We start from the raw sequence: 1,141,820 nt of genomic DNA, 5'->3' as shown, positions 1-1,141,820 counted from the left end.
AGTTGGTGGTACTCTTGCTTTAGGGAAAGTCCTTGTACCTGCTGGTTGTTAAGCATTTCTGAAACCCCTTCCTCATCCCAGTTCTCTTCCTGCCCTGGAATTGGACCCAGAAGAGCTCTTCTGTTGGCCAGAGGAAGAGAAGGCCGCCAGGCTCTTAAGCCCCTGCTGTTTTAACTTACAACAACAGGATATTTGAGTCTCTGCTTGAGCCCTCTCAGCACTGAGGACTTAGCAATGAGTCCCAAAGTCACAACTCCTGCCCTGTGGACCTCACAGAAGAAAAGGCAGATGCCCCAAACCATAAATAATTATAAATGCAAGGGCTGCAAGGAAAGTGCCGGCTGATAGGAACATGTAAGATTTTGCCCAAGCAGGTCGAGGATCGGGAAACGCAATATTTAGGCTGAAGCCAGAAAGAGCCTGTGTTAGGCGAAGGCCAAAAGTTAATATCTTTTGCGTCAATGGTGACGAGCGCCCAGAATGCTCCAGGAGCTGAATCAGGGTGACTGGAGAGCAAGAGTCAAGGGACAGCGTGGCGACAGAAGGACCTGCATGAAGATTCTGCAGTGCGATTCTTCGTAAAAACTTTCCAAGATTTCCCTACTACGTCTGGAGTCCTTGACCATCTGGTCCAAGGGTCGGACCCATATCAGTAGTGTCCTTCTGGGCTGCAGCTCCAGGGGCGACGCCCACTGCTTCAGCTCAAAATTCTAGGGGCAGTACGAGCGAGGGGTCGCCCGACTGACCCCTATTGAGACCTTAAGAGACGTACACGCGCCCTCTTCTCGGACTGCCGACGCCTGCAAAATTAGCGGCGGGAACCCAGACCCAGTCTGAGTCATTGGAACTCTCCGCAGTCTAGGGTTGTCAAGCTCCGAGACAAGAAAAACTACACTCCCCACAACCCTTTGCGCCTTCGGCTTGCTGCGGTAGCTTATGGCCAATAGGGACAGGCAGCTGTGGCGGGGGCCGAGGAGGGACATTTTAAAAGGGCCGGAGATTGCAGGCGTCAGTGGCCATGGCGGATACAGCGACTACAGCATCGGCGGCGGCGGCTAGTGCCGCTAATGCCTCGACCGATGCACCGCCTTTCCAGCTGGGCAAACCCCGCTTCCAGCAGGTGAGGACCGGGCTGTGGCTTGAGGGTCGGTGGGTGGCACAGGCAGGGCGAGCAAACTCCTCTCCAAAAGCTTCTTTAGCCCTAGGGTCTCCGACCCGCGGCCACCAGGGAGCCTGCAGCTACTGCCTGGTGGACCTTGGCCACAGTCACCTTTTTCCCATTGGTCAGTGGGGTGGGCGAGGGCTGATATCTTGGCTCCCTATTGGCCATCGGCGCCGTCATTCCCTAGCCGCCCGCGCCCTCCAGCGCTTCCTGCCAGAGTCGCTCTGTGATTGGACACTGCCCGCCGCGGCCGGGGATCCTAGCCCCGGGATCCAAGCTGCTTCTTCAGGGTCGCTTGGGCAGTGCAGCCGCCCACTGCAGGCGGAAAGTTCGAATCCGACCCTGGGTGAAAAGTTGGAGTGGTCGAGATGCCTTCTAACTTTCCCCCCAGTTGGTGACCCACATTCTTTCCGAGCTGCCCAGCTCCCAGCTCTCCACCCCAAGCTAGGTCCGAGGTGGGGATGGGTTAGGACCGCCTGCCGAGGGGTGCCAGCCGCCTGGCGACCCCTGTCCTCTCCGCTGATGCAGCGAGTCGGCCGGCAGGTGCCCTGTCGGGGATGGAGTGAGGATGTGCGGGGAGAGCCGGGGTGCAGAGGAAACGCTGTGTCATCCCCGGAGCTCGGAGGGTCCGCGTCCCCGGGAGCTTACCCCAGCCCCCTAACCCGCTGCGACCTCCACGAAGCGCTCGTCTCTGTCCGACCCTATATGGCTCTTCGGAGCACGGTGACAGTCGTCTTTTTCCTTCGGACCCTCCTGTCCGCCCGATAGGGTCTCTCTTCCTGTCCCTCGGCCCAGGAGAGAGAGTCCGCAGTTCAGACTTATTGCCCGGGCAAGAGCCTGGGAGGGACCGTTCCTACACCGCATACCCGGGTCTCTGCTGCCTCCAGCGCTGAGGAAATGGACTTTGTTAAGAAAAGGGGCAAAGAGACTTGGCTAGAGTGAATCAGGCTTGCCTGGGGTTGTGGGGCGGGGGGAGCGCCACGGAGGTGGATAGAAAGAAGTTTGCAGGAAGAAAGAAAGTTGTACCAATGTCGGTGCGATGGTTGATTGGTTGGTTATTATCATGTTGGTGGGAGAGGGACTGGTTCCAGCAAAGCGATGCACTGAGCTTTGCTAATTAAGGAGCTGCGCTTTTGAGCCTTCTGAGAAAATATCCTCACTGTTTTTAAACAAGACTTTAATTCCTTTAAAAAACAAACCATCTCAGCATGTAAGTATCTAAGGCGAGACTGATGTCATCCTGCCAGTGCAAGGTGCTGCCTGGAATGGCCTGTCGGGGTGCTTGTGCTTGGACTTGAGTGACCCTTCACTAGCTGACCCCTTCCCCACTCCCAACCCCACATTCTACTAGTTCTTCAAGACTCAGGCCCACCTCCTTTTAAACACTTCCTCCCTTCTTTCCCTTATCTCCTGATGGGACCCCTCCTGCCCAGCTCTTTGGCTACCCCAAGTGGGATCCTCATAAGTCAGCCTTTACTGCAGTCTGCCCTGTGGTCCTCTAATCTCCCCACTCTGTGTGATTACTGGGCCCCCTCAACACTGGTGAACACACTCTGGGAGGAGGGGCCGCTCTTGCAGTTCCGCTTGTCTCCATCCTACCCTGAGCTGGGGCTCAGCACATAGTAATGTGCTGAATTAATTTATGGGTTCATTTTTGCCCAGCAACTGTCCTGGGACAGTCGCACACAGATATTTGAGAACCTCCTAGTGGCTCCAAATGACGGAGCCCATCGCTGTTACCATTGCTGGAGACGTAAACGCATACTTGAGGCTACTCTGTCGAGGCAGCCATTGCTGGTACCTCTTTTTGGCACCACTCCCGAGGGCAGCAAGTGTTGGCTGTATTTGCTTTTGAAGCAGCTCTCCTCCAGCCTAGTGACCTATGTAAAGCACAGTGCATGTGATATTAATTCATGTTAAGGAACCTGTCTTTCCTCCAGTTCTGCCCCCCCCCCCCCCCCCCCCCAGGACTCCCTGGTTGTGCAAGCAGCCCAAACTGCCACCAAGTTGACTGCAAGAAACCCGGAGTCCCCTGTGTACTTGCCTTCCTCTCCTTCACCCTCTAAATACAAACAGGATTTTCATCTCATATAGCTCTTAGATCCACTTGTCTCCACTGCTGGAATCCTAGACTGAGCTCCCATTCACTGATCTCTTGAGCCACTGCAGAAGCTTCCTGCCAAGTCTCCCTGCTTGCACTCTGGCCCCCTTCCAATCCCTTCCTCTTCGCATGGCAGAGCCCCAGCAGTGCAGGTCTGCTCAGGCGATGCTGCACCCTCCCCCAACACACATGTTCTTAAACACCTTCCAGTGGCTTCCCCTGCTTCTGAGGTAAAGACCTGTATTTTGAAGACCCCAAAGGCCTGCATGGCCCACCCCTGCTGCCCTCCAGTCAAACCCCCATCCATTCCCTGGACTTCTGCTTCCAACCACACTGGCTGCGTTCAGCCCCTTGAACCCTGAGTGGTTCATAATCTAGGGTTCAGTCCCAGAGCCCACACCAGGGACACTGCTCTCAATCCACTAACCAATAACACCACTTTCTGCAAGACTGAACAGTCTTTCCTTACTCCCTAGAGTCCCCCAGAACCCTCCTTCCTTTCATTTCTCAAGGATCTCTCTGTGCAGGGGGCAGGGGAAGGAGGAGCTCTGAGCAGTGTCAGAGGGTGGAGAAAGCTTGCTTTGGTGGGCTTTGGTCTGTGAATATCTTTCTCCGCATAAGATGATGATGCTAGCCAAGCATTGTTCTAACCTTTTCATGTATTGACCAATTTAATTTTCATGACAACCATGTGAGACAAGTTGAGACAATTATCCTATATATTCTAGGTGATAAAACTGGCACACAAAGAAACAGATTCAGTAGGCAGTCTGGCTCCAGAGTCTATGTTTTTCTGTCAACTTTTTTCTTATGGAGATTTTTAAACATACAAAATTGAGGACAATTGTCAGTGAACTCCTGCGTACCCATCACTCAGCTTCAGCAATTACCAGGGTTAGGCCAGCATCATTTCTATGCCTCCCACCCCCAATCAGTGAATTATTTTAATGCATAGCCCATTAGTTCACTCTACCTGCTATGCTGCTGCTGCTGCTGCTAAGTCGCTTCAGCTGTGTCCGACTCTGTGTGACCCCATAGACGGCAGCCCACCAGGCTCCCCCATCCCTGGGATTCTCCAGGCAAGAACACTGGAGTGGGTTGCCATTTCCTTCTCCAATGCATGAAAGTGAAAAGTGAAAGTGAAGTCGCTCAGTCGTGTCCGACTCTTCATGACCCCATGGACTGCAGCCTACCAGGCTCCTCTGTCCAAGGAGTTTTCCAGGCAAGAGTACTGGAGTGGGGTGCCATTGCCTTCTCCGATACCTGCTATAGGTAACTCTAAAAAAGAAAGGCTTTTTAAGTTAGCTTTTCTAAATACACTTGTTAAAATTGGAAATCATTTTATGTGTGCAGAATTCAAGTAGCAGGATTCCTGTATAACCCTCACCTGGTTTCCCCTAAAGTCATCATCTCTGATTACCATGGTACATTTGTTGGAATACAAAACCAGCATTACTATTAACTATACTCCAGACAGTTCGATTTTACTATTTTTTACACTAATGTTATTCTTCTGTGCTAGGATCCCACAGTGCATTTAGTTGTCATGTCTGCCCTCTGTTTTATGACAGTTTTTCAGTCTTACCTTCTATTCGATGACCTTGACAGTTTTGAGAATACCGGTCCAGTATTTTCTAGAAGGTCCCTCAGTTTGGGTTTGTCTAGTGGTTTTCTCATGGTTAGACAGTTATGGGTTTTAGGGAGAGAATATCACAGAGGTGAAATGCCTTCTTTTTCATATGATATCAGAGGATTTTTAAATTAGTTTTAACATAACCACTATACCATTAACACACCTAAAATAATTGCTTCTTAATATCATCAAACCAGTCATTATTTGTCTTAGTCTGTTGGGACTGCAGTAACAAAATACTGTATATTAGGTAGCTTATAAACAACAGAAATTTATTTTTCACAGTTCTCAAAGCTGGAAGTCCAAGGTCAAGACACCAGCAGATTCATTGTCTGATGAGAGCCAACTTTCTTGTTCATAGATAGCATCTTCTAGCTGAAACCTCCCATGGCAGAAGGGAGGAGGAATCTTTCTGGGGTTACTTTTATAAGGACATTAATACTTCCCCAAAGACACCACTTCCTAAAACAATCACCTTGAGGTGGTGGTAGGGACGTTAGGATTTCAACATAACTTTGGGGGTGTGGGGACAGGCATTCAGTCCATTGCACTATTCACATTTCCCTTACTGTGTTTTAAAAATAATTGGTTTGTTTCAATCAGACTCCCACAAAGCCCACACATTATATTTGACTGATATGTTAATCTACTGGTTCATCCCTCTTTCTTTCTATTGGGTTGACCAAAATGTTCGTTCAAGTTTTTCAGGCAAATCTTTTGGCCAACCCAATATTTGTTGGAGAAACTGGGTTGTTTGTCCTGTACAATTTTCTTATTCTGCATGTGGCTGAAGGCTTAGTTAAGATGCTCCTCTGTCCCCTGCTGTTTGTGTAAACTTCAAGTCCATGCTTTTAACTGTGGCCCCATGTTACCTGGTGAGATGGCCAGAGTGCATGGGGAGCTCTGTGCTCTGACCAATCTCTTTACTTTTTTTCTACTCATTTCCTTTCCTGAACCCACTCTTTTCTTCCTTTAGGGCTGACACCATTTTTGGCAAGTTGGGGCCCCAGGACAGGAAGAGCACATACATGATTCTTTCCATTTGTGATTTAATCTATCCAGAAATGTTTGCTTTCTTCTTCTTATTATTAAACTTCCTTGTTCCTTCAGAAATCTCACTTATCTGCTAAGATGACTGGGGGTATGAGTCTTCTATGTGTGTGCTGGGCCCCAAATCCACCAAGGAACAGAGTAGGTAGCTTGTTGAGGGTTCCCTCCGGGGTCTGGGCAGCTTGTGGGCCCAGAAATGCACTCTTCACTTCAGGGAGGAGAGGTTTGTGCGGGATGAGAGTCAGGAGGCAATGGGGAAGTCTCTCCTTTAGTTTGCTGAAATAAGTTCTGAAGTGACAGTGCCTTGTAGGTAGTTATGTTTTTAGATCATTGACATCCTAGAGGCTAGAGAGTGACTGTTCTGCAGGGCTGGTCCCAGGGCTGGTTTGTGCCTTGGAGGCAGTCAGCACCTTCCAGTTCAGTGGTTCTCATCCCCGCTGCACAGTAATCACCTGGGCAGGCTTTTAAGCAGACTCTCACGCCTGGCGCCCACCCCAGGCCAATAGAGTTCGAATCCCTGGGTGTGCAGCCTGGATTTCAGAAAACCCAGGGGGTTCAGTGTGCGACCAGCTGAGGACTACGGAGCTGGTCCCGCCTTTCTGCTGGTGGGCTACAGCGAGTGAGTGAGTATTTATAAATACAGTGAGTGTTTATTCCTCATCCAGATGAGCAGTCTTGTAGAGGTCTGGGTACAGGCCCGCTGTCAGTTTCTCTCAGGCCTTTGCCCTGGGCTGCTGCTCCCGAGGCAGCTCTCTGACTCTGCTCTCCTGGGCCAGGCCTGGGAGTTAGGAAGCAGCAGGCCGCGAGCCCCTGCTGAGAAGTAGCTGACTCACCTTTCTTGTGAGGGGACAGGGAATAAATTACTTGACTGACTCACTCTTCTGGTGAAGAAAAAGGGAAGGAAAAAAAAAATCCACTGATTATCTGATGGGGTAAAAAGTGGATTTTGGAGGGCAAAAAAAAAAAGACCCTGTATACTAAACTGTTGAGAAAATAAAAACTGATCAGGTTGCCATGTTATGCATCAGGCTGGGAGGACAGACACATAATGGCAGCTACAAAGAAGAGTGTTTCTCTGTAGGCCTACTCAGCTCTGAGGTGCCCCCGCCGCCGCCCTCACTGAGTAGCCGTTCTTTTGTACTCAGTGAGAAATCACATTCTCCAAGGCTGTGGATTGCCAGGAACTTTGCTGCTTAAATGGAGAAGAAAATGGCACCCCACTCCAGGACTGTTGCTTAGAGAATTCCGTGGGCAGAGGAGCCTCTCAGGCTGCAGCCCCTGGGATTGCAAAGACTTGGACACAACTGAGGGACTGTCACTCACTCACGTGGTGTTTATATCAGCAGGGTCAACATTGAGGAAAACAAACAAACACAAAAATGCAGACTGTAAGAACTGTGAGTTGAGTTTATTTAGCATCTATTGAGGACTATAGTCTGGGAGGCAGCCTCTCAGAGAGCTCTGAAGAGATAAGGGGGGAGGTCGGCATGTGTGTGATTTTGGCAGAGGGGTTACGTGTAATCAAGCACACATCTCAGAAGGTTGCCGCTATATGTGAGGAACAGATATCTTAATTAATGGGTTTAGTGCTTTTCTAAGTATGGGAAGATGTAAGAATCCAGGTTCATAAAAAGTTTCTCCTGAAAAAAATACTTAACTCTCTGCAGGCCTGTTCTACCAGTGTTCCCAGAACACAGAGGGCTCTGCCCTGAACTCCTTTCAGGGTGTGTTGAAAGTCAGCAACTGCAGTGGCTAATGGCTCAATCCTTCTATTAATAGAACCAGGTGTTGAATGACCTCCTCTACTTGGCAGTAGGAATGAAACATCCTGCTTTTGATTGGTGGGTCTTTGGTACTTTGACTCAGAGAATCAATACAAGGGCAGGGCTTCAAATAAGGAGTTTCTGGATCCCATGCCTTGGTTAACTGAATTTTATAGTTTTCAAGAAACAGAACCCTCTGCTTACTTCTCAGTCCAGACCTGTGTAGCCCTCTTCCCCACAGCCCTGCTTTGCCTTGAGCCTGTTAATGTACTGTTTCGTTTAAATTTTGCTCTACCTTTCCCCAGGATTCTGCACTAACTCAGTTTTTCTCCCCTGTTTGACAAAATGCCTTATGGTTCCTCTTGTGTGGCCTCCATCATTGCAGTGAGTCAGGAAGCCTAACTTTGTCTATCCCTGGTGGGTTGGGGGGAGGTTCTTTGGCTGATTGGGTTAGGACATTGTCATGTGTGCACATAAAGGGAATCTCAGAACTTTATGTGTAAGTGTTTATTGAAAAGTTACATCTGGAAGGCTCTTAAGCGTCCCAAGTGTACATGACCAATCCAGAACTGTTATCCTCCTCTCCACTGAATCAATGCGTGTCTTGCTTTCCTCATCCTGGTTAGTAAGCATTAGTGTCTGGCTAGAAATCTGGGCCTCATTCCCCCAGCCAGTCAACTTTGCTCTATTCTCAGGACCTAGCACAGCCTTGGGCACACAGTAGGTCTTCAGTAGCTTTCTGGTGAATGACTGAATAAACTGCAGGAGCCAGGTGCAGTTTCTGACCAGAACCTGCATGCCTTTGAGCTCTTGCTGATACCCTTCTCTCCTCGGTAAATTCATCCATCCACCCATCCCAGCTCTTCTGGGAAGCTTCCTGACTCACTAGGGAGAAATAAGCTGTGTGCCCAGGGCCCATTATGATGCCTCACTTAGTTTTATAGTTATCTCTTTACTTGTTTGTCTCTCTTGATGGTCTCAGCTCCTTGTGGGCTTGTTCGCTGTGGTGTTCCCTCAGCTAGTCCAGTAGGGGTTGGTAGGCATCTACGCAGTGGCAGTGGTGGAGAGATACTGCAGGGTCAGCAGGCCGGGACAGAATGAAAACAGTGAGGGACCACAGGGCAAGTCAGAGGCTGGATGTTTGCCTGGATCATCTGCAAGAAGCCGCTTCCCTTAGGCCGTTCTCCTCTGGGCCCTCCCCTCTGCTGATCCTCTTCCCTCCTTGGGCTGCTAACTGCTAATACTCTTGTCACTTTCACATCCTACCCTCCCTTCAAGGTCCAGCCCAGGCTGCATCACTCCAGGAAGCCTCCAGGGCATTGACTGCTCACCAGCCCACTCATTCATGTTGTGGCTGAGGTATTTATGGAACTTCTTCTAGGTGTGTGACATGCGGCTAGGAGCCAAGGCACATACAGAAAGAACATCCAATAGCCCACATCCTTCAGCAGTTTATAATCGAGTAATATATCAGTCTGTATTTTAATTTAAATACATATTTTAAAAATAGAATTACTTCTTTATGTTATATATAACATAAATTATATATAATAATTGTATATAAATATATAGAATATATAAATAAATATATAAATATATATAAATAAATGTATAAATATATATAATATAAATAATTACTTCTTTATATTATACATAATATAATACTGATTTTTTAAAATTTAACAAGCAATGTAAAAGATATGGAAATAAAAATCTACCATATTCTTATTACCCAGAGGCTCTCTCTCTTAACATTTTAATATATTTTCATGTAGCTTTTTAAATAGTGTAATTTTGAACTTTTAATTTTGAAACAGTTTCAGTCTTACAGAAAAGTTGCAAGAAGAATTCAATTCCATATACCCTTTGCTTAGATCCACCAGCTTTTAACATTTTGTCACATTTCCTTTATTATGCTCTTTGTCTACAGGTGGTCATAAAGCCAGGAAAGATAGCAAATGCACATGATACTAAGAACATCTTCAATCTGTAAATAGAATAATAGTACCTGCATTTCCAGGTTTTATTGCTGCCCTGTATATCCACACATCATTTTTTTCTCAACCTTTTGAGAGTAGGTTATATTCAGCTATCCCTTAATACTACATTGTAACCTTAACAACAAGGACATTCTGTTATATCTCTGTCTTAGTCTGTTTGGGCTGTTATAATAAAAATAGCAGAGATGGGGTGCTTTATAAACAACAGAAATTAATTTCTCCCAGTTCTGAAGTCTGGGAAGTCCAGGACTAGGGCACTGGTAGATACAGTGTCTGGGGAGGGGCTGATTCCCAGTCATAGACAGCTCACTGTGTTCTTACGTGGTGGAACAGGGCGAGGGGTTTCTCTGGCGTCTCTACAAGATTGTTAATGCCGTTCATGAGGGCTCTGCCCTCATATAATCAGCTCTCAAAGGCCTCACCTCCAAATATCATCACCTAGGGGTTTAGGATTTAACACATGAATTTTGAGGGGACACTAATATTCAGTCTGTAAGCAATAACCAGAGTGTGGTTATTCAGGAAATTTAGCATGGATATAATCCTTTTATTAATCTGTGATCCTGTTCCAATTTTATGCTTTGTCCCAGCAAGGTCCTTGAACGCGTTTCCCCCTCTATCCAGGATTCAGTCAAGAATCACGCGTTATGTTCAGCTGCCTTATCTCTTCAGGGTCCTTTAATGTGGGGCAGTTTTTCAGTCTTTCTTTGTCTTTACAGCATTGGCATATTTGGTGAACAAGGCCATTTATTTTACAGAATGCTCCTCAGTTTGGGTTTGTCTGATGTTTCCGCATGGTTAGACTCAGTCCCTTCAGAACACCCTGTGAACCCTATTGGGAACTTCTCAGAGGCACACAGAGTCCATTTGCACCTTACTGGTCCTTCTGACATGCCCCCATCATTTTGGGGAGGGGCGCTTCGTTTCTTTCTAGCACAACAAAATGTGCCAGTCGCATCGTATTCTTTCCCTTGGAATCAGCCACTTCTCTAAGTCAGGGGTCCCCAACCTCTGGGATCTAATGCCTGATGATCTGATGTCATAATATTAGAAATAAAGTGCCCAATAAAGGTAACGTGCTTGAATCATCCCGAACCCTCCCCGGCCCCCGCCACCCCCAGTCTGTGAAAAAATTTCTTCCACAAGAAACCAGGTCCCTGGCACCAAAAAGGTTGGGGTCCGCTGCTCTAAGGAATCCTGGTTTGTTTTAGTGGGTGTCATCCTGTCTCTTTGCTACCCGTTTAGTATCCATCTCGCTCTGTTTATCTCCTATTAAGTTGGAATCATGCATTTTACATGCATTTCACAAATCACAGGCTTTTTGCATGTCATAAACATTGTCCGAAACATGATGTGCCATGTTCTATCATGTGAATGGATTGTCATTTTAACAATTCACCTTTATAAATAATGAAGCAGTGAGTGTTCTCAGCACACGCCTCTGCCCACACTTCTGAACATCTCTGATTGAGCATTGTGTGTAAGTTGGGGGATGGTTTAGGCCTTTGATGTATAAGAAGTCACCCTCACACAGGGTGATGTATAAGAAGTTTTAGTTAGCAATGCTGTGGAAGCTTGATAGATCTGTGAAAGGCTGGGGCTAGAAGTGGGGTGGAGAAGGTGCTCCAGGCAGAGAGGGTGCCATGGTGTGTCAGGAGACCTTGTGGTGACCCAGGTCTGTTTTCGGTCTTTTCTGAGGAGGGGAAGGAGCAGAAATTGGCTGCAGGGTCTGATGTCCTAGTGAGAAGGGAAAAGAGTGGGAGTGTTCTGTCTCCTCCCCTGAGTGGAGGCTGGGCTCGGAGAGCTGTGGGGCTCCAGGGAGGATTTGGGAGGAGCCTGAGAATAGGGAGGCATGAACCCCCAGCGTTTGCAGACTTCCCCTTTGTCCCCTCGCTGGGTGGAGCTTGGCTTTGCCAAACTGGCTCTGTCCTGAGGGCAGACGCCCAGCAGCAGCGTTGCTTGGTTTCCTTTCACTGCTCTAATGCCTGTGGCCTGTTTAGCACAATGCCCTCCTTTTCCAAGGCCCCTGCTCAGGGGTAAGGCCGGGAGCTGGCCCTCTGCCCTGGGGCTGTGGGTGAAGGAAGGCCTGAGGGCTGCAAGCTGGGCAGCCATACCTGAGCTCTGCTGTGGGGAGCTTTCTCTGGAGGCAAGCCTGTGCTGGACTTTGGGAAGAGACCCTCTCTCCGAGAGTCCTAAGTAAAGCAGAAAGGCCGCTGTGGGCAGGGCAGACTGGGAGAGGGCTGGGCACCAGACCTCCCCTCTAGCCTTCATGCTTTGTGGTTCTTGGAGCTGCTGAAAGGCTTGGAGTTGATCTCAGGGCACTGGGAGAAGAGGGAGGAAAATGGGAGGCACATGGAAGAGACACTGGGTCAGACATGTCTTAATGGTCGTTCTGAGTTGACCTTAGAAAGCGCTAGACCTGGGAGAACTGCCGTCGGGTCACCGAGAAGCGAGAGGCCTCGTTGGCGTTCGTCACCCGTGTGAGCAGTCCTGGTGACTGTGGGACCCTCACACAGGGTGAGCCGTGGGTGGGTTCCCCGTTGTCCAGAGAAAGGGGCACAGCGACTGACCCACTCTCCTCTCCCACCCCTTCTCCAGACATCCTTCTTTGGTCGCTTCAGGCACTTCTTGGACATCATCGACCCTCGCACACTCTTTGTCACTGAGGTGAGTCGTGGCCGTCACTCTCAACGGCGGCCCCTTGGCCTTTATACCTTGTGACTTTGGAAGAGCCGCAGGTCATCATTATCTCATTTCATCTGGATCTCACAACATCCCTTCAAGGTAGATATGTCATTATTATTCTTTCAAACTTCAATAAAATGACTACCAAGTACATGGATTATGTGCTCATTACAAAAATTCAAACGGTACAGAATAAAAAGGATCCTCATGTTCTCTCCCTCTCAGTCCCCTGCTCTGATAGGTAAGATTGCGATTAAGGTGTACTTTATATTTTATATGTGAACAACCCTATGAGTTTTGGCAGACCTATGAAGTGTCCACAATGAAGTATTCATAATGAAGATGGAGAACATTTCTGTCATCCTACAGTACTCCTCATGACCATTTATAATCCATCTCCCCAAGCCCCTGCTGAGCCCCTGGCAACCATTCATCTGTTTTCTGTTCTTGTTGTTTTGCTCTTTCTATAATGTCATATAAGTGAAGTCCTACAGTACGTAGCCTTGTGTGTCTGCTTTCTTTCCCTTAACATGGTGCTTTTGAGGTCCATCTATGTTGTTGCATGTATCAGTACTTCATCCCTTCTTACTGCTGAGCAGCAGTCCATTGAAAGGATGTTCCAGAACTTGTTTCTATCCACTTGCTGATGAACACATGGGCTGTTTCCATTTTCTGATTATTATGAATAAAATTGCTCTGAGCATTCTTTGTGTGGATGTATGCTTTCATTTCTCTTGAGTGAACAACTAGGACTGGGGTTGCTGGCTCATATGGTAAGTATATGTTTAACTTCATAGGAAACTGCCGAACTGTTGTTTAAGGCTTACTATCCATTTTACATTCTCATCCATAATGTTCCAGTTGCTGCACATGCTAACTAGTCCTTGATATTGTCTAATTTAAATGTACTGTCAGATTTCTTCGAGCCATTCCAAGAAGTGTGTCTTTATATCCTTTGTGTTGTATTTACAAACGTTTATAGGAATGCATGCACATATAATGTAGTGAATATTTATTAAGCACTTTCTGTGAGCAAAGCAGTGTCATAAACATTTTACATGTATAATCTTGTCGGATTAACTCAAAACAATCCTTTGAGGTAGATTCTATTTTAAGTTCCATTTTCCAGATGAGGAAACAGACAGACAGAAGTTAAGTCTCAGGCACATGGTGCTGGCCAGTGATGGAGCCAGGGTATGAACCCAGGTAAGCTTGTCTCCAGAACACTTATTTTTGGCCACTTTGCATTCTTGTTCAGGTAACTCAAGTTTAGGGAGCTCTCCCAAGATGGAAGAAGGCCTGAACTCCCCACCCCCGGGTCCCCACATACCCTGACAGAAGTCACTGGGCCTCTGAGTCAGCCCCCTGAGTAGGCAGCCCTTCTCTGCTCACTTTTGTGCTGAGCATTGGCTTGCTTCAGCTCTGGGAAGAAAAAGAAGCACAAGGCCTGCTAGGCACCTGGCCCTAGAACCATCTCCATCTCTCCATCCCCATTGTGCCTGGGGGAGCAGCCCAGTTACAGGAAATGTGGGGATTACCCTGATATGTGATTTCCTGTTGCAGCTCAGGAAGGATGAAGGACTCTAGTATTTAACTGGCTGACCTTATTTCTGGGTGTAGTGCCTCTGAAGGGCAAGGCTATTGTATTTCCGGGCCCTGTCAGGACTCTCCTAAGGGGTAATCAATGGGATTACATAAAAATTCGGAGGGGCACCAAACTAGAGAAACCTAGCCTAGGTTATGTGTCTTTCTTGAAAGCTCTGGAATGGTGCCCAACTAGATAGAATTGTGAAAAAAATCCCAACATAAATTCCTCCTGCTTGATGGAGGAGGCAGCAGAGACGAATGTTTATTTCAAAAGACGGAGGTGCTAATGGTGGCCTTGAAGGCAGCACATTGAGAGATGGTGGAGGGAGTCTTGGGCCGTCTGGACATATATCACTGCTCCCTGCCCCCAGTTACCATGAGCAGGCAGGGGCTTTGGGGGCAGCTGGGCAGCATGCCGCTTGTGCTGGGGGCTCACAGCTCCTCCTCTCCAGTCCACACTCCTCTCATCCCCAGACCATTTCATGTTACTGCTGTCTCCCTGTACCACATTTTTTCTTCTACTCTTGCATTTTGAAAGACCCCAGCATCTTTGTACATTACTAAGCCATCTTTTGCCTATTTCCCCATGAGTAATTTAAAAGCCTCATACTTTTTTTTTTTTTTTACTATTAATTGAAATGTCAAAGACTCTTAACTATTTAATGACCAGAAAATAACCAATGCAGCAATCAGTTAAAAATATTTTTCAAATTTCTGTTTCTTCTCCTTGTCAAGGGTGCCAATAGGCTTCCTGGAAAGATCTACACCTTTTCCTACTGCATCCCAGTTGGGGACTGTTTCCAGTACTACTTGCCTTTTGGAAATTTTCTGCCCATAGAAGATCTTCTAGGCCCTAAAAAATCTGAAAGGGCCATGAGTGGGCCCTTTCATCCCTCCCCAGTTCCAATCCAGGCAGGTAGCTTGGCAAGGCCATCTGCCTGGAAGCGATGGAAATTAGGAGCAGCAAGAGGAAAGAATCTCTTACCTGAGCCCCTCCCCGACAACTGTGGTACTATCAGGAGGGCCAGGTTTCCCCCGCTGCTGGGCTCAGCCCAAGACCGTGGCTTATGCCCACAAAGCACTGTCTCTCTCCCAGAGTGTCCTGGGAGGGAGCATGAGGTGATGGCTGCCCAGGTGGAGGCGATCTGGACAGGCCGGTTCACCTGTGTGAGAGGAGAGTGGAGGACATGAGAGGTGGCTCTGGAAGCCAGAGTTTCCTGAGGTGGAAAGATGCTGTGCCGCTGGAGCCTCCTGGTGACCCAGTTCTGAGGGGCAGTAGCTGAGTCAACGGATAGACTCATCCTGAGAGAGTTTTGCAGCTATTGTTTGTAATTTCTAACTGGCGAAGCTTTAAAAAGATTCCAGCCCTTGTGTGTGTAATGAGGTGGAGCAAATTTTATTCACCATAATTTCTCTTAGGAAGAAGGCTGTCTTTGTTCTAAGAATGTCTTGAGCAAGGCTTCAGAGAGGAAGGAGGTTGCCTGCTTGACAGAAGAGGAATAACTGTGCTTTTCTGATCCTCCTAAGAGGGAGGAGAGAGAAGGAACATGAGGGGAAAACAGTGGGAAGGAGAGCAAGTAACCATGATGAACGGAAAGGCCTGTGTCTGGGGGCTCTTTAGAGGTTGGTCATGCATGCTGTGAAAGTTGCTGTCCCTTCCCCCATCATTCCTGTTATACTGTCGTAAAATCTGCCTGGTTCCTGGAGTCTCTGCAAGAGTTCATTCTTTAGGGATCTTGCGGGGCCGGGAGTCTGCTCTTGGTGCTATATGTGCACAGTTGGGCCTGAGGAAGGAAGTCACCGGACCTGGCAGAAGCCCTAGCCTCATCCTTTCATGTAGGTCGTGGAATTAGATCTAGATCTCTAAGGAAAAGGCTGCACCAGCTGACATCTAAGTTACTTTAAATCATGAACTGAATATGAAAGGGGTTTGCTATTCTGAATTCAATAATTATTTAAGAGGATGAATGTTTGGCAGATCGTCATTCTGAAGGATGTGGAAAACCCACTGAAGCAGTGCAGATAGCACAAACTCATTACTAGTATTTGTGAAGTAATCTGAAACTGTTTTGGGTGTATTGTAGGACAGAATAAATCATTACACTGATATTGGGAACCAGGGTTCTCACCGCAGGACTAGGGAGATGCAAATATGAAGTAGGGAAAAAGACAAAAACTACATTATGTTGTATATGAATTGGTGGAATCAATGTGAACTCATGATTTATGCACATATACATTCATATACTTACATTTATATTTCTCAGTTTTCTGACTCTGCTCACTGAAAGGGCCTAGAAGCAATGACACCCCAGTAACAATGGACACACTTAGCACTCAGATCTTCGTTTCTGAATGCCATTACTTACTAAAAGCACCCAGGGCTTCTTGGAGAGTTTGCCAAACCCACACCTGAGGCAATGAGCATTGCTACAGAAAATAAGAAAATGTTTCTAGAGTGATGATGGAGACACAGGAACAGGAAGTGGCTGAGTCCCACTAGCCACATTTGGGACAATTTGAACATTAAGAAGAAAAATAATGGATTTTAATACATTGAATAATAAAAAGAATCCATGAGTCCATAGTAAAACTAAAAATATGAGAGAGGGAAACTCTTATTCTCAGAAGAGTATCAGCTAATAAACATTGAAGGAAAGAAACATTACGTAGTCCTCAGTGAAATAACTGACTTCAACCAGGATCATTAATAGATGCTATTTTCATAGAATAAAATGTTGTTGTAAAACAGGATATTCTTTGTCTTTCAGGTAAGTATCGCCTCCAAAAGTTGCTTCGCAATTACTGAGGGAAAAAGGTACTTTTACAGTGGTGAGCTTGGAGAACACTCCTTTAACCAAGTGACCAGTGAAAACAATTGACATTATGTGCCTCTTGATGTGATGTGATTCTGGTAGTAATCTCTAGATACTGGAACATATGAAAGTCTAAAAAAGAAAATAAAAACTGCTCATTATCTCTGCTGCAAGAAATAATCACAATTATCATTCTAGTGTATATATCTGTACAAAATTAGGATGGTTTATATAATGTGTACATATATATATGTATCTATATCTCACTTTCTGTCTATATCGACGGTCCCTGACTTCAGTCTACAATTTGTGGTCTTTATGATGGTGTGAAAGCAGTATGCATTCAGTAGAAATCATGGTTCCAATTGTGACTTTTGACTATATCCTGGGCTAGTGATATACAGTACAATACTCTCTTGTGATGCTGGGCCATGACGGCCACAGGTCTCAGTCAGCCACGTGATCACTCGTGGGAATCACTGATACACTTAGAACCATTCTACACCCACACAACTATTCAGTTTTTCACTTTCAGTATAGCATTCAGCGAATTACATGAGATAGTCAACATTTTATTATAAAATAGCCTCTGCATTAGATGATTTTGCCCAACTGTAGGCTAATGTTAGTGTTCTGAGCAAGTGTAAGGAAGGCCAGTCTAAGCCATGATATTTGGTAGGTTAGGTGTGTTAAATGTATTTTCAACTTAAGATGTGATATTTTCACTTACAGGGAAATTTTGTGATGGGATGAACCCCATCATAAGTCAAGGAAGATCTCTCTCTGTATGTAATGTCTCTCTCACAATACATACAGATATATATATATATATATATATCTAGATATATATGTAAATATATATTTAAAATCTAGATATATATGTAAATATATATTTAAAAATATATCTAGATATATATGTAAATATATATTTAAAATCATATGTAACATGTGTATACATGATATATATTGTTTTTTCCATATAGCATATCTTGAGCATTTTTTCTTGTCATTAAATGTTATTTCAAAGTGTGTTTAATAACTACATAGTAATCCATCAGGTGATTATTCTAAAACTTAATCATCTTCTCTATTGACCATTTGGGTGGTTTCAAGTCTTTTACCATTATAGATAATTTGGCAATAAATATCCTTGTACATATATCTCCCCATATTTCTCTTTATTTCCTTGGGGTAAACTCCTAGAAGTGGAATTTCTGAATGAAAGGCATTTGAGGGCTTTTGATATATATGGCCAAATTGCCCTGCAAATTGTACCAACCTGTACCAGGACTATCAGTTTATGCTCCCAATAGTAGTAAGAATATCCATTTAAATACATTCTAGACAGCATCAGGTAGTCTAATTTTAAATTTAAAAATTTCCGAATTTCAGTACCCTTATACACTTCAGGTTTTTGCCCATCTGTATACATTTTTGGCATACTTATTACATTGAACATAGACTTTTTATTTGCTTTTTTCATATATTTCCTTCTTTATAATTTTAGGAAGTCAAGTCTCTTAGTATAAATATGCATCTCTGTTAGGCTTTTAGGCCTAACAGATAGGTTGTTTCCTACCTTTTTGTTTCCTGCCAAAAATAGTCAGGCAAATTATTTTTCATTTCTGACAAATTTATTTTTTAGGAAAGAATTCCCAAAAGTAGGGTGTCCAGGATATAGACCATGATTGTTTTTATAGTTCTTAGACGTAGCTGGACAGATGTACTTTCTAAAGGGCTATACCACCTGAGATGCTGCCAGAATTAACTCATATTCCGTGTCCTGAAGGTGACCAGCGGTTGGCCACAGGGAAACGTGTGTGTCTGGTTTCCCCTTCTCTTGGGCCTCCCAGAGGTAGCTTGTGGTTGAGCTAGGAAACAATTTCAGCGCAGATGACCCTGTGTCCCAGGATTGCTGGGAAGGAACAAGAAGGGCTTAGGAAGGCCAAGGGAGGATGAGAGAAGGGCTTGAGACTCTGCCTGCACAAAGCTTTGGCCCCCAAAATCCCACCGTCTGGGAGCCAGAAAGGAATGGTTGAAGATGTTGCAGACAAGGTAAGAATGCACAGCGCTGCCCTTGGCCGATTCAGGACTGGCCCAGGTGAGAGCAATCAGATACTGAGTGATCAAGGCAGGCCCTGCTCCCTGCCCCTATCACCGGCTCCGTTCCCTCATGACTCCAACCCCACTCCCCACACTCATTCTCCCCCATCACTGACACTTCTTTTTCCTTTCTCTTTCTTTTCCTTCCTTCCTTTCTCCCTCTTCCTCTCTCTCTCCTCTCCTTCCCTCCCTCCCTTCTCCCCGCCCCCCCATTTTAAGTGGGACTCCCAAATTTTGATTGCCTGAAATGCCCATGTTTCAGTTGTACCCACTTTTGCTAAACATGCTTTGCAATTTTCTCTGTGTCAACCAGGCTTGCCTTTGAATGAGAATAAAGAAGGCCCCTCCCTTTCTTATGTGGGGTACCTGGCCCCTGTTGACATCGGCTTTTCAGGATGCAAGCATTGCTATGGTTTCTCTGGGAGACCACTCCTCTTTCAATGACTGACCATCCTGAGGACAGGAGGCTCTTCCATGCTCGTGTCTCATGGAAATGTCCCAAAGCTGGGAATGAGGGGACTTGGGATTCCTAGATGACACCCACCTGCTCTGTGACCCTGGGTACCGAAACGCCCTTCCTGCTTGGACTCCGGCTGTCTCAGAGAAAGGATTGCCCATATGGTTCAGCAGACGTTCACAGAGGGGTACTGCCATCCACATCCTGTGTGAACAGGGCACGGTCTCTTGGTATCCCAGGATTCCATAAAACCAGCATCACTGTCAAGGGCCTCTGGCCTGCTGCTTTGGAACCTGGTTCCTAACCCTGATTATACCCTTCACCTCTCCTCCCAGCAGCCTCAGCCCCTCATTTTTATCAAATGCTCATTATGTGTGGCCCTGTGTTGGTGACGGACTGGGGTAGGTGTGCCCTGCATTTCAGCCAACAACCTACAACCAGTCTTCCTGCTCCCTGCACAGTGCAGTCTCTGACAGGTACCATGGGCTTGTGGTGGTAAGTGATCACGGACCTCAAAGAGGTGCAAACCAAATGCTCTCTGACTGTTCAGAGGGCAGAGGGAACATTTCTGGAAGATTCCTGAAGATGGCCCTGAGCCTTGAAGGATGGACAGGGGTGGGGACAGACAGCTGGGGAGGTAGGATGTCCTCCTCTTCCCCCAAGGTGGTGGGGTGGTATAGGAAAGATCAGGGGTGAGGACCTGCTGGTAAAGTGGGTGGCCTTTATTACAAGTGGGGGTGAAATGTTTCTGGGTAATCCTCACCTCCTGGCCTGGTGCTGTCACTCCCAACATATATTTTAACACATTAAACATTATAATAAATAAAATATTCAAATCATTTAGACATACTCCCTAGCCAAGCATGGATTATACTGTCTGCATTTAGTTTGGGGGTGGGCTAAGGTATACCCCTTCCCTCTAAAATGATTAGCTTTGCTTTTGATGACTTTTCTCATCTTCCTATTTTGTGCCTTTCCAACCTGTGTTCCAACATCCCCATTCCTGTCTGTCAGGGTCTCCTGCCCTCTCTGCCACCATGCTAACACTGCAGGACTGCCCTTTGGCTTCCTTCTTCCCCTCAGGGCCTTGGGGCGGGATGTCTGTTCAAATTCTCTGCCCTGGAGCATACCTCCCAGGTACCTGTCTCCAGAGAGACTTTATGGAGACCATGCCCCATCAGATACAAGAAGAAAGTTGCTGTGACAGTTTCTGGCAGGCAGGTGATGGAGTCCGGGAAACAGCAACCTGGGCTATCCCTCCCCAAGCCCAGGGCTCCAGAAAAGGGCCTGCAGCCTTGTCTCCAGGCCATCTGGGCCGCTCACCATCTTAGCATTCAGGGCCTATGTGCCTGTTTGTTCCTGACTGAAAAGACTTCCTGCAAAGTTCACCCTGCCACTGACCTCCTGCTTTCCCCATCCATTGAGCGCCCAGGGCTTTTCTGTCAAGCGTGTCAATGCATCAGGGTGAAAGGAGAACTTCAAGCAAAGAGACCCTCCTCCTATCCCTCAAGTCTCCCTGAAAATGGCTCCCTTCTCTGCTGGGAGAAGTCCAGTTCCCAGAACAGCCAGCCCTCAGGGACCTCTCAAGACAAGGCCTGAGGCCTTGCCTGTCTCACAGAGGCACTGGGAGCCCTATCCCTCAGTCTCTGAGCTAGGGGGCCAAGCTGAGGCTAAGCAAGGCCCATAAGCAGACAAGCACATGCTAGCTTATCCCAGTCCTGCATTAGCAGGCCTATCTCGGGAAGCTTTGGATTTGGTTCTTTCTCAATGAGTGCCAAGATCAGGGCTCTTTGGAACTTAATCCTGTGGCAAGAGGCCTCCCTTTGATGACTGTGTGGAATGAGATGGAATCTGGCCAGGTTGTTAGAGGAACTGAATCCCTGGAGTGGGAACATAATGAGAACGCGGGGCCATTCACCATTCAGGGTGGAAAGTAGAGCACTTATTGTGGGGCCAAGGCTGAGGCTGGCAGGAAGCAGCCTTGGAGCTGTATCACCAGGAGGATTTGGGGGGCGGTTGCAGAGACAGCAAGGGTCTAACTAAACTCTGGCCTCAAATACTAAACTGCTCACTTTCTGTTGAACTTAGGCAAGTTAAAACAATCAACCAACATGAAAAGCAAATGTATTAAGTCTAGAAGGAAAATAATAACTTTTGCAGTGGTTATCTCTGTGGTATGTTTACAGGTGATTACAACTTTTTTGTGTGTCCTTTCAATTTTTCTGACATTTTTTCTAAACAGAGTGGATTACACCTGGAAAAAACACAAACTCAAAGTTATCTCTACTTTGAAAGCAAACAGATTCTGGGGAAGGACTCTGGAATTCAGAAATTGATAGACATATATTTGAGAGGGAAGAGGCAGTACTTTATAGCAAATTGAGAAGTTCTCCTGGCCTCCTGACAGCCCGATTGACTTGTCTGGGCTGGCAGTTAGTCCTGCTGTTTTAGTGTGGAAGGTGGCTGTTCCTTTCCCATCCTATGTGACCACTGTCAGCCTGCTCAGAAGATGCCCCATGGGGCAGCCTGCCCTGGAGCTGCATCCTGCCTTTGGACCAGGGGCTTCTGTTGCGGTCTCTCTGCACCCCCATCCTTAGCCAACTTTGTCCCTTGGTCAAAGCAGATCAGGGTGGCTTCCCTGGGTTTCTTCCCTCATCATGAGCATCCCTGATGACCGTTCCTCATCTGACCTGGACATAGGTTGCCTTCTCTCACTGTTGTCTGTTTATTATTGATTTTTTTTTAAATGATATACAATACATACAGCAAAATACATAAATCTGAAGTGTATGGCCTAATGGATTTTGACACACGTTTATACTGTGTAACTACCAGTCAGATCAAGACATTGAGCATTTCCATTATTCCAGAGAGTTCCCTCATGCCATCTCCAAGTCAACACCCCGACCCACCTCCACAAATGTAATACCATAATGACATCTACCACCATAGGTGCGTTTGACCTGTTTTTTAATTTTACATATACTTTTTGCATCTGCCTTCTTTTGCTCATCATTATGTGAATTGGCCTTCTATTATCATGTAACAAATCACCCCAAAATTTAGTGACTTGAAATAACAACAAGCAATTCTTTCGCTCACTGATTGACAGGACTTAGAGAGGATGGTTTGTCTTTTAGCCTCAGCTAGGGCAGCTTGACCGGGGGAAGGTCCGTTTCAAGATGGTTCACTTCCATGGTGGGCCAATTGTTGCTGACCATTAGCTGGTGACTTAGCTGGAGCTGTGGGCCAGGCCCTCAGTTCTTATCCACATGGGTCTCTTCATAGGCTACTTGGGCTTCCTTACAATGTGATGGCTAAGTTTCAAGAAAGCAACCATCCCAAGAAAGCCAGGTGGAAATGTAAGGCATTTTCATGACCTAGCCTCAGAGGTCACATAGCCTCACCTTGGCAACACTCTATTGTTAAGGCAGTCACAAAGGCCTGCCCAGGATCAAGTGCAGGGACGTAGACTCTACCTCTGGATGGGGGATGTGGGAAAGTTCTAGAAGAGCATGGGGTGAGAGATATTAGGGTGCCATTCTTGAGAAGATTCATCCGATTGTAACATATTTGTAGTCTGTGTTTTAAATGCTGTGTAATATTTCATTGTGTGCATGTACTTACCCAGTCTGTTAACTGACATTTGAGTTGTTTGCAGTCTGGGCCTATTTGAAGAGTGCCATTATGAATATCCTTATACAAGTCTTTCAGGGGACAAAGACTGCCTTCTCTCAGTGTTGCTGTCTTTAGTTTTTAAGATTTTAAAAATCATACAATTTTATTCTCTTTTATTTTTTCCCCATCAGTTACTGTAGCCATATGTATTTTAGTATGTAAATCTCTGCTAGTGTTTTTTAAATGTTGAGAAGAAATTATATAAGTATTACATAAATATGTTCTCTTTATAAAAACTTTCAATATTACAATTAAGACTAAAACTTCTTCCAATACCACTTGCCAAATCTGAACTCTTTCCTCCTACCTCATGGTAACCTCTGTCACTAGTTTGGTGGGTCTGCTTCTTAGAGCTTTTTGATACATTTACTCACATAAATATTCTCATAGGAAATACTGTTTTCTTTGTGTGCGTGTGTGTTGTTTGGTACAACGACTGGCATCATATGGCTCTGTACTTTGCTTTCACACTTAAAAAAATACCTTGGAGATATGGCCATGGACATCTACTTAACTTTGCAAACCACCAAATAACGTGCATAGTATCATTACACTGGATAAACGGCAAACATTTATCCATTTATCCACTTCCCTGTGAAAGGATGTTTAGGTGATAGCCTTCTTTATTGTTTTGTGTGTGTCCCATAAACTGAAGGGCAGGTCTTGCCCACTATGAAGTTTGTCAGTGCTTGGCCAATACTGACGCACCCCTGCAAGGGAGTGTTGTTGGAACCCTGGATCTCTGCCCCTCAGTGTCCCTTTTCTTTGCCTGCAGAGACGTCTCAGAGAGGCTGTGCAACTGCTGGAAGATTATAAGCGTGGGACCCTGCGCCCGGGGGTTACCAATGAGCAGGTAACTCTGCTGGAGGTGGGGTGGGGAATGGTGGGGGGGAAGGAAGGTGGCAAACTCACTATCCCTCCCCCGCAGCCAGAACCACTTCTCTTCCCCTGCGAATCCACTTCTACTGCTGCTCCATCTCCTTGGACTTCTGGATTTTGGAGGGGATACTCAGGGCTCTCCTGTAAGCTGGTCTGGTGGGAAGTATGGAGGCTGCTAAGACTAGAGAAACCTAAGGCAATAGTTTAGTGGAGTTGACATGTGCATCTTTCCCCAGTTCCACATTCAGTGACATCACAGTGATGACTTGAAATCAGCCACAATGTGAGAATTTACACCATGGAAATTGGCAGATACTATAAATCAGGACTTTTTTTCTCAAAAATATTCACAAACATACCACTATCCAGAAGTTTAGACAGAGGATGAGAAAGATGGAGGAGACAGTGTGGAATTAGGCTAAGACACTGTAATTTCTGTTTTGTTAATATCATGTAGAAACTTGAACTAGAGCTAATTGAAAAGTTTGGTTTTGTTTGGTTTGGGGGAAAGGTAGGGAGATGTAGTATAGGGCAGCTCTGGTGATTGTAGAGACAGATGGCTAATGTGCTGAAGTTTTTCTTTTTGTTCATAAAGCTTTATTTTAAAAGCTATTAAAAATTAATCTCACACTTTTTTTTCAAAGCAATTTATGTACAAAGTTCAAAAAGTCAAATAGTATGAAAACCCTTGGAAGGAAAAATCGTGTATTGCCCCATCCCTCCCTAATTCCCATTTCTCTTCCCCAGAAGCAAATGCTGTTAGCTGTTTCTTCAGATAGAAGCCTGTGTTTCAAACTAAGCTTATCTATACTGCTATTCCTCAACTAGTTCTTTTGTGTGGTAGTTGAGGATCAATCTCTCTTATTATTTACCTCCATAAACACATTTCTCTCTCCTATCCTCATCAGTTCAGTTCAGTCGCTCAGTCGTGTCTGACTCTTTGCGATCCCATGAACCGCAGCACACCAGGCCTCCCTGTCCATCACCAACTCCCAGAGTTTACCCAAACCCATGTCCATTGTGTCGGTGATGCCATCCAACCATCTCATCCTCTGTCGTCCCCTTCTCCTCCTGCCCTCAATCTTTCCCAGCATCAGGGTTTTTTCCAATAAGTCAGCTCTTCACATCAGGTGGCCAAAGTATTGGAGTTTCAGTTTCAACACCAGTCCCTCCAATGACCACCCAGGACTGATCTCCTTTAGGATGGACTGGTTGGATCACCTCATCACCTTCATCACCCTCCCAAAATAGTTATCATAGATTTGGGGTCTATGGATATTTGATATTCACTTTATGACAATTATATGAATAATACTACAACTTTGTTGTATATTATTATGTTTCCTGTCCTTTTTGACTTTATGTTTTATCTGGATTTAATAATTGTCTCATTTTCCTCACTGACAGAGTTTTCTTTGTACCATCTCTAATTCTTACTGTATCTTCTAGCAGCTTTTTGATATTTTTTAATGGTGGTGGTGGTTTAGTTGCTCAGTCGTATCCAGCTCTGTGACCCCATGGACTGTAGCCAGCCAGGCTCCTCTGTCCATGGGGCTTCCCAGGCAAGAATATTGGAGTGGGTTGCCATTTCCTTCTCCAGGGAATCTCCCAACCCAGGAATTGAACCCAGGTCTCCTGCATGGCAGGCAGATTCTTTACCAGCTGAACTACAAGGGAATCCATTTTCACTTCCATATTTTTCCCTGAAATTTTCTGGGGCCCAGTTCCCTCCAGCTCCTCGTGGTATACACCTTCATTTTAGTGGAAGTCCTCTTCTGGTAGCTCCCTGAAAAAGGGTAAATGGAAAGAAAATTTGGAGTCCTTTTATATCTGAAAAAAATGTAATTTGTAATTGTAATTCTGTACTCAGCTTTAACTGACAGTTTGGCTGAGGAGAAAATTCCAATTTTTAGGTTGACAACATTTTTCCTTTAGAATTTTGAAGACATTGCTCTTCTGGCTTCTAGTCTAGCTTTTGAAAAATCCAATGTTGTTTTATTCCTGATTTTTTGCAAGTGACCTGTTTTCTCTCTTTGGGAATGTTTAGGATCTCCTCTTTATGTATACGGTTTATTTCTGAAATTCCACAATGCCATGCCTTTTAAAACTTATTATTTTGGGTTTCTGGTGACCTCTTTCAATCTGAAGACTCCTGTCTCTCAGTTCTGGCAATTTTTCTTATACTGTTTCTTTGATAATTTCTTCTCGTTCTGGAATTCCTATTAGTCAAATATTCAACATCTTAGATTGATACTCATATTTTCATATCCTTTTTTTCTCTTCTATCCTTTCACTTTTTCCTTCTGTCTGGCTTTACAGGAAATTTCCTTGAGTTTATTTTCAACATGTCTATCGGATTTTTAACTTCAGCTAGTACAAATTTTAATTTCTAAGAGCTATTTGGTTGTTACTTTTCTTTATTCCTTTTAACAGGATCGTCTTCCTGTTTTGTAAATACAGTATCTTCTCACCTCTGCATTCTGGAAGCCAAGCAGAGGAGCAAGGCTGAAGCCCCAATATTCACTTTGCAGAGTTTCATTGATTTCTCTGCTTTTAGCCTCACCTGCTCCCTCTTTCCACTGGGCTAGTGTTCCCAAGTCTGGACTCACTTGGATTCAGTTTCTCCAGAAGGTTGATAAACCTCTGGTGTTTGGGGGATACAGGTGAGGGTGGTGAGAGCCATCTTGCTGTGTGGGGAAGGCCGAGGGGTTCTACTGCTTTGAATTCAGGTTTTCAGCCAAGTCCCTGTGTTTAGCCCTTTGTTCCTGGGGTGCCTGGGCCCTCCAAGTCCTGAGCTTCGCTGGCTTCCTGGGGGTGATGGCCTGGCTTCTCAAGTGTGCCTTCTGCAGGCATTGAGGGACGGCTTCCTCCTCTCTGCTGGATCAGTTCCTAAAACTGCTCATTTTCCACCCAGAAACGCGCTGTCCTTCCTGTGCGTTGTCTCTTCTGTTCTGTTGGTGACTCTGAGGCGCCGCCTGCCTCTCGCGCCTTTAGGCTCGAAGTCCACAGACACACTGGGCCCGGCTGGGTGTTCCCTGGGCGGGTGCTAAGCCAGCAGCCCTCCCCAGTCCGGTTTGTTTCGCTTTGCATTTATGGAGCACCTCCAGGCCAGTGTTGGTGCTAGGACCTGGGGGACAGCAGGGGAGAGGCTGGAAGAGGGTCCTGCCCCCAGGATTCCCCAGAATCCAGGCCAGGACAGTGAAAATACGTGATGCTGTGGGAGAGCAGAGGGAGGAGTCACCTGACCAGAAGCGGGGAGTCTGGAAGAGGTTTCTCACCTGAGACTGAGGGGGGAGCAAGGATTGGTGAGGAGGGGGCGCTGGGAAGGGGCAGAGGAAGAACATCCTGAGCACAGAGGATGGCCCCTAGAGGAAGGGACAGGCCGATGTGCTGGACAGCAGCCCGCCACATGGAGAGGGGGCAGAGGTGCCCAGAGAGGCAGCCCCTTGGCCAGATGTCCTTGTGTGGGGGCCCTGAAGTGACGCAAGATGTTGCAGTGCTGGCTAGGCTAGGTCTGTCTTCAGGAGTCTGTGTTGCCTGCGGAGTTCGCTGGGAGCAGCCATCAGCAGACAGGGCAGGGCCACATCTCCTTATTCCTGAGCGAAGTGCTGCCCTCTGGCTGTGGCACCAGGGAGCCCGCTGCTGTGACCTGACATGCTCCTCTCTACGGTCGGGGGTGGGGGATGGGGGGCGGTCCTCGGACCCTGGCAGCTCCTCATGGACCAGTCAGAGGAGTCCAGCCTCCAGGCCCTTCCTGACCCCGCGTCTGCTCCCAGCCCATGCTCCTCTCCAGCCTGGCTTTTCCTCTTGGGACTCTTTCCAGTTTTCAAGAGTTGGGAAATGAGGCCATGTTTCCTTTCTTTGTTCCCTTCGGAAGCTTAAAGCTGCCTGTCCTGTTTTCTAGGCCCCCTTTGTTTTCTATCCCAAAAGCTCCCATGTGCCTCCAGGCAGCTGGGAGGCCAGGAGGGTGGGGGACCCTGCACTAGCTGGGGGAGGGTGGGGGACCCTGCACTAGCTGGGGGAGGGTGGGGGACCCTGCACTAGCAGGGGAAGGTGGGGGTCCCTGCACTAGCTGGGGGAGGGTGGGGGTCCCTGCACTAGCTGGGGGAGGGTGGGGGTCCTGTACTAGCTGGGGGAGGGTGGGGGTCCTGCAGTAGCTGGGGGAGGGTGGGGGTCCTGTACTAGCTGGGGGAGGGTGGGGGTCCTGCAGTAGCTGGGGGAGGGTGGGGGTCCTGCACTAGCTGGGGGAGGGTGGGGGTCCTGCACTAGCTGGGGGAGGGTGGGGGCCCTGTACTAGCTGGGGGAGGGTGGGGGTCCCTGCACTAGGTGGAGGAGGGTGGGGGACCCTGCACTAGCTGGGAGAGGGTGGGGGTCCTGCACCAGCTGCTCCTTCCTGTTCTGGCTCCAGTTGGTGGTGCCTGCAGCGGCCCTCTGGAGGCTGGTAGCACGGTGCTCTAGGTGTGAGTCTGAGGCCCAGCCCCCCTCCCGTCACCCTCCCGGCTCCCCAGCCAGCAGAACTGGGCTCTGCTGCAGCTCTCACAGGACCTCCTGGACCTTGTCTACAGAGCCCTGGCCCCCACCAGCCTCCACGGCCACAGCAAGAGGCGGTGGGTGGTGACGTACCAGCTCGGGATCTGGGGAGCTTCAGGGATCAGAAATTCACAAAGTCCCCATCCCTGGTTCAGGCTGGCCCTGCTCAAGGGTCATGCCGGTGCTGCCTGAAGAGGCTGAGGATGGTTCCTGACCTCGGTCTAGACGGCGGCCTGTGTGCCTTGGGCTCTGTGCCTGCCCTGACGTCCTTGTGCAGGCGTGTGAGTCAGAAGCCTGTGGCTGTGTGCTGACGCCTGTGGGCCTGACGCAATGTCCAGGCCCGCTGGGTATCTTAGGCACTGATTTGTTGTTACCTAATCTGCCCTCTAGTCACAATACCCCACCAGGGGGCTACAGCGGATTGAGAGTTTGTTCACACCTGATGGCCTTGGTTAGTGGGTGGCTGATATCTCCTCCAGAGACTGTTAACTTGTTGAAAGGTTGCTGTACCAGTGGAAAGTTAGTCCTAAGGATAAAATAAAAATAAGTACAATTTACTCTTTGGGCTTGACAGGTATATATTTGATGTGCTAGGAACCCTAATAAAGACTGCAACTATCAGTTAAACAACAAAGCCATAGATGAGAGCAAAAACGTAAGCCCTGGCAGCTAAGTTTCTGAGTGTTTGCTGTGCTGCGTCTTTTTATATGCCGGGGCTTTGCTGGGATGGTTTGGTATGGGTGAAGATGGGTGGGGCTCAATATGGAAGACTCCCCCATGGCAATGAGTCGCCACTCACTGTGAGCTCACCAAGGGCCAGGAGCCATGCTAAATATTTGCACTTTATATGTATTCTCTCAATTAATCTTCACAGAAGCCTTGTTTGGTTGATGCCTATATTGATCCCATTTTACAGGCAAGAAAACTGAGGCTCAGAGAGATTACAAAATTTATCTCAGGTTACATAACTAAGGTGTGGTGGGACAGGGACACTGGACCTGGAAGATCCAATGCCCATTTTTCACTCACTGTCTGAAGATAGATTTGGGAGGGAAGCTGATGCTCTGGAGTGGAATGTGTGTGCTCACAGGCAGGCAGAGTGAGCGGGTGGGGTAGAAGTCCATCAGAGGGGCTTGGCGTGTATGCAGATCCCATAGCCCCAGTCACACTGGGCGGTTAACCCTGCCAGGCCAGGCCGGGGGCATCCGTGGGGCACCAGTACATGAAAGGTGCAGTGGCAGGTGGGCACCGGGAGGTTCCTGCCCTCACGTAGCCAGCTCCCACGCAGGCCCACATGTAAGGGGGTGGCTGGAGGCAGGTTAGGCTACGGTAGTAGGAATTCATGGAGAAGGCAATGGCACTCCACTCCAGTACTCTTGCCTGGAAAATCCCATGGATGGAGGAGCCTGGTGGGCTGCAGTCTATGGGGTCGCACAGAGTCGGACACGACTGAAGTGACTTAGCAGCAGCAGCAGTAGGAATTCAGCGGTGAAAGACTCCTGAGAACACAGGTGCTGAGGAAAGGCTTCGTGGAGGACACAAGTGGTTGGATGTAGAATGTAGAGAGACCCAAGGATGAGAAGGACGTCCCTGTAAGTCGCAGACGAAGGCTGAGAAGTAGAGTGGAGAGAGAGGGAGAGAAAGTGCATGATGAGAGAGGGACAGAAGATGAGAGAGGAAGCTAGAGAGGAAGTTGGGAAGTTTCAGGCCAGACTGTGAAGGTTTCTGGAACCCAGAAGAGATGCTGGTTCTGTGGTACTGGAGCAAGGGGGCAGCAGGACAGTGGAACTGTGGTTGGATCCTTCTGTACCAGGTATATGGGCAGGGATAAACGCTGAAGGGAAACCAGCTTGGGAGCGACTGGGGTGGTTGGAAGTGAGGGGGCAGGGAGCCACTGTCGGCTTCTGAGTGGTGGTTCTGGTCCGTCATTCCACATCCCCAGAGGCTGGGAACCAGGCCGCTTTCCTGGGTGCCTGCTCAGCACCTAGCATAGTGTATTGGTTGCCCAGGGGTCCCGTGAAGGATGGGTTCTGCCTGCAACCTGCCAAGGAGAAAGGGCAGCTGAGATGTGAGAGATCCTGCCAGTCTCCTCCTCTGGCAGAGCAGAAATGGGGTCAGCTGTGTTTGGCTTTTGCTGAAAATAGCAGAGAAGATACCAGAGAGTTAAAAACACTTGCACTCTGAATCTTCTCTGGGCATCAGCAGGGTCGTCTATCAGAAGCTTGACTGACATTCCCCTCCACCACTTGCCCTGACCCCTGGCCTCTGGGATCCTGATCAGCACCCAGCACCTCTGGGGCAGCTACAAGCTGACCCTTATTATTAGCACAAAACAGGCAAGTGATCAGTATTAGCTGAAGTATTTGTATGATGTGCTGGAAGTGATACTGGGTGCGGTATAGCATCTCCGGGCTGGGTCTTGCAGTGGCCTCCTGGGTGGTCTTCCTGTTCTACCTGGGCTCCCTCTGCCCATTCCCAGTATAGCACTCAGAGTGACCTGTGAAACTGCTCCAGGGTTTGTTCCTCTGCCCCAGGGTTTCTCAGACTCAGCACGATTGGCATTTGGGGCTGGGCAATTCTTTCTTGTGGGGGCTGTCCTGTGCACTGTAGGATGTTTAGCAACACCCCTGGTCTACCCACTGGGTGCTAATGGCACCCCTTCCCAGTTCATGATGACCAGACATTTCCAAATGGCCCCTGGGTGGAAAACTGCCCTCCTGTTAAGGACCACTCTATAGTAAAAGCTCAGAGTAAAAGCCACAGTCCTCAGCACAAACTGCAAAGCCCCAGTTTCTCTCTGATCTTATTTCCTACTGCTCTTTCCCTCATTCAGCCCACTTCAGTCACACAGTCCCTCAGATAGGCTGGGGAGGCCCCCACTCTGCCTCAGGGCCTTTGCACTGGCTGTTCTGCCGGACAGAAAAATCTCCTACCAGGTATCTGCATGGCTCACTCCCTCCTTCAGGTATTTTCTCCAAAGCCATCTCAATGAGAGCTACCCTGACCACCTTACTAAACATCATCCTACTTGAGAATCTGTCCAGGGAAAGGAAAGTTGGGGGAGCAAAAGAAGGAGCCACTAGAACCAGAGGCAGGACAAGAGATGGAATTTTAGGGAGCCACGGCCAGCAAAGGGATCTGAGGACTAGAGGTGCTTCTGGGGGTGGAGGGTACAGCCCCAGTGTCTCTCCCTGCCCTCTTCCAGCCCAACTCCAGCCTAGCCTTTTCTTTTCTGTCTCCCCTGTGACAGAAGCTGTGACCCTGGTCATGTTATCAGGTTCCTGAATGTTCCCCATCCTTCACCCCTTCCTTTTGTGAGGACCCCAGTACAATAAATTCTAAAATATCCGTCCTTGCTGCCAGCACACTCTCCTTATCTTTACTCTGTTCTACTTTCTCGTGTTTCTTGAAGCACTCATCCTTCTCACATGTGAGCAAATTTACTTTTTATTACTTTTTGTTTATTGTTTGTCTCCACAATCATGTGAGCTCCACAAAACCAGAGATTTCGTGTTTGTTTGTTTGTTTTAACTGATATATTCTTAGTGCCTAGAGCGGTGCCCAGCACATAATATGTGCTCAATAAATATTTGTTGGCTAAATGAATTGCTTTTAATTATCACAATTAGCTTGAAAGTAAATATTCCTATATTACAAATGAGGAAATGGAGGCTCAAAAAATTAAGTTGTTGTTGTTTAGTCGCTAAGTTGTGTCCAACTCTTTTGCGACTCCATGGACTGTAGCGCACCAGGCTCCTCTGTTTATGGGATTTCCCAGGCAAGAATATTGGAGTGGATTGCCATTTCCTTTTCCAGGGGATCTTCCTGACTCAGGGCTTGAACCCACGTCTCCAAGTAAATTGCCTCCAGTCACATGGCTAGCAAGTGGGAGATCTGTAATTCCAATTCACAATAGAGGGTTTGACTAGAGGCTCCAGCCTCTTAATAGAGAGAAGCCGTGTGTACATGGAAGTCGCGACTGCGCATGTGGGTTGTGCAGCAGAGTGAGGGGGGATATTTGTCTCCTTTCATCTGTAGAATTGGCCCATCTTTTGCCCCACGTAGATTTGCATTTGTACATATTACCTGGGAGTAACCATGGCAACAAAATTAATGGTGAGAAATAATAGGATTGACCCAAATGATGAATTAAGATTTCTTATTGTTTCATGAAGGCATCCTCTGCCTTAGAGAAGGATCCCCTTCAGCTCTGTTTAATTACCTTCTAGAGGTTGTTTTAAATAGTCTCTGTTGTTGCTGCTTCAGAGGTTTGGAGAAACAGCTTGGAAAGAGGAGAGGGGAATGGGAAGGAGTCAGACTGGGGTCAAGGCCTGGGAGTAACTTCTCCATCTGAGGTCTGAGCTCAGGAGGTCTCTGCCCTGAGAAGGAGGGGCTTCTCCCCCTGAAGTTTGTTTGGGGCCCACCCTCTGCCCCTCCCCTGGCCTCTGCATTGGGTTCCTAATAGGTTCAAATGGCAACTCAGCTGAGACTTAGGCCATTTCTGAAATCAGCCAACGTTTGCATTTTTCCAGCAACCTTTCTCCCAGGCTGTTTCCCCACATCCTCTGTGTCCTCATTTTCCAAGCTGAGAAATCAGGAAAGGTCAAAAGTCTCACATCCACACTGGATGTTGCTGCACCAGTAAGTTCCAAGGAATCGGGGCTGTGCATTTTAATGTTCAGCCAGAAGCACAGAGGGGGATGACTGAGCCAGAGGAGACCAGGTCACACTGAGTAATTGTAGTTTAAGTGGAGCTGCTGTGGTGGGCCGACAAGAAGACACAGGGGGCTCCCTGTCAGTGTGGGTGGACTGTCCGCTATGTCTCCTCGGCCTCCATCAAATGCTTTACATTCCAGGGTGATCCTTGCTTGTGACCTGTTTGCAGAGTTGGCTCATTAAACTTCAAATTAGCATCCAGCTCTTGGCTTGTGTGTGATATCTGCTGCCATTTCTGCATTCAGCATTCAACTCATGGGTCCAGTGTGTCCCAGGGAAAACCCAGACTCAAGAAATCAGGCCCGAGTCCTTGTCCTGGACTCTCTGAAAGCCAAAATTGGCATCATCAGATGGGAAGGGACCTTGGAGAGACTAGCTTCCATCTCCTGACTCATTAATTAAAAAAACAAAGCAATGTAATTCTAAGGAGTGAGGTGACTTGCACAGGAAGACCTGGCAAGTTGGTGGCTGAGCCAGGCCCCAAATCTGTGACCCTGACTGTTGTTGGTGCAGCCTGGAGATGAGATGAACCCAAATGAGGTCAGGTCATGACTAGGAAGTTTAGTTTAAGATGGAGCTGTCCCTCCCTTCTCACCCCCAAACCTCCTGAGGTGGGAGCACTTCCAGATGCCATGAGAAGACCCTCAACATTGACTTAGTGCTCATTCCTTCCTCTCTCCTGTGGAGAGGCTTCCCTGACATCGTGGGAAGCACTTTCCCCAAACCCCACATGGGTTACTTTGGTTAAGGTTATACTAACTGCTGTAATGAAATGACCTCAAAACACACCAGCTCAAATAAGATAGATGTTTATCTCTTGCCCATGTCATAGTTCAAGCTCCAGGTGGGCAGGTGGCTCTGCTCCACAGGGTCAGTCAGGAACCCAGGCTCCTTCCATCGTGTTTCTCCACCATCTCCTTGGGTTCTTCCCTCTGCCTGGCTCAGGCTGGGCTGAAGCCACATTGCTGTTCTGGCTCACAGGCAGGTGATAGAAAGTATAGGTTGGGAGGCGCTAGCTAGGGAAAGGCACATCTCACCTCTCCTCAGATGCCACTGAGGGACTCAGTCACATGGATAAGCCTAATTGCAAAGGAGGCTGGGAAATGTAGTACAGCAGGCCAACCACCTGCCCTGCAAAGGAGGCTGGGAAATGTGGTACAGCAGGGAAACCACCTGCTCTGCAAAGGAGGCTGGGAAATGTAGTACAGCAGGTCAGTCACCTGCCCTGCAAAGGAGGCTGGGAAATGTAGTACAGCAGGTCAGTCACCTGCCCGCTACCTTTCTATTACTATGGCAGAAAAGGACATAGGATTTGTTGGACCATTAACAGTCTATGCCATAGAGGACTATAAAGAGCTGAAAAGTGCAGGCTATTTCTATTTTTCTAATGGTTACTCTTAAGTTTTTAAGAATTATTTCTGGGTAGGTAACACATTCACTTTCACTTTTCACTTTCATGCATTGGAGAAGGAAATGGCAACCCACTCCAGTGTTCTTGCCTGGAGAATCCCAGGAACGGCGGAGCCTGGTGGGCTGCTGTCTATGGGGTCGCACAGAGTTGGACACGACTGAAGCAGCTTAGCATCAGCAACACATGAACAAGGGCTTCCCTGGTAGCTCAATCAATAAAGAATCTGCCTGCAATGCAGGAGACCTAGATTTGATCCCTGGGTTGGGAAGATCTCCTGGAGGAGGAAATGGCAACCCACCCCAGTATTCTTGCCCAGAGAATCCCATGGACAGAGAGAGGAGCCTGGCAGGCTGCAGTTCAGGGGGTCACAAGAGTTCATGGGGTCGCAAAAGTTGACTACAACTTAGTGACTAAACCACCAACACCTGAACAATCTACTGAATACTAAAGGTATCAAAAGAAAATAGAATATACAATGTTTCCCTTTCCCTGTCTGCCAATTTCCCACTTCTCCCTAGAGTAAGGATCAGTTTCTTCTGTATCCTGCCAGAGATATCTGCATACATTCATCCTTTTCCTTTAAATGTTATTGATATAATAGTGGTAACTCCAGGGACATTTACTGGAGTAGGGTCATAATAGCAAAAGATGAGACAGTCACAAAAAGACAAGTGTTATATGATTCTACTTGAATGAAATATCTAGAGTGGTTAAATTCAAAGAGACAAGCTGGACCTGAGGGGAGGAGGATTTGGGAGTTAGTACTTACTGAGTACAGAGTTTCAGTTGAGTAAGGTGAAAAAATTCTGGAGATGGATGGTGGTGATGGCTGTAAAACAATGTGAATGAACTTAATGCCACTGAACTTCCACTTAAAAATGGTTAAATGGTACATTTTATTATTTATATTTTACCACAATAAAAGATTGGAAATAGTTTAAAAGTCCAGTATGCAGGTCAAGAAGCAACAGCTAGAACCAGACATGGAACAATGGACTAGTTCAAAATTGGGAAAGGAGTACATCAAGGCTGTATATTGTCACCCTGCTTATTTAACTTATGTGCAGAATACATCATGAGAAATGCTGAGCTGGATGAAGCACAAGCTGGAATCAAGATTGCTGGGAGAAATATCAATAACCTCAGATATACAGATGACACCAACCTTACGGCAGAAAGCCAAGAGGAACTGAAGAACCTTTGATGAAAGTGAAAGAGGAGATTGAAAAAGCTGGCTTAAAATTCAGCTTTCAAAAAACTAAGATCATGGTATCCAGTCCCGTCACTTCGTGGCAAATAGATGGGCAACAATGGAAACAGTGACAGACTTTATTTTCTTGGGCTCCAAAATCACTGCAGATGGTGACTGCAGCCATGAAATTAAAAGATGCTTGCTCCTTGGAAGAAAAGCTATGACCAACCTAGACAGCATATTAAAAAGCAGAGACATTACTTTGCTGACAAAAGTCCATATCGTCAAACTATGGTTTTTCCAGTAGTCATGTATGAATGTGAGAGTTGGACCATAAAGAAAGCTGAGCACAGAGAATTGATGTTTTTGAACTGTGGTGTTGGAGAAGACTCTGGAAAGTCCTTTGGATGCAAGGAAATCAAACCAGTCAGTCCTAAAGGAAATCAGCCCTGAATATTCATTGGAAGGACTGATGCTGAAGCTGAAGCTCCAATACTTTGGCCACCTGATGCAAAGAGCTGACTCATTGGAAAAGACCCTGCTGCTGGAAAAGATTGAAGGCACGAGGAGAAGGGGACAACAGAGGATGATATGGTTGGATGGCATCATTGACTCAATGGACATGAGTTTCAGCAAGGTCTGGGAGTTGGTGATGGACAGGGAGGCCTGACGTGCTGCAGTCCATTGGGTTGCAAAGAGTCAAACATGACTGAGTGACTGAACTGAACTGAACTGAATAGGGTGAAGTTTATATGTTCATTCAATGTTTCTGCTAGGAAGAGTAAGACTGCTCTCCATGCTCTGATGTGGAAAGATCTCCAGATAATACTAGATGCCTTAAGGGACAGAACAGTGTGAACTGGTGTGCCAGCATCTAGAGATGCATGCATAGGGATTTGGGTGGGGATCATGCAACCAGACGGCTTGGGTTCAAATCCCAGTGCTACTGTGGGACTTTGGGCAAATCACTGAACCTCTCAGTGCCTCAGTTTCCACATCTATAAAATGGGAGATACACTATTCCCTGCCGCATAGGGTTGTTGAGAAGATTAATAAGTTAATATGTACAAAGCCCTCAGAAATATGTTTGACACATAGCACCTGTTCACTATATGTGAATGGATGAATGAAGATGAATGAATGAATCTAAGTCACAGATCATAACCTGAAGTTCTGGCTCCACCTGTGAGAACTTGGGTGTGGCTGAGCTTTGCTCTTCTCATCTGTCTTATGGAAACAGTTTTCTGAGTGTGAGACTCAAATAGTTAACGGGGCCATTGCCTCTTATCTGTGGCACCAACCTGCCCACACCGTGTGTGTGGGTATCATTGTGGGGAGGGAATATGTCTGTGAGCTCTGGGCTCCTGGCCTTACCTGCTGACATCCCTGCTGAACTTCTGCCTTTGCTGCCGAGCCAGCACCTGCCTGAGTCTCCCATTGCTGCGTGGGGGTGGAGAAGGCAGCCTTGAACTTGAGGGGCACAGATGCAGCCATGGGTTGCCAGTGTTCCTTGGCTAGTCTTCCCGGGGAGGGGGAGAAGGAGCAGGTGCCAGGGAAGCGCATCTGCTGCCCAGTGGCGAAGGGAGGTTCTGGGACCTCAGGTGTGTGAAAGTAGTCTACTCACCACACAGGCATGTTGTAGGAATGAAACAACAGAGATGAATTTATTTTGAGAAATAATTAAGTTCTTTGAAAAATACTGCTCATTTGACTGACTCCCCCTTTATGTTAGGCATTTATGGAGCATGATCTATGGGCCAAGTATTCAGGTATACATACGTGTCTCAGCGAACTTCCGTGTTGGTCAGTGTAAGCCAAGTGCTGTAACAAACCCCCCTGGATTTGGGGGCCTTAGACAGTAAGGTCTGTTTCTCACTCATGTCAGAGTCCAGTGCCACCCAGGGCCTCAGCACGTGCCATTGTCCAGGAGCCAGGCTCCTTTCCCCTTGTAGCTTTCCTGTCTTCTAGGGCCTCACTGTCCCCCGGTGGCTCCTCTGTGGGAGGCTTTGGGGCCAAGCCTGGAAATGGTGAACTCCATTTCTACCCATAGCCCATCAGTTGGCACCTGGTCATGTGAGCCCACCTGACCGTCTAGGCTGGAAAGCATAGACTTAGCTGTGTACCCAAAGGGAAACGCCAGCTGCTGGGAGCATCAAGCATAGCCCTTACAACAACTTATTGTATTGATGGAGAAACTGAAGCATGGAGGCAAAGTAATTAGCCCAGGGTCACACATCCAGTATGTGATAGGAATGTAGACTGCTGGTTCTAATGCCTGCTCTTTACACTGTCCTTTAATGTCTTAGATCAGTGTTTTCAGCCCAGGCTGTTCATCAGGTGGGGGATGTTTTTCTTTATTTATAAGAATTGTATGAAGACACCTTAGTTTTTTTTTTTTTTTTAAAACAAATAGTCTTAGGTTTGCTGTGTGCACGGCTCTGGGAGATGCTGTGGCCGGCACTCAAAGGCGAGACCCTGCTCCAAGAATCTGCGCTATGACCCCACAGGGTGAGGGGACACGGACGTAGGAGATTCAGACTTGGGGTGGAGAGCCTGGGGTGTCAGGAGTTTGTGCCCAGGGCCTGGGGTCACACCTGGGATGGTGCTGGGACTTGGTGGGTTGCACTTCAGCAAGGCACTCTTTGAGCAACGAAAGATCAACCTTTTATCATTTTTTTACTTCTCTACTGTTATGCTCTCACATACTGTCTTTGGCTAACAGTGATTCTACATTTGGTTTTTCTTTCTTTAGTCCCCTCTGTTCCTCAATTATAATTTAAAAAAAAAATCTACTGCCTCTAATCTTTCTGGATATGGAATAGCAGACAATCAATTATGTTTGAAATGTATCTAAAATCAGAGTGATTAGACTGTGAATTAGACTTAAGGACTCGACTGTTAGTAAAAGCATAAACTTTAATACAGATGGTCCTTGACTTGCGATGGCTCAACACACAGTTTATGGACTTGATGGTATGAAAATGATATGCATCCAGTAGAAACTGTACTTTGAATTGTGAATATTGATCTTTTCCTAGCTAGCAATGCGTGGTCTGATACCCTCTTGTGATGCTGGACAGACAGTGAGCCACAGTTCCCAGTCAGCCATGAGATCAAGGGGGGAACCACTTAGAACCGTTCTGTACCCACACTTTCAGTACAGTATGCAATGAATTACATGAGATATTCAGTACTATTTTATAAAATAGCCTCTGTGTTAGATGATTTTGCTCAACTGTAGGCTAATGTAAGTGTTCTGTGCCCTTTTAAGATGGGCCAAGCTAAGCTATGATGTTCTGTAGGTTTGATGTATTAATATTAAATGCATTTTTGACAATGATAATTTCAATTTACAATGGGTTTATTGGCACATAATCTCATTGTGAGTAAAAGACAATCTGTATGTCAATTTTATAACTCTATTATTGCTACCTAGTAGCATTCTGCAGCTTAATTTATATCCCCGATGACATTGCCATATAAATGAAGCTTAACTATTCCATTATATAACTTTAAACATCAATGCTTATGCGGTTGCCCCTCTTACGTCTTACCCTTCTTGATCCACTAAAGATGCACTGGCCTTTCATTTGCCCACAGTGTACATTTTTACTTGTCAAATTTTCTCGATTCCAAAAGGTTATTTTATCACATATTATCATCTCTTAAATGGGGTGAAATTTTTACTGATGGACATCACGGTATTATGCCATAGTTTTCTTTCTTAGTGGCACAATTAGTATATCTTAGGATAAATGATGTCTTAGAGTCAATGAAATACAGTAGTTTTTATCATTTGAAGAAATAGACAAATTGTTCTGTTCCTGTAGCCTGCCCCCACACTGTGCTGGAAGAGACAACCTCCTCATTCATGTGGAAGTGCACAACCTTCTTATAACAATAACAAAAATAAGAATAATATCTATAACATCGAGCACTTGTAAAGCACCTACTGTGTGTCCAGCACTGCTCTGGGCACTTTTCATATGCCTCTTCAACAATGTTAGAGCCCAGCTATTATCCCCATTTTACAGACGAGGAAATTGAGGCTCAGAGGTAGAAGTGTCAAATCCAGGGATCCAGGCAGTCTGTCTAGCTCTGAAAAATTATGCTGTGTGGTCTCTTGTGATTCTAGGAGACAGTTGAAGTATCTACCTAATGAAACGAAATGAAGGTACTTAAATGAAAAGTATCTTCATTTAAATCAGGGCTTCTTACCTTTTTATCTATACCTTAAAATGAACTAGGGAGTTTTAGGAACATGTTGGAAGAATTCTTCAAGTAATTCTACAGCGCAGTCAGAGTTGAGATCCCTTGGTTTAAATAGTCTGGGTGAGTCCCCCCAGCTCTGCTCTTCTGGGATCCCTGGCCTTCCTTCCTGGTGATGCCACCCGCCCCCAGTCCAGGGAAACTGGGGCATCCGGGGCAGCTAGTTGCCTCTAAACAGCCTGAGCCTCTAAAGCCCTTTGAGATGGAGCCCCTGGTTAGAAAATGGGGCTTTGGGACCTTAAACTAATATGTGCTTTTAATCTTTGTTCTTTCTTTTCTTTCCCTTTCTTCTTCTCCCTTCCTCCTTTCCAGCTGTGGAGTGCACAGAAAATCAAGCAGGTAAGTCCATTTTGGATTCCTTTCCTTTGCTCCCTTCTGCTGACCTCTGAAACCCTGCCCTGCCCCCACCCCACCCCACTCCTCTCCACCCGCTTCCTTCTTCCTCTGCACCCAGGCCTGAATCTCTGAAGACTAGAGCTCAGGTCAGCCTGCCTTTCCCGGGCCCCTGAGCTCCTTCCCGGTGGGTTCTTTTCATGAATCCTTGTTGTGTTTCTTGTGTGCATGGCATGGGGGACAGAGGGCCTGCAAGGCAGACATGGTCTGCTGTGCCTGCATTCAGTTGGAGCATCTGTCAGGAGGGGAAGCTCCGCCTGTGGCCCATGTTGGCTTTCTTCTTGCCCCAAATGGTAGGGAGGACTGACCAGCCACCAGGCAAGGTGGGATATAGCTACAGGCCACTGGAGTCTCCCCTGGGGGGGCTCCCTCACCTCCTTCCCCTCCCTCCTCCCATGTCCCTTCTCTCTCCTCAGCTCTCACCCTATGCTCTGCTCCCTGCTCTTGCCAGGCTATTCTACACCCGGACACCAATGAGAAGATCTTCATGCCTTTTAGAATGTCAGGTAAGCCCTTGGGACCCTCTGGTTCTTCTCAATTTGGGCCACTTATGAGGGTCACAGCTCCAAGGACATCCAGATGAGGGGCGTACAAAACCTGTTACACACATGGCCACACCTGCACCTGCATGGTCATGTTGGCTCAACTGTTCAAGACTGGTCAGTCTATGGAGCTTTTGAAATGTGTCTGTCTGTCTTTTCTGCCTGAGCAATTGGGATGAGTCGAGGCATCCACAGGTAAGTCTGGTGCCCCCACCCCAGGGTGATACCCGGCTCGCTTAGTGGCAGCTTCGGGGTGACGTTTGTTAGGGCGGGCCCTGCCTTCCCTGAGTCACTCTTGTCTCACCTGTGCACACAGTGTGCCTTCCTTCCAAGCCCTGCTCCCTGCTCAGCCCTTTCATGCAGTTAATCCCCAGTCTAACTCCCTCATCTCTGATCCTACTTTTAAGCTGCCCTCTGCATGTACACACTTGAGTTTGCACCACTGCACACACAGGGAGGCAGATTCCCATGCCACGGAGAGCAGAGGGCAGAGGGGGCAATGGGAGAATGTGTCCCCAGGAAGTCCCCACCCTGTGGCCACTCGAGGGACTGCTCTATGTACAGCTTGAAAGTGAAAGTGAAAGTTGCTGGGTCGTGTCCAACTCTTTGCGACCCCATGGACTATACAGTCCATGGAATTCTCCAGGCCAGAAAACTGCAGTGGGGAGCCTTTCCCTTCTCTGGGGATCTTCCCAACCCAGGGATCAAACCTAGGTACCAGCTGAGTCACAAGGGAAGCCCAAGAATACTGGAGTGGGTAGCCATTCCCTTCTCCAGGGGATCTTCCTGACCCAGGAATTGAAGCAGGGTCTCTTGCATTGCAGGCAGATTCTTTACCAACTGAGCAACGCGCAGCTTATGTACAGCGTAGTGGCTCAGAAAGCCCTTGCCTGTACACTGGCTGGGGCCAGTGTGGTTACCCTGCCTCCAGTTTCTGAGAGGCTAAGGGCCTTGTCCAGACTCACAAAGCAGAGGCCAGTCTCACACCAGTGTGCTGATGCCTCCTCCACGCCATTTCCCGGTGTGATTGAGTGTGCCCCCCACCCCTGACTTGCAGGGTGGGTGGCGGGGGGCTGACTGCTGCCTTGGGAAGCCCCACCAGTGGATGTTCTCAGTCCAGGGGGTGAGTCAGTGTCCCCACCCTCAGAGGGCCTGGCCTCGTGAGGGTGGGAGAATATAGCCAGCCATGTGATGTCATTGTGTAAACCAGGGCAATTAGTGCCCGGTGACCCTGGCTTGGCCGTGAGGAATTAAAAGGCACAAAGATTCTTGTAGCCGTGGCTATAGGTGCTCCCCAGGACCTACATGGGGCCATGGCAGGCTCTCCCCTTGAGACAAACTTATCCTGCAATTCTCTCATCAGTCTTTGGGTCTCTCCCCAGAGGGTGTGGGTAGGAGAGTGGTGGCTCATGTGTATGCATATGTAGGAGACCAACGTTTGCTCTAGAAGTAACCCATACAAGTGTGCTTCCCTGCTGCTCGGCCAGCAGCTGACTGGCTGCTGGCAGCTGGCAGCTAGAGGCTGGGACAGGAGGATGCCCACCTACAGCAGCGAGGGTGAAGGAGGGGGCCTTGTCATAGTCGGGGGGCTGTGAGCAGCGATGAGATGGTGTCCAGGGCCCAGCTGCACTGAACACAAGCCCCTTCCTGATCTATCAAGGATGTCCAGCCAGGGCCCGAGAGATTCAAAGAGCTCTGGCAAAAAGTCTCGCTGGCATCTCCCTACCCACACATCTCAGGTGGGTAGGGGATGCCCTTTCCAGTAATGGTCATAATGCCAAGAAAGTAAGGGTATGTTTTAGAAAGACAAGATGAGGGAAGATGGAGGACATCCCAGGGCCTTCAGAGACACTGTGGTGAGTGTGGGCAGGGGCGTGGTGCCTCATGGAGGAAGTCATGGGAGGCCCGCCAAGTGCGGAGTGCCAGTGGCCCAGCCGTGGATGGCCCCCTTCAGGAGGCGGGGCCCTGTTTTGGAGCAGAATGAGAACTGAGGGGATCAGAGACAAAGAGGTTGGGGGACACAGGGGAGCCCTCGTCCTGGGGAGGGCTGAGCTGGGAGAAGGTCTGGGGGCTGGAGATGCCTCCTGCTTAACTGACCCGAGCCCTTTCCTTGGGGCCACTGCTAAGATCAAGGTCAGAAGTCTCCTGGCATCTCGGTTGAAAGGCAGGTGGGGCAGAGGATTATACAGCTTGACTCTTCTCTGTCCTCTCACAGGTTACATTCCTTTTGGGACGCCAATTGTGAGTATTACCTTCAAAGGGTTTTCTTTTCTAAAATATTTTTTAATGTATAGCTTTATATCACCATTCATAAATATTTGAGTGAGTTGCTGATTTAGGATAAATTCCTGGAGGGGAATTATTATAGAAAGCATCATGTATTTCTTTTTAATTCTCTTGATGTGTGTTATCAAACCTCTTCCCATAGAAGGTGTGCCAGTATACACCCTACAGAGCCTCAAAGAGCCTTCATCTCTGCATATTTCCCATTCCGAGTATTGTCAGTAATTAGGACTTGCTGGTTTGATTACAGGGAAGTTTTTCCAGGGATCTTGGGAAGTCAGAAAGTAAGGATGCCTTCTGAAAGCTGAAGAACTCAGCATTAATTTTGTTCAGTTTTGAAATTGAGATTAAGTTTATTCAATTTTTTTTTATATTGGAGTAAAACGAATGTACAGAAAGGTTGCATTTGTCACAAATGTACAGCTTGATAAATTTTCACAAAGTGAGATCAACAAAGTAAACATCACTTAGATAAACATATAGAACGTTATGAGCATCTCAGAAAGCTCTCATGAACCCCTCAGTCACTATCCTCACAGGGAACCACTTTTCTGATTTCCTTCATTGTATTCTCATTTTGCCTGTTATCAAACTTTATATAAATGGAATTACTTATATAAAGTTACTTTTTGGGGGGCTTGGCTTCTTTCATTCAGCTGTTTACGAGCCTTATTGTTATATGTAGTATTAACTTGTTCTAGTTCATTGCTGCATAATATTCCACTACATATCCTCATTTCTCTTACATTTTACCTAGGAGGCCAAAGAGATAACAACTAAGTGCAATATGTGATCCTAGAATCGGGACTGGGTTCAGGGCAGGTGTGTGTGTAAAATGATATTGCAGTTTCTTATAAAATTAAACATATGCTTACAATGTGAGTCAGCAATCCTATATTTAGGTATTTACTTAAGAGAAGTGAATACACATGTCCGTACAAAATCTATACATAAATGTTTATAGTAACTTTTTTTCATATTAGCTTAAACTGATGGCCAAGATGGCCAACAGATGTTAAAACCACTAAGTGAAAAATGATTGGGAACAGGATATTTACCTAGTCTAAAATTTCCTATTTATTTCATAAATATCATTCTATATTTATTAGTTTATAGCCTCCTGTAAATAAGGGTCTTCCCTTCTGCCTCCCACTTTCATGTTTTTAAAAATTATCAGTATGGTCTTGTATATTTTCTGCATTCCATGGATAATAATTTACTTTTGTCATTATTCATTTTTATATAAAAATTGTGCCAAATTTGACCAGTAGAGACCCTTAAAGCAATTTTTCTGTCCATTTGACATGACATGTTTTTTTGTTCTCAGAATGTGTACTTCAATACTTGCTGGCACAATGTATGGATATTCCAAACTCATCTTGTAGTTTCTCTGCTCTAGACCTGGCTCATCCATTTCTCCAAAGAGCCTGATTCCCTTCAGAGGGGACTGGTATTTAGAAACCAAAATCTAGCTATCCAGGTATGCTCACTGTGCTCATTGTCACTGGGGTGTCATTGTTTCCAGGCCCTCTTAGCAGACAGATCTAGGACATACAACTTTTTAAAAATCATGACTTCAGACTAATACGTCTAATTCCAATCCAATATCTCAGAGTCATTCCCCTCCTTCCATTCCATATCTACAATCTTTCTTCTCCCTGAATGAGAATACAACAATGTATTTATTCAGTTACAAAATCTTGTATATACAAATAAAAGAACTTCAGAATTTCTACATTAATGCCACTCCAACATATATTAATCCACCAAAATGTATTAAATAAACCTTAAGATTTCTTTGAAGCTCTTTTTGTCCATTGAATAGATCCTACCTATAGAGCATATAGTTAGAGGACCGTGTTCAAAATTTATTTGAATTATTGTCTTCTGTGTGTATATGTTATTTATTTGAGATACAGTTAGGTTTATTTGTTTCTGTTGCCAGTGAATTTCAGCTGTTTCCCCATTCTTATTGATTTATTTTTGAAACTATATAAAATATCAACATAATTCAAAAGTCAAAGCTATATTGACTATATTGACTCTGTGCTAAGTCGTTTCAGTCGTGTCCAACTTTTTGTGACCCACCAGCTCCTCGGTCCATAGGATTCTCTAGGCAAGAATACTGGAGTGGGTTGTCATTTCCTTCCCTAGGGGATCTTCCCTATCCAGGGATTGAACCTGTGTCTCTTATGCCTCCTGCATTGGGAGGCAGGCTCTTTACCACCTAGCTATGTTAAAAAGGCATAATACAATTCCATTTCCCTCTCTAACCCTTCATGGGCAGTCCTTCCCACTCATCCTCTCTAAGTAAATAATCTTATGCTTCCATTTCTTTTTGTAAAAATTAGCAAATGTAAATATATTTTCCTTTCTTTTTTATAAAAGGTAGCATACTATATAACCCTTTGGTCTAAATTTTTTTCACTTACTGACATACCTTGGAAATCACAGTATATCAGTTTATAGATATCTTCCTTATTCTTTTTTTAAAAAAATAGCTGCATAACAATATACTACGTGGAAGTACCATAATTTATTCAACTATTTTCTTACATGGCTTCCATGGTAGCTCAGACAATAAAGAATCTGCCTGCAGTGTGGGAGACCCCGGATTCGATCCCTGGGTTGGGAAATCCCCTGCAGAAGGGAATGGCTACCCACTCCAGTATTTTCCTACATATGGACATTTAGATTGTTTCCATTATTTTGCTAATATGAATAATGCAAGAATAGATACTCTTGTACATATGTGTTTTGATATTGTTGGAAATATATATTAAGGGTAAATTCGTAGCTTTTCTGTAAGGAGTAATTAAATAGTCATTTCTGGCAATGCTGAGCAAGAAAAAAGAAAGAAGATACAAATGAACAATACTAGGACTAAAAGATAGAATAATTAAAGCTATAATAGAAGTTTAAAAGGTCAGAATGCATTGAGCAACCTGAGGCAGTAAATTTGAAGACTTAGAAAAAATGGATACATTTCTAAAAAAGTATAGATTACCAAAAACGGTGTAACAAGATGAAATACAGGATTTGAAAAGACCTGTAAAGAGAAAGAAATTAGATCAGTAGAAAAAATGGATACATTTCTAAAAAAGTATAGATTACCAAAAACTGTGTAACAAGATGAAATACAGGATTTGAAAAGACCTGTAAAGAGAAAGAAATTAGATCAGTTGCTTAAAATATATGAGCCAAAGAAGTAACAAACAAACCAGAACTTATCACTAGGCTTGTATGATCTTTCAGGTGAATACACTCGAAGGAATAGCCAAATTCCATCTTTACAAAACTCTTTAAAGAGAATAAAAAGAAGGAAATGTTCCCCAATTCATTTATGAGGCACTTTGAGACCGATACCAAATAAGTAGATATAAGAAAGAAAAAATTTAGGCCAATATCACTTATGAAATTATACATAAATAGTCTAAATGAAATAATAACAAGTTGAATCCAGCAATGTATTAAAATATATCATACAATATTTACCAAAAATGGTAACATTAGAGAATGTATTAATGTAGTTCATCACATTAACAAATTGAAGGAGAAATGATAACTTAGTAGATACAGAAAAATCATTTGATACAATATAACTCCATTTATAATTTTAAACAAAAGATTATTTAGATCTGGAAGGGAGGTTCATTAACTTAATAGAATATCTGTCAAAAAAGAGAAAAACAACCAAACCCCATAGCAAGTACTATTCTTTAAAACATTTTTTTATTTGGAGCATAATTGCTTTGCTATGCTGTGCTGGTTTCTGATGTACAACACCATGAGTCAGCTTTAAGCATACATATATCCCCTCCCTCTCGAGCTTCCCGCCCGCCCTACCCCCGTCCCACCCTCTAGGTCGTCACAGCCCTGAGCCGGGTTCCCTGAGCGCTACAGCTGCTTCCTGCAAGCGATCTGTTTTACACGTGGTAGTGTATATGTCAGTGCTGCTGTCTCAGTTCATCTCCTTCCCCACTGTGTCCACAGGTTCATGCCTTATGTCTGTGTCTCTACTCCTGCCCTGGAAATAGGTTCATCAATACCATTTTTCTGGATTCCGTATATATTCACTAATGTACAATATTTGTTTTTCTCTTTCAAACTTACTTCACTCTGTATAACAGGCTGTAGGTTCATCCACCTCACTTTAACTGACTCAAATTCATTCTGTTTTATGACTGAGTAATATTCCATTGTGGGACTTCCCCTGCTGGCTCAATGGTAGAGAATCTACCTGCCAATGAAGGAAATGTGGGTTCAGTCCCTGGGTTGGGAAGAGCCCCTGGAGAAGGAAATGGCAACCCACTCCAGTATTCTTGCCTGGGGAATCCCATGGAGAGAGGAGCCTGGTGGGCCACGGTCCATGGGGTCACAAAAGAGTTGGACATGACTTAGCGACTAAACAACAACAACATTCTATTGTATGTATGTACCACAACTTCTTTATCCATTCATCTATTGATGGACATCCAGGCTGTTCCCATGTCCTAGCTGTCATAAATAGTGCTGCTACGAAAATTAGGGCACAGGTGTCTTTTTGAATTATTGTTTTCTCAGGGTATATGCCCAGTAGTGAGATGGTTGGGTCATGTGGCAGTTTTATTCCTAGTTTTTTAAGGCTCCATACAGTTTTCCATAGTGGCTGTATCAATTTATATTTCCCACCAATAGAGCAAGAAGTTTCCCTTTTTTCCACATCCTCTCCAGCATTTATTATTTGTAGATTTTTTTGATGATGGCCATTCTGACTGGTGTGAGGTAATACCTCACTGTAGTTTTGATTTGCATTTCTTAATAATGAGCAGTGTTGAGCAACTTTTCATGTGTTTGTTGGCCATCTGTTTGTCTTCTTTGGAGAAATATCTGTTTAAGTCTTCCACCCATTAATTTTTTTTTAATTGGAGGATATTGTTTTACAATGTTATGTTGATTTCTACTGTACAACGTGACTCAGTCATAAGTATACATATATTCCCTCCCTCTTGAGTCCCACCAATTATTTGATTGTTGCAAGTACCATTCTTAAAGATGAATCAAATAAAGGTAAAATCTTAATGTCTGGGACAGAGTAAGAATGTTTGACGATAGTGCTTCTATCCGTCATTTTCCTAAGAGACTAACAAGTAGAATAAGACATGAAAAATATTAGGATCGGAAAAGAATAAACACAAGTATTCATGAGAACAGGCAAACTATTGGAACTACTATTTTATAAGATTTCTGGATGTAGGACAAATATATAAAATCATTGCTGTATGCCTATAAGCCTATAGCAAACATTTAGATTTTGATTTAAAAAAAAACAAACATTTAAAATAGCACTTAGAATGATAAGTTACCCAAAATAAATTCAAGAAAGGATGTGCAAGACCTCTATGGAAAAACTTATAGCACTTTATTGAAGGCCATTGTAGGCCTTCAACTAAATAAATGGATAAATATATCGCCTTGGGTAGAAGTATTTGTAATCATGAAGATACTCATTTTCTTCAAATTATAGTCAATGTAATTCCAATCAAAATAACAGGATTTTTCATGGAACTTAACAAATTGATACTAAAATTTAGCGAACAGGCTAAGGACCAAGAACAGCCAAGACAATTTTCAAGAATATGGTAACAGGAGAGTCATCCTAGGAAGTAGTGTAAAAGTGAAAGTGAAAGTCACTCAGTCGTGTCTGGCCCTTTGCAACCCCATGGACTATACAATACAGTCCATGGAATTCTCCAGGCCAGAATATTGCAGTGGGGAGCCTATCCCTTCTCCAGTGGATCTTCCCAACCCAGGAATTGAACCAGGATCTCCTGCATTGCAGGAGGATTGTTTACCAACTGAGTTTTGGTTTGGGTTTGGGGATAAGCAAATAGATCATTGGAGAGGAATAGAAAGTTTGGAAACATGCCCATACCCATATGGAAGCTTGATATTTGACAGTTCAGTGGAGAAGAAAGATGGACCTTCTAACAAATGATGCTAACTATATGGAGAAGAAATAAAGTTAGATTTCACCTCATATACAAAACACTTTATATATGAAAAGAAAATACTTGCAACACTGTTTGTAACAGCAAAATAAAGGAAGCCACTTGTCCATCAACAAGAGAATTGAAAAATAAGTCATGATTTAGTCATACTTCAGAAAACTTAAACAGGAAAGAAAAAAATGAACAGGGCTACATTTGTCCATACTGATAAATCTCAAAAACAGTGATGAATGAAAAAAACAATAGCAGAGTAGTAATACTGTCTGATGTAATTTATATAATGTTTTGATATGTAAAGCAATATTATATATAATATACATTAATATATAACATAATATATAACATATAAGAATATATATTTATGGGTATATTTTTCATGGAGTCATAAAAGCATTCATGGGAACAGTCAGCAACAGATTCATGATACTACTTACCTCTGGAGAGAGAGAGGCAATGGGATCTAGCAGAACAGGAGGAGCTTCATTTATATCTTTGATGTTCCATCTTTTAAAAAGAAAATTTTCACAAAAATTTAACAAAATAATTAGATTCGGCAATATGTGGATGTTCATTATACTATCCTCTAGACTTCTCTGTACACTTGAAATGTTTCATTTTACACAAGTGTTTTAAATATGTATCAACATGTATAGGAATATCATTCTCACCTCTATCCTTTTGTAATTTCCCTGAAACTTCTACATTGTTCTGAAATATTCTGAGAAAGTATTATAAATTTCTCCCACCATAATTGTGTGTGTTTAATTTCCTTACATTTCTCATAGTGCTGTGTATATTTCAGTGCAGTGGAGTTTGGTACGTTCATGACATTTTTATCTTCTAGAGGTTATAATCTCCACCTTCCCACCTCTCTCTTTCTCTCACAGATGCACACATACACACACACACACGAAACATCTGTTTCTTTGAATATCGTTGCTTGAATTCTACTTCATCTCATGTTAATATTTCTATTCCCTTTTTGTTTGTTCCACTTGTAAATTATTGCCTACACATTTTCATTAGAGTGATATTTCTGTGTATATGTCTCTCATGGACAAAACTGAACTGAATTCTACTTTTTTTTTAACCCACTTTGAGAAACTGTCTTTAACTTCAGTAATTAATGGAACTTACTCATATTCATTCTGCCACTGGTTGTTGTGAGCACTTCTCCCAGTCATCCAGCAGTAAGTTTGTTATTGTTTCCATCTATTTTCCTGATTTATACTAGACTGACAATTTTCATTGGTCATTTTTGTTTCTTAAGTAGTTTTGAGGGGAGCCTCTTAATCCTCTCTGGTTACCATTCACCTGTAATGTGTTAGAGAGCGATTTAATTGTATTTACCTTATCAATATCAATAACTGAATAGGAAACAGGACCTCCCCAATCCTACTCATAAAGGAAGAGATTTTTAGCACACCATTTTAGCCTGTTTTCCACCACTTCATTCATATACACTTGCCCAGATTTTGTACATAGTCTGGAATCTCACCAGTTTTTTGAACCCTTGCTTAACACCTATATTAAACTTCACAAGTATATAGGTTGTGTGTGTGTGTGTGTGTCTGTGTGTGTGTTCTCTATGCTTGGCTAGAATACTTTTTTGAATAATATTAAGAGTGTGTGGGCAATACTTTCTGAGTCCTTGCATATCTGAAATGATTTTTTTCCCCTCTTATACATGAACAATAGTTGGCCTGATTCTCTTTTTCTTTATAGGTAAACCTCCCCCATTCCCTTTGGGATCTTTTGGTATTTTCTCTCTTTATCTTTGGAGTGCAGAAATATACTTAGGATTAAAAAAAATCTCCATATATTTTATAAAATTATACAAGTAATACATGAATATGTTCTTTGGAATTCAAAAATATCACTAAGAATTTTTTAAAGAATATTTTTAAAGTTATACAAGTAATACATGAATATATTCTCTCAACTCAGCATTCAAACAATGCAAAAAAATATTAAAGTTCCTCTGACAACCCTGAACTCCAAATCTGCTCCCAGAAGTAACCTCTGTGAGAAGTCTGGTGTGAACTTTCAGGCTTTTTTCCTAGGTATTTGCATAAAAATGAATCATCACTAAAATTTTTGTTTTGTATTTTTTCCATTAAAAATACAAAAGTATACTTATTTATCTACAAATAGCTTAATTACACTTAGCACTTTGCCTACATAAAGATCTCTTTCCTTCCTTCCCGCTTCCTTTCATTTTTCCTGCTGAGTAACAATCTCTCCCGTAGTGATGGATTTAGATTATTTCTGATAACTTTCTATTAGAAATAGCAGTGCTGTGGGAAAATCCTTATAAAGCTTTTTTGGTACAAGTATGAGGATTTCTTAAGGGCCCATTCCAGAAACTGAGCTTGCTGTGTAAAAGGCAATGCACATTTTCCTGAACACCAAAAGATCTCACTTTTTTTTTCATATATTTATTGACTATTTACATTTCCTCTTCTGTGAATTAGCTCTTAATATCCTTTGTCCATTCTTACATTGACTATATTTTTCTAATTAATTTTTAAGTGTTCCTTTTATGTTTGGATGTTAATCCTTTGAATTGTATATATTGCAAATCTCTTCTCCTAGCCATCCTCTCTTTACTCTCTGGTGTCTTTGGTAGAAAAGTTTTAAATATTGATTCTTAAAATATAATGGTCTTTCCTTGGATTGAGCTTTGAGTCTTGTCCCCACTTCTCACCTTCATCTCTTTCATTAAAATAACTGGATTTTTGAGGGTTGTGTCTAGGAATCAGCTCTTAGATGCATCTATCAGTTCTTCTGTTTTCATTTCTAATTTGTTCATTTCTTCTTTTCATAATATCCACTTTTCCTCTTTGTTGTGGCTGACTTTTTTTTAAACTTATTGCTTTGAATTTATTCTTATTTATTCTCATTCTTTCCTTCTAATGAAACTCTTTAGGGCTCTGAATTTGCTTCTGAGTATATCAGATACTTGGCTATGTATATGTTTTCATACAATGATCTATATTTTTATTTTTGAAATAAGTCTGAAATTATAGCTTTGAATCCTCTTTAATCAATTAGTCAGAAGAATACATTTTAAATTCCAAGTGATTGTGTTTTAAAATTATATATTCTTTTATTATTATTTGTAGTTTATCTTATTTTTAGAGAGGGTGACCTCTACAATTTTGCCATTTGAAATCTATTATGGTTTTCTTTGTAGCATAGTATATGATTATATGAAGAGTAGGACCGTTTGTATATAACAAAAAGTTCAAAACAATAGTAGTTTAAACAAAATAATTTATTTCCCTCTCAGATCAAAGAATTTTGGAGATAGGCAGATCCCACAGTCATTGTGAATCCAGACTTCCATTCTTCTACATCATTCTCAGTGCTGGCTTCTAATGTCAGTAACTTCATAGCCCAGGATGGCTGCTGAAGATCCAGTCATCACATCTACATCCCAGGGAGGAGAAAGAAGGGGGAAGTAAAAGGATGTACCTCTTATATGAGTCATTTCCCTTTAAGTAGTCTTCTTCAGAATGTCACACAACAGTTTTGTTTATATTACATTAGAAATTAGCTGGATATATATAATCAATCCCCAATTATAGGGATTCATTAGTGTGAAAGAAGAGAAGAATAGCTATAGGTAGTCAAACAAGGATCTTCCATAATAAATTTTTATAAATATTCCATCAATGCTTAAAAATAAAAAGATATATCATTTGGCAGTATCATCTCTCTCAAACCACAGAAGTTGAGTTTGGGGCTTATTCCTCATAAGAGGTCAACGGGACCCTTTCAAAATTAATGGCTGCCATCAACTGGCATAATCTAGCCAACCCAAGGGATGCCAGCACTCTCTCTAGTTCACAAGTGTTATTGAGAACACCCTGTAGTTTTCCTCTCTCTCCTCTTCCTAAGACAAATCAATCACTCCAGGGCCACTACGGCCTTGTAGGCATTGTAGGAATGTGGGTGCCGATTCCCGTGTTGCTCAGGGCTTTACTGCTGAAGTAGACACTGTGAATGTCCTACCAGGACCAGTCCCTCCCAGCCCAGAGCAAACATCCCTCTGCGAAGAAATGTGTAGGATGTGAGAATAGGAATTCCAGCCTCTGACATCCTGTATGAACACATGATTGGGATTAATGGGCAACATGACCTGGGATGGTCTCAGTAGCAGCCGGAGCAAAATGACAATACTCACCTAGTCTCCCTAGGTGAGACTCACTTCTTAGCCCCAAGTAGCTGTATTCCAGGATTCAGAACAGCTGGGCCAGAGGCCAGGTCCCAGGAGGAGCCACTGGTTGGGGAGAACATGTGGCATTCTATCTGGGCACTTCGATGTGGATAAGAAATGTGAGGACTCATTGGTCCCACTCCCTTCTTGGGGCCACCACCTTGCCCAGTAAGGAGGGAGCACTGTGACTCTCTGGGCACTTCAACCCCGGGCTTGGCTTCCACCAGCACATCACCTCTCCTAAGACCCTGCTGTCTCCTGCTAGCACTGAACATCTCAGTAAAGGCGTGGTCTGAAGGGGAGTGAAGGTTCCAGTCCATGCCTTAGGGAAGCCCCTGATGTGATAGAATGGGTAAGGAATATACACATGCAGAAACCACTAAAATGCTTACCAAAATAGAAATGGGGTGCCAGCGAATGTGCTAGGAACTGGGTCCCTGAGTGATAAAGGGAAGGGGTGAGTCAGGCTGGCAGGTGTCTTGACTAAGATGCTTCTGGAAGTAATATCCAAATTACCTCCTGCCTGGGTGAGCATCCCTGACTTGACCCCACCCCGCCATGCTGCTCCCACCTTGCCTGAGAGTAACTTAACCCTGCCCCCATCCTGCTCACTCCCAGAGCTCAGGAGAAACGAGCTGGTTTTCTCCCAGAAGCTGGTGCCAGTTTAGTCAGCAGATTTCACAGATCTACTGGCACCCATGTAGTGTCTTATTTTAAGCTTAACATTTGAAGATGGAAACTTTTCCCCCCTTGATGTGTGGCAAAGAGATCCCAATTTATACATAAGCATGGCGGCTAAGCCAGTGCACCAAGGCTGTTCCCAGGCGGGTGCAGTTCATGGCTCCCCTTTTTCAGGTACCTTCCCAGAAAGACCCCCACCAACTGTGATCGCTTCTGACAGTTGGCATCTGTGTTCTCAGGTTTCCTTCAAGAGATATGCAGCCCTGTCCTTCCTGGGCACGTGTGGCTAGGGAGAGGCAGGGCCAGGGTGTGGGCCCCCATCCTGTCCTCTCTGCGTTTCTCTAGCTGCCAGCCTGCACCCTTGGCTCCCATAACGTCTCAGGGCAGCGAGCCTGAGGTTCTCCCAGGCGGCCTCTGTGTCTCCCTTCTTGGCCCTGAGCTCCCTGGCATTGCCGTCCTCTCTCCTCTCTCCTGTCATTCTGGGAGTCTCAGAACTCAAGGCTGAACCCCCTCATATCCAGCTGGGAGACTGAGGAGGGCAGACTGGGAGCATCCTGTCAGTGAATTCAGAGGTCTCAGGTCACGTCCAAACCTGATATTTTCTTGGGACATAAGGAGTCCTATCTACACTGAACCCTCTCATTTTAATACTGCAGATGGTCGTGTAGACTTAGAAACCCCATTTCTGCAAAGGTGCTGGTTTAAGTCACATCCTCTCTGTGGGGAGGAGGGGTGGGCCCCGGAGGGTTCGCTTACGTGAGGATTTGGCTGAGTCTCAGGGCCTTTCTCACATCTCCCAACCCTCTTCATCCCAGACTCGACTTTTTCACACATTTCAACCCCAACCCCAATTTTCTTCCTGGCCGTTGTAATCAGACACCAAAATGGCTGGTGTCTGATTTGCTCCTCACTGCAGCTCTGGCTTAGTTTATACAGTCTAAGAGGTGGGGTTCAGTTAAACTGGAATGGACCAGTCAGGGACAAACATTCATTTGACAAAAGATATTTTCTTGAAACGGTTGGGCTGCTTTAAATAGCAGCACCCCTAATGCGCCCAAGTATTACTTTTCAGACCATTAGCTATAGAAATCAGAAGATGGAGACAAAGTCGAAGGAAAAAGCAGGCAAATTGTTGAGTACTGGAACCCATGCAAGGTCTTTTGAAAATGAAGAGGAACATTTTAGGACTGAGTGCATCAGTGTGGAGGAAAAGCGTGTGATGCTAAAGGACTGTTGCTTTGCCGGCGAGGACTCCCAGGTATTTGAGAAGTGAACGTTATGTGGTCTCATCCCTCTGAAGCATCTGGAAGCTCTCGAGGAAGACAGATTTTAAACATTTATTTACTACCAAGATAAATACTGCAAAGAAGGCAGGCAGGGTGCTGAGAGAGCATGTGACGGGAGACCTACGTCATCTTAAGGGCTGGAGGGGGCTTTCTGGAGGAAGTTACAACTAACCTGAAACCCAGAGGATGAGGAGGGATTAGCCAAATGAAGATGGGGTGGAGGGTGGCAGGACTAATATTTCTGCCATTTTCCTGCCAAGCAAGACAGTTTTGTACCCTGTAGTCTTCCCTGGACTTAAATTTCACCACTCAGTTGTTTAGACACTCACCCTGTTTCCCCTTTGAATTTTTTTTATACTTTTAAAGTTTTCTTTTTCTTATCACTTGAATCACTTTCATATGAGTGCCAGCCCAAGGGGTAGGAGGTTGCTCAGTTCTGAGTCCCAATATCATAGTACACAGAATTGCGGCCAGCAGACTTGCTGCCTTGTCCCTGTCTTCAGTTGTTCATGTCTCACTTCTGGCCAAGCAGATGAGATGTTTGGTGCCTCTCTCCCACACTGAGACCTCATCTCTCTGCAGAGGTTAGAACACTCTGAAGGTGGAGGGCTGAAGTGCAGTTGTGGTTTTTCTTGTGAGCCAGTTGCCATAAGGGTATAGTCGGCCCCGTTCCTCATTCTGTCCTGAGATGAGGCTCAGTTACAAACTTCCCTTCTTTCTGGACCAGCCAGGGGTGGCTCCAGAACTGGACCAATGGTCACCAGTTGGAGTAGGTTGGCAAGCTGGGCTGCTGAGGAACCAGCATCACTAGGAAAGACATTAGTAGTGGCATAGGTGCATTAGTAGCGGTACAGAATTTTGCCCAGGAAGGACAGCATATTCACTCTTTATGTGAAGTAACCCCTGTATCAGTCAGCTATTGCTACTCTAGTGCTGTGTAACAAACATCCACAAAATTGCAGCAGCAGCCGTAGCATTCTTTCTTAGGGATCTGCAGTTACCCGGGAGTTTGGCTGGTCTCGGCTGGGCTTGATTGAGGTAGTTTTGCTTCTCACTGCAGGTCTGGGGTCAAATGGGAGTCAACTCAACCAGACTGGACTCTGCTCCTCACATCTCATCCTCCTTGGATGAGAACACCGGTCAGGGCATGTCACCTCGCTGCAATGTTAGGAGCGCAGAGGGCCGGCGTAAATAAATAAGGTCTCTGAGGCCTGGGCTTCGAACTGGCACACTCCCACTTCCTCCCACTTGCCGTTGGCTAAAGCAATACCAAGAGCCTGGAAACAAATTCCTCCCCTGGCACGGGTATGATTCAAGGGCCAAACTCAATCTTCTCCCCTCTCCAACGGCCGACAGCCTCATGCAATCAGACTTTAATCAAAGGAGTAAGAAGGAGAAGGATGATGGTGGTCATTGTCACAATCCATCATGGATCCTTTCCCTGGCCAAGAATCAATTAATGTCTTTAATAATGAGTTAGCAATGTTCTTCCGGTGTGTGCTGTGGGCCCAACTTTGTGCTGAGTGCTTTGGGGGACATCAGAGAGAAAAGCCCTGATTCTACCGTCAGGAGCTCACTACCTTTTTTGGACTAAACGTTGCTCAGTTGTGCAATGTAGACTGTGAAGGTCAGAGACATGAGAGAACAGCAAAGACTAGAAAAGAATGAGATAGAAGGAGAGGAATGATACCAACACCTAACACCTAACACCTGGGCGGGGGGCATGTTCTCCGTTCCAGACACCCTGCCCAATTCTTGCCACGCCTCACTACTTCTCCTGGTCATCCAGAGAGGTACCAGGACCGTCCCCATTTAACAGATGAAAAAACAGAGGCACAAAGGCCTCAAGATACTTGTGCATGGTCACATATAAGCCAGTGCATATAAGCACCAGAATTGGAGTCCAGCTTCTCCCACCACCAGAGCCTGAGGACTGGTCACGAGGGCCTGTGGCCGGCAACCCAAGAGAAGAGGAAGCAAAGGCAGACAGATGTGCAGAGAGGGCAGCTGCCAGGGGGCGGGAGCCGTGGAGGGGACCCCAGTCGTGTTATGAACTATAAATGGGAGCAAAGATAGGATGTGCGATTTGGCCGAGGTCCTGCGACAAGATAGGGTGCAGGCTGGGAATTCTGGCTGTCGGCTCTCCTCTATGTTCCCTGGTCCCAGCCGCTTTCTGGGCTCTCTACCCGCTGAGCGGCCACGCTGAAGCATCTCCGTCTTGGAAGAGGTGCCATCCACTGGCATGGAAGCCGGCGGACTGGCTCCCTCTCTCTATTCATCTCTTTCCTCGTTTCCCCTGCCGTGTTCTGGAAAGGGCAGCGTGAGGGAATGTGGGCAGGTTGCACCAGAGATATACATCTGAGAACTGAAGGAACATTTATTTTTAATTTAGACTTAAAAAGAAAAAAGGAAGTTATAAAATATCTGCTCTTGCTCCTGGGATTGTGCAGATGGTGCTGCGTGTTGCCTAATAGGGAGCGGGGCTGGCACTGCATGCTTGCAGCCCCACCAGCCACTGTAGGAACCTGGAAGGCGGGTCCCGGTTCCTCTTGCCTCAGCCTCAGATGGCTCCCTTGCGTCCCCTTTGGCCAGTGTGGCATTGGTGTTTCGCTGCCTACTCACCTCTCCCTCCCCGGACTCCCATCTGCTGATTGCCTGAACCTCCTCCAATGAAGTTCATCTCTCAGCCATTCCTGCTCCCAGGAGCACACACGTGCACACCTCAGCTCCAGCCTACCACCTCCTTTGGCAGATAACCAGACCTCTCTTTTCCTCAATTCCTGCTTGGATGTGAGAACTTACCAAGTTTACATACACCCAAATACCTGTTTAAACCATCTAGTCATTTCCATGCCCAGAAGTTATGGAAGACATCCCCATACATTTTCCTGTTTGGCCCTTGTGTTCACCGTGGTTCGATATTCAACTCTTCTGGTAGTCTCCTCCAGAAGCTGGTGGAGCTCAGTGCATAGAAGATGCTTGAAAATGGGCATATAATGTGACTTTTCCTTTGTACTCAGGCAGTTGAGCTGGAGAAGGAAGCCCTAGAGAGGTGGGCCTCCCAAGCCAGAAATCAAGAGACCTGACTCTTTCTCTAGCTTGCTTTGAAGCCTTTGGCAGGTCACTGAATTTGTCTAAGCCTCAGTTGCCCCATTTGTAGAATATAGAAAGTAATCTCTCTTTTATTTGGACCCCAAAGTTATAATAAAGATCTTGAAAGTGACATAAGTAAAAATACTTAGTGAAATCAATTGATTAATTCATCTCATTAAGAAAGCGTGCCGAGGCACAGGTGCCCAGCCTGTGCAGGAGTTTGGGACAGGAGTCTGGTCAGATTGGCCAACCAGGTGAAAAACTCACTGGTTACACTGTGTGTGTGTGTGTGTCTGTGTGTGTGTGTGTGTGTGTGTGTATGTGTGTGTGTGTGTGTGTGTATTGCATAGACTGGGTACTAGTTTGCTTTAATTTAGGGCTATAGTTTGTTCTGAAAAATAACTCAATATCACATAAAAAAGGCATGCCATAAGAAAAAGCAAGTAAGTTGAAAATGAGACAAAAGGAAAGTTAGAGAAGAAAAGATAAAATAAAGGTGTAAGTCCAGTTGCACACAAGACACATGCAGTGTGGTCTGTCTCCTTGGCAGATGTAGGTTGTGGAGACCCAGCCTGGACATCTTGACAGTCAATGCAAAGAGGGACACAGTTGGAGGCCCTGTGTCTATAAGATAGATGCAAACCGGATGCTCAGAAGTATAAATTTCTGGTCCTGAAACCAGAAATTTCCTCCAAGAGGATTCATGAAGGGGACCAATGTAATGAACAGTGAGTCCTGGACAACAGCTGTCTGGCAAATACAGTGAGTCCCATGGGCCACATCTTCTGATGGTCCTGGTGACCCAAGTGCAGTTCAGGGGGTGCAAAGGAAACTGAGGGGGAGAATGCAATGTAGTTCATAACACACCTGTATTATATAAACCAGTGGGTTAAGGGAATGTGTTTCACAACAGTGGAAAATAGCTTTTATTTCCTTGGGCTTCAGGAGGCAGGCAGACATACACATATGTGTATGTACATCCCAGTGCAGGAGAACGCACGCCCCCCACCCCCCCTCCACACATACGCATACCACACACTCATGGGCTCACCTGTCTGTGCCCAGCTTTGGCCTCGCTAGGCTGTTTCCTCGCTGTGGTCTGGTCCTGACTAGGGCACTAGGAGGAGATCCTGGGTCCCCTGGAGTTCCTTCTTGGCAGGACTGGTGGGAAAATTCCCTTTTACAGACAATGGAACCATTTGTATTGGCTTCATACCTACTACTTGGACTCGGGGAATAGAATTTAAGCTGAGATAGGAACTCCAAGGTCAACCTCTTCATCCTACAGGGGAGAAAGCTAGAACCCCAAAGGGGCAAGTCTTCTGCTGGAGACCATACAGGAATAGAGCCAAAGCTGAGACCCCAGATCCCTGATTCTCACTCCAACACCGTAAGCTGTCATTGTGAAGAAAAATCGAGTAGGGACCTTATTTGGGGGAAAAAAATATCATAAGATAATCCTTCATCAGTGCTATGGAATGGCTTTACATTATATAATTTTATTCAAACTGATATGGGCCAATAAATATAAATGTGTATGCATGTTCACTGTTTTAAAACATTTTAATGTTTAAAACATGATTTACTAATGCTGCTAAGGATGTCTAGAATTTGATTTACTGCATAGAATTGAATGTTTATACTTGTTCCTTACAGAAATTCTTGCCAAAGAGCCATTTTATCTACAGGAATAATAAATAAGTCAATATGTGGATGGCTGTGCACATTTTTTCCATATGCAGCGGCACTTGGTAGATGTTATTTTGCACACAAGCACTCAAAAGGTAAATCTGACAGACACATATGAATCCTTGAAGTCTAAGATTTGGTCAGTGTCAAGATCAGGCAATTAATCTGGACATAAACCAAAAGAATAAAGTCATTGGGTCTAGGCCTTAGATATTTGGGCTTTGGAAATAATGAGTCCACACCTATGTAACCAGACTTGGTCATATGTGTGTATTTATTCATTCATTCACACATTCAACAAATACTTATTAGACGTCTATGTTTCATTCAATAGCCTAAACATAGTGTAGGTTTTGCTTCATGGGGGCCCAGAGATAATATATAAATTTCCCTACTTGTGTTGGTAAAAAGGCCTTTAAATATGGAGCTTCCCAGGCAGATGAGTGGTAAAGAATCTGCCTGCCAATGCAGGAGATGTGGGTTTGATCCCTTGGTTGGGAAGATCCCTTGTAGGAGGAAATGGCAACCCACTCAAGTATTCTTGCCTAGAAAATTCCATGGACAGAGGAGTTTGGTGGGATACAGTCAATGGGGTTGCAAAGAGTCAGACACGACTGAGCACACACCCTTTAAAGCCTTTGAAATGAGTATTTCTGAGTCCTCACAAAGATCCTGTTGGACGGCTAGGGTGCGAAGAAGCCAGGTTAGCTGGGTGGAAGTAAAGGGGCTCCTTTTGTGTGCTCCTTTGTTTTTATTGTTCCCCTGGACACCAGTTATGAAAATACACATGTCTGCTGCAAAAAAGTACACAGAAATACTCCAGAAGAATGTGAGGAAGTACTGACCTGCAGGGACATCTACGTGCTGTGCTATAGATTTTTTTGATGCCTGGAGATATGTATATGTATGTGTATTTGTGTATATGATATATATGGTGAAGTTTTTTCCCTTTATAAAAATGGACTATGCTGTCATATAATTCTGCAACCATGGTTTCTTCATTGTATGTCATCTCACTTTGGGCAGTGGTTTGTACAGATCATACACATTGGTTTGTACGGATCCAGCTCACTTTTGTTTGTGACTGTGTCATTTTTCTTTGCAAAAGTGTAGGGGTTTTTTTCTGCCTTCTTCAGCCTTTTCTTTCTCTCTCATAGGTTGTTGGTCTTCTCTTGCCCAATCAGACATTGGCGTCCACTGTCTTCTGGCAGGTAACAGTTTCCCTGCGAAGAGAAGGCTCCTGAGAGGGCACCCAACAAGTGCTGGTTAGAGCACCCTGCCCCAGTGTCACCTCTCTATCTAGTCCCCTTGCGGAAAGTCGCCCCCCTTCCGACTCCTCCCCAACCCAGAAGCCACTGGGAGAAACCTTAGGACCTCGGTCCTGCTGAGCAGTCCCAGCCGCCAGCCCTTGGGCCATTATATGTGCCCTAACCTTTGCACAGAGGGGATGAGGGCTGGCTTTACCTGGATGCTTGTTCCATTGCATTGCAGTGACCCTGAGGCCCTCTGCCTCATTTTGACATCAGCCTCATCCAAATCTATGGGGGAGGTAATCCACCCTCAACCCTAGGGTAGTGAGGTGGGTGAAAGAGCATTACGGACCCCAGTCTCTGCCCTTGGAGGCAGTCTGGGTTGTTGGTGTCTCAAAACAGTAGCTCTGTATGTGTCTGTGTAGGGAAAGCAGGACAGGAAGAAAAACCTGTTGGTCTTCAGGAGAAAATGGCAGAGTCTTCCTGAAGGGAAAAAAAAACAATAATGTCCATGTCTAGGCACTGCAGATGGTGCAGGACACTGGGCTGGGGTATTATGAAAGAGGCTCAAGGCTGCCAGCCGTTCCAGGGCCCTTCTGGAATGGCATCCATCTTCCATCCAGTCATTAATATAAAAAGGATGATTTGACAAAGCCTGTGGGCCCATTTGGGGCAGTGGACCCTAGAATTCTGGGAGAGGGGGCCAATGTCTTGGTTTACCAGGAACTGAGGGGTTTCCCAGGATTGGGGTCTTTGGGCGCTGAAACCTGCGTCGTCCTGGCAAATCAGGATGGCTGGTCGCACTAACTTGGGGGGTGGATGGAGCCACCATGGATAGAGACCCATGTCTTTCTGGAGGACTGTGGCCTCCCAGGTTCAGACCTAGCTTCCGGGGAGGTGACCACCTCTCCTGACTTCTCCTCCCTTGCCCCCTCCCCTTGCCTTTCAGTGGCTGAACCAGAGCCACAACGCCTGTGTCAACTATGCAAACCGCAATGCTACCAAGGTGAGCATGGCAGACCCTCGCCTGGTGGTGGGCTGCAGGCAGGGTGACCCTCTCCTCTCTGCCATGTGGCATGCCTCCGTCAGGGCTGCTCCTCCGGGTTTGACTGCCAGCCCTTCAGGAGGGGCCCCACCAGGGAGGGGCTCTTCACATGACATGACAAAGGCCCATCACGTGAGAGTGTGGTAGGGAAGGTGGAAGGGATAAGCCCCGCTGGTTTCTGAACACTTCTGGGGCAGCCCTTGCATCAGGACAGCATCAGGCACGTAAGGATGGAATTCCTCTAAATCTGCCTCCAAGTTTGCCTGGAAGCGGCCCCGGTGCCCCAAGATTGCTGGCTGCAAAGCTAAAGGGCTGCCTGTGAGGGTGAGGGGTCTGAGAGGACCCTTGTCCGCCCAAAGTGCCCTGCACTCCTGGGATGAGCTCACAGCAGAGGCCCAGTCACCCTTCTCCTGTCGAGGAAGGGCTGGCCCCCTGGACTTCGCTGACAAGGCTTTCTCTCCCCGTGTCAGTCCCCCCACACTTCCGTCCAAAGGCAGCAGAGGGGAAGGGAGGTCTAGGTCCCCTTGGGGGCTGCCAGTCTGGGGAGGAGAGGGTCTGGGCACTTGCAACCTTGGTGGGGAGTGACGGGAGTCATGAGCTGGGATGAACTGTACAACTTCTGGGCCTGATACTCCGGGACATCCCCACCTTCTCCCGTCTAAACCTTTGGCCCACGTCTCTCTCAGATGCTTCACACCTGGGCAACTCTGCTTGTCTGGCTCCCATTCACCTTAAACCAAACATCTCCAGAATTGCTGTCGTAGTTCCTCAGCTCTTGCTTAATTTTGTGTGTCACAACTTGGGATCCACTTTCCCATCGACATATTGAGCAACACCCTCCTACTGGCCTGGAAGACCTGCTTGGTTGATGAGGCCTGTGAGAGCCAGTCAGGCTGTGGCCACCTCAACATTGCCATTTCCACTGAGAAGGTACTCTGGGTGCCAAACAGCCCCTTCGCAACATTTAGCTTTCCTAACTGGATCTGCTTGCCCCAGCCATAAGTGACCTCTTTTGGCTCTTGCTATTTTCTACTTCCAGCCAAATGTCTGCCAAGGACTTTTCTAGAATAGGGCAGAAGAGCAGTGGGCCCTTTGGCATCTCCCTGGACATAGCTGCCCCACATTTTCCATGTGCGGAGCGGTGCTGAGGGAGGCATGGATCCCTTTGGCTTCCAGAGGCCTTCCTTTTCTCCTGCCCTTCAGGCTACCGGGCGGGAATGGCTCTTGTGGCTGGGGCCGTTTGCAAGGGTAGGAGCTTTGGGCACCCTGGGGTCCTGAAGTTCTGTATCTTTCAGCCTTCACCTGCATCCAAGTTCATCCAGGGCTACCTGGGAGCTGTCATCAGCGCCGTCTCCATCGCTGTGAGTAACCCCTACCCCCCACCATCCACTCCACCCTGTTGCTCTGTGGCTGTCCCCCCAGCATCTCGGGCCAGACCTTATCTGCGGGTCAGGGCTGGGCAAGCAGTGTGGGAGGCAGAGGTTTCTGTGTGGGGGCTGTCAGGCAGGGAAAAGTAGACCATAGGTAGAGAAGGTGACGCTTTCATAGCGAGAGAGCACAGGCTGGTGCTCCAAGTTTGGGAGAACAGGAAGGGAGGGGAGGCAGGGCCCACAGGCCGTGTGAAGGGCTGACAGTCCAGCCAGGGGCAGGAAGCCTGCTCTAGAGGGATGCGTGTTTACCTGCTACCTTCCTCAGAGGAAGCTCAGTGATGTGGCTGATGCAGCAGTGAAGGGCCTCACAATCCAGCCCCAAGATTGGTCCAGATGCCAGCTCCCCTTTAGTCTTTGCCTGTGTTCCCTGGGTCCCCTCTTGATAGCCTTGGTTATGAGGTCACATGTCCAAACCCTCCTGGAGTTCTGTGAATTTCGCAAGACAGGGGCAATAGACTCATTTTGAATCCCACAGGGCTTTGAGAATACAGCAGCTACTAAGCAGGGGAGGTTTGTAGACTGACTATGTGAGACCACCTATCTGCCCAGTTGAAGGCAGAGGGCAGGTGCCCCAGCGAAGGGCCTGAGCCAGCGCCAGAGTGAAGACCAGGCTCCCAAGACCTTGGCATGTTCATCCCACCCCTGAACCTGTCTTTGGTCCTCTCTCCATCCTGGCTGGGTGGTCTCCCATAGCCCACTCCAGAGGGTAAGAGTCACTTTACAACTTCATTATTTTATTCATTACCCAAGAAGTACAGGTAGTTGGCAAGAAAAATAATCAGGAAATGCAAAATTAAAAATATTTGCACATAATAAAAATTCACATATACTCATCTTTTTGTAAAACCCACCTTCTCATCTTTCCCATTGGTGAAGGCAATGGCAACCCACTTCAGTACTCTTGCCTGGAGAATCCCAGGGACGGGGGAGCCTGGTGGGCTGCTGTCTATGGGATCGCACAGAGTTGGACATGACTGAAGTGACTTAGCAGCAGCAGCAACATCTTTCCCATGTCCTTAAATAAATGTAGTGGTTCACGCCTGTGTACTGACCCACTGGTATGGGTGATACCCATATGGTATGGTGGTGATACCACACACCACCATTCTCCAAAATGGATTTGTGGCTGTACTGAGATGGCCTCATTTACTCTGTTCCCACGTGGACCAGGTTCACTTCCAAATACCTGTTAGGAAGGGGGTGGTCCCCATTTCATGCCCAAGATCCCTCTCCTTTCCTTACGTCTTACCCAGGCACGAGGCCAGAATTGCCAGATCCATTTAGATCACTCATCAAGAGGCTGCTAACCCACCCTGGTGGTCCTGCAACCCAACATGAGACTTCATACCTTTGAGGGTCTTACTAATTGGGATCTCTGATTCTGGGGGTTGCTGGTCAGGGTCAGGGGACCTTGTGAGAGAGGAGAAGGGGCTCTGTCACCGTCCTCCTGCTCCTTATGACACGAGGGGCCCATAGCTGTGCCTGTTTTAGTGGCTTGAAAATCCCAAGTTCCTTCTTTGAGATGTAAGGAGAGGTGGGGAGGAGCCAGGAGGAGGAAGCCACACGGGGAGTGGCCTTGGCTGGGATGGGCTGTAGTGCAAAGGGCTCACTGTTCTGGGGGACATCTCTCTCCAGCAGGCCTGGGGCTGCAGGTGTGGGGACATGGCTTCTTCCCAGGGCTCCAGGCTCTCTGCACTCCAGTCCTCACTGCCCCACCCTTGCAGCCCTCATTCCATCCCAACTTTGTAGGGCCGGATCCAGCCCAGATTGTGGGGTGAAGGTTCTGATGCCCAAGCTGCAGAATTACTGGGGACTTAGGGCTCTCCAGGCTTGCAGAGCCAAGGTCTTACTCACAGGGGATGGGGCCTCATGCTGGGCTGTCACAGCCCCCAGGGGGTGTACCTGTGCTGGGGACACCCTCCTTCCCCTCCCCTCCTAGCTGCAGAGCACCTGGAGGAGGTGTTCCCTGACTCTGCCAGCCCCAAGTCCTAGAAACTTCTGTCTTTCTCATACACTCGCTCAGTTCCGCCCCATGTCCTGTCCTCTCATTGTTCTGCCGGATTTCACATTTACCAGGGACAGGGACAGGCCCCGTGTCTTCTCCCCCACGGAGCGGGGTGCAGAGCAGTGCTCCGTGAACACTTGTTATTAGGTTGCTGATCGATGGTTGGCTTTAGAGGCCCCTCTGCGCTCCACCCGCCAGCGGCTTGTCCCCCCGCCTGACGTCTGCGCACAGTGAGGGTCTAACTCCGGCAGATGGAGTGGAGTTTCTGACTTGGAAAATATGCAGCTTGCTTGCTTTTCTTTTGTGTGTGTAAAGCATGAAACCTCCAAAGAAAGAGGCTTTATTTTATTTTCCTTTTCCCTTGTTCTTTGGAAGCCCAGGCCTCGCGGCCTCATTAACTGATCTCTGCTTCAATTAGTGACAAATCCACCCCTCTCCCTCCTGCCCCAGGGTGAGCCTGTTAGGAGGAGATGACCTGCAAACAAGTGTCACGGCCCCAGTGGTTGGCCCAATTCTGGCATTAATTAAAGTGAGTCCTACAAGCAGGCGGCATGGATGAGGGCTGACAAGCCAAGGGCAGATCCCAGAGACTGAGGACCTGCTGAGTCAAGGCCAGGCCCTGTGAGTCCAGCCCTTTCTCCGGACCTGGGAGAGCCCGTTTCCCCTCTCAGAAGAGCCCCTGACCTTGGGCAGCAGCCCCAAGAATCAGTCCCCACTGTGTACCCCCTAACTGCAGTCTCCTACGGGTGGCAGGACCACCAGTGGGGGGGTTAGCAGCCTTTTGGTGAACCCTCTAAATAGATCTGGCAATGTCTGTCTTCTTACTCGGGAATAAAAAAGAAATTTCGTCTTAAGTTATTTTTGAAATCTAGCAGTTTGCTGTCTTTTAACAAAGGAAGTTCTGTCAGCGTGCGCTGTGCTTCAGTTCGGGCGTTCGTGTTGAGCATTTCTGTGATCACCCCTGCCGAGTCCTGGCTACCGGAGCGAGACCCAGTCATTCCCTTCAGGAGTGCAAGAGTGCCAGGCACTTCGCCAGTGCTGGGGGATGGCACAGACCGGTGTGACCTTCAAGGTTCTGATAGGGGAAGAAGCGGGGAATATGCTGTGGTGTCACCGTGATTATGATAAAAGTGACTTGGTGGGAAAGGACACGGGGGAGCACCCGCTAATTCACAGTCTGTCTTCTAAGACGGACCGGGGAGGTGAGGGCAGGGCTGTGTGTTCCAGAAAGAGGGCACAGCACCCAAAGGGGCGCCAGGAGAAGGAGAGCAGGACAGATTCCAGAAGCTGTCAGAAAACGAGCATGGCTGCCCTGGAAGGGGTGATGGTGATGGGCTGATGATGAAGTGGGCAGGGATGGGTCAGCAGGGGCCGGCAGTGAATCGCCATGAGTGCCTTGTCAGTCATGAGGAGAGCCCTGCCAGGAGCCCCTGCCTGGGCTCAGGGGCCTGGGGCATTGCAGAGGGTGTGGACAGAAGAGGGTCGGAGGGGAAGTTATGGGCGGTTGGCAGGGCCAGTAGATGGACCACCTGACTGGACACGGGGTCCCGGTTAAGAGTGGACTTGGGGCCAGTGAGGAAGGCGCAGGGCTAAAGACTCACATGAACAGTCAGGAGCTGGATGGAAGAGAATGAGCATTGCTTCATGCCTGATCCTCGAAACACTTCACCTTCAGCCAGATCTTCGCTGGCCAAAGGCTTGCCCTGTTGGAGAAATGCTGACCTCTATTCCTAAAGGGCCTGGGTCCTGGAGGGTCCCTTTTGTATAGGATGCAGTGGTTGTCTGTTAACCTAGACAGTGGGCACGAGGAGGTATCTCAGGGGGTGCCTGGGCTGAGCCCCACCCCTCCCAGTTCCCATTGCTTACTGGAGCTCCGTGCCCCCATGATAGTCAGATTGTCAAGTAATCATAGTGGGTAACACTTATGGAGTGCTTTCAACTTGCCAAGCATCTCCTAAGGCACACCCTAAGCTACACCCTGTACCACTGAGGACACTCTGAGCTACAGCTTAAGCACAGAGTGAGCCAGGTGTAGTCTTGCAAAACACCCAGGAACCAAGTATGCAGGTGGGTAGAGTGCAACCCCTTGTTACACTTAAGGAGCCCCTCAAAATTTTTGTTGCAGTCCTCTCTGGTCTCAGAGCACCTGGGAGGGACTTGTTTACTAGGTGGCAGGGTAAGAGTTCCTCCATTGGGGAGCCAACAGCACAACTTGACTTTTCCAACCTCCTTACACCACAGAGAAGCAGGAAGAAAAAAGGGGGTTTTTGTCAGTAAAGTTGTGTCTGTCCTTGACTTTGCTTCTGTACCTCAATCTTCATCAGCATCCTCACCAGGTGCCGTCTGTAGTCCAGGGTATAGATCAGGGTGTCTTCATGGTCCAGGGTGTAGCTCTGGGTGTCCCCATGGTCCAGGGTGTAGCTCCGGGTGTGCTCTGTGGTCCAGGGTATAGCTCCGGGTGTCCTCTGTGGTCTAGGATGTAGCTCCGGGTGTCCTTATGTCCAGGGTGTAGCTCTGGGTGTCCTCTGTGGTCCAGGGTGTAGCTCAGGGTGTGCTCTGTAGTCCAGGGTGTAGCTCTGGGTGTCCTCTGTGGTCCAGGGTGTAGCTCAGGGTGTCCTCATGTCAGGATGTAGCTCTGGGTGTGCTCTGTGGTCTAGGATGTAGCTCCGGGTGTCCTTATGTCCAGGGTGTAGCTCTGGGTGTCCTCTGTGGTCCAGGGTGTAGCTCAGGGTGTCCTCATGTCAGGATGTAGCTCTGGGTGTGCTCTGTGGTCTAGGATGTAGCTCCGGGTGTCCTTATGTCCAGGGTGTAGCTCTGGGTGTCCTCTGTGGTCCAGGGTGTAGCTCAGGGTGTCCTCATGTCAGGATGTAGCTCTGGGTGTGCTCTGTGGTCTAGGATGTAGCTCCGGGTGTCCTTATGTCCAGGGTGTAGCTCTGGGTGTCCTCTGTGGTCCAGGGTGTAGCTCAGGGTGTCCTCATGTCAGGATGTAGCTCTGGGTGTGCTCTGTGGTCTAGGATGTAGCTCTGTGTGTCCTCATGTCAGGGTGTAGCTCTGGGTGTAGCTCAGGGTGTAGCTCTGGGTGTGCTGTGTGGTTCAGGGTGTAGCTCTGGGTGTGCTGTGTGGTCCAGGGTGTAGCTCTGGGTGTCCTCTGTAGTCCAGGGTGTAGCTCCAGTGTCTTCATGTCCAGGGTGTAGCTCTGGTGTCCCCATGGTCCAGGGTGCAGCTCAGGGTGTCCTCTGTGGTCTAGGATGTAGCTCAGGGTGTCCTCATGCCCAGGGGGTAGCTCAGGGTGTCCTCATGTCCAGGGGTAGCTCAGGGTGTCCTCATGTCAGGGTGTAGCTCTGGGTGTCCTCTGTGGTCTAGTGTGTAGTGCAGGGTGTCCCCATGGTTCAGAGTGTAGTCCAGAGTGTCCTCATGGTCCAGGGTGTAGCTCAGGGTGTCCTCATGGTCCAAGGTATAGCTCTGGGTGTCTTCTGTGGTCTAGTGTGTAGCTCAGGGTGTCCTCATGTCCAGGGTGTAGCTCTGGTGTCCTCTGTGGTCCAGTGTGTAGCTCTGGGTGTCCTCTGTGGTCTCAGATGTAGCTCAGGGTGTCCTCATGGTCCAGGGTGTAGCTCAGGGTGTCCTCATGGTCCAGGATGTAGCTCTGGGTGTCCTCTGTGGTCTGGGGTGTAGCTCAGGCCCAGATACTCCTCTCTGAGCCTGATGGAGTTAGGAGACCAACAGCCTGAGAATCCAGAACGTTACCTCTCTACTGTGATTCTCTGTGGCTTCCAGGTTGGAGCCCCATTGTATGGACCCTGTATCAGAATCCGAAGTGTCCCGGAAGCTTGCAGATGGTGATGCTGGCAGTGACAAGTCTGACACAGATATTGGCTCCACATCTATTCTGGGGAGGACAAGTTGTTGCCCCTTCCTAGATAGAAGGGGTCTGATATAACTGGTTTTCCAGCAAGTGGCCAGCAGGTTCCCGTGGGGCATTGTTCAGGTGTCAGTGTTGGTCACTATTGCTGGCAAAGAAGCTACCCAGCTGCAGCTGGAGCTGACTGGTGTTTGAACCTGAGCACAACTTTGTCCTGCCACCTTGGCCCTTTGCTCGTGAACCTGTTGCCAAGCAACAGCCTGATTGGGTTTGCAGGACAATTGACCTCCATAGAGGCTCAGGGCCCACTGGTTGCTATCAAGATTTTATTCTATTGCATCAATGCACGCCCTCTGGTGGGCAATTTTGGTACCTCAGAAACGCCTTGACCTGTTCCAGCCCTTGCTCCACCAGGGCCCACAAAAACCCCTGACCACTTTGTTGTGGTTGTTCAGTTGCTCATTCGTGACCCCATGGACTGCAGCAACCCAGGCTTCCCTGTCCTTCACCGTCTTCCAGAGCTTGCTCAAACTCATATCCATTGAGTCGGTGATCCATCCAACTATCTCATCCTCTGTCGTCCCCTTCTCCTCCTCCCCTCAATCTTTCCCAGCGTCAGGGTCTTTTCCAATGAGTCAGCTCTTCACATCAGGTAGCCAAAATGTTGGAGCTTCAGCTTCAGCATCAGTCCTTCTAATGAATGTTCAGGGTTGATTTGCTTTTGAATTGACTGATTTGATCTTGCAGTCCAAGGGACTCTCAAGAGTCTTCTCCAACACCACAGTTCAAAAGCAACAATTCTTCGGTGCTCAGCCTTCTTTATGGTCCAACTGTCATACTTGGTTATATGACCACTTGATTATATTATTATCCACCACCCAAAAGTACATCCTAAATTCTGACCTGATGTCATCCCTCCTTTCAGACATGCCCTGTCTATTGTCCTCCAGGGTGCCTTGGACCCCTTATGGCGGGTGCCGTTAGTCTGCAGAACTGGTTGCAGACAACCCGGTATTTCATGTTTCTGTAGCCTGCAGAGTCCCCCTCCCTTCTTACCTGGCTGCCTCCCACCCTCCCTCAGGGCTCAGTTGGGCATCCCCTTTCTCAAAAGCCTTCATAGCCCTGGGGGAGGAGGAGTGCCCCCTCAAAGCCTCTCCTCCTGGCAGAGTGGATGTACCATCCACTCAGGTGGTCTTAGACCTGCATGTGCATCTTCCAGCCCCATAGAGCTGTGTTTGTCGAGGTGGACAGCAGTGGCTGCACAAGGCAAGTCTCATTTGCGGCTCTCTCTCTTTTTTTTTTTCTGCTTCAGAAATCAGTCACTTGATTTATCTAGAAACATTTATTAAGCACCTACTCATTTCATCAGGCACCAGAAATTCCATGAAGAATAAGAGTGTACACAGGCCCTGTGCCCAGCACTTATGTGGAGAGACGGATGTTTAGTAAAGTGTCCACAGATAAAAATATTTCCATATAATTCTGTTTTAAATAATACACATGTGTCACTTTGATTTCCAACATTTTAAGAAGTAAATGAATATACTTAGGGACTGTGATAGGTATGTGGAAAGAAGAGCTCCAGGTTTCATGAGAGGCTGTAAAAGGGGAGCCCTGAGTGAAGAGGAGGCCTCTCTGAGGGCCTGACGTTCAAGCTGAAAAGTGAGGAAGCCAAGGGAGGGCAGGGCTTGCGAGAAAAGGTGGGAGAGAAGGAGGGAGGGAACTGGCTCATTGGAGGAGCAGGGCAGTGGTGAGGTGACCGGAGCCTTGCAAGCATGGCCAGGTGGTCAGGTAGGGCCGTGTGGGTCTTAAATGCAGTGAAACCACTGAGAGACTCACACATGTTGGTTCCACTCTGGCTGCTGTGGGTTAGACAGTGGATTAGAAGGGTCAAGGGTGCAAGTAGGGAGCCCAGTTAGGAGGTGGGCAGTTGTCTAGGGAGAAGTGATGGGTGCTTAAGCTAAATAGTGGGAGCAGAGAGAGAGGGAAATAGCTGTACTTAAGACACCCAGCAGACAGAGCTGGGTGTGGGGTGACAGGGGCTCCTGTCCAGGTAGACCCCTAGGGTTCTGGCTTAAAGAGTTGAGCTGGGAATGGGAGAGGCAGACAGGATGTGGGTGAGGAAGATCAAGATGACCCTCATTTGCCGTGTGTGCGGGTGGAGTGCCTGAAGCCCATTGAGACAGAGGCATCCTGCAGGGGACCAGATGTGTGGGCTGGAGTGGAGAACACAGGCATTGTTCCAATCCCATCCTACGTCTCATCTCCGGCCTTGCAGAAGCTAGGCTGGTGTTGGCCTGGAAGGACCCTCCTGCTCAAGGAGACAGTTATCAGCACTGTTCCCCGATGACACTGAAGGTCTTGGGACGCGGGGCTCCCAGCCCTCCCCAGTTCCTGGTGCCAGTCAGCATTTATCTCCACTGTGGGGGTTTGCCAGGGAGCCAGACTTCCCTCCTTCCCCTCTTGTGCTCTGAGCTGCCCGTGGCAAATCCACCCTCCTGGGAGCCAGTGCTTGGAGAGAGGTAGGTCCACTGCTCTCTCAGGCCCAATCTGCTGTCCCAGGATCCTGGGCTCTGGCTTCTCCCAGGACCCCTGCGGCTGGCCCCATGGGGAATTCTTATACAAAATCCCCATCCTGTTTGTACTCCCCTCCACCAAAATGGAGCCCCTGTTTGGTTAATTTCTATTTTGTGGTTTATCTGGAGGCTGTTAAAACAAACCCTGGGGGACCCTCAGCAGTGACTGTTCCATATCTCATTATCTTTCCCGAACCTGATTATTAGCTCAGATTTTTCTGATCGCTAGCTGCTGTTCGTGATGAGTTGTGTGCCATTAATGCCAGCTGGTTCCCTTAAACAGGACCCACCATGCCAGGGAAAGCGAGCTGGCATTCAGAGCCATCAGCCACTTGGCTTTTTAATTTTAATGGGCTCTACCAAATGTTCCAGGCCAAAGGGTCCCTGAGGAACCAGAACAGACGGGCTCCCAACCCCCAGTCTTCAGCCCACCCTGGTTCCTTCCCAGACTGTGGCTATCCTAATTGCTGGGACAATAAGGTCTGGGTCGAGGCCTCACCTGTATTCATGCCTTCTTGCCACCAGGCCCATCCTCGATGAGTGGATAGAGTGACTTCATGGGTTCCTAGCGAGCTTGCAACTACATATACCAAACCTCTCTGGTCCCAGTCCCCTCTCTGGGGGTGACAGTCTGGGTCATCATTCTGGGCGGTGCTAATCCTAGCCACTGTGAAGCACGGTCAGCCAAGTGTGGGGAAGGGTTGAGGGAAGCAGGCAAGTCTGAGTGTTTGCTCCAACCAGTGGCCCCTATTCCTTCCTGCCCTCCCCCACCGCCAGCCCGGCCTGTCCCCAGAAGGCTGCCTGGGGAAGGGCTCCAGCTCCCTGCTGGCTGCTCCCCATTCCTCCAGCACTCCCTGCTTCTTTCCAAACAAATGCAGGGGGTTTTGAACCCAGACCTTCAGTTTCCTAGCTGCCGGGTTTAAAAGGTGCCTCTCCACCTGCAGCTGCCTTCCGCTCACCTGGGCCTCAGCCCCAGGCTGGTCTTTTCAGGGAGGCTTTTGCTCTATAAACAGCTAGTCTGAAACGGCCTGTCGTCATTTTAAAAAATGGCCTGTCGGACATTCCTGACTGAGATAGAAGACAATTGGAAAGGAAATAGCACAGTGGCTAAGAGCAAAGCTTTGGAATTAGCAGACTGTGGGTTTGAATCCTGCCTCATAATAGTGTCTGTCTTTGAGCAAAGTTACTTCACCTCTCCGAATCTGCCTGAACTTCCCTGAATCTGTTAGAAGGGCCAACCCGCCCTGTCTCTAAGGCTGGCAGTGGGGGCTGGATTAAGGTGTTTCATGTGATGCGCTCAGCACTTGGCCTGGTATCTCCGCATGCCCCTTTCCTCCTCCTTCCTCATCGCTTACGCCTGCCTGCGTCCTCCTTCTAGACTGGCATTCTGTAAGGACGTATTCCCCGGTATTTGGTGGGGCTTGGGGGTGACCATTTCTGAGCCACCAAAATAGTCACTTGCTGTTTGAGAGTGGGGAGACCTGGCCTTGGTGAGTTCCATCTGTGTAGCAGGGGCAGCCTTGAAGCAGGGTTGCGGAGCCCAGGGTGGGCTGGCATCCCCTCAGCCTACCCAGCTGCACTGCCCTGCCCCCGAAGTGTGTCCAAGCTGCTGTGCGTCCTCTGCCTCTCCTTGAGCAGGCAGAGAGGACAAGAATTGGACTCTGACCACCAGCTTGAGGCTTCAAATGGAAGCCAGGCCCCCGGAGAGCCCAGGCTGGGTTTGCCTGGCAGCACTCTGGCTCCTGGTGTGGGATCCCGGACTGTGCACGGCTGGTGGGCTGGCACTTGCTCTCTTCCTGGGTCTTACAGTTGCAGCCTGGTCTGGGCCATTTGTGCCAGGCCATGGCCTGATTTGATTGCTGCAGCATCTACCCTGATGCCCTGGAGGCCTTCCCAAGGCTCTGCCTCTTCCCTGACAACCCAGAAGGCTGAGGCCAGAGCCAGGGCTGCGGGTGCAGGGTGGCCTGCTGAGCCGCTGGGTGTCCCAGACTGAGAGCAGGCTCTCCGTGGTCCTGTCAGGCCAGGAGGCCTCCAGGGGAGGGCTGGCTCTGGCCTCAGTTTGGGGGAGCAGAGTCTTCTACACAACCTTCATCTCGGCCACAGGCTCCTCTTTTGTCTCCCTGTGTCTCTGCTCATGCTTGTCTTCCCACCGGAGTCCTCCCCGGCCTAATCCCCCCTTCTCCAAGATGCTCCTCCTCCAGCCTTTGCTGATCTCTCCATCCATCCACTTATTTGTTGTTTTCTTACATTTATTCCTCAGCCACTGCTTTACGGAGCCTGTATTATGTGCCATCCCCTGCCCTAAGGGCCAGACATCCAAAGATGAAGGAGGCACGGTCCCTCCCTCTCCGTCTGGCCGGGGCATCAGCTCACAGACTCACAGGGTAGTGAGTGCTGGGGAGCACGGTGATGTGCGAGGGAGCGATTTTCTGCTGGGAGAGGTGAATCTCCTCTCAGAATCTCCTACATAGATTCATTCACCGAGGCCTCTCATGTGCCAAGCTCATGCCAGGCACTGTGTGTACATTCTCACATCAGCCCTGGGTGCTGTCAGGTCTCATCATCCCTTTTTACAGACAAGGAAACCAAGGCAGAGAAAGGTTAAATGACTACCAGCATTAGTGACGCTGGAGGCAGAGTGCAGAGGTGGGCCTTACAAGACAGACATGGGCTGAGCGGAGGAAGGAAGGAGTTTGGGGCACAGGGACCAGTTCGGGCAAAGGCCCTGAGGTGGGAAACGCACACAGTGTTGGTGAGCAGCTGATTGGATCATGGAGAGAGAGAATGGGGTGCTGGAGGAGTGGGGAAGGGAGGTTCTGAAGGCCACGACTGCTCCATGGAGATGGCAGTTCTTTCGCAGGCCATGGGGAGCTGGATATGATTGAACCTGTGTTCTAGAAAGATGAGGGTCAGTGTAGGGGGTGGACTGGAGTTGGGGGTGCCCATGGAAAAGGCAAGGCAGGCCCAGATGCCCTGGGCTGAGTGACGAGCTACAGTGTGAAGGTGGTCACTGAACCGAGGATGTCCCCCGAGCCCGTCCTGCTCTGGGCGGCTCTGCCCAGCTCTCCAGTCACCTATGGGTCTCCCTCTGTTGAGCCCTGTCAGTCTGGCTGAGCCTATGCCTGGCTCACAGTGGGACCCCAGAAACGTGGTGCTTAAGATGCTGGAAGACAGAAGAGATTCACAGACTTAGAGAATGAACAGACAGTTACCGGGCAGGGAGGGCAAAGGTTGAGGGGCTGGGAGATTGACATGTACCCACTGCTATATTTAAAATGGGTAACCAGTGAGGACGTACCGTATAGCACAGGGAACTCTTCTCAATATTAGGTAACAATCTGAATGGGAAAAGAGTTTGAAAAAGAATAGGTACGTGTATACGTGTGACTGGATCACTTTACTATACACCTGCAGCTGACACAACGTTGTTAATTAACTAGGCCTCCTGGGGGGCTCCAGTGTAAAGAGCCCACCTGCCGATGCAGGAGACAAGAAATGAGAGTTCGATTCCTGGGTCAGGAAGATCCCCTGGAGAAGGAAATGGCAATCCACTCCAGTATGCTTGCCTGGAGAATGCTATAGGCAGAAGAGCCTGGCAGGCTATTCCATTGGGTTGCAAAGAGTCGGGTATGACTGAAGCGATTTAACACACACACCCACACTCCAATATAAAATAAAAAGTTAAAAAAAAGAAGCTGAGTAGGAATGAGGGGCCTCCTATACTTCACCTACTTCCAGATTATATATTCTTCTAACAGCAACCATCCTACGATCCCTTGTCCTGTCCCCAAGGAGGCTGTGTGCCTGCGTGCGTGTGTGTAGCTGTCTCACAGGCCAGTTCACTGGGACGCCTAGGCAGTGATGCTTTAAGGAGCCGCACTGGGGCTTGGCAGCATCAAGTGATGCTGAGGATTTGGGTCTGGGGTGCAGTTGTAGGGCAAGATGGTGGCCCTCGCTCTCCGCTCTTCCCCCTGCCTGCCCCTTCCTCCCCAAGCCACTGCAGCAGCACACACTCTTTCTGTTTTCTCTTTCGAAGGTGGGCCTTAATGTCCTGGTTCAGAAAGCCAACAAGTTCACCCCGGCCACCCGCCTTCTCGTCCAGAGATTTGTGCCATTCCCTGCCGTAGGTAAGCCTTGCACAGGAATGTCTGGGCACATGGGGCTGCTGGGCTCTGGGGAGCTGGGTGGCCCCTCCAAGCCTCTCTTGACACTGCAGTGGGGGAGTTCTGCCTGGGGCAACTGGAGGAACATATGTGCAGGTAGAAGAAAGGGTGATCAGGGTAAAGAACCCACCTGCCAATGCAGGAGATGTGGGTTCTATCCGTGGGTTGGAAAGATCCCCTGGAGAAGGAAATGGCAACCCACTCCAGTGTTCTTGCCTGGGAAATCCCACAGAGGAACCTGGTGGGCTACAGTCCATGGGGTCACAAAAGGGTCGGACATGATTGAGCAACTAAACAACAACAAACTGAAATGTAACATTTCCTTCCATTATGAATATAGGCAGCAAATTGCAGTAGAAAGCAGGACCATGACTCTCACCAGTAGAAATCACAGGTATTTTCATGTCATATTACAGTTGTTACAGAGATCTTAAAAATACCATTTGTGCTTAACGCTAACCCCAAATTATGAGTTAATAGATCCACTTAAAGATTTTTTTTTTAAATTCAGTAGTTTAAAATCACATCTATTTACTATATCAAAATTGACAAAAATATTTTGATAGTTTATTTCAATATAATCTCCTTGTAATCCCACTTGTTTGGCTTGTAAAGTATAAACTTTAGAGACATTATTTGGAGAGGGGTGTATGGGGCTCAGGTTCCTGACACAAAAGAAGGTTCAGGCTCCCACTAAATCTGGTGCTCCAAGCCCTTTATGTTTCAGGGGCCTCTAGTCATAGGGGCGGGTAGGGGTGTGTGTGTGTGTGTGTGTGTGTGTGTGTGTGTGTGTCTGGTGCTCCAAGCCCTTTATGTTTCAGGGGTCTCTAGTCATAGGGGCGGGTAGGGGTGTGTGTGTGTGTGTGTGTGTGTGTGTGTGTGTGTGTGTGTCTGGTGCTCCAAGCCCTTTATGTTTCAGGGGCCTCTAGTCATAGGGGCGGGTAGGGGTGTGTGTGTGTGTGTGTGTGTGTGTGTGTGTGTGTGTAGGTGCTTTCACTTGCTTTCAGCAGAGCCTTTGCTGGCCTTGGAGCCATGAATTCACAATAGATGCGCCAGGTCTGGGCCTAAAGTCCAGCCAGGCTCTTAAGAAGCCTACACCTTATTTGGGGAGGAGGTACAAAAGAGGAGAAACACGTGCTTGAACCACAACATCGAGTCCCCCATCTGATGCCAGAACCAAAGCTGGGGCAGGCCCAGAAAGGGCAAGAGGTTCCGTGAGCTCCCTGGTGCCAAGACTCAGTCTGAAGAGCTGGGCGTGAGACCCAAGCTCATGCTCCCAATCCTGTTCTTCACCTCCAGGGTTCAGCTTCCCCATCTGTAAGACATGGGCACCAGTATCTACCTTTCCAAAGCCTTGAGCTGAGTGAGGAGCAGATGAGACCGCAGGCTAGTTCTGTTCATCAGAAAGGGCTTTGAAGCACCTGAAAAGCCCCCGTGAGTAGGTGAGAGATCTCTGTTGAGCAGCCCCACCTCCTCATGGGCCCGGAGGCTAACGAACTCCCAGGACCAGCCACCCGGCTGATCCTCAGCCGACCCAGATAATTGCTATAGCAACTCCACACTTTTAATGAACTCTCAGCTATTTCTGGTGTGGGCCATTAATGGAATAACTCTTTAGATCTGACTTTGTTAAGGGGCCTAATTGAGTGAGCACAGCTGCCGATCTGGTGTTCCTCGCCGTCCTGAGCTGGGGGGTCAGATGCAGCCTGAGGAGGGGGCAGCTCTCAGCTGCACTGGACTGGATCTTGGTCTCAGCCGAGATGTAATCTGTCCTTGAGCCAGACTTCAGATAAGGACTCTACTGGGACCTATTGCAGCCTTGCTCGGCCAGTCATCTTGCTGTGTGACCTTGGAAGTGGTCTTAACCTCTCCGGGGACTCCCTCAGGACGAGGGCCCCTGCTTTCGGGTTTGACCCTTTCCGAGGCTTTCTGACCTGTCCCTCTTTGGGCTCCAGCCGACTCCTCTCCTGTCTTATTGGCGGGGAGGAGCCTGGTCCAGCTGTCACAGAGGGTCTTGCAGTCCTGCGTGTCCCTAGCACAGGGTGCTCATGGTGAGCTCTGCAGCCCTGATGGTCCTGGCTCGCCAGGATCCTAACAGCAATGGGCCCTTTCTGCCTGCTTCCTCAGACTGCTGTCCAAGTCCTGGCCGTGTGCCTGCCTTCCACACGCTGCCCCTTCTCTCCTCCCCGACCTGGGGACTTCTGTCTCTCTGGTCTCCAGTGCTCATCCTAAGCCCACCTACAAGGGCATTTGCTGACTCCCCCAGCCGAGACGGACACTGTGGTGTTCAGGGTAAACAGGCGTGCACCTCACCCTCAGGGGCTTAAAAGCCCCCTGGTCCCTTCAGGCCACTGAATAGTTCCTGCACTTGGCCTCCTGCACCTTATCCCCTGGGGCCCCCAGCCAGCCAGAGTACCTGTCTGCCCCACTGCACACTGGCGGGGCCTAGGGCCCTCCAGGCGTCCGCCTCTCGGCTGGCCACCATCAAGGCCCCTGAGAAGTCTGCTCAGGACTTGTTGGCCCTCTGGACCCCTGGACTAATGGAGACAGAACTCATGGAGCCCTAAGTGCACATGGGGAGCAGGTTGAGGCAAGTGAAAGTGATCAAATGAAGCTCTGATTGTCAGGGTGGGGGCAGGAGGGTGGAGCAGAAGAGGGTCTTCCATTCAGGGTGAGAGAGGGTCCTGAAAGGCCCACGTGCGCTGTGTGCAGTGGCCACACCCCTCCTCCCTCTCCCCTGGGTGGGGCTGGGGACTCAGGCTCTGGGGAGCAAGGAAGCTCTTGGAGTCAGCTGCTTCTTCCCGCTGCTCTTCCCTGTCATGATCCAGCTTGACGTCTGGGAGGTGCCCCACTGCTGCCCAGGAGAGAGGTTCGAGACTCTGGGCAGGGGACGCCTGATTCCTGCTGCTCCCACCCATATCTGGCATCAGCCCAGACCCTGCTTCAGCCCCTTCCCATGGGGGCCTCTGTGACAGTCACTGGAGGCCTTCCCTGGGTGTGCCAAGCCCCAGACTCCACCACACCAGGAGCACTCCGCCACCTGGAGCAATCCACCAGTTCTCCTTGATTTTCAGCTAGGGTTGTGCACACGGGTGTGCAACTGATGTGTGTGCGACTGATGTGTGTGCGTGAGTGTGTGCTGAGTACGTGGGAAGCCCCAAGGATGCTCACTACAGCCAATTCCTCCCTCAAGGTGGTTTCAGAGCCTAGCAGTGCCCTGGTCTAGAACAGCAATCATGTGGGAGATCTGTTTCTATTTATATGTGGAGATGTTAGGAAAGCCGGTGAGCCCAGGAGCATGTGTGCTGGCATTGGAATTGATTGGGGACTGGTAATTAATTTGTTTAGACCTTAATTAATTCCTCAGTTCTTTCTTATTTGTGGACTGTCACGCTTAATTGTGTTGAGGAGCTTGAGCTCAGAGCAGGCCTTCCATTAATTGATGTGCGATTGCTGTGAGGTGGAAGTTAATGGTTTGGGGAGCTGGGCAAACAGTGTAATTAAAGGTCAATCGAGGAGGCGTCGGAAAAATACCCCCGCCCCCAGGTCCAGCCACCAGTCTCCATGAGCAGAGTCCATTCCAGGGGAGGCAGGCTCCACAAACAGCCTTCTTGTGAGTCCTTGGGGTGGGAGCCTGGAGGAGAGGCAGGCGGGGTCAGAGGCAGGTGCCAGTTCCATGATGGGGCACCAGGGAAGAGGCATAGACCCCCCTGGTGAGAAATGGGCACGGCAGGGACTCTGACCTGGGGCTGGGAGGTGGAGACCCAGGTGTCAGCTGGCAGCCCACCTGTGTAACCAGCTCTGTGTATGTGGTGGGGGGCAGGGTAGGAAGCTCTGAAGGTCACCCTCAGGCTGCCCGGCTGCATCTGCGTGGAGCAGGGGACAGGTCGTGCCGTGTGCTAAGAGCCCCATCTGGGCCTGAGCCTCAGTCCTAGCCGGTCAGCTCCTTGCACAGGGAGTAACCCTCCTGCATGGAGCCTCAATTATCCCTTTGTGGAAAGTGACTTCGTCTTGTGCTGTTGGCAGCAGTCCCTTACATTAAATGTCACAGCTTATTTCACTGCCATGAAGAAGTCTCTGTGTTCAGCAGGGAGTCTGTTCCTTGGGGTGTCTGGGCAGCCTTTGGAGGAGGTCTTCTGTTGGTTCATATTCATACCCAGAGTGCCCCACCTCCGCCCCCGTCCCTATGCTTCCCTTCGCCCCAGACCATGAGTCTTCCTGTCATTGATTCCCCCTTCATTTTACTGCTCTTCTCCCGGTGCTCAATCCGCCCTCTTCCTTCACCTGGGAGGTGGCCCTGGCAGTGTGCCCGAGCCCCTACGGCCCGTCCCTAGGTGTCACCTCCTCCATCCCTGTGGTTGGAAGACAGCAGGGTGCACCTGTGTCTGCAGTGTCCTGGGCCTTGTGACTTATCCTCCCTCTGTCTGGATCAGTGATACTTAATGTGGCATCCACAGACCTTAGGCTATCCTCAAGGCCCTTGAGTCACCTTTTGGACATGGCCCTTGGCCTGGCTCGAACCCTATCACACTGTGGTGGATCTTGTGACTTCCCTTCTGTCTGGGCCCCAGGCCTTTGCACAAGGCCCTGTTTGACTGGAGTGCTTGCTCTTCCCACTCTCTGCCTTCTCTTGGCTGCCAGGCCTTCATTTCTCACTTCAGACACCACCTTTTCCAGGAAGTCCTCCCTGGTAGCCCCAGTCAGGATTATACCACAGCACCCTGTGTGTGCCTGTTTGTGTCCTGGAACTATTCATTTTGTTTTTGAGTCTGCCTCCCTCATCAGACTGTGAGCTCTCCAAGACAGGGACTGGACCTCATTCATCACCAACCCCCAGATACCCTCTTTGCTTGGCACCCAGTGTTCCATGTGGGTTTGTACAGTGATCAGATGAATGTTTTAGTAAAAATGGTTTGAAATTGGGCACCCAGAAGTGAAACCCCACCCTGATGACATTGGTGACCACATTGTGTGGCTGCTTAGAATTTATTGTGATATTTGTGTGTGTGTGTGTGTGGTATGTTTTTTTAAACTGTGTTTTGAATGTTTTGTTTTCTCATCTAAGTTTTTGTGGTCACTGTCATTCACTCAGTTTGCAGGCCTAGTATGGATGACTCGGTCACCCTGGGCACATTCTTCAGCCTTTCTTGGTTGGATCTGGGTAGGTAGGCGGGCCAGGCTGGGTGCCAGAATCAGGGCCCTAGAACTGGCATGGGACCCTGGTGTGTGTCAGGCCCCAAGAGGACAGGGCCAGTGGGCCCGAGTCAAGCAGAGGGAAGTCTCCCAGTGGTGTGTTCTAGGGCTCTGCCTTCAGTCTTGTCCCCTCACTTATTTTATAACTGCCTTGGTCAGGGGAGGCCAATGGGTCACACACAAGGAGTAGAGATAGCAACTTGGCAATGATTATGAATTTACGGGCAAGGGTGTGTGTGTGCGCTCAGTCACTCAGGCATATTAAACTCTTTTGAGACCCCATGAACTGTAGCCCACCAGGCTCCTCTATCCATGGGATTCTCCAGGCAAGAATACTAGAGTGGGTTGCCATTTCCTCCTCCAGGGGATCTTCTCAACCCAGGGATCAAACCCAGGTCTCCTGCATCTCCTGCATTGGCAGGCAGATTCTTTACCACTGAGCCACCTACCAGGATCCAAAAAGATCTCACAAGGTTTGATGTAGGGCTCGCTATTCAAAAAATGCAGCTGCACATGTGTGGAGGTGCTGAACCTGATTTGATTGGAGTACTTAGGATAATGACTGGGGATTTTGTGGACTGTATGCCTGAAATAGGTCCACCCAGGTGATGTGTTGGGCTTCCCTAATAACTCAGACGGTAAAGCATCTCCCTGCAATGAGGGAGACCTGGGTTCGATCCCTGGGTCGGGAAAGTCCCCTGGAGGAGGAAATGGCAACCCACTCCAGTATGCTTGCTGGGAGAATTCCATGGACAGAGGAGCCTGATGGGCTACAGTCCGTGGGGTCTTAATGGGCCGGACATTACTGAGTGACTAACAGACATGTGGCATGTGGCTCTGATGGGGCTGCCTGGCTTCAGCTACATGTTAGAGGCAGAGTGGCCAGAACAAGGGTGTCTCTTTAGTTCTGGATCCCACATGTGCAGAATAGCACTGGGAGTGGAGACAAAAAGAGTAGCAGGATCTTCTGAAAAACTGACAGTCTACTAGTGAAATGAGCTGCCTGACTCTTGAGATAGTGAGGCACCTGAGTATCAGCCTGGTCCAAACATCTGAGAGAGGCACTTTTGTGTGACCAAGTCACCTGTTGTGGGCAGATTGCCTAGGACCTGGCACATAGTAGGCGCTTAGAGAGTGCTTGTTGGACGAGTGACCTTCCAATTCAGGAATCTTCTAATTCCTGAAATCCAGAAGGCAGAGAAGACCAGATGCAGAAGAGGTGGGGAAGCCCAAGACAGTGAAGGAGGGGTTATGAATGTGAAAGGAGTGGGCCTGGTTGGTGTGGGCCAGGCGGGGAAAGGGCATTTTGGGGCCCTGAAAACTAGCTGAGATTTATGATTTAATAAATCATAAATTTATTAACTTTAGCTTATGATTAATGGGGGATCATTGAAGAATCTTCAGCTAGGGAGGAGCTGTGATAAAAGGGTGCGTTTCAGAAAATGAATGTGTCAGCAGGAATCTTTTATTAGGAGATCCCAAACTTCAGAGTCAGCCTATACCTAAATTTACAGGCTGATTTTTCAACCCAGAAATTCCCAGTCCTGAGTTAGTGACACTTCAATATGGGTTGTGAAATTCTCCCCAAATTCTCAGGCTATTTAAAAGAAAATATGTGCCCTGTAGGGCTTCCCTGGTGGCTCAGTGGTAAAGAATCTACCTGCAATGCAGGAGACAGAAGAAACCCGGGTTTGCTCCCTGGGTCGGGAAGATCCGCTGGAGGAGTTCATGGCAACCCACTCCAGTATTCTTGCCTGGAGAAGCCCATGGACAGAGGAGGCTGGCGGGCTACAGTCCAGGGGGTCACTAAAAGTCAGACATGACTGAAGCAATTGAAGCATGCATGCATGTACACACATGTGCCACACAGCCCAGCCTCCCAGGCAGAATGGTGAGGGGGTATCACGAAATCAAGCAAGTATTAGCGTACACATTCCCATCTGATAACCTCTCCTCCAAAGACAAAGGCTGTGTAGGCTGGTGTGATTCAAGTGTGTGTGTATACATAAGGTAATGATGTAGCAATACATACATGTCTGCTTGTAAATACATAGACCTTGTCTGGCAGGGACATGAGAATCTGGCTACAGTGGCTGCCTAGGGGGAGGGGAGTAAACTAAAGGTCAGGGATTGGACGGAGACTTACTTTTTATTATTTACCCTTTTTCGTGATTTGGATTGCTTACTGTATGTACTTGTTACCTACAAAATAAGACAGAGAGGAAGTGGAGTCTGGGGAACTTTGGGCTCAAGTCTTCTGGTTTCCACTACAGTGTTCTGAGTTTTGTTTTAATAAAAACTGTTCTGTTTTTTTCTGACAATACTTGATTGTTACATAAGTTAAACAATTTCACTTCTCTCCTCAGAGATAAGTTTGGTATATATTCCTCCAAATTCAAATAAATATCTCAAAGTACAGGAATCTCTGCCTGTTTATGGTATTTATATACTATAAACATACCAATATAAATATATATTTAATATAAGTAAGAGCATACCGTGTATACTGTTCATAAATTTCTTTTTAACCTCACAATCAATTTTGGATGTCTTTCCATGACAGTCATAAAATTCCAACTTATCCTTTTAATAGTCATAATAATTCATCTGTGGCTTTTTAAAAGAATTTTTTTTCATCTGTGGCTTTTTTAAAGGTTGTGATATATTATTTCAAATACACGGAATATTATAGGAAATAGAGAATAAAATATTAGATACACCCAAAGCTTTCTCTGCCCTCTGCCTTTTTAATTCTGTTTTCCTTCTTCTCTCTTGAGGAAGGCTACTGACTTACATCTTCCCCATTTGTGTTTTTATACTGTATCTGATGTGTCTATATCATAAACCAGAAATTGTATTGTTTATATGTTAAGTTTACATTATGTTGTGCTGAACATATCCCTTTTAAACTTGCTCTCCATTGTGGTTTTGAGACTTACCCGTGTTAATACATATGCATTCATCTCAGCTTCTAAAGACTAATTGGGAACATCTAGGCTGTTTCCAGTTTCTCACTATTATATGCAGCAATGCATCAGACAGCCTTATACACGTGTCCGTGTGCACACGAGCAGGAGCTTCTGCAGGCCAGAGCTTTTCAAACAACCACCTAGGGAGCTTTAAAAAGAGATGCAGACATCTGGGTCCTACCTCCAATTTGGTTTCAGTTGTGCAGCCATTACTGAGAATCTGCCGTCAAGGGTCAGTACACAGAAGTGGAATGATCATGTCAGAGGTAATGCCCATCTCTCAGTTCAGTTCAATTCAGTCACTCAGTTGTGTCCAACTCTTTGCAACCCTAAGGACTGCAGCTCACCAGTTTTCCCTGTCCATCACCAACTCACGGAGCTTGCTCAAACTCATGTCCATTGAGTCGGTGATGCCATCCAACCATCTCATCCTCTGTCGTCCCCTTCTCCTCCTGCCTTCAATCTTTCCCAGCATCAGGGTCTTTCCCAATGAGTCAGTTCTTCACATCAGATGGCCAAAGTATTGGAGTTTCATCTTTAGCATCAGTCGTCCCAAAGAATATTCAGGACTGATCTTTAGGATTGACTGGTTTGATCTCCTTGCAGTCCAAGGGACTCTCAAGAGTCTTCTCCAGCACCACAGTTCAAAAGCATCAATTCTTTGGCTCTCAGTTTTTTTTATAGTCCAACTCTCAGATCCATACGTGACTACTGGAAAAACCATAGCTTTGACTAGATGGACCTTTGTTGGCAAAGTAATGTCTCTGCTTTTTAATATACTTCTAGGTTGGTCACAGAAAACTAGCCAAGCTGATCACATGGACCACAGCCTTGTCTAACTCAATGAAACTAAGCCATGCTGTATAGGGACACTCATGACGGTCAGGTCATGGTGGAGAGTTCTGACAAAACGTGGTCCACTGGAGAAGGGAATGACAAACCACGTCAGTGTTCTTGTCTTGAGAACCCCATGAACAGTATGAAAAGGCAAAAAGATAGGACAATGAAAGATGAACTCCTCAGGTAGGTAGGTGCCCAATATGCTACTGGAGACCAGCGGAGAAATAACTCCAGAAAGAATAAAGCGATGGAGCTAAAACAAAAACAATGCCCGGTTGTGGATGTGACTGGTGATAGAAGCAAGGTTCGATGCTATAAAGAGCAATATTGCATAGGAACACGGAATGTTAGGTCCATGAATCAAGGCAAATTGGAAGTGGTCAAACAGGAGATGGCAAGAGTGAACATCGACATTCTAGGAATCAGCGAACTAAAATGGACTGGAATGGGTGAATTTAACTCAGATTACCATTATATCTACTATTGTTGGCAGGAATCCCTTAAAAGAAATGGAGTAGCCATCATAGTCAATAAGAGAGTCCAAAATGCAGTACGTGGATGCAATCTCAAAAATGACAGAATGATCTCTGTTCGTTTCCAAGGCAAACCATCCAGTATCACGGTAATCCAAATCAATGCCCTGACCAGTAATGCTGAAGAAGTTGAAGTTGAATGGTTCTGTGAAGACCTACAAGACCTCCTAGAACTAACACCCAATGTCCTTTTCATTATAGGGGACTGGGATGCAAAAGTAGGAAGTCAAGAAATATCTGGAGTAACAGGCAAATTTGGCCTCAGAGTACAGAATGAAGCAGGGCAAAGGCTAATAGAGTTTTGCGAAGAGAACGCACTGGTCATAGCAAACATCCTTTTCCAACAACACTGTGTAGAGAAGACATGTATAGATACATGTGTATCTACATGTGTATGTTGTGTACATACAACAACATGTGTAGAGAAGACTCTACACATGGACATCACCAGATGGTCAACACCAAAATCAGATTGATTATATTCTTTGCAGCCAAAGATAGAGAAGCTCTATATAGTCAGCAGAAATAAGACCGGGAGCTGATTGTGGCTCAGATCATGAACTCCTTACTGCCAAATTCAGACTTAAATTGAAGAAAACAGGGAAAACCACTAGACCATTCAGGTATGACCTAAATAAAATCCCTTATGATTATACAGTGGAAGTGACAAATAGATTTAAGGGACTAGATCTGATAGACAGAGTGCCTGATGAACTATGGACGGAGGTTCGTGACATTGTACAGGAGACAGGGATCAAGACCATCCCCAATAAAAAGAAATGCAAAAAAGCAAATGGCTGTGTGAGGAGGTCCTACAAATAGCTGTGAAAAGAAGAGAAGTGAAAAAGGAGAGAAGGAAAGATATACCCATTTGAATGCAGGGTTCCGAAGAATAGCAAGGAGAGATAAGAAAGCCTTCCTCAGTGATCAGTGCAAAGAAATAGAGGAAAATAATAGAATGGGAAAGACTAGAGATCTCTTCAAGAAAATTAGAGATACCAAGGGAACATTCCATGCAAAGATGGGCACAATAAAGGACAGAAATGGTATGGACCTAAGAGATGCAGAAGATATTAAGAAGAGGTGGCAAGAATACACAGAAGAACTGTACAAAAAAGATTCTTCATGACCCAGATAATCACAATGGTGTGATCACTCACCTAGAGCCAGACATCCTGGAATGTGAAATCAAGTGGGCCTTAGGAAGCACCACTATGAACAAAGCTAGTGGAGGTGATGGAATTCCAGTTGAGCTATTTCAAATCCTAAAAGTTGATGCTGTGAAAGTGCTGCAATCAATATGACAGCAAATTTAGAAAGCTCAGCAGTGGCCACAGGACTGGAAAAGGTCAGTTTTCATTCCAATCCCAAAAAAAGGCAATGCCAAAGAATGCTCAAACTACCGCACAATTGCACTCATCTCACATGCTAGCAAAGTAATGCTCAAGATTCTCCAAGCCAAGCTTAAGCAATACATGAACCGTGAACTTCCAGATGTTCAAGCTGGTTTTAGAAAAGGCAGAGGAAAGAGAGATCAAATTGCCAACATCCGTTGGATCATTGAAAAGCAAGAGAGTTTCAGAAAAATACCTATTTCTGCTTTATTGACTATGCCAAAGCCTTTGACTGTGTGGATCACAATAAACTGTGGAAAATTCTGAAAAATATGGGAATACCAGACCACCTGACCTGCCTCTTGAGAAATCTGTGTGCAAGTCAGGAAGCAACAGTTAGAACTGGACACGGAACAACAGATTGGTTCCAAATCAAGAAAGGAGTGCGTCAAGGCTGTATATTGTCACCCTGATTATTTAACTTAGATACATCATGAGAAACGCTGGGCTGGATGAAGCACAAGCTGGAATCAAGATTGCTGGGAGATATATCAATAACCTCAGATATGCAGATGACACCACTCTTATGGCAGAAAGTGAAGAAGAACTAAAAAGCCTCTTGATGAAAGTGAAAGAGGAGAGTGAAAAAGTTGGCTTAAAGCTCAACATTCAGAAAACTAAGACCATGGCATCTGGTCCCATCACTTCATGGCAAATAGATGGGGAAACAGTAGAAACAGTGGCTGACTATTTTTTTGGGCTCCAAAATCACTGCAGATGGTGGCTGCAGCCATGAAATTAAAAGATGCATACTCCTTGGAAGGAAAGTTATGACCAACCTAGACAGCATATTAAAAAGCAGAGACATTACTTTGCCACCAAAGGTCCATCTAGTCAAGGCTATGGTTTTTCCAGTAGTCTTGTATGGATGTGGGAGTTGGACTATAAAGAAAGCTGAGCAACAGAAGAATTGATGCTTTTGAACTGTGGTGTTGGAGAAGACTCTTGAGAGTCCCTTGGACTGCAAGGAGATCCAACCAGTCCATCCTAAAGGAAATCATTCCTGGGTGTTTATTGGAAGGACTGATGTTGAAGCTGAAACTCCATACATTGGCCACCTGATGTGAAGAGCTGACTCATTTGAAAAGACCCTGATGCTGGGAAAGGTTGAAGGCAGGAGGAGAAGGGGATGACAGAGGATGAGATGGCTGGATGGCATCACCGACTCGATGGACATGAGTTTGGGTAAACTCCGGGAGTTGGTGATGGACAGGGAGGCCTGGCGTGCTGTGGTCCATGGGGTTGCAAAGAGTTGGACTCCATTGAGTGACTGAACTGTACTGAAGTAGGTTGGTCATACCTTTTCTTCCAAGGAGCAAGCCTATCTCCATCTGCACCAAATGAGCAGACTGGCTTTTACTCTGCCTGCAAGGGTGATTTTTGTTTCCCTACATCTTCTTCAACATTTGCTATTATCAATTTTTAAAACAAAATTATATCCATCTGAAATGGATCTTTCTCATTTTAATTTGCACTTTCCAATTCCCAGTATGGTTGAGAATCTTTTCTTAACTTCACTGGGCATTTGGGTTTCCAAATAAAAGAGAGAGAAGGAGATTTCTTTTCATTTATTGTTCAGTTGCTAAGTCTTGTCTGTTCTTTGTGATCCCATGGATTGCAGCATGCCAGACTCCCCTGTCCTTCACTGTCTCCCAGAGTTTGCTCAAATTCATGTCCGTTGAGTTGGTGATGCTACCTAACCATCTCATCCTCTGCCACCCTTTCCTCCTTTTGCCTCAATCTTTCCCAACATCAGGGTCTTTTCCAATGAGTCAGCTTATCATATGAGGTGTCCAAAGTACTGGAGCTTCAGCTTGAGCATCAGTCCTTCCAATGAATATTAAGGGTAGATTTCCTTTAGGATTGACTGGTTTGATCTCCTTGCAGTCCAACAAATTCCAGACAGATTGAAGACCTAAATGTGTACAGTAAAATGTTAAAGCTTCTAGAAGGAAATGTAGATGCACATTTTTGGAGTAGGGATAGAGTTTCTTGATGATCCAAAATGTATATACCAGAGAGGAAAGGACTGCTTATTTGACAACATATATGACAATATATTGTATGTTAAAGGGCTTCCCAGGTGCTGTAGTGGTAAAGAGTCTGCCTGCTAGTGCAGGAGACACAAGAAACATAGATTTGACCCCTGGATCAGGAAGATCCCCTGGAATAGGAAATGACAGACCACTGCAGTATTCTTGCCTGGGAAATTCCATGGACAGAGGAACCAGGTGGGCTATAGTCCATGGGGTCAAAAAGAGTCAGACACGACTGAGCGACCGAGCATACACAAACACATATGTGTGTTAAACTGTATACAGAAGACACCATCAACAAAGAGAAAACAAGCCCAAGCTATTTGTAAACTATTAAACCAATGAGTCAAGCTCCCTTATTTTTTGCTTACACCCAAAGATGAAGAACTCTTGCAGGTTAATTTTTTTCTTAGATTCAAAAATCAGTCTTTGATGATTAGTAAGTTCACATTCATTGAATTTTAAAATATTTCTTTTATGAATTTTTACTTAAATATTTTTCAGTGATTTTGATCATTGTATTTTTCTCTGTAATTTTTATCTTATATTGGAATATGGTTGATGGACAATGTTATGTTAGTTTCAGATATACACCATAGCAGTTCAGTTATATATATACATGTATCTGTTCTTTTTCTAGTTCTTTTCCCATTTAGGTTATTACAGAATATTGGGCGGAATTCCCTGTGCCGTACAGTAGGTCCTTGTTGGTCATCTATTTTAATTATTACTAGCACATATATGTAAATCCCAAACTCCAAATCTGTTCTCCCCCCCACCGTTCCCCCACCCTTCTCCCACCCTGGTAACCTAAAGTTCATTCTTTGAGTCTGTTAATCACTGTATCTTTTTCTTAATAATTGTTAAAGCTCTTTATGGATTTTATGATCATTTTTGGCTGTAAGTAACAGAAATCCTGAACTCAAACTGGCTTAAATAGTAATGATTACATTACAGAGGTCAAGTCTCCCTTCAGGCATCAAGGCCATTCTATCTTTGCTCTGCCAGGGGCTTCATCTTCAGGCTTACTCCCTTCATGGTTGTGAGATGGCAACCACAATTCCAAACTTCATATCCAAACCCACCACTGTCCAGAGGACAGGAGGTTCTGCTGACCACCACCTCTTTTTTAGTGGGAGGAGGACTTTCCCAAAAGTCCTGCAGACACCCCTCATTGTCTAAGTCAGTCACACATCCTATCTTGGATCAAGGGAAGGATATTACACTTAGTTATGGGGAGTCAGTCACCATGACCCTCCATCGACCCTTCATATCAGTAGCCCTTTGTCGTATATATAATAAATATATTTTAAAGCTTCCCATTTCTTGTAATATGGTTCATAAATAGGTATCAAATGCCATGTTTCTTAATCCTAAGATACCTTAGTTGTGAGGCATTAATGTAACAATCTTCCCGAAGAGGAGAGGACTATATTTCATTTGAGGGAATAAATAAGCATATACTGCACATTCAATCCAAATCACTTTTTCAATATCACAGAGTCTGAATCTCAGCCTTTTTCACATTTTACAATTCTGTTTGGGGCATTGATTGTTAAATACAGCATCGTGACCACCACTGCTTTTTGTAATCTCTGCCTCTCTACTCTTGACCCTTCTTAGTCCCTTTTAAATTGACAGGTTTATTTCAAAACACATAAAAGATTATTGAGTTCTTTTTTCATCTCCTACTTTATTATACTTGTGGTTTCATTTTATTCTTTACTTGAGGGAAAAAAATATTTTTAAAGTTAATCAGCTTCTTTAGGAAGTTTTTGAAACAGATGCCTAAGTACAGGACCCATGCATAGGTCACATCAACCCCTGCTGGGGTTTGAAATTTTTCTGATCTACTTCAAGAAGTTTGGCATTTCCTTTTCAACTTTTAGATAAGAAAAGCCTGGTTACATTCTCTTTGCAAAACTGCAAACGGTCTAGGTAAATTTAGGGTAAAAAAGTGGAAGTCCTTCAATAATCCCTAATTTTCAAATTTGTTTCTCTTCCCCAAGAGGATCACTTGGTGCGGTGTGACCCTTCCAGAACGTTATCCAGGGATTTGTGTGGACACATGTGTGTACCAGTTGTGTGGTTTATGTGCAGCAAACCATCCTGTACATACTCAGTAAGTTTGTTCACATAAGTTTGCTCTGGCGATCTTCCCATGTGAGTTCCCTAATGGTGGACATTTAGGTTGTTTCTAATTATTTGCTGTTACAAACAGTGCTATAATTAACTTCCTTGTAAATGTCTCTTTGTGCATATGGGCAAGCATTTCTTTAGGGTAGCTATCTATGGTTTGGCAATTTCTGCTGCCTTTAATTGCATTGCCTGGTATCTGGCAGACGATCTTCTGCATGTACAATAACTTTTCATGTCCATGCTCTATTATAGTGTAAGTTTTAAAAAGATGTTTTAGGCAACAATTAGGAATCTAAGTTTAAGTTCAAATTCTGTGTGGTTTGCTGTGGGCAGCTGAGGTGACACTTGTATGAACAGATGCCTCTACTCGTGGCTCAGGTCGCCCATGCACAGGCAGTTGTGATGAAGAGCAAGTAAGGTCTCCCCTGCCACACGGCACATTGTGACCTTTGTACTGTTAAAATATGAGTAAACGCTTCTTAGAACAGAGGAGTTATGGTGCTTGATTTTCCCAGATAAATAGCCCATTGCTCCACCCCATATTTTGAATGGCCCTTGACCTGTGAGTTGATACAACCACATTTACAGAAATTCCTTTCCTCTACAGCTGGGAGTGTTTCGGGACTATTAACTCCATTGATCGATGCCTCTGTTCCCGTGCTAGTTCAAGGGGCAAGCCCCCCTGTAGTCTTCTTTTTGAGAACCTTCTTGCACATTTGTCTTTCTGTCTGCTGCTCTTTCTTTCTCCCCACGCTGTCCTTTTCACACGGGCACTTCATTAGCTGTTCACAATCTGCATGATTTTGCATCATGGTGTGTCTGATGTGAGAACATCTGCGTTAGTCAAGAGCATATTTTCCTCAGGCCTTGACACTGAGCTCGCCATCAGCATGGAGCAGTCTCTCTCGCTTTCTCTCCCTCTCTTTCTCTCTCATCCACTGACATCTCCCAGCATCGCTGCTCCAACATCAGTTATGCCTGAGTCTTGAATGGTGTCAATCTGAGTTGAAAATGTGCCAGCTTTCTTAACATTATCACTAACAGAATGCTTAATTAACCTGCTGATACTATCAATAATGGATCTTGCTGGTATGCTAGGAAGAAGACCCGTAGCCCACGGTTGGTCTCTCTTTCTCTTTTCATTTCTTTAGTCTCTCAGTGACAGTACTGCTGGAGCCGAACTTTTCAGGAGTGTGGTAAGAGCGATCTGGGAGGGTTTGAAAGGAATCCAGTAGAACTTAAAGCTCTGGAAGAGATAGATCATGGAATCACTGAAACAGGCTGGCATTCTCATTGCTCAGAGGTAGGGATGGCTAGTAACCGGTGCATACAGCAAGTGCTCAGTAAATGGCTAACCACTGTACAGAGTCAACAGAAGAGACTACAGGGCATGTGCTGAGTTGACAGTAAGAAAGTGGGTGATCGCCGAGAGGAGCCTGGGGTTGCCATCATTCTGAGGTGGCTTTCAGGGATTTCTCTGTCTCTTTCCCATCTCACAGCTTAGATGAGAGGGGGACATTGTCATTCTCAAAAGGGTCCAGGCAGGGAGGGAGGATGGGTTTTCACTTCCTTTCATGCTTTGTCTTTCATCTCAAGTGGTTTTGTGTTTGGACCAATGGCCTGCTCTATCCTTCTGAGGCCACATCACATATTCAGAAATTTCAGAAAGCAGATGAGATGCCACCACAGCCTGGGGCAACTCCATCAGCTCCCAAGCCATGCTCTCACACACACGCGCACACACAAACAGTTGGACATGACATGTTTCAGCTGTCCCTGGCTTCCCCCTACCTGGACAAGCCTGTAAAGTCAGCCAGCACCCAGAAATTCATGGACACACTAAATGCAGCCCCATTTTTACACTTGGGAGGCCGGCAGGGAGCGGAGTTCACAGAGTGAGTTTAAGCAGCTGCTCCTCCCCTGAACCACATTCCTGTGGCCTTGCCTTTCCTGGAATGGTGGTGGTGATGGTGGTAGAATGTATTCTGAGAGGGCAGAGATTAATGCCTTTCAGGGCAGAAAACTCCAATATTATCTCCAACGGTTTTCTTGGGTCTCCTGGTACTTAAGGGCCTGGCTGTCCCAGGGGTGTGATAGGTGCAGTACATCCCTGCCACCACTAGAGGGCGAGTCACTAACACAGGCCAGGTGCCCCTACCCAAGGCCTCTCTGGGGGCCCTTCTGGACCCTAAGCCCTAGGGGGCCCTGGGGCTATCAGGAGCTCACCTCCAAGGGTGAGGAGCAGGAGATGAAGAGCCAGGCTTGTAACCCAAGGCCAACTGGCCTGAAACCCAGGCTCCCATCCTCTCCTCCTTTACCTCAGATTCACCTGACTGACTCTCAGTCTCTGGGTGTGTATAAGACAAGGGCTTTTCAGCGTCAACTCTGCTGACATGTTGGGCCGGATCATTCTTTGCTGCGGGGGCTGTCCTGTGCCTTGTAAGATGTTTAGTCTCTGGTCTCTACCCAGAGATGCCAGTAACAACCCCCGCCGCCCAGGTCGTGATCATCAAAAATGTCTCCAACGTTGCCAAATGCCTCACAAAACCAGCCCCGGTTGAGAGCCCCTGTTTAAGACAGGAGAGTGTGGCTGCTGTGGAGACAGCAGGGACTGATGCCGACAAGGTCTGCCCATGGCTTCCACTGTGACTGTGTGTCGTGTGGAAACACGAGAGCTGCTCGGAGACGGCATATGTGCTGTAAACGCGTTTCAAAACTGTATTGGGTCTCCAGCTTTTCTTCTCCAAAGGCTGCAGCGTACCTCGGTCTTCCCCTCTGTTTATCCCACCTCCCCGCTTAACTGAAACAGGAGACTGAGGCTCCGAGACCCTCAGGGCCTCGAGCGGCCCCTCACCTGCAGGGCCCTGTCCCCCAACTGCAAGCGCCCTGGCCGGCTCCACTCCCTAGCATTGGCTTGGGCACCAGGAGCATCTGTGGTCCTCCTCCGACTCCACCTGCCCACTAGGCCCTGCCGCCCTCCAGTTCCCCAAACCCTGGCGCCCCCCCCTCACTGGAGGGAGTGAGGAAGCAGCAGGTGTTGATGCTAATCAGCGTTCACAGCCCAGAACTGCAGTCGCTCCCAGGCTCACACACTCCCCAAAATTAAACACTCATTATACAAAATTAATTGACATTAATTAGCAAAAATTAAAACTTTAAACACAGCAAGGCGCTTTTGGGGGAGGAGTGAAGCAGGCGGGCTCCACATTTGTCACCCCCACACTGCCCACCCTCCCACCACCCCCAGATCCCCCCGCTTCCACCCTGGAGCAGGACCAGAGTTCAGGCGAGGTCAGCACCCACACCCGGCCCTGGGCCCAGGCCCAGCCATGTGAATCCCAAGGGAGAGAAGCCAGCTGATGGGCGGCCCCCCCAAAGTTGGACACACTCTGCCGAAGTAAGGAGCCAGGAGCCCTCCCCTCAGCCCGGGTCCCCATTATCTCAGCTGAGATGGGGAGGCATGGCCAAAGGAGGAAACCCAAGCATCTGAATCAAGAATGTAGAAGGCATGCCTTTAGCCCCCACCCCAAACTCTTCCATCTCCTGGGTACCCAGAGGATGGGGCACTGTAGCCTTTCGGCTCTGTCCCACTTTGCTGTGTGACCTCAGACAAGTCACCCCCCTCTCTGAGCCTCAATCTTCCATCCATATGATGAGGGGGAGGCGCTGGGTGAGCACTGAGGTTCCTGCCTGCTCTGGCACCTGCTGTCAGGGAAGCAAGTCTCTGGGAGCTTGATTCACTCCGAGGAGCGAGGGGCTAAGTGTGGGGGGCAGGCAGCTGGCATTTTAAGAGGACGCCCAGAAAGGCAGCCAAGGGGCTGAGGAGCTGACGGCGGAGCATCCGGCACCCGTGGGGGTTGCCCTCCTGGATGGGCATCCACTTCGCCTGCCGGTGGGGCCTAGCCCTGAGGAGAGGGAAGCAGTGTCCTGGATAACTGGAGGCTCTCTGAGCCCTGAACAGTTTCCCCTTCCCCCCTCACACGGGTTATTTATTCTCCACCTTTGCTTTCCAGGTTCCCAAGGGCCCCACATCCTTCACCAGGCCGATAGGCAGCAGGTCACACCTTCACCCACTGTTGGAGCGCTGCTGTGCTTAGTCACTCCGTCGTGCCTGACTCTTTGTGACCCCGTGGACTGTAGCCCACCAGGCTCCTTTGTCCATGGGAATTCTCCCAGGCAAGAATACTGGAGTGGGTTGCCATGCCCTCCTCCAGGGGATCTTCCCAACCCAGATATCGAACCCAGATCTCCCTCCTTGCAGGCGGATTCTTTACCATCTGAGCCATCAGGGAAGCCCATGAATACTGGAGTGGGTACCCAGAGGATCTTCTCCAGGGGATCTTCCCAACCCAGGAATTGAACCGGGGTCTCCTGCATTGCAGGAGCTGGATTGCATTGCAGGATTCTTTACCAGCTGAGCTATCAGGGAAGACTCGGCGTTTATTCAGAAGCTTCATTGCCTGGTGTGGGTGGAGCCCAGTGGTCTTCTCCGCAAGGTAGAATGCCATCTTCCCCCTTACTCCTGCTCCCTTCTCTCTCTCCAGCCAGCGCCAATATCTGCAACGTGGTCCTGATGCGGTACGGGGAGCTGGAGGAGGGAATTGATGTCTTGGACGGTGACGGCAACCTCGTGGGCTCCTCCAAGATCGCCGCCAGACATGTGGGTCATCTGGGGGCTCAGGGGGCTGGTGGGGAGGCTCTGGTTAGTTTTCCCTCGACATGTTCATTCCCCAGGGGTTTTTGTCCACCGTGCCCTTGCCTTTCCTCTTGAGCTCGCCTCCCTGCCCTACCCCAACTCCCATCCGTATGAACCACAGGCCTCAAGTCTGGCCCCAGTCAGCCCTGCCCTTTGGACACCCTTGCTTCTCTGCAGCAACCTCTTCACCTCTGGGAAACATCCCCATCTCTTATCCCAGCCCCTTAGGACCTGCTTTCTCTGACCTGTTAATTGATGAGGGCAGAGGAGACCTCCCCCCCCACCCTCGGGAGCTTTCTTTCCCTTCCCCAGGACCTACAGCCCTACTCCCAGGGCCTTCATATCCTCCTGGGTGAGAAGAGGACAGGTGGAAGTGGATGATTTGTGGTTCTGTGCTAACAGGCACTTCTGCAGGTGATACGTCACCAGGGAGGGAGTGTGGCCAAGGTGAAGGGATTTCAGGCTTGCAGGAAGCCACGGGGATGGTTTGGGGAAGAGTATTTTGTTTCAAGAGGCCCTCTTTCACTTCTTTCACTTTTCACCAGCCTCACCCACTCTAGCAATTAGAATTTTTTAAAAAATTCCAGTCTGTGTATATATCTCCCTGTGCTTTCCGGCCTTCATCCTAACAGCGACTAGCGTCACGTCCTGCCCTAGCCTCCAAGTGCTGGGTCCCCTCTGCTCCAGCCCCTCTCCCTCATCAGCTCACGTGGGGCCCCCACCACACTCTGTCAGCGAGGCCGTCTCCATAAGCCTCTGACCCCACTGGGAAAGTAAGTGTCCGTGGAAGGCTTATGAGGGGCAAGGAGCTCAAGGGTGCTGGTGTCCACACCACATCCTCTGCTTCCTGCACAGGCTCTGGGCACCTCCCGCATCCTTACACCTGTTCAGGAGACTGGAGGGACCCTCTCCCAGGCCTTCCTGAAGCTGATGATGAAGAACCCAGGTTCCTGGGAGAAATATTCAGCCCCCGGCCCCTCATCAGAGGGGATTTAGCCTCAACTTCCTACTGACCCTAACCTCCTATCCAGCCCTATACCTTTCCTGACTTCCTGAGAGGGTGGCCAACCATGACAGCTCTTCCACGTGGTCCAAACAGCAGGGAACCCCAACTCTTCTGCAGCCCTGGGCTTCCCTTGTCCTGACTCTGCTGGCCCCTTGCTATTCTGGAGAAAGACTCCAGGGACCCAGGTGTTACAAGCATTCCTTGAGCCTTCTCTGAGAACCAGGAGCCTGCATCCCAGTGACCATCAGGATGCAGAGATGCCACTGAGCTATGCCTCAACAGCTGCCACTGCCTGGGGATCCTGAGGGAACCCCCGAGCCAGGCCCCAGGCAGACCCCTCATGGGGACTGCAGACACTCAGCAGAAGCCTTTCCCACTACAAAGTTGACCTCTTGTCACTAAGACAGACTCTCCTCCAGAGCCAGGAGATGCAGCGCCAGCACACCTTTGTCTTTAAGGGCCAAAAAGAGAAAGTCAGTCCCAGAATCTCCGTTCTCACTGGGCACAAGGAACCGAAGGCAGCTCAGCGGGTCCCAGCTGTTTGCTCTGGTCCTTCCAGCGCCTGCGTTGTTTCTGAGCACCTTGCATTCTCCCGGTGCTTCCTCTCAGCCTCAGCGCCCCCGCCCCCCCAACTCGGGCACCTCCCTGGGCCTGGGCGCAGGCCCCTTACTGGGGCTGCCTCTGTGTTGCCACCCCTCCCCCACACGTGGCAGGTGATGGGAATCTGTGATGGGGAGAGCTTTTTTCTGTTATCGAGAATACAGCTTCGCGAGCAATTCCATGAATTATTCCGTTCAGCCAGATGTGCTTAGCAGTAGTACACACACCTAGGGGCTCAGGGCGGGCTTTGCTGCAAGGCAGCTGTCCCGCCCCCAGAGGCCCCTGCTCACCAAGCCTCTGCTTGCCCCTCAGGCCCTGCTGGAGACAGCGCTGACACGAGTGGTCCTCCCCATGCCCATCCTGGTGCTACCCCCGATCGTCATGTCCATGCTGGAGAAGTGAGTGGGGCCAGGATGGCGGCCATTGTGGGGGGGGGGGGCGGGGAGGGGGCCCTGCTGGCCCAGGGCAAGGGCCCTGGATTGTTCTGACTCTCCTTGAAAGGACTGCTGGAATCATCTTGTAAGAATTAAAGGACTCTCCCTGCTCAGGACCCTGTGCTAGGAGCTGGGAGGGAGGTCCTGATGCCCAAGGCGGGGCTGGGGTTCTTAGGGTGTGTGTGTGTGTGTGTGTGTGTGTGTGTGTGTGTGTGTGTGTGTACGCACTCTACTAGTGCACAGCACAGGACCAGGGGTAGACAGAGCGTCTGAGGACTGCGGCGGGAAGACTCGACTTGGGCCCAGCACACCCCTTTCAAGCATCTGCAGTGAGGCAAGTCTCCACCTCACTATGCCTCAGTTTCTCCATTTATAAAAATAATAGTATTAACCTTCGTGCCACCCTCAGAGGGATGTTCTGGGAATATATTCGTCTTGTTTCTAAAGAGAAAGTCAGGAGTCATGATTGTGTCTCTAAAAGAGATATCTGCTTTTGCTTAATATACTTATAAAATATTCATGTTGTGTTATGGTAGTTGGTTCCTTTTAACTGACAAGTGGTATCCCATTGTAAGGGCTTCCCTGGTAAAGAATCCACCTGCAATGCAGGAGACCCAGTTTGATTCCTGGGTCAGAAAGATTCCTGGAGAAGGGATAGGCTACCCACTCCAGTATTCTTGGGCTTCCCTGGCGGCTCAGACAGTAAAGAATCCACCTGCAAGGAGGGAGACCTGGGTTCGATCCCTGGGTTGGGAAGATCCCCCGGAGAAGGGAAAGGCAACCCACTCCAGTATTCTGGCCTGGAGAATCCCCATGTACCAGAGAAATCTGGCAGGCCACAGCCCATGGGGTCACAGAGTCAGACTCTACTGAGTGACTAAGCACAACGCAGCACAAAGGAGATACAAGAATAAGAACAGTGATGGAGTGATTCTATTCATTAATGAGGGTAAAGCTGAATGATGAAAACGGGGATGCTGCTGGGAGGAGAGGCCGAGGGGAGGAGGGAAGAAACAGGCAGATCCCTGAAGTTGAGGGCAAGTCTAGGAGGATGGCAAGGAGCAGGGGATGGTTCTAGGTGCAGGAAGATAAGCAAAGGCCTGGGTCTGGTGCAGGTAAAAGTGAAGAGGTGATCGCCCCCTCCCTCTGGGGGCCCAGCCTGGAAGGGGGCACCTCAAGGGTGTGGGTGGGCTTGGGGCTGTGTAGGACGAGGACAGGGTTGGTGGCACTCCGTCTAAGTCTGTGGGTCAGGGGCTTCTCCCCAGTTTGGGGACGTTCTTATTTCCACAAAACAAATGACAATTAGCATCAAACACTTATTAAACACTTGTTACATCCCAGTCCTCTCTCAGCTAGGTCCTTACCTGAATGCCCTCTCCTCAGAGATGCCCTCCCTGACCACCCCATTGAGATGCCAGCCACCAGCACTCCTTCCCCTGCTACACTGACTTATATTTACTCATAGCACTTACCAGTGTCTGAGATTCTTTTTCTAGCTGTATATTATCTGTTTGCTTCACTAGAATGTCATCTACACTTTTGTTTTTAAAGTTACTCAGTCATGTCCAGCTCTCTGTGACCCCATGGACTATACTGTCCATGGATTTCTCCGGGCCAGAATACTGGAGTGGGTAGCCATTCCCTTCTCCAGGGGATCTTCCCAACACAGGGATCAAACTCAGGACTCCTACATTGCAGGAGGATCCTTTACCATCTGAGTCACCAGGGAAGCCCATGGAGGCGGGTAAACTCCTTTTGTTTCCTCCCTGGCACAGCATCTAGCATAGTTCCTGGCACATTGTGATGTTCAGTGTTTGTCGAATGAATGAATGATCTCATTTAACCCCCACAACAGTGCCATGAGGTGAGTATGGTATCCCTATTTTACATATGAGGAAAGGAAGGCAAAAAGAGGTTGTGTATCATCTGCTTACAGTCACTCACTAGGAAATGGCAGAGCCAAGTGTGACCCAGGAAGATGGCTGCAAAACTGGGCTCTTCCTACCACACTGGCTGCCTTTTGGGTTTTTGGATCCAGCACATAATCACGTCTTTGGAATACACCCCACATAGAGACAAGGGAGGAGCAGATTTGGTCTCAGAAAGCCTGTGTTTTGATAAGTGGGGAGAACTCACACACGGGTCAGCTGCAGGTGGGACCCAGCAGTGTGTGAACAGGGTCAAGGTGATCTTGAAGGGAGGTCTGGTCCAGAGGAAAGGAGCTGCAGCCAACTCTGAGATCAAGATAGGATTTGGTGGGAAGGAAGGCTTTGGGGGCAAGATTGGGCCTATTGTGTGGACCTTGAAGAGCCCAGCCTAGGAGAAGAAAAGGAGCCCTGTGTCCAGCTATGGGGCTGATCCCTTTCTCCCCTGAAGAGTGGGGAGGTGCAGGGTGGGAGTGAGTACCTGAGTGGGGATAGCATATTGAAAACTGAGATTTAAGAAAACTAATCTCCTCTAGAAGTTACAAAAATAAAACCTGGAAGTGATTGCTTTGGTGCCCCTGACCCTATAGACATAGCTCTCTGGTGACCTGAGGTTGTCCCCAAATACCAGTGACTACCAGTGCACACAAGGACCCCACCTGACAAATGAAGAAGTAGGGGGACTTCTGTCTTCAAGGCGACTGAATCTTGAACCTGAAATGTGCAGAGAGAGAATGTATGTGATGCCTCTGGGTGACATCTGAACTGGGTTTGCAGTAAGTGGAGTGGTGGTTAGTGTCCCATGTGCTGGAGGCTTCACGGGAGATGGGGTGAGATTGTCCCAGTTCTGAACATCCTGGCCCGGAATTGCCTGGACTACGGGCACCCCGTGTCTGGCTCAGCTCAGAGTCCTGAGAAAGCCCCAAAGGCAGGTAGGTGTGGGTTAGTGGGTCTCCTGGCAACCTTGTATTTGGTTGGTCCTTTCTTAAAGCTCGTGAGAGGGTCTCTGAGGGAGGAGAAAGAGTCCAGTCTGGGTTGCCCAGGAATGTAAGGTGGGCAAGACTCAGTTTGCACCCTCAGAGACATAACTAGCCTCACATATAGGGGGAACTGTCAGACTGAGAGTTGGGGGCGGAGCAGGGCAGGCACCAGCTGAGACTCCTGGAGGCGGGGCTTCCACTTCCGGGTCTGGCTGGTCAGTTTCCCACCTGGAGAACCCCCTGACTACCTGGTCTGCTAGAGCTCGGCATTTTGCACCACCCAGCAGGTCCCCACTGTTGAGCACCCCACAGCCTTCCCATGCAGGGTGCTAATGGCGGGGCCTCTGCTGAGTAGGCTGTTGGGGGAGGCAGCCCGGCTGTCGACCCTGGGAGCCCTGGTTGGGTGAGGGAGTCAGGACCGCCAGGGAAAAAAGACAAAAGCACACTTACAAAGCAGCCTACTTGCAAATTAATGGAGTGCAAAGTAAGACTGCTCCAAGTGCTGAGGGAATGCACAACAATGGGGAGACAAGCTGTTGTGTGGCAGGCCTCAGTTTCTCCTCTCCGGGGGAGCTCTCGGAGATGAGGCCCCTGGGTTTCCAGCTAGGATAGCACAGGTGGGGCTCATGTTCAGATGTCCCATCTCTGAGACTGAAAGGAAAGGAGTCTCAAGTCAGAAGCCAAGAAGCCTTCAGCACCAGAGCAGGGCACCCCTCTGAGGAGGTGCACACCCTCCCCTCCCCCTCCACTACCCCCCCTCTCAGGTCGGGGCTCACACTCCAGCTCCACCTTCCTGTGGAGGAAGTTGCTTTTGGACTCTGGGCTGGGAGAGCAGCCCCATACCCCCACCTGACCCCCCAACTCAGAGGCAGGTGTGGGACTCTCTCCCCCAGCCCTGCGTCCCTGCCCTGGATTGGGCCCTTGGGTTCACTGCCCTCCCAGGGTGGGTCTCAGCTGGTTGGGGTTCAGGCCACACCCTCCACGGTGGTTCCTGAGGCCGCTCCCCAGCCTCCCTCATTCCCTGGGATCCGGGTCTTTCCTCTCTCCCAGGCATTCGCACATCTCTCCATCTGCATATTTTAACTCCCCCAGCTGCCTTTCCAATTCCTCCCTGCCATTTCCCTCTCCTCCACCCCTCCCCCTGTCCTGCTGTGTTCACTCTCCCGCCTGGGCTGGGGCTTCAGAGCCTACTGTTGGCTGCTGTCTGAGCCTGCCTCCTTCCCAAGTGGGGAGCCAGGCCTGGGGCTTTCTGGACCCCTTGTACAGTGAAGACCTCAGCCAGCCACCTTGAGAGAGGAGCCGAGGTCACAGCTCCACATGGAGAGGACTGGTCTGTCCAGTGTCCCCACTGGAATGAGACCATGGCCTGCCCCTCACCTGCCTGGGAGGAAACCTCGCTCCATGACCCTGGGGGACGGACAGTGCCTCCAGGGAAAACACACCCTCCTGTCTGTTCCCCCTGCTCTGGCCACCCTCAGGGCCCGAGGTCCCAGCCACTGCCCCTCCTGGTCCTGCTGGAGAAGTTGTGCATGTTAAGTCTCTTCAGTCATGTCCGATATTTTGCAACTCTATGGACTGTAGCCCACCAGGTTCCTCTGTCCATGGGATTCTCCAGGCAAGAATAGTGAAGTGGGTTGCCATGCCCTCCTCCAGGGGATCTTCCCAACCCAGGGATTGAACCCAAGTCTTTTTACGTCTCCTGAAATGGCAGTCAGGCTCTTTATCACTGGCGCTGTTGTAGCCATGCGTTCTGGGAAACAAACTCACTCAGAAGGACAATGCAGATAGTGGAGTGCAGTTTATTATACCAGCAGGCCCAAGGCAGAGTCTCCTCTTAGCCAAGGACCCCGACCGACTTTCGTGAAAACCTTGTATGCCTTAAGTGTACTGCTCAAGCCCACATCCCCAAAATCCTTAAACCTAGCCTGGAAAGTGTTAAAGGGAGATACAATCAGGTTACGGCCATGATTCATAATCAGAAGGGTCAGCTGGTTATATATTGTAGCCTACACCAATGGTGCCATAAAGATTACAAAGGTGATTGACTCCATAGGGGATTATTACATTCTTTTTGGCAATGGGAAATCTTGGTATGGAATCTGGTGTTCATCAGTTCAGGAGGCCAGTTCGGCCGTAGGTATGTTATCCCCATGGCTACTGTTGTAGGAAGAGGGGGCCCCCCTCCAGGGCCCCAAGAGCAGGCTCTTGTCTAACACACGGAAAAGAATTGTCCGAGGAGACACATGCTGACAAAGCAAGAGAGTTTATTGGAAAGGGCACCCAGGTGGAGAGCTCTGCCATGTGGCTTACAGTCTCAGATTTTATGGTGATGGAATTAGTTTCCAGGTTGTCTTCGGCCAATCATTCTGATTCTGAGTCCTTCCTGGTGGCGCACGCATCGCTCAGCCAAGATGGATGCTAGCAAGAAGGATTCTGGGAAGTGGACGGACACACGGTGTCTCCTTCTGACCTTTCCCGAACTCTTCTGGTTGGTGGTGGCCTATTAGTTCCATGTTCCTTACCAGGACCTCCTGTCATAAAACAGTTCAAGCGAATGGCTACTAGAGAGCCCGGCCAGGGTGGGTGGTTTCAATCAATGTGCTTCCCCTAACACTGCCAGGCACATAGTCCAAAGCTCACTGAAAGTGCAAGATGGAGTTTCCTTCTTTTTCAAGATGGAGTCGGCTCGGCCTGTTCCTTTTCTCCCTCTACGCCACCTAGGAAGCCCCCTGGACTGAGGCAGAGGGAAGGCCAGAAGGGTTTGAGTTTGATTTGGGCAATCCTGTCCTGCTGCTCTTAATCCTATGGAAATTCCCCTCCCCAGTAGATCAATTCAGGCTTAATTCAACAACTGGTCAGATGGTGGGGTCTGGGCCAGTGGGGAGGGCTGGGGGACAGCCCAGCCACTAGGATCTCCCTCCTTCCAGCCGGAAATAAGGGCAGTAACGATAGCAACACTAACACACCTCACTGAGCACTTAGGCTGTCCCCGTCTTTTACTGAATAGAACTTACCAGTAATTGGGTTGTTGTTGGTACCTTAGCAGGCACATTCTGGGCTAGAGTGTCCCGAAATGTGGTCTGGGGATCACCTATTTCAGACTCAGGGAGGATTCCCAGTGTGGCACCCACAGAATCAGGATCTCATGAGGGTGAGGGAGTCTGCATTTTTAACCCCAGCCTGGGTACGAAAGTTTGGGAACCACTGCTCCCAATTCCGCTGTTCCCTTAGAGCCAGAGTCGCTCTTGGGATTTATGTCTGGAGATAAAGGTGGTGTGGAATTTGCCTGCCCACACACTGAGGCACGGCCCCCAGGAGCGCCTCTCCCCTGCCTGCTCCAGGAGGGGAGGGCAAGAGTCCCAGTTACATCTTCTTCCCACAGAACAGTCTTCCTCCAGTGAAGGCTGACACTTCCCAAGGGCAGCGTTAGTACCCACCCAACATCCCTTGGCAAATAATCCATCCTGCTGGCCCACCTCACCCCAGGCCTCCCCCAAGTAGATGGCCTGTGGTCTTCACTCAGACCTGGTGGACTGTACAGAACGAGATGCTCTGATGGACAACACAGTGAAGGTGGACCCGCCAACTACTATGGCCCCCACTCTGTCTGGAGAGGCTGTTCTGTCATGGGGCTGGGGGACCTGGGCCCCAGAGGGAGGCTTTCATATCTCTTTTCTGTCCAAGAATCCCTCCTCTGACACTCACTGTAGGGAGGGATGTTAGCTGTGAGCTGGCGATGATGTGGTCAGAGGATCCAAAGGCAGGAGCCGGAGCAGCTCAGTGACAGCACTTGCGGGGAGTCAGGAGTCCAGATAGCAGCCCTGCCTGCCTCCTGCAGACTTGGCCTTGGCCTTGGGCAAGTCACTGTCTTCCTCTGTGGCTCTTGGGTCAAAGTTGACCAGGTGGCATGTAATCTTCCCACACCCAGAAGAGGATTATCCCCTCCTGGCTATGCACATGTGTGTATGCGTGTTCGTGCATGCGTGAATGTGTGTGTAGTTTGTTCACTGTTTCAATGCGTGCCTCCTTCAAGGACCATCTTCCTCTGCTGTAACCCCGTGGGGTCCCCCCAGCCCCTGCACAGGAGCAGGGGTCGGCAGCCTCCTCTGTTGTCTCCCCCACACGGGGCCTTCTTTCCACAGTGGACTCACAGTGGGGTGGGGCCCCCACAAAGTGCTCGTTTATGAGCTGTGGTTGAGAGTTCAACCAGCAGTGTTCTTCAGGTCAGGGCCTGGGGAAAGTGGTGCCAATGGGTGACGGTCTTCAGGACAGAATTTCTCTACTACTATTTGACTACTGGCTGGCACTGCCCTTGGGCCCAGTGGGACCCAGCGTGGTGGCTTGGCCAGCTCACTCTGTCTCTGGGTCTCATGGCTCCCCCTTCTCTCTCTTCCGCAGGACAGCTCTCCTGCAGGCGCGTCCCCGGCTGCTCCTCCCCGTGCAAAGCCTTGTGTGCCTGGCAGCCTTCGGCCTGGCCCTGCCGCTGGCCATCAGCCTCTTCCCTCAGATGTCAGAGGTCAGTGGAGGGAGGGGCTCAAGGGCAGGACAGGGAAGGTTTGCGGTTTGGTCATTTATGAACCAATACTTAGTGCTGACTCCTTAGCAAGGGGCTAACTAGGCACTGGGGTTAGAACGTGAATGAGACACGCCCAGGTTCTCACCTCAAAGAGTCAAGGTCAAGCAGTGAACACAATGATGACACAAGGAATAACAAGTGAACGGTGAGTGGTGTGAGGATGGGAGGTGTTCGGCTGTGGGAGGGGACGGTAGGGGCCCAAACGGTGCCAAGAGAGACATGGCATTTCATGGGGCCTGAAGGATGGGTTAGAGCTGCCCAGGTGTGTAAGAAGAGAGGGGACACATAGGCTGAAGTCACCTGGTGTGAAGGTCGGTAGCTGAGGAAAGCCTGCGTTTCCGGCAGAGAGTGGAGAAGATGAGGGGCTAGGTAAGGGGGGCCTAGGGCCAGGTGGTGCTGGGAAGCTGGAAGCCACCACAGAGGCTAAGTGTTACCAGAAGAGCCGTGCAGAGCAGGACCACAGAGTCCCGATTTTGAATGGTCCCTGTGGTTGCATGCTGAGGCTGGGTTGCAGCTCCAAAGGAGAAGGAGCCTTCAGGAGGCAGTGGCGCACGTCCAGTTAGAGAGGATGGTGGCTTGGACCAGGCTGTTGGCAGCGAGCATGGAGAAGAGTGGGTCCTTTAAGAGAGAGTTAGGAAGCAGCTTTATCCGGATTTGAGGAAGAACTGCATGTGGTGGGAAGACAAGGAACCGGCAGGATATGCGCCTGGCTACCAGGCAGATGTAGGTACTGCTTAACAAGATGGAGACAAGGAGGAGCTGACATGCGGGAGGACAGCGAGTGGAGCTGGATGGGTGCGTGGGGCTTGAGGAGCCTGCGGAACACGTGAACGGAGGTGCCCTGTGGGATTTGGCTTTGGGTCTAGAATCCAGGAGAGAGGCCTGGGCTGGAAGGACAGAAGTAGGGGCCCCCAGTCTAAACAGTGTTGGAAGCCAGGGTAGTGGGTGGGATCAGTCAAGGAGTGTGTGGTGAAAAGAGGCCCCCGGAAGGGGGCTGCCCAAGGATGAGTGGCCAGGGAGGTAAGGATGGAGCCAGGTGGGATTAGACCTGGGGGCATCCTTAGACAGCAGACTTCCTGTGAGGTCAACCTCTGTGAGGCTGAAGAGTGTCATTGGTATCTCTGGACATGAAGGCAAACCCCATCCCAAGGGATCGGTGGGGCTCAGCAAGGGGGGTGGGGGTGAGGAAACAGGGCGGCAGGCTGACCGCTTGGTCTAGAGGCTTGGGATGGAAAAGAGAGAAGGGAAAGGAAGCCAAGGGGAAAGAGAGAAGCAGACCCACCACTGGAATGAGATGTGGGATCAAGAGAGGCTTTGTTTTCACTCTTTACAAGTGGGAGAGGCTGGAGCTTGTGCAAATGCAGAGGGAAGACCTCAGGAGAGAAGGAGGACATTGGAGGGGGAGGATGGAGAGCAAGCCCGTGAAGTGGGGGAGGCAGTTCAGAGGATTCGCTGGGCGTGGCGACCCCTCTGCCCTTCAGTACGGGGAGGCAGATGCGGTTGGGGTGGAGTTTGGGGGTGGGAGGTTAAGGAAGTTGTTCTGATGGCTCCCGGGGTCTCAAGACTGAGCAGAGGAAGTAGGAGAGTGGGAAGGGGAGGTCAGAGGTCAGAGGGCCATGGGGGAGGCTGGAGACCTTCAGAGGGGAGAGCGAGAGAGACGGGGGAGCAAGGAAGTCAGCGAGCCTGGGGGGCAGGGCCAGGGGTCAGCGGAGGGGCTGGCTGGGGGAAGGTACAGGGCTGCGGGGGTGGCCAGGGATCATCTACCCCGAGGTACAGGGCCGGCTCCAGTTTTGTCTGGCTGAGGGAGGATTCGGGAGGAGCAGAGGACCCCAGAACCTTAGCTGGGTTGGGGTGAAGGAGCACTAGCAGGCTGGGTGAGAAGAGCAAGGTGTGGTGCAGAGGCAGACCTGGGGAGGCAGAGAACGCCTGGAGCCACTGAACTCATGGAAGACAGCGGCTGTGGCTGCAGCACTGAGCCTGCTCAGTCCTCGCCAGAGGGGGTGGGCGGGGTGCAGCTTCCCCCAGGCAAGTTGAGGAAGGTGAAAATAAGGTCCTGGGTGTTACACCTAGACTGTGAGGACTGGAGACATAGGGTCTTAGAGTCGGAGGAAGTGACCCAGCCTCCAGGCCCCAAGGAGGGTATGGACTGGCATCACTTCCCTCCACTGAGTCCCAGAGTTTCAGGCAGAAGCTATAACGGGAAAGGGCTCCTGTCTTGGGGGCCAGCCTAAGGCACACGGATGGAAAGCAGTATCCTCATGCCTCCGGGGCCCAGCCTTGTTACAAAGCCTTCCAAACCTTATAGCTCACTCCCAAAGCTGAACAGCTATATCCTGAAGCTTTGGGACCCCAAATGGAGCTGGGGGTTCCAGGTTGCCCGGAGCTCAGAAGATGGGAGGGAGGGCACTTCTTAGTGGTCCCAGTACCCCCATGTGGAAGGCCTGAGCCCACACTCCCCAAAGTCATGAACTGCGTGTCTGTACAGTTGGGCCGCGTCTGCGGTTCTAGGCGAGAGTTGAGTGCCCCGGGTGCTTGCAGGCACCCCTGTGTTCAGAAGCCTCGAGTAGCTCCCATGTCTCTACCTGACTGCACAGGGGAGGGACCCAGGGCAGAGAAAGCCTACGAGAGAATTGGAGCCTGTCCCATTGGAAGAATTTTCAAGGTCATCCTGTTTTTCACCCCCCTGGCTATCTGTGGGGGGAAATGGAGGCCCAGAGAAGCTGAGGGTCCAGAGTCACAGATAAGCCGGGAACTGATGTGGGAGAACACACAGAGGCCCGCTCCCAGTTCAGAGCTCCCAAGAGGTGTTGCATCTGCTTGTTTCACGGGATTTTCTCTCTTACTCTTTTCGCCTACCCTGGGGCAGTGAGAGAGGAGGGAGCTGGGGCCTCCCTGTGGTGGTGGAGTCTAGAACTGTAGGTCTTTGGAGGGTGCTCCTCTGGGACAAATAACAGAGAAATGGCCACAGTCCAGCCACTCCAGCCTCCAGCTATGGCTGCCGAGAGGTGGTCTAAGTGAGCAACGTCCAGGCTCCTTCCTTTCTCCAGGCCTGCCACAATTAGGCATGAAAGTTAGTTCTGGGTGTCTAACCAAAGTGCCTCTCATTGCAACCCAAGCCTCTTTCTCTAGATTGAAAAGAATGTAGTCATTTTGTAATAAATCTCTAGAACTTTCTCTGGGAAAGGAGAGTAGGGACGTGATTTTCAGAGCCTCCTCCTCACCTGCATCAACCCCACAGAATGCAGGCTGGCCTGTGCATTATGGGGTGTCTTGAGGCCTGTCTCTGACCTATGGCACTAAGGCCATCAGGCTGAGAGGACCTCGTTCCCTCTTTCTTCCTCCCAATTAATTCTAACGAGGTGCTGCTTCTGCTGTGTGGGGATCATGTCTCACATTCCAGAAGCCAGTGGGATTTGCCACAGTGAGTCTGGACTTGCTTGGGCTGACCCAACCTTGCCAAGAGCCACCAGGGCTGTCAATAGGAGTAATCACTGGCACACTAATTAATTAATTAGGTGACCTGGAGATGGAATTTAGGAACTGGTTCCTAGAGTGGCTGTCCTGCAGTGATTGGTGTGGGGTTTCCAACCTACTAACCCCAAAAGTTGAGGAAAAAACTTCAATCCCCTCTTCAATTGCTGGAAGAGTTTTGTCTACTCTTTTCAAACTAGTATTTCTGCCTATTAAAATGGTGCTAATTTTAAAATTAAAATTGCAAATGATAATAATTATAGCCACCATTTACTAAATATCTACTAGGGGTCTCTGAGTGCCTTGTATTAAATCTTCCTAATATTCCTTAAGTCAAGGGAGTACTCCTGTTTATCAAGGGGTGTTGCCTAGACAGTTAAATATATGTGTCTCAGGCTCTGGGGAGAGATTTTGGCTGGGGAACATGAAACCTTTGATGCATGGGGGAGACTAAAGCCCTGGAAGTGTCGAGGTTGCCATGGGAGGGAAAGAAAAGCTGTCTTAACAAGGGCAGGAGCAGCCAGGGGAGAAACCTGATGAGCATTTTCATGGACACTGAGGACAAGGCCATTCTGAGGAGGAGGGGGCTCCCTGCAAGTAAGCTGCTGCAAAGGGGACTAGCAGGAGTTGACAAGACTTGGCAGCCCAGGGGTGTAGCTGGACAAAGCAGTTGTGGAGGCAAAGTGGTAGTCAGGATTCTCTCTCTGTTCTGAGAACTGAGCTCAGGGATGGGAAGCCACTGGAGAACAGCAAAGAAAATGTCATTCACCACTGTACTGTGAGATGGTCAAGGGATGGGACACATTGGGTGGCCGCTGTCCTGTGGGATGGGGGCTTGGGAGCCCAGGGAGAGGGCCGTGATGGGGAAGGAGTCATACAGCCCAGGGCAAAAAGGCATGGCCTCCGGGGGGCCCTGGGGTCCAGTAAGCAGAGGGCCTGGTTGATATGGTGGTGAAGTATGGATCCAGAGCATGACAGTCCTGCAAGGCAGGGACCAGTATTATTCCATGTTTACAACTGAGAAAACTGGGGCATATAAGCAATGTGCCCAAGGCCCAGAGTTGGTAATAATGGAGAGGGCTCTGTATTCACAGAAGGATTCCAGAACCCTCCCAGCCCACCCCCACCTTACTGTCAAATGAGAAGGCACAGGTCTGAACCCCAGAGGGCTCCTTGCTAATTTACCAGTACGAACTTTCCAGTGCCCTCCCCCAGCCCTCCTCCTTCATGGGGAATCCATGTCCACATTCACAGGGACCTTCTGAAGTCTGCCTTTGTTCTCTAACCCAGAGCTGAGGTCAGTTGGGGATGGGGGCCTATAGGCCAGCAGTTTGGGTGAGCTTGAGTGTGAGAATGGGGAAGCAAGGTCTGGTCTCCCTCCTGAGCCCCGGTCCCGTTGCAGGGAATGTGGGGTGTGTCCTGGTGGACCCTGGGACCTGCAGGTTAAGGCTATGGGGCATTGGCCAAGGCCAGCTCAGCCAGGCTGTGCCCAGGCAGCGATGGGCCCATCTGCATCCACACCACAGATATTGGGGTGCTTTCCCCTTTTCCTTGTAGTTGGGAGGGTCGTGTCATAGCCCCCGCTCTCAGGGAGCTCTGTTCTGGGGAGGCAGATAGAAACCCAGTAACCAAGGAATGGGCTGCCGCTCAGGTGATGGTGCAGCTATGATGAAAATAAAGCGGGGGGCTGTGCTGGAGCTTGCCCAGGGCTGCGCAGGTTGCAGAGGCCTTCCTGTGGCGTGTGGGGTCTGGTTTGTTTTGACCTTTCTGGCCCTGCCCTCTCTGGAGATTGGGGCTCTGGGCTCCAGGCCAATGCAGCCAGCTCTGTCCTCCCCCAGACACACATATATACACACGCACGTGCTGGTGCCTCAGGTCCCTCAAGGGAGATGTCCAAGGTCCAGTCTCCGAGCCCATGGGCTTGGCTGCCACGAGAGGCTGGACCTGGGGATGGTCAATGTCCCTCGCACTCTGACAGCCAGCGTTCCCCACCTGGGAGCACTTCCAGTCCCGCCTAGTGAACCTCTCGTCTCCCCACAGCAAGAAGCAGCACCTCTGCCAAGTCCCCTGCCCGTGGCCCTGCCCGCTGCTGTCTCTGTCTCTGTCTCTCTTTGTGCTTCTCTCCCTCCATTCCTCTGGGCTCTCCCCCACCCCGTTCCCCTCTCTTCCCCCCGCGACTCCCCCGGGAGCTTGGGGGGCTGGGGAGCCGGGCAGCACATACAAGCCGGAGCCATTGTTCGACAATCTGTTTTTGTCTTCATCTTGTTGGCAGGCGGCAGGAGAGGAGCAAAAGGTTAATGAGACTCTGTGCCGCGGGATTACCGCGCCGGCGAGCGGCGGGCGGGCGAGCCAGCCGTGGTGACAGGGAACTAATTAGGAGCAGTTTAACAGGAGGAAAAAGTGAGATCTCCTCTTCACCAACTGTCAATAATTAGCTGGTTTGGTGAGGTTGAAATGTGTCCACAGCAAAAGGTGGGGCTTTTCTGTGGACGAGTGAGGCTCGGGGGTTCAGGGGCCCCTGGGGGCTCTGTCCTGTCCCTAGGTGGGGTTCAGGCCGGGGGCTGCCCCATGTGCCCCGGGCATGCCCTCCTCCCCTCTGCCTGGCATCCCCCCACCTCAACTCTCTGTGTGTTTGGGCTTCACCTCAAAGACCTCCGTTTCCTTTGCCACAAGATGAGGGGTTGGAAGTAAGCTTTCTCCTGGTTCTGTCCATTAGGACTCTGGAAGTGAAACCATGAAACTGGGCCTTGGTACTAGAGTTGGGAGAGCCGACGGCGGGCTGTAGGACCTTAAGTCAGATGCTGACCCTAGGGTGCTTCTCTGGTAGTGTGGGAGCACCACCCTCTGGGGCCAGGCATGGCTTATGGATGGTGCTGAGTAGTGAATGGGCAGAACCTTCCTAGGAACATGCCTTGGGGCCCCTGGACCCTCACTCAGCTCCTTAGCCCTCCCAGCAGCAATAGAGGTGGGAGCACAGGAAAGAGTGGCTGGACTGCTTCTGTAGGGCTGGGGGCTCCCCGAGTGTGTCTATGTCTCTCTGTCTCTCCCCTGCACCAGCTTTGCAGGGTCTATGTGGGGTCAAGGTGTCTGGTTCCACTAGCAGCGAGGGTTGTTGCCCTGTGATTGTTGATTGTCGATTGTTGGTTTGTTGGTCCCTGACACCTTAGCAGAGAACCCCCGCTCTGCCCCTCCAGGCTCTGCCAAACACCTTGACAGGAAGAAAAGACATCATCTGAGCCCCCCCAGGGCTTCCTGCTCAGAGCTCCCCGTCAGCCCTGCTAACCCCCCAACCTCTCCCTCTCAGCCGAGCCCTTCCTTAACTCAGCCCTGCAGGGTCTAGGGCATCAGAAACTTAGGCCCTCCTATGTCCTCACTCTAGTCATCCCGGTCTCAGAGACTGGCTTTTAGAGGTCACCTGCATGCTATAGATGAGGTGTTTGAATGTCAAGCTTAGCCATGCCCCTACTCACTCCCCTACTCCTCTCAGGTCCCCCTCCCAGCTTCCATAGTTAAGAAACAAAGAGGCACACCATCCCTGTTTGGGGAAAAAATGTAGGTACCCCCAGTGGGTACCAGAACCTCCACCATCTCTCTCCTCATCACTAGCCCTGAAGAAAATGATAGCAACCAGCTTGGCTGGAAGCTGTGACCTGCCAGAAGCAAATGTCTCTCCCAGCTTGCCTCTTTTTCTCTGAGAAAGCCTTTGAATTCCCAACCAAGAATGGAAAAGAGTTGGGAATGAGCTCAGGTTCATATTCAGTTCTTCCCAGGTGGCACTAGTGGTAAAGAACCTGCCTGCCAATGCAGGAGATGTAAGAGACATGGGTTCGATCCCTGGGTCAGGAAGGTCCCTTGGAGGAGGGCATGGCAACCCACTGCAGTATTCTTGCCTGGAGAATCCCATGGACAGAGGGTCCTGGTGGGCTGCAGTCCACAGGGTCGCAGAGTCAGACATGACTGAACTTAGCACACAAGCTGTTCTGGAAGAGGTTCTTCCTCCAGGAAGTCCTCCCTGATGAGCCCCACTAGGATCTGTCTCACCCCACACGTGTAGACTCTGGTCACATGTTTCCTGCATCCCAACTCCCTCCCCAGGATGGTAGTACTGTCTCCAGGCATCGCTAAGGCTAAGAACTGGCACTGTTTATCAACACCTAATGCAGAGCATGGCTCATCTGGGCTCACCTTGACTTGATTGCTTCCTGCTTCTCCCACTTTTCCGGGGCTGACACGAGACCAGAGGTGATGTCTAGGGGATATCGTGTCCCTCTTGGGTCCACAAAGACTGACCATCTCCCAGAGCAGGTGTCTCCTCCCCTCCAATCTCAAATCCATTTCCTACTTTGCTTGGAGATGTTTGTTTGGGGCTTTTCTCCTTTACTGCTTTAATCAGTCCCTATTGAACTCTGAAGCGGGCTATTTTTGCCATCAGAAATCTGCCGCCTCCCCGCCCGCTGCTTTCTTGGAGTTTGCCCACAGGACCCCCCAGGAGGGATGGATGGGAATGGCAAAGCCGCTCGGAGCCCAGGAACGCCAACGCCACCTGTCATGTTGCCTGTTCTGCACGCCCCCACCCCAAACCTGCGCGTGCACGCAAGCCCACACACGAGCACGTGCACGAACATGCACACACGTGCCCTGGTGACAGGCATACACCTCTCAGTCCATCCCTCCCCAGCTCTTTCCAGGACCTTCTAGAACACCTATCTAAATAGAGGGCAGGAAGGAAGGAGGCTTGGTTATGCAAAGCTTTTGCAGAGAAAATTAAACAGGTCAGTATATGTGAAGTGTTTAGGGTGTACCTGACCCACAGCAAGGGCTCAGTCCTGTGAGCCGTGAGGAGACACAGGTGAGCAAGACCTAGGCTGGTGGTGGGATAACCATGAAGTCCTGCTTTCCTTTAAGCAGGTTTTCTAAGCCTCCAAAGGGTTCTCTCATCCATTTCTTGGTATTATCCACATCCCAGCCCCAGGAGTAGAAAATCTCCCCACCACACATACGGGGAAACTGAGGCCTGAAGAAGGAGGAGGTGGGAGAATGGTTCTGAGATTGGCCAACCAAGGGGCCCCTCAGGAGCTCCAGTGGGGAGGGGTCTCTGCACATTCCCTGGATGCACATCACCGGGCAGTTGGCAGGGGGCGGGATGGAAAATATAACGTAGGATCCCTGGACTTGAGGAATTCAGTTTGGTTCAACTTTTATCGAGGACTGACTATGCACATAGCTGGTGAGAGTACAAATCAGTGTGTGGCTGGGGGTGTGACGGAGATGAAACAAGTGCCAGGGACACGAGAGGCAACAGCAATGGATTTGGTCTGAGAAGATCAGGGGAGGCTTCCTGGAGGTGGCAGGCAGCCTTAGCGGATTAGGCCTCAAAGCCTGAACACATGATGGAGAGGAGTTGGTGGATGAGGAGGCAAGAGAAGGTGGCACAAGGCTTTGAGTGTTCAGTCAATGAGTCTGACGTTCATTGGGAAGGCAGTGGGGCCCAGCGCCACCACTGGAGGCCTGACCCAGGGATCTAGGCTTAGGCCCCAGCTGCTCCCCAGCCCTGGCCTAACACCCCTGCCCTCTGAGAATGCTCAGGGTGATGCTCAGGCCTGGGTGTGCATATCTAAGCAGGACCTGAGGTCTGCCCAGCCCTGATGAGAGAGGGTGGTTTGCGGCTGCCCAGTGGGCAAGTTGGTTCCGTGCTTGGCAGAGTTGAACAAGTTGGTGCCGGCCTGGGCTTTGGATCTGTGTCAATGTCGCCACCACCTGCAGACCCTCAGAGGCCCAGACCCCTGACCAGGAGCAGGAGGCAGCTTTGAGCCATGTCACAGGGTCATGCGTATCACCCCACCCCCTGCCCAGCGCCTTTGAAAAGGAGGCAGAAAAGCCACCAGAAGAAAGGCAAGGAGGAGGAACTTCTTTGTAGTAGGTAAAAGCCCCAGAGAATGGGGCACAGGCCGGGGATCCAGTTTCCTGTTTATGTCTCAGCACCTTAGCTCCAGGTTCAAATATGTAAACTATCCGCTGGCTGCTGGCTGCAGGTGTGTGTGTGCTCCCAGGCTGCAGAGGCAGAGGTGGCCCCACATGCATTCCTGACTCTGCCCCCCATCCAAGATGAGCCAGGAGACAGAGGCGAATAGCTCAGGGTTAACCCTTCCAGCTCCACCAAGGAAGCCCATCCGGCCACTCTAGGGTGCTCTGGGGCCAGTGGGTCTGGGGGTACTCCAGGGAGGCTGGTGCTTCCTTCTTGCTGCCTCTGACCTTAGATGCAACTGGAAGTTCTGGGTCTATCTGCTCCAACGGGAGCAGAGTCTGAGCTGGGTCTGGAGACTAAGGTGGGGCCTCGGCTGGGGAGGGCATCTGGGTGAGGCTGTGGGACCAGGGTGCAGTTCTGCCTGGCAGTCCGTGAGGGTGAGCAGGGCAGCACTGCTCATCTCAAGGCAAAGCAGGCCTGTTCCCAACAACCCATGTCTTCTTGACACCCCCAGTTCTGAGGTGGGGTACCATCAGCCCATGCTGCTGGTCAACAGGCACCTGGGGAGGGGTTTATCAGATGAAGGGAGGGACCCATAGGTTCCTGCAGGCCCCCTGGGCTGCCTGCCCTGGGTCACCCTTCTCCCTGTGGCCACTCCTTGTCCGGCCTCCTTTCTCCTGGTCACCTTCTCCCCAGAGGAGGCCCTTCAGAGCTTCTCTGTGGTCAAGCCCCTGCGCTTGGCCCCCTCCCCAGGGGTTCTAGCCTTCTGGACTGATGCCAGTGGCCTCTTCTTGCTACACACTCCTCTCACTGGGCCTTGGCCTCTCCCTCCATCCGCAACCCACCTGTGAACCACCGTGGCCATCACACCGTTTGTTCTGCTGCTGACGTAGCACATGAAGCTGGATTCTGCTTCTCCCCTTACCCCAAATACCAGGGGGAGCCCCGGAGAACACATTCCCGGTCTCTACTTCAGGGCCCTGGAGCTGGTTAGCTGCCCTCACGTAGTACCTGAACCACATTCATTTACCAGCACAGCCCTGGATATGATTTCTGTGGAGGAGACTCAGGTTCCCCCCCCCCCCATCCACCCCCCACCAACTGCAGAGAGGTGATCGTCAAAGGGTAGGTAGCACAGAGGTCCCTGCCCCGCCCTCCCCTGCATCAGCATCTGTGAGCCCAGGAGAAGCTGGGGCATTGGCTCAAGCCACAGCTATGGTCACAGAACTGGAGAGGCCTTAACCAATGACCGGCTGAACTGGCCCATGAGAGAAGTGAGAGAGGCTAGTGAGGGTTAGGAGGAGGTCATCAAATCCCACCCAAATCCCGCTGCCAAGACCAAAAACTAAAGCCTCTCAGTCCTCGCCGGGGCCATTCTGAAACTGTTTGCCTGATGTCCACGCTGCCTGTTGTCTGTGGCGCCCTCCATCACTGTCTCCGCTCCTTGGGCTGGCCCCCCAAGGCCACCATCATGGGCTTGTTCCCTACACCCGCCCCTCAAATGTGCCTGTTCCCTAGGCCTGGCGCCCTCCCCTGCCATCTGCTCTTCTGGGCAAGCTCCTCTACTCCGGGGCTCCGACTGTGCTCTCACATCCAGGGCTCACTCTTCTGCCCAGGCCCCTGCCCAGAGCTCCACCGCCAAGACCTGCCTGCCTCCTCCGCTTCTCAACCTGGGAGACCCAAGCCTACCACACTCCCACTCCGACCCACCCCCCCATATTCCCCTGCCTCTGAGAATGGCGTCACCAGCCACCCCGGCTCCCGAGCTAGAATTAGGAATCATCCAACGCACAGTCATCCTCCACACCTCCCTCTCACCCCCACATGGAATTGGTCATCAACTCCTAAGGGTTTTGTCTTCAGAAAGGATTCCCAGCACAGCCTCCCATCAGCCCCCACTGGGAGCATCATAGGGAGGACCTGGCACCTTTCTCTGATGCCTGCAGCAGCCCCCTCACTTACTCCTCCATCCCACCACCACCAGCAAGATGGGGATCTTGGACCACCCCTGCTCAGAAGCCTTCAGTGGCTCCCTATTGCCCTCAGATAAAATGCTGACATCTTCATGTGGCCTATGAGGGCCTGCCTGTCCCAGCTCCACCTCCATTTCTTCCATGTTCCAACCTGTCCACCGTTGCCCACACCAAACATGCCATGCTGGCCAGCTAATGCTCTTCCCTTCCCCAGCAAGCTTTGCCTGCCCTCTCATCAAAACGCCCATTTCTTCCTGGCTTCCCTCCCCTGAGAAGTCTTCCTTTCCTGTTCTTTCATCAATGCATGGTAACCCCCAGTGCATGGTAACTCCTCCCCAGTTGCCATGGCACTTTGTCTCTCTGGAATCCATCTGTTTTTCTGTCTGACTCCTCCCCTAGACTTGAAGCTTCTCAAGGGCATGGGCTGGTCTTGTCCATCTCTGTGCCCAGCCCAGTGTATGGCGTTGGCAGCCATAAGCATCTGCTACTTAAGGGCCGACTGAATTGAAATGAGAGGAAAAGTCTTAGATGCCATCTGTCCCCAAGTGCCTGCTCCTGAGCTGAGGGGCTCGACCACCGCCCTCCCCCGCAGCCTTCCCATTGCCTGCGTCTCCCCCCTGCTTCCCTCCTACCTGCTGTCCTCAGCTCAGTGGGGAGCTGGAGGGGGGAGCCTGGGTCTGCGACAGCTCCACTGGGAGGATAAGGTCTCGGTCTCCACCACGGCCAGTGCTCTCCAGGGAACGGGCTAAGGAGGCTGTGGCCCTGGCCCGTGGTCCTCCACCATGGTGGTGAGCAGCCTCTCCGATTTTAATGCGGGACTCAGTGCTTCAGTGAAAGCCGGCATGGGAAGTTGCTAATAATGGCACTAAAATAAAATATGCTACATCTGTTATGGGTAGCAGAACAAAATTAGCTGCTCACACCTCTGACATCCAAGATGTCTTAACTTAAAATACTCCTTGGCTTACTTTACATCATTTACTGATTATATTTAAAAGAAATACAATTTTGCAATTACTGTTCTTTCCAGCGTGATATCTATGCATCATTTTCCTTTTATGTTTATATATTTCTCCTTCATTAGTGCAGTCTGAAGGGTGATTAGGATTCTTCAAACATTTTACAGAGGTTAAACGTTGATTAAGATTTAATTATTACTGTAAATAGCTTGGAATGACATATGGTGCAAAAGCCTGACATATGTGCATTTGAATAAATGAAGTGCTATTTCCCAGGATGCCTCAGTAGCTGTTTAACAGCTTTCCCGAAGGGTTATGTTACACCTCATGGTAAGATTGCTGGGATGTTATATTTTGTTGGTTTTTGCAGCTGAAAGCTAAGAACAGTTTTCCAGTTTTTTAAAAACATTGAATATTTTAAATACCTAAATTGTTTTGCACAAATTTTTGCTAATTTGTCTAACTAGGTTAAACATTTTCAAAAGCATTTAGATTTTTAAGCGTGGGCACTGTGCATTGTGTCAGTGGCAGCGTGGGGACAGGGGAGCTGGGGGTGGAGAGGACTCGGAGGCCAGCGGGGTGGGGAGGGAGGACGCGGTGTGAGGAGAGCGGGTGGGGAAGAGGCCTGGGCCCTGAGCCTGGTTCTTGTCTCTTTGGCCTTCTCAAGTGGCCTGTGGATTGGGGTACCAGAGACCACAGGGAGAGGGTCCCTGCCAGCTGCAGTCCACAGTGAATCCCCTCTTGTCTGGCCGCAAACATAACTGAGTTCTCCGAAAGCTGGGCCAGGCCGTGGCACCTCCTGCCTGCTCCCCAGGGTTGCGGTGTCTTGATATATAGCAGGTACCTGGGACCAGGCCCAGCTGAGCTGACTTACAACTGGTGCTTCCTGATTCAACCCAGGGCAGGTGTCAGGCCGGGGCCCCTCATGGAGGAGGTAGTGCCTCCCTCTCAGCTCCCTCAGGTTTAGGGGCTCAGGCATCCCCACTGGCTCAGTCCCCAGAGCTGTGGATCAACATCTGGGCTGCTGTGGGGACTCCAAGGGGACCCTACCCTCCCAGTACTTTCTGCCTTTCTTCTTTCCACTCATTGACTCAACACTTAAGAACACCTACCGTCTCCTGGCACGGGGGGCCTTGAGGATGCAGGATGCACAACAGCACGCACTCGCTGCCTCATGGAGCTTGCGATCTACCGTGGGAAGGGGAACAGGAGCAAGCAGTCAGCCTCAAATCATGTGCTACAACAAGTGTACAAAGGGAGGCAAGTGTGGGGCTGGAGAGGTGGCCACACCCAGCCTGGGCGAGGGAAGATGTCTGAAGCAGAGGCCTGGAAGCTGAGCTGAGGTCCAGGGAATCAGAGTTGGCCAGGCGAGGAAGTGGCAGAGGGGCAGCTCAGCAAAGACGCGGGGTGTGAATAAGCCCGCGAATCTGAGGCACTGTGATAGGCAGGTGTGCCGTGTCCCCAGTCCCATGGACAGGGTGGCGAGTGGGAGGCAGGGTCTGGGTCCCCGAGGGCAGTGGTGCCGATGAGCCATTTCATAACAAAGAGAGGCATGACCGGACTTGCTGCTGAGAAGGCTCACCCTGGCTGTGGTGAAAGAGGGACTGGAGAAGGTGAGACAGTGAGGGGAGGAGAGTGGAGGTCTGGAAGCCCCCAGGGTCCCTGGCCAGAGCACTGTTGGACGTTGGTGTGAAGCTGGGGTCGGGAAGGAAGAGACAGGAATTCAGTTCTGTTCTAGATGGGTCGAATAGAAGTACCTATGGAGCTGTGTGCAGGGAAGAGGGACCCCGAGACTGTGAGAAGCGTCCAGTAGGTGTCACAGAAAGGGAGCTGGGAGTAACCTTGGAGAGAAAGACTTTTGTGGAGGGGAGTGGAAACAGAAACCAGGTTTGCAGTGGTTTGGGGAAATCAGTGGGAGCTGAGGAGATGGAGCTGCTCTTAAAGGAGTGGACAATGCCTTAAAGAAGCGTGCTTGTTATGGGGGGAGAGAGACCCAGTGGTAGCAGGAACATGACCTGGGGTAAGAGGGGGTATCAGAGGGGAGGTTCTCTGCTAATGAGCAGGAGCCCCTGAAAAGGTGGGGAACAGGGTCGGCCATCTGGGAGTGGTCTCTGGTGTGGGGTCCTCCGGGGGGAGGGATAACCGCAGTGGGGCAGCAGAAGGGCAGATCCGGAGCAGAGTGTGGACACAGGTAGGTGGTGGGTTTGACGAGAAGCTGAGGGGTGCCTTGTGAGGCCTTCTGTTTTCACTCCAAAGTAGGAAGGTGAGTGGGAAGCTGAGGGCGGGGTGGCTGAGGAGAGCAGAGGAGGCTTTCGGCGGCCTCTGTGGAGAATGGGAGACAGAGCTGACCAGCCATATGGCCCAGGGGTGGGGATTTGCTGGCCACCGTCAGGGTCCAGCCAAAGTCACGACAGTGAAGGTTGAGCAGTCTCTGCTAGTGGTCAGCTTCAAGTAGGGAGAAGGTAGATGCATGATTGAGCTGCTCCTTCTGCCAGTCAGGTCAGAAGGGCCTTGCAGCTTGGAGAGGCTGGAGCGGTGGCCTCTCACATCCAGGCTGGAGGGGGAGGGTGTGAAGACAGCTCTAGAGAGTCTGGGGCTGGGGTCGGTGGTCTGAAAGCAGATAGGAGAGTGAGGAGGGTGCCTGGAGGGACAGGGGACGGTGGGGTGCAAGAGGGTAGGGTTTGGATTTGAGTTTGGGTGGAACAGCCCCGGGGGTGACCAGGCCCAGGGTGTGGCCTGGGCGTGTTTTGTGCACTGTCGGGGGCGAGGTCCTTGGAGATGAGGGAGACGGAGAACTCAGAGGGTAGGACTTTCCCCTACATGGACGTGCTGGCAGCGGATGAGGTACAGCCTTGGCTGGAAGAGGTGTCGTGAGCCCCTCAGCAGAAGGACAGTAGAAACGGGAGATGTGTCACTAGGCGGCATGCGTGGGCCCTGGCTGGGGTGCCGGGGGCAGGAGAAGCGTCAGCACCAGGCAGTCCTGACCGCTGCTCCCAGCTCCCCACTTGTCCCCTCCCTCCCATCCCCCCTCACCTTTCCCCTCTCTCTCACTCTCTCCTCAGATCGAAACAAGCCAGTTAGAGCCTGAGATTGCCCAGGCCACGAGCAGCCGGACAGTGGTGTACAACAAGGGTCTGTGAGCAGTGGCCGGCCGGCCTGGGGACAGAGCGTTGTCCAGGCCCGGAGTTGGGGGCAAGGAAGGAGTCCTGTGGGCTGCACCTGCAGGGAGAGACAAGCTGACCCCCCGCCCAGTCCCAGGCCACCTGGGGGAGTACTCCCCCCACAGTGGTAGGGAGACTAATCTATTCACGAATTAACATAAGGGAGAAGAATTCTGACACATTTACTATAAAAAATAATCAAGTGCATTTCTGGGCCTTACGTGGGGTTGTCAAAACTCTACTTAGCACAATTATGTGTGAAGCTGAAAAATTGTAGAGTGCCCATGGGGTAGGGTTAGGATCCTTTTATACTTGATTTCTTTTTTATTTTTAATCAGAATCAAGCCTCGGTTACAGCTGCCCAGAGGCAGCAGGTGGTGGGAGGAGGAGCAGGCCTGGGAGTTGGTGGTCTTGGTGGCTGGGCTGCTGGTTTTAAGATGCTACTGAGGCCAGGCCCGATAGCTGCCTGGGCTGGGGAGGGGAGGCAGGCAGATGAACCAGCTGTGAGGAAGTTCCTCAGCAAGTGGCCCAGGAAGTCAAGGGGCACGGGAAGATTCCTTGGGCAGCTGGCTCTGAGTGTGGCCAGCCTTCATTCACGCCACTCCTGCAAAACCAATTCCTCTGCATGAAGCCCAGTGCCACACTGAGGCTGTCGTCACCCTTCATGCAGCCCTGATCCATTTGACACCCAAGATGATTCCGGCTCCAGGCAGGAGGCCCTAAGAAGGAGTAGTGTTTGGCGGAAACTGTGCCTGCGGTCTGGCCTCTGTGGGAAGGTCTTCCTTCCAGGCACAGGCTGGAAGCCGGGTGTTGGGGCCGAGGGTGGGGCTAGAGCCAGGCTGCCTGCTGTCATTTCCAGCCACTGGGTCGCCTACCAGCTCATCATTTCCCAAGCAGGCGGGTGTTGTGCCCAAAGCCCAGATCTCTAGGCATCGACCTAAGAGCATCAAACCTAGGAACAGCAGGCCCTAGCTCTGGCACTGATGGGCTGTGTGACCTTGGACAAGTCTCCTCCCTTCACTGAGTCTCCACTCTCTGCCTGGAACCAGAGGACTGTATGGAGGCGTTCCCACCTGCTCTTTCAGCTAGACTTCATCTTTGCCCGTCCTGCTCAGTTGCTGGGCAGTCCAGCACATCCCCAATGTGGACAGCGGACTGGGAACGGGGCAGGCTCCTTTGGGAATGGCCAGCGGTTGGCCTCGGCACCGGAACCTTGCCCTTCTGTGTGTGAACATCCTGGGAGCACTTGACCTTTGCCAAACACTATACAGTTCTGAAGCAGGGGGCAGAGTGCCTGCCTGGGCCTGCGTGTGCCCACGTGCCCATGCTGTCGCCTCTCACTGAGCACAGGTCTCCGAGGCCCCTTGCTGCTGGCTCCCGTTGGCAGGCCAGGAAAGAGGAGAGTTCTGCAGGAGCTTTGCAGAGGGAAGCAGGGCCTGCGGTGAGGGTGAACGGGATAACCCCCCCTGCCACACACCCCTCTGAAAGGCCCAAACAAAGAGGAAGCCTGGCCTCCAGGCGTCCCTCACCTGGCCCTAGCAGGAATGGAGCCTTTGATATGCAGCCTCGGCTCCCCTGGTGACTTCACCCTGAGAGAGAGAGACCTGGCCAGGGATGAACACACACCGAGGCAGGAAAGACCAGTGCAGGGCAGAAAGTGCGTGGCCATGGGCGGCTCTCCCTGTCTTTAGGGCAGGGTAGTTGTGAGGTGGGCCTTCACAGGCATTGACACACATATCCTCAGAAGGCCCTGCTGCCCTCTCCTCCCAGCCAGACCCTGGTGCCCCCCAGCTAGCTCTGCAGGGTACTGCTCTGAGGGCTCCCCACTTTCCGAGGGAGCAGCCCATCAGTAAAGAGAGAAGGTGGAGACAGCATGGAGGATGTGAGCAGTGTCGGACGGGCAGGTTGTTTTTAGCTAATCCCCCTGTAATGGGAATGTGCCAACGACTCGGGGCTGGGTATGTCTGGGTCCTCTCGTGAAAAGCTCACTTCAAGCTCACCTTGCCCCATCTCTCACAGGGTCTTGTTCTTTTGCACTTTGCCTTGGGACCAAAACTGCCCACCGCAGCCCCTCTCCCATCCCCTCCAGGGCCCTGGCAGAGACGGGGGTCTTTCCAACTCAGCCTGTGTGCTCGCTGCCCCAGCCCTGGGAGTCCTGTGGCCTTGGCATCTCATAACCTACTTACTTTGTCTCCTGGGTGATTTCCGGTCATGCTCCCAGTGCAGTTTCATGTGAGCTAAGGGGGTTTCTCCTGGGGAGAGGGGAGTGAGGGGTGGGTGCCAAAGGATCCTGATCTCAGTTTAATGGTGACTCAGCTGGCCATGTTGCTGAGTCCTGGTCTGGCTGCATTAAATACCGTGAGGATAAACTTCTGGTCAACATCCATCCTCCACTCTGCAGAGGCCAGAGGACAAGAGGCCTCGTGGGCAGATTGGTTCATATCTAGGGTGGAAGCTGAGGCAGGACCCCCTGAGGGCAGGGCCTGGCCCAGCTGTGCCATGGTACAAGGGAGGCCTGCTGCTGATCTTGAGCCCTGATGTACCTACCCACCCTCCTCTGGTCACTTCAAACATTCCCTCAGGCTTGGGGCTAACCTGCTGCCGTCCCAGAGAGCAATCTGAGAGCACAGGGACTAAAAGCCCAAGACGTCGAGATGACCAGCCGACCCCTTTCCAATTCCTGACTGTGAGCCAGCTGATCTCCTGTCCTGATGGCCTGAGGGGAGAAGGGCCGGTGGACGGAAGCAAGGTAGATTTCCAGCCCTGGGTCAGAGCGGGTGAGGCGCCAGCACTCATGCCTTGTTCACTCCCAGGGTACTCTGCGGTGTCTTTTTAACCTTCTCAGAAAATTTCTCAAACTCTGTGATTTATGTAATACTATTGAGGTGTGGGCAATAAATGATGGATTTAAGGCATCAGGGCTTGGCTTTGTGAATTGTGGGTGGGAGAGGTGGGGGTGGGGAAACACAGTGGGAACAAGCCAACAGCTGACTGAGGATTTTGTGGGAAGCCCCTGAGGAAGGTGCAAACCAATCCTCTAGGAGGGTCAGGCCTGCTGGGAGGCCCATAGGGAAAGAGAGACAGAAGGATGGAGGAGCAGGAGAGGGCAGAAAGCTGGACAAAGGGGTGGGTTGAAACTCTGCCAAGGGACCCTTTACAAAGTTGGTGCTGAATGCAGTACCCACTAAGGGCCCACTGCAAGGAAATAAGTAGAAAAGGGATTCTGGTAGATTCTCAGCTGCTGATAGCCAGAGGACAGGAGCGGGGCATTGCGGGGGGGCGGGGGGGCGGGGAATGCATTCTGGACTGCCTGGGGGCCAGGAGGGACCTCAGAGGGAGAGGTGTGAGCCAAGTAGAAAGGTACCTGGCATTGGCAGTTGTGCAAGGTACCATCCCTGGCAACTCTGCCCCTTTCGGACTCTTCCACAGTCCCTCGGGGCCAGGCCTTGGCCACCTCCTGACAGCTCTGGCTCCTCCAATTCCAGGCAGCTCCCAGAGTTCCTGCAGGGGTGAGGCCTGGCTTCTTGTCTGGGACCTCCAAGCATCGTGCACCCTCTGCAGGGAGAAGCTGATGGAGCTGATGGCCTCCCTGCCAGGGGGACCAAGTAGTGGAGGTGTGGTTCATGGTCAGACAGCCCCGGGTTCCCGCTCCAGTTTGGCCTCGGCATGACTGTGACTTCTAGCTGATCACTTCCTCCATTCACCCATTCATTCGGTCAGGTGTTTATGGAACATTTCCAGCAGCACTTTGGTGTGGCTAAGGCTATAAAATCAAGAACAGCATCGTTCGCTGGACTGGGGTAAGTACTGGAGAGACCAGGTGAGGAACGCACCCAGACTCTTCTCCACACGCCTCCCGGTGTCAGAGGGGCTGCTGCCCCGCCACCCCCCCCTCCACCTAGGCACAGGGCCTCCCTAGGAGGGTGGGAGGGGGAAAAAGGATGGGGGAGGGGTCTGTTCTCAAAGTGGTACTTTTAGGTCAGGGGCCGCCTGGTCTCTGGGGAATTTGCTAAGAGCCTCACTGGCCACGGCCGCCATCCGGACGGAAATCCTTGACTCTCAGGACAGACGCAAATCCCTCCTGGGAGCTGTTTGTTGTTTTTAGCTAGTTCGGGGTCTCAACTTCTGCCCAGCCCAGAGATCACTGACACTCCAGGAATGTGGCTTCCCCTGGCCCCATCCCCACCCACTGGCCCCTAGGGCCTCCCTCCTCCCACTCAGGCCATGGTTAGGAGGAGAGTCAGAGGGCCAGCAGAGGAAAGCAGTGATGAGTGACACTTTCCCAAGGCCCTGGGAGCCCAACCTCCTTTTCAGGATGGAGCCTCCCTCGGTCCCCCAGAGCTGCTGCTGCTCCTGCCATCTCACCCATCCCACTGCCCTTGATTAGCTCCCCAAACAGGAAAGACTCAGCATTCCCTGAAAGGCCTCACCCCCCAGGACCATGCTTCCCTCAGTACCAGATGTGTCTCTCAGGCAGTAGCCCAGAACTGTCTGTGTCTCACTCCGAGGAAGCTGGCGGCAGCCTGTCCAAGGTCAGAGCCTGGCTCCTTCTCGACAAGGACAGCTCCTCAACCGGAGCTAGGATCTGGAGACCCCACCTCGCTCCAGTTCCCTGGGCCTTGCAGAGGGGTGAAGAGAAGGAAGGAGAGAACAACATGGAGAAAGAGAAGGTGTACAAATGAGGAGATAGACATAGGCACCAGACACCCCTTGAAGACCCCCACCCAAATCCAGCGGGGAAATGAGGGCAGGGGGCTGCCATCAGTCCCCGGCTGGCTCTCAGCCTCTGCACACGTGTGCACGCAGAGGGACGGGCAGTAGAGCAGGGCCCTCACTCTTTTCCAGAGGTTAGCTGCGGAAGACACTGGAGATGTCAGTGAGCCAGCAGCTGCAAGGCCGAAGGCAGCTGGAGCCACCAGAGGCTTTAAGTAGGGAAATGGATATTCAGCCGTCACCGGAGCAGAGGGTAGTGTGAACAGGCAAGACTGCTGGGGGGGCCGGGGAAGAGACCTATGTGGCAGTCAAGGTGAGGGACAAGGGGCCTGGACCAAGAGGTGGGATGGGATGGAGAAAAGTGAGGAGGTTCAGGACTGCTCAGCTCCTGCTGATTCATGTGGAAAGGATGGCAGAGGACAGTCCAAGATGGCCCTGGATTCCTGGCTTTGTTAGTTGAGGACATAGAGAGTGGTGCCATTTCTCAGAGCTAAGGAACAGAGAAGGAAGAACAAATTTGCAGAGAAGATGATGCATTCTGTTCTGCAAGTTATTAGAGGTTCCTATGAGACAACCAAGTTGAGATGTCAGAAGTCAATTGGGAGTGCCTGTCTGGAGTTCAGGAGGCAGGGCAGGGTATCCAATCCCCCATCTATGTAGATTGGCATGTTGTCCATTTATTGATTCCCCAGTGGCTCAGACGGTAAAGAATTAGCCTGCCAATGTAGGAGACTGGGGTTCAGTCCCTGGATTGGGAAGATCCCCTGGAGAAGGGAATGGCAACCCACTCCAGTATTCTGGCCTGGAGAATTCCATGGACAGAGGGGCCTGGCAGGCTACAATCCATGGGGTCACAAAGAATCAGACACTACAGAGGGACTAACAATTTGACTTTTCACCTGGAGCTAAAGGAACAGAGGCAACCACCTGGGGGGAGCATGTAGAGGGAAAAGAGGAAGACCTGGGCAGGAACCTCCAGGGGTCCCCATCTGTGAGGACTGCAAAGAAGCTCAGCCCCAAGCAAGGGGTTGTGGGCTGAACTGTCTCCCCAGTATGTTGAAGTCCCAACCTGCAATATCTCAGAATGTGACTCCATTTGGAGGTACAATCCTTAAAGAGGTAATTAAGTTAAAATGAGATCAATTAGGATGGGCCCAAATCTCACCTGTATGACTACTGTCCTTATAAGAAGAGGAAATTCAGACAGAGTCACGCATAGAGGGAGAACACCAGGTGAACACGAAGACACCATCTGCAAACCAAAGAGAGAACCCTCCGAAGAAAACAGCCCTGCTGGCACTGTGAGCTTGGATTTCTAGCCTCTAGAACTATGAGAAAAAAAAAAAAGAAATTCCTGTTGTTTAAGCCACCCAGTCTGTGGTGCTTGTTGTGGCACCCCTAACAGACTAATACAAGAAGAAAGAGGAGGATGAGTGGTATCCCAGATGACAAGAAATGAGAATGCAAGTAGGAGAGGTTGTCCGGGTGTTTAATAGATTCTGACAGTTGAAGGAAAATGAAGACCGAGGTGTGCCTCTTGGAAAGACCTGGAGAGAATGGTCTCAGTGGAGTGTGATCATGGCCACAGATCTCCATGAGTTGAGAACTTAGCAGGACTCCCACTGACTGCCAGGATCACATGGGGTCAAGGGAGGGCTTTAGGAGGGAGACTCTTGGGCGGGTCAGCGCTCTAAAGGACGAGAGTGAAAGAGAGTGTGAAGGCAGGAAAGGGGAAGAACCACCCAGAAGTGAGGTCCCCAGGGTGGCAGGGAATGGTAACAAGGGGAAGAGGAGAGAACAGGTTGGGTGCAGGAGGTGTGGGTCTAAGGGCAGGAAGCTGGTGGGGCATGGAGGCTAGCTTCCCTGGCCCCTCCAGATCCACCCTGCAACCTTCTCCACCCACAGGCCATCCCAGGAGGCTGACTCATACAGACTTGCCCTCTGGCTCCCGCCACTGGGAGTCACCGGAAGGAGACTGGAGGATCAGAGGAGAGTGAGACTGGGGCTTTCCCCTCCGAACCCCCCTGCAGTCTGTGGGCCTTGTGCTCCTGAAGTCCATAGCTCCTGTTTGGGGCCCCTCCATCCAACTGTCCTCTTAGGCTCTGGCACTTGCTCCTGCGCTTGCTTGGCCTCTTCAGGCCTGAAGGCCACATGGGTTCCCAACTGTTGCTAGTCCTGGGGTCCTGCAACATCTCTTGTTGGTTTCCCAAAAGGTGTTAGTTCTCCTTTATTTAACTCTCCTCAAAGCGCTCCATTTCAAGAGACCATCTCTTTCCACTGGGCCCCTGGCTGATACGAAGGTGCTCCCTTCTAGTGCTTCTAGATGGAAGTAAGTTCCTCTGCTGAGGGTAAGGGGGGAAAGGGATTTGGGGGAGAACCTTGGGGAGAGGTTTGAGACACCCCATGGAGAACAGGAATGGACCTATAAATGGGGTGAAATCTCAGCGGAGGGGCGCCATGTAGCTCACTGGTCCGATGGTCTCACGGATTCAACTGCCAGGGCAGGTGGGAAAACGGGTTCAAGCAAGTGTGTGGTTTCTCCAGGCACAACTAAGGAACAGCAGGACCAGGGGATGTCAGAGAGAGGATGGAGGGGCCGTGAGGTGAGAGCATGGATGGAGAGGAAAATCATGTGAGTGACAGGAAAGAGCATGGGGTCTGAGAGGAACAGACATCTGAACGTGGGATTGGAAAGCAGGTGGGATTCTGGGCTCTGATTTGCCCAAAGAGTGGGTGGTGGTGAGGGACAAAGAGGGTGAGAGGTTGGGGTGCTGGATGGGTTGTCCGTGTAGACCCTCAGGTTTTGAGAGGAGGTTCAGGATGTCTGGGAGGACCAGGAGACAGGAGCCACAGTCTTTGACAAATGAGGGGGCTGACTGGGACCTGCAGCCAGTCACCCACACACGCCCCCATGGTCATAGTCACATGCAGCACGCCCACAGCCCCACCAGACACTCCCAGACACCCTCACACGCACTCACCCTCACACGCGCCCCAGACAGCAGATGGGGCGCTCGGTAATTGGTTAAACCTGTTCCCGATGTCTGGCTCCGCTCTGGCAGCGCCTGTCTGACGGGAAAGCTGGCTGGGCCCCGTACCGCTCAGCCTGCTGGCCTCCCTGCCCCTCCCCCAGGGGCTGCCCTGCACAGCGCCCCCAGAGAGGCCGGTGGGCCCCGGCCCGGCTCCCTTCCAGTTTATGAGTGAGGGTTCCACGAAGCCCCACAGGAAGAGATCCCAGCACCAGTAGGGAGGAGCCCAACCATGGCTGCAGAGACCAGAGGGACCAGGCCCGGAAAGTCCCAAGGATAAGGGGGCATGCCAAGATCATGTCCTGGACGGGAGGCAGCCGCATAGGCCACCAGACCTGAGGACAGCTCCCTGCGTCCCCTCCGCCTCAGCCACATGCCCCTGGGGTTCTCAAGGTGCTGTCACTAGAGGCCTGTGGACCTCCGTCGGCCCTGGAGGCCAGCCCAACCAAGGGCTGCGACTGAGTCAACTTGCCCAGGGAAGGCCTGTTGAACGGCCCTGTCCGGCCGGCCAGCCTTATCCTGATCCTCACCTCCGCAGGGCCCTGATCTCCAGGGGGAGGCATGGTTGGGGAAGGGAAGGGAGCATCATTCCTCCCTGCTTCTCCCCTTCCCGCTGCATCTGTGTCTCTTCGAGAGAGACTTTGGTTTGTTCCCTGGAGAGGGCCCAAAAACTCCCAAATTAGCAAACCTGGCAAGCCCACAGCTCAGAAAATAGTTCATCCTGATTCCATGTTTTTCAGGCTCACAGAAGCCTTTATTAATGAAGTCACAACACCAATATTTACCGTCTGCGGGGAGAGGCACAACATGGGGCATGGATGGGAGTGCGCGGGGACTCCCGCCCCGCCCCCCTGCAGGCCTGGCCCGGGAAGATTGGCAGGTTTCCTTGAGTCCTTTCCAGCCCTTTATGGGGATGACAGGGGTGCTCTGCTGTGATCTTCCTGCATCCCCTCCCCCACCAAGTGAGAGAGGAAGAGTTTACCCATTCCTCCACCCCTAGTGGGGCAAAAAAACAAAAAAACAATGCCTCCTCTTCTTACCTTCACCCCACCTGCACATACATGCTCCCCAGAGGTTATCCTACCTGTCCGGGAGTGAGAGTTCACTGTGAGATTCAACTTAGACTTAACCCAGGTTAGGACTTTCAGGCTGTGAGGGAAGCATTTTCCTGGTTGATGTTTGGGATGGAGGCATTGGGATGGAATGCGGCCCTTAGGTTTCTGGCATTGAGTGGACCCACAAGAGACACTGACAGGCCCCAGCAATAGGACCTTCTGTGCTTGGATCCCTTCGTGTGCCTCAAGCAACAAAGCTTGGCCTTTGACATCTTTTCAATGACTTCAACACTGATCAACCCCCCAGGACATTCTAGGTGCCAAGAATAGGATAAGGAAAGGCACAGCACAGGCAAAACCCCTAGCTTACTGGGCGACACGGATGACGTGGGTGAGACGGAGGCAGACGACACCAGGAGCGAAGGAGGAGAGGACGAGGGTGGGAAAGAAGGGAGCAGAGTGGGGGGCTTAGGACGGGGGCAATGTGCTCCTATTTGGGCTTGAGGAAGAGAGCCCTAGGCACAGCACAGCTCCTTTGAAGTGGGCCTCATCCTGGACATCCACACAAAGCTCATTATGCATCCCACTCCTCCCCTCCCCCCCCAAACCCCTGGGATCCATCTACACTGTGTCTCAAGGTAGAAGAAACCTTGGTTGTTGGCAAAGGTGGGTAGTCCTGGAGGAGAACAGGTTGGGTATGAGGTGCTGGGGGGTATGGGGTGCAGCAGACAGCTTGCTCATGGGTCTGCAGCTCAGCAGAAGTCAGCTGGTGGCATGACCTGGAACCAAAGAGAAGGCCCGGGCAGAGGGCGCAGTGAGGCAGGCAGGCGGGGGACGGACTGCCCCTGGTGTGGACAGAGGGAGGCAGGCGGGGCACGGACCGACCCTGGGTGGACAGCGGTGACAGGACAGGGATAGGAGTGGGGAGGACTCAGAAAGGCAGGAAGAGGCATCAGAGGTACCGGAGTAAAGGCGGGGGGTGGGGGTGGGGGAGCCTAGGAGGGAATGGCCACAAGATGGAGAGCCAGATGGGAGGCGTTGAGTTTGGCCACAAGGGGGTGGCAGTAACCATGGTTGGTGACAGTCTTCAATATCCGCCCAGTGGTGAGGCAGAGGTGGGGAGGAGGGGGTGGGGAGCACGTGGGAGATGGAGAGGTAGAGGGCCGTCTGGCCATGGTCAGGGCCAGAGGTACTGGATACAGGTTACAGATAGAGGTTTTCTCAGGCTGAAGGAAACCTTGCTGTGTGACAAGCAGGAAAGACAAGTGAACAAACTGGAGGCAGATGAACCAGAGCTCGGTGGGCCCTGCCTCGAGCACTTTCCCAGGCTGGAAGGCCCTAAGGCCCCAGGAACCAGGTGCAAGCTCGGCCTACAGCCCTGTCTCTGGAGCTTTCATCGACCCAGGGGGGCTTTGCAGGGACAGGAGAGCATCCTGGTGGGGCAGGACTTGGGGCAGAGGTGGTCAGCCTCTGGGAAGGGTGCCCCCTCTACCCAGCCCCATTTTCCCCTCGACTGGAGAAGTCACCACAGCTCCATGCATGGAGAAGTATGGATGCTCTCTCCTCCATGACCCACCTGGGCCTGATTCCCACCATTTATTAAGTTTGGGAAGACTTGAGCACAGCCTCCCTCAGAATACAGGGTGTTCCTTCTCTACGTCTAGCCTCAGTTTCTCTTGCTGTGGAGTTGGAGCTAGAGACCAGGGTCAAGCATCATCAAAAGAGAAGAGTCAGTGGATTGAGTCTCCAAGGCCCCGTCCGGATTCCCAGGCCCATTCCCCCTGTGGCTCTCGGAGCCAGAACCCACCACCCCAGGCTCACAGGCTCTGGGGTTGGAGCTGGATGCCCATGTCATTAAGAGAGAGACTTTTATTGTTCCCATAGGGAAGGGAGACACAAGGGGATCACTAAGAACTACAGCGGGTGCCTGCAAAATAAATTAAAACAGAAATTCGTCAAAACAAAAAGGAGATAAGAGAAATGGAGAGTGGCTGGGAGGCTGCGCTGCCCAGGTGGGCAGGCTCTCCAAGGAGAAGGTCGAGCAGTCCCGGGCCTCAGCCAGCCCACGTCTTGTCCCTCTGTCGGTGGCGGCCCCAGGCTCCGAGCCCTCCGGGGCCGTGACCTGAGGCCTCCACGCAGCCCGGCCAAGGAGTGGCCAGAGTCCTGCTGGGCCCACCGGTGGGGGGGCCTGGCCAGCAGCGCGTGGCACTTTGCCCTGGTGGGGTTGCGGCTGCCCACCCTAGTCATTGGAGGTGACGTCGATGTCCTCCCCGTTGGCCTGCTTCGTGGCAATGCGCCACCGGTTGATATGGTGGGAACCCTTCTTCTTCTGCTCCGACTCAGGCCCTTCCTCCTCCAGCTTCTGCCGCTTGTACTTTGTCCTCCGGTTCTGGAACCACACCTTCACCTGGGCCAGGGAGGGAGGGGCACAGGTGAGAAACGCCCAGGAAGCCCCCAGCAGCCACTCAGCCTTCCAGCTGGGCTGGGAGCCGGATGGGGAACCGAGACCAGGGTCGTCTCCTCTGGCTGGCGCCACCTGATGGGCCTGGAGGCCTTCCCTTCCAGATGCAAATGAGGGGGCCAGGGGCACTGTGGGCCTGAGACGGGCTGTTTTGCTGTCCCCTCAATAGAGGTGCGGAGAAGGCAATGGCACCCCACTCCAGTACTCTTGCCTGGAAAATCCCATGGACAGAGGAGCCTGGTGGGCTACAGTCCCTGAGGTCGGGAAGAGTCAGACACGACTGAGCGACTTCGCTTTCACTTTTCACTTTCATGCATTGGAGAAGGACATGGCAACCCAGTCCAGTGTTCTTGCCTGGAGAATCCCAGGGGCGGGGGAGCCTGGTGGGCTGCCATCTATGGGGTCGCACAGAGTCGGACACGACTGAAGCAGCCATCACATGGGTCTGGATGGCTGGTGTGAGCCCCACCCCCAGGGCAACCCCGTGCTCAGAGCAGCACCATGAAGAGGCAGAGCGGACACAGCTACTTAACCGGGAAGCACTGGCCCTGCCAAGGGCAGTGTCCAGGACAGCCGGAGCACTCTGAGGCCCACCGACCCCACTGCTCGAGGCTCCAACATCTCACACCATCTAGGTCAACCTGTCTCACAGGAGGAGCCTGTCTTAGTAATCTCAGGTAGAATCCTCCATCCCGCCCCAGAGGTGGAGCTAGATGGGTGGGGAGTCCTGGATCCTTGGGTGCCAGCTCCTCAGGGTAGTCTGGTCTGAAATCCACCAGTGGAGGCCTCATCCTCCTTACACATCAGGGTGTCTGCATCCACACCCAGTGCTCTGGACTTGCTGCCCCCACATCACCAGCCCTTGCAGCCCATCCAGATGTGGGAACAGGTCATACAAGGAATAGCTGGGAGAAATACCAGGGGACAGAAGTGAGCTCCTTCTTAAACACAGAGAGCCCCGCAGCTCGTGTCAGGCAGTAAGAGCCCTGACAAGGGGAGGGGTCAGAGGCCAACACTCTCCTGTGTGATGTGGAGGAAGGGTGGGCCCATGATGCTAAGCCCATCTCCTCCCGGAAGCCTCCCCAGACTCAGTCCCATATCTCATCATTCATCCCTTCTCCCTCCTCCTTCAGCATTTGCTCAGTGCCCAGCACATGACAGCCCTTAACATCCTCTCCTGCATGATCTGGGAGGATCGTCCTGGTCCTTAACTAGTTTTATAGTTTTAGTTCTTGAGGACTGTGGAGAAAACGTCACTTTGTCAGCTCCTCCTGACTACACAGTCCTTTTCTTGGCCTCGCAGCATCAGGCCAGACCAGATCACCCTCAGAGTTGGCGGGAGGGGCTGAGTGCTGATCATCTGCTGTGTTCGCTCCCCTCTCTGGACTTACGTCCCTCATGCGTAAGAGAGATGCTTTCTGGGGCCCTTTACAGCTTTAGGGCACCTTCTGGGCTTCTGTTCCACAGGGTACCTGGGGAAGGTGGTGCCAAGGGGGCAGGGTTATAAGGCATGGAGGGTTTCCAGAAATAATAGCACATTTAAAAAGCAAGTAGATGGGCTTCCCAGGTGGTGCAAGTGGTAAAGAATCCGCCTGCCAACGCAGGAGACATAAGAGATCAGGTTCGATCTCTGGGTTGGGAAAATCCCCTGGAGAAGGGCATGGCAACCCACTCCAGAATTCTTGCCGGGAGAATCCCATGGACAGAGGAGCCTGGAGCACTACAGTTCATGGGGTCACAGTACAGTTCATGGGGTCACACAGAGTCAGATACGACTGAAGCAACTAAGCACAGATGCAGACAATTGCAGTTGGAGTGACCCGCGGTACCCATACAAGTGGTGAGCGGTTAGTCATGGGTGTGGAATAATGGTGAGCACCTCGCTGTGGCTACAGCAGTGACTACGAAGGAGAGAACCTTGAATCCTGGGGTGGGGGCAGCTAAAGGCAATCCGCAGAAACACTACACAGATCTGTCCTGCCCCCTGAGAATCGGTGAAAAGCACGGGCCTTAGCCACAACGCCAGGCAGGGGCAGACAAAGCTGGGCTGGCACGAAGGCCCAGGGAGCAGCTTCGTGCTCAGGATGCCCCGCCTTCCCATTTTGCAGACATTCCCCTCTGTCCCCTCCATGGAGCCCAACCCAACCTGGGCTTCCCCAACAGCCCACATGCCCAGGGCTTCCATGGCGCCCTTGGTCCTGTCTGTAGGTTTCTGAGCCCTAGGGTAGGTGTGAGGACAGCCAGTGCTCGGTGCTACACAGAACAGACACACAGACAGGAAGACACATGGACACAGAACACACGGACATGAAGAGACCACTGGCCTTGGTGGCTGGAGTACGGGGAGGCCTCCTTCCTTCAATTCCAGGGCTGGATTCTTGCCTGCATGTCCCAGCTCAGATAGATGGGGAAGATGGCAGATGCTCCAGGGGCAGGGCTTCTGGATTCTGTGCCCACCTTTCCTCAGGCACAGGGCTGGCTGGGCCCTGGGTGGTTCTCGGCACAACCGTTTGGCAGCCAGCCTGGCCCCTGCCCCCCACCCTGGAGCCCACTGTGACTCTGCCAGTCCGTAGGCGGGTGAGCTCGCCCAGCCTCCTGTGCAAGGCGTGTGTGTGACTCAGGCCTGGATGCAGGGCTGGGGCGGTATTCCTGAGAGCCCCAGGGGCTGGCTGAGGGCTAAGCATGGCCAGCCTGGTGATGCACGATCCAGGGCAGCACCAGGGACACGGGGCCCCTTTCTGCACCTTCTGCCTCCCCCAGGCATTCCCAAGTCTCCTTCCAGAAAGGAGACTCATCTTTAGTGGGATAGGCCTAGCCTGCTACCCTTGCCCAGCATCACTGGCCCAAAGAGTGAAAGCTTCAGTGGTGGAACTTGGGGCATAGAGTATGTTTTCACACCAGGGACAGCTTCCTGGCAAACCCAAATGAAAAGCAATTCTGAATATTTTCTCCATGAAAACTACTAGGGTCAAGGAGGCAGCTCTCTAGAAACAGGGATGAAAACTCTCTTCCCAGGCAGCCTGGCTATCTTCCGGAGAACAGCCTTGGGCTGAGTGTCCAGATGCTGTTTACAAAGACTGTAATAACAAGGGGATGCTCATGACTTAGTAATATCAGCGAAAACGGCAGGATGCACAGTTTGGGCACAGTGTGATCACAACCATGGAAAAACAAAGCCTATGCATGGGGAAAAAAGACTAGAAGGAAATGTACCCAAAGTATGGGTGACTTGTCTTCTTTCCACTTTTCCGATTTTTCTTTAATGCTTACTTATAACAATTAATAGTAATTTTTTTATTTGGTAAAAGAAAAGGAACTGGGCCCAAGTGTGGTAAGAGTTAAGAATGATACCCCATGAACTTTCCAGTCCAGCCAGGCAAATCTGGGGTTATCCCAGAACTCCTTCTCTAGAGGACAGAAAACCTAGAAAGGAGTCAGGTTACATAACGTGGCTACCAGCTCATCGGGAGAGGCCTTAGGAGGCTGTACTTAGTCTGCACTGCCTCCCCCCAACACTGGCATGTTACCCACCTTTCTTTAAGCCCAAAGGCACACTTGGCTTTCTGACCGAGGAAGCCCTCACACACCTCTGAACCCTCTGGGTTTGGAGAGAGTTTCCTTGTGGCCTTCTAAGTCCCTGCCACACTCAATGTCTCTCAGTTTTTCTGATAAACAAGATCCTTCCAAGAGTCTCCACTTTTGTCCAAGTTATACCACCGGGAACTCTTACTTAGCCTTTGAAACTCTGTTCCCTTGGCCCTAGATGTGGCCCATTGCCTGTCTGCACTTCCTTAGTGCTTTCTCTGTCTCAGTGACAGTGGCTCCAGCAACGTATTAATTTGCTGAAACCTCTGTCTCCTCATCAGACAGTATGGGAACCTGGAGAACAAAAGTGGTGTGTTAGCTGGCTTTGGAGGCCCACTGGGCATGTTCCAGGTATGTTCAGCTGGCAGGGCAGAGGTGAAGTGACTAAGCCCTATGCTCTAGGAAAGAGGCACCTTGTGCCAACCTGGAAAACAGGAGAAAATCAATGGTAGAGGGATTGGACTCTTAACTGGAAAGGGTGTTTGGAAATTGCTGACTGCTAGAGAGATGGGATCCTTTCTTGGCTTACTTCAATGGTCACTTCTCTAAGAGGGTCAATTCCTAATTCTTTCAGCTGTGGATTGGATTAACCACTTCTAGGGGGAAGGTGGAGAGGAAGATCCATTGTTGAGGGGACAAGGGTCAGCTTGAATTAGGCTGACTGGTTGATTCAGGTGAAACTGGTATGGATAAATGAATAAATGAAAGAATGAAGGTATTAAAGCATTAGTGGACTGATCACTGTATACACTGATGAATGAAGATGTGCGTGAGTGAATGGACAAATGAGCTTACAAACAAGCAAACTATATAGCTCCAGCCAATGTTTCAGACTACCTTTGAATGAACCAGATCCCTTCTTTTCCACCACTCCCTAGTCTTAGCCCATCCTATCTGGGCCCCTGCACACTTTCAGGTGAATACTTGTCCTCTCCTCAAAGAGTTCACAAACTTCTATCCAAGGGCATTTGAGTCTTGTAACTCTGATACAAGACGTTTCTCCTTATGTCCTACTATTATCTCTTCTGTTTTAATTTAAGCCTGTGTCCTTCTATTCTATTTCACCCTCAGACACAGAGACACACCACTCTTTCTAGTCTGTCATCCTCAGACTAGACAGACGCTTGGAGACATTAATCATGCCACTCCTCAGCTTGCCTCCCTGCCCTCTCCACTGGGGATCCACTTCCTAACATTTGACCACGTGAACTGCTCCCACTCTCAAGGTCAAGCCCAATGCCATGCTAAGCGCACCCCTCACTCCCCCAAACTGAGGTTGCCTCTGGCTCCTCATCAGCCAGAGTCCTAACTCTTCCTAAGCTTTCTGGTTTCCTCCTCTCTCAGTCCACCCTGGATGCCGTCACTCTCAGGGAGACATCACAAGATTCGCCTGTCTTCTCAGGACCACACCCTGAGAGAACCACTCCAGCCTCCCTCTCTCTCCTGTCCTCCTGCCTCCCACTGGACTCCCGGACCTTCAGAGATGCAGAAGTTCTTGGAGAAGAGCCAAGACTTAGGGTAGGGATGAATCCATCTCAGAACACACAGTGAGCCAGTAATCTTTCCCAAAAATTCAAGTTCCTTGGATATCTCCCTTTTATCCATCCCCCAGAGGGAGATATTCCAGGCGGGAAGTCTTCTTACATGCCCCTCTGGGGAAAACCCATAGGCAGGTGACCACACACTTCTGCCTCCTAAGATCCCCCCACCCATGCTCTTGGGCCCTAAGAAGGTAGCCACACTCGATAGCTCCTGCACCATCTTAATCCTAAAACCTCCCCCTTTCTTCCCACCAGTCTAGACATCCCTCCAAGTCTCCATGGCTGTGGTCTTCCAGGAGCTTTCCGCCCACGTAACTCTCCCCTGACCTCCTCAGTCCACAGCTGTGGCTTCAATGGGACTCCAGTCACTCACCCCTGGCATGCCCCACCACTGTCTGAGGAATCTCCAAGGCCAAGAGACCACATTTCTGCATCCCTTTCCCTCACAATTCAGCTAAATTCAGCCAGGGTAGGTCAAGAAACACCTCCTGAACTGTCTGGAGTTGGAGGAACAGCTAGAAATACTGACCAATCCATCAGCTGGAGCAACCAAATGCTTTCTCTCCCTCCCCCTAAAACTAATGTGCCCCTCCCCGCACATGCACAGAAGTTCACAGAGGCGCTCCATGCCCTATGTACATATGATAGCACCTGACCTTTGGGCACTGATCACGCTAAGCCCACACGTCCTCCACATTATGGGCATACATATGTTCGCGCATGTGTGCGAAGTTGCTTCAGTCATGTCCAACTCTTTGCAATCCTACGGACCGTAGTGCTTCAGGCTCCTCTGTCCATGGGATTCTCTAGGCAAGAATACTGGAGTAGAGAAATGAACTAGGCAGAGCTCCCCAAGCAGGCAAATGGGATTTCAGTATTTGCCTCCCTGCTAACTGACTGTGTGACCTTGGGCCAGTTACTTCATGCCATGCCCTCCTCCAGGGGATCTTCCCGACTCAGGGATTGAACCCATGTTTCCTGCATTGAAGGTGGATTCTTTACTGCTGAGCCACCAGAGAAGCCTCATACATATATTACATACACTCATTACACACACACACACACAAGCTCACTCAAACTCCAGGGTCTAATCTGACCCAGGCCTGAGTCTGCCCCACCAGCCACCAGGATTGAGTCTTAAATGGGCTTCACCCTGGTCAGACCGCTGGGCTGCACTACAGCAGAGAGGAGCACAGAGCTACAAGGAAGAACTAGCCCTTACCCACGGCCCCTCCCTCCTCCTCCTGGATTAACCCACGCCATTAACTCCACTCTCAACCAGTTTAAGGCCCTATCCCAACTACTAAAAAGCTTGGGTTGCCTACCCACAGCATCCCATGCTAGAGCTTTGGGCATACAGATACCCCTGAACTCTGAACTAAGACCCACACACCACTCTGCTTAACCCTCCCTGAAGTTTTATCCATGAATTGGTAAATAAAACTCCATCACCTATGACTGATCAACAATCAGTTATGAAAGTGCAAGGGAATCACAGGAGCAGAGGGACAGAAAGGGAACAGTGATGGCAGAGAGTGAGGGGAATGACTGATAAAATTAGCATATGGATAAGTATAAGGTCAAAAGAAAACTGCCCACTCATTCAGTACATGTGTATGGAACATCGACTCCTTGCTGGTCACTGAACTGGGCCCTGGGGCACAGCAAGAAGAAGAAAGGCTCGCCCTCTGTCTCCCAGAGCTGAGATGCTCAGGCCTACTCTTCATCTGGATCACCCAGAGAGCTACTTTATAAACATTCCTGGGTCTCAGCCTGGAACTCCTGAGAACCTCCTGAGCAGGCTCTAGGAATTCGTATTTTAAGATTTCTTTGAGAGATGGATGCAACCAGTGTATAGTCTGACATTTGGCATGGCAGGTTATTAAACAATAGCAAAATCCTACATATATTATGATATGCAGGAGATATGCTGTGAGTTCTGAGAACCTGGAGGAGGGATTATATAGAAATACAGAGAAATAGAATATAGATAAGCCAGATGCTCAGGGCTAGAAAGAACCCTGGAGTTCATTTTATTCAACCTTACAGATCAGGAACTGAGGCCCAGAAAAAAAGACAAAGCAAGAGTTGATGAGATGATAACCATTATAGACATATGCATATACTGTCAGCTGCTAAAGATCTATAGAGATGGAAGTTTGACATGGATGGTAGATATATAGAAGGTAAAACAGAGTAGATGATAAAGAGATAATCAACAGTTGGGTAAACAGGAATTATTGTTCAGAGAAAAGATAGAATTAATAATAAATAGGAAATATAAATTAACCAGCTTTGTGGAGGCAATTTAATGAGAGTAGACAGAAGTACATGGCTAGATATAAAATAGCTATCTGTTAGGAACAGAATAGAGAGCTCTGAGAGACAAATATAGATATTGACAGTAGAAATAGATGTCAGGGGGCTGATGGGAATGATTGAAGCTTGACAAATAGCTGATAGTTAGATTTGACAGGTAAGCTTGCCTGGCAAATAAAGCAAGATGGATAGATAATTAGTTAATTATATAGCCTAGATCTCAATGATAGTTACAAAAGGGACAGAAAGCAGCTCTGCTGATGAAAAAGACTGAACTAAGAATCAGTAATTCCAGGTGTAGATCTTATTATAACAATAACTTGACATATTACTTTCAACAAAGGGAAGAGAAGTACTGGGGGTGATAATTAATATTATTTGAGTTCAAATTAGATATCTTTTGATCCTTAAACCTATTTTCTGGATGATGAAACCAGAACTCAGAGAAGTTGAGTAACTGGCCCAAGGTTACACAGTTAGCAGGGAGGCAAATACTGAAATCCCATTTGCCTGCCTGGGAGCTCTGCCTACTTCATTTCTACATCTTAAAGGCCTAACCTGGAAAGAAAGGATTCTACAAGGAGATTTCTCAGGCTCAAATATTGCACAGTTCTATTATTTTGTTTGTTTCATATGCTTAAACCATGCGACAAGAATAGCCATGAGTTTTGATAGTTAACAAAGCTGGATCCATTTTATTTTCTATCTGGTTTTCTTTTAAATATATGTTTAAGCACATTCTAATAAAAATGAGAGGAAACAATCATTAGGTTTACTAACTGGCATTGTTAGGTCCAAATATTGACAGGTAGATAAGTTCAGTTGAAAGAAGGTCAATTAAAAATGCTCTCACTGAACTAAAAAGATGGAAGTTTAAAAACAATGACATTATTTCAACAAGTGTTAATCTGTGGGTCGTGGACATAAATGGTTTTGTTTTCTTACATTTCTGCAATTACTTTTAATAACTAATACTTTTTAAATGAAAGTAACTATAAATACCATTCCTGAACTGACACCTTGTTTTAAACAAAAATTTTAAAACATTTGCAAAGAGGGAAAAGTGGGTGTTATTTTATTAACTTGTTTTTCAAAAATACCTTCTTTTTAAACGTTTTAAAAATTTAAGTCCGTTTTTTTGTGAGCTTGATCTCCGCAGTTAGAACAGACCGGCTAGCAAATCTGAAAAAGCCCGGGCCCTGCAGCAGAGACAGGAGCAATGCATTAATGAAATAAGGCATCAGATAGGTAGGACAAAGATACCAACATGCGTTGTGAGCAGGAAAGAGTGAGGTCGGGGCTGGGGACGAAGTTGGGCTTGGACTCCCACATGAAGTCTTCTATCTAGCCTCACTGCTACCCAGGAGACCCCAGGCTGCACACACACCTCACCCCCGCCCTCAGCCCGGCACCATCTCTCTATCAGGACTCGGGTGGAGGATGGTGGTGTGAGAGGCGAGCAGAAAAAGGAGCGGAAGATGAAATGCCGGCGGCGGGCGAGAGCTGCTGGGCCGCCAGCCGACCTCTCTCTTTGCGAATCTGGAAGCTGTCGGGGACGCGAGGGAGTTAAGGTCTCGCAAAGCCTACCCAGTTACAGAAATCCGCCTCCAGGGCAGCAACCAGCCACCCCAGCGCGCTGGACTCCGGGCGGACGGAGAGCTTAGCGGTGCTTCCAGACAACATTTATTTATGGCAAAATCTTTACTTACAATAAGGACAAGTCTGCCTCCCTATAGTTCCCTTCTAGTTCTTTAATTTTTTTTTTATCAATTACAAAAACACTACGTGGTGATTGTAATTTCATCTAGTTCAAATCCCTTCAATGCCGTCGGAGTTTATTCCCTCCCCAACTCAACAGCCCTTCAAGTGATGAAAACAGGCCCTGAATACCAGAACCTACTTTCCCACCGTTTCCAGGTCCCGCCGACGCCCGCGCACACACTCCACCGTTTCAGCGCGGTGCCAGCCTGCCTGCGCTGAGACCGGGGCCGGCCTCGGACCCCGGGCAAGGGCGCGCACTCCCGGCTAACCTTCTGCTCTTTGCAGCCCGGGGACCCGTGGTCTTTCTCGCCACCGCGAGGCCTTCGCCCCCGTCGCCCCTGCACGGCAGCGGAGCCAGTACGGGACAGGCCTGAGCACCTCACACACCTCCGAGCGCCCCCAGAACTGTGGCGGGAGAAGGGCGGCCGCCACCGCAGGGCTGAGACGACACCAGAGGGCCCGGGCGGGCGCGGAGTGACCGCGGCCTCAGTGTTCCGCGCTCGGCCGGCTCCCGAGGGCGCCCGCCGCCTCCTGAAAGCTGGCCCCTCCCGTGGGCTGTGTGAGCCGGGTCGGAATAAGGTTTGATTCCAGCCTCCGGGTAGGTCCTTAGTACTTAATAAAAGTCCTGTGGCCCCTTCGAGGCTGTACGCAGTCGGAGGGAAGACAGTCATGGCGGGAGCGCCGCAGGGGTGGCGGGAGGAGACGGGGCAGGCTGAGGGGCGAGGCCGGCCTCTCGGGCACCCGCCCGGCCCACCTCCACCTGGCCCCCGGGCGCAGCTTGGACCATTCATTACCTGCGTCTCGGAGAGGCTGAGGCTGCCGGCCAGCTGCTTCCGCTCGGCGCCCACCACGTAGTGGTTCTTCTCGAAGGCACGCTCCAGCCGCAGCAGCTGCGAGGGCGAGAAGGCCGTGCGGATCCGCTTGGGCTTGCGCGCGAAGGGGCCGTGCAGAAGCAGCCCGTCCTGGGGCACGTCGCTCGCTGTGGCCGCGTCGCCGACGGCAGATACAGACAGAGAGAAGGGCACCGTGAGCTGCGGCCCGGCCGCCCGCGAAGCCAGCCAAGCTCGGCCCTCGCGCCTCGCTCGCACACGCCCCGGAGCGCGCCGCTGCACTCTCCCACCCTTGACACACGCACACCCACGTCTCCTCTTTCTCTTAAGTCCACTCCTTTCCCCGATACCTCCTCTTGGCTGAGAGTTATCGGGTCAGGGGACGCCCGGAATCGCAGCGCTGCGGGTCACTGTTGGGCCAAGAGGCGGGCCGGGTCTGGAGAGGCGCCCAGTGCCTGAGCAGCCTAAGAGGCCAAGGGAAGCTCTCTTTGTCTGGTATGCCCCGTCGCGTCTCCCTCAAAGTGGACCAGGGGTAGAGACGGGGCTGGGTGTCAGGAAAGTGGCAAGGGGCCCAACCTGGCTGTCAGGCATTCCCGTACCAAACGCAGATTCAAGAACTGAGAGTATCTTAGGAACTCTCCCTCACACCTGCTTAAACCAGCCTTGCAACTAAATGCTCAGGCTACTAGCCCATAGAAAATTCCTGCCAACAGGCGGAGGCTCTGCCTTGCAAGTGGTAAAAATAGGCCAGGGGCCAGGTCAAAATCCAGACAGCATCTGGAGGTCTCAAGTTAGGTTACTTCTAACCAATATCCCACCTCTCTCCCCCCAGGTCTTCAGATAAAATCCTCTTCCTGCAGACTTACTGCTCTCTGGTGGAAAAAGACCTTGCTTCATCCCTGAATAATCTCCTGCTGAAGAGACAAGTGTATAAATAACTAGATGTCATCTTTCTCCCTAATAGATATAGATATATTGGTTTCTGCATGGGCGTATGTAAATATATGCTCCAGCCTCCCTACTGTCTTTTTCTCCTGTCTACCATACAGGATTTTCAAAGAGTGTAACAGTCCCTTGGCAAATGTTGGCCATCATGGGGACTCAGCTGCTACATGCAGGAGAAGGGGCTGACATTGGGCTGAAGAGGGCTGAGGTAGTAGGGTCAGGAACTACAAAAGCTGGAACAAGCTTCCATCCACAGCCCCAGTCTCAAGGAATCCCCCCACTAGGCCCTCATACAACCTCTGGCTTGGTTGCACACGCTAACAAGACTGGAAGCAGGCCCTGACACCATCCGTGGATTCTCAGGCAGTGGCGCATACCAGTACCCCAACCCACCAAGAATGCAGAGCACTACATGAAATGTTTTGACAGTTAGCAGTTGAGATTGACTGATCCAATTAATTTCTTCAGAAATGGCCACTGGTTTGACTCAATTTGATTTGTTGTTTTGTTCTTAAGACAATTGTTTGGATAATTCAGTTGAGCTCTCCCATCTCTGGAAATATCTCTGTAAGTGAGGCAAGGACGCATAATTGAGATGCTGTTGCTACAACTCTCCAGGTAACTGTTCATGTCCCTCTTCTGGTGGAAACTGCCTGACCTGATTTCTTCCAAGTCTGTGGGCTTTGGACATCTACATAGGAAAACTTGATTGCTGGGGTTTTCTGGGTAACAGCGTTGCCTAGGAATGAGTGGCCAGTGCCTGGGCGGGGAAACAGAGTCCCCTGAGAGGGAACAGCTACTAACTTCCAGTCGCCTTATCCATTCCAAGTGACTGAATCTGTGCTGCTACAAAAGTGAGTGGGATCACATCACAGGAAGATGGAGGGGTCGGCGGGTGGGGGACACCCTGCCCACTGGGTCCTTCAAGGTGGGGGAAGATTCTCAGGCCTGACAGAAGGAAAAGTTTAGCTTGTGGTGATGGAGGGGATAGATGATTAGGGGAGGTAGTCTGGCAGAGACGGGTAGGAGGGAGAGAAAGGAGGAGAAGGATCCAGGTGGGGGAAAGGATTACAGCCTCAAGTGCGAGCCAGTGTGATGAGGCCAGAGAAAGGTGGGAGAGGTGGGTGGGAAGCAAACACTCCTTGCTGATGTTAAAATAAATTGCTTCAAAAACAATAGCATTCTGAGCTCAAGTCAAATACCAACAGTGGTTTTCTCTGGACAAATGAGCTGGAGAGGGAGAGAAAGCCTAGCACACCCCTGTGGTCACAGGGTTTGGCCTCAGCAACTTGACAGGGCCCAGGCTGGTCAGAAATGAAGTGGCAGTGTGGAGACACCCTCGATTTGTGAGTGAATGGGATGCAGAAGTGTGAAGGGTAGTGTGGGGCTGAGAAAGCAGGACTGCAGCCTGCCTCAGTGTGTGATTTGACGGGTGTTTTATAATTCCATGCTGTGTGTTGGTCACTTGTGCGGTAGAGTTCTCTGTGTTTATCTTTATAAACCCAAAGTGGAGGATGGAAACAACAAGCTTCTCTGTCCTGACACATAGGACCATTCGGCTCAAGTCTGGCTATTTTAGGGGGAAGATAGGATGCTTGGGGTCCTCTTCAGCTGGGGAGAGAATAGCAGCAGTTCATTGTAACCCCCCAAAGGGGCAGATAGCATGTATCCTGTAATCTGTGTGTGCATGTGCAGAAACATAGAAGTCCTGACCCAACCAAGAAGAAGCAGAGACCAGGAAAAACTACTCAAGATGCTGATTACTGATGTAAAAGATATGATTTCAAAAGAAGCAGGGTTTTTTCCTGTAAGGAAGAATATGTTTAGTACAAAATCAACCATCCTGAGAAATTGAGTAATAGTTTCATGTTTCTGTAAGAACCAGGGTGGTGCCTATGAGCCTGGGCCGCTCTCACTCTGATCTGTGGAGAAGGGACCTCAACCGTCCCTACCTTGGCTTCAGTCTGCCTTAATTGGACCACAAGGGCAGAACAAGCTCTGGGACTGGGGTTGCGGTGTGGCCTGTTTAGAGACAGTAGTTCTGGGCTGTGAGAGTAGGCTGTCAGTTTCAGGCAAGGACAAGGTGGAAAAGTGGAAAGGGGCTGGCTGAGTCTTCCCTGTAGCTAGTAACTGAACCCCACTCTGCCCCGTTTTCCTCCAGCCTCTCTCTGCAGGTTCCTTTAAGGCAATGGCTGGGAACTAGCAATCGACGTTCCCAGGACTGACTGAGGTGGCAGGAACTGGGAACTAGGGATTCGAAGGCCCGAGGCCCAAGCTGCAGTGCCTCCTGGAGATGCTGTGGCAAGCTGGGGGCTCTGGGCCGGATGGCGAGGCGGAGGGGCCTGGGGCTACGAGAAGGAGAAGCCCGCCGGGGAACGGAGATAACCTATTCCCCCCTCCCCCTGCCGGAACAAAGGCTCCCTTTGAAGCACCGGCCCATTACCACCACCAGTCCCGAGGGCCTAATCTCCACCGCCCCCTCCCGACGCAGCTTCCCGGCCGGGAAAGTTCCTGCTGTCCGAGGGAAATAGCACCGAAGTGCGGCTAACTCGCTGTCTCCTCCAGCCCCTCCTCTTCAGGCCTCGAAAGCCGCCTCCGGCTTCGGAGTCCCGCCGCCTGATCCCGGCCATTCCGCACTGACTTTTCTGCCAGCGCCTTGCTCAGCGGAGAAGCCGCTACCCTGCGCGCCGGGACCTCCCTGGTGGAGAGCGCTGCGCACAGAACGCAGACGTTTTCCTTTTCGTTCCTGTAGGGTTTCGCTTCTTGCATTGAAACGGGGATGAAATGAGCATCGCGGAGACCCGGTTCTCTAGAAAACGCGGCGCCGGAGGGCCTGAAATGACTCGGCTCATATCCCCGAGGGCCCCCGAGGACGCAAGGACGCCCGGGCCGCAAGGCGTCTGCCCCGACGCTGACCAGCCCTGAAGCCAAAACCTCTCAAAATTAAAAAAGTCATTCCGTGCCCAACGGATTCTCGTGTTCAAAAATGCGACCACGTTTGGCTCCGTCTCCGCGTCCAGACACAGTTCTTGGGAGAAAAATGCAACCGTTTTTGCAACTAGACAACGTGCCCGCCGGGGCTGAAGGCTCAGGGAGCGGCGTCGATTTCCGAGAGGATTTTTGCCGAGGATTTATTCACCCTCGTCTGACTGGGGATGCTCAGAGCCGGAGCTGGATCTCTTACAAGGCGTTCCCGACCCTTGGTGCCCCGGCCCTCGAACCCTAAAAGCCGGTGTCGGCGAGGTCAATGGCGGGAAAGGAGGCGCGGAGGGCATGGGGCGGCCGGTCTAAAGCCGAGGGCGTCGCCGGGGAGGCCATCTCGGAGTGAGCAGAAACCACAGGGGTCAGGACCGGTTCTGTCCTCTTCTTCGAGCTCCTGTCCCTCCTCCGGTCTGCTAACCGCCGGTCCCTCCGCCGCCCCAGCCGGAGGGTTCACAAACAGCCGCGACTTTCAAATTGGCCTGCAGTCGCCAAGTTTAGAGACCGGGGACCCAGCCCACGGAGGACTGAGGTGGTTTGCTCAATTTAAAATAATACTTAATTTTATCAGTAAACATTTATTTTAATTGACAGACTTCTTTCCCATAGCGGCTGACACTATAGGCATTTTTTGTTGTTGTTCCGGATGATTTGGGCAAATCTTTGAAATCCCCAGAGCAGACAAGACTTTCCACAAAAATTCTTGCTCAAACAATTACATTACCTTATTTTGTGGGATCTGCTGGGCCAGTATCTATTAGCCAGATGGGACTCAGAAAATTGTCTGACAAATTGGGGTGGGGAAAGCAGCTTTCCATGATACAGTTAAACAGCTATAGCCAAAGCTTCAAGAGGTCATTTTCTTCTGTTATCTAGATAATTGTACCAAATACCCAATTTATTTTGACTGTGTAGATCCAGTTTACCACCAGATCAGCTCCAGGAGCAAAGCTCTAATCACGTCCTTTTCGTTTGTTTTGCTAAGAGCCAGTTTACCTACTTCTGAGTCAGGTCTGAGTAAGGCTGAGGTCTGGTCTACACTAACAAAATAAAACTGAAAACTAAACCAATTACGGCACAAATTAAGGCCATTCCAAAAAAAAAAAAAAAAGTGAGGGGGGGCGCAAGAAGAAAGAAAAGAAAAGAAAAAACCAATAAATTCAAAGAAGAAAGCGAACTCCAACTAATGGAACTCTTTGCTTGGAGAAAGTCAGACCACTGAAACCTCTGTGTGTGTGTGTGTGTGTGTGAGAGAGAGAGAGAGAGAAGTGGGGGATCTTCCTTACCAATCCTATTGCCCAGTGCGGACTAGGGGGCTCAGACTGCCTACGACCTTAACAGCCCTCTGCCCCCGCCCCCTGCCTGGGAGGACTGCAGTCGGTACCCCAGCAGCCTGTAGGTTCCCGAAGTCCGCGAGAGTCGCGGGAAGCCGGTTTGCTTTGGCAAACCTTCCCACCCTGGGTCCGAGAGGCAGGTGTGACTTGGAGAAGTCGGGCCGAGGTTGCCGAGAAACATCCCCAAACAGAGGAGCACTCAACACTGAACATTAACTCTCCAGTTTCCCCTCCCTCTGCCCTTTCTTCCCACAGAATCGGGACAAGCAGGTGGACTTTCCCCTGTCTCCTTGGCCAGCGAAGGCGGGTCCCTGGGAGTTGGTTGTGGAAGTGCGAACCTAGTATGGTCCCAGGTCCAGCTGGGTCAGAGGGAGGGCGGCCGACGCTGAGTTCTCTGGGATGGGACTGGCTCAGCCTGGAGACAGTAAGGCAGGCCGCAGGGAGGACCAGGAGAAGCTCCAAGGATGCGTCCGGGCTTGGCGTCCGGACTGGCATCAATCCTGGAAAAGCCTGGAGGTCCCAACCTGGTTCTCTGGGAGGGAACCCAACGCGGCAGAAGAGCGAATGGATCTGGCGCGGCACTTCCCTGCTTAGGAATCGGCCTCTGTGGACCCGCAACCTTTTCTGACACAACTTCTGAATGGCCCCGGACGCCCCCGAGCCTCCCCCGCGCCTCCGCAGCGCGGGCGCCGGCCGGCCGCCGAGGCGGGCACAACGTGGGCACTCACCCTGAAAGCGGTGGCCGAAGAAGCGGTTCCGCAGCACCCAGGGATAGAAGTGCAGAGGGTCCCGGTGCTGGGCGCCGAAGAAGGAGTGCGGGGGCTGCAGCGGGGAGGCGCCCAGCTGGTGCGCCGGGTGCACGGTCAGCGCGTGATGGTTCATGGCCTCGGGGAATACGAGCTCGGGACCGCCGTAGAGCGAGCGGCCGGCGCCCGCGGCGGCGGGGAAGCCGCTCACGAAGGCCGCTTCGGCTGCGCTGGGGTGAGGATAATTGAGCGCCGTGGGCCGGAGCGGCTCCTCCGAGGCGGCCGCCGCCAGGGGATGGGAGCCTGCGCCCGTACCCCCTCCAGTACCGCCGTCCTTGGCCACCAAAGACTCGATGGTAAAGCCGCGTTTGGCTGTGGGCTGGAACATGGTCGCGGCCGCCAGAGCCGAGCGAGGCACCCGGGCTCTGGGGAGCGCTCCGCGTCCTGGCGCCGCCGCCGTGCGGGGTGTGCACCCAGCCAGGCACATGCACACACACCAGCACCCTTCACCTCCCCCGCCCGCCCGCCCGCGCTCAGCCCCTGCCCACAAGCCAGGCGCGGTGCGGCGAGGGGCGTGAGAGCCAGCGAACGCGGAGTCGGGCCACGGCGCGAGGCTAAGCGCGCCGGCCTCTGCGGCCAAGCGGGCAGCTCCCGGCGCCGGCACCGGCGCGGGCTCCGAAGGAGGCTGTGAGCTGCCTCTACCGCCTGGGGACTGAGCCCGGCCCCTTCCCTTCCGAGTCCTGCCAGGACCGACCCCCGCCCCCGGTCCTCCCAGCACTGTCCTGCCTGGCCTCGGCCACCGCGCTGCTAGGCGAGAGTTAGCGGGCACCTGCCCCGCGCTCGCCCATTGGCCGCCGCTCACCTGCCCCAAGGTGGGGGGCGGGGCGGGGCGGGGCGAGGGACCGCGGGAAGGGAAAGGAGCCAGCAGTCGGAGGCAAAAACCGGACTGGAGCTTGCGCGGGGCGAGCTAGGCCTCTTCCTCCTCTCGCGTCTTCTCGCATCTCTGCCCTTTAGCTGAGTCTGGCGGCAGCCGTAAGCGTCTCCACCCAGGCCGGAGCCGAAGGAGGTGTGTGAGGGGTGAGGGGTCTGGGGCTTGGGAGGATCTCCAACCCCACTCCCCAGTGTGCAAATCAGTTGAACCCTCTCCAGTTCGTCCCGGGATGTCGTTTCAGTTCTCAAATAACTTGAATTCGAGTGCAATGTGGGTGTTTGGGGTCCAACGAATAAATTCTCCTGAGAACTTGTTCCCCTGGCCTCAAGGATCCTCAGGATCCATCGTCCGTCTCCTGGGACGCAGTCTGAAGCCGCGGCCTTGCTCCTGAGGCTTCGCGTTTTCTGGGTGGTAAGGGGGACAGCTTCCGAAAGCGGACACTTAGTTATTTTCAGAAGAGGCCAGGCCAGGGAAAGCGCTAGAGGAGCTGGCGGAGTGGTCACCCAGACGTCTCAAGCTGCAATTCTCCGGGCTTGGAAGCAGGTCCTTGGCCCAGCCACGAGCATTGCGACCGGCTCGCAGGGCCATCTGCTTTCCTCGTCTTCTCTGATTGCGGAGCTTAGGTGCAGGCGGTCCAGGACAGGCCGGGGTCTTGAAGACACTGTCTTACGTTGGAGGTGGCCGAACAGTCCACAGCCATCGCCTAAGACCCTCCAAGAAGACACACAGGCCATCCCGGGACCGTAGCGGCCGCCTGGCTTCCTCCGACCCTCACCTTCCACTCGCGAACGCGGAGCAGCGGACTACTCTGCTCCAGCCAGTTTCCATTTCGTCCACTGATTCGTCGGGGATGAGAGGGCAGTTGGGAAGGAGAACCAGTACTCAGCAAACTTTTCCACCAGGGCCTTCCAGGCCGCAGGAAAACACAGCATCCAGGCCTAAGAGGACACAAGGCAGTGATGGGGAGGCTGGGACCCGCACCCTGCCCGTGCACTGCGGAAGCGGATCTGCTTCCTCGCTGCTGCCCGGCTTACTCAGAGCGGCCTGGCCGGGGTGCGCGGATCCGGGCAGTGCGTCCCGGCGCCCTGAGGCCAGAAGGTCCTCGTCCCGCGAGGCTCTGCAAGGACTCCAGGCCAGGTCTTGAGAGTGGCCTGCCTGAGTGCCCGGAGTCTCGGCCGGGGAGAGCGCTCCGGGCGCCCTTGTTGCCACAAAGCGGGTTAAAGTCTATTTTCCACTCGACTGGTCCGAAAAGCCCCCGCGCGCCGAAGCCGTTCCGGCCCCCTTGGGAGAGGTGGGGAGGAGACAGCGAGGGGGTGGGGGTGAGACTGCCGCGCCCTGCCGCCGGTCGTGTCCAGAGCAGACCCGGGCGGAGCACCTCGGAGGCGCCCCAGAAACACCTGAGGAAGGAGTCGTTACTGAATTCGTGGCGAGGGCTTGTGTCTCTCTTGCTGGCCCCTCCGGTTCTTCCTGGCTTACTGTGCTGGTCTCTCCGTTTCTGTCTCAGGCTGGCTGTCTGTTTCTCCCTTTCCTGTCTCTTTACCGCCCTCTCCCACAGCACCACTTTCCCTCTGTTTCTCCCCCGTCTCCTTTTGCCTCCTCCTCCGTTCTGGGTAAGGAGAAGCTCCCCTGAGTGGGGACAAGGACCTAACCAGGCCATATCGCTGGAGTGGTGAGGGTGCGAAGCTGGGCAAAGACATGGAAGCGAGATTTTCGTTCTATGTGGAAGGAGACAACGTGAATTTTGCTGGAACAAGGTCCCCGCAGGGAGGCAGGTTTAGTTGGATAAGCATCAGCCGGGCCTGTTCTCTGAATGCCGCGAGGAGGGACTAAGTGCTTGGGTCTGTGGCCGAGAAGACTGGAGCCGGATCGGGCTGAACTCGCCCGGGCTTTGTTTCCCTAGCCGGTGGTGAACCTCACCTGTCTAGCTGCAGGCCCCCGCCTCCTACCTCACTGCAAGGCCGGACACTGACCCCTGAACTCACTAAATAGGGCAGGTAGAGGAGCTTGGGATCTACTGGGCCATTCCTGGACACATCTACACTGGCCACGTGGACTTCCCTCATCTAGCTCTGGGCATACATCTCCCCATGTAAATCCACAGACCTTTACAGTGACCACTCCTTCCCTTGTTGGGCTTTCCAGACACTTGGACACCAGTTGTCTGTCATTAACCCTCTTTACAGGTGAAGAAACTGCACCGGACCCATGTCTGGAGTCTGGTGGTGGTCTGGGTTGAGGTGGGACAGTTCAGTGGGCCTGGCCTGGATCAGGTTCTGTCCCCATTCTACCCCAACCCCCGCCCCTGCAGCTGGACTCTCCCAGGATCAGTGATGAGTGAAGGGGGTTCTGCCTTCATTCTCCCTCTCCTTAACCTCTCGCATTGTGCCTTTCTCTCACCTTCCTTTCCTGTAATTTCATAATTTCCCTCCTTCCCTTCCCTCCCTCGGCAGATACTTATCTCTTACCTGATTTCCTCTATTTCCGTTGCTCTTAGGGCCTCTTTCCCCCTTGTTGCCTCCGCTGCAGTAGGTTAAGAGAAGAATTTGTTCTCTTCAGGAGGTCTCTAAGTCTCCCACTGTGTTCTGGATCCAGCATCAATGCCTTCCACCACGCCCCAAGTTTTTCTTGTGCCAGATTCCCTGCTTGGTCCCTGCAAAGCTCCCACAGGTCTCCCATTGCTTCCTCTCCTCACCAGTGGACAGCAGCCCACCTTAACTCAAACTTGTGGCCCCCCCCTCCACCTCTGCTCCCCAGCCCTTCCCCTCCACTTCCCCACCCTCCCTTTCAGGCTGCTGAGTTCTGCAGGAGCCCCCACGTTAATCATGCCTCCCTCATGCTGGAGCACCTTATAGTCTCACGCATCTGCAGGCTGCTTGCCTTTCACTCTACACCTGCCAGAAGCCCAGCACCTTCTCTGGGTTCTCATTTCCCCAAACCCAGTACTTCACTTTATTCAGAGGAGCCTGATTGCTTACTCAGAGGATAAGACCTGAACCATCTGTCCTAGTTCTAGCCCCACATCAACTTTTCTCCCCTCTCCATCTCTGGAATAGACTGGACTCAAGTCCTGACTCATCCATTTACCACTGGTGAGCCCTGGGGCCAACAATCTTGCCTCGGCTTGCACATCTGTGAAATGGCAAGCCTTTAGTGGGGCCTCTGTAGGGATTAAATGATATAAGTTTGTGATGTCCAGGACCAATGCCTGACTCCAGAGAGGCACTCAGTGAATGTTACGCTGTCTGCCTTTGCCTATGCAGGAAACCTGGGGATCATCCTCAAATCCTCATTCTTTCCCATCCTCCTTATCCTACCAGTCACCAGGTCTTGAGGTCAAGTACTTCTCAAATCTATATCTTCTCCCTTTTTGCTTCTTTGCTGGCTGATTTCATTCTTCATAACTCAGTTCAACTTCTCCCAGAACCACACCCCCCCCCGCCCCCCACCTCTCGCCACTCAGTCACAGCATTCCCCTGGAGGGTGGAGTTGTCTGTGGAGACATTGGTCCAAAGCATCCCCAGTCATCTGCCTTTGGCCTTCCATCTTCCTCTTTCCTCTTCAGCCTACTTCATCTTCATGTCTCCCTGCCCTCGTGTTTCTCTCACCCTGTTAACTTTTCTTCTTCACCACCAGCTAAGTCTTAAATAACTTTTTGTCCCTCTTCAGCTCCCTCATTTCCTTCTTGACTCTGCAAGCCTTTACAACCTGGCTTCCATCCCCATCATATTAGGAATAAGCCTTGTAAAAGCTCCAAAACTTTTATCATGGTGCTATTACAACAGTAATGTGTGCTTACAGAGACAATAATAAGCAAAACAACCTCATCATGTTATTGTCAGATTGAATTCGTTATAATCCCCACCCAATGGGCTTGAAGCAGTACATGTATTAAGCACTTGATATGTTAGCAATCATTTTGGAGAAGGCAATGGTACCCCACTCCAGTACTCTTGCCTGGAAAATCCCATGGATGGAGGAGCCTGGTAGGCTGCAGTCCATGGTGTTGCTAAGAGTCTGAGCCATTGAGCGACTTCACTTTCACTTTTCACTGTCATGCATTGGAGAAGGAAATGGCAACCCACTCCAGTGTTCTTGCCTGGAGAATCCCAGGGACGGGGGAGCCTGGTGGGCTGCCATCTATGGGGTCGCACAGAGTCAGACACGACTTAGCAGCAGCAGCAGCAATTATTTTATAGAGCTGTGTTTTCCAATATGGAAACCATGTGGCTGTTGGGTGCTTGAAATGTGGATGGCTTGAATTGAGATATTCTGTAAATATAAAATACACACTAGATTTGGAAGGCTGAGTGTTAAAAATGTAAACTATATTAATATTTTCTATGTTGATTACATGTTACAATAATAATATTTTGGATATTTGGGGGTTAAACAAAATATATTATTTTTATCAATTTCTTTTTACTTTTTAAATGTAGCTACTAGAACATTTTAAAGTACTTATGTGTCTCACATTTCTATTGGACAGAATAGCTGTAGAAAATACAAGTAATCCAAAAAAGAGAGGAAGAGTAAATGGGTTTGGGGGAAGGGAAAACAGAGGTCTTATAATTGTCAAGTCTTCCCACGCAGAAACAGCATTATGGAATTCTTGCAGTATATCCTTCCAGTTCTTTCTGTCTCTATGTGTCTCCCTTCAAAAGGGGGGAATCATATTGTACACACTTTTGTAAACTGCTTCTTTATAACCATCACAAGCATCTTTGTATCCATTAAATATTCTCTGTTGTGGGACATTTATGATGTTTACAAAGTTTCACTATTTTAAACAAAATTTTGAGCCAGTGTTACTATCAATACATGTACATGGGTATTACTTTTCTATACATATTTCTAGAAGTGTAATTTCCAGATGTATCTTGATGATTTGGGGGAAGAAAATGGACAGAATAAATAAGATAAATTTGCTAACATTTAATAAGTTCTATATGAAGTGCCACATGCTGTGCTATGTCCATTGTACATTAATTCCAGATATGCAGGATTTTGATTCTTTTGAGCCACATTGCTAATTTGGCCCTGGAAATGTTGTACCCATTTATTCTCCCATGAGAGAGTTTAAGGGTTTCTCTTCATCTTCTGAAATGCTAATCAGGACTCCTTATTTCCAAACCCAAGTCTTTCTAGTTATAATTGTCAGTGGGCTCTTCAGTATTTGACTACCTTCAACTTCCATTCTTTTGGAAATTCTCTCTTCCCTTCATTTTCCTAACAAGTAATTGCCTAGATCTGCAGCCTCTGGGAATAGCTCCTTCATGGACTTTCCTTTGTTTTCCTGTGTGTGTCCTTGAGACTCCCCTGTCTATTCCAACCTTCCGATCTATCTGTATACCATTATTTACTCCTGCAGCTTCAACCAATAACTGATACAGACCCTTTTATGGGTTTGTAATACCAGCTCTTTATTTTTCCCCAGATCAAGTCATTAGTTTTTCAGATATTTGTGAGATGCCTTCCCACAGCTCCTGAGACACTCACAATACCCTCAAGCTGAGCTCAACATCTTGCCCACCAAATCTGCGCCCCTCCCTGGCTCAGCTTCCTCTGAAACGGCCCCATCTTTCTCCAAGACACTGAGCAGCTAGGAAGCATCTGTGATGTCTTCCTCTTGGCCAGCACCCTGCACAGCCAGGCTTTGCATCCATTCCTTTCTTTCGGTGCCCTCTGCCACTGGCATACTTCCTCCTTGTTACCTGTCCCCAGTGATCCTCCTACAGTAATAGTTTGTGGTCTCTCCTCTCTACGATTCATATTATATGTGGCTGCCAGATTCCTACAACGCAACTCTATCTTGGTAAGATGTTTTCACACAACCGTGAGACCCAGGGCAGCTTCTTTACCTCTCTGTTTTTTCACCTGCAATCCTCAGGTAATAATAGTACCTGGAGAAATGTTGAAAGAATTAAAATGAGGTGATTCATGTATAGCTTTACAAACTCAATAAGCATCAACTCTTAGTGTCACTGTCTCCAAGAGAGTTCAAACCCCTTAGCGGGGCATTCAAGGACCTTCATGAACAAGTGCCTACTAGATCATGTCCTCTGCTCACCTAGGGATAAACTGCGCTGCACAATATTCCTTCCGTCCAAGGCATTTATCCAGACACCCCTTACTCTCTGTGGCTTGCTCTACCCATTTCTCCTCCCAAAAAATGTTACTGTAGAGCGTATGTCAGTCCCTTTTCTGAGAGGAGGAAAATTGTCAAAAGTGCATGAAGTCAACTGTATAGAATGACAACTTCATGAAAACTGTCATTTATTTTGTTCCTTGCTGTGTTCCCAATACAGAGAATAATTGCCTGGCATATAATAGATGCTTCTTCAAGATTGTTGACTGAATATACCAATTTGAAAAACATAATTTAAGGTTATGTTTGTTCTGAGACAGTGTAAAAGTGTAAATTTTCATCACCATAGAACATAAAAAGATGATCCCATGCTCTGTGAGGTCTGTGATGAGAGTTGGACCTATGCCTCATTTTGGGAGATTTCTTCTGCAGAGCCTCCAACAGATGGGAAAGGAAACCCAGACACTTTGAACTTGAACCCTGCCCAGTAATTACCTAAAGTCTTGAGTGGGGAGGACTAAATTTTCCAGTGTCTCTCTATATTGTAAAATGTATGAACTTGGAGCAAATATCTCTTTCTTCTGGGAAGACCACTTCAATGGCTGCCTCACTTTTGCAAAGACAAACAAAAGACTCAGTTCTTAAATGGAGCAATTAGAGATCCCATGACTCAGTGTCCTGCATAACGATATAAACATCTTCTCTCTAATAGGATGGTATCTTTGTAGGTTACTATTACTTCAGGGAAATATTTCTTTTCAACATATGGATCTAGGCTCTCTCCCTGAAAATTAGAACTCTTTCTTAAGAGTGTAGACGTGCTCCTATTCAAATACTTCTATGAAATTGAAGGGTAGGGGAGGCCAAGCCCTTCACCTCCCATTGATACTGTGGTCTTGACCAGAAGTGCCAAAGCCCACCCCAAGTTATTGATTCCGCTGAATACCCACTCAGAATGTCAGTCCAGAAGGAATATTTTGACTTTTTATTTTAAAAAGTTGCAAACATACCCCAAAGTAGACAAAAGCGTGTAATGCCTATCCATGTTCCCTGTTGCTTAGATTTTACTCACATTTTTCCATTTTGCTTCATCCTTTTTTCTCTGGAGTATTTTACAGTAGATTACAACCATCATGATATTTCACCTCTAGATATCTCACTGTGAATCTCCTTGGGGAATTCTTTTTGAAAAACCAAGACTTTTTAGCGTGTGAAATTTCAAACATCCTTTGTAGAGAGAATGATATGATGAATCTCCACACATTTATCATTCACCTTCAGTTATCAGTCTTTTGCCAGTCTTAAAAACATCTTTTTGAATGATTGCTGAGTTGGCACAAAAGTAAAGAAAAATAATTGCCCTTAAATTATAGAAATTTGAATTGAGACAAGGAAGTACATTCTGAAGTTAGAGTTTGTGTTGGAACAAATCCTAGTTCACTGGTGGTCCAGAGTTTGGGCTTTAAAGGGCCACAGGTTCGAAGGACAGGGGACAAAGAATGGGATAGGAAGTCAGATCAAAGACCTTTGAAAGATGACATCTTGGCTGAGTGAATGAGAAAATAATTCACCTGCCACAAAAGGAGGTGGTGGACATATGTATCTGGCTTAGCTTTGGCTCTGTGTGGAAGGGAAAAAAGAAAACATGTTTTCTTGAGAGTTCCTAATCATAGCACCGCTCTACTTGGATTAGGGGTCAGAAATTTTAGAAAGCCTAAAAGATTCCAAGCTGAAATTTAGTATCCACTGGAAGAAGCAAGTAAGCTTCTTTAGAGGAATACACTTGAAAGCCAAACTTAAAATTTTTATTTTATATTAGAGTATAGCTGATAAACAGTGTTGTGTTAGTTTCAGGTGTATAGCAAAGTGATTTGGTTTTATATACATGTATATATATATAAGTCCTATTTAGGTTATTACAGAGCATTGAGCAGTTTCTTGTGCTATACAGTAAGTCCTTGTTGGTTATCTGTTTTAACTACAGCGGTGTGTACATGTCAATCCCAAAGGCCTAATCTACCCCTCCCCCCCAATCATAAATTTGTTCTCTATGTCTGTGAGTCTGTTTCTATTTAAAAGTCAAACTTCAAATAACTTCCCCAGACAAAGTTCCAAGGAAGATAAACTCACAATCAAAAGTCACAAAATACACAGGGAAATAAACTACCATGAAAGTCAGCAGATACTATAAACTATGAATCAGACCTGCAGAGGCAGCATATATTAGAACTATCAGGTACAGAATATAAAATAATTATGTCTATTATGTTTTTAAAATAAAAGAGAGTATTAAAAAGAAACTAAAAATACCTAACACGAGTGTGGAAAATGGGATAACTTCGGAAACTATTTGGCAGGGTTTTGTTTGGTTTTTATTCTGGCTGTGACATGTGGCTTGCAGGATTTTAGGTCCCTGATCAGGGATCGAAGCTGGGCCCTGGCAGTGAGATCACTGAGTCCTAACCACTGGATGCCAGGAAATTCCCTTGGCAGTTTTAAATAAAATTATAATCCACCCATTCAGCCATTCTACTCCTCGGTATATATCCAAAAGAAATGAGTGCATATCTCCAAAACTTTATTCATAATCATCAAAACCTGGAAACAATCTACATGCCCATCAACAGTAGGGTGAACAGATAAATTATTAGACTCATACAATGAAGTGCAGTAAAAATGAACAATGAATCAGGCAACAACATGAAGAGATCTCAGATGCACTATTGGGTTGATAGTAGTCAGAATAATGGTGATCCCTGAGGAATTCTCCAGTAGACTGGAAAGTGGAAGAGTGGAACATGCTGAGGTCCTAGGAATGCTCTATATTTTAACTTTGGTGGTGTTTATATGAATACACACAAACATAAAAGTTCATCATGAGTATACGTATGATTTATGCATTTTACTATGTAGATTATACCTCATATAAACAAAAGGGACTGGCCAATTTGGAAAAGTACCAGGGAGAAATATAAAGTAAAATTACTGAAACTAGAAACTCAATTTACAGGAAGTTAGCAGAGCAGACAGCACAAGAGAGAAATGACAACCTGAAAGATCTAAAGAATTGAAGAAATACAGCACAAAGAGAGGCAAAGATGTAAAAACTTTTGAGAGTTTAAGGGATGTGGAGGGTTGTCCATGAAAGATTATATCTAATCAAGATTCTAAAAGTAGAGAATAGAGGTCATAGGCCGGAAGCATCATTTGAAGAGCTAATGGCTAAGAATTTCCCAAAATCGATGAATGACACCAATCTTTGGATTAGGGAAGTCCACCAAATTTCTACAAGATAAATAAAAGAAATCCACACGTAGGCAGTGTAATTGCAGAACACATAGGGAAAAGAGATCTTAAAAGCAGCCAGAGAAAAAGGACAGATTATTACAAAGCAATGATGATAGGACTGACAAGTGACTCTCAACAGTGGATACCAGGAGAGAGTGGAATGTATCTTCAAAGTAACGTACAATACAGAATTGTGTTGTTAACAAAACTGGTTTTTCAAGATAAGAGTGAAATAAAGAGGTATTTGGGCAAATCAAAAATGAAAATTTCTACCAACCTATCCTCACTAAAGGAATTTCAGGCAGAAGAAAAGTCTGAGATGAAAAGATAAATGGTGAGTAAAGTTAATATAACAAATATTGACTGATTCAAAAATAGGCAAGACTTGTACAGACATTTCTTTAAAGAAGATATATGGATGGCCAAGAAGCACATGAAAAAATGTTTAACTTCACTAATCATTAGGGAAATGCAAGCCCAAACTATAATGAGACAGTACCTCATACCCACTAAGATGGCTACTATCAATAAAACAGAAAATAAGAAGTATTGGCAAAGATGTGAAGAAATTGAAAGGCTTGTGCCTGTTGGTAAGAATGTAGAATGGGGTAGCCATTGTGGAAAACAACAGTTCCTCAAAATCTTAAAAACAGAAGTACTGTATGATCCAGCAATTCTACTTATGGGTATAATACCCACCCATAATTGTGAAGAGATATTTGTACATCCATATTCATTGCAGCATTATTCACAATATCTAAAATATGGAAGCAATTCAAATATCCATCAACAGATGAATGAATAAGCAAAATGTTGTATGTACATATGTGATGGAATATTATTTAGCCTCAAAAACGAAGGAAATTTTGCAATATGCTATGATATCAATGAACTTTGAGGACATTATGCTAAATGAAATAAACCAATCACAAAAATTAAATATTGCGTGACTTCACTTTTTGGGGGTACTTGAAACAGTCAAAATGATAGTGATAGAAAATAGAATGGTGATTACCAGGGACTGGGAAGAAGGGGGAATAAAGAGTTATTTTTTAATAGGTAGAGAGCTTTAGTTTTGCAAGATGGAAAGAGTTTTGGAGATGGATGGTGGTAATGGTTGAACAACAGTTTGAATATACTTAATACCACTGGAGAAGGGAATGGCAATCCATTCCAGTATTCTTGCCTGGAGAATCCCATGGCATAGAAGTCTGGTGGGCTACAGTCCATGGGGTTGCAAAGAGTTGGACATGACTGAGTGACTAACACATAATACCACGGAACTGTACACTTAAAATGGTTAAGATGGTAAATTTTATGTTATGTGTATTCCACCATGATAAAAATAATTTAAAAATGAGTAATAAATGTAAACAAATGATGGCAATAACAAGAAATATGTATATATCCTAAAATATATCTTTCTGGCAAAGTAAAAACTTTGCAACACATCCATCTAAAATATACATATTGATTGTAAAACCTCAATGTTCTTGTATAATTTGTAGGACCAAAAAACCACTAAATATTGAACAATAGCACATTAGTTGGGGTGGAGCTGTGACCAATTAAAGCAGTAGTCCCCAACTTTTTTGGCACCAGAGACAGGTTCATGGAAGAGTTTTTCCATGGACCGGGGTGGGGGGATTTGGGATGATTCAAGTGCATTATATTTATTGTGCACTTTGTTTCTATTATTATTACATCAACACCACCTCAGATCAAGGCATTAAATTCTGGAGGCTGGAGACAACTGAATCAAAGCATATCTGAATTGCGTATTTTTCTGAAGGAAAGTAAAGACAGTGATTAACTTTAGGTTTTTGGAAGTTACATGTGCCTGATAAGATGTCTAGAGTAATGACCAAAAGAACAAAAACAGGATATTATTTCCACGTTAGTAAAAGAGGAAAAAAATCGATTTTTAAAAATCTAGAATGAAAGATAGTTAAACAACAATAAAATATCTTCTTAATAAAAACTGTAGTCCAGTGGAAAAATCTGAAATTCATAGTTTCTATACTATACAGTAGAATGCCACTAGGCTGAAAGAGCCCTGCTTTGGGACATTAATCTGGTTAGAAAATAACTGAGAAAACATGGAAAGTGTCATAACAAGAAGTGTTAGAGAATCTGTCATTGGCATTCTCTTCTTGGAGATGGAACACAATCACTGAGCAATTCTAAATAAATACTTAAATCACAGGAATTTAAAACATGATGTCAAAACAAAAGTTTGAGTTTCTATTTTTCACAAAAATTTCTAAGAGTTTACCATCAAATTATGATGCCAAATAGAATTGTGAGGAATAATCACATATTTCACCATCAAGAGTTAATCAGGGTTGATGTGAAGATTGGTATAGAGAGTAACACATTTCAAGCCAAGATTCTGTATGTGGTTTGAAATTTATGAAAGAAAGTAATAGGCCTTATCAATCTGAAACTACCTTCAGACTATTGCACAAAAACTTCAAGGAGAATTAAAATATTCTTTTAAAACTGTTATATTCAGATTACTGATGGATGAGACAGAGCATTCTAAAAGATGTGCTGTTTTTTTTAATCCATTCTATGGAATGGGTATTTTGTTATTCTGCTAACAAGATTTCAGGAATTAAAGTACTTGAAAAAAATTACTGGAAATTTCAGACAACCAGAAACAACATGAAATACATTTATACTGGTATAATTTTATAGAAAACATCTACTTTTTGGTGACATTGTCTTTTGTAAACTATCATTTGATTAACTGAAACCTATTGAGGAAAGCAGACTGTATCTACAGCTGAAAATGAAAACTGTGTCTATCAAGGGGATAGGGAATCTAATTTGTGAACAAAAGGAAGTATTTTGCATTGGAAATCAAAGAGAAATATCAACTAATTTAAGTTGGTTTCTACAAATTGTTCACACAATATGAAACTTAGGCAAGTTGCTTAAGCTTTCAGTGCCAGTTTCCTTTTTTGAAATGGTAATATATCATAGAACTTGCTTTGAGTATATAAATGCAAAGCACATAAAATTGTGACCAGCACATAGCAAGTATTTAGAATTATTAATAATATAATATAGACATTGTTTCCTTAAATTATGCATGAGATACAAAAAGACAACTGATGGTGTAATAACACTAAAATCTGTGCAAGTTTTTTTGCAGAAAATGTCCCAGACCATCCTAATTAAGCAAATATTCCTGGGTGCCATGGCTATGGATGAGTTCACAGGGAGGCTCTTATGTGAAATTATTATGGAAGCTGATTTTAATAAAATGCATGGCTATATCTACATGGGAGCTGCTGACACAAGTGAAAGATTTAATGTTGTTGCTACAACGTTTACGGAGGATGAGCCAAGAGCTTTATACACACATTGTCATGCACATCTTGGGGATTTAATGGTGTTGAGGTTTGTTGGGATATGAAAGAACTCCACAGTGATCTCAGTACTGTCAATTCTTTGTATGACACTATTCATGCATCTCTGAAAAGCTGGCAAATTTTCAAAACATTTGTAAGCTGAGTGAAGGCATAACATACAGGAAGCTCCAAGGTTGTTGAAAACATCTTGGATTGTTGGTTGTGTCTGGGGGAATTTTGCAGATTATTCAAACATGGGAAGTTCTATCAAGCTATTCTTGAAATGCACAGGTGGCTGGTGCGGTGAGGCAGACTCTGGTTTCCAAATTTGAATTCACCTTTGTTTACAAATTTTAACAAATTTTAAACAAAAGGATAAGCACTGCAGGCATTTTTTTTTTTCCTAAAGAGCTTCCAAGGAAGCTATAGACATTTTTCTCTTTGCCATCAGTTAGAAGCAAAATTTTATGGTTTATCATCTGAAAGAAGTGATAACTATTTCAAAATCATTTGGGGCAGAATAGAGAAATTATGCCAAAAAGTAATCCCTAACGATTGCAAAGTGGGAAAAAATTGTTTTAAGAAAAAAAGTTTTCATGTTGATTCAGATAAAACATTTCCCCTACTACATAAAAAAGGTATAATAAACCTTTATTTTGAATAAATAGTAGTCATATTGCTAAACTTGTATTTTCAAAAACCAGTAATAGCTGGTTAATAAAATGAAAGAAATTTCGGAAACACTATCTTGTGGAACAGTATATTAAATGAAGCGAAACATGTACAAGAATTTTCAGTGCTCCTGCCTGCCATGCCCAGACCTCCACACACCCCAACTGTCCTGGGTGAACCACAGAGCCCTCCTCCTGGCCACAGCTGGTTGGACTGAGATGGGTACTGGAAGCTTGCCCATCACCTTGATTTCAGGCTGGGCTCAAACAGTGAGATTCACTCTCAGGCATTTGAATTAAGTGACTTACAGTGAAATGACCCTCTACCACTAGAGGGGTAGAGGGGCAGAGAGCACTGCAAACCAGGGAGGTGGGGATGGAGGAGGCCGTGAGGGCTGGGCCTCCGAGCAAGCCCAGGGAAGCCCAGCCCATGCGGAAAGCCCATCCTGGCTTCAGGCCAAAAGCCTGCTCTACTGAAGGTCAGGAGCACAGCCTGGAGCATGGAAGTGCTCTCCACCCCCGTCTGTCTCCCCTAGTCTTTGAGAGCAGTCCTTGTATTGTCTCCTGGCCTACAGTAATGTTTGCCAGACTTCCTGATAAATGGGTTAATTAGGATCAGAGGACGGTTAGGAGATATCTGCTGGGTGCCAGATGTGATGAGCACGGTAGATACTGCAAGAGAGGACTCTTGGCCTCCTACTGGATCTCCCGGAAGATGGCCAGAGTGTCGGTGGGGAGAGGCCTGAAGAAAACTGAGACAGCCTTGAGAAGTCTCAGAAGCCAGGGGCTGAGGACAGGGGCCTGTTAGTGTAGACAGTCATCCCTAGGAGAGCATCCCCATGAGAGCCCAGTGCCTCGGCCCCAGTGCTTCAAAGACTCCTGCCATCTGGCCTCATCCACTGCTGACAGGCCTCGGGACACCCAGCTGGCTGGGGTCCACGTCCTCACACACCACGCCCCTCGCTGCTGTGCCATCCACCTCTCACAGAGCCAGCCCTGCTCAAGCTTCAAGGCGTCTTCTAACCTCACTTCTCCCAGGCAGCCTTCCCCACCTTTGGAGGCTTTGGGCCTCCATTCACTCTTGCATTTGTTAACTCAGGAAAGGCATGTGGCCTGAACCCAGGACTCCCCGCGGCCATAGCACAAAAAGAACAGGACCGCCACTGCCCTTGATTCCCACACCAGGCATGTAGGCCCTCCTCACCCCATCTTTTGCCTCATTCCATGACCCATCCCTCAATGAGAAAGGAGAGCCACAAGAAGTCTTTTCTCCCTCATCCATGCCTGAGTTTCTGGTCCTCCTCCTCCTGTGTCCAGGAAGCCTGTGGTTTCAGCTGTTCTCTTTCATTCTGCCTCCGCAAAGGTACAATGCTTCTCACCTCCACCCACCCCCAGGGACACTCTTGTGTCTCCCGCAGGTAGCCAACCACCCTTTAACGACACGCTTAGCGCTCAGGTGTGTCGAGCCCGTGATTCTTAGTAAGCTTGGTAAGCTGGCAGCTCTTCTGGAGACCCCTGTCTTTCTCAAGGGATCACAGACTTGGTACCCTCGGTGACCGCTGAGTCTGTGCTGCCCTCCCCACCCTGCTGCCCCCTGCCGCTCAGGCCTCAGCCTTGCCGCTCCCTTTCCCTGTAGTCTGAGAGGCTGGTTCCAGGCCTTGAGTCTGATGTTCTCAGTGATGGGTAGAATTTTTGATTGCTTAGACGTGAACCACGAGAAAGGCCAGGACATGCTAAGCCAAGCTGTCCCTTGCTGCGGTGGAATCCCCATCTTATCGCCTTCAGTGTAATTTGCTCTTCCTCCAGGAAGCCTCCCCAGCTGCACTAAATCTAACTCCCCTGGATCTGCCAGTTCTCTTCCAGAGAAGTTTGAAGCTCACAAGTGATTTTGTACTGTGTTCAACTTTTGCTTCTCTATAAAGCCTTTGTATATGTATAGAACGGTGTGGTTACGTGCTTTCCCAATATTCAGCAGATATTTCCTGATCACCTACTACAATGATCACCTACAATGCTGTGCCAAGCATTGTACTTGGTGCTGAGGACAAAGCAGTAAGCAAAGCAAAGCACGGCTGCCCTGCCATGGAGCTTACCTGGTAGCAAGTTGGGCGAGACGGAGCAAGCAGCCAGGCTTGGTACAGTGTGAATGGTGTTGAGTGGGTGGCAGGAGGTTTTAGGAGCAACATGGCAAAAGCACAATATCAGAGATGCCAACCATTTCTTGTTCCAAACCCTAATCTGAGGAATCTTTGGTCCAAACAGCCATATTCTGTGTGAGCCACACAACCCCAGAATAAAGGAGACCCGTCAAAACAGGTCCTTAGGGCAAGCTTAAGCACGGATTGGGATTGGCCAGGGGAAGCCACTGGGGATGTGAAGGATCAAGCAGACTCAACCACCATGACAGGAGCAGGAGGGAGTCTCCTGGAGGTAAGGGTGTTGGTCCCCGTATGAGTGAGGCTTCCAGGGGCTAGGCCCCACAGCTGCACTCACTGTCGCATGAGCAAAGCGGTAGACATTTGATTAAAAAAAAATCAGAAGAGCTACGTTTGGTTTGAACAGTGGACACTTTCCCATCCCTCCTTCCTTCTTTTTATTTCTCAGTTTATTCTCTCTTATTAAATTTTCTTCTAATTGCCAAGGAAAGGAATTTTCACGATGGAAAATTTTTCAGTACACTATAAAGCAAAAAGAGCTACATAAAAATTCTTCAAACTCAACCTGGCAGATAGAGGAGGACACTGAGGCATGGTCTAAGTAGAAGACAGACTGCAACATGAATCAGGGCAGGTGATAAGCAAGCTGAATGATAGGCAGTGTTCGGTTTTTGTTGTACATATTTATGGTCTTAAAAAAAAGATCATAAACAAATATGGGCTCCTGTTTCTTTTTACAAATACACTTAGAAGAAATTTTAAGTAAAACATAGTCATACTTAATACACTTTATACAGGTCCAGTCATATATTTGTGCTGGAGAAAGTAAAAAATACAAGTGACTGTAACAAAGAAAACAAAAATCATCTGTGATCCTCCCACCCAAAAGACCACCGTTTACATTTAGAATCTATCCTCCATTCCTGGAATGAATTTAGAATTAGGGACATAGCTGCAGCTCCTAAACAGGCAACATCACCCAGGGAGCCTTTTAATGAGCTGGGAAGCCGTATGAGCACACACTGGAGGACGTGAGTTATGTTCAAAACCCTGAAGAACACTTCTGTCTGATGGCAGATGAGTTTGTTACAGACTGTAAGGTTAAACGCTGCACAAAGTCTTTACAGACACCCCAGTGGCAGCGCAAGAGGAGCTGGGCTCTCTCCCCAGAGATGCATGAGCTGGAGAAGTCATTTCCTGTCTGAGCCTCAGTTTCCTCATCTGTACAATGAGCTGCTACCTTTCGAAGAATGAGTGAATGCCAGCAGGATTTCATTTCTGGGTTATCGGCTGTATTTTAGATGATTCCTGACACAGTTCCCACCCAGCTCTGGCATGAAAAACAAGAGGGCCAGTATTAATGAAAGAAACTGGGGTCAGGGAACACCAAAGGCTTAAGGATGCCCAAAGGAGGATGTGAGCGCTATTTCCCTGGAGGGCTGGGCCAGCCAAGCCGATTAGGGCCCCAGAGCAGCTGTGGGCAGAGGGAGGCCGCTGGGAGTGAGGGGATTCAAACGGCTCTTTCCCACCCTCTCCCCCACCAGCCTGCTCTGTGTAAAAATTCCAAACTCCCAATCAAACCCCCATCTCTTTCTTCTTTCATTCACCTGCCCATCTTCCTCTCCTCTTCTCTCCTTTTCTATCCAAACTCATAATTAATCGCTCAAGGCAAAAGTAATGAATGTTAATTGGCCATCTGTAGGAAGACTAATTAAAATCTACCACGCTGGGGTTTCAAACATACCTATAGCAACGGAGTGAATCGGGAATGAGGCGAGGAGGGACCGAGGTAACAGCTGAAAGACTGCAAAACACCATTGGGCTTAGGTGTGAGGGAACAACGCCAGAGAGGGGCTGAGACGCTGGAGAGAGGGAGAGGGAGACAGAAACTTACTGGATTTATTCTTACCACTGCAGGGCCTGGCGTTTGGTGGCTTTCTCTTCTGTATTTAACAAACACATTTACACATTTCCTTCTCACTGGACATAGTTTAAGGGGTGGCTGGAGTTTGTCGACACACAATTGTCATTCCTCGGCCCCAGGCCTGAGCACACCCCTTTTTCCAAGTACACTTGCACCATGTCAAAATCACACACACACACACACACACACACACACACACACACACAACACATACACTCCCACATATGCTGGCTGGTTAAATCTCTTGCACAACTTTGCACAGGTTCAGGCTTGTCACATTATGCACATGCACATTCAGTTATAACCTGAGAGCAACCCAGGGACATGTGGTGATACACAATCACAGGTAATCATGTCTGCACACTGTTCTATGCATGTATGCTTCAACTGTTATGCAGATATGAATATGGCTGTGCACTAACAGGAGTTTATACCTACACTCAAATTCACACAATTGTCTTCTAGATATGCACAGATAGATACCCAGGCCCACATTTGCATGCATATACTGTTACCTGGCAAGTTTTACATCAAAAGTTTTATACACAGGTATACTATGGTGACTTACATGGTGAAGAATCTGTCTGCAATGCAGGAGACCCAGGTTCAATCCCTGGGTTGGGAAGATGCCCTGGAGAAGGGAATGGATACTCCAGTTTCCTTGCCTGGAGAATCCCATGGACACAGGAGCCTGGCGGGCTATAGTTCACGGGGTCACAAAGAATCAGACATGACTGAGTGGCTAACATTTTTCATGCATAAGCAGAGCCAACTATTAATACTAAGGTGGCAAACAGTGACCCATACATACTAGGCTGGGGGCCAGGGCAGGCCTATGTATGATTCATATGTGTCCACATATGTGCACACAGAGACTCCGGCCCCAGGAAAGAACACACCCTGAATGATGACCACTCACCTTCTTGGGAACACAGAGCTGGAGCCACAGATGCAAGCGCTTAGGCCTCATGTCCTCTTTCACTGCTTTGAGCAATGTAGGCACCTACAACCTGCCTAGAATGGCCCATCCAACCTTCGGGCAGAAAGGATGGTGGATCTTGGGAAGGAGGGAGAGATGACTTGGGGGTCAGGCCTGGCTTTGAGGAGGCAGGGAGGAGGTGAGGCTGCTGGTGAATGGGATGGGTGGCAGGGCCTCTGGACTCTCCCTATCTTGATGGGGTCAATTATGTGGGTGTGGGGAGGCTTCCACCACTGGGCCTGGCACTGTGGGAAGAGCTCTGACCTGGGGCGGGGTGCCTTCCACCAGGGCTTCTGTTCACCTAGACTAGACTGAGAAGGCTGCCCTCCTTTCTGAACAGATTCGGAGGACTCTTCCTCTCTGTAACATCCCTTTGTGATAAGTGTAGATGAAAGCAGAAAGGAGTGCAAACACACGGAAAAGAACTTCCTGACACAGGGGGCCAGGGGTAAGAACCTGGAAAGGCTCAGTGAAGAGAAGGGAGCCAGCCTCCCCTGCTTCTCACCAGAAAAAGGTAAGCACCCTGGGCCTTATGCCCACACTCCCTGCTCGGGATCTGAGACTCTCAGACCTCTATGGCCCAGAGTCAGTGTCCCAGCACATCCCTAGGCCCAGTGGGGAATCCAGCTGGGAGAAGAGCCAGCCAGAGGAAGGCCATGGCTTTGGCGCTCCCAGAAGGAGCTGCAAGCTGGGTGCGTCCCGGGAGGTCAGGAGTCAGCCACCAAAGGGATCCCAGCTCTAGTCAAAGGCTGTGAAGAACCCCTGAGGTCTGGGAAGGACAGCCATACAGGAGGCCAACACTCACTACCACCCCTGTGAGATCCAGGGAGTTTGGCCACCCTTTCTCCCTACCGACAGATGAGGACACCCAGTGGCTCCAGTTGCCCGGGGCTGCATGGCTCTGAGAGGCCAAACCAGGCCACAGAAGCCAAGTCCGGTACTAGGCCCCTCCGTGTGCAGGCCGGGAGGGAGTGGGCCTGCTTCCCTGGGTGTGGACTTCCGGGAGAGCCTCCGGGTCCTCGGGGATCGCCCTCTGCCGGGCTGAAGGCCTCAGCATTCTCTGGAAGGAACAGGCACACACATGCACACACTCCCACACTCACACACACAACCCTAGGACAGCTTCTACATTTGGAGCTGACAGATGTGCAAGGTAACAGCTCCATGCCGCCTGTGCAGCTGAGGCCCCACGTCAGAGTGGGATTATTTCCAGCGAGGCTCAGGGCGGCTGTGTGAGCGCGGGCCCGGGTGTGTGTGAGTGTGTGAGTGCGTGTGAGGGAGAGAGAGAGAGGAGGGAGAGTGTGTGTGTGTGTGTGTGTGTGTGTGTGGTTTCTCTTACTCGCTCTCCTTCCATCTGAATCTGTCTCACTATGCTGCAAATCTGTTTTCTTCCGTGTTTCTCTGTCTTCCTCTTCTGTCCTGTTCATGCTGTCTCAGCCATTCACCCTCGCCGCCTGAGTTTTGTCGTCTAGACTTGGATGCTTCAGAGAAGAGAGAAGACGCGCCTCCCGTCGACTCCCTTACTTAGCCCATCCCTTTCCTGCCACACCCAGCAGGCCTCGAGGACGGACTCTTAGAGAAAGCCCATTTTGTCTCAGAGGACGTTGCGGGTGGTGGAAGCTGGAATGGTCACGAGGCTGAGAGCAGCTCCCTGCCCGACTCCTCGCCTTGGTCACTGTCTTCAGGCTTGGCCTTCTCCTACTGAGCCAGCTCACCCACTGCTCATCACTTATGTGCAGGCCTCCTTTGCTTCCCAGATATTCTATCTCCCTCTTGTTATTCCCAACTCCCAGCACAAGCTCAGCCTGCCTATGGCCCTGGGCTCACCCCAAATCTAGACTCACAATGACCCTGACCTTGCCCGCACATTAATCCTTAATTCTGACCTAGACTAACCCCAACTCTTAAGCCTGACTCTTGTCTCTTGAACCTCCCCTTCTTTGAGGGGTTAGCTCCTTTGATCTCAGCCAGTATCACCTGAGTTTACAAGATTCACAGCTCACTTTTTAAATTAATTAATTAATTTTCACAGCTCATTTTTTTTAGTGCGGTAGCATTGAAGTGGGGACATACTTGGACCCATTGAATGGGACTCTGTAGTAAAGGAGGAACAATGGAAGAGTGATTGTTTTTTTTAATTTAACTTTCTTGGTGATTCTGACACAGGCCAGTCCTACCCATGTCCAAAATACACACACAAGGGCTTGCCTTTAAGGATTCCAAGGGGGAATCCAAGGGGGTGGGGTTTAACCCCCCACATAGGGAAGGTTGGGGTGGGTGGAGGCTTGTAAGCCAGGTACCAGTCATCACACCCAAGCCCTTTTAAATGCTTCACTATATACCTGGCAGTGGGCCACTATGGCATTCACTTGCTCACTCATTCATTCATCCATTCACTCTTGTATCCCTTATCCATTCACTCATTTATCATCAAAGACTCAACAAAGCCTCAAAGAATTAGGTCTGCGTAAGGTCTGTGGGATGGACACAGCCCCTTGAGCCTTGGATCCCTGGGGTCAAACTGGGCCTTTGAAGGGCAGGACCTGACAGGAAAGGACTCAGCAGCAGCCGGACCAAGACCTGAACCAGAGTATGGACCAGACAGATTCCCGCGACTCCAAGAGGAGGCACCAGGTCTCGAAAGTGGGACCTAGGCCCCTTTCCTTGCCCTGGGGTTGGGGATGAGGGACATGTACCTGTGGGCTAAGAGACCACTAGACAGCTTCCAGGTCGGTCAGCTGAGGAATCACCTGAGCCCCTGGAGTCAGTTGGGGGTAGGCCTGAGAGGTGGATTCCTCAAAGGAAAAAGGAGACTTCTTTTTCCCTTCCTTCCTTTTTCCAACTGCTTCCTGAAAGTCAAAGGTCAGGACCCTCTCAGCTCACACTAAGGGCAGTTAGGGCTGTGGGGTTGGGGGAAATGGGAGACAGAGGGGATGGCAGGGGAGTCTTACTGGAGAGGGATAATTTGGGGTGGGAGTGGGGAGGTGGGCTTTACTTCAAGTCTGAGGGAATGTCCAGCATTCAGCCCTGCCTCCCAGCACTGCAGGCAGAAGACTGTGGGGCTGGGGCAGAGAAGCAACGACAGCTCACTCTCTCCTCTGTCCAGCTACCCTCTAACCCCCGCTTCAGTGGCCCGAGGCTCACCATGAATCCTCAGCTAACCTCCCTGCAAGCTGCCTGGTGTCTTCAGGCCCACTCCCCTCCCCGCTACCCCATCACTGGGTGATGCTGTGGGGGGCCCACCCCGGTGACCGGCAGTGCTTTCACCCGCATCCCTGTCACCGCACAGGACCCCCATGAGGTCCTGTGGTGAGGGTGCAACGCTGGGCACTGGGAGCAGGAATTACCGCACACACGTCTGTACAGGAGGCCGTGTTCTGCGGGGAGAGGCTGGGCGAGAGGAGGCTGGAAGGCAGCAGCCCCGAGCCCAGCTCTGAGGTGAGACCCCGGGGAAGGCTGGGGGCACCCTGCCCCAGGAGTGGTCCTAAGAGGCCAGGTAGGAACAGCTGCTCATACCCAGCCTTGGCCAAACAGTGGACTTAGGCACCAGCCTGTATTTTATTCAGGGGATGAAGGAGAGGAATTGGGGGTGGGGAGGGAGCTTCTGAGCAACTCAGTCCCCGCTGGTCATGCTCACCGACAGAGGTGGGTGCTGGGGATCCCTGGGGTGCGCCTGGGCTATCCCCCTCCCCCGCTCCCTCAGGCCAGCTGCTGGCCTCCAGCTCAGGGGTATTAAACACAAAACTGAAAAACTACCAGCTCATTCACGCCACAGACAAAGAAACCTTGTTTGTCTTTAGGCTAATCTGAGGCCCGCACGGCCAGCAGCTGAGCTCTGGGCACGTGCAGGCGTGTACTGTGTGTGTTCGAGTGCGCCCATGTGTGCGGCAGCCGAGGGCAGGCTGTGCACTCTGACACACAGGGCTGCCCCGGGGGTGGCAGGAAAGCCTCCCTGCCCCAGGGGTGCAGGGCCCGGGAGGCCGAGTCCAGGCCAAGCAGCAAGGCCTGGGAAATCCCTGCGGGCAGAGCACAGGGGTCACTACAGAGGCCAGGAGGACCCGCCGGGGAGAGTGATCCCGGCTCTTTCTGCCTCCCCAGCTCCCTGGGGGCCCCTGAGAGTCCAGAAAAGTACAAGCAGAGAGAAAGGTCTCGGGTCATTTCCAAGGCTCTTAAATCCCCCCACTCTGAGCTGAGAGAGGACATGTCAGGCATGGGAGTGCGTTGCCACCTTGTGGGGACATGTGGTACTTCTCCCTAAGTCCTGGCCAACCAGCTTCCTGGGGACGGAGACAGCCCCTCTGGACCGGTGCCGACTGCCCTTACATTCCCTTGGGAGTAAGAGGCCTGGCGAGGAGCTCTGACCCACACTCACCAGGACAAAAGTAGGCTGGCCCACTACCAGGGTGGCCCAGCCCCACCCACAGAGGCCAATCTGATGACTGCAGATGCAGCCTGACCACATTTGAAGCACCTTAGAGAAAAGTTTGCAGCAAAGAATCTTAGAGCTCGTCTATTCTAAGGAAACTGAAGCCCAGAGACAAGCCCCTGCCCAAGGCCCACAGCATCTCTATCATAGCGGGAAGTGAGACTGAGGGTTCAACTCCAAGACTCAGCAGTTTCCTGAAGGTCTGGTGAATCCAGGACAAGCTGTCCAGACAGAATCCCAGCCCGAGAGGCCAGGATTACAGGGGATGCAGTGAGGGCTCTTGCCACACGTCAGCGAGGGGACGGGCATCTGAGCCACATGGAGATGAGGCTGCGGGATGGTCTGAATCTTGATACTATTAGTGCTAGTTGCTCAAGTCGTGTCTGACTCTTTGTGACCCCATGGACTGTAGCTTACCAGGCTCCTCTGTCCATAGAATTCTCCAAGCAAGAATACTGGAATGGGTTGCCATTTCCTTCTCCAGGGTATCTTCCTGACCCAGGGATCAAACCCAGGTGGCTCCTTTACTGGGGACCCATCAGAGACACCCCATCTTGATATCAAAAGGCAATAAATAATATCAGCTTCTGTGGGCACTTAGCACTGTGCTGAACATTCACAAACATTAGGTCATTTAATACTCATGATGCCCCTTTGAGGGAGGCACCATTATAATCTGCTTTTTTCAGATAGGGAAACTGAAACAAAAGTAACTTGCCCTGGGTGGCAGAGCAGGGATCTGAGCACAGTGCCTTTGACTCCACTGAGGGCAAAGGCTCTGCTGGGTGAAGAAGGAGCATGAGTTGCCCCCTCCCTCCTAGGGGACCCAGCAGGGCACCGCCAGCTCTTGCTCAGTCAGGGCCTGCCTCCACAGTGACCGGAGCGCCTCTGGTTCCCCAGGAGGCATGGCCTCAGCGCGCCCTCTGCTGTGCACAATGAGGAACAGAGCGATCTGTCCGGCAATCAGAGGCAAGGCTGAGTCCCGAGATGACTGGCAAGGCCCACGGGCTCTCTGACCGAATAAGGAACAGGGGCAAAGGGCTGGCTGGCTGCAGACCACCACCACTGCAGAGCCCTCAGCCTGGCCCACACCTACTGATCTGCAGAAGGATCACACCCTTGGCTTCTCAGGGTTTTTCCCTCTGAGAATCTTGTCTACCTCCCACAAAGTCATGTTGGTCCTATGCCCAACCCTCTGAGGGTCAGGTCCGTGGGGCAGATGAATGTTACCAGGAGGGCCCACGACAGGTCCTCTTAAGATCTAGGATCCATCCAGAGCATTGCCATGTGGGTAAAGGGCAGAGTTTGGAATCTAAGAGAGCCAGGGAAACTACCTTTCCCCAAGGGCGGGGGAGCTGTAAGTCAGGCCCGAAAGGCAGGATACTCTTTGAATAGGTAAGGGTGAGGAAAGGGTATAAGACTGGGGTAAGAATAAGCAAAGGCATAAAGGAGGCACAGATGTCTGGGCAAGTCACCCAGGACAACTCTGTTTGAACCTGGGTTTGCTACTGAGTGGGGCTCTGTGAGAAGAAGCAGACAGCCCCAAGATGCCCCAGGACATGAGGGCAACACCCCAAGTTTGGATTAACTGCCTCAGGCACACCCCTGGGGTCGAGGACACCAGGGAGTTAGTCATAGGACCTGTAACAGAAGAGAAAACAGGTATTAATAAAGGACAAACCACAATTTATTTGTATCTGCCTTTAACATGTACAGAAACTCTCAGGCTCCTTCCCCCATCTGGTGGGTAGATGGCAGATTCTGGAGGGAGGAAGAAGCAGAATGAGGACACACAGTTCAAGTGAAGGTCTTGCTACCCTGGGCAAAGAGCATCCCTGTCCTTCTATCCCTCCAGGCCATCTGTCAATCTGTGTGGGTCCTCCTGTTTGACACTAGCTCATCCCCGCTTCCCCATGGACTGGTCACGGGCCGGAGACCCATCCTCCTTTTCTCAGTGTTTTTAGCTTCCTGTCCTAGTTTTCCCATCCCTAAAATTCTATTTCTAGGGACAAAGAACACCAACAGCCATAACTTGTCTCTCCCAAGTCCACTCCTAACTCAGGGTGGTCAATACAGATATCTGAAAACTGGGAACTCCAGCCACCCAGGGCCCTCACAGCTGGCTGGATCTGAGGGCAGGGCAGTAAGCATGAGTGTTTATCTGTGTAAGGTAGGGTTGGCAGCGCCACTGTGGCAGCGGGTAGGGAGGCACAGGGCTCCTGGGTGGGCCTGTAAGAGGGGGAAGAAAGCCCCTAAAACCAAGGGCATGGTCTTATTCATCGTAGAAATCAACATGGGCTCCAGACTTGAACTTGTCATTTTGCAGCAAGCTCAGAAGTTTCTGGGCTGATATCTTGCAATCCACAAGTTCCCCCTTTCTCTTCAGCTCCTGCAGACGTTTTCGCAAGTCTGGGTCCACAGAGGTCTCCCGGGCTAACTGCTGCATGTCAGTGTCCAGGGGACCTAGGGGATGAAGTGCAGAAGATGAGGGGACACGGCTGAGGCAGGGGCCCCTGATCTATGTATGGAGTTGGGTGGAGTCAGGTCTGGCCAGAGGCAACACCTCACCTTGGCTGACACATGGTCAGCATCACCAAAGGCTCCACACTGTCACTATCAAGCTCCAGACTCATCCAATGTCCACTGAACACAGTCCCCTTAGACTACCAAATCTACAGACTCACACTACCCCATCACTCCTCCTCAAAGTCCCAGAGGGGAGAGAGACACCGTCCCTGTGGGAGGAGAATGAAGCGAGCAACCAACTTCTCAAGTGCTCCCAAGCCAGCCCACCCTAGCACCACGTCAACTCCCATGGCCCTAGGTGGTTCCCTGTGTGTTCCCCAAAAGTCTACAAACAATAAACGCTGGAGAGGCTGTGAAGAAAAGGGAACACTCTGCACTGTTGGTGGGAATGTAAATTGATACAGCCACTATGGAAGACGGTGTGGAGACTCCTTAAAAAACTAAGAATAAAACCACCATATGACCCAGCAATCCCACTCCGAGGTTGGTTTCCTACCCTGAGGAAACCAAAATTGAAAAAGACACATGCATCCCATTGTTCATTGCAGCACTATTTACAATAGCTAGAACATCGAAGCAACCTAGATGCCCACTGACAGACGAATGGATAAAGAAGTTGTGGCACATATACACAATGGAATATTACTCAGCCATAAAAAGGAACGCATTTGAGTCAATTCTAATGAGGCGGATGAACCTAGAGCCTCTCATACAGAGTGAAGTCAGAAAGAGAAAGATAAATATCGTATACTAACGCATATGTACAGAATCTAGAAAAATGGTACTGAAGAATTTATTTGCAGGGCAGCAATGGAGAAACAGACATACAGAATAGACTTATGGACATGGGGAGAGAGGAGGAGAGGGTGAGGTGTATGGAAAGAGTAACATGGAAACTTACATTGCCATATGTAAAACAGACAGCCAATAGGAATTTGCTGTATGGCTCAAGAAACTCAAACAGGAGCTCTGTATCAACCTAGAGGGGTAGGAGATGGGAGGGAGGTTCAAAAGGGAGGGGGTGTATGTATACCTGTGGCTGATTCATGTTGACGTTTGACAGAAAACAACAAAATTCTGTGCAGCAATTATCCTTCAATTGCTGCTGCTGCTGCTGCTAAGTCGCTTCAGTCATGTCCAACTCTGTGCGACCCCATAGACGGCAGCCCACCAGGCTCCACCATCCCTGGGATTCTCCAGGCAAGAACACTGGAGTGGGTTGCCATTTCCTTCTCCAGTGCATGAAAGTGAAGAGTCAAAGTGAAGTTGCTCAGTTGTGTCCGACTCTTAGCGACCCCATGGACTGCAGCCTACCAGCCTCCTCCGTCCATGGGATTTTCCAGGCAAGAGTACTGCAGTGGGTTGCCATTGCCTTCTCCGATCCTTCAATTAAAAAATAAATAAATTTATAAAAAGTCTACAAACAATAAATGTTGGAGAGGGTGTGGAAAAAAGGGTTAGAATCCTCTTGCACTGTTGGTGGGAATGTAAATTGATACAGTCACTATGGAAGACGGTACGGAGAGTCCTTAAAAAACTAAGAATAAAACCACTATATGACCCAGTAATCCCACTATTAGGCATATACCCCGAGGAAACCAAAATTGAAAAAGACACATGTACCCCTATGTTCGCTGCAGCACTATTTACAGTAGCTAGAACATCAAAGCAACCTAGATGTTCATCAACAGATGAATGGATAAAGAAGCTATGGTACATATATACAATAGAATAATAATCAGCTATAAAAAGGAACGCATTTGGGTCAGTTCTAATGAGGTGGATAAACCTAGAGCCTGTTATACAGGGTGAAGTAAGTCAGAAAGAGAAAGATAAATATCATATATTAATGCATATATATGGAGTCTAGAAAGATGGTACCAACGAATTATCTGCAGGGCAGCAACAGAGAAACAGACAGAGAGAACAGACTTATGGACATGGCGGGGGGAAGGAAGGAGAGGGTGAGATGTATGGAGAGTAACATGGAAACTTACACTACCATGTGTAAAATAAGAGAGCCGATGGGAATGTGCTGTGTGGCTAAGGGGACTCAAACAGGGGTTCTGTGTCAACCTAGAGGAGTGGGATGAGGGAGGAGATGGGAGATGGGAGGAGGGTTCAAGAGGGAGGGGATATGTATACCTATGGCTGATTCATGTTGATATCTGGCAGAAAACAAGAAAATTCTATAAAGTAATTATCCTTCAATTAAAATTAACTAATAAAGAGAAAGAAAGAAACGATAGCTGACAACTTCCCAAATCTCTGAGATCTGTACATCTAAGTTTACGAAGCTATTATTTCAACCCTAAGTTATCTTCTCCAAGACATCAGGACTAGATGGTTTTACTGGTAAATTGTGTCTATTTTTTATGCCAATACCATACTAGTTTGATTACTGTGGCTTTGTAATATAGTTTGAAATCAAGACGCATGATGCTGGGGATCTTTGTTCTTCTTTCTCAAGACTGCTTTGGCTATTGAGTTTTCTGTGGTTCCATATATCTTTTAGAATTGCTTGTTCTACTTCTGTGAAAAATGCCACTGGAAATTTGATAGAGATTGCATGAAATCTATAGATTGGGTTGGACAGTATTGACATTTTAACAATATTAATTCATCCAATCCATGAACGTGGCATCTTTCCATTTTATATCTTCTTGAGATTCTTTCATCAGTGTCTTATAGTTTTTGGTGTACAAGTCTTTTACCTCCTTCATTAAATTTGTTCCTCAGTATTTTATTCTTTTGGATGCAATTGTAAATGGGACTGTTAATTTCTTTTCCTGATACTTCATTATTAGTGTATAGAAATGTAACTGATTTTTCACATTGTTTTCTCTATTAAGATGATCATACAAATTTTATGTTTTGTTATTGTGGTATATTACACTGATTTATTTGCAGATGTTGAACCATCCTTGCATCCCTAGGGTTAATCCCACTTGATCATGGTATACAATCTTCTTATTTTTGAATTTGGCTCACTAATAATTTTGTTGAAGATTTCTGCATCTATGCTCATCAAGGATTTTGGCCTATAATTTTCCTTCCTTGTAGTGTCCCTGTCTGATTTTAGTATGAGGATAATGTTAGCCTCAGAAAGTGAGTTTGGAGAGTGTTCCCACCTTTACATCCACTTGTCTAGCGTGCCTTCCACCTGCTGATACGGAAGCAGCCCTCAAGATCAATGTCCAGGTTAGCTGCCTCCAATAAAGCCATCCCTGGTCAAACCACCAGAAAGTGTTTCCTTCTTGAACTCTTACAAGTTCACTGTTCTTATTTTTTAAAAATATTTATTTATTTATTTGGCTGTGTCGGGTCTTAGTTGTGGCATGTGGATTTTCAATCTCCACTGCAGCATGCTAGATCTTTTAGTGGTGACATTAGGATCTTTTAGTTGTGACAGGTGTGATCTTTAGTTGTGGCATGTGAACTCTCAGTTGTGGTATATGGGATCTAATTCCTTAACCAAGGATCAAACCCAGGCCCCCTGCATTGGGAGCACGGAGTCTTAGCCACTGAACTACCAGAGAAATCCCTAGAAGTACTTTCTTACCTGCGGAACCACAGTGCCCCAGAATTTGGAGTCAATGGACCTCATGGGCAGAAAATCAAGGGATCTTGGACTTTGAAGAATCACCCTCCTGATCCTCAAATATCTTTCAATCAAATATCAGTGCATCCCCAGTAAGAAGGGATTTACTATCCTTCCAAAAAGTCCATTCCATCTTTGGACACCTGTTAGGACATTCTTTCAGAGACTTAAACAAAAACCCAACTGGTCTCAGACTTCATTCAGGCCCTAAGAGCCCCACAGAAAAGTTCAACTTTCTCACAATGTCCACAGCAGCTCCCTGAGACGTAAACCAGTCACATGGTATTCTGGAGTTTGTTCTGCTTCTGACTGGTTTCCTTTTGCTCTCTGTTGATTGAGTCTGAGGCTGAGCTCAGAGTGGGTGCTATGTTGAATGTCAGCTGCAAGAATAACTGTATATATTTGGGAGGAAAAGAGGGAGAACTGGGTACTAGAGAGCATGAGGAAGTAGAAATTGCACTGATCAGGACCTTGGAGCCAAGGTTTGATCCGGGCTATGTTGCATCTGGGTTTTGATCAGGTTAATCTACCTCTTTGCCCCTAGGGTTCCTAGGGGGAAAGACTACTGGATCTCCATCTAAATTGCTCAGACATCATAAACCATCTTCTAATTCCAGCAACCTCAAGCCTAGAATAGAAGCCTCACTCTTAAGAAAGGGGTATAGTAGCATCATGGTAGAGAGATGAGAAACCAGGCCAACTGTCACAAGACACCCCCCTCCTTGAAATTTCATGAGAATGGGGCCCTATCTTGTTTATCACAGCATTCCCCAGTGTTCCAGCACAGTTCAGCATGGGATGATCAGTAGTCAACAATGTCTGTGTGCTCTTCATTCAGCTAAGATTCACTGCAGACTGGCTTAGTGGAGAAGCTGGGGACAGAAAGATCAATAGTGCATAATCCCTGCCTTCAAGGCTTTCCTATGCAGAGAGAGGCGTATACACATTAAGATAATACAGTATGATAAGTTCTATTTAACAATTAACAAACGCTAACAATTAGATAGTCCTTCACAGTTGGGATCACTTCCACAAGTTTTACCTCATTCAGTCATACAAATGGCCCTGTGAAACAGGTAACATCTTCCCCATTTCACATGAAGAAATGAGGCACAGGCCTGGAATTCAAATCCAAAAATCCTAATCGTCTCTCAGACTCTAATATATCAGACTTCCTGTCCCCACCCTCAATTCCAGGCAGCTCCCCACTCTCAGTCCATATCCACTAACTACAGCTTCCTGCCCCCACCAGCCCTAACTTCCTTGGAGCCTGTATTTCCCTTAAGGAGTGATGGGTCGTGATTCAAGGACAATATATTCTATATACAAGAGACAGAGAAGGCTCCTAGCCCAGTCCCCAAAGGGTAACCAGCCAGTTCTGAGAACATGGATGGCAGTAAAGCCTCACCTACCTGGGGCATAGCTCAGCACCCTCACACTAGGTTCTTCTGCCGCCAGGACCTGGAACATCATGTTACGGGCAGCCTTGCCAGCACAGTACAGTGCCCAGCCCTTGAAGGGCTGCAGGGCACAGATGGACGAGATGTTAACCACAGTCCTGCTGAGGCCAGGACTGTCCGGGAAGGCCTTCAGGATACTGGAAGTCAGGCAGAGCATGGAAGTCAAGTTCAGAGTCCAGTAGTTGTTCACTTCGGTTGAGTCGGCCAGGTCCACCCAACGTTTGGATACATCTCCAAGAGTGGCTGAAAAACCAGACCTTATCAATCAACCAGTGCAAGGCGGGGTTTTCTCGTCTTCCAGCCCTTTTCAAATTCATTCAGACACCCGCTTCCCAACCACACCTAAAGGAGGCTCTCTAGGGCTTCTGAAGACGCCTCCCTCTTCCCAGTCCTGCAGACTGACATACGTGGGGAACCCCCTTACCCGACGCTTCAAACTGAGAAGGCGCATGCTCTGCTCTGGGGCTGGGTTCAGGGGAACTCTGGGGGCCATTTGGATAAGTGGGGGAAATTTACAACTACGGGGAGACTCCATGCCCTAACTCAGGTCTCCACCAGAGGGCGCTGAACAAGAGGCTCAGAAAAGTTCTACAGGCATTCTGGAACAAATGGCGTTGAAACAGGAAGAGGGACGGGGAGGAGCGGGGAGAATGCGTCGCCCGGACAGCACTAGATCTTCCTCCACACCTCGCTGAAACCAGGACTTCCAGGCGTCTTTTCTGAGTCCTAGGAGTCATGTTTAAAGTTCCAAGAAGCGAGGGGGATGAAAGAGAGGGAAAACAGAACGGGACGCCAAGCAGTATTCCAGGCGCTCCCGGGCCCGCGGGCGTCTTACCCGCATTGTTGATGAGCAGCACTCGCTGCAGGCCTTCGGGCCTGGGGAGGTCGCACAGAGCACCGAGCAGTTGCTGCAAGCCGGTCTCGGCGCCCAGGTCGGCGGGCACCCGCACGATGCGCAGACCCAGCCGCTCGGCGCCCAGCTCGGCCTCCAGCTGCTGCAGGGCCTCGTCATTGCGGGCGCTTAGGACCAGCACGGAGCCGGGCGACAGCAGCGGGGCCAGGAGTTGGGCCAGCGTCCGTCCGAAGCCCCGGGAAGCCCCAGTCAGCACGCATATGGTGCGGCCCAGGCCGCCCGCCTTGCCGATGCCGCCCTCCATGCCTCCTAGCTGCGAGCTGGAGCAGCTACCGAGACCCGGCAGGGGCGGGGCGGCCGCGGAGGGAGGAGGAGGAGGCCGCGCCCGGGGAGGGCGGGAACTTAAGGAGAGCGCCGGGGCATGCCTTTCCTTGGCCGCAGGTGATGAGAGTCGAGGTGACGGCAAAACTAGAGCGCCGAGAGACTAAATCCGCGGCAGGATCCCCACAGGACATCTTAGCCCAGTGCGGTCCGCGGGCCTCATCCTTTGTCCTGCAAACCCATCAGTGCCCCTATGGAACTCAATCTCCCGAGTTCAGACCTAACTTCCTTGTGTAAGTGATTAAGTAATTGTTAGTCGCTCGGTTGTGCCCGACTCTTTGCGAGTCCACGGACTGCAGCCCACCAGGCTCCTCTGTCCATGAGATTTTCCAGGCAAGAATACTGGAGTGGTTGCCATTTCCTTCTCCGGGGGATCTTCCCAACCTAGGGATCGAACCCCGGTCTCCTGCACTGCAGGCAGACTCTTTTACCGACTGAGCTACAAGGAAAGCCCAGTGTAAGTGATTCAGTCAGTTCAGTCGCTCAGTTGTGTCCGACTCTTTGTGACCCCATGAATCGCAGCAGCCAGGCCTCCCTGTCCATCACCAACTCCCGGAGTTTACCCAAACTCATGTCCATCGAGTTGGTGATGCCATCCAGCCATCTCATCCTCTGTCGTCCCCTTCTCCTCCTGCCCCCAATCCCTCCCAGCATCAGGGTCTTTTCCAGTGAGTCAACTCTTTGCATGAGGTGGCCAAAGTATTGGAGTTTCAGTTTCAGTATCAGTCCTTCCAATGAACACCCAGGACTGATATCTTTTAGGATGGACTGGTTGGATCTCCTTGCAGTCCAAGGGACTCTCAAGAGTCTTCTCCAACACCACAGTTCAAAAGCATCAGTTCTTCAGCACTCAGCTTTCTTCACAGTCCAACTCTCACATCCATACATGACCACTGGAAAAACCATAACCTTGATTAGACGGACGTTTGTTGGCAAAGTAATGTCTGGTTTTTAATATGCTGTCTAGGTTGGTCATCACTTTCCTTCCAAGGAGTAAGCGTCTTTTAATTTCATGGCTGCAATCACTATCTGCAGTGTGTAAGTGGTTACCTCCAGGTTAAGCCAGCATGCTTCTTGCTAGACATCTCCGCACGTGCCACAGTTTAGGGACTGGGGTCCCTACTATAGGGGAAACTCGCCACCCCAGGAACAACCTCTGGGGGAACAGAGTCTTCTCTGTACTGTGTTCACATAGATTCCCCTTGCCTCTCTGAGATTTCTCATTCCTTCTGTCCCTAAAGCTCTGTGTTTGCTGGGATCCTGCACCCACTCATGCCACACTCTTCCTTGTAGGCAATTCCATCCACTCCCACATTCAGGTTTTCAGAAATGACCAGGCCTGTGCTTCAGAAAAAAAATCACCTCTCTTTTTTTTCAAAGAGAGGTCTCAACTTAAAAAAAATATTCACAACTTATAAATTTTATTTTATCTGGTGGGAATTTTTAGGACTTCAAGCCAAGGAGATAGCATTTCAAGAAACCCTGAGAGAACTCCAAGGAGGCAAGGAGTGGTACCAGGTTATATAGAAATTTTGCAACAAACTTGACAGGTCATCTGAACATCAAAAGATTATTGTTAATTAAAGAAAACCAGATGACCCAAGTCAAGGAATTTAGCACTTTTCTATGTTTGAGAAGCTTCAAGAGTCTGGGTTCACAGAAATGATTGCTTTGATACATGCCTTAGCTTTCAGGGGCCAGTATCCTGTTTTCACATCCCTAAGTTTCTCAGGGCTCACCCCAGGGAGTGGTTGCAGTCTGATGGCCACTGGACGGCAGGTAGTCTTTCCTTCCTAAACCCTAACCCTAACCCTGAGTTCCCTCAGGGCTCACCAGCTCACTATCTGTGGTGGCTGCTGGTGACTGTGACATCCTTGTTTACTGATATGGCAGGAAGTATTCCATCTCTTAGAGGCAAAATGGGAAAGTTGGCAGATGGCCCCAGATCTCCTTAAAAAGCAGTCTCTAGAGAGTTTAGCAAGCATGGTAGGCAACCCTCATAGCTCAGCCCAGGTCCACACAGGGCTCTTCTCTACCCCAGGGACAGACAGCAAAATTGCCTTTCAAGGCTCCTAGAAAAATGCACTTTGCTCCCTTGTTCTTTGAGCTGTCATTGTGAACACCAGAACAAATTGGGAGAAGCTTTTCACTTTCCACTTAGGTGCCTTTACCACAGACTCTTTGTAAAATGTACACCCTGACTGTAGTACATCACTGTGGAAATTATTCTAAGAACAAATGAAACTGCAAAATTTAGTAGGTTTATTTGTTTATATAGCATAGCATTATTTTGAAATATTTTTATATAAAGTAGGATAAAGAAAGTAAGTATTTATGCTAACTGATGTTGGGAGTCAAGATTACCAGGTTAGTTAAGGGAATAATCTCTAAATTGAGTTTGAATTGGAAGCCAGAAAATTGTAGAATTTACTGCAGTTACTTTTGCATTTATACAGTAACACCAAAAACCTTTTTTTCCTTTTGATGTGCTCATTTTCCAACACCTATTGCAACGGAGAAGAACAAACCTGACTGCATACTGAGCCTATTCTTTCAGCTCTAACCTTTGTGCTCTGGTGCCTGTGCTTTTGTCACGCTGGCTCTGTACCTTTTGTAAAAAGTGTTGCCTATAGCCTGAAATATGTGGGACTGCGCATTCTCTAGACTCTGACCTTTAAAAGTATAACACTTTTACTCATATAGAAATGAAAAGTTGCAGAACAGAGGATAACATTTGTCTTGTCGGAGGTTTATAGGAACATTTAGACCTTATCTACTGGAGACCTACAAGGACAAAAGATTCTAGCACCAAGAAGTTTGCAACTAGCCATACCCACCTTGCCCGTTTTAGTATAAAAGAAACCTGAATTCTAACTTGGGTAAGATGATTCTTTGGAATACTCCTCCACCATCTTCTCAGTCTGCTGGATTTCTGAATAGTTACCATTTCTTGCCCCAAAACCTTGTCTCTCAATTTACTGGCCTCTTGTACTGTAGGCAGCACAAGCTTGCACTCAGAAATGCTGTAATACTCCTTTTTAAGAGTTCTCCCTGCAACAATGGCAGAGATTAAAGCAGTGCCCAGATAAAGTCTGCACGTGGGTTTTATTTGGCCAATATGGCTTTTTTTTTTTTCCTTTTAAAATGTGAGGTGACATTTCTAAAATGGAAGATTTTACATAGTATCAGAATTTCCAGCTTCTTTGGAGTAATGGGAACGCCTGGCAAGCTGGGATCTGACTGAGGTGAGCAGTAGCACCTCTTGGAAAGAAGACTGTGCTCCAGTTTGCCAAGATTTTCATCACTCACAGGTATAGGGAAACATTTGTTTCCCACTAATGACACATAGCTGAATTCTTACTCAGTGGTGATGTCAAAACATTAAAAGCCAGGGCATTGTCCTGGATTGTGGAGAAGTGGACCTCAGGAGAGATGAGGAGGCTTTTGAGACTTTAACAAGGACAGGACTCTGTATACCTGTATATCATTTGAAGCTCCCCTGTTTTTCACTTATCTATTAAGGATGGAAGATACAGAGGTTAGATTGACTGCTTCAAAGCTAAACTCTCTCTTACTGACACAAAGGTCTACTCTTTAAGTAAATTTTAATAGCTTCCCCCTGCTCTCCTGGCCTCAGAAAACAGGTTTGTGAAAGCACAGTCCCATCCATTCACTCATTCAGCATTTATTGAATTTCTACCATGTGCCAGGCTTTGAAGAAAGGAGGGAACAATAAAGGGATGGCCTAACCTGTTCTAAACTTAGCAGCTTCTAAGAGAAACTATTTGGAAACAGCACCCAAGGAGAGTACGGTTTGCTTGACTGGAAGAGAGCCTGGAAATTTTTTCCTTTCAGAGAGAAATTGTTATCTGCTATAACTGTCCTCCCACCTATTTTATTTCAAGTAATATTTCAGTAATTTATGAATAATATTTCATGGGCAACACAGCTCATAGAATTCATTTAATAGTAGTACAGTGGTTTCCAAATTTGTGTATACATTGGAGTCACCGAGGAACTTCAGTACACTTATGCCTCTGTCCCATAGGCCTTGGTTTGGTAATTTTTTATTTTATTTTCACTAAAGCAAACAAATCCAGTTCACCCATTTCTCCCACCTCCACCCCCACCTCTTACTACCACCGATCTGTTCTCTGTATCTCTCTGCTTGGTTTTTTGGTTTTGTTTTTAGATTCCACATATAAGAGAGATCGTATGGTGTTTATCTGACTAATGTTACTTAGTGTTAATATAAAGTCCCCAAGGTCCATCCTTGTGGTAGAAAATGCAAGATTTCATTTTTCTTTTTTCATGGCTGAATAATATTCCACTATATGTATATGTGTGTATATATATATATATACACCACAATTTTGTATCCATTCATTCATCCTTAGACAATTAGATTGTTTCTGTATCTTGACTATTGTAAATAATGCTGCAATGAACACAGTCAGTTCAGTTTAGTCACTCAGTCGTGTCCAGTGTTTTGCGACCCCATGGACTGTAGCCTGCCAGGCTTCCCTGTCCATCACCAACTCCTGGGGCTTGCTCAAACTCATGTCCATCGAGTCAGTGATGCCATCCAACCATCTCATTCAATGAACAAAGGGGTGCATATATCTTTTTAAATTAGTGTTCTTGTTTTCTGTGGATAAATACCCAGAAGTATAATTGCTGGATCACATAGGAGTTCTATTTTTAATTTTTTGAGATGCCTCTATACTGTTTTCTATAGTAGTTGCACCAATTTGCATTCCTACCAACAGTACACAAGGGTTCCCTTTTCTCCACATCATCACCAACACTCGTTTCTTATTTTTTTGATAGCATCAGTTCTAACAGGTATGAAGTGATATCTCATTGTGGTTTTGAGTTGCACTTCCCTGATGATTAGTAATGTCAAGCATCTTTTCATGTGTCTGTTGCCCATCTGTGTGTCTTCTTTGGTAAATGTCTATTCAGATACTCTCTCCATTTTTAATTGGATTGTTTGGCTTTCTGCTTCTGAGTTGTATGATACTGTTTGTTTTAGTCCCTTATCAGATATATGGGTTTCCAGTGGGTTTCCCTTTTTGTTGTGTTGATGGTTTCCTTTACTGTGCAGAAGTTTTTCAGTTTGATACCGTCTCATTTGTTTATTTTCACTTTTACTGTTTTTGGTGTCAAACAATCATCGCCAAGACCGATATATCAAGGAGCTTACAGCTTATGCTTTCTTCCAGGAATTTTATGGTTTCAGGTCTTATGTTCAAGTCTTTAATCCATGTTTAGTTCAGTTTTTGTGTATCATGTAAGATAGTGGCTCAATTTCATTCTTTTGCAAAAGGCTGTCCAACTCTCCCAGGACCAATTATTGAAAAATTTCATATTTTTGGCCCCTTTGTCATTTTTATTTTTATTTTGTCATAATTATTTAACCAAATTTCTGGGTTTATTTCTGGACTCTATTCTGTTTCACTGATCTATGGGTCTGTTTTTATTCCAATACCGTACTATTTCAGTTGCAAAACTTTGTAATATATTTTTTAATTGGGGAGAATGATGACTTCAGCTTTATTTTTTCTCAAGAATTTTCTCTAGGAATTTTTAAGAGCTCTCCACATGATTCTAATGTGCAGACAAGCTTGAAAACCACTGCAGTAGCAATTGGCAGTAACATTTTTTTAAGGGTATAAATGCCTGAAAGGAAAGTCATATGTTAAAATAGGTTTAAAAGCCGAAACCTGATAAAGGCATTTAAAGGAAAAATTAGTGGAATTTTAATAAGCTCTGTAGGTTAGTCACTGATATTGTATCATTTCCTGATTTTGACTCATTTCTCAGTCAACTAGAGTACCTTGAATTTGTTTTTTTCAGAGAAGATATATAAGTTGTTTACTTTGTGAGCCCTTAAATATATAAAAGTATCTTCTGTTACATTCTCTTATGAACAAGACCAAAATATGACATAGAATTACTGACTCATATTTTTTATTTGATATTCTGAAATGATACTCTATCACCTTTCTAATATTCAGTGTTACCCGCCCCTCTCCCCAAATAAGCCTGGTGTTAATGTTTTTTATTTTGTAAGTAACTCATTCTATTCCTGACGGTTCATACAGGATTATTTACTTACAAATCTTGAGTCTACTTGGTATGTTTAGGTGTAGGTCTCATTTTTAATCATTTATTAATTTATTGCACAAAAATTTATTGGGCATCTACCATGTTTTCATGGTAGTTTAGTGGGCACTTTTGTTAGGAAGACAACTCTTTTGTCAGTTTAGGGACATCTTTCTCTAACTTATCTCATTACAGTCTTTTCAAGTAGAATTCTCAATGTTTGGTTCATTTAATCTGTCTTGTACTCCTTTCCCAAGTTGAACCAGTCCATTGTTCCATGTCTGGTTCTTCTTGAACCTGCATACAAGTTTCCCAGGAAGCAGGTAAGGTGGTCTGGTATTCCCATCTCTCGAAGACTTTTCTCAGTTTGATGTGATCCACATAGTCAAAGGCTTTAGCATAGTTCATGAAGCACAAGTAGATGTTTAACTGGAGTTCTCTTGCTTTTTCTATGATCCAGTGGATGTTGGCAGTTTGATCTCTGGTTCCTCTGCCTTTTATAAATTCAGCTTGTATATCTGGAAGTTCTCAGTTCACATACTGTTGAAGCCTAGCTTGAAGGATTTTGAGCATTACCTTGGTATCATGTGAGAAGAATGAAATTGTGTCATAGTTTGAACATTCTTTGGCATTGCCCTTCTTTGGGATTGGAATGAAAACTGACATTTTCCAGTCCTGTGTCCACTGCTGAGTTTTCCACATTTGCTGGCATATTGAGTGCAGCACTTTCACAGCATCATCTTTTAGGATTTCAAATAGCTCAACTGGAATTCCATAACCTCCACTAGCTTTGTTTGTAGTAATGCTTCCTAAGGCCCATTTGACTTCACACTGCAGGATGTCTGGCTCTAGGCAAGTGACCATACCATTGTGGATATCTGGGTCATTAAGACCTTTTCTGTACAATTCTTCCGTGTATTCTTGCTACCTATTCTTAATCTCTTTTGCTTCTGTTAGATCCTTACCATTTCTGTCCTCAAGATTGCCAGGAGAAATGTCAACAGCCTCAGATATGCGGATGATACCACCCTAATGGCAGAAATTGAAGACAAACTAAAGAGCCTCTTGAAGAAGGTGAAACAGGAGAGTGAAAAAACTGGCTCAAAACTCAACATTGGAAAAACTAAGATCATGGCATCTGTTTCCATCACTTCATGACAGATAGATGGGGAAAAAATGCAAACAGTGACAGACCTTATTTCTTGGGCTCCAAAATCACTGCAGACAGTGACTGCAGCCATGATATTAAAAGACGCTTGCTCCTTGGAAGAAACATAGGTTTCAAACCTAGACAGCATATTAAAGAAGAAACCTAGGTGACAAACCTAGACATTGTATTGAAAAGCAGAGACATCACTTTGCTGACAGAAGTCCATATAGTCAAAGCATGGTTTTTCTAGCAGTCATGTCGGGATGTGAGAGCTGGACCATAAAGAAGGCTGAGCACTGAAAAATTGATGCCTTCGAACTGTGGTGCTGGAGAAGATTCTTGAGAGTCCCTTGGACTGCAAGCAGATCAAACCAGTCAATCCTAAAGGAAATCAATCCTGAATATTCATTGGAAGGAATGATGCTAAAGCTGATGCTGGAAAAGATCGAAGGCAGGAGTAGAAGGCAACGACAGAAGATAAGATGGTTGGATGGCCTCCCTGACTCAATGGACCTGAGTTTGAGCAAAACTCCAGGAGATAGTGAAGGACAGGGAAGTGTGATGCAGTCCATGGGATCACAAAGAATCGAACATGACTTAGTGACTGAACAACAACCATCATATTGATGTCTTTTATCACTTTTATATGAACTCAATAAATATTTCTTAAATCAGCCTTTTAAAGCGCTGGAGCATTAATCTGTAAGTCATTGCCTCCTTATGTTTCCCTTGTTGAATACAGGGCTTCAGACTGCTTTAAGGTGTAAGGACAGGGCTCTGTGTAGCAGTCAAGCTTAGCGCTTTGCAGAATGGATTATTGTCACCTGCTCCATGTGCAGGAGGGTTATAAGTTATCTGTGTGTGTGCGCACCTGTGTGCATGAATGTGTGTATGTCTAGAAGGTGGTCTCTAAGTCTGTTTTTGTTGGCCATGGAGAGAAGATGCTGATTGTTTCCAAAGGCATAATCCTTTGACTTAATAGCAAAACACACAGATATAATACATGTACGAGGAAGCATTCCGAACCCCTGAACAAAGAGTGGGTTAAGCATACGCATTTAACCTTGCTTCCTCCTGAAACAACAACAACAATAAAGTTGTTATTGTTGCTTTTAATGATACAAACATACTTGGTTTGGGAGATGGGAAAGAGGTAATTACAAAATTTTGGATGCTAGAAATAACATAGATGACTTAGGAGACTCAAAGAAGCCAAATTATTGGTAGCATGGGGAGAGCTGAGATCCAGCTAAACCTACTGGGAAAATTCTAAAAAGGATCAGAAATTGGCAACACCAACTATCTCTAGATGAATGATAATGAGGAAGGCTATGATAGCAAGTGAGTAAAAGCCAGTGAGAATCTAAACCCCCTCCTTCAGTCTGCACTTGTGGTTGATTAATCCTCTCTCACCTCAGATTATCTGTAGGCTGTTACAGACTAAATATTTACCCCTAAAATTCATATGTTGAAATCCTAGCCCCCAATTCGAGGTGGGAAGGTAATTAGGTCACGAGAGTGGAGCCCTTATGAATGAGATTAGTGCCTTTATAAGAACTCTAGAGCTTGTCTTTGTTCTCTGCCATGTGAGATACAATGAAAAGGTGGTTGTTTGTAAAACCCTCACTAGACACTGGATCTGCTGTCACCTTGATCTTGGATTTCCCAGCCTTCTGAACTGTTTGTGGTTTAAGCCACCCAGCCTATGGTAATTTGATATAACAGCCTGAACTGTCAAAGACAAAGAGTAAAGGTTTATTTTCTGGAAAGGGAGAAACATGAGATCTCTGGGCTAGAGAATACCAAGTACATGTGAGACCATGAACACCCTAATAAATGGAGAGGAGGGAATGAGAAGGCAGGATTAAGTGGACAAACAAGACTGAAGGCTGGGACGCCACCCCACCCCCAGGCTTCCTCCCCCACTGAGCCCTAAGAATGATGGCAGCAAGACCTTGATCCTTCACACTGCACATTAGAAGAATCTGACCACCCCAAGAGGAAAGACCTAACATCAGTTTACCATCAAATGGCTTAATGAGATCACCTTATAATGAAGTCCGAAGTCAACAAGCTCCATTCACTTACTCAGGGCTTTCAAATAAATTTTTAATTCCTTCACCCCAAATACAAACTACTTTATGAATGAAACAAGAAGATACTATACAAGAACAAAAAAGTTGCTAGAAATTAAAAATAGGATAGAAGAATAGTTATAAAAATTAATAGACTGGTAGGAAGATAAATTTGAGAACATTTTTCTAGATAGTAGAGCAAAAAATATAAGGCAAGAAGAAAGCAAGAATGCTAGTGGACCAACTCAGGAGATCCAAAATCTGGATGAGAACAATTTTATAAAGAGAGATAGAAAGTAAGGAAAAGGGGAAAAAAATAAAAGGAAATCGATAGTGAAACAATTCAAGAAAAATGTCCAGAATTAAACAGCATGAATTTCTAAAACAAAAAGGACACAAATTTCTACTGTGTACTCAGCACAAGGGATGAAGATCAACTATACAAAGGCTTATTATTATAAATTTTGAACAATGGAGGTTAAAACAAAGATCCTACTAGTTTCTAGAGAGAGAGAGGTAAAAACAAAAAATAATAGATTATATAGAAACAAAAGATGGTAATTAGAATGTTGTTGGACTTCTGGACAGTCACACCAGAAATTCTGAAGGAAAATTATTTCTAACCTTGAATTCTATATTCACAAAAACCATTAATTATGCACGAGGGTAGAATCATATGCCTTTCCAGGTACACATGCATGCTGTCTCTTCAGTTGTGTCCAGCTCTTTGCAACCCTATGGACCATAGCTCACCAGGCTCTTTGTCCATGGGATTCTCCAGGCAAGAATACTGAAGTGAGTTGCCATGCCCACCTTTTTCCAGGTATACAAATCTCAAAATATGTCTCTTACATACTCTTGAATATATCAAGAAATCTCCTAGGGATTATGACACTAAAATAAGACAAACCAAAGAAAAAAAGGCTTAGGATATAGAAAAGAAGAATTAAAACACAGGAGAAGGGCAATAGGATCCCATGATAATGGCTGAATTACTGGATGGTAGATGGAAGTTGTATTTTTCTCTGTCAAAAGTAGGTGTGCCCTCCTGGGAAGGTCGATCGCTCTGTCTTCCATAAAACTGTTCAGGGGCCCAAATCCTTCTATTCTATTGGTTTGTCATCAACTAGGATGTTGTCCTTATTTACATGGTCCAGTCTGGCTCACCAACTCTCCATTTACATTCCAACTTTCAGGAAGGAGAGGGCAAGCAGCTTCCACTCATATACTATTAGCCAGAATTGATTACATGATATATGTGCTGGGAAGGATGGAAATCACGTGTTCCTGAGGTGGGTTATGGAGTGGATTTTCCTTCCCTACAGCAACCCTCCGATAGCTCCTGCCTTTCTTTAGTGGCTTGAGAAAAAAGGGAAAGAAATCAGAGCCAGTCCTCCTGCCCTCGTACTTGTCATTACTCCTTAAAACTTTTCTAGACCAATATCATATGATATAACTAATATATGGAATCTAAAAAAATGATATAAATGAGCTTATTTACAAAACAGAAACAGGCTCACAGACATAGGAAACAAACTTATGGTTACCAAATGGGAAGGGGGGCGGGAAATGGATCAATTAGGAGTTGGGGTTAACATATACACTACTATATAAAAAACATAATTGACAAGTACCTGCTATATAGCACAGTGAACTCTATTCAATATTCTGTAATAACATAAATGAAAAAAGAATCTGAAAAAGAACAGGTATATGTATGCATATGACTAAATTGTTTTGCTATATACCTGAACTAACACAACATTGTAACTCAAATATATTCCAATAGAAAATAAAATAAAAATTTTAACTTACTTTTCTCTATTGCCTCTTTTGACCTAAGATTCCTCAATAGTTTGTCACCTGGTGACAGCTGCCTTATGTGTATTCTCTGGTTTCTTTCATTCATTTGTACATTCATTCAACAGCTATTTATTGAGTACCTATGAAGTACCAGGCTTCCAGGATACCACATCTACCCTACATTTAGGCACTGGGGATACCTCAGTGTAAAAAATAGGTTGAAACTAATATAACATTGTAAACCAACTGTGTATCAACTATACTTCAATTTTTAAAAAAAGGCAAAAATCCTTGTCTCCCCAAAACTTCCTGCAAGCTGGTAGGGAGAAACGCACACATTACATGCACACACACACACTCACTCACACAAAGTAAAACCTGTAGTATATTGGGGATGGCGATAAACTTCAAAGGAAAATATAACAAAAATGGTGAATATGGAGTGCTAGGCTGGAGGGTGCTTACAATTTAATATAGGGTGGCCAGAGAATGCCACACTGAGGCACAATACTTGAGAACTGTAGGGGGAGAGCGAGTGATCCATGAAGATAGCCAGAGGAGGAATATTCCAAGCATAAGTATTTCCGAACATAAGTGTTAAGGCTCTAAAGTGGAAGTGTTATGGACTTGTAGGAAGAACAGGAAAAAGTCAGGGTGGTTTTATTAGTGTTAGAAAGGCAGAGGGAATTTGAAGCAGACATCAGAGAAATCACGGAAGGCCAGATTTGTATAGGATCGTGTAGGCTTTTCCTCTTATTAAGAGAACTTTGGAAAAGCATTGGAGGGATCTGAGCAGAGGAGACCTGCTTAGATTTAGGATCATTCTTGCTTCAGATTTTAGAATAAACTCTATCTTCTAGGGAGAAGCAGGAAGACCATTTAGGATATTATTTCTGTAATTCAGATGAATGATTGTGGAGTTTTGGGCCAGGGTGATAGCAGGAAGGTCATGAGAGGTGATCCATATGGGGATATATCTTGAAGAAAAATCCAAAAGCATTTGCTGAGGAAGTAGATTTGGACATATGAAAAAGATAATAATCAATAGTGACCCTAAGGTTTGGGGCCTGAGCAACTGGGAGGATAAAACTTGCCATTTCCTGGGATGGGGAAGACTGCAGAAGGAACAGGATTCTTCCAGGGGAAATCAAGAGCTTGGTTTTGCATATACTAAGTCTAGATGTCTACTAGACATCCAAGAGGTAGAGATCAAGTAGTGGATAATGTTTGGAGTAAAGTAGAGAGGTCTGCACTGATGATATGAATTTAAGAGTCTTCAGCAGATAGTTTGAAAGCCTCAAGGCAGGTTGAGCTCACTTAGAGAGTAAGTATGGATGAAGATGGATAGGCTTCCTAGGTGGCACTAGTGGTAAAGAACCTGCCTGCCAATGCAGGAGATTTAAGAGACAAGGGTTTGATCCCTGGGTCAGGAAGATACTCTGGAGGAGGGCATGGCAACCCACTCCAGTATTCTTGTGTGGAGAATCCCATGGACAGAGGAGCCTGGCGGGCTACAGTCCATGGGGTCACAAAGAGTCAAACACAACTGAAGGGAATTGGCACATGCATACACTCCAGACCTACTGAGGGTAGAATTCGGCCGGCTAGTTCAACAGACGACTCTCTAAGGCATTTTGAAGCATGGTATCTGTAATCAGGAACCCCTGCAATAGAGGTGGCATCAACCATACCCACTCAGGCAAAAAAGTAATAATAAAATTTTTTCATATAATAAAAAACAAAAGCTTGGAAACTGTAGACAGTCATTTTTCATGTCTTTCTTGGTCAAATAAAATTGGTGCCCTAAGTATATATATATCCCATGTATATTATATAATATGTTGGGACAACTAGATATCTTTCTGGAAAAGATAAATTTGGATCCATACCGTACACTATATACATCAATACAAACCTCAAATAGAGCAAAAATTTACATGGAAAAATAAAACTATTAAAGTAGTAGAAGAAAGATGAGCAATTTCTTTGTAACACTGGAGTGAAAGAGGCCTTTCTATGATTCAAAGTCCAAAAGCCAAATAAGGGGGATTGATGTATTTACCACCAAAAAATCTGATGGCAAGAAACATAGTCATGCTCAGCTGTCTCCAACTCTTTTGTGACCCCGTGGATTCTAGTCATTCAGACTCCTCCGTCCATGGGATTTTCTATGCAAGAATCTTGGAGTGGATTGCCATTTCCTCCTCCATGGGATCTTCCTGACCCAGAGATCCAATCCTTGTCTCCTGTGGTTCCTGTATTGGCAGGAGGATTCTTTACCATGGGTCACCTAGAGTCAGTTACAAGGCAGAGAAATAGGAAATATTTGCAACTCAGAAAACTGACAAAGGGATAATCTCCTCAATATATAAAAAATTTCTTGCTATCAAGACACGCAAGAACATAATATGAAAATAGGCAAAGCACATTAACAGATGGTTACCAGAAAAAAGAAATGTAAGTAATTTTAAGCACATGAAAGATGCTCAATTTCACTTATAATGTAAGAACTGAAAATTAAAACAAAATTGACCAAAAAATTTGAAATTTAATAACATATTTTTGGCAAGGAACTTTTTAAAAAAAAATTTTTTTTTTTTAATGGCAAGGAACTCTTATGCATTGTTGATTGCAACCCTATGGAAGGCAACCTGAAAATATCTTTCAAAATTACAAATGTTTTTATTCTTTGACCAGTAATCTCACTTACAGAATTTTACCTCAGACTTCCTATGTATTAAATAACTTATGTTAAAGGTTTTGCATTGCTTATAACAACAAAACGTTGGAAAAGATCTAAATGTTATAAACAGTGACCTGGTTGGGTACATTATGGTACCTCTACAAAGTGGAATAATACACATGTGTAAAAATGAATGAGACTTTATGTACTGATGTGAGAGGATCTCCAGAATATACTGACTGGAAAAGGCAAAGTGAGGAACAGAAAAAAATGTATATTATGCTACCTTTTGTGCATTATAAGGGGAGAATAAAAATATACACTTAGATTTTCTTGCACTCACATATTAAATATTAGAAAGATCCCCAATAAATTATAAAATTAGTTAACTATAGAAAAAGAAGAGGAGACTGTGAATATACTCAGAGTGTACCTTTTTGTATTATTTTGATTTTTTTTTAAGGCTTGTAAATGTATTCTCTATTCAGAATTAAATTAAATAGACTTTAAATGAAAACAAAATGTAGTAAAAGAAGAATAAAGAAAGATTATATCACAATTTTAATCTTTGTAGACTTCCTTGGCTTTTTAGCATTCATAACATGAAACAAAATAATCTTTAAGAATTTAATTTTTAGTTATTAAATTTTATTTAGCTTTGAGTCTTTCAAAAAAGGCCTATTTGGGAATTCTTCACAGCTTGTAAGAATGACTTACAAGGAGAACATCAACTTGGCCATCATAAAAGTTTGTAAGAAGGAAAACTCTAAAATCCTGTAAAACAAATACCTATGCTGAAATAACTCTGACCCAGATAGAACAAAGAATATAGGCTGTGAATAAAAGGAGAAAGTTTCAGAGAAAAATGTGATATCCCATGACCATTCTTTCCTTAACTAATCAAATTTCAAAACAACAGACTTTATAAAAATATTTCAAGAAAATAGGTCCTTCTACATTTGAGTCTATGCAAAAATTTAAACAGAAAGCTTGACAAAATATTGCTATTGACCACAAACTATTTTTAGTGCTCGAAGATGAAGGATTTTTGACATTTGATGAAAAAATAAAATCCTTCTATAAAATGTCACTAAAAACATTTCTTAGAATTAAAGACTGTGGTGTGTAAAAAGGTTAATGATATTATTAAATGCGCTACTTGTGTATCCTGTACATCTTGAAAATGAAGAAACTTGAAAACATTTGAAAATGCAGAAATAACTAAAATTCTTTAAAAAATAAGAACTATGGATCTCTGGAAATAAACAGAGTGGACCTTTTCCATACTCTTCTCCAGACAAAGCAAAGAATGTGATACAGAGATATTTGGAATTGCTGTTGGACCAAAAGAAAGCCTTGACATTTTCTTTGCAGATAACAACAGCAGCACAGCAACAACTCATGGTAGCTTCAACATAAAGCAGTTAATATGCTGGAATCGCTGAAGTAATCAACTCAGTTGTCTTGAGAAGGCAATGTTCCTTTCTCTGTCTGAATTTAACAATAAACATGAGCAGGAGGGAAGGCTAGAATGACCCATGTGATAATGGATTGGCACTGGAGATATTAATATGAACTCATATTTAGATTAATAGAGACACAGAAGAATAGACAAATAATAATAGATATGTGCATACACACACACACACACACACACACATATACATTTATAAGCTGTCTTTTGAGAGGGTCAGAAGCAAAGATTACCCCAGTGGCAGTGAGTATAGTAAGTGTCCAGACCTTGGCTTGTAAAACCATTCTCTGGTAAAAAGAACCAGGGCTCCTTGGAGGAATGGCTGATTCTAGAACTGGTACAAAACATGGCTTGGAGCATGTTGCAGTGCCAGAAAGTAAAAAAGTGCTTGAAAAATAAAAGCATCCACAATGACAAGGGTACATGAAAGAGATACAGGAGGCAACTGAAAGTGCTCACAGTGGCCAAAATGGAACAAATTAAGCAATAAAACCAAGTAGACTGGATTGTGACCCGAGGCATAAAATAATTTCCCATGAATCTGCATGCTATGAATAAACGATTAAGTAAATAAACAAAAGGAGTCGAATAGACAAACCTCTCATACAGAACAAGTCCGAAGAATTCATGTAGATACTATCACCATAAGGAGTGCAGCATAACTCCCCATTTCTTAACTGTGGCTGTGCAGAGTGAATTCCTTCAAATTGTATAGTATATAAGGGCCATGGGGTGAGGACGTTACAGTGGAGAAATTATGATGTGATGAGAATGTCACTTTACCACTAAGATCTTCCTCCCCTAAACCCATACTCCCAGAATAATCATGAGAAATATATCGGTCTAACCCATATTGAAGGACATTCTACAAAATATTTGACCAATACTCCTCAAAAATATCATGATTATCAAGAACAAAGAAAGTCTGAGTAACTATCATTGTCAAAAGGACGCTAAGGAGACATAGCAACTAAATGTAATATTTTATACTGGAAGGGATCTTGGAACAGGAAAAGGATATTAGGTAAAAACTAGAGAAATCTGAATAAAGTGTTGACTTTAGTTAATAATAATGCATCAATATTGGTTCATTAATTGTGAACAAATGTACCACACTAATCTAGAATATTAGTAGGGGTAAGCTACATGTAGATATATCATCACAATATTTTTTGTCAATCTAAAATTACTCTTACAAAAGAGCCACTCAATAAATTTCTCTTCTTTTAAAAAAGTATCAAACTTAGGTAGATATATTTTAAAATTATTTTATTATTCTTATTGTTATTTTATTTATTTTTATTTTTTGGCTGAACCATGCAGCATGTAAAGTCTTAGTTTCTTGATCAGGGATTTAACCTGTGCCCTCTGTGTTGGAGGCACAGAGTCTCAACCATTAGACCACCAGGGGAGTCCTGATAGATAAGTTTTAAGTCTACAATTTATTACTTAAAACGCATGCAAAATATTGGATGGATTAATGGAAGGATAGAGGGCTAACTAGATAGACAGGTATGTGATTTAAAAAAAAAGACTATAGTGAATTGTTAATAGTAAAATCTAGGTTGTTGACCAGTAATTCCATTCCTAGGTATTTACTCAAGAGAAATGAAAACACATGTCTCCACAATAACTTGCATACAAATATTCACAGTAATATAATGCACAGTCGCCCCAAACTGGAAACATTTTAAATGTCCACCAACTTGTGAATGGGTAAATAAAATGTGGTATACATATAAACTGGAATACCACTAAGCAATAATAAGGAACAGTTCTGATATATGCTACAACACAGGTAAACTTTATGAAAGAAGCCAGGCGAAAATAACTACTTATTATATGAAACTTCTAGAAAGAGCAAAACAGACAGAAAGCAAACCAATGGTTACCTAAGACTGAGGGTAGAAGCAAGAATTAGCTCCAAATAGGCACAAGGGAACTTTTAGGAGTGATTGATATGTTCTAACACTGGATTGTGATGATAATTGCACAACTATAAGAGTTCTCTAGTTTTAGTTCTTAAATTTACGTTTTTGATTCATTTGGAATTGACTTTTGTGTATGGCGTGAGGTGATGGTCCAACTATGGTTTTTTTTTTTGGCCTGTAGATATCCTGTTTTCAGGCTTCCCAGGTGGTGCTGGTGGTAAGGAACCAGCCTGCCAGTGCAGGACACACAAGAGACACAGGTTCGATCCCTGGGTTGGGAAGATCCTCTCGAATGGGGCATGGAAACCCACTCCAGGATTCTTGCCTGGAGAATCCCATGGACAGAGGAGCCTGGCAGGCTATGGTCCATAGCATTGCAAAGAGTAGGGCATGACTGAAGTGATTTAGCACACATATCCTGTTTTCACAAAAATACACTGTTGAGAAGACCTAGACCTGTCTCCCACTGAATGGACTTGGTACTCTTGTCAAAAATCAATTGACCATAGATATGAGAATTTATTTCTGGGCTCTCAACTTTATTCCATTGTTCTATATGTCTATCGTTATGCCAGTGTCACACTGTATTGACAAGTATAGCTTTGTACATTAGGAAATTAGGAAACTGAGTTCTTCAAGATTGTTTTGGCTCTTGAGGGTCTTTTGAAATTCCATATGAATTTTAGGATGGGTTTTTCCATTCCTGAAAAAAAGAGCAAGAAAAGCCATTGGAATTTTGAAAGGAATTGCATTGAATCTGTATATCAGCTTCCCAATCTGTGAACATGGGCTATTTTTCCATTTATCTAGGTTTTCTTTAATTTCTTTCAGCAACTATTTTGTAATTCTAACCTGGGTAAGATAGTTCTTTGAGACACTAGTCCATCATCTTCTCAGTCTGCTGGTTTTCTAAATAAAGTTGCAATTCCTCGCCCCAATACTTCTTCTCTTGATTTATTGGCCTGTGGTATGGTAGTACAGCCTTGAACCTGGAAACATTTTCTTGCCTAATTGCTCTAGCTAGAACTTCTAGTACAATGTTGAAAAGAAGTGGCAAAAATCAAGATCTTTTGATATCTTCCTGATGTTCAGTCACTAAGTCATGTCCAACTATTTGTGACCCCCATGAACTGCAGTACTCCAGGATTCCCTATCCTTCACTGTCTCCTGGAGTTTGCTCAAACTCATGTCCATTGAATCAGTGATGCCATTCAACCACCTCATCCTCTGTCGTCCCCTTCTCCTCCTGCCTTCAATCTTTTCCAACACCAGGGTCTTTCCCAGTGAGTTGGTTCTTCGAGTCAGGTGGCCAAAGTATTGGATCTTCAGCTTCAGCATCAGGCCTTTCAATGAATACTCAGGGTTGATTTCCTTTAGGATTGACTGGTTTGATCTCCTTGTGGTCCAAGGGACTCTTAAGAGTCTTCTCCAGCACCACAGTTTGAAAGCATCAGTTCTTCAAGGAAAATCTTTCAGTCTTTCACATTAGGTTTTTTACATGGCCATTATCATGTTGAAGAATTTCCCTCTATTTCTATTTGTTGAGTGTTTTTATCTTGAAAGAATATTGGATTTTGTCAAATAAATTTTCTGCATCAGTTGAGATGTTGATGGTCATTTCCCCCCTCATTCTATTAATGAGATATATAGAATTGATTAATTTTATATGTGAAACCAACCTTCCATTCTTGGGATAAATCCCAATTGGTAATGATTAAATTAATCCTTTTATATTCATAAGGGAATGTTGGTCTGTAGTTTTCTTATAGTGTCATTTGCTTTGTTCTTAGGGTAATAGTAAAAGAGATCTGAGCAACACTGTTACAAGTTTGACTTAAAAGATATATACTGTGAACCTGCATGTGTATATATGTGTGTTTGTGTGTATTTGTTTGTGAAGAGAGAGAGAATATTTTGTATCCACAACTAAACAACACTAATCTTTTAATTACTCAAAGAACACAGAGATTTCTATAAATCCCCCAAAGTCTCTTACCACAATGTATAAATAGCTGCTGCTGCAGCTAAGTTGCTTCAGTCATGTCTGACTCTGTGCGACCCCATAGACGGCAGCCCACCAGGCTCCTCTGTCCCTGGAATTCTCCAGGCAAGAATACCGGAGTGGGTTGCCATTTCCTTCTCCAGTATTAATAGCAAATGGTTTTTTAAAAAATCACTTGAATTTCTAAAACCATCTTTCCAGATAATTCAGTTCAAAGTAGAAATAAAAATCTGTTCATTAAATAATAACAATGACAGCTCTACTTTGTATACTAGCAAAACCCTTCTCTGAGGAAAATTTACATTACTAAGTAGCTTTTATTAGAAAGCAAAAAAGAAAAGAAATGAATGAAATGAGTTCATTGAGTTAAGGATCTTTGTTTGCAAACAACAGAAATCACTTTGGACAAAATAGAAAAAAATTTGGTTCAATTCAGAACTGAAAGAAACAGCTAGAAAAACACCGGTCTATAAAGGGCAGAAATCACAGGTGGCTCTGGGGTTGCTTTCTGAACCAGGAAACAGAAAGCAGTGAATCAGTACAGGATGAATCAATTACTAGATGAATCAGCTACAGCTGTTTCAAGTCTTTTGATTTTGCTTAAGATTTAGTTGCCATGGAGAGTGCATAAAATTAGCCTAGGTCAGGTTTCGTGTCTATTTCTTAATCTAGAAAAGTTCAGAGTGTCTTCACTGATGGTTTCACCAAGTAGTACCTAATGGGGACATGACTTCCTCAAGAAAAATTGGAATGGTGCTATCAGAGGAAGGGGCAATGAATACGGTATAGCAAAACAACAAATTGTCCATTATGCACCATTTGATGCTAGATTTTTGCCAGGATGTTCACTACAGCGTTTATTTATAGTATCATAAGGTTACTTATCTTTATGGTAAAAAGCATTTATCTCACCATAAAGTTATGAGATCTCAACATTAAATGAACTGATAAATACAAAGTATTTAAGATCATCTATGATACAGCCATTATAACTATGTTTTGAACAAATATGTAAAGAATAGAAAAAACTTACTAAGGATAAGAAGAATAAAATCTGTTTAGAGTCTATGGATTAAATTTAGTTAAAGCATTTTATTTATGCATGTAACCAACTCCTGAGAAAAATATGAAATATGTGTGCGCGTATCCATAAACTAACATCTGAACCTGTAAAGGTCACCTTATTTGGGAAAAGGGTCTTTGTAGATGTAAACATAATTAAATGAATGATCTTGAGATCATCTTAGATTGTCCTCATGACTTAGATCTAATGACCAAGGTCCTTAAAAGAGACAGAAGACAAGACAGACATAAAGAAGACATGGCCATGTGAAGACAGAGTTTAGAGTAATGCGACCACAAGCATAAGAATGACTGGAGTCGGGGATTTGCGAAGATGGCGGCTCCGGGGGTGTTGGAGTCAGACCTGCCAAATGCTGTGGCATTTCTGTAAAACCTCCAGGAGCAGGTGATGGCTGTCACGGCACAAGTGCAAACTCTGACCAAAAAAGTTAAAGCTAAAGCTTATCCTACAGAGAAGGGTCTCAGCCTTTTGGAAGTAAAAGATCAGCTGTTGCTCATGTACCTTATGGATTTGAGCCATCTCATCCTGGACAAAGCCTCAGGAGGTTCTCTTCAGGGACATCCTGCAGTTTTGAGACCGGTGGAGATTGGCACGGTTTTGGAAAAGCTTCGTCCTTTGGACCAAAAACTGAAGTATCAGATTGACAAAATGGTGAAGACTGCAGTGACAGGCAGCCTTAGTGAGAATGACCCACTCCGTTTTAAGCTTAATCCCAGCAATATGATGCGCAAGTTGAGCTCTGAGGATGAGGAGGAAGATGAAACAGAGGAAGGCCAGTCTGCGGCTTCAGGGAAGAAATCTGGAAAAGGAACAGCTAAGAAATATGTCCCACCATGCTTGGTTCCAGTGCATTATGATGAAACAGAAGCTGAGCGGGAGAAGAAGCGCCTAGAACGAGCCAAGAGACGGGCGTTGAGCAGCTCTGTCATTCGTGAGCTAAGGGAGCAGTATTCAGATGCTCCAGAGGAAATCCGAGATGCTCCAGAGGAAATCCGAGATGCTCCAGAGGAAATCCGAGACGATCGGCATCCTCACGTTACTCGCCAGAGTCAGGAGGATCAACACAGGATTAACTATGAGGCGAGCATGATGGTGCGTTTAAGTGTCAGCAAGCGGGAGAGAGGACGGCGAAAATGAGCAAATGTCATGAGCTCGCAGCTTCATTCCCTCACGCACTTCAGTGACATCGGTGCTCTGACAGGAGGAACCCCTCATCTTGACGAGGATCAAAATCCTAAGAAGCGGAAGAAGATACCTAAGAAAGGTCGGAAGAAGAAAGGTTTTCGGAGGCGGCGGTGATTATGGTTGTATATACTTAATTTATTTTTGTCATCCGGGATACTTCTAATTTCATTGTATGTAGGTTTTTTCTTTGGAATTAATTAATCATTTACTCCGGACATGTGGAAAGATCTTTATTAATAAAATTGATTTTACTTAAAAAAAAAAAAAAAAAAAAAAAGAACGACTGGAGTCTCCAGAAGCTGGAAGAAGCACGAAACTGTTCTCTTCACTCTTGAAAGGAGTGCAGCCCTGCTATAGACAGAAAGAAAAAAATATACAACCTAAATATTGGAAGTTATGTTTTACTCTGGGATCTTACTCAGGACTATAGCCCAGGAATGTAGCCTTTCAAATAGTTCTGAGGAATTGTTCCTAAGAGAGAAGGGAGGAACAGGATATTTAGGAGTTTTTACTTAAAAAGAATGTATTTGGATGTCAAAATATTACTGCTAATCACACACAAAAAAATCTTAACGATTTTGGTGCTTTTTATACAAGAGAAGATGCAAAAGTCTGAACATATTGAAATTATGCTTTTGATATGCATCTTAAGATGCATATCTTGTTAGTTAATTATCAAGGGCCAGTATCCTGGTTTTTTCTCCATCCTGGATTTCCCTCAGGGTGTCTGCAGTGGCTGATGACTGGATGACTGACAGCTTGATACTGTACAACATTCTCTGTTTACTAAAATGTCAGGCAATGTTTTTTGTCCACAACACCTCGTCTTGGTCATAAATTCAAGCAAGGATTGGGGAGAGTTTAATGACCAATTTGTCCCACAGTGCTAGAAAGACTCACTCCTAGATCAGGAGAGGATTCTGTTCCTAATCCACTTAAGGTGTTAATTTTTGGATTAGACCCTGTTAATAATCTAAAACTCTCTGGATTACTTGTTTCTTCTAGTCTACTGTGATCCAGGAAATGTTTTCCTTTATTGCTTCTTCCCATGGCTAAAGTTGCATAATAATATTATAATTATTCTATGTAGAGTTATGTATCTGATCAATTGTCTAAAGATATTTGGACATCATCAATCTTGTTGGAGGCTTAGTTACATACTGGGTAATGCAAGAGACAGCAATCTTAGAAAATAGACAAGATATAAGTAATAAAACTAGCAATATTAATAAAGTCATCTATAACACAGAGAGACACAAGGCATAAATAATTGGAAAACAATGAGGGAACAAATTAAAACAAGGGTTAGTTTAAATAGTTGTAATCCGGTTGCAATAAGCCATCAATTCCACAGGGGAACCAACTGGAGAAACCAAATTCTGGAGGGATCAGGTATTGAAAAAAAGAGAAATGTTTCATCTTTGTTAACAAATGTATGTTTTATCAACTGGTTGTAAGTCATGGTTAGCATAGGAGGAAATGTTTTTTGGAAAACAAACATTTGTTGTTGTTGTTCAGTCACTTGGTCATGTCCAACTCTTTGCAGCTCCATGGACTGCAGCACGCCAGGCTTCCCTGTCCTTCACCATCTCCCAGAGTTTGCTCAAACTCATGTCCGTTGAGTTAGTGATGCCATCCAACCAGCTCATCCTCTGTCATCCCCTTCTCCTCCTGCCTCTAATATCAGGGTCTTTTAAACAAACCTTAAATATCAGTATATTTCAGAAACAAGTCATAAAATTATAAATCATCTTTATCAGTTCATTTAATCCCATTTAGTTAATTTCTGTTGATCAGGGAAGTCATCAGACTTTCCGTTAGAGTTTTGTAATTTCTTACCCAGCTCAGTGCTATGCCTAGTCACTCAGTCATGTCTGACTCTTTGCAACCCCATGGACCGTAGCCCACCAGGCACCTCTGTCCATGGGGATTCTCCAGGTAAGAATACTGGAGTGGGTTGTCATTTCCTTCCCCAGGGGAATCTTCCTGACCCAGGGATTGAACCGGGGTCTCCTGCATTGCAGGCAGATTCTTTACTAGCTAAGCTACGAGGGAAGCCCACCCAGTTCAGTGGTATGATCTAAAAGTCAGAAACTTGTATTTGTCAAAAAGTCCTTTTTATGAATCTTCTTGAAGGTCTTCATTTTATGAAAGCATCAGAGTAAAACAATGACTGGTTATAAATGACAAAAGACCTAAAATGGCCCAGATAAAGATGTGATTACAAAGCAACTGACAAGAAACTTGGTTATTTCTGTGCCATAACTTTTTAAGATAATAACTAGAATCATGAATATGTGTAATTATTATTACACTAGGACATAACAGATTTTTTAGGAACTCCATGTAAATTTTGGAATATTTACCCACACAGTATAACCTAAGATGGTTTTATCACCACTTCTTTGACAAAGTTTCCCATGTAATTTAACATACCAAATAAACCTAATTAGTTTAAAATCTCTCTTCAGGGTGTTTCAGAGTCCTTTGGAGCATCCCAAAGTTAGCTAGAGAACTTTATTAATAAAGAACTATATTTAAAATTTGGCTTGAAATTTTTTAGCAATATCAAAGATTTTAAAACACTCGGTCAAGGGAATTCCCTCGTGGTCCAGTGGCTGGGACTCGGTGCTTTCACTGTCCAGGGTTTGGGTTCAGCCCCTGGCCAGGGAACTGAGATCCACAAGCCACGTGGTGCAGCCAAAGCAAGCAAACAGAAAAACCTTTGTCAAAAAAGATCATAGGTCTCTGTGAAACAATACCTGTTCACTTAACCAAAGTGGCAATAAAATACAGGCAAATACAGGTGATTTAGAAGGCAAAGAAGCTCATAATCTATTATCAAAAGTAGCACAACTTTCCAAGAAAACATTGTTTTCTTAATAGAGAAAACCAAACTTCTGTCCTGCACCAGCTCACCCTCAATAACAAAATTTATCTACTTAATTAAATTAAATTCAGTTCCAGCCTGACCATGCACAAAACTCTTTTCTCAGGGCTCCCTTTCTGCAAACTTTCCACAACTTTCTGTATCTGTATTAGTTTTATCTTTTGTATTTTCCAGCTTTAGGACAAAATCACTTTTCCCCCATGACAAAATGCATTTATGTTGCTCATATCTTATGTTGAAACTACACATCCTGCTTTTTGTTTCATACTGAAATGTTTCCTTTATTATTACAGTAGCTTTCATGGCATATACTACAAGTCTAACTCTTAAAAAACCTCCCTATCTAATGAAAACTGAGAAGCAAGTAATTGTGGACTGCTTGCCAAACTAGCATTTCTTGATAGGAAAACTTAGAAACATTCCATAACCTTTAGAAATATTCACCTTCTCAGAGCATAACTTCTTTCCTCAATGTGGTACAAGTCATATGTCTAGCAAACCCAAACATCTCTAGTTTTCCTCTCATGAGAAGACAGTAGGTAAATTTAGAGCTGTTTAGTAATTAATGGTCCAATATTTTATCCTAATTGAAATTATCTGGATATTCAGTGAATTCTCATTTAACTTAGTATGGCAAATATATTTCATATATTTATATTAATATATTTAACTTAATATGGCAAAATTTTGTAATTTTAACTTACAAAAAATTCTGGAGAAAGCATTTTTGATAGACATTCTTACCCCCAAACATAATTATTTCTAAAGAGTTCACCTGAAAACTGTCTTATTTATCTCTATTTTGTAACTTATGAAAATATCACTGTAACCAGTTATTTATTTATTTATTTTTGTTAACAAACTGCAACAGAAATCACATGAACTTACTGACCTTCCATAAACCTAGGTAAAATAAAAGCCATGTCTCTATTGATTAAGCCAACAAGCTTAAGCTAGATTTAATACTGGTATTTAATACTCAATATTTCCTAGATCATGAGAGAGCCTGAAATTCATCCTGGCCAGTTTTCTTTATATTTAGAAGCATTTAATTTCTAAGTGCTTACTTTTAAATCAGTTAAATAGAGCCCTTTCATCATTTAGTTTTGATAATACTATTCATATCATATGCATTATGTATACACAGACATATAAACAGACATAACTGGGGATCTCATAGCTTCACTTTAAAACTTAGTTTTGAATCTAGTATTACAATATAAACCTACTAGTTTATAAATAACAAAATAAGTGAAATTTATTTGTTCAGATGACTAAAGTTTTACTATCTGTGGAAAAGACTTTTAAAATTTGTGTTGATCTTGATAAATCCTTAAAGAGGCAATGAATTAGCTTTTGGAACAGGGAGTCTTTCTAGTGGCTTGAGTTTTAAATGGCATTTTTTTCCCCTTGGTTCCAGGTTTACCTGGTTGAACCAAAGAGGCTCAGTCTCAGGTCAGTCTGTGGGCTGTATTTACATTTCTGATTTGCAGAGATTTGCAAGACAAAGATGTCTCCTTTTAATTTCATAAAGAACTGGTCTGCTGCCTAAATAATTTTAAAAGATTGATTTGCCTAACTATATTTTCTTTAATTTGCTTTTTTTTTATAAAGTAAGATTTCCAACTAAACTAAAAATCAAGAGTTCCATGTTCTACCTCATACAATGTTGGTGGGAATGTAAATTGGTGCATCCAGTATGGAAAACAGTATGGAGGTTCCTCAAAAAAACTAAAAATAGAACTACCATATTATCTAGCAATCTCTCTCCTGGTTATATATCCCAACAAAACTAAAATTCAAAAAGATGTATGTACCCTTATGTTTATAGCAGCACTATTCACAATAGCCAAGGCATGGAAACAACTTAAATGCTCATCAACAGATGAATGGATAATGAAGATGTGGTACATATATATAAGGGAATACTACTCAGCCATAAAAAGGAATGCCATTTGTAGCAACATGGTTGGACCTAGAGATCATCATACTAAGTGACTTAAGTCAGAAAGAGAAAGACAAATGCCATATGATATCACTTGTATGTGGAATCTAACATATGACACAAATGAACTTATTTATGAAACAGAAACAAACTCACAAATATAGAGAACAGACTTGTGCTTGCTGAGGGGTGAGGTGGGAAGGGAAGAAGTGGAAGTTTGGGATTAGCAGCTGCAAACTATTATACACAGGATGCATAAACAACAGAGTGCAATAGTACAGCACAGGAAAATATATTCAATATTCTGCAATAAACCACAATGGAAAAGAAACGAAAAAGTATGTCAGCATAGGTATAACTAAATCACTTTGCTGTACTGCAGAAATTAACACTTGAGTGTAAATCAAGTATGCATGCATACTAAGTCACTTCAGTTGTGTCCGACTCTGTGACCCTATGGACCATAGTCTGCCAGGTTCCTCTGTCCATGGGATTCTCCAGGCAAGAATCTTGGAGTGGATTGCCATGTCCCCCTCAAAGGGATTTTCCCAACCCAGGGATCAAATCCCTGTCTCTTGCGTCTCCTACCAGCACCACCTGGGAAGCCCCAAATTAACTATACTTCAATATGATAATTTTTTAAAAGAAGAGTTCTATGTCCTAAGAACTTTAGGGTTCAATATTTCATGCATTGAAAAATTTGCTCCCTTCGTTAATCACAGCCTTGTCATGGCGAAGGGGCTTGGCTTGCATAATTCAATGAGCCACACCATGTAGGGCCACCCAAGACAGACAGGTCACAGTGAAGAGTTCTGACAAAACATTGCCCACTGGAGAAGGAAATGAAAACCCACTCCAGTATTCTTGCCTGGAGAGCCTCATGGACAGTATGAAAAGGCAAAAAGATATGACACAGGTCGGAAAGTGTCCAATATGCTACCGGGGAAGAGCTGAAGATGATTACTAATAGCTCCAGTAAGAATGAAGTGGCTGGACCAAAGCAGAAACAGTGCTAGGCTGTGGATGTGTCTGGCAGTGAAAGTAAAGTCTGATGCTGCAAAGAACAATATTGCATAGGAGCCTGGAATGTCAGATCCATGAATCAAAGTATATTGAATGTGGACAAGCAGGAGATAGCAAAATTAAACATCAATATCCATGGGATCAGTGAACTAAAATGGATAGGAACGGGTGAATTTATTTTAGATGACAATTGTATCTGGGCAAGAATGCCTTTTAAGAAATGGAGTAGCCCTTGTCATCAACAAGAGTCTGAAATGCAGTACTTGGATGTAATCTCAAAAACAACAGAATGATATCAGTTCATTTCCAAGGCAAACCATTCTGCATCACAGGAATCCAAGTCTATGCCCCAATTACTTTGCCAAAAAAGCTAAAGTTGAATGATTCTATGAAGACCTACGAGACCTTCTAGAATTAACTCCAAAAAAATATGTACTTTTCATCATAGGGGATTGGGATGCAAAAGTAGGAAGTCAAGAGATGCATGAGGTAACAGGCAAGTTTGGCTTTGGAGTACAAAATGAAGTAAGGCAAAGGCTAACAGAGTTTTGTCATGAGACCACGCTGGTCATAGTAAACACCTTTTTACAACTGAAGAGATGACTCTACACATGGACATCGCCAAATGGTCAGTATTGAAATCAGGTTGATTATGTTCTTTGCAGCCAAAGATGGAGAAGCTCTATACAGTCAGCAAAAACAAGACCAGGAGCTGACTGTGGTTCAGATCATGAACTCCTTATTGCAAAGTTCTGGCTTAAATTGAAGAAAGTAGGGGAAACAATTAGGCTATTCAGATATGATCTATCAAATCCCTTATAATTTATACAGTGGAGATGACAGATTCAAGAGATTAGATCTGAGAGAGAGAGAGTGTCTGAAGAACTATGGACAGAGGTTCATAACATTGTATGAACCATACAATGGTGACCAATACCATCCCAAGGAAAAGAAATGCAAGAAGGCAATGTGGTTGCCAGAGGAGGCTTTACAAATAGCTGAGGAAAGAAGAAAAGCAAAAGGCAAAGGAGAAAGGGAAAGATACAGCAAGCTGAATGCAGAGTTCCAGAGAATAGCAAGGAGATAAAGGAAGGCTTTCTTAAATGAACAATGCAAAGAAATAGAGGAAAACAATAGAATGGGAAAGACTACGGATCTCTTCAAGAAAATTGGAGATATGAAGGGAATATTTGCATGCAAGAATGGACACCATAAAGGACAGAAATGGTAAGACCTAACAGAAGCAGAAGAAATAAAGAAGAGGTAGCAAAAATGCACAGAAGAACTATACAAGAAAAGTCTTAATAACCAGGATAATCACAATGGTGTGGTCACTCCTCTAGAGCCAGACATCCTGGAGTGTGAAGTCAAGTGGACCTTAGGAAGCATTACTACAAACAAAGCTAGTGGAGGTGATAGAATTCCAGCTGCACTATTTCAAATCCTAAAATATGATACTGTTAAACTGCTGCATTCAATGTATCAGCAATTTTGGAAAACCCATCAGTGGCCATAGGACTGGAAAAGGTCAGATATCATTCCAATTGCAAAGAAAGGCAATGCCAAAAAATGTTCAGACAACCATACAATTGGGCTCATTTCACATGCTAGCAAGGTAATGCTTGAAATACTTCAGCTAGGCTTCACCAGTATGTGAACCAAGAACCTCCAGATATGAAGCTGGGTTTTGAAGAGACAGAGAAACCAGAGATCAAACTGCAAACATTGGTTGGATCACACAGAAAGCAAGGTAATTCCAGAAAAAGATCTACTTCTGTTTCATTGAGTATGCTAAAACCTTTGTGTTGATCACAGCAAACTGTGGAAAATTCTTAAAGAGATTGGAATACAAGATGACCTTACTTGCCTCCTGAGAAACCTGTATGCAGGCCAAGAAGCAACAGTTAGAACTGGACATGCAACAACTAACTGGTTCCAAATCAGAAAAGGAGTACAACAAGGCTCTTGTCACCATGCTTATTTAAATTATATGTAGGGTACATCACGCGAAATTCTGGGCTGGATGAATTACAAGCTGGAATCAAGATTGCTGGGAAAAAAATCAACAACATCATATATGTAGATGGTACCACTTTAATGCCAGAAAGTGAAGAGGAACAAAACAGCCTCTTGATGAGGTTAAAAGAGGGAGTGAAAAAGCAGCTTAAAACTCAATATTAAAAAAAACTAACATCATGGCATCTGGTGCCATCACTTCATGGCAAATGGGGAAAAAGTGGAAGATTTTATTGTCTTTGGCTCCAAAATCACTGCAGATGGTGACTGCAGCTATGAAATTAGAAGATGCTTGCTATGACAAAACTAGACAATGTATTAAAAAGAAGAGACATCACTTGGCTGACAAAGGTCTGTATAGTCAAAGCTATGTTTTTCCCCCCAGTAGTAACGTATGAACTTGAGAGTTGGACTGTAAAGAAGGCTGAGCGCCCAAGAACTGATGCTTTCAAATTATGGCGCTAGAGAAGACTCTTGAGAATCCCTTGGACAACAAGGAGATCAAACCGGTCAATCCCACAGGAAATCAACCCTGAATATTCATTGGAAGGACTGATGCTGAAGCTGAAACTCCAATACTTTGGCCACCTGATGTGAAGAACCAACTCATTGAAAGACCTGATGCCAGGAAAGATTGATGGCAGGTGAAGAAGGGGTCGACAGAGAATGAGGTGTTTGGATGGCATCACCGAATCAATGGACATGAGTTTCAGCACACTCTGGAAATTAGTGGAGGATAGAGGAGCCTGGCATGTTACGTATGGTCCATGGAGTCGCAACGAGTGGGACCTGACTTAGCAACTGAATAACAACAATAAAACTTTGCACAAGGCATTCAACAAAGTTCCTCTTTCTAAGGGTACATACAAGTTAGATCCACAGGGGGAAAAAAATCTCTCTTATTGTTTGTATTAGTCCTTGAATATTAGCTTCCAGTTTTAACATCATTATGTGTGGACTGAGGTAACCCTACTGATTTTCTTTAGTACATTTAATTAGTATTGTCTAAGAGACAGTTCTATATGCCCTGTCTTATAATACAAGGCAGGGGAAGCATTCCCCAGTGAGACATAATGTTTATCCCATAATATATTTAGGCAAAAGAGATGTAATCATCTTATATAAAGCCCATTTTAATAAACCAATTTTTATAAAATTTTGTCTCAACTGTATTAGCTTTTGTACCTATAACTTTAGTTTCCATTAGGATCCCATCAGTAATCCTTAGCCTTACAAAATCCTCCAAAAGCCTTTTATTTTTTTTTTTTAAATCCCCTGGCCATTTTATCTATTTTTATCAAGGCTTTTGGGTCCCCAGTGAGAGGTAGAGCTGAGGGACTCAGGCCTTTTTGTTAATCTCTTGACTTGATTAACTGGTCAGGTATTTCACTGTAATTTCACAAGCAATTTCACAAGCAATATTTGGCCAGATATTTCACTGTAATTTTCTTTCAGCCTTTTAAACATATATAAGTATATTTTCAATATACATATATTAAACAGGGATAAATAGAGTGGGAATTGTTTGGGGCCCTTTAATGTTGGGATCAATGAAAGTCCCTTAGGCCCATCCAATCTCTGGTAGTATTGTATCAAAACCTTTTGTTTTAATTCCATTAGCATCCACTTTATTTTTCCCATTTTTTGATAAACATCTGAAAATCTCTATCCTATTGGGATGAGTTCCTTTAAAATTTCCATCTTCTTGGGAAGAAGTCTCTATTTTCCCTCAGCTTCTTCTTATATCCTTATTAATCAATCTAATTAACACTTTAAAAAATATATTTTTTTATTGAAGTATAGTTGACTTAACAAAGTTTCAGGTACACAGCAAGGTGATTCAATTGTACATATATACATATATTATTTTCAGATTATTTTCCATTATAAATTGTTAGATGATATTGAGTATAGTTCTCTGTGCTATACAGGTAAACCTTTGTTGCTTGATGATTATTTTTTTAATTAGAAATCTAGCATTCTAGTCACACTAAGCTAAACAAGTGGAATCCAAATGTCATAAATTCTTAAGGTAGGCCAAATTTCATAAGTTTTTTAAAGTATATATATTATACATACTATATACATATGTATATGTACACATATATACATATACATATGTATAAACTTTTACATATGTAAAAGTTTTTCTACAACACTTGATAAAGGCTTGAGAAAGAACATCAAAGGAAAAGAAAAGGAAGAGCTGGAGAAATTGGAAAACATAAGTGAAATGAAATGGGAGCACTGAATATGAAATAGAAAAGGTGAAACAAACTAAATGAAAGTAAAAGATCAGTATATAGTCCAGTTGTTTTTAAACGTTGATGCTCATTAGAAACACATCAGGAGCTTTGGAGAAAAGAAGCATTACCTGGGCACTTGTATTTTTAAAAAAGTTTCAAGATAATTTTGATATGCATATGGATTTTAAGAAGTGATTATAAGTTTTTAATTAAATGGCAGTTAATTAATTTTATTAAAATTCTATTATTTTCTATTGACCAATCATGATAAAATGATTTTGAATGAGTAATAGTTCAGTTCAGTTCAGTCCAGTTCAGTTGCTCAGTCGTGTCCGACTCTTTGCGACCCCATGAATCGCAGCATGCCAGGCCTCCCTGTCCATCACCAACTCCCGGAGTTTACTCAAACTCATGTCCATCGAGTCAGTGATGCCATCCAGCCATCTCATCCTATGTCATCCCCTTCTCCTCCTGCCCCCAGTCCCTCCCAGCATCAGGGTCTTTTCCAATGAGTCAACTCTTCGCATGAGGTGGCCAAAGTACTGGAGTTTCAGCTTCAGCATCAGTCCTTCCAATGAACAACCAGGACTGATCTCCTTTAGGATGGACTGGTTGGATCTCCTTGCAGTCCAAAGGACTCTCAAGAGTCTTCTCCAACACCACAGTTCAAAAGCATCAATTCTTCAGCACTCAGCTTTCTTCACAGTCCAACTCTCACATCCATACATGACTGCTGGAAAAACCATAGCCTTGACCAGACAGACCTTTGTTGGCAAAGTAATGTCTCTGCTTTTTAATATGCTGTCTAGGTTGGTCATCACTTTCCTTCCAAGGAGTAAGCGTCTTGTAATTTCATGGCTGCAGTCACCATCTGCAGTGATTTTGGAGCCCCCAAAAAATAAAGTCTGACACTATTTCCACTGTCTCCCCATCTAATTCCCATGCGGTGATGGGACCAGATGCCATGATCTTAGTTTTCTGAATGTTGAGCTTTAAGCCAACTTTTTCACTCTCCTCTTTCACTTTCATCAAGAGGCTTTTTAGTTCCTCTTCACTTTCTGCCATAAGTGTGGTGTCATCTGCATATATATGTGAGTAATAGTTACATAACCACAATAATAAAAGATGTTTATCAATTTTCACAATCAATTGCCAGACAAAAGTTAAAAGATAATTATATTTGCAAGCCATAATGGAAGCATAATTAACCTAACAATATAAAATAATTACAAAAAATTTGGGGGGTTAAGTAGAGTGATGTGGTAAGTGAAGTGAATACATACACATGCTTTCATCTGCCCAGCCAGTCTATGTCTTTTGGTCGGTGCATTTAATCCATTTACATTTAAGGTAATTATTGATATGTGTGATCCTATTGCCATTTTCTTATTTGTTTTGGGTTTATTTTCTATAGGTAAGTCTTTTCCTTCTCTTGTTTCCTGCCTAGAGAAGTTCCTTCAGGATTTGTAAAGCTGGTTTGGTGGCACTGAATTCTTTTAACTTTTGCTTTGTCTGGAAATCTTTTGATCTCTCTATCAAATCTGAATGAGTCTTGTTGGGTAGAGTATTCTTGGTTGTAGGTTCTTCCCTTTCTTCACTTTAAATATATAATGCCATTCCCTTCTGGCTTGTAGAGTTTCTGTTGAGAAATCAGTTGATAACCTTATGGGAGTTCCCTTGTATGTTATTTGTCTGATCGAAGGGCCTCAGCCTGAGGTGAGGATTGAAGGCTGATCACCTCTGCTTGGCAAGGAACTTGAATTCTGGTTCTGTTCTGGTCTGGTTTGTGGTGTGAATTCTGGTTCTGTTCTGGTCTAGTCTGATTTCTGGTAGGGCCAAGTTCCAGTTCTCCCTTCCCTGGAGGCCCAGGGTAAAGTCCTGTAATGCCTGGGTGTCTGCAGGTGGCAGGAGACATCTGTAAGGCCACCCCTTCTGTCCCCTTCTCCTGCTTCCTTCACCCTCTTCTTTCAACCTGGCCTCCTTTCCTCCCTTTGAAATCTTTTAAGACCTGAGATATTTCCAGTTACTCTGCTAGTACTTGGATCTGAAGTTCTGTGTCTCTATAGGAGGTTTTCTGGGAGACTGCAATCTCGTATTTCAGGGAGTGTCTGATTAGGATGGCTGGGCATGTGTATGTGTTCTATGTTGTGATTTGTGATGGCCCTTTTGCTTTAGCAGTATTCTTGCCTGGAGAATCCCATGGTTGGAGGAGCCTGGTAGGCTACAGTCCACGGGGTCGCAAAGAGTCGGACACGACTGAGAGACTTCACTTTTGCTTTGTGTGGCTGCCATTTTGTTTAGACCTGCAGCCATTTTGGTAGAACTTGATTTTCCCTCCCTGTGCCTTGAGACCAGGGCTCTTGGGATCACTTATCTATGACCATTCCTAATTCCTGAGACTAAGGGAAAAACAGGACTTGGATCTGAAGTTCTGTGACTCTGCAGGAGGTTTTCTGAGAGATTATAATCTTGTATTTAAGGGAGTGTCTGATTAGGACAACCGGGTCTGTGTGTGTTTCATATTTTGTCTTATGGGTTGTGGTTTGTGATGGTTAATTTGCTTTGTGTGCCTGCCAGTTTCTTTAGATCTCAGTGAAAGTTGGTTTAGGCACAAAACTTAAAAATTCATTCCCAAACTGGTTATTTTTGCATATACAGTTAGTAAAAGCAAGCTTGATCAAATGGCTTTTTAGAATTCTGACCCTGACTTCAGAAAATCAAGTAAAACTTGATTTTCTCTCCCTATGCCTTGAGACCAGGGCTCTCAGGAGCACTAATCTAGACCATCTTTAATTCCTGAGACTGAGGGAAAAATAAGAAGAAGCCTTTAAATTTTTATTTATCCCAACTATTGTTTATAAACTAGTGAATTTTATATTGTGATATCCGATTCATGACTAAGTTGTGATCTTGCATTTATCTGTCTGGGTATGTGTATGTCTTAGTATGTGTCTTTGTTTTTGGATAATATTGTTGAGATTAATTTATAAATAAGCTCTGATCTCATTGGGTTAAAGAAAATTAAGCACTTACAAATCAAACAATTCTAAATACAAGAGAAATTATCCTAAATGAATTTCAGGTTCACATGAACTGGCAAATATTCAGTATCAAATGAATACCTGGTAGTACAGACATGTCTCTGGAACTATCAATAAATGTAATACTTCAGTTGTACCTAGGTTTGCTAGCGGTCAAATAAGACCATAGTCTATCTGTTACAAATTTGCCAACAAGAAAAGGAACTTGACGTGGAAACAAAAATTAAGGAAGTGTTTTCAGTAAAAGAAGTTGTGAGAAATGAAAAAGTAATGAAGGGAGTGAGTTATGCATGATCAGGATTTTTGAAGACTGGATTTCATTTAGTTGGGTAAATGGATTTTGTTAGGAATGATACAACCATAGGAAAACTGGTTAGAACCAACTAGGTCCAAGTTGGCCAACTTTCACTAGACTTTGAGCCTCTGTATACACACCCATTGTAACATATCAGCAAGCTAAGTGACATGCCCACCAGCATTGGCTAAATCTGACTGTCCTAAACCGTTTTAATTTTTTGGACAAAATTTCCTAAATCAAATTCTGTTGAAGTTCTTTTGGCCTCTAGCTAACTTTGGGATGCTTAACAGGGCCCCTGAAACATTCCAAAAAGAGTTATTAAGCTAACTGTGTTTATTTGGTTGGCTAAATGACATGGCAAGTATTATCAGATGAGTGATACATCTTCTCACGTCATATTGTATGCTAAATATTACTAACATAGTTATTCTAGAGGTTATGTGGAGTTCTTAAAAATCTGATATATCCTGGTAAAATGTTATGAGTCATAATTCTTTGAAGGACCGTCTCCAACCTGGATGGAGAGACCCTTGTCAGGGCCCCTGCACTGGACTGGCTTACAGAGAGGGTGGCTGACCTCAAAATTACCTTAAAATGACTCTCAAACAGAAAAGAAACTACACAAAGATGACATCAGAGACAGCTTGCCCAAAATCCTTGACGTGACCCTTATGATCATTTATAATGTTTCCTTGACTTTTGGACCTTTGCATATAAATCAAGTATATTTCTATCATAGACATGATCCTATGCTAGTTTTAGAAATCAATCCAGTGGTTGGGTGTGTGTCGAGTTACCTGTGTCTAGTTCTGGGTTACCTTGGGGAATTTCTCCACTTCAGGGTTCTAATTAGGGCTTCCCAGGTGGTGCTAGTGGTAAAGAATCTACTGCAATGCAGGAGACATAAGAGATATGGGTTCAATCCCTGGGTCAGGAAGATCCCCTGGAGGAGGGCATGGCAACCCACTCCAGTATTCTTGCCGGGAGAATCCCGTGGACAGAGGCTGGCAGGCTACTGTCCTTGGAGTTGCAGTGTTGGACATGACTGAGCCACTGAACACAGCAAGGCTCTAATGAGCTGGTCCTGAGGAAATTTACTTTAAAAGGAAAATTATAGTCATGTTCAGGTGGCTATTGGTATTACTAGATGGGAATCACCTCACTTGGCCAATTAATAATATCGGCTCTGATACTGACCATAGAGTTTTCCTTCTGTTACTCAACCTCAGTCTGAGCAACAAGCGAACTTTCAGCCCAGGAATAAAATCTCCCACAATTATGGGGTGGATTTATGTGGATAACACCAGGTTATGGTAATTTAAGTTTAAAGTGTCTTCTACGTTGGGAACAATTAAATCATGCTAAGGATAATCAGTCTAGTGATACCACCAAACTGGGCTATGTGCCTTATGGACAGTGCCAATATATAATTTCTCTGAAAGATAATGATTGGTACAGAATAGACATCCTGGGATATTACTGGGCTGTACCTAGTAGAAGTTCTTGGCTTAATTCTTCCCTATGACTTTAATAATACTGTTAGCTATGTTCTTTGTATTTCACCTGTTTTACAAAATTGTGTTTCTTATGTTACCAAATGTGTGATTGAGCCTCTGATAAAATAATATATAGGTCCATACGAGATCAGTGTTGATAATGGTGTAACTCTAGCTATAGGAAAAAGCAACAAGAGGGAATATTTTCCTGGACCAAGAGGCTAATACAGATAGTTGGTCCAGAGAATTTTGGATACTGTTTTATGGCCTTGTCTATAAAATGGACATTGAGTGGCCTATCAGCAAAATCTCTGCCAGACCTGAGAATGAGCATTCTTAGCACGGTGGGATGAAATGATCATGAAATGCCCCCTCAAAATCATGGTCAAGTTTGTAACTATGAAGGGGTCCTGCCAACTGGAAACTGGCACTTGCCTTTTACCTCTACAGAGATTAAACCATGGCCACTGCAACTGCTGACCTTCAACACTCCTGAGAGGAGTTCAGGGCAGAGATCAGGAATGAAGCACAAAGTAAAAAAGCCATTTAATTCTTGCAAATATCTCCTAGAAAGGCAAGACTCAGGCAACGGAATGTGTTAATTTCTTCCTTCCTTCCATTTACATGTGGACAGGGTTTCCAACAAAGGCACTTTATTTAGCTTAATAGTCAGGCAAGAGGGGCAGGATTATCTGAGGCAGGCCATTATACATGAATATAATAACAAAAGTGGCAAAAAAACAAGGGTTAAAGTCAAAGAAATGGATCTAGCACGGAAGAGTGAAAATGGACTCTTCTCTGTTACACTGGTTCCTGCCATCCCCATTTGTCTGGGAAGCCAGAATCATATTTACAAGGAGGGGTTTTCTACACCTTTCCAGTACCCACAGCACATGTGGAGGGAAGATGAGGAAAACCCCACAGTAATACACTAGCACTACTATATAATTTACAACATAGAGCAATGTGCTGAATGTTTTTTATCTAAGTGCCAAGGTGGGGATTAAAGTTTCTTTTTTCGGTGGGGTATGTGTGGAAGCCAAACCCAGGGATCAAATCCGGGTCTCCCGCATTGCAGGCAGATTATTTATCCTCTGAGTCACCAGGGAAGCCCCAGTAAGAACACAGGCCACCTTATTTTTGGAAACTGGAAAATGGAAAGCCATGTCCTCAGTATTCTAGGTGCCCAGTGTCCCAGATCACCCAACAAAAGAAAGTGAAGAAAGTGAAAGTCGCTCAGTTGTATTCTACACTTTGTGACCCAATGGACTGTATAGTCCATGGAATTCTCCAGGCCAGAATACTGAGTGGTTAGCCTTTCCCTTCTCCAGGAGATCTTCCCAACCCAGGGGTCGATCCCAGGTCTCCCGCATTGCAGGCAGATTCTTTACCAGCTGAACCATGAGGGAAGCCCAAGAATACTGGAGTGGGTAGCCTATTCCTTCTCCAGTGGATCTTCCTGGCCCAGAAATCGAGCTGGAGTCTCCTTCATTGCAGGCGGATTCCTTACCAACTGAGCTATCAGGGAAGCTCAAAGAAGGTGCCATCTAACCTGGTGGATTCTAGAAAGAGTGTAACTCTCAGCGGTGTGACAGTCAGGTGGAGGATCACTTGCAGAATCAGCATCTACCAGGCAGGGGTTTAAGCCCAGCCTGTCACACCACCACCAGGTGGCACCAAAGTGCAATCACACCTCAGGCATTCGGATTTAGCTGCCTCAGACCGGACAGTCAGGAAAGCAGAATCAGATATGGATGCAGGTCTCTTGAGAAAGGGTCTTTTCTGTCCTCTGACCCCAATCCTCAGGGGTGAAACTTCCCTTAAGGGGATATGAACCTCTCCCACAAGCCCCCTGTTAGGGATGTGGGATCCAAAAGTGGATATTCTCTGGGAAGAAGAAGGAGGCAGCAAGTCCTGCATAAGTGAGTCCAGGGAGTCTGGCAAGGTACCAAGATCATCAAAGGACTAGAGGGCCTGAGAATGCAAAGGTTTCACAAAAGTGGGTGGGAGAGGACTAGCAGAATAGAAATGACCTTGAGCCCCGGGCCAGAAGTGCATGTAACTAAAACTGCGAAGTGTGGGAAATAGTCCCACGTAGTCATGCATAGTCTGTGGCAGGTGACAGACCGGGAAGGGGAAGTTGACTTACATCTCAAGGGATGCCAAAGTTGGCAGCTGATGACCACATAACATTCAGATGACTCTCCCTTAATGCTGCAAAAACTCCCCCTGACTTAGATGCAGCCTCCTGTAAGAAGATGGGAAGTGGGAAATTATAATTCACTGGGAAAATCCTGAAAAGGCAGAAATGGCTTAATTTATCTGGAAGTGACTAATATTCATGTCTGGTTGTGGGTTTTGTTTTTCTTGGCCATTAGGAGTAAAAAAAAAAAAACTCAAAATAGAAGGAAAATTTTGTAACAAAAATAAAGTTACATTTTGTTTTGCAAAACCTGAATCTTCAGCCTGTGAAATGCATATCAGTTACAAATATTCATAAAAATCAAATGCATAGAAAAAACCTTAATACATTCCAAAAGCAGAAATTGTACAGATTACATTCTGTGGTCACAATGTAACCAATAAACATGCCAAAGCAAAACAAGAAAATCCAGTCACTTGGAAATCATAAAAAGGGGGAAATTATCCTAAACAGCACTAGAGTCATAGAGAAATTAAGTTTACAATATAAGATTCTTTAGAGAAAGAATAAGTAAGAAAGCACAACATATTAAGCCTAAGATATATGGGCAAATGTTTTTGTTACATGCTAGATCTGTTTCTTTGACTTGAATTATTCTAAGTTGTTGAATCAGATACTCTCATCATCCAAACCCAACACAGAAATACATTTTTCATGTGTCCCATCACCACTGATGAACCCATATTTTGGACCAAGGATTTTGATTAATTCTAATTGTGCATCTGAAATTAAAGGAACTACTCTGATTTCCTGGCCACCTATATCAATCATTTGAAACAAGTGGCACCATATACAAGGACTCAGTGTCAAACAATCATTGTCTCTGTTAACCTCTTAACATACAAGCCTAAATAACCTTTATAAGACTCTAAAGATACTGGTTCCAAATTGGGAAAGGAGTATGTCAAGGCTGTATATTGTCACCCTGCTTATTTCACTTATATGCAGAGTACATCATGAGAAATGCTGGGCTGGAAGAAGCACAAGCTGGAATCAAGATTGCCGGGAGAAATATCAATAACCTCAGATAGCAGATGACACCACCCTTATGGCAGAAAGTGAAGGTGAACTAGACAGCCTCTTGATGAAAGTGAAAGAGGAGAGTGAAAAAGTTGACTTAAAGCTCACCATTCAGAAAGCTAAGATCATGGCATGTGGTCCCATCACCTCATGGGAAATAGATGGGGAGACAGTGGAAACAGTGTCAGACTTTATTTTTTTGGGCTCCAAAATCACTGCAGATGGTGACTGCAGCCATGAAATTAAAAGATGCTTACTCCTTGTAAGGAAAGTGATGACCAACCTAGACAGCATATTAAAAAGCAGAGACATTACTTTGCCAACAAAGGTCTGTCTGGTCAAGGCTATGGTTTTTCCAGCAGTCATGTATGGATGTAAGAGTTGGACTGTGAAGAAAGCTGAGTGCCGAAAAATTGATGCTTTTGAACTGTGGTGTTGGAGAAGACTCTTGAGAGTCCTTTGGACTGCAAGGAGATCCAACCAGTCCATCCTAAAGGAGATCATTCCGGGGTGTTCATTGAAAGGACTGATGATGAAGCTGAAACTTCAGTACTTTGGCCACCTCATGCGAAGAGTTGACTCATTGGAAAAGACCCTGATGCTGGGAGGGACTGGGGGTAGGAGGAGAAGGGGACGACAGAGGATGAGATGGTTGGATGGCATCACTGACTCGATGGACGTGTGTTTGAGCAAACTCTGGGGGTTGGTGATGGACAGGGAGACCTGGCGTGCTGCGATTCATGGGGTCGCAAAGAGTCGGACGTAACTGAGTGACTGAACTGAACTGAACTGAAAGATACTGGAGTTATCACTGTGCTACAAAAAGTATTATAAATATTTTTAAAATATTTTAAATATTTTTAATATTTTAAATTTTTTAATATTTTAAATATTTTTAAAAGTATTTTAAAGTGATTTTCTCCTATACTTTTAAAAGTGTTTTTTCTCCATTCTTATTGTAAGCATATACAAAATAATATGCATATCTACCTTGATCTTTTCAAACTTAAAATCAGGAGCCCCAGCACTAGAGCTTATGACATCATGTTGTGGTCTGACAGCCATAAGATGGCAGCAAAATCTGAAGCTTTTTCACTGACATGCAGTCCAGGCTTTCTTGCCTTGTCCAGGTACAGGAGCCCTCCTTGTCCTTATAATCCTTTAGTCTCTAGTCTGGTTTTAGAGCTTGCTTTTCATTACTTGCTGTGCTGCTTCTCACAAGTGAGCAAACACAGTACTTGTTGTATAGTCACTAAGTCATGTCTGACTCTTTGGGACTCCATAGACTGCAGCATGCCACATTTCCCTGTCCTTCATTATCTCCCAGAGTTTGCTCAAACTCATGTCCATTGAGTCAGTGATGCCATCCAACCATCTCATCCTCTGTTGTCTCCTTCTCCTGCCTTCTTTCTTTCCCAGCATCAGTGTCTTTTCCAATGAGTCAGCTCCTCCCATCAGGTGGCCAAAGTACTGAAGCTTCAGCATCAGTCCTTCCAATGAATATTTAGGGTTGATTTCCCTTAGGGTTGACTGGTTTGATCTTCTTGCTGTCCAAGAGACTCTCAAGAGTCTTCTCCAACACCACAATTTGAAGCATTGGTTCTTCAGCTCTCAGCCTTCTTTATGGTCCAACTCTCACAACTGCACATGACTACTGGAAAAACCATAGTTTGGCTATATGGATCTTTGCCAGCAAAGTGATATCTCTGCTTTTTAATATGTTATCCAGGTTTGTTGTAGCTTTTCTTCCAAGGAGCAAGTGTCTTTTAATTTCAGGGCTGCAGTCACTGTCTGCAGTGATTTTGGAGTCCAAGAAAATAAAGTCTGTCACTGTTTCCATTGTTTTCCTATCTATTTGCCATGTAGTGATGGGACTGGATGCCATGATCTTTGTTTTTTGAATGTTGATTTTCAAGTAACTTTTTTTTTCAGTTTTATTTATTTATTTATTTTTTACTTTACAATATTGTATTGGTTTTGCCATACATTGACATGAATCCACCATGGGTATACATGTGTTCCCCATCCTGAACTCCCCTCCCACCTCCCTCCCCATCCCATCCCTCTGGGTCATCCCAGTGCACCAGCCCCGAGCACCCTGTATCACGCATCAAACCTGGACTGGTGATTCGTTTCACATATGATAATTTACATGCTTCAGTGCCATTCTCCCATATCATCCCACCCTCAACCTCCCCCACAGAGTCCAAAAGACTGTTCTATACATCTGTGTCTCTTTTGCTGTCTCGTATACAGGGTTATCATTACCATCTTTCTAAATTCCATATATATGCATTAGTATATTGTATTGGTGTTTTTCTTTCTGGCTTACTTCACTCTCTATAATAGGCTCCAGTTTCATCCACCTCATTAGAACTGATTCAAATGTATTCTTTTTAATGGCTGAGTAATATTCCATTGTGTATATGTAGCACAGCTTTCTTACCCATTCATCTGCTGTTGGACATCTAGGTTGCTTCCATGTCCTGGCTATTATAAACAGTGCTGCAATGAATATTGGGGTACACCTGTCTCTTTCAGTTCTGGTTTCCTTGGTGTGTATGCCCAGAAGTGGTATTGCTGGGTCATATGGCAGTTCTATTTCCAGTTTTTTAAGGAATCTCCACACTGTTCTCCATAGTGGCTCTACTAATTTGCATTCCCACTAACAGTGTAAGAGGGTTCCCTTTTCTCCACACCCTCTCCAGCATTTATTGCTTGTAGAATTTTGGATAGCAGCCATTCTGACTGGTGTGAAATGGTACCTCATTGTGGTTTTGATTTGTATTTCTCTGATAATGAGTGATGTTGAGCATCTTTTCATGTGTTTGTTAGCCATCTGTATATCTTCTTTGGAGAAATGCCTGTTTAGTTCTTTGGCCCACTTTTTGATTGGGTCATTTATTTTTCTGGAATTGAGTTGCAAGAGTTGCTTGTTTATTTTTGAGATTAATTCTTTGTTGCTTCATTTGCTATTATTTTCTCCCATTCCTAAGGCTGTCTTTTCACCTTGCTTATAGTTTCCTTTGTTGTGCAGAAGTTTTTAATTTTAATTAGGTCCCATTTTTTAATTTTTGCTTTTATTTCCAATATTCTGGGAGATGGGTCATAGAGGATCCTGCTGTGGTTTATGTCAGAGAGTGTTTTGCCTATGTTTTCCTTTAGGAGTTTTATAGTTTCTGGTTTTACATTTAGATCTTTAATCCATTTGAGTTTATTTTTGTGTATGGTATTAAAAAGTGTTCTAGTTTCATTCTTTTACAAGTGGTTGACCAGTTTTCCCAGCACCACTTGTTAAAGAGACTGTCTTGTCTCCATTATATGTTCTTGCCTCCTTTGTTAAAGATAAGGTGTCCATAGGTTCATGAATTTATCTCTGGGCTTTCTATTCTGTTCCATTGATCTATATTTCTGTCTTTGTGCCAGTACCATACTGTCTTGATGACTGTGGCTTTGTAGTAGAGACTAAAGTCAGGCAGGTTGATTCCTCCAATTCCATTGTTCTTGCTCAAGATTGCTTTGGCTATTTGAGGTTTTTTGTATTTCCATACAAATTGTGAAATTATTTGTTCTAGTTCTCTGAAAAATACCGTTGGTAGCTTGATAGGGATTGCATTGAATCTATAGATTGCTTTGGGTCGTATACTCATTTTCACTATATTGATTCTTCCGATCCATGAAGTATTTTGTTTCTTTAGGTAGATATATTCCTAAGTATGTCTTCATAGAACCGTTCAACTTTGGCTTCTTCAGCATTACTGGTTGGGGCATAGGCTTGGATTACCATGATATTGAATGGTTTGCCTTGAAAACGAACAGAGATCATCCTGTCATTTTTGAGATTGCATCCAAGTACTGCATTTTGGACTCTTTTGTTGACTATGATGGCTACTCCACTTCTTCTAAGGGATTCCTGCCCATAGTAGTAGATATAATGGTCATCTGAGTTAATTCACCCATTCTGGTCCATTTTAGTTCGCTGATTCCTAGAATGTCAACGTTCACTCTTGCCATCTCCTGTTTGACCACTTCCAATTTGCCTTGATTCATGGACCTAACATTCCAGGTTCCTATGCAGTATTGCTCTTTACAGCATCGGACCTTGCTTCTATCACCAGTCCCGTCCACAACTGGGTATTGTTTTTGCTTTGGCTTCATCCTTTCATTCTTTCTGGAGTAATTTCTCCACTGATCTCCAGTAGCATATTGGGCACCTACTGACTTGGGGAGTTTCTCTTTCAGTATCCTCTCATTTTGCCTTCTCATATGGTTCACGGGGTTCTCAAGGCAAGAATACTGAAGTGGTTTGCCGTTCCCTTCTCCAGTGGACCACACTCTGTCAGACCTCTCCACCATGACCCGACCATCTTGGGTGGCCCCACAAGGCATGGCTTAGTTTCATTGAGTTAGACAAGACTATGGTCTTGTGATCAAGTTGGCTAGTTTTCTGTGATTGTGGTTTTAGTGTGTCTGCCCTCTGACACCCTCTCGCAACACCTACCATCTTACTTGGGTTTCTCTTACCTTGGACATGGGGTATCTCTTCACGGGTGCTCCAGCAAAGTGCAGCCGCTGCTCCTTACCTTGGATGAGGGGTACCTTCTCATGGCAGCCCCTCCTGACCTTGAACGTGGAGTAGCTCCTCTCGGCCCTCCTGTGCCCGCTCAGTAGCTGCTCCTTGGAGGTGGGGTAGCTCCTCTAGGGCTGGGCCCCTGACCTCCTAACACCCAAAAAAATATGTCCTTTTCATTATAGGGGACTGGAATGCAAAAGTAGGAAGTCAAGAAACACCTGGAGTAACAGGCAAATTTGGGCTTGGAGTACGGAATGAAGTAGGGCAGAGGCTAATAGAGTTTTGTCAAGAGAACGCACTGGTCATAGCAAACACCCTCTTCCCATAACACAAGAGAAGACTCTACACATGGACATCACCAGATGGCCAACACCGAAATCAGATTGATTATATTCTTTGCAGCCAAAGATGGAGAAGCTATATACAGTCAGCAAAAACAAGACCTGGAGCTGACTGTGGCTCAGATCATGAACTCCTTATTGCCAAAGTCAGACTTAAACTGAAGAGAGTAGGGATAACCACTAGACCATTCAGGTATGACCTAAATCAAATCCCTTATGACTATACAGTGGAAGTGAGAAATAGATTTAAGGGACTAGATCTGATAGACAGAGAGCCTGATGAACTATGGACAGAGGTTCATGACATTGTACAGGAGACAGGGACCAAGACCATCCCCATGGAAAAGAAATGCAAAAAGGCAAAATGGTTGTCTGAGGAGGCCTTACAAATAGCTGTGAAATGAAGAGAAGCAAAAAGCAAAGGAGAAAAGGAAAGATATTCCCATTTGAATGCAGAGTTCCAAAGAATAGCCAGGAGAGATAAGAAAGCCTTCATCAGCAATCAATGCAAAGAAATAGAGGAAAACAACAGAATGGGAAAGACTAGAGATCTCTTCAAGAAAATTAGAGATACCAAAGGAACATTTCATGCAAAAATGGGCTCAATAAAGGATAGAAGTGGTATGGACCTAACAGAAGCAGAAGATATTAAGAAGAGGTGGCAAGAATACACAGAACTGTACAAAAAAGATCTTCATCACCCAGATAATCATGATGGTATGATCACTCACACTCACCTAGAGCCAGACATCCTGGAATGTGAAGTCAAGTGGGCCTTAGAAAGCATCACTACAAACAAAGCTAGTGGATGTGATGGGATTCCAGTTGAGCTATTTCAAATCCTGAAAGATGATGCTGTGAAAGTGCTGCACTCAATATGCCAGCAAATTTGGAAAATTCAGCAGTGGCCACAGGACTGGAAAAGGTCCGTTTTCTTTCCAATCCCTAAGAGAGGCAATGCCAAAGAATGCTCAAACTGCCACACAATTGCACTCATCTCACACACTAGTAAGGTAATGCTCAAAATTCTCCAAGCCAGGCTTCAGCAATACGTGAACCGAGAACTTCCAGATGTTCAAGCTGGTTTTAGAAAAGGCAGAGGAACCAGAGATCAAATTGCCAATATCCGCTGGATCATCGAAAAAGCAAGAGAGTTTCAGAAAAACATCTATTTCTGCTTTATTGACCACGCCAAAGCCTTTGACTGTGTGGATCACAATAAACTGTGGAAAATTCTGAAAGAGATGGGAATACCAGACCATCTGACCTGCCTCTTGAGAAACCTGTATGCAGGTCAGGAAGCAACAGTTAGAACTGGACATGGAACAACAGACTGGTTCCTGAAGTTTCCAAATAGAAAAAGGAGTACATCAAGGCTGTATATTGTCACCCTGCTTATTTAATTTATATGCAGAGTACATCATGAGAAACTCTGGGCTGGAAGAAGCACAAGCTGGAATTAAGATTGCCAGGAGGAATATCAATAACCTCAGATATGCAGATGACACCACCCTTATGGCAGAAAGTGAAGGTGAACTAGACAGCCTCTTGATGAAAGTGAAAGAGGAGAGTGAAAAAGTTGGCTTAAAGCTCAACACTCAGAAAACTAAGATCATGGCATCCTGTCCCATCACCTCATGGGAAATAGATGGGGAGACAGTGGAAACAGTGTCAGACTTTATTTTTTTGGGCTCCAAAATCACTGCAGATGGTGACTGCGGCCATGAAATTAAAAGACGCTTACTCCTTGGAAAGAAAGTTATGCCCAACCTAGACAGCATATTAAAAAGCAGAGACATTACTTTGCCAACAAAGGTCTGTCTAGTCAAAGCTATGGTTTTTCCAGTAGTCATGTATGGATGTGAGAGTTAGACTATAAAGAAAGTTGAGCGCTGAAGAATTGATGCTGTTAAACTGTGGTGTTGGAGAAGACTCTTGAAACTCCCTTGGGCTGCAAGGAGATGCAACCTGTCAATCCTAAAGGAAATCAGTCCTGAATATTCATTGGAAGGACTGATGCTGAAGCTGAAACTCAAATACTTTGACCATCTGTTGCGAAGAACCGACTCTTTGGAAAAGACCCTGATTTTGGGAAAGATTGAAGGCAGGAGGAGAAGGAGACAACAGAGGATGAGATAGTTGGATGGCATCACCCATGCAATGGACATGAGTTTGAGTAGGCTCCGGGAGTTGGTGATGGACAGGAAAGCCTGGCGTGCTGCAGTCCATGGGGTTTGAACTGAACTTTCTGCCATTAGGGTGGTATCATCTCTCTATCTGAGATTACTGATATTTTCCCAGCAATCTTGATTCCAGCTTGTGATTCATTAGATTTGGCATCATGCATAATTTACTCTGCATATAAGTTAAATAAAAAGGTGACAATATACAGGCTTGCGGTACTCCTTTCCCAATTTGAAACCAGTCCATGGTTTCATGTTTGGTTCTAACTGTGGCTTCTTGACCTGTATATAGGTTTCGCAACCACTGTTTGGTGGTCTGGTATTCCCATCTCTTTAAGAATTTTCCGCAGTTTTTGTGATCCACACAGTCAAAGATTTTAGCATGATCAATGACACAGAAGTAGATGTTTTCCTGGAATTCCCTTCCTTTCTCCATTATCCAAAGAATGTTGGCAATTTGATCTCTGGTTCCTCTGCCTTTTCTAAATGCAGCTTGTACATCTGGAAGTTCTTGGTTCACATACTGTTGAAGCCTATCTTGAAGGATTTGGAGCATTATCCTCCTAGCATGTGAAATGACTACAATTGTGTGCCAAAGAATGTTGAAATTACCACACAATTGTAGTCATTTCACATGCTAGCAGAAGAGGTGGCAAGAATACACAGAACTGTACAAAAAAGATCTTCATCACCCAGATCACAATCCTTTGTGATTGAAATAAAACTGACCTTTTCCAGTCTTGTGGCCCCTCCTAAGTTTTCCACATTTGCTGGCATATTGAATGCAGCACTTTAACATCTTTTAGGATTTTAAATAACTCAGTTGGAATTCTATCACCTCCACTAGCTTTGTTTGTAGTAATGCTTTCTAAGACCCACTTGACTTCACATTCCAGGATGTCTGGCTTTTGATGAATGAACACACCTTCGTGGTTATCTGGGCCATTAAGATCTTTTTTTTTTTTTGTACAATTATTCTATGTATTCTCGCCATCTCTTCTTAATCTCTTCAGCTTATGTTAGGTCCTTGCCATTTTTGCCCTTTATTTTGACCATCTTTGCATGAAATGTTCCTTTGGTATCTCTAATTTTCTTGAAGAGATCTCTAGTCTTTCCCATTCTATTTTTTCCGCTATTAATTTGCATTGTTCACTTAAGAGGGCTTTCTTGTCTCTCCTTGCTATTCTTTGGAACTCTGCATTTAGTGGAATATATCTTTCCCTATCTCCTTTGCCTTTTGCTTATCTTCACAGCTATTTGTAAGGCCTCCTCAGACAACCATTTTGCCTTCTTGCATTTCTTTTTCTTTGGCATGGTTTTGGTTACTGCCTCCTGTACAATGTTATAAACCCCCATCCACAGTTCTTTAGGCATTCTGTCTATCAGATTTAATCCCTTGAATCTATTTATCACTTCTGCTGTATAATCATAATGTATTTGATTTAGGTCATACCTGAATGGCCTAGTAGTTTTCCCTACTTTCTTCAATTTAAGCCTCAATTTGGCAATAAGGAGCTCATGATCTGAGACACAGTCAGCTCATGGTCTTGTTTTTGCTCACTATATAGAGCTTCTCCATCTTTGGCTACAAAGACTTAATCAATCTGATTTTGGTATTGACCATCTGGTGATGCTCATCTAGAGTCATCTCTTGGGTTGTTGGGAGAGGTTCTTTGCTATGACTACTGTGTTCTCTTTGTAAACTCTGTTAGCCTTTGCCCTGTTTCATTGTGTACTCCAAGGCCAAACTTGCCCTTATTCTGGGCATCTCTTGACTTTCTACTTTTGCATTCCAATCCCCTCTGATGAAAAGAACATCTTTCTTTGATGTTAGTTCTAGAAGGTGTTGTAGGTCCTCATAGAACCACTCAACTTCATCTTCTTTGACATCCGTAGTTGAGGCATAGACTTGGATTACTGTGGTGTTGAATGATTTGCCTTGGAAACAAGCCGAGATCATTCTGTGATGTTTGAGATTACACCCAAGTACTGCATTTCAGACTCTTTTGTTGATGATGAGTGCTACTTCATTTCTTCTAAGGGATTCTTGCCCACAGTAGTAGATATAATGTTCATCTGAATTAAATTTTTTCATTCCTGTCCTCGTTGGAGAGTTCTGACAGAATATGGTCCTCTGGAGAAGGGAATGGCAAACCACTTAAGTATTCTTGCTTTGAGAACCCATTGAACAGTATGAAAAAACACAGTCCTGGCTTGCATTAAAATACCACTGTTGTTAACACATAGTGATTTTGTAACTTATATAAAACCACTATAATGAGTGTTGTTGAAGCTTAATTCTTTCATAATGTGTTAATTTTTATTTGTTAATTCTATAATATTCCTAATTTGCCACCTCATCCCTTTCTTCAAATTTTGGCAACTAGTCTTAACTGAAGTCCATGGACTCCCTAGTATTAGCTAAATCTAGGATTGGGAGAGCATCCCAAGGGTGAGAAGACTATAATTCCTGGAAGCTGTCTTGGTGTTGCTGAGGTCTATTTCCTCTGAGATTTGGCATGAGTTTCCAGTGGTTCGTGCCTTTTCTTTTTGTTGTATGTTTCATAGGCACGTTGTTGTTGTCATTTAGTCATCGAGTTGTGTCTGACACTGTAGTGAGCGACCATTTCCTTCTCCAGGGGATCTTCCCAACCCAGTGATTGAACCCAAATCTCCTGCTTGGCAGGTGGATTCTTTGCCTCTGAGCCACTAGGGAAACCCTTGTTATGGGGAAGTTAAAAGAAGCTGTATTGAAGACCGCTAGCCAGAACATCCTTAAAACACACAATGGGGCTGAACTGTTGACAGTCCTGTGGAACACCAGATACTGAATTTGAAGGTTCCTGGAGCTGGCACCAGGGGCAGTGGAATCCCCCCCTCTTCCAGCCCTCCCGACTGTGCTCACTTCTCACCATCTTCAGGAAGAAAATGAGGTCTGGGCTAGATCAAGTGTCTGTGGCTCTGGAAGAGACTCTCAGGAGTGTAGCGCTGGGAGGAAAAATAGCCAGAAGGGTTATCGAGACTTGTTTAAAAAAAAAAAAAAAATCTGTTTAATTCCCTAGCTGTCCAGCAGTTAGGAATCTGTGCTCTCACATATGAGGGCCCAGATTCAATCCCTGGTCAGGAAGCTAAAGTCCCACAAGCCACGAGGCATGGCCAATAAAAAAATAATTTGCTGCTTCCCTTATGTTCAGTTAGGGCAGAGGGTAAGTCTCCTTGTGGCCCCTTCTCACTCATGGTGCTCTTACTGACCAGGGCCCCTTTAGGTCTCTGCTCCTGACCATGATGCTCTTTCACAGCTGGGTGAAGCCAGCACCCTACAAAGGTTCTCACTGTTACTGCAACCATCCTCTCGTGACATCTCAGACAAGTATTTGGGAACTTATGCTCTGCAGTGTGGGCTCAACAGAAGGGCTGACCCCACGTCGAAAAAGGAGGGTCCCTACTATGGCAGCCCCTTCTACCACCATAATCTCCCCATAGCCAATTGTCCGAGCCCCTGACAAGCCTCTAGGTTTTCTCCTCTCTGAATTTGTTTATATATATACATACATATAGATGTATGTATATATATAATTATTTTTAAAAAACTTATTATTTCTAGCTGCACTGGGTTTTCATTGCTGCATGCAGGCTTTCTTTAGTTGTGGCAAGCCGGGCCTTCTCTCTAGTTGTGCTATGTGGGCTTCTCATTGCAGTGGCTTCTCTTGCTGCAGAGCGTGGGCTCCAGAGCATGTGTGGGCTTCAGTAGTTGTGGCGCTCAGGCTTAGTTGCTGCGTAGCATGTGGCGCCTTCTGGGACCAGGGATCGAGCCCTTGCATTGGCAGGTGCATTCTTAACCACTGGACCACCAGGGAAGTTCTTCCCTCTGAATTTGATGGTCAAGGCAAATGATCCCAAAATGTTATGTTCATTTAAAAGACCCCTTAGTTGGTCTAAAGGATGTGAAGAGATTGGTGTTGCAGTGAAGGGAGAAACATCCCAGAGTAAGGGGCCAATGTGAGGGACAGCTGAGGTGGCTGGCCCTTGAAGAGTGAGGAGCGACCAGTGCAAGATAAGGCCAGGGATTGCTGGGGTTAAACATTTTGATCTTTATCATGATAGTGATGGAGAGCCATTCAATATTTTGAAACAGATTAAGTGATACAACCTGATTTGTGCTTTAAAAATAATCTGTCTGCAAAATAATTTGGAGCATGTCAAGAGGATATAGCTATGGCCCAAGTGAGAGATGATGGTGATGGAGAGAAGACTTATTTAGAATCTGGGGGGAGAGGAATAAAAGATATGTTCACAGCACAAAGATAGGGTTATTTTCCTGTGACCATGTCTACCTTTCTTTATACATTCACACCTACATTTATACTTTCACTTCACTTTGGAGGGAAGGTTTTCTCTGTCAATCATCTCAGAGGGAGAACTCAGGGAACTGGGAGCTTTGGGTAAGGAGATAAATATACAATAGGTGAGATGGGAAGAGTGGGATCCCAAGGTGTGCATCACTCTAGGTCAACAAATTTGTTCAATTTCATCTAGCCAGGCCCTCACTGAGAACCCTGGAGAAAAGTTATTCAGCTGCTTCCCTGTAGACCCAGAAGCTCCCTGAGTCCCAGTCTCTAGAGAAGTTGCACTAGAATGCCATGGCTACAGTAGTCATGTGACAGACATAGGCCCTTACCTCCATGTCCCTAAGGACCTAGTGCACCAGAGTTGGAAGGAGGTTTGGGAGCAGGACCCCTGGGTTTTCATGCAGGGCCTCTTAATTGTCTTGGTGACAGACACAGTTGAGGTGTGGTGTTTTCTGACTTTAGCCCTCAACAGGGGCTAGTCTAGCCCAGCCAGAGGGAAGAGTTTATGGGGCCGACAGGCCAAAGGTCAGAAAAAACCTGGAGACCTTGGAGGAAGAAGCCAGGCACCAAGAGAGGGAGATTGACCACTGGCCGCAAGGTAATAGAATCAAAAGTAAGAAAGTGCTCAAAAAAAACAAGAGAATAAGAGTATATCAAGAGAACACAGCAGTTGATCTGAAGGAGCTTCCAATGGTCAAAGCTGGAACAATCTGAGCAATAAAGTGAATAATATAGTATTGGCTTATTATTGAAAAACATAACATATATGTATATGTGTTCATAGTCAGAAAATCATGTTTGAATAAATAATTAAATGGGAATGGGACAGAAATCTTGCCCCCCAAAGTTCTTTTAACTTATGTCAATAGTCCTTCATCTAGAAATCGGAGCTTTGTTCCCTTTCCACACCTAAGGGTGGACTTGATGCTGTCTGTATTCCAAAGAACAGAGTTTGGACAGGGAAAAACAGTAACATTACTATTAGTGGAAGAGTCTGGCAAACACTGCCTTAACCATGTGATCAAAGTAAACATCACAGGTGATGTTGTGTGGGTTTGTTGTTGTTGAGTCACTCAGTCGTGTCTGACTCTTCGTGACCACATGGACTAAAGCTCACACCAGTCTTCCCTATCCTTCACCATTTCCCAGAGCTTGCTCAAACCCATGTCCACTGAGTCGGTGATGCCATCCAACCATCTTGTTCTCTGTTGTCCCCTTCTCCTCCTGCCTTCAATCTTTCCCAGCATCTGTGATATCTTACAGTGAACGTTGTCGGATTCATGATCTCCAAAGGAGAGAATTTTGCTTCAGGAGCAGAGACTTGTCTTCAGTCACTCAGAGCTTCCGTGTGGCCAGTCTTATTACAGTGAAAAAGGGATAAAGAAAGCTTCTGACAGACATCAGACATGGGTGGAAAGTGCCCCACTCATTAGGTTGGGTGGGGCTTTATAAACTTTTTCAATTGGTTACTAACAATAGAAAGGACTTACCAGACCCACTCCCACAACATACTTAAGACAACAAGATTAGTCAGAAGATTCCTGTTAAGAAGGAGAAATAAGTCCTTGAGCAGATACATTGTTGTTATATAATTATTAGTATAATCACAGGGCTTCCCTTGTGGCTCAACTGGTAAAGAATCTGCCTACAATGTGGTAGCTTTGGGTTTGATTCCTGGGTTGGGAAGATCCCCTGGAGAAGGAAAAGGCTACCTATGCCAGTATTCTGGCCTGGAAAATTCCATGGACTCTATAGTCCTCAGGGTCACAAAGAGTGGGACACAACTGAGTGACTTTCACTTTCACTTTTTTTTTGTTAGTACAGAGCTTAAGGAAAGAACATAGCCTTGAGCAAGATGTGTTGTTTTGTTGTGTAATCGTTTAGCTCTGGACTTAAACAAAGTTATTCTTAGAATAAATAGATTGTTCCTATAACAACTCAGAGCTTAAGAAAAAATGTCTTGTGTGACTAAGATGAAGGAACGTACAAAAAAGTTTATCCCTTTCTCCTCCACAAGGGCCCCAGACTCCTTATGAACCTACCTAAGAATTAACTCTTTCATTTGGGTCTTTTCTAATGAGTCTACTCTTCACATCATGTGGCCAAAGTATTGGGGCTTCAGCTTCAGCATCAGTCTTTTCAATGAATATTCAGGACTGATTTCCTTTAGGATTGACTGGTTTGATCTCCTTGCAGTCCAAGGGACTCTCAAGAGTCTTCTCCAACACCACAGTTCAAAGCATCAGTTCTTTGGTGCTCAGCCTTCTTTGCGGTCCAACTCTCACATCCATACATGACTACTGGAAAAAACATAGCTCTGACTACATGGATCTTTGTTGGCAAAGCAATGTCTCTGCTTTTTAATTTGTTATCTAGGTTTGTCATAGCTTTTCTTCCAACGAGCAAGCGTCTTTTGATTTCATGGCTGCAGTAACCATCTGCAGTGATTTTGGAGCCCAAGAAAATAAAGTCTGTCACTGTTTCTGTCGATTCACCATCTATTTTCCATGAAATGATGGGACTGGATGCCATGATCTTCATTTTTTCAATGTTGAGCTTTAAGTCAGATTTTTCACTCTCCTCTTTCACCTTCATCAAGAGACTCTTTAGTTCTTCTTCACTTTCTGCCATAAGGGTGGTGTCATCTGCATATCTGAGGTTATTAATATTTCTCCCAGCAATCTTGATTCCAGCTTGTGCTTCATCTAGCCCAGTGTTTCTCATGATGTACTCTGCATATAAGTTAAATAAACAGGGTGACAATATACAGCCTTGAAGTACTCCTTTCCCAATTTTGAACCAGTCATTGTTCCATGTTGGGTTTATGTGCCCCCTACTGTGATGCAAAGAGAAATGACTTCATCTCTGTGGTGTTCCTTCCTGAAACTCACAACTCCAGTCTAGTTATGAGAGGAACATCAGCCAAACCTAAATTGAGTGGTATCCTATGAGATACCTGACCAGTGTTGGGCTTCCCCAATAATGTACTATTTTCACAATTTTTTCTGTAAATCTAAAATTATTCCAAGTTATCATTTTTGACTAATGCAGTGAAATTGCCTTCCTAGTTGTTGTTGTTGTCCAGTCACCCAGTTGGGTCCAACTCTTTGTGAACCCATGGACTGCAGCACGCCAGGCCTCCCTGTCCCCCACTATCTACTGGAGTTAGCCCAAGTTCATGTTCATTGCATCAGTGATGCAGTCCAGCCATCTCATCTACTGACACCCTCTTCTCCTTCTGCACTCAATCTTTCCCAGTATCAGGGACTTTTCCAATGAGTTATCTGTTCACATCAGAAGACCAAAATACTGGAGCTTCAGCTTCAGCATCAGTCCTTTCAGGGTTGACGAATATTCAGGGTTGATCTCCCTTCAGATTGACTGGTTTGATCTTGCTGTCCAAGGAACTTTCAGGAGTCTTCTCCAGTGCCCACATCCTAATCCCTAGAATCTGTGAGTGTTATTTTATATGACAAAAGGTACTTCACAGATACTATTAACGGTCTTAGATAGGAGGCTGTCCAGCATATCGTAGGTGGGTCCAGTGTGAAGTTGAGACTGAGCAGGATTCTGTGTGGCCTTCCTGGGTACAAAAGACCCTCTGTGTCTCCCATTTCTTGTCTGTAGGAAATAGGCTTTAGTCTCCTGGGTCTTTTCTGAGTTCCAAAGGCTATTCCACGTCTTCTAATTGATTCTTACCCACAGTAGTAGGTATAATGATCATCTGAATTGAATTCACCCATTCTCATCCATTTTAGTCACTGATTCCTAAGATATCTGTGTTTAATCTTGCCATCTCTTGCTTGTCAATGTTCAATTTACCTTGATTCATGGACCTAACATTCCAGGTTTCTATGCAATATTGTTCTTTACAGCATCAGACTTTACTTTCACCAACAGACACAACCACAGTTGAGCAATGTTTTCACTTTGACCCACCTGCTTCATTCTTACTGGGGCTATTAATAATTGCCTGCCTGTCTCCCCCAGACATTTTATGACCTAGGGATTCATCTTTTGGTGTCATATCTTTTTGCCTTTTCATAGTGTCCATGGGGTTCTCTACGCAAGAATACTGGAGTGTGTTGCCATTTCCTTCTCCTGTGGATCACATTTTTTCAGAACTCTTCACTATGACTCGTCTGTCTTGGGTGACCCCTCTAGTTTGTCTTTCATTTTTCTGATTTTTTTTCTCCTATTCCAAGGGGGTAGCCTGACTTTGATTATCTCTGCCTTAGAGCCATTTCATGTCAAGACAGAGATGAAAGTAGTCAGAGGGAAGTCTAAGGTCCTTGATGGGTTGATACTGGGCTACAGAAAGAGGAGGAGGAGGAGGAGGAGTAGCAGTAGTAGCTCAGCTGTGTCCAACTCTGCGATCTTATGAACTGTAGCCCACCAGGCTCCTCTGTCCAGGCAAGAATACTGGAGTGGATTGCCATGCCCTCCTCCAGGGGATCTTCCCTATCCAGAGATCGAACCTGAATCTCCTGCATTGCAGGCAGATTCTTAACTGTGTGAGCCAGCAGGGAAGCCCTGAGAAAGAGAGAGCACACTAACATCTGTAGAGTGGAGAGGGCAGAGGGGAGGGGGAAGAGTTCTGTAAGGTTAAGAGGGTAACTTAGGGGTTCCCAAACATGTGAGAACCCTGGCCCATTGAGACATCCGGCAGAAGTGGTGAAACAGTAGAAAGGAAGGGCCACACAGTACACCCCAGGCCCCCTGGTTGCCATCCCCACTTCCTAGGGGATGCTTCCTAGGGGGAAGGGTGGCTTGGAGGCTGCGGAGCTACTTCACACATCCCCCAGGGCTGGACCAATGAGCATCTTAGAGCTGCTCCTGAAAGGCCTCCTGGGCCTTGCTCAAGCCTTGACTGAACTGAATTTTTATTAACTGGATGGTTGAGGATTTGGAAGTAGATTTAATTTGACTGAAGGGAATTAAAGTAATGCACCATTTCTTGCATATCCAGTTTGTGAAGCAAAATTTATAGCTGCTTTGAGTGTACTAGTCAACTTTCCTAAATAGATGAGACACTCTCTAAATGCAGAGCTTACCTTTTATCATTCATTTGGTCAACAAAGATTTATTGGGAACCTCTATGTGGTAGGCACTGATCTAGGTACCAGGTATACATTAAATAATTCAGACACGGTCCTTGATCCCTTGGACTTACAGACTCATCAGGGAGAAAGAAAATAAACAACAACAACAACAAAAAACCCAAGCAAATATATAAGTGTAAATTGGGATGAATGCTATGAAGGAAAAGAAGCAGCTGTTCATCTTACAGCTGAGGACCTAACACAGAAGCTGGCCCTAAAGCCAGTGCTGTTGGGGCGGGGAACTTGAGGCACTAATGTAACCCACACCTCAGCTCCTCTGCTGGAACAATACCTCACCAAACTCCAAGTCCTTGGGCCTGATGCTGCTCTTTGTAATGGCTGCACCTACCTGATGTGAAGAGCCGACTCATTGGAAAAGACCCCGATGCTGGGAAAGATTGAGGGCAGGATGAGAAACGGGTAACAGAGGATGAGATGGTTCAACGGCATCATCAAATCAATGGACATGAGTTTGAGCAAACTCCGGGAGATAGTGAAGGACAGGGAAGCCTGGTGTGCTGCAGTCCAGGGGGGCGGTCCACAAAGAGTCAGACATGACTGAGCAACTGAACAACTACATGACCTGCCAGATCTTCTCAATTTGAGTTTTTAATATTCAAATGCCATAATCAAATCATCAGTCACATCCTGTTTGCTACTGTGAGGAGTAACTACTAAATCTGACTCATCATGCGGGTCTCAGACATAAATTGCAAACCCTGAAGTTGTCAAGGTTTCGGTGTCTTTTGAGGGACTGAGAAATGGCTGGTGGCACTGGAGGGAAGAGCAGGGCATAATAAAACAGGGTGCTAACTGTGGGGGAAGGTGCACCGGGCCGTGGTTTAAGCTCAGATGTTGTGCTAACTGCAGTGGGAGCCATGTGCAGATTCTAAGTTGAGAAGTGTCTGTCTGGTTTTTCTTTTAAACCCTATCACATAGTGCTAGGTTTTAGGAGAAATGATGGTCTATTTGTTTTTTGATGATTCCTTGACGAATTAAACTAAGAGTTGGTAGATGCAGGGGGGAGAATTGCTTTATGGAGATGACTTCCTTATGGTTCACAAAAACTGGTAAGTGAAAAAGTTCAGTGTTGAAGCCTTTTTAAGTTTCCAAGTCTGTGAGAGTCAGAACCTGGAAAAGCTGATAAGTTGTCCTAGTTTCCTCTTGCTCAGCGTCTCCCTTTTCCAGTCTGAAAAAAACCACTGAGGAGTGCTTTTTGGTTTTGTTTTTTTTTGGATAATTCCCTATGTTTCCTAATTTATATTGGTGTGTCAGAGATTCCAGGCAGTGCATGTGTGTGTGTGTGTGTGTGTGTGCCTGTATAGCAAAGTAATGAGTGAGGCTTATGATTTTTAGGGGAAAGGCAAGTTATGGCGAAAAACAAAAAGAAAAGAAAGAGACTTCTGGGCAAAGAATAGGACCTCCAAAATCACGGTTAGAAGTTGTTTTAGGCAGGGGTATGTAGATCTGAGTTTCTGTGAAGCTCCATGGAACCAAGGGTGATGTCAGTGTGATTGTGGCCTCTGGGGCCTGGCAGAGCAGGAGGCTGACATCACCGCCCAGGGGATCCAATGAGCTCAGACTCCAGGGAGGCCTCTTCACAGCCCCCAAAGATGCTGGAGCAGCAAACATGACGCAAAGGGACCCTGGGGACTGAGCTGCTTCCATCTGCTGTTCAATTATCGTCCTTTGCTTCAAAGCTCCACTAGCATAGAAGCTTACCTCAGCACTGGTGAGGGAGAAGGAAGGAGTACTGATGCTCTGCTCCCAGTAAACTTTAGACCTGTGGGGAGACATATTTTTTCCCTTAAAAGAGAGCCATCTGCTGAGACAGGCTCCTGTCTGCAGGGAGCTCATGGTACAGATGATGAGATAGAATGAAAACTAATTAAAGCAATAACGGAAAGCGTATGAGCTTTGAGGTGGGGCCTGGCTTCTAACCTCAGTCTGTCACTTAGCGGCTAGTCCTCTGACTCTGGGCAAATTATTTAAGTATACTGAGCTTCAGTTTCTTCCTCAATAGAGTGGAGACAACAACTTTTGTCCTACAGCAGGGTATAACTCTGAAAATGAAATGAGAGAAATCAAATTATGTTCCTGGAACCTAGTAGGTATTAATAAGCAGAAGCTGTTGTTATTGCTACTACTCCAGGTCACATATGTGACAGGGAGAATGTAGAGTCATGTATTAATGCAAGATAGAGGTGTTGACAAAGGATCTACTGTCCATCTGCCTGTGTTAGGAACGAAAGGGTTATCTTCACGGAAGAAGGTCACACAAAGCTGGATCTTGAAGTATAATTTCAGCAAGTGAGGCAGGAGGAGGAAAGGGAAGAGTATTTCATTCAGAAGGAACAGAATAGCATAAGCAAAACCCGAAAAAAGCAAGCAGCAGTTCATTTCAGTTCAGTTCAGCTCCACTCAAGCTACATGAACGAAGTGCTGTCTATTCTAAGCCATAAAAAAAAGTTTTTTTTTGAGTATAGTTGATTTACAGTGGTGTGTGAGTTTCAGGTATACATCAAAGTGAATCAGTTATACATACAGTCACTCTTTTTTAGATTTTTCTCCCTTTACAGAGTATTGAGTCAGGTTCCCCGTGCTATACAATTGGTCTTTATAAGTTAACTATTGTATATATAGTAGTATGTGTATGTCAGCCCCAACTTTCCCATTTCTCCCTCCCCCACTGCCTTATCCCCAGTAACCATGCTTTTTTTTTTTTTTCTACATCTGTAACTCTATTTCTGTTTTGTAGATAAGTTCATTTGTACTCTTTTTTAAGATTCCACAATATCGTTTGATATTTATCTTTCTCTGTCTGAATTACTTCACTCAGTATGGCAATCCCTAGGTCAATCCATGTTGCTGCAAATGGCATTATTTCATTCTTTTTTTGTGGTTGACTAATATTCCATTGTATAAATGTACCACATCTTCTTTATCTATTTCTCTGTTGATGGACATTTAGGTTGCTTCCAAGTCCTGGCTATTGTAAATAGTGCTGCAATAGCATTGGGGTTCATGTATCTTTTTGAATTACAATTTTCTTTGGATATATGCACAAGATTGGGATTGTTAGATCATATGGTAGCTCTGTTTTTGGTTTTTTAAGGAACCACCATACTGTTCTCCAGGCTTCCCTGGTTGTTCAGACAGTGAAGAACCTGCCTGCAATGTGGGAGACTAGGGTTCGATCCCTGGATTGGGAAGATCCCCTGGAGTAGGAAATCACAACTCACTCCAGTATCCTTGCCTGGAAAATTCCTTGGACAGAGGAGCCTGGTGGGCTGCAGTCCATGGAGTTGCAAAAGTTGGACATAACTGAGTGATTAAACCACCACCACCATCCTGTGCTCCATAGTGATTGTATCCGTTTACATTCCTACCAACATCGTAGGAGAGTTTCTTCTCTCCACAACCTCTCCTATATTTATTTTTTGTGGATTTTTTTATAGCAGCCATTTTGATTGCTATCAGTGATATCTCGTAGTTTTGATTTGCATTTCTCTAATAATTAATGATGTTGAACATCTTTTCATATGCCTCTTGGCCATCTGTATGTCTTCTTTGGAGAAATGTCTATTTAGATCTTCCCATTATTTTTTGATTGGGTTATTTGTTTTTGTTTTGTTTTTTATCTTGAGCTGCATGAGTTCTTGTATATTTTGGAGATTTTCCCCTGTCAGCTGCTTCATTTTCAAATATTTTTTCCCATTCTGAGTGTTGTCTTTTCATTTGTTAATGGTTTCCTTCGCTGTGCAAAAGCTTTTAAGTTTAATTAGGGCCTATATGTTTACTTTTGTTTTTATTTTCATTACTTTAGGAGGTGGATTAAAAAAGATATTTGTTGCTGTGACTTATATCAAAAAGTGTTCTGCCTATATTTTCCTCTAAGAGTTTTATAGTAGCCAGCTTTTCATTTAGGTCTGTAATCCATTTTGTTTATTTTTGCATTTGGTGTTACAGAGTGGTCTAATCTACAGATTCAATGCAATCTTTGCCAAATTACCAATGGCATTTTTCACAGAATTAGAACAATAATTGTATTATATATATTATATATAATATTATGTATATAATATACATATACTATGTATGCATATTATAAAATATGTAAAATATGTAATATAATACAATGTACATAAAATACATTATAATGTTATATATTATAATATATAATATACATTATATTATAGATAATTTTATTATAACAAAAATGATAATTTTATAATTTTAATGGAAACACAAAAGAGCACAAATAGCCAAAGCAGTCTTGAGAAAAGAAACAGAACTGTAGAAATCCGGCTCCCTGACTTTAGACTATACTGCAAAGCTACAGTAGTCAAAACAGTGTGGTAGTAGCACAAAAAAGAAATATACATCAATGAATCAGGATAGAAAGTTCAGAGATAAATCCACACACTTATGGTCACCTAATTTATGATAAAGGAGGCAAGAATATACACTGGAGAAAAGATGGTCTCTTCAATAAGTGGTGTTGGAAAAACTGGGCAGAATTAACAAAAAGACAAGAAATAACATGTGCTGGCAATGATGTAGAAAAAAGAGAACTGTTGTACACTGTCATGGGAATGCAAATTGTACGGCCACTGTGGAAAATAGTATGGAGATTACTCAAAAAATTAAACATAGCAATTTCACTCCTGGATATTTATCTGAAGAAAACAAAAACACTAATTAGGAAAGTTACATACATACCTATGTTCATTGCAGCATTATTTACAATAGCCAAGATTTGGAAGAAACCCATATTCCCATCAATAGATAAATGGACAAAGAATAAACAATATGCAGCATATATAAAAAAGACACACATACACATATTTATATAATATGATAGAATGAAATCTTGCTATTTGTGACAATATGGATGGACCTAGGGTGTAGTATGCTAAGTGATATGTTAGAGACAAGTACTGTATGATTTTATTTATATGGGGAATATGAAAACAAAGCAAATGAACAAACATAAGAAAACAGAAATAGACTCAGAGATACAGAAAAGAAACAGGTCATTGCCAGAGGAGAGAGGTGTGGGAGGAAAGAAATGGGTGAGTGAAATTAAGAGGTACAAATTTTCAGTTGCAAAATAAATGAGTCACAGTATAAAATGAACAGTGTGGGGTATATAGCCAAAACCTTTGTGGTATCTTTTTATAATGACATAATGCAACTAAACTGTGGTGATCATTTTGAAGTGTATAAAAAATCACTATACTGTCAAACAGGAGCTAATATAGTGTTGTAAATCAATTACACTTCAAAACCAACCAACTAAACTCATGTTAAAGAGAATCGGATATGTTTTTACCAGAGGTAGGGGATCGGGGAAGGGGAACTGGATGAAGGCAGTCAAAAAGTACAAACTTCCAGTCACAAGATAAACAACAGGAATGTAATGTACAACATAATAAATATAATTAACACTTCTGTTCATTATATATAAAAGTTAAGAGAATAAATCCAAAGAGTTCTAATCACAAGAAAAAAGTTTTTTTCCTGTTTCTTTAATTTTGTGTCTGTTTGGTATGATGGATATTCACTAATCTTACCTTGGTAATCATTTCATGATATATGTAAGGCAAATCATTATGTTGTATACCTTCAACTAAAATGGTGCTGTATATCCATTATATTTCAATACAACTGGAAGAAAAAAGGTCTATTCAGATCTTCTGTGCATTTCTCACATAGATTATTTTGCTATTGAGTGAGTTGTATGAGTTCTTTTTCCTTCTCCAGGAGATCTTCCCAACCCAGGGATTGAACCCGGGTCTCCTGCATTGTAGGCAGATGCTTTACCCTCTGAGCCACCAGGGAAGTCTTTATCTTGGATAGTATTCTCTTATTGAATATATGGTTTGTAAATATTTTCTTCCATTTCACAGGTTGTTTTTCCATTTCATTGATGTTCTTTGTTTTGTGTGTGTGTGTGTGTGTGTGTGTGTGTGTGTGTTTGATGGGCAGAAGCTTTTTAGTTTGATATTGTCCCACTAGTTTATTCTTGCTTGTTTTGTTTGCACTTTTGACATCACATCAGAAAAAAATTGTTGGTGAAGACCAATGTTAGAGAGCTTTCACTCTGTTTTCTTTTAGTAGTCTTGCAGTTTCTGTACCTGAGATAATGACCAAACCATTCCAAAGAAAAAGAACTTCAAGAAGGCAAAGTGGCTGTTTGAGAAGGCTTTACAAATAGTTAAAGAAAGAAGAGAAATGAAAAGCAAGGAAGAAAAGAAAGATACAGTCAGCTGAATGCAGAGTTCTAGAGAATAGCAAAGAGAGAGAAGAGAGCCTTCTTAAATGAGCAAAGACATAGAGGAAAACAATAGAATGGAAAAAAGTAGAAATGTTTTCAAGAAAATTAGAGATATCAAGGGAATATTTCATGTAAGGATGGGCACGATAAAGGACCAAAACAGTAAGGACCTAACAGAAGCAGAGGAGATTAAGAAGAAATGGCAAGAATACACAGAGGAACTGTACCAGAAAGGTCTTAATGACCTGGATAGTCACAAATTGTGGTCAGTCACCTAGATCCGGATATCCTGAAGTGGGAAGTCAAGTGGACCTTAGGAAGCATTACTACAAACAAAGCAAGCGAAGGTGATGGAATTCCAGCTGAGCTATTTCAAATCCTAAAGCATGGTGCTGTTAAAGTGCTGCATTCAATATGTCAGCAAGTTTGAAAAACTCAGCAGTGGCCACTGGACTGGAAATGTCAGTTTTCATTTCAATCCCAAGGAAAGACAATGCCAAAGAATGTTCAAACTACCGTGCAATTGCACTCATTTCACATGCTAGAAAGATTATGCTTAAAATCCTCCAAGCTAGGCTTCAAAGTATGTGAAGTCAGAACCTCCAGATGTACAAACTGGATTTAGAAAAGGCAGAGGATCCAGAGATCAAATTCTCAACATTCGTTGGACCATGGAGAAAGCATCTAGTTCTGCTTCATTGACTATGCTAAAGCATTTGACTGTGTGGATCACAACAAACTGTGGAAAATTCTTGAAGATAGGGGAGTATCAGGCCACCTTACCTGCCTTAAAGGTTTCTATACGCAGGTCAAGAAGCAGCAGTTAGAACTGGACATGGAACAACTGACTGGTTCCAAATTGGGAAATATATACAACAAGGTTATATATTGTCACCCTGTGTATTTAACTTACATGCAGACTACATCAAGCAAAACACCAGGTTGGCAGAATCACAAGCTGGAATCAAGATTGCAGGGAGAAATATCAATAACCTCAGATATGCAGATGACACCACACTTATGGCAGAAAGTGAAGAAGAACAAATGAGCCTCTTGATGAAAGTAAAAGAGGAGAGTGAAAAAGTTGGCTTAAAACTCAACATTCAGAAAACTAAGATCATGGCATCCAGTCCCATCACTTCATGGCAAATAGATGGGAAACAACGGAAACAGTGGAATATTTTATTTTCTTGGGCTCCAAAATCACTGCAGGTGGTGACTGCAGCCATGAAATTAAAAGACTTGCTTGCCCCTGGGAAGAAAATCTATGACCAACCTAGATAGCATATTAAAAAGCAGAGACATTACTTTGCCAGCAAAGGCCCATTTGGTCAAAGCTATGGTTTTTCCAGTAGTCATATATGGATGTGAGAGTTGGACTATAAAGAAAGCTGAGCGCCGAAGAATTGATGCTTTTGCACTGTAGTGTTGGAGAAGACCCTTGAGAGTCCCTTGGAAACGGTTTAGTCAAATTGCAGCTTCATGGGAGTATGAGTAGCTTCTAACATTTATTCTGTCAAGGCCTATGGTTGTCCCCTTACATTAAGAATTTTTAATTCTTACAAATGCCCAGAGTTTATATTATATACTCCATTTTATACCTGAGAAAACTGTAGCTTACAGAAACCGCATAACTTACTCAAATTCAACTGCTGATTAATGGAAAAGCCAGGAATCAGACTAAGATCTCTCTGAATTAAAAGCTTGGATAGAAGAAAATTCAGGATAGACAGGAAAGATACCAGTAAGTTTCATTAAAATCAGAAAAGGAAAACAAGGATCAGAGTAATGTGTGAGTTCCGTAGAAATTAGAAAGAGGAAGAGGTAGATGGAAAAGTAGCACTGAGAGGAATTTCAGAGTTTGCAGTCTTGGGGGTAGAACAGTGCTAATTGAACGTAAAGGAAAAAGTGAGGTTGTGAATGCATTGCCTCTGTGGCCTGGCATGGTTGGGATCCATGAAGTCAGGGTATTGGATGGGTTATCCATATTGATATGAATATCTAGACAGTGTGTTAAAAAGCAAAGACATCCCTTTGCTGACAAAAGTCCATATAGTCAGAGCTATGGTCTTTCCAGCAGTTATGTATGGTTCTGAGAGCTGGACCATAAAGAAGGCAGGGTGCCAAAGAATTGATGCTTTTGAATTATGGTGCTGGAGAAGACTCTTGAGAATGTTTGGACAGCACGGGGATCAAACCAGTCAATCTTAACAGAAATCAACCCTGAATACTCATTGGAAAGACTGATGCTGAAGCTGAAGCTCCAATACTTCGACCACCTGATGAGAAGAGCCGACTTGTTGGAAAAGACCCTGATGCTGGGAAAGACTGAAGGCAGAAGAGAGCGAGAGGGGATGAGATGGTTGACTGGCATCACCGATGGAATGGACATGAACTTGGGCAAACTCCGGGAGATGGTGAGAGACAGGGATGCCCGGCGTGCTGCAGTTCATGGGGTCGCAAAGAGTGACACGTGACTTGACGACTGAAGAACAACATCCATGTTGATGTTGATGTGCTTCAAGATGATGGCAGAGAATGAGATGGATAGAAAATCTGTAAGACAAGTTGTTAAACTTCTGAGGGATATGGACATTAGGAGATGACCACAGCACAACCTAGTGCCTTCCTTCATCAGGAGGCTTGAGGAGTTAGGGTGTCAGAACAACATTTTAAAAGTGTCAGTGCAGAGTAACAAGAAGTTTTAAAACTACTGAGTCAGGAGACCAAAAACTGGCTCATTTAAAGGGAATAAGTGGAAAGAGGTAGTTGTGTTAAGAGGTCTTTGAAGTGATTTGGAAAGGGCCTGTGAAATGATTCAACCTGTTACACCAATGTGGAAGCAGATGCTGAGAGGCAGAACGATATTTTTAAGTTCATACAATAAATGTGGCAATGAGAGGGTGGGTGGGACAGAGTGGCTAAACTGGTAAGGAAATGGGGCTTGAAATGAGATGGACTTGAGTTTGATTACCAGCATCATCATATACACTGTGAAACTTGAGGTATTACATGTGCAAAATGAGATACATAATATTTATAGCATGGATTTCCCCAGTGCCTCAGTGGTAAAGAATCTGCCTGCCAAGCAGGAGACTGGGGTTTGATCCTTGGGTTGGGAAGATCCCCTGGAGAAGGAAATGGCAACCCACTCCAGTATTCTTGCCTGGAGAATCCCATGGACAGAAGAGCCTGGTGGACTACAGTCCATGGGGTCACAAAGAGGCAGACACGACTTACTGACTAAACAGCAACAATATTTATAGCAAAGGATTGATGTAAGGACTTAATGATGAATATGAAGTGCTTACTTTCTGTATCGTGCTTTGCACCAGGAAGTGCCCAGTATATGTTAGCTGCTAATGTTGGAACTTAACTAAATGCCCCCAAATTTTAGTTCAGTACTTTTCTGGGTCATTCCACATCACGTGACGTACTGTCTATTTAGAGGGCATTAATGTCAGGCAGGCCATCTTCACTGGAGTTTTCTACACTAGTCATTCCAAACTCACACTGTTGCTGGTAAGAACTCATGTGAGCTCTCTGGCTACTGAGGGGGGCTAGGAAAAAAACCTGCTGACACTAGCAGAAGCTCATTTAATCACTACTATACTTGTTTAGTCTACATACCCATCTTCTTCCTGTGATGTATAAAAAGCTTTTTGCTTAGTTAGATGTTAAACTTGGTGATCGAAGGGACCAGAGATCTTTAGAAATACAAAAGCCTTCATACTCTTCCTGCCCCTCCTACATGTGTCTGAAATTGTTTAAGCATGAGTAATGAAACAAGGTGAGGATAGCCAGAGAATATCTAGAAACAGACAGGTTTAGCAACTTTCTCAGTTCCTGGCAAACCAAGACTTGTAATCCATTCTCCTCACTATTGCTTTATTTATAAAATATGTTTTAAATTAATAATTACCATTCTTTATTAAGAAAGCAGTACATACACAAGGGAAAGAATTCCAAAACTGCATGCATAATAAAAAAATCTTCCTCCTACCTCATGCCCCTTCCTCCCAATATCTCTCTTGGTTATCACTAATGTTTACAGTTTCTTGGATACCCTTTCAGAAATATTCTGTGAAGTATTTTATACATATATAAGCATATATATGATTTTTTTCTTTGTAATTTTTTTTATTGAGGTATAATTGACACACAGCATTACATTAGTAATTTCAGGTATACAACATGATGATTCGATATTTAGGTATGTTGTGAAATGATCACCACAATAAGTCTAGTTAGCATCTGCCACCATACGTATTTACGGAATTTTTTTTTCTTGTGGTGAGAACTTTTAAGACCTAGTCACTTAGGAATTTTCAACTGTGCAATAGAGTAAAATTTTTGTTTTTGTCTTTCACTTTTCATCAAATATTTGTTGTTCAGTTGCTAAGACGTGTCTGACTCTTTGCAAACCATGGACTGCAGCATGCCAGGCTCCTCTGTCCTCCACTATCTCCTAGAGGTTGCTCAAATTCAGGTCCATTGAGTTGGTGATGCTATCTAACCTCTTATCCTCTGCTGTCCCTTCTTTTTTTGCCCTCAATCTTTCCCAGCATCAGGGTCTTTTCCAATCAGCCCACACTTCACATCAAGTGGTCAAAGTATTTGAGCTTCAGCTTCAGCATCACTCCTTCCAATGAGTATTCAGGTTTGATTTCCTTTAGGATTGACTGATTTGATCTCCTTGCAGTCTAAGGGACTCTCAAGAGTCCTCTCCAGCACCACAATGTGAAAGCATCAATTCTTCAGCACCCAGCCTTCTTTATGGATCAGCTCTCACATCCATACATAACTACTGGAAAACCCATAGCTTTGACTATACAGACTTTTGCCTGTAAAGTTATGTCTTGCTTTTTATTTTTTATTTTTGTCTTTGCTTTTTAATATGCTGTTTATGTTTGTCAGAACTTTCCTTCCAAGAAGCAAGCACCTTTTAATTTCATGGCTGCAGTCATTGTCCGCAGTGATTGCGGAGACCAAGAAAATAAAATCTGTCACTATTTCCACTTTTTCCCCTTCTATTTGCCATGAAGTAATGGGACCAGATGTCATGATCTTAGTTTTTTGAATGTTAACTTTCAAGCCAGCTTTTTTTACTCTCTTCTTTCATCTTCATCAAGAGGCTCTTTAGTTTGTCTTCACTTTCTCTATTCTGGTTGTATCATCTGCAATCTGAATCTAAGGTTGTTAATATTTCTCCCTGCAATCTTGATTCCAGCTTGGGATTTACCCAGTCTGGCATTTTGCATAATGTACTTTGCATATAAGTTAAGTAAGCAGGGTGACAATATACAGCCTTGATGTACTCCTTTTCCAACTTTGAGCCAGTCAGATGTTCCACGTCTGGTTCTAACTGCTGCTTCTTGACCTGCATACAGGTTTCTCAGGATACAGGGAAGGTGTCTGGTATTCCTTTCTCTTTAAGAATTTTTCACAGTTGTAATCCACACACTCACTGAAACATTCTATCACCTTTAATACAGATAAATAGAAACAATATTTAATATAAGTAGAATTGTGCTGAAGTTGAGGTAAAAAAACAAAACTTAGAACTTTCGTTGGAAAACTATAAATAAGTTGGTAATTTCCTGTCAGTTCTGCATTAGCCTTCTCTAACTCGTTAAGGTTTATGCTCTTTTAATATTGTATTTTTTATACTGATCACATGTGATGTAATTTATTCACCAGAAAGAATCCATAGCAAAAATCAGATTTAGGGTCTCAATCTCTTCTAATTGGTTCTTCAGTTCAGTTCAATTCAGTTGCTCAGTCATGTCCAACTCTTTGAGACCCCACGGACTACAGCACGCCCAGCTTCCCTGTCTACCACCAACTCCCGGAGTTTACTCAAACTCATGTCCATCATGTTGGTGATGCCATCCAACCATCTCATCCTCTGTCCTCCCCTTCTCCTCCTGCCCTCAATCTTTCCCAGCATCAGGGTCTTTTCCAATGAGTCAGCTCTTCTCATCAGGTGGTCAAAGAATTGGAGTTTCTGCTTCAGCATCAGTCCTTCCAATGAATATTCAGGACTGATTTCCTTTAGGATGAACTGGTTGGATCTCCCTGCTGTTCAAGGGACTCTCAAAAGTCTTCTCCAACACCACAGTACCAAAGCATCAATTCTTTGGTGCTCAGCTTTCTTTATGGTCCAACTCTCACATCCATACATGACTACCAGAAAAATCATAACTTTGACTAGACGGACCTTTATTGGCAAAGTAATATCTCTGCTTTTTAATATGCTGTGTAGGTTGGTTACAACTTTCCTTTTGAGGAGCAAGTGTCTTTTAATTTCATGGCTGCAGTCACCACCTGCAGTGAATTTGGAGCCCCCCAAAATAAAGTCTGTCACTGTTTCCATTGCTTCCCCATCTATTTGGCATGAAGTGATGGGACCAGATGTCATGATCTTAGTTTTTTGAGTATTGAATTTTAAGCCAACTTTTTCAGTCTCCTCTTTCATGTTCATCAAGAGTCTCTTTAGCTCTTCTTTGCTTTCTGCCATAAGGGTGGTGCATCGGTATATCTGAGGTTATTGATATTTCTCCCAATAATCTTGATTCCAGCTTGTGCTTCATCTAGCCAAGTGTTTCTCATGATGTACTCTGCATATAAGTTAAATAAGCAGGGTGACAATATACAGCCTTGACATACTCTTTTCTGATTTGAAACCAGTCTGTTGTTCCATGTACAGTTCTAACTGTTGCTTCCTGACCTCCATACAGATTTCTCAGGAGGCAGTTCAGGTGGTCTGGAATGAATCTGACCTTTTAAACATGATATAAATGTTTATGAAAAGTTGCTTTAATAAGTAATAATTAAAGTTCTACTGGCTTTTTAAAACTTGAAATAACTTTTCTTTTAAAAAATATAGTAGTAAAGACTGATGCATAAACTTTTCACAAAACATAATCAGTCTTTTTGCACTGAGAATGTTTTGCACTGAAAACATACTTTGTGTTGTCCAGGAACTTATAATGGCCAGTTTCTTTCTCATTTTCACCTTTGTTCCCAGTAAATGTACTTTAGGGTCCATATTCTGACTGTAAACACCAAGTTCATATTTACTTTCTTCCTGTGGATGCACAGAACCATATATGAGTATTTTATATCCAATTTGCAACAGTAAATCTTTTAAAGGGAAAATATCCTAATAGACTTGGGCTTCTCTGGCGGTGCTAGTGGTAAAGAATCTGCCTGTTAATTTAGGAGACACAAGAGACGATGGTTTGACCCTTGGGTCAGGAAGATCCTCTGAAACAGGAAATGGAAACCTGCTACACTAGTCTTACCTGGACAATTCCATGCAGAGGAGCCTGGTGGACTACAGTCCATGGGGTTGCAAACAGTCAGACAGGATTAAGCACACACAGCCAAAGGTTTTAGCATAGTCAATGAAGCAGAGCTAGATGCTTTTATGGAACTCCCTTGCTTTCTCCATGATCCACTGAATGTTGGCAATTAGATCTCTGGTTCCTCTGCCTTTTCTAAACCCAGGTTATATATCTGGAAGTTCTTGGTTCACATACTGCTGAAGCCTAGCTTGAAGGATTTTACGCATAACCTTGCTAGCATGTGAAATGAATGCAATTACACTGTAGTTTAGACATCCTTTGGCATTGCCCTTCTTTGGGATTGGAGAGAAAACTGACATTTTCCAGTCCTGTGGCCACTTCTGAGTTTTCCAAAGTTGTTGACATATTGAGTGCAGAACTTTAACAGTAACATCTTTTAGGATTTGAAATAGCTCAGCTGGAATTCCATTACCTTCACTAGCTTTGTTCATAGTAATGTTTCCCAGGTGTCTCAGTGGTAAAGGATCCACCTTTCAAGCAGGAGATGGAAGAGAATGTGGGTTTGATCCTTGGGTTCGGAAGATCTCCTGGAGAAGGAAATGGCAATCCACTCCATTACTGCCTGGAAAATCCCATGGACAGAGAAGCCTGGCAGGCTCCAGGCATTGGAGCTGTGGAAGAGGGCAAGAAAACTTAATGACTAAACAAAAATAAATGCTTCTTAAGGCCCACTTGACTTCACACCACAGGATGTCTGGCTCTAGATGAGTGACCACACCATCAGGGTTATCAGTGTCATTAAGACCTTTCTTGTATAGTTCTGTGTATTTTTGCCACTTCTTCTTAATCTCTTCTGCTTTTGTTAGGTCCTTACGGTTCCTGTCCTTTTCGTGCTGATCCTTGCATGAAATGTTCCCTTGATGTTGCCAGTTTTCTTGAAGAGATCTCTAGTCTTTGATTTGTAATAAAAAAGAGATCCATGATGCTTTTGATGCAGGTGGTTGTTGGTATTCCTTTTCCAAGATGCTTTTCTAGCACCATCTCTTGTTGCTAATTCTCTACACACCAGTGCAAATGAAGGTCTTTCTGGTTTTCTAGGTGCTTCTCACACCTTCCAATCACACCTTTTGAAATGTTCAGGCACAGTCTGTCAATGAATTCTTCGCAGACAGAAGTGCTTTCAGTGTTTGATTCTCAGAACTTGCTTAGAGGTACATTACACCTTATCTGTTAGTTTTGGCTTTTTAGTTTTGGGCTTTTCCTCCTTCATAACTTGTAAGATCTCTGTTCAGAGAAACCTAGTTAATCCTTTAATATTCGCGCCTAAAGAGGCTTTTGCACTTTGAGGCAAGGGTCTTAAAAAAGAACTACCTGACAGTCGTCGTTGCATATGAAGTCCTCAATTGTTCCTGCCTTACAGTAGAACTTTTTTTTTTCCTTCTAAAAAACAAGTTTATTTGGCTGTACTGGGTTATAGTTGCAGCACATGGGATCTAATTCCTTGACCAGGGATTGAACCCAGGCACCCTGCCTTGGGAGTACGGAATCTTCAGTTCAGTTCAGTTAGCCACTGGATATAGTGGAGCTTTTAATACAAGTTTGTAGCTTCAATGAATAATGTGTGAAACCAGGCTATTTCTCCCAGAGAACTACAAATCCCAGCGGGCATCGCGCGGAACGCCCGCGGACGTGGTGATGCTAGGGGGCGTGCCCAGTCTGAGGGAGGGGTCGTCCTGCGGGTGGCCGGAGGCTTAGGATCCCCGGGAGCCTGGAGTGAGAGAGAGAGATTGAGAGCGAAAGGTGAGCGGAGCTGAGGGAGGGGACGCGCTGCGGGGCTCCCCGAGTCTATGGAGCGGGTTAAGATGGCGGAGGCGGAGAGCCTGGAGACAGCGGCGGAGCACGAACGGATTCTTCGAGAGATCGAGAGCACCGACACGGCCTGTATCGGGCCCACGCTCAGGTACCCTGGGTACCGGGGCCACAGACGGGTGGGCACGGGCGGGACCCGGGAGCAGGCTCCCTCGGGACTGTGCGCCCGGCCGGCCTCCTGCAGGGCCAGCGCCGGCCCCTCCCTTCGGAGAACCCGGCGAGCGACCTCCACCCTCGGCGAGGCAGATCCCCCTCCGTAGCCCCGCAGACCCGACGTGGGGTTCCTTCCCGACCGTCGGCGCCGGCAGCCCCGTTACCCTGTAGGCTCCTTCTGCCTCCCTCAGGACTGGGCAGCATTCGTTCTCCCTCCGAGGCTGGCCCGGCGCGGGCAGCCGGAGCGCGCCCGACAGATGGTGGTTCTTAGCAGAGGGTCCCCCTGAGGACATCACCCTTCTGCCCCAGACGCAGATCCGACTCTTCAGGCAAAACAGAATTCACCCCACAGTCTGTTGCTCGGAGAGCAAACTCTTGCCTCTTTAAAAAATCACAATTACTTCTCAGAAACGAGTTCCTGAAAATCCTAGGCCTGGAAGGAAGGAAGTTTCCTTCAACCCTCGCGCCCCTCTCCTGGGAGCGGTACTTGCCGAGCCCTGTCAGGAGAACGACCTCCCCAGGAGAACGACCTCCCCAAAGGTCAGATTCCTGGTGCTCATCGCAGAAAAGACGTTGTCTCCCTCCGTTCCCCATGACTCTTACTTTGCCCACACACCCCCATTTCACTTGGAGACGTCAAACTAAGCCGCCACCTACCTCAACTTATTTAACAAACTTAGGTACAACTTACTGTGTACAGCGCAAGACATTTATTAAGAGATTTACAAGTATAACTTATTCAAACCGCAAAACAGCCCTATTAGGTAGGTACTGTTACTACCCTCATTTTACAGATGAAGCCCATAGAGGTTAAGTGACTTGCCCAAGGTCACAGAGAAAATAAAGTAGGAGAGTCGCGATTCTGCTCAGGCATTCTGGATCCAGAGTATGCGTTTTTAACCCCTCTTACTCCGCCTCATTTGGGGATCACCATCTATTTGTACTTTCTGTTAATTACTCAACCAAGCACAAACTACCTTTCTCTTTCCCCTCAGTTTATTAGAGCCAACACATCGTCCTTCCTGTGGCACCTTCTGATCTCCATGCAGCCAACAGAGAGAATGATCTTACCCACCTTGTACAGTCTTGGGTCGCTATTCCTCCCTTCATAAAGATTATTACTCACTGCTTGTTTTTTTCATGGGGAGAAGTTGCCTCATGAAAGTGGTTGAAAGAGGGGCAGGCTGAGAACTTCGCTTCTCATCTCCACCTCCACAGCTTCCTTCTCCAGGGCACATGGTTCTCCCAGTGCCAGACCTGGACATGGGACATGACCGACCATCCCTAGTAGTTTGCTTTTTGTCCCTGACTGCACTATGATCATGACTATCATGCTCCTCTCTTTTCGTATTTTCTTGAGCTCTTAAAGGTGAATGACCCTCATTTCATTATCTTTACTTTTATAAAAACTAAGACTACATACTGGTATTCTGTGTGCATTACTATTGGTTATTAATATTGATTTTTGTAAAACAAAATATTATTAGACTTACAGAGGATGCTGTTTGAGTATTCTACTAAGAAATTTGGCTGCTGAGCTATATAGTTGGCAGCCAAGCAAAGCTCCCACTGGAATAGTTGGGATTACCAGAGTTTTTAGGAAGGATTTTTCATCAGAACACCGTTAATATTGTCTTGAGTTGGTTGTTTTCAGTTGCTATTCAGTTCAGTTTTTGGTTTATATGATAAATGACTTAATTTAGTGTTATCAATTTAGCTTGCTTTGATTTATTATGTTAGCTCTCCACTGAATAATAATGCAAATTTGTTCAGCTGCAGTTTGGCCTATAATTTTCCATTATGTTGACTGAAGAGTATACGTTACATTTAAAATGTTATCCATTTCCCCTAAAATTTGCTGCATTATCACTGAATTCCACTGGAAAGTGGGGATTTTTTGGGCTAAATGAAGTAGAGATCTTTTGTCCTAAGGGGACATGGTAAGAAAAGTTTTGAGAACCGCTCCACTGTCCTACTAGTTTTATTTTCTTTTGTTGACTCTCTTTTATTTTTATCAGGGGCTTTTCATTTTTGGCATTGTCCTGTCTTTGATGGATAACCCTAAATCTTAACTATCAGACCCAAGATTCAATCATATGAACATCCGATAATACAAGTAATATCCACTGTCTTTGTCTTCAGTCTAGCTTGTTCCTGCCCTTATTCATAGGAGATGATCTCATCTTTCTTCCTTATCCCATGCAGAGGCAGCAGCATGCATAGACTTGGTGTTTCAGATCTCATGCTTTACCCTGGGTGCATGTTCATAATCATTATCTTTTGGTTTTCCATCACACTCAGTAAACAGGTATGATAAAGGCAACAGGCTTTCCTTCCTGACATTACCCTCAACTGTAAATCTCAGCCTCTATCCCTGTTCATAGTCTTTCCTTTTTCGTCTGTCTTTTGAGGCATTTTTAAGGCTCTTGGTTCTTACCTGTCCCTGAGATAGGTGTTCTAACTGAAGAGGAACTAAATAATAATAATCTGTGGTACCAAATTATTCTTCCAGTTTTATCCCTTTTTGTTTGAGGAGCCACAATGGCTTGACTTTTTCATTAAATAACTAGCCTTATTTTAATCTTGAAACAGTACTTGCAATATTAGTTGATTACTGTTTGTCATAAGGAGTGACTTTCCTTATTTATTGTAATTCTAAAAGTCCCAAGCTTATCCATGCATACAGAGGCTGTTGCCTAGAAGATTCTTTTGGGGAAGCAGCCATCTCTTCTCTGTTTTCATCTCAAAAATTATTTTGTTAGCTACAAGTCCTAATTTTGCAGATGAGGAAAGAAGCCCATTAGATGTAAGGGAATGTCTTATTTTAAAAATAATATTGATTCTTGCTTTGTAGTGCTAATGCACTACAGAAATTGATCATAAAATATTGTGCTGCTAATGCACTGCAAAAATTGATCACAGAATATTGGTCACAAATCACTCATGAACAATAGCTCAATATTCTCATTTTTCCAATCACATCTATGTATCTCTTTCTTTCATATCACTTACTCAGAATAAGCTATTTCCTCACTTTGCTCTCGGGGTACAAGCAATTAATATTCAGTTTTAATTGTTATTTAAGATTTTAAAACAGTCTTTTAAACTTAGCAGTGAAATACCTTGCCTTTAAAACAATAGCTTTATTGAGATATTCATATACTGTACAGTTTACCTATTTAAACTGTACAATTCATTTTTTTAGCAAATTCACAGAATTTTGCAACAGTTACCACGATCTAACTTTAGAACATTTTCGTCAGCCCTGAAAGAAACCCCATACCCATTCGCAGTCACTCTTCATTCTGTCCCTTCCCCAGGCAGTTACTACTTTCTGTCTTCATGGGTTTGTGTATTTTGTTCACTTCACATAAATGGAATCATAGAACATTTTGAGGAACTGCCAAACTGTGTAACAAAATGCCTGCACCATTTTTTATTCCCACTAGCAATGTATAAGGGTTCTAGTTTCTCCATATCCTTATCAGCACTTGTTGCTATCTTTTTTTATTTTAGCCATCCCAGTGGATATGAAATTGTATCTCACTGTCGTTTTGATTTGCATTTCTCTAATGGTTAATCTTTTCATGTGCTTATTAGTTATTTCTTTATCTTTTTTGGAGCAGTGCCTTCAGTTCCTTTGCCCAGTTTTTAATTGGATTATTTTTATTGTTGAGTTATAAGTGTTCTTTATATATTCTGGATGTATCTTTTATCAGGAATAGGATTTGCAAATACTTTTTTCCATTCTTTTGGGTGTTTTTTTCATTTTTCTTGATGGTATCCCCTGCTGCATGAAAGTTTTAAATATTGATATGATGCCAGTGTATCTAGTTTTTATTTTTTTGCTTGTGTTTTTGGTGTTGTATCTAGGAAACCTTTGCTTAACCCAAGATTATGAAGATTTGCGCCTAAGAGTTGTATAATTTTATTTCTACATCAAGGTCTGTGATCCATTTTGAGTTGATTTTTGTCTACCATATAAGGAAGGGTGTCCAATTTCATTCTTTTGCATGTTGATGTGCAGTTTTTCCAGCATCATTTGTTGAGTGCCATTTTTTCTTATCCAGATATATTTCTGGTTGACTTATTTTATCTTTTTATCATGAAATTTATGTTTCTTATTTGTAGCAGCAGTGTAACCTTCAAGACCTTGTCATTGTGTTTATTTGACCTCCCTTGTTGAGTGTTCTCAGTTGGGAAGAAGTTTGCTCTATTGTTTTCAGGTAACGATTTTCTCTTTTTAGCTTAGTTGCTGCCTTCCATTTTTAAGGGGCCTGTCTTGTAAGGATGATATGATTGCTATATTTGATCCTGGTAAAGCACTTTACTGTCGGGACTGAATCTTGTCTTACTATATGGAATGGTTTTGTGTTATACTGCTTAGTGTTAAGATTTACAAACTGTATTAATGATAGAATCTTATCTATTTGATCTTTATCACTATTAAAACATTAAAAAATTATGTCAACATTATAAAAATTTTGGAAGCTATATTAAGAATTACTTGTACTCTTATAGCTGCTATTTTGGCGCATTTCCTTCTAGATGCTTGCTTTATTTATTCTGTTGTTAAAAAATTATATTCTTGGTATAGCAACAGTTTTTTCTCTTGCTTATTTGGTGGTGGAGGTGGTTTAGTTGCTAAGTTGTGACCTTCTCTCGTGACCCCATAGACTGTAACCTACCAGGCTCCTCTGTCCTCATCCATTGCAGGCAGATTCTTCACTGCTGAGCCACCAGGGAAGCCCAAACTGTGTATAAAGCTGCCTCTTCCAGAACACAAATATGGGGAATATTTTCAAAGGCTCTTTTGCTGAATGTCATTTGATAATTAAATATGGTGAACCGACCTCCCCACTTACTGCTTCTCTGCCTTTGGCCACATGGCTTTGTTTTCCATCCTTTGGCCTCCCATTACCTAAGTTGTACAAAATCCAGGTAATCATAATCCTTGGTTGATGACACTTCCTCATTATTGGTCCCTGTATGGACCTCTTTAAGCAGTTAATTATTTTTATAAGCAACTTACCACCTGAGTGGGCAATTTTTTTCATCTTTAAATGGGGATACAACCTACATTGCAGGAACAGCATTAAAAAAAAAGGAGATAAAGCATTCTTCATGGTACCTGCTAGGTAGTAGTAACTCTGATAGTATAAGTCATTTTCTGCCTTTTACCCTTCAGTTTGTAATGAGGATTTAGGTGTTTCATTGTTGTTTAATTGCTAAGTCGTGTCTGACTCTTTGTGACTCCATAGACTGTAGCCCACCAGGCTCCTCTGTCTATGGAAATTTTTAGGCAAGAGTGGGTTGTCATTTCCTTCTCCAAGGGATCTTCCCTACCCAGGGACTGAACCCGTGTCTCCGGCTTGTCAGGCGGATTCTTTACCACTGAGCCGGTGTTAATTACAAAACTTTGTGTTTGGAGTGATTCTTGACTTATTTTTCCTTCTACTCATATATCTGAGGGATAAAATATTCCTCAATAATCTGACCCTGGAAATGGTAATTTTGAGATAGATTGGAGAATGGAGCAGGAGATATGAAACAATTTTATAAAAGCAGTTTAGGTGACTCTGACATACTCTTTCCTTGACAATCAATGAGGGGAAAGAAATGATCTCCCATTTCTGATCGTTTATTTTTTAGTAGTAACTTCCTTTTAAAAGTAACATTTTTATATTTTAACTTATAACTGTAATGTAGTGACTTTTAAAGAGAAGAAACAAACAACAAACTTAATCCTACCACCCTGTCACAACTCTTATTTTTGTATATTTCTTTTAAGCTTTTTCCATATTAATTTTATTATATTAGAAGAATAATATCATGTTATGTGTTGCTTTTTCATGTAACAGTTTTATACATTGTTATATATCCATATCATTTTAGTGACTTCATTCATGAATTAATTTATTCATTTATTCAGCAGATATTTATGAAACAACTTCTGTGTGTCAGTTATTCTTCCAGACTCTGGGGTATAATAGAGAACAAAACAGATACATCCTTGCCCTTTTGGACCATGCATTCTACTAGAGCACTTACAGAATAAACAAATACATAGGCATATAAAATAATAGTGCTATTTAGTGGTTATGTTACATATGATGGGATATTGTTTCTGACTAGGTGGTTAGAAAAAGTTGTTTGAAGGAGCAAGCCATATATCTCTTCAGACAGCAGGCACGGTATGAAGACCCTCAGGAGAAGCATAGTGGGAGGTGATGGTAGGATATCAGTGAGGGTCCAGATAGCATAGACTAAGAAAGAGACTGTTTTTATTTCTAAGTGTCATGTCAAGGTACAGAAGAGCATTGAGCAGGGATGTGACATGCACTAACTTAAGTTAAACAAAGAATATTCTGGCTGCTATGTGGAGATTGGAGTAAGAGGAGAAACAGGCAAACCAGTCAAGAAAGTGAAAGAAAAGTGAAAGTCGCTCAGTTGTGTCCGACTCTTTGCGACCCCATGGACTGTCCATGGAATTTTCTAGGCCAGAATACTGGAGTGGGTAGCCTTTCCGTTCTCCAGGGGATCTTCCCAACCCAGGAATTAAACTCAGATCTCCTGCACTGCAGGCGGACTCTTTACTAGCTGAGCCACAAGGGAAGCCCAAGAATAATGGAGTGGGTAGCCTATCTCTTCTTTAGCGGATCTTCCCGATGGGAAGAACCGGGAAGTCGCCTGCATTGGAATGGAACCGGGGTCTCCAGCGTTGCAGGCAGATTCTTTACCATCTGAGCTATCAGGGAAGCCCTAACCAGTCAAGGGATATTTGGAATTATAAGAGCTAAGAGATGGTTGTAGCATGCAGTAAGATGTTGGGGAGAAGGTGATGAGAAGTAGCTGGATTTAGAATATTATTTTGAAAACAGTCAAACTTTTGGTATTACTTATGGGGGTTAAAGAAAGAGAGGAACCAAACATGATTCCAAGGCTCTTGGCCTAGGTAAATGGGTGAATAATGGTGGTGCCATTTAGTGAAATAGAGAATAAAGGGGAAGGAACTTTATTTTTCTTTATAACACTTACTTTTGCCTGACACATATTTTTGATTGTCTCCTCTATTGGAATTTGTATTCCAGAAGGGGAGGAATTTTGTTCCTTTTGTTTGCTACTGTATCCTGGCAACCTAAAAGAGAGCCTGGCAAACAGTTGGTGCTCAATAAATATTTGTTGAATGAATAGAAGAATAAAATAATTGTACCATGAGCTGTTAATTATCTGGGGGATTAATTAACTGATTTGCAGATTAACTGTCTTTAAAAAAGTATGACTAGGCTTTTGAGAAAAAATAAAACTGCTGAAAATCTTGAAAACCTTGACATATCAGAAGTTTTTATTTTTTGGAATTATATATAATTTTAGAATTTCTTTTTCTCTTCATTGAAAGCGTAACCTAAAATAACTGGCCTCTAATGCCTGTCATTCTTCAGTATTTTTGCAGTGTTGTTAAAATTTTTCAAATTTAAGTATAACTCGAGTAAAATGTTATTTTCTAAGTTAAAATATTTATAGATTTGGGAAAAAGGGGATAGAAATAAGTTTCAGTTACATTATGGAATTGTTGTTCAGTCACTAAGGTGAGTCTGACTCTTTGCGATCCCATGAACTGCAGCATGCCAGGCTTCCCTGTCCTTCACTATCTCCCTGAGTTTGCTCAAACTCATGTTCATTGAATCCGTGATGCCATCCAACCATCTTGTCCTCTGTTGCCCCCCTTCTCCTCTTGCTCTCAGTTTTTTCCCAGCGTCTTTTCCAGTGAGTCAGCTCTTCACATCAGGTGGCCAAAGTATTGGAACTTAAGCTTCAGCATCAGTTCTTCCAATGAATATTCAGGGTTGATTTCCATTAGACCGTTGCAGTCCAAGGGACTCTCAAGAGTCTTCTCCAGCACCACAGTTCAAAAGCATCAATTATTCAGTGCTCAGCCTTCTTTATGGTCCAACTCTCACATCCATACATGACTACTGGAAAAACCATTGCTTTAACTATATGGACCTTTACCAGCAAAATGATGTCTCTGCTTTTTAATACATTGTCTAGGTTTGTCGTAACTTTTCTTCCAAGGAGCAAGTGTCTTTTAATTTCATGGTTGCAATCACCATAAAAAAACAAAATCTGATACTGTTTCCACATTTTTTCCATTTATTTGCCATAAAGTGATGGAACCGGATGCCATGATCTTCATTTTTTGAATGTTGAGTTTCAAGCCAGCTTTTTCACTCTCTCCTCTTTCACCTTCATCAGAGACCCTTTGGTTTGTCTTTGTTTTCTGCCATTAAAGAGTATCATCTGCATATCTGAGGTTGTTGGTATTTCTGTCTGCAATCTTGATTCCAGCTTGTGCTTCATCCAGCCCGGCATTTCACATGTACTCTGCATATAAGTTAAATCAGTAGGGTGACAATATTCAGCTTTCACATACTCCTTTCCCAATTTGAAACTAGTCCATTTTTCCATTTCCAGGTCTAAATATTGCTTTTGTTCAGGTTTCTCAGGAGGCAGGTAATGTGTCTGGTATTCTCATCTCATTAAGAATGTTCTATAGTTTGTTGTGATCCACACAGTCAAATGGTTTAGCATAGTCAGTGAAGCAAAAGTAGATGTTTTTTTTGGAATTCCCTTGCTTTTTCTGTGATCCAGCATATGTTGGCAGTTTGATCTCTGGTTCCTTTGCCTTTCTAAATCCAGCTTGTACATCTAGAAGTTCTTGGTTCACGTACTGCTGAAGCCTATCTTGAAGGATTTTGAGCATAATCTTACTGGCATGTGAAATGATTGCAATTGTATGGTAATTTGAACATAACTTTGGCATTGTCCTTCTTTGGGATTGGAATGAAAACTGACCTTTTCCAGTCCTGTGGCCTCTGCTGAGTTTTCCACATTTGCTGGCATGTTGAGTGCAGCTTTTTCACAGCATTATCTTTTAGGATTTGAAATAGCTCAACTGGAATTCCATCACTTCCACTAGCTTCGTTCATAGTGATGCTTCCTTAGGCTCACTTGACTTCAAACTCCAGGATGTCTGGCTTTAGGTGAGTGCACCATTGTGGTTATCTGGGTCATTGAGAGCTTCCTCTACAGTATGAAGTAGGATAATGAATTTTTTTGTAGTTTGATAGTGTTAGGTTTTATTTTAATAACTTCATTGAATTGTCAAGCAAATTGGAAAAATGAACAAAGTCTTGTAGCTGATAAGACAGTGCTGGTTTGGTTCTATCAGCAGTGGGCTCCAACTTTGATTTTATTTGAGCTAAACACACATTTTCATTGCAGCTCTTCCAGTGGAAAGTTATTCTAGTGTGTTATCTGATCAGTTAGATTCAAGCCATGGAAAAATTAGTAGTCACAGAGGGAAATTAAATGGGAGAGTAACATTTGGCAATCATTCCTATGTTGAATTTGAAGAGTTTATTAGGTATCATCAGATCAAATATGTGATGCTGGCGAAACTCATGTGGAAGTTTTACCTAGTATAATTCTGAAAATAGTGAATAGGTAAATTATTTCTATGAGTTAGAAATATTTAAAAAGTGGAAAGAAAAAGATATGAATTATAAGTCTAGTATTTTTCCTATTCCCTCTCTGTTTTATTAATTTGTTGTTTATTCTTCCATTGCATTTTATTACAAATATAGGCATATATGATTTTATTTTCTCCTCCCCTTTTACATAATAAATAATATACTGTATATACAGTTATGTAGCTTAGTGTCTTGTACTTCTTGCATTATTTCATCAGTATATTTTGGAGATCTGTCCTTATCAGTATGTAGAGATTTTCCTTATTCTTTTTTACAGCTACATAGTGTGACTATATTATGGTTTATTCATCCAGTCCCCTATTTCTGTATATTTGGATATTTCCAGTCTTCTGTTGGACAAAATGATGCAACTGTGAATAACCTTGAATATCTGTCATTTCCTATTGTACACATTGTACCGTATCTGTAGGACTGATTTTCAGAAGTGGGATTGCTAGGTAAAATGATTAATGTATTAAATATCTCTACTTTCATAGGTATTACTCTCTGTAGAGGTTATATCATTTTGTCCTCTTTTTAGTAGCCTATGAGATTGCTTGTTTCCCCATTGTTTTTTTTTAACAAAGTATATGTGTTAGACTTTTGATATTTTTCCAATATGATAAGTGACAAATGGTATTTCAGTGTAGTTTTTATTTGTGTTGTATTTCTTTCTATGAGTGAGGCTGAACGTTTCTTCCTATATATATAAAGGCTGTGTGTGTATATGTGTATGTGTGCTGTCTGTCCGTGTCCTTTGCCTAATTTTCTATAAGGTTGGCTTTTTTTCTTTTTGATTTGAGCACTAGTGAAGAGCCTTTGAACATGAGTTAGAGTAAACTCTGGGATTTGGTGATGGACAGGGAGGCCTGGCATGCTGCAGTCCATGGGGTTGCAGAGTTGGACATGACTGAGCAAATGAATTGAACTGAACTGAAGAGCCCTTGATAGTTATACTTTGCTTAAATGCATTAGGAGTATACAAACGAAAATGGGTTGTGATTATTAAAACAAAGAAACTATTGTTTTTTTATGGAATGAAAGTTTCAAACCTGCCTTTTTATTGTTTTAATTATAAAGGAACATGAATAAACAGACTGTTTAAAATTACAAAAATCTTATACCTGTAGGCTATGGTAATTTGAAATCAAAAGGTTTTGGGGGAATGCATTAACATTGTTAGATAATGCTGCTTCATATAGGAATAAAATTCTTAGCAAGTCAGAGGTCAACATTTTAATAAATTGTTTACTTTAAATTGTTATGGTATATATTAATATGTTTATGTAATTTCCAGCATCTGCATAATTTGTATATGAATTAGTTGCAAAAAATTACTGAGAAGGACAGTTGTGTAGCATGGAAAATTATTTTGAAGGACAGTTATTTAGTATGGACAGTTATTTAGAAGGACAGTTATTTCAGAAGCAGTTTAGAATTTTATATGATATTTATGGTTTTGCTTTACTTTGGAATATGATATGCGTAGTTTGGAATATGAATATAGTTTGGGATATGAATATTTTTATGTCATTGAGGAAAATAATATTTTGATTCTTTCCATCATTGGATTTGATAGCTTTTAGTATTTGCTAATGATGTAATAATTGATTTAATCACATACAAGTTTTCAGCTTCCTGCTGAAAATAGCCTGAAGAAATTAAAGTGGTGAGTAGCTTATCTATGAAATGTGTGAATCTAGGTTGAGATGCTGAGTATCTATGATATTTAATATTTGCTTGGAAGAAATACCAAAAATAATAAAGGGGGATGAGTTAGTAAAAACTGAATTAAAAACAGAGCTGGCCTTAAACACTAGTGACCTGTTGTGACTAATAACTTATTTCTTAGAGATAATCTGCTAAGGCTATGAGAAAAAAGAGTAAAGCTTTTTTTTTTTTTTTGTAGTGTAGTAGTATCTGCTGGAGTATGTAATAGGAAACAGAGAAGACAGTTTGCTGACTAACTGATGTGGCATGAACTTTGTTCACATATTTGAAATAAGCAGAGGTCAGCTAAGAAATAGAAAATGATAATGAAATATGTTAATCTTTTGGCTCTTTTAAAAAACAATTTGTGATGTAAATTTGTAAGGTTATATTTATGTTATATTTTACATTTATAGATATCCTAAGGATGTTAAATGTTTTCTTTCAAATTGCAGGTAACTTAGCATTAATATTTCCTTTACGTTTTGACTGATTTTTCAAAGGGTGATTAATTTTGTTTTAACTTTGTTTTGTAGTTATTCTCAATCTCCTTCCCCTCTTATTCTGGTTGACAGTTGACTGTTCTCTCCTTCCCTCTGTTTTTCTCTGATTTTCCCCTTGCCTTGTTGTAGAGAGGAATTAGATGATTTCCAAAAATATATGTGATTTACAAAAATACACATAGTAGATACAGTCAAAGGTGGTGAGCAAATTAGAGCAAGGGAAAGCAAAGGTAGGAAAGAATGTTAAATCAAGAGAGAGTTATAAAAAGATTATGTTTGTTAAGGTAGCCATCAGTTTGGCTCTAGGGTTTCCAGCAGCTAGTGCAAAATGAGATATGCTTTGTTGTTTGAGTTATGGTGTAAAATTAAAAAGAAGTTACTTTGGAGAAGCACAGCTATTCTTGGTTCTGAGTAAGACCGGAGAACTGTTTATACCATATGTCCTCACAAAGAAGACCCTGTATAATGTAACTTTAATATCCGTATAGTAAATGCAGCAATATGTGACAGGCTGTTTCTTACATTGTCCTTTAGTGAAAACATATGGCATAACCAAAGCACAATTTAGTAAAAGCAGTTCTGCAGGGAGTCAAGGGAATGCAGTTGTCTGCTTGTCTTGCCTTAATCAAGGCACAAATTTGATAATACCTACAGTGAAAGTTGTGCACTATCCCACTTACCTCCTTTTTTTTTTTTTATTATTGATCACTTTGAGAATCTTTGAATGCTATACACCCTTTCCTTAGTAAAATGCTTGTGACCAGTCTTCATAATTTCTAATCTAGAAGAGTGTATGTGTTGCATGTATATTAGTTAATTCTTCCTAAGTACTGCTTTTAGTAGTCAAGGTTTTTGACAAATGACAGTTATCAATGAGTTCAAGATTATACATGTATATACTTGCCTTTCTTTCTGAATGTATCACTTGCCTATGTTCTTAGTTAAGTAAGACCCACGTGTGCTTTAAAAGTAAACCATCTGTGGGTTGGAATATTTTTATGAAAGTTGAAGAACCTGACTAAGCCACTTTATTCCTTCAAAAGAAATAGAGTGAGAGAGAATACTTAAGGATAGGGCCAAAGGTCTTTGGAAGTTATTTAGGTTGTGTTCTAGAGTGAAATAAATGCTGTTAAAGCCATAATAATTTTATTCCTAATAGTCTTAAATTTGGTATTAAAAAAGACCAACCCATCTTGGCCATTTAAAAAATTGCCAGCAAATAAAGTAATCGTAGATATTTTGTCTTAAGTTGTGTAATTTAAAATATACTCTTGGGAAAATGTATGCCTTATTAATTAATGGAGGTTATTTATCTACAATGTCTGGAACCTAACCTATTCTCAGTTCAGTTCAGTTGCTCAGTTGTGTCCAACTCTTTGAGACCCCATGGACTGCAGCACCCCAGGCCTCCCTGTCCATCACCAACTCCTGGAGCTTATCCTCAAACTCATGTCCATCGAATTGGTGATGCCATCCAACCATCTCATCCTCTGTCATCCCCTTCTCCTCCTGCCTTCAATCATCAGGGTCTTTTCCAGTGAGTCATTTCTTCACATCAGGTGGCCAAAGTATTGGGAGTTTCAGCTTCAGCATCAGTTGTCCCAGTGAATACTCAGGACTTATTTCCTTTAGGATTGACTGGTTTGATCTCCTTGCAGTCAAAGGGTGTCTCAAGAGTCTTCTCCAACATCACAGTTCAAAAGCATCAATTCGGCACTCAGTTTTCTTTATAGTCCAACTCTCACATCCATACATGACTACTGGAAAAACCATAGCTTTGACTAGATGGACCTTTGTTGGCAAAGTAATGTCTCTGCTTTTTAATATGCTGTCTAGGTTGGTCATAACTTTTCTTCCAAGGAGCAAGCATCTTTTAATTTCATGGCTGCAGTCACCATCTGCAGTGATTTTGGAGCCCTCCAAAAATAAAGTCTGTCACTGTTTCCATTGTTCCCCATCTGTTTGCCATGAAGTGATGGGACCAGATGCCATGATCTTAGTTTTCTGAATGTTGAGTTTTAAGCCAACTTTTTCACTCTCCTCTTTCACGTTCATAAAGAAGCTCTTTAGTTCTTCTTTGCTTTCTGCCATAAGTGTGGTGTCATCTGCATATCTGAAGTTATTGGTATTTCTCCCGGCAATCTTGATTCCAGCTTGTGCTTCATGCAGCCCAGCATTTTGCATAATGTGCTCTGCATATAAATTAAATAAGCAAGGTGTGACAGTATACAGCCTTGATGTATTCCTTTCCCGATTTGGAACCAGTCTGTTGTTCCATGTCCAGTTCTAACTGTTGCTTCCTGACCTGCGTACAGATTTCTTAGGAGGCAGGTAGGGTGGTTTGGTATTCCCATCTGTTGAAGAATTTTCCACAGTTTGTTGTGATCCACACAGTCAGAGGCTTTGGTATAGACAGTAAAGTAGAAGTGGATGTTTTTCTGGATCTCTCTTGCTGTTCTGATGATACAGCAGATGTTGGCAATTTGATCTCTGGTTCCTCTGCCTTTATTCTAATCCAGCTTGAACATCTGGAAGTTCACAGTTCATGTACTGTTGAACCTATTCTAGATTTATAATTAAAAAAACTGAGATGTTTAAGTCTCAAGAGCACAATGATTGACAAAATAAATTTAACCATGTAATATGTATTTGCATAACTGTGAACTGTGACTTAGAACTTTAAAAAACATGCATTGCTCAATTAAACATCTAAGTAAACAAGAACTATCACAGTACAACCAGCTAGATTACCTTGATGTGATTTGTGATGATGTATATTGACTAGGACTCTGTTAATACATGCCTCCCATTCACAGTTTTTTTTTAAGATTTTTTTTTTTTTTGATAAGAACCATTTTTAAAGTCTTTATTGAATTTGTTACAATATTGCTTTTGTTGTTTATGTTCTGGTTTTTTGGTTTTGAGGCATGTGGGATCTTAGCTTCCCCACAAGGGAATGAACCTGCACCACCTGCATTAGAAAGTGAAATCTTAACCACTGGACTGCTAGCGAAGTCCCCCATTCAGAGAGTTGATGATCATCTCATCAACATGTATCTTGCACTATAATGAATTTACCTTCAGTTATACGGTAACTTGATAATCAGACTAGATAAAAGCAAAAGCAAAAACAATGACAGTAATAACAGATTTTTTAAAAGAGAAGTTCTATAATTTTTTGAGTATTTAGATGTTTCCAGTGTTTAGGATGCTGGATAAATATTCTTTTGTGTATTAGATAGGCCTTTTGCCAAAAGTGATAATTTGGATTAAAATGAGGGTCTTTTGCTGAAATTGTTTTTGAATAAAAAGCTGTGGAGTAACACAGACTTTCAGTTTTGATTGTGTTTTTATGCACTTGGAACATGACAGACTGGGATGAAACTGCATCTTTTGGCACTGTAATTTTGTTTAGTGGAGCCACTGACATCTTATTTCTTGTCCAAGCCTTTGCTCTTATTGTTCTCAATATCTCTACATTTGAAAAGTGCTGTTTAATGTTTTTCTCCTTTTTAATGTTTTTGCAAATTTTGGCTTTGTTTCTTTCCTTTTATTTGTGCTTGCTTTTTGTATGTCTCTTCTGCTTCCTGAATCATCAAAGCAAGCAAGAATCATCACAGTGCAACTAACTTTCACTTTCTGGGGAAGCTCTGGTGCCAATAAACAATAAAATTTTAAGGGTAGTGATATGAAATGTGGTCTTACCAAGAAATATGAATGAATAAGGGCTTCCCTGGCGGCTCAGCAGTAAAGAATCCGCCTACAATGCAGGAGATGCAGGAGATGCTGGTTTGACCTGTGGGTCAGGAAGATCCCCTGGAGGAGGGCATGACAACTACTCTAGCATTCTTGCCTGGAGAATCCCATGGTCTGAGAAGCCTAGTGGGCTACAGGCCATAGGGCCACAAAGAGTTTGACACTACTGAAGCAACTGAGCACGCACGCGTGAATGAACAGAAACAGCAGACACTGAGCTTGACTGAATCCATGTTATGAAATAGTGTTGGTATGGAGTTTGATTTTGAGAAAGACGTGTTTGTATAACACATTATAAAAAAAAGAAATAAGGGAGCTAGCCAAACGTTTTGTTCTTGATGAGGTAAAAGAATTACTTGACATTTATAAGGGAGAAGTGTACAACAAAGATCTTTTGGCATTGGAGTAGCAAAAGAAAGAGGAAAATGGAAAGAGAAGAGCTCTGGAAATCTAAAGAAAAATAGGCTATTGGAAACATTTTAAATGATAAATGTGGAACTGACTCTATACATTTATTATTTGCATTTTTAAAAAACACAACTTTTTGTTTTGAGATAATTGGGGATTCAGTTCTAAGAAATTATACAGAGATCCCCTGTATCTTCTACACACTTTTCTCCACTAGTAGCATCTTGAAAAACTGTAGCACAATATATTAGGACCAAGATACTGGCATTGTTACAGTCAAAGTACAGAACATTTCCACCATCACAAGCATCCCTATTTTCCTTTTGTCCCTATATGCTCTTTAATCTCTGACAGCCAGTAAACTGTTCTCTATTTCTATAATTTTGTCATCTCAAGAATGTTATATAAATGGAACCATACAGAATGTAACATTTTGAAATTGGCTTTACTCACTCAGTATAATTTCCTGGAGATTTCATCCAAATTGTTGTGTTATATCAAGTTTGTCCCTTTTTATTGCAGAATAGTATTCCATGGTATAGCCGAACCACAGTTGTTTGATCATTTACCCATTAAAGGACATCTGGCTTGTTTACAGTTTTTGGTTATTAAAATGAAACTGCTATAAATACATCTGTAAAGGTTTTTGCATTTTGGTTGAACACACATTTTCACTTCTTTGCGGTATATAACTGGTAGTGGTATTGCTGGGTCATATAGTAACTATGTTTAACCTTTTGAAGGACTACTAAACTTGTTTTCTAAAGTGGTGGTACCATTTTACATCCCTACCAGCAATGTAGGTGGGTTCCATTTTTCCAGATCCTTGCTAGCCTTTGGTATCACTATTTTTTGTTTTAGCCATTCTTATATGAATGTAGTAATATCTCTTTGTGGTTTTAATTTGCATTTTTCTAACTGCTAATGATGCTGAATATCTTGTCATATGCATATTTGCCATATGTGTATATACTTTGTTGAATTGCCTCTTCATGTGTTTCACCCAATTACTAATTAGATTTATTTTAAGTGTTGAATTTTGAAAACTATATATCCTAGATACTAGTCCTTTATTGTATGTGTGATTTATAGACATTTTTTCCCACTCTGTGACTTGTCTTTTCACCTTCTTAACAGAGTCTGTTGCAGATCAGAAGTTTTTTATTTTGATGAAGTTCAAGTTACCATTTCTTCCTCATATAGAGCATATTTTTGGTATCAATTCTGAGAGCTATTTGCCTAGCCCGAGATCTTGAGGATTTTCCTGTTATTTTTTAATCCTAAAAGTTTATAGTTTTACTAAAATGTAAAGTCTGTGATTCATTTTGAGTTAATTTTTGTAATTTTGTAGTTTTTGTATAAGGAGTGAGACTTCAAAGTTTCTGTCTCTCTCCTCCTCTCCTCTCCCCCCCACCTACCATGGATATCCCGTTGTTATACCTCCTTTTATTGAAAAGGCTCTTTTTCCTCTAATGAGCTACTTTTGCACCTTTGTCAAAAGCCACTTGGGTATATTTGTGTATTCTGGGGTCTCATTTTTCTGTTGATCTATATGTCTGTCCCTCTGCCAGTATCATAGTCTTGGTTACCATAACTAAATAGAATAATGGGTAGACGGATCCCTCCCACTTTAATCTTTTTTTAATCAAAATGGTTTTAGTTCATTTATTTCCTTTGCCTTTCCAAATAAATTTTAGAATAATTTTGTCTACATCTATGAAAGTAACTTGCTGAGATTTTGATAGGAGTTGCATTAAACCTGTTATCAATTTGTGGAGAATTGACATCTTTACTTCATGAGTCTTCCAGTCACAAACCTGGTATGCCTTTCAATTTGTTTAGCTCTCTTTTTATCACCATTGTGTAATTTTTTGTAAACAAACTCAGCCTATATTTTGTTAGATTTACACTTCAGTATTTCTTTTTTAAAAAGTGATTGTAAACGGTATTTTTACTTTTAGTGTCATTATGTCTACAAGTTCATTGCTAACTTGTAGAAATATAATTAATTTTTGGATGCTTACCTTGTATCTTATAACTTTCTTTATTATTCTAGGACCCTGTTTGTAGATTCTTTATAGTTTTCTATGTGGATAATAATGTCACGTGCAATATGGACAGTTTTATTTTTTCTTTCTAATCTGTACCCTTTTTAACTTTTGTTTTACTGTCTAGCACTATGCTGTTAGGACTGTCCAGGACTGGACAGGACTATGCTGAATGAGACCAGCGAATGTGGACATCTTTGTCTTGTTCCCAGTCTTAGAAAGGATTCAGTCTCTCCCCTAAGTATAGTGTTTAAGTTAATACAATTTTTTGCAAGTACTCTTTATCAAGTTGAGGAAGTTTCCTTATATTCCTGTTTTCTGAGAGTTTTTAATCTTGAAAAAATGTTGAATTTTGTCCAGTGCTTTTATTTCATTGGTTGATATGATCATATAGTTTTTCTTCTTTAGTCTTTTGGATTACATTGATTGATTTTGAATACTGAATGAACCTGCCTTCCTGAAATAAATCTAACTTAGCTATTGTATATATTTCTTTTTATATACCTACTTGTCCATTTTTTCTTAAGGATTTTTATGTTTATATTTATGGGGGATATTGATATGCAGTTTTATTTATTTTTTGTTGTTTTGATTTTGATGATAGGGTAGTTTCATAAAAATTAATTAGGAGGTGTTCTCTTCTGTTTTCAAGAAGAGGCTTTAGAATTAATTAATTCATAATTAGATTAATTCTGCTTTAAGCATTTTGTAGAATTCTCCAATTAAACTATCTAGGCCTGGAGACTTATTTTTTGGGAGATCTTATATCAATATTACAAATTCTGGGCTTCCCTGGTAGCTCAGTGGTGAAAAATTCAGTGCAGGAGGTGTGGGTTCGATGCCATGGTCCAGAGAGGCTTTCCTGGTGCCTCAGACAGGAAATGGCAACCCACTCCATTATTCTTGCCTGGAAAACCCCATGGACAGAGGAGCCTGGCAGGCTACAATCCATGGGGTCACAGAGAATCTGACATGGCTGAGCAACTGATACTTTCACTTTCCCTGTGTTGAGAAGATCCTCTGGGAAGGAAATGGCAACCCACTCCAGTATTCTTATCTTGGAAATCCCAAGGATAGCAGGGCTCTAGTCCATGGGGTTGCAAAAAGAGTCAGATATGACTTAGTGACTAAACAACAGCTTGATGGACATGACTTTGAACAAGCTCCGGGATCTGGTGATGGACAGGAGGCCTGGCGTGCTGCAGTCCATGGGGTCGCAAAGAGTTGGACACGACTGAGCGACTGAGCTGAACTGATTACTAATTCAGTTTCCTTCATGGTTGTAGGGCTAAATTACTGTTTTTTAGTGGGTAAATTGTAGTAATTTCTGATTTTTGAAGACTTGGTTTATTTCATCTAAGTTACCAAATTTATGTCAAAAGAGTTTATAGTTCTCTTTTTTTTATTATCCTTTTGATGGCTACAGGGTAGGTAATGATATTGTGGTTTTATTGCTTATCTCGGTAACTTGTTAGATATCCGTTGATTTTGTTGGTGTCTTCAAAGAATCATTTTTTCATTGATTTCATTGTTTTCATTGATTTTCTGTATTGTTTTCCTGTTTTCTTTTGTATTGATTTCTGCTCGCATCTTTACTATTTCCTTCCTACTGTCTGTCTTTTGGTTTGCTTTTGCTCTGTAGGCTCTTGAGGTACATAGCCGCTCCAGATGACGGTTTGAGATTTTTCCTTTTTTCTGATGCTGTGAACTGTCTCTCTTGCTACATGTGCTCAGCTGCTCAGTCGTGTCTGACTCTTTGGGACTCCATGGACTGTAGCCTGCCAGGTTCTTCTGTCCTTGGAACTTTACAGGCATGAATACTGGAGTGGGTTGCCATTTGCTTTTCTAGGATATCTTCCCAACCCAGGATTGAACCTGCATCTCTGGCACCTCCTGCATTGGCAGGCAGGTTCTTTACCACTAGCACCACCTGGTAAGCCCATCTCTAGTGCTACCTATCTCTATATTTATAATACTATAAATTACCTCTGGTGCTATAAATAGCTCAGCTCTGCTTTACCTGTGGCCCACAAATTTTGATATGTTGTATTTTCATTTAGTATATTTTTGATTTCCCTTTAGACTTCCTGTTTGACCCATGAATTATTTAGAAGTGTGTTGTTTAGTATCTAAGGATGTTAATATTTCCTGTCATCAATTTCTAGGTTGATTCTATTGTGGTTGGAGAAGATACTGTGTTGATTTCAGGTCTTTTGAATTTGTTGAGGTTTGTGTTATGGACTATATGGTCTTTCTAGATATATATTCGACAAACTTTTGAAAAGAATGTGTATTTTGTTGAGTGCGTGTGCTCAGTTATGATCAACTCTCTGCCACCCCATGGACTGTAGCCCACCAGGCTCCTCTGTCCATGGAATTTTCCAGGCAAGAACACCGGGGCGGGTTGTTGTTCAGTCACTCAGTCATGTCCAGCTCTTTGTGACCCCATGGACTGCAGCACGCCAGGCTTCCCTGTCCTTCACTGTCTTCTGGAGTTTGCTCGAACTCATGTCCATTGAATAGGTGATGCCATCCAACCATCTTGCCCTCTGTCGTCCCCTTCTCCTCCTGCCTTCAGTCTTTCTTAGAATCAGGGTCTTTTCCAGTGAGTTGGCTCTTCACATCAGGTGGCCAAAGTATTTGGAGCTTCAGCTTCAGCATCAGTTCTAAAAGATGATGCTATTAAAGTGCTACACTCAGTAACTGGAGCAGGTAGCCATTTCCTACTCCAGGGGATCTTCCTTATCCAGGGATTGAACTCATGTCTCTTGCATCTCCTGCATTGGCTTCTTTACCACTGTGCCACGTGGGAGGCCCATTCTGTTGGGCAAAATATTTTATAAATGTTCATTAGATTTCCATTAATTTGTGTTTTTCTATATCCTTGCTGATTTTCTATTTCTCTTAGTTGTTGAGAGAGGGGTATTGAAGTCACTTAATTATAATTGTGGAATTGTCTATTTCTCCTTTCAGATCTGTCCATTTTTGCTTCATATCTTTATCAACTCTTTTGTTCGGTACATATGAATTTAGAATTGTGATGTCTTCTTAGTGGACTGAGCATTTCATTGTTTTTTTTTCCTGGTAATTTTCTTTGCTGTGAAGTCAACTTTATCTGATGAAAATATTAAATATTAAATTATTGATTAATATTAAATTAATATTGATTGAAATGTTAAATATTAAATCTGATGATAATAGATTATCCCATTTTCCATTTTTACTGTTTACATGATATATCATTTTCCATTCTTTTATCTTTAACCTGCCTCATTGTATTTTAATTTGTGCTGATAGCATATAGTTGCATTTTTTCATCTACACTTTCAGTCTCTGTCAGATGTAATTAGAACATTTGCATTTAGTATAATTATTGACATGCTAAGTCTTAATTCTGTTGTTTCATTGTTGTTTTCTGTTTATTCTCTTTTGTTTTTCTGTTTTCTTTTTATGCTTTTCTTTGAATTACTTGAACATTGTTAGAGAATTTCATTTTGATTTATCTAATGTTTTTGAGTATATCCTTTTTGGTGGTTTCTCTAGTGTTGATGTTGTTTTTATTTAACTTCCTAATGTTTTACTAGTGTCATCATTTTCTACTTTGACTGAAGTATAGAAACCTTACCCCCCGCCCCCCCATGTCCCTTTATTTATCCATATTTTTGCTTACTGTGTCCTTTCTGATACTCCAAGCTTTCCTTTTTAAAAAAAAATCATTTCCTTTCTGTTTAGAGAACATTCTATAGCCATTCTTTTAGAGTAGGCCTGCTGGCAACAAATTCTCTTTACATGGGAATGTCTGAGGTTTTCCTTCACATGAGAATGTTTTAATTTTTCCTTCATTCCTAGAGGATATTTCTCCTGGGTGTAGGATTCTTGAAAAGTACTGTGCCACTTCTTTTTGGCCTCCATGGTTTCTGATGAGAAGTTTGTTGTCATTCAAGTAATTTTTCCCTTAGAGGAAAGATGTCATTTTTCCTCTGATTACTTTCAAGATTTTTTCTGTCTTTAGTTTTCAGGAGTTTAATTTATAATGTGTCTTGGCATGAATTTCTTTGGGTTTATCCTGTTTGGGATTTGCTGATCCTTTTGAATTGGTAGGTTTGTATCCCTTGCCAAATTTGGGAAATTTTTAGCCATTATTTCTTCAAGAATTTTCTTGCCTCACCCTTTTTCTACTCTCCTTCTGGGACTTTGGTAGCATGAATGTTAGATTTTTTGGTACAATCCAACGACCCCTGAGGCTCTGTTCGTTCTTTCAGCTTTTTCTCATGTTGTTCTGATAGTATGATTTCTCCTGTTCTTTTATTTCACTGAGTCTTTCCTCTGTCCCTTTCACTCTATTCGTGAGTCTATCCACTGAGTTTTTAATTTCAGTTATTGTATTTTTCAGTTCTAAACTCTCCATTTGGTTATCATTTCCTGTATTTCTTTGTTGAGGTTCTGTTTCTGTTTCAAGCATGTACATAATTATTTGTTGAATCATTTTTATCATGGCCACTTTGTAATCTTCATCAGATAATTCTTTTCTGTTTTCTCGGTTTTGGAACCTAATGATTGTCCTTTTCATTAGTTTGGCAACTTCCTGGTTTTTGGTATGAAGAATGATTTTTAATTGAAATCTGTACATTTTTGTATTATGTTAAGTGACTCTGGCTCTCATTTAAACCTATTCTTTTAGCTGGCTTTCTTTGATACCACTTTGGTAGGAGAATGTGTGGGTTACTGCTTCATTACTGCTAGGTGGAGGTAGGGTGCTCACTTGGTTTCTCTTGACATCTGAGAGGTTTCTCATTGCTGCGGGAGATGGCAGTTCTGACTCTGTACTTGGTCCCTGCTGACACTGTGGTGTGGGAGAGGGCGTTGTAACCGTTTGGTGGGGATGAAAGTTCCAGATCCCTTCTTGGCCTTCTCTGACACCTTGACTGGGGTGTTGGGTGCTTTGTCATCACCTGTGAGGGTAGATTTCTAGGTTTTCCTTCTGACTGTGGTGGTCTGGGTTATGGTTGGGTCACTTGCCCCACACTCTCTTCCCCCCAACCCTGTGGTGTTTATCTTGAATAGAAGGGTGATTGTACAAATGTTTTCTGTCTTGGTTGACTGCCTCTTTGATCATCTTTTGACTAGAGAGAGCAAGCTTATGTGGGGGCTTTTAAAATTTGCAGCTGTTTACGTTTCTGGGTTGCCAATCTCTTTAGTTCCAAGTCTGAGATATGAGGCAAAAGAAACTCATCATTGTGTCATTCTCTTTGTCTTGAGATCCAAGCCAGTTTGCTACCTTCTTTCCACCTTTCATATTTTCTTATTTTGTTTTACATGTAATATCTAGAGTTTTTAGTTATACTGATTGGGAGAAATAGAAAATACTATGTCTGGCTACATCTTTCCAGAAGTGGAAGTCTTACTATAAGCCTTTTGATTTTCAGTTTTCTTTTCTTTTTATAAGTATGATGCATGCTTATTAGTAAAAATAAGATTAAGCAGTAGAGAGAGTATAAAGATGATACAAGTATGTATCAGGCAGAAATCTATTTATGAGATATAACCATCATTAACTTTAGGTGATCATCATTCCAGATCAATATCACTTCCCTCAAATATACAAATAGGAGGATGAGAAGAAGAAAATAATTTTCATAACAATTGGATATACTAAATGTTATTTCTAATAAAAAGTATTACATTTAATTTTACTTGGAAAGGAAACTGAAATGAAACTTACAGAATTATTGAATTTTAGGTAAATATATTTTCATAACAAATGATGTTCATTTTTAAAAGATACTTTAAGCTTAAGGTAAAAAGTCAGTTTCCATATTTTAGGCAAATTTAATTCCATTCAATTTTAGACAATGTTAATTAATTTTCCATTGTGGAAGAAAAGGAAAATCAGTGCTTTTTCTTTTTTCCCAATGGCTTTATTGAAAATAGTTCCTGTACTATACAATTTACTTATTTAAACTGTACTATTAAGTGGTTTTTAGTATATTCTAGGCTACATAATTTCTCCAGAAAAGAATACCCTGATACCTTGTTAGGTGTTTGACTGCTGGAATCTCCATGTATGGGGTACATGTTTATGGGTTTGACTGTTCTGTATTAACTATTTCAATTAATCTGTTTGTTTTCAGTGCTTCTGTTATTCATGACATTCTAAATCCTGACCTTCTCCATGGTTATGGTTGGTACCTAGACTCTCTTTTGGATTTCATTCCCTTGGCAAATAGACTCTTTTTTGTACTAATCTGCTTCATCCTTATTGCCTTTTAGCAGCTTTTCTTCCAGAAAATGTTGCTATATCTTGTTAGCTACAGGTTCTTTCCTAATTATTTTTGGAGTAATAGATTTACCTTTTCCTTTAGTGGAGTCTTAGGAGGGAGGAAGATAAATGTATGTTGTTGTTTCATCAAATTGAAATAGAAGTCTGAAAGCCAGAGTTAACTCACACTGCTCAAGTTGTTACCCTCTAGGCTGAAGCCAGTATACATTAAAGAGTGGATATTCACTAGAGTTTTAAAAATGAAGGAAAGCTCTAAAGATTTCCTGTGGCTACTAACTGGCTGTCCTGTTCCCCATCCCTCATTTATCAATGCTATTTTCATGTGACTTGATGACCCTCTTCCATGTGTGGAACTTTTTCACTATCTCCTAATTTTCTTTCTGCGTATTTTGTGTCTTTTTCTCCTCTTCCCTAGTTTTACACTGCTAGTATTATCTTATCCGGTATACCTCAGATTTCTCTATCCTGTTTATATATCTTATTTACATATGTGTTCCAGTGTTTTCATTTCTTCTTTTTCTTTCATGTTTTATAAAAAGTGTATTGGTTGAAGTGATTTTCCTTTAAACTTTATTGTTTTCTATTTTATGTAAAATTTTATGTCATATCTGTGAGTGTGTGACAGCCCCTAGGCAGTTCTTTAAAATTTTTCTTTTGTTAATTGAGTAACCTTTATGTTCCAGGTACTTTATTTTTAAACAGTAATGGCTTTTAAATATTTAAAAATTTTATGTTTATTATAGAAAAGAAACAATTTAGAAGTATATAAGTAAAATTCCTTCTTTTCCCCACTCTAAAGTTGTCTCTTCAAAGCATTATTAATTTGATGTATAGTTTTCCAGACTTTTTTCCATGATTATATAAGCATGCATATGTATATACATTCTTGCATTCATATGTACATACGTAGTTTTATAGTTTTCTTTTTTTAAGCTAGGAATTATCATTTGCATTTTGTTATATATCTTTTTTTCTATTTAGCAACATGTAAATATGTCAGGTATCTTTATGAATTGAAACTTCTCACTCTACTTCCATTCCTTTTAATGACTGCAGAATACTTTGTTGTAGAATTAAATATTCCTCTCCTGATGGACATTTAGATGGTCTCCTTTTCCTTCCCCACATTGTTTTTACAAAAATTTTTGTTATCAACATCTCTTTATATATCAGTACTATAGAATAGATTCTTAAATGTGGGATTGTTGAATATGAGCTTTGTAAATTTAAAACTTTGATAAGTACAGCCAGTTCTTGCCCTATTCTTTTTTCTTTCCAAATGAATTTACTGTGGAAAATTTAAAGGGTACAAAATTGAAAAAACAGTATAATAAATTCCTGCATACCCTTCTCACAGTCTTAACAGTTATCAACACACAGCAAATCTTGTTTCATCTAATTCTCTAACTGCCTACTCCTTCTCCCCATGCCATCCTTGGCTAATTTTGAATTAAGTCCTAGACATCATATCAATTCTTCCATAAACATTTCAGAAACACCTGTATTACTTCTGGAAGATTTTGGTTTGATTTACAAATATTTGCTTCGTACATAGACTCCTAGGAACTTATTTATTGAATGAATCAGGGACTGCCTGTAGTTGGTCTGAAATTATCCTTTCTGGCAATAATTAGGCAGCAAGGCCAGTTGTCTAAGGTCATACCTAAAACTGTATAATCAATATATAATATGTAGCTTTTGTTTCCATTCTCTGCAGGTAGGCATGGGGAGGGTGGAATTGGGAAGAAAAGCATACATTCAGCTGAACCAAAAGAGTTTAAATCTTTAGGGTGTGAGACTAAACAACAATAAAAGAAGTCTTTGTTTATCTCACTGAGTTATCATCTGATCTTTCAGAAGAGTTTGCCTATAGTTCCCAGCTCCTGCACCAGATTTTAGGAATTGACTCTAAAGACTTTGAGTTGATAATTTTTTTCCTGAGAATCTTAAGTAAGGAAGCCTCATGCAGCTGATATTCTTTGTTATGATTCATTGCATTCACTGAGGATGCTGGCATGTAATTATAATGGATTACTTAGTGTGTACTAATGGATTATTTAGTAATGTACTCCTTTTTATTTTTTTAAACTGAGTATGAGCAAAAGGTTCTTTAAAATAATGACTCAATAAGAAAAATAAAATAAAAATAAAATGAAATAATGACTCAGGCCCTCCTCTCCAATCAGAAAAGACCATTCATGTGGAGGAGGTAAATTGGCAAAGTGATTCTTAAATACCGCTGGAGTGAGGAAATCTTTCTAAGGCTTTGTTTAGCTTGAACTTTTAAATCAGTTGTACAATATGGGGGCCTGTGATCAGTACTTTAAAGTGGCCTTATTTCAATACACAAAGTTCTGAGAGTTTTTATAAAGCTGGGAAAACAACCTCCCAAAGGTATACCAGACTTAAAATGTCATCTTCTCCTTTGTCAGATTTGGACAGCATGACCCAGAATTTGCCCTTGTTAACCAAACTTATTAAAAAAAGTTATATAATAATTAATTCTTAAAGTAATTCCCAGGTCTCATTTTCTTGTGGTTTTATTTCCTATGTTATTACATAAACTTCGTCAAGAGTTTTATTTTTTGCTATCTGGCAGTCTTTGACAAAGTAGGAGGACAAATTCCATGTCACTTCCAATCAGGTTTCTTTCTTTTTTTTTTTTTTTTTAGGCTGTGCTGTGCAGCCTGCAGGATCTTAGCTCCCTGACCAGGGATTGAGCCTTTCTTGGGTGCACAGAGTCTTAACCAGTGATCAAAGAAGCAGGGAGTTAAGATACTTGAAGTAGAGTTGTAAAAGTATATCATTGCATTACAACAAGTTGCTAGAAAGACTTTGAAATTCCTTTAATCTTTCTGGTTCTCCTCAGTTTGCTAGTCTACAAAGCTCAATCATACATGGAGATGGCTCTGAAATAGCTCTTTTAAGTGTTAAATGACGGAGAAATTGTCATCTGTCTGGTCCAGGAGTGAAGAGGGGCTGCAGAATGCTACAAATTGCTCTATACCTGAGCACATTTATTTCTGGTATTACTGTTTTGCACCATTAGGTTCTGTTCATCAAATAAAAAATTTAAAGGCTATTTTGCTCTAACTAACTCAAGTTAGTAGGTTGTGAATAAAATGATTAGTTGCTAGTAATCTGACCACTCATTTCACCATGGCCTTGCCTGCTCAGTTGTGTCCAGCTCCTTGTGACCCCATGGACCATAGCCTGCCAGGGTTCCTTTGTCCATGGGATTTTCCTGGCAAGAATACTGGAGTGGATTGCCATGCCCTCCTCCAGGGGATCTGTCTGACCCAGGGATCGAACCCAAGTCTCCTACATCTCTTGCATTGCAGGCACATTCTTTACCACTGACCCACCAGAGAAGCCCCTCTTCATGGCCTTAGGATGGGCTGTATCAGACCTTTGTCTATTGTGGTGTTTCTGTTTTAGAGATATAACAGATAAAATAGGAAACCAGATCCATTAAAAAGTAGATAAAAATTAAATTGACTCAGAGTCAAATGAAGGATATTAATCTGCAGCAAAATTCTTAAACTAATTTTGCTTTCCTATATACTAGATCCATAGTCAAAGCAGCATTATCCTGTTTACTGGAAAGCCAAGAGTCAGAGGAAAACCTGCCGGTCTTTATGTGCTTGAGGCTGCAAGCAGAGAGCTATATAGTTTTATCACTAGTTACTTGGAAAGATGAGGTTATAGGTTATGTATGTAGCGGGGAGACTCCTGTCAGTCTAATGTCTGTCAACTTTATGATCAGACCTCTTAAAGATTTCTGATTTACAGGGAGGTTCAGGTATGGTCTAAATGAGGTTAATTCTTAAGTGTGTTTGCACATTTGTGCAGGTTGTATAGTGCATAGCTGGGCCATATCAATGGTATGCCATTCATAGCATATATAATGTAGGTTTATACATTCATTAGGACAGTTTTCCTAACTGTCCTAATGGTTTTAGAAAAGACAGAGGAACCAGAGATCAATTTGCCAACATATGCTGGATCATCAAAAAAGCAAGAGTTCCAGAAAAACATCTATTTCTGCTTTATTGACTATGCCAAAGCCTTTGACTGTGTGGATCACAGTAAACTGTGGAAAATTCTGAAAGAGATGGGAATACCAGATCACCTGACCTGCCTCTTGAGAAAACTATATGCAGGTCAGGAAGCAACAGTTAGAACTGGACATGGACCAACAGACTGGTTCCAAATAGGAAAAGGAGTACGTCAAGGCTGTACATTGTCAACCCTGCTTATTTAACTTACATTCAGAGTACATCATGAGAAACGCTGGGCTGGAGGAAGCACAAGCTGGAATCAAGATTGCCGGGAGAAATATCAATAACCTCAGAAATGGCAACCCACTCCAGTATTCTTGCCTGGAAAATCCCATGGATGGAGGAACCTGGTAGGCTACAGTCCATGGGGCCGCAGAGTCAGACACGACTGAGCGACTTCACTTCACCGATATGCAGATGACACCATCCTTATGGCAGAAAGTGAAGAGGAACTAAAAAGCCTCTTGATGAAAGTGAAAGAGGAGAGTGAAAAAGTTGGCTTAAAGCTCAACATTCAGAAAACTAAGATCCCATCACTTCATTTGATCCCATCACTTCATGGGAAATAGATGGGAAAATAGTGGAAACAGTGTCAGACTTTATTTTTTTGGGCTCCAAAATCACTGCAGATGGTGACTGCAGCCATGAAATTAAAAGACGCTTACTCCCTGGAAGGAAGGTTATGACCAACCTAGATAGCATATTAAAAAGCAGAGACATTACTTTGCCAACAAAGGTCTGTCTGGTCAAGGCTATGGTTTTTCCAGTGGTCATGTATGGATGTGAGAGTTGAACTGTGAAGAAAGCTGAGCCGAAGAATTGATGCTTTTGAACTGTGGTGTTCGAAAAGACTCTTGAGAGCCCCTTGGACTGCAAGGAGATCCAACCGGTCCATCCTAAAGCAGATCAGTCCTGGGTGTTCATTGGAAGGACTGATGCTGAAGCTGAAACTCCAGTACTTTGGCCACCTCATGTGAAGAGTTGACTCATTGAAAAAGACCCTGATCCTGGGAGGGATTGGGGGCAGGAGGAGAAGGAGTCGACAGAGGATGAGATGGCTGGATGGCATCACCAACTAGATGGACATGAGTTTGGGTAAACTCCAGGAGTTGGTGATGGACAGGGAGGCCTGGCGTGCTGCGATTCATGGGGTCGCAAAGAGTCAGACACGACTGAGCGACTGAACCGAACTGAACTGAGGACAGTTTTCCAGCAGATGGCAGGCAAGTATCTTGAAGAGGAGATAGATACCATATGGGCAAATGTATTTTTTTTTTGAGTATATAATAATTTCTTGCAAAACTGTAAATGAGAACTCTTTTTTAAGTTATATTCATAGATGGAGTAATTTTAAGTGCATTGTCTATATATTTAATGCCTCTTTCCTGTATTTATTATGTCTCTCACATTTTCCTTATTTTAATACTATGTATTTTTTTTCACCTCTTCCCCTGGACCCCTGGAGAAATGAACTCAAGTAAATTTGCTATGAAATACTTTTGGACTTATTTTTGGCATATTTAGTTTGTTCATAATTAAGCAACTCTGAGCTTTAATATGGATGTTCTTGACATTTTGAGATGACTTAATGCTTGGATCCTGCTAATAGTTCCATTGTATGTTGTATAAACCTTACATCTTTGCCAGAGGTCTGTTCTATCAGTATGTGATCAGCTGGGATTCTGTTTGTTACTGTCTAGAGTTTTCAGAAGGTTGCCCTGGGTAGCACCAGGCTTTGGATAGGATTCACCATCTGGAGCTGTTGTTTGTAATGTTAGACTTGGCAGTTTTGTTATTTGTTCTCTTTGCACCAGGATTAGTCATAGGTCAGGTGGGACTGCTCCTTCATTAGTGATATTTTGAGTATTTTTGAGGGCTTTATCCCCTACATCTCCCCTAGTGGAGATGTCACCTACATTTGTTTGGATTTATGTGGCACTAACAATACCAGGAGGTGTTTAAATTGGTCTTTCAGGTCACCAGATTGTGAGTTCATCTTAAACAGTGGTCCTCAAACTGGAGAATGGATCAGAATCAACTGGATACAGGTTGTGGGCTCCACCCTCAGATTTTCTAGTTCAGTAGGTCTGGAGTAGAGCCTGAGATGTTGCATTTCTAGCTAGTTTTTGGTGATGCTGATCAGCTGCTAGTCACTTTGAGAACCATTGCTCTTAAGATAAAATTATCTTATTCTTCTCTAAATTAACAGTACTTAGCATCTGTCATGAAAAGAAATAGGTTCAGGTCTTTGATAAGATGATCCAAATCTTAGAATTCTTTGTTTTATGAGATGAAAAGGGATTTTTTCCTCTCTGATTGTAAAAATAGTAAAAAAAAATCAAACTAAAAGGAAAAGTTTAAAGATAAAAGTAAAAAATACTTAAAATCCAATTATCAATACCCTTTATTGACTATGCCAAAGACTTCGACTGTGTGGATCACAATAAACTGTGGAAAATTCTGAAAGGGATGGGAATACCAGACCACCTGACCTGCCTCTTGAGAAACCTGTATGCAGGTCAGGAAGCAACAGTTAGAACTGGACATGGACCAACAGACTGGTTCCAAATAGGAAAAGGAGTACATCAAGGCTGTATATTGTCACCCTGCTTATTTAACTTACATACAGAGTACATCATGGGAAACACTGGGCTGGATAAAGCACAAGCTGGAATCGAGATTGCCGGGAGAAATATCAATAACCTCAGATATGCAGATGACACCACCCTTATGGCAGAAAATGAAGAGGAACTAAAAAGCCTCTTGATGAAAGTGAAAGAGGAGAGTGAAAAAGTTGGCTTAAAGCTCAACATTCAGAAAACTAAGATCATGGCATCTGGTCCCATCACCTCATGGGAAATAGATGGGGAGACAGTGGAAACAGTGTCAGACTTTATTTTTTTGGGCTCCAAAATCACTGCAGGTGGTGACTGCAGCCATGAAATTAAAAGACGCTTACTCCCTGGAAGGAAAGTTATGCCCAAACTAGATAGCATATTAAAAAGCAGAGACATTACTTTGCCGACAAAGGTCCATCTGGTCAAGGCTATGATTTTTCCAGTGGTCATGTATGGATGTGAGAGTTGGACTGTGAAGAAAGCTGAGCCGAAGAATTGATACTTTTGAACTGTGGTGTTGGAGAAGACTCTTGAGAGTCCCTTGGACTATAAGGAGATGCAACCAGTCCATCCTAAAGATCATTCCTGGGTGTTCATTGGAAGGACTGATGCTGAAGCTGAAACTCCAGTACTTTGGCCACCTCATGCGAAGAGTTGACTCATTGAAAAAGACCCTGATGCTGGGAGGGATTGGGGGCAGGAGGAGAAGGGGATGACAGAGGATGAGATGGCTGGATGGCATCACCAACTAGATGGACATGAGTTTGGGTAAACTCCGGGAGTTGGTGATGCACAGGGAGGCCTGGCGTGCTGCAATTCATGGGGTCGCAAAGAGTCGGACACGACTGAGCGACTGAACTGAACTGAACTGAAACTAATTTTGGTATACTTCATTCCAGATGTTTTTCAATCCATTTATATACATTTATGATCTCATTTAAAACAATTCAGTTTATACCTGATATTTTGTAACCTATTTCTAAAATTAAAAGATATGCATTGACTCAGAAGTACATCAGATTAGTATTCCATTATATAGATTACACAATTTATTTAATCAATGAAAATGATAAACATTTAGATTGTCTCAATTTTCTAGCAATTATAAGTTCTTATATCACATCTTTGTACATATGTCTAATCATCTTATGAATTACAAGATATGGTATTGCTGGATCAAAGGAGATGTACATTTAAAATTTTGATAAATATTGTCAAATTGCCCTTGAGTTAAGGTAGTGAATTAACGCTTCCAACAAGCTTTCACATATTTTTCCTGGAAAGTGAAATGGTTTTAAAGATACTAACTTCCTTTATTCTAAATTCCAATCTTTGTATGGTAGAAAATGTTTTTTCTAAGATAAGTGTTAGTCGCTCAGTCATGTCCGACTCTGCAACCCTGTGGACTCCCCTGTCCATGGGTTTCTCCAGGCAAGAATACTGGAGTGGGTTGCCATTCCCTTCTCCAGGGGATCTTCCCGACCCAGGGATCAAACCTGGGTCTCCTACATTGAAGGCAGAGTCCTTACCATCTGAGCCACGAGAGAAATATACTTTGTAAAATGAACAGTGACTATTCTTGGAGCAAATAAATATTCTAATAGTTCTGGGATTGAGAGTCTTAAGTTCTCTTTCCCTTCAAATTTCATCAGAGTTCTGATTATTTAATCTTGGTAAGCATCAAAACACTGTCCCAGATGTTACCTTTATATTCATGATACTGAAAGGACCTTCTGGGATGACAGATGCATTATTTGTCCTTCATTCAAGTTTTGTTGAAAGTTTCTGAGAAGGACCTTTATTGCAGGGTAGGAACAGTCAACATGGTGTTTTTGGAATTCATCTGGTGACCAGTTAAACAGCTAAAAATATCCTGAAACTTTAGGGTGTAAAAGAAAACCTTTAAAATAAAAGTCAAACCATCTTTACAGTGATGTAATTTTTTTTGCTAAGTTGTCTATTTTTTGACCATATATTCCTGTCAGTAAACAATGGGCACACTTACCCTCTTTAAAGTATCTTTATTTATAAATTATGTGCAAGTACTAAAATATTATATATTTTATAAAACATACATTGGAGAATAGAAATTTAAATGGATGAGATTAAGAGATTGATAATAAGAATGCAAATGTTTTCTTTTTGTACTTCAGTAGAAACTGCTGCTCTATTCAGGGTTTGTTTCTTAAGCATCATTTTCTACAGAGAATAAGGGGGTTCCTGATTTGAGGCATCTGTATGAGCTGAATTTTTTTATCTGTCACAGTCCTACGAATCCCAACTACCTATTTTGCTATTTTGTTCCTGATGATAATGCACTTTATGTTTCTTTAGCAACTTCTGGAAAACTTAAATTACTTGTAATCCAACTCAAGTTACTTGTAATCTCCACCACAGTGGAGAATGAGAAGAGGATATTATTTGATCCTTTAGGTAGATGGAAAAATTCTTTTAAAAATCATTTATAGAGCATATATTACTTTGACTTTAGATCCAGTTCTATTCCAAATCATAGAATTTATAAAAATTATTGTAGGGACTTCCCTGGAGGTCCAGTGATTAAGACTTTGCCTTCCAGTGCAGGGTTCATGGGTTCAGTGTCTAGTCGGGCGAGTTTACAATCCAACATGCCTGGGAACCAAAAAGTAAAACAGGAGCATATGATAACAAATTCAATAAAGACTTTAAAATGGTTCACATCAAAAAACTCTTTTAAAAAAGTACTGTAGAAATCATCTCATCTCATTTTTCTTTATTATCTAAGTTTTAGTGTGGTAGTTTAGAATCCAGTCCTAGACCCTGGGGTTAGACTACTTGGACTCCATTTCAGGCTCTGTTCCTTATTTACTGTGTGATCTTGGGTGAGTCACTTTACCTTTTTGTGCCTTACTTTCCTCATCTGTAAAATGGGGCTGTAAGACCATTCATCTTATGAGGGCTGTTGTGAGAAACAATGTCTCTCTTGTAGTCAGAGCTTCTACTAAATGTTTGCTATTATTACTACTATTCATTCATTGTTATTAAATTAATTTCAAAGCAATATGAAATGGAATATTTAAATTAAAATTAAAACTGAAAAATTTCACTTGTAAGTCTCCTACCAGCTATTTCGGTATTTTATGACAAAATGAAATATCTTTCTGGAGTTCTACTGCTTGGGTTTGAGCTCTGGTTTTGTTACTTACTAGCTATGCCTCCTTGGTCAAATCAACTTATATTTGCCTCTGGTTTCTCATCATTTAAATGAGTGATAATAATAGTGCCTATCCTGTAAAGTTATTGTAAGAATTAAATGAATGTGTAGAGGTTAGGAGAATGCTTGGATATAATGAGTGATTAATGAAATCTATGTATTTTATCCTTTACAGATACTTAAAAATATGTTTTAAATACTTAAAAAAATTTTAATTTTTAAAGTGTTGGTGGTGGTTTAATCGCTAAGTCGTATCTGACTCTTGCGACCCCATGGACTCTAGCCCAAGACTCCTCTGTCTATGAGATTTACCAGGGAAGAATACTGGAGTGGGTTGCCAGTTCCTTCTCCAGGGTATCTTCTGGCCCAGGGTTTGAATCTGGGTCAGAGGAGGGCATGTCAACCCACTCCAGTATTCTTCCCTGGGAAATCCATGGACAGAGGAGCCTGGGGGGCTATAGTCCACAGGGTCTCAGAGTCGGACACAACTAAAGTGACTTAGCACTTAGCTCTCCTGCATTGCAGGTAGGTTTTTTACCTTTATGACCAACTCATCAGGGAAGCCCTTTATTTTGTGTTAATTTTTAATGTCTATGATGCTGGTTCAGTCCCTGTGTTGGGAAGGTCTGGTTGGGAGGGCATAGCAACCCACCCCAGTGTTCTTGCCTGGAGTAGTGACTGAGCACACATGCACGAATGTATTCTTGGTTACCACAGGAAAGAGTAGTTTTTATGTCATTCTCCTGTTTAAAAACTTGGTTAAATTATTGCTAACAAAAGAGAGTTTTTTTTGGGGGGGGGCGCAGAATCCGAATATGATGAAAGGTGTGGTTCCTTTCCCAGTAATAACGACCACATAGAAATTTTGTAATAGTTTAGGAATGGCCTTTTAGAGGGCTAGCCTGATTTTGAAGACCTTTTCAGTTTAGCCATAATCTAGCTCTCCTTTTGCTCCGACCCTATCTCCTAACCCAATTACTCTGGTTTTTTTTTTTTTTCAGTTATTGCTTCTCAAACCTGGCTGTACCTCAGAAATGTACATAAAATTATGTATCTATAATTAACTCCTTCCCTTTTCAGCCAAGGTTGAGAACCACTGATACAGACACATTGGATTGGTATATGCTTGGAGAATTTAATCTCTTCCCTTTCTTTTACTCACCTCCACTAGATAAATTCCTAGTATTTTTTCAAGGTGAGATGGTGCTTCTTCTCTTTCCCTGACTCAAATCCTATTGGAACTTTTCTGTTATTTCTTTACACTTAGATTTCACACTTTTTATAATTTCTGTTATAACAGTTAGCTCATTATGTTTAGTTGTTCACATTTGTATTCTGAGCAGGTTATGAATTCCTTGTTTCTAGCACCTGCTACACTCATTGGGTCATGTTAGGTCAGTTCAGTTCAGTTGTTCAGTCGTGTCCAACTCTTTGTGACCCCATGGACTGCAGCATGCCAGGCTTCCCTGTCCATCACCAACTCCTGGAGCTTACTCAAACTCATGTCCATTGAGTTGGTGATGCCATCCAACCATCTCATCCTCTGTCATCCCCTTCTCCTCCCGCCTTCGCTCTTTCCCAGCATCAGGGTTTTTTCCAGTGAGTCATTTCTTCAAATCAGGTGGCCAAAGTATTGGAGTTTCAGCTTCAGCATGTGATGCTGAAACTAATGCTGAAACTGAAAACTGAAACAATATTCAGGATTGATTTCTCTTAGGATGGACTGGCTTGATCTTGCAGTCCAAGGGACTCTCAAGAGTCTTCTCCAACAGCACGGTTCAAAAGTATCAATTCTTCAGCTCAGCTTTGTTCACAGTCCAACTCTCACATCCATACATGACTACTGGAAAAACCGTAGCTTTGACCAGACGGACCTTTGTTGGCAAAATAATGTCTCTGCTTTTTAATATGCTATCTAGGTTTGTCATAGCTTTTATTCCAAGGAGCAAGTGTCTTTTGATTTCATGGCTGCAATCACCATCTGCAGTGATTTTGAAATCCCCCAAAATAAACTCTGTCACTCTTTACATTGTTTCCCCATCTATTTGCCATGAAGTGGTGGGACCAGATGCCATTATCTTAGTTTTCTGAATGTTGAGTTTTAAGCCAACTTTTTCACTCTCTTCTTTCACTTTTATCAGGAGGCTCTTTAGTTCTTCATTTTCTGCCATAAGGGTGGTGTCATCTGCATATCCAAGGTTATTGATATTTCTCCTGGCAATCTTGATTCCAGCTTGTGCTTCATCCAGCCCAGGATTTTGCATGATGTACTGTGCATATAAGTGAAATAAGCAGGGTGACAACATACAACCTTGATGTACTCTTTTCCTGATTTGGAACCAGTCAGTTGTTCCATGTCCAGTTCTAACTATTGCTTCTTGACCTGCATACAGATTTCTCAGGAGGCTTGTCAGGTGGTCTGGTATTCCCATCTGTTGAAGAATTTTCCACAGTTTGTTGTGATCCACATAGTCAAAGGCTTTGGCATAGTCAATAAAGCAGAAATAGATGTTTTTCTGGAACTCTCTTCCTTTTTTGATTATCCAGTGGATGTTGGCAATTTGACCTCTGGTTCTTCTGCCTTTTCTAAATCCCGCTTGAACATCTGGACATTCATGGTTCATGTACTGTTGAAGCCTGGCTTGGAGAATTTTGAGCATTACTTTGCTGGCATGTGAGATGAGTGCAATTGTGCAGTAGTTTGAATATTCTTTGTCATTGCCTTTCTTTGGGACTGGAATGAAAAATGACGTTTTCCAGTCCTGTGGCTACTGCTCAGTTTTCCACATTTATGGCATATTGAATGCAGCACTTTCACAGCATCATCTTTCAGGATTTGAAATAGTTCAACTGGAATTCCGTCACCTCCACTAGCTTTGTTCGTAGTGATGCTTCCCAAGGCCCACTTTTCTTCGCATTCCAGAATGTCTGGCTCTAGGTGAGTGATCACATGTTAGGTACTCAGTGTCTATTTTGATCATTTGTCAGAAGTAAACTCACTGAATTCATTCATCTGCTTATGTTTAGGCTGTGGCATTTCAGCACCTTCTCTAAGAAGTGAATAAAGGAAAGATATGTGTAAAGTGGTAGGAACTGATTAAAGTGTTTTTGATTATTAGTGTGCTTTATATGAGTGAACTTTCTTTTTCTGTTTGTAGCTCTACATCTCATCTAAATATCTGGGTGATGTTCACCAAATTTCAAGATTACCTTTAGGATTGTTTGACATTGCTTTTGGGGAGCTCTGGAGGGAGGGTTACCCCAAAACTACACAGTTATCATTGCAGAGCAGCTGATACTGAGTTAGGTTAAGAGTCCCATGTGGCTGCCAGTTTGGAGAGTCATGCCATACATAGTTAAGCTGCCATAGATGGAGAAACAGTAGTTTCAAATGCTGGCTCCAAATGAAAGGTCACATGATGGGTTATATATGTGTTTTATCAGAATTGAGCTCCTCCTAACAAGGGCAGCTCTGTATTGCATCAAACAGAATTTCTCTGTTTATATAATGATTAATGAGTATACTAAGCAATATGGCAGTGCTTAGTGTGAAGGCAATTCAGTTCAGTTCAGTTGCTCAGTCATGTCTGACTCTTGGCGACCCCATGAAGCACAGCACGCCAGGCCTCCCTGTCCATCACCAACTCCCGGAGTTTACTCAAACTCAAGTTCATTGAGTCAATGATGCCATCCAGCCATCTCATCCTCTGTTGTCCCCTTCTCCTCCTGCCTCCAGTCCCTCCCAGCATCAGGGTCTTTTCCAATGAGTCAACCCTTCACATGAGGTGGCCAAAGTATTGGAGTTTCAGCTTCAGCATCAGTCCTTCCAATGAACACCCAGGACTGATATCTTTTAGGATGAACTGGTTGGATCTCCTTGCAGTCCAAGGGACTCTCAAGAGTCTTTTCCAACACCACAGTTCAAAAGCATCAATTTTTTGACACTCAGCTTTCTTCACAGTTCAACTCTCACATCCATACATGACCACTGGAAAAACCATAGCCTTGCGAAAGCAATTAGTTGTTGATAAATCAGTGTTCATCTCTCATCCCTAATACCAAGGAGCACTTCCCTTTTGAAATGAAGTTTAGAGCAGCTCCTGCTGGCACACCATGGCTCCACTGCCGAGATTGAGGCTTAATTTAGTTTTCCCAGCATTCTTTCTCTTCCATTTTATTAATATGTCTCACATACTGTCTACCAACTTTTTGCCCATGTTGTATTTGTCATTCTAGGTACATATTGTTCCAGTATCTTGTTGTCTAATATACCTTTTTCTTTCTAGTGCATCTTAGCCTTCCCAGTGGCAAAAGGGGCCATCTCCTAGTTGAAGTAGTCTGCTTTATTAGTTTTTTTCCTGACGCTGTACCTAATGATTTCTTTTTACATCTCATTGACCTGTTTGTAAGGGTTGTCCTTTCAACCATTTTCCACCTCAGAGCCATACCTACTCTTCAAGGCCCACTTTAGGTGTCTATCATCTCTTTTCTCCTAACTCCTTCATGCAGTTAAAGTAGTTCATTTTCTTTACTTCAAAACAACATTGTTCATATCTCTGTTATGGAATTTATAACATTCTTCTTGCCTGTCAATTCCTTCTTCCCCTCAAGACTGAATATTTTACCCTTCTGTGAATATTTGGGATGGGTGAGGTGTAAACCTTTATCTATATTACAAATGCAGCCTGTTCTTAGGCAGATCAGTTTTAGAAAGTAATATATGTAGGGGTTATGGGTCTGAGTTGAATTCTTGAGAAACTGTATGCCCATTTACTGTTTGGAAACTGTGTATGTTCTTTGTGTACCCTTTGTGTAGATATGTGTCTGTTTGAAGATCACTGCCCTGAATAAAATCTTTTGCTTATACATCAGATTACATGTCAAGGAAATGGTCACATCACCAATGTACATAATAGTTAAAACATGGAAATGATTCAGATGTACAAAAACAATAGGATGGATGAATTATTATATGTTCAAATTGTAGAGCAGTATATAATAATGAAAATGGATGACTCATAGGTAAGGTAGAACAACATGGATTCAGCTCATTATTTATGTAATATTGAAAGAAACAGGGCACAATAGAATGTCTTATATTCAGTTTGTGTAATATTCAAGAATGAGCAAAGCTAACCAGTCTTGTTTATAGGTGCATATGTATATGGTAAGATATAGAGGAGAACAGGAAAATGATTATCACAAACTCAGGGTAATGGTTACCTCTGGGGGAAGGAAAGTGAGATAGTGATTAGGGAGTGATTCTTGGTAGGGCAAAAGTAATCATTATAAGTAACCAAGTGAGTTTGGGCATATTATCTAACCTTTTAACCTCAGTTTCTTTAATTGGGATAATGTAACTACTTTATGAAGGTTGTAAGGATTAAGAGAGATAACCTGTATAAAGCAGTTAGCTCAGTGTCTGGCTAATAGTTAACACTAAATAAATGATAATATTTTCCTTATTATATTGTTTCTCTCACCATGACTTGAAGTAGATGCTATAGACTTTTGGTACGGAGGATAAAGTTCAAAAAAAGTGGATGAAATTGAAATAAGAAGAAAATCTAGAAATAATGAAAAGGACAAGGAAACTACATTTAGGAACTACTGAACTACTTACTGTGTCATATGTCTTGCTAGGTGAGTACATTGTTTAATCTTCAAAATAACCCTGAAACCAGATTCAGTTATATTACAATAGCCAGAATTAACCCATATCTTGTGGTTTAGGTGTCACTATTACCATTTCACTGGAGAAGGAAATGGCAACCCCCTCCAGTATTCCTGCCTGGAGAATCCCATGGATGGAAGAGCCTGGTGGGCTACAGTACATGGGGTCACAAAGAGTTAGACACGACTGAGTGACTTCACTCACTAACTTGCTCATTACCATTTCATGTCAGATTGGTTAGGTAACTTTCCCAGGGTTCTACAACCAACAACCAATAAGTAATAGAGCTGGAATGTAAAGCAAGAAATTTTCCCATTGTGCCGTTATAATGATTAAATTTAACTTGTAAGTTGCCAGAAGATAGTCTACATTCATTGTACCTATAAATGCTCACAGAAGTATTTAACTGAAGTTTATCCTGAGAGATTTCTCTTGAAGAATGTTAGAGTATATTCATTTCCAGAGAGGGACTCCGTTTTTCTATGGCTGTACAACAGAGTCTGGTTAAACTACTGTAGTTTATTCTGGGCCTCCAGGATTAATTCTGATTTAATAGGATCGATTCTAGAATGCTGAAGCTGAGTTTTGTAGAAATTATTTGGAATCTAAATTTCAGTGAATTCAACATTAGAAGGCAGATACTTACAGGGTTGGTTGCTAAAGAATATCTCATGTTGAATTATTGTGCTCACTGTCTTGGGTGTTTACTGCAGTGAAGCCAAGTGTGATAGTGTGCAATCAGATTTACAGTATACTCCAAGGATTAAAAAGATGACTTAATCAAGAATTGCTTATCTACTAGGGATATATCCTTTGGGTATTGACTCCTTCCCAGTTGTATTTGTTCTCTCTTCATTATTATTTCTTAATAAGCATTTATATAGCCCTTAGTTTTAAATTTATTTTTAATTGGCCTATTTGCAGTTCAGAAAGTATGGTTAGTATTGCTTTCATTTTAAGTAGATAAAGTTAAGTGGCTTCCAAAAACCACCCAGAGAGATTGTAGTGATATCAAGATGAATATCCCCAGCTCCAGATTGCTTTTAGTGCCAGTAGTAATGTCTCATCTAATCTTCTAGACTCTTGTTTTCTACTGAGAAGTTTTGAGTTAAAATGAACCACTTTTGTTTTTTTGATTGGAGGATAATTGCTTTACAGTGTTGTGTTGGTTTCTGCCATACGACAGTGTGAATCAGTCGTAAGTGTACACATGTCCTCTGTTTCTTGAGACTTCATAAAATGGACCACTTTTGTCTTGTCTCCTACATTACTTAAGAAAGGAGCTATGAACAGTTTGTTCCCTCTTTAGCTTAAAAATTTTTGGAGAACAGAGGAAGCTGAAAGCATAGCTTTGTGTCCCAGAAACTACCCGAGAGACTTTTTATTAAGGTGGGACTGCTCTGGGTCCCAGAAACTGCTTGAGAGACCTTTTAATGAGCTCATTATTGAACTTTAAAAAAATCCCTGTATTTACATTATTTTTGTTTCCTGTTGAAGAGCATATTGTGGATTAGGTTCCCCCTGAAGTATTAGGTCCCCCCTGAAGTTGTGGCATTGATGGCTACTAAATACACAGTTCTTTTCTTACTTCTATTTAATTGGAAAAAAAAAAAATCTCTCTTTTGCTACTTAGGTTGTAGAAACTCACTGCTTACTGCTTCTATGTAACTGCTTTTTCTAAGGCTTATTTAATTTAACTTAGTATTTTCATTCTTGGATTTAAAAGATACAATTAATAAAGGTTTGTAGTGCTTTAATGGAGTTTTTGTGGTAGAAGCTGGGAATACACTCAATAGACCAATCCATTTCAGTTGACTGTGTCAGAGAGCAAGGGGGTTTTTATGGCTGCCAGGTGGAAAGTCCTTTTCCTAATTAGCCTTGTGCAATTCCTCTGAGTGTGGCCATCTTAAGGGGGTCTATGAACATTTAGGTAGATTGGTATAAGACAACAAAATTTATAAAAATAGGAAAAAATCAGAAAGAATTTGCTTTCTATTAGATGGTATAGTTTTTTTTCCCCAACTTCAGGGAGTATTAGTGTATGGGTGTGTTAAGTTCTGCCACTCTGCCCTCTGCTGCCCTAACTTTTATTAAGCAAAAGACCAACCACGTAGATTTAGTAATTAATTATTAGCATTTGCCATATTAACTCTACAGTTTCCTCTTTGAGCATCAACTTGGCTTTTTATTATATAGTTCAGAGGAAATTCAGGTTGGTATTCACTAGGTAGTTAGTAGTTCTGATTTTCACATTCTTCCTGAAATGTAGAACATTTGACTTCTGAATCAGAAAATAGAACAATTTTCTTTTTGATGTTAACCATGACATAAACATTAAACATATAATGACACCCACCTTTTAGGAACTTGGGAGGCACAGCTAAAATGAGGAAGCAGGAGACAGATACCATTAATTTACCTCCAGCTCAGAAGATAATGAGTTGTTGTCAAGAACCCTCGTGTCTCCAAGCTGTGCCTCAGCAAGCGAAGCAGGCACACCCATCCTAATCTCTCCAGACTTTTCCACTGCATACTCTCTGGAGGTGGGGATAAAGTCGGGAGAGGGAGGTTAGAAAGAAGCTAGCATTTATTGATTGGTGCTAGATGTATTACATATCTTAGCTCATTTAATAATAACGGCAATGTTCTTGTAGATATTAGTACCCCATTTTATAACTGAGGAGACTGAGGTTCAGATAAGTTAAATAATTTGCCCAAAGTCACATACTCACAGTAAGTAGAGGAGAAGTATTTTTGAATTAAAAAAACAACTATGTTGTTTTTAGGTCACTGTGATGTCAGTATATCAGGTACATTTGAATTAGAGATCTCAGATGAAAAATGGTTCATTTAGCATCTTCTGAGGCTTCCCAGGTGGCTCAGTGGTAAAGAAAATGCCTACCAATGCAGGAGGCATTGCAGTCTTGGATTTGATCCCTGGGTTGGAAAGATCCCCTGGAGAAGAAAATGACAACCCACTCCAGCATTCTTGCCTGGATAATCCCATGTACAGAGGAACCTGGCGGGCTACAGTCCACGGGATCGCAAAGAGTTGCTACAACTGAGCACACATGCATGAGCATCTTGTAGTTGGGTAAATTATTTGTCTCACATGATTGGCAGTCTGGGTGGGATTTGTTAATACTGCTTTGTAGAAGGTAGTTGACAAAGGTCTTAGTTCTTTTTGGATTTGATAGTGCTAAGTAAAGAACTTGTTGACATGTTTTGTGTGTTTCCTTACCCTGATAAAGAAATGGTGGAAAATTACAAGTTAAACTAGTCTTAAATACAGCTGAATTCCATCACATCAGCATTCTCAGAGGAGATGGTGTCAAACATGGCACCACACCCAGAATCAGCCAGGCACACCCAATTAAAGAGTCTAAATCAGGAATTTAGTGGAGAGGTTGTGACTCATCCCAGGATCTTGGAGAAAAAAACTGACATTAAGCTCTCAGGAGGAAAGTCAGGCAAAGAATGGGATTCTTGCTCATTTGCTGGTGGTAGCGTTAGTAATATGGGACAGTCTTGATACTCCTGAAGGATATATGTTAAGAATCTGCAGCTCCAGAACACTGGTAAATGTTGGTGCAGGGTAGTTTCCTGGGCTCCTGCACAGGCTAAATGACTAGCTTTCACATTTGTGTTCATACTGACTCATGTCCATCTAGTTGGTGATGCATCCAACCATCTCATCCTCTGTTGGCCCCTTCTCCTCCTGCCTTCAGTCTTTCCCAGCTGCTGCTGCTGCTGCTAAGTCGCTTCAGTCGTATCCGACTCTGTGCAACCCCGTAGATGGCAGCCCACCAGGCTCCCCTGTCCCTGGGCTTCTCCAGCAAGAATACTGGAGTGGGTTGCCATTTCCTTCTCCAATGCATGAAAGTGAAAAGTGAAAGTGAAGTTGCTCAGTCATGTCTGACTCCTAGTGACCCCATGGACTGCAGCCCACCAGGCTCCTCTATCCATGGGATTTTCCAGGCAAGAGTACTGGAGTGGGTTGCCATTGCCTTCTCCGTCTTTCCCAGCATCAGGGTCTTTTCCAGTGAGTCAGTTCTTCGCATCAGGTGGCCAAAGTATTGGAGTTTCAGCTTCAGCAATCGTCCTTCCAATGATTATTCAGGACTGATTTCCTTTAGGATTGACTGGTTTGATCTCCTTGCAGTTCAAGGGACTCTCAAGAATCTTCTCCAACACCACAGTTCAAAAGCATCAATTCTTCCACGTTATCCATCCAAAATTTCTCTTTGTTTTCCCAGTCACATGTTATGATTACATGCCCTTGGTCCTTGGAAGTTAGATGTGGCCATGTGAGTTGCTTTGACCTGTGATGTATGAGCTGAAGTCATCTTAGTCTCTGCCACAGTGACCTGCAGCTCTCTGATAAGGCTATGGGCCAAATATGGTCTGCTGCCTGTATTTTTAAATAAAGTTTTATTGAAATTCATAGCCATACTTATTTGTTTATGTATTATCTGTAGCCACTTTTGCACTGCAGTAGCAAAGTTAAATAGTTGTTGTAGAGACCGTATGTCCTATAAAGCTGAATGTATTTACTATATGACCATTTACAGAAAAGTTTTATTGACAGCTTCTCTGGATGCTGGCTCCTTCTTAGAATGAGGATTTTGTAGAGCAGAAACTCCTGCTGACCCACAGTGGAGATATGCATATGCCATCAACAAGAAATAAATCTTTATTCTTTTAAGCCACTGATATTTAGGAGTTGTTTGTTACAGTGGTGTAATCCAGCCTGTTCTGACAGTTGGGCTCTTTATAGGAAAAATGTTTCAGTGGTTCAGAGAGGAGGAAACCTTATGGGTAGTAGTAGTGTGGAACAAAGATGGATAGCAGTGTTATGGTAATGTTGTAAAAGTATGAGACTGTTAAGCTCAACTGTTTAGATTTTGTTTAGAATCCTCAGTATGGAATCAAGACTTATGATTTTTTTTCAATGGACAGAAGAATAGTATGGTGGGAACTTTATGATAAAAAGCTTAATCTGCAAATAGTTATCAAAAGGTTGGGAGCATTTGTTGAATCAGGAATTTAATCTCTGTAAAACAAAAGTTCCTGCAAACTGGACTGACAGTGGTTTAAATGAAGTTTTTTTCTTTTTAATTTAACAATTTGCAATGACTTAGTTTCTTGTCCTATTTAATGCTTAATAGCAACCTCAGATTTTCTGAAATTTGAGCTGTTACACAAGTGAGGAAGCCTCATTGTAAAGGGAATTGGTGATTATTGAGGGCAAGTTTTTTAAAAAAATTTTCTTCCTTTTTTCTTTGATTTCCTTTTTAGGTAAAGCAGACATTAAATACTGCCCTCAACTCAATGAAATTTGGTGTCAGGTAGCCAAAGGTAGTTTAAATGGAAAAACAGTCACTTTAGAGTTAGATCTTACTGCATCTCCTGTAACTTCATCTGCTATATATCTGCTGAAGGAAACCTTTGTCAGTTTGCCATGTTACATGAATACAACTCAAGGTTGATGAGTCTAGCTAATGGTTTGTCAATTTTGTTTTTCTCAAAGAACCAGCTTTTAGTTTTATTGATCTTTTCTAATGTCTCCGTCTTTTGTTTTTCATTTATTTCTGCTGTGATCATTATGATTTATTTCCTTCTATTATGGGGTTTTTGTTGTTTGTTTATTTTATGTGTCTCTTGTTTCTTGAGGTAGGCTTATATTGTATAAAACTTCCCTCTGCATTGCTTTTGCTGCATTCCATAGGTTTTGCTGCATTTCCATAGCTTGTCGTATTTTCATTGTCATTTGTTTCTATGGATATTTTGATTTCCTTTTTGATTATTCAGAAGCATGTTGTTTAGTCTCCATGTGTTTGCTTTTCATAGTTCTTTTTTTTTTTTTTTTCGTGTAGTTGGTGTCTAATCTAGGTCAGAGATTATGCGTTGTGGTCAGAGAAGATGCTTGAAATGATTTCACTTTCTAAAGATTTACCAAGGTGTGATTTGTGGCCCAAGATGTGATCTATCCTAGAAAATGTTCCATGTGCACTTGGGAAAAAAGTGAAGTCTATTGTTGTTGGATGAAATGTGCTATAGATATCAATTAGGTTCAACAGGTCCAATGTATTATTTAAAACCTGTGTTTCCTTAATAATTTTCTGTCCAGATGATCTGTCTATTGGTATGAGTAGGGTATTGAAGTCCCCCACTATTGCAGTGTTACTATCCAGTTCAGTTCAGTCACTCAGTTGTGTCTGACTCTTTGTGACCCATGGACTGCAATACTCCAGGCTTCCCTGTCCATCACCAACTCAACAGCCTTACTCAAACTCGTGTCCATCAAATTGGTGATGCCATCCAACCATCTCATCCTCTGTTGTCCCCTTCGCTTCCTGTCTTCTATCTTTCCCAGCATCAGGGTCTTTTCCATTGAGTCAGTTCTTTGCATCAGGGGGCCAAAGTGTTGGAGTTTCAGCTTCAGCATCAGTCATTCCACTGAATATTCAGGATTGATTTCCTTTAGGATTGACTGGTTTGATCTCTTTGCAGTCCAAGAGACTCTCAAGAGTCTTCTCCAACACCACAGTTCAAAAGCATCAATTCTTTGGCACTCAGCTTTCTTTATAGTCCCAACTGTCACATCCATACATGACTACTGGAAAAACCATAGCTTTGACTATATGGACCTTTGTTGGCAAAGTAATGTCTCTGCTTTTTAATATGCTGTCTAGGTTGGTCATAGCTTTTCTTCCAAGGAGCAAGTGTCTTTTAATTTCATGGCTGCAGTCACCATCTGCAGTGATTTTGGAGCCCCCCAAAATAAAGTCTGTCACTGTTTCCATTGTTGCCCATCTATTTGCCATGAAGTGGTGGGACTGGATGCCATGATCTTAATTTTCTGAATGTTGAGTTTTAAGCCAACTTTTCCACTCTCCTCTTTCACTTTCATCAAGAGGCTCTTTAGTTCTTCACTTTCTACCATAAGGGTGATGTCATCTGCATATCTGAGGTTATTGATATTTCTCTTGGAAATCTTGATTCCAGCTTGTGCTTCATCCAATTCATGCTTCATCCAGCCCAGCATTTCACATGATGTGCTTGGCATATAAATTAAACAAGCAGGGTGACAATATACAGCTTTGATGTACTCCTTTCCTGATTTAGAACCAGTCTGTTTTTCCATGTTCACTTCCAACTGTGCTTCTTGACCTGCATACTGATTTCTCAGGAGAAGGTCAGGTGGTCTCTGTATTCCCATCTCTTTAAGAATTTTCCACATGATCGTGGCAGATATTTGGGTGTTGTTCATAATCTGCTTTAGTTTAAGGAGCCAGTCATGCCATATGCTGGATCAGGTAGAACCACAAGCAACAGGGCTAGTCTGGGGAGGAACAAGTGAGAGGGTAACAGATAGGAAGGCTAGGGGCCCCCAAACAGAGGAAAGAGGCTGCAAGTATCAGATATTTTTCTCTCTCTCTTAAGCAGCAGGAGGAAACAAACTACAAGTGTCAGATTTCTTTTCCCCCTTTCGTATACAAAATTAAAAGGAGGTTTCTTTTAAAATTCTGTGTTGCCTTGATGACACTTGGTTCCACCTGAGCTTAAGTTTTCTCAAACCTTGAGCTAACCAATGCGTTTTTCTTACAGAAGTATTTTTCTTAAGCTATGTTAATGTACTGTGTATTTACCCTAGACTCTGTCTTTCTTCAAGTCGATTCCACCTAAGACTCAGAACTGATAATGGCTCAACAGACCAATATGTTTTACTGATACAATTGTTCTCCAGTATATTTTTAATAAGACTATGTATTTGCTTGGAAACCTGCCCTTGTTCAAGATTCATGTCAGTTGTTTTACGGCCTGTGATGACTCACCTTGTGCCAGTGTTACCTCTAAATGCATGTTGTGGGTGAGGGGCGTGGCGCCACTTTCTGAGTTTTGAGATTTTTCCTTTCTCTAATTAGCAGCCTGCTAGTAGGTATATAGCATGGCCCCACCCATCAGAACAAGACCCAGTTTCCCTCACAGTCAATTTCTCCCATCAGAAAGCTTCCATAAGACTCTTATCCTTCTCCATCAGAGGGCAGACAGAATGAAAACCACAATCACCGAAAACTAATCAAATTGATCACATGGACCACAGTCTTGTCTAACTCAATGAAACTATGAGCCCATGTCGTGTAGGACCACCCAAGATGGATGGGTCATAGTGGACAGTTCTGATGAAAAGTGGTCCACTGGGGAAGGGAATGGCAAACCACTTCAATATTCTTGCCTTGAGGATCCCATGAACAGTACAAAAAGGCAAAAAGATAGGACACTGAAAGATGAACTCCCCAGGTCAGTAGGTGCCCAATATGCTACTGGAGATCAGTGGAGAAATAACTCCAGAAAGAATGAAGAGATGGAGCCAAAGCAAAAATACATCCCAGTTGTGGATGTGACTGATGATGGAAGTACAGTGTGATGCTGTAAAGAGCAATATTGCATAGGAACCTGGAATGTTAGATCTGTGAATCAAGGTTAAGTTGGAAGTGGTCAAACAGGAGATGGCAAGAATAAATGTTGACATTTTAGGAGTCAGTGAACTAAAATGGACTGGAATGGGCGAATTTAACTCAGATGATCATTGTATCTACTACTGTGGGCAAGAATCCTTTAGAAGAAAGGGAGTAGCCCTCATAGTCAACAAGAGAGTCTGAAATGCAATGTGTGAAGTCGCTCAGTCATGTTCAACTCTTAGCGACCCCATGGACTGTAGCCCACAAGGCTCCTCTGTCCATGGGATTCTCTAGGCAAGAATACTGGAGTGGGTTGCCATTTCCTTCTTCAGGGGATCTTCCCAACTCAGGGATCGAACCTGGGTCTCCCACATTGCAGGCAGATGCTTTATCCTCTGAGCCACCAGGGAAGCCCTGAAATGCAGTACTTGGATGCAATCTCAAGAAACAGAATGATCTCTGTTCATTCCCAAGGCAAACCATTAAATATCACATTAATCCAAGTCTGTGCCCTGACCAGTAATGCTGAAGAAGCTGAAGTTGAACAGTTCTGTGAAGACCTACAAGACACTCTAGAACTAACACCAAAAGAGATGTTCTTTTCATTATAGGGGACTGAAATGCAAAAGTAGGAAGTCAAGAGATACCTGGAGTAACAGGCAAATTTGGCCTTGGAGTACGGAATGAAGCAGGGCAAAGGCAGTTTTGCCAAGAGAATGAACTGGTCACATCAAACACCCTCTTCCAACAACACAAGGGAAGACTCTACACATGGACATCACCATATGGCCAACACTGAAATCAGATTGATTATATTCTTTGCAGCCAAAGATGGAGAAGCTCTATGCAGTCAGCAAAAACAAAACTGGGAGCTGACTGTGGCTCAGATCATTAACTCATTATTGCCAAATTCAGACTGAAATTGAAGAAAGTAGTGAAAACCACTAGACCATTCAGGTATGACCTAAATAAAATCCCTTATGATTATACAGTGAAAGTAACAAATAGATTCAAGGAATTAGATCTGATAGAGTGCCTGAAGAACTGTGGATGGAGGTTCATGCCATTGTACAGGAGGCAGCGATCAAGACCATCCCTAAGAAAAAGAAATGCAAAAAGGCAAAATGGCTCTCTGAGGAGGCCTTACAAATAGCTGAGAAAAGAAGAGAAGATAAAGGCAAAGGAGAAAAGGAAAGATATATCCATTTGAATGCAGAGTTCCAAAGAATAGCAAGGAGAGATAAGAAAGCCTTCCTCAGTGATCAATGCAAAGAAACAGAGGAAAAGAATAGAATGGGAAAGACTAGAGATCTCTTCAAGAAAATAAGAGATACCAAGGGAACATTTCATGCAAAGATGGGTACAATGAAGGACAGAAATGGTATGATCTAACAGAAGCAGAAGATATTAAGAAGAGGTGGCAAGAATACACAGAAGAACTGTCCAAAAAAGGTCTTCATGACTCAGATAATTACGATGGTGTGATCACTCACCTAGAGCCAGACATCCTGGCATATGGAGTGAAGTGGGCCTTAGGAAGCATCACTATGAACAAAGCTAATGGAGATGATGGAATTCCAGTTGAGCTATTTCAAATCCTAAAAGATGATGCTGTGAAGGTGCTGCACTCACTATGCCAGCAAATGTGGAAAACTCAGCAGTGGCCACAGGACTTGAAAAGGTCAGTTTTCATTCCAATCTCAAAGAAAGGCAGTCTCAAAGAATGTCCAACTACTGCACAATTGCACACATCTCATACACTAGCAAAGTAATCCTCAAAATTCTCCAAGCCAGGCTTCAACAGTACATGAACCATGAACTTCCAGATGTTCAAGCTGGATTTAGAAAAGGCAGAGGAACCAGAGATCAAATCACCAACATCCACTGGATCATCAGAAAAGCAAGAGAGTTCCAGAAAAACATCTACTTCTGCTTTATTGACTGCGCCAAAGCCTTTGACTGTGTGGATCACAGTAAACTGTGTTAACTACTGTTCATTCCCCTTTAGTAGTTGTTAACATTTGCCTTATGTATTGAGGTGCTCTTATTTTGGGTGCATATATATTTATAATTGTTATATCTTCTTGGATTAATCCCTTGATCATTACATAGTGTTCTTCTTTGTCTCTTGTAATAGACTTTATTTCAAAGTCTTATTTTATCTGATATGAGTATTGCTACTCCAGTTTTCTTTTGATTTCCATTCACATGGAATATCTTTTTCTAGCCTCTCACTTTCAGTCTATATGTGTCCCTAGGTCTCAGTTGGGTTTCTTGTAGACAGCACATATAGAGGTCTTGTTTTTGTATCCATTCAGCCAATCTGTATCATTTGGTTGGAGCATTTAGCCCATTTACATTTAAGGTAATTATTGGTATATGATCTTGTTATTATTTACTTTATTGTTTTGGGTTTGCTTTTGTAGGCCTGTTCTCCCTGTGTTTTCTGTCTAGAGAAGATCCGTTAGTGTTTGTTGAAGAGTTGGTCTGGTGGTGCTGAATTCTCTTAATTTTGCTTATCTGTAAAGCTTTTGATTTCTCCTTTGAATCTAAATGAGACTCTTCAGTTCAGTTCAGTTCAGTTGCTCAGGCGTGTCCGACTCTTTGCAACCCCATGAATCGCAGCACGCCAGGCCTCCCTGTCCATCACAAACTCCTGGAGTTTACCCAAACTCATGTCCTTCGAGTCGGTGATGCCATCCAGCCATCTCATCCTCTGTCGTCCCCTTCTCCTCCTGCCCCCAATCCCTCCCAGCATCAGGGTCTTTTCCAATGAGTCAACTCTTGGCATGAGGTGGCCAAAGGATTGGAGTTTCAGCTTCAGCATCAGTCCTTCCAATGAGCACCCAGGACTGATCTGCTTTAGGATGGACCGGTTGGATCTCCTTGCAGTCCAAGGGACTCTCAAGAGTCTTCTCCAACACCACAGTTCAAAAGCATCAATTCTTTGGCGCTCTGCTTTCTTCACAGTCCAACTCTCACATCTATACATGACCACTGGAAAAACCATAGCCTTGACTGGATGGACTTTGTTGGCAAAGTAATGTCTCTGCTTTTTAATATGCTATCTAGGTTGGTCATAACTTTTCTTTTAAGGAGTAAGTGTCTTAATTTGATGGCTGCAATCACCATCTGCAGTGATTTTGGAGCCCCAAAAAATAAAGTCTGACACTGTTTCCACTGTTTCCCCATCTACTGGATAGTAATCTTGGTTGTAGGTTTTTCCCTTTCATTGCTTTAAGTATGTCTTGCCATTCCCTTCTGATCTGTACAGTTTATGTTGAAAGATCAGCTGTTAGCTTTATGGGGGATCTCCTCACATGTTATTTGTTGCTTTCCCCTTGCTGCTTTTAATATTTGTTCTTTGTGTTTAATTTTCGTTAGTTTGATTGATATGTATCTTGGCATGTTTCTCCTCGGATTTATCCTGTATGAGGTTTTCTAGTCTTCCTGGACTTAGGTGGCTATTTCCTTTCCCATTTTAGTGCAGCTTTCAACTATAATATCCTCAAATATTTTCTCATGGCTTTTCTTTTTGTCTTCTTCTTCTGGGACCCCTGTGATTTGAACGTTGTTATGCTTAATGTTGTCCCATTTTCTTGTTCAGTTGCTCAGTCGTGTCTTTGTGACCCCATGGACTGCCGCACACCGGGATTCCCTGTCCTTCACCATGAAGTGAGCTCTGTTGTCTGATAGCTGTTCTCATTACTTTTTATTCTTTTTTCTTTATTATGTTCTGTTTTAGTTATTTCCACCATTATATCTTCCAGCTCTCATCCATTCTTCTGCCTCAGACACTCTCCTCTTAGTTCCTTCCAGTGTATTTTTAATCTCAGTTATTGCATTGTTCATTGTTAATTGTTTATTCTTTAATTCTTCAAGGTCTTTGTTAAAGATTTCTTGCATCTTCTCAATTCATGCCTCTTGTCTATTTATTTGTGCCTCCAATTTATTTTCAAGGTTTTGGATCATATTTACTATCATTACTCTGAAATCTTTTTCAGGTAGATTGTCTCCTCTTCATTTGTTTGGTCTTATGGGTTTTTATTAAGGTGTTAATCATTCCTTTTCTCTTGGGGCTGATATTTTAATAATATATTTCACACAGACCATTTCTTTAAAAGAAAGTAATAGTATAGAAATTCTTTTTTACATATTTATTGATAATGAAAATAATTATATTGTTTGGGACTCTGATTGCAAGCCATGGAAACTATGTGAATTAACTTTAGCAAAACAGTTCAGTTTATTAGCTTCCTTTGAGCAGGCATGTGAAGACACAGGATGAAGCTGGTGTTACGTAAGACTGCAACAAGGGACCCTTGTGTTTTTCTACTGATGATGTGTTTCACATTTTTAAGAAATGTTTTCAATGTAGCTGAAAAATACATGTACAAAAATGTACGTACATACAGAAATTTTATATATATACATACATGGACTTCCCTGGTGGCTCAGATTGTAAAGAATCTGCCTGCAGTGTGGGAGACCTGGTTTCAATCCCTGGGTTGGGAAGATCCCCTGGAGAAGGGCATGGCAACCCATTCTAATATTTTTGCTATGGCAGAGGAGCCTGGTGGGCTATAGTCCATAGGGTCACAAGGAATCGGACACGACTGAGCCTCTAAGCACAGCACAACACGAACATGTTTTTATATAACTTGTGTATTTATAATGTTATGTTTATTTTGTCATGGGACAGCGAGTTGTAATCTGTACATTTCATATATGTATATTATGTATTCTTTTTTTTTTAATGGGTGGATAGAGAAATAACTGAGTATGGGATTCTGTATCAGTATACATATACCTTATTATGGCTCTGTAACTTGGTAAATAATTTGTCTTATCTGTGAGTCTTTGTATATAAAAATGAAAATAATAGTATTCTCTATAATGGGGTGGCTTTGAAGTTAACAAGATAATAAAGAGTGTTTAGAAGCATCCTTTTTAAGTAGTGAGCAAGGGCTAAATGTTAGTTATTATAAATACTGTGATGTTTATATTATACTTTTGTTGTTGTTGTTCAGTCACTAAGTCATGTCTGATTTTTTCTGACCCCATGGACTACAGATTATTAAGAATTTTTAATAGTCTAAAGGGCTCTTGTGTTTGGATGAAAGGAAACTGAAGATAGGTGGCAACGGAATGTAATACATGGTCCTGGATTGAATTCTCTCCAGGAGGAAATGAAACCACTCTAAAGACCATTATTGGAGGACTTCCCTGGTGATCCAGTGGTTAGGAATCTGCCTTCTAATGCAGGTGATGTGAGTTCAATCCTTGTTTGGGGAACTAAGATCCCACATGCCATGTGGCAACTAAATGCGTGTGTGTTGCATGCCACAAGTAGAGAGAAGCCCGTGTACCTGAAGTAATTACTGATGTAGCAAAAAAAAAAAAAAAAGTGGGACCAAGAGATGGAAATGGTCCGCTGATTAGAAAACAGCAAAAAAGAATATTATTGGGACAGTTAACAGGATTGGACTATGGACTGTGAATTAGATTATAATTTTATCAATGTAAATTTCTTGAATTTGATAATTGTGTTGTAGTTAGGTACAGAGGAAACATAGTAGTCTTAAGAGTTTAATACATACAACATATTCTCAAATGGTTTAGAAAAATAAATGTACTAATACAGGTACAGATGTACATACATAGATGTACATACATGTACATATGTGTGGAAAGAGAAAATGATAAAATAAATGTGGCAAAAATGTTACAAATTGGTGAATTCTGTATATGGCTAAACAAGAGTTCCCTATTATTTGTACAATGTGAAAGTATTTCAAAATAGAAATTAAAAACTTATGAAGTAATATAATGAATCTCTTAGAAGCAGATTTTACATATTAACTGGTGAGAGTTTTATTGTGCTTGTGAATGACTGAGAGGTTTTGAGCAGTTTATCAGTTCAATTCAGTTGCTCAGTTGTGTCTGACTATTTGCGACCCCATGGACTGCAGCATGCCAGGCTTCCCTGTCCATCACCAGCTCCCGGAGCTTGCTCAAACTCATGTCCATCGAGTCGGTGATGCCGTCCAACCATCTCATCCTCTGTCGTCCCCTTCTCCTCCTGCCTTCAATCTTTCCCAGCATCAGGGTCTTTTCCAGTGAGTCAGTTCTTTGCATCAGGTGGCCAAAGTATTGGAGCTTCAGCTTCAGCATCAGTTCTTCCAAAGAATATTCAGGACTGATTTCCTTCAGGATTGACTGATTTGATCTTGCTGAACAGTTGATAACTGGCTGTAAACTCCTTTGGAGTTGTCAGGGCTTTTCAGAGGACACTCCTTGTGCTCTGCTGCCCCCTAGTGACATTTATGTTCATCAGCATTTCATTCTGCAAGTACAGTAAGTTGGGAATTTATAATAAATCACTGTAGTTATCATTTAAAAGTACTTTAGTAATTTTAGTTAAGCAAAATAATTTTTAAGGGTAGGTTGGGGAAGATACTACTGTGAGGCCGCATCTCATGATCTTTTTTTTTCTAATTTTAAAAAAATTATATTTTTGTTGTTTTAGTTCCTTTCTATTATATCCTTAGTCCCTCCTCCCTCCCACCTCTCTTTTTTGAAGATAGTATTTATTGGTTGCTCATCTGACAAAGATATCTCCAGGATATAGTGAAGGAAAGGGAAGCCTGGGTTGCAAAGAGTCAGATGCGACTTAGCGATTGAACAGCAACATCTGACAGAAATAGTAAAACTTCCTGTGTTTTCTTTTCTGTGACCACAGATATTAGTCAATAATATTATCTTAGTGTTTTACTTTATAGCCTTAAAATGTTTAGAATTCTGCTAGCCCATAATCTCTCATTTGCAATTTGAAAGTACCAAAGATTTTGAAATCATATGTTATTACAAGCTATCTGAATTTATTTGGTGAGAAAACGTAATGTGAGTTGATATGAGATAGTGATAGTCTTTCTTTATATTTACCACTTGTATGAATATTCCTGCGTTTTGCTGCAGAGTTACTGATGTGATTTTTTTTTTTTTTTTTTTTTTTTACTGATGTGATTGATTAGGGAATGTTTCTTAAGACCTCACTGGGGATGTTATATATGATGCACACACTATAATTATTTTTTAAAATCTGCAAAAATCTGAATTATGGTACATTTCTGCTCCAAGGATTTTAGATTAGGAATTGTAGACTTGTACCTGATTTGCTTAGCTTTGACTCCCAGTCACTATGTATAAAGCATCACCAGTTTATACTACTTTGTATCTTTTTTCTCTTTTTTTAAGTTGGTTGTATAATTTTCACATGCTATTTAAAAATTTTTATTGGAGTGTGGTTGACTTACAGTGTTGTGTTATCACATACTATTTTTATATACCATATTTTGTCACTCTTAATCTGATCTTTTTGTCTTAGGGTTGCAGTTAAATATGTTCCCTCATTACTTCCAGTCTTTTTTATTGAAGTTTCTCATGTCGTTTAGTTTGGATGGAGTTTCTTCTCTACCAGTTCAGAATGACTCAAACAATAATTTTTGGGTTATTATATTTTCAGAATGACTGCCCTGTAGACTGTATATTCAGAGGAAAGTTTCATTGATCTTAAAATTTTGACTCATATTTTGTTTCCCTGAGTATTGACTTCTGGTGTTCAGTGTTGTCCGATGGCTTTTGTTTACTTGATTATTGACTCTTTATTTTTTCATTTGATGTCTTTTGGTTCTTATTTTTCTGATCTACTTCTTATATGAAGTACTTTTCTGAGTACTTCATATTAAGTGGTATTTGAAGTACTATCCTGAGTACTTCATATAAGTAGAATTGTACAGTATTTGTCTTTTTCACTTAGGATAATGTCTTCAGGTTTCACTCATGTTGTAGTATGTGTTAGAATTTCCTTCCTTTTAAGGCTGAATAATATTCCATTGTATGTGTACCACATTTTGTTTACTCATTCATCTGTTCATGAGCACTTGAGTTGCTTCCTGCTTTTGACTCTGCTGAATAATGCTGCTGTGAACATAGATGTTTAAATATGTTTTTGAGTCCCGGCTTTCGCTTTTTTGGAGTATGTACCCAGAAGTAGAATTGCTGGATTATATAGTAAATTATTTTTAATTTTTTGAGGGACTGCCAAACTGTTTTCTGTAGTAGATGTACCATTTTACATTGCCCACTTTAACTTTTAAGGGACTTTTTTAAAAATTTAGTTTTAGGATTTTAAGCTGGCAGTTTATTTTTTTGTTTTCAGCACTTTACTGCATCGTTCAGTTGTTGTTTGACACATATTTCCTGTTTAGAAGTTAGCTCTTCCTGTTGTTCCTTTTGTATTTTTTACTGTGTTTTTAGTTTTCTGCAGTTCTAATGTGAGGTATTGAGGTGTAGTTTTCTTTGTGTTTATCCTGTTGGGATTTGTAGAGCTTGAAACTGTGGATTGATGTCTTTCATTAGTTTTGGGAAACAGTTGACTATGATGTTTTAAATATTACCACCACCCCATTATAGAAAGAATAGACCTCTTTCTGCAGTCACAAATTCAAAACTATTTCCTAGTAGCCACTAAGATATTATTTACTTTTTTTACTCACATTTCTGTTGGAGGATATAGTGGAGTATCCAAGAGGCTATATGATATGTGAGGACTATCATTATTTTAATGGGTAATGTAATATGTGCTTGTATATTGTTATATTTAAATTCTTATTCAACTTTAATTTTTAATGTGATAAATGTCAATAAAAATAACCACATATACAAAATATTTTGGGGATCTTCATATTTTTTAAGAACATGAAAATATCCTTAAGCCAAATAGTTTGAGAACCACTGGGGTAGATATTTTGACACTCTGTCATATATTTCGTATAGTCTTAAATATTTTATGAACTTCTCAGGTGGTGCAAGTGGTAAAGAATCCACCTTGAATCTCCGAGATTCAAGAGATGCATCCCAGGGTTGGGAAGAACCTTGGAGTAGGAAATGGCAACCCATTCCCATTTTCCTCGCCTGGAAAATTCTATGGACAGAGGAGCCTGGCAGGCTCCAGTCCGTATGGTCACAAAGAATTGGACATGAGTGAGCACACACATGTGTGTTGTATTTTACATATTTTTATTTTCTTCTTTATGCCTTAATCTGAATATTTTCTATTAATTTATCTTCACTAATCTTCTCTTGCTGAAAAACCATTCTATTGGAACTCAATTTTAAAAATTACAATTTTCATTTCTGATTTTTCTGTTTTTAAATAACATAGATTTCAATGCTCTGGTGAATTTTCCATCTTTTCATCTATTTTGTTCATCTTTTTCTTATCGTATTATTCTTAGACATTTTAAGTCCTTTTCTCATAACTTCCAATATCTAGATCATCTGGATCTTGATTTTCAGTTTTATGGTCTTCTTCCTTGGAATGCCTGGTAATTTTGGACTGAATGAGAATTTAAAAAGTCATGGAGGTTATGAATAACCTTCTCTTGCTTAAGGTTAAACTGTCTTCCCCTTACCCCCTTTTTAAGGTAGATAGAATGGCAGTGATGTCAGTCTAGTCAGGGACAGAATTGTGGCTATCTCTGGTTCAGTACTGCCTTTTGGTGTAGTCTTTCACATATTCTAAAGAGCCTTGAAGTGATGATTAAGTTCCCTTTCCTCAGATGGACACTACTTTCTAGCTTTACTCCATGCCTCAAGACTACCTAAAACTCGGTTTTGCTTCTCAGAGGCTTTTTGCTTGTCTCCTTAGCCTCTTGCCCACTGTGGATTAAGAGTTCAGCACATGTGTTCAAGGAAAAACTGAAGAATGTTGTGTTTTTTTACTATTTTTTCTTCTCTAGGAACTTCACCTCTTTTTTAAAAAAAATTAATAATTCATTTTAATTGAAGGATGATTACTTTACAGTATTGTGGTGGTTTTTGCCATCCATCAACATGAATCAGCCACGGGTGCACATGTGTCATCCCATCCTGAACCTTCCTTCTACCTGCCTCTCCACCCCATCCCTCTGGATTGTCCCAGAGTACTGCCTTTGAGTGCCCTGCTTCATGCATCAAACTTGCACTGGTCATCTATTTTACATATGGTAATATATGTTTCAATGCTGTTCTCTCAAATAATCCCACCCTCCCACGTAGTCCAAAAGTCTGTTCTTACATCTGTGTCTCTTTTCCTGCCTTGCATATAGGATTGTCCTTACTGTCTTTCTAAATTCCATATGTATGTGGTAATATACTGTACTGGTGTTTCTATTTCTGGCTTACTTCATTCTGTATAATAGGCTCCAGTTTCATCCACCTCATTAGAACTGATTCAAATGTGTTCTTTTTTATAGCTGAGTAATATTCCATTGTGTATATGTACCACAGCTTTCTTATCCATTCGTCTGCTTATGGACATCTAGGTTGCCTCCATGTCCTAGCTATTGTAAGCAGTGCTGCAGTGAACATTGGGGTTCATCTGTCTCTTTCAATTCTTGTTTCCTCGGTGTGTATGCGCAGCAGTGGGATTGCTAGGTTGTATGGCAGTTCTATTTCCAGTTTTTTAAGGAATATCCACACTGTTCTTCATAGTGGCTGTACTAGTTTGCATTCCCACCAACAGTGTAAGAGGGTTCCCTTTTCTCCATACTCTCGCCGGCATTTATTGTTTGTAGACTTTTTGATGGCAGCCATTCTGACTGGCGTGAGATGGTACCTCATTGTGATTTTGATTTGCATTTCTCTAATAATAAGTGATGTTGAACATTTTTTCATGTGTTTATTAGTCATCTGTATGTCTTCTTTGGAGAAATGTCTGTTTGGAACTTCACCTCTTAAGTCTCTAATTTATGTCACTTCAGTGCCACAAAACTGTCATAAGCTGATTTCTCTACCTCTTCTACTACATTCCTTTAATGGAATCAGCCTCTTGTGTGCAGATTTGGCAAATATCTTGGGAAAAAGTGAATCAAGAATGTTGGTACACCCCTTCTCATTCTTCCCCTGGTCTCCAGCAATTTGTTCCCTTAATTTCTGATTGTCTAGCAGCTCTGTAAGTCAACCAAGAAAGAACATCATAAATATGGAATGCAGAAAGCCTGAACAGGTGTTAGTTCAGATTGGAACAGGGGAAATGGGGGTCATCAAGAGTTTTCCAGAAAAGGGGGAGTTCCAGTAAGAAAGGGATGGTAATCTTAGTATACAATCTGGCTTAAGAGTAAAGAATATTTATATAAACTAATACAAATATTGTTTATTGACTTTCAAAGACGAAGTACTGGTAAACCATAAAAGCACTCTTGATTCTGGTAAAGAATATCTATGTTATCAACTCAGTCAGTGTATAATTCATTTCATCAATTGGAAGAAGGTGAGGAAAAGAAATCAAAAGAAAGTAATGGAGAGCTAATGCCTCACTTTGCACAGGTAGGGGGGTGAGATAATCTATAGATAATAATGTAAGAATTAAAAGCTTAAGTACATTATTAAGAAATAAAAGCACAGTATTAAGCATAGTATATTAATTACAAAAAATCTTTAGAAAAACTAACAGTGGTATATGTATATTGAGGAGGGAAATGTTATGATATGATGAGGTAAATCTGCTCTGACTACAGCAGGAAGTAGTCAGTATCTAAGCTGATAAAAGGAGCTTCCCAGGTGGCTCAGTGGTAAAGACTCCACCTACCAATGCAGAAGACTTCAGGAGATGTGGATTTGATCCCTGCATTGGGAAGACCTGCTGGAGGAGGAAATGGCAACCCACTCCAATATTCTTGCCTGGAAAAGTCCATGGACAGAGGAACCTGGTGGGCTGCAGTCCGTGGGGTTGCAGGGAGTCAGACACGACTGACTGAGCACAAGCTGATAGAAAGAAAGTAGTAGTAGCATATTTTTTTACAGATACGGGTTTACCTCCACAAAATTAAAATCAGAAATTTTAAAAAGCTCAAAGTGATCTCCTCTGGAATATTAGAATGGAAGTTCAAGAAACCTAAAGATCCTTAAGCAGAATAAACACAAGCAACAAAACTATACCAAGGCACCATCAAAAGGATCTCAACAATAGCTCAAAAGATGAGAAGGGGAAAATGAAAGTATACTCAATTAATTACAAAGAAAAAGAAAGAATTATTTATACTAATATAATTACCTCTTTGACTAGGTTTAAATTTATTATCTTGCTATTATTCATTTGTCCCATCTTGTTCCCCTTTTTTCTCTTTTTTTTCTCTCTTTGACTAAATTAGATTAACTGAATACATTTTAGGATTCCAATTTTCTCCAGTATTATCTTATTCAGTATAACTTTTAATTTTATTTATATGTTTCCATTATTCCTTTAGGGTTTATAATATGCATTTTTACTATTTGCTATTGCCTGAATGTTTTGTATCTCTTTAAAATTCATATGTTCTTATCTTAATCTCCCCCTCAATGTGATGATATTAGGAGGTGAGGTGTTTGGGAGTTAATTAATTCATGAGGAAGTTGTGAGAATGAAATTCTCTTGAATGGGATTTGTAACCTTGTAAGAATAGACATGAAAGCTCCCTCTGTTCTCTGCAATGTGAGGATACAGTGGGAAGATGGTTGTCTGGTAGAACAGGAATCTGGCTCTCATCAAACATTGGATTTACCAGCGCCTTGATCTTGGGTCTCAGTCTTCTGAATTGTGAGAAATAATCTTTTATTAAGCCATTTAGTCTATGTAATTTGTTATAGTAGCCTGAACTGATTTAGACAACAGTCTGCTTTCAAATGATATCATGGCAGTTCATGCATAACACAAACTTGCAATAATATACTTTCATTTCCACCATTGACCTTTGAGTTATAGTTAACATGTAATTTACTTCTGCATATCTTATGAATTCCACAATTCATTGCTATAATTTTTGGTTTAAAACATTCATTTATCTTTTAGGGACTTCTCTGGTCATCCAGTGGCTAAGACTCTACTTTCCCAATGCAGGGAGCCTCAGTTTGATCCCTGGTTAGAGAACTAGGGAGTTCATGTGCCACAACTAAAAGTTTCCATGCCACAACTAAAAAGATCTCGCATGGTGCAATTAAAATCCAGCGTGGCCAAATAAGTAAATTAAAAGACAAAACCTCGGACACGATTGAGCAACTGAACTGAACTGAGTGGTTAAGAGGATGATCTCTTGAGTCAGAACCATCTCAATGTGGATCCTTGCTGCACTGCCTACAGCTCTTTGGCTTTGGGCAAGTTACCTTGGGCCTCAGTTTTCTCATTGGAGTCAAAAATGGTGCCTACTTCATAGGATATAGGTGAATTAATTTGCAAAGTGCCTGCACATAGCAAGTATTAGCTGGCATTATTACTGTTCCTTTAATATGGGAAAAAATCTTACACTCTTACTTGGCATAAGAATTCCTCTGGAAACTATCTTTGATAGGAAAATACTTTGATAAACTAGCTTGGTGTATAATTCTGTGAGGAGCAATGAGGGTGTGGTTGATTGCACAAAAATTAGGTTGAAATTTATCTGTTGCAGTCTTTCACTTAACTGAGATAGTTCCTTGTTAGACATTGTTTTTATTATATATATATATATATGTATATATGTATGTTAGATTCTTTCAAGTGTTATTTTTAGACCATTGAAGGCAAAGTTGTAGGCTTAATATCTTAGTATTGCCTTGGAGTTATATTTTTCCTTTTTCCCTTTGTCCAATCAGTTATAAAGTCCTATTAATTTCTGTAATGGTACTATTCTGTTTTTCTCACCCTATAAATATGTATTTTTATCATAAAATTAAAAAGGACAAATTAAAGGAGGTAATTATTTCCCTGCAACTCTGGTCTTCAGAGATAACCCTATTAACCTTTTGGCACATATTTCCACTAGAATTTTTTTTTCTTCATGCAATTACATATATATATATATATATATATATATATATATATATATATATTTTTTTTTTTTTTTTACTGAAAACCCATTCGTTTTCCCAAGGTGAAAACTGCTTCTCTTTTTTACTTTGTTTCTCCTGCTAGTGCCTATTCTAAACTTTGTTTCCTAGTGCTTGTATTAGTAAAATTTTCTCTTAAAAAAGGTAACTTAATTTGTCTATCCTTTCTTCCTTTTAGTCCCATCTACCACTGGATTAATCTTTCTAATTACTTCTTAAACTCTACATTTTTTTCTGCAAGAAAAAAATGTTTAATGTCATTCTCTTCTTAAAAATCTTTTGTGACCTATATCCTTTTATTTATATACTTTACTCAATGTTCTGTTCAAAATGTGCTTGATGCCCTAATTTCTCACATCTTTGTTCACGCCCATTTTCCTCTGGTTTTTCTTTGTTTTGAGGTCTAGTAGAATATTTGTAGCAAGCTCCATATACAACTGCAACAGATATAAAGGAAGAGGATTATTCTGAATTGAATTTGTGGAGAAAAGTCATTTCACAGAGTAATACAAATAAATATTAGAATGCTTATCAGTTCTACTCAATAAATAAATATTTCACTTCTAAAAAAAAATAAAAAAAATAAAAGACAAAACCATTCAGTTATCTTCTCAGTTCACTTCAGTTGCTTAGTCGTGTCTGACTCTTTGCGACCCCATGAATTGCAGCACACCAGGCCTCCCTGTCCATCACCACCGCCCGGAGTCTACTGAAACTCATGTCCATCGAGTCGGTGATGCCATCCAGCCATCTCATCCTGTGTCGTCCCCTTCTCCTCCTGCCCCCAGTCCCTCCGAGCATCAGGGTCTTTTCCATTGAGTCAACTCTTTGCATGAGCTGGCCAAAGTACTGGAGTCTCAGCTTTAGCATCATACCTTCCAGTGAACACCCAGGACTGATCTCCTCTAGGATGGACCAGTTGGATCTCCTTGCAGTCCAAGGGACTCTCAAGAGTCTTCTCCAACACCACAGTTCAAAAGCATCAATTTTTCGGCACTTAGCTTTCTTCACAGTTCAACTCTCACATCCATACATGACTACTGGAAAAACCATAACCTTGACTAGACAGACCTTTGTTGGCAAAGTAATGTCTCTGCTTTTTAATATGCTATCTAGGTTGGTCATAACTTTTCCTTCCAAGGAGTAAGCGTCTTTTAACTTCATGGCTGCAATCACCATCTGCACTGATTTTGGAGCCCCCAAAAATAAAGTCTGACACTGTTTCCACTGTTTCCCCATCTATTTCCCATGAAGTGATGGGACCACATGCCATGATCTTAGTTTTCTGAATGTTGAGCTTTAAGCCAACTTTTTCACTCTCCTCTTTCACTTTCATCAAGAGGCTTTTTAGTTACTCTCCACTTTCTGCCATAAGGGTGGTGTCATCTGCATATCTGAGGTTATAGATATTTCTCCCAGCAATCTTGATTCCAGCTTGTGCTTCTTCCATCCTAGTGTTTCTCATGATGTACTCTGCATATAAGTTAAATAAACAGGGTGACAATATACAGCTTTGATGTACTCCTTTTCCTATTTGGAACCAATCTGTTGTTCCATGTCCAGTTCTAACTGTTGCTTCCTGACCTGCATGTAGGTTTCTCAAGAGGCAGGTCAGGTGGTCTGGTATTCCCATCTCTTTCAGAATTTTCCACAGTTTATTGTGATCCACACAGTCAAAGGCTTTGGCATAGTCAAAAAAGCAGAAATATATGTTTTTCTGAAACTCTTGCTGTTTTGATGATCCAGTATATGTTGGCAATTTGATCTCTGGTTCCTCTGCCTTTTCTAAAACCAGCTTGAACATCTGGAAGTTCACGGTTCACGTATTGCTAACGCCTGGCTTGGAGAATTTTGAGCATTACTTTACTAGCATGTGAGATGAGTGCAATGGTGTGGTAGTTTGAGCATTCTTTGGCATTGCCTTTCTTTGGGATTGGAATGAAAACTGACCTTTTCAAGTCCTGTGGCCACTGCTGAGTTTTCCACATTTGCTGGCATATTGAGTGCAGCACTTTCACAGCATCATCTTTCAGGATTTGAATTAGCTCAACTGGAATTCCATCATCTCCACTAGCTTTGTTCGTAGTGATGCTTTCTAAGGCCCACTTGACTTCACATTCCAAATTTCTGGCTCTAGGTGAGTGATCACACCATCATGATTATCTGGGTTGTGATGATCTTTTTTTTTTAAAATAAAAAATTTAAAAAATCTGTATATTTATTGTTACTGTGATCTTTATTCCCTTGTATGGATCCATATTTTGTCTTGGTTTTGTTTTATTTTCACCTAAAGAACTAAACTTTAATGTTTCTTGTAGTGCAGGCACATTGGTAATGACATCTCCAGGATTTTGTTAGAAAAAAATTTTATTTGTCCTTAGATTTTGGAGAATATGTTTGCTGGATATAGAATTCTAGGTCTGTAGTTTTTCCTTCAACACTTTAAAGATATCTTTCTATTGTATTCTTGCTTACCTAATTTGGATGACAAATCTGCAGTCTTTTTTTCTGTTCCTTTCTTTGTGTTTTTTTTTCCCCTCTTCTGTATCCTTTAAGCTTTCTTTTCTCTCCTTTTTTTAAAACTGATTTTCACCAACTCCCAGAAACCCTTTTCTGATTAATCCATTTCCACACCAAACATTATGTTGCTATAATGCTGTACAGATTTAGGTATATAGCTTTAAGTGTACAGATTTAAACATGATATTAATTTCTGTACAGATTTATAGTTTATAATTACCTTCAATTGTACTTCCTTGTGCTTTTCTTTACTAATTAAAGGATGTGCTCCCACAAAGAGTATGTGATTCTTGTCTCCTTTTTAGTAAATTCTCAATAAATGCTTATTAAATGAGCCTATGGTATAAAATGTCTAAACCACCTGGTAGAGCCAGTTTCTATTTAACTTGCCGTGGTCATTTTATTTTATTATTTGTCAATTTTATTTCTTTGTAGTCAAATTTCTCCTTCTTTTTAAAAGTTTATTTCTTCTAGCTTAGTGTATCATGAACATTATAAAAAAATTGCTCCCATTTCCCTTGAGTAAACAATCAAGTTACTCCTTAGATTGGACAACCAGAGTATTATAGTGATATTCCATAGTTTTTGGAGGGTGACCTAAACATAATCCTATGGAGAAATAGTTTACTGCTAAGTAGCAGTTGTTTTTTCAGTGATTTTTGAGGCCATATTAGATTGTCATTTTTGTTGACTGCAGAATTGATCTCTGTAAGTATCTGATACTTCAAAGAAGTTATATAATCTAGACCAGATTGGTTGATAATATATAATTGATAATAGATGAGTAATGAAAATATGCACTAGACCTCAGGTAGATACCAAATGAATTATATAACAAACTTTAATCATAGGATCATTTCTGAAAGAAAGGCAGTTTACTTTTTCCATAGTTACCCTGTGTACATCCCTTAAATTGAACCAATAATGTGACATTAATGACCTCTCTTTTCAGAAAAATGTCTCTTAATATATTAAATTAGTCCATCTCCAATCTTTATTTTATGTAAGTTTGCTTATCAGTCATTCTGTTAAACTATTTTGTATTGGAACCATTTTTCCATGTAAGTCCATATAGATCAGATAGTTTCAGATTTTCTTTTCATCTTTCAAAGTATTAAAAATAACATCATTTTAGTATCATTTATGTAGTTGAACATATATTTTATTTCTTGGTCTAGGTATAAAGTAAATTTATTCACTAGAGTGGGTACTAAGATAACTCTATGAAGAGACAGTTAATGACTGAAGTAAAGTCTTAATCAAAGACCATGACCAGCAGTTAAACTAACCCTGTCTTGAACACAAAGGACTGTATAGCAAGGCTGACTGTGATATGCCAGGGCAGTGTTCTGGGATTATGATCCAGATCATTGGTTCTGGATGCTAACATCTGAGAATGATTTCTTGATGGAGCATTTGTGACCTTGGAATTATGAGTTAGAATTTCTTTTCATGGGAAGGAAGTATAGGAGTGGGAGGGTAAGCAAATATCTTGTTAATAATTTGCTATAAAGATAGTTTATTACAGTTTAATATTAAACAGCTCAGGAGGCCCAAAATTTATCTCACTTGGTTCTAACTGGTGTTTCTGTCTGACACATGTTGTGAATCAGCTGTCCTTCCAACTTGAAAGAGCAGAGAGCTTGCTGACGCAACTCTTTTGTTCTGGGGAATTGTTTCCACTGTGTCTTCAAAAGCAAGGGACATTAAAAGCTTTGACTCATAGCAAGTTCTCTCCAAGTTGGTCACAGTTGGGGAGTTGAATGCGGGCTAAAGGAAGTGGGCTTGATGATTTCTTCTATATCCTGGACTTAAAAAAAAATTGAACATTTACTTTTTTGAGCTCTCTATTTAACTTTATGTGCTTAACAATCCTTTCTTCCCTCTTAAAATGGAATCAGAAATGTCACATGTGTTGGTGTTTTCCAGAGTTCTCTTTTCTTAGATCCTAGAGTTGCTTGGGTTTCTGCCCTTCCCCATAGTTGAATTACTTTTGTGAAAATATTCATATACCTACTTAACTAAGCAAAACATGAAAATGGAGGATTCAGTGACAAAATCATATCTCAGAAGATCTCAGACTAGAAAAAGGATTATGATTATAACAGGTAAAGTAAGTAGGATTCAGAATATCAACTGAATGACTATAGCAATATGTTAAAATGTGATTTTAACATATGTGATTTTAAACTCAGTGTACAGCGTGATATACCTGCCAGAACACTCAAGCATTATTTTTAGGCAGTTTTAATAGAGGCTGAGTAAGAAGTTAAAGGCGCTAAGTTTTAATTTCCTAGTTTGACCATGTTTGATTTGAAAATTGTTTGTATTTGAAGTGTACTTTCTGTGTATCATGTACTGTTTTGAATATTTTACTTATGCCATTTAATCTTTGCATAAGAACTGTATGAAGTGGTTGTTATTTTTATTTGCATTTTATAGATATGGAAACTGAAATAAAGAAAAGTTTAATAACTTTCCCAGGGTCACACAATTAATAACCAAGACTTGAATTCAGGAAGTTTGGCTTTGAAGCCTGTGCTCTTGACTACTGTACTATAAACACTGTCTGTATTGTTGCCTTTTAAGTATGTCGACTACTAGAATGTGTCCAGAGGGTAAAAGTCTGAATTGAAAGGCCTTATGTAGAATAGTTGATTAATTTGGATTGTTGAGTTTGGAGAAGGGAAGGGAGTGACCAAGGACTCATTTTTGGAGGCCCTTTGAGTGTAAAAATAAGATACATGATGAAAATTACAGGAAGACAAATTTTATTTTTTATAGGAACTTTGCAACACCTATTGAAATGAAACTGCTTACCTTGTAATGAGCTTCCCTTTACTAGAGATGATCTTCTGGAGGAGAATATGGCAACCTACTCCACTGTTCTTGCCTGGAGAATCCTATGGACAGAGGAACATGGTGGGCTATTGTCCGTAGGGTTGCAGAGAGTCGGACATGACTGAAACGACTTAGCACACATGCATACATGTGATAGAGAAGTTTAGAAAAAACTGAACTTGTGTCTGTGAATTAAGGCCAGTTATTTCTGAGGTTCCTTTTTTTCTGTACATTTCTATGTATCTCTATTAAATAGGGATCTTTCAAATGGGTTAATGTATACTGTCCTTAGCAAATGCTTCTATTAAAAAAAGACACAATATTGATTCCTGATGGAAACATGGTGTGAGAGCCTGCTTATGTTCTCATTTATTTTTGTCTAAAACATGAAGGTTTGTTGCAAATAGCTTTATGATGTTGGTAGGAAGTTCTTTGCATATCTGTTAGTGGTACAGGAAACAACAGAAAATGGCCTACTTTTCCAATTCACAAATCAAGTTTCTTAAATTGAGTAATAGATCAGAGGTTCCATCATAGTAACCATTGAGGCTCCCTTCTTCCCTGCCATATAAAGGATTATGAAAGAAGGTTAATTGGTGAGAGTTCATAGTTGTGATGGAAGGGCCCTGGGAAACTGCTATGTCAACTTGCAAATTAAAAATTTCAGGGTATCAAGTATATCTATGTTTTAAGTGTATTTTGAGGTGATGATCAGTTATGAGAAGATTAGAATATAGAAGAGATACTAAATTTTAGCAATTCTGGAATTCTGTGGTGGTCCAGTGATTAGGACTCCATGCTTCTATTGCAGCTGGCACGGATTCTATCCTTGGTTGGGAAACTAAGATTCCACAAGCTGAGCAGTACAGCCAAAAAAAAAAAAAATATCGATCTGTGGTGATTGCTTCTTGGGTTTGTAGGTGATAGATTATGGGAAGAAATTCTTGTTCTTTTTTTAAACATATTTTGAAATAACTATTAAAAACTAGGCCCCAGTTGCTCTGAAGTGTTTGTTCTTGTTTGTTTTTTATTTCAATTAATATTTTATTGAGCATCTGCTATGGAACAGGTACTATTGTAGACTTCTAAAAATACACCTCCTTTTTTCAATTATGTAAAAGCAATTATTGTAAAAGCAACGCAAGGAGACTTCCCTAGTGGTCCAGTGGTTAAGAATCTGCCTGACAATGCAGGGCACACAAATTCAATCCCTGGTCCAGGAACTAAGATTCCATATACCCTGGGGCAACTAATCCCATGAGCCACAACTACTGAAGCCTGTGCGCCTAGAGCCTGTGCTCTGCAACAAGAGAAGCCACTGTAAGAAGCCGGCGCACTACAACCCAAGTATAGCTCCTGCTCACTGCAACTGGAGAAAGCCCGTATGGCATCCAAGACCCAGCACAGCCAAAAAAAAATTTTTAAAGCAATACATGTTTTAGAAAATAAAAAATGTAGAAAAGTAGAAAGAAGAAAGCCACATTTGCCTTATTCAAACATTGCCATTTGTATTATTTTGGTGATTTTCTCTTCTGCCTCTTCTATCTTGTCCTCATCTTCCTGTGTCCCCTTTTCCTTTTCTTCCTTCTCATCCCTTTTCTTTTATCTTTTTCTTGATACAATTGTAGCAACCTGGGAAAGGTAAATGTTTTTGTTTCCTGGCAATGTCAGAAAGATTGCTTTATGTATGAAATAATGATAATAACAGTGGGATTATTTTTTTTAAAGATTTATTTATTTATGTTTGTAACATATAGTAATACATGTTACTATAATTTTGAGCTGGATTTATCATTTAATGTTCTGGGTGATATTGGTGTAATAAGATTTCCTAGACTCAATTGCTGGGTGGTTGAATGACTGACTTCTAATTTTCTTTATGAGTTGGTACTGTAAGTGACTTCTTTCACTCACATTCTTGAGCCATTGTTACAAACTTAGACATATACTTCAGACTTTTTTCACAACCGCAATTAGGCATAAATCAACTTAGTTGTTCCATATGATGTGTGGTAGGATTTCTCTTCATATTCCTATGATAAGCATTAAATCAAACACTTTATCCAGGTCAAAATAGAGTAATGAAAAATTGCTAAATAGCAGGACATTTAGCATTGCTCTGTTCAGCTTTCTGTGATTGTACATTACAGTGTCTATTTCTGGGTATGAGGCTGATGTTTATCATTATGATACAGAATTCTTGACTACTTTTATGTTCTACCATATACAAATCTTTAACAGACTCTATCCTGCCCTCCTCCTTCAAAAAAGAAAGTTTTTCCCAACAGATTTTTCTCTCCTTTGAGAGTTAGCTTTGTAATTTGGAGCATATAACCATGTTTGAGAGCTGTCTATTTCCATTGTTGCAATCTGGTTGTCCATGGTTTAATCATCAGTCATTAAGAAAGAAAGCAAAAAAAACCAAAATGGCTCCAGGCTGCTGAGTACCATAGAAAATTTCCACCTGGAAGCAATTTTTTTCCAAAAGCCCTTAGGGACTGCTGTCACCCTCCCCCTCTACTGGCAACAAGGGCTAGAAACACCAGTTCCCTTCAGAGCCAGGTTTTGTTGCAGTTTAATCATCTTCCTTCTCCTAGCTTCCAGAGAAGGTTTGAGGAAAGCTAGGGAAATAAATTATTCCCAGACACTTCTCTTCTATAGTAGATTTTCTTGAACCTTCTAAGTTCCTTCTTTTCTTCCTCTAACTCCTCCTTTTTCTGTTAAGCATTTTAGCTGAAGTACAAACTGTTTGCACTGCTAGAACTTGAATTTACTTTTGAAGCAAGAATGTTTATTATTAACTCTAGTGCTTGTCTTTGGAGAAGGTCTCAATATTCAAACATTTTGGGGCATTGCTTTAGGCCCTTTGTCACTTTATAATGTTTTCTCTGTGGGAGGTGGGCATTGTTCCAGGTATAAACCCTCAAGCAACTTGTGGTCCTGTCGGGGAGACGGACAAGTAAATAGATCATTACTGTATAGACTGCATTACCGTGTAGACTGCTCAATCTAGTGCCTGTTCAAAAACGTGAACAAATAAACATTTCAAAACAAAAGCATATCAGCTCAGCTTTCCATTGGTGAATGTCATTAGAGGTGATGCCCATTCATTTCTAGGATCATACTATGCGTTTGTTCAAGAAGAAAACAGGATGATAGTACTTCTGGTGAAATTTACCTCAGACCACACATGGGCTAATAGGACCAAGGACAGTTCACATTGCACAGTGTCACAGTGAGGTGTAAATGAGGATACTGTGGCTGTTAAGGAGCCACTTATGTCACTTCTTATCAAGGATAGGTCTGGGTGTTTCAACAGATTTTGTTTTTTCATTTTTAAAATTGAATTTTAAATATATTTCTTAAAAGTAGGCTATTACATGCTATAACAAGCTTTTAATGTAGTTGAAGTTGGCTTCTTTTTGGGAAAGTAACAGAAAAGTAACCTTCAGTATGAATCTTCAGAGAATGGACTCACAATCCTGTTTGGTGTAAATGTCTCAAGAGAGTGCAAGTTTAAATTCTTTCTGGTTTTATAAAGAGTTTCTTAGGTTCTGCCTAGTTGGTAACGAGGGGAGTTTCTATATCGGGTTAGAGTAATTGTAGTAGGAAAGGAGATCTTAGAGAGAGGGTGTGATGAGCTGAATCTTGAAGGATAAGGGGGAGTTTGCCAGCTAAAGTCATAGTAAGGAGATTGTGGGCAGAGAGGTTATATAGTACACTCAAGGAACTTTAAGCAGAGTTGTAAAGTGAGTGTGGGGAGTACTCAGAGGTAAATCTGTACATGGAGGTGTCTCATATTCTATGCTAGGGAATTTGGATTTGATCCTGAGGCAGGACTTAATCCTAAATTGTGGTGTGTGTTTTATGATCATATTTCATTTAAAGATTACTGTGAAAGAAGTATTAAACATGGAATTTTAGGGAAAGATGAAGAGGGAGGTGAAAACAGTTGCTCAGAAGAGAAATAATGACATGAGGCAAGGCGGTGGCAGGGGAGGATAGGGAGAAAGAGAAGCATAGAGAAGCTATTATGGAATTGTATTAGGAGGCCTTAGGGATTGATTAGTTGGAGGCAGGTGCAAGGTGGAGTGAAGTGTCAAGATTAATTTATGTATTTCTAGTTTGGGTAACTGGTTGGCTGGTGTTTGTTTTAGTTGAGATTGTGAGTATAGGAAGGACATGTAGCTTTGGGAAGAAAAGCTAATGGTCTGACTTTTGAGATGCACAGTTTGATATGTATTTGAGGATGAATGGTGGTTGAATATTCAGGTTTGTGGGATTTGACAGATATGCCTTGTTACTGATTTGGAAACCAAAGATGTTTAGTTAACAGTGAAAGCTAAAGTACTGATAGATGTCTCTTAGGGAGTTTGAAGAATGAGAAGAGGTGAAGTCTGAGCAGATACTGAGGGCCAGAAGGAAGAAGAATTATTGAAAACTGAGAAGGGGACTATAATAGAAACTCTGGGAGAAGATATTTCAGAAAGAAGAGACGGTTAGCAGTGGCAGATACAGAGAAGGAATCAAGCAAATGATGAATGGAAGAATGAATATTTGATTTGTCAGTCAGTAGGCTTTTACTGACCTTAGCAAGAATAGGTTCTTTGGGGTGATGTGGTAAGAAACAGGTATGCTGGGTTGAAGAGCAAATCTAATTTGAAGAAATGGAGGCAATGAGTATGGACTGCTCTTTTAAGAATCTTAACTGTGAAAGGAGAAAGAAGGAAAGAGAAAGGATTCCAGATTAAAGTTATTGGAAAAGAGATTTTAATTTAATAGTACTTCTTAAAAAAAAAAAGGGAGAGCCCAGTTGTTTTATTAAGAGGTGGCATGTTTTGTTAAGAAAAAGAAGTCAGTAGAACTGAAACATGAAAACTATAGACATTTAAAAATGTATTGATGGGGTAGAGGAAAAAGGAGATTTTTAGAATGTAGTATTAGTCTTAAAGTAAGGTAGACCATCTATTTTGTTGAGATCAGTTCAGTTCAGTCACTCAGTTGTGTCCGACACTTTGCGACCCCATGGACTGCAGCACACCAGGCTTCCCTGTCCATCACCAACTCCCAGAACTTGCTCAAACTCAGGTCCATCAAATCGGTGATGCCATCTAACCATATCGTCCTCTGTTGTCCCCTTCTGCTCCTGCCTTCATTCTTTCCCAGCATCAGGGTCTTTTCCAATGAGTCAGTTCTTTGCATCAGGTGGCCAAATTATTGGAGCTTCAGCATCAGTCCTTCCAATGAATATTCAGGCCTGATTTCCTTTAGGATGGACTGGTTTGATCTCCTTGCAGTCCAGGGGACTCTCAAGAGTCTTCTCCAACACCACAGTTCAAAAGCATCAGTTCTTCAGCGCTCAGCTTTCTTTATGGTCCAACTCTCACATCCATACACGACTACTGGAAAAACCATAGCTTTGGATGGACCTTTGTCGGCAAAGTAACGTCTCTGCTTTTTAATATGCAGTCTAGGTTGGTCATAGCTTTTCTTCCAAGGAGCAAGTGTCTTTTAATTTCATGGCTGCAGTCACCATCTGCCCTGATTTTGGAGCCCAAGAAAATAGGCTGTCACTTTTTCCATTGTTTCCCCATCTATTTGCCGTGAAATAATGGGACCAGATGACATGATCTTCGTTTTTTGAATGTTGAGTTTTAAGCCAGCTTTTTCACTCTCTTCTTTCAATTAATTGACATAGGAGTGTACAAATGTTAGGGTAGATGGAGACAGAGATAGACTTGTATATTGGAATGCAGAAGATTAAGAAGATTCATGCCTCATATGCCTGAATTTTCTTTATGAAATAGATGGCAAAGTCATTTACTGTGAGAGTAAATTGTAAAAGTGGAAGAATGAGTTGATAAAAGACACACCACATGTTGGAATGGTGCTAACAGTTCGTCTGTTTGTATAATTAGCTCCATCACTGTAAGCTTCTATATATTACTGTAGTTGAGTCCTGAAGAGAATGACAACCAGTTCTAAATGTTGATAGGTAGAGCTCAACAGAGAGGAGTGCCTTTCCTCTGTTGGGAGACTTATTTTGGTGAGGTGTATAGGTTTGTCTTTTTTATTTCTAGAATAATAACTTCTTTGTATCTTTTACTGACAGTGGGAAAACTTCAGCTCTTTCTCTGGATATTAATATTACCTGTTTGTCATCTCTCACTAGAGCTCCCATTAAACCCATCCTGTTCTCCATGTTCTTAAGCTTTCGTTAATGTTTTCTGCTATAGGTTGAGTGTTTGTGTCTCCCATCAAAATTCGTATGTTGAAATTCTAACTCCAAGGTGATGGTATTAAGAGGATTAATGTAGTACCTTTAGGGGTGATTATGTCAAGAAAGTGGAGGCTTCATGGACAGGATTAGTTTTTTGGGCCATTGTAAAGAGGCCCCAGAGAGCTTACTTGCCCTTTCAGCTCTGTGAGGATACAAGTTGGCTGCCCAGAAGAGAGAGCCCTTACCTGACCATGCTAACACCCTGATCTCAGACTTCCACCCTCCAGAAATGTGAGAGAGGAATTTTTTTTTGTTTATAAGTTACCCAGTCTGTGATATTTTGTATAGCCACCCAACAGACTAAGACATTTTACATCTTTTGTCTTTGTGCTACATTTTATGTAGGTTTTACATATACTTTCTAGTTAAATATTATCCCTTTCCACTTATTAAATTTTTAAATATCAGTAATTATAACTTTTATTCCAAAAGTTCTATCTTTTTCAGTGTGTGTTTTTGTTTTGGTAGTTCCCTCATATTTCTTTAAATGTATTAAATGTTTATTTTTAACTTATACGTATTTATTTTCAAGTCTTTGCAAGTCTAATTCTGTTATTTTTGTTGATTCTTATTTATCATGCTTTGTTTCTTTGTGTGTTTCATGGTTTTTGATATTTGAGTTCAGCTCAAAGGAATGTTATTTGTGACACTAATTAGAACTATGACTTAAGATGTATTCCTCTAGACAAGCTTTTCCTTTTCTTCAGTCAGTTTTCTGGGGATACTGACAACCAGACTGGGACTACTTTTAAAATAAAGTCTCAGTTTGAGATATCTTAGAATACACAGGTAATAGTCTGAATATGAGCCCTCCTTTTGGGTAAGAAGGGCCAGCTTGTGGCTTCAAATTGTCCCAGGAGTCCATCCCCCCACTTCCCTAGCCAAAGCAAGTAAGTTTCCTTTCAACCTTCTTTTATGGGGAAGAATTTTTCTACACCTTTAACTAAGGGTGTAGCCCTTGGGTATCTTGGCTTTATTAATTTGGAGGCCTCTTACTGGACTCTCTGTCTCTTGTGGGCCCTAGGTTTTGTCTCTTGTTCTCTAGATGGCTATAAAATAGAAGCATTAGGTTATAAGGGACTGGACTTGTTCCAGTTTTGTTTCAGTCTCTGGAAATCTTATTTTCTTTTTTTGCTTAGTCATGCACTAGAAAAGATTTAGAAACTTAATCCAGCAGTTTTAGAAGTTTCGTAGTAGATATTTTTCATGGTATATTTAGTCTTGCGTATTGTTTGTGGAACTTTATCCTGTTTTGCCTACTTAGTCGCCATCATTTTTTAGGATGGAAACTATTCTGAAACCTTTTATCCATCTTCCTTTCAGGGTCCTCATTGCTTAATGAGTCTTAAATTGTGGTCAGTTTTGGCCATGGTGTGCAAAATTGGACCAGGAATTGAATGTTATGTTGCCAAGTCAGGTTCTTTTCTTAGAAAATCAGAAAAGTGTGTGTGTTTTGTGTGTGTGTGTGTATGACCACGCTCATACATGCAGCATACACACTATGTAATATACCTATATGTGTATATGATGTGTACCTTCGTAGGTATAATAAATATTTACAGATGACATACACATTTATAAATGATGTCAGATTTATTAATGTGGGCCTAACAAAATTCAACCAACCAAGTTTCCCAGAATCACTAAAGCATGGAATTTTTCAAATTTTCAAATTTTTCTGGGAAACTTGGTTGGTTGAATTTTGTTAGCTCACATTAAATCTCCATGCATAAGGAGACCGGGACTATTCACTGGAGTGTTTCTAATACCCACCCTGCATTAATTTGTTTTTCGCTATGAATACCTTTATGATCCTTGTCATTGAATGATAATTTTAAGTGTGGAGAAGCTGAAGCATTTCTTCAATTAATAGGCAGTCTTTTAAAATATTTTCAGAGCTCTTCAGAGTAATTACTTAAATACTTAAATCTTTTGTAAAGGATCTTGAAGAGTTTTACTAATATACCCTAAATCCAGACAATTATGATAGTGGTAGACAGTGAGTGAGTCAGTAGTTTTATTTAGTTCCAACTTTGCATGTTTAAGTGTTAAATTTGACACTTTGAATTCCATGCAGTGAAACTGGAGCTTATCTACTGATGTTAATTATAACCCAGTATTTACCAACTGTATTACCACTCTACTTTCAGCAGCTTTCCAGTTTAGATTCAATCAGTATAACCAGGCCATAGTTGGAGTATTTGTTTCATTTGACAGCAGTATCTAAAATCCAACTTTTAGCTGCCAGATGTTATGACCACCACTGAAAACTACAATGGGATAAGTCTTATTACACTTAATACAAATTGATACAGAGGCCAAGATGAAGGCACTAACATGCCCTGTAGTGCCTTTATGTTTTCAGTTACTTGTGCTGATTAATTGTTCCAGCAGTGTGACATCATCCTGGTAGTAGTTAGAGCATTCTTCATATCCTTACTTTGGAATTTCCTTGCTTTCATTTCAAGGCTGTATATTGTCACCCTGCTTGTTTAACTTATGTGCAGAGCAGAGTACATTATGTGAAATGCTGGGCTGGATGAAGCACAAGCTGGAATCAAGATTGCTGGGAGAAATATCAATAACCTCAGATATGCAGATGACACCACCCTTATGGCAGAAAGTGAAGAAGAACTAAAGAGCCTCTTGATGTAAGTGAAAGAGGAGAGTGAAAAAGTTGGTTTAAAACTCAACATTAAAAAAACAAATATCATGGCATCTGTTCCCATCACTTCATGGCAAATAGATGGGGAAACAATGGAAAAAGTGACAGACTTTATTTTCTTGGACTGCAAAATCACTGCAGATGGTGACTGCAGCTGTGAAATTAAAAGACTCTTACTCCTTGGAAGAGAAGCTATGACCAACTTAGACTGCATATTAAAAAGCAGAGACATTACCTTGCTGACAAAGGTCCATCCAGACAAAGCTATGGTTTTTCCAGTAGTCGTTTATGGATGTGAGAGTTGGACCATAAAGAAAGCTGAGCACTGAAGAATTGATGCTTTTGAACTGTGGTGTTGGAGAAGACTCTTGAGAGTCCCCTGGACTGCAAAATCAAACCAGTCAATCCTAAAGGAAATATTCATTGGAACGACTGATGCTGAAGCTGAAGCTCCAGTACTTTGGCCACCTGATGCAAAGAACTGACTCATTGGAAAAGACCCTGATGCTGGAAAGGATTGAAGACAGGAGGAGAAGGTGACAACAGAGGACGAGATGGTTGGATGGCATCATGGACTCAATGGACATGAGTTTGAGCAAGTTCTGGGAGTTGGTGATGGACAGGGAAGCCTGGTGTGCTGCAGTCCATGGAGTTGCAAAGAGCTGGACACGACTGAGGAACTGAACTGAACTGCTTTCATTAGTTTATTTCCTGAGTCTGTTGTTGATTTGACTGATGTTTTGTGACAAGGTCCCTTTCTCCATTTTTCTGTGCTGTTTAACCAATACCAGGTTTTTAGTAGGCTCTATGGCTAAGTGCCATTTGAAAGTTCTCCATCCTGTTTTCATCCCTTTGAAAATAGCCTTCATAGAAGTGGGTTTCCTTCCTGCCTTGCGGGAGAGTTCCATCACAACTTCTTTTGGTTGCATGGGCTATCTTGGTGAAGTCAGTTGTATACCTTGGTATCTGCAAGAGTGGGAAAAGGATTTGAATGTATTTGATCTGCTGTGAATGTACAAAAACATTTGATTGTGGTCTTCAACTTAGATCTCATTTATTAGTATATCCTTCCCCTGTCATTGATGATAATATACAGTGATCTTCTTTCACCTTTTGCAATCAGGGCATTCAAATTACCTTAGTAAGTTCTGAATTAAATTGATAGACAAACTGAAGTAAGGAAGGGAAGGAACTTTAAACTCCTCTTGACCTCCTGCAGTTTCTCTTGCAACATCATGCTCAGATCTGTTTTTCCATTTTATTTTTAACTTTTGGAATAAACAAGAAATACTAATGATGCTTTTATGGAGCTTAATGAGAAGAAAATGTTTCATGACTAAAACCATGACAGAAGTTAAAAAAACATATATATGAAAAAGAAAAGAACAAACCAAACTCTGAATTTTTTTCTTGGATTAATCAAAAACAAAAGCAAAATGTTTAGTCCTTTGTGTCTTGAAGTTCTCTTTGGTTCTGAAAACATCTCGATAGATAAACTTTGTTTGATATGGTACTCTTTTGTATCCATCTTTGAGGCAATCAGAAACCTACATCTTAGTTTCCTACCCTTCCTTCTCTTCTCTGTTTTTAGCATATATGGAGGGTTTCCTCTATGCCAGTCTCTGTGCTATTAGCTGGAGAAAAAATGGGTAAGACACGATCTCAGCCGACAAGGAGATTAACCTTTTGGTATGGGGAAATTGACAAGTGAATGATAATCAGAGTATAATTAAACAAGTTCTGAAATGGCATTAATAACAAAAGAGAAACACATAACAGAGTCTGGGTTTAGAGAACGTTTCTCAGTAAAAGAAAGGTGCAAGCTGAGATTTGAAGAGTGAATTGGGAGTTAGCCCTTAACTAAGAAGAAAATGGGGAAGAGCAATCTAGGTCCTGGAAACAGGATTCCTTAGCCATATTTAGACTTTGGCTGCTGGTTGTTTTTTTTTGATTTGCCTGCTACCTTTGAAGAATGAACAGTGGTAAGCATTTAGGATACTTTCCTTTGCGAGTAGCAGACTATTAAGACAAAGTGGAAATAGGAAGTTTTCCTTAAAATAGAAAATTTCTTATTGCACATAACAGGAAGACTGGAGATAGGACTATTTCAGGTTCATCATTTAAGGACCAGTTGTTTTCTATCTTTCCTTTTTGGAATTATCAAGTTATTGGCAATATCTCCTCTCATCTCGGGATGGTTACTGCATCCCAAAGCATTATACAGAACAATTTTCAAAGTAGAAAAAAGAAGTTTCTTATCCTGCATCCTTCAGGAAAGAAGCCTTTCTTTGGATCCTCACTCCCAAACTTCCTTTTACTTCCGTCAGTGAGTTGTGTCATCTGTTAATTGGTCACTGACTAGGGGAATTAAATTACTGTACTGGTCTAAATTATTAATAGTATTTACCTCTTGCAGTGGGCTTCCCAGGTGCCTCAGTGGGTAAAGAAGCTGCCTGTCATGCAGGAGATGCAGCAGACACTGGTTCGATCCCTGGGTTGGGAAGGCCCCTGGAGGAGAGCATGGCAACCCACTCCCGTATTCTTGGCTAGAGAATCCCAGGGCAGAGCAGCCTGGCAGGCTGCAGTCCATAGGGTTGCAAAAGAATGGGGCATAATTGAAGTGACTAAGCGTGTGTGCACACACCTCTTGCAGTAGGATGGAAAGGTGAAATACCAGAAAAATTGGGACTTTTCCAACAGGAAGAAGAATGGAATAGTTGTTGTGTGGGCACAGCTAATACATAACTGACTCATCTTAAAGTAGAAGTGTGTATGTGTCTCTTAAAAACCATGCTTCATATTGCATTGTCAGGCTTCGTATTGCACTAGTTTTTCCTTTCCTTTTTTTTTTTTCTTTTTTTTTTTGGGAGGAGTCGGGCCCAGGTGTATCAGTAACAGGCAATATAATTTTGATTAAGGTGTTTAAGTTTTCTTGATTTCAGTTTCCTCTGTTGTACAATAAAGGCTTTGTATTCCATTTCCAAGACCTCTTTCAGCTCTAATGTTTTAGGGGTCCATGTGACTTTCTTGCTGTCCTTTGCTGTAAAAGGAGACAGACTGATGTACTACAGAGAATAACTCTCTAGGAGTGTGGATTTGGCAAGTCACTTCATCTTCTTGGATTTTAGGTTCTTCAGAATAGAATAATGTCTAATTTATAAGGTGCCTAGGATTTACATGAGATAACATATGCTCATTTCATTGTATTTATTTTTATGTTTTGACAAACAAGTGGAAGTTGATATAGGCTGTCACAAGTGATATAATCCTCTTATGATTCAGTACTTGGGAATAGATATTTTTGTTGAATAGAATTCCTGAAGTGTTTTATTTATAAGTTAAAAAAATCTCTGTTAATTTAGGTACAGTGTTTAGAAGTATGTGTCAGATATGGACATTAGGATGAAACATTTTAGTTTTTGCAGAAGCCTGTGGTTTATTTGGGATTTTTTTGGAAACGACTGTACAAGGCAGTATTTATGAAGTGAATAAAAATTTAGGCTATACAAAGTTGCTAGTTTCCAAGCGTATCTTCTTGTTTAACTTTCACTAGGTACCAGAATATTTGTTGGATCATCACAAATAATTAAACCTGTGGTGCAGTTTATTTTGTAGTCTTATTTAACTATGACACACCTAAGGCCCACATGTCAAAAGCATATAACTTTGTTTTTAAGATTCTACTTTCTATTAGAAATGGACATTTAAACATTAGAGTACTTTATATACAATATCATTTAATAGCAAGTTATATGACTTTGGCTAGCAAGTATTATAGAATATAGTTTTAGATTTTTAAGCAGTCCTTTGCTTGGTCACGTCAAATTTTAAAGAATGTTAAAAATGGGCCATCACTAGATGGCAGTCTTTCTCCAGTTTTAATTCATTTATTGCACGGAAGGGAAATATTCTTTGTTCAAGTTCAATGTTGATTACCAGTATTAGGTTAATTTCAGGTGATCTATGGCCTTTCCAGAATTTAAGGCTTGTTATTTTTGTTTTCAGCATTTTATATCTGATGGCTGATTAGCACCAAGTCTGAGATATGTGTGAAATGCTGATGTAAGCTGAACTGTTAGGTACTGATCTATAATTTTAATTGCCTTTTCCTATGTTAGGCAATTTGAAACAAACTCTTAGGTTTTTAACCCCTTGATAACCAGATGAAAACTATGGATATTTCCCTAAAAACTTATATATATGTGCTTCTTCCTATACACACAAAATCCACATAAAATCTGGAAATTGTGCTTTTCCAGTTGTGTACTCATGGAACACATGTTAATTAAACACAGTCCAAAACTCCTGTTTTAAGTGTAGGTTTTACATTTTATTCTAACTTTTTAAATTCTCAAGATACTCAGGAGATCCACTATATAAGCCTTTCATATTATTCAACATTATTATAATTAAGAGAGTATTAGACTCATAAAGGCCCTAAAACAGGAGAAACAGGTGGGGCCCTAGTGATAAGGATGTAGAAAATACATTAACTCTTTACATTGTTCTGAAAAATGTTTGATGTTTACATTATTATGACTGGACTTGAAAGTGGAATTGAATTGTAGAAATTTAGAGCTAGGCTGATGCTAAAAAGAATTTCTAGTTGATTGTTTCCTATTTCCTAAATAAGAAAGCTGAGTGTCATAGAATTAACTCCTAGTTGATCACATTGCTAAACATCAAGACCACAGAGTCAAGGCAGCTAAAATCCACTTTTCCTTTCTTTCCTTTATACTTTTTAAAGTAGAAAGTTCAGGGATCCAGGGAGGCACTCTTAACATAAATTATGAACTTATTAACTTTGAGATTTTCTTCTCCTTGAGGTTGTCTTTTGCATATTACTGTAGATCTTTTGAGGGAGAACAATAGAAAGGAGTTTTACATTGTATAAGAAAGTATACTTACTACTTAAAAGTATTGTTTGTTCAAGATATAACTGAATTTGAAACCAAGAGGCTTGTCTCAATATTGAGTAATAATCTTCTTACGCCATTTAGATGGTTGGATTTTCAGTGGTTTTTTCTCTTCTTCAAATGGCAAGGAACACTGGTGCCTTTACATGGAAATCTTTCTTTTTCTTTCCTTTGGAAGGGGAACAGTTAGGCTTGTTTGAGGTTAGTTGAAATGACAATAGTTGATTCTGTCATGTGTTTTCCAGGTAGCTCCTTTAGGCATTTTAATTGTTTTAATTGTCAAAGCAGGGGTTGTTTATAATTTATTTGAAGATCTCTTCCTTTTATTTGTTCATAAATAAATAAATGTTCAGAATTTTTACTGGAATCCAAACTTGTATATGTATTATGTTCTGTGATTACTGCTGAGTTTTGGGCAGTGGAGCTGATTTGCTGAATCAGGTTGGTGATCTGGTACCTACAAGTGATTATGTGCTGTGTGTGCTCAGTCGCTTCAGCTGTGTCTGACTTTTTGTGACCCTATGGACCATAGCCTGCCAGGCTTCTCTGTCCGTGGGATTCTCCAGGTATGAATACTAGAGTGGGTTGCCATGCCCTCCTTCAGGGGATCTTCCCAGCCCAGGGATTGAACCTGCATTTCTGCATTGGCAGGCGGGTTCTCTACCACTAGCGCCACCAGGGAAGCCCAAATGATTATAGAACCAGAAAATGTTGGTAATGAGCAAAAGTGTATTTGTTGAATAAATGTCAGAAATCGAAGAGTTCTTAGGGATAATGTTCTTTCTAGGTGGCACTAGTGGTGAAGAATCTGCCTGCCAGTGCAGGAGATGCAGGAGACACAGGTTTAGTTCCTGGGTCAACGAGATCCCCTGAAGAAGGAAATGGCAATCCACTTCAGTGTTCTTGCCTGGGAAATCCCATGGTTGGAGAAGCCTGGTAGGCTACAGTCCATGGGGTTGCAAAGAGTTGGACACAACTGAGCGACTAAACAACAACAGAGACAACAGTAGTCATTCATTTAGTAGGTGACTGTTTACTTACTACCTATTACTTATCTGGCATTGTTTTAGAGATAGAGGTGAATATGGCAGACAAAGTTGTTGCCCTGGTGCTTACAGTCTAATTGGGATGGGTTGGGGGGAAGATAACAAACTGGATGATGAGAAGGAGAAAATTGTTTGAAGATACAGGGAATGAGTGTTACTAGCATATTAACAGTAAAAACAAAATGCTTGAGGCAGGAAGAGACTAAAAAAAATCCTCTGTAGCGGGAGCATAGAGGATGGAGGAAGGCAAGGCTAGAGGTGTGACTTAGGGAGAAATAGTGTTAGAGAAATAATCAGAGGCTAGATTATTTGGAATGTTATAGGCCATGATGAGGATTTATTACTTTTATTCCTTTTGTAAAGAGAAGAAATCAGAGAGTCCGACTCTTGTGACTCCATGGACTGTAGCCTGCCAGGCTCCTCTGTCCATGGGATTCTCCATGTTAGAATACTGGAGTGGGTTGGCATTCCCTTCTCCGGAGGGTATCCCCAACCCAGGAATCAAATCCAGGTCTCCTGCATTGCAGGCAGATTCTTTACCCACTGAGCTATGAGGGAAGCCCTTTGACTAACACAAACAGTAGGGTAACATCTGAACTACTGCTTCATAATGGCCATTCTTACTGCTGTGTGGAGTATCTCCTTTGGAACAAGAAGTAGCGGGAGTGAGGGGTGCCGAATGGAGAGCTTTAGGAGGCTATTGCTTTGGTCCAGTGAGCCAGGGATAGACATTTAGACTAGGGTTTTTATTGGAAATGGTGGGATGGTGGTTAATTTTAAGATATGCTTTGGAGGTTAACTTGTCAGGACTTACTAGCAGATTGGATGAGGTGTTTGATGGAAAGAGCTGCATTGGGAGGGATTCCTGCATTTGGATATTTGCCTTGGGCAGCTGGATATGCCATTAGCTGTGACGGGTAGCTGAGTGGTAGGGAGCTTTTGAGAGGATCAAGTCTGGGAGTGGAGATAGTTTGGTGATAGATGATTTTTTTCTATGTTAAAATTCAAGATGATTGAGTTGTTAAATAGTAGCTAGGCATTTGAGCCTCGTGCCCAGAGAAGTGCTCAGAATTGAAGGTATAGATTAGGAAGTCTACCACTGTAGTAGATGGCATATGTTATAAAGACGTGGGATTAGCTGTCATTTCTTGGTGAGAGAGCACAGGTAGGTGAGAGAAGGGCTTTTTGGAATATTTAGAAAAAGAGGAGGAAGAGCCCAGGAAGGAGGTTGAGAGGCATGTCAGTAAAATGATGAAAGCCACTTAGTGTGGCATCACTGAAGTCTAGAGAAAAGAGTGTTTCCAGAAGGAAGACATATTAAACCATAGAAAATGCTGCCATTAGGTGCAGTAAGATGAATGCTAACTATTTGGAGGTGCGGAGGTAGAAAGAAATTTTACTGGGAAGAGGAGCAGCGACATAAGATGGTGGCTGGAGGGAAGTGAGTAGGTAAAGATGGATTTCGTAAAGTCATGTTTATATATGCATGAGAATGATTTATAGATCGAGTGGAAGAGATATATAATTCAGGGTAGGAATAAAAGGGGATAATTGCAGGAGTAAAGTTCTTAGAGACAACAAGAATGACTAGATAAACACTTGAATTTTTATTGTTACAAGAGGGTGGACAGAACAGGCGTTTTAAATGTAAGCAGGTTGGTTGAGAGGCGATGAAACAATACATATATGTTATATATAAATAACATATATATACATTTCTGTGAAATACAACTGAAAGTGACAGAGAGGTGTACATTTCAGGAGTGGAGAAAGCAAGGTTTTCACACATTTTAGAGACTACAAAGTGATTTTTTTTGGTGGTGGTATTGGGTGGGATAATTTTAATATTATTATCTACTGATGTTTGGCTGCCCAATTTAAATTTGTCATCAGATATAGCTGAACTGAGTTTAGCAGCACAGCTATGTGATTTCTCTCTAGCAATGTCAGCTTCTTGAGTATAATCTTGGAGTAAATGTATAGTTGGGTTTTTCCAAAATTAAGTTTTTCTAGATAAGTTTAACTGAGAAAGAAAGGTACAGAGGAGTTATAATTCAGTCCTTTTATGCTGAGAATTCTATGATGATTACTGTCAAACACTTAAATATTTTTCAATAAATAAGGAAGTAAAAATTTAAATTTTCCTAAAAAAATTCATCAAGCATTGGGATAACATTAATACAATTGAATTACTCTGTGGTTTATGTAACTTAAACATCTGTTTTCCAAATATATTTGCTTCTGGGTTTGTAATTTTGTTTCTCTTTCTTAGGTATAAATCTGTGTGTAATCTTCATGGCATTTTTTTTTTTTTTTTGTGAAAGGTCTGTCTATGATGGTGAGGAACATGGACGATTCATGGAGAAGCTGGAAACTCGCATTCGCAATCACGACCGAGAAATTGAGAAAATGTGCAACTTTCATTACCAGGGCTTTGTGGACTCTATAACAGAACTGCTGAAAGTGAGAGGAGAAGCCCAGAAACTCAAAGTGAGGAGGCGCTTTTCTCTGTCTCGGGGTTTGGTTAACATGAAAAGAGTAGGGAATGCGTTACAGGTTACATATTCGTGGTAAAGATTTTTGAATAGTAAGAAAGGGAATTGTACTGAAACATAGATAGTTGGGATTACAGCTTTTAGCTGAAAAGGATACTCTTTTAAGTTAAGATTAATTGGGGATAACTACATGTGGATGAGAGCTAGTAATAAGAATCAGTTTCTTCCAGACAGAAACTTAATTGATCCTTCAAGTCATCTGTCTACTTCCTTGCTAGATAAAACCCGTCACCATTGAATGACAGGATTGCAAGCCATGGCTGCAGAAGGCTTTGAGTCATGGCCACCTGAGGCAGAGGAAAAGAAAATTGTGATAGTCGTGGAGGGTCTTCTACCAAAGTATGGAAGTTCTTTCTTGATAGGACTAATTCAAGTTCAGGAGAGAGGGTAGCTGTATTGGTTTTGTCCCTGGCACAGCAAATTTCCTTATCTTGGGTAACTGATTTTGCTACAGAAATACTACTGTGTTTGATTATGGGATGCTGTCTTAGTGCCTTTTGGGGGGTGTTACATAATAAACAATATGTACCCTATTAGCTCAATAAAATCACCCAAATTCTGAAGTCTAAATCACAGTGGGCTGCAAGGTTTCAAATAGGAATTTATGGACGTGTATAGAAACTATCCAGTAATTATAAGAAATATAATGTTACAAGGAAAATCAAGTCTCTCTTTTTTAGCCTTCTCAGTGGCTTTCTTCACTCTACCCTTCAAAAATAGCAAATCTTCTTATTTGTTGTTAATGTTCTTTAATGCTTAACTAGTTTAATTGAAATTAAGTTAGATTCCTTTCCCAGTTAGCTTACCAAATTTAATTTCAGGTGAACTAAAAAGTGAAATGTAAAAAATAAAACCATAAAGAAACAAGTAGAAAATAGAGATGAATATTTATGTGATTTTGGGGAGTGAGGAATGCATTTCTAAACACAATTCCTAAGCTAGAAAGAAAATATTGATAGATAGGACGACAGTACAGTGAAAGAACTTTCTATATACAGGTTAAAAATGTAAAGGTAAATAATAAAATATTTACAAATACATATGACAAATGATTGATATCCTAACAGAAAAGATCTTTATAAATTAATAGGAAAAATATGAACACTAATAGAAAGCAGGAATGCTTGTTAATGTACAGCTTACATACAAAGAAATAGAAGGGAACTCTACAATTATTATTTACAATTTAATTATTTAGAAATAATTAAATGAATATGAATTTAAACAATAAAGTGCCACCTAATAAAATAACAAAAATGAAACAAATGTTAATTAAAGTTGGAGATGATACCTATCAACTGGGGAATGCCTGGTTGGAGTGGAGACTGTTACACCTTTTAAGGGGAGCAGTTTTATATATCAGTACTGAAAACTTCTCATGGATCACTGCCTTGTGATCACCATGGATCACCATGGTGAACGCACTTGTGTAACTCAATGAAGCTGTGAGCCATACTGTGCGGGACCACCCAAGATGGACGGGTCATAGTGGAGAGTTCTGAACAAATGTGGTCCACTGGAGGAGAGGATGGCAAACCACTCCAGTATCCCTGTTATGAGAACCCCATGAACTGTATAAAAAGGTAAAAAGATATGACACCAAAAGATGAGCCCCCCAGATCGGAAGGTGTCCAATATGCTACTGGGAAAGAGCAGAGGGCAATTTCTTATAGCTCCAGAAAGAATGAAGCAGCTGGGCCAAAGTGGAAACGATGTTCACTTGTGGATGTGTCTGGTAATGAAAGTAAAATCCAATGCTATAAAGAACAGTATTGCAGAGGAAACTGGAGTGTTAGGTCCATGAATCAAGGTAAATTGAACATGGTCAAGCAGGAGATGGCAAGAGTAAACATCGATATCTTAGGAATCAGTGAACTAAAATGGACAAGAATGGGCGAATTTAACTCAGATGACCATTATTATATCTACTACTGTGGGCAAGAATCCCTTAGAATATATGGAGTAGCCCTCATAGTCAACAAAAGAGACTGAAATGCAGTACTTGGTTGCAACATCAAAAACAGCAGAATGATCTTGGTTCATTTCTAAAGCAAACCATTCAACATCACAGTAGTCTTAATTCTGTGCCCAGCCACCGATGCTAAAGAAACTGAAGCTGATCAGTTCTATGAAGACCTAGAAGACCCCCTAAAACAAACACCAAAAAAATGTTATATTCATCATAGGGGATTGGAATGCAAAAGTAGGAAGTTAAGAGATACATGTAGTAATAGGCAAGTTTGGCATTGGAGTACAAAATGAAGCAGGACAAAGGGTAGCAGAATTTTGCCAAGAGAATACACTGATCATAGCAAACACCCTTTTTCAACAACACAAAAGAAGACTTTACACATGGATATCACCACATGATCAATACCAAAATCAGATTGATTGCGTTCATTGCAGCCGAAAATGGAGAAGCTCTATACAGTCAGCAAAAATAAGAGCTGGAACTGACTGTGGCACAATTCATCAGGTCCCTATAGCAGAATTTAGGCTTAAACTAAGGAAAGTGGGGAACCCACTAGGCCAGTCATGTATGATCTAAATAAAGTCCCCTACGATTATAGGGAGGTTACAAGTAGATCTGGTAGACAGAGTTCCTGAAGAACTATGGACAGAGCTTCCTAATATTATACAAGAGGTACTGACCAAAACTATGCCAAAGAAAAAGAAATGCAAGGAGGCAAAGTGGTCATTTGAGGAGGTTTTGCAAATAGCTGAGGAAAGAAGAGAAGCTTAAGGCAAGGAAGAAAGGGAAAGGTATAACCAACTGAATGCAGAGTTCCAGAGAATAGCAGGGAGAGACAGGAAGGCCTTATTCAATGGACAGTGAAGAGAAATAGAAGAAAACAACAGAAGGGGAAAGACTAGAGGTCTCTTGAAGAAACTAGGGTTATCACAGGAAAATTTCAATGCAAAGATAAGCATTATAAAGGACAGAAACGGTTAAGACCTAGTAGAAGCAGAAGAGATCAAGAAGAGATGGCAGGAGTACACAGAAGAACTATACAAAAAAGGTCTTAATGACCTGGATAACCATGATGGTGTGGTCACTCACCTAGAGCCAGATATCCTGGAATGTGAAGTCAAGTGGGCCTTAGGAAACACTGCTGCCAATAAAGCTAGTGGAGGTGATGGAATTCCAGTTGAGCTATTTCAAATCCTAAAAGATGATGCTATTAAAGTGCTGCACTCAATATGTCAGCAAACTTGGAAATCCCAGCAGTGGCCACATGACTGGAAAAGGCCAATATTCACCCCAGTTCCTAAGAAGGGCAGTACTAAAGAATGTTCAAATTACTGGACAGTTGCATTCACTTCCAATGCTAGTAAGGTTATGCTCAAAATCTTTAAAGCCAGGCTTCAGCAGTACTTGAATCAAGAACTTCTAGATGTCCAAGCTGAGTTTGGTAAAGGCAGAGAAACAGGGATCACATTGCCAACGTTCACTAAATCATAGAGAAAGCAAGGGAATTCCAGAAAAAAACATCTATTTCTGATTCATTGACTATGCTAAAGCCTTTGACTATGTGAGTCATAGCAAACTGGAAAACTCCTAAAGATGTGAGAATACCAGACCATCTTACCTGTCTCCTGAGAAATGTGTTTGTGGGTCGAGAAGCAACAGTTAGGACCTTATATGGAACAACTGACTGGTTCAGAATTGAGAAGGAGTGAGACAAGTCTGTATATTGTCACCCTGTTTATTTAACTTATATTCAGAACACATCATGCGAAATGCTGGGCTGAATGAGTTATAGGCTGGAATCCAGATTGCTAGGAGAAATATCAACAATCTCAGATACGCAGATGATACCACTCTAATGGCAGAAGGTGAAGAGAAACTGAAGAGCCTCTTGATGAGGGTGAAAAAGGAAAGTAAAAAAGCTGGCTTAAAACTCAATATTAAAAAAACTAGGATCATGGCATCTGACTCCATCACTTCATGGCAAATAGAAGTGGAAAACATGGAAGCAGTGACAGATTTCCTCTTCTTGGGCTTTGTTTATTTATTTATTTTTTAATTAATTAATTAATTTTACTTTACAACATTGTATTGGCTTTGCCATATATTGACTTGAATCTGCCATGGGTGTACATATGTTCCCCATCCTGAACCCCCCTACCACCTCCCTCCCTTCTTGGGCTTTAAAATCACTGCAGATGGTGACTGCAATCATGAAATTGGAAGACATTTGCTTCTTGGAAGGAAACTATGACAATCCTAGACAGTGTACTGAAAAGCAAAGACATCACTTTGCTGACAAAGGTACATACAGTCAAGGCTATGGTCTTTCCAGTAGTCATGTACTGATGGGAGAGATGGACCATTAAGAAAGCAGAGCACCAAAGAATTGATGCTTTCAAACTGTGGTGCTGGAGAAGACTCTTGAGAGTCCCTTGGACCACAAGGAGATTGAACTAGTCAGTCCTAAAGGAAATCAACCCTGAATACTCATTGAAGGACTGATGTTAATGCTTGGGCCACCTGATGCGAACAACAGATTCATTAAAAAAGACCCTGATGCTGGGAAAGACTGAAGGCAGAAGGAGAAGAGGACGACAGAAGATGAGATGGTTGAACGGCATCACTGATTCAATGGACATGAACTTGTGTACACTCTGAGAGATGGTGAGGGACAGGGAGGCCTGGCGTACTGCAGTCCATGGGGTCGCAAAGAGTTGGACATGACTTGCCAACTGAACAACAACAACTGAAAACTGCAAACAGCAACAAATGAAAACATCAGTCAGCTCAGTCAGTTCAGTCACTCAGTCACGTCCGACTCCTTGTGACCCCATGAATCGCAGCACGCCAGGCCTCCCTGTCCATCACCAACTCCTGGAGTTTACCCAAACTCATGTCCATCGAGTCAGTGATGCCATCCAGTCATCTCATCCTCTATTGTCTCCTTCTCCTTCTGCCTGCAATCCCTCCCAGCATCAGGGTCTTTTCCAGTGAGTCAGCTCTTCACATGAGGTGGCCAAAGTACTGGAGTTTCAGCTTCAGCATCATTCCTTCCAATGAACACCCAGGACTGATCTTCTCTAGGATGGACTGGTTGGATTTCCTTGCAGTCCGAGGGACTCTCAAGAGTCTTCTCCAACACCACAGTTCAAAAGCATCAGTTTTTCGATGCTCAGGCTTCTTCACAGTCCAGCTGTCACATCCATACATGATCTGGTCCCATCACTTCATGGGAAATAGATGGGGAAACAGTAGAAACAGTGTCAGACTTTATTTTTTGGGGGCTCCAAAATGAAAGCATAGTTTTCATTTATTCTAAAGCTACAGGTACATGTACAATGATGTGCATGTGATTTTTTTTTTTTGATGGCTAAAACTTTAAAATGTCCCTGAAAGTCATGTACTAGAGGATTAGTAAAATAAATCATGGCATATCCATTTAAAAGAGTAATAAACTACATTACTGTAGAAGGATATCTGATATGAGAATGTTTGCTTAATGTTTAAAAACAGATTAAAAAGTATGAACAGTTTGGTTCTATTTAAAACGTTATACTGATTTTTAGGGGACTGAAAAGCCTCAAGTGGACAAAAATATCTGAAATATGTGAAAACAAAGATAGAGAACTTCTGCCAGGAGCTGTATGTGCTGTTTGTCCTCACTCAGCTTGCTCATCCCAGCTTCCCATCCACCGTCACCTTGTGCTGTTCTTGATGCCTGTGTTCGAAAACCTCTCTCTCTTCCTCAGGCCCTTTGTCCATTATAGGCAAAAGGGTGCTCTGTCTCTGGTTACTGAAGTAGTCATGTAGTGGAATACCTGAATATTATCCATAATGTTCTCTGTTAACACATGGGAGACTGCCCTAGGAGGCATCCTCTCAACTTGTGTGAAGAGCCTGTGAAAATTCTTGAACTTTAGAAAAAAGTTTAGAAAATGGAAAAGGTTAAATATTACCTACTATCAGTATTATTTGAACATAGCAATGAAATTCCTGTGTTCTCTAGGATGCCAGTTTTTTTTTTTTTTGATTCACAATATGTATGTGTGTGTGTGTGTATGTAGGTGTGTATAAATATATACACATACCATGCATACATTCTCTGAATCAAGAAGTAGCATTCTAGACAAGCAGTATATAGTAGCCTTTATTTAAATAAACATGGTATATTTCTCCATTTATTTAGATCTTAATTATTTAAAATCCATCAAAGAGGTTTTAAAAAAATTTTTTTTAATTATGAAAGTATGATAACAATTTTCAGATGACTTGGAAAACACAGAACAAAGTTACATATAGTTCTATTGTATATTACAATTATGTTTTAAGTAGATAGTTTAAGATTTTTAATTGGAGTTTTAGTGTCAAACTCTCAGAAATTCATAGCATGAATAAGCAGAAAAGTAGAAGGATACAGTAGACCTGAAAAGCACTATGAACCAATTCAACATAATTAAGATTTATACAGTTTTCACACAATAGCAGGATACAAATTCTATTAAGGTTCCCATAGACTATAAAGCAGGAGACACTGAAACATATCCGGGGACGTAAAACAGGGCTTCCCAGGTGGCTTAGTGGTAAAGAATCTGCCAGCCAATGCAAGAGACACAGGAGACTCAGGTTCAGTCTCTGTGTTGGGATCAATCCCCTGGAGGAAGAAATGGCAAACTACTCCAGTATTCTTGCCTGGGAAATCCCATGGACAGAGGATCCTGATGGGCTACAGTCCCTAGGGTCACAAAAGGTTGGACACGACTGAGCACAAACATGCACAAATGCAAAAGAAGGTGCAAAAATTTCGTGGTCTATAGGTGTTGAAATCATACAGAATCTGTTCTCTTATCACAGTTGAATTATGTTAGAAATCAATATCAAAAGATACTTGAAAATATCCCACATGTTTTCAAGTACAATGTGACATTTACTAAGAGAGATCTTGACTTAGTCGTTGAAAGCCTCAATAAAGTTCAGTTCAGTTACTCAGTTGTGTCCGACTCTTTGCGACCCCATGGATTGCAGCATGCCAGGCTTCCCTGTCCATCAACAACTCCCAGAGCTTGCTCAAACTCATGTTCATTGAATCGTTGATGCCATCTAACCATCTCAATCTCTGTTGTCTCCTTCTCCTCCTGCCTTCAATCTTTCCAGCATCAGGGTGTTTTCCAATGAGTCAGTTCTTTGCATCAGGTGGCCAAAGTATTGGAGCTTCAGCTTCAGCATCAGTCGTTCCAATGAATATTCAGGACTGATTTCCTTTAGGATTGACTGGTTTGATCTCTTTGCTGTCCAAGGGACTTTCAAGAGTCTTCTCCAACACCACAGTTCAAAAGCATCAATTCTTCGGCACTCAGCTTTCTTTGTGGTCCAACTCTCAAATCCATACATGACTGCTGGAAAAACCAAGGGTTTGGCTAGGTGGACCTTTGTTGGCAAAGTAATGTCTCTACTTTTGAACATGCTGTCTAGGTTAATCATAGCTTTTCTTCCAAGGAGCAAGTGTCTGTTAGTTTCAATAAAGTTAAAAGACTGAAAAAACACAGAGGGTGACTGTAGAGAAGGAAACATTTAGGTGAGAAATTAATATGAAATTTATTAATTTAATTTATTAAAATTAATATTAATATGAACAATTAAAAAAACCATGTATTTGGAAATTAAATGTGCACGTTTAAGTGATAGATGCATCTAAGAAGCCATAACAAGGAAAATTAGAAAATATTTATAATAGAATAAAAATGAAAGGAAAATTGCAGGTGAAGCTGCTCTGTGCAACTGAATACAATGTGGAATCTTGAATAAGTTATGAAAAAAGATAATGGACACTAGCATAAAATTTTGTGAAATTTGAACAAAATCTGTGCTTCAGTTAATAATACTGTATCACATATTAATTTTCTGGGTTTTTTTTTTTTTTTTTTGCATCATTGTATTTCTTTATATTCTCAGAATTGGATTGAAAATGTCAAGCCTCATTCAAATTGAAAAAAATATCACAAAGATAATAAACTTTCTAGGCTTTTAGCAGTAATACTAGATGCCAGAGTAAGTGGAACTATATCAAAGTTTTGAGTGAATATAAGTTAGATATCTAGGATTCCATTCATGCTTAAGCAAACAAGTGGAACCAAAATGTTATATATTTTTTTAGCTAAGTGAAAATTCATAAGTTTCTAAAATATATTATACATGTTTCACTTTTTCTATTTCGTAGTTAGTGCTTCCATTTAATTTAAATGCTTTCCAATTTCTCCCTCTTATTTTTTGTTGTTCTTTCTCAAGCCTTTATCGAGTGCATTTAAATAAAATGGAAGCACTGACTATGAAATAGAAAATGTGAAACAAACTAGATAAAAGTAAAAAGTCATACTATAGTCCAGTTATTTTTAAATATGGCTGTTTATTAGAATCACATCTGAAGCTTTGGAGGAAAAAACAATACCTTGGCATTTGTATTTTACAAAAAATTTCAAGATAATTTTAATGTGCATCTGGATTTTAAAAAGTGCAGGTTTTTCTATTAAATGGCAGTTTCAGTGATATAGAATTTACTATTTTCTGTTGACCAGTCATGATACAGTGGTGTTAAAATGAATAATAGTTACATAATCACAGTAGTAAAAAATATTTTATCAGTTTTCATGATCAGTAGCCAGATAAAAAATAATAGATAATTTACAATTGCAAGCTATAATGGAAACATGATTAACCTTACGATATAAAATACTACATACAATTTGAGGGGTTAAGTAGAGTGATGTGGTAATTGGAAGTGCATAATTCCAAGTGTTTTCATCCACCCAGCCAGTCTATGTTTTTTGGTTGGTGCATTTAATCTATTTACATTTAAGGTAACTGTTGATATATATGATCCTATTGCTCTTTTCTTAATTGTTTTGAGTTTATTTTTTGTAGGTCTTTTCCTTGTTTTTTTTTCTCCTTAGAGAAGTTTCTTTTCATTTTATATCCTGTGTTCCCTTCTGACTTGTTCCTTTTGCATTTTATATCATGGTATTCCCTTCTGATTTCTGTTGAGAAATCAGCTGATAACCTTATGGGAATTCCCTTGTATGTCATTTGTCATTTTCCCCTTGTTTTTAATATTTTATCTTTGTATTTAATTTTTGTTAGTTTGATTACTGTGTGTCTTAGTGTGTTCCTCCTTGGGTTTGTCCTGCCTGGGAGTCTCTATGCTTCCTGGACTTGGTTGAATATTTCCTTTTCCACTTTAGGAAAATTTTCAGCTGTTATATTTTTAGAGGTTTTCTTGGATGCTTCCTCTCTTCTCCTTTTGGGACCCTTATAATGAGAATGTTGGTGTGTTTAATGTTGTCCCAGAGGTCTCTTTGGCTGTCTCCTTTTTTTTTTTTTTCATGTTCTTTTTTCCATATTCTGTTTTGTGGCAGTGAGAGCCACCATTCTGTCTTCGAGACCAATTACCTCTTCTTCTGCCTGTTAGTCTACTATTGATTCCTTCTGCTGTATTGTTCATCTCTGTTTGTTCTTTAGTTATACTTGGTCTTTGGTAAACATTTCTTGTATCTTCTCCATTCTTTTTCCAAGATCCTGTATCATTTTCACTATTATTATTCTGACTTCTTTTTCCTGGAAGATGCCTGTTTCCCCCTTTTTTAGTTGTCTTTCTGCAATTTTATCTTGTCCCTTCATCTGGGACATAATTGTCTGCATTTTCATTTCGATTAACTTTCTGTTATGTGGTTTTTCTTCTGGAGGCTGCAGGATTGCAGTTTTTCTTGCATCTTCTATCTGCCCTCTGGTGGATAAGGCTAAGAGACTTGTGTAAGCTTCTTGATGGGAAGGACTGGTGGTGGGAAAAACTGGATCTTGCTCTGGTGGGCAGGGTTGTGCTTAGTAAAACTAATCTAGGGACTTCCCTGCTGGTCCAGTGGTTAACCCTTTGCCTTCCAATGCAGAGGATACAGGTTTGATCCCTGGTTGGGGAGCTAAGATCCCATATGCCCTATGGCCAAGAAAACAGATCATAAAAAGCAGAAGCAATGTTGTAACAAATTCAATGAAGACTTAAATTAAGGAAAAAAAAGTAATCCAGTTGTCTGCTTACGGGTAGGGTATTGCACTCCCTCTTTGTTAGTTGTTTGACCTGAGGCAACCCAGCCCTGGGGTCTACAGGATCTATGGTAGGATTAATGATGACCTCAAAGAAGGCTCACCAAGGGGCGCCTCCCAGGACTGCTGTTGCCAGTGCCTGTGGCGAGCCACTGTTGACCCACACCTCCATAGGAGACCCTCCAACACTACTAAGTAGGTCTGGTTCAGTTTCCTGTGGGAGGGGGGTCCCTGCTCCTTTCCCCTGGGTCCTGGTGTGCTCAAGATTTTGTTTATGCTCCCCAAATGGGTGTCTCTGTTTCCCACAGTCCTGTGGAAGTCCTGTAGTCAAATACCACTGGCCTTCACAGTCAGATTCTAGGGGGATTTCTAGTCCCTTTGCTGGATCCGCTGGCTGGGAAGCTTGATGTGGGGCTCGGAACCTTCACAACAGTGGGAGAAGGTCTTTGGTATTACTGTTCTCCAGTTTGTGGGTCGCCCGCCCGGTGGATATGGGATTTGATTTTATAATGATCGCATTCCTTCTGCTGTCTTGTTGCAGCTTCTCCTTTGTCTTTGGATATGAGGTATCTTTTTGTGGTGGGTTCCAGCATCCTCCTGTCAATGATTGTTCAACAGCTACTTGTGATGTTGGTGCTCTCACAGGAGGAGAAGAATACATGTTCTTACACTCAGCCATCTTGAACCCCTAGATAAGCTGTGTAGATGTCCTCTCATTGTTATGTTCAAATAGTATTGAAATAGTAATTATCTTTCTATCAAAAGCTTTGATTAGGCTCCTGTGGGTGTTATAGAATTCTGGTTTGCATGAAATTGGTTTAGTGGGCCATGATCAGTATTTTTAATCAAAATTGAAATAGAATGGAAAAGGGAACAATAAAATGTGTTACATGTAGTAAGACAAAATTGTTTCTTGAAAATTTTGTTTCTCTCTGTGTGTGTGTATTCCCTATACTTGCGTACCAGGTTGCACTGTAAAATATATTTCTTGCAATGAGTTTGAGGTTAAAAAAAAAAGTTTCAGAGATATCTTTGTAAAGTAAACAAGGCATTCTAGTAGAGAGTGTGATGCTGAAATTAGTAGTATTTATGGAAGGTTGAATTTTATGAGATCTCCTGTTTACATGAAAAAAATCTAATCATTCTTAAATAATGATCACTCAGGGGCTGCCCACACCACTTTTATTCACATTGTTTAAAAGCTTTTTCTGATATTGAACTGATATTAATCCTACTTTTGAATAACGTCCATGTATTAGTTTGAATAATAAGCCCTTCAGTCTCACTTATTCTAGACCAAGAATCAGCAAAGTATATCTTCCAGGCCAAATCCAGCTTGCCTCCTAATTTTGCAAATTAACATAGAAACATCCATTCATTTATGTATGTATATGGTTGCATTTTTGCTTCAGTGGCAGTGCATGTGGTAATCTGCTCAGAAAATGATAGTCCAGGTATAGTGTATAGTTTTGGGCAAAATTTTCAAAGGTGTGTTCCTAAAAAACTGATTTCCTGAGATGATCCTCAGTGAAAGGATGCTACGTAAAATAAGTTGGAAAACACGGTGTGATATCTCCTTAGGCATTTATAGTGCTATAGAATATTAAATGCTTCAGAAATCCCCAGTAAACAAACCTTTTTAGTATTATTTCCCATACATATTATGTGTGTGTGTGTGTGTGTGTCTATGTTTGTGTGTATACAGAGTGCAGAGTATCTATTAACTAAAATTTGTTGACATTCTGAGGGACATGATAGAAAATGCTGGGTTAAGGAAGTATCTTAAACATAAGGAGAGGCAGTTATTGGTGGAAGGATAGGAAGCCTTTATTAAAGAAAGCTTTAGAAGTTATTGCTCATGTTTTGATAATGTTTAAGAAGGTGGGGAAGTTACTATTCTATAAACTTAATTTTTATATCTACTGATTCTTCAAGAGTGGCTACCAAAATGAGTCGTGCCAATTCATTTTAATTATGAATTCTATGTAAATTTAAAGCTTGTTTACCTGATTTTTTTACTATCTGATGGATAAATTAATTTAGAAAAGAGGGAATATGGAAGTGTTAGGAACTATCAAGAATTAATGATCCAAGAAATTATGATAAAATGTTTTTTAAAATTAGATTATAAGTAGAAACATTTGACCTGAGTTCAGTTCAGTTCACTTCAGTCGCTCAGTCCTGTCCGACTCTTTGCAACCCCATGGACTGCGGCATGCCAGGCGTCCCTGTCCATCACCAACTCCCGAATTTTACTCAGACTCCCCGAGGTGAGAAGTTCAATTTATGCTCAAGTAAGGTTCTTTGTGGGTTATTTTTTCTGTTACAGTTTTTCTTTGCATTTCAAATGAAAGTGTCATCTTCAGTTGTGTTATATTAGTTTGTACTATTTCAAACTGAAGATATTTTTTAGTAATTTTTTGTTGTTGTTCAAAAAGTCATATAGATGTTCAGTAGAAAAGTTAATACAGTTTAATCCCAGGAGAATACAACTAAACCAAGATGTGGTGAAATATGGAAACGATCTGAATACCTACTCTAAATCTTTTCATTTAAAATCTTCATCTTAATCCAACTATTGTCTAGGTATTTATTATAAGTTTAAATTGTCTTCTCTCCACAGAATCAAGTGACGGATACTAATAGAAAACTGCAACATGAGGGAAAGGAAGTAAGACCAGTTTACCTTTTGAAAAATTTTTTTCTGTTTCCTGTCATTCTCTTTGATGACTGTGTTCCTGATTTAGTGGCTTGTGAGACCGTAAGCTGCATGTTGGAGGAACTTGGGCATTATTATTGCTTTTCATAATGTTTGTCTGAAGTAAATGAATATAACCACTAGAAAGCTTAATGAGAGTATGTAGCCTTCCTTAGTTGTATTTTTTAAATCACTTGAGTAGTCATAATATGGCCAATGCTGTTTCCTCTGCCTAGAATCTTCTTTTTCCAATGTTTATGCACTTCAGATATTTGCTCATATGTTACCTCCTAATGAGGCCTTTACTAACCAACTTATTTAGAATTGCAGTCTTACTTTCACCTTTTGTTTTCTTTTTGCCTTTCCTGCTTAATTTTTCTCCATTGCACCTATCATGCTCTGATACTATGTAGTTTTCCTTATATATTTGTTTTTTTGGTCTCCTTCCAGTAGAAATTAAGCTCCATGAGGTCAGGATTTTTTTTTTTAAATACACTGCCATATCCCCTCTACCTGCCTAAACAATGACTGGCACAACATGAATGTGCCATAAGTATTTGTTAAAAAAGTGAATCATTGATTCTATTAATTGGTATATTCAACATTTAAATCATAGTTTATAAGATCATTTGATGTCCATTTTCTCACTTAATCCTCATGGCCGACCTGTGACAATTAGGACTAGTATTTTATTGACTAGAAAAATAAAGCAGATGATTTGCAAAAGTTTGCATAGTAATTGGTATGGCTGAGACTAAAACTCAAGTCTTTTGACTTAAAGTCTATTACTGTTTTCTGTATCATGTACCTTCCTTATTGCCTAATACTTATTTAATGTTTAATAAGATTAACCTTTGATTATCTTATCAGTAACTTAATCATGACCACTTCTCTCTCTCTCTCTTTTTTTTTTTGGCATAGTATCTAAGTACCTACCATTTTTAGGTATGGATATGGGATGAATTCTATAAGAGGCCGTGTAGCTTATTGCTTTTTAAAAGTTTGTCTCACATATTTTAAGTTTTTGCAAAGAGCACAGTTTCTTTTAGTTTTATTGTCTATGACTTCAGATGGAAGACTTTAAAACTCTATGAGAAGATAAGTACTTGAGTTACTCTTTACTAAACTGGTACTCTTGGAAAAGCCACAACTTCTAAGTGTGTGGTTTATTCTCTATTGAAATAGAAATTTAGTTAAAGATTATTTTCAAGGTTCATTTGAAGCTGTATAAGAAGGACTGTTTTCCTGTAGGCATCTAGCACTGATGAAAGAAATATAGGATCTTCTTATATTGATGAAATCATAAATCATGAAAAGTCTGAATAGGGTTTGGAGCAAATCTGCAAGTTTTTTCTTTTTTCCTGGATAGCCCCTGAATTTTAAGATTTCATTTCACCTAGCCTTTCCTAGTGTAGTATGAATGCATCTTGGGGAGAAAGGGGGAAACCATGCAGGGATGTTTTACTGGTTGAGAAAGGCAGTTCCTTAGTTCCCTTGGCAGGTCTTACTATGAAACTGTCTGGGATGTTCTGATGAATTGAACATAGGGTGGAAAAATGTGACTGAAAACTTTTTATTTACAGCTGTTGGCATAATTCAGTTTTTTTCCCTCTTGCCAAGCTGGTGATAGCAATGGAAGAGCTGAAGCAGTGTCGACTACAGCAGAGAAATATTTCTGCCACTGTGGATAAATTAATGCTGTGTCTTCCAGGTGAGAAACTGGATATAGAGTAGAATTCTTGATGCAGTTTCTTTGGCTTTAATAGTCTTTCACTTTCTCTAAATTATGCTAATGTGCTCTTTTTCCCTTCTCTTTAAAGTTCTGGAGATGTATAGTAAACTGCGGGACCAGATGAAAACTAAAAGGTAAAATTTTTTTTATTGAATACTTTGTGTTATCTAAAATTTGTTATTTAGAATTTTTTTTAAAAAGTCCATATTTAGCATAACCTTTCAAAAATTATTAAGTCCATAAGACATCTTCTCTAGCCTTTTGTATATCTATTGATTGATCCTGAGAGTTACTATTATTTACATATATTAGTGGAGAAGGCAATGACAACCCACTGCAGTACTCTTGCCTGAAAAATCCCATGGATGGAGGAGCCTTGTAAGCTGCAGTCCATAGCGTCGCTAGGAGTCGGAAACGACTGAGTGACTTCATTTTCACTTTTCACTTTTATGCATTGGAGAAGGCAGTGGCAACCCACTCCAGTACTCTTGCCTGGAGAATCCCAGGGATGGGGGAGCCTGGTAGGCTGCTGTCTATGGGGTCGCACAGAGTCAGACACGACTGAAGCAACTTAGCAGGAGCAGCAGCAGCAGCATTGGTATGCTGATGTATTTTGTCATGTATTATGTTTAAGAAAAAATACTACATGTAGTTTGATTTTTAGAAGACCAAGTTTTTATAGGGGAAAGGCATATAACTGTTTTAGTGATAGTTAATTTCAGAAATATGCTTTGGTTTAGAAAAAATAGTTGCTGGTTCTGGAGGTTCTCCATTGAAACAGAACCAATAGTGTGTATATTTGTGTGTGTGTGTGTGTGTGGAGAGAGAGAGAGAGAGATTGATTTTTTTTTTTCAGCAAATTGGTTCACATGATTGTGGAGGCTGGCAACTCCAAAACCTGCATAGTAGATTAGTAGACTAGTTAGTGTCAGGAAAGAGTGAATACTGTTGCCTGAGTCTGAAGATAGTCTGCTGGCTAAATTCTATCTTCCTTGGGGAGTTTAGTCTTTTTTCTGTCAAGGCGTTTAACTGGTTTAATGAAGCCCGCTCACATTATGCAGACTATTCTTCTTTACTTGAAGTCTACTGATATAAGCACTGATAATCTTATGTCAAAAATACCTTCACAGAAATATCCAGAATAATATTTGATCAAATCTTTGGGTACTATGGTCTAACTAAGTTGACATGTAAAATTAACCATCACAAGGGGCAAAGTCAAAGTTAAGCTCAGAGGATTGCTTTCCTATGTGTTATTTTAATCTGGTTTTATTCCAGAGGAAACTTTAGAGTGACTCTTTGGCTCTTTTTCCCAAACTAGAGTAAGCATCCCCACTGTCTCTGCCCTGGGGTACCCTGCAGTATGATGGGGATATGTGAAGCTTTAAGATAAACAGGACACATCTTCCTGGAATGTTAATTTTACCTAGTTTTGAGGGAAAAAGTACAGAATTAAAATATATTAATACTGAAATAAGATTAAAAATATGAATAAAATTATAAATTCTCAAGACTTTTAAAGTTAAAACATGAGGCATCAGTATTTTTTTAATTTCTTAGGGCTACTTTCCAGACTCTCTTTTCCCTAGGAGAACATATTCATATAAGTGAACACAGATTGAACAGTATGAGAAATTCTGTTCAGTGTGATAGAAAGTATTATTTCCCTAATAACCTTTTTATGAAGTTATGGAATTATAGAGAATTACAGAGATTAAAAAAAAACACACAAAACTTCTGTATCAACTTCTCTGAATTAACAAATAGTAACAATTCTGGTTTTAATTCATATATATATAAATATTTATGGCATATATAAACATATGTGATCAGAGAGAGATAAAGAAGTACATTTAAAAAAATTCAGGTAGAACTCATCCCCTTCCTCAGTCCTATTCCTTTCCTTTCTCCTTTGAGGAAACCAGTATCATAAATCTGGTATTTCCTTCTAGTCCATGTTTTTAATGTCCAAAAACAATACATTGTATTTTTAAAAACATTTACATGAATGGTTCTGGTCTTTGTTTTTTTGAGATTCATTCATTCAATAAAAATGAATTGAGTACCTACTGTGTTGCTAGGCATTGCTCTTAGTGCTGGGGATATAGCTCTGAAAAAAATAGACAATATTATCTGCAGTCATGGGCTAACATACTAGTGGAGAGCTTTTTAAAACTTATGTATAGAGATCTAGTTCACTTATTTTAATTGCTTTATAGTAGTCCATCATATGAACAATCTGCATTTTTCCTCTTAATTCAAGTGATTGTCATAAGTGCTATTGACCAGTATGTCCAGCTCAGCCTTGTTCTGGTGCACAGAGTAGGATTATATTTTGGGGGCTCCCTTGAGCTGTATCAACACCACCTACTGAGTTGCCCTCCTGTATGGTATCCTCCTTACTCTACTTGGGCCCTAATACCCAGTGTTACGCTTCTGTGCTGCCTCAGTGCCCTTCCCATCCCTGTTTGGCCCTGACACAGCTGCCTTCCTATACAGACAGTCTTACCTCACTAGGTCCTTTGTATCCCATGCTGGTCTGTCTTACCCCTTATCCACCAGTATATGAATGCTCTCGTTTATTAGGCTCGTCTTTAACTGTTTTCTGCTTTTCAGTGAACAAGTCTTATATATCTTTTGTCATATTTATCCCTAATTATTTGATATTTTTTGATGCATATTTTCAATGGTATTACTTTTTAAATTTTAATTTTCAGTAATTTATTACTAGTATACTGTTAAATTTGTGCATTTATCTTTTATTCTGTAAATGATTAGTATAATCATTTACTAATTCTAGTAGCTTTTTTGTATATTACATTGAATTTTCTATGTAGCTGATTATCTCATCTGCAAATAAAGACAGGTATATTTCTTTCTTTCCAATTGGGATGCTTTCTTTTTTGGTTTGGTTTTCTCGTCTCTTGTTGAACTAGTTAGAGCCACTGAAAGTGAAGCGAAAGTGAAAGTCGCTCAGTCATGTCTGACTCTTTGCAACCCCATGGACTATACAGTCCATGGAATTCTCTAGGCCAGAATACTGGAGTGGGTAGCTGTTGCTGTCTCCAGGGGATCTTCCCAACCCAGGGATAGAACCCAGGTCTCCTGCATTGCAGGCAGATTCTTTACCATCTAAGCCACAAGCGAAGCTGGTTAGAGCCTCTGGTGCAGTGTTAAATAGATATAATGAGGCTAGGTTATCTTTGTCCTATTCCTGATCTTAGGGGGAAAGCATTTAACCATTAAATCATATGTTCGGTGTAATTTTTTGGTACATGCAATTTATAAGTTTGAAGAAGTTTGCTTCTATTTCTTGAAGTTCTTGAAACTTTCTATTAGGAATGAATATTGGTTTTGTCAAATGCTTTTTCTGTGTAAGTGAGATGATCATCATGCATGCTAAGTTGCTTCAATTGTGTCTGACTCTTTGCAACACTATGAACTGTAGCCCACCAGGCTTCTTTGTTCATGAGGATTCTCCAGGCAAGAATACTGGAGTGGGTTGCCGTGCCCTCCTCCAGGGGATCTTCCCGACCCAAGGAAGGCTCCTGCATTGCAGGCGGGTTCTTTACTACTAGTGCCAGGTGATCATATGTTTTTTAAAAAATGCTTTTAGTTTCTTAATATGATGATTCATATTGAATGTTAAATGTTAAACTTGCATTCATGGAATAAATCCCACTTGGTCATGATATACTGTCCTTTTTAATATGCTGTGGTATTTGATTTGCTAAAATTTTGTTAAAGATTTTTGTATCTGTGTTCATGAGAAATGTTTATCTGTGGTTTCCTTTTTGTGTTATATCTTTTTGGAATCAGAGTCATGCTAGCCTTATGAATAACTTGGAAAGTTTTCTGTCTTTGATTTTCTGGAAGAATTTATATAGTGTTAGTAATTATTTTCCTTAAACATTAATACGTGGTAGAATCTACCATTGAAACCACTTAACTGGGAGATTTGCATGTTTTTGGTAAGAAAGTTGTTAACTACAGATTTAATTTTAAAAATAAATACATGGCTGTTTTCATTTAGTGTTTCTTGAGAATATTTTGTTTATTTGTATCTTTCAAGTAATTTGTCCATGTTATCCAAATCATTGAATTCATTAACAAAAATTGTTAATTGTATTATTCTATTATTTTAACATGTAGAATCTATAGTGATACTTTCTCTTTGATTACTTATGTTGATGATTTGTCTTTTCTGTCTCTGTTTCTGTCTCTCATTATTTTGACTAGTTGTTTGTCAGTTTCATTAATTTTTTGAAAATAGCATCTTTAGGTTTTTTTTTTTTTTCCTTATTTTCTATTTTACTGATTTTTGGTATAAGGAGAAAGAGACAACAGAGGATGAGATGGTTGGATGGCATCACTGACTCAATGGACATAAGTTTGGGTAAACTCTGGGAGTTGGTGATGGATAGGGAGGTCTGGTGTGTTACAGTCCATGGGGTCACAAAGAGTTGGACACGACTGAGTGGCCAAACTGAACTGAACTGACTATTTCCTTTCTCCTATTTAATTGGGGTCTGATTTGCTCTTTTTTTTTCGGTTGAAGTATAATTGATTTGCAATGTATTAGTTTTAAGTGCACAGCAAAATGATTTAGTCATACACACACACACACACACACACACACACACACACACGCCAGTACAATTGATTTGCAATGTATTAGTTTTAAGTGCACAGCAAAATGATTCAGTCATACACACACACACACACACACACACACACACCTGGCTAAGTGCACAGCAAAATGATTCAGTCATACACACACACACACACACACACACACACACACGCACGCCTGGCTTGCGAACATGTCCATGTGGTTGCAAAGAGTAGGACATGACTGGGTGACTAAACAGCAACTCTCTCTATATCTGTCTATCTCACGTCTTCTTTATTCATTCATCTGTTGATGGACACTTGGGTTGCTTCTGTATCTTGGCTATTGTAAATAATTTGCTCTTTTTTCTAGCTTTTTTAGGTGGAAGCCCAGGGCATTGATTTTGGTTCTTTTTTCTAATGTTGCTATTTAAAGCTGTACATTTCTCTTTAACAGTGCTTTAACTGAATCTTACATGTTTTATAATGTTGCAGTTTTATTTTACATTTATTTAAAATATTTTCTAATTTCTGTTGTGATTTTTAAAATTTACTTCATTGACTATTTAGAAGTTCATTGGTTAATTTCTAAATATTAGGGGATTTTCCAGATATATCAAAATTGATTTATATTTTAGTTCATTGTGTTCATAAATGTAAACTGTATGATTTCAATCTTTTATATTTTTTGAGACTTGTTTTATGGCCCAATTTTATGGTCTGTTTTAGTGAAAATTACATATACACTTTAAAACAATATATATTGAGAAGAGCATCTTTAACTATCATTTAGACATACTGGTTGATAGCATTCTACAGCTTTTCTACATCCTGATGACTTTGTATTTGTTATTTGCTGACAGGGGAGTGTTGAAATTGCCTATTTTGATTGGACTTACATATGTATTCTTTTTATTCTTTCAATTTTTGCAATGTATATTTTGAAGCTCTCTTATTGGTTGCATACACATTAAGCATTGTTTTATCTTCTCTATGAAAGGACCCATTTATTATTATGGAAAGTTCTTCATCCCTGGTAATATTTTTTCTGAAATATATGTTGTTTGGTATTAATATAGCCAGCCACTGCTGCTATCTTTTTGCTTAAATTTTACATTGCCTATTTTTAATATACATTTTTCTAAAATATTTTTAACAGCCTCATTGAGATATAGTTCATATACTTTTAACTTCATTTATTTAAAACATACAGTTCAGTGGCTTTTAGTGTATTCAGAGTTGTGTGACCATCATCACAGTCAGTCGTAGAATGTTTTTATTCTTCACAAAAGAAACTCTGAGCACCTTGGCCATCAGTATTCAATTTTTTCCTGTCCCTTGCCTCTCTTGCCAGCTACTGGGAATCACTGACATGTTTTCTGTTTCTTCATATTTAGTTATTCTGGACATTTCATATAAATGGAATCATATAATATATGATTTTTTGTGATTGGCTTCTTTCATTTAACATAATGTTTCTCAGGTTAATCCATGTTGTACCATGTATCAGTACTTCATTTCTTTTTATTGCTGAATATTCAGCTGCATGGACGTACCACACTTTATTTACCCATTCATTAGTGGATGAGCATTTGGGTTGTTTAAGTTTTAGGGTTTTACAAATAATGCTTCTATGCATTTTGTTTACAATTTGTTGTGTGGAAATATATTTTCATTTCATTTCTCTTGGCTTTCTTGGAATGAAATTTTGCTAGATCATGGTAATTCAGTTTAACTATTCAAGGGACTGCCAGATTGTTTTCCAAAGCAGCTGTGCCATTTTACCTTACCCCCAGCAGCATATGAGGATTTGATTTTCTATACATCCTAGCCAGGACTTAGGTTGTCTTTTGATTATGGCCATCTTGGTGGGTGTGAAATGGTATCATATTGTTCACCTTCATTTTTGAAATCTATTTTTGATGGGTATATAATTCTAAGTTTATAGATTCATTTGTTCTTGAGATGTCTTTTTTTTTTTTTTTTTGTCTTCTGGCTTTTATAATTTCTGAGGAAGAAGTATATGAACAGCTTTTTTTGGTCACTCTCCTTATTTTGTCTTTTCTCCAGCTATTTTAAAACTTTTGTCTGGAAAATTTGTTCTCAGCAATTTGATTTTGATGTGCTTTTGTATAAATATGTATGTATGCATTCATGTATGTGTGTATTTATCCTGCTTATGGTTTGTTTAGTTTCTTGGTTTTATGAGTTTATAATTTTCATAAAATCTGAAAGATGTTCAGATACTATTTTTCCAAATTTTTTTTTTTGGTCCCTTTTCCATCCTCATTCTGAGATTTCAGTTTTATCTATGTTGGACAACTTCACAAAATCCCGTAGGTGATTTGAGGATATTCTTTTTTCCAGTCTTTTTTCTCTGTACTTTATATGGGATAGGTTTTATTGCTGTGTTCTTTTTCATTGTCAAATCTTTTAATTTCATCAAGTGGCATTTTCACTTCAGGTGATATATTTTTCATCTTTAGGAGTTCTATTTGTTTTTTTATGTTTAATTTCATTTGTTATTTTTTGTCTTTTAAAAATACATGTTACAGTGCTCTAATTTCTCTGTTTATGTACTTCTTTGCTAGTTCTGTCATTTTTGGTACTTTGGATTTCTCTGAAGATTGTTTTTGCTAATTATAGGTCAATTTTTTGTTCTTTTCATGTCTTGTAAGTTTTGATTAGATAATGGCTGTTATATTATGTTGCTGAGTGTTTGAATTTTGGGGGACTTTTCTTTCTTACAGGATATTGGTCTTTGCTTTGGCAAATAGTTTAGTTGTTTGCAGATCCATTTGAATCCCAGTCTCATCAGACCCCATTTTTAAGCTCGGCTAACTTTTCCTCTTGGGGCTTCCCTGGTGGCTCAGCTGCTAAAGAATCCACCTGCAATGTGGAAGACCTGGGTTTGATCCCTGGTTGGGAAGATCCTCTAGAGAAGGGAAAGGCTATTCACTCCAGCATTCAGGCCTGGAGAATTCCATGGACTGTGTAGTCCATGGGATTGCAAATTGGACATGACTGAGAGACTAAGCACAACTTTTCCTTTATTCCAGGGTCGCTTGGAGTAGAATTCATCTCCTTTGAAAACTCTGAAATCCCCAAGGGCTCTGCACTTGGGCTGTTCAGAGTTCAAATGTTTTCTCTGTCTTATCTGAGCTCCTTGAAGTATTTGTCTTACATCTCCCTTCTGTCTGTGTCTCCTTCTTTGTTCTTCCCGTCTTTCGTTTCCTTCATTTTTTTTCCTTCCCTCCCTTCTTTATTCCTGTTCGTGCAGAATTTTACTTTTCCTATGCCTGGCCTAGTACTCAGCAAAGGCTCAAGGGAACTCTTGTATAAATTTCTGCACTTTTTTCTGCATTGCTTCCTTTTTTGAGGAAATTCTGTACAACCTTAAGGTATATCATTATTCCTGAACTGCATCTCTGATGCTAACTCTGCTAAGTTGTTTGGCTCTGTTTGGGTTTTCTCTGACTGTGTCCATAATGTAGAAATCACATTCAGGTAACTATTAAATTCACCTTGCTTGTTTTCCTTTTTTCAGAGACCACAGTTCTGTGTTATTTGATGTTCTCTGTCTGAAAGCAGTTGTTCTATGAATTTTAGCTAGTTCCCAGGTGGTGTTAGTGGTGAAGAACCCATCTGCCAATGCGGGAGGCATAAGAGGCATGAGTTCAATTCCTGGATTGGAAAGATCCCCTGAAGAAGGGCATGGCAGCCCACTTCAGTGTTCTTGCCTAGAGAATCCCATGGTGGAGAAGCCTGGCGGGCTACATTCCATAGGGTCGCATAGAGTTGGACATGACTGAAGTGACTTAGCACACACATAGTCAGTATTTTACTTCTTAAGAGTGGGAGTTCATTCTCTTCCTTGTTATTCCTTCATGACTGGAAGCTTAGTTAGTTTTTTTTTAAAGCTATAAGTACTGATTATATTACTAGGTTTTGTGCTCCCTGAGGAAAGCTATCTGACCATCTTTCTATCATTAGTTCATAGAAGGAATTAAGTATAATTAAGAAAGACACCAGTGTTTTCTGTGCTGAAAGCTTTTATTTCATATTCTTATCATACTCTGAATTAAAAAAAAATTCCGACGGGTAGTTGTGATCCACTTGAAACGCTCACTGATTAGAAATTTAAAGCCTGTCATTGCGAGAGTGCCATGTGCTGTGCTTAGTCGCTCAGTCGTGTCTGACTCTTTGAGACCCCATGGTCTGTGGCCCACCAGGCTCCTCTGTCCATGGGGATTCTCCAGGCAAGAATACTGCAGTGGGTTGCCATGCCCTCCTCCAGGGGATCTTCCCAACCCAGGGATCGAACCTAGGTCTCCTGCATTGCAGGCGGATTCTTTACTGTCTGAGCCACCATGGAAACCCAGGAATACTGGAATGGGTAGCCTATCCCTTCTCCAGGGGATCTTCCCAACTCAGGAGTGGAACTGTGGTCTCCTGAATTGCAGGCAGATTCTTTACCACCTGAGCTACCTGGGAAGCCTGAAAGAGTTCCATACTATAGCAAAAAAGTACCAAAATTTAGTTTGCCTATAATCAACATTTCTCTTTTTAGAATAGCATTCAACCATGTCTATGTTATTCTGACCTTAAGTTATCCAAATTTTAGTATTATTTTGGATTATTTGGATTATCCAGTTATTTAGGATTATTATTTTAGGATTATTTTGACTTCATTTCATTTTTTAAACAATTTTTTGCTTTTATTTCATTTACGTTCTTTCTGCTCACATCTCTACTAGGGAATCTGCATGAAGTGGGGAGAAGGGGAGAACTAGCACACATGCAAAGAAAACTTAGGAATTGGCTTTTGATTCCATTTTAATAATGTTTAGAGGTTGTCAAAAGTAATGTCAAAGTTGTGTTCTAGATTTCCATGGCCCCTGGAAATAGAATTTTTTTTTTTTTTTTTTGGAAATTTTTTTTTTATTTTTTTTTTCCAGTGGGTTTTGTCATACATTGATATGAATCAGCCATGGATTTACATGTATTCCCAATCCCGATCCCCCCTCCCACCTCCCTCTCCCCCTGATTCCTCTGGGTCTTCCCAGTGCACCAGGCTGGAGCACTTGTCTCGTGCATCCCACCTGGGCTGGTGATCTGTTTCACCATAGATAGTATACATGCTGTTCTTTTGAAATATCCCACCCTCACATTCTCCCACAAAGTTCAAAAGTCTGTTCTGTATTTCTGTGTCTCTTTTTCTGTTTTGCATGTAGGGTTATCGTTATCACCTTTCTAAATTCCAGAAGAAGGTAAGCTTCCAAACTCATTCTATGAGGCCACCATCACCCTAATTCCAAAACCAGACAAAGATGCCACAAAAAAAGAAAACTACAGGCCAATATCACTGATGAACATAGATGCAAAAATCCTTAACAAAATTCTAGCAAACAGAATCCAACAACATATTAAAAAAATCATACACCATGACCAAGTGGGCTTTATCCCAGGAATGCAAGGATTCTTTAATATCCGCAAATCAATCAATGTAATATACCACATTAACAAATTGAAAGATAAAAACCATATGATTATCTCAATAGATGCAGAGAAAGCCTTTGACAAAATTCAACACTCATTTATGATTAAAACTCTCCAAAAAGCAGGAATAGAAGGAACATACCTCAACATAATAAAAGCTATATATGACAAACCCACAGCAAGCATCACCCTCAATGGTGAAAAATTGAAGGCATTTCCCCTGAAATCAGGAACAAGACAAGGGTGCCCACTCTCACCACTACTATTCAACATAGTGTTGGAAGTTCTGGCTACAGCAATCAGAACAGAAAAAGAAGTAAAAGGAATCCAGATAGGAAAAGAAGAAGTAAAACTCTCACTGTTTGCAGATGACATGATCCTCTACATAGAAAACCCTAAAGACTCTACCAGAAAATTACTAGAGCTAATCAATGAATATAGTAAAGTTGCAGGATATAAAATTAACACACAGAAATCCCTTGCATTCCTATATACTAACAATGAAAAAACAGACAGAGAAATTAAGGAAACAATACCATTCACCATTGCAACAAATAGAATTTTTTTCTTTTGTTGTCTGCTATAGAGAAGTTTAATTGGAGGATCATGGAAATTTTAATGAATTCTATTGATCTATTATTGATGAAATATGAATATGTTGGGGAAAGGACAATGGAGAAATAAAGGAACATTCTTTATTGCCAGAAATCACTGGATTTTATACTAATTAGCGTTGAAAAATGTGGCGTTATTTGACAGACCAGATGTTTCCAGCATACAGCCATGTGTCTCATCAGTGAATGTGCCTGTGTCCGCAGGCAACTTTGTTAGATTTTTCTCATTCTGTAAACAGTGTTCCAAAATACAACTAGACCCTAAAGTGTGTTTATCTTTTGGCTTAATTTCTGAGTTTATATGCATTCTAAAGTTTCTCTCTAGAGGAAATGCATTTTATTGCACATAGCTCTTCATACCTAATTGTAGTATAAACACCATTATGTTTACACTAAACCACGTACATTGTACTGTTTTTGAGTCTGTAACATTTTGATAAAAGCAACCATTTCAGGTTAAACTATATTTGTAGTTTTATTTTTAAATTTAGGGGGAATAAATTTCTTCCCTTCATTTATTTGGATTAAAATTTTGATTTTTGGAACACAGGAGGGGAAAAGATAAAGAAAACAAGTATATCCAACCTCTAGACTTTAGAGGTTTGTGGTATTAAGTGCATTGGAGTAAGAAGAGTTTAAGTATCTACCATGAAATTCATTCTTAAAACCTAAAGTAGAGCTAGAAGTCTTTCACTTAAAGGATCAGAACTGAGTTTTTCCTCAGTTCAGTTCAGTCGCTCAGTCATGTCCAACTCTTTGCGACCTCATGGACTGCAGCACGCCAACCTTCCCTGTCCATTACCAACTCCTGGAGCTTACTCAAACTCATGTCCATCGAGTTGGTGATGCCATCCAACCATCTCATCCTCTGTCGACCCCTTCTCCTCCTGCCTTCAGTCTTTCCCAGCATCAGGGTCTTTTCTAATGAGTCAGTTCTTTGCATCAGGTTGCCAGAGTATTGGAGCTTCAGCTTCAGCATCAGTCATTCCAATGAATATTCCGGACTGATTTCCTTTAGGATGGACTGGTTTGATCTAGCAGTCCAAGGGTTTTTCCTATACTAAGTATATTATGGGAAATGTGGAAATTAAAAGCATGAAGAAGAAATTTATTACCTTTAATGTTTCTATCCAAATGAAAAAAAATCACAGTTAACATTTTTGTATGTATTTTCCTAGTCATTTTCTATGTACTTGTTTGTGTGTGGGCTTATATTTAGTATATGTAGCCATATATAGATATATATTCATAATTTGCACATATATATGTATTTGTAATTTTGAAAAACATGATAATACTTGTAAGTTCTATTTTTTGAATTAACTTTCATTCAACAATATTATGCACATTTTGCTATTTTATTTTTCTTTGGATGTACATATATACTACATGGATATATCATAATATGTTTAACCAATTCCTTGTTAGTAGAATTCTAGTTTAGTATTTTATTTGCTAATATAAATAACTATAATTAAAGAGGCTTAAACATATTTTTTTGCACCTAATTTTTTTGGGGGAGGAATGCAACTGTTTAGAATATGTGTTTGGTAATATTTTTCATTAAAAACTTGTATCAGTAATATAAATTTGTTTACCAGCAGGCTGTGAATTATCATTTATTGAAACTTCTGATAATAATATCCATTACCTTTTAAGAAATATTTGGCAGTGTGAATGGCAGAATCATATTTTTGACTTTGATGTCTTCATATTAGTCCAGTTTCTTTTTTCATGTTTGCCTTTTGGGGTGTTCTTATGACTTTCCTTTTGGTCATTGCTTTAAAAAAAATCGTCAAATTTATATGTTGCAAATAATCTGTACTAGGTTGTTTCTTCTTTATTCTTATGCTCTTTTTTTATATACTTATTTTGTTTTTCTTTAGTCAACTGTATCAATCTTAGTTTTGTTTGTTCTCTTATGCTAATGGAAGCTTTCCTACCTAACAGGTACATTTTGTCCCTATAGTTATCATAAAATGTCCTTCTGTGTTTCTAGCAATATTTGTTGTATATTAATATAGCCATTTAAGCACTTTTATGGTTACATTTTGGGTATATATTATTGTAGCTTTTACTTTAACTTGTTTGTATCTGTGACTCTAGAGTGGGTTTCTTGTAGGCCGCATATAGCTGGATCATGCTTCTGACAGTGTCTGCCTTTTGATTAGCGAGCTTATTAGTCCATTTGCATTTAATATAATTATTAATATGGTTGGGTTTTACTCTCTATTTTTGTGTCTTTTTTGTTCTTATTTATCTTTTACTCCTTTGTTGTATTAAATATTTGGTAGTATACTATTTTAATTCTTCCGTAAATTTTTGTGAAAAATTTATTTATTGTTTATTTATTTAGACTGTGGTGGGTCTTCGTTGCTGTGCACAGCCTTTGCTGAGCACAGCTGCGGCGAGTGGGGGATACTCTTCATTGTGTTGCGGGGGCTTCTCACTGCAGTAGCTTCCCTTACGGTGTACAGGCTTAGTAGTTGTGGCACACAAGCTTAGTTGCTCCAACGCATGTGGAATCTTCCCGGACCAAGGATAGAACCTGTGTCCCCTGCACTTGCAGGCAGAGTCTTAACCGCTAGACCACCAGGGAAGCACCGTAAATTTTTTAACAACGTATTTTTTGAGTTGTTTGTTTTTTTAGAGGTTACTCTATCTGTGGATTATAATCTGCTTCTTCATTTGTCATAGACTGTCATAGTCTATTTTAGGTCATTGCTGATGTAGTTTTTATGTAGTATATAGAAGTAGTGTTGCTTCAACTTAGCTCCATTTCTTCCTTCTTCTTTAGTGCTATTATTATTATTTATATTTTATCTATATATTTTATAAAGCCAATAAGGCAATATTTTAGTCATTGTTTTATAAATGTCTTTTACTGTATTAAAAGAAGAAAAGAGAAAAAACTATGTTCAGTTTTTTATATTCAGCAGATATTTATTGTTTCCTTTGTTCTTCTTTCTTTTTTTTTTTTTCTGTGAATTCATGTTACTACTTGCCGTCATTTCCTTTCTGACTTTTGTTAGTATTTCTTGTAAGGAAGATCTGTTAACAAGGAATTCTCTCAGTCTTTGTTTTTCTGGGAATATATTTCCTTTTCATTTTTAGAGGTTAGTTATCAGCTAATGATTGGTCCTGGGTGCTGTAAGAAACTTGAGCCGATAAAAATATCTACCCTTTTGTCAGTGGATTTGTTTGTGGATTAGGGACTACATTAATAATTCAGGCAGTTTTCAACTTTGCTGAGCTTTTTTATCCTTCTCCTATGTTTAAGCCTGAAGCCTACTAGTCAGCCAGGGCTGTGTGTGGTGTTTAGGCCCTTTTAGGTGTTACCTGTGTTTGTGCACAGCCTCTGAGTCAGCTAGGGATATGCAGAGAGCTATCAGGCTATTCGTATTGCTGAGGCCTGGCTTGGAGAATTTTGAGCATTACTTTACTAGCGTGTGAGATGAGTGCAATTGTGCAGTAGTTTGAGCATTCTTTGGCCTTGCCTTTCTTTGGGATTGGAATGAAAACTGACCTTTCCCAGTCCTGTGGCCACTGCCTAGTTTTCCAAATTTGCTGACATATTGAGTGCAGCACTTTCATAGCATCATCTTTCAGGATTTGAAATAGCTCAACTGGAATTCCATCACTTCCACTAGCTTTGTTTGTAGTGATGCTTCCTAAGGCCTCCTTGACTTCACATTCCAGGATGTCTGGCACTAGGTGAGTGATCACATCATTGTGATTATCGGTCAAAATTCTCCAAGCCAGGCTTCAGCAATACGTGATCCGTGAACTTCCAGATGTTCAAGCTGGTTTTAGATAAGGCAGATGAACCAGGGATCACATTGCCAACATCCGCTGGATCATTGAAAAAGCAAGAGAGTTCCAGAAAAATATCTATTTCTGCTTTATTGACTATGCCAAAGCCTTTGACTGTGTGGATCACAATAAACTGTGGAGAATTCTGAAAGAGATGGGAATACCAGACCACCTGTCTTGAGAAACCTGTATGCAGGTCAGGAAGCAATGGTTAGAGCTGGATATGGAACAACAGACCGGTTCCAAATAGGAAAAGGAGTACATCAAGGCTGTATATTGTCACCCTGCTTAGTTAACTTATATGCAGAGTACATCATGAGAAACGCTGGGCTGGAAGAAGCACAAGCTGGAATCAAGATTACTGGGAGAAATGTCAATAACTTCAGATATACAGATGACACCACCCTTATGGCAGAAAGTGAAGAAAAACTAAAGAGCCTCTTGATGAAAGTGAAAGAGGAGAGTGAAAAAGTTGGCTTAAAGCTCAATATTCAGAAAACTAAGATCATGGCATCTGGTCCTGTTACTTCATGGCAAATAGATGGGCAAACAGTGGCTGACTTTATTTTTTGGGCTCCAAAATCACTGCAGATGGTGATTGCAGCCATCAAATTAAAAGATACTTACTCCTTGGAAGGAAAGTTATGACTAACCTAGATAGCATATTAAAAAGCAGAGACATTACTTTGTCAGCAATGATCCGTCTAGTCAAGGCTATGGTTTTCCCAGTAGTCATGTATGGATATGAGAGTTGGACTATAAAGAAAGCTGAACGCCAAAGAATTGATGCTTTTGAACTGTGGTGTTGGAGAAGACTCTTGAGAGTCCCTTGGACTGCAAGGAGATCCCACCAGTCCATCCTAAAGGAGATCAGTCCTGAGTGTTCATTGGAAGGACTGATGTTGAAGCTGAAACTCCAGTACTTTGGCCCCCTGATGGGAAGAGCTGACTCATTTAAAAAGACCCTGATGATGGGAAAGATTGAGGGCAGGAGGAGAAGGGGACAACAGAGGATGAGATGGTTGGAATGCTTCACCAGCTCAATGGACATGCTGCTGCTGCTGCTAAGTCACTTCAGTCATGTCTGACTCTGTGAGACCCCTTAGATGGCAGCCCACCAGACTCCCCCGTCCCTGAGATTCTCTAGGCAAGGACACTGGAGTGGGTTGCCATTTCCTTCTCCAATGCATGAAAGTGAAAAGTGAAAGTCAAGTCGCTCAGTCGTGTCCCACTTTTCATGACCCCATGGACTGCAGCCTACCAGGCTCCTCCATCCATAGAATTTTCCAGGCAAGAGTACTGGAGTGGGGTGCCATTGCATTCTCCACAATGAACATGAGTTTGGGTAAACTCTGGGAGTTGGGATGGACAGGGAGCCCTAGCGTGCTGCAGTTCATGGGGTCGCAAAGACTCGGACATGACTGAGTGACTGAACTGAACTGAAGTAAACTGAACTGATCTGGTTATTCTGTGGGTCTCTTATTTATGACTTCCTTGTTAAGTTTTTGATTAGTCCTGTAGTCTGCACTTTGTCCCAACCAAGATGAACATCAGGCCAGTAGATTTGGAAGTTCTCACCTCCTTTTTGTAACTGAGTTTGTTACTTTTCCTAAGAGCACTAGTCAGTATAGGATTTTCGTTCTCTGCTCCAAATCATGTCAACCCCTAATGGCAGAGAAGTTGCTCATTTTCCTGACAAGTTATAAACAGTGATGTGAGGGAAGGTGAAGAGGATGATGGAGGTAGCCCCAGGCAGGAACACCATGAAGTCTCTCTCTGTTTATCAGTTTTCATGAATAAACCCTTCTCAAGCTGTTGTTCTACTTTCTTTTTTTCCAGAGTCCTTTCTAATTTCCAGAGTCCTGAAATGGCTGTTTGCAAAGTTTTGTCCAGTTTATATTTGCTTTTTAAGTAAAAGATTTGCTAAGTTCTTCTGTGTGCCACAGTTGAAATCTATCCTTGGGTACTTTATTTTATAGGATGATTTTTATGTCACTGATAGAATCATTTTGTATTTCTCTTTATTTTCACTCTCTCTCTCTTTTTTTTAAATCTCCTCTGGCCTTTATTCTTTATGTAATGAATTTCATTGGTGGATTTCTATGCTTTCTGTATTCTTGGGATAAAATATTTTTTTGATTATAATTTATTAAGTCCTATAATAAATACATGTTAGTCTTTAATAATTTGATATTTATTTTTCCATTGATGTTTTTATTGAAACAGTCCTGCATTTGTCTTAATATAAGTGAAAACTAATTCAGGCTAGAAATTTTCCCTGAGGAATATATCTGTGGCCCTAAAGAAGACTGAATTGAGCTAAAGGTGATGCAATTCCTTTTATAGGCATTATCCTGCACTGAAAACTCTGGAACATCTAGAGCATACCTATCTTCCTCAAGTAAGCCACTATCGATTCTGCAAGGTGATGGTGGACAATATCCCCAAGCTTCGAGAAGAAATTAAGGATGTGTCTATGTCCGATCTCAAAGACTTTCTGGAGAGTATCCGCAAACATTCAGACAAAATTGGAGAGACTGCCATGAAGCAAGTAGGTCTGGGGTTTGTGATAGGTTGGCCAATGACTTTGCAAGTATTCTGTTAACACAGATTTCATTTTGCTAAGTGTCTTAATTGTTTCTTTTTTTTTTTTTTTTTTCAATTTACTACTATATTTAGTTTAGTATATACAAAAAAAATTACATTTAATGTAATGATATAAAAATTCTTATGAGGTATTTTATATTTTTTGTATAAATCTTTGAAATTTATAATGTGGCTCAGATGGTAAGGAATGTGCCTGCAAATGTAGCAGATCTGGGTTTGATTCCTGGGTTGGCAAGATCCCCCGGAGATGGGAATGGCAACTCACTCTAGCATTCTTTTTTTTTTTTTTTATATCCCACCTTAATTGTTTCTTATCATTTTAGGGAAGTCCTTCATCTTTATGGGAACACGTGGTTTCAAAATATTTTTTATTTTCTTAACAGAGCAGTGAATTATTTACTAGTATATTGTTTTGCTCTGTGAATGCTCAGTAAATATTAATTGGCTATTATGGTTTGTACTGTTGTTTTGAAGAGATTTTTCTATTTTTTGAATACTTTTCTTGACTTTGGGTATGATTCAAAGCCCAGGGTTTTAAAAACTACTACTTCTAGTTAATGAGCTAAATTGTGCTGCATATACTTCTGGTTGATTATTTACTGTGCAAGCAAAATGTTATATGTGAGTATTTCTGTAATTGTTATTTCAGATATCAGTGGGTATTGATGAAAAAAGGCCTGTTGGGAAATGCTGTGATTTATGATCATAGAAAGGAATTTGCTTATAGCTTATTAAAAAATAACAAAGTATTCAGATTTTTTCTTTCAGTATCTTCATCTCTAACTTATGAAAGTCACACAGAACATCCAGAAGTACTTTGTTGTTATGAATAAAGAACAGGAGTAATTTGCAGTGTTATTTGCTCTTTTGAAACTTAAGTCATGCTGATTTTATTAAAATTTCTCAGGATACCTTGATATAACCTACAATAATAAGTAGTAGATTCATTTTTTTAATGGGAAGTCTTTTTTGGTTCTGTAAACAACTATGTTCTTGAATAAGTCATTTGTAGTTCGTGTCATTCTGTGAGCAAGGTGGGAGTAGGTCATATTTTGGGTCAGATTTTCGGTCTCAGCTATTCTTTTAGGTATTTGATTCTGTAAAAGAGATCTGCCTTTTGGAAATCCCTTTCCTAAGAGGATACAGATATTCTTTTCCCCTTTCTCCTTTAAAATTTTTTTATTATTATACTTTGCAAAGTGGAAAGTTTAAAATTAGTTGATGATAAACTTTGATGGAAATAATCATATCATGTCTTTTTTTTTTAGTGATGTAGAAAAAATTAATCATTGGAAATATGCTTTTGCTTTGCTGTGTATATTTTGAGTACAGGAATGAAAATATCTTGTAAGACAAGTCTTATTTGTGGTTGAAATTTTTTACTAACCTTTCAAAATATTGAAGGGTAGAGTTGCTTTCTCTAGGCCTTTGCTTGAGAAATTCCTTCAGTTTTGAAGTAAAAGAGATTCCGTGAAGAGTATTATTATTTCATTTAATGAGATTATCTGTCTCTCCCCCTAATTATCTGAAGAAATTATGGCCTAGGGCAGGGATGTGATTTGCTCAAGTTCAGCTTATAAAGGTCAGATCCTGTAGTATAGAATTCAGATTAGATTGAGGTGAATTTATCTGCTGTGTCATTCAGTCTGTGTAAACTGTTAGCTGTTGGCTGTGTTTTTGTCATTTAAAGAAATGGTGATGAAATCTTTTGTGAATTCAGGACTTTTTAATTAATTGAGGACCCTTTATTCCTCCTATAATATTTTTCATCTCTAGTATAGCTCTTATTGCATATGTTATTATCTTATGCTATAATATCCTTGAGTAAAGATATCTTACACATTTAAAAATCTTCTGTAGTCCCTAAAAAGTAAGGAAAGTGGGAGGGAGAGAAACTACCGCATACCCACATACTTTGTACATGTAGGTGTTCAATAAATATTTGTTTGAATTCATGGATGTTGGATTAAAGGGAGAGGTTATGGTTTATTTCTTTCTTATGTCAAGTCAAAAATGATGTTTCTGATTTGTGATGGTTTTCTTTGCAATGGATATTTAAGAAATGTCTCCATTATATGGCTCTGTCATTTTTAATATGGTTTTGAAGATTGCTGCAGAAGGGGAAAGACCAAAGAGTATTGGATGTGGTAGGGGTTTGTTTTTTTTTTTTTTTTAAGAAGCTTGTTTATTTTGTTCTTAGCACACATTTTTTTTTTTTTTTAAATTTTTTTATTAGTTGGAGGCTAATTACTTCACAACATTTCAGTGGGTTTTGTCATACACTGATATGAATCAGCCATGGATTTACACGTCTTCCCCATCGCAATCCCCGCTCCCACCTCCCTCTCCACCCGATTCCTCTCGAAACATCCCACCCTCGCCTTCTCCCAGAGAGTTCAAAAGTCTGTTCTGTATTTCTGTGTCTCTTTTTCTGTTTTGCATGTAGGGTTATCGTTACCATCTTTCTAAATTCCATATATATGTGTTAGTATGCTGTAATGTTCTTTATCTTTCTGGCTTACTTCACTCTGTATAAGGGGCTCCAGCTTCATCCATCTCATTAGGACTGGTTCAAATGAATTCTTTTTAATGGCTGAGTAATATTCCATGGTGTATATGTACCACAGCTTCCTTATCCATTCATCTGCTGATGGGCATCTAGGTTGCTTCCATGTCCTGGCTATTATAAACAGTGCTGCGATGAACATTGGAGTTAGCACACATTTTTTAATTTATTTTTTGTTTGTTTCTTTGGCTGTTCCCTGTGGCATGTGGGATCTTAGTTCCCTGACCAGGGATCAAACCCTAATCTGTTGCACTGGAAGTACAGAATGCTAACCACTAGACCACCAGGGAAGTCTCTGTGGTATTTTGGGCTAGGCATGGAGGTGCCGCATCATCACTACTACAGTGATTTCATTGGCCAGAACTTAAAAACGTGGCCATACCAACCTGCAAGGGAGACTGGGAATATAATTTCACTCTAAGAGAAGAACGCAGTTTTGGTGAATAGCAGCTAGTCTCTGGCACAGTCTGCTCTTTTGCTCATCAAATATATCTTCACTCTTCCTTTCATCCATACAACATGTCTGTCCCTTCCCTAAGGAATATAACCTAATATCCCATCTAGTTACTACATCCATCTCAAAGAATGGTATTTTCCAGGGATGTTCAGTACTCTCCATCAGACCCAGATGTGGCTCTTCAGTGGGCTGATGACCATGGAGAAGCTAGAACAGAATAGCTACAACAAAAAACTTCCATTTAGAAATCGGAAGAACAGGACATGTACAGTATTCCCTGTTTCATATCAAATCATCTCATCTTTTTGGGTCATCATTGGGAAATCTTTCTGAATTAGTAATAGGGGAACTTCCTTGCTTAGATGTTGACTCTCTGGAAAGAACTCCTTTGCTGCATCGTAGTTTTTCTTTGCCTATTTTTTTTTTTCCTGTGTGCATTTAAAGTGTGTGCTGGGGAATTGACATTCATTTGAATACTTCTTTTTCTCTCTATAGATATACATATACAGCTAGACTTATATTTACAACCACATTTATATCTCTGTGTACCTTTCAGTGCCTGCTTTCTGCTTCTACAAGTTTAGGAGCCCAACATTTGTTTTAATGTTCTGAACAAAGATTTATTTAGTCCAGATTTGTGGGTTTTTGGCATTATAGTTACCTCAAAACTTAGTAGACCTCTGATCTGTTTGTTTTCAGTAGGTTCTGTTTAGATTCTGTACCCAGTGTTCTTTTCTAAATATAATTTTTGGGAATGATTTTTTTCTTTTTCCCTGTTTGGAGAGGTAGTGGAATTCGGGGAGAAGAACTCTTGCCTCATGTCTTTTTTCTTATTTTAGTGGCCCTACTTGGAGGCCATATGAAATAATGAGTAAGAAAACCATACCTGAATCTAATTTTTGCCTTAGAATTAAGTTCACCAAGGTTTTCTTTGGACTTAATTGCTCAAACTTTTACCTGCTTTTTCTTTCACTGTTTGGGATCTGTATGTGTTCAGCTTTCTGACCCTCTGAGGCCCAAGTTTCTGGGCTCAGAAATATGGCCCAAATTTTAGTTTGCAAATTGGGAAATTCTGTGCTCATCTCTTTTGTGTAAAACCTTGCTAAAAGCAGAAAGTAAATGCCAATATACACCATAACTCTCTACATTTACTTATAAAGCTGCAGGCCCAGTAGCCACGTGGTATGCTTTTTCATTTATTACTGATTCCCGTCTTACCATTTTTTTTTTTTTTTTTGGCCACAATATCATAGGGCTTGTCAGGCTTTTGGCTTGCTAAATATATATTCTTATTGCCTACTGCCTGACCTCTAAACTGATGCCATTTATTTTAGGCTTTTTTGTTATTTTTTGTTATCAATACCATTCTTCCAACTCTAGTGCTTGTTTCTTTAAATAATGCTACCTCTTATAATAGTTAAGCTCTAAAATCTCACCCTAGAAATTCTATTTTTTTGCTTAGGTGAAGTCTTAAATGGGTATTCCTGGTGGGGTAGCTCTTCTTCAAGTGACTATGAAGGGATCTAGGGCTTGTGGCTCTATCACTTCAACATGTGACTTTCAGTGTTCTAGCAGTAGGGAAAGGAGTAACAGCATTAGGGTCTTTTTTTTTCACTGACCAACTTGTAAGTGATGCATATGACTGCTGCCTACATTACACTGGCTGAAGCTCACACACTGCAAGTGAGGACTGGAAATACAGTTTATCTGTGTGACTGAGGGAAAGAGGAAATAGTTTGGTGAACAGCTAGCTGCTCTGCTACAACCTGCTATTATACAGCCTAGAAAAATACACATCTCCATGTTTTTTTCCTCACAGTTTCATCTCTTTAACATTTCTCCCCCGTATGTTTGCCTTATAATTTACTGATCCAGTTTTTAGCATTGTCTGTGCCGCTAATCTCATTTTTAGTTCAACAACTGCAGTTTTGGCCTTAAAAATATGTTCTTGTCCTTCAAAGAAAAATTTAAGTGGCCTTCTTTAGAATCATACAAGAAAACAGATTTGAAAGTATCAATTTTGATAGTTGATCTAGGTGCTTCTAGCAATTATATAGTACTTTATGCTTTTTCTTGGTGGACATCTCCCTTTTTCTTATTCTACTTACCCTATCCTAAGTTGCTGCATTGATACATGGTTGAACGTTGTCCTTTGTAAAATGAAATGTTGAAGGCAGTTGGTAGACTGGCTTCTTTTTGGGATATACCATTTAAGCCACCAGAAGGACTCCACCAAATTGGGGTTTAGTGAGCAAAGTAGGCTCCAGACATTTATCTGAGATTATAATCTCAAAGTGTTTGTTCAATTCTGTCAAGATATATGATGCAAAAATTACTATTTGAGGATGATGACACAATGCCATTTGAGGGATATGTAGTTTTGTCAATTTATCAAGTATTATATTGTTTTTGGATAAAGCTTTATCTGTAGGAAGATCTTTGCTTTGGTTTCATTTGGTAGGCAAATTTCTGAGACAGTCCCCAGGATTCCTGCCCCCTGGTCTGTACACCCTGTAAAATCTTCTCCCTTGAGTGTGTGAGCCTAGTGTATACGGTGAGCACCTTTAAAAGAAGGTCTAGCGTACAGTCAAAGGTCCATATAGTCAAAGCTGTGGTTTTTCCAGTAGTCATGTATGGATGTGAGAGTTGAACCATAAAGAAAGCTGAGCGCCGAAGAATTCATGCTTTTGAACTGTGGTGTTGGAGAAGACTCTTGAGCATCCCTTGGACTGTAAGGAGATCAAACCAGTCAGTCCTAAAGGAAATCAGTCCTGTGTATTCATTGGAAGGACTGATGCTGATTCTGAAACTCCAATACTTTGGCTACCTGGTGCAAAAAACTGACTCATTGGAAAAGGCCTTGATGCTGGGAAAGATTGAAGGCAGGAAGAGAAGGGGACGACAGAGAGTGAGATGGTTGGACGGCATCATCGACTTGATGGACATGAGTTTGAGCAAGCTCTGGGTGTTGGTGATGGACAGGGAAGCCTGGTGTACTGCAGTCCATGGGGTCACAAAGAATCGGACACAGCTGAGCAGCTGAACTGAACTGAGAGGTTAGGTACAGAAGTTAGATTAAAAACTGCATCTGATGCTTAACTCTTGATCTTGAAGAAACAAATTGCCATGTTTTGGAGAGGGCCATGTGGCAGGGAATTGTAGGCCACCTTGAGTTGCTGAGAGCTATCCCCAGCCAACAGCCAGCAAGAAAATGGGGACCTGAGTTCTACAACCACAAAGAACTGAATTCTGGCAACAATATGAGTAAACTTAGAAAACCCTGAGCTCTAAATGAAACCACAGGCCTGACTGACATCATGATTTCAGTCTGGTGAGACCCTTGAACAGAAGACTCAGCACAAACATTCTTAACTTCTGATATATGGAAACTCAGATAATATTTTTGTGTAATTTTAAGTCACTAAGTTTATAGTAGTATATTACACAGCAATAGAAAATTAATACACTTTTATTTTGGTCTTGAAAAGAATTACTTTTTACTGAACTGTTCATTTTAATTTTGCCTTTGGATCTAGGAAACAATGGTATAGTCAGTCTGGTTTAAAATGTGTTAAGCTAGAAGTCTCTGAGTCTTTCAGTTGCCTTCCAGTATACCTGGGAAGCTGTAGAAAATCTAGAGAATGTATAAGTATGAAACTGTTAGGGGAAGCACACTGACTAAACTGCCCACCCTGGCCAGCTCCATAGTAACCATTTGCATGAGTTATTTTACAATAGGAAGTCCTGGTAAGGAACACGGACTTACTAAGCCACCACCAACTGGAAGAGTTTGGGAAAGGTCAAAAGGAAATGTCAAAAGGAAATGTTACGTGTCCTACCACCTCCCAGAAATCCTTCTCACTGGCATCCATCTTAGCCCAAGGTGTGCACCACCAGGAAGGACCCTGAGTCAGAGTGACTAGCCAAAGACAACCCAGAAACTAATCTGACTGCCCTAAAACCTGAGGCTGCGAACCGTGTGGCAGAGCAGTTCTCCTGGGTTCCCTTACCTTCCTGCTCTCTGCCCAGTTGCCCCTTCCCAATAAAGTCTCTTGCTTTGTTAGTACGTGTGTCTCCTTGGACAGTTCACTTCTGAGTATTAGACAAGAACCCAGTCTTGGGCCCTGGAAGAGTTTCCCCTTCCTGCCACAAAACCTAGAATAGAAGTTCAATCATATACCGGAATCTGAGGAGGAATTTTGAAATTGTTCATTCTACTGTTTATTGCCATTTTGAATTTTAAGTTAAGCAGTTTTATTAAAAAAATAAAACAAAAAAAAACCACGTTCATCTTCCTGTATATCTCTTAACATGAATTGGATTGAAAGCATTTAATGGAGTTCTGTGAGTTCTGCTACAAGAAGTAGAGCTATCTTTAAAGCAAGTAGAAAAACCTTCCCTTTTGTCCTATCCCATCTTCTATGTTGATATTCTTACAGTGTGCTTCCAGAATACTGTGTACGTCTTATTTTGGAATAATCAATTTAGCTTGACCTGATTTTATAAAAAATGTCTAAAGTAGTTCTTTGTTAATTGTATACTGTTTTTTAGTTTTCTTTATGAAATTGATTTCTGTAATTCACTTGTTATGGAATTGATTTGTGCAGGAGGGAAGTTCTGTATTTGTTATTTTGATTAGTTTGCCTTAGGCTTTGTGGGACTAAATAACATTTGTAACATAAACATTCTTGGTTAGGTTGATTTCTATGTGAAGTCCTTTAACAAAAGGAAGAATTTATTTACTTTTAAAATTCTAACTTGGCTTTGCCAAATTATATGGGTTATATAACTGATGCTTAGAAAAGGAACTGGTTGCTCATAAAAGAAATCCAAGGCTCCCAGGCATTCTTCCTTTAGTAACTAGTTTTAAAGAAACTGATCCTTGGATAAGATTAGTTTTCACCATGGCTCTTTCCGTGGTCTTCCGAAGTGGCCCAGTGGTAAAGAATCCGCCTGCAATGCAGGAGATGTGAGTTCAATCCCTGGCTAGGAAAGATCCCCTGGAGAAGGACATGGCAACCCACTCCAGTATTCTTGCCTGGGGAATCCCATGGACAGAGTAGCCCGGCAGGCTGCAGTCCATGGGGTCTCAAATAATTGGACATGACTACGTGACTGAGCACACTCATTCACACAATTCTTTCAGCCTTTGACTTCCTTTGGTTAAATCTTGGCTGTAGCAAAATGAGCTCTTTTATTTATTGTGTAGAACATTTTTCGATTTAGATCAGGCATGGTACTACCAGCTGAGTTCATATAGGCCATGTAATGCCTGCTAAGTAGAAGTATTGCCGTTGAAACCTCTTTTGTGCTGGGTGCTCTGCAAAGCTTCCACAGAATATGGCCTTTGGAGTCAAAGAAGATGATGCTCACTTGGTTGGTGTTCCTGGATTTACTTTTATTCTCTTTTCTTCTTGATTTTGATATTTATGTATTTGTGCAGTTTCTTGCTCCTTACTCTTTGATAATACAGATGGCCTTAGGGTGGGGCGGGGGAATATGGACCTGTAAAAGAGGGATTCTTGAAGTCAGAACCAGTCGGAGTAGCTTATGCTAGATCGTACAATGTTAGAATCTGAAGAGGATAGTAGGCATTTAAGTTTACTATTCGGTAATATGATAATTAACAGACTTTGCAGTTTGGGTTAGACTCCTAGATTTGCCATTTGCTAGCTGCATGACAATGGGCAATTTACTAAACAAAACATTCAGCCTTCACAGCTCTATAGTTAGAATTTTTAATCTTCTCTTCAAAGATGTGGAAACGTTTAGGGAAATCAAGGACTTAGGTTAGTCCTAGGCTTATAATATATGTTAAGTTAAAAAGAAAGAACCATCCTAGATGAATGGTGAATGTAAATAGATTCTAAGAGTATGGAGAAAGAGAAGATAAACTTGATGATTGAAATACTTTTAATTTTATTCCTAAAATTCAGTTTTCCATCACAATTGTCAGCCTTGAATTAGATTTCACTTTTAAACATTTTTTTCTCCTTCCCATAAAAATTATTTCTATTATGTATACTTTTAAAATATTTTGCACCTGATTTCAGTTAAAAAGATGAACGTTAAATTTAAAAGGGCAGTGACTCGATTCACGTTGTATGAAAGAACAGAGAATTTATTTCTTAAATCTGAGGACAATATTGGCTTGGTTTTGAGTTTTCTTCGGGATAAAAAGGAAACTATGGTGTGTGTACGTGTGTATAAATATAGTAAATGTATTATTTATTTGCTTTGACTAAGCAAAGCATGCTAGCTTATTAGGAGAAATTTTTCTGTTATCAAAGGCAAATTGTCATATGGGTTCTCAATATAATTTGTAAACATGGCCTCATACTGTGCTCATCATAAATAGACCATTACTTTAGAGAAACAGCAGCTATTGCAATATTTATACCATCTCTCACAAATATGCTACATATATACATATATATACACACATATATATGTTTCAGTTATTTTAAGATTAAATTCTTTTGAAAATATTCCTTTTACTGAGCCTTGGCTTATACTGGAGAGCAGTAATACTTAATTTAAAACTATATGGTATCATAAGAATAAACTGCTGAGTAGAATAGAAATACAGAAATTGACCCAAATATATAGTATATGGATTTAATAAGTGATAAAGGTAGTGTTAGAGGCATAGATACAAACAAGTTAGTGTTATGCCATAAAGTTGTAAAGTACATTTCCTCAGTAAGCCTTATTGGCAGAAAGGTCAGCACAGTGCACAAAAATACCATCTTCCTGTCATTTTATGAAGGACTCTGATGGGTTCTACCTTGCATGACAGGCAACAGCATATGCCTCAGGAGAAGGACTCTGCTCTTTTATTATTGATAGGGAAGCTGAGAGAGGAGACCATCTAGTCAGTATGTGCTAGATGGCTCCTTGTTGGTCAGAGAAATGATTTGGCTAGGAGAATTCTCATATCAATGCCACTTAGATTAGCTAAAGAGACCTAGTGTTCTTCAGATGAACTTACTCAGTCTACTGAAGTAGTTCATTGCTAAGCTTTGAGAATGGGAAAGGTAGAGAGCTACTTGGGCCTCCAAGGTGGCATCTCATAGCAGGAAGGAATGCCGTTAGTGCGATTGCTGCTTTACGTATCTGTCTTCCCGAGCGGTTTATGGTCTCTGTAAGGACAGAGGCAGGTTTTTTAGCTTTCTGTCTTCAGCACCTTTCTAGCATAGTGTTTGGTCATAGGAGATAGTTAATAAATCGATTACTCTTAATTATGTATTTAATTAAATTTAATGTACCCATACCTTAACGTTTTTCAGGAAAGCTACCCTTTTTGATATTCTAAGGTACATTCTCTTATTCCAGTTATATTCTTAATTATATGAAAACACCTAAAGTTGCTCTTTGAATGGGTTTTGAAACTATCTGAAAGTTCTGTGGAGGTGCTATAAAGTGATCAAATTAACTTCTTAGTAAAGATGGTGTGTTGAACACATACATTTCTGTCTTCTGCCTCTCATAAAAACAACAGCCAAGGAAATTTTTTTTTTAAAAAGCATGAGCTGTCAAACATAAAGAATATAGAAGAGAAGGTGACAGCACAGTTTTTGGAAATTGGAAAGTAAAAAGATGTGTGAAAATTGTCCTAGCATATCCAAGAAAACTCAGTCCTAAATCGGTAGTAGAAGAAACTGAGAACAATCTAGTTTTAGGGTTTTGCAGAACCTCTATGTTTAAGAAATTGCTGGCCTCAAGGAAAGGGGGTAAAATTGATGCCCAAAAAGAAAGATTGGTTGAATGTCTATTTAAGAACCAGTTAACCACAACCGTTGGTTGAGTGTCTATTTCAGAATCAATTAGGATTCCTTCCTTAACTTTTCTTGCCAGTTGACTACCTGATCCCATCTCTAGCAGAAGACTAGAGAACAATAGACACAAACTGAAAACAGCAAGTTTATATCCTAAATATTGAGATTTATCCTAAATCTCGCAGCCCTCCTTTCTGATTTCGTTTCTAGAACCAGACTTACACCCTTCAGGTGTGAGACTGGAAGATAATCTGAATACTCTGAATAATATAATTAACCCAAGAGAAGTGTCCTAAAGATATGTCCACTGGGTATTCACCAATAAAAAGGGCAAGTCAGTTGATTAGACTAATGTACACCCAGAGAAATTTCAGTTAGGCTTTTTAGTTTCCCAAATTAAAATTTGAGCAGATGGCTAAGGATCACCAGATACTTGAAAAAAGATTCTGACATGAAAATAGAGTCAGAACAAATGTACAAAGAAGCAGCATGAAGAGGATAGAGACTGTGCAAGAAGAGAAAAACCTAAAAGGCAAAATGAAACAAACCATCATCAGGAGCATTAGAAAGATAAGAGAAAGTTAGTTATATGGTAGAAGCAAGGTCAGAATGCTACATAAAAGGAGAAGAGCAGGGAACAGCAAGAATGTTTAAAAATTAAAAATATGGCAGCTGAAAACACTTAAAGGAGGGTTTGGAAAATAAAGTTGAAAAAGTCTTTTAGAGAGAAGAGTAAAAAGAAAAAGAGATAGAACATGGGAAATAGAAAATATAAAAGAATATTAGGGAGTCAGTCCAGGAGATCTAAAATAGCATTTGAATACTAGGTATTTTAGAAAAAGGAAGCAAAAAGAAGGGAAGGAATTCATCATAGAAATAATGCAGGAAATTTCCCCAAATTCTATTAATAAGACACAAACAAGTAGATTAAAGGACCTACCAAGTATCCAACAAAAAGGATGAAAGTAGACTTACATCAAGGCATATTGTAAAATTTCAGAAACCAGAGGACAAAGTGAAAGTCATAGGTGTCTTTAGAGATTATAGGCAGTATCTTACATAGCTGTGAATTACATTCATACAGTTATAATAATTAAATGCTAATGCTAAAAGTTAGCATATCTAATTAATCCATTGATTTATCTGTGTTGTAGAGGGATGGATGAATGGACACTGCCCAGGTATGTGGTACTGGTGTGTTAACGTGAAAGAGACCTAAACCCCCTTCTTCCATGGTGGAAAGTCAATGATAATGCTTAAAACTAAATTGTAATAGCCAAGAGGTAGAAACAACCCAGCTGTCCATTGACAGATGGATGGATAAGCAAAAAAAGGTGGAATATTGTTTCACCTTAAAAAAGGAAATTTTGACACATGCTGCAACATGGATGAACCTTAAAGACATTATGCTAAGTGAAATAAGCTGGGCATGAATGGACAAATACTGTTTAGTTCCACTTATCTGAGGTTCCTGAACTAGTCAAATTCATACAGACAGAAAGTAGAATGATGGTTTCCAGGGCCTAGTAATAAAGGGAATAAGGAGTTAGTATTTAATGGGTACAGAGTTTCAGTTGGGGAAGATGAAGAGTTTCTAAAGATGGTGGTAGTGATGGTTGTACAACAGTGTGAATGTACTTAATACCACAGAACTATACAATTAAAAATGGTTAAAATGGAAAATTCTGTGTCATAAATCTTACCACAATGAAAAAGAATCTAAAGAAACAGGCAGTAGCACACTTAAGCATGGTATATAGAGATAAAGAGTGGTTGCTTCTTGGAAGCAAGGCTTGGGCAATAGAGGAGAGGAGAAAACAGTTGTTTTTCATAATAAATCTTTGTGTATAATTTAACTATGTATAAATTTGCACATATAACTTAGATAAGATATATTGAAAAAAAAAAAAAAAAAGAACAGAAACTTAAGTCAGATTTGGTATATGTATATAATAGGAGAGTTCAGTCCTGGGTGTTCATTGGAAGGACTGATGCTGAAGCTGAAACTCCAATACTTTGGCCACCTCATGCGAAGAGTTGACTCATTGGAAAAGACCCTGATGCTGGGAGGGATTGGGGGCAGGAGGAGAAGGGGATGACAGAGGATGAGATGGCTGGATAGCATCACTGACTTGATGGACATGAGTTTGAGTAAACTCCGAGAGTTGGTGATGGACAGGGAGGCTTGGCGTGCTGCGATTCATGGGGTCGCAAAGAGTCGGACATGACTGAGCGACTGAACTGAACTGAACTGATAATAGGTAGGATTTGTTGGTGGACTGGATATGAGATAGTAAGTGTTATGACTGTCAGGTACAAAGGAAGTGTTCCCTTATTTAAGGGATTATTTACACTTATTTATGGCATTATTGATTTTCCTTTCTGCTTTATGTGGGTAATTGAGGAGTCTAAAGAATCATAGCTATAGCAAGATGGAAAAGGAATTATGTGTTAGATGTAACTTAAATGATTCCATTCAATTCTCTGTTGTATTGTGTGCCTTATTAAAGAAGTGAACAGATAAGTCTGATATAATGGACTATAAAGCAAGTGTTTTTTTTTAAATAATATAAAAATCTTAAAAGTGATGATTGTTGTTGAGTTGCTCTGTTGTTTCTGACTCTTTGCTTCCCCATGAACTTCAGTGATGATAAAGATGGCAAATTTGTGGTAACCAGAATGATCCTTTCCCCTTGCCTTGAATTCTTAAGATAAAAATTAACCCTTGTTCAGAAGAGAATATGAGGTCTTCAGCACTCCCCTTTGGTTGCAAAATGTTACACTACCATACCCCTGCCACTATCGCAGGCTCACATGCATTTCATACTTGGCTATGTGTTCTGATGAGTGAAGAGTCCCTATGCCGCTGCAGGAAAAGATGGGGAAAGAGGGAATTAAGAGAGCAGTGAGGGAAAATATTTCTGATAAGTTAGCATACATATAATTTGGCTTGGCCTCAGAGTCTTGTGGGAGAGAGCCAGTAGCCTCATTATTACCAATATTTCATTGGGAAACGTTCTGCTAAATTTAAGATAAAGGAGAATGACCTACAGTGTGAAGTTTTTCTTGGAGGGTTTGTATAGTAACTGAACTTCATTCCATTACATTGCCCCTGGGATTTCCTGCAGCCTCCAAGTATCGTGAATAATTGTGCTGCACTAGTGTGGAAGTGAAATTCAGATCATTGAACTCACTTTTGAATTGAGCTTGAGAGCAGTCCTTTAGAGCTTTAGTTATGAGGTAGAAATGAATTGATCTCATTGACATAAATAAGATGTTTGCTGTTTGTGTTTTTATTATATAATTTAGCCTCTGAAACATGCAAGGATATGAAAAGTTATTTAAAATGATGCCTTAAATATAATATGAAAATATACAGCTGTTAAATATTACTATACAGGGGGCCAAGAACAGCCACTTTATTATCTTTATTATCAGATTAAATTTATTTATTGTTAGTAATTTTTGAAAAAGCCTTTATTTGTTTACTTATTTTTGACTGGGCCATGAAGCTTGCCCAGACCCCTGGCAGTGGAAGCGCAGATTCCTAAGCACTGGACTGCGTGGGAGTTTCCATTACCAGATTAAGTTTAGGTCTGGTCAGACACAACCTCTGTCTGCCGTTCTAAAAGATGAATGGAAGCAAGATACATTTTTCGTCTCATAGGAATGAACTATTAAAGTTTATGTTTAATAGGCAGTGTTCCCTCATTATAAGTCTGAATGAACTAGTATTCTTGTATTATATCTATTTATAAGCTTACTCTGTTTATGTATCACTTCAGTTCAGTTCAGTCACTCAGTTGTGTCTGACTCTTTGTGACCCCATGGACTGCAGCACGCTAGACCTCCCTGTCCATCACCTAATCCTGGAGCTTGCTCAAACTCATGTCCGTCGAATCAATGATGCCATCCAACCATCTCCTCCTCTGTCATCCCCTTCTCCTCCTGCCTTCCGTCTTTCCCAGCATCAGGGTCTTTTCCAATGAGTCAGTTCTTCACATCAGGTAACCAAAGTATTGGAGCTTCAGCACCAGCGTCAGTTGTTCCAATGAATATTCAGGACTGATTTCCTTTAGGATGGACTAGTCTGATTTCCTTGCAGTTCAAGGGACTCTCGAGTCTTTTCCAAGACCACAGTTCAAAAGCATCACTTCTTTGGCACTCAGCTTTCTTTATGGTCCAACTCTCACATCTGTACATGACTACTGGAAAAGCCAAAGCTTTGACTAGATGGACCTTTGTCGGCAAAGTAATGTCTCTGCTTTTTAATATGCTGTCTAGGTTATGTATGGATGGTGTTTTCTCAAGGCAGATATAACAACTGCATGATTGAAGCACAGAATATACATTTTAAAACGAAGACTTTTTGACGATTTAGACGTCTGCCACGTGTGCAGCGTGTGGTAGAGCCAAGCTTGAGGTTTGGATTTAGAGCCCTTCCCAAATCCCTGTAGTGTGCCCTTTGACCTGAAGGATCAGTCTTACTGGCCCTGGAGAAATCCAGTTAGGAATTCCTAGGATTGTTGCACTCTCAGTGAATTCTTTATTCTTGTGTCCTCTGCCAGATGTTCTCTTTACTGAGCACGAAAACGCCTTCAAAATAATGGTAAGGCAACTGGTATGTGAGGAAATAGAAAGTAATGGCAAGGAAACTGGTATGTGAGGAGACAGGAAGAGAAAGAAATATTCACATTTATACAGGAGGGCCAAGATGTGGACCTAAGGATGTTCTAGAACAAGAGGAATCTATTTTGTCACATCCTTCTAAATCTCCCTGCTGAAAAGTTTTAGCAAGTAAACCTCAAGTAGCTTTACAATTTAAAAAGTTACATACAATAAAATCTTTTTTGTTGTCTTCCACAAGTTTTTTTTAACAAGCATAGATTGATGTAAGCACCATGACAAACAGAACAATTCCGTCATCTCTCCAAATTCCTTTGTGCTCCCTCTTTGTAGTCAAATCTCTCTCTTCCTAATTCCTGGCCATTGTTCATGAAGTTTATCAAAAGTACAGGGTAGGAAGCACATGGAACAGATGCGACTACCAGAAACTTTTCAGGTAATTAATTATTGCTGATTTTTATCTCACTGATTGAGAATGTGTTATCTCTCAATCCTTCTTGTTTAAGGTCTCAGCACAGAAATGAACCCCAAACCAAAAACACAGAAAAATGAAATTTTTGTAATTGAATAGTGACAGGTGACCACCTAAGTTGTTGCTTTTTCTAGGCCTATGTGATTCTATGCTTTAGAGGTTTTATGACCTTTGACTGTAGTGGGATGGATTCTTTCTGTCTTCATTAGAAGGTGAATGGTTACATGACTGCACCAAGCTGGCTAGGGAATAAACACTGGACTGGGAGTATGGAAAGTGGTTAGATCACTGGAGCTGGATTTTTCACTCAGACTCTTTGTTCTTTGTAAGTGGCTCCTGAACAAAGCAATGGCAAGATTTTATACTGTAAGCTGAAAGTTTTCAACTGACTACATTTTATTTGTTTTGAAAGCTTGCAAAAAAAGTTATTTTGTTGAGAGTTCAGGCTACTTTACCTTCCTGGCATAACTTTCTAATTGTACATTTACAGCAAATTTAGAACAGTTTTCAATGATTACTTCTGTGTGTGCATGCAGAGGAGACAATGCTGTATAGATTAGGGAAGTTGTTTGAGGGGAGAAAGAAAAGACCTTGTCAGGTTGTGATGCCTACGTGTGTGTTTGCTTAAACTCAGAAGTCAGCCAACCATTGAGGCCTCTAGTGTGGTTAGCTATTAAAACAGAACAGTGATAATGGATCAAGTATTTGGAAATTTTTAAAAATTGAGAAAATTCTGCTTTAGAGAAAATCAGGGTGGGCTGTCAGGGGAGATGATTATACTCTATACCAGTGAGATGTTAATGAGATTGGGAAGGAAGTAGGGAATTTAAGAGCTCTTACTTTTAAAAAGTCTTACAGTGCCAATGCTTAAGATGTGTTCTGTGGCACACCACCATAAATCACAGGGGATTGACTTGCAGAATACTAGGTAATAAAAGGGATCTGGGACAGGTGTTTGGAGGAGGGGAACCTAAAGCTAGGATAGAGTCCAGGAAGTGGAACTAAGATGATAATAATTTACTGGCATTTTCTCGAGGGCATGTGTCTGAATTAGCTTCATCTTTTTGTTCCCATAGAACCAAGCACACTGCATTGTGTATACTTGGTATTCTACACATTTTTATTATATATGTTTAATACATACACTTTTTTTCCCTTTGGCAGGGCACTTACGCATTTAAGGACAGAGAATTTTCATGGATATTGTAAGAGTTTTAATATTTTCCTGGTCTTCTTAGACTCTTAATTTGCTGATGAAACCGTTGACTGTTATGTTCAACTTCCATATCTCAGGATGCAAATTGTCTTGAAGTCCCAGGTGAAGTTTTTTCACTTAGGTATAATTTTATCTTGATTCTCCGCCAGTGAATATTTCCCACTTTTGTGCTTTTTTCCTCCTGGAAAAATATGCATAATATAAAATTTACCTTTCTAAAATCATTTTTAAATATACAGTTTTGTGATATTAAAAGGTACATTCACATTGTTGTGCAACCATCACCACCATCCCTCTTCAGGACTTTTCTGTCTTCTGAAACCGAAATCCTGTAACCAGTGAACTAAAAGCTTACAATTTGTGCTTTAGTACTGAGGGAACAAATAAAGTCTTATATATATATACTGAGGAACCTGTGGTCTCTTTGCAGGGAAGAAAAAGAGGCAAAAAGCAAATCTTGAATTCACACAGTAGCTTTTTAATTTAATAAGAAGTAGATTATAGTTCCTGAATTTTTATAGATAGATTTTTCTCTTCTTCAGTTTCCTTAAGAAATTTGTTCAGAAGCAACTACTGGGAGTAACTCTTATTCTTTCAAAGTATTTCCAGTCTCTTGTGTGTGTATGTGTTGTGTGTGTGTGTGTCTTTGTATCTAACAAGACGTGGAAAGCTATAGTTTTACTTTAGGTTTTGTTTTTAGTTTTGTCACTGGCTGGCTTGAACCATGGTAGTCTTCATCTACTTTTGAGGGTTGTGCCCTTGAACATGGTGACTTTACTGTGGTGTCAGAGAATTTAGGGATGTGGAGGATCTTATTTTTTGGTACTATAATCTTATTTTGTTGACTTAGGCTGAAGTCTGTTATTAATTTTTACCTTTCCCTTGCTTTCCAAGTATGCAAACAAGCAAATGTCAAAAAATAGCACAGCCTACTTTCCAACAGAATGACTTCAACTCTCCTCAGTTTGTTAAACATAGGCATCTCCTAGTTCCCTGATGAAGAGGCTATGGTCTAGCTGGCATGCCTTTTGTTTTGTTTTTCGTGGTAAGTTTTTGAGCAGAGTTGGTCTTTTAACATTGGAGAAGAGAGCTATCTATAGCAGTAGTTCATAAACATTTTAGAGACAAAAGCTTACCTTTTGAGAATCTAGTGGAAGTCATGAACCCTCTTCTCAGAAAAGTTACTGAGTGAACACAAATTTTTCATAAAGTGTCAGAGGATTTGAATACTCTGTGAAATATATCCTTGTGGGAGCCATCTGGACTATTAAGATCCAGTATCTGTATCAGATTCAATAGTATATTCTGAGATGCTCCATGTTTATTTTCATCATGGTTTGTGAAGAATACATAGTGGAAAAGCTTGAATAAAATTGTAACAGTCTCACAGTTCATTTTTTTGTCATTTGTGAAATGGATGCTATTTTTACTATAAAACATTGACAAGTAGGTTCAAGATGTTGGTATACTTTTCTGAGTTGCCCAGTTTAGACAGTAGATAGGTCTCTGAGAATATGTTAATCTGTATTGTATACTGTGAAAGTTGGATACAGTTATGTTTTCAGACTTTGGTTTGCCTATGATTTCTCATGTTTCTGTCAGTTTTTTTCTTTCTTACTTCTGTTGTATAGGAAGTACAGAAGAACTAGAGAAGGGCAGAATAACAGTGGAAAAAAAATCAATTTTTGACTTGAAACAGCTAGAGATAGCATAGTATGAGTGAACTTAAAGTTGGTATGTTCAGTATGACTTAAAATTGGTCATATTCTGTATGACATGAAAAGGCATTTTACTTTGGTGAAGACTAACCTTTTTTTCACAGAGAAAATATTCCTTTTTCTGTACGGGTGATCTTCTTAACCAATGTCATAGAGAAACTGAGGACTTTTAAAGCAGAAACTGTCTTGACTTTCAAGACTCTTATTTCTTAACTATGTGTCTCCACCATTCTTCATTGCTTCAACTTCAGTTTCAGAGGAAGAGGCTATTCCTCCTGTTTAAGACTATTCCTTCCACTTGTGCTCAGTCCTGTTTCTTTTTTCTGTCAAATGTTTCGACTTTCTCTTCCTTCCTTTTTTCTGTTTTTCTCCAATCTTTCCTTTCCAGTGACTGCTTTCAGTTTACATTTGACGTGCTCAGGTCTTCCTTTCATTGGCCACATCACTGTATTTCCTCTTTGTGTCGCCAAACCAGTCAGTGCTCTTCTTCCATATTTCCTGTCTCGTTGAAAGATACCATTGTTCATCCAAGAAAGGAATTGGCCATGCCAAGGATTTTGATAGCTGGGTGGTGATCTAAGCGTAATCAGTAGTATAGTAAGTAAAATATTGTGGGATGAGGGGAGTATACATATATTTTAAGGTAAAAATGCATTGTATTAGTAAAAGCAGAATATTGGAACTATGGAAATTCTTACTTCTTGGGATAGTTTGGAACTTGTTATGTTGGGACGTAGTGGCGGACTAAATAGTGGAGCTCTTTTTCCAACTTTTACTACATGTACTAGTGCGTGACAGCTAACTAAAGGTTTTTCAAAAAATTTGGTACCATCATCTTCAAAAGAAAGAACATTTATATCCACTAGCTGTATATTTGTAAATATAAATTACATGTATATATTAATTTCAGTAGTAGTATACATATGGTTCTAAACTTTTTGATTATGATTATATACCTCCAGTAACACTTTTTGTGTATGTATGCATTATACATGTATATGTTATTTATTTAAAAGTGGTATACATATGTACTACTCTTATTAGCTACTATTTCTAGGCAGGATATATAGTTAGGGAGAGATTCATTGTTAACAATGTGTTTAAATCCCCTTTTTAGATAGTCATTATTGTAATTTCAAATTTGGGGTGTTATTTTCTGTCAGATTTACTTTGATCATCCTTATGTTTGCCACAGGGCTTCCCTGATGGCTCAGTGGTAAAGAAGCTGCCTGCTATGTGGGAGACGTGGATTCAATCCATAATGTCGGCAAGATCCTCTGGAGGAAGACATGACAACCCACTCCAGTGTCTTGCTTAGAGAATCCCATAGACTGAAGAGCTTGGCAGGCCACAGTCCGTGGAGTTGCAAGGAGCTGGATGCAACTGAGGCGACTGAGCATGCTTGCGTGCACATTTGCCACATAATGTATTTGACAGGGAGGTCTTACCCGGTGTATCAGTTATCTATTTCTCTTAACAAACTACCTCAAAATGTAATGACTTAAAAATAATGCTTACATATTTTTTCTTTTTTTAAATGTTTATTGAGTGGCATCATGGTGGAGCTGATGCTTAAAATAGAGATTGGTTCATGTTAATTCTTGGGTTTTTTTTTTTTTTCTTGGCTGAGCCACATGGCTTCTGGTATCTTAGTTCCCTCACCAGAAATGGAACCTGTGCCCTTGACAGTGAAAGCATGGAGTCCTAACCACCAGACCTCCATGGAATTCCCTGATGTATCTTTTCTTATGATTCCGTGCATTAGCATCTCACACTGGGCACAGCAAAGAGACTTTATCTGCTGTCTTCACCTGGAAATCACTTATGTGGCTGGCTGGCAGTTGGTGCCAGCTGTTGTCTTGGTTCTGTACCTGAACTGCACTCTGACCACCCTGCAACCCCCTCCCCCACCCCTGTGGCAAGTAGGCTAAACTGTGCTTCCTCATAGCATGGTGGTCTTCCCAGTAGCATTCCTCATAGCATGGGTTCAGACAGAGAAACAGAGCTGAAGCTGCTAGGCCTCTTAAGACCTGGACTCCAGAATTTGGCAATGTCCATCACTTTCTGTTAGCCAAAAGCAAGTCACAAAGCCAGTCCAGATTGAAGAGAGTGGAGAAATGGTCTCTATATCTTGATAGAAGCAGCAGAATCACATTGCTAAGGGACATGCACACAGGCTGGCTTGATTCACTGGGGACCAGTATTAAATGTGCTTCCCAGGTGGTGCTAGTGGTAAAGAACCCGCCTGCCAATGCAGGATGTTGCAAGAGACACAGGTTTGATCCCTGGGTGGGGAAGATGCCTGGAGGAAAGCAGGGCAACTCACTCCAGTATTCTTGCCTGGAGGATCCCATGGACAGAGGAGCCTGGCAGGCTACAGTCCATAGGATCACAGAGTCGAACATGACTGGAGTGACTTAGCATGCATAGCTTGCAATATTATAATGGTCTTACCGCACTAGGATGCAGATAGGTGTTAACCTTGTTTATTAGTGTTATTTCAAAGGACCGTGTATATATAGGAATATGCTCAAACTATTTCTACAAGTTTAACTAAAACTAGGTAATATAACCTAATTTTCATATACAGCATATGTAATCTATAATATATCACAATAAACTGAAAGAAAATCAACAAATGACAGTATTACTATCAACCACTCTGTCCTCTTTTTTTCCTTAATATATATATTTTGAATTCCATATGTGGTACTTGACTATCAGATGAAGAGGGTATCAGTGTCATTTCTTAAATGTTAGTAACTTAGTTTCTTTCTTTGTTCTTTTAAAACAAATACAAATATAAGTACTAATGTATTGTTTTTGCATAACCTTGGCGGTAGACACCACCCCACCCTGGAGACCATCGGTCTAACAGATGTGGAACAGTTATGTGCCACAAGCCTGTGTCACTTGTTTATGTTCACCCTGATAGAAGTCAGTGATTCAGCAGGACAGCCTTGCCACTGCACTAGACTAAACCGCAGAGTCCGTCTCAGTGGACCAAGCCAGCTTTCACAAATAGATCATAGATGACACATGAGATAAAGGGTGTTTGTTATTCTGGTTATAAGAGATTAATTGCACTTATGGAAGAGGTAATGTGTTCGTATATTTTGTAGTTGGTGTTTGGAAAAGATCTTTCCAACAGTATGTGTGTGTGTTTTTGAGGGTTTGCTTCAGTAAGTTGGGGAGATAATGCCTTCCATCTCTGCTTTAGTAATTTTCTTTTTTGTTCAATCATCAATGGTAACTTTCCTTCGGTTTCCACATTCAAAGAAATTTAATAATATTTTAATATATTTTAAACTTGTGTGTAGATGGGAATTGGAAACAAGTGTTTATTTCCAAAATATGAGGTTTGTTTTAATCCTTTGTGTCTACAAAACTCAGTTCACAGTTGCACTTTACTGATGTTTGAGAGTTTGCTGATGTTTGAGAGTTTACCTTTTGATATGATTGTCATATTGTGCTGCTGGAGTTTTGTGCTTTTGCTAAGGAGTTTACTACTTGAAAAGCTTTGTTACAGTTCTGGTGTACTCACAGCTACTTCTCTTATAGTGTGGTTTTCTGTGTCCTGGTGACTGTGGAGAATGCTTCTTCCATGCAGCCAGCAGGATTAACAAATAGCCAAGCTGAACCTAAAGCATTCAGCCTTCTTTCCTGCTTTGACCCTGTAACCTCTCCTCTGGTTGGCAGTGTGCTGGTGTTGACAGTTCTCCTGGTTCAGCCAAAGGTGAAAGATAATTGCTTGTGGAGTAGTGGTTGGGATGGTATGTGTTTTTGCAGCAAGTACCCCCACCCCCCGTCCACAGGCAAAGCTTTGGATCTGGTGCACATTTCAAAGCATGTGTTAAACTTTATGTGATACTGATTAAAATAGAGGGCTCCAGGGTGAATTGGCAGAGCCCCACAACTGCATCTGCCAAATGACATACAAAGAAATGTCTTGCTACAAATGGAAGGCCTGAATTCTGTCTATCTTAGCAATATGTAAGCCTACAGAAGGAAAGGTGACTCTGGGCATGTGTACATATACAGCCTGTGGAGCATCCAGGTTTCTTTAGTAACTCCTTTGTTCCTGTGACATTCTAACAGGGGAAAAAAGCCTTTTTATTTTTGTTCTCCTTTAAACAACAACAGCAAAACACATATGGAAATAATAGTTCATATTACCATGTCCTTCAGTTCTCCATTTCCATTGAACATTTATTAAAATCCTAACTTGGACTAAAGACACGGAGATGGAAGAACTATCTACTTTCTGAAGCTAGATTTGAAGCTAGATTTTTGGAATGAGATCCATGAATGTAATTGTTGAAGGAAGCAAGCTTTTACAATGCAGATAAGTTTGTGTCCAGAGGTTTTTAGGTTCAGGGTCTCCTCAGGATTCTTTTCTAAAAAGGAGTATGTATTTTTTATCATGTGCATAGATCATATGTGCATATCATATGTCCCCGAGGGAACATAAACGACATTAGTATTGCAGGTCACGTTTCCTTAGACATCTTGCCCTGCTTTTATGACAGTTAGGCTAGAGAAACCATCAGTTCTTTAAAGAGCTAGGCATTTTGTTAGGGGCAAAGTAAGGAATTTAGAGGCATAATAAGGGTAAGTGGTAGACCTGCAGGAAGAGTTGAAGAGATTGGTGGAAAGAGGTGGATGAATAAAGAGATCAGCCAGGCTTCCAATTCATGGGTGAATCAGAGGGAACAATTATTAGGGATTATAAAATGAGGAGTCTGTATGAAAAATCAATGAAAAATAGCCACAATTACATTGATTTATGGATTTAAATAACACCACTAAACATTGATGTGTTTTATCACATTCATTCTCTTCTTTGGAAAATGAAGAATTGTTTTATCCTTTGCAGTATCCTTTTGTTTTTCAGAGTGGCCCAAAGATGACTTGGGGACTTACTATAGGATTCATTATTACCTAGGTCACATTTGCGGAGAAGGCAATGGCAACCCACTCCGGTCGGTACTCTTGCCTGGAGAATCCCAGGGACTGGGGAGTCTGGTGGGCTGCCGTCTATGGGGTTGCACAGAGTCGGACACGACTGAAGCGACTTGGCAGCAGCAGCAGGTCATATTTGAGGTGGGGAAGGATAACTTGAACAATTTCACAGGAAAAGAATAGTACTGTGTATAGCAGATCCTGAATTGGGAAAACAATTACATTTTATTGTTCAGATTGCTTTTACAAATGCTATGTAAAAAACAAACATGAAAAAGCAAACACTATACATATGGATATGTTCCAGTTTTCAAGGTGAGACCATCAGATCTGTTTTGCTTTTAACTGTTTTCTATGATGTATCCCATTTCTTTGTTAAATCAAATTGCATCCTCCCCTCCTTCTCTTGCTTCTCCTCTCATTTCTCCTCCTCTTTTGTCTTTACTCTTGAAACAAGGGTGGAGAATGTACAGGGAACAGAAAAAGAATATGCTGGCTGTTTGCCTGCTATTTTGGAGCTTTTATTGAATTTCATACAGTTTGTTTTCCTCTGGTTTTAAAACTCAGTTTCAGTCATGAAGATACTTATTTCTAAAGAGTATTTTCGATTAAACTTTTGTGTAAGAGTTGTTTTGGGGGTGGGAGATTGGTAATCTGTTTTTCTCTCTGCTAGAGTTTTGGTAGGGTCAAATAGGATTTGCCCTGAGGATATTAGTATTGACTTCATGTAAAAGAAGTTTGAAACCTAAGAGTACCCTTAGTTTCCTCTCCTGGGCTTTTGCAGAATATTTTGCAGAGAGAAAAATGCAACTGGAATGTAGTTAGCCACCAATCTTAGTAGTGAATAGCTACTACTTTCCAACTATCATTTTAGAGCTTCAAATGGGTCAGTTACCAAATGGAAGCTTCACTTTATATAAAGTAAAATTGATAAAGAATACTATGAAAACAGAAGAGAAAGGTTTACACAGTTCTTTATGTAGTCAAAGTTGTAAAACAGAAGGAGGAATAGTAGAGAAGAAATTTGGAACTTGTCATTAATCACATAGTATTCTTCTTATGTTCACTGTTTCATGTGTCAGAGATTATACTTGTCTAGAAATATCCCAGAATCTGAATATAGTTTTAAAAAAGTCAAGTTTAATATCTTTATGTTTTATACTTCATTTATTATTTTAATCAATAAATACCTATTGAGTGTGTGTTTAAAAACAAGTCAGTTTAGTTTGTCAGGTGGTGATATTTGCTATGCAGACAAATCAAGCATGGAAGGGAAAAGGTTTAGCTGTTTATTTAGAAGTTGGGTAAAGAATTCAGTCCTTCAATGTTCGATAGCTACTTAAAAATGAATTTTATATATTTAAAATATTCAGTGACTTCACATCAACCAAATCATCATCTTGTTAGAGTAGGCTACCTTTGGGACGCAGCACTTAATGCTTCCGCTTCTTCAATAGCCCAGATTCTGACTGTAAGCAACTATTTGAAAATAAATGGGCATATAATTTTGTATTTTTCTTTGTTTTTCATAGTATCTTTAGCTAGTACAAAGCCAAATATAACAGCAGATCACCAAATAATAATATCCAATTTTTAGAAAAGTTCTTGAAACTTTAAAGAAGTTTTTATGCATTATAAATTTATTTATTAGGTCAAAAATGGATTTGGATGTATTTACTCTTTTTTTCTTTCTTTTTTCTTTTTTAAATTGTGAAAATATGATAACACATTTATAGGAGACTTGGGAAATGCAGAACAAAGTTACATATGGTTCCACTGTATGTTATGGTTGTTTGTTTTAAGTCAATAAATTAAGATTAGTTGGAGTTTCACTATCAGACTCTCAGAAATTGATAGATGAATGTACAGAGAAGTAGAAGAATATAGTAGACCTGAAAAGCATTATAAGCCAATTTGACATAATTAAGATTTATACAATTTTCACAAAACAGTAGTATACAAATTCTATTAACGAACTGGGAGACACTGGAACATATCCACAGACATAAGACAGAAATTTCATGGTCTAAAATCATACAGAGTCTATTCTCTTGTCACTGTGGAATTATGTTAGGAATCAATATCAAAAGATATTTGAAAATAACCCATATATTTTCAAGTGCAGTGTGATAGTAACCAAGAGAGATCTTGGACTTAGCCATTGATTGCCTCAATAAAATTAAAAAGCTGAAAAAACACAGAGGGTGATTGCAGAGAAGGAAGCGTTTAAATGAGAAATTAATATAAAAATGAGAAGTTAATATAAAAGATATTTTAAAAAATTCCATGTATCTGGAAATTAAATGTCCACTTTTAAATGAAGGGTGTATCTAAGAAGCCATAGCAAGGAAAATTAGAAAATATTTGTAATGGAATAAAAATGAAAGATAATTTACCAGAATTTGTTGCATGTAGCTGAAGATGCTCAATTCAATTAAACACAATGTAGAATGTTGAATAAGGTATATTCAAGTCTTGAATGAGGTATATTCAAAACAAATAATGGACACTAGCATAAAGTTTTGTGAAATTTGAACAGTATCTGTACTTTAGTTAATAATATTGTGTCACACGTTAAATTCCTGTTGTAGTTTTTCTTTTACAACATAATATTTTTTTATATTCTCAGAATTGGATTAAAAGTTTCAAACTTAATTCAAAATTTTTCTTAATCGCTAAGGTAACAGACTTTCTAGACTTTTAGCAGTAATGCTAGATGCCAAAATACATGGAACTTTATCAAAATTTTGAGTCAATATAAGTTAATAATCTAGCATTCTGTGCATACTAAGTCAAACAAGTGGAATCAAAATGTCATAAATTTTTTAGCTAGGCAAAGATTCATAAGTTTTCTAAAATATGTATTATATTATACATACTATTTATATTACATATATGTATAAAACAAAGTTTTTCTACTGTGTTTGGTAAAGACTTGAAAAAGAACATTAAATATAAAGATAGAGAAATTGAAAAACAAACTAAATGAAATGGAAGCACTGAACATGAAATAGAAAAAGTGAAACAAGCTAGATAAAAGATCATCATATAGTTCAGTTGTTTTTAAAGATGATTGCTCATTAGATACACACCTGGAGCTTTGGAGGAGAAAAAACAACACTTGGGCATTTGTGTTTTTAAAAAAATTCCAAGATAATTCTGATATGCATCTGGATTTTAAAAAGTGATTACAGGTTTTTCTATTAAATGGTAGTTTTAGTGATACAGAATTCTATTATTTTCTGTTGACCAGTCATGATACAGTTATTTTATTAAGCAAAAATTGCAGTAGTGGAAGACATTTATCAGTTTTTGCAATTGATAGCCAGACAAAAAATCAAAGATAATTACAGTTGCAAGCCATAAAAGAAACATAATTAACCTAACAATATAAAACAATTACATACAATATGAGGGGTTAAGTACAGTGATGTGGTAAGTGGAAGTGCATACGTGCACAGATTTTCATCTGCCCAGCCAGTCTATATCTTTTGGTTCGTGCATTTAACCCATTTATATTTAAGGTAATTATAGATATATATGATCCTACTACTGTTTTCTTAGTTGTTTTGGGTTTCTTTTGTGTAAGTCTTTTCCTTCTCTTGTGTTTCTTGCTTAGAGAAGTTCCTTTAGCATTTGTTTTAAAGCTGGTTTGGTGGTGCTGAATTCTCTTAACTTTTGCTTGTCTAGAAAGCTTCTGATTTCTCTGTCAAATCTGAACTAGAGTTGCTGGGTAAAGTATTCCTCATTGTAAGTTCTTCTCTTTCATCACTTTAAATATATCATGCCATTCCCTTCTGGCTTGTATAGTTTCTGTTGAGAAATCAGCTTATAACCTGATGGGAGTTCCCTTGTATGTTATTTGTCTTTTTTCCCTTGTTGCTTTTCATATTTAATCTCTGTCTTTAATTTTTGTCAGTTTGATCACCACGTGTCTCGGTATATTCCTCCTTGGGTTTATCCTGCCTGGGGCTCTCTGTGCTTCCTGGACTTGGTTGACTATTTCCTTTCCCGAATGAGGGAATTTTTCAGCTATTATCTCTTAAGATATTTTCTCAGATCCTTTCTCTCTCTCTTCTCCTTCTGGGACACATATAATGGGAATGTTGGTGCATTTACTGTTGTCCCAAAGGTCTCTTTGGCTGTCTTCTTTTTTTGTTTGTTTGTTTTTATTTCTATATTCTGTTCTGTGGCAGTCATTTGCACCATTCTGTCCTCCAGCTCATTTATCCATTCTTCTGCCTCAGTTATTCTGCTATTGATTCCTTCAGGTATATTGTTCATTTCTGTTTGTTGGTTCTTAAATTCTTCCAGGTCTTTAGTAAATGTTTCTTGCATCTTTTCCTGGGATCCTGGATCATCTTCACTATCATTATTCTGAAATCTTTTTCTGGAAGAGTATCTGTCTCCATTTAATTGTTTTCTTCTGGGGTTTTATCTTGTCCCTTCATCTGGGATATAACTTTCTGCTTTTTCATCCTGATTAACTTTATGTAATGTGGTGTTTGTTCTAGCCACTGTAGGGTTATGATTCTTCTTGCTTCTTCTGTCTGCACTCTGATGGAGGAGGCTAAGAGCTTTGTGTAAGCTTCCTGGAAAAGTTGGGTCTTGCTCTGGTGGGCAGGGCTGTGCTCAGTAAAGCTTTAATCTAGTTGTCTGCTGATAGGTGGGGTTGTCCTCCCTCCCTGTTAGTTGCTTAGCTTGAGATGACCCAGCCCAGGGGTCTGTGGGCTCTATGGGAGGGTTAGTGGTGACCTCCAAGACTTCTGCTGCTGCCAGTGCCCCGTCCCTGTTGCGAGCCATTGCTGACCCATTCCTCTACAGGTGACCCTCCAACATTAGCAGGTAGGTCTGGTTCAGTCTTCTGCAGGGTTGCTGCTCCTTTCCTCCATGACTTGGTGCATGCAGGATTTTGTTTGGGCCCTGCAAGAGTATAATCTGTTTCCCCCAGTCCTATGGAAGTCCTGTAATCTAGTCCTGCTGGCCTTCAAAGTCAGATTCCCTGGAGATTCCCGGTCTCTTTGTTGGATCCCCAGGCTGGGAAGCCTGGTGTCGGGCTCAGGACCTTCACAACAATGGTAGAACTTCTTTGGTATTAGTGTTTTCCAGTTTGTGGGCCGCCCTCTTGGAGAGTATGGGATTTGATTTTATCATGATTGTGTGCCTCCTACTGTCTTGTTGCAGCTTCTTCACCTTTGCACGTGGGTTATCTTATTTTTGGTGGGTTCCAGTGTCCTCCTGTTGATGGTTGTTCAACAGCTAGTTGCAGTTTTGGTGCTCTCGCAGGAGATGAGTGCACGTCCTTCTACTCTGCCATCTTGAACCAAAGCTGTACTTCCTCTTTTTGTTGTAGTTTTTAGATAGGTTGTTAGACACATTTGTGTTGTACTGTTTTATTTCAGGGCTGGGAAATTTCAAACCATTCAGTCTTTTGGTTGACACTGCAGTTTTTACTTTTTTCCTCTACAGTAGGATTTTTAAGATGGATTTGTTGAACTCCTTGAAGCACCTTCATTTTTTGTCTTTGTGTGTGTATGTGCATTATCTTGGTTCCTAACTTTCATGTACTTGCCAAGTGGTCTATGTGTCAGACCAAGTTTAGTCAGAGGAGTAGAACCGCTAGGAGAGTCTTACCCAATTCCTACAATTGCATAAGTCAGCCCCTAAGCAGAACTGTTATCATTGTGTCTGATACTGGAGTTTGAAATTGGAAAGGGAAGATAAAGGAAGAGAAAGAAGAGTAAAGTAGGGGAGCAAGACAGAACTCACAGGCATGAGCTAGAACCAGAGAATTGACTGAAGCTCATTCTTACTGCTTCTGATTTTGATGATGTGTACATACTGAAGGAGAATGGTGCCCTACCTCTTGGAGCTAAATACATACCTGGCCTAGGAGAAGCGAAGGCAGATCCTGGGGAGAGCAGAGTAATTGGCAGGTTTGGCTGTTGTTCTGTGCCAAAAAGCATAACTAACAGGTAAAACGTAGCCTGTGAATGGCTACAGAATGGCTGCTGCTTCATTTCCTCTCTCTACATTTTGCACTGGAAGATCTCTTGTGCCTCATCTTAACTAGAAACACATAGGGAGGGGAATTGTGGGAAATGTAGTTTGGCCTAGCCAAGGTGACTCATAACTATGTGTCTGTTTCCAGGACAATTGAGAACCATTACTCTATAGCAGGGCTTGGAACTACAGCCTTCCGGTAGACCACCTGTTTTTGTAAATAGAGTTTAATTGAAACATAGCCTTGCTAATTTGTTTACATGTTGTCTACTTTCGTGCTGCCAAGGTGAAGTTAAATAGTTGCAATAGCCACTGTATGGCCTGCACAGCCTAAACTATTTACTATTTGGCTCTTTAGGAGCATGTTTACTGACCCTCATTCTGTGGGAACTAAAGGATTCTTTGGATCCCAGAGGACTCATATCTAGAAACACTTCTCAAAAGCTCTAGAACGTTGTACTTATCCCCAGGAAGCCTTGCTAGTTTATAGTTTATTTTTGTAAGCATTCCTGTTAAAATTTGTTTATCTTTACCTTTGTATTTTGAAGTTTCTTGAAATGTTAATCAGAAATTGAATACAAATTACTCATGACATAGTATTGATTGACATTCTTTTAAGAGCTCTATAAGAGCATATTCATCATGGTTTTTCGATAAGCTTTGTAGCTAAACCGTGTTGTGTGTTAAGTTTTTTTTTTAATGTGATCCTTCAGTTTATAGTTAAATTTCTTAAGGTAGGTGTATTAGTTTCCTCAGGCTGTTATAACAAAGTAACACAAATAAGGTGGCTTAAAAAAAAAAACCCCAGAAATTCATTCTCTCACAATTCTGGAAGCTAGAAGTCTGAAATCCAGGTGCAGGCAGGGTTGATTCCATCTTGGAGCCTTGGAGGATCTGTTATTTGCCTCTCCTGGTTTTTGGTAGTTGACAGAAATCTTTGGCATTCTGTGGCTTGTGGCAGTATAGCTTCAATTTCCTCATCCTTCATCACATGACATTCTCCCTGTGTGTCTGTGTCCCTTTTTCTTTTCTCATAAGGACACCAGTCATACTGGGTTAAGGCCCAGTCTGATGGTCTCATATTAACTTGATTAGGTCTGCAATGACAGTTTCCAAATAAGGTCACATTTACAGGTTCTGGGAGTTAGGACTTCACCATGCATTTTGCATGGGACACAATTTGACCCTCAACAGTAGAAATTTAAGTTGACTGAGTGCCTGGCATGCCCTTCTTAACAACTTTTTCTCTGTATTGTCATGCCACAAGGAAAATATAGAATTGAGCTTTACACACCCTATAAAATTTTAGAGTAAGAAACTTGTCCTTAGGAAAAACTGATAAAAGCTAAATAGGATGTGAAAGTGAAGGTCGCTCAGTTGTGTCTGACTCTTTGTGCCCATTTTCCAGGCCAGAATACTGAAGTGGGTAGCCTTTCCCTTATCCAGGGGATCTTCCCAACCCAGGGGTTGAACCCAGCTATCTTACATTGCAGGCAAATCTTTACCAGCTGAGCCACAAGGGAAGCCCGAGTATACTGGAGTGGGTAGCCTATCCCTTCTCCAGTGGATCTTCCCAACCCAGGAATAGAACTGGGGTCTCCTGCATTGCAGGAGGATTCTTTACCAACTGAACTATGAGGGAAGCCCTGATAAGTAGGTATAACAGGTTCTGTATTCAGAAACTCAGTCTATGTCAGTATACACAAGGTTGGCAAGTTGATTAAAAAGACTGATTCATGATTTGTTACTAGTGTTTGTCAACAAGTCAACAGTGGTTAGTCACTGATATTTCTTATATGACCATTAAATACAAGGTCTCATGTTAGATGTTGTCAAAAAACTCAAAAGAAAGAATCCCTTGAGAACCTTTTCAGGAAATGTGAATTGCTGTATGATCAACTGGTAAAACTATTGAGGCCCCTTTGGGAATAAAGGAATGATTAGGTTAGTTTAATTTAGAATATAAGATACTCCTTTATTTCTTGTCCTATGGAAATAGAATTATTGGTATATACATGGAGATATGAAAAAGGCCACTTGTTAATTTGTCATTAGTTAATTGTAATGTTGCTGTCTTTGGCTATCACGTACCCAGAAGATACTCAAATGATAAAAAGATTGCTGATGATATGAAACATCTGTTTAGAGGTTTTGTAGTTACTGTTGACAGTTTTGTGAAGTAGGTCCATGTTTTATCTTCTCTGCCTTATAGACTATGAAGAAAAGCAGCGTCTCTGGGCAGGCTGGCTATAGAAACTTCATGATAAACTGATTTGAAATGAAGGTTTAATTCCTGGGTTTTAATAAACCATCTCTGTCACCCTTTTGTGAAGAGTTCAAACATGTAGAACGGGTTGTCTTGGCAGAATCAGAGCTGGAATGAAATGTTAGGTGGTGTTCCCTTGAATGTCTTATATGTGTTTTGCTCAGATAGTCTCTTTAACTGTACCAGAAATCTCAGGGACACTTAAGTAGCAACTAGCTATGTCCCCTATTTGTGTGGTACATCATGAACCACCTGGGAAAGACAGTTAACACTGTGCAGAGTTGTGCATACTTAAACTTAAATAAAGTGGTCAGATTGCAAGGAGAAACAGGGGGAGCCCCTATGAGAAACAATCATATGTACAAGGTTCCTGGCAGAGTGAGCCACACTTTGGCACAGGACCTAGATATTAGAAAGGAACATTGATCCGCCATTCTAACCTAATCATCTTCCTAACCTCACTCTAGAGCCAAGCAGTTGTATACCTTAGGATATGAAACTGTGAGATTATATCATTAGGAATCCCAATTCTACCTATGAGATACCCATCTTTAAACAAAGTATTTAAAGAAAGGGCATTTCTGTAAAGAATAGAGAGAGACTCCTACAAAGTGAACTGCAAGTGAGAGTATGAGGGGAAACTGCAGATAGATGGGGAAAAAGTGGAAACAGTGGGAAATTTTATTTTCTTGGGATCCAAAATCACTGTGAACAGTGACTGTAGCCACATAATTAAAAGACACTTTCTCCTTGGAAGAAAAACCATGAGAAACCTAGATAGCATATTAAAAAGCAGAAAAAAAAATAAAATAAAAAGCAGAGACATCACTTTGCTGACAAAGGTCCATATAGTCAAAGCTGTGATTTTTTCCAGTAGTCACGTACAGATGTGAGAGTTGGACCATAAAGAAGATTGAACACCGAAGAACTGATGCTTTCAAACTGTGGTGCTGAAGAAGACTCTTGAGAGTCCTTTGGACAGCTAGGAGATCCAACCAGTCCATCCTAAAGGAAGTCAAGAAGTCAACCCTGAATATTCATTGGAAGGACTGATGGTGAAGCTGAAGCTCCAGTACTTTGGGCACCTAAGATTCAAAGAGCTGCCTCACTGGAAAAGACCCTGATACTCGGAAAGGTTGAGGGCAGGAGGAGAAGGAGGCAACAGAGGATGAGATGGCTGGATGGCATCACTAAATCAATGGACATGAGTTTGAGCAAACTCTGGGAGATAGTGAAGGACCGGGAAGCCTAGCGTGCTGCAGTCCATGGGGTCATAAAGAGTCAGACACAACTTAACGACTGAATAACAACAAAAGAAAAGGCAATTCTATAAAGAATAGAGAGAGACTCCTACAAAGTGGACTGCAAGTGAGAGTATGAGGGGGAACTGAGGTCTAGCTGCTTTGGTAAGTTTTTGAGCCAATGGGTTTAAAGACATAATATTATAATAGACTACTAGAATACTTAGATTGCTGGGTCTAGAGGACATTCAGGTTGCATTTACATTTCGGAAATTTAATATTATGGCCACGTATGCGTTTTAATTATGGTTACCTAATTGTGAAATAAAGTAATGTACCTTTCTGTTCAGATGCTCTGGGCTAAAATTCTTAGAGCTGGGAATTGGCATAATTAATGTGAATGTGAAAGTTAGCAGGCAATGCATTTGAAAGTTTAAAATGGGCACCATGAGTTTAGCTTTTAATTTTACCTTAATTTACTTTTGGAACTACTACATTACTTTGTTGATTTTGACTCATTTTCTCATTGGTGAAATAGGGATGGTTTATCTATGATACAGAGTAATAAGGATAATATCATTAACCCAAATAATGTACAGCTTGGACTAGATAATTTTGTAAAAGTGCTTGGTAATTTTGGGACCCTTATCACTTATTACTAAGTTATTAGCTTTCTAAAAGACAGTAAAGGAAAGGATCCACACAGAACCTCCAAGAGACAGTGTTTTACACTGGATAAAATAGTGACACAAAGTAGCTCAGTTATCATAACGAATGTAGCAAATGCTGTTGTGTTTTGTTTTATATCTCTTTAGACCTTACCCTTTAAGTGTGTACCTACTGAATCTCCAATTCCAGCACCTGCATTTCTTTGCCTAAAAGTTTTCTTTGGATGTCAGACATAGGGAATTAATTCCACTCCCCACACCCTCAATCAATAACTCATGGAAACTGATGTGTAAATACTTCGCCTCCCCTGCCCATCAGGGGGTAGGCTGGTATAATCTGAGGCAAGTATTCTATACTATTTCTGCTACTCCATGGAATTGTCTCAGGTGACCTAATTTACTTGATAACAGACCCTTAATTGGCTTCTTTCTTTTCATTGTCTCACTTACGTCTTGTCCCTACCAGCCCTTCCTGGGGTCGTCTCCAAAATGAATTCTTTGGACTGAAAAACTTGTCTCTGGGGGAACTTAAGACAATAATTAATAGCAACGAAAAGTCTGGACCCTGTTTCTATACCTACTCATCAGTAAATGTGAGTTTCTAGTAGTTCAAGACAAAGAATATGTACATAGCCAGTTAACTCCAGCTCCCATTGACGTTATAACCCCTTCTCTTCTCCTACCTGTACAGTGATCTGGATGGACAATTCCTTTGGGGAGAAACTTCCTTTGTCATTATCTTTTGGTGATTTTTTTTTTCTTTTCTTGGCTGTTCAAATTATTCCAGTTAGGAGCTTCTAGAATCCTTCTTGCTTTCCAGCATTTTAAGAAGTCTAAGTGGAAGGAAAAGACTGGGAATTCCAGCATTTAGTAAGTAGGCTCTCATGCTTAATCTCCCATTTTCAAAATGATACTCATATTCTCCAGTTCAGAGTCTTTCTGTCTTTTTGCTGTGGTGAGGGAAGGATAGGTGGTGCCCAGATGAAGTTAGAAAGGGGAATCTGAGAGTCTAATTGTATCTTAGACATACTTTCAACTTAGCTTATTCAAGCTTCCTTTTCTACTCTCCCTTCCAGAAATACCTAGTGCTCCCGATGTGGTACAAGTCAGGCTGCCACTTGGTCTTCCCCACTGCTTGCTTTGTCTGCTTACCAACTGGGCCCTCTACTTTGCAACTTCCAACATTTTGTGCTGTTGGTTCTTCTGTACGCCTTGATTTTTGTGGGTTTATGCTTTCTTTTTTTTTAAAGGCTGTTTAGTTTTATTTTAGTGGAGTTTTGAAGAAGAGGTTAGCTCAGTGCACATGCTCAATCCAGTGTTCTTGCCTGGAAAATTCCGTGGACAGAGGGACCTGGGGGGCTGTAGTCCATGGGGTTGCAAAGAGTCGGACATGACAAGCAGCTATCACTATCACTTCACTTCACACGCTCAATCTGCCATCTTTAACTTGAAATCATAGAAGTTAGTTTTCACCAAAGAAAACATAATAAAAGAAGGCTGTATAGCCAGCAGTATTGATTAATATAGTAGATTGTGTATAGTGCTCCCATAGTTAACTATTTATTTATTTCTGAGCATCTGAGGAAGAACATTCCATGTGATTATTTCTTTTTGGATTATTCATAAAATGGTGTTGAGTAAGAAAAACATAGACAAAAATGAAAGTTGGGGAAAAAACAAACATCTTATGATTTTGGTGGCATGAGATATATATTCTCTATTTGTGTAGTGTATTTGTGCTGAGTATCACTGTTTGGGATGTAAGTACTATATGTATGTATTGTACAGGTCCTCTTCTTTTATAGTAGTATGAAATAAGACTATAGCAATAGTACTTATCTGCTTCTGGAAGGTAAAATATCTGCCTGCAATGTGGGAGACCTGGGTTCGATCCCTGGGTCGGGAAGATCCCCAGGAGAAGGGAATGGCTACCTACTCCAGTATTTGTGCCTGGAGAATTCCATGGACGGAGGAGCCTGGTGAGCTACAGTCCTTGGAGTCACAAAGAGTTAGACATGACTGAGAGACTTTGGGCTTCCCTGGTGGCTCAGATGGTAAAGAACCTACCTACAAAGCAGGAGACCTGGGTTTGATCCCTGCATTGGGAAGATCCCCTAGAGAAAGGAATGGCTACCTACTACAGTATGCTTGCCTGGAGAATTCCATGGGCAGAGGAGCCTGGTGGGCTGCAGTCCATGGGGTTGAAAAGAGTAGGACATGACTGAGTGACTAACACTTTCACTTTCCCTATGACAAGTTCAGTCTTTAAATATAAATAACTTAGAAAGTTTGGTTAATTTTACTGATGGGATGAATACAGAATTAAGAATCTTGCTATGGTTACACAGAAGTCTCCAAACAGAACACTAATCCTTCAATTCTGAAACCTGGACTTTTTCAGGTACTACTCCTTGGCAAAAAATCTGTGCCATAGTCATAGTTTTACTTCAGTAGGACTATCAGGTCATAGTTGTACATTCTAAGATTCCCATTGACTAGTGATTTTTCCCTAAAAGAATGTCTTTCTCCCATCACCCATGGTAGAGTCTGTCTTATTGTATCTTAAACTGCATTAACTCAGTTAATTTTGCATGTAGCATAATAGTTAAGTTACAGAGTTCTGTGGGTGGTTTTTCTATCATGACTCTTTTGCCTCTTAGACTTAAAAGCCTGAGCCTACCTAAGGAAATTCACTTTTCAAAACTCCAGACTTAACGTATGATGGAACTTAAAAGAAAAACTCTTGGCTGAGCTTGAATGCTGAGAGCCAGCTAAGTGGTTTTCTCTGTCTGGAGAAAATTGGAAAAAGGGAATTATTAAGCCCAGCAAATGTAGTTGCTGATGGAAATGCTGACATACTGGTCTTGCTTGGTGCCACTGTTGTAAGAAGTCGATCAGCATTAGATGCATTGTAAGAGCTGCTGCTTATGTACAAGTTGTGTCTTGTAGACTGTGACACATAAATAAACCCCTTCAAAAAATGTTAAGTGATTTTCATAAAAAACATTTATTTTGTTCTCTGTCTTAAGCCAAATTCTTGTTGTTTATGGCTTCCTGTACCCAACAGTTCCTGATTGTCTCAAAAAGCAAAACATGTCCTGCATGGATTAAGCTGCTGAAATGCCTCTCAGGCATTGTTTATGAGTCTGCTCTCTTTATTTTCAGAGAGAAAGCGAATACTTTAATGTCTTCCATATTCCATAAATCTGTCCCATGCTGCAATTCAAAGCTGTGTGTGTTTTTGTTAGAAGGTACTTCTGGTTGTACTTAGGGAAGAAAAGCTGCCTAAGAATGTTAGTGAATATTTGGGTGGTGGTGGCAGACTCCCCTAAAAAGGATTTGTATTGGTTAAAAGGGCTCTTGATTTTTTAGCTCAAGAAAGAAGTCAGCAAAGGTGCTGTTAGAGTTAGTCGTAGTGTAGCAGCTCTTTGATTGCTTTGCACCAGTCAGTTTCCTGTTTGGCTCATCCTTTGGGACCAGTTTTCCCTCCAGGCAGGCTTGCTGATTTACCACTTTTGACTCCACTACTAAGTAGCATATTGAGTGTGCTTGTCTAGTGGTGTCAGTAGAGGGAAACTGGACTTCACTTCTCCCCAGAACTCTGTCTGTCTCTGGAGACTAAGCAAAATGTAATCTGAGCCGGAGGTCAAAGTTTGCTTTTTTCTTAACATTTTGTTTTGAAAAATGTCGAACATTCAGAAAAGCTGAAAGAATTGTACAGTTAGCACTCATATTTATCTACCACCTAGATTCTACAGTTACCATTCTACATGTTTAGATGTTTTGTCATCTAAACTGTTAATATTACTCCTCAACCCATCACATCTTTTTTTAAAAAATGAATTTCAAGGTAAATTTGAGACATCAGTACACTTCATCTCTAAATACTATAGCATGTATAACATTAGCTAGAGTTCAGTATTTGTTAGACTATTTCTTTGAGGTAAAAAGTGGTGCTCGTGGTAAAGAACCCACCTGCCAATGCAGGAGACGTAAGGGACGCCGGTTTGATCTCTGGGTTGGGAAGATCCCCTGGAGGAGGGCATGGCAACTCACTCCAGTGTCCTTGCCTGGTGAATCCCCAGTGGACAGAGGAGCCTGGTGGGCTACAGTCCATGGAGTTGCAAAGAGTTGGACTTGCCCGAGGTGACTGTGCACGCACACATGCATAATGTGTGCACATCTGAAGTGTGTTTTTAGTAAGTGTATACAGTGTTTAACCTAACCCCTGTCAAGGTACAGGACATTACCATCTCCTTAGAAACTTCTCTCATGCTCCTTTCTCCTTGGTCCTCTACTCTCTTCTTCCCAGAGACAACCGTTTTTTTCCATTACAGATTAGTCTTGCCTGTTGTAGAACATCATATAAGTCGAATCATACAATATGTATTCTTTTCTATAAGGCTTCTTTCAGTCAGCATAATGATTTAGACATGCATTTATATAGTTACATGTTTAAATAGTTCATTCTTTTTCATTGCTGAATTTTATTCTCTTACATGAAATTAATAGTTTGTTTATTCGTTTCCCAATGGATGGACACTCAAGATGTTTCAGCTTTTGGCTATTATGACTAAAGGTACTCTGAACACTCTTATGTAAGTCTTTTGTGAACATTTGTTTCATTTCCCAGGGTAAATATACCTGGAGGTTGAATTCTGGGTCACACTTTTATAAGACTGACAATCCTTTTTGCAAAGTGGTTGTCCCATTTTATACTCTATTAATATATGAAAGTATCAATTACTTTTCCTCCTTGCTAACATTTGTGTTTTCATTGTGTTCAACATTTATTTTTGTTTTAATATCAGAATGATAAATAAGAGATGGAAGGGACATAAAACCAAGATGTATAAGCTCAAATAGTGAATTTTCTGCCCTGATGTTGGATGTGGAGTGAGGAATACACAATGAACAATAAAACAGAAAGGTGGAGTGATAAGATGGATGAAAAAGGACTGGACAGCCACCAGGGCTGAAGGCATTTCAGGAATTTGGGAAAAAGTATAGATGTTAGCTTAGAGAGTTAATTGCAAAAATGAACTTACAAAAATTTTTATAAACCATATAATCTTTCATTCATATCTTAGACATAGTGCACATAAGTATATCAAATCACTTAATATGTTTTATATGGTATTTATATAATTATATAAATTGTCATATATTATGGCATAATATATAATTTTTCCTGTATTTCTGGACATTGGATTGTTTCTAATTTTTTTTCTTTCTAATATTTTTAAAGTAGCTCTTTTCTACTGTGTAAGACTTTATACTAGGCACTGGGTGGGCAGGATTGAGGAAAGCAAAGAATCAAGAATGAAAAAGACATAGTTCTGCCTTCTAGGAACGCACAAGCCAATGAAACTGAATCAGATGCTAAAAGCTTTCAAAGTACGTGTTTTTCTAACTTTGAGTGTGCAGAGAGCGTGTGGTGGTTTGTGTAAAAGCTCTTTAAGTGAGATTTAATGTGACTATTGCTTGTCAGTCCTTTGTCATGTACCTGGGCAACGAGGTTGCCAAATTTTGATAGAGTTTGCTATTCTAAGAAGTATTTTAAACAAGTTTCAGTTTAATAATAAAAAACTCTACCTGCGGTTTTTCATGTTTGACTCCACAGAACCTTAGTATTGCATGATATCTTTATGAGGGTTCATTGAAAGAAAGAAAAATTTTAGAGAGTGTGTCTTTACCAGTGTTTACATGTAATCCCACAGTAAGATTTCAGTAGGTTATAAAACAAGACCACAGAATAGCTTCATAATTTCTGCTTTAACTAATGTGAAATCAAGTTGGATTTCTTCCTTATAGATTTCTTATTAGTTATGTTTGTAAAGTCAGAACAAAATCAGTTTCAGTAGTATTGTTTGGTAACTTTGTTACCATCTGACTTAAATGTTTTAAAATTATTGAATGAGTGAACAGTTGGTTTTCTCCTGTGCTTTCTCCTTATCTCTTATAGTTATCCTGTGGTTTATTTTTGAGCCAATCATTTCTCCTTTCAAAAGTACTCTAAAACATATTTTCTTCCAAGAATCTTCTTGCAGAGTTTTCTTACAGAAGGGGTAGCAAAGAAGATGGAGAAAATAATATAAATAGAAAAACAATAAAATATGGCTAGGAGTTTGTGCACTTTTGCTGTTACTATTCTCTGAATTTTATCTGGTTTAAATTGTGGTCTTCAACTCCAGGGATCTTGTTTCTTGAATAAATAATGTCAGCCTATCCATTTGTGAAAATGGAATCTTAGGAAGAAAGAGCAGATGGTTGGAACCATTGTGTTTCTTACCCAGCTGGGAAAGATACTACTTTCAAATGTTATTTCCATTGTGTTTAATATGGCTCAAGGGCCTATTTCCAGCACCTTTTTTATTTGGCCATGTGTTTTGCCCAACGCATGGTGCAAAAAGGAACTCTGGTCAAGACTTTGATTATAGGAATTAACCAGGCATTGTGACTAGCAAAATTAAAAGCCTTCACAGACAGATTGTATTAGTTCTTTTTTTTTTTTAGATACTCTAGTTAGAAATAACTTTATGAATTTAGGCCATCCTGTTTCATTGCCAGTAGAGAGAAGGGACCTGGAAAGTTGTCATTTTCTATGGTCTATGCCTCTGGCAGCAAAAGCGTTTTCAATTGTTAATATTGTTTTTAGCAGATTAAGAGCACAATATTGTTGTGACTGGTGTATATTAGGCAATCAATTAACATGTGTTTGGAGTAAATGCCCTTTCTTACCAAATAACAGTGTCATCTACTTTTTCTAGCTCTGAGGCATGGAGCTGTTTTTTTTTTAAGATGGAAACTTGCATGGCTAACATTTTACTTACTTGGTTAAGAGTATAGATTTCTTGTAAACATTAGCCCTCTGCTTTGGACAAATGCTTTCACATACTGTTATTATTTAGTTGCTAAATTGTGTCTGAGTCTTTTGTGACCCCATGAACTGTAGCCTGTCACCAAGCTCCACTGTCCATGAGATTTCCCAGGCAAGATTACTGGAGTGGTTTGCCATTTCTTTTTCAGGGTTTCTTCCTGACTCAGGGATTGAACCTGCGTCTCCTGCATTGGCAGGCAGATTCTTTACCACTGACCTACTGGGGAAGCCCTTTCATATGCTGCACAATAGATTATCTTGTGTCTCCACTGAAATTTATGTCAACATTGGAAATTATGTCTATATTGCAATCTCTTGTCAAGGTTCTTATCAATTCATTCACTCAGCTCTTATTGAAAGCCTATATCATATCAGGTTTTGTGCTTGAAATTTGAAGACTTAAAATACATAGATCTTGCCCCTAAGCAGCTTAGAACCTAACGAGCATGATAGACTAGTCAGTGATTATAGTATAATACCATGGTGGAGGTATGCATGTAGGGTTTTGTGCTCTCAGAGAGGCATCTACATCATACTGAGATGTTCTGAGAGTGAAAATGAGGTGGCTAGATGAATAAGGGTGAGATCCTGTTCTAGACAGAAGAAAATCATCTGTGTTAGGGATTGAAGGTAAATAAATCCCTGGTGGCTCAGAGGGTGAAGAATCTGCCTGCAATACAGGAGGCCCATATTCAATCCCTAGGTCAGGAAGATCCCCTGGAGAAGGGAATGGTGACCCACTCCAGTATTCTTGCCTGGAGAATTCCATGGACAGAGGAACCAGATGGGCTACAATCCATGGGGTTGCAAAGAGTTGGACATGACTGAAGTGGCTTAGTATAGGGATTGAAGATTTGTATTCATAGAACTACATTGAGGCCTGAGTGAAGGGTATATTTGTGGAAGTGTGTTGAGAGATGAGAACAAGGAAGTATGCTCTAACTAAATGATTGTGGGCTTTATAATAAGTTTAAGAAGTTAGAATCTTATTCTTTTTTTTTCTGAAGCTCAGTCAAATTGATTTACTGAAAGCAAAGAAACAAATTCTTCTCCAGTCAGAATCTCGCAGCCTCCACTCAGCTGGGTCACAGTGCCCTCACTTCAAAGATATAGGGTATTATTCTTAAAGCTAATATTGAAAATTTTAAGGAAGCTCTCAGCAGAGTTGTGTGTATAAAGAAGTACATGTATGAAAACCCCCTTGGCAGCCATCAGAGAATAGGTTAAAGAATGACCAGTCTGGAGACAGGGATCAATAACTTTGAAGTTAAAAGATGAAACATCATGACTTTTCCCACTGTTTGTTTCTTTTTTTCTGTAAATAGCTTAGTCTAAGGCAGAGAGTAGTGGGGTGAAATGGGATGGGAGTAAGAATGATGTTTGGAAAGGAATAATAATAGCAATAATGAGTAAGATTTGAGTGCTTTGTATTTGTCAGACATTATTCTAATAAATGCTTTACATGAATTATCTCATTGTCATTTTATTCTTTACAACAATTTGAGGTAGTGTTATAGTATCCCTGTTTTATAAATGAGGAAACAGAAGCAGAGGCAAAGTTAAAAAACTTACTTGTCTAATGTAACAGAGTGACAGAGCCAGAATTTAAACCTAGACAGCCATGCTCAGAGCACATATTCTTAAATACTTTTAAAAATAATATCAGACTGAAAATTTACAGAAGTTGTACAAACAAGTCTATATACACTTTATCCAGGTTGCCAAAATGTTAGCATTTTACCATATTTGCTTTACCCATCTCTCTCTACATGTAATTACACATAATATTAGTTTTTTTCCCCAAACAGTTACAGACATAATTCCCCCTTTAAAAAATGCATTCTGTTAAAAAATACGTTCTCTTAAAAAAATGCATTCTCTTATATGATATATATTCTCATATATTATCTTTTATACTCACATTTGCAAAGTCAGGGAATTAACATTCATGTTGTTATTGTTTAGTTGCTAAGTTGTCTCTCTTTTGCTTCCCATGGACTGTAGCCCACCAGGCTCCTCTGTTTATGGGATTTCCCAAGCAAGAATACTGGAGTGGGTTGTCATTTCCTTCTCCAGGGGTTCTTCCTGACTCAGGGTTTGAACTCACATCTCCTTCTTGGCAGACGAATTCCTTACTACTGAGCCACCTGGGAAGCCCCCATATCCATATTATCCAATCTATACACCTTATTTAATTGAAAAAATTTAAAGATCTTATTGGCTTTATTCAGTGATTCATGAATCAGGCAGCATCCAATCTAACATGTAGACAAGACCTCGCTAAGATTTTATAAAAGAAAAAAAATTGTTTTGTCCCCAGATCCAATCCAGGATCACCTGTTCAGAGTTTGTGCTCTTAATCTCTATATTGTGCAGCCTCCCCACAGGCTGGTCACCACTGCTAGTATTAAATACTGCCAGAATCATTGTCTCTAGCTAAGCACGGATTATGTTCCATGTTTTTTTTGAAATCTTCTATCACCATTTCTGTCAGCTCAAAGATTTAATAATTGTGGATCCTGTTTTTCTCTTTTTCAGAATTTTTTTCTCCAGTTATAAGTATACACTCTACCTTTTCTGCCACTTTCTCCCAATTCATTTTACAGCTTATATACCATCAGTGAAGTCCCATGACATTACCAATTTTTCAGAAGTTTTAGAATGTTAGAAATTTCATTCTTTCTTCTAAACTTCCTTTCTTCTCTCCTTGACAATAAACCTCCAAAAACCGTAATATTACCATTATATCTAGGGACCCACGTGTCCCTTATTTACCTTAAGATGTCTTTTTTTTTTTTTTAAGAACTGGAATTCTCGCTTGCTTTTAATTGAACTATAGTTGATGTACAGTGTTGTGCCAGCCTCCGCTGTAGAGCAGGTTAACTCAGTTATACACATATACATTCTTTTGTAATATTCTTTTCCATTATGGTTTATCACAGGATATTGAATATAATTCCCTGAGCTGTACATTGGGAACTTGTTGTTTATCCATTCTAAATGTAATAATTTGCATCTGTCAACCATGTACCAACCCCAAGCTCTGAGTCCATTTCTCTCCCCACCCCACTTGGCAACTTCAGTTTTGTTCTCTATGTCCATAAGTCTGTTTCTGTTTTGTAAGTAGATTCATTTGTGCCATATTTTAGATCCTGCATATAAGTGATGTTGTATGGTATTTGTCTTTTTCTTTCTGACTTAGTTCACTTAGTGTGATAATCTCTGGCTGCATCTGTATTGCTGCAAATGGCGTTACTTTTGTTCTTTTTTATGGCTGAGTTGTACTCCATTGTGTATATATATATGTGTGTATATGTATACACATACACACATATATATATACCACATCTTCTTTATTTATTTATCGTTGATCAGCAGTGTAGGAGGGTTCCCTCTTCTCTACACCCTCTCCAGCATTTGTTACTTGTAGACTTTTTAATGATGGTCATTCTGATCGATGTGAGGTGGTGTTTCATTGTAGTTTTGATTTGCACTTCTCTAATAATTAGTGATGTTGAACATCTTTTCATGTGCCTATTGGAATTCTTAACCTGCAGCCCATTAACCTGCAATAGTTTGTTTTTGCAGATATTTCTGGAGAGAGTGATCTTATCTTTCAATGGAATCTTAAAGTAATTGATAGCCCAGAATGATTTTTAAGATTTCTCCAGTTAGTTTGTTAATTTCTAGAATGGTGAAATTGTATCTTGAGGGGTTTTGTGTGTATGTGTGTCTTATGAAATCCTAGTAGACAATAAAACAGTAGGTCCTAGCAAATTTTAATCAAGTGCACTTTTTGAAAATTTATACTGTACACTAATTTGATGTGTGCACGTGCACATGTTAGTATATCTTTGTTCTTAATTTAAACAGACTGCTATTGTGTATGTTTTAGCTATTAGCCTGTTTCTGTTCCTTAGTAACAGCCCTATCTACTTCTTATTGCTGCCTCTTCGATGGAACCAGTGCCAATCCAGTCACACTATTTTACTACTGGGCAGTGAAATCAGACTGTACACTAGTGGCAGCAGCATTAACAGGCATTGAAACAGAAATTGGTAATCGTATTACAAATGTTCAGTAAGTCACATTTCATGACCAACTTTACAAGAAAATATTGAAAGTGTGAACAGCTGTTGGTACATTGCATTTGCATTTCTGAAATTTCAAGTGAGGATAAAACATTAGCAGCTGTGATAGTTAGATTCCTGCATTTGACCTAGTGCCTCAGGGTATGTAACACATTGATGTCATCAGACTGTCAGGGTCCTGGTGAGAAGTGTGGAGAGAGGGAGAATCTAAGAGATGAAAATAGGTTTGTTATTCTTTTAGGCTTTTCCTTTTTTTTGTTTTAAAATCTAGATAGACCTACTGGAATCTAGCAATTCCCACAGTCAGTGAAAGAGCTTTTGATATAGAAATTCCAATAGTTGATTGTCGTCAGACTGTGTATGCCTTAAAAATATTAAAGTAGTTATCTCTCTTGTAGATTGCCCGTTTTTAAATTTTGTCTGTTCTAAATTGTGTTCCTTTATGAGCTTTTAATTCTGCTTTGAATTTATTTGAGTTTCCTCTTCTGTCTTCACTTAAGGCGTTGTTGAGGAACTCTTTTATGAGATCCAAATGCTTGAGGGCTGAATTAAACTTTATTGATGAAAATTACTTTAAACTCACTTCTCATAATATTTATTAATAAATTATTTTTTATTTCTCCTCTAGGAGTTATGAAATAAACTGTCAAGGAATATACCACTGTTTGACTTTTGGGTCCACTGAAGCTCAATGTGTAATGTTTTGGAGAGGGTCCAGATAAAACTATTCAGCAGGATTTAAAGTGTGAAGAGTAGGCTTGAAGGCGTTGAGTGCCTGGAGCTGTGAAAGAAAGAATTGGGGAGGAGCTGAAAAGGATCAGTCTCCAGTAAGGATCTATTTCTTATAAATTTGAAAGTATTTAGTTATTCTTTACTGTTGTGCACTCATTGTCCCCATTTTGTTGAACTATAGAAAGGAAGGTCTAGGGTTTGGTCTCTGATAGCTGAGAATTAGGTTATAGATTAGGACTGTGTGGATTCTGAAACACTGAAGTATATTCCAAAAGTTAGCAGGTTTTGGTCCAGTGATTCTAGTAAGAAAGGTAAATTTAATGTTTTATCTGGAATGGTTTATTTTAGAAGACCCTTGAAGATATTTTAGTCTAAGATTTAGATTCTTAAAGTAAAACTTAGTGGATCATATGGGAGGAACAGTAAGTCATTTGTGGTTTTTTTTTTGTTGTTGTTTGTTTGTTTGTTTGTTTCTGACTCATTTGGATCCAGAACATCACTCTGATGTGTCATGATGTTGGTTAACACAGAACTTCTTTGTTTTGGGTCTTTTTTGTGTGTGTGTATAATTCCTTCCTTGTTTGAAAACGAAAATAGGTTTTCAGTCATTGGTAGTATCTTCTTCAGCTGTTTAGGAGGCAAAAGATCTTGTGATCTGATTGTTTATCAAGAATATATTTGACATCTGATTAGACAAGGATGCTTTTTCTTGCCTTCTTTTAGTTATAACTTTTGCCTGTTAGTTATAACTGTTTTGGAAATAGCATTTGGTGGTTCCCCCTCCACTCTCAACCACTAGACTTGTTAATCTTATTGAAGTCTTGAGATTTTATATGCAGCCTGTGCAGGTAGCCAGATGCCATATGCTGTTAATTTCTGATTCCATGAAGGCCAGATCATACAGCTGGAAATGATTGAAAGGAAAAGCATGTTCTTTTGTTTAACAAGACAAAGCCTGTTGTGTACTCTGCTTCTGATACTTAAAAGATGTGTTTTTTTTTTTTCCTTACTGCATAGTATGTAGGGCTAAAAGTTTTGAACTCTTCACTTCAGAAATTACTTTTCCAGACAGAAGAGCAAAACAATGTTTGTATAAATTGTTCTCTGGAACATGACTGATAGTGTTTACAACATTTCTATGACATTTTGATCCAGTGGGGAGTACTTGGTGAGGTATTTAAAGTGCTTTTCACTGAATCAGATGCTTTGTACTGTTTGAACCTTTAAAAAAAATTATTTGAAAGGTTGAGTTGAGAGACAGAAAATGGCCAGGTCCTTCTCTAGGACTAAAAATGGCTTATCATGAGCAAAACTAATTTTCTTCCCTCAAAAATAGAAAAGCAACTTCTTTTTTAACTAGAATGAGATGCATACATATTGGTTCAGAGCTTTTTTATTCATGTCAGCCCTTTCATAAGGGCTGTGTGTAGTCTACCTGCCATTCAACGAGAATTTCTTTAGAAAAAGCCATTCAGAGTATGTGTGTGTATGTGTGTGTTTAAATTCTACTGCAGAGGATGTTATAGCTTGATTCAGATATCAGGGACATATTAGTAGAACATAGAAGAAAGTACTACGTAAGTGTCTGTATTAAGCCAAAGATAGAGTATACATGGAGAAATCTGTGTTTTGGAAGTTGTTTTTTTCTAATCCTGATGCTTGGCATGTGAGTTGAAGACATTTAGCTGCTTTAAACTGCCTCAGGGAAGCTTATGAGCTATAAAAATTCCACAACATAAGTATTTAAGTAATTGACTCAGTTTGTATCATCAGTTACTTACAGAGAATCCCAGCTTTTAATGGTGAATTTTTTAAGGCATTCTGTTTTGACTAGAGGAATGTTTAAATGCTATCTTTAAACTGGGAAGTGATCATTTTCAGCATTTTATTTTATTTTTATTTTTTAATCAGCTATAGAAATTTTGCATCACAGAATTCCAGATATGAAAGTCAATGCAAAGTTCAAAGAACTTAGTGATATGCCCTGATCATATAGCATTTATCAGTAACACACTTTGGGATTGGACTATGCTATGTACATACTTGTATAAATCATGGCAGAGCAAGATATTTTAATTTTGCCTGTTTTGAGTGGTCTATGAAGAAATAAGTCAATCTGATTTTGTAGATGGGCTATATAATGGAGTTGGCTCTTAACCTAAAGATCCGAAAGGAATATATTTAAGAAGCATTCCAGCATCATTATTAAACACATTTATTGTTGTGTATTGGGCGATTTAGATAGTTAAATTGACACTGTCTGCTCTGTAGGCCTTTATATGCTAAACCAGATAAACACTGTTTGTTTAACATCGGTTTTCAGTCAGATGCACAGTCTTTTTAAAGGTACATAAATCATTACTACTGGATAGATATAAATGATTGAAATAAATGGACATCTGCAGAAATGCATCTTCATGTGTACAAGAGTATGAAAAGTAAGTGAAGAACATTGAAAGTTGAGTTAACACTGGTTCCAAGACTATTAATTAATGAAATGCTTTGTATAAGACATAGAACTTTGGATTTGAAAGATTATTAAAGGTAGAGAACTTGATAGTCTATAATAAGACAGGACTTTCCTAATTATAGATCAAGATCTAAGAAAAATCTCAGAAGAAAGGTGATGTCGTTGAAGGGAGATTGGAAATATGCTTGTTTGATAGAGGTACAAAGGACCAAACTATGGAAATAGGGAACTGGGATAACTGGGACTTCCTAGTGAAACTCACTGAAATGAAGAAATCATAGTTTTGTAAAATGAAAATGGTAAAGGATATCATTTCAGTGATATAATCTAACCTTTCCGCCAGTGTAAAAGTCTTTCTTCAGTATTACAAATAATTGAAGTGAAGAAATGAAAGTCGCTCAGTCGTGTTCGACTCATTGCGACCCATGGACTATACATTCCATGGAATTCTCCAGGCCACAATACTGGAGTGGGTAGCCTTTTCCTTCTCCAGGGGGTCTTCCTAACCCAGGGATCGAACCCAGATCTCCTGCATATTGCATGTGGATTCTGTACCAGCTGAGCCACCAGGGAAGCCCACTAATAATTGAAGGGAAGTTTTAAATGTTTAAAGAACTCTTTGGTCAGTCAATAAATGCTTATTGAATGTCTGCTGTGTGTCACACACTGTACTATTATTAATGCAGATATGAAGGAAATAGATACAGTCTTCTGCTCATGAATTTTACTGTCTAATTGAGAGCTGATGGTAGAGGAAGAATAATCTTAAAGGGCTTAAAAACTAAATACATACTTATAACTTTGTGATGAGAATTATTTTCTTTCCAGTTATAGAAACCTAACTGTAATTACCTTCACAAAAAAAAAAAAAAAAATAGGGGGAACTTGCTGGTGTACATAATTGAAAGTTCCAGGAATGGATCTACAGGTGGATCTAATGTGCTCATTTTCTTTGTGATGACTTAAGGAGACTTTTTCTACCAGGTGGCAAGGAGAGCTGTGAGCACCTCTGGGCTTACATAATATTAAACAGTCAGTACTTCTCCAGTTAACTTCAGTAAAAGCACAGAAAATGACTCAGCTTGAGTCATATGCTTAATCTTAAACTATGATATGACCAGACGAACAGGCTACTCTAGCTAGCCAGTGTCATTTGGCAGCAATCCCCAACCTTTTTGGTAACAGATATGGATTTCGTGGAAGACAGTTTTTCCAGGGATGGGGTAGAGGGTGGGACTGGTGGGAGGAGAGATGCAGGTGGTACTAAGAGCGATGAGGAGCAGTCCAGGGGTTGGGGACCCCTGTTATATGGGCAACCTTGTGTGGGGAAGACAGAGAATATCACTGACAGTCACATTCACTCATTCCATAAATGAATACACTTCAGACCAATTGAACCTGAATCAGTGAGGATGGGGCCTGGGCAATGGTATATTTTAAAAGCTTCCCAACTAATTCTATGTATCCAGTCTAGATTAATGCTGATACAGGCCTTGAGTTAGTACAAAGACTTACTTTTGAGTGAGAAGGAAGCCTTTGGAGGGTTTTGACTAGAAAAGAATTGATCACTTTTTTAACTCTTTGAATACATCACTCTCACTGCTGTGTGGAATACAGACAAAGAGGGTAGAAATAGAGTAAGAAGACCAGGTGGGAGGCAATTTCAGTAATGCAGGCACGAGAGGATATAGTTTAGATAAGACTGTACTGGTGGAGAAAGCTTACACTCTGGATTTAGTATATTTTCAGTGTGGAACCAATGGGTGGATTAAGTAGAGTTGTAGAATAAAGAGATACCAGGAATGACTCTAAGGCCTTTGGTTTGGATAGCTCAAAGAATAGCATTGCTCTTTACTAAAAGGGAGAAGAATGTGAGTGGAGTAGGTTTTGGTGGAGGAGAAGGGATTGGGAGAGGGAGTAAGAGACAGGGGTTTGATCCTTGTGTCAGGAAGATCCCTTAGAGTAGGAAATGGCAACCCCTTCCAGTATTCTTGCCTGGGAAATCCCATGGACAGAGGAGCCTGGTGGGCTATAGTGCATGGGAACACACAGAGTCGGATGCGGCTGAGCACGTGCACACACACATACTACGTCAGAGATTCCTGTAAGACTTGTGAGTACAGTGTTTAGTAGGGTGATTGGATTTATGAGTCTGTGGTTCAGTTGAGAGGCATCAGGTTGTAATATAATTTTGAGACTCATTATAGAACTGGAAGGGCTTCCCTTGTGGCTTAGCTGGTAAAGAATCCACCTGCAATGTGGGAGACCTGTTCGATTACTGGTTTGGGAAGATCCCCTGGAGAAGGGAAAGGCTACCCACTCCAGTATTCTGGCCTGGAGAATTCCAGGGACTATATAGTCCATGGGGTTGCAAAGAGTCAGACACGACTGAGCAACTTTCACACAGAACTGGATGGAATCACCTTAAAGGGTAAGCGTTGATAAAGAAGACAGCTAAGGCCTAAGCTCAGGAACCTCTCCAAAACTGAGAGGATGAGGAAAGGAAGTGTAACTAGCAAAACAGATTAAGAATATGTGTGTGTGTGTGTGTGTGAGTTGCTCAGTCGTGTCCGACTCTTTGCGACCCCATGGACTGTAGCCCACCAGCTCCCTTTGTCCATGGGATTCTCCAGGCAAGAATACTGGAGTGGATTGCCATTTTCTAGAAGAGAGAGGTGTTCCAGATTTTGTTTTGTTTTTATAATGAAGAAAGCTTTTAGTACGAAGGAAAAGAAAGTTTGGAGAAAGAAATATTGTAGGACAAATAATAGTATCATATGATATAGGATCTTGAATGCCATTTAGGCTTCTTCCTTTAGCCCGATAATTTATAAACATCAGGGAGCATGATCAGGTTTGTGTTTTAGGTAGGCTTGCTGGTTAGCAGTGTGATGGCCTGGTTAAATGAAAAGGGAGAGATTGCAAAATTTCAGGGGAGAGGTGATACAGTTTAATGTACCAATTCAGCTCTGTCAGACCCAATGCTGCCTTTTTCTAAGAAATATTTAATGCCCCTGTTTACAGTTCATAATAAAATAAATAGATAATATAATCTGCCTCTGATTCAGAAACTAACATAGTACCCTAACTCTAGTATAAAGGAGAAATGAAAGTAAGTTGTAATAAAATATAACATAAAAATTATATAACTTGACTTGTAAAGTGTTATTACACCCCATCCATGTGTGCATGAGTGAATCTGAAGCAGACACCATTAACACCATATAATTCTTATAGATGTGAGTCTAGAAAATAGAACTGAGCCTATGTATTTAAAAAAAATGTTTATTAAACAGCTTATCCAGTGGGACTCCTACCTGCACTGTCGTATTATAGTATTAATTGTAGTATTATTGCTCATATTTTTGAGCTCTGAAGCATATAAAAACAAATTGATAAAAATGGTATCCACCCCCTTTATAAATCAGAATCATTTTTTTTACTTTGTTTTTCCCTCTTATTTTAGAAAAAAATAAATGATCTTTGTTAGCTTAGATTGCAGTTACATTTTGGGTAAGAGAAACTTCACAGTGAACCTCCTACATGTTCACTGAGTGTTGCGAGGATTTTTTGACTACCTTTAGTAGACATTACTTTGCCAACAAAGGTCCATCTGGTCAAGGCTATGGTTTTTCCAGTGGTCATGTATGGATGTGAGAGTTGGACTGTGAGGAAAGCTGAGTGCTGAAAAATTGATGCTTTTGAACTGTGGTGTTGGAGAAGACTCTTGAGAGTCCCTGGACTGCAAGGAGATCCAACCAGTCCATCCTAAAGGAGATCAGTCCCGGGTGTTCATTGGAAGGACTGATGCTGAAGCTGAAACTCCGATACTTTGGCCACCTCATGTGAAGAGCTGACTCATTGGAAAAGACTCTGATGCTGGGAGGGATTGGGGGCAGGAGGAGAAGGGGACGACAGAGGATGAGATGGCTGGATGGCATCACTGACTCGATGGACATGAGTTTGAGTGAACTCCGGGAGTTGGTGATGGACAGGGAGGCCTGGCTGCTGCAATTCATGGGGTCGCAAAGAGTCGGACATGACTGAGCGTCTGAACTGAACTGAGTGGTTGGAACTTTTTTTTTTTTTCTGCAAAAAGCTTTATTGTTTCCATTTGGTCCAAGGCTTGAGAGAGGACTCCAGGGTGTTAAAAAGTTGGTTGCAGAGCAGGGCTTTAGGCAGCCCTGATGTTAGGCGGGCTCCTCAAAGGCCACTGGTCTCTCTTCTCTAGTTGTGCTTGAGGGTGAGCCTTTCGAAGAGATACTTGCCCAACCCAGCCTGGGGACCAGCCAGCCTGCGGAGGTTGGTCAGGGGTGTTCACCCATTTTCTTGATGAGTTTCACTTCCTCATCTAGGAAGTGGTTCTCCAGGAAGTCACAGATGTGGGGGTCTGCGTGGGCAGAACCCAGGTCATGCAGATACAAAAGGGCCTGATTCAGGTTCTCTACCAGAAGGGCGGCTTCCATAGTGTCCTGGGTTTTACCCCAGTCATCTTGAGATGACTTCTGCACATCCAGGAAGAGGACACAGCCGCCACGCTGGTTTTGCATTTTCGAGAGAGACTCCATGCCCTCTCATTTCTCCTTGGCCAGTTTTCGAAAAAACTGATCCACACCCACACATTGTATATACATTGTAATGTAATGTAATGTAATACTCCATTGTGTATATGTACCACAACTTCTTCATCCATTTATCTGTCGATGGACACCTAGGTTGCTTCCATGTTCTAGCTATTGTAAATAGTGCTGCAATAAACAATAGGATACATGTGTCTTTTTCAATTTTGGTTTCCTCAGGGTATATGCCTAGGAGTGGGATTGCTGGGTCATATGGTGGTTTTATTCCTAGTCTTTTAAGGAATCTCTATACCATCTTCCATAGTGGCTGTATCAATTTACATTCCCAACAGTGCAAGAGCATTCTCTTTTCTCCACACCCTCTCCAGCATTTCTTTGTTGTAGACTTTTTTGATGAGGGCCATTCTGACCGATGTGAGGTGATATCTCATGGTAGTTTTGACTTGTATTTCTCTAATAATGAGCGATATTGAGCATCTTTTCATGTGTTTGTTAGCCATCTCTATGTATTCCTTGGAGAAGTGTCTGTTTAGGTCTTTTCCCCACTTTTTGATTGGGTTTTTCTGGTATTGAGTTGTATGAGGTGCTTGTATATTTTGGAAATTAATCCTTTGTCAGTTGTTTCATTTGCTATTATTTTCTCCCATTCTGAGGGCTGTCTTTTCACCTTGCTCATAGTTTCCTTTGCTGTGCAAAAGCTTTTGAGTTAATCAGATCCCACTTGTTTACTTTTTTTTTTTTAATTTCTGTTACTATAGGAGGTGGGTCATAGAGGATCTTGCTTTAATTTATGTCAAGTGTTCTGCCTATGTTATCCTCTAAGAGTTTTATAATTTCTGGTCTTACATTTAGGTCTTTAATCCATTTTGAGTTTATCTCTGTGTATGATGTTAGGAAGTGTTCTAATTTCATTCTTTTACATGTAGTTGTGCAATTTTCCCAGTACCATTTACTGAAGAGGCTGTCTTTGCCCCATTGTATATTCTTGCTTCCTTTGTCAAAAATAAGGTACCCATAGGTGCTTGGGTTTATTTCTGGGCTTTCTATCTTGTTGCATTGGTCTATATTTCTGTTTCTGTGCCAGTACCGTACTGTCTTGATGACTGCAGCTTTGTAGTATATGTCTTCCTCTTGAATTTATCCCTTGATCATTATATAGTGTCTTTCCTTATCTCTTGTAATCTTCTTTATGTTAAGGTCTATTTTGTCTGATAGGAGGATCACTACTCCAGCTTTCTTATGCTTCCCATTTGCATGGAATATATTTTTTCCATCTTCTCACTTTCAGTCTCTATGTGTGTTTAGGTCTGAGGTGAGTTTCTTGTAGACAGCATATATATGGGTCTTGTTTTTATATCCATTCAGCCAGTCTGTGTCTTTTGGTTGGAGCATTTAATCCATTTCCATTTACATAATTATTGATATATATGTTCCTATTGCCATTTTCTTAGTTGTTTGAGGTTGATTTTGCAGATCTTTTTCTTCTCTTGTATGTTTTGACTGTATAAGTCCCTTTAACATTTATTGTAAAGCTGGTTTGGTGGTACTGAATTCTCTTAACTTTTGCTTGTCTGAAAAGCTTTTTATTTATCCACCAATTTTGAATGAGATCCTTGCTGGGTACAGTAATCTTGGTTGTAGATTTTTCCCTTTCAGTACTTTAAATATATCCTGCTATTCCCTTCTGGCCTTCAGAGTTTCTGCTGAAAGATCAGCTGTTTAAGTGTATGGGGTTTCTGTTGTATGTTACTTGCTGCTTTTAATATTCTTTCTTTGTGTTTAGTCTTTGTTAGTTTGATTAGTATGTGTCTTGGTGTGTTTCTCCTTGGGTTTATCCTGTATGGGACTGTTTGTGCCTCTTGGACTTGATTGACTATTTCCTTTTCTATGTTGGGGAAATTTTCAACTATAATCTCATCAAAACTTTTCTCATGCCCTGTCTTTTTTTTTCTCTTCTTCTTCTGGAACCCCTGTAATTCGAAAGTTGGTGGGTTTGATATAGTCCAAAGAGATCTCTGAGACTGTCCTCAGTTATTTTCATTCTTCTTACTTTATTCTGGTCTTCAGAAATTATTTTCACCATTTTATCTTCTAGTTCACTGGCTTGTTCTTCTGCTTCAGGTATTCTGCTATTGATTCCTTCTGGAGTATTTTTAATTTCAGTAATTGTGTTGTTTGTCTCTGTATGTTTATTCTTTAATTCTTCTCGGTCTTTGTTAATTGATTCTTGATTTTTCTCCATTTTGTTTTCAAGGTTTTTGATCATCTTTACTGTCATTGTTCTGAATTCTTTTTCAGGTAGTTTGCCTATTTCCTCTTCGTTTGTTTGGACTTCTGTGTTTCTAGTTTGTTCCTTCATTTGTGTAGTATTTCTCTGCCTTCTCATTTTTTTTTTTTTAACTTATTGTGTTTGAGGTGCCCTTTCCCAGACTTCAAGGTTGAATTCTTTCTTCCTTTTGGTTTCTGCCCTCCTATGGTTGGTCCAGTGATTTGTGTAAGCTTCCTATACGGTGAGATATGTGTGGAGTTTTTGTTTGTTTGTTTCTTTTTCCTCTGATGGGCAAGGCTGAGTGAGGTGATAATCCTGTCTGCTGATGATTGGGTTTGTTTTTTTGTTTTTTTTGTTGTTTAGATGATGTGTCCTGCACAGGGTGGTACTTGTGGTTGGGTGATGCCAGGTCTTGTGTTCAAGTGGTTTCCTTTGTGTGAGTTCTCACTATTTGAAACTCCCTAGGGTTAATTCTTTGGTAGTCCGGGGTCTTGGAATCAGTGCTCCCACTCCAAAAGGCTCAGGACTTGATATCTGGTCAGGAAGAAAGATTCTACAGTGGTTTGTTATGGCATTAAGTAAGATTAAAACAAATATCCAAAAATGAGAAACCAAAGATGAACCCCAAACAAATAGCAGTTACAAAATCAAGCAAATAATAGTTAAAATAATGGAATATACACATATACATATACACCCATGAGCAAAGTCAAAACGGTCCAACAATAATAAAGTACAGTAAATTGACCTGGCGAACAAAGGAAATAAAAAATTATATTTACCAGTTAAGAACAAAACTATCTAAAGGACAAACTGGGAAACAAAACTAAAGCAAGGTGTCAAGTGGGCAATAAAACAGTGAAAACAAAACTGCCAAATATGTTAAGAGGAAAGGAAAGAAAGAAAAGATACGCAGAGTTAAATAGAGGTAGATGAAGAAGATATATATACATTAAAGGTTAACTGCAAGGGTAAAAGAACAGTAGGAAAGGCAAAGGAGTACCTATAGAAAAAATATAATAGGTTTAAATTAAAACTTAAACTAATATAAAAGAGAAAAGAAAAAAATGGAAGAAGAAAGAAAAAAGGAAATAAAAAGAAAAACTCCACAGAACTGCAAAAGCCCAATGCAGAGACAGAGGTTTATAACAACAATAAAAAATGTGACTGAATATACACATGTACATATACACTCATAAGCAAAATCAAAACAGTCCAAGAAAAATAAAGTGCAATAGATTGACCCAGCAAACAAAGGAAACCAAAAATTTTATCTACCAGAACAAAAGTAACTAAAGCACAAACTGGAAAACAAAACTAAAGTAGGTGCCAATTGGGGAATAAAGCAATGAAAATAAAACTATCAAATGTGTTGAGAGGAAAGGAAAGAAAGAAAAGAAAGAAAGAATAGATATGCAAAGTTAAATAGAAGTAGATCAAGAAGATTTATATACATTAAAGATTAACTGCAAGGGGAAAAGAACAGTAGGAAAAGCAAACAAAGGAATAAATGTAGAAAAGGTAATAATAGGTTTAAAAATTAAAAAAAGAGAAATGAAAAAAAATAAAAAGGGAAAACTTCACAAAACTTCAAAAGCCCAGTGTAGAGGCAAAGGTTTATAACAACAATAGAAAATGTGACTGAGGGAAAAAAAAGTTCAAAAGCTTAATTAGATTTCATAGTGCCAATAAAATCGACAACTACAACAGATGGGGGAAGAAAAGCAAAAATAAATAAATAAATAAAAAGAATCTACAGAACAAGTCAAAATATAAGAATAATAAATGTTTTTCTTGAGTCACTGCTGTCAGAGTCCTTTCCCTTCCTGGGAGTCACGGTCCACCTCACCTCCCTAGGATGCCCTCCACCACTCTGCTGATCTCTGGACCTGCTGTGGGCACAGCTCAGATTCTAATCGTCCTAGTCCTGTGCCTCCAATGTCCATAGCTATCAGAACTAGTGTGTTTTCTTTTGTGGGAGCCCTCAATGATCTTTTGTATATCCCATAGACACAGAATCTGCCTAGTTGATTGTGTGGATTTAATCTGCCAGCTTGTATAGCTGGGGGAAAGGTTTTGGGTCTTCTTCCTCATCCACACTGCCCCTGGGTTTCAATTGTGATTTTCTTTCCACCTCTATGTGTGGGTTGCTCAGCGGGGTTTGCTCCTGAGGCTGCCCTGGAGGGATTGGGTTTGCCCCTGTGAGGGCCAGGTGTGGAGGTGGTGCAGCTGCTTGGGTCACAGGGGTTCTGGCAGCTCCAGGTACTCAGGGGAGTTGGTGGCTAGGGCAGCTGAAAATATAGTGCTCTAGAAGGGTATGGCAACCAGTCCTGGCTAATATGCACCAGTATTCTTGCCTGGAGAACCCCCCTCCCTGACAGAGAAGCCTGGCAGGCCACAGTCTACAGGGCCACAAAGAGTCCAGACACAACCGAAGTGACCCTTTGTGCATAGACGTAAGGCTTTTTTTGCTTGTGGTAGCTCTGCCTCGGTGAGGGTTGAGCATGAAGGTGGCACAGCTGCTTGGCTTGTGGGAACCCTGGCGGTACCGAATGTGCAGGGACATGGACTCCCTCTGCCGGAAGAGTAATGGCCCTGTCAGTCTTTTTTTGAGCCTCTTGCAGCTGGCGATCAGAAGACCTCTTTGCCCAGTCTTTCTCTGTAGCTTCGCCTGTTCAGGCACTTAGAGGACTCCCTTCTTTGTTGTTTGTCAAGTACACGGAGGGCACCCCCCTAGCTGGGGTCCTGTTCTTTAGATCGGCCATCAGACACCTAAAGGGGCACCCTGGGTGGGGTCCTACTCTGTAGTTCAGTGCGTCAGGCATTTGATGGGCCAGCCTGTCTATTGTTCAGCTGCCAATACTGACGTGTGGGGAGAGAGAGGCTATGGTGATGGCTCCAACCCCTACACATGACTCAGCAGTATCACCTTGCTTCCATGGTTGCCTGGCTTTCCTCCATGGGCATTTCCCACCACGATCTCCTCCCTCACATCCCCTCAATCTGTCTCTCCACAGTCCATAGCAACCCTCACTCTGGGATTGCTGCACAATCCCTAACCTCCAGCTCCCAGTCGCTGCGCCTTCCAGGGCACCTGTGTCCCTATCAGGGGTATATAGGGTTGTGGCAAGGACTGTCTGATTCTCATTCCATTTAGACTGCCACAGATCAGCTGTTTCACTCTCAGCCTTAAATGTTTCTCCTCTGACTCAGACAATTGCCCCGATGTGGGGATTGGACCCCTACTTCGGTTCCTCCACCCGCTGAGGACAGGTCCAGTCCTGTTTTTCCCCCAGTTCCTTCATCCTACCGAGTTTTGCGTGGTTCTATATATTCTTTTCCTCTGGTCAGGTACTCCTGTCCGCTCTCAGCTGGTGTTCTGCATGCACTTATGTGTCTGAAGGTGTTTTCCTGGTGTATCCGTGGGGAGAGATATACTCCATGTCCACCTACTCCTCTGCCATCTTGTTCTCGATGTATCTGCTTTTTAACACACTGTCTAGGTTTGTCATAACTATCTTCCAAGAAGCAAGCGTCTTATAATTTCATGGCTGTAGTCACTGTCCACATTGATTTTGCAGTCCAAGAAAATAGAATCTGACAGTTTCCATATTTTCCCCATCCATTTGCCATGAAGTGAGGACTGGATGCCATGATCTTCTTTTTTTGAATGTTGAGTTTTAAGCCAGCTTGAAACTGAATGAATATTTTCCTCTGTAAAACATTTCATAGTTTTAGGTTTTACAACTAGGACTATGATTCATTTTTAGTTAATTATTGTATATAATAAAAAGTTCAAAGTTTTGCCTTCCACCCCTGCCATTTTGGGCAGAGGGGAACATATGAATGTCCAGGAGATCTAGTGTCGTTTGATGAAGAGACTTTTTTCCTCCAATGAATTCTTTCTGCACCTTTTTCAAAAATCAGGTGGCCATATTGATGTGAATCTATTTCTGTCATTTCTCTTCCATTGATGTATGTGTACATACATCCCTTTACCAATAATATACTGTCTTGATTATTGTAACTTTAAAGTAAGTCTTAAAAATCAAGTAGTATAGTTCCTTTCACTTACTTCTTTTTCCAAAATCAAGAAAATATTTCACTTCCTTTGCCTTTCTACATGAATTTTAGAACCAACTTGTCAAATATCTAGAAAAAGTCCTATTGGGATTCTAATTGCAATTGCATTTAATCTATGGTTCAATTTAGGAAAAATTGATGTCTTTGTAATGTTGGGTCTTCTAATACATGGATATGGTATGTCTCATCATTTATGTAGGTCTCATTTGATTTTTGTTATTAGCATTTTGTATTTTTCAACTTACAGATCCTGTACATATTTTGTTATATTTTTACCAATTCATATTTCACTTAAGGTATTGTAAATGATATTGAGTTTTTGTTTTCCATTTATTTATTTATAGTTTATAGAAGTACAGTTGATGTTTGTATATTGACCTGTGTTCTCCAAGTTTGACAAACTCACTTTTTTGTTGTAGGACTTTTTTTGTTGAAGGATTTGTTGATACTGTCTAGGTAGAGAGTCATGTCACCTGTGAATAGCAAGATTTTTCCTTTCTAATCTGTATGCTTTTAATTTCCCAGTCTTGTTTTATTGCATTGACTAGGTATTTTTCAGTTTCCTGGCTTAAAAAAAAAAAAAATACTCTTGGTTAGAAAGCTTGGGCTTTTATTATTCTGCTTTGCTGTGGGAATTCCCACCTGCCCCCTCATCCTGAGACAAACAGTGGAAAGATATGAAGAAAGCAACCCTGGGTTTGGTCCAACCCTCTAGGAACCACAGCCTTACTATATAGAGGGAAAGGTAATACCCTTAAGAGTTTTAGCTCCTGTAGGCTCCCATTAGTGACCAGTGCCACTGTCCCTTAGAAATTGCTTATAGGCTTTGGTGGGATGGAGAAGGGAAAGAGAAAAAAGATGAGATACTTCTTCGCTCTCTGAACATTAGGTAGTCCCTTTCCTGTTTCTTGACCCAAAATCAGAGGGCAGGTCCTGAAACTTCGTGGCCTACTTCCAAGTTTCTGCCTACATTGAGTTCAGGCTTGGAGACACCAGGAGGAAAAAAAAATGTAAATTTACTGTCAGTTTGGTGGTGCTTCAAATTCTGATCTTCTTCTCCAGTTAGTCTGCTACTGTTTACTTTTTAAAGTCCTCAAGTAGCTGCTCCATGCTTTATGTCCATATTTTATAGTTATATTCAATAGAAGAGATTGGTTTGAGTATGTTTACTCTGTTTTACCTGAAATTCCATTAATGGAATTTTACAGAGATTGAGTCAAACCATCTCTCTTTTGTATAGACTAAGTAATCAAGAATGAATGAGCTCATGATGTTGCCGTAGTTATAACTGAAAATATTCTGTGGTAGATCAGTTAATAGGCAAATGCACTGATGGAGACAAAGTTGCTTTTCAGTTCAGTTCAGTTGCTCTGTTGTGTCCGACTCTTTGCAAACCCATGGACTTAAGCACGCCAGGCCTCCCTGTCCATCACCAACTCCCACAGTTTACTCAAACTGATGTCCATTGAGTGGGTGATGCCATCCAACCATCTCATCCTCTATCAGCCCCTTCTCCTCCCACCTTCAATCTTTCCCAGCATCAGGGTCTTTTCCAACAAATCAGTTCTTCGCATCAAGTGGCCAAAGTATTGGAGTTTCAGCTTCAACATCAGTCCTTCCAATGAACACCCAGGACTGATCTCCTTTAGGATGGACTGGTTGGATCTCCTTACAGTCCAAGGGACTCTCAAGAGTCTTCTCCAACACCACAGTTCAAAAGCATCACTTCTTCGGTGCTCAGCTTTCTTTATAGTCCAACTCTCACGTCCATACATGACTACTGGAAAAACCATAGCTTCGACTAGGCGGACTTTTGTTGGCAAAGTAATGTCTCTGCTTTTTAATACACTGTTTAGGTTGGTCATAGCTTTTTGTCCAAGGAGGAAACATCTTTTAATTTCATGGCTGCAATCACCATCTACAGTGATTTTGGAGCCCCCCAAAATAAAGTCTGTCACTGTTTCCATTGTTTCCCATTCTATTTGCCATGAAGTGATGGGAGCAGATGCCATGATCTTAGTTTTCTGAATGTTGAACTTTTAGCCAATTCTTTCACTCTCCTCTTTCACTTTGATAAGAGGCTCTTTAGTTCTTTGCTTTCTGCCATAAGTGTGGTGTCATCTGCATGTCTGAGGTTACTGATATTTTTCCCAGCAGTCTTTCCAGCTTGTGCTTCATCCAGTCCAGCATTTCTCATGATGTACTCTGCATATAAGTTAAATAAGCAGGGTGACAAAGTTGTTTTTAGGAGGCATTGAATCATAATAATATTTGTATATTGTTCCTGAAGGGAATTTCAAGGATACTGTAGATAATTCATCTTTATTGTGCCATTAGAAAGAGATATATATATTCAAGATAATTATTCAAGATAATTTAACTTATTACAGGCTTTTATTTCTCCAGCTTTTTGATTAGACAAGTCAAAGTTTTAAAGAATTAGGATAGTACTGGCTATCAGCAGACAGTTTTAAAAGCTAATCCTTCGCTCTTACTCTAAAAAATGTTTACCTAAAAGAGTGAGAGAGATAATGTAGTAAAGGAGACCATTGTGTCAGATTTATGCTGCGATTCCTCATTTAGGGGTTTGTCCAGACTGATCTACATGGAATAGACCTGTTTTCAGATTGCCCTTAGTAAGCTAAGGCTTTTAAGAGTTTAACATTACAAATACCTTGGGTTCATTGGCATATGCAGAACAAATGTGAATCAAACACAAAAGTGATTCTTTCAGGAATTTTATTTATTGATGTGGTAGCGAAATACTACACTGTTTACAATAGAGAACTAAGTGGGATTTTGGGTATGCTGAGAAGTTGACAGCTGGTGGGTCTTGAACAAAATACTGTCTTTTGTGGGATAAAAGAAGAAAAAAGATTATGTTCTTGAAATGATTATTTATAAATTATTTGAAATCTTGTTCTGCTTCCAGCTTAGAAGGCTTTTGCCAGCATTGTGGTCACTGCTATAGTGAAATTTTGGATGCAAAAAAGTCCTCACAGAATCTGTTTACATCTGAGTAACAAGTTAAAGAACTCTAATGTAGACTCAGGGAAATAAGATATAGATGTGCTCACAATTCTTTCACTTTCTTTTTTATAGTAAAATAATTAGGAATTGGAATTAAAAGTTGAAGGAATTCAGTGAAAAGTGAGTCATGGGTAGGTGGAAAGGATGTTTGCTTGTTACAGAGTGGGTAAGAGATTAGCAGTCACCTGATTGAGGAGTAGATATCCTGTGAAGAGATTTTTTTCTTGTATGACTTTATCTTCTTCATGGGATGATAATATCTCATTTTTGGTTATTTTTTTAGAACTTGGGCTATAGTCAAAAGACTGGATTGTTTTCATATTGTATATATTCCAGTTTGTTTATTAATTTATTGTATGTTTCTACTTACTTTCAAAAAAATTGAGGTATGTTTGGAAAAAGAAGGACGTACAAATACTGGACGTGGAGCAACAGACTGGTTCCAAATAGGAAAAGGAGTACGTCAAGGCTGTATATTGTCACCCTGCTTATTTAACTTATATGCAGAGTACATCATGAGAAACTCTGGGCTGGAGGAAGCACAAGCTGGAATCAAGATTGCTGGGAGAAATATCAATAACCTCAGATATGCAGATGACACCACCCTTATGGCAGAAAGTGAAGAACTGAAGAGCTTCTTGATGAAAGTGAAAGAGGAGAGTGAAAAAGTTGGCTTAAAGCTCAACATTCAGAGAACTAAGATCCTGGCATCTGGTCCTATCACTTCATGGCAAATAGATGGGAAACAGTGGAAACAATGACAGACTATTTTTTGGGGCTCCAAAAATCACTGCAGATGATGACTATAGCCCTGAAATTAAAAGATGTTTACTCCTTGGAAGAAAAGTTATGACCAACCTAGACAGCATATTAAAATGCCAACCAAGGTCCGTCTAGTCAAGGCTATGGTTTTTCCAGTAGTCATGTATGGATGTGAGAGTTGGACTATAAAGAAAGCTGAGCGCCGAAGAATTGGTGCTTTTGAACTGTGGTGTTGGAGAAGACTCTTGAGAGTCCCCTGGACTGCAAGGAGATCCATTCAGTCCATCCTAAAGGAAATCAGTCCTGAATATTCATTGGAAGGACTGATGTTGAAGCTGAAATTCCAGTACTTTGGCCACCTGATGGGTAGAACTGACTCATCTGAAAAGACCCTGATGCTGGGAAAGATTGAAGGCAGGAGAAGAAGCAGCCGACAGAGGATGAGATGGTTGGATGGCATCACTGACTCAATGGACTTGAGTTTGAGTAAACTGCTGGAGTTGGTGATGGACAGGGAGGCCTGGCGTGCTGCAGTCTATGGGGTCGCAAAGAGTCGGACACGACTGAGCAACTGAAGTGAACAAATACTGGGGTTAAATGAACTGTAGCATAGTGATGAAAGTGATAGTGAGTAGGATGCATAATGCAGAGGAAGAGGAAATAATTATACCAGGAAATTGTTCTGCAGAGACTTGGTATTTCGGTATTTAACCTTACTCTGAGTTTTCTATCAGCTAAGGTTAAAAAAGACAATATGGATTGCATAATTTTCATCATTATCAGGTTAAAAAGTATAACTCTTCTCCCTGGAAGTTTCTAAGACAATGCAGAGTTTTTTGTTTTGTTTTTAAACTAAGTTTACTGTTGATCATGGGGGAAGAGGGGTACACACACTAATGATGGTTAAAAATATTAAAAATCTGTTTGTGGAAAATATGGAAATTGCTAACTCAGTAAAAATGTATACACTTATTAGAAAGTTTATTTTTTTTTTAATGTCTTGATCGCTTTCTTTCTTGCCCTTCAGAATTGTAACAGTCAGATGGCCATTCACATAGGAAGGGCAAATGAAACTCTTTCTTTGCTCTTCTATCACAGTGTTAGGGCTGTAGGCTATAAAGGCCAAGATGATGTAGTAAAGGCAATGGAAGGAAGGGAACACTGCAACTGTAACCGAATCTTAGCTCTTCCCTGAATCTATTAAAATATTTAAAAAAAAGATTACTCAGCATAGAAACTAGCAGCTATTGCCAATTATTTTGACAGGCAGAAACATTTGTTGCACTTTGCCAAAAGGAACTTTATTTTTTGGTCTTTCTATATTATCAAACCTTTATTGGCTTAAAATTTCTTAGTTGATTGTGTGTGTATGTGTGTGTGTTTTAATTTTTTTAGTTTTGCTTTTAATGTGATATATAATTATCTTTGATTTTATCCATCTTCTGCTCCTTCCCTTCAGTTATCTCAGTGTACATTCATCTTTTAAAGGTGAAGAACATATCTAAGTTGGTTCATTAAAGATGTTTTTGTGTGACCTTATATAGTTTTGCAGGGAAAGTTAGAACTAAAGAGCAGGACTGAATAGTTAAACTGCTCTTTGGATGTTTTCCAATACCTATTGCCTTATTTTAATTTTACTTATTTTTTCAAATGATAAAAGTAATAGTTGTTTTGTGCAGCATATCAGGTAAATAAATAAAAATTGCATATAATTAATACTTAGACATTACCACTGGTAATATTCTGGTAATTTCTTGTGATTCTTCATATGTCCAGCTTTAAAATCTAGTGGTATATTGTGAACATTTTTAATGTAAGAAAATATTCTTCAGTAATAATAATAGCTAGCTAATATTTATTCAGTGCTTTATTTTTCTCATGTAAAATTCTTATGGCAGGCTTTTCAAGATTAATGTAATGGCTTTAGCCTACAAAAGCATCAGAGATCCAGTCTTTTTTTAGCTTGCTGCTCTGTCATTTCTCAGTGCTACCTTAGGTTGAAGATAACTATTTGAATTCGATTTGTCTTAGCCATATTCCAGCCAGGAGGAGCATTGTTCAAAATACCTCCACCCCCAGCCCCCCCCCAAAAAAAGAAAAAGAAATAAGAAAAGAGAATGACCTAATGTTGAACAGTCGTAGTAATATGGCTAAATAGTTAATAAAATAGATATTGATGTATATTGTTAATTTAAAATATCAGGTTATAAAACAATATGTGTATATTTAGTTAGCCTTCCAGTTCAACCAATTGCAGATTGAAAAGACTTTGGGGAAAAAAACACAGAAAGTTTCAAAAAACAAAACTGAATTTGCCATACTTTGGTAACTATATCACATTTACACTGTGTTAGGTATAATAAGTAATCTAAAATATGGGCATATCTTAGAGGTGGTGTGAGTTTAATTCCAAACCACCACAGTAAAGGGTGTATCACAATAAAGCAAGTCACACAAATTTCTTGGTTTCCCAGTGCCTATAAAAGTTATGTTTATACAATATACTGTGTCTAGTAAGTGTAAAAATAGTATTATGTCTAAAAATGTAGATACTTTAATTAAAAAATACTTTATTGCTAAAAATGCTAACAATCATCTGAGCCTTCATGAGTCATAATTTTTTTGCGGGTGGAGGGTCTTGCCTTGATTTTGTTGACTACTGACTGACTGATCAGGGTGGTGGTTACTGAAGCTTGGGGTGGCTATAGCATTTTCTTAATATAAGACAGTAATGAAGTTTGCTGCATTGATTGACTTTTCCTTTCACCTCAGATTTCTCTAGTGTGTGGTGCTGTGTAATAGCATTTTACCCACAGTAGAACTTCTTTTGAAATTGGAGTCAATCCTCTCAAACCTGTGCTTCTTTATCAGTTTAGTTTTTTCAGTAGTCACCTATGGATGTGAGAGTTGGACCATAAAGAAAGCTGAGCGCCAAAGAAGTGATGCTTTTGAACTGTGGTGTTGGAGAAGACTCTTCAGAGTCCCTTGGACTGCAAGGAGATCCAACCAGTCCGTTCTAAAGCAGATCATACACACACACATGTATTCAAAAGGTCTGGAAGGACATACACCAAAATGATGGTTGTAGTCATCCCTGGGTGGCAATTTTATGTATTAAAAACATTTAAAAACAGTTCTGTGATTAACATCCTTGAATGAAGATTTTAAATTTCCTCAGTAGTGATTGATGTGGCTTTTTTATGTACCCTGTAGGCTGCCTTTTTTCTTATTGAATTTACAATGTATTAATTTCTGCTGTACAGCAAGTAACTCAGTTATATGTATGTATATACGTTCTCTTTTATTTTCTTTTCTGTTATGGCTTATCCCAGCACATTGAATACAGTTCTTGGTGTAGGACCTTGTCATCCATCCATTTTATGTGTAATAGTTTGCATCTACTAACCCCAAACTCCCAGTCCATCTGTCTTCTACCCTCCCTTCCCCTTGGCAACCACAAGTGTGTTCTATATGTCTGTGAGTCTGTTTCTGCTAAGTGGATAGGTTCATTTGTGTCATATTGTAGATTCCACATGTAAGTGATATCATATGATGTTTGTCTTTCTCTTTCTGACTTACTTCAGTTAGTATGATAATCTCTAGTTGCTTCCATGTTGCTGCAAATTACATTATTTCATTCTTTTTTATAGCTAAGTGGTATTCTACTGTGTATATGTACCACACCTTCTTTATCCATTCTTCTGTGGATGGGCATTTAGGTTGTTTCTCTGTCTTGGCTATTATAATGCTGCAATGAATATAGGGGTGCATGTATCTTTTGGAATTAGAAATTTGTCCAGATATATGCCTAGGAGTGGAATTGCTGGATCATTTTAGTTCTATTTTTAGTTTTCTTAGGAACCAGCATACTATTTTCTTTAGTGGTTGCACCAACTTACATTCCCACCAACAGTGTAGAAGGAATCCCTTTTCTCCATACTCTCTCCAGAATTTGTTATTTGTAGAGTTTTTGATGATAGCCATTCAGACTGGTGTGGGGTAGCGTCTCACTGTAGTTTTATTTATTTATTTTAATTGAAGGATAATTACAATATTGTGAAGATTTTTGCCATACATCAACATGAATTGGCCATAGGCATACATGTGTCCCCTCCCTCTTGAGCCCCCTCCCCACTTTCCTCCCTATGCCATCCCTCAAGGTTGTCACAGAGCACCAGCTTTGGTGGCTTCCCCACATCATACATCAAACTCCCACTGGCTATCTATTTTATATGTGTTGATGTATATGTTTCAGTGTTAGACTCTCAAATAATCCCAGCCTCTCCTCCCACTGAGTTCAAAAGTCTGTTCTATATGTCTGTGTCTCCTTTTCTGCCCATCATGTAGGATCATCAGTACCATCTTTCTAGACTCTATATATGTGGGTTAATATATGATACTTGTCTTTCTCTGTCTGATTTCACTCTGTATAGCTGAGTAATATTCCATTGTGTATATGTACCACAGCTTCCTTCTCAGTTCATCTGCTGATGGACATCTGTGTTGCTTCCATGTCCTGGTTATTGTAAATAGTGCTGCAGTGAACATTGGGGTACATGTGTCTTTTTCAATTATGTTTTCCTTAGGGTATATGTCCAGTAGTGGGATTGCTGGGTCATATGGTAGTTTTATTCCTAATTTTTAAAGAAATTTCCATACTGTTCTCCATAGTGATTGTATCAGTTTGCATTCCCACCAGCAAGGTAAGAGGGTTCTCTTTTCTCCACACCCTTTCCAGCATTTATTGTTTGTAGACTTATTGATGATGGCCATTCTTTCTGGTGTGAGATGATACCTCATTTTGGTTTGATTTGCGTTTCTCTAGTAATGAGCCTTGTTTAGCATCTTTTCACGTGCCTGTTGACCACCTGTATGTCTTCTTTGGAGAAATGTCTGTTTAGGTCTTCTGCCTATTTTTCAATTGGGTTGTTTTTGCTTTTTTCAGTAAACTTTTTCCTGATATAAAAAGAAAAAAAATGATATCTTACTGTTTTGATATATAATTTTTTTGACTATTTTATTTCTTCTTTTGTAAATGCCTTTTCTTGTCCCTTGCATTTACTTATAGGCATTTTGTTTTATGTAATCATATTTGATGAGCTTTTCCTTTGTTTTCTATTGTGAAATCTTGCACCATTATAAGATTAAATAGTTATTCTTATGGTATGATCATTTTAGTATGAGATAGAAACCTGGCATTATATTTTTCACCCAAGTTTATTCATTTATGCCATTTATTAAACAATATTTTCCTGACTGATTTGAAATACTACCTTTATAATTTTAGGCTGTTTTTGGACTTTCTAGACTATTTATTTTTTTCTTCTGCCTAAGGCACACTATTTTTAACTACTATCACTTTAAGTATACCCTACCATCTGATATTTTAGTTTCCCTCTCAGTATTCTTCAGTTCAAATTGATTTTGAACATTTTCATTTATATGTTTCTTCATTTCCAACATTATCTTAGAAAACACTGTCATGTTTCACACTAGAACTTTGTTAAAACTTTGAAAAGAATTACCTTATATTTCCAATTTAATTTGTGGGTGAATAGACATTTTGCAATAGAGGCATCACATCTAAGAATATGGTATGTGTCTTCATTTATTCTGGTCTTTTTTATGTCTATTAAGTTTTGTAGACCAATATATTATCAGAAAATATGTAATTTTAAACTGGGAACCTTTGCAAAATATCTCAAGGATAGTTAACTAGTTCAGTATTGTTATTCAGTTGCTAAGTCATGTTTGACTCTTTGCACCCCCATGGATTGCTGCACACCAGGGTCCTCTGTCCTCCAGTATTTCCCAGGGTTTGCTCAAATTCTTGTCTATTGAGTTGGTGATGCTTTCTAACCATCTCATCCTCTGCCACCTGCTTTTGTCTTCAGTCTTTCCCAGCAACAGGGTCTTTTCCAGTGAGTTGCCTCTTTGCATCAAGTGGTCAGACTATTGGAGCTTCAACTTCAACTAAATTACAAAGGCACTTTCTACATAAAAATTAAATTTATAATTTTGGTCATTGTGCTTTCAATAATTTTTTGGAATCTATTTTGTTAAATATTTTGGTGTTTATATTCAGATGTTTAGTACTCATTTTGGGGTTCTTATTATGATTAGTTTTTGTTTATGTGAGTGCATCTTTGAATACTTTTTCAGTAGATTTACATGGAGTGGCATTTATGTGGATGAAAATCTTTTGGAACTGTTGTATAGCTGAAGAATTTTTTTTTTACTCCTTTTTCTTTCTCTCACAATTGACAACTTTCTTAAAAACAGAATTTCTGTGTCATACATTTTTTCCACCCCAGAAGGTATCTATTTTCCTTCATCGTCTTCTTGTATTTATGATAGAAGTCTTATTTATATATGTTTGATTTTTCCTTTTAGCTTGTCTCTAAAAAAAGCTATGGATTTAAAGAATTAAGGAAGAAAAAAACCTTGATAGTTTTGAATCAGTTAGCATCGTTATTTGTAATATGTACTTATAAATTTTTATTGACCTTTATATTCCCCAGATATTAAGGTGATCATAGTTACAGATATTTCTGCATAAACTTCACTGCTCTAGTAGTGCTTTGTGTAGAGTGGTTACTAAAACTACATATTTGTTTGAGTCATTGATTCAGTAATTCTGGACACTGGGTCAGTTAGAAAACCAGATTTGTTTTTCAAAAGATAAATAGAATTGTAAGTAAAAACAATGAATTAATTCTTTATTAGTACTTATGTATGGTGTTATTTGTTTTCAAGCAATAGTCCTGTCTGTTTTGTGGGAATTATTTAAGATAGTGCATGTAGAATAAAACCCAAGAAAACATGTTCAGCCTGTTTTCTGCTTAATTAACATGTAAAAGCATACAGCCAGCTATCTTGCTGAGAGATTTTTGTGGTTGGAGCATTTAGGCTATCTTGATATGTGGGTGATAACAGCTGCTGAGAATTGTTATTTGGGGACTTTGAATTTAAAATAATCCTGTTCCCCCCCCCCCCCCCCCAAATAAAATAAAATAATCCTGCCATAAAGTTGTGTGGTCAAGAAAGGCAAAATGAAAGAAGCAAAGGAATGATGGAAGGAAGGAAGAGAAAGACAGAAAGAGAAAGAAAAAGGAATTATTAATGCTTGTGTTCGACATGTAAGTATTTCATGCATTCAGAAAGGAAGAAAAGGCACTTGGTTGCTTAACTCACATCTCTAAAGGAGTCAAAATAGTGAGACAGAGTCAGAAACCCTACATGTCAGTTTTAAAATCTAATCCCCCCCTCAACCCAAATGATTGTTGTTAAAACTTTGGGTTTTTCTTGGTTAACCCAGCCAATTAAACATGAGAAGAATTAGGAAACTGACTTAAGAATTCACTGTATGAATCCTTTGGGAATAAAGTAAGACTTGTTAGAAGACATATGAAAGACTTCTTTGTGGATTGAAAACTGGAAGAAAATCTAATTTTAAAAGTGTGTTTCTAAAAAATTAAAAAGGATGTTGTGCACTGGTGTTATCAGAGATAGCCCTGCAATCCTTTGGATGTTACGAATACATAATATCCTTTTAGATTCATTTTTAGCAATGCTGCCATCATTGCTTATAGAAGCTTGAAGCACATATGTGGGAAGATTTGTATTTGATAAAGCCTCTGCTAAATGTTAGGCTCAAATGTTGGGTATCAAATCAATAACTTTTCTCAGCCAATTAAAATTATTTCTTCTTTAGAGAGTATTTATAATTTGGTATTAGCCAGTAAAATCAGGTGATTTTTAATGTCTGTCAACTCAATGTCAGTGGAAAGATATGGTTCTCATGTGGCCTTCTAGAAAAAGGCAAAATAATTACAAATGAGTAAGTAATTTTTCCTTTTCTCCATAGAATTATATATATGAAACATTTTATAATTTATGTGATATATGCATAATATTTTCCCCACTGTCTGAAAATACAGTGTTCCTATGAAACCTTTGTAAGCCTCAATGACATAGAGTGAAGAGTATACTCTGCTTTCTGAAGTTCACATTATACCACTTTGCTTTTCAGGAAAGTAGGGTAATGGCTTTTTTCTATTAAAGTGAAAACCTTGAGATTTCTTTCAGTTAGTGAAAACAGACACCTCCCTCCCCATCTCTGTCTCTGTGTTTCTCTCTCTACACACACTCTGTCTTTCTGTCACACACACACACACACAACCTACCCCCTTTTCTTCTCTCACAAATAACAACTTTTTTGAAAATAGAATTTTTGTGTCACATGTTTTTACCGCCTCATAATGTATTTTTTTTCCTCTGTGGGCTTCCCTGGTGGCTTAGTGGTAAAGAATCCACCTGCAGTGCAGGAGACATAGGAGACGTGGGTTCAATCCCTGGGTTGCAAAAATTCCCCTGGAGGAGGAAATGGCAACCCACTCCAGTATTCTTTCCAGGAAAATCCCATGGACAGAGGAGCCTGGTGGACTACAGTCCATAGGGTTGCAAAGAGTTGGACATAACTGAAGCCACTGAGCGTGCGCACACATTGTCTTCTTGCATTTATGGTAGATGTCTTATGTTTGCTTGATTTTTCCTTTAAGCTTTTCTTTAAGAAATCTAGAAGTTTAAAGAATATATATAAACTATATGTACATATATGTAGCTTATTTTTGTGGGATTTTTTTCATTTAGGTAAGCAGTAGAAATTATAATTAGATTGGTGTAGCAACAAGTAAGAAAAAAAATTTATCACTATGTCATTGCTGATAGTTGCAATTTCATTTGATTAATCAGGAAAAATCATAGGTAGGAGGAGTTCTTTTTCTATCAAAACTGTTACTCTGTTACATTCTAGGAAAAGTGACATTATTTTGGTTAGTGACCTGAGTTATTGTTGAAGCCACTATGACAGATTTTTAATGTGGTTTGCACTGTGGCAGTAAAATCTGTTGAAAAGTTGGGATTTGTGTGTCTTAGCACAAAAGTTAATGGGCCTTTCCTATCTATAAAGTGGTTATCACTTTTAATTTCCATTGGTTTTCTAGCTTTAATATTTTGCAGAACAAGGGGTGGCAAGGAGTTGGTAAGGATTCTGTGGTTGTTGGGTTATCTTGTTACTTAGCTAAATAAATGTAAGTTTGGCATCACATTGAAGAAGCTGGCAGGGCCATTACTGAATAATAGAATTTGAATTTATTATAAAGTCAGAGTAAACTAGAAAGACACATAGATGCAAATTTAATAAGAATAGAGGGAATGGAATGTGTGTAGGCTAAGCTTTAGGTATAAGGGAGATACAAATTCAGTGATTTGTTAAAAGATGATTTCATTATAACTAAGTAGAGTTTGTTATGGAATATAAATCCTTAATTTTATGAAATAAGACTATCATTATTTCACTGTCATTGTCATTTTTTCATTTATCATTATCACTGTTCAACATTTAATAGAAATTCTGTCACTCCAGTAAAAGAATAATAGAAAATGAGTTGTGTAAAAAATGAAAAAGGAACAGAATTATTTAGCTTAAATGTAATGCTATTTATTGGAAAGACCCAAGAAAATCAGTTGGAAAATTATTTGAATTAGTAATAGAAAGTAGTAACTAGCTGCATGTACATAAAACTCAGTGCTTTACTGTTGGGGTCCTTTAATGGACCGGAACCTGGTGGTACGGAGTCGACGATAAGAAAGTAAAAGAGAGAAAGAGGCTGATATTCCCTGGTTTACGCAGAGGACCAATAAAGCCCTTGACACAGGACTTGCATCGCTCACGAAGGCACCAGGCACCCTCTCGAGGGGGTGAAGGCAAAAAGTGCCTTCTCGAGAGGAGCTTAGAAGTCCGGGCAGGAAAGTGAGCATGACGGGTCTCCACGACGGGGACCTGAGCTCTGATGGAGCAAAGGTGCTTTAATGATTTTTCTATGAGTATATATGGCTGTGGTACAAGAAACTTCTTTCGGGAATGATAGAGATCAGAAAACCAAACGTACAGCAACCATTACCAAGGGAACAAGGGGTAATGTTAGTCACAAGGTCAGGAGACAATCCATATCTCAAGAAAGGGGAGCAAGACTAAGCAGTTTTGACCTAAAGAGAATGTTTACTAAAGGAGACCCAAGCCTGCCTCACACAATGACCTCAGTCCCTGGGAGCAGCATGCTGTTCTGCTTGAAGAGGGACAAAGGACTCATGAGAGACAGCACGTAGGAATCCTCCCGTCAAACACTCCCTGACACTTTACCATATGCAAGAAATAACAGGAAAATAAAATGCAAAGGAAGATCCCATTTCCAAGAGTACTGACAACAGCTGTGTGTACTCAAGTGTATATTTCCTCGGAAAAAATAAGGCACAGTTAAACAGTTAAATTTAACAAAGAAGATATAGAATCTATGTGAAGAAAAAAATGAAATATTATTAAGGGACATAGAATAAGACTAATAAATGAAGACACCAAGTTGATGGGTGGGAAATTATAAATTTAACATAGTTATTATGAAGATTGAAGTGAAATGTGAAATTCTTTTTGGATAAAATGAAACAGTAATTTCAGAATTCACTTGGAGTAACTACAATTGTTACTGTGAATAATGGTGTGTGGCTTCTGTGGAATTTGTGATTTGTTGCTAACATAGGAAAATATGTGGGCTTCCCTGGTGGTTCAGACAGTAAAGAGTCTGCTTGCAATGCAGGAGATCTGGGTTCGATCCCTGAGGTGGAAAGATCTCTTGGAGAAGGAATTAACAACCCATTCTTGCCTGGAGAGAATCCCACGGACTGAGGAGCCTGGCAGGCTGCAGTCCTGGGGTTGCAAAGAGTCGGACATGACTGAGCGACTAACACTTTCACTTTTACTAGGAAAATATATAATTCTATAATATACAATAATATCAGACAGGATGGAAGACTAGAATCAAAAGTAATATAAATCATAGTACATATAAGAAGTTAATATGTGATAGGAAACATTTAAAATTATTAGTAGGAAGACTGAAGGGGTTTACAAACACTACAAGTGGATTAAAAAGTAAATATAAAATCTGCTAAAGTATTAGACAATATGTTTATTAGTCTTGGGTTCAGAAGAGACTTTTAAACTTGATACCAGTATTTGGGAAAATTTTAGTAAATTTCATTATAACATTAAAAACCTGTGTCTTATTTATTAAAATCAAAAGTAAAAGACAAAACAGACTAAGGGAGAATATTTCCTATCTGATGAAGGACTTGTGTCCAGAATATATGAAGAACTCTTAAAACTCAGCATTTAAACAGAAAACTCAATTAAAAAATTCCAGAAGAGCTGAACAGATACCTCACCAAAGAAGATACTCGCATAAGAAAATTAGCCTATGAAAAGATCCTCTACATCATATATCATTATGGAATTGCAAAGTTAGGCAACAATTGGGTACCACTACACACCTACAGGAATGGCCAAAATCCAAAACACTGACAATACCAAATGCTGGTGGTAATGTGAAACAATAGGAGTTCTTACTCATTACTGGTAGGGAAATCCCATGGACAGAGGATCCTGGCAGGCTGCAATCCATAGGGTAGCAAAGAGTTGGACACGACTTAGCACACATGCATGCATGCATCCATCATTATAGTATCTTGCAGAAATAGTTTAATTATCCTAAAATTCTGCTGTGCTCCACCTAGTCATCCTCTGCCCCAACTCCAACCCTTGATCTTCTCCCATAGTTTTGCCTTGTCCAGAATATTATAGCTGGAATCATATCATATGTAGCCTTTCAGACTGGCTTCATTCCCTTAGCAATATGCATTTAAGGTTCATCCATGTCTCCTCATGATTTAACAGGCTTTTTCTGGGGGGATGGGGGGTGCTAAATAATTTTCCCACTAACTAGATGTACTGTAGTTTATTTATCAATTCATCAACTGAAGGAAAATGTGGTTGCTTTCAAGTTTTGGCAAGGATGAATAAAGCTGCCATAAAATTTGCATGCAGGTTTTTTTGTGTGAACGCAAGTTTTCAACTCATTTGAGTGAATACCCAGGAGCATGATTGCTGGATCGTATAGTAAGAGTACATGTAGCTTTATAAAGGAGCTGCCAAACTGTCTTAAAGAGTGACTAAACCATTTTGTATCCCTACCAGCAATGAATAACAACTGATAAACCAGTAATCATAAATTATTATTAACTAAAGTCCAAAGATCCCATTAAGGTTCAACTCCCTGTGCTGTACAGTTGTTGGTTTTGACAAAAGTATAATGTATATCCATCATTACTGGAGAGGGAAACAGCAACTCATTCCAACAACTGAACTAAGTATTCCATATATACCACTTCTTTACACATTCCTCTGTCAATGAACATTTAGGTTGTTCCATGTCCTTGCTGTTGTAAATAGTGCTACAACGAACATGACAGTATATGTACCTTTTCAAATTACGTTTGAAATTCAGTCATTTAGTCGTGTCCGACTTTTTGCAACCCCATGAATTGCAGCACGCCAGGCCTCCCTGTCCATCTCCAACTCCCGGAGTCTACTCAAACCCATGTCCATCGAGTTGGTGATGCCATCCAGCCATCTCATCCTCTGTCGTCCCCTTCTCCTCCTGCCTCCAATCCCTCCCAGCATCAGGGTCTTTTCCAATGAGTCAGCTCTTCGCATCAGGGGGCCAAAGTACTGGAGTTTCAGCTTCAGCATCAGTCCTTCCAATGAACACCCAGGATTGATCTGCTTTAGGATGGACTGGTTGGATCTCCTTGCAGTCCAAGGGACTCTCAAGAGTCTTCTCCAACACCGTAGTTCAAAAGCATCAATTTTTCGGCACTCAGCTTTCTTCACAGTCCAACTCTCACATCCATACACGCCCACTGGAAAAACCATAGCCTTTGACCAGACGGACCTTTGTTGGCAAAGTAATGTCGCTGCCTTTTAATATGCTATCTAGGTTGGTCATAGCTTTCCTTCCAAGGAGTAAGCGTCTTTTAATTTCATGGCCGCAATCACCATCTGCAGTGATTTTGGAGCCCCCAAAAATAAAGTCTGACACTGTTTCCACTGTCTCCCCATCTATACTACTTACTCATAAAAAAGAATGAAAGAATTCCATTTATAGCAAAATGGAGGGACCTAGAGACTATCATACTAAGTGAAGTAAGCCAGACAGAGACAGACAAATATATGAGTTTGCTTATATCTGGAATCTAAAAAAAAATATGAATGAACTTATTTATAAAACAGAAATAGATCCACAGATATAGAAAACAAATCTATGGTTACCAAAGGAGAAAGGTGGATGATGAATAAAGTAGGAGTTTGGGATTAAGATAGATACTACTATATGTAAAATAGATAACCAGTAAGAATCTCTTTATAGCAACAGTGAAATATTTTGTAATAACCTATAAAGGAAAAGAATCTTAAAAAAATAGATATGTATGCATGACTGAATCACTTTGCTGTACACTTGAAACTAACACAACGTTGTAAATCCACTATACTTCAATTAAAAAAAAGCCTAAAGTGAAAGGCAGAGCAACTGGAAAAAATTTGTATTGTGGAATGCAAATAAATAGTTAATACTTTAGTTTTAGAGAACGCTAAAGACAAAGGGCCTCATAAGATGGGCGAAGAACATGAACAAAAGAAGACAAGCATAGTAAAAAATAATAGAAATGTGCCTTAAAGCTCTAATATGGGCTTCCCTTGTGGCTCAGTGGTAAAGAATCTGCCTGCCAATGCAGGAGACACAGGTTCCATCCCTGGTTTGGGAAGATCCCACGTGCCATGGAGCAGCTAAGCCTGTGCACCGCAGCTGTCGAGCCTGTGCTCTGGAGCCCGGAGCTGCGCCTGCTGAGCCCACGTGCTGCAACTACTGAAGCCCGCGTGCCCTAGAGCCTGTGCTCCACAACAGGAGAAACCACTGCAGTGAGAAGTCCCCATGCCGCAGCGAAGAGTAGCCCCCACTTGCCACAACTAGGGAAAAGCCCTCGCAATAACCAAGACCCAGCACAGCTCCCCCCCCACCAAAAAAAGAAGAACCTCTAATATGATGCGATTTGCCACCTGTGAAAATGGCAGAGATACTCAAAAAGTGGTAGTGTACCTTGACCAGAATATTGAGCAACAACCTTTTTTTACATTGGAGAAAGTATTAGAGAGTGAAAGAAAATTTGAGGATACACATCAAAACTTTAAAGCCTTTCCCTAGAATTTGAAGGTTGACTGATTATCCCAGTTAAAATGATCAAGGGTGTGTGCAAAGGTCTGGTTATAAGGATATACTCTGCCTTAGATCAATAAAAATTGGAAACTGCTTAGATCTCCACCATTAAATAAGTCATTGTATGTTTATACAGTAGAAAAATATGCTGAAATGGTTTTCTAGACAAGTGAGTTTTCAAACCTAAATGTGCTTCAGAATGATTAGAACCCCATCTTCAGAAATTCTGTTCTGTCAGGTCTGAGGTGGGGCCATGAATTTGCAATTGATCAACATCTGCTCATCTGGGGACCATATTTTGAGGGCCACTTTTTAAAGAGATATTTAAGGAAAGAACACATGTTATCAAAGTGTTTATAGTGTGATCCCACTCTTCTAAGTGAAGTAAATAACATTCATTTGTAAAAGTGCGGAAATAATATACATCAAAATGTTTGTAATGGTTGTCTTTGTATGATGGAGATATGGGTGATTATGTTTTCTGCTTTTTGTTAATGTCTGTTTGTAAAACTTTCATAATGAAGACATTTTTAAATAATGGAAAAATTGAATCAACTTAAAAAACAAAAAGATGAGGTAGAAGACTTACTTCTTTTTAGGTTGAACATGAGAACTAAACTCTCAAGCTGTAAGTGATTCCTGTCTCCTCTACCATCTCCCACATACAATTAGTTGTAAAGATGGATCAATTTTACTTTATAAATGTTTCTTTAATCTTTTCTTATTTTGCCATTTCTTCAGCCACTGCTTCATTTAGTCTACTATAATCTCACTATTGGGTTTCTGGAATAGAATCCTGATCTGTTTCCCTTACTTCCATTCTTATTCCCTTCCACATCCATTCTTTACTCAGCAGCCAGAATAATCTTTATAACATTAAAATTTGAAGGATTAAGCATATATTGTGTTTTAGTTGCTAGAGTAAAATCCAGACTCTTACCTTACCTCTCTTGCTTATCTTTCATAATTTTCCACTTTTGCTTTCCAGGGATTTTGAGCTCCTTTTATTTTAGGTCATGTAAGATGTATTTTAGTTTCACTGTTCAGGTCTGAATACTTTCCCCCCCTCTCTTTGTGGGTCTTATCCTTTCACTTTACTCTTGACCTAACTAACTCCTAATGATTTCAGCATAAATGTTGTTTCCTTTGTTGAGTTTTTTCTAAGGTGTTTCTTCACCATACTACTTCCTAATTCTATTAAGCACCATTTCTGTGTACTTACATGGCATTCTTATCAGAAGACCTTCCACGTTGCGTTTTAGTTGCTTCTTGTCTGTATTGTTCATTTGACTGTAAACCTTCAGAGGGTAGAGATCAGTGCCTGGTATAGAGAGGGAGCTTCAGAAATAATTAATTGTTCATGACTGAGTAAATGAAGGGAGAATGAAACATGAAAATGAGGTGTAGAGATGCACTGATGTATAAATAAGTATAACTCATGTAACCTGCTCTGGCTAGACTGGAATTCTCTTACTTCTTTGTGTTACCAGAAGTTAAACTTGGAAAGAATTTGGAGGAGAATTACCCTAACGATTATAAGTTAGAAAGAAGAACCAATGAAACAAAGTTAAAAGAACTAAGAAAATAATGAGTAGCTTGAAAGTTAGCAGTATGATCTAAAGCTATATATAAATATATGCATGCACAGTTAATTTTCTAGAAATATATTGATTAGCTAGCTATTCTCCACCTTTTCATGAGGAAAGATAATTTAATTCTGTAGCAGAATTTACATTCAGTATATGGGGGAAAACTTAATGGCTGCCAATAAATCCTGAATTTATTTTACAATATGAAGCAATGGATGTGCCAACTTTTGTTTTAATTTATAAAAATCCTTGTATGTAGAGAAGTCTTGTTGAGAAAAATAGATAAAGGTGGTTTCTGATGTTCATTTTGTCGGTCAATAAAATACAGATAATAATAGTGTCTAAATATTATGGAAATGTAAAACTAAAATTTCTCCTCCAAAAAAGTTGTTCAGAATTGAGTATCGTTGATACCAAATAATTTTCTGACTAGTCTCTGGAATATCCTCACCAATTTCCCCTCAAGATTTAAGAAATTTTAGCTTTAAATCTATGGAGAAAATTCTGTCAAAATCTGAGATGTTAATAATCAATATATGAAGAGCTATTTTGAGAGTAACATGAGCCTAGCAATGTTGACTTGAAGAAGTGAGTGATGTGTATCCTATATAATCAACAGAATGTAAGGTTTAGCTTTCTCTGCAGCTGTTGGTGACATATTTAATTAATACTGAAGCAATTATCTTGACAAGTAAATCAAACTCAGTTAAATCTCAATTAGAACATTAACATTTTCTAAAATATTGTATGGTTGCCAGATGGTTACACTTCTTTTTAGCCTCGCACCCCCTTTGTTCTTTTAAAGATTGACTTTCCCGCTACTGTGTCTATTAGGTATAATCACTCAGTTTTGTTTACTTATTTTGGGGAGGAAATTTGAAATTTAAGTGTATATCAAAATTCTCTTCCTAACAATGTGTAGTTTTGTTTTAGAGAAGTTTGCAAAAGTAACAGATATTCACTTATAAAATTAACAAATTATAATTAGAGATTTTAGGTTACTTAGTAAGAGGTTTTTAGAAAGTATTTAATTCATACCCTTGCCAGAGGCAGCCCAAATTACAACTAGATCTATATATCATTTGTGTCATAGTTATATTTTGTCTCTGAGTAAAATGAAATCATAGTATTTTTAGACTTCGTAAGTGTAGGCATTCTGATTGCTAGCTGTTATGTAATACCCAATAAATATGAAATTATAACATCTTCTACTCTTCAATTAGTTATACTTAGAACAACTGTGTCTTCAGAGGTTTTCCTTTTTAGTTCTTTTTTGAAGGTCAATAAATTTATATCAATTCAGGTCCAGCTATTTCACTTCGATCTTAAATTTAATTTCTTTCATCCCTACTTGTCTGAGGAGGCCTTACAAATAGCTGTGAAACAAAGAGAAGTGAAAAGCAAAGGAGAAAAGGAAAGATATTCCCATCTGAATGCAGAGTTCCAAAGAACAGCAAGGAGAGATAAGAAAGCCTTCCTCAGTAATCAGTGCAAAGAAATAGAGGAAAACAATAGAATGGGAAAGACTAGAGATCTCTTCAAGAAAATTAGAAATACCAAGGGAACATTTCATACAAAGATGGGCTCAATAAAGGACAGAAATGGTATGGACCTGACAGAAGCAGAAGATATTAAGAAGAGGTGGCAAGAATACACAGAAGAACTGTACAAAAAAGATCTTCACGACCCAGATAATCACAATGGTGTGATCACTCACCTAGAGCCAGACATCCTGGAATGTGAAGTCAAGTGGGCCTTAAGAAGCATCACTACGAACAAAGCTAGTGGAGGTGATGGAATTCCAGTAGAGCTATTTCAGATCCTAAAAGATGATGCTGTGAAGGTGCTGCACCCAATATGCCAGCAAATTTGGAAAATGCAGCAGTGGCCACAGGACTGGAAAAGGTCAGTTTTCATTCCAACCCCAAAGAAAGGCAATGCCAAAGAATGCTCAAACTACCACACCATTGCACTCATCTTACATGCTAGCAAAGTAATGCTCAAAATTCTCCAAGCCAGGCTTCAACAATTCGTGAACCGTGAACTTCCAGATGTTCAAGCTGGTTTTAGAAAAGGCAGATGAACCAGAGATCAAATTGCCAACATCTGCTGAATCATCAAAAAAGCAAGAGAGTTCCAGAAAAACATCTATTTCTGCTTTATTGACTATGCCAAAGCCTTTGACTGTGTGGATCACAGTAAACTGTGGAAAATTCTGAAAGAGATGTGAATACCAGACCACCTGACCTGCCTCTTGAAATCTGTATGCAGAAATCTGTATGCAGGTCAGGAAGCAACAGTTAGAACTGGACATGGAACAACAGACCGGTTTCAAATAGGAAAAGGAGTACATCAAAGCTATATATTGTCACCCTGCTTATTTAACTTATGTGCAGAGTACATCATGAGAAATGCTGGGCTGGATGAAGCACAAGCTGGAATCAAGATTGCTGGGAGAAATATCAATAACCTCAAATAGGCAGATGGCATTATCCTTATGGCAGAAAGTGAAGAAGAACTAGAGTCTCTTGATGAAAGTGAAAGAGGAGAGTGAACAAGTTGGCTTAAATCTCAACATTCAGAAAACTAAGATCATGGCATCTGGTCCCATCACTTCATGGCAAATAGATGGGCAAACAGTGGAAACAGTGTCAGACTTTCTTTTTTTGGCTTCCAAAATCACTGTAGATGGTGACTGCAGCCATTAAAAGATGTTTCCTCCTTGGAAGAAAAGCTCTGACCAACCTAAACAGCATATTGAAAAGCAGAGACATTACTTTGCCAATAAAGGGCCGTCTAGTCAAGGCTATGGTTTTTCCAATAGTTGTGTATGGATGGATGTGAGTGTTGGACTATAAAGAAAGCTGAGTGCCTAAGAGTTAATACTTTTGAACTGTGGTGTTGGAGAACAGTCTTGAGAGTCCCTTGGACAGCAAGGAGATCCAACCAGTCCATCCTAAAGCAAGTCAGTCCTGAGTGTTCATTGGAAGGATTGATGTTGAAACTGAATCTCCAGTACTTTGGCCACCTGATGCGAAGAGCTGACTCATTTGAAAAGACCTTGATGCTGGGAAAGACTAAAGGTAGGAGGAGAAGGGGCTGACAGAGGATGAGATGGTTCGATGGCGTCAGCGACTCAATGAATATGAGTTTGAGTGAACTCTGGGGCTTGGTGATGGACACGGAGGCCTGGTGTGCTGCAGTCTGTGGGGTTGCAAAGAGTCAGACAGGACTGAGTGACTGAACTGAACTGAACTTGGATGGAACAATGGAATGGAATAGAAATGCAGATTTGATCAGACTGCCTGAATTTTGAGTCCTGGCTTTTCCACTTTTTAGTAGTGAGGCTTTGGCAAGCAACTTCTGTGATCCACAGTTTACGGTGATAAACTTAATTTAAGGTTTATTAATTGAAGGTTGAGTAAAGATTGGCTTTTGTTTTATTATTATCCATGTACTTAATCCTTGGTTTTCTTCATTCACTTTTTCAGTGAATACTTGGCTAATACTAGTCTCTGTGCATGAGTGCTAGTCATTTCACTCATGTCCAACTCTTTGCAATCATCCTATGGACCCTCCAGGCTTCTCTGTCCATGGGATTCTCCAGGTAAGAATACTGGAGTGGGTTGCCTTGTCCTCCTCCAGGGGATCTTCCCAACCCAGAGATCGAACCTATGTGTTTCATGTCTCTTGCATTGGCAGGTGGGTTCTTTACCTCTAGCGCCATCTGGGAAGCCAATACTAGTCTCTAGATGACATTGATTCTTAAATTTAAAGATTTTTGATTTTATTAACTTAGCTTATGTTAGCATATGTGTAGGATTTTCAGGAAAGATGAAATAGTCTCAAATTATTTTCTTGTTTCTGTTTTTGTCATTCTTCTATCCATTCTCCATATACTCTACATCAGGTGTGGACATATATTTTGTTTCAAGGGCAAGAGGGCAAATACTAGTTGTAAATATTTTAGGCTTTGGGGGCCACATAGTGTCATTTATGTATGTTTTATATATATATATACACACACAAACACACACATATATATATGTATATATAAACTTCTTACTCTTGAGATATAGATTTACAGAAAATTGCAAAGATAATCCAAAGAGGCTTCATATACCTTTCACACATTTTCCCCAGTGATTATATCTTGCATAATTATATTACACCAGGGAGTTGACATTGATATATATGTGTAGAATTAATATGGTATTTTTTCACATCTGTGGATTCCTGTACCTACCACCTCAATTTGTAAGCAAGATACAGAATTATTGCATCAATTGCAAAGAACCTCATGCTTCTCCTCCTTATCTCACCATTCCTAACTCCTAATTGTTTATATTTTTGTCATTTTGAGAATTTTCTATGAATAGAATGATACAGTATGTGACTTTTTGGGACTGACTTTTTTTGCTTGTTGTTGAGACAGTGTTTCACGTTATGATGTACCGCATTTTGTTTCTTGTGTGCAGTTTTTGAGGAGTTGGTTCATTTCATCTAAGTTGTGTAGAGTTGTTTGTATAGCAGTATGGCCTACATAATTGATGATGATATCCCCTAGTTCATTCCTGATTTATGCCTTTTCTCTTTCGTTGTCAATCTTGTTAGAAATTTGTCAGGTTTGTCAATTTTACTAATATTTTCAAAGACCCACCTTTTTTGTTTTATTGATTTTTCTCTACTATTTTCCTGTTCTCAATTTAGTTGATTTGTGTGTTTGCAATTATTTTCTTCCTTCTGCTTGTTTTGGGTTTATTTTGCTTTTCTCATTTCTTGAACTTAATTGATTTGAGATTTTTCCTCTTTTCTAATGCATACATATAGTGCTATGAATTTACCTACTACTTTAGCTGTATCCCACAAATTTTGAAGCACTTTATTTACATTTTCATTCAGCTCAGTGTATTTTTGAATTTCCTTTGAGGCTTCCTCTTTTCCCACGTGTTTTAGAAGTGTTTTGCTTAGTTTCCAAATGTGTGAAGATTTATTATTTTCAGAGATCACACCCTCTGATTTCAGTTATTTTAGATTTGTTTACATGTGTTTTATGGCCCAGAATATGGTCTGCCTTAGTCTATGTATTGTGAGTACTTGAAAAGAGTGAATATTCTGTTCTTACTGAAGGAGTATTCTATGAATGTCAGTTAGATCTTGTTGGTTGATGTCATTTTGAGTTGTTCTATATCCTTGTTGATTTGTTGTCTACTTGTTCTATCAGTTGTTGAGGTAGGGGTGTTGAATCTCAGCATATGACTGTGAATTGTTTCTCTTTTCCATTCTATCATATGGTCTCCACTGACACTGTGCAGGGGTTCCTTGTAACTGCCCTGGCTCCCTACCCTGCCTTTTCTGACAGCATCTGTAAACGAGTGAGGAGTTAGAGCACCTCATTATAGTCTGGAGGGGTGGAAGTCTTGGCTCCTCGGTAGGCTTTTGATGAGGTGGTGGTGAGTGGGGCTGCAGTTTCTTCTGTGGTGTTTGGCTAGAATAGAGTGGTTACTGTGTAAGTTTTGTCTTGGTAGACTGCTCCTTTCCTGGTCCTCTGGCTGGAGACAGGGAACTTTTTGGCTTTCTTTTGGTCAGCTTTCATTGGCTTTTCCAGGTTGCTGGCTTCCCTAGTACCAGTATGGTATATAGAAGTCAAAATAAAACCCAGAGAACTTACTGCCATGTTGTTTGTTGGGTCCCTTGATGGTCTACTGCATTCTTTCCTCCTCTAACAATCTCTATGTAATGTTTAGAATTTATAGCTCTAGTTAGCAGCAAGAATAGGAAAAAATACATCTGTCTTTCTGAAAGTAAAAGCCTGTTTTGTTTTACATTAATTTCTTCTAAGATTTTTTTGGGGGGCAGTTTTTGGTTCACAGCAAAACTGAGAGAAAGCTACAGAGATTTCTCATATCTGTGCTACCGCCACATGTGCATAGCCACCACCTCCATTATCAGCCACCTCCCTTACCCTCTACCATTTCAACTGATGGATGTATATCAACACATCATATCACTCAAAGTCCGTAGTTTACATTATAGTTTGCTACTGTACATTCTGTGGGTTTGGGCAAATGTATAATGATATATATATCTACTATTATAGTGTCATCCAGAGTATTTTCACTGCCTTGGAAATTCTCTGTGCTTTGCCTGTTCTTCACTCACCCCTGCAACCCTTGGCAAACCCACTTAATCTTTTTATTAACTTCATCATTTTGCCTTTTCCAGAATAATGTCATATAGTTGTAAAGTATGTAGTCTTTTTAGATTGATTTCTTTCACTTAATAATATGAATTTAAGTTTCCTCCATGATTTTTCATGGCTTGATGGCTCATTTGTTTTTGGTGCTGAATAATGTTCTGCTGCTTGGATATGTCACGGTATATTTATCTACTGAAGGACATCACTGTGGTTTCAAGTTTGGGCAGTGATAAATAAAGCTGCTGCAAACACTTGTGCAGGTTTTTGTGTGGACATAAGTTTTCAGCTCCACTGGATAGATACTAAGTAGTGCAATTGATGAATTGTTTGGCAAGGGTATGTTTAGTCCTGTAAGAAATTGCCGTACTGTTTTCTAGGTGGCTATACCATTATGTATTCTTGTGCGTGCATGCCAAATCACTTCAGTTGTGTCTGACTCATTGCGACCCTATCAACTGCGTAGCCCACTAGGCTCTTCTGTCCATGGGATTCTCCAGTCAAGAACACTGGAGTGGGTTGCCATCCCCTCCTCCAGGGGAATCTTCCTGACCCAGGGATCGAACCCATGTCTCATGTCTTCTGCATCGGCAGGTGGCTTCCTTACTACTAGCACTACCTGGGAAGCCCTTTGTATTCCTATTAGTAATGAATGAAGGTCTCTATCACTCCACCTCTTCCTCAGCATTTGGTGTTGTCATTGTTCAGGAGTTTGACCATTCTAATAGGTGGATAGTGGTGTCTCATTGCTTTATCATGTTTTTTGTACAATCCTTAAAAATGTTAAAAAAAACATTCTTAGCTTTAGGACTGTATGAAAGACTATGGACTGAATTTGGGTCATGGGCTGTAGTTTGCCAATGTGATAGCTGCCTCTGTTTTTAAAGTCTCATCTTGAGTCTTTCTCGTGGTTGCTCAGTATATTGCAGCCACTGGATTATTATTTTTTTAATCTGCCAATTCTTTCCTGTCTTTGGACCTTCAATCATACACTTTCATTTTTTAAAAATTTATTTATTTTTTAATTGAAGGCTAATTGCTTTACAGAATTTTGTTGTTTTCTGTCAAACATCAACGTGAATCAGCCATAGGTGAATCATACACTTTCTTGGTGGAGATTGTTCTTATCTTTTGTCTCCTTCCATGTCTCTTTAGACTTTAGCCTAAATATCATCTTTTAAAAACAGTCTTTCTTGACACTAAGTTAGATTCCCTACACTATTTAATAAAACTGTCAGCTTTTCTTTTATAGTGTTTATGATGATATCTTACTCTAAATTTTGTAAGTGTGACTATTTATTTAAACTTTGTTTTTATTCTTACAAAATTGTGTGTTCTTCACTGGAACAGACCCCGTACGCCCCCATCTGTTTTATTCACCAGCTCACACTGCCCTGGGACAGTATTTCAGTGCTTAACCCAGTGGGTGACACTTCAGCAGTTTATTAAGGGGAAGTTGAAATTTTCATTTGGGTCAGCTCCAAGATACTGTTCTAGGTGTTTTACCTATGTTTGCTAATTTTCTGTTTATAGAAATGTGTAAGGCAAACATTGTTATTCCTTTTTTGTAGGTGAGGATGCTGAAGCTCTAAGAGCTAAAGACATTTAGTGCTGGAGAGTTAGAAAGGACCAGAGTCAGGTGGTAGTCTGAATCCAAACTTTTTTTTTGTTTTTAATTACACCAGTGATTCTCACTGAGGCCTCAGAATCTTAATGGCAATAGGAATGGAGTGATATTAAAATAACACAACAGCAAAATGAAACGGTATATGATCCTAACAGTTTTCTTCACCAGTTTGGGGGCAGGAAGACAGGTGGCCAGGAATGTCCTCCTGTGTTTAGAATCCCTGCACCTCCACCTGCTGGCTGACAGAGTACTTCTTGTTAAGGGCCTCAATATTTGGTCTGAGAGTCAAATTTTGTGTTTTATAATTTGCTATTGAGCTAATAAGTTAATGAGACATAAAATAAATGCTATAAAATAAAAAAGGACATATCAACGGATATACCAAAGAGAGTACAGTTCATTCTAGTTGGACAGTTTAAAGAAGTTTGTTCACATCCCATTTCCTTCTTTGGGAAGCCAGGGTGTAATTACAAAGCTTGGGATATACTTCCAGGGGCTAGTTAGTGTAGACTCTTACCAGATGTAACGTGTGGGTACTAAGAAGTAGAGGGTAAACTAAGAATGTAAAAGACTACTCTTATTAACGTTTTGCTTGTTTTCCTCAAGAATTTTGGTCTCCATGTTTATGCTTCTGTAAACATTCTCAACTATACTATATATGTAGTTGTGTATCTTATTTTATACATTTACTTCTAAGTGTTTTCATGTTATCTATTCCATGTAAACATCGCTTTTAATGAGTGTTTTTTATTCATGTAGAGAGTGATTATGCTATATGTTAATTATTTTTACTAAATGATGGATGTTTAGATTGTTTTTAGTTTTTTTAATATTCAAATATCAACAATGTGCCCATAGCCTTTTCCATATTAAGATCATTTCTTTAAGATGGATACTGAGAAGTGGAATTATTGAGTTAAACAACATAAATATCTTCAAAACTGTTACTGCACATTAAAGAATTGTTTTCTAAATTGATTTTTCACATTTTACTGATATTTTCACAGAGTTTGTTTCATTGTGCTCTTGCCAGTAGCATGTATTATTGTTTTTTCAGCATTTTAAAATTTAATAGGTGTTGCTTTACTTAGCATTTCTCTAATTGCTAGTTAGAAGTAAACATTTTAACATGTGCTTATCCACTAGTTATGTTTCTCTTTTGTGAATTGTGTGTTCATTTCCCTTGTTCATGCTTCTTTTCTGTTGGGAGATAGTACCTAGGTTTTTTTTTTTTGTAATCATTAATTTGTGTTTACTTCACAGTGTATCTTCTATTCTTTTTTCTTTGTGATTTATTCTTGTTTTTATGTTTGGATATTTATATTTGATCTGATTTTTTAAATACTTTGAGTGTTTTTATCCCTTAGTTTAACTCTTTAATCCATTTGGAAATTATTTTGTTGTGCACTATAAAGTAAAAATTTAAATTGCTTTCCAAGTTAGCATCACCATTTATTGGATAATCCTTATATTGTATTATGAATTTGACTCCTGTACACGCCGCGTTTGTGCATTAGAGCTAAACATTACAATTGGATATAGTGAGGAGTAGAGCAGTAGGAGTTCTATATAATAGTGATGTGGGATTATGGATAATTAAAAATCTTTGACTTATTTAAGTTACATTGTTTTATGCACAGATATATACACACACACACACATATATATATGCACATACATCTGTAAACACATAATTTTATGCTTTAGAACTATGAAGAAATATTAGCCATGCTATTTTGCTTTTTCACACTGTGATATATTTTCCTTTATTAAAAAAGTTGATTTTTGTAGGATGTTGTGATTAGTGATAGTATTGCAAAGTCATGATGAATGTGCTATTGTGTAATTTGCTATGTTAGGGCATCACTTTGGGATTATTTAGTTTCATTTAGTGATTTGATATGGTGCCAGCATTTTTCCTTTAGGGTTGATTGGTGTAACATTGTTACTCATATTGCTCTTTCCTCCTGAGAGTTTCACTTGAGCATTAGAATTTTTTTTCTAGGGCAAAAATATAGTTAATATGCTTTAGATTGCCTTTTCTCCTACTGTAATTGTTTAGTTAGCTAGCTTGGGAGTTCTTTTCTCTCTTATTTAGCTTGAGAAGTAATCCTGTATTTCCTAAATTCTGAAAGAATTATTTCAAAAATGTAAAAAAAAAATTTTTTTTCTGCTTGGAAATATATACATACATTTATCATGCAACACAGAAGAGTATGTAAGAGTTGATGATCACAGAAGAAGATTTCAGAGGTCACAGTGGAAAGGTTGGAGGACAAGGTCATGGACATGGACAGGACTAGGTCGTCTTGGGGCAGACGTCACATATTCAGTTAACTCCTGGAATTGAGCAGGTGTGTAAATAAGTGTGGTGAGGACTGTGCAGTTCTAAAGGGATTAGCTACTATTCAGCTGTAGCTGATTATTTTATTGGGGCTCAGTGTTACTAGACCTTAATTTTTTTTCCCAAGAGATATTGGAAATATGGATTTTGCGTGAATTCTCTTAATTTCTAAATATTGGAAAGTCATACAACTGTGATCACTTAGGAGATCCCACTATGTGGGAATAGCCGTTCCTTCTCCAGGAGATCCTCTCAACCCAGGGATCAAACCCAGGTCTCCCACATTGCAGGCAGATTCTTTACCAGCTGAGCTATGAGGGAAGCCCAGGAATACTGGAGTAGGTAGCCTATCCCTTCTCTAGCGGATCTTCCCGACTCAGGAATTGAACTGGGGTCTCCTGCATTGCAGGCGGATTCTTTACCAACTGAGCTATCAGGGAAGCCCTGATTGGCATTTTAGTCACTGTTTAACCACAGTGAGGCCTTCTCTGGTGGCTCAAATGGTAAAGAATCTACCTGCAAAGTGAGAGATCCAGGTTTGATCCCTGGGTTGGGAGGATCCCCTGGAGAAGGAAATGGCTACCCACTCCAGTATTCTTGCCTGGAAAATTCCATGGACAGAGGAGCCTGATGTGCTACAGTCCATGGGGTTGCACAGAGTCAGACATGACTGAGCGATTTAACGCTTTCATACAAAGTGAAGAAGTTTTAGTTGAGTATAAAGACCAATAAGTAGAAACTGGTTGAATATAGGGTACAGTGATAAATGAATCTGTACAAACAGAAGATTGCTGCTGTTGTATAGTAGAGTTCTTTGTGTTGAATATTGACTTTTTAAATCAGACTAAAGATACAATGAATAGGATGAATATCAGAAACAAGATTCTGAATACTCTTTATAGGGTGATAAATCTGGCTTCATCCAATAGAGTAAATTTTTGCCTTGAGTTGAAATTTTATGTTGAGTATATTGCACTGCTTTTAAATCTATAATAATTAACTGTTAAGTTTAGTGTGAGAAAAGTTTATAAGCATCGTGTGTGTATGTGTATGTGTGTGTAGGAATCTGGTCATTAAAAAAAAAAGGCTGCATGAATAGTTCATTACTGAATGAGGGTATTCTGTTTGGAATACACGTGGAATGTAATACTTAGCTTTTGGTGCAGCACTGTAATAGGCTACCAGTGAAGCAAAACACCTTCAGGGAAGTGGAAGTAGAGTAATTATTCAGCAGAACACCACTGGCTATGATGAGTAGTTGAAGGGCTGAAAGATGTTTTTAATTTGGAAAACAGAACTTTGGGGGCCATTGATATGACTTTATATTTTGAAAGGGTTAAACATGGAAAATTAATTAGAATTGTAATGTTTTGGCACTGATAATAGTATTAGATAGATAAAAGCTTTGGGGTTGGAAATAGATTGGGGTAAAGGGAATAAGTGGAGGATGGGAGCTAACATTTCACACTTTAAATGTATTATATCATATCTCCTATGAACACTCAATACATTAAATATTACTTGAAGAATTTAATTTTATGTATAAACATTTTTATAATATAAAATATTTTTATAAATTTGCTGATTCCACATTTGCTTAAAACGGCATTTAAAGGCTAATCTAGTAGTTCAGATGACTTCTATATGCTGCATTTACAAAACTAATGAAGAATAACAAATGCATCTACAAAAATGCATTTATCACAAAATACCACAATAAAAAATGAGAAACCATGCAACCTGAACCTTCTATACACTGCATCTTTCTGTTTCTTGTGAGCAGATTTTCCTAATTTGGCATTTTCTGATTACAGGGACATAAAGTACTGGGGAGACACTATATCATTTTCTTTAAAAAAAAAAAAGAAAAGAAAAGATAGGCTTTTGCCAGGCCTCTGCAGAGTACATTTGCTTCTTAGGTAGCCAGATTGTGTGTGGCAGTTGAATAACACAAACAGAAACAACCAATACTTTTTATTAACAACTCATGTAAGAACTTTCACTGGTAACTTTATTGATTTTTTTCTTCGAATATAAAAACATAGTGTATTCTGCTTGTGGCTGTCTCCATCCAAAAGCTTTTCCACCTTAGAAATGATTTCTGTGGATGGTATGCTGGTTGCATAAGAGTGTAGAGTATAGTCTGTTAAATTATAGAAGTTCTGTTCTGTGAGTGTAAATTATAATACAGTTGGGCAGTGATCTCTGATGTGGCACCAGTAAAGGGAGTCCTGCTGAAATGGAGAGTGTTTTTAATATGTACTTTTTAGGGTCTTCAACTCAATTAGAGAAGGAATTTGGTTTATCGTTTGCCCTGACTTTCGGTAACCTGAGAAGCAGGGATGAAGAAAGAAACAATTTTGCATGCAGAACAGCATTCAGAGCAGCTAAAGAAAAATAATAGAACTTTGATTTTTCTGTTTGCTTACTAAAAGGCTGTTCATGAATTCTGTCCTCACCCCTTGTCTTCATAATAGCTAAGCGGGCAGTCCCTCCTTATTCAACTACAAAACATGTGATATTCATCTGATACTGCTTTCTTCCTTAAATCATCAACAAATCCACCCTGTGCAGTAGAATACTGTATAAGCCTCATTAAATAGAAAATTAAAATTGCTTCTGAATACTAATATCTATCCAATATGGTATAGATCATTATCATCCCAAGATCATTGCCCAGCAAGGAGCAAATGTTAGCCCACATGTTTAAACATATTTTAAAATAATAAAAAAGTTAAAAGAGGTTTCTCACATTTAAATATATCATTGGGGTATCAGGAAAGCAAAAAACTCCTCCTTATACTTAGAAATATTTAATAGTATGTGCACAGTGAGAGTTGGACTGTGAAGAAAGCTGAGTGCAGAAGAATTGATGCTTTTGAACTGTGGTGTTGGAGAAGACTCTTGAGAGTCCCTTGGACTGCAAGGAGATCCAACCAGTCATCCTAAAGGAGATCAGTCCTGGGTGTTCATTGGAAGGACTGATGTTGAAGGTGAAACTCCAGTACTTTGGCCACCTCATGCGAAGAGTTGACTCATTGGAAAAGACCCTGATGCTGGGAGGGATTGGAGGCAGGAGGAGAAGGGGACGCCAGAGGATGAGATGATTGGATGGCATCACCAACTCGATGGACATGAGTTTGAGTAAACTCCAGGAGTTGGTGATGGACAGGGAGGCCCGGCGTGCTGCAATTCATGGGGTTGCAAAGAGTCGGACATGACTGAGCGACTGAACTGAACTGAAAGTACTGTGCAAATTCAATGCCAAAAAATTATTAAAAGCTTAGGATATTGCCTTTAGTATTAATTATAGTCTACGTGAGAAGACAAAGCGATTATGTGTAGAAAGAAACAAGAATGGTAGTATATAAATAGCAAGTAAATATTTTAGGCAATGTGTAGTAAAGGTTTTCAGTGCAGGGAGAGATCAGTGTTGGTGGAATGGTCAAGGAAAGCTAAATTGGAGAATTATCAGAACTTCATAGTTTTTAAGGACCTACAAAAGTCATCTTGTCTAATAATCCATTTAAGAGTTGACTAGTCTACAGTCAAATACCTCTAAAAATTGGAAACTTACCTCTTTGGATGAGGTCAAATCATACAATGGGACTTCCCTTGTGGTTCAGTGGTAAAGAATCTGCCTACAAGTGCAGGAGACCCGAGTTTGATCCCTGAGTTACAAAGATCCCCTGGAGAAGAAAATGGTAACCCACTCCAGGATTCTTTCCTGGGAAATCCCATGGACAGAGTAACCTGCCGGGCCACAGTCCATGGGGTCACAAAAGAGTCGGACACGACTTAGTGACTAAACAAACAGCAACAACAACAAAATCATAAAATATCCCTCAAAATATATTTGGGAGCTACTATGCCATCTATTTATTATCTTAAGAAGAACTATATACTATTAGGAGTCTTTGGTAGTCTCTTCTAGATAACCATTTAGTGCTTATTCTCTCCTTGATGAATCCAGCTAGGTCAGTTGAAAGACCCGATCATTTCTGTAGTTGAATATGAATAAGTTCATCAGTAAGAATGAATTTAGGATATTTTTATATTTCATCATCTTATTTTTTTAGTGAAAAATATGTGTTTTGGAATTTTAAATGATTTTTTCCTAGATTTGATGAGGTGTTCTGAGAAACGGGGAAATGCATATCTTGCTGTCATTCTGATATAGGAAAGGAAGGGCTACTGTTTAAATTTTGAATGAAGGTGAATTCAGAAGAGAGGATTATATAAGCAGAGACTTTGAAGAATAGCCAGAACATCTAAGTTTAGACTCTGAAACCATAGAAAAGTTAAAATAATTTGGTAAAATCCACAATAAATTCAGTTGAAACCATTGTTTTCTGTAAATGATGACGAAATGTGAATTGGAGATTAGGGCATTCCTGAAGTTAAATTTGTAATGGATCCGCTGTGGTGGTCTTGTAGCAATGGAAGGAGAACAGGAATACCCACTGATACTTACATGATTCAGTAAAAGACTTAAGAATCCCAAGAGAATGCATAACATTTAGGATCTGTAAAAGACTGCAGGAATTTGGAGGTAATTGGTATAGCCTGGAGCCTTTCTGGGTATATGTTAGCAAATTTTGGAAAAAAAATGTTCTCTTTCCAGATGTGTTACATGGGAGAGTTTCTAGAATGAGGACAATAGAGGAAACAAGAAACTGATGTTTCCTTGTCTTCATTTGATGATAGGAGAGGGGGCCAGTCTCTCCTCATTCAGAGTCTGGAAATAAATTTTGTGTGAGAGATAACTGATATTAGTGAACCCAGCAGAGCTGTACTTAAGAGTTTTGGACATATATTTGACTATATGATTACAGGCAAATATGAAAAAACCGTCTCGTTTGAAATTTCATAAGTGAACAAATTTTGAACAGTATTGAGTCTTTTTTTAATGTCTCTTTTTATAGAAAAGAAAAACTGTATGTTCCTGAGCATGGAAAAAGATGTGGAAAGACAGACCACCAGGCTATAATCATTGGTTAGCAGGTAGAAGAGTGTAGTGGTTAATACTGCATAATGGACTCTGCAGCCAGACAGTATGTTTCAGACCCTAACTCTGTCCCTCTGTGGGTAACATTCCTAACCTCTTGCTGTCTGTTTCTTCAGCTGATATGAAAATTCAATCAGGTAATACTTTAAAGTACTTAGAATGGTGCCTGGCAAATGGTCAGTACTATATAAATGCTTTTTATAGTAAAATACAGTAAATAAATTTTTCTTACCTTGATCTGTGGGGAGAAAATATAGAGTTACTCTTTATATCTTTGTTTTTCATTTCTACTGAGGCCTGAACACAGTGTATTGTTAAGTGATTTTGTCATTATGTTAATGTGCTACAGTTTATGGAACCGTTTTTATACTATTGGATATTTAAATTGTTTCCAACCTAAATCTTAGGGTCAAATGATTCTTTCAAAGGTCTTATGTATATATTACAAAGTTAAAAAAAAAAAAGAATCTGAATCCAGCGTTAATATTTATACAGATATGCTTTTAATTTAAAAATATCTCTGGTGGCTTTCATTGAGATTGAGTAAAAATCAGTTTTCTTAATCTTAAGAATATCTGATTTTACCTTATTTTATCCTATTGAACTTTATTCTCAGAAATGAACTGTGGTATTTGAGAGAGCCAATGTAGTGCAAAATTTAAAAAAAAAATTTATAGTTATCTCCTGTGGAAACTTTATTTTTTTTTTTTTTTATTGAAAGACTAATGAAGAGGATATATAGGAAACTGTAGTTTTGTGCCTCCTTTCTAGACTGTATCCAAATATTAAAGCAGATTTCATTTAAATAGTAAATTATCACAGTTTCCACTCCCATAAATGAGACAGTAAGATTAGAACTTTTCCTAAAATTTTCATTTTTTAATTTTTGAGTCTAGGTACAGTGAAAGTTAAATTGCTACATGAACCTCAGCCAATAAAATTTAGTTTAGCCCATTACCCTGAATAATGTTTGTGTCTTTGTATTAGTTAACGTTTATTAAACATTGACAGATAACACCATCTTTATTGATCTCTAGCTTAGATCTTTTTTGCCCTTTGGTTTTTTTAACCATTAAAAAAAATCACCCTAATTTCTTTTAGTTATCAAAGAACTTTCATTTCTTTTATCCTTTGAAAATTTTATGGGTTTATATTCAAATGCCCCTTAGATTTTAAAAAAACTGAGTCAAAAAACAAAGTACACAGTTGAGAAAATAGTAACAGGCAATGAATTATTTAACTCCTTCAAGCTCAGCTTCAGCAGTTTGTGAAACTGAGAACTTCCAGATGTGTAAGCTGGGCTTCGAAAAGGCAGAGAAACCAGAGATCAAATTGCCAGCATTTGTTGGATCATGGAGAAAGCAAGGGAATTCCAGAAAAACATCTACTTCTGCTTCACTGACTACACTTTAACAGTGTGGATCACAACAAACTGTGGAAAATTCTTAAAGAGATGGGAGTACCAGACCACTATACCTGTCTCCTGAGAAACCTGTATGTGAGTCAAGAAGCAACAGTTAGAACCACACATAGAACAACAGACTGGTTCCAAATTGGGAAAGGAGTACGTTAAGGCTGTATGTTGTCACCCTGCTTATTTAACTTCTATGCAGAGTACATCATGAGAAATGCAGGGCTGGATGAAGCACAAGCTGAAATCGAGTTTGCTTAGAGAAATATCAACAACCTCAGATATGCAGATGATACCTTAGGCAGAAAGTGAAAAGGAACTAAAGAGCCTATTGATGAGGGTGAAAGAGGAGAGTGAAAAAGCTGGCTTAAAACTCAACATTCAAAAAACTAAGATCATGGCATCTGTTCCCATCACTTCAGGGCAAATAAAAGTGGAAAAACTGGAAGCAGATTTTATTTTCTTGGGCTCCAGAATCACTGTGGATGGTGGCTGCAGCCTTGAAATTAAAAGACGCTTGCTCCATGGAAGGAAAGCTACGACAAACCTAGACTGTGTGTTGGAGAAGGCAGTGGCAACCCACTCCAGTACTCTTGCCTGGAGGATCCCATGGACAGAAGAACCTGGTGGGCTGCAGTCCATGGGGTCTCGAAGAGTTGGACACAGCTGAGCGACTTCACTTTCACTTTTCACTTTCATGCATTGGAGAAGGAAATGGCAACCCACTCCAGTGTTCTTGCCTGGAGAATCCCAGGGACGGTGGAGCCTGGTGGGCTGCCGTCTATGGGGTCGCACAGAGTCGGACATGACTGAAGCGACTTAGCAGCAGCAGCAGACGGTGTATTAAAAAGCAGAGATGTCACCTTACTGACAAATGTATATGTGTCTTGTATATCCTTAAACTATCTCTGTAGTCAGAGCTATGGTTTATTTTCCAGTAGTCATGTCTGGATGTGAGAATTCATAAAGAATTCTGAGTGCTGAAGAATTGATGCTTTTGATTTGTGGTGTTGGAGAAGACTCTTGAGAATTCCTTGGACTGCAAAAAGATCAAACCAGTCAATTGTAAAGGAAATGAACCCTGAATATTTATTGGCAAGACTGATGCTAAAGCTGAAGTTCCAATACTTTGCTTACCTGATGCGAAGAGATGGCTTTTTGGAAAAGGCCCTGATGCTGGGGAAGATTGAAGGCAACAGAAGGGTGCTGCAGAGGGTGAGATGGTTAGAGAGCCTCACCAACTCAATGGGCATGAATTTGAGCACACTCTGGGAGATAGTGGGGGACAGAGGAGCCTGGTGTGCTGTAGTCCATGGGGTCACAAAGAGTCAGATGATACTTAGTTACCGAAAAACAGCAAATTACTTAAAAATATTTATTGTTTTTTGATATTTCTTCTTTGAGATTTTCATCATTTGGACACATATGTAGAAGAAACATGGCTTCCCAGGTGGCACTAGTGGTAAAGAACCCGCCTGCCAGTGAGGAGACAGGGATTCAATCCCTGGGTCAGGAAGATCCCCTGGGAGAGCGCATGGCAACCTACTCCAGTATTTTTGCCTGGAGAATCCCATGGACAGAAGAGCCTGGCGGGCTGTGGTTCATAGGGTTGTAAAGAGTTGGACATGACTGAAGTGACTTAGCATACATGCATGCATGTAGAAGATCCATGGGGAAAAGAAAGGTTAATGCTACCTGCTTTCTAGGGGTATTACTGCTTTTATATAACAGGACACTGCTTTATCATATTATGAGTGTTCTTCAAATTTTCTCAGGTTGGAGTCCTTCCATTTTTCAGTCTTCTGTACTTACAGAAATTTGCCTAAAATTTGATACTCTGATATCTTTTTTAGCCATATCATTTGTATTTACTATATGAGTGGTATTTTTATTTTTTCTGAATATAAGTTTTGATTTGCCATACTGTTAATGAAACTTTATTCATAAGTGTTTGGACTTATTCCTAAGATTTCCATTGGGTATAGAATAGTTTCATATTACATAGACCAGCCATCAAGGTTGTCCACAGCTTGTCACAGCCTATCTTTCTTATCTCGTTGTCTTTTTTCTCCTTTACTCAATTTTTCTTTTCCTGCCTAGATTATCCTGTGAATGTGTCAGGACCTCGGTTAGCCTGTACTTCTATGTAAAAATCCAGCACTATATTCAGATCCCGGTCAGTTACTACCTCCTTCCTATAGGTTTCTTGGTATCTTCAGTTAACTTTCTTTAAATTTTTAAATAATTAGAATTATAAAAATTGCCCGGATAGTATGAAGAAGTCCTGTGTACTGTTTACCCATTTTCTCCATTGGTCACATCTTACATAATTACAGTACAGTATTAAAATCAGCAAACTGACGTTGGTACAATGTATGAGTGTGGATTAGTAGGTGCCATTTTGTCATTTGTGTAAGTTCTGTATTTTTGCCACAATCAAGATGTAGAACTGTTCCATCACCACAGGCATTTCCTGATATCGTGCTTTGCCAATTAAAGTGTAGGAATCTTACCCTCTCCATGTCTCTTTATTATCCCTTGAATAATAATATAATGGTCTTTAAATTTTTCTCTCTATAAGTTGAAATCTCTACCAGACAATATTGTATTTTTGCTTTGATCATTGAATATAACTTAGGAAACTCAAGAGTAGTAAAGTCTATTGTACTTATTCATGCTTTTTCTCTTTCTATTATTTTTCCTTTTTTCCTGATATTCTAAGACTGACTTATTTATCATTTTCTTTCTTTTTAAGAACATCCTTTAGGCATTCTTTAGGGTAAGTCTGTGGGTGACAATTCTCTTAGTTCTCCTTCACCTTTAGTGTTTTGAGATATTCTGATGACAATATGTAAGACACGACTTCCCCTTTAGTCATTTTTTTTTTCCTTTTTACTATCTATCTATGTTTATTGAGGTATAGTTGATTTACAGTGTAAAGTTTCAGGTGTATAACATAGTGATGCACAGGTTTTAAATGTTATACTCCATTTATAGTTATTCTAAAATACTGACTATATTCCCTGTGCTGTACAATATATCCTGTAACTTGTTTAATTTCTACATAATAGTTTGTACCTCTTAATCCCCTACCCCTATTTTCTTTACATGGTTTTTCTCATCGTCACACTTAGTCTTCTTATGACAGCTGATACTAAAATGATTGTTTTTTGATTTTATCACCTTCCATGACTATGAGAATATAGCATACTCCAGGGAATAAAGAGAAGGAAGACTGGAAGATATCAACCTTTTATCTCTTGAGAATATCTTAGTTTACTAAATTACCTACCTGTTTGTTGACCTTTGTTGATCTTGCATGGAAATGGTCAATGCTATGTAACATCTGTAGACAGTTAATTACAAATTTGTACAGTATGTTTTTTGGGGTCATATGTTTTTGCCTTTATAAAAGGCAGTAGTAAATTTTTTTCTATATCTAATTTTTTTCTACATACAATTTCAGTTGTGGGTAGTTAGAATAGTTTGTTATCCACATCTTTTGTTTTTTGATGGGGCTCTTGACCTGAGAACACTGTGACCATTTCATTATTTCACTATTTTCTAAAGTACTCCAAAAGTTACATTATTGGAACTTCCCTTATGTAGAACATAAAAGTGTTGTTGTTGTTTTTAAAATTACAGCCATATTTTTTAATTAAAATCAGTTGCAATTCCAGAGAAGAGTAAGTCAGAAAATTTTCCAAACACTTGCCTTGAGCTGTTGTTTCTATTTTTAACTTTATGGAAACTAACTTTTTTTTTTCTGATTATAAAAGTAATATATGTTCAGTCTAGAAAACTTGGAGAATGTTGAGGTACAATGAAGAAATACACATCAACAATGATGTGTTGTTGCCAAGAAAGAGGTTAACATTTTGACAGGTTTTACTTTTTTGAAAGATATTTCAGGACACATTTATTTATCAAAAACATTGACATCATATTTATAGACTCTTGGGCATAGTTTACTATTTATGTTTTTCATTTGTTATAAAATAGAAAATGTACTAAAATATATAATATATGAAAATTGTAAAATATAAAAATAAGTATCTTTGTATTACTCTCCAGCTTAAGATAGATATTATGAGCAACTTTGAAGTCCTCTGAGTAGATCAATTTCATCATATCCCTGCCTTTTCCTGCACAAGAAATACCTAGTATGCTATATTTGGTGTATATAATTTACTTCTGTTTTCTGTAGTTACGTCTAACTATATATAATGTATTGTTTACTTTTCCTTGCTTTTGACCGCTATGAAAAGGGTAACATATCTGAGGCTTGTATTTTACTCTCAACATTATGTTGCTACAAATCATTTATGTCTTTGTGAGTCATTTATTTTCATTGCTCTAGGAAAATATCTTAAGGTATACACTCTACCATTCTTCTGAAGGTGGACATTTAATGATGGCAAGTTTGATGACCTGAATGTAGTATAGTATGGTTTGGTATATAAAATTATATATATAAAGGTCATGTGTGTGTATTATACCAAGCATATTACTATCACTTTCTGTTTTATTAATAGTTTGAAGTTGTGTTCTTAGGTGTTTGGATCTTATTATAAGATCTTTTATCTGTAGTAATCGTTTGCCTGATATTTTGTGTGATGTTAAACGAACTATGCTAGTATGTGTGTATGTATGGTTAGTATTTTTATTATTTTCTGTTTTTTTTTGAAAATAAATTTTTAGATGTGTCTCTTGTGAAGAGCATATGGCTGGGCATTTAAAACAATCCAGTTGGATCCATTATTAGTGTTATTATATTTACTAACAGGGTCATTCAGTTTGTTTACATTTAATTTACTGTTAGTACATTTGAATTTTTATCTGTCATCTTAATTTGTATTTTATGTTTTTTGGCTCTTCTTTGTTTCTTCCTCTCCTTTTCTTGCCTGTCTTTAATTTTAAAAAATCCTTTATCCACTATCTCTCAATTATTTCTCCCTCTTTGAAAGTTATACACACTTTCTGTTCTTTCAGTGCTGACCCTATAAATGACAGCATATATCCTTAAGTTATGAAAGTCTAAAGCTGATTAAACTTTTACTTTGCTCATGGGTAAAGACCTTAGAACACTAAAATTCTGTTTAGCCTCCACATGATTTGTGATATCATTGTTCTACATTTTAATTTTCTTTTTGTTCCTACTAGACCTTATTATAGTTTCACAAAATAAGTGTTAGTTTATATTAGCAGCCTGCATTTTGGCTTTTTATTCCTTCTTTCCCTTGATCTCAAGCCTTCCATTTGAGATCACTTATCTTTTGCCTGAAGAATGTCCTTTGTAATTTCCATTGATGGAAGTCTCTCTGCAGCTAACATTTTCAGTTTTTTTTTTTTAAATTCTGTTGTTTGGCTTGAAATTTCTTTATTTCACTCTTATTTTTAAAAGTAGGTATGTAATTCTGAGCTTGCAGTTATTTTCCTGTAGTACTTTACACACAGTATTTCACTGTCTTCTAGCTTTGTTTTTTGATGGTTTAAAATTAGCTATACATCTGATTACCACTTTGAATGTAATTTATCTTTCTTCACTTGTCTCCTTTAAAATTTTCTCCATGTCCTAGACTTTCAGCTGCTTCATTGTGAGATGTTGGTGAGTAGATTTCTTTTTGTTTATATATTTTGGATTTATTGCATGTTTGAACCAGTGGATTAATGTCTTTCATCAGTTCTGGAAAATTCTCAGCCATTTTTTCTTTAATTATTTTTCTTGCCTCAGTCTTTCTGTTTTCTCTTTCAGGAGCTTTAATTAAATGCATATTAGATTAATTTCACTCTAAACTCCATGTTTGTTATTTTCAGCTGTATATTTTTCATTTTTCTCTGACTTGATTCTGTGTAATTTCTTCCAATCTATTTTCCAGTTAGTTCTTTCTCCTGTTGTGTTTCATTATCAGTAATGTACACTGAAATTAAAATTCAGTTTTTTTTCCCCATTTCTAGGATTTCTGTTCTTTCCCAAATCTGGGTGTATGTGTGTATCTGTGTGTATGAATCTACATATCTATCTGTCTATATATATGTTTTTCATATTCTTTTCCATTGTGGTTTAGTATAGGATATTGAATATAGTTCCCTGAGCTATACACTAGGACATTGTTGTTTATCCATTTTATATCTACCAGTTTAATAGTTTTTATTTTTATAAGGTATTTTCAACAATTTTATTTTCTGAAAACAGGTAAAGAATAGTTGTAGTATCTTTGCTTATTAATTCTAACAGCTGAAGTCTTGTGGGTGTTTTTTGCTAGTTCATACTCATGGATCTTTATTTTCTTTTTTGCCTAGTGTTCTTTGACTCTGTCATGCCTGTTACCTTTGAAAAAAAATGTGTGTGCATGTGTGTATTTGTGTGTATTCCTTGAAATCTTGAATGAAAGTTTCTTTCTCCAGGGCTGAATTTTGTCTGTTTCTGTCAGGTACCTAGTGACACTGGCAATAAAGGACTTTTTAAACCAAACTCATGTGGTCTACCCAGATACGGGCTGCAAATTCTTTTGAGGCTTTGGGTATGAATACAGCTTCTTCAGAATGTTGTTTATTTTAACTCCTCTACTCCCTGATCCAGCCCCCTGACTTTCTTTCTTTCTTTCTTTTTTGTAATATTGTGTTCTGCTTTGCACCAAGGTAACTTGCATTGGACTCCCCTCTGGATGGTAAGGATTTAGTGATCTATTCCTACTTCTAGAGTGTAGTTATTCTTTGAAACTTCATATGGGAGAGAATCTTGGGTTTTTGGATGGATTTGAGCCTTAAATTCTGCCTTCTTTGCCCTTTTAGGCTCCCAAGATGAACCTCACATTTTTGGAATTGTAATTGAGAAATATCTTCAGTTCAAAATCAGTTTGGTGCTCTAGTATTCTCCTTACTTCTCTGGGTATCAGGTTTCTTCTGAAACTTGTCCTGGTGTTTTCACAGTAGCTTATTAACACTTCGCTGTTTTTTATGTGATGCTTTAATGTTTTAGCTAACACTTGTTTTAAGAAGAAATATTGGTTTGAGTAACTGTATGATTTGTTGTTGTTTTTAGTGCTAACGTAGTTTCTTTGGAACTTTATTTATGGGTGCTATTGTTCTTATGAGAAAATTTTATTAGTAGCTGTGCATGGGGTGGGGAACATTGATTACTTGATATCAGTGTAAATTAAATTTTCACTTTGGTAGTTTTTCTGCCCCTGACCCATATGTAGACTATGTAGTGGCTACAAATGCCCAAGGAAAGTCTTCTTTTTACCTGGTCCCCTGCCCATGAATATTTATTGTGTAAGTAGGCCTGGGTCTGTGTTATATGATTTTGTGGGATATGTATTTCTCTAGTTTGCTTTTGATTAAGTGTGTATCCGTTTGTTCTTGTGCCTTTGTACCACATCTCCAGTTTAATTCCTTGCCCTGTGTGAGCCAGGGGCTTTGTTTCCTGTCCCCCTTGTGTATTCATTAAAAATGAAGCTATTGGCCAAGAGTTGGCAAACTTTTTCTGTGAAGGGCCAGATAGAACATATTTTAGGCTTTTCAGGTCACACAGTCTCTGCTGTTGTAATATGAAAATATCTGTAGACAAGACTTAAATGAATGAGCATAGGTGTATTGTAAAGAACTTCATTTATGGACACTGAAATTTGAGTTTCATATAATTTTCATTTGTTAAGATTTCTTCATTTTTGTTTTCAACTATTAAAATTTAAAAACTATTCTTAGCTTACGATTATAAACTGGATTTGGCTTGTGGAATATAGTTTTCCGACTCCTGCTTTAGGCCATTAAGATAGCTTTCCTCCTTGCTGCTCTCATTCCTGGCCCTTTTAGAATTTTTCTCACTTCCATGCAAGCTTAGGAAAGCTTAATACTCATTTTAATATGAAGTTAAAAAAGCAAATTTTCTATTTTATCCAGCATTTTAGGTGTTTTGCAGTAGGAACATTTCAGAATACACACATACATTGCCAGGTTCATGTTTATTTCATCATTTCATATTTAGTAATATATAGTAAAATATGAACAAAAAGGTCAAACATTCCATTTCATTTTATGACCCTGTCTGATCCTTGTTTTGCATTCTTTGTTTTATATAAGAGTATATATACATTGTTTTTGTTCTGTGCTGTCAATTAATGTTCTTTTTTATGCATAACAATCTCCATACTTATTTTTTATTGAGTATATAATATTCTTTGTCTTGTCGTACTACAATTTCCTTAATTTACTTCCTTATTTGGAAATTGTGGAGGTTTTTACCCCCCTTCAGGTATTTGTTTTTGTTGTTGATTGCAACTGAGTTTCTGCTGACAAGTGCTGAGTAGTGTCTGACTGTCTATAACCCCATGGGATTTTTCCAGGCATGAATACTGGAGTGGGTTTTCTTTTCCTTCTTCAAGGGATCTTCCCAACCCAGGGATTGAACCGGCTGTCTTGCATCTGCTGCATTGGCAGGCAGATTCTTTACCACTAGCACCACCATAACTGAGTACTATAGCAATTAGAAAAAGTGGAAAAGGTTTTTGTTTCCCATCATGATACATTTTATTAAGACTGTTTAAAACACTTAAAGGAAGGTGTTTCCTAAAGAGGGGATCTTATTTTGTTCTTTCTTCACTCCAGATAACCTCTGCACAGCAAATGCCTATTCAGTAAAATGTTTTGTTACATGAACACTAAATCATTACATGAGATTAAATTGAGGGGTTTACCTCAGATTGTGTTGTCATTGTTTTAATGATAATAAAACAATTCAAGCTGTTTCTCCTTAGCTTTCCCCCAAATAAGAATGAAACAGTTCCTCTTCTACCTGTCCCAGGGAACCAAAGCCAGTAGGTATTGTGGCTTGAAAAATACCAAATACAACCGAGTTAAATGACTTTCTTAAAAGTAGATTTTCGTCCTCTTTTCAAGACATCTAATAAGAAAAATTGGCATATAGCCATCAGTTCTTTACTATTTGGATTGTATACATGTGTTCAAAGAGACAACAATGGCATTTCAGAAAAGGGGGTTATATTTCTCTTCCATACAAAGTATGGAGGTAGGCAGTTCAGGACTGATGCAGTTGGGGCCCAGTCTTCTTCTATATTTCTACCTGGAAATCCATAACATGTGGCTTTTACCCATATGTGTTTTCTTCTCATAATTTCTCTCTCCAGCGTTATGTCAAGAAGAAGAGTAAGAGGTGAAGGGGGACGCAAACTGAGCTGAGTCTTTACTTTTTTAAAGAGCATTCCTAGATGATTTTTGTATACAATTTCAAAATGTAGTTTTTTAACCTAAGCACACTACTATTTCTAACAAAATTGGAAATCTTTTCTTTTTTTTAAAACTAATCTATTTTTAATTGAAGGATAATTGCTTTACAGAATTTTGTTGTTTTCTGAGAAACCTCAACATGAATCAGCCATAAGTATACATACATCCCCTCCCTGCTGAACCTCCCTCCCATCTCACTCCCCATCCCACCCATCTGGGTTGATACAGAGCCCCTGTTTGAGTTTCCTGAGCCATACAGGAAATTCCCATTGGCTGTCTATTTTAAATATGGTAATGTAAGTTTCCATGTTACTCTTTCCATACATCTCACCCTCTCCTCCCCTCTCCCCATGTCCATAAGTCTATTCCCTGTGTCTCTTTCTCTATTGCTGCCCTGTAAATAAATCCTTCAGAACCATTTTTCTAGATTCCATATATATGTGTTAGATTATGATATTTATCTTTCTCTTTCTGACTTACTTCACTCTGTATAATAGGTTCTAGGTTCATCCATCTCTTAGAACTGACTCAAATGTGTTCCTTTTTATGGCTGAATAATATTCCACTGTGTGTGTGTGTGTGTGTGTGTGTGTGTGTATACTTCAACTTCTTTATCCATTCATCTGTCGATGGACATCTAGGTTGCTTCCATGTTCTAGCTATTGTAAACAGTGGTGCAATGAACAATGGATACATCTGTCATTTTCAATTTTGATTTCCTTGGGGTACATGCCTAGGAGTGGCATTGATGGGTCGTATGGCGGTTTTATTCCTAGTTTTTTAACGAATCTCCACACTGTCTTCCATAGTGGCTGTATCAATTTACATTCCCACCAACAGTGCGAGAGCGTCCCTTTTTCTCCACACCTTCTCCAACATTTATTATTTGTAGACTTTTTGATGATGGCTATTCTGACCGGTGTGAGGTGATATCTCATGGTAGTTTTGATTTTTATTTCTCTAATAATGAGTGATGTTGAACATCTTTTCATGTGTTTGTTAGCCATCTGTATGTCTTCCTTGGAGAAGTATCTGTTTAGGTCTTTTTCCCACTTTTCGATTGGGTTGTTTGTTTTTCTGGTATTGAGTTGTATGAGCTGCTTGTATATTTTGTAAATTAATCCTTTGTCAGTTGTTTCATTTGCTATTATTTTATCCCATTCTGAGGGTTGTCTTTTCACCTTGCTTATAGTTTACTTTGCTGTGCAAAAAGCTTTTAAGTTTAATCAGGTCCAACTTGTTTACTTTTAATTTCCGTTGCTGTAGGAGGTGGGTCATAGAAGATCTTGCTTTGATTTACGTCATTGAGTGTTCTCCCTATGTTTTCCTCTAAGAGGTTTTTAGTTTCTGGTCTTACATTTAGGTCTTTAATCCATTTTGAGTTTATCTTTGTGTATGGCGTTAGGAAGTGTTCTAATTTCATTCTTTTACATGTAGTTGTGCAATTTTCCCAGCACCATTTACTGAAGAGGCTGTCTTTGCCCCATTGTATATTCTTGCTTCCTTTGTCAAAAATAAGGTACCCATAGGTGCATGGGTTTATTTCTGGGCTTTCTATCTTGTTGCATTGGTCTATATTTCTGTTTTTGTGCCAGTACCATACTGTCTTGATGACTGCAGCTTTGTAGTATAATCTAAAGTCAGGAAGGTTGATTCCTCCAGCTCCATTCTTCTTTCTCAGGACTGCTTTGGCTATTCAGGGTCTTTTGTGTTTCCATATGAATTTTGAAATTTTTTGTTCTAGTTCTGTGAAAAATGCCATTGGTAATTTGATAGGGATTGCATTGAATCTGTAGATTGTGTTTGGTAGTATAGTCATTTTCACAGTATTGAGTCTTCCTACCCAGGAACATAGATTATCTCTCTATCTGTTTATGTCATCTTTCATTTCTTTCATTAGTGTCTTATATAATTTTCTGTGTACAGTTCTTTCACCTCTTTAAGTAAGTTTATTCCAGATGTTTAATTCTTTTTGTTGCAATGGTGAATGGGGTTGATCCCTTAATTGCTCTTTCTGATTTTTCATTGTTAGTGTATAGAAATACAAGTGATTTCTGTGTATTGATTTTGTATCCTGCAACTTTGCTAAATTTACTGATTAACTCTAGTAATTTTCTGATACTGTCTTTAAGGTTTTCTATGTACAGTGTCATGTCATCTGCAAACAGTGAGAGCTTTACTTCTTTTCTGATCTGCTGCTGCTGCTGCTGCTAAGTCGCTTCAGTTGTGTCGACTCTGTGTGACCCCATAGCCGGCAGCCCACCAGGCCTTCTGTCCCTGGGATTCTGCAGGCAAGAATACTAGAGTAGGCTACCATTTCCTTCTCCAGTGCATTCATGCATGCTCAGTTGCTTCAGTCGTGTCCAACTCTGTGTGACCCTATGGACAGTAGCCCACCAGGGTTACAGGTCCTCTGTCCACAGGATTCTCCAGGCAAGAATACTGGAGTGGGTTGCCATTTCCTTCTCCTTTCTAATCTGAATTCCTTTTATTTGTTTCTTCTCTGATTGCTGTAGCTAAGACTTGCAGAACTATGTTGAATACTAGTGGTGAAAGTGGACATCCTTGTCTTGTTCCTGATCTTAGGGGGAATTAAGCTTTTCACCATTAAGAATAATGTTTGCTGTAGGTTTATCATATATGGCCTTAACTATGTTGAGGGAGGTTCCTTCTGTGCCCATCAAGAAAAAAAGAGAGGTGAATCAAATGAACAAAATTAGAACTGAAAATTGAGAGGTTACAACAGACAATGCAGAAATACAAAGTATTATAAGAAAGTATTATGAACAACTATATGGCAATAAAATGGATAACCTTGAAGAAATGGACAGATTCTTAGAAAAGTTCAATCTTCCAAGACTGAACCAGGAAGAAGTATAAATTATAAACAACCCAGTTACAAGCACGGAAATTGAAGCTGTGATCAAAACTCTCCCAAAAAACAAAAGCCTAGGACCAGATGGCTTCACAGAAGAATTCTATCAAACATTTAGAGAAGAATTAATGCCTGCATTTCTGAAACTCTTTCAAAAAATTGCAGAGGAAGGAACACTTCCAAGCACATTCTATGAGGCCACCATCATCCTGATACCAAAACCAGACAAAAACAACACAAAAAAAGAAAACTACAGGCCAATATCACTGATGAACATAGATGCAAAAATCCTCAACAAAATTTTAGCAAATAGAATTCAACGTGTAACACTATGGCTGATTCATATCAATGTATGACAAAACCCACTGAAATGTTGTGAAGTAATTAGCCTCCAACTAATTAAAAAAAAAATAGAATTCAGCAACACATCAAAAGGCTCATATACCATGATCAAATTGGGTTTATTTCAGGGATGCAAGGATTCTTCAATATATGCAAATCAGTGTGATACACTATAATAACTAATTGAAAGATAAAAACCATATGATCATCTCAAAAGATGCAGAAAAAGCCTTTGACAAAATTCAGCACCCATTTATGATTAAAACTCTTTAAAAAATGAGAATCTTTTAGAATGGAGGGAGAGAATTGATCTCGGAGAGGCAGATATCAGCATCTGCCTCATTTAGGATGCTACTTTTGTAGAAACTTCAAAAAAAAAGTCATACAATTAAAAATTTGACCTTGAGACATGTGATAGTCAACTTACATGGTGCAACAAGAAGAGAGTTTTAAAAAATTCTCATGGAGAATTTTTAAAAACTATCAGAAATTCTTTAATTTACATTCCTTTTTTTATTGCATTACTGCCAGTGTTGTGAGTACATTTTACAAGAATTAAATATTATTTAAATAGTTTTTAATATTGATTAGCACATTTAAAACATTATTTATTAAGCTTTTACCACATTGTTAAATTTCCTTTTAAACATTTTTTTAAGGTTACATACAGTATCTCATGATATAGGTATATCATATATAGATATATGATAATTTGTTAACCAATTCTCTTACTATTAAACAGTTACTTGTTTAGTCTGATTACTAATTGATGCTTTTGAATTGTGGTGTTGGAGAAGACTCTTGAGAGTCCCTTGGACAGCAAGGAGATCAAACCAGTCCATCCTAAAGGAAATCAGTCCTGAATATTCATTGGACGGACTGATGCTGAAGCTGAATCTCCAGTAGGTTGCCACTTGGCATGCCGGGCGCGCCGTGCTCCTCCTCCATTTTGGGCTCCGTCGCCACCACCTGGGCCACCGCTTCAACCCATGCTGCCATTTTCTCCGTGTCTGGGCTTTTGACTTTCTGGAATTTAATTACCTTTAATATCTAGAAAGCTTGAAACTTTATTGTTTGTCTGTTATTATCTGCTTTTTACAACTATTTCCCTTTAATATCTTCTTTGTGATGGTATTGAGTAACTTATTAAGTTCTTAAGGGATTTAAAAGTTTTTTAAAACTCTGGGCTTTTTGTATCAAATCTTAATTCTATTCTCTGAGATCCATGAAACAAGAATTAAGGGAGGTGATTTTTAGAATCTTTTATTTTGTGTGTTTTGTTTATTTAGCACTGTTTGGTTTATTTAAATTTGTTATTTTTGATGATAACTTTCCTTCATATTTATTAAACATATAGAAAACTCATTTTTTCCAAATAATATTCCCTTTGTTTTGGCTCAGTTTTGGTAATTTACTTGACCATCCCTAGAAAATCTTAAGTATAGGTCTATCTGGTGTCTTTGAAAATTGGATAAGTGTTAGATACTATCTGTCAGCTAGCAGGCTAGCTGTCTAACATTGTTGTAATGATGTTTTCTTAGATTGTCATATTGAATACTGTAAAATATTTGATTTATCATATGTTGGTTCATTTTTTAAACACACACTTCTCTCTTCACAAATGGACATTTTTCAGCTTTATTGAGATATAATTGATAAATAGAATTGAGGATATTTAAAGTGTACAACATGATGATTTGATATACATATATAGTGAAAGGATTCCTTTCATCAAATTAATGAACATATCCATCACCTCACATATTTACTTTGTTTTCTCCTGAGAGCATTTAAATTCTACTCTTCTAGCAGTTTCAGTTACACAATGCAGTGTTATCAGCCACAATGATGTTATAAATTAGGTCTTCAGACCTTATTCATCTTATATCTGAAAGTTTGTACCCTTTCAACAATCCCTTCCTATATCTCCCACCCCCACCCTGGTAACCACTTTTCTACTCTGTTTCCATATGTGTGTTTGTGTGTTTAATTACACATATAAGTCATACCAACACATGGCTATTTGACTTATAATGTTTGAAGAATCTTAGAAAAATTATATATAAATTTTTATGAAGTTAGAAGAATTTATCATGTGATTAATTATCCAATTGCTGTATAAACCTCTTTAAAAGGGAAAATTGATTTTTTTTCCCTCTGTGAACTAGGGAATGACTGACTGGACTCTAGGATATAGCATACATTTTTCAAGTATCCACTTAAAGACTTGGATTGAGCATTATAATATATCTGTAAAAATATTATTATGTCTTATGAGTTTCTAGGTGGGTGGGTATAGTCATGTTTTCAATGGTTATGAGACATAAGACTGTCCTAATTATTTGGGGAAATAACTGGAGATTTAGAGTTAGATTTAGTGCATATCTAGCAGTATTTGGGAAATAGGTTTTTTATATTGTAATTTGTGTTCACTCTGAATCTGAAAAATATTTAATTCTCGTTTTCTGATTCATTCCACTGATGAGCTGTAGAGGGCATTCCATGAATAGTAAATATAGCTTTGTGTTTTCAGTTTTCATCTGAAGTCATTGTACAAGGTGACTAGATTCTGAGTTATTATTCACTTTCTTTGATATGCCATAAACATCAACATTATCTTCAGTGATATTGGATTGAGGTAAAAAATATTTATGAAAATTTAATTACCATGAATTTTTCATTAAAATAATATTTTTCATTAACTGTGTTTCATTTTTTCTGAGGGCTAAATGAAAAAAAAATGTGTTTGAAGGGATTTTGAGAACATATAAATAAAGCTTCTTAAGATATGTTTGCCTAGAATGGATTAGTTAATGAATCAGGCTTTTAATGTATGTGTGCTAGTCTAAGCTTTCCTAAAATGCTACCTGAGTGATCCTTCCTATTTTAGAACAACAACAAGGTTTTTTGAATAAAGGTTTTTTTTTTCCCCCTTATTGCAGACATTTTGTGAACTTAATTGCAAAGAATTTAGTCCTTCTTATCTCTGAGACAAGTTAATATAATTTAGTGACAACTAGTAAAAACTTACAAAATGCTTTTCCTCTGGCCTAAGGGCCCAACTATCTAATCAAAATAAGAATGGGAAGAGACTACTAGATGGGACTGGAAGTTGTGAAGCCCACCTTGCTTTCTTTTCACAATGTAAACTAAGTGACGTGCCTTCTTATCTTGGGGTTTTAGTGCTCCTCTCTGTAAGTTGGAGATTCTTAAATATAACCTTTGTAAGATAGTGTTTTGCTTTCAGATTTTATGAGATTCTTAAGGACATTAAGAGATGCTTGTGTTCTTGTACACACCACTGAATAATCAAATACTTAAGGCTACCACTTTTTTTTTATATGATGTCAGTAATTGGGAAACTGAGTAAATGAATGAGTGATTCTGAAAAAGTAATTTGTGTAAAAGCTTATCTTTACAGTATAGAAACACTTTTTGCCTAGAATTTTTAAAATAATTTCTTTTATCCTTTGGTATAATACATGCCAGGCTTGGCATTGCTGTTCTGTCACTGACTAATGTCCCCGTGGGCTGCAGCATGCCAGGCTTCTCTGTCCCTCATTATCTCCTGGAGTCCGCCCAGACTCATGTCCATTGAGTTGGTGATGCCACCTAACCATCTCATCCTCTGATGTCCTCTTCTCTTTCCTTCAGTCTTTCCCATCATTAGGGTCTTTTCCAAAGAGTCGGCTCTTCATGTCAGGTGGCCAGGACTTGGGATTAAAATACTTTTTAATATAAGATAGCCTGATACGATCAGCAACAGATGTTCTATTATTATGCAAATAAGAATATAGTTGTAATGATATGTGTACAGCCATTATTGTTAGTTTGCCTTCAAATCTTAGTTGTGCCACTCTCTGGAATTTGTAACCTATGGTCACTTCAATAGCCTTTCTAAACTTTAGATTCCTCTGTATCTATTAATACTTTATAGGGTTGTTTGTAGTTTAAACAAAATTATCCATTTTATGTGTTTAGTATTATAATGCTTGGTGCATAAAGAGTATACATAAACATTATTATTATTATAGAATTCCTTTTTATAATTATTTTTAAGACAAACAATGTTGTGATTTTCCTCAATTTAATGGTAAATTGAAGATATTAAAGTATCTTCGAAGGACCTGAAACCTGAGTTTATTCACAGGTCTTTTTTGTAGTGAATTTAAGACTATGAATAATACTAACTCTCATGGGGAAATCTCCAGACATCTTTGAAATCTATTTCAATAACAATGACTTTAGGTTTTGTATTATACTTCCTCCTAAGGTGGTTAGAGTCAGTAAATCATTTGGGGAATCTGGACGATTAGTGCGACCCCAAGTGACCAGGCACTAATAAATCTAAGATTTTTTTCTGGCACAATTAATAATTCAGAAACTGTCTTGATGGAACATATAAATGAAAAAAAAATTTTTTTTTTTAACATGTCAGGAAACCACTCTTGATATTAAGGGGGGAAAAATGTCCAGGACCGTGAAGGGAAAATGTGAGTGAGGGAAGTCCTTGAAAAGTTGTTAACTTGAGTAAGGGAAATACCAGTATCTCTGTGGTCTTTCAGGAACAAAAAACATCTTTTGCAAAGGGCCTTGTGTTTGAGCCAAGTTATAAAGTGACCTTTGTGGCTGGCTGGCTCAACCTCAGGTTTTCCTAGGGAGAGTTAGTCAGCATTGCTTCAGTGCTTGTCAGTGGGCAACAGATCACTTATCAGTGGGAAGCAAGGAAACGATGGTTGAAGCAGGGAATGACTGTTATTTCTCACCAGCAGATAGGTACACATCACTTGCTGAAATGATTCAGCAGTTTCAAGTTGAATTGTGAGGCTTTGTGAGTTGCCACATGGGGAACACGGGGCTCAGGAGGGTATTCCAGCTGTGTTGGAATACTTCTGGGATTGCTCTGTTCTTCTGCTTTGAATCACAGGCTGATGTACAATCGTAGGCTTTTTCTTCTTTTTCTCCTCACTCCTAACCCTACCCCCAGGGTTCCCTCATAACAGAGTATATTCTAGCCAGCAGCAGGTAAAAGATTTTCAGTTGTAGTAGGAGTGTGAGGGGCAGGGGAGGGGGAGAAGGAAGGTGCTTCATGTATTTCATTGGTGTTTAAGATACTTCCATCTTTTAAAACTGACACAGTTCTGTTCCACCCTCACTGCCAGAGAAGAACAGGCCTCTTGTCTGGATCTTTTCCTTTTAATGATTTCCATGAAAAACCTTTTACCCAGTCTCTGACATGACTGTCAGAACACACATTTAAATAAATGTGAGACTGCTTTAAAGGTTATTGATATTCCCTGGTGGAAAAGAAAGGGCTTAAAAAAAAAAAAAACCCATCTGTTCATACACAAGTTAACTCAGGCTGTTTATTATTATTTCCATTCTTGCTTTCTCCCTTTCTTCCTCCCTTCCTTCCTGTCTTTCTTTCCGCCCATCTCTTTTTCTCCTCCTTGCTTTCCTCTTCTCTTTCCCCACTTTTTGCTCAAAGACTCAGTTTAAAGGCAGGTTGTTTGTTTCACAAAATTCTTGTGGCACCATGTCTTAGAAGCTGTCATTTTTATACATTGATGTCTCTGATTAGTTTAATCCATATTCAAAGATGTTGAATGGCAAGAAAGAATGCTGAATTCTAAGGCTGCTGTTTAGTTCCTGTAGACTATTCCTTTTGACCATGGGGTTCATTTCTGTTTGTATGTCTCAGATTTGTTAGCAGAAATCAGTTGTCTGTGTGATAAAAAGATGGTATATACAGCAGGAATTTATATGTATTTATAATAAAAACACACTGGGCATTAAAAAATATATTGGGCATTAAAAAAGCACATTGGGTATGGATTTACTAAGAGTTAGTGGGAATTAAAGTTTCTATCAGATTGCTGTACTGTATAAACCGGTCTTTTATAGCAAATGGGTTCTCAAGTAACAACCAGATATTTGGTAAGATTTCAATTATTTGATAGGCACGAGAATATAGAGTTGTTAACATGGTTTGTCTATTCTGTTTTGAGAGAATGTTCTAATTACTATTAACCACTGTGTTCATTGTTGTTCTCTTTTCCTCACATGAAGTACGATGGTTTTATTGAAGAAGCAAGAGATTTAGGTAGTAAATTTCATAAGAAAAAGCATTTATGGCTACTTATAAATACTTAATTATCTCACAAGTCCTGATTAATTTTTCTGTGCTGATTATTGTAAATGTTTTTTCATGTTACTCAGTCCCACAACTTTACCTCTATTCTATATTTCATAAGATGATCCTTTATGTAGAAAGCAGACATGATTAGGTAGAGGTGTAAAAGACATCTAGGCCATTTAGAATAACTGTCTCAAATTCCTTTTTTTCTGTTTAAAATTCCCTCTGGGTCATCACCTCCCTTTGCTGTTTCACAGAAAGAAGTGCATTACTTCCATAGGGTAATAGCTATAAGCTTTTTGACCTTGATTCTTCCTAATTTTTCTAAAACATTGTTTCTATGGTATATCTGTCTTTTTCTTACATTTTCAGTCCCGTAGTTGGCTCTTTTGCCACCAACTTGGTCTTGTAGTTTATAATAATAGAGAAAAAAATTATTCTAGCTATGCTTCCCTCTTGAATGAAACTTTAGCTTTATAGTTCTTTTTTTTTTTTAACATGTATATCATTTTTTATTAAAAAAATTTTTTTACAGTGTTGTGTTGGTTTCTGCCATACAACAGTGCAAATCAGCAGTAATTACACATACACTGCCTCCCTCCCTAGCTTTCCTCCCCTCCTCTCATCCCATCCCTCCAGGTCATCACAGAGCACCAAACTGGTCTTCCTGTGCTACACTTTTTCACCAGCAACTTCTCACCATGTATCCATCTTACACTTTATAGTGTATATATGTTGATGCTACTTCCTCCATTTGTCCCATTCTCTCCCTCCCCTGCTTTGTCAACAAGTCCATTCTCTATATCTGTGTCTCCAGTTCTTTGCAAATAGGTTCATCAATACCATTTTTCTAGATTCCATGTATATGTGTTTATATACTCTATTTCTTTTTCTAACTTACTTCACTCTGTATAAGAAGCTCTAGGTTCATCCACCTCACTAGAACTGACTCAAATGTGTTCCTTTTTATGGCTGAGCAATATTGCATTGTATATATGTACTACATCTTCTTTATTCATTTGTCTGTCAGTGGACATCTAGATTGCTTCCATGTCTTTGCTATTGTAAACGGTGCTTCTGTGAACATTGGGGTACATGATTCTTTTTCAGTTATGGTTTTCTCATGGTATATGCCCAGTAGTAATGCTTTAGCACTGATATTTTTAATGTTTTTCAATTCAATTCAGTATTTACTGAGGACTACCAACTATGTGCTCAGCACAAAGGTAACCGAGTTTTGGCCTCGGTCTTCTGAAAGTTTATGTATATTTTGGTTTGGTGAAGAGGAGTAGATCTAGTTATAATTAAGTGGTAAATGCTTTAATAGAGATACGTACTTAATACTACAGGAGTTTATCCTGGCATTCACAGTGTGTCCTCAACTTGGCTTTTCAGTTTTCACAATACTCTAAATGTTGACTACTTAATGATTCTCCCAATGGAGGATAAAAGAATTAATGTGGTTATACTGTTTCCTTTTTCTTTTCATCTCATTTATTCTTCTCTTTTTTGTTTTGGAGTTCATGAGTTCTGGTTATAATTGTAATTAATTGTTATTTTATGTGATATGAAGTTTTACAATATATTATAATCTTTATGTAATTTAAAGCTTCTCCTTTTTATAACAGTTTCATGTAGCCTTATGAATGTGAGGTAAATTATTTAGAGCCAATTCAGTTTTAAAAGAATTGGTGTTTCTACTAATCCTTTCATAGCCAAATTCCTCAGTCACAAGTACTTTATTTTAAATCAAGACTAGTTGCATTTCTAACTTCAAGTTGAGTTTTCAAGAAGGGTTCATAAAATGTGATATTTTCCCCATGGATTAAAAGAAATATGAATATATCCCCTGAAAGTAAAAGTCTCTCAGTCATGTCCAATTCTTTGTGATCCCATGGACTGTAGCCTGCCAAGCCCCTCTGTCCATGGAATTCTCCAGGCCAGAATACTGGAGTGGGTAGCTGCTCCCTTTTCCAGGAGATCTTCTCATCCCAGGGATTGAACCTAGGTCTCCCTCATTGCAAGTGGATTCTTTACCAGCTGAGCTACCAGGGAAGCCCATATATCCCCCTGATAATATAAGCAAATAGAATGTTCTCATATGCTGATTCTCTCCCTAGTACAGTTTCCCCTATTATTAATATCTTCTATTTGTGGGGTATTTGTTACAATTGATGAATCAGTATTGATTTTTTGAGACATAATTGTGTAAGTTTAAGGTGCATAGTGTGTGGACTTCATCCTTTTACAATATTATAGTGTTATTACCACCATAGCTTTAGCTAACACCTCTATCATGTCACATAATTATAATTTCTTTTTTTTTTTTTGCATTGATAACATTTAAGATCTAGTCTCTAAGCAGTTTTGAAGTTTATAATGCAGTATTGTTGACCATAATCCTTGTGCTCTAGGACTTACTTATCTACTGATTGCAAATTTGTACTCTTAAACAATATCTCCCTAATTCTTCTACCCCCAGCCCCTGGTAACCATCATTTTATTCTCAGGTTTGAAGAATTTAGCTTTTTTAGATTCCATATATAAGTAATATCATACAGTATTTGTCTTTTTCTAACTTACCTTGCTTAGCAATAATGTTCTCAGAGTTCATCCTTGTTGCTGTTAATAGCAGGGTTTATCCAAAGGAAAGGAAAACAAGATATCAAAAAGGTGATTGTACTCCCATGTTTATTACAGCATTTATTCACAGTAGCCAAGATATGAAAATAACATGTCTGTCAGTGGATGAATGGATAAAGAAGATATGATGTGTATGTACATGTGTGTGTGTATAAATAAAAAAGGAATATTCAGTCACGAGAAAGAAGGAGATCCTACCATTTGTGACAATATCCACTCCAGTAGTCTTCCTTGGAGAATCCCATGGACAGAGGAGCCTGGCAGGCTACAGTCCATAGGGTTGCTAAGAATCAGTCATGACTGAAGCAACTTAACACACACAATGGTATGTTATTATTAACTAGGTTTATACTTTAAATTAGGGCTTATTCTTTGTTTTGTACAGTTCTGCAAGTTTGTTTCATGTATAATGTCATGTATCCATCATTGTAATATTGAACCAAATAGTTTCACTATGCTAAAAATTTCCTGTGCTTCACAACTATTTATTCCTTCCTTCAACCCCAAGGCTCTGCAACTACTAATCTTTTTATTGCCTCCATGGTCTTGTTTTTCACCTAGACTGTCATATAATTAGAATCATATGATATGTAGCCTTTCAGACTGACTTTTTTCACTTGGCAATATGCTTTTAAGGTTCCTCTGGGTCTTTTTATGGTATGGTAGTTCATTTCTTTTGATTTCAAATTAATATTTCATTGTATGTATGTGCCACAGCTTCTTTATCCTTTTACTTATTGAAAGACATCTTGGTTGCTTCCAAGTTTGGGCAGTTATGAATATAGCTGCTATAAACATCTCTATCTATGTAAATTTTAAACTCTTCTGGGTGCACCTTGGTAAGTGCATATAGAAAAAGTGTATTTAGCTTTGTAATAAACCACCAAACTGTCTTTCAGAGTGGCTGTGTCATTTTATATTCTCATTAGCAATAAATGAGAGATCCGATTGCTCCACATCCTCACCAGCATTTGGTATAGTTAAGTTTTTTTTCCTCCTTTTTTTGGTCACAATAGGTCTGTAGTGGTATCTTGTTTTAACAATTCTCTAATAAGAGATGATGTTGAGCAACCTTTCATATACCTAGTTGTTATCTGTATATTTTCTTTGATGAGGTGTCTATTCAGAACATTTACTCATTTTTAAATTGAATTGTTTTTTCAATTGAGTCTTAAGAGTTCTTTATATATTTTATATACCAGTTCTTTTATTAGATATGTGTTCTGCAAAAGTTTTTTCCTAATCTATGAGTTGTCTTCTTACTCTCTTAACAGGGTCTTTCACAGAGAAGATGTTTTTAATTTTAATGAATTCCAGCATGCTAATTTTGCTGTCGTGGATCATGCTTTTGGTATTGTTATCTAAAATAACAATAGATTTTTCTCTGTCATGTAATAGTTTTACATTTTTACATTTTATATTTAGATCTATGACACATTTTTTGTTTTTGGTGAATGGTACTCAAGTTTGTGTCTATATTAATTCTTTTGCATGTGGATATCCAGTAGTTCTAGCACCATTTGTTGAAATGACTATTTCTTTTCTATTGAATTGCCTTTGTTTTATTGTCAAAGATCATTTGACTGTATTTATCTGGGCCTGTTTCTAGAATCTGCATTCTGTCCTGTTGATCTGTCTGTTCTTTTGCTCATATCATCCTGTAATTATTACAGTATCTTTATCCTAAGTCTTAAAGTTGGATACTGTGAATCCTCTTACACCTTTCTTTGTCTTCAGTATTATAATGACTACTTTGTATCTTTTGCCTTTCCATAAATTTTAGAACCAGTTTTGTGATATCCACAAAATAACTTGCTGAGATTTTTTATTGGTATTATATTAAATCTGTAGAACAAGTTGTGAAGATATCTTACCATCATTGAATCTTCCTATCAGTGAACATGGAATATATCTCCATTTATTTAGATCTTCTTTGCAGGCAGATTCCTTACCAACTGAGCTCTCAGGGAAGCTATCATCTTGCATCATAGTCTTGTCATTTCCTCTTATAGGTATTATACAGTGAGATTTATACCTAAGTATTTCTTTTGGGTGCTAATGTAGGTAGCGTTGTGTTTTAAATTTCTCATCCCAATTTTCACGTCAAGAATTTAATGAAGCAGTTAACTTTTGTATATTCACCTCTATCATGCAACTTTTTTGTAATCACTTATTAGTTTTAGGAGGTTCTTTGTTGTTGGTTGTTGATTTTTTGGAAATTTTTACAGAGACAATCATGTCATCTTCAAACAAAGACAGTTTTATTTCTTCATTCTTTTAATTTGTATTCACTTTATTTCCTTTTCTTGCCATATTGCATTAGGCAGGACTTCCAATATAATGTTGAATAAGAGGGAACATGCTTACTTGATTCTTGATCTTAGGAGGAAAGCATGTCATTTTTCAACTTTATAATGTACTGTAGATGTCTTTAATAGATGTTCTTCTTTAAGTCTAGGAAGTAAGTTATTAAGTAATACCTTCTTTATCCTTGATACTTTCCCTTGTTCTGTAGTCAGCTTTATCTGAACATATATAGTTACTTCATTTTTCTTTGAATTAGTGTTAGTGTGGTCTGTCTTTCTCCATTCCTTTACTTTTTCAACTTGTGACTTTATGTTTAAAGTGGATTTCTTGTAGGTAACATATAGTTGGGTCTTGTTTTTTCATCGAGTCTTTTGGTCTTTGTATTTTAGTTGGTATATTTAGATTCACATTTAAAATAATTATTGACACAGATGACTTAATATCTACCATATTTGTGATTCTTCAATTTATTGCATTTGTTCTTTGTCTCTTTCTTAAAAAGCCTCTCTAATTCTGTCCTCTATAGTTTTGAGTACTTTATAATTCCATTTTCTCTCTTCTTTCAGCAAATAATTATATTTTCTCTAAGTTTTTTTTTGCTGGTTGCTCTAACATTTGCAATGTACATTTATAATGAATCAAATCCAGTTTCAAATAGAACTTCACAGGTTGGGCAGATATCTTAAAACAGAGTATTCCAGGTCCTCCTTCTATCCCATATATCATCATTGCTGTTGTATATTTCCCTTACCTATAAACTGTGATAACCCAGTACACTTAGCTATTATTTTAAATTAAAAAGATATTTTAAAAAATTGAGGTTAAATTCAGATAACATAGGATTAACCATTTTAAAGTGAATGATTTAGTGGTATTTAGTACATTTACAATGTTGTGTAATCACCATCTCTGTTTACTTCCAAAACATTTCCATTATCCCCAAAAGAATCCATACTCATTTTTTCCTCGTTTCACTCTTTTTCTAGCAGACATTATGTATCATATACTAGGAACTAAGGAAAACAGGATTTTAATGTGATGTTTATGTGTATCATAGGAGTTAGGCTGTATTTAATGTTTGCTTTAACTCTAGTTGTCAGAGGTTCAAATTTTTTGTTTTGCTTTTGTTTGACCTTTCATCTTTGGGTTTCCCTAGTTGCTCCTTTTAAAATAGAGTCTTTATCTTGTAACTCTCTCAAATGAAATTCACTGTAATTACACTGGAGCCCTGTTGATGTGGCGGTAAAAGTAATAGGGAATGGAAGTAGTCTATAGTCTTAAGATTATATCTCCATTTTTTGTTTTGTTTTAGATTGAATGAAATCTCAGAGCTGTGACCTTCAGAGTTTCCTAACTTTTCTTTTTTAATCATCTTCTGTGATAAAGAAGACTAGAGGGTCATATTTCAAAACGATTGCTTTTCCATTTCCCCTGTTGTAAGTGTAAGGGGAATTTTCTTGTTTGTTCTCCATGAGAACCTTGTAAAGCTTCTGGAGGTGAAATTCATGGATATGTAATGATCCTTCTATAACTGGGTCCTCAGGAGTTTCAATTTTCAGGCTGTCTCAGACCCAGCCTCTAGGAATTCAATGGATCATTTAAGTTTTCCTACCAGTTACTGGGTTGGCTTTAGGGACTTCTGTTTCTGATAAGCTGTGATTCTCTGTGTCTGCTTCTTTAATTTTTAGGTGGCAGTCTATCTTTTGACCTCAGTTCTCTAATGGATTTAGAAGAGTTGGTTTGCTTTCTTTTTTTCAGTTTTTTTCTTCTTTTGAGAACAGGAGTGACAACTTCAGGCTCTTTGCTCTTTGGAGCTGCACTTGGAAGTCTGTTGCATTTTAACTTTTCATGTTATCTTTGGAACAAGTCCTTCCTTCACTTTCTTTCTTAACCCCTCTATATTTTGACATCTTTTGTTATTGAGAAGAAGCCCAAGATCTACTTGACGTCTTTTCTTTTTTTTCTCTTTTATGATGCAGTGTGCTTCTTTTGACTTGATGATGATGAGATCTTTAGACTTAAACTTTTGAAATCTTAGGCTGTACCTTGATATTGATTATTTTGAAGGAATATGGTAGTTTTCTTTGATATAGAAATTTAAAAATTTTTTATCCTTCAACATTTTTGAATTCTACTTGTTTTTTCTCCTAGTCTGAAAGCATTTCATTGTTACTTCTTCATATGTATCATCTTTTCACTAATTGTTTCATATCTTTGTCTCTTATCTTATTATGTATATGTGTGTTTTTTCTTTAATTGATGTCAGCTCTCTGCTTCTTGTGCCTAACTTGTTGTACTGCTTCTGGCTTCTAATATGCTTTCAATTATGTAATGGTTTAATATTTTATTCAGTTTCTTCTACTAACTTTCATAACTCTTAAAAAAAAGGCATTCATTTGACATTTTCCTTTTTTTAGCATGTTGTTTCTTTTCTTTGATCACTTGTTTTATAGTACTGATATTTTCTTAATTTCTGTTTGCCTTTTGCTACATCAAATTATTTTTTGAAATTTTTTTCTTTTAATAATATAATTTTTATTTTAAAAATTATATTATTAGCCCATCCTTTGATTTTATGTCTTTCCTTTTTTTTTTTTTGTCTCCATGCATGTCTTCTCCACTTACTATCTTTGAGTTGAAGTGTTTATTTCTAGACCTGTAATTTTCCAAAAAATATTGTGAATAGGTTCTCTCTGACTTCTTTCTTTAACTATATACTATTGAAATCATCTTTTTGAACTTGAGCTACAAAGCTTAAAACTGTTTTCAATACTACCCTTGTGGTTTGGGGTTCTTCTTAAGTAGAATAAAGGTTATTGAACACAAGCACTCTTGATTCCTTAAAACAATCAATATGATAACTGAGATGAGTACTAACTGACTAATGGGCAGGATACGCTGGACAAAGGGATAATTCATGTCCTGGGCAGAAAGTAGCAGGATAGTGAGAGATTTAATAATGCTACTCAGAATGGCATGCAGTTTAAACTTATGGATTGTTTATTTCTGGAATTTTACACTTAGTATTTTTAGACCTTGTTTCAGTGCAGGTAATGAAACCATTGTTCACTTAGGAAGGCTTTCTAAGTGAACAGTGCAAAGAAATAAGGAAAACAATAGAATGGGAAAGGTTGGAGATCTCTTCAAGAAAAGTACAGATGCCAAGGGGATGTATCATGCAAAGATGGGCACAATAAAGGACAGAAGTGGTATGGACCTAACAGCAAGCAGAAGATGCTAAGATGATGTGGTAAAAATATACAGAAGAACTATACAAAAAAAGATCTTAATGACCCTGATAATGATGATGGTGTGATCACTCACCTAGAGCCAGCATCCTGGAGTGGGAAGTCAAGTGGGCCTTAGGAGCTTCATTATGAACAAAGTTAGTGGAGGTGATGGAATTTCAGCTGAACTATTTCAAATTCTAAAAGATGATGCTGTTAAAGTGCTGCATTCATTATGCCAACAAATTTGGAAAACTCGTTAGGCCACAGAACTGGAAAAGATTAGTTTTCATTCCAATCCCAAAAGAAGGGCAGTGCCAAAGAATGTTCAAACTATTGCACAATTGCACTCATTTCATATGTTAGCAAGGTCGTGCTCAAAATCCTCCAAGCTAGGCTTCAACAGTATGTGAACTGTGAACTTCTAGATGTACAAGCTGGATTTAGAAAAGGCAGAGGAACCAGAGATCAAATTGCCAACATCCATTGTATCATAGAAAAAGCAAGAGACTTTAAGAAAAGTATATACTTCTGCTTCATTGACTATGTTAAAGACTTTGACTGTGTGGATCACAACAAACTGTGCAAAATTTTTCAAGAGATGGGAATACCAGACCACCTTACTTGCCTCTTGAGAAATCCGTATGCAGGTCAAGAAGCAACAGTTAGAACCATGTTGAAGTTTGACAGAAAACAACAAAATTCTGTAAAGCAATTATGCTTCAGTAAAAAAAAATAAAAATAAGAAAAAAGAAGGAACAGTTAGAACTGGGCGTGGAAAAACAGACTGGTTCCGATTGGGAAAGGAGTACGTCAAGGCTGTATATTGTCACCCTGCTTATTTAACTTTTATGCAGAGTACATCATGTGAAATGCCAGGCTTGATGGAGGACAATCTTGAATCAAGATTGCCGGAAGAAATATCAATAACCTCAGATATGCAGATGATACTACTCTTATAGCAGAAAGCGAAGAGGAACCAAAGAACCTCTTGACAAAGGTGAGAGAGGAGAGTGAAAAAGCTGGTTTAAAACTCAACATTCAATAAATGAAGATCATGGCATCCGGTCCTATTCTTTCATGGCAAATAGATGGGGAAACAATGGAAACAGTGACAGACTTTATTTTCGTGGGCTCAAAATCACTGCAGATGGGGACTGTAGTCATGAAATTAAAGGACGCTTACTCCTTGGAAGAAAAGCTATGACAAACCTAGACAGTGTATTCAAAAGCAGAGACATAACTTTGTTGACAAAGGTCCATATAGTCAAAGCTTGGTTTTTCCAGTAGTTATGTATGGTTGTGAGAGTTTGACCATAAAGAAGGCTGAGTGCCAAAGAATTGATGCTTTCGAAGTGTGATGCTGAAGAAGACTGTTGAGAGTCCCTTGGACTGCAGGGAGATCAAACCAGTCAAGCGTAAAGGAAATCAACACTGAATATTCACAGGAAGGACTGATATGAAGCAGAAACTCCAATACTTTGGTCACCTGCTGGGAAGAGCTGACTTTTTGGAAAAGACCCTGATACAGGGAAAGATAGAATGCAGGAGTGGAAGGGGACAACAGAGGTCAAGATGGTTGACATCACTGACTCAATGGACATTAGTTTGAGCAAACTCCAGGAGATGGTGAAGGACAGGGAAGCCTGGCATGGTGCAGTCCGTGGGGTTGCAAAGAGTTGGACACAACTGTGTGACTGAAAAACAACAATAAATGAAACTATGGAAAGTAAAATGCAGTTACAGCAGGGACTATTGGCAACACTTTCCTGAGTTCTGTGAGCCAATCTAGCAAATTTTGGAACCTGAAGATGGGATTGTGGGAACTCCTGATTTGTGGCCACAGTGGACAGAAATGTGGATTTGCTGGGCACCCCATATTTGTGGCTGGCATCTGAAGTGATGGCAGCTGTGTGAGACCTTAAATCTGTGAAGTCTGATACTAATTTCAGATAGTTAATGTCAAAATTGAAATGAGTCATAGGACACCCAGCTCCAGAGAACTGGAGAACTAGTTGGTGTGTGGAAAAAACTTGTATATTTTATGTCAGACCAGTTGTGAGTAAACACGGATCAAATTGCATTCCTAAGAGAAACCCCGTTTGGTTATGAAGTATTAGTATCTCTCTCTCTCTCTCTCTCTCTCTCACACACACACACACACACACACACATCTATTGTTTGATTGAGTTTGCTGTTAATGTTACATGTTTATGTGTTTGTTTTCACAAGGGATGTATAGCTGTAGTTTTCTAGAGTAGTTTTTGTTTGGTTTTGGTGTCAGGATAATACTGGCCTCTCAAAGTGAATTTGGATATATTCTGTTCTCTTCTATTTTCTGGAAGCATTGTGTGATATTTATATAGATATAGACACACATATAAAATATAGATGTTTGAATTTAATAGTAAATTTTGCTTTCAGTTTTATTTGTTGGAAGATTTTTTTCTACAAACTCTATTTCTTTATTATTAATAGATATAGGACTATTCAGGCCCTCTTTTTCTTCTTGGGTGAGTTTTAGTAGTTTTTGAATTTTTCCATTTTCTCTTAAATTGTTGAATATCTGGGCACAAAGCTGTTCACAATATTGCCTAATCTTTTGAATTCCTGTTAGATCCATAGTGATGTCCTGCTTTTGCATCTTTAAAGTCTGTAGTCTAATGATTATAACTTTTGGAACTCGGTTATATTTTCTTTATCTGTCTTTTTGCTCTCTGTTATTTTTTATTCATGTAGTCTCATCTCCTTGTGTGCTTGTTCACTTTTGATTGTGTGCAGGGCATTGAGTTTTTAAATTATTTGTAGGAACAATTTAAAATATAGGATGATGATATCCTTCCTTGGAGAGGAGTCATGTTTCCTTTTATCAGACACTTTGTTGTTGTTCAGTCATTCAGGCTTGTCCAACTCTTTGCAACCCAGGAAGCAGCATGCCAGGCTTCCCTGTCCTTCACCATCTCCTGGAGTTTGCTCAAACTTATGTCCATTGAGTCAGTGATGCCATCCAGCATCTCATCCTCTGTCATCCTCTTCTCCTCCTGCCTTCACTCTTTCCCAGCATCAGGGTCTTTTCTAATGAGTTAGTTCTTTGCATCAGGTGACCAAAATATTGGAGCTTTAGCTTCAGCATCAGTCCTTCCAATAAATACTCAGGACTGACTTCCTTTAGGGTTGGCTGGTTTGATCTCTTTGTGGTCCAAGGGACTTTCAAGAGTCTTCTCCAACATCACAGTACAAAAGTATCAATTCTTCAGTGCTCAGCTTTCTTTATAGTCCAACTCTCATATCCATACATGACTATTGGAAAAACCATAGCTTTGACTAGATGGACCTTTGTTGGCAAAGTAATGTGTCTGCTTTTTAATATGCCGTCTAGGTTTGTCATAGCTTTTCTTCCAAGGAGCAAGCCTCTTTTAATTTCATGGCTGCAGTCACCGTCCACAGTGATTTTAGAGCCCAAGAGAATAAAATCTGTCACTGTTTCCATTGTTTCACCATCTATTTGCCATGAAGTGATGGGACCAGATGCCATGATCTTAGATTTTTTAATGTTGAATTTTAAGCCAGATTTTTCATTCTCTTCTTTCTCTCTTTTACCAGACACTAGTAGACAGTATTGTTCTAAGTTATTGGTTGACAAGTAGCACTCTAGGATCGCTTTAATCCAATTAATTGCTTAATTTGAGTCCCTACAAGAGCCTGCCTGATTCTGGCTTAACCGTTTCAAAGGGTGCAGCATTCAGCCTGTTAAGAAAGGTGTACCCAAGGCCATTCCTCCCTGGTGGCACTTGACTTTTATTCCAGTTTTCTAATTTTTAAGCATTTCAAGTAGTTACCCTTTCGGTATTGATAAATGCACTTAGGAAAAATGGCTCCAAATGTTGATGTCCCTTCCTCATGTCAATTCCCTTTCCTGGATTCTGGCCTACCTAATAGTTTTTCCATCATGTTAACTTTCTGAAGTCTTTAAGCAGTTGGCTTTTATATTTTGTTCAATTATTCATATCTAGTTATCCAGCTTACCATGGTCTAAGGTGCATATTCCCATACAGTTGTTTATATCCACAAATGTTTTATAAAATTTTGATCATATTGTCTATATTAATTCCATCTCTTATTTTTTATACTTAAGAATATTTGTCCATATAACTAAATATCCTTTAAAGACATGCCTTTAAAATATTTATTGGATAATATTTCCTTACATTCTTGTTGAATACGTGTGTGCTTAGTCACTTAGTCGTGTCTAACTCTTTGTGACCCTTTGGACTGTAGCCCACCAAGATCCTCTGTCCATGGGAATTTTCAGGCAAGAATACTGGAATGGGTTGCTGTTTTCTTCCTTCTCGGGATCTTCCTGACCCAGGGATGGAGCCTGCATCTCCTGGGTCTCCTGCATTGCAGACAAACTCCTTACCCACTGAGCTATCAGGGAAGCCTCTTTTATGTTGTATAACTTCCCATTAGTTTTTTTGATCCAATTCTCTAATAATAAACATTTTATATTCCATCTTTTTATTTGCTACATAGTGCTAGGTTCAAAATTATTTACAATTCCTCTGCTTTATGCATTTTATAAATATAACCTTGGTCATCCTTACTGGAATAGACATGTGATGTGATAACAAAATTGAATTCTTGAGGGAAGATGCGTAAGAACCTTTAATATCTTGAAAAACACCTGGTTGTTAAATTAAAACTGGAAACAGAAGCTTGTGCAAATGTATAGTTTTATACCTCACAATAAGATAATACATGTCCTTCTGATCTAAGGATGATTTTATAAGTTTCAAATCGGTCTTTGGCCCTCAGCCCTTCTTGCTGTCATCTTTTGTTAACTTTGTTCTCTTTTTCTTCTTTTAAAATGCCTACTTTTTGTAATATTTTTAAAAAATATAATTCTAATATATTGTAACATGGTCTATTAAAATAGTATATCTTAGTCCATTAAAAAGACTCAAAACATCGTAACTTAATATATGCAGTAAATAAAACCACAGAATTAATCTTAACTTTCTTCTAGCTATTTCATAGTCAATCACTTGGCAATGATCATCACCAAGGAGCAAATTTTTTTTTTTTTGAAACAAGTGTCACTAGTTTCTTTTGTGGATAAGAATGAGACATTTAATATCACATTTCTTTGATGGAGAGTCCAAATTGGAAATTTTAATAATGTCATTGAGATTAAATCTTACAGTTTACTGCTTGATTTTTATGTGACATTTGTAGTGGCCTTTTAGTTTATTTTCATAAACTAGATTATATTTGTAATGTTGGGTCTTTCATAGATTGGCTAAATTGCAGTTATTGCTATTCTTTTTCCTGTAGCACTTAAGAATAAGTAATAGAAATACGTTCTCTTTATTCTGTAACACTGTCTACTATGGTTTATCAAAACTCAGTGTTGTGAGAAATTGTGTTCAAGTTTTTAATTCGTTTATGAACTAGTTTATGGTTGTTAGATTTAGCAGTCTTTCGTAGGTTGACTACATTGTAATTATGCTGGTCCTTTTCCTACTGCACTTATTAAAGAAGTGGGTAATAGAGATATGCTCTTGCTGTCCTGGTATTTTTTTTCCCCAATAAAGATGAAAAACATAAGAGTTTAGAAATCAGCACCGTGCCCGCACCTCCACCCCCGCAGCTTTCCAGTAGATGAAGCTGTCATGGCATGCATGTGGAAAAGGTTAACCCATCTAGAAAGATGGTGCTGACGAACCCATCCACAGGGCAGAAATGGAGATGCACACATAGAGAAGAGACTCCTGGACACAGTCGGGGAGGGAGAAGGTGGGATGATCTGAGAGAGCAGCACAGAAACATATGTACTCCATATGTAAAATACATAGCCAGTGGTGATTCACTGTAAGAAAGAGGGAACCCAAAGCCAGTGCTCTTGTGACAACCCAGAGGGATGGGATGGGGAAGGAGGTGGGAAGGAGGTTCAAGAGGGAGGGAGCATGTCACCTATGGCTGATTCACGCTGATGCACGGCAGAAACCATCACAGTATTGTAAAGCAATTATCCTCCAATCAAAAAAAAAATCATCATGCAGAAGAAAAATAAAGAAAAGGTTAACCCAGGAGGCCTACATTGTCCTAATTCTATAACTTCTAAATCTTCAAGACTGGCTTTTGATCAGTTCTTGGAAGAAAACCTCTGAGCCACTGAAATATACAGCCTGATAAATAAGTCTTTGCAGGCCTGGGGCCATGTTGATACTGACAGTGCCATTTGTGGGGAATGCTTGCTTTTGTTTGCCTGGGGCCCTGGGCCATGCCAAATAAGTTTGACTTCTTGGGGCAAAGGGAGTTGGAGACTGAAGAGCTAAGGTCAGTCACATGGTTGCTTCCTGCCTACATGACCCCCAATAAAAACCCTCAATAATACGTCTCAAAGGAGTTTTGCTGGTTGACCATAATTCATACGTATTGTCACATACTGTTCCTGGGACCATGATGGGTTGTCCGTTTGATTCCACTTATAGAGGAACCTGGAAACTTATGCCTGGTTTCTCCTATACTCTGCCTTACATCTTATGAAAGAAAGAAAGAAGAAAGAAAGTGAAGTCACTCAGTCGTGTCTGACTCTTTGTGACCCCATAGACTGTAGCCTGCCAGGCTCCTGCATCCATGGGATTTTCCAGGCAAGAATACTGGAGTGGGTCTCTATTTCCTTCTCCAGGAGATCTTCCTGACCCAGGGATTGAACCCAGGTCTCCTGCATTGTAGACAGATGCATTACCATCTGAGCCACCAGGGAAGTCTATACACCTTTACACCCTATACACCTTTGATTTTTTTTAATTAATTTATTTTTTATTGAGGGATAATCACTTTAGAGAATCTTTCTGTTTTCTATCAGACCTCAACATGAATCAGCCATGGGTATCCATAATACCCCCTCCCTTCTGAAACTTCCCCCACACCTCCCTCCCCATCCCACCCCTCCAGGCTGACACAGAGCCCCTGTTTGAGTTTCCTGAGCCACACAGCAAATTCCCACTGGCTGTCCACCCTACACATGGTAATGTAAGTTTCCATGTCACTCCCTCCATACATCCCTCCCTCTCCTCCCCTCTCCCCATGTCCACAAGTCTACCCGCCATGCCTGTCTCCCTGCTGTTGCCCTGCAAACAAATTCCTCGGCACCATCTTTCCAGATTCTGTGTATATGTGTTAGAATACGATATTTATCTTCCTCTTTCTGACTCACTTCATCTGTATGATAGGTTCTAGGTTCATCCACCTCATTAGAACTGTCTCAGATGCATTCCTTTTTATGGCTGAGTACTATTCCATTGTATATATATACCACAAGTTCTTTATCCATTCATCCATCAGTGGACATCTAGATTGCTTCCATGTTCTAGATATTGTAAATAGTGCTGCAATGAACAGTGGGATACATGTGGCTTTTTCAGTTTTGGTTTCCTCAGGGTGTATGCCTAGGAGTGGGATTGTTGGGTTGTATGGTGGTTTTATTCCTAGTTTTTTCAGGAATCTCCATACCATCTTCTATAGTGGCTGTATCAATTTACATTCCCACCAACAGTGCAAGAGTGTTCTCTTTTCTCCACACCTTCTCCAGTGTTTATTGTTTGTAGACTTTTTGATGATGGCCATTCTGACCAGTGTGAGGTGATATCTCATGGTAGTTTTGATTTGCATTTCTCTAATAATGAGCGATTGCAAGGAGATCCAACCAGTCCATCCTAGAGGAGATCAGTCTTGGGTGTTCATTGGAAGGACTGGTGCTGAAGCTGAAACTCCAGTACTTTGGTCACCTCATGCTAAGAGTTGACTCATTGGAAAAGACCCCAATGCTGGGAGGGATTGGGGGCAGGAGGAGAAGGGGACAACAGAGGATGAGATGGCTGGATGGCATCACCAACTCGATGGATATGAGTTTGAGTAGACTCCGGGAGTTGGTGATGGACCGGGAGACCTGGCGTGCTGCGATTTGTGGGGTTGCAAAGAGTCGGACATGACTGAGTGACTGAACTGAACTGAATTGAAATGAATAATGAGCAGTGTTGAGCATCTTTTCATGTATTTGTTAGCCATCTGTGTGTCTTTTTGATTGGGTTGTTTGTTTTTCTGGTATTGAGTTGTATGAGATGCTTGTATATTTTGGAAATTAATCCTTTGTCAGTTGTTTCATTGGCTATTATTTTCTCCCATTCTGAGGGTTGGCTTTTCATCTTGCTTATAGTTTCCTTTGCTGTGCCAAAGCTTTTAAGTTTAATCAGGTCCAACTTGTTTGCTTTTGTTTTTATTTCCATTACTGTAGGAGGTGGGTCACCAAGGATCTTGCTTTGATTTATGTCATTGAGTGTTCTGCTTATGTTTTCTTATAAGAGTTTTTTAGTTTCTGGTCTTATATTTAGTTCTTTAATCCATTTTGAGTTTATCTTTATGTATGGTGTTAGGAAGTGTTCTAATTTCATTCTTTTACATGTAGCTGTCCAGTTTTCACAGCACCATTTACTGAAGAGGCTCTCTTTGCCCCATTGTATATTCTTGCCTCCTTTGTCAAAAATATGGTACCCATAGGTGCATGGGTTTATTTCTGGGCTTTCTATCTTGTTGCATTGGTCTATATTTCTGTTTTTGTGCCAGTACCATACTGTCTTGATGACTGTAGCTTTGTGGTATAATCTGAAGTCAGGAAGGCTGATTCCTCCAGCTCCATTCTTCTTTCTCAGGACTGCTTTGGCTATTCAGGGTCTTTTGTTTCCATATAAATTATGAAATTTTTTGTTCTAGTTCTGTGGAAAATGCCATTGGTAATTTGATAGGGATCACATTAAATCTGTAGATTGCTTTTGGTAGTGTAGTCATTTTCACAGTATTGTTTCTTCCTACCCAGGAACATGAAATATCTGTCTGTTTATGTCATCTTTGATTTCTTTCATTAGTGTCTTATAATTTTCTGTGTACATTCCTTTCGTCTCCTTAGGTAAGTTTATTCCTAGATGTTTAATTCTTATTGTTGCAATGGTGAAAGGGATTGATTCCTTAATTTCTCTTTCTGATTTTTCGTTGTTAGTATATAGAAATGCAAGTGATTTCTGTGTACTGATTTTGTATCCTACAACTTTGCTAAATTCACTGATTAGTTCTAGTAATTTTCTGATACTATTTTAGGTTTTTCTATATACAGTATCATGTCATCTGCAAACAGTGAGCGCTTTATTTCTCCTTTTTTGATCTGGATTCCTTTTATTTATTTTCTTCTCTGTTTGCTGTAGCTAGGACTTCCAGAACTATGTTGAATAATAGTGGCGAAAGTGGACATCCTTGTCTTGTTCCTGATCATAAGGGGAATGCTTTCAATTTTCACCATTGAGAATAATGTTTGCTGTAGGTTTATCATATATAGGCTTTACTATGTTGAGATAGGTTCCTTCTATGCCCATTCTGATATTCTTAATACCTGTCTAGTGTGGTTCATGAAAATCATATCTTCTTGTTGATAGAAAGTAATTGATAAAGCAAGGAAACATTATTTTATGAAAGGAAGAGATAAATTGTTATTTTTCAAAAGTCATTGCTCATTTTACCCTGTGCCAGTTACAGTGCTAGGGACTCTCATGTAAACTGAAGGAAATGTTTTGCTTAGAACCTTTGACATTTTAATGAAAAATTGTCAAAGTAGTTGAAGCTTAGTTTTGGAAATGTTAATTTTTGCAGTGTTTTCTTTGTAATTTTCATTGTTTCCGGAGTAAGTGAATCAAGCACAGAATAATAATTTGTGGAATTTTTTTGGAAATATTCCTATTCTTCAAAGATTAGCTCTCTTTATAGTTTTTTTAAAAAACAATCTTTATCTTAGAATATGGACTTTAGCTTAGTGTTTTCATAACTTTCATATTTATATTATAAACTACAATGCTACCTGTATTATTTTTCCAGATTGGCTTTATTTTCAGTAGTTTATACTGTGTATGGATTTTACTAGGATCATAATTAAATTTTTCCTTGTGTGGAGTTTTTTGGTATGAGCAATTGTCTTACATACATTTGACTTCCCCATCTTTGATCTCATTAGCACTCTTCTTGCCAGTGAGTTATATCCAGTAACCTTACTGCAGTCCCAGAATCGTGTCTAAAAATCAAGGTAATTTACATGATAGGAGAAGCATACCATGTCTTTCCTGGTAAACCACACTAAAGGTATGGGTTTCCTCCGCTAAAAATTGGCTTCCTTCATCATTCTCCCTTCTTTAGAGGGCAGTTTGGAGTATTACCCTTCACTTTGATGTGGTCTTTGAATTTCTCCTCTTAATTGTACTTCTTACAGAAATCTTTATTTGAAACAGAATGTTGAAATCTAATTGTGGTTTTGTAACACATCATTTTTTTTTTTTTCATTCAATACTATGCCAAGTAAGTTGAGTTGGATCTGCTAAATCATTTTCTTGATGCAAAGCCATGAAGAGAAAAGTATATGTAGGTAGACATGGGAAGTAGTTCTAGTGACTTAATGCCCGTACTTAGATCAACTTGTTTTTAGACTCCTCTTAATTTTGCTAGGGGAATATTAATATTTAGGTAGACAGTATCTCTTACTGGATCTATTAGATACAAAGTATACAAATATACCTTAATATTCTGCTCCTTTTCAAAATTTAAAACTTTTAACAAAGGAATAGTTTTCTTTATCTAGTCAGTGTGCTTAAGTGTTTTACATATTGAATGTATATTGTTGAATATTTTCCATTTGATAATATTTAAGAAATTCAGAGCACTTTGTAATATTTTAATAGAAGAAAATGGAAGGGGAAAAATTTGCTATTTACTTAGAACTATGGTTACTATTTTGATTCAAATTTTTTGTATATTATTATAGCAGTTATTAACTTTGTATCTTCTATCTTGGTGGAAAGAATTCTGGTAATTAAAAAAACTGATCCCTTTACTTTTTTGTTTTCAGGGTCTGATAATTATCTGTTCTATCCCTTTTTAAATGAGCTTGTTGTTTCAGGTGTTGAAATAATCAGTATATATCTTTCAGTTCAGTTCAGTTCAGTCGCTTAGTCGTGTCCGACTCTTTGCGACCCCATGAATTGCAGCATGCCAGGCCTCCCTGTCCATCACCAACTCCCAGAGCTTATTCAAACTAATGTCCATGGAGTCGGTGATGCCATCCAGCCATCTCATCCTCTGTCGTCCCCTTCTCCTCCTGCCCCCAATCCCTCCCAGCATCAGGGTCTTTTCCAATGAGTCAACTCTTCGCATGAGGTGGCCAAAATATTGGAGTTTCAGCTTCAGCACCAGTCCTTCCAATGAACACCCAGGACTGATATCCTTTAGGATGGACTGGTTGGATCTCCTTGTAGTCCAAGGGACTCTCAAGAGTCTTCTCCAATACCACAGTTCAAAAGCATCAATTTTTCAGCTTTCAGCTTTCTGCACAATCCAGCTCTCACATCCATATATCTTTAGAGACTCAAAATTTTCATTTTCTTTTCAGCAAACCAAAATCATATAGGATCATGTAAGTATTGAGTAGCACTTAGAACTATAAGTTAAATCTCATGACTCTCACCAGTATTTTTTCTTATTAGTCATGCCATTTTGTTTTGTTATAATAATTCCTTAGTATTAACTTCCTTGTGAAGAAATCTGTCTTGAAAAAAAATTCTGACAGTTCAAAACTGGGGCCTAATTGGATTTCTCTTTTTGTGATAGGTTACTGCTGAGAGAAAACCATAATTGTACATTTGAAGGGAAGTGTTATATTGGATTGGAATCTACAATATAATGTTAGAATGGGAAGCTTTTGTCCTTTGGGTTCTATTAGTAGTGATATAAAAGTTTTTGTTTTTTAGATTAACCTAATATTATTACCCCTTCTCCTACTCCCTACCCTTCTAAGATCCCTTCTCACTGTCACCTGTACTCAAACAAATAACAAATAGTCATGAGAGTTTGGAAGGGATGAAGAAATATGGTAACAATACTTGTCTTTGTGTAAATGACTTGTAGACATTTTGGAAAGATCGGTATCTCCTCTACTTCTGATAGCTCTTGAGACTCTAATAAAATGTATTCATTTTATTAGGAATTCATTCCAGAATTTAAAGACTTGGGCAAAAGTCACGAATTACCTAGTTTCCTGGAAGGAAGGCAGTGGATAAAGATTGGTAAAGATACATAGAGAATTACTATTTTGCTGAAAGGGTGAATCAGTAGAAGAGATAATTTTGAAATAATTCTTCCTGTTCAAGAGTAAATCCTAGGTTCTCTTGATTTTATTTATACTTTCTACCTCATTTCTTAATTTTATCCTGTTTTTGTGTTTCTTACCTGGCTTTTGACTATAGGTATTTAAGTGAACCAGAAAAAAGAGAATAATAGCTTGTTGTCTACCTTGGACATATATTGTGACCTTGTGTTCCTTAGTGACACTTTCTTTCATTAAAATATAATAGACATGCAATCTTAGTTTCTGGTGTACAACATAGTAGTTTAACTTTTGTATACGTTGCTAGATGTACACCATAGCTTTGGATACAATCTATCAACATACAAAGCTAATACAATATTATTGACTACATTTTCCATGCTCTACTTTACATCCCCAAGACTTATTTATTTTATGTCTGTAGATTGATACTCCATGATCCTCCAACCTCATCTCCAGTCATGCCTCTCTTCCCCTACCCCATGGTAACCACCAGTGTCTTCTTCTGTATCTAAGAGTCTGAGTCACAGAATAGTAATTTATGGAATTTTTTTGGAAATATTCCTATTCTTCAAAGATTAGCTCTCTTTATAGTTTTTTAAAACTATAAGCCTAATATAGAAGAAATGAAAGGGACATTGAGAATGTCAGTCTTTCCCAGCATCAGGGTCTTTTCAATGAGTTGGCTGTTCACGTCAGGTGGCCAAAGTATTGGGGCTTCAGCATCAGTCTTTCCAATGAATATTCAGGGTTGATTTCCTTTAGGATTGACTGGTTTGATCTCCTTGCTTCCCAAGGAAGTCCCAAGAGTCTTCTCCAGCACCACAATGCAAAAGCTTCAGTTCTTCAGTGCTCAGCCTTCTTTATGGTCCAACTCTCACACCTGTACATACCTACTAGAAAAACCATAGCTTGGACTATGTGGACCTTTGTCAACAAGGTGATGTCTCTGCTTTTTAGTACACTGTCTCTGTTTGTCATAACTTTCCTTCCAAGCAGCAAGCGTCTTTTAATTTCATGGCTGCAGTCACTGTCCACAGTTATTTTGGAGCCCAAGAAAATAAAATATGTTACTGTTTACGTTTTTTCCCCATCTATTCACTATGAAGTGATGGAACCGGATGACATGATCTTTTGATGTGAATGTTGAGTTTTAAGCCAGCTTTTTCACTCTCTTCCAAAGAACTGCATGGCTTAATAAAAAAACATACTGTCTCACAGGTCTGGGTGCTACGAGCTCAGAGTCAGTGTCAGCAGCGTCCTGTCTCCTTGTGTCTTCCTTGCTTCTCGTGTTTTGCCAGCACTCTTAGCATTCCTTGGCTTGCGATTATATCACTTTAATATGACTCAATTATCACCTAATGTTTTCCTCTATATCTTCTGTCTTTGTTTTCTTCTCATCTTAAAAGGACATCAATCATATTGAGTTAAAGACTCAGCCTGCTGCAATATTACTTCATCTTAAATACATCTGCAGTTATCCTATTTCTAAATAACATCATATTCTGAGATGTTTAGGACTTCATCATTTCTTTTAGGGGGCAACTTTAAGCTCATTAAGATTTCTGAAGGATATTTCCTGGATTTAGAATTCAGAGTTGCAATTTTTTCAATTTTGTTTTTATTTCTATTGCTTTCTGAACTCTGCAGTTTCTGATAAGAGATCAGTAGTCATTTGTATTGTTTTTCTGCAGTATATAATATGGTGTTTTTTTTCCAGTGGCTTTTAAATTTTTCTCTTGATCTTTGATTTTCAGTAGTTTGACTATGGTGTTCCTTCCCATTGGGATTCATTAAGCTTCTTGACTCAGGTACTTTATGTCTTATATAAAATGTGGGAAATTTTTACCTATTGTTTTTTCAGATTTTTTTCTTCACTATATTATTTCTCCTTTTTGTTCTAGAACTCTGGTACTACTTAGGTTAGACTCTTTGATAGTGTCTTCCATATTATGCAGGCTTTGTTTTTCATGTTTGTTTGCTTTTTTAATCTTTTATTTATTCTTTTCCTAATTTGATAATTTCTATTGCTCTATCTTCAAGTTCACTGACTATCTCTTTTTGACTGTTAAGTGCTTTAAATGGTGAATTCTTTATTTCAGATATTTTGTTTTTCAGTCATAGAATTTACATTTGGTTGTTCTACATAGTTTTTATTTTTCTGATGACATTTACTGTCCTTTCATTAGTTTATAATGAGAATGAACAGGGCATAATAAATCTTTGGCAGAAACAAGAGTTGAGGTACATCTAATGTCAAAGCATCTACATACGTTAAACAAATTACTAACAGTTCTGAAGGAAGAAATAGACAGCAATACAATAGTAATAGCAGGCTTAGATACCCCACTTGGACAGTGGACAAATCTCCCAGATAGAAAAATTAGTAAGGAACCATTGGTCTTGCACTAAACCTAAGACCAAATAGACTTAAAAAAGCATATAAAGTTTATTCCACGTAACAATAGCAGAATACATATTCTCTGAAGTGCACACAGAGCATTCTGCAGGGTAGATTACATGTTAGTTCACAAAACAAGTCTAAGATGTAAGAAGACTGAGATTATACTAAAAGGATATTTTTATACTATTATAGAATTATACTATGTTTCTATTATACTATGATTATATTATGTTTCTAATCACAGTGAAACTTGAAGTCAATAACAGATGGACAACTGGAAAATGTATCAGTGTGTGGAAAGTAAACAACACACTGCTGAACAACTTAGCAATAATGAATCAGGAAGAACAGGAAATTTGAAAGGATCAATTTTGAGTAATGAGACTGAAACAGTAATAAAATGCCTCCCAAAATCTAGAGAAGAGTTAGCATCAGTTGTTCTAAATTCTTCTAATAAATTGAAGAAGAAACACTCTCAAATTTATGTTACAAGTTGTCTTAAAAAGGTGAAAGTGAAAGTCACTCAGTTGTGTCTGAGTCTTGTGACCCCATGAACTATACAGTCCATGGAATTCTTCAGGCCAGAATACTGGAGTGGGTGGCCTTTCCCTTCTCCAGCATTTGTTTATGGCCATTCTAATCAGTATGAGGTAGTACCTCATTGTACTTTTGTTGCATTTCTCTAATAATTAACAACATTGAGCATCTTTATATGTGCCTACTGGCCACATATATGTCTTCTTTGGAGAAATTGCTTTTGAGGTTTTCTGTCCATTATTTGATTAGGTTATTTGTTTTTTGTTATCGAGATGTATGAGCTGTTTGTGTATCTTGAAATCTAACCCCTTGTCATTTGGATCATGCACACATTTTCTCCTAGTCTGCAGGTTTTTTGTTTTGTTTATGGTTTCCCCTGGGCTCTCCTGGTGGCTCAGACAGTAAAGAATCCGCCTGCAATGCGGGAGACCTGGGTTCGATCCCTGGGTTGGGAAGATCCCCTAGAGGAGGGCATGGCAACCCGCTCCAGTATTTTCACCTAGAAAATCCCCATAGCAGAGGAGTTTGGCTAAAGCCCATGGGGTCCAAAGAGCCAGACGTGACTGAGCGACTGAGCACACGGTTGCCTCTGCTGTGCAAAAGCCTTACGTTTTGAAAAGGTCCGGTTTGTTTGTCTTTGCTTTTGTTTCTGTTGCCTTGGGGGATGACTGAAGAAAACATTGGTATGATTCCTGGCAATCTGTGTAATATTTCTATGTAATAAACCAAATTTTTAATTTTTAGGATACCAGTGAATTTTTCAAACATTATTTTGTTTTCTACCTTATCTTCTCCATCTAGCTAGTACTTTTTATTGTTGTTATTTGTTTTCTCGTATTGGTATTTTGTATCTCTTTCCATTTGGATATTTTCCTCAAATATCAATTGATCCTTGGCCAGTCACTCATATTTAGTAATAAATTACTTAACAGTTTACAGGAAAGTCTGGGCGTAGACTTGTCAAGTAGCAAACTTCATGGAATTCTACAAAGGAAATCACATCTTTGATTGGGAAATACAAACAGTACTTTGTGGCAGTTCTTTATTAATTTCTCTAGAAAAAAATTTTTCAATCTCCCAACTAAGAATACAAGTGTAAATATTCCATGCAAGGGAGTTGGATGGCTAGATCATATGGCAATTCTACTTTTAGTTTTTAAAGAAACCTCCATATGTTTCCCACAGTGGCTATATTGATTTATATTCCCACCCACTGAAAGAGATGGGAATACCAGACCACCTGACCTGCCTTCTGAGAAATCTGTATGCAGGTCAGGAAGCAACAGTTAGAACTGGACATGGAACAACAGACTGGTTCCACATTGGGAAAGGAGTATGTCAAGGCTGCATAGTGTCACCCTGCTTATTTAACTTATGTGCAGAGTACATCATGAGAAACCCTGGGCTGAATGAAGCACAAGCAGGAATCAAGATTGCCGGGAGAGTATCAATAACCTCAGATAAGCAGATGATACCACCCTTAAGATCATGGCATCCAGTCCCACCACTTCATGGCAAATTGATGGGGAAACAGTGGAAACAGTGGCAGACTTTATTTTTGGGGGCTCCAAAATCACTGCAGATGGTGACTGAACCATGAAATTAAAAGACACTTACTCTTTGAAAGAAAAGTTATGACCAGCCTAGACAGCATTATTAAAAAGCAGAGACATTATTTTGCCAACAAAGGTCTGTCTATTCAAGGCTATGGTATTTCCAGTAGTCATGTATGGATGTGAGAGTTGGGCTATAAAGAAAGAAGTGGCGAAGAATTGATACTTTTAAGCTATGGTGTTGGAGAAGACTCTTGAGAGTCCCTTGGACTGCAAGGAGATCCAGCCAGTCACCCTAAAGGAAATCAGTCCTGAATATTCATTGGAACGACTGATGCTGAAGTTGAAACTCCAATCCTTTGGCCATTTGATGTGAAGACCTGACTCATTTGAAAAGACCCTGATGCTGGGCAAGATTGAAGGTGGGAGGAGGAGGGGACAATGGAGGATGAGAAGGTTAGATGGCATCACTGACTCAATGGACATGAGTTTGAGTAAACTCTGGGAGTTGGTGATGGACAGGGTAGCCTGGCATGCTGCAGTCCATGGGATTGCAAAAGAGTCGGACATGACTGAGCGACTGAACTGTAACTGTACAGTGGTATACTTGTAGGGCAGTTTGCTTCCTTCATCCATGGACTTCTGTGAAGCTGTATGGAACTCACTGCGGGCGGAACGAAATGGGGAGTGTATATGTCCATCTTTGGTCAAAGTTTGCCTCACTTCTGGGTTGAGAATCATGAATGCTAATTAATTGTTGTGGGATTCCACACTGTGATGTCTGCAAAACCTCTGGGTAGGAAGCTGAAAGTGTGGGGTACATGCTAAGTTGGTTTCAGTTTACACTATACGACACTTCCAAGGCTGCCAAGAACTGGTTGCTGATATTATACTTGAAATAAGAGCTGAACATGAGAGGATGTGAGGTAGAGTACAAGAAGTGTGCAGTACAGATATCTAATAGTTGCAGTATAGTACAAATACAAAAATTGAATGGCAGTGTGAAGAACTATTAGATAACATTAATCATTGTGTATCTAAATATTGCTAGATCTTTGATGCTTCCAGAGTAGAGAGTGAAACAAAATTCCCATCTCACATTCAGAGGAAGACAGGTGGAACTTAAATTTTAGTGTTTTTTTTTCTTTTAATGTATCTTTTTAAAAAATGTTCAACATAATAAATATAATTAGCTCTGCTCTATGTTATATAAAGCTGATAAGAGTAAATCCCAAGAAGTCTCATCACATAGAGCAAAAAATTTTTCTATTTACCTAATTTTTTATCTGTATAAGATAATGGATGTTCACCAACCTTATTGAGATAATTATTTCATGATTATGTTAAGTCAAAAACTTTTGCTTTGGTATCTTTTAATTCAGGATTGTTTACTCGGGGCTTTCTTGGTGCCTCAGTGGTAAAGAATGTGATTGCCAACAGGAGATACAAGTTTGATCTCTGATCTGGGAAAATCCCTCATGCCACAGGGCAACTAAGCTCATGTGCCACCAACTCTTGAGTCTGTGCTCTAGAGGTTGGGAGCTGCAACTGCTGAGCCTCTGTGCCGCAAATATTGAAGTCCGAGCACCTTGGAGTGCAAGCTCTGCAACAAGAGAAGCCACTTCAATGAGAGGCCCACCCACCACAATTAGAGAGTAGGCCCCGCTGTCTGCAACTAGACAAAAGCCCCTGCAGTAAGAAGACCCACCACAGCCAAAAGTGAATAAATAAATAAAATTATAAAAAAATGAGTGAATGATAAGGCATGTGAATTAAATTCCATTGAGCTAAAAGCCTGTTCCCAAACACAGTACTTCTGCACATTAATTTAAAAAAAAATTTTTTTTTAAAGATAATTTACATGTATTTCTTATTTAATCCTGTGGCAGTTCTGAGTAGATGGGATGTTGCATTGAGAAGAATCTATCCATGGTTATAGAATTAATATATTGCAGAGCTTAGATTTAAACATATCTTAATCAAAGAAGGTTTTTTTCCCCTTCTTTTTCTTTTCTGATTCAGCACCCTGTGGTTGAAGTCCGTGTTCAGTCTCAAAGCTGCAAGCCGAGGCCTCTCTCCATTTGTATGTGCTCCTTTAGTCCACTAGAGGTCAGTATTGGGCTGACAAAGGAACCTTTGTTTTTTTGATTCACAGAATTTTGAGTCTTATTGCTAGGTACCCTTGGAAGTTGTATTCGCAATAAAACTTTATTTAATGGCATGTGTAGTGACAATTGTAAAAGTTTTAATAGCTACATTTTTAGGTGAATAATTCAAGTTAGGTAATTCTTATGGTCCTCCCCCCCCCCCTTTAAATAAATAGGAGACTATTCAAATGTCTTTTACAGATATCCCTCTCTTTTGTTGTGCCAAATCTCATTCTTACATAGGTTTCTTTTATTATTTTTTCCTTTATATAGTAAGCATTTATCTGAGTTTTCTGTGTATATGTCATTGTATCCGTACTTGGGGGATTCTAAGAATGGACAAGTATGTTTCCTATCCTGAAGAAGAGAAGAGTTGAACTCTGAAGTGTTGTACTATCATTTTTTATTTGAATATCTGACAAGTTTACTTGACTCATCTTCTCTATCCTGCCTCAACTTACTATTTCCACAGTTCCTGTTTTTTGGAATGATCCCATCGTCTAGTCTTAAAGACCAGAATATTTGCAGTTACTTATTTTCTTCCCCTCTTCCACATACAACATTTGAATCAGTAAACTATATTGCTTCTGCTTCTTCTGTATCTGCTGCTACCTTAATTCAAATTCTCATCATTGTTATTTGGACTCCTTTAGTGATCTATATTGATTTTCCTGTTTCTAGTCTTTGTCTTCTCCCGGTTGACCATTCCTCAGCTCCCAGAGGATGTGCCCAAATTGTAAAGCTGATCTTTTTCTTCCCCTGCTTACATTCTTCTCCTGTTCCTCCATTGCCTGCTAGCTGGCCTTGAAACTACTTTGTATGGCATCTTTAACTTTGTCTCTTATTGTTGTTCAGCCGCTAAGTCCTGTCCAACTCTTTGTGACCCCATGGACTTTGTCACACCAGTCCCCTCTATCCTTCACTATCTCCCAGAGTTTGCTCAGATTCATGTCCATTGAGTTGGTGATGCTATTCAACCATCTCGTCCTCTGCCGCCTCCTTCTGCTTTGCCTTCAGTCTTCTCCAGCATCAAGGTCTTTTCCAGTGAGTCCGCTCTTCACCTCAGGTAGCCAAAGTATTGGAGCTTCAGCTTCAGCATCAGTCCTTCCATTGAATATTCAGGGTTGATTTCCGTTATGATTGACTGATTTGGCTATCTCTTGTTAGTCCTTCATAACTTATGTTCTTATACAAAATTACTTATTGCTTGGGTGGATAATGTTATTTCACATGTCTTTTCTTATGCAGTTTCTTTCTTCTGGAATGGTTACCCTTTCTACCTACTTCCCTTTGTAAAAATCATATTCACTGTTTATAGTGGAGGATAATTGCTTTCCAGTGCTGTGTGAGTTTCCACTGTACAACATAGTGAATAATCTGTAAGTACGTATATCCCACCGCTTCTTGAGCCTCCCCACTTGCTACCTTTTCCTCCAAGTTCCTGAAATCCTCCTTGCATATATGATTACTTTCTGCTTTGTCTGATCATCGTACCCGTGTTTATTTCTATCATTATACTTATTGCACTGAATTTCAGCCACTTGTTTGCTTATCCACTTCTTAAAATGATGTGAGGTTCAAGAATTAGAAAATCTGTTTTGTTCTTTGTATAGTCAACACAATACTGGGACTCAAGTGGTTGTTCAGTACATGTTGGACTGAAAGTAGGGATATAGGGGGAAAGCACTGTGAGTTAAAACAGTGAGAGGAGGCTTTCTAAAGGAAAAAAGAATTTTAGTTGAGTTTTGGAGGAAAGATTGGCTACAGGTAGGGGGAGGTCAACTAGAAGAGAAATGGCTTAAGCAAAGATATAGTGGTGAAAATATTCTTAGTGTATCATGAGGTAGATTCTGTTCCAAGGAGAAATTCATGTTGGAGAGTATTGGAAAATACATTGGGACAATCAGGTTCACCTCCCATTAACTGTAATGAGAAGGTGATGAGTTCCATTTTAGGTATGTAGAAAGTGAAGTGATGATAGAACACACAGTAGTAATATGGAACTAGAGATATGCTGTTGAATTTTGAGAGAGTGGAAAGAGTGGTAGAAGAGTAGGGGTTGAGGAATAAACTTACTTTATTTCTGTGTATTAGGAAAACAGAGAAGAACATATGTGAGGGAATCTTGAGGAAGAGATGGTTAAATGTGTAAAGATTATTCACAAAGAGAATGAACAAAGAAGTTAAAGCCTAAATATTTTCTAAAGTCTATTTGTTTGCCTGATACCTTGTTACCTGCACTCTAGGCAGCAAAAGTCAGTCAGCTGCTTCTCTGTCTCCAAGGTTGTCCTTGGAGGGACAGAATAAATGGTCCTGGTGAGATGGCTTAGCATGTTAGAAAAGAGCTCTGAAGAACTGTTGTTTGTTGTGTGGACTTTAGGGTCACATTTTAATTCTTATATATATTGCATATATATACATGTTTTTATCTATATTTACTCTTCTCACTTCCTGCCAGTTCCATAACATAATTTTGAATAGATGGTGGTTTTAATTTGCTTTCTAATGGGTAATATCTGAGTATTTATTTCATTATTCTACCTGTTTTAGTATTTCCATCTTGATTAGTTCTTTCTTGGCAGATCTGCCCTGACTGCTCCTTTATAAATGGAAAAGCCCCCTTGATAATTTTTACAGAGACCCCAAGTTATTATATAGCCTTGGAATAAAACTTGCAGTGCTCTCATTTCTAGCATAGGTTATGTTGATTTGGCCTAAACTACTTTGTGCTCCATCAAAGTGATTGGTAAACCAGGCACAAAAAGAACAAATCATAGATGATCTAAAATTACTTCCATAGGGTTTCTTTCAGATTTGTATTATTTGAAGTATAAATGATAGTACTTAAATGTGGCTCCTCTTGATTGCTTCAGTTCATTGATAGTATTTTATTGATTGTGAAAGAAAAATATTTAACTTTGGATTCAATAAAATAAGACCAACTTATGAAAGCTTTTAGTTCTGCTGTACTGAGAGAAAGAATAAAGAGACAAGTGACCATTCTTTTTTTTTTTTTTTTTTAATTTTTTGATGTTCATTTTATTTTATTTTATTATTTATTTATTTATTTATTTTTTCCAGTGGGTTTTGTCATACATTGATATGAATCAGCCATGGATTTACATGTATTCCCAATCCCGATCCCCCCTCCCACCTCCCTCTCCACCCGATTCCTCTGGGTCTTCCCAGTGCACCAGGCCGGAGCACTTGCCTCATGCATCCCACCTGGGCTGGTGATCTGTTTCACCATAGATAGTATACATGCTGTTCTTTTGAAATATCCCACCCTCCCATTCTCCCACAGAGTTCAAAAGTCTGTTCTGTATTTCTGTGTCTCTTTTTCTGTTTTGCATTTAGGGTTATCGTTATCACCTTTCTAAATTCCATATACATGTGTTAGTATGCTGTAATGTTCTTTATCTTTCTGGCTTACTTCACTCTGTATAATGGGCTCCAGCTTCATCCATCTCATTAGGACTGGTTCAAATGAATTCTTTTTAATGGCTGAGTAATATTCCATGGTGTATATGTACCACAGCTTCCTTATCCATTCATCTGCTGATGGGCATCTAGGTTGCTTCCATGTCCTGGCTATTATAAACAGTGCTGCGATGAACATTGGGGTGCACGTGTCTCTTTCAGATCTGGTTTCCTCAGTGTGTATGCCCAGAAGTGGGATTGCTGGGTCATATGGCAGTTCTATTTCCAGTTTTTTAAGAAATCTCCACACTGTTTTCCATAGCGGCTGTACTAGTTTGCATTCCCACCAACAGTGTAAGAGGGTTCCCTTTTCTCCACACCCTCTCCAGCATTTATTGAGGGCTTGCTTTTTTAATATGAAAGTTTTAGCTTTCTAGAGTCCTCAATCTCTTTTTGTGTGGTTTACATTGAAAATAAGTGAGAGAGGGGAACTTCCTACTTTTGAGAGGAGTAGGAAGAATGTTTTGTCTAATTTGGGATCTCAGATGCTTTAAGGATACGTATGTCTTGTTTACAAACATAAATTAAATGTTGTTGGGTTTAAAATTTAAATATACTTTAAATCTTCCCTCTCAGTTTTGTTACTGAAGCTATGTATTTTATGTAAGTCAAATCAAAATATCAACAAGTACTATGCAGAGAAACAAGTTAGTCCATTGATTCAAATCTCTGGAATGTAGATTCTTTTCATTTTCTTGGCAGAGTCTAGCTCACATAGTTCAAGTTTTTCTCTATCCTGTTATAATTGTCTTATTTAACTAGTGCCTGGACTAACCCTTATAATTAGTATTTATCTAGAATTCTTAATCTCATTCAAAATATTTGGAGATTCTGGTTTTTCTCTTGAACTAATTTCTACTTGTTGCTGAGTAGAAACATCATATAGTGATTAAGGAATGTATATTCTGAGAAGTCACATTTCTTAAGCTTTATATCTTTGGATGATACTCAGTATTAATATTATTGTTTTTAAAAAGAAAAGTTCCATTGTGAAACACAATAACTTTTCTTAAAATAGGACTTTTCCCATTTTTTATTCTGTTAATGTATTATACATCATATGTCTACAAGAAGGTTTGCATAGCATGGAGTGTTTCACATTTATTTGACTGCAGAACTCTTCTTTTGGGGACTGTTTTTGTCATGCTTTATGGGACTGTTGGTGTAGTGGGAAGATGACTCATACGGAATTTAGGAGATCCCACTTTGGGCTTCTGATTTACCACTTACTAACCTTGTAGCCTCAAACAATCCTTTGTCTTCCAGCATATTTTCTGAGTGGTGATTAAGATCCTTTCCAGCTCTGATACTTTGGGCTAACTTCTGATGTTGACTCTGTATAGTCACACTTTCCACCTCTTTGGATGTATGGAGACCACATTGTTGTTTGAGTGTATTTTGTTAAGCTGAGGGAATTCCACTTTTCTATAAAAGTTTAGAAAAAGTAATGCTTAAAACTCTGCTTTCCTCAGACTAAGGTCATGAATTTCTGTTGGATTCATTAGTTCATATTACTCTATTAAGATATTTCATTCATATTACTCTATTAAGATATTTCATTAGGGTACTCTTAAAAACAGATATATCCTCATATCTGTTTTTAAGAGTACCCTAAACTTGGAGATTCCTGTCCCTTTTCTCCAGACCACAGTGGTTCTAGTATAGCACTTATCATTTAAGAGATAAATATTTAGTCACTTGCACTAATCTCTTCGCTGCTGTACCAGGCTAAGTGACTTCAGTAGTGTCCAGCTCAGTGCGACCCCATGGACTGTGGACTGCCAGACTGCTCTGTCCATGGGATTCTCCAGGCAAGAATACTGGAGTGGGTTGCCATTCCCTGCTCTGGGGAATCTTCCTGACCCAGGGATCCGGCCTGCATCTCTTAAGTCTCTTGCATTGGAGGGCGGGTTCTTTACCCCTAAGTGCCACCTGGGAAGCCCCAATCTCTTGGCAAATCAATAGATTTCATTTTTGTGATGACAGTGTGTGTATTTAGAAAATCTTCCCAGGTGGCACTATTGGTAAAGAACCCTCCTGTCAACGCAGAAGACTTATGAGACGTGGTTCGACTTCTGGAGGAGGCCATGGCCACCGTCTCTAGTATTCTTGCCTGGAGAATTCCTGGCACAGAGGAGCCTGGTGGGCTGCAGTCCATAGGGTTGCAAAGAGTTGGACACGACTGAAGTGACTAAGCTCTCACTAAGTGATTATCTTTTTTTTTTCCCCTATGTGCTACATTAATATGTTTGGTTTTATTTCTGGTACTAAAACTTTATGAATTTTAAGGCATTTCATTGTATTTTCTTTTGATACCAATTAATTCAAAATTAAAAGTTCTTTGAATGCTTAAGCTTTGTTTCTTCTTTTGTTTGTTTATTTGTGTGTATTTATTTCTATCCTAGGCTCAACAACAAAGAAACCTGGATAACATCATCTTGCAACAACCCAGGATAGGTAGCAAGAGAAAATCTAAGAAAGAAGCATATACAATTTTTGATACAGAGATAGAAAGCACTAGCCCCAAGTCTGAACAGGATTCAGGAATTCTGGATGTTGAAGATGAGGAAGACGATGAAGAGGTAACTATCATTTGAACCAGGGCAGTGAACTTATTGTTCCTTTAAATGTAGTGCGTTTGAGATGTGATGAGTTTATCCATGTAACATAGCTCGTGTGTTCTTCAGGATATTAAAGATCATTTAAAATACAAGTGGTGTCTGATTTAAGGAAACTGAAGATGTACTAAGATATCTTAGGTTCTAAATCTTTATATTTTAAATATACTCATCCATTTTTTGTTTGTTTGTTTCAGTGTTTTTGATTATATACTGAGTACTTCATTAAGGGAAGAATAGAGTTTACCAGACCTAGAGAAAGAGATCTAGATGACCTCCACTGAAGCTGGAACAAATTACTTGAGACAAATAAAAGATGTTACTTTAAACAGTGGGGTGTAAACAAAGAGCTTTCTTAGCCTTGAGAAATGGTTCATATTTAAATTATTAAATGGTTCCAGAAAGTTGAGAACATATTTCTAGAAGAAATAAATGTATAAGTGATTATAGAGTATCTAGGAATTTTGAGACATGTCCATGCCATCTTAGTTCTATGACACTTTGAGGTAAAGAATAAGATTAAGTGGCTTAACTAGTATATTTTTATGTCTGTCTTTGTTGTTAAAAGTATATTTAATGTATTTTTAAAAATAAAACTACTGTGATATTTGAGATTTCCAGTTGAAATATTTTTGAGCTACTAATTATTTGCATAAACTGGATCATTTTTTTATAAGTATAGTGGTTCGGAGCATGAACTTTGAAGACTTATGGACCATTCAGATATTGATTTTGCTATTTTATTTTACTTAAAAATTATGATTAATGATCCTATTGGTTACTTTTCAGATGCTCCCTGAAATGAGCAAGAAACCATTTACTACTGTTCTCAGTAACCATGTTTTATCTTTGTTTGTCTTATTTTCATTGTTTCATTTCTCCAGATAAAACTGGATTCACTGTTTCTTCCCCATCCTTGTTCTTTGTTATATCCTTACTACCCTTCTTACTCTTCTCTCTCTGCTGAAACTACAGCCCCAAACTTTTCACTAACTTTGTAGTCTTAGATATTGCTCGGAACTTCTCTCTATGTCTTCTCACTCAGTCTTCCAAACAAAGTTTGGAACTTGAGTGTCTTTGGAACAAGTGCCTCTGCTATCCAAGGTGGTCAGCAAATTTCAGCACTCTTCCTTGCTGATTTGTTTCATGTCATTATTATCAGGGTGCCTGTCCTTATGGTCATTACTCTTTTTGCTTCAGAAATCAAATTGACACTAAGTAAATGGGGCTGAAAAACAAATAAATGGGTTACTTACTTATTTGTCTAAGTCATTAGCATTTAACTCTCATTGCGTATCTGAGAGACTGTCATATATATAAGGTACTACATTCTTTTATATAGTTTTTGTTATTGATGGGATACATTTCTATAATACAAATCAATAATTTTATGTACAGTTTATCAGGTTGTGTTTACTATGTGAATGGGGTACATTAATATTTCACTGGGCTTCCCTGGTGGCTCAGACGGTAAAGAACCTGCCTGTAGGGCAGGAGACATGGGTTCGATCCCTGAGTTGGGATGATACCCTGGAGAAGGGAATGGCTACCCAGTCCAGTATTCTTGCCTGAAGAATTCCATGGAATGAGGAGCCTGGAGGGCTACAGTCCATCGGGTTGCAAAGAGCTGGACACGACTGAGCTACTACACAATAGTTAATAGAGTGTGAAAGTTTCATTTTAATCCCTGATGTACTTGGATAAAAAGAACTTTTAATAATTATAAGATATAAAGCTAAGGAAAAACCAGACATTTCCCTGATACCCATGGAAATAGATCGGGGCAGAGAAGACTTGATCCCCTGAGTATTTTTTAGCATTCTCTCTTGCCTGGAATGACTCATATGGTTGGATATGGATCCACCCAGCAGACCAGATTGTCACGGATTAGACTCATCACAAGTGAGAAGTTTTAGTAGCAGTAAAATAAAGAATCAAGATCAAGGTGAGGTCCAGTTAACATTTTAAATTTACATTTTTGATTCCCATTAAGGAAATTAAATTCTGTCAGGCACTATGGCTTAAGGAAACAAGTTAAACATAGTGTATGCGCCTGGATAATACACACCCCGAAGAGAGGGTTATGTGATAAGATGAAAGAATGAAAGATGTACACAGTTCTCATATATTAGTGAGAGCTTTCTGGATATGAGCCATTCTTTATCATTAGCTCACTGAAGATGCTGGGCAAGTCCTTTTTAATTTTTGTTCCATATTTTTTCATTGTTTTGTCTTCTGATGTCCAGAGAAGATGAAGAAAGCCTGACTAGTAAAATATGTTGGGGTTCCTCATAAAGGAAGTATTATAAGAATGTACTTGGAAGTTAGCATTTTAAAATGGTTATGTATCCCAAATCAAACAGAATTTGTATTAGAGATTTGCTGATTGAGCTCTTACAATAAGAATTCAGCACTTTGCTGTCATCTAATGGCATCCTATCTTAAAAAAAATCCTACCTTATATTTATTTACTTCTCAGTTTGAATCTTCTTCAAGTGCACATTCTTAATCTCAAACCTCATGTAGAGAATTATTTATTTAGATGTCTCCAAACTGGTTTCTTGGCATAGTTCTTGCATGGTGTGAATAAATTCTTCAGATAAGGTCTTCCATGACCCACTGTGACGTTCTGACCTTCATTCTTGTCATTCTTCAACAGACCTCATTGAGAGTAGCATAAATAGTTTTTGAAATATTTTGACTTTAAACTGTGGCATAGAATTGAGTAGTTCGTAATCTATTTGGAGGTCATATTTTCTGTGAGAGTTTGATAAACTATATGGAAGCTTTACCCAGTAAAATCTATGTATATTCACTTACAAAAAATTCTGTAAAACATTTTAGGGAATTTGTGAAACTAATGTTGCCCCTAGGACTTAAGTTAAGAACCTGTGTCGTAGAGAGAGTGCTTCTTGAACTTAAATTTGCATAGAAATCAACTTGGAATCACATTTAAATGCAGATTCTGATTGTGTAGGTTGGGGGTGAATCTGAAAGTCTGCATATTTAACAAATTCTCAGGTAAGAACTGTGCTTCTGGTCCCTGGGCATACTTTGAGTTGCAGGCCTATAGTGGACCATGAGGAAGCATTTTTAGTACATAAAGCAAGCAAACTCATGAATGTTTACATGTCTTAATTGATTTTTCATTAATGTGTCCTAACATTTTTCAAGCAAAGAATACAGACTTAAATCAGTTCAGTTCAGTCCAGTTGCTCAGTCATGTCCAACTCTTTGAGACCCCATGGACTGGAGCACGACAGGCTTCCCTGTCCATCACCAACTCCTGGAGCTTACTCAAACTCATGTCCATTGAGTCGGTGATGCCATCCAACCATCTCATTCTCTGTAGTCCCCTTCTTCTCCCACCTTCAATATTACCCAGCATCAGGGTCTCTTCAAATGAGTCAGCTCTTCACATCAGGTGATCAAAGTATTGGAGTTTCAACTTCAACATCAGTCCTTCCAATGAACACTCAGGACTGATCTCCTTTAGGATGGACTGGTTGGATCTCCTTGCAGTGCAAGGAACTCTCAAGAGTCTTCTCCAACACCACAGTTCAAAAGCATCAATTCTTTGGCACTCAGCTTTCTTTGTAGTCCAACTCTCATATCCATACATGACTATTGGAAAAACCAAAGCATTCACCAGAGGGACTTTTGTTGGCAAAGTAATGTCTCTACTTTTTAATATGCTGTCTAGATTGGTCATAACTTTTTTTCCCAAGGACTGTCTTTTCATTTCATGGCTGCAGTCACCAACTGCAATGATTTTGGACCCTCAAAACATAAAGTCTCTCACTGTTTCCATTGTTTCCCCATCTATTCGCCTTGAAGTGATGGGACCAGATGCCATGATCTTAAGTTTTCTGAATGTTGAGCTTAAGCCAACTTGTTCACTCTCTTCTTTCACTTGCATCAAGAGGCTCTTTAGTTCTTCTTTGATTTCTGCCAAAAGTGTGGGGTCATCTGCATATCTGAGGTTATTGATATTTCTCCCAGCAATCTTGATTCCAGCTTGTGCTTCATCCAGCCCAGCGTTTCTCATGATGTACTCTGCACATAAGTTAAATAAGCAGGGTGACAATATACAGCCTTGACATACTTCTTTCCCAATTTGGAACCAATCTGTTGTTCCATGTCCAGTTCTAACTGTTGCTTCCTGACCTGCATACAGATTTCTCAGGAGGCAGGTCAGATGGTCTGGTATTCCCATCTCTTTCAGAATTTTCCACAGTTTGTGGTGATCCACACAGTCAAAGGCTTTGGTGTAATCAATAAAGCAGAAATAGGTGTTTTCCTGGAACTCTCTTGCTTTTTCGATAATCCAGCGGATATTGGCAATTTGATCTCTGGTTACTCTGCCATTTCTAAAACCAGCTTCAACATCTGGAACTTCACAGGTCAAGGGCTGTCGAAGCCTAGCTTGGAGAATTTTGAGCATTACTTTGCTAGCGTGTGAGATGAGTGCAATTGTGCTGTAGTTTGAGCATTCTTTGGCATTGCCTTTCTTTGGGATTGGAATGAAATCTGACCTTTTCCAGTCCCTTGGCCACTGCTGAGTTTTCCAAATTTGCTGGCATATTAAGTGTAGCACTTTCACAGAATCATTTTTTAGGATTTGAAAAAGCTGTTGAATAGAAAGTCATATTTTTTTTTTCTAAAATCTGTTGCTTCCCAGGTGGCACTATTGTTAGTAATTAGCCTCCAACTAATAAAAAAAAAAAAAAAAAATCAGTAAAAAAAAAAAAAAAAAAAAAAAGAACCTGCCTGCCAATGCAGGAGATGTGAGTTGCAGGTTCCATCCTTGGGTTGAGAAGATTCTCTGGAGGGGGGCATGGGAACCCACTCTAGTATTCTTGTCTGGAAAATTCCATGGACAGAGGATCCTGGTGGGCTACAATCCATGGGGTTGCAAAGAGTCAGACACAACTAAAGCGACTTAGCATGTACACATAATAAATTAGAGCATTATTTTTAATGAAATTTTATAATTCTGATTTAACATACTTCAGTTTAGGTGTTTTTTTTCAATATCTGAAGAATGTTTTGCCCTTTCCTGTGTTTTTAATGGAAATATACTTAATATATTTTTTGAGCCAAGTGACATTTGTACATTATTTACTATATCTTTTGTTTGATAATAATGGTAGACTATAGAATGAGATGGGTAAGGAAAACTGAACACGAGCAAAGTAGGTTTCCACATAGTAAGCAGATTGTATATTTTTAAACTGAAGTAAAGTTTGTGCCAGAGATGGGAAAAACTTAATAGCCTGGGGATGAAAAACTTAATAGCCTGAAGATGAAGTCACAGTAGTAAGTTGTCATCTTGGATGAAAAAAATGACTAAATGTTGAACTTACTGGCAAAATCAGTCTCTTGATTGCTAGTTGCAGGAAAACTATTCCCCTGTAAATTCTCTCCCTATTTGTATTTTATTTTTGTCTAAGCTAATGAAAGGGTCACCTTAATTAAGGTAAATTTTTTTATTTTAACTTGTTGTATATGTATAAAGTTGAACTATATAAATTGCTGGTATTTGCCCATTTTTTGACCAACAGTTTAATTAGTTTTCAGTGGAAATATGTATGAATTGTAGAATTAAAAATTATTTATATTTCAATTATACAGCTTTATAATTTGAGACCTGTAACATTACAAAGTGATCACTCCCCAGAGGGTCACATCTGTCACCATACTGTTGCCCGTTTGAATGCCTTGCAGCCATCCTCCAGGCCCCCTTCCCCTCTGTTAACTACTGGTCTGTTACCTGTAGCTATGTGTTTCTGTTTTATTTAGTTTTATATTCCACATATGAGTGAATTCATACATTATTTGTCTTTTTGTTTCTGATATTTCACTCAGCATAATACCCTCAGTTCCATCCATGTCATCCCAGTTGGCAAGATTTTATTGTTTTTATCTAGTTGATTAGTATCATTGTGGGTATATCTGTATCTTTATCTTTATTTGTACCTATATGCCAGAACTTTTTTATCCATTCTTCATCCATTAATGGACATTTTCCCTATCTTGGCTATTGTATATAATGCTCCAGTGAACGTAGGGGTACATATATCTTTTTGAATTAGGTTTTAATATTCTTTATATATATATGTATATATATATATATATATATATACACCCAGTAGTTACAATACCTGGATAATGTGGTAGTTCTATTCTTAAGTTTTTGAGGAATCTCTGTACTGTTTTTCATAATAGCTGCACCAATTTACAATCCCACTAACAGTATTTGAATGTTCCCTTTTCTCTATATCCTCTCCAGTACTTGTTATTTTTTAACTTTTTGATAAAGCCATTCTAACCGATGTAAGATGATGTTGTGGCTTTCGTTTGCATTTCTGTAGTAAATAGTGATGTTGAACATCTTTTTATGTGACCTTTGGCCACCTGTGTGTCTTTAGAAAATTGTATATTGAGTTTATTTTCCCATTTTTTAAATTGGACTGTTTATTTTTTGTTGTTGAGTTGCGAGTTCTAGATGTTTTAAATATTAACTCTTTATCAGATATATGATTTGCAAACATCTTCTTCCATCCAGTAGGTTGCTTTTTTGTTTTAATGATGATTTGCTTTGCTGTGCAAAAGCTTTTTAGTTTGATATAGTCCCATTTGTTTACTTTTGCTTTTGTTTCCCTTCCTTTTGGAGTTAGATCCAAAAATCATCACTAAGACAGAAGTCAAGGAGATTATCTCTTGTGTTTTTTTCCAGGAATTTTATGGTTTCGGGTCTTACAATTAAGTCTTTAAACTGTTTTATGCTAATTTTTGTGTGTACTTTAAGATAGTGGTTCAGTTTCATCACTTTGTCTGAAGCTGTCCAATTTTCCTAACACCACTTATTGAAGAGACAATCCTTTCTCCATTTATTATATATTCCTTGCTTCTTCATCATAAGTTAACTCTTTATTGACCAGGAGAGTTTTGCAGAAACTAATGCCTGTGGCCAGTGATTTGTTATATAAGTGAATATTGAAAAGTCTCTGGTCAATAATGTTTGGGTAACAAAAGATGTTTTAATATGTCTCTGTTCAGTAATGTGATAACTGTCCACATATGTGTACATTATTTTCTGGGCTCTTAATTATGTTTCATTGACCTGCGTGTCTGCTTTTGGGCCACTACCATTTTGTTTTGATTACTATAGCTTTGTAGTGTAGTTTGAAATCAAGATCATGGTATCTCTGGCTCTGTTGTTTTTCAAGATTGTTTTGGCTATTTGGGATCTTTTATGGTTCCATACAGACTTTAGAATTTTTTTTTCTAGTTCTGTGAAATGTTCCATGGCAATTTTGATAGGGATTCGTCTGCCTGCAATGTGGGAGACCTGGGTTTGATCCCTGGGTCGAGAAGATCCCCTGGAGAAGGAAATGGCAATCCACTCCAGTACCCTTGCCTGCAAAATCCCATGGATGGAGGAGCCTGGTAGGCTGCAGTCCATGGGATTGCAAAGAGTAGGACATGACTGAGCGACTTCACTTTTACTTTTCGTTGAATCTGTGGATTGTTTTGGATATTATGAACACTTTAACAGTGTTAATTAACTCTTCTGTTCCTTGAACATGGAATGTTTTTTTGCTTGCTTGAGTCTTCTTTAATTTTTTTATCAGTCTTAGACTTTTCAGTGTACAGGCCTTTTACCTCCTGGATATTTTATTTTTTTTGATGCAGTTGTAATGGATTGTTTTCTTAATTTCTTTTTCTGATATTTCAATAGTGTTGTACAAGAAATGCCATGGATTTCTGTATATTGATTTAATATCCTGGAACTTTGCTGAATTCTTTGATTAGTTCTGATTTTTTTTTTTTTTTTTGTGGGGTCTTTAGGTGTTTCTAAATATAGTATCATGTCATCTGCAAACCATGACAGTTTTACTTCTTTGTTTCTAATTTGGATGCTTTTATTTAATTTCCTTGCCTAATTCAAAGCTAGGACTTTGAATACTTTTTTGAATAAGAATGGTGAGAGTGGACATCCTTGTTTTATTTCTGATCTTAGAAGAATAGCATTAAGCTTTTAACTGTTGGCTATGGTGTTAGCTATGGGTCTGTCATATATGGCCTTTAGTATGTTGAAGTATATTCCCTCTATCCTTGGACAGAGGAGACTGGCAGGGTATGATCCCTAGGGTCACAAAGAGTCATACGTGACTGAAGCTACTTAGCAAACAGGCATATTCCCTCTACACCCACTTTATTGAGAGTTTTTATGGTAAATGTATCTTGAATTTTATTAAAAGCTTTTTCTGCATTGAGATGATCATATTTTTACCCTTAATTTTGTTAGTGTGATGTATCACATGGATTTTAGATGTAGAACCATCCTTGATCCCTGGAGTAAATCTCACTTGATTGTGGTGTATAATCCTTTTAATGTATTGTCAAATTCAGTTTGCTAATATGTTGTTGAAGATTTTTACCTCTATGTTCATCAGGGATATTGGCCTGTATACAGGTTTTCTTTTTGATGTTGTCCTTGTCTGGTTTTGGTGTCAGGGTAATGATGGCATCATAAAAAGTGTTTGGAAGCTTTCCTTCCTGTTTATTTATTTATTTATTAGGAAGAGTTTGAGAAACATGCGTGTATGCTAAGTCACTTCAGTTGTGTCTGACTCTTTGTAGCCCTGTGGACTATAGCCTGCTGGGGTCTCTATCCACTGGATTCTCCAGGCAAGAATACTGGAGTGGGTTGCCATGCTGTCCTCCAGAGGATCTTCCTGACTCAAGGATTGAACCCTTGTCTCTTATGTCTGGTGCATTGGCAGGCAGTTCTTTACCACTAGCGCCACTTGGGAAGCCCAAGTTTGAGAAGGACAGGTATTAAGTCTTTTTCGAATATTTAGGTTGATTCACCAGTGAAGCCATCTGGTGTAGGCCTTTTGTTTATTGGGAGGTTTTAGGTTAGTATTCAATCTCTTTGCTAGTAATCCGTCTATTCAGCTTTTCTGTTTCCTCACTATTCCATCTTGGTAGACTATATGTTTTATCTGTTTCTTCTAGGTTGTCCAGTTTGTTGGCATATTATTGTTCATAGTATTCTCTTACCATTCTTTGTATTTTTGTGGTGTCAGTTATAATTTCTCTTGATTCCTGATGTTATTTGACTCCTCTTGCTTTTTTTCTTGCTTTGTCTAAAGGATTGTGAATTTTATCTTTCTTGTTAAAGAACCAACTCTTAGTTTCATTGATCTTTTCTATTGTCCTTTTGCCTTTATGTACTGTTCATGGGGTTCTCAGGGCAAGGATACTGAAGTGGTTTACCATTCCCTTTTCCAGTGGATCATGTTATTTCCGAGAATGAGATAGTTGGATGGTCAGCATCACTGACTCAGTGGGACATGAGTTTGAGCAAACTCCAGGAGATAGTAAAGGACAGGGAAGCCTGGTGTGATGCAGCTTATGGGGTCTCAAGGAGTCCAACATGACTTAGTGACTGAACAACTGTCTTTTTAATTTCCATTTCATTTATTTTTGCACTGATCTTATTATTTTCTTCTATCTACTTTGGACTTTGATTCATTCTTCTTTTTCTAGTTCCTTAGAATTAAAATTAAATTTCTATTATTTCTTGAAGTAGTCCTGTACTGCTGTTGACTTCCCTCTTAGAACTACATTTGCTGCATCTCAAAGACTTTAGTATGTAATATTTCTGTTTCTCCTTGTCTCTATGTATTTTTTTTTTATTTTACTTTTGATTTCTTCAATGACCCACTGGTTGTTTGGTAGCATATTGTTTAATTCCCACATTTTTATTGTTTTTTGGTTCAGTTTTCTTCTTGTAATTGATTTCTGTTTTCATAGCATTGTGACTGTGAAAGATACTTAATAAGATCTCAATCTTCTTAAATTTATTCATTTAATTTATTTTTTAATTGGAGGAAAATTGCTTTAAAATATTGTGTTAATTTCTGCCATATAACAGCACAAATCAGTCATAATTATATATATATTGGGTACATTCCACAATTCTGCATTTTTACTACCCCCACCACATTTTATGCTTTGATGTCACATTTTGCATCTTTTTATTTATGTTCCCTTAGAAAATTTTTGTATTTTTAGCTAATTTTACTTCTTTTGTCTCTTAAGCTTTATGGTATCTTTATAAGTGCTTGATTGGCTACCTTCTCTTTTTAAATTTTTAATTAATTTATTTTAATTGGAGGATAATTGCTTTACAGTGTTGTGATGGTTTTTGCCATACATCAGTAGGAATTGGCCACAGGTATACATTTGTCCCCTACATCCTGAAAATCCCTCTGACCTCCCTCTCTACCTTATCCCTCTGGGTTGTCCCAGACCACTGGCTTTGGCTACCCTGCTTCATGTATCAATCTTGCACTGGCCATATATTTTACATATTGTAATGTCCATGTTTTAATACTATTCTCTCAAGTCATCCCATTCTCCCCTTCTTCCACTGAGTCCAAAAGAGTGTTCTTTACATCTCTGTCTCCTTTGCTGTCCTGCATGTAGGATCGTTGGTACTGTTTTCCTAAATTCCATATATATGTGTAAATATCAGTATTTGTCTTTCTCTTTCTGACTTGCTTCACTCTGTATATTAAGCTCCAGGTTCATCCACTTCATTAGAACTGTCTCAAATGCATTCCTTTTAAGAGCTGAGTAATATTCCATTGTGTGTATGCACCACCACTTCCTTGTCCATTCATCTACTGATGGACATCTAGGTTGCTTCCGTGTCCTGGCTACTGTAAATAGTGCTGCAGTGAACCTTAGGGTACATGTGTCTCTTTCAGTTCTGGTTCCCTCAAGATGTATCTTGCTTACGTTTTCCCATGAGATTTTTACTTTCGTGTGTTTTCTTCTTATCGGTTAGTGTTGCTTTTTGTTTTCAACTTAGGGAATTCCCTGTAACATTTCTTGTAAGTCCACTTTAGTGGTGATAAACTTCTTTGCTGTGCTGGGCTTAGTCGCTCAGTTGTGTCCGACTCTTTGTGACCCCCATGGACTGTAGCCCTCCAGGCTCCTCTGCCCATGGGGATTCTCCAGGCAAGAATCCTGGAGTGGGTAGCCATGCCCTCCTCTAAGGGATCTTCCCAACCCAGGGATCAAACCCAGGTCTCCTGTATTGCAGGCAGATTCTTTACAGTCTGAGCCACCAAGGAAGCTAACTTCTTGAGCTTTTGCTTATTTGGAAAACCTTTACCTCATCTTTAATTTTGAATGACAGACTTGCCAATGAGAGAAATATTGGTTGGAAAATTTTTCCTTTTAGCAGTTTGAATATGCCATGCCACTCACTTATGGCCTGTAGAGTTTCTTCTGAGAAATCTGCTGGAAGCTTTATAAAGTTTTTTTTTTTTTGTATATAATATGTTTTTTTTTCTCTTATTGCTATTAGGGTTCTCTCTTAGTCCTTACTCTTACCATTTTAATTATAATGTGTCTTGGTATGGTTCTCCTTGGTGTCATCTTTCTTGGAAGTCTCTTGACTTCGTAGCCTTGGATGTCTGTTTCCTTCCCCAGCCTGGGCAAGTTTTTCAGCCATGATTTTTTCAAATAAGTTTTCTGACCCTTTCTCTTGTCTTTCCCTTCTGAAACTTCTATAATGTGAAGATAATTCCACTTGATGTTGTCTCAGAGATCAATTGAGGTATATTCACTTTTTAAAATTCTTTTTTCATTTTGCTGTTTTCTCTAGGTGATATCCATGTTTTTCTTCCAGTTCATTGATTCTTTCTTATATTTCAATCCAATCTGCTGTTGAATCCCTGAAGTGTATTTTTTTCAGTGAGCTATAACTGTTGTTTAGTACTTTCTTATATTTTCTATCTTTTTGTTGAGGATTTCACTGTATTCATTCATTCTACTCCTGAGTTTGGTGAATATCTTTATGACTGTTACTTTAAACTCTTTATCAGGTTGGTTGCTTATCTCTGTCTCATCAAGGTCTTTTTTGGGGCATTTGTCTCGTTATTTGATTTTGAAATATGTTCCTTTGTCTCTTCATTTAGCCCGACTCTGTTTGTCTAAATGTGTGAGGTGAAACAGCTGTCTCTCTCAGTCTTAAAGGAGTGTTCTTTATAAGATATGGTCTGTGTGGCCTGGAAGCGCGGTCTTCCCTGGCCACCAGAACCAGGTGCTCACAGGCTGTCCCTCGTGTGGACTGTGCGTGCCCTCCAGTTGTGATGGGACCTTCTCTGCTTCATGGGGAGGGTGGAGTGTGGTGCACTTGTCCGGCCTGGTTTTGATGTTAGAAATCTGTTTTGAATCTTTCTATCTTACTGTGGTATATTCAGATGTTATTGCTTATTTCTAAATGTCTAGACAGAACTTTAAAAATCTTTAGAAGTAGTGAATAGTTTAGTTTGAGAATGTATTAGAGTCATCAGAAATATTATTTTTGAAATATTGGAAGATAGAGAGCAGAGAACCATTTGCGATGATGTATTATTTGTGAAAAAGTGGCTAGTAATACCTACAGAGAGTAGGGTTGTTGTGAGGATTGACTGAAGTAATTTATATGATGTTTTGTCATCGTGCTTGGCACTTACAGTGCTACAGTATATAATAGTTAACATTGTGGCATTCTGACTGTGCTTTTTTTGCAATAAAGGTGAAATATATCTTGGTATATTTTTTGATGATGTACCAAAAAATGGTGATGATACCATCTACCGTAAACAAACAAACAAACAAAAATCTATTGAGATAAAGCAATATTGAGTAAGACATAGTTTGAAGAAGCAGGGCCTATGATTTCTGCTTTGTTCTAAGGTTACTTAGAGCTTCTGCATTCTTAGAAGGCTTCATTGGTGCCACATTTCTGGCACATCTCATATTCTAGTTTGTTTGTTACTTCTCTTAATTTGTTTACATACTGTTAGTGAGCAGTGGTCACTGTTACCCACACAACTCTTAATATAGTGTGGATCAAATAAATGTTTTTGACCAAATGATCCATGTCAGGTTTAACTCTTAAGAGTTGGTGAGTTGGTGGGTGTCTTTTTTGTAACATGTGTTTAACAAGATGCAAGTGCTAATTTATATACAAGTGTTGTATAGTTAATGTAAAGTCTTCTGAGATGTCTTTCTGATTATCATACTTTACTAATTTTGAGGTAACAAGTTGTGTTTGTTTTCTAGAGCTGCCATACCAGAATTCCACAGGTTGCATGGTTTAAACAACAGAAATTTATTTTCTCACAGTTCTGGAGGGTGAAACTCTGAAGATCAAAGTGCCAGCAGGGTTGGTTTATCCTCAGGCCTCTCTTCTTGGCTTGCAGATGGACAGCTTCTTGCTATGTCCTCACATAGCTTTTTCTCTGCTTGCATGCCTCTGGTGTGTCTTCCTCTTCTTATAAGGACATTGTACTGTTATATTAGGGATCCAGCTTTATGACTTTATTTAACTTTAGTTAATTGCCTCCTTAAATGTACTACTTTCAAATGCAGTCACTTTGTGGATTTGGGCTTTAACATATGAATTTTGAGGAGACACAGTTCAGTCCATGACAAGGTGATTGTGAAAAACACAAGATTTGTATTTAGAAAGTCTAAGTTCTGTCAGCTTTTGTGCTATTGGAGGAAGTCCTATAATTTCTCTACGCATCTCTTTTCTCACCTATAAAGTAGTGACAATAATTAATTAATGTTAAAATGCTTATGTGAAATTGTGGTTATTATGATATTTGATCCAAATTTCAAACTGTTTATTTCAGAATTTTCTTTTGACAAGAAGGTAACAAAATGAGTGTTATTTCTCAGTAAGTTAAAGTGTAATAAAGGATGCTATTAATACCTTTATAGTTTAGATTAGAGGTTGCATTTGGGCAACCCATGGGCCAGAAACAGCTTTCAGAATGGTTGTTGGCTTATACAGTGCTTAAAAATTTTAGAGTTAGTTTTCAACTTTTAAAAGTTAGTTGAATTCACACAAAAAATCTGTATTTCCAACCTAGTCTCTTTCTAAGCACTGAGCTGCAAGGTTGCACAGAGGATATGGTTTTTCCACTAATCCACAATCCCTGTTGTATCTGCACATTGGATATTACTGTTTATCATCTTATTTGTGCAGGTGCTGAGGGAAATGTATTATTACTTTTAACAAGTGTGTATTAAAAATAGGAGGATGGAATATATACTGTCAGGACCACATGTTTGGGAAAAAATAATGACAATATAGTTAATTGTAAAAATGAGTAGTAGTCCAGTATATCTGTTGAGAGAATACACTTTAATGTGCTGGCCTGCTTTGCTGATTCCCTGTATCCACTGACCCCTGCTGGCTTTGCGCTTTCCATTTCTGTTCTTGAAGAAAACTGGTCTGTTTTCAGGATAAATGTGGTCAAATGAAAAGTAAGTACCTATGTTTATAAACAAGTGGCAATAAAGACAGTTGACAAAGTTGAATGAAAGCAGTGTGACATGCTTTAGGTATTCTATTTTGCTTTTCTCATTCCTAGTGTTTGATCTTTTACGTCTATCCATTGGCAGAAATTTATTATGGCTCACATTGATTTAGGATGTTAAAATTTTTTTCATTTTCTGATAGTATAAAAGTTTTGTCTTGAAATTATTTGCCTTAATTATAAAGGTCTACCTATCTTTGCAGGTCTTCTAGAATATCTACTTTATGTACTCGTTGCTTTATCAGCCACCACTTTAACTATGTGCTAACTTGCTATTAAGCCGGAATAGGGAATATACTTTCCCCCATTCCGTCTCTATAATACCAAATTCTACTTTTCCATGAGGACTAGTTGAATCTTACCTCTTCTGTACTTATTTATCTTTTACTTATTTATAAGAATTTTTAATTAACTATGTTACATGTCAATTAAAGTATAATTGATGTACAGTGTGATATATTGAATACACACACACACACACACACACACACACACACACACACACACAGACTCTTCACTTACTATTCCGTTATTAAATTTGGAGCTTTTTCTCTCAGAAAACTGATTTTGAAAGTCAATTTTATTTTTCATTCTTCCCCACTGTCCCTGTTAAATTTGTCATTTGGAAGAAAGTGTTATATTTTATCCATCGTATTTGAACTCTCAGTATATTGACTTGTTTTCTGAGAATGACATCCTTCCACATTATCACAATAAAATAATCACACTCAGGAATTTAATATATAACTTATATACAAATTTTCCCAGTTGTTCCAATAATGTCCTTTATAGCAGTTTTTTCTTTCACTTTTTTTCCTGCAATCACATGTAGACATGTATCACACATTGCATTTAATTTTTATGTATATTTATTCTCCTTTAATGTTCTTGTGTTTAGGTACATACACCCCCATGATTAGCTTCAGATTAATCATTTTTGGTAAGAATATTACAAAAGAAGTGTTATGTTCTTTTCAGTGCATCATATTAGGAAGTACACAGTTGATTAAGGTGGTGTCTACCAGATTTCTTCACTGTTTTTCACCTGTTGGTTTTAAAATTGATTGATGATTCTTTCCTGAATCATGTATTGCTATGGTGATTATAAAATAGTGATTTTTCTATCTTACCATTTGATTCACATTGATTGGTTGGCATTCTTCTAAAAGAAGAAATTTACTTTTCTTCCTTTCCTTTTTTTTTTAAATTGTCTCAGTGTTGGCACTTATATATTTTTTTAATATACAGCAGGTTATAGTCCATTCTTGTCTTTCATTTTGATTCTCCATTTGTTCCAAATTTGTCCTCTGATGTGTCTTTGTCAATTCTGAGCATTTCATTTGTTTTCTTGCACAGGATTGGTTCACTCCAGGTTTTGCCCCAGTCCCAGCACTAGCTATTTTGTCAAAGAGTTTTTGTTCCTTTTACTGGAGGACGTTATTTAGAAACCATGATATAGGCATTGGGTATGCTCCTTTTGTGGACAGAATTAAGAAATATATGTACTACACTGACAGAGATATTTTTATAAATTGTAAGTTAAATCTGATGCTTTTAATTTAAACCTGATATCATAGTTCTTCCTGTTCGGTTGCATATGTGTGTGTCTGAGAATTCTGGTTCCCAGAGTATTAAAATATTTAGTCATTTGCCTAATCATAATGCCCAAAATAGTTTCAGAATTTCTATGCATATATCACTAAAAGCAGTAAACTTACTAAGTTCAAGATTTCTTTGCTGTTCTTTTTATTTTAAATGCAGTGGAGCTATATTGTTCAAAGTGTTTTGTTCAGATGTTTCTTGGCTATTTTAGTTTCTCATGTGTGCTTATTATCCAATTTATATGTTCTTAGACTCATTTGTTTCTTCTTGTGTGATTTTTGGATGTTCCCTATCCTTATGAATTTAATTTTTTGACTATATAAAATATGAACATGATTCAAAAGGCAGAGTTATATAAGACAGTATGTTCACTGAATTCCCACTCTTCCCTTTGTCTCTCTCTCTTGATCTTACCCCCACTTTGTAAGTAATCAATATTGTGAGTCTGTGTTTGTAGCATGTGTACATACTTTTTCTCATACCTTATATAACATTAATAGCATAATGCATATATATATTTTGTACTTTGTTTTTTCATTTGAAAATATATCCTGAAAATAATAATTTTTATATCAGTTCCTGGAAATCATTCTCATTCTATTTTTACTACTAAATTGTATTCCATTTTTGAATGTACCATAGTTTATTCAGCTAATCTTCTGTATGTAGGAATTTAATGATTTCCAATCTTTTCCTGTAAAAGTCTAGTGTTTCTGTAATAGAGCTATTTTAATTAGCTCAACAAAATACTAACAATACCAGGTACTGGCAGGGTGCAGAACAGCTGTGCATTTGCTGTGAAAATGCAAAATGGTTCAGTCAGTTTGGAAAAGAGTCTGTTAGTGAATTTATAAAGTTGAACATATTCTTATCATATAACCCAGCAGTCTCACTCCTAGGAATTTACCCATTATGTTTACACAGTAACATCTACCTGAATTTTTATAGCAACTTTATTCATACATTGCAGAAAGTAGAAGCAACCCAAGTGTCCTTCAGTGAGTGAAGAGATAAATGAACCATGGTATATCCATAATTAGAGTGTCACTTTGAGGTAAAAAGAAGTAAACTATAGATATATAAAACAACAAAAAATGAATCTCAAATGCATTATGCTGAATGAAAGAAGCCAGATTCAAAAGTTACATACGGTATGAGTCTCTTCATATGACATTCTTGAAAAGGCAAAACTCTAGGGACAGGAAATGGATCAGTGTTTGGCAGGGGCTGAACATTATGGAATAATTTGACTACAGAGAGGCATGAGGGAAATTTTGGGGGTGGTGGAACCTTCTTTTAAAATCTAGATTGTGACAGTGATTATAGGACTAGATGGATTTTTTTAGAACATAAAGTTGTTCTAGAAATTTGTCACTAGAAAGGATGAATTTTCCTGTATGCAAAATACCTTAAAACTTAAAAAAAAAAGTTTTATAGTAAACCCCAAAACCTGGGAATTGTTTTATATATAGTTGGAGATGTTTCTTCAGGGTAGATTTCTAGATTGCTGATTCAAGGGATAAATGCATGTGTAGTCTTGTTGAATAATGTAAAATTCTGCTCCTCAGAGGTTGAACCATTTTCTACACCTTCCCACTTCCAGCATGTATGAGATGCTTATTTTCTTACAGCTTCTTTCAGGGAGAATTTTGTTGAGTTTTTTATTTTTTGCCAGTTGCATAAATGAAAAATAGTATCTCTGTATAGTTTTAATTTGCATTCCTATTACTGTGGGTGAAATGTGGTATCTGAGAAGTTTGAGAGGCATTTGTATTTTTCCCCCAATAAGCTATCTGTTTGTTTTTTTACCCATTTTTTTCTGATTTTGTTTTCTTTTCCCTTCAATTTTTATGATTTGCTTACGTATTAGGGATATTAGTTCTTTACCTATCATAAAATTTTCTTCTATCTACTTTTGATCAGCTTAACATTTCCTCCTCTTAGAACTTTTATATTTAATACCACATTCATGCTAAATTTCCTTTTTGCCTGATAGTTTAGAGTTTCTTAGCATACAGTCTCTCTCTCTCTTCAGTCACTAAGTCGCATCCAACTCTTGCGACCCCATTGACTGTAGCCTGCCAGGCTCCTCTGTCCATGGGATTCTCCAGGCAAGAATACTGGAGTGGGTTGCCCTTTCCTTCTCCAGGGGATCTTCCCAATCCAGGAATCGAACCCGGGTCTCCTACACTGCAGGCAGATTCTTTACCGACTGAGCTATGAGGGAAGTCCTAGCATACAGTAGACCGTTGTTAAATAAAGATCAGTTGAATTTTTATTTCCTAAGTGTTATGGTTCAAGCAGAGAATTCTTAAAGGACTCTCATTTGATTTGGTTGCAAGGTTTTTTGTAATGCCTCAATAAGGAGGAATGCTGTTATCTTTCCCGACTTTCTTCTGTTTAGTGCAAACACTTGAATAAATTAAGTGGTAATCTACTTAGGGATTTTGTAGGAAGAAGTTGAATAATTTGTGAGATGCTCAATAGAAAAATACTGTACTTTTAGGGTTGGGCTTTTTGGTCAGGGTATTCTTGTGTGTTCAAAGGCGTAGAAAGTTTTTTATACTTTTACTCACTCTAGTCACTTGCAATCCTATCTTCTAGTTTGTTGGTATGTCTGTGGTGTTAATCCAGCTCTATTAGAGCTTATGTCCAAATGAATTCTACCCTTGTTTCCTCTGAAATTTGTAAGTCAAGTAGTTCAGAAATGCACACTGGTAAAAAATGTTTGCCAGATACTTGGCTTCTGGACATAATATAGGCAGTCACAATTGATCTTCTGAATTCAAAGGCAGTGCCCCTTTAGCTAATCATTTGTTGTTTTCTCTCTTGAGAAAAATACCTGGTACATTTTAATTACTTGAGATCCAAGTAATTTTCAGAAATAGGTACCAAGTCCCTACATTCATTTATCAATACCAAGAAACCAAAGTACCAAAATTCTGTTTTATTTTCAGTGGTAATCAATGACATTGAACTGTACATTTTTAAATGGTTAAAATGTGAATTTTGTAACATGTATGTTTTCCAATAAAAATATAAAAATTAAGAAGAAAAAGAGAGGAAAAAAATTATTTTCAAGATCAAGAATGACCCAAATAATTAGTGAGAAGCATATCTAAATTGTTTACAAACTTCTGCCATACTCTTTTTGGAAGATCCACCTGCTTTGAAAGAGTTCATGAGAGAAAAATAAATGGAGTGTGTGTATATGTGTGTGTGTATCTCCTGGGCTGACCTAGAGGGGAAGCAGGTAGATTTATCAGACTGTTACTTACAGATACTCTTTCCCCCACCTCCGTTCACTAGTGAGCCTTTAAAATTGTGGAGAGAACTAAGTTCTAACTCCTTTTTTTTTGTTTTTGTTTTTGGTTTTTTTTGAGGGAGGAAGGTTGTGTTATAAAAATATTAAATGAATATATCTGATAAAGCTTGAGTGTCATTATTTTAAAATAAAAATCTCCTTTAAAAAACTAAATCATTTTCCTTATCATTTATGAGACTAACTTATCCACTAACCTTTCCATTTCCAGAGATTTCCTTTGACTTGAACTAAGATATACTAGAAAGAAGAAAAACATATCATAAAATCAGATTCTGATGTTTTACAAGAATTTCCATGAGAAATACTCTTTCTTTTCTTCTTGATATCTAATATTCCCATTTCTCCCCTGAATCTTTATAGCTTATCTAATGTATGTTGTGTACAGAGGTTCATAGACTATTTTTTTCTAGGTGCTTTTCATTAATCCTATTTATAAATTAGCTTTTTTTATTGTGCAATATCCTCTGTCTCCAGACTCTTTTTGCCATCTATGTAGTGGCATCATGTGACAGCTAGTGTATTGATGGATATACTGGTATTTAACAACAAATAGTCTGTACACAATAATTAGGAATAATTGCTTTGACTAAAGCTGTTAATTTTTATCATGGGTATATAAGATTGAAACAGTCAAACTAACCTTATATATTGGTATCTAATGGCATATGATCTCTGGTGGGTATGTGAATTTATAATTGTTGAATGTAGTTGTTGCCTTGATGATCTCTCTCTGTGGATGTTGTAGGCCAGTCATCCATAGATTATTTTAACAGCTTATTATTATCTGTTAATTTAAAATATGTCCAAGTTTTCTTAATTTCCTGGGCTTCCCAAGTGATGCTAGTGGTAAAGAACCCGCCTGCCAATGTAGGAGAATTTAGAGATGTAGGCTTGATCCCTGGGTTGGTAAGATCCCCTGGAGAAGGGAATGGCAACCCACTCCAGGATTCTTGCCTGCAGAATACCATGGACAGAAGAGCCTGGAGGGCTGTGGTCCATAGGATTGAATAGAGTTGGATATGATTGAAGCAACTTAGCACTAGCACTCTCTTAATTTATATAATTTTATATTGTGTTCTGCTTACCTGCCACCTTGCCTGTCTCCTGAGAAACCTGTATGCAGGTCAAGAAGCAACAGTTAGAACCAGACATGGAACAATGGACTGGTTCAAAATTGGGAAAGAAATACATCAAGGCTGTGTATTGTCACCCTGCTTATTTAATTTATATGCAGAGTACATCGTGTGAAATGCTGGGCTGGATGAAGGAAAGCTAAAATCAAGATTGGCGGGAGAAATATCAGTAACTTCAGATATGCAGATAACACCACCCTTATAGCAGAAAGTGAAGAGGAACTAAAGAACCTCATGATGAAAGTGAAAGAGGAGAGTGAAAAAGCTGGCTTTTCAACATTTTTTCAACATTCAGTAAATGAAGATCATGGCATCTGGTCCCTTCATTTCATGACAGATAGATGGAGAAACAATGGAAACAGTAACGGACTTTATTTTCTTGGGCTCCAAAATTACTGCAGATGGTACTGCAGCCATGAAATTAAATGATGCTTGCTCCTTGAAAGAAAAGCTATGACAAACCTAGAAAGCTCATTAAAAAGTAGAGCCATTACATTGCCAATTAAAGGTCTGTCAAGTCAAAGCTATGGCTTTTCCAGTAGTCATGTATGGATGTGAGAGTTGAACCATAAAGAAGGCTGAGCGTGAAGAATTGATGCTTTTAAACTGTGGTGTTGGAGAAGACTCTTGAGAGTCCCTAGGGCTTCAGGGAGATCAAACCAGTCAATCCTAAAGAAAATCAGTCCTGAATATTCAGGGAAGGACTGATGCTGAAGCTGAAGCTCCAATACTTAGGCCATCTGATGCGAAGAGCTGACTCATGAAAGACTCTGTTGCTGGGAAAGATTGGAGGCAGGAGGAGAAAGGGACGACAGAGGATGAGATGGTTGGATGTCATCACACACTGAATGAACATGAGTTTGAGCAAGGTCCAGGAGATGGTGGACAGGGAAACCTGGTGTGCCGCAGTCCATGGGGTTGCAAAGTGTCGGACATGACTGAGTGACTGAGCAACAAATGATGTGCTCTCGGGCATAATGTGCTTGTGTGTGTGTGTAAAGTCAATTCAGGCGTGTCTGACTCCTTGTGACCCCATGAACTGTAGCCCACCAGGCTCCTCTGTCCATGGGATTCTCTAGGCAAGAATACTGGAGTGGATTACCGTGCCCTCCTCCAGGGGATCTTCCTGACCCAGGGATTGAACCCATGTCTTTTATGCCTCTTTCATTGGCAAGTGGGTCCTTTACCACTAGCACCACTTGGGAAGCCTGGATTTCTCAGTCACATTATCTAAAATTTTACATACTATATGCTCCTCCCTGACAATAAAGAGGTTTGAAGGGACTCTCTTCAGAAACTGTATAGGGAATTAGGCAGCTGCTGTCCTTGGTGATGAAATTATTTCATGTGAATTCTTAAGGAAAACAACTAGTTAAAAAAGTGGGATAATCTTAAGTGTATTGTTTGTGACAACTGTTGGTATGAAGATAGATCTGTTTGAACTAGAAAAATACAGACTGCAGTATCTTAATGTCTTGAGTTCCTGACTGCCATGCAGAGGAAATGTTTAACTATTTTAATCATGTTTCTGTATCTCAGAAAGAAAGCCCTTATGAAAGGAAATGACAGCGTCCTACCACAAAGTTATCTCTTATCAGTTATAGTCGTAGTCGATAATGATTTGTCAAACTTGGACATGTGTAAAATGCAAGGGCTGTGTTGTTTACTTTGGAAAGGAAAAATTAGATGAAGCTGATAAAGACGGAGTCATGGCTTTTGTTAGGAGACAGAAACCATTAAAGGCAGTCATTGTTAGCTTAGGAAAGTGTCCTTGGACCCCTCCCTCTGTCCCAGCTGAAACCTAAACCTGCTTGAATCATTCTTTGCAACTTGAGGGGAGGAAGGGACCACTGAGGAGAAGAAGAATGAAGACAGCTCTGACAGAGATTTAGCATTTTAAATGGGGAGCAAAACTTGGGCCTTGAAGCAGACTGTTTATTTGAGTCAGGAAACACTGCCTTTTGTTCTGGTACTCACTCCCATTTATTTAGGTTTTTTGAAAGTTCATTTCTTGTCCTTCCAAACGTGTAGCATTCCTTCACGTACAGTGTATGTTGCTCTCCTCCTTTCACCTTTCTGTGGATGTGATTCTTTTTCATTAGTGGAAGCAGAGAAAACACATTTAGCTCAAAGCAACATGAGTCAGTGCATGCTTTACATACCTTTCTTCTCACAGCACTCTTCTGGTTTCCTCACAGTGTTCCTAGTGTTCCTCACAGAAGGGAGCGTGGAGGAAAAATGATTTCTAAATAGTAGACTATTTGGAGGGTGGAAGTAAAGTTTGTGAACTTAAGCTCCATTCTGCTCCTTTTTATCTTGATTTCTGTGTACCACCTTCAAGGCAGGAAAGCATGTCCTTAGGAGGACTTAACTGGATTATGATTTCAGAGGCTCAAAAATAGCATTGTCCTCTACGTCAGAGTACTTAAAACAGTTAGAAGCTGAATATGATGATGTCAGGACAGCCTTACAGAGAATAGATTTGGTTGTAAATATTTGGAGGAAATATTTTGTTTTGCTTAATACTTGCTTTTCAGTGTTTCCTTGGAGATGACAGGAAAGGCCTTTGTCTCTTCTCTAATTATGTCTAATTTTGAGTTGGTCCAGAAAAACCAGCCTTCTCATGCCATTAGTAAAGGGCCCCATTAGGTTATTTGTCACAGATTTCTAGGGAAATTGTCCCCTAAGGTGGGATGTTCATTCTTTAAGGATGGGTCTGACATGTGAAAGGGCTAAGACTCTGAGCAATGGCTAGAAGCAGGTTCCTTTTGAATGAAACTATGGCTTTGAGTTCAAAGCAAAACAAAACAAACTCTATGAAGAACATAGAAACAAAGTTGTGATGAAATTTGTTGTTTAAAATTATTCTTAATATTTTTAAAGGATATATTTCTAAAAATAACTTTATAATCATTAATTCTAAATAAAAGGAAAAAGTTTAATTTTCCATATGGATCAAAGTAATTCTTTTTATGCATTTCTTTTCTTGTCTTTTTCATGTACACGTGTAATTTCTAGGTAATTTGAATACTATTGTAAATATAATTTTATGGGAATTTTCTCTGTTTCTTCATTTGAAATTGTTTTTCACTTAGCTACTGTTTTCACTGGTAAGCTCTGATTTTCTGGAAAAATAAATTTCCTTGAAATCAAAGAGGAGCGACTGTAACAAGGGGCTTTAATGTTGTAGTCATTTCACAGAAGAGTGTCTGTAATGATCACCTGTTGCCCCTTGTGTTAAGATGAAAATGAATGTCCATTTGTATTCTTAAAGTTAGAATTTTTACATGCTTTTTAGTCATACTTTTCTTTACCTATATGGTGCTATTAAATGTTTTTCTTAGTAATTTGGCAGTGCTCACTAACTCTTCTAGTTTTTTTTTTTTTTTAAGTAAAACTATGCTTTAGTCATGGTGTAGGATCTTGAGCACTTATCAGTCTTTGGAGTCACAAAAAAGTTTGTGTGGAGTGCTTATAGATATATACTATATTGAGTGAGATTCCCAAACATAGAGATTTAATTTCTGATCTCATGCATGCAAAGCAAATAAACAGAATAGCCAATAAATTTGAACCAATATATAGAGACGTGTGATGGTTTTGAAGGGAAAAGAAAATGGATATTGTACTATTGAGTTGCAGAATGAATAGGTTTCATTAGAAAAAGCATCTTGATGAAGAATCAGTTCGCCCAAAGAAGATATGAGGTTTACTTTTATGAAGTAAAGGAAACTGACCTTATAATCATGAATCAGCCCAAACCAATTTAGATGTGCCTGCTACTCGTATTCAGATGAATAATACAGTTACTCGTGCTGTACTAAAAACTTTAGTCTTAACACATGTAAATCCATGGCTGATTCATGTCAATGTAGGGCAAAAACCACTACAATATTTTAAAGTAATTAGCTTCCAACTAATAAAAATAAATGAAAAAAAATAACTTTAGTCTTTGTCTTTCTTTAGTCTTTAGTTATATTTTAGTCTTTATTTTGACTGCTATATTTCTTCATGTAATTTTGTCTTTTCTTTTTTGTTCTGTTTTGCTTAATACTTGCTTTTCAGTGTTTCCTTTTATTCTTATTAAATTTATTTAGGTCAACTAATATTTTCTTTTTTCGGATGAGGAAATTGAGGTCAAAGTAAATTGTGACTTTTCATCATCATGATTGTAATGAATCAGTTTTAGCACTGTGACTATAATGCAGTTCTTACCTGAAGTTTTTTGTTTTACTTCCCTTTTTTGATGTCTAGGATTAATCTGTATGCATTTTTCCCATACTATAATTTGTTGATACTCTAGGTTTGATTTATTTTTAAAAATATCGTCTCTCCTCTCTTCTTGGAGTATTTCTGTATTTGACTGCATGCTGACTTAAATATTCACAGATTCTAATGCCCTTTCCTGCTCTTTTTCTGCAGCCTCCAAATGTATCTCTAAAAGCGTAAGCAAGACCAGAGACACCTGTTACTCTTCTCTGTTATCTGTTCTTCACTTCTGTGTCCCAGCCTTGCTGATAGCCTCACTGTTTTTTAATCTATGACTGAAATGCTAAAGCTAGGTTTCTTGAAGCATACTTTGTTTTAACACTTTAGTATTAAAAATGAGTGCTGTTGCTCTTAATAGCTTTGTTTGAATATTTTGTGACAATTTTGGTTGTTTTGCAGGTACCTGGGGCCCAAGATTTGGTTGATTTCTCTCCCGTTTATCGATGCCTACACATATATTCTGTCTTGGTGAGTCTTTGGCTTTGCCTAATAAAACTCTATATTGAATTCAGATCTCTGCTTTCTCATATTTTATAGTTTTTCTGCTTATTATTAAGGAATAAGAAACTATTATTAAGGAATTGTTATTGTTGTTCAGCCACTAAGTCGTGTCTGACTCTTGAGACCCCATGGACTGTAGCATACCAGGCTCCTCTGTCCTCCACTATCCCCCAGAGTTTGCTCAAATTCATGTCTGTTGAATCAGTGATTCTGTTTAACCATCTCATCCTCTGCTGCTCCCTTCTCCTTTTTTAAAGGAGTATCAGTTATTAAAAAATAATCTTTTCATTTCTTCTTGAATCTTTTATTTACCTTTGCCATGTCATATGTGGTAGCTAGTGACATTAATTTCTGTCAGTCTTCAACAGATTATTATAGCTAAAAATAGTGACACACGTTTGAATTTCTGCTGTTAATTTAAAAATGTGATATTCATATAATAATAACCTATCTTTAAATATTAAAATATGATTTTTTTTTATTCCTGATGGCAATTACTCCTTTGTCATGTAACACATATGGAAAGAGGAACCTCTCGGAGCAGAAATACTGTGGATATCAATGTCATTCTAAGAAAGGCGCTTTATCCTTGTTGGTAGTATACCTACATGCAGACACACAGATACATACAATCAGTAAAAAAATTAAAGTATTATCAAAGACAAGTTGATGAGAAAAGTCCATTATCAATACATTTTATAGCAAAATTCAGTGAATCTTCTATCAGGTTTTCAGCCTATTTGAATATGTCTTATTGCCTAGTGTGTTATCCATATTCTTTCCTTATATATTTACCATAGTATCATTACTCCAGATAGTTTGGGTGGACTTCATAGCCTGAAGTGTCTTTGGTAACCTCCCGTAGCTTGAGAAAAGAACTGATAGCTTCTTCCCCTCTTCTTCCTCCTCTCACTTGTTGCTGTCTGCTTCCCTCTTCCCCTCTCCCTGTTTTCTCACTCTCTATTCCTTTTCTCTGTTCATAATTCTTTTGTATAAAAATGGGACTTCCCTGGTGGCTCAGCTGGTAAAGAATCCGCCTGCAATGCCAGAGACCTGGGTTTGATCCCTGGGTTGGGAAGATTCCCTGAAGAAGGGAACGGCTACCCATTCCAGTATTCTGGCCTGGCGAATTCCATAGACTGTATAGTCCATTGGGTCACAAAGAGTCGGACATGACTGAAGCAAGATATAGATAAAATTGTATCAAAGCATCTAAAATAAGTTGACTGCTTCTTTTTAATATCATGTGTGTGAAAGTCACTCAGTTTTGTCTGACTCTTTGGGACCACGTGGACTGTAGCCTGCCAGGCTCCTTCATCCATGGAATTCTGCAGGCAAGAATACTGGAGTTGATAGCTATTCCCTTCTCCAGGGCATCTTCATAACCCAGGGATCAAACCCAGGTCTCTCTCATTGCAGTCATTTGCTTTACCGTCTGAGCCACCAGGAGAATTATATACGTTTTAGTTTGTCACATGCTTTTTTTGTCATTTCACATAAGGTCCCCTGTTGTATTGCATTTTAACATGGTTTTTCCATTCATCCCCTGTCCATAACTCCACTTGTCTCTCATCCCCAGTTATACTAACTCTGATATGTTTAACATACGATCATGGTTATGTTTTTGTTTTTGAAAAGTATATAGTAACTTTGTATTTGATTTTAACTTATTCAAATAGTATTGTCTTATGGACCTAGTTCTATTTCTTATATCTTTTGTTTAGTACTATTTTTAATATCTGTTCCTCATTATAGTTTGTACATTTAGTTCATTGCCTCCTGCTTATATGTGATAGTTAATTGACCCCATTTGTATTTGCTGTGTTTTAATTATCTATTACTTTAGTGTGTGTTAGTCACTCAGTTGTGTCCGACTCTTTGTGACCCCACGTACTGTGGCCCACCAGGCTTCTCTGTCCATGGGATTCTCCAGGCAAGAATGCTGGAATGGATTGCCATTCCCTTCAATTAACTCTTAAATTGCCTAATATATTCTGTTGCAACAAATAAATACCCTCTTATGGACTTGTAAGTTTCTATACTTTAAGCATGAAATTCTTGGTTGTAAGGTATATGTATAATATTTAATTTTACCAATTTCTAATTTCTGATAACCTGATGGATATTGATATCATTTTAATTTGCATTTCTCTGATTACTGGTAACATTATGCTTCCCTCTTTGAACTTACTAATCCTTTAAGATTTTTCTTCTCTGAACTGCCTACTTTTAGACTTTGCTCAATTTTTTATCGGATATCTTGTTTTTGTCTTTTCTGGAAAGAGACATTTCAGGCATTCTCCCAGTATTGTAGATACTAACAGTTTAGGATATTGCAAATATCCTTTTTCCAGTTCACCACCAGATTCTAAACTATGTTTGTGTTATCTTTTATGAAATATAAATCTTTGATTTTAATATAATTAAGTCAACCAGTAGTAACCTTATAATCTGTACTTTTTGAGTTTTGAAATTATTATTATTATTAGAAATTATTATTATTTGATTAATAATTATTTGATTGATAGTTATTATTTGATTAATAATGATAAATTATTATTATAAAACTGTTATTTGAAAGTATTATTATTTGAAGTTACTTGAAAAAATCCCTCTCTCTTCCAGGTCATAGAGCGTTCCTTTTCCATTACCTTTAACATTTTACCATTCACATTGTAATTTTGATTCATCTTGTTTTCACTGTTGTATATTGTATGAGGTAGGGGTCCAACTTAACTTTTTTTCTGTGTGATAAATTCAGTTTTACTAATCCCATCTATTGCATAATCTGTACCTTACTGAGTAATTCCTGGTAGGACTTCTGGCATCCACTAAATATTCATGTTTGTATGAATCTGTTTGTGTCTCAGCTCTCTAATTTTTTATGTTTGATTTTGTAATATACATACATATATAGTAAAAGAAGTCCCCTTTCATTTTTCCTCTTTTAAATTGCTTTCACTATTTATAGATCTTTATTTTTCCATATATATTTTATGATCAGTTTGCATTTATATGAAATAAGTCCTGGAATTTCTATTTGAATCAGTTGTTTATAGATAAGTTTTAGGAAGAAGTGATCACTTTATAACATTAAGTCATCCCATTTGTGGAAGAATAAGGTCTACTTTAAAGTTATTTAATTAAGCTTTCTTCTTCTCTGTTAATAGTCTTGGGCACGTTTTGTTTAGTTACTAGCAGAACACTTAGTTTTTGTTGCTATTTTCTGCTTTAATTTCTAAAATTATTGCTGATACTGAGAAACACTATTGGTTTTTATAAGTTAACCTACACCTGGCAACCTGCTCAATTCTTTTGTTAGTTATTATAGTTTTTTTTTTTTGGTTTATGATAATTTTTCTGTGTGGTAAATCATAGTATATGCAGATATTTACTTTATTTCTTTTCTTCGTAACCGTTTATCTCTGTTCTTTCTATTGTGATGTTGTATTGACTAGGATCATCATTACTTTGCTGTTCAGTAAAGTGATAGTGGACATCCTTCTCTGATTTCTAAATTCAAAGAGAGAGTATCTAAAGTTTCTTCATTAACTGATGTTTACAATAGGATTTTGGTAAATATTCTTTATCTAGTTATTCCTAGACTTATAATTTTTTATAAAAACATAAATGAGTATTGAATTTTATTGAATTCATTTTCCAAATATATTGATAAAATGCTGTGGTTTTTATTCTTTAATTCATGAAGGTGATGGCTTTCATTGGTAGATACTTCTGATATTAATTCTTTTATTCTTATATAAATCCAACTTGTTAAGGATGTAAATCATTGCCTTTCTTTAACTCCCTGTGGAATTTTACTTCTTTTTGTCTATTTTATTTTTAATCTTTTTTGTATTTATGCGTATGGCTATGAGTAACACAGGCCTAGTATTGTTCTTACTCTTCTTTTTTTTTGTATTTTCCTTTGTGGTTTGTAAGTCAGTGTTATTTTAACCTCATTAGAATTGTTGAACATCCTTCCCTTTTTTCTGTCTTATGAAATGATTTATATAACATAAAAGTTACCTATTTATTGAAAGTTGAGTAGAAATAACATTCAGTAATATGCATTTTTCATTTGCCACATATTCCTCCTCCTTTTTCCCATATTATCTTACTTCTATGACCCACTCCAGTATCCTTATCCAGAAAATTCCATGGACAGAGAAGTCTGCTGGGCTATAGTATACAGGGTCACAAAGAGTCAGACATGACTGAGTGATTTCATGATTTTGTTTATGCTCTTCAGTAGTATATATGGCTAAAGAACCATATTTGCTTATATAAAATTTTAAGTTTTATTATAAGTCTCACAATTGTAAAATCAAGTGAATATTTCCTCATAAAGTATATGAAAATGGGTAGTTTGTTTAATTTAATGTTATATCCTCAGTACCAACAAGAGTTCTTGGTGTAGGTACTCGATAAATATTAGTTGAATGAATAGATAAATAAGTGGTACCTGAAGATGGATAGGGCTTCCCTGGTGGCTCAATCAAGGACTTATGCTTTTACAAAATTATAATCTGTCAGGAAATAAGTTACAACATTTGAATGACTATAATATGACAGCACTATATCTTGTCACTGTGTGTATGCTCAAGTGAGAAATCTAGTAGTGATTCATAAGAGTGCTGAAGTAATTTATTTACATAGTAGTGGTGTTAAGCAAGTCACCCAGACCTCAACTTTCTCATATGTAAAATGTGATAATAATGCTCAGCTGTGTCTTACTCTTTGGGACCCCATGGACTATAGCCTGTCAGACTCCTCTGTTCATGGAATTCTCTGGGCAAGAATATTGATGTTGGTAGCCATTCACTTCTGCAGGGAATCTTCCCAACCCAAGGCTTGAACCCAGGTCCTCTGCATTGCAGGGAGATTCTTTACCATCTCAGACACCAGAGAAGCCCAAACATTACCTACTTAGTGCAGTTGTGGTATGGTATGAACATTGCCTGGCTTAGTGCATAGTTGGCGTTTAATAAATGGTAGTTAATATCTCAAGAAGTATGTGTCTCTGATGCTAGTCATGAGGCATATTATAGGTATTTTTCAAAGTATATGACAAAGTATAGACATGTTGATAGAGATTGTAGTTTCTGCCACCAACATGCAATCTTTATCAATTATTTAAAATTCACACATTCTTAAATATACAAAGTCTATATAGTCTTAAATTGTGAAAACAAAAAAGGGGGCCTTAAGCTGTGCATTTCAGAATACATTCAATAATATTGAAATATTTAGTGTTTGTAAATTTTAATGTATTGTTTATATGGCAGAAACAGGCCTCTTTCCCCATTTATAATGTTTCTTACAGGTTTTGAAAAGGTACAACCCTCAAACTAGGGTGGTAAGAAGTCAGCTATATTTTTTTGGAATACATGTTTAGTTTTTAGATGTTGCTGTACTGGACCTACAGGGACTTTAAATAAGAACTCAGATATCTCATTTGCTAAAGCAAGAGCCAAATCATGTATAACTTCTAGGGATGAATCTTTTCACAGGTTTTTGGGGGCTATAATTTGTCACTTTTCTATATTTGTTTCCTTATTCTCAAGCCACTAATTTATATTATTGTGTGATAAAAGCTAATTCCTCATAATGTTAATGACAATGATATTTAAAAATAGATTACTTAATATTTGTAACATAAATATTTTCTAGAAATTTCCTTATGTAGTTGATATTAGCATTTTTCTTGTTGTTATTTAGTCTCTAACTCTTGTCTGACTCTTTTTAACCCCATGAACTGCAGTGTGCCAGGCTTATCTGTCTTTCACTGTCTCCCAGAGTTTGCTCAAACTCATGTCCATTGAGTCAGTGATACTATTCAACCGTCTCATCCTCTGTTGCCCCTTTTTCCTCCTGCCTTCAATCTTGCTGAGCATGAAGGTCTTTTCCAGGGAGTTGGCTCTTCACATGAGGTGGACAAAATTTTTGAGTTTCGGCTTCAGCATCAGTCCTTCTAATGAATATTTTGGGTCAGTTTCTTTTAGGATTGACTGCTTTGATCTCCTTGCAGTCCAAGGGACTTTCAAGAGTTAGGCTTTCAGAAAAGATTTAGGAATAGAGAAATGAGGAGTGAGGAGAAAGTAAACCTCTTTTTCATTCTTTTCCATTCCTATGCTTGTCTCGACTTCTTCACTTTTCATTCTTTCATCAACCCGGTGTATTTATCTTCTGTTCATACCACTACCCTGAATCTGTATCTTACTGGACTTTTTAGCAGCTTTTGACTTTGTTGATAGTTTACAATTTAAAACTAAGTTAACTACCTAATAGATTCTCATCAAGATTACTGAAAACTGTCTCCTAACTGTTCTCCCTTCCTTATATCATAACCCCTCACTCACTTCTCACTGTAGTCTTAATAATCTATCATATAAATCTGATCAATGATGTCTGTATAAAATGCTATAATTGGTCATCTGTGGAGTAAAATGTAGAAGAAGTAAAATGTAGAAGAAGACACAGCGTATGAAAGCGTAGTAGGTTTTCCGTGTCCAGTCTGCTGTTTCTCCTGCTGCTTCCCACCTTGCTTTACTGATACTGAAATGCTTCCAGCTCGTGACTGTACCATGCTGTTTCACGCAGCTCATCCTTTCTTCATGCTAGTCCTTCTGCTTGAATTACTGTTCCCATTTCTATTTTACAGATTCATATTTGTTTGCTACTCAAGTCCTCTAGCAGATTTTCCTGATGTTTCAGGCTAAGCACAGTGGATGCTCTTTCTCTTTGCACTACTGTAGAACCTGGTACATATTTACGTTAGTGCTTATTGTATTATATCACTGTATTCTAAATAGGCATTCTTTTTCTGCCGTAGACTATGATACTTAGTCTTAATACTTATAATACTACTTATAATACTTATAGTACTATAGCACTTAATACTTAGTATTAGTAGAATATAATGCTAAATGAAAGTTTTTTATTTTAAAATATGACTACCCTCCTTTTGACCTGCAAATGAATCCAGTATTGTAGTCTCAGTCACTGTTACACAATATCATAGCTGGGGCTCATACAAGGGAAAACAGTTCTATTGGTGTCCAACGGAAGGATCATAACAGAAGTAACAAAAAGTTCTAATATTTGTCATTTACAATAGTGTTTATCTGAACTTTTGGCCTGGAGGATAACAAGGCACACTTTGAATAAACATGGCAATATTTATTATTTTTAGTGAAACCGACCTTCCATTCACCCCCCTTTTATGGCTGTGCTGCTTATAAATTCCCAAAGGATTATTTGAAAAATCCTACTTATATCTGCCAGCCTTATCAGTAGGGCAGGAGTTCACGTATTGTAACAGGAGGTCAGATTTCGGTCATGGTCTTATAGATGGGGCCAAGCACCTGTAAATTCTTCCTTTGGTGACTAAAGTGAAGTACAATATCAAACAGGCTGTGAGACTTTTCTAGGAAGTGCTGAACTTTGGCAGGAAGGGCAAACTTTGGCAGGAGGAGGGGAGGGAAGAAAGTGAACAAGGGTCAGATAGTGGTTAATTGAGACTTGATCCCTGGTGTAGTAATGCAAATGGAAGTGTACAAAGCAAAGGTAGGTATATTTTATAGAATTGTTTTAAACAGCTTATACTATTTAAATCTTCCTGTACAGTTTAGAAATGGGCAGGTAAGGGATAGGATATAAGACATCTCACAGTCATTAAGGATAATTTTTTAGGAGGAGAGAAAATAGCATAAACTAAAAATTTAATTGAAAGGAGAATGATGAATGATAATAATCTGAGATTCTGTACATTGTGTAGTTTTAGTTTAAAAGATGGATAGTTGTCTACTGAAGACAGAAATCAGTCTGTCTTGCAGATTTTTTTAAAAACATCTGATCAATCCAGTGATGTCTGCCATGTTTATGGGCTTCAAGCCTTGAATTCCAATCAACTTGGACAAAGATTTGTATGTACTTCAGGCTTCTCTATGTACTATTCCATCTTTCTGACTCTTCTTCAGATTCATTGCTCACTCACCTTTCTCTCACTTAAAGGGTTATGCCCCATAACAAGGATCTTGGGTATCATTAAGATACTAGGGGAGCAAATCTGTAAATATAACCATAACCCCTAGTCTGTGGGCCTGATTTATAATCTTCTTGTGGTATGTTGGTTGTCAGTGATCTATATCATCTGCTCATTAATAATTTAAAAAATTACCAGATTAAAAAATGTTGACAAATGTATAGCTTTGATGTATGTACTTTTCTGCATGTGTGTTACACTATAATGAAAAAAATTATTTTAAACATTTCTGACATCTTGGGTCCAGGGATAGCAATTATAGCAATATATGGATTTTTTTTTTAGTAGGCAGTAACCCCTCAGTATTACATAAATCATCAGAACCTTAGTTTCGTATAATTGTCCTTCAGTTGCTAAAGGATACTGTAAAACTGCCTAAGATATAAGGAAAGAAGAATGCTGTTGTGCAGTGAATTCATTATTATAAAGGCAACATAATACTACAAGTGTGGTATTTTTAAAAACTCTCTTCAGCATGAGGCCTCTGAGAATTAGATGAAAGCTGAGAACCCTTTCCCCAGACAAGATGTGCATATGTCCAGGCACTTTGTATTCTGCTTAGAATTTCAGAGGCTTCCCTAACTCCTGAGTCGCATCCAAAGACCTAGAAAGAATAATTCATCTAAAGGGAACTACAAGTTGAGTTAGATTTCGGGTATCTGCTGACTACAGACCTATGCCCCAGAGTAGCTTATCCCAATTCCATTTGAGTATCCTCTTTTATAAGCCCCCTAAGGACTCCCTACCACCTTGTCTTTTTCTTAGACTTGAAAACCTTGCCAAAATCTAACTTTAAAAGCATGTTTCAAAGTAACCTTATTTCTTTGTCATAAATCTTTATTCCCTGGGAAGCCATTATACATGGCAAGTGGGTGGACCTGTTTTTCTGTTAAGAGTAAAGTTAGCGTCGGCATCTAAACTAATAGTTGTATCCCCCTGAATTCTTCAACTTAGAAGGATACAGAGCAGAGAGTTAGAAATAATATGAAAACTGTGTCTTTCTTTATAATCTGAGGATTTCTACTGGTATGGCCTGTACTGGCAGCTGGGAGAACTTACAAAATTCATGGTCATGTAACTACAGATTATACTAATAGTAAGGAAAGGATTTGGAGAGTGGAAAAAGGAAAAAATATAAGCAGTTGTAAGTGACACAAGTTTTCTGAGATCTCAAGGGAATTATTTAATGAAATCAGTTAAAGAACTTTGTGGTATCAATTGGCTATTATATAGAAGTACTTGAAGTACTTGAGGAATAAATATTTGAAGAGTCTGAAATTTTGAATTAATGAAAAATAATTAGTTTTGGCATTCTCAAGGTTAGACTTAAAGATCCTTTTGAGTAGTGGTCGTTGAAGTGTTGTAGTTTATGCCTGTATTTATAATTTTATCATCTTGGATTTTATCTAATACTTTGTTCAGCAGTCTCATAGTGCTATATGCAAATTTGACTACATCAAATAAATGACTCATTCATATGGTAAATATGAGGGAAATACCTCACTTGGTAGAGACTAAGCTCAGTCTGAAATAGTTCTTTTATTGCTACCAGAGGTAAGGTTTTATGCTTCTTACTTCTGTACTTTTAACAAAAGGTACTTTAACTGCCAAGTGAATTTAGTAGAGGGCTTCCCTGGAGGCTCAGCAGTAAAAAACTTGCCTGCCAATGCATTAGACACAGGTTTGATCCCTGGGTCGGGAAGATCCCCTGGAGAAGGAAATGACAGCCCCTCCCGTATTCTTGCCTGGGAAGTACCTTAGACAGAGGAGCCTGGCAGGCTACAATCCATGGGGTTGCAAAGGAGTTGGACATGACTTAGTGACTAAACAATAACAACAAATTTAGTAGAAACAATTAGAACATAGACTTAAAGGAAATCTGAAGGATGGGGTATATTTTTGATGGTCAGATTTTTAAATTGTTATTTTTAAAAATGAAACCCCCTTTAAAAAAACAAAATATCTCTGCTACACCTTGATTTTAAGATAATTGATTAGCAAATGAAAAAGAAAAAGCTATTCATGTATCAACCTCACATAGCTTTTGACAGTGCTTCTCACAGATCATTGACCTGGCAATGTGTGTGTGTTTGCCTAAGGTGCTTCAATGTCCGACTATGTGCAAACGTAAGAACTGAATCCTGCCAGGATCCTCTAGCCATGGGATTCTCCAGGAAAGAATACTGGAGTGGGTTGCCATTTCAGTGAATTCTAATAAGTAAAGCTCTGACTGATTGTTTAGTTTTCGTTACAATTGACTGTACTTTTTACTCTAGCCTAGTTTGTAAAATCCTGATTCTACTTTGAACAAAGACAATTGATTTGTATTAATTTATCTAACTAGTAAAAATCTATTATTTAAACTCTTTCAATTTCTTACAAAGAAACTTGAATGAACATTTAAATTTTGGTTTGGATATAAATACAAGTACAGTTATTTATTGATATTACTGCAATGGTAGAAATAAAAATAAATGGATAATGCCTATATGCAAAATTCTTGGTGCTTTGAGTTAGTAGATAAGGTTGTTTTTGTTTTTCTCCTTGTTTGACTTTCGCAAAGATGGTGGTACAGACAGAGGGAAATACCAGTTGATTTTGCCTCTCACACAGAATTGGAAATTGTGGATATAGAATTTCAGCCTTGTCAGAGGCAAATGGGATCTAAGTCTCCTTACAGTTGTTTCTGGAGCTGTCTTTCTGGGGAACCCCAGTTTTATCAGTTGATCTTTTTTTTTTTTTTTTTTTTTCTGTTGGAAAAAAAGGAGGGGGGCCCTATTTCAAATGTCTTTGAAACTCTGTGTACTTTATTTCTGTCTTGGGTTTTTCACAGTTCACACTAGTATATTCAAGTATATTTTGAGATCTGAAAATAAAAATGTTATATTTCACTCAAGGAAGCATTTCCTAATTCAGTGAAATATGTAAAGATGATCAGGATGTTTCCTGATCATCAAACTTTTTGGCGATCAAAAAATTTATAATTTGATGGGTCTAGAGAAAAGCTCCTTTGTAAGAGACTCTGAAGAGGTCTGTTTTTTGTTTGTTTTTTAAATTCATTATGTTTAGTTGAAATATATATACTTACTTTGGGAAGTAAGAAAAGAAAGTTGAATTTTTAATCAAAATGCCTTCCTGAGAACCATAATTTGAAATGAGTAGGTACTATTTTCAAATCTTTATACTGTTAGAGCTGAAAGCTTTCCTGATTGTTTCCATGGTGACCTTGAGTACTTCTGAGCAATAAGAATGTATTTTAAGTTATTTCCTTTAGCGATATTTTTTAATGTGGAAAGTTTTGCCCTGAAATGCTTGGTGACTCCTAGTCCATCTTTGACACGTAACAGATTGTCTCGTCACTCTCCGGCCATATCTCAGTGCCTCCTAGTTTTACTGACCTACCGGTGCCTGGGGAGGGTAGATAGGCATAAACACTGCATAGACCACAGAGAAAAGCTGAGGGTGAGACTTTGTGCACTGCATTGATAAGGGCACAGGAAAAGCCATGTATCGTGATAACTTTCCCGTAGTATGGGCTAATGGGTCCTGGTTTGTAGTAGCTGTAATCTAACTTTTTATAATTGTCATAATGCTCTTTTAGCCTGGTGACCTTATTACCCATGGGCATACATATCATTTGGCTTTGAATAAAACAAGAGGCAAAAAAAAGTGACTAAAACTGTTTTTTTTCCTAGACATGCTTGTGTTTGTTTTTCAGAATGCTTACTTTGGGAACATTGAACTTCTCAAGTGTGCTTACGTTTTTTAAAACAAGAATATCTCACTTAAACAGCTTTAGATACCACAATAATGTAACTGTTTTTTAAGTCCTGACAAAAATGAACAAGAAATAATTCACTTTCCATATAACACACAGTCATCTTTCTAAGCACAGTTTAAATCATATAAAAACTGTGCTTTAAATATGTTAGTTTCTCATTGTTCTCAGAGTAAAGTAAACTACTTAACTTGGTCTGTATAGTTTTCCTTGTTGTATCCTTGGCTTATCTCTCTTACCTCATTCTTAGTGCTCTTTTCCTCCTGCCTGCTCCAGATGTACAGACCCCAGTGTTCTTTCATAACGATGCCTTTGCACAAGCAGTTCTTTCCTGAAACGTGTTTCATCTTTTCTTTCTTCTTTTGATGTTTCTTCCTATTAATTATGCCAAATTTCTTCATTGCTGTGATCTGGATTTGGCATTTATAGTCTTCTTTCCCTCATCTCATGTATCCAGATCTCTTATATCTTTTTCTTCCTTTTCCTTCTTTCTTGGTTGTGACGGCCAGGTATTTTTCTGTTTTTAAATTTAAATTTTTTAGTTTGTTTTGTTTGTTTCTCTAAAATGGCTTCTATACTAGGTACTTAGTTTAATACGTTGCCCTAATAGTTGGGAATTCTAGAGGGGGGCATAAGTAATTGTTGCCAGAAACTTGTGATCTAAGTAAGAGGGCATGTACGGGAGGAATTTCCTTTTGTTTTATGGGTGAAATTTAGTCATTCGTTTATGTACATTACATGTGCCAAAATGATCTTCTAATCAGAAGCAAATACTGGAGCTCATGTTTATCTGTGATTGGTTGTAGCAGGTGTAATGAAGACTTCGTTTTTCACCTATGAATACAAATGGATTTATTTTAAATTGTGTGGCCATGCATACAGGCTCACTCACTTAGTCATGTCCGACTCTTTGTGACTCCATGGACCATAGTCCACCAGGCTGCTCTGTCCATGGGACTTCACAAGAGAACGTTGGAGTGGGTTGCCATTTCCTTCCCCAGGGGATCTTCCTGACCCAGGGATCAAACCTGTCTCCTGCATTGCAGGCAGATTCTTTACTGCTGAGAATTGTGGGGCATTCAAAAACCCGAGTTTGAAATAGAAGTGGATTCTCTTTTTCTGATTCCAAAACTCAGATCATAATCGTTAGGTGAAGTAGTCTAGGACTTTGATATTGGTGTGGAATTGCTTGTCCATACCCCTGACTTTCTCAGGGAATGTAGGCAGTTTAATTTCTTTCTTCAGTGTCTTTAACCAAAACTTCTGAAAATCTCAGGATACTGTGTTATTCCCACCTCACAGAAGGAGCTTAGCAAATAATTTTAGAATGAATAAATGAACAAATATCATCAAAATATGTCAAGAAAATACTGTAAAAAATAAAAGGACTGTGGTGGAAAACTGAAAGCATTCCCCCTAAGATCAGGAATAAAATATGCCATAGAGTAAGATTTACATGTATTAATTGAAATTAATATAGTTAACGTATTGATTATATAGTGTTATCATTGAAGATTTGGAGTTTTTTCTTGTCCTGAAACGAAGTGTAAGATATGTTAACGTATTTTTTAGATGTGAAAAACTAAGTCATTTATAATGTTTAATGATGATGTTTGTAGCAGTACAGATTGTGTTTGTTAATGTGTCTCTAAAACCCAAGCATAATGGTTTAAATTAATATAGAGTTCGTTTCTTTATATATGATAAAGAAGTCCAGTTGTAGGCAATTCACTATTGGTATGGTGACTTACGCTGTCATTAAGACTTAGGTTCTTTTAGTTGTTGCAGTTCTCCTTCTTTAGCACATAATGTGTCTTCAGTTTTGCAAGGTGGATCATTTTCATATTTCAGAAAGAAAGCAGGTGCGAAGGCCAAAGTATAAAAGCTGCATCCCATCTCTGTCTGTTTCTGTTGTCAAGAAAACAGTAGCTTCAGTCAAAAAATAAAAGGTTCTGCAAAAATGATGAATTATTTTGTAATTTAAAAACAAAACATTGGGAACACATCAGACAAGCTTGAATCTAGATCTTGATCTTCATGTGTTAGTTAACTGCTTACAGCTTCAGTTTCCCATTTAAAAATGCAAATAAGAGTGTTTATCTCACAGTGTTTCTGTGAGAATGAAGTGAAAGAGTATGTGTTAAAAAAAGTACCTGGCATACTAACTAGATCTTAAAAGAAATATTTCTCCTTCTAACTTGTACATGTTCTGCTCACCCCCATCTTCTATCACCAAATTCTTATAAGGATGTGATGCAGGTGGAGGAAGGGACTAGAAGCTAGACTGATGTATGTGTAATACATATGCAGATATAAGAAACAATTCAAGAAAACCCATACAATTCCTCTCACAGCCCACCCCCATTTAATGTTGGTGGTGTTTACTTGCTAAGTCATGTCCAACTCTTCTGCAACCCCATGGACAATAGCCCACCAGGCTCCTTTGTCCATGGAATTTCCCAGGCAGGAATACCAGAGTGGGTTGCCGTTTCCTCCTCCAGGGGATCTTCCCAACTCAGGGATTGAACCCGCATCTGGCAGGTGGGTTCTTTACCACTGAGCTGCCATGTAAGCCCCATTTAATGTTACTTCTATAAAAATTCTATCCTACAGATTAAAAGCCATGCTATATTAAGAGGAGAAAGACCTTTGTATTACCTTTTCTTTTAATCATCTTATTTCACAGAGGGGGAAACCTTGGCCTAGGGCAGTTGAATTACTCATCTAAAGTCACCTATTGCTAAATAGCAGAACTGAGACAAAAAACTGGAAATAAGTTTTCTGTCTTGTGCTCTTTCCTCCATCAGTTTTCATTATCATTAAAGCAGCTAAATTTAACATACTTTGTGTGATGCCCTATTCTAAGCACTTAAAAGTGTTAATAAGTAAATTATCTTGTACTCTAATTTGGTAGAGAATAATTATATGAAATTTATAAACCTAATTAACCCATGGTTTTTCTTATTCCACTGCAGTTAGGGACTAGACTTGGTTTCCTGTCAGTAATGATCGTAAATAGCAATGGTGGTGGGAAAGCCTTTTGTATTTATTATCTATCTTAATTTGTTTTTCTTTTTCAGCATTTTCTTTGCTATATACTTTAACAATTCTGTATTCTCAATTCTTGTATGACCCTATTTGTCAAAATTCTTACTCTGGTTGTCCAGAACCATGTTACAGGGAAGCCTAGTGACCATAGTTGTAGGGTGTGAACATTTTCCTTTCTTAAACAGTAAGATCAGTTCCTTTTCTTCCATGAAAATCATGTCTCTTAAATCCCTCTCTTGTAACATAAGAAATGCCATTGAAACCAGTATCTATGAGAGAGTGAATAGTCCACAGTAGACCACAGTTGGCTGCAACTGGTTTTGGGCTTAAGCAATCAATAGCAGCTACTTGTGATTTTTTTTTTTTTTTAGCTATTATTCAGGTTTTTCGGAGTGCCCTGAGGACACTTAAATCTTAAGTTTTAGTTGTATTTGGCCTCTTGTCTTTCTGAAGTTTCCTACATTATTCAGAAATTCACAAACATAATTTCTTCCATCAGATGATACAATAAAGTATAGTTGGGCTTTAAAATCGTAGTGAAAAATAGAAAAATTTATGAGTATAAGTATTTTCTTTGGGGAAATATCAGAAAACCATGAATCTATACTGATAATAAACAGGTGTATAAATGAATAAACTATTACATATATACATTAAGTACATATACAAATAGAGAAGAAGGCTGTGATCTTACTCATAGTAGGATGCTGCATCTTGACTGATGGGAGGCAATTATGGGTGTCTTGTATCTTTCTACATCTTGTGAGCAGAGGCACTGACTTTGTTCTGGTCTGTGTTTTCAGGGATGTTTGTGTAGTCAACAGATTTATAAAGGAGGGATAATGTCTCTGCTCAGAGAAAAATGCAGGTGTGCTTCCAAGTTTGGAAGATTGAGATAGTGTTTTTCTATGGAATAAAAATATCTTGGTTCTCTACACTCAGGGATTCTCTCCTTTAGAACAAATCTAGATTCTTTCCCATTGGTGTGTGGAAATTGGGACTCTGGGAACTGGTGCAAGTATAAATGTTGATACCCTGGCTGCTGCTGTTGATACTAGTAATGAAGTCCTTTGTCTCTGATTCAGGGATCCAGTTTTTTGTTTTTGTGGTTTTTTGCCTTCTACTAGCATCCATGACGGAGAAGGCAATGGCACCCCACTCCAGTACTCTTGCCTGGACAATCCCATGGATGGAGGAGCCTGGTGGGCTGCAGTCCATGGGGTCGTGAAGAGTTGGACACAACTGAGCGACTTCCCTTTCACTTTTCACTTTCATGCATTGGAGAAGGAAATGGCAACCCACTCCAGTGTTCTTGCCTGGAGAATCCCAGGGATGGGGGAGCCTGGTGGGCTGCCGTCTATGGGGTCGCACAGAGTCTGACACGACTGACGTGACTTAGCAGCAGCAGCAGCAGCAGCAGCAGCATCCATGAAACTGTGGCATGCTAATTTATTGGCTTGTAAGTGGGTAAATCTCAGATTCTTAGTGGTTCTTCATTTGCAGTCATTATAATAAAGGCTTACTCAGGTAGAAACCATCAATAGATACTAAATTTATTGGGATAATTGGTAAAAACAGTTTATTTGTGTGGTCTTAAATTGTCTCCCCAAGATTGTTTATTAATAGGAAGACAAAAATTGTAACTAGACACTACCTTTGCCAGGTGATCAAAATTAACATTGTAATTGAGGATCATTGAGTGCCTCTGAATGAGAATCCCTGAGAGGGATGTACTAGTTTGACTTGGAGTATATATCCTAAATCTCATTGACAAGGAAACGTCATAGCAACTTCAAGTGAGGAGCATTCAATTATGAAAGAAAGAAAGAGTGAAAGAGTGAAAGTGAGAGAGAGAAAAATTTTCAAAAATATCAGTCATAAAAGATAAACAAATGCTTAGAAACTATTTTAGACTAAAGGAAGCTAAAGAAAACATGAGAACTAACTAAATGATCTAGATCTGGGATTGGCAGACATTTTCTCAAAAGGGCCTGATAATAAGTATGTAAAGCTCTGAAGGCCACAGGGTCTCTGTCACAACCATTCAAGTTTATTGTTACAACTCAAAAACAGCCAGACACAATGTGTAAAAGAGTGAGTGTGGCTGTATTCTAATTAAACTTTGTTTGCATAGCAGATAATGGGACGTATTTGACCCATGGGCTGTGGTTTACTGATCCCTGTCCCATATTCAATCTTGTGCTTGAGGGAGAACATGCTATAAAGAACATTTTTGGGTCCATTGACAGAATTAGAACATGGACAGTAGGTTAGGAAAATGTCATATTTTTCTGAAATTGACAAATGTTCTATTATTATGTAAGAAATTATTCTTATTCTCAGAAAATACACAATGAAGTATTTAGAAGGAAAGAGATATGTGTATTACATACATTCAAATGGCTAAGGAAAAATATATGCAGAAAGAGCACATGAAAAAGAATATGGGGCAAAACATTAATAGTAGGTGAATCTGGGTGGAATATATGGGTGTTTTTCGATACTATCTTTCTAACTTTTCTATAAATTGAAATTGCTTCCAAATGAAAAGTTAAATGAGTATATGTGTTTATGTATGTAAACTTATATGCATGTACATAGCCCATAGGGAGAGAAAAATATAAAAGATTTGGTAGCTTCTTTACTCTATCTTGATACCTATTAAAAAAGAAAGAGAGCATTTAACTAACACATGAATTGAAAATGAAAATCTGTGGTTGATGTAACAAGGGAAGCCAGCAGACATCATCTTTGGCCTAATCTGAATGCACTTAGTTACCAAGTGGCTGTAGTCTAGGGGCCAGAGGTTTTTAGTGCGGTCTGAAAACGATGGTGGGAGCCACATTTTCCAGACTATGAAACACAGGGCACCTTGTTTAGTCAGCACAGTTTAGGTCAAATGTGGTTATGAAAAACAGATGAATTCTGGTGATCAAGTTGTACTTTGACAAATATTCCATTGTTTGAACATGCAGTAATTTCTGAAAAATGTGAAGCAGCCTGGACTGCAGAGATTGAGTTCTCTCTTCTCAACTCCCTTGCCTGCTCACAAAGGTCTTGTCATCATGGGGAGTAAAAATAACATGGCAGAAGAAGTATATTAGATACCACTCTCCCTCTTTTTTCCCTTTTCTTTGCTTTACTGGTAAATCAAGCAGTTTTGGGCAGGCTGTTTTGTCAGCTGGAGGTCTTACACTTATTCTGGGCTTTGGGTACAGCTTTTGTGCTTCAGTTTTATGGATAGTGGTGTGTTCTAGTGAATTAGATACTTTGAGTTTATCCCATTAATAGGAAAATGGTACTTGAGGTTTAGTGAGACGTTGTTGTATTTCACTGGCTCTTCTGGTCATGACCTAAGAGTCATTATTTCATCTAATGTCTAACCCTAGCTCAAGAGGCTTATCCCTAGAGCTCTGTTCCTATAACTTAAGAACTATAATAATAGTATAACAGGCCAGAGCTACTTGATGCAGAAAATTTCACATAGAATCAAGTCTTCTTTGATGGCTTATTTTTCCATTTTTGTGCTTGTGTTGTATTTTTGTTGTTGCTTCAGGGTTTTTGTCTTACTTTACTCACTTGATTCATTTATCCATTCAATAAATATTTATTGCATACTTATTGTATACAGAGTACATGATCCAGCCTTCTGCCTTTGAGTTGGATTTTCATTTTGGATGATTTAGACTTGTGGTGTTTAGTATGGTAACCATCAGCCACATGTGACTTTTGAGCACTGGAAATGATGGATAGGCTGAATCAAGATATAAAGTATGCATCAGATTTCAAAGACTTAGTGTGAACAAAGGAGTGAAAATTATTTTATATGTAATTTTTATATTAATTAGTTCAGTTCATTTAAATTGCTCAGTTGTGTCTGACTCTTTGTGACCCCATGGACTGCAGCACGCCAGTCTTCCCTGTGCATCACCAACTCCCAGAGCTAGCTCAAACTCATGTCCGTTGAGTCGGTGATGCCATCCAACCATCTTATCCTGTGTCATCCCCTTCTCCTCCTGCCTTCGATCTTTCCCAGTATCAGGGTCTTTTCCAGTGAGTCAGTTCTTCACATCAGGTGACCAGAGTACTGGAACTTCAGCTTCAGTATCAATCGTTCCAATTAATTACATATTGAGATGATATTTTAGATATATTATGTATATTATTAAATGTTAATTATATATACATATTAACACATTATTAAGTTTTATATCACGTTTTTACTATTGCCTCTAGAAAATTTAAAAATTGCATATGTGACTAACATTTGTTGCTTGCATTATATCTCTGTTGAACATTGTTGCTCATCATATATGAACTCTGAGTATTTTTTCTCCTCTCTCTTATATGAAGCGATCTTGGTCTTTTCTAGTATTAGTATGTTTAACATTTTTATGTAAAAACTAATCAACCACAATTATTATACCTTCAAGTTTTTCTTTTTCCAGTTTTGACGATGATCAGCACATGTCAAAAATACCATCAGTTTGTGTCAAAGTGGTATATCATTTATGAATCAATTTGTAATCTTAATGAATATTTCTGAGCATCTAGATAATCTTAATAACAAGCTGACATTTGTAACAATAATGATTATTGGTCAGAAATCTTGAGTGTAGTATTCTCATGAATCCTGCTAGAACTTTTATATAAGCTACTGAAATCTTAGGGGAAAGTTTACATTTTTTAAAAACAATATTCTAGCTACAGGGAAGTAAGTCATGGTAGTTGCATGAACTGTAAAATATGAAAGAAAGAACTCATCTCTAATCTTGAACATTTAATAATTTATAAAATTCTGAGTAAGTGTAAAATGGTGCAGTGCATGTTTAGTACTTCTTTGTGAAGATTACTTTTTGTTGCTGAAATCTTCAGTGCATGGTGCTTTGAGAATAGACTGAGGAAATTTTTCGGATGACTGTCTGGCTGTATCTTTGAAAATATTGGTTCTTTCATGCCCTGGGAAGTCTGCCAAGATATAAATATTGCAGTGCCCTACAGATGGCTTTATTTTTTAGAAGCCTGAAGCTAAATCTTCATTGTATATACTAGTGTTGGAGCTCTGTAAGTGATTGTGGCAGTATTAACATCTTTTGTCATCATATCTCCATGGTTTGGATTTAGTTTGCCTTTCATTAGGTAAGTCATATTTGGTGTTAGTGGCATACCTGAATTTGGGAAAGTCTTTAATCTATCGAAGTCTCAACTGTGGTATAGATACTTTTCAGGGCTGTAGGGACTTCTGTGACTTGAGACGCCATCAGGGAACAGTCCTAATGAGGAATGAAGTTGTGGGCAACTTTAAGGGAGGAGAGAAACAAAAAACTCCTGCTATGGAATTGCTTAAGCAGAGGGTGGAAGCATGGATTTTAGCCAGGAAGAATCATATTCATCTGGATAAGGTGAGTTCCACAATAGGAAGCCAGAAAGGTAATTATCATTCTTTCCCTCTCTCTCTCTCTTTTTTTTTTTTGTTACCTTGTACTGACACATCTTTGTAATGAGCTTATTAGGAAAAAGACCAATCAATCTGAGAATATTGTTTTTACTATGTCTTATACTTTGAGGAGAGATTAAAAAAATGAGACATATTCTTATATTCAAGAAAAATTGATATACTGGAACTACTTTGGTGGTTCAGTGGTTAAAAGTCCCTGCTTCAAATGCAGGGTGGTGTGGGTTCGATACCTGTTATGGGAACTAGGATCCCCCATGCTGTGCAATACAGCATAAAGTAGAATAGGCTAGAATAAAATAGTAAGGTCAAATAAAAATAACTTCCTTGAAAAAAAGAAAAAAAGTGATATAGATAAGACATGAGATGAGTACCAGTATGTATGCTGCTGCTGCTACGTCACTGCAGTCATGTCCAACTCTGTGCGACCCCATAGACGGCAGCCTACCAGGCTCCTCAGTCCCCAGGATTCTCCAGGCAAGAACACTGGAGTGGGTTGCCATTTCCTTCTCCAACCAGTATGTTTAGAAGTATTTAAATTTGGTAAAGGGAATCTATGAAAAATCCACAGCAAATATCATACTTAATGACTAAACTTTACAATGATTTCCAATAAGTCAAGAAGACAAAGACAAATACTGGGCATGGCAAATACATGCCAGCCTCGTGATCCTTATTCCCAAGGTTCTAGACCAAGGAAAAAAGAGGAAAAGATAGATTAAAAAAATTATACAACATACCCAGTAGCAGTTCTTTAAATCAATTATACTCATCAAGAAGATACAGTTGAAAATAAATAAACCCTTTAATAGGCTAGATAGAAATTAACCTGAAAAATGTGCAAGTACTTTATGATGAAAGTTTCAAATTTCTATTAAAGGACATGTAATGTAGAAAGTACTGAATAAATGAATAGTGAGATACTGTTCTAACAGAATGTCTGAACATTGCAAAATTGTCGGTTTCTCCCTAATTTTATTAGTTAAGTCAATGAAATTCCTATAGTAATCACAATAGAAAGACTATGGTAATGTTAAAATCCTCTTTTTAATTCATCAAAGTTGCTGTGCTGTAAGGTATAGGCTAGTGACTTACTGTCAAGACTTGAGGCTGCCACGTTGTGGTGGCCTCTATCCCACAAAAAACTCTCCTTTATTTCCACAAGAATTCATTTATGAGGGTTTATTTTGGCATTGTTGAGAGTGGCAAATAGTGGAGGCAATCTAGGTATTCATTACCTAGGAACTAGATGCGTAAAATTGGTACTTATAGATGATTGAATGTAATATGAAACACATACCAAGCACTGTAAATGATGAATAATACTTATATATAACAATATACTATAAAGATTTCAGAAATACAATGCTGAAGATCAAAGTAAGAAACAATACAGTTGATAGCTCAGTATCATTTATATAAATTAAAATTAATGCATAAACTAGTACTGTACATACCTCAAAGATGTATTTTTATATAAATAGCTATGAAAGATTCATTTGAATAACAGGTCATATATATAGTAAGATGGGTGTTTCTGTTGATAAAGAAAGTGAAGTTAGGAATGGAGTATAAAAGAGAAAAAAATTAAAATGTGTAATACTGTATACTTCAACAGTTACATTTTGAACTGGGGTAGTATTATAAAGTTAGTTCTTTGCAAGTGATACCCTATTATAATACTCTTAAATTGCTTCTACCCACATGTCACATTATCAGATAAATTCCATTAGCATTTATCAAAAGTCTGCTGGGAATTTACTATAGAACTATATTTACCCTGACAATCTTGACAAAATTGCCACATAACTTCTACAACTTGAAAACTAGTAGTTCTTTTTAAGATCTTTGGTGTATGTGTCAAGCCACACAAAGTGGCTTTTCTTATCTGTTTTAGAGAATCAAAATAGAAAAGACTTTGGTCAAATTTAAAGCAAAGAGTGTGTACACATTTGTATTCCTACAGTGAATTTTAATCACCATACATTCTTTTTAAAAGTCAACCTTTCAAAGAAAAACAAGTATACCAAAAATCAAGTAATGCTTTAATGCAGTCTACTTTATTCATTCAACAAATATTTATTGCTGGTACATTTCATTCTTTAAGGGTGAGTTTTAAACCAGTTAATACTCCAGATTCTGAAGAGGTACATCAGGGATTTCTTTCTTTGGAAAAAAAAAAAGAAAAGTTACTTGCTGAAAGTCTCAGCACCTTTGTAAACATAAATGTCATTGAGAAGTTACTTGTTCTTAAAGTGGGAAAGAGATGTAAATGATATGAATAGCAAGTTTTTGTTTTTCGTTTAAGCTTTTCATCTCCAATCCATGGATAAAACATTCTTTCATTAAAACAACTTGATTGAAGTTCCCTGAAACCACCTGGTAGGTAGACAGATCCACTGTGGTTTAGTTTAGTGTGACTTAGTCTTAAAAAAAGTTTAATTTGGTGGAAGGGAGAGTTCCATAAGAAAATCTTCATCCATTCATTGGTGGAGAATAAAAAAGCTGCCTTTATTAGGTTCCTGGAAGTAGAGACTGTGGAACTAGACTGAAAAGCCTGTATAGAAAAGGGTATAATAGAAACAGCATGAGCTGGTATCAGACAGATTTGTCTTACTATCAGTGTACTTTGACAAGGAAAGTCTGAAAGTCGCTTAGTCCTATCTGACTTTTTGCGACCCCATGGACTAAATACAGTCCATGGAATTCTCTAGGCCAGAATACTGGAGTGGGTAACCTTTCCCTTCTCCAGGGGATCTTCCCAAATGAGGGATCAAACCCAGGTCTCTCACATTGCAGGTGGATTCTGTTAACAACTGAGGTATCAGGGAAGCCATAGCTTTTCTTATAGTCGTAAGAAAATATACTTTAAAGAGTTATTGAGAATAGTAAATAGGACATTAAAATTGTTTTTATAAAGCATATACTAGGTACAGTGGTTGCTCCTGCCTGCATGCTAAGTCGCTTCAGTCATGTCTGACTCTGCGATGCATAAACTGTGGCTGACCAGGCTCCTCTGTCCGTGGGATTCCCAGTCAGGAATACTGGAATGTGTTGCCATGCCCTCCTCCAGGGGATATTCCTGACCCAGGGATTGAACCTGTTTCTCTTATGTCTCCTGCATTGGCAGGCAGATTTTTTACCACTAGCACCACCATACTTCATAAAAATAAGCTCCACTCAAGAGTCTTGAAAAGGTAGGAGTTGGATTTAGGATTTGATGAAGTAAAAGAGGCATGCTTAACAAATGCTTTATTATATACCGTCTTATACCTGTAATTTTGTTATATGCTTTTTAAAACCTGAAGCATAGTTTATTTTGTCTTTTATCAGAGTAATTAAAATTATTTGTTGCTTGTGGTTTATATGAAATATACTTTGTGAAAATGGCAAGCATGGAAGATCCAGTTTAACTTTTAGAGCTATATCTATCTTCTCAAAGTTCTTACAAATATGAAAATAGAGAAGGATCGAACTTTAATCCTCATTAGAAGGAAGGATAGTTTTTGTCTTTTTTCTCCATTTGACAGTATTACCTATGCGTGTGTTAGTTGCTCAGTTGTGTCTGACTCTTTATGACCCCATGGACTGTAGCCTGCCAGGCTCCTCTGTACTTGGAATTCTCTGGGCAAGAATACTGGAGTGGGTTGCCATTCCCTTCTCCAAATATTACCTATAGCTTAAGATATTCTACAGTCAGTGTCCAAACTGCTGCATTCTTTCAAGTTTAGGATACCAGTCTGACAAAAACAGGTTTTATTGTGAGCATCATACATTGACTTGGTATTTGAGGGAAGGCAAGTTCAGCAAGATTAATCGAACTGCCTAATGGATCATGTACTCTGTTTATATCATGTGAAATGCCAGGCTACATGAAGCACAAGCTGGAATCAAGATTGCTGGGAGAAATATCAATAACCTCAGATATGCAGATGACACCACACTTACGACAGAAAGCAAAGAGGAACTAAAGAGTCTCCTGATGAAGGTGAAAAAGGAGAGTGAAAAAGCTGGCTTAAAACTCAACATTCAGAAAATTAAGATCATGGCATCTGGTCCCATCATGGCAAATAGATGGAGAAACAATGGAAATAGTGACAGACTTTATATTTTCTTGGGCTCCAAAATCACTGCAGATGGTGACTGCAGCCATGAAATAAACAGATGCCTGCTCCTTGGAAGAAAAGCTGTAACAAACCTAGATAGCATATTAAAAAGCAGAGACAGAACAGACTTTTGGACTCTGTGGGAGAAGGCGAGGGTGGGATGTTTCGAGAGAACAGCATCGAAACATGTATATTATCTATGGTGAAACAGATCACCAGCCCAGGTTGGATGCATGAGACAAGTGCTCAGGCCCAGTGCACTGGGAAGACCCAGAGGGATCGGGTAGAGAGGGAGGTGGGAGGGGGGATCTGGATGGGGAACACATGTAACTCCATGGCTGATTCATGTCAATGTATGGCAAAACCCACTACAATACTGTAAAGTAATTAGCCTCCAACTAATAAAAATAAATGAAAAAAAAAAAGCAGAGACATTATTTAGCCGACAAAGATTCCTATAGTCAAAGCTATGGTTTTTTCAGTAGTCATGTGAGAGTTGGCCATAAAGAAGGTTGAGAGCCGAAGAATTGATGCTTTTGAACTTTGATGTTGGAGAAGACTCTTGAGGGTCCTTTGGACTGGACAGAGGTCAAACCAATCAATTCTAAAGGAAATCACTCCTGAATATTCATTGGAAGGACTGATGTTGAAGCTGAAGCTCTAATACTTTGGCCACCTGATGTAAAGAGCCGACTCATTAGAAAAGACCCTCATACTGGGAAAGATTGAAGGCAGGAGGAGAAGGTGATGACAGAGGACAAGATGGTTGGATGTCATGACTGACTCAATGGACATAAGTTTGAGCAAGCTCTGGGAGATGGTGATGGACAGGGAAGCCTGGTGTGCTGCAGTCTGTGGGGTTGCAGAGTTGGACGTGACTGAGCAATTGAACAACAACAGTGGATCACAGTGCTAGTGATTGGCAAAAATAGCAGCTAAGTTTGTTTTTGTGTTGTATTTGAAACCTTTTATTGCTTTTCTGTATTATTAATGTTTCTGTTGCTGGGGCATAAGTTGTACAGTAAGTAAAAAAAACTTTTTATATAACTATACATTCCGAGCATAGTACTAAAAAAAATAGACTGACATTGTTTTGCATTCATATCTGGTATCTAAAATTTGAGGAAAAAGAAAAAAATTATAAAATTCTTAATTAAGAAAGCAATGCTCTTGGTAGTTTTGGGACAAAATTTTTTTGAAAATAATAGTCATGGCTTTCCTTCTTATGTTAGCAAAGCCCTGGAAATCAGATGTAAGGATGTGGAGAAACTCAGTCATATTAAACCACATATGTATTGGCTTAGAAAAATGACTGCAATAGAGAAAGAAGGTAGACAAATCCGTTTAATATTTTGGCCTTGGATTAGGAGTATTGGCTTATGAGGAACTCTAATAATGTGTTAGTGTCGTCATACAAGGTCTCTTTGGATATGTCAGGGTTCTGCAACTGCCGTGTTAAACTGCAGCCTCGCTGGGTTTCTTCTGCCCAGTTCATCCTAAGCGTTTATTTTTAATTAGAAATTATCCTGTGCTCACTCTCTGCTCTTCACTCTAAACCTGGCTTGGGAAATTCAGGAGGGGAGAGGCGGGTGATCGTTTTAAAAGGATCACTGCCAGCCCTAAGTTAGGCAAAGCCAAGCTCACTCTGGACTAGTCTTAGGATAGATCGTCCTTCCTTGAGTTGCCAAATAGCCCTTCATAATGCCAGGTTATTGTGCAGTTTGTTCCAGGATCAAGCTTCACTTGGACCCTCCCATTCAGAAAAGAGCAAGAATTTTCCTCTTTCCAGCCATAGTTTTTTTACTCTCTTCAGGGAAATTTTCAAACAGACCTTTTGTTGAAACTTTGTACAGTGCCAGATTATCTTCGGTTGTCTGCAGTCATCCGGTACAGTTAGTATAGAGTTGCATACTTGGTTTTTATAGGGAGGAGTCTTCAGATAGGCAGGCACCTTGTCTGTAGGCAGAGTGGTAGATGGCAGGGTCCCAAAGTATCAATTTTATGGTTTTCTTATTGCTATAGGATGGTGAGTTCCTTTCCAGGTGCCAGCTGTTACTCTAACCCTGTCTAACTCTAGACATAGCACAGGAACCACTTTTATTTTCACCTATCAACTTTGAAGAAAGCACTTATTTTTTTTCTCTTCTTATGTTCTTTATCTCAGGATCTGACAGTTTCTATACTAATCATTCCAGTCTGTCTGTTCTAGGCTCTTTCTGCCCTGACCTGGTGAGATCATGGACACTGTGATGCCTTTGATATTTATTTTTCACCTAAATGTCATTGTACATTGTTTTAAAAATTTGAAAAATTTTAAGAAACCAAATTACTGGTAATTTCACCACAATTTTGGCCTACTTTCTTACAGACATTATTCTTTGGACACATTTCATATACGTTTTACATAAATTTAATTATACTGTGTGCATTTCTTTATACTTTGCTTCCCCCTTCCCTTAATAGGTACATTATCACTAATATATGTTCATGTCAGTAAATACAGATCAGCATTATTGTTTTTGTTTTCAATATATAGATTTCCTTAATCTAATGTTGTAATTAATCATGATAGTCATGAAAAACAGTAATAATGATGATGATGATGTCAGTGTCTACCATTTATTGAGAACTTAGTATATGCTAGGCATCATTTTGTATGATTTGCATACATTGTCTTGTTTTATCCTCCTAGCAATCCTAGCAAGTGTGTATATTAATATTCCTATTTTGCAGGTGAGGCAGTTGAGACTTAGATTAAATAAGTTGCTTAAGATCACAGAGTTAGGAATAAGCCAGGATTCTAACCCATACTGTAAGAATGTGAACCTGAGTTCTTTCAACTGTGCACATGTTAAGTATTTTTTTAAAAAATCACTCATCTGATGATTACTTTAGGTAAAATGATTAAAGTGAGTTACAGGGCAGACATATTTTTAGCTTCCTGATACTTAATCTCTCAAAAACGTCATCATAATTTGCATTCCTTAAGAAAAGAATTTAGGATTGCAATTTTGCCATATTTCCAATAATATAGAGTATTGTCTTTTTTCTTTTGCTAACTTTGTAGCAGGAAAACAAATGGTACATTGGTGAATTTTATTTGTATTTTAAAAATCACTTGATTTTGGACATTTCTTTTTTAACAAAAATTATTCTTTTTTTATTATCACATTGTTTTTAGTTTTTTTTTTCCCATTTATTTTTATTAGTTGGAGGCTAATTACTTTACAATATTGTAGTGGTTTTTGCCATACATTGACATGAATCAGCCATGGATTTACATGTATTCCCCATCCCGATCCCCCCTCCCACCTCCCTCTCCACCCGATCCCTCTGGGTCTTCCCAGTGCACCAGCCCTGAGCACTTGCCAACCTGGGCTGGTGATCTGTTTCACCATAGATAATATACATGTTTCGATGCTGTTCTCTCAAAACATCCCACCCTCGCCTTCTCCCACAGAGTCCAAAAGTCTATTCTGTACATCTGTGTCTCTTTTTCTGTTTTGCATATAGGGTTATCATTACCATCTTTCTAAATTCCATATATATGCGTTAGTATACTGTATTGGTCTTTATCTTTCTGGCTTACTTCACTCTGTATAATGGGCTCCAGTTTCATCTATCTCGTTAGAACTGATTCAAATGAATTCTTTTTAATGGCTGAGTAATATTCCATGGTGTATATGTACCACAACTTCCTTATCCATTCGTCTGCTGATGAACATCTAGGTTGCTTCCATGTCCTGGCTATTATAAACAGTGCTGTGATGAACACTGGGGTGCACGTGTCTCTTTCAGATCTGGTTTCCTCAGTGTGTATGCCCAGAAGTGGGATTGCTGGGTCATATGGCAGTTCTATTTCCAGTTTTTTAAGAAATCTCCACACTGTTCTCCATAGCGGCTGTACTAGTTTGCAATCCCACCAACAGTGTAAGAGGGTTCCTTTTTCTCCACACCCTCTCCAGCATTTATTGCTTGTAGACTTTTGGATAGCAGCCATCCTGACTGGCGTGTAATGGTACCTCATTGTGGTTTTGATTTGCATTTCTCTAATAATGAGTGATGTTGAGCATCTTTTCATGTGTTTGTTAGCCATCTGTATGTCTTCTTTGGAGAAATGTCTGTTTCTCACCACTACTATTCAACATAGTTTTGGAAGTTTTGGCCACAGCAATCAGAGCAGAAAAAGAAGTAAAAGGAATCCAGATAGGAAAAGAAGAAGTGAAACTCTGGCTGTTTGCAGATGACATGGTCCTCTACATAGAAAACCCTAAAGACTCTACCAGAAAATTACTAGAACTAATCAAGGAATATAGTAAAGTTGCAGGATATAAAATTAACACACAGAAATCCCTTGCATTCCTATACACTAACAATGAGAAAACAGAAAGAGAAATTAAGGAAACAATACCATTCACCATTGCAACAAAAATAATAAAATACTTAGGAGTCGATCTACCTAAAGAAACAAAAGACCTATACGTGGAAAACTATAAAACACTGATGAAAGAAATCAAAGAGGACACAAACAGGTGGAGAAACATATCGTGTTCATGGATTGGAAGAATCAATAGTGTCAAAATGACTATACTACCCAAAGCAATCTATAGATTCAATGCAATCCCTATCAAGCTACCAATGGTATTTTCACAGAACTAGAACAAATAATTTCACAATTTGTATGGAAATACAAGAAACCTCAAATAGCCAAAGTAATCTTGAGAACGAAGAATGGAACTGGAAGAATCAACCTGCCTGACTTCAGACTATACTACAAAGCCACAGTCATCAAGACAGTATGGTATTGGCACAAAGATAGAAATATAGATCAATGGAACAGAATAGAAAGCCCAGAGATAAATCCACAAACCTATGGAAACCATATCTTCGACAAAGGAGGCAAGAATATACAATGGAAAAAAGACAACCCCTTTAACAAGTGGTGCTGGGAAAACTGGTCAACCACTTGTAAAAGAATGAAACTAGAACACTTTCTAACACCATACACAAAAATAAACTCAAAATGGATTAAAGATCTAAATGTCAGACCAGAGACTATAAAACTCCTAGAGGAGAACATAGGCAAAACACTCTCTGACATAAATCGCAGCAGGATCCTCTATGACCCACCTCCCAGAATATTGGAAATAAAAGCAAAAATAAACAAATGGGACCTAATGAAATTTAAAAGCTTTTGCACAACAAAGGAAACTATAAGCAAGGTGAAAAGACAGCCCTCAGATTGGGAGAAAATAATAGCAAAGGAAGCAGCAGACAAAGGATTAATCTCAAAAATATATAAGCAACTCCTGCACCTCAATTCCAGAAAAATAAGTGACCCAATCAAAAAGTGGGCCAAAGAACTAAATAGACATTTCTCCAAAGAAGACATACAGATGTTTTTAGTTTTTTTAATTGAAGTATATTTGATTTACAAAGTTGTGACAGTTTCAGGTATACAGAAAAGTGACACATACATATACATACATGTGTATATACACACATGTATATTTTCTTTTTTAGATTATTTTCCATTATAAATTATTACAGGATATTAAGTATAGTTTTCTATGCTATACAGTGGGCTTCCCAGATGGTGCTAGTGGTAAAGAACCCACCTGCCAATGCAGGAGACATAAGAGACACAGGTTTGATGCCTGGGTTGAGAAGCTCCCCTGGAGTAGGAAATGGCAACCCACTCCAGTATTCTGGCCTGGAAAATCCAGGACATAGACAGAGGTGCCTGGTAAGCTACAGTCCAGAGGGTCACGTAGTGTCGGACACAACTCAAGCGACTTAGCACACATGCTATACAGTAGTCCTTGTTGCTTATTTTATATATAGCATTGTGTATCTGTTAATCCTAAACTCCCAGTTTACCTCCTCTTCTGCTTTGGTAACTAAGTTTGTTTTCTATGTCTGTGAGTTTATTTCAGTTTTGTAAATATGTTCATTTCTATCATTTTTTAAGACTCTGCATATAAATGATATCATGCAGTGTTTGTCTTTCTCTGACTGACTTCAATTAGTATGATAATCTCCAGATCCATCCATGTTGCCACAGATGGCATTATTTCATTCTTTTTTTGTGGATGAGCAATATTCCATTATGTGTGTGTATGTGTATATATACACACACACATATATATAGCACATCTTCTTTATTCATTCCTCTGTTGATGGACATTTAAGTTGTTTCTCTGTCTTGACTATTGTAAATAGTGCCACCTTGAACATCAGAGTGCATGTATCGTTTTGAATTAAAGTTCTCTCTGGATATATGCCCAGGAGTGGAATTGCTGGATTATATGGTAGCTCTATTTTTAATGTTTTAAGAAACCTCCAGATTGTTCTCCATAGTGGCTGCACAAATTTACATTTCCACTAACAATGCAGGAGGGTTCCTTTTTCTGCACACCCTTTCCAGGATATTATGTTTAGAGTTTTTGATGGTAGCCATACTGACTGATGTGAAGTGATACTTCATAGTTTTAATTTGCACACCTCTGATAATTAGTGATGTTGGGAAGTTTTTCATGTGCCCATTGCATGTCTTCTTTGGAGAAATGTCTATTTATATCTTCTGCCAATTTTTTAATTGGGGTTTTTGATGTTAAACTGCATGAGCTATTTGTATATTTTGGAAATTAAGCCCTTATTGATCACATCATTTGCAATATTTTCTCCCATTCTGTAAATTGTCTTTTCATTTTGCTTATGGTTTCCTTTGCTGTGCAAAAGCTTTAAAGTTTAATGAGGTGAAGAGGGTTAAGAGGTGCAAATTTTCAATAATGACAAAAAGTCCTGGGGGTGTAATGTACAGCATATTGACCATAGTCAGTGATATTGTAGAGAATACTTGAAAGTTGCCATGAGAATACATCCTAAAAATTAAGTTTGTGGTGATGGATGGTAACTGGACTTACTGTAGTGATCATTTCACAATGTGTACTATCTAATCTGAAACCAAATGATGTTATATATAAGACATAGCCCAATAGAAAGCTTAAAAAAAAAGATGTATGGAATTGACAAAGGGCAACATAGATCAGTGGGACAGAATAGAAAATTTAGAAAGATAAAAATACGTGACAAAGTTACAGAAGCAACTCAACAAATGGTGCTGGAATAGTTGCATATTCACACAGCAAAATCGTGAATCTTGAGTTACTTCTCACATTTTGTACAAAAAGTAACTCAAAATGTATTATGATTTAAATGTAAAATGCAAAACTAGAAAACTTTTGAGAAAAATAGAAGACCCTCAGACTCTAGAGGTAGACAGAGTCCTTAGACTTTACTCCAAAAGCACTTATCATGAAAAGAAAATAATTGATAAATTGAACCTCATCAAAATTAAAAGACCCTGTTAACAGGGTGAAAAGCCAAGTTTCAGAGTGGGAGAAAATGTTAGCAAATGGCGTATCCAAAAAGGACTAGTATCTAGAATGTATATGAAGACTTTTCCAAACTCAACCATAAAAAAGTAAACAGTCCAGTTATGGTATGGACAAAAAACACATAATAAACAGTTTACCAGTGCATATGTACAGACGGAAACTAAGCACTTGGTTACATCTTTTGTTTAGCATCATTAGTTATTAAAAAGAATTAAAGCCACCATGAGCCATCATTACACTCCTTTACAATAGTGACGATACCAAATGCCATTACGATTGCTGATAGGCACATATATGGTGCAGGTCACTCTAGAAAACAGTTTGGCAGTTTAAAAAACTCAACATGAAATTATCATGTAACCCAGCAGTTGCACTCATGTTTATTTATCCCAGAGAAAAGAAAGCTTACTTCAGGTATTTTACATACTTTATAGCAGCTTTGTTCATAATAGCAGCAAACGGGAAACAGCCCTGTAATCTTGCAGGAGATGAATAGTTAAACTATGGTCCGTTTATACTGTAGCATCATGACATATTACTCGGCAATGCAAAGGAAAGAACTGCTGATATTTGCAGCAACCTAGATGAATCTTCTGGAGAAGGAAATGGCAACCCACTCCAGTGTTCTTGCTTGGAGAATCCCAGGGATGGCGGGGCCTGGTGGGCTGCCATCTGTGGGGTCGCACAGAGTCGGACATGACTGAAGTGACTTAGCAGCAGAGCAGCAGATGAATCTTCAGAGATTTATGCTGAGTGAAATAAGCCAATCTCAAAAGGCTGCACACTGTAAAATTCCATTTACATGTCTTAAATGACAAAAATTATAGGAATGGAGAAAACATTAGTGCTTACCAAAAGTTCAGTAGAAGATAGGGATGGAGGGAAGTGGGTATGGCTATAAAAAAGGACGCTTGTGGGATCCTTGTAGTTTTGGAATTGAGCATCCTTGACTGATTGTATCACTGTCAGTGTCCCAGTTGTGATAGGGAACTGTAATTTTCTAAGATGTTCACCTTTGGAAAACCTGAGTAAAGGCACATGGGATCTCTCTCTATTAATTTTTTTATAATTGCATGTAAATCTACAGGCCTCTCATAGTAAAAAGTTTAATTAAAAATTGGTATTGAAGCAGTTTATTTAACTTTTAGTTTCCTTTTTCCTCTTAACCTATATTCTTATATTTTTAAGCAAACATCAGCTGAATATATTTATATTTTTTTGTTTTTAGATATTCTGCCTGTTTTTCTGAATATCTGAAGTTCAGTTTGACAGATTTTTAAAATTCTTATATTCTAAATTTGTCTGTTTCTGTACAGTTTCTTTTAATGGGGGAGAAAAGGCATAGATTTATTTATACAAAATTCCTCCAGTCGTCACTTAACTATATAAAGGGCTGTTTTGGGAGGTGGTTTGGCAAGTTTGATTTTGAAAGGCAGGGAGCAGCCATGTGTCTTTAATAAAACAGCCATTACATACATTTATATATCATAAAAATAATGTGTATAGCTCGTTCAGTTTATAAAGTTCTTAGACTGAGCCTCAGATTTGTTGTTTTTCCTGGTGTTGACTTCCTCTAATATACATGAGAAGTCACTTGAAAGCTATATGCCTAGTTCTTCTTGTATAAAATCTTGTATTGTACCTTGTGTTAAGCCAGCAGTTTCTATTTACTTATTGTTAATAGTGAGGACTATTAATAATGTCTCATTGCCTTTCATCTCCATGAAGTGATTTGTGTGAAACAACTGTGACATGATGATATAATTTTTATTTACATTTTAGATGGTACCTTTTTCTGTGTGCTCTTTAGTAATTGTTCAAAGCCTTGTTCATTTTGGCAACATGAAAAAGATTAAAAGATTGGGAAATTTTAAATTTTGAAGCACTTCAGCAGTTGAAAGATTGACAGTTGTGAGTTAGAAGAGACTTCTAACCATCATAATCAAATCACCATACTGTATGTTTTAAACTCATAAAAAGATGTAAGTCAATTATTTCTCAGTAAAATTGGAAACAAAAAACATAAAAAAAGAATTCTGTTGCTGATTGTCTACAAATTGATTAAATTGTATTATAGTATACAATTAGCACATTATTTGTGCATGTAATTGTGCACAGTTATATACAGATTATTCAACTTATGTTTTTTGTAACAAAATGGGACACTTATCTTAAAAGTGAAATCCAAGTCTTTTCCTGATCAATTACCTTAATCATAGAGGAAGTCTGGGTTTCTGTTCTAGCCAGGTAGGTAGGTTGTAATTTTAAGCAGTTTGGTTTGCTGAGCATGATTAAGACACTGTTCCCTTTGAGGTTTACCCTTTCGCTTCTAAGGTACAACTGTTTATCATCTTGGGTCAAAGGTTATAAAAAGTAGTCATCAATTAAAGCTTTATTGGTTGTAATTGGTAATGCTATGAAAGGAGGCAGCCAAACTGAATCTAATAATAAAAGACTCTTTGTTAAAATATTTAATAAATTAACACTCTCTCATGGAAGAGGGGAAGCTAATTACAAAGCCCAAGATTGTTAATCATAATGTTTACTTTCTTCAAAAGCACAGACCCAACTATCCATAATCATTAGACATTAGATTTCTTTCTTTTTTAAAATTCTGTAGACTTCTGTCATTCCCGGAGGGGATGTTCTTTTCTATGGCTCAGACTTGGGGTATGGCAGAAAGAGGAAATGCCAAGACAAACATAAGTTATAAGGGGCATCTTAAAAATAAACAGGATTCTGTTAGAACATCAGATTGCTGTTGCTCTTCGAAAAGGGTCAGAAGTTTATGTAGATTTACTCTGTAGGCTAAGTGAGTAATATCAAGAATTGAGGCATTTAGAAAGTAATGTTTTTTTGTTTTTTTCATGGTAAATTATCTACCAGAGCAATTATTCTTTCCACATCTATGTTGTGGACATTTGCGGTTCTTGAATTTTAGACATTTTTCAAAGCCATAATGTAGGTAAGTGGAGCTGTGACACAATACTGTCTTCACAACTCTTGAATGATCTTGCCATGAGAACTCTGTGAATGGGCTTCTACATCTGAGAATCAAATGGTCTAATGAATGTTTCTAGATTTAAGAAATAGGGGACATCTTGGGTTTGTTCTTTACATGTGTTTCTGTAGTCTGATCTTTAAGTCACTTCTAATGAAAGAAAATCCTGCTTTGGGCCTGCTGTGCAAATTAGCCATATGGTGAAGTGTAATATCCCGCTGAATGTCATTACGGTGCCCTGTGATATGTGCGCCCCTTTTCACATGGAAGCAAATTAAAATAGCCCTTTCAGGTGTTTTTTTTTTTTTTTTTTTTTTAACACTCTGAATAAACCTGTCTTCACTTGGATGCTGGGACAGTTAAAACGGTGTTCTCCAGCTGCAGTCAGGGCGATGAAATTATAGGCTTTGCTCAAGACCAAATGGAAATATTGCTTCCTGTAGGCAAAGCCGGAAGAAACTTGTATGTGATTCCCTTCTTCCATTTCTCTCTCTTGTTCTCTGCATACTTGTCCATAGTTGTTTCTCAGTCCAAGGGTTCACTTTGTTTTGTTGTGATGAATGGGAAGAATTCCTCCTCCTGTCCAGTGAACCTCATATCAGTCTCTACCATGGAAGATGCACTAGATGAAGAGCTGTTTAACCAAATAATGGCATAGTAAATATTTAATAAAGAAAATAGAAGATCTGTTCCTCTTTCTATTATGTAGACATATTGCCCCTATGAGGAAGTATTTCCCAGCATAAGCTTTTTTTTTCTATGAAACTGGACGTGTTTCCACTAACGTTTAGGGACCTGGGGATCAGTAATTGTATGAAATGTTCAAGATGTTTCTGCATATAGGATACATTGTTACCTTTTATAAAGGAAAGAAATTCAGGAAAGGTCTTTCATCTGGCCTTCTCTTTTTCCACTAAGAGCAAGGATCACATGATCCTGACTTATTTGATTCCTGGTGTGACCTACTATAGCAACTATAATTTGACTTTGAGCTTTGTTAGCAATGAATTTTATCACTTTTATTTATATACAAAAACAAAAGGCCTTACTCATTTGCCTACACTGAGTGACAATACTGTGTTTGGTTTTTTTCTTTTTTTTTAATGTTTATATTCAGACAAGTCTAAACACATGGAAAATTCAGTCTTCACTTGTGTTTTTATTTTTAAACATTTATTCATAACCCATGTTTGTTCCGGCATTTGTATGACAGTCTGTAGCATGTGTTTTGAAGAAAGGCAGTTGGAACAGTGTTGTGCAGTAAAAGTGGATCATACTGGATTATGATGTTCTAGAAAAATCAGTGAAAAGAGTATATATAAAAGATATATGACCCTATTTATATATGTGTTATGTGCACATATGTGCGTAGGTGAAATGTCTGTTTAGAATATCTTCCCTGGTGGCTCAGACGGTAAAGAATCTGCCTATAATGCAGGAGACCTGGGTTCAATCCCGGGTTCGGGAAGATCCCCTTAAGAAGGGAATGGCTACCCACTTCAGTGTTCTTGCCTGAAGAATTCCATGGACAGAGGAGCCTGGTGGGCTGCAGTCCATGGGACCGCAGAGAGTCGGACATGACTGAGTGACTAAGCGCACACACACACGAAATAGTATGAATGAGGTTTTTTAAAGTTGAATGTTGATTTATAATATTATCAATATATTAGTTTCATGTATACAACATAGCGATTAAACATTTTTATAGATTATAGTCCATTTAAAATTGTTGTAAAATATTGGCTATGTTCCCTGTGCTGTACAGTATATCCTCATAGCATGTTTATTTTATATGTACGTAGTAGTTTGTACACGGAGAAGGCAATGGCAGCCCACTCCAGTACTCTTGCCTGGAAAATCCCATGGATGGAGGAGCCTGGTAGGCTGCAATCCATGGGGTTCTGACAAGTTGGACACGACTGAGCGACTTCACTTTGACTTTTCACTTTCTTCCTTTTTTTTTTTTTTTTAGCTTTCAGGGTGGCTTTATTTTTTCTTCTTCTTCCTTATTTATTTATTTATTTTTTTATTAGTTGGAGGCTAATTACTTCACAACATTTCAGTGGGTTTTGTCATACATTGATATGAATCAGCCGTAGATTTACACGTATTCCCCATCCCGATCCCCCCTCCCACCTCCCTCTCCACCCGATTCCTCTGGGTCTTCCCAGTGCACCAGGCCCGAGCACTTGTCTCATGCATCCCACCTGGGCTGGTGATCTGTTTCACCATAGATAGTATACATGCTGTTCTTTCAAAACATCCCACCCTCACCTTCTCCCACAGAGTTCAAAAGTCTGTTCTGTATTTCTGTGTCTCTTTTTCTGTTTTGCATATAGGGTTATCGTTACCATCTTTCCAAATTCCATATATATATGTTAGTATGCTGTAATGTTCTTTATCTTTCTGGCTTATTTCACTCTGTATAAGGGGCTCCAGTTTCATCCATCTCATTAGGACTGATTCAAATGAATTCTTTTTAATGGCTGAGTAATATTCCATGGTATATATGTACCACAGCTTCCTTATCCATTCATCTGCTGATGGGCATCTAGGTTGCTTCCATGTCCTGGCTATTATAAACAGTGCTGCGATGAACATTGGGGTGCACGTGACTCTTTTAGATCTGGTTTCCTCAGTGTGTATGCCCAGAAGTGGGATTGCTGGGTCATATGGCAGTTCTATTTCCAGTTTTTTAAGAAATCTCCACACTGTTTTCCATAGCGGCTGTACTAGTTTGCATTCCCACCAACAGTGTAAGAGGGTTCCCTTTTCTCCACACCCTCTCCAGCATTTATTGCTTGTAGACTTTTGGATAGCAGCCATCCTGACTGGCGTGTAATGGTACCTCATTGTGGTTTTGATTTGCATTTCTCTAATAATGAGTGATGTTGAGCATCTTTTCATGTGTTTGTTAGCCATCTGTATGTCTTCTTTGGAGAAATGTCTGTTTAGTTCTTTGGCCCATTTTTTGATTGGGTCATTTATTTTTCTGGAATTGAGCTGCAGGAGTTGCTTGTATATTTATGAGATTAATCCTTTGTCTGTTTCTTCATTTGCTATTATTTTCTCCCAATCTGAGGGCTGTCTTTTCACCTTACTTATAGTTTCCTTTGTAGTGCAAAAGCTTTTAAGTTTCATTAGGTCCCATTTGTTTAGTTTTGCTTTTATTTCCAATATTCTGGGGGGTGTGTCATAGAGGATCTTGCTGTGATTTATGTCGGATAGTGTTTTGCCTATGTTCTCCTCTAGGAGTTTTATAGTTTCTGGTCTTACATTTAGATCTTTAATCCATTTTGAGTTTATTTTTGTGTATGGTGTTAGAAAGTGTTCTAGTTTCATTCTTTTACAAGTGGTTGACCAGTTTTCCCAGCACCACTTGTTAAAGAGGTTGTCTTTTTTCCATTGTATATCCTTGCCTCCTTTGTCAAAGATAAGGTGTCCATAGGTTCGTGGATTTATCTCTGGGCTTTTCACTTTCATGCATTGGAGAAGGAAATGGCAACCCACTCCAGTGTTCTTGCCTGGAGAATCCCAGGGACGGGGGAGCCTGGTGGGCTGCCGTCTATGGGGTCGCACAGAGTCGGACACGACTTAAGTGACATAGCAGCAGCAGCAGTAGTTTGTACCACTTAATCCCCACACGTCTTGTCCCTCCTTCCTTCCCTCTCACTAATGGTAACCATTTGTTCATTCTCAATATCTGCGAGTCTTTTTCTGTTTTGTAATATTCAGTTATTTATTTTTTTATATTTCGCACGTAAGTGATAACATGCAGTATTTTTCTTTCTTTGTCTAACCTACTTCAGTAAGTATAATACTCTCTAGGTCCATTCATGTTGCAAATGGCAGAATTTCTTTTTTTGTTTTTGACTCAGTAGTATTCAATTGTATGTATTTGCCATATCTTCTTTATCCACTCAGCTATTGATGGACGTTTAGGTCGCTTCCATAAGTTGGCAGTTGCAGATAGTGCTGCTATGAACAATATCTTTTTGAATTAGTGTTTTTGTTTTCTTCAGATCTGGATATGTATATATAGGAACACATGTATCAGGCAACTCAGAATTTTTACCACTCTGTGTATGTCTGTGGATGACTATGAAAGTGCCATGAGTTTTGATTTTGAGGCTACACATAAATTTTAGCAGGCAGGCAAATTTGCAAATTAGGAATCCATGAATAATAATTGACTGTATTTCCTCCTGGTTCCTCTCTTATTAAATGACACCACCAGCCAAACTAGTTACCTAGGTTAGAAATCTCATGTCAGTTTTCTTTCCTTCATATCCTTTACCATATATATCCAATTGGCTTGTGCCTCTTTAAGTATATGTCAGAGTCTAATCCTTTTGTAGCTAATTTCTCCTTCCTTCATTCTGCTTACTACATTACAGTTCCAGGTGTCTAAAATTAGAGTTGAAGTCCAAATATCTTATCATGATTTACAAAGTCCCCCGGCCTGTCTCCTGTCACATCTCTCCCTTACACCCTGAAGTTCCAATTGTGAAGAACTTCTTTCAGTTCATGGAATGTGTGATGTCTGTTTTCACTGAATCTCTCTCTCTCTCCAAGGAACATTCCACCCCCCCCCCCCCCCGCCCCGCCTTTTCTATTTACCTGGCTTATTCTTCTGAGTCATTCTTTAATTATGAGTATAAATGTTATTTTTTTCCTGAGAATCTTTCTCTAACATTTATCCCTCCCCAATCATGTGCATGCATACACACACACACAGACACACACACAGACACACACACATGCACACTCCATTATACATTCCACTCCAATCCATAGGATTTTATAGTTTATTTTAATATAATTGCTTATTTAATTTCTAGTCTTCCACTGTAGACCATAAATTCAGTGAGGAGATTTTTAGTGTCTTTCACTCGGTAAGCACTTTATATACTTTGTAACTGATTTTTCTGCGACATTGTATGTATTAATTCATGAATTATTGTATAGTCTTCGGAGCACTGTCATTCTAAAGACATAAAATGAAAAAGAAAACAACTTTTACCTTGCCTTCCTATTGTTTTGTATCTTTTTGTTTATACCTTTATTAGCTTTACAGGTGACTTTTTCTGGTTTGTGTTTTGTTTTTCTCATTTGAGTGGTTAAAGGAGCTTGAGGCTGAAGTGGCAGCACTCTGTTGTGCATTGTCTATTGACCTGTCTGTGAATAGGCAGGGACTTCCTCAGTTACTCAGCTGTATTGGGCAGACATCTATTTCTCAATTTCTTCCTATAAGCATTGAGTTGACAAAATTGGCAAAGGAAGTAGAAAAATCAGAGGTGAATTTATTTAACATCCACTAGGGAAAATCGAACTCACTTTTATAAATGGAGAAGCCGGACCTGTTAGATAAATTGGTCTTTTCTTATGTTTTAATTTTATTAAAAAACAAAAGGTATATAGTTTAGAATTAAGTAGAAGTTCATGATTTGGATTTTATATAGAATTTCATCTTCTTTATTTTCTATCATTTATGACAAATAATTAAATTAGTATGGTGCTGCTAAGTCACTTTAGTTGTGTCCGACTCTTTTCTACCCTATGGACTGTAGCCCACCAGGCTCCTCTGCCCATGGGGTTCTCCAGACAAGAATAGTGGAGTAGGTTGCCATTTCCTCCTCCAGGGGATCTTCCTGACCCAGGGATTGAACCCGTGCCTCCTGCAGCTCCTGCATTGAAGGCAAATTCTTTACCACTAAGCCACCCGGGAAGTCCCAGTTAGTATGCTGTGTCCTAATTAACAAGGCTTTCCCTAAATTCTCAATTAAGTGTATCTTGGCTCAAAAGTATGTTGGAAGTGTAATGTCACACTAACACAATAAAGGGCCTTTTAGGGCTGTTAACCTTAAAATGAAAAGCCCTTCACTGTGTACAAAAGGTAATTGACCTTTAATAATACCACTATGCTGGAAAATGGTGACAAGTAGGGAATAACTTTAACAAACCAACAGGCAGTTTCCACTTCTTATTTCTTAAATATAATTATTTGCTACCTCACTAACTTATGGACTAAGAAAGTCTTGAAATAGCTGTCTTAAGGTTTGTTTTCATTTTTCAGACAGAAAAATTCAGAGGTATACAGTTGTCAAAACCTTAGTGTGTTAAAATATTTGATTTTAACCTACACCAAGAGTTGTCAAACCATGACTCTTGTGTCAAGTCCATCATACTGCCTGTTTTTGTATGACCTTGTGAACATTTATTTTTTCAAATGAGGGGCAAAAAATCATTTTTTACCCATAGAGGACTAATATTTTATGACAGATGAAAATGATATGAAATTCTAATTTCAGTTTCTACAAATAAGGCTTTATTGGAACAGAGCCATACTCGTCTAGATATTGTTTATGACTGCTCTTATACTACAGCAGCAGTGTTGAGTAGTTGCATCAAAAACTGCATGGCTTAACAAAGCTATTTACAGTTCTGCCCATTACAGAAAACATTTGCCAACCACTGAGCTACACTATCAAGTGTGCATGATTTAGTACCTTAAATAGCTTTTCCAGTTTAGGTATAACAAAGAAGTCATGTTGAGTAAGATTCTTCAGACTTTTGGGAAGGTGAAAAAAACTGAAGGTGGATAGTACATGGAAAATCTTCCTTCTGTGCAGGAGACCTGTGTTCAATCCCTGGGTTGGGAGGATCCCCTGGAGAAGGGAATGGCTACCCACTCCAATATTCTTGCCTGGACAGAGGAGCCTGGCGGGCTATGGTCCATAGAGTCGCAAAGAGTCAGACATGCCTGAAATGACTAACACTTTCATAGTAAACCTATCTTCACATGGGCGGGGCTTTCACTTTCATCACTGATTTCATCTTATGTTTTAAATAAGTATTTGCATAATGGTTATTATTTATCAAGACAGTATTCTAAAAGCTTTATAACTCTTGATAATCTTTATAACAAACATAGGAGGTTGGCATCTCTACAAATAAGTAAGCCATGGCATATCTACTAGTGAAAGGTGAAGAGTTAAACAGTGGAAGTTAAATTAATGAAAGGGAAATTATATAGCTAGTCATATGAGTTATACTGTAGGAGGAAATGACAGCCCACTCCAGTATTCTTACTGGGATAATCCCATGGACAGAGAAGCCTGGCGAGCTACAGTCCATGTGGTTGGAAAGAGTCAGACACAACTGACTGATGGAGCAGGTGAGTTATACAGTTAGTAAGGGCTGGGCCATGATTTGAATAAATTCATCTGGTTCTAAAATCAGTACTCTTAACGACTCTACAATGCTGTCTCTCCCTTTCTGCTTTTGTTTATTTAGAAAAGTCTTGGGTTGCGAGTAGACTTTAATAATAGGTGAGCATCATGTTTTAACAGTTTTGAGCTCATATCAGTTTCTAGGGTTGTTATATCAAGTACCACAACTCGGTGGCTTAAAATAAGAGAAATTTCTTCAGTCACTGTTTTGGAGAGTAGAAATCCAAAATCAGGATGTTAGGAGGCTGTCCTTTCTCTGAGATTCTGGGTAGAATCCTTCCTTGCCTCTCCGCAGCTTCTGTGGTGGCCAGCAGTCCTTGATGTTGCGAGGTATCATTCCAGTCTCTTCTTGTGGCTCCATGGTGAATTCTCCCCATGCTGTCTTCATATAGCATTTTCCTCTTCTTATGAAGACACCAGTTATGCTAGATTAAGGGTCACCCTGTTATAGTATGACTGCATCTTAATTTAACTAATTAAACCTGTAAAGACTTTTCTAAATGGTCATGCTGTGAGGTCTGGGGAAGGACATTAATTTCGAGAGGACACTGTTGAACCCTAGTTATAGAGCATATAAATCAGCTCTCGTATTCTAGAGTACCTTTCAGTTTAAGCCCAAAAACCCTAAATGAAAAGTTATAGGCCTTTGTTTCTTCCTTTTTGGTGTTAATCCTGTGCTAGATAACTTTCTGTCTGAGAAGACTGATATTATTCTCAACTTCTGCCTTTTCCTGGCCTTCTTTTGGCCTCTTGCTCGTGATTTCTTTGAGACTAGATTTTATTCTGGAATTTTCTTCTGGAATGTTCTGTGATTTTTTTTTTTAAAGGATCATTTTCTCAACTGTTATTATAACCTACAAGAATGTTGGTTTGTTTTTTTTCTTGTAAATTTGTGATAATTAGTTCAGAAACCAACTTTGGTGTTTTTGGAGGTTGAGTTCTGACAGTTTCCTCTGAATAATCTTGTGTCCATTTCTACTGGGATTTGTAAGTAAGGTTCAGTAAGTTCTAATAATTATTTTTGTTTTTTCAATGGTTTTTATTGTTAAAATGACAGATTGTGAGAAATGTGGGACTGCCTTAGCTTCTGACCTGGGAGCTTCTCTTTTCCCATGAAATATTAGAGTGGTTGGCCCAATTGTGTCAACCTATTTCCTTTCGTTTGTTTTACAGGGGGCCCGGGAAACGTTTGAGAACTACTACCGAAAACAAAGGCGAAAACAGGCTCGTTTGGTGCTCCAGCCTCCATCTAACATGGTAGGATAACCACTTTTATTTTTCTCCCTTTTCCATTTTTCTTCTATATCTTTTAATTATTTTCCACTTGTGATCCCCCCCTGCCGCTCCAAATTGTCATTCTGGGACCACTTTCGGTAGATGTGACTTGCACTAAGAAAGTAGCAACTAACATTTCTTGATTGCTATGTTTCAGGCATTCTTCTAAGTACTAGATATGTATTGTCTCATTTCATCCTCACTGTAATCCTATAAAGGTAGGTTGTTGTTGAGTCACCCAGTCATGTCCAACTCTTTGCAACCCTATGGACTGTAGCACACCAGGCTTCCCTGGGCTTCATTATCTCCCAAAGTTTGCTCAAACTCATGGCATCGGTGATGCCATCCCACCATCTTGTCCTCTGTCGACCCTTTCACCTCCTGCCCTCAATCTTTCCCAGCATCAGGGTCTTTTCCAGTGAGTAAGTGCTTTGCGTCAGGTGTGATTGCCTGGTTTGATCACGTTGCTGTCCAAGGGAATTTCAAGAGCCTTCTCCAGCACCACAGTTCAAAGGCATCAATTGTTTCATGCTCAGCCTTCTTTATGGTCCACCACTCATATTGGTACCTGACTATTGGAAGAACCATAACTTTGAGTATACGGGCTTTTGTCAGCAAAGTAATGTCTCTGCTTTTGAATATGCAGTCTAGGTTTGTCAAAGCTTTTTTCTACAAGGAGCAAGTGTCTTTTAATTTCATGGCTGCAGTCCCCATCTGCAGTGATTTTGGAGCCCAAGAAAATACAGTCTGTCACTGTTTCCCCCGTTTCCCCATCTATTTGCCATGAAGTGATGGGACTGGATGCCATGATCTTTGTTTTTTGAATGTTGAGTTTTAAGCCAGCTTTTTCACTCTCTGCCTTCGTCAAGAGGCTCTTTAGTTCCTCCTCACTTTCTTGCGTTAGGGTGGTGTCATCTGCATATCTGAGGTTATTGACATTTCTCTCGACAATCTTGATTCCAGCTTGAGGTTCATTCAGCCCAGTGTTTCACATGATGTAGTCTGCATATAAGTTAAATAAACAGGGTGACAATATACAGCCTTGATGTACTCCTTTCTGAATTTGGAACCAGCCCATTGTTCCATGTCCAATTCTAACTGTTGCTTCTTGACCTGCATACAGGTTTCTCAGGAGGCAGGTAAGGTGGTCTGGTATTCCCATCTCTTGAAGAATTTTCTACAGTTTGTTCTGATCCACACAAAGATTTTAGCATAGCCAATGAAGCAGAAGTAGATGTGTTTCTGCAATTTGCTTGATTTTTCTGTGATCCATCTGATATTGGCAGTTTGATCTCTGGTTCCTCTGCATTTTCTAAATCCTGCTTGGACATCTGAAAGTTCTTAGTTCATGTACTGTTAAAGCCTTGCTTGAAGGATTTTGAGTATTACCTTGCTATCATATAACATGAATGCAATTGTGGGGCAGTTTGACCATTCTTTGACATTGCCCTTCTTTGGAATTCAAATGAAAACTGACATTTCCTGTCCTATGACTACTGCTGAGTTTTCTAAATTTGTTGATATATTGAGTTCAGCACTTTAAGTGCATCATCTTTTAGGATTTAAAATAGCTCAGCTGAAATTCCATCACCTGCATTAGCTGTGTTCATAGTGATGCTTTCTTAGGTGCACTTGACTTCCCATTCCAGGATGTCTGGCTCTAGGTGAATGATCACACCATCGTGGTTATCCAGGCCACTAAGACCTTTTTTGTATAGTTCTTCTGTGTATTCTTGACACCTCTTCTTAATATCTTCTGCTTTTGTTAGGTCCATACCATTTCTGTCCTTTATTGTGCCTGTCTTTGCATGAAATGTTCCTTTGGTAATTTTCTTTTTTTTTTTTTTTTTTGGGGAGGTCCGCGTAGGAGCCGCCTGCCCGCCGGGCTCCCTCGGTCCCTCCCCCTGGTAATTTTCTTAAAGAGATCTCTAGTCTTTCCCATTCTGTTGTCTTTCTCTGTTTCTTTGCATTGTTCACTTTAGGATTTCTTATCTCTCCTTGCTATTCTTTGGAACTCTGCATTCAGCTGGGAATGTTTTTCCCTTTCTTCTTTGACTTTTGCTTCTCTTCTTTTTTCAACTATCTGTAAGCCCTCCTCTGAGAACCATTTTGCCTTTTTGCATTTCTTTTTCTGGGGGATGATTTTGATCACCACCTCCTGTACAATGTTAGGAACCTCTGTCCTTGGTTCTTCAGGCATTCTGTCTGTCAGATCTAATCCCTTGAATCTATTTGTCAGTTCTACTGTATAATCGTAAGGGATTCGATTTAGGTCATACTTGAATGGCCTAGTGGTTTTCCCTACTTACTTCAATTTAAGTCTGAATTTTACACTAAGGAGTTAATGATCTGTGCCACAGTTGGTTCTCGATCTTGTTTTTGCTGACTATATAGAGCTTTACCATCTTCAGCTGCAGAGACTATAATCAGTCTGATTTTGGTACTGACCATCTGGTGACGTCCATATATAGAGTCGTCTCTTTCTCTTCTGTTGTTGTAACAGGGTGTTTGCTGTGATCAGTGTGTTCTCTTGGCAAAACTCTGTTAGTGTTTGCCCCACTTCACTTTGTACTCCAAAGCCAAACTTGCCTGTTATTCCAGGTATCTCTTGATGTCCTACTTTTGCATTTCAATCCCCTATGATGAAAAGGACATCTTTTTTTGGACACCTTGTTAGTTCTAGACAGTCTTGTAGGTCTTCATAGAACTGTTCAACTTTGGCTTTTTCAGCATTAGTGGTTGGGCATAGATACATAGGTACTCTTATTGTATTTACTTTATAGTCTTGGGAAATTAATTAGCTGATTTGTGTCTTTATCAAAACAAAAACAATAACTTTTTTCTTCTTTGCTTTTTCGTAGCATGAAACTTTAGATGGCTACAGGAAGTATTTTAATCAAATTGTCGGGTGGGTATTTGTTTGTGCGTCTTAAATTTATATACTTTCAATAGTTTGTACACTTTTCCTGAGACTTGGAAAAGTATAACAAGTGTTCTTTGGGAATTTATTTTTCTTTTCTTTATTTAAATTCTTAAAACAAGATTTGGTTTTGAATATCTGATGATTTTAAAGGAATGTCTATTTGTTTCAACATTATATTGTTGGAGAATACTTTTTATGGAGAAAGGAAGGATAATGTTGAATTGTAACCTTATTACGTGTGATATTTTGCTTTTCCATTACTGTTAAGAGAGAATCAAGCAATCAACAAACGTTGGCACGTTTTTTCTAAAAGAGCCAATGGTAATGTGCTTTAGGTTCAGCAGACCAAATGGTTTCTGTTGCAGCTATTCAGCTCTGTTGCAGGACAAAAACAGCTATAGACAATATGTACATGAGACACAATTGGTGTGTTCCAATAAAACGGTATTTATAAAAGTAAGCAGTGTGCCAACTTTATTCCATGGACTGTATAGTTTGCCACCTTCATCTTGAGAATATATACTAGTTTGGAATTGCAGTTCCCCAATAAGCTTCCCCAATATAGGCAGCTTATTCTTATTGCAAAATAGTGACTTTGTAGTGAAAAAAGGGAAGTAAGTTGAATTGTTCCATGAAATTTCTTTCTTTTTCAAATTCAGATTGTTGTAATGTAATTGTTAACTTTATTAAAGTGTTACCATGAACAATTCTCTATTTAAAGAATTGTTTTAATAAGTATGAATATTTAAGAGAGATAGCTAAAGATACATTTCAGATGCATAAAAATTAGGACACCACAGCAGAATGTTAAAAAATATGTGTGTATTTTTTTACCTTTGTGCTATATCTTTTCAACACTTTGATGAAAAAGTTTTGTATAAGGGAAACTGTTTTAATATTTTGTGTGTTGGAGTCTTAAAATAATGGGTGTTTTAACTTTTGTTGTTTTTTGTAAAATGTTTTAATGGCCTGGTGTTTTTAATGTAGTGAAACTAGTCTCCTTTATCTATAAACATTTTTTTCTTCCTTTTTAAATTCCAGGGTAGCATGGTTAACATTTAATGCAAATGTAATTCCAGTTTGTATTGAAGTGATTAAAATATCATGATCAAAGATATAATTCCAAGTCTAATAAATCTGATTTTGTTTGTTATACCAAATAGCTTTCTTTAAGAAAAAACACACACACACACAAAAAAAAGAAAAAACACTAGTATTACCTTCAAATTTAATGGCAGCTCTTAATGTTTGTGACATGCTGAAAATAGTAATCAAACTATTTTCTGACAACTGTGCTTTCTTTTTTTCCTCAATCTTAGCTTTTTTGTGGTTGAAGATCACACTTTACATACAACACAAGGCTTAGTAAATAGAGCCTACATTGATGAACTGTGGGAAATGGCACTTTCAAAAACTGTTGCAGCACTCCGTACTCACTCGGTATGTAAGACACCCAAGATAAATTTTTACTTCAAGCTAATTGTCTCTACAGTATTCAGTCTTCTACAGCTTTAAAATCGTCCTATGAATATCATTTACTCATGGAAGATGTATGGAAGTAAGCACTTTAAACTACACGTTCTCTAATGCTAAGCCCTCTTTTGTGGATGTTCTTTACATTAAGAAAACAATAGCTAATATTAACTGATTGTTCTCTATGTCTCAGGCATTGTTATTGTATTGTTACTGTGTACTGCATATATATTTCATCTTCACTTCATCTTTCTAAGGCAGATACTGTTTTTATATTTGTCATGTAGACTGCAGAACAGCCTCAGAGAGGTTAAGTAACTAGCCCAATATCACCCAATAAGTGGTAGAGCTTGGATTTGAACCTTGGCAGCATGGCTGCAGAGCCCATGTTCTTAGCCACTATACCATGTTGCCTTTGTGATGCCTATTAATACTGGTTTGGAGTTCACAGATTTATTCTTACTCTTTAACATTTCAATAAGTTGCCCGATTTTCAGTTTCCATGCTCTATGGATCTGTTTTATGATCGCATCAATTTTTAATGATAATCCACTTTATTACAGGTGGAGAATCCTGGCTCTGATTTATTCATTTATTCATTCATTCAATATTTCTTGAACAAGGATTACATGTTGATGATAGCAATACAAGAATGAATAAGACTAAGGACTTTGTTCTCAGAGAGCTATATTATGATTGGGGAGATTCCCAATAAACTAATCAATAATAATATCAGACAGTGATAATGCAATGCAATTAAAAATGAGTGATATATTAGGACAACAAAGTGTCTGATTTTGATAAGTTGATATGACATGGCATTCTGAGATCTAAATATCAAGCAATCTGTATTTGTGCAAAGATCAATTAAAATGGAATACATGTAAATCCATGGCTGATTCATATCAATGTATGACAAAACCCACTGGAAAAAATAATAATAATAATAATAAAAATTAAAAAAAAAACAAAAAACAAAAAAAAAAACAAACAAACAAAAAAAAAGATCATACTATATATAAGGAACAGTAGTGCAAGGACTTTGTGGTACTATTATGTATGAAAGTGTTTGAGGAACAATAGTGAGAAGTTAATAATAAAAGATAATTTGGTATTTTAAAAATCTCAAGAAATGTTCTAGTATGCATATTATTTTGTTAACCGGAAGCTTAAAAGTCATTCATAACCCTACAAGTCTCTATCTATTCATTATCAAGTGTTCCAGAGTAAATCAGTTCAGTTCAGTTCAGTCGCTCAGTCGTGTCCGACTCTTTGCAACCCCATGGACTGCAGCATGCCGGGCCTCCCTGTCCATCACCAACTCCCGGAGTTTACTCAAACTCATGTCCATCGAGTCGGTGATGCCATCCAACCATCTCATCCTTTGTCCTCCCCTTCTCCTCCTGCCCCCAATCCCTCCCAGCCTCAGGGTCTTTTCTAGAGTAAATATCATGTCTAAAATCTAGAAATTAGCCTCCAACTAATAAAAATGAATGAAAAAAAATAAAATCTAGAAATCGAGGGGAGTGTAGCCACTTTAAAGGAAACTGAACAGTGCTCCAAGTGGTTAGAACATAAGACATAGAACCATAAGGAGGTATCGTAGGAAGTAAGAATAAAAAAAATAGGAAGATTTCACATTATTTAGGGCCTGTTTGACCCTTTAAACAGTGAGTTAAGTGGAATATGTGTGTTCGGGATGGGAGTAGAGTTAATTGGAGTGAGAAGATCAGATTTCTATTTTTAAAAGATTATTCTAGCTAAATAATGGATGAGGGATGAGAATGGATGTGGGGAGAAGAGTTATTAGTAGGCTGGTCTAGTATTCCAGACAAGAGATGATGATTGCTGGACAGAAGTGATACTAGATATGGAAAGAAGTGGATGAGTTTGAGAGATGTTTTAGGAAGTAAGATTTATAATACTTTCGTGATGGACTAAATATAAGAGATAAAATTAAAAGAAGTATCAGGGCCTAGGTTTATGGTTTCCTTCCTTGGATGATAGTGTTGGTATTGATGGTTTGGAGTGGGAAAGTCATAAGTTACTTTTGGATGCGATTACTTTAGATGCCTTTGTGCAATTAAGGTAGTAGAGTCTGTCGTCGTTGTTCAGTCTCTGAGTCATGTCCGAATCTTTGTGACCCCATGGACTGCAGCATGTCAGGCTTCCCTGTACTTCACCAATCCCCAGAGCTTGCTCAAACTCATGTCCATTAAGTCAGTGATGGCATCCAACCATCTCGTCCTCCATCATCCCTTTTTTCTCCTGCCTTCAATCTTTCCTAGCATCAGGGTCTTTTCAAATGAGGCAGTTCTTCACATCAGGCGGCCAAGGTATTGAAACTTTGAATATTCAGGATTGTTTGGTTTAATCTCCTTGCAGTCCAGGGGATTCTCAAGAGTCTTCTCCAACACCACAGTTCAAAAGCACCAATTCTTTAGCACTCAGGCTTCTTTATGGTTCTCACATCCATACATGACTACTGGAAAAACCATAACTTTGACTAGACAGACCTTTGTTGGCAAAGTAATGTCTCTGCTTTTTAATGCACTAGGTGGGTTTGTCATATCTTTTCTTCCAAGGAGCAAACGTCCTTTAATTTCATGACTGCAGTCACTATCTGCAGTGATTTTGGAGCCCAAGAAAATAAAGTCTGTCACTGTTTCCGTTGTTTCCCCATCTATTTGTTTATAAAGTGATGGGACCGAATGCCATGTTTTTTGAATGTTGAGTTATATGCCAGCTTTTTCACTCTCTTCTTTCAGTTTCATGAAGAGGCAATTTAGTTCCTCTTTTCTGCCATAAGGGTGGTGTTATCTGTGTATCTGAGGTTATTAGTATTTATCCTGGCAGTGTTGCGTCTAGCTTTTGCTTTATCTAGCCTGGCATTTCTCATGATGTACTCTGCACATAAGTTAAATAAGCAGGGTGACAATATACAGCATTGACATACTCCGTTCCCAGTTTGGATCCGTTGTTCCATGTCCAGTTCTAACTGTGTTGCATTTTGACCTGCATACAGGTTTCTCAGGAAGCAGATAAGGTGGTCGTATTCCCATCCCTTTAAGAATTTTCCACAGTTTGTTGTGGTCCACTCAGTCAAAGGCTTTAGCATAATCAATGAAGCAGAAGTAGATGTTTTACTGGAATTCTCTTTCTTTTTCTATGATCCAGCAGATATTGGCAATTTGATCTCTGGTTCTTCTGTCTTTTCTAAATCTAGCTTTATTGATTAATGTATCAGTTTGAAACTGAAGAGGTTATGTTGTTACTGAATGTGTTGCAATATTTTCTTCTTTTTTCTTGGTAGTTTCTTCTTTAGTATTTAGAAATATTAAATGTTTACATATCTAATTTTATATTTATCTTATTTAAAAATTTCTCCCATTGCTTATATGTGTCCAAGGACTTTATCTGGCATTTTTACCATTATACCCGTGCATCATAGTAAAATCTGTCATATTTAAAAGTATTTTTTTAATGCTTCTGCCTGTTTGAAACTAAAAAAGTCTCTTACCTATTTTATGGCTTGATTTTTACACATTTGTATATTTACTACCACCTGTTCTTAATGTCATTTAGGGTATGATTAAACAATCTCATTTTATTTTTTTGCCATACTATATCCATTGTCCTAGGATCATTTTTTAAATGTCTTACTTTCTTCCATTTTATGGTGTGCTGTTATTAATATATAAAAAATTATACAAAGATACCATGATTAATAAAATATAGGAAATATTGATTATTAATAGTAATGAATTTGGCCATGATCCCTGGCATAATTATTATGTCTTATATGTAAATTTGAAGTGACTTTTTTCTGTGTATGAATACATGATAATACAATATATATTTTAAATAAAACATGCTGTATTTTTCACTTAGTAGGTAATGAGTTTGTTTAAATTTTAATGTGCATTTATATAATATTCCACCTTAGGGATGTACCATTTTAAAAATTAATTCACTTGATAAGCTTTTTAAAAAAAGTTTTTTAAGCTGTTATTAACATTGCAGTAAATATTCTTACTAACTTATCCTTGGACAATTGATTATTCTTAGGATAAATTTTTAGATGTGAATGTAGTGAGTTAAAGGGTCTATGTATTTCTGAGGCTCTGGATGTATATTGCTAATTTGCTTTACAGAAACACTGAACCGTTTATCACACTAAACATCATCTTTTAGAATTCCCATTTCCCTATTCCTGTTATTCCACAGAAAGTTATTTATAAAAACAAAAAAAGTCATTCCCAATCTATTAATGTCAGAAATTATATCTTAATTTAATATTTTTCTTTAATACTGAGAGTAAAAACCTCTTCACATGCTTTTTATTCATTTATCTTCGTATAATTTCCTGTTCATATGCATAACCTTTATTTTGTATTTTAGTCATTTTATTTTATATTTATTAGTAACACATGGATGTTAATTTTTAACATTAACTTTAATCTGAATGTTAATCTCTAGTCTGATATATATTAATAGATTGTTAACTGATTGTAAATATTTTCTTAGCTTCATGTGTCTCTGACCTTTGGTGTCCTTTATCATGGCTTTACAAAAGTTTAAAATTTTTTGTGCAGTTAAATTTATTGATCTTTATCTTTACTATTTATGTTTTCCTTATTCCAGAGAAATATAATTATTTGTCTATATTTAATTTTAGTATTTATATAGTTTCTTTTTTAACATATAATTCACAAACTGATAATTTATTTTAATATTGAATGTGAGGTTGGACTCTAAGTACTGTAAAACAACTCATTGCTATATGTGTGTGTATGTGACTCCAATAACAGTACTGTGATAATCTGTTGTTTTATTCAGCTTGGTTTGCCATAATAAAATATATAGACTGGGTAACTTTAACAGCAGAAATTTAGTTTGTCACTCTTCTAGAGGCTGAAAGTTTGAGATTAGGATGCCATCATGGTTGGTTTCTGGTAAGGGATCTCTTTTTGGGTTTCAGATGGTCACATTCTTATTGTGTCTTCACATGGCCTTTCCTCAGCATGTATTCTACTGTCTTCTTTTAAAAGGACACTAGTCTCGTCAGATTAGGACCTCACCCTTATGGCCTCATTTGACTTTATCTCTCCAAGGCCTTTCCTCTTTGGAGGAGGCTACACTGGTCCTAGGACTTCAGTATATGAATTTTGCAGGGAACAGTGTTCAGTTCATTAACATCTGTCCTTTCCCAACATATGTTGAAGGACCACCTTAATCATATATAATAATATGTATATACTAAGATCTACTTCTAAGCTCTGATTCCTGCCCACTCCCTTCCTTCTCTCTATATGTCTTTTTTAAAAAAGATTTATTTATTAGTATTTTTGGCTGTACTGGGTCTTCATTGCTGCATGCAGTGTTTCTCTAATTGCTGTGACCAGGGGCTATTCTTTGTTGTGGTGCTTGGGTTTCTCATTGTGGTGGATTCTTTTGTTGTGGATCATGGGCTCTAGATATGTGAGGTTCAGTAGTTGTGGCACATGGACTTAGTTGCTCCATAGCATGTGCGATCTTACTGAACTAGGGATTGAACCTGAGGACCCTGCATTGGCAGGTGGATTCTTAGCCACTGGACCACCAGGGAAGCCCCTCTCTGTATGTCTTGAATCAGTATATTATTACTATTTGATTACTACATCTGATATAGTATGCTTTAATTTCTTTTTTTTTGGTAATAGTATTTTTTTTTGTCATTTTTCACGCCAAGTTCCTGTACATTTTTACTACATTGCTAAATTATATGTTCCAGTTCAGTCAGAAGTCTAGATATTTTGTATTCCAGATTGCAGTTTACACTGTGCTGCAAACAGCATTATGCCTAGTGCATAGAAGTACCACAGAGTGTTGTACAGATATGAAGTGTAAACTTAAACTCTGAAAAATTCATGGAAATTAAGGATGAGCGAGGAGAAAGTTTTACCATAATGTAGTATATATATATCTGATTTAATAACATGTATTCATAGAGATTTCATGTGTATTCATTAGCCTAGTGCAAGCTTCATTCATTTATATATTAAATGCCAACCATTGACTACATCCTCTTAAATTCTGGGCATACAACAGTGAATAAAACAGTCAAATTCCTCCTCACACACTGCATATATTCTAGTAGAAGGAAAGAGACTTTAAATAAGTAAATATAAATATTAACCTGTAAGATCAAATACTGATAAATTCCATGAAGTATAATAAAACTAAGCAAGAATAATTGGCATTTCTAGAAAAGAAATTTTGGGGAAAGTATCTTATTTTGTGTGTGATAGAATGGAAAGTTCTTTCTTACAAGGGAATTTTTGAGCAAAGACATGAAGAACTAAGGACTTTGAGTTAGTATGCTTTAATTTTTTAAGGACATATATATATATTATAATATACTCATAAAATAAACTGTTTATCTCATTGTTCTTCTAGACTAATTCGAGAATCACTTTGTCATATCCCTTCTATATCTTACCTGTCTCTAAAACTGAACCATAGTGTTATTATGCAGTAAATCTGCAAATTTAAATAGAGGTAATTGACCTATTTCAGTATCTTGTATTTTTTCACTGGGAATGTTTGTATTTTTCTCACCTATTTGCTTTTATTTCTTTTGATAGAATATTTTATGTGTTCCTATCTAAGTCCTAATTTTGGTATTTTATGGTTTATTTCAGGTACTATTTTGAGGAAGATTTGTTTCCCACTCATATTTGTTAACCAGTATTACTGTCATTCTAAGGGAGAGAAGTCCTTGATTTTGTTTATATCTGTCTATTTCCCTAATTTCACCAATTTTATTTTTCCTGGGAAAAGCTATGTTTCTTACAGAAAACTTACATTTCTTCCAGTTTTGTTTTGTTTTTTTTTGGTAAAGCAGTGGTTCTTCACGTTTTGTGTATAACTGATACATTTGAGAATATGATAAATCTTTAAAACTCTCTCAGCAAGAAAATACACTGTTTTCTTCATCATATAATCATACTTATTATCATTAAGAATAGAACACATTGCAAGTATGCTGATTAAGTGTATATCTGTGGAGAAAATTAATTTAATGGAATTTTCATCTGTAGATCCACTGTATATTCTTTTGAACTGAAGGATAAATGACATAAATATTTTTAAAAAGTTCAACATCAGTCTACAGAGGCATAAAGAAATTAGTGGTCTCTTAGGGCTGAAAGTGGATATGAGGAATAAGCAGGTGATAGCTTAAGGGGCACAGGGTTTCTCTTTGAGGTGATAAAAATGTTCTAAAATTTATTGTGGTTATATTTGCCCCTATCTGAAAAAACATTTTAAAAAATGTAAAAAAACATTGAATTATATACTTTAAATGGGTGAATTGCATGGTATTGGGATTGTATTTCAACATAACCATTAAAATATAACTCAGCATTACACACATTTACCCACTGAACCATATTTATCCATATGAGATAGTGTAGTTGATGCCACATATACCAGTTCCATTCTATGGTACTATTTACTGCATTGTATTATCAGCAAGAAAGACAGATAGACAAACCAAACATCAAAACAAATCTCAAAAGGAAACACTTTATCTGAGTGGTTATTTTTTTATAAGAATTCTGTATTCTTCCAACTTTCTGTCACTAATTAAAACTCTTCATATTTTCTAGTTAAATTATCAATCTTTGCATAAATTGGAAGCATTTTGAAAGGTATAATATTCTCAATGCTGACTTCAAGAAAAATCGTATACAATCCATTTCACATAGACTTCAAATTTAGCAGTACCTATGTGTTAAAATAATAATATGCTATACAAAGAGTTCATTTCAGAAATGGTTTCATATTAGAAGGTCTGTTAATATAATTGCTAGCCTGACTGCTAGTAAAATGATAGGCAGATCATCTGATAATACTGGAAAAATACTTTTTTATGATTTAAATTATAGAACAATGTAATCTGTAAGCAAAAATCCTCATGTTTTATAGCTATTAAACATTAGACATCTTTTCTTATTATGTGATAGGCAGACAAGAGTGTGTACCGTGATAGTGGTTTTATACACATCCACAGCCATATTCAGCCTCCCACACACCCATTTTTGAATCAGAGGGTATACTGAAAATATGTGTCATTCAGCTCCCCTAACCAAATTGGCACTGAAATTAAATGTAAGAAAAACTAAAAAGAAAAACAGTTCAAAGCGTATGTCTATAGGCTAGAAATTTTGAAAAATTTCTCTGAACTTAGAAAATCAGATGGAATCAGAATGATGACTCAGCCTGAGGAAAGAAAATATTGGATTAAGTATGAAGTAGAGCATATTGTTAAAGCAGGAAATGTTGTTCCAAATGGAATCTAGGAACACTCTAAACTCAGTCAACAAATATCATGATCAGGAATGAGGCTGTGAAAAATCTTGGTGGAAATAATTTAGAGATCTGCCTTATATGCAGAATACATCCTGCAAAATGCTGAGCTGGATGAATCACAAGCTGGAATCAAGACTGCTTGGAGAAGTATAAGGAACCTAATTTATGCAGTTGATACCACTCTAATGATAGAAAGTGAAGAGGAACTAAAGAGCCTCCTGATGAAGGTGAAAGAAGAGAGTGAAAAAACTGGCTTATAATTCAACATTCAAAAAACGAAGATCATGGCATCTGGTCCTATCACTTTGTGGCAAATAGATGGGGAAACGATGGAAACAGTGGCAGATTTCATTTTCTTGGGCTCCAAAATCACTGAGAATGGTGACTGTAGCCATGAAATTAAAAGGTGCTTGTTCCTTGGAAGAAAAGCTATGACAAACCTAGAGAGTGTATTAAAAAGCAGAGACATTACTTTGCTGACAAAGGTCCATATAGTCTATGCTATGGTTTTTCTGGTAGTCATGTATGGATGTGAGAGTTGGACCATAAAGAACGCTGAGTGCCAAAGAATTGTTGCTTTTGAAATGTGGTTCTGGAGATAACTCTTGAGAGTCCCTTGGACAGCAAGGAGATCAAACCAGTCAATCCTAAAGAAAATCAACCCTGACTGTTCTTTGGAAGGACTGATGCTGAAGCACAAGTGTTTTAGCCACCTGATGCGAAGAGCTGACTCATTGGAAAAGACCCTGATGCTGGGGAAGATTGAGGGCAGGAGGAGAAGGGGGCGATAAGGGATGAGATGGTTGGATCCATCATCGACTAAATGGACATGAGTTTGAGCAAACTTGGGGAGATAGTGAAGGACAGGGAAGCTTGAAGTGCTACAGTCCATAGGCTCGCAAAGAGTTGGACAAGACTGAGCGAGTGAACAACAATATTTACATGATATAGAAGACATTAATAAACAAAACAAATAGCTATTCTTTAGCAAAAACAAGTAATTCATGGACTAGGAGAGAAATTTATGAAATAACAATCATTTCTCATTTTAGGAATGTAGGAGGATAGATTATTCATAGCAACTGTTCAGCTTGAGACAGTTAAAAGTACTGCTTTATGTATATGCATCGTATATGACATTAAGTCTCAGAGTGCTTAGTAAAGTTATTAAGGAGTTAATCAGGCCAAATCCAGGGGAAATTGAGAGTCCAGAAGTTCAGAGTGATATGCTAAATACATAAGCTGCCTTTTCCTTGAGGTTGCTTGTTAGTCCAGACAATTTGTACTCAGATTTTATAGTCTCTTGGGCCCACCTGAGATGGAGAGTCTAGTGTGGTGCCCTCCCCACATTAAGCTGGAGAAAACTATTCCTTTCAGGTTAAGAATGAATCTGAAGTAAGTGAAAAACAGTCACAGTTCTTCCCTCTAAGAGATCTTCAGGTCTGGGGAGTTTTATCTTCAATTGTTATCTTATATAAATTCTCGGAGAACAGAAAAGGAAAGTACTCACCAACTCATTTTATGAGTTGTATGAGGTGTGAGTAATCTTGATAATGAAGCCAGAGAAGTATAGCATAACTCATAAGCTCATAAATAAACAGGCTTATTCATAAATGTAGTTGTATTTAGTGTTGTAAAGATAGAAATATAAATAAATTAAAAAATCAACCTTTGAAAGGAAAAAGCAAAATTGTCATTTTTGCCGATGATATATTTTAGTACATTGAAATTCCAAAGGAATTTGCAGAAAAATTATTACAATAAATGGAAGAGGTTAGCATATTCTCTGTTGCAAAATTAATTGTCATTTTATATCCAGGAATAAAATTTGAGAAATTAAAAAATTTAAAAGATAAAAATTGATACAATAACATACATTAAAAGTAGTAGAAATATACCTAACAAAATATGTCAAGACCTACATGGAGAAAATTTTAAAATATTTTTGAGAGATGGAAAGGAATTAAAGAAGACCTAAATAAAACTGAGAGAAATAGCATGTTCAGTGATTGGAAGAGTTGTTATTGTAGACATCAACTGTCTTAAAATGTATCTATAAATTTAATCCAGTGCCAATTAAAATCTCAATAGTCTTATTTTTGGAAAGATGAGTACCTTTGCAATTTGATTTATAATATTTTTAAGCCAGTACAAAAGTGAAGAATAGCTAAGAGACTCCTTAAGACTGAAGGCAGGTGGTTTTTCTCTACAAAATATGAAGACTCAATTTAAAAATCTTATGAAATGAGTACCAGACAATCTGGTACTGTCATTGGATAGATAATGGAACAGAATATAGGCCTCAAAAAATATTTGATATTTATCAAAGATTGTTGCTGGTCAGTGGGTAGAGGACAGACTTTTCAATGAATAGTACTAGAACAGTTGATTATCAGTATGGGGGAAATAATTATACCAAAAATGTTTCAGGTTGATAAAATACCAAGATGTGAAATGTAAGACTGTAAATTTTCTACAAGATAGTATAAGAGAGTATCTCTGTGGTTTATGATGTGGAAGGAATTCCTAACTAAAATACAAAAGAGGCACTAACAATAAAGATTCATATATTAAGCTACATTAAAACTGTAAGAAAAAAACAAAAAAATTAAAGATAGTAGATAAAATAAGATATATGATGAGAAATGATATTTTCAACAGAATATCAGCAAAGAACTAACAAAATATATAAAAAATTTCACTACACATCATTACAATAGAGACAAACATCTCAATAGAAATAACAAGCAAAAGATTTACAGGTACTTCACTAAGGAAGGAATTCACTCAGCTGAGAAACATGTGCTCAACTTCAGTGCATCGGTGAAAGGCAGAAGAAAACAAAATGAGATAACATGTAAAAATTAGTAATACAAATGTTGACAAAGATATGAATAATTCAGAACGCTTATATACTACTAAGGGAATGAGTTTAAATTGATAAAACCCTTTGAAAAAAATAGCATTATCTTCTAAATCGATGATCCTCATGAACCAGAAATTCTTTTCCTAACTCTATTCCCTTGAGAAACTTGCCCTAATGCATAATACACATGCAAGAATATTCATTCCAGCATTGTTCAGTTTTCAAAATTAGAAATGACCTAAATGTCCATGGTTGGATGGCATCAACGACTCAGTGGATATGAGCTCAGGTAAGCTCTGGGAGATGGTGAAGGACAGGGAAACCTGGTGTGCTCCAGTCCATGGGGTTGCAAAGAATCGAACCCCACTGAGCATCTGCACAACAAAATGTCCGTTGGTAATAGGGTGAACAATCTGAGTTAAACTCGTAGCATGGAATATTATACAGCATGAAAATGCCCACCCTGTAGCTGTATACAGTAGCATAGATGAATTTAACAAGTATAATGTTGAATTATAAAAGCAGGACAGAAAATTATACATACAGATTCTTCTCCATTTACATAATGTTGAAAAAATATTGAGTAAGGCTGAATATTTAGATGGTTACAAAACAATGAAATTAAGAGAATGAACTGACAAGCCACAGATAGGGGGGGATCTTTGCAAAACACATATCTGATAAAGGTACTGAAAATATATACAGGACTCTTAGCAGTGAGAAAACAGCCCTATTAAAAAATGGGCAAAAGTTCACCAAAGAAAATACTCAAATATTAAGAAAGCATGTAAAAAGATGCTTAACAACATATGTCATCAGTTCAGTTCAGTTCAGTTCAGTCGCTCAGTCCAGTTCAGTCGCTCAGTCATGTCTGACTCTTTGCGACCCCATGGACCACAGCACGCCCTGTCCATCACCATCTCCTGGAGTTTACCCAAACTCATGTCTATCGAGTCAGTGATGCCCTCCCACCATCTTATCCTCTGTTGTCCCCTTCTCCTCCTGCCTTCAATCTTTCCCAGCATCAGGGTCTTTTGAAATGAGGCAGCTCTTCGTGTCAGGTGGCCAAAGGATTGGAGTTTCAGCTTCAACATCACTCCTTCCGATGAACACTCAGGACTGATCTGCTTTAGGATGGACTGGTTCGATCTCCTTGCAGTCCAAGGGACTCTCAAGAATCTTCTCTAGCACTACAGTTCAAAAGAATCACTTCTGCGCTCAGATTTCTTTATAGTCCAACTCTCACATCCATACATGACTACTGGAAAAACCATAGCCTTGACTAGATGAACCTTTGTTGGCAAAGTAATGTCTTTGCTTTTTAATATGCTGTCTAGGTTGGTCATAACTTTCCTTCTAAGGAGTAAGCGTCTTTTAATTTCATGGCTGCAGTCATCATCTGCAGTGATTTTAGAGCCCCCCCAAATAAAGTCAGCCACTGTTTCCACTGTCTCCCCATCTATTTGCATGAAATGATGGGACTGGATGCCATGATCTTAAGTTTTCTGAATGTTGAGCTTTAAGCCAACTTTATCACTCTCCTCTTTCACTTTCATCAAGAGGCTCTTTAGTTCTTCTTCACTTTCTGCTATAAGGGTGGTATTATCTGCATATCTGAGGTTATTGATATTTCTCCTGGCAATCTTGATTCCAGCTTGTGCTTCATCAAGCCCAGCATTTCTCATGATGTACTCTGCATATAAGTTAAATAAGCAGGGTGACAATATACAGCCTTGATGTACTTCTTTTCCTATTTGGAACCAGTCTGTTGTTCCATGTCCATTTCTAACTGTTGCTTCCTGACCTGCATACAGATTTCTCAGGAGGCAGGTCAGGTGGTCTGAAATTCCCATCTCTTTCAGGATTTTCCACAGTTTATTGTGATCCGCACAGTCAAAGGCTTTGGCATAGTCAATAAAGCAGAAATAGATGTTTTTCTGAAACTCTCTTGCTTTTTCGATGATCCAGCAGATGTTGGCAATTTGATCTCTGGTTCCTCTGCCTTTTCTAAAACCCGCTTGAACATCTGGAAGTTCACAGTTCGCGTATTGCTGAAGCCTTGTTTGGAGCATTTTGAGCATTACTTTATGAGCATGTGAGATGAGTGTAATTGTGTGGTAGTTTGAACATTCTTTAGCATTGCCTTTCTTTGGGGTTGGAATGAAAACTGACCTTTTCCAGTCCTGTGGCCACTGCTGAGTTTTCCAATTTTGCTGGCATATTGAGTGCAGCAAATTCACAGCATCATCTTTTACAATTTGAAGTAGCTCAACTGCAATTCCATCACTTCCACTAGCTCCGTTCGTAGTGATGCTTCCTAAGGCCCACTTGACTTCACATTCCAGGATATCTGGCTCTTAGGTGAGTGATCACACCATCGTGATTATCTGGGTCATGAAAATCTTTTTTGTATAATTCTTCTGTGTATTCTTGCCACCTCTTCTTAATATCTTCTGCTTCTGTTAGGTCCATGCCATTTCTGTCCTTTATTGAGCCCATGTTTGCATGAAATATTCCCTTGGTGTCTCTAATTTTCTTGAAAAGATCTCTAGTCTTTCCCATTCTATTATTTTCCTCTATTTCTTTGCACTGATCACTGAGGAAGCCTTTTGTATCTCATACGAAGGCTTTTGTATCTCGTACCTTGCTGTTATTTGGAACTCTGCATTCAAATGGGTATAGCTTTCCTTCTCTCCTTTGTTCTTCACTTGTCTTCTTTTCACAGCTATTTGTAAGGCCTCCTCAGACAGCCATTTTGCTTTTTTGCATTTCTTTTTCTTGGGGATGGTCTTGATCCCTGTCTCCTGTACATTGTCACGAACTTCTGTCCATAGTTCATCAGGCACTCTGTCTATCAGACCTGGTCCCTTAAGTTTATTTCTCACTTTCACTGTATAATCACATGGGATTTGATTTAGGTCATACCTGAATGGTCTAGTGGTTTTCCCCACTTTCTTCAATTTAAGTCTGAATTTGGCAATAAGGAGTTCATGGTCTGAGCCACAGTCAGCTCCTGGTCTTGTTTTTGATGACTGTATAGAGCTTCTCCATCTTTGGCTGTGAAGAATATAATCAGTCTGATTTCAGTGTTGGCCATCTGGTGATATCCATGTATAGAGTCTTCTGTTTTGTTGTTGGAAGAGGGTGTTTGCTATGACCAGTGCATTCTCTTGGCAAAACTCTATTGTCATATGTCATATGTTATCAGGGAATTACAAATTAAAACAGCAGTGAATTACCACCACATGCCCATTAAAATGACTATAATGCTGAAAACACCAAATTCTGGAGAGAATGTGGACAACAGGTACTCTCATTGCTGATGGGAATGGAAAATGGTACAGCCAGCTTAGAAGAGAATTTGGAAGTTTATACAAAATGCAACATAGATATAAGATGCAGCAAGTAGGTATACACTATACACCAAATGTATTGAAACTTATTTTAACGCAAAAATCTGCCCACTAGTGTTTATAACAGCTTATTCAAAATAGCCAAAACCTGGAAGTATCCAAGATGTCCTTTATTTATTTATTTTTTTTAACATTAAAAAAATTTTTTTTTTATTTTTTCATTTGTTTTTATTAGTTGGAGGCTAATTACTTTACAATATTGTAGTGGGTTTTGTCATAGATGTCTTTTAATAGGTGAATGGATGAACTCTAGTATATCCTTATAATTGAATATTACTCAATGACAAACAAAAGAAATAATCTATTAACCCACAAAAAGACATGGAGGAAGCTAAGTGCATATTGCTAAATGAAAGTACCCAAACTGAGAAGGCTACATATTCATACGATTCCAACTATATGATATTCTTGACAAGGCAAAATTAAGGAGACAATAAAAAGATAAGGGTTGCTAGGATTTGGGAGAGGGCTTAAGGGATAACTAAGTGGAAGATAGGTAATTTTTAGGGCAGGCAGTGAAACTATTCTGTGTGATATTCTAATGGTGGAATGCATCATTATGCTTATGTTAAAAGCCATAGATTATACAACATAGAGAGTAAACTCTAAGAAAGCTATGGAATTTAATTAATAATAATAATTTGAATAATGTGTCAGTATTGGTTCACCAACTGTATCAAATTTCACCACACGAAGGGAAAATGTTATAATAAAGGAATCTGTGCATCAGTGTCTGTATGAAGGGATATATGGGAACTCTGTAGTTTCTGTTCAGTTTATCTGTAAATGCAAAGCTACTCTAAAAAATAAGATCTATTAAGCTAAAAGATATGAAGAAAAAAGAATGAGAGAAAGATATGTAATGATTATAGTAAACGTCATGATAATGATTTCCTGAGTGGAGAGGAAAGAGGTTGTTTTGGAGCTTCTGATATGCTGGTGCTGATCAGTTATGTTTGCCTGGTAAAATTACATGTATAGGTTTTATTTATTATTTTCTTCATGTATACTATATTCACAGTTATACAAAATGTGAGAAGGAGGAAAAGCAAGGAAGGAAGTCACAGAAGGATAGAAATCAAAGATTAATGTTGTTTTCTTGAGATTTATGACTACCATAATAGAGAAATTTAATTCTAAGATTAAATAGATAAAACTGCATATCTTTCTGTGATCAAGAAGACAAAGTCAAATATATAACCCCAATATAGAGCAGAGACACAAAGAGATGGAAAATATGAATGAAAAGTTAAGAAACATGGATAATTGATGTAGATTTTGGTTGTATATAGTAGAGATTTAGAAATAAAATATAGTCACAAAGCAGGGGACCTTAATAATTAAGTGAAAGAGGGGAAATTTCACTGCAGTAGAAAATGACTAGATTATTACAGCTGAAAGGATGCATCTTTTTGTCAGGCAGAGTAAATGAAGCAGGCAGTTTTCTCAGGTCTGAAGTTATGTATTTTAGTTTGAGTGCAAAAGAAAGATATTTCCAAAAACATGAGGATACAAAGTTTACTTTTCACCCATCCTATCTTACTGATGTCTTATCAAAAATGAAAAAGAAATTCAAAATACGAGATGGGGTGAGAATAAATAAAATGTGTGCAAAAAGTGAGAGTAAAACTGATAGATCAATCTAAATAACTGATCAATTGTTTGTAAGTGAAAGTCGCTCAGTTATGTCCAACTTTGCAACCCCACGGACTGTACAGCCCATGGAATTCTCCAGGCCAGAATACTGGAGTGGGTAGCCTTTCCCTTCTCCAGGGGATCGTCCCAACCCAGGAATAGAACCGGGGTCTCCTGCTTTGCAGGTGGATTCTTTACCAACTGGGCTGTCAGGGAAGCCCATTGTTTGTAAAGTTTAATGCTCTTAAGAATCCCTACAAGAGGAGTGGCTTAATGTTTAAAACGTTTTTAAATACAGATTATTTCAAGTAAACAGTGGACAGAAAGTATATGTTATTAATAACCAGTATAAGATAATTTGAAAAAACTAATCCAATGAAAAACATGAAAGGATACAAAAAAGAAAGAATAAATCATTGAAAACAGAAAACTTAAAATAAGATGGCTAGAATAGGTCCAAATATGTCAGTATTCATGAGAAACATCACAGTTAGAAAGTATTATAGTTTGGTTACTAAGAGAGATTTCTACATTAAGAATATATAGGAAGGTTAAAAATGAAGAATGGGGAGCAGAAAGGGCAACATTCTTCAAGAACACTGGATTGAATTTAAAGATCATTAAACGGGAGAAGAGAGCAACATTTTGTTTTGATAATATTTTTAACCCATCAAAAAGACAGTAGCCCATTTACTGGAAACAAGCAAGCATCAGTATGTATATAAACAAAAACTGATAGTAGTGGGACGAGAAACAGAGGCCACACCACTTCGGGAGAATTCAACATGCCTTCCTTAGGGATTGAGCAGTTAAGTAGAGAGCAGGTAACCAAATTATACTTAAGGGAATTTGAATATCAAAAGTTACTGAAAAATAGTGACATAATACATCTTTGTAAAGAAGATGCCTTCCAAGTCATTTCAGTTTTCAAATTTGTTAAGAGATTATACATTGAATTTATTTGTAAATTTTATTTTCTTCTGTATTATATTTATTTTGTATGTTCCTTGCATTGTTGTGTTTCTTTTTGTTGTTCAATTGGAGTTACCTGTGATTTGCCTGTCTTACTGATTTTATATTTAACTTGAGTTTTTGGTTTCATCGATTACATCTTTCATGTCTTCTCTGTGTTATTAATGTCTGCTTTTTCTTTTATCAATTTTGTTCTCTCATTTCTGGTTTATTTTGGCTTTTTTAGCCTAGCTTCATGACGTTGAGTTCTTAGTTTATTATAAGTCTTTTATGTTTTCTAATGTTCACATATAAAGATATTTTTTTAAATGGCATTAGCTGTATTCTATAAGTTTTTATATGAACTTTTTTTTTTTTACTGTTTGTTTTAAAATAATATGCAGTATCAGCTTTGCTTTCTTCTTTAACCAGACAGTTATTTAGAAGTGTGTTTTTAAATTTCCAAAAGTTAAAAATGTAGATCATTGGTTATTGGAGTCTTTACTCAGTCTCCCCTAGCTATATCTGGTGTTATGTTAAACCAGGACGGGTTTCCAGAGAGCCTGCACCAGGTGAAGCATTAAGTAATTGAATAAATAAAAAGTTAGTTTTGTTTTTAATAAATACATTTTTCCTCATTGTTTTTTATTTCCTTTAGTCTTACTGCTCTGATCCAAACCTCGTGTTAGATTTGAAGAACCTCATTGTGCTTTTTGCTGACACACTTCAGGTTTGTGGCTTATGTTTATGTAGATTTAACCTAGATGAGTGTTTCGTCAGCTCTAAATCCTTTGATTGTCTATCTAAGCTTGAGTAAGTACCTTTTTCTTTCTAGTTGTGTTTCTTCTTTTCCTAGAGCTAGGTAATTTTTATCTCTTTGTAGTGTTTCCTGGTCATTACCTTGTCTGTTATGTTCTCATAATTTGTTCTCATCCCCCTTTTTTTCCTCAAAGCAAATCAATTAATTGAACTCACTGCATTAGTTCTTAAAATGCTCCTAATTCAGATATAGTGTCTGAGTGATTTTGGATTTTCTTACCTACTATTTTGAATAATGATTATTGATATGAACCATGTATAATATTCACTAGAATAACATTAGAAGTGGGTAAGATTGGTAGCATTCTCATTTTCTGACCCTACTCCTGAAAGTTGCTCCTTACAGAAGGAGTTATAGGGAAACCTTCATTGATAGTTATATCCAATATACATTAATTCTAATATTCATCTTTTTATTTTTTTCTGACTGGCTCAAATATTTTGGTATATATCTTTTAATTATTGAGGATAAACAATAGATATTAGATGGGAATGGAAGATTCTTGTATCATGGTTTTATTTAAATTGTTGTCCAAAGAACAAAATTATCTTTCAGTGCCTAATCTCTCTTGTGTTGTTTAAAAAACATCACCTTATAAAATGAAGCTTTTTTCTTATTTTGTTTCAGGTGTATGGTTTTCCTGTAAATCAGCTTTTTGACATGCTATTAGAAATCAGAGACCAGTATAGTGAAACTTTGCTAAAGAAGTGGTCAGGTATTTTCAGGTGAGAAATTATCTATAGTTGTGTGTGTGTGGGCACGCATGTTTGTACACTCGTCTTGATACTTAAGGGTTTTCAGGTATAATAAGCAACAAGTGTATGTGGCTTATTTTTTTCTAGGTCTGTTTCCAATTATGATTGGTAATTCAATTAAATAGTTATGGTGTCCCAAATAAAGTTCCCAAGACATTCAATCTCTGGATATTAGTGCCTACTCTGTGAGGAGTCCCCAAATGCCCAGATTTGTTTCATTGAGTAAATGCCAGATACCTTGGTTCAGACCAACCAGATCACCTTGTGTCATCTTAATTTAATTTTTTATTTTCTCTTTGGGAATCATGCCTAATCTATGTCTCACTTGTAGGATAGGGCTTTTAAACCCTTTTGAAAAATTTAGCTTTATTGAAACTTTTTTGAAGACTCACTCATGTTATTCCTCATCTTCTTATTCTCCATAGCCGAAGAAGAGATCTATTACAATCTAATATTTGAAGCATATCATTTAAATAGTTATTGCAACATGCATACAACAATAAGAAAATTATTGTATTACATCTCCACTTACAAATATTTCCTTGGACATGTTTTCCTCACACATAACTCATGTCAGCTCACTTGTTTCTTCTTTTGAAGTGATCTTTCTGCTTACTGCAGGACCACTTCCCCAGATCAACTTACTTTGTTTTCAAGTTCTTATAGCTTTATGGTATTACATTGTTCCATTAATCTTACTCTTCACATTTTAGAAACATATAGTTGATAATTATGTAGTGTAACTCATTAGTGTATTAATATAAATGTTTGTATTTCTAAAAAGTCCTATTTATTAATGATATAATTTTCTTTAGGGGAGATTATCTTTTGAAAATTAGTATCATGATATATCTAATCTGAAGCCTTCAGTAAATTTCTTTTTTGATTTTGGTAGTATGGTCTCTGCTCTGGAGAACTCCTAGTCTAGTTAAGGACACAGAATCTTTGGATGAAGAAAAAGTCATTCTTAATATAGAGCAGTAGATGAAGTACATGAACATAGTTTGATAAAATAGAAAATCTAGTATAGAATTAAAGAACATAATTAAAAAGTCTTTATTTTTTTTTTTTTTAAGAAAACATATAAAACCTCTTTGCCTTCTCTAGAGCTCACTTTTTTTTTTTTTTTTTTTGGGTTGCTTCTTATTTGCCTTAAGGCTTCAACATGTTGCCTTGAAATATTCTGTCTGAGCTATAAATCTCAAATACTATGAGGTCATCTTTATTTGTTTTAGAATGCAATTTTACTTCTGTGTGTTTTTTTTTTTTTAAAAAGATGTCCTTACCTAAGACCAAATAGCTGTACTGTAAAAGGAATAGATTAGGGACTAAGAAATGTTTATTTGAGGTTGTGGTGAATATACAACCCTTTGAGTTCCCCTGAAAGTTATTTGTGATCACTCTACTGATTAACTCACCTCTCTTTCCTTTTTTACTTTATCCCTCCCTCCTTTCCTTTCTTCTTTTATTTTCTTAATAGAAGCATACTTGATTCGGACAACTACAGTCCTATACCAGTAACAAGTGAAGATATGTATAAAAAGGTGATAGGACAATTCCCATTCCAAGATACAGAGCTAGAAAAGGTAAGGAACACTAAAATAAACTTCTCTGATTTGGTGTCCTCTTAAAGCTTTCTCTGTGTCAGTCTCATTAAAGGCATAATTTCTAACTCAATGAATTAGGAATCTAAAACAGCTTCAAAGGATGATTTTTGGGCTTAGAGGAACAGAAGTTCCTGTTTAGGGAACCAATCAGTAAATGGCGTTGGGATGTTATCCACCTCTGAAGTGTTTAGGAGATTTCTGGCAGTGTTTCCTTTTGATTTACACTTTGAAATATTTGCTTTTCTTATACTTTGAGGACATTTTATCCCCAAAACATACAGTAAAATTTACCATGCTATATAATTGTATTGGTTTTGACTGTGCTCTGTGGTATATGTACTACCACAACAATGTTGCAGAACAGTTCCATGATTCCCCAAAATTAAATCATGCTATACCTTCTTAATCAATTACTCCTCAACCCCTAGCTTTTGGCAACCACCTATCTTGTTGCTATCCATCTACTTTTACCTTTTCTAAAAGGCCTTATAAATGGAATTATATAGTGTGTAACTTTTTGAGATTGGCTTCTTTTACTGAAGATAATGCTTTTGAGACTCATCTAAGTTGTTGCACGTATCAATAACTCATTCCTTTTTATTGCTGAGTATGTATCAGAATTTGTTTATTGGGTTTTACAGGACATTAGAATTGTCTATTTAATTTAATCTTACTCTTTTTAGCATTAGAAAACTTTCACAGATATGTTTTTAAAATGTAAAGTTGTTAAGGCAGTTCCTAGTGTGCAAGAAAATCTCTTTTGCATTTTAATTAGTTAATAGGTATTTTCAATGTATGCTCATTTGTAACTCTCATTAATTCTTGCTTTTACAGCAACCGTTCCCAAAAAAGTTTCCATTTTCTGAATTTGTGCCAAAAGTTTACAACCAAATTAAAGAATTTATCTATGCCTGTCTGAAGTTTTCAGAAGATCTTCATCTAAGGTATAGTATGAAATCATAGAAGTGCAATAGATACTGAGATTATGGCTCTATATACATAAATATTCTGGGATACTTTTGATGTTCCCTTCAGTTCCAAGTTTGAAAGTCTTAATATTAGCCCTGTGTGGTATGCCACTGCCCTATTTATATGGTCAGGTAAAAAAAGGGAAGTTGGAAACTCTTGAATAATTTCTTTTTATATTACTTACCTTATTCTCTACTGTTTTCTTTACAGATTTGCATTTATAGTGAGATTCACCAGAAAAGAGTAATATAATATTCTAGTTTTTACATTATATTGATGAAATGTTAGGCCAGTAGAGGAGTGGCATGTGAAATTCTTGCTGTCCAAGGGAATCTCAAGAGCCTTCCCCAGCATCACAGTTCGAAACCATCAATTCTTTGGTACTAAGCTGTCTTTCTGGTCCAGTTCTCACATCTGTACATGATACTGGAAAAACCGTAGCTTTGAGTATGCAGACCTTTATCAGCAAAATGATGTCTCTGCTTTTTAATACGCAGTCATGTGAGGTTTGTCATAGCTTTCCTTCTTGGTTCTTTGATTCCTCTTCTCTTTCTGCCTTTAGAGTGGTATCATCTTCATATTTGAGGTTGTTGATATTTCTCCTGGTAGTTTTGATTTCATTTTGCGATTCATCCAGCCTGGCATTTCGTATGATGTACTTTGCATATAAATTAAATAAGCAGGGTTTTTGTTTTTTTAATGGTATGCAATAGGTCTCTCATGCTTTCTTTACAGTTTTTCTCTTTGTTCCTCTTTCTGTTTTTAAATGGCCTCTTTTCTAATGCCCCAATTCTTTCTTCTGCATTATTTAGTCTGCTGTTGATGCTCTAAGAATTTTTCAATTCTTTTGTTGTATACTTCAGCTCCAGGATTTGAGTTGGGTTCTTTTTTTATAATTTCTATATTAAGCTTCTCATTTTACTCATGCATTGTATTCCAGATTTAATTTTGTTGTCTGTGTTCTCGTGCGTATTATTGAGCTTGATAAGATATTTCTGATTCTTTTTAGGGTAGTTGTACATCTCGGTGTCTGGGAGTCACTATGGCCCTTGTGTTTGCTTTCTCTGGTGCTGTCGGGCTGTCTGATTCTCTCTGGGCCGTGTAGCTTTGTATCAGTGCCTCTGCCTCTGTGCTTCCCCGCGGACGTGGAGATGCGTGTCTCCCCCAGGTCCCAGGGTGGCAGGACTATTTCTGCTCCCTGCCGGCAGGGGCCTGGAACCAGGCCACTGGTCTACTTCGGGCTTCACAGTTAGAATGACTGATAGACTGTGGCTCTGCAACTGCACTGAGGAATTCATCTGGGGGCACTTTTGGGGTTTCCTTCTGGTGGGTTCCTGGGAAAGTAGGGTTTCTCTTAGATCATAGTTGGGAGTGGCTGGAGCCAGATTCCAGAGCCACTTCAAGATCCACAGTGAGACTGAGGCCGCTGGGCCTATCTCTAGGGGCATGTATAGGCATGTCTCCTGTTCGATCCCTGGCAGGCGCAGCGGCCTCCCAGGGTACAAGTGGGCAAAAGCCAGGTTGTGTGGGCCCTGCAGCCTTGAGTCAGGTTTGAGATGGGCGGCCCTTCCTCCAGTTGCACGGAAGGTTACTGCTCCAGCAGGTCTCTGAGTAGGCAGGAGTGTTCCTGGTCTGTGGCTATGAGTATATGGGGCCACGTTACAGGGATTTTTCAGTAGTTGCAGTCAGACAGAGGTTGGAGAACTTGCCTAGATTCATGAATGAGCATGTCTCTGCCCAGTCATAGGCAGGCAGGGTTGGAAGCTAATAGGAGCTGGAGTTGGGTTGTGGAACAATTCAGTTTACAGCTGGAACTGAGGTTGGTGGACCTATTATCCAAAGTACAGGTTGGCATGACTCTTCCTGGGTCGTTTTTCAACTGGTGATGGTGGCAAGGCCAAATAGGCCATGTCCATAGGCTGTCAAGGGTCAGGGTCTGTTTCTAGGTCTGTCGGTAGGACTATGGTTAGCAGGTATGCCACATGAGTGAGTTTATGCTTGCCTTCTAAAAGCAACCCTCCTTGGTCTTGGATGATACCAGAGTTTAAAGTCTTCTTTCTTCAATCCAGCGTTTCACAAAAGTACTTTTGTCTTTGCTTGCCTGTCAAATTATTGTTGCTGAGAAGGGATATGAATGCAGGACTTCCTGTTCGGCTATTTCTAATGTCCTTCCTCTATTTTTAATTGGTCTTATAGAAAATTGCTTGTATACATGAAAAATAATGATAATATCTGGTAAAGAAATGTAACTATAAAAGTAAATATATGATAGTAATAGGACAAAGAATATGATTGAGGAATTTGATTTACTAATTAAGGATTTTACATTATGTATGAAGTAGTGTGATCTAGAAGAACCACTGAAAAAATGGTCAAAAACATGAAGGAAGTAAAAGTAATAAGCCAATAATGAAAATGAAAAGGAATCGTAGAAAGAATACTCAATCCAGAAACAACCAACTGAAGAGTTAAATGGGCTATAGAACAGGTGGAACAAATAGAGATCAACTAAGGAAGCAGTAGATTTAAATCCAGTTATAACAGTGTTCCATGTTTACTTGAATAAAATCTGTATCTGTAGTTGTTGAATGTTGTATTCTGTAAATGACAACTGGATTAAATTTGTTAATATTATTGTACAAATTTTCTGTATCCTTTCTTTTGTAGGTCTGCTTTTTCTGATTGTAGTTTTGTCTATTTCTCTTTTGAGATCTCTCAAGTTTGCTTCATTTATTTGAATATATCTTTTTAAGTTTATGCACAGTTTGAATTGTGATAGCTTTTTGTTGTAGTCATCTTTTTAATTCCATGAAATGTCCTTCTTTGTGTTAAAAATTAAAAATAGTATTGATGTCTTGCTTGCCTTGTATTAATATAACTACCACTTTCTTTTATGGTATGCATTTGTCTCTTCTGTTACTTAACCTTTTTTAGCATGTTATTTTCAGATAATTTCAACATTACAGAAGAATTTTTAAAATGTTGTGCTGAACTGAAAGCTTTTTCCCCAAATTCTTCAGTTTTTGAAATGTTACCACATTGACTTTATTACTTCCTTTCTCCCTCCTTTACTGTCTCTCTATAGGTACCTATGTGTGTTTAGCATTTTAATCTCTTACATGGTTCATATTAATTTTGATTAACAAGTTAAGATTTTTCTGTTTTCTGTGTATAGTTTCCACTTTTCCTTTTGTAATAAGTAATGTTTGTGTTAAAGTACTTTGAGACCATGTATTTATTCTTTTAGTTACTAGATGTCTTTCACTATAGTGTTCATTAGTGATTCTTGCCTGAATCAGTTTTTTTTTTCTGATAATTTAGCTAGTATAGGATTTTTTATTCCTTAAGGGGCTACTTTGTTGGTGCAGCAGTAAAGAATCTGCTTGGAGTGCAGAAGACTCAGGTTCAGTCCTGGGTCAGGAAGATCCCCTAGAGGAGGAAATGGCACCCACTCCAGTGTTCTTGCTGCGACAGTCCCATGGAGGAGAGGGAGAGGAGCAAAGACGAGCCTGGTGGGCTGCAGTCTTTGGAGTCACAAAGACTCAGACACTGCTGAGCAGCTGTGTGTGTGTGTGTGAGTGAGAGAGAGTCGCTCAGTCACATCTGACTCTTTGTGACCCCATAAACTGTAGCCTCCAGGGCTCCTGTGTCCATGGAATCCTCCAGGCAAGAATACAGGAGTGGGTTGTCATTCTCTTCTCTGGGGAGCAACTGAGCGTGTCAATATGTATTACTTTACATTCTGTATTAGGGAGTCCTTCTGCATTACCTGTTTACCTGTCCATTTATCTTTCTATTTGTCTACCTATGCTCTCCTATTTACTGTATTAGACTTATAGATTTTTACATCATTCAGTCAAGTTGTTCCTTTAATGACCTTATTCATTTTGATGCTCAGATGGTCCCAGATGTAGCTGGTGTAAGCTACCTCAAGGTGGCTCATATGACATGTTGATGCACTTTTGTCATTTTGGGCAAATTTCCTAACTTAATCATGATACCATTAATTTTTTCAAGGAGCTCAGTTCTTTTTAGTGCTGATTGGCATCTTGACAGTAAGATCTGGCCATGTGTCCTTGTATTTAAAATGTGTCAGTTTGAATCAACAAGTAGCTAGGTATTGGTTTTTTATTCATTCTGTCTATAGAATACTTATTCTATTACACTAACTCATTTAGTGATTTATGTGGATTTAAGCCTTGGATCTAGCTATTGTTTTTCTATTTGTTCCATTTTTTTTTTTTTTTAGCTGCTTTTGTTCCCCCTGTTTTCCTTCCTTCTTCTGGATTACAGTCTTTTAGTATTATGATTTAGTTTCCCTATTGGCTTACTGGAGTATAACTTTTAGCTTTATTTATTATTTGTTTGTATTTTTTCTGGGGATTACAATGTATATCCTTAAGTTATTAGTTTATCTTGAATAATGATATGTAACTTTACATGTAATTTAAGAATCTTACAGCAATATAGTGTAATTTACCTTTACACTTTTTAATATTGTTGGTATATACTTATACAGTTGTTTTTAAATGCTAAATATGTTATTGTTTGTGCTTTGAACATTTAATTGTATTTTAAAATTCAAGAAAGAAAAGTAGTTCATTATACTTATCCACAGATTTGCTATTTCCAGGCCTTCTCATTCTTTCTTACAGATCTGTTATGACTTGGTGTCATTTTCTTTCAGTGTGAAGAATTCTTTTAGTTATTCTTTTAGTGTATATCTGCTGGTTTTAGATTTTCTTAGCTTTTGTTTATCTAAAAATATTTTTTCATCTGTTTTCAAAGTTCTCCCTCTCCCAACCCGTTAAAGATGTTATTTCTCTGTTTGCTTTCATTGTTTCTGAAGAGAGATAAGCCAGTAGTCTTACTGTTATTCATCTAAATGTACTGTCTTTTTTTTCTGGTTGTCTTTAAGGTTTCCTCTTTATCTTTGCATTTTGCTGCGTTTGACTTTCTTGTGAGATTTCATTTGCATCACCTCTTGGGGTTGTGTTAAACTCCTGAGATCTGTAGGTTGAGACCTTTTGTTAGGGTTGGAGATGATGCTGCCAGTTTACCCTGAATATGTCCCTTTTCTCATTTCTCCTTTGGCAACTCGTTGTTGTTCAGTTGCTCAGTCGTGTCTGACTCTGTGTGACCCATGGAAATTGAGTGATGTTGAGCATCTTTTCATGTGTTTGTTAGCCATCTGTATGTCTTCTTTGAAGAAATGTCTGTTTAGTTCTTTGGCCCATTTTTTGATTGGGTCATTTATTTTTCTGGAATTGAGCTTCAGGAGTTGCTTGTATATTTTTGAGATTAATCCTTTGTCTGTTGCTTTGTTTGCTATTATTTTCTCCCATTCTGAAGTCTCTTTTCACCTTGCTTGTAGTTTCCTTGTTGTGCAATTCAATAACATTTTTGGAAAGGGTGGCAATAGGCCAGAGGTTATCATTCAGTTAAATATCCTGTAAGAATATTTTGAGGTATCTTTTCTTCTCCTAACTGAATTTCCTACCTGGATTCCTTACAGTCTTATTTATTTCTAATAATTTTGTCTTCTGCATAATAGACAATCTAGTTTGCCTACACACTTAGTAATTTAAGATTTTTAATTGAACTATATACTAAGCCTATAATTTTATTCTGTAGAAAGAGAGATCAATAAGATAAAATTTGTGACCTTTGCTCACAAGCAATAAATTATTGAAAAAGAACTGCTTACAAATCTACTTATGTTTATTTCTTGATAAAGAAGTATCAGTGCAGTACTGACTTTATTTTGAAGAAATATTTGTCTCAAAAAGTATCTTTTATAGAGTGTCTTGGGTGACACTTCTAGGGGCTTGTGAAAGGTGTATGGTTTTGGAATTTTGTTTGTTGATTGTAAGATTTATTTTTAAAACTTTGTAAAGATAGTTTTGGAGTTATTTTCTTTATGTTTAGTTTCCTTTACTGAATAAAAAGTGTCATTATTGATCACTTTTGGAATAGTAAGGATTATAAAACATTTAGGCAAAATTACATTATTGGTTTATTTTCAAAGTCAGGGAAAAAGGGAGGGCCAAGATAGATGTAGGGAATTAAGAAGTACAAACTACTATGATTGAATTAATAAGCTACAAGGATATGTTATACAGCACAGGGAATATAGCCAATGTTTTATAACCTTAAGTGGAATATAATCTTTATAAATTTTGATTCATTTTGTTGTCTACATGAAAGTAATAAAATCTTATAAATCAATAATAAAGGGCAGAAATGGTAGAGACCTAGTGGATGCTGAAGAGATCAAGACGCGAAAGAATCCACAGAAGAACTGTACAGAAAAGATCTTCATGTACTAGATTACTACAGTGGTGTGCTCAGTCACCCAGAGCCAGACATTCTGGAGTTCAAAGTCAACTGCTCTTAGTAAAGCTAGTGGATGTGACAGAATTCCAGTAGAACTATTCAAAACCCTAAAGGATGATGCCTTCAAGATGTTGCATTCAATATGCCAGCAAATCTGGAAGACCCAGCAGTGGCCACAGGACTAGAAAAGGTCAATCCTCATCCCAGTTCCCAGGAAGAGTAGTACTAAAGAATGTGCTAACCATCAGACAGTTGCACTTATCTCCCATGAGGTCATGCTTAAAATCTTGCATGCTAGGTTCAGCATTATGTGAACCAAGAACTTCCAGATGTCCAATCTGGATTTAGAAAAGGAAGAGGAGCCAGAGATCAAATTGCCAACATTCTCTGGATCATAGAGAAGGTTAGGGAATTCCAGAAAAACATCTACTTCTTTTTTATTGACTACACTAAAGTCTTTGACTGTGTGAATCATAAAAAAACTGTGGAAAGCTTTTAAAGAGATGGGAACACCAGACCATCCTACCTATCTCCTGAGAAACCTGTTTGCAAGTCAAGAAACAACAGTTAGAACTAATGATTGGAACAACTGATTGCTTCAAGATTGAGAAAGGAACACGACAGGACTGTCTGCTGTCATCCTCTTTGCTTAACCTATACAGTGAGCACATCATGAGAAATGCTGGGCTGGATGAGTTGCAAACTGGAATCAAGGTAGACAGGAGAAACATCATCAACCTCAGATATGCAGATGATACCACTCTAATGGCAGAATGCAAAGAGGACCTAAGGAACCTCTTGATGAAGGTGAAGGAGGAGACTGAAAGATCCTGCTTAAAACTAAGTATTATAAAACTAAGATCATGGCATCCAGCCCTGTACTTCATGGCAAATAGAAGGGGAAAATGTGGAAATAGTGACAGAATTCCTCTTCTTGGGCTCTAAAATCACTGTGGATGGTGACTGCAGCCATGAAATCAGAAGATGATGCTTCTTGGCAGGAAAGCTTTGACAAATCTAGACAACGTGCGAAAAACAGAGACATTGCACTACCGGCAAATGTCCGTAGGGTCACAGCTGTGGGCTTCCCAGTGGGCTCATGCAGCTGTGAGAGCTGGACTGTAAAAAAGGCAGAATGCCACAGAATTGACGCCTTCGAACTATGGTGCTGGAGAAGACTCCTGAAAGTCCCCTGGACAGCATGGAGATCAAACCAGTCAATCTTAAGGGAAATCAACCCTGAATTCTTGTTAGGACTGATGCTGAATCTTCAGTATTTTGGTCATCTGATGCAAACAGCCAACTCATTGGAAAAGTTCCTGATGCTGGGAAAGATTGAGGGCAGAAGGAAGATAGGGTGTCGGAGGATGAGGTGGCTGGGTGGCATCCCCAATGCAATAGACATGAACTTGGGCAAGCTTCGGGAGATAGTGAGGGTCGGAAAGGCCTGGCGTGTTGCAGTCCTTGGGGTCACAAAGAGTTGGACATGACTGGGCAACTGAACAACAAGGAGACATAATATGAAAGATGATGACATAGAAGCAGAGATATTTTTCTGTTTTTAAGGAGCCTTTATCAGCTAATTGTGCAGGAAGGTTACAAAGAGATCAGCTTGAAAAATTATGAATGTTAACTGTGAAGGAATTTGAATGTGTGGGAGAAATAAGGTTTCAGGACACAGAATCATGTTAGAGGATTCTTTCATGAGAGGTAGTGTAGCATAATGTTTAAGTGTTGTAGGCTTTAGATCTAGACTGCCTTATTAAAATCTTTTTTTTTTTTTGCTATCTGCTCAATACTAAAATTATTTCATATGGTTATTGTGAGGGTTAAATGAAGTTTTATACATTAAAGTATTTAGAACCTAATTTCTGAAGTACAATAAATATTTCCTGCAGTTATTATTATTATTAAAGTACTACTGGGGCCTTGTTTGCAAAATAATTCTCCTACCTATGACTGACTCTTGATACTTCCTTTTTAGCTCAACTGAAGTTGATGACATGATTCGTAAATCAACAAACCTGTTGCTAACTAGGACTCTAAGCAACTCTCTGCAGAATGTCATTAAAAGGAAGAATATTGGACTTACTGAGGTAACTCTGCTATTATTGGAGGCAGTCAAGGCAATATGTGAATAGATCTCCAAAGCTCTGGGGCTTGTGTGTAAACTAATTACAATTTTCTGTGTTCTGTCATGTTATTCATGGGCTCATGGTGAAAGTGCAAAATAAATTCCTTGTAGTTTTCTTTTGTTGCCTTGGAGAAATCCAGTATTTTTTGGAAAAGTCACTTTTTTTCTCTCTCTCGTTATCTTCATTAATTTAACTGGTTTTCCTTTCTGAGGTTATTGGGTTAAATTTCTTATTATTTGCCATTGATTATATATTTAAAAAATTCTTGATTGGAGAATACAGTGAATGTCAGGATCCTGTTTAAAATAATGGCACTTTGAGTACAACATACAGTATGAAATCACATTTTGCCTACGTAAGTCATTGATGCCAGGGATATTAGCATTCATAGTCATTGGTTAGTGTTAGATTCAGATTTTGTTTTGATACATTAGGAATATGAATAGTAAATTACTCTTAATTAGCATGTAACTGGGAATTTAGGATTGAGGAAATGTGAGAGAAAGGCAGTTGTCACATTTCTGTGGAAGCTTACACAATCTCACAAAGGATGAAGGGATATTGTACTTATGTTGAGGACAGTATCTTGGCAAACTGAATATCTGATGCATTGTCATAAGTCCTAAAATTTAGAACGATGTGAAATTTCCCTTTTCTTATAAACCCAGGTTTGTGTGGGAGTCTCAACCTGCCATTTTATGGAAATCATAGTGTCAAAAGTGAGAGGTTGGAGGAATCTTCTTCACAAGCAAAGGGAAAGGCTGTTGGACATCTGTTTTACCTATATAGGTGGTATAGTTTCAAATTCAGTTGGTCTAGAAAATTGACATTTTTAGGTATATGTTACCAAGGATGAATATTAGAAAGTGATCAACGATACTGACCCCTAGGTAAACATAGCTGGAAGCCACGTGAACATCTATTGTTATTTCTGATTTTGGAGTGATTGTTTCTTTCGCTGTATTAATATTTTAAAATACTGTATTATAATATATAAATAGTGTATTACAACACGGGACATTGGCAGTGATTGAATTCTACTTATAACCAACAAATTTTTATAGTCTAAAGTCACATTTGACATTATTAGACGATCCCTTCACTTTGCAGTGCTTTGTTTCTGTTGCCTGATATAGAAGTGTTAGGTATTGCCATTTGTGTCTGAGGATAGGCTAACTTCTTTTGTAATCAGGAACGCTACAAAAAACCAAGTTCGACTGAAAATTTGGCAGTCCTTCTGCTTTTGCAGATTATTCTGTTCTCCTTTTCTAAATCCCAAGTAGGACAAGAATTTTATTTATGAACTACTTCTTCATTAAAGCCCTTGATATAATTCTGCTTCTGCCATTTGATTTAGCAGTCTCTTAAAAGCCATTTTATTTAATTATTTAATTTTTATTTAAGTTTAGTTGATTTATAATACTGTGTTAGTTTCGTGTACCCCCCCCCCCCAAAAAAAAAAAAGAAATCCATTTTAAACAAGTATCACAGCAGGAATGTGGTGTGGTAGAAAGAGCTTTGGCCACAGAAGACTCTGGATTTAGTTGTGACTATGCCATTGATTTACTGTAGCATTTTAAAAGAAGACCTAACTCCTTAGCTCTTCAGTTTTTCTGACTCCATTGTTCTTTTCTTTTTTTTCTTTTTTTGGTATTCACTCTTTTTTTTTTTTTTTTTTTAATTTTTTTTTATTTTTTATTTTTTTAATTAGTTGGAGGCTAATTACTTCACAACATTTCAGTGGGTTTTGTCATACATTGATGTGAATCAGCCATAGATTTACTCGTATTCCCCATCCCGATCCCCCCCTCCCACCTCCCTCTCCACCCGATTCCTCTGGGTCGTCCCAGTGCACCAGGCTGGAGCACTTGTCTCATGCATCCCACCTGGGCTGGTGATCTGTTTCACCATAGATAATATACATGCTGTTCTTTCAAAACATCCCACCCTCACCTTCTCCCACAGAGTTCAAAAGTCTGTTCTGTATTTCTGTGTCTCTTTTTCTGTTTTGCATATAGGGTTATCGTTACCATCTTTCTAAATTCCATATATATGTGTTAGTATGCTGTAATGTTCTTTATCTTTCTGGCTTACTTCACTCTGTATAATGGGCTCCAGTTTCATCCATCTCATTAGGACTGATTCAAATGAATTCTTTTTAACGGCTGAGTAATATTCCATGGTGTATATGTACCACAGCTTCCTTATCCATTCATCTGCTGATGGGCATCTAGGTTGCTTCCATGTCCTGGCTATTATAAACAGTGCTGCGATGAACATTGGGGTGCACGTGACTCTTTTAGATCTGGTTTCCTCAGTGTGTATGCCCAGAAGTGGGATTGCTGGGTCATATGGCAGTTCTATTTCCAGTTTTTTAAGAAATCTCCACACTGTTTTCCATAGCGGCTGTACTAGTTTGCATTCCCACCAACAGTGTAAGAGGGTTCCCTTTTCTCCACACCCTCTCCAGCATTTATTGCTTGTAGACTTTTGGATAGCAGCCATCCTGACTGGTGTGTAATGGTACCTCATTGTGGTTTTGATTTGCATTTCTCTAATAATGAGTGATGTTGAGCATCTTTTCATGTGTTTGTTAGCCATTTGTATGTCTTCTTTGGAGAAATGTCTGTTTAGTTCTTTGGCCCATTTTTTGATTGGGTCATTTATTTTTCTGGAATTGAGCTGCAGGAGTTGCTTGTATATTTTTGAGATTAATCCTTTGTCTGTTTCTTCATTTGCTATTATTTTCTCCCAATCTGAGGGCTGTCTTTTCACCTTACTTATAGTTTCCTTTGTAGTGCAAAAGCTTTTAAGTTTCATTAGGTCCCATTTGTTTAGTTTTGCTTTTATTTCCAATATTCTGGGAGGTGTGTCATAGAGGATCTTGCTGTGATTTATGTCGGATAGTGTTTTGCCTATGTTCTCCTCTAGGAGTTTTATAGTTTCTGGTCTTACATTTAGATCTTTAATCCATTTTGAGTTTATTTTTGTGTATGGTGTTAGAAAGTGTTCTAGTTTCATTCTTTTACAAGTGGTTGACTAGTTTTCCCAGCACCACTTGTTAAAGAGGTTGTCTTTTTTCCATTGTATATCCTTGCCTCCTTTGTCAAAGATAAGGTGTCCATAGGTTCGTGGATTTATCTCTGGGCTTTCTATTCTGTTCCATTGATCTATATTTCTGTCTTTGTGCCAGTAGCATACTGTCTTGATGACTGTGGCTTTGTAGTAGAGTCTGAAGTCAGGCAGGTTGATTCCTCCAGTTCCATTCTTCTTTCTCAAGATTGCTTTGGCTATTTGAGGTTTTTTGTATTTCCATACAAATTGTGAAATTATTTGTTCTAGTTCTGTGAAAAATACCATTGGTAGCTTGATAGGGATTGCATTGAATCTATAGACTGCTTTGGGTAGAATAGCCATTTTGACAATATTGATTCTTCCAATCCATGAACACGGTATGTTTCTCCATCTGTTTGTGTCCTCTTTGATTTCTTTCATCAGTGTTTTATAGTTTTCTATGTATAGGTCTTTTGTTTCTTTAGGTAGATATACTCCTAAGTATTTTATTCTTTTTGTTGCAATGGTGAATGGTATTGTTTCCTTAATTTCTCTTTCTGTGTTTTCATTGTTAGTATATAGGAATGAAAGGGATTTCTGTGTGTTAATTTTATATCCTGCAACTTTACTATATTCCTTGATTAGTTCTAGTAATTTTCTGGTAGAGTCTTTAGGGTTTTCTATGTAGAGAATCATGTCATCTGCAAACAGTGAGAGTTTCACTTCTTCTTTTCCTATCTGGATTCATTTTACTTCTTTTTCTGCTCTGATTGCTGTGGCCAAAACTTCCAACACTATGTTGAATATTAGTGGTGAGAGTGGGCACCCTTGTCTTGTTCCTGATTTCAGGGGAAATGCCTTCAATTTTTCACCATTGAGGGTGATGCTTGCTGTGGGTTTGTCATATATAGCTTTTATTATGTTGAGGTATGTTCCTTCTATTCCTGCTTTTTGGAGAGTTTTAATCATAAATGAGTGTTGAATTTTGTCAAAGGCTTTCTCTGCATCTGTTGAGATAATCATATGGTTTTTATCTTTCAATTTGTTAATGTGGTGTATTACATTGATTGATTTGCGGATATTAAAGAATCCTTGCATTCCTGGGATAAAGCCCACTTGGTCATGGTGTATGATTTTTTTAATATGTTGTTGGATTCTGTTTGCTAGAATTTTGTTAAGGATTTTTGCATCTATGTTCATCAGTGATATTGGCCTGTAGTTTTCTTTTTTTGTGGCATCTTTGTCTGGTTTTGGAATTAGGGTGATGGTGGCCTCATAGAATGAGTTTGGAAGCTTACCTTCATCTGCCATTTTCTGGAAGAGTTTGAGTAAGATAGGTGTTAGCTCTTCTCTAAATTTTTGGTAGAATTCAGCTGTGAAGCCATCTGGTCCTGGGCTTTTGTTTGCTGGAAGATTTTTGATTACAATTTCGATTTCCTTGCTTGTGATAGGTCTGTTAAGATCTTCTGTTTCTTCCTGGTTCAGTTTTGGAAAGTTATACTTTTCTAAGAATTTGTCCATTTCATCCAAGTTGTCCATTTTATTGGCATAGAGCTGCTGGTAGTAGTCTCTTATGATCCTTTGTATTTCAGTGTTGTCTGTTGTGATCTCTCCATTTTCATTTCTAATTTTGTTAATTTGGTTCTTCTCTCTTTGTTTCTTAATGAGTCTTGCTAATGGTTTTTCAATTTTGTTTATTTTTTCAAAAAACCAGCTTTTAGCTTTGTTGATTTTTGCTATGGTCTCTTTAGTTTCTTTTGCATTTATTTCTGCCCTGATTTTTAAGCTTTCTTTCCTTCTGCTAACCCTGGGGTTCTTCTTTTCTTCCTTCTCTAATTGCTTTAGGTGTAGAGTTAGGTTATTTATTTGGTTTTTTCTTATTTCTTGATGTAAGCCTGTAATGCTATGAACCTTCCCCTTAGCACTGCTTTTACAGTGTCCCATAGGTTTTGGGTTGTTGTGTTTTCATTTTCATTCATTTCTATACATATTTTGATTTCTTTTTTGATTTCTTCTATGATTTGTTGGTTATTCAGAAGCGTGTTATTTAGCCTCCATATGTTTGAATTTTTAACAATTTTTTTCCTGTAATTGAGATCTAATCCACTGCACTGTGGTCAGAAAAGATGACTGGAAGGATTTCAGTTTTTTTGAATTTTCCAAGACCAGATTTATGGCTCAGGATGTGATCTATTCTGGAGAAGGTTCCGTTTGCACTTGAGAAAGAGGTGAAGTTGATTGTTTTGGGGTGAAATGTCCTATAGATATCAATTAGGTCTAGCTGGTCCATTGTGTCATTTAAGGTTTGTGTTTCCTTGTTAATTTTCTGTTTAGTTGATCTATCCATAGTTGTGAGTGGGGTATTAAAGTCTCCCACTATTATTGTGTTACTATTAATTTCCTCTTTCATACTCGTTAGCGTTTGCCGCACATATTGCGGTGCTCCTATGTTGGGTGCATATATATTTATAATTGTTATATCTTCTTCTTGGATTGATCCTTTGATCATTATGTAGTGTCCTTCTTTGTCTCTTTTCACATCCTTTATTTGAAAGTCTATTTTATCTGATATGAGTATTGCGACTCCTGCTTTCTTTTGGTCTCCGTTTGCATGAAATATTTTTTCCAGCCCTTCACTTTTAGTCTGTATGTGTCTCTTGTTTTGAGGTGGGTCTCTTGTAGACAGCATATATAGGGGTCTTGTTTTTGTATCCATTCAGCCAATCTTTGTCTTTTGGTTGGGGCATTCAACCCATTTACATTTAGGATAATTATTGATAGGTGTGGTCCCGTTGCCATTTACTTTGTTGTTTTGGGTTCACGTTTACACAACCTTTCTGCATTTCCTGTCTAGAGAAGATCCTTTAGCATTCCATTGTTCTTTTCAAGGGTAATGTACAGATTAACAACAGGAAGAAGCAGCAGGAGCTTGTCAAGAAGGACTATATCACATTTCTTGACATTATTTCACTGAATGCTAAATGTTATTGCTAAGTCATTGGATCATTTTAGGCAAAAATACTTTTGTTATCAAAATCTTTGCATATGCATGAAGGAACATCCACAAATATTTATTTATTGTGGCTGTGATGGCTGTGTATACCTGTATAGACGCTTACACAACTAGTGATTTTTTCATCACCAAGTAAATCTTTGACTAACTGTATTATTCAACTTTTATGAAAGGGAGGGCATTATATCTTCCTTTATAGGTAACTGAAGTGATTTTTGCATCTGAAATCATCATCATAATAGGCAATGTTTGTGTAACAATTTATGTTCTTCAGGGGCTGTTCACATATAATCACCTTATCTAAATAAGGTGATTTAGCACAATAACATTTGAAGCAGGTTGGGCATATATTATTATTCCCTTTTTATAGAAGGTATAATTAAAGTTCAAGGAGAATGCCCAAGTGAGCAAAATGATAGAAATGAGGCTTGAGTTCAGGTTATTTTTTCCCCAAACTTATTAATATTTACTATATTGTATTGCCTTCCATATTGATGTAATTATTCTATCATAACAAGGATAGAGATTTTTATAGGAGGTCCGTGGTAACATGGAAATTGTTCTACTTATAGATGATTTTGTAATATATCCACTCAAATGACAGAAGTATTGTAAGCACTCAAAACTCAGAAGAGTCCTGTTTCTGGTTACCAGACAGACAATTCTTTTAGCATTTACAAGCTCACATAACTTAATGTCTTCCTGCCTATCTTGATTTGTGATTATATGCCATCTCATCTCTTATTTTTTTCTGTCCATATACTCTATCCTTTTATCTCTTTCTCTCTATAAACTAGCTTTCATACCTTTTCCATGACTTCTTTTCTTCCCCGCGTTAAGCCAACTCAACATTACCTTTCATTTCTAGCCCCTACTGTAACTTGAATGCCCTATACTCTCAGACCCTAAGTGATTATCTACATACAGTTCAGTCAGCACATACAGCTGTTTCCTAGGGATACTTTTTCCAGGTCTGTGAGAATAAGGTCAGCTGAGCAGCAGTCAAGAGTGTATGTTCTAAAGCAGACTGCATGGGTCCCAGTTCTGGTTTTCTTTAATAAATATGATCTTGGGTAGATTACTTGGGTTTATGTGAAAAATGGGGATAATAGTAGCATGTATTTCATAAGATTTCTGTAAAGATAAAATGAACAGATAAAGTGCTTAGAATAGTTCCTGGTTCACAGCAAATACTCAATGCATATTGCCTATTATTAAAAAAGAGGTCTGGCAGATAGTGTGATGGTTAGGGCTAGTACAGAAATGGAGTTTTTCAGTTAAGAAAAGTCAGAAGACTAGAGCAAGATGTCCTATTAAGATAAATAATTTTTAAAATTAACTTTACAGTTTTATTAATTTCCTACTCTGTGACAGGCACTGATCTAAGTCTTAAGAGTAAATAAGTAAAGAACAATAAGAACAACAACAAAAGAGATTTTTGCTTATATTCTAGTGGCAGAAAACAGATAATAAATAGTAAATAAAAAAGTAAATCATGTAGTATGATGAAAGCTTGTGAATTCTGTAGATGAAGAGAAAGAACCTGGGTTAAGGAAATCAGGAGTCTGTTGGAAGTTCAAGGTTGGTCTTTCCAGAAAGAGCAACATATTGACAGTAAGTTATCATTGAAGGGGAAAGGGTATTCTTGGCAGAAGTTAGAACTAGAACAAAGGTCTGAAAGTAGTTGTTATTGGCAAGTGTAGGGAATAATAAGGAAGCTAAAGTAGCTGGACTGGAGTGATCTATGGGAACAGAAAGAGGAGATTAAATCAAAGAGGGACCAGGGATTCATGCTAGGCCTTAAAAAAGTGTTTGGCTGTTGTTTTGTATGAAAAGGGATGCCATGGCAGGATTTTGATAGTGGCATGATCTGGCATATTCAGAAAGGATCACATTGACTATGGTATTGAGAATTAAATGTATGGTAAAAACAGGGAGATCAGTTAGGAGGCTATTACAGTAATCCTGCAAGGTTTGATGGAAGCTTGGGGATAGAGGTGATGACAAGTGGTCCTATTTGGACTGTAAAGTCAGTATGGTTTCCTGATGGTTAGATGTAAAGAAAGCAAGTAAATGAGAAATTGATACCTCTCAATATTTTCATGTGAGCAACTAGAAGGCTGCATATAACATATGCTTTGATGGGAAAAATTTGAAGTAGAGCTAAATTTGGGGTCTGACTCTGTGATCCCATGGACTGTAGTCTACCAGGCTTCTCAGTCCATGGGATTTTCCAGGCAAGAATACTGGAGTGGGTTGCCATTTCCTTCTCCAGGGGATCTTCCTGACCCAATAATTGAACCCAGGTCTCCCACATTGCAGGCAGACGCTTTACCCTCTGAGCCACCAACCTAGATAGCATATTAAGAAGCAGAGACATCACTTTGCCAACAAAGGTCCGTCTGGTCAAGGCTATGGTTTTTCCAGTGGTCATGTATGGATGTGAGAGTTGGACTGTGAAGAAAGCTGATCACTGAAAAATTGATGATTTTGAACTGTGGTGTTGGAGAAGACTCTTGAGAGTCCCTTGGACTGCAAGGAGATCCAACTAGTCCATCCTAAAGCAGATCAGTCCTGGGTGTTCATTGGAAGGACTGATGCTGAAGCTGAAACTCCAATACTTTGGCGACCTCATGCGAAGAGTTGACTCATTGGAAAAGACCCTGATGCTGGGAGGGCTTGGGGGCAGGAGGAGAAGGGGATGACAGAGGATGAGATGGCTGGATGGCATCACTGACTCGATGGTCATGAGTTTGAGTAAACTCTGGGAGTTGGTGATAGACAGGGATGCCTGGTGTTCTACGATTCATGGGGTCGCAACGAGTCAGACACAACTGAGCAACTGAACTGAACTACAGAAATTTGGGGTAGAGGAAGATTGGGGATTTGGTACTGGGCATATAATTGTAGTGTTATTAAATGTAGTTTGAGATACTGAGTTAACAGATGTATATATGAATTTAGTTTGAGAAAGTGATTTGACCTGGAGATTAAACGTTGGGAGCATAAAAATTATGTTTATAACCACCTGACTGCATAATATTGCTTTATTTGTAAAGATGCAGAGAAATAGAGGAAAACAATAGAATGGGAAAGATAGAGATCTCTTCCAGAAAATTAGAGATACCAAGGGAACATACCATGCAAAGTGAAAGAAAGTGAAAGTGAAAGTTGCTCAGTCATGTCCAACTCTTTGCGACCCCATGAGCTATAGAGTCCATAGAATTCTCCAGGCAAGAATACTGGAGTGAGAGGCCTTTCCCTTCTCCAGGGGAACTTCCCAACCCAGGGATTGAACCCAGGTCTCCCACATGCAAAGATGGGCACAAGAAATGACAGAAGCGGTATGGACCTAACAGAAGCAGAAGGTATTAAGAAGAAGTGGCAAGAATACACAGAAGGATTGTACAAAAAAGATCTTAATGACCCAGATAACCATGATGGTGTGATCACTCACCTAGAGCCAGACAGCTTAGAGTGTGAAGTCAAGTGGGCCTTAGGAAGCATCACTACGAACAAAGCTAATGGAGGTGATGGAATTCCAGCTAAGCTACTTCAAGTCCACAAAGATGATGATGTTAAAGAGCTGTACTCAGTATGCCAGCAAGTTTGGAAAATTCAGCAGCAGCCACAGGACTGGAAAAGGTCAGTTTTCAAAGAAGGGCAGTGGCAAAGAATTCAAATTACCACAAAATTGAACTCATTTCATATACTAGCAAAGTAATACTCAAAACTCTTCAAGCTAGGCTTCAACAGTATGTGAACGAAGACTCCCAGAAGTTCAAGCTGGATTTAGACAAAGGCAGAGGAACCAGAGATAATTGCCACTCTCCATTGGATCATAGAAAAAAGAAGACAATTCTAAACCCTGCATATTTAACTTATATGCAGAGTACATCATGTGAAATGCTGGACTGGATGAAGCACAAGCTGGAATCAAGATTGCCAGGAGAAATATCAATAACCTCAGATACTCAGATGATACTACCCTTTTGGCAGAAAGTGAAGAGGAGCTAGAGTCTCTTGATGAAGGTGAAAGAGGAGAGTGAAAAACTTAACATTCAAAACTCAACATTCACAAAACAAAGATCATGGCATCCAGTCCCATCACTTCATGGCAAATGAATGGGGAAACAGTGGAAACAGTGACAGACTTTATTTTCTTGGGCTCCGAAATCACTGCAGATGGTGACTGTAGCCATGAAATTAGAAGTCACTTGCTCCTTGAAAGAAAAGCTGTGACAGACCTAGACAGCATATTAAAAAGCAGAGACCTTTCTCTAATAATGAGTGATGTTGAGCATCTTTTCATGTGTTTGTTAGCCATCTGTATGTCTTCTTTGGAGAAATGTCTGTTTAGTTCTTTGGCCCATTTTTTGATTGGGTCATTTATTTTTCTGGAATTGAGCTGCAGGAGTTGCTTGTATATTTATGAGATTAATCCTTTGTCTGTTTCTTCATTTGCTATTATTTTCTCCCAATCTGAGGGCTGTCTTTTCACCTTACTTATAGTTTCCTTTGTAGTGCAAAAGCTTTTAAGTTTCATTAGGTCCCATTTGTTTAGTTTTGCTTTTATTTCCAATATTCTGGGGGGTGTGTCATAGAGGATCTTGCTGTGATTTATGTCGGAGAGTGTTTTGCCTATGTTCTCCTCTAGGAGTTTTATAATATCAATGTATGACAAAACCCACTGAAATGTTGTGAAGTGATTGGCCTCCAACTAATAAAAAAAAAAAAAGCAGAGACATTACTTTGCCAACAAAGGTCCATCTAGTCAAAGCTATGGTTTTTCCAGTTATGTATGGATGTGAGAGTTGGACCATAAAGAAGGCTGAGCATCAAAGAATTGATGATTTTGAACTGTGGTGTTGAAGAAGATTCTTGAGAGTCCCTTGGACTGCGAGGAGATCAAAGCAGTCAATCCTAAAGGAAATTGATCCAATTCATTCATTGGAAGAACTGATACTGAAGCTCCAATACTTTGGCCACCTGTTGAGAAGAGCTGACTCATTGGATAAGACCTTGAAAGAGCACACAGCATCAGGGTGAAAGACCATGGAAAGGAAGATTGAAGGCAGGAGGACAAGGGGACGATAGAGGACGAGATGGTTGGGTGGCGTTAGCAACTCAATGGATATGAGTTTGAGCAAGCTCCAGGAGATGGTGAAGAACAGAGAAGCCTGGCATGCTGTAGTCCGTGGAGTCACAAAGATTGGGACGTGACTGAGTGAGTGCACAACAACAATTATAAAGATGGAGAAGAAGATAAAGAATTGAATCTTTGGACTTTTTAGTATTAAGAAATCAGGGGAAAAGAGGAATCTGGAATGGAGGATGGGAAAGAGCTACTAGGGAAGTAAGAAAAAAGTAACAACAACAAAAAACAAAACACATGAGTGTAGTGTCCTGGAAGTCAGTGAAGAAAGTATATCAAAAAGGAAGGAGTGATCAATTATGATAATAATTGGGGATACTTCAGGTAACTGAGGATTAAGATTTACCATTGGATTTAGCAATTTGGTGTAAGATGGTACCCTTGATAGGAGCATTATTAATAGAATGATGTTGGGAAACTCTTCATGAAGTAGGTTTAAAAGAGAATGAGTTCTTCACAGAAGAATTTGAAACAAATTACATGGATATTACCCCTCCAGGGCTGGAGCTTTGCTTCATACTCCTTTGGTAGGTTGTTCTTGGTGACTTATTCCTTAAAAGTGGAGTGTTGAAGGAGGGGAATGCTGCTTTACAGTGAACAAATCTGACACACTGTTTGTCAGGTAATCAAGATTATCACCAGTTCAGTGGACCTGAGTTTGAGGAAACTCTGGGAGATAAAACTCTGGAGATGAGAGGAAACTCAAGGGAAGCCTGGTGTGCTGTGTTCATGAGGTCACAAAGAGTTGACATGACTGAGCGACTGAACAACAAAATCAAGGTTAACGTCCTCAGTTATAGGTAGTGGTGATGGCATGTACCTTCAGTATGATGTGATAAGGTATTTTACCTCTCTGGTCTTCCTTCCAAACCCATGACGTTAGTCTAACCATGAGAAAAAATGTTAAACAAAACCAAATTGAAGGATGTTCTACAAAATATCCAACCAGTACTCCTCAAAACTTCATGATCAACAAAAACAAGGAAAGTGTGAGGAGGCTAAGGAGACAAGACAAATAAATGTAACGTGGTATCTTAGATGGGCTCCTGAAAACAGTAAAGAACATCAGATGAAAACTAATGAGACCTAAAGAAGGTGTGTTGTTCAGTTATAGGCTTCTGTCATAGCTCAGTTGGTAAAGAATCCGCCTGCAATGTGGGAGACCTGGGTTCAATCCCTGGGTTGGGGAGATCCCCTAGAGAAGGGAAAGGCTGCCAACTCCAGTATTCTGGCCTGGAGAATTCCGGGGACTCTATAGTCCATATCGCAAAGAATCAGACACAACTGAGTGACTTTCACTTCACTTCACTTCATTTCACTTCAGTTAATAGTAATGTACTGATGTTGGTTCCTTAGTTATGGCAAATGTACCATAGTAAAGGGCTTCCCAGGTAGCTCAGTGGGTGAATAATTACTTGCAATGCAGGAGATGTGGGTTTGATGCCTAGATTGGGAAGATCTCCTGGAGAAGGGCAGGGCAACTCACTCCAGTATTCTTTTTTTTTTCTTTTTGATTTTTAAAAAATTAATTTGTTATTGAAGGATAATTGCTTTAGAGAATTTTGCTGTTTTCTGTCAAACCTCAGCATGAATCAGCCATAGGTATATCTATATCCCCTCCCTTTTGAAACTCCCTCCCAGCTCCCTCCCCATCCCACCCCTTAGGTTGATACAGAGCCCCTGTTTGAGTTTCCTGAGGCATATGGCAAATTCCCGTTGGCTATCTATTTTATATATGGTAATGTTTATTTCCATGTTACTATTTCCATACATCTCACCATCTTCTCCCCTCTCCCCATGTCCCTAAGTCTATTTTCTATGTCTGTTTCTCCATTGTTTCCCTGTAAATAAATTCTTCAGTACCATTTTTCTAGATTTTGTATATGTGTGTTAGAATACAGTATCTATCTTTCTCTTTCTGACTCACTTCACTCTGTATAATAGGTTCTAGGTTCATCCACCTCACTAGAACTGACTCAGATGCATTCCTTTTTATGGCTGAGTACTATTCCATTGTGTGTATATGTGTGTGTGTGTGTATGTGTGTATATATATATATATATATATATATATATAGCAGAACTTCTTTATCTATTCATCTGTTAATGGACAAAGAGGTTGCTTCCATATCCTGGATGTTGTAAATAGTGCTGCAGTGAACATTGGGATACATGTGTCATTTTCAATTATGGTTTTCTCGGGATATCTGTTCAGTAATGGGATTGCGGGGTCATATGGTTTTCTTATTCCCAGTTTTTTAAGGCCATACCATCTTCCATAGTGGCTGTATCAGTTTACATTCCCACCACCAGTACAAGAGTGTTCCCTTTTCTCCACACCCTTTTCAGCATTTATTGTCTGTAGACTTTTTGATGATGGCTGTTCTGACTGGTGTGAGATGATAACACATTGTAGTTTCGATTTGCGTTTCTCTAATAATGAGTGAGGTTGAGCATCTTTTCATAGGTTTGTTAGCCGTTTGTATGTTTTTTTTGGAAAAATGTCTGTTTAGGTCTGTTTCCCACCTTTTGATTGGGTTGTTTTTCTGGTATTGAGTTGTATGAACTGCTTGTATATTTTGCAAATTAATCTTTTGTCGGTTGTTTCATTTTCTATTATTTTCTCCCATTCTGAGAGTTTTCTTTCTTCCTTGCTCATAGTTTCCTTTGCTATGCAAAAGCTATTATGTTTAATCAGGTCCCACTTGTTTACTTTTGTTTTAATTTCCGTTACTGTAGGAAGTGGTTTATAAAGGATCTTGCTTTGATTTATGTCATTGAGTGTTCTGCCTATGTTTTCTCCAAGAGTTTTATAGTTTCTGGTCTTACCTTTAGTAAGTAAACTCATTTTGAGTTTATCTTTGTGTATAGTGTTAGGAAACGTTCTAATTTCATTCTTTTACATGCAGCTGTCCAGTTTTTCCAGCACCATTTACTGAAGAGGCTGTCTTTTCCCCATTGTATATTCTTGCCTCCATTGTCAAAAATAAGGTACCCATAGGTACCTGGGTTTATTTCTGGGCTTTCTATCTTGTTGCATTGGTCTGTATTTCTTTTTTTGTGCCGGTACCATACTGTCTTGATGACTGCAGCTTTGTAGTATAATCTGAAGTCAGGAAGGTTGATTCCTCCAGCTCCATTCTTCTTTCTCAGGACTGCCTTGGCTATTCGGGGTCTTTTGTGTTTCCATATGAATTGTGAAATTTTTTGTTCTAGTTCTGTGGAAAATGCCATTGGTAATTTGATAGGGATAGCTTTGAATCTATAGATTGCATTTGGTAGTATAGTCATTTTCACAATATTGTTTCTTCCAATCCAGTACATTGGAATATCTCTCCATCTGTTTATGTCATCTTTGATTTCTTTCATTAGTGTCTTATAATTTTCTGTGTACAGTTCTGTGTACAGTTCTTTCATCTCCTTAGGTAAGTTTATTCCTAGGTATTTAATTCTTTTTTTTGCAATGGTGAATGGGATTGATTCCTTAGTTGCTTTTTCTGATTTTTCATTTCAGTATATAGAAATGCAAGTGATTTCTGTGTATTAATTTTATATCTTGCAACTTTGCTAAATTTGCTGATTAGCTCTAGTAATTTTCTGATACTATCTTTAGGGTTTTCTATGTACAGTGTCATGTCATCTGCAAACAGTGAGAGGTTTACTTTTTCTTTTCTGATCTGGATTCCCTTTATTTCTTTTACTTCTCTGATTGCTGTAGCTAGGACTCCCAGAACTATGTTGAATAATAGTGGCGAAAGTGGACATCCTCATCTTGTTCCTGATCTTAAGGGGATTGTTTTCAGTTTTTCATGATTGAGAATAATGTTTGCTGTAGGCTTATCATATATGGCCTTTACTATGTTGAGGTAGATTCCTTCCATGCCCATTTTTTGAAGAGTTTTAGTCATAAATAGGTGCTAAATTTTGTCAAAGGCTTTTCCCACATCTAGAGATGATCATATGGTTTTTATCTTTCAGTTTGTTAATATGGTATATAAGATTGATTGATTTCTGTATACTGAAGAATCCTTGCATCCCTGGAATAAACCCAACTTGATCATGCTGTGTGAGCCTTTTGATGTGTTGGTGAATTCTGTTTGCTAAAATTTTGTTGGGGATTTTTGCATCTATGTTCATCAGTGATATTGGCCTGTATTTTCTTTTTTTGTGTTGTCTCTGTCTGGTTTTGGTATGAGGATGATGGTGGCCTCATAGAATGAATTTGAAAGTGTTTCTTCCTCTGTAATTTTTTGAAAGAGTTTTAGAAAGGTAGGCATTAGCTTTTCTCTAAATGTTCGATAGAATTCTCCTGTGAAGCCATCTGGTCCTGGGGTTTTGTTTTTTGGGAGATTTTTGATCACAACTTCAATTTCAGTGCTTGTAATTGCTTGTTCATAATTTCTATTTTTTCATGATTCAGTCTTGGAAGATTGAACTTTTGTAAGAATCTGTCCATTTCTTCCAGTTTATCTATTTTATTTCCATATAGTTGTTCATAATAGCCTCATGATCATTTGTATTTCTGCAATATCTGTTTTAACCTCTCCTTTTTAATTTCTGATTTTGTTGATTTGATTCTTCTCTCTTTTTTTCTTGATGAGTCTGGCAAGGGTTTGTCAATTTTGTTTATCTTCTCAAAGAACCAGCTTTTAGTTTTGTTAACCTTTACTATTGTTTCTTTCATTTCTTTTTCATTTATTTCTGCTTGGATCTTTATGATTTCTTTCCTTCTACTAATTTTGGGTTTTCTTGTCTTCTTCTTTTCCCAGTTGCTTTAGGTATAAAGTTAGGTTGTCTATTCGATATTTTTCTTGTTTCTTGAGATAGGATTGTATTGCTATAAACTTCCCTGTTAGAACTGCGTTTGCTGCATCCCTTAGGTTTTGAGTTGTCGTGTTTTCATTGTCATTTGTTTCTAGAAATTTTTTGATTTCCCTTTTGATTTCTTCAGTAACCTGTTGGTTATTTAGAAATCTGTTGTTTAATCTCCATGTGTTTGTGTTTCTTACAATTTTTTTCTTGTAGTTGATATCTAGTCTCATAGTGTTGTGGTTGGAGAAAATGCTTGACATGATTTCAGTTTTCTTAAATTTACTGAGGTTTGATTTGTGACCCAAGATGTGGTCTATCCTGGAGAATTTCCCATGTGCACTTGAGAGGAAGGTGTATTCTTATGCATTTGGATGGAATGACCTGAAGAAATCAATGAGACCCATCTCATCTAATGTATCATGTAAGACTTGTGTTTCCACATTAATTTTCTGTTTTCATGATCTGTCCATCAGTCTGAGTGGGGTGTTAAAGTCTCCTACGATTATTGTGTTACTGTCAGTTTCTCGTTTTATGTCTGTTAGTGTTTGTCTTATGTATTGAGGTGCTCCTGTTTTGGGTGCATAGATATTTACAATTGTTATGTCTTCCTCTTGGACTGATCCCTTGGTCATTATGTAGCGTCCTTCCTTATCTCTTGTAATCTTCTTTATGTTAAGGTGTATTTTGTCTGATATGAGGATTGCTACTCGAGCTTTCTTTTGCTTCCTGTTTGCATAGAATATATTTTTCTATCCTCTCACTTTCATATATGTGTCTTGAGGTCTAAGGTGGATTTTTTGTAGACAGCATATATATGGATCTTCTTTTTGTATCTATTTAGCCAGCCTATGTCTTTTGGATGGAGCTTTTAATTCATTTCCATTTAAAGTAATTATTGATATATGTGTTCCTATTGCCATTTTCTAATTGTTTGGGGTTTATTTTGTAGATATTTTTTCTTCTGTTGTATTTCTTGACTATCAGTTCAGTTCAGTTCAGTTCAGTTGCTTAGTCATGTCCAACTTTTTACGACCCCATGAACCGCAGCACACCAGGCCTCCCTGTACATCACAAACTGCCAGAGTCCACTCAAACCCATGTCCATTGAGTCGGTGATGCCATCCAACCATCTCATCCTCCGTCGTCCCCTTCTACTCCTGCCCTCTATCGTTCCCAGCATCAGAGTCTTTTCAAATGAGTCAGGTCTTCACATCAGATGGCCAAAGTATTGGAATTTCAGCTTCAACATCAGTCCTTCCAATCAACACCCAGGACTGATCTCCTTTAGGATGGACTGGTTGGATCTCCTTGCAGTCCAAGGGACTCTCAAGAGTCTTCTCCAATACCACAGTTCAAAAGCATCAATTCTTCAGTGCTCAGCCTTCTTTATAGTCCAGCTCTCACATCCATATATGACTACTGGCAAAACCATAGCCTTGACTAAATGGACCTTTATGGACAAAGTAATGTCTCTGCTTTTTAATATGCTATCTAGGTTGGTCATAACTTTCCTTCCAAGGAGCATGCGTCTTTTAATTCCATGGCTGCAGTCACCATCTGTAGTGATTTTAGAGCCCCCAGAAATAAAGTAAGCCACTGTTTCCACTGTCTCCCCATCTATTTGCCATGAAATGATGGGACCAGGTGCCATGATCTTAGTTTTCTGAATGTTAAGCTTTAAGCCAACTTTTTCACTCTCCTCTTTCACTTTCATCAAGAGGCTCTTTAGTTCTCTTCACTTTCTGCCATAAGGCTGGTGTCATCTGTATATCTAAGGTTATTGATATTTCTCCTGGTGATCTTGATTCCAGCTTATGCTTCCTCCAGCCCAGCATTTCTCATGATGTACTTTGCATATAAGTTAAATAAGCAGGATGACAATATACAGCCTTGACATACTGCTTTTCCTATTTGGAACCAGTCTGTTGTTCCATGTCCATTTCTAACTGTTGCTTCCTGACCTGCATGCAGGTTTCTCAAGAGGCAGATCAGGTGGTCTGATATTTCCATCTCCTTCAGAATTTTCCACAGTTTATTGTGATCCACACAGTCCAAGGCTTTGGCATAGTCAGTAAAGCAGAAATAGATGCTTTTCTGAAACTCTTGCTTTTTTGATGATCCAGCAGATGTTGGCAGTTTGATCTCTGGTTCCTCTGCCTTTTCTAAATCCAGCTTGACCATCTGGAATTTCATGGTTCACGTATTGCTGAATATCAGTCCATTTAACATTTGTTATAAGCTGGTTTTATGGTACTGAATTGTCTTAACTTTTTCTTGTCTGAAAAGCTTTTTATTTCTCCATCAATTTTGAATGAGATCTTTGCTGGGTACAGTGATCTTAGTTGTAGATTTTTCCCTTTCAGTACTTTAAATATATCCTGCCATTCCCTTCTGGCCTACAGTTTCTGCTGAAAGATCAGCTGTTAAGTGTATGGGGATTCCCTTATATATTGTTGCTTCTCCCTTGCTGCTTTTAATTTTCTTTGTTTGTGTTTAGTCTTTGTTACTTTGATTTATATGTGTCCTGGCGTGTTTCTCCTTGGGTTTATCCTGTATAGGGCTCTTTGTGCCTCTTGGACTTGATTGGATATTTCCTTTTCCATGATGGGGAAATTTTCATCTATAATCTCTTCAAAAATTTTCTGATCCCCTTTCTTTTTCTCTTGTTCTTCTGGGACCCCTATTTCAAACGTTGGTATGTTTGATATAGTCCTAGAGGTCTCTGAGAGTGTCTTCAGCTCTTTTCATTCTTTTTACTTTATTCTGCTCTTCAGAAGTTATTTCCACCATTTTATCTTCCAGCTAGCTCACTGGTTTGTTCTTCTGCTTCAGATATTGTGCTATTGATTCCTTCTACAGTATTTTTAATTTCAGTAATTGTGTTGTTTGTCTCTGTATGCTTATTCTTTAGTTCTTCTAGGTCTTTGTTAACTGATTCTTGTATTTTCTCCATTTTGTTTTGAAGGTTTTTGATCATCTTTACTATCATCATTCTGAATTCTTTTTCAGGTTATTTTCTTATTTCCTCTTCTCTGATTTGGACTTCTGTGTTTCTTGTTTGTTCCTTCATTTGTTCAATATTTCTCTGCCTTTTCATTTTTTTTTTCTTTTGAGGTTATTGTGTTTTAGGTCTCCCTTTTCCCAGGCTTCAAGGGAAGTTGAATTCTTTACTAGAAGAAGGTTGAATTCTTTCTTCCTTTTGGTTTCTGCCCTCCTAACTTTGGTCCCATGGTTTGTGTGAGCTTCATATAGGGTGGGATTTGTGCTGAGTTTTTGTTTGTTTGTTTGTTTTTCCTCTGATGGGCAAGGGTGAGTGAGGTGTTACTCTTGGCTGCTGCTGATTGGGTTTGTCTTATTGCTTTGTTTGTTGTTTAGATGAGGCATCCTGCACGGGGTGCTACTGATGGTTGGGTGATGCTGGGCCTTGTATTCGGTGGTTTTCTTTGTGTGAGTTCTCACTATTGGATGATCCCTATGGTTATTTCTCTGGTAGTCTAGGGTCTTCGATTCAGTGCTCCCACTCCAAATGCTCAGGGTTTGATCTCTGGTCAGGAACGAAGATTTCACAAGTTGTTTGTTATGGTATTAAGGGAGAGAAAAACAAATATCCAAAAACGAGAAACCAAAGATGAATCCCAGATCAATGGCATTTACAATATCAGGCAAATAATAATTAAAATAATGAAATATACACATATGCATATACACCCATGGACAACATGAAAATGACAACAAAAATCAAGTACAGTTGATTGATCCAGTGAACAAAGGAAATCAAAAGTTACATTTACCAGTTAAGAAGAAAACTAACTTAAGCACAAACTAGAAAACAAAACTAAAGCAAGGTGCCAAGTGGGGAATAAAGGAATAAAAACAAAAGTAACAAATATGTTGAGAGGAAAGAAAATTAAGAAAAGAAAGAAAGGATAGGCTAAATTAAATAGAGGTAGATGATTTATATACATTAGAGATTAACTGCAAGGGGAAAAGAGCAGTAGTAAATGCAAATGAAGCAATAAATGTAGAAAAAATATAATAGGTTTTAAAAAATTAAAATTAGAAAAAAAGAGAAAAGTATTCTTGCCTGGAGAACCCCATGGACAGAGGAGCCTGGTGGGCTACAGTTAGTAGGATCGCAAAGAGTCAGACATGACTGACACAGCTGAGTACCCACACATGTACCGTAGTAATGTGAGATGTAAACAGCAGGGGGAACTGGGTGTGGGGTATTTGGGAACTCTTTGCAACTGTCTTGTAAATATAAAACTATTCTACATAAAGTGTTTATTTATATTAATATTTTTAAAGAATGGAAAGAGAGGAATTGGAGACAGTGTGTATAAGACAACTCTTCCTTGAAATTTTGTTACAAAGGTAAGTAAGGAAATGAGGTCATAGCTGGCAGTGGAAGTCAGTTAATTAAAAAAAAATTGTAATAGCAGAACTAACAGCATGTTCTTTATGGTGAGAATAATACAATAGAAAGCAAAAAGTTGATGATGTATGAGAAAGGGGAAAATCTCCGGAATACTGTACTTGAGTAGGAGAGAGAGTTTAGAATCCCATTAACAGTTAAAGGAATTGGTTTTAAGTAGTATGAAGTTCACCTCTGATAACAGATGAGAATCACAGTATGTGGATGCAGATGGTGGTGATTGTGTATATGTTATGATGGAATTTTCTGAGTGCTCAGCTTTCCCACTGAAAGAAGAGTCTTCAGCTAAAAGTGGATTTCTAGTACAAATGTTGGGTTTAAGGTATCTCTGAAGAAGAGAAGCTATCTCTGGGCACTGGAAAAGAGAGTTACTTCATGAACAGTAATGTGGTTATTTCATAGCATTATGTGCACACTTTGGCTAGTGGATATGAAGTAAAGTGAGGCTAGCCAGCCTAGTTATATATTTTGTTCAGCCATATAAGCCATATTTAGCTGAATCTGTACATAATAAGCAGTAAGTTCATATCAATAATAAAGTTCCCATGAGTTTGGTATATTGTATACTTGATACTTTATTATTTGTATTATTGTTGTTGCTATTCAGTTGCTAAGTCTTAGCTGACTCTTTGCAACCCCATGCACTGTAGCATGCCCGGGTCCTCCATCCTCTACTATTTCCTGGAGTTTGCCCAAGTTCATGTCCATTGAGTCAGTGATACTCTCTAACCAACTCATCCTCTGCCACCCCCTTCTTTTTATTTTTTACATATATTTTCTCTGCTCCTTTTGCCCTCGAAGAATGAGTTGCTTCATCGCAATAGGTGGCCAGTGTATTGGAGCATCAGTTTCCGTAACAGTGCTTCCAGTGAATTTTCAGAGTTGATTTCCTTTATGATAGACTGGTTTGATATCTTTGTTCCCAATTTGGAACCAGCCCATTGTTCTGTGTCCTGTTATAACTGTTGCTTCTTGACCTGTATACAGATTTTGCCTGAGGCAAGTAAGGTGGTCTGGTATTCCCATCTCTTGAAGAATTTGCCACAGTTTGTCGTCATCCACACAGTCAAAGGCTTTAGTGTAGTCAATGAAGCAGAAGTATATGCCTTCTGGATATGGAGATACCATATTATCCTGCAATCCCATTTGTGGGCTTATATCCAGAGAAAACCATACTTTGTAAAGATACATGAACCCCCCATTGTTTATAGCAGTACTATGTACAATCGCCCAGACATGGGAACAACCTAAATATCTAGCAACAGATAAATGGATAATGACGATGTGGTATATTTGTACAAAATATTACTCAGCCAAGAAAAAAAATAGTACGATTTGTAGCCACAATGATGGACCTAGTGATTATCATACTAAGTGAGATAAGTTAGAGCAAGACAAATATCATATATCACTTATGCATGGAATCTAAAAAGCGATACAAATGAACTTATTTTCAAAATTGAAACAAATTCCAGACTTAGAAGCTTATGGATACCAGAGGGGAATGGTGAGCAGAGGGTATCAACTAGGAGGCTGGAATTAACACATATATACTACTGTATGTAATATATATAATCAACAGACACCTACTGTATAGCCCAATGAACTTTACTCAATCCTGTGTAATAACTTACATGGGAAAAGAATCTGATAAATATATATTTGTGTATAACAGTCACTTTGATGTACACTTGAAACTAACACAATGTTGTAAATCAGCTGCATTTCAATTTAAAAAATTTTGAAGTAAGTTTTAAAATAAGATTGTTTTTTTCTAAGCCTTTTCTTTTTTACTACAGAAATTTGAGAACAATGTTGTAAAGAGAAAGGAAATAAACTATGAGTTTGTTAATCTCAATATATCAGAGAATTAATTAAATTTGAAAGAAGGTTTTAAAATGAATCAAAGGATAGTCTTCCTGTATTAAAAATGTACTGATAGGTTTAAAATATAAATTAGACTTAAAATTATTTATTTATCACATATAATAGAAATATATCTTCAGTTAAATCCCTACTCAAATACTATTTCCTTAAGGAGATTTCCTTGACCACCTACTCTCAGAATAGCTCAGATCAAGCAAAGGAGAAAAGGAAAGATATTCCCATTTGAATGCAGAGTTCCAAAGAATAGCCAGGAAAAATAAGAAAGCCTTCCTCAGCGATCAATGCAAAGAAATAGAGGAAAATAACAGAATGGGAAAGACTAGAGATCTCTTTAAGAAAATTAGAGATACCAAGGGAACATTTCAGGTAAAGATGGGTTCGATAAAGGACAGAAATGGTAAGGACCTAACAGAAGCAGAAGATATTAAGAAGAGGTGGCAAGAATACACAAAAGAACTGTACAAAAAAGATCTTCATGACCCAGATAATCACAATGGTGTGATCACTCACCTAGAGCCAGACATCCTGGAATGTGAAGTCAAGTGGGCCTTAGAAAGCATCAGTACGAACGGAGCTAGTGGATGTGATGGAACTCCAGTTGAGCTATTTCACATCCTGAAAGATGATGCTGTGAAAGTGCTGCACTGAATATGCCAGCAAATTTGGAAAACTCAGCAGTGGCCATTGGACTGGAAAAGGTCAGTTTTCATTCCAATCCCTAAGAAAGGCAATGCCAAAGAATGCTCAAACTACCGCACAGTAGCACTCATCTCACACGCTAGTAAAGTGATGCTCAAAATTCTCCAAGCCAGGCTTCAGCAATACGTGAACCGTGAACTTCCAGATGTTCAAGCTGGTTTTAGAAAAGGCAGAGGAACCAGCTGCCAACATCCACTGGATCATCGAAAAAGCAAGAGAGTTCCAGAAAAACATCTATTTCTGCTTTATTGACTATGCCAAAGCCTTTGACTGTGTGGATCACAAGAAACTGGAAAATTCTGAAAGAGATGGGAATACCAGACCACCTGACCTGCCTCTTGAGAAACCTGTATGCAGTTCAGGCAGCAACATTTAGAACTGGACATGGACCAACAGACTGGTTCCAAATAGGAAAAGCAGTATGTCAAGGCTGTATATTGTCACCCTGCTCATTTAACTTATATGCAGAGTACATCATGAGAAACGCTGGGCTGGAAGAAGCATAAGCTGGAATTAAGATTGCTGGGAGAAATATCAATAACCTCAGATATGCAGATGACACCACCCTTATGGCAGAAAGTGAAGAGGAACTAAAAAACCTCTTGATGAAAGTGAAAGAGGAGAGTGAAAAAGTTGGCTTAAAGCTCAACATTCAGAAAACTAAGATCATGGCATCTGGTCCCATCATTTCATGGGATATAGATGGGGAGACAGTGGAAACAGTGTCAGACTTTATTTTTTTGGGCTCCAAAATCACTGCAGATGGTGACTGCAGCCATGAAATTAAAAGACACTTACTCCTTGGAAGGAAAGTTATGACCAACCTAGATAGCATATTAAAAAGCAGAGACATTACTTTGCCAACAAAGGTCCGTCTGGTCAAAGGCTATGGTTTTTCCAGTGGTCGTATATGGATGTGAGAGTTGGACTGTGAAGAAAGCTGAGTGCCGAAAAATTGATGCTTTTGAACTGTGGTGTTGGAGAAGACTCTTGAGAGTCCCTTGGACTGCAAAGAGATCCAACCAGTCCATCCTAAAGGAGATCAGTCCTGGGTGTTGATTGGAAGGACTGATGTTGAAGCTGAAACTCCAGTACTTTGGCCACCTGATGCGAAGAGTTGACTCAATGGAAAAGACCCTGATGCTGGGAGGGCTTGGGGGCAGGAGGAGAAGGGGATGACAGAGGATGAGATGGCTGGATGGCATCACTTACTTGATGGGCATGAGTTTGAGTAAACTCCGGGAATTGATGATGGACAGGGAGACCTGGTGTGCTGTGATTCATGGGGTCGCAAAGAGTTGGACACGACTGAGTGACTGAACTGAACTGAACCATCCCTGTATACTTCCTTATCCTTGCTTCTACTAATAGTATCCCCAGTGCTTATTACCACCTTTTGTTGTTGTTATTCAGTTGACAAGTCATGTTCTGCTCTTTGCGACCCCATGGTTTGCTGGTTTCTCTGTCCTTTGCGATCTCCTAGAGTTTGCTCAAATTCAAGTCCATTGAATTAGTGATGCTATCTAACCATTTCATCCTGTTCCACTCTCTTCTACTTTTGCATTCAATCTTTTGCAGCATGAGGGTCTTTTCCAATGAATCAGCTCTTCACATCAGATGGCCAGAGTATTGGAGCTTCAGCTTCAGCATCAGTCCTTCCAAATGATTATTCAGGGTTGATTTCCATTAGGATTGACTGATTTGATCTCCTTGCAGTCCAGGGGACTCTCAAGAGTCCTCTCCAGCACTACAATTAGAAAACATCAATTCTTCAGCAGTGATCCTTCTTTATGTTCCTGCTCTCACATCCATACATGACTGCTGTAAAGACCACAGCTTTGACTGTATGGGCCTTTGTTGGCAGTAATAGCTCTGTTCTTTAATACAGTGTCTAAGTTTGTCATAGCTTTTCTTTCAAGTAGCAAGCATCTTAATTTCATGACTACAGTCACCATCTGCAGTGATTTTAGAGCCCAAGAAAATAAAATCTGTTACTGTTTCTACTTTTTCTTCTTGTATGTGCCATAAAGTGATGTTAGTTTTTGTAATGTTAATTTTCAAACCAACTTTTTCACTCTCCTCTTTTACCCTCATCAAGAGGCTCTTTAGTTCTTCTTCACTTTCTGCCACTAAAATGGTATCATCTGCATATCTGAGGTTGTTGATATTTCTCCTGGCAGTCTTGATTCCAGCTTTTGATTCATCTAGCTCAGCATTTCACATGTTGTACTCTGTATATACGTTAAATAATCAGGGTGACAATTTACAGCCTGATCGTACTTCTTTCACAATTTTGAACCAGTCCATTGTTTCATGTCTGGTTCTGTTACTTCTTGATTCACATATAGGTTTCTCAGGAGACAGATAAGGTGATCTAGTACTCCCATCTCTTGAAGAATTTTCAACAGTTTGTTGTTATCCACACAGTCAAGGGCCTTAGCATAGTCAATGAAGTAGAAGAAGATGTTTTCCTGGAACGGCTTGGCTTTCTCCAAGATCTAATGAATGTTGCAATTTGATCTCTCTTTCCTCTGACTCTTCAAAACCCAGCTTATACATCTGAAAGTTCTCAGTTCATGTACTGCTGAAGCCTAGCTTGAAGGATTTTCAACATAACCTTGCTAACATGTGAGATGAGCACAGTTGTAGTTGGGACATTCTTTGGCATTTCTCTTCTTGGGGATTGGAATGAAAACTGACCCTTTCCACGCCTGTGACCACTGCTGAATTTTCCAAATTTGCTGGCATATTGAGTACAGCACTTTAACAGCATCATCTATTAGGATTTTTAAATAGTTCAGCTGTGATTCAATCACCTCTAGCTTCCTCATAGTAATGCTTCCTAAGGCCCACTTGACTTCACACTACAAGATATCTGATTTTAGAAGAATGATCACACCGTGGTGATTATCTGAAATTATTCTGTGTTTTCTTGCCACCTCTTCTTAATTTCTTCTGCTTCTGTTAGGTCCTTATCAATTCTATTCTTTATCATGCTCATTCTTGCCTGAAATGTTCCCTTGATCTCTTCAGTGTTTTTAAGGAGATGTCTAGTCTTTGCCCTTTTATTGTTTTCCTTTGTTTCTTTGCATTGTTCATTTAAGGAGGTCTTCTTATCTCTCCTTGCTATTGTCTGGAACTCTGTATTCAGTTGGCTGTATCTTTCTCTTTCTCCTTTGCATTTCTCTTCTCTTCTTTCTTCAGCTATTTATAAAGCCTCCTTGGACAACCACTTTGATTTCTTTCATTTCTTTTTCTTTGGGATAGTTTTGGTCACTGCCCCCTGTACAGTATTACAAACCTCTATCCATTGTTCTTCACACACTCTGTCTACCCGATCTAATCCCTTGAATCTATTTGTCACCTCCACTGAACATAGCGTAAGAAATTTGATTTAGGTCATACCTGAGTGTCCTGGTGATTGTCCCTACTTTATTCAATTTAAGCCTGAATTTTGCAATAAAGAGCTCATCATATTAGCAGTAGTCAGCTATAGGTCTTAGTTTTGCTGACTGTATAGAGCATCTCCATCTTTGGCCTCAAGGAATATGATCAGTCTGATTTCAGTGTTGACCATCTAATGATGTCCATGGGGCTTCCCAGGTGGCTCTAGTGGTAAAGAGCCCCTCCTGCCAGTGTAGGAGGTGGAGGTTTGACTGCTGGGCTGGGAAGATCCCTTGGAGGAGGGCATGGCAACAAAGTCCAGTATTCTTGCCTGGAGAATTCCATGGACAGAGGACCCCGGCAGGCTACAGCCCATACGGTGGCAAAGTGTCTCACATGACTGAAGCAACTGAGCAGCAGAGCAGCCGTAATGTCCATGTGTAAGGTCATCTCTTTGGTTGTTGGGAAAGGTATTTGCTATGACCAGTGTATTCTCTTGTTTAAACTCTGTTAGCCTTTGCCCTGCTTCATTTCATATCCCAGACCAAACTTCCCGGTGGTTCCAGGTATCTTTTGATTTCCTACTTTTGTATTCTAATCCCCTATGATGAAAAGGACATCATTTTTGGTGTTAGTTCTAGAAAGTTGGTCCTCATAGAACTGGTCAGCTTCAGCTTCTTTGACATCAGTGGTTGATGCATAGACTTGGTTCGCTGTGATATTGAATGGTTTGCCTTGGAAATGAATTGAGATCATTCTTTCTTTTCAGGTTCCACCCAAGTACTGCATTTTGTACTTATTTGTGGACTATGAGGGCTACTGTACTCCTTCTAAGGGATTCTTGCCCATAGCAGTAGATATAATGAATTAAGTTGCTGGGGTCCAGCCTCGGCAGGATCCAGGGGATACCCTCGGGATGAACGGCGTCGGCGAGAGAAGACACGTGAGACCAGCCTTGATAGGGCCAAGTCTGCGATGGGGAGAGAGAGAGAGAGAGTGACCAGACGGGGGGTGCAGAGTCTGGCAATGCTTTATTTTTTACCGTGGCTTTTATACCCTAAGTTAGTACATTTCTAAGGGGAAGATAGTTTAACATTGCATCAGCTTGTTCTTCACAAAACCAGGGTGTTTTCTGCATGCTTCTTTGTTTATGAGGGTCTTGTACATTATCTTCTGGCCTTGGGGCCTATTGACATTTTATGACCTAGGTGAATGCAAAGCTGTTTTCTGTAATCTATTCTTTAATGAACACACAGGTCAGTCCTTTTGCAGAAGTTATCAGTTAAATTTATCTAAAAGGTTTACCACACAAAGACTCTGCAGCTCCAGTGAGGCAGCCCCTGTTTAGCATTCCTGGTTAAAATTAACAATTCTAAACTCTTATTTTTCTAAATCTTTAACTATAACCACTTTTAGAATAATATTTTATGTTCTCTAATAGGGCTTCCTCACCCCCGAAGGGCTCTGTGCCTATTAGGGCCTTTATGTGATCAGGTTCTTTATGCTGTTTATGATTAAGGTGTTGTGAGCAGTCATGTGCATTAGTACGCATTTGCCAAGCAGGCTAGAATGCCAGCAAAGGGGTCTAAATGGAAACACTCCTTTCATCCTGGATAATCTTATAGGATACCACTGTCCGGCGGACATATTAATTAAAGTTCTAAGTTGATTCTGTTTGGAAAGAGATCGGGGAAGGCCTTCTACCCGTGTCACAGAAATTAGGGAGTAGTCTAATATAGCAAGCATCAGAAAGACAGAGATCATCTTTAAGGTGAGCGCCGGGGCAGCTTTTTGAAATCCCTGAAATCCTGATCTGCCTTGCTTGTCAGGTCTCCTCCTCACGACCTTGTCATGGGTGGGATCTCGTGTGCTGGCTCCCGGCACCTGTCCATTTTAGTTCACTCATTCCTGGATATTCTGTCTTGCCATCTCCTGCTTCACCATATCCAATTTACCTTGATTCATGGACTTAACATTACAGGTTCCTATGCAATATTGTTCTTTACAACATTGAATTTACTTTCACCATCAGGTACAACCATAAGTGCTAATCGTTTCCACTTTGTCCCAGCTGCTGCATTCTTTCTGGAGCTATTAGTTATTGCCGTCTGCTCTTCCCCAATAGTATATTGGACACCTTTCTACTTGGAGGGCTCATCTTCCAGTGCCCTATTTTTTGCCTTTTCATACTGTTCGTGGGGTTTTCCAAGCAAGAATACTGAACTGGGTTGCCATTTCATCTTCCAGTGGACCACAAATTGTCGTAACTCTTCACTATGACCCATCCATCTTGGGTGGCCCTGTATTGCATGGCTCAAAGCTTCATTGAGTTATGCAAGCCTCTTTGCCATGACAAGGCTATGATCCATGCAGGTTTTACAATGAATGAAAGGATACTCTGCTTCTTTATGAAGAATGTAATGATAGAAAGGCTTAAAATATAAATTAGACATAAAAGAATTTATTTATTACACATGACAGCAATATACCTTCACTTAAATTTCTTCTCAAATATTATTTCCTTAAAGAGGGCTCTTGACCACCCTATCTCCAAGTAGCTCAGATAGATTAATACCATCCCCTTGTACCTGCTTTTTCTCTCTTCTATTCCCAGTGCTTACTACCACCTGCTGTTATGCTATGTGTTTATATGTTTATGCATTTACTATAATCTCCATGAAACCAAGGACTTTGTCTTGTGTATAATTATGTACAACCCTATCCCAGTTCCTGGGCATATAGGAATTGTTAAGTAATGAAAGAGAGAAGAAGGGGGAAAAAAAAGTAGATAGGTAGGTTTTCAGTGTAAAGTTAAAGAAATTTAGAGGGGTTGGTAGTTATACCATATGGAACACATATTTTTATGGTTATAATCATGCCCCAGGGGACCTGAATAAATGACCAATGCTTTGCATTCTCCTTTTCTTTTTAATATAGTTTAGATTGATGACCATGTGGTTCTGTCCTATGTTATCTCCCACGTTATCATTTGTTTCCATTCCCTATTGTTAATAGCAATGATATTGGTAATATTATGTTAAAACATTGTATACAGAAGTTTTTCAAATATAAGCTTTGTATTAGTCCTTTGAATTCAAAACCAGTAATTCCAAGTATTTTAATAGTTTAGGTATTTACCACAGAGATGGTATAAAATGGGTAGCTGACACAGCTTTTTATACCCTTGCTGAGGTGAAATGGAGATAAAATTCCTTGAAGTCTTAGGGATAGCTTATATTTGTGAATGAGAAATAAGACTGTTATTTAGTTTTTAATCTTTTCTATCAGTAGTTGAGAGGCATTGGTGGGTAGAAACAGTAATTTTCTTGGCTTGGATTAGTCCATTTGAAACTTCAGTATACTAAATTATCTGTTTTGGGGGACATGGTAATGTAATACATCCTAATATAAGTAGATGTGTATACTTCAGAAGTAACTTATAATCAGGAATGGAAACCTCTTCTTGGAATTTAAGGCTTAGTTTTGAACTGTTAAAGATTATGAAGACATTTTCTTTCCTGGAGTTTGTCAGGAATATGAATACCTATCTGTGATCATAGTTCGGCCTCTGCTGTGGTGTTTGGAGCAAAATTGAAAAAGTGATGCCTACAGACTACTCTGTGCCTTCTTTATTAGATTCTCTCTGATTTTAGGAAGGAAAGATTTCCCCCCGACCCCAACCCGCCCAAAAAAAAAAAAAAAAAAAAAAAAAATGTCCTGTTTCTTAATGGTTTTTCGTCTAAGTAACTTTTGTCATTTAGTTGTGAGAGGTGTTTATTTGCTTTTTGGTGGTTTTTTTTTTTTTTTGTACAGTTTTCATAGAACTCCACTTTATATGAGATATAACCAATATCTTAATACAGTGTTAGTTCCATATTCTGGAAACAATAGGACAGTTTAGATTGCTGCAGTGATATATTTTTAAAAGAGAGTGGGTAGTATGGGTTAAAAATATCAAAGGAGCTCAAACTCTGATGGAAGTTGATATAAGAAATTGCTTCATTTCACCCTTAAGTTCAAAATAACTCCCAAAGCATCTGGCTTCACATTTGTAAATGCCCTTTTAAGGATTTTGGTTAGCTGTCATTCAGGAGTAGAGATCACTTAGACCCATTAACAGACAGATATTCCCTTTGAAAATGACATGGTATCTACTGTAATCCTAGAGTGTTTTAATAGTCTCTTCTATGCTCAGCAATGAAACATTTCAAAAGTGACTGACAGCCAATTGATGTAATTCATGGTGATCTTTTGTGTTGACAGATCTTTAAAAAGTCATGGGAAATTACTACTGTACCCAGTGAAGCCGCCTCCTTTTTTTAAAAACTGTCAATATCCTGCAAAACATGACAATTTTGTCTTTGACTGCCGCTGTTTTTTATTTCTATAATATGACACGATTTCTCCTTATTATTAGGATTTCTTTTGATAGATAGAATGTGTTCCCTATTGGTAATGCTCATTTTAAAATAGAAAATTTTTGGTTCCCCAAATTAACTCTCTTACTTTTCTAGCTTCCACATCAAGACAACCTTTCCAGTAGCCACATTCCCACTCATGAAGAAGAATGATTTAATGTATAAAATTAAAAATTTTAAACTGATTTTAGTCCTTCTCTGAAGAAGAAACACATTGAAAGGAAGAGGGTGAGAAATCACTTATTTTTGTGGGTGTTTTTCCCTAAAGCACTCTAAAGTTAAATAGCTGATGTTTTGGGTAATTTTATAGGTGACAGAATTTTCTTCCAAAATTCAAACTATCGAATGGATGGAAAGGACCTGGATGTGTGCTAAGTTGCTTCACTCGTGTCTGATTCTTTGAGACCCCATGGACTGTAGCCCACCAGGCTTCTCTGTCCTTGGGGATTCTCCAGGCAAGAATACTGGAGTGGGTTGTCATGCCGTACTACAGGGTGTCTTCCTGACACAAGGATTGAACCCATGTCCCTTATGTCTCCTGCATTGGCAGTCGTGTTCTTTACCACTACCCCCACCTGGGAAGCCCAACCCTGGGATCGAACCCAGGTCTTCCACATTGCAGGCAGATTCTTTACTATCTGAGCCACCAGGGAAGCCCAGAAAGAGCCTAATGATTAATATGAACTTGTCTGATGAATTGTGGGAAATAGTGCAAAGACTTAGTCCCATTGTTGCCCTAACTTTTCTTTCTTGGAACTGGGTCTTTTATCTTTGCCATTATGTTTCAAAAGTAGCTGTTTTTGGCTGATCCTTAGGGGGTAGAAGTTACCTTTTTCCTTACTTGAATCTGTGACTAAAGCATTATGAGTTGACATGTATTTTTGGAGAATTAATCGTGTATTTGGCCTTGTGCTGTGTGCTGTTTGAGGAGGTTGTTGTTCAGTCGCTGAGTCATGTCCTACTCTTTGAGACTGCTTGGACTGCAACACACCAGGCTTCCTGTCCTTCACTATCTCTTGGAATTTGTTCAGATTTGGGTCTGTTGAATCAGTGATGCTATCTAACCATCTCACTCTCTACCGCCCCCTTCTGTTTTGCCTTCAAGCTTTACCAGCAGCAGGGTCTTTTCCAATGAGCAGGTTTTTCAATCAGGTGGCTGTAGTATTGGAGCTTCATCTTCAGCATGAGTCCTTCCAATGAATAGAATGTTCAGCATTGATTTTCAGGACTGATTGGTTTGATCTCCTTGCTGTCCTAAGGACTCTCAAGAATCCTCTCCAGCACCACAATTAGAAAGCATCAATTCTTCAGCCTTCTTTATGGTCCAACTTTCACATCCGTATATGACTACTGGAAAAACCATAGCTTTGGCTATATGGACCTTTGTCAGCAAAGTGACGTCTCTGCTTTTGAATACACTGTCTAGGTTTATCATTGGTTTCCTTCTAAAGAACAAGCGTCTTTTAATTTCATAGCTGCAATCACTGTCCGCTGTGATTTTGGAGTCCAAGAAAATAAAAACTGTCACTTTTTCCTCTTCTATTTGACATGAAGTGATGGGATGGGATGCCATGATCTTAGTTCTTTGAATGTTAAGTTTTAAGCCAGCTTTTTCACTCTTCTCTTTTATCTTCATCAAGAGGCTCTTTAGTTCCTCTTCACTTTCTGCCATTAGAGTGTTATCATTGGCATATCTGAGGTTATTGATATTTCTCTCGGCAGTCTTCATTCTAGCTTGTGTTTCATCCAGCTGGGCATTTCTCATGATGTACTCTGCACATAAGTTAAATAAGCAAGGTGACAATACATAGCCTTGACATACTCCTTTCCCAGTTTTAAACCAGTCTGTTGTTCTGTCCCTGGTTCTAACTGTTCTTTCTTGACCTGTATACAAGTTTCTCAGGAGACAGGTAAGGTGGTCTGGTACTCACATCTCTAAGAATTTTCCAAAATTTGTTGTGATCCACACAATCAAAGTCTTTAGTATAGTATTTCTGATTATGGTCCTATTAATAATTTAATTTAATATTCCACAGCTTAATGCAGTCACTTTTACCGAAGTACAATTCCATCTTTTAAACATTGTTTTGGAATATCATTTGATTTTAAAAATGTGTAGTACCTCCCTTCATCTTTAACTCCAATTTTCCCCTTCTGTCATCTACTCAGTCTTCTCTGGATTATTATCTCACTAGACTGAAAGAAGATACAAGTTCTTTCATAGCCTTAAACACCAAAACTCCCTTGCCTACCACAACCCCACACCTAGACATATTCTTGTGAAAATGAAAAGTTAAAGATGTTGAAAAGAAAGGTAAAAAAGGGTTCCGTTTTACTTTCTTTTTGTGTTTCTTTTTGGCTCAGGAATGTGAATAGTTTTTTATAGTTGAAATACATAGTAGGTATCAGTCATTAAAAAATTCAACTTAATTTTTTACATGCGGTAGAATCAAAGCATGGAGATGTATAGTTGATGTCAGCCCCTGAATCTGATAGTTCAGCCTAATATACATAACAATGTAGTACTCTGGGGCTGCAGTCTTAGCTTATGCTAAGAGGCACTGTCTGAAATCATTAAGATGAGACCATAGTTTGAAGGTTGATGACTTGGATTTGAATCCCAGTTTAATTTCATTTTTTGTTTCTCTTACTGTAGAATGGAAGTAATAATTATGCCCACTTAACTTACCTCTTCAGGTTGCTAGGAGGGTGATGTAAGAAAATGAACTGTGAAGTGGTTTAGAAAGTTTAATTCTACTGACAACAGTTTTCTTCCTTATCCTGCTCTCGAAGAAATTTGCAGATGGCTTTTTATCTTACCAGTACTGCCTTCTTTAAGGATCTCTTCTGTAAGAAAAGGAAAATAATATTAACAAAAGAATACTTAGTCTTCATAATAAGTGTGAGTTAGAAATTATTATTAATATTTTACAAGTAAATAAATAGGCTTAGAGAAGACAAGAAACTTTGTCAGTATCAATAATTTGTAAGTAGTTGCTGCCTGGTTTCTCTGACTCCCGTGCTCATGTTTTTTTTTTCATAGAAACTGATGTAGTTTGTTTATATACTGCAACTGTTCCAAAATTCCTATGTTCATTGTGCCTTATTTTGAAACTTACTGTCATTTCAGTCATTCTTGTTCTTTTAATGGGAGTTTATTTTATTCATTTGACAATTATTTATTTCCAGGTTGTATGCTAAATACTATCAGTTTTTTATCTTAGCCTTGAAAGAGATGGGACTAGCAAACCACCTGATCTGCCTCTTGAGAAACCTGTATGCAGGTCAGGAAGCAACAGTTAGAACTGAACATGGAACAATAAGACTGGTTCCAAATAGGAAAAGGAGTACGTCGAAGCTGTATATTGTCACCCTGCTTTTTTAACTTATATGCAGAGTACATCATGAGAAACGCTGGGCTGGAGGAAGCACAAGCTGGAATCAAGATTGCCGGGAGAGATATCAATAACCTCAGATATGCAGATGACACCACCCTTATGGCAGAAAGTGAAGAAGAACTAAAGAGCCTCTTGATGAAAGTAAAAGAGGAGAGTGAAAAAGTTGGCTTAAAGCTCAACATTCAGAAAACTAAGATCATGGCATCTGGTCCCATCACTTCATGGGAAATAGATGGGGAAACAGTGGAAACAGTGGCTGACTTTATTTTGGGGGGCTCCAAAACCACTGCAGATGGTGATTGCAGCCATGAAATTAAAAGACGCTTACTCCTTGGAAGGAAAGTTATGACCAACCTAGCAGCATATTGAAAAGCAGAGACATTACTTTGTCAACAAAGGTCCGTCTGGTCAAGGCTATGGTTTTTCCACTGGTCATGTATAGATGTGAGAGTTGGACTGTGAAGAAAGCTGAGCGCCGAAGAATTGATGCTTTTGAACTGTGGTGTTGGAGGAGACTCTTGAGAGTCCCTTGGACTGCAAGGAGATCCAAACAAATCCAAGCAAATCAGTCCTGGGTGTTCACTGGAAGGAGTTGTGTTGAAGCTGAAACTCCAGAACTTGGTCACCTGATGTGAAGAGCTGACTCATTTGAAAAGACCCTTATGCTGGGAAAGATAGAGGGCAGGAGGAGAAGGGGATGACAATGGATGAGATGGTTGGATGGCATCACTGATTCAATGGACGTGGGTTTGGGTGGACTCAGGGAGTTGGTGATGGACAGGGAGGCCTGGCGTGCTGCGGTTCATGGGGTCGCAAAGAGTCGGACACGACTGAGCGACTGAACTGAAACTGAACTTAGTCTTTATTTTGAACCAAAGATACGAGTTTAAAATAGTGACATTTACTCCTATAGTAGGGGGAATGCCAGATTCTTTGTCAGGGAAGTCAGGGAAGTCTTCATAGAGGAAGTGATACCTAATCCTGTGCTTTCACAATAACTTTTGTAGAATACAGATGGCCTCTGCCATTATATGCCTTTTGTTTTTCTTGTACCAGCAGATTCATAATGAGCCATGCATCCAAGGTTAAATAGTCAAATGACCCTTACATGTTCTTGTTATTTTCTAGCTTGTCCAGATTATTATCAATACAACACACTTGGAGAAATCCTGTAAGTACTTGGAAGAATTTATCACCAATATCACTAATGTCCTTCCAGAGACAGTGCACACTACCAAGCTGTACGGCACCACGACTTTTAAGGTGAGGAAGCCCTGCAGTGTCCAGAAGTGCTTCTGGTGTGCCGGGGCATCATAGCTAACCTGGCTCTGTTTGGCCCATAAGTCACGCATGGTCTTGAGAGTAAGTCCTTACTATTTCCTTAGGGAAACAAATACCAGTGCTTATTTTGGGGTGTTTAAAAAGGGTCTATAGTTGTATTCACTGAATCTTCCTTGTATTTCATACATAACAATGACTGTTTTCCTCTATTGACTGCCTGGCATTCAAGAAGTCTTAAGTTTGGTCTAGGAAATGGTGGTGATAGCTGAAATCAACAGCAATTAAAATTTAAATTTAGCCATCTTCTCTTCTCTGTGTCCTATTTTGAGTCTTTTTTTTTTTTAAGCCTTACTAGAACATGTATGTTTTAGGATTCTGTTGTTATTCTTATTATTTGATGATTTCAGTTTTGGAGCAAGTATATGTTTTGAAATCCAGAAGTTGATATGAATTAGATATGAAGTTATAGAGTTGAAATTTTGTTCTTTTTTTCTCTTTATTGGTACCTTCCCTTGAGAATAGATTTAAGAGTACAAATCAAATTTGATTCAAGTTGCTTATTATATTTTATGAGATATAAAAATTGTTGGTATGATCTACTTTTTTTCTAAGAAAAAAGATGTGAAAGAACCTGTCCAAAGCAATCTTGAGAGAGAAGAACAAAGCTAGAAGAGTTACACGGTCTGATTTCAAAATGTATTATAAAGCTATAGTGATCAGAATGGTATGGTATTGACATAAAAACAGAGATACAGATCAATGGAACAGATTGCAGAGCCCAGAAATAAACATGCATGTATGGTCAATTAATTTAATACAAAATGGCCAAGAATGTATAATGAGGAAAGGATGGTCTTTTCAATAAAAGTAAATGAAAACCACAGTGTGACAATGCATCACACATGTTAGAATAGCTATCAGTAAAAATACAAGAGATGATAAATACTGGCAAGGATATGGAGTAAAGGGAACACGTGTACACTGTTGGTGGGAATGTAAATTGGTATAGCCACTATGGAAAACAGTGTGGAGGTTCCTCAAGAGATTACAAATAGAGCTTGTAATCTCTTGAAGAACCATATGACCTGGCAATTCTGCTTCTGGGTGTGTATTCAAAGAAATTGGAAAATTGTATTTCAGAGTTATATATAGTTTCATGTTCATTGCAGGAATAATCACAATAGCCACGATATGGAAACAGTCTTCAGATAAGTGGATAAAGAAATGTTATATATATATGTATACACATGCACACACATATATTCTCTGTATATATATTGATATCTATATGTGTATATATATATGAATATTATTCAGTTATGAAAAATAAGGACATCCTACCATTTGTGATAATGTAGATGGGAATTATGCTAAGGAAAATAAGCCACACCGAGAAGGACAATTACTGCCTTTATATGTAGAATATTTTTTAAAAAATTAGTAGAAAAGTGGTTGCCAGGTACTAGAAGAGTGGATTAGGCAATAGAGAGAAGTTGGTAAGGAAGAACAGACTTTCAGCTTTAAGAGGAAAAAGAGCTAAGGAGCTAATGTAAATCATAGTTTCTGTAGTTGATAGTACTGTATTTATAATAGGTGCTAAGAAAATAGAACTTAAATGTTCTTATAGAAAAAAAGGTAGTATGTGAGGTGATGAATGTGTTAAATAACTAGATGATGGAAAAGAAATCCTCTCACAATATATATGCATATTCAGTTCAGTTCAGTTCAACCACTCAGTCGTGTCTGACTCTTTAGGACGCAGCACGCCAGGCCTCCCTGTCCATCACCAACTCCTGGAGTTTACTCAAACTCATGCCCATCGAGTCGGTGATGCCATCCAGCCATCTCATTCACTGTCGTCCCCTTCTCCTCCTGCCCCCAACCACTCCCAGCATCAGGGTCTTTTCCAACGAGTCAACTCTTCGCATATTAGGTCACCACAATGTATAGTTTTAAATATCTTATGATTTTGTTTTCAGTGAAGCTGAAAAAAAGGAATAAATGGGATGTGTAACAACCGATGTATTCTTTCTCTATGTTTATCATTACATTGACTGCTAGATGAGTTATACATTTATGATGTGACCTTGGATTATTTCAAATTATCTATAAAATTACTTACAATAGAATTCATTATACATGATTTATATTTGTAGCTTGTAAACTTTTCAATAATGTCTCATTGTATTAATATTGATTCTCTTTTAGTGAGGGATAGACTTATTTTATAGAGAGGCCCCAAGTATTAATATGAAAATATGATAAGAGATTTAAGAGTTTCAGGATGACTTTCCTTAGGTAATTTAATAGGAATTATAAGTCTTCTTAAATATTATCATTGTTATGGAACGTGGGTAATAATTTTATCAAAAAGTATTTCTACATGTGGAATCCAAAACTTATCCATGAAAGAAAATGAAGTAGGGACTTACAGTTGAGTGTTGAATAGAAAATAGGAGAGAGAATGTGATGTGCATTTTTAGTTGTTTACCCTATGTATGTAATATAATTACATACATATGTATGTATGAATATGTAATATGTACTACTATTCTTCCTCTAATCCATTTTAATTTTCTTATTTCAAGGGCTTTTCAAATTATGGTTAGAAATACTCCCAGAGGATGACTTATGTATTTTGCTGTTGTTCCAGCATTAAAATTGCTGAGGGAAAATTAAAGGCAGACAGGAAGGCATAGAGGTTGAGCAGCCAGTTAAATACTTAGTAAAGGAGAATTTCTGGAGACCACTAAAGGTCATGTTGACAGTGCTTATTGGAAACACTGATTTCTTTTTTTTTTTTTTTTTGTTGGAAACACTGATTTCTTAAAACACATTGAAAGTTTATTTTTACCAGGACTGGTTCAAAGCAGCTAACCCAGAACTCAGTATAAACATGGCAATTATAAGAGCTTCATATTGTGTATTTTCCTAAGCTACTGTTTCCAGAAAACTTCCCCTTGCAGATGGAAACCTTAATGCTGAAAATGGGGCAAAAATAATCAGAAGGTCTTCAAGGTATTTTCTTGCAGAGTTCCTTCTTGTTTTTACCATATGTGACCTAATCAAGCTGATATTCTTAGCTTTCCTTGTTTATAAGAATTGCCTCACTCACTTACAAAATAAAATGAAGGTATTTTACATCATAAACATTGCCTGTGTACCTACTATTAAATAAGGTGGAGTTTGGGGTAGAAGAAGAGAAAATACTTAGTTCTTTAGTTTAGAGTTTATAATCTATAGGGAAGACAGTCACTATAAATTCTGTAAAGAACTGTGCAAAACAAAATGCTAGAATAATACAATAAATACATTAAACTTCTCCCTTATTCTAAAAGTTTTTATAAAGCATCTGTTACATACCAGGCAGTAAACCAGTCTCCTGGCTTTACATAGCTTATATTCTAGTGATGATAGATGACACACAAACAAAAAATTTAATATAATATCACGTAGTGTTAAGAACTAGAAAGAAAAAGAAATGACTTGAATGAAATTAGAAATTGAATCACTTGGATTTCTGATAGATAAGCAATCTAGTCAGAGCTAGGTCTTCCTAGGTGGCTCTAGTGGTAAAGAACCCACCTGCCAAAGCAAGAGATGTAGGAGACGTGGGTTGCGAAGATCCCCTGGAGGAGGGCATGGTGACCCACTCCAGTGTTCTTGCCTGGAGTATCCCATGGACAGAGGAACCTGTCAGGCTGCAATTCATAGGGTCTCAAAGAGGCAGACAAGACTGAAGTGACTTAGCAGGCACTCATGCATGCATGTCAGAAGCTACAGTATAGTAGAAGGTATTACGTATTCAAGGTGGTCAGTATGCAAGGGGTCAGTCTGGCAATGCTGTATGTATCATTTGTGGTAGGAATTGTAAGAGACAAGATTGTTAGGACTCATATGATTTCTGGATTTTAGGCCACAGTAAGTATTTTTTATTTTTTTGAAATGAAATGTGAGGCCATAAGAAGACTGGAAATGGTGGTGATAACCTGATTTTATAATGGGTAACACTGGTTGCAATGTGGAAAATATAGGATAGGTCAATAAGAGTGGAAGAAGGAGCCCTATTTGAAGGTCATTACAGTAGTCTAGGTAAGAGAGACCGATCATTTGGATTATAGTGGCAGGGATAGAAATGTAAAGAAATATTTTTGAAGGTAGAGATGGCCAGTTTTACTGCTAGATTGGGTATGAGGTTATAAGAGAAAGCATGGAGTCAAAAATTATTCCAAGATATTTAAACTAAGCAAACTAGATGAGTGGTGATGCTATTACCTAAGATAGGGAACAGCAAGAAAATAACAGGTTTGGAGAGTAGCAGTAGAATCAAGATTTCCATTTTTAATATATTATGTTTGAAGTATGTAGTGTCATTTATCATAGAGATATTAAATTGACAGGATAAAGTCATAGTTGTACATAAAACTTTAAAACTCATATATATATATAAAGATGGTATTTAATACCATGGGGCTGGCTTTCTGCTGGGAATTGAATATAGATAGAGAAAAACTGAAGAACAGGGAAGCCTGCAGTCCATGGGGTCGCAAAGAGTCAGACTCTTGCTAAGTCAGACTTAGCAACTGAATAGCAACAATCAAAGAAAAGGTATGAGGTTTGAGCTCTAAGGAAAATCAACTTTGACATATCTAGAAGAGGTGAGTGGTACTTATCCCAGCTATGAAACCTTCAAGGAGGACTTACCAGAAAAGACTCAGTAGGAGGTGTCCAACAGGAGTATCTTTGGACCTGCGGAAGGCATCCAGAGAAAGGATGAGGAGGGAATAAGGGACATTTTTAGGTGAGGCAACTTCATGTACAAAGATGAAATAATGAAATAAAATTGTACATGTTATGTGTCAAATAAGAGTAGTAATGACTTATACAAGTAGCTAAATAAAAATTTGTGAAGTACTTTGCTTTATAATGATAGATAATTTGGATTTCATCCTAATAAAGTCTTTGAGAGACTTTAAGCAAGGATATGTCACAATTTAAAAAAGTATTGTTTATTTTGCTTAATTAGAAGAAAGGGAAAGGACACTTCCCTGGTGGTCCAATTGTTAGGAGCCCTCCTTGCAGTGCAGGGAATGCAAATTCGATCCCTGGTTGGGGAACTGGGGTCCTCTATGCCTCGGAGCAACTAAGCTAGCTCCATGCACCACAATTAAGACCTGAGTCAGCCAAATAAATAAATGAATGTTAAAAAAAAAAAAAAAAAGGAAGGAAGGAAAGAAGGAGACAGGAAGGAAGGATTGAAAAAAGGATGAAGAGCAGAAAGGAAAGGAGAAAAGGAAAAAAAAGGAAGGAATAAATCACAATTACTTGAAATTCATAATCAGAAGAAATGAAATATATCCCCAGAATATGTTGTATAACTCTTTGCTAATAAATTTCTAGATCTAGTAGAAAATGTGTGATTAATAAATGATATAAGAAAATACAGAAGATTGGCATAACTATGAAAGAAATGAAAATATTGTTAAGTATTACTTGAAAACAGGAAGGAGTCACATAATTTTATAAGTTAATTCATTTATGCTTTCATGAAACAGATTACTTCTGTATAATTTAAAATACTCTAGATTATAGAGAAAAAAGGAAAATATCTTGGTTAATTTTTGTGATGTCAATTTAACAATGATTCAAAAACTAGAGAAACCACAAAAAGCCGAGAACAATTAAAGACAAATATTATGTGAAAATCATAAATAATAAAATATCAAAATCTGGAACTGTATAGAAAATACAGATAAACTAAGGTTATGAATGCAATGATGATTAGAACTAGAAAATTGTATAAAATTATTCACTACTGTAATAGGTCAACTGAGAAAAAAGGCATGAGTACTTAAAGAGGTATTTATTAATATAGAAGACAGATTTTATGCTCTTGGGCTCCAGAATCACTGCAGGTGGTGACTGCAGCCATGAAATTAAAAGACCCTTGCTCCTTAGAAGGAAAGTTATGACAAATCTAGACATCATACTAAAAAGCAGAGACATCACTTTGCCGACAAAGATCCATATGGTCAAAGCTATGGTTTTTCCAGCAGTCATGTACAGATATGAGAGTTGGATCATAAAGAAGGCTTAGCACCAAAGAATTGATCCTTTCAAATTATGGTGCCAAAGAAGACTTTTGAGAGTCCCTTGGATTCAAGGAGATCAAACCTGTCAATCCTAAAAGGAATTAACCCTGAATATTTGTTGGATGGACAGGCGCTGAAGCTAAGGCTCCAGAACTTTGGCTGCCTGATGTGAGAAGCCAACTCATTGGAAAAGACTCTGGTGCTAAGAAAGATTAAAGGCTAAAGAAGGGGCGACAGAGGATGAGATGGTTAGATCGCAGTACCAACTCAACGGGCTTGAATTTGACCAAACACTGAAACAAAGTGGAGGACAGAGGAACCTGGCTCACTGCAGTCTATGTGGTTGCCAAGAGTCAGACATGACCTAGCAACTGAACAATAACAACAGCATATATAAGACCATATCTCTTCCTGGTAAAATCTCTTAGTAAACCCCTCTATCAGCAATTGACAGATAGGTAACTATCAGAAAGTTAGTAAGGCTGTAGTTTAACTGAATGGTGCTATCAATCAGCTGGATCAAATTGACATTTATAGAATATTTCATCTAATAACAGCATAATACATATTCTTCTCAAAACTCATAAGAACATTCACCAACACAGATTATGTTCTGGGTATTAAAACACATCTTAAAAATTTTAAAGAATAAAAATCATATGAATCTTGCTCTCAGACCAAATGGTATTAAACCCTAGAAATAAATAATAGAAAGGTAGCTAGAAAATCCCCAGATATTTGGAGATGAACCTACACACCAGAAAAACACATAGGTCCAAAAATTTTTTTTTTCAAGAGAGATTAAGAAGGACTTCAGACTACATTGTATGATCCCCATGGACTGTAGCCTGTCAGGTTCCTCTGACCAAGAAATTCTCCAGGCAGGAATACTGGAGTGGGTAGCCATTCCCTTCTCCAGGGATCTTCCCAAGCCAGCTATCGAAACGCAGATCCTACATTGCAGGCGTCTCTTTACCATCTGAGCCACCAGGGAAGCACAAAATAAAGTGTAACTTATTAAAATCTGTGGCATCAGTGAAAGCACTGCTGATAGGGAAATTTACAGCATTAATCACATAAATCAGAAAATAAGAAATTTCAAAATCAATAGTCTAAGCTTCTGCTTTAGGAAACTAGGGAAGGAAGAACTAATTAAATCCGAAATAGCTAGAAGAAAAGAAACTTAGAATAGAAATCGTTGAAAACAGAAAGGCAAAGGAGATAATCAATGAAATCAAATACAGATTTTTAGAAACATCAATAAAATTGATATACTTTGAGTTAGGCTGACCAATAGTAAAAGAGAGAAGACACAAATTATTAATATCACAAATAAAAAAGGGGCCATCACTAGTGATTCAGTGGATTAACAAGGGCATATTATGAACAACTCTGTACCCACAAATTGACAGTCTACATAAATTGAACAAATTATTTCAAAAACACAATTTACCAAAACTCAAAAAATGATGGTCTAAGTACCCTTATATCTATTGAAGAAATTGAATCAATAGTTAATGGCTTTTCAAAATAGAAAGCAGTAGGCCCAGTTGAAAGAAGGTATAGAAAACACAAATAAATGAAAAGATATTCCATGTTCACTGATTGGAAGAATTAATATTGTTATCAATAAAAAATCCAAACTACCCAAAGTGATCTGCAGATTCAGTGCAATCCCTATCAAAATAATTATTTTTAATAGTATGATATTTTTATAGAAACTTAAAAATCAATATTAAAATCTGTATGAAAGTGCAATAAACTCTGGAAATTCAAAACAATCATGAGGAAGAACAAAGCTGGAAGAATCACACTTCATGATTTCAAATTATATTATAAAGCGATTGTAATCTAAACAATATGGTATTGGTATAAAAGCAGACATATTTATCAATGAAACAGGTTGGAGATCCCATACATATATGGTTGAGTGATTTATGATAGAAGGGCCAAGAATATGGCCCTATCCAGGTAAAACTGGATAGTCATATGCAAAAAGAATGAAACCACCTCTATTTTATATCATAGACACAGATTGACTCAAAATGGATTATAAACTTGAATGTAAGACTGAATCCACAACACTCCTAGAAGAAAACTTAGTAACTTCTTTGACATTGATATAGGAAGTGATTTTTTGGAATTGACAACAAAAGGAAAGCCAATAAAATACAAAATAAACAAGTGAGACTTCATCAAATTAAGAGCTTTCTGCATGAACTTATTTACAAAACAGGAACTAGAGCCACAGACATTGAAAACAAACTTATGATACGAAAGGGGAAAGGGGCTGGGGGAGTTATAAATTAGGAGTTTGGGATTAGTAGATACAAACTGCAATATATAAAATAGATAAATAACAAGGTCCTACTGCATAGCACAGGAAACTATATTCAGTATCTTGGAATAAACCATATGGAAAGGAATATATATGTGTGTGTGTGTAAAGACACACACATATTTGGCTGAATCACTTTACATAAGAAACTAACATAACACTGTAAATCAACTTTCTTTTTATTAAAATAAAAAAACATAGATGACAAATGTTGCCAAAATTTGGAGAAGAGGGAACCCTTGTATAATGTTGGTGGGCATGAAAGCTGATACTGCCACTGTGGAAAACAATATGGAAGTTTCTCAAAAAATTAAAAACAGAGCTACTGTATGATCCAGCAAGTCTACTTCTTAGTGTCTTTTCAAAGGAATCAAAATCATTATCTTGAAGAGTTATGTGTACTCTCAAGTTCATTATAACATTAACTAAAATAGTCAAGATTGGAAACAACCTAAGTGTGTAACGGATGAATGGCTAAATTACACACACACCATACACACAATGGAATATTACTCAGCTATAAAATAAAAGGGAGTACTGATCACTTGCAAAACATGGAGGAACCTGGAAGGTATTATGCTAAGTGAAATAAATCAGATAGGGAAGGACAAAAACTTCATGGTATCATTTATATGTAGAATCGAGTTCACGTAGAAATAGAGAATAGAAAAATGATAGCCAGGACTGTTGGGTGATGGAAGTAGAGGTTGATAAAAGAATATAAACTTTCAATTGAAAGATGAATAGTTTGAGCACCTAGTGTATAACAATGTGAGTGTAGTTGATTGCACTGTATTGTAGTAATGGTAATTGCTAAAAGAATAGGGGCTTCCAGATGATGCTAGTGGTAAAGAACTCACCTGCCAATGCAAGAGTCATGAGTCAAGAGTTAGATCCCTGGGTGGGGAATATCTCCTGAAGGAGGGCATGGCAATCCACCCCAGTATTCTTTGCTTGGAGAATCCCATGAACAGAGGAGTCTGGCGGGCTATGGTCCATAGGGTCACAAAGAGTCAGACATGACTGAAGTGACTTAGCATGCACACATGCTATGAGAGTAGAACTGAAATGTTCTTACAGAAAAAAAGTAAACATGTAAGGTGATGGATGTGTTAATTAACTTGATGTGGGGAATCTTTTTGCAGTGTGTCCCTGTATTTAATTATTATGTAGTGCATTTTAAATATCTTGCAACTTCTCAATTATATCCTAATTAAGCTGAAAGAATTCTACCTAATATTTAAGGGTGAAATTTCACCCCTTCTTTATGATATTTTCTAGAAAGTAGAAGCAGAGGAAATACTGCCTAACTCATTGTAGGCATCATGTGTGCCCAGTTGCTCAGTCATGTCCAACTTTTTATGACTGTAGCCTGCCAGGCTCCTCTGTCCATGGGATTATTCTGGTAAGAGTACTGGAGTAGGTTGCTGTTTCCTTCTCCAGGGGATCTTTCTGACCCAGGGATCGAACCCACATCTCCTGCGGCTCCTGCATTGGCAGGTGAATTCTTTCCCACTGAGCCACCTGGGAAGCCCTAATTCATTGTATAAGTTCAGTATTATCCTAATATCAATCAGACATTGTATGAGAGGAAAACCACAGAACAGTAGTTCTCATGAACATTGATGTAAAATCCTCAACAAAACATTATTAAATTGAATCCAATGATATATCAGAATTATACATGACAGCCAAGTGGGATTTATTCTAGGTCTTTGAGACTTATTCAGCATCAGAAATCAAGTAATGTATTCATCACATCAATGGGCTGTATACAGAAGAACAATTAGATTAATAGAATCATATCAGTAAATGTAGAAAATGTGTTGACAGAATCCAACAACTATTCATGATAAAACATCTGAGCTAACTTTAATAGGGGCGGGGGCGGGGGGGATTTCCTCAACTTGATAGAGAACATCTGCATGAGTCCTACAAATAACATCATACCTGCTGGTAAGAAACTAGAAGCTTTCCTGTTAAAATCATGAAAAAAGAAGGCAAGGCTGTTCTTTTGTGCCATTCTTCTTCAATGCTCAGTAAGCCTTGATATCGAAGATGTACAGATTGGGATGTTGCTGTTTAGTCACAGGGTCCAACTCTGTGACCCCATGGACTGTCACCCACCAGGCTCCTCTGTCCATGGATTTCCCAGGCAAGAATACTGGAATGGGTTGCCATTTCCTTCTCCAGGGGATCTTCCAAACCAGGAATCGAAGCTGCATCTCTTGCCTTGGCAGGCGGGTTGTTTACTACTGAGCCACCAGGGAAGCCCCTTACAGATTGGGAAGATAGAAATAAAGCTGATCTCGGTTACAGATGATATAATTGACAAAGTAGAAAATATAAAAGGATTATATAGTAGTATATAAAGACTACTGGGAGTAATAAAAGACTGTAACAAGGTTCAGATTATAAAAGTGATATGCAAAAGTCATTTGGTCTGTCTTTGTATCAGTAATGAATAACGAGTTTGTAATTGAAAATGCAATACTATTTACATTAACATTGAAGTAGGATAGAAATATGTGTAAATCTAACAAAATAAACAGTATCTATATGAGGAAATCTTTAAAACCCTGATACAAAGTAGTCAAAAAAGTAAGATCTAAATAAATGGAGATATTTATTTTATAAATATTCATGGATAAGTAGATTTAGTATTTTATGAGTATGTCAGTTCTTTTCAACTTAATCTAAAGATTCAATCCCAGTCCAAATTCCAGCAAATATCATTTTGTGGATATTGACAGATTGTTTCTGAATTTTATATGGAAATGCAAAACACCCAGTACAGCCAACCCAATATTGACAGATTTACTGTAAAGTTACAGTAACAAGATGATGTGATAATGGTATTAAAAAAAAAAAAATTCAGTCAAGGGAACAAAATAGGTAGCCCAGAAATAGATTCACACAAATATAACCAATTGATTGTTGACATGGAGTAAAGTCAGTTTAATGGAGAAATGAAAGGCTTTTCCATAAATGGTTTTGAAACAACTTGTCATCCACATGCAAAAGAAGAAGAAAGAAATCTCGACACAGGTGTTACTCATCAAAATTGAGTTAAAATTTTGATGGTTTTTCTCCTGAAATTTTTAAAAAATTTGATTGGAGGATGATTTCCTTGTAAAATGTATTGTTTTCCGCTGTACAGCGATGTGAATCAGCTCTAAGTATACATATATATCACCTGTCTCTTGAAAAAAAAATTTTTTTCAGTTTGAATTAAACTCAAGAAAATTTGAGTTAATTGAGTTAAAGATGAACACAAAAGGGATCACAGACTTATAGGTAAAACACAACACAGTGAAACTCCTAGAAGATAATATAAGGGAAAATGTTGGTGACCTTGAGTTTGACTGTGAAACTCTTAAGGTGTAACAACCAAAACATGATCCATCAAAGAGAATACTAAGATGAACTTCATTAAAATGAAAAACTGCTGCTGTAGAAAAGACACTGTTAAGAAAAGACAATCAGAAAATATTTGTAAAAGTCATATCTAATAAAGGACTTAGATCCAAAAAAAAAAAAAAACTGGTAAAGCTCAACAATAACCAAATTTAAAACTGGGTTTAATATGGGTTCACTCTAAAAATGGGCGAAAGATCTGAACAGATATCACACCAGAGCCTGGAAAGGGTATTATAAATTAAAACAATGGTTAGATACCATCTACAGTTCTTAAAATGACTGAAACCCGAAATGGTGACAACAGCCGCTGGGGCAATAGCAGCTTTCTCATTCATTGCTGGTGGGAATGCAAAGTTCAGTTCAGTTGCTCAGTCGTGTCTGACTCTTTGCAACCCCGTGCACTGCAGCAGGCCAGGCTTCCCTGTCCATCACCAACTCCCAGAGCTTGCTCAGACTCATGTCCATTGAGTTGGTGATGCCATCCAGCTGTCTCCTCCGGTAATGCAAAATGGTAATGTTATTTTGGAAGACAGTTTGTCAGTTTCTTACAAGGCTAAACAGAAATAGTCTTACTATGCAAGTCATCAATCATGTTCCTTGGTAAGGGGTGAATTGAAGTCTTAATCCACACGAAAACTTACACGTGAATGGCCACAGCAGCATTGCTCATAATTGCCTGCACTTGAAAACTACCAAGATGTCCTTCAGTAGGTGAATGAATAGACAAACTGTGATGCATCCTGACAATGGAACATTTTTCAGTGATGAAAAGGAGTGAACTATCAAGCCATAGACGACCTGGAGGAAAATTAACTGCACATTGCTAAGTAAAATAAGGCAATTTGAAAAGCTACATACATGATTCTAAGTATAAGACACTCAAGAAAGTTAAAATTTCGGAGAAAGTAAAATGATCAATTATTTCCAAGATATGGGGGATAAACAAGGTAGGGATAGTCAGAGCATAGTGGATTTTTAGGGCAAGAAAACTCTTCTGTATGATTCTGACTGTAACGGTGAATACATGGCATTATCCATTTGTAAGTACCCATAGGACTGTACAACATGAATAGTAAAACCTGATGCAAACTATAGACTTTAGTTAATAATAAAATATCAATATTGGTTCATCTGTCGTAACAAATGTTCCACACTAACTCAAGTGTTTTTTTAAATAGGCGAAACAGTAGGAGGGAGACAGGGGTGCAGTATCTGTAAATGCTCCGTACTTTCTGCTCAAATTTTCTTCAAGCCAAAATTTCTAGAAAATAATGTTTATTAAAAAAAATTTAGTAAAATGGGAATTCAAGGATCATATTAGATTATCATACAAGTAAGTAAATAAGCAAGTAATCAGAGAAATCTTCTTCTGACTGTTCATATAAGTAAACATAGTCAATGCCTATATCAGAGTATGTAAATACCTTGCAAAATTATGCAAGTATTAAAAAGATGAAAATGGAGAAGAGGTTATGAATTAGTGTACAATTTGGAGGCTAGAATTTATAGGACATAGTGACCGACTATGGAAGAATCAGTGGAATCTAATATGTTGCTTAGATCTCTGCCTTGAACTGAAATGAACAGACAAGAGTAGGAATTATAGTTCTTCAAGTCCTGGACCTAGAATAATATTTAAAGTTTCTGTGAACCATAATGCAGGAAACAATCAGATATATATGTGTCTTTAACAAGAATGGGTTTGGACAGAGATAGTGAAAGGCATAGGAGGTGATGAAATCACTCAGCAAAAGTGAGAGGATTAGAGGCCAGAAAAGTAAAAGAAAAACTATGTCCTGAAAGCCAAAAAAGGAACAGGGTTATAGCAGAGAATGTTTAACAGAGGAAGGTCAAGTAAGATCAGCCTGAAAAATGAATATTAGATATGGTAGCCTGGCGAATTACCCTGGACCAATCTATGTTGATGGATTGTTAGCATTTCAGTTTAGACTGTTTTGCCCTAAAAATGTTTTTCTTAGAGCTTTAGTTCCATGACACTTCTTAGCACCTTTTATATGCCACTGTACATCACAACTCTTTTAAATAGGGTTTCTCAAACTTACTTGATTTAGGAACATTTTTTTGCTATTGTTTAAGCACTTTTTAGGACTATTGTTAATTAGTCCTGAAATTGATAATTTTTGGAAATGTGTGCCCATCTTTGAAGAAACTTCATTGTAAAGAATCTAGAAAGATGGGATAGTAACTAATGGAAACAAACAGCATTAAATTTGGAACTTCAGGAAACCCATGATAAGGAAAGTGAAGATACTAGCAATTTTAAGAGAGGTTGGTATTGTCAGGAGGGAGGATCTTGGAATCCCAGAAGAAAAGAGAACAGGATCCTGAGAATGAGTATAGTTTTGATAGTTTGTTTGATAGATGGTTGAGTGTAGTTGGATGGATAAGAAAGTAAAAAGGATGCAGATAGCTGAGGGCAGTGAAGGCAATTTCTTATTTGGTGAATCTAAATAATAGCTTGTCTTGTAGACACAAAATAGAAAAGATTCTACTGAGCTTTTGGAAAAAAGAAAAATTAATGGAGACTGTAATATTACTTGATATTCTCAATTATGTTACTTAGTTTGAGATGTTTCCAAGCAGAAATTTCTGCTTTGTTTGTAATGCAATTCTGAATGATTATTAAAATTTCATATCTCATAGGATGCCAGACATGCAGCTGAAGAAGAGATTTACACCAACTTAAATCAGAAGATTGACCAGTTCCTACAGCTGGCTGACTATGACTGGATGACAGGAGATTTGGGCAGCAAAGCCAGTGATTATCTAGTGGATCTCATTGCCTTTCTACGTAGCACCTTTGCTGTGTTCACACACCTTCCTGTAAGTGACAGTTGCTTTTATTTTGTCCGTCATATAGAAAAAAGATTTCTTAAAATCTAGGTTGGTGAAAGATGTTTGTTTCTGCTGTAACTAGCTAGGAAGCTATGGGTATAAAATCTCACATTGTAATTATCCCTTAACAAGATTTATAGACTTCTTCCATCTTATTCTAAGACTTCTTTTTTTCATTGACATTTGCATTTTGTTTATTCTGGAAATGATTCATAATATTATATCTGCTTATCTATCCCTCCTAACTTTAAGGTAATTAGTACAACACATGATGGATGCCTTGGTGGAAATAAAATAGAAAATTAGGAGTTAGAATTTTAGATATGTATCTTTTAATTCTATAATATCCATTTAATTTTTTTTAACATCCTCAAATTCTCTAGTAAAATTCTCCCAAGACTTTTCTAATTTGTCTATCTTTTTTTTATTTTCTTGAGCATATGTATCACAGCCTTTTAAAAATTGAAGTATAATTTATTTGCAGTATTATATTAGGAACTTCCCTGGTGGTCCAGATGCTCCCAATGCAGGGGGCACGAGTTTGATCCCTCATGGGGAATTAAAGATCCCACATTTCTCACAGCATAGCCAGAAGAAAAGTTACAACATTGTATTGGTTTCAACTTTACAGCACAGTGTTTCAGTGTTTTTACAGATTATACTCTAAGATAATGGCTATAATTCCAAATGTGCTATATGGTATATCCTTGTTGCTTATCTATTTGATACACAGTAGTTTGTGTCTCTTAATCCCTTTCTTCTGTCTTTCCCCTTCCTCTTTCCCTCTTGTTTATTGATTCCCTATTGTTTATTGATCTCTGTTTTATTCATTTCTCTCTAATCTTTATTATTCCCTTCCTTCTGATGACTTTGTTCATCTTTTTCTAATTTTTTAAAAAGTGATTGGTTAGGTACTTTATTTGAGGTTTTACTTATTTCTTGAGAAAGGCCTGCACCACTGTACACTTCTCTCTTAGAACTGCTTTCTGCATGCCATAGATTTTTGGACTTTTGTGTTTCCATTTTCCTTTATCACAACTTGTTTTCTGATTTCCTCTTTGATTTCTTCTTCAATTAGTTGGTTTTTTAGTAGGATATAGTCTTCACATTTGTGCTTTTCCCATTTTTCTTCCTGTAATTGATTTCTAATTTTATACAATTGTAATGGGGGAAGATGCTTGATATAATATCTATCTCCTTAAAATTGTTCAGACTTATTTTTTGGCCTAGCATGTGATCTGACCTGGGGAATGTTTCATCTGTACGTGAAACGAATGTATATTCTGGTACTTTTGGATGAAATGTCCTGTCAGTAGCTTTTAACTGTTCAAATGTGTCAGTTAAGACCACTGTTACATGATAAATTTTCTGTCTAGAATGTTTGTTCACTGAGGTAAGTGAGGTGTTGTGTAGCCACTAAGGTGTGTCTGACTCTTTTGCAACCCCATGGGCTATAGTCTGCCAGGCTCCTCTGTCCATGAGATTTCCCAGGCAAGAACACGGGATCAAACTCATGTCGCCTGCATTCGAAGGCAGATTCTTTGCCACTGAGCCACAAGGGAACAAGTGAGGTGTGAAAGTCCCCTTTTGTTATGGTATTGTTGTCAGTTTCTCCCTTCAAGTCTGTAAATATTTGCTTCATATATTTAGATACCCTTTGGGTGTGCATATTAATACATATAATATCCTTGTCTTGTATCGATCCCCTTATCATGGAATATAATAGATTCCTTCTTTGTGTTTTGTTATAGCCTTTGTTTTAAAGTCTGTTTCATCTAAAGCAAGTATTGTTACCCTGGGTTTCTTATTATTTCTCTTTGCATGAAATACCATTTTCATTTCCTCACATTCTTTCTGTGTATTTTACTTTGAAGTGAATCTCTTAAGCAGCATGTAGAAGGGTCTTCTCTTTTCATTTAATCTGTCACCCTATATCTTTTGATTGGAGCATTTGTCCACTGATACTTAAAGTAATTATTGATAGGTATATAGTTACTGCCATTTTGTCACTTATTTTCTGATTGTTCTTATAGTTCTTCTCTGTTCATTTTTTCTTCCCTTTGTATCTTCCATTGTGGTTTTGTTGATTTTTCTGTAGTAGTATATACCAGAGAACTCTCAGACTGTTCTGAGTTTTTACAATTTGCTCTTTTTTTTTTTTTTTTTCTTTTTTACTGTTTGAATTGGGTGATCTCCTTTATTTTACCAGGTCACTTACATGTTCCTCTGTATCACTTCCTTTGCTCTTCATTTTTCCTAGTGTGTTTTTAACAATTTCAACCATTGAATGCTTCATTTCTTATTGGGTCTTTTTAAACAGTTTCCAGTTTTTTATTAAAGTTATCACTGTGTAGATATAGTCTGTTCCCTAATTCCATGAATATTTTTTATAACCAGTGGTTTGAATTCTTTATCAGATGAATTATTTATTTATGTTTTATTGTTTTTTCAGGTGTGTTTTCTTGTTCTTTCAATTGAGAATGATTCTTCTGCCTTTATGTTTTGCTTAACTTATCTGTTTCCATGAGTTTAGGTGAAACAGTTACCTGTTGTGATCTTGAAGGGGTGTTCTATGTGGCAGCAACCGGATGTGTGCCGTGTGCGTTTGGTGTGAGAGCTGCATTTGATGGGAAACAAGTCACAGTGATGACTTTCCTCAGGGTGTGCTGATAGCATCAGCTTGGTAGAGAGTGGGGCTCCAGAGGGAGGAGCTGAAGTCTGTGCCTGGTGTGAAATGGGGCTTCCCCTCTGCCCAGTGGCCATCAGCACCCTATGGGGGTGGGGTCTGATTCCAAATTCCTGGAACAGAAGCCCTGAGGACCTGGCCTGGGCCAGCTCTGTCCCTTTAATTGTGTCTTTCCCCTTTTTTCCACCCTGGGAGCCATACCTGGGTGGTGGGAACTGCTGAAGTCAGTTGGGTCCTTGGGGGCCCTTGGCTTGTGTTGATTACAGGCAGAGGCTTACGCTGTCTCTAATGCGCTGCCTGTATGGGATCCCACGTTTGTTTCCCTTACTCTGCTCTGACTCAGCCACAGGTCCAAGCCCTCTTTGTCCCTCACAGCTGATCACTGCCCTCTGTCCCAGCTCCCCTCCCTGTTCGGGAACCACATTATAGTGTTGTTGCCTGTGTTAACTCAGTGTGTGTCAGGAGGTGAGCTATGCCTGAGTGCTACCATCAGAGATCTGGGTTGCTTGTGATGCTCTGCTTGAGTAAGCATCAACAATGACCCCCCTCCCCCCCGCCCCAGGCTCCACCAAAAGACCAGCTTGCTTCTGCAGCCCAAGATCGAGTTTTCTCCCTGATCATGACCACCCCAGATTTAATACCCTGCTGAGATGTGGAGTGAATAGCCACAGTGCACTGGCTCAGCTCGGGCTGAGTCATGCACTGAGGTGGTTGTGGGAAACCTGGCAGCCTCTCAAGCATACCTCTTTCCACCGTGTCTTGGGGTATGAATGTGCTCCTCATGAGTGGGCTGCAGACTTCTCCCTGCCCTCCCAGTAGTGCCAGTGGCCCTCAAACCAGCCAAGAAAGCTTGTCTCTCCTGCACAGGACCCCGGACTTGGGCATCTAATTGATGGCTTTCACTGCTCACTCCCCTGGGCAGCTGTCCACCCACGTATTCTCCCTTTTACTCTGAGTCACCTCCCAGGAACACAGGGCCCAACCCCATCATTTTCTTCATCCTTCCTGATTACTTGTGTATTTTTCTTCCAACCTTTTTCCTATTAGGTTTCTTCTGTCAGTTTCCAGTTTGTTTTCAGTGAGAATTTTTTGACTTGTATTTTTGATATGTTCTTGGGGGGATATGAGCTCCATGTTCTCTTAATCCACTGTCTTGATCCTACTCCTCTGAAGTTGTTTTAAAGATATTTATGTACATGTAATTCACTACATGTAATTCACCTACATATTGGTTAGATTTGTTTCTCACTACATGTAGTTCACTACATGTAATTCATCTACATATTGGTTAGATTTGTTTCTCAGTTTTATTTTTGCTGTTATCAGTCATTCAGTCCTATCTCTTCCTATCAATTTTTGGTATATGGTAGACATTATTTTTAAAATATATTTTGATAAATGTTCCAGATAATATCTTCTGCCACCAGAATTGTTTCATCCTTTCCCTTACTAAGTAGTTAAACTGAGTGGGTCGTTTGTGGTTTGAACCTCATTGCCTTAATCCAATTATGAACTGATCTGGATTGAGCTTGGGTTGCAGTTGTATTGTACCTTTGGTTTACATTTGTTGCTAGGATGTGGTTCTTCAGAGCTTTTAATGAGAGCCTGGCACATTATTGTCTCTTCAGTACCAAGAGGACTGTGGAAATTTCCACTTTTCATATAAACTTAGCTCTTAAGCTTCCTGCTTTTTACAGTTTTAAAATTTGGCAAATACCCTGAGTAGGTGTCTTACCCAGATCAGCAATTGCTAACAGTAAAAACTGTGATTGGAGATTGTCGATATCAATTCGTTTATCCCTCAAGAGCTTTCAAGCTGCCACCTGTGATTCTTATGAACACTCCCACTAGTGAGTTGTTTTTTTCTGAAACATTGTGAAACTGCAGGAAATCTTACTTTGCTTTTGAAAGGTTTTGGCTTAGACCATTATTTTCCTCGGCTGTATAGTTTTAGAATTCAGAAAATGTCTTGAGGAGAAAACTGGCCCTGAGATCTCTAATTTTGGCACTTCAGCCCCATGGAAGCAACAAAAATTCAGTGATTTTTTTTTTTTCACCAGGGCAGTTAGTTACTTTCTGCCTGGACCTAACCCAGATTCTCAGTCTGTTACTACTCTTAGGTTTCTCAAAGGCCTCCAGGGACAACTTCAGATCCTCAGCTCACCTTTAACAGGTCTGCCGTCTTTGCAATTTTATTCCCTTATGTTTTCGTTGCTTCCTTGCCTTCTGGTTTTCTCCAATTTTTTTTTTTTTATTACCTTTCCTAATTTCTGGTAGAAGCACTAACCTATTAAAAACTAGGCCATTTTATCTATTTTATCTAGTTTCATCTTGATACCAAAATCAGAGAAAGTAGCCCAAAAGACAAAACTACAAATTAATCTCACAATTATAAAAAATAAACTTAGCAAGTCTATTTCAAAATGTTTCAAGAAAGTAATTTAGCATTAGTATGTAGGATTTACTCAAGAAATGCAGAGATGGTTTGATATTTAAAAATCAAATAATATAATTTATCATAATACTAGGTGAAGGATTTAAAGTATATGATCTTTATATAATTCTAAAAAGATATTGTATAACATCCAGCCTGCTTTTCAAATTTTTTAAAAAAGTTTTAAATACAAGCAATATTATATTTCAATAGCATGATAAAGAGCATGTATATGACATTCAGCAGCCATCAAAGATTTAACGGTGGGACACTAAGAATATTTATTTGCATCAACATCAGAAGAATGGTGAAGACATCTCACCATTACTTTAGATGTTCTATAAAATAAATAGGGTAAAAGAGAAGTAAATTACAAATTTTACAGTGAGCCATGTATCTTATGTTACATTATCCTTCTTATGTTAACATTATCCTTATGTTAGTATTGTGTGGTTGGAAAACTCTAGAAAATCAACTGAAAAATAATCAGGACCAATAAAACTTTTGGTTACAGAGTACACATAGAAAACAGGTCATCTTCTCTTACCTTTGCAATACCTTCATGGAAAATATTGTCCCATAAGTATCCTATTTGCCATTGATGCATATTATATAAGGTCTCTGTGAGTATATTTAACAAGTCATATGTAGCATCAGTGTGGAAAACATGTCACAGAATAATTTAAAAGATACTTCATTATGATCAGATATATGCAGGGTTCTATGATGAAAAAACAAGGATCATGGCATCTGATTCCATCACTTCATGGCAAATAGATGGGGAAGCAATGGAAATAGTGAGAGACTTTTCTTGGGCTCCAAAATCACTGCAGATGGTGGCTGCAGCCATGAAATTAAAAGACACTTGCTCCATGGAAGAAGAGCTGTGATGAATCTAGACAGTGTATTAAAAAGCAGAGACGTCATTTTGCTGACAAAGGGCCATACAGTCAAAGCTATCGTTTTTCCAGTAGTCATGTGTGGATGTGAGAGTTGGGCCATAAAGAAGGCTGAGTGCTGAAGAAGTGATGCTTTCAAACTGTGGTGTTGGAAAAAGCTTCTGAGAGTCCCTTGGACTGCAAGGAGATCAAACCTGTCAATTCTAAAGGAAATTAACCCTGAATATTCATTGGAAGGACTGATGCTGAAGCTGAAGCTCCAGTACTTTGTCCACCTATGTGAAGAGCCAACTAATTGGAAAAGACCCTGATGCTGGGAAAGATTGAAGGCAGGAGGAGAAGGAGACGACAGAGGATGAGATGGCTGCATGGTATCACTGACTCAATGGACATGCGTTTAAGCAAACTCTCGGAGATGGTGAAGGACAGGGAAACCTGGCATGCTGCCGTCCGTGGGGTCGCGAAGAGTCTAACGCAACTGAGTGATGGAACAGCAACAAGGATGAGAATAGTAGTTTTTCCAAAATTAATCTAACTTTAGTGAATACCAAGTAAATTTAATGGTGGTGGGTTATCTTAACTAAATAATTCTACAATTCATTCAGAGACAAAAATGGACAATATTTGACCAAAAAAAATTATGGAAAAGAAAATTAATGAGTGCAGTCCCTTCGAATATAGAAATGTTATTATTAATGAAAATAATTAATATCCCTCCTGCACAGGACTAGACTGATAGAATAAAGGAATACTTAAAGAAAATATCTATAAATGTTTCAAAGAATAAGTAAGATTTAGTATGTGATACAAATGGCATTTAGCAATTGCTGTTACCAATACTGTCTGCTTGTTGGGTAAAAAGAATATTAAGTCTATACCTCATATATCAAAATGAATCCTAGATCAAATGCATGTTCATATTTTTAAAAACAAAGAAACTATGGGAAAACCAATAAAAATATTGGTGAATATTTCTATAATCTGAAAGTGACTTACTATCATAAGGATGACACCAAAGACTGAAATCATTAAGGAAAAGGTTAATAATTTGACTCCAGAAAATTATTTATAATGTGCCTAAAAGGTATTAGTTAGAAAATAGAATGTAAGATTATTAGTAAAAACATTTACAGTAAATATTCCCGAAGGTTAATATCTATAATGTATAACAATATAGCACATTCTTTCAGTTTTAATCAGAGGAAGATACAACTTGAAGAAGAATTTGTAAAAGTTGTATTAAGGCAATCAGAAGAGGAGAAAAATCAAAGACTAATAATAACATGAACAAAGCATATAATTCTAATAATGACTATATATATATATATAAGCATTGTGGGGTATTTTTGACTATAAATTTGCCAAATCTATATAAGAAATGATAACCTTCAGTATTTGTGATTACTATTTCAGGAAATGCGTATTCTGATACATTGCTGGTAGGTGTGTAAATTGGTATAGTCTTCTTAGTACTTAATTTTTCAGTGTCTCTCATAAATGTTTTAAAATTTGTGTACCTATTATGCTGAAATCCTATTTATAGAAATCTAGCTTAATGAAATTCCCTTCATGGCTTACAGCCTTGATGTGATGGAGTGATTTGTGTAACTCAGTGAAGCTATGAGCCATGCCATACAGGGCCACCTAAGACGGGTGGGTCATAGTGAAGAGTTCTGACAAATCGTGGTCCACTGGAGGAGGAAGTAGCAATCCACTCCAATATTCTTGCCTGGAGAACCCTATGGACAGTATAAAAAGGCAAAAAGATGACACTGGAAGATGAGCCTCCTGTGTTGGAAGGTGTCCAGTATGCTACTGGGAAGAAAGGAAAAGAAAGTGAAGAAAAAGAAAGCGAAGGAAAGTGTTAGTTGCTCAGTTGTGTCTGACTCTGTGTTCTCATGGAATGTAGCCCAGCAGACTCCTCTGACCATGAGGAGTCTGGTCAGGCAAGAATACCAGAGTGGGTAGCCATTCCCTTCTCCAGGATTTCTTCCCAACCAGGGATTGAACCCAGATCTTGTGCACTGCAGGTGGATTCTTTACTATCCTTGCCATCTGGGAATCCCTGGGAAAGAGCTGAGGGCAATTACTAATAGCTCCAGAAAGAATGAGGTGGTTGGGACAAAGTGGAAATGACACTCACTTGTGGTTGTGTCTGGTGATGAAAGTAAAGTCTGATTCTGTAAGGAAAAATATTGCACAGGAACCTGAAATGTTAGGTCCATGAATCAAGGTAAATTGCACATGGTCAAACAGGACATGGCAAGAGTGGACATTGACATCTTAGGAATCAGTGAATTATTAATAAAATGGACAAGAATGGGAAAATTTAATTCACATGACCATTATATCTACAATTGTGGGCAAGAATGCTTTAGAAGAAATGGAGAAGCCCTCATAGTCAACTAAAGAGTCTGAAAGGCAATATTTGGTTGCAGCCTCAAAAATTACAGAATGATCTTAGTTCATTTTCAAGGCAAACCAGTCAACATCTTAGTAATCCAAGTCTATGCCCCCACCACTGATGCTTAAAAAGCTAATATTGACCTGTTCTATAAAAGCCTACAATACCTTCTAGAACTAACACAAAAAAAGATGTCCTTTTTATCATAGGAGATTGGAATACAAAATAGGAACTCAAGAGATACCTGGAATAACAGGCAAGTTTGGCCTTGGCATACAAAATGAAGTGGGGCAAAGACTAGCAGAATGTTGCCAAGAAAACACATTGGTCATAGCAAATACTGTTGTCCAACAGCCCAAAAGATGACTGTACACCTGGACATCACCAGATGGTCAATACTGAAATCAGATCGATTCTTTTCTTTGCAGCCAAATATGGAGAAGCTCTATGCATGCTTGTGTGCGTACTAAGTTGCTTTAGTCTGACTCTGTGCTACCCTATGGACTGTAACCTGCCAGGCTCCTCTGTCTATGGGATTCCCAGGCAAGAATACTGGAGTGGGTTGCCATGCCCTCCTTAAGGGAATCTTCCCGACCCAAGGATTGAATCCGAGTCTCTTTCATCTCCTGTATTGGCAGGCAGGTTCTTTACCACTACTGACACATGGGAAGCCCTGGGAAGGCTCTATACAGTCAGCAAAAACAAGAACTTCAGCTGACTGTTGTTCATATCATGAGCTCCTTATTGCAAAATTCAGGCTTAAATTGAAGAAAGTAGGGAAAACCACTAGCCATTCAGGTATCACCTAAATCAAATCCCTAATGACTGCACAATAGAGGTGATTAGTAGATTCACGGGATTAGATTGGGTAGGCAGAGTGGCTGAGAAAGTATGGATGGAGGTTGTAAAGGAGGCAGTGACCAAAACTGTCCCACAGAAAAAGAAACGCAAGAAGGCAAAGTGGTTGTCTGAGAAGGCTTTGAAAATACCTAAGGAAAGACGCAAAAGGCAAGAGAGAAAGGGAAAGATACACCCGACTGAATGCAGAGTTCCAGAGAATAACAAGGAGGGATAAGAAGGCCTTCTTAAAGGAACAATGCAAAGAAATAGAGGAAAACAATATAATGGGAAAGACCAGAGATTTCTTCAAGGAAATTGGCAATATCAAGGAAGCATTTCAGGCAAGAATGGGCATGATTCAAGACAGAAATGGTAAGGACCTAACAGAAGCAGAAAAGCTTAAGAAGAGATGGCAAGAATACACAAAAGAGCTATACAAAAAAGGTCTTAATGACTGGGATAACCACGATGGTGTGGTCACTCACCTAGAATTGGACATCCTGGAGTATGAAGTCAAGTGGGCCTTAGGAAGCATTACTGTGAACAAAGCTACTTGCAATGATGGAATTCCAGCTGAGCTATTTAAAATCCTAAAAGATGATGCTGTTAAAGTGTTGAATTCAGTATGCCAGCAAATTTGGAAAATTCTGTGGTGGCCACAGGACTGGAAAAAGTCAGTTTTCATTCCAATCCCAAAGAAGAGAAATACCAAATAAAGTTCAAACTAGCATACAGTTGCACTGATTTCACATGCTAGCAAGGTTATGCTCAAAATCCTTCAAGCTAGACTTCAGAATTACATGAACTGAGAACTTCTGGATGTATAAGCTGTACATAGAAAAGGCAGAGGAACCAGAGATCAAATTGCCAACATTTGCTGAATCATGGAAAAAGCAAGGGAATTCCAAGAAAACATCTACTTTTGCTTCATTGACTATGCAAAAGCCTTTGACTGTGTGAATTACAACTGTTGCTTTTTGACCTGCATACAGGATTCTCAGGAGGCAAGTAAGGTGGTCTGGTATATCCATCCCTTTAAGAATTTTCCAACAAACTATGGAAAATTCTTAAAGGGATGGATATACCAGACCACCTTACTTGCCTCCTGAGAATCCTGTATGCAGGTCAAAAAGCAACAGTTTGAACTGGACATGGAACAATGGGCTGGTTCAAAATTGGGACAGTAGAATGACAAGGCTGTATATTGTCAGGCTACTTATTTAACTTATATACAGAGTACATCATGCAAAATGCCGGGCTGGATGAATCACAAGCTGGAATTGAGATTGCTGGGAGAAATATCAACAACCTGAGATGTATAGATGATACCTCTAATGGCAGAAATTGAGGAGGAACTGTAGGAGCCTCTTGATAAAGGTGAGAGAGGAAAGTTAAAAAGCTGGCTTAAAACTCAACATTCAAAAAACTAAGATCATGGTATCTGATCCCGTCACTTCATAGCAAATAGAAGGGGAAAAAGTGGGAGCAATAGCAGATTTTATTTTCTTGAGCTCCAAAATCACTGTGGACAATGACAGCAGCCATGAAATTAAAAGACACTTGCTCCTTGGAAGAAAAGTTATGACAAACCTAGACAGAATATTAAAAAGCAGAGACATCACTTTGCTGACAGAGGTAAGGTTTTTAATATAGTCAAAGGTAAAGTTTTTCCAACAAATTATATATGAATGTGAGAATTGGACTCTAAAGAAGGCTGAGTGCTAAAGAATTGATGTTTTCAAATTGTGGTGCTGGAGAAGACTCTTGAGAGTCCCTTGGACTGCAATGAGAAGGAAATCAAGAGTGAATATTCATTGCAAGGACTGATGCTGAAGCTGAAGCTCCAATACTTTGGCCACCTGATGAGACAAGATGACTCATTGGAAAAGACCCTGATGCTGGGAAAGTTTGATGACAAAAGGAGAAGGGGTCAGCAGATGATGAGATGGTTAGATAGCATAAATGACTCAATGGACATGAATTTGAGCAAACTCAGGGAGATAGTGGAGGACAGGGGAGCCTGCGTGTTGCAGTCCATGGAGTCACAAAGAGTCAAAAACTACTTAGTGACTGAACAACAACAAAAAGAAAGTTAATGAAATAATCACGGATGTATTATAAAATTCAGATATAAATATGTTCACCATTGCATTATCTTTAAAGGACTTCCCTGGTGGCTCAGACCGCAAAGCGTCTGCCTACAGTGTGGGAGACCTGGGTTCAGTCCCTGGGTTGGGAAGATCTCTTGGAGAAGGAATTGGCAATCCTTTCCAGTATTCTTGCCTGAAAATTCCCACAGACAGAGGAGCCTGGTGGTTTACAGTCCCTGGGGTTGCAAAGAGTTGGACACAACTGAGCGACTTCACTCACTTTGTATAGTAAAAAGTTGGGAATAAATTAAAAATCTAGTAACAGATGTACTAGCTAAATAAATTATTATATATTCACATAATGTGATATCAGTGATTCATTAAATTAATGTAAATTATATTTACTTATTTAAAAATATGTTATTTGTCTCTTAATTTGAAAATTGAGATTACTTTTCAAACTGATTGGAGAGAAGGTGAAGTTCAATGATATTTTTGATTTTAACTCCAGATTACTCTTTTATTCTTAGATAAAGAAGACTATAATCAAAAAAGAGAGGACATCTCTGCAGTCTGGTTATTAGTACTTGGCACTTTCCTTGCCGGGGCCCAGTTTCAGTCTCTATTCAGGTCACCTCATAGGGTGACCAAAAAAACCGCCAAAATATAAACAAAAAACTGTAACAATATGATCTCATTTTTATTAATATAATTATAGGGACATTATCCACTATTCATTGATACTAATGTGTTATAAAATACATTGATATTAATGTGTAATAAAAACCTAGAATTAAATTACTCTCTAGTTTAACTGTACTCTGTATAGTCTTTTCCCTTTTGTTTATCTGTATTAAAAGTTTTTTTTTTTTTTTCCCCCATCATGAAACGTTTATAATCCTGGGTTGGTGGAAGGTCGTGTTTAGAATCTATCTCAATATATTTTATTACTCTCTATCTCAAGATTATTTTTTTATAATTAATTTATATTAAAATATTTTTATTGATGAAACATTATTTTTAAATGTGTTTCATATTTCAGTAGGAAAGTGGCCAGCATTATTTTGGTCATTATGTCTCCCCCAGTATTGTACAATTCTTTGACTAAGATTTTAAAGTATCATAAGGTGAAAATGCAATATGCCATGTTGTTCTTAGTGACCAAATCATGTCCAACTCTTTGTGACCCCCATGGACTGTAGCCCACCAGGCTCCTGTGTCCATGGGAATTCTCCAGGCAAGAATCCTAACATGGGTTGCCATGCCCTTCTCCAGGGGATCCTCTCAACCCAGGGATCAAACGCAGGTCTCCTACATTGCAGGTGGATTCTTTGTGGTCTGAGCCACCAGGGAACCCAAAGAATATTCTAGTGGGTAGCCTATCCCTTCTCCAGGGTAGACCCAAGAATCGAATCAGGGCCTCCTGCATTGCAGACAGATTCTTTACCAACTGAGCTACTGGGGAAGCCCCCAAAATACAATACTTCTAGTCAAAACCATGCTGTATAGGTGTTCTCTGTGTTCAAATTTCTTTTTATTTTCTGTTTTTAAAATGTAACAAACAACTTACACTAAGTGTTATTGTTCATACATGCCATATAATACAGTGGTTGTATATATACAGTAACTATCGTTTGTCAGTACCATACTTACTTCAATGTCCAGGCCATTTAGAAGTAGTATTTTGAATTAAATTCATGTTTGTCTAACTACAAGTACACACTTTTTCCACTTGTGGAGTTGTAATGTTTGTTATAGGACTATATTGTAAGTATTTAATTGAAGGTATTTTTTTCATTTTTGTTTATTCTGAGGTACCATTGCTTCCTAAATATTATACAGTAACCTCTCAGTGTAGATTCAGTTGATCCTACCATTCATAATCACCTTACCACTTACCACTAATAATTGAACTCAGGTAGTTCAGAGTCTTGAATCGTCAGTATCACTTTCATAATTGCCCTATTTTTGTCTTGTCTAATATAGAGATGTCTTTCTGAAGCCATACTTTAAAAACTTAGTCATACTGACCAACTTTGTATTCAATAAAATCAAATTAGTATGATTTTATAAAACTACCCCTTGTTCTGATTTTTCACAGAGATCACTCCGCATTTATGTTCATGTTCCCAGCATGCTAGATAACTTTTTTGTGGAACTGGGAAAGGAGCTAGGTATTTCTGAGAAAGTACCAGAGTCATTTGTCTTTTCATAAATATAAATACTTCTTTTCATTTAATAAATTCCCTGACAAGAGTGACTCTATGTCAAAGAGGGATTGAATGATATGAAATATGGATATGGAAAGAACTGTAAAGAAAAAAGCAAAGACTGTCTTGTTCTTTTATACTTTGAAATCCCCAGTTTTTCTTAGTTCTCAAAGATGTTTTATTACCACAGTAGCAACAAAGCTAAAGGGTGTGTCAGTGACTGACTGGATGTGTGGTGGGGAGGGGAGATGATGTCCTAGATTAGATTTGTTAAATGGTGAATGATCAGGGGAAAATCATTGAAATTTGCAACTATTGTCTCATTGAAATTTTGATGACCAAGGTAGCTTACCTCTTTTCACATGTATTGTATCATGTGTGTGCTCAGTCATGTCTGATTCTTTGTGGCCCCATGGACTGTAGCCCACCAGGATCCTCAGCCCATGGAATTTTCCAGGGAGAATACTGGAATGGGTTGCCACTTCCTACTCCAGGGGATTTTTGCTGACCCAGGGATCAAACCCACCTCTCTTGAGTCCCCTGCATTGGCAGATGGATTCTTTACCACTGAGCCACCTGGGGATGATTTGTGGGTACCTCCTACCTCTTCACGGAGAAGGCAATGGCACCCCACTCCAGTATACTTGCCTGGAAAATCCCATGGACAGAGGAGCCTGGTGGGCTGCAGTCCATGGGGTCGCTAAGAGTCAGACGTGACTGAGCGACTTCACTTTCACTTTTCACTCTCATGCACTGGAGAAGGAAATGGCAACCCACTCGAGTGTTCTTGCCTGGAGAATCCCAGGGACTGGGGAGCCTGGTGGGCTGCCGTCTATGGGGTCGCACAGAGTCGGACACGACTGAAGCGACTTAGCAGCAGTTGCAGCCTACCTCTTCATGAGACACCCACAAATCAGTTATAGTAAGATTTTCCACAGTTAGACTTCTAAAATGTTGCTGTGTCCTTTTAATTAACCAATGAGGTAAATACACAAGTATTTTTTCAGCCTCCAGTTGTATAATTTACACTTGCATGCATAGCTACTCATTTTGCATGCTCAGCATAAGAACTTTAGAGAGTTTATCCTTGTTGTTCTGATAATTATCTTTTAGAAATGCTTGAGAGAGAGGAAATACTGTCTCAAGTAACAGACCCAGAGGAGGGAATCTTGAATTAGTTTTCTCTATCTGCTGTTAATGTGAATTTATATGACCTGGGGAAAGATCTCTCTTAACCCACCTTGGTTTGCCTTAGTTTCTTTGTCTGAAAATACAGTGATACCTGTCCTTGGTCATCCTTCCTTGGCAGTTACTTGATGGGTCATCTTTAAGGGCAAGTTATTTTCTACGTGCAAGTTCCTGAAATTCTTCTAAAATCCATTAAAAACGGACATTCCTCTCAGCACACATGGATGGATCTAGTGATTATCATATCATGTGAAGTAAGTTGTCAGAGAAGGACAAATATCATATGATACAGGTTGTACATGGAATCTAATTTAAAGAAAAGATACAAATGAACTTATTTCCAAAGCAGAAGCTGACTTGTAGATATCAGAAACAAACTTAGGACTACCATAGAAGAACCTTTAGGGGGAGGAGTAAAGCAGGAACTTGGGGTGAGCACATGCATACTACTGTATGTAGTATAGGAAGCCAGCAAGGGCCTTCTGTATAGCACAAGGAACTCTACCGAATGTACTCTGATGACGTACCTGTATAAGAAAAGGATCTAAAAGGAATGAACATACATATATATACAACTGAATCACCTTGCTGCACACCAGAAACTAATAATGCATTATAAATCAGCTATGAGTTATTAAGTCACTGCAGTCATGTCTGACTCTTTGCGACCCTATGGACAGTAGCTCACAAGGTTTCTCCGTCCATGGGATTCTCCAGGCAAGAATGCTGGAGTGGATTACCATGTCCTCCTCCAGGGGCTCTTCCTGACCCAGGGGTTGAACCCACGTCTCTTATGTCTCCTGCATTGGCAGGGAGGTTCTTTACCACTAGCGCCACCTGAGAAGCCCAAATAAAATACTAAAAACCTTTATTACTGAATTGAAAAGGAAAAATAAGATAAGTCCAAATACATTAAAGATCACAGTAAATGTGAAACTAGTACAATTTCCTTTTCAACTTACAGATTGTCAAGTTGACTTTATGTCAGAATTTGGCTTTGTGTGGTTTACAAGAATAAACAAATAAAGCAGAATAGAAAAATGCAAAATAAGTGTGAGCAATAGTTTTGGCTAGGAGCAGAAGAGATTAAGAAGAGGTGGTGAAAATACACAGAAGAAATGTACAATAAAGGTCTTAATGACCTGGATAACCACTATGGTGTGGGTACTCACCTAGAGCCAGACATCCTGGAATGTGAAGTCAGGTGGGCCTTAGGAAGCATTACTACTACAAACAAAGCTATTGGAGGTGATGGAACTCCAGCTAAACTATTTAAAAGTCCTAAAAGTTGATGCTTTTAAAGTGCTGCACTCAATATGCCAGCAAATATGGAAAACTCAGCGATGTCCACAGGAATGGAAGAGTTCAGTTTTCTTTCCAATCCCAAAGAAAGGCAATGCCAAAGAATGTTCAAGGTACTGTACAATCATTTTCATTTCACATGCTAGCAAGTTAATGCTCAAAATCCTGCAAGCTAGGCTTCAACAGTATGTGAACTAAAAACTTCCAGATGTACAAGCTGGATTTAGAAAAGGCAAAAGAACCAGATATCAAGTTGCCAACATCCACTGGACCATATAAAAAGCAAGAGAATTCCAGAAAAACATCTACTTCATTGACTGCACCAAAGCCTTTGACTGTGTGGATCACAACAAACTGTGGAATGGTTACAACCGGGCGTGGAACAATAGAATGGTTCAAAATTGCAAAAAGAGTACATCAAGGCTATATATTGTCACCCTGCTTGTTTAACTTCTGTGCAGAATACATCATGCAAAATGCTGGGCTGGATGAATCACAGTCTGCAATCAAGAGTGCTAGGAGAAATATCAATAACCTCAGATATGCAGATGATCCCATCCTAATGGCAAAAAGGAATTAAACAGCCTCTTGATGAAAGGACAGTGGAAAAGCTGGCTTAAAACTCAAAAAAAATTCAAAACCACAGATATGTCATCCAATCCCATTACTTCATGGCAAATAGATGGGGAAACAATGGAAACAGTGGCAGATTTGATTTTCTTGGGCTTCAAAATCACTGCAAATAGTGACTGCAGCCATGAAACTGCTCCTTGGGAAAAAAGCTATGACAAATTTAGACAGCTTATTAAAAAACAGAGACATAACTTTGCCGACTAAGGTCCGTATAGTCAAAGCTGTGGTTTCTTCAGTAGCCATGTATGGATGTGAGAGTTGGACTATAATTGAACTGGGGTGCTGGAGAAGACTCTTGAGAGTCCCTTGGACAGCAAGGAAATCAAACCAGTCCATCCTAAAGGAAATCAACCCCGAATATTCATTGGAAGGACTGATGCTGAAGCTGGGGGTCCAATACTTTGACCACCTGATGTGAAGAGCCCACTCACTGGAAAAGATCCTGATGCTGGGAAAAATTGAGGGCAGGAGGAGAAGGGACTGCAGAGGATGGGATGGTTGGAAGGCAGCCCCGACTCAATAGACATGAGTTTGAGCAAGCTCCTAGAGATAGTGAAGGACAGGGAAGCCTGGTGTGCTGCAGTTCATGGGATCACAAAGAATCGAACACAACTTACTGACTCAACACCACCACCAAGACAAACAAATCATATGTAGCAGTATTAACATTATATGGTTAGCAGACATTTTGTCCTGTCCGAAATGTTCATAAGAAATTAGGTTCATGACAGAAGGTTTAGATATTTGGTCCTATTCAAAATCACTTTGCATGCCTGTGGGCATTTTGAATAGGACCAAATTTCAGAGACCTTCTGGCGTCAACCAAATGTATTACAGACATTTTGGACAATACCAAATGTCCTACAAGGCATTATATAAAATAGAAGTTAAGGCAGACAACCTGAAAACTAGATAAAATAGGTATGTAATTAGTATAAAAAATTACACTACCAGGCAGATTGAAGGGAAAAACCATATATTCAAAGAAGTATTGAAAGTAATAATATTTTAACATGAAGTTAACAATTTAACATTGAATATATAGTCATTCCTAATAGAAGCTGAACAAACTAATATTAGGCTGAAACTTTTGTCAATTTAATAGTTTCTGTCTATCAGAGACTTGGAAAAAACATCATGTTTAATGATGAAACACTAGAATCAGTCTCGTTATGCCAGACCAAAGAAATAAAAAGACTGTTATCACCACTGCTAGTCAGTGTTTTCAGGGGATCCAAACCAATGCAGTAAGACAAGAAAAATAATCAGCAGTAGGACTGTTGGAAAACAAGTGAGAAAGCTTCAGTATGCAAACAGTGTGATTATGTAAAACAGTCCTAAGATAACAATTGCAAACCTACTGGAATTGATGAGAGTTTAATAAAAATGACTGATTACAGTATTAGAAATCATATTCTTCAGCTTTTCTGTGCCTTATAACATACTACAAAATGTAGTGAAAACGGTTTGCATTCACAACTGCCAGAAAAATAGTAAAACAGTTTCAAATATACATGACAAAGGGATTCCCTGGTAGCTCAGATGGTAAAGTGTCTGCCTGCAGTGCAGAAGATGCAGGTTCGATCCCTGGGTCGGGAAGATCCCCTGGAAGAGAAAATGGCAACCCACTCCAGTACTCTTGCCTGGAAAATCCTATGGACAGAGAGCCTGGTAGGCTACCATCCGTGGGGTCACAAAGAGTCGGACACAACTGAGAGACTTCGTACATGACAAGAAGTATGTTAGACTTATAGGCAGAAACTCTGAAAGTTTAATGAGGGGCTCACTAGAAAACCAGATTAATAACAGGAACACATTGTTCCTGGACAGAAAGGTTTGGGATATGAAATAACTAGAGTATAAAGCAGTAATAACTAAAACAGTAATGTATACTAATAGAAAAGAGAACAATGACGTAGAATGGGAACCAAAATTATTTTAAAGTGCCTCATAAAATTGAAGTTTGTGTATGATATAAGATACTACATAATAGAGATAATTCTAGATAAAGACTGAGGAAATATTTATAATAAATATAGCAAAGAAAATAAGTAAATCTTAGAAATTTTTAAGAATAAGATTAATAGAAAAATGGGAAAGTATATGAATAAATATTTTACTAAATGATTGGTAATAAGTGAAAAGAGATTCAGTCCTTACTTTAGAAAAATTGAGTTTAAAATCATAGTAATACATATTTTTCCTGTCATATTAGCATAAATGATAAAGATTGATAAAGTACAGGAAAACCAACTCTTTCATGTATTTCTGGTGATAAGCTCTTTTGGAGCACAATGTAACAGTATCTAGTAAAACTGTTAAGTACATACTCAGAGTCAGCAATTCCATCTTATACTCATAAATGAAGATCAACATATAAAAATATTCATCATAACAGTGTTATATAAAAAATTGAAAAGAATCCAATTGCTCATTAATAGGGGGCTTGTAAAGTAAATTATAGTGAGTACTGTAGTAAATACTTAGACTAATATTTAATCTTTCAAAATCAAGCAATGATGTGGTAAGTTGCTATTTGAAAATTTAAGTTGCAGAGCAATAGATACATTATGACTTTATGTTTTAAGAAAAGATACATGTGCTTGTGCAAATGTATGAAAATGTATAAAAGCTAGACTGGAAGAATGTATTCTGTGCTGTTAGGGACCTCTCTAGAAGAAAGTTTTTTCAGTGGGTATATGTGAAGAAGGACTTACACATTTTGCTCTATTAAATTCTTGATTATTTTGAGTCTTTTATAGTGATAGTGTAATGAAAAATTAGAAGGAAAATGTGCAAATGATAAAAAGATACACAAAGTACAATAAGTGAACTTATTTGCACTCATAATGATAGAAATGTACGTAAAAACAGTGAGATTTTTCATCTATCATATAAGGAAAGGTTGAAAAGAACTCAGTCTTGGGAAGGTTGTGACCAAAACAGGGCCTGATACACCATAGATTAGAATATAATTTGACTTATCATATTATGAAGTCAGTTGACTTCATCTAATAAAATTCTATTTTTTTATTTAGCAATCTCTGATATATTCTGATATATTACTTTAAAGACACCTCTTTAAAAGGCAGCAGTATATCTCTAAAATTTTTTTTAAAGCTTTGTTTTTCAGTTACTCAGTTTTTACAATGCTATGGAAATAATCAGCAGGGATTTAAATTTTGACACATTTCATATGTCAAAATTTATACAAGATACACATTAAGGTTTTTTTTTTAAGTTTGGTACAAATAAGTATGTCTAGTGTGATCTCATTTTTCCAAAATGTGTATGTATCTGCAGGGTATTTTGGTTAGGAAAAAACTTCTATGTCCTGGCTATTATAAACAGTGCTGTGATGAACACTGGGGTGCACGTGTCTCTTTCAGATCTGGTTTCCTCAGTGTGTATGCCCAGAAGTGGGATTGCTGGGTCATATGGCAGTTCTATTTCCAGTTTTTTAAGAAATCTCCACACTGTTTTCCATAGCGGCTGTACTAGTTTGCATTCCCACCAACAGTGTAAGAGGGTTCCCTTTTCTCCACACCCTCTCCAGCATTTATTGCTTGTAGACTTTTGGATAGCAGCCATCCTGACTGGCGTGTAATGGTACCTCATTGTGGTTTTGATTTGCATTTCTCTAATAATGAGTGATGTGGAGCATCTTTTCATGTGTTTGTTAGCCATCTGTATGTCTTCTTTGGAGAAATGTCTGTTTAGTTCTTTGGCCCATTTTTTGATTGGGTCATTTATTTTTCTGGAATTGAGCTTCAGGAGTTGCTTGTATATTTTTGAGATTAATCCTTTGTCTGTTTCTTCATTTGCTATTATTTTCTCCCAATCTGAGGGCTGTCTTTTCACCTTGCTTATAGTTTCCTTTGTAGTGCAAAAGCTTTTAAGTTTCATTAGGTCCCATTTGTTTAGTTTTGCTTTTATTTCCAGTATTCTGGGAGGTGGGTCATAGAGGATCTTGCTGTGATTTATGTTGGAGAGTGTTTTGCCTATGTTCTCCTCTAGGAGTTTTATAGTTTCTGGTCTTACATTTAGATCTTTAATCCATTTTGAGTTTATTTTTGTATGTGGTGTTAGATCGCAGCACTGTTTATAATAGCCAGGACATGGAAGCAATCTAGATGCCCATCAGCAGATGAATGGATAAGGAAGCTGTGGTACATATACACCATGGAATATTACTCAGCCATTAAAAAGAATTCATTTGAACCAGTCCTAATGAGATGGATGAAGCTGGAGCCCCTTATACAGAGTGAAGTAAGCCAGAAAGATAAAGAACATTACAGCATACTAACACATATATATGGAATTTAGAAAGATGGTAACAATAACCCTATATGCAAAACAGAAAAAGAGACACAGAAATACAGAACAGACTTTTGAACTCTGTGGGAGAATGTGAGGGTGGGATATTTCAAAAGAACAGCATGTATACTATCTATGGTGAAACAGATCACCAGCCCAGGTGGGATGCATGAGACAAGTGCTCCGGCCTGGTGCACTGGGAAGACCCAGAGGAATCGGGTGGAGAGGGAGGTGGGAGCGGGGATCAGGATGGGGAATATGTGTAAATCCATGGCTGATTCATATCAGTGTATGACAAAACCCACTGAAATGTTGTGAAGTAATTAGCCTCCAACTAATAAAAAAAAAAAAAAAAACAAAAAAACTTCTAAAGGTAAGTAAAAGGTTTGAAATCAATAATCTCTGCAATGAAGGAAAAGGGACTTGCTCTTTCTTCCTTAAAGATTTCCATGATGTTTGACGATATTTTTTTTAGCTACAATTATGCATTGTTTTATCAGGGAACCACAAATATGGCAGTTGAGCTATAGAGAATCTGTCTTCCTATTTAAAAAATTTTCTGTGATTTTTAGGAGTTGAATAAGCAAAAGTCTTCTTGTGTTTTTATTCACTTTTCATCCCTTTGTTATCAGTAGTAACAATAATATCTAATATTTATTCAGTGTGTACTTTGTCAGGCACTACTCATGACAAATAGCATTTATTTTAATCCTACAAAATCCTTGAATCATTATTTGTGCTTTATAGTAGCATTTTCAAACTTTTTGGTTTCAAGATCTATTTGTATGCCTAAAAAGTATCAGGGACCCTAAATAACTTTTGCATATTTGTGCTATCTCTGTATGATATATGCCATATTAGAAATGTTCTTAGACATCTTCTATGTGTTTTTATTTCAAAGAGCAATAATAGATCTAATATGTTAATATAAATAACACTTCTATGAAAAATTACTATTTTCTAAGCAAAAATTTACTCTTTTGAGTAGTACTATTTTACATTTTTGCAAATCCCTTTAACTTTCTGGCTTAATGGAATACAGCTGAATTCTTGTACATCCTTCTGCATTCAATCTGTTGTGATACATTATTTTAGTAGATTATATTATTTCCAGTTATTCAGTTCCCTTCCCTGTTTCAGGCTTGGCCATGTGACTTGCTTTGTCTACTGAAATGAAAATGTTTCCTGTATTACTTTTCAGAATAAGCTTTAAGAGCCATTTTGTGGTTCTTCATCACTCTTTTTCCTCTTCTGTGTGCATAGAATGTCATAAAGAGTAGCTGCTTCATTTCCAACTTTGTTCTACAATAAAAATGTCATGAAGCAGAGCAACTGATCCCTAGCCAACAATAACTGAGGGAGGATTAAACCTTAGTTGTAAGAAACTGAAATTTAGCAGTTATTTTGTTATCATATCATAATTGAGTATAAGGTAATGGATACAGAAATTGATTAAGCTCTGTGAGATACTGATGTGATAAACACACGTACAAAAATACCTAAAATATATGACACTGATTTTGGGGCTAAGCAAAAGTTGATTCCCATGATAAAACTTTTGTTGAAGTTGTCTCTTGAGATAACTGGAAGTCAGATAATATTCCAGATGAGTGTACCAGCAAAGAGTTTGGGAACAGAATATGATCAATATTCGTTGGTTTCTCTGGGTTTCATTTGATTACAGAATAGAGATGAGCTCAGGAAAGAATTGGCCTGTTTATAATCAGAAGATAAAGGGAATGGGGAGAATCTAGAAATTTCAAGAATAACAGTCAAAATGTGAAACTTTGTCTCATTTTCTAATTTTTGGTAATGTATATAACTTAAAAATTATATGAATGGATAGAAGTCTATTTCAGCCATCTGTCAAAGATAACATCAAGGTTAAAGCCAGCATATTTTTTTTTTAAACCTTAGATTCAATTAAAGTAGGTACCCAGTAAATCTTTCCATTTGACTGAAATGTCTCAGAAGGCAAAACAAATACTGAGTATGTGGTTATACCATAGAAACTTGCTCACCTCAGGGAATTTGTGATTAAGTCTAGAGTAAGAGGCATATCCTGAAAAGATTTGTAAATATGGGTACTGGCATAACAAGATGACCGCAATTATTAATAAATAAATAAAATTTCAAGAGTGTTGTACTTCCAAATGAGCTAGTAGGTTCCACTAAAATAGGTTGTGATTGTTCATAACTTGTGTGCCTCCTACCTTCTGTGAATTAGAAGTAGCCTGAGAAAGCTGCTCAAATCACCAAGGAAGTAGTAGTGAGTCATATCCTTCAATACCTTATCTATAGATCTAATGAGGGTCAAAGAAAATGAACAACCTCTTACAAGCAGAGCCAGCAGCCTCAAAGAACAGTGAATTAGGAAGGTACCCCAAGAAAGTAAAACCAGGGCCCAAGTAACGTATGCTCCCCACTTCAAGTGCAAGCGGCCCTCACAAGTTCTGAATTGATATGGGTAACTGCTGTGTGTTTCCCATTCTTCCCCTTTCCAAATTGGAGATTTAATCCAGTTGTGTTTTTCCCCTTCTCCAATTATATGTTGGATATTTGAGGGACAGCTCACTTGTTTTTTTAGTTTATTGGTCTACAGAGTAAGAGGTGCCACATCTGGGTTTTGTATTGAGTCTATTGCCATGTCCAGAAAGGACTTTGAGGTTATCCCTTCTGGGAAACAGGCTATGTGTAGTTCATGTACAGAAGGCAAAGCAAAGCTAACTGATTGGTTATCAGTTAGCAGACTGTGGTATTATTATTTTATCCAATTATTTGCTGCCTATCCCTGTGACAGAATTATGATTCTCCATTCAGTGATTGGAGTGATTGCCACAATCACTTCACTGCCACAATCACAATCCACACAGTGGTTGCCTGTGTCCAGTGTAATGTGAACAGAAGGGATGAATGTCACCTCCAAGCAGAATCTTTAGAAACATTACATTTTCCTGCCATGGCTGTCTTTCCTTTGCCATGAAGTTAGCATGTCCATGAAAGGGGCTGCTTCTGCAGCTGACATGGAACGTGGGTAGAAAATAAATCTTTGTAGTTGTAAGCCACAAAGATTTGGGAGGTATTTGTTATTGCAGCATATAGTGTAAGCTGTCTGACAAATCAGTATTTGGCTGAAGTTTTTCGTGTGTACTGCAAGAATCCTAAAGATGCTAAGACTCCAAAATCTCCTGGAAATCACTTTTTCTCTGCACTTTACTAACAGAAGATATACAGTAAAAGGTATTATTGCTATTTGGCACTATTTCGTATGTATTGTATATTGGTGGTAGTGGTGGTGTTCAGTCAGTAAGTTGGGTCTCACTCTTTGTGACCCCGTGGACTGTAGCATGCCAGGCCTCCTTATCCCTTACCTTCTCCTGGAGTTTGCCCAAGTTCATGTACTGTATATCCAGTTGTTATTTTTTTTTAACAGTTCTAAGCTCCTACTTGTTTTGTCATAATATCAGAAATTTCACTTTTTGTTACCTGTTCCCCTTATAAGCAGAGTGAAGCAGTGTCCTGCAGCAGTTTTATTCCATCACCTTTTACATTGGCATGGTTAATTCTAGAAGCTGTGATCTAAATTGGTTTATCATACTTTGGGCACAGTGAGTTTTAGCAGCTGTCTGTGATTGAATACAGTCAAAAAAAAAAAAAAAAAAAAACAACAACACATGGAAATGTCTCCATACTTTTCAAACTACAGTGTCAGTACATTTTTAAGAGTTTTTAGGATCCTTTTCAAACTTAGGTTTTTGTTTTTTGTACCCTGAGAAGACCTTGCTACTTTCCCCCACTGCTTTTTGTTTGCCACAGCTACAACGATTTGGCCTTTGATCAGTGTATTCTTTGGAGGACCCTATGCTCAGCATCTTTTTCCTTTTTGTTTGCTCTTTGACTTGTAAGCTTTGGGAACTCTGTAGCTAAATTTGGGAGACTGGGGCAAAAACTGCAGTCAGGAAATTTGTTTAATTTAGCTGAGTTGTAGAGACTTAAGGTTCATTATCTTTCCTGACTTCAAAATATGAATGAGTACCCGAGTTTTAAGAATCTTTCCGGATTGCTGCAGCCATTGATTGTGTTTAATAAAAGAAAGATACATTAAAAACTCCGCTTGTTCATATCCTTTACAAAAACATTTTCACCAAGTAAGTGAGAGGGGAATGCTTCTGACCAGGTTAATTCAGCCGAGCCTGTGGGCAGTCTTAAATTAGACAAGGAAAAAAAGGACTGCCATAAAATAGATTGTAATCTGCTAAATTGTCTGACTATTGATTCTCTGCTAACCAGAACAACTTGAGGTAAGTACGAGCAGAGCTGAGCAATTTTAATGAGCTGGTAAATTTTTATAAACTTGAAAATTGTATTCTTAGGATTTATCTTAAGTCTGTCAGATGGACTTGAATTCAATGTAATGCTCAAGAAGTTGGCACAAAAAATAACTAAGCAAAGCTCTGTAAAGGTCATTGATTTCTAAAGTTTAACCCGTTGACATTGAGTGCATCTGGTCTTTGCAAGGCTGCTCTTGAGCATAATAATATCCCTGCAAAGAGGGCCTCTGGCAGAATTATGTGAAATTGGTAAGATTCTCTGTCTTCTTGTCACATTAGCTAACTGGAGTCAAGTGCTCAAATTTGAAAGTTATTCTTTTTTTTCTTTTTAGTTTTTGGTAAGTGTTTATAAAACTGTATTTTTGGATGACTCATAATTAGACACATAAACTAGTCATATAGTAGTGAGGGAAGCATTTAGTTTTCAAGAGTTTTTGGAAAGCATTATGTAGTTGATTCATTGTTTTTTGACATCCTTAGAAATTTTGTTAGGGAATTTTAAAAAATAATTTGTAGAATGCTCAGTTCAGAGCCTTTAAGTTCTCTTAATGTCAGGGAAAGGACAACATGATATCTTAAAAACTGGCTTGCTTTTAAATTAGAGATGACAGAGATCTGGAACTCCTCTCAGCTTGATGAACTAAAACTAAAATATAAGAAATAATACACTCTCTTCATATATGAATATGTCACTAATGGCCTACCTATGTAATGTGCATTTTGTTGATTTTCTCAGTAGAGATGGAAAATAAAGAATAGGAATGTTTAGTTGATTATTCAGATCAATTGTGCTTGTTAAAAAAAGGCTTGATATTTGAGTTGACTGCAAATTCAGGTTAAGTAAGCAAGATCTACCAAACAGCATAATTGTTAAGCTGTTAGAATATTATCTAACAGTTTTCAAAATGTGGTATCTGGAACAGCAGTGTCAGAATTTTGTTAAAAAATGCATGACCTCAGGTCCCATCCCAGACATACTGAATCAGAAACTTGGCTTTTGCCCTAGCGATAGGTATTTTGATACATCCTCCAGGGAATTCCTGATATATGCTAAAGTTTAAGAACTACTGATCTAGAACAAAATCCTCTTCTACTTGATGCTGACCAGAGCATTTCTGGTCAAACTCCAGTTGTTATGCTTTTATTTTGTAGTTTAAAAAGGATGCTGAGCAGCAGAGTCCTCTAAAAGGACTGTGCTGCTAGAAGGACTTTTCCTCTAAAAGAAAATACTGTGGTGTAGAAATGACTAGAAACTAAATTGTATAGGGATATTTGAAAATGTTTATTTAGCTTTGAGAAAAGATCACTTAGAGACTTATGGCATGTAATTGTGGCCTTCTGTTAGCTAAAGGGCCCTTTTAGCTCCAGAAGGTGAGGTTTAGCTGAAACACCTTCTGACAGAAGTTTTATTTGATGTCTCTTTGATTTTGTGATCACTTCTCTGGAGGCATTTGTATAAGTTCTAGACACTCTCTTAATGGCAATACTGTAGTAGTCATTTGTGTAGTGGTTAGAATCAGATGCCACTAACTAAGGTCTTTTCTATATTTAGTTAGAGGCATCTGATTCTAACCACTAAACTAAACTAAATGAACTAAAATGGACCAGATCTTTGGCCCATTTTTTGATTGGGTCATTTATTTTTCTGGAATTGAGGTGCAGGAGTTGCTTGTATATTTTTGAGATTAATCCTTTATCTGTTTCTTCATTTGCTATTATTTTCCCCCATTCTGAAGGCTGTCTTTTCACCTTGCTTATAGTTTCCTTTGTTGTGCCAAAGCTTTTAAGTTTCATTAGGTCCCATTTGTTTATTTTTGCTTTTATTTTCAATATTCTGGGAGGTGGGTCATGGAGGATCTTGCTGTGATTTATGTCGGAGAATGTTTTGCCTATGTTCTCCTCTAGGAGTTTTATAGTCTCTGATCTTACATTTAGATCTTTAATCCATTTTGAGTTTATTTTTGTGTATGGTGTTAGAAAGTGTTCTAGTTTCATTCTTTTTTTTTTTTTTTTTTTTTTTTTAGTTTTATTCTTTTACAGGTGGTTGACCAGTTTTCCCAGCACCACTTGTTAAAGAGGTTGTCTTTTTTCCATTGTATATTCTTGCCTCCTTTGTCTAAGATAAGGTGTCCATAGGTACGTGGATTTATCTCTGGGCTTTCTATTCTGTTCCATTGATCTATATTTCTGTCTTTGTGCCAGTACCATACTGTCTTGATGACTGTGGCTTTGTAGTAGAGCCTGAACTCAGGCAGGTTGATTCCTCCAGTTCCATTCTTCTTTCTCAAGATTGCTTTGGCTATTCGAGGTTTTTTGTATTTCCATACAAATTGTGAAATTATTTGTTCTAGTTCTGTGAAGAATACCATTGGTAGCTTGATAGGGATTGCATTGAATCTATAGATTGCTTTGGGTAGTATACTCATTTTCACCAATATTGATTCTTCCAATACCTGAACACGGTATATTTCTCCATCTATTTGTGTCCTCTTTGATTTCTTTCATCAGTGTTTTATAGTTTTCTATGTATAGGTCTTTTGTTTCTTTAGGTAGATCGACTCCTAAGTATTTTATTCTTTTTGTTGCAATGGTGAATGGTATTGTTTCCTTAATTTCTCTTTCTGTTTTCTCATTGTTAGTGTATAGGAATGCAAGGGATTTCTGTGTGCTAATTTTATATCCTGCAACTTAAGATCTAAATAAACATTTCTCTAAGAAGACATGCAGATGGCTAACAAACACATGAAAAGATGCTCAACATCACTCATTATCATAGAAATGCAAATCAAAACCTCAGTGAGGTACCATTACACGCCAGTCAGAATGGCTGCTATCCAAAAGTCTACAAGCAATAAATGCCGGAGAGGGTGTGGAGAAAAAGGAACCCTCTTACACTGTTGGTGGGAATGCAAACTAGTACAGCCACTATGGAGAACAGTGGAGATTCCTTGAAAAACTGGAAATAGAACTGCCATATGACCCAGCAATCCCACTCCAGGGCATATACACCAAGGAAACCAGATCTGAAAGAGACACGTGTACCCCAATGTTCATCGCAGCACTGTTTATAATTGCCAGGACATGGAAGCAACCTAGATGCCCATCAGCAGACAAATGGATAAGGAAGCTGTGGTACATATACACCATGGAATATTACTCAGCCATTAAAAAGAATTCATTTGAATTAGTTCTAATGAGATGGATGAAACTGGAGCCCATTATACACAGTGAAGTAAGCCAGAAAGATAAAGACCAATACAGTATACTAACACATATATATGGAATTTAGAAAGATGGTAATGATAACCCTATATGCAAAACAGATAAAGAGACACAGATGTATAGAACAGACTTTTGGACTCTGTGGGAGAAGGCGAGGGTGGGATGTTCTGAGAGAATAGCATTGAAACAAGTATACTATCAAGGGTGAAACAGATCGCCAGCCCAGGTTGGATGCATGAGACAAGTGCTCAGGGCTGGTGCACTGGGAAAACCCAGAGGGATGGGATGGGGAGGGAGGTGGGAGAGGGGATCGGGAAGGGGAACACATGTAAATCCATGGCTGATTCATGTCAATGTATGGCAAAAACCACTACAATACTGTAAAGTAATTAGCCTCCAGCTAATAAAAATAAATGGGAATAAAATAAAATAAAATGGACCGGAATGGGTGAGTTTAATTCAGATGACCATTACATCTACTACTGTGGGCAAGAATCCCTTAGAAGAAATGGAATAGCCCTCATAGTCAACAGAAGAGTCTTAAATGCAGTACTTGGGTTAAGTCTCAAAAATGACAGATTGATGTCTGTTCGTTTCCAAGGCAAAACATTCAGTATCACAGTAATCCAAGTCTGTGCTCCAATCAGTATTGCCAAAGAAGCTAAAGTTGAACGCTTCTAGAAATAACACCAAAAAAAGATGTCTTTTTCATCATAGAGGACTGGAATGCAAAAGTAGGAAGTCAAGAGGTACCTGGAATAACAGGCAAATTTGGCCTTGGAGTACAATGTGAAGCAGGGCAAAGGCTAACCAAGTTTTGCCAAGAGAATGCATTGGTCATGGCAAACACACTCTTTTCAAACACCTTCACTGATCTAGGAGTAGTTTTTGTTCATATTTTAGCTTAGGGCTTCATATACTACATTTGTATTGTAAATTCTGCCAGCATATCAGTACTTAGATTTTTATTTCTCATGGGAGGCTATTTTTTTTTTTCCCAGTGCAAAATGTCACTTTAATCTGACTCCTTTTTGACTGAAAGTATAGCCTTTTTGAGGTCTCAAAAGTACACGTGTTATGGACTGAATATTTGTGCCCCAGTGAAATACATATGTTGAAATCTAACGCCATGTGATAGTGTTTGGGAGCCTTTGGGAGGTAATTAGGAATGAAGGTGGAGCCCACATGAAAAACGGATTAGTATTAACAGGCTGTAGTCCATAGGATCTCAAAGAGTCGGACACGGCTGAAGCGACTTGACATGCACACACGCATACCCTTATAGGAGGAGACCACAGAGCTAGCTTGCTCTCTGCTCACCATTTGAAGATACAAAGAGAAATTGGCAGTCTGCAGCCTTGCAGTGGGTTCACACCAGAACTCAGTCATACGGGCATCCTGATCTCGACCTTCCAGTCTCCAGAACTGTTAGAAATAAATGTCTGATGTTTACAGATCACTCAGCCTATGGTACTTTGTGGTAGCAGTCTGAAGTGACTAACAGGAGTCTTTTTATATCCCCATTCCTTCTGCAGATCCCAAGGCGTATTGCTCTGTTGATTTTTTTTTTTTTCTTTTTTTTTTTTTAATTTTTTTTTTAATTATTATTATTATTTTTTTCCAGTGGGTTTTGTCATACATTGATATGAATCAGCCATGGATTTACATGTATTCCCAATCCCGATCCCCCCTCCCACCTCCCTCTCCACCCGATTCCTCTGGGTCTTCCCAGTGCACCAGGCCGGAGCACTTGTTGATTTTAAACTCCTGTTTGTGGCTATGAATTAACTCCAGCCTCATGTCCTCCTGGGATCAGGGCAACAAAATACTAGCAAAGTGAATCCAACAAAATATTGAGAGTGTTGTGTCCCTGGACCAGCTGGGATCTTACCTAGGAATGCAATAGTGGTTCACTGTAAGGGGGTCAATAATTATAATACACTACGTTAATAGAATGAAGCGCAAATACCACATGATCATCTCAGTTCTTGCAGAAAAGTGATTTGACAGAATGCAACACCTTTTTGTGGAGAAATGCTCAGTAAACTAGGAATAGAAGGGAACCATCTTCAGTATGATGGAGCATTTTTGAAAATTCCACAGCTAACATCTTACTCAGTGGTAAGCTATTAAAAGCTTTCTTCCTAAGAGCAGGATCAAGACAAGCATCCCTGTTTTCACTGTTACTGCTCAACATTATACTAGAAGTTGTAGCCAGGTCTCTAGCTGAGAAAAAGAAATAAAAGCCTTCGAAATTATGATGGAAGAAGTTGAAGTATCTCTAAAGCAGATAATGTGATTCTCTATGTACAAAAACCAAAGAATTCACAGAAAAGTTATTATAGCTAATAAACAAGTTCAAAAAAGTTTTAGGGTACATGATAAACACACAAAATCCTATTCTGTTTCTGTATACTCACAGTGAGCAATCCAAAAAAGAAAGCAAGAAATTCTGTTTATAATAGTGTCTTTAAATATTTCACCCTCAGTGTTTTCCTATATATTTGTAGCTATTGGTTAATTGATTGATTTTTGGTAGATACACTTATTAGGTTAATAAATTTCCTGATATTCCAATGATTATGAATATTTTTCTCACCAGTTACTGAATTCCTCATTTTCTTTTCTTACATTTACTGAGAAAAGTATGTGATATTTTCCCCTTTATTCTGTTACAAGATAAATTACAATGACTGACTTTTATTCCTGGAACAAACTGATTGTGATACATTTTTACATGAAACTATATTTCATTTGCTAATATTTTGTTTAGAATTTTGTTTCTTTATTCATGTGAGAGATTGGCATATGCTGCTTTGCTATAATGTCTTTCAGGCTTTGGTATAAGAATTATTCTGCCTTAGAGAACAAGTTGGAAGATGTTTTGTTATCTGGAAGTGTTTGTGTAAGATTGTTATTATTTATTTCCTTCTTGTTGTTGTTGTTTAGTCACTATGTTGTGTCCAACTCTTTTGCGACCCCATGGACTATAGCATGCCAGGCTCCTCTGTCCATGGGATTTCCCAGGCAAGAGTACTGGCCTGGGTTGCCATTCCCTTCTCCAGGGGATCTTCCCCATCCAGGGGTTGAACCCAGGTCTTCTGCATGGCAGGCAGATGCTTTACTACTGTCTGAACCACCAGGGAAGCCCTGTCCGTAAGTGTTTGTGTAAGATTGGTATTATTTGATTCTTTACTGTTGGAAGATTCAGAGAAGCCAGCTGTGCCTTTGCTTTTAAGGAAAGCTTGACCTGGGATAAAGTTGTTTTTTTTGGGGGGGGGGAATTAAATTTTTAATTGCAGTATCAATGTACTTTAGGGCTATCCAGATTTTCTTCTTCTTGTGTCACTTTTGATAAGTTGTGAGGTTTGTTTCATCTACCTTGTTAATTTTATTGGTATTTACTTGTTAATAATATATTCTTCTTTTTAATGTCAGCATTTATAGTGATGTCCTGTTTTTCAGTCTTCCTGATGCTATTGATTTCTTAAGTGCTCTTGTTATTATTTATGTTAACCATCAAAAATTTTTAATCTTTTCTTGTTAGTTGTTTATAACTTGGTTTATGCTTTCAAAAGCCAACTTGTGGCTTTATCATTTTCTCTATTGTATATTTTTCCATTTCATTTATTTTTGCTCTTATTTTTTTTATTTCCTATTGATATGTTTAAAAATACATTTTCCTACCTTTTGTTAGTTTTTCGAGAAAGATACTTACATAATCAACATACAACCTTTAAAACAATGCATTTTTAAGGCTGTAACCTTAAGCGTATCTTTGGTTACATTGCTCAAATTTTGATGCATTATATTTTTATTCAGTTCAGCTGAAAGTAGTTTTTAGTTTACAGTGTGATTTATTTCTTGGCCAATAGATTATTGTTGCTTGATTTTCGGTTTCTGTTGTTACTATTGCTGTTGGGAGGGGATTTCTTTTTTAGGTGTCTTTTCTCAAAATCCATTTCTAGGTTACTTCCATTCTGATCAGAGACCAAAATCTATATTAAATTGTAATACTATCAAATTCATAAGGACTTACACTATGACTATGACCTATTAGTTATATGAGCTCTTGAAGCACATATATATTCTGAAGTTGTTAAGTTCTGCGTTATTTTATATGTATCAGTTAAGTTAAACTTTTTCATTGTGACATTTAAATATTCTATATTATTTTGGTTTATTTGAGTTAGTCGTTTTTTAGTTCTGTTGTTTTTGTTTAATATATTTGAAGCTTGTAAGTAAATATAAATTTAGATTTATTATGTCTTTTCATTAGATAAGCTTTTTTTTAATCTAAGGGGATATTTTCATACCTTATAATCTTTTCCTGATATTTGCTAAGGTACACAAACTTTCTTTTAATGCTTACATAGTGTATCTTTTTCCATCTGTGTGCCCTTACTTAAAGGTACATTGCTTTTAAGTAGCATATGTATGTACTATTACATATTTTAAAAACCTATTTTGACAATTTTTTCTTTAAATTGTGCTGCTTATTTGACATACTTCTAATGTGATTACTGTAGCATTTCTGTTTAAATCCACCACCTTACTTTTTGCCTTCTCTTGTCCCATCTGTTTTTTGTTTCTTCATTATTTTCTTTGCCTTATTTGGATTTAATCAATTCTTTCTATTCTCTTGATCTATATTAGCTTGTTATATAACCTTATTATTTTAGTTATTTCACAAGAGATCACAGCATGCATTTAAAAATTGTTTAAATGTACTGCAAATAAGTAATTTTGCTAGTGCCTGAATCATGCAAGAACTTTATAATACTACCATTCTGTTACCTTCCTTCTGCCTTTTGTGCTACCACTGTCACATATATTAATCTTAACATTTATTTCAAAACTTTTAAAACCTTATTATTACTGTTTTTGCAGTCTATGCATTAACCTCATTTATAATTTCTTTTTGCATTATCTCACTTCCATGTTGGTATTATTTACATCCTAGGTAACTCCCTTTAGTATTTTTTGTCTCTGTGGGTCTACTGGCAGAAAATTCTCTTACTTTTGTGTGTCAAAACTTAAAAAGTGTTCTTCATTTTTGAAGGATTTTTAAATTAATTTCTATTGAGGTTTAGTTGCTTTACAGTGTTGCGTTAGTTTCTGCTGTGCTGCAGAGTGAATGATTAGACACACGCGTCCACCGTATAAAAAGATCTCCTTCTCGATCTCCTTTAGATGACCCTTAGGTCATCACAGAGCACTGAGTTGTGTGCCCTGAGCTATACAGTAGGTTCTCATTAGTATCTGTTTTACACATAGTAGTGTATATAAGTCAGTCCCAATCTCCAAGTTCATCCCACCTCTCTTCCCTCCTTGGCAACCTTAAGTTTGTTCTCTACATCTGTGACTCTAGTTCTGCTTCACAAGTAAGTTCACCTGTACCATTTTTCGAGATTCCACATATAAGTGATATTATCCAATATTTGTTTTTCTCTTTCTGACTTACTTCACTGTGTATGACAGTCTCTAGGTCTTTTTATGTCCCCACAAATAGCACTATTTTGGTCTTTTTCATGGCAGAGCAATATTCCATTATGTACATGTAATACCACATATTCTTTTAACATTCCTCTGTAGATGGACATTCAGGTTGCTTTCATGTCCTTGCTATTGTAAATAGTGCTACAATGAACTTTGGGGTGCATGCATCCTTTCACATTCTGATTTTCTCTGGATATAACGCTAGGAGAGGCATTGCAGCATCATATGGTAGTTCTATTTTTAGTTTTTAAAGGAATCTCCATACTGTTCTCCATAGTGACTGGGCAATTTTACATCTGCAACAACAGTGTAGGAGGGTTTCCTTTTCTTCAGATCGTCTCCATCATTTATTGTTTGTAGATTTTTTTGATGGCACCCATTTTGACAGGTGTGAGATGATACCTCATTGTTGTTTTGATTTGTAATTTTATAATAATTAGTGGACGGCACCACTGATACAATGAACATGAACTTGGACAAACTCCAGGAGATGGTGAGGGACAGGGAGGCCTGGTGTGCTGCAGTCTATGGGGTCACAAAGAGTTGGACACAACTAGACAACTGAACAACAACAACAACAACAATTAATGATGTTGAACATTTCTTTCTGTGTTTGTTAGCCATCTGTATGTCTTCTTTGGAGGAAAAAAATTGGGAAAGAAGAGGTAAAACTGTCTTAGTGTTTAATTTTTTTCTTGGCTCCCCTTTGCAAACATCAGTTGATCTGGTATTAACTTAATCTTCTGCCTTCAAATTGATCATCTCTGTTATTATTTTTAGCTTCATACTAGTTTTCTAAATTCTGGGAAAATGTTTCATGTTTGTTTTCCAAATAACTTGGGTAATTTTTCATAGCATAAGTCCTAAACTTATGCCCTCTCCTTTGAGTCTTAAACTAGTTACTGTGCTTTTGGTTTTTCTTAATAATCTTCATCTTATTCATCTCCCTTTATATTTCTATTTGATTTTTTAATTTACCATGTTATTATTTCACTTCACATTATTCTCTTCTTATTGTCTTGTGCTTCTCTTTTTTAATGATATTCTTTGTTTTTATTTTTATTTTTAATTGGAGGATAATTGCTTTACAACGTTTTGTTGGTTTCTGCCATACAACAATGTGAATTAGCTATAAGTATACATATATTCCCTCCCTCTTGAGCCTCTCCCCAACCCACCCCCACCCCTGTCTCATCCCTGTAAGTCGTCACAGAGCACCAAGCTGAACTCCCACTGGCATTTTCCCACTAGCTATCTATTTTACACATGGTAGTGTATGTAATTCAATTCTACTCTCTCAATTCATCCCACCCTCTCTTTCTCCCTTTGATTCATAAGTCCATTCTCTACATCCATGTCTGTCTATTCCTGCCCTGCACATAGGTTTATCAGTATCATTTTTCTAGATTCCATATATATGTGTTAATATACAATATTTGTTTTTCTCTTTCTGACTAACTTCACTGTGTATAACAGGCTCTAGGTTTGTCCACCTCGGTTCAACTGACACAAATTTGGACCTTTTCATGACTGAGTAACATTCCATTGTGTATATGTACTGTAACTTCTTTATCCATTCATCTGTCAGTGGACATCTAGGTTGCTTCCGTGTCCTGGATATTGTTAATAGTGCTGCACTGAACATTGGGATACATGTGTCTTTTTCAGTTATGGTTTTCTCAGGATATCTGCTCAGTAGTGGGATTGCTGGGTCATATGGTTGTCTTATTCCTAGTTTTTTAAGGACTCTCCATACCTTTCTCCATACTGGCTCTATCAGTTTACATTACCACCAGCAGTGCAAGAGGATTCCATTTTCTCCACATTGGTTCGAGCATTTATTGTTTGTGATTTCTTGATGATGGTCATTCTGACTGGTGTGAGGTGATACCCCGCTGTAACTTTGATTTGCATTTCTCTAATAATGAGTGATGTTGAGCATCTTTTTATCTGTTTATTGGCCATCTGTAAGTCTTCTTTGGAGAAGTGTCTATTTAGATCTTCTGCCCACCTTGGGGTTGCTTGCTTCTCTTTTCATGGAAATGGTTTATTTTACACTCTAGCTGATGATGCCATAGAGTTGTTTGAAAAATTTTTTTTTCATCCTCTAATATGTAATTTTATGAAGCTTTATAATTTTCCTAGTACTTTAGATATTGTATTAGTCAGGATTCTTCAGAGAAATAGAACCAGTAAGTTATGTTTATATATATATCTTAAGAGACTTACAAGGAATGGGCTCATGCAGTTATGGAGGTTGGGGAGTCCCAAGGTTTGCAGTGGCAAGCTTGAGACTGAGGAATTTGATACAAGTTCCTGACCAAAAGCTAGCATACTGAAGATCCAATAAGAGCCATAATTCAATTTGAATCTGAAAACTGGAAAGACTGATATGCAAGGTCAAGGCAGTTAGCCAGAAAGAATCCCCTCTCACAAGCAGATAGCCTTTTTATTCTATTCAGGTCTTCAACTGGTTGGATGAGGCCCATTCACAATAAAGAGGGTAATATGTTTTACTCAGTCTACTGATTTAAATATTGTGGTTGTTCAGTCACGCAGTCATGTCTGACTCTTTGCAACCCTGTGGACTTCAGCACACCAGGCTTCCTTGTCCTTCACTACCTCTCAGAGTTTGCTCAGATTCATGTCCATTGAGCTGATGATTCTATCTAGCTATCTCATCCTCTGTCACCCCTTTCTCCTTCTTCCTTCAGTCTATCCCATTATCAGGGTCTTTTCCAGTGAGTCAGCTCTTTGCATCAGGTGGCCAACATTTTGGAGCTTCAGCTTCAGCACCAGTCCTTCCAATAAATATTCAGGACTGATTTCCTTTAAGACTGACTGATTTGATCTCTTTGCTGTCCAAGGGATTCTCAAGATCCTTCTCCAGCACCACAGTTCAAAAACATCAATTCTTCGGCACTCAGCCTTCTTTATGGTGCAACTCTCACATCTCTACATGGCTACTGAAAAACCATAGCTTTGACTAGATGGACCTTTGTCAGCAAAGCAATGTCTCTGCTTTTTAATATGCTGCCTAGGTTTGTCATAGCTTTTCTTCCAAGGAGCAAGTGTCTTTTAATTTCATAGCTGTAGTCACCATCTGCAGTGATTTTGGAGCCCAAGAAAATAAACTCTGTCATTGTTTCCATTTTTTCCCCATCTATTTGCCATGAAGCGATGGGACCAGAAGCCATGATCTTAGTCTTTTGAATGTTGAGCTTTAAGCCCGTGGCCTGCATGGGGGTCCCTGGCACTGGCAGCAGCAGTCCTGGGAGGCACAGTGTGCTGGCATAAGTCCTCTTGGAGGAGGTTGCCATTACCCCTACCAGAGGGCCTATAGCCTACCACACAGACTGCAAACTCTAGAACTGGGCCACCTCAGGCCAAACTACAGGGAGGGAGCACAGCCCCACCCATCTGCAGAAAGTTGGATTAAAGATGTTCTGTAGTTTCTTAATTGTCCACCCTACAGCTCTGTGGTGGGGCTAATGGTGACCTCCTCCAGGAGGACTTACACCATACACAGTGCCTCCCCGAACTTCTGTTGCCAGTGCCCCTGTCCCCGTGGCAGGCCATTGCTGACCCATGCCCACACAAGAGGTCATCAAACACGCACAGACAGGTCTGGCTCAGTCTTTTGTGGCAGTCACTGCTTCTTTCCTTGGGTCCTGGGGCACACAAGGTCTTGTTTGTGCCCTCCAAGAGTCTCTGGTGGATATGAGGTTTGATATTAAATGTGATTGTGCCCCTCCTACTGTCCTGTTTCAGCTTCTTCTTTGTCCTTGGACATGGGGTATCTTTTTTTTGGTGGGTTCCAGCATCCTCCTTTCAATGGTTGTTCATCAGCTAATTGTGATTTTGGTGTTCTTGCAGGAGAAGATGAGCTCATGTCCTTCTGCTCCATCATCTTGCTGATGTATGGTTTAAATATTAATTTCATCCAAAAACACTTTTACAGTCACATTCAGCATAATGTTTGACCAAATCTCTGGGCAGCTCATGACCTAGTCAAGTTGACACATGAGATTAACCATCACAGAGTTTGTACCCTGTCCTTTGTTTTGTAGTATTTTTCCTTGGATTATATGTTGGTATTTTTACCTTCCTCCTTACCTGAGGAAGATATAGAAGTCTTCCCATACTGTATACTTGTCCAAAAACAAGGTAAGTAGATAGCCTTTCATCCCTTTCTTCAGACTATTCATGTGTACATCTCTCATCCAATTTCCTAATTCTACTGGCTTGGACTGTAGCCCTCCCAACTCCTCTGTCCATGACATTTCCCAGGCAAGAATAGTGGAGAAGTTTGCCATTTCTTTGTCGAGGGGATCTTTCTGACCCAGGGATTAAACCTGCATCTCCTGTACTGGCAGGAGTATTCTTTACCACTGAGCCAGCAGGGAAACCCAACTGTTTATATAGCCAAGGATTATTTTGTTAAGGTAGAAGGGAGCATGGATGGGAGCATGGATATGTATAGGCAGCTAACATATTCTGCAAGTATATTCTTTTTTCAATGCTAGCATCTTTTTCCTATCACCAATGTTTGGGTCTCTTAAAATTATCTGAACTTGTAGAATATAATGTGAATGATTAGTATGTGCTGTTGTAGAGTTCCTTCTACAAGGCCACTTAGGGACATTGCTCAAGGAACTATACCAGTATCTCATCAATATCTGCAGCTTCTGACTAAATAAGAAACTAACCAGGCAGCAAGTAGTAGGTAAGGAACCCACTAGGAATAGGAAGAACCACATCTTAACTTCACGGCCAGGCATAGCAAAGTGTGAAGAGGAACAGCCTCCTGGTTCTGTATTATGCAACGCTCAGCGTCTGTGAGAGCAAGGGATAGATGGTACAGCATTTTACAAGAATGTTTGATGTCTCATACTCTGAATTTCTAGGAAGGCTTTTCTTAAGTCAGCTTCTGCCTTCTACTTAGTATAACTTCATCTGTGGGTTTGTCAATTATGGTTTTAGCATTATTGTGGCTTTTCATCTTTTTCTGGGTCCTTACTATTGCAAATGTTTGTAAAAAGCTATATTGAGGTTGTTAGCTAGGCAACCTTTATTCAGTGGGTACTTATTTTAATAGCCATTCGGTTTCATTACTGTTTAATGAGCTTTTTGATAGCAAGTTTCTTAATTAACAAGGCAGTCTTTCAGATTTCCTCTTCTCTAATTGTTAACATATTTTGGTGCTTTCGCATAGATACACTGTGATGAAAAGTTTCCTCCTTTATAGCTCCTGTCAGACCATTCAGAAGGGGAAAAGACAGGGATGGGAAGAATGTACAGCATATTTCCCTGAGATATAAATGGTTTAAGAGCATTTATCCTCTCAAACTGAGACATAGTCTTGCTTTATGCTCAATTTCCTGCAACATGATTAACTCAGAGTGAATTTCTAGCAGTATGAAAACTGATTAAGTTCAACTCACATTAGAATTTGTATGCTGAGTTTTTATATAACCACGTTTCCCTGGGACCCAAATGAATTTTCCCTTTAAATTTTCTTTGATGTATTGGCAGTACTGCTCAAAATGACAGGGATATTTTATAGTAAAGTATCTACCATTCATTGAGCCTCTGCTATGTGCCAGACACTGTACAGGGCTCTATATTATATGACCTCAGATATTGCATATGTTTTCTGCATAGTCAATATCACTATATTCATTTTGCTGATGAGGAAGTTGATTCTAATGAATATTAAACTTTCCCAACAGTCACACAAGTGATAGGGCCAGGATTTGAGCCTACGTTAGGATGAACCAAAGTTATTGCTCTTTCTCTATGTCTTACTTCCAATCTGGTCCTATCTTGTTTTCACTATTACTTACCATAAAATGGATATAATGGTTCATGTACTGTTCTCCCAATAGTGAAATTAATTAGAGCTAATTAAATTCTTGTAAAGAAGATCTTAAATTGTTTCTGTCAGAGAAACCTGAGGTTTTAAATATTCTGAAATGAAGCATATGTTATTGGCAGAAAATAATGAACCAAAGCACCTACAGGATACATTAGCTTAAAAAAGCAAAAAAAGAAACAGGCTAATGAGGTGTTTGGGTGGAGAAATGCTCTTATTTAGGGTATTGACCAGTTAGGGACTGAGTAATAAGTTGTATGTGGAAGTTAAAAGCAACTGGCTGGCAGACATTCAGGCGTCTGTAGCATCGTGTTTTGTAAACTTTCTCCTATGGCTGTGGTGTGTTTTTTCCAGGCCCATTTAATTTTTTATGAGGTTTGTAAAGGTCTTGAATAAACAATTGAGATTATAGAGGTTTTCCTGGAAGCTTTGGTTAATATTTTAATACGCTTTGCTTTGTCACATTATTAAATAGCTTATTGGAAAGTTTAAAGGAGAAGGTTTATTTTTTACTTTTCCTATTTTTCTTCTTCTCTACCTGCCCCCCCCTTTTTTTGTTCTAATAGTTAAATATCAAAATTGGCTTTAATTTTTAGCTCATTCCCACTCTTCTTTTTATTTTAACTTTATTCCTGTACAGATCACTCTTGGATTGGGAATTCAGCTTCTGGGAGGCCTCCACTTAAAATGCACTTCCAGCGAAATTACAGTTTAGAGGGTATATCTTGAAACTAAGCCAATGACTGTAAATGTGTGTAGTAAGAGAGAAAGGGAGAAGGAATTGGATAGGGTCAGAAAACAAGAACTAACAGTACTTTGGAGATTACTTCATCATGACCTTTTGCTTATTAATATTTGAATCTGATTCTTTGGCATCTTGGTTGCAGTCTGGTGAAATGTCAAACATGACAAAGACTGAATACCCTTAAAGATATTTCTGTGTTAATGAGATGACTTGATGAAGTTGCACTTTAACCTGAACAGTAGTTGAGAAAAGGGAAAGGAAATCTCTTTAAGTGAAAAGTAAAAGTGTTAATTGCTCAGTCATATCTGACTCTTTGCAACCCCATGGACTGTAGCCTGCCAGGCTCCTCTATCCATGGAATTATCTAGACAAGAATACTGGAGTCGGTAGCCATCCCTTCTCCAAGGGATCTTCCAAACCCAGGGATCGAACCCAGGTGTCCTGCATTGCAGGCAGATTCTTTACAGTCTGAGCCACCAAGGAAGCCATTCTGTAGAGGTTTGTATAGTAATAATTGTTGTTATTTGTAAAATGTATTGCCTCATTTAAAATTGGAAGCCACTTAAATATTTCCATGTTGTTGGGATGAAATGAAGGTCACACAGAAAGTCCTACCACTTTTGTGAAGTCTTCTCTGATTATCTTGGCCTCATAGTCTTTTATTCTAAAATCATATATTACTTAGAGTTTATTCTGCTCTATTTAGCACTTAATTGTATGTTCTCCTTGATTTGCTTCAGAATAGGAAGTATGCTTTCCACTTTTTTGCGTGATAATTTTTAGTTTAAAAAGAAAAAAATCATATGACTCTGTAAAAGGCAAAAGTGATTAGTAAAATATTATGTACTTACAAAACACTTACATACCCATTGTCTTTTTCAACTGTTTTTCATATTCAGGATCACAGAAATAAAAATTAATCATAATCACAAGACATTTGCTGAGTAATTAATATAAGACAGGTACTACAGTAAATACTCCATAGGAATTATTTTTATTTAACCATTATAACAATCATATTGTGCAGGTGATGAAACTGAGACAAAAATTAAATAAAGTTAATGCTCTAGTACATTGTATTTAATTTGTATGTTGGTTTTCATTAAAACAGATATCTGTACTTTCTCCATTTACCTTTATATGTTTTTCTTTATTTTGCTCTGACAATGTCTTAGTCTATGGCAGTAGAACATACAAGCTAAGATTTTTGCCTTTGGTGGTATTGTTGTTTGATAATATTCATGTACTGGTTGTTGGCTATACCCTTTATCCCTTATTGTAAATTTGAGTTCAGAAGAAACATATATGTGTGCATTTTCTTTATAAAGCAAAAATGATGGCCAAGATGATAAAGGAAATCAAGACTAGGGCATATAAAATTATTGACCAGAGAGACATTCTTTATTTTCTCTACTATTCTATAATTTCACTACTATAGTTTTTTTCTGGTTGATATAAATTGGTAAATGAAGATTTTGGGGGGATTCTACTTGAGATGCCATAGTGAGTATCAGACATCCTCTAGCCATCAAAAATTATAAAAACTGGACAAAATATAAATCAGAATATTGTCAAAAGAATGAATCAGTGTTTGGGATTCCAATAAGAATTGGCTATTGAGAAACAGAATACTAAAGAAGAAAGAGACATAGAAAGGGGGCCCCTCAGTGTCTGTATAAAATTCTCCTTCAGTCCTTGGCCCATTTCTAAGCTGCACATGAATACAGCATACTCTGGGACTTTAGAAGACATCAGGTGCTAAGATATTGATAGCTGAACAAATATTCTAGAAGTTACGTAGCGAAAACATTGCAGATTGAACCCACGGAGCAACTAGATGAACGTTAGGTTCAATTAAGGTCAGTTCAGTCGCGTCCAACTCTTTGCGACCCCATGGACTGCAAAACACCAGGCTTCCCTGTCCATCCCCAACTCCCGGAGCCTGCTCAAACTCATGTCCATCGAGTCAGTGATGCCATCCAACCATCTTAACTTCTGTTGTCCCCTTCTCTTCCTGCTTTCAATCTTTCCCAGCGTCAGGGTCTTTTCCAATGAGTCAGTTCTTCGCATTAGGTGGCCAAAGTATTGGAATTTCAGCTTCAACATCAGTCCTTCCAATGAATATTCAGGACTGATTTCCTTTAGGATGGACTGGTTGGAGCTCCTTGCAGTCTAAGGGAATTTCAAGAGTCTTCTCGAACACCACAGTTCAAAGGCATTAATTCTTCTGCGCTCAGCTTTCTTCACAGTCCAACTCTCACATCCATACGTGACTACTGGAAAAACCATAGCTTTGACTAGACGTACCTTTGTCAGTAAAATAATGTCTCTGCTTTTTAATATGTTGTCTAGGTTATTCATAGCTTTTCTTCTAAGGAGCAAGCCTCTTTTAATTTCATGGCTGCAATCACCATCTGTGGTGATTTCTTAGAGCCCAAGAAAATAAAGCCTGTTACTGTTTCCATTGTTTCCCCACCTATTTGCCATGAAGTGATGGGATCAGATGCCATGATCTTAGTTTTTTGAGTGATTGAGTTTTAAGCCATCTTTTTCACTCTTTCACTTTCATCAAGAGGCTCTTTAGTCCTTCTTTACTTTTCCCCATAAGGGTGGTGTCATCTGCATATCTGAGGTTATTGATATTTCTCTCAGCAATCTTGATTCCAGCTTGTGCTTCATCCAGCCCAGCATTTCTCATGATGTACTCTGCATATAAGTTAAATAAGCAGGGTGACAATATGCAACCTTGACCTACTCCTTTCCCAATTTGGGACCAGTCTGTTGTTCCATGTCCAGTTCTAACTGTTGCTTCTTGACCTGCATACATATTTCTCAGGAGGCAGGTCAGGTGGTCTGGTATTTCCATCTCTTGAAGAATTTCCGACATTTTGTGGTGATCCACACAGTCAAAGGCATTGGCATAGTCAATAAAGCAGAAGTAGATATTTTTCTGGAACTCTCTTGCTTTTTTGATGATCCAGTGGGTGCTGGCAATTTGATCTCTGGTTCCTCTGCCTTTTCTAAATCCAACTTGAACATCTGGAGGTTCTTAGTTCACATACTGTTGAAGCCTGGCTTGAAGAATTTTGAGCATTACTTTGCTAGCATGTGAGATGAGTGCAATTGTGCAGTAGTTTGAACATTCTTTGGCATTGCCTTTCTTTGGGATTGGAATGAAAACTGACTTTTTCCTGTCCTGTGGAGTTTAAATATCTGTAAAGTTGTTTGAAGGGATTAAGGACAAGGTCCTAAGTGTAAGGGGAAATTCACTATAATTTTTAAAACAAGCCTGACTATATCAAGATGATCCACTAATAATTTAACTGCCTGCCTAAGCAAAACTTAAAATTCTATTTAGGAAGATAAGATAATCTAGAGCCTCTATAGCATCTCTTTTGCCATATGAAACAAAATTTCTTGACAGGATAATAAGCGGAAAAAACTGAACCTTAATCAAAACTTGAAACAGTCAGTAGAAGCAGATTATTAGATAATCCAGATATTTATGCTAGCAAACAATGATTTCAAAGTAACTATGATTAATATGTTAAAGAGGAATGAATGGACAAAATGCCAAAATAAAGAAAAAAGAGATAGTACAGTCTTTGTACAGATATTAAAAAGCAAATGTGTTTTCTAGCATGCTGTACTGTGCTCAGTCACTTCAGTCACATCCAGCTCTTTGTGACCCCATGGACTGTAACCTGCCAGGGTATTCTGAGGCAAGCATACTGGAGTGGGTCACCCATGCCCTTCTCCAGGGTACCTTCCTGACACAGGGATCAAACCCCCGTCTCCTGAATTACAGGTAAATTCTTTACCAATGAGCCCCTTGGGAAGCCTATATTCTAATATATAGCAAAATACAAAATCTGTAATGAAGAACTCATTAGGTGAAGTTTTTAAAATGCATTAAATGGGTTTAACAACAGACTCAACAAAGTAGAAGTCAAGATTTGTAAACTCAGAGATCTAATATTAATAACAAAAAAAAATCTACACACCGAGGAAACTAGATCTTAAAGAGACACATGCACCCCAGTGTTCATCACAGCACTGTTTATAATTGCCAGGACATGGAAGCAACCTAGATGCCCATCAGCAGATGAATGGATAAGGAAGCTGTGGTACATATACACCATGGAATATTACTCAGCCATTAAAAAGAATTCATTTGAATCAGTTCTAATGAGATGGATGAAACTGTAGCCCATTATACACAGTGAAGTAAGCCAGAAAGATAAAGAACATTACAGCATACTAACGCATATATATGAAATTTAAAAAGATGTTAACGATAACCCTATATGCAAAACAGATAAAGAGACACAGATGTACAGAACAGACTTTTGGACTCAGTGGGAGAAGGCGAGGGTGGGATGTTCTGAGAGAATAGCATTGAAACAAGTATACTATCAAGGGTGAAACAGATCGCCAGCCCAGGTTGGATGCATGAGACAAGTGCTCAGGGCTGGTGCACTGGGAAGACCCAGAGGGATGGGATGGGGAGGGAGGCGGGAGAGGGGATCGGGAAGGGGAACACATGTAAATCCATGGCTGATTCATGTCAATGTATGGCAAAAACCACTACAATACTGTAAAGTAATTAGCCTCCAACTAATAAAAATAAATGAGAAAAAAATCTAAACCTAAACACATATAGAAAAAAATAAAGTTTTAAATTTTAAAACTGGTAAGGAGCATAAAATAGAGATGCAACGTAGTTGAAAGGTCTAATCTGCATGTCTTTGGAGTGTCAGAGGGGAGGAGAGAATGAGCATGGTGCAGAAGCACTACTTAAAGAAACATTGCTTGAGCATTTTCTATATCTGAAGAATTGTATCAATCCACAGATTTTTTTAAGATCAACAGGTATTGGAATCCCCTGAGGCTTTGGCTAAATATTAACTGTTCATGCCTAGGGTGAAAAAAATCCATGAAGTCAGGCAAAAAGCAACTTCTGGGGCACAGAAGCTGAGCACAATTGTCAGAATTCACATAAGGAAGGGAGATGGTCAAATTCCTACTTGTAAGATGGGAAAGACCCCACTGAACTCCTGAAGCATTCAGTAGAACTGCCAGAAGAGTAGAGACTCTAAAGTTTAACCACAGCTTGTCTTAAGCATTGAAAACCTGAGACCTCATCTCACCATTAGCACCAGAGCAATGTTTGGGAGGGGCTTCCCAGGTGACTCAGTGGTAAAGAATCTACCTGCCAATGCAGGAGACACAGAAGACACAGGTTCAATCCCTGGGTTGGGAAGATCCCCCGGAGAAGGGAATGGCAACCCACTCCAGTATTCTTGCCTGGAAAATTCATGGACAGAGGAGGCTGGCGGGGCTACAGTCCAGGGGGTCACAAAGAAAAGACATGACTGAGCACACACACACAGCAAGGTAACTGGAGAAAAGGTGATTTCTGATCCCTACGTAAGTGTGTATGCCAGCAAACCTCCAGATCTCAAAGTGAAAGAAAAGAAATGCAACTGTTTGCTGCAACAAAAGTCAGCACTCTTTAAAGAAATTCACAAAGAAGAAAGACTGTGAAACATTGAAGATGCATGTTTATAAAGCCTGAAATAACACTACATATATAAAACAAGGCGCTGTAGCTAATAAGCCAAAAATAGTTAAATAGATTCATAAAAATATTCAGATAATTCAAAAGAAGGCAAAAAAATTGGAAAATAAGAGATTGGATGAAAAGAAAGCTAAGATCTAAGTAAATCAAATTAAATCCAACCAATTCTGCTATTTATATTGTACCAATACTCTGAATAAATGACAGAGAATGATTATTTTGGATAATTGGGGTTAATTCAACTGTATTATAAAAACACAGATAGGTTAAAAGTAACAGGAAAGAATTAAGATACACCATGTAAACACTAATCATAATTAAGTTGAGTTTCTGTATTACTGTCAGGTAAAGTAATCTCAGAAGAAGCAGCATTCTACGGATAAAGATTGATAAAATGACCAATTTATCAAGGATATATTGCAGTCTTAACCATGGCTACATTCAGCAATGTATGAACAAAATTTAAAATTCATGAACGAAAAAGAAACTGAGGACTGCAAAGATAATCAAATTCACAATTGCAACTAGTTAACAGGCACCCCACTCCAGTACTCTTGCCTGGAAAATCCCATGGACAGAGGAGCCTGGTAGGCTACAGTCCATGGGGTCACTGGGAGTCGGACCTGACTGAACGACTTCACTTTCACTTTTGACTTTCATGCATTGGAGAAGGAAATGGCAACCCACTCGAGTGTTCTTGCCTGGAGAATCCCAGGGACGGGGGAGCCTGGTGGGCTGCCGTCTATGGGGTCTTACAGAGTTGGACACGACGAAAGCGACTCAGCAGCAGCAGTAGCAGCAACACTCCTTCAGGAACTGATAAAACAAGTAAACAGAATATCAGTAAGGATATTGAAGACCTGAACAGCAGTATCAAATAATTTGACTTAATTGGCATTTATAGTTCCAGTGTAGACAGAACATTCACTACGTGAGAGCATATTCTGGACCATAAAACAAGTCTCAATAAATTCAAAAGGAGTAAAATCATGTGACTATTTTGCCATCCGCAACTGAAATAAATTGGAAATCAGTAACAGATACATTCATATAGCTATAGTGCATCATCTTTTTTTTTTTTAATATAAGGCTGGACTTGATTTGTTATTATTATATTAAATTTTGTGTATGTTTATGTGAGATACTGTTCTGTAGTTTTCTATTCTTATTTTGTCTTTGCCTTTGATTTTTCTGTCTGAGTAAAGTTGATTTCATAAATAAGTTTATAAATATTTCCCCCCATCTATTCTGTGAAATATTTTGTTTAGAATTGATTTAATTTCTTCAACAAATATTTGATAGAATTTACTAGGGAAATAATCAAGGATTGGAGTTTCTTTGTGAAAGGTTTTTAAATACAAATTAAATTTCTTTATTAGAAATAAGCTCATTCAGTGTGTGTGTATGTGTGTGTATGTCTGTGTGTACATGTGATCATCTCAATAAATGCAGAGGAAGCATTTAATTGAATACCTTTTCATGAAAAAGAGACTTTCGGTAGACTAATCTAGTCTTATCTAATCTGAAAAAGGGTATCTATGAAAAACTTACTGCTAATGTTTTACTTAATGGCAAAAGACTGAAAAAGGCAAGATTGGAACAAGGCAAGGTATGTTTGCTCTTACCATTTCAATTTAGTATCCTGTTGGAACTAGTAAGTGCAATATGGCAAGTAAAAGAAATAAAAAGCATATTACTTAAAACAGGGAGAAATTAAACTTTTTTCTTTTTTTAAAAGATCACACTATCTTTTTATTCTTACCATATATTTATTGAAAAAATAAGGAAACCACAAGAAAAAGACTCACAAATTGGACTACATAAAAAATTAAAATTTCTGCATTACCAAATACACAGTACACAAAGTGAAAAAAATCAAGTCATAAAATCATAGAAGATTTGCAGTGTGTAAAACCAACAACAAAATACCCACTGTTGTCTATATAGAAAATCCTAAGAGATCTACAAAAAAAGATATCAGAACTAATAGTTTAGTAAGATCATAGACAACAAAGTCACTATGCAAAATAATTCTATTTCTAGGTACTAATAATGAAATAATTAGAATCTGACATTAAAAATCAATATTATTACATAGCATCAAAAAACTGGAAGTACTTTGTAATAGGCAAAATATGTACAAAACTTAGACATTCAAAACTGCAAAACATTATTAGCAAAATTAAAAATTAACTAAGTGGAAGAGTATACTATGTTTATGGATGCAATATTGTTAAAATGTCAGTTCTCCCATTACTAATCTGTGGCAGTTCTTCTCTAGGCTTCTGAGTGAAAATTAAGCCTTAATGCTCTAAGCCATCCATTATATATAATAAATTAATATTTCTTATGTTCATGTAATATCATACTAGCTATACCAATCTAGAGGAAATTGAGTATAGATGTTAACAAGCTGATTTCAAGATTTATATGAAAACTGAAAAGACCTAAAATAAAATGAAGACTATCATGAAAAAGAAGAATAATGTTTGGAGAACTTTATGCTACCTGATTTCTATATCTACTCTAAAGTTTGGGCTGTTAAAGACAGTGAAGTATTGGCATAAAGATAGACAAAAAGATCAATGAACCTGAATAGGGAGTCTCAAAATAGACCTACATGTAGTGGTCACTTGATCTTCAACAAAGGTGCCTATCCAGTGGGAGAAAGATATCTCAATAGATATGTTCAAGCAATCCAGTATTTGAATTGACAAGAAAATTAATACTAACATCTGAAATTGAAAGTGACAGTGAAGTTGCTCAGTCCTGTCCGACTCTTTGCAACCCCATGGGCTGTAGCCTACCAGGCTCCTCTATCCTTGGGGTTCTCCAGGCAAGAATACTGGAGTGGGTTGCCATTGCCTTCTCCAGGGGATCTTCCCAACACAGGGATCAAACCCAGGTCTCCCACATTGCAGGCAGACGCTTTACCCTCTGAACCACCAGGGAAGCCCACTAACATCTACCCCACACTATAAATGAAGATGGATTATACAGCTAAATGTGAAAGCTAACATAGTAAATTGTCTAAAAAATGTATGAGAATATCTTCAAGACTTTGACTTAAGGAAAGATTTATTAGACAAGTCATAAAGGGTATTAGCAATAAAAAGAAAATTAATACTTTATCAAAATCATACATTTCTGATCATCAAAAAAATAAAAATAAAAAAACACCATTAAGAAAGCAAAAAGGCAAGCCAAAGAACATGTGAGAATATTTTCAGTACTTGTAACAAATCAGTCATCCAGAAAATACAAAGACCTTGTACAAATCTCTAAGGAAATGTTAGTTCACAGTTTCACCCACCCCCAATGTGGACAATAAACTTAACTGGTACTTTACAAAAGAGGATATACACTTGCCCAATAGGCCTATGAAAATATGCTTTTAATAGAACTACTCACAAGGGACTGTAGATTGAAACTGCAATGAGATGCCACTATATGCTGGTAAGATAGCAGGAATTAAAAAGACTTATAATACCAAGTATCAAAGAAGATACAGAACAACTCTCAATACATAGCTGGTAGGAGAATGAAATAATACAATCACTCTGAAGAACTTTGACAGTTTCTAATAAAATTAAGCATACTACTAACAAACTATGATCCAACAGTTTCACTCTTAGGTATTTTTCCAAGGAAAACAAATAGTTCCACTTGAAAGACTATTCATGGGGCTTCCCTGGTGATCCAGTGGTTAAGAATCCACCTGCCAATGCAGGGGACACAGGTTCGATCCCTGCTCTGGGAAGATCCCACATGCCACGGAGCAACTAATCCTGTGTGCCACAAGAACTGAACCAGTGCTCTAAAGCCCACAGGCCACAACTACTGAGCCCTTATTTCACAACTGCTAAAGCCTGTGTGCCCTGGAGCCTGTGCTCCACAATAAGAGAAGCCACTGCAACGAGAAGCCCAAGCACTGCAACGAAGAGTTGTCCTCACAACTAGAGAAAGCGCATGCATAGCCATGAAGACTAAGTACAGCCAAGTATAAGTAAGTAAATAAATCTTAAAAAATAGAACACTCCTTGACATAAATCATAGCAATATTTTAAAAGACAATTCATAATAGTGCCTGCATAGAAATAAACCAAATTGATATCAATAGGAAAAATGAATAAACAAATTGTGATTTATTCATACCTGTAGGGTTTTTTTTTTTTTTTTTTTTTTTTAATGTATGAAGTTTAAGAAACAGACAAAACATATCACTGGGTTTTAGAGAAGTTACCTCATGGTGTCAGTGGATCTACTGATTTTAAAGGGGCATGAAGAACTTTCACGTTTTATGGAAATATTTCACATCTTGATCTGGATGTCAGTTTTAAAGGGTTTTACACGTAAAGGTCATCAATGGAAACAGTGACAGACTTTATTTCCTTGGGCTCCAAAATCACTTCAGAAGTTGACTGCAGCCATGAAATTACCAAGATGCTTGTTCCTTGGAAGGAAAGCTATGACAAACCTAGACAGCGTATTAAAAAGCAGAGACATTACTTTGCTGACAAAGTTCCATATAGTCACAGCTATGATTTTTCCAGTAGTCATGTATGGATGTAAGACTTGTACCATAAAGAAGACTGAGCATCGAAGAATTGATGCTTTTGAACTGTGGTGTTGGAGAAGACTCTTGAGAGTCCCTTGGACTGCAAGGAGATCAAATCAGTCAATCTTAAAGGAAATCAAATTGCCAACATCTGCTGGATCACTGAAAAAGCGAGAGAATTCCAGAAAAACATCTATTTCTGCTTTATTGACTATGCCAAAGCCTTTGACGGTGTGAATTATAATAAACTGTGGAAAATTCTGAAAGAGATGGGGATACTAGACCACCTGACCCACCTCTTGAGAAACCTGTATGCATGTCAGGAAGCAACAGTTAGAATTGGACATGGAACAACAGACTGGTTCCAAATAGGAAAAGGAGTACATCAAGACTATTTATTGTCACCCTGATTATTTCACTTATATGCAGAGTACATCATGAGAAACACTGGGCTGGAAGAAGCACAAGCTGGAATCAAGATTGCCAGAAGAAATATCAATAACCTCATATATGCAGAGGACACCACCCTTATGGCAGAAAGTGAAGAAGAACTAAAAAGCCTCTTGATGAAAACGAAAGAGGAGAGTGAAAAAGTTGGCCTAAAGCTCAACTTTCAGAAAACTAAGATCATGGCATCCAGTCCCATCACTTCATGGCAAATAGATGGGGAAACAGTGGCTGACTTTATTTTGGGGGGCTCTAAAATCACTGCAGATGGTGATTGCAGCCATGAAATTAAAAGACACTTACTCCCTGAAAGGAAAGTTATGACCAACCTAGACAGCATGTTAAAAAGCAGAGACATTACTTTGTCAACAAAGGTCCGTCTAGTCAAGGCTATGGTTTTTCCAGTAGTCATGTATGGATGTGAGAGTTGGACTGTAAAGAAAGCTGAGCACCAAAGAATTGATGCGTTTGAACTGTGGTGTTGGAGAAGACTCTTGAGAGTCCCTTGGACTGCAAAGAGATCCAGCCAGTCCATCCTAAAGGAGATCAGTCCTGGGTGTTCATTGGAGGGACTGATGTTGAAGCTGAAACTCCAATACTTTGGCCACTTGATGTGAAGAGCTGACTCATTGGAAAAGACCCTAATGCTGGGAAAGACTGAGGGCAGGAGGAGAAGGGGATGACAGAGGATGAGATGGTTGGATGGCATCACTGACTCAATGGACATGAGTTTGGGTAAACTCCAGGAGTTGGTGATGGACAGGGAGGCCTGGCGTGCTGCGGTTCATGGGGTCTCAAAGAGTCAGACACGACTGAGTGACTGAACTGAAAAGAAATCAATCCTGAATATTTATTGGAAGGACTGATGGTGAAGCTGAAGCTCCAATACTTTGGCCATCTGACGCAAAGTACTAACTCATTGGAAAAGACCCTGATGCTGGGAAAGATTGAAGACTGGAAGAGAAGGGGACCACAGAGGATGAAATGGTCGTCCTCGATGGGCATGAGTTTAAGCAAGCTCTAGGAGTTGGGGATGGGCAGGGAAGCTTGGTGTGCTGCAGTCTATGGGGTTGCAGAGTCAGACACAACTGAGTGACTGAATAACAAAGGTCACCAAGCTGTTTATTCTTAAGATTTCCATATGTACTGTTTGTGATCATACCTCAGTAAAACCATGGATAGCAAAAAGTGTTTTTAAATAGTTTCTTGTCTTTCTTGAAAAATGACTGAGAATAAGAGTGAAACAGGTGGGTGAGTCTGAGAACCAGGTTTATGGCATCTATTACATCCCTCTTCTGACACCTCCTTCCATCTACATCCTAGTTTTCTTTTGACTCTGCTTTTTCATTTGAATTTATTAATTTTTTCATGAGAAATTGATTAGGGATTATTTCCCCTTATTTACTTTCTGTTGTGTTTTTCTTATTTTTGATTTACTAGAGGTTCACCATCTCATTGTAGACTCTACTAATGTCATCAAATAACACCACCTACCTTGCCTAGGACATTTTAACTATCACCCTTGGGCTTCATTTTCTTTAGTTGTTAGGGAATATTTGTTTATCTAAAATAGGGCTTTGTGAATATTTTGATTAATGGATATTTATATAGATTCTCTAATTGAATTTGAGAATGCTCTTTAAATAGGACTATAATCCTTCCTAAGACATGGATACCATTGTGCAAAAAACTACTTGGACAGGATATGTGATTTTTAAGATGGTTTAGATGTAAAGACTTTGCCATAGGGTTTCTGCAGCACATAGGAAACAAAGTTCAAAACGTGGATATCAGATAACAGGAACATATAGGTCGATCCAGATCTCTGCTCTCTGAATGTGGCTTGTAGAATATCCATTCTAAGTAAATCGGAAGTGTAGTGCTCTGGGAATGAAGCGGCCATACCCATGTCAATGGCATACAGAGGAAAAAGAAACAAGACAGCTTCCTTGTTCAGTGAAGAAAGGACAGCCAGAGGAAACCGTCTACAGTCGTGGTCAGGGCAGGCTAAGGAATTAGAGGTTCGGTACACAGAAAGAATGAGCAATGTATAGGGTGGATTTACTTCTCTCTGAGTAGTCCTCACTTGCCTTGCTAGAACAGTTTCTGTGTCTGAACCTTTCTCTTTCATGGTGAAATAACTCATTAAATAACTAGAGAAAGATAAAATTTGACACATCATACAGTAAGCAATGGAATGTTACTCAGAGAGCAGAGAAGAAAGTTGGTGTGAAAAGACAGCTCTTTCACAGAATAGTTCCTCGCCTTCTTTAAGCATTCCTTACTTTGAAACTTAAGATTATCCACAGAAAGAGAAATTTGGCTTTGACCACTTAAAGTCATGTAGTTAAGATTGTTGATGATCGGAGCTCAGATCTGATCCCAGTAGGTTGACAGAGAGCTGTGCTTGGGGTTCATTCTAAACCTCTGTGAATCCGGTGTTCTTTGGACGCTTTCTTAGATGGAGAAGGGAGGGAAAAAAGTTTTCTTCTTGTCCTCTTTATTCCCTTACCCACAGTCTCAAAACTACAGAAAGACAGTATAGCAAGTATCACAAGGACTTTTACTGGGAAGCAAAATCAAATGATAAGAGCCTTTGGAGTTTGACAAGGCTGAATTCATATCTTTGGTCCACAGCTTACAAGGTGTTTTCATATGGCTTAACTTCTCTACCCTTATCTATAAAGAGAGGGTTAAATACCTCATGGGGTTCTTGTGAGAATTATATGAGAAAATATTTTCAAAACACTTGGCACGTAGTCAGTGCTCAATATATGGAAGCAGCTGCTCTGGTGATGGTGGTAGGGTTTGTGATGATACTGTGGGTAATGATGCTTTCTCTAAACTGTTCACCTCTACTCACTCATATTTACTACTATGACATAGCACTTAGTATTGTATAATTGAAGTACATCTTAATTGAAAGTTATGAATACTAAGCTTTCTGTATTTCTTTGAAATTTGTGAGATTCCTATACATTTTTCTTAGTTGTGTTTAGTTATATATATGTATGAAACAGTGTATGGTATCTCCCTTTTGGTAGAAGAGAATGAGATAGCCCCAAAGCATAAAGTTGGATGGCAGTGTGCACCTGCTTTGCAGTCTAGAACTATTGCTTCATTTAGATATACCAAAATTTTAAATACCATAGTTTCTTTCCTTACAAATCACATAAATTTCAAGGAAATGTAGGTGCATGAAATGACACTGCAGTAAATCATTTAGTGCAAAGTTTTATGGTACAAGTGAGACTGTAAATAGAGAATAGGAGGTAGATGGAATAATTCAAATTAGATGATGTAAATCTGCATATATTTTTGAAGTAAGTGGGTTGATTTGGTTACTAAAGAGCTCCATGGTGAAAATAAAAAACGCATTATCACAGATCTTGACTTATGCCCAGCGATGGTCCTCAGTATGGTAACAAGCCTGACTTTGAATTAACAATATGAATTTTCACCAATGTACTCTTCTTGGTTTCCCAAAACTTTTTTTTTTAAAGGTATTTTAACTGAATTGAGAAGTAGTATGAACTATTTAAGTCCTTTGGTAATTGACTTTCAGTTCATTTAGTTGATATTTATTGACTGTCTTGGAATACGGAAATATTGTAGCTGCATTAAGAGGCAGTATGATGTTGCCTATACAGCTTTTTATGACTGTGTGACTCAAATCTCCTGCATCCCAGGTTCATCATATATTCAAAATATGATGATAATGCTTAGGTCATTTTTCATCTTCTCTGGCATTCTATTTCTATTCATGGGTAGTCTCTGTATACTAAGACTATCATAGCTTCATAAGACATAACCTAGTTTTGGTTATCACTGATTTGAAACTGTTCCTGGGGGTATTCAAAGGCAGTTTTGGTCAGGTTAAGTTTTCTTATGTTCCAGATTTTTATCCTGTCTTAGAGTTTGGCAGTTCATTCCTAGAAAGAATCTACTTCATAAGCAGATTACTTAATAAAGAGGGTGACAGCACCAATTTTTATTGCTTAATGCTTTGATTATTATTGCCTGAGTCTCTGTTTATCCTTTCTTAGAAAACCTATGGATACTGTGGTAGTAATGGAAACCAGAAGTAAAAAGGGGAATGCGGGAATGAATACCAGACTGTGAATTAGCAAAGCTCCAAAATGCTTTCTATAATTAGAAATTTGTTTAACAATGAAAATATACATTTCTGCAATTATCACTATGTTTGGAAATAAGGAATTAGCTTGAGTGGGAGGAAATATGGTGGAAAGTGATTGGAGGACAGTTAAGTAATTCAGTATGTTAAGGTAGTATATAGCATATGGTGAAGTATAAGTGCTGTTGGCTCTATTGATATAAACTGATAGATTTGTTTCATGTTAATGCTAAAGTTGATAAGCTGTTTAATATTTTTAGATAAATAGTGCATTTAAAGTATCAACTAACTTGTCCTAAATTACACTTCTAATCAGTGATGGACATAAAAATTCAAACCTTTATCTTTCTGATTGTGAGCTATCTTATTTTAATTTTATTAGATCAGTTTTGCTTCTCTTTGGCAATCTGTCTTGACTGCTCGAAACAAGCTTTACAAATATTATCTTCTCAGCCTCCAGCTTAATTGGACTTTTAGCTCTTTAATTTTTATAACATCTTCTTGTTCAGTTTGTTAGGACCTTTAAATATCTGTCTTGGCCCAGATAATTATTTTGGACTTCAAGTTAAAAAGCATGCCCCAGCAGATACTCAGTATTTGAAGAGTTGGCTCCTGAGCTACTACTGTCCTACCTGTTTGGACCTAGTTTTTATGTCTTGGATAACCTGTCAACCCTGTTATTATCTGAACCTGTTTCTGCCCAACTGTTCCAGTATAAGACAGTGTAAGATTTACTGTTGCTTTTTAGGTGATGATTTACTGGAAAGATACAGATTTAGGATTGGGTAGAAGTTAATAAATAGCTGTATTAGTTTGTAGAAATTTCTTAACATTACAGAGAAGTCAGGTTTATTCATCTCCAAGAAAGGAATAATGCCAAATTCTTGGAGTGATTGGGAGAATTAAGTGAAGTAACGTAAGCTGTCAGCTGCCTAAGACAGAGTGTCTTTCCCTTTTCTCTGCCTTCTGATTTGCAGTGTTATCTCTGGACTTACATTTTAGTCTATCCTGATTCCTTCACTGCACTCCCGCTGTCCTTGTGGAAAAGTCACTGGGCTCCTCACAGCTTTGACCTGCCGCCTCTGAGTGTTCACATGGGACATAGCCCAACAACTGTGTTGAATGTTGAATTATATGGCTTCTTGGTGGCACCTGTTCTAGGTTGCCAACATGCCATTTAATGTGGATTTCTTTTTGTGACTTTTCTCTTTAGGCTACTTTATGCTTCCATTGCCTCATTCTGACTTGGTCTCTATTCCCTAACTTAAGTATTTCCATTTGTTGTCTTAAATCACCTACAGAGTGTGGGTCTTCAGAACATACAAACAGAACCATCCAGAGGAGGAACATTTTTAGAATGTGTAATGTCACTGTTTATTAGTTATCTTTTATTCTATAAAATAATTTTTAATCAAATAAAATTTAGAAAATTTCTTTTTTTTTTTTTTTTTACTTTCTCAAAGGTAGAAGCCAGACTTAGAAATCATAAAATATCTCTTATTTAATTGTGGAAAAAATTGTTACAATACTCATGCTGGTGATTATGCAACTAAGTGACACTCAGAAATATCTAGGAACATTGTAAATCAGAACATACTGTAGGCAGCGCTATTTATAGTTAGGTATTTGGAAATCTGGCTTCTACCCGTGTTCCTCTTCATATATACACATGTACATTATGAATCACTCTCATTCTAGTAGATTCAAGAAATAACCTTAAAGGAATTATTCAAAGTATATAAAAAGGCATGCAAATTTAAAACTTCATTGTGGTATTGTTTGTTCTATTTGTTCAATTTAAAGCCTGCTACTTTTGTAGAAGGGGCTTCCCTGGTGGCTCAGCGGTAAGGAATCTGCCTGCCAATGCAGTAGAAAGGGGTTCAATCTCTGGGTTCTGAAGATCCCCTGGAGAAGGAAATGGCAACCCACTCCAGTATTCTTGCCTGGGAAATCCTATGGACAGAGAAGTCTTGAGGGCTGTAGTCCACGAGGTCGCAAAAGAGTCAGACATAACTTAGCGGCTAGACAACAGCAACAACTTTTGTAGAAGGCCTTGGCCCAGAGAAACATGTGAAAAAAAAAAAAATATATATATATATATATATGTGTATATATATATATATATATGAGAAAACTATAGTCAGAATCTGGTATAATAGCAAAAGAAAAAAAAACATAAACCATCAACAACAGAAGAATGGACAAATGAATTATGGTATGGTCCTAAAATAGAATACTGTGGAATAATTAAAGGAATAAACTACAACCACATGTATTTCATTTAAAAAAAAATTCACATTCATAACATTGAAGCAAAAGAACAAGTTGTAGAAGGATATCCTGTGTAATAATAGAAAGTTCCAAATACATAAAATAAGATGTTGTTTCTTATTATATACTTGTCATATAGTATTTTTATAATACAAATAGTATACTTAACACAAGAAATGGTCACCTCTGGGGAGAGGGAAGAAAATTATTTAAGGAGGCCATATAGGGGTGTTGACTATATTTCTAATGTTTAGTGGATATGTGTGCTTGTCATAAAATTATATATATTTTTCTGTATGACTGAAATACTTCATTATTTCAAAAAAGAAGGCTCCACTGAGTAATATGAGGAGTCAGACTTTTAAAAACTTATTAGGTTTTTCAGAGCAAATGATAAATAGCAGAAATAAAATGAATATACATCTGGGGAAGAAATGGATATGTCCTCCATACTGTATAACTCAGACATGGGACTGAAATATAATTCACTAGTGTAAAAATGAATCTTTTAAAGAAATAGCAAATAACTAATTTTAATATCAGTGTTTTAAAAATTAGCTTAGAGTGTGTGCTCATAAACTTCAGTGCTTATTTTTTGAGAAAATTTACTCTTTTGTTAATTTTTTCAGAAAACTTTTTTGTTTTAAACCATTATTTCCATTTTATGTGTGTTAAATCATAAAGTAGTAAACACTTTGGTTTCCAGATAAGTTAGGAAATTGTTTTCATTTGCTCTTTAAGAACTACAGTAGTTTTAAACGGATTGCTGAAATTTATCCTCTCTGGAAACATTCCTTCTCAGTTTAATTAAGATTTTGAGTATTGTTTCTCTCTTGTTGATTTAGGGGAAAAAACACGTTGTGAATGAAGAGCTGGGCTTTATGAATTTTAGCTGAGTATTATAGTGACATGACTAATGGTAATGGAACTAGTATTTAAGATGTTTGCCATCAGGTGCTATTAATTTCAAAATTATTTGAAAGGAAGGATTATCATGATGGAGAAAACCTTGAAAGAAATTCCCAATTGAAAAGTAAATGATTTTAATTTTTGTTGGAATTTCATTTTAATCCATCAACCTAAGATTTGCTTTCTTGTATTTCAGGGAAAGGTCGCCCAGACAGCATGTATGTCAGCTTGCAAGCATTTAGCCACATCTCTGATGCAGCTTTTGCTGGAAGCTGAAGTAAGGCAGCTCACCTTGGGAGCATTACAGCAGTTCAACTTGGATGTCATAGAATGTGAACGTAAGACAGTAAACCATCTCTTTATTTGTTTTACCTGCCTACTTCTGCAGGAAAAAAGTTTTAGGTCTGTGGGGTTGTGGTCTTAATGGAGTCAAAGAATATCTAAGTGAAAAAAATAATTTGTAGGTCTAAAAGTAAGAGTCTGTCAGCAAGCTAATTTGAACACCCAAAAGTGCCTAGGCCTACATATAGAAAAAAGACCCCTGGCCACATGGAAGTCTAAAGGGGAATACAAGGCAGACATGTATTTCATACACATCAAAGGAAACCTGATTAGTTCATAGACTTCAAAAGAATGCAGTTCTCAACCATTTGCTTTTTATCTTGTAGTTTAAAATTATTTTTTCATCTTATGTTCAAACTCTTCTTAGTCTAAAGAACAAGTGGTGTATGCATTTATCAGTCAGAAATGCTTTCTATGACAGGTAGAAAGAGAAAACCTTAGACAGAGTAGTTAAATAGGTTTTAATTTTCTCAGAGGCAGTGGGTTGCTGTACTAATTTAGTTGCTCAGTGATGTCATCAAGGACCCAGGCTCTTTTGTTCCCTCTCTCTGTCATACTTAGGAATATAGAATTTTTCTCTTCATATATATTATAGTTAGAAAGGACTCACATTCAATGGACGAAAAAGGTGCCAAGATCACCTAGTCTTTTTTATTTAAAAAATTAAAATCTTTTCAGTAAACCCCTAATAAACTTTCCTGTATGTCTTGTTGATCAAAATATAGTTGTATAATATTGAAGAAGTGAATGAGTCTTATTTTCATGTGTAATTAGTAGATTTATCACAGTCCAGATTCTAATCTAGTTTCATAAATAAATTATTCATTAAATGCAAAAAATACATATAGTTGTATGGTCACCTCCAGCTTTCAGGGAGGCTGGGGGATTGAGTATCTGGCAGAGTGAAAGAGAAGCATCATTCCTGACATAGTTCATTTATCATGAATCATCTACTTGGAATTAAACATGAAATCAGGCTTTGGTTAGCAAAGAAGGAAGGGATGAAAAGTGCTGCAGTGCTCACTGTGCCATTGGTGAGAAATGAAACTGAACTAAAATGATATGACTTCTGGAAACTTCTGTTTCTAAAAAAATTAAAATAGTGAAAAATTACATAAGTGTACTAATATTTCTGCCTCACCTTTTTATTTTTCTACTGCTTAGTGGTTTCCTTTGGTGGACACTTTTTTTTTTTAAATGCACCTCGCAACAGCAGGATCTTAGTTCTCCAACCAGGTATTGTACCTGGGTCCCCTGCAGTGGGCGCGTGGAGTCATGACCACTGGACTACCAGGGAATTCCGCCTCTTGGTTGACTTTTGATGGCTGGAAATTAAGGCTATGCTATTTTTAATTAATTAAATAAGACTTCCAGTTTCAGCATCACAGAGTAACAGCTATCAAAGTCACCCTTTTGCCAAACAGTTCTAAAACTGGATTAACTGTATGAAGAAACATTTTTCACGCATTAGACAGCAGACAGCACACGACTATGATCCTTCAAAGGGGAAATGCACAAGGTAACCTTGACGTTTGCTCTTGTTTTCTGTCTAAGGGCACTATCCAGACACAGCACAGAAAAGTAGAACCCCTATAAAAATCTGTGTTTTACATAGGAGAATACCCAGAGATTGGCATATAGGACTGCTGAGACAGCTTAGCTTAGGTTTATGGACCAAGGTACCATAGAGCAAGAAGTTGTTTAGAGAAATAGCTCTAGAAATATGCATTGGAGATCCCTTGAGTCTTTGATCAAAAACTAAGTTGCCAGGTGTGGTGTAAAACTCTGGGAGGCTTAGCAGAGAATCGCCACTAAGGACACTAAGGAGCTATGAGCTGAGTAGGAATGGCAGATGTCACAGAGTGCTGGGAAGCACTGGAATTCTGACCAACCAAGTGGAAAGACCACCTTAACATACTGTACCTTCAGTAATACCCTTGGAAGTTAGGCATTAAGAATGCTTCTCAAGCTCTGGAGTAAGAGCTAATCTTGATCCACCCTAATAAAGCCTAATAACAAGACTAATAACAAGATGAAGGTAATCCGCCAGTAAAATAACTGCCTGCCAAAACATTCAAGAGCCTTTGAAGGAAGAGGAACATGAAAAAGTTTTCAGATTCCCACCATCTAGCATCTACAATTTCACATCAAAAAACTGAAATTTGGGACTTCCCTGGTGGTACAGTGGATAAGAATCCACCTGCCAATGCAGAAAACGCAGGTTCAATTCCCGGTCCAGGAAGATTTTACATTCCGCTGAGCAATTAAAGTCTGTAAACCACCACTAATGAAGCCCATGTGCCCTAGAACCAGCAGGCTGCAACTACTGAGCCTGCATGCTGCAACTACTGAAGCCTGTGTGCCTAGAGCCTGTGCACAAGAGAAGCCACTGGAATGAGAAACCCACTCACTGCAACTGGAGATTAGCCCCCACTCTGCAAGTAGAGAAAGCCCGTGAGCAGCAGTGAAGACCCAGTGCAACCAAAGAATAAGATAAACATTAAAAAATTTTAAACCCTAAAATATGACAAATATGTAGGAAAATATGACCCATAACAGGAAAAAATGAAAAATAGAAATAGACTCATTGATGATACAGTTGTTGAAAATAGTGGACAGGTCCTTTAGAAAACAGAATATAGTCAATAATATAAAGGAAAAGGTGGAATGACTGTAGCTGAAATCTTTTCCAGGTTTAATAAAAAAAAAAAGTGTTAACTCACTGATTTAAAGAACTTAACAAATTTTTTAGCAAGACAAATGTATAGCCGCACCCAGGTACATTATGGTCAGACTGCTAAAAATAGCAATAAAAGAGAAAATCTTAAAAGCAGAAGAAAATACACATTAACACATGTACCCCAATGTTCATCGCAGCACTGTTGATAATAGCCAGGACATGGAAGCAACCTAGATGCCCATCAGCAGACGAATGGATAAGAAAGCTGTGGTACATATACACAATGGAGTATTACTCAGCCATTAAAAAGAATACATTTGAATCAGTTCTAATGAGGTGGATGAAACTGGAGCCCATTATACAGAGTGAAGTAAGCCAGAAAGGAAAACACCAATACAGGATACTAACGCATATATATGGAATTTAGAAAGATGGTAATGATAACCCCATATGCAAGACAGAAAAAGAGACACAGATATATAGAACAGACTTTTGGACTCTGTGGGAGAAGGCGAGGGTGGGATGATCTGAGAGAATAGCATTGAAACAAGTATACTATCAAGGGTGAAACAGATCGCCAGCCCAGGTTGGATGCATGAGACAAGTGCTCAGGGCTGGTGCACTGGGATGAGATGGGATGGGGAGGGAGGTGAGAGGGGGCTTCAGGATGGGGAACACATGTAAATCCATGGCTGATTCATGTCAATGTATGGCAAAAACCACTACAATATTGTAAAGTAATTAGTCTCCAACTAATATAAATAAATGAATAAATAAATAAATAATAAAAGAGCTAAGAGACAAGCCTAAAAAAAATATACATTACATAATAAAGAACAATGATAAGAGTTAGGAACAATGCAATCCAGAAAGCAGTAGAAGAACATCTTTACAATACTGAGAGAAGAAGAAAAAGTCCGTTAACGTTAACTCAAAAATTCTTTTTCTTGTGAAAAATACCCTTCAAAGATAAAGGTAAAATATGCCATTTTCAAACAAATGGAAGTTGAAAAAATTTGTCACTAGAAAATCACCACATTTAAAAGTTGTTTTTTCAAGTTGGAAGGAAATTATACTACCTGTCACCCCAGTTCTGCAGTGAAGATTACATTGTTCAAAGATGTAAACCACAGGATCTCTTTTCTCACATCTTTTTGTAGAATTTTGACATTACTAAGCATTGATTCTGTTAGAGGGAAGTGCACATTATTGTACGCATATTCAAAATTATTTAATTGAAAAAATAATCAACATCTAATTCCCCTCCTCTTGAATCTGGGCAAGCTTGTGACTTGATTGTAACCCACAGAATGTGGCAAAAGTGGCTTTTGTGGCTGGATCATAAAAGACAGCGCAGCCTCCATGTTCTCAGCTGCTGTGTAGCACGTCCGTCTACCCTGAGGTGTCTGTGCTGTGAGGAAGCCTAAACCAGCTCGTGTGGACAGACCACATGGAGGAACCTGGTATATGACATGTAAAGTTTTATGCTGTTGCTTACTTTATTTTGTTGTACTCCTTCAAATAGTGCTCGATTTTGTTCTGACCTAGAATCGCATTACTTGTTTAGATCCTTTTGAGATTTGTTTTTCATTTATATTGTGTCTAGAGCAACCTTTGGTCTCTGTCAGATTTAACCCCAAATCTAAAGCAATGCCCTTTGAAGGATTCTACCCTATTACCCCAAGTATCTGAAGATATTTCAACTCTGGCTGGTGGAAACCCAAAGTATGCCTAGCTGTATAAGAACTCCACAAATTGTTCTGCCTATTTCTTTCTTATAATTCTTTCCCCAGCCTTGGGTAGTTTCTTCTCATACAGGTACATATTAATCTTCAGCCAGGTATTCAGTGGGACCCTTTTGTAGTTTTCCTCTTGCAGCTCCCTCCACATGGTTATTGGCACTGCATATACTAGTTGCCTTTGCATCCTGGACTACAGTCTCTGACTTTTGATCTCAGACTCGTTTGGGTGCTTGTTTGGGTTCCCTCCCTTTGCCCACTGTGCATCATACCTAGAAACTGCTGCTAGACATACTTTCCTGGTTTGTTTTCTTTCTTTCAGGGATCACAGCCCTGCATTGTTATCTAATATCTAAAACCATTCTTTCAGATGCTTTGGACAGTTTTCCAGGCTTTTGTGTGTATATGTGTGTGCAGTGGGAAGATGAGTCTTCTTCCTATTACTCCTTCATGAAATTAGGTGAATTTTGTCCTGACATTAAGTGAATTCCATGGTGGAATTAAGTGAATATCTTTTCAAGGTTTTATTTTTTAATTTATATGTTTTTGGAAGTAATATCTGTGTTTTTAAATTTCCAGGGTAAAAAAGTACAAAAAATTATCATAATCTCATCATTCAGAAATAAGTACAATTCCAGGGATTGCATACAGGCATAATAATATCCAGCAGCCATAGAATTTTTTCCAGAAGTCATTCACTGGATTCCTTGCATCTAGTTAGCCAAAATCATTTCACCTGCTTCTGTCTTAACCAATTATTCCCCAGGATAATGAAAACATGATTTGATAAACCAGTCAAAATTGATTCTTAATGTTAAATATGAAGTTATCCTTTTCTGAGTCCTGAGGAATAATAGAACCTCATTGTGATATAAATAAAGGAGAAAAACAACCAATTGTTGTTGCTGTCGTTGTTCAGTCACTAAGTTGTGTCTGACTCTTTCTGTACCACTCCAGGCTCCTCTTTTCTTCATTGTCTCCCAGAGTTTGCTCAGCTTCATGCCCATTGAGTCCAGTGATGCTATCTAACCATTTCATCCTCTATTGACCTTTTCTCCTTTTGACTTCAATCTTTCCCAGCATTAGGGACTTTTCCAATGAGTTGGTTCTTTGAATCAGATGGCCAAAGTATTGGAGCTTCAGCTTCACCGTCAGTCTTTCCAATGAATATTCAGGGTTGCTTTCCTTTAGGATTGACTGGTTTGATCTCCTTGCTGTCCAAGGGACTCTCAAGAGTCTTCTCCAACACCACAGTTCAAAAGCATCAATTCTTCAGCACTCAGCCTTCTTTATGGTCCAATTCTCACAGCCATACATGACAATTGGAAACATCATAGCTTTGACTATGCAGACTTTTGTCAGCAAAGTGATGTCTGTGCTTTTTAATACGCTGTCTAGGTTTGTCATAGCTTTCCTTCCAAGGAGCAAATGTCTTTTAATTTTATGGCTGCAGTCACCATCCACAGTGATTTTGGAGCCCACGAAAACAGTGTCTGTCACTGCTTCCACTTTTTCTTCTTCTACTTGCCATGAAGTGGTAGGACTGGATGCCATGATCTTAGTTTTTTTTTAATATTGAGTTTCAAGCCAGCTTTTTCATTCTCATCTTTCACCCTCATCAAGAGGCTCTTTAGTTCCTCTTCACTTTCTGCCATTAGAGTGGTATCATCTGCATATCTGAGGTTGTTGATGTTTCTCCCAGCAATCTTGATTCCAGGTTGAGCTTCGTCCAGCCTGGCATTTTGCAAGGTGTACTCTGAATATTATTTAAATAAACAACCAGGACCATTGGTTGAATAGCAAAATCTGATGAATGATTGGGAATGACTTGTAACTGCATTTTTGATAGAGCTAAAAGGTAAAGAGGGATGAAGGGTGATAAGCTAAACTATATTAGGCTCGAGGAGGAGCACTGAGAGAATAAGGAAAACGCCCATCTTATAGCCCAATTCTGAAATTCATTTTATATGGAAGAATGAGCAGTTTCTACTTTAAACAATTTATAGGTGAGTTGATATCCTTAGTAGAGAGCCGTATTCAGTTAATATTGAAGAAGAGAGACCATTTAATGAAAAGGTGGAAGCTATGCAAATAGTTTGTTAATTTTGCAAAAGGAGTTCCAGGGGCCAGTGTCTTATCTGAAAAGCCATTCAATATCTGTAATAGCCTTTTGTAATTGGGATTAGCTTGAAGCTAACGTTTGTAAAGCACGACAGTGCCTCTAATAACCCTGTTACCACTGAAATTTTTTCTCCATATATTGAGGAGCCCCTAAGGTTCATTGATTTAGAATTTAATGTTTCATTTCTGATTGGCATTAATTTATCTGTCAAAAAACTTTTCATGGACATTTATTTTAATTTAAAAGAAAGAATTCTATGTCTTTTGCTATACCATCCCCCTCATTTTCTTCTTTAGATGCTCAGTGGTCTATAAAAAATCTTGAAGAAATGATACATAAGATTCACATAACTATACAGAGGCGTATTAAAGCAACTCCAAATGACAAGATAATTAACACTTACATCTTTCTACCCAGTGGTGTGTACGTGAGATATTTTTGCTATTGTCTGTGAGTCCTTGGAAGAACTGTGTATAGATGGGTCTTAAATAAAACTTTGGACAAGATAGAATATGAATGTATCTTTAGTGTTTGACTCTGAGGCCTGGCCTGCCACTTTGTTAGATCCCAAATACTTAGACAAATTATATGCATACAAACCTGAGATAATCAATTAGTATAGTGTGGTCATTAAGAACTCGAATTTTAGAGTCAGCTCAATCAGATGGATTCAAATCACCACTTCTTTTTAGTGTGATCGTATATAAATTATTTAAATTCTTTCAGCTCCACTTATGAAATAGGTACAATAATAGTACCTAATATTACAGGAATGGGTTCAGAATTAAATGAGATGATGCATGAAAGAGTTTATTTCATGACTGGCAAAACATTAAATATGCAGTAAGGAATAGTTTCTCCTATTGTTATCATTGTCAGCAGCCACAGCAGTTAATGAACATCCAGCAACTCTTGGAAGGTCCTTTGCACACCATGCAGACCTTTATCTGTAGTTTGTGAATCGGTTAGGTTTGGAGATGCCCTTTTATTTGATTTATGTTGTGCTTTTTTGTAGCTATCTGTCAAACTTCCATATTTATTTGGAAAGTTATCATCCAGAACTGATAATTTTCTAATTCTTAGCTCATGCTTTTGCAAGAAATCAATTAGTTAGCTCAGAGGTTTACTAGAGATGGTACCTATTGCTTTGGATACCACCATCTAGGAATGTTGTTGATTTCTTACTGACAGACTGTCAAACCAAATTCCTTTAAGATGACAATTATTATTAGGACTTAGGAAATGTAAAGAAAATATTCCTTTTCCTTTAAAAATTGACAGTAACCTCTGGGTATTTCTTCTCTGTTTGAATTTCATCTTATATTCTCCATATGTTCGTATGTCTTACATGTAGTTTTGGATATTGGAACACTGGGTCCCAACAGAGAAACTGGATTTTGAATACTAGCAGGTCTTGGTGACCTAACACTTCCCTCCTTGATCAAACTTGGGCTGTTGTAGCTTTCATGTACTAGGATGTTCAGTCTGTGTCTGGCTTTGGAATTTCCAAACCTTTTACTCTGTATCTTCTAAAAATATGGAGGTCTAGGTTCACATTCAGGCTCAACTACTTGTTAACAGCACTAGTTCAGTAATTTGTTCATTTATTCAACAAATTCATGTGAAGCCCCTACTCCATGCAAAGTACCATCCTGGAGGCTCGAAACAAAGTGGGAAACCACTGATGTTGAATTGGAGAGTAATGAACCTAACTTCATTAGATATGTGGTTTGAAAAGGAGCCTCAAAGTTTTATTTATCAGGAGCCTCAAAGATCCGTTGTAAAGCTGTTGCAGTAATCCATGATAGAGATGATTTGGGAGCTTCAGCATATTTATGCATCATAATTCAAGCCATTGGAGTGAATGAAGCAACTCATCTGGACTCTCTGAGTCCATCAGTAAACTGGAAATGCTAATCCCTGTATATTTTTCTCATAGTATTGTTACAAAGTCAAATGAGATACTATACATAAAATCATTTGTATACAGCCATGGAAATTTTATTTATTATAACTGTCATTTCTTTATCCGTATGCTTTCATATGTTTTTATCTTGTTTTCTTTCCCACTTACACTGTTACATGATTTATAATGTTAAATATTTTCAGATTTTAATAATCTGTTCACGTTCCTAAATTATTTGAAAGATTGGTGTGTTAAAAATATAGCAATTTAACCAAATCCAGGGGACATTTGGTTGTGAGGAAATGCAGCAGCAATTGCATCTTTTAAAATTTGCCATAATTCATATTTTCCCTGGGCCCATCAGCCTTTTGCACAGAATAGACCAAGTCCCTGTACAGAAAGGTTAATAGTATGCATCTTGCCAAATTCCCAGCTCTTTGATGGTCATGTTAACCAGAGCTCAGTTTGCTATTTTGGAAAGGAACAAGGACCCCAAAGCCTTGTATTTCCCCCTTCTTACCATAATAACCCTTGCTTTACAGGTCAAGAAACCAATGTGGAGAGTCTGCCTAAACTCAGGACTTAATAAAACAATTTCAGGTTAGATTCATGACTTTACTGAGCGAATTATGGTATAAAATGTTGGCAGAACACCATTTGTCACTTAACTCCATAAACCCCACTCTAACTGAAAGATCAGATCACTTTCTACATTCCTAGAGAAGTAGTTTTAGCTCAAAGTCAGGATCAAATAGCCCACTACTGAAGTCTGGATTTTCTATCTCTTAGTATATATTTACTAAAATAAATGGCTGCAAGGTTCCCTTTTGGTATAGCAGGCTGTCCTCTGACTCAGGTGTGAGATGTTTTAGCAAATCTTATCAGGGCAGACCTTAATAGGCTTGCTTATGATTTTGCAACTGGAGCTTCTGAACTAAAGGATCTTTATAAAAATGATCTTTCTCAATTTTAAGTACTAAGCCCAAATACCTGCCATTTGAGGTAACTGTACTCACTTTTTATTTTTTCTGTTATTTGAGTCCAGCTATCCTTGACTGTCCACCTCTGTACAGTTAATTATCCCCATAGACTCCCCACAAGGTTCTGTCTGAGAACTTCAGGCATCCCTTTACCAATCTCTTCCTGGTGAGAGGGAGACAGAGGAGAAGTGAGTCTTCAGGACCCTGGTCAGAAGCAGCACAGAACCACATGTGACAGGTCGCACATCCATTCTTCTTTTACAACCTTTGAAGTTTACATTTGCAAAAGGAATTTTGATCTTTAATAACTATGCCAGTGTTAAACTCCCTGGTGGCTCAGATGGCAAAGAATCCACCTGCAGTGCAGGAGACATGGGTTCGATCCTTAGGTCAGAAAGATCCCCTGGGGAAGGGAATGGCTACCCACTCCAGTATTCTTGCCTGGAGAATTCCATGGACAGGGGAGCCCAGCAGGTTACAGTCCGTGGTGTTGCAGAGTCGGACATGACTGCACAACTAACACTTTCACTTTTCACATTTTTCAAACCCAAACTGCATCAGCTAACCAAACTGTTAAAGTGACTACTAGCTCATATATTACATCAAGCCTCTCCAGTGAGATGCCTAATAGTAATTAACTTGTCATTTAAAATTATGTTTAGTTGTCCTTGAATAAGTAGTACAAAATGCATATCCACACCATTGTTGTTTTTTTTTTTTCTCCCCTAGAGATTCCTTAGATAACTCTTCCATTTCTTTCTGAATGTATTCTCTGCTACTCTTACTTTGTATGTCACCTGTATGTTGTCATGTATGTCAACATGAGACCATGTTGTGTTTAGATCCTAGTCATGGGACAATATTCAGTAAGGGGTAGAGCAGAGCAGAGTGCTACCCTTCTGTGGCAAGGGAGAAACAGTGGAAAACATTCTGGAGAAGGCCGAGGGATCAAGGTTTCAAAATTTCTCTTAGCACCTTGCATTTATCAAGGAAATGTGGTGAAAGTATGAAGACAGCTGGTGTATCAGTTCATAACTTGAAAGATCAGTTTGTGCCCCATTTTCATTGTAAGTTGCCCAGTGTTATTAAAAGCTTTTACATGAAAACTTTTCATATTCTTCAGTTTACTTAAATTGAACAATGTCAGGACAACCTGGAGAAGGAAATGGCAACCCACACCAGTATTCTTGCTGGAAAATTCCCTGGACACAGGAGCCTGGTGGGCTATAGTCCATGGGATCTCAAAGAGTCGGACAAGACCGAGCAACTAATGCTAAATTCTAGGACAACCTAGTCCTCCAAAGCTTCATCTTCAATGAGAACTTGTTCCCAAGTGACTCAAGATAATACCTTAATTATGAGCTTGGCTGCCATATTCCACTGACCATTAAGTTCTCATCCTAGGAAATGAAGGGATGTCTTAATGCCCTTTTCCCTGCCATCACCTGTTAATAAATTCTAAATATGCTTTTTAAATAAAGTCTTTGGTTTGCCAGCTCAGTCTTCAATCATCTGTCTTAATTAAATTATGCTTATTTGCATGGAACAAAAATTTATTCAAAATAGTTCAAAAAAAGAGGAGGCCTTATTTCGAGTACATGGATTTCATAGGACCCCATCAAAAGATAAATAGCAGGTCACTTAGGTTAGGGATCATGTCTCCTCACTCCTGTCTCCTTAGTCTCTTACATAGTGCCTGACATATGGTACTTACTTAATATTTATTTATTGAATGAATAAAAATGACTCAGCAACTACCCAAGTTTCTGGATCTTTTTGGTCAGCTCTGATGATGGAAGGGAATAGAAGTAAGGAGTGGCTTAGAATGGATGTCATGTGATGTGAATAGCAAGACAAACAGGGATGTAGTTGGAACCCTAAGGAATATTCTCTTAGGAGAATGGACGATTGGCAACTTGAGTACACATATCCTACCAACTTCTGTGGATTATAAAGCCATTCTTGCCAATGACAGTCTCTTTTTGATATATCACCTGTATAATATATAATAATTAAAATCAGAGGTGATGAAAACAGATTGGCCTTTGACATCAATCTGTTTCTATCACTTCTGATATTTATCATTATATATTATGTTTAGTAGTTTGGACATTTTATTCCTCTTCTAAACCTCAGTTTCTCTACTTACAAAATGAATTTGCAATTATACTATCTCACAGACTTGTTCAGTTGATTGAGTAATTAATACATAACAAATGCTCAGTAACTGCTAGCCACTATCCTCGTCATCCGTGTCATCATCATTGTCATAAAGAGTATTAACATGGAAGGAACGTTGTATTATGACCTCAGTTTTGCCACTAATTTTCTGTGTGATCTTGGTAATTCATTAATTCTGAATTTGGGCTTCTTGTCTATAATACGAGAACACTTGGCTAGATTGTTTCTGAGTTTCCATTTAGTTCTGTGGGCTTCCATGGTGGCTCAGACAGTAAAGAATCCGCCTGCAATGCGGGAGACCTGGGTTCAATTACTGGGTTGGGAAGATTCCCCTGGAGAAGGAAATAGCAACCCACTCCAGTATTCTTGCCTGGAGAATTCCATGGACAGAGGAGCCTGTCTTCTGTGGGCTATTTAGTTCTAAGATATTACAGTTTATCATGGGAGGGCAGATTGTGTGGATATGTTTATGTGTATGGAAAATTGTTATAAGAATTAAATGAGATAATATAATGAAATGCTTTATAGATCCTAATATGCACATATTTGTAAGCATCAGTAAATATTAAATATGTTTCTTGTAGTTTTTATTATAGTTATGTATGATAACATGTATGATATAGTTATGTATGATAACATCAGGGAACAGAGTATATGGAAGTAGAAAGCAGTCTTTGAGTGATTGCCATCAAGAGCTCTTATAAATTTAATGACCATTGGAATAGGGTCAGTAATTTTTTTTCTCAAAGAAACTTTCTGTATAATTAAGACAAGATTGTCTCAGGTTGCTTTATGCTATTTACTTTTGGATAATATTAGTTTAGGAATAAAGCAAGCGGTGTAGTCAAGACCTAAAGCACTATGAAAAAGTGAAAGTGTTAGTCCCTCGTTGTGTTCAACTCTTTGCGATCCCATGAACTATGTAGCCTGCCAGGCTCCTCTGTTCATGGGCTTCTCTGGGCAAGAATACTGGAGGGAGTTGCCATTCCCTTCTCTAGGAGATCTTCCTGACCCAGAGATCGAACCACAGTCTCCTTCATTGCAGGCAGATTCTTTTACCATCTGAGCCACAAGGGTATCCCCTAGAAATGTCGGTGTGGTTTGGGGGAAAATCAGAGTTGCCATGGTGAAATGTGTCCTGAATTTCAGAAGTCTAAAGAGTATGGTTACATTTCTTTTGGGAACTTATTTACTAGAACCTGAGTACTAATATAGTACTGATATGAGAAATAGATTTTTACAAATTGGCTTTCTGTAAGATTTACTTTAATCTTAGAAATGTTTAATTATTGTAGCAAGTGGTATCATTACATATTATGGGATTTTTGTGAAAAGTTTTGAATTTGCTTCCTTTCCTATTAAAGCATAGGTTTTATGTTTTATCCAGAAGATACTTTTCAAATTGTATCTTAATTGTTTTAATTGTATCTCTTCAAGTCTTAAAAAGAAAACCCCCTTATGCCCTCTTAGGAATATAAGGCTTGAAGAGAGACAAATGGAGAAAGTTTGAGCCCAGTAAGATTTTAAACCTCATCTTCTTAAGTTATATCAAAATAATAGATGCCTCCTTTGTTTGAGGATATGTAATGCCTGAAGACGCAAATTTCCTGTTGCAGACTACTGAAGGACATTTTGTGTGTTTCAGTATCATTAATTTCAGATCCCTTAGCTTCTACCCTCGGCCTCATCTTTCTAAATTGCAGTTTTAAAACAAGCTTTCCTGTTCTTCCCTCTTCCATCTGAGAAACATTACAGTGGAAAGATTGATGATAGACTTCGAGTTTGTATGCAGAAAAATAAACTTGCTTCCTATAATTTGCAGTGTTCTGCACATGTGAAAATCTAAAGATAATTAGTTGTTATTGCTTTAATGTTATGGAGACAATAACTTGTTCTATGAGACAAGCTCCATGGCTAATGAATTTTGTCTTTTGGTTGATTGACTGGTTAATGGAATCAGAAAGAAATATTTTATGTTTCTTCTTCAGAAAAATGCTTTCATTTTCTGTTGGAAATGTACAGGGATGTGGGTGGCCAGTCTTTGTTAGAACAAATCTTTATTTGTTCTGTCATTTGTATTCCCTTTTTCTCAGTTTTGTTCTATATTCTTGTTTCTCATTCTCATTTTGACTCAATATTTGCAATGAAACTCACATTTGCAAGGGAAAATCATGAAGTTGGCAGTTATATATGTATATGTATTATATATAGTTAGTTATAGTTATCAATATTTCATTCATTCTCTTCATTCCTTATTTTCTCTGCAAGACCTGGAACACTGTAGATATTCTATACAAAAAATGAAATTTAAAACTTAAGTACAGTGGGAATGTATAGGATGAAAAATAGAGGCCATTTTTCTGAGAGGTACTTTCTCAGTCACACAGCTCTCAATCAACCTATGCAAAGGCTTCCCCAGAAACTTATACGTTGTGTGGCTTTGTCTCTCTCCCACTTCCCAGGCCCTTACTAGTTCTTTTTAAAAGTAGGATTGAGCTTGGATTCTCAGATCTAAAATGGTGTGGGAAGAACACAAACTGCAGACATCTTCCTTCTGTCAGAAATAGGCAGTACAAAACCCTGCTTTGTTTGCTGTTGTCGTCCCACGCTGGCAAGCTTTGTCATGCTAGGTGCTGTGCTGTTATGATGTGCCTTTCTTAGCCATGGAAAACCCAAACAGAAGGCTTCACTGCCGTTTAAAGGGCCACATCACTTCTCTTTGACTATGGATGATGAACCCTGTGTCCTCTGAAAGGACTTTTCTCAGACATGGATCAGTGAGTAGTGCCCACTCAGCAGCTATTTTGGTTTATGGGCTGAAGTTCCTTGAATTCCGGGAGATAAGACAGTCATTGTCTCTGTGAGCCCATTGCCAGACACCTAGTCATTTGATAGTAGGTGCTGCCAGCCTGAGCACTGAAGGCAGGCAACCTGCTCTTCCTCACCATGGCTAAGATGCCATCCTTGTCAAGAAAATGGAGATGGATCATGCTGCTCTAACCTTGTTATGCATCACTGTCAAACCCTGCTGTTGGCTTCCAGACATTGGCCAACAGAGACAAAATACTTTTCTGGTAGCAAGTGTGACCTTGGATTGTTTGTGAGCATTTAAGTGATGAGGAAGTACAAAGGACCTGCTACGTGAAGAATCATACTACGCAATTAAGCTTTTTTATCTGTGGCAAAACCAATACTCTAAATTCTGTTTGGTAAATGTGGTACTTATCCTAGCTCTAAATAAGGACAGGGACTGATTCCTCTTTGAAATTGTTTGGATTTTTCTTCCCAGCTTTATTTCAAGGGATATTTGGAGGGAGGAAGACAGAGGTGGTAGGAGGAAATTAACTTAAATCAGCTGGTAGCTTCCAGAAGTCCATTTTCTTGCTCTATGATTTTGAAAAGAAGAGGACCAGATGTTTTTTAAAGTGATATTCCAAACTTGGTGCTCCTTCCTTCTTTTTCTACATTTTCTATTTTAGCTGTTTCAGATTTCTTTACTTATTTTTTCTCAACTTTGAGACCTTCTGCACTTTGGAAGTTTCAGCGACTGGAAAGATTAAGAACCATTTCAAAGAAGTAGAAATTTAAAAATATAGTGTGGTTATTCCTTTTTTCCTGTTACCTAACCCTAGTTCCAGACCCAGTAAAACAGGTTTTCCTTAAAGTTAAAAGAGTTTGTTATAGCAATTTCATAATCTCCAAAGACTTTTTACTATTTCTCTATTAGAAACTTTAAAAACAATTATTTAAAAATTTTCATGAGTCCTCATAATTTGCTTGAAAACACCCAGAAACATTTTCATGGAGAAATGAGCCCACTGAAACAACAATGTTTCTTAATCGTTGCAAACCAGAGACCTCACCTCACCATTAGCACCAGAGCAATGTTTGGCTGAGGCTTCCCAGGTGACTCAGTGGTAAGGAACCTGCCTGCCAACGTAGTAGACGGGGATCAGCAGGTTCAGTCCCTCGGTTGGGAAGATCTCCTGGAGGAGAAAATAGCAACCCACTCCGGTATTCTTGCTAGGATAGTCCCATGGACAGAGGAGCCTGGTAGGCTACAGTCCATGGGGTTGCCAAGAATCAGACACGACTGAGCCACTGAGCTTGACAGTGTATATACGGCTGCCATCTCCTTCTCCTATATCAACTAGCTACAAACATCACCTCAGGTGAAGAGTTATTTCTTCAGCACCGCTGCCTCATTCTGTCAAGCCATTTGCACCTCCCTTTTATTCACATAGGCTAAAATTCTAATAATTGTACTAAACCAGACTCTCCCAAGAACATCTGATGCATTTACTATTCTTGTCTCCAAGTGATTACGCTGAGACATTGTGTACAATTTCTATTTTCTTGGCCCTTACTTCATGTCTTTGGAGTTGAGGCCAGTAAACTATTTATTTTATTTAGGCCATTTTATAGGGTGTAAACCAGGAAATCATATTAAATACAGTGTATATTTAAAAATTATTTTAATTGTTGAAAATTGACAGACTTGGGCCCACAAGAAATGCCTGTAACATTCTCGTCCACCTACTGGCTTTAGGTGGAACAGTTACCATATACATCTCAAAAAGTTGATCAAAGTCCTAATTTTTATGAAATATTTTAAAAGAAAAAAGCTTTCATTCTTTTCCATTATCACCTGCTGTAACATTTCAAGAGTTAACAGATTCTGATTTGAGTTCTAATTTGAGTTCTGAGTTGATTTTAATTAAACCATCTATCTGATCTAGTTTTAGTATTACAAATTTTAGAAATTTATCCTTTCTCTCTTCCTCTCTTTTGTGTATGTGTGTATGAGAGAGTGGCACCACACAATTCCCTTAGCACTCCCAATTTCTTTTTTCTAAGATTGGAATTTAGAAAATATGAGTAAAAAAATTGCCAACACTACCACTTAGAAAAACTGAAGTTTTCAGAAACTAGTGAGACAATGTATAGCATTTTTAAAGTCTTACCTATAATGTTCTATAATAGTAGTTGATCTATATTTTGCTTCTATTTTCTACTCCTTTCCTGGGAGGAGAAAGTAGTATATATTAGGGTCAGTGGTGGGATAATGGTACACCTACCAGTACATTGGATGGGTAAATCGAGGTCTGCGTCTTTGTCTTTGTTTGATCACTAAGTAGCTGTGAATTTGGACAGCACACTTAATCTCTTGCAAAACCGTTTTACTCAATTTGTTATATGTGAGTGATTTGGTCTAGGATATCCCATTGGATAACATGGCTAGGAATTAACCATTCAAATAGGATGAGGTAGATTGGGAAGGGTGTTCTGACAAAGGCAAGTATTTGTGTAAATTCTGGGAGGAAATAAAGAATATGGCATAATAGGGAAATAAAGCTAATTCATTTGACTAGAAAATAAAGTGAAATGAACTGGGGTATCCAGAAGGAAATGTGGAAATATAATTGTTATTATTGGAGCCAAAGCAGATTTTAGAGAGCGCACTTTTAGTGGAAGTAGGTGATAGACCAGATTGCTAGGAGTTGAGAAATGAATGGAAGACAAAGAAATTGAATCAGTGCTTGTAAAAGACTCTCAGAAATTGACATTGAAAGAGAAGAGAGAAAAGGTTGTTTATTTCATTGCCTCCATTAAGCCTGATAATTGGGACTGTTTAATTGTAAATAACAGCAAATATTTTGTATAATGTAGCCAAGAATAAAAGAAAAATAGCTGTTACATTATTTTGTTGGTATCAGTAAAATTTCCCTAGTAATCTTTCTCTCTTCTTTCTCTGCTCTTTCTTCCTGGATGATGTGCCTTTCTGAAGAAATTCAAGTCTCCTCAGTTTTTCACCAAATCCCAGCAGTCGGGCTTAAGGGCCTGCCATTCCCTGTGGCTCACAGAATCTTTTTGTCAGCTGTCTGCCTGTCAGTGGATGGAAACAAGGTGTAGCATCAGCTCCTGCCCAGACAATTAACCAGGGAAAAGAATGAGGTTCTGTACACTCCTGTAGAAAAGCATTTCAAGGGCTTTTAGACATTTTAAAGACAGGAGTGCTTTTAATACTTGAGATGCTCATTTGTCTCCTATACTTCCTAGTTGTTAGGATATTCCTTTCAAAGCACCAGTTTATCATGGAAAGAAGTTGCTTGTGTACCTGAAGAAACACTTACTTCCATTTCCTTTTTTTCCCAACTGACTTAAATTCTCTTAAAACACTGATCTCCCCCTCTCTTACCAGTGCCTCCAAGTTAAAACGCCTAACACTGCCTCTGGAGTTCCTGTTGTGTCTGCCTTCAGGTCTTTCGTCTTACAACCACCAGCTTAAGGTCTCAGGTTTCACTGACAGAGATTCTCTTCACCTTCTTTTGTTTTTGTTTGCTTGGTTGGTTGTTTTAGGGGAAAAAAAGAAAAGGGAAAACACACCTCAAACTGAGCTCTTAGTGGCAATGTTTATATTCTTTAGTAAGATAGATCCTAAGTGTAGATCTTGACCTCAGAAAATAAATTCATTAGTTTGTATAACTGTAATGGCAGACCAGTATTTATGTTCATATTGATCTAATGCAAACAGTTAGTGTGGAGGTAGATCATTGTTTTAATACTTAACATTATAATTCCATTTGAGGAGGTGGAATCCCTAACTAATACTGGAGCAATTATATGAAGCAAAGCTAGAAAATGTCGAAAATGTTATCTTTCTCTGAGAAAGATCTGTAGAAATTTTATTTTGCCATGTCAAAAATGATCTCTTGTAATGAACACTCACTTTAACGCAATATCTTTAAGTTTTTTGATTTATTGAAGAAGTGGCCATGTAGGCAAAAAAAAAGCATATCATTATTTCATTGTATCTGTTTCCAGTAAATTCCATATTTGTTATGCTGGGACATATCTGGCTATAACCTAGATATTCACATGGGCCCAATATCAAGTTGTATTGTGCTTGATCTGAATTGAAACGTGTTCCAACAGCAGTTCTCTAACACCAACCGAGTGAGTGAGTGAAAGTCACTCAGTTGTGTCCGACTCTGCACAGTCCATGGAATTCTCCAGACAAGAGTACTGGAGTGGGTAGCAATTCCCTTCTCCAGGGGCCCTTCCTAACCCAGGGATCAAACCCAGGTCTCCCACACTGCAGGCAGATTCTTTACCAGCTGAGCCACCAGGGAATTCCAGCAACAACTGGTGTTCTGCAGTTCAGTCCAGTTCTAACACTAACTACCTGGAGTTAGTACAGATTCTACAAATTAAGGGTTCAGTCCCACAAGGCTGCCCCTATAGAGATGTCAGCCACAAGCCTCAGGTGTCGTCAAGCCACTCCCACTTCTTTCTAGCTGACTACAGATTTTGGGGACTTCCCTGGTGGCTCAGATGGTAATGAGTCTGCCAGCAGTGCGGGAGGCCTGTGTTCGATCCCTGGGTTGGGAAGATCTCCTGGAGAAGGAAATGGCAACCCACTCCAGTACTCTTGCCTGGAAAATCTCATGGATGTAGTAGCCTGGTAGGCTACAGTCCATGGGGTCGCAAAGAGTCGGACACAACTGAGCGACTTCACTTTCATTTTTCACTTTCACAGGTACTGAGCTCACCACATCCCCTTTCAGTTCAGTTGTTGTTCAGTCGCTAAGTCATGTCTAATGCTTTGGGATCCCATGGACTGCAGCATGCCAGCCTTCCCTGTCCTTGACTATCTCCTGGAGTTTGCTCAAATTCATGTCCATTGAGTCAGTGATGCTATCTACCCATATCATCCTCTGCTGTCCTCTTCTCTTTTTGTCTTCAGTCTTTCCCAGCATCAAGGTCTTTTCCAGTGAGTTGACTATTTACATCAGGTGGCCAAAGTATTGGAGCTTCAACTTTAGCATCAGTCCTTCCAATGAATATTCAGGGTTGATTTCCTTTAGGATTTACTGGTTTGATCTCCTTCTCCAGCACCACAATTCAAAAACATCAGTTCTTTGGCCCTCAGCTTTCTTTGTGTTCCAACTCTCACATCTGTACATTCAGTTCAGTAATTCACTACAAAAACTCGCGTAACTCACCAAAAATGCTGTACTTATGATTGCAGTTTTATTATAAAGGCTGTAACTCAGGAACGGTCAAATGGAAGAGATATACAGGACAGGATCCTGGAGAGGAAGGTGGCAAAACAGAACTTCCATGTCCTGTCCTTAAGGAATCAAGCATGTCAACCTTCCAGCACATCAGCATGTTCACCAAATCAGGAAGATCCACTGAGCTTCAGTGCACAGAGTTTTCATGTGAGGGTTTTATTATGTAGTGAATTGAATCCTTCATTTGTGTCCAGCTCTTTGTGACCCCATAGACTGTAGCCTGCCGATTAATTAATTACTTCCTGTCCATGGAATTATCCAGGCAAGAATACTGGAGTGGGTAGCTGTTCCCTTCTCCATGGGATCTTCCCAAGCCAGGAATGGAACCCAAGTCTCCACATTGCAGATGGATTCCATCTGAGCCACCAGGGAAGCCTGAAGCATGATTGAATAAATAACTTGCTACATGATTGAAATCGACCACCATCCCTTCCCCTCTCTGGAGATTGAGGGTGGGCTGAAAGTGTCAACCCTCTGGTCACAGGCTTGGTCATTCTGGTTTGTGCAGCCCCTCTCTTAAAACTACTTAAGGGCCCTCAGGAGTCAACTTCTCAGCATAAACTTAGGTATGATCAAAATGATTCAATTATGAATTGCTCAGGAGCTTTCCTGTTGCTCAGGACCTTTGGAGGATATAAAACTCCTTGTCAGGAGCTAGGACCTAAGACCAGGTATATTCCTTGTTATGTAATAGGCCTCAAGAGTATATTTGATTCAGTCCCATAGCTTTAAGCAAGTGAAATATTATTGCCTTCATTTTACAGGGGAGACATCTGGCATTAAAAACTTATATGATAAGCCCAAGATCACTTAAGTAAAATCTAGAAATATTGGAATCCCAGTTACCTTAGCTAATGATATATCCATTTTCTGTGAACACCAATCAATGTAGACTAAGACTCAATTTTCCTAGCGAATTGTGAGACTATCCACGAAATTTATACCAAAGAAACATTATCCGTTTTTGCAGTTATAAGTCAGGATTGTTACTGTCATCACTTGCTGGGGAACCTGAGAGTCAAAGAGCTTTGTCTGGAAACATACACTGCTCAACTATCAGTTTTTTTAATATACCTTAATCATTCCAAAATGATTTGAGACTACTTTCAGTAGGATAAGTTGAAAAAAATTAGTAAATTAGATATTAAGAAAAGAAAATGAGATGAGAAGAAAGGAAAGAATACTAGCATAAAAATCAATAGAGAGGTACTATAAAATTTATTCATAGACATAGTGAAGAATATACAAAGTATATAGCTGCCTCAGAGGGTGACATATTTTTAAAATATGAGCTGAAGAGAAGCCATTGTGTAGTACCAGGAACATTTGTTTCAATCTTAATTTCATAGTCAATATAGAAACAATTCATATTGCTGTGAATTTGGAGAGTGCTCTTTCCTTGTCATTCTGAAATCATTCTTTGCACATTTCATTTTAGCTTTCATTCTTTACAGTCAACACCATCTGAAGCTGTGCTGTCCAAAACTATAGATACCAGCCACAAGTGGTTATTTGAGCATTTGACACACAGCTCAAATATGAGTTGTACTCTAAGTGAAGAACACATCCTGGATTTTGACAAAAACCTCATGAATAATTTTTAAAATGCTAATTTTATGTTGATATTAAAATATTTTAGATATATTAAGTAAAATAATATATGCTATTATTAATTTTTAACTGATTTTTATTTTCTTAAGTGTATCTACTAAAATTTCTAAAATTATACATGTAGCTCTTGTTTCTATTTGGACAATGCTTTTCTGGAGAATTTATTTTATGTTTGGTGCCTACAGAATCCTTCTCAATGTAAAATTTCAGATAAACTTAATTCTGTCTTGTGTCCATACAACAGAATGATCAGTGCTGAACAAACACATGGATAAGATTAAGTCCTTGAAAGCACAGTAAAAATATCAAGGATATAAAGTTACTACTTTAGAACACCAGTCTTTCTCATCTCTCAGGAAACCCACGCTTTTCATTGCAGGTTCTCAGCTTTCTTTAAGATTATTCACAGAAGCACGGCTGTTTCCTAACTGGCAGAGGCTTCTTTTCACTATAGTATTAAAAAAATCTATTATGAAATTGGCCTTTATTTTTCAAAATTGCAAAACTTCAGAGGAAAATTGTGGTGTTACACAGACCTGTATATTTTTATGACTTCATTGTTATTGAAATGAAAAAGATATACAAACATATATATGTACATATATAAAAGGAACATGTAAAGTAAATATTTGCTTTCAGACATTACAGGTCAGGGATGCATATTGAAATAATAGAGGGGTTAGGTTTTAACTGGTTCACCAACTTACTTTTTTTGGTTTTAATTTTTTCATCTGTAAAAGTCCTTAGCAATTACAAATGCTCCTTTCAGCTTTAGGATTCTTGGTTGTAAACTCAAGTCCTGGGACATTTTGTGCTATGTTTTTGGCAATTATTTATGGAAATATTAAGGGAACATCCAATGCCATGTGGCATGACATTGTTCTGCCACTTGTTATGGGTCTTGGCTTTCCTTAACCTTCTTCCTCTGCAATGCAAAAGATACTCTGTTTAATTTGGTGAATACATCTAATGTGTTCTTAACCACCATTTAGAATACTATTTCCTTAAACAAGGAACACCACTTTATGTCTATAAAAGCACCCAGTGGCATCTGGACTCCATGACATGGTAGGAATTTATGTCACCTCCTTCTTTTAAATCTTGAATAAAATTATGACTTTCTAGTTTGCTTTGCTAGAAATCAGCCAATTAATTTCATTAAACTGTTTACAGATTCTTCTTCTATGTTATAGGTGTTAGTAAGGCATAAAAATCAATTTCTCCAATTTGCTAGGTTTATTCCACGTAAGACAGCTGTCTCCAGGGGAATGTGTTTGGTCATTGACACCAGTCTCTGCCAGTATCTGAACCCTCATTTCCTTTCAGTGGTACAGTATGAGGAAGAGACACATGGAAACTGATTGGCTTATTTACTCAGCAGCATCATGAAAGTTCCTTCATGCTTGTGGCCATTTTCTCTCTTACAGTGGATTAATCTCTTATTAATTAAAAACCTATATTTATCTGTCCTAGTTTTCAATTGTCTTTTAAAGCAAAAGGAGCTAGGAGAATTAAACTTTGAAAACAATTTATAAATCTATTTAGAGTGCTGCTTTGGTGTTTGCTATCAGACTCTGTTATTATCAGTTTTAATTGTATTTCTCACACAGAAACTCAGAATAGATTAGATTGTACTCTACTCTGCCCTTCTTAAGGCAGAAGGTCTAGTGAGTTTAAAATATATGAAAGCAAAGAAAAATTTATATCAAAGGATTATACTCTGTGAATTAAAGGTGACTTTTTTTAATGATCACATGTTCATACAAACACACTTACACAAGTATAGTCTGCTGAATCTTCAAGGAACTTTCCCCTCCCCACTCCTACCCCAACCCCCTTCCTTTTTCCTCCCTTCCTTGATAGCTCTCTCGTTTGTACTTACTTCCTCATGTTCTGGCCTACCTTTCTCTGACCATCAGGGCCTTGAGTGGAGTCCCTGTGGAGTCCATCAACTCTTCTCTGTAATTAGCTTTGTGGAACCACGGAGAAGTGATGCAAGAAGGCTTTACCTTCCCCAGAGCTACACTTCATAGTCCAGCACACTCCTTACTGTTGCCCCAGGGACCCAGATACCAGGAAACCGTTACATTAATACAGCAACAGCAGCTCTTATTTGTTTTAATCCCATAAAAACTGCATGTGACCTGACCTGATCTCAAGATATAAACAAGTACCCAACATAGTTTGAGCTCCAGAATACTGATTTTCCTTTCTCACCGGACATTTTGGCCAAAAACAAAACCCTAATCTGTTCAGTCGAGGCTGGTGATGCTATCTTGTCCACTGTCTAACTTGGAACTAAACTGAAAGCAATAGTATATTATGCTAACCAAGAATTTCTGGTTAAAATTTTGCCCTCTGCCTTTTCAATTTTCTCTTATTTGAACAAATTAGCTTTTCCTCTAAGAATTGCTATTTTACCTACTTCCTGGATATTGTACTAGTTGTGATTTTTTGAAATAAATTTTACCTTGCTCATCTTCCTTTGAAAATTATTCTTGTTTTATGAACAATTTGCAAAGATTCAGAAGAATTTCTTTTATATTCTGTTTCCCACAACTTGCTTTTGATAAGTTCTCAAATGTCCTGTCTGAACATACAGATTACAGACTAAGGCAGCCTTTTTTTGGTGGGTGGAACTATGTTTTATTTGGCGACCTTGTTGTTCAGTCGCTAAGTTGTGTCTGACTCTTTGCAACCCCATGGATTGCAGCACACCAGGCTTCCCTGCCCCTCTCTTCTTGGAGTCTGTCCAAACTCATGTCCATTGAGTTGGTGACGCTGTCTAACCATCTCATCCTCTGTCACCTCCTTCTCCTTTTGCCTTCAATGTTTCCCAGCATCAGGGTCTTTTCCAGTGACTCGGGCCTTCACATCAGGAGGCCAAAGTATTGGAGCTTCAGCTTCAGCATCAGTCCTGCCAATGAATATTCAGGGTTGATCCCTTTAGGGTTGACTGGTTTGATCTCCTTGCGGTCCAAGCGACTCTCAAGAATCCTATCTAGCACCACAGTTTGAAAGCATTAATTCTTCAGCACTCAGCTTTCTTTATGATCCAACTCTCACATCTATACACAACTACTGGAAAAACCATAGCTTTGACTACTGAGAACTAAAGCCTGGGAGACACCTCTCAGATAAAACTGTTCTAAAAAGGTAAGGGAGGAGCCTGAATATATAGGAATTTTTGCTGAAGAAAAAGAAAACATAGAGTCTAACATCAATAGATTACAGCTAATCACAGAAGGCAGACATCTCAAATTAATGATTTTGGTTCTTGTCTACAGATGGAAAGATGCAAAAATCTGACTCATAGAATTTATTCCTTTGATATGTATCTTAACTATCTTGGGCCAGCATCCTGTTTTTCTCCATCCTGAAATCCCTTCAGGGCATACTGTCTAGGGTAGCTGCAATGGTTGATGGCTTGATGGTGGACAACACGTGGTTTTTACTGGAATGGCAGGCAACATTCTTGTTTACTGAAATGGCAGGCAACATTTTTTTTATCCATACTGGTGTTAAAACTTAGAAGTGCTGTAACCTGGGAACCCTTCAAGCAAGAGAAGGGGTAAAAAGGAGACACATAAGTCAAGCTTTTCCAGGTCCCCACCAGCCAACTTCACCTATAGTCACTTAAGGTTTAACCTTTCCGAGTTTAATTCACTTTTCTGTACTCTTTCAAGGCCTTGAACTCTGAAAAACTACAATACTGCTCTCTGGCTATAAGGCAGTCATTTTGACTCCTCAAAGCCTCTTCTAACTGTGACTCTCCCATTTTTTCTAATTAGGGTTCTATGCTTGTTTTTTTAATTAGGGTTCTGCGCTCTTTATCAAATGTATATTTTGTTTTCCTCAGCGAAATGTGAATGTACCAAGTAATTTTAAAGTTTATTTAAACATTTTTTTCCTCCCCTCTCTAAGTGGTAGTTCATTTTAAGAAAAGCCTTCAAGAAGTCGAGAAAGCATTTTGAAATTAGTTGAATACCTCTATTTTCTACTTTGGTAATTTTTATTTCAGTAAAATATGAAGGTTATTAGAACTGTAAACCTGTTGGATATTTTTGATAAATTAATATTGATTTAAAAATATTGTCACACCTCATAAATTTAAGTGTGTATTATGAGAATGTGAAAAAATGTTGGATATTTGTTAAGTAAAAGTGAAAGGTTTTTTGTGTGTGATTTTCTTTCCCTGTTTATACCTTCACTTAACAGTATGACTTCTTTCCTATAATTTGTATACCACCCTTTAATTTTTTTAATGAAATATTTATTTCATTAAAATATTTTTCATATTTGCAAATTAGCTTTGAGAGTCAGGCTCTGATAGCAGTTTCAACGCTTGAGAGACTGTTCTATGATTAAGGGCAGTGAAAAGGAACTGGGTGAGCCAAGCTCTCAAAAGGATGGCTTGGTACTGGCCAGAAGCTCCAATAACCTAAACGAGTTTTTCAAGAGGAAGCTTTCTTGCCAGCCTCATGGGAACCTTGATTCAGTCCCCAGATAACATAAGATAGTCAAAGGTAGGATTTGGTTCTCTGTGAAGTGGAACAAGCACCTTGATATTCTTGTGAGGCTGGCACCACTCTGCAGAACTCCAGCCTTGGGGAACTCTGGCACTGGCTTAAACCTCTTAGAGACTGAAAACCTACTACAGATCTTGGAATGTAGAGACAAGTCCAGAAAGAGGCTTCTTCACTGCCTGTTGGTTCTACTTGGCCACTAGTACAGACATATACTCCTTTTTATTCGTGATTCTAAAGGAAAGCTTCTGTGTGTTCATGAAGCCAGTTTTATATGTTTCAATGGACTGGGGGCTTCTTGTACCCCTCCCATGTGTAGTTGTTCTCCTCTCTTTTAAGCAGCCTCTGAGAATATGGGTGTGCAAATCAATCCCAGTTGCCTGTAATGCTAAATCTTGAACAGGTTATAGCTCTTGGTGCTAGAGAAAATAGCACTGAATAATTGGGGATGTATGTGTTCTTCTGTTTCCTTTTCTCTGATTATAAAAGTGGTCTGTACTCATTTTTAATGTTTATAAAATGTAGAAGAGAATAAAATCCCTTGTAATCTTTCTCTCTTTAACAGCCTCAGTTAACATTATGAAATGAATGCTTACTGACATGTGTTTTACTGTTATTGTATTTTACATAGTTGAAGATAAATACAAATTTTAATTTAAAAATATTCACACTTTCTTATGCTATTAACATTTTTCATATATGTAAAAAATTGACTCTACAGGAACAATCATGTTTTAAAGGAAATATTGAATCACAAAATTATAGGAGATCTGCTTAATATATTTATTGATTTTCTAAAATAATATGAGTGAAAGTTCCTGTGCTGTGGCTAATACACTAGTAATGAGTCATATCAGCCTTCTTTAAGTGAATCACTTAAATATTTGCCTATGAATTTCAATACCAACCCACTAACTTACAACTGAATGGTAGCTGAATTTTCTTCTAATGTTTTGTCCTGGATATAAAACAGTGTTTCTTTACATTTGTTTGGTCACCCACCCTCTGAGAATTCAGTAAAAGATACCCACCTTCTTCACAGGGAAGTGAATATTCCCACAAAAAACTAATTATAATGATAATCAATTATGTTACGCCAGGCACTCTGCCAGTTGCTTTACATGTTATTTCATTTAACCCTCACAGCAGCAGTATAAGGAATACACTGCCACCCTCATTTTTGAGATAAAGATATTGAACCTTTTAGGAGATTAAGTAGTTTGCACATATCCATAGAGCTAGTAAGTGGAACTCAAACTCTGATTTTTAAAACCCCAGAGCCCATCCACTCAATCATTGTGCACCTAATTTTAGGAAGCTCATATAGTCCTAAAGTCTACTTATTGATACTCATGTTAAGGACACCTTACTATTGCAATCCAAAGAGTTTCATTAGCAGTAAAGAATATGTGTAATTAGTTGATCTTGTTATTTCTGTAAAGTATGGATATTTGTTGGACATCTACTATTTTGAACACTTTGCTATGTTCTGTAATATGGTCCTTACCCCTAAGAATTTTACTGTCTACCTGAGAGGATAAAAATTACATTCATAAAATAATGAGAAAATATAAATGTGAAGCTGAATATATAGTATTTAATATTTCTATAAGATATGCAATAAAATTAATCTCTTCACTTTGTTGCACCTGATGCAGTTGTCATTCTCTGATTTATAAAATTAAAATTAAATCTAAAAGGCCACTGTGTCCTCTGGGAACCTGGAAAATTCACTGTGTCATAAAATGACATCTATAAAGTGTGACTAACTAAATATGTATCAGATCCAGATACCTGAGTGGTTTTATCAGCATCATGTCAGCCCCAGGGAGCATGCCCAATAATGAGATTCAAGAATGTGTGGCCAGTTCTCAAGCATTCAACCCATGTATCACAGGGCAGTCCTGTTGAACTGAACACATGTGGTTCAGCAGAACACCTTGACAGTTGCTGCATCTTGGCTTGTGGGGTTCCTACTGACAGAAGAGACTCCAGTACTTCAAATGATGCAGCATAAGGCGTATGTTATATGGGAGCAACAGTGATAAACTGCCAACCTTAGATGAAATCGTCAGACATAGGAAGCTTATTTAAGCTGACTGTCTGACCATCAAGGTTGTCAAAAAGAGTGACTGTGGCTCTGACTCAAAGAGCTGCTCTCAATAGGAGCATAATATGAGGAGGTTATACATGTGATTGAGCAGCTGTTGTATGCAAGGGTATCACAGATGATTGCTATTGTAAGATATGAAGGATGGATTATTTAAGCTTTTATTAACATGGCTTTCATGATGTATTTATACAGCTTTAGAACTTTACCCTTTTAAAACTTTAATTATTTGGGCTATACATATGATGGAATTAATTTATAAATGGATATAAATTTTCTTTCCAAAGTAAATAGAAACTTAGTGTGCTATCATTCTATATAGTTTATCCCCTTCCATTTGAGTTATTTTTTTTTAAATCTCTAAAATAAGACTATTTTGTGAAAACTCCAGGATAAGAAGGTTTTTTTTAATTTCACATTTGTACTCTATATATTAGTTTAATAAATTGGTTTAAGTTTTATTTCATGTAATGTTTTTATATTCCCTTCAACTTAACTTGTTAAAATTATTTCTTAAAGTAGGGCAAGGAATTTATGAAAACCCATTAGACATTTCCTAGATGGAAAATATTTTTAAAGAACAGGAATACCTATCATTGTTCATAAATCATCACTTGAAGCTATCCAGTTACTAGTTGTTTGAAGGAATTTTCCAGACATATATGCAAATATCTTGGTAGATTTTATTTAATTTCAAAAGAAAATATGATACCAACTTCCTGTAATTTCTTAAATTCATTCCTGGAGAAAAATAAAATCAAAAGGAAAACATCCCTTTTCATATTTGTTTTGAGCAGATATTTGAATTGTTTTTGAGGTAAATAGTAGATTGATGTTAAATGTTTATCTTTGTTTGACTTCACAGAGAGAATTCAAGGGATAGTAACTGTACAGCTTTTGAATTTTCTCTGTGTTTTGTCTGTATATAGGGGCTTAAACAAGACCTTTCGGTTTTGTAATAAGCAGGGCTTAGGGACAATAAAACTTGACATTCTTAACTGTTAACTAGTCTATTTCCCTGTAGTCCTGTGCAGTTACCTTCTTCTTAATGATGTAGAAGCCAGAGTCATAAACTAAGCATGGGCCCAAGGCGCTACTGTAAACTGCAAATAGCATTCATGTGTCTCTTTGACCTAAGACTCAATTGGAGTAGAGGAAGAGAAAAATAATTTTTGAGAGAGGAACAGAAGTAAAAGTCAAGAGCAAAGAATCCCCTAGGAGGATGGACATATACAAATACCCCCTAAGTTTTTGCAGTGATATTTGTTTAGATGGGTCTTCTCATATCTGCAATACTGTTTTACTGAAGAGCCAAGCACTGGTTTGGCAGCCTCTGCTGCCGGTGTGTGTGTTTGTGTGTCTGTGTGTGGGTTGGCAATAATGCACTCATGAGATAATGCAAATAATCAGTGAGGGAATAATTAATGATGTGGCAGGGAATATTTTTTGATAAATGCTTGGGGAATGAGGTGACAGGCGTGAAATTAGAAAATTCCTTCAGCGATCTAAAATATAAATAGCTTTCGGAACTGAAAAGAGTTTCACAGCTGAAGATTTTATTGTGTTGAGAGGAAAAACTTTTTTCTCTCCCCCACTCCCTCCTCCTTTGCAAGTTGTTTGTCCATTCACAAAACAAATACTCTGAAGCCCAGCGCGGCTCATGGGAATAAATTTCAGGTCGAATTAGTACAGTTTCCTTGCTGTCAGGATGCTGGAATTAATGGTGTTTTGATGACACGAATTTTGAAGGGCAGACAAAGAAGCTGAAGGGAGAGAGACATGACTCCTTAGAAGCTTGGTCCTCCTCTCCCCCAGCCTCTCTTGTCTTCCCTGTCATCCGTCTGCCAATCTCCCTGTCCATGGTTAGTTAAAGGCGCTTTTTATCCTCTTTTCTTTCCCACAGAGTTTGCCAGATCCGGCCCGGTGCCTGGGTTCCAGGAGGACACGCTGCAGTTGGCCTTCATCGACTTGAGACAAGTAAGTCTTTGTGTTTTTGTTTTTTGTTTTTCTTTTAAGATGTGTGACTGAAGACCATCAGGTCTTAAGGAAAAGGAGAGGGGAGGGGCGTTGGCATTGGCGATTCACACTGGAGACCTAAGGGCTTTTCCCTGTGTTTGAGGCCACCTCTTTTATTTAGCTATCTGGGATCCTTAGCTATGGTGGAGTTAAAGGTTTTGTGGATGGAAGGAAAGGGAGGAGGTGGAAGGAGGGCCCCAGAATATAGCGGGACTCAAGTGATCCTCAAGTGATGTGACCCATTGTGCTGTAGTTGGCTTTTGCAGACACAGCAGAAAAGATAACTCGGCAAACTGATGCTAAGGAGGTGCACCGATGCAGAGACGGCCTGCTTAGAGAACCTTTGTTTGCAGATAATGAGGGCAGTAACAAGTTAATGAAAATGAAATATTTTACATTCTGGATTGTTGGTTTGGTTTGTTGACTTTTTTTTTTTTCTGTTCCCTTAAGTCTTCTCATCCCCACCTTCGTAGAATGTGGTCAGCCTTGAGTGACTGAGTGGTCATTTTAGATGATTTCTAAAGGCCCTGACCAGTCATGATAACCTGACAGGTAACCCTACTCAAGTAGTGTGATGAAAGCTGGTACTTAGGTATACCTGAGGTTTGCAAGCCCATCAGACAGAGTCATTCTATAGAGCTGTTGCTTGCAGATTGAAAAGGGCGGGTTGGTGGGTCTTGGTGGATTTGGTACAGAGGAGCAGTATGGGTGGGGGCCGAAAGAGGGAGAGAGTTAACTGGGCTCTGTCATCTCTTCACTCTGAAGATGGATGGGGTTGATAGAAAGTGTGAATGAAGTAAGAATCAATGACTGATGCTTCTCTCCTATTAAAACAATCTTTTTTTTTGTCTGTTTTTAAAAGGGTGCTGGCTTTGTTTCTCCTGCCATAATGATGCAGTGCCTCTTGTTTTCAGAGCTGACAAAGTTTGCATTCTGAGAACTTTTAGATGCCCAGGGTATTTCTTAAAGCTGTAGGACCCCTTGTATTGGTAGTCTCCTTACCACTGTGACTCGATTCATGCTAGAACAGCTTTTAACCCATAATGGATGGCCTGAGCTACCCCTGAATCCTTGTGGATGGGTGGTGTAATCTGTCATCTGATGACAATTCTGGAAAGCCCTGTTAAGCAGAAAATAGAAAATTGTGTCTCTATAGACCCGCCAAAGTTTGAGGATTCAGGCCGTGTCCCAGAAACGTGTGTCAACTTAGTATTTAGGAGTTGAGGTGGGGGTTCTCCTAAACATAAAGGCTTTCTCAGCATGGTCCCAAATGGAGCTGAGTATCTCTTTCCACCCTTTAGATCTTCCACCTGTGGATTCAGCAAGTCAACTGAGGTGTTCAGGTTTTAACCCTTTGACTTGATGTTAAGGCTGAAAGATTGGGATTTTGCTTTGGAGTTTTGTGGTATGGTATCTGTTTGAGTATCCCCTCACTGTTTCTTCTCAGAGACTTCTGAGCCAGTTGGCTTTTCTTGGAAAGCAGAAATTGAATTTCATTGGAAAAACACATCCGAGGAAAAAATTTTCTCTTCTCACTGTTCATGAAAAGGAAGTGTGGTCATTCTCTCAAGTTTGTGGTTTTGGTCCCTATGGAAAGTAGCTAGTGTTCACAGAAAATGTTAACTAAAGGAGTAAGTTAGAAAGCACAGCCAAAATAAGGTGGATGTGAGCCGGGATGAGTGCTGAAATACTTGTGAGTTCTCAGTGAACGCTGTTGTTTATGCTTAAGTTCCTCTTTTCTATTACATTTTTGTTCTCAGAGTTCCTTGCATGAAATTATTAGTAGTAGAAAAAATTCTAAAACTCACTGAATCAGGAAAGAGTATTGAATCTTTGAATTCCTATTGAATTCCTCTTCCTATTGAATCTATCACTTAATTTCTATTTATGTCTGTCTCTATTAAGGCAGCTTAAATTCTTAGATCATATGAAAAACTTCCCTAGCTCATTACTAGCAGGCCTCAGGTAAGTTAAATCAGGGTGACAAAAATGATCTTTCCCCATCCCATACTGAAAATGCATATCTCCTTGTAGTCCATCTTAGTCATTCTCATAAATTAATTAAAGTGAGCATTGTTTTTAAAGGGAGCAGCTTATGAAGTATAAGAGATGTTCAGATTATAAATAGAAAGCCTGGAAGTATGTTTTCAAATAAGACATGATTAGGTGTCCTTTAATATATGTCCTTTTGCCTGTACTCTTTGGAATCCAAAAATAGAGTTACAGAAATTGGGGGCTATGCTGGGTGCTGATCTTAAAAATCATGTAAATGTATCCTGATTTATGGAGCTTCCATCTGCTAGAAACTGAATCTTTTTCATACATGACATTGTTACCCATTCTATATCTAGTTCTTATGTGGTTGATTTTATATACCACAGCTGAAGGTTTCGCTCTTTTTGGACTGTGTTTTCCTTTTAAGACATTTTATTAACAAACCAGATTTTAATCATTAAATCGTTATTTAATAATTAGTCATTTAATTATTTATTTAGCCTGTCTAAACCTTTAATGTCTTGACTCAGTTATCCACCTTACCGCTTGATTTAACCATTATGTTCCTTATAAGTCAAAGATAACAGTATTGATCAGAAATGGCTGAAGTTAAAGGAATAAGTTAAAGTTAAAGCATAAATAGGATACATGTATGCACCCATGGAAAAGGGTGATTTGTGCCCATTCAATGCAGCAAGGATGTTCTTTTACTGTCATTGAGTTTATTTTGCTCACTGGTTTTTGAATATATTCATGCTGATCATGCTTTTCATGTCCTTTTGCTTTAGAGTGTTTCACACTATCGACTGAATGATAATTTTGAAAATATTCAAAACATAGAATATTTGATGAAATCATCTCTGTACACACTATAATAGCCGAGTGTCTTTTGAAAGCCATAGAATTTTATTAGGAAGCAAATTAGATGTGGATAGCAGAACTATTTATCCTTTCTGAGCCATTCTGTCTACTCTGATTTTTCTACTTCTTAAGGAAAAAAGTGAAATGACATTCTGAATACACAGGATTTCATGATCTTATACATTTGTAAAGCACTTCAGAATTAAAGCATATTTACATACATACGTCATTTGTCAGGTTTCTGGGTTTAGAAAACCACCTGTTAGTGGGAATTAGTACAAATCAAAATCTTCTCCTTTTACACTTTATATTTTCTGTATTCCCAAGCTCATGAAAGTAGGATTGCAGTACAACTTCACATCCATGTATCAAATGTGTGGTATTTCTATTAAAATCCAAAATTTGGATTAATCCTAAATATTGAGAAGGTCAGCTTAAGGGCTCACTTATTAACTGTCTTGAAGTAGCATTTATATTCTAGGTAATAAAAGTTGCTGTCCCTTAATGGTTCATAATTGAGAGTAGCAACACAAGGCCACTAGCAGATCCTCAGTAGTTATCTGATTCTCAGACAGTACTGTGGTTGGTATTTTCTTCTGTTGTTAAACTTTAAGTAAATAATGCCAAAGAACACCAGAATTTGAACTTTAGTTGATTTTCATTTCAGTCTATCAAACTCTGAGTGCCTACTATGAACAAATTACAACTTAGGTGTTGTGGGAATACACAGGGATATAATACATTTTAATAGCAAAGAGGTGAACAGCAAATACTTGATTCTAACATAAGGCACACTATGTGTAAGTATTTCATTTGAAGGCTAAAACCATTGTGTATGTTTCAGTTATTTCAACAGCTTATGCTGCATGACATATCACCCCACAACATATTGGCTTAAAACAGGAATTGTTTATTTAGCTCAAGTTTCTACAGACTAGATAGGTTCAGCTGAGCTCATCAGACTTTGAGATGAGCTACTAGAGTGGCTGCAGACTGCCTGATCCAGGATGCCTTAGCTAAGCTGACTCTTCTCTGCTCCTTGTGATTTCTCTCTAACCAACAGACCAAGCCAGGCTTGTCCACATGGCATCCTGGCAGGCTTCTGGGAAAGCAAGAGGAAACGTGAAAACCTCTTGAGGTCTACACTTGAAATATCACTTCTTCAGCATTCTGTTGGCTAGAGCTGGTCACAGACAGGGCCAGCCCAAGTTCAAGGAGTAGGGAAATAGATTCCGACTTACAGTCTCGTTGGAATATGACTTTTATATAATGATGCAAAATAAACAATGCAAATCAGGAGCAAGATTGAATCTCTAAGTACAAAAAAAGGCCATGAAGTAGAGAGGTCTTTGTAGGCCTGAGCAGTATAAAATTTTTCATGGAAAAGGTGGAGAGTTAAACCGAGAGGAGAGTTACATTGAGAATAGCTGGATTTAAGTATTTTTTTGAAAATCTGTGTGCATGTTTGTGTGCATGTGTATGTATGCATCTGTGTGTTTGCTGTTAACCAGGATCTAACTGTCTTTCTGCCTTTCAGTATTAAGCTCATCTCTTTAAATACCATTTTCTTAATTCGTCTTCTTTATTCTTTGCTTTTACTTTTCAGCTTCTTCTTGGACCCCTTTTTTTATGTTCCATAACTCCTCATCAAATGCTGTTTATTACAAGCTACCTTGAAACATTTCACATTTCTGTTATTCCATTCATTATGAGAGTCTTAATTTCCCCCTGATAATTATTACATTATTTATTTAATTTTTAGCTGTTCACCTTCCATGTCGGACCAATAGGGAAAGGCTTGAATGTGTTCTTTAGCAGCGTCACATTATTATCTGTTCTTTGGCATCAACAGTTATTTACTTCCAATATATTTAAGTTTTATAAAGCTGAATGAATTAGGTTGTGACATTGCATCAGATCTCCTGAATTGAGCTTGTTGGCAACGATTCTTAAACAGCGATGCCATCCCAAGATATCTCTGGCTTTTTTTAGATTGAGTTGGTGACATTCCCTCTAGGCCAGTTATTCTCCAATTTCTGAACCTTCTGTCTAAAGTAAACACAGTGCATTTCCATTGCAGGCACTTACCATGCCTTAAAAACAACTATAGGACCTCAGAGAAATAATTCTAAATTTCTTTGGAGATATTGAACAAATTCTGGTATTATACCTATTAGAGAGATATAGGCAAAATCAATAAGTTAGCCAACATCAGGTAGGGAAACCTGAGAACCACTCAAGAATCTTACTTTGTAGAACTGCCCCTTTTATTTCCCCTCCTATCTTGATCCTGTTCAATAAAATTTTGTCTTTTTATTAACTTTGCTTTCTGTCTTATTTGGCCTACCCCCAAGTTTAATGAACAATATTCCCATTAAGAGTAATATGTCCCCTTTGTTTGACTGCTGTTGTCTCTTATGGAAAAAAAATCCTAACTTTGCTTAATAATCACTTATATTTTAGCCTCAGTAGAATATCCATTTATATCAAAAAAGTGCTTTTGTCTAATATAGCATGTATCAAAATGATACTTAATAGAATTTATTTTATATTATTTCACCATAACCAGACTAAACAACCCCTAACTAGATGATCACATAGGAGGCTAGGCTAGCGGGGAAGCATGAAAAGCCTCAAGGATCAGTCTTCGTCACTGATCATTTCTTCCAGTATTAAACTGGGAGAAAGCCATCTCCCACATGTACTACTTGATAGGGAGGGGTGGTAGCCTGTAGTTTTACCATGTATTTACTGAGCACTTGTCAGTGAGTGATGGTAAAGAAGGGAGGTGTGGGTGTAGATAGTACGGGAAAGTTTTTATGAAAGGATATTCTTGGTGGAGGAAAGTAGAGACTGTGGTGTGTTAGCCCTCTAGTATTGAAGTGTGTGGGTCAGTAATGTCGTCAGTAGAAATACTCTCCAGGTGCTCAATTGAAATAGTTTGTGGGTATTTAATAATGACCTATAAAACTGGGAGTCATCTGCACCAGAGTTATTAATCAAACAGTTTGATAACCCATGAAATTGGAAGATGTCACTTCTATAAGTGATGCGAATGGTGGGGTTGGAAGGAACGGTTTGAGCCATTAGTTGAATTATCTGGGAAAAGATTATCTGCACAACCAATGATAGCATATGTAACCTATCCCTTGGACAGTAGGGAGATCAAAGCAGTGTATCCTAAATTTAGTAAATCCTAAAGGAAATCAACCCTGAATATTCATTGGAAGGACTGATGCTGCAGCCGACGCTCCAGTATTTTGGCCACCAGATGTGAAGAGCTGATTCATTGGTAAAGACCCTGGTGCTGGGGAAGATTGAGGGCTGGAGGAGAAGGGGACAACAGAGGATGAGATGGTTGGATGGCATCATCAACTTAATGGACATGAGTTTGAGCAAACTCAGGGAGATAGTGAAGGACAGGGAAGCCTGGCTTGCTGCAGTCCATGGGGGTCCCAAAGAGTTGGACACACCTGAGTGACTGAACAACAATGTAGGTAGATGTCATTTCAGAAATGAAATCCAGGGTTATCATATCCCAAAGGCATTTGCTGATTAGAAGAGGTTGTAGTATTAATAATATATTGGAACACCTTCACAAATCTCTGCTGATACAGAGCTACTAGAAGTTCCTGCAGCTATAGTCATGTCTTGACATAAGTATGGCAAGCATTTAAATGTTAATATAGGCCCTCTAGTCAGGAAGCATTCATTCATTCATTCATTCACCACTATGCCTAACACTGTTACAACGGATATAGTGGTATAGTGGTGTAGGGGGTGTAGGATAATGAATAAAATATGGTCCCTGCCCTTGTGGAGCTTACATTCTGATACAGTTTGCCCATGCTTGTAAAATAGGCCTTTTTAACGTTCTACCCTTCCCCAAATCTCTCTTCATGTGACCCTGGTGCTTTGAGAGAATGCCATTTTGTCTAGATAATCTATTTTTGGTATTGATGCTATACTGGTCAGTTTTAGGGACAGCTGCAGAATTTTCTGTAAATATCCCCAGGACAAAGTGAAGTCTGCTGCATATTGATAAGCAGGCTTTCACAAAAGAGTATTTAGGTATGGTTGGCAGCCTGGCACAAATAAGATGGTTAACTTGAAATACCTCAAAAGTAGGCCTTTGGTTTTTGAAGGCAGGTTTTTCTAATTGTATTGACAAAATTCTTTCACCCATGTTGTTTTGACAGGTGCTCATAACCTTCACAGTGATACCTCTAACCTTAAAGGAGGTTCTGACAGCAAATAATTCCTATTCCGAAGTAGGAGAAAGCTTAACACTTTTGGGTCTCTAAGTGTAAGTAAGTGAAAGTTGCTCAGTCATGTCCAACTCTTTGCGACCCCTTGGACTATACAGTCCATGGAATTCTCCAGGCCAGAATACTGAAGTGAGTAGCCATTCCCTTCTCCAGGGGATCTTCCCAACCCAGGATTGAACACAGGTCTCCCGCATTGCAGGCAGATTCTTTACCAGCTGAGCCACCAGGGAAGCCCTTTTGGGTCTGGTTCTGTTAAAAAAAAAAAAAAGTAAAAATGGGAACATTTCCAAGAATAGACTCTACTGAGCTAGACTTTCGACCTCAGATAAGTCAATGCTAGGTCAGCATACACATGGATGGGGCACAGGTGAATACAGCTACTGCAATGTGGCTACAGCTTTTGCACACCAGATATATCTCCTTACCTTGCTCAGGACAGTATTAACTAGACCTGTCATGGAAGATTTACAGAAGGAATTTCCAGTAATATGTCATACATTCTAGGATTTACTGAATGTTTTTGGCTGGTTGGAGAATTTATTCTAGAACTGCTGAGACTTTGTCTCACCTAGACCAGCCTCTTAACTGGGGAGGAGGTGAGCTCAGAAATTCTGTCTTAGGGCTCATTTCTGATTTAACACAGAACCCATTTTTTCTAGACCAGGGTTTTATGAAATAATATCCAAGTAGAGTACAACTCTTTGGTAATAGAAAATTGTATAAGGAATCACTTAAGAGCTAGGAAAAGACCCAGATATTTAATGAGCCAAATGACATTATAGCATGTTAGGAAGACCGTTTTCTATTTATTAGTCTCTCTCTATGGAGATCATTTTAGCAATTTAGAGGTCGAATTTCTTAAAGTCTCATGGAGTCATTTCAGGAGGTCAGGAGTCAGAGGGGAGGGAACAAATATTACTGGTTGATTCTCACTGCATTGAGACCATGGTAGTCTCAGAAGAGGGAGACTCCTCAATGATTTTTTTGAAGTAAAGAGTAGTTGGGGTACTCGAAGGGAAGATGGAAGGGTTAATGAGCTCCACTGTGTATTTGCCAGGGGCTTTGTTTTTCCTCTGAGAGGAGGCATATCCACTTAGCAAAAATGTAGGCAACAGAAACTCTTCGCACAGTTGTGCTTGGTGGAGAGGCCTCTTAGTTCTTTAAGGGCCTCCTCCTGTAGATAGTGTGTGTGTTGGAAATGCTGAGTCTTTAATAACAGGATGTTAATGGCAGATACATAGAAATAAGCAATGGATGAAGAACCTTCAGTTAGTGGGGTTGTGGACAATCTTTTGGGTAGCAGGAGATAAAACACCAGGCTTTTGATGTATTTTTCCCACAAATAATACATTGGATTTGGCCTTTGACTTACAAGCTGCCTGGGCTAACATTTTCCATTGTTACTGGCACCTCATATTGGTACAGTCCTGGGTTAGATGGCTCATCTAATCTAAAACTGGTCAACAGAATTGTCCACTGCTTCCTACTTTAAACTGGAGGCAGAGAGATCTGCCAGCTAGAGGTTCTACCCGAGTGTAGAATAGCTTTTCTGGAAGTGTGAGTCTATAGTCTGTGACAATCCTCCTACTCCTTTGGTCCAGTAAAATCTCTGTAACTTTTAATATGGGCATGGTGCCAGCATCACTCCAGATAGCCCCATAGTGAAATATGTCAGTTCAGAGGCTAGTTTTATTCCCTTTCAACTCTTATGTGACGAGCAAATAAGTGTAGCATATTCTAATTCTACGTTGGCTCATAGACAACATTTGTAATCCTCATGCTAAATCATAAAAGACCTAGGCAGTCTGTGAGACTAGCTACTAGGCTGACCTGAGACACTGCACCACTCTCTCCTTTCCCAGCAAGCCAAGCCTCAGAAACTCAGGAGATTTCTCCCTTACCTCCAACACAGTATGGATATGCATATGCGTAAACCTGGAATTTGTGAATTTCTTAGATAATAACATCTTCAAGAGAAAGGACAGGAAAGTCATCACCAGTGAATTTCCCTAGGAGTAACAGTGGAATCAGAGGCTGCTGTTGGTAGTACTGGCTGAGTTGAAGCCTGATGAGCTCCGAACACAAAGCTCTCCTGCATTGACTACGCTGTCCAGTGTCCTGTTAGAGTATACTCAGGCCAAAGGGCAGTAGAGCCAGTGCATGCGTGCTCAGTTGCTATGTTGTGTCCGACTCTTTGTGACCCCATGGACTGTAGCCACCAGTCTCTGCTGTCCATGAAATTTCCCAGGCAGGAATACTGGAGTGGGTTGCCATTTCTTGGAGCTAATTTTTATCAGGGCTTCCCTTGTAGTTCAGTCGGTAAAGAATCTGCCTATAGTGCAGGAGATCCAGGTTCGATCCCTGGGTCTGGAAGATCCCCTGGAGAAGGAAATGGCAACCCACTCCAGTATCCTTGCCTGTAAAATCTCATGGACAGAAGAGCTGGTGGGCTGCAGTCCATGGGGTCGAAAAATGTATCCTATTGGTAGCCGCTGGAGGGCAGCAGAGAGTGACAGCAAAGGGCTAGACTTGGAGAATTGGGGCATATTTCATTTTGCCAAGAAAGAAGCCCCCATAACTGTAAGAGAATTAGCTCTCTGGGAGCCACCATTACAAGCATAGGCCCATGGTGAACAAGGAACAAAAAGAACATCCAGAACCTGAAGGTTAAAACCCTCTATTAGGCAAGTTCAGAAACCAGGATTTGGTAAAGAATGAAGTAGAAGGAACTATGAAAGGGGAACCAGACATCACTAAAGATAGGGAACCCAAAGGGCTGTCTCAAGTGTCAAGTTCAATGAAGCAAACAAAGATGGAACAGGAACCAAGTCAAAGAAACAACTACAGCGGGAAGCAGGCCGGAGTGAGTGCGCTGAGGCAGACGGACAGTCAGGAACAGCTGACTCAGGCAGCTGTACAGGAAGGAGCCTTCTGTAGGACACCTGTCAGCAAGCAGGGAGCTGCAGAAGAGTTTCAGACACAATCACACAGCTATATCAATGGGATGCTCACCTCGTAAAGTAGTCCCTCCTTGATTAGCCAGGATTATTTCTTATTTTGGTCTTTGTTGATTTCAGGAGCAAAATAACCCATTGAGAATGTGGAGAGAGAGAAATGATAAGGCATTTTAAGATGTGATTAAGGGATTATTATATATGAAATATTAAATTTGGGCATGAAGCCCTTCTGAATAGTACTGGTGTCAAAGGACAGCTCACTTTCCTAGTATAGCTTCTGATGTTCCCTTTTGGTATTTTACACTGTAACCTTTGCTGAGAATATCCAGTGGAAAAGAAAACCAGGCTCTTGACTAGTTATATAGGCAAGATCCAAATCAATCCAAGATTTGGGATCTGTTCCCATAGGTTAGCAGAGAGCTTTTTAGAGCTTTTAGAGGCTATTCTAATTGCTGTATAAGCAGTTTTCCAAACCTCTGAAGTATGGAGAAAGAAAACTCTTTTTTGGCCTGTTAAAATTCTAGTGTCTCCCTTTGTTTCAACTCCTTAAACGTCAGGAAAAGGAAATTCTTGTACCTACAAATTACGGTAACCTTATAGTGGCTGTTAAGACAGCATAATGGTTAAGAAATTTGGAATCAAGAAGACCTGGGTTTCTAGCTGTGATATTGGCAAATTATTTGACCTCGCTAAGATGTAGTTTCCAACTATCATTGATTATATGCTTACCAAATATTGTGATGTAATTACAATGTCTTATTTAGTGCTTACAACAGCATTTTTAATCTCATAAGCTATAAAATCTTCATTTTTATAGACTAAGAAATGTTTCCAGTAGATTATTTCATAAATATAACAGGTGAATAAATTATGCTATGCCCTATATTAAAGAAATCTCTCTCATCATTAAAAAGAGTAAACTACTGATACATCCAATTCTAGAATTTATGTAAAATTCCAGAAATGGAATTTCATGCAGCATAATGTTTGAGATTCATCCATGAAGTAGATTTATCAATAGTTCATTCCTTATTATTGATGAATGATATTCTTTATATGGGTATATTGTACTTTATTTGGTTTTTCACCTCTTATGAACATTTTGTTTCCAATTTTGCACTATTGTAAATAAGGCTGATGAACATTCATGTACGAGTGCTTGCAGAGATACATGCTTTTATTTCCCTTGGGTAATACTCGGAGAGGAATTATTGGAGTATATGTTTGACTTTATTTTTTTAATATCAAACTATTTCCCAAAGTGGTTGTACCATTTTCCATACCTGTCAGCAGTGAATGAGCGTTGTGGTTGTTCCACATTCTCTTCAACACTTGGTGTGACAGTCTTTTATTTGTTTGTTGGTTTGTTGAGGCATAATTAACATGTAGTAAAAATTCATCCTTCTTAGATATACAGGTCTATAAATTTTTACAAAGTCGTGCAGTTGTGTAACTACCACCAAAATCAAGATACAGAATATTGCCATTACTCAAAAAATTCCTTTATACCTCTTTGTAATGAGTCTACTCTTTCTAACTCTCAGCTTCTGGCAATGATTGTTTTGATCTCTGATGCTACAGTTTTGCCATTTAAAAGGAATAATACATATAAATGGACCCATACTTTTCATTTTGATGTCTTTCACTTAGCATGATGCTTTTGAGATTCGTTCATATTGTTACATATATTAGTAGTTTCTTCATTTTTTTTACGGACTACTATTCTGTAATGGGGATTATTTATTTACTCATTCACCAGTTGGTGGATATTTGGATTGTTTCCAGTTTGGGGAATATTATGAAAGAAGCCCACAATAAAGATATGTGTAAAGTTTTTATGTGGACATGTGTTTTCATTTCTCTGGAGTGCTTAGGAGTGGGATTACTGAGTCATATAGTAAGTATATGTTTAACTTTATAAGGAACCATCGAACTGTTTTCAAAGTTGCTTTACCATTTTACATTTTCACCAAAAATATTTGAGAGTGACAGTTGCTCTGCACCCTTGCTAACATTTGATAGTGTCAATTTTCTTTTCATTTTTAACATTCTAATAGTGTATATATAGTGTATCTTGTGGTTTTTATTTGCATTCATGTAATGACTGTTGATGCTGAACATTATTTTGTGTGCTTATTTGACATCTGTGTTTCTTCTTCTTTTGTGAAATATTTGTTCAAATCTTTCATCCAGTTTTAAAAATAGTTATTATTGAGTTGTAAAAGATTTTTACATATTCTTATTAGCAATTAATTGTTAGATATGTTTGGCAACTTTTTCCCCTGGTCTGTAGCTTTTAATTTTCTTAACAGTATTTCTTCACGAGTTTGAGATTTTTACCTTAGTAAAATATAGTTCACAGTGACATCAATTTTTTCTTTTATGGCTCATGCATAACGTAGAACATGGAGTTCTTTGTTAAGAAATTTTTACCTAGCCCAAAGACGCAAAAATTATCTCCTGTTTTCTCTCTAGGACTGTTATATACAGTTGGGGTTTTTTTCTTTGTTTGTTTGTTTGGTTGGTTTTTTACATTTGCATCTCTGTTGACACTTTCTGAGTTAATTTTTCAATATAATGTAAAGTATGGTCAAGGTTCATATTTTTGTATAGAATGTACAGTTTTCTAGTACCATTTATTAAAAAGACCATACTTTTTTATTGATTTGCCTTGAAACCTTTGTCAAAAATCAGTTGACCATAGATGTACTGTTCTATTTCTGGATTCTATACTTTGTTCTGTTGATCTGTGTGTCTGTTGTTTTACTCTACTATTTTACTCTGTCTTGGTCTTGCTTTTATATTGTCTTGAAATTAGGTAATGTGGTATGTCCTCCACATTATACCACACACACATGTGGTGTATTTTTTCTTTTTCAAAATTGTTTATTTACTCTAGGTCCTTTACATAGATACTCTAGAATCATTTTGTCGATTCCTACTGAAAAAACGCTTGGTGGAATTTTGACTAGGATTTTACCAAATTCATAGGTCACTTTGGAGAAAACTGACAGTCTGACAATATTGAGTCAGACAATATTGACATAGCCTGTCTCTCCATGTGTTTATATCTTTGATTTCTTTTATCAGTGCCTTGTAGTTTTTCAGACAATGTGCACATACTTTGCTAGAATAAATCAAAGTACTTCATGTTTATTTTAAATGCTGTTGATTTTATGTCAATTTTTAATTGTTCATTGCTGGTATATAGAACCCTAATTGGTTTTTGTATGTTGATCTTAAATATAAAAATTTTTAAACTCATTTATTATATCTAATAGTACTTTATGCATCTTTGGGATTTTCTAGGTAGACAGTTATGGCATCTGTGAATAAGAACAGTTTTACTTCTGCCTTTCCAGTGGATGCCTTCTGACTTGACTAGTTGCACCAGGACCTCTAAGACAATCTTATGTAGAAGTGCTAAGAGCAGATATCCTTGCTTATTCCTGATCTTAAGTGGGAGAATATTTGATCTCACATCATTAAATGTAATGATAGGTGTAAGTTTTTTTATGCTTCTCATCAGTTGAGGAATGTTCTTTCAATTATTAATTTGCTTAGAGCTTTTATTATAAAAAATATATGAATTTTATTGTTGTTGTTTAGTCACTAAGTTGTCTCTGACTCTTTATGACCCCATGGACTACAACACGCCAGACTTCCCTGTCCTTCACCATCTCCCGGAGTTTGCTCAAACCCATGTCCATTGAGTCAGTGATGCCATCCAACCTCTGTCACCCCCTTCTCCTGCCCTCAATCTTTCCCAGTGTAAGGGTCTTTTCCAGTGAATCAGCTCTTCCCATCAGGTGGCCAAAGTATTGGAGTTTCAGCTTCAACATCAGTCCTTCCAATGAATATTCTTTAGGATAGACTGGTTGGATCTCCTTGCAGTCCAAGGGACTCTCAAGAGTCTTCTCTGGCACCACACTTTGAAAGCGTCATTTCTTTGGTGCTCAGCCTTCTTTATGGTCCCCCTCCCACATCTGTATGTGACTACTGGAAAAACCTTATTTTTTACTATATGGACCTTGGTTGGCAAAGTGATGTTTTTGCTTTTTAATATACTGTCTAGATCTGTCATAGCTTTTCTTCCAAGGAGCAGGCATCTTTTAATTTCAGTATCTCATCATTTAATTAGTCATTATTATTTTTGAACTTATGTTATTACTAGTACTTTTTTATATATTTAAATTATAATGTGTTCATACATAAAACCTTCTTTTAGTCTGAATGTTTCCTTAAGGTAATTTCTTTATGCAAGAGTTATATAAACATTTTTATGGCTTTTAAGTATACTGCTGGTTCATATGACAAAGTAACTTGAAGTACACCTAGCAGTGTATTCATGCACTAGTTTTTCAGCACCTTCATCAGCATTGAGTCTATAAATTAGAAATTTTAAGTGTTTGGTTAACACAATAGGTATAAGAGGGTATTCTTATTTTTTTATTCCATGTCTTTTTTTTTTTTGCTGCACATTAAAAAAATGAGTAGCCCATGAACATCAGTAAGGGCATGAATTTACCATTGTCTGATTTTCAGTTCTCATTGCCCTGTCCTGTGATAGGATTTTTGTAATCTGATTTGATGGATCTCCAATTTAGCTTTTAGCTTATTACAATCTAGTAAGAAAGATAAACCTGATATTTCTAAAAAGTAGCATATGATTGACAAATTAAATATTGTGTAAGCATTATAGGCATTTGAAAGAGGGAAATATTGCTGAGCCTTTAGAAGTGATGATTCTTGCCTTTCTGGTTAATGGGTCAGTAGGAGATGATTTTGTTTCTTAATTTTATTTTGTTTACTTAGTTTTATAAAAGTGTTCTGTGACCAGTGTATTTGAGATTCAATATTTATGGTGTCTCTAAAATTGTGTGTGAAATTTAATTCCATCCTAATAATAAAAAATGTTCAAACTATTGCTTATCTCCAGTGTTACAGTTAAAAGAGCAAATGAGCCTGCTATTGGCTAGAAAAACTAAGGTGTGACTTCTCTGTTTTCCAGAGTATGCTAAGAAAACAATATGCTCCAGAACTTTTATCTAAAGATTGAGGTGCAGGTATTTATCTAAGCTAAACATCAATCAGAAAAGACTTATGAAATTCTTCCCAGAGTTCTGATGCTTTGGGCCTGGTGAAGACAAGTAGCAGGTTCTCTGTCATAATGTTTTGGCTACTTTAAAAGCTACTGCTAGTATAGTCTGTGGTATTCTATGACTTGGGACCACAAGAGACTTGGAGAGACAATGGGAAGAAAGCTGTTCTCAGGAGCTACTGGTGCACCAAAGCTATATTTAAGAGAATAATAATGAATTAGCAACATCACTGAAAGTGAATGTATGTTAAGAGGGAAGGGAAGGTGTGTCATTCTTTGTAGAGTGTATATTTGTCCATACAACATTTGTAGTGTGTGTGCTTCCCTGGTCTAAATCCAAGTGTGATTAGAGTTATGTTGTTGTTGTTTAGTCACCCAGTCCTGTCCAACTCTTTGCAACCCCTTGGACTGTGGCACACCAGGCCTGTATGTCCCTCACCATCTTCCAAAGTTTGCCCAAGTTCTTGTCCATAGCATTCGTGATGCCATCCAACCATCTCATCCTCTGACCCCTCTTCTCCTTCTGCCCTTAATCTTTCCCAGCATCAGGGACTTCTCCAGTTAATCAGCTGTTCACATCAGATGACCAAAATACTGGAGTTCCAGCTTCATCAGTCCTTCCAGTGAGTATTCAGGGTTGATTTCCCTTAAGATTGACTGGTTTGATCTGCTGTCCAAGGGTTTCCTGGGAGTCTTCTCCAGCACCACAGTTACAAGGCATCAATTCTTCAGGGCTCCACCTTCTTTACAGTCCAACTCTCACAACCCTATGTGACCCCTGGGAAGACCATAGCCTTGAATATATGGACCTTTGTTGGCAGAGTAATGTCTCTGCTTTTCAACACACTGTCTGGGTTTGTCATAGCTCCCCTACCAAAAAACAGTCTTCTGATTTCATGGCGGCAGTCACCATCTGCAGTGATTTTAGAGCCCAAGAAGAGGAAATCTGTTGCTACTTCCACCGTTTTCCCCTTGTTTGCCATGAATCAATGGGTCCAGATGAAATGATCTTAGATTTTTTAATATTTAGTCTTCAGCCGGCTCTTTCACTCTTCTCCTTCATCACGAGGCTCTTTAGTTCCTCTTCACTTTCTCCCATTAGAGTGGTATCTCAAATATCTGCACGTTCGAGATTGTTGATGTTTCTCCTGCCTATCTTGATTCCAGCTGGTAACTCATCCAGCCCGGCATTTCTCATGATGTGCTCAGCGTATAGACTAAACAAACAGGGTGACATTAGACAGCTCTCTCATACTCCTTTCTCAATCTTGAACCAACCAGTTGTTCCATTCAGGGTTCTAACTGTGGCTTCTTGACCTGCATACAGATTTCTCAGGTAAGATGGTCTGGTATTCCCATCTCTTCAAGAGCTTTCCACAGTTTATTATGATCCACATAGTCAAAGGCTTTGGCGTAGTTGATGCAACAGAGGTAGATGTTTTTCTGGAATTCCCTAACTTCAACTATGATTCAGCGAATGTTGGCAATTTGACCTCTGGTTCCTCTTCCTTTTCTAAACTCAACTTGAACATCTGGAAGTTCTTGGTTCGCATAATGCTGAAGCCTAGCATGCAATATTTTAAGCATGACCTTACTGGCATGGGAGATGAGTGCAGTTGTTTGATGGTTAGCACATTCTTTAATACTACCCTTCTTGGGAATTGGGGTGAGGATTGACCTTTTCCAGTCATGTGGCCACTGTGGGGTCTTCCAGATTTGCTGACATATTGAATGCAACACCTTGAAGGCATCATCCTTTAGGGTTTTGAATAGTTCTGCTGGAATTCTGTCGCATCTACTAGCTTTATTAATAGCAGTGCTTCCTAAGGCCCACTTGACCTCACCCTCCAGAATGTCTGGCTCTGGTTGACTGACCACACCATTGTAGTCATCTGGTTCATCTGGATCTTTTTTGTACATAGAGTTCCATATGAAGCTGTTAATTTAACTTTTCCTTCCCTTATAACCTCTGATAGAAATCATTAAAAGAGAGAGAGTGGTTTTTCTTGTGTTTTCTTGGGAATACCAACTTCCTACGTCTCTCTGTGTGAACCTCTTTTCCTTCACTGTCTGATTGATTAAATGATAGTGAAAGAAGACAGTTAATTTCTTTGGAGGAGGTAATGATTGGCTTGGAAAATAAGTGGATAGTGGTTATGTTCATGGTTCTTTTCTGTTAAGTATGAAACTATTTTATTGTTACTTCTTCTCTTGACCTGTCATGCTGCTACCATTGAAAATTTCTTATTTCTTTTCTTTCATTATGCTACCTATTTTTTAAAAATATAGTTATCATTATGTCGTTTGCTTGCTTATAAAGCCTAAGAGCTCTGTTGCCCAGAGAACAAATGAAAAACTCCCAGCAAAGCAAGTCTGGTCCCAACTTGTCTCTCTAGTCTCCTTTTCCTGTCTTTTTCCCATGTAACCTCTAATAGGACCACTCTTTACACCTCCCTGATCCAAAAACTGGACGAGCTTTAGGCCCCCTCTGCCTATCACAGACTGCTCTCTTGATAAAGTGACAAACTCCTTCCCTTCCTTCACAGCTTGGCTCAAATGTCATCTCCTTTATAAATTCTTCCCAACCTCCTCAGACAGATTTAATTGTTCCCCCTTTGGTCCCTGACATTTTGTATGTCCCTTCATTACTAATTCCTTTGTAATTACTTGTTTAATCATCTGCCTTCTCCATTAGATTCTGAGTTCACCAAGGGCAGGATCTCTGTTTTTATTTATCCTCAAATTTCCCCTGCTCCAGCGGGCAACATAGTTCCTATGAGGTATTATGCTTTCATAACTGCTTTTTGAATGCATTGACTTAATATTGTTTTGTGCCATTTCAGGAGTAAATGGAATCAGATTGAATTTCTGATGATATTTGTACTCAAACTCCCTTAAATAAATAGTATTCATTATTTTCCTCCCACACCATGCTCTTCATTTTCACTTTACTTTAGTCCTGTTAAATGAAGTGCAGAGGTCACAGCCCTGAGGAAGGTAGGACCAAATGTAGGGAAAGGGAACGTCGCCGGTAGTCCCTGTGACCTAAAATAGGAAGAACTTCACTTCCTATAGTGAGAGTCATGAGGGAAGCCTACCTAGAAAGAGAATAGCTCCGCGTCTACTAAATTATTCTTATTACTTCAACAGGCGATGACTTCTTAGATGAAACACTTGGTCATATTCTTCCAACCTTAGTGAGCACCTTGGTTCAAGTATCAGGTGATGCCTTTGTATTTCTGTGCCCAGATGGGTGTCATTTTTTCTCAATGCAAATGCTCCCTTAGAGTCCATCCAGCATTTCATCCTTGCTATATCCCTCTGAGATGCATGTACCCCCCTAAATGAGCTCCAAAATTAGGCCAGAATGTCAATCCAAATTCTGAAACCAATTCACAATGTTGAAATCTTTTTTTCAAATGACTTCTGGTTTATGAATAATTCCTATTGAGGCAGTCAGGAATCGTGAATCAAAGTGATTATTGCACTGAAAAGGTAAATGTGGCCTTATTCTCCAAGCCAGAAATATACTATCTTCATCTGATATAATAATTTAAAAACTCTTAATATGTTATATCCTAATTTTAAATGTCCTGAAACTAAGTTCCTGATTTCCCCCTCACCCGCGCCCCGTAAAACCAGGCTTCCCAGGTGGCACTAGTGGTAAAGAACCCACCTGCCAGTGCAGGAGAAGTAAGAGATGCAGGTTAGATCCCTGGGTCAGGGAGGTCTCCTGGAGGAGGGCATGGCGACCCACTCCAGTATTCTTGCCTGGAGAATCCAACAGACAGAGGAGTTTGGTGGGCTACAGTCCATAGGGTCACAAAGAGTTAGTCTTGACTAAAGTGACTTAGCATGGCACCCTCAAAAAAATCTGTTCCTTCTGTAAGGAACCTGTTCTTCACCTCAATTAATGGCAATTCTGGTCTTGCTTGTAGGAATAGATATCTTGAAGTCATCTTTAACTCCTTTCTTTTTCTCACCTCCTACATCCAGTCTGTCATGAAACCGTGTTTTCTCTCCCTTCAAAATATATCCAGAAACCAGCCATTTAGAACTATCATTTCTTTTCTCATGATTCAAGTAATAATTATTTCTCATTGTATTGCAGTAACTTCCTAACTAGTCTCCATGATATGACTTTGCCCTCTACAGACCATTCTCAATATGATAACCAGCATGAAACAGTTAAAACAGAAGTCTGATCACATCAGTCCTCTGTCCAAAACCTTATGATGATTTCCCATTTCACTTTAAGTAAATGCCTAAATTCTTTTAAAGTTAAGTTGCTCCAGTGGTGTCCAACTCTTTGCAACCCTATGGACTGTAGCCCACCATGCTCCTTTGTCAATAGGATTCTCCAGGCAAGAATACTAAAGTGGGCTGCCATGCCCTCCTCCAGGAGATCTTCCTAACCCAGGAATAGAATTCTTATGTCTCCTGCATTGGTAGGTGGGTTTTTTTTTTTTACCACTAGCACCACCTGGGAAACCCTTTTAATGGCCTACAAGCTACTATGGAATTTTCATACACACACACACACACACACACACACACACACACACACACATCACTTAACTGTCTGACCTCATCTCTGCTGCTCTTCTCCTCATCTGGCTCTTGCTCTGATAGCCTCCTTGTTGTTTCTCAACTATGTCAGGTACAGGCCCAGCTCAAGGCCTTTGCACCTGATATCAACTCTTCCTAGAAGGCCCTTTTCATTGTAGTGTTTGCCCCTTTCTCTCTTCAGGTCTTTATTCAAGTCATTTAAAATTCACCTTTACATGGAGGCCTTTTTTATTTAAGATTATAATGTCACTCTCCTGCTACCCCTGCCACCCTACCACCAAACCAAAACCAAATTAAAACTCTGTCCTTTTCCTTGTTTTATTTTTGTCTGAAGAATTCATTATATTCTAGTCAAAAAGCAGAGACATTACTTTGCCAACAAAGGTCCATCTAGTCAGGGCTATGATTTTTCCAGTAGTCACGTATGGATATGCGAGTTGGACTGTGAAGAAAGCTGAGTGCCAAAAAATTGATGCTTTTGAACTATGATGTTGGAGAAGGCTTTTGAGAGTCCCTTGGACTGCAAGGAGATCCAACCAATCCATCCTAAAGGAGACCAGTCCTGGGTGTTCATTGGAAGGACTGATGCTGAAGCTGGAACTCCAATACTTTGGCCACTCATGTGAAGAGTTGACTCATTGGAAAAGACCCTGATGCTGGGAGGGATTGGGGGCAGGAGGAGAGGGTAGACAGAGGCTGAGATGGCTGGATGGCATCACCGACTTGATGGACATGAGTTTGAGTAAACTCCGGGAGTTGGTGATGGACAGGGAGGCCTGGTGTGCTGCGATTCATGGGGTTGCAAAGAGTCGGACACAACTGAGCGACTGAACTGAACTGAACTGATGTACCTTACATATCTTGCTTAATATATTTTTCCTTCACTAGAAAATGATTCCATGAGGGTAGAGATTTGGCCCATTTTGTGAACAACTTTATTCTTAGTTCTAGAACAATTCCTCGTACATGGTAGGCCTTCATTAAGTATTGTTGAGGACAAAAGTGTAACCTCTATGTTTGTTTTAGTTTTAAGTACTGACAGGTTAATATCCTTTTAGACATGAACTGTTCTACAAAGCAACCTTATACTATTATATATATAATATAATTATACTATTATAAGCAACCTTATACTATAGGGATTTCAAAAAGCTGTTGATCAGTAGTTTAAAAGTGTGTTGTACATATTGGACATAAACTCTTTCAATGAAGTAGAGAAATGATATTTCCTAAACGTGTTCTTGGTTGTGGATTTTTTTGCTTCATAATATAGATTGATAGATACCAGCTGATAAATGTCTCTCTCTAATAACCTATTCCCAGGATGATGATGATGGTGATGATACTGTCTCGAGAGGTAAACTGTAAGCCAAGCGCCCTAATTACTGATCACAAGGTAGCACTGAAACTTCAGGCAACCCTGCTTATCAAGAAATACAGAAGTCGCTTTACAGTGGCCAAAGTAAGTCAGCAGAACTTGATGAGAAGCAGTGTTTTCGTAAAGGGAAAATTGACTGCTGATTGCAGAAGTGTGTTGTGACTTTTACAGAGGACTTTTAATGTTACATAGGGACATTATATATTCTTATTCCAGCACAGTACAGTGGAGTATGATGAGATATGGAGAGTTTGGGAAATCAAAGGGTGCCAGGTGCATATGACACTTTGGATGATCAGCATGACCACACCAAGGAGACAGAGAGGCAGAAGTCCTCCCTGCACTGTGATGATCCACATACTCTATTTTGTATAACAGCAACAGTAGCAGCAAGAGAGATTTAAACTGTGTAACCAATAATTAGAATCTACAAATTCAGTAGCTCATCCTGAGAAGTGACAGAGAAATCTGAAATTAGATATCCCTTCATTTTCTTCACCTTTTTTTTCTTCATCTCCTTTCTCAATATGGTTATATGTCAGTGTCCTGGAGGGTGTTAGCCTCACAAAAACCCAGAGAGAAGGGTAATCTGTGGAGGATCCAGCCTGCAGAAATCTCCCACTTCTGTTACAAATGGCAACTGCCACAGTTTACTGTCCTTAAGCAGTGCATTGCCTGGACAGGGATCATAGGATTTAATTGTTAAATCTGTGACTGGCTAATTGCATAGATGCTAGGGTTGGGTGGCCTAGATAGGCCAACTGACTCCTTAAGATATAGGTTTTTTTTTTTTTTTTTTTTTTTTCATTTCCCTGTCTGGAACAGAAGAAAATAGCTGTGGTTATGTGAGTTGTATCCTGTAATGTGCTGGGAAGCATGAGTTTCAAAGGTTTTTTTATTGTGGCTCCCACTTTTTATGAGGTAATAGAACTAAAAAAAAAAGTCTTGGCAAAAATCAAATGTGGGAGAGGTGAGGTGAAACCATTCACCTTTTTTCCTACTTTCTCTTTCCCATTTTCATTCCCCAGAATCCAGTAGTGGTTTTACATTCACACACACACACACACCTCAAAATCTCTTATGCAGAGCTATTGAGTTTTGAGTTGTGTACTGTCTCTTGGTTTTCTAGGCATACTAGCCCCTGGGAGATACCTGGAGTTCACTGGTTTTTAGAAGTCATCCCCTAGAAGAAAAGATGTTATTTAGGCTCAAATATCCTAGAACTGAACTTTCTAGTAAATTGAGGCAAGAATTGCTCACAGTGTTAAAGCATTGCGAGTGGCAGTGTTTCACCCACGTTTTGGTCTTCCTCACTGAGGCCCCAGAGTAAAGTAACTGAGGAAAAGAATCCATTAGGGAACTGGAAGTAGAGCTACCCTCTATGGACCATCCCAGGATGCAGAACATTGAAGGGGAAGTCAGGATAGCTGTGATGTTGCAGCAACTAGATTATTTTGGAAAAGTCCCTTCCTTGTATTTTAATTTCCCCAGTGTAAAATGAAAAGATTAGGTTAAATCTTCATGTTCTCTTTGATCTCTTGTGTCCTGTGATTTTTGGTCATACTTACTAGCTTTAAACTTCTCTTCAAGATGGTTTCTTCCTTAACTTCTCATATGTACTTGTTTAGAATTCCTATATTCCTATATTTCAGTTTTAGAAGATAGCATGTATTTGATAAGAAGCTTTTTGGCTTTATTATCACTGATAATTGTCAGCTTATAACACAGAATCCACCGAATCTTTTAGTTAAATTAATACTTATCAATACAAAAGTCTGTATCTCATAGAACTTATTGATTCAGTTGCAGGGAGCTGGGGGGCAGGCGGGGGGAGGAGGAGAGTAAGTATTGACACCAGGAGATTCCTTACTTGGTCTCTCCTTTTGAAAACCTGAGGTCAGGATCTTGCTTGCCAGCAATGGAATCTGCCATTAAGGTACTGCAGCTTTCCATAGCTACCTTGCTTTAGAGAGTTCTAGCATGATCTATTATTCCATTGCCTGGAGCAAGATGTTCCTGGAAAAGAGGTCTCTGAATGTTCAGCCAATTTAGCAATTCATTGGCTCAGTGTTAGAGATATTTCAGGATACTATGTGCAAAATTGAAATTTGTCTGGTCACTGCCCAAGAATCAGCAGCATTAATGATGACTGGATTAGGAGGTAAAAGACTGGGCACAAGAGCTTTGGGAAAATAGCGTGTGAAGTATGTTTCCAAGTTAAAGAGGAAATCAATGTCAAGAGCAGACAAAACTTCACATAAGAATCTCCAAGATACCTCAGGATCTACCTCTCTGACTGTTTCCCAGGCTTTTTTTTTTTTTTTTTTGCAGGAGCGGGGAGAGGGGTTTTCTTTTCTTCTGCTTATCCTTTAGTATCAGCATCTTACTTCAAGGGCTCAACCAGTCTTCTATCAGATCTGCCAGTCCTCTGTTCTTCTTACTCTATATATTTACCTAGCTGAAGTAAAAATATAAGGGTGTGTGTATCTGTATGTGTTGGGGGTGGGGGTTGGGGGCACAATAAATGCCCTGTTCCTCCAAAGATGTCCACATATTAACCCCTGTGACATATCCATGCTACCTTTAAGACAAAAGAAATTTCACTGATGTGATGTTAAGGACTTTGAGCAGATTATCCTGAAATTGTCTGGGTGAGTCCAGTCTAATCCCATGAATCTTTAAAAGCAGAAAAGGGAGGCAGAAGAGTGGGTCAGAGAGATGAGATGAAAGAAAAAAGAGAGATTCAAAGTGTGAGAGGGGTTTGATGAACCTTGTTGGTTTTGAAGATGAAGAACGAAGCCATGAGCAAAAGAGTACAGGTGGCCTCTAGAGGCTAGGACTGGCTAGGAATAACTGACAGCCAGCCAGGAAATGGGGGTCTCAGCCCTCTAACAAGATGCTGAGTTCTGTCAACACCCAAATGAGCGAGGGAGCCCAACCTCCAGAAAGGGATGCAGCCCTGCCAACACCTTGATTTTAGTTGGGGACACCCATGTTGCTCTTCTGACTTATATAGAACTATAAGATAATAAATTTGTGTTGCTTAGGCCACTAAATTTATTGTGGAAGCAACAGAAAGCATACATTCCCTCTTTTGTTACCAAAATAAAAAAAACTTTACATTATGCTATTTAATAATGAAATACAGTACAGTAGAGAAAAAAAGCGTATGATCTGTACAGTTAGACAAAGCTGGATTTGAATCTTGCCTCTATCATTTCCTACTGAATGACTTTGAGAAAATTCCCTTTTTGAACTTTTTTTTTCTCTAGGAAATGGCCTACTACCAACTAGGTTAGAGAGAGGGAGAATGAGAGTAAGAGCAAGAAAGAGAGGGGGAGAAGGGGATGAAAGAGCACACATGAAATGCCTGGCATATGGTTGTAATTTGATAAATTGTAGTGATTAATATAATAAAAATTAAAGCCAAAATTGACATATTTTAGCTATCAAAAGAAGCACCATAGTTAAATATGATATCAAAGAAACAAGCAACAAAAGAAACATGAATTAAACTTCATTACGATTGAAACTTTGTTTCAAAAGACACTACGGAAGGAAGTAAATGACAACCGATACAATGGGAGATAATATTTGCAAATCATATATCTGATAAGGGGCTAGTATCCAGAATATACCAAAGACTTTACAACTTAATTATAAGAAGAAAATCCAATTTTAGAATGTACAAAGGATTAAATAGACATTTCTCCAGAGAAGGTATATAAATGGCCAGTAAGCACCCAAGAAAATATTCAGCACCATTAACCATTACAGTTCAATATTACTCTATACCTACAGGGTAACTGTAATCAATAAAATGGAAAATAACAAATGTTGGTGAGGATATAGAGAAATGAGAACCCTTGTACATTGCTGGTGGGTGTAAGATGATGCTGCCTCTGGAAAATAGTTTGGTGGTTCCTCAAAAAGTTAAAAAGAATTACCATATGACCCAGCAATTTCATTCCTGAGCACATACCCCAAATAATTGAACACAGATGTTTAAACAAAAACTTGTACTTGATTATTCATAGCAACAATATTCACCATAGCCAAAAGGAGAAACAACCCAAATGTCCATCAACTGATGAATAGATAAATAAAAGGTAGTATATATATAATGGAATTATTATTCAGCCAGAAAAAGGAATGAAATACTGGTACAACATGGAGGAGCTTTGAAAACATTATGCTAAGTAAAAGCAGTCAGATGCAGTAGGTCACAAAGTGTATGATTCCATTTATATGAAATATCCAAAATAGCCAAATTCATAGAGAGAAAAAGCAGGAACCAAAAATGTAAGGATGAATGTTCAGACTAATTTTCAATAACTCCACATTTTAGTGAGGGGTATAAAACCAGAGGTTCACTTGAAAACAAAGTTTCTGAAGAGATTAGAAGAGCATTATTAACTTGGCACCAAATGGTGGGAGCCAAATGAATCCTCTATAGCAGCCAGGTCATTTTCTCCTCCTTTTAAGTTCTCTTTCCTATTTACCTGATTTGTGTCCCTTTTTTCTCATAAAATTGTTAGGTGGCCATTTAGGATCAATCACAGAAAAAGAGAAAAGTAAAAGCAGAAAAACTTCAGGGCAGTTTTATATTGCTATAGAAAGCAACATCCCCTGTTGGTCAGAGGGAGTCTGTCTCTTAGGGCTGCCCCAACAAAAATACTACAGACTGGATCTCTTAAACACCAGACATTTATTTCTCAGTTTTAAAGGCTGCGAAGTCCAATATCAAAGAATTGGCAAATTTGATGTCTGATGAGAGCCTGCTTCTTAGTTCATAGATGGTCATCTTCTTGCTGTTTCCTCACATGGCAGCAGGAAAGAGGAAACTGTCTGATGTCTCTTTTATAAGGACACTAATCCCATTTAATGGACAGCAAGGAGGTCAAACAAATCACTCCTAAAGGAAATCAACTCTGAATGTTCACTGGAAGGACTGATGCTGAAGCTGAGGCTCCAATACTTTGGCCACCTGATATGAAGAGCCGACTCATTGGAAAAGACTCTGATGCTGGGAAGGATTGAAGTCAAAAGGAGAAGGGGGCAACAGAGGATGAGATAGTTGGAAGACATCATCAACTCAATGGACGTGAATTTGAGCAAGCTATGGGAGATGCTGAAGGACAGGGAAGTCTGGTGTGCTGCAGTCCATTAGGTCACAAAGGGTAAGACATGACTTAGCAACTGAACAGCAACCACCACCATCATGACCTAATTGTTTCCCAAAGGCCCCATTTCCAAATACCATCACTTCATTAACAGGGACTCGAAACATACAGTGTACGATGTAAGGTTATCCCTTGCGTCTCCATGATTCTGCTTGAGATAACTTATTTCCTAAGGTTTTTATTGCTTTTCTGTCAGATTTGCCATCTTCTTATGTTAGTAGAAATTATTTTTTCTCACGACAATTAAATCATTTTGACTTAAGTACTTCCCTTATTCATTTAGAGTCATCATCTTCATTAAATGACAGAAAACACCTTTGTTTTCCTACTAGTGAAAAATAAAAGTTGACAAAAATTTTTAACTAAAATAGTTTTAGATGTTATGAAGAACTTCCTATTAGGACGGGGAAAGTAACAAAGTTGGGATATTAGAAACTTCCCTAGAAATGCACATGTATAGAGACTGCCATCAGCCGTGAGTAAACTAAGACGTCTCTTATTAGCCCAAAACGCTGGCCCAGGTTTTTATTTACTTAAAGTCTTAACTTCCAGCTGCCTAATGAGAAATAAAAAAATAACATTATAATAGTGCCAGGCACTAAGCATTTCGTGTGATTAACTCATTCATTTCTTACAATACCTCTGTGAGGTGGATACTATGGTTACTCTCACTGCAGATGTGCTCTCAGTAGTATAAGTTGATCAGTTAGAAACATCGCTTTACTTTAACGTGTTCCTTCTTACCTGTTCCATAACCATTTTGTTATTTATTCCATAGCTGTTCCTCTTTCTACCTTTCTTTGCTCTCTTTGTTTAGGCTTTCAGTGTATCTACAATAAAAGAGTTGATTTTGAAAGTTAATAATGCCATAAAACAGGAAAAACCAAGGATGAGATGTTTAAAGGATGATCCACTATTGTAGAAAGGATCTAGTGTTTAGGATTGATAGTTCTGGTTGAGCAGATTCCAGTGGACACATGGGCATTTCCTGGAGACTTTAGGATTATTTGGACTTAATGAAGTAAGTGGAGAAAGCAGAAAATATTTAGGTACTATGATCTTTGCTGAGTTTTCCTTCTTCGAAGTTTCTGTAGAGGAGATTTCTTCACTTCAAAGTATGTAAAGGACTCAACTTACTTAATTTTATAAGTCTTTCAAATGAGTCAACTATTTTAGCACAGTGTTTTGATAAATTTTCAACAATGACTCTGAAAGCCCCGATGGCTATGTTTTTGTGATGTGTGATTGCCTCTTCTAGTTTATATTCAATTGTATAAACATATTTATAATGTTTTATGGTGAAATATTACAGAGTATTTGCCAGACACAGACTTTACTAAGTTTGTTCTTTGTATTACATCTTGATATAAATCCACTGAACTCATAATTGAGTTGTAAGATGCTGTGCTAAACTTTGGGTGGAAGTTGTAAGATGCTGTGCTAAACTTTGGGAGATATATAAAAACCAGTCCTTATCTTTGGTTTTCAAAGATCTAGTAGGGAGAAGTATATACAATAGCTAGCTCTCAAACTCCTGAGGTAAAGAAGGCTTGCTTACTGCTCACCTGAGAAAAGTCTGCTCTTACAGTTTTCTGCAGTTCATTAGAGAGATCAAACATTCAGTAAGCAGTTTGAATAAGGTGAGCTGATTAGTGAGGGAGCTTTAACTTAATGATAGATTTTAGTGACACTTAAGAGTAACTCAGTAAAATTTAGCTGGGAGAGGGAGGGGTAGTCCCTTGGTGCATGCATTTGAAGTCCTGATCCTAAAATGTGTGCTAAAGTGAAAGTGTTAGTCACTTAGTCATGCCCAACTCTTTGTGACCCCATGGACTGAAACCCACCAGACTCCTCTGCCCATTGAATTCTCTGGGCAGGAATACTAGAGTGGGTAGGGTAGCCATTCTCTTCTCCAGGGAATCCTCCCAACCTAGGGATCAAACTCAGGTCTACTGCATTGCAGGCAGATTCTTTACCATCTGAGCCTGAAGTGAACACCTAAAAAAGCAACATGAGAGGAATCTCATTCATAAAAGAGATTTAAGTATCTTAAATAAAATAGAATTTAGTTTTAATAGCGTTATCTAGAAGCTCATGACTAGTAATAAGAAACTATTATCACATTTCCCAGAATTATAGATATTGAGAGCATGTGGAAACTCACTACCACTTACAAGAGAGGACTAAGATTTGGGGAGAAGTAGGCTTAGATGTAACTGAGTAAATTGCCAGTCTTTTTGGAGAGGAGTTTAGCAATAAACAATGAAGATCATAAAATGGCCACTATTTTTTACCTAAAACTATTATTTTCATAAAATTACCCAAAAGGGTAGAAAGTACTACATATTTATAGCTTCACCATCACTATTTTTAATAAAAATGAGAAAAAGTACAAATATCTAGCAGTTGAAAAGTGTTAGACTGTTGTATGTTAATCAAAATTGAATGTTGTAATTAAAATCACAGGACTGTTGACTGTGTTAATGCATGTGAGGAGAATAATACATATAAAATGTACAGCAAAGTAATGTTTAAAAAAATCAGAAAATGGCATGTCCATATGATACAATTATATAAAATATATTTTTAATAGTAAAGATAGGAAACATCATTTTTGCTTCTTAGACTCAGTTTTTTAAAAACATTATTTTTAGTTTTGGCTGCATTGAGTCTTCATTGCTATGTGTGGACTCCGCTCTAGTTGCAGCAGGTGGGGTTCCTATCTGGTGGTGGTGTGCAGGCTTCCTGTTGCTTGCAGTGGCTTCTCTGGCTGTGGCGCACGGGCTCGAGGCGCGTGTGGACTTCAGTAGTTGTGGCATGAGGGCTCTAGAGCTGCTGCGCGGACACAGCTGCTCTGTGGCAGGTGGGATCTGCCTGGACCAGGGAGCAAACCCATGACCCGGCGTTGGAAGGCAGACTCCCAGCCACTGGGCCACCAGGGAAGCCCCCTTAGATTCAGTTTTGTTCACTGTAAAATGAGGATGTTGGATTACAAATGTATACATTTTCTGTTCAGTTCTGATCTATGAATTATTTGTCCCCTTTTTTGTAAATATGTTTAAGTGGGCAATATATATGAGTATATCTTGAGATATGTCTTAGAATGAATCAGCTTATTCAGAATAGGAAATTTCCTCCTTTCCTTCAACTGAGCCTGGTCTTCCCAAGAGGAAAAACTGTTCAGAATTTTTAGGTCCCTGGGACCATGCTGCTTGCTCCCCCTTTTGGAATAGAAGAACAAGACAGGAGGCCCCAGCCGTGTGCTGTGTAAATTAGAACGGATTTCTGAGCCTCGGAACTGTGATCTTTTCATTTTACTAGCTTCTTGAGATCGTTTGAATCTTACCAGCTAGTGTTCAGAGTTTTAACAAACCTAAATTAATCTGAAGTCAGTAGAGATTAGTTTCCTAAACATCTGGAGGATAATAATGTATTGAAACTTGCTACTTATTAGAGCAGACAAGGAATTTGGTGAAATACATTAGAGGTGGAAACTTTGTGTAACTATATGCTGGAAGTATCTTCTTATAAATCCTTCATGTTGAGCACAACATCTATTTTAGCACTGTAATCTACTTACTCTGCCGTCTTAGGTGGATAATTGGGCTATATAATTTTAGTATCCACAAGGACACAGTTAACATTCCATGAAGACAAGTATTCTAACCTTTCTTCACAGGGTTCAAAAGGAACAACTGGCTCAGTGTATAATTGATCAAACATCAGAAAGGAACAAAAACAGCATCATATACACACCAATAAACATGCACTCACACCCTCACTCTTATACCATATATTTTTTTCAACTTAATTGTCTTAGGCATTCTTGTGAAATCATTTCTCCACTAACCTCAGAGCCAGAGCCAACCTGGCTTTACCTACATAAACTTAGCAATATAACCCTGGACAAGTTCATAGCCATTCTGTGTCTCAGTTTCTTCACTTGTAAAACACAGATAATAACAGTAGCTGTTTAGTAGCTACCTTGTAGCCACACATTCCGCATTCCGGGAAACAAACTCACTCAGAAGGACAATGCAGATAGTGGAGTACAGTTTATTACACCGGCGGGCCCAAGGCAGAGTCTCCTCTTAGCCAAGGACCCTGACCAGTTTTTGTGAAAACCTTATATACCCTAAGTGTACTTCCTCAAATCCACCTCCCCAAATTCCTTGAAACTAGTCTGGACAAGGTAAAAGAGAGATACGATCAAAGTTAACCCATGATTCATGTGTCACAAGACTAGATAAACAGTGGATATTTATCAATAGGCCTGTGGTCATATCCCGATAAACATAATGGAATTTACGACTTTGTTCTGTTACAGAGATAATTGGCATATTCTTTTAGGCAACGGAGAGTCCAAGTACAAGTCCTGAGGATCTTTTATCTGGGGGGGGGGGGGGGGGGGTACCGGGCACGAAGTTCAGAGTCCACTGGGAGGGTGACTATGCGGGTAGCCTAATGTTCACAGCCTGGCCTAAGATGGAGTCCAGCTCTGTCTCTTTCCTCCTTCAACCTCATATGCTTGTTGTCATGATTAAATAAGCTAATCAATCCATTCAGAGACCTTAACATACTACTTGTCATATGATAAACATTCAATAAATGTTTGTGATTCATACTTGTTCTGATTTATTGTATCATTCAGAAACTCGTCCATCCTTTAGGTATGCTCACGTTGGATTTGTTGAAAGAAAAAAATGTTCTCCCAGGCTCTCTCCCAGAGGCCTCTGAATGCCCACTTTTCTTAAGAAACCTTATTCTCAGTCTCAGCTGCCTGATAGCGATTCATATAACCTAACCCCAATCTTACTGAATTTCTTCCTTGTTGTCTAGGGCCCTTGCACTTTAAAGGCAGTCAGATTCCCAAATATTAGTTTCCCATTTGGGGTAAAGGAGGTTAGTAATAATAGAACTGATATGACCAAAAGTAAGGGCCCTGTTGAATGCAGAGCTGATTAACCTTTTCATATCACAAAAGGGATTTTGTATTAGAGGGATCATCTTCAAGTTGACTCTCTGCTATGTAAAGTTCACTCCATCTACTCCAGTCTATTTAGTTTAGTGTAACTTTTGAGAGCCTTACTTACTGACAGTCTAGTTGTGGTAGACTACAACAACTAGTCTACGGGTGGTAGGCAACAGACAGATTATCAGCTAACACTGAAAGGTGTGTGTTTGTTTTAATTTTGCTGCATAAAAAATAAGAAGTTACCCATTTTGTCCTGGTTTGGATCAGCTGGATTTATCTCTTCTGCATCTCTCAGAAACAGTAGTCTAGAACTCAAAGAGTGCTATTGGCAAATTAGGGAGTGAGATATACTCCTCATCCATGATAAAATAAAGTGTAACTGTCCTAGAATTATGCTGGGTATTTTATTCTTTGCTTTGGCATTTTATTTTAACCTAGATAGGTTTAATTTGAAGATAAATGATCAAAACTGCACATTCTATCATAAATATTTTCCAAAAATTATTGCTCAGAACTGCCTCCCACCCCCACTCTTCTTTTTAAAAGATAAATAATACAAATATTTTTTAGAGGATTATAGAGCTTACTTTCAATATACTAACATTAAAAGAAAAGAGAAATAGAAATAGCAGAGTATACATCACCAAATTGGGTTTTGACCAACATCCAGACTTACTCAGCACTGGGAAGACCCATGTCACAGCACATCTGGAGTCTCAATTGGGAAAAGGTCCCAGGCATCGCATCCACTCTGTGGGTGAGACTTCAAAGATTCCCGTTTATAATCCCAGGACCCAAACTGATTTCATCACCAATCTGTGACCAAATGGCTGCTCTGGTTTCATGTTAATGCTGTTGGTTTTGTTATGTCAAACTTGGAATGCCCAGCATTCCAACCTGGGCTTGGTTGCCCAGGTCCCCTCCAGGGTCTCCACAATCTTAAGATTCCTCCCCCATCTTATCTGTGGTGCTGGAAATCTTGCCCTCACAGCAGGCAGTTACTACAGTCAGCTCATAGTCAGGGCAGCATCCATCTAACCAGGCAGGTTAGAAGCAAGGTTAGAGCAAGACTATTTATTTAATTTCCCCAAGATTGTTTAGGCTGAAGAGAAAAGGAACAAGGCAACATAAGACAAGCAGTCTTATTAATTCTACAAGTAACAATGTAGAACATGTTGTAGGTTTTAGTGAAAACAGTCTGTTCACAGTAATTGATAATTGGTGCAGTGTTCCAATAAGCAGGGCTCTCAAACTTGAGAAGCTGGTTCATAGCAATTCTTCCATAGCCTTGTCACAGTCTGTCAGTAAATAGGTGCAGTTATCAAAGTCTAGATAATTTAACTACCTTTGCAAGAGTCTATGATTTTATGCTTCTTTTGGCCGACAGTAGGGCAGGTGAAGTTGTCTTACCACCCCCACTCTTGCCCAATACTCAGTTTATACCTGAACCACAAAGAAAACTTCCTGGGTGAGGGGGCAGTGACTATCCTTTGCTGTTCTCTCCTTAGCGGAAAGAAAGTGCATGAATGACTGGCTTTTGTTGTATTATTGTATATTTTTTTGCTACTTTACTTTTTGTTTTCCCTCTTTTACTCTTTGGCATACTATGTTTTCATTATTTTTTATTTTCTCTGGTAAACAGAAGATTTATGTTACACTTTTATTTATATTGGTTCTTAGTTTTCCCATACTTAATTTTATTTTCTTATTCATGTATGAGACAGAACTTATCTATTTATTCATGCTCCACTCCCATATGAGTACATAAGCATTATTTTTCTTCTCTTAATTTTTTCTTTCAACCTTGCTTTTGCTGTGTTGATACTTGTACATATAGTACAGTAGTGTAGATATGGTAGTATACATATAGTATTATTGAGTTGAGTGTGTACCTGCCCAGTCATGTTCAACTCTTTGCGACCCCATGGACTATAGCCCTCCAGGCTGCTCTGTCCATGGGATTTTCCAGGGAAGAATACTGGAATGGGTTGCCATATCCTTCTCCAGAGGATCTTCCTAACCTTCCTAACCCAGGATCAAAGCTGCATCTCTTACACCTCCTGCAGTGGTAGGTGGGTTCTTCACCACTGTAGCCACCGGGGAAGCCCTCGTATAGTAGTATACTGACGTGTGAAACACATCTGCATCTGTATTGTCAGCAAGAAATATGGAGAAGAGGAAGGTTAGGTAGGTGACAGCAGTTCAGTGAGAGGACTGGGAAATTAAACAGGAGACGACAGTCCAGTACGGCAAAGGCTGTAAGAGAAAATCACAGTGCACGAAATACGCACCCAGCCTGAGTTAGGGGTGGGAGTCCTCTCAGGGAATAGTGTTGGCATTTGTGTCCTGTCTTATATTTATTATAACAGTTTTTAGATTTAATATGTTTGGCTGATTTCTTTGTTCACTACCAGGACACAGAACACATTGACAACATAATTTTTCCAGAATTCTTGATAGGCTAGTGAGTGTCTTTGGGTAATGTTTTCAGGAGTGATTTGAAGTAGATTTTGTAAGTCTTTATATACTTGAAAATCTCTTTTTTTTTTTTTTTTTAGTGTCACATGGCAGTAACAACCTGAAGAATATAAATTTCTCAGGTCATATCCTTTTATCCTCTTGGACATTGCTTTGTGATCAGCTTGATTTTTGTTTCTAATAATTTACCTCTTACCTTTTGTTACTAATAATTTACCATATATTTGTAAACTTATTTCCTTATCATTGAAGTTTAACAAATTCCCCAGGATATATATCCAGGTATTGATCTCTTTTCCTTAAGTTTTCTAGTTATATGGTGAATCTTTCCAATCTGTATGCTTCAGTCTTTGCACTGCTCAATTTTTTTTCTATTGTATTAATTTATTTCCTATGTTCTTTTCTTCCTCTTAGATATGAATAATCTATATGTCATAAAAACTTTATATTCACTCTTATGTTCCTCTTTCTGTCCTTTCCTCTATTTTCAGAGGAAGCATCTCCAATCAAAGGATTAAATCTGTTGGGTTTTAAAATTTTCAATATTGATTCTACACTTCACTTTGTAGGGCAGATTGTAGTTTTACTTACATTTTTATTTCTTTATCATCTCTTGTGACATCTACCTCATTTTAAAGTTCCATGAAACTAACACTGTTTTGCTCAGTATTTTTATCTTTCAACTTTCCCCCCCAGAGAATCTATCATTCCTTGAAGTCTATTGAAAATATTAAAATTTTTGTCCATGTTTGAGTTTGTTTCTATAGTTTACTGTCTTTTTATTATAAACTCCTTTCCTTGTCTCCCATGATTCTTTACTTCCTTTTCCTTAAAATTATATACCTGACTCTGAAAAGAAAGGTCTATTTGGATCTATCACTTGCTTGTGAAAAGGTTGTCATGTAATTACTGATGTGGGGTCTTTACACCTCTCATCCAGGAATTATTAGAAATGTAGAATCTCATACCCTACTGTGGACTTACCAAATCAGAATCTACCTTTAAACAAGATACTCAGGTGACTGATATACATATTAAAGTTTAAAAAGCACCATTCTACATTAATGCTATTCGAATACATATAATCTCAAGTTAGAGGGGTGATTGACGGAAGCATCACCTATTCCCATTTGATTAATTGTTTGATTATCTTTATATGGGATCACAATCTGCAGTTCTTCTTTAGCCATAAAAATTGGGGGAGCAGCAGGAATCAGTAGCCTACAGGATACACTACTATTATGGATTTTCCAGGCTCATCTTCTTGTTGATGCCTTTTCACTGAGAGATAAAGCTATATCCCTTTACTATTTCAGTCTCAAACTATGTTTTATTCCCTGTGTAGAAGAGGAAGTACTTTAATTCTATACCCTGAGGTTCTGTTTTGGGGCCTATAAATTAAACTGACAGAGGATAGACTAACGAGAACAGACATATAAATTTTAATATATTTTTTGTTTTTTCTTTTAATACATTGATCCTTTTTAAATTTATTTTTAATTGAAGGATAATTGCTTTACACTATTGTGTTGGTTTCTGCCATATATCAGCATGAATCAGCCATAGGTATACATGTGTCCCCTCCCTTGTGGCCCTCACTCCCACCTCTCACACCATCCCACCCCTTTAGGTTGTCACAGAGCCCTGGTCTGAGCTCTTTGAGTCATGCAGCATTTTCATATACATGGGGGCTTCACAGAAAAGAATTGGAAACCCAAAGAAGGAGCTAAATTCATTGTATTCTGTATACCACTTTAACAAAGGGTGATAAATTGTGGAGAAGTGACTAGATAAAGGAAAGGGGATTTGGGAATCCCAGGGGTGGTGAATCTGGGGACAGTGATTGGGAAATGTACAATAGAGCTGACTCATCTGGTGCCACATCTGTCTTCTGAGCATGGAGGGTGGGCACCTTTACAAATGGAAATTCATGTAATCTTTACCAAAGAAAATGTATGCCCTGCTCTTGGGCCAAAGGTGGGAGAGCAGAGTATTCTTCTGTATAAATTGTTTCTCATTTGCCTTCAGCTCAAAACAATCCTAAATAATACTAAAGTGGCATGTTTTGGAGTAGCATATTCTCACCCTCTTCATTGGGAATCATAGTCCTAAAATGTCCTGTCCATGCTTTTACAGCCTTATCTATGCTATGAATAATATGAATTCTTCCTGAATCCTGACAAGTAAGTTTCTTAGTTTCTAATCAAGCTGAAACTTGTCATCACTTGCTGTAGTTTCATGAGAATTTTAATGGAAAGCTGAGGAAGGGCTAATAGGGCATTGTTAACATTCCCATCACTGAACAAGGAGCCCTCACTGTAAAAATGCAGAAGCCAGATGGCCACTTCTGAGAATGCTGTGTGAAGAATTCCTCCCTGATAGAAGATTGCATGGCTGACTTTGAGGGGTTCTCCCACCCAAACAGATCATCATTGAGCAGTCCTGTTGTTGCATGTAGTCCAATTTATAGCCCTCTCTCTAATGTGGAGTAGAGTGAAGGTTTATAAAGGCATACGTCTTACAGAGTGTTTAACTATAAATACCATTTTGGGCTCAGTCTTTCTTAAATTATTTAAAATGTTGAATTATTTCTTATATTTAGTTTATAATTTACACACACTATGTTAATTTATGTTACTCTTTTGAGTCACATTTTACAGTTGAATTAGAATGTGGCCACAAAGATTAAGCAACTTGTTTAAAATAATTAAGCTGATAGTTGCAGAACCTTAATTACTTACTGGCTGTGTAAACTTCTCAAGTAACTAACCTGTTTGTTTTTCAGTTCCCTCATTATAACAAAGGGATTGCACCTTACTGCAAATAGTTCTTGTGAGGATTAAACATGTCAGTGTATGTCAAAGCATCTCGTATAGTGTCTGGTAAATAGTAAATGTTCATTAACTGCTTATTTTTTCCCTTTTCTGCAGTTATGGTTTCCCAAGCACACTTTGTGCCTTTCTGATTTCATATCTCTACTGCCTTTTCTCTTTGCCACTAATCTCAGTCCATTGAGAAGGCACCCATTTAATTTAGACTAAAGAAGTAATCACACAACTGCACAAAGTTGTATGTACCAAGAAGTTTGTCACAGTACTGTTTGTAATGGCAAATATTTGGCACCATTTTGATTTATTTAATCCAAATTTGGGTTAAATTATTGAATCAAAATTTGATTTCTTTAATCTGGTTAAATAAATTATGGTACATACATACCATATGGTATGGTACATTCAGATGTAATGAAGATTGAGTTGTTATCTATAAAGCACTTAGAACAGTGCCTAGTACATCGTAATCGCTATGCTTTTTTAAAACTATAAATTCAAACCACAGAATGTGATGCATTTGCTAAAAATGATTTTTAAAAATCTACTTTTATTTACATTCAAATTGGCCACAATATATTGTTAAGATATAAAGTAGCTCATAGTACAATTATCTGTAATATATTTTTTCAAGAGTATATAAACTTTTTACAGAATACATAACCAGAAATATAGCCTGATTTTTTTGTGCCTGACTTCCTTGGCAATAAGTCAGGATGGGATTATATATGACCTTGAGAGATTTATTTAATGGTGATAAGTTTTAAGGATTTTGCTTCAGCTCCTCTTAGTCCATGTGGCTGTCCAAGTAGATTCTTATGATGAGATTCTATAGCTTAAACTGATCAGACTTGCTTACTTGGAAATTAAGGAGCTTTGGGGTTAGAGGACAAGTGGCAACTTGCTTAACTCACCTTAGGTGGGGGTGTTTAGCTATAACTAGCAGATTACAAAGTTCCTTAAAGGGAAGACCATCAGAATGTCCTTTCTGTGAAAATGCTATTTGGGGAGACTAATTTCAGTTATCCCTTATGGTGTTGCTGTGAGGATTAAATGAATTAATATATTTAAAATATGTAGAAGAACATCAAGTGTACAGTAAGCACTACATATATATTTCTTAATGTTTATGTGTGTATGTTTTTTGAGCCAGTATTTAAATGGAGCAGAAGTTCTAGTGAAGTATCTCACCTTGTGACTGTTTTCACTTAACCAAAAGACAGGGAGGAATGATGTTTTTTTCTCAGTGTTTTTGACTAGATATAAAAAAATATATATATATATATATATAAATATATATATATTAGAAAGGAGGAAATGAAGATGTCCTTATTAACAGTGTATATCATCATCAACCTGAACATTTCAAGTGAGTTGATTAAAAAACAATATTCTAATAAAAAAATGGTAAGCAACTCTGTCAGGCATAAAATTAATATACTAAGACAAATGCTTTCTTGTATAATATCAAACACCTATAGAGGGGAAAAAATCCCATTTATAATAAGAACAGAATCAGTAGAATAAAATAGGCCATGGAAATTTAACTTATTTATGATATAGAGACAATTTAAAATCAGTCAGAAAAATGTTGGTAAATGGTGCTGAGTCAACTCACTGTTTCTTTGGGGAAAACACTGAGTTAGATCACTCCTTCATGCTGCTGCATAGCATTGCCCAAAATAAATACCAAATGTATTAAAGGCCTAAATGTAGACGATATTTAAGAAAAAAATAGGAGAATGTTTTTATATGCTTAAGGTAGAAAAAGACTTTCTGACTGAAATACAAAATCTAAAGCCATACAATGAAAGAGTGATAAGATTTGAGATTTTAACATGGTACAAGTCAGTGTAAATAAAGTTCAATCACAATCTGAGAGAATAATGGTAGTATCTATAATGAAACACTGATTAACATTCAGAACATATTTAAAAGTTTGAGAACTCAATAAGAAAAATTGCTAACAACCCAGTAAAAAATGATCAGAGAATAATCAATAGGCAGTTTTAAAAATAAGTGGTCTGTGACAACCTAGAGGGATGGGATGGGGCAGAAGATGGGAGGGAGGTTCAAGATGGAGGGGTTATTTGTATACCTGTGACAGATTCATGTTTGATGTATGACAGAAACCAACACAATATTGTGAAGCAGTTATCTTCCAATAAAAAAATTTTTTAAAAAAAGAACTGAAGACTTGCTTGGTGGTCCGGTGGTTAAGAATCTGCCAGCCAATGCAGGGGACATGGGTCCAATCCCCAGTCAGGGAAGATTCGACATGCCACAGGGCAACTAAGCCCATGAGCCGCAACTGCTGAGCCGGTGCTCTAGAGCTTTTCAAGCTGCAACTACTGAAGCCCACTTGCCCTGGAACCCATGCTCTGCAACAAGAGAAGCCTCTGCAATGAGAAGCCCCTGCACCGTAACTGGAGAGTAGCCCCCACTCGCTGCAACTAGAGAAAGCCCCTGTGCAGCAATGAAGACTTAGCGCAGCCAAAAATAAATAAATAAACAACTTTTTAAAAACAACTAAAAGTCCCCCTCCCCTACAATGAAGACAATTACCTTCATTATTAATGGAAATTAAAATTATAATGAGGTACCATTTTTTGATTATCACATTAGAAAAAAGTTTTAATTTACATTATCTAGCTTTGCAAAAAGGAGTGAAGAAACTGACACTATTTCAAGCTGTAAATTACGGTGTGAATTGGTGCAGCATATTTGAGGACAGTTTTGGAAATAACTATCAGTGTTTTAAATTATACTTTCTACTTGATCTCTAGTAATTTTACCGCTGAGTCTATTCAAAAGAGATACTGTCATGTTTCCAAGAATATAAGTGTAAAATATTCATTAAAGTAGTCTATGCAAGGGTGAGGTATTAGAACAAATATCCATTAGAAGAAGAATGGTTAAATGATGAACCATTTCTAGTTGGGATATTATACATCCCTTGAAAAGGTTGAGGCAGTCATATACATATTGGCACGAAAAGATCTCCCAGACATACCAAGTTTAAAAAGATAAGTCACCAAACAATATTACAGTAAAATCCCATCTACACCTAAAACTCTGTCTATATTGTGCATATTTATCTATGTTAACAATTATTCTTTCATCTTGAAGATGGGAGAAAAGGGAGAATTTCAACTTTTACTCGATATCTTTCTTTAAAATTTTGAGAATGTTTTCACATATTCTTTGCATACTTTTTCAAAATGCAATTAAGAGGTGGATAAATTTAAAGGTGGAAAATTCTGTAGAATAATATTGTTCATGTTTTTCTTCTTTCTGCAGGTGTATTCTCTGTAGAATAGTATAAAAAGATCAGTCTTTCACATGACTGCACCATCTTCCCCAGGGAATTTAGTTCACAAGTAGAAATTTAGGAAAACTCAGAAAAGCGTTCTGTTTACCCTGCATTTTCCTTTGCCTGATTTCATCCCATTAACACAGGGTTAAAGTCTCTTTAGATGCTACTTTTGTCTCTTTGATAGTCACATTCATGAAATACTTGGAGAATCATCATAGAATCATGTCTTTTCTATTTCCATTTTAAAAACATTATTGTACACATATCTTTGATCATGAAATACCTAGAACACTTTTTGGGAGCAGACAAAACAGATAAATAATCATTATAAATCATAATATCTTCATCTATCTGCTCTACTCTCATCTATTATTTAAATGTACACTATACATATAAGAAGTCCTAGATAAATACTGAATGAATTGTCTTTAAATATTTAAGGGATTCTCTTGAACTCCCCTTCTTCCCTGTCCATGTGTGCGCTAAAGAGAACAGTGGTATTGTTATTAGGAAGGCCAAAGAAATTTGACCTTATGGTTTTGACAACTCAGAAAGCTTTTCCACTGGAAAAATCTGAATGTCCCATTTTCTTCTCCCCCAAACATATCCAGGTATCATTTCAGCTAACTCAAACTATATTACATTAGAAACTTCCTGTTTTATATTGGAAACTTCCAGAATGAATATAATCTTATATTCAGCACTACACTAGTACATACTTATTTATTCTGAAGCATATCTATTGTTTTTAATATATTTTTATTTAATATCATGTAAAATGGAGACTTAGAAGAAATGGAGTAGCCATCATAGTCAACAAAAGAGTCCGAAATGCAGTACTTGAATGCAGTCTCAAAAATGACAGAATGATCTCTGTTCATTTCCAAGGTAAACCATTCAGTATCACGGTAATCCAAGTCTATGCCCCAAACAGTAATGCTGAAGAAGCTGAAGTTGAACGGTTCTATGAAGACCTACAAGACCTTTTAGAACTAAAACCCAAAAAAATATCCTTTTCATTATAGGGGACTGTAATGCAAAAGTAGGAAGTCAAGAAACACCTGGAGTAAAAGGCAAGTTTGGCCTTGGAGTACAGAATGAAGCAGGGCAAAGGCTAACAAAGTTTTGCCAAGAGAGCACACTGGTCGGTCATAGCAAACACCCTCTTCTGACAACACAAGATAAGACTCTACACATGGACATCACCAGATGGTAAACACTGAAATCAGATTGGTTATATTCTTTGCAGCTGAAGATGGAGAAGCTCTACACACTCTACACAGTCACCAAAATCAAGACCAGGAGCTGACTATGGCTCAGATCATGAACTTCTTATTGCCAAATTCAGACTTAAATTGAAGAAAATAGGGAAAACCACTAGACCATTCAGGTATGACCTAAATCAAATCCCTTACAATTGTACAGTGGAAGTGGGAAATAGATTTAAGGGGCTAGATCTTATAGACAGAATGCCTGATGGACTATGGATGGAGGTTCGTGACATTGTACAGGAGACAGGGATCAAGACCATCCCCCAAAAAAGAAATGCAAAACAGCAAAATGGCTCTCTGAGGAGAAAAGAGAAAGAAAAGAAGAGAAGCAAAAAACAAAGGAGAAAAGATAAGATATACCCATTTGGATGCAGAGTTCCAAAGAATAGCAAGGAGAGATAAGAAAACCTTCCTCAATGATGAGTGCAAAAAATAGAGGAAAACAATACAATGGGAAAGACTAGAGATCTCTTCAAGAAAATTAGAGATACCAAGGGAACATTTCATGCAAAGATGGGCTCAATAAAGGACAGAAATGGTATGGGCCTAACAGAAGCAGATTTTAAGAAGAGGTGGCAAGAATACACAGAGGAACTGTACAAAAAAGATCTTCATGACTCAGATAATCAGGATGCTGTGATCACTCACCTAGAGCCAGACATCCTGGAATGTAAAGTCAATTGGGCCTTAGGAAGCATCACTACGAACAAAGTTAGTGGAGGTGATGGAATTCCAGTTGAGCTATCTCAAATCCTAAAAGAAGATGCTATGAAAGTGCTGCACTCAGTATGCCAGCAAGTTTGGAAAACTCAGCAGTGGCCACAGGACTGAGAAAGGTCAGTTTTCATTCCAATCCCAAAGAAAGGCAATGCCAAAGAATGCTCAAACGACCACACAATTGCACTCATCTCACACACTAGTAGAGTAATGCTCAAAATTCTCCAAACCAGCCTTCAGCAATATGTGAACCATGAACTTCCAGATGTTCAAGCTGGTTTTAGAAAAGGCAGAGGAACCAGAGATCAAATTGCCAACATCTGCTGCATCATCAAAAAAGCAAGAGAGTTCCAGAAAAAAACATCTATTTCTGCTTTATTGACTATGCCAAAGCCTTTGACTGTGTGGATCACAGAAAACTGTGGAACATTCTGAAAGAGATGGGAATACCAGACCACCTGACCTGCCTCTTGAGAATTCCGTATTCAGGTCAGGAAGTAACAGTTAGAACTGGACATGGAACAACAGACTGGTTCCAAACAGAAAAAGGAGTACGTCAAGGATGTATATTGTCACCCTGCTTATTTAACTTATATGCAGAGTACATCATGAGAAATGCTGGGCTGGATGAAGCCCAAACTGGAATCAAGATTGCCAGGAGAAATATCAATAACCTCAGATATGTGGATGACACCACCCTTACGGCAGAAAGCAAAGAAGAACTAAAGAGCCTCTTGATGAAAGAGGAGAGTGAAAAAGTTGGCTTAAAACTCAACATTCAGAAAACTAAGATCATGGTATCCAGTCTTATCACTTCATGGCAAATAGATGGGAAAACAGTGGCAGACTTTATTTTTGGGGGCTTCAAAATTACTGCAGACGGTGATTGCAGCCATGAAATTAAAAGACGCTTACTCCTTGAAAGAAAAGTTATGACTAACCTAGACAGCATATTAAAAAGCAGAGACATTACTTTGTCAACAAAGGTCTGTCTAGTCAAGGCTATGGTTTTTCCAGTAGTCATATATGGATGTAAGAGTTGGACTGTAAAAGCTGAGCGCCGAAGAATTTATGCTTTTGAACTGTGGATTGGAGAAGACTTTTGGGAGTCCCTTGGACTGCAAGGAGATCCAACCAGTCCATCCTAAAGCAGATCAGTCCTGACTATTCGTTGGAAGGACTGATTTTGAAGCTGAAACTCCAATACTTGGGCCACCTGATGTGAAGAACTGAGTCCCTGGAAAAGACCCTGATGCTGGGAAAGATTGAAAGTGGGAGGAGAAGGGGACGACAGAGGATGCGATAGTTGGATGGCATCACTGACTCAATGGACATGAGTTTGGGTAAACTCTGGGAGTTGGTGATGGACAGGGAGGCCTGGGGTGCTACAGTCCATGGGGTCACAGATTCAGACACGACTGAACTGAACTGAACTGAAAAGCAGAGACATACATATTCAGGAGTCTGTTACGATTCTCTTTCTGTGTGCCCTTGGACAAATCCATAACTGTCCCTGTCCTTCAGTTCTTCATCTTTAAGAGTATATCTGTGTATTTACAGAGGAATTATGAAGCAGAATTCTTATTATAAGAACTCCTTATAAAGATTGAACTTGTTATTCAGTCACAAAGTCATGTCTGACACTTTGCGACCCCATAGATTATAGCACACCAGGCTTCTCTGTCCTCCACTGTCCTGGAGTTTGCTCAAATTGTGTCTGCTCAGTCAATGATGCTATCTAACCATCACATCCTCTGCCTTCACACCCCCTTCTCCTTTTGCCTTCAGTCTTTCCCAGCATCAGGGTCTTCTCCAATGAGTCAATTCTTTTGCATCAGGTGACCAAATTATTGGAACTTCAGCTTCAGCAACAGTCCTTCCAGTTAATATGCAGGGTTGATTTCCTTTAGGATTGACTGGATTGACCTCCTTGCCATTCAGGGGATTCTCAAGCATCTTCTCCAACACAACAATTTGAAAGCATCAATTCTTTAGTGCTCAGCCTTCCTTATGGTCCAACTTCTTTATGGTCCTTGTCCTTTATACAGTATCTTTTTCTATATTAAAAAAATTACATACTGTAAGTCTGCTTTTCTAGACTTAATGTGTTTTATGCTCAGTTGTCTTATCTTTTACAGTTAATATATTAGAAATGACTTCAGTATATCATCTGGTCTAATAATTGGGATCTCTGACTCAGTTTCCCACAAAGCTGGATTCATTTCAAAGCTCTCTTGGGAAAGATTTACTTCCCTGCTTACTTAGTAGTTGGTTGTTGGATGATCCATTTCCTTATTGGACTAAGACCTCAATTCCTCAAGAGCTCTTAGCTAAGACCTTCTTTAGTTCCTTGACACGTGGGTCTCTCTCTAACCTATCTCATATAACATGGCAGATTGTTTTATCAAAGCAAGCAAGTGAATGGGTAACAGAGTATAATAGCAAGACAGAAATCAGTCTTCTGGAATCTAACCACAGAATCCCCTCACTTTCCCCATATTCTACTTTTTTCCTTCTAGTCTGGGTTTAAGGAAGTACTAATAACTGATCTGACATGTACAGACATGTGATAATAAATATCCAGTTGTTTACTGTCAAAACAAAAAATTTCACCTGTAGCTGTAGAGATTTAAGATCTACACCAATTTGTAAGCAGCTGAATTCACACCTGGGGCCAGGATTCAAACTAGGGGTTGATTGAGAAATCACCTGACAGAAACTTGAAACCAAATACTCCTCATGTCTTCCTTTTTTTCTCTTGAAACCGAAAAGGTTGGATAAAAGATAAACTGAGGCATATGTGTCTTAGAAGTAATACAGAACCTTATATAGATGATGAAACATCTATATATATATTCACTTACTAGGTGAATATGTGTTGAAAGCTAGACTTATTTCTCTCCTGCGGAAAGGTATCACCTGTAATGAACCAGGCAGTTACCATTGGAAGATGTACATATGAAAGAAAGCAAATCACATCAGTTTTGGTGAGGAAGGGGATTCCTGAGAAATAAAGCAGTGGACATGCTTTCCCTCTAGGTCATACTGAAGTTTTACCCACTTCAGTTCAGTTCAGTCGCTTAGTCATGTCCGACTCTTCGCGACCCCATGAACCACAGCACGCCAGGCCTCCCTGTCCATCACCAACTCCCAGAGTTCACCCAAACCCATATCCATAGAGTCAATGATGCCATCCAGCCATCTCATCCTCCGTTGTCCCCTTCTCCTCCTGCCCTCAATCTTTCCCAGCATCAGGGTCTTTTCCAATGAGTCAGCTCTTCGCATCAGGTGGCCAAAGTATTGGAGTTTCAGCTTCAGCATCAGTCCTTTCAATGAATAGTCAGGACTGATCTCCTTTAGGTTGGACTGGTTGGATCTCCTTGCAGTCCAAGAGACTCTCAAGAGCCTTCTCCAACACCACAGTTCAGAAGCATCAATTCTTTAGCACTCAGCCTTCTTTATAGTCCAACTCTCACATCCATATATGACCACTACAAAAATCATAGCCTTGAATAGACGGACCTTTGTTGGCAAAGAAATGTCTCTGCTTTTTAATATGCTATCTAGGTTGGTCATAACTTTCCTTCCAAGGAGTAAGCGTCTTTTCATTTCATTGCAGCAGTCACCATCTGCAGTGATTTTGGAGCCCAGAAAAATTAAGTCAGCCACTGTTTGCACTGTTTCCCTGTCTATCTGCCATGAAGTGATGGGACTGGATGCCATGATCTTAGTTTTCTGAATGTTGAGTTTTAAGCCATTTTTTTCACTCTCTTCTTTCACTCTCATCAAGAGACTCTTTAGTTCTTCTTCACTTTCTGTCACAAGGGTGGTGTCATCTCCATATCTGAGGTTATTGATATTTCTCCTGGCAATCTTAATTCCAGCTTGTGCTTCCTCCAGCCCAGCGTTTCTCATGATGTACTCTGCATATAAGTTAAATAAGCAGGGTGACAATATACAGCCTTGACATACTCATTTACCCACTTAGGAAATTAAAAAAAAAAAAAAGTCACTCAGTCGTGTCCGACTCTTTGAGACCCCATGGACTGTAGCCTGCCAGGCTTCTCCATCCATGGGATTTTCCAGGCAGAAATACTGGAGTGGGTTGCCATTTCCTTCTCCAGGAGACCTTCCTGACCCAGGGATTGAACCCAGGTCTCCCACATTGTAGGCAAATGCTTTACCCTCTGAGCCACCAGGGAAGCCCAAGGAAATTAAGGTGGCGGTTTATTAAGTGGGAGGGAATGGTGTTCACTGTCTTTGAGGATAGACGTTCTGCACTCTCATGATAGCTTTATTACAGTATTTTCAACTCTTTACTTGAAACCTGTTTCTTATTTTTCTGGCCTTGATTGAGTTCACAAGTCATTCAAAACTATTATTAATTTTAGATTACAATTGGAAATGGACATACGTAACCACTGTATATACATAAACAGGTACCATACACTTAGGGAATTTTCCTCTCACCCGTTTTTCTCCAGGTTCGAATAGCCCCAGCTTCATTAGCCTCTCCTAGGACATATGTTCTATTAAACCTTGTGACTTAAGACCTTCTTTGAGTTTTTAATGTAGTTTTTTTTTTTTCTTTCTCTGTGAATTTGACAGTGTTAATTTCAGGTATTTTTACAGATACTTCATACAAAAGTGATTTTTGTTTTTTTGTTTGCAAGCCATTTTATCCAGGCCCTCACTTTAATCTTCCTCTCTATTTTTGGTTACTAGAGAGGGGTTACACGATTCCATTGGTCCTAGACATCCCCTCAAATATATAAATAGTTAGGTAATTATAAACATATATAGAGAAATATATACATCAAAATAAACACCTAATAAAGATTTTATTCTGGCAAATTTACAATAAATTTAGGAGAGATGAAAAAAGAGGCAAACCAAGGATGTCTGCTCTCAAAGGTTCATTGACTTGTCCTGACTTTTTGTCCTGTTGGCTCTGATCACAGTGATCAGTGGTCCCATCTTTGTCTGGATTTATTAGGAGTCCCAAAGCTCTATTTTCGTGGTAACTGACTCCTTATCTCTCCTTCTTTCTCCTCCTACCATCTGGAAGACATACGTTTGCTGATATAATTTCAATTCCAATTTCTTTCTTACAGTTCCAATTTAGTGAAAATGAGAGCCCTTTCTCTATACCTTTTCCAGTCAACTTATGGAAGCAGAAAAGGTTGAAGTTATTACTCTTCGTTCTGTATACCAACTGGATTTGTCATACTCATAAAAAATCGTAGAACCTTTAAGATTCACCCTAGAGTGAATCTTTGTTTTTACATTCAATGGAATAGGACGTGGGACAGATATTTAGGCCTGCTTTTATTTTACAGAAAAACCAAGTTTTCCACTAATAGAATGAGCATGCCAAAAGAAATTGAGCAGCATCGCAGAGATTATATACTTTAAAAGCGCATATTTGGTCATTCTGGTTTTAAAATACTCATTGACACTCTAGTTTTATGTTTTTTAAAAATCACAGTAAATAATGACTGAATATCTACTAGATATATGGTCCAGTCTCTTTTATAAGGAGAATAGGAAAGTGGAGAACCTAGGGCTGTGCCTCTCACTTCATGTATTGTCATCTAACATTAGAAAAAGGTTGAATTCAATCACACGGGCCCCACACTTTTTCTCTATAGCAAGAGTTGGCAATCTGTGGCCCACTGCCTATTTCTAGAAGTAAAGTTTTATGGGAACATAGCTATACTCATTTGCTTACTCTCTGAGGCTGCTTTCACATTACAATGGCAGAATTGAAGACTTAATACAGAGAATAAGTATATGGCCCAGGAAGCATTTACTATCTGGCCCTTTACGGAAAGTTTTCCTCCTCCTGCGCAACAGAATTAAATGCAAGGAAGTGAATATCTTTACAAACTTAAAGTAGGATAAAGGTCTCTATAATACTAATCAAGTTGTTCATGTTTTTGATCAATAGAATTTTTTTTTTTAATAAGAGGTTGTGATTTTATAAAAGGACTGGTAGGGAAAATGAAGCTTTTTTTTTTTTTTCTCATTTATTTTTATTAGTTGGAGGCTAATTACTTTACAGTATTGTAGTGGGTTTTGTCATACATTGACATGGATCAGCCATGGATTTACATGTATTCCCCATCCTGATCCCCCCTCCCACCTCCCTCTCCACCAGATCCCTCTGGGTCTTCCCAGTGCACCAGGCCCGAGCACTTGTCTCATGCATCCAACCTGGGCTGGTGATCTGTTTCACCATAGATAAAATACATATTTTGATGCTGTTCTCTCGAAACATCCCACCCTCGCCTTCTCCCACAGAGTCCAAAAGTCTGTTCTGTACATCTGTGTCTCTTTTTCTGTTTTGCATATAGGGTTATCATTACCATCTTTCTAAATTCCATATATATGTGTTAGCATGCTGTAATGTTCTTTATCTTTCTGGCTTACTTCACTCTGTATAATGGGCTCCAGTTTCATCCATCTCATTAGAACTGATTCAAATGAATTCTTTTTAATGGCTGAGTAATATTTCATGGTGTGTATGTACCACAGCTTCCGTATGCATTCGTCTGCTGATGGGCATCTAGGTTGCTTCCATGTCCTGGCTATTATAAACAGTGCTGCCATGAACATTGGGGTGCACGTGTCTCTTTCAGATCTGGTTTCCTCGGTGTGTATGCCCAGAAGTGGGACTGCTGGGTCATATGGCAGTTCTATTTCCAGTTTTTTAAGGCATCTCCACACTGTTCTCCATAGCGGCTGTACTAGTTTGCATCCCCACCAACAGTGTAAGAGGGTTCCCTTTTCTCCACACCCTCTCCAGCATTTATTGCTTGTAGACTTTTGGATAGCAGTCATCCTGACTGGCGTGTAATGGTACCTCATTGAGGTTTTGATTTGCATTTCCCTGATAATGAGTGATGTTGAGCATCTTTTCATGTGTTTGTTAGCCATCTGTATGTCTTCTTTGGAGAAATGTCTCTTTAGTTCTTTGACCCATTTTTTGATCAGGTCATTTATTTTTCTGGGATTGAGCTGCAGGAGTTGCTTGTATATTTTTGAGATTAATCCTTTGTCTGTTGGAAAATGAAGCTATTTTTAAACATGAAGTCTTAGTAAATTTTGAGAGACATTTCTAATATTTAAGATACTTTTGTATATAAATACTTAAAAATAAGAAACTGGGTCTGAAATCCCTGATATCAACCATACTGAGAGATGAGAAGTGTAGGGCTAATAATGCTCTTTTAGTCTTGACACTGATAATTATGTTTATATTTTAAAAATTGAATTGAGACTGTATACATTCTAAATCATTATCAAAAACTAATCAAAGAAAATTTCTGTGTAGCAAAGGAAACAACAAAGAAAACAAAGCAGAAAGCACAAAAACAAATAATACAAGACCAAACATACTCTAGAGTAAATGTTCTGCTAAAAGGCTCAGATTGGCTTTTTAAAAATATTAAAATATGAAAAATAGCTCTGAGATGTTAAAATACAAATAAAAGGCAAAAATTCAAGCAAATACAATTTAAAGGAAAGTATAAGTTGTAGTTTGATTATCATGTTGTTAGTATATTGATTTTTTTAATGGGGCTTCCTAGGTGGCGCTAGTGGTAAAGAATCTGGCTGCCAATGAAGGAGATACAGGAGACTCAATTTGATCTCTGGGTTAGGAAGATCCCCTGGAGTAGGAAGTGGCACCCTACTCCACTATTCTTGCCTGGAAAATTATATGGACAGAGGAGCCTGATGGGCTGCAGTCCGTGGGGCCACAAGGAGTCCCAAATGACTGAGCAACTCAGCACCACCATATTGATTTTTACTTAAACAGTGCAACTGCATTTAATTTCATTGAACATTGTTATTGAGTTAACAGTAAAGCGAGATTGTTAAGGTCTATCATTGTAGTAAACATGTATATTCTCTCTGGAGGTTAAAATATATTGTCTTTTGGATTAGTGTATAAATGTGTGAAAGAAGAAGAAAATCTGTTTAAGATATGTCCAAGTTTCTGAGGAAAGACAGTCAGACACAGGTGATTATTGCTTATCTTCAACATGTACCTTCCTAATTGTTAAGGCCTTGAAATTAGAACCTCATTGGTCGGAATCCCAGAGCTAAGCAATTGTTATCAGATTCTCAATGATCTGTTTCTATTCTGAAGAATCAAACTGACTACAGGAGAAGAGAATGACTATAATGTTACCTTGTGGAGAGTAAACACTAAATAATTGTTCATTCAGCTCTTAGATCTTGTCTCCCCATACAAATCATTTCCTTTTTCTGTTTTTTTTTTTTTCCATTTCAGCACTCATTAAAGTTATTCAAGTTTGCCTTCATATTTGTTATTTAAGTTGCTGAAGTTGTGATCATCATTACCTTCAATATTTATTGAAAATTCTACTATTGCAGTTTTTTTTGCGTTGTTTTCACTATCTCCCTTAACATGAACTTTCACTGTGGACTTCTGCTTCCTTGCATTGTATTGAGAATGCAAATTAGTTTTTATTTTTTAAATTTCTTTCTGGTTTCTATACTTTTTAAAAAAAAAGTGCCTTTTCTCTTAAAGACTAATAGTCCCTTCTGTGATCCTGGAGTATTTTTCCATAGTTTTGTTTTGTTTGTTTTTTTTTTCCTTATTATCCATCATGGAAGGAATATTTAGATGCATTCTGTGTATCAACAGACAGGATATGTAGTTCACTATGGTCCTGTTTCTTGGGTTTGTTTGCCATATAGTATCCCAAGAAATATCAGGAAAGAAAGTTCATGTTCTTGTATCTACGTTAGGAGTCAGCACAGTAGCTTGTATTATAAGCCGAGAGGAAAAAAAATGTTGGCTTATAGGCTACATTACCATAAGCCATTTTTAGGCCAAAAGCCATTTTTATACCAAACTTTCAGTTTTAAAAACCAGACATCTATTTACCCTGTTCTTGAGTGTGATTAGCCTCATCTCAGATCCATAGCTGGAGAGTGCATTGATACGCACAATTCCTATCCAAGTACTTCACCATTAGCAGTTATTCATCAAATGCAACGTGATTTATCATAAGCCTATAGCCTCATTGTATCTTTCCCTAATGTTAACCAGAGAATGAATGGAAACTCTATGGCCCTAATGTGTCCTCTTACTAGGCTCTTTAATTTGTGCCCATATCGTGACTCCATAGTATTTTGCATCATTTAAGTCCTGATTTGATAAATGAATTGCTGGTGAGAATGCAGCACAATTGAATCTCTTGTGTATATATTACTGGTGGGGATATAAAATGGTTCTGTCACTCTGGAGAACAGCCTAGAAGTTTCTTATAAAATTAAATATATCCTTGTCATATAAACCAGCAGTCACACTCCTGGGCATTTGTCCTAGAGAAGTGAAAACATTTACCAAAAATAAAGAAAAGCCCTGTACATGAATGTTCATAGCAGCTTTATTTGTAATAACCAAAACTGGAAGTGTACTTCCAATGTACAGTCCAAATGTACCTCAGAGAATGAATGGATAAATAATCTGTGATACGTCTATACAATGGAATACTACTTAACAGTAAAAACGACTAATCTATTGATATGGATGCAAAAACTAGGATAGCTCTTGAGGGCATTATGCTAAGTCAAAACTAAAATTCAAATTTTATATACTGTCTAATTCCACTTATGTGACATTCTCTAAGTTACAAAATTATACTGATGGAGAACAAATGTTATCAGAGGTTAGTGTTGGAGATAGGGGAAGGTTTTTTCAGGCGAGTGTATGCTCCTCGGTTCTTTGTCTCGTCACAACAGAAATTTGGAGTGACGGACATTAAAGCCCCCTCTGTGGGGCACAGCTCTCAGGTCTTGGGCAGACCGTGTTATAGCTCTCAGGTCTCGACTGGACCGTGTTATAGCTCTTAAATAAATCAGTGTTACAGCTCAGTGTTACAGCTCTATTTTATTTAGATAATAGCAGGAAAATCCATCTTCGAGGAGTGAGGGCACGTCGACCCAAAGAGCGAAGAGAAGAGCGCCCCATCACGTGGGCGGGGGGGAGAGAGCGAGAGCATATGCAGGCGTGGGAGAGAGAGAAAGACCCCTTTGGCTCCTCTGTTTATATGTTTTTTTCTTCCCCCTGGGCCTGCCCTATGCAGACTGGGCTCAGGCAGAAGCGCTGTTCTACCTGAAGTCCTCACTCCAGTCCTCGGACCTTCTTTGACCTTCCTCTGCTCTATTTTCGCGGGCTTTTCCCTTCCTGTCTTTTAGCCACCGCCATTTTGGACTCCTTTTCTCTATTCTAACTACCTAACAGTTTGACTAGTAAGAAAGAAAACAGAGGAGTTCCTTAATGGTGATGGAACAGTTTTGCATTCTTGACACAAATCTACATGTGATAAATTTTTATGCAGCTGCATGCATACAAGTGTGTGTCTGACTCTATGCGACCCCATGGAATTCTCTAGGCCAGAGTACTGGGGTGGGTAGCCTTTCCCTTCCCCAGGAGATCTTCCCAACACAGGGATCAAACCCAGGTCTCCCACATTGCAGGCGGTTCTTTACCAGGTGAGCCACAAGGGAAGCCCAAGAATAGTGGAGTGAGTAGCCTATCCCTTCCCCAGGGGATCTTCCCAACCCAGGAATCGAACCAGGGTCTCCTGCAGTGCAGGCGGATTCTTTACCAACTGAGCTATCAGGGAAGCTGCATATAAAACACACATATACAAAAATGTGTGTGAAACTGGTGAATTCCAAATAAGGTCTATACCTGAACTCATGGTATTGTACCAGAGTCAGTTTCCTGGTTTTGACAATGTAGTGTGGTTATATAAGATATTATCATTGGAGGAGGCTGGTTGAAAGGTTTATGGAAACCCTTGGTATTATTTTTTGAAGCTTGTCATGAGTATTTCAAAATTTTTTAATTATGTTTTTTAAAAAACAGCAGCAAGTATGCAACAGAGCAGTATCCACCCAGTTTTAGTAATTGCTATAGACCAATCCATCCTAAAAGAGATCAGTCCTGGGTGTTCACTGGAAGGACTGATGCTGAAGCTGAAACTCCAATACTTTGGCCACCTCATGCGAAGAGTTGACTCATTGGAAAAGACCCTGATGCTGGGAGGGATTGGGGGCAGGAGGAGAAGGGGACGACAGAGGATGAGATGGTTGGATGGCATCACCAACTTGATGGACATGGGTTTGAGTAAACTCTGGGAGTTGGTGATGGACATGGAGGCCTGGTGTGCTATGATTCATGGGGTCACAAAGAGTTGGACACGACTGAGCGACTGAACTGAACTGAACTGATAGACCAGTAGTTTTCAAACCTGGGAGATCATCAGATTCATTTAGTGTTTTATAAAAAAATATTCACTTATAGACAACTCCCCCTACCCCACAACTACCCAAACCAGACCTTGAATTAGGATCTCTACAAATGGAGCCAAAGAATCTGTATTGCAGAAAATTGCCCAATATTGAAAAGTACTGTTGTAGAGCCTAGTTTCTGACCTAGGGGTAGGAGTGGAGAAGACTGATGCGTCTGTTCTGTATGAGCCCTGAATTGGGGTTCTCAATTCTGCTCTCTTCTTAGTTTGAAAATCCTTCTGAATTTTGGCAATAGTTTAACCATTCATTTTAGACTTTAACATTGTTAAGAGTTTCTACTTTTTTCAGAAGTTTTTATGGCCATTTCAGTGGGAAGTGTCTTGGTTCTGTATCTTTAGCTTCTAATCAGTTGCCAGTGTAAACCAGAAGCAGGGCAGCAGTACTTTTATAGATCGACCCTGTCTTTGCCTTATCCACATGTGAATGGTGACTTGCTTCCAGCTTTCCCCAGTTAGGCTACAGAGTTCTACTTTACTTGATCAGATTTTCACATTGATGTGGCGTCAGTGTAAATCATGCTTCCCCCAAGATTGGCTAGTAAGTGGAAGACAGCCAAGGCACACCACAGTGAAGACATCAGTTAGGAAAATTACATCCAAAACCTGAAAGCAGCTGTCACTGGAGTTTTTGTTTATGAAAATTGGAAAAACTCTCCTCTCTCAACCACTGACATCCCTGATTTATTGTTTCTCCACTGAAAATTATCCAAAGATGTTTTCAGACATTAGCTGGTGAAAGCCAAATTTATTGAAGGTGGGGGAAAATGTAAAGAACCATTCTATTTGTGAATTTCTCAGTCAGATATGGCAACTTTTTAATAGCTAGAGATGACCAGATTCTTTTTGTGCAGGTAAAAAAAAATCTTTGAGGAGCTAATATGACTGATAGTGCTAGAAGGGACAGGTATCTTATGTGGTGGTGCAAAGAATTCTGGCCCAATAATCAGGACACTTGAATGCTTACCCTAACTCTGCTGCTAAGTAAAACTGTATTCTTAGTTGAATTGCTTGACTGCTCTGGGTCTTGGTTTCTGTATCTGTGATATTTGGAGGTAGATATTAGATCCAAATCTACTTATATGACCTGTTGTTTGGAGTTTTTAATTTTGAATATTGAAAGCTAGTATTTTTAGTATTAAATTTCAACTTGTGTTTCTAAATATTATAAGAAAAGGTCTTTCATGTTAGTAAGTGCAAGTAATTCTCAGAAATAAATGTCAACACAACTAATCTTAAACCCTGATAAATATAAAGGCAAATTAAACATATTTCCTCTTTTTAAATATAAGGTTTAAAAAGATTAAGACTGTGTACACTGTAAGGAGTCTGATCAATTAATGCAATTGCATGTTTGTTTAAGATATTTCAGACTTATTTGCAAAATTATGATAATTTTATGGTCTTTATATATTTTTATTTTTTCAGTATTATGTTTTCTGCCTTTCACAAGTAATCTATTATGGATAAAAATTAAGCAGTGTATGAGTGTATTAGTCAGAGTTCTCCAGAGAAATAGAACCAATAAGATATATGTGTATGTATATGTATGTATGTATACTTATTTACTTACTTATAATGAATTAGCTCGTGTGATTATGGAAGCTGGCAAATTTCCCTAGATCTGCAGATCCATCAAGCTGGAGACGCAAGTAAAGTTCCGTTTTAAAATGCTAGCGGATTTGAAACCCAAAAAACTCATGTTTTCATTTCAGTCAAGGCCAGAAAAGACTGATGTTCCAGCTCAAGGCAGTTAGACAGGAGGAGTTTCCTCTTACTTGTAGGAGGGTCAGCCTTTTGATTCTTTTCAGTCCTTTACCCAACTGGATGGGGCCCACTCACATGAGGGAGAGCAATCTGCTTTACTAAGTCTATCAATTAAAATGTTGGTATTTATCCAGAAATACTCCCACAGGCACACCCAGGGTAATGTTTGACCTAATTTCTGGCCCAGTCAAGTTGACACATAAAGTTAACCATCACAATGAGTAAAAATGAAAACATTTTCAAATTTTATGGTGGTAAAAATACACATGCACACACACACATTTGTATCACAGAACCAAGCTGTGTCAGCTGGGGGGAAAACCAACCAAGAGACTGGATCTGTGAACACAGTGTTCTGAATTCCTTTGGCTATTCATGACTTACTCCAAACCCACTTAAAGGATCTGAAGCAATACAGATTTAAAGGAGAAAAGTTTACAAATGAACTTGTTTACAAAGCAGGAGTAGAAAGCAAAGTTATGGTCACCAGAAGGAAAGCAGAGTGTGTAGGGGAGGAGGAATAAATTGGGAGACTGAGACTGTAAAATACACACTACTATATATAAAATTAGAGCTTCCCTGAGAGCTCAGTTGGTAAAGAATCCGCCTGTAATGCAGGAAACCCCAGTTTGATTCCTGGGTCAGGAAGATCCAATGGAGAAGGGATAGGCTACCCACTCCAGTATTCTTGGGCTTCCCTTGTGGCTAAGCTGGTAAAGAATCCACCTGCAATGAGGGAGACCTGGGTTCAATCCCTGGGCTGGGAGGATCCCCTGGAGAAGGGAAAGGCTACCCACTCCAGTATTCTGACCTAGAGAATTCCATGGATTGTATAGTCTATGGGGTCGCAAAGAGTAGAACATGACTGAGGGACTTTCACTTTCATATATAAAGTAGATTACTAATAAGGATCTACTGTATAGCACAGTCTTCTCAATACTCTGTAATGACCTATATGGGAAAAGAATTTAAAAATGTGTGGAAATACACATATATATGTGTACTAATATATGAAACTAATATACATTGCTATACAACAGAAACTAACACAACATTATAAATCAACTATACTTTAATAAAAAAAAATTTTTAAAGACAGTTCACGTCTACTTCTTAATAAATTCTACCCATGAAGAAAAAAAATTGAGGAAAGTTAAAAATATTCCTTTTATTGATATTTTAAAGTCAAGATTATTGTAGAATAGAAAAAACTGTAAATTATAATTGTGCAACTTGATTTGTCTTTGTAAAGTGGATGCACCCATAAAACCCAGATAAAAAATTACTCATACCCAGATAAAAAATTACTCATTCTTGGCAATGAACATTCCCACTGTACCTGTTCCTAGTCCCTAATCCGTCTCATCCAATAGTAATCACTATACTTATTTCTATCAGCACTGAATAGTTTGACCTGTTTATGAGATTCATCTAAACTGTTTTATGAAGTGATAATTTATCCTTTCTCATTGCTGTAAAGCATTCCATTATATAGTTATGCAGATATACAAAAAACTCAGCAGTGGTCATAGGACTGGAAAAGATCAGTTTTCATTCCAGTCCCAAAGAAAGGCAGTGCCAAAGAATGTTCAAACTACTATGCAATTATGCTCATTTCACATGCTGGCAAGGTAATGCTCACAATCCTTCAAGCTAGGCTTCAGCAGTGTGTGAATCGAAAACTTCTAGATGTACAAGCTGGGTTTAGAAAAGGCAGAGGAACCAGAGATCCAATTGCCAACATTCGTTAGATCATAGAAAAAGCAAAGAAATTCCAGAAAAACACCTACTTCTTTTTCATTGACTATGCTAAGGCCCTTCACTGCATGGGTCACAACAAACTGTGGAAATTTCTTGAAGAGGTGTGAATACCAGACCACCTTACTGACAGATTTTCCTGAGAAATATGTATGCCGGTCAAGAAGCAACAGTTAAAACCGGACATGGAACAACGGACTGGTTCAAAATTGGGAAAGGAGTACGTCAAGGCTGTACGTTGTCACCCTGCTTATTTAACTTTGATGCATAGTACATCACGTGAAATGCCAGGCTAGATGAATCACAAACTGGAATCAAGATTGCTGGGAGAAATAACAGCACCTTCAGATATGCAGATGATATCACCCAAATGGCAGAAAGCAAAGAGGAACTAAAAAGCCTGTTGATGAAGGTGAAAGAGGAGAGTGAAAAAGCTGGCTTGAAACACAACATTCAAAAAACTAAGATCATGACATCTGGTCCCATCACTTCATGACAAATAGAGATGGGAAAAAAGTGGAAACAGTGGCATATTTTGTTTTACTGGACTCCAAAATCACTGCCAATCATGACTGCAGCCATGAAATTAAAGGATGCTTGCTCCTTGGAAGGAAAGTGATGACAAACCTATTAGCGTATTAAAAAGCAGAGACATCACTTTGCTGACAAAGATCTGTATAGTCAAAGCTGTGGTTTTTCCAGTAGTCATGTGCAAATGTGAGAGTTGGACCATAAATAAGGCTAAGTGCCAAAGAATTGATGCTTTCAAATTGTAGTGCTAAAGAGGACTCTTGAGAGTCCACAGGAGATCAAACCAGTCAGTCCAAATGGAAATCAACCCTGAATATTCATTGATGCTGAAGCTGAAGCTCCAGTACTTTGGCCATCTGATTCAAAGAGACAGCTTGTTGGAAAAGACCCTGATGCTGGGAAAGATTGAGGGCAGGAGGAGAAGGGGGTGACAGAGGATGAGATGTTTAGATAGCATCACCAACTCAATGAACGTGCATTTGAGCAAACTTCAGGAGACAGTAAAGGACAAAGAAGGCTGGCACATTGCAGTCCATGGTGTGTCAAAGAGTCGGACATGACTTAGGGACTAAACAACAACAACAAATACAAGTAAGCCACAGTTTAGTCATTCCTGTTTGATTGTTGATGAACATAAGGGATATTTCTTCACTGGGGTTTTTACAAGTAGTACTGCCTTAAACAGTCTTGTTTATGCTTTTTGATGTGCCATTTTCTATTGGATATATACCTAGGGTTGAATTGCTGGTCATGTTAGGATATACATGTCAGCTTTAGTAGATACCACTGGTTTTTCAGTGATTGTAATCAGTTTATACCAAGAATGATGGTAGTTCAACTTACTCCACATCTTCAGCAATATGTGGTATTGTATTCTTCCTAATTTTAGCCATTCTGGTGGGTGTACTGCTATTTTTTGTGAGTTTATTTTGTATATTATATTGTGTAATGTAATTATTAGTAATGTTTCTCTAATATTTATGATATTGGGCAATCTTTGTATGTTAATTAGCCATTTTGATATCTTCTTTTGTAAAATGCTAGTTCAGCTATTTTGCCCAAATTTCTGTTGGATTTTCTTTCTTATAATGGCCTTGTGGGTTTTGGTATCAAGGTTATGCTAGTCTACTAAAAATAATTGGTAAGTTTTCCCTCATTTTCTTTCTTAAGAAGAATTTGTGTAAGATTAGTTTTATTTTTTTCCTTCAATGTTACGAAGATTTCACCATATGGACCAGGAAATTTCTTTCTGGGAAACTTATTATAGACTCAACTTCTTTAATACACAAGTGATGAGTCCAATCTTCTATTTATTCTTGTGTCAATTTTGGAAAATTGTGATTTCCTAGAAATTTGTTTCATCTAAATTTCCTAATATGTTGACATAAAGTTCATAATATTCTCTATATTTTTAACATCTGTAAGATATGTGGTTATATGCTTCTTTCCATTTTGAATACTGGTAATTTGTGCCTTCTTTCTTTTCACTTTAATTATTGTTAATGCAATGTTTTGTCATTTTCAGTAGCCTTTTCAATGAGCCATTTTTTCCTTTATTGATTCCACTTTACATATGTATTCTACTTCTCTTATTCTGCTATAAGCAGTGGTAGCAGCAGCAGTTTACTACTCTTTAACTTCTTGAGATACATATTTAGATCTGGCTTTTTTCTTCTTTAGTTTTGCTTCTCTTTTAAGGTATTCATTTAGGGCAATAAAGTTCCCTAGAGATACCTTCATCACAGAGATCTTTGTACCTCATATTTTCATTGACATCTCCAGATATTTCTGATTTCCATTTTAATTGCTTCTTTGATACATGAGTTATTTAGTAGGGCATTGTTTTCCATTTTTTAATTTCCTGGCTGTCTTTGTGTTGTTGATTTCTACCTTGATTCTACTGTGGTCAGAGAACATAATAGAATGATTTCTAGTCCTATGAAATTTGTTGAGAGTTGACATTTGGCTCAGCATATGGTCAGTGTTGGTAAATATTCTATATGCCCTTTAAAAATGTGAGTTGTGAGAATGGCAAAACCAATACAATGTTGTAAAGTAAAATAAATAAATTAATTAAAAAAAAAAATGTGAGTTGTGTTTACAGTTACTGTCTGCAGTGTTTCTATAAACATCAGTTAGATCGGATTTGTAAATTCAGTTCAGTTCAGTTCAGTTCAGTTGCTCAGTCGTGTCCAACTCTTTGGGAGTCTTTGGGCACACCAGGCCTCCCTGTCCATCACCAACTCCCAGAGTCTACCCAAACCCATGTCCATCGAGTCAGTGATGCCATCCAGCCATCTCATCCTCTGTCGTCCCCTTCTCCTCCTGCTCCAAATCCTTCCCAACATTAGGGTCTTTTCCAATGAGTCAACTCTTCCCATGAGGTGGCCAAAGTATTGGAGTTTCAGCTTCAACATCAGTCCTTCCAATGAACACCCAGGACTGATCTCCTTTAGGATGGACTGGTTGGATCTTCTTGCAGTCCATGGGACTCTCAAGAGTCTTCTCCAACACCACAGTTCAAAAGCATCAGTTCTTCAGCACTCAGCTTTCTTCACTGTCCAACTCTCATATCCATACATGACTACTGGAAAAACCATAACCGTGACTAGATGGACCTTTGTTGGCAAAGTAATGTCTCTGCTTTTAAACATGCTATCTAGGTTGGTCATAACTTTCCTTCCAAGGGGTAAGCATCTTTTAATTTCATTGCTGCAATCACCATCTGCAGTGAATTTGTTAATTACAATGGGTAAATAGTCTATATCTCTATCAATTCTTTGGTTTTATTCTAATTATTCCATTGGTTGTTGAGAGTTGTGTGCACCCCTCCAATTATGATTGTGAATTTATTTCTCTTAGTCCTGTTCATTTTTGCTTTATATATAATATAAGCATATATTACTAGGGGCATATAAATTTAGAATTTTTTTATCTTCTTATTAAACTGACTTTTAACATTATAATATAATATTATATGTATATAACATGTTATATTTAATAATGCTCTTTGCCTTGAAGTATACTTTGTCTGATATTAGTATAGCCACATCAGCTTTCTTTTTGGCTAGATTTGCACAGTATATGTTTTTTCATCAGTTTACTTTCGACTTTTCAAGATTGTTATATTTAAGATGTGCTTTTGTAAGTGGCATATAGAATGTTTGTTCAAACAAATTTTGCTTTTTATTGGAGTATTTAGTTAGTTTTCACTTAAATTAATTACTGATATGTTGAGATTTATACATAGCATTATACTTGCTTTCTGTTTTTGCCCTCTCTTTTGTTTTTGTTTTGTTTCCTTCTCTTTCTTTTTAAAAATTAATTATACTTCATTACTCTACTGTTTTTCTCCATTATCTTGTTTGTTATACAGTCTCTAAGTGATTGCTCTAAATAATACAACCTGCACCTTTTACTTATAAGAATCTGATATAACTTAAACCCCACAAAAATGCTAGAACTTAAAGCAACTTTAATTTACTCCATTCCTACTTTTTTTATTATTGCTAACATTTTCACTTCACAAGTATTTTAAATCTAAATCAACATTAATATTATTACTGATAATATTTATTTATATGTATCTTGTATGTATAAACTTATATGTTTCTTTGCACATTATTTTTAATATATCTTTTAGTATAGGTCTACTAATAATAAATTATCTCAGCTTTTGTCTTGAATTTTTTTTCCCCTTCATTACTCAAGAATTTTTTTTACTGAGTAATGAATTTTAAGTTGCCAATTATTTTCTTTTAGCATATCAATGTGTAGTTCCATTGTTTTCTGACTTTCATCATGTTTCTTGATGAAGTAAAATGTAAGTCTTATAGCTGCTCCTTTGCAAGTTTGTCTGATTTTGACCATTTTACTCTAATGTGCATAGTGCTGTTTCCTTTGTATTTTTCCTCTATGGAGTGTAAAATTACTTTTGAATCGGTAGATAGGGTTCTTTCGTAAGTTTTAGAAATTTTGCAGCTATTATGTCTTCAAATTTTCCTTCCCCCATTCTCTAGCTTCTGCTTTTTGGGACTCCAGAAAAACGCATTTGGCTCTTCTCACTATGTCCCATATGTTCTGTCTTTTTGTTTCAATCTAGCTATTTGCTTCAGTCTAGGTATTTTGTACGCATTCCAGTTTATTAATCTCCTCTTCAATTGTGTACAATCTGCTTGTCAATCCACTATTTTATTAATTTTAGTTATATTTTTCAATGCTAGAGTTTCTTCTCTTTTAAATATTTCAGTTGTATGGTGCAGTTTTGCATTTTCTTTTGCATTTTATTGTTTGTTAGTCATGTAAGTCACAGTTTTTTTAAAGTCCATTTCTGATTTTGTTCATCTGTAGGACTGTTTCTATTGTCTAATTTTCTCTTGCTCCTGTTTTTTTCAAATCTAAATTTTTATTGAGTCCCTGTCACTGTGAATGAAAAATGTTACTGGTTCTGGATGATGATATTTTACTCCAGAGATTCATCTTGTCTTTTGACAGGTATCAAGAGTATGGGTGACATCACCGCAGTCTGCTCAGAAACTTTGCAGACTTGTGTCTGGGATGTAGTTCAGCCAACACTTTGTTCATGTCTACCATTATATGTTTTCATCTTTGTGTCCCAGCCAGAGTCCAGGGCATTTTAATAAGGCCTCTCCTAGCGGACCTGAACTCTTAATTTTTGTTTCCTCAGCACCAAGAATCTGTAGAAAACTCTCCTCTACTTTTTAGCCGTTATCTACTTGGCTTCTCAGGCCCTACCTTCTGCAGCTTAGCATCAGCACACACCAGCAGGCGCACATTTCTGTCCCTCTCCCGCCCTGTGAGTTTTCTAGAAGTTCTCTTAGCTTCTCTGCCTTTCTCCCAACACCAAGAACCTGGTATACAGAATTTTGGGTTCATCTCAAAGAACTTCTTTTTCTTCCAAATCTTGTCTTCTCAAATCCTGTATTCCTCAATTGTTAGCTGATTTTTTGCTTCTAGTCTTTCTGATTGTTTTTGGCAGAAGTATTGGTCTACTACAGGTTACTTCATTATACTCAAACACCTGTTTATTGATTTAAAATAGAAATTCTTACTGATGCCATTACCACCTTGAACAATTTGAAGCCTCAGGAATTCCCAAACATGTCTATAACTACATGATTTCTGAGTGAAAGTGAAAGTCGCTCAGTTGTGTCTGAATCTTTGTGACCCCATGGAAAATACAGTCCATGAAATTCTCCAGGCCAGAATACTGGAGTGGGTAGCCTTTCCCTCCTCCAGGGGATCTTCCCAACCCAGGGATTGAACCCAGGTCTACCACATTGCAGGTGAATTCTTTACCAGATGAGCCCCCAAGTATATTTGATTTTAACTTTTAATTTTAAATTAAATATACTGAATACTGAAAGCATATTTAATTTTAACTTCCAATGATTCTTTCATATAAACATCAAGGACTTTGATACCTATATCAGTGTATAGGAAATGATCATTTCTTTTTGCTTAATTCTAAAATCTGCTTTCTCTCAGGTTTCTTTATTTTCAAAAGGGCTATGAGCACAAAAAAATGTGAAAAGAAAGAGAAAAAAAATAGAGTTTCCATGTTTAAAACGTATTTGAATTTGTGAACCAGTCATTAGCAATGCAGGCTCCCAGAAAAGAATATGAGATGTAATAGGGAAGTAAAAGTACAGAAGGAAATGCCAGGGTATGATTTTTGAATCTATGTCATAAAAAATTACTTTGTTCTAGTGCCATTTTTTAAGTACAGAAAAGGAGAAAATAGCCAAATTGAGCTAGAATGATAAGAAGGAATTATTAATGACCAGAGGTTATAATGACTAAGACCCTATGCAGATTGAGTACTTGATACATGGTTGCTGTGAGACAAATGAAAGATTTACTTTTAGGAAGAATTTCTTGGTTCAGTAAAGCAGGATTTTGTTGTTGTTGTCATCATCGTTGTTGATAATGATGTGGTTCTTCAGCTCTCTGACTGCTTCTCAATGTACCTTTAGAAAAATTATCTCTTTTCCTAGTGCACTAATGTTGATCCAAAAGGAAAGGGTAAGTTTAGCTTAACTGAAGTTCCTTTGTCATCACAACTTTTTAGAGGAATAAAAAATGACTTCCAGCTCTGAATTATATTTTGTCACATACAAAAAAAAGAGTTCTTTAGCATCTGAACCCTTATATAATTTTTGTGTGGATCAAGGTCCAAGTTTTCTAAACCACCAAGTCCCTTACCCTAGCCATCTTGACTGTCATAAACGTGTGGATCATAATATCCCTGAGGGAAAACTAAAATGTGACTTTGTGACTCCCGAAAGTTTGGCAGAGGAATAATTAATTAAAGGTAAAGATCTTAACACTGGTAATAGGCCTATGACTTCTACACTTCTGAGAGTATCTAGTTGTTGTTCTACTTCCAGGTCAGCCCTGATTCAGGTATAAAAGAAGAAAGAAAAAGGACTTCCCTAGAGGTCTAGTGGTGAAGACCCTGTGCTTACAGTGCAGGGAGCATGGGTTGGATCGCCGAACTAAGATCCCACATGCCGTAGGGCATGGCCAAAGAAAGAAGATGGACGGGGGAAGAGAGTAAGGGATCATGAGAGGAGAGATGTGGGGATTGGGATGAAAGTCCTTTTCATGTTTTTAATCTTAGTAATGTTCTGAAACCAATTAAGTCTGATAGATCCTGGGATTTACTTTTGGGCTTCTCTGGTGGCTCAAATGGTGAAGAATCTGCCTGCAAGGCAGGAGATCTGGGTTTGATCCCTGGATTGGGAAGATCCCCTGGAGGAGGGCATGGCAACCCACTCCAGTATTCTTGCCTGGAGAACCCCCATGGACAGAGGAGCCTGGCGGGCTACAGTCCATGGGGTCACAAAGAGTCAGACACGACTGAGCCACTAAGCCCAGCACAGCATAGGGGCTTACTTTGGAACAAACCCAGGGCTCTGGATTCCCCCTACCCCCACTGCACAACATTAATTCCTTGAAGTTAAACCTGTACCCCTATACCCCTTGGATACTAAATTACAAGCTGCCTGGGTGTTCACCTAATGGCAGTTGATTTACAAAGTCAAAATATATTTCTTTCTTCTCTCTGTTTTGAACACTTAACATACTTAGGATCACACATAGGATCCTGAATCAGTTATATACCAGGAACAGTGCTTGATAAATCTTATCTTTTATATCTTGAAAATAATCTTGTGAGGTAGCAATTATTATTCTACTTAAAGAGGTGAGGAAATAGACACAAGGTGCTCTTAAGCAGTGTCTTATTGCTATGAAGTAGCAAGCTTAAATTTGGACTCCAGTGTTCTGACTTCAAGTTCAATGCTCTTTTTAGAAACACAAAGTGTCTTAGTCACTAGTTGCTCAGTTGTGTCTGACTCTTTGTGACCCCATGAACTGTAATGCACCAGGCTCCTCCTTCCATGGAATTCTCCAGCCAAAAATATCGGAATGGGTTGCCATTTCCTTCTCCTGGGGTTCTTCCTGACCGAAGGATTGAACTGTGTCTCCTGCATTGCAGGCAGATTCTCTACTGTCTGAGCCACCACATGATCAGGATATCAGTAAATACTTGGTTAATTGGTGACTGAGAAGGAACAATTTTCCTAAAATAGAAGGCAGACTTTAAATGACTTCCTTGGCTTGATTTAACACTCATTATACCTCCTTTTGAATTTCAGGCAAGGGAAATGATTAGTTTCATTATTGCCATTTTTAAGTTGAGACCAAATAAGCTTTGTCGAAGGCCTCAACTTTCAATTGTCCTTCTACATTTCTCATTGAGGAAAGTTGAGATGTGTGGAGGTTGTCATCTTGTTTGAAGATAAGATGGAGTGTTTCAGTGATGACTGCTATGGTGGCTAGTCTCTTGTGATCTCTGTAGTGATGTGATGACTAGGGATTTCTGAGTGAATACAGAGTGAGGGAGAAGACAGATATCATTTCTGCCCCCTTAAAATGTTCTACACAGAAAATAATTTTTTCCAAACTGAGGCAAGGCATTGTAATGCAAGATTTATTAAACATTTAGGATTAGCTAGGTTTTTTGTGGAGAGTATAATATAAACAAGCCAAAGTTCTTATCTTCAAAAGATAGTCTTTTAATAGAAAAAAGTTCTAACACGGTCATTCATATAGTTCTGAGTTAATTAAGTTTGAGGAAACGATTTGCCACTTACAAAACCTATTTCCTAATTACTACCAACACCATGTCTTAGAAGCTTTTAAGCAGTGTTGGGTGGCAGCTAGTGGTTCTGTCGAGTTCCCTTGGGTGTGATTCTGCACTGTGGTGGTGGAAGTGGGGGAAATTGGGGAGGTAGACAAGCTGAGCCGATAGGTCTCTGGGTGGTTCATCCTAAGTCTGCCTAAGCAGCTTTCATATTACACATTTCATATTTTGGTCTTCTTCATAAGACTCATTTGGGAGAAGCAAACAGGCTCTGCAACTAAAAAATTTAAATCACTGGGTTATGCAACAGTAACAAAACATCAGGCTTTATGGTGGGGCACTCATCTAAATGCTTTGTGGTCCTGCAGGAACTAGAAATTACCTCCCTCATTTGAAAAGCACTATTGAAATAATGTGCGGTTAAGTTTTGAGAGTGAAAAGGGTTGTCATACCACCCACTTATTTGCCAAGAAAGGATCCTCGGAAGAGGGAATGAGTGAACATTATAGAAATTGTCCTTTCATTTTGTCAAAAAGGATTGACAAGACAGATCAAGCTGTAAGAAAGCAGATACAGCCCAGCCAAGTGGGATCTAAATGCCAGGGAAGACTGCTCTTAAACAATTTGAGGCAAAGTACCATACAACTAATAATTGTTTCAAGGGGGATAAATGGCCAAGGATAAATGGGGTCTCTGTTTTTTTATCTCTCCGAAACAGTTTGTAGTATGAACCATAAGTACTAAGCAGCTGAGTCATTTAGATAGTTTGAAAAAATAAAAGAAAACAGAACAAACAAAACATGGCTAAGCTCTGTGAAATGGAAAATGAGTTTCCCATACAAATGACTGATGAGTTATGCAAAAAGCATTCCTGGGAAGTTTTAGGACCACTTGCTTTTAGTTTGGTTTGGTTTTTTTTTTTTTTTAATTTTTATTATTATTATTATTTTTTTTTTCCAGTGGGTTTTGTCATACATTGATATGAATCAGCCATGGATTTACATGTATTCCCAATCCCGATCCCCCCTCCCACCTCCCTCTCCACCCGATTCCTCTGGGTCTTCCCAGTGCACCAGGCCGGAGCACTTGTCTCATGCATCCCACCTGGGCTGGTGATCTGTTTCACCATAGATAGTATACATGCTGTTCTTTTGAAATATCCCACCCTGGTTTGGTTTTTAAATGGGAAAACGGGTCAGTTGGTCTTATTTAAAAAGTGAAAGTGAAAGTTGCTCAGTCCTGTCTGACTCTTTGGGACCCCATGGACTGCCAGGCTCCTCTGTGCATGGAATTCTCCAGGCAAGAATACTGGAGTGGGTAGCCGTGCCCTTCTCCAGGAGATCCTGCCAACCCAGGAATCTTATAAAACATCCCCACAAAGCTTGTCATTCTAACATGTGATACAGTATAGGCAGTAGAGATGAGAAAAATCACATCTGAAGTGATTCCTCTCATTAGTGTTACCTGGGCTTCTTCCACCTGATTTGTTAGATAAAGAGCCTTTGTCTGTAGAAAACATTTACCCTTCTGAGAACTTCCATCTCTGCTCCTCTGTGTGTGTGTGTGTGCCTAGTCACTCAGTCATGTCCGATTCTGTGACCCCGGGGACTGTAGCCTGCCAGGCTCCTCTGTCCATGGAATTCTCCAGGCAAGAATACTGGAGTGAGTAGCCATTCCCTTCTCCAGGGAATCTTCCCAACCCAGGGATACAACCCAGATCTCCTGCATCGCAGGTAGATTCCTTACTGTCTGAGCCACCAGAGAAGCCCTTTTCTGCTCCTGCCCACTGAGGAAGAGAAGGAAATCAGCATTGTCTCAGTTGCCATCAATGCGGAATCAAGCTTCCACCGTTGTGGTCACTTCAGAATGAAAATATAAGGCTGCTTTGGAGCCAGTTTTGTTTCTCGCAGTGATGTAATCAAGTAAACACTAGAAACTCCTGAAAGGCTCCACCTCAAAAGTGTAGAGGGTTCCCCCACAACCCAGAATCAGCCAAGATGGTCATTGGTAGCGAACCTCTCAGAACCGCAGAAGGCAGGAACCACGACTCTGCTTCCCCTTTCTACCCTCTCCTTTCCTTCTCCCCCACTCCCTCCTTCCTTCAGAGCTACTAAGTGCTCTCTCTGGAATGTTTGAAGATGAGGATTTCGGTCTGGGCAACCTGTTAAAAATATGAATTGTTACCATGAACTCTGAGTGGCCTTTCAGCTTTGCTGACAGAAATTTACTCCATGTAGACACCCCCCCTCCAAAAAAAAAAATTAAGCAGGTAAGGTCATTTGGAGTTGAAACAAGCATGCAGTCGGTGTGTTTGAAATGAAATTATAATTAACCTACTGATGGCTGTGAGGTGTTACCTTGAACTCTGTGTGGCCTCTTGGCACAGCGGCTGAACTTGCTTTATTGAATACCCAGAGACCTGAACAGGTGAAATCAGGATATGTCCAAGGCCAATTGTACTTTTAGAAAGAAGGTTATTTCTCTTTTAGTGCTGATTATAAGAGAGTTGAGGATTAATTGAGCAACACTAATCAGAAACTAAAAATTATTTTTGACCATTCATGTCTACATGAAACATAAAATTGGTTAAAACTGCTGAGGAAAATGAGTTTACTTGCCCACTTTGTGAATTGATTCCTGAAGTGATGAGAAATTACTAGGCCTGAGTAGTGGCCTAGGAAGATTATTGCAATTTAGAAATCATATATTATCTACTTGTTTAGGAAAACATTGTAATTACCAGCTGAGAGATATGAAGTGTTGCTCGAAGTCCAAGTGGTCTGTTGACACATGGGCTGGACAACTTTATGGAACTATTCAAAATGAGGTAGGTAAAATTATACAGCAGTAACTTAGCATTGTTAATGACAAGGAAGGCTGGTGAGGTCATTTATGGTGTAGAATGAATGAGTCAGAGATAAACTTTAACTCTCTCTTGTCCATGAAATATTATTTTAATGGAAGTGTGCAACTTACTGCCTTACAGAATCAACAAAATTGAATAATGGGTGCTGCAGTTATCAAGTATGTACTAGGTTAAGGGAATACTATAAACAATTTATTGACAGAGTTGGTTATAAGCTATACCTTGTCTTGGCTTTAAGCTGACAAGAAATCCGTTTCGCCCCTTGTGACACTGAATAAAAAACAACTGCATTATTCTTTTGCTTCCGTCTTCACATCTCTTCCCTCTCGTTATCTAATATCATTGCATGGTAAAGTCACGTTTCATAAAAGCAAAAGTTGGGGGATCCTGCTTATTTTGGCTACTGTTTGACTAAACAGAGTGTTTGGTTCATTTTGTGCTTTTGGCAGACTGGCTGGAATGAATGCTCTTATTGATTTAATAAACAAAGAATAATAATCCAAAATGGGGTTTGATTACTAGGTGGAATTGCTCATTCATAGAATGATCTAATTGTTCACATCTCTGCATAGTGTTAGGCAGTAAAGTGTAAGTAATACGGGGGTTTTTCTATTTGAAAAGAAGTTTCAGTTAGGACACACATAAAAACACTCTTGGTCTTCCCAACTCCTTTTTTAGTAGGTGTTGTCGTTATGTACTCTTCTGTTTCTTATAGAACACTTAAGTGAAGTAGAAAGTTCACAAAATACTAACCAGTAATCCAGGTTTATATCAACTTAATGCCATTTCACTTGGTTGATGACTAAGGTTCAATATTGGTGACAGACCAGAGAAATCCATGTTTTTGGGAGTAAGTGCTTTGTATTTGTCCAGCATGTTTCGTCTCAGTCTGATGCACAAACTTAGGAATGGACTAAACCCCCACAGTAGTTATAGGTATGATCATGTCAGCTCAGTGTCAACAGCGCTTGACTGCCTAGTCCTATTTGGAGTGCCATGTAGATTTTGGGAGACTTCAGTGTAACTTGATACACCTGCCTACATGTATAAGGCCTTGGATAATTTTATTTCTCTTATTTTCCCCGATAGTTTGATAGATGTTCTCCAGTTCACAGATGCATCATGGTTCTATCCTGTATTTAGAAGCATCACACTTTATTTGAAATATTTCTGCAATCTGAGATGGTCATCCTATTACAGCTTCAATTGTATCTGTCTGCCTGCCTTCTCCTTAAAGCCTTTCTTCATCATCCCATTCCAGTCTCTGAACTCTTATTATATTGATTTTCCATAACACTCATAATGGTGGCAGATATATGACAAAACTTAAATAAGTATCCACGCTTATATCCACACTTTTAAACTTAATCATACTTATTTTACATACTTGTCTCAGAGTCCCCTTTGCTTTTGCATGGTAGCTACTCCCTTTTGATTACTGCCAAAGTGATCTTTCTAAAATATAAATTTGATTGATTATTCTTCTGGGTCTGCTCATCATCTCCAGAAAAGAAAGAGAAAGCCTTTGCATGTTGCTATCTTTTTAGGCCAGCTCCTACGTACCTTTCCAACTGCGTCTTCCACCATTCCTTTGGTATACCCACACTTTGTTGCTGTTCACCCATGACATAGCAGAGTTTCTTCCAGCTACCCCTGGCAAATATTTACTCAACTTTTAAGACTCAGATGTTTCCTCCCTCCCCTTGGAAACTTTCCCTGACTCTTTCAGACAGGAGCTGGCCTGCCCTCTGCACCTCTTTAACACTATACACAATGCCCTAATACAGTATATCTTATTGTACTGTTTTTGTTTTACCATATGTCTCCTCTTCTAACTGTACACTATTTAAGATAGAAACTGTACCTTCCTCATTTTTATATCCTAGCTCAGTTCCTGCCACATAGCAACTGCTCAATAAATGTTTGTCAAAAGAATGAATGAATGAACAAACGAACTTTTTTAAAAGAAAAAGTTTAAAAGCCAAATACTCTCCAATGAGAGAGACACTTTAAAGTACTTTATATTCATAAATATCCTTCTTTTTATGTCAGTATATGAACTACTTGCTAAGGAGCTTAGGTGCATACCCTCTGTTGTCTTTCAGCAGAGAATCCGGTCTGTTGAAATATGTCTTGACCATGAATACTTTGATTGGAGAAAGTTTTCTAGTTTGAGTAGAAGTGATTATTGCTATTGTTGTTGATCAAACCTAGATTCCAAAGTAGGTCAGATAGGTGTGAGGACAATTTGACTGTAATAGAGTAGAGTTTTTAGTCTTATCTTTTACCTTCTCTTTACTGCAAAGTGAGCTTCAGAAAATTAATACTATCCCTTAGTGTTTTGCAATATTTTCAACCTAGACCTTAACAGGACAGAATGAGTCAATATTCCCACCTGCTTTGTAATAATTCACATAAGACCCAAGCAATGGCCAGTTCTGTTCAAAATTAACATAAAAGAACAATGCTGCTAATATCCTATTCAGGGCCAGTTGTAGGGCTTCCCCATCAGCCAGCCCTCAGTCCCCAAATCTGGAAGCACAAACTTGAAATTTGATATTCTGTTTCTTTTTCTTATTCTGTTCCTGAGACTTAGGTGTTCTACTTGCCAGGGCTTTTTAAGCAGGTAATAGAAGCAGTTTAGGAATAAAGAGTAAGAACTGCCATTTTATAGGAGAGTACAGCAAGGCACACCAAGGTTATCCAGTTTGTGAAATGATGTTGGGAAGGTTCGGGCACAGGTCAATGCAGTGCTGAGGAAAACACCCAGGAATCCTTGACAGATACCCGGGCTAAATACCCAACTCTTCCACCCTGGGCAGGTGAGCTTGTGCCAGCAATCCCACGGATTTTCTGAATGAATTACCATAATTGGATTTAATTCAGGAGGGGGGTGTTTCCTGTACACACCAAACAAGCTGCATACTGGATTCTTTTGCCTCTGTGACAGGGAGACGAAACCCAACAGGAAATACATCTTTGCAAATTAAAAAAGTTGATGAGCTGAGTCCTTCAATATTGGGCACTTATCCAAAGTGAACTCCTAGTGACCCCCTGGCACCTTGGCTCACCTCACCACACTTCACAGCCAGAAGCATACCAGGTGGATTCCCGTTCTTCCCTCCCTGATAAGGCAGCAGGACCTTGCCACACCCACACTCACATCCAGTCTCCTTCTCTGCTTCCGCTGACCCCAGGTCTGATAGAAATCCAGGGTGATAATGCTATTGAGGTACAGGCTATAAACCATATCAGTATGTACGTAAGTGGAGGGAGGGGAAATGGGGAGGAAAAAGCAAAAAAGGCCAAATGGAGAGTTCAGCTTCACCTCTGGGTGACCTTGGCAGCATGTAGAGTAGAAGGGAAATTGCCAGGAACTTGCAGTCTTTTGTTGAGCATTGTTTTGACTTGGCTTTGCTACAGAGCAACTTTGGGGGACTGGGGCAAAAAATAGGTCATTGTGAACTGCAGGTGCAGTTTTGATCTTGAACTATAATCTGAACTGTATATGTGCAAACCCAGAAGTATTTATTGAGATGAAAATGAAGCTTTCCCTCATAGATAATACTAGACCACTTTACATTATAGTAGCACCAACAACATAACTGAGTTTTTCTTTCCCAAAAATGGAAGGCTAGAGTGGCCATCTCTCCTTCCTTCCCCCTGCCCGTCTCCTTCTCTTTTCTCTCTCTCCCTCCCTTTCTCCCTCAATCTCTCCCTCTCCTTCTCTTGTCTTCTCTCACTCCCTCCCTCCTTCACTTCCTCCTTTAATAGACTGTGCATCTCTATTGGGAAAAACCTCATTTGACAAACCAACTCTTGAATCTGAAGGTGCCCTCCTCAGGAGATACTGATTAATGTAGGCAGATGCACTCAAAGACTCAGTGACAGGCAAGAAATTCAAAGGGCTGGGACTTTAACTGTCGCTCCCAAATAGTCAGCACTTAGCATGATCTTTGCCTACTTAATTTAAACTCTTGAGAGTATGCAGGCCAGTGTGCAGAAAAAACATATCCCAACAAATGAAAGAGAGTTTTAAGACCCTTACTCTTGGCCTCAATCATGTCATTTAATCCCTCTCACCATATGTTTGCTCATTTTCTAAACCTAATAGGAAACATGTCAAAGCACCTGGCTGCTAAAGTGATAGGCACTGTCTTTGGACTAAGAGGAAAATCTGGAGAGTATTGCCTGAGCAATTTTGTACTTGAGAACTATTAAACACATTGCTGGGGTTGCTGATTTCTTCCCTCCAAAGTACTCTGTACATACAAAGAAGGTTAAGAGAGCAGAGGTTTAAATTGCAGCAAGAAATATTTAGATTAGCCTAGAAATGCCCTGCCACAGATTTGTCTAGGAAAGGAGGAGTCTTCTGTGGTGGTGGTTTACTTGCTAAGTTGTGTCCAACTGCTTTACGACCCCATGGACTGTAGAGCGCCGGGCTTCTCTGTCCATGGGATTTCCCAGGTAAGAATACTGGAGTAGGTTGCCATTCCCTTCTCCAGGGGATCTTCCTGACCCAGGGATGGAACCTGCGTCTCTTGCAGTGCAGGTGGATTCTTTACTGCTGTCCCACCAAGTTAGGTGAGGCCTAATACCAAGAGGGTCAGTTTTATTCATTTTCTGATCATTGTGACTTTTGAAGATTAATAACTTAAAGGAAAATAGGTATCTGCTACTGACACTTTTTGGGTAAAGTTGGATTCATTGACTGAAAATGTCAAGAAACATAAACAGCTAAGAAATGTGGTTTCATTATGTTTTCAACAATGACTTGTGATGTAGTGTGGATAATGTGGGTGGGAAGATGGAAACGGAAGGATAGGTAGTCAGATGGACTCCATGGGATGTTTCTTCAAACTTTGTGATTTAACATGTTTGAACAACTCAAACTTTTTTTTTTTTTTTCTGAAACTTTATTGATATTTGAAGGAAAGAAATTGTCTCCTTTCAGGAGGGAGACAAAACTTGGGGTAGACAGATATCTTAGGACAATCTGTTGGCCTTTATTTGGGCTTCCTCCCCTGTGGTTCAGGGTGGGGTCCCCTAAGACACTAAGCTGCTTAGACAGAGTACGGGCCACTATCACCTCCCAGTGCCCCAGAGTTTTGTCCACCCAGGAGATCCAGCTGCTGCCAACAGGAAGTATCACACTTCTGTGATCTCTGGAATCGAGGTTCCCAGAGGGAGCAGTGATCTGGAGCTGCTACCAACTACACCTCTGTTGTCCTAGAAACCTTAAATTCCCAGACCAGGATACTACTAAACTATTCATGGAACAGTGGCTCTCAGTGATGATGGGAGGATGTTGGGGTTAGGGGCACATCTAGAAGGTTTCCTAACCCCAGTCATCACCTCACATACTACTCACCTCTTCATATTCTTCCACTATTATGATGGAAACCCCTCAGTAGAATTAATAAAAGAATGGTTTACCTTTAAAAGTTCATGTGTATAAATAAATGCTTCCTCATCCCTTTCATTTTCACTAACCATTCTTTGAATATTTCCTATGTGCTAAACAAAGTGGCATATTCATACATTAGCTCAGGAAATTTTCCAAAAATTATGTGAGATGGGCTTCCCTGGTGGCTTAGATGGTAAAGAATCTGCCTGCAATGCATGAGACCTGGGTTCAATCCCTGGATGGGGAAGATCCCCTGGAGAAAGGAATGGCAACCTACTCCAATATTGTTGCCTGGAAAGTTCCATGGACAGAGGAACTGTTACAGTCCTCTGTAACAGCCTACAGTTTCAGGCTGTTACAGTCCATGGGGTCGCAGAGTCATATACAACTGAATGACTAACACTTTCTTTCTTCACTTTCTATGTGAGAAAAGAATTATTATCTCCATTTTATACATGAGAAAACGGAAGCTTAAAGAGGTTAAGCAGCGTAGCTAAAGTCACACTTAGTGGCTGAATCAGGAGTTAGGCCCAGATCTGTGTGATGTCAAAGCTTCTTAATTGTTACGCTATTCTGCTTCCTCCTACCAGTGTCCTTGCCTAGAACCAGTATTGCTGAATGGCTGGCTCATGTCTGTAGTAGCAGTTGTTCACTTGGATAGCCATGAACTCTCTCCTTTACGTTTCAGAGGAAACATTAAACAGTGCTAAGTCTTTACGTATGTTTAGAATTCCTAACATCCCATACATGCATTTTTCCATACCTCAAAGTAAATACAGTCAAGTGATTGGCCCCTTTGAGGTCTGATTTTTTTAAGAAATTTAAATAGAACAAATACTATATTCCCACTATCTAGACTTGAAAATTAACATTTTTGTTTGATGTTTCATCTTTTTATTTTAAAACTCATACATTGTCAAGAAATAGACAAAGAAAGGAAAAATAGTTAAATGAAAATAAATAAAAGAAGCAAAACATTGTAACATAGGTAACACCCTACTTGATCCCTAGGCAAGTCCATTCCTGCCTTGAGTTTGGCATTTATCCTTTCAGTTTTTAAAAATATTTTAAAGCCATTTATGAGTATCTATGTCTTATATGTAATGTTGCTTTGTGTGTTTTCTATTTAGGTCATGCTGTGTATCATTCTGTTACATTATTTTTGGGGCTCAATTGGTAAAGAATCTGCCTGCAGTGCGGGAGACCTGGGTTCAGTCCCCGGGTTGGGAAGATCCCCTGGAGAAGGGAAAGGCTACCCACTCCAGTATTCTGGCCTGGAGAATTCCATTTCAGTAATGTTTTCAGAATTTCTTCATGCTTACAGTGAGATCTAATTTGTTCCTTTTATCTGTAACATAGTTTTCCATTAATTACTATGTTGTGTTTTATTTTCCATTTTGCTATTGATGAACATTTCAGTTGTTTCCATTTTATTATTTTGTTTCCAAATAGCATTTCATGGAACATTCTTAATTGCTTCCTTGTGCATACATATGTGTGTTTCTTGAAAGTTTATTCCTAAAAGCATAGCTATTGGTAGAATGACTGGCTCATTAATTTGTCTAGCCTTTTTTTAAAGCTTTTTTTTTTTGTATTCGGATATAGCAAATTAATAATGTTGTGATGGTTTCAGATGAAGAGCTAAGGGACTCAGCCATACGTATACATGTATCCATGAGTTGGATATATATGTATTCTTGAGTTGTATTCTTGAGAATATACATGTATTCTTGAGTTGTCTTGTCTTGATGCACATGAGATTTTTATATGTTGAGATAAACCCAAGTGAAACCATTAGTGTGTGTTTATAGTAAGAGAGAAGAAAGGTAGGGATAGTGTCAGTGTAGAGTACAGAAATGAGAGACTGGCTCTCATGGCTGTCTGTAGCATTGTTCCCCTTCAACAGATAGAATGGCAGTCTTCAGCTCTACAGGCAGCAAAGATTATTGTGGTTCAGTTGATTATATATGTCATCTTCTCTTTATTGGAATGTTTCCCCTTTTTTATACAGCCTGGGGTAGGCCCATTCCTTAATTCAGAAAAAGGAAATAAAATGTTTTATGCTCAAAATTCAAACATCAGCCAGCTCTGTGGTATTCTAAGCAAACTGTTTTCAGGATCTTCATAATATCCCAACTTTACTGTGGTGCCTGCAGCAGAACCTGAGAGAAAGATTTTTCTTTGCAGGAGTGGCTGAGAATGGCATGACTGTGCATTGTCTGGACGTTCTGCTGTATTTATTAAGTATTTATTTACTTTATTTAGTGGCAGAGGCTGAGACTTTATCTTCTTCTAGCTCATTTTCCAGTGTAACAGGATAAGACCATTCCTGCCATTATGATTTACCATGCACTAAACAATGAGGGCTTTTGGATTGCATTTTACAGAATTGCTTTATTCGATTCTCCTTCCAACCCCTTTCGGAAACAATTGACAATTGATATTTCTCTTTTGGATTTCTCAGTGAATTCAGCATTCGTAGATTTTGTTTCTGTTTTTTATTTGTCTTGTAAAATCCATCACTTTGGGGATAAGAATGGCCTATGTCCAGCCAACAGCTTTTTGCTTACTAGTCTACCCAGTGACGGGAGGGAAAGCGCAACGTGGCTTGCCCTGGCCCTGTCTCAGTTGTGATTTTCATATCTGCTTCAAACATAGCAGTGCCCCACTCCCAAACAAATCACATTTGGGTGTCACCTTTGACCATGGAGAGCATAGTCCTTTCCCAGGAGTTCATCTTCAGTCATGGAAAGTTCAGGTATCTCAGAGTCAAAATTCTACAGAATTAATTGGCTCATCCTAGTCACTGTCCTCAGTCATGTCCTACTCTGCAACCCCATGGACTGTAGCCCACCAGGCTCCTTTCTCCATAGAATTCTCCAGGCAAGAATAGTGGAGTCGGTAGCCATTCCCTTCTCCAGGGGATCTTCCCAACCCAGGGATGGAACCCGGGTCTGTTGTATTTCAGGAGGATTCTTTACTGTCTGAACCACAGAAAGCCCATCCTAGGGGCCAGTTAATTTCACAGGGCATGTTTATTACACTGATAGAAGAGGAGTTTCTGGATCTTTTGTGTTTTGAGACTTTCCTGTAATTTTCAATCTGATGTCAAATATAAATTGATCCCAATTTTAAATTATCCCCCAACTTTGGATCTTGCTTTCAGAGGAAAATTTTAGTACAGGTGCATTTTTATTTTATGCATCCATTTTTTTCTTATATCAGCATAGCTTATTTGTCATCTGCATATTTGTCTTTTTAACATTAGTTGCTGAGTTCCTTTAAGGCAGGCCTCATTCTTTTTTATGTGTGTGAGTTTCAATTCTCAATACCTTTTGTCTTGTTGATTTGAAGTAAGTAGATATTGCATTAATTCCATATGTATTTTCAGGTGTGAATTTGGAACTTATGGGGGGTAGGAAATATACAGAGAAAGCACATAGGCCAAAACCCAATCATTGTGCAACAGAATGCTATTTTGCCCAATGCTCTCAAACTCAATTTTAACTACTAGCCCAGAAGTAATATATACATCACACCATTCTGCATCTTTGCTCTATATATTTTATATTCAAAATTCTGATTAAAAGGTGAGTATAGTTTATACCAGAGCTTCACCTGCTACCACTCAGGCTGATATTTAATTGTCTTAAATTTATAATTTGTCTTTAATGTCAGGGGAGTAAGCATTGGGATTTCAGTTGGGAGGTATAAGAAACCCTTCTGGATTGCACCAGACCTCTTAAACAAAGACCAGGAGGTGCTCACTCATATACTTTGATCCTTTGCTACTACACCCTTTGAGACCTGTATCCAGAGAGAATACATTTTTGTTTTCCTTTGTGAACAGGAGTAGAGACCCGAGTAAGGGAATTAAATTGGCCTGTAAGAAGGAAGTTCTTCATCCTAAGACTCATTGCTTTCCATTCATTCCTTTTGTAATCACAAAAATTCTGTTACCCATGTTGAAGAAACATATTTTTCCTATATAACAGACTATTTTCAACGTGATATAGAGAAAGAATTCTGACCTGATAATACAGAGATCCATTTCTTATTTCTGTCTCTATTTCTTTTTGATTAAATGTGAACGAGTAATCTAACCTTTCTTGTCAATTGTCATTGGAGGCAGTTAACTATGATAATAAGCCCATACCTAAGGCATTGCGTTTGATTTGGAGTACCACATGTTGAGCAAGACACTGATAAAGTATGTTTAGAAGATAAAATTAATCAGATTATCAAGAGATCTGGAAATCCTGTTTAAAGAACTGTGGATATTTCAACCTAGAAAAGAGAAGGCTTGGGTGATTTATGATACCCAGTTTCAAGCATATGAGGACCTCACTTATTAAGAATTGTGAGTAGACTTACTTCTGTTTTGCTAACTAGAACCCATGGTTGAATGCTAAAAGGAAGCAGATTTCCTCAATATTAGAGAAAAACTTGTCAACAGTTAGAGAACTCAAACATTTTAACAGACCACATTTCCTATGAGGCATGCAAGCAGAAAACAGATTCATATTTATAAGGGGATATTTTATATTGGGTAGCGAACTCTACTAAATGATTCCCAAGATCCCTACCAAAGCTAAAAGTCTATGATTCTGTGAGTAGACACACTCAAATTCTTTCCACCCTTCACTTCTGTGATCCTAGAGGATCTATACATTTTAACAAACTTTCCTTAAAATCATGGGAAGAATAGGTAAAGCATGTTATTTTGTTACTTTAGAATCTGGCAGAATTTCGAAGTCTGATATGATCACAAGTTCCCTGGAGGGGGTGCTCCAAGCTTGTTCTTCCTCTGCTGGTTCTCCCTCCCTCCAAGCACATCTGCCACGTTTTTTGTTTTTTTTTTTCCTTCTTCTTCTTCTTTTTAGTGATTTTTGTGTTTCTTTGAATCTTTACAGGTGGTAGCAATTTTGGCTCATCTGACTTGATGGTATGAAATTCTAAATAGTTGGGGGTCATTTGGAGTGATTACTTTTTTCTTTGTATTCTGGGAGCCTGGGGGAGTGTGTGTGGAGCTGCTTAGTTTATAGTCCTTGTCAACATAAACTCTGTATTCATCTTCCCATCTCTGAAGAACAGACAGAGGAGATTCGTGATGTCACAGATGTCCTGCAGCAGACACATACAGAGTCAACAGAATTACAATAGTCTCTAAACTGGACAAATTTTGTAACTTACATTTTTAAGTCAGTGGTTCGAGGGGGAAAATCTGTAGATTATCACCAGATAGAAAATAAGACCTCAGTTTTGATGGACAGTGTCTCTAATAGGAAATTTGTCAGAATATGCTCTTGCATGTGGGAATATCTTTACCTCACCATCCCCCCCAAGGATTAAGTTACTGAGAATTGCAGCTATTACAATGAAATTGCCAAGATCTTCTCTGTTCTCTTATCAAATTATCTGGATGACTGGGTTTTTTTTTTTGTTTTTTGTTTTTTTTTTTTCTTACTTCTCATACTCCTCTTTCTGAATTCTGTTGGAGCCCACATTTTATATGAGATTCTTCCCCATTACACTTTCCCGGTGTTTGAAATCCCGTCTAGATTATTGGCCATGGGGCAGGGAAAGAGAATCTTTGAACTTGATCTGCGTGGCAACATATTTTAAAACAATCTCTTCCAACTTCACAGAGATTGTGCTTGTGAATCTCTGCTCATAATTGTTGCTTCACATAATCAAAACTGGGTATAACTTCTGTTATCCTACAGACTTGTTCCAAAGCAAATTTTCAAAAATAGATTGCCATTCTTTCATAATGTCCCAGTCAGCCTCAACTCACCCTGTGATACTGATGAAAGCCTGACAGTCTCCATGGGCCACAGCATTCCCCTTGGATATGCACACACAGTTCAGTTTCCCTTCATACATCTAACTTTTCTTTAAGGCATGATTAAAGATGCTTGTGGTTGTTTAGTTGCTAAGTCATGTCCGACTCTCCCACGAGCCCGTGGACTGTAGCCCTCCAGGCCCCTCTGTCTGTGGGACTTCCTAGGTAAGAGGACTGGCGTGGGTTGCCATTTCCTTCTCCAGGAGATTCTTCCTGATCCAGGGACTGATCCCTGTCTCCTGCATTGGCAGGCAGATTCCTTTCCACTGAGCTGCCAGAGGAGCCCTTAATGAAAGATACTGCTTTATTATTATCTATAAACTTTATTAGCTATATACTTAAGGGGGAGCTCAACCATTGCTACTCCTCTAAGACAAAGGAATCTAGAATGTCATGCTGGGATGACACTAGCTGGAGCTAAATTTTTCAGTTAAAAAAAAAAAAAAAGGGCTGATTAGAGCAACCAGAATGCTTCTACATCATCGATGAGAGTGTAGAATGATACATCCACTCTGGAAAATGGTTTGGCACTTTCTTATGAAAGTAAACCTTATAAGCCAGCAATTCTAATCCCAGGTATATATCTAAGATGAAAACATATATCCACAAAAAGACTTGAGAAGGGAAGTTCATAGCAACTGTATTCATAATTGTAAAACCTTGAAACAGCCCAAGTGTCCATCAGTAGGAGATTGGATAAACTGTAATATGTTTCATGCAATGGAATATCATTCTTCAGTAAAAAGTAATAACTGCTGATACATACAATAATGTGGATGCATTTCTAGAAGATAACACTGACTAAAAGAAACCTTATGCAAAAGAGAACGTATTGCATGCTGTTATTTATGTGAAATTTCAGAATAGATGACTATTTACATTAAAATACTCATGAATCAAGCAATACTAATAAGGTGGGAAAAAATCAAAACATTGGTTGCCTCTGAGGGAAAGGAACTGAATGATGGAAATATTCTATCTTAATAGGGATTGGGGTTACACAGATAATAGGTATCTGTCAGAACTCATCTAAACTGTACACATAAGATTTGTGCATTTCATTATTTTAGGTCATAAGAAGTAGAACTGTATGATGAAATTGTCTACAACTTACTTTGAGATACACCAAAAAGAGAATAATTGATGAATAGGTGTATGAAAAGACATCTATAATAAAAATGTAAATTATAAAATTTAGGGGATGAGTATATAGTTGTTTATTGTTAAATTGTTTCAACTTTCCAGTACATTTGAAAATTTTTATAAAATGTTAGTGAGAATAGTTGAGAAGCATTAATAACCACAATGACAAGAAAAGCCAAGCTTAAAGTTTTCAATGGAGTTAATTACTGTCTCAGTCTGTATGTATTATAGCCTTCTAATATTGCTATTGTTATTATTTTCTGTTATTGTTATTATAATCACTCATACACTTATTCAGCAAGCATTCGTAGAGTACCCACTCTGCAGCAAGTTCTGGTCTTAATGCTGGTAACAACAGGATAGATGAAACATAAACCCTGTCCTTATGGAGCTCACAGTCTAATAGGGTAGGGGAGCTAAGAGATGCTTCCATGCTTTTCTGGTAGCTCAGACCTAAAGAATCCACCTGCAAGCAGGAGACCCAGGTTCGATCCCTGGGTTGGGAAGATCCCCTGGAGAAAGAAATAACTACCCACCCCAGTATTCTTGCCTGAAAAATCCCATGGACAGGGGAGCCTGGTGGGCTACAGTCCGTGGGGTTGCAAAGAGTCAGATGTGACTGAGTGACTAATACTGTCCATGCTTTTCATACTTCACTTCCCAAAAGAAAAACATCTTTGTTTCCTTGCTTCTTTGTCTTAGTAATCTGAGAATTTAAAAATGAATAATTGAAAGACTGCATAAAACCTAATCAAATATAGGATTTTAGTTGTAAAGTACTTAAAGACTCTAAAAGTGAAATCTAGTGAGTGAACCAGCCTCCTCCTGAAAATCCCAGGATAGAAGTTCCCAGAGGGTGTAGGATATAACACAGAACCGTGGGAAGAGTCCCAGTTGCCTGAATGAGATATTTGTGTGCCCCTTTAACTTTAACTCTTCAAAGAGTCTTTAAAGAGACTGGTGTTGTAGAAATTAGAATGCTATCTGGGATGATGTGATTCCTCCCCCATCAGCCTCATACTGCCCTGTGACTGTGTAGGTTATGAAGACTAGCTCAGTCCTGGGAAATAGGGTGGTTGGAACAAACAGAAAAAATAACTCCTGCTTTGATCTTCCTCAAGATAAGTGGGGATCTGTGTTTCATTGATCTTTCTAGGTCGTCTGAATTCTGCAAAATTCACAAATCCTGTCTCCATAAGGATCTTCTGCAGCTGACAGACATGTAATTCAGGCTCTATGTGTTGACAAGCCTTGTTAACACATGGTTTTCAGCAAATAGTAAACATCAGAAAAATACATTTCCTTCTGTGTTGACTTCACGACTAGTGAGTCATAGTGATTTTTAATTCTGCTAAGATTGGGTTTACTCAGGATCAACGAGTTTTAATGATAACATTTAGGCTCTAATACACATTTAATTTTTCCACACCTACTATTGCAGTTAGACGTTAAATTTAGGAGAGAAAATACGGTAAACTTGAGAGCCAAGAAGATAACTCAAGCCTGGATTTATACACAAACAAAGAGACCATATATAGTCAAGCTGGGCCTTTTTCTAAGAAGGAAGATGTGTTTTCTTTTCTTTTCTTAAAGCTTTGTGACTTCTGAAAGAAGGAAAAGATTTTGTGAATATTATTCTCAGATGTGACAAATCCATGTTGGTAACACTAGCTTGTATGCAGACACTTTGAACGATACCTGTTTCACTTGGCCTGTGTTGTGTCACATATGTGCTTTCCCTTTGTGGAGAGAAAACACTTTACACAGTCATCCTGTTCCCAGAACACGATGAGATGCGACAGGAAGGAGTCAGCCAGGGACAGTGACTGGTTATGCAGAACAAAGGTATTAAGGGTTATTTTAGGCCCAAATCCCATGCTCCTGGAACCTGGAATAAATAGGTTCCAGATACTTGCTTTTACATTCATCCTCTTTATGTTCACAAATACACATAGTCCATGCCCTGCATATATTTAAGTGTTGAAAACTGTGGGAATAGGTCTCTAATCCAATATAAAATTTAGCACCAAATGAGATTTGATAATCATCTCACCCTGTGATTCCCAAACTTGGTGGTCTTTAATTACCTGGAAATTTTCAAAAGATAGATTTCAGAGCTGCAGTGATTCTGAATTAACAGGTTGGACAGGGGTGGTGTGATAAAGGCTGGGAGTCTATAGTAAGTCTATAGGAAGCTTTTTATGTAAGCTTCCCATGTGATTCAGATGATTAGCAAGTTTTGAACTATATATATGTGTATATATATAATATTTATATACAACATATATATACAACATATATATATATATATATATATATATATATAAAATACTCATCATCCCCACTTCTCACTTTTACAAATGAGGCAACTAATACCCAGGGAAGTTATGCCTTGTCCAGAGTCCCGCGCCAACGCCAGAACTAGAACTCCCCTCTCCTCATTTTCATTCCAGTGCCTTTTCACCCTGCCTTGAAGCAACAGTTGCAGAGACCATCTGTTTCATGCTTTTTCTTTAAACTGAAATCACTGAAGTCCTTTAAACTTTAGTTACCTTAGCTGTAAAATGTTGTCTTAGTTGTATAAATTTCCTGTGGCTACAGTAACAAGTTACCACAAACTTGGTAGCTTGAAACAACAGAAATTTATTTTTTAACATTTCTGGAGGCCAGAATTCCAGAATCAAGTGTAAGAACTGTCATGCTGCCTCCACAGCCTAGCACAAAGAATCTTTCCTTGCTGCTTCCCCTTCTGGTAATTCCAGGGATTCCTTACCTGTGGTTTGTATAACTCCAGTTTTTGCCTCTGTGTTAAATGACTTCTCTTCTCCCCATGTCTTCTCCTCTTTTGTCTCTCAGAGGATATTTGCCATTAGGTTTAAGGCTCATCTGTTTAATCCAGAAATGTTTTCTTAAGACCCTTAACCGAGTTACATCTGCAAAGATTCTTTTTCCAATTAAGGTCACATACACAGACACTTGAGATTAGGACCTGGACATATCTTTTTGGGGATCATCATTTAACCCACTAAATTTTATTTTTTGGCTTTGAAAAAACCAAATCCATCCCACATGAAAAACACATTCACCCTGTTCCAACATCTACAAAAGTTCAACCCATTACATTTTCTCTAGGTCTGAGATCTCATTTAAATATTATCATCTCAAAAGTCACAAATTTTATCATCTAAATCATCTGTGTCAGATGTAGGTGAGAGTCTAGGTATGATCAATACTACGGTAAAACTTTTCTCTATTTATGGCTCTGTGAACCTAGAAAATAAGTTATCTGTTTCCAAAATTACTATGATGTTTCAGGCACATGATAGACATTTTCATTCCACAAGGATAAAATGAGAGAATAAAGGGGTTACTAATCCCAAAAACTTTGGAATACATTAAGTAAAGTTCCATTAGATTTCAAGGATTGGGACTTGCTCTGTGGCCCTTAGCACTGCCCCCTGGGCCTCTGACTCCAGCCTCCACATCTGTGGCATCTCTATCAGCTTCTGCTTCTGCATCTGAGTCTGTCCTGGAAGTCATTCTTTTCTTGCATGGTAGCACATGTTTGCAGTTGGGTAGCCCTATCAGCACATTTCCTGCTTGTAGAATTATGGAAGTGCATCAATCTTCCTTCACTTCCTCCTGTCTTAATCTCCTTCAGTTCAACCTGACAGTGTTTCTGCTGATACTATATTCCTAAATATTGTAGAAAAGATTCCTGTGTATGTCACAGGAAGCCTGATTTTTTGACAGTGTAATAATGTGTGCATTGTTCTTGTTGTTCAGTGACTAAGTTGTGTCTTACTCTTTGTGACCCCGTGGACTGAAGCACAGCAGGCTTCCCTGTCCTTCACTGTCTCCCGGAGTTTGCTCAAACTCATGTCCATTGAGTCGGTGATGCCATCCAACCATCTTATCCTCTGTTGCCCCCTTCTCCTCCTGCCCTCAATCTCTACAGTCTTTCCCAGCATCAGGGTCTTTTCCAGTGAGTCTGCGGTGCACATCAGGTGGCCAAAGTTATTGGAGCCTCAGCTTCAGCTTCAGTCCTTCCAATGAATATTCAGGGTTACTTTCCTTTAGGCTTGACTGGTTTGATCTCCTTGCTGCCCTACTGACTCAAGAGTCTTCTCCAGCACCACAGTTCAAAAGCATCATTTCTTCAGTGCTCAGCCTTCTTTATGGTTCAGCTCTCTCATCTGTACATGACGACTGGAAAAACTGTAGCTTTGACTCTACAGACCTTTGTCTACAAAATGCTATCTCTGCTTTTCAGTATGTTGTCTAGGTTTGTCATTGCTTTTCTTTCAAGGAGCAAGCATCTTTTAATTTCATGGTTGTAGTCACTGTCTGTAGTGATTTTGAAGCCCAAGAAAATAAAATCTGTCACTGCTTCCACTTTTTCCCATCTGTTTGCCTTGAAGTGATGGGACCAGATGCCATGATTTTAGTTTTTTGAATGTTGAGTTTAAAGCCAGCTTTTTCACTCTCTTCTTTCACCCTCATCAAGAGGCTCCTTAGTTACCCTTCGCTTTCTGCCATTAAAGTGGTGTCACCTACCTATCTGAGGTTGCTGATATTTCTCCCAACAATCTTGATTCCAGCTTGAGTTTCATCCAGCCCAGCATTTTACATGATGTATCCTGCATATAATTTAAATAAGGATGACAATATACAGCCTTGACGTTCTCCTTTCCTGATTTTGAACCAGTTGTTCCATGTCTGGTTCTAACTGTTGCTTCTGGACCTGCATACAGATTTCTCATGAGGCAGGTAAGGTGGTCTGGTATTCCCATGTCCTTAAAAATTTTCCACAAAAATTCCTTAAAAATTTACTTGTGATCCACACAGTCAACAGCTTTAACTGAGTCAGTGAAGCAGAAGTAGATGTTTTTTTTTGGAATTCCCTAGCTTTATCTATGATCCTACAGATATTGGCAATTTGATCTCTGGTTTCTCTGCCTTTTCTAAATCCACCTTGAACTTCTGGAAGTTCTTGGTTCACAAACTGTTGAAGCCTAGCTTGAAGGATTTTGAGCATTACCTTGCTAGCATGTGAAGTAAGTGAGATTGTACAATAGTTTGAACATTCTTTGGCATTGCCTTTCTTTGGGATTGGAATGAAAGCTTACCTTTTTCAGTCCTGTGGCCACTGCTGAATTTTCCAAATTTACTGGCATATTGAGTGCAGCACTTTAACAGTATCACCTTTTAGAGTTTGAAATAGCTCAACTGGAATTTCCATCATCTCCACTAGCCTTGTTTGTAGCAATGCGTCCTAAGGCCAACTTGACTTCACACTCCAGGTGAGTCTGGCTCTAGGTGAATGACCCCATGAAAGTGGTTATCCAGGTCATTAAGACTTTTTTGTAGAGTTCTTCCGTGTACTGTTGTCACGTGTTAATCTCTTATGCTCTTGTTAAGTGAAGTGACTCAATCGTGACTGACTCTTTGTGACCCCCATGGACTGTAGTCTGCCAGGTTCCTCCATCCATGGGATTTTTCAGGCAAGAATACTGGAGTGGGTTGCCTTTTCCTTCTCCAGGGGATCTTCTCAACCCAGGGATTGAACCCGGGTCTCCCGCATTGCAGGCAGACTCTTTATCATCTGAGCCACCAGGGAATCTTATGCTTCTGTTAGGTGCTTGCCATTTCTGTCCTTTATTGTGCCCATGCCAAAGAGTAAGATATGCATTTTCTTTCTGTGCCATTAACATAGCTTTATTTATTTAAACTCTTATTTGTTTAAACTTAGTTAAATTTTATTTATTTGTTTATATAGCATTATTTGTGTAAACTAGAAATGATTAAAAGAAGCAAAACCATTGGCTAATAGTTCACCCATTTACATTTGTCTGTATATTCAGCAGGTGTTTACTGAGCACCTTTTCTGTGCTAGGCAGGGATATAACACTGAACCAGACAGAGTAAGTCCCCAGTCTGTTTACAAGCTGATGGAAATAGACAAACAAATGACCATACAAATAAACAACAAATTATCAGGTGGTAGTGATTAGTTTTTTTTTTTTTTTTTGGTAGTGATTAGTTTTATGGTGAAAATAGACCTATTTGCATTTGACTTTTGATGCTGGTGTAAGAGATATCCATTTGGAAAAATTTTACGAATCAGTTATAAAATTAAAGAACCCTATATACTTTTTTGTCCACTATACAAAAAAACATCTCTCCTAGAAATCAGTACCAGGAAAATATTTGACTATTCAGATGAATTCTATTGAAAGTAGAAATTTTGTGTGTTTTTCTTTTTGTTTGGCAGCTAGAAGCCAGTAAAACTGTTTAGCACTCCATTACAGTGATAAATTTACCCAGATTCCCAGTTCATCTTTCTTACTTTCACTTCTATTTTTTCATTTTTAAAAATCTGACTCTTTTCTATTTATCTTATATGTATTTTAAAATTTTATTCTATTTTTATTACTTCTGTTATTCTATTATTTATAGCATTTTTACTGTATACATGTATTCATAATGTTTTATTATTTCTACTATTAATTTTCTTATTCCCACTTTTTCTTATTTTCTGTTACTTTTTAAATCATCTTATTTTTTACTCTTTATATCAATCAGTCAATCAGTCAGTCAATATTTTGACCACCTGATGCGAAGAACCAACTCACTGGAAAAGATCGTGATGCTGGAAAGACTGAAGGCAAAAGGAGAATGGGGTGGCAGAGGATGAGATGGTTAAATAGCATCACTGACTCAGTGCACATGAATTTGAGCAAACTCCAAGAGACAGTAGAAGATATAAGAGACTGGCGTGCTGTAGTCCATGGGGTCACAAAGAGTTGGACACAACTTAGTGACTGAATTACATATGTTTTAATGTTGCAGGCAACCTTATGTCATTTTTGGTAGTAAATATGGTATGAATAATAATTTAACTCCACCACAACACACCACTTTCTCATTTATTCTACAAACACCCTTACATGAACATACACTACATATGGCACTGGTATAAATTGGGCCAACTTTAAGCTAAAATGCCTCTGCCTACAAAGAGCTTAAAATTCAACAAATCCAGATATAATGTTATTTCTTAAGTGTCTGTAAGTGCTGTTTACTAAAATGATGACTTATCACCTACATCCTACCGTCAAAGATGGTCAATCTGGCTGGTAAAAAAGAACAGAAATCAAAGATTAATGTTAACTGAAAATGTAGTACCTGTATCTGTCATGGGATATAGAATTATAATAATAAAAATGTCCTAACCTATTTTTAGATGTTGTCATTGTTTTTGTGTTATCTAAGTAATTCAGAGTCTGGAGGAGAGGGTCGAGTAATGTGGAGGTGCCTCCCGGAGGATTAGAGAACAGGCCAGTATCCCAAGGCCACTGGCAAACATAGCCACCGATAGACTCACTGTCTGATTTCATTGTATGTTGTTGTAGAATCTTTAGTGAAAGGCTCTTCAGGACAAATTAGCCCATCTCACATTCTCTAGGCATCCTCTCCTTATACTATTAAAAAGATAGATAACATTTTTAAATCCCCAAAATTCTTAAGAAGGAATTTGAAATTTAGATTCAGAACATTTTAGTATGCTTTCCAAACTTTTCTCATAAGTTGAGTCAAAACAAATTGCTGACCAAAAGTATGAACTTTGAGAACACTACTAACTATCCTTTCCCCTGTCCCCCACAAAAAGAGTCTCATCTATGAGCCAGTCATCATGTTCTGACAAACTCACAAATTTCCCATATTTGCCTTCCAACACAGCTGTAGAAAAGGAGATGGGAGTTTACATGAGTAGTTACAGTCACAGGCTTCAGTCTGCCAAAAAGTGTCTCAGTTTCATAGCAGATCTGAGAGGGAGGACTTTGACATCTGGATGGAGCTGGAAAGGCCAGAGGCACATCGTCAGGTCAGCACAGTATGTTATCCTTGGGAAACCCTGGGAGAAGAGCTCGGGGAAGACTAGCAGCTTTTAAAAGGTCCTAAGCAAACCACGGGGTTCCCTGGTGGCTCAAGTGGTGAAGGATCTGCCTGCAGTGCACGAGACCTGAGTTCAGTCCCTAGGTCAGGAAGATGCCCTGGAAAAGAGAATGGCTACCCACCCCCATATTCTTGCCTGGAGAATCCCTATGGACAGAGGAGCCTGGTGGGCTACAGCTCATGGGGTCACAAAGAGTAGATATGACTAAGCACAGCACATTTTTATTGTTTTTCTTTTTTTTGTTTTTTTGGCATTGAGTTTATGAACTGTTTGTATGTTTTGGAAATTAAATCCTTGTCAGTCATTTGCAAATACTTTGTCCCATTTTGTAGGCTGCCTTTTCATTTTGTTTATGGTTTCCTTTGCTGTGCAGAAGCTTTTAAGTTTGATTAAGTCTCATTTGTTTACTTTTGCTTTGGGAGATGACCTAAGAAAACATTTCTACAATTTCTGTCAGAGAATGTTTTGCCTATGTTCTCTTATGGGAGTTTTATGGTATCATGTATTATATTTAAGTCTTTAAGCTATTTTGAATTTATTTTTGTGTATGGTGTGAGAATATTCTAACTTCATTGGTTTGCATGCAACTCTCCAGCTTTGCCAACACTATTTGCTGAAGAGACCATCTTTTCTCCCTTGTATATTCTTGCCTCCTTTTTTGAATTGATCACAGGTGTGTGGGTTTATATCTGGGCACTCTATTCTGTTCCATTAATCTATGTCTGTCTTTGTGCCAGTACCACACTGTTTTGATTACTGTAGCTTTGTAGTATTGTCTGAAGTCTGGAAGGGTTATATCTCCAACTTTGTTCTTTTTCCTCAGGAGTGCTTTGGCAATATTGAGTCTTTTGTGGTTCCATATAAATTTTAGGATTATTTGTTCTTGTTCTGTGAAAAATGCCCTGGGTAATTCGATAAGGATCACATTAAATCTGAAGATTGCTTTGGATGCCCTCTTTATTCTTCATAATTTTCCTTGACTCTGAAATCAACATTGTCTGAAATTAATAGGTTTTATTCCAACTCTTTACTTTTAATCTGTCTGTGTCTTTATATTTAAAGTGAGTTTCTTATGGGTAACATATAATGGCATCTTTTAAATTTATTCACTGTGTTACTCTTCACCTTTTAATTAATATTTAGATCATTCATTTACATTTGAAATGATTGTTGATATAGTTAGAGTAATATCTACCATATTGGTATTCTCTATCATTCCCCTTGTTCTGTGTTTGTTTTTATTTTTTGTTTTTTTCTCTGTCTTCTATGGTTATAACTGAGTGTTTTAAAGATTGCTTTTTTCTCCTCTTGTATCATATCAATAATAGTAATTTTTTTAGTGGTTGCTGTAGATTTTGAAATAGAAATTTACTATGAATCCAAGTCCATTTTCAAACAGTGTCCCTTCATGGGTAGTGCAAGTACGTCATACCAAAGTATTCTCAATTTTCCCCTGCTATCTCTTGTAACATTGCTGTCAATTTATTTCACTTACCCATAAGGTATATATAATTCCCTAATATGATGTTGCTATTATTGTTTTAACAAAGTGTTAGATCAATTAAGTTTAAGAAGATGAATTTTGTATTACCTTAGTTTATTCCTTCTCTAATGTACTTTATTTAGACTTGATCTTCTGATGTATATTTTTCTTCCTTTTAAGAACTTCATTTAAAATATCTTGCAAAGAACTGGGTATAGGACTCTAGGTTAGGGTTTTTTCTTTCAATGCTTTAAATATTTCATTTCACTGTCTTCTTGCTTACATGGTCTTCTGAGAGAAGTTTGAAATATTTCTTGTCCATACTCTATAAGTAAAGACTTCTCTTCTCTTACTTTTTTCAAGATTTTCCCTTTGTCCTTAATTGTTTGTAGTTTCAATATGATACGCGTAAGTGTGGTTTTAGATATTTATTCTGCAGGTGTTCTCTTGAGCTTCTTGTATCTGTTACTTGAGGTCTGTCTATGATTTTGGCAAGTTCTCAATCACTATTACTTCAAGTATTTCTTCTCTTTCTTCTTTCTTTTCCTTCTGGTGTTCCCATTACACTTATGTTATACCTTTTGTGATTGTCCCACAGTTCTAAGATAGCCCATACTTTCTGAAACTTCACATTACACCATTTGCTTTTACAAAAAAACTATGTTGGTACTTCTTTTCACTAACCAAAATAAATCTAAAGGAAATTTTTTAACAAATAAAAAATCATTACCATACTAACATTGGTCTTTGATGAAAGTAAAATGGCATGATGTTAACTTTTAGCACACATGGGATACTGCTGCTTTATGCCAGTTTGGCATATAAAAGTTTTCACAGGGATGCTCTGCATTCAGGTCCCAGGAGAGACCTGTATTCTGTTCTTACTCTTTTTTTTCCTCTTTACATTTCAATTTTGACAGTTCCTATTGACATTTCTCCAAGCTCACTGATTCTTTCCTCAGCATGTCCAATCTAGGAATGAGCACATAAAAGGCATTCTTCATTTCTCCTCCAAAGGGCTTTTGATTTCTAGCATTTCCTTTTGATTTTTTCTTTGTCTACATTCCTCACTAGAGCCCTTAGCATCCTAATCATAGTAGTTTTATTCCCGGTCTGGTAATTTCAACATTTCTGTCATATATAAGTCTGTTTCTGATGCTTGTTCTGACTTTTCAAACTGTGTGGTTTGCCTTTCAGTATGTCTTGTAATTTTTTGGTTGTAAGCCAGACATGATGCAAAAAAACTGAGGCACTAAAATGTCTTTAGTGTAAGGTTTTATGAATATCTGGATAGGAGTCAGGTTGTGTTTACCATTTGTTTAGATCTGTCAGTGGCTAAAATTTTCTCTGGTGTCCTTGTTTTTGTCTTCCTTGTTGTCTTTGGATTTCTCTAGAAACTTAGTAAAAAAGAAAATAACTCCTGAGCTATGTTGTTCATTCAGTTACATTCCTCTTTTGTTATGCAAGAGCTCTATTGTTATGGCTTAAGGTGTGGGGAGAGGGGAAGTGTTCTGTAGTCCTAGCATTTGGTCTCAGTCTTTTAGTGAGCCTTTGCTCTTGAGATATTACCTTCGCAAGCACATCTTAGCTCTCCCCACCCACTCTGATGAAATAGGAAGGCTGCAGAGGGCTGGAGTCCAGTATTTTCCTTCCCCCAGGCTGGAAGGAAATACTTGGAACAGTCTAGAGCATTTCCTTTCCCCAGGATTGTTAGGCCCTGATAAAACCCCATTTAGGTTCTTATAAAATAGTTTTTCTTGAGAGCAGGCCTTGCTGAGAACAGGATGCTCTGGGAGTATTTCAAATTGACTACTGAAAATAGCTACAGGGTTTCTTTTTAGGTGATGAAAATGTTCTAAAAGTGATTGCAGTGCTTGATGCACAGTTAATGTGAACATAATAAAGACCATTGAGTTATACACTTTTAAGTGGGTGAATTATATGGTATGTGAATTATATTTTAGCTAAACTGTTTTAAAAAAAATACTTCCTCAGGTCCAAAAGTGAAAGAAATTTTTGCTTCCTTTTTTCTTTGGCCTTGACTCTCTCCTGTCTCTTCTCCACCCACACTTCAAGTCAGGAGCCTCCAAGGAGCACTCAGTTTACAGCCCCTGCTGCCGCAATGTCAAACTCTGTAGAAATATGTTATGCAGAGCAGAAATCAAAAAGTCATCGTATGTGAAGTCCGACACAAACTGGCAATTGCACAGACACTTAGAGGTCAGGCAGGGGACGAGGGTAAGAAGGAGGACACGCTGACTCTGGAACATGGTTAAATTCTCTGTGTCCTGTAGCGTTTCATATTGCCTGCTAGAGGCTTTACTTCATTTATACTCAAGTTTCAAGTTTTCTGTGTGTTTCGTTCATAATCTGCATGTTGATTTCTTTTCATATTCTTATTATGCATATCTAGTGAGTCTTGGTGCCCTGTCATACTGGCCCTCTTTCTCTAGCAAACATGTATGGTTGAAATGTGTATGTGTACATTTTCAGCATCATGATTGTATTCTCAGAGAGAGAACTGTATTTGGCCGATGATAAAACTATTGATCAGAAATAAAGGAGATAGCATCTCAGTTATAAGCTGCCTGCCACATAGCGCACATGCTTTCCTAGTTTGGTCTTGGCGTTTACTCATCTTAGTGATAGATTTAACTTTAAGAATGTAACAGTTAGCATCTCCACTACTTAACATAATGCCTGGTCACTCTTAATGCACTCCATAAATATTTATGAATGAATGAATTCATGAATGAACTACCTCGTAGCCTCTACTTAGTACTGATGCTTCCACTCTCTTCTTCCTCTGGTGCCTTTTTCTTTTCCAAGCCTACCTCTACCTTGAAGCCTCAGGAAATATTGACTCTCTTTAGAGTTCATAGCTGTGTCATCTATCTGTCCTGCAAGTAGAAAATCATTCTGGAAGAAAAGAAAAACATGATTACTACTTCTCTGTGTCTAAATATGAGACTAGTCATCTGCTGTTGACAGTGATCAGAGACGACATTGTTTTGCCAAAGAGCAGTGGAATCACCTGAAATTGTTTGGGAGAAATTGAGACCCTTTATGGGCTCCTTAATTTTGATGTCACTCTTTGCTTACAATTCTACCATTTATCTTTTTGCACCAGATCTTGGCTAAATGACAGTTAAGTCAAAAGTTACCAGGAAGGTAGCTGCATCTTTCAAGACTGTTCTGCTGAGTCATAGAAATCTCAACCACTTTGCCTTTGGAATAGCATCACTAATTGATTGAGTCATCATGGGGCAAACATGTCAAAACAATTCAAAGACAGGGACAATGCTGGAATGAAATTTCCAGGGCATTCTGCAGAACCTAAGAATACTTGAATTTATTGGTAGCTGTCTTACAGGAAAGTGTGAGGAAAGTTAGATTGTATTTGAAAACCAAGTATTTAGTGATTTTAGAAGTCTAAATTCAAGACAGTACTGACGAGTCAGTGCCAGGGTCTGATTTACTTCCCTTTGCCCTCAGAATGGTGTATCCAGAAAGTTATTTTCCAAGCTCAGAAAAAACTAGGATTCTGAATATTTCAAATCACTTCATCTTCTCTTATGGATGGAGTACCCTAATATTACGGCCCTATTCTTCAACTGCCATGCGCCTGCAAACAGAAAACAATATCAGCTATGCTGGTAAGCAAGCAATGGTACTGAAGGAATTAGTTACTTTGATTTACCAAGAGGCTGCCTGATCTGGTCAGGAGAGAAGCATTCTTAGTTCCCTTTAGGTTCAGTTCAAGAATCTGAGGAAAGTAAGTTAGCTCTTGTAGATGTTAATTTGCATATCCATAGAATGTGAGCAGGAATCCTTTCTTCTCAAGAATTGTCAGAATGGTTAGATGTTAGCATTTGTTAGATGTTTTAAGCTTTGTCATCAGCTGATATCTGTATATATGATATCTGTATGTATGTATGCTTTTGTATGGTTGTGTTTACAATCTTCTTGATATGGGTGGCAAAATATACCTGTAAAAAGATAAGCCAAAATAATAGGTAGTGTATGATAAATGCCAAATAAATGGTACAAGCGTTGGGAAGAGGAGACGATAGCAGAGGCTGCACTGGTGTAGAAAGTCTGCTTGGAGAGACAGAGAGCCTTGCTAACGCAGCAAGGAGGAGGACAAGGACTGCGCGGTAGGAAGAAAGGCAAGGCATCCCAAGAACATGGCTGGGAAGAGAGCGGAGTAACGGGAGTGAGAACTGGAAGACCTCTGTCCCCGTGGAGGGTGTCCTTGTTTCACCCTGTTTCTAGATGTCCGTTTAGAACTATAGTTATCAATTCTGCTTGAATTTTCTAGTCCCTTTTGTTTAACACAGAAAATATGATTCCACAGCATTGTGATCTTTTGAGGTTCTTGGTCCCATTTTAGCTTTTATAAGAGTAGGGTTTATTTAGTAGGGTTTATTTCCCTGAGTATAAAAGTAGTACATGTTTATTATAGAAATTTTGAAAAATATGGGTAAACTATTGGGAATTTACAATAACCTCATGTTTATTACCCATGTTTCATAATAACATTATATTCTTATCAGTTATAGCTCTTCATATAGTAGAGTTATTACTTGTTTGTCATATATACTGAAGACATTTTCTGTGGTTTCTTTGCCTTTTGTTTTTTTTTTTTATATGTATTCTACAGCTGTAAATTTGTATGTATTATTAGTAGTTTGTAATTTCTCCTATTCTTCAAAAGTCTTTCCACAATCAGAAATAAGATTAATACTGTCATTTCTTCTTTATTGTTTCATTTTTTAAAAAATATATTGAAAATGCATCTAGAATTTATTTTGGAGAAAGGCCTAAAATTAGGATTTATTTTTGTCTCATGCAGCTAATTTTCCCAGCACCGTTGTTGATTAATCTATTTCCCCAGATTTGGCAATCTGGTCTTTTGCATTTATAGTGCTGTTTACTTAAAGAATGTGTGTGTGATGTTTTCATGGAAAATAGGAAGTTGGGAAAGTTGGGAAAATCTTCCACCATGTTAAACCAGAATGAAGTTCTATTTTCAGTGGGAACTTTTAAATCAAATATTCTCAGTGGATTTAATTTTGTCAAATCAAGGCTATTCTTTATTTCCAGCTGTTCTCACTGATAGAAAAAGATTTTAAATTTTCCTTTTTGATTTTTTTAACCTCTATTCTCTGCAAGACCTGTTTCTTCATTCTTAGGAATATGTCATTTTTTTTTTTTTTACTGCTTTCATTCATAGTGCTTTTTGCCTGAAAGGTCCTCTTTCTAGTCATCTTCCAATAGTACTTCAATAGCCAGATCAAATCCTAATTCTTCCAGCTTGTTTTGTTTGGTCCTCTAAACTTCAGTAACATTGATAATTTGTATCTAACGATTGAACCCATTCATCATTTTATCTTGTTTTACAGGATATTTTAGGCTTCTTGTAGAGACTATTTATCTTCCTTAATACCTAACACTAAGATTTGCTTTTAATCTCATTTTAATATATGGATCAGGTCAATAACTAAAATATTAGAATGCAGAGAGTCAAGTGTTATCTATTTACCACCCTCTCCACCAGCACCTCATACAGCTAGTATCAGGGTGTCTATAAGACCAAGGCAAAATAAATTACTTTCCCTATTTGATGCAAGAAAGAATTGTAATGCAAAAAAGTACCATCAGTTATTTAAAGACATCACTCAGAAGTAAGAACTCCCAAATTCAATCTTCTTGTCTTTCTACTAGTTCTTCCCTTTCCAAAGCTACTTTGTTACCAAATGATTATTTTAATTTAGTTTATATTTGTCAAAGTATGTTCAATAGAACCATAGTTTCCTAGCATGCTAGTAAGTGTTTTGCAATGCGAGTTCCATAGTTAATAAATTTGGGACATACTGAGTTAAATTTCAAATGAGCTTCTTTACAGCAGAACTTCTCAAAATCCTGTACTTGACATGATGGGTTAAACTTATAGACTGCAGAATTCTTTTTTGTTTTTCACAGAGAATCTGTGAACATACTTTGGGAAATAGTGCTGCTCTCTTCCTTAACCTAGGCATTTACTTCTCTCTTTCCTGCTTTTTATATTCTTTTTTTGGTTCCTGTGTAGGGTATAGTGTACAGTAAGGTGATCCTGCTTTTAAAAGATACTTTGAGATGGGGATGCCTGTCAGAAAGAATCCCCTGTCTTGATATAATTACATCTAGTAACACAAAAATAGCCAAAGCTTTATCATTTTAAGGAACATTATTAAATGGCATGTGGTATCTATTTCTTTGAAATAGGCAGCTTTTCTAAAAGAAATGTTTTGAGTTAATGTACCAAAATTTACCAATTTGAATCTTTGTTGGGAATTTAGGTGATTTATCATTTTTGCTATTGCAAGTGACTCTATGATACACACTTTCATGCAATATTAACTACAGAAGGATGAAAATGAAACAGATATTTGAATTTGTAAATTGTCTCTCTCCTTTCTTCCCTTTGTGTGATGCTCTGTAGCCTCCATTGGGGGAACTCCCTACCTTGACCTCTCTGATAAATATACTTGATTTCTTCCAGGCCTGCAGAGAGATGTCTTGCTTATCATTATAGACATCAATGGTTGGACTAAATCTGTCGTGTTGTCATAAAGACTGCAAATGGCAGACTGACTCTGGGTGCTCAGTTTCTGCCAACCTGAATCTGTCTGACCTCTAATCTCCACCTGCTTTCTCTTTGCTTAATCCTGCTTCCTCTACACTCTCCCGTCACTGTCAGAGTTAGATCTTCTTCAGGACATCCCACTAGTACTCCAAATGCAGTGTGTCCTAAATGTGATGCTTTATTTTTACTCTTTTACTTTGTTTTCCCCATTCCTTCTCCCCATTAATGGCATCACTGCCATCATTCAAACTAAAACATCTTTAATTTACCCTTGATTCCTCTTTTTCTCCCACTTACTATTCATCCTCCTGGATATAGGGCAGATTTTCAAGTGATGTCAATTCGATGTCCTTACCACATCTCAGACCAGTTGTTTGCTCTGTATCTCCACTACTTCCACCCAACTGAAGCTCTTTCAATTTATCACTGTCTTCATTATTTCTTCAATGTAGTCTATCCTCCACAATGGAGTAGAATGATCAATGTTATCAACTCCACACTTCGACACCTTTGTTCACTTCCCTTTATCTAAATGGTAAAATCCAGACTTCCTTCTTTGGTATAAAATCCAAACTTGCTGACTCCAGTCTGCTTTCATACCCTCTTTTCTACTTTTTCCCTCTCATCCTATGTATGCTTTAGTCATACTTTCACCCTGAATGTCTTGCTCTTTCATACCATTTTATCTTTACAACCTTTGTTCCTCCACCAGTAATACTCTCCTTGTTGGCCTGATGCATTCTATTAATGACCACCCTTAGTTATGTAATGCTGACATGAAGGTATCACCTCCTTAACTTTTGCCCAACCAAATTGTTTTTTTAAGTTGAGTAAAATCATTAGCTTCCTGATGAAAGATTGTCTTGTTTAAAAAAAATACATGCAGCTTCAAGTTATTTGTTTATAATTCTCTTGCCATAATACAAAGAATGTGGTAATTTTTGAGATTTGCTTTATAGCATATTCCTGACCTAGTTTTGTAAACACCCCCTAGGTCCTTGAAAAAAATGTGTATTTTCTCATAAATAAATGCAGGGTTATATAGCCAGTGAATCAAACTTAATAATTGTTCTAAGTAATCTGCATCTTTACTAATTTGTTTAAAACCTGCTTTATCCAATTACCAAAAAAGAATATTAAAAACTCCCTCTATTATTGTGGTGTATCAATTTATTCTTATAATAGTGTCAGTTTTCATTTTGTGTATTTTAATCTGAGATTATGGTCTGGGTATATAGAAGTTTAGGAGTTTTACGTCATGGTGAATTTTTCTTTTACCAGTGTATTGTGGCCCTCCTATTCCTAAAGACTGCTTTTTTGTCTTATAGTCTGTTTTGCACCTGCCTTCTCTTTTGTTTTTAGTATCTGCTCAGTATGTCTTTTGCCATTGCTTGACTTTGGGCTTTCTGTGTCCTCATGGTTATTTTTAAATTTATCTTTTATAAGCAGCATACAGTTGTATTTACTTACTAGTGCATGAAAGTTTTTACCTTTTGACTATTTTAATTTAGATCATTGTAATCACATTTTTGTTTCTAACATCTTATTTGTGCTGTATGTACCATGCTTTTTCTTAGTTTCTTTTTGCTTTTATTTTTTCCTGCATCCTATTTCTTATTTTGGTTTTAAAATATTAGCATTAAAAATATGAATTTATAGAATGCAGATTTTTTTTCCCTTAATTTTTACTTTGTGGCCACACCACACAGCATGTGGAACCTTAGTTCCCTGACCAGGGATCAAACCCATGCCCCTGCTTTGGAAGCAGAGAGTCTTAACCACTGGACTGCCAGGGAAGTCTCAAAATGCAGATTTTTTTTTTTTTAACATGATTTTACCCTTGGAATTGCTTTTGGTCTTTAACACACATATCAAGGGTTATCTTTTTTTGTTTGTGTTTTTGTTTTGTATAATGGCTGCTTCCTATTTACCTGACAATTCTACTGCTTCTTATTTACCTGAAAAATAAACTGACAATTTGCTTCTAATTAAGAAGGCAGAGAACATGCCATCCCTAATTTCAAAGCATTCATTTTTTCCTTTGCCATTATTTATTTGAATGACAGAGCTATCAAATTTAATATAATCATCACCAATTGTCTTTTCACATAATTTGCACACCAGTTCAATGATGAACCAAGGCTCCTGACTTACTGAATGACATTAGTCCCTGTGCAGTTACTACCAGAAAACTTTTTGGTGATGGTCCTCATCGTTGTGCATGCCTGCGTGCAGTCGTGTCTGACTCTGTGACCCCATGGACTGTAGCCCTCTGTCCGTGGGATTATCCTGGCAAGAATACTGGAGTGGGATGCCGTCTCCTCCTCCAGGGGATCCTTGCGATCCAGGGATCAAACCCACATCTTGTGGCACCTGTATTGCAGGCGGGTTGTTTACTATGAGGCCACCAGGGAAGCCCTTGGTGATGGTATGAAGAGCTAATCAAAGTGAACATAAAATCTAAATTCATGCTTTTTCTTTAAAATGTGAGAACCCAAGTGAACCTCATCTAAGATATTTTAAAGCGATATTATAGAAAAAGAAATAATTAACTCATACATTCAGAGCTGCAGCTTGACTCTCCAGTAACACCAGGCTGCCTCTAGTTCCTTGCATGGATGGTGCTGTTTCCCTCTCTATGTCTTTGCTTACACTACCCTCCTCACCTGCTGGAATGTCCTTCCCCTTTCCCTTGTATTTTATGTAAAATTTGGGGGAGAATATTTTAGATTTACAGAAATGTTACAAAGGTAATACAGAGAGTTCCTGTATGCCTTTTAACCGGTTTCTCCTAATGTTAACATCTTTCCTCTTACTGTTGTATATTTGCCATACTAAGAAATCAACATTGGCATACTATTATTGACTAACTACAGACTTTATTCAAATTTCATCAGTTTTTCCACTAATGTCCTTTTTCTGTTTCAGGATCCAATCCAGGTTACTACATTTCATTTAGTCGTTCTGTCTCCTTAGACCTTCTACCTTCTGTTTGACTTTTTTTTTTTTTTTTAATATCCTTTCCCTCTTTTCCCCTTTACTCTGATGGTTTTGCATTCTATTTCTTTTCTTTTAGAAGTTACCAACACTCCATGTTTCCTGAGATATGGAGGGACCATCACATATGGTCCTGTGGTGGTATAAATTGGTACCACTTTTAAGGAAGAAATATAGTGTGTACATCTTTTAATCTAACAGTTCCTCTCCAAGAATATAGTCCTACAGATTTATATACTTGTGCACATATACTAGGTTATTTGCCGCATCATTATTTATAATTGTTTAATAGGACACTCATTAAGGTGTTTTATATACTGATAGGAAATAATGCCAAATATATTATTGTTAAATGGGAACAGGGGAAGCAAAATTCAGAACAGTGTGCTTAATGTGCTCTGACAAACAGATGTCCTTATTCCTGCTAGATTTGCTTTCTGGCCTGTCCTTTTATGAAGTTTCAGCTCTTGAAGAGCCTTGTTTTCACACAGCAGTCTCAGTTCTAACCTGGCTACATAGACAGGTCCAAGTCATTGTCTCCAGTCCCCATGTGGGTTTGAAAAGCCAAGCTTCAGGCACCTCCCTGCCCTCTAGGACAACTAAATGAATTTTTCATTACTACCTGGCTTTGATAATGACTTTTTACATCAATGTAAAAAACTATCACTTAGGAATGTGAAAATTAAATAAAGAATAATGTATGCAAAGAATTTAGCTCAATACCTGACCCACAAAGTACTCAATAAACTTTAGCTATTGTTGTTGAGTTGCTTTTCTGGATGCTGTCAGACTTGCTACTGATATTAGATTGATATTTATCAAACGTTCTTTACTCATACCTCTTCTTAATAAGTCAAAAATATATCCTGTTTAACATTGTTTAAAATGATAAGATAAAGCAATTTTATGTCTAAAAGACAATAAAAGCATTGGTAATTTCCAATATCTTTTTCAAACTACACATGTATTTGGTTTCTTTCCTCTTTCCCTCTGGGAAGATTCTGATATACGTTCTTCCTCCATAAAAGGGTGGTGCTGGTACCCTAGTTGATATCCAGTGATTCAACTTCTTTCCAATTTTGTGTCGCTTGGTTTCTTTTTTCCCCCTGAGAATTCTGTTATATACATCTTCATACATATAACATTTTTAGTCTAGTAGATTATTCCCTTAATATAAATTTCTAGGAGTGGAATCAATTGTGCCAGAGGTAGAAATATTTCTGTGATTCTCAAAACATAAGGTAGCATTTCTCCCTAAATTATTTGCTATATTATAGTGGTTTATTTGCAATGCATGAGTATAGTGATTTTACCAAAACCTTGCAAGCGTGAAGTTAATATTTAATGCATTTAGCTAATTCTTAGGTGTAAAATGGCAGCATCCCATTGTTTTAATGTCAGTTTCCTTAATTACAAGTGAGTGTAAACTAAATGTCTGTACAACATACATTTTTGCTATCTTTTATTCCTTTAATGAGAATCACCAGGCATTAATCCAAAAAATTTTGTGTTTAGGCTTTTGCACTCTGAAAAGATTTGGAGCTTAAACAAACTGAAACAAAGGACAGAAATCAAACTAGAAAGTGGCTGTGTTTATAAACAAGCAGTCTTGAAACACAAGACCATTGTGGTAATTGGAATGGTCTGTATCCTAGAATGTCCTTCTTAATAGATGCCAAGCTTACCAACTAGCTGGGAAAAGGCAGAGCAGTGTGTTTGCCCCCAAGGTGGTCAGATGAGGCAAATCTGAATTCCTAAGCTCCACAATTTTTGTCTGCCCAAAAACTTACCATGGCCCCCACCATCTAAGTGTTTACATTAAGGATTCTGTTTTTCTGACGTGTTACAGGATTCTGGCTCTTTTTTTAAAAAAATCCTAAAATACAAAAAGCAGGCATCTACTAGATCTGAGAACATTTTCTTTCTTTATAAATGTATTTAATAATAAAATAGAAACACATGTTCTTTTTCCAAATACCATGTTAATTCAAAAAAGGCCTTTTCATTAGATGATATATACACAAGGGCTAAAGATTACAAAGGAAAAAAAATTAAATTGTAAACTATACAAGGATGCTTAGGAGAAAACCTTAACAGGGCCCTAATCAGAGATCCTATCCTTTCTGCTTGCTCTGTTTGCAATCTGACATTCACGGGGAATACTGTCTAGGGAGAGCCTGAAATGGTTTCATAATCTGTAACCACAAAGGGATGACTCAGATCTTTATCTTTTATAAACTGCACTCATAACTTGGTGCTGTACTCACTTTCCCAACGTCTAAATGTTTGGTCAAATGATTTAAAACAAGTTGAAGGGATCTTTTTGTTTTGGGTCTTTTTCCCCCACTGCATTTCCTGAATAGTGGTTTCTCAGTGGCTATTAGCTATTGAAATCAGTTAACCCTCATCCCTTTATCTTTCTATGGGGCTCTTTCTATCTTCTTACCAAGTTAGAGTAGAACCTAGTGGCCCAGGAAGAGACAGTGGTGTTCTTTGAGGACAGAGGTGCAGGGTAGACGGGATGGAGTTCAGACATGCTGAACACAGATAATGTTGCCACCACACATTTTTAGTCCTGGTGACTCACCTAGAAAGCAGTCAGTCTCTGAAGAGAGAGAGTGTACTGCAAGGATTCAGGTGAAAGTAAATGTCTCTTCTTCTCCTGGTATCTTAGCCACCAGCCTCACATTATTGGTTGAGTTACTAAGAAGTGGTAAATACTTGAAGGGAAGGGACCCCTAGCATTAAAGTCCCTTCTGCCCAATTAGGGTTCAGAGTGCCTTGTGATGAGTTATTTAAAGTGTTGTGCATATTGTAAGTGATATATACAACTCATTGTGCGGTCATAGCATTTTCCAGGGAAATTACTCATGTAGCCAGGCAGCCCCATAACCCCTCTCCGACATAGGCCAGTATCAGATATTTCCTGAGAAAGGTACCAGTGAGCTCAGAAGGACTCAATTACGAAATCCTCCATCACAAGAAGAAAGGCTGTGTGCTCCACGTGCTCTCCCCAGCTGATAATTAGCTCAGCTTCCAGCCTAGGGCTGTTTGGTTTTGAGATCCTGTAACTAGGTACAGTGCCACTCAAATATATCATCAAGTTTTTGTATTAAAAATGATTGAGAAGTTTCTTGAATAAATTGTCCTATGCCTTAAAAATATAGTTATTGCAGAGTTTTTATCATGTCTACACAGAGATACTTCCTTCCATGCTTTAAGGCCCACATTTCCTGTAGAAAGGTTTCTCTGATAAATTGTGAATCCAAAGATGGCCTTTTGAACTTTTCTCATACATGGTGTTTCTCTACTGCAATGAGTAGGTATTAGTCAGCTTGGTATAGCACTTCCCCCCTTTTCTTAGATCTGATTCTGTCTTTCAGGGGAAATCATAGCATTCCCTGTGTCTTATAGGCTCATTATTCAGGTGCGTAAAACACACCGGGCAGCAAGGTGCAGCCAATAAAAGGATGGAAGTTGTAAATATTTAAAAGAAATACCATCTTCTTTGGCTATTGTTTCCTTAGTGAATCTCCCAGGTTCTGAGAGGCTTTAATGACTTGTCTCATTATTGTGAGACTACTGGCTATTCCTCAGTTATTCTAAAATCTCTGCTTAGTCACAGCCCTTGGCTTTGCCCAGCCTCACCTCCCTAGCTTGACCCTTTTACCAGCTAGTTAATTCATACACGTTTTCCAAAGCCAAGAAGACAGATGAAAGAAGGCAGTCACAGAGTATTTATGGGTTTCAGATACGTATGTCAAATGTGTTTTCAGATATCTTCTGGGCCAAAGCTCTGAGTTGATTACAGTGACACACAGAAGAAGGTAGCCTCTGCCCTAAAGTACCTTAAAAGTAAATTATTCTTAGAGGTTCATTCATTCATTTTTTTCAGTAAATATTTGCTGAGCCTCTGCTGTGTGCTGGGCACTTGAAATATATCAGTGAACAAAACAGACTTATGACTTCATGGAGCTTACAATTTAGGATGGAGGAGTGAGTAAATAAATAAGGAGAATAATCCATCAACTGTGTACTTGTAGGTGGGTAATAAGCTCTGTGGAAAGAATAAGGGAAAGGTGGGTGAGAGTGTGGAAGTCTGGGGATACAGGGCACAGTATTAAAAGAGATCAGGTAGGCCTCGTTGAGGGTGAGATTTGAGCAGTGCCTTGTGGGAGACGATATAATTAGCCAAGCAGGTACCTGAGAGAAGAGCCGCCTTACAGGTGATGGGAGAGCCATGATTTATCATTTAAAATTTGCAGGCGTTTTTAAATTTGGTAATTTGATGTAGATTGTTTTATTCTATTTTTTAAGTGAAGGAACTGGATATACTAGCTGAATATCAGCTCTGGCTTAAAGAGATTGTCAGTTGAGACAGGTTTTAGAGGCCATTGTCTTGGTTTTACAGATGGGAAAAAGTAAGACACAGAAAGGAAAGAGGAACCAAATTCCTTAGAGTCATGAAACTGAGCAACAGGGAACAGGCCGCAGTCTTTTAGATCAGCACTGCAATAGCATATCATCACAAGGTTTGTCCTCCTTGGAGCTTAGAGATTTCTTTCTTTGTAAATTTATTTCAGTTCTTTGATGTATTAAATTTTCATCAGTTTCTCTATGTGATAAGATGTACCTTCATCTGTTGTGTAGCAAGTTAAATGAATTTCAGTGAAAGGTGGTGGAGGGGTGGGGAACTATAACATGAAGACCTTGGACATAGGCCTAGGTCATTTCTAAGCAGCGTTGCCACACTGTACATGCTTTGAATGCCCTGGAAATTATTAGGATGTTTTCTTAGAGGTCAGAGTGCCCATCTGGAAGGTCTGTAGGGAATCTGCTTGTGATCATCTCTGCTGTTTCAGGGGGCATGAAGAGCCAGCCCTCCTGCAGTATTTTCTCACCCCTGGCTGAATAGAGAGCACCCATCTGCTTTGGTTCAAGTGAGGAGGGCCAGCAGAGTGAGGACTTACAAGCAGCAGGGCCATCACCAGGAGCAGTTTAGAAAGAGCTGAGCATATTCTCTAAGCTCAATCCAGTTGATATACTTTGTAGAACCCTGGAAAGTATGAACACTTAGAGATAAATTCACATCATTTCCGTGCTTGGGTACCTAATGGAGCCTTAACATTCAAAGTTAATTAAAACATTTACGTAACACTTGAAATCTCCAAAACCCTTTACAGTTACGTATTGGCTGATTAAAATCTGCAGCTTCCCTGGGAAATAAGTTGGTACTTTCATCCCCATTTTAGAGATTAGACACAAGTAGATTAAGTGGCTTACCTGAGGCTGTTGTGTGAGCTGGGTCCCCGTAATTCCACAGAACATGAGCCAGTATACAACCGTGACCCCCCAGCATAAATCACTTAACCTCTCTGAGCCTTAGTTTTTTCATGTATGTATGAGATACTAATGATCTTCGTCCTACCTATTCTGAAGAAGAGTTGTAAAAATAAGTCATTGTATCATTCAGCAAACTGAAAGTGCTATAATGCTTGTTATAATTAGGTAATGGATTAAGGCAGAAAGAATCAGCAACTTCATTACTTAGTCTTTAGTGAGTGCTACTTGTTTGGGGCCAGAGTGAAAGAAATGGGAAAAGAGACCAGCTATAGCTGACCCTTTAAAAAAACTGAGTCCTCCTACTTGTTTGACTCAGCCTTGATTAGAGTAGGGAAGAGAAGAAAAACAGTGAGTAAATGCTGCTAAGTCATTTCAGTCGTGTCCGACTCCGTGTGATCCCATAGACGGCAGCCCACCAGGCTCCCCCATCCCTGGGATTCTCCAGGCAAGAACACTGGAGTGGGTTGCCATTTCCTTCTCCAATGTGTGAAGGTGAAAAGTGAAAGTGAAGTTGCTCAGTCGTGTCCGACTCTTAGCGACCCCATGGACCACAGCCTAACAGGCTCCTCCATCCATGGGAATTTTCCAGGCAAGAGTACTGGAGTGAGGTGCCATTGCCTTCTCTGGAGTAAATGCTAGGAGGAGCGAAATGAAAGAGCTAAAACTGTAAGTCTTCCCAAGATTAGCAATGAACTGCTAATCTCAGCCTAAGAATCATTGTCTGAACTTGGGCAGTATTGCAGCATACAGGGAGAGGCTTAACATTCCAGAGCAGAGGACACTAGCTGGATTCTGCTGTCTAAACCACTGGTCCGTGTCCCAGATCTGGTAATGATCTTTCAAGATCATGTAGTCCTGTGCTCTTGCCCTCCCCACTCCCCACCTCACTCCCTCCTGCCACTGCCTAAGCCAAGCTTTAGAAAATGAGACCATTACTTGGTTGTCAGTATCCGCACACTGGCTGACCACTTGATGATTGCAACTGGCGTTCCCTTCAGCCCTCTCTAGTCTGGCTTTGAGAATTCCAGACCAGCCTTTTCTTTCCGTATCATCACAGGTGAATGCAAGTGTCTCTTGTTGCATGTATAAAGCAAGGCCCCCACATACAAGTGACTGAAGGTACAATCAAGTTGCTAAACTTTAGCCTTCTTTTCATTCTCTCTGGGTTTTTTTTTTCTTCATTCCTTTTTCTTTTTTAAGTTGGTCCATATAAGAGCAGAATTGAAGGTTTAAGTAAACATAAAAACTGAAGTAAGTCTTGTGGAATAATGCAAAAGAAGAGGTCCTGGGAACAAATGAAAACTCAGCAAGGTAATGAACAGTGTTGGAGCACAGTGGACAAATAAATCATTGCTAATTAGGTTGTTTGTTATGGATGTAAATGCATACACATGCATATGCATTTTTGTGTGTGCACTTACATGTACACCATGTTATGATACCTTTGTTAGATGGTCTCCTTATTCTAGGTTGAGCCCCTAGAAATGAAGATAGATACAAAGAATTCATTCATATGCATAAAAGCTAAAGTGTAAAATGTCTTATGCTTAGGATTAAAGCTCCATAGCTACTGGAGCAGGAAGCAACCTGAAAAATTCACCTTACTGAGGAGCCGAACACTAAGTAGCCGCCCTGCAGACCTTATTGCCCACATCCACAAAAAACGAACACATTTATGAGATATTTTCTTGATTGACACAAGGCAAGTAATATTTTTCCTCTGAGTGCACACTGACTTGTTAATGGCAAAGTTTTCTTCCTTCATTGTTCCCAGTAGCATGCATTTTCCTTTTCCAAAGAGTCCTTCGGTGATTTAGAACAAGTTACTTAACCTCTCTGGCCTCATTCTCTTCAACTATAAAGTGGGCTTATTAATAAACCCTGCCTCATAGGGTGTTTTGAGGATGATTAAAATGATATATAAAAATGCTTAGCACAAGGTCTGGCATGTCATTTCCATATTAGCACTTATCACTTGCTGAATGCCTGTTATGGGCTAGGTTCTTTACAGGGCAGTTGAGGCACAAAGGAGGTAAAGCATAGTCAAGGATGCTTCAAGATGCTCATCCTCTCTTCAATTCCTGGAAATTCCTAACTAAAAATGCCTGATATCAGTTCTTTGAAGCAGACCCAATGTGCCTAAACACTCAGGCACCCACACTCACACTGCGGTTTTCCTGTCTTTTTCCCTGTCTCCCACTCTTCTGTCCAGCCTCTTGCAGGCAAGTTCCCTTTATCCCACCTTGAACAAGGGATACCCCTGTGGTGGAAGACTATGTCTTGGCCACTAGACCAGAATCTCCTTGGTTGGAGAACCTTTCCTTCCTCTGCTTCAGGCACCTGGTACATCGTGAGTCTTACACAGTGAGCGCTCTGAGTGCACCCACTCCTTTCACACCAGCTCCATTTTGTAGCTGGGGAGCGTGTAGCTCCACATGCATTTGGACCAATACCTTCCCTCCATGTCACTGACTTTGGAAGTCCACCCTGGGTATCCATGCTACCCCAACTCAGGAATCCTATTTCTTGATCCTGCTCTGTGTGTGTTGTGTGTTGGTTCCTTATCCTAATTCAAGTAAAGGGGCAGAAAGTAGCCAAGAGGGAGAGATTGAGAGGCAACGATTGGTATTATCAATGGCGGACCTGCAGTGGGAAAATGTGGTATAATAGTAGGATTCTATGGGAAGCATAGTTCAATCCCTGGGTTGGGAAGATCACCTGAAGAAGGGAAAGGCTTCCCACTCCAGTATTCTGGCCTGGAGAATTCCATGGACTGTATGGTCCATGGGGTCACAAAGAGTCAGGCACAACTGAGTGACTTTCACTTCACTTCACTTCACTTCACTTCACTTCATGGAAATCATACAATGTACACCTTTAACCCCCAAAGTTAGGCCTATAGGAGAAGATGAAGACACCTCAGTTCAGACCACCTTATTCCCTTAATCACACCATTTGCTGCAACTTTTCTTCATGGTCTTCCTGCTGCCAGTCTTACTGTCCACTGGGTGATGTTCTCCATATTGCTGTTAGATCTCTCACCACTCAAAGATCCCATAGCCATAGGTCTCTCCTTTGACTGTTATTGCTTTCTACCTTGTGTGTAGAACTGTGTGTGAATATCCTCTCTTTGCCAGATTAGAAGGTTACAAGGTCACTGTGCTACAATATCTTTCTCTTCTTTGATTATCAGTCTTCTTTATTTTATGAACTGCCCAGTCTATACCAATCTATGGAATCAACTGCCTCTGTTTAAATCCTGGCCCTGCCACATGCTAGCTGTCTGATCACGAGTTAACTTTTCAGTGCCTCAGTTTCCACGTTTATAAAAAGAGGGTGATAATAGAATCTTTTAGAGCTCCTAAAGATCAAATGGGGCTTCCCTGGTGGCTCAGAGGTTAAAGCATCTGCCTGCAATGCGGGAGACCTGGGTTCGATCCCTGGGTCAGGAAGATCCCCTGGAGAAGGAAATGGCAACCCACTCCAGTATTCTTGCCTGGAGAATTCCATGGATGGAGGAGCCTGGTGGGCTACATTAGTCCATGGGGTCTCAAAGAGTCGGACACGACTGAGCGACTTCACTCACTCACTCACTCAAAGATCAAATAAGAAGATACATAAATAATACCTGGCATATAGTTAATAGTTTATAAATGAAACTACCGCTGCTACTACTCTGCTGCTAGTAGTCAGAGGACAGTGCTTTTCCCCAGGGCTTCTGAGGTTCTGTGCTTGCTTCTAAGGTGACAACCGTCGAGTAACGAAGACTCATTCTTGGTCATTGGTGAGAGTACCTGCTCTTGTACCAGCTCTTTAAAAGCAGGATCTGTCCTTACTTAACTCTTTGTTCTTTACAGTGCTGTGGAAATAGATGCTGACTTATGTCTTATGGTTTAGTTTTCCAATTTTAAAACTTCTAAATGCCATTAAATAAACTTAGAGAATGTGACGTATAATTCAGAAAGAAAAAGTATTACCCATTTTTGTACAACTCAGAGAGACTCACTGCAAATATTTTGGTGTGTCTTCTTTCCTCACTGATACAGAATATGTATGATTGAGCTGATTCTATATATATAGTTATATATGCTGATTTTTTTATGCTATTTTCAAAATATTTTCTCCTATATTTTTACAAACATAGCTAAACTTGTTATGGCTGTACTATAAATTACATTAACATTCCTTTATTTTTGAATGTTGCTAATTTTAAGTTATAATGAAGAAGTCTGTAATGATCAATTTGGTATATGCTTTTTCTAAAGTATGTCAGGGGACTCAGTACTTTCAGCTATCAAGAATAAAATTATAATGTCAAAAAATATCAGTGATGATATTCGAAATGTCAGTTTCATTTTCGTTTTCAACATCTGTTTTCTTCCCTTTGGTGAAAGTTGAGACATTTGGTCAACTCCAGGCTTCTATCATTGTTCTTATTTTTTATATATTATAGTCCTTAATCATTTATATATTCAAAAAATAAAAGGTGAAGAGGCGTCTGCAGAGGAGTGGCCTGGCAGGTATGTCAGAGTCTGAGCAGGATGAGAAGGGTGTCTGCGTAGAGGGTGGCCTGGCTCAAGGATCGGGGCCCAGGAGGTGAGGAAAGCATGCTCACAGAGAGGTGGCCTGGGGTGGGCCTGACAAGGCCATAGAGTGAGGTCAGATGTGTGCTTGGGGGCAGCCTGGTTCCAAATGTCAGAACCCACGCAAGTAGAGGAGCGTGCACGTGGGGGAGTGCCATGGCCTGGGCCATCAGAGCTCAGGGGCAGCATAAGAAGGGCTTGCACTTGGGAGAGCTGTTCAGAAAAGGGAGTCAGAGCCAAACAGGAAAAGGAGGGCATCCACATGTGGAGAAGGTAGAAACTAAAATATGGAAATTTTTACATAAAGGAAAATGTACTAAATAAATACGTGAATATATTAAGGATAATGGAAGCCAGTTTCTGTCAGAGAAGGGGTTTACAGATCTAGAAAGGGAAAAGAGTCAAATGAACCCTATGGTGTGAACTCATGGTTTTTTATTATAGATAAATATAAAAGTAAGTAAGTATATGTGTTATGTATGCATTCCCTAAGTTTGTCTGGGAATAGTAATACCCCATGGAAATGAGTAAGCATGTCTAGTGCTATATCTTGGCCTCTCAATGTAATTTTCTACTAAAAGGAATCAGTGAATTTTGGACAAATGACTAATTCCTGGGTCATGAGTCTGTTTCTAGGCTCGTCATGAGCCTAGAACATCTTCTTGTACCAGAAATGAAGTGCTCAAAGAATATGGAGCTTTGTCAAAATGATACAAAAGCAGCCTAAAAGGGCCACCACTGGCTAAATTGGCAACAATTTGAGCAGTTAATTAAATAGTTAAAAATAAATTCTTATAGTAACAAATTATGTTGAAAAAATAAGAAATCACAAGGCAGTACAAATACAAATAACAAACTAAATACATTGAAAGTTTGATGAAGAATGGTGTATTTGTGTAATTTCAAAGTATGTATCCCCCCACAAAATACTTAATAGTTAAGAGTGAGAAAATATGCCATTACACCAGAGAAGCCTAGCAGATAGTGCCTTAATCAAGTGATCAAAGTGAACATCATCAGTAACAGGGCAACTTGAAATATTTGATAGGATTTGAAATCTCTTGATAGGATGCAATGAGGAAAAAAGCAAGATCACTGATATAATATTATTGACCAAAATGGATTATCTGAATCTATTCATAGGAGAACATCAGATAAATCCAGACTGAGAGATGTTCTACACAGTAACTGATCTGTAATCATCAAAAAATTAAGTAAAATCAAGGAACTAACAGTTCCAAATCTAAGGAGTAAATAAATGACAATTAAATGCAACTCATAAATCTCAACTGAATGCTTCTGGTATAAAAAACACGGAGACAACTAGTGAAACTTGAGTGGGATTTAAGGATCAGATATAGTGAGTTATTGTAATTTTCTGACTTTGATAGCTGTACTGTGCTTATGTAGAATACTCTTTGTTTATAGGAAATATAAACTAACATATTTGCTAGAGAGAAGGAATCAGATTGGCATTTTACTCTCAGATGGCTCAGGAAATTAAAAAAATTGTACTGTATTTCCAACTTTTCTGTAAATTTGTGATTATTTTTCAAAGTATAAAATATTAATTCAAAAAAGGGAAAAAATATTCAAAAATTACATGAAAACCAAAATAAATTAACCTAATTGTATATTAAAATGATAATATAACCATGTGAGACAAATAGTAATTTCAAGTTACTTTTGAAAAAAGTTCTATTCTTTCCACAAAAGGACTGAAAAATGTTTTTAAATTTTTGCTCATAGGTTCATTTAGTTGGTAATATTGATGTTATACTTTGAATCAACTTTATGTATATTACAGGTCAACAACTAAACAGGTCGATGTTATTAGAAACAAAGATTTTTACCAAAGGAAAGAAACGAATTTAAAATAAGTAAAAGAGGCTTGAGGGCTGAACAGTCCGATGTGGTTTTTTCCCCATGTATTTAGTGAATAATCTTATTTAATGTATTCCTGTACAGCAGTATCTAAATTATATCAGAATTTAAGAAAAACAGAATGTTTTCCCAGTTCACTTTTTTTAGTCTAATCAAATTAGACTAATTACAAAAGTTGCATTTCCAGAAGCACACAAACAAGCAAACTAACATTTTAAATTAGAACATTTATTTTTTTTTAATCTGAAGTAAAATATTACTGAGTGAATTCAACAGCATTTTAAAAGAATAATCTGTCTTGACCAAAGAAGATTTATCTGAGAAACACAAGGATATTTCACATTATCAGTAGATGAAAATAGAAAAATCAATAAGTAAGATAATTAAATTGCTAAATAAGAATGCCCACTGTCACCAATATCATGGTACTGTATATTCCAGTTAATGAATATGACTAGCAGAAATACGAGGCAAGGAAAAGAAAAAAATTGCCCTTAATTATAAGCAATGTAATTGTCTACTAATAAAACATATGGGAATAAATTGAAAACTAATTGGAGTTTAATGAAAACTTATAAACCAGAGTTAAAATACAAGTAAGAGACTAGAAGAAAACATGTTCATATCTGTAATTGTCAGATTAACATTCAAAACATATAAAGAGCTCTCACTAATCAATAGGAAAAAGCCTACAGAAAAGTGGACAACAGATGTGAACATGTGTATATATTGTTCTTGTTGTGTAGTCGCTCAGTCATGTCCAACTCTTTGTGACCCCATGGACTGCAGCATGCCAGGCTTCCCTGTCCTTCACCATCTCCCAGAGCTTGCTCAAACTCATGTCCATTGAATCACTGATGCCAGCCAACCATCTCATCCTCTGTCGCCCCCTTCTCCTGCCTTCAATCTTTCCCAGCGTCAGTGTCTTTTCCAGTGAGTTGGCTCTTGGCATCAGGTGGCCAAAGGATTGGAGTTTCAGCTTCAGCATCAGTCCTTCCAATGAAGATTCAGGATTGATTTCCTTTAGGATTGACTGCTTTGATCGCCTTACTGTCCAAGGGACTCTCAAGAGTCTTCTCCAGTACCACAGTTTAAAAGCATCAATTCTTTGGCGCTCAGCCTTCTTTATGGTCCAACTCTCACAACCATTCATGACTACTGGAAAAACCATAGCTTTGACTATATGGACCTCTGTCAGCAAGGTGATGTCTCTGCTTTTTAATACATTGTCTAGGTTTGTCTTAGCTTTTCTTCCAAGGAGCAAGAGTCTTAATTTCATGGCTGCTGGAGAAGGAAATGGCAACCCACTCCAGTATTCTTGCCTGGAAAAGCCCATGGACAGAGGAGCCTGGTGGGCTGCAGTCCATGGGGCTACGTGACTGAGCATGTGTGCACGAGGGTGGAGGGAGATGGGTTGGTAGCAATAAACTGATAGAACTAAAAAAATAATAATAATAATTTCATGGCTGCAAGCACGTATATGTGTGTGTATGTATATACAATGTGTGTGTATGTGTGTGTGTGTATCTATATATAGTGCAATACTACTCAGCCATAAAAAAGAATAAAATAATGCCATTTTGCAGCAACATAGATAGACCCAAAGATTATCATACTAAATGAAGTCAGAAGGAGAAAGACAAATACCATATGAAATCACTTGTATGTGGAGTCTAAATTATGACACAAATAAACTTATTTATGAAACAAAAACAGGCTCACAGACATAGAGAACAGACTTGTGGTACCAAGAGGGAGGACAGGTGTGGCAGGGATAGATTGGGAGTTTGGAATTGCCAAATGCAAACTGTTATATATAGAATGGATAAACTACTGTATAGCATGAGGAACTGTATTTAATATCCTGTAACAAACCATAATGGAGAAGAAAAAAAAAAAGAAATTATCCAATATAGAGCTTTTTCAGTCTGGCTTCTTTCACTTTGGGGCTTGCCAGGTGGCGCTAGTGGTAAAGAATCCGCCTGCCAGTGCAGGAGACGCAGGGGACATGGATTTGATCCCTGGGTCGGGAAGATACCCTGGAGTAGAAAATATATGCATCTGAGACTCATCCATGTTGTAACATGTATCTGTAGTTCATGCATTTTGTTGCTGGGTAGTATTCCATTGTATGGGTGTATCACTGTCTGTTTATCCACTCATAATTTAAAGGACATCTGAACTATGTCCAGTTTTTTGCGATTATGAATAAAGCCATTGTAAGCATTCACATACAGGTTTTGCTCTGAAAATAAGTTTTAATTTAGAGTTTATAAATACCTAAGAGTAGGAATTGTGTGCCTGGATTATATGCTAAGCCTTGATGAGAAATTGCAAAGGTATTTTCCACAATGGATGTATGATTTTGTTTTTAATTTGAGCTATTTCAATAGGTGTATGGTGATCTTGTTGTGGCTTTAATTTATATTTACTAAATGACTAGTGATGTTGAGCATCATTTCATGTGCTTATTATCATCTGTGTACCTTCTTAGGTGATATGTCTATATAAATCTTTTTCTCATTTTAAAAATTGGGTTTTTCTTATTATTCAGTTTTGAAAGTTATTTTTTTATTCTGGATACAAGTCCTTTATCATATATATTATTTGAAAACATTTCCCCCCAGTTAGTGGCTGTTTTTCATTCTCTTTTAAAGGGCAGAAGTTCTTAATTTTGATGAAGTATGATTTATCAATTTTTTTGAGTTTATGGATTAGGCACTTTGTATTAGGTCTAAGAAATCTTTGTTTAAACCAAGGTCACAAAGATTTTCTTCTGTAAGTTTTATAGTTTTAGATTTTTTTGTTTAGGCATTATGTTCCATTTTGAGTTAATTTTTATACATGATACAATGTATAGATTGGAATTCTCTCTCTCTCTATTTGTTTGCAGCTTTGGTGGCCTCAATGATGGTCCCCCCAAAGATATGTCCCCATCCTAACCCCCAGAACTGTGAATGTTACTTTATGAGGCACAAGATGTGATTAGGTTAAGAATTTTGAGAGGAGGTATTTATCCTGTATTATACAGGTTGGCCCTAAATGCAATCACATGTAGGAATTTTTGAAACATACAGAGAGAGAGGAGGTGGTGGTGTGACCATAGCAGCAGAGATTGCAGTGATGTGCCCCTAGGCTAATGATGCTTCCAGAAGCTGGAAGAAGCAAGGAACAAAGTTTCCTCTAGAACTTTCAGAGGGAATATGCCAGCATCTTGATTTTGGACTTCTGGTCTACATAACTGAGAATGAATAAATTTTTGTTTTTTTAAGCCATCCAGCTTATGGTAATTTATTACAGTACTCATAGGAGAAACTAATATAATGACTATGCAGTTCTTCTAGCAGCATTTGCGGAGAAAGTTCGTCTTTCTCTGTTGAATTGCCCTTGTACTTTTATCAAAAACCAGTGACCACACATGTGTTGGGTCTACTTCTGATCTTTCTCTTCTGATCTACTGACCTGTATATCTGTAATTTCACTAATACTACTTGGTCATGATCACTGTAACTTCATAGTAAGTTTTGAAAGTAGGTAGTGTGAATCTCCCAATTTTGCTTTGTTTTGTTTTCGAAATAGTTTTGGCTTTTCTAGTTTCTTTGCTTTTCTATATAAATTTTAGAATCAGCTTGTCAATTTCTGCTAAAAAATTCCTGCTAGAACTTTGACTGGAAATGTGTTTGTCTATAATTTGGGAAATTTTGACCTCTTACCAACCTTGAGTCCTCTAATCCATGAATTTGGGTATTTAGGTGCTCTTTGATTTCTTTCATCATTTTGTAGTTTTCATCATACAGATCTGGTACCTAAGTATTTCATGGGTTTTGGTGTTTTTTAAATAAATTTACTTAAATTTCCAAGTATTTATTTATATAGCATGAAGGTTTATCTTTCTATAGAGTGACCCTGTGTACTGTGATCTTACTGAATTTGGTTACTAGTACTAGTAGCTTTTTTTGTAGACTTGGGGGAGATTTTCTATGTAGATCATCTTATCATATATGAGTAGTGCTATTTCTCCCTTTCTTTCATTTTTTCTTCCCTTGCCTTATTGCATTGCCACTATGGTGTTGAAGAGAACAGTAGGGGTGGTCATCCTTGTTTTGGGTCTTCACTTTGTGCTTTACCTTCGAGTGTCTCTCCTCCAGCAGTTTACTACTGATGCTGGCTATTTGTTTCTTGCTAGTTTGGTGGTGAGGAGTCAAAGTGTTCACATTTTCTATTCTCAGTGATCCTGTCCCTCCCTTAGCAGTAAGGGCTATAGACCTTGGACACCCTACTTTTTTGGGTCTCCTCATAGATACAGGGTAGGGTTTTTTCTCTTCGCTTTCCCCAGCTGTACTAGATCTTGTCCTGTGCCCTAAATTCTGCCGTTTCTTTCCCAAATGGCTCAAGGCTTTTCTTTGCAGTTGAGAAAGGGTAGAAGTGCCTAGGGCAGAGCTTTGATCCTTTCTTGAAATGGCTACCACACGTCTTCCCCAGGCCTCCACAGTGAAGGAAGCCTTTTCTCGTCTCTCCCGTTCTACTCCCAGTCTCTCTTGAGTGGTGACATCTGTGAGAAAGAGTCTTCTAAATTCCTCTGGTGTATATTGTTCCCAGAAGTTCTGCACTCTTGCTAGTCCACACTCAGCCTTTAGGAATGTGTTAACAATTTTAGCTAACGTCTTACCAGCTTGCCTGGCACCTAGCATCTGCTGCAGGTAAGCACGTGCTTGTCTTCCCTGTCTCCTTGAAGGTGCCTGTCTTTCTTTGGGATTCAAGATGGTTGGTTCTGCAGTCTCAGCTGTCTGATAGATTCAAGAGTTGTTCCTTCCTTTGACGTTTTTACTCTGCCTTGATTTTCTTGGGCATTTTTATGTAGTATAATGGTTACTTTCTTGGACGTAAGTTTAGTTAATAAGCATGGTGTTTAGTAGGGAGTGAGATGTGTTGCAGAGGTAATGTGAGGCAGAAGATGCCTCTACTTCAGCCTTCTTGATTCCTGGATGATGTTAGGGTAGTAAATCAAAGAGAGATGATGAAACTTGTGCCTGGCCAGGGCAATCCCAGAGTGAAACGAGATTTCTGTCTACAACATCTTACCTCAAAGGAGAGACATGATACTATAAGACTTATTAACTTGAATGTCCCTGCCCTCTTTCTGTGCCCAGCTAGGCAGGTGGGAAGAAGATGAGATTATTTGGCCCTCTGTCGCTATTCAGCCAGCTCATGAGTTTGCGCCTCATAAGTAGCTCTTGCTCCCCATTTCCAATGTAAGCCAGACTCCTATGATTAATGTGATGGGGCATTCACCAATGCTTTTAAAAGATGGATCATTGTGAAAAAGCCCAACCCTGTTTGCTGCATTTCCTCCCTAAAAGCAGTCAGTCTTGACAGAAGCTATGCGAGTCATCCTGTCTCCCATTAACAATGACCTCAGCTGTTTGTTTTAAAGAGTTCACAACCCCAAAGCAAAATTTTCACATACAGAAAAACATAGCATGAATCAAACCTTTTGGGAAAGCTTCTCCTGAGCCCTCACCCTGTGTTTCTGTTCATTAAACTCAAAAAACCCTTTATAGTAGGTGGGAATCTCCCACCAGTGGCCTTGGTATGATCTTAAAGGAAGCTTGCAAATGGCCACCTCTCCATGTGCCTGCAGTCTAACTGCACATCAGCTGATGAGTGGAAATTATGGCAGAAAAGAAATAGAAGTGATTCCAGAGAAGCAGGGTTGATGGGCTAGGGATTCCTAGCCAGAGACAGACGCTGATAAGGGGCTTGGGCTACCACAGGGGTGTGTGGTAACAAATAGTCATCAGGGGTGGCACTCGGGAGACATCCTGTGCCCGAGGCACCAGCAGCAGTTCTCGATAACAGCAGATGACTGGATGAACAGAAATGGCTCATTCTTGACTTAGGTTTTCCACAACAGGAAGAGACTCATTAGAGGGGGTGGTGGACAAAAGAGCATCATCAGAGCCCCCTTTTGAGCGTGAATGGAGAGTTTCTGTTTCAAGAGCTACCAGTCTACAGATAAAGTTAATTTTTCCTTGAAGGTTAGTGCCACCCAGAAATCCTAACATGACTTACTACAGAGAGTCTAAGGGAATTCATTCCTCCTTTTTCCCCATGTTGAGTGGATTGATAAAACCAAAAAGGTGAATTTGAGGCTTTAAACTGTCTCTGAGTTCCCAAAACAATGACTATCTAACTTGTTCCTATAATTGATCTAGGAGGGAGATTTCCACCTGTTTTGATTATCATTTGCTAATGTTAACCATCTACCCCCAAATTTAGTGACTTCATTCAACAATCATTTTACTTGTTCACCATTCTGGAGGTCACAGATTTGGCCAGGGTGCAGCTGGGCAGTCCTTCTGCTTTACGTGGTATTAACTAGTGTCTTTTCTGAGGCTGCAATCAGATGGCACCTGGGGTTGGAGTCCCAGAATGGCTTTACTCGTAAGAGTGGCACCTTGGGAGGGCTGACTACGAGGCTAGGATGTCTCTCTGCTTCCGCGCATGGATTGCTTGACTTCTTTACGTGACACCTAGATTCCAAGAATGAGTATTCCAAGTAGTGAAGCAAAAGCTATGATCTAAGGCCCAGCTACAGAAGGTACATACACAGCATTGCTCATGATAGTCTTTTGATGGAAACAAGTCCTAGGGCTAGCCCATATTCAAAGGGAATATGGGGAGTGGAAGGGTTACTACACAAAAGAGCACATGGCATGGGAGATATCACTGCAATCATCTTTTGAAACCCAGTCCTCTACACCACCTAATGGTCTCCTTCCACTGCCTCAGATTCTGCTCTGTAAGAACTGTTTTGTATTTAACCAAAGTGTTATGTACTGCAATTGGCATTCATGCTTTTTTGTTTGGAGAAGATGGTAGTCATTGCCCCTCCATACATCCCTGAAAGACTGATTATCCAATAGACTTGAACTCTGCTTAAGTAAGATTAGGAGTTGTGAGAAATAACTTGGAAGGAAACAAGATGCAGATTCCTGCTTCATTTCCCTCATTGTTATCTACATCAAATGCGTTTTTATTATTATTAAGTTAAAGGTGTTTTATTGTCCACACAGGGATTTTCAGTTCAGTTAATATGCTTGATACTGACATTTAATTTTTTTTTTATTACCCTATTCTTTTATCCCTTCTCAGTACCAGCAACTCCAAGTCCTATTTTATAGGGCTATTATTTTCTAGGGTTATTCTATTCCTGTGTGTGTTAGAAATTGGGTTTATTTCTATGAGACATTAGTAATTAAAGCAAATCTCTACAACAAGCCATAAAATAGCCTGCCCTGCCCCAAGAAACTGGAACTATGGAGGGGACTAAAAGTTGAATCAGACGAAGATAAAAAGTTCTGTGGTAGCTGATCCGCCTACCATCACATCATTTGAAACAGTTTCTGCTCCCTTCATCTAGACATGCTTCAGGCCCCCTTTCAGGCAAAGATGTCAGCTTTCTACAAAGAGAGGTACCAACCTAGGCCAGACACTACCTTTGAAACAGCACTCATTTTAACTCAGTGTTCTTGGGCCAAAGGGAGAAACACCCTCAGCATATTCCAAAGCAATGGAGCCTTTTTTTTTTCCATCTCAACACACCTAAGGGATTCCACACACTCCTATCAGTGGTAGAGACTCATTAGGGCAGTGAAGGGCTTTGTGGTTTGGGAAAAGTCCATTATGGAGAATCACAGAAATAAAACTTTAAATAGCTTAGAGTAACACTGGATGGCAGAGAAAGCCAAACCAAAGGAACAGTCAACCAAACTGATATACAACCTCCTAAATCCTTCACACAGCCTCTGAGGTTAACAAAACAATGACTACTTTTATCCAGAATCACATTGGTTTCCTAGTAATCCTTGATTATGCTACCTGACCACATAATAAATTCACAATGAGAAGTGGGAACTTGGGTAATTAAAAATCATTCATAACTCTGCTCATCACCTTCTAGTACCTTGCCAAGCATGGTGCCTCATTAAAATCTTCATAAAACCTGCCCTATGGTGGGTGTGGTATAATGTTTCATCTCAAGCAGTGACCAAGTTTTTGTTTCTGTCATGTTCGTGCTCTTTGGGGTAAGTGGGAGGTCTTCATTATGGGTCTTCATTAAGTAGTAGATGAGAAAATGAATGCATGTGTGGAAATAACTCTGCCAACTTAGTCCTGACCTTGTACCTGACTTCTCTAAAGGCTTTACTTTCCCTGGCAGTACGGTTTTAGTAGAAGCGGAAGGCTCAATTTCCCACCTCAGTCTCTCATTGGAGAATATGGCATATTTAAAGATTAAGTTTCAGAGCTCGAAAAGGGCCCTTAGAAATCAATTAGCCCCAAAACTTCATTTTACAGATGGAGAAATAGAGTCCAGAAATACTATGACTTTCCCCAGCATCACCTGTCAGTACATCTGTAACTGAATCTCTGCAAGGGGGCGGGGGAGCATATAAACTGGTTCATTGAGGACTGAGTCTTAGAGGTCACAGGTGCCCAGGCATTTGGTGCAGACGGGACACATTTCAAGTGGAGAGGGCGGAGAATAAAACTGCTAACCCTTTCCTGGATCAGCTCTGGCAAGAGGAAACAGCGGCTGCCTGGGGAGGGTGAGAGGTGGTGTGTTTGCCTTCTACCGAGACCATCTGACTCAGCCTGCTACTCTTTCATCAGCAGCACCCTCAAATAAGTTCTAAGTGAAAACACTTTGAGAAAAAGCCTTTGTAAACTCGGTTGCTCTCTTGTAACCCAGACATCATCTCAAAGATTTCATGGCTGAATGCCCTCTCCCGGTCAGCAAACGACTGATAGGGGTGCGAGCCACGGGGTTTCTAAAGGGATGTGTGCATGCTTTGCTGAGGAAACAAGCCTCTCCATTGCAGACCACAAAAAAAAAAAAAAAAAAAAATTCTCATTAGTAGTGCAAACGAAGCTCCTGTGGGCACTGTCCCTGGAGAAGCAGCGCACACTGACTTGTTACGTGAAGCATATCCCCCTCTGGGACGGCTGCCAGAAAACTGCACAACCTTATGGAAACTGTAATGACTTGAGGGCCCTTTGGGAAAGGTAGATGTCCTGGAAAACACCTGGTCCCTTAGCTTTGAATTAGATGGCTGGTCAGGAGAGGGGGGAATTCATTCTATAAATATTTATTGGGTGTCTATTATGTGTCAGGCACTGTTCTAGGAAATAGGTATCTAGTATGAACCAAATAGTATTATCGTCCACTGTTCTTCCTTTCTAAACCTTCTGTAGTGATCCATACCTTCCTGCACAATATGCTTATCTTTTTTAGCATCAAGAGAAAATTAACAACATGCCATCCATAAAATAGTACTTCTATTGACAAATACATTGGTCTGGATGCCCAGTTCAATTGTAGCCTCCTTGAGGGCAGAGGTAGTATATTGTCTCTTTCCTTTGTAGTCCTTACAGCATTTCACATGATGGTGAATGCAGAGAAAATATTCAATAAAGGGTAACTGACTAGATCCCTAAGAAATAATATCTGTAGACAACCAAAGAGAATTAGGGATAGCTAGCAAAAGTTTAGGATCCGAAAGAGAGGGTACCAACAGATACCCACCAAAAGAAAACCTTATTATTTATAATAACTTTAACACCATCATTGGGTGCATCATATTCAGTTGTAAAGAGCAGTCATAAAATACGTTATCACTGAAGACCAAAATTGAATACAATTTATTTTAAGAAAGAAGGATTGCCTTGATTATGGCCATTGTATTCAGGTGCTCACAATTATATTTTCAGTGCACTTAGCTTGATTTTAACACTGAGGACACAGGTTATAGCACTCATTCTCTGATGCAGACATAAGCCTTTACTTTGGCAAATACTGTAACGATCGGAAATGTAACTACAGCCCCATTTCTTAAACGAGCCACTTGTTCTTTTCTTCTATGAGCTTAAGTCTGCGTTGGCTCTTTGAAACATATATAGCCTCTGATGGAGTGGAATTCTTACACTTCCTATTAGCAGGAGAGTATGCTAAGATGGAGAAATTTAGAAGTCTTAAAGACATCAGGCTGAACTTGGCTTCTTTAGAGACCTGACAGATGAAGAAGGAAGGGAGTTACTATGGAATAGAGAGAAGTAGCTATGATTGTAAGAGAAAATCCAAAGAGAAGATGGCTCTGAATCCTTGATTAGTGGCAGTGGAAGACAAGAGAACTTTAGAGAATTTTTGATGATTTGCAGTGAAGGGTGCAGGCACCCTGAGTATATAGCATCGTGAGGTGCAGGGCTGGGTCTAAGATCTAGAAAAGAGTGAAGAGGAGACTAGGCATTCATTTTATTTTGTAACTTAATCATCCCTCAGTTGTTCCAGTTGGAGAGTATGAGTTTTCATAGCCAATAACTTGTTATGGTGGAAAAGTTTATAGTTCAAAATGAGAATGTATTTGAACACATTGTACAAATCATAAAACACTAGATAAATGCAGGTTAGCATTCTCCTTACAGAATGTCCCAGGTATTTTCAGCGCATTCTCTGGATTTTCAGTACATATGTATGATTTAGGCATCAGGGCAAGAAAGAATGTCATCTAATGGTAGATAGGAATCACTGAGGTTCCTGATTCATCTAGGCTCTATTCAGTTATTTCCATTCAAAAACACTTTAATATATGTTAATAGAGAGTAAGTTGATACACCATTTTGGAGGACAGTTTATCAATGAATATCAAAAACTGTGACTGAGAATTCTGCTCCCTGATATCTGTCATTAAGTATCATTGTCAACATCATTATAGCTAACATTTGTTGTGCATTTACTATGTGAAAGGCACTGTTCTAAATGCTTTGCATGAATTAATTTATTCAGTCCTCACAGCATTGCTATGGTGTGTGTTATTATCCCTGTTATATAGATAATGAAAAACTGAATTATAAAGAAGTTGGATAACTTGCCCAAGATCACATAGCTGGTAAGTTGAAGAGCTAATAATCTAAGTTAGGCTGTCCAGATCCAGAGTCAATACATTTAACCACTGTACTATATTAGGACTTGTGTTATTTCCTAAAGAACAGTTGAAGAAATGCACAATGATGTATATTCAGTATTTCATCAAGGCATTGAGTAACATAGGAAAGGATTAGAGGGAGCCCAAAATATCTGCCAACAAGGCATTTGTTCAACTTAGTATGGTGTATAGCCGTTAAAAACAGATACTGTGGTGTCTTTAAAATGATTAAGTTCATCAGTATAACTTCTTTTTACTATCAGTAAAAGATGCGCTGTTTTAGTGAAAAAATCAACCTTTGAAAGTACATATAATTTGCTCTGTTTGGGTAAGAAAATGGTCTTGAAGGCTGGATACCAAGTCATTGTCAGTTATTATCCCTCAAAGATGAGATTATGGATTATAGCTTTTCCACTGTCCTTTTTTTTTTTTTTTTTTTTTTTTTTGAGTTAAAGAAGTTTTTCTTAAATTTTTTTGCAGAGAGCATTTTTTGTTTTTGTAAAGAAATACGCAGTAACGCTACATCATTTATGGAAAAAAAAATTATACTCCAAAGAAGTAGGTCTCATTCTACTCCCTTACACCCTCCACTGCAGCACAGTCTGCTGATAAACAGCTCTCTGTGTTATAAAATGCTCCCTCACTTTGTCCGGTAAGAGATTTCGTTGGTTTCTGGGGGCTTAGGCACAAACGTGCTGAGGCCCCACTACATGTGCCTTGGCGTGTTAGGCGTTCTGGATCTCAGATTGCAAAGAACTGACTTTCTATTCTGGGAGACTTTATCTCCTTAGGTTTGGGTTTCTCTCTGTATCAACATCTGGTTACTGACATCATCAACTGTTGGGTTGTGAGGGACAAGTAGTTGGAAGAATAGAAAAGTATGTGACACGGTGCTTCCTGTGCCCCATAAACAATAGGTGCAAATGGAGTTCAGAGAAGGGATAAATCTAAGAAGCCGATAGCAGTATTCAAGTTTTCCTAAAGGAGATAAGGGCTTAAGCAGGATCTTGAAGGATGGTAGGAAAAGGAAGACATTTTATCCAGTCTTACCAACATGAACTTTTATAGATTTCCTTCCTGGTTCTAAGATTCTGCTCTCATATTTAAAGATGCATTGAATCAGGTAAACCTGAGTTCAACTTCTGACTTGTTTCTTTATTGGCAGTGAGCTTTTAAGCAGTTGTTTATTTGCTCTGTGCCTCAGTTTCCTTATCTGTAAAATGGGCATGGTAATAGTATCTTCCTCTTAGAATAAAATTAAATGAGACAGTGCCAAAAAAGCATTTAATATAATGCCTGGCCCACTTTCAGCTCACAACAAATGTAATTTTTATTATGCTTCCCAAACCCTCACCCCCAAGTTGCCACCCAGTGGTATAATTTCTTATTTTCTATCTCTTGGAACATAGTTGCCTTTCTTCCTCCCCGAGTTTACTTTTTCAGTTCCTAACTGACCTGTTGAGTCTGTCTCATTGCCCTTGGCTGGTATCTATGTGTTATGCAACTGTTTGCCTGATTTCAGACTGTCGGCTTCATTACAGCCTCCTGCTTGCTCACTCTACTTTCCCGTGATTCTCATATCCCAGCCTCCATATGTCCAGACTCCAGGACTCACCACCAAACACAGAACTTGAACTGAGAGGCAAGAATCTGTTTTCATTCTTCTCCAAGTCCAGGCTAAAACTATGAACACCAGTTGCCCCCATGACTAGAAGCTGACTTCAGAATCCCCATGCCAAACTTAGATATCCCCCAGTACTGTCCTGGCTCCACGGCCATTTCACTTCCCCATTCAGCTCTGAGTGTCAAAGGCAATGCCAAAGCGTTTCTGAAGGCCTGATTCTTTTGAGCAGTGAGAGGTCTTGCCTAGAGTGGAAGCTGAGCTAAGCCACCAGCTGCTTCCCTCATGTCATGGACCCTGGGTTTTGCTGCTTTTATGGTCAAGGCCTTGCCAACTGTAGAAACAATGAGCCTCTTTAGCACCCGTGTCTCTGCCATAGGGTAACCAGAGACAGAATGACTCCTTTCCAAAGGTGACTTTGCTGGCCAGAGCCTATCACCTCAGTCTGGGCTCCCTGACCACATTTTACAATTCTTTTGGATCAAACAGAGTACTCTGTGGCCTTTTCTGGTTATAGAGGTCTCATTGTTTAATGGTCAGTACAGGCCTTTTGCAAACGTATCCTGGCTTTGGAATCTTAGAGGGTTTAGCAAACTTTACTTCAGTGGAATATCCTTTTTTTTTTTTTTCTTCAAGCATGAAACAGTGAATCATAGAAATAAATGTTGTTGGGTCATCTGGTCAGTCTCCCGGGTACAGCTACAGGGTGTTTCCTTTAGAGTCCGGTCTAGTCTCTGTCCAGTCACTGTTTAAATGTCCCAGATGTCAGGGCATCCTCATCTCCCATAGCAGCTCAAAGAACAAAGTAAGCAGTGTTTTCTTTCAGGCTTCTTTCTCCCGCCTGCTGCCCTTCCGTTTGCCCCATACTGTACAGCAAACCCAAGGAAGAGCATCTCTCATACAGGCAGAAGCGTTACTTCAGGAATACCCTTAATGACAAGCCAGGAGTCAGGGCAGAACAGGTTCATGTTCACGTGCGAACTTGCAGACTCCTGGAAATGCGACCAAGAGCAGCTCAGCTCTTCTGTTGAGTTTGGGGCTTTGGGAGTCTTCTAGAGCTTTAACTTCTCTCACATGGGCAGATTTCTCTCCCCTTCTTTCTGGGATACCTATTCGGTGTTTTCTCTTTTGTTCGGAGCTGTGAAAAGGAACTGTTTGTTTGACTCTGAGTTTCCCTTTTTTTAATTCCCCCCACCCTAAACCCATAGCTCTCTTCCTCTCCCAAAGAAGAAAGAGGAAAGCAAGCCACAATAATACTTCTGTAAATTTATGACCACTCTGTAATGTTTAATCACAGCTACGTGACTGGGGGCTTCAGAGCAGGCGTACAAGTTCAGCGCAAGGTGAATCTTGTCTGAGATAATCTGAAAGTTCATTCAGAGGTGAGGGCAGCAGCCTCTTGCAGACGGGTGAGGTTAACAGGAGGTCACCTGCTTTTTTTTTTTTTCTTCTGGTCTTCTCCCCTTTAATGTGTAAACAAAGGGAAAATGTAACTTCCAATGAACTTGGCATATGTTGTGCTCACGCTAATCTTGGCCTGGCCAACTGTAAACAGTCCAATATCCTGTGGCTGAGCCTTTCCACCCATTCTCCGCCCTTTGGAGAGCACGAAGAAACATCAGCAGAGAGCACAGACCAGCACCTTGTGGAGGCAGACTCCGGTGCCCCCGGAGAAGCCCCAGGAGCCCAGCGGGGAGGCCCTGGCGAAGACTGCAGACTGACGTTTTTGCTGTGATGTATTCAAGGGCCTCCAGCACATTGGCCTCCTGTGATGCTTTCTGACAGCCATCAGTCAGCATGCATTTATTGACCTTCTTTTCTGCCCCACTACACAGTGCTGAACACTAAGAAGTAAACATGCATGGGCCCTAAGGTGCTTTCAAGTTGAAAGCCAAGGATACCTATGATCTGGCCCTAGAGGTATGAGGATGAGGGAGGGGACATTGCCAGCATCCGGAGAAGGCTGACCACAGCTTCTGGATAGAACCCTGTCAGAAGTTCCCTCTATTGTAGGGCTGTGCTTTGGTTTCCATCCCATTTGCGGACAGACATGTCTCCAGGCTAGAGGATTCCAGAAGCTTATGGAGGCAGTATCTGTGGGCTGTGTGGGGACCCATAGCCTAAGCATCAGCAGCTTACAGTGGAGCAGTGGTTATTTGATGATTTGTTACCAGCTCTCATTTGCCATAAACCCAATTCCTTGGGCCAATATAGATGTACTTGGGGAACATACTTCTGCTGTACCTCAGCAGCTCTCTTGGGAATGTGGGAATGTAATTAGTATTCCAGTATCCAGAACAGGAATTACTAATTAGTGAATTATCTATTCAGTTCCGTTCAGTTGCTCAGTCGTGTCCGACTCTTTGTGGCCCCATGGACTGCAGCACGCCAAGCCTCCCTATCCATCACCAACTCCCAGAGCTTACTCAAACTCATGTCCATCGAGGCGGTGATGCCATCCAACCATCTCATCCTCTGTTGTCCCCTTCTCCTCCCGCCTTCAATCTTTCCCAGCATCAGGGTCTTTTCCAGTGAGTCAGTTTTTCGCATCAGGTGGCCGAAGTATTGGAGTTTCAGCTTCATCATCAGTCATTCCAATGAATATTCAAGACTGACTTCCTTTAGGACTGACTGGTTTGATCTTGCAGTCCAAGGGACTCTCAAGAGTCTTCTCCAACACCACTGTTCAAAAGCATCAATGCTTCGGCACTCAACTTTCTTTATAGTCCAGTTCTCAACATCCATACATGATCACTGGAAAAACCATAGCTTTGACTAGATGAACCTTTGTTGGCAAAGTAATGTCTCTGCTTTTTAATATGCTATCTAGGTTGGTCATAACTTTTCTTCCAACGAGCAAGCATCTTTTAATTTCATGGCTGCAGTCCCCATATGCAATGATTTTGGAACCCCAAAAAATAGTCTCTCACTGTTTCCATTGTTTCACCATCTATTTGCCATGAAGTGATGGGACCAGATGCCATGATCTTAGTTTTCTCAATGTTGAGTTTTAGGCCAACTTTTTCACTGTCCTCTTTCACTTCCATCAAGAGGCTCTGGATGAAAGACAAACATGAATTATCTGTGGCAAGCATTAACTCTTAAACCAGCTTCTTGAACCCCTTACTCATTTGAGGAGTATTTAGGGAATGTGGGCTTTCCCAGCATTCAGCCAGCATAGGACTTTTTGAGTAGTATGAGACAGTAAGAAAAGCTCGGCAATCCTGAGCCGCCAACAAGACGCAGCCTTCAGCTGGGAAATTCCCTGTGGGCTGTGCTTGTAGCCCTCTGTGCCCAGGAGACAGAAACCCCTGTAACTACACTTACTACCAAGTATTTCACAGCTAACATGGGCCCAGGCTTGTGTCAGGTGGAAGCAAAGGGAAAGATCCCGTGCTGAAGGAGCTTATAATCTCCCCGAGGGGCAAGACAAAAAATAATAATTATATTTAGGAGTGTAAGCTGGGTTTTGATACTATCAAGTGAGCCATTGTACGCGGAGCACCTAATAATAATTAGGAGTTTAAGATGGACAATGATACTACCAAATGAACTATTGTGACAAAGGCTTCCTAAAGGGTCTCTTTAGAAAGGGAAAGAGACCATCTATGTCTGGGTGGGACATAGAGAAAAGGGGAGGTATTCCACATGAGAGAACAGCATGAGGGCATTGTGAGGGCAGAGATGAATTAGTCAGCTTCGTTGTCATTTTCTTCTTTTCCTTCTTTCATCATTATCATCATCATAACTAATATTTGCTGAGCATTTACTGTGTGCCAGGCACTATGCTAAGTACTTTGCCAAGGTAGGCATTAATATTTCCACTTTAATGAGAGCCCAGGGCCGCAGAGGTGAGACACAGTGGAAATTCTGAACTATAGCTCCTAGGCAAATTGACTTGGATTTGGCTCAACACCACTCGTCTTTATAACTCTGAAGATCTCTTAATCCCCTTCCCTCTGCTCCCAGCCCAGTGTTGTAAAACGTTTGATCTTGAGACCCGTAATGGGGGCGGGGGAAGGTGTTGGGAAAATTTAGCTGCTGAAGAGGACACTTGCAGTCAGGAATGGGGCTAGTCTGTGGAGAGGACTAGTTAAGGGCTGACAAGATGGCGGTGATTTGCCAGGGCACTGTGGTAGCTCCTTTGGGGTTATTTTCTTACAGACATGTGAAAGGTCTCAGGTAGAAAACTAGATTGTTTCTCCCACAGCTTACCCACTGTATTTAAAGTGTGGGTGGTCCCCTTTCTCTAAAAGCCACTGCTTATAATCTGGCCCTTGAAGGAACTCAGCTCCCAGGAAACAAGCCACATGGACAAATGCTAATCTGGAGAATGTCCATCTGCCCCTGGCTCACAAATAATATGGACGTGAAAGCCCTGGGGTCAGGAGAAGGGAGTTGTAGCTTGAATGAAAGCCAGGGCTCCAGCCTATATTACATTGAAGCAAAATTTAGACAATTTTTGTTGCTTTAAAGTTCATGAAGGGTAATGTTTAGTTGCTTTTTAGAAATATCTTTGAATAGTAATGACGCCCTGTGATAAGAATGTTATTAACTATAATAACAATGTGAAATTTTCAAGTGGTTTCACTTACTATGTCTCTTTTCATACCTTTATTCAATAAATTGGAGCAGTTTTTTTTGTTTGTTTTTTAACAAATTCACATCACTGATTGATTCAGAAAACCATAATGATTCATTTGAGACCTTACAACAAGCCATACTATAACCCAGAGATAATAAACAGGAAGATCTTCTGTAGGATAAAGGTTCCCATGCCATCAAAGACCTTATTACTCTGGCCATCCAAGAAACCAGAAGCTTGATTTATCTTTGCAAAATAACAGAAGAATTCTTTTCATTCTAGGATCTCGGAGAATGACACTAAATTCTCCCCCAAGGAGGCTTCTTTCTTCTCCTAATTTCTCCTTCCCACCAAGTCAATCACTAGCTAATGGGCATTTAGGTGCTTCAAGTTCGAGACAGAAGAAAATAGCAGAGTTTGTCATTCTCTGCTACCCCAGGTCAACCTCATCTTTGAAAATACTGTAGAAACTTCCTGGTCCATTCCCAGAGGCTCTGAAATGAGAATGTAACTTCCTGACTTTACTATTCAGAGAAGAATTATTTTGTGTTTATCTTCATTCTTGTCAGAGTGGGTGTGCTTCTTTCTTTATTCCTCTGCATGTTCTTTCTCAAGGAGAGATGGAGACCCTTTCAGTTACTCTTTAAGAGCCTTGACCTGGACCGAGATTCCTCTGTGCCACTGGCTGTGGTGTCAGGTTCAGGAGGTATTGAAGTTGCCTGTTAATTGACCAGACACTTTGCTTTCATTTCAGATATGTACGGTGGTAAGGATGAACTGACACCCCTTTCTATCTATACTCACCTAGAATGCTGCCTATTCCTTGCCAGCACTACAGGTTCCCTATCAGCCAGAAACACTGGCTGACACACAGTTTGTGCAAATTCCCATCAATTAATGAGTTTGAGAAATACAGTGTAGTATATTTAAATATGCTTACACAGTGGAGAATACTCTTTGGCAGTCAAAAATCAGTGAACTCGGTTCACATGGATCAGCGTAGGTAGATCCTGAAAGCGTTCTCTTTTTCACTAGTGTATTGTTTCTTTACAATGTTGCATTCGTTTCTGCCGTACAGCAAAGTGACTCAGCGATGTGTGTGCATATATCCCCTCTCTCCTGGACTATCCTCCCACCACCACCCCCATCCCAGCCATCTGGGTCATCCCAGTTCCAAGCTGAGCTCCCTGTGCTGTGCAGCACGTTCCCACTAGCTACCTGTGACAACAAACTACTGAATGAAATAAATAAGCCACAGAATGTTGCATACAATGTTTTAATATATATGTAAAGTAAAACACAAAACATTACCATATATTGTCTCTCTAGTGTTGTTGTTGTTTAGTCACTAAGTCTTGTCTGAGTCTTTGCGACTCCATGGACTGCAGCACACCAGGCTTCCTTGTTCTTCACTATCTTCCAGAGTTAGCTTAAACTCTAGTCCATTGAGTCGGTGATGACATCCAACCATCTCATCCTCTGTCACCCTCTTCTCTTCCTGCTCTCAATCTTTCCCAGCATCAGAGTCTCTTCCAGTGAGTCAGCTCTTTGCATCAGGTGGCCAAAGTATTGGAGTTTCAGCTTCAGCATCAGTCCTTCTAATGAATATTCAGGGTTGATTTCCTTTAGGATTGATTGGTTTGATCTTGCTGTCCAAGGGACTCTCAAGAGTCTTCTCCAGCACCAGAGTTCAAAAGCATCAATTCTTTGGTGCTCAGCCTTCTTTATGGTCCAACTTTTACATCCGTACATGACTACTGGAAAAACCATAGCTTTGACTACACAGACCTTTGCAAGCAAAGTGATGTCTCCTTTTTAATACACTGTCTAAGTTTGCCATAGCTTTTCTTCCAAGGAGCAAGCATCTTTTAATTTCAGTCACCATCTGCAGTGATCTTGGAGCCCAAGAAAATAAAGTCAGTCACTGTTTCTACTTTTCCCCATCTATTTGCCATGAAGTGATGGAACTGGATGCCATGATCTTAGTTTTTTGAATGCTGAGTTTTATGCTAGCTTTTTTATTCTCCTCTTTCACCCTCATCAACAGGTTTTTTAGTTCCTCTTCACTTTTCTGCCATTAGAGTGGTATCACCTGCATATCTGAGGTTGTTGATATTTCTCCCAGCATCTTAATTCCAGCTGGTGATTCATCCAGCCCAGCATTTTGCATGATGTACTCTGTATGTAAGTTAAATAAGCAGAGTGACAGTAGACAGCCTTGATGTACTCCTTTCCCAATTTTGAGCCAGTCTGTTGTTCCATGTCCAGCTCTAACTGTTGCTTCTTGACCTGTATACAGGTTTCTCAAGAAGCAGGTCAAGTGGTCTGGTATTCCCAGCTCTTTAAGAATGTTCCACAGTTTGTTGTGATCCACACAGTCAAAGACTGTAGCATAGGCAATGAAGCAGAAGTAGTAAAGCGTAAAAGCTTGGGCTATGTGTATCTTAGGGGCTTGCCTGGTGGCTCAGACGGTAAAGCGTCTGCCTGCAGTGCAGGAGACCTGGGTTCTATCCCTGGGTCGGGAAGATACCTTGGAGAAGGAAATGGCAACCCACTCCAGTACTCTTGCCTGGAAAATTCCATGGACGGAGGAGCCTGGTAGGCTACAGTCCATGGGGTCGCAAAGAGTCGGACACAACTGAGCAGCTTCACTCACTCATGTGTATGCTACGTCTCTTCAGTCATGTCCGACTCTTTGCGACCTTATGAACTGCAGCCCGCCAGGCTCCTCTGTCCATGGGGTTCTCCAGGCAGGAATACCAAAGTGAGTTGCTAGGCCCTCCTCCAGGCTCTTTCCCACCCATCGATAGAACCCGCATCTCTTACGTCTCCCGCATTGGCAGGAGGGTTGTTAACACTAGTGCCACCTGGGAAGCACTTAAAAAAAAAAATCTAGGAGATTGCATAATTAAATCATGATGGTAGTCTCCTCCAAGAAGGCATAAAGGAGGGGGATTTCACCTTTACTTACGTTTTATTTCTTGAAAACAGAGGATCTAAACTAAATTAGACAAATTGTTAACGTTCGTTCACTAGGGCTAAGATGGACTTTATATATTCTTTTTTACTTTATTTTTTAATTTTAAAAAAAAAAAACCTCTTTCCTTCTCATTCACCTGATCTAGGCATTTGTTCTCATAGATTTTGGTTCTTCACTAGCTGGTTAAATTGCACCACATAACTGAAAGAAAAGTTGACTAGAAATCAAGGGCTTATGTTCTAATCCTGCCTGCGTTCACGGAAGCTTTGCCTGTGACCATGAAATCTTTCTTGACCTGTTTCCTCCTCTGCAAGACAAAGACATGGCCATCTTCTCTGCAATTCCTCACAATTTGTCGTTTAGCAGGCCCATTCCTGCTAAGTGATGAGAATTACTCTCTGTGTACTATAGTTGTTTACTTCCCAATAAGGAATTCTCTGGATTTAGAATCTTAGAGCTAGAAGGGACATTAATGTTTCTGGTCATCAGTAAGTGTGATTTTTAGAGGAATCCTACTTAGTAGTAGGACTGTCTGCTATTGGCAGGTCCAGGGCTGTGATGCTGGGCCCTGATTGATTTTCCTAGAAATTAAACGAAATAAGATGAGTAAGTTGCCTGGCCCAGCGGGATCTATTGCATAGTAAGTGTTCAAGAAATGTCCAATTCATTCTTCCCTTGAACACATCTTAGCTACTCCCCTTTCTGCACCTTGACTTCCACTAGTCTTTTTGTCTGAAATTCCCTCTGTCCTCTTCTGTATTTGATCTAAACTGTGCCCATCCTTTTGAAAGACTGAAACTTGAAATCATTTGGGCCTCTCCCGTCTTTCCTTGTCCTGAATGCCTTCATTAGGCTCCCAAGGACAAGTGACATGCTCCACAGCACTTTTTATCAAATTTGTTTAATTCCACTATTTCCAAAATGACCTTGAGGTGGCTCATTAGAATGATACATAAAATATAATTAGGAAAATAGGATTGAAAGGAAGGGAAGAAATTTAATGAAAAAGAACCAGCAAATACCCCAACCCCGTGGGGCTGAGTCTCTAGCCTTCCTAGGAACTAGTGTTTACTTCACACAGTCTTTAGGAGGCAGAACCCTTCTGTGGCTTGGAGTTTATAGAGGGGAAACAAACAAAAAGCATCCCTTGGTGGTTGAAAACCATTTATCGTCTAATACTTCTTTAATTGGTCTATTGATCAGTTCCAAAATTGGCAGTGGAATATGAGTTGCAGTTTTACCCAATCTCCAACCCCTCACACACAGAACAAAATAGATTTTAAATGCATACCTTTCTGGGCAAAGGGCCGTCAGAAGCTAACCGTCTAGTGCTGAGTCTTTTGTCAAGACCCATGCATATTTCCCAGACCACTGAGATTCTAGCTTTTTCTAAACTTATCCAGGGTATAAGGATGCTTCCTGCTTAACTACCCTTTTAATGTCAGATATTTTTTCTTATGCCAATCAGGAAGTTCCTGGACTGTAATTTGTAATGACTCATATAAGACAAGAAATAGTGTTCTATAACTAATGTTTCTAATTTATCCACTTACAAAAGAGAACCCAAACCATTTTCATTATGAATTTTGATAGTTTTTCTTGCAGGTTATCTAACCAGTATCTCCAAACTTTTTTGATTGGCCACTACTGTTGACAAAGACATCTTGAGGACTCACCCCAAATATATGTATATGTATAACAATTTATTAACAAACTGTAATTAGATACTGAATGACTATAAAAGAATAGTCCCATACACACCCTTTTCCCCACCTCAGTTTAAAAAACAGAAATTGTATTACCTTTGAAAGTCTATGTGTATGCCCATGTGCATGTACATACTCATGTTACTATCATTAATATTTCAAGGCACAATATGTACTTAGGCTAAGTTAAGTTCATTGTTCACAATAGTGGATATGAATCATGTTTTAAATAGCCTTTTTATAATTTCAGGTTTGGCAAACTGCTTTATCAAAGTCATCATTGTTTTTTCTTTGTAGTGTGGATGATAAAGAACTTGCACATGATCTGCAGACTTGTATGCTCTGCCATTTTCTTGATGCTGCTTACACTTTATTGTTAATATTATCTTCAATTCATGGTGTCTTTACAGGGGTGTTTTTAAGCCACTTATTTATTTTGACCAGAGAGGGAAGAAGAGTAGTGTAGTTAAAAACTCAGCAGTGTAGTGCCCAATCCGCCTACCTAGCACACTTGAACAGATCACAGTATGCTGGCAAGGAGCTAGCTCGCGGCTCCCCCTCCTCCTACCACATTTGTGGCAGCAATGCACCAGACCAGCGCCTGCCTGCCTTCCCCTTCCCCACCCAACAAGGGGCGACTCAGCTCAGGGCAGTCTCCCATCCTCGCCTTGAACGTGTATGTACAGTGTGGTTATTGTCACCCTGCGGCAGGACAGACACTGTCATGAATGAGAAATGGCCTTACAGTACAGTCTCAGACACAAAGGAATGCTTAGTGTTAAAATTTTTTGAATTTTGGGAATCTTCCCTCAGACACCAATTGATGACAATGGGAGAGCCGCAAGCCTCCCTGTCTTTCCTTTTCTCTTTACCAGGGTAGTATCAGAGGTGAAAAGTTTAGATAGCAAACCTATAACCCATATTTATGAGGCAAATAAATATTTCCCAGAGTGACGTTCCCTTCCAGGCGAAGCTGCCGACGTGTAATGGGTTTCTGATAAAGAGCTGAGTGGAGCTTCCACCCACCTGGCAGCTGGGCTGGAGGGAAAACAGGGGACTGCGTAGCCACCATTTGCCCCTTGCCTGCTGCGCTCATCCAAGGGAGAAAGAGTAAGAAGGCAGAGCTTTCCGGGAGGCCCCAGGGCCAGTCTATAGAGTGGCCATGGTTGCAAAACTCAGGTTTAAGCCAGAGCCCTTTAACCTATAGAGATCCAGAGAAAATTGGAACCTTTCCCCACTCCAGTTTCATAGCCTGTGGAAAAATCCAAAGACCTCTTTCAGATTTCTGTGGACCCCTAGCTACCTCCAGGCTTCTTGTTTCCTGGGTTCCCCTTTCCACAGTGTAGCTATGCAGCTTTCTAGGTGTGAAACTCAGCCTTTAAAAAAAAAAAGTCATTCACCCAAGCAATTAAGAACAGATCTACTGAACTGTCTTAAGATTGGAATTGAGGGTATGGATTTTTAGGGGCGATTTATATCATACAGTACACAGCAAACAGCTTTGAAAAAGTCAGTTAATCAGCCATCCCAGATTTCCAAAGTTGTTTGGGGCCATAATAACAATAACAATAACAATAGGAATTCCCTTCTTAGCCCTTCTCACACATGTTAGTTGTCTCCTGTCTTTAGATTAGCTCCCTGCCTCTCAGAAACCAGAGCAACAAATTCTGTCCACTTTCTCCACTGCATGTCTTGGCATCCTTGGGGATCTCACAAAGCAAGGTATTTCGCCCAAACACATTTTTCTATCCTTAAAAAATTATGCCAGATGTTAAGATAATGAAGTTTTTGCCATCACATTATAATCAAAATTGTCTCCCTGAAGCCATTTTCTTTCCTTCTTTTTTTTAATTTGGTGGCTATTAGGTATTTCACACCTGAGAAAATTTCAGACCACTCTGTCCTCCCTGGCCTGAATCTAGAGGCAGATTTTCTCTGTAAAGGACTAGGTGATGAATATTTTCGGTTTTTAGGCTGTAATGGTCTCTGTCACAACTACTTAACTCAGCTGTTACAGCACATAAACATAGACAATATGTTAAGGAATGAGCATGGCTATGTTCCAATAAAACTTTATTTGCAAAAACAAGTGGTGGCTGTAGTTTTCCATCCCATGATCTAGAAGAAAGCAGATAGCAGCTTTGATGAAAACAAGTAGAGAAGGCTCCAGGCTAAAATTCAATCTCCTTAGCTTATTAGCATATGAGGCCATTTATCATTTGCTTCATTGGTCCTGCTTATTCACTAAGGCAGTCTCCACCTACCTGGCTCAGGCTTAGATGCCCTTCTTCTGAACTTTCTTTGCACCCTGTTAGAGTGCATCTCATAGTGCTCACATCACTCTGTATCTGTTATTTACTAGACTGATTTCTCAGAAGTAGAAGTGTCTGCTTCATCCTTTCATGTGCCTGGAAGAGTACCTGATACTTTGTTGGTACTCAGTTTGTGTTTGTTAAAGTAACTGCTGCTTTCCCTTTCCTGTGTTTGCCCAGATTTCTGTGTCAGGAAGTATGGGAGGCAGACAGATGGTCTGTGAATGAGAGGGGCCCAGCACCAAGGACAAGGGAACTGGGGGAACCCAAGAAGCTGGGGGAACCTTGGGCAAAAAACACAAATGAGTCCTTAGTCAAGTCTGTGCTTTTTGGTGGACTTTCTACAATTGTTCTCTTCATCTGCCCTCAGCTATTGATAGGAGCTCTTGTATTTCCGTATCCAAATGAGAAAAACAGATTTGGTAACTTACCTGGGGTCACACTGTCAGTTGGGGGACCTCCAGCCTGAGGGTCTTTTATTGTGCTCAACTGCCTCTTAAAAGTCACTTGGGCATTGATGTTTATGAAAAATACTTTGTAGTGATACGATTGGTTTCATCCTATCAAAGGCTAGAAGTGCCCCCCCCCAAAAAAAAAAAACCCTGGCTTAGTGTTCTATATGTTTGAAAAATGAAAGTGAAAGTGTTAGTTGCTCAATTGTGTCTCTTTGCGACACTGTAGACTGTAGCCCACCAGACTCCTCTGTCTATGGGATTCTCCAGGCAAGAATAGTGGACTGGGTTGCCATTCCCTTCTCCAGGGGATCTTCCTGACCCAGGGATCAAACCTGGGTTTCCCACATTACAGTCAGATTCTTTACCATCTGACTGCACTTTATATGGTAGCCATGTTCTGAAGAGGTAGCATATTTATAATTTTGTCATTTAGACTATATGCTGAGTGTTCCAGAGGAGTGTATTATTTGAAATCATTTTGTCATCTAACCTGTTTAACATGAAGATTTCTTCTGGAGTATATATAATGTGCAAGTTCAGATTTTCATGTATCAAGTTTACTTCAAGGACATACTTTGGGAGCACAGTTCTCTACAGGACTCAGTGTGCTTTTTCAATAGAAAACATGTAAAGAAAATCGCTTCTAGGCAAAAGAGAAATGGCTCTGGTCAGTATGTCTTTGTGTCTGTCTGTGTGTACCTTCATGCCTGTGGTCCTTTGTTGCCCGTGGAATCTTTAAGAGGAAGCTCTCCCTAACGTGAGGTGGGCCCCATGCTGCCTGCTGGAAGCCAGCCCAGTTAACTCATTGAAGCCAAACATCTGCTGAATTCCCATCACTAGTCACAGGATCTTCCCCTTCGTTCCCACTCATTTGTCATAGCTCTTATTGCTCCGTTGATGTTTCCTTCTTGCCCAGACAACCTTCTTTCTAGTGCTGGTCAGAAGGACCCTAGGTTTAGTCTATTTGGAAGGTTTGTTCTGAGAAATAAATTCTAAGTCCATCCCATCATCTAACCAATATTGTTCCTATAAAGTGTCAGTTTTACCTATTTTAATTCTATTTAACGTGCTTTTACTGACTTCCTGCTGGTAATCTAGCCTTATGCCAGTCCCTGTTGTGGAGTAGTCAGAAGGAGGAAACATGATCTCCGTCCTTGTGAAGCTCCCCGTCAACATGGGAGATGAGACTCATATCTCAAGAATTAGCAGTGAAGGTGAGAATATATAGAACAATTCTCCTCACCAAAAGTAAGCATGGTATGAACTGGTTTAGAAACAAATACTAGTCTAGTAGTGAGCAAACTTTGGGAGATAGAAGGACAGGGAAGCCTGGCGCACTGCAGTCCGTGGGGTCACAAAGAGTGGACACGACTTGGCACTAAACAACAGCAGTGGGAACAAGCAGGGCATTCTTCACTAATCTTTTCATTTTTACTTTCTGAGCTTGGGGGGGATGGTAATCCTTTCTGACTATGAGAACACAAGAGCACCCTCGGGACCATTTGCTTGAATATTAACCTGTAATTCTCCTTTACCCATGAACAGCTCATCCATTTGAATCACTTCTGCATGTTCTGTTGGAGAAGTATGTATGTTGATAAGCATGAACAAGTATGTATGTTAATATGCTTATCTTGCTATCTCATTTCTAAGGTCTTTCCTAGAAGTTTGCATTTGTTCTACCATTATGATGCTATCTACACTCTGTCCAGTTAACTCACTGTCTGGCTGTTTGCACTTTGACGCATTTGAATTTTGCTAGTCTTTCCTAGCTGCCATAAAAAATGAAGGTCTGTTCAGAACTTTGACCTAGCCTTAGGCAAGTGCTTTACCCAGAATCCATGAAGATTTTTAAAACTAGACAGCTATGGCGTCTTGGGGAGTAGAAGTCATCAAGCCATGTCTACTACTTATCTTCTTTGTGACTTTCAGCAATTTACTCATCCTTTCTGAGTCTTTGTCCTCCCCACTCTGCCCACCCCCCACCACCCCATGAAATCAGAACTGTAATTTAAGTCCTAGAAAGCCATGAGCATGTTCTGAAACAATGAAAATGTATTAGAGACAGCTTTAGAATTGCCAAAGCCCTAGTTAGAAGTCATATAGCTAAAATTCATTGAAGAGGGGGAAGAAAAAAAGCTATTCCTAGAATTAATAGCTTGTTTAGTATAACCTGATATCTTTCCGTGTCATATCCCTTCCTACTGTACACAGTTTTGTATAATAACCAATAATCACATAATTTATAATTTTTTATTAACCTTTGTAGTTTATAAGATGTCACATCAACTACTACAGTAGTTTTTCTGATAAATACCATAAACAAATAACTCTGTGTTAAGAGGTCAAAGCGTCATTGATGATTGGTTGAGTTTGCTTTTGACTGAAGAAGCCGTAACATTTATCAGTATGTTCTGCTCTGAAAATATCCAGTACTCCTGTTCCACCAGTTAAGTGATAAAATGCCCCCCAAAATAATGTTTGATCCATCCTTGAAAATGGCTTATATAGCTTACAAAAACTGCACTAATATGAATAAATCAAGAATATGATTAATAAGGAATTAGCACCTTTGTGAGTGCTAGGAGTACCATTAAGTGAAAAAAGCAAAAGTGCAGAAGAGTATCTATAGCATGCTACCCTTCCGGTGAAAAGGAAGAGGATATAAGAAAATGTACACATAGCTTCTCATTTGTACAAAAGAAGTAAAAGGATAAACCAGGAGCCATATTGGTCACCTGTGAAGAGTCAATAGAAAAGATGTAGAAAGAAATGCAGAGAATAGAGCAGCTTAGTTGGGATGAGGAAAGAACGATACTTCTGAGTATACTTTTTATAGAACTCTGATTCATTCACCAAAATAAATTATTTAAACCAACTAGAATATGAGGGGGTCCAAAATGGAACACAAGCAGTGAAAAATAAATCTTAACTAAATTGTGAGAGAATAGCATAATCATATTGAAAGGAGTGAGGAAGAAAACAACTAACCTAAGTAATTTTGAGATGGCTGAATGGCATCACTGACTCAATGGACATGAGTCTGAGCAAATTCAGGGAGATAGTGATGGACAGAGAAGCCCAGCGTGCTGCAGTTCATGGGGTCACAAAGAGTCAGACACGACTTAAAGAACTGTATAAAGTACTGAACTACAGTTAGTAAACTTGCTTTTCTCACATGGATGTGGATTAGCAATTCTGAAACTACTTTAGACTGTACCAGGATGAAACCAGTAAGTAAAATACAATGAGAGCCAGGTTTCTCATTGTCAGAGAAAGAAGTGATAAATAAGGAAAGAAGGAAAGGTAGACTGAATCCTGTGGTGTTGGCCTGGAATATGAACTGACATAAAATATGAACTCATGATTTTAAAATATATTCACAAAGAGATACAGAAGTAAATATAGATATGTTAATAAATATACATATGTTTCCTAGCTCTGTCCATTGACAGAGCTTAGAAACAATAACACCACAATAGGAATGAGCATGCTAAGGGCCCAGATCTTGGTTTCTAAAAACTATTCTCCAATACAAGGAACCGGAGCTCCGGAGAAGTGACTGGTTCCAAAGCAGGGACAGGGAAAGTGCAAGATGAGCTTGGCACATCTTATAGCACCAGCAAGTAAGGAATTGTTCAAGACAGGATAGACAGATGGAAAATACACAGGAGAGCCAGTCTGCGGGCATCCCTGATGACCAAAGCTGGAACAGTTTGAACAACAGTATGAATAATGATTGTATTAGATTATAATCTGTAAAATAAATACCTGTGAGGTCATACTGATATAAATAAATGGACAAATAAATGGAGAAGAAGGGACAACACTTTTTCTCATAGGAGGATTTCATTTAATAGCCTATATATATATTAGCATTATTAATTTATCATAAATGTTGTTATAGACAGATCTACCAGTGGATGTTAACGTTAGTGGACAAAAGTTTGAGGAGAAACAGGATATTTTCTTAGTATCAAAGTATATCTCCCACAAAAAAATATTAATTACAAAGGTAAAAATAATAATTTTGCAATAGAGAAACTTAACCACCTAAGCTAAGTGATCATTATTGGTTAATATCACCAATAGTGAAACATGTGGATATCATGTACACCTGATATGATGCACTAAGAAAGGGACAGTTTCACTTCTATAGTGCTTTTGCAAAACAAAGATGCATAACCTCAATCCAAAGTTTGTTAACCTTGACACTACTGCTATTTGGGATTGGTAATTCTTTGCTGTAGGGGCTGTCCTGAGCACTGCAGGATGTTTACCAGCATTCCTGGCTCACTCAATGCCAGAAACATCACCTCCACTACCACCACAGCCTTGTTAAAACCAAAAATGTCTCTAGACATATTGCCAGGTGTCCCATGTGAGGCAAGGTCTCCCCTCATTGAGAACTACTGCCTCAGTCTAACCATAAGCAAATATTGGGCAGACTCAAATTAAGGGACCTTCTGCAAAATAAATAACTAAGAGTAATTTATAAGTGTCAAGGTCTTCAAAGATAAAAATGAGAAAATATACTGGAAGAGTTGTAGAAGACATGATGATTAAATGCAGTGGGATACTGAATTGGATCAGAAAAAGGACATTAGTGGAAAATCTGGTGAAAATAGAATGAAATAGCTTAATAGTATTGTACCAATGTTGATTTCTTGGTTCTTATCATTGTAATATAATACGTGGACATTAGAGAAGCTGGGTAAAGCTGGGCATTAGAGGAATTGTCAAAACTATTTTTGCAACTTGTATGTAAGTCTAAAATTATTTCAAAATAAAATTTTTAAAAAAAGTCTGTGACTGATGGTAATAAAATGCAGGCAAATTTCCATATCTGACTCAGTGACAGAGATACAATCATAACACATTTGTTTTTGCTGATGTGATTCTCATCACCTCAAACACTGTCTGGTAATCAAAATAAATTTAAACCCAATGCATATGTGTGTGTGTGTGCGCGCGTTCCGAACCACAGTTTATATATGCTGTTTAAATTTTGTTCTAAGTGAAAAACCTTGTAAAATGTTCACGTGATAGTTCAAAAAGAAGAGGAATACTTAATAGCATTTAAACCATTTGGCTTGGATTACAGTTATTTGTGTTTTTCTTTTCTTCTCCTTTGTGGGGGGAAACCACATATTTTAACATCACTTAAAAAGCCAGTCCCTGTCCTTCCACATACTAGATGCTTCTAAAAACATTTGCTGAATTCAGTGGTTTATGTCTTCATTAAGACAATCTGAGACAAGCAAATATGCTTTATTATTTATGTTTCAAATCCTAATAGTAAATATTAGAAGAAGCCACTCACTTGAACTTTTTAAACTTAAGAAGGTTATAATTTTTATGCAACTCTTAAGAAATATAAATAGAATGAACATGGTGCAGGCCCACAACATGGTTCTGTAAATTCAATGAGAAGTCATCACATGGAAAACCAAGAATTTTAACAATGTTCTGACACAGAAGTAAGAATTCATCAGAAGTCAATTACATGGAAACCCACTCTCTAATGAGGGTTCCTGGGGATGAGAGAAGTGAACTATTCCTGTGGTTGTTTTAGCATGTTGCCCATCTAGCCTCCCAGGTCTTACCAACCAAACCAGACCTTTGGCTGTGGACCCTCCTGACCATCCCAGGACACAGGGCCCAGGTGTGCTCTGATCTTCTCTCATAATGAGACTAATTCTTGCTGAAAACATCTGTTACAGGTGCTTCTTTGTGCCCATACACCACTTAACACTGGTCCAGGCGCACAGTCATCACTCAACTCTTGGCTAAAGCCACAAACTAATACCAAAACAGAGGGTGGATGAAGGGCTTCCCTCATAGCTCAGTTGGTAAGGAATCCACCTGCAATGCAGGAGACCCTGGTTCGATTCCTGGGTCAGGAAGATCCCCTGGAGAAGGGATAGGCTACCCACTCCAGTATTCTTGGGCTTCCCTGGTGGCTCAGCTGGTAAAGAATCTGCCTGCAATGTGGGAGACCTGGATTCGATCCCTGGGTTGGGAAGGTCCCCTGGAGAAAGAAACAGTTAGAGAATTCCATGGACTGTATAGTCCATGGGGTCACAAAGAGTCTGACACGAGTGAGCAACTTTCACTGTCACAGGTTGGATGGAATAGCGGAGTTACAGAAGGCCATCTGAGGTGTCTCTTGAGTTGTTGCTTTAGTCGCTCAGTCATGTTTGACTCTTTGCAACCCCATAAACTGCAGCATGCCAGACTTCCCTATCCTTCACTATCTCCCAGAGTTTGCCCAAACTCATGTCCGTTGAGTCGTGATGCTACCCAACCATCTTCTTTTCAGTATCCCCCTTTTCCTCCTGCCCTCAATCTTTCCCAGCATCAGGGTCTTTCTAGTGAGTCGGCTCTTTGCATCAGGTGGCCAAAGTATTGGAGCTTCAGCCTCAGTCCTTCCAATGATTATTCAGGGTTGATTTCCTTTATGATAGACTAGTTTGATCTCCTTGGAGTCCAAGGGACTCTCAGGAGTCCTTTCCAGCACCACAGTATGAAAGCATCAATTCTTTGATGCTCAGTCTTCTTTATGGTCCAACTCTTACATCCATACATGACTATTGGAAAAACCATAGCTTTGACTAGAGGGACCTTTGTTGGCAAAGTGATTTCTCTACTTTTTAATACACTGTCTAGCGTTGTCATAGCCTTTCTTCCAAGGAGCAAGCGGCTTTTAATTTCATGGCTGCAGTCACCATCCACAGTGATTTTGGCATCCAAGAGAATAAAGTCTGTCACTGTTTCCACTTTTCCCCCATCTATTTGCCATAAAGTGATGGGACCTGATGCCATGATCTTCTTTTTTTGAATGTTGAGTTTTAAGCCAACTTTTTCACTCTCCTCCTTCACCCTCATTAAGAAGCTCTTTAGTTCCTCCTTTCTTTCTGCCATTAGAGTGGTATCATCTGCATGTCTGAGGTTGTTATTTCTCCCAGTAATCTTGATTCCAGTTTGTAATTCATCCACCCCCACATTTTGCATGATGTACTTTGCATATCTAAACTGAGTACAGGTTTAGATAGTACCAAGATGCACATTAAACATGAAATCATTGTTGTAAGAAAGCTATCCCTTTGTAGTCTTTGTGATGATAAAGCGAATATCTCATTGTTGCACTGATATTTGAGTTATCTTCTATTTACGACAAGTTAGAATGGTTTCCCATTTATGATAGTGGTGTAAAGTGTTCTTTTAAATTTTTTAATACCAAAATGTGAATCAATGCAAAAATGTTAAATTAATAATTACACTTGCAGCATGAGAATATGGTAAAAATTACAAATTGATACTCAGTAAAGTTTGAAGAGTAGTTCAGTCTCCTGCCTTTGACACTTCTCCTTTTTCTTCTCCAACCCCTTCCTGCTTGTAAATGTGAAGAAATAAAATATCTTAAGGTGCATACATAGTATTCTAGTTTCTGTGAAAGAAAGAAGAGGAAATAAGGAATAAAATGTGTATCTGTTTATTTTTACAAATAGAAACATAGTAAGGGCAAATTCACAAACAATGGAGTTGGGCACCTATAAGGCGTGGTAGAAATTGGGGTAAAAGGGATACAAGAAGGAAAGACTGACACTTTTTCTGAGTTAACATTTTTGTATAGTTTGACTTTTGGAAGCATGTTAGTGTCCTACATGTGTAAAAAAATAAATTACAAAGGATGGGAGGAAGGAGCCTAAATGGAAACAAATGAACCCGGTTTTATTTAGATGAATACCATAACCAAACTGAAGGGAGAATTTTAAAAAAGACTAATCCAAGTGGCTTATGAACATAGGTTTTGATTTTACCCACTCAGTGTTAGGTTGGAGGGAGAACTTCAAACAAATCTTGACCTTATTTTTTAGTAGGTTTATTTTGCAGTGGCTTATACAAACAATTCTGAACCAATTTTAGATGTATTATTGAGCAAATTAGTAGATGAGATGATGTTATTGATAATTCTAACTGTGGACATGTGACATAGAGGAAGGCAAGAAAGAACTCTCTGAGAATGATTAGAATTGGAGGTATTGGTGTAAACTCATGATATATAAAATATGTGTGCATGTGTACATATGTACACACATATGTATGTGTATGTGTGGATATATTTATATGTATATATTTCCTAGCTGTGTCTCCTGAGAGGGCTTAATACCCCATAGATTGTCCCGTAGTAGCAATGAGCTCTCCTAGCACCCAAATCTTGATCTCTAATAACATTCCCACTAAAAGAAACCAGGGCTGATTTCAGAACTGAGCATGATAGATACAAGATGAACCTGCACCACCTTAATATGCCAGAAAGTAAGGAAGTCCTGAAAAAAATCATGGGGACGTGCCACAAGGGCACAGGTTCTAGCTTGAAGGATCTCCCACTGCTAAATCTGGGACAACTTGAGCACCAAAGTAATTAGGTATAGTAATGAATATAAACTATTAAACAGTGGAAACCCATGAATCCATACCAGTAATAAAATAGATGAATTAATAGTGGAGCAGAAGTGAGCGCTTGCTTATGGTCAAATGCTGAGTGACAGCTGATAAACGTGGAGGGAAGGATGGAATCAGTTTGAAACCATCATAGTGAAGACTAAATTGGAGAAGCATCTTCAATAGATGCTAAATCTAATAGAAAATTCTAATCAGGAACAGTATGTTCACATGATCTCCTAAATTGCTTCCTAGTTACAAAAGAAAATATCTGGACAGTGGAGAAATCAGACAACAGCTTATCTTGACTGGGTGAACAAAATTAATGTCGCCGTTGAGAGACGCATGAACATTGTGCACATCCAGATGTGATGCCCTGAGGACAACACAGCATCACATGTAGGATTCTGGCCAGATACACATATCTTATATCTTATGATGAGAAAGCATTAGGAAAGTCAAAACTTAGGATGAAAAAGGAGGCAGGGAACTTTTGAAGAGTTGATATTATTAAAAAATGTCAATATCATATAAGAAAGGCTGTGGAAATAGTCCAGATTAAAGGAGACTCAAGAGCTAGCTAAATGTAATACCTGATCCTGAACAAACAAAGAAGCTATACAGGGCATTATTGGGTCAATTTATAAAATTAGAGTATGAACTGTATCAAAATTAAATTTATTAGAGTTAAAAGCCATACTGTGATTATGTTTGAGAATAGCCCCAATTCTTAGGAATGTTGACATATTTGGGGATAAAGGGCCATGAGATGTGTAATACTCTTAAGAGACTCCAAGAAGAAATACTGTATATGTGAAAAAAAAAAAAGAACACAAATGATGGAGCATGATGGGTAAAATATTGATGATGCATGGATCTGGGAGGAGGGTATATAGTGCTCCTTATACCATGCCTATTCTTAGAACTTTCTGATAAATTGAAATTATTTCCAAAATGAAAACTTTTAGAAATAAACAATTAAAATGTGATCATGATGACACACGTTCACTGATGACAGAATGTTCATCCTCGGGAGAGACTTTATTGAGATCTTACAAGGCAATTGCATGCAGCGAACTAGGCTGAGAGGCCTAATTCACCTCGGAATATCATAGTCTGGAGATCAAAGTGCCATGATAAAGAGGCCTACTGGTTTTCTTGTTCTCCTGTTCTAACTCTGATCTAGGGAATCCAGTAGAGCTGCACCCCAGAGCAGGTTGACTTAGCTAAGTCTTACCCAGACTCTAGTTTATGTCCATCTGTCTTAGAGGAGACCACCAGATCTAGGTTCAGGCCACTGAAAAGGACTCTGGAAAGCAGCATAGACCCAGAGTGTGAGCTGTAGGCTAATGCTGGTTGAGCTTAGTAGAGTTGTTTGGCTTCCAGGCCAAGCGTGGGAAAAACTAGCTAGCTTGTCATCCCAGAGGTTGTAGGCTCAGTACTGGCATTGAGAGACTTTGGCAAGAATTTAAAAATAGGAAACCTTGGAACTAAGTTATGAACTGCCCTCCACACCCTATTGGTGATTTACCCAGGTTTCACCATCCAGAAAGACATGGTGTTCTTTGCAGTAAATCAGAAAATGCTGATACCATCAATTCCATCACTGAAATTAGGATTCTGTTAGTAGAGAACAAAATGAAATTAGTTTTATTAAATGTATATAGATATAGATATATATGTCCACATCTGAGAAATAATACCTAAAATAGCTTTAAGAAATCAGGTTTTCAAATTTTTCCAATTAAACTTATTTGTTATTCTTTCATGTTTCTTTTGTTAGGTCCCTAGCATGCAAACAGCAAAAAGCTCCCAACGTTTTTTGTTTAATTTTCTAAGAGGAAAAAAACTAATTAAGAAAATGCTATCTTTTTCCATAGTTTCTTTCCTTGGGGTTTGAGGGAAAAGCACAATCTTACTTGTAGAAGACCTTTAAAACAAGGGACACTCCGAGTGCCTATCACATTCCCTAGGAGGAACTGTCTCGAGGGGTCTTTAGGCTGGAAATACCAAGATTAGGATAGGAAGTCAGGGAAATTTTTCTTCTAAAAGAGAGCTCTGTGAGGCCTTGGGGCAGTGAAAGGAAGTGGTAGAAGCCCTTTTACTTGCCAACTAAAATAAGCATGACCTAAAAGAGGCCTGAGAGGGCTGTTGGGGCCTTGCTGACCCAGGCCAACCAACATGTCTGTCTCTCTCCCCGTCTCCTCTCATATTTAGTATCCCTTTGTTGGCTGAGGGTGTAGGGGCTTTTCTCTGTTTTAGTTTTGGGACTTCAGCCAATTTCCATCCTGATGAAGTTCTTAACATCTATTCTAAGAGAATGGATAGCAGAGGAGACGGCCAACAGAGCAAGGCCCACGCTGCCTGTTTGCCCAGCTCCCCAGTGAGGAAGACAGAGGAGGAAGGTACGCCTAAGAGCCCAGACTCTGGCGTTGAATTTGACTCTTGGCTTCTCTGCATTAGTTCTGCACAGAGAGATTGTCATCTACCTATCTTCTTCAACTGTTATCTCTTGGAAAAGGAGAAGTAGGGAAATGCCCTGAGTCCAGAAGTACTTATATGTATCTCATTGCTAGAAAGACTGCTTGAAGGCCCTTCTTCTATGTAATGATGTGAGTCTGGGGCAGTGACCCCCCCTAAAAGTTTATACAGGGGAGCTAACAGCTTCCCTTTCATCACCCCTACCCCACCTTTGAAAGACACTGATTTTTTTCTTTTTTAGCTTTATTTAGTTATGAGTTTTAAATATTTGTTAGACAGATACCTGAGGCTAAAGCTGGCTGATAAGCAAAGCCTTTGACAAAATGTATTTAGTTAGCAGATTTCTGTCTGTTCAACCAGTGTCCTCACAGGTGTTGTATATTGCCTTCATGTAAATATTATAAGGTCCATTTATGTCTTGGTTCAGTGTGTTTCTGTGCTGTCTGCATATCCTGTTCGTTTTTGGCATGTGTCTGTATCCACTGAGTAACTTAGCAAAGTCAACACAGCAAGTCATGAAATTCATACTTGAACCCAGACCTTTCAACCTGAAAGCTCATATAGTTGCATATGGGGCACTGGACACACCCACCTTTATTTGTTCATGGCTGAATTCTGAGCTCCTAGAATGGTGTTTGGCACATGGAAGACATTTTGTAAGTATTTATTGAGTGAATGGGTGATTATTATGATAGCCTGGTGTTTTGATTCAGTCCAGTGCCAGTTTCTTTCCAGGCCTGCCTCTGAGAGCTCTCAGAGCCAGCATCAGCAGTGCAGTGCTTCAGGCAGAGATGACTCTACCTTGCAGTAATTACCCGTTTATTTTCTTAGTTTTGTTACTATAGCCATTCTTTCTCTTGTGTGTGTGTTAGTCGCTCAGTCATGTCCAACTCTTTGCAATCCCATGGACTATAGCTCATCGGGCTCCTCATCCATGGAGTTCTCCAGGCAAGAACACTGGAGTGGGTAACCATTCCCTTCTCCAGATGCTCTTCCCAACCCAGGGATCAAACCCGGGTCTCCTGCACTGCAGGTGGTTTCTTTACCATCTGAGCTATCAGGGAAGAATCATACTCTTTCTCATATTACAATTTTAATTTTATTTTTCAAATCTAGTGGGTAGTGAAGGGTGCTAGGAGTTTTTGAAATCCTGATTTGTCTTATCTGTCTGGTTAATTACTGGAGTGGGGGTTTGGATATTTTACAGCTTTTGGATCTCTTCATCCAGTGGGATTGGTCAACCTACCTTGCGGACTACGGTCAGCCCACCTGCAAGTACCTCCGGGTAAACCCTGTGACAGCTCTGACCCTGCTTGAGAAGTGAGTACCCATCCTGTGGTCTCTTTTGAGGGGTGAGGTTGTGGGGAGGGGAGATTGGTACAGAGGATAATTTTCTCTTTGCCACTACCTTGAAAAGATGGCAAAGAGGCTCCATTCTTAAAGCCACCACAGGTGCTGTCAGCAGTTTCCATCACTGGATTTGGCAGTTCAGTCTTCCTTTTGGAGCCTCTTAATCCCTGAGCCCCAGCAAGCTAAGGAAAGTGTGGGTCAGGGGAACTGTGACATTACCTCAGAGCTTACCTAGAGATGACAGGAGGAGAAAGGAAGATGCCTTAGCTTGGGGCTCAGATCAGCCTGGTGAACAGTGAGCCAGCCCCAGTATTCTGGGGTGTGATGATGGATGGAGAGCATCCCCACAGAACAGATGGCTTCTGTGGTTCCTAGCAAAGAATCTCCTGAAATTATTTCAGCTGCCCCACCAACCCTTGCCTCTGTCAGATTGAGCTTTCTTATGCTGAGTAGCCCAAGAAAGCTGCATTGGAAGTGTCTAACTCTTGCCTTCAGTAGTCACTAGCCAGCAAAAGTGGTTGCCGTAGGACTCTTGCATCTCTGAAGCAGAGTTGCTGCTGCTGAGATTGAGTTAGCCAGCTCCAGAACATCTCCCTAACCGATGTATCACCCAGATGCTGGCATCTGCACTGCGTTGTAGCCTGGCCCTGGCTTTAGCTTACCTAGTTGAGAGCTGGCAGACCAGAGACAAAGACCCATGTAAAAGGAAGTTTTTCCTTGTCATCAAACTAGATAAAACTCTTAGCTTCTTAGAAGCTTCTTAGAAGAGTGCCTTGCATCTAGACAGTATAGTGTTTATATATAGCCAGTCAGGCAGGTCTCAAATCCTAAGAAGGCAAGGATCAGAGTCCAGGAGGCCAGAGTGAAGCCTTAGGCAGAAGGAGAGGCTGAGGGGTACCTTCCTACTAAAGGCTGTCATGGGGGAGAGAAGGAGGGGAGGTAGAGCAGGAGGCAGAGATGTGTGTTTGGAGCCAAGTCACTAAGAGCCCAGAATTGACTTTTTCCAGATCAAGACAGAGACTCATGTTTCCATTTTAACTCTGTTTCCCATGATTCTCTCTCCCAATGACCTTCTTCCCTAGGATATCTAGAGAGTAAGTATATTATTCACTTGGGCCGTTTCCACTACTTTGAGGCAAGTCCTTCTGGTTTCCTCATTGACACTAATGACTACACTAAAATCCCTGCCCCGTGAGTTGTCCCCACCCTGACATACTAATCTGCTAAACCAGCCCGGTGCCAGCTGGCTGGCTGCCTCCTCTCTCCTTGGTCCTTCAAGTGACCCTTGGCTTACCAGTTCCTTTGGGGCTGGGAGTGGTGACAGGGATTTTCCCCCATCAGTGCCAGGTAAAAGGTTGCTCCCGCCCACCTTCCTGGCACACTCAACACTTGCTAGTCCAGGGCCTGAAATCCAGCCCTGACACAAGGGAGCTTCCTCAGCAGTCTTCCCGCCCTCCCAGTGGTGAGGCCCAGGCTTCAAGATGTCCCATAGAAGACTCCTTCTCAGAGGCAAGGCCTCACCCACGTTCTCAGCACCCTCTGGCTTTTGCGTTGCTGCTCGGGAGTTCTGTTCATTATGTGCTCAGACGGGCTTTGGGATTCCCTTCGGCCAGGTGCCTCTCCCAACAGTTCTTACTCTGCTCCTGAGAATCTCTAGATCCAGCAAGCACTGGCTTATCTGCTTCCTGTGGCTCAACAACAGGCAAAAATAATCAGCCCCTCAGTAGCATTCTTGAGGCCTAGCCAGTGATAGTGCCATGTACGTACCCCGGGTGATCAGCAGGATTTAAAAGCTCCCTTCCAAACACAGTCGGGCCAGAGGCCACCCAGATCACTGAAATCCACATTTCCCAGCCTCATAGGAATCGGTCTCTCAACTTGACCCTCTCCTGCTTTTCCCACAGCCAGCTCTACCTCCAGAGCTCCATACTCTCTCCTTTCCAACCTGACACTTCTTTTTTTTTTTTTTTTCCCATTTATTTTTATTAGTTGGAGGCTAATTACTTTACAATATTGTAGTGGTTTTTGCCATACATTGACATGAATCAGCCATGGATTTACATGTGTTCCCCATCCCGATCCCCCCCTCCCGCCTCCCTCCCCATCCCATCCCTCTGGGTCTTCCCAGTGCACCAGCCCTGAGCACTTGTCTCATGCATCCAACCTGGGCTGGTGATCTGTTTCACCCTTGATAATACTTGTTTCAATGCTGTTCTCTCAGAACATCCCACCCTCGCCTTCTCCCACAGAGTCTAAAAGTCTGTTCTGTACATCTGTGTCTCTTTTTCTGTTTTGTATATAGGGTTATCGTTACCATCTTTTTAAATTCCATATATATGTGTTAGTATACTGTATTGGTGTTTATCTTTCTGGCTTATTTCACTCTGTATAATGGGCTCCATTTTTATCCATCTTATTAAAAAAACAGTGGTTAGATGCCACGAAGTAGGTGGCAATGCCTTAACCGTATGCATGTTGTCAGGCCCGAGAGCCTCTTCCATCCTTGTCAAGGGGAGTGCTAACCTTCTCTCCTTACATACAACACCAACCTGACACTTCTTAGCAGGATGAGATGTGGAAAGATACAAAGACCTGCGTCTTTGAGAGGTGTCCAGGGCCAAAGCAGATCCAGATCCTGGGCACACGGAGTGTGATGGGGTGGAGGCTCTCCTTTGGTCTCAGAGCATTGCCTGGTACAAGCCAGCATGCCGCCATCAGCCCTCAGGGCACCCGAGTTTCTCCTTCAAGTAATCCCCACTGCAGGCCTCAATGGCTAAGAAATCCTGGCCTCTGGGGCCCAGAGACTACCCTTTTCTCCTGTTCCCCCCAGCCTTATTCCTGGACCTCCCCTAAGGGAGTTGAAAGCCATCTCTGTCTTTGGGCTGCTTTGAGGAGTCATGAAACTAATGATCACATAAGATGTTAAATTAAATGCCCTATAAAGGTCAGAAGTGCTTTTCTTCCTTTATTATTCTTTTTGTTTTGTTTAGTGTTGGTTTTATTTAGATATATAGTATATCCAGCAGAGGAGTTGCTGTCTGGGATAAATAATCCTAAGTCAAGCCAGTTCCACAAACATCATGGTGCAGTTACTGTCTGAGGGACCAGATACGGTAATCATGATAGCCTGGAGGTCCTTTGTGCTTTCTTTCAACCTAAACCTCTAAACCTCTGTCATCTCTCCTTCTTCCTACCTTTCAAGCGCGGACCTCCACATGTGGGTGGTTGTACCTTATATGCCATCTCTAAGTGTGCTTGATGAGTAATTCCAGGCTCAAGGCCCTAAAGCTTAGATCAGAGAGAGAAGTCTCAATTCGCTTGTGGCTGTCACCATCAGCCAGAGCCATAAAGCTAGGATGCTCATCAGAACCTCCCTACCATATGGATATAAATGTCCTTACGGACTCTCTGACCTTCTGGCCTCTCTAGTCCATCCCTCTGCACGGGGCCTCCCAACAGGAAAAAGTGGTCCAGGATTAGCCAAAGTCTTCCCAGGAGTAGTTTACTCCTTGGTGCCAGGTTCCTTCCATCCCCTCTCCTCACCCATCTCCATGCAGGGCAGGGAGCTGTGAAGTCAGAGAGCTGGCCGAGCTCCTGAGGGATGGTCGTGAGGAGCCACCTCGGCCGACCCCAGGGATAAATGAGTCTGGGCAGTGTCCTTCTTTCTCTACCATTAGAACTATCTGTGGGCTGGAGATCCAGTGTACAGAGGCTGGGGCCAAAGTTGATAATCACCAACAAATACCAGGGGCTGGGACCCCTTTCAGGGGAATGAAAGATTCCTAGGATCTGTCACAACAGCTAAGTCAGGTTTGGGGTTCCTCTGAACCTCGGCCTAGCCTTCCCCTTCTCATCCATGCTTTCCAGTTAGGTCTCTCCATCTGCAGAATTGACAGCCAGAACTGCCCAGGGTTTGTGCTTTAGGAATATGCCATCTTAGGAGCTTTAGCAGGAGCCAGTTAAAAAGCTTTCCAAAGGTCAAGATCTGAAGGTGTAGCAGCCATTGAGACCTCAGGGGCTTCTCTTGCCTAAAGCCCTGGTTTTTCAAGTGAGAGTGGCTCAGCCTTTTGGCACCTGCTTCCTCAGCAGCGTGCCCTCCAAACCACCTTACTGTCTCTGGGCCTCTATTCTGAGGCAAAGGAAAAGAGATCAGTCAAGCCCTTGGTTTTGTTAGGAGTAGGATAGAATTGCCAGCTAGAGTAATGTTTAGAAATGCATAGTGGCTTTCAGTTACTCGTGTTCTCTTGAAATTGCTAGTTAAGAGCATTGTCCTGCTTTCCCTTTCAAATACCAGCTGTAAGGTCCCAGCAGGATTTAGTAGGTTCAGGGGGTAATGAGAAGACCTTAGACATTCTCTGAGATCCTGTTGTCCATCAGGGCTGCAGGAGGTGCCAGATACCTATAATAGGCTCATACCTGGGCATAGAAAGGAAGGAAGTAGGTAGGGTGAGTATGGATAGTAAGGGGGCTGGCCATGGCTGGCTCTCAACTGTTTGCCAGAGGTGACTGAAGGTGGGAGGGATGGAGGTGCCAGCAGGGCAGCTTTCTGAATAGCAGGTGAGTATGGGCCTGACAGTGGAAATGTTCTGGACTCTCCCAACTCCGGGTGGTGGTTAAGACATAGTGGCCACCATTGCCGCCTCGAACGCTTTGCTCTCTTTCTTCCCCTCTCTGTTTAGGATGAAGGACACCAGCCGCAAGAACAACATGTTTGCACAGTTTCGGAAAAATGAGCGAGACAAGCAGAAATTGATTGACACTGTGGCCAAGCAACTCCGGGGACTCATCAGCAGCCACCACTCGTGAAGACGGGCCTCGGGCCCACAGAGGCTGCTGGCTGCAGCCCCGGAGTCTGGGACCCAGCGCTGGCTGGCCCTGCATTTGTGCATTCTTCTTCAAAGAGAACAAATGTATTTTTTTATAATAACCTATGTACAGTATTCACATAACCTTTCCCTATAGTAGAAGGGGCACAAAAGTAAGCAAGTCCATGAGATGTTGCTAGGCTGGGCTTCAGGGGAAGTCAGGCTACACTGTATTTTCCTAGAGACGGTGGTGTCGTCAGTCCAGCATGAAGAACCACCTTTCACCCGTGGCTCTAGAGCTTAGGTCTGGGGCTCAGAAACTGAACAAACAAAATGGGTACTTGGCACTGGGAGGTAAGGTGAGTAGGCAGCAGGATAATGAAGTACATCCTGTTCACTCCTAGGTTCCCCATTCATTGCGTAGGTGAGGCTGGTTGTTCCTGACACAAGGAAGGAAGACATTAATGCCTGGAAGACATTACTACTTGGTCTATGAAAGACCAACACACAGCTGTGGAGTTCCAGAGGTTTCTTCCCCTCAGTCCACTGACTTTCCCTGACCAGACAACAAGCATGCCATTGTGACCAGATGACAGCTTCACCGCAGTCCCCCCAAGGGTGGCGTCTTTTAGCCTAGATCTGCCCCCAGTGCTTTTACTCCTGATTTTTCTGGGGCATGGAAGAGCTGGGTACGCAGTGGGACTAACTAGACCTTATGGCTAGCTGTAGGTTGCCCCCACTCCAGGAGGAGGTCTTAAAAGCCAGCGTGGATGGGATCAGAGCCCCAGCCCCTCCCCCATCCCTCTCACTGCCTTCTTTCCTGGTCAGGCGCTTGGTTCAGGGCATAGGTCCACAGTTATTCCATAGACAGAGAATCTCAGACTTGGCCTCCTCCAGCAGTGTCATTGGGGTAGTCAGATTGCAGAAGCCTGAAAAATGACCTTTTGCTTTCCGCTTAGGTAAGACCTGAAGACTACTTGGAATCATTCCTTTGTGTTTTAAAACCAGCTTCCTGGCCACCATCTCTATAGGAAATGCCACCAGCTCTGTGCTGTGGGGAGAGCTTTAGCTGGACTAGATGCCTCGAGATGGAGCCGCCGTCACCATGAAGTAGAGCAGGTCAGCCATGTCTAATGGTTTGTCACCCCAGCTGTCCCTCACCAAGTCATACCCTGGGTAGGAAGCTCCTGCTCAAGCCTAAAGCTTCCATCCCCTTTTGAGGTCCCCATAGCTATCTTTTGGCTTTGTCTGAGAAAGATTGCCTGTAATCCTATCCTTCAAGCTCTGGAGTTTGCAGAGGAGCCTGAACTGGCTATGTCCTCTGTCGCAAATGGGCTCCTGTGACTTAATGCAGAGGCTTTGCTATGAGGTCAGTCAGCGGACCCTGCCCTTTAAGACACTTCAGGAAGTCACTATTAAGGCTACTGGCGAGAGTATAATTGTGCTTCACCAAACAATGACAAATAAGCCACACAGGCCTTTCCAGCTAGGATTAGTGGGAAGAAAGACTCATCAAACAGAATTCTTCACTACCTTTGTCAGCTGCTGAGTTGCTTCTAGGGAGGGCAGTGCTTCCATTTCACCCCACCCCCACCCCCCTGCCAAATATCATGGCACAACTTAAAAACCACGGGGAAGAAAATATGCACACGGACACACACAGACTTCCTCAAAACTGGAAAGACCGGCTGCTTGTGGACTCTGCAGAAGATTTCTGAGGCTCATTCTTGGGGCTAATCATCCTGAGGGCTTGGTCCAGGGTCTTAGAATGAGGCTCAGAGATGAGTGCTGCCACTCAGAACTTCCATAGCCAAGGGAAGGCAGGGGTCCATGGGAATGAGACCTAAAATGGCATCTCTCAAATTCTGGACTTTATTATAAAAGAGCAAGAAATGATCACTCTAATCCTATTGCTTAAGAAGGGCCCCCAAACACCCTCCTTCTCTAGACCCCAATTACAGCAGGACCTCTTTTGCTTTGAGTGCTGAGACTTTGAAGTGGAATGGAAGGAACCTTAAGTATGTCACTTTCAAGCATTATCATTGTTGGTCTGGTCTCAGACCTGTACCCTGGAGAAACAGTGCTACAAAGAGAAAATGAACAGGGTGGAAGAACAGGGTTACCTTACCCCTTGCACACAGAAGCTCGTCTATAGAAAATCACTTACTCAAGCCCAAGACTCATAGGGTAGATCCTTTGTTAGACCCCTTCTTTCCTCTTGGTCTGCCTCTGGCCTTGCCTAACAAAACCAACATGCACCTATGAGTTGTCTGTGGAGACACACCCTTGGTGACCAGGGATAGGTGAAAAACAGGGAGTGGAAATGTCTAAACTGTTTAAATTGGTGAAGTCGGAGTTTTCATTTTTGTCTATAGGCTTCAAGCTAGGTCAGCCCTTGAGAGGACTTGTACAAAGCATGGGTGCCTGTGTCCCCCAGAATCCTGAGATCTGGCCTCAAATGCCCAGAGATGTAGATATGCCCCAGAGGCCTCAGTAAGAGTCGAGAACATGGGTGCTTGGAGGCCTTTCCATCTTCTAGTTGGCTGAGTTCTTGGGAAAACCAGATCCATATTCCTGAAGGGACAGTCAGGTTGGGGACCCTAGTGGGTTGCAAGTAGTAATTTAGACAGCTGGAATAGTTTTAATGTATCACATGGCAAAATCTCTGAGTAGACTAAATGACACTGCTGATGGAAGAACAGGATGTAAAAATTGGAATCAGCAGAGAGTTCCCATTGGTCAAGGGAATATACAGCATCCAGGGAGCAATGCCCAGCATTTGCATTGTCTCCCAGGCCTCCAAGTCAGCCTGGCTTCACTGCACACTTGACAAGTGCTTGCTCAGCTAGTCCCAGACCCAGGCCCTTTGTCCCCAAGATTGGCATTGGCCGTGACTCTGCCCATGAGGCCTCTGAGCACACTCCCCAGGGCCTGCTGCAGAAGCCTCGTCACCAGAGCCGCACTTCTCCCAGGATGCTGCACCTGGCTGCTTTTGTTGCCTCTTATCTTTCTCCTTTGCCTGAGTTTGCGATTACTTTTCACTAATGTGTTGGAAATGGCCTTTTTATTTTGCACAAATAGTTGCACATTTATGAGGGAAATTTAGGAAAGTCCATTTTTAACTCTAAAGGGAACTTTTTTCTTTAAAACTCAACCAGTAAAGCTACTGATACAGATGGGCCTCGTGGTTAGTAGAAAACCTCTTACGTGGAAAGAGCATGTCTATTCCTCCTGTATGTTCTCTTTTAATTACTATTAAATAAGGGAGCCTACGTACCTGTTCAAAAGCCACCGTGTTGTCTCATGATTTTTGTTATCCCACCCCTTTCACACCGTGGAGCGTGGTTGGTGATCTGGATATAGACACTGCACCCCTTCAGCTGCACTGGGGACTAAAGCAGGCAGAAGCCTGCTGGGGAGGAGAAAACCGCCTGCGAGACAAGGCAAGAAATTGAATTGTGGCCTTGGAAACATTCCAAACCACCGGCCTAGGCTTTTCTGCCTGTACCATTAACACTGGCATCATGGTCATCAAGAGGAATAACCCTTGAATTGCCTGATTTATGAGGAGTACCTGGCTAGGCAACTTGGGGCTCACTGTGTTCTGAACACTGGCCCTGCCATGGAAAGGCTCCTGGTTAAGACAGAGCCGGGAGGGATTATCTAGAAGAAGGAGTGAAATGAGCCTGTCTTAGAGCTTGGTGGGGAGAGGGACAAGCATCACAGACTGCTGTGGGAATGGCTCGCATCAGGGAAGCAGCACAGAGGAAAGTGAAAGTCACTCAGTCATGTCCAACTCTTTGCAACCCCATGGACTATACAGTCCATGGAATTCCCCAGGCCAGAATACTGGAGTGGGTAGCCTTTCCCTTCCCCAGGGGATCTTCCCAACCCAAGGATCGAACCCAGGTATCCCACATTGCAGGCGGATTCTTTACCAGCTGAGCTACCAGGGCACAGAGAAATGGGGATGTTAATTAGCTGGGCCTTGAAGGAATTAAATTCAATGTAGTGCAGACCACATTAGAGTGAAAAGTTGGCACAAGTCTGGTGTGTGCACAAATCTGGTAGGCATATCTGAAACCTTGGTGAGTAAAGCCTGAAATGTCTGTGCACAGCACCCAGCCTTCCTGGCCCCAGGCTGGCACGGAATGGGAACAGGCTGGAGAGAATTTCTTCAGTAACAAGTCTGACCACTGCAACTGGGCTTCAATGCCTGAGAGGCCTGGGCTTCAGTTCCTGCTGTACCACTTACCAGCTGAATGACCTTGAACAGTGAACTCCCTGAATCTCATAATCCTTATCAGTGAAAGCAGAACCATAGTCGGGCCTGATGTACAGGCTTGCTGTGAAGTGTAACTGGCCTACGGATGATCGAAAGGCCTAGCCATTTCCTAGCCACACACAAAAGCTCTTCCAGGCCTTTCCCTCCCTTGCCTCCAATTCCACAATGTGCAGTGACAACATCATATGGAATTGTCCAGGGCATCTCTGCCTCCCAGTTTCCCCTCCCCAAGCCCATCACAGGCTTCATAGCACTGGGGTCCCCCAAACTCCTGCGTAGACACTGAGATACAAGCCATCACTTCAGACAGCCAGTTACCTGGCTCAGAGTAGAGCCAGTCCTTCAGGTGGGATCTGCCCCCCTCAATTCCACTTGGAACCTCCTCTGCCAAAACTTATACCACCTTCTAAAGTTTAGGAGTTCTTGACCAGAATTCTGTGCACCCTTGGAGTGTGTATGTGGGGGAATATATGTACATACACACAGGCTTGATCCACTCAGTTTTCTGGCTAGAAGGTACATGGCTTTCATCAATGTCTAAGGAAGATTCAGGACTAAAATCCTGAATAATAACCAGATCCCTTTGGAAGTATAGATCTCCCTGAAGGAAAAGCCAGACGCTGAGCAGTCACCTCCTCTCCCTGCCTCACAGATTTCTGGCAGGAGATTTTTCAAGACCTGCAGCTCTGCTTCCCACCTCTTCCAGGAGCCTCCACATGAACCTCGGGTCACACCTAAAAACCAGTACAACCACCATTCCTAGCTTGACCTCCCTGAACCAGTTTAGGGTCCCCAGGGGCACGCGAGGACCCTGTACTTCTGAGAAGAGAGACTTTCAGCTGGTTGAGGGAATCGCAAGCAAGAAGGTCCAGTCTAGAGTCTTGGGCTGTCGAAGCTGAACTGAACCCAGACTGTTTCCCACAGCTTCTGAGCCTGAGCACTGACTGCTCCAAAGTCTCACCCACGGCCTTGTCCGGAGAGGGCCCAGCAACCCTCATGGTGCGTCTGCACTGCGGGGAACTGCCCCGAACCAGGGACAGATGGGAGCTGCCTCCAGCTTGCCCCTTGTCTCATCTGCTCACCAGGCAGATGAGGATGGGGAACAGCCAGTGGGAGATAAGCGGAGGGAGGAGAAAGTGCCAGACCCTTTACCCCGGAGGCCTCAGCTTTGATTTAATGGACACTGTTTGCCGGGAATGAGAGAGCCTCCAGGCCCAAGAGACCAGAAGACAAAGGCTCTCGAGGAAGTGCAGGGAGGCGGAGGGGAGTGGTGGGGCCCGGCATTGTGCTGGAGCACCACCCCTCTATCTGTTTCAATCACTGCTAGAGTTAGGGTTACCCTGCCTTTGGGGCCCCGGCTCCTCTGCGGGGGTCTGTGACATCAGCTGTTGTGATGTTAATGGAGCCCCCCCAGCCCCCGCACAGGGGGGACCCCCACACTGACCAGCCCACCTCAGCTCCTGTTCCCTTAGGGAGGGGGCAGTCTGTGGGCCCAGAACCCAACCCAGGACAACAGCCCCCCTCCCAGTCTGAACCCATTGCTAAGTGTACCTTCCAAGCCCAAGCTGTGACCTTCCTCTCCCCAAAGCTCCAGAAAAGGAATGAAATCTGAACATTGAGACGCTTTTCTGGCCCTAAACAATCCTTCCATTCTCTAGGCTCAATGATGGGTCTATTCCCTCCTGTAAATGGGTCTCGTAATCTTCAACTTTTACCTTTGCTTCTAAGGGTAATTAATTGCATCTCCCTCTTGTTCTCCCCACACACTCCCCTCTCTGTTACAAGGCTCAGGTTAAGCTGGGTGGACGGCTTTTCTTTCTTTCTATTCCGTAGAGTGCTTATTTTTAAAGCTGATGGAGTAATGCCCTGCCCTCTGCAGTGAACCTCTTTTCCAGAGAAGCCTGCTGGGGAAACGGGACTTCCCTGGGCACAGGAAAGGGGGCTTCTGACTGGCCAGCTTTTCAGAGAACCAGCTCGGAGCTACCATTTCACCCCTTCCAACCCCCACATATGTTTCCAAAGTTTTAGGAAAGACATTTTGAGGTACCCCTCAGGAGTAAAGTGGAGGGTTAAGTAGTGATCTGGGAGGTAAAGATGGGGATGGGGGAAAGCAAGACCAAAGGGTCAGAGTCTCTTTTTTTTCCAGGATGAGGAGAAACAGTAAGGTTCGAGCGCAGGGCAGCTTGAGGACATCCAGGTTGGAGGTGAGGGTAAGACCCATGAAGGCCAGCTGGCAGAGAGACTGCCGTGGTAGCGGTAGGTCATGCAAGCAGGAAGCTGAGCCCCACAGAGGCTGGTGGTTCCTAGTGGCGGTGAACTTGGCTGACGCCTCTGCTCTTCGAAGGTCTGAAGGACGTCACAGGCCTGTCTGGGGCCCCCGCAGTACCTCAGCCAGCAGATGGCATATGGGCTCTCGTGGCCACATCAAGTCACACTAGTGATTCGCTATCGAGAGAGGGGACTGTGAGAGCAGCCCTCCTTGCTAAGAGGAATTCTCTGTCACTGACATTCTTGAGAAAGCATATGGTGATAATAAAAAGCAAACCAACGTTTAGCCAGGTTTATTACCGTGTAAAATTCTCTGCAGATATGTTCCATTCCACTCTTGGTATGCCACGGAATAAGGAACAGGTTGAAAACAGATTGAGTAAGGTGAGAAGTCAAAGTAGCATTTTAATTCCTGATGGGCGGGATGTGGTCCTGGCGGTGATGGTGATCGTGTTCATACATGCCTGAGCACACGCGCACACAGATCCGGCAGGACTACTGGAGGTTTCCCCACTGGGCCCGAAGGCCATTCCCCACATTTGATCACTGCTCACAGGATGGTGATGTTCATTTTACTACATATATACTGACTTTTTTCACAAAAAAGTTATGGTGTATTAAACTACAGGTTTTTTTTTCTACACAGTGTATCTTAAACATTTTTGTGGCAACATACAGGATATCTTCATCCTTTGTGAAGCTCATAATTATTTCTAGTGCACAAATATACCTTAAGTTTATTTAACCAATTCCCAATTGATGGATATTTGGGATGTCTCCAGTATTTCACAGGCGTTTCACAGTATATCAAGACATCTGTACACATCTTTGCCTTGTTTAGGTATTTCTGCAGCATACAGTTTCAGGAGTGAAATTGATTGGTTAAAGGCTATAAATACCATAAATATTAATAAAAAGTGTGTCTTCCTTTCTAGCAAATCACCAACTTATACTGTCTCCAATACTGTATGAATTTGCTTGTATTCTCAGCCTTAAGGAATTTCAATATTCTTGATTCATTTTTTGCAAAAGTAAAAAATAATTTCCTTTTGTTTTATTTATACTTCCTTATAGTGAGCCTAAGCATCACTTATATTGTTTATTGCTCATTGTATTTCCTCTTGTATGAAGTAGCCATCCATTTATTGTGCCTTTAAAAAAATAGGTTGTTTCCTTGTTCATATGATTTGTAACTCTTTGTCTATATATGGGATTTCAATTATTTGTCTTTTGCATAGCAAATATTTTCCCCAGCTTTTCTTCTGAGTTTGTTCACGGTCCATATCTTTTAGAACTCTTCATTCTACAAGTAAAAAAAACCAACTCAGAAGAGGAGATCTATTGATTGAAAAGTCCAAAGTTAGTTCAAGGTTGCTTTGTTTCAATGACTGAAAAAATCAAGGTTCTTTCCTTCTCTCTACTATCTTTTCAAGTAGCAAGGCCATCCTAAATTTCACTATCCTTCTGGTGGCTGACGGTCATTTTTCCAGGTTTCATGTCACCACACCACACTGTGTGGAAACTGACTTCCATGGGCCCTCCGAGATGAGTGAGGAACCTTCTGTCCCATGTGCCTCCCCTATTTGGAGACCTAAATTTAATCACACGTCATTCTTTTTGATCAGGACCAATTCATGAGTTTACTGCTTAGGCCAGAGTGACTTGTACCAATCATGGTGGCAAAGTCAACAGGGTTATCTTGGTAGGTTAAACCAGTTAGTTCTTACCCCTAGAATTTAGAGTAAAGAGATATTAACACTCACCACAAAGCAAACTGCAAGACATCTGAGCAATGGGGAAGAGATGGGTGGAATATTGAGGAGGCAGGCCACAATATTCACTGCATGGTGCTTTTTTGTCATATAGAAAGTTTTTTCATTTTTGGAACGTTAATTTATCGGAATTTTCATTTATGATGTTTAGATTTCACATCATACTTAGATTTTCCCCTCTTCAAAGCTGTAAAAACATTGACCCATGTTTTCTTCTGATATTTGTGTTAAATATAGCGGCCATTTATCAGTTTGAATTTTACTTAGAGGTGAAGAATATGGCAGAGACCCAGCTTTTTCTTTTTTTCCAAATGGCTCACCAGTTGTCTCCCAACATCACTGATTTCGTTTTAAGTGTTATTTTTTATCATATATAAAATTCCCATTTATTCTTGGGTCTATTTCTGGACTTTCTACACTGTTCCATGATCATTCTGTTTCTGAGCCATTACCACATTGTTTTAGTTACCATTGTCTTTGTAATTTGTATTAATATCTAGTAACCTACATTGTGGAGTAGGAAATGGCAACTCACTCCAGTATTCTTGCCTGGAGAATTCCATAGACAGAAGAGCCTGGTGGGCTACAGTCCATGTCACAGAGTCGGACACGGACTGAAGCTACTGAGCGTGCATTGTGTGCATGCAACCTACATCGTGGTTTTCTTTTTTCAAAATGTTCTTCAATATTTGGATACTTATTCCTCCCAAGTAGTTTTTTTTTTTTACTTGAGGTATAGTTGCTTTAAAATGTTGTATTCTCCCAGAGTAGTTTTAATCTTTAAAAAAATGTTTAAAGGTATACTGTGATTTTGACTGGAATTGCACTGAATTATAAAATAATTTACAGGTAAACGACACTTTTATAACATAAAGCCTATCTATGCAATGATGAAAATGTTTATTTACTCACCACATGTATATTCCTCTGACAGTTTTTAACATTTTCTACATTTAGATTCTTTGCATTTCTTATTCAATACAGCCACAGATGTTTTATGTTGTCATTATTGTTATAAATGAGATCTCTCCTTCCATGTTCTATATTTTCTTTGGCTTTTAATTACAGAAGTAATATGTAAACACCTATAAAATTAGGAAAACTCCTGAAGTCTGATATTACCTAATATTGGTAAGGATATGGAGGAACATTTGTAGGAAGATAAATTAATACAACTACTTTAGAAAGTAGTTTGATGATGCAGATCCAAACCCCTTATCCACAACTCAGAAATCCAAAGAGCTCTGAAAATTGAACTCTCTTTCCTAATTTATTTGGTGGCAAAACCTGACCTGATGTGAAGCTATGTGTCATCTTTATTTGTCTCACTTAATGTGAATATTTATATTTTTCACCACAGAAGAAATAATACATTTGATTATAGAATACGTTCCCAAACCCTACTGAGAGTGTTACGTATGGCATATATACTATATTACCTTTCTAAAATCCAAAAAATTCTTAATCCTGAAATGTATCTGACTGTAAGGGCATTGAGCAATGCATTGTGGGCCTGTATCTAAGAAAGATGCACATATCTAAAGACCCAGCAATGTTACTTCTGAGAATATTCCCTTGGGAAATCAATCCTGTGGGCACAAGGAGACCTAAGACTGTTCATTCTAGCACTGCTTGTAATGATGCAAAACTAGAAATTACCTAAAGGTCCACCAAGCAGTGAGTAGATAAATTGTGATGTATTCATCTAACAGAATATACCACAGCAGTACATACAGCAGTCAGAATGAACTATAGTTACATATGTCAATATGAATAAATCTTTTGAAAGTTGTTGAGTAAAAAAGCAAGTTGAAGAATGATAACGGTGCCTTGTAACTCTGAAAACATGAGGGAGAATGATAAACAGTAAGTTCCTTCTGCAGTAGGAGGAACAAAATAAGGTCCACTGGGGTACACAGGGTTTTTTTTTACTTTATAAAGTCTAATTTCTTTTTAAAAAATCTGAAATGAACATGGCAAAATGTTGAAATGTTTTTACAAATAAATTTGTAGTCTACATAATGGTCCTAACTCTTTTTGTGGCTGCATAGTATTCCATGGTGGGACTACTCCTTAATTTAGCCATTTCCTTACTATTTATCGATATTTAACTTGCTTTCACTTACTTGTTATAACCAAAACTGCAGAATCAAGCACATTTGATATGTTTTTGCATTTATATAAACATTTCTTTCAGATCGCTAGTAATTCTTAGGAGTGATGTTAGTAGATAAGGGGTATACATTTTATGGACTCCCCAGATGGCACTAGTGGTAAAGAGCCTGCCAGCCAATGCAGGCTACACAAGAGACACGGGTTTGATCTCTGGGTTTGGTCAGTGAGGTTGAAAAGAGTCGGACATGACTGAAGCAACTTAGCACACATATATTTTGTATTTTGTTAGATGATGCCAATTGTCTTTCAAACAGGCTGTACTAATTTATTTTCTTACCAGCAATATAAGAGATTGTCAGTTTCCCAACATCATCAGTGAGACTCCAACTAGAATCAGGAGAAATGGTTTATTACTTTGCAGTTGCCAGTTTCTGTTAGGCTGAATCATCTTTTCCTATCTCATTAGTCAGTTATAGTATTCTCAAGAAATTGCCAGTTGATACTGTTTTCAGCTCAAAGTATGTTCAGCTACAAGTAACTGAAAATGGACAATGAGTTTGGTAAAGAATAAGGTAGGAATTTTTTGGTTCTTCATTTGGTTTTCATGTTTTGTTTTGACTAAGAGGAATTTTGGAGGCTTAAGCACAAGCAGTACGAGGCTAGAGCAGCTGAGCGGCAGGGACCCAGGCACTTCTGTCTTCCTGTCCTGTCTCCTTAGCATGCTCACCACTTCATAGGCACGGGGCAGCTGTGTCCCTACAGACATCATGTCCACCTTCCAGGATGGAGGAAGAAAAAAAATAAAGAGATCAAGGCCTGTTCAGGTCAAATCTCTCCCTTTCATATGTGCATGTGTGCTCAGTCACGTCTGACTCTTTGTGACCCCATGGACTGTAGCCTCTGTCCATGGATTATCCTGGCAAGAATGCTAGAGTGGGTTGCCATTTCCTCCTCCAGGGGGCTTGCCCGACACAGGAATCCAACCTGTGTATCCAGCATCTCCTGGCAGGTGGATTCTCTACCACTGAGCCTCCTGAGAAGCCTGTCCCTTTCTTAGAAACCTGTAATTTTCATCTTCCTTTGGGTTTGAATATTACCCTAAAAGTATGCATTCTCAGAATTATTTAAATTGCTATTTAACATTATCTCTTCATGTTACCTCCTCTTACATCATATTGGTCAAAATGTGGCCACTAAACCGATCATGGCCAAAGAGAGTATGACTATGGTTTAGACCAATGATGGTTCATTCCCTGTAAGCTCCATCAGAGCAGAGTGTTTTCTTCACAGACTTATCCTTAGTGCCTAGAAGAGTTTTTGCCACATAGAATATGTTCAATAAATTCTGCTGAATAAACTGCATGCATTAATGAAAAGGTAAATGGAGCTGGGATGGGGTGGGAGATCCAGGGATCTGTAACAGCATTTGAGCCAATCTGAGTCCTGTCCGCAGGAAGTTGTTAGGAATAAATACTCTCAACAGAGGGGGTCTATCACAATATCCTGGATCCACCGAGCCAATTGATGCTAACTACCTATGTGTTTGTATACATGGGCAACTATTGTCTCCCAGTCTTTCACTTATTTTTTAAATAAACTTAATTTTCAAATAATTTCAGGTTTACAGAAAAGTTGCAAAGTGGTACAGAGTTTATACCACTCATCCAGATTCCTCTGTGAACATATTATCGTGTATATGTGTGAAAATGTTAAAAACCAAAAGAGTTTTCCTAGCTCCTTAGTCTCCTCTGGTCCATGACAGTTTCTCAGTCTTTCCTTGCTTTTCATGTCCTTAACAGTTTTGAGGAGTACTGGTCAAGTATTTTGTAGAACATCCTTCAAATTTATGTTTGTCTGATGTTTTGGTCTTGATTAGCATGGGGTAATGGGTTTTTTGAAAGAATACCACAGAGGGGAAATAAATGTACTTCTCATGGCATATCAGAGCTTACACGATGTCCATGTGACGTCACTAATGATGCGAACCTTGATCACTTGGGTAAGGCAGCGTCTGCTATGTTTGTTCACAATGAAGTCGTTATTTATCCCTTTCCATAGTCTGTTATTAGAAGCAAGTCACTAATTACAGCCCACACTTAAAAATGGTGACAAGGAGAGGTGGAGTGTTTTTACCTCCTAGAAAGGGTATCTAAATAAATTCTTTGGAATTCTTCTATAAGGAATTTTTTCTTTTTATTCTCATTTATTATTTTAAATTATGTATTTCATTGTGAATGCATACTCGTTTTAGGTTTTTTCTTTTTGAAATCTTTTATTGTGATATAACTCACACAATGTAAAATTCATCATTTCAAAGTAACAATTCGATGGATTTTTGTATACTCTCAATTTTTGTGCAGCCATCACCATCTAATTTCAGGATATTCCCATCAACCCAAAGGAAACACTGTATTTATTAGCAATCACTTCTAATTCCCTCTTTCTCTATCCCCTGAATCTACTTTGTGTTCCTATTAATTTGCCCATTCAGTATATTTTATGTAGGTGGAATCATATGTGTCCTTTTGTGCCTGGTTTCTTTCACTTAGCAAAATGCTTTCAAGGTTTATACGTGTTGTAACATGTATCAATACTTCATTCCTTTTATGACTAAATAATATTCCATTCTATAGGTATTACTACATTTTGCTTATCCATTCATCTGTTGATAGACTTTTGCCCATCAGTGAATAGACAAACAAGTCCAATAGAAGAATAAACAGCTTGTTTCCACTTTGGGGCCCTTGTGGACAATGCCATTGTGACCATTAGTGTACAATTTTGTTTGGACATGTTTTTAATTATCTCAGTACATACCTAGAGGATCCGCTAGGCTATATGATAAATCTATGTTTAACTTTTTGAGGAGCTGCCAAACTATTTTCCAAAGTGTCTACATTATTTTATAGTCCTACCAGCAAAGCAAGAGGGTTAAAATTTCATCATATATTTGCCAGCGCTTGGTATTTTCTGGTTTGCTTTTTTTTTTTTAACTGCCATCCTGGTAGGTATGAAGTGATATCTCACTGTAGTTTTAATATTCATTTCCCTAATGACTAATAATGTTGAGAATCTTTGCTTGTGCTTATTAGCCATTTGTATATCATCTTTGGAGAAATGTCTATTCAAATCATTTGTTCCTTTTTAAACTGGGTCATTTGTCTTGTTTTTGAGTTGTAAAAGTTTTTCACATATTCTGGATATTAGACCCTTACCATATACATGATTTGCAAATTTTCTCCCATTCTGTGGAACTTTCCACATTGTGACACTGCCCTTTGATGCAAAAAAATTTTTTAATGTTGATAAAGTCCAAATTTATCTTTTGTTTTTGTTGTTGCTTGTGCTTTCGGTGTGATAGCTAAGAATCTAAGAAAATGTTGCTTCATCCAAAGTCATGAAGATTATGCCTCTATTCTAAGAATTTTATAATTTTACCTCATGTTTAGGTCTTTAATGATCCAGTTTGATTTGAATTTTTGTATGTGGTGTAAGTTAGGAGTCCAAGTTAATTCTTTTATGTGTGATATCCAGTTGTCCCAGCACAGTTCATTGAAAAGACAATTCTTTCCCCATGGAATAGTCTTGGCACCCCTGTTAAAACCAATTAACAATAGATGTATGGGTTTATTTCTAGACTCTCAGTTCTGTTCCATTGATCTATGTATTTACCCTTTGAGCTTATATATTTATTTCACCTTTTAGGTTATAATCCAATACTATGTTATTTATTTCTTTTATTGCTCAGATTATTTCAGGTTGGGAGTTCTTTTGGATTGTCTCCAGAGTACCTTTGCTAAACCCCCATTCTTTTGTTAAAAACATTTCCTTGCTTTACCAAACTATAAGATGCTACAAGTTTATCTTCTCTTTCCCCTGTTCCAGCCCTAGAATTAACCATTTTTTCATGGAGCCCCGATTCCTTTTATGAAAGAATGATATTTAGAAACTAAGATCTGGGTGCTTGATGTGCTCATTGCTAGTGAGATGTCGTTTTTTTTTGGCTCTCAGCAGACAGAGCTAGATACTTTATTATATATGATATCTATATATACACATGGTATATATATATATACACAAATATATGTGTGTGTGTGTATATATATATATGTGTATGTGTATATATATATATATATATATATGTATATATAGTTCCTGTATCTATACATCTGTTTGTATATATATGTAAGATATGAGGCTTCTGTATTTATTTATACTACACATCAAACTCCAGTACCATAGGAATAATTCTAACCTTTCTTTATTGCTTATCTCTCTCCAACAGTGAGAACCTGGCTCTCCTCCTCTACTAACCGTTAACTTATTTATTCAACCCCAGTACACAGTTTCAGAATTATTAGCTCATACCCTCACTTTTATCTATTTTCATTGTTTATACTAGCTTTCCTTATACAGAATTTTGAAATTTGACGTAGTTTAATTGTCGATTCTTTCTTTTAAAAAGGAAGCTCCTGAGTTATGTATCTTGCCTAGAAAAGTTTTCCCACCCAACCCCAGATTATAAAAAAATTTAGCTTTGTTTTACATTTAGATATTCAGTCTTTCCAAATTTTATTTTGGGATTATATAAGATGCAGATCTAATCTTTTTTTTCCCAAATGGCAATCTGAAGATCCTAAACATATGCTATTATTAGTCAATCCTTTCCTTACTGATTTGTAATGCATGGGTCTGTTGATATTCTACTGATCTATTTGTCTATTTCTGTGCCAATAGGAACCATTTTAATTTTTGTAATCTTAAAATATGTTCTAACATTTAGTAGAAAAAGTCTCACATCAGTGATCTTCTCTAAAAATTTCTTGGTTCTTCTTGTATGTGTATTCTCACAGATGAGCTTTGGAATTATTTTGTAAAGTTTTATTTTTAAAATTCCATGGAAATTTTGATTGGGATTACACTGAATTTATTCAATATTGGAGAAACTGCCTCCTAACACTGTGAGTCTCTATCTAGGTCTTATTTTATTTCCTATGTAAAGTTTTGTGTTTTCTTCCCACAACTACTGAATTCATGAATTCACTTTATTTCCATTAATTACATAAATCCACAAAAGTATTCATATTATTCATTATATATTATAAATTAAATTTCCAAATTTAATCATGTTAACATACACAAAAGCTATTGGTTATATATTTGTCATGTATCTGAGCAAGTTACTGCATATTTTATTCGACTGAAAGGGTTTTCAGTTGATTCTCTGGGATATTCTATTATAGGCAGTCCTAATATCTGCAGCTGATGACAGTTTCACATTTCTTTGTAAAGCAAAGAACTGTCTGTTGGTGGGAGGATGAAACACAAATCTCTAAGCAAACCTAATCAAGGAAAAGCAATGTAAAAAAGCGCAGACACTACTATCCTGATTTCTAAACAAAACTAAGAAATAGAAAGTGCAAATTACCACAGAAAAGGGCTTAAATAATAATTTAACATCATAGTTTAACTATAAGCAATGTTGAGAATAATTTATATAATTTTGTGGAAATAAGTCCATAAACCTAAAGAAACATGACTGCTGCTTCTAGAAGAGTGTGTATTACCAACAGTGACCCAGAAAGGGAGAGAAACCCCCGCAAATCAAGAAACATGAAAGAAGTTGAAAAAATCGTCCAAGAGCTATCTCTGGCATTTATACTCTTAAAATTTTTATTTACCCTTGCATTTCTGACTTTTTCTTCATTTAATTAGCTAAGACAACCAGACAGTGTTGCCTGTTAGTGGTAATGGTAAGAATTTGTCTCTTTTCTTGCTTTAACCAAAATCCATCTAATGTTTAGTTATTAATTATGAGGTTTGTTGTAGGCTTATAAAGTTAGGGGAGTTTTCTTCTATTCCTGGATTTTATAAGAAATTAGTGTTGAACTTTACTAAGTGCTTTTTTTTTCCAGCTATTTCCTTCACCCATTCATACAGTTAAGTACTAATGTTTCGACATTTTGGTTCATTTATGGGTTCAACCCCAGCTGGTCGTGATGTCTTACTATTTTGAACTTCTGGGCTTTATTTAGCAGCATTTGTCTAGGATTTTTGTATAAATATTCATAAGTAAGATTTGTTTGTATTAACACTGTGTTTATACTGCCTTCAAAAGGTTTGCTTTGGTCCTCAGGAAGATTTTTTGAGAGATCTTATCTTCTTTTTTGCTTTGGTGTATCAAGGGTTATCTGTTCCTTGACATGACTTGTAAAATTAACTCCATCTGTGGCAGGTGGAGGTAGCTAGCATGCTGGTCATTGAGGTTTGTGGTTCCTATCAGCCACCAGATGAGTGTGGATGGGGAGAAGCAGTTAGTTAGGGTGGGAAGTAACCTGAGAAAATAGGTTACCAGCAAACTTCGTTTGTATATATTGTTTCTTAACAATCTCTTCTCCATTCTGAAGCTTCCTCTACTCCGAGGACAGTGGAAATGGGAATAGAGATGAGGGGTAGATTTGAGAACCAGCATGGAAGGTGACTCAATTGATTTTGGTTAACTAAACAGCCAGGGAGATGGGAGATGGCAAGTTAATGTCTTCTTGACTCACTGGAAAAAAATAACAGGATGGCTGGAAACAAGAGATTCCAGAGATTTAGTTTTAGGGAAGATGAGAAATTCAGTTTTGGATGTGTGTGGAAGATATCTTTCAGAACTTGAAGAAGGAAAGAGACTGGGCACAGAATGTACAGACTTGGTAAACCAGAGGTCTGGAAAGATTGAGGTCTTCAAGTTCTTTTAATTCTAAAGATCATGTTCTTTTCAATGCATCCTTTATGAGATGCATTGGCATCAAGGGAAAGAGTTTTCAGGCTAAGAGAGATATTGGTTTGGTCACAGGCAGAAGGAAAGAAACATTTAGAAATGACTAGAATAAAGTTGCTTGAAGTCTGAGTGAGGTCCTGGAGTACATAAGACAGGACTTAGTTAGAAAAATAATTATTGCGAGTACAGACAGAAAAAGAAGTGTGTCGTGATTGCCTGATATCCCCATTCTCACAGATACAGCCCACCCCCTCCTCCAATGGTTCCAAAAGGCAGGAACCTTATCTGCCTTAGAGGCTAAGGCAGAGGGTGGTGTGTGAGTGAGAAAGAGAGGAAGGACTATGGTGAGATGGTAAATGCTAGGGTGGTACAGAATGTTCTGGAGCACCGAGGAAAGGTGACAAACGGGAAAACTCCACACAAGGATATAACTCTTAAATTGGGCTTTAAAAGATGAGTAGATGTTTACTAGTCAATGAAAGGGGGGTAGTCAAAACAATGGTAACTGCACCAGATCAAGGCTTAAGAGACTTCATTCTGATCAAACTGACAAAATTAGAAATGAGCAGAATGCAAGAGTCGTTTGCAGTGTGAGGAACCAGGCACCTTTGTGTACCGCTGATGGAAGGGAGCCAGTACAGTCTGCCTGGAGTCACACAACCAAACTTAATTTACATCTGCACATTCCCTAGGATGCGCTCATTCCTGGTTAAACGCCCAGAGAAAATACATTCACTGCACAGCGTGTGCAGAAATAGGAAGCTGGAAGAAATCAAGGTAAAATGTGGTAGATACATATTTTGGAATGTTTTACAGCAGTTACAGAGTAACAAACTAGAAATACATAAAGCAACATAAACAGAATTTTTAAAAGATGTTAAAAATCTTTTAAACCTGAAATAAGATCTACATTGCAAGATCATTTGTGTTAGTTAAAGACACATGCATACAAAAGATAATACTATCTTCAAAGATGCATACACATCACTGGCCATACACCAACACAATGGCAGGTGGGTCTAGGGGTGAGGGTGGGGGTCAGGAGGAGGGCTGGGGATCAGAGGGGAACAGGAAATGAGTAGAGGCTGTACTGACCAAAATGTCCAGGAACTGGAGCATATGGTGATCAATTTCCCGTCCCTAAAGTCCAAATAAAGGATCTAGAAGTGTAAAAGTGGACGGCATGACTTTGCCACAGAAGAGGCTGTGTAAGTTGGAGGGAACCCCGGAGCTGAAGCTGGGGGAGAGGCTGGAGTCAGAGTGCTAGCCTGAGACCCATCCCGAGGGCAACAGGGAGCTGCTGACAGCTTTTAAGGAGAAAAGAACATTTTGTTTTAAAAGATCCCCTCTGGTGATCTAAAGGAAAGATTGGAGGCAATAGAGTGTTTAGAAGTCTACTTTAAAATGAGAGAAGAGAGACATGGAGATCAGAACTAACGTGGGTAGGTGGGGTTGCAGGACTGTGGGTGGTCTGGAGTGAATGCCATCTCGGGCCCCTGTGGGAACCTGCACCAGACCACCTCCTCTTTGAATGGAAGCAGTCATTGGCCTCCCTCTTTTCAGGAGAGCAGCGGAGAGGCCAGAGTAACCTTTATTTTTTTCTGCTTACTGATATATTTTATTTTTATTTTTTATTTTTTTTCCATTTATTTTTATTAGTTGGAGGCTAATTACTTTACAATATTGCAGTGGTTTTTGCCATACACTGACATGAATCAGCCTTGGATTTACTCTCCTCTCCTAGCCTCATTCCCTCCTCCATCTCTGGCTGCAGCTGCGCAGAAAGCAGGAGACTCAAGTGCTAAGTCTAGCTGTTCCCTCTGGTCCCAGAAGTGACCTTGGACAGGTCACACCTTCTCTCCTGGCCTCACTTCCCCTCTCTTCTTTCCATTCTGCATTTTTTTTAGTTCCGTATGATTTCCCTAGTAATAACCCCCAACAAGGAAATCTTGCCCCCACCCTCTGAAATCCGCCCCCAGGTGTCCCAAAGACCTGACGTCCTCCTTAATCTTCCAGCTCCGCTGCCCCGCCCTGGTGAGGAGGAGCAACAAATTGGTATCATAATGGCCCTGCTGATCGCATTATGGGTGTCTAATGCAATATGCCCTCATGAGGACCATCCATCAGAGCAGAGCCCCTCCCCAGGTCCCTGCCACCCCAGTCGCATTAGTCAGGCAGCTCATTCATCACTCCCGCGCACCTCCATGGAGACTGGCCTAGACAGATGAGGGGCCAAATCAGATTTATGGGGAGGAATCCTGGAAAAAATCGGCCCCATCCATCTCCCAGACACTGAGGAGGGAGTCTTGTGTCCCCACTCCCTCCAAGGCTCCTCAGGGAAACGGGTGCTAATGGAGAAGCCGGCCAAGTTGCTTTTGTTTTCCTGAAGGCCCATTCTTGAGCACCGGGATTGCCTAGCACAGCCCTAGAACCAGCTTCCCTAGGAGTTCATAATTTTTGGAGCAAAGTCCCTGCCAGGACTAGGACACAGTGCCCAGGATTCCAGGGAATTCATTTAAAGGGGTCCCAGCTGGGTTAACTGCTGTGAGCCAGAATGGGGAGCAGTAGGCCCTCAGCCTGGCTCAGGGGGGTAGCCCGTCCCAGGGCAGCCAACTCAGGGAAGGTGATGGCGCCCGGGCCTTCCACCTGGAACCAGGCCTTGTCCGGGGCTTGATTAAGCTCTGCCCACCAGACGGGGGCATTCTCCTGTGCCCTGGAGACAGTGAGAAGCTTGAGGACAGGGTGGAGCAGGAAGGGGAACGGCTGCCATTCCGGTCACAGGATTTATGAAAGCCGAAATTTGGGCACCCTCTTGAAGAAAATAATGCAAAGTATGAATTGCCAGGGTTTCTCAGGAGCCTAGACAAGTGAGAAGCCCAAAGCTTTGGCTTCCCGGGCCTTACTGTGACTCTGTCCTGGATCCGACCCCGCCACTGTGCCAAGTGTTTTACATGGAATATCTTTTTATCAATGTCATCACTGCCAACTGCCCAGTAAGGCAAGACTTCTTTTCCCCATCTTATAAGATTGAGCCTGAGGGGTGAAGTGACTTGGCCAAGACTGAACATCCGATGAGCGGCAGGAATGACTCCCTGACCTGACTCCTGCTGGCTGGCTGGTTCCAGGCCATCCTCAAGCTGTAGACGGGGTGTGTCCTCTGCCCGGGGGATCCTGAGGAGGGACCAGTCACAGGGACAGGCCAGTAGGAAAAAATCCTTGTACCATAGAGCCCCAAGGGATCAGAGATGGGTGCTCTGAGCCCCTGCCCTAGAGCAGTTATTCTTGCTTCCTCTAAACCGACGGGGCTGCTGTGGAGCTGGGTCCCAGTAGAGGGGGCTCAGGGGTCAAGGGACCAGGCAGAGAGCCACAAAGAGTCCTTTTCATGTCACTGCTGCCTTCTCTGTGTAGCCTGCCCCACACCCCCAGCCTCACCCCCTGGCCTTCCCCACTCCACCGAGGCTCCAAGCTGTCCCTCTCTCTGCCGGCCAAGCCAGTCACTGCTCCTGTGAGTTCTAAGGTGCTGAGAAGGTTGGGTGGCCCAACCTTCTCCTGCCAGGCCAGAGGTGCCAAGGCCATGAAGCTCCGTGCCTGAAGCTCCCAGCTCTTCGCTGGGCATGCAAAGCTTCAGGGCAGAGGTGGGGGGCGCTGGAAGAATGTGTGAGTCTCCATGAGCATGCGTGAGTGCGGGAGAGCACCTGTGAGGACAGGAGTGTGAGCATCCCCCGCGAGAGGAGGCACTGCTAACGTTTCCCTGAGCACATGCTCTCTCCTGGATGGTTGTGCGGGGGAACTTGCCCACAGCCGCCGCTTGCCTCTGAGGGCAATGCCTTGTCTGCCCCAGAGGGCAGGCCTAGCCAGGGCTGTCCGAGCTGGAGATTTCATAGCTAGTGTGAGGAGACCTAGCCTAAGTACCTCCGTCCTTCTCTACTCCGCTCACCTGCCTCTCACCCTTCTCTCCTGGTTGGCCCAGACCCCTCCAGGAGAGCTCGGGAGCCCCGCTTGCTTGGCCAGCAGATAGAGTCTCCCTGATGGACCGGAGAGCGTGTGGAAGAGAGTCCATCCCGCTCTCTGGTTGCCTGCTTTTCGTCCCGTGCTTCCATCATTCCCCATCCCCACTCGGTTCCCACATGGGTTCAGTGTGGCCTCTCCATCTGCTGCGTTTGGTCCTTCTTTGGACCTCACTGGATCCTCACACTCCCTGCTCCCACAGGGGCCCCCTTCCTGTCTCAGCCCTGAGCAAACAACAGAAGGCTACCCAGTCGGGTAGTGTTGTCCAGGGGGAACCCACAGTCTGCTGGAGGACGCAGTGCAATGGGGGAGCTCTGCCCTGCCGTGCAGCTTGGATGGAGTCTCAGGCTGTGGCAGGCAAGATCCAGACCCACTTAGGAGGTGCCCCTAGAAGTGTTATATTACCATACAACATGGTGAAAAGCTCAGTGAAATAGATGGCTTTATATACAAGATGTCAAAATTAACTTAGCCCCTAGATACCGAATCCTACCAGTGACCATAGGTCAGGAAGCTCTGTGTGTATATGTGTGTGTTCCTAAGTTAGGCGGGGGTGAAATTACTAACCTGAGTACCTTGATTACCCTAAGATTCTAAGTGCTGAGCGGAAACAAATCAGATAATCAGTCTCGGGTGAGGTTAACACTAGGCCATAAGTTTGGGGCAAAGAAAAGAGGTCCCTCTTTCGCAGACTCCTTTTTCTCTGCTTGTGCCTTAATGTTGGTATCCTTGGGGCTCTGTCCTAGGCCCGCTTCTCTCTTTGTGTAGGCTTCTTTACTCCCACGTCTTCCATTATCATCGGAACGCAGATGATATTTAAATCATCTCTAAGAGCCCAACAGAAAACTCCACTTGAATATCCCCTAGTCACCTTGGGACTTCCAGGGCAAAACCAAACTCATCATCTTGTCCCCTGAGCCTCACTCTTCTGAGCTTCTAGCTCAGTAGGTAATTCTGCCATGCTCCCAGCTACCCAGCCTGAAAGCCTAAACACGACCCACCCCCCCTACCCCCCCACCCCCGCCTAGTCAGTTGCCAAATATGTCAATGTTTTAATTGGACGCTTCTAAAATATGTCCAGCTTCCCTGGTGGCTAAGACGGTAAAGAGTCCCCCTGCCATGCAGGAGACCTGGGTTCAATCCCTGGATTGGGAAGATCCCCTGGAGGAGGGCATGGCAACCCACTCCAGTATTCTTGCCTGGAGAATCCCATGGACAGAGGAATCCACTTTTCTCCATCCTCACTGCAGTCAGCTTGGTTTAGTCCTTAGTATGCTGGCTAAGGGCCCTGGCTAATGCAGATTCCCTGGGCTTGAATTCTAGAGGAGATTAAATCTAACCCCCAAAGTGCAGCAGGATTCATTTGGGTAAGTTGTCAAAACACTTGGTGCCTCAGATTCTTCCTCTACGAAGTGGGAATAAAGTATCTACCTCCTGGGGTTGATGTGAGGATTAAACAAAATAATATACGTGAAGTGCTTTGGAAAGCACCAGGCACATAGGAATCAGTGGCAGCCTTTACTGCTGTGTGATTGCTCTCACTACTGTTACTACTGTTATTGCTCCTGATTATCACCAGTCTTCTAACAGGACCCCTGCCTCAATCCTGTTTCCCTTCTAATCCAGTCACCACATTGGAGACATATCCGAGGCTCAGATGACCAGCGCTCACAGGAATGAGTGGTGGAGCAGGCTCAGCGCCCAGGTCTCACGGATTCCAGAGCCATTATTCCGAGTTACAGGCCACTCTGCCTATTTGCTGCAAGTGTGACGAGTGAATGGGTTTGGAAGAGCAGGGCAGGGAGGAAGGAATGAAATCAATGGAGGGAAAACTAAAAGAGAGAAAGAGGAGCGCTAGATTTCCCACACAGAAGGGGATTTCAGGTGTCAATCTAGTTGTGGGATGGGAGACCAGGTGATTTGTACTGAAGCTTGGTTTGAAGAGGAAGAAGAGAGTTCTGGTGGGCATGCTGGTGGAGAGACTGTGTAGGAGGGGTCCAAGTCCTCCCACAAACTTTCTGGTACCTCAGAGTGGTCAGGAAGGTGAAATCCTGGTGGGAGCATGGCCCCGGACTTCAGAACGACAGACCACAGGGCGTCCTGCTGGGAGCTCCTCCTCTTATCTGTGGCCACCATATCAGTGTCTGGGGAAGAAAAGGAGGAAAGCCGTGGCATCTGGGACCACTTGGCTCGGAGCTGGGGTGGATGGTGGGGTGCAGGTGTGAGAAGAAAGGGGGGGGACTTCAGGTGGGCCTCCCTGAAGGCCTCCCTGCTCTGCGTCTCCTCCCGCTCCTCCTCCAGAGAGAGCCCACAGGAGCCACAGCCTCACGCAGGAGGAAGGGATTTGGACTCAGGGTTGGGGAGCTCTGCCAGCTAGCTTCTCAGGTTAGCTCTGCTCTCTGAGCTTTCTGAGCAAGCCTGCCAGTCAGTTGGTCGGCCGGCCTGCTGGGTGGCTTCTGGGCCCAAGCCAGCTGGGAATGGGAAGGCCGGTAGGGGTGGACTTGTTGCGGGCACTTTCTCTGGATGAGGGGATATTCTTCCTGGCTCCCTCGACTGTGTCTGAGGCTGGCGACTGGGTTGCTGCTCTCCCTTCCAGCCCCAAAGAATGGAGACCTTTGGGAAAGCAGTCCAATGACTCCATGTACTTTGCTTCAGGCCCCAAACTGCCTTGACGGTTCATCCAGCTCCATCTAGCAATCCTCAGAGTTCAGGTGCAGGGCAGAACTTTGGCAAGAAAAAGCCCACCCCATCCTTGTCCCAACCAGGCCCTGGGAGAGAAGCTGGCTGCACAGGCCCGGATGCGGGGAGGGCAGAGGGCCCTGTACCTGTACCGCCGTGAGTCCTCTGAGCAGGCTTCCCAGCCCTCCCTTGGCATGGGGGGCTGGGAAGGGCAGCCCTGGAGGGAGGAAGCTGTGCTCCAGCTTGCCTGGCTCAGCCCATGTGAAAATGAACGGTGTTCCTTTTAAAAATCAACAATCTTGGCAATTTCTAGGATCCGTGGGATTTTCGCAGCTGAGGTGGTGGGTGGGGGGAACAGTTTTTAACACCAACAGCATGAAGGCAAAATCACTTAGAGCCACTCGGCCACATCCCCGCCTTTGACATCGGTGTTTTACCCTCCACAAAAGCCGTGGGTTCTCTGTCATGCCTTTCTTTTCTCCTCCTGGATCTCCAATTGTCAAGCCTTCAAGAAAATGCACTTCAGTCCTTTGTCACTGAGTGTAATTTGATAAACTGAACAGAAACACACTGCTCTCCCCATCCTTTCAAAAACTGTTACTGCCAGAGAAAGAGGATGAGGGAAAGAGATCTGAGGTCTTTGAATGGAAGTTTAAGCACGAGCGCACGCGTGTGTGGACAGACACACACAGACACACTCACACACACACACACGACTCTTATGCACATACCAGGACATGGAGTTGCCTGGGATGGGAGGAGGTTGAATCCCAGATTCCTGTGCATGGGGCCTGGCCCTGGGGTCCTGGGGCGCATGCCCTTCCAGCTCCTAGCGACTCCCCTAGTTGCAGGCCTGGTTGCAACCGCCCAGTGGGCGGTGCCAGGGCAGGTTTCAGGCTATAAAGGGCTCTTGGCTCCCAGGGCCTGAGGGAACGCCATCGCTGCAGCACGGTCCCTGCCAGCCACAGCCAGCTTGGGACACTGCCGGCCCGTGTCCCATCGCCACCGGGCAGGCTACTCTTTTCCAGGCAGTGCCGACTTGGACACTGCCAGCTGCATTCCTCATCCCTACCTCGCTCCTTCCATCGGCAAGTCCCTTTTTTGGTTGCTTTGGTCTGGGTTGGGTATGGGGTAGGAGGAAGGGGACTGGCTGTGGGGCTTTGACAGAGGAACATGGGGATATTTCCATTTCTCGGAAAAAATTCCTTCTGGGGCAAGTGTCCGAAGCTGCGATTTCCGAGATGAGGTGTGGGGTGGGGCTTGTTCCACATTCAGGCAAAGGAGGAAGCGGCAAAGTTCTCTCCTAAGGGCTGCCTGCCTGCTTCCCAGCGCTGCAAGGGTGTGGGTGAGGGGCTCCCTGCCCCAGCATGGGTCTTGGAGCAGCTGGCAGTGAGGGCTGTGTCTGCATCTGGCCCCTGCCAGGTAGAGACACTTGGGTGGGGGCTGCTGTCCATAAAAGAAAACAAAAACAAAAGGAGCTAATGATGAGAGGATACTGGGGGTAATGTGGGAGCAAGTCACACTGAGGGACAAAGGAGAAGAGGAAAGCTTTAAGAAATAAATAATTAGAATCCAGAATCTAGCTCTGCTTCGGAAGCACCACAGGCAGTAGGATGGTGGCTCCAAAGAGGTGGGGGTCCTGGCTGGGACTCTGGCAGGTAGCGGTTTTGAAGGGGCCCATAAATGTTCTAAACAGTCCAGAGCCCAAGTTGGGGGGTGGAGGGGTGGGGAGTGAAGGGGAGCTTAGCTCCTGGGGGCTCTAGGAAGGCAGCATCCACGGCACTGTGGTGATTTTCAAATCGAGCTGGGTTAAGTGTACAGCCCCACCTGGCCCGGACAGCAAGAGACCCAGGCCCTCTCAGAATCACCAGCACAGTCTGGGACTGTCCTCTAAGCTGTCCTTGAAGATTGGGCGCCCGAGAGGCATGACTGGGCTGGCGATGCCCGATACAGGGGGAGAACGTGGACGGGGAGAAGGGTTAGCTGTCCTTGGGATGAATATCTGGGGCCACAGCTGGGACCCAGGGCCAAAGGGGTGCTGCTAACATGCTGGGGTGGCACATTCTGCTCCAGTTCTAGAAAGCAATGGAAGAGCATTGCCTGGTGGCCCAAGGCAACCTCTCTTCTTCACCCCTCAGAAACAGAATGTCACTTCCCCTTGGGACTTGAGGTTTTTCAGGCAAGGAGGCCTGCTACTGCCATGCGTCTGTGGAGAGGCCTCAGAATGAAATGGGGACCAGCCTGAGGCCCTGGGGAGGATGAAGAGGAGCAGAGAGCTAACTTCCATGGGTGCCTCAGTGCCAGCAAGGCAGGAGAAGGCAGCTTTATTTCTCAGACTAGACGACTGTGGACCCAAGGGGAGGCTGGCAAAACCCTGCAGCCTCTCTTCGACCCCCAAACAGTAGCCCAGCTTCCTACCCACAGCCTCCTGGTCTCCACTCTGGACACTGGCCACCCTTTTATCATGAGCTTTTTTTTGGCTTTTTTGTCTCTTTCCATTTGGCTCCAGTTGGAGGAAGCAGCGGTAGTTTTAGGGAAAAGAAATTACTGCAATAAATAAGCATCAATTTAAAAAATTCAGGGCCGAAACTATGCAAAATTAGGTGTAAAACTAACAGCTCCCTCCGTTGTCAGCTTTAATGGTCAGAGGCATGGATGTTAAAACAAAGAGGCAGCTGCCGTGTGGGACAGGATCTGGAGTCTCAGGGGGCTGTGTGCTTGATGGTGGGAGAGGAGCAAGGAGAATGCGATGGAGATGGGGAGGGCCACTCTGGGGCTCAGCTTTTTCTTCAGTACAAAAAGTTATATGTAAATCTAATATCTAAAAATAGTGTTTTCTCACAGGGCTGAGTGGAGATGAAATAAATAAGTAGCTCTGGAAGAGATGTTGGCCCTACAGGGCGGCACACATGTAAAGGATTTGGAAAGTGCAACGTCGTTATTTCTCTGGGCATAGGAAGGCTGGGATACTCCTGGGGAGCCCTGTGGCCCTGTGAGGAGCTGACTTGCCCCACAGATGGGTGTTTCCTGAGCCTAGGAGGAGGGCGCCGAGGCTGTGCCTTGCCCGACTGGCTACATAGTTCAAGAGTGTCTGATGTCTGCCCTTGCTGTTCTCAGCCCCTGTGCCAAGCATTGCAAAGTTCATCCAGGCAAAGCTCCACTTGAGCCGGCATGATTGATCCCCCAGTCTGTTCTGATTTCAAGGTGCCCAGAAGGCTACAGAAATGTGGGAGGCAAGCTGTGAACCCAGGCTTCAGAGCACTTCAGGCAATAGCTGAAGCCCCATGGAAAAGGGTTGTAGGTGGGGGTGGGGGTGGGAGGGAAATACCTATCCTACAGGCGGGTCTCACTCCCAGAGCCTCAAGGGCTGAGCTGCGTCCCATCGTTGGGGAGTCCACAAGGGGCCAGCCATACTCCTCTCGCCAAATGCAGGGTCAGATAATGCTTGAGAGGACTGGGGTTCAGTCTGGGGTCAGGGACAGGGTCCTGACCTATGACTCTATGACCAGGATTAAGGGTCAAGCTGGGATTAAGCTTGGGGGTCTGTTTTAGGTCAGGGTTTTGGGTCAGACTGAGGTCTGATCTGGGCTTGTTCTAGAGCCAGGGTCAGAGGTACATGCGAAGTGGATGAAGACATGTCCTATCTGTTGAAGATGATTGCTGACCTTTCTCTGTCCTAGTCCCACTCTTTCTGAGGCTGCTCCACAGCCCTAGGAGTCCTACTCTCCCCAGCACCTCTGGCAACAGAGAGAATTACAATACTACGGCTTTTCTTTTCTTTTCTTTTTCTTAAGTGCTCTTTGTGATTTGAACAGAGAGATGGTTCCAATTAGGAAATCCAGCAACTATTGCTATGTAGCCTTGCTGTCCCTATGGGCATTCCCCAGGACCCCACTTGGTGGCAGGACAATAAAGACTCAGAATGACTCCCCCAGGGCCCCTCCCAACTCCCACCTGAACAGGAGGAGAGGATGAAAGTGCTCGGGGGAGGGGAAGACAGTAGGTTCCTGGAGACTTCTGAGGCTGTGATCTCTGCAGAACAGACATCTCCTACTCTTGAGGTTGGAGGCAGGTGTTGTGTGAATGTGTTGACAGTGATGCTCTAAATGTATGTGTCTGTGTCTCTCCGCGTGCACACTCAGTATTTGCCTGTGCATCTGTTTGCATCGCTATAAGGCCATGTGTCCGTCCTTTCAGAGGCTGATGTTTCTGCATGTGGGTTCCCCAGGGTGACTGCCCATTTTGCCATCTCCTGGGAGTGCTGTGTCTAAGGGTCAGGTTAGATTCTTAGGGCTCTTCAAAACAGCAGGGTCTCAATAATCCACCCCGCTCCGGTCTTCACCGGATTCCCCTCCCCGCACGGGGAACGCTGTGGTTTCGGTCTCACAGCTCCTGTGTTCCCAGTCCGGAGTTGTCCTCCCTGATGTGAGGATGTGCCCCAGCTCTCTACTTCTGGGGTCACAACGGTCCCGACGAGGACCTCGTGTGTCTGGGTCCCAAGCTGCTTGCCGCGGAAATCTGAGGGCACGGAGGCAGGAGTGGAGCCACGTAGGAGCCTTCAAGCAGGCCCGTTAGAGCCGATCTTCCCCTGTGAATGGAGGCAGAAGAAAGGGGGAGCCGGAATCGCTTCCCCCTGAGTCTGTAGTGCTACGACTGTCCACCAGGTGGGGTTCCAGGGCAGAGAGAGAATTGAGATGACCCAGCGCTAGAAGCAAGAGACCGAGCTTTTAAATCTCCGCCCGCCACATCAACCTCGGAAGCGCTCGCACAGGGAGGGACAGCACAGACGCTCGCCCCTTAGACACTCACATACATTCTCTTCCGGTGAACTCTAAAACAGAATTCGTATTGGGTGCAGGGGACGCGTTAAAAGGGGAGTCGAGTTTCACTTACACACACATCATCCTAACTAAAGGTTAGGTCGTCTGCTCTGGGAGTGCCAGAGTGAACCACGGTGAAAGGGGGCCGGGGGAACAGGACGCGCGGGAGAGGGCGAGCCAGGCACGGGCTAGACCGTGCCGGGGTTGGCACGCGCAGCTCTGCGTATCACAGACAGCAGGAGGAGAGACCAGATGACAGACCGATGCACGATGCACAGACACACATTCAGCACCAGAGAGAACACACAAACGCGCAGACACGCCACGCGGCTCCGCAGACGTCGGGCCGACCCGGGACACACGCGCGCGCACAGATGCGGCCCTGGGCCACACGCATACCTCGCACAGGCGCGCGCGTTGGGCCCTCAGCGGCCGGCAGGGAGAAGGTGGTCGCTCTCACCTGGCATGTTTATTAATACTAATTTATCAATGACTGTACGCTACTCCTCCCGCCCCCGGGTGCCGGGGCCGCCGCATTGGTCCTCTTCGCGGGACATTCACCAGACCAGCATCGGGGTTCCTCTGGCGCTGCGGGGCGAGGAGGGGGCGGAGGGGACTACAAAGTGAGGGAGTCTCGTGTCCGAGGGGAAGGTTGCAGCGCCAGCTGCCCGGGACGCGGACGGGGAGACGGGCACCTCGGGTCCTGGAGGGTAAGAGACGTACGGGAGAGGGGGAAGGGACCTTGGCCTCCAAGGGCTGAGGATGTCGGGATCCAGGACGGGGACTCCCCGCTAGGAGGAATTGGGAGTGACAGATGAGAGGACTCTGGGGCTCCGGGAGACAGGAGCCGGCGGGGTCCCGAGGGATAGGAGCTGGAGACCCTAAGCACACAGGTTCAGGGGCTCTTGGCGCCCCTCAGTCGAGAAGCGGCCCGCCCGAGAGCTCAGCTGCAGGGGCGACAGCCCACGCGGGACTGCCTGGGGGGCGAGAAGGGGGCCGGGGGCCCGGGATGGGGAGAGAGGGAGGGAAGTAGCCTAGCAGCCAAGCGGGCACCATGCGAGCGCTCACCGTGTGTGTGTGTGTATGTGTGTGTATGTGTGTGTGTGTGTGTGTGTGTGTGCGCGCGCGCGCGCGTGTGTGTCTCATCTCGTCCGTCTGTAGGTGCCGGGCTCAGCGAGACGCCGGCGAGAAGGAAGAGGAGGCGAGAGGTGAACTGAGTTTGATCCTGCGGCGGCTACAAGTGGGTCCGCGGCGGGCGGCGGGCTGCGGGCGGCCGGGGCGGGGCAGGAGGCCGGCGGGCGCTCACACGCTCCGGCCGCCGGCCTCTCACCACGCCTCCGGCTTCGAGAGCGCGGCGGGGCGGGGGGGGGGGGGGGAGGGTTGGGAGGCTTGGGGGGGGGGGTGGGGGTGGGAGGGGGGGGGCCCTGGCGAAGAGCCCACGGCGCAGCCTCCCGCCTCTATATAAACACACGCATCGCCTGGCTCTCAGAGGCACAAATTCACATTGAGGGAAGCTTTTAAAACCATCAGCCCTGAAATCCTGCCTCCGGCTTTCCCCCCCCCCTCTTTCATTCCTTTTGCCTTCCTTTCTTTTTCCCCCCTTTCTTTCCCCAGCAGCAACTCCAGAGCCGAGAGACCGCGTCCCGGGACGGACTGCCTTTTCTTAATTGATACAATAGCCCAGCTCGGGTTTTCACCTCCTCCCCCAACCCCACCCCGCCTCACCCCTCCCGCCCGCCGCCGCCGCCGCCGCCGCAGCCGCCGCCGCCGCCGCCCCAGCGCCCGCCCGGGGCTCTGTCGCCGGCTGCGTCCCGTCCGGGCCGCGGGCCGCCGGCTCCGCACCCGCGTCCGCCTCGCCGCCTCGCCCGCCGCGCCCGCCTCGGGGGTGCAGCGGCGGCTCCGGGGCTCCGGCGCGCCTCCCCGGGCAGCCCAGAGGCGCGGAGCTCGGCCTCTCCACTCGCCTCAGCCGGGGAGCCTTCCCCTTCGCACCCAAAGTTTCTGGGTTCGTTGGAATTTGGGGATTCAGGATTTTTTCCTTTTTTTTTTTTAACCTAGGAATTTGAGGGGAAAACTTTTGACAGATCCATCGCACTTTCTCTCCGCTAGTTCTCTGGCCCCCTTCTTCTTCTTCTTCTTTTTTTTCCCAAACAGGGGAAGGGGCTTACGAGAGAGACTCCCGCTGGACAAAGTTTTCCCCAAGTTTTCCGAGTGTGATGGTTGCAGGGAGAGCTAACCCACCAGCCTGATTCACGACTTCGTCTCGCCACCCCTCGAGCAACCCCTAAGCCCGCTATAAGGGAACAAACAAACAAACAAACAAACAAAGTTGCACTCCGAGTCGCCTCGTGTCTCCTCTCTCTCTTCTTTTAGGCGATTTCCCACCCCCCTCCGCTCTCCCCTCACAACCTCCACTTCCCTTCCCTCGGCCCCTTGCTCCTGCTCCGTTTCGGCTGGAGGTGCCAGGACCCCCGGCCGCAGCCTCCCCGCCCCCGCCGCTCGCGTCCCTGCTCGTCTGGCCCTCCCCTCCCCCGCTGCGGCCCGCACAGCCAATCCCCCGAGCGGCCGCCAACATGCTCTTTGAAGGCTTGGAGCTGGTGTCGGCGCTGGCCACCCTCGCCGCGTGCCTGGTGTCGGTGACGCTGCTGCTGGCCGTGTCGCAGCAGCTGTGGCAGCTGCGCTGGGCGGCCACCCGCGACAAGAGCTGCAAGCTGCCCATCCCCAAGGGCTCCATGGGCTTCCCGCTCATCGGAGAGACCGGCCACTGGCTGCTACAGGTAAGGGCGCACTCACTCCGTTGCTCTCCAGGTTCCGCTAGCGGCGAGCACCGGGCGGATGGAGCCTCGGGCCGGCCAGGGGGCGCCGGGAGCCTGAAGGCACCAGTCCCCGCCCCGCCCCTTCCCTCCTCACCGCCTGAGCCGCCCGGGCTTCCCCGGCCCGCCTGCGGCGTGGTTCTGAGCCCCCTGGCGCCGGGTGCGCAGGTTCAAGGGGGTGGTAAGAGAGGTTCCTGGATCCCAGAGGGCTCCCAAGACTGACTTTTTCCAGCCGCGGGCGACTCAGCAGGGGTGCGTCTAGCGTCCCGGGGGCTTCCTGAGCCCCGCGAGTCGGAGGGGGCGTCCCGTCTAGAGCCGCCTTCGCCTCTCCTTCGCGCTCCCGCCCCAGTCGCCGTCGACTTCCCGGTCTTTGTCGGTGTACCTGGGACCCGAAAACCGAGTCAAGGAAAGAAAGAGTGGGCCAGTGGCAGCCGGGATTGCCGCTTAAAGACCCGGGCTGTGTTCCCGCCGCGTCCCGTACTGGCCACGCCAGGTACTACTGCCCTGGTCCACGGTTCGAGAAACTGTGTGTGTTGTGGTGGGGGAAGGAGGAGGCATCCCAAGGAAAAGGAGAAGCCCGATACCGGAGGTTTCGCGACTTTCGGAGAAAAGGGTCTGTTTACTTACTAGGTGGGGACAGTTTAGCAGGGGAGAGGAACTTGGGAGAGGTGTGTGAGATCCATAGAGAGCGTTTGTGTTTGTTGTTAGACGCCGCACAAACCACACTGCCGGCAATAATGGGGGTGGGCCTGTCGGGGACCAGACCCAGGTAGGTAATGGGGAAATTAATCTGCAATTAACCTCCTCAGGCGCTAGACAATCGCTTTCGCAATGTGTTACACAGCAGGTTTTTCTTTTGGATGGGGGTCCTCTGGGTTAACCGCGGGAGGTGTGTTGCGTGCGCGTATGCACGCGGGTTTGTCTGGCAGAAGCTAATGAGAATTAGCAGAAGGATGTCTGTACTGAAACAGACAGCCCAGGCCCAGGAAAGCTGAGGCGGGAGGTGAAGGCAGAGACCTGTGGGTTTAGAAGTGCGAAAGCTTGGCTTGAAATTAACAGACGCGTGCAATCCGCGCGTGCACACACAGACACCCAGCGCAGCCCCGCCCCGCCCGGAGCCAGTTGACAGCAGAGCCGGGGCGGGAGGGGCACGCGAGGTTCCTCTGCCCAGTGGTCTTCCCAAGACCCGGAATCAAATTCGTCTCTTCGCGGTTCGTGCAGCAAGGTGGGGTTCATTTCAACCAGTGAGACCTACATACCCCGCCCCCACCGCCGTGAAGAAATCCCCAGAGCCTCCCCCGTGCCAACACACTTAAAGGGTTAACTGCAGCGGTGGTCTAGGCTTTTGGCCGAGAATTTAGGAAATAAAATAATTCACAGGGGCGTCGGCCCCTGCCTTGTTAGAGCCAATCTGCCGAATTCGCGGTCTGTCACCGGCCCCCCTCCTAACCCCCCTCCCCCGGCCACCAACGTCCCCCTGACCTTTTCTCCGAATCCCACAAGGGCCTCTGGGGCTCCGCGTCCAACTCGCACGTAAGATGGGGAGGGGGAAGCAGGTCTACGCCTCCCCATCCGTCCGCCCCCGGGGAGCCCTTGACCCTCCCGGCGGGCGGGTAATGAGAGATGCGTGTAGAGGAGCAGTGAAGGGGTTAATGGGAAACCTCTGAATCCCAGCTTTATTTTTTCGGAGTCATTTATCAGATTTTACTGGGGGACCTCCAAGGGCTCTCCGTTTCCACCGTGCGCCATCTAAACAGAGCCCAGGGCTAAAAATACAACATTTTTGTATAAATTGGACTCGCGGCCCGAGCGGCCGCCCCTATGAAAGTCCTCTTTGTGAAGACCGTGGAAACGGCGGACAAATAACCCTTTATTAATACCACAAAAAACGCACTTTAATTATAGTTAGGCAGATCAGAGGCGGGGGTGGGGGGTGCGGCGGGAGAAAGGCGGCGGCGACCTCGGAAAATTCACAACCCAACTTTTGTGTCGAAAGAAAAGAAAAACAGAGGAAACGCAGGAGAGGAGCGAAGGAGAGTCAGACGGAGTGAGAGAGACCGGTACCTCGGGCAGAGCGAGGGAGCCCCGCTCCTCACCCCAGTTCGGTCGCACCTCCACCCTCGCCTTGATTTCTCTTAAAGGGGTAGACGCCGCCTAGAACCGCCGCAGAGTGGCTGGAGTTCTCCCCCACCCGCCAACCTGGAGGCGCGGGCGCTCCGGGCTCGCTGCCTGTCGCGCGCCCGGGCCGGAGGCACATGTGGAAAAGTGATTAGGGCTCCGGGTTCTGCAGAGTCACTTTTCGGCGGGGCTGGGGTGTGTACACATCTAACTGGCGAATACCGTTCCGCCGAAGAAAGGAAAGTGAGGAGGGGGACCAACCGGGGAAAAGAGGAAGCCGAGGGTCCCTTCGGGGGGTGCTTGACCCCGCAGGTCTGGAGCCCGCATCCGCAAGTCTGCTGGCGGGCAGGCGGGGCAGCCTGACAGGTGGCGCCCCTCCCCTTTTGCACCGGGTTGCAGCCGCGGCCCGAGAAGGGTTAATGCGGGGTTGGGTGGCGAGCAACGACGTCAAAGGTGAGCGGGACGCCCCTGCCCCCGCCCCTCGGAGGTCCCCTCGGTTTCCGGTACCCTCGCGGGGCCAGCACAGCCAGCTCCTCCGAGCGCCCGGCCGGGGCCGGGGCCTGGCTCTGCTCGGCTCGCGCTGCCGCCGGGGATCCGGTTACCTGTGACGGCCGCGCCGCCCCGCCCCGCCCCGCCCCGCCCCGCGGGAAGCGCCTTCCTCTGCGCTCGCGTTCCAAACTCCAAGGCGGCGACGAAAGTCCTGCTCAGTTATTTCGGGGCAAATTACATTCGGAAAATCGCGGCTCCGGGCCCGTGACTCTACCCTGCGGAGCTCTCAGAGGGCCACCGGGTCCCTTCGAGGCCCACAGCCGCGAACTGAGGAAACCCCAACCCCCATCTGTAGTGATTGCCTCGGGGCACCGACCGCTCGCCGCTATAAATAATCTTTGGCCTGCGGCCACCCCGCGGGGTCTCGCCGGCCCGTGGCCGCGAGCCTGGAAATATTTATTCCGAGTGTCTCCCGAGCGCGAGGCGAGGGAGGGGGGGGAGGCGGAGGCTCTAGTTTAGGGTCTCGCGGTCCGTGATACCTTTTCCCTCCCGCTAGTCATTACTAAAAAACCTCCCGCGGGGTGCCCTGGGCCTCTCGCCCCCTGCATTATTTATTATTCCTCTAGGCCCCACTTCCCAGTTCTCGTGCATGCTATGAAAAATAAAACCTACGTGCGTGCGTGCGTATGTGTGTGAGTGGGGTAGGGGAGGGTAGGGAACTGGTGCCCGAGGTGGGGTCCTCCGCCCCTCCCCCGCGGGCCCTCGAGGCTGGGCCTCCTGGACGTCCCATCTGGCGATGTGGGCCCTGAGAAATTTCTTGCGTGGCCCCCGCAGGGTTCTGGTTTCCAGTCGTCGCGGAGGGAGAAGTATGGCAACGTGTTCAAGACGCACTTGCTCGGGAGGCCGCTAATCCGTGTGACGGGCGCGGAGAATGTACGCAAGATCCTCATGGGCGAGCACCACCTTGTGAGCACCGAGTGGCCACGTAGCACACGCATGCTGCTGGGCCCGAACACGGTGTCCAACTCCATCGGCGATATCCACCGGAACAAGCGCAAGGTAAGAGCCCCGCAATCGTGCTCTGATCCTCTTCTCGCGTGCCACCCCCTCGGAGTAAGGAGTTCTTGGCGCCCCGGGGACGTCCCCACCAGAATCCGCGCCCGTATTTGCACACCATGCGGGAGAATCCCGAAGCTCCCTGCCTAGACAGCGGCGATCCCAGATCCAGGGCCTGCACAGGCCTCCTCCGGGTCTGCCCTTTTGTTGGCCCACCGCACCGTGCGCAGTACCAGGCCCAAAGGGAGGGTCATTGGGAGTTGGTTTGGACAACTTTAACATGCGGCGATAGGGGCGTCTAAAGCTTGTCCTCGTCGTGCTCCACAAACCTGGACAAAAAAGAGAGGGCGGACGGTGGCCAGCGCTCCTCCTTATCGCCCCTTGGAATCCCGAGGACTAGAAAACGGCTCATTCTAAAATCACACCTAGCCTCCCCTGCTGCAGGTTGCTTTAAGGGCGCCGCAAGCAGGCGCGGGCGGCTGGGGGCACCCTGTGACGGCGGTTGCTGGGCCTTGCCTGGGAGGGGCGAGGTGAAATTTGGGCCACAGCGCTCGGATCGGGGCCGAGGGGGAAGTACGAGGGGTGGGGTAACAGCCGAGGGGGCGGCGGGGGATCAAAGCGCACCTACCCCCCTCCCATAAAGAGGAAGAGAAAGTGGGTGTTTATCCTGTGGATTTCCCGAGCGCCTGGAAGAGGCGAGGAGGAGGCGAGCCAGCGCGCACGGAGCAAGCCTCCCCGCCCCCTCCCAGGGCTGCGCCGCCGCCGCGGCTCCGAGCGCGGGCGGCACGTGCTGTTTGAACTGCAGTAACCCGAAAGCTGAGCCGCCGGCGGGCGGGGCGCCGGCCCGCCGGCTTAAAGCAGCCGCGACGGGGGGAGGCGGCGCTGCACGACCTCCCCTCCCTTCATTTTTTCCATTGGGTCAGAGGACTCACCAGGTTTGAAACCTAGAGGAAAGGGAGAGGCATGCCTGTGATCTCCGGGAAGAGTGGCAGAGCCCGGGAGATAGGAGAGGCCACGGTGGGCAGCCCCCTCCGCCGGAAGTCTATGTGTGAACGGAGGAATTCATCCCATAGAGTTCCATGTCTTCAGAGAACTGCCAGCGAAGAGTAGTTCTTCGTAACAGACAAAAGTAGGAAAAATCAGAGGGGACTGGTCTGCACATGCCCACCCCCCGCCCCCCTCCCCTGTAAAGCAAGCATTTCAGGGGCTGGGAAAGGGGCTTCTGAAGTAGTCTCTCCTGCTGCTTCACTGGAGCAGGAAGCAGCTAAGAGAGCCCGGGGGCAGATGGGGAGGGTTCCCGGGAGTGGCGGGGAGGGGGCTGCGAAACACTTCTTTTCTTCTTTTGGTGTAACTCCACCAAAAGTTTATTTTAAAGAGACAGCCTGAGACTCAGGAACCCAGCTCCAAAGAATCTGGCTTAGAAAACCATTTTTGTCCTCCTCTCACAGAAGAGGACCCTGAGGTTGAGGGACTTGAAACAGGTCAGTTCAGTTCAGGTCAGTCGCTCAGTTGTGTCCGACTCTTTGCGACCCCATGGACTGCATGCAGCAGGCCACGCTTCCCTGTCCATCACCAACTCCCAGAGGTGGGGAAACAGGTCGGGAAGGAGGAAAAGGCAGGGCAGGGCCTGCAACATTGGCTTCTCTGGGAAGAGCGTTTCTAAGCCACCGAGGAGAGCCTACTCAGCCCTGCCCCACCCGGGGCTGCCAGAAGCTGAGGGTGGAGATTTGGCGGGGTGGGGGTGGGGGGGGGCGGTGCTGGGAGGAAGAAAGCTTGGTCTGGAGCTGAGTGTGAGACCCTGGGGATGTGGAAGGTTTGTGGGGAGGCTCTTGCCTCGCAGTTCCATTCACCCTCTGCCTGACTTGGCTGTAGGCCTTCAGGTGGGGCAGGGCCCTCCTGGAAAGCCCCCCGGGTTTGGCTTTCTGTGGTCCATTTGGAAGGAGCGGGAGGGTGGGGGAGGGGGGGACACAATGAATGCTGCTGGAGGAATACTCAGTGAAGGAAGCCTGAGGGACAGGGTGAGGTGGTGGGGCCTAGGAGAGGCCAGAAAGCTGGACCACAGAGGAGGCATAGAGAGTGTGTCTCTTCCTGGCACCCTTGCCCTCTAGCTCCTCCGGGGTCGGGAGCAGCCAGAGACCAGCTCATCCTGACAGAGACTTGGGGACCCTCTGTATGTACTGGTGGTGGTCTTGTTATGTGGCATGTGTGCGTCTTATGTTAAAATGACAGATGAAAAGGTCCTTCTCCCCCAAATCATTCACTGGTGTTCCATCAGCTTAAGTTTACTGAGTTAAATAGCAGGGCTTGGGCTAGAAACAAACATAGAAGCTAGGTATACAAACAGAAAGGCAGGGTCCTTGCGCTTGAAAAGTGGAATCTAGCTGGAGGGATGAGAAGAGAATACTCAGGGGCACACGTGTTGGTCCTGGAGAGAATGGCCTGTTTGCTGGGCCCAGTGCCTGGTAGACTCAACTTGGCCGGGGTTGGGGCTGCCCTGTGCCACTCCTACTGCCTTATCCAGCCCACACTGCAAGCAGGGACCCTAGCCTGCTTAGGTTAGGATGTACTCACAGGAAGTGGGGCCCAGGTGTAGTGAGGCCCTGCTGGTGGGGAACTAGGAAAGTCACTATTTCCATTGGGGCTGGTACCCCACCCCTTCTCTGGGAGGTCTGACCAGATGTGCTGGGAAGGGGTTCTTCACAGTCATCGCTGAAGTCCAGGTGTTTGTCCAGGCTGCCCTGGTGGTCTGGGGCCCAGAGGGGTAGGGTTTCCAGGGAGGATGAACGCCTTGCCCAGTCTGACAGAATCCTCTCTGGACTCCAGGCCAGTGTGGTTAGTCACCACCTCAGGTTCCGTCCGCCTCCTTTGTTATGCCTCCCCTACCTGGGGTCTGGGGTGTCTCTGATTTGGGGGGAGGGACTGGATCTCTCTATGTATGCAGAGAGGCTGGGTTGCCCTAGAAGAGTGCATGGAGAGAAGTAGAGAAGATCAATCGGGGGAGGATTATCAGAGACACAGAGGAGGGGAACGGGGAGTTGTCATGGGTCGTCCTGGAAGCATCCAGGGCCCAACCCCACACACCAGGATCAGACATTTCCTCTTTTCCTTTGGAGCTAGGGCCCGGCTTCTTTACACCAAAGAGCCAGCATCTTCAGGGCATTTCAGACAGTAGCCCTGAGATTCTGCCAGAGAACTTGGAGTGCATCCCAGAGATGCACTTAGCTTTGTAACTCTGGACTGGAGAGACCCTAGGAGTGGTCTTCCTGCCCCTCCTACTCTGACCCCTGGCTCAGGGACTTCTATGGCCATGACTGAGATAGATAGGTTTTGGGGGTTGGAATTAAGAAGCTCTGCTCGCCCACCCATGGCTCCTCACTGACTTAGGCTTTCGGCCCCCTGGGTGGGGATGGAGCTCAGGCTCAGGCTTATCGTGCTTCTCTCAGAAATCCTGTGTATGCTGGGATTTGTGTCAGGATAGAGAGACCAGGAGGTGCTTCGGCAGGAGGGCAGAGCCAAGAGGGCCCTCGGTTGCGGGATCCTGAGGGAGGCCAGCTCAGACCGGCTCCGGGTGGCCTTTGAACCAAGGCACAGCCTCTGGCTCCAAAGTCTTGATCACCAGGTTCGGCTCAGGGCAGACGTTTCCACCTGGGTTGAATGGGAAGGCAGTGAATGGCCAGGCAGCCCTGCTCCTGGGAGCTGCCCCCGCAGAGCCTTTGTTCGGCCAGCGGAGGTCCTTCACCAAAAGTTACTGTAGCATCAGGGGCTTCTGAGGGGGCAGTTGACAGGAGCGGATGTCTCTGAAGGTCAGCGGGGGAGGGTGCCCACGGCTGGCTGCCAGGGCCCTGGGAGTGGTCTCCTCCCTCTGTGTACCCTTGTCTCGGGCAGGGGCAAGTGGTGTGGGGGCTGTCCTCTCCCTTCCCTCTCCCCCCTGCGTCCTTCTCCCAGGGTGGGATGGATCCAAGACTGATGCTGAGGTGTGTGCTCACTCTCCCAGCCTTGGGGACAGTTGTGGCCTTGGCTGGCAGCAGGGAGGCTTGGCTGGGGTCTGCTCTGGCCCTGAGCCCTCTATGCCGGTTGTATCTGTTCCAGGTGCCCTAGGCTGAAGGGCAGAGGTTGGGGGTGTGCCTCAAGGGGCTGACAAAGTTTGAGAGTAAACCAGAGTAGCCACAGCAGCTGGCCTTACCCTTAGAATAAACTTGGGCCCTTGAGGAGCATCCCCTTCAGGCTCACAGATACATTGGAGTCCCCAGGACTGCTAGAGGCTGGCTCAGTGGGTTCGGAGTGGTGGGAGGCTGGGTATTCAGGGACCCTGGTGAGTGTGGCCCGTCATGCCCGGGACTGTGACCTTGGGAGGCTGTTCCTGCTTTGGGCCTCAGCTTTCCAAGGGGGTTTGTTTCTGGCTGGAGGAGGGATAGAAGGGCCTGGGAAGACCTTCTCAGAGTCTGTGGCCCAGCAGGGATATACCAAGTGCTGCCCTCCCCTCACCCAGTGGGTGCTTTTGCCGTGTGTGGAAGAGTTTGGGGAGACGGTCAGAGCTGGACTCAAACAGGGGACAGAAACTCTGTTCCCACAGATGCTGAGGACCCAGAAGGGGCATGCACAGGCTGGGCAGGGCGGGGGGAGAGGGTGTCGTCTGGCCAGCACCTCCCCATCAGAGGGTCTGACTCAGGAGGCAGCCGGGGTGAGGTGGAGGTCCAGTGGAAATGCCAGGCAGCTAAGGGGTGATGTCCTCTCCTGTCCTCCCCCTTCCTTGAGCATAAAGTACACACCTCGGCGTCACTCCTGTGCTGTGCGGACAGCTGCCTCGGCGGCTGCCCGCCCTCTGTTATTCTTTCCACTCCGCAGGCTGCGGCTCTGGTGGCTTGGCGGGGTGGCCTGCCCGGGCCCCCACCCTCCCGGGCAGCCGCTTCCATTCCTCCCAGTCTGAGTCACTGGCCCAGGGAGTGGGTTCCCTCTCTGGCTCTTCCAGCTTCTGAGGCTGCCCATCTTTCTCTGCATCCATCCAGTTGTGAGGGGGCAGTTATCTGGCTGAGGGCGTCAGCACAGGGCCATGGGGGCCCGGTGAGCTACTCCCCTCCCAGGGTGAGACGTGGGGAGGGAGGCCTCGGGTGTGAGGGAGACATTTGCAGAAACAATCACAGGGAATTTGAGCCTTCACAAGCCCCCCTGGTGGTTACCCCAGCCCCCGCTGTGGAATCCACTTTTATTCCAGGGAGAGGAAGAACCAGGGATGGGGATTCTTGAGCCAACTGCATTGCTGGGAAAGAAGGTAGAGATGGGGAGAGGGTTTACAAGCACATCATCCTTCAAGGCCGGAGCCCATCCTGCTCAGGCGTCTATGCCTGAAGTTCCGAGGCCTCCAGCGCCCTGCCCTCCCAGCGCCGACCCAGATGGGGCGTTCCCTACCTGCTGCTCTCTCTGCCCGGCTCTGCGGAGCCCGGCCGGTTCCCGGTGACCTTTGTCCAGCATTCTTGGCTCACTTGTGGGAATTCCCAGGGAAGCCCCAGAGGGAAACAAAGCAGCCCTGGCTCCCGCTGCAACTGCGGTCAGGTCATGGGCTCTGGGGCCACGGGACACCCTTCCCCTCTTCACCCAGAGCTGCTCTGCCGGCGCCTTCCCCAGTGCCCGAGTGCTGACCCTGCCCGCCCCCGTGAGCCCCGGCCTCCCTCTGCCCTGGCCAGCACCTCCGCCTCCTCCTGGGCTTTGTGGCGGGCGGTGGTTTCTGGGCTGTCCCAGCTTTGGGAAGCGCCCGCGTTGTTAACCCTGGGCACGGTCCCAGGGATGAGGCCCTGGAGTTTCCCGGCGCCTGGGAGGCCCCGATGCCTGTGGAACAGCTGAGCAGGAGGCAGGAGCGTGGTCTTAATGACCACTGTGCAAAGCCCCCTGAGCTTGGAGTGCCCGCAACCTGCCTTTGCTTAGCTGCTCGTTTGGGTAGTTTTTCCACCTCAGGGGGCCTCTAAGGAGAATCGTGGGACTTCCAGGAGGAAAGGGACCCCAGAGCATCCAGTTAGACTCCTGGATGGGTCAAGATAAGGGCCCTGGTTGGGGCTGCAATTCTTTCAGAAGCCCCACCTCAAAGAGCCTGCAGATTCAGGCATCCTGGGGTCATCTCAGCTTCTGGCCTTGCTCAGGGCCCCTTCCCCCTTGGACGTCAGGTGTGGACCCCCTACTCTGGAATCACTCTGCCCAGTAGTCCCAGGTCCTCTTGGGTCCTTCCTGTTGTCCGTGGCTCCCAAGGCTTGAGTAGGAGCAATTCAGCCAGCCATCGCTAGAGGGCGCAGGGAATGTAACCTTTGGGACAGGGCAGAGCTTGTCCCTGGGTCTGGTCTGGTCACTCCTCGGGGTGCCGTGGGGTCCCTCGGAGCTCCCCGTTTGGTAGTCCTGGAGTGACCCCTCCTGAGCCACCGTAGCCCATACAGAGTGTGTCGGGGTGCCGTGGGGTCCCTCGGAGCTCCCCGTTTGGTAGTCCTGGAATGACCCCTCCTGAGCCACCGTAGCCCATACAGAGTGTGGGAGTAGGGGCCCAGCAGGCAATTATACCATGTGATTATACCAGATTCCAGGCTTTGAAGGGGTAGTGTCTACTTAGGGACACATGGATATTGGTGTTTATGTGATTTGTACATTGAAAGGAACCTCAGAGGTCACCTGGTCCAGCCTCACCAGTTTACAGATCAGGAAACTGTGAGCCCGGGAGGTGATTTGGCCATGATCCTACAGTGAGTTGGTGGATGATCTGGGATTAAAACTCAGGTTTCCGGGTGCCAGCTCTGCCTTTTTCTACCACCCACTGCATGGACAGAGGAGCCTGTCAGGCTACAGTCCACGGGATCACAAGTGTCGGACACGACTTAGCGACTAAAGCACCACCACCACTGCATCTTAGGAGCCTAGCTGGCTTCGACTTTGGCGGATCCTCGTTAGCGTGGGCCTCTGCTTGCTTCCCCCTCCCCCTCCACATGCCCACTTTGTGCCCAGGTCTTCCGTGTGCTGGGGGCCCTGGCTAGCCCCTGCTCCCTTTCCTTCAGGGTAGTGCCCTGGACTCTGCTCCCCACCGTCCCTGCCTGCCCTACCTCCAGCCTCCCCACAGAGGCCTGGCGGCCACAGAATTACCATCCTGTGTCCCTCATGAGCCTGCTCGGCTCCCATCAACCACTTTCTGTGGGCTCTTTGCTATTTTATAAGGGCCCCTAGTCAGCTGGTGTTGGGTTCTGGGGCAGTGCCCGGCTCCTACCCATAAAACTCTTGGACCAGGAGTGGAACCTGGAATCCTAAGAACACCAGGGTTGGAGGAGGGTGCTGAGGCAGAGAGCATGCTGGAGGGAGGTGGCCCTGGAAATTCCCCGTGCCCCCACAGCTGAGCAAGGTGTGAGTGACCTGGCCAGGCCTGGCCTGCCCTGGCCACCGCCCCTCATCCTTCTACATTTCAGCTGTCCCTTAGTAGCAGGAGCAGCCCCAAACAGTGCTGGTTTTTCTGCCCCTCACCGGCCTCCTTCCCTCCCTCCCTCCCTCCCTCTGCCCACCGGGAATTTCGGAATGAAAGTGCTATTGTGAACGTCTGGCTGGGCCACTGAAGGGCCAGCACTGTTATTTCTGCAAACCAGCCCTCCCATTAGCCATGCAGGGCCGAGGCCAGGAAAATGTTACCTTTTCCTTCTTGAGCTGACTGCAGGGGAAATTCTCACATTTACAGTTTGTGCGGTGGTTGTGTTTGGGGGCAGGAGGGGAGGGCGGGCGCGTGTGTGTGGTTTGCGTGGGGCTGATTGGGGGTGGCTAGAGGGATATTTGTCTGCTTCCTCTGCTCTGCCCCTCCCCTCTCTGCCTTTCCTGATGACCTTTCCCTAGGCATTGGTGGGGGCACCCCTTCTTTCTGTCTCCAGGGGTTGGGGCTAGAGGTTGTTGGTTGCCAGTGAGACCCACAGGCCATCAGTAAATAAACTCACATTTTACCCTCTCCTCTACACCTTGGGTAACAACATGAAGCTCTGCACAGGGGCATCTGGGTGAGGAGGGGCAAGGAGGCTAAGGACTTCTTTGCTCAGGAATTGGGAGGACAGAAAGCAAGGGAGGTGGAAGCAGACTCACTGGCTACTTAAAATGAACTGGGAAGATGCAGGGAATTAAAAGACCTTCTGTTTGGCTTTCTCATCTTCTGAGGTGAAAAGCCTTACCTCCATCCCCCTGCCTCCAGACCCGGTCACAGTGCAGACTTCTGGATGGCACAGTAACAGACCCCTAGGATCTCCACCTGAGGTGTTTCGCAGGGAGTGAGTAACCTTGGGTCTCAGGAGGTTCTGCTTGCAGTCTAGCCTTAGAGTCTCTTGTTCTCCCATCAGTGGAATAAAAGAGCCACCTCCTGCTTTCCACCTCTTCCTTGTCCAGTCCAATCACCTGTGTTCTGTCTCTGCTGGGCACATCTGTGCCGTGGCCTGGGCATTCAGGAATGGCCCCTGCAGTGGAGGGGCCTCCCCTCCAGCCCTGCCCAGCCCCTCTTGTGTTGCCCCTCATGCTAGTATGTCCACATGGCCTACAGACCTGTTGGCAGCTGGACTGCCGGGTCTTCGGCTTTGCCATTGTTTGGAGCACATGCTTTTCTGGGGCTTTAGTAAGGAATGACAGCTCAGGTCACCCTGTGAGTGATGTTGAATGTCCCAACTCTGTGAACTGTTTCAATCCCATCCTTCCCCTGCCTTCCCTTCAAGACGTGGGCAGTGGGAGGGGGCTCAGAGTGGAGGAGCCAGCCGAGGGACTGTGACTGGAGACGGGAAGGCTTGAGGCTAGTCAGGGTAAGGACCTGGAGTTTCCCCGATCACGGTCATGGGAACTGTGCTTTGGGTGGGCTGGCCCGAGTCCATCTGACCAGTTCACTCCTCTGCAGGTCTTCTCTAAGATCTTCAGCCACGAGGCCCTGGAGAGCTACCTGCCCAAGATCCAGCTGGTGATCCAGGACACGCTGCGTGCCTGGAGCAGCCACCCCGAGGCCATCAACGTGTACCAGGAAGCTCAGAAGCTCACCTTCCGTATGGCCATCCGTGTGCTGTTGGGCTTCAGTATCCCTGAGGAGGACCTGGGGCACCTCTTCGAGGTCTACCAGCAATTTGTGGAGAACGTCTTCTCCCTGCCCGTCGACTTGCCCTTTAGTGGCTACCGGCGGGTAAGTACCTAGGGCGTGGGAAGAGATGAGATGGGCATCCATGAGCCCCCCTCAGGGAGGGGCAGCTGACCGCTAAGACAGTCACTGGTCACACTGGCAAAGAGGGGTTTCAGCGGGAGGGCATGGTGGACCCTTCACCTGGGGTCTCTGCTGCTTAGTTGGGAAATTCTCAGAGGATTCTCTACCCCACCTTGCCGGACCTTGGGAGGAGGCCCTCGGTGACCCTGCCCTTCCCCTTGGGTAACCAGATGGCCTCCTCCCTGCCTCAGGGCATTCAGGCAAGACAGACCCTACAGAAGGGCCTGGAAAAGGCAATCCGGGAGAAGCTGCAATGCACGCAGGGCAAGGACTACTCGGACGCGCTGGACATCCTCATCGAGAGCAGCAAGGAGCACGGGAAGGAGATGACCATGCAGGAGCTGAAGGTGGGGCACCCCCACCCCTGGCCCAGGCAGCGCAAGTGCCTGGGCTCCACCCTGGGACTGCATGTGCACCCATATGGGTGGGGCCGTCCCTTCCCTCCCCATGACTTGCTGTGCACACTGTCCTGGTGATGAGCTGGTCCCCAGAGCAGCTGGGCCCCATGCTCTCCATCCCATCACAATTCCCTCTACCATTTTGGAAAAGGTGCTGAAAATTGGCTCCTAGAAATCTCGAACAGATGTGGCGTCAGGGGCATTGTCAAACCCCTCATCTGCTCCTCACCGCCAACCCTCTCCCCATCCAGTATTCACTATTTCAGTGCATTTCATGGTCACAGTAGCCTTAGGAGCTCACCTAGGGAAATGAGGCCCAGAAGGAGAAGCCAGTTGCTGGAGGGTGGCCTCAGCCCTTGGGGAGCAGCAGCCTTTTCAAGTTGGAGGCACAGCCTGCCTGGCACTGGCCAAACCCAGCTGGGCTGCTGGCCCCGAGACTGTCCTCACTGGGCTCCAAGAAAGGCTTCCTGCCTGCCCTTTCTTGAGGTGGATGTTCATCCTCACTTAGACTCTGCTGCCCACATGCTTCCCAGGTGCCCGTGGACACTTACCGCCGACTGTTCTATCCCTGTCTCTGCTTCCGCATATCCTGGCTCCAGTTTTTTTGTTTGTTTGTTTGTTTGTTTTTATTATTTTTTTTAATCTCTGATGAGCCAGGAAGGAGCTCAAAAGACTTTCCCATTTCGTAAGAAGTTTTGTGACTTGCAGGTAGTGCCATGGCAAGTAAGGGATATACTCGTTCACTCTGCTCTCTGGGCTCAGTATCCACATTTGTAAAATGCAGGGCTTGGAATGAGACGGCTTGGGGAGGCCTTTCCATGGGGCACCATTGTTCCCCAGAGGGCCCTGGAGGGGCTCTAAGTCACCGGGGGGGCCACCTCGCCTCAGCCTTCTCACTGGGGGTCCCATCCCAGGTCCTCCTGCCTCCTTACCCTCTCAGCTGTCCTAACCACCTTCCACCTCCCTCCTTCTCCTGAGGAGGAAGGAAGAGCTGGGGCTGCCAGTCTGAAGGCCCAGCTCGAGACCCTGTGCCACACTCTACTGGCGTGAACAGTGCCTACTGCTTGGGATTTGCTCTTTTTCCTGTGCGCTCACTGCACTGATGAGGGCCGATGGCCAGCTCTGGAATCCAGCAGTGAGTGGGAAGCAGCCGTGCCCCTTAGGACTTTTAGGCTCATGCCTCTGCCCAGCCAGGGGACTGGACCTATGTTGGCCGTGGCCGACATGCCCCAGCAATGTGAGGCTCAGAGGAAGCACCAGGGCTCAGATGGATGGCCTCAGGGTCGAGGGGACATGGGTAGAGAGGGGCTGCTGCCAGGCTGAACGCAGGTTGCAAGCGGTGCCTCCTCTCCACTGCTGCAGGACGGGACCCTGGAGCTCATCTTCGCTGCCTACGCCACCACCGCCAGCGCCAGCACCTCACTCATCATGCAGCTGCTGAAGCACCCGGCCGTGCTGGAGAAGCTGCGGGAGGAGCTGCGGGCCAAGGGCCTCCTCCACAGCGGCGGCTGCCCCTGCGAGGGCACGCTGCGCCTAGACACCCTCAGCGGGCTTCACTACCTGGACTGCGTCATCAAGGAGGTCATGCGCCTGTTCACGCCGGTCTCCGGTGGCTACCGCACTGTGCTGCAGACCTTCGAGCTCGACGTGAGACTCCCGTGGGCTGTGGGGTGGGCCGGTGGGAAAGATCATCCCATCCCCATGGGGTACCTCAGTCTCAGTCTCGTGGGAAGACGATGCTGACTTTCAGGGAGCTTTCAGGCTGGTGGGAGGGTCCTTGCCCCAAATGCCGGGTCAGATGCAGCCCCCCTGGGTGTCCTGTGAAGCTGCCTGGAGACATCTATAAATAGGTGGACTGACATGCTCGAAGGAGAGCCTGGCCAGGCCCCCAGGACCACAGTGGGAACATCTGGGTGGGGGCTGGCAGGCAGAAGGTCCTGGGTCCTCTGAGACCCCCTCTGGTTCTCACCACCCCATCCCGTCCCTTCCCCTGCCTTGCCTCCAGGGTTTTCAGATCCCCAAAGGCTGGAGTGTCATGTACAGCATCCGGGACACACACGACACGGCGCCCGTGTTCAAGGACGTGAACGTTTTCGACCCCGATCGCTTCGGGCAGGCGCGGAGCGAGGACAAGGACGGCCGCTTCCATTACCTCCCTTTCGGCGGCGGGGTCCGGACCTGCCTCGGCAAGCACCTGGCCAAGCTGTTCCTGAAGGTGCTGGCGGTGGAGCTGGCCAGCACCAGCCGCTTCGAGCTGGCCACCCGGACCTTCCCCCGCATCACCTTGGTGCCCGTCCTGCACCCTGTGGATGGCCTCAGCGTCAAGTTCTTTGGCCTGGACTCCAACCAGAACAAGATCCTGCCAGAGACCGAGGCCATGCTGAGCGCCACGGTCTAAGGCTCCAGGCCTCGGGGTGGGAGCGATGGAAGGGTAGAAACCTGTGTGCGGGTGGGGCCGGAGCCTGGGGACGGGGGAGGGCCCCCCAGGCCTTGCTCTCCCCCTGTTCCCCTACCTGGCAGACCTGCCCCAAGTCAAAAGGGGCCCATCCTCCGGGGCTGGGCCCTCCCCCTGACCCCTGCTTCTCTCTAGTCTCTCTGGTTCCCAACAGCTTAGTCCCCGGGGAAAGGGCCTGGCCCCCCGGCCCCGCATGCCCGTCACAGTGTTAACCGTCGGCTGTGCTGCAGCCTGTGCTTGTGATGCTCTGAACTGGTCTCTCCCCTCCCTTTTCTTCTGGACTCTTAGTTTGAGGTCAGGGGGTTGACATGGGGAGGGAGAGAAAGAGGTGCCCCGCTGGCCCTCTCTCCAGCACCCCGCGCCCTGCCTCGGCTCAGACAGGCGAGTGCCCCTCCCGCTGTGGCCACCCACCGCGGGGAACAGCATTGTGGGTAATAGAACATCAGTCCCCCTTGGCAGAGCGGTGATGGGTTGTCCCAGCCTGGAGGCCCAGCCCTTGCCATGTGGGACATTTGAAATTACCTATTGCTGCTACTTTTTCTCTCTTCTGACCTTGGGGCAAAGGAGCCCCAGGCCCTGTCCTCCCAGCGTCCTCCCTGGCGGCCCTGGGCACGCGCACTGACACCCCCACCTTCCCAGCAGGCGGCTCAGAGCCCACCTGCTCCCGGTACACCCACGCCCAAGGCCCTCTGCCCACGGGCTGACCCCCGCACCCCATCCCCCATATTTATTCACTGATAAAACCGACTCTTGGTGTTACTGGGACTGGAACAAGCATTCAACCGTCCCCTGGCTTCCATCCCAGCTGTCCCAGGCAGGACTTCTGCAAGTGACCCAGCCCCCATCCCCTGCCCCCGCCGGCCAAGGGTCGAGCGGCTCCCCCAGGCACCAGACCTTCTGTGGGCTCAACTTCGGAGCCTCACTCCCGGGGTGAAATCCAGTGGGTCTGCCTTTGCCCCTGGGGGAGATGGGGAAATGGCCCACTGCCTCCCTGCCCGCCCGCTCTGTCGGAAACCTGGGGCACAGGGCTTTGGAGGATGCTGCCGTCTCCCACTTGTCCCTGTTCACCGTGGTGCCCCCCACTCTGGCTAGTGAGTATGGAGAAGGATACGGGTTCGTTCTTCTGACGGGGAGCCAGGGCCTCCGTCATCCCTCCCTTGACCCTCTTTGCCCTTTGCCCTTGGAAAGGTGTCCCTGAAGTCCCTTCCCACCTCTATGCCACTGTCTGCTTAGCCCAGCTCAGGGGTGTGGGGACCAGATGAAAGCCAGGGGAGGTGAGCGCAGAAGGCAGCCCTCCCCCGCCGGAGGCGGCTGGAGGTGGCTGTGGGGAGCGCTGCAGCAGAGAGCTGAGGAGGAGGGTACGTGCGACTTGTCAGGTGATTTGGTTGAAAATGAGCGGTCGGTGGATGGAGGAGGAATAGCTCCTGCCACTGGCATTTTGAGTGTTGGCAATTAGGGATGCCTCCCGGGATGGTTTTGGGCCTCTGGTGAGTCTCTCAGTGATTTTGTCTGTTTTCAAATTTTTCTTTGCTTTACATGTTTCTCTGTTGGCTTCTGATGTTATAAAAGCAGTGAATCCTCTTTAGGAGAAAATAAAAAACACACAGAAGAATAATGCGGGACAGCAGTCCCCCCAGTGGGCTCTCGGCAGCCCTGACTCAGTGGCTTCCCCGTGGTGTTCAGTGGGCAGGTGGCAGACCTCCACGCCTGCCCCCACCCACGGTGACCTTGTGCTGGGCTTTACGGGAATGGTTTGTGCCCACGGACTGTTCTGTGACTCCCATTCTCAAGTATTTCATTCGGTTCCTACCTTTTCATCATTTAAAAAGCCAGTGTAGCACAGACACTATTGACAAAACTTGACATTAAAAAAATAGTAATATTCTCAATTTCCCCCCACCCCATTCTGAAAAACAGGCACCCCCCCCCCCAAAAAAAAAAAAAAAAAACAACAACCATGTTAAGGACTCATCAAAGCTTGCGAAACAGCTGCATGGTACACCAGAATTTGTCCCCTACAAAAAGCCCAGTCTCTGGAAGGTCCATGCTCCTCTACGCTGACCCATCTTACCCCAAACCAATTGTTCTTTTGCTTGCTATCTAGGATTGTAGTAAGTGCAGATTCAGACAGAAAGCCCGCCAGGCCTAGCCCTGGCAAGAGGCAGGGAGCTGGAGGGCTGTGGGAAGCTTCAATGGCCTTCAGTTTCGGCGACCAGCCTGGGAGGGGCAGAGAAGGCAAGACAGAGGATCCCTGTGAGGGAGGGAAGAAGGATTACTTACCCCACTGGGTCTCAAAGGGGTTAAGAAGAGAACTGAAGAAAGCTCTTGACTGGCTGACAGGAGGGTTTCAATGTCGAGACTCATCCATCTCTCCTCTTTGCATCCATCCGTGTCTGTGTGCTTGTTGTAGGTTTTATAGCGGTAGCATTAGATGGGTGATGTGTTCTCACTTACCATTCCTACTATTGTAACTTGACATTAAAGAGACAGAACCCCACAAAGCTCTTCACGCCATGGGCTTGCAGATTGAAGCACTTTCAATGTTAGGCGCTGGCATTTGTGTTCTGGGCATCACCTTGACTCTGCCCAGATCGCTCTAATTTTATACACAAAACTCGTTTTTTCATAAATGTTATAATTTTGTGTCTGTCTTTATAAACTATTATAAGTACTATTTTTGTTATAATTCAAAATAGATATCTAGTATAAAGTTTTTGCTGTTAAATATTTGTTATTTAGTAAAATATGAATTGTTTCCTCTATTGTAAACATGGTTCAAAATATTAATATGTTTTTATCACAGTTGTTTTAATATTGAAAAAAAGCACTTGTGTGTTTTGTTTTGATATGAACCTGGTGCCGTGTGAGTGTTTTTGCTGTCATGTGGTTTTACTCTGTATATAATATTCCATGTTGCATATTAAAAAAATGTGCATTTTGTGATTTTGGAAATACTCAATGTGGCTCTTTTATAGGCTTCCATAATAAACCGTGAAGACTCACCCTCGTTTGGCTCTGTGGTCTCTGCTTTTTCAGCTCCCTGAAAGGGTCCTCCTGGCCACCCACAGTCCCTTCAACGACACCCAGTCCCACCCGCTTCTCAGGGAGGAAGGCCTTCCCTTCGGGGTTGGTCCTGAAAGACCACCCCCATCCCCACCCCGATTCCCTGTGTGAAGGCGCAGAGAGGTTTGTGGCTGTGTCCTGGGAGCAGCAGGTCCCCCGGGGAGGGGAGGCTGTACTTGGATGGTCACTGGCCCCAGAAGCCTGACGTGGGGTGGAATGACAGGAAGCTGGGTCCCGGCCACGTGGCTGGGCCAGGTGTCGTGGCAACCAGAGTGCTTCAGAGTCCAGCTTGTTTACATGAGTGAGGACATGGATGGTCACAGCCACGCGACGAACAGGAGAGCAGAACTCGGTTCTCCTGACTTCCAGTCTCACGCCCCATGAGGCACTTCTCAGGGCTATCTCATGGGTGTCGCAGGAACACCTTGATTCTGGGATCAAATTAGTTTGTGAAAGGGCTCAAACAGAGTCAGGCACAGATTCCTTCTCTCAGGCACGCTGAGGGGCTGGACAGTGTGGAGCTCACGGGCTACAGGACTCCCCAAGCCCACTTGGTGACTGAAACCATGCCCTCTTTGCCCGTTCTCACACTGTGGCTGTCACAGAGCCCAGAGATGACCCTGCAATAGGCACGTCGTCCAGTGCCAGACAATGAACGTCCAGGGCAGTCCCTAAAACGGAGGGGCTGTGGGTGGGGAGGGAGGGAGGGCAGTGAGTAGGAAAGCCGTGGCCCCTGGAGCTACACCAGGCACCGGGTGGCCCACCCCTGGCAAGCGCCAAGCCTCACAATGCTCAGGCCAGTCCAGACCCTGTCTGTGCCCAAGCCCTTCCTCGGAGCCTGGGGAGTGAAAGTCCCCACTGAGCCGGCCTGAAAAAGGCCCGTTTTGTGGCTGCAGTGTTTCTTTCTGATATAGTCAGGCAGACCCAACCTCAGCCCAGACGGGGCCTCTCACAACCTGGGTCACAGAGCAACTCCTGGGCAGTGCCCAGGTAGGCTGCTTCACCCTTGCTTTGCTTCCCCACCCCAGATCTGTATTCCCCAAGCCCCAACTTCCACCCTGGGGAGGGGAGAGCAAGGTGATCCCCTGTTTCCTTAAGCTGAAGCAGAGTCTCAGCATAGCAGGGATGTTTCAGAGCCATGCAGAAGCAGAGGGTGTCCTGTGCCAGAATGGGGGCCACCTGGCCTGAACAGCACAGGCCCCACCCAAGGGCTCTCTCAGACTCGAGGCCTCCAGGGTCAGCAAGAAGCAGCAACAGACACCCCCAGCTTCCACCAGGAAACGTGCCAGTGGAAGGCAGTAGTTGTTCAGAGTGTAAATTCCATCTCTCCCGGTGGAATGTCCTGTGGGGCGGCAGAGGTGAAGGAAGCCTGGTCCTCGGGCTGCCCTCGGCCTGACCGCGCTGCCACGGGGTGGAAGCGCCCGGCTGGGCGGGTGGCTGGCCTGTCATCACCCAGTCTGTCCTGGCCTCTCCCCCGTGGGCCCAGCGGGCCGGTGACGTCTCCCGCACGGCCGCCTGCCCCTGGGATCTCCTGGCCTGGAAGGAGAACACAGGCCGCTGTGGACAGGCCGACACGGCCGCTGTTTGTCTAGGGGCTGGGGCGCCAGGTTGGAGGGAACTCACAGACCGCACATTCTGCCACCTCCCAGCACTTTTCCAAAACAGCCTGCCTTGGTTGGGCCTGGCTGCCTGGGGTGGCCGGGGGCTGGGCGCCAGGAACAGGGCAAGGGAAAGCAGGGCCTCAGGGCCAGCGAGTGAGGTGACCAGGTGAGGGCAGAGACAGCACTCTGCCAGAGCCAGTCTGTGGGCTGGGCCTTGGACTGGGGCAGGGGGAGGACTGTGTGTGTCTGTGTTGGGGGCTAAAGGAAAAACAAACCTGACTTGCCTGAGTCCTGAGCTGAGCCAGCCAGACTCTGTTCCTCACAGAGGCTCTGAAGCTCTGAGCACGGTGTGGAGGCCGTGATGGCGAAGCAGCAGGCTGGGACTCAGGTTCCGCTCCTTATCTCCTGTCTCACTTCCCTTTCACCGGATTGGTCTGCCTCACTGGCCTCATCCAGCCTCAGGGACTCTGGCCTTCCAGGAGATACTTATTCTAGTCCCTGCAACCTTGGCCTTCCCGAGATGAGCATGCCTCTCCTCCTAACCTGGTGCTCTCAGCCTCTGGCCCCCTCCATCAGATCCCCCATCCGGCACAGCAGTGAAGTGATGGGTGAGCCCTCAAAGGCTTCCATGGGAGAGTGGCTCTAAGACACCAATTTTGGAAGCAGCTGGGTCTGCCCTGGGGAGCTGTCAGAGGCACAGTGGGGGTTCCTTGGCTGCCAGCAGCCATGTGGCCAGGTTGCTGGCCCACGTGAGGACATCATGCTCCTGTGAGGGAATGTGGGTGGTCTGGGAGGCAGATGTGCCTGGGCAAGGCCCACCTGCTTGGCTATAGTCCTCTCCTTCCTGGCTTGTCTCCATCCAGAGAAGCCCTTTTTGCCTTGCCTCTTGTAGACCTGATTTTTTTTTTTTTTTTAAAGACTTGACATTTTGGTAAGTCCTTCCTTCCCACAGCTTTTTTCCTCTGGGACTCACCCTTAGATTCCCTCTGAGAGAAATGTTTTGTAGAACACATTGTGAGCGGTGCCCTCAAAGGTATGCAGCAGCAATAATGCTCCACCCTGAGCCCATAGGGCAGTTTTCACATAGCAACTCCCTGCGAGGACTCTGATTGGTCCAATTTGAGTCACACGCTCATCCAAGGAGGATGGCTACCTCTGATTGGTTACCTTGCCCTGGGAGCAGAGACATCGCATATGATTGGCAGCCCAAGGTGGAGGAGTGAGGGAAGTGTTGGAGGGGACAGAGGGAAGTAAAATTTACTCCAGAACACAGTCGAGGAGGGAGGGAAAGGAACAAGCAAGATGGAGGAAGATCCTGGCTGCCGAAGTGATGTGCCAGGACTGTAGAAGGAGGATGTGTGATGAATGATAGTTCAGGAGAAGAGAAGCTCTTAAGTGGCAGACTCGGCCACTTATGGTGAGAATGTACGGCTGTGATGTCAACTCCTCCTCCATCAGAATAAAATCTTCCATGTTTCCAAGGGCTTTGTGTGACAGTGCATGTGGGTATTTTATTTTTAAATAATTATAGATGCACAGAGACTTGCAAAGATTGTACAAGAGAGGTCCCAAATACCCTGCATCCAGTTTCTCCCAATGGCTTCTTACATAATTATAGTACAATATCAAAATCAGGAAATTGACACTGGCACAATGTTTATGTGTAGTTTGATGCCATTTTATCAACTGTAGATTCATATAGTCATCAGTGAAATCAAGATACAGAATTATTTCACCACCACAAAGATCTATATAATGTTTTATAGTCACTCATGGTATACTGCCTCACCAGTCCCTACTCTTTCTAAGCCCTGGTCACCACTAATTTCCCATGTTTATAATTCTGTCATTTCAAGATGGTTAAATAAGTGGAATCATTCAGTGTGTGATCTTTTGAGACTGTATTTTTCCCCCTGACAAATCACAGTGCCCTGAAGAACCATCCAAGTTACTGTATATATCATTAATTTATTTCTTTTTGTTGCTGAGTAGCATTCCATGGTATGGATGTATAACAGTTTGTTTAACCATTCGCTTGTTGAAGGATATTTGGGTTGTTTCCCATTTTTGGCTGTTACAAATGTTATGTTGAGGTTATTTCCTTCTATTCCTAGTTTGTTGAGTGTTTTTACAATGAAAAGGTGTAAAATTTTGTTAAATGCTTTTTTAGCATCAGTTAAGGTAATATTGCCATTTCCCCACAATCATTCCATTAATGTGATGTACTACATTGATTGAACTGTATATATCAAACTATCCTTGCATTCAATGAATAAATCCCACTTGATCATATGGAATTTATTATGATATTGAATTTTGTTTCCTAGTATTTTGTTAGGATTTTTACTTCCATATTCATCAGTTATATTGATCTATAGTTTTCTTTTCTTCTTGTGTCTTTGTTTGACTGTGGTATCAGGGTAATGCTGGTCTCATAGTATGAGTTTAGAAATGTTTCCATCACTTCAATTTTGGGGAAAGGTTTGAAGAAGATTGTCACCCTGCTTATTTAACTTATATGCAGAGTACGTCATGTGAAATGCCAGGCTGGATGAAGCACAATCTGGAATCAAGATTGCCAGGAGAAATATCAACCTCAGATATGCACTTGACACCACCCTTATGGAAGAAAGTGAAGAAGAACTAAAGAGCCTCTTGATGAAAGTGAAAGAGGAGAGTGAAAAAGCTGGCTTAAAACTCAACATTAAAAAACTAAGATCATGGCATCCAGTCCAATCACTTCATGGCAAATAGATGGGGAAACAATGGAAACAGTGACAGACTATTTTCTTGGGCTCCAAAATCACTGTGGATGGTGACTGCAGCCATGAAATTAAAAGATGCTTGCTCCTTGGAAGAAAAGCTATGACCAACCTAGACAGCATGTTGAAAAGTAGAGACATTACTTTGCTACAAAGTTCCCTCTAGTCAAAGTTATGGTTTTTCCAGCAGTCATGTATGGATGTGAGAGTTGGACCATAATGAAAGCTGAGTATCTAAGAATTGATGCTTTTGAATGGTGGTGTTGGAGAAGATTCATGAGAGTCCCTTGGACTGCAAGGAGATCCAACCAGTCAATCCTAAAGGAAATCAGTCCTGAATATTCATTGGAAGGACTGATGCTGAAGCTGACTCCAATACTTTGGCTACCTGATGTGAAGAACTGACTCATTGGAAAAGACTCTGATGCTGGGAAAGACTGAAGGCAGGAGGGGAAGGGGATGACAGAGGATGAGATGGTTGGATGGCATCACCAACTCGAGTTGTTGTACATGAGTTTGAGCAAGCTCCGGGAGTTGGTGATGGACAGGGAAGCCTGGCGTGCTGCAGTCCATGGGGTCACAAAGAGTTGGACACCACTGAGCAAGTGAACTGAACTGAATTGAGGATTTTCTACCCATAGGATCATGTAATATTACCTGCAACCAGTGGCAGTTTTATGTCTTTCCAATCTAATTTCCTTTTATTTATTCTATTATCTGACTGCTGTGGCTAGGACATCCAATAATATATTGAATAAAATTGGCCAGAGTGTGTATCCTTTTCTTGTTTCTGATTTTAGAGGAAATAGTTTCAATTTTCACCATTGAGTATTGAGTTTTAGCTAGGAGTTTAAAACTCAATGAAACTATGAGCCATGTCATGTAGGGCAACCCCAGACAGACGGGTCGTGGTGGAGAGTTCTGACAAAACATGGTCCTCTGGAGAAGGGAATGGCTAACTACTTCAGTATTCTTGCCTTGAGAGCCCCATGAACAGTATGAAAAGGCAAAAACATATGACTCTGGAAGATGAACCCCCCAGGTTGGTAGGTGTCCAATATGCTACTGGGAAAGAGTAGAGAAATAGCTCCAGAAATACTGAAGAGGAGGAGCCAAAGTGGAACTGACACCAGCTGTGGATGTGTCTGGTGGTGAAAGTAAAATCTGATGCTGTAAAGAACAATGCTGCATAAGAACCTGGAATGTTAGGTCCATGAATCAAGGTAAATTGGATGTGGTCAAACAGGAGATGGCAAGAGTGACCATCAACATCTTAGGAACTAAAATGGATGGGATGGGCAAATTCGATTCATATGATCATTATATCTACTACTACTGTGGACAAGAATCCCTTAGAAGGAATGGAGTAGCCCTCATAGTCAACAGAAGAGTCCGAAATGCAGTACTTGCGTGCAATCTCAAAAACGGCAGAATGATCTTTGTTCATTTCCAAAGCAAACCTCAACATCATAGTAATCCAAGTCTATGCCGCAAGTACTAATGGCAAAGAAGTTGAACAGTATTGTGAAGACCTGCAAGACCTTCTAGAACTAACACCCCAAAATGATGTCATTTTCATCATAGGGGAGTGGAATGCAAAAGTAGGAAGTCAAGAGATACCTGGAGTAACAGGCAAGTTTGGCCTTGGAGTATAAAATGAAGCAGGGTAAAGGCTAACAGAGTTTTGCCAAGAGAATTCACTGGTCATAGCAAACAACTTCTTCCAACAACACAAGAAATGACTCTGTGTGTAGATGTCACCATATGGTCAATACCAAAATCAGATTGATTATATTCTTTGCAGCCAAAGATGGAGAAGCTCTATACAGTCAGCAAAAATAAGACCAGGAACTGACTGTGGCTCAGATCATGAGCTCCTTATTGCAAAATTTAGACTTAAGTTGAAGAAAGTAGGGAAAACCACTAGGCCATACAGTAATATCTAAATCAAATCCTTTATGACTATGTAATGGAAGTGACAAATAGATTAAAGGAATTAGGTCTGATAGAGTGTCTGAAGAATTATGGACAGAGGTTCATAACATTGTACAGGATGTGGTGAACAAAATCATGCCAAAGAAAAAGAAATACAACAAGGCAAAATGATTGTTTTACAAGTATCTGAGAAAAGAAGAGAAGCAAAAGGCAAAAGAGCAAAAAAGCAAAAGGCAAAATAGACCCAACTGAATGAAGAGTTCCAAAGAAAAAAAAGGAGAGATAAGAAAGCCTTCTTAAGTGAAAAACACACAGAAATAGAGGAAAACAATAGAATAGGAAGGACTAGAGATCTCTTCAAGAAAATTAGAGATACCAAGGAAGCATTTCATGCAAAGATGGGCACAATATAGGACAGAAATTGTATGGATCTAACAGAAGCAGAAGATATTAAGAAGAGGTGGCAAGAATACACAGAAGAACTGTGCAAAAAAGGTCTTAATGATTCTGATAACCATGATGGTGTAATCAGTCACCTAGAGCCAGACATCCTGGAGCGTGAAGTCAAGTGGGCCTTAGGAAACATCACTACAATCAAAGCTAGTGGAGGTAATGAAATTCCAGCTGAGGTATTTCAAATCCTAAAAGATGATGCTGTTAAAGTGCTACACTTAATACACCAGCAAATTTGGAAAACTCAGCAGTGGTCACAGGACTGGAAAAGGTCAGTTTTCATTCCAATCCCAAAGAAGGGCAATGCAAAAATATGCAGTTTTCATTCCAATCCCAAAGAAGGGCAATGCAAAACTATGTTCAAACAACCACACAATTACACTAATTTTACATGCTATCAAGGTAATGCTAAAAATCCTTCAAGTTAGGCTTCAACAGTACATAAACTGAGAACTTTCAGATATATAAGCTGGATTTAGAAAAGGCAGAGGCACCAGAGATCAAATTGCCAACATCCATTGGATCATAGAAAAATTTAAGAGAACTCTAGAAAAACATCTACTTCTGCTTCACTGACTATGCTAAAGCCTTTGACTGTGTGGATCACAACAAACTGGAAAATTCTTCAAGAGATGGGAATACCAGACCACCCTACCTGCTTCCTGAGAAACCTGTATGCTGGTCAAGAAGCAACAGTTAGAACCAGACATGGAACAACGGACTGGTTGAAAATTGGGAAGGGAGTACATCAAAGCTGTATATTGTCACCCTGCTTATTTAACTTATATACAGGATACATCATGCAAAATACCAGGATGAATGAAGTGCAAGCTGGAATCAAGATTGCTGGGAGAAATATCAATAACCTCAGAAATGCAGATGACATCACTGTAATGGCAGAAAACAAAGAGGAACTAAAGAGTCTCTTGATGAGGGTGAAAGGGGAGAGTGAAAAAGCTGGCTTAAAACTCAAGATTCAGAATATGAAGACCATGGGATCTTGTCCCATCACTTCATGGCAAATAGATGGGGAAACAATGGAAATAGTGACAGACTTTATTTTCTTGGGCTCCAAAATCGCTGCAGATGGTGAATGCAGCTACAAAATTAAAAGACACTTGCTCATTGGAAGAAAAGTTAGACAGTTAGACAAACCTAGACAGTATATTAAAAAGCAGACCTTTGCCAGCAAAGGTCCATATAGTCAAAGCTATGGTTTTTCCAGTAGTCTTGTAGGATATGAAATTTGGACCATAAGGAAGGGTGAGTGGTGAAAAATTGATGCTTTCAAGTTGTGGTGTTGGAAAAGACTCTTGAGAGTCCCTTGGACCACATGGAGCTTTCCCAGTGTCTCATGTGGTAGAGAACCTGCCTGCAATGTGGGAGACTGGAGTTCAATCCCTGGGTTGGGAAGATGCCCTGGAGAAGGGCATGGCACTCCACTCCAGTATTCTTGACTGGAGATTTCTATGGACAGAGGAACCTGGTGGGCTACAGTCCATAAGGTCCCAAGAGTAGGACACGACTGAATGACTAATATTTCAGGCTTCCCTGGTGGCTCAGCAGATAAAGAATCCACCTGCAATGTGTGGGACCTGGGTTTGGTCCCTGGGTTGGGAAGATTCTCTGGAGAAGGGAATGGTTACCCACTCCAGTATTTTGGCCTAAAGAATTCCATGGACTGTATCACTGTATCATGGGGTTGCAAAGAGCTGGACGCAGCAGAGTGGCTTTCACTTTCACTGGACTGCAAGATCAAATCAGTCAGTCGAAAAGGAAATCAACACTGAATATTCATTGAAAGGACTGATGCTGAAGCTGAAGCTCGAATCCTTTGGCCTCTGATGCGAAGAGCCAACTCCCTGGAAAAAACCCTGATGCTGAAAGATTGAAGGCAGGAGGAAAAGGGGACGAGAGAGGATGAGATGGTTGGGTGGTATCACAGACTCAACAGACATGAGTTTGAGCAAACTCTGGGAGATGGTGAAGGGCAGGGAAGCCTGGTGTGCTGCAGTCCATGGGGCTGCAAAGTCGGACATGACTGAGTGACTGAACAACAAAAATAATTTATCTTTAATTTTTGCTCTGTTAGTTACAGTGTATCTTGGTGTGGTCTTCTTTGGGTTGATCCTGTTTGGTAATCTCTATACTTCTTGGACATGGATGTCTATTTCCTTTCCCAGTTTAGGGATGTTTTCAACTATTATTTCCTCAAAATGTTCTCTGTTCTTTCTTTCTCTCTTATCCTTCTCTCCCTATAACATTAATGTTAGTAGGCTTGATGTTGTCCTTGAAGTCTTTTAAATTGTTCTCATTTCTTTTTATTATATTTTTTCCTGTTCAGTCAGAAATTTCCAGTATTCTGTCTTCCAGCTTGCTGATTTGTTCCTCTGTATCATCTAACCTGCAATTGACTTCTTCTAGTGTATTCTTCACTTCCGTAATTGTATACTTCATCTTTGTTTGTTTCTTCTTTATATTTTATAACTCTTTCTTAAAATTCGTAAATTCTCACTGCTCATTCAATCTTCTCTCGATATATCTTTAAGTATCTCAATATGTGTTTAAATATATCTTTAAGTTCTTTAAATATCTTTATGATCAGTACCTTGAACTGAAAACCTTCACATAGCTTATCTCCACTTAACTTAGTTTTTCTTCTCGTGTTTTATCTTTTTTATTAAAGTATAGTTAATTTATAATGTGTTAATTTCTGGTGTACAGAAAACTGGTAAACTGATTCAGACATATATCTATATATATTCTTTTTAATATTTTTTCTATTATAGTTTATTATAAGATATTGAATATATTTCCCTGTGCTATACAGTAGGATCATGTATTTTATATACAGCAGTTTGTGTCTACTAATCCCAAACTCCTAGCTTATCCCTCTCCCCATCTTTCCCCTTTGGTAACCATAAGTTTATTTTCTATGTCTGTGAGTCTGTTTCTGTTTTGTGAATAAGTTCATTTATATCAAATCTTAGATTCACTATATAAGTGACATCATATGATATTTGTCTTTCTCTGTCTGACTGATTTCACTTCATATGGTAATCTCTGGGTCCATTTATGTTAGTGCAAATGGCATTATTCTATTTTTATGGCAAAGTCGTCTTCCATTGTATGTGTATATGTGCTATGCTGCTGTGCTTAGCTGCTCAGTCATGTCTGATTCTTTGAGACCCCCTGGACTGTAGCCCACCAGGCTCCTCTGTCCATGGGGATTCTCCAGGCAAGAATACTGGAGTGGGTTGCCATGCCCTCCTCTAGGGGATCTTCCCAACCCAGGGACTGAACCCCAGTCTCCCACATTGCACCTGTATTCTTTACTATGTGAGCTTCCAGGGAAGCCCATGAATGCTGGAGTGGGCAGCCTATCCCTACTCCAGAGGATCTTCCTAACCCAGGAATCAAACCAGGGTCTCCTGCATTGCAGGGGGATTCTTTATCAGCTGAGCTACCAGCAACTCCCTGTATGTATATGTGTATGTGTGTGTGTGTGCATATATACACACACCATATTTTCTTTATCCATTCATTTGTCAGTGGTCATTAGGTTGCTTCTATGTCTTTGTTGTTGTAAATAGTGCTGGTATTAACATTGGGGTGCATGTTTCTTTTCAAATTAGAATTTTCTCCAGATGTGTGCCCAAGAGTGGGATTGCTGGATCAATAGTTTAAAATAGTTTAAAAACTATTTTTAGTTTTTAAAGAAACCTTCATATTGTTCTCTATAGTGGGTACACCAATTTACATTCCCACCAAGAGTGTATGAGAACCCCAGTTCTTCTGGGGTTTTATCTTGTTCCTTTGTTTGGAACATATTCCTCTGTTGCCACATTTTGCCTCATTTGATGCTTTTATTTCTATGTATTGTTAGGTTGGTTATGTTTTCCAGCCTTGGAGTTGTGGCTTTTTATAGGGGACACCCTATGTGTCCCAACAGCACACTCCTATCTGGTCATCAGGGGTGACCCTTACGTGGGCTTCTGTTGTGGGTCCTTCTGCTGCGGTGGGCTGACTGCCGTGGGCAGCTGGTAGATGTGGCCGGCCCTGGCCGGGTTGGTGCCAGGCCCTGCCCCGAGTGGAGGCTGCTGGCTTCTGGTTCGTGGAGGTTCGTAGGGCTATGTCACCATGCAGCTGACTGCAGAGCCCCAGCAGGTTCTGGGGCTAGTGACAGTAAGCTGATGGGTTGAGCCTGGCTCTGCCCATGGCTGCAAGGTTGGGGATCCTGGATTTAGTCTTGGCTGGCTGGTGGGTTGGGCTGGTTCCTGACCCAGCTGGCTGTGGGATCCAGGGTGCCCCAAAGCTGGCCTTGCCCTGTTGGTGATTGGGGCTGGATCCTGAGGTGGTTGGCTGAGTGGTACAAGGTGTCTCAGAGCTTGCTGGTGGGTAGGGTTGGAGCCCAGCGTTCCCAGGGCTAGTTCTGGCTCACTGGTGGGCAGCGCCTGGCTCTTGAGTCTCTGGCTGCAGGACCACGGTTGACCTGGTGGCCAGTGCTGTGGCCCAGGTGTTCTCAGGGTTGGAGCTGGCCTGCTGATGGGTGGGCTGCGTCCTGATATGACCAACTGCAGAGCTTGCTTTGGTCCTGGGACTGGGGCCTGGAGGATTCCCCATGCTGGTGCCTGCCTACTGGTGGGTGAGGCTGGATCCTGCAGCTACTGCTGGCCCATTGGTGGATGAAACTGGGCCCCTGAGCCTGTGGTTGCAGGTCCCTGGGGGTTCTGGGTGGTGCCTACCTACTGTTAGAGGGAGACTGATACCAGGGCATCTGGCTGTAGGGCCTTAGAGGCCTAGGGACTTGTGCTGAGGCACTAGTGTTTGCAGCTGGGTTCTGGGCCCTGCAGTGGACAAGGCAAGCTCCCAGGGCTAGCCAGTGCACTTGTGGGAGGTGTGATCCTGGGGCAGCTGGGGGCTCAGAAGCTCCTAAGGCAGCCAGCCTGCTGATGGGTGGAGTTGTGTCTCTGCCTGGCTAATTGCTTGGCCTGGGGTGTCTCAGTACTGGTGCCAAAAGGCTGCTGGGCGGAGTCAGGTTCTGGTGGTAATAAGCCAGAGAAAGGATTCCAAAATGATGCTTGCTAGCACCAGTGTCCATGTGGTAGAACGAGCTCCCCAAAATGGTTGTTGCCAGTATCTGTGTCCCCAGAATGAGCTCCCGTTGCCTCTTGCCTCTCTGAAAGGCTCTCTAAGATCAGCAGGTGGGTCTGACCAAGGCGCCTTTCAAATTACCCCTTCCAACCTGGGTCCTAGAGCTTGTAAGATTTTGTGTATGCTCCTTAAAAGAGGACTCTCTATTTCTCAACATACCCTGGCTTCTCTGAAAGTAAGCCCTGTGTGTGCATGAATGCTAAGTCGCTTAAGTTGTGTCTGACTCTGTGCAACCCTATGGACTATAACCCACCAGGACCCTCTGTCCAAGAGATTCTCCAGGCAAGATTACTGGAGTAGGTACTGCTCTCCTCCAGGGGATCTTTCCAACCCAGGGATTGAACCCACATCTCTTATGCCTCCTGCATTGGCAGGTGGTTTCTTTACCACTAATGCCACCTGGGAAGCTGAAAGTAAGCCCATTGACCTTCAATGTCAATTCTTCTGGGGGTTAGTAGAAGAGATGAGAAGGTGAAAGTCATTCAGTCGTGTCCGACTCTTTGTGACCCCATGGACTGTACAGTCTGTGGAATTCTCCAGGCCAGAATCCTGGAGTGGGTAGCCTTTCCCTCCTCCAGGGGGTCAAACCCAGTTCTCCCTCATCGTAGGTGGATTCTTTACCAGCTGAGCCACAAGAGAAGCCCAAGAATACTGGAGTGGGTAACCTATTCCATCTCCAGTGGACCTTCCCGACCCAGAAGTCGAACCAGGGTCTCCCTCATCGCAGGCAGATTCTTTACCAACTGAGCTATGAGGGAGAGACCCATATAAAAGAGACCTCAGAAGAGGTCTCTCATCTCAATTTATCTATAGTGTTTTTGACTGTATTTCTTTGTGGTTTGCATTTCTTGGTGGTTGCTCTGGGTATTTTAATATATATGTCACCTACAAGGTCTGCTGGTATCAACATTTCAGCACTTTGAGTGAAGCATAGAGACCTTAAATCTATGTAAATCCTTTCACCTAGTTCACTTTTAAATACTATTAGCTTGGGTTTCAGATGGTGTTATACCTTTTGTTTCAGTAATAAAATATAGTTTAGAAAGCTTACAAGGAGAGAATAGTTTATTGTATATTCCCATATTAATTTTGTTTTATTGCTTTATTTTCCTTCCTGATGTTCCAAGATTCTTCCTTATATCCTTTCCTTTCCATTTGGAGAACTTCCTTTTCCCATTCTTGAAGGCTAGCCTTACCTTCTCTTTTAAATCACATGAGAAGGTGTATATCTCCTTCATTCCTGAAAGACAGTTTTGCCCAGTGTAGGATCCACAACTAACAGATGTCTTTGCGTTTGAAAAAGATTATGCCACCTCCTTCTGGTCTCAGTGATTTAAGGTGAGAAATTTGTTTTTCAAATTGGTGTTCCTTTACAGTTAATGTGCCATTTCTATTTGACAGCTTCAAGATCTTCTCCTTTTCTTTAGTTTTCATAAATTTAATTTTGTATCTTGGCATGGATTTCTGTGGGCTTATGTCTTTTGCCAAATTTAGGATTTCAGCCATTATTTCTTTGAGGACTTTTTCAGCACTTCCCCTCCTCTTTTGCTTCTTGGATGGCAATTATATGAATATTGGGTCTTTTTTGTCATCTTCACATAGGAGAAGCTCTGTTTATTTATTATTTTCTTAGTACTTTTCCTATATGTTGTTCAGATTGGATAAATTCTATTATTACATCCTTAGGCTCACTGATTCTTTTCTCTCTCAACTCCATTCTACTATTTAGCCTATACAGTGAGATTTAAAAAAACTATTATTATTTTTCAGTTCTATGATTTCTATTTGCTTCTTTTTTATAGTGTCTGTTTGCTGAATTTAAAAATTTTTTTCATTTGTTTCAAGATAATTTATAATTGCTTGTTGAAGCAACTAATGCTTCAAAATTCTTGCCAGATAACATCTTATTTGGACATCAGTTGATTGTCTTTCCCCATTCAAATTGTAATTTCCCTGACTCTTGGTATGCTGGGTGGTTTTTTATTCTATCTTGTATGTTTTGGCTATCATGTTAGGAGACTCTGGGTTTTATACAAATTTTCAGTTTCAGTACTTAGTCTCTCTGTTTAGCACAAAGGTCTTGGCTTGCTTTTGTGAGCTGTAGCTTCACTGAAAATTTACATTTCAGAGTTGTTTTGGTCTACTGGGGTTATCTAGGTGGCTCAGAGGTAAAAGAATCTGCCTACCAAGCAGGAGACCTGGGTTCTAATCCTGGGTCAGGAAGATCCCCTGGAGAAGGAAATGTATTTCCCACTCCAGTATTCTTGCCTGGGAAATCCCATGGACAGAGGAGCCTAGCAAGTTTCAGTCCATGGGGTTGCAAAGAGTCTTTGTAGCTATATAAGACTTAAACTTGGGCAGAATTATTTCTTCTACATTCTTCTTCTTTTTCCACATTGTTTTAGCTATTCCAATTCTTTTGCCTTTCTATACAACATGTAGAATAATTTTTTCTATATAGCTACAAAAATTCTTGTAGGATTTTGATAGGTTTTACACTAAATTTGCGTATCAATGTGAGGATAAGTGCATCTTGGCAGTCCAAGGTCAAGATGGGGTGGAATAGGGGAAAAGGACAGATGGAAACTAATATTATTCCAGAGGAAGAGGAAGGAGCTAGCAAGACAGTGAGTGGGAAAAAAAAAGACAGCAAGTGGGCTGGGAGTGGGAAATGACATTTTAAGGATAGAGAAGCTCTAAGATGAAGCTGCTACTGCTGCATGTGAAATTATTTGAGTTATTATGATGTCAAATCTTCCTCTTTCAAAATTAAGTCTACCACGTGCCAAGGGCTTTGTGTGATTCTGTGTGTGTGTGTTTAAAACATTAAAGCAGGATTGAGTTTCACATCAATGTCTCTGAATACAGAAGTGTTAGGTGGCACTAGTCATAAAGAACTTGCTTGCCAGTGCAGGAGACATAAAAGACTCAGGTTTGATCCTTGGGTTGGGAAGATCTCCTGGAGGAGGGCATGGCAACCCACTCCAGTATTCTTGCCTGGAGAATTCTGTGGATGGAGGAGCCTGGCGGGTTATAATCCATAGGGTCACAAAAAGTCAAATGCTGAAGTGACTTAGCACGCATGCAAGATACATAGGAACAGGAGTCCGGGTCCAAGGTTAGAGGGTAGGCAGAATGTATGCCCCTGGGAACTCCAGGGCTTGTCACTTATAAATCCAGTGTGGATGGGAGATACCGAGGGTTTTTTTTTTTTTAAAACCTATTTCTCAAGAGCAGAGGAAGCTAGCTGACCTCTTTGGTTTGCTCCCATTCTTCTCTAAAAACAACCAGAATTGGAAATTCCCCACTAGTCTTCTACTAGTGTGAAAAGTAAATGGGGAAAAAGAGGGTGAAATTAAGTCAGATGTAACCGAGTGATTACTATTAGGGACAGAGAGAGCCTTTTGGAGCTGGTAACAAGCCTGAAAAATCATCTTCAAGCCTGAACATCCTTGCCGTTTCTACCTTTCATGGAGGTTGGAAGATATATCAACCCCTTCCATGAGACCAGTCACCTGGCAACCCTCCCCAAGTTCAGGCCAACAGATGCCAAGCTTGCCCCATGTTCTTGCGACATAACCCATACCCTTTTGCCTGCCATAAGCATCATAACTTATGAATAATTTCATCATTCACATCACAACTCATGAATAACTCACTACCTCAATGCCCCAGTTAGTGCAGGAGTTGGTTCTAAAAAGCATTACAAATTTCTAAATGCAAATATATACTCTTTAGCCAGTCAAGATGATATCAGGGCCCACAGGCAGAGACGGTGCTGCTTGAGAAAAGAGCAGGGCCAGACAACACTATCCAGAACTCTCCTTCTGCTTACCTCTCCCCGCTCCCATCAACATTCAGGGCAGTCCCGAGCAGGTGGCCTGTGGGGGTGGGTGGGAAAAGTCCAGAAGCCTGGCCCCATCCACGGGCACCTGGGCACTCTGCTTCTAGGCAGGTGGCCCTGGGAAAATTGGCATAGTGGGGAGAGAGGCTTGAACTAATCTTTCCTAAGTGCAGAAAGGCCCAGAAGTGGAGATCAGCAAGCAGGGAGCCCTGAAGCAGAGGTCACCAGCTTAATGGATTCTCCCTGGCGTCCGGGCACATTTGACACAGGACACTCTCTCCTCTGCATTGCTGAGCAGTGGCTGAGCAAATCAGGGCCACGGGAGGGGGTGTTCCTGCCACCCTTGGTGGCGTAGCTGTCTGGACACACAGAGAAGGCCCAGCTCTCTGGTAGGATCCCCCCGTCCTCCTGGCTTCTGTGTAGGTGAGCGCCCACCCCTGTTTGCCCAGGTCAGAAGTCCTGTCTCCTAGGAAATACTTCGGTCCTGGGCAAATGGGAACAGGTTTTTTTGTTTTTGTTTTTTTACCAGATTTCTGTGAGTGACTGTGAAAGTCATTTCTAACCCACCTGAGGGGCAGCCCTGAACAGCCCGTCTGGGGCTCACTGTTTGGCTGAATATAATATAGAGGATTCCTCAGTGATGAAGGGTATTGAGCGTGATGGAAAATGCTGCCTTCTAAAGCAGGGGTCAGAGCATCCCCACCTGACCTGGGGAATCTACACCCAGTCTGCACCCAGGCTAACCCAACCTCCTGTGTCCTGGAAAGGCAGGCAGATCCGGCCCACCCGTCACGAGGACACCAGGGGCCGGCTTCCACAGCCTCACAGCTTTTCCTTGGGAAGCAGCTCCTGCTCTCTTCACCTCCCTGCCTCTCCACCTCCAGGCACTGCTCCTCTTGAACTTCTGTGCTGGGACATGCTGAGGTCACCCAGGCAGGAGCACTGGCTAAAATCTGGCAGCTCAGAATGTCTCTCTGATGTCCTCACAAGGAATACGTCCAGGATCCCAAGAGACCTCACAGACCAGGGAGGGTGTGTATTCTCCCTCCGTTTGCCTGTGAGGAATTCACCACCCAGGTCTCTTGACAGTACAGAAATTGTCAAATACCCTGCAGGAGGCTTCACCCCCGGCTCTCTGTGCAGTCTCCTTTGTCTCTAATCTGGGCAGATGCACAGCTATCTTTTCTGCATCAAGGACCTAGAGCTAAAAACCAAACCTAATGTAAACATTAGTGCCCATGCCCTAGAGGTCTGAACTGGAGAGCCACTCTCAGCCTCTCACTGCGCTGGGCGCTGGAGGAGGTGGAATGGTAGTTACACTGGTGTCTGATTTATTAATGCTCTCTTATCTTTACATTTATATATTTCTGTGTGCTATTTTCGTTGGTCTGGTAGAGTTCACACACAGAAAACTTAACATTCAAAAGCATGTGAGACTGTCCCGGGTAAGAGCTACTAAGGAGAGAGGAGCAGGACATGGGACCACATCCTTCTGAGGACAGCCACCTTGCTTGGAGGCACATGGGCCAAGATGCTGTGGGGCGGAAGGAGCCTGGTGGGAGAGGGACACTGCGCATCCCACAGGCCACCCCTTGCTCTGCCAGGAGAGCTGCTGCCATCTCCAGGCCCTGCTTAGAATGGAGAGCAGAGCCCCATGAACTTCTTTCTGTCTCGCCCGACCCTGAGAGTGCACTCCTGGATGGGCAAGCTGGAGCACAACTAGTGCTTTGTTGTAGGCCCAGCATGACCCCTAAGGCTGGCCTCAGAGAGCCCTGAGCTCTGAGCCCAGACCAGACTGCATTTGTGGAGCAGATTTCTAACCCAGAGGCAGTGGACGGCTGCAGAGGCCCTCCAACCTGAGCACTGTATGTGCAGTGTTTGTGTGGTGTGCCTTCTTAGAGGAGAGAGGTCATAACCTCCAGAGCTTTTCAGAGGGCCCCAGATCAAGAGAGATTCCCCAGATCAAGAGATCAAGAGACCCCAGATCAAGTGCTCCATGCTTATGCTGGCAAGAGTAAAACAAGAAGAGACCATCTTTATTCAATTCCTTCTGTGTCCCAGGCCCCATTCTCTCTTTTTCCAGAAGAGGAAACTGAGGCTTAGAGTGCTGGGCGCTTTGTTCAGGTTCTCACTGTTGGAAAGTTGGAGTCTTCAGAGAGAGGCGGTTTCTCATGGCTTTCTCCTGGAGACGGGGGAGCAGGCTGGGCCCTTGTGCAGCTCGCAGGAGCCTCTCCTGGCTCAGCGCGGACGCCCCGTTGGGATGGCTGCCCACGGGCCTGGGGCGCTACTGCAGAAGCTCCAGGTTGGTGCAAAGCCATCAGGCACGGCTCCTCCCTTCCCTTCTGCATGGCGGCAGACAAGGGGCTAAACACAGGGGCAAGTAGGCCCCTCTGAGGGCTCTGAGATAGCAGGAGAAGGAACAGCTCCATGCAGGCCCTTCTCTGGACTTTACGGGGCTCTGGGGCTGGGGGTGACCCTGGGGGCTCCTCGGAGTGGCAGGCTGGGCTCTGCGCCTGGGAGGCTGGGAAGAGCGCTGTGAACACAGAGGAGTCAGGGCATGTGTGGGCTAACACTGGGGAAGCACATGAGGTGTGTCCGGAGGGGCCGAACCCGTAGCATTAATACCGGGTGGGAGCAGCCGGTGAGGCACGCATGCTTAAGAAAACGACCTGGGGGTCAGGGCTGGCCCCGCGCTGGCAGTGAGCAGCGCTTAGAGCTGGTGGTGGGGTGGGGCCCCTGGCAGGGTGTGGGCGAGCTGAGAGCCAGGAAGTGATCTTTCCTCAGCCCTCAGCATCAGCCCCACCCTCCCTGGAGTGTCCTGTCCGCTGAAGAGCAGGCTGAAGTCTGGCCTGGAGTCGGGGGACCACCAGTCTGTTGCCGGTGTGTGGAGAGGGGCTGCCCTCCTCTGTCCCTGAGGCTTCCCTCAAACGCCCAGCCTCTCAGTCTGAGGAGGGGTGCAAGGGGAAGGAGCGAGTGAGGGGGTGCACGGAGGGCCCTGGGGGCCGGGCCTGGAGGGTGACCTGTGTCAGGAGCCTGCCCTTGATGCCGCCCTTTCCCAGCACTTTCACTGCCTCTCGTCTGTCAGTCCCCTGTCCGTCAGTCAGCAGGCTGAGTCAGAGGTGCCCTGGGGCTGGGGGCCGCCTGCCAAAGGCCTGACTCACTGAGGATGGCTGACTGATCTCCCCACCTCCTCACCTCCCTGTCGTGACACGCTGAGGGGTGCGGGCCGGGGGAGAACCCCTCCAGGCTCCTCCAGGCTGCAAGGAGCACTGGGCTTCCCGGACAGGACCACCCCCTGCCTCTGGGACCGCAGATGGCCGGCAGGAAAGGCCCTCCCGCCGCGGGGGCTTCTCCCCACTCCAGAGCCTGACACAGATCGTGCACGTGCTCAGAACCTGTGTGGTGACTGGATGCGTGATGCCCTCTTCACTGCTGGCTGAAAACGACACTCCACCCATTCAGGATTGTGTGGATCCCAGCTTCCTCAGTTCCAGACAGTGGGAAACCCTCATTTGTGTGCCATGGTCCAAAGAGACATCTTCCTAACATTAGTCCCATCATTAGTTCTGATTTCACATTTTATTTAAATGAGAAATAACTCCCAAGCTAGCCAGCTAAGGAGACAAATCAAATGAAAGATTCAGGCAGGGAGTGAGCCTCTGAGTGTACGTGCTCAGGTGCAGCTCTTCAGAGCAGGCTGCATTCCCGAGGTGGGGACCTGGAGCTCCAGGCTGAGGCCCGGCAGCCATGCTGGTGTACCACCCAGCCCCTGGGACTGGCGGGCGCCACGTCTGCTCTGAGCTGCAGGGAGGGCCAGTCTAGGACCACGGTCCTCACCATGGGGAAGCCAGGGCTGCAGGGCCACAGGTTCTGTGTGGTGGGTTGGGCTGAGGAGCCAGCGTGTTGCAGGGACAACTGAGGAGTGAAGGTCCAGGTATGCGGCATCCTGTGTGTTAGAGCTGCGTCAGCCAAGGCTCTTTTATTTACAAGCAGCCGGAAATAGGACCCACTGGCTCCAAGTGTAGCTCAGGCACACGAGTTCGGGGGTTCAAATAGAATCCCGCATCTGAACATCTGCATCTGGCTCCATTCTGAGCAAGTAGGGGGCAGGCTGGCCCTGCAGGTCCGGTCCATGCAGCCCTGGTGGAAGAAGAGCTCTTTCGCTATTCATGCAACAATGCAAGGAAGGTTCTGGCTGGAGGCAGTGACTGAGTCTGTGGTTAGGATCACGTCCTAGCCCCCTTGGGGTGACGGAGGGTGCAGACTGTTGGCCCCACCCGGAGTGCCTAAGAGAGATGACCGAGGGGGTGGCAGGAAGCCTGTCTCTCCTAGCCTCTCTGGATGCTGGGCCTGTGCAATGGCCATTTGCAGCTCTGACACTTTCTAGATGTGTGCCTGAGTGAGCTCTGACCTGCCGAGAGGCCAATGGCTCAGGGAGGTAATAGACTGAAGGGGACATGGAGACGATAGCGGGACTGCTGTCTCCGTAACAAAGAGAATTTCAACCCGATCCTGGGCAGACAGCCTCCCCCAGGGAAACCTTTCCTCTTGTGTCCAGCAAACCTACATACACTTGCTGGGTCTTCTGGGGGAGATGATTGTGGGGAACCTCCAGCCCCAGGGCCAGCTGGGGTGATGGAATTCTTGTCACTCACCTCACTGGGGCGCAGCAGGGCCAAATGCGCTGTTTGGGCGAGGACCATCCCCACTGGGGAATGCAGCTCTCTGCCTCATCCGTCTTCTTGTGGAACTAACCCTCAGCACTGGGCCCTGAAGGAGGCCAGCTCCCCTGCTGGGTGACCAAGCCACAGCATGTTTCTCACCTCCCACTTCCCTCCCTTTGCCCAGGCACAAACCACCAGGTCCTGCATAATCATCTCCCAAACACCCCGCCAGTGCCTGATGGAGTAGGTCAGGTGGCTGGGAGCCTCAGTGTTCTGCCACGGGCTCTATCAGCCACTGAATGGGGTCAAATACCTGGCAGAGGCCTGGTATTAGAATATCCCGCAGCTTTTCTGCAGACTGAACACTTGGGGAGTGGCTGAGGGTGACACTGCACCCAGCAGCCATCAGGAGGGCCTCTCGCTCGAGGAGCGGACACAGCGCCCCCTCCATGAAGCCTCACAAACCCCTCCACCCCATGGCTCTACAAGCTTCCGATCCCTGCTGGCCTGATGCTGCGTTTGGCCCATGGTCTTCCAGACCGCACTCGTGACTCACCTCTCCTTGGTTCCGACCTTCTCAGACCTCTCTGAACCCCCAGGACACTTGGCCCCAGGGGTTGTCCCCTGCTGGTTCCGACCTTCTCAGACCTCTCTGAGCCCCCAGGACACTTGGCTCCAGGGGCTGACCCCTGTTCGGTTCCCTGCCCAGTGGCTGGTCTCAGCGCCCATCTGCATTTGTGTGGGGTCTCTGCCCTTGAGTCCCCTCAGAACTAGTTAGATGAAGGATCAAATAAAAATTCTCAGACCTTTCTGTACATGTCACAAAGGGCCATTTTGAGAAAGACTCAATAAGGAAACACTTGTGTATTATTCAGGATTCTTTTAGTTGCAAGTGACAGAATCCCCACTCAAAATAGTTTATGCACAAGGACTCTATTGCCTCCTGTTCAAGGCAGTCCAGGGAGGTACTGATCAAGAGGTGTCAGGGTGGTGCCAATCTGGGTGGATGGAGGTGCTGCTTGAGACTGAGGACCTGGTCTTCTAATGCAGCTCCTCTGAGGGAAAGGGGTGGGGGTTCCTGGCATGGGGATGGGCACTGCTGTGGGGAGGCGTGAAAAGGGGAGCAAATGCCCAGTTCCTGAGTCTGGAAGGAGCCCTCAGTGTAAAGTCCTGAGTCATGAAGTTGTGAGCATCTTTTCGATTTGTAACATTGTGAAGCACTGATATTTCTTACATGTGGAAGAGCATTAAAGAATAACAATAAAGCAAATACTGTGGAACCACCACTGGGGATGGGAAAATGAACTGCCAGGTCTGTTACCAACCCAGTGCACCAACTGCGCACCCCAACTGCACACAATTCCCTTCCAATCCCTCTCAATTTTAAGTTTATTACTCTGTTTCCCACTTTGGAATGTAGCCTTAAGCAAGACAATATTTAGCATTGCTGACCATTTTGTAAATGGAATCATTGTTCTACCTGTTTCTTTTGCTCCATGTTATGAATTTTGAGATTCCACAAAATTATGTTGATATGTGAAGTTGTGATTAATTTTTTTACTATTCTATAATATCCTATTATATATAAAAATATACCTCGATTTATCTGTCCATTCTACAGTGGATTATTTCCATGTGTTTTTCTACCTTAAGCAGTGCTACTGTGAATATTCGTGTGGCCCAAGAAACAACTTCCAGAGTTTCTTAAGAAGTAGGTTGTGGGATACATGAGTGGGAGTGTTCAGCTTTACAAGATGATGCCAAGACTGTTTCCCAAAGTATGTTCTTCCTGTGTGGTTGTTCCTTCCTGATACTGTCCTCATGCTTCCATTGAGACCATAGTTTAACACTATGGTCTGACGAGTTAATTTGATGGAGATTAATGAGGGAGGCATTTGGTTCTTGAATGCCTTGGAATGTGAACTTGTTGGGGCCTGTAGTAGCCCCTCAGAGATTCAACATAGGTTCCAGGGAGATCTATACCAAGCAAGAGAGAAGACCATTACAATGACCCTGTGACTGGCCAAGATGATAAAAAGGATGGCTGGGGAGCTTGTCGGCTCTAATGTTTGGGAGCTGGGAGAGGTCCTTGCTACCACTAACATTCCAGCATAGCCGTACAGAAAGCCCTTCTGCACAGTGAGGAAACCCCTGGCCCCAGGCTCACTAAGCCATAGAGACTTCTGTATTCATCAGTAACAAATAGACCTCTTGACTGGAAAAGTAAAGCTGCAGAAGAGCTCAGCCTTTCTCTTCTCCTTCCTCTAGGATGAAAGAGTTGAACAGAGACCCACATGCTTTCTAGCACAACCTATCTCAAACCCCAATACTGGAAAAGTAACATTTATTGAAATGACCAATCAGTTCAAAAGAAGGGGACTCTATCAGTTATCTATGGCTGCCTAACAAATTATCCCAAAACTTAGTGGTGTAAAACAATAATAAACACTTATGATCTCTGAAATTTCTGTGAGTTAGCAGTTTGGGAGACCCACAGAGGGGTGGTTCTGTCCTGGGGACTGTCATGAGGGTGGTCCTCCAACATGTTGATCGGCTGCTATCATCAGAAGACTTGATAGATTGGGAAGATCTTCTTCCAAGATAGCTCATTCACACAGCTAACAAGTTGGCACTGGCTGCTGTTGGCAGGACCCCTTATTTCCTTTCCAGGTGGACCTCTCCCCAGGGTTGCTTGAATAGCTTCATGACATGATGGTGGGCTTCCTCCAGAGGGAGAGATCCCAGAGGACCAGGAGGAGATCACATGCCTTTGTAACCTAGCCTCAAAAGTCCTGCACAATAATGTCTGCATTGTGGTGAGACACCGTTGGTCTCCCAGGTTGCCCTGGTTCACTGTGTGTGGGGAACACAGAAGGGCAGGAATAGCAGGAGGTGGGTCTCTTTGGGAGATGTTTTGGAGGCTGTTTAGAAAGAAGAGGGCTTCCCTGATAGCTCAGCTGGTAAAGAATCCACTTGCAATGCAGGAGACCTGGGTTCAACCCCTAGGTCAGGAAGATCCCCTGGAGAAGGAAATGACAACCCACTCCAGTATTCTTGCCTACGAAATCCCATGGACAGAGGAGCCTAGCAAGTTACAGCCCATGGGGTTGCAGAGAGTCTTTATTATTGTAGCTATTGATAGCTCAGTTGGAAAAGAATCTGCCTGCAATGCAGGAGATCCCAGTTCATTTCCTGAGTCAGGAAGATCCCCTGGAGAAGGGATAGGCTACCCACTCCAGTATTCTTGGGCTTCCCTTGTGGCTCAGCTGGTAAAGAATCCACCTGCAGTGTGGGGGACTTGGTTCAGTCCCTGGGTTGGGAAGATCCCCTGGAGAAGGGAAAGGCTACCCACTCCAGTATTCTGGCCTGGAGAATTCCATGGACTGTATAGTCCATGGGGTCACAAAGAGTCAGACATGACTGAGCAACTTTCACTTTCACTTAGAAAAAAGGAAACTGAACAAATATTCCCCTGTGGAGCAGAGCTACTGCAAGAAACAAGAGAAAACAAAATGGAATGAAATAAAATACTTTATCTCTGTTTATAGTTTTTACAAATTTCATTGCACCTGTGAGAAAAGAGTAATTACAATTACAAAAATTTATTTTATATGAAAAATTGTTATTATAAAATTATAAAAGTATGAGAAGTAGATAGCGTAATAACAAATACTATTGGAAAGCTATCTTGAAAATTTCTATTAAATACAAGAGGAGAAGGCTAAAGGGATGAAGGAAATACAGGTGATAGAGCATTTATATAATTGGGAGATGAAGGAAACAAAGAAGAAGGAGAAAAAAGAGATTCATTCATTCATCCATTTGTCATTCATTTAACGTCTATTTATTGAGTCTATCATGAGTCAACAACTAGTGGAGACTTTTTATGCTCATTTAAAATTTCTAGTCAAGACAGAGAAAGACAAATACTATATAATCTCACTTATATGAGATTAAAAAAAAAAAAAAAACAAGCCAAATTCATAAGAAATTGATCTGGTTACCAGAGGTGGGGCTGGTGAGTGAGGGGACTGGAAGGAGTTTCAAAGGTACAAACTAACTGTTATAAGAAAAACAATCTCGGGAGATGTGACAGAACATGATGACTACAGTTAACACTGCTGTATGGTATATTTGAAAACTGAAAAGAGAGTAGATCTTAAACGTGCTCATCACAAGGAAAAACATTTTCTCTTTCTCTCTTTTTCTGGCAATAATGTGAAATGATGGCTGCTCACTAAACTTACTGTGGTAATTATCATACAATAGACGCTAATCGGATCATTATAATGTACATTTTAAACTTATCGAGGGCTGTATTAGTGTGGTGTTGGTGGCTGGGTCATGTCCTGCTCTTTTTGCGACCCCATGGACTATAGCCTGCCAGGCTCCTCTGTCCATGGGATTTACCAGGCAAGAATACTGAAGTGGGTTGCCTTTTCCTTCTCCAGGGGATCTTCCCCACCCAATGATCAAACCTGGATCTCTTGCATTGCGGGCAGATTTTTTACCATCTGAACCACCAGGGAAGACAATATATATAAATCACGTCATTATAATATATATTTTAAACTTACAGAGTGCTGTATGTTAATTACATCTCAATAAAGTTGAACAGAAAAAAATTTTTTTTTAACTTCTAAATGTGTTCTGTAATTTACTATTTCTATAATCAAAGAATTATTAGAAAACTTCTTCTCTGATGTGGAGGGTGTAAGCCATCAGATTTAATGGCTGAAATTAATGTAAAGGGACCCATGTGTATTTGTATCTTTATAAAATCTCAAGTTTCAAAGATAAAGGAAAAATACTTTCATGTTTTTAGGAAAAACAGTTTACCCACATAGAAAGGAATGGACCTGTCCCAGACTTTATTAGGTAACTCTCAATTCTAGAAGACAATGGATTTTTAGAAGCAACAAATGTGAAGAATTCTTCAAGTAGCTATGATGTCATTCATACATGGGTCAAGAGAAAGACATTTTTAGGCATGTAAGGACTCACATCATCTGCCTGAAAAATAATGCTCTCAAAGGTCCACCAATCAACCAAGAAATGAGTCAAAATAAAGAAACCAGGAATGGAAGAGGTGGTACAAATGAAACAACCATGAGTAATTAAGCCGGTAAAGAATAATGTCTAAATCATTGTTTGAAACATGGTTATGAAACCAAATGCAAACGTCAGAAATAATCTTTAAGGGAATTATTCTGACAAAAATTAAAGATGAGGGAAAAGTAAAGAAGGAAGTGCCCTCAATTTCTCATCCAATTTGAATGCAGTTGTAGATATAAATTCTTGAAATTGGTTGAATTTTTTTTGCTGTAAACATTTTGTCTTATTCTATAAGAATACACAGAAGAACTGTACAAAAAAGATCTTCATGGCCCAGATAATCACGATGGTGTGATCACTCACTTAGAGCCAGACATCCTGGAGTGTGAAGTCAAGTGGGCCTTAGGAAGCATCACTATGAACAAAGCTAGTGTAGGTGATGGAATTCCAGTTGAGCTATTTAAAATTCTAAAAGATGATGCTGTGAAAGTGCTGCACTCAATATGTCAGCAAATCTGGAAAACTCAGCAGCGGCCAGAGGACTGGAAAAGGTCAGTTTTCATTACAAACAAAGGCAATGCCAAAGAATGCTCAAACTACTGCACAATTGCACTCATCTCGCACGCTACTAAAGTAATGCTCAAAATTCTCCAAGCCAGGTTTCAGCAATATGTGAACCATAAACTTCCAGATGTTCAAACTGGTTTTAGAAAAGGCAGAGGAACCAAAGATCAAATTGCCAACATCCGCTGGACCATCAAAAAAGCAAGAGAGTTCCAGAAAAACATCTATTTCTGTTTTATTGACTATGCCAAAGCCTTTGACTGTGTGGATCACAACAAACTGTGGAAAATTCTGAAAGAGATGGGAGTATCAGACCACCTGACCTGCCTCTTGAGAAACCTGTATGCAGGTCAGGAACCAACAGTTAGAACTGGACATGGAACAACAGACTGGTTCCAAATAGGAAAAGGAGTACATCAAGGCTGTATATTGTCACCCTGCTTTTTAAACTTATATGCAGAGTACATCATGAGAAACGCTAGGCTGGAAGAAGCACAAGCTGGAATCAAGACTGCTGGGAGAAATATCAATAGCCTTAGATATGCAGATGACATCACCCTTACGTCAGAAAATGAAGAGGAACTAAAGAGCCTCTTGATGAAAGTGAAAGAAGACAGTGAAAAAGTTGGCTTAAAGCTCAACATTCAGAAAACTAAGATCATGGAATCCGGTCCCATCACTTCATGGGAAATAGATGGGGAAACAGTGGAAACAGTGGCTGACTTTATTTTTCTGGGCTCCAAAATCACTGCAGATGGTGACTGCAGCCATGAAAGTAAAAGATGCTTACTCCTTGGGAGAAAAGTTATGACCAACCTAGACAGCATATTAAAAAGCAGAGAAAAAAAAAAAAGCAGAGACATTACTTTGTTAACAAAGGTCCGTCTAGTCAAGGCTATGGTTTTTCCAGTAGTCATGTGTGGATGTGAGAGCTGAGTGCTGAAGAACTGATGCTTTTGAATTGTGGTGTTGGAGAAGACTCTTGAGAGTCCCTTGGACTGCAAAGAGATCCAACCAGTTCATCCTAAAGGAGATCAGTCCTGGGTGTTCATTGGAGGAACTGATGCTGAAGCTGAAACTCCAATACTTTGGCCACATGATGTGAAGAGCTGATTCATTTGAAAATATCCTGATGCTGGGAAGGATTGAGGGCAGGAGAAGAAGCGGACGACAGAAGATGAGATGGTTGGGTGGCATCACCGACTCAATGGACATAAGTTTGGGTAGACTCTGGGAGCTGGTGATGGACAGGGAGGCCCCACATGCTGCAGTTCATGGGGTCGCAAACAGTTGGACAAGACTGAGCGACTGAACTGAACTGAGCTGATAAGTATATAACTTTCATATTATTACAGAAAAGCAAACCAAGAAAAATTGATCAGCTAACCAAAATTCAGAAAAAAGAAAGTGGCAAAGAAAAAAAACAAGTGCAAAATAATGTTACAAAAATAATACCAAACATAAAAATTTTGTTCAAATATGAGAGTATGAGTTCTACTATTAATAGTTGAAAACTTTTAGATTGTATTGAAAATTAAGGTATTTTGTTCATCAGAAAAATAGGATGTTATGCAAACATGAAAAATAAATGAATATAAAAGTATTATACTTAGGAAATGCAAACAAAAACAGCAGAAGTAGTGATAGTGAAAGTATATGAGGTAAAATCAAGAGAAAATGCCAATAAGAGAGTGTTAATAATAATCAAAGTAGGCTTCCCCTGTGGTTCAGTGGTAAAGAATTTGCCTGCCAATGCAGGAGATATGGGTTTGATCCCTGATCCTGGAAGATTTCACATGCCATGGAGCAACAGAACTCCTGCTCCACAACTATTGAGCCAATGCTCTAGAGCCTAGGGGCTGCAGCTGAAGCCTGGGCACCTAGAGCCTGTCCTCTACAACAATAGCAGCCACCTCAATGAGAGGCCCAACCCTGCAACTAGAGAGTAGCCCCCACTTGCCATAACCAGAGAAAGCACATCAGCAGCGAAGACCCATCACAGCCAAAAGTAAATAAATAAATATTACAAGAAATAATGATGATCAAAGGGTCAATCTACATTAAGGATGCATGGTAAACTTTTATGAGCCAAATAACATCTCATTAAAAAAACAAAGACAAAAGCTATTACAAACAAAAGAAGAAATTCACAAACCCATCATCTTAGTGGGGATTTAAAACATATGGTCTTTGTATTTGACAGCGTGAGGAAACTTTTAGAGCTATAGAGGAATAGAATACTGTGAATGTAACCGTGAAGGGGGTAAGTGAAGACTCCTGAGGTTTCATTTGAATAAGGAAGAATCACCTTTTAAGGTTGCGCTGCTCCCTTTAGCATTTGTTGGGTGAGAAAGGAACACCAATACTTCATCCTCAGCCTAGCCCAAGACTTTGTTCTGGGATTAAGTCATACTTTCACCTTAGTGCCTTTACTCCAGTTTTCCCTTAGTTTGGAAAAACCTGACCTCTGCCTGACCCATATTTACCTGACTCATCCTCACTGCATTTTCTTGAAAGTTCAAAAGCCACCTCCTCAAAGAGGTCTTCTACTTCTCTTCTGATAGGATACTCCCTGTGGCTCTAGGCCATCACTATCTCTTATGCTCTCTTTGTTTATTTTCTGCACATATCACATATCACTACTTGACATTATATTATTATATAAACATTTGGTTTGTTCACTTTTATATCCACAGTACTAGAACTCTGTTTAGCATACAATAGCACTGGCTCAATAATATAATTTGTAAATGAATGAAGTTATAATTGTAAAAAAATTAACACTTCTTCAAGTTCTTTGTGTTTCTGTAAATCAATGGTTCTTGACTAAAGGTGATTCTGCACCCTCCCCACTTCTCAGAACATTTGGTAGCTTCTAGGGAAATTTTTGGTTCTCATGAGTTGGTAAGGGTATTGCTGCCTGCCAGCAGCTAGTAGGTAAAAACTGGGGATGCTGCTAATATCCTATGCTCCCACCACAAAGGAAACTCAGCTAAGTCAGCTATAGAGCTATTATTGCCTTTCTTTGGGAAGATACCTTCTTAGGATTTAACAAATTACAAATATGTAATAAGATTAAGAAAGGAATGGCAAACCACTTCACTTTTCTTGCCTTGAGAGCCCCACGGAGAGTATGAAAAGTCAAAAAGATATGACACTGAAAGATGAACTTCCCAGGTCTGTAGATGCTTAATATGCTCCTGGAAAAAAGTGGAGAAATAACTCCAGAAAGAATGAAGAGACAGAGCCAAAGCAAAGAACAATGCCCAGTTGTGGATGTGACACGATGGAAGTAAAGTCCGATGCTGTAAAGAACAATATTGCACAGGAACCTGGAATGTTAGGTCTATCAATCAAGGTAAATTGGATGTGGTCAAACAGCAGATAGCAAGAGTAAACCTAGACATTTTAGGAATCAGTGAACTAAAATGGACCAGAATGGGAGAATTTAATTCAGATGACTATTATGCCTACAACTGTGGGCAAGAATCCTTTAGAAGAAATGGAGTAGACCTCATAGTCAACAAGAGTCTGAAATGCAGTACTTGGATGCAATCTCAAAAATGACAGAATGATCTTTGTTCATTTCCAAGGTAAACCATTCAACATCGCAGTAATCCAAGTCTATGCCCCAACCACTAATGCCGAAGAAGCTGAAGTTGAATGGTTCTGTGATGACCTACAAGACCTACTAGGACTAACACCCCAAAAAGATGTCGTTTTCATTATAGGGGACTGGAATGCAAAAGTAGGAAGTCAAAAAATACCTGGAGTAACAGGCAAGTTTGGCCTTGGAGTACAAAATGAGGCAGGGTAAAGGCTAACAGAGTTTTGCCAAGAGAATGAACTGGTCATAGCAAACATCCTCTTCCAATAACACAAGAGAAGACTCTACACATGGACATCACCAGATGGTCAATACCAAAATCAGATTGATTATATGGTTTGCAGCCAAAGGTGGAGAAGCTCTATACAGTAAGCAAAAACACGACCAGGAGCTGGCTGTGGCTCAGATCATGAGCTCCTTATTGCCAAATTCAGACTTAAATTGAAGAAAGAAGGGAAAACCACTAGACCATTCAGGTATGACCTAAATCAAATCCCTTACAATTATACAGAGGAAGTGACAAATAGATTTAAGGGATTAGATATGAGAGACATAGTGCCTGAACTATGGACGGAAGTTCGTGACATTGTACAGGAGGCCATGATGAAGACCATCCCCAAGAAAAAGAAATGCAAAAAGGCAAAATGGCTGTCTGAGGAGGTCTTACAAATAGCTGAGAAAAGAAGAGAAGCTAAAGGCAAAGGAGAAAAGGAAAGATATACTCATCTGAATGCAAAGTTCCGAAGAATAGCAAGGAGAGATAAGAAAGACTTCCTCAGTGATCAGGGCAAAAAAATAGAGGAAAACAATAGAATGGAAAAGACTAGAGATCTTTTCAAGAAAATTAGAGATACCAAGGGAACATTTTATGCAAATATGGGAACAACAAAGGAGAGAAAATTTATGGACCTAACAGAAGCAGAAGATATTAAGAAGAGGTGGCAAGAGTACACAGAAGAACTATACAAAAAAAATCTTAACGACCCAGATAACCACGATGGTGTGATCACTCACCTAGAGCCAGACATCCTGGAATGTGAAGTCAAGTGGGCCTTAGGAAACATCACTGCGATCAAAGCTAGTGGAGGTGATGGAGCTATTTCAAATCCTAAAAGATGATGCTATGAAAGTGCTGCACTCAATATGCCAGCAAATTTGGAAAACTCAGCAGTGGCCACAGGACTGGAAAAGGTCAGTTTTCATTCCAGTCCCAAAGAAAGTCAATGCCAAAGAATGTTCAAACTACTACACAATTGCACTCATCTCACATGCTAGCAAAGCAGTGCTCAAAATTCTCCAAGCGAGGCTTCAACAGTATGTGAACTGAGAACTTCCAGATGTTCAAGCTGGATTTGGAAAAGGCAGAGGAACCAGAGATCAAATTGCCAACATCTGTTGGATCATGGAAAAAACAAGAGAGTTCCAAAAAAACATCTACTTTTGCTTTATTGACGAAGCCAAAGCCTTTGACTGTGTGGATCACAGTAAACTGTGGAAAATTCTTAAAGAGATGGGAATACCAGACCACCTTACCTGCCTCCTGAGAAATCTGTATGCAGGTCAAGAAGCAACAGTTAGAATCAGACTTGGAACAATGGACTGGTTCCGAATTAGAAAAGGAGTACATCAAGATTGTATATTGTCACCCTGTTTATTTAACTTATAAGCAGAGTACATCATGCAAAATGCTGGACTGAATGAAGCACAAGCTGGAATCAAGATTGCCGGGAGAAATATCAATAACCTCAGATATGCAGATGACATTACCCTTACACCAGAAAGTGAAGAGGAACTAAAGAGCCTCTTGATGAAAGTGAAAGAGGAGAGTGAAAAAGCTGGCTTAAAGCTCAACATTCAAAAAACTAAGATCATGGCATCTGGTCTTGTCACTTCACGGCAAATAGATGGGGAAACAATGGAAACAGTGACAGACTTTATTTTTGGGGCTCCAAAATCACTGCAGATGGTGACTGCAGCCATAAAATTAAAAGACGCTTGCTCCTTGGAAGGAAAGTTATGATAAACCTAGACAGCATATTAAAAAGCAGAGACATTACTTTGCCAACAAAGGTCCGTCTAGTCAAAGCTATGGTTTTTCCAGTAGTCATGTATGGATGTGAGAGTTGGACCATAAAGAAAGCTGAGTGCCGAAGAATTGATGCTTTTGAATGGTGGTGTTGGAGAAGACTCTTGAGAGTCCCTTGGACTGCAAGGAGATCAAACCAGTCGATCCTAAAGGAGATCAGTCCTAAATATTCATTGGAAGGACTGATGCTGAAGTTGAAGCTCCAGTACTATGGCCACCTGATGCAAAGAGCTGACTCATTGGAAAAGACCCTGATGCTGGGAAAGATTGAAGGCAGGAGGAGAAGGGGACAACAGGGGATGAGATGGTTGGACAGCATCACTGACTCGATGGACATGAGTTTGAGCAAGCTCCAGGAGTTGGTGATGGACAGGGAGGCCTGGCGTGCTGCAGTCCATGGGATCGCAAAGAGTCCACATGACTGAGTGAACTGAACTGCTGCTGCTGCTGCTGCTAAGTCGCGTCAAGTCATGTCCGACTCTGTGCAACCCCATAGACAGCAGCCCACCAGGCTCCGCCGTCCCAAGAATACTGGAGTGGGTTGCCATTTCCTTCTCCAGAATTGAACTAAATAAGATTAAAAATCAGTTTTAAGTGGTTGCAAGAGATTAGGAGGTAGAGAGGGAAGAATAGACTGAGTGCACAGGATCTTTAGGGAGCAAAACTACTTTTATGATAGTTGTGAGTATTAGTCATTATACTTCTGTCAAAACTGTACAAGAGTGAACCCTACTGTAGATTATGGACTTTGGATGATTATAATGTGTCAGCATAGATTCACCGTTTGTGTGGGATGTTGATAATGGCGGAAGCTGTGCATGTGTGGGGGCAGGAGGTAGATGAGAAAATACTGTGCTTTCTACCCAATTTTGCTGTGAATGTAAAACTGCTCTAAAAATATAAAACATATTTTTTTAAAAAAAAGCAGAGTTTTACCAAAACACATTGATATTCTAGCTCCTTGATGCTCAAATTGTGGTCTTCAGATCAGATATGTTACATCACCTGGGAGTGAGCTTGTTAGAAATGCAGACTCTGGACCCCAGGGTTACTATTTAATGGCGTTCTGGGCCCATCACAAGCACATGAGTTTGAGAAGCACTGGGCCAGGACCCTGTTCTCATTCTTGGCTGTTCATTGGAACCACCTGGAAAGTTTTAAAAAAATCTCAATGGCCAGGCCACATCCCAAGCCAATTAAATGAAAATCTGGAGGCTGGGGTTTAGGTGTTACTACTTCTACAAACACTTCGGGTGATTTCAGCGTGCACCCAAGTAGTGTAGCATCACAGGGGTCATACGTAGAAGTGACTAAAGACAGGTAAAAACTGGTTTTGTGACTTGGGCCCTTTACAAAAACCACTGGTGAGGGCCAGGTGGTGAGGGTCAGAGGGGATTTGAGAGAGAGGGTCTCCTTGGAGAATGGGGGCATGCGTGAGCCTCCATCTCCCCTCACCTTTGGGCCTGGGAAACTTGATCTGTGCGGCCTGGGTGCAGGGATGCAGTGGACTGGGGTCTGACTTCTGTCTGAGAAGAGGCAGAGGGAGGCTGGCTACAAGGGGACTGAGCTTGCTTCCACTAGGGCTGATCTAGAGGCGCCATTTCTCATGAAATCAGAGTGAACCTCAGTGTGAGAACTCACCAACTGGCTTAAGGGAAGATTTCTCCCTCGGCCTCTTCCCACTTCCAATGTGACGGGAAAGGCTGTGGGAGAAAATGCATCTCCCCTTCAAAGCAACTGCAGCAGGGATTCCCACGGAGGTGCAGGCTCAGAAAGTCACCTGTAAATCACAGTGTAAAGCATTCTTGCAACAGTGCCTGTCAGGTGGGGACTCTGCTCTCGCTCGTATCCTTACTCCTTCTTCCTCTCCGTCCTCTCAAGACCCCCAGTCCTGGAAGGGCAGATGCCACAGGTACTGGCCAAGGAGGTAGAGGAGCACCAGATAATGAGAGATCAAGTCATATGCCTAAGGCCCACCCCCAGTTGCCCCCTATGCATAGCACCCCCTTCCTGCATGGGAGTGAAAATAAAAATCAGGTTTGAGGATTTTATTCTCAATCGGGGGCCTGGACACTTCCAACTGAGTCAGTATTTGGAACTTCAAGTGATTTTTATTATTTGGAAGTGGGATACAGAAAAAAAAAATAACGCTCCAATGTTTAACCCAAGGCTTTGGGATTAAATAACATCACTGAATAGAGCGTGAAGGGCTGATGATGGGAGATGGGAGTAATGGAAACTACTGAATTCACTGTGTAATGCCAGCCCAGTGGGCGGGCTACAGAAGGGCTCAGTCTGGAAAGGAAGGGGGAGATTTCACCAAAGAGGGCTACATCCGTCCATGTAATCGAGTGTAACAGGGCACAGAAGGAAGGGTCTTGGGGTGAGGGTCCGCGAGAGAGAGCTGGGAGTAAGGACTCAAGCACAAGTCAAGGGCACAGGCTGGTTCCTGAGAGATGTGGACCAGGGGCCCTGCGCGCTGGGCGTATCCCAGTGCGCAGCTCTGAGAGTCACACCGGCCACACACACGCACGTTTGGATGTCTGCAACCGTGTCACTGCACTTTGGCTTTTTCTAAGCAAGGCAAAGCAGTTAAACCAAGGATAATAAGGTTCTCTTTTCTTTGAGTTCCCTGGAACTTTGGACTTCCCTAGTGGCTCAGACTGTAAAGCATCTGCCTATAATGTGGGAGACCTGGGTTCGATCCCTGGGTCAGGAAGATCCTCTGGAGAAGAAAACAGCCATCCACTCCAGTACTCTTTCCTGGAAAATCCCACGGATGGAGGAGCATGGTAGGCTTCAGTCCACAGAGTCGCAAAGAGTCGGACACGACTGAGTGACCTCACTTTCACTCACTTTCTTTGAGTTCACGTCAGGATTAAACGACCCCTCTCTTACCTGAATCCCCCACAACCCACGGTCACACTTGGGGGAGAGAGGCCTGCGAGGAGCAGACCTGTTCTCAGCAAGTCTGACTGGTTCCCTGGAAGTTGGGATGGTTTTGGACAGCTTGGGATGGTTTTCCCAGCTCCCCCTGTGCCTTTGCCATCCACAGACTCCCACCCTTGGTCTCTTTCTAGTGTTAAAAAAGCTGGTTTGAGTGTCCTGGGGGGGGATTGAAAGTCAAGTTTTCTCCGTCCTTCAAGCTTGCTCAGGGGTCATCTGAGCAGGAGATACACTCTCTTCAAACTGTTGAGAACATTTTCAAAAATTATTTTTATTCCAGGTCACAAACACATTATCAATAACCTCTAAAATATACAAACTGTATAGGCTACATTCTCTGGCTAGAATTTAAGAAAATTAGAAATTAAAAATTATATGATAAACAATCAACAAAATTATTGAACCACTTGAGAAATTAAATATCACTTTTCTAAGTCACTGTTGGGTCTAGGCGGGAATACAGACAGACAACCCTAACGTGAAGTATAGAACCAGTGATCATGATGACAACATAGAGAAATAAATGAGCCAAACATCTATTTCCAGATGCCAAAAAGAGATGAAAGCAAACTACCACCACCACAACCCAAGGAAACAAGACGGTGAAGCTAATAACAAAAGCCCCAGAAATTAATGAATTAGAAAACGGGAAACATAAATTGATAAATACATTCAGAATCTTGCTCTTTAAAAAGACCGATGAGTTACAGAAACCATTGGCAAGGCTAATCAAGAAAAGGAAAATGTGATTGGGCAGAAATGAGAAATGGTATGCCATTAAAGAAAAATGTAGAGGAGTAGGTTTTACAACTTTATATTAATAAGCTTGAAAATCTCAATGAAGAGGATAGTTTTCTGGGAAAATAAAAATTATCAAATTTGACTGAAGAAGTGGTAGAAAAGATGCATAGGTGAATAATCCTAGAAGAAGCTGAGAAAGTTGTCCAAAAACCTATTACCTAGATCATTTCACCAGAGGTGAATCAACAAACTGATCATCTCCATGCTGTTTAAATAGGGTTAGCATGTGGGAGAAATGGGCAGCTGCCCAAGTCATCTTAGCAAGCCAGCATTGCACACTGCTCCCCTATCCTCCAACAAAAGCCAACCTATCAGATGGAGAAAAGAACTGCAGCCGAGTTTCATAGTATAGACACAAAATAATAGAAAATTGAATGCAACCAAATGTGTAAAATAACAATACACTATTGTACAAGCAGGACCAATGTCAGCAAACAAATGTTATTGTATCGCTGATCCTGTTTGTGATGCCAAGTCACTAAACTCAGGGTAGGCAATGCGCAAGCGGGAAGCTGGAAGAAAATTCAAGGAACCACAGGAACTGCAGACACGTTTCTTCTCTCCCGGCTGGCACGGCAGCTGTAGCAGCAGACATGCTATATTCTCCCCCCTTGTGCTTGACCTGATGGACACAGCCGTGACGCAGCAGTAATGCCGCCTCTTTTCAGGTGGAGCTCACACGTCAGTGCCACACAACCCCTGACAAAGGAGTACCTCGTGATGTGCATGCACAGTGCTATAAATGCACTCAACTGTTACATAGTCTTATTTACAAAATGTGGGGCAAAAGCAAGAGGCCATGCGGTGAGAGAGCCTGACCACGCCATCTTGGCTAATTTGCTTTTCTCTACAGTTGTACAGTATCAAGAAATCTCTTAATGTGATCAATTATGTTAGTAGATCAAGGAGAAGAATCACATTATTGCTGTCTTATGAACTTAGGTTTTGAAATCAGAAAGTCTGAGTACAAATTCTGTCTGTTTTCAATTCCCAACTGTGAACCTTATACACTTTTCCTATCTTCAAGTTTGGAAAATATTGTCTGGAGTCAAGGTCATATACAGATTAAATTAAATAATGAATATAACTCTTGGCACAGTGCTGAATGCATAAGCAGAGCTTAGTAAATGAGAATTTTAGAAAAATTCCAAGATATTACCATCCATTCCTGGTGATGTTTTGTAAATAAAACAAGAATTGAAGAAGAGTTGTTTAGTATTACAAAGATAGTCTCTCTCAAACCAAAGCAATAATTAACTGTGGAAACATTAGTGACATCCTAGTTAAACTCAAGAACAAGATAAGGATGCCTCTGTCTCCCCACTATCACTTATTAATGTTCCAGAAGTTCTAATAATGGATTTAACCAGAGAATAAAATAAGAGTCACAAATATTCCCAAGGAAGAAATATTATCATCATCCTTTTCAGGAGATATGGGTTCTTTTTGTAATTTGAACCTCTCAAAAAAATGGAAAAAGTCATAGAGCTAACAAGTGAGTTTAGTAGGGTAGCAGTCACAAAGTACAGAATTAGAGATATGAAAACCAATACCTTTTTTTATGATAATGAGTAAGCTGTTAGGAACATATCATGGAACTATATCGCATTTACAGCAGCAACAAAATTCATGCGAATTAACTCAACAAGAAATGGACAAGATTTACTCAAAGAAAACAGAAAGAGCTTTAGAAAGAGACTTAGGATGAAGCTTAAAAGGAGATACAAATACTGTTTTCTAAGAAGAATCAACAATATAAGCTTTCAGCTGTTCCAATGAATCCATAAATGAACAAATTCCAATCAAAATCTCAATGAGGTTTTTGTTTTTTCTTAGGGAAATCTTAACAGAATTATTGTAAATTTGTCCGGAAGACTAGAAGTGTGAAGAGGAAAATGGTGCAGGAGGGCAAGGTGGATAGACTTGCCCTACCAGGTATTAAATATAATTAAAGACTCCAACAATTAAAACCAATTCACTGGTACATAAAAACAGACAGGATTCATGGGACAGACTAGGAAGGTAGGAGCAAATCCAAATGTGCATGAAAATTTATTATTTCATAAGCCAGCCAATAAGCAAATCTCAGCTTCTACTTATGATTGTTTTTATTTTTGATCTTTTGTTTTGAAAAGATTTCAAGATTTTTTTTTTTAAAGGTGCAAGAAGGGTACAATTAATTCCATTATCCTTCATGATGATTCACCAATTGTTAATATTTTACAATTGTTTATAACTTTAAACTAATAAACTTATAAATCTTATGAATTAAAATCCTGGCTTTTTTCCCACTTCCTGACTGTGCCATGCACATACACACACAGAGACACAAAGAAACACATTTTTTTTTCTGTAACAATTGAGAGTAAGTTTCAGATCACATGTACCCTTTATCCTAGAGTGAAATTCTCCAAAGAACAAGGGTATCCTTTTATGTAACCATAACACAATGATCAAATTCAGAATATTTAACATTAAGACAATACTCCAAGATGGCTCAATGGTAAAGAATCTGCCTGCTAAGCAGGAGACATGGGTCTGGTCCTTGTGTCAGGAAGGTCCCCTGGAGAAGGAAATGACAACCCACTTCAGTATTCTTGCCTAGGAAATTCTATGGACAGAGGAGCCTGGAGGGCTACAGTCCATGGGGTTACAAGGTGTCGACACAACTTAGCAACTAAACAATAATAACAACAAAATGTTTAGTCCATGTTCAAATTTTGCTATTTCGCATTAATATCCATTTTAGATACCCCCCTTCCTCTATCCAGGACTGGAATCTGGGGTCATTCATTATATTTGGTTGTCATGTCTTTAGTTTCCTTTGATCTGGAATAATTCCTCAGCCTTTCTCTGTCTTTCATGCTGCTGATATTTTTTGAAATATACAGAGCAGTGGTTTTGAAGAATCTCTCTCCATTTGTGTGTATCCAGCGCTTCTTCATAACTAGAATCAAGCTATGCATTTGTGTGGGAATACTGCACAAGGTATGTTATGTCCTTCTCGATGCTGCACTCTGGGAAGCACATGATGTAGATTTTTCCATTATTTGTGCTGTCAGCTTTGATTGATCACTTGGTGAAGTAGTGGTTAATGGATTTCTCCACTGTGCAGTTATTCTATCTTCTTTTGTGATAAATACAAAATCTGTGACATAATACTTGGAAGCTATTTAAATATTTGCTACTCATTTTGGCTAAATTAGTTGCTGCTAGGGTTGCTGTAAGGTGGTGATTTTCCAATTCTGTTATTCTTTCTGTATTTATTATTTGGCCCTTACTGTATAGAAGAGCTTTCTCTCCCTGTTTTCCTCCCTCCCTCTCTTCTCTCTTCCTTCCTTTCTTTCTCCTCTATCAGTGTGGACTCGTGGATTCTTATGTTATTCAGTGGGCCATCATCTATTACCATTATAATTCATTCTGATGCTGAAATTGTCCCCTATTTGGCAGCAGGTCTTTTGCCCTTAGGACCTGTTCCTATCATTTTTAATGCTCTCCTTTGCTTTCTGGCACAACAGGATGTTCCAGGCTCATTTTGTACTTTCTCTGTCCCAGACTTGGAGTCAGCCATTTCTCTAAGGAACTTTGGTTCTTTTTATTGGGAAGTGGTATTGAGAAATAAAGATCAGGGCATAATTAAATATAAAAGTTAAATCATGAAAGAACCAGAGATGAAGAGTTATATAATCTTTGGGTGAGAAAGAACTTCTAAATGTACTATCAAAGCCAAAACTCATAGATTTAACTATATATAAACTTAGGGTCTTCTCTAGGAAGTCATCACGAACAAATATTAAAAGGTCCAAGCTCATTCCTTGGATTTCTTCTCTTTTCTTTCCATACTCCTTTCCTTGGTGATTTCATGTGATGTTATGGCTTTAAGGATTAGTATATTCTGATACTTAACAAATTTGCATCTCTAGCCTGGATCTTGCTCCTGGATCCCACCCTTGGGTGCTCAACTGCACATTCAGGATCTTCACTTAGATGTCCACTATGAATCCCAAACATCTCTACCCCACCCTCCATCACCCCTCCATCAGAATCCCCATTGCCCCTTGGATCTTACACCACTTGGAAGAGAAATCCAAGTCCTTATAATGGCCTCCATGCCTCAGTGTCACTGGTTCTTAACTATCGCTACACGCTAGAATCATCTGGAAATTTTAAAAGAAGTAGAGATGCTTGGAATAGGGCCAATTAAACGAGAGTCTCTGAGAGTGGGCCATCAGCACTGGGGGTGTAGGAAAGCCCTTTGGGGTCCTGATGTGCAGATGGAGTGGAGAACTCCTGCCCTTCGCCATCCGCCCTGTTACCTCTCTGTCTTCATCTCCTACAACTTCTCCTTTCTCACTTGCTTACTCCATTCCAACTGAGCTGGCTTTTCACTGTTCTTGAGCACACCACGCATGCTCCTGCCTCAAGGCCTTTGCACAATCTGTTTCCTCCTGCTTGGAACCTATTTCCTCAGACATCTGAGTGGTCTGGCTGCCTCATTTTCTTCAAGTCTTGCCCTGACTTGAAGACATGCGCTTTCTCAGTGAGATCTTCCTTGTTTAGAGTTACAGTCCTTGTGTCCCCTACCAGTACACTTTGTCCCTCTTCCCTGCTTTATGTGTTTTTTTTTTTCTCTAGCACCTCAATAATTTGACATTTTATATATGTACATTTTCATGTACTCATTGTATGTCTCACTCCTCTAGAGAAGAGGTTAGCAAACCATAGCACGTAGGTCAAATTCACCTGCAGCCTGTGTTTTTATGGGTCCACTCCATAAGCTAAGAAGACCTAGTCAGAGCACTTCCTGCACCCATTTCCCCCTTAGCCTCCAAGGACTGCCTCCCTTGTCCCAGCTCCCAGGCCCCCGAGATCCTCTGGTTGACATCTTTGTGCTGTTGGCAACAACCAGGCACTGACTGGGGGAAAGAATATCAGCCTAGGAGACAGTGACTCAGCCAGCACCCCCCTGACCTCCACCAACTGCTGCTCTGGTTGAGATGTCAGATTTTCTTGGAAAAACAAACTGTTTCGAGGTTTGGTTGTCACTGGAGTAGAGGGTGAAATGCTTCATTGCAGCTGCACCCACCCTTGTCTGCCATCCCCTCCTTGAGATGGTCACTCTTCTTCCCAAGAATATCTGCAGAGGGTGTCCATCAGTGCCCATCGTGCCCATCACCCTGGCAACTGGGGTGGGCTGGGGAGCAGAGGGAACTTAATCTATCATTACATAAGTACCTACCTCAAACTTGTCTACTGACCTAAAGTATTTAGTATTATCTAGTCCTTTTCAAAAAAGTTTAGGACATTTGCCTAAGTTTCATGAGGTCATGGCTTTTTAATCTTATTTTGTTCACTAATGATATTTCTGTATCTACTAGAGTGTCTGGCACATAATAGGTTCTTAGCAAATATTTATAGATGAATACAAACCAAATAATAAACTAGATGATAAATGATAAACTAAATGATAAGTATATTAAATATCACATGTAATGAAAAGCCTTAAAATATAAAGAGCCAGCATATACCATTAAGAAAAACTTGAACATACTAAGAAAAAAATCAAGGAAAGACAAGAAGATAAAGATTCACAAAGTAGAAATACAATGACCAGTAAACATGAAAACTTTAATACCAATCAAATAAATCCAAAATAGGAAAAGATTTACTTCTCAGGTTGGCAAAGACTAAAATGATGAAATAGCTGGTTTTAGGAAGGCTGTTTGAACTGATTAGTGTATTAATTTCTGGGTAATGAGATTATGAATGTGTTTTTTTCTCTTTATCTTATAAGAATTTTTGAAGGTTTTATACTGAGCACATATTACTTGAGTAATGACCTAGAAACTTATTAAAGAACAAGAGGAGTTTCTGGGACAGCTGAGTATCTATATGGAAAAAATAAATCTCAGCATTTACCGCACATAAAAGCTAATCCTAAATGAGTCATAGACCTAAAATAATAAAGTTTCTAGAAAAAAAAACAGGAGAAAATGTTTGTGACATTGGCTTAGGTTAAGATTTCTGAAACAGAATATGACAAACACAAATCATAAAAGAAAAATAATACAATGAATTTCATCAAAATTAAAAAATTTTGCTTTTCTAAAGATAGCATTAAGAAAACAAAAAGACAAGTCACACAATGAAAGGATATATTTACTAAACATGTCTGGCCCAGGACTTGTATACAGAATATTCAAAGAACTCTTACCATTTAGTAATAATACAAATTACCGAATTTAAAAGGAAGCAAATAATTGAAGAGACGTTTCACTAAAGAACACGTATGACTAATCAATGTGTGTCCCCGGTTGCTCAGTTGTGTCCAACTGTTTGTGACCCCATGGACTGTAGCCCAACAGGTTCCTTTGTCCATGGGGTTCTCTAGACAAGAATACTTGAGAGGGTTGCCATTTCCTCTTCCAAGGGATCTTCCCAACCCAGGAATCAAATCAGTGTCTCCCGTATCTCCTGCATTGCAGATGGATTCTTTACTACTGAGCCACTAGAGAAGCCTGACTGATCAATAAGCACACGAAAAGATGCCTGACATCACTAGTCTTCAGTGAAATGCAAATTAAAAACACAGGGAGCGACCACTATCTGCCTGCTAGAATTAAATTTAAAAGATTGACCATACCAAACATTGCTGAGGACAATCAACTAACAATCAGATCCATTACTTGGGAATGTAAGGTAAAGCATCCACTTTGGTAAACAGGATGGGTCACCTTACCACAGGAACCATTCGTTTCTGACTCTTTCTGACTCCACTGTCTGCAGCCTGCAAGGCTCTCCTGCTGTGGAATTTTCCAGGCAAGAATACTGGAGTGGGTTGCCGTTTCCTACCCCAGGGGACCTTCTCCACACAGGGACTGAACCCACATCTCACACCAACAGGTGGATTCTTGACCGCCTATCCAATAATCCCACTCCTAGACACTCCCAAGAGAAAGAACACTTGTCCACTAACATACTTGTGTGTGAATGTTCACAGCACCTTTTTCTCATACATGTCCTAAACTAGAAACAACTTAAACGCTCATCAGCTGGCAAATGGGTAAACAAATTGTGGAATTTCTTTGTAGTGAATTTAGCAATAAAAAGGACAAAATATTGACACATACAATAGCACAAATTAATCTCAAAAGAATTATGCTAAATGAGAGAAGTAAAGCATAAAAGACCATGTACTATGTGATTCCATTTATGTGAAGTTCTACAAAATGCAAGATTATAGTGACTGAATGTAGATGAGTGACTCTCTGAGCCTGTGGGGCTGCAGGAGGGGATTGATACAAAGAGACATCAGGAAAATTTTAGGTTGATGAAAACACTTTTTATCTTGATTGTAACAGTGATTATATGACTGTACATAATTTCCCAAACGGATGCAGCTTTACACTTAAAATGAACATTAATGTGTATAAATTACACTCTAATAAGGCTGATTTAAAAAGCATGGGGGAAAAATAATAGGAAGGACATTCAAAGAAGAATGGACTGCAAGGAGACCTCCTGCTCATCCTTAGAGTGGGAGGGGATCACTGGAACCTGAGAGACATTGTATCCTGAGACAGAGAGCACAGTGCTTTTGGTAAGAAAGTGTTATTAGAGTAACGCCTAAATTAAGGCTGTCACCTGTGGCCATGCCTCACCAGTATAATTGTCAAGAAAAATGCTGGCCTAGACAGAATTCTCCCCATTCGAAGGGGAAATAGTAAACAGAAAGGAATCACCAAGAAAACTGGTACAACAGAGAAAGGAGAAGAGACACATAAAAGTAAAAAGTTAATGACAAAGGCATATCAGAACAAGAATTACTCCTGGAAACAGAGGAGCATTTCTGTAAAATACTCTGTCCATGATCTCAAAGAAATTAATGAGAACATGAACACTTAAGAGGGAAATGGAAGACAGAGAAGAGATAAAAGACTGAAGAAGCAACATTAAGATAATGGAGAGAGAGAAAAAGTGAGCCAATGAAGATTAAAAAATAGAAATATAAGATAATAATGTGTTATAAAGATAAAAATCTTATTGACCACACACAAAAACTGAGCAAACTTTTGAAAGCAAAGTAAGATACATAGTAGACAAATATGAGAAAAATTTATAAAATGAAATGAGAAGAGCAAATATAAAAAATAGATTAAATGTTCAAAATAGACCAAAGGACTCCAGCATGTATGCAATTGTAGTTCCATTAAAAGTGATAGAGTAAAAGGAATAGGAAAAATTCAAAAGTAAATGAAAACTGTCCAATTAAGGAAGACCTAAATGTGCAGTTTGAACAGGCACATTTATGTTCCTGAAAGAACACATCCTAGCGAAGTAATTAGGTATTAAAGCTAAAGAATCGCTTGGGCAACCAGGAAGAAAAAGCAACTCACTCAAAGGAGAAAATGATATTAGCTGGCCTGAGGCTTATCTTTAGTGACATTCAGTAGCAAAAGAGAGGGGAGTTCTGTCTCGAGTTCTGAGGGAAGTATGACCCAACAAATTTTCTCTCAGCCAGACTGTCACTCAAGTCTACGGGCAATAGGCATTCACAAACCTGAAAGTATGCCAGGACTATTACATCCTGTACTTCTTGAAAAACTGCCTGGTGTTGGAATTCTGTTAATCAATGGAGGAGTCCAAATAAAGAACCCAATGGAATTGAGAAACCATTATTTTAGATGGTGGGTGATGAATATTTAATAATAAATTTATGTATAAAATTATTATGTTTATATTTAATGTTATAAAATAATGTTGAAAATGTAAAAACTTGTTGCAAGCACCACTGAAATTTTGGGATTACTTGTTGCTGCAAGCTAAACTAGCACAAGCTAATTGATACACCAATATTGGTCTCATAAACCAGAATTTATTTGAATGAGAGACTGAATGGGGTTTTGGGGAAAGAATATGCCCTAAGATTATAAATGTCTTGGTTGGTCTTAAAGAGGCTATGGGAGTATAATACAGGGTGATGTGTATTACTTAAATATGTTCTTGGCCACATCCCATGAAGTTACATCTTATCCCTGGGGGAAAGAGAGCTGCAGTGCAAGTAACAGCAAAATGTTTCACTAAAAATCTAAAAGGTATTGTGACCAGAGCAACGAGCTTTGAGATTCTCTCCCAGAGTGCAGCACAATGGCAGAAGAAAGAGTCTGTCTCTCCACCCTGATCCTCTGATGACTTTGCATCTTGAAGGTACCAGAACGCTTGTGTCTGTGCCCACTGGGAAGTGCTGTGGACAGGAGTCATGTTCAGGGGTGGAGATTAGAGTCCAGTGGGAAAAGGCATAGGACAGTGCTTGTGTGGGGTGTGTTAGATGCTGGATGTGTGCTATACAGAAAATGAAAGTGAAAGTAGCTCAGTCGTTTCTGACTCCTTGCATCCCCAAGTACTATACAGTCCATGGATTTCTCCAGGCCAGAATACTGGAGTGGGTAGCCTTTCCCTTCTCCAGGGGATCTTCCCAACCCAGGGATTGAACCCAGGTCTCCCACATTGCAGGCAGATTCTTTACCACCTGAGGCACAAGGGAAGCTCAAGAACACTGGAGTGGGTAGCCTATTCCTTCTCCAGCACATCTTCCTGACCCAGGAATTGAACTGGGGTCTCTTGCATTGCAGGCGGATTCTTTACCAACTGAGCTATCGGGGAAGTTGGAAGACGTAGTAATGATGTTTTCAGTTGCAAGTAGCAGGATTGTTAACATTGAAAACAATAAAGGATATTTATAGACAGTATATGTAAATGTCCAGCAATGCAGTGAGATTAGAGCAGTTAGATTTAGAAATCAAGTCACTTGGGACTTGATTTCTTTTCATCTCTCTGTTTTGGATGAGATTAGCTTCATCCTTCAAATGGGTCCTCTTGTATTTGCAAGTTGGCTAGGCTACCTCCAGTTCCTTGGTTGACACACCTAAGTAGGTGAGAAAACAAAATCACTGAACATAGCTCTAGAACTTCACTCTAATTGGACTGGTTTAGGCCATTTATCTAAGCTAATAATGTGAGAATGAGAGAAAAAGAATAACATTGTGCAACTGGCTTAAACCAGCAGTTTTCAACCAAGGGCAATTTTGCCCCACAGAGGAAATTTGGCAGTCTGAAGGCATATCACAAGTGGTGTATGTATATGTGACTGGCATCTAGTGGATAAAGGCCAGAGATGCCGCCAAACATTCTACAATGCACAGGCCAGCCCCACTCCAAACAAAGAACTATCTGGCCCAAAATGTCAATAGTGCTAAGGTTGAGAAACCCTGGCTTGGACTAATCAGGATCCCCTTTAGAGTCGAGGTGGGGTCAGGGCCTTCCAACTACCTGCCTGCAGGAAGGATGAAATTGATGCTGAGAAGGCAGCATGATACCACTACCCCCCTCCCCCCAACAAGTGCTGATGGACCACTAGGTGGAAACTGGACTTGCATATAGCCATGGGTAAAGCATTCCTGGGGCCTCACAGAAATACTTGGAATGGAGATTGTAAGATGCCAAATTCTTGCATGACATGGACCAGAGAAATGAAGGTTATTACTAATAGGGTGACTTCATTTGTTCCCAGAGGCTAGTGAGGCCTTGGCCAGCCCTGGTTACACAATTGTAGGATTTTAGAGTAAGAGCTGGAGGCTTGGGTACAATTACCTGCTTGAGTTGGGGAGAGTAGTCTAGGGATGAGCTCTGGGGCAAAGTAAGCGCTGTAGAGGTGGGCAGCTTCAGAATATGAGGGATGGAAGCCTGGCCGGGGATGGCCATCTTTTCCCAAAGATCATAAGGATCCCTTGTGAAGGTGAAAGTCTGTCAGTCGTGTCTGACTCTTCATAGAATTCTCCAGGCCAGAATACTGAAGTGGGAAACCTTTCCCTTCTCCAGGGGATCTTCCGAACCCAGGGATTGAACCCAGATCTCCCACGTTGCAGGTGGATTCTTTACTAGTTGAGCCACACGGGAAGTCCAAGAATACTGGAGTGAGTAGCCTATCCCTTCTGCAGAGGATCTTCCTGACCCAGAATGGAACCAGGGTGTCCTGCATTGCAGGCAGATTCTTTACCAGCTGAACTACCTGGGAATCCCCAAGGATTCCTTGAGAGATGTTCAAAAGGGGAATGACAGGGACTTCCCTGGTGGTTCAGTGGTGAAGATTCCACCTGCCAATGCAGGAGACACAGGTTCAATCCTGATCGGGGAAGGTCTCACATGTGGAGGAACAACTAAGCCCATGCGCCATAACTATTGAGACTGTGCCCTGAAGCCTGAGAGCGGCATGTACTGAGCTCATGCTCTGCAACTACTGAAGCCCATGTAGCCCAGAGCTGGGCTCCACAACAAGAGTAACCACCACAATGAGAAGCCCTCACATTGCACACAACTAGAGAATAGCCCACGCTCTACATAATTAGAGAAAAACCCATGCAGCAACAAAGGCTCACTCAGCACAGCCAGTTCAGCTCAGTTCAGTCGCTCAGTTGTGTCCGACTCTTTGCGACCCCATGAACTGCAGCACACCAGGCCTCCCTGTCCATCACCAATTCCCGGAGTCCACCCAAACCCATGTCCATTGAGTCAGTGATGCCATCCAACCATCTCATCCTCTGTTGTCCCCTTCTTCTCCTGCCCCCAACCCTCCCAGCATCAGGGTCTTTTCCAATCAGTCAGCTCTTCACATCAGGTGGCCAAAGTATTGGAGTTTCAGCTTCAGCATCAGTCTTTCCAATGAATATTCAGGGCTGATTTCCTTTAGGATGGACTGGTTGGATCTCCTTGCAGTCCAAGGGACTCTCAAGAGTCTTCTCCAACACCACAGTTCAAAAGCATCAATTCTTCAGCACTCAGCTTTCTTTATAATTCAACTCTCACATCCATACATGACCACTGGAAAAACCAAAATCTTGACCAGATGGACCTTTGTTGATGAAGTAATGTCTCTGCTTTTTAATATGCTGTCTAGGTTGGTCATAACTTTCCTTCCAAGGAGTAAATATCTTTTTAATTTCACAGCTGCAATCACCATCTGCAGTGATTTTGGAGCCCCCCAAAATAAAGTCAGCCACTGTTTCCACTGTTTCCCCATCTATTTCCCATGAAGTGATGGGACCGGATGCCATGATCTTAGTTTTCTCAATGTTGAGCTTTAAGCCAACTTTTTCACTCTCCTCTTTCACTTTCATCAAGAGGCTCTTTAGTTCTTCTTCACTTTCTGCTATAAGGGTGGTGTCATCTGCTTATCTGAGGTTATTGATATTTCTCCCAGCAGTCTTGATTCCAGCTTGTGCTTCCTCCAGCTCAGCATTTCTCATGATGTACTCTGCATATAAGTGAAATAAGCAGGGTGACAATGTACAGCTTTGATGCACTCCTTTTCCTATTTGGAACCAGTCTGTTGTTCCATGTCCAGTTCTAACTGTTGGTTCCTGACCTGCATATAGGTTTCTCAAGAGGCAGGTCAGGTGGTCTGGTATTCCCATCTCTTTCAGAATTTTCCACGGTTTATTGTGATCCACACAGTCAAAGGCTTTGGCATAGTCAATAAAGCAGAAATAGATGTTTTTCTGGAACTCTCTTGCTTTTTCAATGATCTGTCAGATATTGGCAATTTGATCTCTGGTTCCTCTGCCTTTTCTAAAACCAACTTGAATATCTGGAAGTTCACAGTTCATGTATTGCTGAAGCCTGGTTTGGAGAATTTTGAGCATTACTTTACTAGCGTGTGAGATGAGTGCAATTGTGTGGCAGTGTGAGCATTCTTTGGGATTGCCTTTCCTTGGGATTGGAATGAAAACTGACCTTTTCCAGTCCTGTGGCCACTGCTGAGTTTTCCAAATTTGCTGGCATAGTGAGTGCAGCACTTTCACAGCATCATCTTCCAGAATTTGAAATAACTCAACTGGAATTCCATCACCTCCACTAGAATAATAATAAATAAATAAAAATTTTAAGAAGGGGAATGACATCATCAGTTTGCCTTTTGTAAACATCACATCTTGTGTCGAGGAAGAATTAGGTTAAGGGCATAAGGTGGGCAGGATGGTCCCCAGTTAGGAGACTACAGCAGCATCCTGGGTGGGGCCAAATGACACATGGAATCAAGAAGGAGGTGGAGAGGAGGACATGGGTTTGAGAGCTACTAGGTGGAGGCAGTTATAGGATTTGGAGATGGGTTGAATGAGGGATGTAAGAAAAGAGTCAAGAATATCTCCCACACTTCTAACCAAAACTGCTGGTTGGTTGATGGAACCAACCGAGACGGAGTACAGAGGAGGCACTGGTGTGTTGACATGGGGAGGAGATATGGTAGGTTGGGTTTTGAATCTGTTGGGTTTGAGGGCCTTTTAGGATTTGGGTCTGGAGCTCAGGAGGGTCTTCTTTTAATCAATGGAACTGATTTGGTGGGAGGGGAATTGCGTGTAAAGGGAAAAGAAAGCAACTCAGGAGAGAAAGTTGGGGAAGGCGAACGTCTAAGGCCGGGCTAGAGAGCCTGCATGAAGGCCAGGAGGAGAGTCAGAGAGGGACAGACACTCGGGAGAAGCAGGTAGTGGCCAAGAATCAGACACTACCAGGAAATCATGTACAATAAGGCTTGAAAGCGGCTGTGGAATTTAACACCGGGAGGCTGCTGGCGACCTTGGAAACCAGTTTTCTTGAAGCAATAGAGGTAGAAGTCAGGTTGCAAAGCACTGGGGAGAGGATGAGAGGTGAGGAGATAGAGAGGGTGAATCCAAACCCCTCTAAGGAGAAGCTTGCCTGGGAAGAGAGCGAAAGGAGATGATGGCAAGAGGAAGGGAAAGTCAGATAGACAGAATTCAAAAAAACCTGAAAGCTGCTTTCATTAAAGCTAAAAACCAAATAATTTTAAGAACGTTTACAGTGAGATAAATTGCATTAATAAATGACTTCTTTTGAAGGAAAAAAGTGAGCATTAATACAGACTTTAAGAAAATCAATGCTTGTAAGCCAATAATTTTAGCTTTTGTTATGTAATCTAATATTTTCTTATTATTAATATAAAAGTAGTATTGAGAGTAGTTCTCTTGGGTTCCCCTATCCTGTTGCTCTCCATTTGAGCTTCCCTTTCCAATAAAGTCTCTTGCTTTGTCAGTAAAGAAAAAAGAAAGTAATATGTGTTACTTAAAACTCCAATTTTAATTTATATCATTTATATTAAGAATAATTTATGGATGTATTACATACTTATAGATTTAGTATATGTTGAATTATTTTATAATTTATGTAATTGTTTCTCTCTGTTATTTTCATTTATTTAGATGGCCAGAACTTTCATGCTGAGGGAAAGAGTTAGTGGAGGGGAGGAGAAAATGAAGTGCCCTGTTCCAAGTTCATGACCCCTCTAGGAGATTGAAGCCTCCTCTTGCCAGCTCAGGAACTCCTCTAATTTCTCACACATTTGAAGAAGAGATAACTGAGGTCGAGGGATGAGCAAGCTCTTGCCAGCAGAAGTCACCATCCTTCTCCAGGGCCCAAGGCTTCCCACCTTCCGAGTGAGATCATTTTCCGGAAATTTATTGCATTTGCTTTACATCCATGTTTCAAAATGTGCATTGTCAATACACTGAAAGCCTATAGTACACAGTCATTTCCTCACATGAGGCGGAGGAGTTTGGACTTGATCTTACAATATGAGTGAGAAGTTGGCTCCTGTGCTAACCGCCCCCTGGTGTAAGCAGGCCTTCTCCTGCTGCCTCTGGACTGACTCTTCTCTCCTCTTAGGTGAACCATCCAGAACAAATGCAAATATTCAATTCCATCACTGCCTTTTGGAACCGATGACTCAGATGATACCCAAACATCACCCCAGGGTAATCAATCAATGTGCTGATATCCTGTAAGTGGCAGTCAGGACTGCAGACCCAGAGACAGCCGTGGGATTGCACAACTCTAAGTCATCATGGAAGCTGAGACGGGATCAGAAAGCCTGGCCCAGTGCCATCCTGAACTTAAAAACTGGAGAGAAGATGGCATATGGCAGAAAGTATTGTGGATGGGTGAATAAAGAAAGTGGACAGTGCCAGGAACTGCTTTGGCGCTGCTCAAAAACATCCGTGAAATTCCTTCATGTTCATTTTTTGAAGGATTATGAATTAAAAGGAAGGGGCAGGCATGTCCATTTTACCTGGAGTTTTTCAGGTCACCCCTGTTGGGTCAAATGGTGGCCCAGAGGCTGGGATGACCTAGCCCTTCTCTGACCCACCTCTTTCCTTCTCTTACAGCTGAGGCCAGGTGGATGGATGTCCAGCTATATTTATATTTAGTTAGGAATAATTCCCTGGGAAATGTAAGGAGCTCAGTATCGATTTGGTTAAGTCAGCACAATTACCTCTTGTTTTCAACTTGTTCTGATCGAAAGACTCAAGATTCAGAGATTAAGGACGTCCTTAAACTCAGTCTAATATAAGGTCTCTCTTGTCCCTGAGACCTTTCAGGAACTCTAGTCCATCCACATGTTGGGTCTCTGTCTGGTCCTTACCAGCCAGCTGCATCCCCTCTTTCCAGAGAAATGTACACAGCTGGTCCACCAGGACCGCCAACAACGTCTGTGGCTTAGTCCTCTCTTGGGGCCCCTCTTCTTGCCAGGCCTCTCCAAGGCTGGCCCAGCCTTGGCAGTATCTACTGCCAGTCCACTCTCTTTCCACTGGCTCAAGCGCACTTCCTGCCCCCATGACAGCTGGTGTGTCCCAAGCAAACAGCTGTTCCAGAGTCATGTCTGGTTTCTGATCCCAGCGTTTCTACAGCCTGCTCCTGTTCTCACAGGTTGGAGCCGGAAGCACCAGTCTGTGGGATTCCAAGCGCCTGCCATTCCCACTGCCTCCTTATGAGGAGAGTGGCCTTGGGCAGCTGCTTGCAAGTGAATACTGGCTGTTATAGTCTGGGACCTTGCTCCTCCCTGGCCATGTGAATTGGCCCAGGAATTAGGACTTGAGTCCAAGGAAGCCATTTATTGGCTGGGCATGGGGAGACTAGCATCCCATGAACTAGCCTGGTGGTTAAGATTTTGCTTACAGGACAGTTGCTATTAGACAGTGACCAGCAGGCTCAATCAGATCTCTCTTGGGAATTTTGAAAGTGAGATAACTCATATAAGTCAGGCAATGAAAAGGAGAAACAAAGGCAAAGGAGGTGCAGGAGACCTGCTTACTTCCGAAGTGGGGAAGATACCTTCTGCGGCAACGTTGAGCCTTCCTGGGTACCAGATAGCAGTCCATTCCTCCATCTGGGAGCCAGACATGACTGAGACCCCGTTGGGGCAGGTTTCCTCACTTTTCCATCTCCCCGGGTTACACTGAGCCAAGCTTTATTCTCACCCAGCCTCTCCAGGAGTGAATGGCCACACCCAGAGGGTAATTGAGGAAATGACTGTGGTCAGATGGAGGGAGTTTTTAGCAGAATGTCCTGGCTTGTTATTGATTCTAGTAGCTAAAGAGATGAGACGCAGATGACATGCTTATCGAATGAAGGTGTGACCCAGGACTGAGCAGGACAAAGAATGGGTATCAGGGTCAAAGGTCAAAGAGGCTTTGCGTCAGGCTGGAGAGATGGGCCAAATGCAACGCGACGACACTCAAAGGACAAATAGGAACTTCTCCCGCCACCCACATGGTAGCAGAACAGCTCTTTAAAAATACTTGGTGTGTCTCACTGACTGCAGGAAAAATAGCCCACAGAGTGAGGGAGTTGCTCCAAAGGGAGACCAAAATGTTTGAATCCTATAATGATGAGAGTATGGTCTCTAGTTCAACCTTCACCTGGTACAAAATGTCATGAGGCCCTATGGGCTATTCTAGTAGTGAGTGGAGCTTTCCATTGGAGGGATAAAGGGGCTGATGTTGCCCAGGGCATCATCCTAATCTTTCCTTCCTAATCCTTCCTTCCTTCTTTCCTTCTGAAGCCTTACCTTCTAAACCTTCTTCCTTCCCTTCCTTTCTTCATCCCTTCCTTCCTTCTCTCCTTCCTTTCTTCCTTTATCAAACACTGAGTGAACACCTCTGATCTGGCACCATGATAGGTATTTGGTCTCACAGGAGAACAAAGAGGTCAAAGAAGTTTTACAGAGAAGTTTGTGTCTGGAGAAATGAGTAGGAGTTTCGTTTAGTCAAGCAGATTTAGGAGGAGGTGGGGGGCAGGGGAAGGTCATCCCAGTTGAATGGTGAGAAGTTTAAACTGGCTGGAGTTTCGGGAATGGAGGAAGAGAATTTATGATCCCACAGTGGATGACATTACATATGGTGTGCCAAGGACTGTGGTCTTTATCCTGAGCTTAATTATTAAGAGTTTTTGAGCAGGGACAACACAACCAAATCTGAGATTAAAGAGAACTGGTGGCAGGATGGAGGATGGTCCAGAGAGAACAGAGATTAACAGCAGTGATCCAGTTAGCCAGCATGGCAGTCTTCCTTCTCTTGCAGGCAGAAACCACTCCCTCAGTTCAGTTCAGTTCAGTCGCTCAGTCATGTCCAACTCTTTGCAACCCCATGAATCCCAGCATGCCAGGCCTCCCTGTCCATCACCAACTCCCGGAGTTTACTTAAACTCGTGTCCATCAAGTCGGTGATGCCATCCAGCCGTCTCATCCTCTGTCGTCCCCTTCTCCTCCTGCCCCCAATCCCTCCCAGCATCAAGGTCTTTTCCAATGAGTCAACTCTTCACATGAGGTGGCCAAAGTATTGGAGTTCCAGCTTCAGCATCAGTCCTTCCAATGAACACCCAGAACTGATCTCCTTTAGGATGGACTGGTTAGATCTCCTTGCAGTCCAAGGGACTCTCAAGAGTCTTCTCCAACACCACAGTTCAAAAGCATCAATTTTTCGGCTTTCAGCTTTCTTCACAGTCCAACTCTCACATCCATACATGACCACTGGAAAAACCATAGCCTTGACTAGACGGACTTTTGTTGGCAAAGTGATGTCTCTGCTTTTTAATATGCTATCTAGGTTGGTCATAACTTTCCTTCCAAGGAGTAAGCATCTTTTAATTTCATGGCTGCAATCACCATCTGCAGTGATTTTGGAGCTCAGAAAAATAGTCAGCCACTGTTTCCCCATCTATTTCCCATGAAGTGATGGGACCAGATGCCATGATCTTAGTTTTCTGAATGTTGAGCTTTAAGCCAGCTTTTTCACTCTCCTCTTTCACTTTCATCAAGAGGCTCTTTAGTTCCTCTTCACTTTCTGCCATAAGGGTGGTGTCATCTGCATATCTAAGGTTATTGATATTTCTCCCAGCAATCTTGATTCCAGCTTGTGCTTCCTCCAGCTCAGCATTTCTCATGATGTACTCTGCATATAAGTGAAATAAGCAGGGTGACAATATACAGCCTTGATGTACTCCTTTTCCTATTTGGAACCAGTCTGTTGTTCCATGTCCAGTTCTAACTGTTGCTTCCTGACCTGCATACAGGTTTCTCAAGAGGCAGGTCAGGTGGTCTGGTATTCCCATCTCTTTCAGAATTTTCCACAGTTTATTGTGATCCACACAGTCAAAGGCTTTGGCATAGTCAATAAAGCAGAAAGAGCTGTTTTTCTGGAACTCTCTTGTTATATTCAGTGATATATATGTATATTATCATCTATATATTTAGCACATGTAGGTTATTATCTATACCTTACAGATGAGGTATTGGGTACAGAAGACCAAAGTGACTTGGCCACAGAGAATGCAACAACTCATAGTGAAAGAACCAGTATTCAACATTTCACTTGATTGAGGCTCTGATAGCTAGGAGTTTTGTACTTGACAAGCAGAGGCATGCTGACTGATGGGGGAGGCTACTGCTGTGGTCCAGGGGAGAGAGGGTCAGGTGAGGCAGAACACTGGCCCTAGCATGCTAAGAGAAGATGGATGAGAGAGATCTTTGAGCAGCAGATGATTAGCCTTGGTGCCCTACTGGGTGTGGGAAGTAACGGAGAGGAAGGAGTAAAGAAACCTCCTGACTGCCTGGTGAGGTTGTAGGGAGTGACAGGCAAGGAGGGGGTCTCTGGACGAAGAGGAATTTTGTTTGGAACAGTTGAGTGGGGTGTCCCTTTGGAGTTGTCAGGTAGCACTGGGGGTCCAGCAGGCCTTTGAAAATTCTGTAGGAGGAGGACTGGAGCTCTAGGCTGCAAGCTGCTGACACAGACAGGGAGCTATGCTAGGTGGCGTGAAGTTACACAGAATTGAAGGTTTGGAAGTTGGGGTGGTTCCTCGAGACGAACCTTCTTGTCACCTTCTCCCCCACTGTGCACTCTCTCCCCTCTCCTCCTCCTGCCCCTGTCTGTGAGGGCTGCAAGGGCGTGAGGGAACAAGCAGACCCACAGTGGTGCTGGGAATGGAGCCTGGGCAAAGGGCAACTTCCTCCAGGCAGCCTTCCCAGGTCGATGGGGAGCTGGTGGGCTCCTCACAGCTTCAGCTTGTCCAGTGGCCTTACACCGCAGTACGTGGCCTGACTGCTTCATGTCATTACTCACAGGGATCCTCGCTCTTTCCTCGGGCATTTCTGAAGCAGATAGACGTCTGTCTGTGAAGATGGCTTTCTCTCCCGAGACTGGATCTTGCTTTCTCCCCAAGGCACGTTCCGGAAGGGAGGTGGACTTGGATGATGGCTGTCTGGGCAACCTCACAGGGGTTTACTGAGACTCCAGGGCAGAGTTCTCATGAGGAGATATCAGGGAGACTGAAGGGAGGTGAGCTGTACTTCCAGGGCTCTGGAGGCCCTGAGTCCCATCTTCTGCCTCTGGAGCCTGGGGCTTGGCTGAGTTACATGCCTCCGCAGCTGTCCTTGCTTGGGGGAGCCCTTGATGCTCCAGCTCCACCAGGCACCTGTCTGGAGGAGGTCATCGCGGGGTCAGTCCTGCTGGGTGGGGCACGACATATCCCCCAGCTCTGGGGCTGTCAGCTCTTCCTGCCTCTCAGCCCACATCTGCTTAACAAGGGAGAACAAGGTCCTTGGGGCCACTTTCCTCTGTGGGCAGCAGTACCTAGTGCAGAATAAATCCTGGTCCAGGATGGGCTCTGGAGACAGACCACTTGGGTTCCTGAGTTTAAATCCTAGCTGTGCAGGTGCCAATGGAGCAATTTAAACCTCTCTGAACTTCAGCTTCTGTTTGTAAAATGGGGTTAATAATTGTACCCAATCTACAACGTTAATGTAAGGATTTAAGTGAGATGATCCACAAGCTGGGTGCTATGGTATTCTGTCCCCTGGTACCCTTGTTGGGACAGCCCTGTCCTCTGCATGTTCAGGGCACCCCCATCCTGGGGAGCAGACAGACAGGAGACAACTCTGTCTGAGGAGGACTGTGCGTGTGTCCAAGAAGAACTGATCCGTGAAGCGGAGCCTGGAATTCCCTACACTCATCTGCTGGATCCTAAATGGAAACAAATCCAAAACCTCTCTATAAACAAAGACGGCATCTTAAAAAGAGAACAAACCAATGAGCCAGTATGAACTGGAACTGAACCTCTGGGTTTTCTATCTAAATAGAAAACTCCTCTCCCCGCAGTGCCCAGACCTGACTGTCCTCCAGGCCTGGATGCCGGTGGCTGGTGCATCTCCTCCCACAGTCCAGCCACGTGCCGGGAACTCTCCGACTGTGGGAAATTCTTCCAGCAGCTCCTCTTCCAGGGCCAGCCAGCTAGGAAGGGAGATGATGTGGTCCTTGCCCCTTGAGGGACCAAGGTTAGTGGGTGCATTCCCCGACTAAGGCGTCCCTCCCAGGTCAGTTCAGTTCACCACCCTGCTGGCTCCCTGCCCCATATAGCTCTGATTGCGTTCTTGTCCCTATGTAGGTCCCCATCTTCAAGAGAAGAAAATCAGGGTCCTTAGCTAGTGTTCAAGACTCTTTACAGTCTTTCTAATTTTCATTTAAGATTCCTGCTCCCCCATATGCTGCCCACCATGCATCCTCCTCTGGACCGTCAAACACCCTGAATCCTCTCAAGGGGCAGTAGGCTGGTACAGTCACTGCTCCCAAATCTGGCTGTCTTATGTCCAGGCCTCAGCTCTTTGTTCTCAAAATGCAGGCTTCTCTCACACCCCACCCCAGCCCCCACATGGGACTCTCCTGGAAGACATGGTACCAAGGCAGACTGCAGGGTCCCTGGGCCCCATACACTCAGACCTTCTGGAGTCACCTCTTAAGCCAGCTGCCCTGGTGGTGTTTCTGGTTCTTGCAGACCTTTGAAGAGCCCTGTGGACATTGATGGAGACTGAAGGCTGGCGAGGGGCTGTTTCTCTTGGCTCTAGCCCTGAAAGTCCAGCGCAAACTCAAGGAAAATCTCAAACTCAAGAACTCAGGGAAAATCATGTCCCACAGGAGACCTGAGCTTCCAGGGGTTGGGTCTGCCTGCGGTGGGAACACCTCAGTCAGCAGTGACTGAGGGGGCCTTCAATAGGAGGGACCCTCAAAACACCAGTTTCCTTTAAGGGAAGGGAGAAGATGGACAAAAGATCTCCCAGGCCAGGATCCATGCGGGGAGCCACCACCTTTTGACGTCCCCAACCCAAAGGGTAAAGGCCACAGTCCTCATCCTGGGGGTGCAAACTGGAGAACACACCCATGAATCAGTTTTTTTCTGAGAAGGTGACACATGTGGGATCTCAGGAGGGAGGGACCAGCCGCCAGCGATTCCAGCAATTCCGGATGGTGGCTGATTCCTCCTTCAAGCCAACTGTTATTTACTGTGAACAGGTATAATTGCACAGCCCCACTGCACCCTGCGCACTGCTGGAGGGAGGCTGCAGCCAGGTAGGTGCAGGGTGGTCTCCAAATCCCTTGGGCCTGAGGTGATGCTGGCCTTCTGTCCTCCAACCAAATTTCTGACATCCAGTAGCCCAGGCTCCATGGGCCGTCACTCCCCACAACCCCTCTCCCCTGAGGCCTGGCTCACTCTAATCCTGTTGTCAGCACTCCATCAGGGCCAGAACCACCGTGGTTACCGGCAGCACTCAGAGCAGCAGAAACAGAACAATGCATGACTCAGAGTTCCACACTTCTGTTGTGGGTTCTAATTTTAGGCCATTGTTCCATTCCTCTCTTTGCCTTTCCCAGAATTCTAACGGGTGGGGGCAGACAGGCTTGCCAAGATGGAGACCACGACTGGGATGGGGTGCAGGGCTGAGGTGGGACCGAGGCATTGCTCTGGGGGCTGGGCAGAGAGCAGACGGTGAAGAAAGCTGACCTTTGGGGAAAACGGACTCTGCCATCCTCCAGAGAGCAGCTCGAGGGCGGGGAGACTGGTGGCTCTGATCCTTGTAACCTCTCTGTGATTACTCAGCAATGCCATTTGAGCTACAGGGAGGGAGATCTGGAAACCTCATAGCTCTGAGTCACTTGGGTTCACAGGCCAGTGAAAAGCCCCACAAATCTCAGAACGACAACAGGCTCGTGCACTGGTGGGTGGGCATGGGTGTGCCTGTGGTTCATGTGCCCTGTGGCTGCAGGGTGGCTGAAGAACAGCTCCATGGACCCTCACTTTCCTCACCGCATCCACAGAGGGACCAGCAACAGCCCTGCTCACCACTGGTCCAGGCATGAGGTCGATACTGGGGGTGGGTCTGCACTGCCAGGAAGCCGTCTGGGCACTGCGTCCTTCCTGGGCTCTGAGCATCAGTGTTCATGATGAAGGGAGGCAGAGAGCTGGTTTGGAGTCTGACTGTCTGGTGCTCCTGTGTTTTTGGAAAGTTTTTAGGAGTCTGCATTCCCCTGAGCAGAATGTGGTATGTGATTCATAGTTCCTTGCAGTCCGATACATGTGTGCACGCGCATGTGTGTCCGAGTGCGTGCACATGCATGCCAGCACAGTAAACTCCCTCCCTGAGTTGTGAATAATCATGGTCCTTCCTGGAAACCATCTTTGAGCTGGGATGTGAACCTCCTCATCTCCACTCACCTCTCCTTTCTACCCCTCACTTCCTTCGAGGTGATTACTTAGGTGTAACCTGGGAGAAAGAATAGGGCTGGGTATCCAAGAGGCTTTGCATCCAGCTCCACCCGTGGACTGGGTGTGTGGCCCTGGGCAGTTTCTTGTTCACCCTGCATTGGTTCTCCTGGAATCAGGAACCTTGCGTGCCCTTGGAAGGGTGAGCTTCTGGAGTCACCTCTTAAGCCAGCTGCCCTGGTGAGCTTGGAAGGGTGGAAGGGCTCTGAGGAGAGCTGGGGGACCCACTGTGTGTGGCTCATTGCTCTGGGAGGGTTTCCTTGGCAAATGAGGGTGGTCCTACTCCTCCCTTTGCTGACTCAGGCAGGGGACACAGCAGACTGGATGCCTAGAACCCCACAAGGGCTCAGGAAGCTGGTGCTCCTCTTTGCCTTCTTTCTGCTTTCTTCCCCTGAACTCTCTGCCCCTTCACCCCTGGTTCAAGGAGGCTCTTTTGGCCCACATGCATTCTGGGCTGCTCCACCAACTGTGCCCCTGCAACCCTTTTCATCAACTTCAGGGCTCATTTTCTCCTGATTCAGAGCCCTCTCCCTTACCCTGCCTTCCTCCCCTCAAGATCAGAAACATTCCACTCTGTCTCCCCTACAAATCCCCTGTACCCCTTCAACTTCAACACGAATCATGTCTCCATTCACTCCAGTCCACAAATGCCTTTTGCTCTTATCCTGTTCCTGAGTGGTCTGCCTCAGTGATCTACTGCTGTGTAACAAACAACAAAAGCAACCTCTGTTCTGTTATATATCACAATTGTGTAGATCAGGAATTTTGGGATGGGGCTCAGTTAGACAATCCTTTCAGTGTTTCCCATGATGTTGATTAAAATCTCTTAACAGTCCTTAGCTGATGAGATGGTCGGTCTGGAGGGTCTAAAATGCTTCATTCAGACTTCTGGTACTCCCAGCTGACTTGTCCCAGAGTGAGTATTCCGAGAGACTTGGATGGAAGCTACCAGGCTAAGATCAGCTGGGATTGTCACCTGGAACACTTACAGGTCATCTCTCCAGCCTGGTGGTCTCAAGGGTGACAGCCTCAGCTGAGCCAGCCCACAGTCAAGAGGAGGGATTAGATTCCACTCTCAATGCAGGGACTAGCAGAGACTTTCAAGTCACCTTTCATTGACCAGCACATCTTTCAGGTCTTGCTCTGGAGCCTCTCACTTTGCCCTTGCAGATGAGCTGTTGCTCTGTGACTCTTTCTTAGGTCCTTGATAGTCTTGGTTTTCCCAGCTGGGCTGTGCACTCTTCCAGGGAGGGAGGAAGGGGAGGTGTTGGCCAGGTGCTGCAGGCAGAGGCTATACCCAGCAGATGTTTAACAAAGACAGCAGGAGAGGCTCTCAGGAACTGGAAGATGAGTTGTATAGTTTAAGCATCATGTCAATGACATGTATTATCCATAATCTTTCCTTCAAACACCAGGAACAATCATGGTACCATGAAATCCTAGCTCAGCAGCCTTGTCAGGGAGCAAGTATTTGGGCCCCCAGGCAGATGAGGCAACAACCACCTGGTCAAAGTGGGCAGGGTGAGGGCTGTTTTGATGATGGCAGTTCTCATTCACCGGCTCTTGGCTCCTGCAGATTTGAGGTTGGCTGACTCAAGTCAGATAAAACTTGCGAATTCCACCTGCTTCAGCATCAGGGAGCTGTACAGAATGAAGCATCAGTGCACAGATGCTAGAACAACAGTGCTATACAACAATAGCCTGATTAAACTATCATTGATCTCTCTCAGTAATTTGTTTGAGCTTCAGCTTTATAGAACCTATTGTCATTTACCATTTGGTTATCCACGTTCACCATTCAATATTTTGTGACTGTTTACTCTTCTATTCTATTTGTCTTTGTGGGTTTATACCTAAAACATTATTCACTTTTGTTTTAGTGAGACTTCCAGTTCAGTTCAGTTCAGTTCAGTTTAGTTGCTCAGTCGTATTTGATTCTTTGTGACCCCATGGACTGCAGCACGGCAGGCTTCCCTGTCCATCACCAACTCCTGGAGCCTACTCAAACTCATGTCCATTGAGTCGGTGATGCCATTCAACCATCTCATCCTCTGTTGTCTGCTTTTCCTCCTGCCTTCAATCTTTCTCAGCATCAGGGTCTTTTCCAATGAGTCAGTTCTTCACATCAGGTGGCCATAGTATTGGAGTTTCAGCTTCAGCATCAGTCTTTCCAATGAATATTCAGGACTGATTTCCTTTAGGATGGACTGGTTGGATCTCCTTGCAGTCCAGGGGACTCAAGAGTCTTCTCCAACACCATATTTCAAAAGCATCAATTCTTCTGCACTCAACTTTCTTTATAGTCCAACTCTCATATCCATACATTACTACTGGAAAAACCATAGCTTTGACTAGATGGACCTTTGTTGACAAAAATACCTCTGCTTTTTAATATGCTGTCTAGGTTGGTCATAACTTTTCTCCCAAGGAGTAAACATCTTTTAATTTCATGGCTGCAATCACCATCTGCAGTGATTTTGGAGCTCAGAAAAATAAAGTCAGCCACTGTTTCCCCATCTATTTCCCATGAGGTGATGGGACCAGATGCCATGATCTTAGTTTTCTGAATGTTGAGCTTTAAGCCAACTTTTTCACTCTCCTCTTTCACTTTCATCAAGAGGCTCTTTAGTTCCTCTTCACTTTCTGCCATAAGGGTGGTGTCATCTGCATATCTGAGGTTATTGATATTTCTCCCAGCAATCTTGATTCCAGCTTGTGCTTAATCCAGCCCAGCATTTCTCATGATGTACTCTGCATATAAGTGAAATAAGCAGGGTGACAATATACAGACTTGACACACTCCTTTACCTGTTTGGAACCAGTCTGTTGTCCATGTGCAGTTCTAACTATTGCTTCCTGACCTGCATATAGGTTTCTCAAGAGGCAGGTCAGGTGGTCTGGTATTCCCATCTCTTTCAGAATTTTCCACAGTTTATTGTGATCCACACAGTCAAAGGTTTTGGCATAGTCAATAAAGCAGAAATAGATGTTTTTCTGGAACTCTCTAGCTTTTTCAATGATCCAGCGGATGTTGGCAATTTGATCTCTGGTTCCTCTGCCTTTTCTAAATCCAGCTTGAACATCTGGAAGTTCATGGTTCATGTACTGTTGAAGCCTGGCTTGGAGAATTTTGAACATTACTTTACTAGCATGTGAGGTGAGTGGAATTGTGCGGTAGTTTGAGCATTCTTTGGGATTGGAATGAAAACTGACCTTTTCCAATCTTGTGGCCACTGCTGAGTTTTTCAAATTTGCTGGCATATTGAGTGCAGCACATTCACAGCACCATCTTTTAAAGATGAGACTTCCGAGAGAGTGGCTAAGTCTGCCATATTTAACTGGAAGTTCCAGGGTGCATTATTTAGTCATTTTATATGGTGCTAGTGGTAAAGAACCTGCCTGCCAATGCAGAAAATGTAAGAGATGTAGGTTTTATCCCTGGGTTGGGAAGATCCCCTGGAGGAGGGCATTGTAACTCTCTCCAGTATTCTTGCCTGGAGAATCCCATGGACAAAGGATCCTGGTGGGCTACAGTCCATGTGGTAACAGAGAGTTGGACATGACTAAGCAACTTAGCATGCATGCATAATGAAGAAACTTAAGCTCACAAAGGATGTGAGTTGTGTAAAGACACAAAAACAGTGAAGGAACTTGAACCCAGATCTGGTTCTAAATCTAGTGTTGTTTCTTGACCCACCCTTCGGTCATTCCTCTAAGGATCATCTCTCATAAGACAGTTTTGTGTAACATGTTTTGCTAAAGGCTCAGGAGGGTAATAATGGAAGGAGAGCTACATCACAAGGTATACAACTCAATATTGAGCATTAGATATTTTAATACTCAGTTCTTCCCACAACTGAGAATTTATTTCTAACTACTTTTTCTCCTTTGGCTCCCTAACTGCTGTCTTCTTTCTTCTGTTTCTCTCTGTTTTTCAGGTGGCCTCATTATCCCTTTCTCAAGCTACTTATGAAAACTCAAAATTTCTCTCACAGTTTTCTGCACAATTGAGTTACTTCTTCTATATTCTCTCCATGCCATGGAAGTAGTAGGAAGATAGGAAATGGGGAAGAATTTATTTTAACTAACCAAAAATCTCATTGTATTAGTTAAGGTAAAAGGGTAAACTTCTGGGGAAAAAGGAATCCAAATTTATAGGACTGAAAACAATTTATTTCTCTTGTGTAAGGGTAGTTCATGGAGGTCTATGAGCGCCCCTTCCAATCATTCAGGGAACCAGGCTGATGGCAGCTCTGCCAACTTGAGTATTGACTTCCAAGGGTGCTCTAGTACTTGACATCTCAGTAAGCTGAAGGACTGTGGAGAAATGAATGAGCAGGGCCCTCACCTTCCCCATCCTCCTGGGCAACTGGAAGCCACTCTTAACAAAAATCTAACAGAATAAAAGCAAAGAAAATAATCTTTTTGACCAGGATGAAACAATTTGAATAGGATCCAATACCTAAATTATTGCTTATTATTCTAAGTCCTAGTCCTGAACAAATATGTACATCCTCTCTATAGGCAAACAAAAATCACCAGATACATGAATAAATTCAGCAGCTCCCAGCAAGGGATTCATTGAAAAAATAACACAATCTGAAACAAATTTAATCCTTTAAACCCTAACTTTAAAAAACCACAAATAATCTATATTTATATTTCCAGGGAGATGGAGTCTGAAATTAGTTTCCAACAGTAGTTGAATCTCTCTCTACCTTTTATTTTTTTCTTTACTTGGCAATCAATACATTTTCTTTTTTGGCAGGATCCATGTGCTCCTGATTGCATTTTCTGTCATTCTTCAGCTCTGCAGTTACTTTGGAATGACTTCTTTCTCAGGTAGCCTGTTTGCATGGTGGCCCAAATGGCTATTAGCAGCTCTGAGACTTTGCTTTTATAATATTAGCTTGATGCAAAAGTAATTGTGATTTTTGCACTGTTGAAACTTGCCATTTGATATTGGAACACATTCTAAATAAATGTGGTTATGTTATACATCATTTTAATGCTCATTTCTCACTTTATTTTGTTTTTGCTAATGGTTTATTACTTGCTGTGTATATTATATTTTGAACTGTGGTGTTGGAGAAGACTCTTGAGAGTCCCTTGGACTGCAGGGAGATCCAACCAGTCCATCCTAAAGGAGATCAGTCCTGGATGTTTATTGGAAGGACTGATGTTGAAGCTGAAACTCCAATACTTTGGCCACCTGATGCGAAGAGCTGACTCATTAGAAAAGACCCTGATGCTGGGAAAGATTGAAGGCAGGAGGAGAAGGGGATGACAGAGGATGTGATGGTTGGATGGCATCACCGACTCAATGAACATGAGTTTGGGTAGGCTCCGGGAGTTGGTGATGGACAGGGAGGCCTCGCGTGCTGCAGTTCATGGGGTTGCAAAGAGTCGGACATGACTGAGGGACTGAACTGAACTGAACTGAACTGATATTATATTTATTTTAGACTGTGGAAATGATGCTAGACAAAAAACAAATTCATGCAATTTTCTTATTTGAGTTCAAAATGGGTCATAAAGCGGCAGAGAAAATTCTCAACATTAACAATTCATTTGGCCCAGGAACTGCTAACAAATGTACAGTGCAGTGGTGGTTCAAGAAGTTTTGCAAAGGAGACAAGAACCTTGAAGATGAGTAGTGTAGTGGCCAGTCATCAGAAGTTGACAGTGACAATTGGCAGCTATCATAGAAGCAGATCAGTCCTCTTACAACCACATGAGAATTTACTGAAGAACTCAGTGTTGACCATTCTATGGTCCTTTGGCCTTTGAAACAAATTGGAAAGGTGAAAAAGTTCAGTAAGTGGGTGCCTCATGAGCTAACTACAAATAAAAAAATCATTTTGAAGTGTCATCTTTTCTTAATTCTATGCAACAATGAACCATTTCTTCATCAGATTATGATATTCTATGAAAAGTGGATTGTTTACAACACCTGTCAATGACCAACTCAGTTGCTGGACCAAGAAGAAGCTCCAAAGCACTTCCCAAAGCCAAACTCAGCACCAAAAAGAAAAAGGTCATGGTCACTGGTGGTCTGCTGCTGGTCTGATCCGCTATAGCCTTCTGAATCCTGGCAACACCATTACATCTGAGAAGTATGCTCAGCAAATTGATGAGGTGCACCAGAAACTGCAGTGCCTGCAGCCAGCATTGGTCAACAGCATTGGCTCAATTCTTCTCCACAACACCCAAACACATGTCATACAATCAATGCTTCAAAAGTTGAACAAATTGGGCTATGAAGTTTTTGCCTCATCTGCCACATTCACCTGACCTCTCACCAACTGACTACAACTTCTTCAAGAATCTCAACAACCAGCAGGAGGCAGAAAATGCTTCCAAGAGTTCGTTGAATCCCAAAGCATGGATTTTTATGCTACAGGAATAAACAAAATTATTTCTCATTAGCAAAAATGTGTTGATTGTAATTGTTCCTAATTTGATTAATAAAGATGTGTTTGAGCCTAGTTATAATGATTTAAAACTGCCAATTACACTGAAACTGCAATTACATTTGCACCAACCTAATAGTTCCAGCAAAATCAATCTCATTGCCCTGGCATCAGTCAATGCCTATTACATTACCCATCAGGTGGCCAAAGAATTGCCATGCTTTTATTGTCATATATTTGTTCACCTGTAGGATCTGGGGATAGAGTCTCATTCACTCAGCCCACATGAGTGGAGAAGGAGGAAGGGGTGTTTCCTTAAAGGAAGAGATGGGTGCTGGACCAGCAGAAACAAATTCTCACTTACCCAACCTAATTACTGTTCATGTGGAACACAACACAGAGACATTCTTAGATACACTGGGATTCAGAAAGTAAACTATCCATTGTTGTTTAGTCACCAAGTCATGTCCAACTCTTCGTGACCTCATGGACTATAGCCTGCCAGGCCCCTCTGTCCATGGGATTCTCCAGGCAAGAGTACTGGAGTGGGTTGCCATTCCTTCTCCAAAACTATCTAATACCCTTTCTGAAAAGTTGTTTCAAGAAATATAACTAAGAAATGAATCCAAATAAGAACTCCAATATGGAAGATGTACTATAAAAGAAATGGCAAGCAATACAGTTATAAGACTTAGAGTTAATATCTATATGACTACTAGTAACATAGTTAAAAATTTAATAAAATGAGAAAAATTCTTTAGAGATCTGACCAAAGTGAAAAGAAATTTGTAGTAATAACTGATACCCAAATGACTCCGGTTTGTTGCTGTTGTTCATTCACTAAGTCATGTCTGACTCTTTGCCACCTCATGGACAGCAGGATGCCAGGCTTCCCTGTCCTTCACTGTTTCCTAGAGTTTGCTCAAAGTTATGTCCATTGAATTAATGATGCCATCCAACCATCTCATCCTCTGTCATGCCCTTCTCCTCCTGCCTTCAATTTTTCCCAGCATCAGGGACTTTTCCAATGACTCGGCTCTTCGCGTCAGGTGGCCGAAAGTTTGGAGCTTCAGCTTCAGCATCAGTCCTTCCAATGAATATTCAGGGTTGATTTCCTTTAGGATTGACTGGTTTGATCTCCTTGCTGTACAACGGACTCTCAAGAGTCTTCTCCAGCACCACAATTCAACAGCATCAGTTGTTTTATGCTCAGCCTTTATGGTCCAACTCTCACATCCGTTCATGACTACTGGAAGAAATCTTTGGTTATTCCAATGACAATCCTTGAATTAGGTTAAGTCAGGAAGGGAGATTGATGGTAAAGTAGGAAAGAATAAGAGCAAAACCCACCAGACAGACAGGAACATGTGCGCCTATCTCTCATTGCTCTAGTAAGCTGGCATCAACTGTATGTGCAACAGGGTTAGAATTCTGAGGAACAGGGGCTTACCTGGTGCCTCCATGGTAAAGAGTCTGCTTGCCAATGTGGGAGACATGGTTTGGTCCCTGATCTGAGACGATATCACATGGTGTGGAGCAGCTAAGCTGTGCACCACTACCATTTAGCCTACGCTCTGAAGTCCGAACACCCCAGAGCCCATGTTCCACAAAAGTAGAAGCCACTGCCTTGAGAAGCCCAAGCACCACAACCAGAGAGAGGCCCATGCAGCAACGAAGACACAGCACAGTCAAAAATAAAAAAGTAACTACAATTATAAAAAAGCATTTTGAGGAGCAAGAAGAGACCCAGTCAAGTTGAGGGCCCGGCCGCTGCCCACACCAAGATCAGCTGGCAGGCATGCAGCACTTGCAACAGCAATAGCACCTGGCCCTACACCGAACTTTGGTTTAAAAATAAATGACTGCTCCATCACTCCTGCCTTTGAAATCCCATGTAAATTTCTTTTGAGGCCCATTCTAATCCTCAACCACATAAGGAAGGGAATTCTATGAAATGTAGTTCTTCCAGCTTAGCTAAGTGGTCAGAGTACAAAGCCACCACAATAATTAAATAAAAGCAAATGAAAACAAAATGCACTCAACAGTTAGCTCAAAAACTTAGAGAAGAATAATAAAACAAATCTAATGAAAGTAAAAACAAAACAATTAATAAAGACAAAAGCAAAACTTAATGAGTTAGGAAATGAAGGCACAGCAGGGTTTTAAACAAACCAAAATTTTTATCTGTGCAAAGGCTAATAAAATAAGAAAATCTTTAGTAGTGTTAATAAAACAAAAAAGAGCACACAAAATGTTATGAATTAGAAATAGCATAAAACCTTGGAAAGAATGATATACCAAAAAAATACAGCAATATACAATTGGAAATTCAAATTTAAAACACCAGTTTCAAGAGCCTTAACACTTTAAAATGATTAAGGATAAATATAACACATTTTGTGCAAGACCTGTACACTGAAAATTATAAAACCTTGCTGAGAAATTAAAAGCTATTGAAATAAAAAGAAAGATATACCATAATTGGAAGACAATATTGTTAAGATTTTGCAAGTCCCCCAAAGTTTCCACAGACTCAAAACAATCCAAACAAAAATTTCAGAAAGCTTTTATTTTTTGGAGGGGAGGGGTAGAAATTGGCAAGTCAATTCTAAAATTTATATAGAAATACAAAAGATCTAGAATACCCAAAGCAACTGGTAAAAAAAGGACAAAGGTATAGGACTTAAATTATTTGATTTCATGAATATAAACCAATAGGAATCAAGATAGTATGGTATGGATGTGAGAACAGATCAATGGAACATATATGGTCATTGTCTACACAGGTGCCATGGTAATTCAATGGGGATTCTTTCTTCAACACATGAAACTGAAACAACTGGATATCCATATGTTAAAAAAGTGAGCTTTGATCATTACCTCACACCATAAAAAAATGAACATGAAATAGATCATAGACTTAAATATAAGATCTAGAACTATAAGCTACTGCAAGAAAACAAGGAAACCCTTGTGCTATTAAGTTAGGCAGATTTCTTAGGACACAAAAAGCACAAAGTGTAAATAAAAAATTAAATGGAACTTCATCAATATAGTCTTGCTATTTGAAAGACACTGTTGAGAAATTGAAAAATCATGCCACAGATTGGGAGAAAATACTTGCAAATATATCTGTTAAATAAATAATTCTTATTCATTTATAATAAGAAGGCAGAATAAAAAACTGAAGAAAATGAGTAGAAGATTTGAATAAAGACTTCAAAATGAAGAGATGAAGTTCAAAAAGCACATGAAAAGATGCTCAATACTGGGTCATCAGGGATAATATATATTAAAACCACAATGAGATACTGCTATGCACGTAATAAAATTAAAAAGACTGATCATACCAAGTGTTGGCAAGGACATGAAGCAACAAGAATTCTCATACATTGCTGATGGCAGTGTAGAATGGGATAGCCACTTTGGGAAATAGTTTCTTATAAATTTAAAATATATCCCAGCAATCCCATTCCTACTTTTTTCCAAGAAAAATGATAAGTGTGACCATATAGAGACTTGTACACAGAGCTTTACATAGCAGCTTGATTTGTAATAGCCTCTGAACTGGTCTCATGAGCTGCCCTAGTAACAGTTCAGTTCAGTTCAGTCCAGTCGCTCAGTCATGTCTGACTCTTTGCAACCCCATGGACTGCAGCCTCCGGGTTTCTCTGTCTATCACCAACTTCTAGAGGTTGCTCAAACTCATGTCCATCGAGTTAGTGATGCCATCCAACCATCCCATCTTCTGTCATCCCCTTGTCCTCCTGCCTTCAATCTTTCCCAGCATCAGGGTCTTTTCCAAAGAGTCAGCTCTTCGCATCAGGTGGCCCTAGTAACTGGGAAGACCAATTTTGACTCCATCTTGGGCCTGTTTCTTTTACTTTAACCCTTGCATTTTGTTGCTTTTGTTCTTATGAAAGTGTTAGTCACTTAGCCGTGTCCGAATCTTAGTGACCCTATGGACTATAACCTACCAGGCTCCTTGGTCCATGGGATTCTCCAGGCAAGAATACTGGAGTGGGTTGCCATTTCCTTCTCCAGGGGATCTTCCCCACCCAGGGATAGAACCCGGGTCTCCCACACAGCAGGCATATTCTTTATCTTCTGAGCCACCAGGAAGCCCTTTGTTCTTGTAATCCTACATAATGGCTTGCCTCAGGGAACCCTGCCCCTCTGCGCATGCTCAGTCACTTTCAATTCAGTTCAGTCACTCAGTCGTGTCCGACTCTCTGTGACCCCATGAATCGCATCACGTCAGGCTTCCCTGTCCATCACCAACTCCCGGAGTTTATTCAAACTCATGTCCATGGGGTCGGAAATGCCATCCAGCCATCTCACCCTCTGTCGTCCCCTTCTCCTCCTGCCCCCAATTCCTCTCTGCACCAGGGTCTTTTCCAATGAGTCAACTCTTCGCATCAGGTGGCCAAAATATTGGCGTTTCAGCTTCAGTATCAGTCCTTCCAATGAACACCCAGGACTGATCTCCTTTAGGATGGACTGGTTGGAACTCCTTGCAGTCCAAGGGACTCTCAAGAGTCTTCTCCAACACCACAGTTCAAAAGCATCAATTCTTCAGCACTCAGCCTTCTTCACAGTCCAACTCTCACATCCATACATGACCACTGGAAAAACCATAGCCTGGACTGGATGGACCTTTGTTGGCAAAATAATGTCTCTGCTTTTTAATATGCTGTCTAGGTTGGTCATAACTTTCCTTCCAAGGAGTAAGCATCTTTTAATTTGATGGCTGCAATCACCGTCTGCAGTGATTTTGGAGCCCCCAAAAATAAAGTCTGATACCATTTCCACTGTTTCCCCATCTATTTCCCATGAAGTGATGGGACCAGATGCCATGATCTTAGTTTTCTGAATGGTAAGCTTTAAGCCAACTTTTTCACTCTCCTCCTTCACTTTCATCAAGAGGCTTTTTAGTTCCTCTTCATTTTCTGCCATAAGGGTGGTGTCATCTGCATATCTGAGGTTATTGATATTTCTCCCAGCAATCTTGATTCCAGCTTGTGCTTCCTCCAGCCTAGTGTTTCTCATGATGTACTCTGCATATAAGTGAAATAAGCAGTGTGACAATATACAGCCTTGACGTACTCCTTTTCCTATTTGGAACCAGTCTGTTGTTCCATGTCCAGTTCTAACTGTTGCTTCCTGACCTGCATATAGGTTTCTCAAGAGGCAGGTCAGGTGGTCTGGTATTCCCATCTCTTTCAGATTTAGTCCTGTCTAACTCTTTGTGATCCTATCCAGGCTCTCTGCCCATGGGATTCTCCAGGCAAGAATAACTGGAGTGGGTTGCCATGCCCTTCTTGAGGGGATCTTCCTGATCCACGAATTGAACCCTTGTATCTTATGCCTCTTCCATTGGCTGGTAGGTTCTTCACCACTAGTGCCACCTGGGAAGCCCCTCTGCCTGAGGGGGTAAACTAAAGTGGCTTTGTTCAGTTTACAGAGGGACAATCTGACCTTTCCTATCTGTGAAAGGATGTAGAAAAGAAGAAATTAACATATATCCCTTCCTGTTTTGCAAGATAAATGGCCTTTTTTTAACTTTAATTCCTCAACACCTCTCCCTTTCTGTTTTATTAAAAAACACTGGTGTCTAGATCCTGATAAGATGGTTTTTTGGCAACACTAATCTGCCATCTTTTCAGTGTACAGGCTTTCCAAATAAAGTCATTATTCCTTGCCTCATCGCCTCATCTCCCAATTCATTGGCCTGTTGTGCAGCAAGCAGAGAGTCCAGACTAGGTAACACTCTTAACAAATTGCAGCAAACATGATGCCTCGAGATAACATACATTTATTCTCTCGCAGTTCTGGAAGACAGACGTCCAAACAGTTCTCTGGAGTAAAATCAAAGTATAAACATGGCCATAATAATTTTGGAGGCTCAAGGGGAGAACCCATTTCTTGCTTCTTCCAGCTTCTAGAGGCTACTGGAATTCCTTGACTTGTGGCTGCATCACTCCAGCATCTTCTCCCTCAGTCTGCACATCTCCTTCTCTGCTGTGTGTGTTAAATCTTTCTCTGTCTCATTCTTATAAAGATAAATGGGATTGCATTTAAGGCCCACCCTAATAATCTAGGATAATCTTCCCACCACAAGATCCTTAATTTGATCACATCTGCAAAGATATTTTTGTAACTTTTACAGGTTCTAGGGATTAGTATCTGAATATCTTTTAGAAGGCCTTTTTTTTTTCCCAGCCATAATCTCAAATTGGAAATAATCCAAAGTTTTATGAACTGATGAATGTATTTTGGTGTATCCATATGATAGAATGCTATTCACTTTTTAAAAAGGACTAAACTCCTGATATTTACATGTGTGAATCTCAAAAACATTATGCTGAGAAAATGAAATCAAATATAAAGCACAAATTTTATCTGATTCAATTCCTGCAAAATTCTAGGAAAAGCGGTTACAGTGATAGAAATTAAATCAGTGCTTTCATGGGGCACAGGTTGGAAGAGGATATTGACTGCAAAGGTGCTACAGGGAACTTTTTCGCATGATGGAAATGCTCTACATTTTTTGGTGGAGGTTACAAGAATGCATTTATTTGTTAAAATTCATTAAAAGGACACTTAAAATGGGTGAGTTTTAAAGTGTAAATTGTACTTTAAAGATATTTAAAAAGAAAGACTAAAGGGCCAAGAAATTTGAAAATCTAGATGAATTGGTTGAATTTTAAGGAAAATATAACTAAAATAGAGTGAAGAAGAAAAAGTTTGAATAGAGCAATCAACATGGAATAAATCAAGAAGTTTGTGAAGAACTTTGCTCCTTTTCCCAATATCCTCTAAACTGCGTCATAGGAACAGGAAGTAAATCTGCTTGTTTGTGATTTATTTCACACCTGAGAGAATTTCTATGCAACTTAAATTGCTCTAGTGAATACATAAAGAAGGAAAAGTTTTCCATTTTTAAAATAAAATTTATTTAACCTTAATACAATACCTGTAAAACTGCACAAAGCAGAAAGCTACTGAATTGTATGTACTTGAATAAAACATTAGCAAATTAAGTACATTCCTGTGTAAGAAGAATAACACAACTAAATTAGAGTTCATTCCAGACATGCAGTGTAAGTTTGAGGAACTAAGAAAAATAGGTAGAGATTAACTTTGGACTTTTGCTTCCAACCTCACCCTCTCCAAAGGTCCAAGACAGATGGTCTCTACTGGGTGGGTGGGAAGTGGGGAGCTGTTTCTAGGGTGCAAAATGTGAATGAAGCCCAGCTCCAAAGAGCTGTTTTGTGATGTGGGATGGATTTCTCCTTAGCGCATTTCTTCTTCACCCAGATCTCTTTTATCCTCTCAGCTCACTGGGACTCACACAGATAGGGATCTGGCTTTGTACTGACTCAGAGACCACAACATCCTCAGCAGAACATAATTTGAGGTCCAAATATTACAGTTTAGAATCATAGCCATTCCAAACAAAAAATAACATATAATTGGAGTACAGTTTCCTTCAGAAAAAGAAGTGTTAGAACAGACAGACAAATAATTTAGAATTAGACTAATAAACTAAAAGTGATAAGGGAAGACATTAGCAATATCTAACATCTTAGGATAAAAATAGGAAGATAAAGACCAAGCAGAAATACTAGCATGAAAAATGTGGCAGTTGAAATATATGATAGAAAAGCTTAGATAAATAGCAGACAGGATCTATGTGGAGGGGATACATTAATGATGTGGAAGGCTAAACTGAGATCATCCTCCCTTAAGGAAGAGGGAAATGACAAACAAAAAATATGAAATGAAAAGCCAAGACATATGGAAAAATAAAGTTGAAGTGCTAACATTCAGATAATAGAAGTACCAGGAAGAAAGAAAAAATGGAGAGGAAGACATATTTGAAGAAATAATAATGATAAATTTTCCCAAGTGGAGGGAAAAGAAGAGGAAGATAAAAAGAAGGAAGAGAAAGAGGAAGGGGAAGGAGAGAAGAAGAGAAGGTGGTGGAAAAGAAAGTCTTTAGATTGAAAGAAACTGCAGAGAATAGATAGGCAAGATGGATTGCAAGTAAAAGTGAAAGTGAGAGTCTCTCAGTCTTGTCTGACTCTTTGTGACCCCATGGACTAGACAGTCCATGAAGTGAATGTGATTTTAAGAATAGCAAAGTTGAGCAGAAAATTCTAAAAGTTTCCAGAGAGATAGAATAGTTCACACACAAAAGAACAAATGTTAGATTGACCTTGAGAGATTTTCCAATTAAGCACCAGGTACAGGAAATCAGATGATTATCATTTAAAAAATATTAGGAGGAAAGAACTTAGACTCTGGAATTTTATATTTAGCCAGCACATTTACATATGAGGGCATGATAAAAATATTCTTAGTCCCAGAAAGCTTCAGAAGGTTTGTCACAAAAAGATCCACACTGAAAGCTGTTTTGGATGAAATATATAAAGAGGAAATACAAACCCAGATTTGGTTACCATATTGAACAGCACAGGTATAGATTCTTGCTTTTCAAAGTGTGGTGTTTGAACAGGCTCACCAGGGAGCCTGTTAGAAAAACTCACATCCCATCTCAAAACATGCAGAATCATAATCTGCCTTTTAACAAGAATTCTAGATGCTCTGAGACTTTAAGAAGCACAAGTCTAGATATATCATTATGATTGCGGTTAGGTTGGAGGGAACTAAGGGAATATAAAAATGTGCTAAAATGCTTGTCAAATTAGAGGGCAAAGGATTGAAAAGAAACATTGTCAGACAACTGAAAAATTAAGATGGTAGAAACTAATCCAAATATATAAAAATAATTGTGAGTGGACTTAACACAAGTAAAAAGCAAATGTTGATAGGTGGAATTTAAAAATTCAGATGTTATTTACAACATATACTTAAAAAAGCTAAATGCAAGCCCAAGTTAATAATAAAAGGGGAAAAAAAAAGATACATCAGCAAATATTAACCTAAATACAATAGTTACAGCTATATTGGTATCCAAATATATCTAGATATATCTATCTATCTATCTATATCTATATATAATATGATATATTCATATCCAAAGAAATAAAATTGACTTTAAGGCAAAGGGCATGATTAGGGATGGATAGAGCACTACATAATGTAATGATAAAGTATTCTTTTTTGCCAAAGAGATATTGCAATTTTAATGACGCATCTAACAAAACAACCTCAAATAGCTATAGAAAGCAAAAACTAATAAATAAAGAGGTCATAAATCTACCACCATACTGAGAGATCTCAACTTTCTCAATTATATCAATAAAGATATAAAAATATGAATAATACAAAAAATTAACTTTATTTAATGGGCATTTATGACATTCTGAATAAAAAATTGGCAAGTACACATTTTTCTCAAGCACACCAGAAATACTTACAGTTTCAAATAACAGATAAAACTCAGAACATAATCTATAACCACAGTATATGTAATTTGGGAGCAACCAAAAGATAAATAAGAAACCTTACATATTTGAAAACTTAAAAAATACGCTGCTAATTAATTCATAGATCAAGATCAAGAAAAAGTGTAAAAATATTTAGATCTTAAGTTTGGTTCAGTTCAGTCACTCAGTCCTGTGTGACTCTTTGCGATCCCATGGACTGCAGCACACCAGGCTGTCCATCACCCGGTTGTCCATCACCAACTCCCAGAGCCTACTCATATCCATCACATCTGTGATGCCATCTAACCATCTTATCCTCTGTTGTCCCCTTCTCCTCCCGCCTTCAATCTTTCCCAGCATCAGGATCTTTTCCAATGAGTTGGTTCTTTGCATCAGGTGGCCAAAGTATTGGAGTTTCAGCTTCAGCATCAGTCCTTCCAAAGAATATTCAGGACTGATTTCCTTTAGATCTTAAAGACTGTGAAGATACTCTCAAACTCTTCCAGAAAATTGCAGAAGAAGGTAAACTTCCAAACTCATTCTATGAGGTCACCATCACCCTAATTCCAAAACCAGACAAAGATGCCACAAAAAAAGAAAACTACAGGCCAATATCACTGATGAACATAGATGCAAAAATCCTTAACAAAATTCTAGCAAACAGAATCCAACAACATATTAAAAAGATCATACATCATGACCAAGTGGGCTTTATCCCAGGAATGCAAGGATTCTTTAATATCTGCAAATCAATCAATGTAATACACCACATTAACAAATTGAAAGATAAAAACCATATGATTATCTCAATAGATGCAGAAGAAGCCTTAGACAAAATTCAACATCCATTTATGATAAAAACTCTCCAGAAAGCAGGAATAGAAGGAACATACCTCAACATAATAAAAGCTATATATGACAAACCCACAGCAAACATTATCCTCAATGGTGAAAAATTGAAAGCATTTCCACTAAAATCAGGAACAAGACAAGGGTGCCCACTCTCACCACTACTATTCAACATAGTTTTGGAAGTTTTGGCCACAGCAATCAGAGCAGAAAAAGAAATAAAAGGAATCCAGGTAGGAAAAGAAGAAGTGAAACTCTCACTGTTTGCAGATGACATGATCCTCTACATAGAAAACGCTAAAGACTCTACCAGAAAATTACTAGAGCTAATCAATGAATATAGTAAAGTTGCAGGATATAAAATTAAGACACAGAAATCCCTTGCATTCCTATACACTAACAATGAGAAAACAGAAAGAGAAATTAAGGAAACAATACCATTCTCCATTTCAACATGAAGAATAAAATACTTAGGAGTATATCTACCTAAAGAAACAAAAGACCTATACATAGAAAACTATAAAACACTGATGAAAGAAATCAAAGAGGACGCAGATAGATAGAGAAACATACCATGTTCATGGATTGGAAGGATCAATATTGTGAAAATGAGTATACTACCCAAAGCAATCTATAGATTCAATGCAATCCCTATCAAGCTACCAATGGTATTCTTCACAGAACTAGAACAAATAATTTCACAATTTGTATGGAAATACAAAAAACCTCGAAGAGTCAAAACAATCTTGAGAAAGAAGAATGGAACTGGAGGAATCAACCTTCCTGACTCCAGGCTCTACTACAAAGCCACAGTCCTCAAGACAGTATGGTACTGGCACAAAGACAGAAATACAAATCAATGGAACAAAACAGAAAGCCCAGAGATAAATCCACGTACCTATGGACACCTTATCTTCGACAAAGGAGGCGAGAATATACAATGGAAAAAAGACAACCTCTTTAACAAGTGGTGCTGGGAAAACCGGTCAACCACTTGTAAAAGAATGAAACTAGAACACTTTCTAACACCATACACAAAAATGAACTCAAAATGGATTACAGACCTAAATGTAAGACCAGAAACTATAAAACTCCTAGAGGAGAACATAGGCAAAACACTCTCCGACATAAATCACAGCAAGATACTCTATGACCCACCTCCCAGAATATTGGAAATAAAAGCAAAAAGAAACAAATGGGACCTAATGAAACTTAAAAGCTTTGGCACAACAAAGGAAACCATAAGCAAGGTGAAAAGACAGCCTTCAGAATGGGGGAAAATAATAGCAAATGAAGAAACAGACAAAGGATTAATCTCAAAAATATACAAGCAACTCCTGAAGCTCAATTCCAGAAAAATAAATGACCCAATCAAAAAATGGGCCAAAGATCCAAGCAGACGTTTCTCCAAAGAAGACATACAGATGGCTAACAAACACATGAAAAGATGCTCAGCATCACTCATTATCAGGGAAATGCAAATCAAAACCTCAATGAGGTACCACTACATGCCAGTCAGAATGGCTGCTATCCAAAAGTCTACAAGCAATAAATGCTGCAGGGGGTGTGGAGAAAAGGGAACCCTCTTACACTGTTGGTGGGAATGCAAACTAGTACAGCCACTATGGAGAACAGTGTGGAGATTCCTTAAAAAACTGGAACTAGAACTGCCATATGACCCAGCAATCCCACTCCTGGGCATACACACCGAGGAAACCAGATCTGAAAGAGACACGTGTACCCCAATGTTCATCACAGCACTGTTTATAATAGCCAGGACATGGAAGCAACCTAGATGCCCATCAGCAGACGAATGGATAAGGAAGCTGTGGTACATAGACACCATGGAATATTACTCAGCCATTAAAAAGAATTCATTTGAATCAGTTCTAATGAGATGGATGAAACTGGAGCCCATTATACAGAGTGAAGTAAGCCAGAAAGATAAACACCAATACAGTATACTAACGCATATATATGGAATTTAGAAAGATGGTAGCGATAACCCTACATGCAAGACAGAAAAAGAGACACAGATGTACAGAACAGACTTTTAAACTTGTGGGAGAAGGCGAGGGTGGGATGTTCTGAGAGAACAGCATTGAAACATGTATACTATCAAGGGTGAAACAGATCACCAGCCCAGGTTGGATGCATGAGACAAGTGCCCGGGGCTGGTGCACTGGGAAGACCCAGAGGGATGGGGAACACATGTAAATCCGTGACTGATTCATATCAATGTATGGCAAAACCCACTACAATATTGTAAAGTAATTAGCCTCCAACTAATAAAAATAAATGGAAAAAACAAAAAACAATTTGTGGTGCTGGAGAAGACTTTTGAGAGTCCTTTGGACTGTGAGGAGTTCAAAGTAGTCAATCCTAAGGGAAATCAACCCTGAATATTCATTGCAAGTACTGATGCTGAAGCTCCAGTAGTTTGACCAACTGATTCGATGAGCCAAGTCATTGGAAAAGACCCTGATGCTGAGAAGATTGAAGGCAAAAGGAGAAGCGGGCAGTAGAAGATGAGATGTTTAGATAGCATCTCCAACTCAATGGACATGAGAAAACTCCAGAAGATAGTGGAGGATGGAGGAGCCTAGCATGCTACAGTCCATGGGGTGGCAAGGAGTGGGATACAACTTAGTGACTGAACAACAACAACAAAATTGCATGATCTCTCTCTATTCTATTCCCCTTCCTGTCCCAGCTCAAGTTAACCATCATTCATAAGCTGGTATTCATCACTTTTTAAACTTTCTTTCTGTATAGTTTGATTGCATATATATTCGTTAAAATTGCACATATTCTATTTTTGTTAAAAAAGTGTAATCTTTTGGGCCTTACAATTTTCACTTAATAGTATACTATTAAGATTCATCCATATGGTTGTGTATCATGTTAGTTCATTTGTCTTGTCGGTCATGTGCTTCTTTTTCATCCAAGTATCTCCATTTAATCATTCACTGATTTTTGCTATTGTGAACAGTATTGCTATGAACACTCTTCTGGATACTTCCTGTTGTACATATGCAAATGTCTCTTGTGTATATAGCTAGGAGTAGAACTGTTGGCTCAAAAAAGATGATAAAGTTTAGGATTTCATCCTGAATTGTGTTCTACCATGGTTCAGTTCAGTTCAGTTCAGTCGCTCAGTCATGTCCAACTCCTCACAACCCCATGGACCACACGGTTATGTCAATTTAAATTCCTACTGGCAATGTTTAAGAAAGAGAGCCTCTGGAATCATATCCACTCCAACTTTCTGTATTGTCAGATTTTTTTCATTTTTGCCAGTTGTATGAGTATTAAATGTTTCTCATTGTGGTGCTAACTGGCATTTTCTTGTCACTAATGATGCTGACCATTTCCTCACCTATTTGTGAGTGATACGTGTTTCCTTTTCTGTGAAATGTCTCTTTATATCTTTGAGTAATTTTCTGTTGGGTTACACGTGCTTTTCTTATTACTTTGTATGAGTGCTTTATATATTCTTGATACAAACTCATTATCATCAGTAGACATTGCAAAGATCATCTCTCAGCTTCTAAATTGACTTTCTCCTTTCTTTTAAGAATCTTTTAGAGAACTAAAATTATTAACTAAAATTTTTTTCCATATTGTTTTAATTTCTCTCTCTTTTTCTAAGACTTTTTTTAACAGCAGTTTTTTATTCACAGTGAAATTGAGGGGAAGGTACAGAGATTTCCCACATACTCCCCTCACACATGCATAGCCTCCACCATTATTAGCATCCCCTATCAGAGTGGTACATTTGTTACAATCAATGAACCGACATTGACATATCACAATCATCCAAAATCCACAATATACATTAGTGTTTACCCTTGTTATTACACATTCTATGGGTTTTGATAAATGTATAAAGATGAGTATCTACCACTATGCTATTATACAGACTACTTTCACTGCTCTAAAAATCCTCTGTATTTTGCCTATTCATCACACCTCCTAATCTAACCTCTAGCAACCACTAATCTTTTTACTGTTTTGATAATTTTGCCTTATCAAGAATATCACAGAATTGGAACCATATTGTCTATAACTTTTTCAGATTAGATTTCCCTTTTTTCCTTCTTTCGTCCTTCCTCAGTATGTCTTTGGATCTGGTATCAGGGTAGTGCAGTCCTCATAGAATAAGTTATATTCCTTCTTTTTCAACTATATGAAAGTTTTATAAGATGGAATGATGAATTCTTTGAAAATGTTATAGTACTCATCTGTAAAATGATCTGGGACTGATGCTTTGTTTTTAATTTTCAGGCAGCACTTTCTCAATTTTCCAAGAATTTGCCTATTTAGTCTCCAGATTCAAAATTGTTGGCATATAATTGCTGATAGTATATTCTTATCTTTAAATTTCTATGTGAAGTTACTCCTCCCTTTTCATTCATAGTATCTGTTTCTCCTTCCTTTTGTTTTATTCTATTATTTTTTTCCTAACTTCTTAAGTTAGACATACAGCTCATTAACTTTGAGGCTGTCTTGTTTTCTTACATACATAGCTAAAGCTACACTTTTTTTTTTTTAAGTTCCACAAGATCTGATATTTAGTATCTTCACAATCTTTGTTTTAATTCAGAGTCTATTTTATTTTATTTTTCTCCATTTATTTTTATTAGTTGGAGGCTAATTACTTTACAATATTGTAGTGGGTTTTTCCGTACATTGATATGAATCAGTCACGGATTTACATGTGTTCCCCATCCCCATCCCCCCTCCCTCCTCCCTCTCCATCCCATCCCTCTGGGTCATCCCAGTGCACCAGCCCCGAGCACTTGTCTCATGCATCCAACCTGGGCTGGTGATCTGTTTCACCCTTGATAGTATACATGTTTCAATGCTGTTCTCTCAGAACATCCCACCCTCGCCTTCTCCCACAAGTTTAAAAGTCTGTTCTGTACATCTGTGTCTCTTTTTCTGTCTTGCATGTAGGGTTATCGTTACCATCTTTCTAAATTCCATATATATGCGTTAGTATACTGTATTGGTGTTTATCTTTCTGGCTTACTTCACTCTGTATAATGGGCTCCAGTTTCATCCATCTCATTAGAACTGATTCAAATGAATTCTTTTTAATGGCTGAGTAATATTCCATGGTGTCTATGTACCACAGCTTCCTTATCCATTCGTCTGCTGATGGGCATCTAGGTTGCTTCCATGTCCTGGTTATTATAAACAGTGCTGTGATGAACATTGGGGTACACGTGTCTCTTTCAGATCTGGTTTCCTCGGTGTGTATGCCCAGGAGTGGGATTGCTGGGTCATATGGCAGTTCTAGTTCCAGTTTTTTAAGGAATCTCCACACTGTTCTCCATAGTGGCTGTACTAGTTTGCATTCCCACCAACAGTGTAAGAGGGTTCCCTTTTCTCCACACCCCCTGCAGCATTTATTGCTTGTAGACTTTTGGATAGCAGCCATTCTGACTGGCATGTAGTGGTACCTCATTGAGGTTTTGATTTGCATTTCCCTGATAATGAGTGATGCTGAGCATCTTTTCATGTGTTTGTTAGCCATCTGTATGTCTTCTTTGGAGAAACGTCTGCTTGGATCTTTGGCCCATTTTTTGATTGGGTCATTTATTTTTCTGGAATTGAGCTTCAGGAGTTGCTTGTATATTTTTGAGATTAATCCTTTGTCTGTTTCTTCATTTGCTATTATTTTCCCCCATTCTGAAGGCTGTCTTTTCACCTTGCTTATGGTTTCCTTTGTTGTGCCAAAGCTTTTAAGTTTCATTAGGTCCCATTTGTTTCTTTTTGCTTTTATTTCCAATATTCTGGGAGGTGGGTCATAGAGTATCTTGCTGTGATTTATGTCGGAGAGTGTTTTGCCTATGTTCTCCTCTAGGAGTTTTATAGTTTCTGGTCTTACATTTAGGTCTGTAATCCATTTTGAGTTCATTTTTGTGTATGGTGTTAGAAAGTGTTCTAGTTTCATTCTTTTACAAGTGGTTGACCAGTTTTCCCAGCACCACTTGTTAAAGAGGTTGTCTTTTTTCCATTGTATATTCTCGCCTCCTTTGTCGAAGATAAGGTGTCCATAGGTACGTGGATTTATCTCTGGGCTTTCTGTTTTGTTCCATTGATTTGTATTTCTGTCTTTGTCCAGCACCACAATTTGAAAGCATCAATTCTTCACCTCTCAGCCTTCTTTATGGTCTAACTCTCACATCCATACATGACTACTGGAAAAACCACAGCTTTGATTATGTGGATTTTTGTTGCCAAAGTGATGTCTCTGATTTTTAATACACTGTTGAGGATTTTAATACACTGTTGCTCCTTTCAAGGAGCAAGTGTCTTATTTTCAAGGCTGCAGTCATGGTCTACAATGATTTTGGAGCCCAAGAAAATAAAATCTGTCTCTGCTTCCACTTTTTCCCTTTCTAAATGTCATGAAGTGGTGGGACCAGATGCCATGACCTTAGTTATTTGAATGTTGAGTTTCAAGCCAGCTTTTTCACTCTCCTCTTTCATGCTCATCAAAAACCTCTTTATTTCCTCTTCTATGTAGTTAAATGCAGGTTATTTTCAAGGCCCAAGCTTTTGTTTTGGTTGTATTCACAGATGCTTATGTAATTATCAGAAATAAATAACTAACTGAGTAACTAATTTACTATCCATTTCAGTTCTTTATTATTGCCTAACAAGTCACTCCAAGGTAAATGGCTCAACACAATAGTTGTTATTATCATACCTCATGCTTCTCTGTGTCAGGAGTTTAGATGGAGCACATAGGGGCTTGTTTTTGTTCCACAATGGCTTGGGTCCCTTGAGATGAGTTCAAGTAGCAGAGGATGGGAACAGTGAGGGGCTGACCAGGTATTTCTCTTTATCTGCATGGGGCTAGGCTTCCTCACAGTATGGCAGTCCCAGAGTAGTTGGACTTCTTCTGCAGTGGCTGAGGACTCTAGAGTGACTAGGTAGAAGTTACAAGGTTTCTTATGATGTTGCCTCATAAATCAGGGAAAAGGGAGCAATAGACTCCATCTCCCTCCACCTCTGGAGAGGCAGGAAGGATGAGGAAGAGAGGCATTGATGGCAACCATCTTCACATACAAGCTTGCAGGAACACTGTATCATAAATAGATCTATTGTCCCCTAATTAATCTATTACTTTGATATGATTCTCAGCAGAACTCAAAGATCTAAAATTTATACAGAGGTTCAGTAAGATAGAATAGTCAAGAATATTATAAAAAGAGAAGTAATAAGATACTTTTTCATCCAGGTATATAATGTGTGTTCTTGGGGAGAGGGAAGGAAGAGGGGTAATATAAAGACAGGGGATTAACAGATCAAACTATCCTGTATAAAATAAGCTACAAGGATATATTGTAAAACACATTTATTTTAACTAAATATTTTATTATAACTAAAATTGGAGTAGGCTTCAACAATATGTGAACTGAGAACTTCCCGAAGTACAACATGGATTTAGAAAAGGCAGAGGAACCAGAGATCAAAGTCTCAACGTTCTTTATACCATAGAAAAAGCAAAGGAATTCCAGAAAAACATCTACTTCTGCTTCATTGACTATGTGAAAGCCTTTAACTATGTGGATCACAACGAACTGTGGAACATTCTTAGAGATGGAATACCAGACCACCTTATCTGCCTACTGAGAAACCTGGATGCAGATCAAGAAGCAACAGTTAGAACTAGACATGAAACAATGAACTGGTTCCAAATTAGGAAAGGAGTACGTCAAGGCTGTATATTCTCACCCTGCATATTTAACTTATATGCAGAGTACGTCATGTGAAATGCTGGGCTGGATGAATCACAAGCTGGAATTAAGATTTCAAGGAAAAATATCAACAACTTCAGATATGCAAATGATATCACCCAAATGGAAGAAAGCAAAGAGGAACTAAAGAGCTTCTTGATGAAGGTGAAAGAGGAGAGTGAAAAAGCTGGCTTGAAACTCAGCATTAAAGAGCTTAGATCATGGCATCCAGTCCTACCATTTCATGGCAAATAGACATGGGAAAAGTGGAAAGTGTCAGATTTTTTTTTCTTGGGCTCCAAAATTGCTGACAATGGTAACTGCAGCCATGAAATTAAGACAATTGCTCCTTGGAAGAAAAGCTATGAGAAACCTCAACAGTGCATTAAAGAGCAGAGACATCACCTTGCTGACAAAAGTCCGTATAGTCAAAGCTATGAGTTTTTCAGTAGAAAAAATGATTTCAGTTCTTTCCAAGGCAAACCATTCAACATCACAGTAATCCAAGTCTCTGCCCCAACCACTGATGTGGAAGAAGCTCAAGTTGAACAGTTCTATGAAGACCTACAAGATCTTCTAGAACTAACACCAAAAAAAGATGTCCTTTTCATCATAGGGGTTTGGAATGCAAATGTAGGAAGTCAGAGACACCTAGAATAACAGGCAAGTTTGGCCTAGGAGCACAAAATGAAGAAGGGCAAACCCTAACAGAGTTTTGTCAAGAGAATTCATTGGTCATAGCAAATACCCTTTTTCAGCAATACAAGAGATGACTCTACACATGGGCATCACCAAATAGTCAATATCCAAATCAGACTGATTATATTCTTTGCAGCCAATGATGGAAAAACTTTATGGTCAGCAAAAACAAGACCTGGAACTGACTGTGGCTCAGATCATGAGCTCCTTATTGCAAAATTCAGGCTTAAATTGAAGAAAGTAGGGGAAACCACTAGGCCATTCAGGCATGACTTAAATCAAATCCCTTATGATTATACAGTGCAGGTGATGAATAGATTCAAGGGATTAGATCTGGTAGACAGAATACCTAAAGAACTATAGACAGAGGTTCATAACGATGTATAGGAGGCAATGACCAAAGCCATCTTAAAGACAAAGAAATGCAAGAAGACAAATTATTTGTTTGGGGAGGCTTTACATATAGCTGAGGAAAGAAGAGAAGTGAAAGGCAAAGGAGAAATGGAAATATACACACAACTGTATGCAGAGTTCCAGAGAACAAGAAGGAGAAATAAGAAAATCTTCAATGAACAATGCAAAGAAGTAGAGGAAAACAATGGGAAAGACTAGAGATATCTTTAAGAAAATCATAGATATCAAGGGAACATTTCATACAATGATGGGCACAATAAACAACAGAAATGGTAAGGACCAGAAGTAGAAGATTTTAAGAAGAGGTGGCAAGAATATACAGAAGAACTATACAAAAAAGATCTTAATGACCCAGATAACCACGATGGTGTGATCACTCACATAGAGCCAGACATCCTGGAATGAGAAGTTAAGTGGGCCTTAGGAAACATTACTATGAACAAAGCTAGTGGAGGTGATGGAATTCCAGTTGAGCTATTTCAAATCCTAAAAGATGATGCTGTTAAAATGCTGCAATCAATATGTCAGTAACTTCAGAAAATTCAGCAGTGGCCACAGGAATAGATAAAGTCAGGTTTCATTCCAATCCCAAAGTAGGACAGTGCCAAAGACTGTTCAAACTACCATACAATTGGGCTCATTTTTACATGCTAGCAAAGTTATGCTCAAAATTCTTCAAGCTAGGCTTCAGCAGCTCCTGAACTGAAAACTTCCAGAGGTATAAGCTGGGCTTAGAAAAGGCAGAGGAACCAGGGATCTAATTGCCAACATTCATTGGATCCTAGAGAAAGCAATGGAATTCCAGAAAAACTACTTCTGCTTCACTGACTATGCGAAAGCCTTTGACTGCATGGATTACGACTAACTGTGGAAAATTCTTAAAGATATGGGAAAGCCAGACCACCTTACCTGTCTCCTGAGAAACCTCTATTGCAGATCAAGAAGCAACAATTAGAACTGAACATGGAACAGCTGACTGGTTCCAAATTGAGAAAGGAGTACGTCCAGGCTGTCTATTGTCACACTACTTCTTTAACTTATATGTACCGTACAGGGTGTTAAAAAGCAGAGGAATCGCTTTGCCAATAAAACTTCTGATAGTCAAAACTGTGGTTTTTCCAGTAGTTATATATGGATCTGAGAGTTGATCCATAAAGAAGCCTGAGGGCTGAAGAATTGATGCTTTCAAATTATAGTGCTGGAGAGGGCTCTTCAGAGACCTTTGGACTGCAAGGAGATCAAAGGAGTCAATCCTAAAGGAAATCAACTCTGAATATTCATTGGAAGGACTGATGCTGAAGCTGAAGCTCCAATACTTTGGCCACTTGATAGGAAGAGCCAACTCATTGGAAAAGACCCTGATGTTGGGAAAGATTGAGGGCAGGAGAGAAAGGGGAGACAGGGGAATGAGTGGTTAGATAGCATCATCGATTCAACGGATTAAATCTGAAGAAACTCCAGGCGATAGTGAAGGATGGTGAAGCCTGGTGTGCTGCAGTCCGTGCGGTCACAAATATTCAGACATGACTTAGAGATGGAACAACAGCAACATATTGTGCTCATGTAACTTATATAATATTGTACATCAACTATATTTCAATTAAAAGAAATTAAAGCAAAAAAGTGGAGTAAATAGAAAGTTCAGACCCAAACAAATCTTTATAATGATTTGGCATAAGATAAAGATGAGGTTTCTTTCAATAAGGAAAGGACAGGCTATCGGCATAATTGACTTCTTTTTTTAAGCATAAATATGGTTGGATTCTTTTCCTTACTACTTACTTTAAAATAAACTTCAGAATGAATACATATTTAAATAAAACAATTAAAAGAGAATGTAGAATATTATTTTCACTGTTTCAGAATGGGGAAGACTTTTTACTCTTGATGGTGAAAGCAATGAAACAAGATACTGACGGATTTGTCTACATAGAAAGTACAAATTTGTGCTGTAAAATTATCATTCTGAAACAATTAAAAGATATCAAACTAGGATTTTTTTTTGCAATAAAAGTACATAAAGAGTTAATATTCTGTATATACAACACTCTTAAAAATCAGGAGGAAAATGAATAGTGTAACTATAAAAAAATTGGCAAATTACACATGCAATTTACCAAAGAGGCAATGCATGCATGCATGCTAAGTCACTTCAGTTCACTTCAGTTCACTTCAGTTCAGTTCAGTCGCTCAGTCATGTCCGACTCTTTGCGACCCCATGAATTGCAGCACGCCAGGCCTCCCTGTCCAACACCAATTCCCGGAGCTTACTCAAACTCATGCCCATCAAGTCAGTGATGCCATCCAGCCATCTCATCCTCTGTCATCCTCCTGACCCCAGTCCCTCCCAGCATCAGGGTCTTTTCCAATGAGTCAACTCTTCCCATGAGGTGGCCAAAGTATTAGAGTTTCAGCTTCAGCATCAGTCCTTCCAATGAACACCCAGGACTGATCTCCTTTAGGATGGACTGGTTGGATCTCCCTGCAGTCCAAGGGACTCTCAAGAGTCTTCTCCAACACCACAGTTCAAAAGCATAAATTCTTCGGTGCTCAGCTTTCTTCACAGTCCAACTCTCATATCCATACATGACCACTGGAAAAACCATAGCCTTGACCAGATGGACCTTTGTTGGCAAAGTAATGTCTGCTTTTTAATATGCTATCTAGGTTGGTCATAACTTTCCTTCCAAGGAGTAAGCGTCTTTTAATTTCATGGCTGCAGTCACCGTCTGCAGTGATTTTGGAGCCCCCCAAAATAAAGTCTGACACTGTTTCCACTGTCTCCCCACCTATTTCCCATGAAATTATGGGACCAGATGCCATGATCTACTTCAGTTTTGTCCAACTCTGTGCAACCCCATGGACAGCAGCTCACCAGGCTCCTCTGTCCACGGAATTCTCTAGGCAAGAGTACTGGAGTGGGTTGTCATTTCCTTCTCCTAAAGAGGCAATAAATACATGAAAAAAGTTAATATTCACTTTAAAATGCAAAATGAGATATCTTCTCCCCTAACAGATTGACAAAGGTTAAAAGGAGTAGAACTGCACAGTGCTTAAAAGAGTATAAAGAAATGGTCACATTCATACCCCATTGGGGTATTTTAAAAATGGAGGGCATTTAGACCATCTCTACTAAAAGTCTTAAAATGCAAGCAAGCCCTTGACAAAGTAATTCCACTTCTGGGAAGGAATTTATCCTAAGGAGATAATTGGAGAACTTCAAGTTAAACATATGGGTTGAAAAAAAAAAATAGGTTTATCCCTGCCCCTCTCCTGAAACCACACTAGACTGATACAAAGTTAAAAGAGAAGTGTAAAGTAACAAGGAGATGACAGTAGGACAGAGTTGTCAACATAGCTTTGGAAGTTGAAAATGGATGAATGAACAGAGAATGGCAAATGAACACATGCATTTAATTTTGCTCTCTTCCAAAAATCCCATGAAAGCTACAGTAAAAGGATTGTTTAAAAGTACTTGGACCCAGAAGGGTGGGGAAAATGGGAGAAGAGAAAGGAGGAACACAATTTTGTAAGCTAGAAAGTCAATGGATGAGTCATAATTTACTTGGTGAATTTGAGAAAGCTGAGAACTCACCTGGTTTATACCACAGAATCTTCAAAGTACACAAGAATTGGAGGCCCCAGTTTCCTCTGGAAGGAAGTGGGGGAAGGAATGTATGTGACTAACATAGGGAGGATTGTTTGAAAGCCACTTAAGAGGCAACTAGATCCCTATGCCCCCTCTTCAACTCTGTGTCACTGAGTTCTGCCTCTCCCCTATGCCAGCAGATGACTGGAGGTTTATTCTCCTTGGAGAAGGCTGTTTGCATTCCTTGACTTGTGGCTATATTCTGCCACTCTCTACTGCCACGGTCACACTGCCTCTTCCTCTCCTGTGTCAGTCTTCCTCTGCATAAGGATACTTATGATGGCATTTAAGTGAAAGTGTTGGTGGCTCAGCTGTGTCTGACCCTTTGCGACCCCTTGGACTGTAGTCAGCCAGACTCCTCCATCCATGGAGTTCTCCAGACAAGAATACTAATGTGGGTTAACATTCCCTTCTCCAGGCAATCTTCTCCACCCAGGAATCGAACCCAGGTCTCCTGCATTGCAGACAGATTCTTTATGTCTGAGCCACCAGGGAAGACCATGATAGCATTTAGGACTCACTTAAATAACCGAGGATTATCTCTTCATCTCAGAATCCTTGACATGATTACACCTGGAAAGATTATTTTTTTCCAAATCAGGTAACATTTATAGATTCCAGGAATTAGGATGTGAATATCTTTTAGGGGATAATTTTTCATCCTGCCAAATATGCTAAATTAAATTTATTAATTTGCAACTAACTTTCCATTTCTAGAATAAACCCTATTTTGATTGTACTGTGTTACCCTTTCTGAAAATACATTGTTGGGTTCAATTTACTAAAAATGTTAATGGATGTTTTCTAGGCCAAATATCATGACTATCACAAAGGACATTTGTCTAAAACTTTGTTTACTCTCTCTTAGGTTTAGGTATCATGGTTGTGATGTCAGTTTTCATTACATGTGTTTTGAATAACCAGTTTTTGGTTTCATTGATTTTTCTTCATTGCTTTTCTACTTCTTTCTAACAATTGATTTCTCTTCCTTCTTATCTCCTTCCCCTTTTTAACTTGGGTTTAATTTGGTTTTCATTTGTTTGATTCTTCTAGTTTCTTAAAGTTAAACCATTAGTTTGCAACTATTTCCCACCTTGTCCCCCCCCACATATAATCATTTAATGCTACAAATTTCCCTTAAAACAATGTTTTACTTGTAACTTAATTATTTTGATTGACTGTACTTTCACTTTTATTTAATTCAAAATATACTTTTATTTTGCTTGTGAATTCTTTGAAAGATAGGTTATTTATAACTGTGCTATTTAATGTCCAAATATTTGGAAATCTCCCAGTGTTTTTCTGTTATTGATTTATAGTTTAATTCTGGGTGGTAAGATGTACTCTTAAATTTATTGAGATTTCGTTTTATGGTCCAGAATATAGTCTATCTTCCAGGACTCCATATGCCCTTGAAAAGAATTTGTATTTTGCTATAGAAAGTTGAGTGCCGAAGAATTGATGCTTTTGAACTGTGGTGTTGGAGAAGACTCTTGAGAGTCCCTTGGACTGCAAGGAGATCCAACCAGTCCATCCTGAAGGAGATCAGTCCTGGGTGTTCAATGGAAGGACTGAGGCTGAAGCTGAAACTCCAGTACTTTGGCCACCTCATGGGAAGAGTTGACTCATTGGAAAAGACCCTGATGCTGGGAGGGATTGGGGGCAGGAGGAGAAGGGGACGACAGAGGATGAGATGGCTGAATGGCATCACCAACTCGATGGGCATGAGTTTGAGTAAACTCCGGGAGTTGGTGATGGACAGGGAGGCCTGGTGTGCTGCGATTCACGGGGTCGCAAAGAGTCGGACACGACTGAGCAACTGAACCAAACTGAACTGAACTGATGTTAGATAGTGTGATCTATAAATGTCAATTAAATCAGATTAGTTGATTTAAGTCAAATCTTCCATATTACTAATTTTCTACTTGTCCTATTCAGTTACTGTGTGAGGACTGTTGGAGAATTATACTTATCTCTTCTTTCAGTTATATACTTTTATTTCATCTGGTTTGAAGATTTTTATGTTCCCTTGGTGAATTTGTCCTTTTATTCTGCTTTATCCCTAGTAGTATTCCTGTTCTGAAGTCTGCTATATATGACATTAAGAGAGCTATTCCAGCTTTCTTATGAATAGTGTTTGCAAGATATATCTTTTTCATAATTTTGCTTTTAATCTGTGTTTTTGTATTTACAGTGGGTTTCTTAAACAGAATATATTATCAGGTCTTGCTTTAAAAGAAAAATCAAATCTGATAGTCTCTTCTTTTTAACCTGTATGCATAGATCATTTATAATAAATATACATTTCAATATGTTTCAGCTTAAATTTACCAACTTCCTCCTTGTTTTCTTCTAATTCCAACTGCTATTTATTTCTTTTTTCCACTTTCCTTCCTTCTCTGTTTTAAATTTTAAAAATTTTATCTCAACTTGGCTTTTTATGCTACCTCTTTGCTTTGTTTTTTAGCTATTGCTCTATGGTTTGCTGTAAATATCTTTAACTTATGTTTAATATATAATAGTATAATTAAAAATAATACATAACCTCACATGTATTTGCAGGAAACTAAAAATAATAATTTTTCATTACCCTCTCAATCCTTTATACTATTTTCCTTATACATATTTGTAAATGGAATAATAGATTGTTATTATTTTTCCGTTAATAACCTATCATCTTCCCAAGAGATTCAAATGTGACTTTCACCATTTCTAGTGCATTTTATTCTTTCAGTGGGCCCATTTTTCTATCTGGTTTCATTTTCCTTCTGCCTTATGATCCTCCTTTAACTTTTCTTATAGTGCAGGTTTGATGGCAGTAAATTCTTTCAGCTTTTGCCTGAAAAAAGTCTTTATTTTCTTTTTGATTTTGAAAATATTTCTTTTTTTTTTTTGGCCATGCCATGCCACATGGTTTGTGGGATCTTAGTTCGCTGAGCAGGGATTGAGCTCTAGCCCCAGCAGTGAAAGTGCTGAGGTCTAATCCCTGGACCACCAGGGATTCCTGAAAAAGATGTTTCTCAGTAAAAATTCTAGGTTGACATATTTTTCTCTTGTTCAGTACTTTAATTATATCTCACCTTTGTTTTCTGTCTTGCATAGCCAGTAAACTGACAAAATTGTAGAGCCCATTTTCTTTGTTTCCCTTCTCTCAGTTATTAAAATCCTGTACAACTATTCCAATGTCTAAAATCCATTATTGTATATATTTTTCTTGTTTTCCAACTGTGTAAATTGAGACAGTAAATCCTGTCACTGCTACTAAATTGGCTAAAAGCTGTACTCTACTGTTATGATCATTGTTAAGTTTTTATTATGATTTATTTTTGGATTGTTATTGATTCTTGTTATTGAGTTCTAATTTAATTGCATTGTGATAAGAGGTTGTGGTTTGAAATCATAGCAACTTTTGGAAATATATTAAAGCTTGCCTTATGTCCTGGTGTGTAGTTAATTTTGTAAGTTTTTCACATGTACTTAAGAAGTATGTGTATTTTCTGATTATAGGATGCTGAATTCTATTGAATATCCACTGAATCAGCTACTATGGTGAACTGTCCAAATCTAATGTATCATTATTGATTTTTACTCTTCTTTGACCATAAGTACTCATGAATGAGTTATGTTGAAATTATTCATTATGATGGTGAATTTGCCCATTCTCCTTGGGTCCAGCACCTGTTCTATCAATAATAAGTATAGACTGTATTGTAGTTATTGTATCTTCCCAGTACATTACACTTTTTTGTTAATTATGAAATTATTCTCTTTATCCCTGATAGCACTTCTCATCTTAACATTTGTCTTTAATTGATATATCTGACTAGCTATTTCTTCTTTGCAAGTATTTGCTTACAATATCTTTTCTTAACCTTTTACTTTCAAACTCTGTCTTCATGTTTTATGTATGTTATATTAAAAACCAGATACAACCTTTAAAAGTCTAAATTTACCATATACATATTTTTACTATTGATGTTAGTCTATATAAATCTATAGTGATTATTGATAGCTTTAAACCTTGTGTTGTGTTTTCCTATGCATTTTTTTCTCTTTGCTTTTTAAAAAAATATGAGTTTTGATTGATTTGCTTGTTGTCCTATTGTAGTGCCAATATTGACATTTGCCCTTGGGAATCACTCTTTCATTTTGTTTATGTTTCACCTCTTCTAGCTTCCTTTTCCTTTTCAAGTTCATTTAATTTATTTTTAATATTTTGCTTACTCTTGGTGTTGCTTTTTTTTTCCAAGCTGAGATTTCATTTTATTTTTAAACCCTTGGAAAGTATGATTCAGTAATCCCTAGGAATGGGATTAATAGCTCTTTTTAAAATTAACATAAGACAAAAAATTCTCTTAGCTGATCTGATGCATAAGCTATTGATCTGGAAGAACTGTGGATTATTTATTGGTAAATAATATAAGGAAAAGTAATTGCAATTCCTGCCAATTAGTATGTGAATTAGCTAATAAGGATGTTTTGAGATTTTCAGTTGAATGATTTGGCAGACAGAATAAGTTCAAAGGCAAATGAAAGAAACTGAATTCTTTGCTTCCATAATCTTTTTAATGTGAGTCACAAAAATCTTTACTTGGATTAAAAGACAGTATCATGAAGATGTCAACACTACCAAAATGTTCTATAGATTCAATGGATCACTATCAAAATCCCAGTGAAGTTTTCTGCAAAAAGAGAAAATACTACCCTAAAATTTGGGCTTCCCTGGTGGTTCAGTGGTAAAGAATCTGACTGCAATGCAGGAGATGTGGATCTGATCCCTGGGTCAGGAAGATCCTCTGGAGAAGAAAATGGCAACCCACTCCAGTATTCTTGCCCAGGAAACCCTATGGGCAGAGGAACCTGGCAGGCTACAGTCCATGGAGTCACAAGAATTGGACATGACTTAGTGATTAAACCATCACCACCACTCATCCTAAAATTTATATGAAATTGCAAGGGACTCTGGGTAGCAAACAATTTTGAAAAAGAAGAGCAAAGTTGGAGGTCTCACATTTTGTGTTTATAAAACTTACAACAAAGCTACAGTAGTCCAAACAGTGTGATACTTCAGACATGTTTAGCAATGGAATAAAATAGACAGCCCAGAAATAAACTTTTGTATGTATGGCCAAAAGGTTTTCAACAGGGTGCCAAAACCATGGGGAAATGTCAGTGGTTTCAAAAAATAGTGCTGGGAAAACTGTACATCCACATGCAAAAGAATGAAGTTGGGCCTGTACTTTACACTGTATATACAAATTAATAAAAATGGATTTAAAAAAAATGGATTAAAGACCTAAATATAAGAGCTGAAACTGTAAAACTCTTAGAAGAAAATATAGAGTAAAAGCTACATGACTTGATTTGATAAGATTTTTTGAATATGACACCAAAAGGACAGGCAATATAAGAAAAATTAGATAAACTGGACCTAATAAAAATTAAAAATGCTTATGCATCAAAGGACATTATGACTTTAGTGAAAAGACAACCAATGGAATTGAAGAAAATATTTGCAAATTGTATCCCTGATAAAGGATTAATATCTAAATTATATAAAGAATTTCTATAATTGAAAAATAAAAAGCAGACAATTAATTTTACTAAAAAACAGAAGACTTCAATAAACAGTTCTTCAAAGAAGGTATATAAACTGCCTATAAACACATAAGATGATGCTCAATGTCAGGAATCATCAGAGAAATGCAAAACAAAATCTCAGTGAGATATCATTTATACCTATTAGCATGACCTCTATAACAACAACAACAATCCAGGAAATAGTGAGCATTGGTAATGATGTGAAGAAATTGAAATCCTTGTGCATTCTTGGTGGGATATAAAATGGCACAGTTCTATGGAAAACAGTGTGGTTCCTCAAAAAATAGTACACTCTATTAGCTATGGCCTAACAATTTCACTCTAGGGTATATACTCCAAAGAACTGAAAGTAGAAACTCAAACAGATATTTGTACCTCTACATTCATAGCATCATTACTCACGGTTGCCAAAAGGCGGTAGTGGTTTAGTTGTTAAGTCATGTCCAACTCTTGCAACCCCCATGGACCCCCTGCCAGGCTCCCCTGTCCATGGGGTACTCCAGGCAAGAGTACTAGAGTGGGTTGCCATTTCCTTCTCCAGGGGATCGTCCCAACCCAGGAATCAACCCAGGTCTCCTGCCTTGCAGGTAGATTCTTTACTGACTGAGCTATCAGGGAAGCCCTGGCAAAACGTGAAAATAACTTGTGTCCATCAACAGATAAATGGGGAAACAAAATTTTGTACACACAATGGAACATTTAAAGAAAAATAAATTCTGACACATGTTATGATATCAGTGAAACTTGAAAACATTATACTAATAGTTTTTATGAGAAAAAAAAAAGCCAATTACAAAAGGATAAGCACTATATGATTTCACTTATATGACGTATACAATGGAGTAAAATTTGTAGAAATAGAAAGTAGAACAGTAGTGGCCAGGGGTTGTTTCAGTTTGGGGAGGTGAAAAGAGTTCTGGAAGTGGATGATGGTTATGATTGCATGACAGGGTGAATATTTTTAATAGCCATTGAATTGTAGAGTTAAGGATGCTTAAATGGTGAATCTTATGTTATGCATATTTTACCACAGTAAAAGAGAAAGTACATTTTGCATTGGACCAGGGGAAATTTCTCACTAAAAAATCTATGCCCATCCTCATTGAAGACCAATTAAATCAGGTTCTGGACTATCAGTATATATGTTTTAAATCTCTGCCAGTGATTCTAATGTAAACCCAGTATTGAAGACATCTGACTTGCCTTATAGATCTCAATGAGGGGAGACTTGTTTCCTGACTTTGTTTTTATTTCCTTATGCTTTTGAGTTTGGATATAAAATACAAATTGTGTTTAAAGTAATTTTTCTAGGATCTGACTATATTTTAGTAGGAGGCAACTTTAAAATATAAATTTAGAATTTTATATCCAGAGAAACTATTCATTGATCTTGAGGGTAGAATAAAAGCAATTCAGACACATACTTTTTCAAAAAGTTTATCTGCTATTTTTCCTGAAGAAACCACAGGACATTGTGTTCCAACAAAACAAGAGACTAAACTAAGAAAATAAAAATAGGAGAACTAGGAACCAGGCTAGCCAACATAAGATAGAAGCAAAGTGGTCACAAGATGATGAAAGAAACACTAAAAAAGAGATGTATTAGATGCTATAGAAGTACATGCAGTGGTGTGAAGTGCTCAAGAGCCAGACCAGATAAGAAGAGTAGGGTAAATAACTACTTGAGGTGTTGATCTTATTTAGAAATTTTTCATGGTTTTGTCAGAGAACTTGAGAAGAATTAGCAATACATATTGAGAAAGTGAAGTAAATTTTTAAAATGAGGCAATTAACCTATTAACTGGGAAGAATTGAAACTTTTACAGGAAAAGAAATGTAATCCTAGTATACCACATGGCTCAGTTTAAGAATGTTGTAATTTAACCCTACTGGAAGATTGAGGAGCAGGAAATGTTTGTGTTTGGCAGTACAAGAGCACTCCTTTCCCATCTCCCATAGTAGGAACTAAATAGACAATGTTTAAACTTGGTTAATTAAATAAAATAGAATATTAAATAATTATATGTATGTAGTTAAATACCAGGATAACCACTAAAGGAACTGTGAATGTCTTGGCAGAGGGGGAGAAATGAGACAGAACATTGCTGGTTTTCATGACGAGATTTTTTGACTTTTAAAATTATGTTAGGGTATTCCTCTGGTTGGAGAGAAGTTTTTCAAATATATAAATGCATAAAGATTTATTATAAGGATATTCATCTCAGCATTGTTTATGATAGTGGAAAAATTACTGTCTATTTGTGGAGATAATTTGAGTATATACCTTACATGCAATCATTCTGCCAAGGAAAATAACAGTGGAAGACAATAGAAGGAATGTTTATGATTAATGGCCAGATTGATTGTTAAGTTACATGGTTGCAGGATTCCAGAAGAGAGAAAGAGCCTTCTGGCTGTGTTTGGTTTGGGAAAGTAGATGATGTCTGTGTTTGGCTCAGGGGCCTCTGAAGTTGGGACAGGGGATATCAAAGGCCCAGAAGAAGACCAGGAGCCCAGGGTCAAGGGAGAATGGGCACATTTGCTTAGCAGGTTGGGGAGGGCATGGTGAAGAGAAGAGGCCCATTCACGTAGGATGTGAGGGGTACCCTGAAGAACAGAGGCTGTGGGTGACTGGTGCAGGCTTGACCTGTGTGCAGACAAGTGTCATTCCCACCAGGCCCTGCAGCAGGGTTCTCAGCAGTGTTTCTCTGGAAACGTCTACATGCTCTTTTTCCTCTACCTTTGAGATCAAACATGCAGTTTTGAAGTGGCTGGTGGCCAAGATTAGGTTCAGCGAAGCTGGAGGAGTTGGGATTAGGTTAAGTCTGAGGACAGATTTAGTGGTGAGTCTTGGCCAGGGGTAAAGTTCAGCCTGAGGCCAGTTCTAGGGTTCAGCCTGCGATCATTGTTAGGGTTTGTCAGCAGATGCTGGTTTCTGATTGGATCTCATTTTTTACCCTGTCAATAAATGTTGCTTAAGTTCACGGATGAATTGCAAATTCTGGCCAGCTATCCTTCTCAAAGCTTTTCATACTGCCCCTTCTTTTGGCTTTCTGTCTCTCTCTTACCACACCACACATACAGGCGTCTCTCCCAACCCTCCCCAGCTCTAGGTGGCCCTAGTCCCAACCTACCACCTCTGCCTGTCCTCATTAGCTAGGGTCCAAGCCCTCAGGCAGTGGGTGCCTGGCCTATGTTGTAAGGAAGAGTCTGCATGGTGGGCAGTGGTGGCGGGGCTCTGGTCTCCTGCAAGAGGAGGCTGGCCTCCCTACCTCACCCTGACCAGCGGCCGGTGGCTCTTCCCCCCCTCATCATTCTAGTCGCCTGCCTTACTCAGGGCTCAGGAATCCTGGTTCACACAATGCCTGGGTGCTTTCGAGGCAGGTTACTGAAACTTTAATCCCAGCTTTCCTTTCATCCCTGATCCCCCTGCCCCAAGTGCCATGGTTTGTCAGGTCCCTCCCTTTCCCTGTCCCCAGCAGACACTCAAGGCCAACCTTGGAGGAGGACTCCTCATCCAGCCGAGTTCTGCCCTCTGGGTGAGGGACTGTCCCTCGGTTAGGTTGGGGTGGAGTGGAGGTGTGATGGTGGGGGCCACAGGGCAGGGCAGTATCTCCTTGACCCAGTGCCACCCCTCTGGGTGCATGCATCCCTGGCATTCTGGCCCTCGGCTGCCTTCCAGTTTGGCTGCCTTCCTCCTGGCCTTCATGCTTCAACATGCAGGAGTTTCAGGAGTGGCTTTGAGGATGCAGAGCCCAGCCTGGCACTGAGGCAGCCAAGGAGGGAGGGGCCCACGCTCTGGCTACCCTTCTGCCTCTCTCAGCTTCGGTTGGCCTTCCTCTCCGTTGCCTTTGTTTGCTCTCTCTGGGTCCCTGCCCCACCCAGGCCCTGGCCTCTTCCTGTCTCTGCTTGCCCCTCTTCTCTCTCCCTGACCCTACTTCTGTCTATCCCTGTCGCCGTCTTGCTCCCACTCCTTCTCTCTGCCTCCATCCCTCAATGGGCTCTAGCCCCTATCTTGTTGTTCTTCCTCTTTTCTGTCTGTATCTCTTGCTTGCAGATTTTTCACTCCATCATCAGACTGGAGGGGCAAGTCTCATCCTCAATTACTTGGCAACAGAGACATATGACAAATACCTGCTGGTGATGATCATCATTTGAGGGACCCTTCCCGTAACCTCACCCCACCCAATGATCCCCATATAGGAAACCTCATCACCCATTCACTTCTTGGAGCAAAGGAATTCAAAACCACAGACTGTTCTCCACCAGGCAGGTAACAGCACTCTACTGGGGGTTGGAATGTATTAGTAAAACAGACCTCCAACCTCTAAGAGTTGAGGTGGTGGTGAAGAACACAAATGCTGATGAGAGAAATAGCAATCTACGATGAAAGTAACTGTTGAAAGCAATAATGAGACTTCTGGTGGAATGTGCAGGCCCATCGCCCCTACTGTTTTGAGGACTGAGGAATCATCCTGGGCTGAGGGAGCTTGTGAGAGCTGGGTAGGATTCTTAGATGATGTGATTACACCTGGGGAGTGAGGTGGCCATTCCAAGGTGGGAAACGTGAACAATGGTAGAGAAGTAGAAATGTGCTTGGAGCCAGCGCCCTATTGAGATTAGCCTCCCGAGACCTTGGTGTTGGTGTTTGTGGACAAATGGGGGAAAACTGACAGGCCACTTGAGCCTAGATAGTGGACTCAGACTGGACCCACTGGGCATTAGGAAGGCAAAGTGGCAGCTTGAACACAGGGCTGATAGGCCTCAAGCGACCACCAGCAAGAAACTCCAGACTGCCGTGTGCATCCTGCTTCTTCCCTCGACAGACAGGCTTGGCCCTGGGTCCATGCGGACCATGCCCACAAAGGCAGCTGTGCAGGTCTCAAACATAAGGCCACAGTGTCTGTCTCCAGCGGGAAGCCTGCAGGTATGAGGACTGCTGGGCGTAGGCCCAGGTAGGTCAGGAAATGTGATGGCTGTGTCTCCTGTGTTATGCCCTTCAGTGGCTTCTCCTAGGCCTGGAATAAAGCTTAGACTCTGTGCAGAGGTCACAGGCCCTACCTGGCCTGGAGCTGGAGTCCTGTTGTGCCTCCCCCGTATGTTTAGACTGTCTCCCCAGGGACTCTCTCTCAGCCCACTCCTTCCCACCAGGGTCTTCTGCAGTGAGGCCTACCCTACCCATTGCAGATGAGCTTGGTCCTGCCCCTGTGTCCCACTTTGAGAGTCCCGGTTCCTCCACAGGCACCTTTGGGTGGGGCGTCTGGTGGCTAATTGGTGCCTGTAAAGCCTTTGAAAACATAAAAGATGACACCAGTGAGGAACGCAGGTTCTAATCCCAGTGTCTCTTGAGTCAGAGGTCAAACTGGGCAGGGGACAGTCCCAAGAAGCTTCTGGACTGGTTTCTTTTCCATCTTCAGGAGACATGCCCCTTCAAGGTCTACACCCATGTGGAGGGTCCCAGGAGACCCTCTTCCCAGGAAGTACCCCTGAGCAGGGCACTGGTCCTGGTTGCTTCTGAGGTGGAGCGAGGACCTAGCGCAAGGTCAGGAGACCCAGGCTCTGACTTCTAGAACGTCTGTGAATTCATTAAAAGACACCTCCTGTATCTGAACGTCCTTGGCAACAAGTAACCGAAGGCCTGCCTCAAAGCAGCCTCAACAAGAGGCTTTGTCTTCTTACACATCAGGGAGTCTCTGGCACATATATCTGACATACAGGGTGACCCCAGGCCAACTGACCTAGCAGGGCAACTGCCCCTCAACACTCAGGGATCTGGTACTTCTCATACTTTCTTTGCCTAAAGCAGCCGTTGGCAGTGTTTCCCTCAGGGTGGTAAGTAGTAAAATGGTGTCTCGTTTTTCAGTAGTGAGAAAACTTTCCCTTACAGCCCTCCTCCCAGGTCCTATTGACTAAGACTGGATGGCACGTTCAGGCCGGGGTAATGCGACCCTGCCCCACCGGCTCTCAGAAGCAGAGCGTGGTGCGTGGCGGTCATCTTGGTGATGTGGATGCTCTGGCATTTGGAGGTGGGCAGCGGGGGTTGGAGATGGCCTGCAATGCAGGGAATGGTTTGCATCCTCCGTGGCTTTTGACTGTCTTACAAATCATTCATCAAGGTGAAAAACCTTACTTTTATTGTTCAAGCCTAGGCCCTAACTCCATGTTATAATAAGTGTTCTTGCCCAAGATTTACCACATAAGTTGAGGGAAAACTCTGCATGGCTTAGAGTCATCCACCACTTTGGAAGATCCCAAAACTCAGGTGTGGCTGGCTGGGCACGAGTGACCACCGCCCCTCGGGTCACTGCCTTTGCCTCTATCCCAGGACATCCTCTTCGGTGATCCTGCTTGACCACGTAATGTATCAAAACACAATTATCTTCTTGGAAATTTCTTTTCACATGTTCCTTCTTTATGTTAGGTATGGCACTGTGTTGATTTTTTTTTCAAAACTGTATTATCTGTGGATTTCATTTCAGGGATAGAAAAGAGGCTGGCTCAAAGTGTCTGTTCTCCAAAGAGGGTTGTGAGACGCTGCCTTTGGCTAAGGAAGTTTGTCCCTGAGGCAGAGAGCGGGCATCCTCCTTGGGCACCTGGGATGATAAACTTCGGGACAAAATAGGGAGTTCTGAGCAACACACCTTCTGTGGGGTGGGGTGGAAAGTCAGATTGGAAACTGTGCTTACCCCATGGGGCCTCAGTTTGCTCATCTGTGAAATAGGTTGATAATTTCAACTCTGTTCACCTTCTCCCTTGGGAAACTAATGCAGGGAACTGTGAGGGTTTCTGGAGAAGAGGAAAGTGCTGAAGACTAGGAGGGCCGTGCTGTGTCTTATGAATCACTGTTCATTCCCTCAGGAGCCCATATCTTCACAATCCCATATTTGAGACCCAGAATCATTAGTGCCATTAGTGTCAAACAGAAAGGCTGTTACCTGACATAGAGCACAAACTTGTGGTTGTTAAGGGGGACGGGTATGGGGGAGGAATGGAGTGGGAGTTTGGGATTAGCAGATGGAAACCAGTGTATATAGAAGAATAAGCAACAGGGTCCTACTGTGTAGCACAGGGAATTATATTAAATATTCTATGATTGGAGCTTCCCTAGTAGCTCAGTGGTAAAGAATATGCCTGTCAATGCAGGAGACACAGGTTCAATCCCTGGTCGGGAAAGACCCCACATTCTGCAGAACATCTAAGCCCATGTGCCACAGCTACTGAGCCTGTGACTCTAGAGCCTGGGAGCCGTAACTACTGAAGCCCACATATCTATAGCCCGTGCTCCGCAGCAGGAGAAGCCACCACGGTGAGAAGCCCGTGCACCGCAGGGGAGAGTAGCCTGTATTCTCTGCGACTAGAGAAAAGCCCACACAGCAACAAAGACCCAGCACAGCCAAAAATAAATAAATAATAGATAAAATTATTTTTAAAGATTTATGATAAGCCATAAGGGAAAAGGATATGAAAAAGAATGTATATATATGTATGCATAACTGAAATTAACACAACATTGTAAATCAACTATACATCAATAAAAAATAAATAAACAACAAGGTCCTACTGTATGGCACAGGGAACTATATTCAATATGCTTTGATAAACCATAATGAAAAAGAATACATATATATGTAAATATACGTATACATATATATATATATATATGTATAAATATATAAAACTGATCCTGGTCGAGGATGGCATGGCAACCTGGAGGAGGGCATGGAAACCCACTCTAGTATTCTTGCCTGGAGAATTCCCATGGACAGAGGAGCCTGTCAGGGTACAGTCCATGGGGCTGCAAAGAGTCGGTCACGACTTAGTGACTGCACACACAGCATGTATAACTGAACCACTCTTCTATACATCAGAAACTATTATAAAACAACATTGTAAATCATGTATACTTCAATTTTTAAAATTAATTAATTAATTTGGAAAAACATAAAAAAGATAACAAGTGAAAGACAAAGGAAAAGAAAGCTGTTACTACAGCATCCTCCAGCCCATGGTGTTTCTCGACCTGGCTCTGCGGGAGGCTGGCACACTCTACTGGACTGCCCCTCCCAGAGCAGAACTGCACAGACGGACCCTGTGTTCCATAGAAAAGAAAAAAATGAAGATGGTGAAATTCCAGGTACCAGAAAGTGTGGAGATGGTGCAACTGCTGCTGGCTGACATCCACTCTTCTCCCCTGGGATTCACTCCTGGAGATTTAGATACTGGCTCTCAGTTTCTTCCGGGAGGCAGGGGTGTGTGTGGGGAATGATGGGGATCATGGAGTGGGGCAGGGGGTGGTGGAGTGGGGAGAGCTTTGGCAAAGCCACAGCTTGCTCAAGTCGGGTCAGTCTCAGCATTATGGGCATATAGTAATTAAGAGCAAAGGCCGACCACTTGGATTTAAAACTAATGCCTGGATTGAAATGCAGGAGCCACATTGGGCCTCAGTTTCCTCATCTATAAATGGTATAATAACCTATATTTGGAGTAAAAGAAACAATGTGTAAAAAGCCTTAGAACTCTGCCTGGTGCAGTATGACTTCACCATGAGCTGACTTGCTGCTGACGCATGAAGTTTTAGGGTTGAGAGGAACGTGCTGCTGGGGTACCCCCATCCTTTGCTGGGCCCAGGAGCTGTAGTCCATGGGATTATGACTCACAAGCACTCTGGGGGAGCCACCTCGGAACCTCTGCTTCCCCTCCCAGGCCTGGGGTGGCTGGGCCCAGGGAATGACCTCAGCCTGGAGGAATGAAGAATATAATGGGCTGCTTCCCCCTGGGGCCCTCTCGACTCCGCCTGGTGCCTGCTCCCTAGCAGGTGACCCACAGGCAGCAGATTCCAGGGGTCACCCCAATGACTCACTGAGGCGTCTCCATCCACACCCAGTGCATGGGACCCCCTCAGCGCCCCCCTTCTGCAGCCAACTCCAGTCTCAGATATATTACTGACTTTGACTTCTAGCTGACATCTCAATCCTGCTCTGAATGATGTGTGACCCTGACCTTTGACTGACCTCTGACTCTGGGCACAGACTGACTCCCAGGCTCAGGCAGTTCCAATTCTGGTCTTTGGTTGAGTTCTGGACCTGGTTCGGGCCTGAACCATCTCCCAGGCATGGAAGATGGTTAGGGGGCTCCTGGGATGAAGTCCCTCTCCTGGCACCACTTGCCTCTCCCTTCTGATCCCTGGGCTCTGGGCAGGCACGTTCCATCTGCGGGGCAGTCTGACTCCCTGAAGGTGAGGACTGCATGTCTGGCCCCCCCTTGCTGGGAGTGGCCACACGGAGAAGGGGCCTTGCCCTGGGAGGAGTAGATGCTGGCTTTTTGCTTTAGTTGACTTCTCAGTGATACCTGCCGGGGAACATCCTTCCGCCTTCTGACTACAGCTCCCAGATGGAAGGGAACCACCCTCCCCATGCCACACCCCCGTTAGCTCAGGAGCTCCCAACTGGACCAGGGTTTCATAAGGAAGAGCCGTGTCTCTTCCCTCAGACTGGGGCATTCCTCAAAGCTGGAGTTCTGTCTCAACCTAGCAATTGAGGGGTGTCTTCAAGAAGGGGATTAGAGCAACTTAGGTGCTGGAGTTGTACAAACTTGGATTCAAATCTTGACATTCTTCATTAGCCCATGTTCTTGAACCAGTCCTTCAACCTCTCTCAGCTGTTTCTTCACCAGCAAAATGAGGCCAGTGATGTTATTTACCTCGTAGGGTCGTGAGGATTAAATGAGATGAGTTTCGGGAAGTGTCTGCCATTTGTGAGTGCGCAGCGGACATCAGAAGCCATGGATATTGTATCATGTTAGGAGTTGTGCAAGTGCAGGCAGGCTCACTGAAGCTGAGATCTTTGCCTCCACCTCTCACACCAGGTTTTTGTCCCTGGTGGGGGATCAGATGGCAGCATCTGGGCTGGCCTCCCTGCCTCCCTCGGGGACTCTGGGCCTATAGAGCTTGGTCCAGCCTCTCCGCAAAGCTCGTCTCTGCTCTTTGCCCTAAGAAGGCTTCTCCTTGGCTTCCCTCCTCTCCATCTACTCATTCTTCTTGGGTTACTGGCCCAACCCGACCTCTTCAGCAAGCCTCTTGAAGTTGACATCTGCCAGGGCCTAGGTCTCTAAGGCTAAGTCACAGAAACCAGGGCTGATCCTCCACTGCCGATGGCCTTGCCGTGATCACTAGCTACCTGGTTCCAGGGACAGTGAGGATCTGGGGCCAAGCCCACCCTTCCCATCATGGACTCCAGGGCAGGTCTGGGGTAGAGGCGGGATAAGTCATCTGAACATGAGACACTGCGGCGGACATCTCTAGTACTGGTGACCCAAACAAGTGCCCAAACTGTCCTTGGGAGGATTTGGTTTTTCTCTCTCTTTTTAACTTAGCATATCAATTAAATCATTTTGAATCGCTCCAGTCAGCCACTTGGGGCTTTCTCTTTAGTGAAGCCTGATTCATTAAGAGAACAGGACAGGTGCCAAGGTCAGCCATGACTCCATGAGCCCAGGGCACACTTCCTGTGGGCAGGCTGGGGGGTCGTTCCCACAGACCACTACTCAGGAGAGAGAGGAGCAAGGCAGGCACCTCCATGCGTGCCCCAGGACTGACTTCTGGAAGAGAGACCAGGAAAACAAGGATGTGATGCCCAGTGGGGTCACTTGGCCAAAGCAAGGTATGAACTCAGATCATCCCAGAGACTGGGGAATCCAATTTTTTGATTAGCCACAAGCATTTCTTTGATGGTCTTCTAGATGCAGGTTTGGGGGGAGGTGAAAAAAAAAAATGGCTCTATGACTCCTAGAGACTCCCCTTTTACCTTGGCTGTTGGAGAGCTCAGATATTAATTTAATCCTTAATCACAGTGATCTAGGTCAGCCTCTGTGTCTGACATATTTGTATCTTTTTCCTCCTGAATTTTTATTTACTAGTATTATTTATTAGTAGAAGCATAGTATTATGCATGTATTTTATTATAAGTTACCTCATGTCCTCTCTGGAAGTAAGTAGAATATAAATGGAAAATCAGAGTGGCTCCAGTGGAGCTCAGACTATTCAGGGGGACTTGTGGGATCCTGTATCTTTAATCTTGGTGGAAGGTAACCTCAAGCTAAAGAGTCGGATAAAGTGAATTTTCTGTGGCCTAATCTGTAAACAAATTTCCAGGGAGGGCCTTGGCTCTCTGTAGAGGGAAAGTGGTCCGGGTTCAGGGCACAAGCCCTGACTCTGGCTCCAGCCCCACTCTTCTGTAGCAGTGGGGCCTGGGACAGCTCTGTTTGCTCCGGTGGGCCTCTGTTTATCGGCTTTATGGTGGGGGCTGATGGACTTTGGCTTTCATGGTGCTCTTCCATGGCTCCCCTGAGCCAACGGGCAATTTGAACAGGTTTTCTGATCAGGACTGGTTTATACACTGCCCTTGCTGCTCAGAGAAGGAACAAGGAGGGTTTTCTCAGACTTCAGGGCTAGAAAGGCTCCCTACTCCCAGCTCCTAGAGGAGGAATACATGTGTTTTAGGAATAATTGCTTCTGGCAACAGAAAGACCCACTCCTCACCTGAGGCCTAGTCCACTCTGCCCACTGCCTCTCCAGGGACACTGGCCTGTATCCCTCTATGTCATATTCCCAGCATCTGATGGTGACCCAGGGCCTGTGCCATAGCTCCCCAGATTCCTTGGAGCCACAGCTGGCTTCTCAGCCTGGGGTGCCGTCCTGGGACTCTGAACAAGAGGAATCTACTGAGCAGACTGACAAGAGCTTCCACGAGGATCTCTAACCTGGAAATGGGCCGAGTGGACTCTGACCCTCCTGCCTCCCAATGATTCTGAGCAGATGGTATCACGGACACAGTCAACATTTACTGAGCCCACATCATATGCCATCTGCTGAGCTGAATACCTTATTTAATCCACACAACATTCCTATGAGTCAGGTATCATTATTAGCTTCATGTTACAAATGGACAAACCAAGGCACAACAATGTCACACAGTTAGGAAATGGTGAATTACCCAAGTTCTCTTAACCATTACAATCTACAGGCTCTCATTCATTTCACAAGTGTTTATCAAGTGCTTGTCACATGCCAGGTGGTAATGATCCATTAATGTGTGAACCAGGCTGGGAGACCTGCCTACCTGAAACTGACATTCCAGAGTGGAGAGAAAGACAATAAATAATAGAATACAGTAGACAAGTAAATTGTATAATACGCTAGAGGGTAATAAGTGGTATGGAGAAAATAAGGAAGAATAAAGCAAATTAAGGATGCTGTGGGGGTGGGGGGAGTATTGCAATTTAAGGAAGGCCTCACTTCTGGGAAGATCTGAAGGGGGCAAGGGAGGGAACCCTGGGAGAAAGACACACGGGCCTTGGGGGTGAACCTGGAGCACACATGTGTGTAAAGAAAACAGGGGGTCAGGTGTGCAGGGAGGCTGAGGGGTCTGAGGACAGAGAGGGACTGGGGGACAGGGACCCTGTGTGCAGGCATCTGATGGCCATTGTAAGGCCTTCTGCTTTTTTTTAAACCAAGTTGGTTTTATTACACAAATAGGAGGATGCCTGCATTGTCAGGGCTTTGGTTCTACTTTGAGAGTAACCGGTAGCCTTGGCAGAAGTCTCAGCCCAGAGGAACCTGATCAGACCTCCTGTTTATAAAGGCCCCTCTGACTACAATGAGGGGTGGAGCTGAGGGCAGGGGTTCAAGAACTGGGCTCCTGCAGACTCTGGGGCCTGGTCTGGTGAGGAAGGGGAGGTACGCTGAGGAACCATAGGATTCTGGGTCTATTTTGAAGGGGAGGTCAAAGGATTTGCCCCTGGATTGGATGTGGATGGGAGGGAACAACAGGAGTCAAAATGTGTGGCCTGAACAACTGGTAGGATGAGTTGCCATTTACTGAGATATGGGGTGGAGAAGTTTCTTTTTTGGGGTTTGGGGGATGATCCAGAATTCAGTCTTGGGCGTGCTGAGTTTGAGCTGCTTTACATTGCAGCCCAGGCTGAGCTACTGAGCTGGCAGCTGGTCTTAGGGTCCTGGAGTCCAGGGAGAGGCCAGGTTGAGGCCTCATCCCCAGGTGTCCTAGCATCAGAGCTTAGGAATTGCTGAGGACCAGGAGTGGTGGGATGTCAGGCCATGCAGTAGGCAGATAGCAGGGCTGGGACGTCACCCTGTGCTGTCCCCAGGAAAAGGACCACCCTCACTCACTGCCTCCTAGTGACCGCCAGGTCAGGAAAGATTTGTCGCTGGCTGAGCCTACCACGCCCTGTGACACAGAAGGGCACCGAGGCCCACATAACTCGCCTGGGCTGGCGAGGGCAGGTGGCGGAGCCGGACCCCAGGCCTCCCTGACACAGGATTCAGAGATCTGTGCGTGACAAGATAGCACTCGTGGAAGGGCCCGCCCTAACAGGTCTGGAATGTGGGAGTGAGTGCGATGGTGATTATTATTTGCCCCATTGGCTGGCCAGGGGCGCATTTCAGCAGGATTGCCCTCTCACCCAGTGAGCTCTAAGAACCAGCTCCTGCGCTTCCTGCTGGGAGAGGCCTGATCCCCTGGGTGGGGGCCCGGCACTCAGTACCTGCCTCCCTGATTCATTCCAATTCTCCTGGCAGCCTGAGTCACTTTCCAGGCGAGAGCTGCTGCCTGTTGGGCAAATCCCTGAATCCTGGAGGGAGCAATGGCAACGAGAGCCCGGGGTTAGTCCTGTGTGAGGCAGGCAGCCACCCACACCTGCCCTGGATGCCTGTCCTAGCCTGGAATTCACTCACTTGTCTCACTAGCCAGCCAGCAAATCCTGAGTGACCATCTCTATTCAAATGCTCAGTATCGTGCAGGTTACAAACCACTTTCAAATTGTCCTATTTTGCAGATGAGAAGACCAAGGCTCAGAGAAAGAAAAAGGCTGGTTCAAGAGCGCCCAGATAGTTAACAGGAGAGCCACGGTCCAGCCCTACCTTTTCTGACTCCAAGAGCCCTTCTGTTTATATCCTCTACTGCACCCAAACCTGGCTGCCATTTTCCAAATCTTGGCCCTGATTCTCTGCTCTGGGAGGTAAACCATGACCTTGGGGAAATCTGTGGATTCTCCCTGTACTTTGGGTGGTAGGAGAAGGAGACAGGGGCCAGCGAGGGACAACCTCTTGGATGACTGTACAGCTGGGGCTGGGCAGAGGCTCTGGGAGAAGTCTCGGTGGGAGGGTACCTAGTAGCAGCTCCACTAAAGCAGTCAGAACATCAGAGAAGAAGCCAGCTTGTAGAAGGTGTTCTAGGGAGGGAAATAACCAAAGGAACAGACTGAAATGTATTCAGGAGCCAGGATCATAGGGTATGTGTGTGGGTGAGGGAAGGTCCACTCACAGAAGTTCCGGAATGCCTATGGAATGCTCTGGGCAGTCCTGGTGAGGGGCTAAAGCACCGCTTCTCCCAGGAAGGCTTCCTGTGTAAACTCTGCCGGCTCCTCTGCCCCAGTCAGCTCTCCTTCCTTCTCTGGCATAGCCTGTGCTTCAGAGGAGAGCATGAAGCTTCCTGGGTCATGGCTTCTTTCCCAGGGAACAGGGCACGGGGCAGCTCCCAGGGTACCTGTGTTACTGATAGAAACCAGAGACTTCCCTAAGAAGGAGTGAAGCTCAGAAGGAAGACCAGCCTCAGGACAGGTGGGCTGTGTTTTACTAGAGGTATATTCAGACATCTCTCCAAAGAGCCCCAACCAAACATTATGTGCCTGGAATTCAAGATGTGGAGACTATTTTGGATGAAAGCACATCCCTTATCACAGGAAGATTCCCTGGAGAAGGGTGTTATTGTTCCCATCACTAAGAATGCCACAGTTTAACATTTTCCTCCCTGGTTGGCTGGTGAGGGTGGGATGGGGGAGCAGAGAAGAGGAGGGTGACCTGAGAACCCCATAGGCTTGGTGGCAAAAGGCACCTCTGGCCACTTCAGACCTGTGGTGTGGGAGGACTGGGTCTGTTGGGAGGCTTCGCAATAATCCATTCCCACATTTCACTGATACCCCAGCAGGTATGTCAATTTCTGCTCTCCTTCAATAAGACTCCTAGTGGATCCTGGCCTTCCTTGTTATAGGGCTGAATAGTGGCTGATTTAAGGGGACCAAGATGAGGGGTCTTGGAATCCAGTGCCCCTTAGCAGGCAGAGCCTAATTCAGGGAAAACAAACCTGGGCAACCTGTCAGGTAGCCAATCTGTAGAGGGCACAAAAGAGTCAAATTGTAAAATGATGCCCTCTCAGGTTTCCACCTGTGACCCCACCCGTAACTGCCCAATGCAAATTAGCTCCATTCCTACTGAAATGGACAGTGCCCTTGAGCAGAATTAAGAAAGAATACCAACCTATCTTGATATGTATTTCTACAATAAGTATGCACATATTGCATTTGCATGTCACACCTCTCACCTAGAAGTCAGAGTCAAAGCTGCAATTAGCCAAAATCTCGCAGCCAAACAATGCATGGTGCATACAGCACGACTTCTGGGGAAGTCGGGATTTGTTTTCTTATATAAAGTTAAACCTTTTGATATGACTCTCAAAAGCAAGTCTGGTTTAGAAAAAGGCAGTCTGAGAACTTGAGGAGTATGGCCAGTGGATGACCACAAGCCAGAATAAAAAAAGTGTTTAAATATGTTGTGAATAAGGTTTAGTAATGATAAGTATGTAAGGTGTTACCTGTGTGCTAAGTCGCTTCAGTCATGTCCAAGTCTGTATGGCCCTACTGTAGTTTGTGGTCTGTAGACTGTAGTCGGCCAGGCTCCTCTGTCCATGGGATTCTCCAGACAAGAATACTGGTGCTCTAGCTGCTCCCTCTGCCTGTGGTTCTCCTTGCTCAGATGCGACTTTTGCCAGGAACCTCTGCTGCTCTCTGCAATGCCCCTGTTCTGTGTTGGCTGCTCTGCTTAGTCCAGATTATGGTAACATGGTTTTATCTCTCACATGGGGCGTGGGTGGAGGTCTTTTGATGTGATGAGGGAGGCACCAGGAGCATCTTGCCACCTGGGACTGAGCAACACTGAGGGAACCCTGGCTTGAGGCTTGTACTAACGTCAGGAGCTAGTGGAGCCCTGGGAACCCAGGCCCTTAGTCATGCAAGGAAGAGGGGAGGAAGGTGCCCACGTAAAGCTCCCCCTGTGTGGGCTCTCTTTGCACCGTGATCTTTGATCTAAAGCCCCTAATGCAGTTGCAATTTTACTTTTCTTTGATGGAGATCATTTCCACACCCAGACTAAAAGTTTTGAGGAGGCCCAGATGGTGTCCATGCCTGGCCCCTCGTCTGAGCCTGGCTCACAGCACAGTTCAGCAGTTACTTTTAACAGACGTGAGAGTTCTCTCTTCCCAGCTAGCAGGCAGGAAGAGCCGTGCCTGCTCACAGCTTCCCCGACCTCTTCAGAATCTGCACCTCTCAGCTGGGCTTACGTGGATATTTCCCCACTAGCCCACGAGGGCATGGCTTACTCGTTTTGCAGGAGGTTACCAGTGACTCACACCTGGCGTGGCTGGGCCTGGCTCCGAGGGAGCTCCCCGGAGACTGGGCAGGTGCTCAGGAAACGTGTGCCGAGTTGAGTGTCAGCCAAGCTTGGAGGCAGAGGGTGGGACAGGATGGCCTGGTTGGAGGAGCGTGGGCCCTCAGAGGAGAGGACAGACAGGACAGATGCCTGAGGTCAGGGTTCAATTCAGGGTCAGGTGGCGGGGCCCAGGCTCAGGTCCTGGGGAGTCTGGGGAGCTCCACGCCCCATGATCTGGGCTGGGTGCTCCAGATAGGATCCTGGCACACCCCCAGTGGCCTGCCCCCACCTGCTCCTGGGGCGGGGGCAGCAGGTGGGGCCCACTTATCGCCAACCAGGCCAGCAGGCGGAGCTGGCCCGGCTCCAGGGAGATGACAATCACCCGGCAGTCTTCAATGGAAAATCACCTCACTGCACAGCCCCTTCCTGGGAATGGGGACAGAAAGAACCTGGGAGATGCAAGGGCAGTGGGCTCCATTAGGTGTGGGGTCTGCAGAAGATGCTGACTCCTGTCAAACTGGAGGCAGGCGGGCCTCCTCTCTGTGGGACACACACGTGGGCAGTGCTCAGACTGTCCCCTTGGGTCTTGGGAAGCAATTGTAGCCTCCTTCTAGGCCCTTGCGGCGGGGGGCAGTCTCTAAGATCACCTCTAACCAGTAGGCCTGGACCAATTTCAGTCATGGCCTCCTGAGGTCTCCTTAGATGTGACAGCTCCCTTGTCCAGGGCCAGCTTGAGAGCTGAGTGCTTCAGATACTGTTTAGGGGGCCAAGGTTGCTGGCCTCCTTACGTTCAGGGTGGGCAGGCTGAAGAATGTCCACATCACTTACTAACTGGCTTAAAGACAAAGACTTTTACATAAAACATGTGAATATACTGAGAGTATCCACTGGTATGTGCATCCTCACACACATCCACAAATGAAGACATGCTCTAGAGTGATCACAGACACAGTCAGGCTCCTGTGCACCAATGCAGACTTCATGCAGCAGTGCATGCATGTACCAGTCTCCACTACCCCAGTCCGGTTCAGGAAGGTGAGCAGTTATGCAGGTCTTCCAGCCTCTTTTCTATACACTTAAAAAACATACTTGCAGTTGAACTGTTTGCATGATTTTGTAGCTCATGTCATGAAACACTTTTTAAAAACATCATTTTAAATTATTGCATAATCTGCTGTCACATACCTGGAGAAGGAAATGGCAACCCACTCCAGTATTCTTGCCTGGAGAATCCCATGGACAGAGGAACCAGGAGGGCTTAAGTCCATGGGGTTGCAAAGAGTCGGACATGGCTGAAGCAACTTAGCACACTGTCAGCAGACCATAATTTATTAAAACCAATTCTGTGTTATTGAACACATTTCATTTCACAATCATTTCCAGCTATTCATAAGACAGTGCATAAATCTCTATCCATCTAACAGATGATTTCCTTGGGCTGAATTTCCACCATTCACAATACTGTCAGAGGGTAAGACTTTTCCCCTCAATTTTATTGAGATACAGTTGATGTATGAAATGGTATGATTTTTGTAAAGGCTTTTGACAAATATTGTCAAATTTACTTAATCAATTTACATGTCCTTCAGCAGTGCTCATATCCACCAACAACTGCTCACTCCCTTGCCAAGCCCAGATACACTTATTTAAAAAACTATTAACTTCATGTGCAAAATTGTTTTTTGTCATTCTTGTAGTTTACTTTTGTAAATTTTTAATCATTACAAACATTTTACATGTTTGTTAGCCATTTATACTTCTACTTTTTTTCTATTTAAGTCCTTTGCCATTTATGTATTTTGATGCTAGCTTTTTAAAAATATTTATCTATAAGAACTCTTTGTATATGAAGGACACAATTCTCCCTTTAGTGGCCATAGTTATATCAAATATTGTTTCCATGTCCCTTCTTGGTTTTATATTTTGCTTATTTTTTGACATAGAGAAGACATGCAATCTAAGCTACCAAACTTAAAATGTTTTTCTTCAGAACTGCTCCATTCAGTTTTAATAATGCTCTTGCCCAATTCTAAATAGATGTTGATTATCACTTCTGTTTTCTTGTTGGGTTTGTGTGGCTTCATTTTACAAACAGTTCTGTAATCATTTGGGAAGTAAGGAAGAGATGACATTATCCCTTCCCTCAAAGGAGCTTACAGGGGACAGAAGAGAGGGAGTACCAGCCTGTGTTATCACTGCTCTCATCTGTACCAGTGACAGGATGTAGATAGGGGTTCAATGAAAGGAGAAGAAAGCTGAATGGAGGAGACTTTATGGAGTCCTCAAAGTTGCACTGGGCTGAGAGAGGCTTTATTTATTTATCAGACACACACCTAGAATTATTATGTGACAGGCATTGCTTTAGTGCTTTATGAATTTTAACTGATTCAATTCTTGTAACAATTTAGAATGATTATCTTACTATTACTATCCCCATTTCATAGAGTAGAAAACTGAGGCCCAAATATTATAAATTACCTACCTAAGATACTGTACAGAGCCAGGGTTGGAACTCATGGAGTCTGGTCAGATTGGAGGGAAACAGGGCTATTTAAGACTAAGGGACCTGAATGTTCAGAGGAAGAATTTAGACCAGTGTTTGGCCAGAAGTTGTCAAACTTTTCCTGTAAGGAGTCAAATATTTTAGACTTTTCAGGTCAAGCTAAAAATTTGAGGATATCATAGGTACTTAAATAATTAGAGAGAAAACAATTTCCCACAAAATTTTCTATGTAATTTAATAATAATAGCCTATAATTAAAAAAAAATAATATAGGTCCACTAATCTGAAGAATGGAATTATTTTGGAGGGAGCAGAAGATATTAAGAAGAGGTGGCAAGAATACATGGGAGAACTACGCACAAAAGATCTTCATGACCCAGATAACCACGATGGTGTGATCACTCACCTAGAGCCAGATATCCTGGAATGTGAAGTCAAGTGGGCCTTAGGAAGAATCACTACAAACAAAGCTAGTGGAGGTGATGGAATTCCAGCTGAGCTATTTAAAATCCTAAAAGATGATACTGTGAAAGTGCTGCACTCAATATGCCAGCAAATTTGGAAAATGCAACAGTGGCCACAGGACTGGAAAAAGTCAGTTTTCATTCCAGTCTCTAAGAAAAGCAATGCCAAACTACTGCACAATTGCACTCATCTCATATGCTAGTAAAGTAATGCTCAAAATTCTCCAAGCCAGGATTCAACAGTACATGAACCATGAACTTCCAGTTGTTCAAGCTGGATTTAGAAAAGGCAGAGGAACAGAGATCAAATTGCTAACACCCGTTGGATCATTGAAAAAGCAAGAGGGTTCCAGATAAACATCTGCTTCATTGACTACACCAAAGCCTCTGACTGTGTGGATCACAACAAACTGTGGAAAATTCTTAAAGAGATGGGAATACCAGACCACCTGACCTGCCTCCTGAGAAATCTGTATGCAGGTCAGGAAGCAATCAAACCAGTCAATCCTAAAGGAAATCAATCCTGAATGTTCATTGGAAGGACTGATGCTGAGGCTGAAACTCCAATACTTCGGCCACCTGACGCGAAGAACTGACTCCTTGGAAAAGATCCTGATGCTGGGAAACATTGAAAGCGGGAAGAGAAGGGGACGACAAAGAATGAGATGGTTGGATGGCATCACCACCTCGATGGACATGAGTTTAAGTAAGCTCCGGGAGTTGGTGATGGACAGGAAGCCTGGTGTGCTGCAATCCATAGGGCTACAAAGAGTTGGACATGACTGAGTGACTAACTGAACTGAACTGAACATTTTGCTTAATTGGGATTTAAAGTTAGTGGTCCCAATCATCTAACTGCAAGCTGTTGTTGTTCAGTCATTCAGTTGTGTCCAACTCTTTGCAACCTCATGGACTGCAGTATGCCAGGCTTCCCTGTCCTTCACCATCTCCCAGAGTTTGCTCAAACTCAAGTCCATTGAGTCAGTGGTGCCATCCAACCATCTCATCCTCTGTCAACCCCTTCTGCTCTTGCCTTCAATCTTTCCCAGCATCAGGGTCTTCTCTAATGAGTTGTCTCTTCCCATCAGGTGGCCAAAGTATTGGAGCTTCAGCGTCAGCATCTGTCCTTCCAATGAACATTCAGGATTGATTTCCTTTAGGATTGACTGGTTTGATCTCCTTGCAGTCCACAGGAATCTCAAGAGTCTTCTCCAATACCACTGTTCAAAAGCATCAATTCTTCAGTGCTCAGCCTTCTTTATGGCCCAACTCTCACATCCATACATGACTACTGGAAAAACCATAGCTTTGACTCCATGGACTTTGATTGGCAAAGTAATGTCTCTGCTTTTTAATACACTGTCTAGGTTTGTCATTGCTTTTCTTCCAAGGAGCAAGCGTCTTTTAATTTCATGGCTGCAGTCACCGTCTGCAGGGATTTTGGAGTCCAAGAAAATAAAGTCTGTCGCTGTTTCTATTGTTTTCCCATCTATTTGCATGAAGTGATGGGACCAGATCCCATCTGTAAAATCCACTCTCAGCTTGTGGGACCTTAGGAACACAGACTTGGCCTTGCACGTTTTCTGCTGACCTCGGCATGGACCTTGGTGTGGACCTATTGTTGCAGGGCTGATCTGCATAGAGAAATGATGGGTGGCCTTGAGGAGCTTCAAGGGCCCAGGGGTCCACCTCGGGCTAGGGCGGTCTAGATAGGGAGGCAGGACAGATTTGCTCATTTGTTGCAGGGAAGAGCCAATTCTGAATCCACGTTGGATCTGTTTCTTTTACTTTAACTTTTGCTTTTCATTGCTTGTGTTGTTACAGTCATGTATAATGGCCTGCCTCAAGGAACCCTGCCTGACTGATAAAGTGCCTTTGTTAGAGATAGTCTGACCCAGCCCACCTGCAAATGGCTGCAGTAAAGAGGAAATTAACCCCATTTCTATTTCCTCACCTCTTTTCTCTCTCTGTTCTCTAAAGGAAACTGGCATCCAGACACTGAAAAGAAGGTTATTTGGGGACATTAGTCTGCCATCTTCTCAGTCAGCTGGCTTTCTGAATATATTGGTATTCCTTGCCTCAAGACCTCATCTCTGATTTTATTGGTCAGTCATGCAGTGAGTAGAGCAAGCTTGGACTCGGTAACAACCTTTCTGAGGTGGGCTCCCAAGTGGCTAGGTGTGGGGAGAGGGCCCCACAGATAGTGTGGGGTGCTGGGCATGACCCAGCACAGGGAAGTGCAGTCCTGTCCACCAAGTCAGAAGTACCCCAGCACCTACCTTCTCTCAGATGGCTCAGGGGAGTCCATCCGGAAGCCTTGGCTCAGGGTCGAGACACCAAAGAAGACAAGAATGCCGTTCCTACTACAGTGAGGTCAAGCTGCTGCTGGGCACCAGGAGGACCCCGCAGCCAGAAATAGTCTCCACGTCTGCTGGTCACAAGGCCAGTAATCTCACTGCAGAGAGACCTCTCTTGGGCTTCAGTGCTGCCCCTTCAGAATCCTTTCACAGAATGGTGGACATGCAGTCCTTCCCTTTCGGGGGAGGTGAGGGAAGGGGCTGTATGGTGGATAGGAGAGTGTTGCTGAAATGGGGGGAGGAACACAGAAAGGGGACACAAGGCAGTCTGAGAAAATGCCCCTTCCGTGGTCATGGTTTCGACTGAGGCAGGTCCCAGTATCGGGAAATGTTCCATGATTTCTCTCCTTGATACCTCCTTGGGGTATCAGCCCCACCTGAGCTCTGTGTGGGGGCGGAAGGTGGCCACTTACTGCGGCCGGGCTCTGTAATTAAGTCTGTAGCAATGGGCGCGGGATCGGACAGATCTCATCCCAAAGTTCTTGCCATCAATGGGCTTAAATGCAGACAGGTGCTTGCGAAATGCTCCTGAGAAAGCACTGCAGGTGAGCCCAAGCTGCACCAGATGCAAACAAGCCCGAGGGACAAAAACAAGGCTCCTCTGCGGTGGGTGAGGTCAGTCCTCCTGTCCTCAGGTCTGGAGGGACTGCGGACAGCAGGGTTAGAAGGCCGAGGACTGGGTTAGGGAGGGAGTGGTTCCTGCCCACGGGCAGTCAGCGCTGTGCTGAGAGAGCCACTGTCTATGTGCAGGGCAGTCCCTTAACCCTGACTTCAGAGTAGCCCTGTTCTAGTCTGACTAACCCTTGACCCTGGCCTCAGCCAGAAATGTAATCCTCCATTCTCTCCAGACTGACCTTTGAACCCTATTCATCTTAGAAGCAAACCTTCTTTATGCTAAGGGAGATTGGGCCCAACAGTGTGGCCTCCAGAGGGACCCAGGCCACAGCCTGAGTCTTAATGCCTGGAGGGTGGGTTGTGGATGGCCTGGAAGGTCACTGGACTGAGAATAGGGTTCAGCCTTCTCCCCTGGCTCCCATTCAACTCGATGACTCTTGGCAACTGTCCAGTGGGTATATGGATACCAAAGGGCAGGAGGAGAAGGGGACAACAGAGGATGAGATGGTTGAATGGCATCACCGACTCAATGGACATGGGTTTGGGTGGACTCCAGGAGTTGGTGGTGGACAGGGAGGCCTGGTGTGCTGTGGTTCATGGGGTCGCAAAGAGTCAGACACAACTGAGCAACTGAACTGAACTGAACTTGCCATCTCCTGAAGTAGGTGTGAATGTCCAATGTGGAGATGTGGAAGTGATTTGATAACCATGGAACAAACTTGATTGTATCATAGCAAGCTATGATACAAATCTGTAGTATTAAAATGAGGAAGATTGCTTGCATGGACTGCCTGTCATCAATCAGTCTGTACTCTGTGCTTCCCAACCCTGTTGCATAAGGTAACTTGGTTATACGTTCCTTTTTCCCAAAATTTTCTGCTCTCTCCATTCTCTTTCCTTTTAATATTCATTGAGAAATATTCCAAATATACTCAAAAGTAAATGTTTAATGAACTCTTTATGTGGTAGTCAAGGGATCATGCTTAACAGACCTCTTACTGCAGGGGCCCTAATTGACCTGGGGTTCAACTCCTGGGGTCTGGAGGTGCAGAGGCTTACCTCCCCAGGGCTGGACCCTGCCAGCAGGGCAGATACACTAAGGCCACTGCATCTTGGGACATGTGGGCTCCTCTACTAGCAATTTTCAATCAAGTGCTCCCTATGACTGTGCAACCGTCCTCAGGCTTCATGTCAGTCCTGAGGTGTCAGATGCACCTCCCTAGCCTCTCTCCTGCCTGCTTCATTCAGGGGCAGACTTGCATGTAGAATAACAGCTCTCCCAGCCTCTCTGCCCTTTCTCTGTTCTCTTTCTCACTGGCATTTCCTCTAATAAAATAAAAACTTTTAATCCCATCTTGGTGTCTGCTCCTTGGAGGACCTGGACAAACAGACTTGAGATCTCATATGTCCATCCTCCAAGGTCGACAGTTATCAGTATTTTCCCATACTTCCTTCATCTTCTCTTTCCTCTTCTTTTTCCCCCCAATGAAGTGATTTACAATAAATCCTAGACAATATGCCATTTCACTCTTAGAACCCTTATTGCTCACTCTTCATGAATTCTGAATTTGCAAGTTCACGTACAGCCAAATTTTATTTGTAAGGCCAAAATCAATACTGCTGCACTTTCATGGTCATTCATGAACATGCACAAGAGTGGTAAAAAATCTGAGTTGCCAGCTGTCCTCAGCCGAGGTCAAACAAGCCAATGTCCTGCCTTTTTATTTTCTGTTTTTTTCCAGCTTTATTGAGATATAATTGACATATAACATTGTGTAAGTTTAAGGTGTACAAGGTGTTGATCTGATATACTTATATATTGCAAAATGATTACAGCCTTAGCATTAGCTAATACCTCCATCACATCATATAATTACCATTATTTTGTGGGAAGAACACTTAAGATCTACTCTCTTAACAATTTGTTCTGCCTTTTTGTTTTGGCTCTCATACCATGGCAAGTGGCCTTTTCACAATCTTTCGGTGCCACATTTTTTGCATTTTTGTGCTTTTTTTTGGTGACTTTTCTGTTTAAAATGGTCCCCAAGCATAGTACTAAAGCACTGTCTAGTGCTTTTGAATTAAAGAAGGCTTTGGTGTGCCTTAGGGAGAAAATGTATGTTAGATGAACTTTATTTGGGCTTATGAATTATTCACTTTCATGAATTACACAGTTATTGGTCAAATTTAATGCAAATAAATAAATATATTAAATAAGATGTCTTTAAACAGAAACACACTTAAAACAAGACTATGTATTGATCAATTGATGAAAATATGACCAAAAGCTCACAGGAACCTACCTTGTATATACCCTAGGAACAATGATTTAGTATTCAATTGTGTTTTGGTGACTCTATATAACATAACTTCCAAAGATAAAGAAAATCAACAGTTAATGTAGAATGAACATTTTTTTACAGGACCAGAATGTCATAATCACACCTAAAAAAATTAATACAGTTTCCTTGATAATATTTACTACTCAGCCTCTTATCAAACTGCTTCAATTATCTCAAAAATGTTTTTTTATGATTGGCTTATTCAAATTTGGCAAGATCCAAGCATCTCATATTTGGTTGTTATTATTTTTAAGTTTTTCAATCCAGAGCACTTCTCCCTTCCCTTTAAATTTTTTTCCCACGCCACTGATTTGTTGAAGAAACAGGCCAGTTGTCCTATGAAATGTCCCACATTCTGTGTTCTGTCTCTTTGCCTCCTTCTGGTATCATTTATCATGGAATGATGTGGAATTTATCTCTAGAGGATTCTATTAGTGGTGAGGTACTGGTAGCTCAACCGGTAAAGACTCTGCCTGCAATGCGGGAGACCCCAGTTTGACCCTTGACTCAGGAAGATCCCCTGGAGAAGGGATAGGCTACCCACTCCAGTATTCTTGGGCTTCTCTGGTGGCTCAGACAGTAAAGTACCCACCTGCAGTGCAGGAGACCTGGGTTTGATCCCTAGGTTGGGAAGATTCCCTGGAGGAGGGCATAGCAACCCCCTTCAGTATTCTTGTCTGGAGAATCCCCATGGACAGAGGAGCCTGGCAGGCTTCAGACCATGGGGTCACAAAGAGTTGGACATGACTGAATGATTAAGCACAATGCAGGATATAAAGGGTGAATGGTGACAACTGGGGTTGGAAGATGGGGTTTTATTGAGCAGGGTGACATTAGGGTTGGGTTGGGTTGAAGTTTGAATTCAGGGCAGAGCTACATCTGGCAGGACAATCCAGTGGTTAGCAAAGACTCAGGACTTCTGGGTACAAATTGTGCTCTGCCACTTTATAGCTATAGACTTTGAACAAGTTATATAACCTCTCTGTGTCTTAGTTTCCTCATCTATAAAATGAGGATAACAAAAATCCTTACCTCATAGGGTTGTTGTGGAGTTTGAATTAGTTAATATATGAAAGCGCTTGGATTTGGTGCCTGGCACATGGTGATTGCTACATTAGTGTTTGTTACTCTATTGTTATTGGGGTTAGACTAGGGGTTGGGGCTGGCTTAGTTGCATGGTAAGAGTGGTTTCTAATTCATGATTCCACCCAGTACTAGAAGCTCCACCTCATACTTAAGAGGGGTTTGGAGGTGGTGAGTGCTGAGACCACCCCTCCTTGGATGGCCTTCCCTCATTCCCTCTCTAGAGCCCAGTTTGGGATTGAAGGGGGAGCAGTGAGGCTCCATATTTCCCTTGGAAGCTTTCCTGTTTCATAACCAGTTTTGACACTGATCCTTCTTCCTTGCCCGTATACTAACCGGACTGTGGATGTTCTTCGATATAACCACAATCATTAGTGGGATTTTAGAAGGGTGGGAAGAAATAGGCCTTTCCCTTTACCTCACTTCTGAGATGGAAATTTTGTAGGGTGGGGACACTCGTGTGGACATTTGGATCAATTACACAGAGGTACAATGAAGTGAAGTGAAGTGAAGCGAAAGTCACTCAGTCCTGTCTGACTCTTTGCGGCCCCATGGAATATACAGTCCATGGAATTCTCTAGGCCAGAATACTGGAGTGGGTAGCCTTTCCCTTTCCAGCTTAAGAGTAAGACAGATCATACTGTGGCCACTAGAGGTATTGGTGGATATGTATGTAGTATTCATCTATCCATCTATAAAATGTATTTATCTATCCATCTATGTGTCATCCATCCATCCATTTATTCATCTATTCATCTATCCATTGCTACAATAAACACCAGGCACTCACTCTGAGTCAGAAACATCCTTCTGGCACTCAAGCAGCTCATCATCTAGTGACGAACACCATGTGTAATGACTACATGTTGTGCTAGTAGAGGAATGTACAATATGTGAAGAGATTTTTGGAGAGGGTGGAACCATCTATGGCTGGGACCAGGGGCTAGAAAGGAGGCCTCCTGCTTCCTTCTTTGCGTCTGATTCTTCTGCCCAGGTGGCAATTCCTGTCCTGGGGCTGGGTCCAGTGGCAGGCTAATTCTTCAGTTTCCTTGTTGTGTATCACCAGGTACAACTGGAGAAGAGACCTGTTCCTTCTAGGAAGGAATTCTGTAGTTCAATCAACCTACCACACCTGACCAGGCACCCTGAGGTCATAGTCAACATCTCTGGGAACAGGCTGTCTTCCTCATGAAGACTCCCTGGGGAGATGTGGACACAGCGTCCACACCACCTCCACCCACTAGACTGGCAAGGTCTTGGATACAGTAGTGCAGTCCCCAGCTGGGAGCTGCTTCCTTACTTAGGGCAGTGGAGACTGGACCAGAAGTCCATCTTTTGCCCTTCTACTCTGCTGCCCCGATCCCAGCCTAATGCTTGGCCTTTGGCTTGGGTCTCTTATTAATGACTCCTCTCAATCTTGAGTATCCTGACAGGGGCTATTTTGCCTCTAACAAATGGCAGGGTCCAGAGTCAGAGTGGAGGAAATATGATTCCCCAGAGGAGACCAGGTACCCCATGGCTGCTGTATGTTGTAGCCAGTCTTTTTGCCACTGGCCTGGGGGTCAAATGGCAGGGGCTGTGTCTGCTCCATCAGCCTAGCGCAGGGGAAGAGGCCTTGCCCTTCACATCTTCCCAGCTCCAGAGAAGCAGCAAGCCCACAGAGCCTCACAGAGTGGCCTGTTTTTGGGGAAAACCTGCCAGGGCCCAAGACGGTTTCAGCACACTCTCCCTCCCTCTGTCTGTCTGACTAATGCTCCCATAAGCAAGCCCCAGGTGAGAGACGGCTGTGTCTCCCACGGCTGCCCCAGCAAGTGGCTGTGTTTGTGGTGTAACTGCCTGATGGTATCACAGAGGGTGGTTTGGGTAAGCTGTCTCTTGGGAGTATCTGCCTGTTGTTTGCCTGAGCCCCCAACCTGGCCCCCACCCCAGCCCGCCCCCACCTGGCCCCCACCCCAGCCCCTGTCTGAGCTCACTGCATTATTCATAGAACTGTAGGCCCAGCGCCTCTGCCCCCAGCACTGTGAGATCCCTGCCTGGTTGCTGCTGGTGTGTGTGTGTGTGTGTGTTTCAGGGGAGAAGAGTCCTCTCTGCCTGTCCTCCTGAACTAGCCCCAGGATCTCTCTTCTGATAAGTCCCTCACTAGAGGCTCTGAAGACATTGCTGCTGCCAGAGTGTCTGGCACAATGAGAGGCCTCGTTTCCATCTTCTGCATTATAGACATCCCAGCAACAAGTGCTGAGGTCTGACTCCCCAATCCTGAATGGCCCCTAAACATTCTTTCCTGTGCCAGTGGGTTCCCAGATCCTTATTCTGGGAGATTTCCCACTGCTCCCGCCAGTGCAAGAGGGCCTCTTCCTGGCCCCAAATCTCTCCCCAGTAAGAGAAGACAGGGGACACTGCCATTAATAGGACTTGGTTCCCAGCCTGGGTCGACCCCTACGACCAGCTGTGTGAACCACCACCACCAACCCACCCCTCCCACTGTGCCTTAGTTTCCCAAGCTGTAAAATGGAAATAATAGATGAAGAGTCCCTTTGGGGTTAAAAGAGATCATATATGCAAAAGAGATGGACGCAGGAGTCAAATGTCTTAACATTCTTCCTCTTCCTGACTGTCCTAGCAGTCCTGTATTCCCTTAGGACTGTCTCCTGGGCTGTAATCATGCCCAAAGTATATTCAGAGGAGAAACAAAAACACAAGTAATGGAAGGAGAAGAACCCCACCCTACGAAATCCTCTGAGCTCATGGGAGAGATACACTTTCTGGCAGGGGAGCTGTGTGTGTGTGTATATGTACGCACGGTGGAGGCGTTGTTTAAGCAGAGGAAGGGAGTCCAGATACATGTATCTAGGTTAAACCAATGACTATAGTGTCTTTTTAGTAGGCAAGACCAATCAGCAGATTCATTAAGTTCCTGTTTACCATCAATCGTCAAAGCTAATAATTTAACTAAGCTGATTATCTTCATTAAAAACCATTAGTTCCCGTACGTAAATGTTCCTGTGCTTGCATTCTCATAATTGTGTTGATATTTCACAACTTGCATTTCAAAGGAGTCCCTGTGCTCAAAGTCCTCTTCCACTCCAGCCTGCCTGGCTCTCTGTGTTTATCTCAGCCCAGGAGTCATGTTAGGTGTTGGGGAACCGTGGGGAACAAGACAGGCCTGGCCGTCATTTGCCTGCAGCCCAACTTTGCTGTCTCTTGTGTTCTGGATGAGCCATGCCCTTCTGTCTGTGAACAGGACCAAGACGAGCCTGGCATGCATTTTTAGGAACCTCCCGGTGCCCGGTTGCCTAACTGAGTCCCTTAGAAGTGGGACAGCGCTCCACACAGCGCTTTCAATGTCACCATTCATTGACACACCCACCATTAACTCGGGGAAGGAAGGCCCTTGGTACCGCTTCAGGGAAGAGGAAGGAACCAGTGTTTGTTGAGCACCCGCAGCTGCCAGTGCTGACACTGTGGTTCCCTCTTTAATACCTCCAGGAATATAGCAGCATCTCCATTCTACAGGTGATGAAATTGAGACTGCGGGAAGTTTAGTAACCCAAGTTCACACGCCAGGAAGAACTTCGGTTCTGGATCTGTACCCCAAGCCTGTGTCATTTCCACCCTGTCATGTCTTCCTTCCCAAGAGAAAGGTAAACATGGCCCCAGGCACTCTTTGTTCCAGATTCCCTAAGGTTCAAGTGCTGGCTTCACCAGCAACATCTGGGAGAAGGGGACTCAGTATCTACGTTGCACTCCGGGAGGGTGGTACTCAAGGACCCTGGCCTTCCTCCACTGTGATTTCCCCTGTACCACAGGTGCTGGCCTAGCCCCAGGCACCGACATTCCCGAGGCACCTGACTCAGGAAAGAATATCTTGTGCATTCTGGGTCTTGGGCAAAAGAGTGCCTCACCTCCCTTCTCCCCTGTGGCCTGTGTTCCCGAAGCCCACAGGCAGACTATGCGCAGGGTAGCAGGAGCCCAGCATCTGTCCTCCCACCTCTCTGGCAGGTGCCCTGGTGGGTTTTCCTAGATGCCCACTGCCCTGGAGCAAGGCCAGGGTCTGGGCTGGGGAAGCATGGAGGTGGCACTCACTTGGAGGACAGGGGCTCCAGACAGCAGAGGAGCCCAGCTTTATAATGACAGCAACCAGGGACGATATCCCTGGAGCCCCAGCATGCGCCTAGGCTCTGTTCTAAGAACTTCGCCATTGACAGGCAGGAAGATGTGGCTCTTGGAGCCTTGGCATCCCCGTCTCCATGCTCCCACACAAGGAAGTGTGTCCTGTGGGAGCAGAGAGCTCTGGGCTTGGATTCCTTGGTGCTGTGGACACAGCCTTCCTTGGTCCTGGACTGGGATGGAAGGGAGCCTGTGTCTGCCAGGGTCTCCCTTGCAGGTCCTGGGAGTGGGAGTGCATCTGAGCCTGGAGGAAGGAAGGGCCCTTTCCCAAGGGCCATGTGAGGGCCCAGCTGCATTTGGCATCCCCTGCTCAGCCCTCTTCCCTCCCTCCTGTGATCTGCTTCCTTTTGCTGTGTCCTGGCTTCCTGTGGCGGGCACCTCTCCCCCACCCGATCTCTCCTCACCCCTTCTCTAACCTGCTTTTCCCAGGCCTCACTTGGGAATGCTGTTCCCAAGGACACCCCCCTGCCCCAGGGTGCCAGAAGCCAGCCGTGCAGACCTTCTTACAGCACGATCCCTCCCTGGGACCTTGGGCCCTCCTTTCCCTTGCCTCTTGCCTTCCCCTCCCACCTTTGCTGCCCTTCTCTCTCCTCCTTCTTCCCTCTTCCTGCCTTCCCGGCTCCACGAGCCATCTTCCTGATGGTGAACACCTCCCACCCCATCTGTCCTCCCCCGCATCTCACAGTGCTGTCTCCTGCTGCTCACCCCCCTTGACCTTTGCTCTGTTCTGGATCCCCCCACCCCCAGCCCAGAGCCACCTCTACACTTGCAGGAGACAGAAGCTTCTAGGTTCCACATGGGAGGAAGCCCAGGGCCTGGACTGAGGAGTCAGCGGCCACGGGTCTTGGACATTTGGAGGGGTCAGGGGAGCCCAGCAGAGGAGACAAGTGTTGCTCAGAGACCCGAGGGAGCCTGTGGAACTTTCTTTGGCGTGTCTTCTTATCGTAAATCTCCTGCCGCTCTTTGAGGACAACATTGACTTTTTAAAAAAAATTTAAATTTATTGTGACCCAGATGGTGAGTGAGGTGAGTTAGAGAAGGCAATTGGGGCAGGAACCTGGGCATGGCCATAAAGGAAGACTGTTTTCGTGTGCCTTGTCAGACCAGATCCGCTCTGCGGGAGTGGTCGAGAGCCACAGCCAGCCTGCCTGTCCCCCAGAGCTCACGTCCAGAAGACAGGTTACCTGGGCTGCGAGAGTGCTTCTGGGTGTGAGAGAGAACAACTCAGTTCCCAGTAGAGAGAAGAACTCAGTTCCCAATAGAGAAAAAACAGATTGAGATGTGAAAAGTCTTAAAAGCTTTTGCCGCTGGAACGTGAAGGGCTGGGAGTCTTGGTGCCAGGGAAGCAGGCGTAAGGCCCATTGGATTTGTGTTCCAGCATCACCATTTTCTACTGTAACAGGACATGTAACCCTGAACATGTGACTCTCTGGAGCTTGGTTTTCTCACCTTTAAAATGGGAACAATGTTCAGACTCATCTCACAGTGTTCTTGCGAGGCTCAGCAACTGAAAGGGTTCAACATATTTTTGCTTTAAAGAAGGACATTTTTTAAAGTCTCCCAATTCAAAAACATTTCAGAGTGAAGCGTGAGCAACCTTCCAAGTAATTGCACAGGAGTCCAGCTATCCTCTGGAGTGCCCGAACAGAAAAGCTGGATTCTACTTTGTCTCTGCCACTCACCTGCTATGTGCCCATCTGTAAAATGAAGAGGCTGTAACAGATATTTCTCAGGTTCCTGCAGGTTGACATTATTTCCTTAAGAATCCAGTGTTTTTGTCACTGGCCCGTGGCAGTGGGAACAGTCAAATGGGGGCTGGGGGTGAAGTGGGTGAGAACAAGGCCCCCTTCCAAGAGCCTGGATCCAGGAAAAACAGCCCAGATAGGAGAACTCCGAACTTAAGTCAACTTATAGAAGGAATTAGGGTCCATGCATACCCTAGGGCCCCAAATCCAAATATTTGGACGCTTCCACACTTGGGGTGTGGTGGGGTAAGTCACCCAGTAGGGAAAAAAGCAGGAAAAAATTCCTCTCATCCCCTTCCCTTCTCTCTCCTGGGCTTACAAGCAGGGAGGCTGAGCAGGATCAAAGCCACACACACCTCCAAGGGACAGATGTTGGCATATTTAGTCACCCAGGCCCGGAGGTGGAGGGCAGGGAGGATTGGGAGATGGGGAGGCCTTTCGTCGAAGGATGTAACAATGAGAGTACGCACACACTCCCTCCCCACCACGTTGCAAAAGCTTAATTGAGCAAAGCTACAGCCCTTTAAACTGCTCACGTCCATCCACGTCCGAAAGAAAGCATTATTAATAAGCTGCCCTGGGCAGCTGGTGATGATTGTCAGCGGTGGTGAGCCAGGGTGCATGAGGGCGCTGCAACTTGAAAGGGAGAATTTCCCAAAGGGAGGTGAGAGGTCCTGATAATTGTTATAATAACAGCTCAGCGGGCCTGCGCGGGTTCCTTTCATCCTGTGAGGTCATAAATGGCTTTCCCTACCAGGGAAAGGACAGGGCCTCCACCCACCACAAATACGCTCTTGCCCACACTCACCCAGCTGGGGATCTGCCCAGCTGTTATTTCTGAGCTGGGAAAACGTCGGGATTGTTAACACAAGGTGAGCTAATCAGGCCTGTGTGCGCCCTTCTCCCCAGATGGGAGTGGAAATTCCACTTGTCACGTAAGTTCTCGAGCCCTCCCCCAGGAAGCCTGGCCCATTATACTGGCCCTGTTGTCTCACACACACACATGGAGTGTGCTGAGTAGTCCATGCTTCATGTGCCGCTTGAGTGACCACACAATGCATGGCGGGTTTACTCTCCTCTTCTCCTTAAGTGTGCTTACACTTGAGGAGTTGAGAGTTGTCTGCTGAGGATGGGAGGGTTAACACAACTCTGACTTGTATCTTTGTTAGGCTCAAGGAATCTCTTTAGGACTCTACCAATGAGCACCCCGCAGTTCCAGCAGGCAAAGGGTGGGTTGGCAATCAGTGTGCCAATAACTTGCTTGTAGATGTTGTCCAGACCGGGTATTTATTTCAAGCTCTTGGTCCTCTATCTGTTTTATGATGGTCTGAGACAGCAAGATGATAAGAGCATGGGCTAGCATGTGCCAACCTGAGACCACAGTACCCTGGGCCCCCTCTCACCCTGCTAATTCCCCTGTGGAGGAGGCAACCGTATTCATGGTCACTTGGTTCAGAAGATGGTGATGGGAAGTGGGACTTGGAAAGGTCAGAGTTCAGCTCCTCTACATTCACAACAATAAAAATAATAATGATTACTACTGTAGCTGATAGTCCATGGTCCAGGCACTATTCTGCATGTTCTTCCTACACTAACTGATTTTATCTCCTCATAATCCTACGATGTACATCTCTTATTCCCATTGTACAACTGAAGAAACTAAAGAGCAAAGGCAAATAACTTGCTCAAATGGGAGTATCAGAATCTGAACCCTCGTTCCTAAGCTCTCGAAGTAGTCACCTCCACTTTGCCTCTGCCCTGGTTCAAAGCTGCCTGCCCTATGTGTGATGTCTTCCCAGCCCGCAGGGGTCTTCGGCCCCCAGATACTGGCTTTGCTGAACAACCACAACGTGCCCTGTGAGCCTAGTGGAAACACACATCCTGAACTTTCCTATGAATCTTGACTCAGTGTTCAACCCTTTGTCAGGCACTGGGCCACGTTTAGAATTTTGGAAATGGCCCCTTAATCTTCTTCCACACCAAACTGCATCACACATGTAGATGCCGTGCGGCAACCATGGACATTCATGAAGCGCTGTAGATTTGATTTTTTCACATTAAGTTCTGTTCTCTTGTCTGACTGCACAGACCTGGGCACAGAAAGCGCTTCTGGAAACTGCTGCTGAGATTGGAGTATATTTGAAGATGTGCAGTTATGTAGAGAGTTTAGGAACATGAGTTCAAATTCTGACCCTCCCATTTGGCAAGTTATTTACCTTTACTCCTTAGTTTCTTCAACTATACGATGGGAATAAGACACATAACGTCATAGGATAATGAGGAGATAAAATCAGTTAGTGTAGGAAAAACATTTAGAACAGGGCCTGGGCCGTGGACTGTCAGCTGCGGTAGTAATCATTATTATTTTTATCATTGTGAAAGTGCAGGAACTGAACTCTCACCTTTCCAAGTCCCACATCCCACAACCGGGGCCTGCATGATTCACAGGTGTGGCGTGAGCTACCCACAGCCAGCAGACAAGGATCTTGTTAAAGCCTCTGGGACCATCCCTAACTCAAATAAGTTTCAGCCTTCCCCTGTCAGGAGTTCCCTTTGAATCAGACTTCTAACCTGCATGCTGCAGCCAAACCACACCTCTGTGCCTCCCTCGTGCTTCACGTAGAGAAGGAAGAAGGCCCTTCCTCATAGCCAGTTTCCCAGGCTATGAGGTATCATGTGGCTATGAGTTGCCCAGTGACTAGAGTCTAAAAGATGGGGATGATACCAGAGTAGTCCCTGGGCATGCCAGCCTGCTAGCCCAACATCTATGGCTCTTGTATCCAGCCCTTAGAACAAGAGCAGCCACTCCAACACCTAGACAGAATGCCCGTAAGGGCTTTGTGTACAAATCCTCACTGTTTATCCACCCCTCACCCCAGAGCACCCTCTGATTGCAAGGGCCACACAGATGTTTCTTCACTGTGACTTTCCCTAATTCACCTATGGCTCAAGGAAGGTATGTTCTCCTAAACATCAGTTCTCCATCCATATAGGTGCCACTGCAAAGAGTGTTTTCTTTGCTCTGTGCTGACTCCCTCTGTTGAATTCCTCTGGCTCTTGGAATTGATATGGGATAGGCCAAAGGTTTATCAGGCTCTATGCCACCCTCCCACCTCATGCCTCCATGATGGCTGAAGTCTAGCCAGGATGAAGTGACAGAGCACCATACAATCTCTTCAGAAGCCAAGGAACAGATCTGCATTCCTGCCCTTGGGGAGGTGGATCTTCCTTGCACAAGGCTGTGATGGAGCCCTGGCCACAGCTGCTTCTCGGAGGAGGGGGAGAGTCACTGGACCTCACTTTGAATTTGCGTTGAAATGCTAACAGGATTCAAATTTAAGGGCCAGGATAGGAATGCACAGATTGGCTTACCCCTGCATTAGTTTTGGAGACAAGTGCCAGGAGAACACTTCTGAGAACACCAGTGTCTGGTGAAGACTGCTTTGCGTTGGAGCGCTTTTGATCTTCCCTTGTCCCCGCTGCTGTGTCTCAAGCCCCTGTGTCACTGTTCCTCAGCCATCTCTTGCGGCAAGCTCACAAGGGTGCCTCACACGTCAACCAGAGGAGTGTGTAGACCCAGCCTTGGCACAAAGAGCCTTCTGCTCCCCTCTGACCCCGCCCCCACACCCCCTTCTAAGACTGAGTCCGCACACCGCCAGAGGAGAGACTGGCCGGCTGGCCCCCAGTATCCATTTTCCAGGTAGATACAAAAAAAGTCTTAAGCCTGAAATGCCAACCTGCCATGGCTCCCCCACACTCTGGATCATGCTGAAGTGAAGTCCCCCCTTGCTCAGAGGTTACTTTTCTTTTTTTTTTTTTTTTAGTCTCAGAACATCTACATTGCAAATGGAAAAGAGAAAAAATCATTGCTTTCCAGAAGAGGAAAACCAGGGAGTCCAAGACAGGAAATGACCAAAGGACTGTGACCCAGTGTCAGCCTCTGGGGTGGCCAAGCTCTGACCTTTGCCTTTCCTGCTGTGGCTCTGACTTGGCAGCCTCAGGGAGCGAAGAAACCACGCTAGGTCACCGTAACCAGGCAGGGTGCTGGGATGGCGGATGGAGAGGGGTGACACAGAAGTCAAAGGTTAGGAGGGGTGCATCCAGCATGAGACCGCCACCCTGAGGCAGGACTCCGTTCCCAGATCCAGCCATCTCCCTTCGCTTCCTGGCTGAACACACCTTGTCTCTCTCCGGGGATCTCCTTCCCCTCAGGAGTTTTCACACACAATGGTTGGCAGATTCTGACATTCGTTTTCATCACCGTTTTTAAGGTGAATGACATTTGTCACATCCCTTCCTTGATGGCTTTGATGTGGGGATTTTCCCACTCTCTAATGACAGGTGAGGAGCTGACACCTGGCCCCTCTGGGCGGCTCGCCATCTCCGCCAGACCTGGTTCCCACAGCAGTTGCCTCTGTTCCCGGGATCTTAATTAAGATCCTCTCTAATGATGGCGAGGGACTTCTCCTGCGATTATCTCCTTGCCTTTCCAGCTCTCGCGGGCTCTGTCTCTTCCTTCTTCTCCTGGATCTCACAGGCTCTGTTCCTCCTTACCCTGATGTGAGGAGCTGAGGACACAGTTTTCCTGAGGATCTTGGGGGTTCACACGAGGGTTTTGGGAGTGTTTAGACATTCCAGCGATGCTTGAGTGCAACATAATAATAACATGCAAGATAGTTTTAATGCCTGTGCCCTAGAGAAACTGTAAAACTACAGTGTAGCCCAGAGACTGGTGCACAAACGGAACTTATTACATGTGGGTTTCTTGAGTGAAATGAATGAAAAGATTAGCGTGTGGGTGAGTTTAGTACTGAACACAAATATGGACATTTGGGGCAGAACGCCTCTGATTTTCTGACCAGAAACAAGCCTTGGAGTCCGAGTCTCTCTTCATGAAGCTAAGCGTTTGTATCTGTCAAGTACGGGGCGTGGGAATCCAGTCATGATGGGGGTGTGTTGGGGCCAAGTCACACAGTGGAGACAGCACTGGTTTACGCGCTGCCATCCTTGCTTCTCTCCCAGTTCCACCCTGACTTCACTTTTCTGTCTCTGTTTTCTTGGCTGCGAATTTTCTCAACCCCAGTCACACAGGTAGATTGTAAAGCAGTGACCAGAACCTACCTGTAAAAAAAAGTCTGGCAAGAGTCATTTCAGATTGATTCAAGTTAAAGGTGGGCCTTGACTTCTCCATCTAGAGAAGGGACTGGACATTCGAGGACTCTGAGGCCTTGGCCTGGGTTGCGGCCTCACAGAGTCCCACACGGCCCACGGCCTGCTCTGTCTTCTCCTTGGACCAGGGCTCCTGCTCCTCTTCCCCTCAGGGTCCCGTCTCTCCTCCCTCTTCAAGGGAGCCTCCCACCTCAATCCACCCTGTTCCTTCTGACACCCCTGGAGGGGCAGGCAGCCACATCTCATATCTCCAAGGAGATATCGAAGGAAATTCTGGAGTCGTATGACAAACCGAGGACCCAAAGACCTAGGATTCACTCATATCAACTCCTTCACGGTAAAGGCTGAGAATAGGCTCTCAAAGGTGAAAGAGCAGGACCAAGGCCATCCAGTTGGTCAGGTCTCAAGGCTGGAAAGAACTGATGCCCCACCTTATGTTCTTTCCAGAAGCCCTAGGGGCCAGGACTCATAGAGGGCAGCGTAGACATGTGGGAGTGGGAAGGCAGGTGTGTGCGTGGCTGTGCAAGGCTGAAGGGAAATCCCATCATTCCCCAATTCTAACTGGGTCCTGCAGTTTGCTCATGGCGTGGGCACTCTGGGTAGAAACACTCACCTTGCTTCCCACCCTCTCTGTGACCCTCAGTGCATCCCATCTGTAAAGTGAAGGGTTACAATAGGAAAACTCTTGTGTTGCCTCTGGCTGGGTCACCCCCTGGCACCTTGCAGTGAAGCAGGAAATGTGGTAATTTTGTGTCCCAGAGAACCCCTTCACCCACCCTCTTGCCTCACCTCCCTCATACCTGTGTGCCCCTTCCAGAGGCTTACCAGTCCTGAAAAGTGGCTGGCTTTGGCTGGGGGTGGTGAATTGCAGGCTGAGAATCTGGAGTTTTGAGCTCTGTTTCTCATCTGGAAACTCACTTGTGGCATACCTGTGAGAAAACCAGGGGATGATTTTTGAGCCTAATTCTTTATTTGCAAAATTGAGACAACAGTTAGCCTTCAACCACCTACCCTCTAGTGGCTGTGGGGCAGATCTAAAGAGTGCCAGTGAGGTGGTTATTATGATGAACCCCAAAGGGCCAGTGAGAGGGTGAGAAGGTAGAGAGAGTACAGAGCGGGCAGAGGGATGGTTAAGAGGGGCCAGGCTGAGACTCTGTAGAGGCTGCTTCTGCACAAGATGGTGGAGGTGGAGCCGCAGCTCAGGCAGAGCCTGGAAGCTGCATGGTGGCCTTGAGTGAGCCCGGGGCTTCTCGGGGCTCCAGGTATGTCAGACTTATGCCAGTGAGTGTGCTCAATATTTGTGGATTTGATAGGATGTTTTCATCTGTGTCAAGAAAGCTTCAGTGAACATTCTAGAAGGCCCACCAACCCATTTCTTTGACCTGGTCCCAGAGTGAGCTGAGATCTCTGTTTGGGGAGCTGGGGCTCGAGGGGTGTAGAGGGCCTGGCAGCCCGGAGCCTGCCTGCCATTCAGGTCTGCCTAGAGGTCTTCACCCAGGGCTTGGTTTTTATTTGCCTAGTGCCTTCCTTCCCAGGAACTCAGAGGAGGGGCACTTTGTTATCTTGGAGACTTTCAACATCCAGGGGAGGCAGGGAGGTGGCTGGGATCCTTATCAGGGGTGGGGCCCAGGCCTGCGGAGGGGCCACCCCATCTCTGTTCAAACTTCCGGCAGCTCAGAGCCTAGATATTCTGAGGCAGCTTGATTTCAGCATCTGGGCTTGGGAGACAGCTAGCCTGCTCTCTAATTGTTGCCAGAAAGGAAGACCTCAGATCAAATGCTTTATTAGCAAAACCATCATTTTTGTTTCTGTCCTTCAGCTTTTAATGCCAGATCATCCCACACAGGTCTCCTCCAAGTTACCTTGGGTTGCATTTTGCAAACAGTTTATCCTGGAAGGTTTAGCAGGAAGGAGACTGCTCAAAACTATGCATCCAGGAGACTTCACTGACTCTTAAAAAAGGTGGGTTGATGTTTGACTGATTTTGCTCTAAAATGTTCCCAGGCTCAAGTCACTCACAGCATGTTTCATTGAATCCATCATTATTTTCCAGGAAGAATCTTGGTCCTTGTTAGGCCTCTTTAATTTTCATAAGAGGATGTCCAAACTTTCCCTAGTTTGACATCTGGTGGGTCACTGGGTCTCATGCAAAATTTTATCACTTAGAAGGGCTTCAGTAAAGAGAACTTCTAGTCCCCATTGTCTGCCTGAATCTGGCTCAGAGACATTCTCCTTCAAAAACATTATTTTGGGGATCTGTAGACAACACACTCCATTGTTTGCACCAACATCTACCGCAGGACAAAGTCAGATCATCTGGAACACGTGTAGCTGTACCAAACCTCGCATCCCTAGACTCACAACTAACTACATTTCACATTAGGCGCACTCTCCTGTGCCCCACTGATGAAAGTAAGAAATAAAGCTCACAGCTGCACCTGTTGCAGAGATGCCTCTGAACACTTTTCCCATTGCCTTATCCCTAGTCCTGTTTGTGTGTGTGTGTGTTGGGGGAGAGGCTAAGGAGACATTTCTTTCTGTTCTCTGGGACATCAGGAATGCTGGTGTTTCTCCTAGGCAAGTAGCTTGCTTTAATCTCAAGGATCCTGGCAGTTGTGCAGCTGATCGTGTTTCATCTTGGCACTGGCTGTTAGAAGTTTTAGAGCCAAATTTGTGGCCCACCCCTAGCAAATGGATCAAAGTTTATGGTATGTTTATTTTGTATTAGTCCCATCCTTGGCTCCATTTTATGGCTTTACCCTTACTTTTTCATTTTTTTTTTCTTTCTCACCTGCTTCTAATTTATGTCATCTTGCTGAATTTTATGCATCTTTGTAAACTGACTTAAATCCTTCTGTGAAACAAAGAGGTATATACACAAACAGACTAACAAATGAATATTCTCCATCACTGGACAATGTATAATCTTTTGGTTTGGGAAATCGGGTCCATAAAGTTCCTGCTGTCCCCAGGGCCACCATTCTTCCACAAGGCCAGCCAAACAGATCAACTGTGAATGAAGCTCAGCATGTATTCCCCAAAGAATGGATAGACAAAAACAAAAAAAATAAGGACCCAAAGTCAGGTGATGCTAAGGGCTGTGATGAAGATAAAGCAGGGCAGGGGGCCTAGGGTGCTGATAGAGCCTGGCCAGAGGTGATCTCCCTGAGAGGAGATTTTTGAGTTGAGCTCAAGGAACAGACAGAGGTAATCTGGTATCCATGGTAGAGGAGCATCCCAGGGCAAGCAACTGGCTAGTGCAAAGCTTTGTGGCAAGGTGAAGGTGTTGGAGGGACTCAAGTGAGCTGGTGGGCTGGGGGCTGAGCAGTGAGGAGAGTGGCAGGAAATGGAAAGCAGGGCCTTGACCTGGGGCCACAGTAGCCTTGAGGCAAAGACTTTGGTGGGTCTGAGCAGAAGTGTGACATGATCTGATTTAAGTTGCAGCACAATCAGCACAATGATCAGGTCAAGGCTGAAGCAGGGTGAGGAGCTAGGAGGACTGTAAGAGAGCTGATAAGCATTTGAACTACAATAGCAGTGAGAGAATAGGTAAGTAGTCTGATTCTGGATCTTTCTTCACACTGTATCACCAAACTCGAAATCCATTCTTGTCTACTTTTGTTGTCTACATGTTCTCGACTGTTTGGTTCTTGAACAGTGTGAGCCAGCCGCTGCCCCTGGCCCCTCACAGTTCATTAACAACTCCTCTGCATGATGGGTGCTCTGGGGTCCTCCCTTCTTTTGTTTCTACAACCTACCTCTCCTTCGTCTCCTCCCCCTGGCACAGGGGCTTCTCTTGTACCACCCACCGCTTTCAGCTCAGTACTTCAGAATATCTTGTCGTTGACCCTCTTATCTGCAAAAACTGCTACATACTTGTGGGGAGAGAGATAACTAGCCAAGATGGCGTGTTCAGGCTCTCTCACTCCTTGTTTTGTAAATAATGACTACGTAACAGCTGAGATCATTTATAACACTGCACATGCATGTCATGAGGTACTTGCTTGGTCATGGGTTACTTTGTGCTCTATGGATGTGTGAGCTCCACCTAGCATTTTACTGGTGCATCTCTGCTATGTCTGTTGGGTCAGCCACGAGAGGAGAGAATTGTTCTGCTGTGGCGTCAGCCAGGAGAGAATAGTGCTATGGTTGCTGTGCCAGCCAGGAGAGACTAAACGTGTCTGCAGTTCCTATGGCTCTTTGAGTCTTCTTCTAGCCTCTTAGCTCATGCCTTGCCTTCCCTGGGTTCAATGAACAGTGCACATAGTGAGATACAATGAGACAATTCATGTCACAAGCAAGATCAGCAAGACAATAATTTACAGGGCCCAGTGCAAAATGAAAATGTGGGGCACCTACTTTAAAACTTAAGAAATCCAAGATTGCAACAGCAGAGTGTTAAACCAAACATGGGGCCCTTCTGAGCACAGGGTCCTGTGTGGTCACATAGCCATGAAGCCAGCTTTGCTCACTGTGTGTTCCCAGGACAATCTCATTCATGTTGCCATTAACTACCACACATGCTAATGACTCCCTGATACATCTTCTTTCTTGAGTTGCAGACCCAACTGCTGGCCCAACCTATTGTCACTTTACAGGCAACTTAAAAGCATTGAGTTCAAGGATGAACTCATTAACATCCCCCCAAACCTGCTTCTCCTCCTGTATTCTCTATCTTGATGAACAGAAACATAATCCTCTGAGTTGCCCAAACCAGAAATCTCTGAGTCATCTCTGACTCTACCCTTTGCTTTTACCCCTCATATCCAGTAGGTCTCCAGGTTTGAGTGATTTTAGTTCCCTGTTATCTCTGGAATCCATCTAGTGCTGTCAATGTCCCAGGCCCCTGCCCTAGTTCAGGTGCTCAGCAGCTCCTGCTTCCTCTGGTGCCATTATTTCCTCCCCGCCTCCACTCCTTAGCATCTATCCAACCTCCTCCACCCTGTCATCACAGTCACGTTTTAAAGCACAAAACCCAACTACCTTACTGACATTTCTACAACTTCCAGTCTATGGAACAAAGCTCAGACTTTGGCATCTTATGCCAGCTCTTCAAGATCTGGCCTCTACCAACCAGCATCTCTCAAACTAGGCCACACCCCTTCAACCAATGATACTGATGGTCTAGCTGTTCCTGTCTCCTCTTGATAGGCTATGCACATTCATATAGCTTACCTTTGTACATCCTGATCTCCATAGCTGAGTGCCGTACTCCTGGACCATCATGATGCAGCTCCACATGGCACTTCTCACCTCCAAAAGACGCATTGAAATGACCAATGAGAACAAGAGTTAGGAAAAGTCCATGAAAGCACTGGTAATCAGAGGAGGTTGCTATGAAAAGAGAAGGCATTTATAGAGATTTCTGGAAGAAATGAAGAAGATAATTCCATCTAAAAATTAACAACAAAAACCCCCAATATATCAGAACTTATGAGGTGAAGCCAAATCTGTATCCAGAGTAGAATTCATTGTCTTAATTATTTTATTAAAAATAAAAGATTGGAAGGGGCTGTCTGAGAGTTTTGTTCCAAAAAGTAGAAAAGAAGCAATAAAACATCAAACAATAAAAGTAGGAGAAAGAAGTTGGTGCATTAGAAAGAAAAAAGAAAAGAATTGACATAAAAAGGCAAAACACAACTCTATTGATTTACCTTGTCAGTAATATTTTTTGCCTGCCAAACTTGCACCAGGTACTGCACAAAGCTGGGGATCCTGAGATGAACTGAGCAGATGTGATTGCCATTCCTGTTGAGTTTTTCTGAGAAGTTTTATAAAACAGAAAAAAATCCCTTTTAAGACTGGCAAGAAAACAAGAAAAGAGTGAAAAACAATACAAACACAATTTTATAAATAAGAAAGCAGATATAATTACATACATGGAGGGAAAGTTCTTTAAAATCAGTGTTATGTATAGATTTATGTCTATAAAATTGAAATTCTGGATGAAGTGGGCACTTTTCATGCAAATGCAAATAGCAAAATGTAAATGCAAATATAAATAGCAAAATTGGTTCAAGAGAGAACAGAAGACTGAAAAGCTCAATAAGCACTGAAGAAAGTATAAATATAACAAAATATGTAACCTCAGGCCAGATGGTTTTACAAATGAATTGTATCTATCAGAACTCCAAAAGGCAAATATTTCTTATCTATGTTTAGAGATAAAGCCCTTCCAGATTAGTTTTATAAGACTCATTTAACCCTAATAATAAAAATTGGACAAAGATAGGACTAAAACATGAACAAATTTATGGACATGCAAAAATCTTAAATAAATCATTGAAAATTTCAATATAACCACATAAGTTTTTTTTAATTAATTAATTAATTTTAATTGGAGGATAATTACTTTATGATATTGTGGTGGTTTTTGCCATATATTGACATGAATCAGCCATGGGTGGACTTGTGTCCCCCATCCTGAACCCCCCTCCCTACTCCCTCCCCATCCCATCCCTCAGGGTTGTCCGAGTGCACCGGCTTTGAGTGCCCTGTTTCAGGCATCAAACTTGGACTGGTGATCTATTTCACATATGGTAACAGACATGTTTCAATGCTATTCTCTCAAATGATCCCACCCTCACCTTCTCCCACAGAGTCCAAAAGTCTGTTCTTTATATCTGTGTCTCTTTTGCTGTCTCGCATATAGGGTCATTGTTACCATCTTTCTAAATTCCATATATATGCATTAATATATTGTATTGGTGTTTTCCTTTCTGACTTACTTCACTCTGTATAATAGGCTCCAGTTTCATCTATCTTATTAGAACTGACTCAAATACCTTCCTTTTTATAGCTGAGTAATATTCCATGGTGTATATGTACCACAGCTTTCTTATCCATTCATCTGCTGATGGACATCTAGGTTGCTTCCTTGTCCTGGCAATTGTAAACACTGCTGCAATGAACATTGGGGTACACATGTCTCTTTCAATTCTGGTTTCCTTGGTGTGTATGCCCAGCAGTGGGATTGCTGGGTCATATGGCAGTTCTAGTTCCAGCTTTTAAGGAATCTCCACACTATTCTCCATAGTGGCTGTACTAGTTTGCTTTCCCACCAACAGTGTAAGAGGGTTCCCTTTTCTCCACATCCTCTCCAGCATTTATTGTTTGTAGACTTTTTGATAGTAGCCATTCTGACTGGTGTGAGATGGTACCTCATTGTGGTTTTGATTTGCATTTCTCTGATAATGTGATGTTGAGCATCTTTTCATGTGTTTGTTAGACATCTGTACATCTTCTTTGGAGAAATGTATGTTTAGTTCTTTGGCCCATTTTTTAATTGGATCATTTATTTTTCTGATATTGAGCTGCATGAGCTGCTTGTATATTTTTGAGATTAATTCTTTGTCTGTTGCTTCATTTGCTATTATTTTCTCCCATTCTGAAGGCTGTCTTTTCACCTTGCTTATAGTTTCTTTTTTTGTGCAAAAGTTTTTGAGTTTCATTAGGTCCCATTTGTTTATTTTTGCTTTTATTTCCATTACTCTGGGAGGTGGGTCATAGAGGATCCTGCTGTGATTTATGTCAGAGAGTGTTCTGCTTATGTTTTCCTCTGAGAGTTTTATAGTTTCTGGTCTTTTAGATCTTTAATCCATTTTGAGTTTATTTTTGTGTATGGTGTTAGTGTTCTAGTTTCATTCTTTTACACGTGGTTGACCAGTTTTCCCAGCACCACTTGTTAAAGAGGTTGTCTTTCTCCATTGTAAATTCTTGCCTTCCTTGTCAAAGATAAGATGTCCATAGGGGCTTAGATTTATCTCTGGGCTTTCTATTTTGTTCCATTGACTGTATTTCTGTCTTTGTGCCAGTACCATACTGTCTTGATGACTGTGGCTTTATAGTAGAGCCTGAAGTCAGGCAGGTTGATTCCTCCAGTTCCATTCTTCTTTCTCAAGATCGCCTTGGCTATTCAAGGGTTTTTTTTTTTTTTTTTTTTTGTATTTTCATACAAATTATGAAATTATTTATTCTAGTTCTGTGAAAAATACTGTTGGTAGCTTGATTGGGCTTGCACTGAATTTATATATTACTTTGTGTAGTATACTCATTTTCACTATATTGATTCTTCTGATCCATGAACATGGAATATTTCTCCATCTATTTGTGTCATCTTTTATTTATTTCATCAATAGTTATTGTTTTCTATATATAGTGCTTTGTTTCTTTAGGTAGACTTATTCCTAAGTATTTTTTTCTTTTTGTCACAATGGTGAATGGAATTGTTTCTTTAATTTCTCTTTCTGCTTTCTCATTGTTACTGTATAGGAATGCAAGGGATTTCTGTGTATTAATTTTATATCCTGCAACTTTACTATATTCATTGATTAGCTCTAGTAATTTTCTGGTTGTGTCTTTAGGGTTTTCTATGTAGAGGAGCATGTCATCTGCAAACAGTGAGAGTTTTATTTCTTCTTTTCCAATCTGGATTTCTTTTATTTATTTTTCTTCTCTGATTGCTATGGCTAAAACTTTCAAAACTACGTTGAATAGTAGTGGTGAGAGTGGGCACCCTTGTCTTGTTCCTGACTTTAGGGGAAATGTTTTCAGTTTTTCATCATTGAGGATAATGTTTGCTGTAAGTTTATCATATATGGTTTTTATTATGTTGAGGTATGTTCCTTCTGTGCCTGTTTTCTGGGGGTTTTTTGTTTTTTTTAATCATAAATGGATGTTGAATTTTGTCAACGGATTTCTCTGCATCTATTGAGGTAGTCATATGATTTTTATCTTTAAATTTTTTAATCTGGTGTATCACATTGATTGATTTGCAAATATTGAAGAGTCCTTGCATCTCTGGGATAAAGCCCACTTGGTCATGATGTATGATCTTTTAAATATGTTGTTGGATTCTGTTTGCTAGAATTTTGTTGAAGACATTTGCATCTATGTTCATCAGTGATATTGGCCTGCAGTTTTCTTTTTTTGTGGCATCTTTGTCTGGTTTTGGTATTCAGGTAATGGTGGCCTCATAGAATGAGTTTGGCAGTTTACCTCTCTCTGCAATTTTCTGGAAGAGTTTGAGTAAGATAGGTGTTAGCTCTTCTCTAAATTTTTGGTAGAATTCACCTGTGAAGTCATCTGATCTTGGGCTTTTCTTTGTTGGAAGATTTTTTATTACAGTTTTGATTTCCGTGCTTGTGATGGGTCTGTTAGGATTTTCTATTTCTTCCTAGTTCAGTTTTGGAAGGTTATACTTTTCTAAGAATTCATCCATTTCTTCCACATTGTCCATTTTATTGTCATATAATTGTTGATAGTAGTCTCTTATGATCCTTTGTATTTCTGTGTTGTCTGTTGTGATTTCTCCATTTTCAATTCTCATTTTCTTGATTTGATTCTTCTCCCTTTTTTTCTTGATGAGTCTGGCTAATGGTTTGTCTATCTTATTTATCTTCTCAAAGAACCAGCTTTTACTTTTGTTTTAAAAGAGAAAAATAAGGGGCAAGGAAGGATGGGATGAACCGGAGGATTGGGATTGACATATATACACTACTATGTATAAAATAGATAATAATGAGAATCTATTGTATAGCATAGGGAACTCTACTCAATGTTCTGTGGTCACCTAAATGGGAAGGAAAATCCAAAAAAGAGGGGATATTTAGGTATACGTGTAGCTGATTCACTTTGCTGAACAGCAGAGACTAACCCAACATTGTAAAGCAACTACATAACAATAAAAATTAATTATAAAAAAAAATTGAATTTAATGCCCTTCTCATCCTGCAGTCAATGTCTAACCCTTTCCTCTAATGTTAATTCTTGCTAATTTACTTATTTTGAGGTGAGGACAGAGGGCTCCTGGCTTCATTATTTATTAATTACATGACTTTGGACAAGTCAGTTATTTTTTGAATCTCAAACTTTTTATCTACAATATGGAGACAGGAATACTTTCATCATAGAACTTCTGTGGAGATGGAAAAAAGATAAGTCTAAGGTATCTAACACAGAGGTGTGCACACAGTGGATGACTGAATACTACCTATTACTACTGTATTACTAGTACTACTAGCAATAATAAAAACTTCCAAAATTTATTAAAAATTTTCTATGTGCTAGAAACTTTCTAAGTGCTTAGTAAGTATTAACTGATTTAAAAGAGAGAGAAATATCAAGTTTAAACATTCCAAAATCCTTAAGCATGCTCAAAATCCTTCAGGCTAGGCTTCAACTGAAAACTTTCAGATGCACAGCTGGATTTAGAAAAGGAAGAGGAACCAGAGGTCAAGTTGCCTACACTTGTGGGCTCACAGACAAAGCAAGGGAATTCCAGAAAAATATCTATTTATGCTTTCTCGACCAAGCTAAAGCTTTTGACTGCATGGTAAAGAGCACTTTAACTGTTTCCTGAGAAACCAGTCACTTCATGGCAAAAAATGGGGAAACAAGGGAAACAGTGAGAGACTTTATTTTTGGGGGCTCCAAAATCATGGCAGATGGTGACTGCAGCCATGAAATTAAAAGATGTTTGCTCCTTGGAGGGAAAACTATGACCAACCTAGACAGCATATTAAAAAGCAGAGACGTGGGGGAGGAGCCAAGATGGCGGAGGAGTAGGACGGGCAGACCACTTTCTCTCCTACAAATTCATCAAAAGAATAACTGAACGCAGAGCAAACTTCGCAAAACAACTTCTGATCGCTAGCTGAGGTCATCAGGCGCCCAGAAAAGCAGCCCATTGTCTTCGAAAGGAGGTAGGACAAAATATAAAAGATAAAAAGTGAGACAAAAGAGCTAAGGACGGAGATCCGTCCCGGGAGCTCTTAGGCGGCATTGCTTGGGGTAGGGTCCGGGCCTGAGTGCCCTGAGGACAATCGGAGGGAGCTTCTGTGAGTTGCCAACTTGAACTGTGGGAGACCAAAAGAGAGAAAATTAACCGGCCGGAACACACTGCCGGCCGTTCGCAGAACAAAGAGACCGAGAGGGTCCAGAGAGGAGCTCGCAGGCTGCGGACCGGCCCAGCCCCGCAGGAGGCAGGAGGCAGGGGGGAGGGGAAGGTCGCGGCGAGACACAGGGCGCAGGCACCCGACCGGCGCGGGCGGGGACTGGGGCTGGGGACGCGGAGGGCAGAAGGCGCGCGCACCCGACTGGCGCCAGCGGAAACTGAGACTGGGTCCGCGGAAGGGAGGGGGCGCGCCACACCTGGGGATAGCGCGCCCACCAAGCCCCTCGCTGCCTGGACCGCTCTGACGGGGAAGGCACAGAGAGCAGGCGCAGCTTTTCCTTCCGCGCTTTTGTGGAACACCCGAGGGCTGGAACCTCGCGCAGCGCGGGGCGCGCTCCATATAGAACAGCTGGGAGCCTGAGCAGCGCAGGCGGAGAGAGCAGCGTCAGCCCCTCCCGGCAGCCCCAGCCCATCCCCGCGGCGCAAGCCTGTCCCCACAGCGCCAGCCTCTCCCTGCAGCGCAAGCCCCTCCCCGCAGAGCAAGGGAACTAGCTACCTGAATAAGAGTCCACCTCCGCCCGCCTGTGTCAGGGCGGAAATGAGGCTCTGAAGAGACCGGCAAACAGAAGCCAAATAAACAAAGGGAACCGCTTCAGAAGGGACTGGTGCAACAGACTAAAATCCCTCTAGGAAACATTGTCTACACCGGAGGGGCTTGTAGATATCGAGAAGCGTAAGCTGGAACGAGGAGCTATCTGAAACTGAGCCGAACCCACACTGACCACAACAGCTCCAGAGAAACTCCTAGATATAATTTTACTTTTTTCTCTTTTTTTATTTTAATTTTAATTTTTTTTATTTTTTTATTTTTTCTTTTTTATTTTTTCTCTTTTATTTTCCTTTAAAATCCCCTATTACTCCCCGATTACTCCTTAACTTTCATTTCCATAGACTTTTATGATTTTTTAATTAGGGGGAAAAAAAAAATTTTTTTTTCTTTTTTTTTTTTTCCTTTCTTTTTCTTTCTTTTTTTTTCTTTCCTTTTTCTTTCTTTTAAAGTCCTCTAGTACTCCTCTACTACTCCTTAATTTTCATTTTCAATACACTATAACCTTACAAAAAAAAAAAAAGAAGAGAAGCCCTATTTTTAAACCGAAGATTATTCTCTCCCAATCTTGACTCTCTGTTTTCTACCTCAGAACACCTCTATTTCCTCCTTTCCCCTTCTCTTCCCAATCCAATTCTGTGAATCTTTGTAGGTGACTGGGCTACAGAGAACACTCTGGGAACAGACAGCTGCGTAGATCTGTCTCTCTCCTCTTGAGTCCCCCTTTTTCTCCTCCTGTTCATCTCTATCTCCCTCCTCCCTCTCCTCTTCTTCATGTGACTCTGTGAACCTCTCTGGGTGTCCCTAACGGGGGAGAATCTTTTAGCCATTAACCTAGAAGTTTTCTTATCAGGGCTGTATAGTTGGAGAAGTCCTGAGACTACAGGAAGAATAAAACTGAAATCCAGAGGCAGGAGACTTAAGCCCAAAACCTGAGAACACCAGAAAACTCCTGACTACATGGAACTTTAAGTAATAAGTGACTGTCCAAAAGCCTCCATACCTACACTGAAACCAACCACCACCCAAGAGCCAATAAGTTTTAGAGCAAGACATACCACGCAAATTCTCCAGCAACGCAGGAACATAGCCCTGAACATCAACATACAGGCTGCCCAAGGTCACACCTAACACATAGACCCATCTCAAAACTCATTACTGGGCACTCCATTGCTCTCCAAAGAGAAGAAATCAAGTTCCATGCACCAGAACACTGACGCAAACTCCCCTAACCAGGAAACCTTGACAAGCCAATCGTCTAACCCCACCCACTGGGTTAATCCTCCACGATAAAAAGGAACCACAGACCTCCAGAATACAGAAAGCCCACTCCAGATACAGCAATCTAAACAAGATGAAAAGGCAAAGAAATACCCAACAGGTAAAGGAACATGAAAAATGCCCACCAAGTCAAACAAAAGAGGAGGAGATAGGGAATCTACCTGAAAAAGAATTTAGAATAATGATAATAAAAATGATCCAAAATCTTGAAAACAAAATGGAGTTACAGATAAATAGCCTGGAAACAAAGATTGAAAAGATTCAAGAACTGTTTAATAAAGACCTAGAAGAAATAAAAAAGAGTCAATTAAAAATGAACAATGCAATGAATGAGATCAAAAACACTTTGGAGGGAACCAAGAGTAGAATAACGGAGGCAGAAGATAGGATAAGTGAGGTAGAAGATAAAATGGTGGAAATAAATGAAGCAGAGAGGAAAAAAGAAAAAAGGATCAAAAGAAATGAGGACAACCTCAGGGACATCTGGGACACTGTGAAACGCCCCAACATTCGAATCATAGGAGTTCCAGAAGAAGAAGACAAAAAGAAAGGCCATGAGAAAATACTCGAGGAGATAATAGCTGAAAACTTCCCTAAAATGGGGAAGGAAATAGCCACCCAAATCCAAGAAACCCAGAGAGTCCCAAACAGGATAAACCCAAGGCGAAACACCCCAAGACACATATTAATCAAATTAACAAAGATCAAACACAAAGAACAAATATTAAAAGCAGCAAGGGAAAAACAACAAATAACACACAAAGGGATTCCCATAAGGATAACAGCTGATCTATCAATAGAAACCCTCCAGGCCAGAAGGGAATGGCAGGACATACTGAAAGTAATGAAAGAGAATAACCTACAACCCAGATTACTGTATCCAGCAAGGATCTCATTCAGATATGAAGGAGAATTCAAAAGCTTTACAGATAAGCAAAAGCTGAGAGAATTCAGCACCACCAAACCAGCTCTTCAACAAATGCTAAAGGATCTTCTCTAGACAGGAAATGCAGAAAGGTTGTATAAACGTGAACCCAAAACAACAAAGTAAATGGCAACGGGACCACACCTATCAATAATTACCCTAAATGTAAATGGGTTGAATGCCCCAACCAAAAGACAAAGATTGGCTGAATGGATACAAAAACAAGACCCCTATATATGCTGTCTACAAGAGACCCACCTCAAAACAAGAGACACATACAGACTAAAAGTGAAGGGCTGGAAAAAAATATTTCATGCAAACGGAGACCAAAAGAAAGCAGGAGTCGCAATACTCATATCAGATAAAATAGACTTTCAAATAAAGGATGTGAAAAGAGACAAAGAAGGACACTACATAATGATCAAAGGATCAATCAAAGAAGAAGATATAACAATTATAAATATATATGCACCCAACATAGGAGCACCGCAATATGTACGGCAAACGCTAACGAGTATGAAAGAGGAAATTAATAGTAACACAATAATAGTGGGAGACTTTAATACCCCACTCACAACTATGGATAGATCAACTAAACAGAAAATTAACAAGGAAACACAAACCTTAAATGACACAATGGACCAGCTAGACCTAATTGATATCTATAGGACATTTCACCCCAAAACAATCAACTTCACCTTTTTCTCAAGTGCACATGGAACATTCTCCAGAATAGATCACATCCTGGGCCATAAATCTGGTCTTGGAAAATTCAAAAAAATTGAAATCATTCCAGTCATCTTTTCTGACCACAGTGCAGTAAGATTAGATCTCAATTACAGGAAAAAAACTGTTAAAACTTCAAACATATAGAGGCTAAATAACACGCTTCTGAATAACCAACAAATCATAGAAGAAATAAAAAAAGAAATCAAAATATGTATAGAAATGAATGAAAATGAAAACACAACAACCCAAAACCTATGGGACACTGTAAAAGCAGTGCTAAGGGGAAGGTTCATAGCATTACAGGCTTACATCAAGAAACAAGAAAAAAACCAAATAAATAACCTAACTCTACACCTAAAGCAATTAGAGAAGGAAGAAATGAAGAACCCCAGAGTTAGCAGAAGGAAAGAAATCTTAAAAATTAGGGCAGAAATAAATGCAAAAGAAACTAAAGAGACCATAGCAAAAATCAACAAAGCTAAAAGCTGGTTTTTTGAAAAAATAAACAAAATTGACAAACCATTAGCAAGACTCATTAAGAAACAAAGAGAGAAGAACTAAATTAACAAAATTAGAAACGAAAATGGAGAGATCACAACAGACAACACTGAAATACAAAGGATCATAAGAGACTACTACCAGCAGCTCTATGCCAATAAAATGGACAACTTGAATGAAATGGACAAATTCTTAGAAAAGTATAACTTTCCAAAACTGAACCAGGAAGAAACAGAAGATCTTAACAGACCCATCACAAGCAAGGAAATCGAAACTGTCATCAAAAATCTTCCAGCAAACAAAAGCCCAGGACCAGATGGCTTCACAGCTGAATTCTACCAAAAATTTAGAGAAGAGCTAACACCTATCTTACTCAAACTCTTCCAGAAAATTGCAGAAGAAGGTAAGCTTCCAAACTCATTCTATGAGGCCACCATCACCCTAATTCCAAAACCAGACAAAGATGCCACAAAAAAAGAAAACTATAGGCCAATATCACTGATGAACATAGATGCAAAAATCCTTAACAAAATTCTAGCAAACAGAATCCAACAACATATTAAAAAATCGTACACCATGACCAAGTGGGCTTTATCCCAGGAATGCAAGGATTCTTTAATATCTGCAAATCAATCAATGTAATACACCACATTAACAAATTGAAAGATAAAAACCATATGATTATCTCAATAGATGCAGAGAAAGCCTTTGACAAAATTCAACACTCATCTATGATTAAAACTCTCCAAAAAGCAGGAATAGAAGGAACATACCTCAACATAATAAAAGCTATATATGACAAACCCACAGCAAGCGTCACCCTCAATGGTGAAAAATTGAAGGCATTTCCCCTGAAATCAGGAACAAGACAAGGGTGCCCACTCTCACCACTACTATTCAACATAGTGTTGGAAGTTCTGGCCACAGCAATCAGAGCAGAAAAAGAAGTAAAAGGAATCCAGATAGGAAAAAAAGAAGTGAAACTCTCGCTGTTTGCAGATGACATGATCCTCTACATAGAAAACCCTAAAGACTCTACCAGAAAATTACTAGAGCTAATCAATGAATATAGTAAAGTTGCAGGATATAAAATTAACACACAGAAATCCCTTGCATTCCTATATACTAACAATGAAAAAACAGAAAGAGAAATTAAGGAAACAATACCATTCACCATTGCAACAAAAAGAATAAAATACTTAGGAGTATATCTACCTAAAGAAACAAAGGACCTATACATAGAAAACTATAAAACACTGATGAAAGAAATCAAAGAGGACACAAACAGATGGAGAAACATACCGTGTTCATGGATTGGAAGAATTAATATTGTCAAAATGGCTATTCTACCCAAAGCAGTCTATAGACTCAATGCAATCCCTATCAAGCTACCAACGGTATTTTTCACAGAACTAGACCAAAGAATTTCACAATTTGTATGGAAATACAAAAAACCTCGAATAGCCAAAGTAATCTTGAGAAAGAAGAATGGAACTGGAGGAATCAACCTGCCTGACTTCAGACTCTACTACAAAGCCACAGTCATCAAGACAGTATGGTACTGGCACAAAGACAGAAATGTAGATCAATGGAACAGAATAGAAAGCCCAGAGATAAATCCACGAACCTATGGACACCTTATCTTTGACAAAGGAGGCAAGGATATACAATGGAAAAAAGACAACCTCTTTAACAAGTGGTGCTGGGAAAACTGGTCAACCACTTGTAAAAGAATGAAACTAGAACACTTTCTAACACCATACACAAAAATAAACTCAAAATGGATTAAAGATCTAAATGTAAGACCAGAAACTATAAAACTCCTAGAGGAGAACATAGGCAAAACACTCTCCGACATAAATCACAGCAAGATCCTCTATGACCCACCTCCCAGAATATTGGAAATAAAAGCAAAACTAAACAAATGGGGCCTAATGAAACTTAAAAGCTTTTGCACTACAAAGGAAACTATAAGTAAGGTGAAAAGACAGCCCTCAGATTGGGAGAAAATAATAGCAAATGAAGAAACAGACAAAGGATTAATCTCAAAAATATACAAGCAACTCCTGAAGCTCAATTCCAGAAAAATAAATGACCCAATCAAAAAATGGGCCAAAGAACTAAACAGACATTTCTCCAAAGAAGACATACAGATGGCTAACAAACACATGAAAAGATGCTCAACATCACTCATTATTAGAGAAATGCAAATCAAAACCACAATGAGGTACCATTACACGCCAGTCAGGATGGCTGCTATCCAAAAGTCTACAAGCAATAAATGCTGGAGAGGGTGTGGAGAAAAGGGAACCCTCTTACACTGTTGGTGGGAATGCAAACTAGTACAGCCGCTATGGAAAACAGTGTGGAGATTTCTTAAAAAACTGGAAATAGAACTGCCATATGACCCGGCAATCCCACTTCTGGGCATACACACTGAGGAAACCAGATCTGAAAGAGACACGTGTACCCCAATGTTCATCGCAGCACTGTTTACAATAGCCAGGACATGGAAGCAACCTAGATGCCCATCAGCAGATGAATGGATAAGGAAGCTGTGGTACATATACACCATGGAATATTACTCAGCCATTAAAAAGAATTCATTTGAACCAGTCCTAATGAGATGGATGAAGCTGGAGCCCATTATACAGAGTGAAGTAAGCCAGAAAGATAAAGAACATTACAGCATCCTAACACATATATATGGAATTTAGAAAGGTGATAACAATAACCCTATATGCAGAACAGAAAAAGAGACACAGAAATACAGAACAGACTTTTGAACTTTGTGGGAGAATGTGAGGGTGGGATATTTCAAAAGAACAGCATGTATACTATCTATGGTGAAACAGATCACCAGCCCAGGTGGGATGCACGAGACAAGTGCTCCGACCTGGTGCACTGGGAAGACCCAGAGGAATCGGGTGGAGAGGGAGGTGGGAGGGGGGATCGGGATTGGGAATACATGTAAATCCATGGCTAGTTCATATCAATGTATGACAAAACCCACTGGAAAAAAATAATAATAATAATAAAAATTAAAAAAAATAAAAAGCAGAGACGTTACTTTACCAATAAAGGTCTGTCTAGTCAAAGCTATGGTTTTTCTAGTAGTCATGTATGGATGTGAGAGATGGACTATAAAGAAAGCTGAGCGCTGAAGAATTGGTGCTTTTGAACTGTGACGTTGGAGAAGACTCTTAGAGTCCCTTGGACTGCAAGGATATCCAATCAGTCCATCCTATAGAAAATCAGTCCTGAATATTCATTGGAAGGACTGATGTTGAAGCTGAAACTCCAATACTTTGGCTACCTGATGCAAAGAACCGACTCATTGGAAAAGACCCTGATGCTAAGAAAGATTGAGGGTGGGAGGAGAAGTGGACAACAGAGGATGAGATGGTTAGATGGCATCACTGTCACAATGGACATGAGTTTGAGTAAGCTCCAGGAGTTGGTGATGGACAGGGAAGCCTGATGTGCTGCAGTCCATGGGGTCGCAAAGAGTCAGAAACGACTGAGAGACTGAACTGAACTGAACTGAAAAGCCTATATGCAGGTCAAGAAGCAACAGTTATAACTGAACATGGAACAATGGACTGGTTCAAAATTGGGGAAGGAGTACATCAAGGCTGTATATTGTCACCCTGCTTATTTTACTTACATGCAGAGTACTTCATGCAAAATGCCAGGCTGGATGAATCACAAGCTGGAATCAAGTTTGCTAGGAGAAATATCAACAACTTCAGATATGTGGATGATACCATCCTAATGGCAGAAAGCAAAGAGGAACTAAAGAGCCTCTTGTTGAAAGAGGAGAGTGAAGAAGGTGGCTTGAAACTTAACATTCAAAAAACTAAGATTATGGCATCCAGTTCCATCACTTCATGGCAAATGGATGGGGGAAAAGTGGAAATAGTGATAGATTTTATTTTCTTGGGCTCCAAAACCACTGCAAATGGTGACTGAAGCCATGAAATGATTGCTCCTTGGAAGAAAAACTATGACAAACCTAGACAGTGTATTAAAAAGCAGAGACATCACTTTGCCTATAAAGGTCTGTAGAGACAAAGCTGTAGTTTTACCAGTCAGTTCAGTTCAGTTCAGTCACTCAGTTGTGTCCAACTCTTTGCAATCCCATGAATCACAGCACACCAGGCCTCCCTGTCCATCACCAACTCCCAGAGTTTACTCAAACTCATGCCCATCAAGTTGGTGATGCCATCCAGCCATCTCATCCTCTGTTGTCCCTTTCTCCTCCTGCCCCCAATCCCTCCCAGCATCAGGGTCTTTTCCAATGAGTCAACTCTTCGCATCAGGTGGCCAAAGTACTGGATTTTCAGCCTCAGCATCAGTCCTTCCAATGAACACCCAGGACTGATCTCCTTTATGATGGACTGGTTGGATCTCCTTGCAGTCCAAGGGACTCTCAAGAGTCTTCTCCAACACCATAGTTCAAAAGCATCAGTTCTTTGGTGCTCAGCTTTCCTCACAGTCCAACTCTCACATCCATACATCCATACCACTGGAATGGTCATCATACATACATGACCACTGGAAAAACCATAACCTTGACCAGACGGACCTTGGTTGGCAAAGTAATGTCTCTGCTTTTTAATATGCTATCTAGGTTGGTCATAACTTTCCTTCTAAGGAGTAAGCATCTTTTAATTTCATGGCTGCAATCACTGTCTGCAGTGATTTTGGAGCCCCCAAAAATAAAGTCTGACATGGTTTCCACTGTCTCCCCATAGTCATGTACAAATGTGGAATTTGGACCATAAAGAAGGCTGCATGCTGAAGAATTGATGCTTTCAAACTGTGATGCTGAAGAAGTCTCTTGAGACTCCAGTGGACTGCAAGGAGATCAAATCAGTCAATCCTAAAGAAAATCAACCCTGAATATTCATTGGAAGGAGTGATGTTGAAGCTGAAACTCCAATACTTTGGCCACCTGATGCGAAGAACCGACTCATTGGAAAAATTCTGATGCTGGGAAAGGTCGAGAGCAGGAGGAAAAGGGGTGGCAGAGGATGAAATGGTTGGATAGCACCATCGACTCAATGGACATGAATTTGAGCAAACCCTGGGAGAGAGCGAAGGATAGGAAATCCTGGCATGCTGCAATCCATGGGGTTGCAAAGAGCTGGGTAATACAACTTAGTGACTGAACAGTAACAAAGCATTCCAGACATTCAAGGGTGATTCAGGATTAGATAATTCAATAGTTTATGTTAATAGATTAAAGAAAAATTATGATCTCATAGATGGCAGAGTATTATGTGACAAAAGTTAAATTCTGAGCTTGATGAAATTCCTCATAATTCAGGTGGGTTTCCTAAATATCAAGAACAATCTGTTAGAAAAGAAAAGTAAAAGAAAAAGTCATTCAAAGAGTATGTTTAACAGTAACAGGTTTAACAAGAAATGTATATGATGTATATGAAACAAGTTATATACTTTTTAAAGGAGTATAGAAATTTGAATTAATAAATGGAGAGACAATAAGTTTTTGGATGGGTAGATTTAAAAATTGTATGACAGATATACAGAAAAAGTTGATTTATCAGAAACAGTAGAGAGTATAAAAATAGATGGATGTACATATACATTAAAAGAAATAAGTGTGAAAACATTGAAATCACATCAATAGGGGAAGAATCTTTTAAATAAATGATGCTAAAAGATGTAGCTATCCATTCACTTGTAGTGATGTGGATGAACCTAGAATCTGTTATACAGGGTGAAGTAAGTCAGAAAGATACAAGCAGCTATCATTATTAGTGCATATATAATGGAAACTAGAAATCTGGTACAGATGAATTATTTACACAACATGAATAGAGACACATAGGTAGAGAACAGACTTGTGGACACAGGGAGGGAAGAAAAGGGTGGGACAAACTGAGAGAGTAGCTATTGACACTGTTCCCATTACTGACATAGTGGGAAGCTAATGAATAGCACAGGATGCTCCCCTCAGTGCTCTGTGATGACCTAGATGGGTGGGTTGGGGGCTGTAGGGGGAGGGAGACTCACAAAAGAAGGGATATATGTATACATACAGCTGTTTCACATTGTTGTACAGAAGAAACAAACACAACATTGTAAAGCAATTATGCCCCAATTAAGAAAAAGCAATAATAATAAAAGGAAAAAATGGTGTCTAAGAGGAGAGTGAAAAAGCTGACTTAAAGCTCAACATTCAAAAAAATGAAAATGATGGCATCCAGTCCTGTCCCTTCATGGTAAATAGATGGGAGAAAAGTGGAAACAGTGTCAGATTTCATTTTCTTGGGCTCCAAAATCAATGTGGACATGCTCCTATGAAATTAAAAGACGCTTGCTCCTTAGAGGAAAAACTATGAAAAATCTAGACAGCATTTTAAAAAGCAGGGACATGCTTTCCCGACAAAGGTCTGTCTAGTCAAAGCTGTGGATTTTCCAGTAGTCATGTATGGATGTGAAATCTGGACCATAAAGAAGGCTGAGCACTGAAGAATTGATGCTTTCAAACTGTGGTGCTAGATAAGACTCTTGAGTGTCCCTTGGATGGCAAGGAGATCCAACCAGTCAATCCTAAAGGAAATCAGTCCTGAATATTCATTGGAAGGGCTGATGCTAAAGCCAAATACTTTGAGCACCTGAGGCAAAGAGCTGATATAGTGGAAAAGACTCTGATGCTGGGAAAGATTGAGGGGAAGAGGAGAAGGGGGTGACAGAGGATGAGATGGTTGGATGGCATTACCAACTCAATGAACATGAGTTTGAGCAAGCTCTGAGAGATAGTGAAGGACAGGGAAGCCTGGTGTGCTGCAGTCCATGGGGTTGCAAGGAGTCGGATGTGACTTACTGGCTGAACAACAACAACATAGCTATATATGACACCATATACAAAAATAAATTTTATTAAGTAATTAAATATAAAGCATCTTGGAGAGTACTTACATAATCTTTTAATTTGAAATACCTCTCTAAGCATAACTTAAAATCTAAAAGTTATAAAATGAAATAATGTCAGATTTTATGAAACATTTCTGTTCAGTGAAAGGCCTAAATAGACTTTAAAAGATAAATGCAAAACTGCAAATAACATTTGTAATACATATACCAGAAAAATCATTAATACTCATATATATTAATATTAATATATCAATCAGAATATATAAATGTTTTACAGAATATTGATAACTCATAGAAGAAAGGGAAAGATTATGAAAAGTAATTCAGTAAATGTAAGAAAAGATGCACAAGTGTACTAATAATCAAAGTAATTCAAATTAAAATATAAATCTATCAGTTTGATAGAAAGGATTAAGAATATTGATGTGAATTGTTAAGGAGACTAAATTTATAGTGTCTGTCCCTTACAGTCAGCAATTCCATTTCTGAAAACTTAACCTATAAAAATGGGCTTCCTAGGTGGCTCAGTGGTAAAGAATCTGCCTGCCAGTGTAGGAGATGCAAGAGATGTGTGTTTGATCCCTGGGTCAGGAAGGTCCCCTGGAGCAGAAAATGGCTACTGGTCCAGTATTCTTGCCTAGAAAATTCCATGGACAGAGGAGCCTGGCAGGCTACAGTCCATGGGGTTGCAAATAGTGGACACGACTGAGTGACTGAGTACACACACACACAACCTATAAAAATATTTACATAAGTGCCTACAAGTTATATATATGGATGTTTATATGTATGGTTTGAAATAGTAAAAACTGAAAATAACCTGAAGGTTTGTCAATTGGGGACTGATTAATTAAGGTCAATTCAAGTGCCAAATTATGCAAATATGTACAAGGCGGTTTAGGAATTGGGAAGGAAAACCTGGCAGGAAATAGTTCTGTGTTTGAACATCATACTCTTGATTCTGCAACCCAGAGACCATACTCCACTTGGATACTAGGAAAGAACTTGGAGATGTAGATAAAACGCTTTTGTTTTTCAAGATGAGGAATTTGATCCTGACAAATATTTGAAGACCTTAATTGGAGACCGTGGTAGAAAATCTTCCTTAGGTAAAGCAAATCTGACTCTCTGAAACCTGTTTGTCATCAGAGAGCAGCTGAGGAGACTGGGAAGATGGATGGGAGTCAAAGGAGACAGAGTTCAGTGTAATGGAGAAAATCTTTAGGATTGACTGAAGGGGCCCTAGTTGGGTGACTCCTGGGAAACACTGTAGAAGGAATGTAGACATTATTTGTGGAAGTTGGTTAATTGACCATTGAGCCTCGATATCTCATGATTCTATGGTTCCACTCACTGGATTCAGTTTTGTCTTTTGGAGAAATACAGATTTAACCTGATATCTGTCTGTTTACACCCTTCGGTTAACGTAGAGTACTCTCCAGTTCACTTCTTGTGTTTTCTTCCTCAGGCTCTACAATTCCAGTTCCTTTTTTTTTTTTTTTTTTAGTATATTTTGACTTACCTCATTGACTGTTCTTCCTCCTGCCCAATTTTCTTTGGTCTTTTTTAAAATCTTAAACCATGAAACCTAGAATTTAACCATGAATTCCAGCTATGGTCTAATACAGAATACAGTGAGATTTTTCAGTTTCCTTACTTGGGACATACAGGGCCTGTTTTGAAGACCTAAACTACTTCTTTGACTGCCATTTTACAGAACTGGATCATACCAGACTCACATAAGGGGTGCTCTAATATATTGTGAGTTTACATACTGCACAACTCTAGGGGGCTCTGTTTACAACAGACTGTAGATTTATAGATTTGTTATAATATTTTCCAGCAGATGGCAGTAAAGTGTCTGAGGAAGGGGGTGCCTTTTCTATTTCATACAGAGACCTTCTATGGACTAGCAATGACCCTGGATTATGATCAATTATTATTAGTCAACAAAAGCAATAGATATTTTTAATATGAGTACACAGTCTTTATAACAGACTCCTCTATATTCATCTTGTCCCCTCTTCCTTCCTAACAGACCCAGTTTTGCTCACATACCCACCCTCTTCTCTGTGACAGTGGGGAAGGCAATCCTTTAACTCCCTCAGGTCTTGTTGTTAAGTCTCTCAGTCATGCCCAACTCTGGGATTTTTCTGGGCAAGAGTACTGGAGTGGGTTGCCATTTCCTCCTCCAGGGGATCTTCCCAACCCAGGGATTGAATCCTAGTCTCCTGTGTTTCTTCCATTACAGGCAGATTATTTACTGCTGTGCCACTGGGGAAACTCCCAGGTGTAGATTACTCTAAATCTGAGTTTCTTAACCCTATTGACATTTGTGTTAAATAATTCTTTGTTGTGGAAGCTGTCCTATACTTTGTAGGACTGTTTACACCTTTGGACTCTCTCTCCCCATTAAATACCAGTAGCATCTGCCCCACAACCCCCCATTGTGACATCCAAAAATATCTCCAGACATTGCTAAATATTCCCTGGGGGAAACTATGCCCACCCCACTCCTGTTGGCTGAGAATTGCTTTACTTTCAGAGCAGTAAAACTTTCACACTTGCAGATACTTTCCCTCTATTTCTTTGTTATAGGAAATGATAACTTGCCTTATCCATCTTGAACATATGTTTTTGTTACATGCAGCCCAAAGCATGCCCATCTAAAACAAGGAATTACTTCTAACTCATGTCAACTCTTACTGTGCTTATATTATTGCTTTCTTGTTACCTAAATGAAAAACTTTTCATTACTTCCATTCACTTTGTCAGTGAATTTTAGTTCATGTTCAGTCTATCAAGAGACTTCAGAATCCCAATTTTGTCATCTAAATTATTAGTTATCCCTCCCATTTGGCATTCTGTGCAAATATGATAGGCATGTCATAAATACTCTTGTTTGAGTTGTCCTTTAGGGATAGTTCTTTAGTCAGTTACATGTTACTTAATGGATCAGTAACCAACTCACATTTCTTTATCTCATATACTAAAATTTCCAGAAAGACTTTGGCAAATGCCTGACTAAAGCCAGGAGAAGCCTTGCTCATAGTGGTCTCTAACTCATAAATCAAGTAATCAAGTGGAAATAGATTTTCCAAGTGGCACTAGTGGTAAAGAACCCACGTGACGATGCAGGAGACATAAGAGACCTGGGTTCCAATAAAAAAATGGGCCAAAGAAATAAACAGACATTTCTCCAAAGAAGACATACAGATGGCTAACAAACACATGAAAAGATGCTCAACATTACTCATTATCAGAGAAATGCAAATCAAAACCACAATGAGGTACCATCTCACACTGGTCAGAATGGCTGCTATCCAAAAGTCTACAAACAATAAATACTGGAGAGGGTGCAAAGAAAAGGGAACCCTCTTACTCTGTTGGTGGGAGAGCAAACTAGTACAGCCACTATGAAGAATAGTGTGGAGATTCCTTAAAAAACTGGAATTAGAACTGTCATATGACCCAGCAATCCCACTGCTGGGCATACACAGTGAGGAAACCAGAATTGAAAGAGACACGCGTACTCCAGTGTTCACTGCAGCACTGTTTACATAGCCAGGACATGGAAGCAACCTAGGTGTCCATCAGCAGATGAAGGAATAAGAAGGCTGTGGTACATATACACCATGGAATATTACTCAGCTATTAAAAAGTACATATTTGAATCAGTTTTAATGAGGTGGATGGAATTGGAGCCTATTATACAGAGTGAAGTAAGTCAGAATGAAAAACACCAATATATTAATGCATATATATGGAATTTAGAAAGATGGTAATGATGACCCTATATGAGAGACAGCAAAAGAGACACAGATGTAAAGAACAGACTTTTGGACTCTGGGGGAGAAGGCGAGGGTGGGATGATTTGAGAGAATAGCATTGAAACATGTATATTATCATATGTGAAATAAATCACCAGTCCAGTTTCGATGCATGAGACAGGGCACTCAGGGCCAGTGCACTGGGACGACCCTGAGGGATGGGATGGGGCGGGAGGTGAGAGGGGGGTTCAGGACACCCAAGGCTGATTCATGTGAATGTATGGCAAAAACCACCACAATACTGTAAAGTAATTATCCTCCAATTAAAAGAAATTAATTTTTAAAAATCTATAAAAAAGAAAAGAGAGAGACATGGCTTCAATCCCCTATTGGGAAGATCCTCTGAAGAAGACCATGGCAACCCACTCAAGTATTCTTGTCTGGAGAATCCCATTGCCAGAGAAGCCTGAGAGGCTACAGTTCATAGGGTCACAAAGAGCTGGACTTGACTGAAGCGACTTAGCATCCATGCATTTGGTGTGAGCTATTCATTCCTTGAGAACCCATGTTTATGCATAGTAATTTAGTGTGCAGAATCTGTTTATTAGTTCATTCTGGTGTTTTGCTGGTAACAGGTGTCACAATTATCAGTCTACAATTCCCACATACCATCTATCTTTCCTACATGAAAAATATTCAACATCTGTTGGTCTCCTGTTTTGTGCCCATCTCTAGTTTTCTAAGAATTCTCAAACCTTATTGATCATAGCTTAATAATCACATTTGCAATGGTATTTTGTGTTCTGAGATTTAATTCATCTGTGACATGAATTCATTCAAAGTTACCTCTTGTGTAAAAGATATTAAATAAAGGGACACTAACTTGGGCTTCCCTGGTGGCTCAGATGGCAATGAACCTGCCTGCAATGTGGGAGACCTGGGTTGGATCCCTGGGTTGGGAAGATTTCCTGGAGGAGAGCATGACAACCCACTCCAGTATTCTTGCCTGGAGTGTCCCCATGGACAGAGGAGCCTGGCGGGCTACAGTCCTGGGGTCACAGAGTCAGACACGACGGAGCGACTAAGCACAGCAATACACTTACTCAACCAATACCGCAGATGAAAGGAGTGTCTACTAAACACAGTGTTGATGGGCCTGATTAATAAATACCATAAAGGTTGACAGACTCCACCTCAGTATCCAAAACAATTAGTCAAGATGTTTGGTAAACTAAGTGGAAAAGAGAACTCTTGGAGAGCTCCATGGGAATGAGAAAAGACTGTTGAGAAAGCAAAACAGAAATGAATCAAGCTGGCAACTTCTATGGAGTTGGATTGAATTCCTTTCTCCTCTTCCTGCTGACCAATCCCTTTCCCCAACTTACTCCTGCAGGCTCCAGAGAGACATCGTTGACAGGAAACTGCAGTGATGGCAGGACCCACTCAGCCATCAGGAGTGAGCATCTGCAGCCCTGGTGGATAAGCCAGACCCAGAAGAAATAAAGAGTGTAGAGAAGTGGACCAAAGGGACCACACACGGTGATTCCCCTTGAGAGAAGGGGAAATGGAGGACTCATCACAGAGCTATCTCTAAGAGCCATGGAGGGACTTGGACTTCTCAGTCTGCACCAGGAGAATGTCCTGGTATCCACAGTCGACTGTCGAGCAAGAGTGACTCTTCAGTGACTCTCCTCCCCAGTCTGGGTTCTCGCTCCCCACATGTAGACTGCAGTTAAGGGGGCTGGAGTCAGACTGACTGGGTTCATCTACTGGATATCCAAGTTATCAGCTATGAGATCTTGGAAAAACCACTTAACCTCTCTGAGTTTCACTCTCTTTGTTGAAAAACAAGAGAGTATGTGTGGTATGGTGCCTGGGACATAGAATGCTGGGATGTGAGCAACCATCACTTTGAGACCATCTGCTTTGGAAATGCCCTCCTTTCAGAGATTTCCTCTCTTGAGGGAAGAGAAGGCCAAGACATTCTAAGCTTGATCCTCAAACTGAGAATTGGCCCTGGAGTTTACATTGTCTTGGTAAAAAGGATCAAAGCTGGAACACAGCTGTGGTTTCTAAGGTTCAGGTGATTTTCTTTGTTGCTAGAGGTAGGTTCTTGGATTAATTATTGGGCAATAGCCCTGTGATTAAGTAAAGCAAAAGGAATAGATTTCCAAAGAGCTAAGTCTCTGCATAACAATGTTAACAGGCTATCTTGAACAAGAATGATGGAGGTGGGGAGGGTGGACAGAGTTACACCTCTGCTGAAACACTTCCTTTAAAGAAATACCTCTTTCACAACTGCTGGATTAGGCTGTCTTTCTTGGTATAATATCCCTTGTTCTCAGGAGGCATTTCTTGGAGGAGACCCTGAAAATGACAGAAAGCCTGTGCAAGTCTGGTCAACACGTTGCTGGAGAAGAGGAGAAAGGAATGGTTTGGTTTGGGCTTTTGATAGCTCACAGATGGTTTTCTTTTTTTTTTTTAACACTAAATAAGTTAGAATTTGGGAAAGATCTTGATTTCTAACTTGGGTTCAGATACCTTTAAAGGTCAAAGGGCAAGATATATCCTTGTGGGTTGTGTTGGGCTTTTCTCAAAGGAAGCTGATTTCTCATTGTCACTCATGCTTGCAAAAGGTTAATCACAGTGTTAAAAAATAAGACCTTGGAAGGTGGGTCCTAGAATTGAGTGAGGGAAAACTGCCTCCTGGCTGCAGGTCTCAGGATATGGCTTAATTGGATCTTGGGTTGGGCTATGAGGCTCAAGAATACTTCCTTTAGGGTAGACCTAGTAACAGGTAGCAAGGCAGGGAGGCTGGCCTCTATCCTAACAAAGAGGGCCAGTATCAAGAGAAAGAGCAGGGCAGTAGTGGGTCTCAGTGAAGGGGCCTGGGCTTGTGGCCTTAGGGTAGCCATCACTTACATTGGGTATAAAATGTTCATGCAGAAACTCCTGTCACAGCCTACATTTCAATCAACAGAGGAAAGACAGGAAGGCTCTTTTCGCTCTTGGGGAAGAGTAGGTTCCTGGAGAAGGGAAGCATCTTGAGGGAAGAAGATCCTGAGTCTATAAAGACAACATTCAGAAGAGTAAGGAGTGTTCCAGGGGCAGATGACACCTAGAGGTGGGAAAAACTCAGGAGGCATTTGGTGAGCACACCAATATTCCCCAGGAAGTCCAGACAGAGCTGGGGAGGGACAGTAGCTTAGAGTTCTATGAATCAGGGATTAAGGGGAAGCATAGTAGGTGTGGCTTCCTGAATTTGTAAAGCCTAGGATATCAGGGAATGCAACTATATGACCTTCTGGCTGCATAGCTTCATGTGAGTTACTTATCCTTCCAAGTCTGTTTCTTCATCTGGGAAATGGGGATAATAACCTAGACTACCTCACAGGATTCTTGTGAAAATTGAATGACCTACAATAGTTACTCAGTTCACAGTAACTATTAATACTAAACCCAAGAGGGCTGGGAAAGTGGGATTATTGCACTAAGCAAAAGCCATTACCACTAAATTGTCAGGATTCATATAAGGTGTACAGATAGAGCTTTTACATAGGGAAGAGGAGTTCTCAGCTCATCACTGACTCAGAGATGAGGAAACAGCCCTGACCTAGGAATCTGATGTACCAATGGCCCTCAGAAGCTCTCTTCAGATGAAAACCAACAGAACTGGGTCCTGTATCAGCATCTCAAGGCTTTGCATCTTACCCTCCCTAAGCAAAACTCTCCTTGCTGAAGCCCAAATATAATTTAAAAGAGAATGTTAACTCAGAAAACTCTGCTGGAGTGGGTGTTGAGGATTTAGTACCATGCTGCCCTGACCCATTCTTCTCAAGCCCAACTTTGGTAGAGGCAGCAGAACAAGAGATCTACAGTAATTCTACTAGGACCCCTCAGTGGACAGTCATTCATGTCTGTACTGAAGCGACTTGACACTGAGCTTCATGCTGACCTGGAAACCATTCCTGGCTCATCCTTGTCAGACTTCCTCTCCAGCTGCTTCCAGCCAAGCTCCCTGTGATATTCCCTTCAGCACCCTGACTCCAGTCATGGGACCCTGCTCACTACCCCCAGAGCTGTTCCCTCCCAGCCTTGACATCTTCCCTCATGGGATTACTGCTTTCTGGAAGTTTCCACACACCTGTACTTCCTAATAGACTGAATTAGGAATGAAGTGCCCCTCCATGGCACTCCATTAGTCTATCATGCTTAGAACTGTCATATTGTTGTGACTTTATCTCTTCTCCAGTTGGAATGTTTGCTACTTTGGGAGAATGGGTTATGTCTTCTGCCTTTCTTTGTTCCTATTTCTACCTCAGTGTTTATTCCTGTTTCTAGCATAGTAAGCACTTTTTAAACATGTGCTAGATAAATTCTTGAGCAAATGAAATGAACTCAAGTATAGAGAAGTCAAACTAGAAAAAGTATTCATTAAATTAAATTCACTCAAGCATTGATTGAGCACCTACCGTTTGCCAGACACCCCTCCAGACACTGGAAACACAGTGGTAAACACTAGACCCAAGCTCTGCCTTAGCACATGCAAATTCCAATCAGTGTGGAGAGCTGAAGCTAAGTGAGCAGATGGTTGAGCTCTCAGTTGGCAATGTGTGCTATGTTTTCAAATAAAGCAAGGAAAAGTGGGGCAAACCATAAGCATCGCATTGAACATTTTAAAGACAAACAATTTAAGTAAAAATGTTTTAAATATTAAATAAAAATAAAGCAAAGATAAATAGCTCAATCATGTTTAGAAGTAAATATTGGAGTCACAACCCTGGATTAAATTTTTTTAATGTCTAAAATGATTAGAAACATTTTAGACATTAAAACCTTTCATATTTTTTTTCTATGTGGTCATTTACATATGCATGCACATACACACATTCATATACATAATAAAAGGTTTTGTTTCCCTGTCATTTTTTAATAAAAATGTAAAGAGGAAATGTATTTATCCTTTTCTACCTCTTGCTCAACACAACCTCATGTAAGTCTCTCTAGGGCAAAATGTGTATTTCTAATACTGTTTTTAAAAAACAGCTGCAAAACTTAAAACCTTTTACACAATGAAGGAAACTATAAGCAAGGTGAAAAGACAGCCTTCAGAATGAGAGAAAATAATAGTAAATGAAACAACTGACAAAGAATTAATCTTAAAAATATACAAGCAACTCCTGCAGCTCAATTCCAGAAAAATAAGCAACCCAATTAAAAAATGGGCCAAAGAAATAAACAGACATTTCTCCAAAGAAGACATACAGATGGCTAACAAACACATGAAAAGATGCTCAACATCACTCATTATCAGGGAAATGCAAATCAAAACCACAATGAGGTACCATCTCATGCCAGTCAGAATGGCTGCTATCAAAAAGTCTACAAACAATAAATGCTGGAGAGGATGTGGAGAAAAAGGAACCCTCTTACACTGTTGGTGGGAAAACAAACTAATACAGCCACTATGGAGAACAGTGTGGAGATTCCTTAAAAACTGGAACTAGAACTGCCATATGACCCAGCAATCCCACTGCTGGGCATACACAACAAGGAAACCAGAATTGAAAGAGACACGTGTACCCCAATGTTCATTGCAGCACTGTTTACAATAGCCAGGACATGGAAGCAACCTAGATGTCCATTGGCAGACGAATGGAAAAGATAGCATATGGTGGTACATATACACAATGGAATATTACTCAGCTGTTAAAAAAGAATGCATTTGAATCAGCTCTAATGAGGTGGATGAAACTGGAGCCTATTATACTGAGCGAAGTAAGTCAGAAAGAAAAACACCAATACAGTATGCTAATGCCTATGTATGGAATTTAGAAAGATGGTAATGATGACCCTATATGTGAGACAGCAAAAGAGACACAGATATAAAGAACAGACTTTTGGACTCTGGGGGAGAGGGTAAGGGTGGAATGATTTGAGAGAATAGCCTTGAAACATGTATATTATCATATGCGAAATAGATCGCCAGTCCTGGTTCAATGCATGAGACAGGGTGCTCAGGGCTGGTGCACTGGGATGACCCTGAGGGATGGGATGGGGAGGGAGGTGTGAAGGAGGGTCAGGATGAGGAACACATGTACGCCCATGGCTGATTCATGTGAATGTATGGCAAAAACCACCACAATATTGTAAAGTAATTAGCCTCCAATTAAAATAAAATTTTTTAAAAAAACGGCTGCAGAATATTCCATGATATGGCCAAATCATATTTTCTCAGTTATTCCCCTATTTATAGGTATTAATTTTGCTTCCAGTTTTTCTTCCATAATAACAATGCTGCTATAAATACCCTTGAATATATGTCCTTAGATACACTTAATGTTATGGTCAGATTCCCAGCAGTGAGAGTACTAGGTTATAGGTGTGTGTGTATATATACATATATAGTTTAATTATATATATATATATAGTTAATTTCATAGGTTGTTTTTCATACTAGCTGTAAATTTTCATATTGCCATCAGCAATATGTTAGAGTTTCTTTCCTCAACATGTCCTCTAGGAATAGAAGTTGTTGAATGAAGTGACATTTCATTATTACTTTAATCTGTATTTCTCTGTCTACAGGTGATTTAGATTTTTTATTTGGGTTTTAGTAATTCAATGAATATCATTTTAAGTAAACTTTTTTTTTTAAAGTAAACTTTTTATAGAAGCACAACAAATATGCAGATAAGTACATAAACCCTAGTGTTCAGTTCAGTGAACAAATCCTTAAAACCAGCATCCAGATCAAGAAATAGAACAATACCAGCTCTCCAGAAGTCCCTTCATGACCCCTACTAGTGACCAGCCCCTGTGCCTCCAAGGGAAATCATTATTCTGACTGCTATCATCATAGATTAGTTTATTTTTGAAACATATTTTTGAAATCCCATAGTCTATACTCTTGCCCAATAATATTTTATGAGATCTCTACTGTTGCATGAAGCAGTAAATCTTTTACTCTTTTTGCTCTAAAGATTTACATTATGTAAATATACCATTATATATCTGTTCAATTGTTAATGAATATTTGGGTTATTTCCAACTTAAACTATTATGCATGTTGCTGCCATGAGTATTTTGGTATGTCATGATATCCTATAGATACATATCTAGCAGTGGAATTGCTGGACCATAGATGTATCCATGTGTTCACTTTTAGCAAATACTGGCAAGGATCTACTGCTAAGGGCCACTGCCAAAAATAATTCTTACAAATTCACACTACCCCAGCAGTGTCTGAGAGTTCTAGTTGCTCTGTATCTTTGCAAAAATTTTTATTTTTAGCCTGTTGGGTGTGTTTTTGATTTGCATTTTCTTTATGACTAATGATATAGCATACCTTACCATGTTTATTGGACATTTAGATCATCTTTTTTATGACATGCCTATTCAAGCCTTTTGCCCATTTCTCTGGTTCCATGATTTACAAGAGTTCTGTATATATTCTGGAAAAATGTTCTTTGTCTTCTTTATCAGATATCTATATTTTAATGTCTCCTCCCATTCTGTTGCTTGTCTTTTCTTCCTCTTAATGGGTTTTTTGATGAATAGAACTTCTTTTTTTTTTTTTGTAAACTCATTTTTTATTTCTAACATGAAAGTTGATAGAATTTACTACTCTGTGTTCTCACACAGTACTGAATGGTACAAAATAAAAAGCAAAACTGCAGTCTCTTGAATAGAACTTCTTAATGTAGTCTGATTTATCTTTTTTTTTTTTCTGCTGGATTTAGTGCTTTTTGTATACTGCTTAGGAAATCTTTGCCTACCTCAAAATCATGAAGACATTCTCCTGTGCTTTTCTGTAGAACAATGTTTCTCAACTTTTTTCCCCATCACTTGTGATGAGTAGACTGCAAGGTGTCCCCATAATTCCCACCTCCCAGTACTCATGCCCTTATAAAATCTCCTCCCCTTGAGTATGGGAGGGACCTGTGATTTACTTCTAGCCAATAGAAAACAGAAAAGGGGACAGGCTGTCACTTTTGATATTATGTTACCAAAGATTTCTAGGGAACTTTTCTTTGATGGTTTTGGATAAGCAAGCTTCCATATTGTAAGCTCTCTAGGAACTGAGAGTACCCACTAGATGATAGCCAGGAAGAAATTGAAGTCTTCAGGCCCAAAGCCTGTAGATAACTGAGTTCCACCAACAACCTTGTGAGCTTCAACATTGATCTTTCCCCTACATAAATTTTCAGATGAACAGTCTGGTTAGTGGTTTAACTGCAGACTTTAGGGGACTATCTAAGCCATCCCAGACTCCTGGCCCATAAAAACTGTGACCGATGCATGGCTTTAAGTCACTGAGTTTGTGATAATATTATCTTGTAGCAACTTGTTGTTCAGTTGCTCAGTTGTATCCGACACTTTGCAGCCCCATGGACTGAGGCATGACAGGCTCCCCTGTCCTTTACCATCACCTGGAACTTGCTCACACTCAGGTCCATTGAGTCTGTGATGCCATCCAACCATCTCATACTCTGACGTCCCCTTCTCCTCCTGCCTTCTATCTTTCCCTGCATCAGGGTCTTTTCCAATGTGTTGGCTCTTTGCGTCACGTGGTCAAAGTATTGGAGCTTCAGCTTCAGTGTCAGTCCTTCCAGTGAATATTCAGGACTGATTTCATTTAGGACTGACTGGTTTGATCTGTCCAAGGGACTCTCAAGAGTCTTCTTCAACACAACAGTTTGAAGGCATCAGGCTTTCGACCCTCAGCCTTTTTTATTATCCAGCTCTCATATCCATACACGACTACTGGAAAAACCATAGCTTTGACTATATGGGCCTTTGTAGGCAAAGTGACATCTCTGCTTTTTAACATGCTGCCTAGGTTTGTCAGAGCTTTCCTTCTATGGAGTAATCATCTTTTAATTTCATGGCTGCAGTCACTGTCTGTAGTAATTTTGGAGCCCAAGAAAATAAAGTCCATCACTGTTTCTATTTTTTCCCCATCTATTTGCCATAAAGTCATGGAACTGGATGCCATGATCTTTGTTTTTGAATGTTGAGTTTTTAAGCCAGCCTCTTCACTCTCCTTTTTCTCCTTCTTCAAGAGGCTCTTTAATTACTTTTTGCTTTCTGGCGTAAGGGTGTTGTCATCAGCATATCTGAGGTTATTGATATTTCTCCCACTAATCCTGATTCCAACTTGTGCTTCATCCAGCCTGGCATTTTGCATGATGTACTCTGCATATAAGTTAAATAAGCAGGGTGGTAATATACAGCCTTGATGTACTCCTCTCCCAATTTGGAACAAGTCCATTGTTCCATGTCTGGTTCTAACTGTTGCTTCTTGACCTTCATACAGGTTTTGCAGGAGGCAGGTAAGGTGGTCAAGTATTCCCATCTCTTGAAGAATTTTCCACAGTTTATTGTGATCTACAAAGTCAAAGGCTTTAGAGTAGTCAATGAAGCAGAAGTAGATGTTTTCCTGGAATTCTCTAGCTTTTTCTGTGATCCAGAGGATGTTGGCAATTTGATCTCTGGTTCCTCTGCCTTTTCTAAATGCAGCTTGTATATCTGGAAGTTATCAGTTCACATACTATTGAAGCCTAGCTTGAAGGATTTTGAGCATTAGTTTGCTAGCATGTGAAGTGAGTGAGATTGGGCAGTAGTTTGAACATTCTTTGGCGTTGCCTTTCTCTGGGATTGAAATGAAAACTGACATTTTCCAGTCTTATGGCCACTGTTGAGTTTTCCACATTTGCTGGCATACTGGGTGCAGCACTTTTACAGCATCATCTTTTAGGATTTGAAATAGTTTAGCTGCAGTTTCATCACCTCTACTAGCTTTGTTTGTAGTGATGTTTTCTAAGGCCCACTTGACTTCACATTCCAGGGTGTCTGGCTCTAAGTGGGTGATCACTTAGATCACCATCGTGGTTATCCAGGTCATTAAAATCTTTATTGTATAGTTCTTCTCCGTATTCTTGCCACCTCTTCTTAGTATCTTCTGCTTCTGCTTGAATAGATAACTAAAATATCACATCCCCGAAGGAGACCACTTTGACTTTTTTTTTCATAATCACTACAGCTCCTCCACTGTGCAACTTTAGTACTTGTTGTTGTTACTCGCTAAGTCGTGTCTAACTCCTTGCCCCCACGGACTACAGTATGCGGGCTTCTCTGTCCTCTGCTTTTTCCCAGAGTTTTCTCAGTTTCATGTCCACTGTTTCAGTGATGCTATCTAACCATCTCATCCTCTGCCATCCCTTCTCCTTTTGCCTTCAATCTTTCCCAGCATGAAGGTCTTTTCCAATGAATCAGATCTTCACATCAGGTGGCCAAAGTATTGGAGTTTCAGCTTCAGTCCTTCAGATGAATATTCAGGATTGATTTTCTTTACGATTGACTGATTTGATCTCCTTGCTGTCCAAGGGACTAGCAAGTCTTCTTCAGCACCACAATTTGAAAGCATCAATTCTTCAGCCCTCAGCCTTTTTATGGTCCAATTCTCACATCCATATATGACTAATGAAAAAACCATAGCTTTGACTATAAGGACCTTGGTCAGCAAAGTGATGTCTCTGCTTTCTAACCTGTTGTCTAGGTTTGTCATAGCTTTCCTTCCAACGTGCAAGCGTCTTTTAATTTCATGGCTGCAGTCACCATCCCTGTGATTTTGGAGACAAAGAAATTAAAATCTTTCACTGCTTCCACTTTTTCCCTTCTATTTGCCATGATGTGATGGGACCAGGTGCCATAATCTTAGTTTTTTGAATGTTGAGTTTTAAGCCACCTTTTCACTCTCCTCTTTCACCTTCATCAAGAGGTCCTTTAATTCCTCTTCACTTTCTACCATTAAAGTTTATCATCTGCGTTTATGAGGTTGTTGATATTTCTCTGTGCATTCTTTATTCTAGCCTGTGATTCATCCAACCCAGCATTTTTCATAATGTATTCTGCATAGACGTTAAATAAGCAGGGTGACAATTCGGAGCCTTGTACTCCTTCCCGAACTTGGAATCAGTCAGTTGTTCCACATCTGGTTCTAACTGCTGCTTCTTGACCCTCATACAGGTTTCTCAGGAGTCAGGTAAGGTGCTCTGGTACTCTCATCTCTTTGAGAAATTTCCACAGTCTGTTGTTATCCACAGAGTCAAAGGTTTTAGTGTAGTCAATGAAGCAGATGTTTTTCTGGAATTCCCTTGTTTTCTCCATGATGTGATAAATGTTGGCAATTTGATATCTGGTTCTCTTGCCTTTTCTAAATCCATCTTGTACATTTGGAAGTTCTCGGTTATTATACCCTTAAAGCCTAGCTTGAAGGATTTTGAGCATAACCTTGTTAGCATGTGAAATGAGCACAATTGTGTGATAGTTTGAACATTCTTTGGTGTTGCCCTTCTTTGGGATTGGAATGAAAACTGACCTTATCTATACCTGTGACCAGAATGGGTTTCTGAGTTTTCCAAATTTGGCCACATATTTAGTGCAGCCTATCTTTTAGGATTTTAAATAGCTCAGCTGGAATTCCATCACGTCCACTAGCTTTGCTCATAGTAATGCTTCTTAAGGCTCAGTGGACTTAACACTCCAGGATGTCTGGCTCTAGGTGAGTGACCCCACCATCATGGTTATCCAGGTCATTAAGACGTTTTTGTGTAATTCTTCTGTGTATTCTTGCCACCTCTCCTTAATATCTTCTGCTTCTGTTAGTTCCTTACCATTTCTGTCCTTTATCATGCCCATTCTTGCATTATATGTTCCCTTGATAACTCCAATTGTCCTGAAAAGATGTCTAGTCTTTCCTATTCTGTTGTTTCCCTCTATTTCTTTGCTTTGTTCATTTAAGAAGGCTTTCTTATATCTTCTTGCTATTCTCTCAAACTCTGCATTCAGTTGGCTCTATCTTTCCCTTTCTCCCTTGCCTTTCGCTTCTTTTCTTTCCTCAGCAATTTGTAAAGCCTCCTCAGGGAACAACTTTGCCTTCTTGCATTTCTTTTCTTTAGGATGGCTTTGGTCATTGTCTCTTGTAAAATGTTATGAACTTCTGTCTATTGTTTCAGACACTCTATCTATGAGATCTGATCTCTTTAATCTATTAATCACCAGCACAATATAATTATAAGGGGTTTGATTTAGATCATATACGAAAGGCCTAGCGGTTTTCCCTACTTTCTTCAATTTCAACCTGAATTTCGCAATAAGGAGCTTATGATCTGAGTCACAGATAGCTTCAGGTCTTGTTTTTGGAGACTCTATGGTTTCTCCATCTTTGGCAGCAATGAACATATCAATCTAATTCTGGTATTCACCATCTGGTGATGTCTATGTGTAGAGTCATCTCTTCAGTTGTTCAAATTCACATACATCTGTTTATGTACTATCAGTGCAGTTCAGTTCAGTTCAGTGGCTCAGTCGTGTCTGACTCTTTGTGACCCCATGGACTGCAACACGCCAGGCCTCCTTGTCCATCAGCAACTCCCAGAGTTTACCCAAACTCATGTCCGTTGAGTTCGTGATGCCATCCAACAATCTCATCTTCTGTCATCCCCTTCTCCTCCTGCCCTCAATCTTTCCCAGTATCAGGGTCTTTTCAAATGAGTCAGCCCTTCACATCAGGTGGCCAAAATATTGGAGTTTAAGCTTCAACATCAGTCCTTCCAATGAACACCCAGGACTGATCTCTTTTAGGATGGATTGGCTGGATCTCCTTGCAGTCCAAGGGACTCTCAAGAGTCTCCCCCAACACCACAGTTCAAAAGCATCAATTCTTTGGTGCTCAGCTTTCTTTACAATCCAACTCTCACATCCATACATGACTACTGGAAAAACCATAGCTTGACTAGACGGACATTTGTTGGCAAAGTAATATCTCTGCTTTTTAATATGCTGTCTAGGTTGGTCATAACTTTCCTTCCAAGGAGTAAACATCTTTTAATTTCATGGCTATAGTCACCATCTGCAGAGATTTTGGAGCTCCAAAAAATAAAGTCAGCCACTGTTTCCCAATCTATTTGCCATGAAGTGATGGGACCGGATGCCATGATCTTAGTTTTCTGAATGTTGAACTTTAAGCCAACTTTTTCACTCACCTCTTTAACTTTCATCAAGAGGCTCTTTAGTTCTTCTTCACTTTCTACCATAAGGGTGGTGTCATCTGCATATCTGAGGTTATTGATATTTCTCCTGGCAATCTTGATTCCAGCTTGTGCTTCCTCCATTCCAGCGTTTCTCATGATGTACTCTGCATAGAAGTTAAATAAGCAAGGTGACAATACAGCCTTGACGTACTCCTTTTCCTATTTGGAACCAGTCTGTTGTTCCATGTCCAGTTCTAACTGTTGCTTCCTGACCTGCATACAGGTTTCTCAAGAGGCAGGTCAGGTGGTCTGGTATTCCCATCTCTTTCAGAATTTTCCACAGTTTATTGTGATCCACACAGTCAAAGGCTTTGGCATAGTCAATAAAGCAGAAAGAGCTGTTTTTCTGGAACTCTCTTGCTTTTTTGATGGTCCAATGGATGTTGGCAATTTGCTGTCTGGTTCCTCTGCCTTTTCTAAAACCAGCTTGAACATCTGGAAGTTCATGGTTCATGTATTACTGAAGCCTGTCTTGGAGAATTTTGAGCATTACTTTACTAGCGTGTGAGATGAGTACAATTGTGCGGTAGTTTGAGCATTCTTTGGGATTGCCTTTCTTTGGGATTGGAATGAAAACTGACTTTTTCTAGTCCTCTGGCCACTGTTGAGTTTTTCAAATTTGCTGGCATATTGAGTGCAGCACTTTCACAGCATCATCTTTCAGGCTTTGAAATAGCTTAACTGGAATTCCATCACCTCCACTAGCTTTGTTCATAGTGATGCTTCTTAAGGCCCACTCGACTTCACATTCCAGGATGTCTGGCCATAGGTAAGTGATCATACCATCATGATTATCTGGGTCATGAAGATCTTTTTTGTACAGTTCTTCTGTGTATTCTTGCCACCTCTTTTTAATATCTTCTGCTTCTGTTAGGACTATACCATTTCTGTCCTTTATAGAGCCCATCTTTGCATGAAATGTTCCCTTGGTATCTCTAATTTTCCTGAAGAGATCTCTAGTCTTTCCCATTCTATTATGTACTATATGTGTATCTTATTCTTTTAATGCTTTTTTTTTTTACTTCCAGAGAACTATTTTCAACCCCCTGAAGGGAATATTGCTATATTGCTTTTGTTGACAATGCATAAGTTGGCATTGGCAAATTAAAACCTACCACCAGTTTGGAAACACGTTTTATTGAACATAGCCATGCTTGTGCCTTAACATATTGACTATGCCTAGCTGATTTTGTGCTGCAGTAGGAGAGTTGAGTAGTTGCAACAAAAACCATATAGCCTGCAAAACATTAAGTATTTACCATCTAACTATAGAAAATATTTGCCACTGTTCTAGAAGTACACAGTCCACCTGAAATTTAATTTTTGCCAAAGATATTAGATGAAGGTCAAGATTCTTTATTTTCCATATGGATTCCCAACTTACTCAGCATTATTTACTGAAAAAACCATCTTGTCCCCACTGCAAGGTAGTGTCACCTTTATCTAAATCAATGACTGTGTATATGTGGGTCTCTGATGGGTACATAATTTGCAGACAATTGATATCTTTATAATATTGAGCTTTCTAATTGTTGACATGATATATACTTCCATTTATTTAAATCTTTTAATTTTTTCTCAGTGGTATTTTTACTTTTCTTGTAGAGGTCATGTATCTATTATACTAGATTAAGTCCTTGATATTTGATTTATTTGATCAATCATAAGTAGTACCATATAGTCATTTCTATTCTTTAATGGTATGTTGTTAGTATATGGAGGTACAGTTGATTTTCCTATATTAATTTTGTTTTTAATGTCTTTGGTAAATCCATTACTAATTGTAATAGTTTACCTGCACATTATTTCTGATTGTTTATGAGCACAGTCATGTCATTTGTGAATGACATCTTTATTTCTCCTTTTCTAATTTTCAAATCTTTGAATTTATTTTTATTTTCTTACCTTAACTCATCAACTAAAATTATTAAAAACATTAAATAGAAGTAATAGCAGATATCTTTGTCTTATTCTGGATCTCAGTTGGGAAAGCTTTCAATATTTCATCATTAAGTATGATGTTTGGTGTAAGTCTTTCATTGAAACTATTTATCAGATTAAGGATATTCTGCCCTACTCCTAGTTTCTAACAGTTTTTATTTTATTTTATCATGACTATGTATATTAACCTTTATAATTTTTCTACATCTATGAGATAATCACTTGATTCTTCCTATATATTGTAATTAATGCAGTAAATTACATTGCTTGAGTTTAACATCCAGTTAAACTAACCTTTCACCTTGAGTTCTTGGACTAAATCCACCTTGCTTTTTTATACACATCATTGGATTCACTTTTCTATAATTGGCTTATTTTTTACATCTATCTTCATAAAACAACTTGGGAAGTGCTTACTCTTTTTTTTTCATTCTTTGAAACAGCTTATAAAACATTGGTGTTAACCATATTAACAAATTGAAAGATAAAAACTGTATGATTATCTCAAAAGATGCAGAGAAAGCCTTTGACAAAATTCAACACTTATTTATGATAAAAACTCTCCAGAAAGCAGACACTGAAGGAACATAACTCAACATAATAAAAGCCATATATGACAAACCCACAGAATACATTATCCTTAATGGTGAAAAATTGAAAGAATTTCCTCTAAAATCAGGAAAAAGAAAAGGGTTTCCACTCTCACTGCTACTATTCAGCATAGTTTTGGAAGTCCTAGCCACATCAATCAGAGAAGAAAAAGAAATAAAAGGAATCCAGACTGGAAAAGAAGTAAAACTCACTGTTTGCAGTTGACATGATCCTCTACATAGAAAACCCTAAAGATACCACCCCAAAATTACTACAGCTAATCAATGAATATAGTCAGGTTACAGGATTTAAAACTAATATACAGAAATACCTTGTATTCCTATACATTAACAATGAAAAAACAGAAAGATGGTAAGGAAACCATCCCATTTACCACTGCAATGAAAAGAATAAAATATTTAGGAATAAATTTACCTAAAGAAAGAAAAGACCTATATATAGAAAACTATAAGACATTGATGAAAAAAATCAAAGATGACACAAATAGATGGAGAAATATACAATGTTTGTGGTTTGGAAGAATCAATATAGTGAAAACTAGTATACTACCCAAAGTAATCTATAGATTCAACATAATCCCTGTCAAACTACCAACAGTACTTTTCACAGAACTAGAACAAATAATTTTGCAACTTATATGGAAACACAAAAAGCTTCAAATAGCCAAAGAAATCTTGAGAAAGAAGAATGTGCCTGGAGGAATCAACCTTCCTGACTTCTGACTATACTACAAAGCTACAGTCATCAAGACAGTATGGTACTGGCACAAAGACAGAAATACAGATCAATGGAACAAAATAGAAAGTCCAGAGATAAATCTACACACCTATGGACACCTTAAGGAAGCAAAAATTGACAATGGAGACAAGACAGTCTCTTTAACAAGTGGTTCTGGGAATACTGGTCAACCACTTGTAAAAGAATGAAACTAGAACACTTTCTAACACCATACACAAAAATAAACTCAAAATGGATTAAAGATCTAAATGTAAGACCAGAAACTATAAAACTCTTAGTGGAAAACATAGGCAGGACACTCTCTGACATAAATCACAGCAGGATCCTCTATGACCCACCTCCCAGAGCAATGGAAATAAAAGCAAAAATAAACAAATGGGACCTAATTAAACTAAAATTTTTTGCACAATGAAGGAAATTATAAGCAAGGTGAAAAGACAGCCTTCAGAATGGGAGAAAATAATAGCAAATGAAACAACTGACAAAGAATTAATCTCAAAAATATTAAGCAGTGCATGCAGCCCAATACCAGAAAAACAAACAACCCAATCAAAAAGTAGGCAAAAGAACTAAACAGACATTTCTCCAAAGAAGACATACAGATGGCTAATAAACACATGAAAAATGCTCAACATTGCTCATTATCAGAGAAATGCAAATCAAAACCACAATGAGGTATCATCTCACACTGGTTAGAATGGTTATCATCAGAAAGTCTACAAACAATAAATTCTGGAGAGGGTGTGGAGAAAAGAGAACCCTCTTACATTATTGGTGGGAATTCAAACTGGTACAGCCACTATGGAGAATAGTTGAAGATTCCTTAAAAAACTGGGAATAGAACTTCCATACAACCCAGCAATCTCACTCCTGGGCATATACCCTGAGGAAACCAAAATTGAAAGAGACACATGTACCCAAATGTTCACTGCAGCACTGTTTACAACAGCTAGGACATGGAAGCAACTTAGATGTCCATCAGCAGATGAAGGAATAAGAAAGCTGTGGTACGTATACACAAGGGAATATTACTCAGCTATAAAAAGGAATGTATTTGAGTCAGTTCTAATAAGATAAATAAAATTGGAGCCTATTATACAAAGTGAAGTAAGGCAGAAAGAGAAACACAAATACTGTATATTAATGCATATATATGGAATTTAAAAAGACAGTGATGACGATCCTATATGCAAGGTAGCAAAAGAGACACAGATGTAAAGAACAGACTTTTGGACTCTGTGGGCAAAGGTGAGGGTGGGATGATTTGAGAGAATAGCATTGAAACATGTATATTACCATATATAAAATAGATGACCAGTGCAAATTTGAGGCATGAAGCAGGTACCCAAAGTCCATGCTCTGGGACAACCCAGAGGGCTGAGGTGGGGAGGGAGTTGGGGGAGGGCAACTCAGAATGGCGGGACACATGTGTACCCGTGGCTGATTCATGTCACTATATGGCAAAACCACCACAATATTGTAAAGCAATCAGCCTCCAGTTAAAGTAAATAAGTTAATTTTAAAAAAGAGTAGAGTCTTTTTTCCTGCAGCCTTCTGGCTCTCCCAAACATAAACCCTACTAGTTTTCAAAGCTAGATAATATTTTCCTGGTGCAGGAACACTGGGTTGGCAAGCCTAATATGGGGCTTGGACCCCTTGCTTCTTGGGAGAGAGTTTTGTGGTTGTGATATGTTTCTAATTTGTGATTAGCCAACCTGGATGGATGAGTCTTGACTAAACTATATCTTCACCTCTCCTCTTTACCTTGCTGTTGCTCCTTTATATCCTTTGTTGTGGAAACAAAGGATGGAAAATCTTTTGTGAAAAGTTGTGGAAAATTTTTTCTGCCAGTCTTCAGATTGCTCTTGTAGATAGTTACTCTGCACACAGATATAATTTTGGTGTGTCCATGAAAGGAGGCAAGTTCAGGGACTTCCTACTCCACTATTCTGCCCTTTGAGTTCACATTCTTTTCAAGTATGCATGTAATGTTCACCAAGATATGCCTATTCTGAGTCATATAATACGTCTTAACAAATGTCAAAGAATCGAGATCATATAAAGTATGTTGCCTGACAATAATGGAATGTACTAGAAATCAATATTATAAGGATAACAAGAAGACCTCTGAATTCATGGGCATTAAACATTATACTGCTAAATAATACTTGGGTCAAACAAAAAGTCTCGGGAATATTAGAAAATATTTTGAAATGAATAGAAATGAAAATATAGCATAGCAATTTGTAGAATGCAGCTAAATCAGTGTTGAGAGGGAAATTCATTGCATCAGATGCTTATATTACAAAAGAATAAAATCTTATATCAAAAATCTAACCTTATGAATTTAAGAAACCAAAACAAGTTATAACGAAATAAGCTTGATGTAAGCAGAAACAAAGACATGATAAAGAGAGGAGCAGAAACCAATGAAATTTACAAAAACAACAAAAACCAATTGACTCAAATCTGATCGTTTAAAAAATCAATAAAAATATCAGCAAGATTGACAAGGGAAAAAAGATAGAAGACAAATTACTGATGTGTGATGCAAACAGTACAACACTAGACTTAGTACACATGTATCTGATAAGGGTCTAGTTTCTGGAAAACACACCAAAAACACCTACAACTTAATAATAAAGGGACGAGTGGCCCAAATTAAAAATGGGCAAAGGATCTCTATAGACATTTCTCTAAGAAGATATACAAATAGCCAAATAAACACATGAAAAGCTGCTCAGCATCACATCACCAATTGTTAGGGAAACACAAATCAAAACCACAGTGACATTCCACTTCACATGTACTAGGATGGTTACAATCAAAAAGTTCTATAATTACAAGCGTTGGTGAGGATTTGGTGAAATTGGAATCCTCATTGACTGCTAGTGGAAATGTAACATGGTGCAGCCACTTTGCAAAACATTTTGGCAACTCCTCAGTAAGTTAAACATGAAGTTACCATGTGACCCTCTAATTCCACTGCTAAGTATATACTCAAGAGAAATGAAAACATATATACACAAATATTCATAGCAGCGTTATTCACAATAAATCAGAGGAGTTGTTGTTTAGCTGTGTCTGAATCTTTGTGACCCCTTGGACTGTAGCCTGCCAGGCTTCTCTGTCCATGGGATTTCCCAGGCAAGAATACTGGAGTGGGTTGCCATTTCCTTCTCCAGACCAAATGACGGAACAACCCAAATGTCCACCAACTGATCCAAACTGATGAATGGAAAAACAAAATGTGGTACTATACAGTGGAATATTCAGGTATCAGAAGGAAAGAAGTACTGATACACGCTCCAACACGGAGGGACCACGAACACTAAGTTTAAAAAAGTCAGTCATCAAGTATCACATATTACAATATTTCACATGTGAAAGTCCAGAACAGCAAAATCTATAGAGATGGAAAGTAGATCTGTGGTTGCTTAGGGCTGGGAGGATGAAGATAATAACTAAAAAATAGGGATTTCATTTTGATGTTATAAAAATGTTCTAAAATTGACTGTGGTGATGGTTGTCCCTATGTGTAACTATACTAAGACCATCGAATCGGACACTCAAAATGGGTGAATTTAAGTGATAAGGAAATTATATCTCAATAAAGTTGTTAAAAATGTATGTGAAAAACAAAAGAACCAGAGAATAGCCAGAACAAATTTGAAAAAGAAGAATAAGGTTGGAGGAATCACACTTCCTAATTTTAAGGTTTACTACAACATTTTTAAATTTACTGAAGCTATGGTAATCAATAATGTGTAATGAAGGAAGAGGTAGTTATAAAAATCAATGACACAATGAAGAGGTCAGAAATCACCCACCACAAATGTGGCCACTGCTATTCTTGTGTGTGGTAAAATATGGATAACATAAATTACCATTTAAATCATTTAAATGGCACAGTTTATGGGCAATTAATACATCCAAAGTGTTATGCAATCATCATTATTATCTAATTCAAGACCAATTTAATCACCTCAGACAGAAATGCTGTTCCCATTAAATTTTCTTCATTACCTCTGGCCCCAGACCCTGTCAACACTAATCCTATTTCTGTCTCTGGATTTGCCTATTCTGGATATTTCATATAAATGGAATCATACAATATATAGCTTTTTCTGTCTAACTTCTTTTACTTAACATAATGTTTCCAAGGTTTATCCATGTTGGAGCATGTATCAGTACTTCACTCCTTCTTTGGACCAAATAATGTATCATTGTATGGATATGCCACATTTTGTTTGTTCATTCATCAGTTAATGGACATTTCCACCTTTTGGTTTTTGTGAGTAGTGCTGCTATGAACCTTAGTGCACTAATGGTGTTTGAACATCTGCTTTCAAGTCTTTTGACTATATACCTAGAAATGGAATTGCTGGGTCACATGATTATTATATGTTTAATCTATTGAGGAACTGACTAACTGTTTTACATAGCTGTTATAACTTTGTATATCCCACCATCAGTCAATGAGGGTTCTAATTTCTGCACATCCTCACCAACAAATATGATTTTCTAGTTTTGCTTCATTTCTTTTTATGGGTACCCTAGTCTGAGACTTAAGTAGAATCTTATTGTGGTTCTGATTAGCTTTCCCATGAGATTAGTGATATTGAGCATCTTTCCGTGTGTTTATAGACCATTAATATATCTTCCTTAGAGAAATGTCTGTTCAGATGCTTAGACCATTTTAAAATTTGGTTGTCTTTTTATTTTTGAGCTATGAGAGTTTTTTTTAAATGTATTCTGGATACTAGATCCTTATCAGATATATAATTTATAAATACTTCCCTCCTATTCTGTGGGTTGCCTTTTCACTTTCTTGGTAGTGTTCTTTGATGCAAAGGTTTTAATTTTGTTGCAGTCCAATTTAGCTTTTGTTCTATTGGTTCTGTTGCATTGTCACATCTATGAACTATGGTTATAAAGACATACAGTCATCTTCTTCTAAGAATTCTGTAGTTTCAAGTCTTAAATTTATATATATTTGGGTATTTTGGTCCATTTCAAGTTAGTTTTTATGTAAGGGGTGAGGTTGGTTAATTGATTTTTGACAAAGGTGCAGAAGCACTTCTATGAAGAAAGGATAGTCTTTTCAACTAATGGTTTGTAAAAACTGGGTATTCAAATTCAAAACATTAACCTCAGCTTACACCTGTACCTTAAGAGAGAGAAATCCATCAATTAGCTCAAAGAGAAACTTAAGAGAAAACACCAGCATCCAAAGTTGTTTGAGGGTCAAATGGCAATCAATGGAAGAGGTTATTCTCTTCTTTTTAACATAAAACCCAGCAAAGCTTTGTTACCCCAAGGACTGGCCATTTCAATAGTGCATGGAATGTGTACCTTGGCATGGGGCTCATTCTGGACAACAGCAGTGACAATTTTACTGTTTTGGGGGATGGGATAATTTCATAGTGCACCATTCAAAGTGCTGGTCCAAAGCAGTCCTCTGAAAGTAAGCCCAGGAAAACACAAATTGGAGCTCTCATTAAGTGATAATGACAACCCACTGATATCCAAGAACTGGATGCGTTTACTAATCCAATCCATTTTCTTCAATCCTTGAAAAGCATCAAAACAGTCCAAAGTTTCAACAGTTCTTTTCTCCTGTTGCTCACCATGGGGATGCAGAGAGAAATAGGAATCCCACTGGGGAGTGTCAGTTTCTTTGAATCAAGGGAGTTGTAAAGAGGGTGTCTGGCAATGGCATGTGAGTCATAAATATTTGACTATGTGCATGATGTATCTTAGTCTTCCAAGGCCTATTTCTTTGACAGCATGAAGCTGAAGTTCTTACATTTCCTATTACTCATAAATCCCCAAAGCCAAAAGCTCCCGGCCATTCCTCAGAGCCACAGAATGAAGTTCAGTTGTAAACAGCAGTTGCTGTGATGACAAGATGTTATGGTTTATCTATTTGTTTCCCAAAGGCACACAGGTTCTAGAGAATATGAGGTGATTAAGATCTTTACATAAGCTTACCCTTGGCCCAGTTGGAAGTCTCTTCTCTGTTCACTCATCTTCAGGAGATTGACATGAAGGGAACCTGGGTTTTGGAGTCAGGTAGATACACCCTGTTTCAAACCTCAATCTAGTCAGGGTTTTAGCTGTGTGACTGTGACCAAACTTCTTAAGCTAACTGAACCTCAGTCTCCTCATGAGTAACAGTGTGGATAATAGCACCCATTTTGCAGAACTATTGAGAGGATTAAATGCAGTAATACAGGTGGAAAGATAGAGAAGGTGCTCAGAAAATGTTAATTTCTATTTGCTTTTCCTCCTTAAATGAATGATGGGAATTCTGATCTTTGATATCTGCAATAGTTTGAAACTAGCTTTGGGATAACACTCCAAATACAGTAGCTTAAATTTAAGAGAGAAGCTTCTGTCATTTCTATTGATGAAAGCTAAAACAAATAGGGATTTATTAACAGTGTGGAGTCTTTGTGCTGGATACCTATGTTCCCCTCTGAATCCACTCTTCATCTCCTTGCTGTGCTGAGGCCCAGGAGACTGACCTATAGGGGCCACATTGACAATTTCCTTGCCCTTGTTGCACTTGGGTTTGGCCAATAGAAAGCATCAGGAGGAGATTGAAGGGTTGTAGCAGGCTGAGACTGGGCATTTAGTTGCCCAAAAGCCTTCCTGCAAGGGTGTTACAGATAGTCTCTGTCCCTCCCCTGAGCCCACCTTTTCCATATGGGAGCTCATTCCATATGGTTGCTCCATATTTCCAGGTTCCCTTACAGATTGTCACCCTTGCCCCTTCCAGCCTAAGGAAGATAATGGTCCCCTGCCGTTTCTAGCCCTAGGATGCTATACTACCACTGTGGTTTTTCTACACAGAACCACACCTTGCATATAGTTTGTTAAACCTTCTTCAAATTACCCACTTAGAGTGGGCCATCTGTTCCCTTTAAGAACCCAGATGATGCTTAATGCCTCAAACACTACAATGTCAAAAGGCACAAGAAGAATCTATCAGAATTATAGAACAAGATTTATAAAAGCAAACTTTTTGAGTTATTTTTAACCAACCATTATCCATCTAAACGATTTAAGGAGTAATGTAAAATTTGCATCTTAGATAAAAAGAATATGTACTATTTTCAAAAGCCCAATTTAGATCATTGAACAATATGTTCAATAAATATGGAAAGAAGATAATGTTCTTAAATCACAGAGAACTTGGAAACAAAGTTATGAAAGGTTAATAAACACATTAAAAAATTTTGAACATGGCTGGTAATCAAAATATGCAAATTAAAGCATAAAGTATCTTCTTTAACCTATCAAAATAACAAAGACTGAAAAAAATAGTGCTTGCAAGAGTGTGATATGACACTGTTACAGCTGGTGAGAGTATGAACTGATAAAAATTTTCTAGAAAGAAATCTGTCCTCTATGTATCAAGGGC

General features: G+C 40.8%; 5 protein-coding genes, 1 non-coding gene and 1 pseudogene across 15 annotated transcripts; 4 read left to right on the top strand and 3 right to left on the bottom strand.

Moving 5' to 3' along the window:
* The first annotated feature begins 983 nt into the window (after positions 1 to 983).
* Positions 984 to 124,304, top strand: SFXN5 (sideroflexin 5). 2 transcript variants are annotated; one of them, XM_061155708.1, is made up of 14 exons: positions 984 to 1,120; positions 12,308 to 12,376; positions 23,811 to 23,888; positions 40,345 to 40,371; positions 40,877 to 40,931; positions 43,183 to 43,208; positions 61,369 to 61,422; positions 62,411 to 62,467; positions 63,802 to 63,867; positions 76,413 to 76,503; positions 96,188 to 96,303; positions 98,258 to 98,343; positions 105,683 to 105,800; positions 121,291 to 124,304. In XM_061155708.1, exons 1-14 carry the CDS (start codon positions 1,019 to 1,021, stop codon positions 121,366 to 121,368), a joined length of 1,023 nt encoding a protein of 340 aa, XP_061011691.1. In that variant the 5' UTR covers positions 984 to 1,018; the 3' UTR covers positions 121,369 to 124,304. The 2 variants fall into 2 exon arrangements, with proteins under 2 accessions (XP_061011691.1, XP_061011692.1); XM_061155709.1 differs by lacking the exons at positions 61,369 to 61,422; positions 62,411 to 62,467; positions 63,802 to 63,867.
* Positions 124,305 to 132,408: 8,104 nt separating this feature from the next.
* On the bottom strand, positions 132,409 to 149,174 carry EMX1 (empty spiracles homeobox 1). 2 transcript variants are annotated; one of them, XM_061156318.1, is made up of 3 exons: positions 148,670 to 149,174; positions 142,648 to 142,832; positions 132,409 to 132,593 (listed from the first exon to the last, which is right to left on the bottom strand). In XM_061156318.1, the coding sequence occupies exons 1-3, from the start codon at positions 149,172 to 149,174 to the stop codon at positions 132,426 to 132,428; spliced, it is 858 nt and encodes a 285-aa protein (XP_061012301.1). In that variant the 3' UTR covers positions 132,409 to 132,425. The 2 variants fall into 2 exon arrangements, with proteins under 2 accessions (XP_061012301.1, XP_061012302.1); XM_061156319.1 differs by having other exon boundaries at positions 142,648 to 142,828; positions 148,666 to 149,075.
* A 24,997-nt stretch (positions 149,175 to 174,171) lies between these two features.
* Positions 174,172 to 181,300, bottom strand: SPR (sepiapterin reductase). The gene is made up of 3 exons (XM_061155707.1): positions 180,929 to 181,300; positions 180,046 to 180,336; positions 174,172 to 174,969 (listed from the first exon to the last, which is right to left on the bottom strand). The coding sequence occupies exons 1-3, from the start codon at positions 181,248 to 181,250 to the stop codon at positions 174,779 to 174,781; spliced, it is 804 nt and encodes a 267-aa protein (XP_061011690.1). The 5' UTR covers positions 181,251 to 181,300; the 3' UTR covers positions 174,172 to 174,778.
* A 20,649-nt stretch (positions 181,301 to 201,949) lies between these two features.
* Positions 201,950 to 203,014, top strand: LOC133065611 (neuroguidin-like; annotated as a pseudogene).
* A 49,842-nt stretch (positions 203,015 to 252,856) lies between these two features.
* Positions 252,857 to 915,232, top strand: EXOC6B (exocyst complex component 6B). Of its 8 annotated transcripts, none has more exons than XM_061155703.1 (23): positions 252,857 to 252,938; positions 337,886 to 338,051; positions 350,800 to 350,847; positions 352,495 to 352,585; positions 352,695 to 352,740; positions 369,490 to 369,694; positions 510,458 to 510,544; positions 516,468 to 516,644; positions 541,811 to 541,879; positions 585,153 to 585,236; positions 588,116 to 588,162; positions 589,497 to 589,617; positions 607,529 to 607,600; positions 608,318 to 608,415; positions 609,926 to 610,031; positions 610,887 to 610,996; positions 619,342 to 619,453; positions 654,875 to 655,009; positions 669,542 to 669,721; positions 728,506 to 728,647; positions 758,488 to 758,561; positions 906,994 to 907,106; positions 911,816 to 915,232. In XM_061155703.1, the coding sequence occupies exons 2-23, from the start codon at positions 337,920 to 337,922 to the stop codon at positions 911,940 to 911,942; spliced, it is 2,376 nt and encodes a 791-aa protein (XP_061011686.1). In that variant the 5' UTR covers positions 252,857 to 252,938; positions 337,886 to 337,919; the 3' UTR covers positions 911,943 to 915,232. The 8 variants fall into 8 exon arrangements, with proteins under 8 accessions (XP_061011686.1, XP_061011682.1, XP_061011684.1 ...); XM_061155699.1 differs by having other exon boundaries at positions 252,859 to 253,098; XM_061155701.1 differs by lacking the exon at positions 510,458 to 510,544 and having other exon boundaries at positions 252,859 to 253,098.
* LOC133065741 (U6atac minor spliceosomal RNA) lies at positions 909,556 to 909,681 on the bottom strand. Its single transcript, XR_009694997.1, has one exon. It is a non-coding gene; the product is annotated as a U6atac minor spliceosomal RNA (small nuclear RNA).
* Positions 915,233 to 942,543: 27,311 nt separating the features above from the next.
* LOC133065049 (cytochrome P450 26B1) lies at positions 942,544 to 962,214 on the top strand. Its single transcript, XM_061155698.1, has 6 exons — positions 942,544 to 943,428; positions 946,906 to 947,130; positions 956,006 to 956,281; positions 956,551 to 956,706; positions 958,120 to 958,404; positions 958,763 to 962,214. Exons 1-6 carry the CDS (start codon positions 943,225 to 943,227, stop codon positions 959,153 to 959,155), a joined length of 1,539 nt encoding a protein of 512 aa, XP_061011681.1. The 5' UTR covers positions 942,544 to 943,224; the 3' UTR covers positions 959,156 to 962,214.
* Positions 962,215 to 1,141,820: the final 179,606 nt, after the last annotated feature.

Source organism: Dama dama, chromosome 11 (genome assembly GCF_033118175.1).
Source record: "Dama dama isolate Ldn47 chromosome 11, ASM3311817v1, whole genome shotgun sequence".
Taxonomy (NCBI): domain Eukaryota; kingdom Metazoa; phylum Chordata; class Mammalia; order Artiodactyla; family Cervidae; genus Dama; species Dama dama.
The sequence above is the reverse complement of the archived record's forward strand: the minus strand, read 5'-3'. Positions and strand labels throughout refer to the sequence as shown.

Coding starts and splice junctions, on each gene's coding strand:
- SFXN5 (XM_061155708.1), top strand. CDS start 1,019: ATGGCGGATACAGCGACTACAGCATCGGCGGCGGCGGCTAGTGCCGCT. Junction 96,304..98,257: donor CCAAGATCGCCGCCAGACAT/GTGGGTCATCTG, acceptor CTTGCCCCTCAG/GCCCTGCTGGAGACAGCGCT. Junction 98,344..105,682: donor GTCATGTCCATGCTGGAGAA/GTGAGTGGGGCC, acceptor TCTCTTCCGCAG/GACAGCTCTCCTGCAGGCGC.
- EXOC6B (XM_061155699.1), top strand. CDS start 252,986: ATGGAGCGGGTTAAGATGGCGGAGGCGGAGAGCCTGGAGACAGCGGCG. Junction 619,454..654,874: donor AGAATATTGGACTTACTGAG/GTAACTCTGCTA, acceptor GTTATTTTCTAG/CTTGTCCAGATTATTATCAA. Junction 655,010..669,541: donor ACGGCACCACGACTTTTAAG/GTGAGGAAGCCC, acceptor CATATCTCATAG/GATGCCAGACATGCAGCTGA.
- EMX1 (XM_061156318.1), bottom strand. CDS start 149,174: ATGTGCCTGGCTGGGTGCACACCCCGCACGGCGGCGGCGCCAGGACGC. Junction 142,833..148,669: donor CTTCGGCCACCGCTTTCAGG/GTGAGTGCCCAC, acceptor ACGCGGCCACAG/CGAGCGACGTGCCCCAGGAC. Junction 132,594..142,647: donor TCAGCCTCTCCGAGACGCAG/GTAATGAATGGT, acceptor TCCCTGGCCCAG/GTGAAGGTGTGGTTCCAGAA.
- SPR (XM_061155707.1), bottom strand. CDS start 181,250: ATGGAGGGCGGCATCGGCAAGGCGGGCGGCCTGGGCCGCACCATATGC. Junction 180,337..180,928: donor GCTGCTCATCAACAATGCGG/GTAAGACGCCCG, acceptor CTGGTTTTTCAG/CCACTCTTGGAGATGTATCC. Junction 174,970..180,045: donor GGTGCTGAGCTATGCCCCAG/GTAGGTGAGGCT, acceptor TTCATCCCCTAG/GTCCCCTGGACACTGACATG.
- LOC133065049 (XM_061155698.1), top strand. CDS start 943,225: ATGCTCTTTGAAGGCTTGGAGCTGGTGTCGGCGCTGGCCACCCTCGCC. Junction 943,429..946,905: donor CCGGCCACTGGCTGCTACAG/GTAAGGGCGCAC, acceptor TGGCCCCCGCAG/GGTTCTGGTTTCCAGTCGTC. Junction 956,282..956,550: donor CCTTTAGTGGCTACCGGCGG/GTAAGTACCTAG, acceptor TCCCTGCCTCAG/GGCATTCAGGCAAGACAGAC.